A 1,153,433-nucleotide genomic window follows, 5' to 3' on the forward strand; every position below is an offset into this window, starting at 1 on the left:
CGTAAGTTAACCAGAGTAAATTTCTATTGCTTGCTATAAAAATCCCTGACTGATATGGAGCGTTAATAAATTGCACAACTAGACCTGAAACTCTAGGAAAAGGGATATTTCTGCAAACTGAAAAAGGCTTTCCATTCTGGACAGATGCAAATCTACTGATATACGGCTTGGTGAGCAGATGTCCCCTTTCTGCTAATGAGGAAAAGAAGCCCCTTCCAGTGGCCTTCTTGGTGGCTCCCTTGAGCAGGATTCAACCTAATACCTTTGCTTGAGTCAGTGCTTCAGATAATTCCTATCAGATAGCAGAGACAGAAGGAAAATAACATAGGAAAGAAATATTTTTGAAATGGAGAAATAGAATGCTTGTTATGGTACATACCTAAGAGGGATCCAGCTGATTGTGACTTTTAGCTGAGAGGATTAAGTAGCAAAAATGAAGTCACTAATTTTCTTGGCTATGGTAGAAAATAAATTACTTCAAAATGAGGGAGCAGGAAAAAAGCTACATAAGAGCAAGCTTTGCTTTTGAAAAAAGAAAAAAGATATTTTATCCAGTTGGCTTTAACATAGAAGTGCAAAAGTTAACCAGAGCAATTATTCTAATTTCAGCACTGAGAGAACGATTAAAGAGAAGAAAGACTCCATTTCAGAACGACATAAATTTAGCATAAACTTTCAAAGGCTTTCATTCCTATTTTTATTTAAAAATCTTTTTAAAATGCACAACCTTATAAAATTGAAAGCTTTGTATAATTCCTTAGAAGAATCTGTTTGATAAAAGAAAAGCAGCTTGAATTAAAATGTTATGACTCAATATGAAAATTTGTCATGGGAAAGCACAGAAGACAAGTTTTTCATACATTAATGTATAACATGGATGGTGATATTCATGCCCCTAAATGGACAGGGAAGACCGTAAGGTCATCCACTCAATTTCCTAATACAGTCCTGTTTATCCTCAGGCAGATGGGATGTTTTTACCAACAAGCATAAAGGAAAATCTCAGGGCCCCCTGGAAGCCGCCTCAGGACCACGATGGTAGATGTGCTTAACAAAGGTTGATCCTGGGTAATTAAACTCTAGGAACAAAGTGAGAGATGAGTAATGTCCCATGGCACTTAACATGCTAATCAATTAAATGTTTAAATTCTGGAAACGTACCCTCTTCTTACTGAACACATATTTTTACTGAGTACCTGCTACAGTAGATAGCTATTGGTCACCTTCACATTTTCCTCTACCCCATGTGAGAAATTGAAGATGATTTTTGTAGACTAGTGAAATAGCTGTTAACTTGTAGCCTGTCTAACATTTAGACATGGATCCTTTGCCTAACAATGCTACAGCATTAGAGGCATGGCTAATACATCAGGATGGTGTTATTTGATTGCTATTTCTTGTAGCTTCAGTAAGTTTATTCATCATAGGAATAAGCTACTTTGAAACCGTCCTGTCCTCTGAAAGAAGAGGAAGATCTACAGTTTTGTTATGAGAGGTCTTGTCTGCTCAAGGACTTCAATCCATGTTGATAAGACTTCAATATTGAATAATTTCACAATTGGAAAGTTAGATTTTCTACCTCGAATTCTAACACTAGTTCTGACAAAGGTAGTAAAGTTAAAACCTTGGCAGATTTTAAGACTGGGACCCAGGAAAAGCCTGATCCCCAAAGCCTCCCCAAACAATTCCAGTAGCGCAATTTTTGTTTGTAAAAGGGGACAGTCACTTCAATGTAGAGCTGGGATGCAGCCTGGGATAAAAAGACAGTTTACCTTTACCTTGTCTCCCCAGTCTACTTTGGTCAATTTATCCAAGGAGAATTTTAAACTGAGGGTTAAAAAGATAGAAATACTTGTTAAGAGTGGACAGAAATGTTCACGCTCATTACTGGCCACAAACATTGGTTAGAGAAGATTCCATGACGTCTGGGATATGAAATTATTAGAAAATATAGATTTTGAAAATAAAGACTTTGACTCCATTTTTTATATGGGACTGCAAACATCTTTTAAGCTTTATTCCTCCTTCGTCCCCTTCTGCCAGACATCTGGGGAATCTAATAAATCTGGGTATTCCCTCCACTGGGGTCATTGGATATTCAAACCACACAAACCCTCACCCACGTGTGGGAATACTCACCACAGGTGCAATCTCTAACCACAATAAACACCCGAAGCCAGTACTCTTTTTTTTTTTTTTAACTTTTGAATTTTATTTCATTTTTTTATATAGCAGGTTCTTATTAATCATCCATTTCATACACGTCAGTGTATACATGTCAATCCCAATCTCCCAATTCATCCCACCATCACCCCCACCCCCTGCTGCTTTCCCCCCTTGGTGTCCATACGTTTGTTCACTACATCTGTGTCTCAATATTTGCCCTGCAAACCAGTTCATCTGTACCATTTTTCTAGGTTCCACATATATGCGTTAATATACGATATTTGTTTTTCTCTTTCTAACTTACTTCACTCTGTGTGACAGTCTCTAGATCCATCCACGTCTCAACAAATGACCCAATTTCATTCCTTTTTATGGCTGAGTAATATTCCATTGTATATATGTACCACATCTTCTTTATCCATTCATCAGCCAGTACTCTTTTTTTGTTTTGTTTTGTTTTGCTTCCTCGAGCCATTTTCAGATCAGCTTGGGAAGTCTGCCCACCTATCCCCAGAAAAGCCCCATTATTATGTAAGTGATAAACCTTTCCATACCTTCTGGGTGTGCATGTGTCATCATCAGTCTCAACATCTAACCCAAATTTTTGGTGGGAGACTTCCCAGCCTTTGTAAGTGTGACAGAAACAGACCTAAAGCCTACTGAGAATTTAGAAGATGTATTGCCAGTAAACCTCAAGTCTGATTCCCAGTGGCTTATAATGTGGGGCAAGGTCCAGGCCCCTGAGTTTACACCACATGGAAACGGGCTGGTTTTTAATATTTCCTATTTTGAAGGACAACTTCCCCAAAGGGAGGTTACATACAATCCTGGAGAAGAGATAAATGGGCATGAACCATTTACTCTGAAGAGCAAAACCTGGGTTCAGCTGGTGGACTGAGACCTCACTTCTCCAACAAGGCAGGTAGATTTTGTTACTGTTGTCCAGAGGATATTCTCTGTGTTGTGGACAAGTGACCACTGTTTCTCGTTTCTAGATATTCCTTGTGCGAGTGATATTTTTTTTCCTTTGTGATATTCTATTTATTTATTTGCTTATATTTATTGAGATAACATTCATTTATAACATTATATAATTTTCATGTGTACAACATTATATTTCTATAGCATGCTTCCACCAAAAATGTTTCCACCTGTCACCATACATTTGATCCCCTTTACCCATTTCACCCTCCCCCAGCCCACCCTCCTTATCTGGTAACCACTACTCTGTTCTCTATATCTATGTGTGTGTGTTTGGTTGGTTTTATTTGATCATTTATTTTGTTTGTTTGTTTGTTTATTAGTTTTTAAAATATTCCACATGAGTGAAATAATATGGTATTTGTCTTTCTTCGTTTGACTTATTTTACTTAGCATAATACCCTCAAGGTCCATCCATGTTGTGGCAAATGGCAAGATTTCATCTTTTTTATGGCTGAGTAGTATTCCATTGTGTATATACACCACACCTCATCTTTATCTATTCATCTGTTGATGGGCACTTCAGTTGTTTCTATATCATGTTTATTGTAAGTAATGCCTTGATGAACATAGGGGTTCATATATCTTTTTGAATTATTGTTTCCATATTCTTTGGATGAATAGCCAGAAGTGGGATAGCTGGATCATGTGGTAGTTCTATTCTTAATTTTTTGAGGAACCGCCATACTGTTCTCCACAGTGGCTGCACCAATTTACATTCCCGCAAATACTATATGAGTTTCCCTTTTTTTCAACATTCTCACCAACACTTATTTGTTGTCTTTTTTATAATAGCCATTCTGGCAGGTGTGAGGTGATATCTCATTGTGGTTTTGACTTACATTTCCCTAATAATTAGCGATATTTAACATCTTTTCATGTGTGTATTGGTCATCTGTATGTCTTCTTTGGAAAAATGTCTATTCAGCTCCTCTGCCCATTTTTTAATTGGATTTTTTTGGGGGTTTGTTGTCGTTGTTGTTGAGTCATATGAGTTCTGTATATTAGGGAGATATTAACACCTTATCGGGTATATCATTTGCAAATATCTCTTCTATTCGGTAGGTTGTCTTTTAGTTTTATTGATTGTCCCCTTTACTGTGCAGAAGCTTTGTAGTTTGATGTAGTCCCATTTGTTTATTTTTGCTTTTGTTTCCCTTGCCTGAAGAGACATATCTATAAATATATTGTTAAGACTAATATCAAAGAATATTCTGCATGGTCATTTTTATTAGAGTTTATATATCGGAGTGGATAATTTTTTATTTAACAATAGGTACTGGGCTGTGAGAAGCTATATCTGTGCCTGATTAAGAGTACTGAACACCATCCAGTGAACCTAAAAATCAGAGCTAGATGGTATAACTGTATGAGACTTTTGTTATCTACTTTTGTAAAGAAAATGAGTAAAGTCCATGTTGATAAGAGTATATTGGAAAAGAACATAGAGATGGTGTGGATATTCATCTGTCAAATAGATTATTGTGAGTAGCTGTCAGTTTCTTCTCTAATATCCATTCACCCTTTGTAACTCCCAAGGTATAACAAAAATCCCTGTGGTTTAGGCAAGCTGATTCCATCCTTAGTTTCTGGAGCAGCTCATGTTTTCTAAGACAGTTAATCCCAGGACTCGTCTTATAAATTTTATAATAGAGAGGTCGTCCTCTTATTTTGGATAACATAGCTTGCAGATGTTAAGTTTGAAACTGCTGCAACCTTTTTCTTCCATGAACAATACCAGTCTGACTCTGAAGGATTAGAACAAAAAAGTTAAGAAAATCTCAGGAGAATGGGGCTGGAGCACTGAGCAAATTACACTTGGAGGCTGCCCTACCCACGAACTTTTTCATTTCCACTAACCCATAAAGGCAACAAATTCTCTCTCTCTCTTTTTTAAAGTAAGTGTGGGGTTTTTGGTTATTCACAGTAATAAACATCCAGGGTATTATGGATTGAAAAAAAAAGTCATAACACATTGTTTCTCACAAACATGGCTCTCTCTTCTACTGTATCATAAGGAAAAGTGCCATCAAGTGTTAGAAGGCCAGGATCATCCACTATTCACTCCAAAAAGAGATAAGAACAAAATAAAATTAAGCTCTGAGTTAAACTCAAATGTCTAACTTGCAACTAGACACCTTAAATTGGATTTTTAAAATTAATACTTTTATTCAATATAGCTAAATTAATTTTCTGATCTTCACCTGAAATCTGCTCCTATTACCATGGCACCAGTGAATGTTACCACCAATCTTTCCTTAAGTAGGCAAGAAAGTGTGGCGTCATCCCTCCTTTATGTCATTCTCCATAAATAATCTGTCTCTGTTGCTTGTAGGTTTACCATCCAGACAGCTCTCACTTTTTCCCCTCCAATAGATTTTACTCAGGGACTATTACATTAGGGGAATAGAGACCTCAGTATAGAACTGAGCTCAATTCCAAATACTGCATGGATAAGTAGAGATTCATAGCCAAGGAGTAGGGTAGGGGTGGTGGACAGAAAATTACTAAGAGTAAATATCAGAGGTAAAGGGGGATTTCTGGGTAAATGGACTTAACAGGATTCTTGCTGAAGGCGGGCCAGGATAATCAGGTGACTAGGGGGATTGTAGAGGATGAGGAATTTGATCAGATATCAAAGATGGGTGGTTCTTTCTAAACTGAATTCACATGATTCTTGCTAAAATTGGGTGATACAGGCCAAACAGGGACAGACGCGGAAGGTCAAGGCCTAGAGGGCTTAGATGCACCTGACTAAAGTTTAGTTAAGGAGAGGGTCTTGTCAGTAGCTTAGGAAAATATATATCCCTCCAAAGCCTCACTGTCTTCATTTATAAATTAGCCATAATAAACCCATCAAACTCACTCCATGGGGACTTCCCTGGTGGTCTAGTGGTTAGCACTTGGCTCTTTCACTGCCAAGGGCCGGGGTTCAATCCCTGGTCGGGGACCTAAGCCACACAGCACAGCCAAAAATAAAAACTCACTCCATGGGATTATTTAGAAGACCATATAGTGTGTCCGCCGTCAACAATTTCAGGCATTTGGACCTAGACATTGTCATACTGAGTGAAGTAATTCAGACAGAAAAAGTCAAATACCATATGATATCACTTACATGTGGAATCTTAAAAAATGCTAGAAATGAACTTATTTACAAAACAGAAATAGAGTCACAGATGTAGAAAACAAATTTATGGTTACCAGGGGGGACGGGGGGTAGGGATAAACTGGGCAATTAGGATTGATATATACACACTATTATGTATAAAATAGATAATTAATAAGAACCTACTGTACAGCACAGGGAACTCTACTCAATACTCTGTAATGACCTATATGGGAAGAGAATCTAGAAAGAGTGTATATGTGTATATGTATAACTGATTCACTTTGCTGTACACCTGAAACTAACACAACATTGTAAATCAACTATACTCCAATAAAAATTGTTTTTTTAAAAATACAGATTTAGATTCCTTATCTTCTTCCTGGATGGGAAGAGGGAGAGTTTTTCTTTAGAATCCGAGAAGCATGTTGCTTTTATTACAATGACATTTTCTACATTTCTGCCTGTTACATCCACAAGCTTTCTACCTGGAAAACTCTTATCAACTTAATTCATCTGATACTATAGAAAATGTCTCATATGCAAGTCAGGCATGATGTTGCCAGGTAGAGAATTGGCACTACTTCTATATGGACACTAAAGAATTTGGGGCAAGCTAGAGAGAGACATTGGCTTTACAGAAATGCAGTTCTGTCCAAATCCTGCCTCCACCACTTAATTACCTGTGACCTTGAGTAATCTTATGATTTTCAACTTGCTCTTCATGGAGATACTGGGAGGATTAAAAATAATGGGTACAGAAACTGGTATAGTTCCTGATACTTAGTTAGTGGATAACAAATAGTAACCACTGGTGTTGCTGTTGTTATCATTTTTATCATTATTGAGAAATGTCACCTTCATGAGATTCATGATATAGAAAAAGGCAGAAATAGTAAGTCTATGATGCAACCATGTTGCATAATTCTTTGTGAATAGTTGTATATATCATTTACTGACTCATTCAAAATTTAATAAAGAAATCTGTTTTAGTTAGTTAATATATGTACTCCTCATAATAATTTTCAGTGAAAGATCCTTAATAAATTTTCTTTATTAATGAGGACATAGTTGTTCAATTCAATATAAAGTATATGATGGAACTGGGCCTCCAGAATATGTTCTTTTTTTTTTTTTTTTTTTTAAAGCCCACATTTGTTTATTTATTTATTTTTGGCAGTGTTGGGTCTTCGTTTCTGTGTGAGGGCTTTCTCCAGTTGTGGCAAGCGGGGGCCACTCTTCATCGCGGTGCGCGGGCCTCTCACTATCGCGGACTCTCTTGTTGCGGAGCACAGGCTCCAGACGCGCAGGCTCAGTAGTTGTGGCTCACGGGCCTAGTTGCTCCGCGGCATGTGGGATCTTCCCAGACCAGGGCTCGAACCCGTGTCCCCTACATTGGCAGGCAGATTCCTAACCACTGCGCCACCAGGGAAGCCCCACCCAGAATATCTTGACAACTATGCTTACCATCATACAACTCTTGATACTTACCCCTTTACAAAAATTAATCCTACTTTTAGCTCTTGACTCATATACCACAGAATCTTCAAAGATGAATGAGATAGCTGCAGCTATATGCTATGTGCCATAGAGATGAATATGGCACAGTCCTTGTCACTAACACTCTTTTAAGCTATATATAATACATTGTATTGTATTGCTTATTAGTATGATAATACATGTATACACAATGCATTAGAAATATAGAGTAGAAAGTCCCTATGTTTTAATCATTTAATATTTGAGTATTTGCTCAGAGCTACAGCATATGTCTGAGATTATACCTGTAAACTGCTGGTATAACAAGTTCTTTCAGTGACTTTTAAAATCAGCTGATCTCTGGGTAATAGTTTGACAAGCAGTGCAACTTGGCCCTGCACACATTAGGAGTTCTATAAACAAATTGAATTTGATTGCCATTGAAATTTAATGGTATTATATAATGGAAGCTATTTTTACCATATGAACACACAGGTTAAAGTATTATGAACAAGGTTAATTTAAGGTACAGTGGAAATAAGGTATAATAAAAAGATGATCAGTTTAAATTGGATATTAATAAATGCAGCAGTCAGAGAAGCAAATGTTTTAATGTCTTAAGGAGGTGACCTAAGGGACAAAATTTAAATGATCAATGTCTGAACTATAGGGGAGGGAGTAAATGAACCTTGAAAATATTAGCCTGGCTCTATTAGTTATAAGTAAAATTTGGCATTAATAGCCACTGGTTTCAAAAAGATATCATTTATAAAAGAGAAAGCAAGAGTGAGAGTGAGAGAGAATGAGACAGAGAGTGGAGAAAGATGGGAGGGTATAGTGAATTGAATTGTAACCCTCCAAAAGATATATCAACCTGGAGCCTGTGAATGTGATCTTATTTGGAAAAAGGTCTTTGGGCATATAATTACATTAAAAATCTTGAGATTTTCCTGGATTTGGTGTGGGCCCTAAATATAATGACAGACATTCTTATAGAACAGGAGAAACACAGAGACATAGAGGAGAAGACCATGTGGAAATGGAGGCAGAGATGGAAGATATGCAGCTACAAGCCCAGGAACTTGAAGGGGGATTGTGGAAATCCCCATGCTTGTGACCAAACTCCGACAGAAGTGCAGGTAGTTCAGGGGTCTCTCCTGTGCCTGGCATCTAGCAAAAGCAGTCTTGTTAAGGACCTTGCCCTTTAACATGTGAGATCTGACACTAACCCTAAGGAGTTAGTTAGAATTGAAGGACTTTGCCCTTAACTTGTGGCATCTACACAAATTCTGGATAGTTAGTGTCAGAATTGAATTGTAGGACACCTAGTTGGTGTCAGAGAAATTAGTGTCAGAACACATTGGGAGAGTTTCTGTTCATAAAGCATGCTCTGAAGAGAAAGTCAAAGGTGTGGCTGAACAACATTTTGCTGAAGGGACCAGGGAAGTGGCTCATGGATCCAGTTACATATCTCAGCAGAAACCAGGAATAGAGATGAGATCATGCAGAAAAGATTTGTGGAGGACTGTTGTCTAATGGCATGGACCTGAGTTATACACAGGAGACCAACATGGTTTTCGAGAATCAGCAGAAACACTACTATCTTAGATTGAAAGGGACAGAAACAGGACACAATGACAAAAGACTGTGAGACCTCTAAAATTCTACAGGCAAGAATGGAATCAGAGAGCTACTTGGCTGCAAACACATACTGTTATACAAGAAAAAGGAAGAATGACTCTGAGAGCAGCACAAACTTGGGGAGAGGGAAGGGGACTGGGGGGAGGGGGCATACGGACAGCTCAGAGGACAAAGCTTCAAGCCACAGAGGATTATTCTCAGGCCTTGGACCCTAATGAAATTTTCTCTGATGGGTTTTGAACTTGCTGGGATCTGAATCACCCCTTTTTTTTCCTATTTCTCCCTTTGGAATAGGAATGTCTATTCTATGCCTGTCCTACAATTGTATTTTGGAAGAAGTAGACAACTTGTATTCTAGGTTCACAGGTCCACAGATGGAGAAAAACTTTGCCCCAGGATAGACTATACTGTTGCAGTGGAGCCCAACCAACAGTTACACCTCCAATGGCTTGCTTTGCTCACAGAAATACTTGCTGTTCAAGTTATGCCTTGGAAAAGTAGAAATTTTATATTCATCTCTTCGTTTTACCCTAAACAATAAACTTAGAGGCCTTAACAGAGCACTGAATTATTTATTGGAAAGGACAAAATCTGTGTTATTACCAACACTGTAAGGAATAAATATTGACAAAAAGAAGAGACAGATACAAATAACAAAGGAAGGTTTGAAAAATACATAAGTAAGGTTTGAAAATCAAAAGGATGGGATGGGAAATTTAAGACACAATTAATAATAAATTTACAGTAAAAAATTATTTTTCTACCTAAATTTATAGGATAGATAAATCCAGAACAGCAAAGTACAAGATTCCTATTCAGACAGAATCATATTCTAAAATCAAATGTAGTACCTTAATTCCCAATTACATATACATTTTTCTCTATAATACAACATTAAGCACAAAGAAGAAAGAAAAAAAATACAATGCATGAAATGTAAGTAATTTTTTAAGAGCATAATGCATACCTCAAAATCCAGAGGACATTTGTTGTGAATATAACTAACACATGCATATCCAGCAAGGGTTATAAATGTTGCAAATTAAACTGAATAATGACTTCACTGTCTAGTTGGTTTCTACATAAGAGATAGACAAGGGGTTTGAAGCAAGTCAGTATTTATAATGCAATATAAAGTATAAGTCATACTCCAAGTTGGGATTTCTGAAATGTCACCAACATACTAATTTACTACTATTTCCAGAAGAAAAATAAAAGCATTGAACACAACTGCTACAGACTGAAGGTTAACAGAAAATCTCAATTACAAACCGTATTTTTTCCTTTAAACCTTACTTTGCTCTGAGGACAGCTTCAGAGGTTTCAAAGGAAGAGAGTGAAAAGGAGAGAGAAATAATATTCGCTATTTACTTGGAAGAACGTCATTTGACATATTTATAACTGGACCAGAAATTGATGACTTCAGATATACTTCAATCTATAAAGTTATGGTTTCATCAGAAATCCTGTAAAGGAATGCTGTTTTTCAAACCCCCAACTATATATTGTTTGTTGGAAAGAGGATTGCAGAAGATAGATGCCAGTCACTTTTATATAAATGAAGCTACAAATCTAAGACTCAAAGGAACTTCCAATCCGTTAAGAATTAAATCAACTCAAGAGTTATGTCAAGAGAAATTCAGTTTCAGAAATTTGTGACAATCTAAAAGGATCCCATAACAACGTGGTAGTTCCATCCTGGTTCCTTATGCTAATATGCAATGTTTGCTTCTTTAGTGCAACTGGATAGTGACAGCTGGAACACAGGACAGAGATAAAGAGATGTAAAAGAAAGCAATGTTTGACAGTGTCAGATAGTAATTCCTAATCAGCTTTAATCTTTACTTAAGCAATGGAATGTTGATGCTTGTTTTTTGAGTAAATAGTATAAATAAAATTTTTTAAAAATTAAAAGAGAATTAAAAGAAAATAGATTTTGATAATGGTATGTTACTCACTAAATTTGAATAAGGAAAAAATCATTAAGAATATACCTACTACCTTCTATGGTGAGGTCTAGTAGCATACTGAATTAATAAAATGCCAAAATACAAAAGTTGAAATGCCATATGTCATCTCTCACACATTGTTTTACCCAAAGCCAGAGGCAACAAGGCAATGTGCACTCTGTACTATAGAAAAGAGATGGTGTACTATATCATTACATGGAATTGTTATTTTGCAAGTAGATTATTTGTGTGTGTGTGAATAGAGAAGAGAAAATGTAGTGAAACCATAAAAGCTAATTACTATAATTGACTACCATGGAACCTTTTTAAAAAGAGTGGTATTAAATGACTTTTAATGATAAGTATGTTTTCTTATGGCATCATTAGGTAGACTGGGGAAGAGGTATATATGTGTGGTGATGGAGCAAGGGGAGGTGGTTCTCTGTAAAAGGCAATTAGACTTTCATGACTCTTATTATGCAAATTGACTTCAAAAAAATCAGCCTACTCGATGTTAATTTTATATGTCAACCTGATTGGACCATGGGGTGCCCAGATGTTAAATATTATTCTGAATGTTTTTGTTAGGATATTTTTAGATGAGTTTATTATTTAAATTGATAGACTGAGTAAAACAAATTGTCCTCCAAATATGGGTGGGCCTCGTCCAATCAGCTGAAGGTCTAAATAGAACAAAAAGCTGACCCTCCCTAAAATAAAAAAAGAATTCCTCCTGCCTGATTTCCTTTGAACTGGAAAACTGCTTTTATTCCTGTCTTCAAACTCAAACTGAAACATCAGTTTTTTCTGGGTCTTAAGCTTGCTAACCTTTGCGTTGAACCACATCATTGTTTCTCTTTGTTTTCAGGCCTTAGAACTCAGACTAGAACTAAACCATTGACTCACCTGGGTCTCCAGCCTGCAGTTCTGGCAGGGCTACATCCAGCCTGCCACCTATTTTTATAAATAAAATTTTATGAAGCACAGCCATGCCCATTCATGTATCTGTGGCTGCTTTTGTGATACAAGGATAGAGTTGAGTAATTAAATCGAAGCCTGTATGTCCCACAAAGCCCCAAATATTTACTACCTAACCTTTTATGGAAAAAGTATATTGATCCCTAATTAAATCAACCTCTAGTTAGTTCACTTAAGCCTCTTCATAATACCATGCATACTTTTTGAGAGGAACCACTCCATCTTCTGTATATTCTATATTTCCATTAGCCCCTAGTGGGGTTCATGCCATGGTGGATGCTTAAAAATGGATGGTGACATGATTTCTTGAGTTGGAGATGAATAAAAAGCAAGTGGAGGACAAGGAAGAGTCAAGGTATTGAAGCAGTATAATAGTTTTCTTGGATGTTAAGAACCTGCTGTGTTGTATTACGGTGGATTTTTTTTTGTTTTTTTTTTTGGTTGTTGCTCTTTGAAAGGATTTTTCTTTACTAAATGATGAGCTCTTTTTAGAGCAGAAAAAAATTTTTCCTTTTTTAAATTTCCAAACACCACGCCAGTGTCTTTCTCAGAGGAGGTGTTCAATAAATGTCTTTAATGAAGGAATGAAAATGAATAACCTAAGCAAATGGCCAAAGGCCAGAAACACACTGCCTAAGAACTTAGTGCTATTGGAGCATAAAAGGCAAGGGAGGGATGGTGAGAAATCAGGTCAGAAAACTAATAATCATCATATTATGAAAGGCCTAGTGAGATAAATTAAGAACTTTGATTTTATCATTTAGGTGATAGAGTGACCACTGAAGAATAATAATTACAGAAACTATAAATACTATAGGTCTAGTTGTGTTCAGATAGATCACTTTCAAAGGTTGATATTAGAATATTAGAACAAATATTATTGAATAAGAAGTGGAGAATCAGAGGAATATTATGTATCTCCTGAAGTAAATAAAAATATACTACACATTCCACAAAACAAATATATTTAGCATTTTTAAAGTATATTTTAAAGCCATTTATAAATTTATTTAGACAACTAAATAAATAACTCACCCACATAGATAAAACATATATGGGAAGCTGAATCACTTTCCTAGAAGTTTTGGAAATGGTTATGTAATTCAGAACAGCTGCCTATCTCTATAACCTCTACCCAGAGATCATATTTTATTCAGGTAAGTTACAACCTTCTGAAAGGATGTCCCCATAGGAAGCTTCATTAACTACCACTTTGTATAGCAGACAGAACTACCAATCACCAAATTAATAGGGCATACTGATCCAATTTTGTTTTACATTTGAAATCTCCTAAACATCAGTTTGATCCTATAACTATGGCAATGCAACAGATAAGCAAGATGCCAAATGACTGAGAGCTGACATAAAGACTTTCCTCAACTTTCCAAATTTTTACATAATGCAGTTTTTCCAATTTATGCACATTTTACTTCCATGAAAATCTACTTCTTACACAAAAGTTCCATTCATGTGTGAGATAAGAATAATACAGCATAAAGATAAGGGGCTTTGGAATCAAGAGAGTTGGATGCAATTCTCAGCCCCATCAGAGTCAATCTGTGTGATTTTTGGTAAATAATTAACTTTTCTGTGCCTCAGTTTTCTCATCGGTAAATTGATAGTATTATATCTACTCAACTATATTCTTGTATAAATTACAGATAATGTATGTAAAACCAGTGTAACTAAATAAAGTTTCACATAGATTATCTGAAGATATATTTTAACAGCTGTTCAGCTAAATTTAATGGCACATCATGATATAGTTACATTAGCAATAAAAAATATACATCTATGTAATACATAGATAAATCAATTTTCATGAAAGTTACCTCACGTATGTTTAAATAGGAACAAATTCTTAATGCAGTCAGATAGCCTTTGCCTCTTTATTTTTAAAGACTCCAAGTTCTTTATTAATTTTATCTGCAATTATATTTTGTAAAAGAAGAAAATGTTGAACATGATGTTGCAAATACTACTTATGTCTTGTTTTCTTTGTGTACTCAAAGGAAGAAAAAATGTGGATTCTCTGGAAGTCATTGCCATATCTTTTTTTTTTCATTTTACTACACACAGAAGTACTGTTTCCTATGACACATGCTCTGTAGGATTTTAGCCTTTGTAATACATTTACTAAAATTCATTAGAATTAGTTGGTTTCATTTCTAGCCTTTTGGGCCTTCCTTTATGTTGCATGCCTTATGTCACTGTTTTCGTGTGAACTATTGAAACTGTGACATATTTGAAAAATAAAAAATACTTTTTACCATAATCACATTAGTGAAATTCAAACATCCACGTAAGAATGAAACGCCCCAGGATGTTTTCTCACTTCCACTACCCTAAAAGTCATTCTCTAATTATTTCCATTTTGTTTGAGGCCATTTAGCTGAGGAACTTGAATCACTGGGCTGATAATGAAATCTGATTACCATTCAATCCTTGCATTGACCTGCTAAACTTAGTTCAATACTGTATCCACAGTCCACAACAGTATCCCTCACCAACTGCTTTCCAAACAAATGTCAGATTGCATTTTTCATCTCTGAGGAAAAAATTCCCTTAAAAATGGCATTATGGTGATTTGCTTTACATAAGGGAAAAGTTGTTAAACCTGAATCTCCTTGCACGGACATATTCCACTAATAACATAAACATGAGTCAAAAAAAAAAAAAAGAAACCGTGGGTCAAATGATAGATTTCATTTCTCCTGAAATTTCATTAGGAAAAAAAAAAGGCAGCTGTGAGGTAATATTGTCCCTCTACTATTAAAAATGTTGATGTTATATATTATTACATTTAAATTTGTGATTTGGGAAGTAGATGATTTTATTTTGTGGAGAAGACAAATTATAAAGAAGTAGGGAACCATACTAATATGCCCAGAAATAGCTAGTTTGTTTTTTAATATTGGTCTTAATTGATTTTACTTTTAATGGCAACTAAAATGCTTACTTGTTAACGTTGGAGAGCTCTTAGGGCATATATGTGAGTATATGTTGATAAAGAGAGAAGCTGATGCTTTGTAAAAGGGTGTTTTACTTTCTCAGCTCATGTTATGCAATGGTGATCTCAAAGCATCAGCTTACTGTACAATGGACCCATTGGTAATGATCTATATTTAACTCTTTTTAAGGGCTACCGTGTCATTAACATAACTGTCTCTAAGCAAGTCTTATTATTCTACCCCAGTTACAATTTCTGCATCAAGCTGTTCTGTACACCATCTGGAAGCGTCTGTTTAGTGGTTAGAATTGTGTTTTAGACAGGCCCCTTTGGTAGCTCAGTATTGGAATGAATTTGAGTCAGAAGCCCCAGAGACCAACTAGAGCAGTACAATAAAATAGAAACATAATAAGATCCACCTAGGTCATAGCAAGTTTTTCTAGTAGCCACATTAGAAAAGTAAAATGAAAGAGGTAAAATTAATTTTAGGAATACATTTTATCTAACACGATAGATTCAAAAGATTGTCATTTAATATAAAATCATTATAAAATTATACATGAAATAGTCTGCATTCCTTTTTTTTTTTTTTTTTTTTTTTGGCCACACAGCTTGTAGCTTGTGGGATCTTAGTTCCCCAACCAGGGATGCAACCCAAGCTGTCAGCAGTGAAGACGTGCAATCCTAACCACTGGACCGCCAGGGAATTCCCTACATTCTCTTTTTAAATACTATCTTCAACTCCAGTGCGTACTTTATGCTTTCAGCTAGTCGCTACCTGCCAGATTCCAAGTACTCACTAATCACCTGCAGCTAGAGGATACTTACACTGGACAATCAAAACTAAAAGCTAGCTCTAATACCTCAAGGGCAAGATTACAGTCCCAGCAGATAAGCAGTAGCTAGGTGACATTGGTGGGTCTTAATGACTTGCTGGAGGTCATGGAGAGTGGGAAGGAAGAATCAACACACTTTCTTATCTGTTGACATATAATACATATTATGGGGCAAGAAAAGGAACATCAGTTGAAAAATACCACTTGGTTCTTGATACAAGGCAAAATATATTAGATACTCCACAAGCAGCTACCTCACCTTATGGGTAGGAAAATTACATAAATAGAAGATACATGGAAAATAGAATCATTTCACGAGTAGTTTGAGAAATGATTTTTTAATTATTTAGTCACAGAACAATCACATAGCTAAATAACCTTTGCACAAAGATCATTTTTCATTCATATAAATTACTACTTTGGAAAACATGTCCCCTTGTAGAATTCTGTAACTGACATTTTGTTTCATGATTGCAGACTGAAATACAAATTGTCCAAATCGTAGTGTATATTGATCTGGTTTTATGTTGCAAATTTCATTAAGAAAAAAGTCTCATAACAGCTTCAATGAAACACACACACACACACACACACAATTCCAAATAATCAAGTTGAAATGGAGATTTTTCTTCATTTAGTAATTTTTACCTAATAGTTTTTTTCAATTTATGTATTTTTTTGCTTTAATATAAAGTTACTTGTGAAATAATGTCAGGGAATAAATATTGCAATGAAATAATAGAGTAGGAAGGGAATCAGAACGAGCTGGGTTTAAATTTCATCACTAACATCATTTACTTTAATGGATTTGGGCATATTATTTAACTTTCCTGTGCCTCAATTTTTCTATCTGATAAATGATGGCACACTACTTATTCTGCAGAATTCTTGTGTAAACTAGAGAAAATACATACAAAACATCTAACACATGCAATAGTTTAACAAATGTAAAATACGTAACATACAAAAAGCTCTCACATGGCTAATGATTTCTGATTCATTGTAATTTTTCATATACAAAAATATATAAACTTAGCATCAAAAGAAAAACTTGACGAGCATTCTCATAAATAATTTGAGAATTTTTTAAATCTTTTCAGCCAAATTCAAAAGTATATCAGTGTTATTGTTTTCATTAGTACTACAGAAATACCAATCTCTAAATAACATGGAAGAATCAACATTTATACATCCTCGCTGAATAATTTCAGTGGAAAGGAAAAACATTTCAAGGCAATCAGATAAAATCTATATCACTTGTTCTAAAGAACCAAAGTTTTTTACCAATGTTATCGGCAAAGCCCTTATGCAAAAGTGAAAGAAAATTGAAGTGTTGTTTTAAAATCTACTCCTTTTCTCTTTTTTCTTTAGGTTGTCAAAGAAAAAAAATTAAGGTTCTCCATACTTCAGTTCCATAGCCTAAATGCTGTGGGGTTTTTTTGCTTGTTTGTTTTTTAATTTTTTTTGTTTTACCTTTCCTCCCTGAGAAACAACCATACAACTCTTTCTTTTTTTTATTTTTCTTTTTAAATTTTTATTGGAGTAGAGTTGATTTGCAATGTTGTGTTAGTTTCGGGTGTACAGCAAAGTGAATCAGTTATACATACACATATATCCACTCTTTCTTAGGTTCTTTTCCCATATAGGCCATTACAGAGTATTGAGTAGAGTTCCCTGTGCTATACAGTAGGCCCTTATTAGTTATCTATTTTATATATATTAGTGTGTATATGTTAATTCCAATCTCCTAATTTATCCCTCCCTTCCCCCCAAGACAACTCTTTCTATTCAGGTAACCTCTGCTTTTCAAAAGTTCACTTTACACCACTTCGCTTTTATGAAAGACCTACATTAATACCTGTTTTGCCAACCGAAAGAAATCCAAAGAGGATTTTCATTCTATGAAAAAAGGCGAAAAGCAGAAGTTGGGTTCAGTGTTTGTTTTGTAGCAACAAGCTGCTATGGAGGCCACGAGGACCTGAGAAGGGGGTGGCCAGGCCCCCAACGTGGGCAGGCTCCTTCCCTAAGGAATTCATTCACATCTCAGCATCAACAAGCGCCATAGCTCTAAGCTGCGTCTGAGAGCACCTGCACTTTATCTCAATTTATTTTGTGCATTTGTTAGCAACGTGTGTCCTGAGGTGGCCGCTTTTTCACTTTACGCCGTTTCCGCTTACTAAAGCTTTCATAGGAACATTCTGCTTTCAGGTAGTGGGGGAAACCTGTTGTGAACTTTGACTCCATTACTGCTTTTCTGCGGAGGCCAAACCAAAGTATTTATAATAAACTTGTAATTAACTTACTGAAATCCACTAGGTCAGCGTTTCTCAAACTATCTTTGACAAAAAAAATTTTAAAGATCCAATACGTCACAGTCCAACACTTAAAAGAATTCAAATGAAATGCTAAATAAATAAAGAGGTATAATATACAAGCCCAAAGTTTTTCAGCCATTAGAGCCAACAGGCATATTAAATTTTAATACCCAATTGGAACAAACATAACAAAAGGAAATAATTAAATATATGAATTATTCATTGCAAATGTGAGTAATCAATTACTATAAAATATTACACGCTTTTCTGTCATTCTAGATTTATAACTAAATGGAAACGTATGAGGGATATAATGATTCTCCGTATTAAATACCTGCAAGCACACTTAAATAAATACCACCTATATTAACAATCAAATATTAATGTGATAAATGAGCTTGCTTCTCACTTATTAACTTAACTAATGTAGGTTGCATTAACAATAGTGCTACTAAGAGGAAATACTATGTAGCTAAACTGCTTCAATGTCTTGTTTTGATAACATTCATTGTAGCGAACCAGTGTCACAGTGATGTGTTAATGCGAATAGAAGAGATTTTAAAGCAACTTCAGTGAGTTCAGATTATTCATTTAAGCTTTTGTCCAAAAGGTAGCAAGTAATCTCTGTTTTTAAAATTCATTTTCAATGTGTCATCAATAGCTAGTTCCAATAATTTATCTTATAAATTTAGATTTAAGTTGTCTTTTGACTAAAGAAATCAGTTTTGATCATAAACCTCCTATGCATGGATCTTTCTTGATAGAAATGTAATTCATAATGTTCTACCAAATTTTTAAGGTGTTCGGTGATAACTTTTCACAGATGTACAATATCAAGATCCTAATTAATTGGTAATTATCCTTAAATTGTGGAATATCATGACAATTTTTAAACCTCTGTTCTTGTCGGTTTCTAAACTTTGTTTTGGCTCTTTTATCCCACATGCTATTAAAAAACATCCATTCCTTCTTTGCATGGAAATGCTAAAATCATTTTAAAAAATAATGATAATAAACAATAAGTGGCTGTCCAAAGTATATGTTTATATCAAGACTAAACTGATCTCCTACCTCGCAGCAACACAAAAATGTATTTGTCCATAATTCAGGCATCATTGAAATGCTTCTTCTCCTTATTAGCTGCTGTACCTTGGCAGGCAATAAACTTATGATGTTTTGATATCATCATGTAAAAAAGAGAGTAATCCTAAATATAACACTCATTCTTTAGGTAACTCACAGTACTTCATAAAACACTGACAATACTATTTAGTGAAGCTGAGGTTCTGTTTTTTGTTTATTGTTTTGTTTTGGGTTTTGAAACAATACTTCCTCAACAAAGGAAGCAGCATATGATTTACATTTACGTAACATTTTTAATCTGGATGTGGTAGCCAGCCTCCAAGATGGCCCCCAACGAACCACACCTCTTGGGTAGTTCCCTTTGTGTCAGGGTTGATCTGTGTGTCCAACAGCAGGTGGTGATATGATGGTATGTAATTATATTCGAGTAAAATTATTTAAGACTGCAGCTTCTGTCTTGAGAGTGCTCACTTTTTCTCATTCTCTTTTGGGTCACTTACCCTGGGAGAAGTAATTCTATGAGCCTCTATGAAGAGACCACCAGGGCAATCAAATGGTCAAAGCTAGTGACAACTGAGGCCTGACAACAACCATATGAGTTTCTAGAAGCTGATCTTTCAGCTCCATCTGAGTCTTCAGATGGTTGCAGCTCTGGTCAACAGCTTGACTAGAACCTCATGAAGTAACCTATGCTAGATGACCTACGCAGACATCTCACATTCCTGACCCATGGAAATGGTGAGCAAATAAATGTTTGATTTTTTAAGCCATTAAGTTCTGGGTGATTTGTTATGAACAACAGATAACTGATACACTGGGAAACTAAACTATAAGGTTTTCCTATCTTTGTAGCTGGGTCATCGGAACTGAAGTCTCACACGATGTACAACTACAATGTTATGCCCTTCAGAGCTGGCTGTTTTATAGTGGTGAAGCTAAACAAAGAAATCATTCCTTTTTATCTTCATCACATTCAAAGAACTGCTGTTTTAACAATACCTGGGCATTCTGTAAGTTGAAATAAAAAATACTTTGATAGCTTTATGTTGTTCTAAGTTTTGGTGTTCTGTATCATTAACCATCTCCTAAAAATGTCAATGTTTTAACAGTTAACTGATACTTGACTTACCTTCATTGCCACCAATTTATCCAACGTTTATCGGTGCCCTTCTTTGATACCATCTTTCACTAATGTCTCAGCAATTGTATGTTGTCCTTTAGTCTTCAACCTGATGTGTTACTTTATAAGAAGCCCTCTTAAATGAACCGACATTTATATTTGGATTATTGAACATCAGCTTCTTTTGAGTTTTTAATTCAGTATATTTTCTTTTAAAATGTAATTATGGTTGAATGTGTTCCTTTTATTTTGCATATAAATGATACTTAAATTGTGATAGAACCATTGTTTCATTAGTCAGTACATCCCTCATAAATAGCCTACTGCTATTCTAGCACCTCATTATGAATCATGCCTATAAAAGTAAACTCAATATTTGTACAATCATACATCTGAGTAAAATTAGTATCAGCTATTTTGGTTTTGTTTAGAATCACTTGCGTAGTTGTCATTAGGCTTACAACTACTGCTTCAAACCAAAGAATTCATAATAATTCTTGTCAAAATGTAACACACTTGTTTCAACATATTAAAATTAGGGTGAAAAAATAAATAACAGAAATTATGCTTTCCCGATTTAAATAATATTATAAAACTATATATTTTTAAAAGCCTTGATAAGAAAAGATGTTTATAAAAAACAAGTAATGCAGTAACTAAATGCTTAAGCTTTTTCAAATTTTTCATACTTTTGGGTTTCATTTAACAGATTAAACTTAAAATGTCATGAGTAATACTTCATTCATACATGATATAATTTATTACAAAAGATCATCAGCACCAAAATGGATCTGTTTCCTGTTCAGGGAGACAAGTCTTGGATCATGTACTTTGAATAGTGCAGCAACATTAAATTACTATAAACATTTTCAAAACATCTTCAATTTTTGTATCATATTGTCATGACTCTAACAGTTCACTGACTAGCACCAATCTGCAGACCACACTTGAAGTGCTACATGAGCTTTCAGAGCTCTTCTAAATTTGACTTCATTTTTATGAACGATAGAGAATCTCACATGAGATTTGGTGTAGAGCAATAAAGGCAACTCACATTTATAAAATATGGTATTTTTAGATTAATATAAACTCAGATGTTCGTATTGGCATGAAAGGGTGGGGAAAACTGTCATTTGTCTGTCTACTCTTTTCAAAATTCCTTTTGGCATGTGACTGCTTATCCCAGTTGGTTGGGTCTATCTACATTTCAAATACTTTTATTACATATATATATATATATATATATATATATATATATATATCCTTGTGAAATATGTGGTATTATATTGAAAAAGGATTTACTTAACTCTAGCTCTTAGCTAATTATACAATTCTATATTTTAAATTATTTCTTGCAGTCCTACAAAGATATTCTACTGTGTCTAGCTTCTACTATTGTGATTGAGTAGTTAGCTATCATCCTTTGTACATAATCTGTCTTTTTTCTCCTGGCTGACTTGGTGTTGTTTAATTTCATTCTGATATACCTAAATATATATTTCTTGCTATTTATCCTTCTTGGAATGAATTATGCTTCCTGTATATTACTGTGTGTCACAACATATTTTTCAAATATGTTTCTTACCCCTTTTCACTTTTGTATTCCTCTGGGATTCCAATTAGATGTATATTGGATCTTTTTATTATATCCTCAATGTGTATAAACCTTCTTTCACAGCTTCTGTTTTTGCTCTGTGTTGCATTCTGCATCATTTATCCATATATATTTGTTAGTGCACTCATTCTCTTTTTTTACTTTGTTTTTAATTTGCTTTGTAATATACTGGTTGTTTTTCAAATATGCCAACTTGTTTTTGAAAGTTGTGTTCATGTTTTTTATACAGAACATTACTTCTTTAAATAAATATTTGTAAGCATCTGCAGTCCTAATACTACATTTTGTTGTCTCTGTTGTTTGTTCTTTCTGTGGACTCTCTCACATGCCGTATTGTTTCAATTGATTTTTAATTTGTTTGTGAGCTCCCATTCAGCCAATTGTATTTGATAGAAATCCCACAGTATCTAGGTTGAGCTTGAGTTTCTTTAGAGAGTATTTCCACTTACTTCTTTCAGAGTCTCTAAGGCAGTGCCTCTCGGTATTTACTGTGTGTGGTAGACAGAATAAAAGCCCTTCAAAAATGCTCATTTCTTAATTCCCAGACCTTGAGTATGTGTTACCTTCTATGCCAAAGGGACTTTGCAGATGGAGTTATTGGATTATGCAAGTGTGCCCAATGTAATCACAAGTCTTATAAGAGTAAGGCAGGAGGGTCATAGTGAGAGAATGAGATGTGATGCTAGAAATAGAGTAGAAGGCAGAAAGGGAGAAGGAAAGAGATTTAAAATGTTATACTGGTGGCTCTGAAGATGAAAAAAAGGCTACAAGCAGAGAAATGCAAGCAGCGTCTAGGAACCTAGAAAGGCAAGGGGATGGATTCTTCCCTAGAACTTTCAGAAGAAATGTGGACTTCCAATACCTTGATATTAGAACTTCTGATCTCCAGGAAGATAATAAATTTGGGTTGATTTCCACTAAATTTGTGGTTACATCAGTTTGCTTGTTCCACTAAGTTTGTTACAGCAGCAATAGGAAACCAAGGCAATGTGCATGCAAATCACCTTGGGATCTTGTTAATAACACAAAAGCATCTGATGGTAGGCCTGGGAAAGAGTGAGAGTTTCTGTATTTCTAGGAAATTTCCAGGTGATCCAGATGCTGCTGGGTGTTTGTGGATCACACGTTGAGTATCAGGGATCTAGGGTAATATTAGCCTAAAAATGCACTAAAAAATTCTTTACTTGAGTTTTCCCAGACCATGAAGGTCATTGAAAATCAAACCTCAAACACTGTGTGAAGGCAATTTTTTTTTTTTTTATCACAACCTTTCATGGAGATGAGGTCCCTAACTTTTTGAAAAGGTCTTGTTTAAGGTTTCTCCTGGTGCAAACTCCATGGCTTTTTTCTGTCTCCTGAAGAGCACTTAAAACCCAAGGCACTAAATTCATGGTATAAGCAAATACATGTAAGAAAGCTTTTATCTCATGTTTTGTTTACTTTGCTGGTTTCAGCTCCTCTGTCATTTTTGGTCTCTATATGGTCCTGCTCTCTCAGCTATGTATTCATGAGGATATTTATTGCATTTTATCTGGGATTTCAAGTTATTTTTGTACCAAGAGGGATATTTAATTTTCTATAATCCTAAAAATATAGTCTTCATCTATATTTGCAAATTTGGAAATTCTTCACTCATTTCTCAGTGAATGTCTCCTCAATTATTTCTGTTTGTTTTTAGGTGATTCTTGCCACTACGACCAATTAATTGTTAAGTAAAAGTGTATGTCCTAAATAAGAGTTAATATTGGTTTTGAAGAATAAAAGTCAATATCAGAGAGATTAAGTGGTTAATACAATTAATGTGTATGTGAATTGCTTTAGACATTTGGATTAAAGAAAGGAAGACAGTGTGGGTAAATGGGAAAATCTACATTTTCTGTTTTTTCAATCACTAACTTAAATCTCTGTAGATGCCATGAGTCATGGACTTCATATACATTAATTAGTTCATCTGATCTTCACAACAACTTTACAGAGTAAGGATTGTCCTGATTTGAGACATGAGAAAACTCAGACTCAGAAAGAAAATAAACTTTTAGAGAACCCTCCTAGAAATGTAAGAACATATACACTTAAGAATTACAGTAATATGTATTATGTATCTGGATGTACCAAGAGCAGAAAGAAACAATATCCTACAGCTTGAAAAGTGGAGAGTCTGTAGTGGAATCCAGGACTTTCTCAGACCAAGTCTATGCTCTTTCCACTATGCCATGTTAGGTCTAAAATTGTCCAAAATAGAGATTTGCAATTGATTTTGAGTACTGTATGGAATTCTATCTAAAGTTTACTTACACAGTGAGATAGTCTCTTTCATATCCTGCTAGTTGAAAAGCCAATTGGTGTAAATATTTATGGAAATTTTTGGCAAGAGCAAAAAGATATTACTTACATACATGAGCAAATAATCACTTTTGGATACATATATACACACAAACAAACTCAAATACTCTACCACTGATTGTTACTATTTTATATCAATGGATCACAAATTCCTGACCTAACCTCCTCAACATATTCTACATCTAATTTCTCCAAGGAGCTTTACATTTTCTCCCACTTCTTCAATCTCATTAGATCACTTCACTGAGAAGACTTGTCATTAAGCATGAATTTCTTTGATTTCTCCTGCCCCATATTACATACTTTCCACAACCAAAAACATCCTGAAGTCACAAATACCACCTTCATTTCGAAGCCAAACCCTCCATGTGTTCTGAAGTCCAACACTTTGTGACCCAGAGATTGAGTTCTATTGATTATTACTGCAGCTTTTTTTACCTTTAATTTCTCCCTCTGACAATTTTTTTCCTTTGTTAATCATTCTTAAAATTCTCTCAGGGCTTCCCTGGTGGCGCAGTGGTTGAGAACCTGCCTGCCAACACGGGTTCGAGCCCTGGTCTGGGAAGATCCCACATGCCGCGGAGCAACTGGGCCTGTGAGCCACACTGCTGAGCCTGCGCGTCTGGACCCGGTGCTCCGCAACAAGAGAGGCCGCGATAGTGAGAGGCCCCCGCACCACAATGAAGAGTGGCCCCTGCTTGCGGCAACTAGAGAAAGCCCTCGCACGAAACGAAGACCCGACACAGCTAAATAAATAAATAAATAAATAAATAAATAAATAAATAAAGTTGCTATTAATTTAAAAAAAAAAAGTCTCTCACCCTAAAAACTAAATTATCCTTTGCCTTCTATGCTATGTGTCCTGCAAGACACTGTTTAATCTTTTACTCTTTTCACTTAAACTTCACAAAGAAAAAACTACCCTCTGTCATCTCACTAAAAATTTATTTCTCAAGTCATGATAATTTAGTTCCTCATCTCACAAAAGAACTGAAACTTTTCTTAATAGAATTGAGTTGCCAAATTTAATGAAAAATTTCCCGACCTTATATTAATATTTCCTGTTATATTTAGCATCACTAATCACTCCTTACTTGAGAAAATGTCTACTTTCCCCTCCTGGCTACTTCTAAGCTGTTCTTGGGAATTATTACATATTAATTTTCCATAGATTTCTGTCCTTGAGTCTCTGCTTTTTATCATTCATCATACTTTGGTAGTTTAGGTGATCACTTCCATGCTCATAATTTCAACTTCCTTTTGAATGCTAATAACTCATGAATCCATTTCTTCTATCTGTCCTCTCTCCACCAAACTTCAGTTATTCTATCTTATTGCCTGAGAGCCAATTACCTCTGAATGCCCAACAAGTACTTCACATTGTCCAGATTCAAAATGGAATTGATTTTCTTCCCGTACTTGTGGCGACTTCATATATCAGTCAAAAGTGCCACCATTAATCAGTTCATATCTGAGAATCACCCTTGCCCACTCTCTTCTTCATGCTCACAATTAATTCAACCATGTTCTTTGTCAATTAAAATCCAATCAGGAGACAGAACCCACACAGTAATTTGAAATGAGAAAACTTAATATAAAGACTATATCAGGGGAATAAAATCTAAGGACAACTCTAAAAAATACCCTACTGCTGAAGGAGAGTGTCAAAAGTAAAAAACAAACTTGGAAGCAGAGGAGTTTCTTTTTATTTTTTGGATTAAATTTTTTTTTAATTGAAGTATAGTTAATTTACAGTGTTGTGTTGGTTTCAGGAGTACAGCAAAATGATTCACTTATACATACATATGTATCTATTTTTTTCAGATTATTTTCCCTTATAGGTTATTACAAAACGTTGAGTATAATTCCCTGTGCTATATACAGTAGATCCTTGTTGGTTATCTATTTTATATATAGTTGTGTGTATATGTTAATCCCAAACTCCTAATTTATCCCTTCCTCCATTTCCTCTTTGGTAACCATAAGTTTGTGAAAGGGTCTATTTCTGTTTTGTATATAAGTTTATTTGTATCATTTTTTTTTTAATTCCACATGTAAGTGATATCATATTATATTTGTCTTTCTGTCTGGCTTAATTCACTTCTTCAAGACAGGGTTTCAGACCCTGTTGAAATAGATGTGGTGGCAGATCACCAGTTTGGGAAAAATTCTTGGGGTTGAACTGAGTCAGAGCTATTTTACAGCTTTCAGGCAAACAGGAAACACTTGTGCAGAATACAGGTGGATAAAAATTGTGGATGGGATTTTCAAGCAGGAAAAACCCCTCTGGGCTGCAGGCGACCATGCCTGGTGGGAAAGTCCACAAAAATGGGTCAGGGCTTTAGGAGCTGCTAAGTGGCTAGTGCTGTGAGGCCTGAGATATGTGGTGTCTGTGTTAGGTGTTTCTTGACATACATATGAGATTCAGTTTGACCAAGGTTCAGAGGTGTGTGCATAGCCAGTGTCAAGGCCTTAGTATCCTGCTCACTGAATGGATAGAATAAGGCCTGGGTAGCACAATGTCCCTATTGGGAAGACTGCGGTGAGCTGGTATCCAGGTCAGAACTGGGGCTGCAAACTTACCAAGGGACTGTGTTCCCTGGGTATGCAGCTGTATGACAGGAGAAAGAAAAGGCCAAAAGAAGCACACCCAACCCAGGAAGAGAAATACCTTCCTTTTTCAGATTCCTTCCTGTGTGCTCTACTGATAATGCTTAATGCTATGCCAGCTGTAAAGGAGCATTGTTTACAGGGCCCCACTCCATTATCATAGAGCAGGTAATAAAGGGTGAATTGGGAGCTGTGAAGCAATACATTTTTAAGTGCAAATAACTGTCAAATACATACTGTTATATCTTACATTTGTATATTAACACCCTTTCCTTTTCATTGTCATTTTTTAACTTTTACCACCCAAATTTAAAATCTATTTTCTACTGATCCAACTAAATAACCTACCCAAATGGGAATTCTAAGTCACTCTTTTTAAGAGTCTTCAAAAATACTCGTTTTTCATAAATAAACTCTGTAATTATTTATCCAGCAAATAAGCTTCTTTTCCCTTTTTTATGGCCAGATCTCTTAACATTCATTGGCTTTTTTCATTTGGCTTAGCTGACTACAATCTGTCCTAGGGAGCTCTCACTCCATGTTCTCATCCATCTGTTCTCTGAAAGAATCATTTCTTCTATTTTGGTCTTGTTCCAAGAAAACTACAATAGTGTTAAATGGACTCTCCTGAAAAGTGGTAGGGAGACTAATTCAAATTGTAGTTCTTAGGGCCAGAACAGACATGAGATAAATAGGAACAATGAGGAGATCTTATAATCATTGTCAGTCAATTGTATTTGTTAGCACCACAGAGCAATAAGAGAATATAAGGCTAACATCCTCCCTTACTATGTTTAGATTCTTTTAAAAATACATAACAAAGGAGTTTTCACTGAGTCTTAATAATTTCATGAAACTTGTCCTTTTTCTGCTATACTCAGGGACAGAAATGCTCCAAAGGTTTTGAACTAATTGGCTCCCTTTCAGCTGATTCTGAGATATTGCTCATTTACCGGCTAAGGGTCTTGGAAGGCAAAGGCCTTGATACTCTCATGCCAATTCATATTCTCAGGTAGATTCCGCCTAAAAAAAGTGTTCGCCCAAGTCTGCTGTGACCACAAATATAAACGAACAGAAAAATGTTTCAAAATACGTAAAGTTACTTCATGTGACAACCAACCTCTTTGTATCATTCATCATCAGATTGTGTATTATATGGAAATTGAAAATATAAATCTCATGTTCGTCTGATCTATGATGCAATTTCAGGAGATATATACCTCTTTTCAGGTGTAAATGTGATGGAAAAAGATACAGTCATCATTCATTTATAAATGGTTTTTTGTGGTAGCTATTTTCAATTACTAAATTAAACATTACAGTAAGCAGATATTGGGCAGTTTTATGATATATCCAAGTAATAAGTTTTATTTAATAAAAACCCTTTAGCACTTATAATAAAAGATTGTTATATGAGCGCTGAGTACCTGAGTACTGTCACAATAAAAAAAAAAAAATAAGATCATTGAAATATTGAGTCCATGGAGTAAAAGAAACACATCCTTCCTCAGACAGCAGGAAGGCATATATTATAAGCCAAAAGATACCGGTGATCTCCAATCTTTGTTCTATGTAGCCAAAGGTACGATATCCTTTAATAAAATATTATCAATATAGTTTATATGCCTTTATGGAATACTTATTAAGAATTGAATAAAATATATAAAATAGTGTATAATAACCCCATTTAGGCAAGACAGAAATTTGGTAGTTTGATTGGCAATTTTTGTCTCTACGTTTTACCAATTTGTCTCTTTAATATAAACTCTCCTTAAACTGTATGTTTCTGTATATGAAAACGATGATCTGACATAGAAAAGGCTGTAGGCAAATTTCCTAGGACTTGTTAATACCCTTAAGAAATAAGCAGAAATATTTGCCTTTCTATGATAAATATATGTTGCTGCTAATTAACACATATGAAACACAGAATATTCCTAAAAATCATTGTCTCTAACCTTACACACCAGACATCATCATTCTTCTGACTTTTATCTTCTTTATTTAAGACATTTGAAGTTGCCAACTTTATTTGCTGAAAGTATAGAAAGCTTTGGGATAAGAAGAAAAAGTATTCAATAAGCACAAAACTTTTCATAGTAACTTGAAAAGGTTAAATTAAAATGTATATATCTTGCATAACTGAAATTGTATGCCCATTAAACAATAGTTCCTCATTTTCCTCTCCCTTTAGCTCTGGCTACACACACACACACACACACACACACACATACACACACAGACACACTCATACTCACACAAGCATACAAAAATGGTTAGCCAAACAGCCAATGTTAATTGTACTTCTTTCTCTCCAACAGTAAGATATGAAAGGATACCAAATAAATTGAGGCTTAAAATCTGGCAGGTGGAGCCTCCAGTAACAAGCACAATGACATCTGTAACAAGAGGAACAACTACCCCTACTTAAAAGTATCAGGTTCTGCTTTTGATTAGAGGAGAAAATTACAATGTAAATCCCACAATAGGAAAAAATTAATATACCATGAGTAAGTGGGCTTTATATCAGATTTCAAAAGTTGGTTGAACATTCAAAAATCAATCGTAATTCACCACTTGAACAGAGAAAGATAAAACATGTGATCACTTCAATAAATGCAGACATAGGAATAGAAGAGACCTTTCTTAATCTGATAGAGGAGATCTAGCAAACCCTATAATTAATGTTATACTTAATAGTGATGTATTAAAGTCTTCCTCTATAGCCTGTTCCCTTAATAAATCACTTTCACAAGAATTAACATCTCAGTTTCAGCATTTAAGTAATTGAAACTTTCCCAGAAATAAATCATTTTATATTTGTTAAATATATTAGGAAACAAATGATATAATCACAATGATACAGGATATTAGAACTAAAAATAAATACTGAAATTAATGAAATAAAAAGAAATAAATATTTAAAGATAAATCTAAACTTATCTTTAGAAAAGATTAACAGAATAGCCTTTATGAACTTGATTAACTAAAAAAGAATAAAAAACAGGATTAGGAATAAAAAAAGAAACATTTCATATTTCTCTTATACCTGTGTGGTTATACATAAATATAAGAGAAATAAAAATAAGAAGGTACCACGATCAAATCTATAACAAAAATATCAAAACCTAGAGTAAATTATTTATAAGTAAAATTAAAACATTTTTAATAACCTAAGAATAATTAGAATATTTTGACATAAAAGGGATTGCAAACGTGATTCAAAATTATCAGAATCAGCTGGCATTACAACTGATTTCTGTTAAAGAATTGCTGAGTCCATTATATTTTAAGTATTCTAGAAATTTTATATTCTATAAATAATGTTCTAATATTAGAAATAATGTTCTAGAGGGACTTCCCTGGTGGTCCAGTTGTAAAGAATCTGCCTTCCAATGCAGGGGATGCGGGTTCGATCCCTGGTCTGGGAACTAAGATCCCGCATGCCACAGGGCAACTAAGCCCGCACACACCACAACAACTGAGCTCATGCGCCTCAACAAGAGAGCCAGCGTGTCACAAACTACAGAGCCCATGCGCCCTGGAGCCCACACACCACAACTAGAGAGAAGCCCGAGCGCTGCAACTGCACACCAGATCAATCTCACTTATTGTATTGTAAAACCTAAAATTTCAAGGGTTGCCTTGACATTTTTGAGCCTCCACAGGGCCCCATAAAACCCTAATTGTGAGTTGCTTTTGCCAGATATGCACCCCACCCAGTGGGAAATGCTCCTCCAACCCCACATGCCAGCTAGTACCCTGATCAGCCGTTACCTGTTCTCAACCGATTGGATTTCACCTCCTTGCCAACCCATGAAACTTTTCAAAGAAGCCAATCACACAGTCCTGATGGGACCAGGTGTTATTCTACCCTCTGGATACTATGAAGCATGCCTCCCTTGGTCCCTATTGGGTCACTTTGCTCCCGAGTGCAAAGCCAGTGTGGCCCTGAACGTCCTGTGTGTCCCCTTCCTCCAGGGTGTGAGTATATTTGACAAATAAACTGTTACTATCTCATCTGTCTAGTGCCTAGTGTTGTGTACTCAGCCATTGCATACTCTTTATTGCATACTCTTTACCAGCAGGTAAATTGCAGGTGTTCAGAACACTTAAGAATATGGATACAGGAGGAGAGAAGATGGCGGAAGAGTAAGACGTGGAGATCACCTTCCTTCCCACAGATACAGTAGAAATACATCTACACGTGGAACTGCTCCTACAGAACACCCACTGAACGCTGGCAGAAGACGTCAGACCTCCCAAAAGGCAAGAAACTCCCCCGGTACTTGGGTAGGGCAAAAGAAAAAAGAAATAACAGAGACAAAAGAATAGGGACGGCACCTGCACCAGTGGGAGGGAGCTGTGAAGGAGGAAAGGTGTCCACACACTAGGAGCCCCTTCGCGGGCGGAGACTGCGGGTGGCAGAGGGGGGAAAGCTTCGGAGCCACGGAGGAGAGCACAGCCACAGGGGTGCGGAAGGCAAAGCGGAGAGATTCCCGCACTTCCCGCACGGAGGCTCGGCGCTGACCAGCACTCACCAGCCCGAGAGGCTTGTCTGCTCCCCCGCCGGGGCGGGCGGGGCTGGGAGCGGAGGCTAGGGCTTCGGAGGTCAGATCCCAGGGAGAGGACTGGGGTTGGCGGTGTGAACACAGCCTGAAGGGGTTAGCGCACCACAGCTAGCCGGGAGGGAGACCGGGAAAAAGTCTGCAGCTGCCGAAGAGGCAAGAGACTTTTTCTTGCCTCTTTGTTCCACGGCGCGCAAGGAGAGGGGATTCAGAGCGCCGCCGAAACGAACTCCAGAGACTGGCGCGAGCCACGGCCATCAGCGCGGACCCCAGAGACGGGCGTGAGACGCTAAGGCTGCTGCTGCCGCCTCCAGAAAGCCTGTGTGCGAGCACAGGTCACTCTCTGCGCCGCCCCTCCCGGGAGCCGGTGCAGCCCGCCACGGCCAGGGTCCCGTGATCCCGGGACAACATCCCCGGGAGAACGCACGGCGCGCCTCGGGCTGCTGCAACGTCACGACGCCTCTGCCGCCGCAGGCTCGCCCCGCCTCCTCTGTACCGCTCCCTCCCCCCGGCCTGGGTGAGCCAGAGCCCCCGAAGCAGCTGCTCCTTTAACCCCGTCCTGTCTGGGCGGGGAACAGACGCCCTCAGGCGACCTACACGCAGAGGCGGGTCCAAATCCAAAGCTGATCCCCAGGAGCTGTGCAAACAGAGAAGAGGAGGGGAAATCTCTCCCAGCAGCCTCAGAAGAAGCGGATTAAAACTCCACAAACAACTTGATGTGCCTGCTTCTGTTGAATACCTGAATAGACAACGAATCATCCCAAATTCAGGAGGTGGACTTTGGGAGCAGGATATATTAATTTTTCCCCTTTTCCTTTTTTTTTTTGGGAGTGTATATGCATATGCTTCTGGGGGAGATTTTGTCTGTATAGCTTTGCTTTATAATAGCTTTATTTTACTTCACTATATTATAGCTTCTTTCTTTCTTTCTTTCTTTCTTTCTTCCTTCCTTCCTTCCTTCCTTCCTTCCTTCCTTCCTTCCTTCCTTCCTTCCTTCCTTCCTTCCTTCCTTCCTTCCTTTCTTTCTTTCTCTCTATTTTTTCTCCCTTTTACTCTGAGCCGTGTGGACGAAAGGCTCTTGGTGCTTCAGCCAGGCATCAGGGCCGTACCTCGGAAGTGGGAGAGCCAACTTCAGGACACTGGTCCACAAGAGACCTCCCAGCTCCACGTAATACCAAACGGCAAAAATCTCTCAGAGATCTCCATCTCAACATCAAGACCCAGCATCACTCAATGACCAGCAAGCTACAGTGCTGAACACCCTATGCCAAACAACTAGCAAGACAGGAACACAGCCCCATCCATTAGCAGAGAGGCTGCCTAAAATCATAATAAGGCCACAGACACCCCAAAACACACCACCAGACGTGGACGTGCCCACCAGAAACACAAGATCCAGCCTCATCCACCAGAGCTCAGGCACTAGTTCCCTCCACCAGGAAACCTACACAACCCACTGAACCAACCTTAGCCACTGGGGACAGATACCAAAAACAACAGGAACTACGAACCTGCAACCTGTGATAAGGAGACCCCAAACACAGTAAGATAAGCAAAATGAGACGACAGAAAAACACACAGCAGATGAAGGAGCAGGGTCAAAACACACTAGACTTAACAAATGAAGAGGAAATAGGTAGTCTACCTGAAAAAGAATTCAGAATAATGATAGTAAGGATGATCCAAAATCTTGGAAATAGAATAGACAAAATGCAAGAAACATTTAACAAGGACGTAGAAGAACTAAAGAGGAACCAAGCAATGATGAAAAACACAATAAATGAAATTAAAAATACTCTAGATGGGATCAATAGCAGAATAACTGAGGCAGAAGAAAGGATAAGTGACCTGGAAGATAAAATGGTGGAAATAACTACTGCAGAGCAGGATAAAGAAAAAAGAATGAAAAGAACTGAGGACAGTCTCAGAGACCTCTGGGACAACATTAAACGCACCACATTCGAATTATAGGGGTCCCAGAAGAAGAAGAGAAAAAGAAAGGGACTGAGAAAATATTTGAAGAGATTATAGTTGAAAACTTCCCTAATATGGGAAAGGAAATAGTTAATCAAGTCCTGGAAGCACAGAGAGTCCCATACAGGATAAACCCAAGGAGAAACACGCCAAGACACATATTAATCAAACTGTCAAAAATTAAATATAAGGAAAACATATTAAAGGCAGCAAGGGAAAAAAAACAAATAACACACAAGGGAATCCCCATAAGGTTAACATCTGATCTTTCAGCAGAAACTCTGCAAGCCAGAAGGGAGTGGCAGGATATACTTAAAGTGATGAAGGAGAAGAACCTACAACCAAGATTACTCTACCCAGCAAGGATCTCATCCAAATGTGATGGAGAAATTAAAACCTTTACAGACAAGCAAAAGCTGAGAGAGTTCAGCACTACCAAACCAGCTTTACAACAAATGCTAAAGGAACTTCTCTAGGCAAGAAACACAAGAGAAGGAAAACACCTACAATAACAAACCCAAAACATTTAAGAAAATGGGAATAGGAACATACATATCGATAATTACCTTGAATGTAAATGGATTAAATGCTCCCACCAAAAGACACAGGCTGGCTGAATGGATACAAAAACAAGACCCATATATATGCTGTCTACAAGAGACCCACTTCAGACCTAGAGACACATACAGACTGAAAGTGAGGGGATGGAAAAAGATATTCCATGCAAATGGAAATCAAAAGAAAGCTGGAGTAGCAATTCTCATATCAGACAAAATAGACTTTAAAATAAAGACTATTACAAGAGACAAAGAAGGACACTATATAATGATCAAGGGATCGATCCAAGAGGAAGGTATAACAATTGTAAATATTTATGCACCCAACATAGGAGCACCTCAATACATAAGGCAAGTACTAACAGCCATAAAAGGGGAAATCGACAGCAACACAATCATAGTAGGGGACTTTAACACCCCACTTTCACCAATGGACAGATCATCCAAAATGAAAATAAATAAGGAAACACAAGCTTTAAATGATACATTAAACAAGATGGACTTAATTGATATTTATAGGACATTCCACACAAAAACAACAGAATACACATTTTTCTCAAGTGCTCATGGAACATTCTCCAAGATAGATCATATCTTGGGTCACAAATCAAGCCTTGGTAAATTTAAGAAAATTGAAATCGTATCAAGTATCTTTTCCGACCACAACGCTATGAGACTAGATATCAATTACAGGAAAAGATCTGTAAAAAATACAAACACATGGAGGCTACACAATACATTACTTAATAATGAAGTGATTACTGAAGAAATCAAAGGGGAAATCAAAAAATACCTAGAAATAAATGACAATGGAGATACGACGACCCAAAACCTATGGGACGCAGCAAAACCAGTGCTAAGAGGGAAGTTTATAGCAATACAAGCCTACTTCAAGAAACAGGAAACATCTCGAATAAACAACCTAACCTTGCACCTAAAGCAATTAGAGAAAGAAGAACAAAAAAACCCCAAAGCCAGCAGAAGGAAAGAAATTACAAAGATCAGGTCAGAAATAAATGAAAAAGAAATGAAGGAAACAATAGCAAAAATCAATGAAACTAAAAGCTGGTTCTTTGAGAAGATAAACAAAATTGATAAACCATTAGCCAGACTCATCAAGAGAAAAAGGGAGAAGACTCAGATCAATAGAATTAGAAATGAAAAAGGAGAAATAACCACTGACACTGCAGAAATACAAAAGATCATGAGAGATTACTACAAGCAACTCCATGCCAATAAAATGGACAACCTGGAAGAAATGGACAGATTCTTAGAAATGCACAAACTGCCGAGACTGAACCAGGAAGAAATAGAAAATATGAACAGACCAATCACAAGCACTGAAATTGAAACTGTGATTAAAAACCTTCCAACAAACAAAAGCCCAGGACCAGATGGCTTCACAGGTGAATTCTATCAAACATTTAGAGAAGAGCTAACACCTATCCTTCTCAAACTCTTCCAAAATATTGCAGAGGGAGGAACACTCCCAAACTCATTCTACGAGGCCACCATCACCCTGATACCAAAACCAGACAAAGATGTCACAAAGAAAGAAAACTACAGGCCAATATCACCGATGAACATAGATGCAAAAATCCTCAACAAAGTACTCGCAAACAGAATCCAACAGCACATTAAAAGGATCATACACCATGATCAAGTGGGGTTTATCCCAGGAATGCAAGGATTCTTCAATATACGCAAATCAATCAATGTGATACACCATATTAACAAATTGAAGGAGAAAAACCATATGATCATCTCAATAGATGCAGAGAAAGCTTTCGACAAAATTCAACACCCATTTATGATAAAAGCCCTGCAGAAAGTAGGCATAGAGGGAACTTTCCTCAACATAATAAAGGCCATATATGACAAACCCACAGCCAACATTGTCCTCAATGGTGAAAAACTGAAACCATTTCCACTAAGATCAGGAACAAGACAAGGTTGCCCACTCTCACCACTATTATTCAACATAGTTTTGGAAGTGTTAGCCACAGCAATCAGAGAAGACAAAGAAATAAAAGGAATCCAAATCGGAAAAGAAGAAGTAAAGCTGTCACTATTTGCAGATGACATGATACTATACATAGAGAATCCTAAAGATGCTACCAGAAAACTCCTAGAGCTAATCAATGAATTTGGTAAAGTAGCAGGATACAAAATTAATGCACAGAAATCACTTGCATTTCTATACACTAATGACGAAAAATCTGAAAGTGAAATTAAGAAAACACTCCCGTTTACCATTGCAACAAAAAGAATAAGATATCTAGGAATAAACCTACCTAAGGAGACAAAAGACCTGTATGCAGAAAATTATAAGACACTGATGAAAGAAATTAAAGATGATACAAATAGATGGAGAGATATACCATGTTCCTGGATTGGAAGAATCAACATTGTGAAAATGACTCTACTACCCAAAGCAATCTACAGATTCAATGCAATCCCTATCAAACTACCACTGGCATTTTTCACAGAACTAGGACAAAAAATTTCACAATTTGTATGGAAACACAAAAGACCCCGAATAGCCAAAGCAATCTTGAGAACGAAAAATGGAGCTGGGGGAATCAGGCTCCCTGACTTCAGACTATACTACAAAGCTTCAGTAATCAAGACAGTTTGGTACTGGCACAAAAACAGAAATATAGATCAATGGAACAGGATAGAAAGCCCAGAGATAAACCCACACACATATGGTCACATTATCTTTGATAAAGGAGGCAAGCATATACAGTGGAGAAAAGACAGCCTCTTCAATAAGTGGTGCTGGGAAAATTGGACAGGTACATGTAAAAGTATGAAATTAGAACACTCCCTGACACCATGCACAAAAATAAATTCCAAATGGATTAAAGACCTAAGTGTAAGGCCAGACACTATCAAACTCTTAGAGGAAAACATAGGCAGAACACTCTATGACATACATCACAGCAAGATTCTTTTTGACCCAGCTCCCAGAGAAATGGAAATAAGAACACAAATAAACAAATGGGACCTAATGAAACTTAAAAGCTTTTGCACAGCAAAGGAAACCATAAACAAGACCAAAAGACAACCATCAGAATGGGAGAAAATATTTGCAAATGAAGCAACTGACAAAGGATTAATCTCCAAGATTTACAAGCAGCTCATGCAGCTCAATAACAAAAAAACGAACAACCCAATCCAAAAATGGGCAGAAGACCTAAATAGACATTTCTCCAAAGAAGATACACAGATGGCCTACAGACACATGAAAGAATGCTCAACATCATTAATCATTAGAGAAATGCAAATCAAAACTACAATGAGATATCATCTCACACCGGTCAGAATGGCCATCATCAAAAAATCTAGAAACAATAAATGCTGGAGAGGGTGTGGAGGAAAGGGAACACTCTTGCACTGTTGGTGGGAATGTAAATTGATACAGCCACTATGGAGAACAGTATGGAGGTTCCTTAAAAAACTACAAATAGAACTACCATACGACCCAGCAATCCCACTACTGGGCATATACCCTGAGAAAACCATAGGTCAAAAAGTGTCATGTACCACAATGTTCATTGCAGCTCTATTTACAATAGCCAGGACCTGGAAGCAACCTAAATGTCCATCGACAGATGAATGGATAAAGAAGATGTGGCACATATATACAATGGAATATTACTCAGCCATAAAAAGAAATGAAATGGAGGTATTTGTAATGAGGTGGATGGAGTTAGAGTCTGTCATACAGAGTGAAGTAAGTCAGAAAGAGAAAAAACAAATACAGTATGCTAACACATATATACGGAATCTAAGGAAAAAAAAAAAAGGCCATGAAGAACCTAGTGGCAAGACGGGAATAAGACACAGACCTACTAGAGAATGGACTTGAGGATATGGGGAGGGGGTGGGGTGAGATGTGACAGGGTAAGAGAGTGTCATGGACATATATACACTACCAAATGTAAAATAGATAGCTAGTGGGAAGCAGCCGCATAGCACAGGGAGATCAGCTCGGTGCTTTGTGACCACCTAGAGGGGTGGGATGGGGAGGGTGGGAGGGAGGGAGATGCAATAGGGAAGAGAAATGGGAACATATTGTATATGTATAACTGATTCACTTTGTTATAAAGCAGAAGCTAACACACTATTGTAAGGCAATTATACTTCAATAAAGATGTTAAAAAAAAAAAAAAAGAATATGGATACAAAAAAATCTAAGTAAATAGCAAACTCATTCCAATAAAGTATAAAAATAACAATATACTACAAAATGAATGTAGATGTATTCCAGAAATGCAAGGGAGGTTTCATGTGAAGAAATCCATCCATCTATTATCTAAATATAGAGTGAGAAACCTCTCATTGAGTACTGATATTTTATATATAAAATAATAAAATTTAAAATGTTATAAGAATTAAATGTAGCTAAATAAATATAATAAAAACAATTTTCCAAAGTCAAGCATGTTTTAAGTAGAAGAACATTAATAACATTAAAATTTAAATCTGTAACTTTGCAAAAGTGGTCTCTGTTACCATTTTTATAATTCACTGTACTTCAGGAGTTCCAACATACGCATTTTTCTGATGATGCATTGCATATTTGTAAAACCGAGTAGGCTCTAGTAAAATATGAAAAGCAGTAGTAAACTTGGTATTATGATAAAGGTATACTTATTCTATATATTAAAATACATTTATTTTTCTAAGTACTAAAATCAATTCCAAAATTCAAGGAGGAAAGTTTTTTAAACTTCTCATGTGGTCTCAGAATGTATTAACACATTATACTGCAAACAGAATTTGTTTATGTGTCATGTCTTTTGTGATTATTAAAGTGAAGATTGATTTACGTTGCTAAATTAAAAACAGCTTGTTATTCACTTTCTCAATTAATAAAACGTTCTATCATGTGCAATCCAAAGAAACGTTGCAGTGAAAACTGGTTTCCTAACCCAGATCATTGGAGAATCCTATGTTTCATCTGGTTCCCCTTTATTCCTGACAAAGAAAAATGGCTGGGTCCAATCTATATATGGAACTACTTAGACATGACCATTTATATAACACATATTTATTGAAAGATCATGTGCCAGTCATTTGGTCAAGACCCTGGGAACTCATTAGAAAGCAAAAACATTAACACAGAGTATATATATTACATATATAATCTTCAGAGGAGCCATATTTGAGTAAGAGGAGACAGAAAGAACAAAATGAATTAAGTGACACACTAAAAAATATATAGTAGTTACTGGGGTAAAGGAATGTGAAGTGTCTGTGTGTGTGTTGCAGTTTAAATAGGGTTTTTAAGCAATTTCTCACTGTGCAAATGTCATGTAAGCAAAGACTTAAAAGAAGGAAAGGGAATCAGCCCATGTAGATGTACAGGGGGAAACATTCCAGACGTAGAGAAGAGTATGTGCAAAGAGCCCAAAAAAGGCAATATTGATACCAAAAAAGCTTTATCAAAAGTCCAGGCTGTTGTTCAACTCCTCCAAAAGAATTTGGAGGAGGAACACAAAACACAAAGGAAAAAAATAAATAAATAAATAAATAACACTGAGGCTGAGAGCAAAGAGAACAAAGAAGCAGTTTATTTAGGGCAGAAGCAAAAGTCACGCACACAGAGGAGAAGAGTGCAGGGCGGGTGGGCATCTTCGCAAGTGAAGGGCATGGAGCAGGGTTTTTTCTCCCCCTTTTTATCTCAATTTTAGCCCTTTGAATGGGTGGGGACTTTTTGATTAGGGATGGAATATTCATTGAGGGGAGGGTTGAGATGTGGCCTGGATGGCACCAGGTTGCGTCAGCTCCAAGTCCTGCGCATTTGTCTCCTGAAGCCGCTGTACTCCTGCTCTCAGAGCCGTTTGGAAGGTCATACACGGTCATCAGCAAACTGTGCATTTTTATTGCACATGCTCCACCGTTTTCATGGACAGAGCTTCTGTTTTATATCCCATTCCTTCATGTGTCCTGGCCTCATTAAGTGCTAAACAAGGAGATGGTTTTGCCCTCTGCCTAATGCCTATGCAGGAGGAGGCAGTCCTTTGGCCCGGCCCTGTCTTTCCTGCCTCAATATGCTAAAAGAAAAGTGAGCACGGGGAGAGGAGAAGGAGTTCAAGGTCAGAAAGCTAGCAGGATTCAGACGGGGCTTAGAGGCTAATGATAGGATGATGGTTTTTACTGGGGGATGGGGACCTTCTGGGAGCCTTTGAAAGGAAGGTTGGCATGACATGACCTATTTTATCATTTGAAGAACTCCAAAAGGCAACCAGGTGCCTCCCAAATATTACCTCTATCAGCATGTCATAGTGTTGTGTTAATGTCATCCTTTTAGGCTCTCCAGGAACACACTAGAATAGAATGAAGAATCATGTTGAATAGAACAGTAAGGGAGATTGAGCCCAGCAATGGAGATGGAGCCCAGCAATGAGCAAGCAAGGAGATCACGTAAGCAGCAATTGTGGTGCTACTAGAAAGAATTCTATATTAGCCTGCTACAAATAGAAATGCCATAGTGGATGTGTTGCTTTTAATATTTATGCTCATAGAAATCAGCAGGCTCTCCCACATATTAACATAGCTTGTAAGTGGTAGCTTAGTTTGAGAGCATGAACGTAGAAGTGAAGCAAGACATAAAAGAAAGGACAGCCAGTGTGCAAAGGAAGCTCTACCCCAGTCTGAGGGGTCTGCACATATTCCATGTGCAAGAGGGCATCAGAAAAACCAGAAGGCCTGTTCTGAGCTGCTTCCAGTTTTCATAATTTCTCTCTTTGTAGGTGGTACAGGTGATGCTTATTAATAGGAAAGATCACATCTGAAAACATTTAACTAGTAAGATGATCATCAACTTTGACAATACATCGGAACATATTTTACATTTACAACTTCAGACAATTAATTGCCTTTATGGGGTTCTGGGTGTGGGCTTGCTCTTCATATAACTCTTAATCTACCAGACTCTCATGTGGGGCTTAGAAAAGCCACCAGTAGCCTTTTTCCATTTGTCAACAGTGCCCAAGCTAGTTCTTCTCTAATGGCAGGTGTGTCTCACAGCCCTGGTGAACATTGGCTTCAGTGTATAATCAGGAGCATTCATGTTCTTTTCGTAGCACGTAAGCTGCAGTTGTAGTTTATTTACCATCCAGCCCTGCAAGATGCGCCTCTGGTCTGCCTACGTAAAACTGTTGCCAGCTCTGTTGCCGGGTAGGGGCTTTCCAGGAAATGGGCAGAAGAGAATATAGGCTGAAGTGGTTGCATAGGAGAATTAAATTTGGAGCCTACTTATAACCTTCATGACCTTAAATGAAGAACTTAAATTATCTTTGCTTCATTCTCTTTATCTTTAAAATAAGTGCAATAATTTATATTTCCCTTGTTTGTTAGGGTGGTTAAGTTAAATAAGCATAAACAGATTATAGTGGTCTGGAAAGTCATATACACTTCTATGGCATCATTTGCAATGTGATGATACTATTAACAATAATAAATATTAATTTTTTTTAAACCATATAGGAATTCACCTATGTTTCTCTAATTTAAAAAAAAATTTTTTTTTAATTTATTTTATTTGTTTATTTTTGGCTGCGTTGGGTCTTCATTGCTGTGTGCAGGCTTTCTCTAGTTGCGGCGAGCAGGGGCTACTCTTCATTGCCGTGCACAGGCCTCTCATAGCGGTGGCTTCTCTTGCGGAGCACGGGCTCTAGAAGCTCAGGCTTCAGTAGTTGTGTTGCATGGGCTCAGTAGTTGTGGCTCGCGGGCTCTAGAGTGCAGGCTCAGTAGTTGTGGCCCATGGGCTCAGTTGCTCTGCAGCATGTGGGATCTTCCTGGACCAGGGATTGAACCCATGTCCCCTGCATTGGCAGGTGGATTCTTAACCACTGCGCCACCAGAGAAGTCCCCTATGTTTCTCTAATATATTGAAATAAAATTCCACTGGAAATTCTAATCATATGATAAATATGCTTTTTATCTCATCATTTTCCTATTTTTTGTAACAAATGCCAGTCCCCACCCATACTTGAAATCATTGTCCTTAGTGTTTTACAAGCTAGACATCTGTGCCTGTTTTTTAAAGACAAGGGTAAAACTAAAATATAACTCTTTGCATTAAAACATGCAAAGAGTTAACAAAATGGCATAACATTCACTTATATTTTATAAGAGAAAAATCGTGCCTAACAGAATTGCATTACTCTCCTTGCATATTGCCTGCAGAATGGTCTGTCAGTGATATTAATCACTCTGAGAAATGCATATCTCAGAGAGCTCTGCTAGAGTAAACTAAATTTCATTTTTCTAGACCAAAATAGGGAGCAGTTTTTTGCCTTCTTAAGCCAAAACATTTGCATTTCAATTGACGTTATCCTTTTGAGTTTTTAAGGTTCTCAGCATCCCTCTCACAAGACAGCAACTCCTTAAATGGTTTCTCTTGTTTTTAAATGTACTTACCAGTCATGATGATACTTTGAAAGCATAGATTTGAAAGTGGTTATTTGATTATTTTAGACTGCTACAAAGAAAATTCTACATCATGAAAGGACATGGTATTGCACCACAAAGAAGAGACATACACAGTATTCTCTTCCAGTAATAAAAGCACTGATGAGTAGATTCTATGTAACAGAAGTGGAAGCCACTGGATTGCCTCCCTGCTTCCTCCTCTGAATTCACTTGCAGGAGAAATAAGAAAACTGTCGAAAACAAGTCCACTTCAGAAACATCTCAAAAGCTGGCCATTAGAAACCATCTAACTTGTCTACAAACCTTAGTCCTAGCTCCTAAAGCTCCAGGCAGAGATGAAAGGCCTCTCAGATTGTGTCAATCCCAATGCCCTCATTTCACAGATGGGAGAACTGAGCTTCAAGAGGTGGAACAATTTGCCCAGGATCTAGGAAGAATAATGGCAGAGTAGTGGCCCCAAACCAAGTCCTTCATTTCTAGTTTGCACTGCTTTCAGTGTGTTGGCAGTATCACTAACATCAGACTGATTACACAAGTTTCTACAAGATTCCACACTTAGCAAAGGGTGATTAACCTGCTAAGAGGTAAGAAGGAAAGAAGGAGGAGGCAGGAAGAAAGGAAGGAAGGGAAGAAGGGGAAAGAAAGAAAATAAAAAGGGAACTAACTGAGCTGTTTCACTTGACTTCCTCACCTTATGCAAGCTTTTTTTTTTTTTTTTTGGTGCCGATCACTGACTCTATGATCACCTCTTTCCTGTACCTATCTCCTCCACTAAACCACTAATTCCTAATACTGGCTGCTTAGAGTAATCATTTGTGAGGCTAATTAAAATTTCAGATACAAAGGCTCTGCCTAGACTTAATGCATAAGAATCTCCCAGGGAAAGGCCGAGTTGTTTTTAATTCTAACAAAGTGATTCTGATGTATGGTAAAGTTGGAGAACCGTAACATTAGATATAGTTCCTGAAAAGCAAGAATTTCTTCATTTTACAACCTGATGCCTGGCAGGAAGTAGATATAAGTATTTTATAAATTAATGAATACATGAATTGTTCTCAAATCAGGTAGTAGTAAGGAGCTACAGGAAAGATTCAGACTTCTGAGATAAAATGAAAAAAGTCATTATAAAAAATGAAATAAAATGAACAGTTATAAAAAATGAAAAGAATTATATAAAATTAAAAAAGATTATAAAGCTGGAAGAAATTTTAAAAGTCACTTAATCCATACCCATATTTTAGATATGAAGAAAATGAGATCTAGGGAGGTCAGCATCTGTCCCATGGTCATACAGGTAGTTAGAGAACTAACCAGGAATTAGGTGTCCTGACTCCCAGCCCGGGAGAGAGAAGATTGCAACTGAGATGACCTAGGGTATGTTAGTGGTTGTCAAGGGTGATATCAGGACCAGCAACATAATATCATCTGGAACCTTGTTAGAAATGCAGAATTTTAGACCACACTGCAGACCTACTGAATTGAAAACTCTGGGAATGGGGCCCAGAGAGCCATTTTAATAAACCTCTAGGGGATTCTAAAGCACTCGAACTTGAGGACCACTGATCTAGGCAAACAAGTTTATTCTTACCAATCGATTTGAGAAAGTCATTCTGATCTGGAGGAGACAACAGTAAGCGGTGGCTTGAAGCAAAAGCCACTGAATGAAAACCAGAAATCCTAGCCACCAGTCTACCAGGAGCTAGAGGCTAGAGGCAAAGTTTCCCCGGCTCTTGCCCCCATTGAAAAATAAATTTCTCAAGGAGGCAAAAACTGTAAAAACAGGTAAAAAGTTTATTATTAGAAACACAGCACAAAAAGAGGGAGAGCACACAGAGAAACAGTTTGTTTATTTAAGACAGAAGCAAGGCAGAGATACACCCAGAGAGAAAGGGTGTAGGCGTCCTCCCTAATGAGGAGAAGCACCCCAGAGAGGCGATTCAAGTCACTTTATAGGACAATTCTTCCAGGTCTTTGTTTACTTTTGGCCAGTGATTTCATTTCTTTTCCACACCTGACCTGTCCTAGGGTCCTCCCCAACTTGCGTGCGCATCTATTTGCCAAGATGGATTCCAGCGCAGAGGTCTCTGGGGAGGTTGACACCACCTATTATGGGGTGGTGCACCGTCCCTTTTTGACCCCTGAGGAGCTTTTCTGTGCATGTGTAGTCAGGGAGGTCTCCTTGACCTGAGAATAAGAAATATGTGGTCTCTTTATCTTCTATCCAGGCAGGACTCAGTTCCTCCTTGCCCCTGTCATTATCGGAGTATCTGTCTATAGGGGACAGTCTCCAGCTGCTCAGCCTGGGACCCATCTATCTCCAACCCTTATTCCTTTTATTTTTTTTCCATCCAATTCCCCTTCTCCTCAACCCCCCCCCCCCACTTCCACCTTTGGTAACCACAAGTCTGATTTCCTTTTCTATGAGTTTGTTTTGTTTGTTTTTAAATTCTAAGTGACCTACAACACTAGGTTAGTTCCTGAAGCACAACATAGTGATTCAATATTTCTATACATTACCAAATGATCGCCATGAGAAAGTTGTTCTTTATATAATGTTCATGTAAATCTACTGTAACATAAAGCCATTTTCCAATTTTATTTTAGGAATCACCCAGGGTAATATACTACATCTTTGAGAGTAGGTGAGTAGAAGTTAACTTGGGACTAAATATCCTAATAATATGCCTCATTTGAATGTTTTTCTTCCTTTTGGAACATTTGTTTTATGTGAGTTTCTATTCCTATAAACTCCACAGTTGTTTTTTTCTTTTTTTCTCTCTGATTATTTCATACATTATGATCATCAAGCTCAAACCCTTATAAATAGTTAGCCATTGCTTAGGTTGCAAGAGTTTTTCCAGTATGATCTCAACCAATCTGCCCTACCTTATATCTCGGTGCTCAACTTCTAGCGTCAAGTTTTAGTATCATGGACTATAAAGGTAGAAAATATTGAGTTTGATTTCTAGCCATAATACTCACTAACTGTGTGATCCAGAAAATTACTTAAACTTTAAATATCTTAATACCAACAGATGCAAAAAAATATTAACTATTAACTCAACTATTTAACATATAATAACATTTAGTATATTTTAGCCATATTTAGTATATTATGTAGTATATTAGATTTAGTATATTATAGCTATGTTCAAAACATAGACATCTTCTGATTATTGTATTTCCTATTGTCAAAAAGTCCTACTTCACTTCTCCACCATATAAATATACATTCTCCTGGGCTTTTTCAGTCATGTAGATTCCAGTCATCAATCATATTCATCAATGATAACCTTCTAACCTCAAATTCTAATACACTTACATTGTTGCCATTGTTACCACTGCACTTAATCCTTAATTCTACCTTTTTGAATATTTATTGATCTGTATTATATTAAATTTCCAGTAATGCCTAAAATAAAAATCTCCTTAAGTCTTATTTGAAAGCTAAAAATAATACTTCTCAATTAGTTAATGAAGTTAACACCAGTGAAAGTTATATAAGTGAAAAGTATACTACCTAAAATACTGTTTCTAAAACAGAGCTGATTAGATGTGGTTTTTACAGTCCAGCAGTTATGTAAGTTTTTTAAAAATCTTTTCAGGATAATCTAACGCTAATAATATGGAGTTTATCGCAGGAATGCAAAATTGGGTCAACAGTAGAAAACCAGTCATTGCAACTCATCATATTAACAACCTAAAGAAAAACTTTGTGATCTCAAAAGATTAAGGAAAAGGCCCTTTACAAAAATTCAACATTTATTCATGATAAAAGCTTTCAAAAATTGACAATAGAAAAGAAATTCCTCAACCTGATAAAAGGCATTTACAAATAAACAAGCGACAACTAACATCATATTTAAAGATAAAAAACTGTAAGATTTTCCCCACTGACGGGTAACAGGGCAAGGGTATTTTCTTTCATCATTCCTATGCAATATTTTGTTAAAAGATCTAGCCAGGACAATCAAGCAAGACAAAGAAATAAAAGTTGTTTAGTTTGGAAAAGAAGAAGTAAAATTGTTTTTATTTGCAAACCACATGGTCATCAACCTAGAAAATTCCAACTAATCTACCAAAATAACAGGAATTAATAAGTGGTTTTTGCAAGGTCATAGGATACAAGGTCAGTATACACAAATAATTGTATTTCTATACACTAGCAATAAAAAACTGGAAGTTGTAATTTTAAAAAATCCAGTTATTATTGTACCAAAGCCACGAAATACTTAGGTATAAATCTTAGAAAATCTGTGCAAGATCTTTATAGTGAAGCTTCAAAACACTGATGAAAAAAAATTTAAATATCTACATAAATGCTGTATCTTCAAATTCACTAATTGTTTTTTCTGCTTGGTCAAATCTAGTGTCAATTCTATCTAGTGTCTTTTTCATCTCAGATATTGAAGTTTTTCAATCCCAAAGTTTGAATTTAGTCTTTTAAGAATAACTGTCATGTATCTATCATCTTCTATTTTTCTTCTACTTGTAAATATAAGAAATATATTTATAAAAATTATTTTAATGCATTTACCCAGTAATTCCATAATCTCTCTTTATACTGTTTGATTTTCCTCTTCATTATGGGTTTAATTTTCCTGCTTCTTTGCATGCTAGACCTTGGGAAATTTGCTTTGTTGGATTTTAAATATTTTTGATTTCCTAAAAATACAGCTGGAAACAGTTTAATTCTTTCAAGTCTTCTCTTTTAACTTCTGTTAAAAGAAGTCTATGGCTAATTTTGTCCCAACTGAATATAATTCCAAGGAATGTATTTCATACCCCATGAATTATGAAGTTTTCTACTCTGGTCATTGGAAACACAGATTACTTCTTACCCTATGTGAGCTTTAAGAATTATTCCCTCTAAAAAATTAACTCGGGCTTCCCTGGTGGCGCAGTGGTTGAGAATCTGCCTGCCAATGCAGGGGACACGGGTTCGAGCCCTGGTCTGGGAAGATCCCACATGCCCCGGAACAACTAGGCCCGTGAGCCACAACTACTGAGCCTGCGCGTCTGGAGCCTGTGCTCTGCAACAAGAGAGGCCTGCGCATCGCGATGAAGAGTGGCCCCCGCTTGCCGCAACTAGAGAAAGCCCTCGCACAGAAACGAAGACCCAACACAACCAAAAATAAATAATAAATAAATAATAAATAAATTTAAAAAAAAGAAAAGTAAGACTCATCTAGTGGAAAAATTAAAAAAAAAGAATTAACTCAAAATGGATCAAAGATGTAAATATAAGAGCTAAAACCATAAAACTCTTAGAAGAAAACAGAGGTAAATCTTTATGACCCTGGATTTGGCAATGGATCTTTGGATATTATACTAAGAGCATGAGCAATGAAAAGAAAATTAGATTAATTGCACTTCATCAAAATTAAAACTTTTGTACATCAAAGGACATTATCAAGTAAGTGAAAAGTTTTCTCCCTACAAAATGGGAGAAAATTTTGGAAATCATACATCTGGTAAGGGTCTAAAAGCCAGAATGTATAGAGGTCACTTGGTATCCAGGGTAGATTGGTTCCAGGACCCCCTGTGGATACCAAATCCATGGATCTTAAGTCCCTTATATAAAATGGTGTGGTATTTGCATATAATCTATGCACATCCTCCCATTTACTTTAAATCATCTCTAGACTACATATAATACCTAACAGAATATAAATGCTATGTAAATAGTTGTCAGCATGTGACACATTCAAGTTTTGCTATTTGGAAATTTCTGGAGTCTTTTTCTGGATATTTTTGATTCACAGTCAGTTGAATCCAGGGATGTGGAACCCACAGATACAGAGGGCCAACTGTGTAAAGTCTTACAGCTCAAAATCAAGAGGTACTCTTTCACACCAATTATGATGGCTATTTTTTAATTATATCTTTTTTTTTTTTTTTTGTGATGGCTATTTTTTAATGCAAAATAATGAGTGCTGAAAAGGGTGTAGAGAAAGTGAAATTCTGGTACATTGCTAGTAGGAATGTTAAGTAGTTTAGCATATGTAGATAACAGTTTGACAGACCCTCAAAAAGTTACACAGAATTACCATATGACCCAGAAATTCCAAGCCTAAGTATATACCCCAAAGAATTGAAAATAGGTACTTAAACAATTAACATACTGTTGGTTTTGGGGGGGTGGGGGGAATATGGAGCAACTGCTTATTGTGTGTATAGGGTTTCTTTTTGTGACAATGAAAATATTTTGGAACTAGACAGAGGTAGTGATTGTGCAACCTTGTCAATGTACTAAATGGCACCGAATTTTCATACTAAAATTGTTAATTTCATGATATGTAAATATCAACTCAATAGTAATAATGATAATGATAATAATAATAAAGAATTATTCCCTCTAAAGTTCTTGGAGTGGCTCTCCCCACAACTTTGTTAATTTCTTTACATGAATGCTCTGATCATTACTCAGTTTAAGACTAAGGGTAATCCTCTGCAGATCTCTCTTCTCTTGTACTATAGTGAAATCCCCCTGCCTTGCCTCCTCCCCCAGCCCCACTCTCAACTCTATCTCTTTAAATCAGGGATATGTCTGGCATCTACCTAGTTTCCTAGTACCTATGTTTTAGCTTGAAAACTCCTCAGGTAGTAAACTGGAACAATCTTGGGCTCACCTCATTAATCTCGTATGTCTCACGTATCATTGTCCTGCACAGCCCAAGGTTCAGTGCCAGAAAACCATTGTTTTATGTGTGTTATCTAGTTTTTAGTTTTTGGAGGATAGTAAATCCAGTGTCTGTTATCTATAGTGGCCATAAACAATAGTTAACATTTACCTTTTACTGGAGTGTTTCTAAAGCTAGGTTTGACACCTTTATTCCCAGGTGCTCATTTTGTAAACATATGTACATGCACTTATGCACATACACACAGAGATATTTATCTTTTTGGACATGTAGGTAAAGTGTACTACTTAAATGTAAGAGACACAGATCTAAATATTCCTGAAGTTGGAGAAGCATACATGTATATACTCACTATGACACTTCAGATTACATTTTATTCACTCTAGCAACAAGAATTCGTAGTACCATAAGGCTTTTATCTCAATGAGTACCATCATTGGAGCTCTTCTTAGAACCCAAAGGATGCTCTCTAATTAGATTCTACTGCTAAAAGTAGACGAAAATAGGAAAGTACATCTGTACATGCAACCCATTCATGACACTTTAGATGTTAATCCTCATGGGTCAATGAAGTCCATGGGTCCTTCAGTATTCTAAGGGAATCAGACTGCCAAGGACAAACATTTCATATTGACTAGGAACAGTGACTGACAGTAATGGAACACATATTAAGAGAAAGGATACCAATTAAAAAAGAAAAAGAATGTTCACCAGGGGAACATATATTTGATTAACTAATCCTGTCCGATGGGTATATGGAGCACAGAGCCATCTTTCCTCAAAGGGCCACATGAATCTATATTCTAACTTATTTTAAAGGATTGCTTTTAACATGAACAATGGCATGTCACTCCTGGAAGTTATGTTTTCTGGTTGTGTTATTCTTGTTCTCTAAATTATTTACTTGGTAATCTGATTTTTTTTTTTAATGTACCCAGTACAATTTGTAGGAAAAAATTTTTCAACCAATCAATTTCAGAGCACAATGGCAGGAGTAACCTTTTATTGATTTGTCCCAGGCAGGCACCTCTTTTGGGTCATCCCCCCACCACTCCCTAACTGTGATAAGGGAACAAGGGGATCACAGCTGCAGATGAATCCATGGAGGCTTACTGTTCCTAAGCGCCCTGTGTTCTTTCATGTCTCTGTGGCTTTGTAATTGCTGTGTCCCTACCTAGAAGACATTCCATACTTTCTCCAGTCTAGGTAAACTTATTCATCTTTCAAGACCTGTTATAAGTGTCATCTTTTAAATAGAATCCTCTCCAATTTCCTAGTGAATTAAGTAACACAGCCTTCACTAAACCACTACACCAGAGAGATAGTTTCATTGCATTACAGATTTGATTTAGGGGCTGGTTCCCCCTAACCCCCCAACTTCTGAGCTACTGGAAAGTCTGAGCCTTGTTTATGTTAGAACATCTTTGGATGTTCTGCCTCCCAGTGCATAATAGACCTTTGAGAAATAATTGCTGGAATGAAGATAAGGAGGCAAAGAGAAAAACGGATACAAAAAGGGGAAATGAATGAATACCTTATTGTAGGTATTAGGCAGTTCAAAGATAAGAGAATATCCTACTTCTGACATTTACACAATTGAACAACTCAGATCACCAACATCTGGCCACAACATCTGAATTAAGATGATTTTGATAAGCCCATGCATTACAGAAAGTTCAGAACTTCAAATAGCAGAGGAAATTCTAACATGAGATAATCTGACAATGATTTTAAATCAATACTATAAAACCTGAATATATGGAATAAATATACAGAGAAATTTTTTACTATGAAAGAAGTATTAGCTAAAGAATCAGAAAGACTAATAACATTTTATAATCTCTCCATTGATTATTCTTATGTTGGTTGATTGTAATGTTAAATAAAAATACATAATTCTCTCACTGGGTACCAAGGAGAAATGTGGAAATCATAGAAGACACTGAAACTAGTTTACAATCTAGTTGAGGTGATAATACATATTGTCTTTAAAAAAGATTTTAAATAAACGTTCAACTTGATATAAAGAACAAAAATTAAGACTTTACTTCCAGCCTTGAACTACTCTACCTTGGTAAACTATGTCTACCTTGGTAAACTATGAGGAAGTAATTCCCCTCCATGTGACTCACTGACAGTATGAAGGCCTAAGTACCCTCCAGCTAGAATACTCATACACAAAAATACATCATCATGATTGAAATCAAATGTAAAAATATTGAGAGGATGTTAACAGAGAAGAAATTGAGCTATGGGAGCTAAACTGATAAAGAAACCCTGAAGGGTTAGACTGTACTTAGAAACACAAACACAGAGGTCATGGTTGTGACTGTACTCTAATGGCCATTGACAGGCACTGCAGTTTTTCACATAAAGCAAAAAAGTTTGTTCACTCACAACAGCAGCCATCAGACTGTATACAAAACACGGAGAAAAGTTGTCATGTACCCAAAAATGACCATTCATCAGATGATGGCTATCTGGGTGTTATTAAGTTGAGCTGTATCTGAAGTTAGTATCAAATTAACTTTTGCTGAAGCTTTGCTCTCAAATATTTAAAGAAACACTTTCTACACTTTAAGAAATACTTGCCTACTTGAAAACGTGCCAGTATTTATCAAAGCAATCTCAACAGTAAACTAATTATTGCCTTGATTAATTCTATCATTTTCTTCTCAAATATGTTGCACATTCAAGAGCAATGATGACCTGTCAGGATACAGGGTTAGATGGATTGGTTTTGTTTAAAAGGCAGTGATAGCTAATGTTTATCTCACTAAACATTGAATTTCCTGTTATACGTATGGAACAATCTCTTTCTGATCAGCTTTCATCATTGAATATGGTAACCAAGATGATTTGATTTGCTATTTTGAGTTCACTAAGCCACAGATTCACAGGTTTTTCAATTAGCAGTATTTATCTTGGCCTAAAAACAAAAGAAAATCCAGAGATTTAGATCTCAAAAGTTGTATAGCAATTTAAAGCAGTTGGCATTGAAACACAAACTCACTTGAGCATCTGTTGCTCATAGGTAACTACATTTACTCAACCCAAAGTGAGCATTTGCTGGTAAAAAACTTAACTCCAGTTGACTCTCAACGTTTCCACCATTCTCAAGTATTTTCATTTCTGAACAAAATGCATTTAATTAAATTCTGATCTTTTCTGAATTCTTATTTATTTATTTATTTTATTTATTTATTTTTGGCTCCGTTGGGTCTTTGTTGCTACGCGCAGGCTTTCTCTAGTTGTGGCTTGCGAGTTCTAGAGCGCAGGCTCAGTAGTTGTGGTGCATGGGCTTACTTGCTCTGCGGCAGGTGGGATCGTCCAGGACCAGGGCTCGAACCCGTGTTCCCTGCATTGGCAGGCAGACTCTTAACCACTGCGCCACCAGGGAAGTCCCTTTTCTGATTTCTTAAGCAAAATAAGAAGGCTCATTTCAGGAAATTACCAAAGCCTTTTTTTTTTTTTTTCACCTTTTATTCTGTGACGGAATAATAGCAAACTACAAGTGATAACACCTAAGGAAAGAAATCATAGCAATTATCTGAACCATTCTTTTTTGGAAAATTAGCAAATCTATGAAATAGTAATCTCTGAACACTCATATGTTTCAAGTAAAGTGTTTAATAGTTTTTTTCTTAGCCTACTCTTGTAAAAGTTCCTCCTAATACAATTTAATCCATTTTTCCACACTAAGATTCAGAAAGAAAGTTTTTATTAAAAGAGAGAGCTCAATTTTTACCAAATTCTATGTAGTGTGTAATTAAGTTCAGTAAAAATTAGAAATTACTATTCAATTCAAAAATCAATGACTCAAATCTCTAAAATGCAATGCTATCTCTAAATAAATCAGTTATTGAAAAATGAGGATCATTATAGTCTAATAATATGGTGAAGGGCTATGCCATCCATAAATGGCTGTTTCTATCATTACTGATGATCAATAATATGGATTTGACATAAGCATTTTATTTTATTTATTTTTTACAGTTGTTTTCTAGCCAGTCTCTTCAATTTATAGATGAAATCAATTATGATTTCTGTAGTGGAATGTTCCAACTGTATATTGAGAAATTCAGATATTTTGGAACTGTCTTAGAGATTGTTGAGCTACTCTGATGATAATTTCTTGAAATGACAATGCAAAGTCAATTGAAAGAGGACCTCTTCTGAGCAAAGAGCTTTATACCTAATGATGGCTTATCCATCAGAGAGAGAGTGAAAAGGTAAACCACATCATTGTTTTTGCCAATAGTATTTATTTCCTAAGGTAAGGGTCACAAAATTCATATCCGCTGGGTGGGCAGGGTCTTTTCATTAAACTTTGTCTCACATACAAGATTAAATATCACTGCTTTGGGATTTCTCTGGCAGAGTGTAACACACAAGGAAGAGATTCATACTCTCCCATTCAGATTTTTATAAAATTGTAAAATTCTAATTGTTTGAGGCATCAAACAGCTCATAAATATTTTACATGAAAGAAAATCTTATGAATAGTTGCAGAACATTTTCAGGATTTGTCATGTCTGGAAAAGCAGTGACAACTATAAGGAGGGAAATTGCTGGAAATTTTGTTGGTAGAACCTGGAAGGGAATCATGGAAGAATCTCTGACCCCAAGGCTAATACCACTAACTCAGGGAGTATCATTCATGTTGAGATCTATGTAAATGGTGTCCCTGGTGCTCAGGTGAAATTCCCATTGAGAACTCTCTAAATTCCTGAGGCAAGAGAGGATCTACGCAGAGGGTTGGAGTTCCTATGAGAGCACATGGAAATCAAAAGGGAGAAAGATTCCAATTACACTTTAAACAGCAGGTGCTTCCAACAATGTTTTCATCCTAAGCTTCTGAAACCTTTCTTCTTGGAGTTCATTTCATTTTCAAAGGCCTGAGAGTAGATCCAGAAGTGTAGGGTAAAATAAGGTTCTTGGGATGTTTCCATAAAATACTCAGGTTTTCCAATACAGCAAAAGGGGACTGAGGCTGAGGTTGAGACAAAATCCCTGTCTCATATCTGATTTGGTCACAAATTCCTCATTGCCCTGGTGAATTCTTGTGACCATATCTGTGCATCCATTTATTTTCTTCTCTGTAACATGGAACTACCAAATAGCATCACTGTAAAATACTTATGAGATAGTAAATGCAAATCACTATAAGCATTATAAGGTGTCATAAAATAAATGTAATTTTCCATTTAAAAGTCCACTTGTCAGCCACTGGTTTGGATATTATGAATACATTTTAATACATCAACATATTTGTTGTATGACTTAACGGTCAAGGTAATGGTGATAGAATCCATGTAGAGGGAAGTCAGGAGTCATTTTTATTTCTACAGTAGTCTATATGCTATCTTCTAATTGTGGATTTCATCAGTAGCTGCTAATTCAAGAAAAATTCTTCCCGTTCCTTTAACGTAATATTTAATTAAGTCAGCATTCATAAGAATATTGTCTACCAGAATACCAAGATTGTATTCTGTTAGAAGCTGAGATCATTAGCTTGTTAATGTTCCTCTTCAATATAATCTGAGAAAAATTGAAATATGGAAGTTCAGTTTATCTGAAATCTGAAGGGTGTGAAATATAAAGCTTGGATCACAAGTTTCTGAGACTAAAATTAGAATTCCTGGTCCACAAAAGCCTTTCTATGTGATCACAGGAAATGCTTACTTCCTCTTCGCTTTTTATTTCTTCCATCTTTCAAATCAGAACTATAATGCTTATCACTATATATGTATATATAGTCTCTCACTTTCAACCATGATAATGGAACATATAAGAGATTCATCCTACCTCTGAGAGAAACTATAAAGGATGGATAAAATATGTAAACAACCATCTGATGTTACAGAGAGCAATCAGGGCAGGCAGGAGCAAGAAAGCACAGCAAGGTAAGTCCCCAATCACTTCTGTTTTTGTATTAGAAAATTTGCCAATCACATTTTAGGGAAATGAAAGCCATGGTAGCCTAGAGATATGGGCACTCAAACTGGGGAAGGGAGACAGTCTGGAGTTTGGGGTTCCTAGAATGGCAAAAATTTAAGGGGCAAAAGCACCAGAGGCAGGAAACCAAAAAGAAATGAGCCTAGAACTGCAGGTAATGTCCTATTTTGGGCATTGTGCAATTCCTACACTGTGTGTGTTCAAGCCGAGACTCCTAAAAAGTAAGTGAAGACCAGTATCTGAAGAGCTAAAAAGCTTAGAAAATAATTTGGCTGTCTAGCTACAAAGAAGTTAAAATTCAGGACTGGTCATGAAAGTGAAAAAGAGAGAAAGGGAGGGAGGGAGGGAGGGAGAAAGGAAGGGAGGAAGATTTTCAGGTGATACATAAAAGGGCTATACTTTATGAGTGGGGCTACACCCTAGGAGTAAGAGCAAACTAAAATCAGACATCCCTATTAAAACTGGAAACAAAGACTCCACTGGAATAAAGTGATTTATCTATACTCTATCCACCTGCCAGAGTAAAATTAAACACTCTCTGGGAAAAGATAGCTTTGTCCAAAGCATAGAAGATTCAATATTTAGTGAAAACTTAATAGGCATGCCAAGAAACAGAATCAAATAACCAAAAAAATCAAGAGTAAAAATAAATAATAGAAAAATACCCGAGTGATCCAGATATTAGAGATATCAGAAAAGAACCTTACAGTAATTATGTCTGATGTGTTTAGAAAATACAGAAAAAGACAAAGAATTCCAGCAGGAAACTGAAAAGAATTCTGGAAATTCTAGAACTGAAACTAAATTAACAAAATTTAAGAATTCAAGCGATAAGTCTGATAGAACAAGAATATAAAAAGATATTCACATAACTAACATTAGAGAAATTAAAATTAAGAACAAAATGTGCTATCACTTCACACCTATTCAAATGGAAACTATTAATTTAAAAAACACTGATAATATGATAAAAGAAATTAGTGTTGGTACTGGTGGTGAGCATGTAAGTTACTACTGCAACCACTGCTCAGGAATACTTTTGGAAGTAACTACTAAAGCTAAACACACACAATTTTATTCTAAAATTTTCCAAAATATATTTACATGAGTGTTGATAGCAGTGTTATTCATAATAGCCCCAAACTAGCAATGATCCAATTGTTTATCAATGTTGGAATAAATAAATTGTGGCATGTTTATTAACGGACTATAATACAGCAATAAAAATAAAGAAATTCTGATACACACAGCAACATGGATAAATCTGATGGAAATGATGTTGAGTTAAGGAACCCCATTGGAAAAGTGTTGGATACTATATAATTACTTATGTGAAATTCAAAAACAGACAATACCAATTTATGGTTAAAAGTCACAGAATAAGTTACATCTACAGGATGGGAATTAACTGGGAGAAGAAACAAGGGAAGTTTCTGATGTGCTAATCTTGTTCTTTACTTTTACCTAGGTGATCGTTATAAATGTGTATACATTTGAACAAATTCATTTGTGCAGTTAACTTTATATTATATTTCACTTTAAAAGTTTACAAAAATTATGACAAATGCAGTCATATGGAAGTACTTGAAAAAGTTAAAAAAAAAAATAAGCATAATACTATTTTTGTCAGCTTGCTATTTCTGATGCCCAGTTTCACATTCAAAGTCTCCAAAAGAAATAAATGAATAGTCCTCTTGAGGCAGAAATGCAGGATTTCTCTGAAGACATCTCTCATCTTTCAAGTGTCAGGTGTCCCCACAGAGTAAACTGTCAATATTGGATTTACTAAAACTAATTTAAAATTTTAAAATGTCATTTCAATTTACCTTCTCTCAACTCAGAATTATGTGCAGAAAAAGGCATTTTGTTTGCCTAAGGAGCAGGTCACTGGAACCTTACCAAGTCCCTCTGAAAGGTGAAAAATCTTTTTATATCTTGGGAACCCAATATTTATTTGAGCCAGCAGAGTAGTCTGGGGCATAACAATGAAATATTTGGTTCAAATGGTGTTAAATAAAGGAGAGAAATAACATACACACATGGGAATCTGGATGAACACTTTACTGAAGAATGTGGATTTCACAGCTATTTCTTCATTTATTATAGATATTTCTCCTCTTCCATCGTTAATGAGTAATCAATGCTCTAAATGAAGAACAGCCTCTTTGTACAATATTAAGGCACATGAACCCATGCTCCTCAAAATATATTTTTGTTGACATTTTCCCCTAAATCTTCGATGCCTAAAACCATTTTTGGATGTATCAGGATTGAAATCACCAATATAATAGATTAATTTCACTCTAGATAATTTTGTGACTGGAAAGGACCTGAGAAATATTCTTCTTCCATCCCCTTGTTTTTTTATATTAAATGATGTGAGGTAGGTGAGCTGAGTTTATGAAGCTCACACGGCTTTTTGATGCTAACAATAGAAACTTATTTTCTGATCACTTTCCTTGTTTTTTTTTTTTTCTTTCCCCAATGGGCGGCTATGGCAGAACTAGCATAAAAACAGCATCAAAATAGGACCCAAATCTGCTCCCTCTCAACTCATTCTCCCAGAGCTCTTCGGTCACATTGAAGTTCCATACTAAATTCTGCATTAAGAACTACAACACCAACCAATAGTTCCTTTGCAAACAGAGAGTCTAAATGTCACTGATTTAAGTAACAGCTAAAGAGTGTATATGGGAGAGTGTGTATGACTTATGACAATTAGGAGTAGCTTAATGGAAGAGAAGTTAGAGGAATGGTGAAATTTGAGATGGACAATGGTCTTTAATCAGAGTCAAATCACATGGATATTTTTGTCTAGTTGCAGTATCTTAGCTCTGATAAGTGGTGGTGAAAGGGAATATCTCTTGGAGTATCTCCAGCACTTTGACTGGACTCTGAGTTAGCGGCTGGGGGGGAATTTGTTACCCATACAGCATGCCAAAGAGTCTCAACAGTAACTGCCTGGCTGAATGTTACGTCAGCAAATAGAAAAAGCATTGCCTTACCTGATGCCTGGGTTGTACTGGTGTTTAGCCTGCCCATCTTTTTTCCATCTTTTATCACCACAGATGTTACGTGAAAAGTCACTATAGAATGATTGGTAGTGAATATTGCCGATTTTGGAGAGCACAGCTTGGGTTCCCAACCTCAAAATCACAATCACGTTCTCCTAACCTATATTCATGCTTCTTCTCTCTCCTTTGCTCCCCTCCTTCCTCTCCCTCTCCTTCCATCTCGGGCTGAAAGCTCATTAGCTCACTGATTTGAAAGTCTGTGTTAATGAGAAGCACGTCCTCACTTTATTTCGTTATTGCCTTCCCACACCCCCTACATCTCGCTCTGCTTCTTATTCACAGACTGCATGTTTCTCGTGGAATTTGTCTTTTACATGTGTGACCCTAATTATAGAGTTGAATGGGCCACTAGGTATGAATGACTCCATACTAAACCATATTTTTTTTCATTCATTCCTTCTTGCTTGCTTTCTTTCCTCTTTTATGAATTAAAGACACTCTTGAGAGCCAGTGATATTCTATGTGTGGCTATGAGAAATTCTGGAGATATAAAGAAGGAAGATCCAGTCCTTGCTCTCCTGGAACTCTGAGCCCCCTTGGGAACACGTCGGGAAAAGGAAACTGTGAGCACAGAGGCAGGAAACACAGATGAGCCTTCTGTGTCCAAGGAAACAGCAAACAGTGAAGTATGAATGCAGCACAGAATCTGAAGGAGTAGATGAAAGAGAAGGACCTGATTATAGTGGTTGCTCCCAAATGGGTACTCTGAGCACAGAGGGATGAAATAATTTGCCAAAAGTCACTCAGTACATAAGTAGCTGAGCCTTCTCCTAAACTCCAAATTCTACCCTCTTTAGAAATATCACACTACCTCCCTACATCTACTTTTGTCATCTCCTTGACTTTGCTTTCAGTCTTATCTCTTTCCATTCTTTTGAGAGCCTTGTAGTTTTATTGAGATTTCCACTATCAAAACTCCTAGGTTTGCCTTTCACTGTTATGACCTCATGGTACTTAATTTTCTTGAACTGAAACCCAAAACAAGAAACATTATTTTGCACTTTATGTTTTACACTCATACATCCCTGGTTTTCGTTTTCTTAGTCATCTTCTCTTCAAATTAAAGCTCACTGGTACATCTTATCCACAAAGTCAAACAAGCCAGAGGCCCTTTAATTGAAGGTGGGAAGGGCAGCTTCCACTCTCATGTTAGTTACTTGCTTGCCGAACAGTATCCTGATTTGATAATGACTAGTGGAAAGATACAGTGTGAGGTCTATATACTTGTAACTATGTTACAGATGAGGGCACTGAGCCTAACTTGCCCAAGGTTCCAAAAGAGAAAGTGGTATGGAAGAAACTTGAACTTCAGTCTTCAGTTTTGGGGGTTTTATTACTACACCACAAAATTTAAGGTTTAATTTGACACCTTTTCGGTCTTTGCTCCGAGCCAGCTCTCACGTTGCAAAGCATCATAAAAACAGGCCTGGAGGGGCAGGGAGAGTCTTAGACTTTGGGTTTCCTTTGGAGATACAGAGGGCTGGAAAGAGTACTGATTTCACACTTACAGAAATGGTCCAGCAGACAGCAAGTTCATGACTTTTCCTGAATCCCTGAGTGTACTGGGGTTGCAGGGCAATCAACAAATCCAACACAGGAAGACAGGTAACTTTGGCAACAGAGGAGATAGCAGCGCTGACATACCTGCACAAGATGCAGGTGAACACACAGAGTCCATGGAGGTCACGGGTGACTTGGGGGAGGCTGGCTGACGAGCAATGGCAAGATGGTGAAGCCCCTGGGAACTGGGAACAGACGTGGAATCCAGGCCCTCTGGAAGGCTCTTTTTTGTTATTTTTGGTTTCCTTTTTTTCACAAACCCCATAAGACATTCCCTGAAAAGATTAGGAGACTCATCAGAGCGTCTCTCATATTTCAAAGCTAGAACTGGAAACAGCATCTGCTTCAGGAAAGCCAGGAAACTAAAATGAGACTCTGAACTTCTATTTCCTGTATGGAATGAAAGCCTTAATCTGTGCAAGGAAAGCAATAAACACGGTAGAGCTGGAGGTACCAGTGAGAACCCATTGCATCTAAAAAATCCTTCTGAATCTGAGAGAGGATTAAGAATAGCTTCTAGAATTAGAATTATGGGGAGTGAGGGGATCAATGAAAAGACTACATCCTTGAGGCCCAGCGACACAACAGGGGGGTGTGTCTGAGGCTGAGAGTTTGGTCAGAACAACAGAAAAAGCCTCCACATTGAACACCCCACCCCCATGCTAACAAATATCTCATAATATGTAACTTGCAAAAGACAGAGGCTTGCTGAGATGGAGCAGAAAGGAAAGCCCTAATCTGAGAACAAAAAGGCACTGGAAAAAAATGTCTGGCAAACCAGCTCCCACACAAAACACAAAGTATCCCCTAGATAATTTAACATCTGTGGCACACAGAGTAACCGCAAGGATAACAAAGGTCAAACAAATCCAGTCCCATTTCTAATTAGATTAGCCCAAACCCCTGCCCTAAAGACCCAGTAAAAGGAAAAGTGTGCCCATTTCTAGGTTGAAAAATCTATTTACCCCAGTCTCAACTCTGCTACACAGTGTAACTGGCTTTCAGGAAAAAAGAATAAGCATTAAAAAAAGGCAAGAGAAAACAATACACTCCTGAGAGACAAAGAATCATCAGCGCTACATTCATATATGACACAGATATAGAAACTAGCTAATAAGTGATTTAAAGTAACTCTGATCATTATGCTAAAGAGTAATAAATAGTAATAAGACTTTGATACTCTGTATCATCTGATATGACATATTAGAAATGGCACATAACCAAAAATGTATAACCTCAATCCAATAAAAAGAAAGCATCAGGCACACACAAATCAAGGAATAGTCTACAAAATACTTGAAAAGTATTCTTCAAAGTACCAAGATTATTTAAGACAAGGGAATACTCAGAAACTGTCACTGGTTCTTAGTAAACTAAGAGACACAACAATTAATGCAATTTGGCTTCCTGGGTTGGATCCTGAAATGGATAAAGAACATTAGTGGGAATCTGGTGAAATATGAATAAAGTCTGTAGTTTAGTTAATACTATATCTTAACATTAAGGGAAGCTGGGTGAAGGGTATTTGGGACTCCTTACTATTTCCTCAACTCTTCTTTAAGTCTAAAATATTCGAATTTTTTTTTTAAAAAGCCCCTACTTGCCTTCTAATATTCATCTATGTAGTCAACAAATATTTATTGAATGCCTGGTATATCCTGGGCATTCTAGGAGGCACTGAAGAAATATTTCATGGCTTCATGGTATTTAAAATATATCAAGAAATAAGCAAACAGATATTTTGTTACAAACCTTGAATGAAAGCTAGACTATAGCATGAGGAGCCATCACATGGGCTATTACCTTGAGGCAACGGTCTACAAGTACATTACTATGCAAGCAATCCAAGAGGTCAAAGAACAGATTTGCACCCAAACTAAATTAAAATGCTTGAATCACATGGTATATTAAAATGTATTTAGAGTACATGGGAATGAGCAGTGGGAAAGAGATAGGGTAAATTAATATATACAGAATACACGTGGGCTGGGAGGGCTGCACTACCCACCCTACCTGAATCTTGTGTATCCACTAATTTCTATGTTCTGTCTGTCACTCACCCACATCACCTTTCTTACTAATGACATTTTTATGAGAACCAGAGTTGAGATTCAAGCAAAGGAGTCCATAGACAGAAGACAGCCAGAACCAATGGCTCTCTTGTTCTATCAGAGACACGGTGAAAAGTATGCTTGGGCACATGAACTGTAGCTTGTCAGTCAACTTGATAAGCAGCCATGGGCTTTATTTTTGTGCTTGGGCAGAGGATATATGGGACCAAAATTGATGGGACCAATAGGTGGCCATATTAAGACCTCATTTCTAGTATTCTGAATGAGGCTCTCTTGTATATGTAGTGTCTACTAAGTATCATGAATATTTAGAGTATAATGAATATTTAATATCCAGGTGCCTCATGAATATTAGGTATCTTTCAGTCCTTCCATCACTTCCTATCTATGTGCAGTCTCCTTACTATACTACATTTGGCTTCCCCAGAATTGGAGTGAGGGGTGAGAAGTTCAGAAATAATTTCATTGCTAGAGTTGTAATGTAGCATCAGTGCATTTAGAATACCAAGTTCCTCAAATGTTTTCTCCCATAGAAATTTCTGTGAATTTTTCAAATACCCCCCCTTCCCATATTACTAGGTCATTATTACCTGTAGTTGCCTGTCATGAGTGATGGGTAAATTGGGTGACTACTTCTAACAGCCCATAAGCCACAGACTAAGAGAATTCTATTGGAGGACACCTCACACTTGCACTTAATCCTCTCCAGTGTGGACCCTTCCAAGATGAGATCCTTTCAAAAGATCAATGCCTAAACCTTGAGGAACAAGATGTTAACTCCTTTCTTGATAGAACAGCTTCGTTCCACTTTGATCCATTTCTTCTGTTCTGCAATCAGGGGCTATTTCAGGAGTGAACCAAGTATAAGTTTCTGCATTCATGTATTTAAGCCTAAATTCAACTGGCTTGAATTGAACCAGTTCACTCCCATCTTCCCTGAAAACACACTGCATATGGATTGTACTCTCCAAAGAATTTCTCATTGTTGGGCTCTACCCAGGAGCAGAATAAAATAAGGGTTGGAAAACTTGCTTAACAATCTGTTGCCCTCTCCTTCATTAATGGTTAGACCTCTGCTAATACTGCTAACTTAAGAAAAAAAAGTTGAATTTCATATTCTCTTCTTTTTTTTCAACATCAACACACTATTACGAATTTTAAACACCATTAATCTATGCACTGATTAATTCACCAGTTACATAGTTGATAGTTGTTTTCCCACATTGCCAGTTAAAAAGAAAAGTACACTCTAATGAAAAAGCATGTTATAATTATTTATATTTATTTTCTGTAAATATTCTATCTATATTTAGATAAACTATATTGCCATGATTTCTAAATGCTTCCAGATCATTTTTAATAAGGGAAAATCTCTAAACCTACTCACATTCCCCATTCTCATGAAGGTAAATCCAGAAGCTCAGTAGTAATGCTGAGAATGAACCGCTTACATTTTTTAATGCAATTTTTTCATGTTAGAGTCATCTTGGGATACTATTCAGGATAAGCTCCTCAGGGACGAGGGGGTCTGTGTCTCCGCTGAGACAAAGCCACAAGGTAATATGACAACATAATTTTACCCAATGATGATACAAGAGTTTACAAAACCCATTCAATTGAAAAGGTGACAAAAATTCTACTTAGGGTTCTTAATTGATCACTTTTCAAGTATTTTATAACTTAGTGCTGGACAGGTGAGTTTTACAAGTAGGGAATGGGGCGAGTAAACATGCCCTTAGGAAAAGCCTACAAATTGACAACTTTCCTGTCACTCTTTTTTTTTTTTTTTAGCCTTCCTTAGGATGCAGGATAGAACAATCCATCAAGCTGCAGAAGGTTGACCTGATTTAGTCACAGCAAGCTGGGGAGAAATTCAACTGAAAAATGGCCAATTTAAAGGTGCTGTAAAGACCAAACAAGCTCACTTCCCCGGGGACCAACAGAGGAGGAAAAGCAACGAACTGGCAAACAGGAGAAGAAAAAAGATTGACCCAGCTTCCACATTGCTGAAGCTGGGTGGGCACGTCAGTCCCTGCGGAGCAAACATGCAGAAATTAACGAAATAATCTCATTTTGCCTCATGGATTCTATCAGGCCCTTTTTTTGTGATGCTTTCTTCACTCTCTGACCCTGATAGCTCTAACACTCAGAGCATAAAATTGACATCATATTTCTGGTTAAGCTGACATTCAAAGTTAAGACTCTGAGGACCTTCCTTGTCTTGGAAGATACAATAATAATAATAATAATAGATAAAAGACAATTTTTAAAAGATAGAGCCCAGCTGTAAAATTTAATAAATAAGTGCCACTGGGAATTCCCTGGCAGTCTAGTGATTAGGACTCCACACTCTCACTGCTAAGGGTCCTGGTTCAATCCCTGGTAGGTAGGGAAACTGAGATCCCATAAGCCGCATGGTGTGGCAAAAAAAAAAAAAAAAAGCCTCTGAAAACCAGAAAACAGAGCAGAGCTGAAGCCAGGAGCACTCCAGGCTCCAGATCCAGAAGCAGCTGATGCACGTGGGATTACAAGGAATAAACATTTTCCACTGTGTTAAAAGCAGGGCATGATGAAGAACCTTTGCTTATAAAAGCAAAAATGCTAAAAAAATGTTTCTGCCAACGACTGCTGGCAACACGGCTCACATAGCTCTGCTTTCTTCAGAAGCAAAAGGATAGAGACACACCTGCTGGCTCGGTTATTATTCAGCAATATCTGTAGTCACCATGGAGTAGGAACTGAGCCATATCCAGGAGGCCTAGCTCTCAGCTGGAAGTAATTACAAAACCACAAGAAAGTGAGCATCTTATGGAGAGAGAGAGAGGGACCTTCCCCCGAAGAGCAGCAAAACAAAACTCTGAATATTTAAAGCACAATTGAACTATAGAAGTTATCGGTAAAATCAGCGTTAGTAGATGAATTCCCTCCAGACAAAAAGAAATGACACAGCAATGAGACAAAAAAAAAACTTCAACATGATTATATTCAGAGACCTTGAAATGATTAATGAAAAAATAATATACATTAAACAAAGTATGAAATTAAAAAGTGTGGAAATGAAAGTTGATTTGTATACTCTACAACTCAGTATTGCCTCTGCTTTGTGTATGTGTCAGAGAAACCGAAATAAATTTAGCAAAATATTAATATTATTGAAGTCTTTATCATAAGACTTCGTACATGCTATTTTTGCATAACAATCACTTACTTAACTAATTTAATTCCATTGTTAAAAATCCTTAATATTTTTATAGCAATCACACGTCTTTTTTAAATTTGTGGATACTAAGTACTTGGTAAGGCAGATATTATCTCCATTTTATAGAGACGTAGTGAAGCAGAGAATTTTAATCGATTGTCACATACTGACAACTTTGTTACTCAAATTTAGGTCTTCTGATACAAAAGTCTGTTAATTAGCCCCAAAGGCAATTCATTTAATTTATTTGCAATCCCAATTTCCTCACTTGTAATTTATTAGAAAGTTGAAAAAATGAAATGTCATAATTAAAGCACCCAATGGGTCTTCGGTAAATGTTACTATCCTTTCCTTTGTTCCTTCCAGCAACTTCTTGCTTCTCTTTGCTTTTCTTGTTTATTATTTGACTCTTGTTTCTAAATTGATTGAAAGTCTATGCAGTTGCAACCAAGTTCAATTTTATATTTCTTTACCCACTCTATCTGTCATTACAAAGTATATATTTCCATTACCTATAAAAATAACTTGGTTCCTCACAGCTAATATGTAAAGCAGATAAGGAAGGTATTTACATTCATTTTAGCATTTTTTTCAGTTAAGAAATCTGAGGCCCAGGGTTACATTATTCACCCAAGCTCACACAACAAAGAGAAAATTGAGCTGCAATGTCTTATTTGCTTTTCAGATTTCAAATCTAGAATTTTTCTGGAAAATGTGAGGTTTTCTTATCTACCTACGTACCAATCTTTATCTATTCATTGCTGCTTTCAGAACTCCTGAGCAAAACCATGAGTGGAGGCTCAGTTTGTAGAATAAATGACAGTGAATCTGCTATTGTTGTGAGGACATGGTGGGGCATTGTAAAGGCAAAGCTCTAGCCCAGCGTTCCTGATTGAGTAGGTCTAGGCTGGGGCCAAGCATTTTCATGTCTACAGTTTTTCCCAGGTAAAGCTGATACCACTGGTCTGGGAATCAGAGCACTGCTATTCTAATTTCTTGCCACTCATTGTGTGACCTGTGAGCTGCAGCTACAACCTACTTTGGGAACTTCTTAGAAATGCAGTGCTTCATACCCCACCCCCAGATCTGTTGAATCATAATTTGCATTTTTCTAAGACCTGTCTGCATATAAATGAGAAGCTCTGGTTTGTTACACTAGGTCTCAGTGCTAGGTGCATATTAGCATAACTTAGGGATGTGGTAGGAGGTAGAAGCGCCCCTTGGCTGGACAGCTGGAGTTGGCCAAGTAGAGTAAATTGGAGCTCTGTTTTCCCAGACATTCCAAAGACCAAGTTAGTGGCAGGAGCTGAGCTCTGCTGGAGTAAAGAGACAAGGTGACCACTCCTGCGGTCAAGGAGACCTCCCCAACGCCACAGGCACAGAAAAGCTCCTTGGGGGGGTCGAAAGGGAGCGAGTGCCACCCCATAATAAGTGATGTCAAACCTCCCACAGGCCTCTGTGCTGGAATCTATCTTGGCAAAAAGATGCACACACATATTGAAGAGGGCCCTAGGACAGGTCAGGTGTGGAAAAGAAACAAGATAATTGGCCAAAGGTAAACAAAAACCCTAAAGAACTGCCACTACATAAATGATTTAGCTGCCTCTTTATGGCAGTCGTCTTCATTAATGAGGATGCCCACATTCTTTCTCTCCTGGTGTGTATTACTGCCTTGCTTCTGTCTTAAATAAACAGTTTCTCTGTGTGCTCTCCCACATGTTACCTGTTTTTGCAGTTTTTGCCTCCTTGAGAAATTCATTTTTCAAACAGGGCAAGAGCCAGGGCAACTTTGCCTCTAGCCCCTGGTAGACTAGTGTTTAGGATTCCTGGTTTTCACTCAGGCTACTCAGGTTCAATTCCTGGGCAGGGAACTAAGATTTCACTTCAAGCCACCACTCACTGCTGTCTCTCTGAGATCAGGGAAATATAAAAACACACATAACTGGGTCTCTTCCTAAACAATTTTAATTTAATTGATCTAGGGTATAGGCAAGCATGAGTGGTTAAAAAAAATGTTTCCCAGGTGACTCAAAAGTACAGACAGAATTGTAAACCAGTGGTCTAGAATACACCATTTTCCACACTTACCTTAGGCCAAGAAAGATGTGAAAACTTGATAAGGAAGCAAATTCTCAGGTACCTCCTGTAAAAACGTTCAGTAGACCAAAGAGGGGCCAAGCCTATATAATATTAACAAGAATTCTAAGTAATTCTCATGGCCAGGTAAGTTTAAGAAACTCTACTCCAGAATTCTACACATATCCCTAAAATAAATGAACTGCATGTCGGAAATATTCTTACCTGTAGTACCGTTTTAAAAGTGCTTCAGTCAACATTTTGAATTTTAAGGAAAAAGGTCAAGGCTTATACTTTATAAAAAATATATATTGATTTCCTCAGAGATAGGCATTATTTAATGGAATGGAATAATTAATTTTGAAAGCTGGTAAATTGTGTCTCTAGCCCTGACTGTATCTTTAATTCCATGTATCAATGTCAACTATTTATTTAACATCCTTAGGTGTCAGTTTCCTCATTCCTATATAGGAAAGAGCACACTGAAAAACTGTAGCTCTAAAAAGTATTATCGTTTAGTTGTTAATGGGGATGAGATATGTAGCACCCATCAGAAGGTTAACTGCCAACCTAAGAACACTTGATTTTAACATCTGGTGCTTTCTAACCTATCTCCCCAAATGTCTCTGTTAATATACTCAAATCTCAACTCACCAAAAGACCTCCAGTAAAATCTGTTATTCAAGCAAAGCTGAGCAGTAGGGGAGAATACCATCTTGACCAATTCTTAACAGTGTCTCAAAAAGGCAAAAATTGGGATCTAGTCTTCATCAGGTTTGTAGCCAGGTCTGGGTCATTTTAAGGTGTCTTGAAAGTGGGGACCTGGCTGAGATGAGGCAGGGAGAGTGAGTTTTGATGAGAAAATTGTTGATTTTGATAAATTGTTTAGGTGGTTCACAAGATCATATATTTCCTGGAGCAAGCAGCTAAATTATTTTTGCCTGATCCAGTGTTATTTAGCACAAAAGCAGGACAATACTTTCCCTCCCAGAATGGTTTAGCACAAGAATAAAAAATACAGTGGTTTCAGGTCTCAGCATTTAATTAAAATCAAGTTTACTTGTTCTGTTGCAATCATTTGCAATCATATTGTGAAGTGTGTGGTGAACCCCGGCTCCTTTCCCCATTAGTGCCCCCTTATTTGACCAGCTCCTCTCTACTCTGACCCTGGGAGCTCTCTAACTACATAATGAAGCCAAATCCAGCCTCTGTACCCCAACACTAAATTAAATCTCACAGAGTTTTGGGTAAAGTAGAAAAGAACCACTTTATTGCTTTGCCAGGCAAAGGGGACCACAGGGGCTAATGCCCTCAAAACTGTGTGTCCCCACCTGGAGGGGGCAGTGAGGAGTTTTATAGTCATGGTTCAGAGAGGGCGTGATCAGCTCGTGGGCATTCTTCTGATTGGTTGGTGGTGAGGTAAGTGGGAGTCAACATCATCAACCTTCTTGTTCCAACCGGTCTGGGTCTGCCTGCTTGCGGGCAGCATACAGTTAACTTCTTCCACCTGGTATCTGCAAAACAGCTCAAAGATACTGATATATGTGTATCCCTTAAAGGGGCACCAGGACCCTGCCCCAAGGCTGCACTATTGTTCCTTGACTGTTCCTCCTATGTCTCCACATCCCTTCCCTTCCCTAATTAGCAACTGTTTGAACCTGCTCCTTGGAACTCAGGGAAGGTCATGGAGGCTGAATGAAGCCTATTTCCTGTAATCAGGAAATGGAGGACATAGAAAGGGTTTTGTGTCCAGGAGCCCCACAGGGTCCTGCTGGGTTTCCATAACCCCTGATGTAAGGATCTTTTGCCTCCACCTACTAGTAGGATATTCACTAGGTTTGTCCCGTGGCTTTCAGGATCATGGTTGTTCTAGGTTATTTACAAAGTACAGTATTAAATCCCAAAGACAGCTGGCACATTCAGCATGGTTGATAGTCCATTCTGATCCAACATTCCTGCTATTCGCAGCAGGAACTCCCTCCCTCAGGCCTGACCTCCAGGGTTCTCTGTTAAGGATCCTTTGTACAGAGTGCAGAGGGCACCCCCAGTGAAGCTGTCTGGAGTGGCATGAACTTTCATTCTGGAAAATAAGAATTTAGAAATTCTTCAACTAAAGACAACTGCTGGGTTATAAAATGGAAACTGAGCATGTCATCAAAGACTCAAGCTGAGAAAAAGGTCAGACTAGCAGTGGTAGTAAAGAGTACAGGACGAGGCATCTGCAAGGGGAGGAATTAACACAGATATTAAGCAAAAGCTGTGATTCCAGAAAGATGATGAGTCCTTTGTATTTAAACTTCATTCGACTCTCACAATGCCCTTGAGATACACGTCCTTACCTCTATTTTATACAAACAGAAGGAACTCAACTCAAAAGAAAGATCAGACTTGTCTTCAGTCGCAGAGTAATACTACAGGACAGAACCCAGCTGCAAACACAGTGCTGGTCTTTCCTCCCTGCAAAGTTGCTTCTCTTTGCCTTAAGATGGGAAGGCTTGTCCCAGAACTTATGCTGTGGTGAATTCAAGGTATAAGTCTCCTTTGCAGTAAAACAAAAGGATTCAATTAATTTTAACAATTGTCTCAGAGAAGCCTAAAATATCATTGGGATAATAAACTTGGAATTGTTGGATTCTACCTCGTGGAGAAAGTCCATCTGAGAATAAGACAAAAAAGGAAAAGCAGAGCTAAGAAATGACGGGCACTTTTATCCTAATTGTATCGTTTGGGGGCTCTGGGTTTAGTTAGTCTAGTTCTAGGACATTTTCAGAACATGAGCTAAATAGATCCCTCTTTTCGCTTAATTCTGTTTAAGTTAGATGTCTAAAAAAAGTCCTGGCTGATTACAATCATGTAGAAATTATGTCCTTTGGAATTATATAAAGAAGAATGTTTTTCTGTAATTTTTTTCTGCAAATTCTCTAAATTTGTCTGAGTATACAATAAAAACATGTTATGCCAATTCCAGATTGAATAATTCACTTTAGTGCCATGAGTTTTATGCCACTTCTCTCTACTTATCTAAGCTAAAACTTCTATATATGCCTTAAGCCAGAGTTCAAATGCTGCATTTTATTAAAAACATCTCTGTTTCTCTATAAGGACATTTTTATATCTGACCCCTCCCATAGTAAACTATGATGTATTTGCGAATAGGATCAGTAAAACCTATTGTTATATTTTTTTTCAAAGAATATATGTTCAAGGTAAAATATTTCAAACACAGAAGATCTTACCATCACGTATAAACTACCACACAGCAAAAACCATACCTTTAACTCTTAAGAAATTGTACTCTTAGGAGTTGCCTATCTTGCCAAAAATTTTCTTTGTATAAATATATCTATTTACTTTTTAAAAATAATAACAAATGGAAGCCAATTGTAGACATGGTACTACATTTTTTTTTCAAACAACCACCTTGGTGAAACTTTCCATTTTGGCACAGTGTATCAACTTAAATTCTTTTCTTTACCTTTTTAAATTATTCTATTCTATGCATTTACCATATCTTGTTTAGCCTAGCTCTTATTAATGGGGATACACACACATGTGTGCACACACACACACACACACACACAGGACTAGATTTTGCTGTTACAATGCAATGCTGCAATGAACATTCTCTAGTGACAAAAGTCTGTCTGAGAGATCAAAAAAGAAAAGCAGAGCTAATTGGGCCCCAAATCAAACTAGTCTATCTCCAAGACGTTTTTCAGAACCAGAGCTAATAGTTCCCTCTTTCTGCTAAATTCTGTTTAAGTTGGAAGTCAAAAACTTTGAACTAAACTGGATCAAAGCGCATGGTTATTTACATTTTATGTTAGATGTTGCAAAATTGTTCTCCAAATTGCTTTCACTAATCTGTCCTCCTACTAACAGTTAATAAAACTTAGTTTTTTCCTTCGTAAGCTCAGCAATATCACATATCGTTATTTTTAGTTTACTTTTGCTAATATAATGTGATATGAGTTCATAATTTGCTTTATTTTATTTATGAGTCAGTTTCTTCTAATTATGAGTGAATAGTTTCATATATTTATGCCACATTTGACTTTAGTTTTTATAACACCCTATATTAGTCAGCTTTCTCCAGAGAAACAGAACCAATAAGGTATATAGAGAGAGAGAGAGAGAGAAAGAGAGAGAGAGAGAGAGAGAGAGAGAAAGAGCGAAGATATTTATTACTGGGATTGGCTCAAGTGATCATGGAGGCTGAGAAGTCCCACAGTCTGCTGTCTGCAAGTTAGAGAACCAGGAAAGCCAGTGTTATGATTCAATCTTATTCCAAAGACCTGAGAACCAGAGGGCCACTAGGTAAGTCCCTGAGTTGAAAGGCTGGAGAACCAGAAGCTCTGATGTCCATGGGCAGAAGAAGATGAATCTCCCAGCTTAAGGAGAGAATTCGCCCTTCCTTTGCCTTTTTTGCTCCATTTCGCCCCCAATGGATTGGGTGATGCCCACACTGGTGAAGACAGATCGATTTCTTTGGTCTATTTACTCAAAGGCTAATCTCGTCCAGAAACACCCACACAGACAAATCCAGAAATAATATTTTACCAGTTATCTGGGCATTCCTTAGGCCAATCAAGTTGACAGATAAAATTAACCATCACATCCCCTATTCATATCCTTTGTCTATTTTATTTCCTATTGGGTTTATCATATCTTTTTTATTGATTCTTAATTGCTTATTATGTATTTCTCAGTTTATCTTTAGTATTTTGATTTCTGATATTCCTTTCTCATGCATACATTTTTAATTTTATACAATCAAATTTATAAAATATATTTTGTGAATTCTGGATTCTTCTTTTTTATTTAGCAAAATGTTTCTTCTCCAAGGTTGTTTAAACAAAAACAAAAACTCTAAATTGGCTTCTAACTTTGTTTGGAGGGAAGTGTGGTATAAAAAATGTAGCAATCTTGGGACTTCCCTGGTGGTACAGTGGTTAAGAATCCACCTGCGAATGCAGGGGACACGGCTTTGAGCCCTGCTCAGGAAGATCCCACATGCTGTGAAGCAATGAAGCCCGTGCACCACAACTACTGAGCCTGCGCTCTAGAGCCCTGTGAGCCACAACTACTGAGCCCACATGCCACAACTACTGAAGCCCACATGCCTAGAGCCTGTGCTCCACAACAAGAGAAGCCACCACAATGAGAAGCCTGTGCACCACAACAAAGAGTAGCCCCCGCTCTCCGTAACTAGAGAAAGCCCACGTGTAACAACAAAGACCCAACGCAGCCAAAAATAAATAAGTAAATAATTTTTTTTTTAAATGTAGTGATCTAGATTTGTTTTCTTTTTACTTGGATTATCAGTTTTTCAATTACTCTTTAATGGCTAATTCATGGATTTCTCATTGTTTTTAAATGATAGCTTTATTCTATGTTTAATATATTTTATGAAATCTTCAACCCATTTCATTTATCTATCTGCTTACTTCTGTGGCAACATCAAAAGTTTCTATCTCTGTGTTTTTGCAATATGTTTTAATATCTGTAGAAATTTTATTATTAAGTTTATTATTGATTTTATCATGATTTATCATTATCATCATTATTTTTATCATTACTATTTATGCCTACTTTACATATTTTTATATATGAGGTTTAACAGTAAGTGTCAAAGAAACGAAATAATCTGCCAGTATTTTATTACTCCCATTAAATTACAGATTAATTTTGAAGGAATTTAAATGTTCATAACATTTATTCTTATTGACTAAGAACAAGATTATTTAGGTATCTTATTTTATCTCCCTTTGTAAATATGGTAAATTAAAAGTGGTCACAAATTCTTTGTAGCTTCTCCCATCAAGAGGTGCAATCTATTTTTTCAAACTCTTGAACCCAGGCTGGCCTTGTGTCTTGAGTGTATCAGGGAGGAAAAAACCTTTTCCTCTACTCTCCTATATTCTGTACCTGGAACCTATAAATTAAACTTACAAAGGACAAATTAAGAAGAAAAATATTTATTCGTACGTACACTATTTTATCTTCCAGGTCACATATCTGTTCTTCTGCCTCAGTTATTCTGCTATGGATTCTTTCTAGAGAATTTTTAATTTCACGTATTGTGTTGTGCATCATTGTTTGTTTGCTCTTTAGTTCTTCTAGGTCCTTGTTAAACGTTTCTTGTATTTTCTCCATTCTATTTCCAAGATTTTGGATCATTTTTACTATCCTTACTCTGAATTCTTTTTCAGGTAGACTGCCTATTTCCTCTTCACTTGTTTGGTCTGGTGGGTTTTTACTTTGCTCCTTCATCTGCTGCGTATTTCTCTGTCTTCTCATTTTGTTTAACTTACTGTGTTTGGGGTCTCCTTTTTGCAGGCTGCCCATTGGTAGTTCCCATTGTTTTTGGTGTCTGCCCCCAGTGGCTAAGGTTGGTTCAGTGGTTTGTGTAGGCTTCCTGGTGGAGGGGGCTAGTGCCTGTGTTCTGGTGGATGAGGCTGGATCTTGTCTTTCTGGTGGGCAGGACCACCTCCGGTGGGGTTTCTGTGAACTTATTATGATTTTAGGCAGCCTCTCTGCCAATGGGTGGGGTTGTCTTCCTCTCTTGCTAGTTGTTTGGCATAGGGTGTCCAGCACTATAGCTTGCTGGTCATTGAGTAGAGCTGGGTCTTAACGTTGAGATAGAGATCTCTGGGAGAGCTCTTGCCAATTGATATTACATGGGGCCGGGAGGTCTCTGGTGGTCCAATGTCCTGAGCTCAGCTCTTCCACCTCTGAGACTCAGTCCTGACACCCGGCCAGAGCACCAAGACCCTGTCAGCCACACGGCGAAGTTCCTGGGGATTTTCTTGCCTTTTGGGAAGTCTGAGATCTTCTGCCAGTGTTCAGTACATGTTCTGTAGGAGTTGTTCCACACGTAGATGTATTTTTGATGTATTTGTGGGGAGGAAGGTGATCTCCACGTCCTGCTCCTCTGCCATCTTGAAGGTCCTCTCCCCCTGATGACTTTATTTAGGGTTTTTAATAGATTTTCAATTTAAATATGTGGAATAACCAGCTATATTTTCTCATCATTTTTAAATAAGGATAAATTTGCTTCTTCCTTAACAAAGATGTTTTATGCACATATAGGTTTCTCTTGTGTGTTTACTCTGGCTAGTATTTCTGGTATAATGTTAATAGTCATGACAGCAATACACATCCTTCATATTTTCTGAATGTAATGATAATTTTTTCCATGTTCCACTATTAAACATTTCACTAAAATTATCCAGCAATCACAATTTTATTGAAAGTTAGGTGATTTTAATCAAAAATATATTTTACATTTTATCATATATCTTCTGGCCATCAATCTAGCTTTCACATATGTTTTGATAGTAGTTATATATGTTTTTGTATATTTATGTTTTATAGTAATTGTATACTATGTTGTATATGTTTTAATGCTAGTATATGTTTCATACTATGTTATAAGCAAATATTTTTTAGTATTAAATGAGTCTTTATTCTCGAAACAAACTCCAGTTTTCTATATTTCCCAATTTATTTTTTTTGCTGGAGTCTATTTTATTTGAGACTTTTAAGTCAATATTTTTAAATGAGTTTTCTTTCTTTGTACCGACTTGTCTGGTTTTGATATCAAGGATATGTTTGATTTTTAAAAATAGTTTTGAACTTTTCCTTTGCTCTCAGTGCTGTGGACAAGCTTAAATAGCATCAGCATGATCAATTCCTTGAAATATTGATAAAACTCACCTGTAATAACCTCTGGTTCTTGGCCTTTTACAGGAGATTAGAGGTGCAATGGTGAGGATGCTGTTTTCTTCTTGAACATGTTTAGTTTCACTCATGCAATTGGTTTGCTAATGTTTCCTGCCAGTTCGTGAGTTCATTTTAGCAATTTGCATTTTCGAGAACCTCATTTATTATATTCAGCTTTCAAATTGATTTGAAGAAAGTGATGAATTATTTAATTCATTTAATTTCTTCTGTCTCTTTGGTTCTTTTCCATTTCCTCTCTAATCTTTTGTGTCTAAGGCTTCCTTCCTTATCTTTTCCTGATCAGGCTAGATTTTATTGTTTTTGAAATGAATCACATTTGGGTGTACATATTAGTACTACATTTGTTTCCAATGTGTTCTCTATTTTGTCCTTTATTAATTCCATCCTTCCTCTCTCCCTGCACTTTTACTATTATTTACTTTTCAAAATCCTTGACTTCAATGTTGAATTTGTTTGCCTTTTTTCCTCTCTCTATCTCTGTTTGCCTCAGTCTCTATCTCTTTTTCTTTCTCCCTGTCTCTGTCTCTCCCTTCCCCTCCTTGTCTCCTGGCAAGATTGTTTTGAGATGTTTGCTGCATTTATGTTATAATATTTTCATACACCCCCAATCCCCCCCAAAATCACAAGATTATGGAATAATATCCTTAAAAAAGACCTTTCACATACTAAGCTGCCATAATTCACATACCTGTATTATTTCACACTTCAGTAAGTATACATATTATATATCTAGGTATACAATAATTTTTATCTTCCAGTATCAAGGCAATCTCACAGCATTTCAGATAAATTGTTAGAAAAATGGCTCGTATTTAATTTAGTAAAGTGAAACCTGAATATTCAAAACATTAAAAAAGCTACGATTCTGGCCATTTTTTTTTTTCTATTTTATATGCAGAACAATCTCTTGCCTTGGTGGCGAAACCACAAATTTCACACCAAAGATAACAATCCTAAATTATTGAATACTAGAAAGAGAAAAAGAGAAATAATTATCTTTTCCATTATACATATTTTTCTGTTATCAAACTAGTTTGCTTTAGTTTTACCTCACATCTGGCTAAAGAGTTCTTCACAGTGAACCCACACAATTCATATGGGTATTTCGTCATCAAAGATCTACAGAACTCAAATTACCACTCTTTTTGGAATGACAACAACAATAGTGAAACTAAAAATAATAACAGAAGTTTCCTGGCACAGATTTGAGGAAGCAGCTCTTTCATTCTGAACCTAAGCTCAGAAAGGGAAGCTGCAGCCAATTGGCCTTCTGTTACCTCTCCTTGTATTTGTGTGGGAGCATCACAGAAAATACTTCCTTGGCTTGGTCTAACATTGGGGACCACTTCATCTATAGAAATAATTTTATGTGCATATATATAGATGAGAAAACAATTTCTTTAGATCAGGTTTTTGACCACTGCAAAGGCCATTTGTAAATCTCTTCTTATTTATTCAATTTTCTGGGGTCTTTTCAGGCTTCATGTGATTCCCTGCATTAAATTTTCTACTTCATTTGAAATGGATTTAAACCTTTCTCTGTTAACACATTTTATCACTCATACTCTAGGAGATGTACTGGGTCTAAATTTCTCCCCAGGGAGTCTCGGGTAAAATTTCAACTTCAATTTCCAAGGGTTTCTCCCGTCTATTTCTCCCCAAAGGGAAAAACAGAAGAAAGAATGAGCAGATTCTTAAGTTATGCTCACACTTGGTTTAACAGGTCAGTTAGATATTATGAATGATCTCACTGTTGTTACCTGCACTCCTTACCCATGTATAGATCTTTCATCTTGTAAAACTTGCCCAGTTAATGAATAGTTCAATAACATGATGTCTCATTACAACATTGATAATATAATTTAACATTCAAACTAGGACACTTTTGAGAATGAAAAAAAGTTACAATACATTGGGATTAACATTGAAGTCACCGAAGTGGTGACTTCCTGGCTATGCCTTTCCTTAATTTTATAAACTTCTGGGATATTTTAGGTTCCTGGTATTCCCAAGTCTGTTTTCTCTTTCTCCCATGTATTCTGTAAAGTCCTTCATAAGATCAAATAAAGTGCATAAGAAAACGTATTGGACAAATTGTTCAATCAATCAGTGCCTTCACTGAAAGGCAGAAAGGCATAGTGATGAAAGGAGAATTTCTGGGGTTGTATGATCTGGTTCAAACACTGATTCTACCCCCAACCAGCTTTGAGACCCTGGGCAAGGTACTTAATCTCTCTGTGCTTAGTCCCCCTGTCATTAAAGAGAGGATAGTATTATGTAAAAAAAACTGTATTATGTAAAAACTGATGGTAATTCTTAGTGAAACATAAATGTCATCTTATAAGTTAAAAAGTTAATGTCACTTATTTGAAAGTTAGCAACATTACACAAGATGGTCATATGTACATAAGTTTTTGGGTAATTTTAAATACTGTGTTGAAATTACTTTGGCTAGTAAGAAAAGAAATGAGTTTATATAGTTGACTGACAGATGTGAGATAAACAAGGTGGCTCATTTGTGTTCAAATGGGGTTCAAACTTGGCAAAATTAGAAAAGGATGCTCTAAGTGTGCATTTTTATAACTGCCCCTCCATGCCAAATATATTGTTAGAAGATATGCCACATGCAACTGAAATAACCAGCATGTTTTGGTTGGGTTGCCCATACATGTCCAAGGGAAGTCTAGAGAATTGTGAAAGGTTTTTTTGAGAAATGGATAAGCAAGAAATGACAGGAGAATGAGTGTCTGATTATAAATCAAAGAAAGTATGCTGAGTTTGATAATTAACAATGGTTATTGCAGGACTTCTCTGGAGGTGCAATTGTTAAGACTCTGCGCTTCCACTGCAGGGGCCATGGTTTCGATCCCTGGTGAAGGAATTAAGATCCTGCATGCCACGCGGCATGGCCACAAAAAAAAAAAAAAAAAAAAGAATAGTTATTGCATTCTGATAACATAAATAGGGTAGTGCCAACTATTTCTATGACCTCGTGTTATACCTGACGACTGCAGCACAGGAAAGAATGCTAGAGCTAGGTGACGATGGAGCCATCCCTCTAGGGCAGTATTTGTGTAATTGCCTGGGGTTTCTATAAATATGTCAACCTGCTACCTTGATTGTTCTTACTGCTCCTTGCTGTCACCAAGAAAGTTGACACATTCCAAAGGGGTTAGGATGGGTCATCAGTGGATTCACTTTCACTAACAGGTTTCCAGAAAATTATTCCTTACTTAAACTAACACCAGTCAACTTTGCTTTTATCAACCAAGATCATTGAATGTTTCTTTTTTTAGCTGTTTGGTAAATGAACTTTGTATTTCCTGAGATGAGACTGTAATTGTTGATGCTCCCTTTGAAAGACTCCTCTGTAATGACATCCCTTAATACTTTTGGGAAAGCATGTCCCAAACTGGAGATATGAATGAGGAAGAATTGTACTCTCATGAATTATTGATTACATTGGATATCAAAGGAGAGTTAGATATGTATATTTATGAATGGGTACTGGACTGGGAGGGCCAGAGAGAGAGAGAGATGGCTTACTTTCTCTCACGAGGCTGCTCTCAGTCCGTAAGACTTTTACATATGAACAACCAAGAAGAAGGCTAGACATTCAGGTCTTCCTTGGCATGCAAGCAAAATAGAGTTGTTTCCCAAACGCCTTTCTTCTGGATCTGATTCAAGATTTATTTATTCATTCAACAAGCATTTATTTAGTACTTACTGTACAATAAACAGTGAACAAAACAATGTTCAGTGATAAAAGTAAACAATAAGTACCAAAAAAAATAAATAAGGCGGCAATGTTTGAGCAGAGATCTGATTGAAGGGTATGAGCTAAGCACAGAAAGTAGTGTGTGAGCAGGCAGAGAGAAAAATATATTTAGCATTTTGAGAAACATCAAGAACTTAGGATGCTTAAACAGAGTAAACAGAAATATTAGAGACATAGCCCAAGCCCCAGGCCCCAGGCCATGCTAAAGACTTTTACTCCAATAAACCATTAGAATGTACAGCAGACTGAATTGTGTCCCCCGCCCCCAAATTTGTATATCAATGATCTAACACCCAATATGACTATAGTTGGAGATAGGGGTTTTAGGAAGTAATTAAGGTTAAATAAAATCATAAGGGTGGGACCTTAATACGATAGGATTGGTGACCTTCTAAGAAAAATCTCTTTCTCTCTCTCTCTCTGCCATGTGAGGACACAGTGAGAAGGAGGCCGTCTGCAAGCCAGGAAGAGAGCTCTCACCAGGAACCTACTTGGCCAGCACCTTGTTCTTTGACTTCCAGCCTCCAGAACTGTGAGAAATAAATATCTGTTGTGTAAGCCATCTAGTCAGTGGTATTTTCTTATGGCAGCCTGAGCTGACTAACACAGAAAGAATGCATCCCAAGAAATCTAGATATGATTACTTTCTCCAGATGCTCTGAGTGCATTTTTAGGCAACAAATAGCCATGTTTTTTAAATATATCAAAATATTGAAGTAAGATGACTTTACCACACCTCAACTGACCTCCAGATTTCCAGTATAACTTTGTTTTTATTATACTGGGGATGACTTTTTACTCTGAGTATAATAAAAACAGTGTGTCACATTTTTAAAGAGAATGGATACTGTACATTGAGTTTAATTTTAATGTTCTCTTTTTAAATGCTAATAATTATGGCTTTATTATTGCAGTAGTTTCTTTGTTGGAGTTTCTCACTTGAGTTGCTTTAAATTGTAAGTGGTCTAGAATCACAGAGCTTGCCTGATTATCTACCCTGTCTGTTGCCAATGCTATGTTTCTTTTTAGGACCTGTCCTTTGTAATACTTCCCAGATGCAAGCACATGGTTGTCTGACCTAAAGCCACCTGTACATCATTTGTTTTTATTCTCTTTGACAACAACATTATCCTCATTGGGACTACAGAATCTTGTTTCCCAGTTTTCCAGACTGCTATTGTAGGACGGTGCTTGGAAATGGTCCCCACATTAGCATGATGTTCTTGTTGGGATGTTTGGAGTTACATTTGCCAAAGCTGTACATGTAAAATTTTCAAAAGGTTGATAAAATAAATACCTTGATTTTGATTTCATTTATTTGATGTTAGTATTTAAAACCAGCTGAATTAAAGTAAAGGGTGTATAAACAGATGTCTGAAACCACTTTTTAAGCAAAAGTATATGTAGTTCTCTTAATTATCTGTCATTGGAAATTTGTCATCCCCTTTAATATTCTGAATATATGCACACATTTTACTATACTGAAAAAAAATTCACTCACTTTCTTATAAGTAGCCCCCCTACTCTATTATTCTCTTCTTGCTCTCATTTCTAACTTTTGGATCAACTTGTGGGAATCTGCTGCCTGTACTTCTTTGCAACCTATGTCCACCTGGACCTCTAGCAATCTGATTCTTATCTGAGTTACTCCAGTGAACTACACCCAAAATGATATTTGATGTGGCAGACACATTAACTCTTCCTCTTTCTCTTTCCTTTTTTTTCTTTTGTTTTTAGAGTTACCCACCTTTCTATGTAGTCTGGACAAATACTGTCAAATTCTTAACTACAGTCTCATTAGCATCCTTGAATGCTTCCATCACTCAGCCCCTGTTTCCATTCCTTGCTCCACGATGCTATGCAATTTATCTGCTTGTGCTCTAAGGACACAAAACATTTATGGGAAAAATGAGGAAACAAGAATATTGTGCTAATCCCATGAACATTTCCAAGCACCGTCCTAAAATAGCAGTCTTGAAAGCCGGGAAAGAAGACATATCTCCATCAAGACTGACAATATAAAAGGAGAAGAGACAAAAATTGCCATTATCAGAAATGAAATAGAGGATATCACTAGAGATCCTGCAGCCTTTAAAGATAGCTTGAGACAACTTAGCACTCATAAATTTGACAACTTAGAAGAAATGGATCTATCCCTCAAAAACCACAAACTACCAAAACTCAAACAAAATTAAATGGACAACCTGAAGGGCTCTATAACCATAAAATAAATTAAATTCATAATTTAAAATCTCCCAAAACATAAATTTCCAATCACATATGATTTCACTTGAAAATTATACCAAATATGTAAAGAAGAATTAACCAAATTTTACATAATCTTTTACAGAAAAGAAGGTAAAGGAACATTGTCCAATTCATTTTATAAAACTAGTATTATCCTGATACCAAATGTAAGTGAAGTCAGCCCCCCAACAAATAGACTACAGACCAATAACTACCATGAATCTAGATGCAAAATATCTCAACAATATATTAGCAAGCAAAATCCAAAATATTCAAAAAAATTAAATACCATGACCAAGTGAAATTATTTCAGGTTTTCAAGGCTAGTTGAACATTTGAAAAACAAACAATAAATCCACCATATCAAATAGCTAAAGAAGAAAAATCTTATAATTATGTTAATTAACAGAGGAAAATGCTTTAAAACTCCAACATCAATTTATGATAAAAATTCTCAGAAAAAGGAATTGAAGAGAAAAAGTCCTAAAAATGAAAAAGAATGCCTACAAAAAGCTTACAATTGCATGCTAATTAGTAACATGTAAATATATGAAAGTATAATATTCATTGGTAAAGGTACATATATAGTCAAATTCAGAATTATCTAATGTATGTAATGGTAGTGTGGAAATCACTTTTAACTCTAGTATAAAGGCTAAAAGACAAACGGATTTTAAAAAACTATAAATATAATATTTTATTAATGGTTACACAATATAAAAATATAAGTTGTGATATCAAAAACATAAAATGTTGTGTGGGAAAGAAAAAGTTTTTGTATGCAATTGAAGCTAAGTTGTTATCAGCTTAAAATATACTGTTATAACTATAAGATATTTTCTATAAGCCTTATAACCACAAAGCAAAAATCTATAGTAGATACACAAAAGATAAAGAGAAAGGAATCAAAGCATACCACTCCAAAAGTCATCAATCCACAAAGGAAAACAGTAAAAGAGAAAGAAGGGAGCAAAGGAATTACAAAACAGTCAAAAAACAATTAACAAAATGGCAATAGTAAGTTCTTACTTATTATTAAGTTCTTCTTATTATTTCAAATGTAAGTGGATTCTGCCAGTTGCTGAGTACATCTATGTAAAGTATCCATACTGTGACTGTGAAAATAACTAGAGAATGAGTTCAAGGACCCAGTGGACCCACCATAAGGCAAACATGAGCTAAAACTCCATTGATCACCTGACCTCCACGAACCTTTGCACTGATAGTCTCTTGGAATAAGTGTTAGTTCAAAGCTAGTGTCTAGCAATCCCAAGTCTGACAATTTATTTTTGCCCCTGAATAGTAATCCTAGTAAAAGGCTGTAGGTCCTTTTGGAAAATGCCCAGAGGAAGATTAATAGTACAATCAGTATAATAAATTATCAGTTATCAATTTTAAGGAAATAAGATCCTTCTGTAAGCAGGTCCAGCCTTTCCTTTACTCAAGGGGTCTAGGTCTGTAAACTGGATCCAATCTAGGAAATCATTGAGAGTTCATGACTCTTTATTTTGGTGATTCAAGTTGAACTTCTGTTCACTTGACCTAGAAGTCTTCTGCTTATAAAGATCAAGTAAGAATTTAGTAGACTGTACATTTAATTCTCTTCTAGGAACACCATGATCAACTGGCCAGTGTCTTAGGTCTCTGTGAGTCACATTGTTTTAACTGCTTTGACCTTCTGTCTATTAAGGCAACCATGCCTGCCTTGTCTTCGGCAATTAAGTGTGGTCGCTGGCTCCTGCCATCCTGGTATACATTTATTCCCCTACTGCATTTAACAATCCCAGTTCAGTGGTAACAGTTTCCACTTTAGTTTCTGGCCTACAGAAAAGAACAACCACAAAGATGTTCAAGAAACCTGGGACACCCTTTACGAATTTATTTTTCAGAGTCGTAGTGAAAGGTGTGTCTTCTGGACCCTACCAGCGTTAGTGACCAGGTCTTACATGATAAATCCATTCTACCATTTTAATCTCCCTAAGCCTTTGGACCCCTTTTCTATGGTATACTAAGACTGTTTTGGCATTTCAGCTTCTTTTAGTGTAGACCACATCTTGGTGCATGTTTCACCCATGTTAGAGCACTTTCTAACCTCTTGAGTTGCAACATTGAATCCAGATTCTCTGCTTAGTGGTCCAATATGAATTAACTTGGTCTAATCCAACTTTTTTTTTTCTCCACCGCTATTATTCTGCACCCTTAACATTAATTTCTACACATATTTCCCAGATTTCTGTTCATATACTTTGGAAAAATTGATTGTATGGCTCTTTGGATGTATAGATCATCTCTCTGTAGTTCACCACTGACCTTACCCTTCTGGGTTTGTTGGGACATGAGTCCAGCTTTAGGTCTTGAAAAAAAGAGGAGTCATTATGGTTTCTTCAGGCAAAGCTGGTTTAAACTCCTCAGGAAGAGGCTGAATTCCTCAGAAAGGTGTGCCAGACTACAGCTAAAAAATACAGTGGAATTCAGAGGTTTGATGTCCCCAGTTTCAATGGGATATGACCACATGTCCTTATTCTAATTTTCAAGATCCCATCTTTTTCCCAACTAATGCCTTCACTTTAACAGAAATCTCCTTGAGAGGTTAGGAGTTCAATTTGTGTTGTGATTCAACCAATTATACAATGAGTCTGGGTTTGATTTTCAGAAATATCAGGCCTATAGCTGTGGGACTTAATGGATTCTTTCAGGGTAGACAGAAAATTTCAGGCCATTTATGCAAAGCTTAAGCTGGGAATGTGAAGTCCTAAGCATCTTTATATGTCCTACTTTCTCCAGAAGTTAGGAGCAACCAGCCAATATCATTATACTCATTAGTTTTACAGAAATGCCCTAAAGTATAAAATACATGGTCACCCAGAAACTTATCTTTTATAAGTGTTTGATTAGAAGTAGGAAATGGTGTCGTTTTGCACATCTCCACTGCCACGTGGACTGCTAGCGCTCTCTTTATCACTGGAAATAGTCATCAGTGCCTTGAAATTTAATCAGATTAGACAATCAACTCCAAAAAAACAGAACCAACGCAGAAAACGTGTCCTTAATATTCTGTTCCTCAAAACAGACTAACAGAGAACAGACCTGCGGTTGCCAAAGGCGAGGGCAGGTAGGGGAGGGAAGGATTGGGAGTTTAGGATTAGCAGATGTAAACTATTATATATAGAATGGAAAAACAACAAAGTCCTCCTGTATAGCACAGAGAACTATATCCAGTATCTTGGGATAAACCATAATGGAAAAGAATATGAAAAAGAATATATATATGTATAACTGAGTCACTTTGCTGTACAGCAGAAATTAACACAACATTGTAAATCAACTATGCTTCAATTAAAAAAAAAAAAAAAGATTTTGTTCCTCAAAACAACTCTCAGTACCAAAGTCTGAATAAGTCAGTACTCTCCAGAGAAACACAAACATTTTGATATATGTTTGGTTTATTTACTTCAAGAAGTTGGCTTCATGATTGTGGAGGGTGCCAAATCCAAAACTAATGGGCCAATCTGGCAGGCTGTAAACTCTCAGAGAGTGGCTGATATTTTTGTTTTGAAGCAGAATTTCTTCTTTTTATAGAAACCTCAATTTTTCTCCTATGGCTTGATTGAGTGAGACCTACTCACATTATCATGGATAATCTCCTTTACCTTAAGTCATTTGATTATAGATACTAACCAGATCTACAAAATGCCTCCACAGTAATACCTGTATTAATATTTGATTGAATAATTGGATATTATAGTCTAGTCAATTAGACATATGAAACTAACCATCATTCCACATGACCCAGCAGTTTCTCTCCCATGCACACACTCAACATAAGTGGAACGTATATTCACACACAATCTTGTACATAAATGTTCATAGCAGCCTCATTCATAACAGCAAAAGAAAAAAAAAAGTGGAAGCATATTCAATGTCCAACAACTGGTGAATGGATAAATAAATGTGATATAACCATATAATGACCATATAAATCAGTAAAGTACTGACACATGGAACAACATGGATGAACCTTGCAAATATTATAACCTAATGAAGTCAGACACCAAAGGCTATATATTGTATAATTTCATTTATATGTCCAGAATAGACAAATCTATAGAGACAAAAAAAAACTAGATTAGTGGTTGCTGGGGATGAGGTGAGGTAGAAAAGGCAAGTGACTGTGAATGAGTACAGGACTTCATTTTGGGGTGTTAAAAATATTTTAGACTTAGTGGTGAATACTGACAATTGACATCCAGTGAATTGTACACTTTAAAAAATACATTTAAACAATAAAATATATAATGTACATGAGGCAAATCGTTAGTGCTCAATAAATGGTTTTCCATGAAAAAATAAAATAATTGAAAAGATAGGTAGAATTGAAAAATAGACATATGCTTCCTTCAAATGTTTTCTTTGCATATGTATTTGACAATTCTGATATAGGCTCGAAATGTTTCATGATGGATTGAAATTAACAGCTTTTTTGCATAGTTATATCAATAATACACCATATACATTTCTCAGTTATAAAATATTTAAAATGTAGCAAGAATTTAAAGATTTTTGTTAATTACTCTTAACCATGTTATTCTGTGGAATTAACATTTTTCCTAATTTTTATATTATCTTTTCTAAGCCTATTTTAAAATACTATTATTATGAGAGTTCATCTTTCTTAAGTTCTCACAAAATATTTTTCTTCTTTATAGAAATAACTATTTTAATTACCTTATTTAATCAGTCTATACCCTAGTTAATGAAATTACATAATTGTGAGTTCAAACAGACATAAAGAGGAATGCATCAAATAGTAGGAAGAAAAACACAGATACATTAGTCACTCTCTTTTGCTAAGTAAGATGTGAAAAGCACATTTGACTTAGTGAACTGGTTAAAAGAGATCAATTAGAGAGAATTCTATCATAGACACTTTACTTATTGAATTATCTGGAAGTTGAAGATGACTAATAAAGGCAGATGAAGATACCCAGTAGTGCTAGTTTGGGCTCCCACGCCAGCCTCAATTTTTAATTTTAGCCCCTCACCACCCTCCTTGTCCTTTACTAACTGTATGATTTGCATAAATTACTTAACCTTTTTGTGCTTTTGTTTTCTTATATATAAAATGGTATGAAATAAAATTATACATAACCCAGATTTTTATGAAAATTAAATGCACAGGTTACAAGTAAAACGCCTATTGCTAGAGATAAATAAAAGTTACTTTAAGGAAAATAAAAGACACAGACTGTCTTGAGGAGAGTTCTAGAATGTTTACTCAAATGGAAAATTCAAGGAGTACTGAGACTATGTCTTGTTTTGTAGCTATTTGATTGTTGGTTAGAAAGCTGTCATTTATTAGGACATAGTGGGTTAGTCTAAAGCACTGCCCAAGAAAAGGAAGAGAATCTTTCTTATCTCTAATTTTCAGGGCTAAGTCATACAGACAGTCTGTGATTCTCATTCCCTGCATTTGATTCACTGTGGTGAACATATACCGATACCGGGTAATTACAGAATACAAACTACCAATTTATGTCGGGTAGAAATACTGTTCTTTGTGGTAGGCAGTTGCTCCACCTGGATCTACCCTGAGAAATGTGAGTATTGTGCCCCCAGACTCGACTAGGATTAACCCTGCCATGTGTAGGATCCCCCATGACTATGGCCATCCTGTCATTACAGCAGATTGAGGTAGACCACTGAGCCATTTGGGCTAATTAGTTTCTTTCTCCCAAGCATTTGAAACTAGGATTGAAAGATGATGCGTAGTTAGTTTCTTTTGATATTCAAACTGAGAAGATACATAAACTGACAAGTTGTGAAGCAACCGCATTCTACTACTTATATGGAAAAGCAGGAAAAAAGCATTTGGCTGAGAAAAGAACTAATAAATTCCCAGATAAAGACAGAAATACATGATGATACATTCTTAAAAGACGAAGAGAGAAACAGCTTTGTTTCTCGTTTTCCAGGTCCCAAATCGAGTCTTTTGAGAGTCTGAGTATACTTATTGCCCTTTCTTTCTTATAAGCAATTCCTCCTTTTTTGCTAGAGTTAATTTGAGTGAATTCTTGTTCTCAACCAAAAGATCACTGACCATGAAGAAAGTGGGTCAGGTAATAACTGCCAGTGGTCAGGCTTCCTCCATCAGATAAAATGGAGGAGAAGCGATTGTGTGGGAAATTCCAACTAAAAGCACTGAATTATTTTGGCCAGAAGAAAAGAGAGGAAGAGAGAGAAACTATGTTTTTTCCCTAAGTTTAATTAATCAGGCTACTGCCTACGTATTAAATTTAATTTTCCCAGAGGATGCCAGTTCAAAAAAACATCTGGAATCAGAAGTCCTTAGATGTATTATGAAGTAGATTTGTACTTAAAAAAGATCTCACTGGGGTTAAGCTAAAATCTCCCTGACAATAAAAGAGTCTGCAAAAAGTAAGAATTTATTAAGCCCAATGCTCAGAGTACCAAAGTAAAAATTAATTGGTAGTGATAGACACACACCTCCTACCTCAGAGCCCTCTCTGTTCCCCAGAGCCAAAGATGCATTTACTTTAACTGGGATTTTTAGCCAGATACTTCTGAATGCAAAAACTTCCAAAACGATAAGAGCCTTCTCAGGAGGGGAGGGCCTTCTTGTCAAATTCCTTGAGCACCTTAAGGGGACTTTTAAGTTCATAATCTGATTTCGCCTACTCTTATATTTTACATTTTCCAAAGACACTGATTCATTCATTCCACAAACATTTATTGAGCAACTTCTATGTGGCCAGTTTGGTGCTAGGTTTCTTAAGAGGCAGGTATGAAAGGCAGTCTTTTATCTTAAGCAATTCAAGTCAAGGAAAGAGAAAAGTAGAGAAACAACTGCAATAAAACACCAAGACATATGTGCTCATGAATACTTTGAAGTGAAGAAGAAGGGAACTCACTTCATTTTGTGTGGAGATGGGAGAGTGAAAGTTTCTTGAGAGAGATAAATCATGAATGAGTCTTTTGGGGCAAGAGGACCTTCCTATCAGAGAAAACAGCATGTGAGCAAAGTCACAGAGAAATTGTAAGCAACTTTTGTCAGGAAAGAGCTCTTTGCAGGAAAGAGCTCTCTGCAGGGGGCCCCTTTTGTCTTGTCACTAAGCTTAAACCACACACCCCCATGCTCTACACATCTCTGGCCCTAGCACACCTTTCAAGTCTTTTGATCACGCAGTACCTTGTCTAAGCTGTTGGTTCTTTCCATAGATCAAAGAAGTAGAAGAGAAGAATAAGTAATTAATAGATGACCAGATCTCTTCCCTAGCTTCCCCTTCAGAAATCTCACGAACAAACTGTCTGAACAAGACAACATGAAAGAAAGATCACAAGGAATTGACAAGCCTGCACACAGTGGGAGATGATGCGGACTCTGACCCCCATCTCAATGATTAACTGAGATTACTTCCCTTTTTCCCTTTAAAATCTTTCACGGCCAAGCAGAATCTTCAGAAGCAGTTTTTGGGGACACTAAGTTCACCATCTCCCCAGATTGCTGGCATTCTGATTAAAAGCAACTTTCTTTTCTACCAGCATTTGCCTCTTTCCAGTATCGATTTTCAAGTTTGGTGACAAAATGGCAGAATATGGGGCAGGGGCTCTGGGGTGGGGAGGGAGTGATAAAAGTAGTCTGGAGATGAGGAGGGATGAGGTCTAGAATGGGTTTTAAAGACTATGCTTAGGGATTGAGATTTTGTCTTAAAGGTCTTAAAAACATATTGAAGGCTATAAACAAAGAAATGAAATGTTTAAATTTCATATTTGTCATGTATATTTTTATATTAAACAATGATGAGATATAGCAGCTATCATTTTCTGACCATCTATAATAGGTTAATAAATCTTGTGGGGAATAACTAATATCCAGCAAAAGTTGAGCAAGAAGGTATAGAAAGTTTATCAAATTTTTCTGGGTTGACCAGGCAATAATTTTAGAACCAGAACTGAAATCTATATCTGAGTTCATGTCCGTTCCACTATACCATCTTCTTCCTGAATCAGAATCCAGGTTTAGAAGTTAAACTTCACTGCCTCTCTAATGTGTTATTCTTGATGCTTTCACTGGCACAGGTCTTGGGGCTGGGATAGAAGTCAAGGCCATTGCCTGTCATCACAATGGCTGACTTGAGAGGGAGAATGATTTGTTAGAATTCATACTCATTTGAACCAGCTAGTATGTCATATACTACCACTTATGTACATCACACCTCCCAAAATGTTTTTGTGCCTCTATTATATAACTTATTTTGTTTCACGTTAAACTATATTTTCTTTGAGGGCAAGAAATATGGCTTATTTTCTTTCATAATAATAATGATCCCCAAATTATTTACACTGTACCAGGCTATGTTCTAATCAGCTCATTTTCTTTTTCTTTTAACAAATTCTCAATTCAACCCTGTGAAGTTAATATTGTTCCTATCTTAAAGATAAGGAAACTAAGGTACCAAATGGTTCAGAATTGTCTGAGGTCATTCATCAAGTAAGTGTTGGATTCAGGATTTGATTGCAGCATCTCTATTATGCTATCGCATGTGTTTTACCAGGCTTGGCACACAGTGTTCAGAAATCTTTGTTGACAAATGAAGGAACACATTAATTAATCATCATATTTTGAAAATGAATAACTCTTAAGCAGTCATTCTCCAAAACAAGGTTGTTCACAAGATTTTTGTAATATCTAAACACAGAAAGATTTAAATTAACCGCTGTTAAAAACGAGCATAATGTATGCAAACAATAGTGTACTACACACAGAGACTGAGCGTATATTTTGTCAGATTATTAGACCAAGTGACTATCCTCTCTAATTACCAACTTGGGACTTTCTTATGCACATCCTGGTTATGAGGTAGCCTAATCATCAATCCTGAAACCACCAGCCTGGTCTATACTCTCGCTGAGTATACCATCTTCTTGTACCATCTGGTTGCAGGCATGTGTTGGGGGCATGTAAAACTCTACTGTAAACTTAGGAGTACTATTTCATGAGCCTTCTCATCCATCATTCACTTACTCTGAAACTTCTTTCTCTTGGTTTTTGTTTTGCTTCATTTCTAACCTACCTTACCCACCTCCCTATCTCCGCTTTTTTTCTGGACCAATAAGCTCTTTGGTTTGGATTCAGCATCTCCATTTTAAGTTAGCACGGCCTCTGTATCACACCATTGAATGCTGTCTTCCAGCTGCATCCATGTTCTCTACAAGTACCAGGAATTCCACCACCAAACTGACCTTAGGTCTCAGGGGCCCCTGGATGGGGCCTGATCTTCATCTTACCTCCATTGTTATAGAAGAGGGACCATATTTGTAAAATTTCATTTTTAATTACATCTTCCTATTTAGTTCACTCACTTCATCAATATACTATGAGGATTCATTTCAAAAAAGTTTAATGCCCAGAATCAAGGCATCTGGGTCTACAAGTGATTTGCCCTTTGACACAAATAAGCATGGATTTCTTTGTCTCTCATCCCTACCTGCCCACTGGTACTGTTTGGTACAAGTGATGTAACATATGGAAGGTCACACTGAAAGCATCTTTTAGGAGTAAGATAAAATAAAATCAGAATATTTAAGTATAATATTCAGGGATCAGAATTTAAGCAGTTTCCTTTTCTTTTATATGCAGAAAATGTTTCTTTTGTTAATAATGTAATAAATGTTGAAGTCTATGTAGGTCAAATACAGAATTAAATAAGATAATAAAATAAGTATAGGTTAAAAAAAGAGTGAAGGAGTTTCTCCCATATTAAATTTCAATTATTAAGGGTTTTGTTTTTCTTATACAGCCTTTGAAACCAAATATATTTTTGGTATCTCTCACTACTTACTGGAATTAGGCTTAACCTCATAGTAACATTGAGAACTGAAAGCACTTATCAATTTTTCTCTTTTAATTGATAGAAATAATGAATGTAATTTTATATTACTATGTGCATACTTACAACTTTCTCTTTAGTGTTATGTAATTTACCTTTTCTTTTTTTATGAAATGTAGAGCATTATTTAGAGGGGAGTTATTACCAAGACTGAGAATTGTAATAGCTGCAGCTCAATTTTTATGGCTTAGAGCTTAGTGGCTCAAAGCTTGGTAAATAAGCACCTCTCTGAGCCTTTTAAATAGTATTTGAGCGGAGTTAAGTTTATGAGTTAGCTATAAAATTATAATTAGGTTATGAAAAGGAAAACTCATTTAGTGGCAGTCAACAAACTAATATAGTGACCCTAAATCCCAACATGACTGTTTAGTTATTACAACATACCACTATGAAGCCTATTAACAGGCCTAATTACGGCATCAATCACCTATCAGAACTTCAATAACCCTACAATAACTCTTTTTATGGCATTTTTAGCAATTTGCTCTAATGCACAGGGGGGCCATATACAAATGAATTAGATATCGGGGGTCCTGATAAGACGAGGCCTTTTGGCCAGCATTCTCAGTCCCTGTACTTTCACAAGCTTGCTGGGAAACAGACCAAGTATTTTCTAAGAAGGACAGAGTGAAGCCTGAGCTGTTATCCATTTAACAACCCAATACATTGCCAGGTTTTTAGACCCATGTAGGCATTCAGACAGAATAATACAGGCCATTGGGCATTTCTGGGGTTATAGATTCTGTTTTGTTCAGACTGCACTATTCAGACAGCCGTCTATGTGGAACATGATAGCCACTCTGTATGCAGCTGTGTGGGCAGACTTTCAGAAGAGCACATGAATGCTTTTGACCTACTGTGTTAATGGACCTGACTTTCTCAACTGAATATCTCTCTAATAAATCAAGTACACTTTAGCAAGACAAGTTTAAGGGCAGGGCATTATTTGGTAAATCTCCATGAAGTCGCATACTTTAGTTTATTGTAATGTAGGCTTTAGTATTTTCTAACTGATTCGTAAGTTGGGAAATTGACAGAAGAGCCATCCATAGACCTCAATGAAATCACCCTGGCTTCCTGCTTCATGGGTCATCAGGGTATCTGAGGAAGGAGGAAACAAGTTGGTAGTTCATGGTTGTACTGGAAGAATAGCAATTTCAAAATCTCTAGAAAATATAGATTTCATGGCTGGTCAGGGGGTGTGGTGAGTAAATGGGAGGATGGCAGTGGTGAGGATATGATTGATCTAGTGAGGATATAATCCCTAACCTGGTGCGACCAACTGATTGCCAGGCTGAGGGCTCACCTTGCACATTACTATATAGGAAACACATTATAAGATGTGGATTGGAAGGGCCAAAAATCTTCCTAAACGAGGATGACTTCCAAAAGTTGGTCACTTGATTTATGTTTCTAATATTAGTCATGAATTTAAATTAGTGGGTTGAAACTTTAAAAATGTAAAGGTGTTAGCACTTGAGGGACAATGTTTTCAATCACATTTAGGTATTTACACACTTGAGCGGGTTAGTTATTTTTCCAAAAAAAAAAAAAAGTCCATGAAGACATGAGGTAGGAATAGGTCAGTTTTGAGAGAGGAAATAGTTTGGGGTTATTGGAAGAGGTGTGTAAATCTTGATCATAGGCAGACAAGGGTGGGGGCAGATTTCATATAAATAACTAAGAAAGGAAGAGACAGGTTCCCTAAAGAGACCCTCAAAATGAAGAGGATATCACTGAGATAACAGAATACTAATGATTCTTTTTCTGCTTACTTAGTTAAAGTAATTTTAGCTGGTGTCACAATCAAATCCCCCAAAATATCAAGGCTCAAACATGACAGTTCATTTCTTGGATACATTGATTGGCAGGCAGGTTTCCTCCAGTAGATAACTTAGAGACTCAGTTTTCTTCTGTCTCAGGTCTTCATCATCTTTTAAAACATGACCCCCAAGGTTACCAAACCCACCTGCATCAAGTTGGTGGAAAGGGAAGGGTGTGTATGACACGTCTAACTGCAAAGGAGTCTGGGAAATGGGTTTAGTGCAAGCCACCTATCTCTGACACACTGGCATTTTCCTGATCCCTGGTGCTGGCTCTGCATTGCACAGTCTCCAGCTAAAGTCGATCATAATAAGACGGAAAGAGATGGATATAAAGGGAGTGGCAAAAGGAGAGAAGGGTTTTCGTTGTACTCAGCTTTGGTAAAAATAGAAACACAAATGTGCCTGTTGATGGAGGAGAATTGATATTTGAGTAAATAGGGCTGGCAGAACAAGATTGGAATTTTCTGCTTTGTTGATACTCCTAATAGTTCCGATGTGTGAAACTAAGGCCACACAACCCTATCAAATGAGTAGAGTGTGGAAAACCAGTCTTGGCACCCCTAGTCATTCTCCTGTCCCCAGCCATGCTGAGTTTATGAGTAATAAAATGTATCCAGTGGTTTTCCCAGTTAAAACACCAGAAATATTAAGTCTACTTCTACCTTCATCCAAAATATTATGGAGGTGGTTGTGAAATTCTTCAATTTACTTCTCAGGAGACTTAGTAAGGATATGGGCTCAGTAGTATATTCTAATTGCTATCATCTTTAAAGACAAAAATAATCTGCAAAATGTCATCCCTTAAGTATAGAGAGAGAGATGCAAACTGACTTTTCACTAAATTAAAAAAAAAATTCGGTTTTGGCTGCCGCCCCAAGTTTACACAACTGCTTCTAGCAAAAGCATTTTTGAAAATTGTCAAGTCTGAGGTTGGGATCTCACAGCTGAACTACAAACCCACTATATGCACCCACTATTTTGACTTAAGAACTCTAAACCCTTGTGTCCACAAGCTCCAGGTATTCTTGGGACTGAGAGCTATACCAGAACATCAGAGACATTATAAAATAGAATTCTTTATTAAAAGAAGCAATGGGGAAAACAACACTTTTTTTTTTATTTGAATTTTATTTTATTTTATTTTTTTATACAGCAGGTGCTTATTGGTTATCTATTTTATACATATTGGTGTATACATGTCAATCCCAATCTCCCAATTCGTCCCACCATCACCTCCCGCCCCCCAACCCTTCTTTTTCATTTCTTTTCCTCATTAATAAAAATTGCTTTTTGTTGATGTTTTCCTTGAGCATTCGGTCTCTATGGTGGGATACTGTTACCATTGAGTAATGCCAGCTCAGTGCCTAATGTTGCATCCCTAAATCACTGTGCAAAACATTATTGTAAAGTTGATCATTAGAGCTTGAGGATCATCACTCACTTTAAACCAGAACCGTAGAAAGCCTGAGATGTCCACAATGATGAACAGCTCCTTAAAAAACTTGTGAGGGTAATTGTGCAGATTTCTTACAATTGCTCAGTCAATTTTAAAAGAGAAGTAGTGTTGGTAATTTTCTCATTCTTCCTCATAAGGGATGCGTCTATGCTCATAGAATAAGGTGACTCATCACGACTTTGTCACGGTGAGTGGACGGAAGGCAAAAGCCAGAACTCCAGCATTATCCAGCAGCTGTCACTTCCATTTAAGGGACTGACACATCTTCTCATGAACACTGCCTGAGGCAACCTTTTGCAAACTGTTCACATAATAATTGAGAAAACCTGGAAGAAGTTTTCTCCAAAATAATTTTAGGAGTTGACTTAACATGAAATGGTAAGCTAGTCTTATCAGCATTATTTAAGAATGACATTTTTCTCTTGTTTCGAGAATTAATTCAGATTTTTGAGGATCTTGTAATGTCATTTCTTCCTTTAGGTTATAAAGAGTGTTTTTTCCAGGGACTTCCCTGAAGGTCTGTTGGTTAAGACTCCATGCTTCCACTGCAGGGGGCACGGGTTCGATCCCTGGTTGGGGAACTAAGATCACGCATGCTGCAGGGCAAGGCCAAAAAAAAAGAGTGCTTTTTCCAGCTATTGTTTGGTCTGGAGTTTGGTGTAGCACACAAATTTATAAGGCAATAAATTTTACAGGCTATCCTTAAGTAGAAAGAAAAGCATTTGTACCTTCATACCAAACTTTTCAATCTTGCCTTATGGATGGAGAAGGGGACTTACTTTTGTCATTTCTTCTCCTGTGGAAGAGAGTATCAGTTAGGAATTATAATTCTCCTACAAGTAACAGAGACACCACCACTCCTTCCCCCCAAAAAGTGGCTCAAACAAATTAGGGAATTTATATTTCCCTCTAGTAAGGGTAAGTCTCAAGATAGACTATTCAATACTGGCATCGTACTTCATGTTGCTATGCATGACTCAGGCTACTAACCTTCATATTTGTTCTTATATGATGGTTCTGTGCCTGCAGCCATCACATCTGAGTTCCAGGTTCGTGGAAGCAACAAGGCCAACTATAAAAGTTAGTACATCCTTAGAGTATGCCACTCTTTGCAAGGAAAATTTCCACAAGCTCTACCCAGCAACCTCCAGTAACACCACACAAGACAGAAGTCTGTCCCATAGATATCAATGCCTCAAGTAGGACTGGTAAGTGTTGCTTCTAAGCTGGACACATTGTCAGTCTGAACAAAATATGGGTTGGTTATGCTACTAAGGAAGAAAGAGAGAATGAATATTAATAAGCAGCTCATGGTCTTTGTCACAGGAGGACTGGGAGAGAAATCTCTGCTCTGCCCCCTCTCCTGGGCCCCGTCACCCACTTTCAATCCATTTCCCAAAGAGGGAGGAATAACCATCATGTTTGACCAGAGATTTAAATTAATTAGGTCCTCTTCTACGAGGAAGCAGAGATGCTGGTCCTAAAAGGCACTGACTTGCTTCTTGAATCCTTTTATGTGTCCTGTGCCAAACTAATAGAGCTCTATGCATATATTCCATTAGTCAGAACTCCAAAGGAGAAGAGGAAGCTGAGAGCCATCACGAAGCCCCCAGAGACAGCAGTTTATGTCGTGATTAAATATTGAAATTTGCATGAGTTAAAGTGCCTTCTACTTCCTAGCTTATTGGCCTCCTTTCCTACTTCTCTAACACACTACTTTTCTGTCTCTAGCCACCCGGAGTTTCCTCCTGATGTGTCCCATCAAGGAAGCTTTTCCACCTGGACTCCTCGGGCAGTGTTGGTGACCTTCTCCTTACCTGTACCCATCCTCCATGCTCCTCCCAGGTTTTTTAGAGCCCTTACACACTATGTCATAAATATTTACTTGTTTTTCCTCCACTAGGTGGTGGATCATTAAGGATAAGGACCAAGGCTTGACTCTTTTGGTATCTTCAGGGACTAGCAATATCTTGCCACATAACTCTTCATTAATGGTAATTAGAGTTATTTTCTAATATAGAGCTAGAAACAAATAGCACTGAATCATCAGAACTAAGCAGGTGAAAGTATTATCTTTCAGAAGAAGCTTGGAAACTCAGCAGAAGTCAAAATCTTTATTTGTGGCAGTGGTTTAAAAAGTATGTTTTAAAACAGAAACAGACTCACAGATATAGAAAACAAACTTATGGTTACCAAAGGAGAAGGGGCGAGGGATAAATTAGGAGTTTGAGATTAACAGATACACATTTGTTATTAGTTATATAAAATAAACAACAAGAATCTACTGTATAGCACAGGGAACTATATTCAATATCTGGCAATAACCTGTAATGGAAAAGAATCTGAAAAAAAACATATATATCTATATATCTATAGATATATATCTGAATCACTTTGTTCTATACCTGAAACAAACACAACGTTGTAAATCAACTACACTTCAATTAAAAAAAAACAAAAAACAAGTGCAGGGCTCAAAGTTTTCACAGGCAACGGTTTCCAGTATAATTCAATAACATTGTTTTATTTACATTATTTTTTATCATGTATGACAAGTGATTTTGATTTCCATTTAAGAATGTGATGTAAAGTGTCCTTTTAAATAAAAGTTTTAAATAGATGTTTTCTAAATTAAAAAAATAAGTATGGTTTAAGGGGAGGTATGGCAGAGGATTTTAAACAGGATTTGTGTATCAGAATCATTCATGCTCTGCTCTACCTTCAACACTCAGATTCATAATCAGTAGATTTGGAGTGGGACCAGGCTTCTGTATTTTTAAACATCCCCCGGGGACTCTGCTTCACAAGCTAGATTGGATTTGGGAGGAGATAAGCAGTGGCCACAGTTCTACTCCCCTCCCCTGTGAGCAGCACAGCTGTGGTCAGTCTTACATATGCAGCAGCTCTCCACTGATGCTAGTAGAATCTGCTGAGGAGTTTCCAAAACTCCAGATGCCCAGACTACACCCAGGAGAGTTAAACTGGAATCTTAGGGAAGGGACCCAGTCATCGGTACATTTTAAAGCTCTTCAGGTCACTCAGATAAGTAGCCAAAGTTTAGTGTCAATGGAATACAGAGATTCTGTAAGAATTTTTAACAGCTGCTACAAAACAATAAGAAAATAAAACCTGAGCAAATAAATTAAACCCTACAGTGACATTTCAGTATTACTTTATGCATGTAAAATTCATACCAGCCAGACATTGCCTGGGCATTAAGTTACTACCTCATTTCAGGTGCCTCTTGGTGGTTTGCTCTACCCTTTGGTACATGCCTCTTTCCCTGGTCTTTGAACATCTCAAATGAGCTAAGAAGTAAATATTCACAAATTGAGCTAAGTAGTAAATTAGCTGTTGAGCTAAGAAGTAAATATTCACAAATTGAAAGCCCCAATTATAGTTTCCATTGAAACAAAGGTGGTGGGAACATTCCTGGAGAGGATAATACACTTTGTTTTGTTGAGCAAAACCCTTAAGGAATATGAAGAAGGAAGTCAAGGGTTTAGAAAGGAACACTAGATTACTCCAATAAGAAAATGGAAAAAAATCATAATAACTTATATTAGCTTCACATCTTTGCTGCAAATAGTCAGAAATATATAAATGGTATTAATATCCTGACAAAATGTTTTATATCTCTATAAGCATTATGGAAACTAGCATTCTAGTTTCAAATGTTTTGTTGGTGCTTCATGGCTATACCAGATTAACTAGGAATGCTCTCTTTCCAGGATACAAAGCAGGACAGTTTCATGCCCAGGGCATCCAAATTGAAGCCAACGCACTTCTTCATTCTTTGTGGTGGGCAGTGAGTAGAAAAACAACACCAACAAAAATGGTGCCATTAAAATGACGTCTATTTTCTTTTTCCACTGATTATAAAGGCAATTTGTTAGGGGAGAAGATGCCCTGTTAAATAATTTTGTAGCATTCTTTGTAGTCATGATGCTATCGTAACAAACTGATTCTGGTATGGAGGGGAAAAAAAGAACTTACTCTGTTCTTATTCAAAAAACTCCCAAATGTACAATGAAAAAATCCCTTGATATTTTTACCTTCTATATTTTTTGTTATTGTTTACTTTTCAAATGCCAAACAAATCATGTCCTAGAAGCAATAAAAGTCACTGTATCCTTCTGCAGATGCCAAGGAATAAGTTGAGATGATTCCAAGATATACAGTGCTGAGCAGTAGACCTAATTCTTAAATGTGAGCTATTTATTTTGGAAAAAGGCATTATCTGCTGTTGAGTTTTCATCACTGTATTATATAAGTTTCCTTCTTTCCCAAAAATGCCATCAGAGCAATTGAGTGTCTTACTGGGCATGAAAGTAGCAGCACTTTTCATTCTTGGATTTTGTATCTAGATACCAGGTAGACCTGCTGTCCAACATGATAGCCACTAGTCCCATGTGACTATTGAGCCCCTGAAATGTGGCCAGTCCAAGCTGGGATGTGCTGTAATTTCAAAGATTTCAAAGGTTGAATACAAAAAATAATGTAAAAGATCTCAATAATGTTTATATTGATTAAATCTTGAAAAACAATTGTGGATGCATTGGGGTAAATATATCATTCAAATTAACTTTACTTTTTTAAAAAATTTAAAGTGGCAACTGGAACATCTGAAATCACGTATGTGCCTTGCATTATATTTCTACTGAATATTGCTGAGAGAAATTGAGCTATCCTTTCATGAGTTTCTTTATCTCAAAAGGATGCACACAGACACTTATAAACAACCCCTGATTGAAGTTATCAACAGAAGGAGCTATAGTAAAGTACTGGCAAACACGAAGTTGGCATAATTTACCGAAAGCTCTATAATTACCTAATGGTTAGAGCTCCTTAACCTTATTATTAATTGTCACACAATTTTTCACTTCTCCCTTGGTCTGAATTTAGCAAATTGCTCTTCACTTTTCAATATGAGGGGGAGGAAACATTGTCATGTCATGACTTCTTGAAGACTAACATAGGATCCTAAAGAAAACTGGGAAAGCCTCTCTCCTCCCTGTATTTGGTTTTCTAACGTGTGGGAACTGCAGCTCTGTTCTATCCAAACATGGCCTTCTTGTAAACCAGGCTTGTGAGTCAAATGAAAATCAGGATACCTGGGAGTAAAGAATAACTAGCTATAGGAGATCGAAAAAAACTCAAGTTCAGTGTTTCTGTAAACCCCAAATCCTGCAGTGCGCGTATCAGAATGATCGTGCAAGAGTTCTGTTGTCTCTTCTAGTATAGGGGCAGTGAGCTAGCCTTTGGAACGAGGCTCTAGCAGAGAAAGTGAACTAGGGGGACGGTCTCTCCAGCCCAAACTATTTTAGGGATGTGGTCTCTGTCCTCTCTCCTAAATTTCAGATTGTTCTGGTTTATAAGAGTCTGGGACTCTCAGTAACAGCTTCTGAGACACCATGAAACAATGCATTTATTAGAAATGTTTATATCAGGCAAAACTTACATATTTATTCAAGAGCCATCCAGCTTTTTTGTGTAGTAATTTCTGATCCTTGAGTCTATAAACAGAAAATGCACAAGAAAAAAAAAAATCTGGGATAGTTTGAACCACAGAGTACTGGTGGCTGGATTATTTTAATTTTTCATAGGTAAAAATACTGCTTAAGTATACTCTGAATTTTAAGGACACTGGTTATCAACTTACTGAGCAGTTAAATTTTCCAGTAGGTCTTCCTTACATTTTTGCTTGAAGGATCCCAATATCAAGCCATGTAACTGGCAGTGGACCACTGGAACCAAATGAAAATCTCTGGTCCTTTGAGAATGGAGCTTATTTTTCTCCTGTAAGTCTTTTAAGGATTGTGGATGTCTCAGTAATGCTAGTGGGTATGAGACCAATATAAATTGGCAGATGCAACTCTCTTTTTACCTAGAACAATGTCCTATCAATTTCCCTCTGCAGATCCTGCCATTTTTTTCAGTCCTGGCACACACTGCCTGCTGGATGCCCATAACTGAGCCCAGTGTTTATTGAAAAAGAGATCATCCCATTTAGCATAGACGGTCCCAGAAGAAAACAGTGAGGAGCAGGTGTGTTTTATCTCAAGCCCAGCAGGCTGTCCTGCTACAGAAGGCTCCTCCAGCAGCCCGGCCAGCTGTGCAGTGCATATGGAGAGGAGGCCAGAGTGATGGCTCAGTACATGTGCCAATATCACAACTTCAACCATGAGTTGCTGCCCACAGCGTCCCTTGCTTCTTGAAAATGGCTGCACCAGAATGAGTATTATTTTTCATATCCACTAAAATACCCAAGGGCTCAGGCTTGCTCTCTCTCGATCCAGAGATTTCAGAGATCCAATTAATCATCAAACAGGTTATTTTTGTCCTAACATTCTTGTAGTGTGAAGATTTAACTGAGATATAGATTTACATTATATAAAATGACTTGCTTTGTTGATTTTTGCCTTAGTTTGAGCTCCCCAGGTATATCTTGAGGCCAGGGTCTCTAACAGCTAGTTTATGTGAAAGGGGAAGGAAACTGTTTGTAGGGGCTGGGTAATGAGAAAACGGAGGGAAGGCACATTATCAAGCCAGCTACCACTGTGAATCACTGAAGTTTAATTCTGCTGCGGAAACCCCAGGACCAGTGTGAAGGTCATGCCTCCAAAGACCAAGGAGATGGGTGTATTTTTTCATCACCTCCCTTTAGATATTGGTTAAGCACTGCTCCCAATTCCTCAGCACAGATGGTCTCTTGCTTAGGGTGTGAATCTTGTTCACTAGCCAGACAAAGATCTCAGTAAAAGAATACAGATTCTAGCAGTTGGAAGTCAGGTGATTTTACATCAAATTGGTAATGATAAGGGGATATAGATGGGACGCATACAACATCTGTGACAGTTTTGTTATTCAACTGAACAACTGAATGTTTGGTATTAAAAAAAAATGACTAAAACTAAACACAAAACAAAAATAAAAACAAACCCAGAGCCTTTGTAAAGAATACACTAGGTCAGTCTAGTTGCTATGCATTTATTTGTAGAGGCAAATTGAATAAATGGAAATATGGAACAGATTTAGCTACAATCCCACTTGTCTCATCTCTGCTTCCCCTTTCTTGTCTACACAGGAAACATATGGCTGAAGTTTGTTTATGTTTTAAAACTGGACTTTGCTCTCAAAGTTCTCAACTTTCTAGTAATCTAATCAATTAACCTTGGTTTCTTTTAGAATCTGATTCAAAACTAATAACAAAATCCTCTGAATATTTACAGCCAGACCTATATTTTGTGAAACTTATCTGGTGTCTCTCATTTACCCATTTGCTGCTTTTCCCCCTCTTGTATCTCATCCTAAAGATGCCCATATTTGGGTATTTGGACCTTGACTATTCATTACAATGTTTTTATAAAATTTTCTTCCTCTAAAAATTTCTCATTTTATGGATCCCTACTGATCTAAAATAAACAAGCAAAAACTCTTCATATGCAAAGATTAATGATGCACAGTTGCTCACTCGGTTATTTTTCCCATTTATAATTGAGGATTCAAATATATACATGGAACACTTTAACATTTAATCAGGCATAGTCACATTTCTTGGGGAGACTGGGAGCTTCTCTAGCCATGGTGTAAGTGGTCTCTTTCACATGGGGACACCAGGATGTACTTCTTTAATCCACTTCTCTCATACTTGCCTTCACATGACCTTGTGTTGTCCACTAGCTCTTTCATGTCACACATTTTACATCTCACATTTCTAAATGAGATTCTTTCAAAATTAAATTTTAGAATGCTGCCTCCTATATAAAAATCTTTGTTTCCTTTTATTGGATTCCTTTTTTCAAAATGGCTTATGGCTCGATTTTGAAAGCCTCACATCATGTTAAGATTGATACATGTATACAGCTCTGATATAGGTTAAGCAGTGAGTCAGCAACAGTGGAAATGGCACGCTCTAATTTATTTCACTTTTAGGTGATCAAAGAGATGTCCTCACAAACAAGGCAATCACTCTGTTTTTTTGTTTTGTTTTGTTTTGTTTTTTAACATCTTTATTGGAGTATAATTGCTTAACATTGTTGTGTTAGTTTTTGCTTTATAACAAAGTGAAACAGCTATACGTATACACATATCCCTATATCCCCTCCTTCTTGCATCTCCCTCCCACCCTCCCTATCCCACCCTGCTAGGTGGTCACAAAGCACCGAGCTGATCTCCCTGTGCTATGCGGCTGCTTCCCACTAGCTATCTATTTTGCATTTGGTAGTATATATATGTCCATGCCATTCTCTTACTTTGTCCCAGCTTACCCTTCCCCCTCCCCATGTCCTCAAGTGCATGCTCTACATCTGTGTCTTTATTCCTGCCCTGCCCCTACGTTCTTCAGAACCATTTTTTTTTCTGATTCCATATATATGTGTTAGCATACGGTATTTGTTTTTCTCTTTCTAACTTACTTCACTCTGTATGACATAGAGCTGCAATGAACATTGTGGTGCATGACTCTTTTTGAATTATGGTTTTCTCATATTCCTAGGTGTTTTATTCTTTATGTTGCAGTGGTAAATGAGAGTGTTTCCTTAATTTTTCTTTCAGATTTTTCATCATTAGTGTATAGGAATGCAAGAGATTTCTGTGCATTAATTTTGTATCCTGCTACTTTACCAAATTCATTGATTAGCTCTAGTAGTTTTCTCGTAACATCTTTAGGATACTCTATGTATAGTATCATGTCATCTGCAAACAGTGACAGTTTTACTTCTTCTTTTCTGATTTCGATTCATTTTATTTCTTCTTCTTCTCTGATTGCTGTGGCTAAAACTTCCAAAGCTATGTTGAATAATAGTGGTGGGAGTGGGCAACCTTGTCTTGTTCCTGATCTCAGTGGAAATGGTTTCAGTTTTTCACCATTGAGAACAACGTTGGCTGTGGGTTTGTCACATATGGCCTTTATTATGTTAAGGTAAGTTCCCTCAGGGCCTACTTTCTGGAAGATTTTTAACATAAATTGGTGTTGAATTTTGTCAAAAGTTTTTTCTGCATCTATGGAGATTATCATATCGTTTTTATCCTTCAGTTTGTTAATATGGTGTATCACATTGATTGATTTGCATACATTGAAGAATCCTTGCATTCCTGGGATAAACCCCACTTGATCATGGTGTATGATCCTTTTAATGTGCTGTTGGATTCTGTTTGCTAGTATTTTGTTGAGAATTTTTGCATCTATGTTCATCAGTGATATTGGCCTGTAGTTTTCTTTCTTTGTGACATCATTGTCTGGTTTTGGTATCAGGGTGATGGTGGCCTCGTAGAATGCGTTTGCAAGTGTTCCCCCCTCTGGTATATTTTGGAAGAGTTTGAGAAGGATAGGTGTTAGCTCTTCTCTAAATGTTTGATAGAATTCGCCTGTGGAGCCATCTGGTCCTGGGCTTTTGTTTGTTGGAAGATTTTTAATCACAGTTTCAATTTCAGTGCTTGTGATTGGTCTGTTTATATTTTCTATTTCTTCCTGGTTCAGTCTCAGAAAGTTGTGCTTTTCTAAGAATTTGTCCATTTCTTCCAGGTTGTCCATTTTATTGGCATACAGTTACTTGTAGTAATTGCTCATGATCCTTTGTATTTCTGCAGTGTCGGTTGTTACTTCTCCTTTTTCATTCTAAGTCTGTTGATTTGAGTCTTCTCCCTTTTTTTCTTGATGAGTCTGGCTAATGGTTTAACAATTTTGTTTATCTTCTCGAAGAACCAGCTTTTAGTTTTATTGATCTTTGCTATCGTTTCCTTCATTTCTTTTCCATTTATTTCTGATCTGATGTTTATGATTTCTTTCCTTCTGCTAACTTTGGGATTTTTTGTTCTTCTTTCTCTAATAGCTTTAGGTGTAAGTTTAGGTTGTTTATTTGAGATGTTTCTTGTTTCTTGAGGTAGGATTGTATTGCTATAAACTTCCCTCTTAGAACTGCTTTTACTGCATCCCATAGGTTTTGGGCTGTTGTATTTTCATTGTCATTTGTTTCTAGGTATTTTTTGATGTCCTCTTTGATTTCTTCAGTGATCTCTTGGTTATTTAGTAGTGTACTGTTTAGACTCCATGTGTTTGCACTTTTTACAGATTTTTTCCTGTAATGGATGTCTAGTCTCAGAGCATTGTGATCAGAAAAGATACTTGATACAATTTCATTTTCTTAAACTTACCAAGGCTTGATTTGTGACCCAAGATATGATCTATCCTGGAGAATGTTCCATGGGCACTTGAGAAGAAAGTGTATGCTGTTGTTTTTGGATGGAATGTCCTATAAATATCAATTAAGTCCTTCTTGTTTAATGTATCATTTAAAGCTTGTGTTTCCTTATTTATTTTCATTTTGGATGATCTGTCCATTGGTGAAAGTGGGGTGTTAAATTCCCCTATTATTACTGTGTTACTGTCGATTTCCCCTTTTATGGCTGTTAGCATTTGCCTTATGTATTGAGGTGCTCCTATGTTGGGTGCATAAATATTTACAATTGTTATATCTTCTTCTTGGATTGATCCCTTGATCATTATGTAGTGTCCGTCTTTGTCTCTTGTAATAGTCTTTGTTTTAAAGTCTATTTTGTCTGATTTGAGAATTGCTACTCCAGCTTTCTTTTGATTTCCATTTGCATGGAATATCTTTTTCCATCCCCTCACTTTCAGTCTGTATGTGTCCCTAGGTCTGAAGTGGGTCACTTGTAGACAGCATATATACGGGTCTTGTTTTTGTATCCATTCAGCCAGTCTGTGTCTTTTGGTTGGAGCTTTTAATCCATTTACATTTAAGGTAATTATCAATATGTATGTTCCTATTACCATTCCTTAATTGTTTTGGGTTTGTTATTGTAGGTCTTTTCCTTCTCTTGTGTTTCCTGCCTAGAGAAGTTCCTTTAGCATTTGTTGTAAAGCTGGTTTGGTGGTGCTGAATTCTCTTAGCTGTTGCTTGTCTGTAAAGGTTTTAATTTCTCCATCGAATCTGAATGAGACCCTTGCTGGGTAGAGTAACCTTGGTTGTAGGTTTTTCCCTTTCATCACTTTAAATATGTTCTGCCACTACCTTCTGGCTTGCCGAGTTTCTGCTGAAAGATCAGCTGTTAACCTTATGGGGATTCCCTTGCATGTTATTTGTTGTTTTTCCCTTGCTACTTTTAATATATTTTTTTTGTTTTCAATTTTTGATAGTTTGAATAATATGTCTCTTGGTGTGTTTCTCCTTGGATTTATCCTTTATGGGACTCTCTGTGCTTCCTGGACTTGATTGACTCTTTCCTTTCCCATGTTAGGGAAATTTTCAACTATAATCTCTTCAAATATTTTCTCAGTCCCTTGCTTTTTCTTTTCTTCTTCTGGGACCCCTATAATTCACATGTTGGTTTGTTTAATGTTGTCCCAGTTGTCTCTGAGACTGTCCTCAATTCTTTTCATTCTTTTTCTTTATTCTGCTCTGCAGTACTTATTTCCAGTATTTTATCTTCCAGGTCACATATCTGTTCTTCTGCCTCAGTTATTCTGCTATTGATTCCTTCTAGAGAATTTTAATTTCATTTATTGTGTTGTTCATCATTGTTTGTGTGCTCTTTAGTTCTTCTAGGTCCTTGTTAAATGTTTCTTGTATTTTCTCCATTCTATTTCCACAATTTTGGATCCTCTTTATTATCTTTACTCTGAATTATTTTTCTGGTAGACTGCCTATTTTCTCTTCATTGGTTTGGTTTGGTGGGTTTCTACCTTGCTCCTTCATCTGCTGACCATTTCTCTGTCTTCTTATTTTGCTTAACTTACTGTGTTTGGGGTCTCCTTTGTGCAGGCTGCCCATTGGTAGTTCCCGTTGTTTTTGGTGTCTGCCCCCAGTGGGTAAGGTTGCTTCAGTGGGTTGTGTAGGCTTCCTGGTGGAGGGGACTGGTGCCTGTGTTCTGGTGGATGGGGCTAGATCTTGTCTTTCTGGTGGGCAGGACCACGTCCAGTGATGTGTTTTGTGGTGTCTTTTAACTTATTATGATTTTAGGCAGCCTCTCTGTCAATGGGTGGGGTTGTCCTCCTGTCTTGCTAGTTGTTTGACATGGTGTGTCCAGCACTGGAGCTTGCTGGTCATTGAGTGGAGCTGGGTTTTAGCATTGAGACGGAGATCTCTGGGAGAGGTCTTGCCAATTGATATTACATGGGAGCAGGAGGTCTCTGGTAGTCCAATGTCCAGAACTCAGCTCTCTCACCTCAGAGGCTCAGGCCTGCCACCGGGCTGGAACACCAACACCCTGTCAGCCCATTGCTTTTTGTAAGTCTGAGGTCTTCTGCCAGCATTCAGTAGGTGTTCTGTAGGAGTTGTTCCACATGTATATGTATTTTTGATGTGTTTGTAGGGAGGATGGTGATCTCTACATTTTACTCCTCTGCCATGTTGAAGGTCCTCCTCAAGATATTTTAGACATGCCTATCTTTTGGGGCTGCCAATGTAAGTGAAAGTAATGGTGGAGTCTGAGTATCTGAAATCGGGCAGGGCGTGGTCACACTGGGGCCAGGTGTGCTCAAGGCCCAGTGTGATCACTCTGTTTTGAACAACCCTTTCAGATCTCCTGAGGCTCTTCTAGTGAGTCATTATGGCTACATAGAGTTAAATTTCAGGAAGTTGATGGGAGTGATAATAAAGAATTCTATGAATGAACTTTTTCTGCATTTCTTTTTAGCTCTGAATCATAATGCAATCTTGGTAGATCCTAAAGTATAATATCTGTTATATCTGTTTCAAGTACTGTTCCCTGAAGTTTCACAAGACTGTCATGGTGATCATCTAAACTCAGGGTTGAATAAAAAGATGTCAATGCCCTTCACACTAAGAGGAAGAGGCTCAAAGCCTGAGGAAGCACATCTACGGCCAACGTGGGATAAGATACCTATTAATTTGGGTAATATGGAAGGAGTCTTTATATTCATGATGGCCTGAGACACATTCTCAATCTTAGAATGCCACATATCTCAATCTTAGAATGCCACATATCTCATTAGGTAAGTAAAATTTTCTAGATTTCTTCAAATACCTCATTAATGTATCATTGGGAGGAACAATGAACAGCCCTAGGCATACTCCTGACTATTTCATCTCTTTTTCAAGAAAACAGATACACAAACGAAAGACTCAAAATGAAATATTTTGCCTTTTGAGATGGAAAAATTAAACATATATATACAATAGAGATGTTCAGATTAACTTCCTTGAGGTGTCTGTGTCTATCATTACACATATATATCCACATATCATGGATATGGCTGTATAAATAATGGTCAGAGGTGAGAATGTTGGATTTTACCTGAGCCTTGGGATGCTGGAAAACAATAAATATTAAGAACCACACACACACACACCGTTTTATGTTCCTGGAAATGGCTTATTGCAAAGAACCACCACACATCTCCCAAATGACTTAAATAAGATTCCCTGATATCTCCCTTGTTTACCTATGACAAGCCCAAACAGAGGCCCTCCAAATTCCCATTCTTAACCTAATAAATGATTAGTTGAATTGTTTTGTCCTTACTGATTCATAAGAACAAAACGTCTTGAGAGGAGGAATATACAAATGAACAGTGACCAGACCATATATAAATGTAGAACTTTGACCCACAACCTGCAGCAACGTGCTCAGGAAACCAACCCTCTGTCTACGACAAACAACCCAGGAAGCCAGTCAACTCTAAGTCTGATTGCTGCCTCTAGTGACAGTCTCTGAAACTAAACAATAACTTCTGTAAAAATCAGCCCCCAAATGGCCAGGACTTGGTTAATATATGGTAACATACCTAATTTTTATTCCTGTTTTCGACTTAGGACCAAGCAGAGAAAAGCCAGATATGCACCCTTAACCAATCACATAGGAAACCCCACTTCTAGTCAGCCTGCCCTGTGGCTTCTGCTTGCCAACAGCCTCCAATCAGGGCACACCTGAAGACTTTTTCCACTATAAAACTTTCCCACGTCTCTACCTGCTTTTGATTCTCGGCCAAACCCAAATGATGGTGGCTGACTCCCTTGCCACAGCAAGCTCTGAATAAATAAACTTTGCTTATCTGATTTAATTGGTCTTTGTTTACTTCCACAGCTTGTTAACCAAACTTCTTTTCCCCAGGACTCTAGACTTTGGTCCACCCTCAGCCTGAGACAGCATCCAACTCCTCTTATTAAAGGGCCCTCCTGAGAATAGACCGGCCTCAGAGTAAAGCAGTATCGGATCTACTGTCCAATCACATCACACCTTTTCATTCCACTTCCCCACACCCAGTTCTTTGTAGTCTTGTTCACTCCTCTCTATAAGGGAAAAACTTTTTGCAGAATCTTTGAGACATTTGCGTTTTCTGATAGTCAGAACCCTAACCCTAAATCTAACCCTACTGCATTGCTCCCTCCCTCCCTTAGTATAAAGTCTCTCCTAACCAAGACTGGAATTTTTTTTTTTTTAACAGAGCATGTGTGAAGAAGTTGGTGATCTACGTGTATTTATTACTTATGTTTAAGCTTTTATTTTTATGTGAGAATAAGAAAGTGTCTGTACAGCATGTGGCAGGGTGCTACAGGGTGACTGACCCCCAAAATATCAATGATTGTAGAAGCAAAAAGTGTGGCTTACAATTCTGCTGAAGCATATACTTGGAAGAATAAGGAAAAGACAGGGATTACAAAGGCAATGTAAACCTGAATGTGACTGAGCCTGTCTTTGCTTGGTTTTACGTGCTAGGAACCATGATAATGCACCATCAACATACATGAAAAATTGGATTATTTTTCCAAATTAGTATTAAGATTGATGTGAGAAGGGCTTTCACATGCTAATTCTTACCAGTAATTTCATCTACTTATCTAGCAAAAACAAACTGTCAAGATTCAGGGAGAAAAACTTTCCTTGGATGTAGTTAGCCAAATTCTTAACATTTTTCTTCAGTTGTATTAACAAAGGAATTACGTACTTTTATTGAATCTCCATTAGAAAGACAGGAAAAAAAGTTTGACCTATCAGCCAGAGGTGATCAGTTTCTATCTTCTTGATATTCTAATAAGAAAGGCTCTTTATGGGTAAGAAAGAGCTGCAAATGAAGTATGTTTAAAGAACCATCAGAAATGCAATAGAATTCTACTGAGCCTCATGCAATCACCCTATCATGTCAATGATATGCTTAAAAAGACAACCTGCTTTAGCCACATTAATGTTTCTTTCAATCTTGCTAATTACAATAATATCACCTAACCTTTATTTATGGCTTTCTATTTGCCAGGGGTTATCCAAAAGGCTTTTGTGTAGTATATTTCAATTCTCATAAATCCTCTATGAGATAGGTATTATTATCACCAACTGCATTTTATTGATGAGAAAATTGAGTCACAGAAACAATAAAAATCATGCCCAAGGTCACACAGCTAGTAAATATTAGAGCTGAGAATTGAGCTCATACTGACTGACTTCATAAGTATCCCATCCAATCATTATGCCAAACTGCTTAGTTTATAGAAAGCCCCTGGATAGAATGGTCACCACCATCTCTTCATCTGATACATCATTCTCTTCAACATGTAGTATTCAGCCTAGAGCCTGCCTTCTCCATGATGTTCTATTTCACATCTACTACCCTATCCTAGAAAGCCTTAGTAACTATATATTCACTTGGCACATAGTAAATATTTCATTAATCACTAAGTAACTCTTCATAGGTAGAGTAACTTTCTTTTCTAGCTTCTTTTTTCATTTTTAAGTAACATTGCTCATTGTAAAAGTTTCAAAGAATCTGAAAGTCATAAAAAAAACAATAGTAGGCGTTCTCCCCAAAACCAAAGCTTGTTAACTTTTCCTTGTGTTTCCTTCTAGTGGAACGAAAGCATGGATGTGTGTGTTTGTGTGACATTGTTACCGAGTCCAAGCTCATGCTGCTCATGGCACAACAGGCCAATAAATCGAGAGATGAGTTGTTGGGGCAAGGGACGGTGACTTTATTCGGAAAGCCAATAGACGGAGAAGATGGTGGACTAGTGTCCCTAAGAACCATCTTGCCTGGGTTTGGATGCTAGTTTCTTTTATAGAACAAAGAAGGGGCAATGAGGAGGTAAAGTAAAAAAGGTGATAAGTTGCTGCAAATATTTCCTGGTTCCTGTCAGACTGAGGGTGGAGAGATGGGGATGTGTTAATTTCTCCTTTCCTGCAGCCATTCCCAGGTGGGCCTGGTCTGGATGTTTCCTGTGAGATAAACAAAGGTAAAGCTGAACTCTCAGGCATGGGAGGCAGTGTTCCCGGAGATGGTCCATTATGTATACTTTAAGCTATAGGCAACAGCCCTTTAGTGATTAACTTGTAGCAAAAGCAGTAGACTACAAATGCTAAAGTAACAGGAACAGATCCAATATGGAGTCAGATTTGTTCTTCCCTATTACAGCATGTGTATCAGTCAACAAAACCAATGCTTGAACATTTTTTTTAATACATAAAAAATTACCCACTATATATGGTCCTTCACTTTTTTCTTTTCCACTTAAGAATGTAACTCAGACTTGTTCTCATGTCTGTAAACACTGATCTTTTTAATTCCTTTAAATAATTGCTGAAGTTTCTTTTGTACGTAACATACTATATTTAAGCAATGATATGTTAGTGGAAATTTAGGTTATTTAATTTTTTTGTCACTGTAAATATGCTGCAATAAACACTTCAGATAAATAACTTTACATTTTTTGTCAGTGTATCCAGTAGATAAATTCCTATGAAGTATTCAAAGAATGCTTACTTTTTACTATGGATACTGACAAATTGCTCTCTTAAAGATTTAACAATTTACACTCTCATCATTTTATAACTGTGTGAGTGGCAGTTTCCCTGCAAATTCTCCAACACCAAATATAAACTATTTTTGACAAATGGATAGGTGAGAGTGTTATCACATTTCTTATGTTTTTGTTTGTTTGCATTTTCCTGGGGATTTATGAGAAAGTAAATATTTTCACAGGCTTATTGCAATGCATACAAGCACACGCAGACACAATTTCTTTTGTAGCTAGTGTTCTACACTAGCTGCTATCAAGGAAAGCTCTTTTGCAAGGTTGAATGTAGAAGTGAGCAACTTGAGGTAATGAATATACAGTAGAAGACCACATTATGTAACAAACATGGTCTCATAGGGCAGAGCAAAGAGTTGTTGGGAACAATGGAGTGGGACCTATTCACAAGAAGCAAAATAGAGGTTTAATCAAGAAACATTAGTGGAGGTAATATAAACAAAGCTTTTAAATATTTTATTTAAAATTTGGTTTAGCATGGCCTCCTGGGTTTTAGCATCTATCATAATAGGATTGTGCCTGGGTAGCTGCAGGTCCCAGAATGAAAGACATGAAACTGACTTGAACCTGAACCATATCCTAAGTAGAACTATCCCAGAAGACCTTCAGAGATTTGACCAATAAGTAAATGCTTGTTGAGACTATGGAACTCTTTGTTACACAGCATTATCTTGGCAGAACACTGACTAATATAATTACATAATTAAACAGCACATAGACCGTATTATTATCGTTAACTAAAGAAAGGCTCAGAGCATTTAAGTAACCTGATCAAGATGATATGTTAAAGAAGAGTCAGTCATGATGATATAAACCTGTATCAGAACACAAAGATAGAAGAGTGATTTTTTTCCATTATATATTATGGTCCTCTGAAAAATTTTAAAGTCATTGAATACAGTGGGGTGAGGGCAATAACAAGGACGTTAATTCAAAAGGTAGGTAATGTGTGATTTAAAGTAGAGTAAAATGAAAGAATGGGTTAGAATTAAAGAAGGTCAAAAGAATGGAGTAATATGTAACAGATAATAAGAGCAAATTCAGGATATTTGAATTTTGAAGTATTGCTATCACTGAGATACCCCTTTTACAGTGCTAAGTTAAGTAGGATAAACCATTTAGCAGACAGGTACTTGATACCCTTCACTGCGGTAAATAAAGCAGAATTATTGGGAAAATTCTCTTCTTTCAGAAAACTTATACCCATACACTACAATCCTTCTAACAAATAATCAGTGGTTTTACCTTGGAAAATATATACGTAGAACAAGCAGCAGCAAAAGTATTGAGAATTCTACAATCTATCCTGTCCATCAGACAGGATATGCATTTCTTTTCCAAAATTGCTCAACTTCTATATGTGAAGTTCATTGCAATGCTCATTCCGGTAAAAAATGAGACTATTAAGTGGACAATTATAAAACAATGTATGTATGTAGTAGTGGTCGGATAATCTCCTTTTATACATGTTACTAATAAGGGAAGTAGAATTATGCAAGTAAGTACAGCAGAATATATTATTTTTCCAAGAAATTAGAAGTTAGTGGGAATTAAATCAATAAATCTAACAACACATGTAACACTACAAAAAATAAAATAAAATCTTTATGAAAAGGTAGTGCATTTGTTTTCAGAGATCCTGTATTACAAATCCACACACACACACACACACACACACCCCCTTCATTAACAGTTGGAATAAATCTCCTAGTAGATACTAATTTTGTATTAGTTCTCTTTGATGGCTTGAATACTCCACTTAAATAGTTTCATTGTCACAAAGCAACATTATGGGAGAATAAACTTTTTGCCCTAGCCTCCACTCATACAAATAATTTGATTCATACCACTATGTTTGGACTTCCTATTGCTAAGCATTTAGGTAGTGTCAACTAAAAAAAAAAAGCATAGCTTAAAAGTTGAGAAATATGTTTTATTTGGCAGATAAAACTGAGAACTTAAAGGCTGGGATGTAGCCTCTCAGAGAAATTGTTCCAAAGAGGTCAGGGAGGAGCCAGGATATAGAGGAGTTTTTGCAACAAAGACCAGGTAGTCGGAACATCAAAAGATTACTGTTAATGAAAGAAAACCTGACATCTCATGTTAATGAGCTTAGCACTTTTCCGTGTATGGGAAGATGTAAGAGTCTGGGCTCACTGAAATCTTTCCTTTGATGGGCCCCTCAGCTCTCTGGGGCCAGTATCCTGTGCTTTCTCATCCTGAGTCTCCTCAGGGTGCGCCTTTGGAGTGGGGGAGTGGCCGCAGGGGCTGATGTCTTGATGACAGGCATCCTATTTCTGTCCTGGGTTCTGCTCACCTTTGGGGCGGCTGTAATGTGACGGCCTGATGGCTGCAACATCCTTTGTTTACTGATACGGCAGGTGGCATTTTTTCGCTGACAATAGCTATATTTAATACGTGTGTATCAATCAGAGTCTAGTTAGAAGACATAAAACCTATCAGGAATTTGAAGAAGAAAATTTTACGTACAAAATTGTTAGCTAGGTGGTTAAAGGTTAAAAGAAAACTATAAGGTGTACAGAAGTTGCAAATGCATAACTCAGCTACTGCTCTCCTGAGAACCCCAGGAAATGTGAACAAAAAGTGGACAGACTTAATATATCTTTCTACCCACGACTTAAATTCAGATCTCTTTGGAGAGGGTGCGGCTGCCACTAGGACACCAGTCTTCCAGGGCTGAAGAAACTTGCCAGAGGGAGCAACCCAAGGCTCATATGCAACAGTGGCCTGCCAGGGGCTGAAAACTTTCTGGATGCTGAGAGCCATGGCTAGCCTACCCTAAAGCCAGTACAGACCTCCTGTAAGCTGATTTGCTGGCTCTCAGGCCCTCAAAAGCAGCACATCAGAAGCAGGAAAGCCCTTCCTGTAGGGCCCCTTCAGCTATTTCTAGTGACAAAGCTAACATTGAGACAGCTGCAAAAGCGAAAAGTCTACAGGCTTCAGTACCGTCAGGCTCCAAATCTGTGGGTTCTGCATCCCCGGACTCAACCAACCTCCTATCAAAAATATTTGAAAAAAATTCCAGAAAGTTCCAAAAAGCAAAACTTGAACTTGCTACTCACTGGAAACACTTGTATTGTATTTACAACTATTTACGTAGTATTTACATTGTATTAGATGCTGTAAGTAATCTAGAGGTAAAGTATATGGGAAGATGGCCGTAGGTTATACGCAAACACTCTGCCATTTTCTATAAGGGACTTGAGCATCTGCAGATTATTCGCGGGAGTCCTGGGACGAATCCCCTGCTAATATTGAGGGATGACTGTATCGCTAAGTAGGACAAAGAAGGGGGGGTCTGGCAATGATTTCTACCTGGCACAGCACGTATCAGGTAGATCAGACATGCTCCGTGGTCTATTTTCCCACTTCCAGATGTTTTCCTTTGATGGAACAGAATTAGCTACAGCCTTTTCTGTTTCATTGTCACATTTTGAACAAGCCAAAATTCCATGGGGAAAAAGAAAAGAGAAGTCAGAAATCCTGTCAAAACTTGGCTCAGAGGCAGCACAGCAGCCTGATTTAGTCACTCTGCTTTATAGCAACTTACATAGAGACGTCTTGCATTGTAGTGGGGCGTTCGCCTATTTAATTGAATAACTTTCCAGGAAGTTATCAGAAAAGCAAAGTGACATGAACGTCTTAGTTAGCTACATATTTCTGGAGATACTGACAACTTAAATTTAATTATGCACATCTCTCTCTAAAGAAGCAAGATGAATGAAGAAAGATGGAGTGTATGTCAGCGTTCCTCAGCCTGCTTTCATGGAACGGGGAACATTTCAAAGAATTTAATGTTAGATTAACTTTCTGTTTGCCTCATTTCCCTGTGATTAATTGTATGATTCTTCACTGGAACAGTTTATCCTATATATCATGCCACGAGAATCAATAAAGAGTTCCAACTAATCAAGGTAGCAAATACTCTTTTGTAACCTAGACTTTTTAATATATTTTTTCAAATTCAATTCAGCTTAACAGAAGTACTCCTTTTTTTTTTTTTCAAATTAATCAACTTTCTTTTTTAGAGCGGTTTTAGATTCACAGCAAAATTGAGCAGAAAGTACAGAGAGTTGCCATGTACCCTTGCTTCGACAAACCCTCACTTGCTGTGAACTTCCTGCCCCACGACAGTGCACGCTGGGTACAGCCATAAGCCTACACTGACACATCATTATCTCTCAAAGTCTTCGGTTTACATTATGGTTCATGCTTGGTGTTTTACATTCAATGGGTTTATACAAATGTGTAAAGACGCTTGTCTACCATTATAGCATCATACAGCATGTTTTACCATGAAAATCATCTGTGCTCTGCTTATCCAACACTTCCTTCACCCTCACTCCCAGCTCCAACTTCTGGAGACCACTGATCCTTTTACCAGTCTCTGAAGTTTTGCCCTTTTCAGGATTCCATGTACTTGAAATATGTCGTATTTTTAGAGTGGCTACAGTATGTAGCCTTTTTAGAGTGGCTTCTTTCACCTAATAGTATGCATTTAAGGTTCCTCCATGTCTTTTTATGGCTAAATAGCTCATCGATTTTTACTCCTGAATAATATTCCATTGTCTGGATGCACCACGGTTTGCTCATCATTTACCAACTGAAGGGCATCTTGGCTGCTTCCAAGGTTTGCTAGTTATGAATAAAGCTGCTGTAAACATCTGTGAGAAGGTGTTCGTGTGGACAGACGTTTTCAACCCGTTTGGGTAAATACCAGGAAGTGCGATTGCTGGGTGTATGGCAAGAATTGTTTAGTTTTGTAAGAAACTGCCGAACTGTCTTCCAAAGTGGCTCTACCATTTAGCATTCCCACCAGCAATGAATAAAAGTTCCTACCAGTGTTTGGTGTTGTCTGTGTCCTACGTTATGGCTATTCTAAATAAGTATATAGTGGTATCTTCATTGTTTTCATACCAGGTGCTTCTTAATCATTAACTCATAAAGCCCTAGTAATTGAATATTAGCATCGCTAGTCTTTACAGAGAAAATACTTAGATATTGTTAAATTGTTTTCTAAAAGTTCACATAGATAGTAAGGAGTAGAACTGATATTCCAGTAGAGGATTATCAAGCCCCAAATAAATTCATTTTTCTCTGTGCGATGTTGTCAAGTGTCCAATTCTGTTGTGTAGACTAAACATGCCACACGAGTAAAGGGAAGAGTGTGTGGCAGCCACACTTGTCCCCTGCCCCTAATGGTTTAGGGAACCATATGGAAGGGGCACGGAATGCCTTATCGCAAGTCAACTCCTAAGCCCCCTATTATCCTCAACTCCTGACACCTCAGCTTATCTCTCTCCATTCCCAAACTTCCCTATTATTATTCCTTTTCTGTTTAAGTATCCACTCAGGCCTCGACAGTCCCTTCAGCATCTGTGGCAGAAGCAGCAATATTCTAGCGGCAGGATTCAGCTAATCATTCAGTCTGATAGGTGGCAGAGCATACCCACCGGATACGTGCATGTCATCAGGCCCCATGTGCATTCTGAAAGGGATACATCACTGGACTTACTGGATCTAACCTCCTTTCTCTATCCCTCCTTCATTATTAAGTGACTACCCATGTAACCATTTACCGGATGAAGACACGGAACTCCCTGGAACTTTGGAAGTAGCCCCTACCATATACTGTTTCTACATCATATGCTTTTTCTTCCCCACCCACTGGAAACATTGCAACTTTTATCATAATTATTTTCTATCATTTAGTTCTCATTTTCCACTTATAAGTGAATCCTTAAAATTAATATTTTACTTTTGCTTGCTTTTAAACTACGTATAAATGGAACATACCATATGTACAGGCGTACCTCAGAGATATTGAGGCTTTGGTTCTAGACAACTGCAATAAAATGATTTGGGCAGTAAAGTGAGTCACACAGAATTTTTGTTTTCCCAGTGCATATAAAAGTTATGATTACACTAAGCTGGTAGTCTATTAAGTGAGGAATCACATTATGTCTTAAAAAACAAGGTACCTACCTTAATTTTTTAAAGTATTTTATTTCTAAAAAATGCTAACCATCATTTAAGCCTTCAGTGAGCTGTAATGTTTTTGCTGGTGGAGGGTCTTACCTTGATGTTGATAGCTGCTGACTGATCAGGGCTGTGGTTTCTGAGGGTTAAGGTGGCAATTTCTTAAAATAAGACAATAATAAATTTTGCTGCATTAATCGACTCTTACTTTCACAAACAATTTCTCTATGGCATGCAAGGCTATTTAAGAGCCTTTAGAACTTCACAGTAGAACTTCTTCTAAAATTGGAGTCAGTCCTCTCAAACCCTGTCACTGCTTTATCAACTAAGTTTATATAATATTCTAAATACTTTGATGTCATTTCAACAATCTACACAGTATCTTCACCAGCAGTAGATTCCATCTTAAGAAAACACTTTCTTGGGCTTCCCTGGTGGCGCAGTGGTTGAGAATCTGCCTGCCAATGCAGGGCACACGGGTTCGAGCCCTGGTCTGGGAAGATCCCACATGCCGCGGAGCAACTAGGCCCGTGAGCCACAACTACTGAGCCTGCGCGTCTGGAGCCTCTGCTCCGCAACAAGACAGGCCGCGATAGTGAGAGGCCCACGCACCGCGATGAAGAGTGGCCCCCACTCGCCGCAACTGGAGAAAGCCCTCACACAGAAACGAAGACCCAACACAGCCAAAAATTAAAAAATAATAATAATTAAAAAAAAAAAAAAGAAAACACTTTCTTCACTCATCTATAAGAAGCAACTCTTCACTTATTAAAGTTTTACCATGAGATTGCAGCAATTCAGTCACAGCTTCAGGCTCCATTTCTGATTCTATTTCTCTTGCTATTTCCATCATATATGCAGTTACTCCCTCCACTGAAGTCCTGAGCCCCTCAAGGTCATCCATGAGGGTTGGAATCAACTTCTTCCAAACTCCTGTCAATGTTGATCTATTTACCTCTCCCACGAATCCTAAATGTTCTTAATGGCATCTAGAATGATAAATTCTTTCCAGAAGGTTTTCAGTTGACTTTGCACAGATCCATCAGAGGAATCACTCTCTATGGCAGCTATAGCCTTACAAAATGTATTTTTTAAATAATAAGACTTGAAAGTTGAGATTATTCCTTGAACCATGTCTTCAGAATAGATGTTGTGTTAGCAGGCATGAAAACAACATTAATCTCAGTTTATATCTCCATCATAGCACCTGGGTGACCAGGTGCATTGTCAATGAGCAGTAATCTTTTGAAAAGAATCTTTTTCTTCTTTTTTAAGCAGTAGATCTCCACAGTGGGCTTAAAATATTTAGTCAACCTTGTTGTAAACAGATGTGTTCTCATTCAGGTTTTGTGGTTCCATCTATAGAGTCCAGGCAGAGTAGATTTAGCATAATTCTAAAGGGTCCTAGGATTTTCAGAATGGTAAAGAGTATTGGGTTCAACTTAAACTCACCGATTGCACTAGCCCCTAACAAGATAGTCAGCCTGTCCTTTGAAGCTTTGAAGCAAGGGTTTGACTTCTCCTCTCTAGCTATGAAAATCCTAGATGACATCTCCTTCCAACACTAGGCTATTTCGTCTGCATTAAAAATTTGTTGTTTAGTATAGCTCTTCATTAATTATCTTAACTAGGTATTCTGGATAAGTTGCTGCAGCTTCTACATCAGTGCTTACTGTTTCATCTTGCACTTTTATATTATGGAGGTGGCTTCTTTTCTTAAACCTCATGTACCAACCTCTGCTAGCTTCAAACTTTTTTTCTGCAGCTTCCTCATCTCTCTCAGTTTTCATAGAATTGAAGAGAGTTAAGGCCTTGTGTTGGATTAGGTTGTGTCTTAAGGGGATGTTGTAGCTGGTTTGATCTATCCAGACCGCTAAACTTTCTCCATATCAACAATAAGGCTGTTTCACTTTCTTATCATTCATGTTTTCACTGCAGTAGCACTTTTAATTTCCTTCAAGAACTTATCCTTTGCATTCGCTAACTTTTTGGTGAAAGAGGCCTAGTTTCAGCCTATCTCAGCTTTGACAGGCCTTCCTCACTAAGCTTCGTCATTTCTAGCTTTCGATTTAAAGGAGAGATGTGTGACTCTTCCTTTCACTTGAACACTTAGAGGCCCTTGTAGGGTTATCGATTGCCCTAATCTCAGTACTGTTGTGTCTCAGGGCATATGAAGGCCTGAGGAGTGGGAGAGAGATGGGGGGGGAGGGCAGCCAATCAGTGGAGCAGTCAGAACACACACTACATTTATCAAGATTTTCATCTTATATGGGCGTGGTTTGTGGTGTAGAATTACAATAGTAACATCAAAGGTCACTGATCACAGATGGCCATAACAAATATAATAATTATGAAAAAGATTGAAATATTGCAAAAATTGCCACAACATAACACAGACACACAAAGTGAGCAAATGCTCTTGGAAAATGGTGCTGATACACTTGCTTGATGCAAAGTTGCCGCAAACCGTCAATTTGTGAAAAACAATATATTGAAACAGAATAAAATGAAGCACACTAAAGTGAGGTGTGCCTGTAGGTGAGTTTCTCTAGGGCAGGATTTCTCATCCTCAGCACTACTATTTGGGATTGGATCACTTTTTGTTGGGGGAGGGAATTGCTCTGGGCACTGTAGGATGTTTGGCAATATCCCTGGCCTCCACCCATTAGATGCCAGAGGCATAGTCCTCTTTCACTGTGTGAACCAAAAATATCTTTACACATCACTAAATGGCCCCTGAGAGGCAAAATTGCTCTGAGTTTAGAGCCACTGCAGCAGGGTAGGGTAGTTATTATGAATTTTGCTGACCAGATATTTCAGAATATTTACCATCTAAACACATGCACCAATTATACGTGCTGAATGCACCAATTATACGTGCCTTTTGTGGTTGAATGAGGTATATAACTAGTCAAGATTATGAGTTGTGAGAAAAATAATTGTGTCTCCCCCGGGTTAGAACATTTAATTGCTGCTGCAAGACCCTCTCCCCCTACTACTTTTTTCTTCCTCTGGCTCAGTGTCCAGAAACATTCAGAATGGAGGCTGATTTGTCTGCTTAGGTTGCTAAGAGACTATTAGAAGCAGCGAATCCCTACCTACACTCAAAAGACATATGTGATGTGTAAGAAAGGAATCTTTCTTTAAACAACTGAGACTTTGAGGATTGCTTGCTATAGAAACTGTTACAGAACGTGTTATAGAAACTTGTACCTAGAATTAGGGTACTATCATAATAATAAAAAAAAAAAGCCTAAACTATATGACTGGCTGCAGGCAGAAAGAAAACTATTTTTGAGAGTTGGAAACATGGCAATCCATGAAATGAAGAGGCAAAATACTAGGTCATATTATCGTCTGTGATTTGAAAGGCAGACAATATACCTCACACATATTATGCTTTTAGGAATAGAGGTTGAAAACAGAATGTTAATAGTGTTTGTCTGTTGGCTTCCATTTGATTGCATTTGATATGGTTACTCTAAGAAAAAACCAAATCTCCTATTTGGAAGAAGGTGTTAAAGGGAATAGAAAGAGTTCAGGAATTTAGGGACTTCGAGATTTACAGTAAAAGACAAAATTGAGAAATTGCTATGAGCAACCAAGGCCAATGAGAGCTCAGCATAATGGCAACTAGTAAATTCAGGGTAAATCCAGACACCAATGGTTAAAATGCCTGAATGGGTTGAGATAACCAGGTAATCTTAACTGTAATTTTTTTTTTCAGGGTAAGGGTATTGCTCTCTCATCAAACTGATAGGCTCAGAATATCCACAATAAAACCAGATAAAGAGAAATGTCTAGTCTATGCATAAGGCTAATGACACATGGAGCTGTATACAATCAAACAGGTAACAAGCAACATTTTTGAAACTAAGATTTGAAGATTTTGTCTGCCAAAGACACGATAATCCTGAACTAAAAATGTTTCTGACTGCGTGAGATTTACAAAAATCCTTTGGAACCCAAATCATTTACAAACAAGAAACAAGCTAAAAAGTCTTCCTTACCCACTGTCCTACCTTCCCTGGAGGACTTATTCTCCAAGGCCTACTTCAGAAGTGGCCAAGGAGAAGGATAGAAATGCAAGTGTTGAGAATATATAGTTCTGGACTCTATTTGCAATGATGTTTGCATGGTGAACAGCTTTGGAAAATAGAAATAATGTTTCTTCAGGCAAAAATCTGGAATGTTTACTGTCCAGTATAATAAAGATAATGTCTCCCTCTGAATCAGGTATTCTTTCTGCCCCTTATAAAAGACATTTGTTCCTTTAAATTCTTTTTTTTTTTTTTTTCTTTTATAATGCAACCCACTGTATATTCAAGGATCATCTGGCCCTCTGAGTGTCACACTGTTGGAATTTGGGGCTCTGGGGACAGGCAGAAGAAAATGCTGATTTTCTTGCTAGTGCTGTTGCTGTGAATAAGAAAATTCTTTGCCTCTATTCCAGGAGTCACAATTTTCTATCAACATCTATGAAACTATACCAGGCTACCTGTTTAGTTGTAAGTATGGTAGCATCTCAGACCCTTCACAGTTTTTGACAGAGAAGACCATAGAGGATATGTCAAGGCAACACACAACACACATCATATAATGAGGAATAAATGGAGTGAGATTCAGATCTTAAAAGCTTATTGCTACCCAGTAATCTCAGAATAAGTGTCCTTTGGAATGTCTGCTCGACGCAATTTTAGAATTGCTACAGACTAATGAATTGTGTATGGTCCTTATTTTTCTCTTTCCTAAATAGTGTTGTTTGTTGTGACTAGACTTTTTCTAAACCACAATTATATATTAGGTGTATGGAGTGTACATAACTTGTGCTTTTAGTTCAGTAGCACTCATATCTGCAATTCATGTTATAGCTCACTCAGGGAAAATGGTGCTTGAGTTTGTTAATATGACTGAACATTTAAGGTGAGTATATTTTATCACTGGGAGAGACAGTATGTCAAATATTTGATGACTAGAGCGAAGACTGTGATAGACTTACCAGGTGCCATTTTTGTGTTGGTCAGCTTCTAGATCCAGTTCAGTTACATTTTTCAATTTATATTTCTTCATAATTCCATTTTATCTTAATTGTTTCAGTTTTAGTATGTTTTTCAACTAGTTAATTCTCCTATTTTTTTCTTCTTCAAATATATCTCGATAGTAGTGATCCTTTCCACTTCTGTAAGAAATGTTGGAATTCAGATGGCAAGTTTAAATACATAAACACACACAAACACACACACACACATGCTTGCACACACCAATTTTTGGAGTTTTTGCTTTATATCTAGATACCAACATGAGGAAAACTATCTTTATACTACTGAGTCTTCCAGCCCAGAAACATTGTATACTCCTTCATTTATTTCAATCTTTAATGATCCTCAATATTTTAATATTTTGTTTTGGTAAAATTCTTTATATCTTTGTTTAGATTTAGTCCTAGGTATTTTTATTTTGATGCTACTGGAAATCAGATATTTTAGTTTCTTTTTTTTCCTTTTATACAGAAGCAAGTAGATTTTTTTTAATATATTGATTTAATACTCTTCACAAACTTACTAAAAATAGTATTTAACTATAGAATCCTTTAGATATTCTTTCATATATATCCTATTATATGTGAATAATGACTAGTTTTTTTTCTCTTTCTAATCCCATTACCTTTATTTGTTTTTCTTACCTTATTCTATCTGTTAGTGAGTCAAAAATGTTAACTAGAAAATGTTCTCAGTCATAATTGTAGGCCACTTTATATTGTTCCTTTTCTCAAAGGGAATACTTTGAACATTTTATCTTCAAGGAAGATAGTTGTAGATTTGTATACCGCTAAATTATTACATCCTGATCACAGAAGGGATAGACGCTTTTGAATTTGTATAAATAAGGCATAATTTACCTGACTAGTTTGGTTAAAATTAGTTAAAATAATGTAGAAATACTTCTCAGCTATAGCCATATCTTAAAAACCACCTTTAGCACAGTTCTCTGATAAAACTTTCCATGATGGTGGTAATGTTCTATTCTGTACTGTCTGCTGTGTCTATGAAGCTCTTGAAACGTGGTGAGTGTAACCCAGGAAGCAAAGTTTTAATTTTATTTGATTAATTAATTTAATTTAGGGAGCCACGTGTGACTATTGGTCTTTGTCTTTGGGACATCACAGCTTTAGAGAAATTTTCTTTGTCAAATAGAGGCCATATGTAGCACCAACTTATAGCTGGTGACAAGATTTAAGAGAAGAAAGAGTAAAAAGAAAAAAATCAGTACATTGTTATAAAATTTTTTCACTCTTCTCACATAAATTTCTGATCATTGCAGAATCAGGAGGGAGAAGTCTGTTATTATCATTAATATACTGAGACAATGTTCATTTCCATAGTGTGCTGAGGACTCACAATGCTTTAATTCTTAAGTGATATTTATGTGGTCATGCCTCCACTCAGTATAAAATCTTTCTCCCCCTCCCACATTCCATCACGAAAAACCAGATTTTCATGTGACAACTAAGGAATCTGATAATCTAAATTATTAATAGTTTTTGTGGTACCAGAGGCTGTGATGTCAGATTTATTTACATTGCTTATAACACCCAGAAATATTATCTTTTATACAAAAATAATGAATTTCAAATGGCCTTCAGCTAAGAAAAATTTATTTATGAAACGCTAATTATTTAGAATGCTCTAAGCCCATTCAAGTGCATGGGGCCCTTGGGAACCCTGACCCTGAGGATCAGAAAAGTCATATTAGGCATCGTCTTAGTTCATGCTGCTATAATGACATACCATAGACTGATATCTCTCATGGTCTGGAGACTAAAATCCAAGGTCAGGGTGCCAGCATGATACGGTTCTTGGTTAGGGCTCTCTTTCTGATTTTGTCCTCACAGGGCCAAAATTTTTCTTTTCTTGGATCGAGCATGCAGATAGATCTTATATGTCTTTCTTCTTTTATAAGAGCACTACCCCCTTCACGAGGGCTCAGCCCTCAGGAACTCATCTAAACTCACTTACCTCCCCAAAACCTTACCTCCAAACATCATCACATTGGTGATGAGGGCTTCAACATAGACATGTGGGGAGGACAATCATTTAATCCACAGCAGGTATAAACCATAGATTAAGATAGGCTTCAGGGGTGGAAAAGGACAAAGAAAACTGGGGGCAAAATCACGTGCATTTGCCAGTATCCAAAATTTCATGCGGCTTGCTATACACTGAATTCTGTGAAAAGGGGAATGTGGTGGAATAACACCAAGATGAAGCCTAGTGTGGGTGTGATAACTGAACCTTCACTACCTCTATTCTCAAGTATGGGTTCTAATGTGTCTTCGGATTTTCCATGATATTTGCACCCCATTAATTTCTCATTTTGGCCTTCTATTTTGAACAAGATCAAATTAATGGCTCATATCTTATTCTTGTTACAATCATTTTTATAAAAATTTGATTTAATCTCTTGCTTTTTCAGCCATTTCTATGGTAGATATGGAGCTTTATACTGTCCATCAAATTAAATATGAAATTAATGCTCTAAAGAAATTTTGTGGGTTCTTGGCACTTGGCGTTTTTGGCAAGAACATGTACAAACCACTCAAAGCAATCAAGTTTTCTTTGAAAGGCTGTGTAGTATAAGGAATATAATAACTTGACTTGATTGCTTGATCTCCTTTTGTTTGCCTCATCACAGCCATTTGCTTATAAAATATTAAACTTTTATATGAAATGAGAAGAGATATAGGGTAATGCCAAGAATAGCCTGACTTCAGAAGAAAAAAAACCTATTAAGGCAATTATTCATTTTTATAAGCTAAATGAAAGATAACAATGAAAAATCATAACACTGTGCAGATTGTAACCCATTTTCACCACAGTGTTCCTATTTCTACACTTAACGTGGTACAGTTTTACTGCCCGAAAGACTGAAGGAGGCATGTAGTACACTGTAATGGCCTTGAAATATTCTGACTACATCTTGAATTCCAGATCTCTTTCATGACTTCAGTGGGTGATTCTTGAAAAGAATGCTTTTATTCCCTTCATAAGTTAGGTAAAAATCATACTAAGTAGAGATTGGGAATGGGATGGTGGTGGAGTGGGAGGTGGGGAAGGAGAAAGGAAGTGGTTTGCCTTTTTAAAAGAAGTTTGGAGGAAGAGGCAAGATGGCGGAAGAGTAAGACGCGGAGATCACCTTCCTCCCCACAGATACGTCAGAAATACATCTACACGTGGAACACCTCCTACAGAACACCCACTGAACGCTGGCAGAAGACGTCAGACCTCCCAAAAGGCAAAATACTCCCCACGTACCTGGGTAGGGCAAAAGAAAAAAGAAATAACAGAGACAAAGAATAGGGACGGGACCTGCACCAGGGGGAGGGAGCTGTGAAGGAGGAAAGGTTTCCACACACTAGGAGCCCCTTCGCAGGCGGAGATTGCAGGTGGCGGAGGGGGGAAGCTTCGGAGCCACGGAGGAGAGCGCAGCCACAGGGGTGCGGAGGGCAAAGCGGAGAGATTCCCGCACAGAGGCTCGGCGCCGAGCAGCACTCACCAGCCCGCGAGGCTTGTCTGCTCCCCCGCCGGGGCGGGCGGGGCTGGGAGCTGAGGCTCGGGCTTCGGGCGGATCGCAGGGAGAGGACTGGGGTTGGCGGCGTGAACACAGCCTGAAGGGGTTAGTGCGCCACAGCTAGCCGGGAGGGAGTCCGGGAAAAGGTCTGCAGCTGCCGAAGAGACAAGAGACTTTTTCTTACCTCTTTGTTTCCTGGTGCGCGAGGAGAGGGGATTCAGAGCGCCGCCTAAACGAGCTCCAGAGACAGACACGAGCCGCGGCGGTCAGCGCGGACCCCAGAGACAAGCAGGAGATGCTAAGACTGCTGCTGCCGCCACCAAGAAGCCTGTGTGCGAGCACAGGTCACTCTCCACACCGCCCCTCCCGGGAGCCCGTGCAGCCCGCCACTGCCAGGGTCCCGTGATCCGGGGACAACTTCCCCGGGAGAACGCACGGCACGCCTCGGGCTGGTGCAACGTCACGACGCCTCTGCCGCCTCTGCCGCCTCAGGCTCGCCCCGCCTCCTCCGTACCGCTCCCTCCCCGCGGCCTGGGTGAGCCGGAGTCCCCGAAGCAGCTGCTCCTTTAACCCCGTCCTGCCTGACTGGGAACAGACGCCCTCAGGCGACCTACACGCAGAGGTGGGGCCAAATCCAAAGCTGATCCCCAACCCCGGGAACTGTGCAAACAATGAAGAGAAAGGGAAATCTCTCCCAGCAGCCTCAGAAGCAGCGGATTAAAACTCCACAATCAACTTGATGTACCTGCACCTGTGGAATACCTGAAGAGACAACGAATCATCCCAAATTCAGGAGTGGACTTTGGGAGCAGGATATATTAATTTTTCCCCTTTTCCTTTTTTTGTGAGTGTATATGTGTATGCTTCTGGGTGAGATTTTGTCTGTATAGCTTTGCTTTCACCATTAGTCCTAGGGTTAGGTGCGTCCGTTTTTTTTTTTTTTTTTTTTTACTTAAAAAAATATTTTTTTTCCTAATAAATGTTTTCTTAATAATTTTTTCCTTATTTTCTATTTTTAAAAATTAAAAAAATTTGTTTAATAAGTTTTTTCGTATTTTTTATTTTAAAAAATTAAAAATTTTTTTCTTAATAAATTTTTTCTTAATAATTTTTTTCTTATTTTTTTATTATAAAAAATTAATAAATCTATTTTTAATAATTAAAAAAATTTTTTTCTTAATAAATTGATTCTTAATAATTGTTTTTCTTATTTTTTATTATAATAGCTTTATTTTATTTTATTTTATCCTCTTTCTTTCTTTCTTTCTATTTTTTTCTCCCTTTTATTCTGAGCCATGTGGATGAAAGGCTCTTGGTGCTCCAGCCAGGCATCAGGGCTGTGCCTCTGAGGTGGGAGAGCCAACTTCAGGACACTGGTCCACAAGAGACCTCCCAGCTCCACGTAATACCAAACAGTGAAAATCTCTCAGAGAGCTCCATCTCAACATCAAGACCCAGCTTCATTCAACGACCAGCAAGATACAGTGCTGGACACCCTATGCCAAACAACTAGCAAGACAGGAACACAGCCCCATCCATTAGCAGAGAGGGTGCCTAAAATCATAATAAGGCCACAGACACCCCAAAACACACCACCAGACATGGACGGGCCCACCAGAAAGACAAGATCCAACCTCATCCACCAGAACACAGGCACTACTCCCCTCCACTAGGAAGCCTACACAACCCACTGAACGAACCTTAACCACTGGGGACAGATACCAAAAACAACGGGAACTACGAACCTGCAGCCTGTGAAAAGGAGACCCCAAACACAGTAAGATAAGCAAAATGAGAAGACAAAAAAACACACAGCAGGTGAAGGAGCAGGGTCAAAACACACCAGACTTAACAAATGAAGAGGAAATAGGCAGTCTACCTGAAAAAGAATTCAGAATAATGATAGTAAAGATGATCCAAAATCTTGGAAATAGAATAGACAAAATGCAAGAAACATTTAACAAGGACATAGAAGAACTAAAGAGGAACCAAGCAACGATGAAAAGCACAATAAATGAAATTAAAAATACTCTAGATGGGATCAATAGCAGAATAACTGAGGCAGAAGAACGGATAAGTGACCTGGAAGATAAAATAGTGGAAATAACTACTGCAGAGCAGAATAAAGAAAAAAGAATGAAAAGAACTGAGGACAGTCTCAGAGACCTCTGGGACAACATTAAACACACCAACATTCGAATTATAGGGGTCCCAGAAGAAGAAGAGAAAAAGAAAGGGAATGAGAAAATATTTGAAGAGATTATAGTTGAAAACTTCCCTAATATGGGAAAGGAAATAGTTAATCAAGTCCTGGAAGCACAGAAAGTCCCATACAGGATGAATCCAAGGAGAAACATGCCAAGACACATATTAATCAAACTACCAAAAATTAAATATAAAGAAAACATATTAAAAGCAGCAAGGGAAAAACAACAAATAACACACAAGGGAATCCCCATAAGGTTAACAGCTGATCTTTCAGCAGAAACTCGGCAAGCCAGAAGGGAGTGGCAGAACATATTTAAAGTGATGAAGGAAAAAACCCACAACCAAGGTTACTCTACCCAGCAAGGATCTCATTCAGATTTGATGGAGAAATTAAAACCTTTACAGACAAGCAAAAGCTGAGAGAGTTCAGCACCACCAAACCAGCTTTACAACAAATGCTAAAGGAACTTCTCTAGGCAAGAAACACAAGAGAAGGAAAACACCTACAATAACAAACCCAAAACATTTAAGAAAATGGGAATAGGAACATACATATCGATAATTACCTTGAATGTAAATGGATTAAATGCTCCCACCAAAAGACACAGACTGGCTGAATGGATACAAAAACAAGACCCATATATATGCTGTCTACAAGAGACCCACTTCAGACCTAGAGACACATACAGACTGAAAGTGAAGGGATGGAAAAAGATATTCCATGCAAATGGAAATCAAAAGAAAACTGGAGTAGCAATTCTCATATCAGACAAAATAGACTTTAAAATAAAGACTATTACAAGAGACAAAGAAGGACACTATATAATGATCAAGGGATCGATCCAAGAGGAACGTATAACAATTGTAAATATTTATGCACCCAACATAGGAGCACCTCAATACATAAGGTAAATACTAACAGCCATAAAAGGGGAAATCAACAGTAACACAATCATAGTAGGGGACTTTAACAGCCCACTTTCACCAATGGACAGATCATCCAAAATGAAAATAAATAAGGAAACACAAGCTTTAAATGATACATTAAACAAGATGGACTTAATTGATATTTATAGGACATTCCACCCAAAAACAACAGAATACACATTTTTCTCAAGTGCTCATGGAACATTCTCCAGGATAGATCATATCTTGGGTCACAAATCAAGCCTTGGTAAATTTAAGAAAATTGAAATCGTATCAAGTATCTTTTCCGACCACAACGCTATGAGACTAGATATCAATTACAGGAAAAGATCTGTAAAAAATACAAACACATGGAGGCTACACAATACACTACTTAATAACGAAGTGATCACTGAAGAAATCAAAGGGGAAATCAAAAAATACCTAGAAACAAATGACAATGGAGACACGACGACCCAAAACCTATGGGATGCAGCAAAAGCAGTTCTAAGAGGGAAGTTTATAGCAATACAAGCCTACCTCAAGAAACAGGAAACATCTCGAATAAACAACCTAAACTTGCACCTAAAGCAATTAGAGAAAGAAGAGCAAAAATACCCCAAAGCTAGCAGAAGGAAAGAAATCATAAAGATCAGGTCAGAAATAAATGAAAAAGAAATGAAGGAAACGATAGCAAAAATCAATGAAACTAAAAGCTGGTTCTTCGAGAAGATAAACAAAATTGATAAACCATTAGCCAGACTCATCAAGAGAAAAAGGGAGAAGACTCAAATCAATAGAATTAGAAATGAAAAAGGAGAAGTAACCACTGACACTGCAGAAATACAAACGATCATGAGAGATTACTACAAGCAACTCTATGCCAATAAAATGGACAACCTGGAAGAAATGGACAGATTCTTAGAAATGCACAACCTGCCGAGACTGAACCAGGAAGAAATAGAAAATATGAACAGACCAATCACAAGCACTGAAATTGAAACTGTGATTAAAAATCTTCCAACAAACAAAAGCCCAGGACCAGATGGCTTCACAGGCGAATTCTATCAAACATTTAGAGAAGAGCTAACACCTATCCTTCTCAAACTCTTCCAAAATATTGCAGAGGGAGGAACACTCCCCAACTCATTCTACGAGGCCACCATCACCCTGATACCAAAACCAGACAAAGTTGTCACAAAGAAAGGATACTACAGGCCAATATCACTGATGAACATAGATGCAAAAATCCTCAACAAAATACTAGCAAACAGAATCCAACAGAACATTAAAAGGATTATACACCATGATCAAGTGGGGTTTATTCCAGGAATGCAAGGATTCTTCAATATATGCAAATCAATCAACGTGATACATCATATTAACAAATTGAAGGAGAAAAACCATATGATCATCTCAATAGATGCAGAGAAAGCTTTCGACAAAATTCAACACCCATTTATGATAAAAGCCCTGCAGAAAGTAGGCATAGAGGGAACTTTCCTCAACATAATAAAGGCCATATATGACAAACCCACAGCCAACATTGTCCTCAGTGGTGAAAAACGGAAACCATTTCCACTAGGATCAGGAACAAGACAAGGTTGCCCACTCTCACCACTATTATTCAACATAGTTTTGGAAGTGTTAGCCACAGAAATCAGAGAAGAAAAAGAAATAAAAGGAATCCAAATCGGAAAAGAAGAAGTAAAGCTGTCACTGTTTGCAGATGACATGATACTATACATAGAGAATCCTAAAGATGCTACCAGAAAACTACTAGAGCTAATCAATGAATTTGGTAAAGTAGCAGGATACAAAATTAATGCACAGAAATCTCTTGCATTCCTATATACTAATGATGAAAAATCTGAAAGTGAAATTAAGAAAACACTCCCATTTACCATTGCAACAAAAAGAATAAAATATCTAGGAATAAACCTACCTAAGGAGACAAAAGACCTGTATGCAGAAAATTATAAGACACTGATGAAAGAAATTAAAGATGATACAAATAGATGGAGAAATATACCATGTTCTTGGATTGGAAGAATCAACATGTGAAAATGACTCTACTACCCAAAGCAATCTACAGATTCAATGCAATCCCTATCAAACTACCACTGGCATTTTTCACAGAACTAGAACAAAAAATTTCACAATTTGTATGGAGACACAAAAGACCCCGAATAGCCAAAGCAATCTTGAGAACGAAAAATGGAGCTGGAGGAATCAGGCTCCCTGACTTGACGATATTACAAAGCTACAGTAATCAAGGCAGTTTGGTACTGGCACAAAAACAGAAATATAGATCAATGGAACAGGATAGAAAGCCCAGAGATAAACCCACGCACATATGGTCACCTTATCTTCGATAAAGGAGGCAAGCATATACAGTGGAGAAAAGACAGCCTCTTCAATAAGTGGTGCTGGGAAAATTGGACAGGTACATGTAAAAGTATGAAATTAGAACACTCCCTGACACCATGCACAAAAATAAACTCAAAATGGATTAAAGACCTAAGTGTAAGGCCAGACACTATCAAACTCTTAGAGGAAAACATAGGCAGAACACTCTATGACATCAATCACAGCAAGATCCTTTTTGACCCAGCCCCTAGAGAAATGGAAATAAGAACACAAATAAACAAATGGGACCTAATGAAACTTAAAAGCTTTTGCACAGCAAAGGAAACCATAAACAAGACCAAAAGACAACCCTCAGAATGGGAGAAAATATTTGCAAATGAAGCAACTGACAAAGGATTAATCTCCAAGATTTACAAGCAGCTCATGCAGCTCAATAACAAAAAAACAAACAACCCAATCCAAAAATGGGCAGAAGACCTAAATAGACATTTCTCCAAAGATATACAGATGGCCAACAGACATATGAAAGAATGCTCAACATCATTAATCATTAGAGAAATGCAAATCAAAACTACAATGAGGTATCATCTCACACCGGTCAGAATGGCCATCATCAAAAAATCTACAAACAATAAATGCTGGAGAGGGTGTGGAGAAAAGGGAACACTCTTGCACTGTTGCTGGGAATGTAAATTGATACAGCCACTATGGAGAACAGTATGGAGGTTCCTTAAAAAACTAAAAATAGAACTACCATACGACCCAGCAATCCCACTACTGGGCACATACCCTGAGAAAACCATAATTCAAAAAGAGTCATGTACCAAAATGTTCATTGCAGCTCTATTTACAATAGCCAGGACATGGAAGCAACCTAAGTGTCCATCATCGGATGAATGGATAAAGAAGATGTGGCACATATATACAATGGAATATTACTCAGCCATAAAAAGAAATGAAATGGAGGTATTTGTAATGAGGTGGATGGAGTTAGAGTCTGTCATACAGAGTGAAGTAAGTCAGAAAGAGAAAAACAAATACAGTATGCTAACACATATATATGGCATCTAAGGAAAAAAAAAAAAAAAAGGTCATGAAGAACCTAGTGACAAGATGGGAATAAAGACACAGACCTACTAGAGAATGGAGTTGAGGATATGGGGAGGGGGAGGGGTGAGATGTGACAGGGTGAGAGAGTGTCATGGACATATATACACTACCAAATGTAAAATAGATAGCTAGTGGGAAGCAGCCGCATGGCACAGGGAGGTCAGCTCGGTGCTTTGTGACCACCTAGAGGGGTGGGATAGGGAGGGTGGGAGGGAGGGAGATGCAAGAGGGAAGAGATATGGGAACATATGTATATGTATAACTGATTCACTTTGTTATAAAGCAGAAACTAACACACCATTGTAAAGCAATTATACTCCAATAAAGATGTTTAAAAAATAAAAAAATAAAAGAAGTTTGGAAAGTAAAATGGGTGTTTGCTGACAACAAAGTAACAGTCACGCCTCCATTCGCTAGTTCTGATTATATTGCCTCTGCATGAATCAGACAAGTCCAGACGATCTAATGGAAGAGAGAGAGTACTGGTTATTTGTACACAGGCATGGGATATCACAGTGACACAGATAGCATCTTGAATCTCCTTATACTTTGGTGCTATTTTATTTCAAAAATACTTTTTTTTCCTATTTTTGTAATTGAAATATAGTTGATTTACAACATTGTGTTAATATCTGCTGTACAGCAAAGTGATTCTGTTATACACATATATATACATTCTTTTTTAAATATTCTTTTACGTTATGGTTTATCATAGGATACTGAATATAGTTCCCTGTGCTATACAATAGGACCTTGTTGGAATACTACTCAGCCATAAAAAAGAACGAAATAATGTCATTTGCAGCAACATGGATGCATCTAGAGATTATCATACTGAGCAATACTTCAGAAAGAGAAAGACAAATACCATATGATATCACTTATTTGTAGAATCTAAAATATGACACAAATGAGCTTATTTACAAAAAATACTTTTAATAATAAAAACAAATTAAATTGGATGACAAAAGAAAAAAAAATCAGATGAACATATGTTCTTGAATGGGGATTAAAACCTTGGCAACGATATCAGAAATTTCAGTATAATATTAGAAATTAATGACCGGGAGTGGTCAAGGTCAAGTCTCTTCTTAGCTCTACTTGGCTTTTTTTTTTTCCAGAGGGGTGATGGGGTACGCTTAGTTTCTCAGTGCTTTTGAATAAGGAAAGAATAAGGAAAACTATGTTATGTAAATGCATGAGACTAAATGGAAAATCACCTTGATTGTTATTGAAGGAAAAACTATCTAAACCTAAGCTCCCATTACAAGTATACGCCGTGAAGCTGTTAACCACAGTCAGGCCCTCTGTATCCATGGGACCTGCATCTGTGGATTCAACCAAACTCGTATTGAAAATTTATATTAAAAAAAAGCTCCAGAAAGTCCCAAAAAGCAACATTTGAAATTGCTGCATGCCAGCAACTATTTACATAGCATTTGCACTGTATTAGGTATTGTAAGTAATCCAGATATGACTTGAAGTATAAGGGAAGATGTGCATAGGTTATATGCAAATACTATGCCATTTTATAGAAGGGACTTGAGCATCTGAGGATTTTGCCATCAGCGGGGATCCTGATACCAATCCCCTGCTGATACCAAGGGACTGTATTTATACCTGCCAGCAGGTAACCCTGCTACACGTGTGAAGGATACAGTGGTTGTGACAGGTAGTGTGCCTCTGGCTGCAAATATCACAACAACTAGTAAAAGAAATTTAACTATGACAACAGTAATATAACAACAGCTGGCTTTTTTGAGCACTTTGTATATAATAAGCATTTTTCTAAGCATTTTCCCTGTTTTATTTTACTCACCCTCACAATACCTCTTGAAGGTAGATACGTTTATTATCCATATTTCAGATGAGAAAACTGAGGTCAAGAAGTCTATATTATAAGACCATGGACCAAACTCTCCAAACAATAAAAAGTCCACAGGTAGATAGTCAAGAGTTGGTTAATTCAGCAATAAAATGGTCTCTTGGCAGTTGCTCAACTTCTCTGCAATTTTCTTGGATTTTCTTCATATGGCAACAATACGGCTCCTACAGCTCTAAGAATTAGGTTATTACTCAATAAGAAAAAGGCCATGATGTTAGTTGAGGGCATTCCAGGAAGGGGCTTATCAAAGGTCTATATAATTGAATCAAGGAGAAAAAACTTTCCTGGAATTTAACAAGCAGATTTCCCTTTTCATCTCATTTGGAAAACTGGTTCACATAACAGTCCCTAAAGCGCACTGGCAAAGGAGAATGAGATTACCACAACTGATTTAGATCAATTACAATGCATCCCCTGGAATGGACACCAACTTCCTGATTCCTGACAGTATCTAGATTATTTAGCAAGGAAGAAAGATGGGGTATTTGTTGGTTTGCTATCTACCAGGTATGTCTACAGAAATTTTTTTTATTTTTTTTAAATGTGATGATCCATTTATTTATTTATTTATTTATTTATTTATTTATTTATGGCTGTGTTGGGTCTTCGTTTCTGTGCGAGGGTTTTCTCTAGTTACGGCAAGTGGGGGCCACTCTTCATCGCGGTGCGCGGGCCTCTCACTATCGTGGCCTCTCTTGTTGCGGAGCACAGGCTCCAGACGCGCAGGCTCAGCAGTTGTGGCTCACGGGCCCAGTTGCTCCGCGGCATGTGGGATCTTCCCAGACCAGGGCTCGAACCCATGTCCCCTGCATTGGCAGGCAGACTCCCAACCACTGCGCCACCAGGGAAGCCCCTACAGAAACATTTTTAACTGAATAAATTAAATAAACCTAACAATGAGATTAACTTTTCATTAATACAGACATATCTTGTTTTATTGCTCTTCACTTTATTATCCTTCACAAATATTGGGTTTTGGGGGTTTTTTGTGTTTTGGGGTTTTTTTTCTTTTTACAAATTAAAGATTGTGGCAACCGTGTGTCAAGCAAGTCTATTGGTACCATTTTTCTGACAGCATTTGCTCACTTTGTGTCTCTGTTTCACATTTTGGTAATTCTCACAATATTTCAAACCCTCCACCAGCAAAAAGATTACTACTCTTTGAAGGCTCACAGGAAGGTTAGCGTATTTTAGCAATAAATTATTTTTAATTAAAGTATGTACATTGTTTTTTAGACATAATGCTATTTCACACTTAATGGATTATGTTATAGTGTAAACAAACCTTTTATACATACTGGGAAACCAAACAAATTATGTGACTCACTTTGGTGGTCTGGAACTGAACTTGCAATATATGAGATATGCCTGTAATGCTGGAAATAGTGGCTATGCAAAGATACGGTAGTTAAATGCAGTAAAAGAAAGTGGAACTATCGCAAAATCAAATTCAGTAAAAAATAAGCCTGGTCAAAATAGACTCCTGTCCTCTGATTTCATAACTTTATCAATCTTTATGAAAAATTCTGAAAATTTATAAAAGAAATTATTAAAATGCAGTGTTTTGCAGATTTTTACCATACTTTGTTAAGATGGATTGGATAGATAGATAATACATATATATGAATGGATGATGGGCAGATATAAATTGATCTTTTTGAAAGATAGTACATATTTACTTTGAAGCACCCATCAAACATTTACAGAATAGACTATATATTATACTATAATGCATATAAACACATTGCAAAAAATAGAGATACCATAGACCATGTTATCTAAACACAATTTATGAACAGATTATGCACGAAACTAAAACATTTGAAAATAACAACAACAAAAACCTTAGAAAATGCAGAATGAATTAATAATGTTAAAATCATATTTAACTGCGTTGGGGTGGGGTGGGAAGGTAGGAGAACTGATGGCTGAACCCAAGACTACTTGTGTGTGTGTGAAACTAAAATCCCCCTTTCAAATTAAAACACCCATGATATAAGCAAAGTGTGTTTGATCAATTAATGTAGCAATAGGGGGGTACCACATGGACAAATCTGAACAGGTTTCTTTTTTAAGGAAAGGAGCATATTTTTATTAGTTTGTTTTCGCTTGTAATTTGGGCTCCGAAGTTCCTGAGGCCGAATTATAGAACCAGGGTGTGACTTTGGATGGCTTAATTTCTTAAGATAAGAATCGTTACAAGAGAAGAGACGTTCTGGGTGAAAAAGCAAGCATTACTTGAGTCGCAAAACATTCTGCAGTTGTAATTCCGAAACTGATAGGGTTGTGGTACCGTTTTCAGTCTTTCTTGTCCAATGAGAAGAACTGTTCCGGGGCACTTGCACCTGGGCTGCCCGCACAGGTGCGCTGGCTGCGGTGGCGGCGCCGATGTGTGAGGAACGGGCTCAGGTATTGGGTACAGAGTCCACGGAGGAGCCAGGGTTGGGGACTCTGGATCTCACTGTGATACTTTGCGCCCAGAGAAGCAGCAGCACAGGCAGGGCTGACAGGTCGCAGCGGTGCCTGGGCCCCAGGGGTTGGGCACAGAGGCGGTGCAGCCCTGGGGACGGCAGGTCAAAGCCTGGACTCATGCCCTGGGTGGGGAGAGGGGAGAGCAGCTCTCCTCCCAGGGATGGTGAGATGCCTGCTGTCTTGATCCCAGAGAGCAGACTACAGCAGTGACTTGGGTCCATAGGGCAGGTCTCAGCCCAGCAACCACACCAGCTCTGAGCAGAGGACACAGAGACAGAGGCTGTAGGCTCCGACAGCTGTGTTCAGTGTCAGTGAAGAGTGCAGCGATCTTCAGTAGCAAACGCCACAGATGTCCACAGCAGTGATGAGGGTAAATGGGTCCTACTGCTTTCCTTTCCCCTGTGTGCTGAAATCCCTCTGAGGAGCTCCCTCTTGGCACTAAGATGCTCTGGACTGGGGAATGGGGTGATGCAGGTAAGACACTTCCTATGAGGTTAAGTCCATAATGCCACCGAGAATTTTTAAGCAGACAATTCTGATAAAAATAACAGATACTCTGACAGGTGAATTCTAATCTTCCTGGGACAGAATAAAACTCATGGTTTGACAAGTTTAATAAAACCAGGACTCAGATTCAGCTTAGATCAGGACTGTCAAGCAGAAGAAACAAAACAACCTCAAGAGATATTCCTAGAAGTTGTCTGGATAAAGGTCCTAGCCCATGCCATTAAGGTGCATTTCTGACTCTCAATGACTCCTCCAAATTGTAAAAGTATCCTGTCATGTTACAATAACACAGAGGTTCATTGACTTCATGTAGCAGGAATAACACCACACAGACAAGTCTAAATTGGTATAATTTTAGGGGAAGTGAGTGTACAGTTTTTCTTGCTTATGGGTTGGACTCAAAATTTCTTGAAGTAACATAACATAAGAAGGAGAGTCTTCAGGAATTGGTTGGTTCTTAAGATGAAGGTGTTTGTAAGTGAGGAGAAGTTCTGGAAGAAGACACCTCAGGCACGTCAAAGCCATTCTGTAGCTGTGATTGCATAACTTACAATCATACCTCTTCAGTCCTGCATTACGAGTGAGGGTGTTTGCTTTTATATTCAAAACAAACATCCCAAACAGGTCACATCAAAAGGTAGCCAAACGTAAAACCGTTACAAAAACTGGGGGGAAAAAAAAAAGAAGAGAGAAAGGAGAAAAGGAAAGAAGAAAGGAAGGAAGGAAGGAAAAAAGGAAGGAAGGAGGGAGAAATTAGAATGGAGAGATTTAAAAAATGTAAGATAATAATTTGTCCCAGATGACTTCTAGGAAGATATAAATTACTGATATTTATTTCAAAAGAGGTAAATGAGAAAAATAAATAGACCTAAATTTGTGAAATAAAGTTAGAAATTTATGAAATGGCCAGCCCAGATGTTGTCTTAAGAGAACTCTTTCATATTGGGAGAGTATATAGTCCTTATGTTGATGAATGATTACAGTGATTAAAAAACCTCTATTTTTCAAAAGCTAATGTAACTCTGACCCCAAAAGCTGAAAAATAAAGTGTTATAATGTACTAATAGGAAAAACTTTTTCTGAATATGTATTAAAAATATGTATTAGAAAAATGGTGCTTCCCCTTTGGTATGTCACATAATTACACATGCTTATTTTTCCTTTTCTAAATTCCATTGAAACAATAGAAGTCTAAAGATAGAAGCAAATGCAGATCAATATTACAATAGCTAGGAAAAAATTAAAGTAGATGTTCAGAAACATTGAGGAATTGAATATAGAAAGTGCTAAAAAAAATTCAAAAGGGACATTAAAACTTCTAAATATGCCCAAGTCTTTTTCCAACCTTCATTGCTTTGAAGGATTCTTCATGTGTTCTCATTGCTACCTTTGCCTTTTTAATTTTTTTTTTAATAACTGACCAAGAATGTATAGGAAAGATAATTAGAGGAAGGTGGGAAAGCTAAATAAATGTTACTGAGAAATGAAATGGAACTATTCACAGAAAAGAAATGTCTTGTAGGAAAGGGAGAGGAAGGTTGAAATGTTTTGGTAAGAGTGGGAGTAGGTTAGTGGCTAGAGGTAAAATTTCAGTTCATTTTTTTCTTTATCATTGAGCAATTGTCATTTTTGCTTTTGTTTTTCTAAAATATGTTTTATTTACTTTATATTCAGCTCTTTTGAGTCAAAGGTGAACTAGAAGAAGGAGTTTGAAATCTCTAGGATTGCTGGGCTAGGAAAAAAAAGAGGATAAGAGATATGTACCATTAGATACCAAGTACTTTGCTTAACACTTATAAACACACTTATCTTGGTTGTATTTTCCCAGAGCATAGCTAAATAGCTATGTATTTTTAAACTTTCTGTTGAACTTTAACATATATGCAGTAATGTGCGTAAATCATAAGTGTACACAAAGTGTAGCCATCACCTAAATCAAAGAACAAAATATAACCAGCACCCAGACCCACTTCACATTCTTATCCTTGACTTGTAACAATGAATACATAAACTTAGTCAATTTCACAGGTAATAAACATGAGACTCAAAGAGATAGTCCAAGGTCCCACAATTATTGAACAAGATATCTAAATACTGGAGAGCATGCAATTGTGGTTCATGTCCTTCTGTGGTCTAGTCAATGGCTACCTCATCTGCAACTTTATTTGCTCCAAAATACTTTTGTTTAAAAAAGAATCAGCAAAGACCTTTTTATTTTTAATTAATTTTTACTGGAGTATAGTTGCTTTACAATGCTGTGTTAGTTTCTACTGTGCAGCAAAGTGAATCAGCTATACGTATACATATACCCCCTCTTTTTTGGATTTCTGTCCCATTTAGGTCACCACAGAGCATTGAGTACAGTTCCCAGTGCTATACAGCAGGTTCTCATTAGTTATCTATTTTATACATAGTATCAATAGTGTATATATGTCAATCCCAATCTCCCAATTCATCCCACCCCCATCATTTCCCCCTTGGTATCCATACGTCTGTTCTCTCTGTCTGTGTCTCTATTTCTGCTTTGCAAATAAGATCATCTATACCATTTTTCTAGATTCCACATATATGCGTTAATATGCAATATTTGTTTTTCTCTTTCTAACTTCACTCTGTATCACAGTCTCTAGGTCCATCCACATCTCTACAAATGACCCAATTTTGTTCCTTTTTATGGCTGAGTAATATTCCATTGTATATATGCACCACCTCTTCTTTATCCATTCCTCTGTTGATGGACATTTAGGTTGCTTCCATGTCCTGGCTATTGTACATAGTGTTGCAATGAACATTGGGGTGCATGTATCTTTTTGACTTATGGTTTTCTCTGGGTATATGCCCAGTAGTGGGATTGCTGGGTCATATGGTAGTTCTATTTTTAGTTTTTTAAGGAACCTCCAAAACTGTTCTCCATAGTAGCTGTACCAATTTACATTCCCACCAACAGTGCAAGAGGGTTCTCTTTTCTCCACACCCTCTCCAGCATTTGTTGTTTGTAGATTTTTTAATGATGGCCATTCTGACTGGTGTGAGGTGATTCCTCATTGCAGCTTTGATTTGCATTTCTCTAATAATTAGTGATGTTGAGCATCTTTTCGTGTGCCTCTTGGCCATCTGTATGTCTTCTTTGGAGAAATGTCTATTTTAGGTCTTCTGCCCATTTTTTGGTTGGGTTGTTTGTTTTTGTGATATTGAGCTGCATGAACTATTTGTATATTTTGGAGATTAATCCTTTGTCAGTTGCTTCATTTGCAAATATTTTCTGCCATTCTGAGGGTTGTCTTTTCGTCTTGTTTATGGTTTCCTTTGCTATGCCAAAGCTTTTTAATTTAATTAGGTCCCATTTGTTTATTTTTGTTTTTATTTTCATTACTCTAGGAGGTGGGTCAAAAAAGATCTTGCTGCAATTTATGTCAAGGAGTGTTCTGCCTATGTTTTCCTCTAAGAGTTTTATAGTGTCTGGCCTTATATTGAGGTTTTTAATCCATTTTGAGTTTATTTTTGTGTATGGTGTTAGGGAGTGTTCTAATTTCATTCTTTTACATGTAGCTGTCCAGTTTTCCCAGCACCACTTATTGAAGAGGCTGTCTTTTCTCCATTGTACACCATTGCCTCCTTTGTCATAGATTAGGTGGCCATAGGTGTGAGAAAGATCTTAACTAGAGTCTCTGTGAGTTTCTTTCTGCCTGGGATGTATTGAGGTATTTGTGTAGCTCACTAAAATTTCTCATGCAGGTCCTTGATCAATTGTTGTCTCCTTAGAGACTCTGTATAAAACTGCATAAACTGTTGCTCTGAGTTGATCTTCTAAAACTGATTTTTCTTTCTTAATAGTAGATTCTGACATTGTATTATATATTTACATGCATGACTGTTTGTCCGCTACCTCACTAGAGTGTAAAGTCCATTGAAAACAGGTAATTCATCAGTCTTGTTACTGATCTAGCATTTTATAGAATAATATTGTCTGGTGCTGAGTGGGTTGCTCAGTAAATACTGGTTAATTGAATTTCTTAGGGAAGAAGAGTGGTAGCTACAGATCAAAGTCAAGGCAAATGAGAATAAGTCATGTAAAACTGCTTATAAAACTATGGCTCTAGGCAATTACCTAAATTCAAGAGTGAGACATGAGAGCCACCATTTGGGTCTCAATCTAATATGATCCTGAAGCTAAAATGGCAAGCAAAACATTAGGCTTAAGCAACACTGGAAAGAAATCAAATGCAATAGTGTTCTTTGTTTATAAAAAATCTTTCATTACCCACTATGTTGTTTCTGCTTACTATGCACTAATATAATGTGGCAAAAGTTCAGAGAAGTGTAAAATAAATCTTCAGGGAGTAACAGAAAACACACATCTAAGCCTGGAAAGATGTAATCTTGATTAACATAATGCCTCAGAGTGCATTGCCTGTCCTGTTGGAAAGTAATCAACATATTTAAAGAAAATTACAAGGGAACACACAGTTTCATAGACCTTATTTGAAGACCTAATTCAAATTTGCACTCCAGTGGGTAACTTGAGTTCAAAGACCTGCAAAACTCTCTGTCCTTGCTGTTCTCTTGAGGCACTGGACTCTCTCAACTATCCAGGCCAAATATCCCCAGTATGGAAAGCAATGACCAACAGAGGAAACACCACAGCCAGGGGCAGATGGTGAAGAAGATGGCATGTTCAAAGTCAATGCATTGAGAACACAGAGGGAAAGGAGAAAAAGTAAGAAGATGGACTGACTTAACCCTTGCATTTGTCTCCTTTTTCCTCCTTCTTCTACTTCTGCCCTCAGGGTGTGTTCTTAGCTCTTCTTTGGGAAGGAGCTGACTTAAGGAGTACCATCCAACTTTCCAAGAACTACCAATGACTAAGGAGCAGTATTTCTACTACTAGTGTCAGATTAACTCTCCTCTTTACCTGAAGCAACTGCTCTTTTACCTTGAACTCTAAAAAAGCAGGACTCAATTCTTGTGTGTGTGTGTTTTATTTATAGACCTTTTTTTAAGCTTTAGATTTAGAGAAAAATTGAGCAGATAGTGCAGAGTTCAAATATATCCCTTACATATAGTTTACCCTATAATTAACATTGTATATTAGTAGGGTACATTTATAGCAATTAACTGATATCGATACATTGTAATTAATTAAAGTCTATAGTTTATTCAGATTTCCTTAGATTTTACCTAATGTCTTTTTTCTAGTCCAGTGTGAAAAATAATTAGTATTCTATGGCAAGACAAGAAAAATTTAAACATAAAAAATTTTCTCTGCCTTTGGCCCCTCTCTCCCCACTATTGTGCAATGTGTATCTGCCATTATACATTGACCAAACTTCCCCCATCAGCAGAAATACCTGCTCAACCATAAAGAGCAACATTCTCCTAGTATTAGCCAGATAACTCTTTGAAAGATAACATTCCTTCTTGGTCTTGTAAGGCGTCATGATGACCCATCACTTTGTACTTACAGATCTGAATTGTGTAAACTGCCAATAATATGTCATTTAATGTACAGCCCTCTGTCTCAAAAAAACTGTGTTTTGACCCCTAACAGGCAGAACAGTTCTCAGAGGTTTCTGAGAGGCTGTTCTAGGTTATAATCCTCAATTTGGCTTGAATAAAATTCTCCATTCCTTTCTTAGGTCGACTGATTAATTCTTCATCGACTCCATGATGACATTATATTTAGTCATCATCTTTCCTTAGGTCCCTCTGGGTGTGACAGTTTCTCAGACTTTTTGTTTGTTTGTTTGTTTTCATGGCCTTGACAGTTTTGAATAGTACGGAGTACTAGTCAGGGATATTATAAGATGTCCCTTTATTAGAATTTGTCTGATGTTTTTCCTCATGGTGAAACAAAGGTATTGGGTTTGGGGAGGAAGAAAACAGAGGCAAAGTGCCATTTACATCCCATCGTATCAAGGATGATATGATCATGATTTATAACTGTTGATATTGACCTTGATCACCTGGCTGAAGGAACATTTGTCAGATTTCTCTACTGTAAAGTTATTTTTTTTCTTCCTTTCCATACTGTACTCTTTGGGAGAAAGTCACTTTGCACAGCTCACGTAGAAGGGGTGGAGAGCTATGCTTCTCCACTGTTAGGGGGAGAGTCTACATAATTTGTAACACTTCTGCATGGGAGATTTGTCCCCTCTCCCCGGTTTATGAATTTATTCAATGGTTGGTACTATACTAAACAAAAATCACCATGTCCTTTGAAATTTAACTCAAAAGCAGTAAATAATTAAACACATAGCTGAACTCAAAAGAAAGAGAAAGCTCCAGTTTCCAGGAATAGAAAGACAGAAGAAACATGCTGAGGAAGTTTCCTTCTATTTCCAGTTTTCTGAGGATTTTTATTAGAGAAGGGTGTTGGATTTTGGCAAATGCCTATTCTACATCAAATGAGATGATCATAGTGTTTCTGTTGTTGTTCTGTTAATGTACTGTATTACACTGTTTTTCTTATGTTAAATGACCCTTGCATTCCGGGATAAATCCCATTAGGTCATGATGTATAATCCTTTAATATACTCTTGGATTCAGTGTGCTGGTATTTTGTTGAGGATTTTTGTATGTATGTTAATAAAGAATATTCCTTTGTAATTTTCTTTTTTATGTGACACCTTTATTTGGCTTTGATATCAAGGTAATGCTAGGCTAATAGAATGAGTTAGGAAGTGTTCCCTCCTCGTGCATTTTTTTGAGGATTTTGAGAAGGATTGGTGTTAGTTTCTTTTTAAATGTTTGGTAAATTTCATCTGTGAAGTTACCTATCTTGGACTTTTTTTTGTCAAGATGATTTTGATACTTATTCAATATCTTTACTTCTTATAGATCTGTTGAGATTTTTAAATTTCTTCTTCGGTTAAAGTAATCTGTTTGTCTAGAAATGTTTCCATTTCATCTAGGTTACATAATTTGTTGGTGTGGAATTGTTCATAGTACTGTCTTATAATTATTTTAATTAGTGTTAAGGTCAGTAACAAAATTCTCACTTCAACTTCTGATTTTAGTTATTAGTGTCTTCTCTCTTTTTTTCTTTGCCACTCTAGCTAAATATTTGTCAGTTTTATTAATCTTTTCAAAGAATCAACTTTTGGTTTTGTTGATTTTTGCTATTATTTTTCTGTTCTCTATTTTATTTATCTTTTTCTGTAATACTTATTATTTCTTCCCTTTTGCTAGCTTTGAGTTAGTTTCCTCTTATTTTTTCTAGTTTCTCAAGATGTAAAGTTAGGTTATTGATTTGGGATATTTCTTCTTTTTTAATGTAAACTACACTTAAAGTAATTGCTAATTAGGAAGAAATTACTTCTACCATTTTGTTATCTGTTTTCGGTATGCCTTATATATTTTGTTTTTAAATTTCAATTTTCTTCATTGCTTTCTTTTGTGTTTAGAGGACTTTTTGTAGAGAACTATATATTTTGATCCCTTTCTCATTTATTTTGTACATATTTTTAGATGTTTTTTATTACCATGGAGATTGCATTTAACATCCTGAATTTATAACAATCTAGTTTGAATTGATACCAACTTAATTTCAATAATTCTGCTCCAGTACAACTACTCCCACACCTTATTTATGTTGTTCTTGTCAAAACTTACATCTTCATAGATTGCTTTCCCTAATGTGGGTGGGCCTCACTCAATCAACTGGAAACCCAAATAGAATAAAAACCTGAGTAAGAAATAACTACTGCCTGACTGCTTTGAGTTGGGACATCAGACTTTTCCTGCCTTTGGACCCAAACTGGGTTTTTGCCAGCTTTTGGACTGGAACTTACATCTCTGGTTCCCCTCATTATTAGGCCTACAATTTTGTATTTTCTTTTGTTTTCCTGGCTTTGTCAAATTTATCGATCTCTTCAAAGAGCAAGATTTTGATTTTGTTGACTTTATCAACTGTTTTCCTGTTTTTATTTTATTGATCTTTTACTCTTATTTTTATTGATTTTATTCTGATTCCCTTAGGCCAAATTGCTATTTTAGTTTAATTTTCTAAGGTGGAAGCTTAGATTATTGATTTTGGACTTTTGTTCCTTTCTATTATATGTATTCAATGCTGTAATTTTCTTCATATTTTGGTATTCAGTAAGCACTGCCCAAGAAGCCACAGAAATGATCTGGCAAGCTACTCTACATCCTCAAGTTTCATACAACTGTGCTTATTTGCTAACATCTTTCTGATAACATCATTATGTTGCCTTCTTGTTCCCAACTTTCAAACTTAAAGGATGTCAATCGTTTTGAATGTGCTGGTTTTGAATGTGCTGGCATTGTTTGAATGTGCTGGTGACTGCTTTGCTTGTGAGCAGAACCAACACCGCCAAGGCCCAGCCAGACGATTGTTTTTTGGGCTGCAACCTTGGCCGAATGTGATTCCAGTAGCTGCGGTAAGCTTTGTATCCAGCAGAACACACTCGGAAGGTGGAAGAGGTGTCTGATAAAAAGACCTTGGATGTTACATGGATTGTGTAATCTTGCTATTTTGTTTTTTCCTACCAGGTGTTGTATGTATGGTGATTTATATTTCAGTGTTATTTATACTATAAATAGTAATAGTTTCAACTTTCCCTTTTATTCAAGAAATATGTTCCATGTTAAAACCTTGATTAGGAAGATTTTACAATTAAAAAAAGTAAAAATTTAAAAAGCAGTACTTTCTTTGCATCTCACAAATTTTGATAAGATGTATTTTCATTATAATTTAGCTCAAATTTTAAATGTTATTTTCTTTGACCCATGTGTTATTGAGAAGTGTGTTTTTTAATCTCCAAGTATTTTTGTAAAATTTCAGCCATTTTCCTTTTATTGATTTCTAGCTTAATTCCATTGAGGTCTGTGAGAATGCATTGTTTTAAATTCTATTCTTTTATATGTGTTAATGTATGTTCTATGACCCAGAATGTGGTCTATCTGTATAAATGCTTTATGGGAACTTGAGAAGAAAGTATGTTCTGCTATTGTTTGGTAAAGTATCCTATAAATGCCAATTAGATCCAGCTGATTACTGGTGCTATTGAGTTGAACTATGCCCTTACTAGCTTTTACATGCTGGATATGTCCATTTCCTTTTGCTGCTTTATTAGTTTTTGTCCCACATTCTTTGATGTTCTGGTATTAGGCATATACACACTAAGAGTTGTTTGTCTTCTTGGAGAATTGACCCCTTTATCGTTATATATTTCCCCTCTTTATCTCTGATAATTTCCCTGCTCTATAGCTGGCTTTGAAATAAATGTAATTATTCCATCTTTCTTTTGATTTGTCTTAGTACAGTATATCTTTCTCCATATCTTTACTTTTCACCTAGCTGAGTTCTTATATTTAAAGCGTTTTTTTTTTTTTTTTGTAATTATCTGTAGGTGGGTCTTGTTTTTTATCCTCTCTTGACAATCTCATCTTTTAAATGGTGTATTTTATTCATCGTAATGTTTCTTTTTTTTCCCTTGTTTTCCCTTCTTTACCTGCTTTCTAAAGTTTTAATTGAATATTTAATATTATTCCATTTTCTATTCTCTTACAATTTCAATTATACTTTTTTTTTTCTTTTTTTTTTTACTCATGGTCCTGGAGTTTGCAATCTTGGTTTCTAGTGATGACATCAATGCAAGACTGTTACCTCTGCATTTTTGGCCTAAAGACTACAGGCGTCAGCAGGATTAGCATACAGAAAAGAGAGCTAGGTGTGAAGTGGAGGAGAGGTGAAAAAATAGAATCCATAAAGATAAACTGAAAACCATGAAGGCAAGTTGAAACCTGCATCCATCTCCACCTGATGACCGTTCATTATCGAACTACACTTGTGCCTGCCCAGAACTAGGAAAAGTGGGACAATAAAGAAAGTTAGCTCTAGGAAATGTAGTTTCTGTTCAGCAAGGTCAGATGTATACAAAACTACAAGACCTTAGCTTTCCAAAATATATATGGAGAAATAAGAACCACGTAAACTAACAAATGAATGAAATGAACAGCACAGATTATAATTCTTACAAGTGTTGAGGAATGGAAGGTTTCTCTGGGTTGGGTCAGTATAAGAAGGACAAACATAAAAGTGATTTTAAATTGAAAATTAATGTTTGACCCAGTTTTGATAAGGAGATGGGAGTAAGGTGGGAAAGAAGTGTTAGTTGCACTTGTAATGGGTAGGAAGGTAATGTGGACAAAGATGTGGACATGATAAATAGGACAGTGGGTAGAGGGACATAAACAGACTTTTTAACTAGAATTGAAGGTCCATATAAGGGAGCAATAGAAAATAAACCTGGAAAGGAAATGATGGCAGTTTGATAACTGACTAGATTGGCCACATAGAAATTTGAAAAATTTTCAGTAGACATTAGTGAGTTTTGAGTTGTAATAAAAGCAGTATCTTAGGAAAATTACTCTAAACAGTAATTTTCAGTAAGTTTTAAAAGGAGGTAAGTGTAGAAATAAAAAGCTTTTGCAGTATTCCAGAAATGAGGGTAGACTGCTCCAACGATGATCCCAGAGTGAGTAAAAACAGATTGAGAAAGGGAAAACAGAGAATTTATTCAAAGGAGGAAAAATTGTACTTATAGACTAAGGGTTATCAGAATGGGAGGGAAGGGGAAGTCAGAAATAAACTCCAGGGTGTGGTTGACGGTGGTAGCTTTGGAAGAAAGAATAGAAGTGTCTGCCTGCAATGTCAAGTGTAAGGTGAAGGCGTAAGGTCAGTTCTCCTGCTCTCCAGTTCCCAGCTGCTTCTTCTAGACTGCAGAGATAGAATAAATCTGAGTCTCTATAATTGTGGGTGCACTCAGCCATTGAGAGAGTACCCAAATTGGGCAGGGTTCAATCTCTTAAGCTGTGCTCTGCAAAAGACATCATAAAACCATTTTTGCTTAAAAACTCAATATTCTAAAATACACCCCAGCTAGAAATGAATCCCCAATAAATTATCCTTTATTTTCTTCTGGCTGATCAGTTTATCATAAAATGTACTGCTTGATTTTCAAAGATGTCAGTCTTCCTGGACAAGGAACATAAATCATTTCTACTTTCTCTACCCCAAAAGATCTTGGATGGAGTATTTCCTTGGAGATTTTCCCGAGCATTGCATTTAACCCCATGACTAAGTCCAAAGGAAATAACTTGAAGTTTCTTGTTTAAGTAATTTTCTTTTATATTTTTATTGTAAATGTCACTACCTTCACATGAAAGAAGTACAGAAATTATATGACTGTTCTCTTCTGAAAAATAGAAAGAAAGAAAGAAAGAAAGAAAGAAAGAAAGAAAGAAAGAAAGAAAGAAAGAAAGAAAGAAAGAAAGAAAGAAAGAAAGAAAGAAAGAGAAACAAAGAGAGAAAGAAACAAAGAGAGAAACAAAGAAGAGAAAGGAAGAGGAAAAGATATATAAAGAATAGAGAGAGAAAAAATAGAGTAAAAAGAATTTTTACACTTCATATGACATAGGGTTACCTCAATACTACTTTTATTAGTGTGGTTCTTGTAAGAAAAATACATAATTTCTGTAAGAACAGAATTTATGAAAATGTTGAACCTAAGTACAGACCAAGATCAGTTTTCATTGAAATGCAAGTGACCTTGTCCAGTTTAAATTTGGTAAGAGTTTGAATTTAAGTAAACAAGTTATTTGGCAGCAAGAAGAAAGAATATTTAACTAAGGCAGAAAGAGTGTGAGGAAGAAATAAAGAATTACTAAAGAAAAGATGCATTCAGTCAGAACAACTGGGGAAAAAGTTCAGATGTCCCCGGAACATATGATATCAATCCTATTAATTTGCAATTTTTAGTATTTCTTATGTAGTCTGAGCTAATATTTCTCTCTAGTCTATTATGAAAAAAGAAGTGCACGTGTGTATGTGTATAAAATATAATTTTTGAAAGGTGGAACTTAATCTTTTTTAATTTCTTTTTTTTTTTCTTTTTCTTTTGAAGACATATCAAGAATAGAACAAAGAATTGCTGATTGTCATGTTCTTTAGAGCAAAAGAATCTCATGCCACATCTGGATCTCCTTCTCTACTTCCTTCTGATCTCCTTTACTCTGGAAGAGCTTCTCAAGTCTTTTTCTTGATTTCCGTGAAATAATTCTTCACATTCTCAAAAATCAAAGACCAGTAATTTCATGGAACGTCCCTCAAAGTAAGCTTGTCCAACACCTTCAATTCCAATCCAACACCATAGTCTTCATTCTGTTTCCCACCTCCATCTTTGCACCTCACTTCTTCAACAAAGGAGAAGACTGGTTCCTGTTGTCTATGTGTGTCTAATTGTTTGATCAATCCCCTTCACTGTGGTCGATCTCTAGAATGCCTTCTTTCTCTGCTCTGAAGTCCCCCTGGTGCAGATCCCAGCTGCCACAGCTTTTTTTTTCTGACATTGTCCCTGCTTGGGCCACCATTGAGTACCCGGTTCCAGTTGTCTAATGGCTTTTTAAAAACTTTTAAAATAAACTTGTTTTCATTTTAGAATAGATTTAGATTTACCTAAAATAAATTTTTGAAGATAGTAAAGAGTTCCCATATACCTTACACTCAGTTTCTCTATTACTAATAGCTTACATTAGTATGGTACCTTTGTAACAATTAATGAACTAATATTGATGTATTATCATTAACTAAAGTTCAAACTTTCTTGAGTTCTCCTTAGTTTTTACTTAGTGTCCTTTTGTTGCCATTGTTGTTGTTATTGCTGTACTAGAATCTCATCTAGGATATCAGTTTACATTTAGTCATCAATCACGTCTCCTTAGATTTTTCTTGGCTGTAATAGTTTCTCAGATTTCCCTTGTTTTTGATGAAATTGGTAGTTTTCAGGAGTATCGGTCAGGTATTTTGTTGAATGATCCTCAGCTGGAGGATATCTGATGTTTTCCTCATGCTTATACTGGAGTCATGGTGTTTAGGAGGAAGATCGCAGAAATAAAGTACCATTATTATCACATCATATCAAAGGGAAGATACCATCAACATGACTTATTGCCATAGATGTTAACCTTAGTCACCCAGAGGAAATAATGTTTTCCAGGTTTCTCTGCTGTAAAACTATTCCCTCCACCCCACCTCCACACACACCTTTCCATACTGTACTCTTTGGAAAGAATTTACTCTGTGCAGGCCACACTTAAGGAGTGGGGTGTGATAAGCCACCTTCTTGAAGGTGGACTATCTATATAAATTACCTAATGACTTTCTGCCTGAAAATAAAGGGAAGAAGAAAGGAAGGAAGGAGATTTTCTTAAAACTATTAATAAATGTCATAACTGAAAATAACTTATTTCCGTGATCTATTAAAGTAGTGTATATTGATCCTCATATCATGAAAAGCACACTGTTACTTAAAATACAGAATCTGCTTTAAATAATTTCTCAACTATTAAAGGAAAGGAGGTACATGCTGAGATGTCTAAAATACAAGGTAACACATGAACAATTGTGAAAATGATTCAGATAAAAGTTCTGGGGGTTAAAGATTTAAAGTTTATTTCACTGGCAAATTTGCAGGCTTTGGAATAGTGCTGCATTACTAAGGAAAATTTCCATTAAATATGAAGCTGAGAACACCCCTGGCCTGGAATCCTTATGCGACTGGACCAAAATTTAGAGAAAGGCAGTCACTATACTGACCAGGATATTAATCTTGATTACCAAGAGGACAGTTTGTTCTGATACGCAAGTATAGTTTTCTTGAGCCCAAGAGATTCACAGAGGATCCCCTTATACATCTCTAACCAGTATTTCTGGTGAAGAAAACAGTGGCTTCCCAGTAAAAAGAAAACCTACCAAGGACTTGGATCATTTGTATGAAGTATGTTGCTAAAATGTTGGATTTTTGGCAATATGGCAGGAAGAAACATTAAACTTTTAGAATCTGTTCTAGAGCAGTGATGGAATGGATGCGAGATTTCAAGAGGTTACAGGGTAAGTAGATTATGAAAAATTTGGAAAATGAGAATAAAGTACTTTCTAAATATGTGATGGGGGAAAAAAACAGTTGCAGGACTGAAACGCTAGCCCACCCATGAGGCTGGATAATAAGGAATTATCAGGCTTGGGACCTCAGTGCTGCTTGCTTTCCTTCTGTCTCTTAATTCAGTTATTTACTTCTGCACCAGTGAGATGATGAAAAGTACTGCCATCAGTGTGTTAAAAAACAAAACAAAACACACAACTTGGGCTCTTTTGGGGTCCCCAGAGAAAATACCGGCAGGGCTTTCTCCCTCATAAAATGAACAAATGGCTCAAAACAGCCCCTGTGCCCCAAAGTGCAAAGTGAGCCCTCAAAACAGTGTGCTGGCTTCCTCTGACAAACAAAAGGCAAATTAAAAAAGGAAAAAAGGCAGGCAGTTTTCCCTTGCTTTTGAAGTGGGACAAGATGATAAAACAAAATAGTTTGAGCAGCAAAATAAATAAATATCCACTAGCCCATATTAACATAAATAAACAATTGAAAAGATATAGACAGATAAATAGATATATTGATTGATTGATAGATAATAGATAGATGATAGGTGGGTAGATAGATAGAGACAAGTCTGTCTAGAGAAATTCCTAATACTTTAAGTAGACTTTAGGCAGAAATTCCTAATACTTTAAGTAGACTTTAGGCAGAAATTCCTAATAATTTAAGTAGACTTTAGGCAGAAATTCCTAATAATTTAAGTAGACTTTAGGTAGAAATTCCTAATAATTTAAGTAGACTTTAGGCAGAAATTCCTAATAATTTAAGTAGACTGTAGGTAGAAATTCCTAATAATTTAGAAAGTACTCTTTATTCTCACTTTCCAAACTTTGCCTTTAAGTAGGCGGATCACAACTCCCCACTCATTAAGCGTGGGCTGCGCATGGTAACTTTATACACAGAGCACAGTATATAAAGGGGAGGGGAAGAGTAACTTTACAGTAGAGAAACCTGACAAACACTAGCTCAGCCAGGTTCTCAAGGTCAACATCAGCAATGGTAAGTCACCTCAACAGTATGTACCCTTGATATAATGAGAATGGCATCTTACCTCTGTGATCTTCCTCTCAAAATCTCTACCCTATCTAATCATGAGAAAAATATCAGACAGACTCAAATTGAGGAACATCATACAGAAAGTCTGATCAGTACGTCTCAAAATTGTCAAGGTCATTAAAACAAGGGAAGTTTGAGAAATTCTAACAGCCAAGAGAATCCTAAGGAGACATGACAACTAAAAGTAATGTGATATACTGGGAGGGATTCTGGAAGAGAATAAGGATATGTATCAGGTAAAAATTAAGGGAATGTAAATAAAGTGTGGACTTTAGTTAGCAACAATGTATAAATATAAGTTCATTAATTGTTGCCAATGTACCACACTAATGCAATATGTCTATTATAGGGGAAATTGGTTGTGGGGTATATAAATACTCTCTCTACTACCTTCACAACTTTTTGTCAATCTAAAACTATTCTAAAATTAAAAGGTTGTTTAAAAATAGGTCATGACATAGAAACAGATGAAGACATTGAGGAAAAGACAAGTTAGTGAGTTACATTCTGCAGGAAACTGAAAGTATACAAGAAAGAGAATTGAAAATGCAAAAACTGCATGTGTGGTTCAAAGTGTACAGGAGGTACAAAGGGGATAAAATGAATGCAAGAACATCAGTGCCCTATCAGTGAGGCGACTGGACACTGAAAAGATGTCACAAAGATCATATAAGTCCTTGTATAATAAGGACAAGCAGCAGAAATGCACGGATAAAAACAAGAGTAGTATTGAGACAATGACCCAGTTATTCCTAATGAGCTTGAGACTTGTTCTTAATGAAGAAAAACTGCTGCTCCAAACTCAACATACAGCTCCTGGTACTGCTTGTAATATTAAAGCTTGATAAGAATGCTCATTAGACCAAGACACAAGAAGATCTTCAATAATTGGGACTATACTATTTGAATTATGTCATCTAGCAGTTATTATGTACATGTTTCCTAAATGAATCAAGGAACACTTATACATTTATTGCAACAGTTCCTTTTTTCTGTAATAATCTTTCATGTTATGTGTGTGTGTGTACACTAGATCTTTTTCATCATTAGCTATTGTACAAATATCTTCTTAGAGAGGACTTTCTGGATCTCTATCACCCACTGCTGTCACTCTTTCTAACCCTTTTGTATTTTCTTTTTAAAACACAACATATCTAAAATTATTTATTCATATATTTCTTTGTTTATTGCTAACTAAGATGCAAGCTTCTTAAGGACAGGGACTTTGTATGTCTTATTCACTGCTAAGTCCTTAGCATCTAAACTATCGTTGAGCACACAGAAGACATTCAATAAAAAAATGTGATGGATAAATTAATTAATGAATCCATGGCATTTTAGTAATATTTCCAATTATTTGTTAAGATAATGTGTGTAACATTAAGTTTGACGCTGGCTAGACTTTGTTACCAAATAAACACTGGACTAAAGCCTGCACAGAAGGCTCAACCACATTTTCTCCCTACACGTCTACAGACATAATTAAGAAAATATAGGGCCCTGTACATATTCTCCTGAATAGAAGCACTTGTAATGTTACCCTATTGCAAGTTCTTTCATATAATTATAATAGAAAGGGTTATTCTTTAAACACCAACTAAAATTAGGTCTTGACTAATTCAGTCTCTTCTTTTCCAATTAATTCTAATTAGATAGGAACAACCTCTTACCAGCTCTGTCCATTTCTTTATTCATGGGGTCTCTCTTCCTTTCTGTCTTTCTTTACTCTTTTAATGAGGATATTTCTGTGCCTATTATGAACAAGCAGTCTTCTTGCTGTTGGTTTTGTAATTATACAAAGATACACAGTGTATATACAATGATAGACACTCTTGCTTCAGAGACTTAGAATGTGGACCCCCTTCTCTTATGTTTCGTTTGGAAAACTGCTGTCATCATGGATTATCACACGATGATATTCAGAAATAACAAAATAGACTTAATAATCTGGAATAATAAGGCTGAAAAAGTACAAAACAAGTACACTTCAGAAAGTTCATAAAATCAGTAAAGCATTGGAATAAAGAATTGATAAGAGAATGATAACTGATAAGTTTCATAACAGTTGTTGCATCTTATCAGAATCTCCAGTTTTTCCTTTTATTTATTTTATTTTCCTTTGATTTTATTTTACATTACTCACCCTCCCTTTGTGATACCATCTTGTGTGGTAGATTTAACTATCATCTCTTTACTGACCACTCTCAGATGTTTATGTCCCATCCTCTCAATCCTGGAATTAGATATCTACCTACCTACCCAACATCTAAACATAAATACATACTAGATATCTGAAACTTTACATTGTCAAAAGGGAACTGCTAATTATCCTAATTGCCTCCAAGGTGTGTGTTGTCTCATACCTATTTCCTCTCAGTAAATGACCAGTCCTCTTTACTTTTGTTCACAAACAAACAAAACCCTTGGAGTTACCCTTAACTCTTCTCTTCCTGTCATCCGTTATATCCAGTATGTCAACACATCCTAATGACTCAATATTTAGAATATATTCAGAATCAAACAACTTCTCAATACCTCCATCCCCATGCTTCTGATCCAAGCCACCATCATTCCTCTCCTTGGTTACTGAGGTAGCCTCCTCACCGGTCTCATGTCTATTCCCTTGCCTTCTTTCCATCTTTCTATTTTCATAGAATAGCATCCAGAGTAAATCTGTTAAAATATGAGTCAGGCCATGTCACTGCTTTGCTCAACTCTTCAGCTGCTTGCATCTCACTGAAGGCAAAAGGCAACTCCTTCAATAGACAAGGATCCACATGACTGCCTTTCTGATCTCATCTTCTGTTGCTTCCCCCTCATCACACTCCTCCAGCTACCATGACCTCCTTGCTACTTGACTGGCATGCTCTCAGTTCAGGTCTTTGCATTTGTTGTTCCTCTGCCTGAAATGACCTTCCCCTCAGATACGTGCATGACTGTCTTATATCTCCTTCAGGTTTTCTACTCAGATGTCGTGCTTGGTTAAATTGGAGTTCCTCCCACTTAAATCCCCTTTCCAACGTGATAGTGCACATCACCATGTAGCATACTAGATATTTAGCATATTTATAATATTTATTGCCTGGCTCTTCATGCCAAGCTCCATGAGACACATGATAAGGGCTCAAACTTTGTTGTACAGATTTAGTAACTATTATTAAAATAGGAAAAAGTTTTATTATTTAAAAAAACATAGTTTGTTTTAGACAAAAGCTAAAAAAAATTATATATATTGTAAATATCAGGGGCCATTGGTCCATATAATTACTTCAATTTTCCATATCAGCAACCATGAGGATTATTAAAATACTAATAATATTCACATTTGTTTAGTGTTTTAATTTGTAAAGCCCATGTATTGTCTTCTAACCATTATACTACCATAAGCTGTGAAATCAAAGTAAAAAGAAATAAAGCAGTGATACTTTCGTGAAACAAAACAATTGGGGGAAAGAGGTTCTTAACACAAAGGGAAAAAACATAGTAGGCATAGTGTGCTGATACCAAGATACATTAGTTATTTTAAATATGCGCTATTACTAGTCTGCTCAGGCTGTCATTTAAAAGATACCACAGACTGGACGGTTTAAATCAGAGAAACTTACTTTCTCACAGTCTGGACGTGCAGTCAGGGCTGGTTTTGTCTGAGGCCTCTCTTCCTGGCTTGTAGATAGCCAACTTCTTGACTTCTCACTGTGTCCTCATGTGGCTTTTCTTTTGTGTGCATGTGTGTGTGTGTGTGTGCAGAAAAAGAGAGACCTGATGTCTCCCCCTCCTCTTATAAAGACACCTATCTTATTGGATTAGGGCCCCAACCTTATTAATTTATTTAATTACCTCCTTATTGGCTCTATTTCCAAAAACAGTCACATTTGGGATTAAGACTTCAACATATGAATTTTGGAGGGACACCATTTAGTTTATAACATGCACATATTCACTCTTTGCATGTGTCAGGATCTTTCAAGTCACAAGGAATAGAGACAATTTACCTCAGTAAATGGAGATTTATTATAAGATACACCTCAGGATACAAGGCTCTAGGGACCTTGTTTTTTAAAGTACTGAACATGAAAATATTTGTCCCTTGCTCTAGGGTTTTGACAATTGGCTCATCGAGTCACCTTTTTTATCTATCTATCTATCTATCATCTATCTACCTAGCTATCTATCATCTATCTATCCTTCTACTTCTCCTGGTGATAGGCTCTCTCTTTTCAATTCATACTCAAAACTCCCGAGAGAGAATAAGTTTGGGCTAACTTGTCACAATAGAATACTGAGGGTCTTTTGGGGCAAAGCTATTTTACAAGGCTTCCTTTTAGCTGAATGATCCCCTATAAATGTCTTTCTTTTCACCTTGAACTGTTCTCTATCCAAACTGCTATGATCTTTTTGTGGTGGTCATGTACTAAAATATTCCAAGTGGGAGGATTTACTTTCTTAATTATCTTTTATAGCAAGCCAATTCTAACTGATGAGCTATGGGTATAGTTTATCTACTATAATATGTCTAGTTACTAAGAGGGATTCGAAGTATCCTAGCCACATGATTGGGACCACAAGACTTCAGGCTCTTCACAGGTACTATGTGAGTCCACTGAGGGAGAGAATGTAATGCTTACCAAATATTCCATCTGCACCCCTAAATTTTCAACTTCTCTGCAGAGTAATGAGGCCTGGCCATTGGGCTGTGAACAAAAGCAAAGTGTGGGGCTGAGTCAGTAAAAATAAACTTGAACACAAACATGCATGGTTCTGCAGTCTCGTTTTCCCTTTTATGACAACCAAGGAGTTCAAATGTTTTTTGTTTGTGTGTGTGTGTGTTTGTGTTTTAATGGTGGAGGCAAAAAATGATGGAGCATAGCATAAGCAAGAAAAAGTTTCCCTTACCAACCGTAAATGTCATGTATCAGTTTGTTTGTAAAGCTTCTGATATACTCTGATATATTTGGGGGCTATTTGTTATCACAGCATAACGTTTCCTAACCTGGTTAATTTTTTTAAAAAAGGAAAAAATTTGCAGAAACAAGCAAAAGCTTAGAATGTAAGGATTTAGTTCAACAGTTAAGCTTCATAGATGACAGCAAAAATGAGAAAAATAATATAGAAGTCTGAAAAGGTAGTGATCCAGGTAGTAAAATGGCAAAATATTAGGTAATATTTGTGGGAACGTATAAGGCAAGCCTTGTATTAATGAACTTTTAGCTCTGGAAAAAAAAAAAACGTGCCAAAGAATGTTAGTGGTGGGCTTTGCTTATTTTCAGTTGCATCAGGAAGGCACTGCAGGAAAGAGTCGAGCTTAGGGAAAGGCTACAGTTGTCCATTGGTATTCAGTGGGGGATTGGTTCCAGAACTCCCCATAGATACCAGTATCCATGGAGGCTCAGGTCCCTTATATAAAATGGCACAGTACAGTTGGTCCTGCGTATCCACAGATATGGAGCCCCCAGATAAGGAGAGCCCACTGTATTGGCTTTGAAAGAAAAGGGAACAGAGGAATGTCAGAAATTTGGGAAGTTGAAATGTTAGAAAAGCCAACTTTCAATCACAACGGTAAAAATAAACTTACAGAAAAACATGCCTGGATCTGTAGTCCTTTTTCCCTTTTATAACAGTCAAGAAGGTCAAATGTGTGTGTGTGTGTGTGTGCGTGTGTGTGTGTGTGTGTGTGTGTGTTTAGTGGTGGAGGCAAGGAATGATGGCACATAGTATAAACTAGGAAATGCTCACCATGCTTCTTGGCCAACAAGTAAGCAGTTTATCATCTCAGTGTAACATTTACCTATTTGATGAGTTTTTTCATCAGAAGGATTTAAAATTCATATTTACTGAACTTTTTCCTGGCTATAACATGTACTATAAAATTCCTCATAATCCATTTCTTCCTTTGAAAGTCTGATTCTTGGCCTTGTTCCCAAGTCCACAGGGCATTCTGACTGCATTTGCTCTACTTGTAGGGATAAATTAAGAGCTGATTGGTATAGTTTGGGAGTGTTGGGATTCTCCAACTCCTCAGGCACTTTCAATTCTCCCCAAGTGATCCTATCCAAATTCCTGGATGCCTAACCTTTGACTATCAGGGTGTGATCTTGACCATGAAATCCCATCATCTTTAGACTTCAGTTTTTCTTTAAAGTGTACTGTATATATCTCCAGATTTAGTTTTAAGTTATCTCCAAGCATCAGTTAAACTGATTGTCAGTGCTATGGAAGAAAATCCTGATAGAGAGAACCTCATGAAAGTCTGGAAGGATTACACCATTGAAGATGATATCACTGTTAGAGAAAAAGCCAAGAAAGCCATCAAGCTCAAAACAAATTTCTGCTAGAGAAAACTGTGTCTAGATGTTATGCATGACTTCACAGGATTTACGACAGAGCCAATCAAAGAAATCATAAAAGAGATTGTGGATATGGCAAAAAGGGTGAGAGATAAATTGTTCCAAGATATGGGTCTTGGAGAAGTTCAGGAACTAATAAATGCCACACCAAAAAAATTCACAGAAGTGGGCTTAATGGAGATGCATGCTTCTGAAACTGTGCCAGACGATGAGGAAGAAGATGTAGAAGAAGCAGTGCCAGAAAACAAATTGACATTAGACAATCTGGCAGAAGGGTTTTGATTATTCAAGACTTCTTTTGACTTCTTTTATATGGACCTTACTATGATACAGGCTCTGAAACTAAGGCAAACAGTGGAAGAAGGATTTGTACCACATAGAAACATTTTTAGAGAGATAAGAAAACATCATCAGCTAGAAATTATGATGTATTTTCACAGAGTTACAGAGTGTGCCTGCCTTTCCTGCCTCCCTTCCCACCTTCTCCACACCTTTGGGCTCTGTGGTCCCTGAGGCAGCAAGACCAACCCCTCCTCTTCCTCCTCCTCCTCAGCCTACTCAGTGTGAAGACAATGAGGATGAAGACCTTTATGATGATCCATTTCTATTTAATGAGTAGGAAATAATCATCCTGCCGTACAGTTAACAAACTTATCTGCTGTGTGTGTGAGTGTATTCCTGTAAAAATCTTATAACTGTACAGCAAGAACTGTATGAGACATTTTTGTGTCATCATTATCATCACCACCTAGGTATTTCTTGTGTAGAACAATGTGTGTATTGAAGTGGATAGCCTATCTTCGCATAGGCATAGGGGAGTGATATTTAATATAAAATTAATGATGTGTTCATTTTCTTATGTTTTATAACTTTGCTTTCAAAGAATTACATTACCATAGAGTATGCCTCTTTCTCTCATAATTGGACAAACTCCATATCAGCTTATCATCATGGGTCAAGTGTTTTTTTTTTTTTTTAATTGTAACAATGTTCCCAATACTGTATTATAAATATTACTGTAATACTGTATGCCATAAAATTTTATAATGATTTATTCATTTGTGTATAGGCTGGGCTACTATGAAGTAATTGTATCAATTACACTAGGCTATCATAAAGAAATTATATTGCTCCTGCTTCATTATCAATGCATGTATCGTTATACCTGTAAATAAATGTGAATTTTTTTCACATTATGTTTTCATTTTTGATGTCTAGTGTTAGTACTGTGTATAATATCTATAGTGTTTTGTATCATATCAGATAATATTGCTGTAGGTACTGATAGACCTCATCTTGTAGATAGACCACACAAACTTATAGTATGGATAAATATAGTACAGTACTGTAAATATAGTTAATCTTCCTTATGATTTTCTTAATAACATTTTCTCTCTTCTAGTTTATTGTAAGACTACAGTATATAATATATGTAACATGCAAAATATGTGTTAATCTACTATTTACATTATTGGTAAGGATTCCAGTTAAGAGTAGGCTAAAATTTTGAAGTTTATTGGTATTAATTAAGAGGTACAAACTATTATGTATAAAATAAGCTATAAGCATATATTGTACAACACAGGGAATATAGTCACTATTTTATAATAACTATAAATGGAGTATAACCTTTAAAAATGGTGAATCACTATTATTGTACCCTTGTAACTTATGTAATATCATACAGCTACTATACTTCAATTAAAAAAAAAAAAAAGATGATGGGGGAGGGGCGAGGGCTGCCCGAGAAACATCAGTCTGTGGGAACGACATCGGGGAAGGTTTTTAAGTGCCCTTTTGGTTTTGTAAAACAGGAAAATTTGGAAAGACTGAAAGAATACATTTTATATGTGGATTTTTACAAATAAAGATGTCTATTATAATGGAAAAAAAATTTTTTTAAAAACCTCAACATGACATTGAAGCAATGAGATTGAGCAAAATGCTTAGAGGAAAATTCTCAGCATTAAAACCAAATAAAAACGAATGACAAATGCTCAATTCAAGAGTCAGAGAAAAATAATAAAGTTCACAGAAATAAAATATAAGAAATAATAAAATAAAGGGATACATTATTGAGGTAGAAAACAGAAAAACAATAGAAGAAATAAATAATACAAATATCCCTTCTTGAAGAGGGGAGAAAAAACATATAGATAATATAATTTAAAATTACAAAAGAAAAATAACAAACAAAATCAGAAAGGATAAAATTATTGTTCAAAATTATGGAAAGTAAAAACAAAACAACAAAAATATAAAAAGCTACTGTAATCAAATCTATTCAACTAAATTTTAAGTCCTAGATAAAACAGAAAAATTTTAAAAACATGGGTTATAAAAATTTGACTTCAATTAGAGACAGAAAAACTAGAGAACAATGACAATAAATAGAATAAAGAAACCTCTCTCCTCCCCCACCAATTAAAAGCCAAAATAAAGTGTATGTCTCAGATGTTTGCTCAAGGAATTCCTAAAAAACTTTTAAAGATCAGTGTTGTCAGAGTAAACTATTCCAGAACATAGAAACATAAAGAAAAATATCTACAATGTCTTTATGAAACAAGCATACCATTGATTTAAAAACCAGAAAAATGACACCCAGGAAAGAAAACTATATACTAATCTCACTTTTAAATATCAATACAAAAATATTAGTAAGAAGAATTTGATATTACATCTGAAAATGGCACAGCGTTATTCCAATGTTTCAAGAGTGTTCAACATTAGAAAATCTAGTCATGTAGTTCATCATATTAAAATATCTACAAAAGAAAAAAAAACTCGATCCTCTCCATAGATGCCATGGGGTTATTTGACAAAATTCAACCCTCACACATGCTAAACAGCACTTGATAAAATAAATATCTTAACCCAATATTTAGCCTCTTTCTTATGAGGAAACACTTGTTCTTTACCATTAAAATTAAGAACAAGTCAGGGAAAAATCCTATCTTCAGCCAATGAAAACAGACTAGGAAAAGCAATTAAAGGCATAAGAATTAGAGGGAAAAAGTTAAAAGTGCCTCTATTTGTATATAATATATTATATATATATGTGTATATGATAATTTCTTGAAGGAATCAAGGAAAGCCTATTCTGAAAACTCATTGAATTTTAAAAAGTAGCTGGCTCAGAAAACAACATACAAAAATCATTAGCCTTCGTGTATACAAAGAAAAAAACAGAATAACCTAATTACTACAACAACAAAAAAGAACAAAAATGAAAATATCAAGGTTAAAATGAGAAGTGTAAATCCATAAGAGAGAAATTTTGAAACACTTCTGAATAAAACATAAATCCAAACACATGCTGTATTCTTACTTAGGAAGGATCAGCATGATAATATATTATTAATCCTGAAGTTAATTTGTAAATTCAATACAATGCTTCAAATAGTGGGCATTATTACTATTAGATCATTATAATATGCAGCATCAATAAAGCATGATGATTATATCCTGATAATCCTATGGAGTTAGGGATTTATTTTTAAGTGAAAAATTTAGGTGGAGAGATGTGTCTCAATATGGCACTGTTTATCTGAGAAGTTAGAGGTAAGTACAAATATACGCATGTTTTGTCAAATCACAGTTTCAAATGAACACATAAACCATATTTTTAAGTGCTATATTCCTTTTTATAGATTTAATTTTGGAATCATGTAAGTATCAATATTGTAGATTACTATACAACAGAGTGTAATAAACAGATCTTAAACATTTAAGGAAAAATAAAACCAATAATTTCAACCTTATATTGAGTATAAAGTATTATCATACTGAAAATATTTTTTTTTCTCCAAGTGATTTCTAAATACAGTAATTTGTCTCCATAGTCCAAGGACTGGAAAAAAGAAATCTTCATCTAATAATATGATATAGTAATCATTTATTTGGCAGTAAGGTTGGCACATTTTCCCTGAGACTGTAAAATTTAATTATGGGTTAAAATAAATAAATATTTAGTTTCATTAAGAGGTAAAGTGAGAACTGAACTCATAACATACGTTGTTTTTAAAATGTATTTTCTAGCTCTGTCCACTGAAAAATCCTAGAACCTTCCACAGACTACACAGATCATGCCAAAAGGACTCAAGAACCAACTTAAACATGCGGAAACTGTATAACAAAGGCATGCATTGAGCGCCAGTTAGGATAGTAACTAATATATATAAAATTGGTTTAAGTTCATCAGTTCATAACAATTTTGAAAATAAAAATCTTCCTCAGTAAATTTGGAGAATAACAGGGAATCAATTCATCATTTTTTGAAAATTTTTAAATAAAGGGAAAAACTGAGGCAATTTGTCCTGCCTTTCCTACATATACGGTAGGAAAAGATTTGTTGGCAATAGGAAAGTTGTGTTACCCCCCAAAGCAGACTTATTCTTTCCCATTCCAAAGGGCACCATTTATTTTGGTTATCCCCATTCCTGTGCCACTGTTGTATGTTAGGAGCCTGGAGGAAAGAAAACTGATCATTTTAAAGTTCAAATATCTTCAGACCAAAAGGAGTCTTATATGGACTAATATATATCACTCAGCAATCCTGGGCTGTGAGCTGGAAGGGGCTGAGGTTGTGTCCCTTGGGGTGGAGTTGATTGCACCCTGTAGAGAGGAATCAAAGGAGCAAGTGAAATTCTTGATGTCCAGAATGGTGGACAGTGCCCGTGACAGTCAGTGCTCCCTAAATTCTCCATTCTTTCCCCTGCACTTTCCAATCTATTTTCTGTTAGGTTGGGATGCTGAGAGCCTACCTGAAAAATGGACCACAAGCAGATGTGATGGGTGTCACTTCAGAGAGATGGCAATTGTAAACTCGTATTATGCGTCTCCTTCAATCTTCTCTTCCCTTGACATAAGAGCATGGAGGCAAGTGTTCCAGATGACAGGTGAGAGTAAAACAGCTCTCACTTGCTCATGTATGACATCATATGAGTGAGAATTAAAAGGTTTATTTACTTAACATACTGAAATTAATTTTTAAAAAATTTCATGGCACTAACTAATATGTCTTACTGTGAATAATCCAGTGACTTTTAGTAACACAATTAATTGTTAAGCTTATAGCTACCTCACATAAAAATTGGGATAGTGATTGTACTTAATTCATGCAGCTGTTTTAAGGTTAAATAAATAAGTCTATTAATGAGCTTATCCTAGGACCTGGAAAAAATTAAGGAACGAGTTAGTGTTAGCTATTTTTATTTTTATGATTATTACTACTACTATTATGATTGTGATTATTATCTTTTTATTTCCTTAGCTAATTACAGGTAAGGGTATAATATAAATTGCACACGTTAAAAAGTGTATATGAATGGGCGTTATATTCAGTAAGATAAAATAATAGGGGAGAATTTGGGGTTTGAGGTGAATTGAAAATAATTGAGAGAGATAAATTATAATTTGATAGAAGGGAATAAGGATAACTAAAGAAAATTTCAATATCGTACAGAGTCCAGATGAAGTTAAAAAATTAATCTCATATGCCAAACTTTGAACTCCCTTCACTAGTACTGATCTACTTGGGGACAAAGAAAAGCATGCAAATAATATGGTTTTCCTGGGCTGAGGAATGAGGAAAGCATACTGGAAGGTTAATAAGCACAGAGGAAAAAAGATTGGTTCTGGTCCAAGATGAACAGAGACTCAGTGATAATCCAAAGCAGGTAGTGTGCTAGGGGCAGTAGGTTATTTTATTTACTATTTTTGATACTCCAGAAATATTTATCTTCCGTAGGATGTGAATTATTTCCTTCAGTTAAAAAAATGCTAATACACCACCAAATTAAAACAAAACTAACTAATTTTTTTTTCTTCTTAAAATCTATGTCCTTCTGCCATGAGTGTTTGGATTGAGAAATAATTGTCAGAAAATAGCGGGCTTTACTACAAATTCCCTAAAATTGAGAGTGGGACAGAAAGCTGTACACAGAACAACTGCTCTTCAGTATGACAGTGGGCTATGGAGCTCTTCTGACTTGGATAAAACAAGTAGATTCATTATGGGATATTTATTCAAAGGGCGATGGTCCAAGGGAATACCATATGCAATATGGGGAACATTACAGAAGACTCAGAGAAAATCAAAACGGTGGCTGAATATGCTGATGTTTTTAGTAAATGATGACTCAGTTAGCTATAAAACATTTGAACTAAGATATCCATTTACACATTAGACATGTTCATTAGATTAAATGGTAAAATAGGATCCTAATGCTGTATCAAGCAGCACAGTATCTGAAACATAGTAGGCACAAAATCTTTGAGATATTTTGTGATTTGAAGCCAACTTTGAAGTTGGAATTTTCCATGTATCTGGGCAAAATAATTTTGCTCTTTCCAAAGACTCAAAATTCAATTACACCACACAGATTTTTAAAAGTCACACTTGCTGTGCTAAAGGAATAGAGAGGTGGATAGTATTAAGAATGACAACCATGAAAAGTGCACATGTCAGACAGAGAAAGACAAATACTATATGATATCACTTATATAGGGAATATAAAAAATATAACAAACTAGTGAATATAACAAAAAAGAAGAAGACTCACAAATATAGAAAACAAACTAGTCATTACCAGGGAAGGGGGAGGGGCAATATAGGGGTGGGAGAGTGGGGGGCACCATCTATTGGGTGTAACACAGGCTCAAGGACATATTGTCCAATACAGGGAATGTAGCCAATATTTTGTAATAACTGTAAATAAAAAGTAACTTTTAAATGGTACAAAAAAATTTTCTAAAAAATTCTTTTTTAATCTAAAAGAAAAAAAAGTGCCTATGAATGGGGAGACCCCGTTACCTGTGTTTGCTCGTCAGGACTTTTATTTCCCATAGGAATATGCCTTATGTAATCCATCAATCAGGAGAATCAATGGTGTGACTAGCAATTCCGGCCATACGGAGATAATCAAAGCCCTCATAAATCCTGTCAGAATAAATCAAGCCTGAAAAATGGGTTTGTTAGCACAGCAATCAAATTTCAAAAACTGCCTGCCTGCAGGAGGACAATGTGTCGCTGATGAGGAGAAGAAAAGAGAAAATGTTGGCTATGGAAGGTGTACTAACTCTTAGAAGGTGGAGCAGATCTTCAGGGTCTTTGTGAGACACCTTCAAGAGAAGGGTCTGTGTAAACACCCAGCCTCACTGTTCAACGCCTTAGCTATGCCTCTAGCTGAAATGCCAGGACGAAGGATCTTGTTGTCATTAGTAGGGTGTTCTTACCTCTTCTGGGCCATACATTGGGCACCTATCTTTCATCTGTTCTCCTACTGTTCTTACTTGTTGCACCCTCATGAAGGAGACTGCAATTTCAGATATAGAACTTCCCAGCCTCTCTTATATCTAGGATGGGGACTTGCAACCAAAGGCTGGACAATGGGACTTGAGGGAATTATCTTTCCTTATTAAAAACAATAGTCACTCTTTGCCTATCTATCCTCGGACATTGCTGTGAAAGAATGTATTGCCTGAGGCAGCTGCAACCAATAGAGCAGACAAGCAGCACACTGAAGCTGGAGAAGGGAAAGGGTACAGGGAGACTGGGAATTTGATTTTCCTTCTTGATCTGTTAAATGGCTCTTAGACGCACCCACACTTTAGCTCTCTTGTGATGTGGTCAGTAAGGTTTCTTGTCATTTAAGCCAGTGCTTCTCAAACTTTAGAGTGTGCAAATCACTTGGGGATATTGTTAACATTTGGATTCTGATTCAGGAAGGCTGGGGTGGTGCCTGAGAGTCTGTATTTCTAACAGACACTCAGGTGATGTCCAAGCTGCTTATATATTGTCACCAGTATTTAGGCAACTTTTAAGCTAGTATTCAGTTACTTGAAGCCACATGCATACTAAATGGCAACACTGAATAGAGAGGGACTTGAAAGTTGAATCCAATCTAAAGATATGCATGACAAACCTTAGGGATTCATCAGCTAAAAAATGCATAGATAGGATTATGGCATGTGAGAGTTTTGAGGTCATCATGGTCTGTATTTAAATCCTGGTTCTGTCATTTACACACTGTGTGACCCTATTGGAAAATTATGTAACCTCTGTGAATCTTGGTTTCTTCAGAGAACAATGCCATCTGTCTCACATGTTTGGCTTGAACATTAGTTGAGATTATGTAATGAAAAGCCTAGGTCTTGAACAGATGTGTTTTCTATGATGTTATTGGTGGTATGGAATTCTGTATTGTCAAGCTTCACTCATGCCAAAGATTGCTTAGTTAAATTGGTGCTAAGTCTGATAGAAATATACAGATTGTGGCAATCAGCACAGAGACTTTCCTTGTAACCAAGCTGCTGTATCAAAATCCTGTGACTCCTGTATCAGGCTATGTTAAACTTAACTGGAATTTTAAAAAATATAAAAGTAATCAAAATTGTACTTTTATATGACTTGTTTCTTCTTAAAACCTGTCTGCACTGTCTTTGATGAAAGAGAAAATTTTTAAATTCACAAACTCTCTGCCCCAGAATTGCTGGAATATTGTCAAATGAAATGAAAATATTGTTAGCAGATCTGATCAGTGGTAAGGCAAACTCTATTGCCTGTAGTGAGAGGAAGGTGGAAGATAATGCATTTTTCTTAAGTCAGATTGCAAATAGGATGTGGACACCAGCTATGACTCTAAATGTTGCAAAGTGCTTTTCTGGATTTGCAGTGTTTCATGACCAGATGAGGTCTTCATGTGTCCATATTTATAAGCCTGGGTGCTTTGATCAACATAATGCTTTGAATACCTCCTGGAGTGATTTTGGAATGTCCTAGGCCTAACGCCAGAGCAAGGGAATTTACTTACAACTTCTCAGGTATATAGTTATGATCTTTCTGAGGCAGGGTCTCCACGGATAGGAACAACCTTACATATCTCCAACAGAACAAGAAAACATGTTTAATATTACATACATCCTCTTGACATTAGGGAATCCATGTGACTTCAAATATGGCAATGGTTTGTGCACTGGACTATCATTTACCTTTTAGTATTTTTGCCTATCAATTATTCTCAAAAATATCTGGAACTGTATGTTTAAAAATTCAGAATCCATTCTCAGTTGAGGTGAATGTGGGTTAAAACTTTCCTCATTTCAGGAGTACTGTAGGAGCGGAATGGGTTTCTAAGTTGGCTGGAGCTGGGTTTTGGGCTATTTACTCATTAATTATGTAAACCTGACAGGTTACATACTTATCAGAGACTCAATTTCTTTATCTGTAAAATGGGAATCATAATAGCTATTTCAGGGGATGTTGAAAAGATTGAATTTGATAACCAATATAAACACTTACTACATGCTTGGCACTTAGTAAAGAATCCAATAACTTTTTGGTAGAAACAGCTTCAAACCTGAAAGGAAACCACTTCTTTATTCTCATTTTATTTCTTCATCCTATAATACTCACAATGATAAGCTCTTGTGGGAAGAAAGGGTTTCCTCAGAAAGTAAAACCTGAGATGACAGTTGGTGCACGGGTAACTTATTTTGGGAAGTGATTCTAGGAAATAGGACTGAGAAGCCTGAAACGGGGAAGAGGGACACAGAAGGACACGCAGATGTGACAGCTGAGTTTCATGGGGCCTTCCAAGAACCATGTATTATAGAATGTCTGAGGGGAGAAAAAGGGGAACATATAGTCACTTGCTCCTGTTTTCCATTAATTGGGTTTCAATGGGGGCATTAACATTGTCATATAGATCTGTAGTATATAAGTGGTGAGACTGTTGGTTCTAAGTAGAGAGACAACATTAGCAGCAGAGAATTCCCAGAAGAGAAAGTGAGAGAGAGCCCAGCTGAGGTGTCACAGTTTATTTACGCAGTGCTGGTTGCTGTAGGATGTGCAGGTGATCAAACCACGTGAGGAAGGACACAAACGGTATTTCACACGTGGTTCTTTATAGCAGCCATGTGTCCTCAGTGACCCTTGAGATTTGAAAGTAATTCAGTCCCAGGTACCTCTGTTTCAAAGCGCACCCTTTGAGGACAATGGCTTAAGTAATTCTCTTTATAGTAAAGACCAAAGTTTCTCACCTGTTCTAGTAGGTCTACAGCTTGTGCTTGTATCTACAAGACCCTCAATGGTGATTTCTATGCTAAATATCCAATCAAAAAGGACACATTTTCCAGGTGAGCTGAGTGATTCCTGTTTGAAGTGAGTCCTCTGCCCTAAGTTCTGTCAGGAAACTGAAACAATACAGTCTCCTTAGTCCCAAGTGTTGACTTAGAGACCTCAGTGGAGGCAATTAAAGTGAAAAACTGCTTTCCCATTATAAATAGTTTCAAAATATTATGTGTTATCTCTGTGGATGATATTTAATACTGCTTACCTTTTTTTATTATGGAATTTTTAGTTTATCTTGAGTCTTTTTTTTTTTTAACTTTAAGGGGGAAATAACACTTGGAAAGTTCCTCCTGGAAATAACCTTGCAAAGTTTAGGAAACTCTTAGAATGTATAAACACACGAAATTATGAAATTGTGAAGGTATGACCAAAGGCAAAACGTATTAATAGGAAAAATCCAGCTACATGATTCCTTTAGTAATTGGTGTGGCTGTGTTTTGGTGAGCACCCCCCTTATCCAAAATAGCCCAATTATTAAAACTCAGATATCACAGAGATAAAAATTTTCCACCTTCCTACTAATCAGTAGTTTTTCATTTAATATCTATTTAGCCCTTAAAGGTGAAAGTGGGGTTCCAGACAATGTCTTTCATGTTAGAAGCTGTATTAAATTAACTGAAAATAAACATTGATAATAATAATAAAACAAGAGAAAAGATGAACAGTAAAAAGGAAGATACTTTTTAAATGTTACTCAAATAGACAATCAATAAAACCACATCTTTCAGACAACATAATAATTATTTGCATCATAAAAAACTCTAGTTGTTGAAATTTAAAATATTGATTAAAAAGCTCCAATTGGGCTTCAGCCTAAAAAGAAATTTCCATCTTAATAAAATAGGCAAAACTTTCCTTTTAAACGTGACACTTATTTTTTTAAAAAAACGTGTTTACTATTCTTGAAAAAGACCTGATATGAGCTTTTTTTTTTTTCAGAAAAGAGCTTTTCCCATTTTAAATTGAATCCAACAGAGCAGCGAAGATGCAATTCCAATGAATCTGGAAGAAAAGCAGAATACCCAAAAAACGATTTACGTGTTTCCAAAAACCCTGATTTTGGGGTTGATGCTTTCACAAAACAAGAGGGTTACTGAGCAATTCCATGACATTTTAAAGTTTCCTCCTGGTGTTCTGATGTCATGACAATCCAGCCTATCCTAAGGAATTTTTAAAACCACAAAAACACAGTCCGCTGCCCAAGCTTTATCTGAACTTCTGAGCTTGACTTTTGGACATCTTTTCTGGAAGATACCTCAAGTGAAGTGAGAAGATACTCTTTGACTTTATCACCAAAGTTAATATTCTCATGACCTAAATTGACTTCATACAGTCAAGTTTATTCTACACTCTCAGTTACTCACTACTGCAAGTCAACACAGCACAGAAATTAAGGCATTTTGTGCCTTAAATAGTAAACACCACTGTTCGTGAACTTTTTGGCCAATGAATAAAAAGTATTTCATTTCTAAATCTCACCAGAAGGATTTAAATTAAATAGTAACAGATGAATTGGATAGGCACGGAATACTAAATAGGAACTAGCAAATGAAATAATCCAGCTCTTTGCTTTTACCATGAAAATGAGAATTGATTCTTCATTGAGAGAAGTAAAAGGACTCAGTGTTTTAAAAAAGCCTTCTCCACCAAAACAGCAAAATAGCACTCAGTGGCATTGCAGTGTTAACAAAATTTCTTTATCAGAAACTATAATTTAATATTTAAGTACCTAATTTACATGTGACAAGGTATCATATTCAAAAAATTAAATTGCAACTAGAAAACTATTAACCACTAAAAACAATACCAAACACAACCCAAACATTTATAGGAAAACAACAGCTAGAATTTGAATTGGAAAAAAAAGTTTCGTCATATTTGGCTCATTAAACAAAGCATCCATTACAGACTGTAAAAGAGCGTTTCTTCTAATTCCTCAAAAGTTTATCCTTTGTAGCATGAATACATGTAAAGATAGATTGACTTCATATGCACACGTGTGTATACATATTGTGAGACATACCTCATGTGTTGATTTAAAGATATCGTATCTACTGATAACTGGTTGAACTTTGGAAGGTGCTGAAACCCATATTTCTACATGATCTGTGACCCATTTAAAAATGTCTTTTTATAAACAGAAATTACATAAAATACTCTGGTTTTTATTAACTGAATCTTTTCTTAAGCATAATAATAGACAATGAAGGAATTGCACTTATTTTAAAGGTACAGTAAAGTGTTAGATTGCAGCTCAGACATCAAAGATCAGGGACTGTAGTACTGATAAGTTGTGCATTATATGCAAAGATGACGGTGGCCATTGAAATTAAAATGAGAGCAACTAATTACAGAACCAATAGGGGGATAACAGAAGAAAACATGCACTACTCCTACTTTAATGCAAAACTAATTTCTCCCAGGAAACCAACCCTTTGACCTTTCTTACACAAAGAAACAGGTTCTGCACCCTTGGTAACACAGTAGACATGGACTTCTGTATTCAAATTCTAGTTCATTGTCTCTGAGTGTGCTGTTCCAGTGTCATCTCCTTAAGCTGCCCTTGAAATTCTGGAGCATCTACAATATTACAGTCTCTTGGTTAGGTTTCATTGAGCCTCAATATCCCCTTCAGTTCTATATAAATAGGGTCCTTTATTCATCTTCTTCTGGTTCCTGTGGTAATATGGGTATTTCTTCCTTTAAACAATCACTGAAGAATCTGAGGACTGTGCTGTAGAGATGATATTTGCTCTTCTCAGACACGTCATGGCCTTCATCTGGGTAGACCTAAGATATTGAAGGGAAAGGAGATTTAAAGTTATCAAAGCAAGTCTTCTTCCTCAGAACTCATTACTTTAGCCCCATGGCAACAGAACTTCGGAAAATAATATATGACCGAAATCTCATGTAATTCAACTCTGAGTTGTTCATGCTAAACTTTCCTTTTTTATTATAATCATATCAAAATCAACATTTGAGACAAAATACAATTTTATGCATTTATATTAGGACTTGTTGGCCAGAAAGTTAGAGCTTTCTATGTTCACATTGAACAAGGTGGCATTGACATCACCTTAACTAAATTTTAGATAGTTTTGTAAGTTCTTTCTCTGCCCCTTTGAAATGTATGTAAATCTTCTTTCAGACTCTTGCCAGTTTTACAACCCAGGAAATTTCTTTCTCAAGGACTTGGAAACCATCTCTTTGAAATGTAAACATTGAAAGAGAGACAGGACCCCTATCTCCCAGTCTCCAAGTTGTAAAACTACTTCCTGTCATAAAGATAAAAGAAATGTTTCTTAAGGCTGATTATCAAACACAGAAGGCAATGAGTCCCTCCACTGGGGCTCTTAAAAATGCTCCAGCCTCTTGTTTTAACAAAGTTGAGTTTAATCTTTCTCCCCTATTGCAGTAGTCTTGGATAAAGTTTTCCTTGTTTGTTTAATCTTGTGCAATGCAATTTTTACTTTGACAATGTCCTTCCAATATAAACGACATTAGTGAGTTTTCTAAAATATAAATGAAAATACTGTCATGTCAATTCCTGAGTGTAAAGTTTTTAGATGGTGCCTCATTTCCCTCTGAGTAAAGCCTCACAATCCTTTACACTGTCAGTGCCATGACCCTACATCTGTTTATCTCTACATCTTCATCTTTCATCATTCTAACCCTGGTTCCTGTGTTTTAAATATACTGAACCACTCTTAGTTCTTCCAAATGCTGAAGAATTAAAACAATTTTTTTCCCTTCCACGACTCCTCCTTCAGACTGAAGTTCCTTGATGTGTAAAGTTATGTCCTGTTGACCCATTTAGCATAGATACCCCTGTAAAATAAATCCTTGATAAATATTTACTAAATATGGTTGAATGCAGAGATGTAAATGACATAATGATGTTTTGCCCTCTCCTTTTTTTCTCATGTTATTTACTCAAAACTATTTTCCCCCACCTTTAATGATGAGTGATGGAAACTGACAAAAAGACAAAGGAACTAGAAGGAAAATAAAAATTATTATTTTAAAATAATTCATTATCAGTGATAGGAATAAAAGTCAGAGAAGAAAAAACCATTTTTGAAAGAGTTTATGCAATTCACATATAAAACATAAGGTGATCCACATTCTCACTGTAATTAGGAAATAAGAACACAATTTGGTAGCTGAAAGAAACAGTAAAAATGAAAGGGTGGGAGATGGAGTCATATAGAAGCTGTGTTCTGTATCTTACAACTAAAAAACCAAGGTAGAAAAACATATTTTTCTGAAAAACTAGCTTACCTGCATAGTATAATTCACTCCAGCTTTTATTAGGTGTTTGATTAATTCTGCTGAATGCTGGAAATGAACTTTTGCTGCAAGAAATTAAATTATGATATTTGAAGGAAATACATTTTTCAGAATCAGAACATTTTTATATCATTTTTTCAAAGAGATTACGTATTTATTTTCCAAAATTATCAGCAAATCGTATAACTCAACCAATTAGACTTTTAATGTCCCCGTTTAGTTTTAGGAAGGGGACAAATGGCAAATGTCAACAGGCTTTGCACTAGAAACTAAATAGAAAAAAGAATAATAACTGGAAAATCCATTTATGGATTTTTACTTTACATCCACTGCACATTTAAAAGACTGATACCTAGCTTTACCTGGAAAGCCAGTAGATACAATGGTAATAAAACTTTGAGCTTCACATTATAAAAAAATAAATTAAAACAGCAGTTACGACTAAGTCTCTACTTTACAGAATGGTGATTAGATTTATTTTATTGCATATCATTTATTATTTGTAATTATTCATGTATTTTATACCATTATAACAATTTTAACACAGTGAGCGCCTGTCTGGGTAGTAATAGCAAACCAGCCTTCTATTCCTTTCTGAGGATTACTAGGGCCACTCTCAGACACTGGCATTCTGCCTTATATTAAATTAGAAAAGAATACCTCATGTTGAGAAAACAGCATACACATCTCATTACTCAAGGGCTAAATATTTAATGTGGACCATACTGGTTTCTCCTCTTTCCTTCTAGCTTCCTTCTCCCTGAACCTCAGTTCCAAAACTCTGAAATAAGCAGCACAGCAGCCGGGTGTGGGTGGTAGCACTGTCCCTAACTAGCTATGAAGACTTGGACAAATCACTTCAATTTTTGTGTGTAGCACTTAGCTCATATGCTGCCTTGGCAATACATTCCTATACTGTGTATCTTCAAATTTCTGTAAATAACTTTTAAGCTCACATTTTTTGACTGTCTGTGTAAAACTAGGGTAGCCTTATCAATATTTTAAGCTTCTTCATTGCTCTAATGCTACGGTACTGATTAATCCTGCTACAGAGCAGACAATAAAAGACTCCAAATAATCATTTATATCTTTTTAAAAGTCTACCTATAATCTTTTCCAACATTCTCTTATTGTACTTAATGGGAAAATTACCATGCCATTTCTAAATTACTGTGCAAATTGCTCTGTAAATGTAAGCTACTAGAAATGTTAATAAATAGGGCAATGACTGAGATAAAATGATCCTTTATATACCTCATTTGTTTATTGCAGAAAACAAATTGAAAAGGACTCCATCATTCAGCTGCATGGATACAGCTGAAAAGATAAATGCATAAATGGATTTTCCAGTTATTATTTTTTTTTCTGTTTAGTTTCTAGTGCAAAGCCTGTTGACATTTGCCATTTGTCCCCTTCCTAAAACTAAATGGGGGCATTAAAAGTCTAGTTGGTTGAGTTATCCGATTTGCTGATAATTTTGGAAGATAATAATAATGGTAGTATTATAGTAGTATTGACTGAGTACCTATAATCTACCACTCCCATGTGGAATGTGTGTGTGGTGTATGTGAGTACATTTGTGTGTGTGGTGTGTGTGAGTACATTTGTGTGTGTATATGTGTGTGTGCAAACACACAGGTGTATTTTCTTTGAAGTGACGAGTGCTGAAGGTCTGCTTACATTTTATCAGGTAGGTGAAGTCCCAGGCCCATGACTGGATGAGTCAGGGAACAACATAATTTACCTTAATAATTACAACATATTAACAGAAACAACTGAATAACATTAATATATTACAGTGTGATGGCTAGATGTAAAATAATTTAACCTTGAATATAATTTATTCCCATAATTGAAGATTTAGAGCCAAGTGAGTAAGAGCCTCAATGCCTATTTCAAATCACCTTTCTAGTGAATCAATAGCTGTGTGATTTTCGGCAAGATATATAAACTCCATAATATTCATTTTCCCAATTTGTCAAATAACAAGAGAAGTAATACCTACTGCACAGTATTTTTGTGAAAAACAGATACTATGATATTAAAAGCTTTTAGCACATTTCCTAACATACAGTCATTACTTAATAATCACTATTTGTTATTACTATCAATGTATATGTAAGTTCTTAATACCTTAGAACAAAATTCTAATGTCCTTCAAAATGTTTATGTTCTCTTACATCATGTTTCATCTACAACAGGTATGGTATCATCTAAGTCTTTTTAAAAAAATTTATAATAAGTTTTAGATTTTCAGAAAAGTTGCAAAGATAGTACAGAGAGTTCCTGTATATCCCTTACACAGCTTTCCCTACTGTTAACATCTTACATTATTATGGTACATTTAGAAACATTTAGACATAGTGTTTCCTTAACCCCTTCTGGTCTATGATGATTTCTCAAACGTTCTTTGCTTTTGATGACTTTGGCAGTTCTGAGGAATACTGGTCAGGAATTTGGTAAGATGTTCCTCATTTGGCTTTGTCTGGGGTTATGCGTATTTGGGACAAGACCATATAGAGATAGAATGCCATTCTCATGAAGCCACATCAAGGTTACATACTATCTACATGACTTGTCACTATTAATGCTGACCTTGATCACCTGGCTGAGGTGAAGTTTATCAAGTTTCTCTGCCATGAAAGTTACTCTTTCCCCCCCATTCCATACTGTACTCTTTTGAAGCAAATCACTAAGTGCAACACACTGTGAAGGGGGAAGGGAGGATAATTAAGCTTTGTCTCCTTGAGTTGGGGCACCTACATAAATGGTTTGGAAATCTACCTAAGGGAGATTTGTCTCTTCTCCCTCATTTACCTATTTATTCAAATATATACTATATGTATGTGTGTGTATATATATATGTATGGTATATATCAATATTGATCTAAGCTCTAATTTAACTGTGACCTGACATGCCTCAAAGTTAAGTTTGAGTGACAGCTGGTATTATCTTTGATATAAGGCCTTTTTAGTGATATTCTATGTAAAATGGGATAAAAATACTGAGGCAGGGCAGAGTGGACTGACAAAAACAACTTTAAGATTTAGGAAATATTGCTTCAAGGCTTTGCTTCTCTTTGCTCACTTGCCAGGTAGCCTTGGATAAATCAGTTTCCTCCTTGAAATTGATTTTTCTCATCTGTGAATGGGGCTATAAATACTCAGCCCTCTGTTTTAAGATTTCACATAAAATAATAAAAAAAATTCTTTGAGTACCAAACACTTCATGTGAATATAAAATATTATTTATTACTAGTATTATCAATCACATTCACCTCCAATGTTTAAAATAATAAAAAATGAGAGGTGATATGAAAGCGCTTTTTTGGTTTTTGTTTTAAGTGGTAAACCTCATCAGAATATCATCTCAGTGCTGGCACCCATTTGCTATGCTGCTGTTTTCAGGTTAGTTTCCATCTGAGGTATGCTGAATAACACTGTCCTAGTAGTGACTAATAACCACATGTGGTTATTTACATTTAAATTAATTACAATGAAATAAAATGTAAAAATTCAGTTCCTCAGTCATACTAAACATGTCAAGTGCTTGAGAGCCACATGTGGCCAGTGGCTACTGTGTTCAACAGCACAGAGATGACATTTCCATCATCCCAGAGGGTTTTACTGGGCAGTGCAGCCACTGAGGTTCATTGCCTCCTGTCCTCTTAGTCCTGACGTCCTTCTTCCCACTTCCTACCAGGTATCAGATTCTTTGTGCTCCTCTCCTCTGCTCTCCTCCCCAGAAGGGTTACAGGGCCTCCTGTAAGCAAGTCCTTGGATGTACCCCTTTGTTCAAGGTCAGACCACATCAATCAGTAGCAGCAAGTATAATACTTACTGTCAGCAGTTCCATGAATTATTAATATATTTTCTTCTTTTAAGCCATGAATATTATGTAGCACACTGGAAGCCTATAAAAACAAAAACACAAAAATCTGTATATAAAGATTTACCTATATTTGCATTTTGACTGGGTTTTTAGAACAAAAACACTCTTCTTTCTTCATTGGTTTTAAATTAGTTACCTGGTATGTGCTTTCTTCTTTAGATGGCATACAAGATATCTTTCAGAGAAACAGCTGAGGCTGTGACCCAAGAAAACAGAAATTTAAGGGTAAACTAAAAATCATTTGACTAGCGTATTTCATTATTTAGTTTCTACATTTCACATTTAATTGTCATGCTCCACTAAAACTGATTGAATCAGAGAGGCGATAAAGAGCTGAAAACATCTCTGATAACACATGATAAATGAACTCAACTGAGCTTCTCTACATGGGGACTTTCTTGTCTACGAATCAATACATTATATTAGGTCAGTCTGTAGGAAGTACTCACCATACAACTTCAAGTCTATAATGGGTGCAATCACTGATCCACATTTAAAAAGGTTTTCATCTGATTTTAATATCATTGATGCAATATAGCCACCATACCCCTGACAAAAAAAAAAAAAAGAAAGTTTTCATATATATATATATTCCTAGAGATTTTTTTTAGCTTTTGGTTACTGTTTGGTAATATACATATCAGAATGTCTCATAATGTCCCAGACTGGAGCAAAGAATATACTAACATCACTATGTACAGATGAAAATTTTGAAAAGAGGTTATTGTAATTTTTATATAATAAGCTATTTTTAATAACTTTAGGTAAACTATAAAATTAATTTTATATCAAGTGTCGAATATTTGCTCTTTGATTTGATATCTGGGAATAGCTCCAAACAATTTGAAATTAGGGAAATACAGAACTGATTAAATCATATCATTTTAGGCACTATATATTTAATAAAACAGTATATTCATTTAATAAAACATTTAATAATAATGATTATTAAGAATTAAGAAAGAGGAATTAAATATTTAAAATATATCTTCACAAGTATAGATTCTGCTTTCAATTCCACACTACTAAAAACTTGAAAGAAATGGTGTAAGATAAATACTTTTGCTAGTTGGATTATTTTTAAATTTAATTGGATTATTTTTAATCCAATGAGTTGGATTATTTTTAAATTTAATTTTTAAATATCCTCTTGAAATGCTTTTGTACAAACTTAATTATAACTTCTTAAAAAAATAAATCAAGGTGTCCAGTTTTCTTTTGTAGACCACGATCTGACTAGAAAATTTCCAAAGATTTTAATAACTACAGTAATGCTAGGCTAAGGGAATGACCTACTGAGTTGTCTGTTCATTTTAGATGTTAATTCTTGCTGTGTTCTTGGCATTGTTTTTCACTTTGCCAGACAATGGAGTATCCTGGTAGGTATTAAAAAAATATTAATACCCAGGCCTTAGCACAGAAATTCTGATGCAATTGGCTCTACTTTTGAAAGATTTCCAGATGATTCTAGTGTGGTCCGGTGCTATAGGAACCTGTTATTTTCTCTAAACTCTTGAGATGAGTAGTAAAGAATTTCATTTATGCTTATTTGGAGCATCGTTTAAAAATTGGTACTAGAAAGTCCAAAATGCAATCAGATGTCACTGAAGTGGCTGACAGAACATATGTGAAGGGCAGCAGAATACACCACCCCAAAGTATGCCACTTGGCATATTGATTATTTTGAGGTATAGGCACCGGAAAAAACAGCAAACGCAGAGAGAAGCTTTCTCTGAACTCCCCTTATCTTCCTAAAGGCAGATCCTCCAAAAAGAAATCAATTGTTCTAGATCCCCTCCCTGAAAGTTTCATCAGCCAGGGAAGATTGCCTCTTGCCACAGGAAAGGAGGCTAGAAGTTGACACCACAGCCAGAGAGACTATATCACAAACTATACCTCCCATCTATTCTTCTAAAGCCCCATTTGTCTTTCCTAACAATAATTTACTCTCTCTTAAAATGCCTGTATCCCCTCTTCCCTTTCCCTGTTGAAGGCGAGCAGAACTCTGTGGGGCTCCTGCACACAGAAGCTTTTCTGCTCCCTGTTTCTTTTTTGTGGGAAACAGACTCCAGCCTCTATGACCTTCCCTGAGTCCCAAAGGGCCGATTCGAACAGTTGTTAATCAGGGAAGGGAGGGGATGCAGAGACAAGGGAGGAGCAGTCAAGAAACAACAGTGCAGCCTTGGGGCAGGGTCCTGGTTCTGCCTCAAAGGATACACATAACTATATCTTTGAGCTCTTTACAGTACTAAATCCCCAACAAATGGAAGATGTCAGCATTCTTCATTCCAGATTAAAGGAACCAGAGAAGCTCTTCAAAAGACCACCTAAGGCCAGATTAAAGTAACCACAGAAACTCAACAGACCAACTGAGACCAGATTAAAGGAATGCAGCCCCAGCACACACTCTAATCCTTATCAGCAACCCTGCCCTTGAACCATTGCTATAAAACTCCTCATGAAATCCTTCTGGGTTGAGACACACAGTTTTGAGGGGCAATGGTCTGCTGCATCCCCCCTTTGCCTGACAAAGCAATGAAGATATTCTTTTCTACTTCACCCAAAACTCTGTCTCTGAGATTGGATTCAGCACGGGTGCACAGAGGCCGAGTTTTCAGCATCACTATTAAGATGGTATTTAAGACTGATTTCTAAGCCACCTCACAGAGTTACTCATTTTCCCCAGAGTATCTCCCATGTATACATGAGGTGTACATGTCAACAAACTTCTGTTCATTTTTCTCTTGTTAATCTGTCTTTTATTATAAGAGAATCTCAGCCAAGAACTCAGAAGGGTAGAGGGAAATTATTTTTCCTCCCCTATATATGTCAATTTTGTACAATATTTAGCTAGTACCCAGACATTTATGCAAAGCTTCTGCAACAATTAGAAACTGAGAGAAATAAAATTATCCCTTATAGAAGTAAGCTCCCAGAGTACCTTTGCTTAGTCTCTTTGAGAGGGATGAAAATAGCCTTAAGTCAGCAAAATTAATACAAGAAAATGTAATAGGCTTAAATGTCTTAACATATCTAAAGAAAGAAGTGGAAGGGAGGAAAAATAATTTCCTTTTATCTTTCTGAGTTATTGGCTGAGATGTCTTCCAATAAAAGACAGATTAACAAGAGAAAAACAAATAGTTTATTTACGTGTACACCTCACCTATGCATGGAGATTAGCAGGGAAACTAAGTAACTCCCTAGATGGCCCAAATCACCACCTTAAATACCATCTTCAACTAAAGACAGAAGAAAGATGTTGGGGGAAAGTCAGTATGGGAAGTTACCAGGAAAAGAACTGTAAACAAGGGTAAGGTTTGTTATGTAGATTTAAGTCAGTGCCTTCTCCAGTGATAAAAGTTTCTTATGATTTAGTCATTCTTCCCTTCCTGGTAAAGAGAGGGAGACACAAATAGGTTTTCTTTATAAATGTAAATGTCCCTTGCAAAAGGGTAACTTCTACTCTGTTTTAAAGCTTCTCCTGTTTATGCTGTGTCTCCTGTTATGCTGTTTCTTAAAATATCAGCTCAAAATAATCCTTATGCCAAAGAGGCATATTCTGGGATGGCATGTTCTGCTTCCTTCAGAAGTGTGAAGGTGTGGGATGAGTCATGCAAAGCAAGTAAATAAATAGCTATTATAGAGCAAAACTGTAGAGAGACTTTGGAAAATTCTGTCCCTACAAGGAGCCTTTCCAGTACAACATCGTTTCTAGTTTCTCTATCATGGAGACTGAGAGCCTCTCAACCCACTCCTCTATCACGGAGAGTTGTAGCCAAGAGGTTTCAAATATTTCCCAAGGGGCAACAATATTCTCATAGTGAAAAATGTATCTTAGTTGATAACTTTCTGGTTCTAATTCCACAACAACCAATCAATCTTTCAACTGATAACAATTCTGTTATTTACATAACTACTTTGAGAGACTAGCTAAGATTACTATCCTGAGAATAACTGTATATCATATTTAAATAATATAAATTAATAAATTGGTATAATGTTTTTTTACCTTAGCTTCACATGATTCTCAGAGTCATTATCTCCAGGAACTAAGGAGAATGGTGTCTTCCACAGGAGGGGCAGATTCCAGAACAATACTTGAAAGTTCTTTTAAATTATTTGGGAATCTTGTTAAAAATGCCTATTCTAATCCAGTAGATCTGGGATAGGGCCCAAGGTTTTGCATTTTTAACCAACTCCCAGGAGACGTTTATACTGCTGGTCCATATTTTGAATAGAAAGTTCTTATTGTGTAATAATGTAGTAAGATTCCCAACATAATATCTTTCCTAGCTTTAGCCAGCATTCCCTTGACCAGTGGAACTTAAAAAATTATGTATCAATGCCTTCAAAAACAATTGAATCAATATGTGGAGAATGGGCCGTGGAGCTCTCCATGTGATTCTAAGTGAAAGAAGGGTTGTAAATTGCTGTTGCATAAGACATTGTATTTTACTGTTTAAAAAAAAAAAATCCAGGATTTGGGATTAATGAAGGTAAATACTCTTTAAATGATAGTAAAAAATTTTGAATAAAATTCTCTCTATAGCATTTAAAAATCTTATTCAAAATACTGCTTTAAACTGATTTATTTCAGGTAATAAATTCTATTTTTAAAAGAAAATCAACACTGGCAGGAATTAAAATAAATTTTAATTGCTTTCCTTCTTCTTTATCATTTCATATTTATTCACTGAATGCAAGAAGGATAATGAAAAAGTTCTTGGAAAAATAATATTCCACAAGGATATTGGAATCAGATATAAGAAATCAGATATAAATTCTAGTAGACAAAGAATGGTGATTTTAACTTCCAAAGCAACTCGTATCTATCAGGAAGATACCAAAAACTGGGGTTCATCATATTGACTCTTGTCAATGAGAGGACAATATTGACTATTGTGAATATTGTCAATATTGACATTGATATATGTCAATATATTGATATATTGATATATATTGATATATATATCAATATTGTCAATATAGTGACATTGATATATGTCAATAGTCAATAGTTGGTATAGGCTGCTATTTTCAGTTTGTGTTGTCCATTTTATTGGTTTCTCAGTGATCAGACTGTTCCATTCATTACAATTGTTATGTCACGTCTATTTGCAAAGCATTTTAGCATTACTTATAAAATTTTAACAAATTTATCTAGATTTTTAAAAGTTTATTCCATGGACCTAAAATATAGATAATTTTATTTCTTTAAAAAATAAATTTTCCCTTGGTGTAAGAAACTGAATCCAATAGATAGAAGGACTATAAAAACAGGGGGTGAAATCTGTAATACCATTTTACTAAGGATTTACGTTTTCATGGGCCCCAGGTTTTGAGATAATTAAGTGACTTTTTGAGATAGTTTTCAAGAGTTCATGATTGCAGTCAAAAAGATATACTGACAGAACTGAAAAAAAAAGTTTCTCCTACAGCCTTTGACTTGTATGATTCTTTCTGAACCACATCAGTTGTAATACACAGTGAATTAATTTGAAGTAAAAACACTGTAAATATGTAATGAATAACAAAATTTATTGTTGTATTAATTTCTCTTTCTGATCTTTCATTGTCAGTGTATAGTAATGCAAGAGATTTCTGTGCATTAATTTTGTATCCTGCAACTTTACCAAATTCATTGATTAGCTCTAGTAGTTTTCTGGTGGCATCTTTAGGATAATCTATGTATAGTATCATGTCATCTGCAAACAGTGACAGTTTTACTTCTTCATTTCCAATTTGTATTCCTTTTATTTCTTTTTCTTCTCTGATTGCCATGGCTAGGACTTCCAAAACTATGTTGAATAATAGTGGCGACAGTGGACATCCTTGTCTTCTCCTGATTTTAGAGGAAATGCTTTCAGTTTTTCACCATTGAGAATGATGTTTGCTGTGGGTTTATCATATATGGCCTTTATTATGTTGAGGTAGGTTCCCTCCTATGCCCACTTTCTGGAGAGTTTTTATCATAAAATCGGTGTTTAGAATTTTGTCAAAAGCTTTTCCGCATGTATGAGATGATCATATGATTTCTACTCTTCAATTTGTTAATATGGTGTGTCACACTGATGATTGAGTATATTGAAGAATCCTTGCACCCTGGGATTAAATCCCACTTGATCATGGTGTATGATCCTTTTAATGTGTTGTTGGGTTCTGCTTGCTAGTTTTTGTTCAGGATTTTTGCATCTATATTCATCAGTGATATTGGCCTGTAATTTTCTTTTTTTGTAGTATCTTTGGTTTTGGTATCAGGGTGATGGTGGCCTCATAGAATGAGTTTGGGAGTGTTCCTTCCTCTGCAGTTTTTTGGAAGAGTTTGAGAAGGATGGGTGTTAGCTCTTCTCTAAATGTTTGATAGAATTCACCTGTGAAGCCATCTGGTTCTGGACTTTTGCTTGTTGGAAGATTTTTAATTACAGTTTCAATTTCATTACTTGTGATTGGTCTGTTCATGTTCTCTATTTCTTCCTGGTTCAGTCTTGGAAGGTTATACCTTTCTAAACATTTGTCCATTTCTTCCAGGTTGTCCATTTTATTGGCATAGAGTTGCTTGTAGTAGTCTCTTGTGATGCTTTGTATTTCTGCAGTGTCCATTGTAACTTCTCCTTTTTCATTTCTAATTTTATTGATTTGAGTCCTCTCCCTCTTTTTCTTGATGAGTCTGGCTAAAGGTTTATAAGTTTTGTTTATCTTCTCAAAGAAACAGCTTTTAGTTTTATTGTTTTCTTTGTTCTATTTCATTTATTTCTACTCTGATCTTTATGATTTATTTCCTTCTACTAACTTTGGGTTTTGTTTGTTCTTCTTTCTCTAGTTCCTTTAGGTGTAAGGTTAGATTGCTTATTTGAGATTTTTCTTGTTTCTTGAGGTAGGTTTGTATTGCTATAAACTTCCCTCTTAGAACTGCTTTTTCTGTATCCCATAGGTTTTGGATCGCCGTGTTTTTGTTGTCATTTGTCTCTAGGTATTTTTTAATTTCCTCTGATTTCTTCAGTGATCTCTTGGTTATTTAGTAACGTATTGTTTAGCCTCCATCTGTTTGAGTTTTTTTACGTTTTTTTCCTGTAATTGATTTCTAATCTCATAGCCTTGTGGTCAGAAAAGATACTTGACATGATTTCAATTTTCTTAAATTTACCAAGGCTTGATTTGTGACCCAAGATGTGATCTATCTTGGAGAATGTTCACTTGAGAAGAAAGTTTAATCTGCTGTTTTCAGATGGAACGTCCTATAAATATCAATTATATATATCTGGTCTATTGTGTCATTTAAAGCTTGTGTTTCCTTATTAATTTTCTGTCTGGATGATCTGTCCATTGGTGAAAGTGAGGTGTTAAAGTCCCCCACTATTATTGTGTTACTGTTGATTTCCTCTTTTAGAGCTGTTAGCAGTTGCCTTATGAATTGAGGTGTTCCTATGTTGGGTGTGTATATATTTATAATTCTTATATCTTCTTCTTGGATTGATCCCTTGATCATTATGTAGTGTCCTTCCTTGTCTCTTGTAACATTCTTTATTTTAACGTCTATTTTATCTGATATGAGTATTGCTACTCCAGCTTTCTTTTGATTTCCATTTGCATGGAATATCTTTTTCTATCCCCTCACTTTCAGTCTTTATGTGTCCCTAGGTCTGAAGTGGGTCTCTTGCAGACAGCATATATATGGGTCTTGTTTTTGTATCCATTCAGTGAGCCTGTGTCTGGTTGGAGCATTTAATCCATTCATATATAAGGTGATTATGTATGTTCCTATTATAATTTTCTTAATTGTTTTGGGTTATGTTTTTTTAGGTCCTTTTTTCTCTTGTGTTTCCCACTTAGAGAAGTTCCTTTAGCATTGTTGTAGAGCTGGTTTGGCGGTGTTGCTTTCTCTTAGCTTTTGCTTATCTGTAAAGGTTTTAATTTCTCCATCGAATCCTTGCTGGGTAGAGTAATCTGGGTTGTAGGTTCTTCCCTTTCATCACTATAAATATATCATGCCCCTGCCTTCTGGCTTGTCGAGTTTCTGCTGAGAAATCAGCTGTTAACCTTATCAGAGTTCCCTTGTATGTTATTTGTCGTTTTTCCCTTGTTGCTTTTAATAATTTTTCTTTGTCTTTAATTTTTGTCAGTTTGATTACTATGTGTCGCAGCCTGTTTCTCCTTGGGTTTATCCTGCTCTGAGACTCTCTGCACGTCCTGGACTTGGGTGGCTATTTCCTTTCCCATGTTAGGGAAGCTTTCCACTATAATCTGTTCAAATATTTTCTCAGGTCCTTTCTCTCTCTCTTCTCCTTCTGGGACCCCTAAAATGCGAATGTTGGTGTGTTTAATGTTGCCCCAGAGGTCTCTGAGGCTTTCTTCCTTTCTTTTCATTCTTTTTTCTTTATTCTGTTTCATGGCAGTGAATTCCACCATTCTGTCTTCCAGGTTACTTATCCTTTCTTCTGCCTCAGTTTTTCTGCTATTGATTCCTTCTAGTGTATTTTTCATTTCAGTTATTGTATTATTCATCTCTATTTGTTTGTTCTTTAATTCTTCTAGGTGTTTGTTAAAGATTTCTTGCATCTTCTCGATCTTTGCCTCCATTCTTTTTCCGAGGTCCTGGATCATCTTCACTATCATTCTTCTGAATTCTTTTTCTGGAAGGTTGCCTATCTCCACTTCATATATTTGTTTTCTGCGGTTTTATCTTGTTCCTTCATCTGGTACATAGTCCTCTGCCTTTTCATTTTTGTCCTATGTTTCTGTGAATGTGGGTTTTCGTTCCACAGGCTGCAGGACTGTAGTTCTTCTTGCTTCTGCTGTCTGCCCTCTGGTGGATGAGGCTATGCCAGTTGAGACTCTTAAGACTATAAATAATGAGTAATTATCCCCATAGGTAAGTTTTAAAAGCTTCCATATTCATTGCACTTTTAAAGTTGTTTTACCTTCTCCAGAATCCATGGTCTCTTGTCTCCTCAAACTTTCCCCTGTTTTAGACCAATCATGATATCCTAGTGAAATCGTTCCTCTCTCATGATCTGAAAATTGCTATCTCATCTTTTTCTTGATCCCCTCTCTGCTGTAAATACCGATGAAGCTTCGTTCAATCATCCGCCATTCACCTCCTGCTGTACAGCCCAGTTCCTAACAGGCCACAGATGGTACCTGTCCATGGCCCACGGGTTCAGAAACCCCTGATCTAAAGGGAGACTGCACAAAGCTAGACCCTAAAGGGTTGTCTAAAGATGACAGAGATAATTATGCTGCACAAAAGGATTGATGAAAATGATTTTGTTTTTAATTCTTATCATGAACTCTGTACTGAATCAATGAAAAAAAAAATTAACCTTAACTAAAAAATTTGAGCCATTAAGTCCACACTGGTGTTTGCAGACCAAATTTACCATCTAAGTGTAATTAAAAGAAAAACAAAAACAATTACAGAAATACAAATGCAACATAAGCTTTAAAGAATTCCATATGTAAAATTCCAATTTTGATGGAACTGATGGAAGACAAAGCACAGATTCAGAGAACCCATCAAAACCCAAATATGATTAATACAAAAATATCCATAACTATACACATATTGGAGAAAGCATAAAACACCAAAGAAAAATATCTTTAAAAATATGAAAGTGTCAATATTTCTCAGATGTCAGTTCTCCCTAGGTGATCTACAAATTCAATACAATTCCCATGAAAATCCCCATGGTCTATTTAGTAAAATTACAAAAGATGATTCTAAAATTTATAAAGAAATACAATACCTAGATGAGATAAAAGAACTCTGAAAAAGAACAAGATGAAAGAACTTCTACAATCTCATTTCTAGATACAATATTATTGTATAATGATGATTTTAGTATGTCAATTGTATCTCAATTTAAAAGTTGAAAAAAGGGAGGGACAGGTTTGTGACTATAATACACTCCCTCTGATTTAGTAAACCTTAAAACGAAAGTGTCTGTTGCACAACATAAATGGTCAATAAATCAGTTGTGTTAAAAAAATATATATATGTCAATAAACACATGAAAAAATGATCAATATTATTAATCATCAGAGAACTTTTAAATTAAAAAGACTTGATACTCTGTTGGTAAGGATGTAGAGCACCTGGAACTCTCATATACAGCAGTTGGTAAAATAAAATGATATAACTACTTTGGAAAATGTTTGGCAATTCCTTGCAAAAGCAGACAACAAAACAAAAAATATATTTAGAAAAAGGAAAAAAAAGAGAAAAAAGAAAAAGCAACTTAATCAAGATGAATGGAAGAAAGGAAAAAAAATAGAACAAATAAGATAGTAGGCAGAAATAATGAAAATTATAACATTTAAATGTATCGGTAATCACAATTTATATAAATAAATGCAATCTTCAAATACCTAAATTGTGAGGATGAAGTTGAAAATGATAAGATAGAAAAGCAAAAAACAATGTGTACTATTGAAAAGAATGCTAATGTTGTGATTTTAATATTTTTTTAAAAATCCATAAAGCAAAAAATTAATAGAAATAAACTGGATTGGTGAAAAACAATAAAAGATTCAGTTCTCTGAGAAGATATAATAATCTGAACTTGGAGGGAATGAATAAAAATAGTCTTAAAATATGAAGACTAAATTAACCTACTAAGGAGAAACTGAATAATTCATCATTATAATGTGACATTTTAATACAGCTTTCTTGGAAATTAGAGACAAAATAAATCATAAAGTAAATTTATGATTTGAACATCATGATGGGCAAGTTTGATTAAACGGGCATATATGTAACACTAAATCTTTTAAGCAGAGGTGAAAATTTTATAAATCATTCCTAAGTCATGAATCAACTGAGGTTTCAAAGGATTTCTGTTATTCTAGTCAATTCTATGATTACAATTCAGTTATAATCAAAGTCAATTATAGAAAGTTACCAAAACTCCTATAAAAATATTGGAATAAAAATAATAAAAACAATTCAGAGGGCATACTTACGCTGGAAATTGAGAAATACTTACATTAAATTTTAAAAGTACTACATTAGTACTAGTGGGAAGTACCTAAGGGAGTATTGCAAAGGGATTTCATAACTCAAAGACTTATATTTGAAAGGAAGGATGCTAAAAACTAATAAGCTAGACATTCAACATAGTAATTTAAAAACAATATGGGATAAAAAAATAGAAGAAAACGTAATAACATGAGGAGTAGAAGTTAGTGAAATAGAAAACAAAGATAAATAGAGAAGAAAAATTAAGCCCAAAATATGGTTCATGGAAAAAGAGGGAGAGATGAAAGGGAGAAGACAGAGGGTCAAGAGCAAGTGCAAGAGTGAGTGCAGGCAGCCCAGAGCAGAAGAGGTGCTTCAGCAAGAGCAAAGGGGCACTAATAAGCCAACCCGGGAGTCCAAATGGGACACTGCCACCACTAGTAAAAGGATTAAACATGTAATAAGAGAATGTTACACTTTGAGAATGCTCTTGAACAATATATGAAATGGAAAGAATCCTTTTAAAAGTACAAAATACAAATTAAGAGATACAAACATCCAGTTACAAAATAAATGAGTCACAGGTATAAAATGTACAGTGTGGGGAATATAGTCAATAATTACACAATATCTTTGTATGGTGACCTATCGTAACTAGACTTACCTTGGTAATCATTTTGAAATGTATAGAAATATCAAATCACTATGCTGTGTAACAGGAACTAACGTAGTGTTGTAGAGGTGGGGAGTGGGGGAACTGGATGAAGGCAGTCAAAAGGTAGAAACTTCTAGTTACAGGATAAATAAGTAGTAGGGGTGTAATGTACAACAAATAAATATAATTAATACTGCTGCTATGTTATATATGAACATTGTTAAAAGAGTAAATCTTGAGTCCTCATCACAGGAAAACAATTTTTTTTTCTATTTCTTTAATGCTGTATCTATATGAGATAATGGCTGTTCACTAAACTTATTGTGATAATCATTTCATGAGGTATGTAAGTCAAATTATTATGCTGTACATCTTAAACTTATACAGTGCTGTATGTCAATTTTATCTCAATAAAACTGGAAGAAAAACAAAAAGTACTAAAACTGACTCCAGAAGAAATGGAAGATTGTAATATCCTGTATTGATTAAATACATTTAAACATTAATTAAATTTTTTCTAACAAAGAAAGCAATAGCCCCAGATACTTTACAATCTACTCCAATTCTAAGCAAGATTTCCTGACAATAAAAAAAAGAACATAATTCCTCAGCAAATTTTGTGAGTTTAACATAACATAATTTGATACTGAAATAAAACAAGTACATTAAAAAAATCACAAGACCTACTAAGTCTTAAAGCTAACAACATTCCTTTATATGCTAAGAAAGCCACCTTCTGAATTATAACTCAGTCACAGATATGCATATTTTTTTAAAAATCGAAATGGAATATTTTTCCATTTAAAATAAATCTAGTTATGTTTTTGTTTGTTTATATCCTGTGTCAGTCTATCCTATATTTAGATTGCCAGAGTAAATTGCCTGAGACTCAGCAGTCCCCTAATACAATGCTACAGCCCCTAATACAATGATAAACATAAGATTTTTGAAATTCTAAATCTGAAGGCTCCGGTTTTATTTCCCCATGTTTCTAGACGAACATCTAAATTTTCTAGTTTATATGGAGGACTCACTAAGATCTGTGCCCAGGCTTCCTCTCAGTGCTGTCAACTATCACCTCCTTATGCGAGCCTTAATTTTAGTCAATTACTTTATTTCATGTTCTCCAAACAGGCTCTCCTCACTGACACTGTGCATTTACACGAAACTCTTCTCCTTGCCCTCTACTTGCTGAATGATTTTCAACATCCTGTTCATGTTTCACTGTCTTCATAAGGCATTTTACAACTTTCCGAATCTTTGTTAAATTTCCATATTCATAAATGTTTGTATAGCTCATTTGGTCTTTTATACTTATTAATGTGTATACAAGTAGAGCCCTGAAATACATAAGGTCTAAGTCTTTTGTAAATTATTACATATATTAGGACCACTAAAGAGTAAAATGTTCTCTACTATGTGCATCTTTTGCTGTGGTAAGAAACACATAATGTAAAATTTACCATCTTAACCACTTTTAAGTGCTCAGTCGTGTCAAGTGTATTCACATTAATCTGAAATGCTACACCCATTAAAAAACAACTTTCCTTTTTCCTCCCTCCAGCCTTGGCAACCACCATGAACTTGACTACTCTAGATATTTTATGTAAGTTGAATAAAACAGTATTTGTCTCTCTGTAACTGGCTCACTTCACCAAGCACATGTCTTCAAGTTTCATCCATGCTGCAGCGTCTGATAAGACTTTACTATATGCACTTGCTGATGCATCTATAGTGTTTTCATTTCTTTGGAATGATCACTTTCTTAGATATTTTCATTTTTTCACTAATATCTTTACTGCTAGTGATGGGCTTTTATTTATTTATTTGTTTGTACTTATGTGGGAGGAGCATTATTCACAAAATATTTTTATTGAACTCTTAAATATTACTGACACCAAGAATTAAATATAGCAAAAAACATGGTGCACTGCAGATTGAAGTGGGGGGAGAATGGTAGTGATGCATGTTGTTTTATATTTTACTATGTGTTAAGTAGATTTTCATGGACTTACTTGTCAGTGTACACCACTAAAGTTTATTCCCCAGTAAAACTACCAGTTACTTGCTGTCATGAGTCTTTGGGTTCATTATGAATAGTAGAACATATTTTGTTTAAATCAATGAAGGCCAAGAATTTGCTTTGTCTCTAAACTAAAATAGTACAAAATCTGTTTCTTGTCATCTTAGTATCTTTATAATGTCTAGCCCAGTGATATGTATAAACTAGGTGCTCAATAAATATCTATATGGGGTCTAATTTCCTACTGTGAAGATGATATTGAACTTGACATAAAAATTATTGCTATAAGAAGTAAATATCCTCAGGGAACGATACTCAATATCTTCTAAATAACCAAAATGGAAAAGAATATGAAAAAGAATACACATATATACATACATATATATGAATAACTGAATCACTTTGCTGTACACCAGAAACTAACACCACATTGTAAATCAACTATACTTTAATAAAAAAATTTTAAAAGGAAGTAAATATCATGCAGTGAGCACGGAAGACATAATTATGCATACTGGTCACCTTTTAGTTTCTAAGCCATGTTGTCTTCCCCAAGGCTGTGGTGCTTGTTCCTTCTTTGGAGAACTTGCTCCCTCAATAGCAAGTTGACTATGACTGACTCCCTCTTGTTATTTAGGTATCAGCCTAAATATCACTTAAATCAGAGGGGCCTTACTTGACCACTCAATTTAATAACATTGGCCCTTCCTGTAGTTATCTTTTATCCATCAAGGTTTTCTTGGTTTGTTTTCCTTATAAGACTTAATACCAGATGAAACTGTGTTTTTCATTTATCCATTTACTTTCTCTTTCTCCTCTTTAGAAGATAATCTTCATGAAAACGATTCCTTTTTTTTGTCCTATTGTTGCTCTATTTCTAACACCATGCATCAATTAAAGATACTCAGTAAAGAGTTGCTGAATTAATAAATAACTGAATGTATATAATATTAATTACAATATTATATTTTAAAGGATAATACAGAGAAATTATAGTAAAATGAGGAAAGTAGTTATGTAAGTACATACACAAACACATAATGTACACACACATATTTCTACTATTTACCTTTCCAAAAATGCTTAATCTTTTGGAGTCAATGTATGGCTGTTTCAGTAAAAATCTGAAATGAAAAAAAAAAAATTATAGCTATATCTTCTTGAGTTAAATGAACCATAGAAATTCATTCTTAACAACAAGAAACAAAACAAAACAGAATAAAACAGAGGTCAAATGAGACTGCTTAAGTGGTTGCAGCTCTATTCATGTAGAAGGGTCCTGTATACCAAAATCTTGCTACTCAGAGTGGTGGTGCAGTAGCTTGGGTATAACACCTGTTAACTTGTTACAAATGCAGAGTCTTGGGCCCATTACCAGCCTACTGAATCAACATCTGTATTTTAACAATATCTTAGCTAATGTCTGTATACTGTTTTAAAGAACCTACTAGTTTTCTCAGGTCACTTTTTCATGCCAGTGTGGGAAAGGTATCTGTGAAAGTTCAAGAACTGTAATTAACTGGGACAATAATAGACATTGTGGATTATTGTAAATAAATAATATAGTAGTTTAATTAAGGTCTCTCCCATTTTCATAAGTCCAAAGTTGATTCTAATTCCAGAGGGGGAAGTATGATAATTCTTTTATTATGTCACTGAGAGTGAAAGATACTTGAAAAAATACAATAGTCTTTATGATTAACTTAGCAAATTGTTTAATCATTAAAATATAAACCTCTTAGCATTTACCAATGCTAAGTATTATATATCACATACCTAGTTTCTCATTACAGGAAAAACGATAAGAAAATGTACATTCACTTACTTCACTGCTGCTATTTGGTCCTTTATTTCCACTGAGCCTAACCTTCGATGAATCTCCTGCAAAATTTTCAGGCCCTGGAATCCACTTCCTCTGCCATCGAAACGTGCTGTGATGACGTTACCCGTGTCAACAAGTACTGAATCCCAGTCAAAATGGAACTTATCTGTAACTAGCTGGCCTCCTGGTTCTTCATCCCTGCAAATACCAACACATTTGACCAAAACAAGAACAACTGACAATGTGGTCGAAATTTTAGTGTTCCCACCTATTGGCTAAAAATTATGGAAAAGACCCAGGTTGGCTATTAAAATTTCTCTTAATTCTTGATATTAAACCTGAAAATATAAATGCCATTTTCCTTTGTAAATTTTCAAATGAAAAGCTCTTTGAATGAAATTAAAATATGAAACAGAATTTAAAACTGTTCATGAGAAATTATTTAACCCATTTTAAAAAGAGAAAAATAAAGAAAAAAGCACACACTTTCCATAGGCATTTCTAAAGAATGATCATCAAGTTGACATACAGGCCCTACTTTATTGGATTTCTTACAGACAGTGTGTTTCAGAAATGTTTTGCAGATGGTATACAAGGGCTAAAGGGTCTGACAGAGAGAGGAATCAGTCATGGAAGCTTAATAATAATAATTTAACAAGAAATGTACGATCCTAAAGCACATCAGATTCAAAAAGAAATACTGCATTAATATTTCCTGAATTGTTTTTTGTGACGTAATTCTCACTGAGAAGAATTTAAGCCAACAGTGAGGAAAAATTCTTTTTTATCACTAAAGTTGACAGCAAGAAAAGGAAGCAGACACGCATATGTTTGAAAAATTTGAAAGCTAAAAGTAAAGATGGAAACACAAATTATAAATCATGAACATTCTTTCCAGAGGGAAAAGGTGACACAATTTTAAAATGTCACACTGCAATGGTATTTATAATTTATTTTCCAGAGTATAGAACAGGTAAAAAAGCAGACTCTCATAAAATCACACAGATTATCTAGGTCCAAACCCAGGTACAGTTCAAAAACACAGTGGTCCATGTGATAGATTTTAAGAGTATCAAATCATCTAACTCTCTGAAAAGATCTCCATTTTTAGTTGGGCTGCATACTAGAAATCTTCACACTACTCACTCTCCTGTGAAGACACCAAACTTGCCTTCAAGTTTATGCAGATGTGTTGCTTTGAAGCACTAAAATATACCAATACACAAACTAATTATCATTAACAAGCTTTTAGGTTATCAGATTTGGTAAAGGAAATAACTTCTGGGCAGCAAATAGAACTGAGCAGATACAGAGGTTGTGTGGGACCAATGAGTTGGGTAAAGGAGGAGGTAGGGAATAGGGCAAAATGTCAGACAACTAAAATTTATTGAATGCTGTTATGGAACGAATTGTGTCTCTCAAAATCCATACGTTGAATCTCCAATGTCCACTATCTTAGAATCTGTATTTGGAGACAATGCCTTTACAGTAGTGATTAAGTTGAAATGAGGCTATTAGAGTGAACCTTAATCCAATCCAACCTGTGTCCTTGCAAGAGGAAATTCGGACAACAGAGAGACCCTAGGGGTGTGTATGCACAGAGAAAAGAACATGGGAAGAGGCAGCAAGAGGGCAACGATCTGCAAGCCAAGGAGAGGTCTCAGAAGAAATAAAGCCTGCTGACATCTAGCTCTTGGATGTTGAGCCTCTGGAACTGTGAGAAAATAAATTTCTGTTGTTTAAAATACCTAGTCTGTGTTATCTTTCTATGTCAGCCCTAATAAACTGATACAAAGGCCTTCTATGATCTAAGCACTTAAGATCCTTTATCTTATTTACTATACACCAGCAAAAGTTATTTAACCTTTCTGGGGAGGAAGTTGTCTGTCGCATGGCTTATTGCATGTATTATTATTCCTACATTGTAAATAAAGAAATTGTGCCACGGAAGGGTTTTAATAATGACCTACTCCATTCCTTCCTAAATCACACATTTAATGGTGATCCTGTGATTCCAAATCTAGAACTGTTTTGTCCTTTGTGTTTGCCATCTTTATCTCTTTTTTTAAATTTAATTTTTAATTTATTTTAGTTTTTGCACATTTACCTCTTGATCAGATTATTAGGAATTGTTACTACACATTTCCATGTGCTTTTGCCTAGAATTCCAATTGCCTAGTTCAGAATGAAGTCTGAAATTGCTATTTTTTCCACATTCCCAGATGATACTGATGTAACTTGTGTACCATTTGAGAAATAGCATGAATCACCATGCGTGGCACACTTTCTGGTGCATGGAGAACATAGAGAATGCTTGTTGAACTAGACAGTTTCAGGGAAAGTAGACTCAGGTGAAGTTTAAAATGGAAGGACCTTAAAAAGCTTAATAAATCCTGTATTTTGAAGCTTGGGGATATATTGCAAATATTAGAAAACAGAATATGGTCCACAAAGGACAAGATACAAGGATTAACTTCAACATTTAAGCTGAGTAAAAATATGACAGTTTAAGTCCGAATTTCACTCTGAACATAGATAGGGAAGATACTAAAACACTAAGACTCAGTTTCCTTATCTTTAATAATGGTAAAACACTGTCTTGTTTTCCTCAAAGTGTTTTGTAAGCATTAAATGGCATAATGTATTTGAAAATACTTTGTGAAATATAGTAAGCAATATAAGATTATTATTAGATTTACTGAACAATAGAAACTGTAGGTATTACTCTTTTGTTTGAAGTCACTTTTACTTATACCGAGCATATTTCCTTATAGTTCAAAATGGAAAACTATATAAAAGATTTTGGCCAGTTGTGCAGAAATTAAATTGCACGATATCTATGGATCAAGATATTATACCATGTAGTTGGAGCTGTTATATCAAGGGGACTTCCATTTTCTAGATGGTCAAACATACCAAAGGTTCATAAGAAAATTAAAAAGTGCAATCAACAGATCCTTTGGAGTAATTATCAGAGTGTTGTTAGTTACTAAGGCAAGAGAGCCTAGAAATAAACCCATGCACCTATAGTCAATTAATCTTCAACAAAGTAGGCAAGAATATACAGTTGAGAAAAGACAGTCTTTTCAACATGTGGTGTTGGGAAAGCTGGACAGCTACATGTAAAACAATGAAATTAGAATATTCCCTCATACCATATACAAAAATAAACCTGAAATTGTTTAAAGATCTAAATGTAAGACATGACACCATAAAACTCCTGGAAGAGAACATAAGCAAAACACGCTTTGACATAAATCATACCAATATTTTCTTAGATCAGTCTCTCAAGGCAAAAGAAATAAAAGCAAAAATAAACAAATGGGACTTAATCAAGCTTAAAAGCTTCTCCACAGCAAAGGCAACCTTTAACAAAATGAAAGGACAACCTACTGAATGAGAGAAAATATTTGCAAACAATGCGACCGACAAGGGGTTCATCTACAAACAGCTCATACAACTCAACATCAAAACAAAAACCAAAACTAAACAACCCAATCAAAAAATGGGCAAAAGACCTAACTAGACATTTTTCCAAAGAAGACATACAGATGGCTAACAGGCCACATGAAAACATGCTCAACATCACTAATTATTAGAGAAATTCAAATCAAAACCATAATGAGGTATCACCACACACCAATCAGAATGGTCATCATCAAAAAATCTACAAACAATAAATGCTGGAGAGTGTGTGAAGAAAAGAGAACCCTTGTACACTGTTGGTGGGAATGTAAATTGGTGCAGCCACTATGGAAAATAGTATACAGGTTCCTTAAAAAACTAAAAATAGAACTACCATATCATCCAGCAATCCCACTCCTGGGCATATATCCAACGAAAACCATAATTCCAAAAGATACACACACCCCAATTTTCATAACAGCACTATTTACAATAGCCAAGGCATGGAAGCCACCCAAGTGCCCATCAGCAGTTGATTGGCTTAAGAAGGTGTGGTTTGTATATATGATGCAATATTACTCAGCCATAAAAAAGAATGAAATATTGCCATTTGCAGCAACGTGGATGGACCTAGAAAATATTATGCTTAGTGAAGTAAGTTAGACAAAGACAAACCCTATGTTATATCACTTATATTTGGAATCTAAAAAAAAATACAAATCAATCTATATATGAAACAGAAATAGACTCACAGACATAGAAAACAAACTTATGATTACTAAAGGGGAGAGAGAGGGAGGGACAAATTAGAAGTATGGGATTAACAGATAGAAACTACCATACATAAAATAGATGAGCAACCTGGAATTACTGTATAGCACAGGGAATTATACCCAATATCTTACAATAACTTATAATGATACATAATTGGCAAAAAACTTGAGTTGCTATGCCATATACCTGAAACTAACACAATATTGTAAATCAATTATACTTCAATAAAAAAAAGGAAAAGAAAAAATATAGTTTAAAATAAGGCACATTTTTCAAACTTATGATTAATAAGTGATTGTAGATTTTTCAAAGCAAACTCAATTCCTTACTCATGCTTGCAATACCCAGGAAAAAAATACAATTTCTTTCATTTGCTCTGCTTCACCTGCTTTCAATGTCAGAACACAAAATGTTATAATCTATTATCAGCCAATAATTTTAACACATTTCTCTGTCTAGTTGGGTGTGTTGTTCTTTCTTTTTTGGTGCAGAATACAGGCATGTCTATTTCAATATCAATTATAAAAGAACATGGATTATGATGGTAAGCATTGCCTGTATAAGGAACAAGCCAGAGACTTGCAGAAGCAACGGGGAGATTTTTCACAAAGTGTTCGCCAGAAATTACTAGATTTTTTCAACAAATAAAGGCAAGAAAATATTACTTATTTGATGAAGTAGGAAAAGATATATGGCTGTAGGGATGACCACAAGGAATGTACTGTAAACCAAATCATCCATCATATAATAAATGGGTATCACAACTCGTGTATGTATTGGCCATGCAGAATTGGTGAGCTCCCATTCATTTCCCTCCTCTTTGTTTTTCTCTGAGTGTCTGCCTCATCCTTTTTTTGACATGGTTTTGCCTTACTCTGTCTGTCTCAGAAATCCCTGGGGACATATAAAGAACAGTGTTTCAAGGTTGAGAATAGGGACACACAATTTTGTTGAAAGTTGTATGAAAAGAACAATTCCATGTGTTTTAAGCAGTGAAAAGGCCACAGCAATATGAAATGTGTCCACTTCCTAACACAGGCAGCAAAATCAAATTAAGACTAAACTTTTCTTAGAAGTTAAGGTCTTTGAGGGTAGAGTTCACATCTGTTTTAATACCTTGAACACTCAATGTCTCTGTGTGGATGAAGAGAACATGATATAAGCAAATAATGAAATAAAGAAAAAAGGCTGAGCAAAACACACAAAATTCAATAGACCTTTAAAATGACAAAACAAGCCACTTCTTTATGACATAACAAAACATCATCTATGTCAAAAACTGAATTAAAGTGAAGAGATTTGTTCAGAGTACATGTTTGGTCAGGTTCACAAAATGCTATTTAAATTCATGAAAAGAGCTGGATTTACCTTCAGAAGAGATACGTTTTGACTTTGTTACCAATATGCTGAGTTACCCTGGCAATTATATGCTCTTTTTATCTTCATTTATTGTTTTCATTATAGAATAATGTGTTGTAAATAGTTAAGATCACGTTCAGTACATTTTTAAAAGCCTTTTCCTTACCACGAAAACTTTGGCTAGATAAACAGAAGGAACATATTTACCAGTGAGAGAACTTTCCATGAGTGATCTATTGAATGGCAGAATGTTTTTTTTCCTACACGACAGAATTTCAAAACTGCTATACTACAGCTGGGTATCTGTGTCTATTGGGTTGTGGAAGGAGAGGACAGAGAAAATTGCTTGTTGTCATCTTGGTTCTTTGCTCTTTTTAGGCTTAGAATAGATCAACTTCAGCTGCATAAGTGCTAGATAAGAGCTAGACTCAGGGAGAGCTGTGCTACAATTTTATTTTAGATATAGTAAACTAAAAAAGAGTGTGAAAAGAAGGGTGGCAAACAGAATGAAAGGCCAGATAAGGAAAAAGAAACTTATGTTGCAGAGAGCTGCATCACAGTACATTCTTAAGGAAAATAAATCGTCAGCGCTTTTGATTTTGTTCTTTAGGAGAGAACTCATTTCACAATAGAACATGAGTTTGACATGAGTAGAGTGAAACAATATTTGTCTTGTCTTAATCTGAAATTTATAAAAATGTATAGTCAGCGATGACTTAGTTATAACATAAGTACATCTAAAAGCTAATGAAATTTATCCTGTTTCAAGCAATATATATCAATACATGCAGATACATACATCGGTCAAGGGCTTCTTGGCCAATTCCTTCTATTTCTCATTTTATTATCCATAGACTTCCCTCTCATGGAAGGATTGTCCTACATGCAGATTGGTGGAATAAGTTTTCTCATATATATACTACATCATATAAGAAATAACATTCTTTTTTTTCTGTCAGAGAACAGTTTCTTGTTCACATCCCCATCTTCTTCCATTAGGAATATTATAATATAACCTGCAAATTTCTGATCCCTGATTTGTTTACATACAATTTTTGGCTGAATTAATTTCCACGGAGTTACAACTAGGGAAGCGTTTGATATGGACAAGTTTATTTATGCCTCTAACCAGACCCCGTGGTCTACCTGATAATACATAGAAAATTAGGCTTATCAAACAAATTCTCAAGTTGTGTTATTCTCCATCACCTGTGTTCATATACTTACATTCATAGATCTTTCCCATGTTAAACTTTTTAGAAAATATTGCCTATATTAATGACCTGAACCTAATAGTGATGTGAGAGTGTTATCATGAAAAGGGTTCAGATGATACGTTGGTAAAACCAAAATGAGTTGAGCCCAGGCCCAGTGGCTTTAGACAAGTGCCTAAGTTTGCTTTGGTGTGGAAGATGATAATAATAGTGTCTACCTAGTAGAGTTATGGTAAATATTAAATAAAATAATATATATATAAATTGCTTAGCAAAGTGTCCAGTTTGTAGTTTGTTAAATATTATTAACCCAATGTTCTGGTCAATGCTATGGGACTTGACTATCTCATCTTCCATTCCTCTCAAGGAAGCTGAGCTCCCAAACCTGGCCATCCCTAGGCAACTCTGCAGTGATAAGTCCTGAGCTTTTATATTATAAAAATCAAGTTTTTCTTATTTGGCTCAGTCCAAAGGACGAAAAATTCAGTTGCAGTAAAAGTGTTCTACTTTTCACAGTGGGTGGGTCTTTCAGTTAACTTAGAATGAATGAATATGTATGTATTTCTGTTTTTTTCTGTGTAATTGATTTCTTTCTACACATAGTCACATGTGATTATGCATCTGAGTGTAATTTGTGTGTCTCTGTATGTGTAAATTCTTTCTTTTGCTTCCACACATATATACTTCTTCTGGAACCACTAAAACAAGAGAATGTTACCCTCGTATATCTTTCTGATTTATAGAACTTATGACATAGATATTAGGTCTTTTTTTTTTGAGGCGTTATTTTTTTTCAATAAGTTTTCTTTATATTCAAGAAGCTGCTCAGACAATAAATTTAATGTTTTTTCTTGATCAAAATTTGATCTCAAATTTGGGAGGGTATTTTGTGTTAATAAAACTGCATCTTTTTTCATCTTTACCCTACTGCTCTTCTCACTTCTCTTCTTTTCCTCCTTCGATTTTTAGTAGAATAGCCTTCCACATATCAGGGTCAATTTCTGTCTGCTAAAGGCATTCTTCCTTTTCTGGAAGGAAATTCAATTCTATTCTGCTCTTTGATTTCTCTTGAATAGAAGCTAGAGATTGTTCCTTAGCATGATATAAAAACTGCATAAAACTATCATTAGAGCAATGAAAAAAAACAGAACTCAGTTCTTTAAATCAAGTTATTTATATTGATATAGGAAGCCAAAGAATGAAGAGCTTATCGGAACACAGGTTGAAATGTTAAACAGCATGGATATTAATGAGCCAACTACAAAACCCCAAAATGGACTGTTAGTATTATCCACACAAAATTAACCTCGGGATAAACATCTTAGACAGCACATAAAATTATCAGAAGAGAACCAACAGAAAAGGGCCTCAGGGATGTCTTGTAGATAGAAATTGTGCAATAAAATGGAAGTTCCAATCTCCTAATCATCCCTACCATCGAAGTCTTACTACATGAATTCTTATTTGTTGGCCAGTTTCCATTTGGGATAATTTCTAACAGAGTGGTTGAGGAGGTCGAAAGAGAAAGGGGTTTGTTGATCTTTATTTTCAGTTGCTGGGGATGGCTGTGTAATCACTGAGCTAGAAATCACTTCCTCCACCCCCTGGCCTTTGAGACATTGACACCTAAATCACTCACAGTCAAAAGACAGTTTAGCACATTGTATAAACAGATCGAGAACAGGAGACTCTACCTCATTCTTTATGTGAATATAATTGTTATGTAAATCTTTTATGCAAAAGATCTGCTTTAGATATTATAATGGAAAATATTCTACATGCTGGCTTAAGGAATATGGGTATATTCCAAAAGAAACAGACGTAAGTATGTGTATATTAAAATAAGAAGCTGATGGCAATCTTCACAACAATCTCATATTTCTTCATTTTCCATTTTGTGTGGGTGTGTGTGCTGCACGGCTTGTGGGATCTTAGTGCCCCAACCATGGGTTGAACCCCGGGGCCAAGGCAGTGAAAGTGCCGAGTTCTAACCACTAGACCCCCAGAGAACTCCCTTCATTTTCTAAAGTAGAACACAATTCAGCATGAGAATGTTGTGAGTGTAATATTGAGGCATACAATACATAGGATGTATATCATGGATTGCAATGGATTTATAATATAGGGATGGATACTAATTATATACAAACTTTGAACCTTCATTTTATCGTAGACAGGGCATCATTCACCTTCAATAATACACGGTGGTTATACAATACATTTTTCCTAACTAGAATCCTTTAGCTGGATTCCAAATGTCAATTTATCAACTGAAAAATGCGGCTATATAAACACAGGTAATTTTAATCTTAGCTTACATTATTGTGTCAGTTAAACAGAAATAATAATAACTATAGTGCTAACTATGAATAAGTAACATAATGTCACTGATGCACTCCTTCAACTTGGGGCTTTGTTGAATCCAACAACCAAAGGAGAAAACACCATGTTTAGTATCCTTAGTTTAACCTTTCAAAGACATGTCAAATTAGTAACATAGTTAATGTTTTCTTCTATCATAGGTTTCAGAAAAAAATAAATAATTAAAAGAGAAGAAAAGAATGATCTGATATAGTTATACCCTTACATTTATGACTTAATATGTGACCATCCAAACCAAAAACAAAAAAAACCCAAAAAACCAGAATAAATTAGGAAGCATTTCTTATGAAAAGCACTCAGAAGCATATCTTTAAATATAGAATATACTTGTATGTTTCAAATAGGTAATCAATTGACATTATTCATATGAAACCATATCACATCATTCATGTCATTCGTAGGAAACCATTAATATCTGAGACTTGTATTAAGAGAGGAAAAGAGCTAAAATGGTATAAATATGTAAGTCATAGAAGTGACTTTATATATTTTTATGCTAGTATGTGTACATAAATCTATCAATTTAAAAGAATAGTCAAGAGATTATTCTGTCTTACACATTACATACACATTTTTGTAAATTTAGAATTTTTTTCCCTGTGACATTTTCTTAATACATCAACTTTGAGTGTGTACAGTTTTAAACAGTACTAAGAAATTAATACTGACATTAAGAGGCATTATCTATAGACTGTGAAAGAACAAGCTCTAATCTGTTCAAGAATAATATAAAAAGCAATGATCACCTTCTCCCCTTCCATTACCAAGATTAAATGCCACTGTCTTTTCTCTTCTTAATCATTTCCTGGGTATTACAGTGTGAGTACATTTTACATTCACTTAAATGAGCAACATGAACAAGAATGAGAAAAGTCAGAAACTTAAAATTTAAAGTTTGACCCTCCTTACATGGCAAAGCAGTAATGACTCATTGAGACAAGTACTAGCTATCTCTCTTGTCCATTTACATCTAGCAAATGTGTTATCTTTGTAAAAAACTGAGAGTGAAATGGGTATGTATTTGGCATGAACAAGTGGATAATCAAATAATGTTATAGAAATTTTGGAATATGTGTGTCTTTACTCTTGGGAAACAAAACAAACTTACTTCTAACAATGTGATCTGCTCAAAAGTCTATGAATCCACATAGTAAGTGAAGAGAGTAAAGACTTCCCATAAAGTGAACCCTCTGATTAGAATTTGGAATTTTATGAAATAGCTGTACAGCAAAGTGAATCAGCTATACGTATGCATATAACCCCTCTCTTTTGGATTTCCTTCCCATTTAAGTCACCACAGAGCATTGAGTAGAATTCCCTGTGCTATACAGTAGGTTCTCATTAGTTACCTATTTTATACATAGTAGTGTATATATGTCAATCCCAGTCCTACAATTCGTCCTTTATAATCTTTATTTTACACCAAAGCATTAACACGGTACAGGTGGAAAATGTTACATTCTAGAGATTATCACAAACTGTTAAGTGGGAAGAACGAAAGGTTATACGAATTTGGTTTTAGAGAAGTCCCTATTGATTCTGGACAGCATTTTTGATAATCTTCCAATAATAATTATCATGCAATGGGATATGTAAGTAGAGTACTGTGTAATAGCAAGAGCAGAGCTTTTTGATCTGAAAAATAAATTGAAAAAACCTTTGAGTTCAAACACTAATTTTGTCCTGCCCATGATCTTGGAGTTAATATACATGCCATATTTTAGTCATAGTTTCCTTGTGTTAAACTGAGGACAGTGATATTTACCTCACTTGGTCGCTGTAAGAATTAAAGATGGCATTTATACATCCTTAGCATGATGCCCCTTGTACAATAAACACTCAATAAACGGTAGCTATTATTAAATCCTATTATTTTAAGAAGATAATCTCAATAATCAAATGCAAAAGAGAAACAGTAAAAAGATAGCATGAAAACCAATCATTATTTAGCTTTATCCAGAAAGATTGTAAGAGAAATGAGAAACTCACCTCATGTTTTTCTAAGAAAGCTAAACTGCAGAAAAATTGACTCATCCTAAAGGCTGATTTAACACATTATAAACTCTCAAATAATTTACTTCTCTTTTTCTCTACTTTGATTTAACTCATTCCTGATGACTAACTCAGGGTTGATTGATTTCTTTGTTTATTCATTCATGTAGTCCTTCATTCATATATTCACTCATTCATACATTCATTTATTCATTCATTCTATGAATATTTTATGAACATAAACAATGCTCCAAGCACTGTGTTAAGGTAAAACAATACAAAAAGGGTTGTTATCAGCAATGAGTTTATAGTTTAAAAGAAGAGACAGCAAAGCAAATATTGTATGTAATCTGGTGTGGTTTCATGTTATAACAGAGGTGTGTATAGAATTATGTAAAAGTACATCTCGAAGTCTTAATAGAAACTAAAGGTACTGGGAGACTGTGGAAAAAGACACAGAGAAATGATTGAGAAGCTGGTATTTCATTTTTAAAACAGTTCTAAAAAATATCTAGAGCACTAAATGTCTCTTTAGAGGGTGGGTGGAGCCAGATGAAGATGGAGAGATATGTGGGAAACAGATGAAGATTTTTGTATGCTGTGTTAGGAAATGTGAACTTTTAATCAATTGGAGAATAATAATGAGAGGATTTTCCCCAGGAGAGCCACATTTTCAGATATGGATCTCACAAGGTTCACTCTAGCAGCAGAGTGGAAAAGAAACTGAAGGAGAGAGGATATAGCAATACATTATAGAAAAGGAAGTGTAGGTAGAGAGCAGGGTGACAGATTAGAATTGACTCGTCCAGTTATGCTCTATGCCTGGTGTGGGACTTGAAGAAGGGTGTGGGCTCTTGGAGGACCCCATTGGTTCAAAGGTCAAGACAAGACACTATGGTCCCAAGAATCTAATGTTATTCAACATTTTAAATAATATCCATATTGTTTTTTGAAAGGAAAATGTGTGTATGAAAAAAGTAGTGATGTTAACTTGACTGCTGGAGATGAGTAGCTGGATAATTTCGCTCACTATGAACGTACCAATTATACCCTGCTTTTTAACAGAATAACTATACAAAAAGAGCTGGAAAACAGCTTACTTCCATTAAGATGACCAAGTCCTAGGACTCTGATATGAATAACATTGACTAAATGATGAAAATATCTAGATAAAAATGAATAATGCTCTCCAGTTAAAATGGCTCAGTGGGAAACTGTAGTAAACTGTAGTAATAACCATATTCATCTGATTTCTGGCCATTGTCAATCTCTTCACTCAACACAAATTTGTGGAGCAACTCTGCAAAAACTAGTTGCTGTGAGGAAGACATAAATAAACAAGGCATTGTTTAATACATGGAATATATTACTATATTAAAATAAAGATTTTTTAACATTTCTATTTTCTTAAGATACTGAAATATTCATAAGTCATTCTATAAATTGTTTCTCTAAATACTCACTTCTAGACCATGGATTTTTCCTTCAGAAACATTGGTGCAAAATCTAGTGGGAGTCAGAAATTTCCTAAATAGTATATAAAAACACCCTCACCAAATTACGGTAATGTGGGAAAAGTAACAATATGATCAATATGATTCAAGATATATGGAAAGACTTTGAACAGAAGGCTGTCACTGTAGGAGGAGGCATAGATTTGAGATTGTTATAGGATATAGATGGGCTGATGAAGAGGGTGAAAGAAAGCTTCAGGAAGATAAGACTTGATGGATGATCAAGAACTCATTAGGATTTCAAGGAAGATGAATTCAGCGAGATGGGACTAAGTCATAAGGGCATGATAAAGGATGCTGCATTCTGGAAATTAATGTAATGTGTTGAACAGTCACTGCCTCTCTGCGTTAGACCTTTGCCAAAGGTGGCATGGATAAGTTGAACATGAAAGAGTATAAAATGGGAAGACATGATGATTCCTTGGTACTGAATGAAACTCCTCAGCTTGATATGCTTGTCTTCAGGAACACAGTGAACAGAGAAAAAACCTTTCATCTCTAATAACAGTATATCTGTTTAGATTGTTTCCTATCAGGCTCTAGGCCTTTAGATTTATATTAATTTATCAAGTAAACATCTATAACTGTAGGCTCTCTCTCAAGTAATCTTCAGTCTTGCACTATTAAAAGAATTACAGATTAGTTAGTAAGTTTTCATAAGGTTCCTCTATGTGTGCTAGGTATTGTGGAGATAACACAAATCTAAAAACATGATTACAGATTTCAAGATGCCATTTCAGCCATTAGCACAGCTTCTTGCACATAAAAGCAACATGGTAAATTTGTATTGTACTAAGTTACATATATAGGAGTAGAAAATAAGAATAACATAAGAAACAATAATTCAAGGAGATACATGCTGAAATGGATATAGATGGATATAGTATATATACTATAGACTAGATGCATATAGAATAGGTATGAATGTGAATATAGACTACTGGGTTCTTAAATACTTAATATAACATTAAGGAGAAAGACTGGAGAAAGACAATTAGGCATCTAGAAGGACAATAGGAGTAAAAAAAAGAAAAAGGGGTCATGACCCCACAGAGGCTAATGTAAGTTGAGGCCACTGAGAAACATTTGTAGTGGCAATGCTTCTTAGATTTTCTATTACAGTAAAATATTTGGTTGCCATTGATTCACTTGTACTTTCAATATCATGAAATTAGGTTTGAGTTTCAGAAAATATGGCCACAGAGAGGTCCTCAAAGGACCATTTCTTCTGAGGTTCCATAATGAAAATTTAGCAGAAAGATGATTCCTAATAGCCAGAGGCTACTTTCTTCAAGGCCAATCTTCCTTCAACTCCTCAGATAGCTGCAGCCAGTCTCCAACTTATGCATTCACTATAGAATTTCCTGGACGCAAACACATCTCTATAGATGAAGAAGTGACTCACAGCCTGTCAGGTACTATATGAACTGCACAGAATAGCAATAAAGTAGTGACACCAAAATCACTAAATCATCTCTTAGCCTCATTTAAATATTAGTTACTTTATTTACTATTCTTCACCGTCAAATTGTCCATTTAGGGAAAAAAAGACAATTATTATTATTTTCTTTTTTCGAGTGTGGAGTCCACTTATAACTGAACACAGTACTTAACCTTAAGAAAAAAAATGCCCTTAAATTATAAACCTTCTAAAAAACAGTTAAAAGACACTTTACACTTAAGCCATTCTGACCTATATGGGTTTCCAAGCATAAATATTTTAGGAATGATCACGTAGCTTAAAGCAATTGATCATTTTATAAATATAAAATCAAAAAAGAAAAAAATCCTCAGTTTGGCTTTGTAAGTCATATTCTGTGAAACTTCTGAGAATTTACCTCTAAAAATCAAGGAGTTTGGATAAATTAAATTAATATTTAGTATAATCAGCATATAAAAACAAATGAAAACTAATGAATTAGTACTCACTTCTATTCTTTTCAACAAAAAAAGTGGCAAATTAAACTCTATAGGCCTAACTATATTATTTTATCTGCTTTAGTAATGTCTATTAAATAACTTTATGGATGCTAAAATATATTATTAAATTTTTATATCGATACTTTTAAATATTAAAATGACTACTACTTCTAATAATAACTATGTTTATGGTTACAATTTATTAAACACCAACTGCAAATGTTTATGCTCTTCCAGACACTATGGTGACATGTTTATATATATTATTCCATGTTACTGTCTTCAATTTATTTATAAGGAAACTGAAGCTTCGAAAAATTAAGCAATGTACTGGTAACTCTTTGAGCTGAGATTTGAACCCAGGCCTACCTGACTCCTAAGCCAGTACCTTTACTCTACTCTCCTGCCTCTAAAAAACACTTGACTATTCCTTTCCAATAAGAGAGTTGAGTCTTGTGCAATTCCTTATATTCCTCTTATGAACTAAAAATCACCCAGACCAAAGCACAAATCTGATGGCAAGACAAGCCAATTGGATTCTCTGACTCAAGGCTACAGAGAGAATTTGAACTCTTGTCTACTTTTTCCCCCGAAGTCTGACACACTCTGGAGCCAGTGGCTATGTGAATGGGAAGAACTGTCTACAAATCCAACTGCCTATGTAAGTCATGCTTCAAGGAAGGATGCCTAGTAGGGTTCCTTTCCCTGAGAAGCCTCATTTCTCAGTGAATAAAAAGAACAATCCCTTTTCCCAAAAGGAGATATGACTGAGACAGAACATGAGGTTGAGAATTTTTTTTCAGTTTTTTCTCATTTTAGTGCCTATTTCCCCAGTAAATCACACATACAGTTCAAATAGGAATTGAATACTCACCCACAAAAATGAATGAAATAATGCCATGTGCAACAACACGGATGGACCTAAAGATTATCATACTAAATGAAGTAAGTCAGACAAAGAAAGACAAATATCATACCCTATCACTTATACATGGAATCTTAAAAAATGATAAAAATGAACTTATTTACAAAACAGAAATAGACTCACAGACATAGAAAACAAACTTATGGTTACCAAAGGGGAAATGGGGGAGGACGGATAAATTAGGAGTTTGGGATAAACATATATACACTATGTATAAAATATATATATATATATATATATATAATAGATTAACTGAATCACTTTGCTATACACCTGAAACATTGTAAATCAATTAAAATTTATTATACTTCAATTAAAATAAAAGCACTAAAGACAACTAAGTGAAAGAGAAGATACAGGAGAAGGAGTTAAGATAAGAAAAGAGCAAATAAGAACTTCCTCAGGAAGATACCAAGAAATTTCAGGGCCTCTGGCTATTAGGGACAAAGGAGAAAGGTCCTGGCATGAGAAACAAAGATAGCTCAAGGTATTAGAGTTAGGAATATACATTGGAGTGAGTGAAAATATTAAGTATTGTATTTTCTGTATTATTTGGCTTATTAAAATGAAATGACATATTGTTTCTATTTATCAAAAGATCTAAATCAATGCAATCTATATTAAAAAGAATGAATTATAATCACAATAATTATAAGACTCACATGTGCTAGGCATTTTATATGTTATTTCATTTAATCTAAAAAGCAGCCTTAAAACATAGGCTGGATTATAATGCTCATTTTATATTTGGAAAAGCTGAACCTTACAAGAGGTTAAGTAACTTGTTCAAGGACACACTGTTAGTAAATGACAAAACTGGAATTTGAAGCCAGGCAGCTGGATTCTGCAGACTGAATACTTACTGTCCACATTCAATAGTCAAAACAAGTAATGTTATTTTCTGTTCTACTCTTCCAAAAAGGCTCTGAACAATTGTAGACAATTTTAAGCACTGTCATAGCAATATGTTGGCTGGGTTCTTAATAAGGAAAATAACTAATAACTCTCAGGAATACAATTCTACATCAATATCAAGTTAGTCAACCAACAGATGTTAGAGGCCTCTGTGCCCAGTAGTATATAGTCACAATACAATCTCACAGAAAGTATGAATGAATTCAATTCCAAGTCAATTCCAAGTTGGAAAAATCTAAGAGTCAGGTTTTTCTGAGGACAGGAGTGGCCCCCGGCTGATCTTAAATCCAGGAAGGAAAACTGGTAAGAGTAATATAAATATAACGAACTGTTTCAACAATGGAAATAAATGTTCCCTCAATGCTGCATCAAGAACTAATAGAAAACATAAGGCTTACCTGTGAAAACATGGATGTACTTTAAAAACATCATGCTAAGTGAAAAAACCAGTCACAGAAGGGCAAACACTGCATGATTCCACTTACATGAGGCATCTAAAATAGTCAGATTCACAGAAGCAGAGAGGAGAATGGTGGTTGCCAGGGGCTGGAGGGAGGAGGGATGGGGAGTTGCTTTTCAATGGGTATGAAGTTTCAGTCATGCAAGATGAATAAGGTCTAGAGATCTGCTATACAGCACTGCGCCTGTAGTTAACAACACTGTATTGGATACCTAAAATTTTGTCCAGAGGGTAGATCTCATGTTAAGTGCTCTCACCACAATTTTAAAAAAATGGCTTTTACAAATCTAGTATAACTTTGATATGACAAATATATCACAAAGAAAGAAAGAAAGAAAACAAAGGGAGCATAAAGCTTGAGTAATTGCTAAGCAGACATCCATAAACCAAACTATATGTGTCATTATTCCCAGGAGTAACATTGAGTGCAATTTGGGATGCAAGAAGCACAATCAGTTACACACCCCTCCATATTATTTAGTGGTGGTGTCCTTGAGGAGCTCATACAACTGACAGCTGTCCCAGTTATCTACACATACAGGATTTCTTCTGTTGTTTTTTAATCTGAATACTGCCATGTGAGACATAAGAAAAATTCTAAAGTCTTTAGGTTCCTTTATTTCAAAAACAAATAAAATACTTACATTATTAACAGAAGAGCATACTGGTTTCGGTCCGTAAAATCTTTGGGAAAGGACAACTGTAAAGGAAGTTCTTTTAAAGAAAGAGCAAAATATTAAAGATGGAGAGTCATTTATATGTAAAACTATAAGGTGAAGAGAAAGTTTTTTTTTTTTTGAATAACATAGCATGCACAAAACTTTACCATAATCATCAATATGAAGCGTTTTAATTTCTGACTTTACTATCTTCTTCTTCAGGATAGCTTCCTTCAGCATAGAATTGCTTTCCAATATAAAATATTCTATAAGTCAAAAAGGATGGTGTAAATAATCTCTATGTGTTGATTAAGAAACAGTGTAACACAAATAATTATCCGTCATTACCATTTGACAGGCACTGTGCTAGTCACCGATTGCCCTCTCATAAATTCTCTTCTGGATTATTACAACAGTTTTCTAACTGAGCTTCTTTATTCCAGTGAAATTGTCTCCAGTTGCCCCTTATACTTGGAATTAGCATTTACGTTTTCAAAATGTAAATCTGATCATGTTAATGTTATGCTTAAGAATATGTTTTAAATAATACAAAATTATCTAGCACCCAGTGATTTAAAATTCACAATGCCTGAATTCTAATACAAAGTTACCAAGCATACAAAAAATCAGGAAAATATCACCCATGATGAGTACAAATTTTATTCAATAGAAAGAACCCAGAAATGACACAGATGCATATAATAGATAGACAATGACATTAAAACAGAGATTATAATTACATTCCATGTGTTCATTAAGTTTAAAAAAAGCCTGAGGATATTAAGGAGAAATATGAAAGACATTTTAAAAACAAACAAGTTAAAATTCTAAAAATAAGAACTGAAAAATTTGAGATACATGAAAACTATAAAATCTAAGATGAAAATATACTGGATAGGATTAATAACATATTAGATACTGCAGAAGAAAAGATTAATGAATTCAACAATATAGCAATAGAAAATATTAAAATGGTTTTTTTAATAAAAACCAAAAAAAAAAAAAGAGAGAAAACTGATAAAACATGAAGGGAAAGAAACATCAGGAACTGCTGGAATTTTGATTGATATATTAAATATATAGATTTATTGGGGATTTTTATATACTAAAAATAGTGAACTTTCTAGTCCATAAATATGTATGCATGTATATATCCATTTGAGTCTTTAATTTCTTCCAGAAATGTTTGCTTTCATTTTAGGAGACTGACACATTTCTATTAGATGTATTATTGGATAGTATATAGTATACTATAGTATATAGTACATAGTTTCAGATGTTACTTTAAGTAGTTATTTTTAACTATTTTTAAATTTTGCATTGCCTTATAGTATATAAAATAGTTGATTTTTGTATATTAACCTATACTTGTAATAACCCTGATAAATTCACTCATTGTTTCTAATAGTATTATGAGTGTGTGTGGATTCTATTTTTTTTGTTTGTTTATTTGGTTCTGTTTTGTTTATATCTTCTGCAAATAAAGGCAATTTTTTTTACCTATATTTCTTTTTCTTGCCTCATTTCACTAAGTCCTCTAATACAATGTTGCAAAGAGGTGGTGAGAGCAGACATTTTTACTTTTTCCCAGTTTTGGGGGAAATGCATTGTCTTCAACATTAAGTATGATGTCAGTTGTAGTATTTTTGTACATACCATTCATCAAGTTAAATCATTTTTTTTTCTTCTTGCCCAGTTATTATTACTACTTTATTATTGTTGTTTTTCATTTTTAATCAAATATTTTTTCTAAATCCTTTGAGTTGTTAAGTTTACAGTATAATATAGTAAGTTGCATTGATTAATTATTGAATATCATAGCAATCATGGATTCCTCAGGTAAACCCCACATAGTCATAATATATTACCCTTTTATAAATTGCAGATTCATATCTGAATCTGTCTCAATTCACTGGCTTTCTTTTCCTAGTTATGAGTCATATTTTCTAGCTTCTATATGTAGCCAGGAATGTTTTACTGGATTCTAACCACTGTGATGTTTACATTGTTGAGTTCTGGACAGCGTTCTGTCCTTTTATTAATTGTTGGACTTTGTTATAGCAGATGTTTAAGCTATTTGCAGGTCAGCTTAATTATTTGAAAGCTTTAAAAAATATTTTATTTAGTGTGAGTTTGAATGACCTTTGCTCTATGACTTGTTACGCTCTAACACTAAGGCATGACTCTTCTGGGATCTCTCCTAAACATTCCAGTGTTCTGACTGTTTGGAACTTTAATATATCCCAGCACTGTGTGAGCTCTGCCTTTTCCCAGGCTCAGAGTATCTTCCTACGTATGCTCAGCTAGGTATTTTCAGCAACAGATGCAAGATGATCCCTTGTAGCCCTATGCAGATTCCTGGTATCCTTTCTCTCTGTCTCTTCTTGTGCTCCAGTGTTGTCCAGCTTCCCAACATTCCAGAATCTTCAACCCTTCTGAACACCAATTTCTGTCTCAACTGTGACTCTGAGATACCCTTATACACTTATTTAATTGTTCCTCTTTACCCTAGAATCCAAAAAATAATTCCAGCCAGAGAGCCAGGACAATTACAACATTCACCTGACTTGTTTCCCTTCTTTCAGGGATCAGAGGCCTATCGTGACTCTTGTCCCATGCTTGAAAAGTGTTGTTTCATGTGTTTTATCCAGTTATTTTTGAAAACAAATTCTTTTATTTTCTGTTTCACTTTTCTTTTCTTTTTGCCAAGAGGCCATGTCTACTTTCAGGTACTCCATGGCCAGAATAAGAATATTATTTTAATTGTCAATGGTTTATCACTGATATTTTATTGTTAATTACAAACTCCTTAGGATGAAACAAAAGGCTTTTATGATCTGGCTCCAGCCTGCCCTATAGCCTATACCTTTGCTTTTATCTTAAATGTTTTGTTCCAGCCACACTGAACAACTTTTATCTTGCAAGTGTAAATAGTTTCATGCCTCATGATTGTGTATTCACATTCTTTCTTCCAGAAATGCTTTCCACTGACTTCCTCTTTTTTTGAACTGTGTCTACTTCTACCAGAGAAATTATCATATTCAATTATAACCATTAAATTTTCTGATTCTTGCTTTGGACTGTGAATTCTGTGTGATTTCAGGCACACCAAACCACCTCTCTAGTAAATAAGTGTCGTCCTCTATAATACAAATTTGGGAAATTAGATGTTCTCAGAGATTTCTTCTATCTCCCTGATACAAGAAATTTCAGATTATTTAAATAATAGCATATTTTCAAAGAATCTATCCCAAATATTCAATTATAAAATTTAAAATGTGAATACTTCAACTTTATACACTTTCATTAAGGATTCAGCATTTATAATGTAAGACTTGTCATAAAAATGCACTTAATTGTGGATAAAAGCATTCTTTTTGTATTTAGAAACCAATATCACCTGATATTTGTTAATTACATAGGCAGCAATTTTTAGAGACTAAAGCCCATTAAATTTTTACCTTTATACCTTACTAGAGAGCATCTTGTTGGATAAATATTTTTAAAAGTGAACAACAGTTTATTGTGTTACAGTGACTAGTTAACTAAATAAATGAATGAATAAATAGAGGTGGAGGCACCAATATGAGAGTAATATACTAATAATTTCTCATGGCTTCTCTTTATTATCAAAACTGAATGGGAAAAAATAAATTACATGAGATAAGAGGTACTTGAAATTTTTTTACTTCTAAATCAAAGGTATTCATTTGCTCATGGTAAAAAAAAAAATCAACCCATGGTCACAGAGAAATAAAATTATATTTAAGGAAAAAAAATACAGAAGAAAATAAAGCCATTTTCAAAAGCATACAGAATTTTTTTCATGATAAATTCGGAAAATATGTTTCAATGATAGTTTTTTGTGAAACATTATGAAGACAAGGTAGTATTAAGACATGATTTTAATTGTGGGATTGAGGAAGAAAAGAGGATTAAAATGAAAACAGAAAATTAGGAAGAAGGAAGAAAGGGAGAGATGAGAAAATATTAGAAAGGAAGTATAAGGAGGGATGAGAAGGAGATGCAAGGGAGAGAAAGGAAGAAAGGGAAGAGACTAAAAATGAATTAAAGTAAAGGAAATCATATATACACAATTAAGGAGAAAGAAAAAAATGAATATATAAAAAGAGGAAAAGGAAAGATAGCAATATGAGACAAAGGACTTTTGAAATACTAAGTAAAATTTTACATATATGTATCAACTCCTAGTCACTGAACATTTTTTTTTATTTTTTTATACAGCAGGTTCTTATTAGTCATATATTTTATACACATCAGTATATACATGTCAGTCTCAATTTCCCAATTCATCACACCACCACCCCCAACCCCCCGCCGCTTTCCCCCCTTGGTGTCCATACATTTTTTTCTCTACTTCTGTGTCTCAATTTCTGCTCTGCAAACCAGTTCATCTGTATAATTTTCTAGGTTCCACATATATGTGTTAATATAAGGTATTTGTTTTTCTCTTTCTGACTTGCTTCACTCTGTATGACAGTCTCTAGATGCATCCACGTCACTACTAATGACCCAATTTTGTTCCTTTTTATGGCTGAGTAATATTCCATTGTATATATGTACCACTTCTTCTTTATCTATTTGACTGTCGATGGGCATTTAGGTGGCTTCCATGACCTGGCTATTGTAAATAGTGCTGCAATGAACATTGGGGTGCATGTGTCTTTTTTGAATTATGGTTTTCTCTGGGTATATGCCCAGTAGTGGGATTGCTGGATCATATGGTAATTCTATTTTTAGTTTTTTAAGGAACCTCCATACTGTTCTCCATAGTGGCTGTATCAATTTACATTCCCACCAACAGTGCAAGAGGATTCCCTTTTCTCCACACCCTCTCCATCATTTGTTGTTTGTAGATTTTCTGATGATACCCATTCTAACCGGTGTGAGGTGATACCTCATTGTAGTTTTGATTTGCATTTCTCTAACAATTAGTGATGTTGAGCAGCTTTTCATGTGTCTGTTGGCCATCTGTATGTCTTCTTTGGAGAAATGTCTATTTAGATCTTCTGCCCATTTTTAGGCTGGGTTGATTGTTTCTTTAATACTGAGCTGCATGAGCTGTTTATATATTTTGGAGATTAATCCTTTCCCCACTGATTCTTTTGCAAATATTTTTTCCCATTCTGAGGGTTGTCTTTTCATCTTGTTTATGGTTCCCTTTGCTGTACAAAAGCTTTTAAGTTTCATTAGGTCCCATTTATTTATTTTTGTTTTTATATCCATTACTCTAGGAGATGGATCAAAAAAGATCTTGGGCCTTCCCTGGTTGTGCAGTGGTTGAGAGTCTGCCTGCCAATGCAGGGGACACGGGTTCGAACCCTGGTCTGGGAAGATCCCACATGCCACGGAGCAGCTAGGCCCGTGAGCCACAATTACTGAGCCTGTGCGTCTGGAGCCTGTGCTCCACAACAAGAGAGGCCACGATGGTGAGAGGCCCGCGCACCATGATGAAGAGTGGCCCCCACTTGCCGCAACTAGAGAGGGCCCTCGCACAGAAACGAAGACCCAACACAGCCATAAATAAATAAATTTAAAAAAAAAAAAAGATCTCGCTGTGATTTATGTCAATGAATGTTCTTCCTATGTTTTCCTCTAAGAGTTTTATAGTGTCTGGTCTTACATTTAGGTCTCTAATACATTTTGAGTTTACTTTTGTGTATGGTGTTAGGGACTGTTCTAATTTTATTCTTTTACATGTAGCTGTCCAGTTTTCCCAGCGCCACTTATTGAAGAGACTGTCTTTTCTCCATTGTATGTCGTTGCCTCCTTTGTCATAGATTAGTTGACCATAGGTGCGTGGGTTTACCTCTGGGCTTTCTATCCTGTTCCATTGATCTGTATTTCTGTTTTTGCACCAGTACCATATTGTCTTGATTACTGTAGCTTTGTAGTACAGTCTGAAGTCAGGGAGTCTGATTCCTCCAGCTCCGTTTTTTTCCCTCAAGACTGCTTTGGCTATTTGGGGTCTTTTGTGTCTCCATACAAATTTTAAGATTTTCTGTTTTTGTTCTGTAAAATATGCCATTGGTAATTTGATAGGGATTGCACTTAACCTGTAGATTGCTTTGCGTAGTATAGTCATTTCCACAATATTGATTCTCCCAATCCAAGAACATGGTATATCTCTCCATCTGTTGGTATCATCTTTAATTTCTTTCATCAGTGTCTTATAGTTTTCTGCTCACAGGTCTTTTGTCTCCCTAGGTAGGTTTATTCCTAGGTATTTTATTCTTTTTGTTGCAATGGTAAATGGGAGTGTTTCCTTAATTTCTCTTTCAGATTTTTCATCATTAGTGTATAGGAATGCAAGAGATTTCTGCGCATTAATTTTGTATCCTGCTACTTTACCAAATTCATTAATTACCTCTAGAAGTCTTCTGGTGGCATCTTTAGGATTCCCATGTATAGTATCATGCCATCTGCAAACAGTGACAGTTTTACTTCTTCTTTTCCAATTTGTATTCCTTTAATTTCTTTTTCTTCTCTGATTGCCGTGGCTAGGATTTCCAAAACTATGTTGAATATTAGTGGTGAGAGTGGACATCCTTGTCTTCTTCCTGATCTTAGAGGAAATGCATTCAGTTTTTCACCATTGAGAATGATGTTTGCTGTGGGTTCATCATATATGGCCTTTATTATGTTGAGGTAGGCTCCCTCTATGCCCACTTTCTGGAGAGTTTTTATCATAAATCGGTGTTGAATTTTGTCAAAAGCTTTTTCTGCATCTATTGAGATGATCATATGGTTTTTACTCCTTTTGTTAATTTGGTGTATCACATTGACTGATTTGCATATATTGAAGAATCCGTGCATCCCTGGGATAAATCCCACTTGAACATGGTGTATGATCCTTTTAATGTGCTGTTGGATTCTGTTTGCTAGTATTTTGTTGAGGATTTTTGCATCTATATTCATCAGTGATATTGGTCTGTAATTTTCTCTTTTTGTAGTGTCTTTGTTTGGTTTTGGTATCAGGGTGATGGTGGCCGCATAGAATGAGATTGTGACTGTTCCTTCCTCTGCAATTTTTTGGAAGAGTTTGAGAAGGATGGGTGTTAGGTCTTCTCTAAATGATTGATAGAATTCACCTGTGAAGCCATCTGGTCCTGGGCTTTGTTTGTTGGAAGATTTTTAATCACAGTTTCAATTTCATTACTTGTGATTGGTCTGTTCAAATTTTCTATTTCTTCCTGGTTCAGTCTTGGAAGGTTATACCTTTCTAAGAATTTGTCCATTTCTTCCAGGTTGTCCATTTTATTGGCATAGAGTTGCTTGTAGTAGTCTCTTAGGATGCTTTGCATTTCTGCGGTGTGTGTTGTAACTTCTCCTGTTTCATTTCTAATTTTACTGATTTGAGTCCTCTCCCTCTTTTTCTTGATGAGTCTGGCTAATGGCTTATCAATTTTGTTTATCTTCTCAAAGAACCAGCTTTTAGTTTTATTGATCTTTGCTATTGTTTTCTTTGTTTCTATTTCATTTATTTCTGCTCTGATCTTTATGATTTCTTTCCTTCTGCTAACTTTGGGTTTTGTTTGTTCTTCTTTCTCTAGTTCCTTTAGGTGTAACATTAGATTATTTATTTGAGATTTTTCTTGTTTCTTGAGGTTGCTTGTATAGCTATAAACTTCCCTCTTAGAACAGCTTTTGCTGCATCCCATAGGTTTTGGATCTTCGTGTTTTCACTGTCACTTGTCTCTAGGTATTTTTTGATTTCCTCTTTGATTTCTTCAGTGATCTCTTGGTTATTTAGTAACATATTGTTTAGCCTCCATGTGTTTGTTTTTTTATGGTTTTTTCCCTGTAATTCATTTCTAATCTCATAGTGTTGTGGTCAGAAAAGATGCTTGATATGATTTCAATTTTCTTAAATTTACTGAGGCTTGATTTGTGACCCAAGATATGATCTATCCTGGAGAATGTTCCGTGCACACTTGAGAAGAAAGTATAATCTGCTGTTTTTGGATGGAATGTCCTATAAATATCAATTAAATCTATCTGGTCTATTGTGTCATTTAAAGCTTGTGTTGCCTTATTAATTTTCTGTTTGGATGATCTGTCCATTGGTGAAAGCGGGGTGTTAAAGTCCCCTACTATGATTGTGTTGCTGTCGATTTCCCCTTTTATGGCTGTTAGTATTTGCCTTATGTATTGAGGTGCTCCTATGTTGGGTGCATAAATATTTACAATTGTTATACCTTCCTCTTGGATCGATCCCTTGATCATTATATAGTGTCCTTCTTTGTCTCTTGTAATCGTCTTTATTTTAAAGTCTATTTTGTCTGATACGAGAATTGCTACTCCAGCTTTCTTTTGATTTCCATTTGCATGGAATATCTTTTTCCATCCCCTCAATTTCAGTCTGTATGTGTCTCTAGGTCTGAAGTGGGTCATTTGTAGACAGCATATATATGGGTCTTGTTTTTGTATCCATTCAGCTAGTCTGTGTCATTTGGTTGGATCATTTAATCTATTCACGTTTAAGGTAATTATCGATACATATGTTCCTATTACCATTCTCTTAATTGTTTTGGGTTTGTTTTTGTAGGTCCTTTTCTTCTCTTGTGTTTCCCACTTAGAGAAGTTCCTTTAGCATTTGTTGTAGAGCTGGTTTGGTGGTGCTGAATTCTCTTAGCTTTTGCTTGTCTGTAAAGCTTTTGATTTCTCCATCGAATCTGAATGAGGTCCTTGCTGGGTAGAGTAATCTTGGTTGTAGGTTCTTCCCTTTCCTCACTTTAAGTAAATCATGCCACTCCCTTCTGGCTTGTAGAGTTTCTGCTGAGAAATCAGCTGTTAACCTTATGGGAGTTCCCTTGTATGTTATTTGTCGTTTTTTCCTTGCTGCTTTCAATAATTTTTGTCTTTAATTTTTGCCAATTTGATTACAATGTGTCTCAGTGTGTTTCTCCTTGGGTTCATCCTGTATGGGACTCCCTGCGCTTCCTGGACTTGGGTGGCTATTTCCTTTCCCATATTACGGAACTTTTCCACTATAATCTCTTCAAATATTTTCTTGGGTCCTTTCTCTCTCTCTTCTCCTTCTGGGACCCCTATAACACGAACATTGTTGCGTTTAATGTTGTCCCAGGGGTCTCTTAGGCTGTCTTCATTTCTTTTCATTCTTTTTTCTTTATTCTGTTCCACAGCAGTGAATTCCCCCATTCTGTCTTCCAGGTCACTTATCCGTTCTTCTGCCTCAATTATTCTGCTATTGATTCCTTCTAGTGTATTTTTCATTTCAGTTATTGTATTGTTCATCTCTGTTTGTTTGTTCTTTAATTCTTCTAGGTCTTTGTTAGACATTTCTTGCATCTTCTCAATCTTTGCCTCCATTCTTTTTCCGAAGTCCTGGATCATCTTCACTACCATTATTCTGAATTCTCTTTCTGGAAGATTGCCTATCTCCATTTCATTTAGTTGTTTTTCTGGGGTTTTATCTTGTTCCTTCATCTGGTACACAGCCCTCTGCCTTTTCATCTTTTCTATCTTTCTGTGATGTGGTTTTTGTTCCACAGGCTGCAGTATTCTAGTTCTTCTTGATTCTTCTGTCTGCCCTCTGGTGGATGAGGCCATCTATGAGGCTTGTGCAAGTTTCCTGATGGGAGGGACTGGTGGTGGGTAGAGCTGGCTGTTGCTCTGAGGGGCAGAGCTCAGTAAAACTTTAATCTGCTTGTCTGCTGATGGGTGGGGCTGGGTTCCCTCCCTGTTCGTTGTTTGGCCTGAGGCGACGCAACACTGGAGCCTTGCAGGGCTGTTTGGTGGAGCTAATGGTGGGCTCTGGGAGGGCTCATGCCAAGGAGTACTTCCCAGAACTGCTGCTGCCAGTGTCCTTGTCCTCACAGTGAGGCACAGCCACCCCCTGCCTCTGCAGGAGACCCTCCAACACTAGCAGGTTGGTGTGGTTCAGTCTCCTATGGGGTCACTGCTCCTTCCCCTGGGTCCCAATGCACACACTACTTTGTGTGTGCCCTCCAAGAGTGGAGTCTCTGTTTCCCCCAGTCCTGTCAAAGTCCTGCATCAAATCCCACTTGCCTTCAAAGTCTGATTCTCTAGGAATTCCTCCTCCCGTTGCCAGACCTCCAGGTTGGGCAGCCTGACGTGGGGCTCAGAACCTTCACTCCAATGGGTGGATTTCTGTGCTATAAGTGTTCTCCAGTTTGTGAGTCACCCACCCAGCAGTTATGGGATTTGATTTTATTGTGATTCCGCCCCTCCTACCATCTCACTGAGGCTTCTCCTTTGTCTTTGCATGTGGGGTATCTTTTTTGGTGAGTTCCAGTGTCTTCCTGTCGATGACTGTTCAGCAGTTAGTTGTGATTCCGGTGGTCTCGAAAGAGGGAGTGAGAGCATGTCCTTCTACTCCGCCATCTTGAACCAATCTCGTCACTGAACATTTTAATGAAGGGTTTCTTTTTCATTATAAAGGTAATATATGTTCATTGTAGAACATTAGGAAAATACTTAAGAAAAAAGAACAAAAAATCATCTGAAAGGTTGCTAGGCAAATACAAGACTTTTACTGTTTGCAAATATTGTCTCCTGGAAATTTAATATGCATTTTCAAATAATTTTGTTTAAGTGGCATAAATATTTGAACTCCTTAATCACTAAGAAATATAGCTTAAACAGTTCTGAGGAATAGACTTTTAAAAACATATTTTTATTTTTAATCCTAGTGGGGAACTAGTGGCAAATCTAGAACAATTTGATGAAATTTTAATAAAGGACTATTTACAAATATAGGACAAAGGGCAGGGAGGTCATAAGGGGTAGTACCATAACCCAGGGCTTATGACAAGGGCTAGGCCTGCAGGTCAAGGGGAGAGAGCAGTTACATGGAGTTTGTTGCATGAAAGATCCACAGTGACCTTCACCCAAGAGTCAGAGCTACTTGGGTGACTCCACAGGGATAGCACTGGAGAAATACAGACTCCAAAGTCACTTTTCTGCCTCTCTTCAGTCACCTATAGGATTCACTTTAGCTGGATCCAATTGGCAGCCAAATGGCAGCAGAACTTAAGTCATCAGTACAAACTCCTGCTGGGGTAGAGACCATGGGAGAGCAAAACAATTAAGAGTGGCTCTGAAAAGACAAATGGAAGATATTCAGGGCACAAATCAGTATTCTATTAAAGTTTATTTACAAATCCCCCCTTTTATTATTTTTATTATGTTTTTTCACTTCTATCAGTAGCATGGTTATAATTTTCTCTCTTCAGGATTATCTCTTCAGTATAAGCCATTAAAAGGAAAAATATAGGGTAAATAGATATAAAAGATTTAATGCTTATGGTTGAGTTATTTTTTTCCAAAAGATTTGCTGTAATTTATATTTCTACCAGCAATTTATGAGAGCCTTGTTATATCCTCATTAGCAATGTAAATTTTTTGATGTTATTAATTTGTTAGGAAAAATTACTTGGCAGTGTTTTACTTTGCATTTCTTTGATAACTGGTGGTTTAAAGGTTTTCCATGTTTGTTAAATATTTTCATTTTTCTTTATTCAATATACTTTTCATGCTTTACTCTACTTTGTGTGGCCCCAAAATGAGTTATGACTGATTCATTAGTTTAATGAAGATTAACCTGAAGATCCATTAACCCAAAGATTTACTTGCAATCAAATGCAAATTTTATCTCAATAAATAATTGTCTTTTGAAAAGAAAATTAAGCACCTGATCACTGTTCACAGTCCCTTTTTGTTTTTCTTGATCCTGAGACTATCACTAAGTGATAATTCACTCAGAATTCACTTATAAATGAGAAAATCAGAAAGGTTTCCCTCAGAGGAAAGTGTGTCATGATTTGCAACAAAAGTTATTAGAAAACAACATTGCCTTTTAACAGTAGAATAAAATTAATTAAAGTCAGGTTGGGGATTTTAAAAAATATATCATTTTGGCAGAATATGCAATGTAACACAAATAGTTGCTGTTTATTGAGTGTCTCCTATGTTGCAAATGTATCTCATCCTCACAGAAAATTCATTTGCTAATATTTTTACAAGGAAATTGATTCTATGAGATTATACCCACAAAAGGTATGTGGTGGACTCACTTTATACACTAATTTTTCTATCTGTGAAATTCAGCCTTCTTTCTATTTTATCAAATAAACTGTCTTTATTATCATTATTGTTGCCGTTAGTGTTAGTATTCAACAGATTTAATTTGCTTACCATAACCGCTTTAGGATTTACACTAAGTAGAAACTAAAAGATGTGCTAACTGATTTCCAACCACACAGAACTCCATTAACTATTTAGAAGTTTTGTCTTTCTCTAGAATAGGCAGGAAGTCTCCATATGGTGGTATTTGAAGAGTATAAAAGGTCTTTCTCTGTCCTCTAAAAATGATATTTGTCATTCAACATTTCACTTTTATGCCTGCCTCTCCTTTAAGTCAAAGCATTTAAGTAAGACTACTACTTAAACCTAAGTATGTGATGAGACAGACAAAAACACAGTAGAATGAGCTGCCATTGTATGGTAGTGATAATAAACCCTATTCTGGAGTCAGACGATCTTATTTGATTCCTGGTGCTGCCACCTATTATATTAGAGTGCCTCTAGCCAAGTTTTTTAACCTCTTTGTGGCTCAGTTCCCTCATCTGTAAAAAAGGATAATAAAATTAACAACATCAGGGGGTATTCTGAGGAGTAAATGTGTTAATAAATATAAGCCTCATTTACTAGATTATGGTAAATCATTACAGCATGAGAGTGTTGATTAAATAAAGTTTTTAAATGAAAGAAGGAAAAGAAGGATAGATGAAAGGAAGGAAACAGGGAGGCAGGAAGCAACCTGGCTATTCATTTTTAAGATCAGCTCAGCCATGTTTGTATTTATACACTCTCCTATTAAAGTTCTTAAACACACTGACCATATCTTACTAGCAATGAACACCCAGCCTCTGTCATATTGCCTGATAAAGTAAGTCCTCGCTCAACAGATGATGGACAATTGAATAATTTTTCCCAAAAGTAAATGTGTTGCTCTGGAGGAATAATCTATATGAGGCTCAAGAAAGAATGAACCAGAGTATAAGGGGCCAGTAGGCTGAAATATATCTAAATGAGTCTCATCATTCACTCCTCATTCAATTAAGATACAGTAGATAGCCTATTTCAGGCATATAAGAACCAACTCCAATTGTAACATGGCTCAAACCATTTGCTTTAATGTTTCTCTTACACACACAAGGTCAAGTTGATGGTGCCTATGCTACTTTCCCCAGGCTGGGGCCTCCTTTGAAGAAGGCTCTATAGAGTACAACAGTCAGAATAAATAATATAATATTAAGGACCAATGCCAACCATGATGTTGTCTTCATGTACTTACTTGCTGGGTTGTCCGTGCCATGTAGGCTGACCACTGGAACCCCTGGACCTAGATTTTAGAAATGTATGTATAAACATTTTAAAGACATCTAAGTAATAACTACTGGAAGATTACATGATAGAGTTCTTTTTTCCAAATATAAGCATTTCATAGTTAAAACAGAATGAAACAGAAACCCGATTATTAGATTTCATTCCTTTCTATGGACATTTTATTCAGAGAAGTAAGAATATACGGGGAAAGAAACTATTTGCAGGATTACTGTTACAATTCTCCCTTCTCCAAAATGTCCTATACTTCTATAGTTCTATGGTTTTAGCCAATCTTATGCACTTTACTCTCTTTTTATCTAGTCTTTTATAGAATCGTCACTGATGTTCAGAAAGTTGATTCACAGCCCTGTGAACCCTCATCCACTTATCCAAGATTAAATTCTATTTACCACTTAGCCAAGAAAGAAAGAATGCATGTATATTAGAAATATTTTGGCACAGTGGTTAAGAATCCACCTGCCAATGCAGGGGACATGGGTTCGAGCCCTGGTCCGGGAAGATCCCACATGCTGCGGAGTAACCAAGCCCGTGCACCACAACTACTGAGGCTGCGCTCTAGAGCCCGGTTTGCAGGGCAGAAATAGAGACACAGATGTAGAGAACAAATGTATGGACACCAAGGGGGGAAAGTGGCGGGGGTGGTGGCGGTGGTGGGATGAATTGGGATATTGGGATTGACATGTATACATTAATATGCATAAAACAGATAACTAATAAGAACCTGCTGTATAAAAAAATAAATAAAATAAAATTCAAAAATTCAAAAAAATAAAAATAAAAGCAAAAAAAAAAGAAATATTTCACCCACAAGATAAATTAAAAATTGGAACTAATTATATATTAATTTTAAAAATACATTAACTGGAATTATTAATTATTTCAAATATACTGGATAATTCAAGTGTAACCATAAGATGTTATCTTAAAACTTCACTTCTCTAAGGAACTCTGTCTAGGGGTCTAATGGTTTTTCTCTGGTGTCATCCAACAAGTACTTCTCTTTTTTGATGACTTTATTTCAGATGTCAAGAGAAAAATAACTAAAAAGAAAAAGTATTGGTCTCTTCCTCATGGTGTCTTAAAACACGAATGTGTAAGGTACCAGCTGAAGCAGTAGCACTCAATCCATCACATTATAAGAGGACATACCCATTTCATCTCTGGGAAATACAGTATCCTATTAAAGGGACAATGATTCCTATCAGTATAACCTAGACATACCATACTACTGTGTAAGGCTATAGCATACTGTTACCAGATAGAAGAAATAATTGGGGTGAACATAATTTCTCAAAATTGAAGGGGACTAGACCCTGGGAATTAAAGTTCTGTAGATCCTAAATTTCTTAACAACCAAGCCATTATTTTAATAAGGAAACTATTGTTTTTCCTAATGTCTAGGTAAATTAGTTTATTATTCTAGCTTGACTTGGCTGATGGAAATATGTTTATTCACTTTTTTAAAAGGTCCATGTCAAACAGCACTTATTGATCATGTGTATGTGCACATATTGACTTACTCCCAATTTCTATCTTTTAAATAAAGTAATGGATACAATTTACATCTCAATAAACCCCTAATTTATAACTTTTTAACAAAACCTTACATAAACTAAGAATATCAAATCATACAGCTAGGATAATCATTACTAATGATAGTAATAGATACTGATCAAATAAAATGAATAAAATAAATTTTATCAGAAATCATCTATTACCTTTACAGAGTAATAAGAAATGTTGATTCATGGGACTAAAACTGGCACCAAAATATGTACATTGTTCTTTCATAAAGTTACATGAAATGCATTGACGATTCAATAATCCTTCAGTAGAAGCACTGGGGAAAGAAAAAGAAAGTTAGAAATGCTACTATTCCAGGTCCTTGAATGTGTGGTATCTATATTTAAATATTAACATAAACAAAGAAGCTACAGCATTACTTGGCTGAGGTTCCTTGTAAATTATGACTTACCATAGAAATGCAAACAAAGTCAATTCCCATTACTAATGTTAAGACATATGCATTTTTCTTCTCTGTAATAAAATTAAAATTATGTACACCTATATATATGTAATATGTATATATGCTTACAAAGAAACTGATTTTCACAGGACACAATATTACTTATTCTTATTTATATTTTTATAGACATTTCTTTGTAAAGTCTTAAAAGAAATTACCCACAGAGACAAGCATAAAGTCACCAGCAATAATATTAGTTGGAAGAACTAATGTTTTCACAAGTCACACACATATAAAAAGCTCATGATTTCCTAAATTCAACATTAGATTTTGATATTAGTACCAGATTTTCCCCACTAAATACTTGCACTGAATTTTTGGAAAAGAAAAGCTATTTTTGAATGATAATATATATAATGTTAATGCTCATACATACTTCGAGACATCAAGGAGATAGATAAAGAGAAAAGCACTCATCTCTTTATTTTACAAACAATGGTGCTTAAGGTCAGAGGGGTTGAAATATTAACCCAAAGTTAAATTTCATGTATAGATTCATTTATTTTGTAAATAGAGATTAATTGTAAATTATCTATGCTGCTAAATGAGAACACTCTTGATGATACATTTTTTAAAACTTGGCTGGACAAAATATTCTCAATTTCATTTTGGAACAAAACACATAGTATAGTATAGTTCACAAAGTCACAGCTTCACATTTGAAACATTTTGGGCTCATTATAATCCAAAATTTTCCTTTTCTAGTCAAGGTGATTAATATACTAGGCACTTAAACACATTAGCTAGTTTCACCATTATGACAAATCATACCCATTTTTTTTCTTTTAAGTTGTGGTATATACGTAAAACAACATTCAACATTTTAACCATTTTTCAAGTATATGGTTCAATGTCATTAATTACAGTCACAATGTTGCACAACTATCACCACAGAAACTATGAATGTGTGCCAGTCACTATTAGTCACAGCTATTTAGTGACATAACTAGAATTTAAAACCTTTTCTCTCTCTACTCTTCCATATAATTTTTCAGATCCAAGTTTCCTAAAAATTCTGTTGGTACTTTCTCATTATTTAGATTATGAAATTACTAAAATAGAGAAAAGCACATCTTGAGACAAAATAATGACACCGAATATGCTAGCAGTTCTGATTCTGCAGAAGCATCTAATCCCATAAATTAAATCAACCAATTATTATTTTTATGGCCTGGACAAGACAATGATTGAGTTTTCTGGGTCAAACACTAATATTATCTTACAGTCAAGCAAACTGGCACTTGATGAGCCATTTAAAGGGAGATTTATTGGTATTATATTTTCTTTATAACACAGCCCTCTGCACTAGTACAGGTCATAGATATATTGACTTTTGTACTGCTCTGCCTCAGTCACTGGGGACATAAGACAAGCACACAAATCTAAGAACTCACTGTGATTCAAATCACATTTTAGGCTAATAAAGGGAGGAGAGAGAGGATGAGGCATCTCTACTAGCTGAAGCCAAGTCTAATTTTCTGACACTGTCATTTTTCGCTAAGAGTTTTTACAAAATGAGAAAAATAAAACATCGGTCCAGTATTTCCACATCTCTAAAGGCTTGTTCTTGACTGCCAATATTAACCACAGTATAAGTTTCAAGAAAGATAAGCTTCAGGTAACCACAAAGAGAAAGCGACCAGTACTTTAATCAAGACCTCTAAACCAAAATTAGAATCATTCTCTTTAAATAAACAGCTGTTCTTCTTTTGGAAGCCATTAGAATTGAGAACATGTGTTCCAGACTCTAAGAGAAAAAAACAAAGAGTGTGAAGATGACATATTGGGATATGTGATAAAAAGGAGAGGCTCACTTCAGATGAAAACAATTTATGCATAAGTAAGAGTGTGTGGATGAATTAGAGAGAGTTAAGGTACTTGAAACATGCATTTTTACTCTCAAAGGAAAGTCTAGGCTACTTGGTAAGAATCATTGGTGACACTTCCTCAAACATGATGAATTTCCACTGAGAATAGGCCATGGCAATTTTGACACCTTAAAAATGGATCTGTGAAATTAGAAAGTGTATATGAGTCTATAACTGTAAGTTGCTTGCCAGACAAAAATAAAAGTCATTCTTGGGAGGTCCTGGTGAAAGTTTTCTGAGTGAGGAGACATTTTTAATACTAAATAGGTATGACCTTAACCCCTTTTATGAATATAACTTTTCATCCGGGAAAGTTGGACAGATGAAAATCCACTGCTTTATTTTAGTAAGCAAGGACCATTCCTGGTTAAATAACAATCAATGGATTATACACATTATGGGGGCGGGGGGGAAGAGAAACTGCCACTTGATCCACTCTACTAAATGTTCACAATGCTTTTATTTTGTTTGGGAATACATCACATGTGTACAATATTAATCCCCTGAAAATTTAAAATGAGGCGTAGCAGAAGAAAAGCCACTGGGGAAAATATGTAAATGTCTGTGATGTGGGTAGTTGAGAAAAGCAAGCCTCAAAAAAAAAAAAAAAAAAAAAAAAGATATTTTGAGACTGTAAAAACAAATGAGGGAAAAAATAAAGGAGGAATAAGATGGTCTCCACTTCAGTTCCAACTCTTCAGGCTCACAGTGGTCCAGAGCTGAGGGACTGGGCCAAGAGTGTGAGGTTTTGTCATTCTGAGTTGGTTCTCTCCTAGCCATACCAAAAATGAAACTTCAGATTTCTCCATCCCATCATTATGCTGGGTAGATGGCCCCTGAGGAATCAACCTGCGCAGGAAGATCCTCTCACATTGCTTACCTGTACAGCTGCCTCCCTCTGGGAGACGACTCGGTGCTCAGAAAGTAACTGCCCATGAAAGAAAACAACACAAACATCAGGCATCAATCAATTTTTGCCACACCGAGTTTTCACCTGAATTTTCACACTGTCAAAGAACAGGCAAGAGCTCTTCTATTATTTAACGGCAGGACTTGATCCATTTGGGAAACGCATATTTTTTTCTTAAAATATTGTCAACAGTTTCCCATGATCTCTCTCAATCTCTCTGAGTGTGCGTGTGTGCGTGTGTGTGTGCATGTGTCTGTGCAGCTAAGTATCCCTCTGCGTGAAGTATAGGGAGAATCTTAAAGAAAAGGTTGTTCTTTACATGGCCAGGCTACTTGGATTAGGACCATGGTAAGCAAAACATAAATCTAGCAGAAAAGATTGCATTTGACAACAGTGACTTCCAACCTGACTAGAGAACCAAAAACACTCACATTTTTTGCGTCATTTCATCGTATGCCAGGATCTTTATCACTTCCCAGTTTCCTGATGTCAGATGCCGCACGGTAATTTGCTCACTTTTACTCTGCAAAGAAATAGAATATATTGATTTTCTTCTTATTTAAACAGCAACTCTCTGGTCAGCACAAAAGTACTAACCGTCTGTATCACTTGTAATTCTTTAGTTCTCAGCTAATGTTGAGTTTCTCATTTTCAATCTCAAGAATATATCCGCATGTGCATAAACATAGATGCAGGTAAGATGGTGCCTTTATTCCTATGCTGTAGGAAAACCATTCAGAAAACATCTCCAGGTGAGGATAACGTGTGCGTCATCATCTTGACATAGGAAGTCATCGGGGCATTTGGTACAGACACAGGACCTTGTTAACTCTCATCTAAATGATCGACAGCTATGCAGTTTGGAAAGCTTTAAATAAAATATTTCAAACAAACTTCATTCCAAATAGATTCTGTTATATTGTTTTAACCTTTACAGATGTGCATTGCTATATGATTTGCTATTTTCACTCAATAATTTATTTCTGAGATCATTAAATATCATCATTATTGATGATGAGATCATCAATAGTTTATTTCTGAGATCACATTGACCCTTGTAGACATAGTTTATTTTCATTGCTATATGGTATTTTATTGTATGTACGAACACAGTAAAATTTATTTTTTGACATTTTAGTTTTTCCAAATTATTGCTCTTAAAAACAAGTTGTCTATAAACAGTTTTACTAATGTCTCCTGGTGCACGTGGCAGGATTTTCTTGAGATGAACACTGATAAATGGGATTGCTTGGTCAAAAGATAAATGTCTCCTACCTAACTCAATAGTGACATTATTTTCCGAAGTTGTGCTGATTTAGAATCTACTAGCAATGTGAGTTTCTGTTGCTCCACATTTTCTCCACTTCCTCACCAACAGTTAATTACATCAGACTATTTAATTTTTTGTCAAACTAATGAGTGTGAAATTGTATCTCATTCACTTCCTTTATTTTTAAGGAAATATTCAAATCTACAGAAAGGTTAATGCATAGTACATGAATACCCATAAAACCGTTACCTAGATTCACCAAACATCAACATTTTGAATATTTGCCCTCCCCCTTTCTTCATATGCTAAATCATATGAAAGGAAGTTGAAAGCATCAGACTATTTCAGCTCTAAATATTTCAGTATACATCTCTCAAAATTAACAGTATTTTCTCATATAAGCAAATTGCATATCACACCTATGAATAACAACATTAATATCATCTAAATATATAGTCTGTATTCTAATTTCCACACTGCCCTATGTAACCCAAATATCTCCATATCTATATATCTATATCTATCTATCTATCTACATATCTATCTATCTACCTAATTGCTTTGGGTTGTCACCTCTTTAGTCTCTTTTAAAGTAAAAGTTATCCTATCTTTTCTTGATTTCTACAACATTGACCATTTTGGGGGCGGGAATTGCTGCGGCATGTGGCGTGCGGAACTTCCCTGACCAGGGATTGAACCCGTGCTCCCTTCATTGGAAGGGTGGAGTCTTAACCACTGGACCACCAGGGAAGTCCACATTGACCATTTTTAAGACTCTTGGTCCAGTGGTCTGATATATAGAGCATTTTGGATTTATCTGATTTTTTTTAATGATATAATTTAGGCTCACATTTTTGGCAAGAATATAATACAGGTGATATTGGATACCTCTTATGCTTCATATTAGGAAACACACCATTACACTTCTTCCCACTCTTAACAATGCTGTTTACAAGGTAACTGATATATATCCATTGTAAAGTACATTTTGCCCTGTAGTTAAAAGTGGGATGATGCTTGCACATTACATGAATAGCTTTTCCTCCATGACTTTCCACTCAGTAGTTTTGGCATCCATTCATGACCTTTCCCTGAGCAAATTATCATTTGGAAGTGTTTTTCTAACTCTAACATCCATTCTATATTTATTAGGTGGTATTCTTCTGTAAAAAAAGAACTTTCCCTACTTTTTCCCCTCACATGTGTCCATTCTCTTTATCTCCCTCTTCCTCATACTACTATGAACATTTTTAATCTGATGTGTTACACTCCATTACTGTTATTTTGTTGTTGTTGTCATTCTTTATGATGCTGAAATTGACAAAATTTGGTTAGTGGGACCCCTTCAAGCTAACCCCTCTATTCTTTGGAAATGATTATGTTAGTTTTAGAGCACTTCCTTGTTTTCTGCACAGTAAGATGTTCTAAGATCACTTCTTATCTCCCATATCCATAAACAATAATCTTTCCAATGAATATTTTCTACTGGATTATGATATAAAATCTGGGCTTAGGTGTGCTCATTACTACTCTAATGTTATTAGCTCTGCACCTTTTCAGAGGAGATAGATAGGCAGAGGAGATAAATAGGCAGCCAGACAGATGTCCATATGTTCTCTGTGTGTAGGTGTATGTGTGTGTTCTTAGTCACACCTCAGTTAAAATTCATAACAGTTTGATTTACATTTAGCTGCATTATCTTCTCTTAGTATTTCAATTTAAGCTTTGATGTCCTCATTCTTTTTATTTTAAAGTATGTACATGGTCAAAAATAAAGTATAAATATGTGTATATATACATTGACAGAAGTCTTGATCTCACCACATTCTCATCACATAGAAAAAACTTTTCTTCATTTGGTTCTTATTTATCCTTCTTTTCTGGGGGTAGATTTTTATAATTAAAAAATTAATATTTTATTACTATAAATATAAATGCTAATCTAATTACATATATATGTACAAATTAGAGAGATTGTGGGACGTGCTCTATATCAATTGTTATATATCATCTTCTTTTTAATTCTTAAATAGTTCTGCCTTGCATGGATGTACCATACTTCATTCAACTAGCCTCCAATAATGCAAATAATCTATAGTGATTATTATCTCAAATAATGCTTTAGTGATTAACCCTGTATATATGTTTGTTTGTGGTTTAATGTGTAGGGAAATATCTTCAGGATATATTCCTCCATAGGGAAAGTACCATTCTGCACATCTACCAGTAATGTATAAGGTGCCTGTTTTCCGATGGACATACAACGACCTACAGAAATGATCCCTGAAAGTACAGTCTTCCCATGAACATGTTACAGAACACATTGTTCACTGTTTGAACTTTTGCTAATCTGACAAGTGAGAAATGTTGCTGTGGTAGACGCTATGATACGCCAACCAGCACTCCCTTCTAGAAGGAAGGACCTACCTCTCCAGTGGCTAGAAGTCCTGCTGGAAGAAGGCCCTCAGCTGTCAGTCCGCGGACGGCCTGAACTGAAGAAAATGGCCTCACCCAAGATCATACCTCTTTTCAACAGCCCTTGAAAGGACAACCTGATCCATATTGGGATATAGAAGCCCGGCCCTCTTGCTCTAATTTGGGACTTCTCTGAAGGGCTATCCCAGTGCAGAACTCTCTGTGGGGTTAGCTGAAACCTTCATTCAGATGGCTCTGCCACTCAAATTCTTCTGCCCCATGTCGCTTTCTTTTCCTCCTTTCCAGAGTTACTGATCTCTGTAATAACTGGCCTGCAGGCTAATCTTTATTTCACAGTTGGCTTCCTGTGACACAACTTGTGACAGGTATATTAGTGTATTTTCATCTTGCATTTCGCTTGGAAGAAAAGTTGAGCATCTATATTTATCTATATATGTGCAAATGCTTATATATATACATATAATATATAATAAGCCATTTGCATAATTGTTTTATCTGACTCTCTGCTAATGTTTGTCTCTGTTATCTATTCGATCAGATTTCTTTGTATTCTGGTCTTATTTATTTTTTAAGAGCTCTTTGTGTCTTTATATCCATTTATGTGAGGTATATGCTGCAAACATATTCTCCTGGTTTGTCATTTTGTGTTGACATTGGTTATGATAGCATTTTTCCCCCAACTTTTTTTTTCTGTTCTTTATAAAATCAAGTTTACCAACGTATTCTTATATTACTTCTAAGCGATGATGCGTAGTTTAAAGGCTTTCTTCAAACTAAGGTTACAAAGAATTTACTGATGTTTTCTCCTAGTACAGGTAAGATTTAAGTTTTAAAGTTAGAGCTTTGTCATTTTAGAGTTATGGTGGTAGTCTGGAACTACTTTTACCTTTTCCTAAGGGATATTCAGTTTTCCTAAAATGATTTTATAAAAACTTAATTTTTTCAGTGGTTTGAAATGCCACCTTTATTATATATTAAATTTCCATATGTACCTGAGTCTATTTCTGTACTGTCTATACTATTACATTTATCTCTGTTAAGTCACGCCCCAATATCACACATTTTATAGATTTTTTTAACATCCATATTATTTAGGACTCACACCCACTCATTGTTCTTTTTTTTAGGATTTCCCTAGATAATACTACATTTTTATTTTCCCAAAGAAGCTTAAAAATAAGCATATCTAGTTCAAGCAAATAAAAACTTACTGGAATATCTTATTGGGATACTATTAATTTTATAATTAATACTGATCTTATGATCTTCAGTTATTTTTTAGAAGAACATAGATATTTTTCCATTTGTTCAAGTCTACTTTATGTCTTTCCAGAATGTTTTAATGTTGTCCTCATATGGGTTTTGTACATTTCATATAATTTCATTTTCATATTTATTACTAAGTATTTTATATTTTGCTGCTATTGTCTAAAGGCCTCTCTCTTCCACTATACCTTCTAATTGGTTATTGTTTGCATATATGAAAGCTATTGATTTCTGTATGCTAAATATCTATCCTGCTGTCTCACTAAATGCTTTTCCAAATCTTACAGCTGGTTGTTTATTCTTGTCTCATTAACTAATACCTCCAAAGTCATATTACATAATAGTGGAGATAGTGTGCATCTTCCCTTGCTCCTGACCTTGATGGGAATGACACCAGATTGGCTTTTGGGCTGAGGTATACATGTTTTATCACTTTAAGAAATTATCCCCAATTCCTATATATATATATATATATATATATATATACTTTTTTTTTTTTAACCAGAAATGGGTATTAAATTTTGTAAAAGGCTTTTACAGCAACTATAAAGAAAACCTATTCTACAGACAATTTAAATTTTACTGGCATTGCCTTTGAAAGTCTAATAAGATTCTTTTATGAAATCATGTGGGCCTGGTGCTCACTTGTGGTGTAGTTCTTTGACAACATTCTGCTTCTTCTACGTCATTAATCAGTTTAAGCTCTGCATCTCTCCTGGGGACAGTTCTAAGTGTATTTCTTCATGAAATTTTTCATTTCATCTAAATTTTCAAACGAATGACATAGAGTTCTGCAAAATTATCTCTTACGATTTATTCAAATGCCCTTTGTTTATTTCCCATTAGCCATTTCTAATTTTATACCAGTTTGCTTTCTCCCTTTTTTTCTTTGATTGGATGAGCATGTGTCTTGTCTCCTGTGTGTGTGTGTGTGTGTGTGCACATGTTTTCAAAGGGTAAACATTATTTTTTCACTTATTAGTTCTACCCTTTTCTATTTATAAACTACTTCATTTCTGCTTCAAATTTAATCATTCCCCCTTTTCTAATGTATGCTGCATTTTGCTGATAATTTTCTATTTGAGTTGGAAATACAACTTATTTCATTTTTCCATTTTCATTTTTGTAAGTTTGCTAAGTTACGATATTTTTCCTGACAACTTATTCTGATATAAAGTGTTGCCATTCTTTTTCTTATTATTATTTTTTAAATTTTGGAATTTTGACTTGAATTCTCCAGTAAATTGTTTAGTTAGATTTACTTTAAAAATGATTTAGTTGGAAAATCTGTTAAAATATATTATTGATTTCTAGGCGCATTACTTTGTGATTATAGCATGCTTTTATTTAATTTCTAATTTGTAGAACTTACTGATCTTTTTAGATGGATGACCTGATGAATGTTCAACTTTTGACAAAGTTCCACATACATTTGAAACAGATATATAATATCTCTTGTTTAGATGTGTTCAAACATAAATACATAAATACACACATTATATATGCTATATCTATAACCTTACTTACTTTTTTGTCCACTTGACTCAGTTTGAACTGAGAATGAATGGTACAATAAGGTTTCCACATATTAAGTAGTTTCTGGCATTTCTGTTTTATAAAGGTAGCCATCTATCTGGGGCATAGATACAGACAATTGACTGTTATATCTTCCTTGTGATTTGTGGCCTTGAACATTATAAAGCATCTTCTTTTGGTGGTCTTAATGCCTTGTAACATGAAAGCAGCTCTTCTTGTTTGATATCAGGATTTTAGCCTTTCTGAATCATTTTGTTTAAGATATATATTTTGCATAAAAGACTGAACTGGATTCTGTTTCATGAGCCAATCTAAAAAATATTTTTAAAATTTTAGGACATAAGTTAGGCCAATTTACATTTATTGGTATGACTGATACCCTTCTAAAAACTCTATCATATTTTATATGTTTATTTTGAATATTATGTTTAATGAGTTTTTTGTAGGCAGTCTTTCTGTAGTCTGTTTAGTGTTTTGAAATCCAGTGTTAGGTTTTATTTTAACTTTACATGTCATCTTTATATTAATACCTTTAATAATATTTTTCCACTACCACCCCCCTCCAAAGATACTTTGTGTTTCTAGAACATTTTGCTGTTGTTCTGGTTTGTCATTGGATTATGGTTTTAAATGTTACCTCTCTTCCAATGTTTTGCTTATCTTCTATAAAAATGCCAATTAAATATCAGGTGGATCTTATTTCCTTGTCTTACCTAACTTAACTCAGAGCCTTTCTACTTTATTTCTTTCTATTGGCTGTTTTTATGTGTCTTCTTGCTATCCATTAGTATATTTTCAGAAATATCTATTTATTAATTATTAATTATTAATTAATCTTTCAATTAATTATTTCTGTTATTATTTTGTATTATCTTTTCCATTTCCTTCCTGAAATCTGTCACTTTTTGGTTTACAACTTTACTTTCTACTTTATGAGGCCTTTTCTAGGTTTTGAATTTCTCACTTGATAATTTTATGTCTACATATGCTTATTTAATGATAATAATTCATTCTTTTTGATAATAATAGTCATTCTTTTTGGAGTATTGTTTTATAGAATTCTTCTGCCTCATCATTGTTTTTCTTCAGGAAAAGTGTCTTTATGTATTGGAAAAATTTTATTCTACTTTCTGTTTTCCTCATATAGTAATTTTGTAAATCTATTGCCAACCATATTTTGTTCTTTATAAGTATCTTGGATTTTCCAGTATATAGATGCTTAAGAATGGTGAAGGATTAGGTGACTCCCTTGAATTCTAAAGGAGCAGTGTTTCTAAGGAGTGCTATTAACAGCTCCCTAAGAACTAATATCCTGAGAAGCATCCTAATGAGACACCATTTGGAGTGGATAATATGTTTTTTCTATAGAGTTCTTAATTTCTACCACTAGTTTTCACCTTTTCTTTTACCAACAATATTCTAAGAGATGCCTCTCTCTATCAAGTTTTTTTTCTTGTTTTACTTTCTTAGGTGGTAATTTTTTAAAACTGTCATCTTTGGTTTTGTGCATATTCAAGTTACTTCATTCTGATTCATTTTCTCAATGCTGATTTTTAAAAGAAATGTACTAATTTTCCACTATAGATTATGTTATATTATCTAAGCTTTTGATTAATGCCTTTGTCAGCTTAAAGGAGTTCCCTTTATTTTTAAATTTCTAAGGCTTTTGAATATTTGGTAGAACCCACCTTTAAAAAACTACCTGTGCCTGATTTGAATACATTTTAAGACACTGATTCCATTTCCTCAATATTATGGGACAATTCAGGTTGTCTGTTTCTTAAATCAGACCTGGTATTTCTTTTTTCTAGAATTTATCCATTTCACTCAAGCTTTCAAATTTGTCGACATAGCTTATTCATAGCATTTTAAAAAACATTTTAAAATTTGCAGTTATGCCTTCTTTCTATTATTTATACTTTAGGGGCTTGTCCTCTTTTTAAATTAGGTTTGTTATACATTCTAGTGTGAATCATTTTTTTTCAAAGAACCAACTGTTTATTTGGCCAAACCCCTTTATTTTATCTTTACTTTCTATTTCATTAAATTCTACTACTGAGTTTCTCATGTCCTTCTTCTACATTTGAACATATATGTATGAATATAGTATAATTATATTATAAAATAATAAATAATAGATATATATATAATTTAACCCATGAAAAATGTAAAAATTATATTTTATTTTCAAACATATGGCTTTTTAAAAGTTATAATTGTTGTTATTCACTTCTAATTCAATTGCATTGTTTTCAGAGAGTGTAATCTATCAGCTAAATAATACTTCAAATGCATTTTTGGTATAAATATATCTAGAATCTAGGATTTTTGATGTGGGAGAGTTTTATTAAATATCTACTTATACTACTGGAAGCAGAAACTAAAAGGTCATTCCATAATGTATATGTAGTATTAGAATCTTCCTTCAAAAAAACAATAAGTGACTTATTGGTACACATCTGTATTTCAGCATCTTCCTAAATCATCTATTCCTTATTCTTAAAGGGAGCTCTCTAGACTTCTAGCTGCTCAAGGTCAACAACAAGCATGTGACTTCTTTATTTTAACTTCTTCATATGCTGTCTGATGCATTCTGGCACTTTACAAGTATTTGCTGAATAAAAGTATAAATGCAAAGATGAAACCAAATTTCTGAGATTTGAGACAGGCACAGCTTGAAGGCTGGCATGGAGTTCTGAAGTCATATATTTTATTGCCAAATTCCCACAGGACAACAACCCAGTAGATAGTCCTACTTACTCATTTTCAGATCCTGTTTTGAATGGACCAAGGACAGGACTAAGATCTCAGGTTTTAGTGCATCTTTAGTGCCCAATTTCAAGATGAACAAAATCTCAAAACATTAAAAAGTAAAGAAACTTTGATCAATATTTGTACATATCTGGAGATGCATTTTGTTCACAGATTTCTAGATTGCTTATACCTTCTCTGTTTTTCAGAGAATTTTGGGGTGTGTGTGTGTGTGTGTGTGTGTTTTTTAAGGACAGAAGAGTGGCCACATTAAAAGTGATCATGAGCAAAAATCCAATGCTTTGAAAAATGTTTGAACACAGTGTACAGAGAATAAAAATTACACATTCAATGATGCATCTCCGATCAAAATATGTTTCTAAGTGTAGAAGTAAAAGATCTCTTGTTGGAAGCCATGATAACAACCTCACAACCTTTGGACTTTACTTCAAACATCTGTAATTTCTCTGCTTGCTTTATATCTACCAGGGCAACTCTGGGCTGGGGAATAAGTTTCACTCCATTTTACATGTAATAGCATAGACTATCTTTTATAGTTATATAGTTGTTATAAGACTTGTAAGCTATTTTCTAATAATAGCATATTAAGTTTGATCTGGACTCTAGGTAAATTGTCCCAATACCAATCACAATATGGTAGATGACAATACAGTAAATTCAAAATAAATATCAAGGGACTTGACTAGTCTGTACCTCAATTAATTTTCCATCCACCTTCAGCGAAATATAATCACAGGAAAGGAAATTTAACAAAGCAGGAAAGAATAATCATTTTACTTCACAGAAATAATTCTTTCTTTCTGTGCCACCATGATCTCTATTATATTCACTTAGTAGAAGAGAAACACTGATTATGAATATGAAACCATTGTGGAATATTGACAAGGGCAACATGGCAATATACTTTAAATTGAACTCATATTTCACTTTTAATTTTAGAAGGGCAGCAATAAAACTAGTGATTTCATTCATTTTCAAAAGAGCTGAAAATCTAGGAAATAAAGTGTTTTTATTTGGGACATTAGACCTCAGGCACCTCTCCTTGGATTGGCAGAGATTTTATCTTACTTAACAAGTTCAATATGAATTTTATGTATCTATTTATAAGTTGGAAACATATTGGTATCAGTAAAAGTTTAATGATGCATGTGCTTTTCACCTGATTATACACTGTTCATTCAAATTTCTTATAGTAAATTCTGTTTAACTTTTACAGCTTCTAAATAACGGAAATATTGCAGTGCTTAAAAATAGCATGCTTTAATTTATTGTCTATTCATCATGTGAGGTGAACTAATTGTTTTCAGACAATGTCCTAATCAGATACAGCAGTGAAATGTAATGAAAAAATTGTACTGGGTTGATTGGATGATAGAATTGTGGATTGGGGGCATGCTATTTTCTACAGTATTTGTAATGAATAATGGCATTTAAAATTGTTCCAGGTGAAATCATCAGCTCTCATGAGCAAAACTTTGTATTGCTGAATAGAAAAAGTGAATGAATTCACTAATATATATAATTTTTCATTTAACACAGTTTTGGAAGATAACAGGGCAATTGCTTATTCTTATAAATCTGAACCACTTAACATGACTGAAACTCTGTTTATCCCATATTAGAAGGGAAAAAGGCGGCCATGTATTTGACAGAAAACTTTCTCTTGACTGCATCTTACATTGTAAGATATAGGATATTATGGTTCCAAATATGGGAATTCAGGAGTTAGAAGTCTACATAAAGAATTCTACGGGGGAAGAGGGGATAGGGAAATATCTGAAGTGATCTGAAGTGGTCTGCTGTAAAAAGAGGTTTGCATCATTGTTTGATTCAGAAACTACGTAAACTGTTATCAATACTGCATACTCCACAATCTACTCAGAAGGAAATTTATTTTAGCTATAAAGAGTTTTGGAAGAGCCAGTTTTAATTTTTATTATTATCTTTAATGGAATATATAAAAGTAGATAAACCCTACTTATAAATTTTGCTTTCACATATTCATATAGAAAGTATCTGGAAATATATATATATATATGTGTGTGTGTGTATATATATATATATATACATATATATATATATATAAATATATATGGGCTTAGAAATATTTTACTTTTGATTCAGGAATTCCAGTTCTGTTCACCACAACTAAAGAAATAATTCATAATAAAAATAATCTTTATGTATAGTGACATCTATAGTTGCAGTAAATTGCCACTAAATTAAACATTGAACAACAATGGTTATCTAGGTACACCCAGTCAACTAAATATTAATATTCAAAAGAATTGCATTTCAAAATTGTTTAGCACTATGGGAAAATTATGCTTTAAAATTTAAATTCAAATAGGATAAAATACTGTACTTTACATAAAATTATAATCATGTTTAAAAGCAGACTGGAGGAAAACACAATTTTTTTCTATTTTTTATTTTTTGGAATTATTTTAACAAGCATAAGTCTTGTAAATGAGGGGGAAAAAACCACTAAAATATTTGTAAGGCCAACCACCAATCTATGTATTGAAAATATCCTGAAACACTAATTTTGTAGCCTGGTCTCTAATTAATGTTTTTTGTTTACCTACTGATTGTGTAAGAGAGAAAAATGTTTGCAAAAATTTACTAATTTCATTTGGTAAGATACTTCAAACAGATGAATATATTTGCAGTCGATGCGGAAGCTCTCTAATATAGCTAAGCATCAAGTACTGCAAAGGTGGTCTTCCTGACGGCTGCCAAGCTCTCTGTTCCTGTCATTTCTCACTCCCTGGGCACATCAATTTAGGTGGAGTCCTCTGGTGTATCAAGGGAAGGAAGAGGAGGTAAAAAATCATCACTGGTGCTACGCACTACTGTTCAGATGGTAAATTAGTACACCGTTTTTGGAGGGCCAGTTTCACATTCCATATCAAAACCTAAACAAATACATATATGTACACATATGCTTTGCCTAGGTAACTTTTGACATCTAGAAATATATATTTGTGGTAAGAACATTTATCTCTGAACCATTTTTGGTATAAAAACTAGAAATAAATATGATGATGAAAATTAATTCATTTAAATACAGTGTAATATGTTTACTAGACAGAATGTTGAATAGCTATTAAAATCACATTTACAAATAATATTAAATATTAAGAATGCAATTAAATGATGTGAGAAAATGCTCATAAATTACTCTTTAAATGTTACAAATCAATATGCATGCTTTGATTGCACACTTTAAGAAAAAGTGATATATTTTTAATGTAAAAAGAAATTGGAAATATATACAACAATTGATTTGCAGTGTGCAAGTCTGGGGTGATGAGATTGTGTTTGATTTTATATACTCTTTTTTCTTTTTCTTACTTTTTGGCTACGACCACCAGGGAAGTCCCTGATTTTATATAATCTTTTGTTTAGTTTACTCAGTTTAGAATTTTACAAATTTTTGTAGTGTATAAATATATATATATATATATACATATATATATATATATATCAATACGGTAATCATAAAAAATTCATAAAAGAGCTTTTTTTGTTAGCTATTTAAAAATTGAGGCAAAGAGATTCAAACTATTTACTAAAATTGTGTTTGTATAAACTTAAGAATAAATTGTATTTACCTAAGCACTAACCTCTGATTCATTAACAAAGTAAGTTAATTTTAGCCACATTGCCAAAATATCTGTAAATAATCATGCAGTCATGTTTATTTCTCAGTGAGGCAAACCACAAATTCTCTGAACCATAGCCAGAATAGATCAAAACGTTTTCTACTTCAATGGAAGCTTTGTTATAATCTCCATATGGAAGAGGAACAAAGTAAACACATCTGCTCTATGAAGTTGTTCTTCTGAACATTTCAGAAATAATGAATTAGACTGCATTTCAGACTGGTTTGATTGGGAGACAGAAGGTATTTCTGCCCAAGGCTTGTAAAGAAACTTTTGTTTTGTGCATAAATATCTCAATTTCTACATGCCAACATCTTCATCTCCTACCTCCGCTCTGCCAACCCCACACTTTTTAAAAGACAACATTTCTGTTCATTTTTTGTTGAACAGATAAACTCAGAAGTACATATATATAGACAGATGTATTTATACATCTTTCTCTGCCTTTCACTATATCTTATAAATAGTCACAATTTGTATGTAATTTTGACTACCTGGGTTTTTATACAGCTTCTTGAATATAAATACTGATATTTAAAAATGCAATAAGATGTCACCACAGTCAATTGCAAGATTTGGAAAGTGTTATTTATTCTTTTGGCAGAAATATTTCCCCAGTATTTATGATAACGAAGTTTATGATTAGCTAGCGAAAGTTAATCAGGTAAAGAAATTTGCTGGTGAAACTTCCTCCACTTCACGTAAAAACCAAAATATGTTCCCTTAATATCACCTGTCTGATACAATCATTTAATAGGTGAATACAGAATCACCAAAAATTTTTATTCATATATAAATGCTTTCATTTATTTAAAACATAAATGAGATCACATTACATATTAGTCTATAACTTATTTTTCCAATATACTATGAAAATTAATCTGCATTGCTATTGTGGAGATTATGTATGGTCAAATTATTTATTTCAGCTTTGATTAAAATTAAAGTTAAAATCATGACAATTACTTTAATAGTACAGATCTTGGACAAGGGTTTCCTCTTAAGCTACTGACACAGATTTTAAAACTTCAAGGTACTGAGCTGCCCAATGTAAATACATATATGGATAATGGTAAAAATTGGAGAATATGCACAAGACTTGAAGGTTCTAAGAACATACAAGTAGTCAGGTTGCTTAGGGATCTTTTGCCACATTCATATTTATTCTATACTTAGTAAGTATGAAATTGATTCTTGGCTAGTTCGTTTATAACACTCTCAAGAAAGATTCCAATTTATCCACAATGTTTTATCTTTATAAACTAACATTTACCTGTGAAACTAGACTGTTTATTTGATTTTGAAGGAAACTTTATTTCTCATGAATTTTTTATTGTCAATTAGATTCAAATTGACTCATTAACCTTGCCATATTTAAATTACTTATTGTGAATTCACTGATTCTTTTTATAATTGGGTAAAACTGTATAAACTGGTTAACATTCATTTGAAATGTAGAGGAAAAATAAACTTTTATCCTCTTTTTATCAAACGGTCCATAAAAATATAACACAGATTTTATCTTTGACAACACATAAGAAATCTATTTTATCCTGGTTTTTAAAATCTGCCCTGCATTTCCTTGTGTGGGTATACTACAGCTTACTAACTATTCAATTTTTGATGGACATTTAGATTGCTTCAGGTATTTAAAACTTTTATAACATACTGAAAATATTACTTGTACCAAATAGATGATATGTATTTGTTGAATGAAAAATCATCTCTCGATTTTCCTCAGGTCTTGGAAAGTAGGGGTTGGGTACTTCCCATTTATTAAATTCTATATCCCAAGGCCCTCAACTCATAGCACACATGTGTAGTTCACTAAATTTTATTGAGTGTTGAAAATGTTTTGTGTATAGCTTGAATTTATGGCTAAGGATGGGGATCCTCTTCCTAAAACATCCGAGTTGGATATATGGCTGGACTTCACAGGTATTAACTGTAGGTGCAGAATACCACACGAAAAGGACCTTCATGAACATGATGGAATGAAACCAAACCACAGAAAGAAGCCAGCACTCACCTGGACGAGGAACATAGCTATGTGGTTATATTCTCCACGGCCCCCTTGCTTAACAGGAACTGTCATAAAGAATTTGCTGCCATCTCTAGAAAACACGGGCTCCTCGTTCTAAAACATAGAAGCACATGCAACAATCTCAAAAGGGCATTTGAAAATTGTACTTCCAACTATTGCTAATACATGCATGGAATAGACCAATAATTGATTTAAGGTTAGTTTGGCAAATTGTCGAATTTTTTAAAAAATAAAAGTATCACAGTATGTTTTAAAGTGAACGCAATGATGCATTGGGCATATGTGTGTGTTTGAGTGATGAGATGGATGGGAAAGTTTCTTGCATACTGGATAGAAATGATTTACAATTAGACTGAAGACACTTTTTAAATTGGTTCAGAAAAGAACTTTCATATCTTCACATATGATATGATTGTGTTTAGAAATTTATCTTTCAAAAATAAAGAAAATATTAACATCTGCACCAGTTTATCAAAATCATTTTTTTAATTTAGAAAATTTTCTAACATATAATGTTTAATACATTTTTCTGAAATCTTTTACTCAACAACTCAAGTTATTGAAGATATATTTCTGATGATGTACACATGAATTTACTGTAAATACAAAAATGAAAAGGCTGCAAAATTGGAAGGAATCCATTGAAAATAATTTAATTCAAATTTCCCATCCTCACTGCTCACCCCTTCACAAACACACAAAAACAGATGCCCATTTGATGATTTTTTAATTAAACTCTAGTAGCATGTTAAATCAATACAATTGTTTTTTAAAATTAAATGATGGATGACATACATATAGATTGCTTTCTTTTGCTCCAGGGGAAACATTAAGAAAATCGGCCTATGTAACAAAACATCAAGTTTTTTCTTTTGGATTAGTGAGAGTGATTATACATATGGTATAAAGAAAGGCTTTGGTATGGTTTCCTCAGTAGGTCTTCAGAATGCCTCACAACTATTTTTAGATGATCTGACCCTCCACTCTCTTCCTGCTCTCCTCTTCTTTCCTTCTCCTGCTTCCTACATTTTCCTGCTCCAGTGCCTTTGCACTTTTTTTTTACCCTTTGTCTGGCTCTTTCTCATCTCTCTCTCTTTTCCTTCCTCCCTCCCTCCCTCCCTTCCTTCCTTCCTTTCTTGGTGGAACCTATTTCTTTTTTAAAAAATTTTTACTGGAGTATAGTTGATTTACAATGTTGTGTTACTTTCTGCTGTACAGCAAACTGAATCAGTTATACATATACACATATGCACTTTTTTAGATTCTTTTCCCATATAGGCCATTACAGAGTATTGAGTGGAGTTCCCTGTGCTATACAGTAGATCCTTACTAGTTATTTATTTATATATAGTAATGTGTATATGTCAATTCTAATCTCCCAATTTATCCCTCTCCCTTTCCCCCCTGGAAACCATAAGTTTGTTTTCTACATCTGTGACTCTATTTCTGTTTTGGAAATAAGTTTATTTGTGTCCTTTTTTTAGATTCCACATATAAGCGATATTATGTGATATTTGTCTTTTTCTGACTTCACTCAGTATGACGATCTCTAGGTGCATCCATGTTGCTGCAAAAGGATCTTTTTTGATCTCATCTCTTTCTTGTATCTGTCATCAGTGAGGTGTTTCCTGATTACCCCATATAAAGTGTGATCAGGAAAGCCAGGTCATCCAACTGTGTCTGAATCCCTCATCCCACTTTTGCCTACTGCCTACTATTTTCCGTACCACCTAACACCATGCATATCTTATGTATGTATACATTTGTTTGTACATGAATGGATATGTGTATATGTGCATATAGGTAGGTAGGTAGATAGAGAGGTAGGAGGTGTTCCTCTAGAATGTAAGCTCCATTCTTCACTGCTTTGTCTCCAGCACCCAGGACAGTGACTGTCACATAAATTGTACTTAATAATCATTTACTGAATGAATATGTAAATTAACAACTATTTTAATAATCTCGAGTCTGATTCTAGCTTTATCAGTAATAACATCCCATGATAGAAACATAAAAATATTATTTTCCTTGTCTACTTCATGGACACTCATGAAAATATAAGATGATATGTGTAATAAATTTAAAACTCTGAGGTAATACAATTCAAGGATGGGAAAATTGCATTACAAGACATATAATAAATACTGACAAGACACTTGACTGAGTGAATCACATTGTTCAACTATGTTCCATCTCTTGCCCCTGTGGAATATTTCTCTGTTTGCCTTTGCACATGGGGTTTCTTCTGTCTGGCCTAACCTTTCAGTCATCCTTTTTGTGCTAAATCTTACTCATTTTTTACTTAAACTCAGAACAGAAACCATTTCCAAATTTCCTTAGTTAGAGAGTCTCTTCTAGTTAGGAAATCTCTCCTCAGAGATCCTGAATAGTACTCTGTATTCATCTCTAGCATGGCTTTCAGTACACTCTATTATATAGTTGGCTTCCTTCACTAGGCAAGTAATAATTAAACTAAGTTTGTAATTTTATCTTTTTTAGCTCTATTGCCTAGGACACAGTAGGTGACCTTCTTATAGTTGAACAGATGAGTGCATGTGTACAATGGGCAAAAATATTTGTTACATATATCACTTTATCCACCACATTTACTCCAAACTATTGGCTTCTCCCTTATTCAACATTCTCCTCCTGTGCTTTGCTCTAAGAATAAATTAGGTATGGGAATATCTGAGCAATGTCCTTTTTATGTTAGTCCCTGTTCCTCCAATTCTGGTACCTTAGAAATAGTTCATTTTAAAGAGTAGATGGGAATTATAATCTCCGATACATTGCTAGGTTTAAAAACTTTCACCATTGAACCGTAACTAGTTATAAACATACAGCTCTATGCAGAGCCTTTCCTGCAATCAAATAAAGTAGAGCCAGTCTAACTGTCTACATTTATGACCTTAAGCAAGGCAGTATTTATGGCACACAGGATAATGAGCTGAGGATAACAAAGTCCACCTCTTGGCCGAATATTTTTTACACTGGTTATTCCAACTATAAGTCTCTTGAAAGCTAGGGCAAACATGCCCACTTCTCTCTGCTCTTCTCACTATCCAGAAAACAAGCATATGAGTATTACATTAAATTTCTAATTTTCTTGGAAACTTGCTTCATCTCATTATACATTCTCATCCTTTAAATTTCATTGAATTCTAAGTATTTCCTGAAATTCCCTTAGAGCTTTTGGAGAAAAAGTTAACCATGACAAACTACTCCCTGCATTTTCTTATTGAATAATTGATAACTGGTTTCTTTATTTTAAAAAGTTTCTATTAAATAGTCATAAATTTGGGACTTAAAATGTAGATAACATAATCCCAAAAGAGCATGCGTTGTGTTGTTGTATGTTAGACTATTATGAACATCACTAGCAATTAAAATGGTAGAAAAATAGGTTTAATAACGCAGGCAATTTAGAATAAATCCATATCCACATTATGTTATTGTTTTCAATGATTTTTATTTTAAGTATCTAATTTAATTTTGTAAGAGCCCATTATTGATTAAAAAAACAAGGGTTTTTTTCCCAATTTCATTTTGTACATTGACTAAGATTAAATAGTTCATATTGTTACCTATGGATAGATGATAGATGGATGATAGATAGATAAGATAGATAGATATAGATAGATAGATAGATAGATAGACATGCCTATACTTCAAACAAGCAAAGGTTTAGCCTATTCACAATCCTTCTTATTCTTTTTCTTTATTTGTTCAACAAGTATATATGGATCTCTTCTTATAACCAGACTCCATATTAAGCATTTGTATTACAGTGGGTAACAAAAAATGAATAACCTTCCTGCTCTTGTGATGTAGTAAAAAACTCACAGAACTAACTGTATGAGTGTTACATAAAGATTACACTTGACTTTAACTTTTATTGGGGAATGTGATTTGTTTAGGGTGGTTGGAGGAGGTGACTTCTTAAGCAGGTGATTTAGGCTGAGGTTTGACAAATGAGCAGCCTTCACATAAGAAAGTAGTTGAGAGAAATCTGTTCAGAAGGAAGAGTTCACATAAAGGTCCTGGGAATATGAGGGCTAATGGAGAAAATGGGAGAAAAGACGGTATGACACAGAGCTGGAAAGGCTTTCAACTTAATCCTTTGTAGACCCTTTAAGGATGTTGGTCTTTATCTGTAGAACAAAGGGGAGATAAAAATTGTTTTAGTCGTGAGAGAATATGAGTGTTGTGGGTAGTGACAATCAAATACATATTTTGAAAAGATCACTCAGCCAGTCTGCGGTGTGGAGAACAGATTGTCAGGTTCCTAAGGGGAACTCTCAACCCTAAGGGGCTGAGAGTTCACCAGTTAAGGAGGAAATGCAGTGCCTGTAGTTTGATCCTGTATGGTGTTTGTGAATTGGAGAAAAGTAAATTGACTTGAGGTCTTTGAGAGTAAAATCAAAATAACTTGGTGATGAATAACATATGCAGATAAGGATAAGACAGTGTTTAAAAATCCCCACTAGGTTTATGATTTTGATAGCTGGATGGATAAATATGTCCTTGACTCCTATGATAAGAAGACAGATTGACTGGAAGAGAGAGGAGTTCAGTTTGCACCTGTGGAGTGTGCAGTTACTTTTATAGATTCAGGAGAAGATGCCAAGCATGAATTTGGATATTTCAGAACTCAGAAGTGAGTTGCCTGGGGCTATACACTTGGTGGTGGTAACTGAAACCACAGATGTATATGACACCCAGGGAGAGAATATAAAATAAAAGAGCACTGTAAAGAACAAAACAAATCAAAACCAAACAAGCCAAACAAAAGACTTCCCTTTGCAAAAAGTAGTGATGAAATTAGTAGTAAAATGGGCTCAGCTATATTTGAATAATCTATTTGTGTTTCCTTCTGAAATGTCCAGTATGAAAGCATGTTGTGGAGATGTTTGTTTATTCTTCTGTGATCATCTGGATTCCAGCTTCATTTATATCACAAGCTAGCATTATGAGCTAGTATATATCTAAGGAAAGAAATGTTCACCTGAATAATCTCCACATAACCAATTTATGTGGAGGTTTAGTCAATTTTCTGGGTGATTTGAGCAATGCTGATGGTTTGTAGTTTTAATGGGTCACATCTTTTTCTCTTTCTTCTATACAAACATTTACTTATATGAATGGTCCTGAAAATGGATCCTGGTAGTTATTCTACAATTTACGTCCTACAAAAAACAGAAGTAATCTTTCCACAAATGATGTCATAGAACCCAAAGTTATAAATATTTTAATGAAAAAGACTCATTTATTCAAACATAACAGAGCCTTAAATTCATACTACTGAAATAACTTTTGAGAAAAAGTTATACATAACAAATGAGTGAACAGGATGGGCATGATGGACAAAATGTGACATAAAGAGACCACCTATACCATACCTGTTTAGATAGCCATGTATCTGATGTCATCTCATATTTCTGAAACAAAACAATTAACTCCATGAAGCATCTAAAGACCAAAATGAGCATGCATCAATTTAAGCTTTTTTACACTGTTATCCTATAGGCACTTTTTTCCTTCCTGCAGCTGGTGAAATACCACGAGAGATCACATTGTCATTATTGATTTAAACTGAATGAATAAGTAGAGAATTGGGATGAAATGATATTTTAATTATAGTCTTTTCTTTGGTGAACTCCTTCAGAATTCTCAGTTGTATTTAACCAGAGACAGAAGATCATTTTCCGGCTCCGTTTGATTACTTCATTCAAACTGTTTTGAACCACTAGACACTGTCTCTTTTCACATCTAGGCATCATCAGGAAACAAATACTAAGTCCTTCCAAAAAACTGGGCAAACAGCCAGGAATAAAATTTAAAAGTGGACATTTTGTCAACATTCGATCCACTCTTACCATAGTCATTTTTTCCCCTTAGGGAAAACAATTAAACATTTGAAATGGCAAAATTTTACGTATCTTTAAAATAATCCTGCATAGGATCAGAACCAAAATTATATTTCAAAAAGCAAAATTAGACAAATTTCATCTCAAGTTGAATATGTGTAGATAAAATAAATTTTAGTAATGCTGTTTACATGTAGTAACTTATGAAATATCTTGTGGTTCTCTGGAAAAAATGACTCTATAATAAAAGTATTAAAATGAAGAAAACTAAATCATAATATGTTAGAGATTTTACCTCTATGCAAAAGTACGCATTTCAAATTGTAAATAATGATTATTATTTATAGGGTTTTTTTTTTTTACCAATTTCCTCTTTTAAAGCCATATTATTATTACATTATAATTAACCATTTTCCATTTTCAGGGCTTTTTTCTTCCAATAGATTTTCTCTATATACAGACAACAGAAAAACATCTAACTAAATCATTCCTTGATTTTCTAGACACACTTCAGCAATAATCACCCTTGATATCTGTAAAACACAGACACACACAAAAATATGTCAGTGCCACTGCTCATTAGTGTCACTAAGTTCTGTTAGAATCCACGAGGGTCCAAAACTTCACGTGCAATTATCTGTCTTATTATTTCTATTATTGTAGAAAGTAAAAATTTTAAACTCCGTAAATGGAATAGAAATATAATGGAATATCAATAAGGTATCAATTCAAGACTATGATAGGGTTCTTATATCTTTTCTATTGAAGCACTTTACCTATATAGATTTTCCCTATATAGAGATGGCAGGCTTTCTCTAACTAGAATACGTATATGCATGAACAATTTTTAAATGACTTTGTAATTGTCTCAGTAAGAAAGCATCCAGAACACTTTAACAAATAAATGATGAAATCCTGGTCAATCTATAAGCCAGCCAGATGAAAAAGGATAATTGAAATAAATTTTCTAATATATGCAAGCTAAATGTAAAGAGTGTCAGCGAAACCCAATAAGTAAATGGCTGATGCATCAACTTTGTTTTCATATCTATGCTCATCATTCCAATCACAGAGAAATTTTTTCCTCTTTATTGCTATCTTTTACAGACCATTTAAAAATTATGTTTAAAAATATTGAAGTGTAATTTGCATATAGTGAAATGTACAGATCGTAAGTTTATGTGATGAGTTTTGATAAATGTATTTACATCCCATCAAGACATATGACCTTTACATTTCCAAACACATTTCCTCGTGCCCCTTCACAGTTTCCAAAAAGGCAACTACTCTTCCATACCTTTTTCCATAGATTAGTTTTGCCTGTTTTAGAAATTCAGATAATGGGAATCATGTATTATGTACTCTTTTGTGTGGGGCTTCTTTCACACCACGTTTTTGAGATTCATTCATATTGTTCAGTGTATCAGTATTCTGTTTCTTTTTAAATTGCAGAGTGGAATGTCACTGTATTGATATGCCTCATTTTGTTTATTCATTTCTTGTTAATGGACAGTTGGATAGTTTCCAGGTTTTAGCTATTGTGAATAAAGCTTCTCTAAAAAACACTTTTTTAAAACAAATCCTTTGGTGGAAACAGGTTTTTATTTCTCATGCAAATATCTAGGAATGGAGTTCCTGAGATATATATGCACACACATATATATTTATATATTTGTGTTTAACTTTCTTTGAGACTACAAATCATTCTTTTAAAGTAAAGTCACACTTCTACCCACAAAGAATGAGATTTGCAATTCTCCACAGCCTCATCAGCAGTTAAAACTGTCACCCTTTTTGTTGTTGTCTTAATTTTATTCATTTTAATGGTATGTAGTGTTACCTCATTATGATTTAATCTATATTTTCCTAATGTCTAACAATTTTGAGTACTTTTTCATGAATTTGTTACTTCCTTACAAGTTTCTGTTCACACATTTTGACTTTTTCATTGGGTTGTCTTTTATTATTGAAATGAATATATTTCTTCGTCAGATGCACATTTTGAAAAATATTTTCTCCCAGTCTGTGGTTAGCTGTTCGATTTCCTAATAGGGTCTTTGATGAGAAGTTTCTAATTTTGATGATGTCTAATTTATTTTTTTCTTTTATGATAATGACTACTTTGTCTATTCAATATAGTGAAGTTATATTCCATCTTTTCATCTAGAAGATTGAGAGTACTAGCTTTTAGATTTAAGGCTGTAGTGTGTCTCAGATTAATTTTAGAATATAGTATAAGAAATGTCAACCATCATTGTATTTTCCATCTGGTTATTGATTGTTCCAGTGCCATTTCCCCCTACTGAATTGCTTTGGCACCTATGTTGAAAATCAATTGATCATATAAATATAGATCTATTTCTGGAAACACTATTCAGTTCAATTGATCTATTTGTGTGTTCTTTTGCCTCCACTACAATCTCTAAGTTTCTGTGGCTTTCTGGTTATTCCTGAAATCATGTAGTGCAACTCCTCCAATTATTATCTTTTTTTTTTTTACTGTATTGATTTAGCTGGTCAGGTCTTTTGTAGTTCCATATGCATTTTAAAACTATCTTGTCTGTTTCTACCAAAAAAAAAAACAGTCTGCTGAGATTTTAATTCATATTGTTTTGAAACTATAGTACAATTTGAGTAGAACTGACATCTACAACATGAAGCCTTTCAATTCAGGAATGTGGCTTAGCTTCTTCTTTAGGTCTTCTTTAATGCCTTTCAGCAATGTTTTAGTTTTCAGTATTAGGATTTTGCCACTCTTTGTTAAATTTATTCCTATGTACCTAATGTTTTAAAGATTTTAATAGTATTTTTATTTTCCATCATAATATTACCAATCTTAGAAATATATTTTGTTGCTTCTTAAATCTTTATTTTGAAACAAGTGCAAACTTACAGAGAAGTTAAAAGATCAGTTCAAGAAACATCTGCATATCCTTTAGACATATTCCTCATGTATTTATATTGTGCTTCATTTGCTTTATTATTATATATCTCTCTCTGCTGCTTCTAAACTATTTGAGAGGCTGGTAGAAGTCTCTTTTTTCAAAATCAATTAAAAATTAGAAATTTACTTTTTTTCTAAGCAATTTGACAGCAATTCTGAAGTATTGTATCCATTTACCCCTAAATAATTCAGTGAGCATTTCTTAAGAAAATTGTAGTATCCTATATATTCACATATTTTTTACAGTAAAATGATAAAAATCAGGAAAGGGAAAAAACAATTGAAGTTGGTGCCTTGACTTATGAATTGTCATCTATTCTAGTATTTTTGGTAGATTTCTTACATTTTATTTATACAATAATATCATCTACAAATAAAGATAATTTTACTTTTTCCTTACCAATCATCACGATAGTTATTCTTTGAAAGTTACTCTGATTAGAGTCTCTAATAAGTTTGCTTAACAGAGTTAGAATGTGTATCCCTACCTTATTGTTGATCTTTAGGTGAACAAGGATAATGTTTCACTATTGAGTATAATATTTACTGGTTACTTTGTGGGTATCCTTCATCATACTGGGGATGTTACTTTCTATTCATTTATGTTGAAAGTCATCATGAATGAATGTTGATTTTTGTCAGTTGCTTTTTCTTCATCTATTAAGATAATTGCTTATTTATTTTTCTATTTTTTTTCTGTTGAAACAGTGAATTACATTGATTTTCAATATAAACTAATCTTAAATTCCAGGGTAAAACCCCATTTAGTCAAGATGCACTATTCTCAATGTTGTCCAGAATGATATATTAATATGATAAAAAATTTTTTGAATGCAATGTTCATAACAAATATCAGTCTAAAACGGTCTCTCTTGTAATGTCCTTGTCTAGTTTTGGTAGCATGATAATGTTACCCTTATAAAAATAAGTTGAGAAGTTCTCTTCATTTTCCACTTTCTAGAGAATGTAGGAATGGTAGAAACTATTCCATTATTCCCCAGTTTTATTGAGATATAATTGACATACAACATAGTATGAGGTGTACAACATAATGATGTGATACATGTATATATTATGAAATGATCACCACAATAAGTTTAGTTAATAGCCATCATCTCATATAGCTAACAAGTTTTCTCCTTGTCATGAGAACTCTCAAGATTTACTCTTTCAGCAATTTTTAAATATATAATACAGTATTTAACTATAGTCATCATGTTGTACATTACTTCCCCAGAACTTATTACCTTTTAACTGAAATTGTACCTTTTAAACACCTTTACCCAATTCTCCCACCCCCCACTCCTGACTCTAAAAAGCACAAATCTAATCTTTGTTTCTATAAGTTTGCTTTTTTATATTTCATGTATAAGTGAGAGCATACAGTACTTGTCTTTTGCTGTCTGACTTATTTCACTTAGCATACATGCCCTCAGGTTCCATCTATGTTGTCACAAATGGCAAAATTTCCTTTTTAATGGCTGAATAGTATTACATTGCATATATATGACATATTTCATTTATCTATTCATCCACTGATGAATACTTAGGTTTTTTCCCATGTCTTGGTTATTATAAATAATGTTGCAATGACATTGGGGTTGCAAATATCTCTTCAAGATAGTGATTTTATTTCCTTCAGATATATACCCAGAAGTTGAATTGTTGAATCATATAGTAGTTCTGTTTTTAATTTTTTGAGTATCTGCCTTACTGTTTCCCATAGTGGATATACCATATACATTCCCACCACAAAACACAAGGATTCATTTTTCTCCACCTCCTCACCAACACTTGTTATTTTCTGTCTTTTTGATAACAGCCCAACATGTATGAGGTGATATCTCATTATGGTTTTGATTTGCATTTCCCTAATGATTAGAGATGTTGGGCACTTTTCATATACCATTGGTTATTTGAATATCTTCTTTGAAAAATGTCTACCTTGGTCATTTGCCCATTTTTTAATTGGATTATTACTTTTTTGCTATTGAGGTATATGGGTTCTTTATATATTTTGGATATTAACCCCTTATCAGACATATGATTTGCAGCTATTTTCTCCCATTCTGTAGGTTGGTTTTTCATTTTGTTGACTGTTTTTTTGCTGTGCAGAGGCTTTTTAATTTGACATAGTTTACGTTTTATTTTGTTGCTTGTGCTTTAGATGTTATATCCAAAAATCCAATCCAAGACCAAAGTCAAGAAAGTTTTCCCCTTTGTTTTCTTCAAGGATTTTTTATGGATTCATGTCTTTTATTTGTCTTTAATCCATTTAGGTTTAATTTCTGTGAATGGTATAAATAGGGGTCCAATTTCATTTTTCTGTATGTGGTTATACAGTTTTCCCAGTACCATTTCTTGAAGAGACTGTCCTTTTCCCATTGCATGTTCTTGGCTCCCTTATCAAATAGCAGTTGGATATATATGTGGCAGTTTATTCCTGGGCTCTCTATTATGATCCATGGGTCTATGTGTCTATTTTTATTCCAGTATTATACTGTTTTAATTAACATAGCTTTTTAGCATAGTTTGAAATCTGGGAGTATGATGCCTCCAGTTTTGATTTTCTTTCACATGATTGCTTTTGCTATTCAGGGTATTTTGTTGCTCCATACAAATTTTAGAATATTTTATTTATTTCTGTAAAAAAATACCACTGCAATCTGATTTGTATTGCATTAAATCTACAGACGAACATGTTAACAACACTAATTTTTCCAATCCATGAACACAAGACATCTTTTCTTTTTTTTCTGTCTTTCTCAATTTTTTTTTGTCAGTGTCCTATAGTTTTCAGTATAGATATCTTTCACCTCCTAAGATAAATTCATTCCTAAATATTTTATTGTTTTGGATTCTATTGTAAATGGGATCATTTTCTTTTATTCTTTTTCAGATAATTTGTTATTATATATAAACAGTACTGAATAATGTATGTTGATTTTGCATTCTGCAACTTTACTGAATTCATTGATTAGATCTAATGGTTTTTGGTGGAGTCTTCAGTATTTTCTATGTATAAAATCATATTGTCTGCAAATAGAGGCAATTTTACTTCTTCCTTTCTAATTCTGATGGATTTTATTTCTTTCTCTTATCTGAAAAATTTTCAGTACTATGTTGAGTAAGAGTGGTGAGAGTGGGCATCCTTGTCTTGTTCCTGACCTTAGAGGAAAAGCTTTTAGCTTTTCACCATTGAGTATGAAGTTAGCTATGAGTTTGTCATATATCGACTTTATTGTGTTGCAATATGTTCCTTTTATAGCCACTTTGTTGAGAGTTTTTTTCATAAATGGATGTTGAATTTTGTCAAATGCTTTTTTCTGCATCTAATGAGATGATTTTTGTCTTTCATTCTATTAATGTGGTGTATCACATTTATTGACTTGCATATGTTGAATCACCTTTACATCTGAGGGATGAATCCCACTTGATCATCGTATATGATCCTTCTAATATGCTTCTGAATTCAGATTGCTTGTATTTTGTTGAGAATTTTTACATTTATATTCACCAGTGATATGGGTCTTAATTTTCTTTTCTTGTAGCATCCTTGTCTGGCTGCAATATCAAGAGTAATGCTTGCCACATAAAATGAGTTTGAGAGTGTCCCCTCCTCTTTGACATTTGGGAAGTGTTTGGAAAGGATTGGTGTTAATTCTTTAAATACTTGGTAATTTTCACCAGTGAAGCCAGCTGGTCCTGGGCTTTTCTTTGTTGGGAGGATTTTGATTACTGATTCAACCTCTTTAGTAGTAACTGGTCTGTTCAGATTTTCTATTTCTTCATGATTCATTCTTGGTAGGTTCGACGTTCTTAGGAATTTATCCATTTCTTCTCAGTTGTCCAATTAGTTGGCATGTAATTGTTCATAGTTGTCTTCTAAGAAACTTTGTATTTCTGCAATATCTATGTCAGTTGCTATGTTCTCTCTTTCATTTATAATGTTTAAAAACTTTTAGTCCTGTCTCTTTTTTTCTTGGTCAATCTACTTAAGGTCTGCCAATTTTGTTTATATTTTCAAAGAACCAGCTCTTAGTTTTATGAATTGCTTCTATTGTTTTCCAACTCTCCATTTCATTTGTTTCTCCTCTAATCTTTATTATTTCCTTCCTTCTGCTAATTTTGGGCTTAATTTGTTCTTCTATTTCTAGTTCCTTGAGACATAGAATTAGGTTGTTTTCTGGCATCTTTCTATTTTCTTGATGTATATATTAATAGCTATATACTTTCCTCTTAGACCTTCTTCAAATAATTCCCATATCTTTTGGTATACTGTGTTTCCATTATTGTTTGTCTCAAGATACTTTTCTATTTCCCCTTTTATTTTTTATTTGATTCACTGGTTGTTCAAGAGTGTGTTGTTTACTTTCCATGAATTTCTGAATTCTCCAATTTTCCTCCTGTTATTGATTTCTAGTTTCATACCATTGCGATCAGAAAAAAAAACTTGGTATGATTTCAATCTTCAATTTGCTGAGACTTGATTTGTGGCCTAACATATAATCTATCCTACAAAGAGTTCCAGGTGAGCTTGAGAAGAATGTGTATTCTGCTGCTGTTGTATGGGAGTATTCTATACATGTCTATTAGCTCCATTTGCTCTATAGTGTTGTTAAAATCAACTATTTCCTTGATTCTCTCTCTGGATGATATACCCATTGCTGAGAGTGGGGTATTGAATTCTCCAACTATTATCATATTGATGTCTATTTCTCTTTTTAGTTTTGTTAGTATTTACTTTGGGTAAATGGGTTCTTTATATATTTTGGATATTAACCCCTTATTTTTTGCCACCTTGATGACTCATGTGACCTCTTTCATTCCTTAAGTCATTAAAGGAATCCATCACTGAAGCCACTGGGTCCTGGAGTTTTTGTTGTGGGAAGATTTGTAATCATTAATTCAATTTCTCTAATTGGTATAGAACTATTCCAGTGTTTTTACTCTTCATACACTACTTTTGGTCATTTTTACCTCTCAAATAATTTTTTTTCATATCATATACTTGAGAATTTATTGGCATACAACTCCTTTATTACCATTTAAATATTTATAGACTCTATAGTGATGTCCCCTCTCATTCTTATTTTGGTTGAGGTATAGTTGATCTACAATATTATATTATTTTCAAGTGTACAACATAGTGATTCAAAATCTTTATAGATTATACTCCATTTAAACTTATTATAAAATATTGACTATATTCCCTGTGCTGTAAAATATATCCTTATAGCTTATTTATTTTATATATAGTAGTTTGTACCTCTTAATCCCCTATCCTCACTGGTAACCACTAGTTTGTTCTCCATATCTGTGAGTCTGTTTCTGTTTTGTTATATTCATTCATTTTATGTTTTAGAGTCCACGTATAAGTGATAATATACAGTATTTGTCTTTTTCTGTCTGACTTATTTTACTAAGCATAACACATGCTGGGTCGATCCATATTATTGCAAATAGCAAAATTTCGTTCTTTTTTATGGCTGATCAATATTCCATTTTATATATATGTGTGTGTGTGTGTGTGTGTGTGTGTGTGTGTGTGTGTGTGTGTATACCACTTCTTCTTTATCCATTCATTTGTTGATGGACACTTAGGTTGCTTTCATATGTTGGCTATTGTAAATAATGCCACAATGAATATTGTAATGCATGTATCTTTTCAAATTAGTGTTTTGGGGGTTTTTTTTGGATGTATACCCAGAAGTGGAATTGCTGAGTCATAAGGTAGTTCTATTTTTAGTTTTTTGAGGAACCTCCATACTGTTTTCCAAGTGGCTGCAACAATTTACATTTTTACCTACAGTGTACAGGGTTGGCTTTTCTCCACATTCTCCTGAACATTTGTTATTTGTTATCTTTTTGATAATAGCCATTCTGACAGGTGTGAGGTGATATCTCATTGTGGTTTTGATTTGCATTTCTCTGATGATTAGCGATGTTGAGCACCTTTTCATGTGCCTGTTTGCCATCTGAAGGTCTTCTTTGGGAAAATGTCTATTCAGGTCTTCTGCCCATTTTTTAATTGGGCTTTCTTTTTATTGAGTTGTATGAGCTCTTTATATATTTTGTATATTAATCCCTTATGGGTCATATCATTTGCAAATATTTTCTCCCATTTAGTAGATTATCCTGTGCTTAGCAGAGTGGCGCAGTGGAAGCGTGCTGTTGTCCATTTAGTAGATTTTTTCATTTTGTCAATAGTTTCCTTTGTTGTGCAAAAGCTTTTAAGTTTGATTAGCTCTCATTTTTAATTTTTGGTTTTATTTCTTTTGCTTTAGGAGACAGATTCAAAAAAAGTATTGCTACAATTTATGTCAAAGAGTGTTCTGCCTATGTTTCCTTCTAGGAGTTTTATGGTTTCAGGTCTTGCATTTAGGTCTTTAATCCATCTTGAATTTATTTTTGTATTGGGCTGGCCAAAAAGTTTATTTAGGTTTTTCCATAACATCTTAGGGAAAAACCAAAAGGAAATTTTTGGCCAACCCCAATATATGGTGTGAGGAAATGTTCTAATCTCATTTTTTTATATGTAGCTGCCCAGTTTTCCCAGCACCACTTATTGATAAGACCGTCTTTTCTCCATTGTATATTCTTGCCTTCTTTGTCATTGAGTAATTTACAATAAGTGTGTGAGTTTATTTCCAGGATATCTATTGTGTTCCATTGATCTACGTCTGTTTTTGTGCCTATATTGTACTTGTTTGATTATTGTAGTTTTGTAGTACAGTCTGAAGGCAGGGAGTGTGGTCCCTCCAGCTCTGTTCTTTCTCAAAATTATTTTGGCTATTCAGAGTCTTTTGCGTTTCCACACAAATTTTAAAATTATTTGTTCTAGTTCTGTAAAAAATGCCATCAGTATATTGATAGGAACCCTTTCATTCTTGAAATTGGTAGTTTGTGGGGTATTTTTTCTTCATCAGTACAAATAAGGATTTATCAATTTTATTCATCTTTTAAAATAATTTTTGCTTTCACCGATTTTCTCTATAGATTGTCTTGTGTTTTATTAATTTGTGCTTTTCTTTTTATATTTCAATCCTTCTAATTACTTTGAGCTAATTTTGTACTTCTTTCTCTAGCTTCGTAACTTGGAGATTTACCATTGATTCAATACCTTTTTCCTTTTCTAATATACACATTTAAAGATATAAACTTCATTTTAAACATCATTTTGCTTCACCCATATATTTGGACCTGCTATGTTTTCATTATGTTTCAATTTAAAATTGTTTTTAATTTCTTTTGTGATTTGTCCTTTAACTTATGAATTATTTAGGAGTATGTTTTTTTAATTTTCCAAATATTTGTCGATTTCCCAAATATCTTTTAGTTACTAATTTCTAATTTAATTCTCTTGTGGTCAAACAATATACTCTGCTTGATTTCACTTTTCGCACTTTGAGATTTTTGAGTATTCCCCTTGCACTTGAAAAGATTGTTTATTATATAGTTGTTGAGTGAAATTTTTCCTAAATATCAATTTGTTTAAGTTGTTGATAGTACTGTCCAGATCTTTTGTTATCATTACAGATTTTTGATTACTTATTTCATCAAATGCATTGAAAATAATATTTAAGTCTCAGTATATTTCTATTTCTTCTTTAGTTTTGTCAGCTTTTGCTTAAATATTTAGAAACTTTATTATTAGAAGCGTAGGTACTTAGAATTGTTATATGTTCCTAATCAATTCACACTGTATCATTATGAAATTATTCTATTAATATCTCTATTGTATACTACTTTAATTTCCTTAATTACCTTTTTGAAAATTTAAGTACTAGAAATTATTTAATTTTCTTCACATATTTACCTTATTTGGCACCTTCATTTCCTTCCTTTTGATCTGAGTTTTTATCTGATGTCATTTATTTTAGCCTGAATAACTTCATTTCCTGTTACTTATGCAGATCTACTTTTGATGAATTATCTCAGTTCCAATTTATCTGAAAATATCTTCCTTGTTCTTCATTTTTTAAAGATATTTTCATAGGATGTAGTCCTTTAATAATGACTTCCTTCCATTGTTTTCTGGTTTGCATTGTTTCTGGTGAGACACAGGCCATAATTCTCATCATTATATTTCCCAATATGTAATGTGTTTTTCTCTCAGCCTACTTTAAATTTCCCCTCTTAATCTTTTGTTTGCATTAATTTATGTACTATGTGGTGACGTACATTTTTCTTTGTCTTTATTCTGTTTGAGATTTGCTAACTTCTTGGATATATGGATTAATGGTTTTTCATCAAATTTGATTATTTAAATCATTGTAACATTTTTACATTTTACATTCTTACATTTTTTTCTGCCCTGGTATCTCAAATTTTGCCTTCTGTATATAAAATTTTACATATATACCAGTTTATATTGTTCTACAGGTAGTTAAGGCTTTGCTCTTTTTTTTTTTCCCCAGCCTTTTTCCCCTCAAGACTTCTGTTTGAATTATTTATATTTCCTTGACTACAACAGTGTCCAATTTGTTGTTAAGCTCATCCAGGCAATTTTTCATTTCAGACACTGTATTTTTCAGTTTCTGAAATATCATTGTTCTGTTTTTATAGTTTATATTTAGCTACTGAAACTTCTCATGTGTTTACTAATGATGGCAATCCTTTAATTTGTTAAATAACAAAAATAGCTAAAAGTTTTTTTTTTTTTCAGTCTGTTTGTTAATTCCAGTATCTATATTCTTTGTAAGTCTGCTTCTTATTTTGGGGGAGGTGGGTGAGTTATATTTTCTATGTTTCTACATATATAGCATGTTTTAATTGTGTGATTGATATTGTGAATGCCACATTTTTGAGAATTAATTTTTAATTATTTTAAAGAGTAAACTTTGTTCTGGCAGGCAGCTAGTTTACAGGCAGATGAACTCAATTCTTTCAAGGTTTGATTTAAGGATTTATTAGAAGGAGTCTAGAATAGTTCTATTCCTAATACATTTTCTTTCTGGGCTCTGAGTTGAATGCTTAGGGTTTTCAGTGAGAGATCTCTATTTTTGCTGTTCATTACTCCAAAGTCTCCAAGTATTGTGCAACTTGCAGATTCTCTATTTGCTTCCCTCTCTGAGGCAGGCCCTTTACTTGCACAGCTAAGCACTGAGATAAAGACTTAAGAGACCTTTACATATATTGCTGAAGTTCTTTTATATATAGCTCCTATCCTGTGGTACTTGTCCTGCAAAATTCAGCCACCACAATAGCCTCAAACTCTGATTCTCCCTGCCTTTTTGGATTAGTGATACACTTGTGCTTTACTTGGATGCCATCTCCTTGCACTGTGGCCTCAAATGTGTCACCAGTAGGAAGCCATAGCTTCATTTGACCATTTGTGTTTTGACTGCCTTATTGTCCAATGTCTGAATATAGTTGTTTAATATATTTTGTAAAGTGTTATAGTTGATTACTATAGAGATGCAAGGCTGGTAACATTTACTCCATCTTGTCCAGAAGCGTAAGTTTGAAAATTCTGTTGTTAAATAATTGAGAACCCTTTACCAAGTACCAAATATGTAATATAACAATTTAAACCTATTAAAGTATTCCTTTTACTAAGAACCTTAAAATTACACATATAGAATCTATTGCAGAGTTTATAAAATATGATTATAGAAATTGAAATACAACCTACTTTCAAAACATAGTTGCTGAAGAATCATGGTTTTTTTTATTACTATTTTTAGATAATTTAAAGACAGAGACACTTATTTTAGAAGACTAATGTGAACTACAGAAAAAAAGATGAATTTTTGGAATTGTTTAAAGTTACAGGAAAGAAATATCACATATTCTCAAGTTAATCACTGTCAAAAAGTAGAGAGAAAGCCTACATTTGAGAATGAAACTAACATGGCTTGGACTACCCTTTATACTATATAAGAATTCACTGTTTTAAAGCTTAATTTGTTCTCTTCTGTTTATCATCTATATTTCTTACTTCAAAGTATGGAAGATTTATGAATTAAAGTATACACTCCTAATAGCTTTGGAAGTTAAATATTGAAGTCTTTGCACAAAGAATTGTTTAATTTTCCTTTGAAAGGTAGCATAAACTATTATATTTTAAGCATAAAGGAAAGTAAATTATACTCACTCTACTACAAGCACCAGTAGTGGTCTCACAGACTGTGAGAATGGAGATGTTCTGAGGTCGATTTAACCATCTGACCACCGTCTTGGTATTGCTTACCCATTTAACCATAGTGATATAGTATTCTCTAGTTCAGAAACAAAATTAAAATTTACATTTAGAGCCAGAGACCGTGTACAGCACCAATAATATACACTTGTTATTTTACATGCAGAATAAATGAAACACTATAAGGATGTTACATCATGTTAATCTCCATTTATATATATATACACATCTGCTTCTTCAAATATTGACATATATAAATACAAATATATGTGTGTGCGTATGTATGTAAACACATGCACATATACATATATACATAAATATACAGAAAATCTGAGAATAAATTTGAAAGTGAATGATTTCACAGAAGGAAAATTTTTGGAAAAAATAAAAATAATCAAGATACTAGATATTTATAAATAATTTGCTATTTTCTATCGATCAGTACAGTGCTAACGTATGTGCAAAATAAGAAAAAAATTTCTAAGCTATATTCTATTTTACTTTTTCAAAAATTCATTCAATAATCAATTAAAAGGCAAATCTTATTATTGATTTAATAGTTATTTCTTATGTATGACTTCCATGTTATCTCATTTTATCCACAGGACTTGAGCCACAGAGCCATGAATGGTTTGCTTTGGTCTTTTTCCATTATGGGACAATGGAAATATAATCTTATTCATAATATTTTTTACAATATTACTTTTTTAATCTTATTTATTTGAAAAAGTTTAAAACAAAGAAGGAATCAAATTGAAGAATATGAAGGGTTACTGAATTTTTGGTAAAGTGAGGATGCTAATTAGTGGAGACTATAATGTCCTCACGATGGTTGTAGATTGGGAAAGCTTATATTTTTCCTTTATAGATTCTATGTCTGGAAATTTACATAATATATCACAAAAACCCCCAACCCACACATAACAAAATGCAATCATTAATAATGATTCAATTTATGATAAAAAGAAAAAAAAATTCCAACAAAATTGCCCAGTTTCAAAGTAGATGAGATGATTTAGAAATGGTTTGAAAAATGCCATCCATGAATATTGTCTTAAAATGAATGCATCAGGTTTTTAAGTGACTTTGAAAAAAATCACCTATGAAAGTAAAACCTTGAAATACAAATCACCTCTCCTTAGACACATTGAGTTAGACATTCAGCTACCTGAATCTCACATTTCTAACATTATTGAGTAGTTAGTGCTTCCTCTCGAAAACCGGTTAGCCCATCAAAGTAAAGATGTCAGAAGGACAAGCATAACTTGTCATACAGTGAAACCTGCCATATCTTCTACAATAATCTCTTCAAGCTATCCAGCACCTTTCACAACTAGCTGAGTCCCACTTGAAAACTGCCTAGAAACTCAGTGAAATCATAAAATAAAGTTACAAGGCAACTTTGAATCAAATATGCTACTGGTTTAGGATTAATCTTTGGCCAAATCAATGGGCCTTGTGATTCTTTAAAGATCTATGTCTTGTTCACTTTCACTGCGCTTTGTTTAAACTGATTTATTTTGCATGCATTACCATATTGGGCAGTGTGAATATTAAAAAGGGGAAAATATAGGCATTAACTTCTAAGAAATTTACCTAGAAGGTTTAGCATGGAGAAAAATGATAGTGGATACTATAATTAATCAGGAAAAAAGTCCTGAATTGTGATAATATATATTTCTGAGTAACTGGCATAAATGTTGTGCAAAATTGAAGTAAAAAATAATTTGATTGTTGTAAACAACTGACCAAAGACTGCAAAATCAAGGTGGTAATATTTACTGAAAAATCTGGAGAGAACTGACATATAGAAGAATTTCAAACCTGATCAGAAATTTGTCTCATTTAGCTAAAGTGACTAATATTATATTTTGTGCCAAATGAGAAGAATATGAATGGTTTTTAAAATATATAACAAGAGGAACAACAAACAAAATTTAAATATTCATTTTGAGTGTTTTCCTTTCAAAGTAGCCCTCAGGTGAAATGTTTTAAGAACATCTTTGTAATGTCTTCCCAGACATTGACACATTATATTAACTACATAAGATGAAAAATCTTGATTTAAAAGAAAATTCATACTTAAAAAACATTAAAATTCAACTGGTGCAAATCTAGTGAATAAATGGTTTTTAAAGAGAACACTAAGTTAGGTATAAAATTAAGTTAAAAATTATTTACAGTCAAGACACATAATAATCAAACTATCAAAAATTAAAGACAACATATTAAAAGAAGCAAGGGAAAAGTAACAAAAAACATACAAGGGAATCACCAAAAGGTTAACAGCTGATCTTTCAGCAGAAACTCTGCAAGCCAGAAGGGAGTGGCAGGAAATATTTAAAGTGATGGAAGGGAAAGACCTACAACCAAGATTACTCTACCCAGCAAAGATCTCATTCATATTTGATGGAGAAATTAAAACCTTTAGAGACAAGCAAAAGCTAAGAGAATTCAGCTCCACCAAACCAGCTATACAACAAATGCTAAAGGAACTCCTCTAAGTGGGAAACACAAGAGAAGAAAAGGACCTACAAAAACAAACCCAAAACAATTAAGAAAATGGTCATAGGAACATACATATTGATAATTACCTTAAACGTGAATGGATTAAATGCTCCAACCAAAAGACACAGGCTTGCTGAATGGATACAAAAACAAGACCCATCTATATGCTGTCTATAAGAGACCCACTTCAGACCTAGGGACACATACAGACTGAAAGTGAGGGGATGGAAAAAGATATTCCATGCAAATGGAAATCAAAAGAAAGCTGGGGTAGCAATACTCATATCAGATAAGATAGACTTTAAAATAAAGAATGTTACAAGAGACAAGGAAGGATACTACATAACGATCAAGGGATCAATCCAAGAAGAAGATATAACAATTATAAATATATATGCACCCAACATAGGAGCACCTCAATACATAAGGCAACTGCTAACAGCTCTAAAAGAAGAAATCAACAGTAACACAATAATAGTTGGGGACGTTAACACCTCACTTACACCAATGGACAGATCATCCAGACAGAAAATTAATAAGGAAACACAAGCTTTAAATGACACAATAGACCAGATAGATTTAATTGATATTTATAGGACATTCCCTCCAAAAACTGCAGATTACACCTTCTTCTCAAGTGTGCATGGAACATTCTCCAGGATAGATCACATCTTGGATAACAAATGAAGCCTCAGTAAATTTAAGAAAATAGAAATCATATCAAGCATCTTTTCTAACCACAACGCTATTAGATTAGAAATCAATTACAGGAAAAAAACGTAAAAAACACAAACATATGGAGGCTAAACACTACGTTACTAAATAACCAAGAGATCACTGAAGAAATCAAAGAGGAAATCAAAAAATACCTAGAGACAAATGACAAAGAAAACATGATGATCCAAAACCTATGGGATGCAGCAAAAGCAGTTCTAATAGGGAAGTGTATAGCAATGCAATCCTACCTCAAGAAACAAGAAAAATCTCAAATAAACAATCTAACGTTACACCTAAAGGAACTAGAGAAAGAAGAACAAATAAAACCCAAAGTTAGCAGAAGGAAAGAAATCACAGAGATCAGAGCAGAAACAAATGAAATAAAAACAAAGAAAACAATAGCAAAGATCAATAAAACTAAAAGCTGGTTCTTTGAGAAGATAAACAAAATTGATAAGCCATTAGCCAGACTCATCAAGAAAAAGAGGGAGAGGACTCAAATCAATAAAATTAGAATTGAAAAAGGAGAAGTTACAACAGACACCACAGAAATACAAAGCATCCTAAGAGACTACTACAAGCAACTCGATGCCAATAAAATGGACAACCTGGAAGAAATGGACAAATTCTTAGAAAGGTATAACCTTCCAAGACTGAACCAGGAAGAAATAGAAAATTTGAACAGACCAATCACAAGTAATGAAATTGAAACTGTGATTAAAAATCTTCCAACAAACAAAGCCCAGGACCAGATGGCTTCACAGGTGAATTCTATCAATCATTTAGAGAAGAGCTAACACCCATCCTTCTCAAACTCTTCCAAAAAATTGCAAAGGAAGGAACACTCCCAAACTCATTCTATGAGGCCACCATCACCCTGATACCAAAACCAGACAACGATACTACAAAAAGAGAAAATTACAGACCAATATCACTGATGAATATAGATGCAAAAATCCTCAACAAAATACTAGCAAACAGAATCCAACAGCACATTAAAAGGATCATACACCATGATCAAGTGGCATGTATCCCAGGGATGCAAGGATTCTCCAATATATGCAAATCAATCAATGTGATACACCATATTAAGGAATTGAAGAATAAAAACCATATGATCATCTCAATAGTTTCAGAAAAAGCTTTTGACAAAATTCAACACCGATTTATGATAAAAACTCTTCAGAAAGTGGTCTTAGAGGGAACCTACCTCAACTTAATAAAGGCCATATACGACAAACGCACAGCAAACATCATTCTCAATGGTGAAAAACTGAAAGCACTTCCTCTAAGATCAGGAACAAGACAAGGATGTCCACTCTCACCACTATTATTAAACAGTTTTGGAAGTCCTAGCCACGGCAATCAGAGAAGAAAAAGAAATAAAAGGAATACAAATTGGAAAAGAAGAAGTAAAACTGTCACTGTTTGCAGATGACATGATAGTATACATGGAGAATCCTATAGATGCCACCAGAAAACTACTAGAGTTAATCAGTGAATTTGTTAAAGTTGCTGGATACAAAATTAATGCACAGAAATCTCTTGCATTCCTATACACTAACGATGAAAAATCTGAAAGAGAAATTAAGGAAACACTCCCATTTACCACTGCAACAAAAAGAATAAAATACCTAGGAATAAACCTACCTAGGGAGACAAAAGACTTGTAGGCAGAAAACTATAAGACACTGATGAAAGAAATTAAAGATGATACCAGTAGATGGAGAGATATACCATGTTCTTGGATTGGGAGAATCAATATTGTGGAAATGACTATACTACCCAAAGCAATTTACAGTTTCAATGCAATCCCTATCAAATTACCAATGGCATTTTTGACAGAACTAGAACAGAAAATCTTAAAATTTGTATGGAGACACAAAAGACCCCGAATAGCCAAAGCAGTCTTGAGGGAAAAAAACAGAGCTGGAGGAATCAGACTCCCTGACTTCAGACTGTACTACAAAGCTACAGTAATCCAGACAATATGGTACTGGCACAAAAACAGAAATATAGATCAATGCAACAAGATAGAAAGCCCAGAGATAAACCCACGCACCTATGGTCAACTAATCTATGATAAAGGAGGTAAGGATATACAATGGAGAAAAGACAGTCTCTTCAATAAGTGGGGCTGGGAAAACTGGACAGCTACATGTAAAAGAATGAAATTAGAACACTCCCTAACACCATAAACAAAAATAAATTCAAAATGGATTAGAGACCTAAATGTAAGACCAGACACTATAAAACTCTTAGAGGAAAACATAGGAAGAACACTCTTTGACATAAATCACAGCAAGATCTTTTTTGATCCACCTCCTAGAGTAATGACAATAAAAACAAAAATAAACAAATGGGACCTAATGAAACTTAAAAGCTTTTGCACAGCAAAGGAAACCATAAACAAGACGAAAAGACAACCCTCAGAATGGGAGAAAATATTTGCAAACGTATCAATGGACAAAGGATTAATCTCCAAAATATATATAAACAGCTCATGCAGCTCAATATTAAAAAAACAAACAACCCAATCCAAAAATGGGCAGAAGACCTAAATAGACATTTCTCCAAAGAAGACATACAGATGGCCAAGAAGCACATGAAAAGCTGCTCAACGTCACTAATTATTAGAGAAATGCAAATCAAAAGCACACTGAGGTATCACCTCACACCAGTTAGAATGGGCATCATCAGAAAAGTCTACAAACAACAAATGCTGGAGAGGGTGTGGAGAACAGGGAACACTCTTGCACTGTTGGTGGGAATGTAGTTTGATACAGCCACTATGGAGAACAGTATGGAGGTTCCTTAAAAAACTAAAAATAGAATTACCATACGACCCAGCAATCCCAGTACTGGGCATATACCCAGAGAAAAACGTAATTCAAAAAGACACATGCACCCCAATATTCATTGCAGCACTACTTACAATAGCCAGGTCATGGAAGCAACCTAAATGCCCATCGACAGACGAATGGATAAAGAAGAAGTGGTACATATATACAATGGAATATTACTCAGCCATAAAAAGGAATGAAATTGGGTCATTTGTAGAGACGTGGATGTATCTAGAGACTGTCATACAAAGTGAAGTAAGTCAGGAAGAGAAAAACAAATATCGTTTATTAACACATATATGTGGAACCTAGAAAAATGGTACAGATGAATCGGTTTGCAGGGCAGAAAGTGAGACACAGATGTAGAGAACAAACGTATGGACACCAAGGGGGGAAAGCAGCGGGGGGGTGGGGGTGGTGGTGTGATGAATTGGGCGATTGGGATAGACATGTATACAATGATGTGTATAAAATGGATGACTAATAAGAACCTGCTGTATAAAAAAATAAATTAAAGTTCAAAATTTCAAAAAAAAAAAAAACAAACAAAAATTATTTATAGTCATACCACTTACATTTCTCTTTGATTAAATAATATGATTTTGTGTGTTTGTACATAAAGTATCTTATTTTCATAAGCAAAATTTAGTCTTATGTGAGATATCTTAGTACATATGTTCATAAGGATGAGAGATCTCCCCAAAATAGAACTTGTAAAGTCCACTGGGGTAATTTCCAACCATTGAGGTTTCCATAATAAAGTGCTGGAAATATCCAAAATGAAAGATAAGTAGAACTTGGCACGTAAGAAGGGAGAAAAGATATTTACTAACTAAATTACATCCTGTATTCTTTCTTTGTTCCAAGGTCCTAGGTGCACATCTCCTTATGATTTATAATGACTTGTTCAGTTTGCTTATAAGTATTCAGGGTTCCTCTGAATGAGGAAATAAGGAAGTGCCCTTACCTGAAAATGCCACACTCCTTGGCCTGCCTGCTGCAGATGTGGCTGTCCTCCTGGAACTCCGTCTCATGAACACATTAGATCTGGTGTCCCATGACCAGTGGCCAGCGAAAGTGTCCCTTCCTTATAACTGGCTTTCCTGCTTGTTCCTAGTCTCCATGGCTCTGGATTACCCAGGAAGTCCTCGAGGATCTGGTCCTCTTGAGCCACAGAGACAGAGACAAGCAGGTTAGAGGGATTGCACTCAAGTCAAGAAAGACTTTCTATTAGCTGGGTGGTCTGGCACAAGAGATCTAATTGTTCACAAGGGTATGTGGAATGGAGGCAATAGCATCTCCAGCAGACAGGTAGATTAGCAGTCACACCTGTGTTTTCACTGGCTTCCTGTCCAATCACTGCTCTTTGTTCACAACAGTCTTTGTGCACATATGGTTACTCTGAGCTCACTCTCTTCCAGATAACCCAAGATCTCTGCCCACAAGTGTATTGTGATGACATTCATGACCAACTCACAGCTAGTGTCCTCCAAAGACCTCTGTTAATATCCATGCTTTACTTGTAAGAAGGGTCACTTCCATCAACACAAATAAATTTATTAATTAGATTTTATTGGAAGGTATAGACATTCACTGGCAGAATAAGAGACGCAGACTAGAAATACTTCAATTAAATAGGAAGAAAACCCATGGCAGTTCAAGCCCAGAATGACAGGGGCAATATGACAGTATCATATCAATGAAACAGGATGAGAACAATGTGTCACAAAGGGTGGATGACTAGAGAAAGATTTCTGGTAAGTAAAATGTCAAAGGCAGAAAGTGAGGAGAACCTAAAGACAAACCACTGTCTTTATTCTTCAGCCTGGAGATGAATGAACACAGGAGATAACCACTTCTCCAAAACAATGTGACAAGTCCCTAAATCTGCCTGATTCATTATTATAAAAATATTTCCTCTAAAAGTTAACTATGTATTTTTAAGTTCATACTTAAATTCTCCAATAAAGGTACATAGGCTTGCAATACCTATGGGAATACTGTCACTAATAAATATGGGAAAATTGCTGTTAATACTGGTACCAACAAACTATTAATTTGTATATTTATATAGCTAACATTTTCAAAAAATAAAAAGAATTTGTGTTAGTTTAGAATGATTTAAGAATACTGTGGTAAATAAAATTAGGAAGACAGATAAAGGAAAATAAGTTACAGGGGATACCCAGGTGTCACCAAGGGTAAACTCCATGTCCAAAATACACTGATGCAAACAGTTGAAACATGATTCGTTACACAATCTACAATGCACTTGAGAAAACTATCGCAGGTTTTCAGGAAAAGTACAAGTATTACTTAGGTAAACCATAGATGCGTGTGCATGTGTGTGTGTGTGTGGAGAAAGAGAGAGAGAAAGAGAGAGTGAAAGACACACCACACACACACAAAGGCAGAGAGAAAGAGACAGGGACAGAAACAGAGACAGAACACTTTTCACATGGCTTCAGAGAAATTATTGTGTTCTTCTGGACATCTCCAACACATCCCTAAAGTAATAAGAATGATAAATTTTCAGGCAAATATTATCCTTAAATCATGTCTGTTGAATATTCCCCATTTGCCAGATCTATTCTCGAATTTGCCCCTTACCACTCACCCCCACGGTCTCCAGAGGCTGGCCTCTACAACGAGGCTCCCTAGCCCAAGAGAGACTTCTGGAGGAACTCAAAGCTTTAGAGGAGACAGTTCAGAGTGTTTATTGCCAGGACCCACTCCCTATTAGGGCCCGGTTTGGCAATGACTTAATTGTTCTACCTGTGGACAGGTCCTGTTGGTCCATTCTGTTCTTCAGTTACAAGCCTCTTCAGGTTTCCTACGTGAGCCTGCCCTTGCTCCTTCAGTCCTGGGGCAGTAAAAGCTTTCTGCTATTGCAGACTCTGTGTTGCTTTCCCATCCCTTGTGAGTTTCCTTTTAATCCCATGCATATCTTTGTTAATAGTCCCTTAATTAACTGCACTTCAATTACCCCTCTTGAGTGTTTTTAATTTCCAGGACCCTGACCAATAAATTATGGAAAATGTTATGCTCTTTTAGATCTCAAATGTCTATCTAACTAGGGAGGGCACAATAGTTTTCTAGCAAATTTCCATATGGCTAAACTACTAAGTGTTAAATATTATAGATATTGATAATCCTAAAACAAAATCAAGGAAAAGTATGAGTTTAGTTTCCATTTGATCTGCAGATAAATGCAGCACTGTTTGATTTGCACCATGGATAGCTCTATTTTGTTCACGTTTGTGTGTCTGTAGGCCCAACAAAGTAATACCGGTGCTCAGAGAGGTTAAATGCAGATGATAGGAAATTGGACTAAAGCTTTCACCAGGAACAAATGAGCAAGGAAACATAAAAACTGAATATTCCTGGGGAATACTGAAGAAAACATTCTGAAGTAAATTTTGGTCTTGAGTTTTCCAACAAAAAGAGTAAATCATACACTTTGGTGCACCAAAAGTGCCAGAAGTGCCAATTGTGGTTTCACATGCCACAACCGGCACTTACATAACTACGAGGCAGAAAAAGGAAACATGTTACATACATTGTGCAGATAAGATATTACATGACTCTCCCAAATGTAGACCAAGTTCACTGCTAAACCAGCATACCTGAATTACAGTTAAGAACTTTTTCTTCACAGGATTCTTCCTCATTCTTAGAGGGATCTAGTATACCATTCTATGTACTGGATTTCCAACATCTAAAGATATGTGATATCTTTTCACAATGGGTGACTAATCTGATCACATTGTACCTCAAATATTAAACAGATATATGCTTAACTAATACTCTAATAATGACAATTGATTCTGTCTTTATGAATCTTTGTATTTGATGACACTGCTATGTCCTACCTGGTGAACTCATTAGAAAGACTCTTAGGTAACAGCATCAAGGTCAGGAATCACTACCTTCTATTAGAAAGAAACCTGGATATTATAAAATTGACTTCCATTTCAAAGATTTAAAAACCTGATAAAAATGAGAAATTATTATTTTAAGATTAGGGTATTCAGGCTTAGAGAGAGGTATAGTGACTTATCCAAGGTCACACAATAAAGTGGTAATAGAGATGTGACTCAAACACTCCAGGTTAGTGCTCTTTATTGTTAATTCAGAGCACTGAACAAACCAGAGAAAAAGATAAGCCTTAAGGATCACATAAAATATTAATAATTTTCATAATTGCTTCATTTGTGTCCAAATGTTTCATGACTGGTAAACCAAGCTCAGAAGTAGAAGTTTCAACTGATTTAGTCAACTGTACTGTATTCTATATGTCAATTTTAATGACCCTGTAAGATCTTTCATCACAACCTAGATGAAATGCTCTATAACTTGAAACAGGCTTTACTTCACTTTCTACATTTGCTACCAACTAATCTTAAGCATACTTTTTCTTTGGGCCCCATCTTTTCCATCAATAATAGGAACAGTTTACATTAGATCATTAATGGGGGCCTTTCCAGTGTAAGCATTCCATATATTTTTAATAACTTTTCAAGTAGGAAAAATTTCTACATGCTAAAGGTTGCACTATCTGTGAAAATCCCAAATATGATGAAATTTTCCCAAATATGTCAATGGAACACTGAATGGAATTTCTACTTGAATCAGTCACCCTGTGATTATTTTTGATGTCATCAAAACAAACTCTAAGCTTAGCCTTATACCATTCCATATAGTATAAAACTATTTTCCTAAATCAGCTGCCTATTCCATCTCCAGGACTGCTGTAAATTTTCACAGGATTAAAATATTTGAAAGAATCACCTTTGAAGTCTGAGACCACTCTGGATTTCACAATCCACATGGTCATTTGATTAGTTGTTCAAATATTGGAAATTTTGCTAATATTAAAATTATGTTTCTGACCCATAAAATGTGTTTCTTTTCTCCCCACTCAGACTTAAATAAGCAGGATTCTTATGTAGGATATTTCAAAACAAAATCTCATTAAATTTCTCTGCGTGGAAAACAAAGCTAGGGAATCATTGATTGGCAAGTTACAGGGTAAAAGTTGGAAAATTACACACATTTTAGGAAGATTATACTCTTTGAAAGAGGACCATTTAAAAACATTGAGCGACTATTTTCAGGAAGAAAATTCAGTGGAAAATTATCCTTTGTCCCCATCTCCCTGTCACATCTCCTGCCAAAGAGCTAATTCTTGGTATTAGTATATTTAGTCATTTTGTGGTGCTGGTAATGACCTCAAAACTCTAAATGCTTCCTGGGAACAACAAGAGATCCAGAATGAGTTCATTCCTGCACTAATGGACACAACCTCAGTTTTATTTTCAAGTGAATTTGTTGAGCTGATCACATCTCTCTCTAAATTGCAACAAAATGATAATTGGAGTTGAAAGATCTATCTTCCGGTAAAAGTGAAATTGAAATTACATACCTTGACTTAAAGTTATCAGGTGGCATGAGTTCCAAAGTATGAGTTGGTCCATATAGGTTTACAACATATAATTTGATTGTCGGGTTCACTTGACCTGCCTTTGAGAAAATGAAAGTTGCAATGCAAATACATTATTAGAATATATTGAGAAAGAAAGAAAATGCATTTTTTAATAGATCTTTATTGGAGAATAATTGCTTCACAATACTGTTAGTTTCTGTTGTACAACAAAGTGAATCAGCCATATGCATACATATATCCCCATATCTCCTCCCTCTTGCATCCCCCTCCTATCCCACCCCTCTAGGTCATGGCAAAGCACCGAGCTAATCTCACTGTGCTATGCTGCTGCTTCCCACTAGCTATCTATTTTACATTTGGTAGTGTATATATGTCCATGCCACTCTCACTTTGTCCCAGCTTCCCTCCCCAACCCCTGACACCGTGTCCTCAAGTCCATTCTCTGTCTACGTCTTTATTCCTGCCCTGCCACTGGTTCATCAGTACCAATTTTTTTTTTTTTTTTACATTCTATATATATGAGTAAGTCAGAAAGAGAAAAGAAAATGCATTTTGATTCTTTTACAATTTTGTGTTAGAATGGGGAAAAAAGTTTAATTTCTCTGAAGTAGAAATGATTTTAAATTCAACAACTTGATTGCTTTCAATTGTTTTTGTAGATTGCTGCTTCTCTAGCATTTTAGTCAGACAATTAAAGGTGACAGAAAATCATGATGACTTTACTCATTAGGCAATGCTGTGTGTTCTTCCCCTAGAATGACACCAGAAGGGCTGGCTTTACAAAACAACTAGTAGATAAAGCAGCTGCTCACACTATAGGATACGAAAAGCAAAGGAAAGAAAGCTTGGCTAATTTAAAAAAAAAAAAAAAAAAAAGAACAAGAAAGAAAAAGAAAACCTACCCAATCCCACTGCCACATGTTTAAAATTCCACAATACCTAATTTCTTCCATGCATTAATCATCATAGGTTTTCTTTTAAATTATAATGAATACTAAATGAGGTATAAATGTTCCTTGGGATGTGGGCCATGGAGCAGAATGCCCTCACTGTGTACCTGGCATGAAGACTAGAAAGACAGTGGTAAGAAAATGTAATTTGAGTTTATTAAATCAAAATTTATGAAATAATAACTAGGCTGTATAGCAGTTTGTATGCTTCTGGCTCCTACTATGTGTTAAAGCATCACATGAATTATCTTATTATATGTTCCTACTACAGTCCTAAGACCTATTTATAACCATTTTCCAGATGAAAATGGAGAAGCTTAGCAAACTGTGCAGGGTGAAACATCCAGCAACTGAGGGAGCTAGTATTTAACCCCAGGATGCTCTTAACTGCTCTAGATTTGCTTCCGTTCATTCCTAGGCAATGGCCTTCAAAGTTTTTCTAAATACACTGTGAACTCTTAGGGAGCAGAAATGGGAACTTACGCCAATATAGCTCAAGCAGGTAGGATGAATGAATGAAAGAATGTTTATGTGAATAAACATTCACATAAACAGAATAAATAACAGAATTGGCTACTTGTGGCTCATTGTGTTTCTAAACAATACACCAGTATCATTGTGGTGTAGCTGCTTTGTGAAGAGAAGACCATGTGAGATATACAGAGAAGGACAAGGAAATTAAAAGTGAGTTGAATTAAAAGACCTGACACAAATCTAAAGGGAATGATAACACTGATTTAAAGATACCAAAGAAAGATTCATGTTCTAGGAACTGGTACTGACAAAACCCAGAGTTAAATCAGGAGCAGAAGCAACGTAATGCATCCCACCAATAATCAGTAATCGCTCCTCAAGAATGTTTTGTGAAGTTATTAAAAATAACGGACATGGAGTGGAGGGAGGAGGGATGAATAGACGAAGTAACAGGATTTGTAGAGCAGTGACAAACACTCTGTGTGTTTCATTACACATATGTCCAAAACCATAACGCACAACAACAAGATTGAACTGGAATGTAAACTCTGTACTTTGGGTGATTATGATGTGTCAATGGAGCTTCATCAATTACATCAAACACACAACTCCGATGGGGGACGCTAAGTGGGAGCTGGGGGTATATGGCACAAATAACTTCTTTCCCCTCAAGTTTGCTATGAATCTTAACCTGCCCTTAAAAAATAAAGTCTTCATTAAAACAATGACTAGCACATCTGTGGGAGCGTATCACACACATCAGAAGTTTGATCCAAAGAAAGGAGTCCAGAAAGGCTTTCATTTTAGAGATGCAGTGACTATAAAGAGAGATTATGAAAATGGTTCATATGATAAAGGGCTTCCTGGAAGATAAGCTATGAGCCTGCCTCACAGAGAAGGCTCAGGTGTCAAATTTTGTAAAGCTTTTTATTGCTCTAAAACCCTCCAGTGCTTGGGTTCATCTGTCTTGGGCAATTTAGCCTTCTACCTCATTTAGGAGGTCCCTTTCACATCACTTTTGTTTTAATTCAACTGCCATGTTTCTCCCTGAAGGTACTGGTCTTTCTCTGTATTTTTTGAGTCTAACCATTTCTCTAGCTTGATCAGGTATGTTAAAATTTAGAGCTGGGGCAGAGTATTTAGTAGTGTCATTCAAAGTGCTTTTTTTAAACCAGCAGCATCAATTAGAACCATAGAAACACAAATTCATGGGCCCCAAACAGACAGACCTATATTCAGACCCAGAATCAGAATCCTTGGGTGTGGACCTAAAAATCTGTGTTGTAACAGGATTTCCAGATGATTATAATTAGTATGCAAATGTTGCTAAAACACTGATATATGTGCATATATCTATATATAGATATATAGTACTGCTCAGCAGTTATTAAAGGTGAACTTGCATGAAAATCATCCAGAGGGCCTGGAAAGCTGATTAAACCACTGACCACTGAGGCCTACCTACCTCCAGCATTTTTAATGTCTAGATGGGACATGAGAATTCACATTTCTAATAATTTCCCAGATGAGGCTGATATTGATGGTAAAAGGGCAACATTTTGAGAACTGGTTCAGTTTAATCTATGAATCAGAGAAATCTGGGTTCAATTTTGACTGTTATTTATTGGATATGGACCATGGACAGGATGTTAAAGATCCTCAAGTATTATTTTATTTGATTCTCAAAAATGAGACATTTCTCTGAGAATATGTCACAGTCAGAAGTTTTGAGCCAAAGTAGTTTTCCTTTCAGTGGAAAAAACCATCTCATATTTTTGTTATATGGACTAACAAAAAAGATGATTTTCAAAAGTGCCAAAAAATAGTATATACTTAATTACATAATTAATTAACTCATGAATTAAAAATAATGGTTAGACTGATTTTTCTAGTGAGTGAAAAACTGTGTTCATATTTTTTATCTTTCAAAAAACTGATTAAAGAAAAAGAGAAATTAAATTAAATTTAATCAATTTTTATGAATTCTTATCAGTGATGCCTAATTTTATGACATACTTTGTCAAAGATATACACAGTTATTACCACATATTAAGGCAGTTTTTTTCAGGTCTATAGGACTGTACAGGATCACTGGTATCCCAATTAGCTTTCACATGAAAACAAATTAAAAGTTGTGTACACACCATGAGTCTAAAAGTCCATGATTCAAGTACAAGATAAAGTTAGAAAGCCATTACTATAACAAAGCATTTATGAAAAATGCCAACTAATTTATTATATGAATTTAAAATACCTTCAGATTCAAATAAAAGAAAGGTTTGGAGCCATCATTAAACAAGAGGATCACTGATAAATGAAAACATAACCACTTAACATCCGTTTGGTTCAAAGGCAATGCAAGTTTGTTATCTCCCTCTGAATCTGTATGAAATTACTGGAACTGAAAGAAAGTAAAGAAATGAAAACATCTAAAAAAAAAAAGTTGTGTACACCTATGGTCAGTTTTAGACAAAAACCAAACATTAAGCTGTTTCCAAAATTCAGCTGTCTAGCATTCTATAATCTCAATTTGATTTCTTTCCTTGGAGTTTTGAAATTAAGTGCACATTGCAAGTTCATTTGTACCCTTTAATATTTGAATTGTTTCAATAGTTGCAAATTAGAGGAGTTAATCTATTCGATTTCTAACAGGCTAATTTGCTACAAAGACTGCAAACCTATAGAATCCTTCCTCTATGATTCTGAAACACAAGCCTCAGTAATACTTAACCTTATTTTGCTGGCAACCAAACTGTCATTAAACAAGATAATGTTTTAACTACGAAGATTAACCTGAGTTGCTGAGATAGAACTGTGCATCTTTTTTGTGCTGAATTGCTAATGATAGGGTATTTTATGAATTCTGAATTATGCTGAATTAAGCAAACTACAAATATATTTGTTTAGTGTATTTCATTAGTAAACCTGACCACATTGGGTATTCGCTGCACTTGTTTTAATCTAGTTTAATTTGAAGCACAATTTAGTGTAAACTCTATGCATTACTTCGATGTCTAAAGCACCACTTTCTGAAAGTTTATCGCATAAGTAAGAACAAATCAAAATAACACACTAGTTAGTGGAAAAACTAACAAACATTTTTTTTAAACCAGGGTAGAAAATAATGAGACTTTGAAAATTCAAGTAATAGACCCAAAATTATTCTGAAATTTATTCTGAGAACAAGGATGAAAACCCAGACCTAGTTTCTTTGAGTCCTGTTGTCTTAAGTACCTGGGCAGATATTTCTACTGACAGCCACCTGAGGACTTGGGATTCTTTCTCTTTGGCCACTATAATATTTGTCTTTATTTTTAATACTTCTCAATGGTAGTCATTAATACACACTCAGGACCTTCATTATGTATTACGTACATCATGCATTAGATACATCATTTATTAAATATACAGGCTAAGAATGTTACTCATACAGAGCTGAGTCATTTGTAGTTAATGGAGCAAAGAGAGCTCCACATCTATTCGTTAACTTGACGAGATATTTTGATTCCAGCTACATCTTCTGAGATACAAGTTAACCTCTGGTAGTTTTAGAGAGAAAGAGAGAGAGAGAGACAGAATCAATAAATTTGAGTTATTTCTCTGTTCTCTAAATAACTATGACTTTTATAAAAGGACTTAGCCTTTTAGAAGCTTAGTTGGTCCAATTGTAAAACAGAGGCACTTGTGAAGACGGCCGAATGTAGAAAAAAAGTGAAAAGTCTCCCTGAAAATATATAGCATATTATTAGCACACATGATTTACCCATTTAATAAACAAACATTAATATTATTTTATGCCTAGCTTTACTATTAAGAAATATTAATTAATTAAATAATAACTTACTAAATAAAAACAAATTGTCTAGGTTTGTCAACCCAGTATCTTCTGACTTACTGCTGACTTATTTAGATTTTCTCAGATGTTTCTGAATGTCCATTTGTTTGCCTCAGTCTTGATAAAATTATAAGGCCTAGAGTCTGTAACTTATACAGACTCTATACACCAAGAGTCTGTAACTGAGAAGGCAATTCGAAGATGCAGCTATTACATATGGCTCTTCTGTGTGAACCCTAAAATCCCCACTCCTCTTGGAAAACGAATTACAGAAAGTGGTCCCCTCCCTGGGGTTGATTTTATTCCCTTTGTGCAATGTACACACTGAACAGCTCTGAGTGACTGTCTTGCCTATTGACATGTGCTTTTCACAGTACGGACCCATTCTTCATTTTGTATTTACATTGTCAGGTGAACTTTCATTATTATAAGTAAATCAAATGGGGTGAGAATATATTTCAAAAATCTTTTAATTTTTTCTCTGGAAAAAAAAAAACAGGTACAGGTATGCTGTACCCGCACAAACTGTCATACATAAAACATGGCTAAATCTACAATTGGAGAAGACATAAGTACTTTTCTTGGAGTACCATACAAATGTCTTGGGAAATATAATTATTTTGTTGTTAGGTCAAATTGCCATTTTTTCCTGAAGAGCACTGAGTATGTGTGCTTTCAGATCTATGTCCAGAGAAGACCCTAAAAATAGTATTTCAAAATCATGGAATCTTATTCCTCTCAAACCTGCTATCTTCCGTAGCTGTCAATCAGTCACTCTGTTACTACAACCTACTGGAAGGAAGATAGGATGGGGAGAAAGACAGCACAGAATCTCCCTGAGGAAACAGGCTTCGCAGCCCTGACTCTCCATATTCACTACTTTCCTTCCTCCTGTCCCCACCTTGGATAACTTGAGTCTTGTGGATGCTAGGAAAATGAGGAAAGTCATCCCCCGCAACCACGCCTTCACTGCAGGAGTAGAATAATACACGTGATGGGTAATTTTTCCAGTACTCTGCCCAGTTAAGGTACTGCACAAACTTAAAGGTATAAAACCTACTGTACTTTGGAAACACAAGGTACAACCCACTAAAGAAATGGCTTAATAAAGACTTCTAAATGAAATCAGCAGCCTTCTCTTACCTCAAGAGCTAAAATGTATAAACTTGAATTCTAAAAGTTTTCTATAAGCCATCCTTACATGATTAATGCTTGGGGGGGGACTCACTTTTTTTTGTTTTGTAAACATGGGGAAAATAAACTTTAAAGCAAGAGACCTTAAATAATTAACGATGACATATAAGAGAAAAACCAATACACTCCAGATGTTTCCACAGCCTGCTTTCAGAGGCCTCACCCAACACTTAAAAATAGTTTTGCTATCTGGGCAGGGTTTCCATATTCGCTTCACTCAATAAAACTGTTCCATCTATTCCAGCTATGCCTGGCTATGGTTCTACCCCAGCATTTGATAAAGTATGTTCCAGAGTATGCTCTGCCAAAATAATACTGGTGCTAATATTAATACTAATAAATTCTCTCTGCTTAGTCTATTCTTTATTGGTGATTCTTTATGTTTAGTCTATTTTTTATTGAGATTCTTTATGCTTAGTCTATTCCTTACTAGAGATTCTTTATGCTGTCTACTTTTTATAGGAGATTTATAACACACATTAACAAGCAGTATATTAAGTGCTCTAAGAAATCATCTGAAAAAAAGCTAGATTTTTTTTTTTTAAACTGAGAATTCCCAACTTATTTGACTGTGGCACTTTTTGCTCCTGTATAATAGCTATTAACAGCTCACAGAATATACCTTGGAGAAACTTTTGCCCTGGGATCAATGCTGCTTCTTATGTTTTCTCACCCTCTTTTCAACTAGGAAGGTGAGGGATAAAGAATGAGACCATCAAAGTGAAAGAAATACAGCAAAAGTTCCTGCACCCTTGAATCACCTTTAGCTGTTCATACACAAGCACTGTGCACAGACCACTGCAAGCTCTTAAAATGATGACTCTGTCGACTGGTAAGGGGGCTTATTTTATTCTCCAAAGACAACTTGTTCATGAACCGAGAATACTATCAATCAAGTCACTGGCACACAGAGAAGGGGGACAAACAGCATTTCCACATTACTTACCTTAGGATATGGATACTTCTTTCCTTTGGGATACAAAGCTCCAGTAAACCGGGGGATAACCATGTTAGGCACCAAGGAATCATTTATCATCAGGAAGGCAAGCCTTTCTCCATCTGGTGACCACCAGTGGGCGATGTGAGAATGCAGAAGTTCCTCTAGAATAAACGAGTGTTATTTGAAAACAACTGTAGATGTGGGTTCAGTGACCCACAAACATCTGTCCTTGAAATCTTTATTGTACATAAATATTTTCTATACAGTGTGGTGGATTTTATCAACTTCGTGAAGAATTCTTTATTTCTGAGCTACCCTTTTAATCCCAAGAAAAGAAGATGCAAAGGAAGGAAAGAATAAAGCAGTGAAGTCAGGATTTCATGGATTGTCAACAATGTGAACAGAGGAGATGAAAGCACTATCAGAGTAAAAAGAATGAGAACAGTAATTGAAGACTGAAACATGGCATAAAACCATATTCGTGTCGCTCTTCATTCATATCTGCATTCAATCATATTTCCATCCTCTCATCATCAAACAAGTGGAATACCTACTAGATTCGTTAAACTATTCTAAGTTCTAAGGAAATAAAATTTAAAAAATATACTGGATATCTTTCATGTGACCCCAGATCCACTATCCACTTTTCTACACCTGATTTCTGGCCCAGGACATTAACCTGTATGAACTATATCAAAAGGGCTCCCATGCTCTCTAGAGCATGGCCACTAGGGTACCTTGGCAAGAGATTAGAAGGAGAGTAAAGTCAGCGTATGTATTCCCTTGGCTCTGTCCTGGAATGTCACCTGAGGCTTGTTGTGTGCTTTAAATGATTTCACTACTCCTATCAATGCAGCCTCATCTACACAATGTTCTCTTTTTGTATCTGATAACGGCTCACTTCTATCATCATAGGGGTGCACAATGGCTGGTTGCTACTAGTCTAGATTATAGTTCTGTCATTTATGGCTCCCCTGCACCTTCACCTCTGTAAATTATCTTTTTGTAAATAAAATTAGATTTCAAAATTAGATTTTGAGATTAGGTTGGAGATCTTTGATGTAATAATAACCTTTCTGGGGGGAATTGGGAGTATAGATAATCCATAGCAAGGCATGGAATCATGAATAATCAATTGTCACTGGTGATGACATAGAATAAAATGCAGCTAGAGAGGAAAAGTGTTTGGAGGACAAGTGATTGTGACACTCAGTTGCTACGAAAATGGCAACGATAAAGATTATAAGTGAAGTCCTTATGAGACCTCAGAGGGATTACAGAGGAATAAACAGAAACTGAAATCATGACAACTAAATTGGGAAAACACAAAAGGTCACCATGGCAACTTTGGAGTCCCTCTCTTCTGTAGTTGAAGGGCAGATGTGGCTGAGGTCCGAGAGAACATAGAAAGTGTTGCAGAGGAGCAACACAAATGAGGGTCTCAACTTCACTTGTGTTTTAAAGCTAAGAGAGCAATATTGGTAGAGAAGTATTGGAAGCCTGACAAACAGGCTCAGGATGCTTGGGTAGATGCGTGCAGTACACTTGCTGCTTTCTGGACCAGTCTCATAAATAACACATTTTATAGTGGAATGTCGGCTGAAGATCTTGAACCTCAAAATTTCCACAAGTCTTCTTGCTGACTGAGGCAACCTCTATACAAGGGAGCTAGACCTTCTCTACATCAAGGCAGAGTGAAAGATTAATTCCTGTAAATTTTAAGAGTCTGCATCCCTAGGGAAAAGGTTAGAGATGTAGTAGCCTGGGATACACTGGGATATCTATTAAAAAGTGGGAAAATTTGTTGGGATTATATTTATTTAAAAGTAAAGAGGGCCTGTACTCTGGATTTTGAAGAACACCGTAAACTACATTCACATGTGCTGACCTGTTTTATTCCCAGGTAACCTGTAAAACTGCCAGTTCTGAGAAGAACCTGAGCAGGAGAGGGCTGTGCAGCAGATCAAGGCCATGGTCCAATCTTTCCTACTATCTTCACCCTGTGACCCAGCAGATACGATGGTAATCCAAGTGTCCTTCCCAAACAGAGATGTTGTGTGAAGCTTCTGGCAATCACCATATGACAATCAGAGCACAGGCATTACAAGCTTTAGGGAAAGGCCATTTTCTCCTGTGCCGATAAATATTCCCCAATTCAAAAGCAGCTCTCTACTGAGCTATGGTAGAAATAATTAGCCTGACCATGGGATACCAAGTGACTATGCAACCCAAACTACCCATCATGAACTGACTCTTATCTGATTCACTGACCATAAAACTAAACACATACAGCTATATTCCACCCTAAGATAGAAGTGGTTTATATGGAACTGGACTGGAACGTGTAAGTGAGCTGCCCATCGTATTGCATCCTCTGCTTTATCCTTTGTTCTTCATTTCACATCTATGCCTCAGGATGCCTATGCCTCTGACACCCTGACATAAGCTGGCAGAGGAGGAGTAAATGTAGGCCTGGATTATGGGCAGGTTTGCGTGATGTACTTGAACCCACTGGAACTGGACAGGCTCTGCACTATAATCTTATCCAGGAGTGGCATAAAAAGACTATAATAAACATAAATCCTCCCAGTTGGAAGACTTTTAAACAAGGTATTTAGTTCTCTACTTCTTGCGGAAGGAGACTTGGCTTGAAGCATAGGTCCATCCAGACTCATGCATAGTAACTAATAAATGGCCACCTGATCAGGGATACGGAAAAGTAAAATTACAGAATTAGTGGCAGGAAGTCTAGGGAAAATAAGTGCATGGACTTGTCAGGAGGGGTAAAAATGTAAAAAATTTGAAGATATTAGTGCCCTGCTTAAGGGCCACCAGAGCACATCCATAGCAGGAGAGGCTCTCAATGACCAGACGGACAGTATGACCGCCGAGTGCATGCCAGTTTGTCTCTGGCTGCCAATGATAGTGATCATTACTAAACCCTTGACATGGCATTATTTCCCAGCAGGCCCAGCGGACTACCTGGTGACAGGTGGATTACATGGTAACTCTTCCATCAAGAAAGGGTAGAATTTTGCCATAACAGAAATCGATACATATTCTAGATATGGAATATATATTCATAACAGTATGTCTTTGCTGCCTGTAGCCCTCTCAGCACTGCTGTTCATGGACTTAGAGAATAACTTATCCATTACCGCAATAACCCACACTATGTCACCTCCAAACAGCAAATATTTTCTAGCAAGAGGAAGGCAATGGACTCAGAATGGCATTCACTGATTTCATCATGCTCCCCACTAGCCGGGCTTGATAGAAGAGTAAAATAGTCTGCTCTACCTCGATTTAGGCACTATTTTTTTGACAACATCCTTGAAGTTGGGATGTTATCCTCCAGATATAAGTGTCCTACTTAATGTCCACCAGAGTACATCCATAGCAGAGGAGGCTCTGTGTCCTCCTGCATAAACAGGAAGCACAGATCTAGGAGCTAAGGGGTGGAAGTGTAGTGTTCTCTTTCACTATCACATCAGTAATCCACTGGACACAACATTCTGTTTCTTATCCTCATGATAATGGGCTTGGTGGGTGTAGAAGTCCTACTACCTAAGGGAGGATTGCCTCCAACAAGGAAAATAGTCACAATTCTGTTCCTCTGAATTAGAAGCTAAAATTTTTCCCTGACCATTTTGGGCTCAGTGTGACTGGAAAAATAAACCGACAGAAAACATCGTCACTGTGCTGGGTCAATGATTAATATCATCTGCCAGGAAGAAAATGTGCCTTTACTATATAAAGAAGGAAAAGGAAGAAGATATTTGGAATTTAGCAGATTCACAAATATCCTTCTGTCTAATTCCATCTCATTTTCCAATTCCACATTTCTACATGCCAATTTCCATTTCAATGGAAAACTAAAATGGTAGCAACCTAATTAAGAAGAGGAAGCAAAGGAATAAGATTTGGCAGGAATAAAGTTTTGGTTTGATGCACCAGGTAAATAACCTATCTAGTCAAAATGCTGACTGAAGGTAAATGGAAACAGGAATGAACAGTTCAGGAAAGGAGTTATGATTACCAATTAAGGCCATATGATAAGTTACTTCTTTTCTTAATGGGGCCATTTCCCCCCAAACCTTATACGAAAAACACAAATATTGGCTGTAAATTTCAGACAGGTATATAACTGGACTAATGTCACTCTACAATGAAATGGTGGCAAATGAGACTTTGTGTGCTCCTCTTCTGGGGCCACAAACTTTTCATTTGAATAATAAGAACACTCCCATGGTGTCTGAGTTTTTTTTAAGTGTGGCCAATATGAAACAAGGCAAATCAAATAAAGAGAAAAAAGTTAGTGCATGGTATTTATTTTGTTGGTTTCCACCCATGGAAATCATGTGGGTTTCGCTGTCTTCTTCAACCAAAACTCACTGCTTCTATTACTGTGAAAACTCCAGGGCTCCCTCCTTCTAGGCCCTAGTAACAGCTGCCCCCCTTCCCTCTTCAGGTATTAATGGCTAAACCATTACTAGCCACAGGTTGTATATTCCTTGTCTTTTACAAGTGGCCCCTTCATAGATAAAGCTGAATACTATTTTGAATGTGCCATTTTTTTCCAGTAGTGATCCTAACGCTGATGTATTCAAGTAACTTAAAATTCAGGTGAGGAGACATGAGTGAGCCACGTAACACTGAAGAAAAACATGCTGCTAATTGAGTGCACGTAAACGCTAAGTCTTATAAGACCTGTAGGTACAGAGAGATCAGATTGTGTTGCCCAAAATCAACACTCAGGGTTTCTAAGAAGCAGGTTCTATCCTGGGTGCTGAAGTATGCGTACACAAGTACTTCCCAAGAATAAGAATAAGAATATCTTACTGTCAACTTTCTTGAAAGAATTGTCTATGTTCGTAACCTTCTCACTTCCCATTTACAGCTCCATCCACTGCAGGCTTGCTTCTGGCACCACCAATTGACTGATTTTGTTCCTGTCAAATTCTGGTAGCAAATCAAACAGTAACTTTGGAATCCTCAGCTTGTTTGACCTCCTGAGACTTAGCATTGTTATCACCCTATCTTCCTCTGCCTTCCATGGCTGCACCTCTAATCTTTCTTTCTTTTATATGTCACAGTTCAGTTTTACTGGGATTTAGTAAGTACTCAGTAAATATTTGTTGAATCAATGAATGGATGAAGGTGACTTCCTGTGTCTATGAGAAGGCACAAAGTGAATACAGGCAATTTGCATTATTCTCACCAAATAACAAAAAAGCAACAATCCCAATTTGTTGATAAGCATATTGTTTATCTTGTAATTTTTTTCTCTCACCTCTTTATTCTTGTCATTCTTAAAGCTCAATGCAAAAACCATTTCTTCTATAAACCACCCTATATTCCCCCAATGCATCAGAATTAATTCTATTTATACATATATTTAATATGATGACATGTAGTTCTATTTATATTTCTATTTACCATGCTCCAAATGGTTCATTATATAATAGTTGTTTACAGTTTTTCACTCCATTAAGTTGGAAATACCCAAAGCATAGAAACCCATATTCCTCATTGTATTGCTCTCAGATAATGTCTGACAAATATATGTGCTCAATAACGGTTAGATTGAATTTCAAAGAAGGACTCCTTTAAAATACGAGATTCTAAAATATATTTATAAATCTTTTAGGCATGTCAGTTCCATTATTCAAATAATTGAAAGTGACAGTCATTTTTTGTTTCTATTTAATAGATGCAATACTTCGTGGAGATTTTCAAAGTTGTAAACTTGGCAGCTGTGAACTTTACCTTTTTTAAACAAAATATTGATCTGATATTTTGTTTAGTTAAGTTACCACGTTAAATATGCCAATTTATATGAATAAGATTTGAGGTGCTTTGTGTAAATTATATTTAAAATGTTTCATTTTGAGCACGATGTTTTATTTTTCTTCTGAACTTCACCAACTCTTTTTTTGGGGGGTGGGGGCAGCTCTGCGTGACTTGTGGGATCTTAGTTCCCAGACCAGGTATTGAACCCAGGCCCTTGGCAGTGCCAGCGTGGAGTCCTAACCATTGGACCACCAGGGAATTCCCCATGAACTTCACCAACTCTTTAAAACACAGTGTATTTTATTTGCTTTTACTTTCCTTGGGAATTGAGTAATACTAGAAATAGAAACAATTACACTTTTAAAAGACTTTAAAGACTCCACGTCAGTGACTGCGGTTGGGAGCAACAGGCACGCTCACAGGTTGGCCCGGCCCTAACACACTTAAAATTTGCCATAAAAACATTTTATTATCTTTTATGTGACTCTTCTAATCTTTTCCTACGATAATTATAGAAGGTAAATTTCAATTTAGAAAAAGTAAGTGGAAATGTTACATGTTCCTTCTTGGGTTTCCCACACATGCTAATTCATATTGTAACTGATTTCTGCAAAGTAATAAAAAGGAAATCTCTACACTAGAGTATCACATATATACTGTTGGAGATCGTATGCATTGCTAATAGGTAGTACTGCCTTTTCATGAGTATATTGAAGGAAAAGAGAAGGTCTGGATTCTGGGAGGTGTTGACACATTGGACACGCAAAGTGATAGTAAGTGATTAAGGCCTGTGTGGGACTTTTGAACCATAGGTTGGGGATGCCAAGCAAAATGCTGAGGGAAAATCAATGATGTATGAATTGCCTAAATCCCTCTGCCAAACCTTAGCACTTATTCCCTTTGTAAGGTCCGTCCCTTCTCTTGGAAATAAAGCAAGAATTGAGGTAAGTCCATGGACACTAGGGTTCAGAGTCTTTGGCTGATGAAACAGACCAGGGAAATCTAACACCTTAGGTCCATAATGCACGCCATCCCTTAGGGAAGAGCAAAAGGCCCTGCACTGTAACAGGTGGAGTAGCCCAGGACGAAGCACTGACTTTGAAGACGCACATTCAAGTGTCAGCCCTACCCTCGTGAACGCTGAGGTCATGTCCAAGTCACCTACCCTCCCTGAATCATGGTTTCTTCAGTAAGTGATTAGATATACTAGCATCATAAGAATTAACTCACATAGCATATCTGGAATTTCCTAGTATACCTAGAACATATGAGCCCAAAGGATTGAATTTAATTTGAATGGCAAAAACCATAATATTTCCATTTCCCCCTTTTTGGAAAGTGTCAGACTTACAGGGTCATCCCCAAAACAAAAGTTTTTGTTACCCATTTGTCCTGCTTATCCCTCAACACACTGTTCAGTTTCAGCCCCAATATATAGGTTTTTATTCTCTAATTAAGAAGATAACCTTATTTCCCAAATAGTGGTCTTTAATTTCTCTCCTTATAATTTCCTCAAATATGTAATTCCATAAACTATATGAAGCCTTCCCTAAAGGACAGAGGCCCAAATCTTGATCAGTGTCAAGTCAGTACATTCTACATTGGGTTTACCTCTAGTTGATTCAAAATTTCTTGAATGTTAAGGATCACATTTTGTCACCCAATGTAGCATACTAGCACACTGTGAAGCACCAATGTTCCCGCTAAATTATTCCTCTCCTCCTTGAGTCTACTGTTCCTTCTGATGTCTACTCACTGTGTCTGCCACCACTATTTACTAGTGATCCAAACCAGAAGCCAAAGAATCATTCTTGACTTCTTCAATCCATCTCGTCCATTTGAACACTAAGATCTACCTATTTTACTGCCTCATCAATTTTAGAATCTTCCCTCCTTCTTCCTGCTTTAACCCTAGTCCTCTTGCTCATTATCTCTTGATAGAACATAGAACAAGCCTTATAGCTGCTCATTGGTTCTTTTCACTATTCAATTCCAGCTTTACACTCTAGCCGAAATGATCTATTTATGCGGAAGATCTAATCTTGACACTTCCTTTCCTGAAAAGCTGTATTAGTTTCCCCATTTAATAGTGGAAAAATAATTGAAATCCCAGAAAATTTTCAGGGTTACTGCCTCTTGGTTCTTGTTGCCTTCCTTTTCTCAAATTTTATGCCTCAATAATACCAAGCTGATTTTAGTTCCCTGGGCACACACTATGCTATTTAACCCTTCTATGCTTCTTCAAGCTTTTAACTCTTGCTTGGATTTTTCCTTCCTGGTTTCTTCTTCTGTGTTAAACTTCTTATTCTTTGAGGCTCAGCTCAGAGGGTTTCTCCATTAAGAAAATATTTACAAATCCCTAAAATGGGCTAAGTCTGACTCCTTTGTTTTTTCATAGAATCCTGTGTTTACTGTCATTTAGTACTTAGTACACTGCACTGGCATGGTTTCTTCATCTTTCAGGGTCTCCTACAGTACCAAAATATTTTGAACATAAAAGGTGTGTCTTTCCTAGCTCCTCTAGGTAAGAGGTGGTTAATTCTTACTACCTAGATTCTCAGAACTACCAAGGTTTCAAGTTTGTTCCTCACCTGTTTTTTCAATTCATTGGGGCGTCTCAGGCCCCTCTAATAATCCATCATTTTGAAATAAGAAAGCCAGAGTCAGTTTTTGACACTCTCAACCAAAGAACCCTACTAATCTGTTTGTGCATTTCATTTTGTAAAATTTCATAGTATAATTATCACTGATATTTCCACAGTAGGTTCCCCTACTCCTCAGAATAAACTGTGGTTTTTACTGTTTGATGCTAGCTTATACACAAAATATATTATAGATATTAATATACATGTACACATATATGTGTAAATCTTGAGGGCTATAATGTCTCTTCCTTAATAATATAGTTCCACCCAGCAACATTTTCCTTTTAATGTAAAGTCCTGAGAGCAGAACTTTGTTTTGTTTCCTGATGTATCTCAGCACTTAGACAAGTACTTGGAACATAGTAGGTCTTCAATAATATCTGTCAAATGAGAGCATGAATGAATGAAATGAATGAATGAATAAGCTAAATGATTTACTTTCTTACATAATTAAAAGTAGCAACTCTGAGCTAGAAAGATTGCATTTGCCAGTACTGCTCAAGAGTAAAATTTATTCTCTGGAAGATTCTTACTTTATAATTTCTAATTTAATAGACTAACTTAGTTTAAATTTTGAGGTATTTTGCCAAGATCAGTTGTAGAGTCTGAAATGTAGGTTTTAAACTCACACTTTGAGTTTTTCCTAGGCAATCTGTACCTATAACTAGCTGATAATTGGTACATGATAAAATTGGATAGAGGTTTTCATCACCTGATTCCTTCTTATATTCTCAGCTATTATGAAAACTTGATTCAATAGTTATTATAAATAACTTTTTAGGTAGGTTTTATTGAATATTTTGGTCCCTATACAGTGGTTTTAAAATGTGACAGAATGTTCTTAATGGAAATGACTAATAATTAAGTGGCTTTCATGCACTTTTTGAATAGTAAAGGATTTTGTTTATTCCTTCCCAGACTCAGAAAAATTCAGCATCTAATTCCAGAGTGATGTAAGATGATTATTCACTTTCATTAGTTAAGCATCACCAAAAATAAGATCTATTTAGCCTGAACAAAATGTGTATATGTTATATATATATATATATATATATATATATATATATATATCTCAAACATGGAATTATATAAGTAGATGTAAATCATAACCAGTCAAAACATGAGCAGATGCAAAGATATGAAAGCATGAAGGCAATTTTGAGAGGAAATGAGAGGAAGAAATAGTGCTGTAAGTATTGTTATAATTGAACAGATTTTTCTTATAGATTTTGTGTAAAAATATATCATTTGTATTCTTTTGAAACTAAATCTATTCACTCACCTTCATATAACCAGTCAGCAATTCCATTAAAAATAATTCCTTCTTTTCCAGAAGATGTCAGTCGCAATGAACTACTCTTTATATCAGGTTGATAGTAGATATTATTTTCAAAAATATAAATCTGGATCAGGAAACATGTAAAACAAACAAACCAAAAAACCAAAAATATTAGGAAGCCTTTTTTTAAACTTTCATATTATAGAATAATAACTGAAGAGCTAAGTGTTTTATTATTTGCCTGCTTTCAATTTGTTTTTATTTAATGCATATTTTTTATTGCTTTCAATTATTAATGGCTGTTTCTTTCTCTATCATATTATATCCAGTTATCATTTAGAAATTACATGGTACTAGCTATTGAAGCTTTTAAATCCATATTTTCAACAACTATGTTTCATCTATTTAATTATCTTTTTCTCATACCACAAGATTGGTTTGGGTTTGAGATAACATTCTGCAGGCTTAAGAGACTGACAACTGTACTAGATGCCATTTTAGTAACAGCAAACAACTCGAAAAACCTCAATTTGGGGTCTTTTACCAAAAAATACATTGGCGATCAATAAAATAATCTTTGGAGAATGTCTCTGATTCTCTCCGGCTCAACTCACAGATCCACTAATGAAAGGAAACACTGGCAAAATTCCTTCAGATTGATAAGTGGAACACACCTTCCTATGCCTCAATCTTCCCTGGTAATTCTTTCCTAAATAGCATAGCAGTAATAATAACCTTGTGCTTGAGGATTCAAGAAAGAGTTTTAATATGAATACATTACAGACTCTTACAAAATAATATCAACATCAACATCAGCAACAACAATAGTCCCAATACAGGAACAGCAGTAGAAATTAAACAGTGTCTGTCCACAAAAAATGAACTATCTTTAATAGAGATAATTCAGGATAAAATTATTTATAATTCACTTTAAAATATTTTTAATGCCAAACATTTCAAACTGTTGGTCTGTGTGATATAACTGTCACAGAGCCATGTTTCATCCACTTGTTGCGGGGAGTAGAATATTGTTCAATGAAAGCCAAATTGCTATTTAGATTGACATTCTACTAAGAAGGTGAAAGATGGCCTAGTGCCCATATGTTCCAGCATGCTATAGGATCATTGCACAAAAGCAGATAGAGCAAACACAAGAACTTCTGAAATAATTGTCTGATTAACCATGAGGTCCTAGATTTTAAACCTTGACGTGCACAATGATGAAGGCAATCTTAATATCCAGAACATTTGATTGATATTCTACTTTGATTCTGGTGATTTGGCAAGCACTTAACAGTGAGTGTATCTAGTTAACCATTCCACTACTACCTGTTGTTTATATTACAGGTGAGGATGACAATAAGAATACGAATTGTTGGGGGTGGAGAGTAAGAAAGATATAATAGGTGTTTAAACATGTGTTTATAATCAGGCAGCCTAAATTTAAAATCCAAATAACTTGGATAATTTGTTTAACCTTTCTATATCTCAATCCTCTCTTTTATAAGATGTGGATGTCTCACACCTACTTTAGAGATCTGATGTGAAGAATAAATGAGATGATGAATGTAGAACATGTAACACATGTGGCTATTGCTAGGAGCAGGGCTGACTTCACTCAAGATAATCTAGTTCAAAAATCTTAAACTTTCTGCAGGCGCTACAGAATCTAAATCAAAACAAAACCTCTACAGCTTCAGCCAATGTGTAAATTATCCCAAACTATTGACTATTAGGTTGATTATATTATGTCGACTATATATTAGGAATAGTTAGTAGAATAGTAATAGCAGTAGGGGTAGTACTATTAGGAGGAGAGGGGGTGGTATTAACAAATGATATTCATTGCTTTCACTTCATTTAGAAAGTTTTCCAGTGATAAGAATATAGGAAATAAACTTATATTGAAAGTATGCAGGTCCCACTTAGGCAAAAGTTTGAGAACTATATCTCAGGTATCTTAAAACTGGATGGAAGTGGTTTTTTTTATGACTTTCACAACCCCTCATAACTGAGAAATAATATTAACTTTATTGTACCCATTTAAAGCTTAAACTTTGTGCGTTTTGTATACTACCTCCTTTTGCCTTTCACAAAGAGTATATGAAATAGGCACACAAAATCGGCTTTACTTGGAGGGAATCCTCTTTTTGTACCATAATCTTCTATTAGGACTTGTAAGTGAATAGAAATTCAGATCATCCACACTCATGCTACATAAGCACATGGGACTATTATCAAAAGTAAGGGTGACTTGAGACTTCCCTGGTGGTCCAGTGGTAAAGAATCCGCCTTCCAATGCAGGGCACCCGGGTTCGATCTCTGGTCAGGGAATTAAGATCCCACATGCCACAGAGCAACTAAGCCCATGTGCCACAACTACTGAGCTTGCGTGCCTCAACTAGAGAGACTGCGTGCTGCAACTACAGAGCTCACCCACCCTGGAGCCTGCACGCCACAACAAGAGAAAACCACACACCACAACTAGAGAGAAGCCCGCGCACCGCAACGAAAGATCCCGCGTGCCTCAGTGAAGATCCCCCATGCCGGAACGAAGACCCGATGCAGCCAAAAATAAATAAATAATAAATCTTTTAAAAAAAATAAAAAGGGTGACTTAACCCAATGTAATATTGTTCCAAATCCTCAGCTTTTTGAGGGGAACAAACTCTAAGTCAAAACAATTAATAAAACCTCCACGATTTCAGCAGATGTATAAATGGTTTTGGATACCAAAACCATTGACCAGTAATTACATTTGTATTTGAAGAACAGATTGGATGATGTTCAAAATCCACATGAAACTGACATCTGTTTCAATGTAAAAGAACAAGCAATATGGAATCAGAATTTTAATGCCATTTGCTGAAAGCTGCAATATCAGGGGATATCCACAAGATCTTTTTTCTGTGGACCAAAAATTAGTGGCTGCCTTTATGAAAATATACATTTATAATCTTTTAAACCCTTTTAAATTACCAAAGTTTTTCCTTGAATTATATTAACTTCACATAATAGTCACAAACTCTCACCACTACTTTAGCAATATAGGAGCTGCAAATATTCCCAGGTACTATCTTGGCACATTGATGAAATTAAGCTGGATCCAAATGGCAATGATCAAGGGCTACGACTAGATTTAAATCACACTGAAAATACGGCAAACACTAATGCCATTTATCCTAATGTTACTGATTAAACTGTCATAATATTTTTGATGCCATCAATCAATTCCTCCAATGAGCCACCTAAACAGTATAACAAATAGAAATGGATAGCTATTTGACCATTTAATTTTTCAGGTAATAGAGCACGCTGACTACCCACTTTTTCAAAATCCATGGTCTTAGTACACTTACAAAATAATTCAAAATTGGTAAAGTCACAACAAAGGCAACAGGAAGACAGCTGAAATACTATGTGCTGTGACAAACTGAGAAATTTGTAGTAAGTGACCCAGGAAATTATTCTATCAATGTGTTAATTGATATTACTCATTACCAATGATTAAACACAATATGTGTCATCGCTGTGCAGGAGGCTTTAACAGCCGATTTTCAACTTTCTGCCTTCTCTTCCCCTGCTGCAGCTCCAGTAATGCTTCAGATGACGGATGGCCCAGCAGCCAGGATTGCTGGGTGAAGAGGTATGGAACAAACTCCTTCCCCAGCCCCAGCCAACTTGTGATGGACATATGGCAATAAATGAACATTTGAGGTTAAAAGTCATTAGGATTATAGGTTTGAGAGCAATTACAATGTAAATTACCCTACTGTGACTGATTTAACCAGAGACAATGCCTAATACAAACTTATAAGAGCAGACTCTTATGAACTTTCAGCCAGTTTAATTGAAAAAGAACATCAGAATAAAACAGAAATATAATTGAATGTTAGATCTATTTTAGCTGAAATATTACTGAAAAGCTATTCCACCTTCACTGATTTGAGTGATTTTTATGATAATTTTAAATTAGAAAACTACAAATCATTCAAAAATCCCCATGTGTTGTAATGGTGTAAGAGAATCTACAAAGTCACAGCCAAGTTGGGATAGTATTTGGGTTGCCTTCTACTGTGGCTTGCTTTCTGGGAAAAAGTTGTAATTAAGAAACTATCCCAGATAACATATATTACTGGCAGGGATGTGGTGAAAGGGGTCCTTTCCTATGTTGATTGTGAAAATATAAAATGTGATAAGCATATTGAAAAGCAATATGGCAACTAAAAACAAAACATACTCCATCTCATCAGCAATCCCAAATCTGGGACTTGTAAGAAAAACAAAACAAAAACAGAAAACCACCAATATGTACAGAATGATGAAGAGTGATATTTATTTCTGCAGTGTTTATGATGGCCAAAAAGAAGAGTCAAGGTGAAAACCCATCAAAGTGCTTGCCTGGATAGATTATGATTCATCCACATCAGGTAGTAACACTCGGCTTTGAGGAGAATAAATTAGTGCTACATGAGTTGACCTGGAGGTGTTTCACTGAGATATTGTCAAGTGACAAAAGGCACAAAACAAGAAAATTATTTCAACATGAATCCATTTTTGTGCACCAGACAATGACAATACTAATACAAACTTACACTAGCAGGGATCTCACCAACAGATATACATTGAATGTTGTCTTTTGGTACTCAGCCCCACACCTGCCCCCTGCACCCCATAGTCTTCTATTACTGTGTCATCAGAAACCTGAAATCTACAATTCTAAGATTCCCTTGCAAACTAGTCTTCTCAGCTTCTTTGCTTGATGGGTTCTAGTTACTTTCTGCAAATATGAGAAAGCTGCTAGTTAGGAACTGGAAGACATTTACCTTTGGCAGTGGCTTTTGCATGCCAGCTTCAACAATAGTGACTAAGTAGCAGTATATATATATATAGTTTCATACCCTTCAAATCTATGCAGTTCTTATCTTTCAACCTGCCCTAATAGATGTGAACATTCAGACAACCATATCCTTGCTTCTTTTGGCTCCTGGACCACTAACCATACTCCAACTTCGTCATACTTCCTGATCCAATAGTGGCTCCAAAATTTGTATGGAATCTTTGCCTTTTGCTTTACCAGGAACAGATTTTAGTTTTTAATTATTCCAGCTTATCAATTTCTTAAATAATTTATATTAAACTAAATATATGTTAATAAAATGAATTTCATGTAATATTACTTTGGAAATAAATGACACAAAAAAGATTTTGCAGTGATTTAGAGTCATTATTAGATTCAGATGTTATTATTTTTCAATAAATAAGACAATTTTGTCATATGAACAGTATTAAAGCATATAATTATGTACATAATACTTTTTTATCAATAAGCCAACTTGAACTCCATCACATACATAAGACATTTAAATATTTTTTAAATAAATAAAAATGTTTGAAATATTTAAGCCATATTCCATTAATAGATATGATTCCATTGGATTTGAAGTAAAATTTTCCCTTTTAAGCAATATGCTACATTTCAGTCTAGGAAACACTTGGAGGAATTATTCTTTAAAGACTTAAGTGTAAACTTATAAATAAAAGGTCCTTATTTTGATTTATATAACAGATTCTTTTGGTAACATGAAAGAATATAAGCAGACAAAAAAAATCAGAGTATTTTGATTTTACAATTAGAATGGCTAAAGTGAAAATGAGAGCCAATAATAATGTTGCCAAGGATGTAAAGCAACTGGAACTTTCATCTCTTCTGGTGGGAGAGTGAATTGGTACAATCACTTTGTAAATATCTGTAACAGTTTTTACCAAAACAGAACATGTATATAACTGTAAAACTCAGCAACTACATCCAAGGAAATGTATATGGATATATATCCATTACAAAAATGTATATGGATATACATCCAATATATGGACATATATGGGAACCCAATATATCAAGGAACATATACGAGAATGCTCATAGCAGTGCTATTTGTAATAGTCAACAATGGTGTTGCAAGTTATGATAATAATTACCCTTGGTGGGTAATAGTGCTAGTGAAACTGAGCAGGACACTGTGGGGCCCTACTGGGTATAAAAGCCCTTCTGTGTCCCCAGTTTCTTGTTTGTAGAAAAAAGGCTTTAGTCTCCTAGGACTTCCCTGAGTTACAAAGAACAGACTCAAGCAGTTAATAATTAGGGAAGTGAGGGAATGAAGAAACAAAGGAAAAGCAGTCAAAAAACAATAGTTTAGGGATAAAACAGAGTCCTAGTTCCTTCTTAAGGAATATACATAACAAATGGACACATATCTTTAAGTTGTTATGCAAAAACTAAGATCCCCACCCAGGTGGAAGATGGTAACTGTATGCTGACCACAAGCACATAGAACCAAGACTGGTTGGAACCAGAAGGTTGATGATTAAGGTTCCTGAAAGATCACCCTGTTACCTCACCACCAACCAATCAGAAGAAAGTCCATGAGCTGCAACCCTCACTCCAAATGTTGCCTTTAAAAGCCCTTCCCTGAAAGCCATCAGGGAGTTTGGGTCTTTTGAGCATGAACTACCCATTCTCCTTGCTTGGCACCCTGCAAATAAATGTGTACTTGCCTTCACCACAACCCAGTGTCAGTAGATTAGCTTTGCTGTGTGGTGGGTGAGCAGACCCAAGTTTGGTTTGGTAGCACTAGTAAAAAGCAAAGCAGGGGTCTTCTGGTGTATGAATGATGCTCTGTTTCTACTCTGGTCACTGTGAAAATGGGATTGTTCACAAGAATCAGCTCTGCATATTTGCTGCATTATGTTAACTTAAAGAAAAAGGAAAAAATTATGCAGAATTTTATTAGTAATCATAATTCATTGAAAATGCTACCTTAAAGATTATCAATATTTTACTGAAAGTCATAGTATATCATTCAACTTTATAAAAATTCTGTTTCTTTAATTTGCCGGTATGTAATAAATTCTGAGAGCCCATTTATGTAATGCAAAGTAAAGCTATGAGCACAAGTTAAATAGTTTGATTACCTCTGACATTTTAGCTTTGAATAAATCTGTCTGTGGGTTATAGAATACTGCTTTCATTTCTCTGCAGAACCATCTCTGGGATAGAATAACACACTCAAATCATTCATGTCACCTTTGCACTAGTACCTGACATTCTAGTGATAGAATCACTATCAGAGAACTCTCATCCCTTGACATTTGCAATTATTCATATCAGGAAGCCCTTTCAAAGAGTTCTTATTTCTTAAAACCTTTACAGAACATTATGCATTCTCAAAGAAGTGAAATATATCCTTTTGTCTTAAATTCGTAATTATGTAAGTCACTCCCCAATTCCAAAGCCCTTTTATCCATTTTTTTTTTTTTTAGGAGAAAAATGGATACCAGATAAAAGCAAGCAAACAGATAATTGAAAACCAACTCCAATCAATGAAATGTAACAACAGACTATCTCTTGGCTGTGTCATTCCCTAAAACTCATTTAGGGTAAGAGAAGACTTTATGATAAATTGATCATTTTGATAATTGAAAAATCAATTAAAAATACTTATGAGCCCCAAGAAATAAACTGCAACACACTGAAGACAATCAACAACATTATTATATTATTTAAAAAAAAACCTTAATGTGCTGATTTATATGTGTCAGAATGCTACAGGATGGTATTGTCTAGTCATTGTGTATCCATTTCTTCCTCTACTCCACTTTCTTCTTTTTCATTGTTCCTTCACCACTCCATCTCTTGTCTTATTACCCTTTTCTCTAGTCCTTTATCATTAGCCAAATAGGTATCTGGAACTGTTTACATGCTAGACGCTGTGCTAAGTTTTGGGGATATAAGGATGACATCTTACAATCTAATGCTGCATTCCAATAAAAGCACACACAAATTAATGTAGATGTGGCCAGCAAAGAAAAACAAAACCAATGTATGAAGACATTAATTTAGCGGGACATGTTACTGCCTAATATGTGTATGAATATGCAGTAGAACTTGAAATGGAAAACAAAAATAAAAGCAAAAGTGTAGAAAATGGGATTTCTATCAAAGAGACATGGGATCTAATCCTGGCAGTGCTCTTTATGAGACTGATGTAGCTGCAAGTTGCATCATCCTAATCACAGATTCCTGTGGCATTGTAATCAAATTTTCCAAAACAAATCCTATGTTCAACAATGTCTGACCCCTCATGGCTCCTGTTCATTTTCCAGTCCTGGAATTCCAACTTTCTCATTGGTTCTGAGAGCTTTCAGAAATCTATTTAATGAATTCATTTTCGGTTGAAATGAACGTGAATCCATGTCTCTCTCTTACTTCCAGGAATCCTAATTACCAGGTGACACACGGCAGCTTAACCTTCAAAGCCTCATGGGTAAGAAAGCCCTTCACTGTCAATTATGTTGGGAGCAAGCTAAATTAACCCCTGTTTCTTTCCAGCTTTCATCCACCCCAGGATTAGCAAAAAGCATGGTGCATATGCACTTTATTCTCTGATGTTAAAACAATTTGATTTTACATTTGTATTGTAACTCCTTGTATTTCAAATGGAGACTCCAAAATTTTAAAAAGAGATTCCATGACTGAGGATTGAGGGAGATTGGAAGTAATTCTCATATGCTTATCAATGTGTCTGTGCCTAATGCTTTCCAGTTTATGGGCATGTTGATAAGAAAACAAATTGAAAAATGCAGAGGGTGGAACCAGCCTTGGCTATCTCCCATGCACATTTTACCCACAGCTCTAGACTCTTTATTCCACTTCAGGCAATTTCAAGGCATCCCTGGGCACGAATGAAAAATACAGGCTGTTTTTTTCAATACAAGAATGTCCAAACATTTTTACTGTATCCTCCCCAAATACTGGATATCAGTAAAATAATCATAAAAATCCAACTTAGTAATGAAATGTCTTATGTCGAGAATTAATTTGTTTATTCTAGTTAATGTTCTTATAAAGTTAAATTTAATTGAGATAATGATCAACTGAGAATGAGAGTCATTTAAATTCAAGCATAACTTGGAATGCAGGACAAAAAGCACTTGAAATACTTACTTGTTGTCTCTTTCTTCTTTTTCCCCATGTGAGAGTCTACAGAAATGATTATTCCTTGTGCTTCAGTTATCTGTCTGCTACAATGGGGTATAACTAAACCCTATCTCTGATGTATGTGTAACTGTAACACAATATACCCTAATAACTTTTTATTTTGTGGATGAAAGAATGTAAAAGGATGTTTGAAAGAGTCATTTCTGATTTTTAGTAATTCATGTTTGGTGTTTGCAGTAGTTTATTCACTGCTTCCCTCTCTTCAGTTCTCCTCACTTGCATCCATCCAATAAAAAGACAAAACAGACCCTTTCTGTCAGTGCTTTGACTGCGACATTGTCCAATTAAAGTTTCAGCATTCCATAAAGACTAAAGGCTAAATTCTTTACACTAAAATTCTAAGCAAATTGTACTGGTTAGGATTTATGTACTAATCCACCTACAAGGCAATCTCTGCCCTAGTAAATCTCATCCACTTGCCATCACATAGTACAGTTTTTGTCTGTGTTTGTTTTATTTTTTTCTTTCTTGGGGAGTCACTGACACACAAAACAGAAAAATCTACCTTGAACAGAACATAGACTTCCTTGTGAAATACCACTTTTTAAAAATGCTAATGTCAGACATTTCATATTATTTAAAGACACATATAATTATATATATTTACTACTTGAAATATTTTTGTTTCTTAATGAAGAAAGTTTAAAGATGAAAGAAGATGGCAAGCTGTATGTATGGGGGTACACATGGAGGAATGATGGTTATATAGGTCACTTATCCATTTGCTATTTCACTATACTCCTACTACATACCATGTCTATGAGACAATGTTGACTGAGTCAGTACCTGTTGTTGATGAATTCACAGTTTAAAATAAGAAAGGTAAGAAAAACAAGAAGTAATTAACAAACTACATGGTATTTCTATGACATATTGATGCACAAAGCATTAGTGGAATGTGAATAAAGACACAAGACAGCTTGAATCTGATTGAGGAATAGGAGGGTCAGAAAAGGTTTCAGATGAGGCATGACATTTTGGCTGAACTTACAAGTTTAGGTGGATTTTCCTAGGCAGAGAAAGGTAAAACAAAATTCAAGTAGAGGAAATGGCATGAGAAAAGGTGGGTTTAAATGATCAGATGTTGAAAACACACTATATAGAAAAAAGCAGAAGGAATAGGGGGAGAAATGACAAGGCAAAGAGATGTGTGTTTGGGGGTGAATGAAGCCAGACTATAGATATTAAAGATTTGTTGGAGAGCTGGAGAGAAGTGAGGGAAACATAAGGAGATAAGAATGAGATCTTTCTTAAAAATTATCCATTTACTAGTCATTCTGAAAAGCAGTTCTATTTAAAAACTGACTAGAATAATATTGGTCCGTTTGTGGAGATACAAAGATGGATAAAGTGTCTTGAAAATTTTTTAATCATGATCATAGAATCTTTCAGTTCATTCTGAGTCAATTTAAATAATTACCCTCTATTCTTGGAGAAGCAGGAAGTGAAATGAAATCTCAATGATCTCAACGATATTGTATTATTAACAACTAAGGCATAGGATATCTCAAACTGAGCCTCCAAACATCTTTCCTATATGGGTCTCCTGATTCTACAGGTATTAATACAGTAGACAAATAATATGCCCTCTCTTAAAATGGACTCCTTTCACATTAGCCTTTGGTGGGAGGTGGGTGTGTTTCCAAGTTCGATGCATATAATACTTTAATGTTAGAATAGACAAAACCAAGATTAATAGAGATAGAAAATCAATGTCTAGACAGATAGCAAGATGCTTTAATAGGAAAGTCCAAATTCATCCTCCACTGATAACTTGGTATCATAACTCTTGAAGAGATATAATATGACTGAGAAGCAAATGAACAGTGTGATTCTGGGCAGGGGGAGGGGGAATATCACCAGTGCATATACATTCTTGGGTTTATAAATGGAGGATGGAATAAGACAAGGTGAAAAAAATGACGGCTTGACTTAAACTTTCAAAACAATGTCCCTGAAAAAAAGACTTTTCTGGGAATTTAAAAGTAATAAGAAGGAGAAGGAAGATGAAAAAGAGGAGGAGGGGAAAAAAAAAAGAGGAGGAGGAGAATGAGAATTGAGGAAATACACCCAGAATTTATTTCCTCAAAATCATTTAGGCTGCATAGGCTGTAAGTCTACTGTCCAGAATCCTTCATCACAGGGTTCAAGCAAAGAAGACCATCAAGCTTTGCATGGATCCCATCATTGCAGCAATTAAGTCTCCTTGCCCCAGGCTTAGCGATCACTTTCCTCACACAGACTTTATCAGTGAAATCTCTCATGTCATTTCCTCCTGTTTGTATCAGACATCTCCAGATTTTAACTATTGTCACTAACAACTTATCCTCCACCGTGCCATCATCCCTATAATAACACTCAATACTCCCTGGCCCTTTACCCCCTCAACCTTCCATGCCCTTTTACTCTATATTTGAAAACTGGCACTCCAAAACCAACCTATTTCCCTCTACTTTGTTCCTTCTCTAAGGGTTCCTTCTCCCTCTTTGCCATATCTGAACCCTGGTCTCCCTTGAGGACATCATTGCCCAGACACCCCCTCTAGTGACCCCTGCTTATTATCTCATACCTCAAGATGCTCATTGCTCCCTTTTGTTCCTTTAGAACATAATTCTTCCACCCCATTATAAAAAATCCTTTTCATATGAGGCTCATGCCAATCAGCGTTACCATTCTCTGGCTCTCAATGTAGAAAAGTAATATTCTAAAACACTAGTTATAAAAATACTAGCTCTGATAGGCATTATATGAAAAAAAAAAAAAAGTTTCATGGTCTATGGAAGGGTTCAGTAAATTATGGTGCATGAGCAAAATCTAGCCTGGCCCATGAACTAAGAATGGCTTTTGCAGATCAACATGTGTAATTAATTTGATGAGAGGGAACACTTACATGGAATCCTAATTAGGTGAAAAGTTATCCCACAAAAAAGAATCTCATTCTTCTTTTTGGTAGATATGTATTATAAAACACTACACTTAATTGTTATTTTACTTTGAATTACCTCAATAGAATTTTCTGGCAACGTGTTTTTCCGTCTTGTTATATTAAAACTTACATAATACTCTTGATTTTGCCTCTTGTCCTGCAAAACCAAAAATATTTACTATCTGGCCCTTTACAGAAAAAGTTTGCTGACCCTTGATTTGGTGTAAACAACTAAGAAATACTGAATTAAACAGTATTAGTTTCTTCCTTCCTCTCTCCTTCCTTTCTTCTTTCCTTCCTCCCTTCCTTCCTTCCTTCCTCTCTCTCTCTCTTTTTTTTTTTTTTCTCTCTCTCTCTCTTTTCCTTCCTTTCTCTTTCCCTCCCTCCCTCCCTCTCTTTCTTTCAATTCAGGATCCTTCAAAGTTTGCTAATTTCATTTCGAAACACTGAGATCCACGATATTATATAACGTTTCCTAAATACAGTTGACCACGATTTTTTAAAAAAAATCAGAACATCTTACAGGCCAAATATTCTAAAACTTTAAAAAATGCAATTTAAAATAAGTCTTGTTACCTTAAATAAAAATTAACTGGTAACTGTATCATTATTTGTATTCTTAAAGATCTATTATTTTCACAGCTTTCAAATTGCATTAACACTTCTCCAAGATATGGGTAAACTTTTTGTCAGCAAACTTCAGTAGCAATAACAAAACTCATCCTGAGAAATTAAACATCAAGGATTGACTCGAATTAATTGATTGATTTAGAGCAAAATTTTCATATTTTTCTTAAAAACCGCGTTTACAATCCACCAAATATTTAGCCACCATAGCATTCTAGGCCAACCAAGCCAACACTTTTCTGTCCCAGCAGATCCCTTATTTAGTTTTTCTTCATCTTTTAGATTCTCTGATACAACAAGCCAAACATCCAGAGCAAATAAATCAGATCTTCCTTCAAAGTCTTTTCAAATAACTTTTTTCTTCTGTAAAATCTCTTTTTATTTTTAGAATAAATGCACATCATTTTCAAATCCCCTCTCCTCCAAATAAAAAAAAATCATGATTCCAAAGAAACAAACCCACTATTTCCCTCATTTAAAAAAAAAAAATGTATGCATTCGACTAGCCTTATCTGCATGTTATTGTGCTATAACTATTGTAGTTTTGTCCAAAGTATTTCTTGATTTATCATCTTCTGCTTCTAGATTTTAAATGTCTCAGCCGTTCTTTAATTTCACTCCAACAGAATTCTCTAGTGACTAACATAGCAGATTCTAAAGACAAACTTCTTATTCTTTAAAAACTCAAGTGGCTATTTTTTTTTTTTTTATAGAAAATGTTTTCTACATTTTACTAACTAAATTCCTGAATGTCATCACATTTGGGAGTAATAAATGCTACCAGAACTGAATTCATGTTAACTGAATTGTTTAATACATGTTTTATTAACCCTATGATTAAAACTGGATGAGCTACCAAGATAATACACCCTGGTTTTAGAAATAAGACCCAAAGGAACCAAAGTCTCAAAAATTTACAATGACTTAAAAAGAAGTTGAAACAATTATATATCATTAATCATTTAGATGGCACCTTCAGAAAAACTTGTTTCAACTTTTCAAATGTAATTAGGAACAAAGATGTTTAAAAAAATGAACATTTTCTTATGAAAGCATGATTCTACTAATTGTCTGACTGATGGCAGTAAATAAACTACCACATACCCCTAAATTCTAAAATTATTTAACCAACAATCTGATTTTTATTAGTCAACTAACAACTTGAAGTGCCTCATTTTTATCACTGAGGAAATTAATAAGCTCATGCAAAATACAAAATGTTGTAAATGTACAGTTTTCCCATTCCTCCACCATTTTTATTGTTAATAGTTGTCAACAGCATCACATATACATACATTATAAGCTCTCAAAGCATATCATCATTTTTTGCTTTTAACAGTAGGATGTTTTACACAGAAATTAAGAGATAATTTAGCGCTTGGTGTTTACTCATATATTTAACATTTCCAATGTTCTTCTTTCATTCCTGAAGATCTGAGTTTCCCTCTGGTATCATTTTTCTTCAAACTGAAGAACATTCTTAAGCATAGGTCTGGTGGAGATAAATTCACTTATTTTTCTTTTATCTGAAATTGTCTTTATTTCACCTTGATTCTCCATGGTGTCTGACAAGAAGTTTGTAGGCATTCTAATTGTGGTCCCTTTGTATGTTATATGTTGCAGTGTTTCTCTGGCAGCTTCAACATTTTCTCTTTATCTTCAGTTTTCAGTAGTTTGACTAATATGTACCCAGGATGGTTCTCCTGGAATTTACTTTTTTTTTTTTCAGAGGGGAGGGGTGTTACTGAACATCTTGAATATATAAATGTATGTTTTTTATTAAATTTTAGAATTTCTGGTTATCGTTTCTTCAAATATTTTTCCTGCCCCATTCTCTCTTCTCCTTTTAAAATTCCAGTTACCATCATATTTGACTTTTTGAGTTTTCCTGCTGGTTAATAGGCTCTATATTTTTTCTTCTTTTAATCTTCTCACTATTTTTTTCAGATTAAATGATATGTATTGATCTCTGTATCATTGCTGTGTCATTTTCATTCTGCTTTAAATCTCATTCAGTTACTTTTTATTTTAGATGTTGTTTAGCAATTCTAAAAATGTCCATTTAGTCTTTTAAAGATTTTTGTACATATGTGTATAAAATATTATATATATAATATATATGATAGCTAAATAAATAGAAAGATGGAGATACACAGGTTTTACATATTATATATATATATATACATATTTATATATATATTTCTATGCTGATATATCCTATCTTTTCATTCCTTTATGCATTTATTTTTGTGACTCTCACAGAACACAGAAAGCAACTTTAAGGACCTTGCTTGAAAATTCTTGCATCTGTAGTTCAGGTTCAGTCAGAGACTTAGCTGAGTTTATTCTCACAACTGGTCATACCTCTTCTCTGACTCTCTCAGGGTTTCCCCCTTACTCTCTGGCAGTCATGGTCACCCAGGGGCTTTTCCTCCTGTTCCTGTCTAAAAGACAGTGGGGTTTACTTTCAGAGATTCAGCCCCCTACACATCCACCTCTGCCTCAAATATCACTGCCCTTAGGATAGAACCCTAAACAAAACACACAAAATGAAGGGTTTACACCTTGAGGGTCACTTTACAATTAATGTTTACTCCCTTGCAAAATTTGCCTGCTTTTGTTCAGGCTACAGAATCCTCAGATAGTTTTGTTTCATTTTTTAAAATGTTTTGTCCAGAGTTTATAGTTGAATTTGCATGAAGCAAATTCTCAATCTTCCATATCAGATTTGAGAAACTATTTATTCAACTTTAGCCAAAGTTCTTTTAATTGGAGAATGCTCTGGACATGGACATGGAAGGTGATTTTCCAGTATAAGATTTATCATATTGCTGGTATAATATTTTTTTTCCTTTTCAAATTGAATTTATTGATATCAGGTAAATAACATAATTTCAAAAAGCAATAGTGGTTTAAATTTGAGGACAACCCTAGTTCTAAGAATTCATTTAAAGATCTGATATATTAATAGATATATGTCATTATGCTTCCAGGGACAAGATAAGCTTTTTTTTTTTAAGAGACTTAAAACTAGTTAGAAGATAGTCTAAGTTTTCGAAGGAAAAGTTATTTTGGAAAATATTCAATTTGGATAACATAAAGAGAAGTAAAAGAAATTAGTAAACAATCTTTTTCACTCTTAAATGAGGAGCCAAACTTGGCTATGTTCACCCCCATGTTCTTGTTTAGTTCTGGGACATAAAGTGTAATTATTAGGATAATTTTGAATGGATAAAGGTTTGAGGACCAATTTTTAACATAATTACCTTCATTCTACTTTTCATACTATAGTACATTAGATGCAGATATCTACACTTTGAGAAAGTTCGCTTTATGCCACTTCACTTTTACCAAAGACCTATTACATTAGTTCCTATTTTTGCTAACCGAAAGAAATGCAAAGAGGACTTTTGTTTTAACAAAACACAGCCAAAAGCTCAAATAGCATTCAGCCTTTGCTTTGCAGCAAGGGCATTACAAAGGCAGTGCATGCTGTGATCAGTGAGAGTAGCACCACCAAGCTCCTTCCCCGGGAACTACACCTAGCATGTGAGAATCAAGCCGCCATAGCTCTAAACGGACTTGAGCATCTGTGCTTTATCTCGGTTTATTTTGTGAATCCATTATAAAGATGTGTCCTCTGGTAACTGCTTCTTCATTTATGCCAATTCGGATCCTAAATAGGAGTTTCATAAGAACACTCTACTTTCGGATAGTAGGGGAAGCTTGCAGTGACCAAAATCTTTTAACATTCATCTTCAATATCAGCAACTTTCTTCTAACAAGTAGAATTGAAGATTCATGCCGTGGTTGTTTTTTACTTGGCTATAAATATGTAATTCTTTTACGTCCTTCATTTCTTCTCAAACATTTATTTCTCTTCTAACCATTAAAACAATATAATAACATCAAATATTTTTTAAAGATGAAATTACCTATTATACTGCTACTCTAAACAAGGAGTTATTTTTTACTTTAGTATATCTCCTTGATACCTTTGTCCCTGATGAGGTTTCATACTGTAGCACAGGTGAAATCTCATTTTATATGACCATTGCTGATATACAGTTCATATATACATGTGTGTGTGTGTGTGTGTGTGTATTTTGTCATTTTTTTCTCTACTTTGGAAGTTTCTGATGTGCTTACTTTCTATATGCTGTGTTAAAAGCAATCACGTTTGTTCTTTAAACTTTGTTTTGTTATTCATAATAATTTTTTTTTAAACATCTTTATTGAAGTATAATTGCCTTACAATGTTGTGTTAGCTTCTGCTTTATAACAAAGTGAATCAGTTATACACATACAATATGTTCCCATATCTCTTCCATAATAATTTTTAAAATTTATTTTATTTAAAATATAAGACATGCTCAAGAAAAAATATTAAATCAAATAATATGAAAAATCTCTCTCAAAACCCAGTTCTCTCCCAGAGGACAACTACTCTTAATGTCTTGTGAATTCTGTAAATATTTAAATTATATATATATATATATATATACACACACACACACACACACACATATATATAGTTGTTGTTTTGCTTATTACAACAATGAGAGCATACTGATTAATTATACTGACTTTTACTAGTGGATGGCATTGCATATCTGCACATGTAGAAGAATCATACTAATTTTAATGGCTTTTTAATATTTTATTATTTTATGCACCCTAATATATTTTATTAGTCTCATAATGATGACTTAAGTTGTTTCTATTCTTTTATTCTGCTTTTTAAATTGTAAATAACATTCAAGTGAATTTTCTTTTTATGTCTTTGGATCTATGTGCAATATATCCACAGGATAAATTCTGTATTTAGAATTGCTAGCTATATAGTACTATATTTCTTATTGGATATATTTGTAGCCCAGTAAGAATCTGTGTGTGTAGTTTATGTTTATTTTTGATTTCTAATTTAATACCTTTGTGGTCTAAGAACATATTCTGTTTGATGCCCATTCTTCTATACGTATTGAGGCTTGTTTTATGACCCAGTGTGAGCACTTAAAAATGCCCTGTATTCTGTAATTTTTGGGTATAATGTTCTGTAAATGTCAATTATGTCATGTTGATTGATTGTGTCGATCAAATCTTTTATATCCTCACTGATTTTCTGTATAGTTGTTCTATCTTTAACTGGAAGACAAGTGTTGAAATTACCAGCTAAAATTGTCAATTTGTCTATTTCTCTGAGTTTCTGAAATCTACTAAAGTATATATTTGCGTTCAATCTTTTCCTGGCTCTGGAGAATTATTACTTCATGTTTCTTAGAGACTATAGTTTAGGCTGTGGTCGATTCAAAATATCATAAAATATAGAGTTTCTTTTCACATGTTCAGTTTCTTTGTTGTTCTTAAGAAGGAGAGCACAGGGAGAGCTCCTCTACCACACTATGTAAAGGAGGCCTGGAGTTATTTCTGACATGAGGAATCTTGACATTAATGCAGAGCACAGTTTCTCTCAGAGAGTTCTCTTCATGCCGTTTACTAAAAAACAGTAAATCACTAGAATACTAAACTTTTCCTAATTGGAATCTTTATACCTCAGGGGTTGTGTAGCATGGTTCACATCTTACAATAAGCACTATTATAATCTTATTTTTAAAGTTTTTCTTTAGACCGTTGAAGGACTATGACTTGACAGCACTGTAGGATAACCCTGTTTGGTTAAAAGTAAGAATAACAGATACGCAAAAGCTTAGCTGCAATGAAACAGAAAGAGTCTAATATTTAGAAACCTTCACTGATCATCACCTATGTGGTTACTCCATTCAAATGGTTTGCTTAGCAGGAACTGTCTAAAGTATTCAGTACATTGGATTATGTATGATTCAGATTTATAGTTTAAAAATGTGCAATCCTAGAATCTCTCTGGCTCTTACTCCACAATATATTATTTAATTCAATGTTAGGAACAGCATGAGACAAGAAGAGCTGCAGAAATTGCTATTTATGTTGGAAAACAAAAAATAGGGAAAAAGATATGGCTGTTGCATTTACCTCATTATTACTAAATAACTCAAAATTGCTTAAATATAAGTTAAGGGAAATATAGGGAGTTTTATTACAGTGAGTTTTTATGCTTATTCTTTCTAGTACAAGTCTGCTAACACATTTTATATTTCTAGCTTGTTTATTATCTTTTCACATTTGGAAATAATAGTAAGTTATAGTTTTCCGTTATTAAAAGTATAAACAAAAGAATTAAAGCATGTGATTGCATACAAGTCTACTCTATTTCTTTTCATATTGAGAGCTTCCTTATACTCAGAGGGATGCCTTTAAATAAAGGTCCAAATCTTGCACCAGTATATAACTCCAAAACTCAACTTGCTGGTTACTTCCTCTAGGAAACTGCTCCATCACCTCAGAGAGGATTCCCCCTGCAAGGTGAGGTCCATGTGGTAGGTGTTCCCAAAGGTGAGTATTCTCACCTTTAAGTCTATTTTCTGTGAACTCCTGGAATAGACATTGTGCCTTTTATACCCGTAATAAGTAACAAGTTCATAAGACCTAGTTAGAAGCTCTATAAAATTTTATATTTCATGCTGGATTAAACCAAATGAAGCACTTTAAATCAGGATAAAGACTACCACCTCCCCCCAGAAGAGATAAGTACACTTCTGACATTCCATCATTGAAACTGGTACTTTATATGACAGTATTGGTTTCCATCTGATTTTTCTAAATGTTGAATAAAACATTACAAACATAGTATAGGAAACAGGCATTCTCAAATAGCATACAGTGAATTGATGATTTTCTTCTCTTGCTTTTTAATTATTAATATTATTATTATTACTGGATAAAAGCTTGGCAATATTTCCAATCACTCGTCCAGATCTAAATCTAGGTCAGGGCTGGCCTCACTTAGAAACTGTCAGCATCTAAGTATCTTCCATTTGCATATGCTGGCACAGGTTACAACATCTTCTCTAAGCAGCTTCTCTTTTGTAATTTTCAATGGAAACCCATGCCTGCTAACTCCATAGTTCAATATACAGTTATACATGCTATCAGAATTACAGAATTTGAGCTCCTGCCTTCAGAGAGTTTGTTTACAGTCCAAGGCAGTCATCAAAGTCAAGTCAACACATACTTATCAAGTGACTTCTGATAAGGCCTGTGCAAAGCCTTTAAAAGCAATACGAGTATAGCTAACAGTATGTAAGTTGCTCAGTTTTCTTCTTACATTGAAATAAGCAACACTTAATTGGAGGGAAATAATCTGAAATGTGTGCTTATAAAGGATAGTAATTTCATTTTCCATTTCTTTTGGAAATCTGAATTTGGTAGAAAAGTCATAAATATGCTGTTTAAATCATTACAAGACACTAAGAGATTTATATTGCACAGCAAGGCAAATTAATTTTCTTTTAAATTGTACATTGTAATTGCATATTTTTTCTTTACACATGTACACTTATACTGTTACCACATTTTACTTATATGAGAATGTATTTCCTGTCACATTTGCCTACATGATATACTAATGTAAATACACACCTGAATACAATGCAAATGTATCAGTCAAAATGGTTGAGATATTTTAAGGGTATTTTTGTTAAACCCAAACATAGTTATCCTATTATGGTTCATCAGTTATCTCCAGTCAAAATATTGATTATAGAAGACATATTAACTTCTTGATATTGATTTTCCTGATTCCAAACTTGAAGTGAGACCCATTAGACCTTAGGTGTGTCTAATACTAGAATATAGTATGAAGGATTGCTTTTATTATTTCCTGGAACTAAAAATACAATCATTAGATTTTGTCCTGGGTAAAATGAAAAAGTAACCTTGTTTGCATTTATCACCACGAATGAAAATAAATGGAGTTTTAAAAAAGGTGCAAATTCATTTATACGAGAAAAGGTCATCATGACAAACACTTGAGGATGTTAAGCTATAAATTTTCTGGCAGTTCTCCTGCACCAATGTACTACCTAGGAATGAGTACCACACCACACACACCACAGTGAAGAACTGACTGGAAAGAGACCTTGACTCTCAATGGCTGCTTTTCTTTATTTACTTCTGTGTCACCTCTGGTATGTTGGTATGCTAGGACTCTAAACCCCAGACTTTCGTTCCAAACGTGCATGACACCAGCAGCAGGGAGTGAATGTGTGTGTGTGTAACTATGTGTGTGTGTAGTGTGCGTATGAGTATGCACATGTATAACTTATATTTGCAAATGCTTATCACGTATTTCTTGAATACATCTTAATGACAATTAAAATGATTACTTTTATACTGGAGAAAAACATACTTAATGGCATATGAAGCAAAATCATATTGATTTTTAGTAGGGGACATGAGATTTCAACAACATGTTTGAAAAATGCTACCTTAAACATCTGCTTTTAAACGAAGAAGGATTAAAGTCACCCTGGAAAAGTCAATAAAATTGTTCAAAGTGCTTACATTAATTAATGAAATTAATTAATTAGTTAAATTTTCATTAAAGCTTAATGAAAACTTGAGCAGTTACACCAAAGAAACTGAAACTCTCCTAGAGGCAATGAACCATTGCTAATCACTTAAGATTTTAATACAATTTTAAGGTAAATCTCTAGTAAGTAAAAATGTAGGTGATGATAGGAAAGTTTGATAATTTTTATTTGTATTTGGAGAATTACCTAAACATTACGTTCTTCAAAAATATAGATAATAAAATGTAGAAAAGTGATTTCTCTAAACACCTAAATTGTGATAAATTAAGTAGCACACTGGATATTTTTAAAGCTTTATGCCATTGGAAGAATGGGTATGGTGATTTTATTTTATCCTGAATAGACTGAAAAAATACTAGCAATATCATAGAAGGAGTCTATTTATGTTAAGTGTTCTTATCACACAAAAAATTAAAGAGGGCAGTAAACATCTTTTGGAGGTGATGGATGTGTTTATGCCATTGAAGGTGCTGATGGTTTCATGGGTGTATACTTATTTTCATCTCAAGTTTTATACATTAAATAGGTACAGTCTTTTGTATGTATTCAATGCAAAGTACAGCCTTTTGTTTGTGTCAATCTTTTATTTGTACTCAATAAAGTGGTTTAAATAAATTAAGAGTCTAAAATGAGATTATTTGCAAAAATATGTAAAAATATACATATAATATATGCATAATTTACTTGAATAAGTATTTATAAGACAATATTTATTGTTGGGCTGCAAACAAATTTTAGATCTCAGTTTAAAACTTGATGTGTTCATCTCAAATATATTGTTATTTATCAAATCAGTTCTAGATTATCTAATGGCCTCTAAACCTAGCTCTCTGCCTTTAGACTCAGTTACCTACACTCTATTTTAAACTTTCCTGCCAGACCTGTATTTTCAGGAATGATTTCTTTTCATATTATGCCATCCTCAAAACCTTCTTTGTCATTCCATTATCCATGCAAACACAGTTAGCCTTTCATTAATTTCTTATTAAATCTACATTTTGCCTTGTGCTAAGATGAATTTTATGAAGAAGGAAGGGGGGAGGAAGATGAGGGGAAGACAGAGGCAGGGAGAGAGAGAGAGACAAAAGGAGACAGAGAGAAAGAGAGAGAGAGGAGAGGGACATTTAGCATATTCTTTGTTCTGTCTGCTCTGGAAAAGACTATAGGTCAGTGGTGGAAGATAGCAATGTAAATAAATAATATAAAATACTGTAAAAATTTGAAATAAAATAGACCAATATTAGAATCTTGAGAAGTAAGCAATTCACTTAGATGTAGAAATGTTGGGGAAAAATTACCAGAGAAGAGGAGGGAAAGCATTTGACAAAGAGTTCTGACGAAAAGAAAACAATGGGTATAGAAGGGGAATCACTCGGAGCACAAAGCAGCCCTGTGTCACCCTCTGGAAATTACAGAGTTAGGTTCAGGTAGAAAAAAATCTGTGCTGTGTTCTGTGATGAAGTGTCAGGAGTCAGATGATGTGACACCTTAGTCACATCTTGTGTGTCACATCAATGACATTGTGTGTCATCTCAGTGACATTTCATAACCTTGTGGGAGTTGCTAAGGATCTGCATTGTTAACCATATCTCTGCAGGTGTGAATTAGAATGGCTAGCAATTGAAGAAGGGACATTAGAAAATAAGCTGCAAAAATTATTTGGGGAACGATGATGAAATTCTGAATTAATTATGTTATTACATGAAAGGACAAGTGGGAATCAAATTAATAGCTATCATTTATTGAGTGCTTACTATGCTGTGATGGCTAATTTTATGTGTAAATTTGGCTGAGTTATGGTGCCTGACTGTTTGGTCAAATACTAGTCTGGCTGTGAAAGCAGTTTGCAAATATGATTAACATTTACAATCAGTTCATTTTAAGTAAGGAATAATGTGGTTGGTCTTTATCCAATGAGTTGAAGGCCTCAGGACTGCAGCTCAAGATTGTGATATTAAATCTTATCAGAGTTTCCAGACAGCCGGACTGCCCCCATAATTGTTTGAGGCAGGTTCTCAATCTCTCTCTCTCTGAATACACATATACATATATAGCTATATACACTATTAATACTGTTTACTGGAAAATCTTGACTTGTGCACATTACCTATCTCATTTAAACCTCAAGCAAAACTGGGAGTAGTTATTTCTTTCATTTTTAAAATGAGCAAGTTTAAGCTTAAAGCTTTCAACCTTCCATAAGTCACAAAACAAAAAATAGAATCTGAGCTTGAATCGAGTTTTTTCTGATTCTAGAGAGTGTATTTTAATCAGTGAAATGTTTCTTCCTTCTTATGCTCAGACTTCATCTGATTTTCAGAAGCTTTCAATTCTTACGGTAAAATTATAGATAAGGTATATTTAATTTTTATATATGAATTTACATGAATTAATATAATTATATGACTTTTCAAATGTTCTACATTGAGTGATTTTAACTTTTATAAGATGAAGTTATTTTGGAAAGAAAAAGGCTATGCCATCTTAAACCAGAATTCTTTTCAATTGAATGACTAACATATTTCTTCCTGCTTCAGTATCCACCATTTCTTTTTATAAAACATTTGGTACAGCTGAAGTGGTCTACTCACTGCCTTCTCTAAATAATACATGCTGTATTGTGTCAGGTTTTTTTCCCACAAAGTTGGCCACAACCAAACTGTTTTCCCCTACACCTAGTGTTACTAAAAAATTCTCCATCCTTTGAATTCTAACTCAGACCCTCTTTATAAATTATGCCCAATCTCTTACCTTTCTTCTCTATAGACAGGGATTTATTTTACAGCAAATAAAATTAGGGAGTGAGAATTAAGGATGAAAAAATCAATTGTCCTTAGTTTATAAACACTACAGGACTCATTAATTTAATGCAAAACTAAAGTATTGCAGTGGCTCATCTCTGGTATAATCATATTGCTGACCTTTGCTGATGGCTTCAAATAGTGACAAAGCCTGTCATATTCACATGAAATGGACCGTTAGCCATTTGCAGAGATACGCCCTTTAATTATATTGAGTTTATGTCTACTTGCACAAAAAATAACCTCAACAAGAATGGAATTTATCCCAAAATTTTCCCAAATGACTTTGGAAAATGCCATTACAAAGAACTTAGGCTTATTTCTCAAAAAAAACTAGTAACACCAAAATTCCTGAAGAACTTAAAATTCAAGTGACACATTTTTTTTAAAATTTTTTTAAAACAGTAAAAATTAACACCTCTAAAATACTATATGCTAGATACTTTTCAAAGTGCTTTGTATTTATACATTAAATACCAGAATAGCATTATTAGTAAAGCACTGCTATTGTCACCATTTTAAAGATAAGGAAACTAAGGCATGTAGAGATTAAGTAATAGTCTCAAAATCAACAGCTAGTAAGTAATAGATGAGGATTCAATCACCTGCAAAATGACCCCCATGAGAGGATCTATGATTTTTGTAAATTTTTAGTATTTTTATGATTTTCTCAAATATATTAAAGAATAAGGAATCAATAACAAATAGGAATCATTAAAGAAAATGCATACAACTAATACTACTTCCTTTAGGGTATAAAACTTATTTTGGCACAGGTGTAGGTTGCTCTCAGGCTTGGAGAAAAAGAGCCATTTAAAACTAATCAAAGTTTTATAGATTTTTCCTAAGGACTCCAGTGACACGAACATGAAGTTATTTTGGGTTTCTGTGTTCTAACATTTTGTGTGTTTAGAATTTGCCTCTGGCCTAATGGAGCAGCTCTCTGGTTGACAGCAGCAGAGTGAAGCAGTAGGACTACAGCGCCTGCCCACTTCCTGGCGCCCACCCAGCACTGTCTATCAATACACTGATCCTTGACTTCTCTGAATCAGACCTGCATCTTCATATCTAGCATATCTTATGCAGCTTCTGCTGCCACTCTTCAGGAATATCATAATGGAATGGATCTAGAGACAGCCCTACATAGGTATATTAAACACATTGTTTTAAATGTCTAAAATAGACACAGGATAAATGCAAACACACTGTCTATAACCTATGGGATTTGAACCATTGCAATATTTTTTCATTTTAAATTACTGGCTTGTTTTCTTCATAATAATTTAATCAATTCTTCAACCATTTAGTGTGGATAAGGCAGTGAATACACTGTGTTATATAGGATTTCTTTATAAAATGTAACCATAAAATGCTCAAGAAGCTTCAGGTCTAATGTCTGGCAACTTTGTATATGTTTCTCTCAATGTTATTGGTAAACCTTTAAGGTTTAAATAATCCCAGTTAAATATAGAATATAATATTTAGAGTTATATAGAATGTAATATAAAGGAGGTCAAAAAGCACAGTCGAATGCTTTCATTTTACTACTGATGAAAATGAGGTGCCGAGAGGAAAAATGATTTGGCCAAAGTCACATAACCAACCACTGGCCGAGACTCTATCTCAGGTATATTCACGTCCAGAATTTTTCGGGGTCCAGAAGTTTTTTAATGAAAAGATGCACTGTTTAGTTATAGTACATTATTCCACAGCCTTATTGTGGATGTGAAATATCTGTTTCACCAATTAGTTTAAGAAAGTATTTCTTAGATTTATAAAATGGAATAAAACTAATAAAATGCACTTTGTTAAGGAAAATATTTATATTTCCTAAATTATCGTAATGAGATGATGGTCATGGGAAACTAAAAAACATACCTCAACCCACTCAGCTGTTACTGAAGCAGCAATTCTAAGTAAATATAAGCAAACAAACAAAACTAGAGGATTCTAACTTCTGTTAAAGGTTAGGGTTAGGGTTGGTTGATCAGAATTATTAAAGGCAAATAAGATGAACATATTGATAAGAATATGAAGAATTTCAATTTACTAAAAGACGTATTTAACATTTAACCCCCTTCATTCTTAAAAGCATAGTTCAAATTATATAATGTAAAACCTACAGAACACTAAAAAGACCATATATCCACCATCACTACTAAGGAGTTAATGTCTTATGTACTTTAACTTATTTAACTTTAACTTATGTATTATGTAAAACATAATTATGTATTAAGATAGACGTAATAGGCACATATAAAACACTGTACCTATCACAGGGAAAACATTTATAAAAGTTTATATTAAGCCATTAATCAAGTCTTATCATTTTCTAAGTGACTATTACAAAGATCTGCTTTTGAACTTTATAAATTAGTTTCAAAACCAATTTCACATTTTTGTAAATTTAAAAACAAACATCAAAATAACCCACCTGAAATAAGAATATGCAATAAATTTTAAAAAATATTCTAACTAAATACTATTAAAAATATTACTATCAAATTGTTGGATCAAGATTAAGCAACATTTAGAGAAAATTCTATAGTCTTCCATGTTCTATTGGAAAAGAAAAAGAGAACACTAACATTATACTAGAAAGGATCAAATAAATTTAAAATTTGGCTTTTTGAGAAGACAAATGTGAAATTTATAAATATCAACCAAAGTTGATCATGAAAATAAAATACTTATAAATAATATTAGGAAACAAGAAAAAATACAGCAACAAATGCTAAGATTAAAAGAACACTAAGAAGTTATAAAAATATTATGCTAAAAATTTGAAAATTTAGGTGAAATAAACTTTGAGAAATGCATAAATTACCAAAACTTATTCAAAAATAAATCTAAACCTTACTGTTACAATCATAATAGAATACATTTTTAAAAATCTTCCCACAAGAAAAGAAACTACCTCACCATAAAAAGGCACATTCATAGGGTAGCTAGTGCAAGAAGAATTTAATAAATTAGAAAGCATAAAAATTGGAATGGAAGAAGCAATAATGTCATTATTAACAAATAATAGTCTGGAAAAACTAGGTGTTCGTGAGGATATGGAACAAAGGGGATTCTCACATTGTTGTTAGTAGGCATATAAACACACAAACAATTTAGAAATCAGTTTGGCCACGTGTAGTACTTTTGAGCACGCTCAAGCCATACAAGCAAGCAATACCACTTCCTGAGCAATTTTCCCTTAAAGTCTATATCCAGGCACCCATGAGACACAAGAATATCGTGAAGCTCAAACTGCTTTTATACATCAATCATTCCCTTTTTGAGTTTGTGATAATTCCAAAATATATGAGAAAAAAGTCTTAAGAGAACATTGTCAAGTGTCGACTTCCGTCTTAAATTTTTGCCATGAACAGTGTTTTAAGAATAAATAAAACATTATGTAACAGAAATTTTACAGAACTAGGCCTTAGTATTCTTGGATCTCTTCTGGGTTTCATTATTAACTAGCAGTTTAATCACACATTATAAACATTTTTCTTTTTAATTAATTGACAACATTATACTGGTACTATTTGATATATTCTTAAATTAAAATACTAGATAAAAGATATTAAGGTAAATGAAAATCATCCAGTATAATAGGACAATTTTTACGAGAGCGGCTTCTGTAAGCATTTCCCATAGGGCCCTGGCTGACAGTACTCAGTGCATACCAATGCCTGTGCTTACCAGCTGCTGCCCTTGGACGCCCCAGGCCGCGTACTGCAAGATGGAGTCCTCTACTTCTGGAGGATTTAACTCCCAAACTTCCCTTGAAAAAAGGTAAATATTTTTACATGAACAAATTGACACCTACACCAACAATTGAGTTGGACAGTTGCTCATGGAAGCCAGAAAATCAAAGAACTTACCTAGTGTGTATATTGTAAATCACATATGAAGCAGTATACGAATAATGAAAAATCTGAAAAAAAAAAAGAAACGTTATAGACCCCAGTTTGGAATAAAAGCTCCATCTTAATGGGTATATATGTTTTTGATAAAATCCAGGAAATCTAAAATTGGTTTTAGAGAGAATTCAGAATGTGAAATATTCTAGTTCTGGAGTTTATTACCCTTTCTGAGCCTTACTGTAATAACCTCCTAATCCTTCTTTCTACCATCAATCCCATTCCTTATTCAATCCACTCTATATTTAGTATGATTCTGAACATTTTGCTAACTTGTTTAAAATATTCAGTGATTCCTCACTGCCTATAAAATAAAGTTCAAACCACTTCAATGATATTCAAGGGTTTTGGTATTTTGGGTCCTACACGTTTTCCCACCCTTATCACCCACTACTTCCTTTCACCTAGTCTACACTTCAATTACATTAGACAAATTCCTTCTGTATATCCTGAGTATCCTGAGCATCTCTCTCTCTCTCTCTTTTTTTCTTTTTTTTAGGACATCCTACCCTCACTCAGGTGAAAATTTCCCCTCCTTCCATTATAGCCTCTGCATAGCCTTCAATAGAAATCTGTCTCTCTCACAGTTTACTTTCGACTCTTAGGACAGTTCTCACCCTGTAACGTAAGTTGGATAAATATTTTAAGTACTTGTTTCTTTTTCCCACTAAAATGTTGTCAGGTCCAGGTGCATATTACCTTTGCATCCTCCACATTACCTTATATGGCGTCATGTTTGCATGCAACATGCAATCAATATTTGTTGAGTAATGATTCTGATGGGGAAAAAACTCTTGCAGCTTAAAGTGTTTGTGGAGACAAAATGGGGTAACACCCCGATCACTTCATAGAAATAGTTGAAAATTATATGTTAAATAGTTGGTTGCGAGTATGTATCTTCAAGAGACTTCAGTGCCATCTTATAAAGAGACTTGTTTCTTTTTAAAGGGCATCTTCCCTAGGATCACCGCGTCCATGATGGGGTGACATTAAGGAACATAGTGGATGATGCAAAGATATCCCTATATTTTGGTTCTTACTAATTAAAGATGGTGGAATAGTAGAATACAGAGGAATGAGGAAAATTGCAAAAGACGGGTTAGGGAAAGAGATGATAAGTATGTGACATTTCAATGAAATTATTTTTCTCTAAGCTATGTGGATCTAGTGAAGAAAATGTTTTCCATCTAGCTATGTTCAGTTATTATTTGCAAGATTTACAGAACTTATGTTGATACTTCCATTTTTCAGCATGCAATTATAAAAGTTTCTTTTATTCCTGTAGTGGATGTACGTTGCACAAATATAATACTGTCAATTGAAACTCCCTAGAAGTCAAATTGTTACTTCTCACTGCAATAGCTTCAATTAAACATGATTAGCCACATATTCTGTAAAGCAATACTAGTGTTCTCTCTTTGCATTGAAATTACAGTCCTTCCCCCATTTGTTATAATATTGTGTTTTACAATGAAGCTTTATTCCCACATTTCTTTTGGAATAACTATTAAATCTGAGATTGCCTTCACTATAGAGTCAAAGAAGTGAAAATAATTTTTCCTGGTGTCTATTTTGGCTTTCATATTGTGTTCTATAAAATTCCATATTTGACTACAAATTTTAAATCTTGAATTTACTACTATAGCTGACAAAGAGGTGAGAAATGTGACCACCTCTATAAACATTTTTTTTCAACTCAGAAAGTTCTGCTGCCAAAGCAAACTGCCAAGTGAGCACTTGGTCTTCAAAGCAGACAAACGTGTCAATGATGTTATGGTTAAAAAGAAACTATTCATCCCATCTGTTAATCACCTAACACACTGTACCTGAATTCTAGGCTCACATCCATCTTGAGAGAGAGTTCCTGTGCACTACTGTTTTAGTCAAAGCAAGCCAAAATAACCACTGAGACAAAACTGGATGGATATAACCACTGAATTTTGGTCTCTATCATATTTATATAATATAGAATTATAGAGGTTGCTGGCTCTTCTCAATGTATGAATCCAAAGAACTTAGACGGTCTCCCAATGATGGGATTTAGAGAGAGGGATATATAAATCCACTTTCTGCTTTGTAGTTCTTAGCCTAATACAGCATTTGTTTCTCTCAGCTGGTATGCTGAGATGGAAGATCACAATAAAGAATTTAACCTCACAGATACAGAGAACAAACTAGTGGTTGCCAGAGGGAGGAGGGTCAGAGATGAACAAAACAGGTGAAAGGGATTAAGAGGTATAAACTACCAGTTATAAAATAAGTCACAGGGACGTAATGTACAGCACAGAGAATATAGTTAATAATACTGTATGTGCATAAACTATAAAAATATTGAATCACTACGTTGTATACCTGAAACTAATATAATATTGCAAGTCAACTATACTTTAATTTAAAAAAAAGTTAATCCTGCCTAACCTGCAAACACATAGCAAACAAGTTGCAGAGATTTAGCCTCAACTATAGGTTCCCTACAAAGCCAGCAGCTTGCCATTTACAGGTAATTAGAACCTAGCCCTTTTTTCTTAGCTTAGAACTCTTTCCACTAAATCCACTGTCCCTTGGTGTGTGTGTGTGTGTGTGTGTGTGTGTGTGTGTGTGAGTGTGTGTACTCCCAGAAGATCTCAAATACTTTGTAATTTTCCATAATTAAAATTCCATTGTATGTCCACCACAGAATGTAAAGAGTATAAGGCAGGAGAGATTTTCAACAGGGTTAGAGGTAGACATTTCTTTATGTTTGTTTGCAAAGTGTTGCAGAGATTTTGAAAGGGGGAGTTTTCAAGGAGAATTAGACTTAGCTTTACTGAACATCTGTATTGAGGCACATTGGGCTAAATTCAGTCTGTGTTAATCTGCATCTCTCTCTCTTTCCTTCCTTGAATAGCATTTCTATTCTTTTTTAACACTCCTCATTTCCTTTTATCCTATGTTCCTCTTCTACATTGGCTAGGTAGGTCTTGTTTTACGATGAGAGGATAAAATTAGAGTCCCTAATGTTAGAAACAGTCTTTTTCCTATAATGATTGGCTGTTGCATAATGAACTGAACATCTGATGAGATCCTTGGGCACAAAGACATTTCACAGTCAAAAGTTACATATTCATCCCATCTCTGCAAATGATGTTCCACTGCTTGTTACAGAGTGTGAATAGTTATGGCAAAGGTAGTGGGTGTGGGGCAAAATTGAGATATACTATGTAAAAACTTGATCAGTGCTTACTCCTGGAAGCTGGACTTGAGATGACATTCAGTCTCATGATGCCAAAATGTATTGGGAGGTACAGAAAGCATCATAAGATCCTGCAAACCAATCTGATCCCCACCACCTCTACCTTACTTTAGGACCCTAATAAGAGCCTGATTACTAAATGTTAATCACCATGAGTGGTATAACTGATTATCGTTATTTGCTATAGTTATGCTCTGTAAGTCACCTTAAACACTGAATTAGCAAATACTGAATGATTGCTCCTGGGAGAAATATAGGGTTAGGTTCCTGTGGGTCTCTGGCTACATTTTCATCGACCAATCAATACATACCATCTTTTCACGTGTTTTTTTATGCGAAGACACTGTATCTAACACTAAATATTGTTGTTTCATTAGCATTGAGCTCATGGCCAACAGTACTGTAACTCATGCCTGAATGAAGCTTACCTAACACATGTTCTTTCTCTGTAAAGCACATCACAGCCTTCCTGCACCTAATAACACTGGACAGCACTTCAGCACTATGCTTGGGAACATTTTAAACAGCAAAATCATCAGCAAAAAGCACAAACATTTTTTAAAAAATAGCACTAAAAGACCATGAAAAGGACACTAATTTACAGTATGAAAGCTGGAACAAGAAGGCCTTGCATCACCTTCTTTGATCTCAGCTGGGAAAGTGTGCATCAGGCAACGCAGATGTTCTGCTGTTCTGAACATGTTTGTGAATGACTGAGAACATGCAGCAAGTATGGATCTTGAAGTTACAAATACAATTTAAAAAATAGGCATGTTTGCAATTCCAGAATCCTTAAAAAACGAAGACTACCTGTACACATAACATAGACAGCATGAGATATTACTGGAAGAAAGAAAAAAAAAAAACAGGCATATTTAAGAAAGGCCTGCCAGAACTTAAACACAAGAAACATATAGCAGTTACCCATAGTGGTGGTGCTCATGTTCTGCAAATGAAAACTAGCTACATCCATTCAGTTATCAAATGTCTGTTAAGCAATCTTTTTCACACAGGCACTACACTAGGTACCATTCCAAAAAAAAAATTATTGTGGGGATAAAACTCATTTTTAAAATAGAGTAAAATACAAAAGAGTATCAATTGATAATTTTTATTTACTCCTGTATGTTGTCTATCTGTCAGTTTATAAACATGTGTTGAATACTAATTATACGCAAGCTTGTAAGTTAAGTACCTTGCCAAATGCAAAGACTGTAATAAACATGACCCCTGCCCCCGAAGAGCTCTTGATCCATCTGGGGTGACAAAGTTAGGAAATATTTTATTAGTATAAAGGGCTCCAGTTGCAGGTCTTGGTTAAATTAGAACTTGCAGATTATAAACCATAAGCTTTCCAAGAAGCAATTAGTAATCTGTTTCAAGCCTGCAATCATAGGGAAGATAACAGTTGACTTTGGCATTGAAGGAACTAATATAATTATTGAATTGAGTATTTACTATATACTGGACTCTGCTGAGTGCTCAACATATATCATTGATGTTTAAATCGACCTCAGGAAGTAGAAACTGTAATTCATAATTCATGTGATAGGCTCTGGAAGCAGTGAAAGTTTAAGTAGGAGACAGAGCCACAATTTGAGCCTACGTCTGTCAGATTACAACCCATATTATGACTTAATCTCTCTGTACTCTCTCTGTTAGGGAGCTGGGACAGGAAGCATGACTCCAGCTTTGCAAAAGATTTATTTCTGGAAGACCTTTTAAGGTACCACCCAAAGATTTATGGACACGAGTAGGCATGAATTAATTGTGATTATCACAGTTAAGAGATTTCATTGAAAGATGATCTAATATATCAAATTAAAAATGTAAATCCCCTTCTCCTTTAGCTTTTTCACATTATTTTCTTGGAATATCATTTATTGCCTAAGACATCTATGGGGATTCATGTCAAAGAGAGTTACACTTACAAGAAAAAAGAATAGGGTGCTTTAGTAATTTATGCTTAAAACAGAGGCTTAAATCTCTGGGTGCCGAACTTTTCTGCACTGCAGTTAAACTGCCGAATTGGAATAAATAGCATACTTTTTCATGGCCTTGAGAATATTTAAAATAGGATTATGGATTTGCCATTGACTCAAACAGTTAGGAAAACTAAACTATGAGGAAGCAGGTCTCTGAATAAATAGTATTTATGAAAAAATGGTAGTGAGAGAAAAGATAATGTAGACAAAAGGGTGTTTGTTTCTCTTGGAAGTAAGTGGTATAATGATGCCAAGTTTGTTCTAGGATAATGGAATACCTTTCACGATGAGTAAGTAGTGGTTCTGTTGTTGGAAGTTTTTATCTTTATTATGCAGTGAAAAACTAGACCATCAGGTAGGATACTCTAATGTAGTAAATACGGTTCAAAAAATTACAAGATGCAGCTCTACAAAAATCCTTCTAAGACATTGTATTAAAAAAGGTTTTGTGAACATTGTGAACAACAAGTATTGGTAGAAAGGGAAAATAAATATGGGAGGGAATTTAAGGTATAAGTAATATTTGTCAATATTTTAGTCTACTTTCTTTAATCTTTAAGATTGACATATACACACTACTATATATATAATATAGATAACAAATAAGAACCTACCATATAGCACAGGGAACTCTACTCAATATTCTGTAGTGACCTATATGGGAAAAGAATCTAAAAAACAGTGGATATATGTATAACTGATTTACTTTGCTGTACAGCAGAAACTGACACAACATTGTAAATCAACGATACTCCAATAAAAATTAATTTTAAAAACTTACATATGTTGATAAGATCATTACTGACAGGTTTTACCATCTATGTCAGTGTTTCTGGGGATGGAAACACCCCAGAGTTTCCTACTCTGACATTTTCACTGATGTCATTCCCCTTGATCCTCAATTTGAAAGTGGATAAAAATGTTTTCTATGTTTTCTTCTTTAAGAAGTTAAATAGTACAATGCTTGGTGTCAGTCTATTTACCTCTTGTAAAAATAAAATACAGTGTGTGTGTGTGTGTGTAAAAAAAAAAAAAAAAAAAAAAAAAAAAAAAGGACCCAAAAAAAAAAAAAAAAAAAAAAAAAAATACTATCCATGCAGGATACACAATTGGTAAAACCAAGATTGGAACCAAGATCTTACACATTCCAAACATGCAAGCATTTTTTTAATGTGTTACCACATGGAAGAACCATGTAAGATTCTTTCATTGTATCACCATTATGGTAAGTGGCAGACATAGTAAAATACTCAAGATGGTGAGACTAAATATAAATGATGCTAGAGAAGATAAAGTTTAGCTGTTGTTTAATTCAGCTCTAATTTTGGCAAAATCTATATAAAACAAATAAAAATAAATTTGCTAATTAAAAAAAAAAACAGACTATCTGCCACAAACCCAATTTAGTCATTCTGTTAGCCTATAGGCATCATGATGCCATCATCACACAGGATATACAGTAATATTTTGACTTTTTCTTACTTTATTTGAGTCTAGCAGGCTTCCCATTTGGAAAAGATGGGATATTGTTTTGTTTGTTTTTAGAATTCATAGTGTATTCACTCTGAGTTGAAATACGATACTGTCAGCATACTATGAAAGTGAACAACCTAATAAGAAATTATATAAGGTAAACATGGTTTCATTTAAAACATTTATTTTATTTAAGAAAATGGATGGCTAATGACTCAAGTCTTAAAAGCAGATGACAAAAATTACCTGGGCATCATTTTTCAATTTTGTGTAGGATTATTGTGTCCAGGATATAACCCAATGACTTGCAAAGTAAAAGCAGCCAGCATGAGAAGAATATACTTTATTATACAAGAGATCTTTGAGTGAGAGGAATAAATCATTTTCTGATATATTTCCTGTTAAATACATTAACTGATCATCATAGAAAAACCTCCTAGAATTGCTCTCAGAATGTAGTTCACGAGATGTTGTCTATAATACAAAATTTCATTCCAAAGAAGCTCCCTAGCATCAGTTTTTCAATTATCCATACTTAACATGTAATTTTCACCATAATATACTGCTGACTAAAGTACCAACCTCATTGACAGTGCCATCCTTTGTAATAAAATATTTTCCCGTACCAGACCATTCTGTATTAATTAATGCAAATAAGCTACTTTCACACCAACTGGCATTAAACTATTTCCTATGTCCCAATATTAAAAATATCTGGTTTGATAACGTGACTAGCACTTAAGGGTCAACTGCTGACAGTAGTGCAAGTAGGTTTTCAATTTGCACTGCAATAAATTTAAATATCATCTAACTACCCATACAATAGATTTCTCTATAGCATGTCAATGAAGAAATAAATATATTACTGCAGTAGGACAGTGTGAGAGACAAAAATCTCAAACTTCTTCTACTGAGTACTAGAACTTGAAAGACAAGGATTAAAATTATTGATTCAACAATACTTGAAGGTATTTGCAGGCCCTTGTTGATTGAACCAAGTATGTAACTCAGGAAAGTCGTCATTTCATTCCCCAACAACTTTGATGAAAAGGTTCCTTCTTTATTTCAATGGGATCAAGTCCTAGCTTCTGTTTTCTTGAGCAGGTTACTTAAAAATTTTACTTTACTCATCAGGAAAATGGAGAAAGCAAGATATATCCAACTGTTTCCTAATAAAGATTATAAGACAAACCATAAGGAAATTATTCAGTTATCACATGAGGCTAAGCCGAAACTCAAATCAAAACCAGGAAAACTCAAATCTATTGTAATTGAAATTTTAAAATTTCTTTAATAAAAGTCTTACTATCAAGCAGGAAAGGAAAACAACCATAAAATTAATTGTATGCAGTTTTATTAGTTACTTTTTGCAACACTATCCCCCATAAGTAATTAAGAATCATTTGTGTTGAATAATTTAAAAATATTAGAGAAAATATTCTTTTCAAATTTTCAAATTTCTTTTTTCAAATTTTCAAATTTTCTTTTCAAAAATTATAAAAATATAATTTTCAAGAATATATGATAATTTATGTAATTATTTACATATTAATAGCTACTTAGGTTGAGATTTTTCACATATGCAAAATACTGAGATTATTTTCATTGCATATTTACACATATCCTTAGGATACATTCCCAGAAGTAAAATTTGTAGATCAGAAGATATGCACATTTTACATTTTGCTTCATATTACCGAATCATTTTCTAGAAAGATTATAAACAATTCATAGTGCTATGTGCTACACAAGTATCTTATTTTTTCTTTAACGCCACAATAAAATAATGTTACCCATTGTGCTGATTTGGATTGTTTGAGTGGCAAAAACGAAAACAAACATCATTATTTAGACTTGCAGTCTAATTATGATTAAGCCTGAATATTTTGTCATAAGCTCTTAATGCTCTGTACTTCTTCATTTGTTACTTATCTATCAATGTCTTTTCTATGGCATTGTTTGTCTGTTCCTTGTTGATAGCTAAGAGCTCTTTTTATATTACAAAATGCAAATGTATTTTCATGAATGCAATAATTATTTTACCCAACTAAAGTTTGCCTTTTCTTTCCCTGTGTGTGTTTTCTACAGAGAAATTTTAAATCTTTATGTGATTATTTCTAAAAGCTATTTACTATTTCAGACCCTAGAAGGGTGCCAAGAGAAGCTTCACTAACTCAACATTTTAAACTTTAAACAATATTCTTTCCAGTACTTCTCAAGTCTATGATCTCTTCAATCCACCTAAAATTATTTTTTGTTTAAGGGGTGAAGTATAAATTCAGTTTTGTTTTTTTCTTCCCCAAATAACCAGGTAGTTCTCCAATATAATTGATTTGTAATTTATCTTTTTATTTAATGTACCTCCTAAATTCCTTATATAGCTTTGATCTTTTTTTCTGACTAGAATCACTGTAATACAACTTTAAAGTACATTTTAACATCCAAGAAGGTTAGCTCATTTCATCTCTTTTATGACATATATACACTCTAAATCCTGCCTATTTAAGTGCAGGTTTAGTCTTTTGATTAAATTCTAGTTAAACCAAGAGGAGAATTAATTATTGTCAAATAAAAATTTTATTGTTTATTAGTTTCAAAAAACTCTTGAGTCCATTTCTTAAAAGATATTTTTATTGGTCATGAACATAATTTACTTGTTAATGTTTTCATTTAATGTCTTCTATCATCATAAGCATGCAGAGTAGTGAAATAGTGAAGACTGCGGGTTGGGTGTTAAAGTGTCTGTGAATTGTTTGTTTGGCTCAACATTTACTGTGCAAACTTGAGTAAGTGACATAACTTTGCCTGTTTCCTAGTGACGGAAATATCTTCAAGAAAAATCAATGATTTTCTTTCAAAGGATGGGAAGTTATAGGAAAGAAAGCCCAGAAATAAACCCATGCACCAATGGTCATTTAATCTATGACAAAAGAGGCAAGAATATACAATGGAGAAAAGACAGTCTCTTCAATAAGTGGTGCTGGGAAAACTGGACAGCTACATGTAAAAGAATGAAGTTACAACATTCTCTAACACCATACACAAAAATAAACTCAAAATGAATCAAAGACCTAAATGTAAGGCCAGACACTATAAAACTCTTAGAGGAAAATATAAGCAGAACACTCTTTGACATAAATCGCAGCAATATCTTTTTGGATCTTTCTCCTAGAGTAATGAAAATAAAAACAAAAATAAACAAATGGGACCTAATTAAACTTAAAAGCTTTTGCACAGTAAAGGAAACCATAAACAACACAAAAAGACAACCCACAGAATGGGAGGAAATATTTGCCAATAAAGTGACCAACAAAGGTTTAATCTCCAAAATATATAAACAGCTCATGCAGATCAATGTCAAAGAAACAATCCAATCAAAAAATAGGTGGAAGATCTAAATAAATAGATATTTCTCCAAAGAAGACATACAGATAGCCAAAAAACACATGAAAAGATGTTCAACATCACTAATTATCAGAAAAATGCAAATCAAAACCCCAAGGTGTCACCTCACACCAGTCAGAATGGCCATCATTAAAAGTCTACAAACAATAAATGCTGGAGAGGGTGTGGAGAAAAGGGAACCCTCCTATACTGTTGGTGGGAATGTAAATTGATACAGCCACTATGGAGAACAGTATGGAGGTTCCTTAAAAAACTAAAAACAGAACTACCATATGATCCAGCAATCCCACTCCTGGGCATATATCCAGAGAAAACCACCATCCAAAAAGATACATGCACCCCAGTGTTCATTGCAGCACTATTTACAATAGCCAAGACACAGAAGCAAATTAATGTCCATTGACAGAGGAATGGATAAAGAAGATGTGGTACATTTCTACAATGGAATACTACTCAGCCATAAATAAAGAATGAAATGATGCCAACTGCAGCAACATGGATGGACCTAGAGATTATCATACTAAGTGAAGTAAGTCAGATAGATAAAGAAAGACAAATATCACATGATATCACTCATATGTGGAATCTAATTTTGAAAAATGATACAAATTAACTGATTTACAAAACAGAAACAGACTCACAGATTTCAAAAACAAATTTATGGTTACCAAAGAGGAAACATGGCGGGGAGAGATAAATTAGGAGCTGGGGATTAACGTATATATACTACTACAGATAAAAAGATAACCAACAAGGACCAACTGTATAGCACAGGGAACTCTACTCAATATTCTGTAATAACCTATATGGGTAAAGAATCTGAAAAAGAATGAATATATGTATATCTATAACTGAATCACTTTGCTGTACACCTGAAACTAACAGAACACTGTAAATCAACTATACTCCAATAAAATTTTTTAAAAAATAAAGGATGGGAAGTTACTGAAGGTGTTAATGGAGAAGAACTCTTATTAAGGGTAAAGGTTGTAGGTTGAAAATATTTGAGAATAACTAACCCTGGGATAAAAATATAGGCAGACATCCATAAAAAATTAATGTGCTTTTATATGCTGCTTATGAAAAATGACCTGAATTCTAAGCTGATAGGAAATATTTATTTTTCAAAGGAAACAGAAATTGAGACAAAACTTTACAGAACAATTACTCTAATGGTGACAATAATATCTGAGGAAAGTTGTCATCCCACATAGCAAAGGTAATGCTCCACTGACTTTCAACATAAAATCCCTCTGACCCCTCTATTTGTAAGATTTCTGATGTCATGAAAATCAAATATATAAAGAATTGAATTTCAATCTCAATCACTTCATGTGTATTCATCTGGACTGGCAAGTGGCCCATGCCAATCTGATTACTACTAAAAGCAGAACTTTCTTCCTGAAGGGGCCAAATCTTTAGCCCTGAAGGTCAACCAAACCAACTGAGCCTTGAAAATGCCACACAGATCATCCAGAAACCATCAGGTAGAGTACGTACTGGAGCCTAACGTTCAAGAACAGACCTTTTCTCCCTCTTAGCAAGCTACATGCTGTAAGTATGTAATACTTGCAAAGGGGAGCTAGTACATATGATTTATACCAAAAATCAGAAGATCAGGGCAAATTGTAAAAAAATCAACTATGTGGGTCTGTTTTCTTCACTTCTGTGCGCACTTTTGCTTGATTCCAGAAGCCCGGTGTTGCACTTTGACTAATTAGTATCTTAATAATCCAAATTATCCTTCTCTTCTCCCCTTTTAAAAAAAAAAGTATTCTGATGTTCTTTAAATTTTCTGAATCATAAAAATCATTAGAAGATTTTTATAAAAGTATGAATTCCAGGAAATCACCTAGGAGAGACCTTGAAATCTGCATTTTACTGTGTGCCTCCAGTCTTCCTTTTTGTCAGGCAGGTTTGGGAAATGCTGCTCTGCTCTATGAAAATTCCCATTGTTTACAGCCAAGGTGACTGAATAGAAAAACTGGAGGCTGTAGAAGTTTCATTATAAAATATGACAAAAGGGCTTCAGAGTCAATGTTCTTCCCTAATGTGAAATTAATCATCCTGTTCACTTTAGACTACATTAAAGAAGTTATTCTGATAAGCAAATGTAGAAAGTTTTAAAATCACCTCCCAATGCTGTATCGTGAGCAGAATCTATTGATAGAAGTACACAGGTATTAAATACCATTCCTGGTTCAAAGAAAGAAGAAGCCAGGCTCAGGGTAATAAATACTTGACAGCAGGTATTACACACTGAGCTGTGTAAGGAAAATGACCCCTTTAAGTAACACTGAGGAAGGTGCTGTATTTTCCTTTACTTAAGAATTATTCCTAATTGAGGCTTTGAACTTCTGAATTAGATATAAGAGCCCACATGTGAGAAAACAATCACAGTTTTGACTAGGATTATGAGAATATAGCACGGGGAATTCAAGAAAGTATCAGAAGATACTGGACAAGTAGATGACAAAAAATTGGACAAAAGAAATATAATTTTCTCAATGACGTGGTTAAGGGAACTGATGTGCTATTGGAATTTATGCTCAGCAGCCTACTACATTTAAATTCCAGTGAGCTGCATTTTGGACAGGGGGAGTTTTAGGTCCCATATCTGGAAAATAAGAACGATAATGCGACCTACCTCACAGGCTTGTTGTGTAGATTAACTGAGATAATGGTTGTGAAGTCCTTAGTATATCTTAAGTATTCAATAACCATTATTATTATTGTTGTTGCTGCTGCTGTTGTTATTATTAGGATATCATGCTTGAAATAATTATATGATTAATTATTTAGAGCCTTTATTACACATTGCCAATTACCTTAGTCATTGTAAACTACATTTTTGTTTTATAAATTTATTTTTATTTACTTATTTATTTTTGGCTGCATTGGGTCTTCGCTGCTGTGCGCGGGCTTTCTCTAGTTGCGGAGAGTGGGGGCTACTCTTCGTTGCGGTGTATGGGCTTCTCATTGCAGTGGCTTCTCTTGTTGTGGAGTACGGGCTCTAGGTGTGCAGGCTTCAGTAGTTGTGGCTCACGGGCTCTAGAGTGCAGGCTCAGTAGTTGTGGCACACGGACTTAGTTGTTCTGCGGCATGTGGGATCTTCCCGGACCAGGGCTCAAACCTATGTCCCCTGCATTGGCAGGTAGATTCTTAAACACTGCACCAGGAGTCCATACATTTTTTTTTTAATTATACAGTTTTCAGGTAAGTCAATTATCTAGATAGTCTTAGACACATTTTGACTCCTTAAACTCTTACAATATTATGGTAGTTGGAAGAGATCAGAATGATGGAATGGGACGATGTGGAACTCACCTCCCACCACAAAGCATCAAAAATACATCTACCTATGGAACCATTCTCACTGAAAACTAACTGGAGACTGGCAGAAACACTCCTATACACCAAGGTTGTAAGAAAGATCCACACACAGTCTGGGAGGAAGGGAAGAGGAGCAATCAGGGTGGGACCTGTGCTCCTGCAAGGGGACACAGAAGAGGAGGGGGATTACACGAGCAGGAGGGCTGTAAAAAATCTAGACTTCACTCGTGAAGAGCAAGTGCACACTTGCTTACTCCCAAAACAGGGGAGAGAAAGCAGATTGAAATAGTACAGGACACTGGCAGGCTTCCTGCAACTACCCTGGTGCACACCCCAGCCTGAGTAGAGTACCACTCTGGTCCTGGTTGCTTCACAATGCAGCTCCACACTAGGGTGAGGGCTGCAAGGGTAAGGGGACTGCTCAGTTGTGAGGGACAGAGCCAGCTCAGAAACAGAACAGCATCTGAACAGGGTGTGGGCAGCCATTACTAGCAGTCACTGAAGCAGCACATCAGACGCAGCAGGGAACTTTGACTAGGAGCAGGACTGCTACAGCCCATGCCCACACCCATGCCAAGGGTCTGCTCCAGGCCCTCTTGCTACAGCACTAATCCCCTCCGGGGCAAATGTGTCAGTGCTGGAAGAGGGGAGAGCACACACTTAGAGGGAACAGAACCAGATTGACCTGCCCCTCAGGGCTTCTGCTCCAGCAACTTGGGACCCAACCCTGCCCCTGATAGAGCAGTGATGGCCATGGAGCATAGGGGAGGCTCCAACTCACACCTGGCTCTGGATCTAGCTCCTCCATCTCAGGCCCCACCTCCTACCAAGGTGATAGCACACCTTGGGTTAAAACATAACTAGTGCTCATGTTATATCTCTCTCTCCCACCAAAGTCACCAGGCACACACAGACTGTATGAGAAGGCTCCCATGCATGGACACCCCTTCAAGATCACAAAAGCTAACTCTTTCACCAAATTTCATAGAGACAGAGAAAGTTAAACAAAATGAGATGACAGAGGGATTTGTTTCAATAGAAAGAAAAAGAGAAAACCCCAGAAAAAACAACTGTGAAACAGAAAAAATAATTTATCAGATAAATAGTTCAAAGCATTAGTAATAAAAATGCAAACTAAATCAGGGAAAATAATAGATGGGCACAGTGAGAATTTTAACAAGGAACTAGAAAATATATACAGAACCAATTGGAACTGAAGAATACAATAACTAAAAGGAAAAACACACTAGAAGGAATTAATAGCAGACTTGGTGATACAGAAGAAAACATAAATGATCTGGAAGATGTAATAATGGAAATCACCCAATCAAAACAACAAAAAGAAAAACAAATTAAAAAAGAAATGAGAATAGTTTATAACTGTTTATAAACAGTTATAAACATCAAATAACATCAAATGTACCAACATTTGCATTATAAGGGTTCCACAAGGAGAAGAGAGAAAGGGGTTGATGAAATTATGGCTGAAAACTTCCTGAACCTGAAGAAGGAAACAGATATCAAGGTACACAAAGCATAGAGGTTAACAAACAAAATGAACCCAAACAGACCCATACCAAGACATGTCATAATTAAAATGAAAAAAGTTAAAGTTAAAGAGAGAATTCTAAAGGCAGCAAGAGAAAAAAATGAGTCACATACAGGGGGACCCGCATAAGGCTAGCAGCTGATTTTTCTGCAGAAACTTTGAAGAGAGTGACATGATATATTTAAAACAATGAAAGGGAAAACCCTGCAACCTAGGTACTTTACCCAGCAAGATTTTCATTTATAATTGAAGGAGAGATAAATAACTTCTTAGACAAGCAAAAACTAAAAGAGTTCATCGATACTAAACCCACCCTAAAATAAATGTTAAAGGGTCTTCTCTAAGTGGAAAGGAAAAGGCAACAAGAAGTAAGTATCTAAAGTAAAGGAAAATCCCTCTAGTAAAGGCAAATGCATAGTAAAGGTTGAGGATCAACCACTTAAATAAGCTAGTATTAAAAAATTCTTAATTTAATTTTTTAATTGAAAATTAAAAAACAAAAAAATTGTAAAATCAATAAAACTATAATAAATAGTATTGGGATAAACATGAAGATGTAAAGTATGACATCAAAAACACATAATGTGGGGGAAGGAAGTAAAAAATCTTGATCTTTTAGACTGTGCCTGAACTTAAATGACTAACAGTTTAAAACAAGTAGATATAGTTATAGGTTAACATATATAAACCCCATGGTAACCACAAATCTAAAACCTGCAACAGATATACCAAAACAAAGATAAAGGAACACAAGCATACCACTACAAAGTCACTAAACCACATGGAAAGATACTAAAAGAAGAAAAAAAGAACAGAGAAGAATTATAAAAAACAAACAAAAACAGAAAATAAGTAACAAAATGGCAATAAGTAGATACCTATCAATAATCACTTAAAACACCAATGAACTATGATCAATAATAATGTCAATAAAGCTATAATCAGATCAAAAACAAAATTAAAAAATGACAAAATTAGAAATATTAGAAATAATTCCTTGAAAGATACAACACCGCAGACTTTTGCTAAATATTAAATAGGTAACTTAAATAGTCCCTCATGTGTTAAAGAAATTAAATTAATAGCCAATCAACATTTGAAGCAAAGAAAACTATAGGTCCAGATGGCTTCATTGGTACTTTATTAAGCATGTAGTGAAGGATGAATATTAAATCAACACACACTTTACCAGACTATAGCAGAAGAAAGAATACTTCCTTACTCATTTTATAAGGCCAGTATTATCCTAATATCAAAACCAGATGAAATCATTAATATATATATATTAATATATATATATATATAAAATTGATCAATATTACTTGTGAACACAGATGCAAAACTCCTCAAAAATTTCTAGGAAATCCAATACCAGATAAAAGGAGAATATATTATGACCAATTGGAATTTATTCTAGATGCAAGACTGATTCAATATTTGAAAATAAATTATTATAGTACTTCACATTACTAATGACCAAGTAAGAATTGCATTATATATTAATAGATGCAGAAAAATCTTTTGACATTTAATATCCAGTCATGCTTAAAAACTCTGAGCAAGCATAACTAGAAGGAAACAACCTCAATGGGATAAACAGCATTAACAAAAACATACAGCTAATGTCACACTTTATGGTAAAAGGTTAAACACACAACCCTTGGAAACAAGGCAAGGATTTCCATTCTCACCACTCTTATTGAACATCATACTGGAATTCCTACTCAGTGCAGGAAAATGAAATAAAATACATATGTATTGGAAAGGAAAAAAACTGTTTCTATCCTCAACTGACATAATTGTGTGTGTAGAAAATCCAAGAAATCTACAGTAATTTTTAGAATTGATAAATGAGTATAGTAATGCCAAAGAATACAATGTCAGCATAGAAAAATGAGTCCAAAAGTAATACACTAGCAATGAACAAATGGGAATTAAATTCCAAAAAGTAGTGCCGTTTGTAATAGTGTCAAAAATGATTAAATACTTAAATATAAATATTTTTAAAATACGTGCAGGATCAAAACTACCAAACACTGATGAGAAAAGAGAAGAAGACCTAAGTATATGGCCATACATGGTATTCATGGATTGGAACACTCTGTATACTTAAGATGTCAAGTCTCCCAAAACTGATTTCTGCATCTAACACTATTCCACTTCAAATTCCAGCAAAAAATATACTGACAGACTGATTCTAAAATGTATACAGAAGGGCAAACAAAACAAGACAAAAGAGGAAATCCAAAACAATTTTTAAAAAGAACAAAATTGGAGGACTCACAATTATTTTCTTATAAAGCTACAGTAATCAAAACAATGTGATGTTAAATAAATGATAGACATATAACTCACAAAATAAGATAAAGTTCAGAAATAGACATAGATATAAATATACATATATATTCATTGCTTTTCTAACCAAGCCTTCTCTCCATTCAACACAGAAAGGAAAATCAAACTTTTAACAAATGGTGCTGAAATAATTGAATATCCATATGCAAAACAATAAACCTTTATCCATATTTTGCATTATATATTAGAATTGACCAGAAATGAATCATAGACATCAATGTATAACCTAGAATTTCTAGAAGGAAATAACACTGAAGAAAAATCATTGTGAGTTTTGGTTAGGCAAAATTTCCTACAGACAAAGCCAAAAGCACCATGCATAAATGAAAAAAAGCTAAATTGGATTTCATAAAAATTAAGAATGATTTTCAAAAAAATCACTTATATCAAAATGAAATGGTTAACCACAGACTTGAAGAAAATATTTGCAAATCACTTATGATAAAAGACCTGCATCCAGGGGCTTCCCTGGTGGCACAGTGGTTGAGAATCCGCCTGCCAATGCAGGGGACACGGGTTCGAGCCCTGGTCCGCGAAGATCCCACATGCCTCGGAGCAACTAGGCCCGTGAGCCACAACTGCTGAGCCTGCGCGTCTGGAGCCTGTGCTCCGCAAGAAGTAGAGGCCGCGATAGTGAGAGGCCCGCGCACCGCGATGAAGAGGGGCCCCCGCTTGCCGCAACTAGAGAAAGCCCTCGCACAGAAACGAAGACCCAACACAGCCAAAAATAAATAAATAAATAAAAATAAATAAAAATAAAAGGAATTCCTTAAAAAAAAAAAAAAGACCTGCATCCAAAAGAAATAAAGAACTTAAAATTAAACAATAACAATCCCCTCCCCCACCAATAATGAGGAAAGATTTCAACAAGTATATATCTAAAGAAGATGTATGGATAGCAATTAAGCACATGAAAAAATTTTCAAGATGATAAGTCATTAGGAAAATTCAAATACCACTACACACTTAATTAGAATGGCAATATAATAACAGTACTGAAGGTACAAATTGGTGATTATATGAAGCCACTGGAAGTTTCAAACATTTCCGATGGGACTGTCAAGTGGTAGTTCAGAAAATAGTTTCACAGTCTCTTATAAAGGTAGATGTATGTTTACCATACACCAGCAATTCCTACTCTTAAGTATTTATCAAAGTGAAATTTAAACCTATGTTCACACAAAAACTTGAGTCTCGATGTTTATACTCCTTTCTGAGATAATTATCAACAACTTGAAACCACACAAATGTCCTTCAACTGTGGAATGAATAAATTGTGGTATATCAATATAGTCAAATACTATTTAGCAATAAAAAAAGGAACAAACTCCTGACACACACAGCAGCATGCATGAAGCGCAAATGCATAATGCAAATTAAAAGTAACCAGATTTAAAAGGCTACATACTGTATGAATCCATTTATATGACATTCTAGAAAATGTAAAACTATGGAGACAAAAAAACAAATCAATAGTTGCCATGGGCTGGAATTAAAGAGAAGGATTGAATACAGAGTGATGTGGGATAATTTTTAGTGTGATGGCACTACTCTATACCTTGATTGTGGTGGTGGTTCCATGACTATAGGCAGTTGTTAAAACTTGCAGATCTGAACAGTAAAAAGATTGAATTTTCTTGTATTTTAATGTATAGTGAGCTATTTGTCATTAGAGATAAAGCCAGATACACAAGATGAATAAAAGAAAAGGGTATTTTAAGAAAGCTCTCAATCCATTAATACACTATCAAGTATAATTTTCTGTGATTAAATTGTCTTATTCTTTCTATGTTGCAAGATATGATTTTGTAAAGGAAGGAAGATTTGGCTTTTTATTTTACCATATTTCAATAAATCCAAGACGTGCATTTTTTTCACATTTTAACATCCTTGAAATTAAGATGACTCTGATATAAAGGGAACATCATAATTGAATAGCTTGCTGGAACACAAAATAATGCTACATCTTTCAATTGTTGATATCTCAGATTCAATGAAATTCAGTAATTATTCTCCTTTAGCAAACAAGTTTTGTTAAAGGGAAGTATATCTTTGTCAAAAGGGTTAAAGGCTAAAACACTGTGACTGCTATGCTTTGCTGACCTTCATCCCACAAGACACTACTAATTACTTCACAGCAACTGCTAAATGGAAGAACACAATCAGTATGAGATTGAGACACTTAGTATAACACTGGAGTATTTAAAGCAAGATTCCAAGGAATTGTAAGTTAAACATGAAAACTAATTTGTAAGTAAGTGCTTAGGTCAGCATGGTCAATAGAACCTTCTGAAATGATGGACGTGTTCAGTCTGCACTGGCCACAAACCACATGTGAATATAGAGTACTCGAAATGTGGCTAGTGCAACTGAGGAATTAAACATGTAACTTTATAACGCTAATTTAAATTTAAATGTCCACATGTAACTTGTAGCCTTGTAGTGCACAGTGCAGGCTTAGCCATTGGGTTGGAGCATTTTTTAGATTAGGATAGAAGGACCAAGCAGTTGGTGGCCCTACTACACAGCTCTGAAAGTAAAAGTGCTGCTTTGGTCTCCATGGTCTCCTACCTCATCAACCTAGTTGGGATAAGAGAGAAACAATTAAGAAGGTGATAAGCACAGGAGACAGCCCAGCAGTAAGAATACCGACCATTTCTCCTTTCTCACATCTTACAGGCTTCCTGATTTTTCGTGAAATTAAGCATTTACTTTCCTAGCAGAGAAATCTCTACTAACCTCGATTTTATTTATTTATTTTTTCTCAATGTGCTGGTATAAATAAAATTGTGAGATACAGATTAAGCTTTATCATTAGTTATATTTTTTAAATACATAATAACTAATGATGAGAATAAGATTTGGGATGATAACCCAGATCCATACTAAGATTAAACACAGGTTAAAGTCTTTCTTGCTGATAAAACAAAAATTTGTCATCAGTATTCAACAATATTTTATATCACTTTTGATTATTCTACTTTGTCATTTTCCAGTATATTTTGGTGCTTGTATATATTATATACTGTGCTATACAAGTTTTACAAATAAAAATGTTTTCCAGTATAAAATAATCAGTAAATTCAGATTATTTCCAAAGTGTCTTCACATGTTTAAAATGTAAGTAGATATTAATTTGAATCCCAGTAAAACTTAAGGACTTACCAAGCTTAACTGAAATGTCTTATGTACATACCATCACCAGCATAATGTGTGCATGTATATAAATGTATACATGGAAGTGTTATATGAGATATATCAGGGCTATTTCATATGATTATGTAGCTTGTTCTCAACACAAAACAACCCAGCTGAAGAGACAAGAGGGGACTGAAACCCAACCTAAATTCTGGTTATCTTCTTGGTCAGAGCTGTGTGCTACCACAGGAAAAGGCATCTTTTTCACCACACAACTTGCTCAGCCCTAGCCAAACAGTGTGCTCATAGATGCAAGTGCACAGAAGGGACAACTTTTCACAACTTGTCTACCTGGAGAGAGAGCACATTGTTAAACACAAAGATGCAGTAGTCCTGACGTGTTCTTAGGCATGTTCCAGGTATCACGCTATGTCACATATCTTTAGGTCTCCATTGTCTGAATAAAGGCTTAAGGAAGGCTTTACCAGAATTCTTGATTACAAGTAACAGAATTGCATTTTAGCTAAGTAAAGGAAAATGCATATAGTAGAAATGTATTATGGATCTCACAGAATAGCTGGGAGGACTTAAAAAAAACAGGGTGGAGGCTAAGTTTCTAGGAATGTTAGGTGAAACTACACAATGAAACTGACTGGGGGTGGTGGTGGGATGAATTGGGAGATTGGGATTGACATGTATACACTAATATGTATAAAATAGATAACTAATAAGAACCTGCTGTATAAAAAAATAAAATAAAATTGAAAAATAAATAAATAAAATTTGGCATTTTAACCATAAAAAAAAAAAGAAACTGACTAGTGATAAAAAAAGAAACACTGATGTTGCATGGAGCCTAGGGAAAACTTCCACCTCTTCACCCCACAAAAGCCACTTCAGTGCTAGGAACGTGACTTGTAACAACTGACACAAATGAAAGCCAAACACTTCTGTGACCACCAACCTTGCAAAACTTAGAAACACCAAAGAGAGCCTTCTTCCTCATACTGATCAATTCCAAATTAAAGTTCAGTTGGTTGGCAGTCTAGGTTACATGCCTACATCCTGACTCTAGGAGATTTCCATGTTGAGAACACAGAAATATGGTAACTAAAGAAAGGCTGATCAAAAGATGTTGGAAAACCAACTGAATTATGTTACCTAGTACAAAGCCAATTAGAAATACAACATTTCATGTAAAAAATAAAACAAAATTAGAGTCTATAGCAAATGAATCATCAACTGATTGCATACATTTCTTGTTATGATTATTCTTGACTTTCATACGATGACACAGAAAACTCATGTTTTTAAATAACTGTCTCAGAACTCTTGTTGGCCCAATAATTAGTCAAGAAATTGGTCTATAAATGTGGTACAAAAATAATATTATTATTTATAGGGTACATTTTATTAATTCCAAATAGATATAAAGACTCTCATAGTTAAAACAAAGCAAAGCAGAACAGAACAAAACATACACCTCCACGCAATGCAACCATAAAAATAAAATATGAAAACAAGATACAAACAAGCAGACAGAGAAAATGAAGAAAATGAAACGAAGACATAAGAACAAGAATTATAGTAGGACCTGGCATAAGATGGTAATTTGGCTCTTGGACTTTAAATAGATTGAAGAGTTGCTTTCCAAGGAAATTAGGTTATATAAACAAGCAATCTGAATTGTTAGGCCTCAAATACTCTATTATCACTAAAGAATTCCCCATTTTCCAGAGGCATTTGTATAATAAAATTTTGGACCCAGAAAGGACTTTATAATTTATTTAGTCTAAGCAACTCATTTTATATCCAAATATTTGAATTATTATTATTCTGTAATGACTATAGAAATGGTCACAGAAATGTGAAAAATAAGGCAAGCACTTGAAAAACAATTCACCTTGATGGTGCTATACACTGAGGAGGTGAAAGAGAAAAAAATATACAATTACTATAGTTGGTTTTCATGACCAAGAAATCTGTAATGTAGTAACGAACATAAGAAGCAGACATCTGGAGTATAGAATGATGTAAGAAACACAGAATTAAGTGATACAGTGAAAGGTGTTGATTCTGAGAAAAACAAGATTAATATAGGCTACAGAAAGCAGAGAGGGCCTCACAGAACTACTGCCCCAGGACCATCCTCCAAATAGACTGCTAAAATAAACTCCTCATTTCTCCTTGAACAGTTTTCTCTTTCTGGGGTAGCTTTCTCTTTGGTCTGATTCTTTCCTTGCAGTTTTGAACAACTCGTCATGAAATTTCAGTTTTGTTTTATTTTTTTTCTCACTTTCTGTTTTTATCTTTGGTGGTACTTTCAAAAATTCCAATATATACTCTTCCAGTTTTGATTTATCTTCCAAAATTATTTTTTGACCCTCAGAGCATATTAATAAGGAGATTTTTCCTTAAGTGTCATATGATATCTCCAAAATTTTTTAAAAAATAACTATAATCTATAAAATGTCTATTATGTCAAATTCCATATTCATCTTGGAACTTTTATGAGAAGCCTCTCTGTATTATCAGAGTTGGTTCTCACAAAACTCCAAGAGATGAGCACAATCATTCCCATTTTACAGGTCAGGTTATATGATTTACTTATGTTGATCTATCTAGTGAGTAGAAGCATAAGTGTTCTGATTCTAAAATCCTTGTGTTTTTTCCTAACACCAATACAGCATAAATTTCGATCTAGCTTACAAGCATCGGAGCCACCCAACAAAATGATGTTAAAATTTGCACATTGTCTTGTTTCCCAAGTATTCTCTTAACAGTTTTCCTGACTTCTTGAAATTTCTCCAACTTCAAAGGGGCATTCTTGCAGGGAAAAAACAAACAAACAAACTTCTGTCTGATCGCTGTGGCTAAGACTTCCAATACTATGTTTAAAAAACTAAAACACTTCTGAATAAAAAAATCCTTCTTTAATTCCCCTTTACATAATGAGTGTTCTTTCGACACAGCATATTCTTACCTCTGCAGGTAGAGTCTGTGGCCTGGACCCCATACACACAAAGGCCCTGTGCTTGGTTTTCAACATCTTGAAATTTTAGCAGTTAGATCTTTGAATTTGTGTTTTATAATGGAAGTACTTTGGGACAGCAGAGCATGCATGTGAGCAAAGGAGACATGCACAATAGAAATGCCTGCCATTGCTTGCCATCGCATTCGTATACAGTATCTATGACATCCCATAGGCACAAAATTCTGGTAAACTCACAATGTGTGGTAGTTCGGCGAGACTCAAATTGAGTGTGTGTCATGTCTACAACTGAGTAGGCAGGGATGCTAAGAGCCCCAAGAGGCCACGCTCTCTGTTTGAACCAGAACTTAGCTGAATAAAGAAACATGAAATGACCAAGGAACCATATGATATTATTTTTACGTGTGTTACTTCCCCACGTCAGTCAACTGCTTAAGCTGAAAATGATATCACTGAAGGAAGCAGGAGGAAAAGCCATAATTCCTTTCCCTTTGATGTTCTGTCTTACACATCTTTAAGCCAAAGGTGGAGATTGCTAGCAGAATATATGCTTGTCAAAAAGTGAAATAAAAACAGCTAAATTCAGTTTGTTCAGTTTGTTTCCACTGTCAAGTAAGAAAGAAATGCTTTTGCATATACAAGCTAAGAAATATGAATTGTGTAGCTTCTGTCCTACATATAAGATAAGAACTAATATTTTCATTTACAATCAGCATTGCACAATATAAGGACAAATGCTAAAATCCATGCTGATAATTAAATTTTAATTTTTCTTTATTTAGAATGACATTAAATTGCAAACAATAATAATAAAACCCCCAACACCTTGACAAGTTGAGAGAAAGAGACCATGGAGTAAAGAAAAAAAAGTTTTGGTATCTTTAATAGTACTTTCTTCCTGCTTCTTAAATGATGGCTCTCACCTTTTCATCCTGCCCTGGGCCTCACAATTTATGTAGCTGGTCTGACTACCACCCTGAGAGTTAGATTTTGTTGGCATTATTTACTCTGGTGTATTTATCTCATTATATTTTCTTCAGTCTTTTATTTAATTAAGTTCCATTTCAAACCACGGGAAGAGGAAATCAGCTTTGATGTCAAAATACTTGCAACAATAAAGAAACCTGATATTCAGGAATGATCACAATATCTACTGAAATGATTTTTCATATGTCCAATTACTTTGGTCCAGCGGTTGATGACTTCAAAAGCCAAAATCACTCTCTCTGAATTCTCAGATCTACAAAATCAGACTGGTGAAGAGGTGAAAATATAAGATTCGGAACTCAGAGGCCAAGAACTAATGATTGTTCTTTCATTCACCAATCATTTAACCTTTGGCAATATGCTCAAATTTGTTGAGCCCCAATTGTGTAAAGGGAAGGATTTCAAAAAGACAATCCTTAAGTAGTTGCCAGTTACAAATTGGCAGTGATATACAGACAAAGCCCAGCCCAAGGAATGTCCCCTAGCAGGGCTTCAATAAACGAAGGCTATTGTAAAATGCTAGGACAACCTATTTCTTAAATTAACCTCCATGCCATGGATTTATAACCTTAGATGATATAATGACTAATCCATCTGTGGCTTGTTTGTGAGTACAAAGTGGCAAAACTAGAAATGAAGACATACAAAAAATAAATAAATTCTTGAAATGACTCATTGCTTTTAGCACTTAGGATATGGTTAATTAATAAAGAGCCAAAACGGAAAGAAATTTGCCTGGGGCTGGTACAACTGACAAATGAAATGAACACTGATGAATTCTTTCTTGCAACAGTTACTGACTGAATTTCTTATGTCAAGCAGACAGACTCAATATCCTTGGATATTTCTCTGTGTAGTATGCATAAACAATTTATCTTATTACTATTATAAGTATTATATTATTATTAAGGCCATAGCCTTGAACTTACGTGCATGCTATGGAAATATTGTCTCAATATCAAGTTCATAGGCATTTTGGAAAAAAAAAAAAAGTGGTTAAAACAAACCACCAACTTGTGACTAAATCAACAAAACTAATGCTAATTTTATTTCCTCTCATAATGCAGCCTTAGGGCCCTGGCTGAATTGCAGCTTTTTAGAGATACATATTAAAGTGGACTCTGTTTGCATTTTGAAGCTAATTGGAAATAGATTTAATCCTAAATTATGTTTTGTAAATCACTTTCAGTGTAGAAAAAAAGAAAAAGCACTTTGTGAGAGATGAAATGTGGAGTCAGTGAGGAAAACAGAGTTCCGGTCCCAAGTTTGCTAAAGGCTCACTATATGACCTAGGACAATTCCTCCTATCTGGTTCTTAACGCTTACACAGTTTATTTATAAAATGGGAGGTTGGGCAAGCTTACTTTCACGTTTAATATTCCCAGCAACTTTCATTTACTCTGTGACTCCACATGAGGGAGATTAGTAATTTTTTTTGTTTGTTTTGTTTGTTTGTTTTTGCAGAGCTTTTCGACTATCCCATGTTATAAATAAAGGAGTATTCAAAGACAAAAGCCATTTTGTTTGATAAATGGAAATTTACCTTCTTCAGTTATCTTTTAGATTCAGTTCCTACAGATCTAAAAGATGTGCTGCATCCAAGTTAACTGACAAGGTCATAACTTTGCAAACATCACATTTATTTGATTCAATCAGCATCAATTATGCCCTATAAACCCTGTAGAATCCTTTCACCTTGAGTGTGGTCAGGACTTGCAAATATTGGGCTGGCCAAAAAGTGCCTTCGGTTTTTAGGTAAAAATAAAAGACACATTTTTCCTTTTCACCAAGAACTTTATTGAACAACATATTCACCCTTTTGTTCCACTACCTTCTACCATTTTTCAGGCAACTTCATAATTCCATCTTCCCAAAACTTTTTATCTTTTTGAGCAAAGAACTGTTCCAGATGCCTTTTACAGTCTTCCAGGGAGCTGAAATTTTTTCCATTAAGGAAATTTTGTAAAGACAGAAATAGATGGAAATCTGAAGGTGCAATGTCTGGTGAATACAGCGGATGAATCAGAACTTCCCAGCCAAGCTGTAACAGGTTTTGCCTGGTCATCAAAGAAACGTGCGGTCTGGCATTACCCTGATGGAAGATTATGCATTTTCTATTGACTAATTCTGGATGCTTTTCGTCGAGTGCTGCTTTCAGTTGGTCTAATCGGGAGCAGCACTTGTTGGAATGAATAGTTTGGTTTTCCAGAAGGAGCTCAAAATAGCCTTCCAATCCCACCATATATGCGACATCACCTTCTTTGGATGAAGACAGGCCTTTGGTGTGGTTGGTGGTGGTTCATTTCACTTGCCCCACGATCTCTTCCGTTCCACATTATTGTACAGTATCCACTTTTCATCAGCCATCACAATTTGTTATAAAAACGGAACATTTTCATTACGTTTCAGTAGAGAATCACATGTGGAAATATGGTCAAGGAGGTTTTTTTTGCTTAACTTATGTGGAACCCAAACATCAAAGCGATGAACATAACCAAGCTGGTGCAAATGGTTTTCAACGTTTGATTTGGATATTCTGAATATGTCGGCTATCTCCTGCATGGTATAACGTTGACTGTTCTCAGTTAATGTCTCGATTTGATCGCTATCAACTTCAACTGCTCTACCAGACTGTGGAGCATTGTCCAGCGAGAAATCTCCAGCACGAAACTTTGCAAACCACTTTTGACGTGTTCGATCAGTCACAGCCATCTTCTCCATACACTGCACAAATCTTTTTTTGCGTTTCAGTTGCGTTTTTACCTTTCTTGAAATACAAAGCTGAAAATGTTTTTTTCTTCCATCTCAATATTAAAATGGCTACATAAAAATTCACCAATTTTGATGTCTTTTTTTTTTTAATGCACTCTAATATGACAGCTGTCACATACACTCTAACGCAATTGTTTCAAATGCAGTTAAAGACAGCTAAGTGCTACTAGAGCCATCTTACAGAAAAAACCGAACGTTTTGGCCAACCCAATATAACAACGTATTCACCAATATAACGGGATTTCACTCACATGAGTACAAGAGTATGCTACGTACATGGCAAAGGGGAAGGGATTTTGCAGATGTTATTAAGTCCCTATTAAGTTGCCTTTAAGTTAATTAAAAGGGAGACTTCCCTGGGTGGGCTTGACTTAATCAGGTGAGCCCTTTAAAACTGGGACTGGGGGGATTAACCAAGATGGTGGAGTAGAAGGACGTGCTCTCACTCCCTCTTGTGAGAGCACCAGAATCACAACTGGCTGCTGGACAATCATTGACAGGAAGACACTGGAACTCACCAAGGAGGATACCCCACGTCCAATGACAGAGGAGAAGCCACAGTGAGACGGTAGGAGGGGCACAATCACAGTAAAATCAACTCCCATAACTGCTGGGTGGGTGACTCACAGACTGGCGAACACTTATACCACAGAAGTCCACCCACTGGAGTGAAGCTTCTGAGCCCTACGTCAGGCTTCCCAACCTGGGGGTCCGGCAACGGGAGGAGGAATTCCTAGAGAATCAGACTTTGAAGCCTAGTGGGAATTGATTGCAGGACTTTGACAGGACTGGGGGAAACAGAGACCCCACTCTTGGAGGGCACACACAAAGTAGTGTGCGCATCGGGACCCAGGGGAAGGAGCAGTGACCCTGGGGGAGAATGAACCAGACCTACCTGCTGGTGTTGGGGGGTCTCCTGCAGAGGCGGGAGGTGGCTCTGTTTCACCGTGGGGACAAGGACACTGGCAGCGGAGGTTCTGGGAAGTGCTCTCTGGCATGAGCCCTCCCAGAGTCTGCCATTAACCCCATCAAAGAGCCCCGGTAGGCTCCAGTGTTGAGTTGCCTCAGGCAAAACAACCAACAGGGAGGGAACCCAGCCCCACCCATCAACAGTCAAGTGGATTAAAGTGTTACGGAGCTCTGTCCGACACAGCAACAGTCAGCTTTACCCACCACCAGAGCCTCCCATCAAGCCTCTTAGATAGCCTCAACCACCAGAGGGCAGACAGCAGAAGCAAGAAAAACTACAATCCTGCAGCCTGTGGACCAAAACCCACAGTTACAGAAAGATAGACAAGATGAAAAGGCAGAGGGCTATATACCAGATGAAGGAACAAGAAAAAACCCCAGAAAAACAACTAAATGAAGTGGAGATAGGCAATCTTCCAGAAAAAGAATTCAGAATAATGATAGTGAAGATGAGCCAGGACCTCGGAATAAGAATGGAGGCAAAGATTGAGAAGATGCAAGAAATGATTAACAAAGACCTAGAAGAATTAAAGAACAAACAAACAGAGATGAACAGTACAATAACTGAAATGAAAACTACACTAGAAGGAATCAATAGCAGAATAACTGAGGCAGAAGAACGGTTAAGTGACCTGGAAGACAGAATGGTGGAATTCACTGCTGCGGAACAGACTAAAGAAAAAAGAATGAAAAGAAATGAAGACAGCCTAAGAGACCTCTGGGACAACATTAAACGCAACAACATTCGCATTATAGGGGTCCCAGAAGGAGAAGAGAGAGAGAAAGGACCAGAGAAAATATTTGAAGAGATTTTAGTCGAAAACTTCCCTAACATGGGAAAGGAAATAGCCACCCAAGTCCAGGAAGTGCAGAGAGTCCCATATAGGATAAACCCAAGGAGAAACACGCCAAGACACATAGTAATCAAAACGGCAAAAATTAAAGACAAAGAAAAATTATTGAAAGCAGCAAGGGAAAAACGACAAATAACATACAAGGGAACTCCCATAAGGTTAACAGCTGATTTCTCAGCAGAAACTCTACAAGCCAGAAGGGAGTGGCATGATATACTTAAAGTGATGAAAGGGAAGAACCTACAACCAAGATTACTCTACCCGGCAAGGATCTCATTTAGATTTGATGGAGAAATCAAAAGCTTTACAGACAAGCAAAAGCTAAGAGAATTCAGCACCACCAAACCAGCTCTACAACAAATGCTAAAGGAACTTCTCTAAGTGGGAAACACAAGAGAAGAAAAGGACCTACAAAAACAAACCCAAAACAATTAAGAAAATGGTCATAGGAACATACATATCGATAATTACCTTAAACGTGAATGGATTAAATGCTCCAACCAAAAGACACAGGCTTGCTGAATGGATACAAAAACAAGACCCATATATATGCTGTCTACAAGAGACCCACTTTAGACCTAGGGACACATACAGACTGAAAGTGAGGGGATGGAAAAAGATATTCCATGCAAATGGAAATCAAAAGAAAGCTGGAGTAGCTATACTCATATCAGATAAAATAGACTTTAAAGTAAAGAATGTTACAAGAGACAAAGAAGGACACTACATAATGATCAAGGGATCAATCCAAGAAGAAGATATAACAATTATAAATATATATGCACCCAACATAGGAGCACCTCAATGCATAAGGCAACTGCTAACAGCCATAAAAGAGGAAATTGACAGTAACACAATAATAGTGGGGGACTTTAACACCTCACTTACACCAATGGACAGATCATCCAAAATGAAAATAAATAAGGAAACACAAGCTTTAAATGACACAATAGACCAGATAGATTTAATTGATATTTATAGGACATTCCATCCAAAAACAGCAGATTACACATTCTTCTCAAGTGCGCACGGAACATTCTCCAGGATAGATCACATCTTGGGTCACAAATCAAGCCTCAGTAAATTTAAGAAAATTGAAATCATATCAAGCATCTTTTCTGACCACAATGCTATGAGATTAGAAATGAATTACAGGGAAAAAAACATAAAAAAGACAAACACATGGAGGCTAAACAGTACGTTACTAAATAACCAAGAGATCACTGAAGAAATCAAAGAAGAAATCAAAAAATACCTAGAGACAAATGACAATGAAAACACGACAACCCAAAATCTATGGGATGCAGCAAAAGCAGTTCTAAGAGGGAAGTTTATAGCTATACAAGCCTACCTAAAGAAACAAGGAAAATCTCAAGTAAACAATCTAACCTTACACCTAAAGAAACTAGAGAAAGAAGAACAAACAAAACCCAAAGTTAGCAGAAGGAAAGAAATCATAAAGATCAGAGCAGAAATAAATGAAATAGAAACAAAGAAAACAATAGCAAAGATCAATAAAACTAAAAGTTGGTTCTTTGAGAAGATAAACAAAATTGATAAGCCATTAGCCAGACTCATCAAGAAAAAGAGGGAGAGGACTCAAATCAATAAAATCAGAAATGAAAAAGGAGAAGTTACAACAGACACTGCAGAAATACAAAGCATCCTAAGAGACTACTACAAGCAACTTTATGCCAATAAAATGGACAACCTGGAAGAAATGGACAAATTCTTAGAAAGGTATAACCTTCCAAGACTGAACAAGGAAGAAACAGAAAATATGAACAGACCAATTACAAGCAATGAAATTGAAACTGTGATTAAAAATCTTCCAACAAACAAAAGTCCAGGACCAGATGGCTTCACAGGTGAATTCTATCAAACATTTAGAAAAGAGCTAACACCTATCCTTCTCAAACTCTTCCAAAAAATTGCAGAGGAAGGAAAATTCCCAAACTCATTCTATGAGGCCACCATCACCCTGATACCAAAACCAGACAAAGACACTACAAAGAAAGAAAATTACAGACCGATATCACTGATGAATATAGATGCAAAAATCCTCAACAAAATACTACTAGCAAACAGAATCCAGCAACACATTAAAAGGATCATACACCACGATCAAGTGGGATTTATCCCAGGGATGCAAGGATTCTTCAATATATGCAAATCAAGCAATGTGATACACCATATTAACAAACTGAAGAAGAAAAACCATATGATCATCTCAATCGATGCAGAAAAAGCTTTTGACAAAATTCAACACCCATTTATGATAAAAACTCTCCAGAAAGTGGGCATAGAGGGAACCTACCTCAACATAATAAAGGCCATATATGACAAACCCACAGCAAACATCATTCTCAATGGTGAAAAACTGAAAGCATTTCCTCTAAGATCAGGAACGAGACAAGGATGTCCACTCTCACCATTATTATTCAACATAGTTCTGGAAGTCTTAGCCATGGCAATCAGAGAAGAAAAAGAAATAAAAGGAATACAAATTGGAAAAGAAGAAGTAAAACTGTCACTGTTTGCGGATGACATGATACTATACATAGAGAATCCTAAAACTGCCACCAGAAAACTGCTAGAGCTAATTAATGAATATGGTAAAGTTGCAGGATACAAAATTAATGCACAGAAATCTCTTGCATTCCTATACACTAATGATGAAAAATCTGAAAGAGAAATTATGGAAACACTCCCATTTACCATTGCAACGAAAAGAATAAAATACCTAGGAATAAACCTACCTAGGGAGACAAAAGACCTGTATGCAGAAAACTATAAGACACTGATGAAAGAAATTAAAGATGATACCAACAGATGGAGAGATATACCATGTTCTTGGATTGGAAGAATCAACATTGTGAAAATGACTATACTACCCAAAGCAATCTACAGATTCAATGCAATCCCTATCAAATTACCAATGGCATTTTTTACGGAACTAGAACAAATCATCTTAAAATTTGTATGGAGACACAAAAGACCCCGAATAGCCAAAGCAGTCTTGAGGGAAAAAAACGGAGCTGGAGGAATCAGACTCCCTGACTTCAGACTATACTACAAAGCTACAGTAATCAAGACAATATGGTACTGGCACAAAAACAGAAACATAGATCAATGGAACAAGATAGAAAGCCCAGAGATAAACCCACGCACCTATGGTCAACTAATCTATGACAAAGGAGGCAAAGATATACAATGGAGAAAAGACAGTCTCTTCAATAAGTGGTGCTGGGAAAACTGGACAGCTACGTGTAAAAGAATGAAATTAGAATACTTCCTAACACCATACACAAAAATAAACTCAAAATGGATTAGAGACCTAAATATAAGACTGGACACTATAAAACTCTTAGAGGAAAACATAGGAAGAACACTCTTTGACATAAATCACAGCAAGATCTTTTTTGATCCACCTCCTAGAGTAATGGAAATAAAAACAAAAATAAACAAATGGGACCTAATGAAACTTCAAAGCTTCTGCACAGCAAAGGAAACCATAAACAAGACGAAAAGACAACCCTCAGAATGGGAGAAAATATTTGCAAACGAATCAACGGACAAAGGATTAATCTCCAAAATATATAAACAGCTCATTCAGCTCAATATTAAAGAAACAAACACCCCAATCTAAAAATGGTCAGAAGACCTAAATAGACATTTCTCCAAAGAAGACATACAGACGGTCACGAAGCACATGAAAAGATGCTCAACATCACTAATCGTTAGAGAAATGCAAATCAAAACTACAATGAGGTATCACCTCACACCAGTTAGAATGGGCATCATCAGAAAATCTACAAACAACAAATGCTGGAGAGGGTGTGGAGAAAAGGGAACCCTCTTGCACTGTTGGTGGGAATGTAAATTGATATAGCCACTATGGAGAACAATATGGAGGTTCCTTAAAAAACTAAAAATGGAATTACCATATGACCCAGCAATCCCACTACTGGGCATATACCCAGAGAAAACCGTAATTCAAAAAGACACATGCACCCGAATGTTCATTGCAGCACTATTTACAATAGCCAGGTCATGGAAGCAACCTAAATGCCCATCAACAGACGAATGGATAAAGAAGAAGTGGTACATATATACAATGGAATATTACTCAGCCATAAAAAGGAACGAAATTGAGTCATTTGTTGAGACGTGGATGGATCTAGAGACTGTCATACAGAGTGAAGTAAGTCAGAAAGAGAAAAACAAATATCGTATATTAACGCATGTATGTGGAACCTAGAAAAATGGTACAGATGAGCCAGTTTGCAGGGCAGAGGTTGAGACACAGATGTAGAGAACGGACATATGAACACCAAGGGGGGAAAACTGCGATGGGGTGGGTATGGTGTTGTGCTGAATTGGGCGATTGGGATTGACATGTATACACTGATGTGTATAAAATTGATGCCTAATAAGAACCTGCAGTATAAAAAAACAAACAAAACAACTAATACTAAACTTTCATTGGGTTATTTGTATGGAAATATGTTAACATAAATGTTTCAGACATTACATGAAATTTCTAAAAATCTTATATGTTCTGGTATAATGTTATAAGTCATAATCCTAGTTATTACTTTAAAATGTATATCTCAGAAATAACTAATTTTCTTGTCAACTGCATTATTATGAACTTTCATCAGATTTTTAACTGTGGTCATTTTTAAGTCTTTTGTCATTTACAGACAGTTCTGTGTGTACTCTGATGCTTTTGCAAATATGTTCCTATAAAAGGGTTTCATCTTTAAGAAATTCATGGAAAAGACTCTGACAAGTACAGGTTTCTGGTAACTGACTGTACTGCTGAACTGAATGAATAAGCATTTTCAGAACTCTAATGAAAAACTGATGAACTCATAAAAGTGCTAACAAAAGATCAAGATGAAAAAAAAAATTTAATTACATGGGACTGAGTGAACTGATGAGGATGAGTATAATTTTTGTGACTTTCTGTCTGAATTAAAAAAAAAAATCCAACAAGAACTCAGAGGCAAAGAATATACAAATCAATTTTCACTGCAAAGTAAAGGAGCTGTTACAGTGTAGGATTACTGGTCTGAATGTCAATATTATGACATAGTATGAGTGTGTTTCATGTTTGGTAATTGCAATCATTGTTGCTTTTGTTGTGGTCATCCATTTACAATGCTTGGTGTCAGCCTATTTATCTCTTGTAAAAATAAAATACAGTGTGTGTGTGTGAAAAAAAAAAAAAGAAAGAAAGGGGTCAAAGATTCTTGTAGTTGAAATAAATTTGTGACCATGAAAAAAAAAAAAAAAACTGGGACTGGAATTCAGAGACAGGAGTGGGAGAAGCAGATACTCAATTCTCCCATTGACCTTGAAGAAGCAAAATGTCATGTTATGTAGAGAGTCATGTGAGAGGGAACGGCAGGCAGACTCTAAAAAGCAGGCTGACTGGGGCTGAGGGCTGCAGTTCTACAGCCTCAAGAAACTCAATTCTGCCAATAACCTACAAACTTGGAAGATGACCCCAAGTGTCAAATGAGACTGCAGCTCTGGCTGACACCTTGATTGCACCCTGGTGAGACCCTGAGCAGATGACCCAGCTAAGCCATGCCTAGATCCCTGATGCATGTAAACTGTGAGATAAAAAATGTGTGTTGCTTTAAGTTGCTGGAAAAAAAGTCATTAGTTTTATTGTCTTGGTGTAATATAATTTAGATACCACACATAATGCCTTAAATATTGAAAGAGAAAAGAGCAGCCTGAACATATGCTCTATTGAGATCTACTGAAGAGAGTTCTCTTCAAACACACTAGACATAAATATTTAAAGTCTCCAGGAGAATTTAATACTATTTATTTCTAGTAACCATTAATGTGGAAAGAACATAAAGCACCTAATGTAAATGAAAACATTCCTATCATTATAAAAATCTTGTGATCATATAACTTCCATGCATTTAGATTGCTCAAAAACATTTTTAAAAACACAAGAACTTCTAAAAGTAATAATTAATGTACACCCACATCATTAATTGAAGTTCAAAAGAAGCCTTTTAGAAATGGTGGTTGAGAATTCAAGGCAGAACATAATGGAGAAAAAAGCAGAGCAAATGGACCAGATTGAGAGAAAGGAGAGAGTAATGAAGACTAAAAGGAGAAAAAAACTCAATAAAAGAAAAGATACAGATTAAATAATGTCTTGAAAAAAGCTAGAGAAAATAACTATATTTAACATTTCATAAATTAAAAGAAATATACCCTTGTTGAGATTCACATACTACAACAAACACTGAATTTGATGTATGATTTTGAAATGGTTGGTTTTAAAGTCATGAGAAGTTTGTTTCACTATTATTGTCACCATCTATTAATCAGGTTTGCATGTAAGCCTTTTGGGAAAATCTATTGCTGCCATTATTCCCTCTTTATCTACTTTTAGGTTTATACAATCTTTTTTAATAAACAAAAGAGGTTTACCTTAAATTTATTTCTGATACATAATAGGAAGCCAATAGGAGCAAATAATGTTAATTTAATTTTAGGATAGGCAAATTTATAATTTAACATGGTTCTGCCATTATTATCATGGAAATATGGTCATGATAAATTATGTGAAAAAAACATTTCGTAAATTTTTATATAGAATGATTACATTTCTATAAGATAAATAAATAAGCATGTAAACATTTTAGTTGTGTTTTTATATATTTTATGTATGTTCTTGAGGAATATATGCCAAATATAATGGTGATTTTCTTCAACTCATGGCATTTCAGTTAATTTTTAATTTCTTCTTTATCATATTCTATATTATCTGAACTTTAAATACAAACACCTCTAACTGTAAAAAGTACTTTTTTTGCAATATTGAGATGAAAACTTACTGAAGAATAAATCCCTAACTAGAATTTATAATTTTCCTTTCTCATACCCACAGATTTATCTTTCTTCTTTTTTATGCAAAAATACAAGAAAAAGGGAAACAAAGTTCTTTCATATCTTCAGAGCTATATGTCTAATATTAGTAGTATTTCAAAGCAGCTGCAGCTTCCGGTTTTTTACTCCCCCAGATTTTTTTTTTTAAAAAAAGAGTAAGCTCCAAATTTTAAACTTAAGACTTAATAAAAAGCAATACAAATATGAACAGTATCTTGCAATGCATCACAGTCTTACTGACTCTCCCATAGCAATTAATACCCATCACCAACTCTTCATCTTTCAGTCTTCTCTCCCAGTCTTCCCCTAGAAACTTGTCTTCAATAAAGAACTAATTATCTGAAAACTAGAATCAACTCAGTAGGAAAGTGTTGAGCAATTACATGACCAACCTCTTAATAGTTTGTACATTTATTTATTCTGTTATTGATTTAAGTAAGGGATTAGAATTTGAAAGAAAATAACCAAAGGAAGAAGAAAACAAGGATCCATATGACTTGCTATGTACCTGAACCACTCACTCAATAGAGGCATCTAGAAGGAAACACACGATGGAGTAGACAAGATAAATAAATATCGTGGATGAGCAAGCACAAATTGTGACTTTCACAGATTCAAAATTTATATAGTATGATTTAACGTTTACATCATTTGTTGGAAAACGTTTTCTAAAGGACTTGGTATAGTCTGATTAAAACAAAAAATGTTTTATTCTGATACACGTACACTATCTGCAAGTGCTTTTTAACATGTAGCACACAAAGAGTACATGTTATGGGTGTACTGAGTTGGTGTTGCTGCAAACTTGAGTCCCAGAATCTCAGTGAGAACTTTCAACTGTGCTTATTTGGCCAAATACTTCTAATTAAAGGTGCCTACAGAAGTTACGTATTTGGGACACCGTAACTATTACAAAACGGCAATATATAATTTAGTAAAAGGGATAATGAGATCCAAATTTCAAGTTGAGGGCATTTATCTCCAGTTGAATGCATTTACAAAACAACCACAAAGTTGTACAAAAACATTAATTGCCCTCCAAATATTTACTCATAGAGAATATTTACAAAGAAATCCTGAAAAGCACAAGAGAAACTAGAGAATAAATGTAGATTTTTAAAAAATTATAAAAGTCAGGCTGAATTCTATGAAGAAATCCAATCAAAAGGTTAAAGTTGTGGGTATTAATGTCGGGAGACAGAATTCTCTATCCCTGATAATTACTCTAATGAGTCTATCTGCTAACTCATCTTGTCTATGCTAACATTTATTGCACCTCTTTTGCCTTCTGCTGTACTGATGGTGACAGGTTGCACATTGGGATTGAAAGATATTGATTGGTCTATCAACAATAAAGTCATTATCCTGCTTCATAATGGGCAACCACACAAGGGATTCATTTTTATTTAATGTAGGAAGAAGCATATTGAATTTCCTTATGACAAGATTATTTAAAGCAAATAATTTAATTTTCATGCTTTTTGTGACTGAAGCAACAACCCCTACCCCCAAACAATGATTTTATAGACTATTCCGTTTGCTTAGAAAATCAGTGCCAATTTGGTACATTTCTTGATCTTCCTGTTTTTGTATCCTTTGATACTTCTCTTTTCAAAGACTTTCCCCAGATAATAATTAAGAAAAAGAATTAAGCTTTGTGCTTATTTTCATCCAATGTGTTTATCTATTGACATTCTAGTAGAGGGGAATTTTAATAAGGTTTCTATCTCCCCTCACATTTAAAATAGCAAAGGCAATTTGCTTTGATTTTTTATTTTTACTATTGGAGTTGTAGGCCTTCATTTGGGTATATTTAGAATTTATTTTTTATATTTGATTTTATTAATAAAATATTATAAACTGCTTATGATGAACCTAACACTGTGCAGGGTATGGGGCAAGCAGACTGATGGAACTCATTCCTAGGCTTAAGGAAATCAAATCAACTGAGTAGTCTGATATGTAAATAATTCTTATATAATTAGATACAATATAAAAGCAACATATTGGAGAGCTTAATGAGTTTTAAAATTTTATTATTAATAAAAGGATTTTTAGAAAAGCCATTTTGATATTTTGCTGAGTGGATTTGGTATTCAGATGAAATTAAAATTTTTCTTATTAAGTGGGTAGCCTTGAGCAAGTCACTCAATCTCTTTAAGCTATAATTTCCACAACAAACTGTGAATAACAGAACCAAGGTTTGTTGTAAGCATTAAATGAAATAAGGTAGTTAAGACATTCTTTAAAGGGCTTGGCCAGAAATAATCAGTAAAAGAGAGCTATAATCACCACCACCTTCCTCTTCTTCCCCATTATATTGTCATTCCCATTATTGTCATTACCATCATAAACTCTCTTTTCAAGGAATAGGGCTCATCAGTTGAAAAAGGGAAGATAGAGTCATTTAGGCAAGAGAAGGATATAAGTAGCTAATTATAGATAGAATTCAATGTATACAGAGGGAACAGTGGTAAGAAATGAGTCTGGAAATGAAAAGTAAGGCAAATGTTAGGAGAATCTATGGTATACAAAGGAGTTTGAATTCCATTTAGACAGTGGGGATTCCCTAAGACATTTTTAAGCATGTGGATGGCAATTAGATTCATAGTTTTAAAAGCAGACTACTGGCACTAATGAGGATAGACTGAAATAGGGTACAGCCAGAGAAACTACAGTTTGATATTTCTTCTGTGTAGTCATCATTTGTTAATCCAAGAATATTTTAAAATTATTTTTTCAACTTGAATTAGACAAATTCTACTTCATGTTTTGTCCAACTGTCTGATTCCTAAAACCCATATATATATATCTATATATAGATATAGATATAGTTATATATAGATATATAGATATCTCAATTATTTGAGATATGTGGATATACCCTTTGCCATCATTTCACTTGCTCTGCTTTTCCTAAATTGTCCATTCTCATTCATGCTTCCATTTGTAAAACATAATTATAACCTTCATTTTGAGAATTCATTTCTAAGTGATTCTACAAACATTTGCCTCCTTTGAAATTTACTGTGATGGTCAATTTTGTGTGTCAACTTGACTGGGCCATGGGTGCTCAGACCTTTGGTTAAACATTAGTTTGTGTCTGTGAGGGTGTTTCCGGAAGAGATCCACATTTGAATCACAGACTGAGTAAAGCAGATTGCCCACCTCAACGTGGGTGAACCTCATCCAATCCATCGAGGCCTGAATAGAACAAAAGGCAGAATAAGAAAGAATTTGATATCTCTGCCTGACTGTTCTCAAACTGGGACATTGCTCTTCTCCTGCCTTTCGATTCAGGCTAGGACTAGAACTTAAACCACTGGCTTTCCCAGTGCTCAGACCTTTGGACTCGGACTAGAACTATCCCATAGGCTCCCTTGGATCTTGAGCTTGGAGACTGCAGTTGTTGGACTTCTCAGTGTCCATACAATTTCCTTATAATGAATCTCTTTTTCTCTCTCTCTATCTCTCCTCTGTCTCATATATTTATATGATATACACATACATATATTCACATGTATGAATATGACTAACACATGAATAACAGAAAAAAGCAATATCTGTTTCTAGCTATTGCTTGCTTACTGTATGTCAGGCCCTCTGCTATATATTTCATTTACCAAATAATTGATAATTTACTTGGTTCTCAGTTTCTTCTTCTGTAAAAGGGGTACAATAATTGTACATAAATAATAAATTTACTGGGATTGTTTAAAAGCATTAATTTGTATAAAGCACCTGCAAGAGTGACTGGCATATACTGCCTACTCAATTAATATTAGCTATTTTGTTATTCATTATATCCTCACAATACTCCCCCTTTATATTATAGCTGAGAAAATCAGCCTTCAAAGATGAAAATTAAATTGTCCAACATCACAAAGTCAATTACAGGGTCTAGATTTGCATTCACATGTCTGAGAGTTAGGCCATGCTCTTAACCTATAGATGTCACTGAAGTGATGCACTCCAGAGAGGCTTTGAGAAAGGATCATTACCTTTTATAGCTAGAGAAACCCTAAACTCTGATTCAGTTTAACACTGTTAGCTTGAAGAATTGAGTATGCCACTATTTGTTGATAGAAAGTTTGAAAATTTGTGAAATTTGAAAAAGCTGTTCAACCATGGAAGTTATCTGTTCATCCTCTTTACAGCAAAATTTTCAGTATAAATGGAGGCTAGAGAATATGTTTCAAGGAATATGCCATCTCTCTCTTTTACTAATCCCTACACAGTGTGATCAAAGCTGATGTAGAGATATATCTCTCTCCACACTGGAAGACAGTACTGCATGACCTGTGGATCATCCCCGTCATATTCATCCTTCGTATCTTGCTATATGTGGGCAACATTTTGGTCTCTAGGATAGCCATTGCTAAAAAAAATCGGTCAGTTTCTCTCTCTCTTTCCAATTCTTCGACTAGAAAATGAAAATTACTTTTCTTCCTCTAATTGCTTAATAAAAATTAATTAACTTTTTATTTGGGTGAACCATTTAGAAGATAATTCAGAGCGGAAAGGGAAAAGAGGACAACAGAAGGAATGAAAGTTCCCAGTTATATTCTAAGAAAGCTTATAATGGGACACCCTACCTTTCATTTTCAGGATCGTTAATTTTCTTCCAATTTACCAACTAGAAAGACTAATTTAGATGTCAACTTTATTATACAAATAGGGATGAGTGAACCAGTACTGTTTTGTTGGCTTGTTTGTTTTGTTCTTTTTTTTTATATAAACTTGTGGTTTCCATTCATTCCTTCTTTCAAATAAAACAGTTTTATCCCTGTTTACTACTAGGTGATGGAGGGACACAGAGATAGACAAGACTCAGACCCTTCTCTCAACTTTTGAATCATCTGTAAGATAAAAAGAAAAAGAAAACCATGAAAATACTTTACAAAACTGGATGAATTTGCTCGGTGGTGACACAGCACAATGGATGGTGGAATAGGGCTCACTGTCAGGGGGCTCTGGGAAGGTTTGAGGAGGAGGGGATACTTGAGGTGAGTCTCATAAAATGAGTAGGAGTTCTTTCTTTCCTTCTTCTTTTTCTTCTTCTTTTTTAAGCGCTGCTAGAAGTAGAAGTCCATGGTCAAAAGCAGGACACCCAGGGGAGCAGGGAGTGTGTGAGGATGACTCTAGATCAGCATTGCTAGAGCAGGAGTCACCATGGGAAGAAGAGAGAGATGAGGCTGGGGGCCAAGTAGGTGCAATGATGCAAAGGATCAGTGTGCTAGTCTAAGAAAAAAATAATTCTGAAAACAATACAAAGATACCCTATATTTTTTCAGCAGATGGGTTATAAGCCAAAATATATGAGACAGCAAGAGGGAGGAGATATGGGGATATATGTATATGTATAGCTGATTCACTTTGTTATAAAGCAGAAACTATCACAGCATTGTAGAACAATTATACTCCAATAAAGATGTTAAAATATCTATACATATATGAGACAGAGCAATCGCTTTGGCAGCAATATGTAGAATGGATTAAAAAGAGAAACTATAGTCATAATCAGGCTGATAAATAAACACTTCGATTATTTAAAAAATCAGTAAAAATACAATTATCCTTATTGAATGCCAAATGCCTTACTCCCTCACCACCCTTCACCAGCATGCACCTTTGTCATGACCCATATCTTTCAAGATCGAGGAGATAAAAGTTGTCATGTCAAAAAAAGTTACTCAGTGAAAACTTTAAGATGTTCTCTGAAATAATCACATTAATAGGAAAGCTTTTGGCAGCACATGGATTCAAGCTGAAGTGAATAAAAGGCACTTTCGAGTATCAAATACTTCTGAATAAAACAGCCCAGTGACAGAAATTCTAACTGGTTAAAATCTTTGGTTCAAAATCTACTCTTAAAGTGAGGCCATCAAAGAGGAAGTTGAGTATCATTTATAATATAGAAATTATTTGTGCCGACAAATGAGTACATGCCACATGAAAATATCATACACTGCTTTTCAGTCTTTGCCTTCTGCCAACAAATCAGAAGTTTGTTGAATTTATATATTTGACATGCTATAAACAAAGATATGTTTTAGTTCTCCCGTAATGGAGGAAATGTGATATTTGACAGATGACATTAGCAGCAGCCAGCATTTTTTGTCAGGTATTAAAGGTGGAAACAAAGTCTCTGGCTGGTTAGAAGCCAATGTGTAGGAAAAAGAATGGAAGTATATTTATGTTCTCACTATTTAAACTAATATGAATAACTAAAGAATATGTACTCTGAAAATATGAGGCACATTTCCATTCAAATTAAATAGTATATGGCATAAAACATAGCGCATGGTAATTAAAAATCCATGCGGTGAGAGAATGTAAAGTTTAATTGAATTCTCTCCTTTTTTACCATTGAAAGCAGAACACTGTTGACGCCAAAGTTTATTTTAAAGTAGTCTAAAAGCAACATCTTATTTTAAAAGGTAATATAAAAAAATGAGAAAATTAAGAAGATACTGATCAATGACTTCCCAAAAAAATCATGTTCCTATATAAGGAGTATTTTGAAGGAGGAATAAAGATTTAAATACAAAAATATCAATATAGCAAATTTTAAGCTGTAGTTTCTAAAATGCCTTCTGTGAAATTGATATTATGCAGGAAATAGAATATTCTCCATAATAAACTCCCTTCTTACTTTGTTGATTGTCACTTAATTCTGTCAAAGTCCATTATAATCCCTTTGATTGTTAATGAACTCTGAAAAAGTAACATAAGAAGAGCTCCTCTCACTTATACTGAACGTTTGACCCAAACACTCTGGTCATTTATAAGCATTAATTCACTAAGGCTTCCAAGGAACGATACATTAATATTCTTATTCTTACTGTTGCACTGTTACCTCTCTTCTCTCCCCATGCTGTTGAATTCTCTCTAGGTTTTACTGTTTTCTTCCCACTAATGTTGGAAAGATACATTTTTAGGAGAATAATCATAATAACATGGGCTCACCTATGCCAGTACCTCTGCCTGGTCTTAATTACTGCTTTGCTATCCAGCTGGGTTGGTGTGTCTACCCCATTAATCTATTAAATTTGGCTCATTCTACCTTTGCTAGGCGCTAAGAAAACAAAGATGAATAGTAAGGATTATCCGTGTGATTTCAATTATTCTTTGCTTTCCAACTGGGTTGGAATCTCAACTCCATTAATCTGTGAACTCTCACCTCACTCTACCTTTGCTTTTATAAGTTCTCACAGAGGTTCTCCCCTCCCTTGGTAAAACTGACGTAAATTAGTTAGAACATCCTAGGATTCACCAAGTTCTACTGGATTACTTTTAAATAAAGGAATCATAAATGCTCACCATACTTCCCGCTCTGGTGGATATTTCTTACGATCCCTTAGTGGAATATTGCTTTTATTTATCGTGGTAAGCTAGACTGGGGGAGGGAGGTCCCTTGCTATCACTCTGGCCATACAAAGTAACAGCATAAAATAAGTTCTTCCTTCTTAGCATAGGACAGAAGTGACGAGAGTTTTCACTGGGTATATTTAGTCACGTCCTCATCCAAATTATCAGAGTGCTGTGTTTATTAAATTTTTATCATGTATTATTTCTAACACAGCATTTATCCTGTTACATTTTAATTATTTGCACTCCCTCTAGCAAAGATCTTGCTTTGTATAATACTATATCTGAAGTCCCTACTACAGTACCTGGCCCCTAAATTATTATGTTACAAGAACTAATGAATGAGTGTAATAATTGTACAGCTGCTCAGAGTGGTTTAGAAAACTTCCCCCCCCGTGCCAGTATTTCATCCTCAACTGGTTACTCCCACGCCTTAAATTCTAGAATTAGAAGTGCATTTCTATGAGTAATGCATGTCAAATCAGTTCTACCCATGAGAGGGGTGGTCTTCCTCCTCTGACTGCTCCATACCAAAGAAAGAAAAGGTCCTGATGTGCCTTCAAATTCTATGTTGCCTTCTTTCTTCTTTCTGTCCATACTTCTTAAGCCCATAGAGACTGTAAATATATAAATACATCTCTAGTCTCCAGAGTGAAGTGAATGGTTTTCCTTTATCTCAATTTGATGGGAATAACTTTTTATGGCTCCTATAAAAGGAATGTATCTTACTTCCTATTCATGACCTACCGCTTTTGATTAGTTTATACACAGGGATCTCCCTCATCTGTTGAGACTGATCCAGGAGCAAGCAGTGTGCACACAGTGGCAGAAAAAAACTGCATTGGGAAGAGATTTTACAGAATTCTGAAAATGCTAGATCTGAAAGGAACTTAGTAATGGTACAATTCAACATCTTCAATTCAGAGAGGAGGAAATTGAGGTTAAAGTGTTTCAGCTTTCTCAAAACTTGCTTGAAAACAATTTCTAAACTGCCAAAGTGAAATATTTTGATAATAAGATTCACTCAGAAGACCTAAGAATATTTTAAAGTGATGTCAAACAAAATCTTCATTAGAGCCACCTACATGATATTCTCTTACCACGATATTAGCTGAGGTGGCAAAGGAAATATCTAAATGTATGTTAAATACACGCACACATAAAAACCACACGCAGACACATTCTCACCCTGTGTCTTAATGGTACTGCATCTTACATCCCATGTATAGGACACTGGTGTTTCAGCAAAGTAACAGTGGCAGATGGAATTGACTGAATTATCACAGATCTCCTGAGAATCAACTTTTATTTTTTGTTTGTAGATTTTCGTTCCTTTATCTGTTAATTTTACTGATGTATTATAAACTCCCATTGGTTAAGTCCTCAATCCTTTTCTTACCAAGAGTAGGCTGTGTTCCCATTCACAGTGCTAATAGCCCCATTTTATGATGTTTAAGGATCCAATAGAATGTGCTATTTTGTCTGACTTTCTTGGTTTTCACGAGCAATTTTAGACCAGGGAGCAGTGTGCCAGGTCTGGTCTCCATTACTTCAGACAGAAGCAGGACCAGTATAGCAACTGACTTATAATAAGTACTAAATAAAATCATAAATAGGAAGAACGGAAGAAGAGAGCAGAGTGTGTGTGTGTGTGTGTGTGTGTGTGTGTGTGTGGTGGGAAAGGAAATATATATGCTTCTCAGTTATTAGTCAGGGTTATAGGTTATATATTTGGTCCATTTAACAAAAGCCAACCATCGTGGCTTAACATAGTCAGGTTCTTCTATCTTTCCTGACTCTGAAAGCTATACTGTGCCTTTTGTCCCAGTAATTATTGCCTCATGATCATGACATGGATGCTCCAGTTTTACCTTAATATTTTATGTAGGAAAAAGAAAAAAGGAGGTAGAAAGAGTTGGCAAATCTTTCCTAGAAATCCCCAATAGATTTCTGCTTATATAATGTAGGAACATAGTCTGTCATATGGTGAACCCTTTTGCAAGGGAGACTGGAAACTTAAAGATTTTATTTTATTTTATTTTTAAAATTAGACATATAGCCACTCTGAATTATATGAAGTTTTTAATAGTAAGGAATAAGGGCATATGACATGTTTTATGTATAGGTGAGTTTCATTTTCCACAATTTCAGGTAAATTGTTTCTCCTTCATAACTCAAATTTTTACATGATGAAAATGAAGAGTTTAGACTAAACAAAGGATTGTAAACTCATATGATTACAGAGTCCAGACAGATGATGTAGAAAGAAAGTGGTGAGAGGGATTGTGAAACCCTGGGGATCAAGGATGCACCTGAAAGGGGAAGTAACTTCTCAGCTCCACCTGATTAAGATCATGAAGAATGTGCATCAGATCTACTAAATTTTCCAAATAAATTGAAAATTACCATCTTTGTGTCAAAACTCACCATTTTCATTTTATTTGGTAACTAATGAGTCGGCAAAACACATCTGGGGATTGGACTTGGCCTTTCAGAAGAGTTTAATACTTCAAAGTACTATCAATCTTCAGGACCCTTTTAGCTCAAATAGCCTGTGTCTCGGCTTCCTATCTGACTCCAGTACAGGACATTTTCACAGCATCACCAGGGTGAACACCTAAAGTAACAGGGGCAGTGCTGTAAGCCCAAAAGGCAAGTTCCTGTGCAGTCTGCCTTTGAAGCCTGACTTGTTCACCATTGTAAAGAAACGTAGAACCAAATTATGCTGTTGGATATGTTTGTGTTTCAACATAAATAATTACACCTTTGGTGAGTATTATTTACACAGACTGCATTAAATTATGAGGACTTATACTTGCTGCCAAACTCAACCCCACATAAGCACTCCTAGTCAATAAATAGCTAAACCAAGAATATGTTTCTTTCCTGTAGGTTAGACACAGTAAAGTTTTTGTAATTTATGTGATGGTTAACCAGAGTTGGTTTACAGTGTGGAACTGGATTTAGAAATGTTGAGTGTACTGCAGAGCACCAGAATCAACTGACCTGGTTGGCCAGTTAGGTGCTGATGATTTGTGATTATGACACGGACAGGAGAACATCAGCAAAGAAGAGCACAAGAACTATGTGAAGAAGCTTTAAATAGACTTCTAATGCATTTTTTCACCAAATATTCCAAACTGGAGTGTTCAGAAGATGATCTGCCTTGTCCAAAGCTAACTATGACCAAGTCCAAAAGCCCATCAGTGTCTGGTACATAGTAGGAACTCATAAGTATTTCTAAAAGTGTACTGAATATAGATATGCTATGAAGAGTACAAGTAATTCTCGTAACTTAAAAAGGACAAAGGGGACTTCCCTGGTGGCACAGTGGTTAAGAATACACCTGCCAATGTAGGGGACACAGGTTCGAGCCCTGGTCCGGGAAGATCCCACATGCCTCAGAGCAACTAAGTCCGTGAGCCACAACTACTGGGCCTGCGCTCTAGAACCCACGAGCCACAACTACTGAGTCCATGTGCCACAACTACTGAAGCCCGCACGCCTAGAGCCCGTGCTCTGCAACAATAGAAGCCACTGCAATGAGAAGCCCGTGCACCGCAACGAAGAGTAGCCCCTGCTCGCCACAACCAGAGAAAGCCCACATGCAGCAACGAAGACCCCACGCTGCCAAAAATATAAATAAATAAATAAATAAAAAGGACCTTGGAGAATAATTCTATTGATATAATTTCATACGTGCCCTATGCCCCTAATATTGTCTTATATTCTAAGTCAGACACCTTACCTTTTGTATTAAGCTACGATATCATGGTTTCATCTTTATTCCCCTTTTTAAATCTTTGGGCAAAGTATGTATTTTACAATCTGCACAGGTAGACCCTTTGAGGCTTCCATTTTACTGTCTCTCTGCAAATTTTCATGCTACTACTGTTCTTTATTAGCAATCATGTTAATTATAAAATACAATGAATTGATTCTTTAAATTCTCTATGCAGCCAAAGTAGCCAGTGTCACAGTGGAGTGTCTTGAGCAATTAAGAAGAAAAATTAAGCTGACCGTAACTTTGAACTACAGTGACGAGTTGTACGTATTGTAACAGCTTATATGAGACTAGCCCACTATGGCCATCAATTTCACTGCATACCAATGTCACACTTGCTCTTCCTACCTTTTTTTCAGATAATTTAGTTGCTAGGGCCAAGACTGGCTTTAACTGCTAAGTCAGAGGAAATGAAGTAAGTTGAGTTTATTCATTCATTTTTTTTCTTAATGTATGTTAAATAATTTAAATGACTTCATATTTCATGGGATATTACATACCATCTTTTGATTCTTAATAGCAATCTACGAATAGGCTTTCTGAAGTGACAGATACAGCCAATACAATAACTGAATGAATAACCAAATAAAGATTTGGACAGGTTATGTAAACTTTTCTCAATAGTATATTTTAAACCCATAACAGAAATATGTCTGTATTAGCCAGTGTTCTCCAGAAAAACAGAACCAGCCAGATGTTGATAAAAAAACACGTTGGTTTTATCAACATCCTGTTGATGACATATTTATTTTAAGGAATTGGCTCACATGATTGTAGAAGCTTGCCAAGTCCAAAATCTGATGGGGTAGGCTGGCCGTCTGGGGACTCAGAGAAGAGATGCAGTTGGAGTCCAAAGGCAGTCAGCTGGCAGAATTTCCTCCTGCTCAGAGGAGGTCAGTCTTCATTCTATCAGGTCTTTGAGGCCCACCTACATCATGGTGAGCACTCTACCTTCTCCAAGTCCACTGATTAATCTCATCCAAAAAATCACCTTCACAAAAACATCCAGAATAATGTTTGACCAAATATCTGGGCACAATGGCCCAGCCAAGTTAACCTGTAAAATTAAACATCACAGTGTCTTATCTGTTAAACATCATCAAATTGTATTTATGAGGCATTGCCTCATTTCTATTTAAATTTGTGCCCATCTTGAGAACAAACACTATACTTTGATTAGAGTTATAATAATATAACATGCAAATACCATATTTATAATTATTTTATCTAACAACCAAAAAGCCAATGACTTGGAAACGAATGCCCTATTCATCCTTTCTCTGTGTGCTGCAGAGGATTATTTTTAAGTGATCAGCTTAAATTCTGCACGAGCTTTCTGCTCATTACTCCAGGTGCCTAAGGGAGAAGTTGGTTCCAAGGCCAACTAGTATGCTCTATTTCATTATTTCAGACCCTGTGGCTGAAATGCATAATGTTTCACGAGACTATGATATATAGAATGGCATAAAAAAAAGGTTTTCATTGGAGCCACTTATATCCCATAATTTCCCTGAATCTGGCCAGTTACTGAGCTATCACATATGAGTGAGTCCCTCCCATTTGTTTATTCATTTTTTTATAATGACAGACACATTTATATGACAGACACTCTTCTAGGAATTAGGGATACATGACAAAGGCATCAGCATTATTGAGCTTACACTTTAGTAGCAGGAAACTAATAATGAACCTATAAACTAGTAAGCAAATAAATTTAGATAGTGGTAAGTACTATGAAGAAAATAAAAGAGGACAATGGGAGACAGAAGGAGTTTAGGCTAATTGATTTAGGGTGGTTTAAGGTTTCTCTGTAAAGGTAATACTTGAACAAAATGGGAAGAGCAAAAATGAAGGTAGGAATGAGCTGGGCACATTTGACGTTAGGAAAGCAAGTTTGTGATGCTGGAACGTAGAGAACTAAAGGGACACTGGTAGGAGATGTGACCTGGAAAAACAGGTGAGGACAAATCACGTATGGCCTTGAAGCCATGGCAAAACTTGTACTGATACATTGTCATTGCAAGGGAATGATAGGCTCTAAATTACTCTGAATAGATAATGGAGTCTTGAGGAAGCAGACAGGACAAAAGGAGATCATTTAGGATACTATTAGTGAGCCGATGAGCCATGATGCTTGGGCTAGTAGAGCTAGTAAAAAGCATGAAGATTTGGAACCAATGAAATCATTGCTGATGTAAGCGTGCTTTCCTATATGCTGTATGTACATCATAAAATATATATGACTTTACTTTTTTTAAAAGATATTCTACATTTTTTATCATGTTATTCCTAGCAGGAATTCTGCAAGATGGAGAAGAAAGATAGTTTTACCATCATTTGGTGAATGGATAGTAATAGAACAAAATTAAGGTTGAGGGACTTGAACTTTGTAGTTTATAAATTAACGGTATATAACATCCCCATGTAAAGACAAACCCCTGCAAAAGTATCTTTCACGTAGAATTATCTAATTCCCAAGGCAACTCAAACAATCGGAGGAGCTCTGATTGTTAGAAAGCTACCCAGCAAACTAGTAGTTCTTGTAAAGCTTCGCAGCAGAGTCTAAATTAGAATACAGGGATTCCAGGTCACATTTCAGCTGCCACAGCCAGGCTCACCTCTAAGGCCGCAATCTGATTCCACAGATTTCTCGCTCACACTCACCTATTCCTTCAAAAATATCAATACAAATAATTCAGCCAAAGTGAGGCCACAGTACTGCTCTCAAAAAGATAGGTAAAGAAAGTTAGGTTTTGTATATTAACTGTACAATTAATATCATTTAAACAAGCCAGATTTTTTTTAGAAGAAGAAATGTGAATGCTCCATGTGCTAAGGACACACAGATAGGACATAAGTCATACGCAGGACTTTTTCATTGTATGTGGTGGGTTCACAGACAGGGAGGAGAAGATGGAACAGGAAACAGGGCAAGTGTGAGGTTCTTTTCTTGGGAGGCCTTTTTTCAGACCCTTCGTTTGTCTATTACTTGTTTGCTTGTTTTGGGAGCGGTTGAGGCATCTGAGCCTCTAGGACTTTTCTTAGAAATCCACATAGACTTAGCTTAATTGGAGAACAATATTACTCGTTCTTCCTGGAGGGGTCTCACCCATGTTTGTTTAGCAAGAAGGTACGTAATTCAGCCAGCCTGACCTTTTTACCACATTTAACAGCTCAAGGATACTCTTTGGAGCCAAATAGATCTAAATTAGAATATGGACTCGATCACTTACTAGATATGTGACGCAAATAATTTATTTGCCACCTCTAGCCTCAATTTTTCTCTTCCCTAAAAAATTGCAGTATCTCTTTTATTAGTCAGCTTTTTAAAAATTTAATATATTTTTCTATGTCTCTATTTAAGTCACTGGTCTCAAAGAGGAAATACAGCAGTGCCTCTAAAGGACCTGGCACATGTCTGGGATGAATTAGGCACTCTGCAAGTGTAAGTTTCCAAACTACACTGCCCAGAAGAACCATCTAAGAATCTTGCTAAAAAGACAAATTCTTGAATCCAAACCCCAGAGAATTCTGATTCCTAGGTCTATAAGGAAGTTCCAGAAATCTACATTTTTAACAAATACCACAAAATTTCTGAAATTAATTTCCTGCTAATTATATTTGGAGAAAAAAAAGAAAACTGCAGCAAATGTGACCTTCATTCATCTATGACCTCTTATCAGCTCAGAGGTAAGTCTCACTCTCCTTTGGCTCCTAGCACAAATCATCTCATCCTTGACCTTTTACATGCAAGCATGACATAAAGCACAAGGACAGAAGTTGTCTGTCTGGACGCTTTTCTTTCCTGTCTGCTCTCTTTTGGGTGATAGATTCTTTGTATATAGCACCTGACTTATCTCCCTGTAACTATTATTGGCCTCTTTCTTGCTAGTTTGCCTACTGTTTTAGACTCCTAATCATCCTAAATTACATGGGCATCATCAGCTTCTCACTAGAGTTGTTTTATCACGTTAATACTGGGTACTGCGTCTGTAAAATACCCTTTTCCTTATGGCTCCAGTAAGAGATGACGGAAGAGAAACATTTGTTAGATATGGCAGGTAGAAGAGAAACAGAAGCCACCACTTTCAGAAGGTCACCTTAGGAAAGACACATTGATGGATAGACATAGGGGTAGTACATGGCATATCCCAGCTTATTCTCATTCTCCTCTTTGAAGCCAGAGCCTCTTTCCAGGTGCTGGTCCTGCTGACAAATGGCAGCCTCAGACCTATCACTGAGCACATGGCTGTGGACCCACAGAGGTGGTAGCGCCCCAAAGAAACATTTTCGTATAGATTTTGCCTTAAGTGCCCTCTTTAGAGTTCCACTTTGGTGGTAGACATGTTTGGTTTCTTCCATTTGTCTGCAAGCTCTTACCTATGTACCTGGGCCAGTGCTATAGACAAATCTGTTAGCGATTCTCTTTGTAATCCTCTTATTCCCCATGAAAGACTTCCACCTCATCCGCTGCTCCCACGTTTATGTGGAGTGTAATTCTTATAATAAACCCCTATGCGCACAATGATTTAAGCAGCACTGATTTGTTGACGGAAATCAGATGAACACACACACTAAACCAGCTCAACACTAAGTCCAGACCCTTCACGTTTTACAGTCCAGAGGGGGGACATCAAAGGAAAACTCCACAGGACAACTGAAACCTAACATATTTTTCAAAGTAGCATACCAGGTTATTTTGAGTGACCTACAGGGAAAAATACATAGAATCCTTCAGTCATTCCTATTGTATTCCTAGAAATCAATATTGATATTTTAGTCACAGAACTTTTACCTGACATTTTGGCCTAGAATTCAAGAATTAAAAGAGGAAAAGCCGAATTCTCTCTCCTGGACTTCTGCTTTACATGCACTTGTATCTGCCCTTAGAGATAAATGCCAAGGCTGACGTGTTAACCTTCTTACTGCATGGTTGGCCATCACGGAAAGAGTTCAGCCTTCCAGACTACAATCACATATAACATCACCAGAATTAAATCACCCATTACCAACCCTTCAAGCACAGTCTTAGGAAATGTACACTTAGAATTCTGAGTAAGTTTTGACTGAACAAGAAATGTGCAATCAACTGATAGACTTCAGTCTCATGATACTTTTCTTTCCAAAGAATTGCAAAGCAGCACCCATTAAAATTAGGCAGAACCACAGATGCATATGAAACTGCATATATCAGAGATTTTCACAAGGCTTATTCAGTGGAAGGGTAATCTTTGAATTCCAAAGATTTTATTAACTTTCAGATTCACTTCTATATCCTACACTTAAATGTAACATGGAATCAGATTTCTGGATATTATTCTACACGCCATCCTCTTACTTTACACAATTTGAAGCCTTCACTCTTAAATTACATTTTTGAATTATACCAATTGAATGCCATATACGCAGTGGTCATACAAATTATACTAGAGATCACACACTCTATTCAGGCTTAACTGGACTTCACACAAGTTTGGTTTGACCGGCATCATCACCATTCCTGTCAACTGGTGAGAGCTATGTCTAGACCTGGCTTAGGTAAGTAACACCCCTCCCTTGAGAAAGGGAAATTTAATCAGTCTTATGCCTATGAAACATGTTCTATTTCTGGTCTAGTATACTCAATATTTTCAGTCTTAGTTCTCATAAAATAACATTTATTCATAATTTGCAGCTGCTGAGTTTCTTCACCTGTTAGAAATCCTCTCCCAGTAATATACTGCATTGGTTTTCTAAACTCCCCAATGTTTATAATGTCATTGTTGCCCAGTCTTCCTCTGTCACTTGCATTGCATTTTTCATGTTTCTCGAGGTTTTATTCTGTTTTTCTCCTGTAGTTTTGAGTGTTTGTACCTTATGTTTATCCTTTCAGTAGTTATCCTAATTTAACTTAAAAAGGGTAATTAACTTACCCACTTTCCACACCATGCAAGGACTATCATATACTTTACTCATGTTCCTGTAGGCGATTTTGTCATCAGAGTTTTTTTTTTTATGTTCTAAGAAGATTTTTTTCTCTTCACATAATTTCAAATTATTATTGTCTTATACAGTCATCATTTGTTTAGCTTTAACCACATATTTACCAACATAATTGTTCATAATTTCTTCTTGCATCTCTACCTTTCCATATTGTACGATTTTCCTTCTGCCTAAATTATACCTTTAGAATTTCTTTAATTAAAGAGACTTTTCTTTTGGCTTATCTCAGCTGTATGCCTTAAAAATATCTTTTTTTCACCCATACTCGTGAAAGATATATTACTGGGTATAGAACTGTAAGCTCACTGAAAATATTATTCCACTATTTGGGGTTTCTCTTGGTTGTTGGTGAGAGGTCTGTTTAATTAATTAACCCATCTACTGTAGTCCTTTCATTCCCTCCAGAATCTAGTAAGATCCATTTTCTTTTGAATTTTGCAGTTTTTTATGATATATATGACATGGAAATAGAAATCTGTCTCCCCATGTTATTTCTTGATAATGATCGATCTGTCTTTCACATTTAGGTATAATGTAAGTTAATTATGATTTTTTATTTTCAGATTTTTCAAACTTGAAGGAAAATTGAAAGAACACTATAATAAAGACCTGAATACTACTAACTTAGATTCAGAAACTCACAAGATGTTGCTATATCTGCTTCATCTCTACTTCTACACACACACACACACACACAGCTGTTTTGTCAAGCAATGTAAAGTAGATTGCATACATCATGATATTTCAGCATGTCTCTGTCAAGAACATATGACCACAACACCATACCATGCCCAAGAAAAATCAAGCTTAACATTATCCAACTCAGAACCTATATTTAAATTTCACCAGTAGTCATATAAACATTATATATGTATATATATATAATTTAATACAGGATACAAGTTCATATATTATATTAGACTGTTATGCCATTTTAGTCTTCTCTAATTTAGAATGACTGATCTGATTTCCCCTATTCTTCTCATACTGAATCCTTTGGAAAGTCCAGACCAGTTATCCTGCAAAACACATTATTCTATTGAAAAAGAGCCCTCCCCCACCTTTATTCTTTCTTCCGTATCTCTTGTATCACTATGGGCACATGCATGGATTTTTTTTTTTACATGCTATTCTATATTTTTCTTATTGATGCTATATATTACTAACTAGGTCAATAAATTCCCTATACACAATATCTGTACCCTCTCTTACCCTATTAATCTTTGAGCATCAGACTCACCTTGTTCTTTCCTGTTCAGACCTGAAACCAGCCATTTGTTTAAGTTTCCCAGTTTTTAATATGCATGTGGTGAACAGTATTTAGAAATCATGATCTGGGCATTAGATGCACAAAAAGATATCATCATGTCCTTTAACCAAGAGAAGAATATATTATTAGAACATAGAACAGTTAGATTGATTCAAGATGGATGAATATGTGCTTGTGCTTGAAGGACGTATCAAGTATATGTATGTGGGGTATGTGTGTGTGCGTGTGTGTGTGTGTAATGTGGTTATAACCAAGACTTCTTAATAAAACGCAATACTACAGTGTTTTTCTACACTATCTTGTTCCATGTTTATACCTCCTATCTCCCAACAATACCTATATATTTACTCATTTGTTTTTTTTCCTACATTACAGACACAGTATAGTTTCAGAATGACCACACCAAGGCAAATACCAACAACAAACTTACCAAAAAAGTTCATATTTGTGCAATGGTTTTGGACTTCATAATACATCTTTCTAAGCATGTGTTTTATGAATAACATTATGACAAATAAATATTTTAAGTAGTTACTATATTCATTAGTAAATTAATTAAATATTTAAGAAAAAGTTAATTAAATTAATTATTTTCTTAGTGTGGTAGTTATTAATTGGATATTCAGTTAGGCTCATTTATTTCTATTTGGTTAAATTAATTTTTTCATTATTTTATATTTAATTTCATTTTTTGAATATACAAAATATTTTTATAATTCAAACATCAAACTCTATTAAGAGGGAACTGCAGAGCAGTCACACTCCCATTCCTATTTCCTCTCTCTCATTTTCATCTACTCCTTATAGATAACTATTTTCATTAGTTTCTATTTAGTGTTCCTTTGCTTCTTTTTGCCAAGAAAGTATAAACAGATAGATAGATATCTCAAGAAAGAGAGAATCAATTGTTCTTACTTCCCCTTATTTGTTACATAAAAGTTAATATTCTACAATCATTCTTTTTTTTAAACATACTTATTAGAGTATAATTACTTTACAATGGTGTGTTAGTTACTGCTTTATAACAAAATGAACCAGCTATACACATACATATACCCCATTTCTCCTCCCTCTTGTGTCTCCCTCCCTCCCTCCCTATCCCACCCTTCTAGGTGATCACAAAGCACCGAGCTGATCTCCCTGTGCCATGTGGCTGCTTCCCACTAGCTATCTATTTTACATTTGGTAGTGTATATATGTCCATGCCACTCTCTCACTTCGTCCCAGCTTACCCTTCCCACTCCCTGTGTCCTCAAGTCCATTCTCTGCATCTGAGTCTTTATTCCTATCTGGCCCCTAGGTTCTTCAGAACCATTTTTTTTTTTAGATTCCATATATATGTGTTAGCATGAGGTATTTGTTTTTCTCCTTCTGACTTACTTCACTCTGTATGACAGTCTCTAGGTCCATCCACCTCTCTACAAATAACTCAGTTTCGTTTCTTTTTATGGCTGAGTAATATTCCATTGTATATATGTGCCACACCTTCTTTATCCATTCATCTGTCGATGGACACTTAGGTTGCTTCCATATCCTGGCTATTGTAAATACTGCTGCAATGAACATTGTGGTACATGACTCTTTTTGAACTATGGTTTTCTCAGGGTACATGCCCAGTAGTGGGATTGCTGGGTCGTGTGGTAGTTCTATTTTTAGTTTTTTAAGGAACCTCCATACTGTTCTCCATAGTGGCTGTGTCAATTTACATTCCCACCAACAGTGCAAGAGGTTTTACTTTTCTCCACACCCTCTCCAGCATTTATTGTTTGTAGATTTTTTGATGATGGCCATTCTGACCGGTGTGAGGGTATACCTCATTGTAGTTTTGATTTGCATTTCTCTAATGATTAGTGATGTTGAGCATCTTTCCGTGTGTTTGTAGGCAATCTGTATATCTTCTTTGGAGAAATGTCTATTTAGATCTTCTGCCCATTTTTGGATTGGGTTGCTTGTTTTTTTGATATTGAGCTGCATGAGCTGCTTGTATATTTTGGAGATTAATCCTTTGTCAGTTGCTTCATTTTCAAATATTTTCTCCCATTCTGAGGGCTGTCTTTTCATCTTGTTTATGGTTTCCTTTGCTGTGCAAAGGGAAAAGACTCATATCAATAGAACTAGAAATGAAAAAGGAGAAGTAACAACTGACACTGCAGAAATACAAAGGATCATGAAAGATTACTACAAGCAACTACATGCCAATAAAATGGACAACCTGGAAGAAATGGACAAATTCTTAGAAGAGCACAACCTTCCGAGACTGAACCAGGAAGAAATAGAAAATATAAACAGACCAATCACAAGCACTGAAATTGAAACTGTGATTAAAAATCTTCCAACAAACAAAAGCCCAGGACCAGATGGCTTCAGAGGCAAATTCTATCAAACATTTAGAGAAGAGCTAACACCTATCTTTCTCAAACTCTTCCAAAATATAGCAGAGGGAGGAACACTCCCAAACTCATTCTACAAGGCCACCATCACCCTGATATCAAAACCAGGCAAAGATGGGGGGTTTATCCCAGGAATGCAAGGATTCTTCAATATACGCAAATCAATCAATGTGATACACCATATTAACAAACTGAAGGTAAAAAACCATATGATAATCTCAATAGATGCAGAAGAAGCTTTTGACAAAATTCAACACCCATTTATGATAAAAACCCTCCAGAGGTAGGCATAGAGGGAACTTACCTCAACATAATAAAGGCCATATGTGACAAACCCACAGCCAACATCGTTCTCAATGGTAAAAAACTGAAACCATTTCCACTAAGATCGGGAACAAGACAAGGTCCCCCACTCTCACCACTATTATTCAACATAGGTTTGGAAGTTTCAGCCACAGCAATCAGAGAAGAAAAAGAAATAAAAGGAATCCAAATTGGAAAAGAAGTAAAACTGTCACTGTTTGCAGATGACATGGTACTATACATAGAGAATCCTAAAGATGCTACCAGGAAACTATTAGAGCTAATCAATGAATTTGGTAAAGTAGCAGGATACAAAATTAATGCACAGAAATCTCTTGCATTCCTGTACACTAATGATGAAAAATCTGAAAGATAAATTAAGGAAACACTCCCATTTACTACTGCAACAAAAAGAATAAAATACCTAGGAATAAACCTGCCTAAGGAGACAAAAGACCTGTATGCAGAAAACTATAAGACACTGATGAAAGAAATTGAAGATGATACAAACAGATGGAGAGATATACCATGTTCTTGGATTGGAAGAATCAACACTGTGAAAATGACTCTACTACCCAAAGCAATCTACAGATTCAATGCAATCCTTATCAAACTACCAATGGCATTTTTCACAGAACTAGAACAAAATATTTCACAATTTGTATGGAAACACAAAAGACCCCAAATAGCCAAAGCAATCTTGAGAAAGAAAAGCAGAGCTGGAGGAATCAGCCTCCCTGATTTCAGACTATACTACAATGCTACGGTAATCAAGAGAGTATGGTACTGGAACAAAAACAGAAACATAGATCAATGGAACAGGATAGAAAGCCCAGAGATAAACCCATGCACATATGGTCACCTTATCTTTGATAAAGGAGGCAAGAATATACAATGGAGAAAAGACAGCCTCTTCAATAAGTGGTGCTGGGAAAACTGGACAGCTACATGTAAAAGAATGAAATTAGAACACTCCTTAACACCGTACACAAAAAGAAACTCAAAATGGATTAAAGACCTAAATGTAAGGCCAGACACTATAAAACTCTTAGAGGAAAACATAGGCAAAACACTCTATGACATAAATCACAGCAAGATCCTTTTGGATCTACCTCCTAGAGAAATGGAAATAAAACCAAAAATAAACAAATGGGACCTAATGAAACTTATAATCATTCTTTATACTATATACCCTAGAAATCACATCAGTTCATAGAAAACTACTTCATCCTTTTTTATGGAAAAATATTATTTCATTGAGTGGTTGTACATAAATTATTCAACCAGCACCTTAGGTTGTTTCCAGTCTTTTCAAGTTACAACTAATGCTCAGATTCAGAACCTTGAACATACATTGCTTTCACATGTGGAGGACTGTCTTCATGGTAAATTCACAGACTTGCGGTGGTTGGAGTGAAGTGGTTTTGTTAGTTATTTTCAGTTATATAATTTTGTATTAGATTTTCCAATCTACATGACTGCCCCTAATATCTTAATCCTTTTATCAACAGCTACCACCAACCACTTAACTTTTCTTGACTATAATTAGCATTTATCTTTATCCCTCAGTGTGGAGTGACTACAACTGAATCTAACACTCTAAGAATCAAGTCCAAATTTGAGTAGGGCAACGATCTCCATTGTTACAGATACTTTTTAATCTATGTGAGGTAATTATTATTATATTGGACTCTTTTGGGTACATGCATCTCCTTATCACATAATTTTACAGTCATTTTAAACCCCTAAGTATTTTCTACACTCACCCTTTCCATTTCATAGACTTTTTGTAACATTGTAGGTTTGATCCAAATAAAGGTCTTTTTCCCATTTATTAATTTTTAATATTATCTAATAAATTAGATGCATCATACCTCTGTCAATATGATATGTTCATCATTCGGTTATCCAACATACTATCAATCCCCTCCAGCCTAAGGTAGTGACAAAGTGACACAACTTTTACACAAACTCTGACACAATACGGCAGATGAATTTTGCTTCAAGGCACTAACAATGTTTTCACCAAAGAAAAAAAAAGTTGTTCTAACGGATGTTTCTTCATTTGTTAGATCAATTTTTGTATTGGTAGTTATATATACTGCATGCCAACTATCTACTTGGTATCTCACAATAAACTGAGATAAGTATCATTAACTCTCCTGATTATACAAAAGAGGAAACTGAGTTACAAAGGAAGGCAGTTATGTGTTCCAAGTACACAGGTGCTAAATGGCAGTGTGAGTAATTGAGCTTGAGTTCCACACAGTCCAGAATTATAATTGGCTGCACACAGCAAAAGTTTAGGTGCTCTCATAGGTTACTTGCTATCTGCAGTTCTAATCCTGATAAACTGAGGCTTCTTGACAGTGCTTGCTTTTGCTTTCTGGAAGCTTGTTTCTAAAGGATTTGACAAAAAAATTGGCAAGGGAATTTTGACAGTATTTTTGAGACTTATCCAGCCATGAATTGGTCAAAGAAGGAAAATATTAGAAAGAATAAAAAGGGATGAAAAGATATTCTTAGCTTTTGAGAACCAAACACTTTACTTTGAAAAATTTATCTAAGTCAATTTAATGAAAAGGTAAGAAATAACTCTTTTAAAAGTGTTAGGGCTCAAGGAAGAATAGTCTATTATATTATCTTTCCTTGAACTTTCTTCTCTATGATTTCAAGGTGTTTTAGAAAAACTCATATGAAAGACAGGTATTTAATAAAGGAAAAACTTAACTTCAAAGACCCTTTGAAGGAGGCATTACCATAACTAATTTACAGGCCTAATATCTACACAAGGGAAAGTTTCAGGATCTAAAAAGGTCACCTCGTACTAGGAAACCAAAGTTGAGTGTGTGATCTCATTTCGCTTCCTGGAGCTTGTATGAATCTTTTCCATCTTCAACTCAATTCCTGAACAGCAAAGTTCTAATCTTTTTTTCTGAGAAAATGTTTCAGGGAGCCATACCTCCTGTAAAATGCTCTGTCAAACTCAAAGGTGATCTTGGGAAATTGAGAAATCCTGCTAGAGATCTTCAATTTACATATTAAAGTTTCTGAGATATTATATAGAAAAAGAAATCTGTTCTTCAGACACAAAGATATTGCACCAGAGATTTTTTATTTCCTCTCACAACACTGAGAAATATTTTCACACTTTGGGGAACACTGTTCTAACAGTTCCTTCCACTAATCCTTTTCCACTTTCATTTCCCATCTTCCCTCACACCCTTGTCACCACTGTACCTCATCACTTCCACCCTGTAAAAGGCAGTCTTTACATAAATTGCGAGCTCCGTTAGGGCAGAGGTATTGTCCATCCTTCCTGCAATATCTACAGAATCTAACACAGCTACAGGCATATAGTAAAACTTTAATAAGTATATGAAATAAATGAATATTTTAATGAATATATGTGAATGAATACATAGAAACTTAACATCAACCACAAGTTCACAAGTATATCCAAAGTCATTTCAATCTTCCTCTCCATATACAATTAGATACACTTGTATCTCTATATGGCATTAAGCACCCTGATGTATGGAAATTCACTTGTAAATGAAACGTAGTTAAGGATGTGAATTTTTTATTTGATAAAGTAGGGGTTGGCAAACTTCTGTAAAGGTCCAGATAGTAAACGTTTTAAACCTTGCAGATTATATATTCTGTTGCAACTACTCAACTTTGCCGTTATACTGCAGAAACAGCCATAGGAAGTAAGAATAAATGAATGGGTGAGGCTGTGTTCCAAGAAATTTTTATTTATCCAAACAGGCAGAGATACTCAATATCACTAGTCACCCACTAAAATGCCTTTTGGGGGGTTGTTTCTGAGAGATTTGACAAAATCTCTCAAAGAGTTTATGAAAGTATTTTTGAGACTTTTATACAGCCATGAATTGCTCAAGGTAGGAAAACATTAGAAAGAAAAAAAAGGCATAAAAGATATTCCTAACTTTTGAGAACCAAACACTAAAATACATTAAAAATACATTAAAAAAAAGTTGGACAATGGGAACATATGTATATGTATAACTGATTCACCTTGTTATAAAGCAGAAACTAACACACCATTGTAAAGCAATTATACTCCAATAAAGATGTTAAAAAAAAAAAAACAAAAAGTTGGACAAGTCTTGGCAGGGATATGGAGAAATTGGAACCCTCAGACATTGCTGGTGGGAGTGTAGAATGGTACAGCCACTTTGGAAAACAGTCTGACAGTTTCTCAAAAGGTGAAACAGAGAGTTAACATATGACTCAGCAATTACACTCCTAGGTAGAATTCTAAAAAGAGAAATGAAAATGTAGATCCAAAATAAACAAACAAAAATGTGTGCATAAATAGCAGCATTAATGGTCAAAAGTGAAAACAACTCAAATTTCCATGAACAGATGAATGAATAAATAAAATGTGGTATACCCATGCAATGGAATATTATTAGGCAATAAGAAGGAATGAAGTCTTTATACATGCTACAACACATAGGGACCTCAAAAACATTATACCAAGTGAAAGAAGAAGACACAAATGACCACATATTATAAAATGCCATTTATATGAAATATGTAGAATAGTCAACTATATGGAGACATAAAGTAGGTGAGTAGTTGTCTATGGACGGGGCCTGGCTGAGGGGTTGGACAGTGGAAGGAATGGGGGATGATTACTCATGTATTCAAGGTTTCTTTTGGGGGATGATGAAAATGTTCTAAAATTAGATTATGGAGATGGACACCCAGGTCTGTAAATAGACTAAAACCTATTGAATTGTATATTTTAAATGAGTCAACTTTATGGCATGTAAATCATACCTAAATAAAGCAGTTAAAAACACACTTTTTAAAAAGCGGCAGAGCGTTTCCAACCCCTTTTCTAATTGATTCATATACAAGAGAAATAATTCAATTTGCCAAAATCTGGGTTATGCATGATGTTTGAGTATTTCAGTAAAATACCCAAGTTTCAGTATTTCAGTAAAATGAGAATGCATATTTGCATGAACATGAAAGTCAATGAAAAGCTTTTGGTCTACTTTTCAGGCAAACCACAGGCATGAATTCAGGAAACTATCTGGATGCAAATAAAATACACCCCCCTGAGACAAGCTGGGACCTGGGACCCTTTGCTGCAGTGCTGCTTGCACCTGGACACACCTCTCCTTGAGCAACAAAATACAAAGAAACTGTATGGGACTAAAAATAACTGCCTCCATGCGCAGTTGAGACAAATTCTGGACAAAAAATATAAAGAGACCAAAAAAACCCAACTGCCACTTTTGAAGAGCCTGGAGCAAAAGCAGGGAACTGAGCACGCCCCCTGCACACAACACCACATAAGGGGTGGGCAAAACACCTAAGCCACCACTCCGTCCAGACCCCTGGACACACCCCTACCCCGTATAGGGAACAAGCTTGCCCCTCACTCAGGGAGCAAGCAAGCAAGGGTACCTGTTGTTTGTTCTCACTCCCCACCTGCTGCAGCAGGGGCCCCCGTAAAGCCTTGCCTGAATTTCTTGTCTGGCCTCTAGTCAACTTCTATTGATTGGGGAAGGCCAAGAACCCTGGTTGGTGACACTCCTGACCTTTGACAATGAAGCAATTGGCTTAACTGTTAACCTCAATTAGCCATTGCCCCTGATTCTCATCGTATACTTCCTTGTTTGGTCTTTCTTGTGATTTTCTGGATTGGCCTCTAGATTCTAAGCATGAAAGACTCTGATTGATTGGTTCATTGAGGCAGTCTCCAGGACTTGGCACTGTACCTCTCAAAACTTTTGTTCTTAATAAACGTACATTGAAACCAGGAAAGTAAAAGGTGCAGAGCGTTTAAAACTAGAAAGATTCTAATGCAGTTTAAAACTTCTAGGATCCTGACCTTTGACATGTGGCTGGTGCCATCTGAGCCTCAGTCAGCAAAATGAAATGGAATGATAAAAATGTTTCTACCCAACTCACAAAATACATGCGGAAGATCTGTGTGAACTCTAAAAAAAAGTGCCGTATAAATATCCAGTATAATGATTGCTGTGACTATTTTGCATAGATGTGCCTTTGTTCATTTGTCTTTGTATCTTTTAGCTTAAGTGAGGTGTATGAGTTTACACATATATAAATAAAATAAATAAATTTAAGGGTAATTATAGACTCATCTGAATGTGGCTGGGAAATCCAATTATAGGGAAATATTCAGTCACATTTAGATTATAATTATATCTAGATTGTGAGCTGCTAAAGGCAGGTGTTCTATAATCTTTGTAATCACATTGCTAGAATGATGCTTGGCATTTGGTTGGTGTTTCATAAACATTTCCTGAACAATCTGCCCACTTATATTATTAAAATAAGTGTATTAAAAAGCATTATTCAAGTAAGAATTCTTGGAAGAAGAGACTCAAGCCTCATAGTAGCAAGGGTTTTAATCTGGAAACCATGGACCCCAGGATAAGCTACAGGGGTTGTTAGCCCTGAAATTATATGCAAATATCTGTGTTTATGTGCTTATTTGCATTTTGCTGGGTCCATGGTTTGACCAGATTCCCAAAGTGGCCTATGGCTACCCACAGTATTAAGAATCATTCTACCAAACTATTGTAACTCCTTCAACATCAAGATAAAACATACAACGTGCTTGCAGTTTAGGGAATTCATCTTATCCTTTTCTGATGCCAATTACAACATAAAGACTAAATGCATGAAAAGTAATCACTACACACTGACTGAATGATAATAGGTCATGCTATACTCCACATATAAAGAACAAGCTCTTATATTCAACACCTACTGGGAAATTTTTTTTCCTGCAGTGGAAATGGATTTTTCTTCAGTTGACTTGATGATCAACGGGATATATTTGCAGGCAGCTAGTCTGGAATGACTTAGACAAAGGATTCAGGAGAGGAATGAATTCATGTTCCTACAACACAATGACATTTGACTATAACCCGCTTTTTAAAAGCCCCATGCACTCATTTAATGGTAGGAGTAATTGTTTGGTTCCTTTATTAGGGTTTCCTTTGTGAGATATTTTTGAAAATGATCCCAGTCCCTTTAAATCAGTATTTCTCAAAAAGTGTTCTGTGTTACACCAGTTCCAGGCAACGTTAATAGGTATTATGAAAACACATTTAACATTTCCTAAACGTGACTGTCCTTGGAATCCTTGAGAGTCAGTTATTTTTGTATTATACTTTGAAAGCACTGCTTTAACTCAAAGGTGAGGAATGCAAAATCATTTATTGGTCATCCAAGAAAGTTAAAATTAATTTGCCCTTAACAGAGATAAGAAATTTAATGAAAGTCTTCTTAATGCCAAAACGGAAAAAAATAACAAACAAAAAAATTCTGACAGTAAAAGAAACCACTGTGTCTTAAAGGTATTCATTATCTTTGCAATGATCTTTGTTTCTTTAGAATAAGCTTTATAGAGTATAAAGGAAAATATCTCAAAACAAATAGAATATATTCTCTTTTCTTCTAAAGAAGGCCAAGGCCATAAATACTAGGGGTGTAAAGGAATATGAGGAAAAAAATATCTATGCGTGCTCAAGAGCCAATTCAGGGAAAAAATATGAGTCAGTTGATCTCTAGTGTTTACCAAGCCACTACAAGTAGATGGCACTCCATATGGTGCTAAGTTCACTTAAGGAATCATGTTGAGATTGGGAATATACCCTCAGAATTTTTTTTTCCATCCTGCAATTTACATTTTAGATTGTATATTATAGAATTCCATTATAGAAATGTTCCTTACACGTTTAAAATCCCTGTTTTACCATCCATGAAGCTTACAACCTACAGAAATAGAAAGACAAGTCAATGAAAAAATAATGTATCTCTAAAATGAATGGGGCTCATCTTCCCTTTTTTCCTACTTAAAAAATGTCCCATGTCAACTGTATATCAATAAGCATGGCCTATTTATTATCAAAGACAAGTAAAACGTCATGCATTTGAAGATTTATAGCTAGAAATAATTACTATTATTAAAAATGTAATATTTTATAATAGAAGGCTAGTTGCAGTATTTATGCTTATTTCCATTTCTTTTGAACACTGACATTTAAGTTTTAAAAAGCCCAAATATTTTTGAAAAAGTGTTGGAAATTGTATCTAAAATAGTGTAAAAGTTAATTGTTACCCTATAATCCAAAAAGAGATGCTTGAGCACTATAGTTCTGTGCATTTTTTTTTTTTTCTGCATTTGATGTTTGGACTCAAAGATTGGTATTAAATACAAGAAAGGATTTCATGTCATATATCAGTGTTGTTGCCATCTCTTTACACTAAATGCTAACCATGTCATTTTGAAATATAAAGGGCAAATTATGTTTTCAGAATGGGCTTTATATCTCTGGAGGTGTTTATGATTTGTATTATTTGGAAAAATTTCGTCGTATAAGAAATGACCCTTATAGAGTCAGTTGACCATACTTTCCAATTTTTGCCTGCTCTGCTGGTGCAATTATAAATAGAACTTTCCTTATTCTGAAAAAGTGACTTGAATTATATGGCCACTCTACCCTAATACCATATTTTCCATAGAAATTATCTAAATAACTGGGCAGAGCTCTGATTACACTATAAGTTTCTGGAAAAGAAGACATTATTGATCATTACTGTATATGAAGAAATAAAAAAATTAAAAATGCATACTTAAGCAAATGGATAGAAAATTATCAACTCAACCAGAATTGCTAATACAGACAGGTAAAAATTATGGTTTCTCCATAAAATATGACAAACTTTCTGTCTAGTTGACAGTGTTTTGCAGGTTTGCTTTCTAACCATAACATTTTACCTTTGGTTTCTTTTATTCTTCTGGGTGACCACGTAAGATATTTTAATCTGAAAAGAGTGACAGACTAATGTTCTATAAGTCCTACTCCATACTTCCAGTAGGGGAACTAAAAGCTGGTACCTACAAGTTTCTGATGGACCGTCATACCTCTTTAAAACATCGTTATGTATGCTAAGACTTAAACATAACATTATTCTTTTGAATATAAAATATGTGTGGGTTTGCATGCAGAAAGCAAAGAGATAAAGTGGAAGAAAGGAGGCTAGTTTAGCACATGATGGGTGACTAGATTCCAAGTTCGAACCTGGCCCTGTGCTCTGTTTGGGAAGCAAGGACTTGATTTTCAGGTAGTACTGCCATTCTCCTGGAGGACAGCTGATGTACATCAGTGGCAGTGAGCAAAGATTTCAGGAGATGAGAACGCCCATCAATAAAGCAGCAGTGGCATAACATTCCAATACGCTCTTTATGAAATGCAAAGCAACTTCACTTGGAGGGCAAAACTGAACAGATGGAATAAATCTTTCTTAATTTATGTTTATTAAGAATATACTTTCAACTCTGGAGCCCATTTCAATATCTTTTACAAATTTTACAATTTACGCATTTATCTACTCCATCAAATAGTAACCAACTCTCAGGTATCCATTCTCTCTGTTGTTGGAAAACAAAGTTAGAACAAAGTCCTATCTTCAGTCAGTTTATTGAAGAAAACAGAAAAGGAAATGACTGAACTCAAATGACAACAGGTGTTTTGATAGACATTCACACAGAATAAAGCAGGTGTCACTAGCAAAGTCCATGCACAATTCCTGGGGAATAAAAATAGAATCTGGGTGATAAAGTCTAACCTTTTTTTCCCCCTTGTGCTTAGTCTAGCTTCACTTGCTCATAGGGTGTCACGTGCAGACGCCTCACACTCAGAACTTCAGACCAGAGTTCCTGGTACGAAACGACACCTCAGCTCCCGGACCGTGTGCGGAAGCGCTACACACGACACTGCCATTCAAGATGGCGGGGGCAGGCCGTGCGCAGAGATGCTGCGATCTGGAGCGCGAGAACACGCACGTGCCCATCCCGCGAGAACTCTGCCCCCGCCCCTCCCCACTGATAGAACGTCACAAAGCAGCCCCACCCACAGTCCCTCGGGGAGAACGCAGGAACTCCGGAGAGCGAGCTGGCACCTCTCCATTCTTTGATCGAAGGATAAAGCTTTCCTTTGCTTATGAACCGAATCTGGTCTCCTTCTATTGGTACGAGCGACACAGGGCAGAAGGACCCTTTTTGGGGACAGACTCGGGAGGGTCAGTAACACAGGGGCACTGAGAAAGTCGGTTCTATGCCTGGGTTAACAAAAGGCTCACAGTGTGACACTTGACTGAGCCTCGAGAGGAGAGCAGGCGACTACAATAGCAGAGGATCGCAGAGGAGTCAGCAGGGGTAACAGCAAGAGTGTTAGAAACTGCTGGACCTGTTCAGAAAACTAGCAGTGCTCTGTACCTGCGTATTGACCTTTTATGAAAAGGATGAGAGCACTGTAGGAAGATATGAAGTACAGGCAATGCCATGCTAAGAACATTAGACTTTTTATTACAGAGAATGGGGGCACATGAAGTATTCTAAGCAGGGAGCTAATATGTCCAGACCTGAATTTTAGAATGATAAATGGTATGAGTGATTGAAAGACAAGTGAGCAGGGCTGCGATACAGGTATTTAATCTAGTCTTGGGAAGGCTACTTAATGTAGGTGATATCTGAGCTAAAGTTCAAAGAATGAACAGGAGCTAATCAGACAAAAAAAGTCATTATAGAGAGAAGGAAGAATATTAGAGGAACAGAAACGTGAAATTTTATGATATAGCATAAAGGTAGTGGTAGAAAACTGTGAGAAATAGAACTGTAGGAAAAAGTACACCCCCAAACAAGAATATTAATTCCATATATCTCTCACTTCTATTTAATTAACACTTGCTACTTTCTTCTAATTGTACAAACAATTCTCTAGTATAATCTCCATTTAGATTCTCTCTGGAAAGAGAAAGGAATAGAAATTCAGGATGAAATTTCTAATTCCATGTTAAATAATTGACTCCATTTTTCCAGATCATTAGGTTTGGCATTAATTTTCTTAATCCCCGTAAATAATTGCAGTAACCTTAAAGAGATATACTTTCCCAAGGAGAAGCAGTGGTTTCCAGATTTTTGTTTAATATTATATATGTTGCTCCGCCCTTTCCTTTAACAATTACTCTTCTGCTTGAGTTTATATTTTCATAAATAACTACAACAATTTGAGAATACATTTACTTTGTAATGCTGTGTTCACATAAGCGGAATTTGTATTCGCCCAGTCTATGGAGTCACATGTGATGCAACTTATAAAACTCCATGCCATTCTAGAATTTATAATCAGTCAATCAGATAAAATAATGTTTTTTTTCCCAAAATATGTGCTTTTATTTTATAGAAGTAAAACAGTCTGAAATGAAAAAAGAAATGTGCATTCGTATGTATGTGTGTATGTACATGTACATGTTTAAAATGGACTGAATTAATATAGTAATTGGCCAGCAAATTTTCAGATGTAATACAAATATAACCAGTTCTATAACTATAATCTTACTACTAAATATTTGTTTACTTTCGTATTGCTTTCTTGGTAGTTTTTATAAATTTCAGTATCTGTTAACTTTTTTTCAAATTTGGTTTGTTCCTTTTCACAGAGGAAAGAAAAAATTGGAAATTTTTGCTCTCATTTTTCTTCATTTGCTTAACATCAGAGTTATTTAATTTTACTTTAAAATTTTCTGATCCTGACATGTTCTTAATTCCTCCTTTAAAATTTTATTTATTCCTGATTTTCCCCCGCCATTTTTGGGGTTATTCTCCACCCTGATGGCTCTTAGCCATTTTTTAGAATTTTTACAAGGGGAAATGGGGTAGGGGAGGGATAACTTAGGCGTTGGGGATCAGCAGATACAAACTACTATATATAAAACAGATAAGCAGCAAGGTCCTACTGTATAACACATGGAACTATATTCAATATCTGGTAATAAACCATACTGGAAAAGAATATGAAAAAGAATATGTATACATATATATATATGTATAACTGAATCACTTTGCTGTACACAAGAAACTAACACAACATTGTAAAACAACTGTACTTCAATTAAAAGAAAAAAAAGAAAAAAATTTACACACCCAATAGTTTATCACTTCTTCTCAGAACCACTGATGAGTCGGAAAGCACTTCTCTAATAGAGATAGATAATACAAGCCCCCAGGAGGGGGAAACATTCTCATTATCTCACTATTTTTTCTCAACTAGATTCCATTTGCTTAAGAATCTGTGGACAAAAAGATTACCCACTCATTAGCTGGGCAACACTGAGCACTTGGAGAGTGTTTGGCTAGAGATGAAGCAACTCAGGTGAACAACCATCTTATTTGTGATGACATCCTGGAATTACAGCAGGTATCATGTAAGCTTCACTGGTCACAATCCAGCAAAATACATGTTTTTAATGTGCATATATTTGTTCTGAATTGCAATAATTTTAAATAGATTATCTCTTTACTCTGCCTTTGCCTTTGTGCATGTATAATATTTATACTTAAGAAAGGGGGTAGAAAATTTTACATAGGGAATTGTAAAGCTATCTGACTAGTCCACATAATAATTTAATATTTATTATCCACTCAAATATTATTTTATACTTACATAACTGCTACCCAGGTACCAAAATAATCTCCTACCTGATATCTCCCTCAAAAGATGATCTCTGTCCTCACCACGTGAGACTTGCACTCTGGTTGCCTAGTGCCTTTAAAGCAAGTCACTTAACCTCTCCAAGAGAGAATTCCTTTCCCTATAGAATTGTGGAGTTCAGAGAAATTTTCAATCAACAGTCAGGCTACTGTCAGGAGGTACCTGGAAATGTGCAGGATTGATTTATGCAGTCTGAGTAACTGGGTGCCTGGGGACGCTACACAGCGGGTCCGACCATGTGCATACACAGCTCCACCCAATGAAGAACTATCCCATCTAAACTCTCTTGGCAACTTTTTTAAGAGACGTAAGCTGAGAACTGATCTCTAAAGTTATATTCAATTCTAAAATTGCATAAGGGATGAGTTTTTATAGTGATGATGGTAGACCTTTCAGTTTTCTGCTCATCCCCTTTGGCCCTGACCATTTCAGTGCATGCCCTGAATTCCATCTGATAATACCTTTGTTACTCTGCTCCAAGTATCTCTTGGGCCTCCCCTTCGGCAGTCCACAGAAGTGGTTGGTAATGAATGTCTCTGGGATAGCCTTTAAATCAAGGATTGAATCCACACTTCTCCCTCCTGTGGGAAGGCATGGTGATGTCTCTGAAGTGTGTTGTTCTAGTATCATTTCCCAGAGCTCCTCAGAGGATTAAACTCCATGTGCCCGGAGTCTAAGATGCTTGACTATATACCCTTTATCGGTACCTTTCCTTCCCAGTCCTACTTTCTCACTGGGATTTCTTAAGATCACCTCCCAGTAATCTACTTCTACTGAAATCCATGCCTATGTCTGCTTTTGTGGGAGTGCAAACTGAGACAATTATGTATTAGCTGTAAGTATTAAAGAGGCTCAGAGAAGGGACGTGTCTTAGCAGTATTTGTTCGAACTGTCAGGAATGGATTCGCTGAAAATGGAGGCTTATGTTAGGGATCTGAAGTGGAAAAAGGAGAGGAGAACAATGGAATATTGAGTCAGCTCTATGCAGACTATGACTTTGAATCACAGTGCAGATTTTACACCACGGAGGGGCAGTAGCTACATTAGATAAGCAAGTAGAAGCACTTAGCCATAAAGAACTCATGGACATTGAGACACAGAACTGCTCTGATGATAAAATAACACAAGAGTTTCCATACACAAGGACCAAAAGATATTCTATCAGCATATATAAATCAGAAACCACAGACACATTATTGCAATGTTACCCTTCACATACTTTCTGAGTGCTTATTGAACACCGGACCAAGCATTGGGATTTCTTGAACTTCACTCATGAATGAGACTCCTATTTGGCCAACTATCAAAAGAGAGAGTACCATGCCAAGAACTTCCCAAAAAAGGAAAGATTCACTTTCTATCTATATAAAATAGCATCCACATATCTGGCTCTCCTAGAAATCTCTTCAGCCTCAAGTCACAGAAACAAACCACTAAATACTCTGAGAATGTAATTCCTTGAGGTCTTGGATAAATATGCATCCTCCCAGCAGCAAAGTATGAAAGTCATGGAGCAGCCATAGTTACAATCATTAAACAAAGAAACACATTCTTTGTCTTACGTCCCATTCTATACAGTTGATTTATCAACCCTGCCTAGTGGTTAAGATTCCTCCTAATATTACCAGTTGTGATTCTGTTATTGTGATTAAATGGAAAGTTATAAAAGGGGTAAAAAAAATACATGTGTTCAGCATTTTTAATGCATCTAACAGTGTTAGGTGTATCAATATCTCTGTTTTATAATTTTGTATATATAGTTAGAATGTATCATTATATCAATACATAGCCTTATAAGAGAAGTGCTATTAATCCCATTTTGCAAAGGAGGAAATTGAGGCTCAGAGACATTAAGTAACTTTCCCAGGATCACTATAACTAAGCATTGCAGACATGAGATTACAGCCCAGGTCTTTCTGCCTGCAAAACACATACTTCCCACTTGCTACATCTGGGCAGAAGATATCAGCATATGAGAAGCTTACTGGTGGGAACTAGAGAGATACATTCTACTTCACTATACATATGGAAGATATGAGTAACTGAAATTATAGTTATGAAATTATAATGCATTTTCTAGTGGATTTCACAGAAATATATAACTTGAGACTTGAAGTCATTTAGTCAATCTATATTTGTAAAATAACCCTGCAAATACTCCCAACTAGAGACTCATAAGAATAATCATCACACTAAGCTGAAGCACTGGTATATTCTAATCAAATGCTCTTGGTTTCCAGAATGGCTTTCCATCGTTGGTCCAGGGGAAAAAATCATGGCAAATATCACCAAATGTTTTTAATACTGGGTCTTATTTTTGTAAATGAGATTCTGTTTGGGGTATTTTATGTTTCACAAAGATGTTAATTTGATATATTAAAAAGAAGTCAAGGACATAGGGAGAAGCTGATGGGGATATAAAAATACAAATTTTGGTCAGATGCATGTTTCACTACTTTTCTACAGTTGTCTGATTAGGGCCATAAAAGTGTCACAAGTGGGCATCGTTTTCCTTCCATATTGTAATATATCTCATATACCTAGAAATGTATTCTGAATAGTTACATTTTCCCTACCATATGATCCAGCAATCCCACTTCTGAATATTTGTCTAAAATAATTGAAATCGGGATGTCAAAGAGCTATCTGCACTCCCACATTCATAGTTCAGAAGAGCCAAGGTGTGGAAAACCTAAATGTCCACTGATAGGCAAATAAAAAAAAAGAAAATGTAGTATACATACAGTGGAATATTTTTCAGCCTTAAAAAAGGAAGGAAACTCTGCAGTATGTGACAGCGTAAATGAAACTTGAGGACAGTATGCCAAGTGAAAAAGCCCTGTCACAGAAAGACAAATACTGCATGATTTCACTTATGTGTAGCATCTAATGTAGTCAGATTCATAGGGAGAGGGGGAAATGGGGAGTTACTCGTCAACAAGCATGAGAAAGATGAATAAGTTTTAGGAATCTTCTGCATAACATTTTACTTATAGTCAACAATAACGTATTGTATCCTTAAACAATTAAGAGGGTAGATCTCATGTTAAGTGTTCTTCCCATATTAAAATAAAAATAATCAAGTGAAACAAATAAAGGAAAAAAAAGAAAAAAAATCATAAATCTAGTATCTGTGAAGATACCAAACTGAGAGTCAAGATATTTGTATACTGGGACTTCCCTGGTGGTGCAGTGGTTAAGAATCCACCTGCCAATGCAGGGGACGCGGGTTCAAGCCCTGGTCCGGGAAGATCCCACATGCCGCGGAGCAACTAAGCCCGTGTGCCACGACAACTAAGCCTGTGCTCTAGAGCCTGCGAGCCACAACTACTGAGCCCACGTGCCACAACTACTGAAGCCCGTGCGCCTAGAGCCCGTGCTCCGCAACAAGAAAAGCCACCGCAATGAGAAGCCTGCACACCTCAACGAAGAGTAGCCCCCGCTCGCCGCAACTAGAGAAAAGCCCACGCTCAGCAACAAAGACCCAACACAGCCAAAAATAAATAAATAAATAAATATATTTAAAAAAAAAAAAAAAAAGATATTTGTATACTACATTTGGTTCAAACCTTCATTCTCTATTCAACCTTGAGTGGTATTAGAGCCCAGAGAGCTCTTAGAGGCCATCAAGTTCAGTGCTGTCATCTTACAGATAAAAAAAAAAAAAAGAACAAACCCAGAAACTCCTGAAAATAAAGTGACTGACTGAAGGTAACCCTACTGAAAAAAAGCTAAGCTAACACAGGGGTTAGGGCTGCTGACTCCAAGACTAGTGCTTTTTAAAAACATTTTATGGGCTGTTTCCTTTGCCTTTATGATATGGCTTCAAGCAACATGATCCCAAAGCTCTACAATTCAATCATTTTATGATATGAAGAGATACTCTCATATCTGTAAGCTGCAATAGATGAAATGAGAGAAATCTGAAACCATACATTTTTTTTTGGAAGAAGTTAGAAAGGAGTTTCACTTGAAGAAGAAAAAATAGGTCAGCTTTGTATTCAGAGCCTGGGATCAACACTAAATTCTGTCATCAACAAGGCTGGGAGAGTAGGAAAAATAAAGTTTCAGAATCAGGCTTCTCACAGAAATGTTGGGAAAACCATAATTTCTGTGGCACTGGAGTCACCTCCCTAACATGCTATATTTCATTTCCTGGAAGATATTAATTTACTTTTTGAAATGTTCATTGCTTAGATTAAGATTGGGTTTTTGAAATGTGTTCCCACATAATTTATGCAGGAGAAAACTAGGCTCTTCCCTTGAGCATATTAGTATTAGCAAATTGGTCTTCTACACTAATTTGAAAATGATCTATTTTATATAATCATTTTACATTTCACTCCCCTACTGAAAAGTTAGGATCTTGTTTATTTTTTTTTTCTCTTTCATTTCCTGCATGAAGGTTTTTTATGCACTAAAATTCAAGAATATTAGTCACACAATCCAGCTTTTATTAAAATTCTATTTCCTTTTTGCTGTGAGAATGCAAGCTACATTGACCTGATATAATATAGATATGTAGGGGAAAAGACTTATGTCTTAATATACTAATTTGCAACCATTATCAAGTGGGTGGATTAATTTACTGACATGCCTAGGAATATCAATGTTCTATTAAGAAGTATGCTTTCTAAAGATATTTATTTTGGCCAATATTGTTTCCCTTTTTTTTTTCTTTCTCTCTCTCTTTTTCTTTTTTTCGCTTTTTTCTACCATCATACAAAGTACTTGCAGTTTTTCAGTTCTCTTAAAGACAATACAAATCAGCCAATTCCAAGTACGCATATCCTGCTTACACCAGGGTAGTGGTGTGGGGGAGCAGATAGGATTTAAAGGATGCGTATAGCTTATCCTCAGGTAACTGAAGAGCTCTTTCAATAATTAAGCTGCTGAATATTTACAAGCATTTTAAGAAGATCCAAGATGTGTTGTTTTATTTACATGGGTAATTACAAAACTTGTTATTTTTCAAATACTGGGGTCTCTACCCATGTAGCTCTTAGTTAGCTGTGTTGGGATTGGTTCTACAATTTACCTCATCTTGAACACACACACACACACACACACACACACTTATACTGCTTGTGGTAGCTGGCCTCCAAGACGGCCCCCAAGGGCTTCTCCCCTGGTATTCTTACATCAAGTCCTCTCCAACCATGAATTTGGAGTTGATCTCAGTAACTAATAGCATATTGTGGAAATCATTTGTGACTGAAGAGACTAGTCATAGAAGACATTTCCTCTACTGCAGGCTCTATCTTGAAGCACTCACTCTGGGGAAAGGCAGCTGCCATTCCTGAGCCTTAAACAGCCCTATGAGAGAGACCCATGTGGGAAAACCTCCCACCAGTGGTCTACCTGACGTCCATGGGAGTGAATCATTTTGGAAGCAGAGCCTTGAGCACCAGTCAAGCCTTATGACTGCAGCCCTGGCTAACATCTTAACTCTAACCTTATTAGAGACCCACACAGTTAAGCTACCCCCATATTCCTGATCCACAGAAACTAGGTGAGATAGTAACTCTTTAATGTTTAAGCTACTAAATTGGCGGATAATGGGCTTTGCAGCAATTGATGGCTAACATACAGCATTTTCTTGATTAAAAAAAAAGTAAATATTCTCTATTGACTTCCCACTAAAGAAGACGAGGATGTAGCTCTCATATATTCACCCTCAACCTCACTATGAACCACTTATTATTCCCCATCCATCCATCTCTCCATCCAGTATAGGTATACTATCATTATAATAAGTAAATATTCAGTAGTTTCACTATTAAGGACCACATCAATATTCTCCAGAGCTGAGCCATTAACTACATTTTATTTTTACTCAAAACAATTTTGGTTTCACTAAAGTAAATAATTTATTCTTTAAAACATTCTTTAAAGTATTCTGTGTAACAAAAACTAAATTATCCCCAAACTCTCCAAATAGATAGTAAATGTTCCACACAATAGGCTCTAGGATTCTACCAGAGTGTTTGCTTTTATTTATTTTTACTTATTTTCAACTTGGACTCATCGTGTGAGAGCTTACCATTCTCTTGATTTTAAAATGGCATCCTGGGGTACCTTTTCACTACCACCAGATAATTCACTTTTCATGTCTCCCATGAGAGATCCTATGACTCCTGAAAACCAATCTCATGCCTTCTTTGTGACTTTCATATTTTTTTTTTCTGAAACATATTGTCTAGTAGTTTCCTGAGAAAGTCAGTGTTTTTTGAGATTTGTAGATCTGAAAATGCCTTCATTCTAACATCATGCTCTACTGAATAGGTATGAAGCTCCAGCTTGGGAATAATTTCCCCTCAGTATTTTGAAGGTATTCAATACTTCCCAATGTCTTCTAACATGTAATTTTGCCACTGAGAAGAATCTTTCTGATATTTCATCCTCTGTATTGCCAAATCTATTTTCTCCTCTGTAAAACTTTAGGGTCTTCTCTTTTTCTTCTACATTCCATAATTTCATAATTATGTGCCTTTGTCTGAATCTTTTTAACCCCATCCATTGTTATTGGTACTTAGGCTAGAAATACATATCTTTAAAATGTAGAAAATTTTAAAAATTATTTTGAAAATAGTTTCTTTTTCATTTTCTCTCTTCTCTCTTTCTGGAATTCATATTGGCCTTTATGGATTGGTCTTCTATGTGTTTTAATTTTCTCTTTTATATTATATATAATATACATTATTTTTCAACATCTTTAACTTTAATAAAATTTGTATTACTTTTTAAAATACTGTATCCATATTTCTTTTAAATTTCCAACACTTGTTTTTCCTTTTCCAAATGTTCTTTAACACTGCATCTTCCCACTAACAAAAAATTTTAGAAAATTTCTCTGCAGATATTAATGATAGTTTTTCATTTTTCCTGCTTCCCACAATGTCTCCATTACTTTCACGTTATATATATCTAGTTTGCTTATTATTGTTTCTTTCGTGGTAGAAGCTTACTCACATTATCTGATCACCACAGAATCATTCACATTTAATAAAAAGACACTAAAGGATGATTGGAAATTCTTATCACAGACACAGTTTGAGGAATGGTGATTCTTACTGCAGTGACCAGACAGAGTCATTTTATTTGCGACAAACTATGGGGCAATATCTGTGCATCTTTTCTCTTAGATTTCTCCACTTTCAGATGAGAGTCTTCCAAATTGTTTTATGAGACAGTACAGTTAGCAGGCAGAGTTTTTGCCTCTCCCCAGAGTTTCAGCTGGGGAGAGGAGTGGGAGATGTGTCATCATTCAGGATATAGACTAAGTATCACTTTCTGCTGTTTAATAAGCACTTGTTCTTTCAGCTGACTTGGCATCTCCAAGGCCAGATACACAACTGTGTTTTTATTCTACCATCTTTAATTAGAAGTCTAGACTACTCCATTTTGGAACATCTCTAAGTTTTAGAATAGTTAAAATAAAATATATTGATTTTGAATTTAAATTAATCTCTCCATGATTTCTACATTTTGAGTCTGAGCCTGATTCCTGGGTTGCAATATAAGATATATCTACCCAGGACCAAACTTTTCTATATTCCACCCACTGAAGTGTCCTCATTTACCATATATGAGACACTGAATATATATGTTGGGCCATGTGCTATAAACAGGTGTGATGTGGAGCTAACAATCTAGTGAAAAAGATACACATTAAACATGTAAAAAAATGAATTGATAATATTAGGTTATAACAAATACTAAAGGACAAACGAAAGGGACAATGCAATGGAAGGATTATCTGCTTTTATTTTTGCACGTTGCTTCTAAACATGCTACTGAAAATGACTTAAGAATGTTTTCAACAGCCACAACATGCTACTGACTCATGTTGTGCTAAAGGTAATCAACTAAAATTCTCATGTATATTTTTTTCATATAAACAGTCATTAAATAGAATCTCTCCCTGTATATTTGTGTAAATATGTTTGCTTTCATTTGTTTTTACTAAATGTGAGTTTTTGTACCTATTAACATTAAATTTCCTGTTGTGCGGAAAAATCTAATTTCTTACACTATTGAAATATATTTGAATTAATTTGTATCATTTTTCTTTTCAAGTAAAATGGCCAAGTCTACCACACCTGCATACATTATACCTTCTCTGACATTAGTATTCAAGTCATTGACATGATGGTGGAAGAGATGGTGGGCAAAGCCATGAGTACCCATCTGGGCTAATATAACTTCATTAATCAACTTTAGACTTTAGCTTTGTTGTTGTTGTTTTTTAATTTTCTGTGACCCTTTGGTTTTCCTTCTTAGAACTCCTTTCTCCCCCACTTTTAGACAGAGGAGTCACAGACTACTCAAGAGCCATCCCAACCTGAGCTGGTCAAGGGCTGGACTGCATTTGAACAGTTCTAATTGAGGCAGAAAAGGAAAATTATAAGCTTTCATTCTTTCTCTTCTTTTTGCCTGATATGCTATTCATCACTTATCTCTCAAAGTGGTAGAGGACATGCATTTTTATGAACTTAAAAAAAATAGATACACAGGCCCTATTTTTATTGCAGGAACACTTATATCAGCCTCTTACTGGGCAAGCAGAAACCTCCTTGAGGCCCAGCCCAGGAAATCAACACTGGCATTCACATCCTGTGTTTTTAACTTTGACTTTTGTGATATCTTTACAGCAGGACTGAGTCTAATGAACAGAGATGAACCTTCTTCCCTCAGTGCTTGAGGATATTCCTTCAGAAATCCTACGCTCATTTGAACTCAAAGTCTTCACTATCAGGTTGAGAGTCCGTCAGCCAAGTGTTTGAGGAGCTGTGATCTGCTGCCAGATCCAACAATCCAGCTCTCAAGAGGAAAGTGAGAGAAACAATTCAAAGGAAATTAATCAGTACCCAGTGACAGGTTACACAGGATGAAGTAGACGAGAAAAGATAAGAACACATTTGACTTACTTATATTTCTAAGTAGTGCTATTTGGTTTAGCTTGGTTTTGTCTTCTAGACTTACACTTTCAGTTTGAATCTACTCCTTTAGCTAAAATAAAAGCTTGATAAAAACTTCTATTAATTATATTATTTTCTTTGCAGTTATGAAAAATTTAAAAAAATGTGTGAAAGTACACATTGAGAAATAAATGTCTAATGTTTGAGTTTCCCCTGTAGAATATTAAAAAGTATTTTTTCTTTCAGGAATTAAGATTGCATCTCAAATTGTTACTAATGCTTAAAAATACCTTTATTGAACAATTATTTCTTAGACAATAAAAATTTAATTTTGTGAGCTAATATCAATAGATATATGTCAATTAAAATGCCTAATAAAATTTTGCATTAAGAATCATGTGTATTAACTTGTATGTCAATTTAAATTTTAGCTAGAGATCTTCATACTGCCAACTCTATACGCCATGAATTTGACAGGTGCAATATCATCTAAAGATATATATATTAAAAAAACAAAGGCATGGAACTTTTAAATCATGAGATCTGGGTTTGAATCGCTGTGTGACTTTTAATCAGATACTTAACCTTCAGAGCTTAGTTGCTGATTCTGCATAGTAAACATACTAACTGCCATACAGAGAATAGTTGGGAGGATGAAAGAGAAGATGGTCCTATCACATAGTAGGTACTCCATAAATGTTGATTTAATTTGAGTTTAAAATGCAAGGCAAATGTTTCTGTTTTTGCAATGATTTACTTGGGTGAATTTTAGTTCCTTTGATCACAAGATGGGAATACTCTTGGCTGGACAATGTCATTATTTGACAGTTGGTGAAAACTTTGCTCATCTGTTGGCTTTCTCTCCCTCTTCACTCAACATTTCTCTCATCTGCAGTTTACTCTATATGGTGGAAAATGAAAACTAAGGAAAATACCAAGTACATCACTTAAATTTGAAAGGAAAATACATTTATCCTTAGTATGAACAGAATCATGAAATGAAAAAAGATAGAGATCATGCAAAATTGAGAAAACACTTACCTAAAAATTAAATAAAAGGAAACTAAGAAAACTGGAGTTTGAGGCTCTTGGTTAAAACAAAAAGCTTAACTAACAATTTGGAAGGTTATTCAATTACTACGTGGTGTGATTAAGTCACTGGATTTTGTAGGACTTCATAGACACAATTACCAAAATCAAGTAATATACAACCTATTTTCTACAAGCAAAGAATATTAAGAGAAAGACCCAGACACAGGCGAGAGACACAAATCTATTATAAATTCTATAACATTTAAGAAGATTCTTGGCAAGAAAAAATGTTCAGAAAATGATAAATCCCAAATTAGGTATTTTTCCATAATTTTCAATTACATATCTGCCAACTTCAGTTTCTATTTAGATATTCAGAAAATAAATGAAATGTGGGACTTTTTTCTGAGAGTATGGAGCATGTGAGAGAGGATGCTATTGTAACAGGGAAGAACAAAATGTGACTCTATGTTAGATCTGTTTCTTTTACTTTAACCTTTGCTTTCCATTGCTTTTGTTCAGTCTATAGCTATAGGCATACATAATGGCCTGCCTTGGGGAACCCTGCCCCTCTGCCTTAGTGTTAAACTAAAGTGCCTTTGTTCAGCTCACAGGGGAACACCCTGATCCTGCCCACCTGTGAATGGCTGCAGGAAAGAAATAAACACATTCCCTCCCTGAGGCTGGCCAAAACCAGGAGATATTTTGCAAGACTTATGGCCTTTTTACTTTACTTCCTCACCTCCTCCCTCTCTCTGTTCTATAAAAGAAACTACCATCCTGACCCTGATAAAACGGTACTCTAGGACGCTAGTCTGCCATCTTCTCGGATGCCCAGCTTTCCAAATAAAGTCGTATTCCTTGCCTCACCACCTCATCACTGATTTATTGGCCTGTCGTGCAACAAGCAGAGTGAGCTTGGAGCCGCTAACACTGTGTGCAGTTTTGTTGTTGTTTACTGGTTTGTTTGTCTACTTTCACCAATACCTTACACAACTTGTCAGGACTCAGCGTGCTTACCTCTGGCTATCTGAGAGTGGAATAATGTTAATATTGGAGAGTCCAAGATTTTACTTGTGTGATGACATTAAAACATGTTTCTTTCTTCTTTTTTTCCTCACTGCCTTCTTTTCTCTTTCTTCCCTCCTTTCTTCCTCTTGTTTTCCCCCCTCCTAATTCTTCCTCCATCTTTGTTTTTTCTCTCAGATTACAAAATTTAAATGCAAGAAAGAACTGACCCTTTCTGGTTTGGAAACATTACAGAAGAAGTTCAACAGAAAATTACCCAGGTGCTAATAGATTCTATTTCCCATGTCTTAATAAGTTTGTAAATACTGAAATATATACTATACAGTTAAATGCTATATTGAGACAAAAGTACAAATGTCTCAGATCCTAGGAATTGGGAGTTAATGAGAATTTGGACAGATTAGGAAGTAGAAATTGAGTTTATTACAGAAGCAAGGGCAGTATTTAAAATATTTATCTTCAACATTTAGGGAGATAGCATAGGGTGATAGAAAAGTTTAAATTTTTGACCCCCTAGCTCACAAATTGTGTCATCTTAGAAAACTTATGATACCAAGAAATAAAATATTGCCTGCCATATCAGTAAACAAAGGATGCCACAGTCAACAGTGATTGCAGCCACCACAGACAGTGAGCTGGTGAGCTCTGAGGGAACTCAGGATGTGAAAACACAAGATACTGGCCCCAGATAGCTGAGGGGCATATCAAAGGAACGATTTCAGTCAGCCCAGACTCTGGCATCTCCCTGTACATAGAAAAGCACTAAATTCCTTAACTTGAGACATATAGTTTTCTTTTATTAACAGTAATCTTTCGTTCCTACTACTTGCCCTTTGCTGCAAAACTCCTATATATCCTAGCTCCTCCCTCACCTCCTCAGAGCAGTTTTCTCAGTGTTACTTGAGACGCTGCCTCCCGGGCTTGAAGTCCTCAGTATGTCCACCGAATAAAACATAACTCTCCACTTTTAGGTGATGAATATTTTTAGTTGACAGTACATAGTCTCTAACTCATAGTCTTCCCAACTTCAAAATTGGGGAAACAATGTAACTAGTATGTTTCTTATCAGATTTAATGACATAACATATGTGGTGTCTCAGACACAGATTACACCTAATAAATGCCTGTTAATTATCATCTGCCCAAGAATACAATCTCAAAATTCCTTTAGTTTCCAAAAGTACAGCCACGACCCAGTCCTGTAAAGCAGGTGAATACTGGTGATTAATTTTCTCTGTCACATTATCATCTACTCATCCTCATACTCTGTTGTAAGATCATGGAAACCTTTATAGAATTCATCTTTAAGCAATAAGTTATAAAAAACTAGTAATGGGTTATGAAGTCATTTATTAAATTACAATAAGCATTTGAAAGATTAGAATAAAATGCAAGAAAAAATAGCATAATTCACTGCGTAATAAATGTTTCCCCAAATTTTTGTGATAAGAATGAGAGATGAGGGAGGGGATATGGAGATATATGTATACGTATAGCTGATTCACTTTGTTATACAGCAGAAACTAACACAACATTGTAAAGCAATTATACTCCAATAAAGATATATATAAAAAAAAGAATGAGAGATGAAATTGGAAACTTTCAGATATGAATGACCTTAACAGTCTCATAAAGGGGTTTTGACAATGTGGTTATGCTAAGGGAACCACTGACCGAAACCACCTGCCCTGGCCAGGCACCATAGTAACCACTTGCATGAGTTGTTACAACAGGAGGTCCTGGTAAGGAACACAGAACCAGAAGAATTCGGGAAAGGTCAAAAAGAGAGAGGAGACGCCAGTCCATATGTCTTACCAACCTCCCAGAATCCTTCTCGCTGGAATCCATCTTGGCTGAGTGATGCACACGCCACCAGGAAGGACCCTGAGTCAGAGTGATTGGCCAGAGACAACCCAGAAACCAACCCCATTACCATAAAACCCAAGACTGCGAGCCACGTGGCAGAGCAGTTCTCCTGTGTTCCCTTACCCTGCTGCTCTCTGCCTGGGTGCCCCTTCCCAATAAAGTCTTTTGCTTTGTCAGCACATGTGTCTCCTAGGACAATTCATTTCCGAGTATTAGACAAGAGTCCACTCTCGGGCCCTGGAAGGGGTCCCCCTTCCTGCAACAGTTACTTAATGTTTTCAAAAAATAAATGACCTAATGAAAAAGTATAATGGGCAATAATATTGCTATTGGCACATTGGAAGAAAGTGAGATAACAGTTAAGAGATTCTTGCAGATGTAGGGTCATGATATGAAAAAGGCTTGGATTTAGGTGATGGTATTCAAGGTGAAGGAGGTAGGATAAATCTGAGTGGCATTTCCTTGAGGGAAAAGAGACAGTGGTTGTGAATCATGATAGCAATTACCTTGACAGAACAGAACAACTGTGGGTGACCAGTTCAGGCTCAGAGAGTGTTGTTATGTTGCAATGAGTGGGTGAGTGGTCTAGGTTGAGAGAGTTCCTCTGGGGTCAGAAAAAAATGACAGGTATGAGGATTACACTTAGGTGGGCTGATTTTAAATCAGAAGTTAGATAACTCCTTATATAAGATATATGGTTTTAAGATGGATGCCAGGAGACTGAAGTTTCTGAGATATATACAGGGAAGACTAGAAAGTTGACAAATCTGAAAATAGGGTCCCAGGCTAACCTCTCAGGAGGACAATCTTGAGAATCAGCTGTCCTCAGCCCGTTTTACAAAAAGAAGCAGTCTTGTCACACAATATCAATGTGTTTGAAAGGGCATCTCTATATCCTGAAAGTTTGCACTGTTTCTAAAGCTGCTATTGTCAAATAAAATAGCTTGAAGGAAGGTTTATTCAAATTGTGGCTGTCTCTTTCTTGGTGTTTCCTCCATCAACCTAAGATACATTTCCCTCTTTGCTTTTGTAAACCAAGTCTTTATAAATGCATGTTCTTATTCAGCATTCAGTTGCTATCGCACCTTACGTCTTTCTTAAGAAGTAAACTCCTAGGTGTTTACCTTAGTTTAAGTTTGCATAGACAGTCTGCACCAAGCATAGTCTGAAAAGAGTGTTGCTTAATAAGTGCCTCCTGATTAAAAAAAAAAAATCACTTCATAAATACTTTATCTTTCAGAAAAAAATCAACCTTGTGTTTATCGCACCTCTTGGACAGTGGATAGAATTGGTTCATAGATCCAAATTCTGATGAAGAAATATCACTGCTCTGAAATGGTTGAGATTTATTCTGCACAAAGTGCAACTTTAAAAATATTCCAGCACTGCACATAGCAGGACTGATGGCTCTTTCTCCTTTTCTCTGCTGCTTGGCTGACATGGTAACAGTTGTCAGGAAACCAAAGAAAAACAGAGCTGAAGGGAGGTCAAGTTCTTCCAGCTGAGCTTTGTTATGCCCAAATGTTACACAGGAGCATGAGCCTACACTCTAGCTTACCTGCTTCTTCAAACACTGGGGAGAGCAGAGAAAGCTGAGAAAATAGATCTGTTCTGTTTTCCTGGTCACTGCCACTCTCAGAGTTGAGACTGGACTCCTTTTTGTGCCTTTTCCAAATCACAATTCATATACAATATGGTACCCTTGTCACCAACCAAAGAAAGTATAAGAAAATGACAGGCTGTATTTTGACCAGGAAATTTTGATGCAAATCTAGCCTTTTATTTTCCCATAGAATATATTAAATTATCATATGGGAAAATTTTTTAAATTAATTAATTAATTTATTTATTTATTTATTTTTGGCTGCATTGGGTCTTCGTTGCTGCACATGGGCTTTCTCTAGTTGCGGCGAGTGGGGGCTACTCTTTGTTGCAGTATGCAGGCTTCTCATTGCGGTGGCTTCTCTTGCTGCAGAGCATGGGTGGGCTCTAGGCGTGTGGGCTTCAGTAGTTGTGGCACATGGGCTCAGTAGTGTGGCTCGCAGGCTTTAGAGCGCAGGCTCAGTAGTTGTGGCGCATGGGCTTAGTTGCTCCACGGCATGTGGGACCTCCCCTGACCAGGGCTCGAACCCATGTTCCCTGCATTGGCAGGCGTATTCTTTTTTTTTTTTTTCAACAGCTAACATTATTTTATTTTATTTATTTATTTATGGCTGTCTTGGGTCTTCGTTTCTGTGCGAGGGCTTTCTCTAGTTGTGGCAAGCGGGGGCCACTCTTCATCGCAGTGCGCGGGCCTCTCTTGCTGCAGAGCACAGGCTCCAGACGCGCAAGCTCAGCAATTGTGGCTCACGGGCCCAGCCGCTCTGCGGCATGTGGGATCTTCCCAGACCAGGGCTCGAACCCGTGTGCCCTGCATTGCCAGGCAGATTCTCAACCACTGCGCCACCAGGGAAGCCCGGCAGGCGTATTCTTAATCACTGCGCCACCAGGGAAGTCTGGGAAAATTTATATATGGATTATTTTATTTCTTAAGTGATAATATCTAGAATGTTGAAAGGGATGAAAGCAGATATGACTCAAACATTCCAGGTAATCCAAACATTGTAAATCAACTATATTTCAATAAAAAGAAAAAACAAAACAAAAAACCAAAAAACATTCCAGGTAAAATAGACAATGTACCAACTTTCTGGGGGATAATATATCAATGTATATGAAGAATCTTAATAGTAATCATTTCTCTTAAATTACTTACATTTAAGCTTTTATTAATAATTATACTTCACAGAAATTACTTCAAGGAAATAAGAAGAGACATAAGAATTTATGTATAGATGTATTCATTGCACTATTATTTAAAATAGCCAGTGACTAAGTGGCTTTTTCAGAGCACTGAATGAATCCTTGGCAAATACAATTAAAGCAATTTGCAAAGCTCTGACTTCCCTACAGCCATTGTTATATGATCTGTGTGGACCCTGGCTGCTCAGTGAGCGACCCCCTCAAAGAGCTGTCACCTTGCAAACACATGCTTTTTTTTCTCACATAGATCATTTGCCTGCAAGACCTCCCTTTTCTTTCATAAAAATCTCAGTCTCATAAGATCTGCAATGTCACATGAAAAAGTAGAAAAAAAAATAAAAGCAAAATTTATATGGCTCAAAATACAGAAAGTATTTTTGAAGAGATGCTTTTAAATATTGAATGAGATAACCTCTTTCACTAGACACAGAAGTAAAGATAAACAGAAAATAAGGGGTTGAAATTAACTATTCAATGTCATGTAAGTCTGATTAAAAGGTCTTTATAAGATTCTGTGTTAAAAACACACATTGACTTTGGAGACATACATTTCTGTAGCACTTCTTGAAACATTCGTTATGTTTTCTTATATATAACCCTGTCACTCCATAAAATAGGCAGCTCCTTCAGACAGAGACCATGTCTAATAGATCTTTGAGTCCTCAAAAAGTACACAAGTGAGTAAGATTATGAGAAGTAACATTGCTTTGAGCCTTCCATCCTTTTGACAAACAGACTTTTACCTAAAGACTGTTAAATTCCTGATGCATTCAGGGTTGTTATTCATAGAAATGTTAATTTGGGGGAAAAACAAAACTAAAAGATGATTTAATACAAAATATATCTAATTTCACAGTTAAAGAAACAGAGATCTTGGGAGGTCAAATGATTTGCCTAAAGTTGTTAACAAACTAAGCCTGGGTCTGCTCACCCAGCTTGCAGCAAAGCCAATCTACTGACATTGGGTTGTGGTGAAGGAAAGTACAGTCTTTATTTGCAGGGCACCAAGCAAGGAGAATGGGCAGCTCATGCTCAAAAGACCCAAGCTCTTTGATGGCTTATAAGGCAAGGGTGTTTAACAACAGTGTTAGGAGAGAGGGTCGCAGGATGCCTGTTCAGCTCATGGACCTTTTTCCGATTGATTGGTGGTGAGATGACAGGGTGATGTTTTGGGAATCTCAATCATCAACCTTCTGGTTCCAACCAGTCTGAGTTTACATGCTTGTGGTCATCATGTAGTTAGCATCCTCCACTGGTTGGGGGTCTTAGTTTCTGCAGAACAACTCAAATACATGCACCAGATTGTTATTTATAACCTTCAAGAGGAACTAGGAGTCCTGTTACTCTTTAGTTAAACATTAGCTGCTTGAATTTGCTCTTTGGAACTTGGAGAAGGCCTAGGAGATTAAAACCTTTTTTTCTACAAACAGGAAACAGGAGACACAGAGGAGGTTTTTTACCTTGGAGGGCCTGACAAGGTCCTACTTCTTGCCCCCCCTCCTTTTCTTGGATACTCCTCAATCCTGAGGACAATAGGGGTGGGACAAGAAAGGGAATAAAATTTTGGATATAGAGATTAATCATAAATTCTGCAAAGGAACTCAGTTTTAGGCGGACCGGTTTCAAAGTTATACAATTAGTGTTGTTCAACTAGTAAAGAATAAGACTTTCTATCTCCCTGTGTAATGCTCATTAACCCAAGTAATAATTCTTTCTTTTGCCTGGATAGATTCCTATTTAATGAGATAGAACTACCAAATGGTAAATATATATATATATATATATATATATATATATATATATATATATATATATATATATATATATATATATATATATATATATATATATATATATATGTAAAATCAATTTTAATAGGAATACACTTAAGTTATTTATCTGCATTACAGATTTCAGGTATTTGTATTACAAATATCAGACTTAATAGCATTTAATGTGGAAAAGCTTTAGCCTTTAGTCATCAATTTATACTTGGGTAGTTGGTGTTTGTAGTTTGTATTTCTGCTGTTACAAGAGCAAGGCTACTAAAATAAAACAAAAACAAAACCAAAAACTAATTAAATCTTACAATAAGTTAATATCATTTTGAAGTCCAGATAACGATGGAAGTGAAATATATCATATTTTATGTGAGTAAGTTCTGTGTTCAATTCTAGTCAGCAGGTTTAGAGGGTCTCTGGCAAACTACAACAATTCCCATGAATATCAGCTCAAAGAGTTTGAATGAATGAATGTTTTTCTCTTTTAAGAGTAGGCAACTGGGACAAATTGAAAAATATTCCAGTCTCATAAGCACCAAAAAAGGACATTTACAAGATAAATAAGTGAATGAGCATGAAATAGAATGGCTTAAAATAAAACTTTATTGTTTTTGTATTCCCTAGACATTAATTCTAAAATGGCCAGTTTACATCCAAGTGACTACTAGCTTTGCCTATACACAAAAAAATGGGGGAAAGAGACTCGGATTGATGTTACTGTTAAATTGCAGCAGTTTTTCAACAGCAGTTATGCTTTTGTGTAAATTTAAATTAGATGGTATCTGCTTATAGATTATTAATCAAACAGGAATATTCAACTGAAGTTTTCTCTCATAAGTAAAATTTTATTTTGCATAATATGCCATTTGCACTTCATCTGCAGCTGCAATCTCACTGATATAAAAGAAATGCCAATTTCAAAGTTGCCACCTCTTACAATTATAAATTCAGCTTTGTGGATTAATGTTATAAGTGGCCTATTCTTATGCTAATTAAATGTGAATGGACCATGCTTTAGAGGCAATCAAGCAGAAATCATTTCACCAATGATGTGCAAGAATAGATAACCTGAACACTTTAGTCCTGTGCATTTCAATACATATATTGAAATCAACTAACACATTTAATAGGATTGATATATAAATACAAATTTCAGAAAATCACCATTGTTATTGTTCTTTTTCAAAATATATGTTAATGAATCTGACAAAATGTATTAAAATCTGTATCTTTCATTTGAGGGAAATTTAATTTCATTATTCTTTTAGTTATTAAAATTTATTGAATATGAAGTTTATACTTTTGAGTTGGAGAAGTAAGCTCCTAACAAACCTTCTCTCACATAAATAAGAGCTTTAAATTCTGGATAAAATACAAAAAGCAACTAGCTGAGAGCTTTGGAAGCTGAACAAAACAGGGAGTTTCTAAGACAGAAGTTAAAACTTGGAGAAAGTGACCAGCATATAGTAGATCCCCATTTTATTGGTGCTTTACCCTTAGAGTAGATGCAGTTTCAGTGGAGATAAGCTAAAATGATTTCTGGTCAGAGAAACGAGTAGAAGAAACTCCGGGGTAACAAGGGCTGCCAAAGAGTAAGGGGCAAAAAGGAGCAAGCTGGAGAGGGGAAACATTAATTCATACACAAACTCGGCCCAAGTTTCTGGTTGATCACTGAATCACTCCTGGGGAGTGGAGGTGGTGAGCAGAATTAAAGCAACTTACAAATAAGAATTACCAAACAAGGAAAATGTGAGTCATTACACACTGCAGGTGTGATGGTCTGCAATTTGGGTCTTAACAAGTAAATTGCCTGCTAAAATAAAAAAATATAGACAATCTTTGGGAAAAAATAAAATGGAATCCAGAGTCTATACAGCATAACACTCACGATGTCCAGGATACAATCCAAAATGACTAGGTATATGAAGGTCAAGAATGTGACTCAATTCTAAGGTAAAGGATCATCAACAGATGACAACCAGATGGCTCAGAGGTTAGAATTATCAGATGGGGATGTTAAACAGCTATTATATTGTGTAAGGTAAATGAATATGCCTTCATAATGAATGAAAATAGTAAACCTCAACAAAGATTAGACAACACAAAAATAAATAAAAGGAAATGTTAGAATTGAAATAAACATCCGAAATAAAGTCACTAGATGAGCTTAACAGTAGAAAAAGATGACAGTGAAAAGGGCCAGTGCACTTGAAGACCTACCAATAGATTTCATTAAGTCAAAATATGAGAGGGAAAAAAAAAAGATGAAAATAAATGGACTGAGCCTGAGGGAACTTGGGGGTAATTTCTAGTTTTAAATGCCATCTAAAGGGTATAGAAAAAGATCAATGTAAACACAAAGTAAATAGAGAAAGGACGTATTAATGCTAAAAGAAAAATTAACAAAATAGAAAAGATGCAAACAGTATAGAAAATAATTAATGCCAAAGCTTGTTCATTGAAAAAAATTAAGGTCAAAATATTCAACAAATAATAGAGAAGCTATAAATCACCAGTATCAGAAATGAAAGGTCCTTCAGATATTAAAAAAAAATAATGAGGTTATATTACAAACAGCTTTCTGCCAAAAATGACATTTTAGATGTAATGAAAAATTTCTTTAAAGATAAGCACTGTGAAAGCCCACTCAAGGAAACATAGATAACCTGGATAGTCCTATATTAATTATATAAGTTGAACTTTTTATTAGTTAAACGCCTTCTTAAAAGAAAAATTACAGGTTCAGATGGCTTTCTGGGTAAATTCTGCCAAACATTTAAGAAAGAAAGAAATCAATTATACACAAACTCTTGCATAAAATAGAGAACACTTCTTAACTCATTTTGTGACTTTGACATTATCTAGTTACCAAAAACAGAGACATAACAACAAACAAAAAGCAACAGCACACACAAACACAAGCTAATAGCGCACATAAACATGTACATAAATATTCTTAACAGATTATTAAAAAATCATTCCTGGAAAATTTTCTCAAGAATGCAAGATTGATTTAATATCTAAAAATTAATTATTGTAATCCATCATATTTACAAAACAAAGGAGAATATCCGTGTGATCTTTCAAAAGATGTAGAAGAAACATTTGAAAACATTTAACATCATGATGAAAACTTTCAGCAAACTATAAATAATAGAAAACATCTTCAAGCTGATAAATAGCATCTATAAAAGAATATCTCTACTGCTAAAATCATATTTAATAATAAAATGTTAAAGACTTTTCTCCTCAGATCAGAAACAAGGCATGGATGTCTATTCTTGCAATTGCTGTTCATTATTATATTAAAAATTCTAGCCATTGCAATGAAGCAAGGGGAAAAAGTCATAACAAAGAAAGAAGTAAATTTCCTTTTTCAGATGACATGATTATTTACATAGAAAATCCTCAGGAATCTGCAAAACAACTTTGACAGTAAACTTAGCAAAGTCAGTGGATATTAAGGTTAAAGTAAAAAATCTAGTTTTATATACTAGTAGTATAAAAAATAAAATTAAAAAAATCATTGTTTACAAGAGCATCAAAAATAATATATATAAATAAATTAAACAAAATATGTGCAAGATCTGTACACTGAAATCTACAGAAAATTGCTGAAAGATTAAAAATAAATGAAATAAAGAGATATATCATGTTCACCGGCTGGAAAACTCAATACTCAGGATGTCAGTTCCTTCAAATTGATCTCTAAGTTTAATGCAAACAAAATAAAAATTCAAATAGTTTTTTTTTTTTAGTTTTTGAGAAGTGATTCAAAAATTTTATGAAAATGTAAATTATCAAGAATAGCTAACGTGATCTTTAAAAAAGCAGAGTTTGAAGAGTAACCACTACTGGTTCCAATATTTACCGTAAAGCAGTAGTAGTCAAGACAGTGTATTCAAAAAATATTCCCCCAAGCTTCACTGAGATATGATTAACAAATACAAATTGTATATATTTATGTTGTACAACATAATTTTTAAGGTTTACAACGTGATGATTTAATATATCATAAACTAATTACCACAATCAAGTTAATTAACAAATCTATCACTTCACACAGTTACCATTTGTGTGTGTGTGTGTGTGTGTGTGTGTGTGTGGTGAGAACAATTAAGATCTACTCCTTTAGAAAATTCCAAATATACCATGTAGTATTATTAGCTATAATCACCATGCTGTATGTTAAATCCATAAAACTTATTCATCTTATAACTGAGTTTGTATCAGTGAACATCTCCCTAAATCCTCCACCCTCGTCCCCTAGTAATCACCATTCAACTCTCTAGTTCTATGAGTTCAGTGTTTTTAGACTCCCCATACAAGTGTGATAACACAGTATTTGTCTTTCTTATTTCACTTGACATAACGTCTTCTGGGTCCATCCATGTTGTTGCAGATGGCAGGTGAATCATATTCCATTGTATATGTGTACCACATTTTCTTTATCCATTCATTTGTTGACAGGCGTTGGATATGTTGTTTCCATATCTTGGCTACTGTGGATAATGCTGCAATGAACATGGGAGCCCAGGTATCGCTTCAAGACACTGATTTTGTTTCCTTTGGATATATACCCCAAAGTGGGATTTCTGGATCATATGATAGTTCTATTTTTAATTTTTTTGTATATTGCTATGCAGTGATCTGGAGGATATATAGTTAAGTATTAAAGAGACAAGCAAAACTGAAAAGCAGAACCATGTTTAGGGTGCTACCTTTCGTGTAAAGAAGTGAGGACATGGATAGATGGGCGGATTACACACATATATTTGCTTACACTAAAAACAAACTAAACTAGATATATAAAGCAAAAATGAATTAAAAGGTTAACCAATTGGAGGAGAGAAGGAAAAGGATGGGGAAGACAGCAGTGGAAGCTAGGATTTCTCACTTGACTGTGGGCAAACTGCTTTACACTATGCATCTTTGTTGTTTTGAACAAAGAAAGAAAGAAAGAAAGAAAGAGAGGGAGGGAGGGAGGGAGGAAGGAAGGAGGGAGGGAGGAAAGAGAGAGAGAGAGGAAGAAGAAAAGAAGAAAGAGAGGGAAAGGGGGGAGAGAAAACTAGATAAAATTTGATTTGTTTACCTTGAGGCTCAAGTGATATCACACATGAGAAACTGCATTGTTTTGCACATGGAAGGCACTGCAATTAGCAATAGTAAACAAGAATCTTGATGGATTGGCTAAGTAATGAATCATATTCGTATATACATATATATTTTTTCAGTACTGTGTGGGTTATTTTCTGTTATAACTCTTCAGGATGTCATTTATCTGGATTACCTATGCCTGCAACTGAAATTAATGTCTGGGTTAATCATTGAAATTTATTAAAATTAAAATCATTGGAATTTCACTTAATAGTAATCTTAACTGATTAATTTACTTTTCATCTCACACCTGCTTCAGGGATTTAGGAAATATTCCCGGAATGAATTTGATAACCAATATGTTGCCACTGTAGCCTTCAAAGCAGTATTTTTCCTTAACTGCTGACTTCTATGGCATAGAAGCCCATATAATAGTTACTCTGTAATAAGGCTATTGCTACTATGTCTCTATCAGTGTGGATATTTTGGTATAATTATGGCCAAAGGGACACAATACAAATTAATGACTATGTTTCGTCTATAAGGCTGACAACTGTTGATCAGATCCCATAGTACAGGCTGAAAAATCTCTTATTTCTTTAAACATAGAGTATTCCAACTGGCAGACAAAGGCAAGAGATGAAAAAGATTGTGGAGGATCACACAACCAGTATTTAAGCATCTTGAACCCAAAATGAACATCCATCAGTTTCGCTTATCTTCCATTAGTGAGAATTATTCTAATAGCCTCACTAGAGGTCAGGGTATGAGGCAAGGCTCAGAATTGTAATCTATGGCCTGGACACCTGCTGGTTAGTTACAACTCGACACCATGGGATGGGGCCATGGTTTTTTGCTGGTCACCAAGCAGTGTCAAATGTAGCTTTTTAAGCAGGTGGCAAACACAGGCTTATAATACTGCATTAGAAGGACAAATTTAGAAGTTGTGGGCTCTAGATCGGGGTAGCAAACTTTCTCTGTAAAGGGCCAGATAGTAGCAATAAATATTTTAGGTTCTGCAGGCAATGTAAGTTCTGTTTCTTTCCTCATTCCTCTCTTTCTTGCCCTTTCTCCCTGTTCCTTCCCTCCTCTCCTCCTCCTTCCCCTTCTTCTCTTTATCCCTCTTTTTCTTCTTTCTCTCTCTCCCTCCCCCCTCTTTATTTCTAAAACCCTTTACAAATGTTAACAATATTCCTAGTTCAGGAGTCATGCAAAAACAGGCCACAGCCTGATTTGGCCAGTGGGCCATAATTTCCTGACACTTGCTTTAGATCAAGGCTGTCTAATGGAAATTTCTCTGAAAATAGAAGGGTTTTATTCTGCACTCTCCTTTACAGTAGCCACAGGGACATGCGGCTATTGAGCACTTGAAATGTGATGAGTACAAAGGAGGCACTGAATTTTTACATTTATTTAATTTTAATTCATTTATTTAGCCACATATGGCTAGCAGCTGTTCTATTAGAAGCCCAACATTTTCCAAAATAATGTTCCCATCTTGTTTTTGAAACTACATATAGCCTGTGGGTTACACCAGTAAGTGGTTTCTCATCTAGTTGGTTGCTCTTGACTAAATTTGATCTCCAAATATTATATGTATATATCATACTCAGTATATTTTCTTCTTAAGATTTTCATTCTTAGCATATTTATTTTGGTTGTATGCCATCTGGGTAATATTAGGCTCTCTCACTATACCGTATAATCTTTAAGAGAAGGGCTGACATTTGCTTGGTCACCGCTCTAGTCCCAAAGTCTAGCACAAGACTTGGTACAAGGTAGGCATGTAATAAATATTTGTTGAATGAAACTTGGGAAGTCCATGGTAAAAGGTTCCTATGGTCAAACAGTCTGGGAAACACTGAGTTAAATTGATTTTCTCAATGACTTTTATATATTAATATAATATTTTATATTATATTAATATAAAATATTTATATAATTTTATATAAATACTGATTTTTTAAATGCTGATTTTTTTTCCATCAACCAATCCCTGCCAGAGCCATATCTATGGGGTTCCTAAGTCAATGGTTCCAAATTGCTGTAATTCTGTATCTTGCTGACCATTTTTTAAACCATATCAGACTTCTTACAGTATTTTTTAACTTTATATTATTTATATAATATATAAATAACAATATTTATATAAATATTTATAAATTTATATTTATAAACAATAAATTTATAAATATTTATAAACAATATTCATAACAATTTATAAATTTATAAATATTTATAAACAATATTTATATAAATATTTATATAAATAACAATATTTATATAAATATTTATAAAATTTTATATAATAATATTTTATATATTAATATGAACATTGTGAATTTTCAAAATGAGTTGTTAATCAAAGCACTCCCCAAAATATTGGGAGACTTTGCATTTTGTGTTTGTTTCCAGAATACTTATTAACATCTTGCTGAATACTAATTCTTCATAAGCTGCAACTTGAGAATGCTGTTCTTGGTCTTATACTAGAGGAACAAAGGTAATTTTTGCAACTCATATATGTTCTGGCCCAATTCCAGGCTCGAAGTCAGATGTCTGTAATAGTAAACAGTGTGTTCGTGTGTGTGCGTGTGTCTCATAGATTCAATTAAAGTTAAAAAATACTGCAAGAAGTCTGATATGGTTTAAAAAATGGTCAGCAAGATACAGAATTACAGCAATTTGGAACCATTGACTTAGGAACCCCATAGATATGGCTCTGGCAGGGATTGGTTGATGGAAAAAAAAAATCAGTATTTAATATACTTGTCAAAACATTCACCCCACCGACAAGATTAATAGCAAAAATGTTAGGAGACTAGCAAAGACCAACGTGAACTCCTTTCCAGTTTTTGCCTAGGGAAATCTTTCTCCTCAGAGGCAGGAACCATCTTCTAATGCTTATCACTTTCCACATTTCACCTACGCCCTTTCTTATGCTGCATAGCCTGACCAGTTCAGATGCCAGCATGCTCACCATCATGATGTAGAAATATACAAGATATAAAGATTAAAGAGGGTCACAAAGTCTGTACCATTTTTTCTATTGAAGCATCGTGTCTATACTCCTATCCCTTGAATCTGGACAGGCCCTATGACTGGACTGCTTTGAGTAGTAGAATACAGTAGAATTGATGCTGCTACATTTGCTCTCAGGCCCTAAGGCACTGTCAGATTTCTGCCTCTTGGAACACTCCTTATGGAAGTCCTGAGCAAGCAGGTAAGAAATCCAACTACTCTGAGACCATCATGTTATAGAAGCCATGTGTCAGTATGTGACCATGTGGCCTTTGGTCAATAGTTTCAGCTGGACCCAGCCTCCCAGCCATCTACTCCAAGGCACCTTCCACTCCAAGAGATCATCTCCTCTAAGACACCAAGGAGAAGCCTTCTTGGACCTTTGATGCCAGCGCATTTACAACTGAATACCATTAAGTAAACTGAATACCATCAAGTAATCCCTGTTGATGTCCAATGGAAGAGAATAAACTCCTTACTCAAATTCCTGACCCATAAAACCATAACATATAATGCAATTCTGTTATTTTATTCTAGTAACCTTGGAGCTGGTACTACACAACACAACGATACATAACTGGGACAGAATGAAATAATTCTGGATACAAATGATTCTAAAGAGGCTACAAAGGAACTAACTTCTTTGTAATTCTGACAACAGAGAAATCTAAGAGGGAGGTCACTGTTTAGAACGTGACCTGGGACATATAAAACCTAATGAAAACATTCAGTGTACTATTTCCCCATTCTTTGCTTTTTGGACTTAAATCTCTCTTCTATTTAGGAACAATTGCAAAAGCTTTCTGAGGTTCAGTTTCTCATTGATAAAAAATGGAGGTAACAATACCTGATCATCTCACAGAGATGCAAGATGATAAAATACTTCAATTACAGAGCAGGGAGAATGAGAAAGAGAAAAGGAATGTTGACTGAGTAGCATATGGCAGGCCTGTACCACTTATTCTCCTTCCCCTTTGCAGACTGGTGACAAGAGGACAGACTCAGCATCAGGAGACTGTGTAATGTGAACAGTGAGATATTAGATGAATCATTAATATCTCTAAGAAATTCTGTTGGAATTTGACAGTGAGGGAGATTGTTACATTGTCTAATAACCTAAGTTGGTCATTTATATTGAGATTCAAATATGTCAATTGCTATTAACAAAGTTTATGAAGTTAAAAACTACTAGGAAGTATGAAATTTTGGTGATGGTCACTGACGATGACAAGGAGTCTATTATTTCCCTGGACTGAAAACCTCTAGATCCATGTTTCAGGCTCAAGTCCTTGGGATCTGTGGTGAGCACAACGGTGGTATCTACAGAAAAGATGTTTTGTTCCTTGAATTCCACCTCCCCTACTCACTTAGGAAGCCAGCTTCTGGGGTCACAGTAAGATTTCAGGTCCAATTTACCACTAAATGTCTATCGTCAAATGACCAGATGGCCTTGCACAACTTCCTAGAGCCTTTTAGCACTTCTGAGTAACATTTATTCCACATAATATGGTCATTTGCAGGTACCACTGAGAACCTTGTTGTTATCATACCTACAGTTTTGTGTGGGTCAGTGGTTTGTGAGTTCTGCTTAGCGGGGTTGTTTTGTATAACAGAGCTTAGTAGCATATGTGGCTGAGCAAGAAGTTTGGTACTAAAAAGATCAGGTCAGAAACTGGGCACCTGGGCCCCAGGTCTCAATCACATTTTTGCTATATGGCCTTGAGGAGATCATTAACTCCTTGAGTTTCAACTTCTTCATTCACAGAAAGTTGATAATAAGCCCTGATTCATTGGCACGTTATGATGTAAAAATGACATAATGCATATAACAGCACTAGGAAAATACTGAAGAGATTTGCAAGTGAAAAGCACTTTTATAACACTACTACTAAGAGTACTTATTATTTTTGAGTCAAATTATTTTCTGCAGTTGAGCTGAGCACAGCGATCACAGGAAGAGAGGGACATTTATGTGAGAATATTCAGCTCTTCCACTAAGAAGATAGACGCTCCACCACTGAAAACTCCAAAATATGAGCCTCAGCCTTGCTTTTATTTCTCTCAGATGATTAGATGTACAGTATATAAGAATGTGGGCTCTACAACACATCTTTGCTTTGTCACCTTCCAGAAATTTGACTTTGGTCAAGTGATTTAACCTCTTTGGGCCTCCTTTTCCTTATCTGCCCAATGGATATTTGTTCAACAAATATTTCTTGAGGACTTCCAGATTCAGGCACACTTTCCAGAACTGGAAGACAGGAATGCACCAAGGGAAAGAGGGAAAGAAGGGAGGAAGTGGCTGAACAAATGTAGGAAATAATGAAGTAATTTTTTAATAACGGGATATCCAGGATGAAGGATATATGAGGGATGATCTTTTGTAGGATTCTTATTCTTGTAACATCTCTGTAAATTTGAAATTGTTTCCAAATAATACTTGTTTTTAAAAGAAAAAGACAAAAAAACAGGGGCAAATTCCTAAGTCATGTGTTGCACGGAGCCAGAGCCTGCATCCAACAGCAGTTTGAGCATCTGGAAACAAACTCTGGCTTTTATGTTGCTTCTTCATCATTCATTAGGACCACAGAGAAACTCAGTGCGGTTGAACAATTTTTCCATTTAGAATTTTTTAAATCATTTCTCTAGTAATGTTTGCATGGCTCTCAGAACTTCTGGCACAGAATAGGTTATTACCTAAATGCTTATGTTTTTCTTTTCCCCAAACAGGTACACATGAATGATGGACATCATTTGCCTTATGGGATCAGTTCTTATGTCTGTGTGAATGGTCTTTACTGTGGTGTTTCTTATAACGTGACTGCTGGAAAATTTGCCTCAAAATGAGGTGGTAGCACAACATAGTAGCCAAGAGCATGGACTCCAGAACAAAACCGCCTGGGTTCAAATCCCAGGCCTGCCACTTATTAGCACTATGTCCTTGGGCAAACAACTCTGCCCCCATTCCTCTCTTGTAAAATACAGATAACAAAATGTAGTAGTTTGACTTGTAAGAAGTTAACATTTATAAAACGCTTAAAACAGTGTCTGGTATGTAATAAACATTTTATAAGTGTTTGTTAGAAAAATTAAAATTGCCTCCAGGAAGGAAGGCTTGATACAATGCAAATTTCTGGGTCCCACTCATGACTGGATGAATAAGAACCTCTTGAGCCTGTAGCATTTTAACAAGCTCTGCAGATAATTCTTAGAAACATTGAAGGTTGAAAGCCACTGCTTTAGTTATTAGGAGGCTTGAGGAACTGATTCCACCGGGGCAGCTAATACAGTAAATCAAACTTTACTTTTTATGTCAGTATCTTAGGTCTAAAAAATCCCCTAATCCATGTGGGAAATTTCTCCCCAAATCAAATTAAGTGAACCAATAAAACATGTTTCTGGAATGATTAGCATCTCAAATTATGGTTCTAAGTCTGCCGGTTTCCTTGACTTGTTTTTTCCAGGTGGCTTCTCTTCCTTGATCAGTTTCCCCAGGATAAATGTTGCTCACTGCCCATATCTTTGCTTGTCTGAGGAATGGATATAAATGGGCCTCCTGGGAGTTTGGAGTACTTTGGGATACAGCCCTTCTCCCTAAATTACCCAGTCTAGTCTCTGTGCGTGGTGGAGAAATGCTCTAATAGGAAATGCCAATGAAGCATGATAATTTTAGCATTTTTTTTTTACCAGAAGGGAATTTAGAGCTGCTGCAGAAAAGTAGCTAGCTTCCACATTTATTGAAGTCAATTTCTACAGTTAAACTCAATGCTTTTACGAAGTACAAAAGATGAGACTATAATTTGAGGACAGTTTGTCCCGTTAAAGGTAACAAAACCCCCAGAGGCCTAGGCACCGGCTTCAAGGCATGTCTACAGTAAGTCCCTTACATACTAACGACTTCCATTCTGAGAGTGCATTTGTAAGTCCAATTTGTTCGTAAGTCCAACAAATTTAGCCTAGGTACCCAACTAACACAATCAGCTACCTAGTACTGTACTGTAATAGGTTTATAATACTTCTCACACAAATAATACATAAAAAACAAACACAAAAAACAAAGAAAACATTTTCAATCTTACAGTACAGTACCTTGAAAAGTACAATAGTACAGTACAACAGCTGGCATCCAGGGGCTGGCATCGCGTGAACAGGCAAGAAGAGTTACTGACTGGAGGAGGGAGAGGAGGTGGGAGATGGTAGAGCCGAAGGATCGTCAGCAATAGAAGACTGAGGGCAAGCTGCAATGTCACTCACGCCTGACGTGGATGGCACAGGTTCTGGTTCCTCGCTGGATTCAATTCTATCTACCCTCTTGAAAAAACGATCCAGTGATGTCTGAGTAGTAGCACGTTCGCACTTCGAAAGTTTGCAACTTAAAGGTTCGTATGTAGGGGACTTGCTGTATTTGAGCCCAGAGGAGGCACTGGAGCCACACTGCCAGCTTCTGTTGCCCCTGAGAAGCAGTGACTTTGTGACCTTAAGGCCTCAAAGGGACCCAACATAGGTATTCACTGTTTTTATAGATGAAGTTCATAACTGACATAGTACAAAAAATATATTATTTTAACCACTAAACTGGCATTCATCATTATCATCATCATCATCATCACCATCATCATCAAATAATAATTATTATGGGCTGAATTGTGTTTCCCCAAATTCCCTATGTTGAGGTCCTAACACCCAGTATCTCAGAATGTGACCGTATTTGGTAATAGATTCTTTGAAGAAGTAAATGAGGTCATTAGAGGAGATCCCAATCCAGTGACTGGTGTCCTTATAACAGAGAGGAAATTTGGATACATATAGTCACAGAGGGCAGACCATGTGAAGACGAAGGGAGAAGATGGCCATCTACAAGCCAAGGAAAGAAGTTTCAGAAGAAACCAACCCTGCCGACACTTTGATCTTGGCTGTCCAGCCTTCACAACTGTGTGGAAATAAATTTCTGTGGTTTAAGTCCCCAGTATGTGGTACTTTGTCATGGCAGCCTTAGAGAACTAACACAATAATAACTACAACAGTACTAACATTTCATAGCACTTTATATTTTACCAAAGATTTGTATGATCTCATTAAAATTCACACACACACACACACACACACACACACAAAAGGATGTGAATGCCTACTCTGAGAGAGGCACATTAATATCATCAATCATCAGTGCCATTTTACAAATGAAGAAACTAAAGCCTAGAGAGGCTTGGTGATTGGCATGAAGTTCCACTATTCCTTAGCAAGGAAGACACAAATTACATCTAGGTCTTCTTACTAAAAGGATCACACTCTCTACTTGGCCTTCCAGGGTCACATGCTCCCCAGGATCTTGGCTCTATGTGTCTCCGGATAGGAGGAGACAGTAGATGCAGTGTCTACCTCTAGACTGACCCCTTTAGGTCTGGAAGTCAGTGAGCAGCTGGGGCAACTGCAGGGACAATTTCTGACAATTGGGGGCCCTCGCTGCCTTGGTTACCAACCCTGTTGGGACAGAGGAAGCATTAGGGGCTTACCCAAGAGCTGTGTTCATCATAAAAATAAACTCCCTGTTCCTTTAGTACTTTCACCTTTGGCTGGAAGGGTGGCATTAACTGAGGATTTCTCCTGCTTTTTCTTATCTTTTTTTAAAAATAAATTTATTTATTTATTTTTGGCTGCATTGGGTCTTCATTGCTGCAAGCGGGCTTTCTCTAGTTGTGGCGAGCGGGGGCTACTCTTTGTTGCAGTGCACGGGCTTCTCATTGCGGTGGCTTCTCTTGTTGCGGATCATGGGCTCTAGGTGCGTGGGCTTCAGTAGTTGTAGCACGCGGGCTTCAGTAGTTGTGGCTCACGGGCTTAGTTGCTCCATGGCGTGTGGGATCTTCCCAGACCAGGGCTCAACCCCGTGTCCCCTGCATTGGCAGGTGGGGTCTTAACCACTGTGCCACCAGGGAAGTCCCTTCTCCTGACTTTCAATGACTTTTTGAGTCCCAACTTGAAAGGGATTAGAAACCAAAATACTGGTGGTTTCTTTATCTAAATTTTCTTACAACTGAGGCTCTGTCTCTGTTGGGTTAATGGAGAATGCCTGAGAGATTACTCTTTATTCTGTCTCATTTTCAGAAACTGTGTATTGCCAACTGCTCAGGTGAGGCAGGTATGTGTTTGTGATTGTTTGTGTACCTAGGGCAGGGGGTCCCACTCAGATTTTGTGGGTGTTTTGCAGCAAATGTGCATTATCCTCAATTGTCCCATGAGGTAATGCAGACATCATCCACTGTGAAACACTGATCAATTTGTACTCTTCTGGAAAGCCTCTCTCTCACCTCCTTTTCCAAATGAATCCTACTTGGACACTCATGCTTGATTCCCGTTCAGTCTCTTTCTCAGTATTTTCCTGAAAATTTCAAATACTGTGAATTCCTACTTTCAGTGTCATAAAATGTTCTACTTAATTATATAATGCCAATTTACATTAAATAAAGCAATGTTTGTGAGGTCATCTACCAACGCTGTGCTCAGCCTCTTAATATATACTTGAGACCATGAACCTGAGACTCATTTCTTTCGACCTCTTCATTAAGACTCTACTCAAAACTCAGCAGAATTCATGTGGCAATTTATCAAGCACTGTTTTATGCCACTAAACCAATTACCGTCTCAAAATATTGCCTTGTTCTTGCATCACTGTTGAAATTTCCATGTATTTATGTCTTTCCTGACAATTAAATTGCAATCTTCTTGTAGGCGTTTTGTCCCTGCCAAGGGTAAGTGTTTGGTAGATCACTGTATTACTTTTCTGTGTTGTAATATCAAATTGTCACAAACATAGTAGCTTAAAACAACACAGATTTATTATCTTATAGTTTGGTAGGTCAAATGTCTGACACAGGTTGAGTAGAATCGAACCAAAGTGTGAGCAGGGAGGTTTCTGGATGCTCTAGGGATGAATCCCTTTCCTTGCTTATTCACGTTTTTGGCAGAATTTAGTTCTTTGCAGTTGTAGGGCTACAGCCCATGTTGCTGGCTGTCAGCTGAGGGTATTTACCAGTTTCTAGTGGCTTCTAGGTTTCTTGAATTCTCTGGCTCATGCCCTCCCTCCACCTTTGTGGCATTTCTTTGAATGACTTTTCTTCCTTCTTCTTCTGTTTTTTTAAGGGCTCGTGTGATTACATTAGACCCACCTGCATAATCCAGTATAATCTTCCTGCTTTAAGATCAACTGATTCACAACCTTAATTCCCTTTTGCCTTATAATGCAATGTATTCACAAGTCCCAGGGATTAGGATGTGGACATTTTGGGGGGCCATTTTTCTGCTCACCACAATCATCAACTGTGGGTAATTACAAGGATGAGATCCTGTGTTGGTTCTGGGGTCTGAAATTCCGCTTTAGGCAATTCTGAACACGAATTGCATTCAGCCACAGAGCTGGCACTTTCTGAAGAAGTGGCAAGCTCTTAGCTACTGTATGTACAAGGAAAAACTACTTTTGATCCTTTAGGAACAAGGACTATAAACGTAAAGAAGCACAGGGCTGCCCCACTTAACACTAATGATGGTGCCTATGAAATGTCTCCAGAGGACATGGACTCCTCACTCTTGAAATCTTTTCCAAGTGGAAGCTCTAAAACAGTACCAAACTCTCATTTCCTTATGATGATGTTACAAGATATATTTTATCCAAAAAAATCAAAACTAAATATGGTGAAGTAAGAGCAAGGGTTTATTATTGTTATTATTTATGTTTACCCCAAAGCCAACTATGCAGTCTGATGCCTGATGGGACTCTTGTTTCTCTGCACTGTGCCCTGGCTGTACAGCCCCTTCTGTTAGTATCGAAACATATCTTTCTAAAAGGGCAGATTCTTCTTTTTATCGCAGTGCAAAGAAAGCAAGAAGAAACTGAGAGTTTCTTCTAGATGTATGGTTAATCAAGGAAGGTAAAGTTGAAGTTACTTTAAAATAAAACTGAGGTGGGGGAGATGATTTCAGTAAACCCAGCTCTCAGGGAAACCATTAAGCAGTTCTAATCATTCTACAGGGGCTTCCTTCTAAGCCCCTGTAAGCCCCAGTGCCGGCCACAGACTGGGTTTGGCACAGCAGGTAAACAAGCTGCCATTGCCAATCATGCTGCAGAGAAAACTGGGATCACGTGGGCTGGGAGAGGGCCCTGGAGGTCATCTAAATCCAACGGATTGCAAGGCCAAGGGTAAGTACATTCATAAAAAGGTGTATTGGTCACTGGCATATTCCAGGCCCTATTGCAGGTTTGGGGTGTAATAACGGCAGTCCTCAGCATCAATAAACTTACAGCTTTGTGAAAACACAGACAACTAAGATATTTACTCAGTGGACAATGCTGTGTACTCAGCTGGAGGTAGCACAGCTATGGAAGCTCAGCGGAGAGTCTAATCTTTGTGTTTAAGAAAATCTGCCTGGAGAAAATGATGGTTGAGTTAAGTGTTGAAGGGCAAGTGGAGATGATGAGCAAACAGAGATGGGGCAGGCATTTGAATCAGAGGCAACGGAGCAGGAAGTGCTGGAGGAGGTAAAGTCTGGTGAGGTAGAGAGAACCAAGTCATTAGAAAACTTAGTACAAGAGGGCAAGAAGCCTGTGCTAAGGCTCTCATCATGTCCCATATGGATTTTCCTAAGTAAAATGTGGAAGATGATAGGGAAACAAAATTGATGGGAGGGAAATAGTTACCACACTCTCAACAATAGTTCAGGGAAGAGATATTACTCCGGTGAGACAGTAGTATTAAGGAGGAAGAAGGTTAATTAATCCTGGAAATTAGGTGGCAGGACAAGGTGTGGAGTGTAGATGGGGGAAGAGGGGGCATAGGTGAAGTGGAGAGGAAAGTGAAGTATGACTACCAGGTTCTTGGATTTTGTGGATGAATGGATGGCTGGTGACTGAATTAGCTTACAATAACTCAAGAAAAGTACGATGCTTAGCATAAATTGTGGTTAGTAAAGACATAGTTTTAGTTAAGCTTCAATGGTTCAAGGTGTACAGAGAGACACAGGCTAGCTCAAGTGAAGGGAGGGGTTATTATAAGATATGTACAGAGCAGTAAGAAAATAAAAATCACACTGGAAATTTAGGAGCTCAGAAATCCCAGGAGACATGGGTTTCATGCAGGCTCTATGTCAGGCAGGGCTAGCACTTCAGCTGTAAGAATTTATAGCTCCTCACTTTATAGCTCTGCCCACTGAGATGACTCTACCATGCACTGACGACTGGTCTATTTCCTATTCGCTACAAATAGGTCTTCTCACTCTCTACCCTGAATTTCATCTCAGCATTCTAACATTTCTGCTTTCTTGGGAATCTGGCTAACAAATTCTGCTGTGAGTACCTACAAAGGATGATGACAGCTTTTTTTCAGGACTCTAACACAGCATTTAGACATAGCTTAAGCAACAATCAATATACCTTCTCTGTGCTCTTTTTACAGATGGAATTCTAGATCCAGTCTCCTCTTCACTCTTTTTCCTTCAGGTGGCAACATGAAATAGTCATGGTTAACACAAGTCAGTTACTTCCCATAAGACCCAACGTTACCCCAAAGTATTTCAAAGATAGTTCAAAAATAACAGAATAATAATAGTAAGTTTTGGTCTCATTAATAATTGAATGATTTCTTAAAGACCCTGTTAAATCAACAACCACAATGCTAAAGTTCTAATCCCTAGAGAAATATCCTCCTTAAACTCTCAGGCAATTTCAAAAAAATAAATCTGACTGATGACTCTTATGTAATCAGATGACCTTGATTCTGTCCCACGAATACTTTAAGAATCTTCATGCTAACAAAAAAAAAAAAAAGAAGAACCTCCATGCTAGTGCTATGTTCACATATAGAGAAAAAAAAGAGATATGATATATGTATGTATGTATGTATATATGTATAATACATACTCACATTATCAGTTTGGCAGTCCAGGTTTAAAAAGTTTGAAGAATATAACTTTTTTCACTGATCATTCTAAACTGAGGAAATATATCAGTAGAGAGGATGTATTAGAAAAATAAAAGACATGAGATTGGAAAATGTAGCTAATTAAAAGGCACATAATATCTTATTCCTGTATTGTCCTATAAAACTGATGAAAGAAATGTTTGTGGGTGTTTATGGTAAGCCTTTAGAATACTTATAAAACAAATGGATTTGTTAAATTTTTTTAATCTTGATAAAATTAAATATCTCTATAGCAACCCAGGTGTTGCACTACATGCTTTGATCTGTAAATATATCAGGCTTTTTAAAGAATACAATATATAATACTGTAATTATACAACTTTGGTTTGTTTAGACAATAGTTGGGTAAAATACTTTCTATTTAAATTGAGTGACATGATTTTTCAGTAAAAGGATGGCCCTTAACAGTTTAGTTTGGAAAGGTAAAAATGATTTACTTTATATCCCGTTTGGGAGTGCACATTTATCTCTATAAAAGATACATACATGTGCACACATGCAGATGCACACAAAGATTTTGGAGAAAAAATATATCAAAAATTGTTCAGGAGGTTCTGTTTTGGGTATGAGTGGTTTTTGATTTCCACTGTACACGTTGTTTTGAAACAAAAGAGGGCTAAACCTCCTTAGGCAGGGTCCTCGTGATTAAGGGAGAGCGGAGTGACCTGGTATCAGTGCCCATCTTCAGTCCACTGCCTTTCCTGACATATTTCTACACGTTGCATATTTGATTAAAGATACTGCCAACATTCAAGATGATATAAGTAACTGAATGCTTTGATAGTTTTTGCATTTCATTGCAAAAACTCACACTTTATGTCTCAAAGGATCTAATTATTTGGCTTTTTTAGTGAGTCAAGTAAAAGGAACTAGGCTGAGAGTGTAGTGACAGGGGAATTAGTCCTGGCTTCCTGGAACGTTAAGTGGGTGTGTGAGTGCCTGGGGCAAGTGACGGAGTGAATCCCCGAATCCTGACTCACACTGTGGCCGACACCCACCAGCTCCCCTCATCCGGTGAGAGTCAGTGAGTCAACAAAGAGCAAAGAATGACACAAGGCGGTATGTGAGACACGGATAGCCTGAGGGACAATTTTGTCTTTTATTATATTATTACACTTACACTAATATTACTGCTCAAATTATATAGTCTTTGGTCATGCATAATTACTGTATCCATTTCAGAAGATTGATTAATAAATATACTTAAAAGCATTTCTAAAGCTATGTTTTTAACAAAAGAACTTTATTTCCAGGCCTTTATCTCCTTTAATTGGCACTTTCCTGTCCACAAGTTAAAATAATTATACCATAGCACTAACTCAGAACAAATATTTGGCATGCATTTGAAGATGACAAAGTAAGAAGATGGCAGATAGAGGAGTGATTTCTTTACAAGGAAATTCTGACAACGGATTCTTAAGTTCTCGTGAAACATGTGGGCATAGAGGGAGAAGTGTAGGTATAGATTCTATGGGTGATCTGAAGTGCAGGCTCCATCTGAAATACCAAAGCATTTAATACTAGACGTTCCAATCAAGTATTTTGCTCCTGAGGAAATATAAGGAAAATATATAGCACAGAAAAGAATGACTTTTTACAAGTGTGTCATTGAAACTGTTGGGCCATTTTAGGTAAATGTGGATTTAGAATTTTCCTCCTTTATTCTGTTTTGACTATATTGAGTACATGGGATTATTTTAAGGTCTGCTGCTTATTTTGCTTCTGCAGATGAGGTCTCAGAACGTCATTTACTGCTCAGTTTCTATCAACTAACCTATGATGAATGTCACTTCCATAAAATAAGAAAACAGCAGGCATGAAAGATGAGTTTTCCAATTGTCTTGATTTCTCTGCAGAAATAAAGACTCTTCAGAAAGCAACACTTCAATGCTAGAAGATATACATTACATAAAATTTTTTCCTCAGACCACAGACCTCAGTCTCTTTTCACACAGATCATTGTAAGGTAATTTCAATTGCAATGAACTTCATTTAAACAAAAATGGCTGATACGAAAATGTGTTTTCTGATTATCTTACTTTTAAGTCATTCAATTTTGAATAATTTGTACTTATACATAGTATATTACCACTTTATTTTAAATTAATTTTAGTTCATATTTGTGATAAAATTAGTTAATAATAAATAGAGTTGTGATCATGACCCAGTGTCAACTGAATCTTTTAGGTTCTCCCTGATTTCTGACTCAGATGACTTTTCAGTGTTCCCAGCCTGGGTAGGTGTTCATGTACTCTGCAGTCTGTGCAAGGGTGTGGCTTTGAATACATTTTAATAGTAGTCCGTGCTAAATATAATTACTTCTGTTAAGTAAATTCATCAGGCGTACTTTCCTGCTGATCACTTCTTGTTGAATCATACAACTCTTACACCAAAAAAAACCAAAAATATCCCTCAATTATGTAGATACAATCTAAGTATATTTTAAAATAAATCATTGTAATCTCTTATTAATGAATCCTGTATTAATCCCTCTCCTTCCTGAAGTATAATTAATATTTGGTATATCTCATTAAGTATAAATTAATTTTCAAAACCACTGATATTACAGAATTATAATTATCTAATAGCTGAACTACAGCATACTATTGCTCTTTTCATCAAAATCAGATACCTCATTTATCTACTGTATTGTCAGGCAACCTTTCTGATTTTAAAGCTTAGGATACTGGATTATATTTCTTGAAATTTTCAAAATTAATAAGATATCCATTCATTCTATGCAACATACAGATTACTGGTTTTGAGTTCAGGCTCTGAAAACAGGCTACCTGAGTCCAAAACCTGGTTGTACAAATTGCTAGCTATATTAACTCAGTTACTTCATCTCTCTGTAACTTGATTTCTTTTTCTTATCTGTAAACTAAGGTTTAGTGAAAGTACATACCTCATATAGCTGTTGTAGAGTATAAGTGATATTGTACGTAAGGACTTAGGATATTTCTTGAGCACATCTACCAAAAGAAGGACCTTTGTTTATGGCATGGACAGTAGAAAGACTTAAGGAAGACTGCTAAGTATCCATATTAAAATATTTATACCAAGGAAAGAGAAACACAGCATGAGAAAGGATTAAAATGCCACAAAGCATTAATGCGACTTTTCATTAACCAGTGTGGCCAGTGCAGAGCCAGTTTGTTCTGGTAATGATCACTAAAGGTTATTCTTGAAAACTGTTTTCTAGGTGAAAAGGAAATGGTGATAGCCAAAAGGTAGCAGAATGGAATGAATTGACGGACAGCTTAGCCTGGGTGAAGTTTAAGTGGAGAACAAGCCCAGGTTAGCTTCATGGGAATAAGCAGAGACACACAGAAGAAAAGTAGGCAACCTGGGATCCCACACAACTCGTGTAGAATTTCAAGTTGATTTGAAGATGAATAGTGATACCACTGAGGACTTCTGAGTAGGGAAGTGACATTAGTAAAATGAGCCTCCAAGCTTCCTCTGGTAAGAATGAACAGGGAGAAAGTAAGAGATTATAGCCAGGAATATCAGTTAAAAATGTTATTCTAAGCAGTTTTGCAAAGTCATGGTTTCATGAGTTCCAGGAAAAATAAACTAAACGACTGCTAAATATATGTATGTGTGTGTGTGTGTGCATGTGTGTATTTTTTAAGACTTTCAAATAGTGAACAATAATGACATGTTCTCCAAAAACAATAAATAACAACAAGAAAAGCGACACCACAGAAATACACCAAACTGCTCATGATTCAAAAATAGGGGGAAAAAACCCCGAATTACCTCTAGGTTAAAAAAAAGAAAAAGTAGAAGAAGAAAAGAAAAAGAAGAAAAAGACCAACCATGGTGAACTATCACTTATGCTCTTACAGAAAATCTTTGCCAGGAGCAAAGATGGCGAGAAAGAGAGAAGAGGGAAGCCACTGGTAGGTATATAACTGAGCTAAAATTGCTGCCAAAAGGAGAAAGAAAGTTCACTCTAAGTGCACAAAGCCTAGAAAAGAGACTTGTTGGTTGAGAATACTTCCTACAGGAAAGCACATGCCATTTGAGGTTGCAGTCTGAAAGCAATAATATGTCTGGGAAAGAAGATAAAGAGGAGGGATGAGGTGCTTTTAGATATTGTTGATTTAAAAAAATGAGCAAATGGGAAATTGAGGGTCCTGCTGTAAAAAAGAGAAGTAACAAATTAGAGGTCATTCAATCCCCCTCCCTCTCCAAAAAATAAAAACGAAAATAAAAATAAAGAAATACAAGAGAATACTGTTAAGCCCTGAATCTTTTACTACACCAAAAATATTTCAAATGATTAAATGAAAACTATATAACACTACACAACACAATTAAAATAGAAAATGAGAACTAAGGCACCCAGGCTGAAGAAATCCCACTTCCTCATCTATAACTACAAAAATCAACCACAAAGCAAAAGAAAATCAAACACCTCAAACACCTCAAAATGAGGTAAATATCTGAGGATATGAAAAAACACCTTAACTCAGAAATTAAAATGTAAAAAAAAAAAAAAAAATCAGTGAGTAGGAAGAAGTTTTTAAAAAGTTGATTAAACTCAAAAATAAATGATGTGATGGAAATATTTTAATTTGCCATTAGTTATTTTAAAAAATTAAACAATTTGCCTGAAAAAAAAATAGAAATAAAAGATAAAAATCATCCCAGCCTGAAGATTAAATTTAATAAATGTCAAGGGGTAATAGACTTAAATGAAAATCTAATAAGGAGTCAAAGAAAAGCCAAGAAAAATGCCAACAAAATGAAAATTAGATGACGAAATAAATTTAAAAAGATCAAGAGAAAGTGGCTGAAATTGAACATAGGCAAAGACATATAATATGGAACATTATTAATATTTAAAACTGAAATTCAAGTTTTAGAAAACTGTAGATCTGAATTTGCATACTGGAAGGGGCCACTGGATATCTGGAAAAACTGCCTGAGAATGAGCAACTGCAAGACATATGTGTATAAATGTACTGATCTATGATAAAGAAAATATCCTTGATGCCTTCGTGGTTTTTTATATCACATAACTTAAAAGGTCAAAGAAATTAACCAGGCATTATACTTCTCCAAAACATACAAAGTAAGGCAATAATGGAGGAGAATTAAAACAAATAAACAAATAAAAAAACCTTCATGCAACAAAACATATACTAAATAGGAAATTGGTATATGGTAAGGGGGACATCTCAAATTTGGTATACGAGCAAAGATGAACTTTTAAATAAATAGTTTAATAAATAAATTGACAATAGCCAATTGTCAAAAAGGATCAAATTATATCCGTATCTCACAATATACACGAGGATAAACTTCAAATGAATCAGAGGTTTAAATGTAAAATATGAAACCATATTACAAGAAAACATGTGAATTCTTCTATCACCTATTTGTACTGTTTGTACAGAAAGGTTTTGAGAAAATAGTTCAAAGTTCAGATACAATAAAACACTAGTAAGTGTGACTACATTTGAAAATAAACTAAATGTCATAAACAAACTCAAAAGACAACTGACAAACTGAGTGCAAATATTTTTAAACTATATTACAGATAAAGAGTGAATATCTATACATGATATTATAAATATGTTTAATATATTTATATAATATATAATATATTATACACAAGTATATATTATGTATATTATATAACATAATATATTATAATATAAAATATATATTTATGAATATTATAAATATTTATAATATTCATAAATATATAATATAAATATATGAATATAAATATATCATATCTTATATTTTATTTATCATATATAATATATAATATGTTATGCATATATATCATATATAATGTATTATATATGAAAGGTATATTATATATTGTATAACATATAATATAAATAATATATATTTATATTATATATTTATTAATATGTATATATCATATAAATATATAAATATATAAATATATATTTTATTTATCATATATATTATATACTATGTATAATTATATATTTTATATTATATAATGTACAATATAAAATATAATATAAATATTTATAACATAATATATTATAATATATATAGTATATTATATTGAATATATGTTTAATACATATTATTTACTTATATATATTATAAATATGTAGCATACATATGATATTCTACATATACATATATACATATACACACACACACTCTTACCACTTGATTGGGTTTGGAATAATGATAAACTACATTGTAGAAAAATGAGCAAAAGACAAAATCAGTTCACAAAAAAATCCAAAATAGCCTTTAAACATAAGGAAAGTATTCAGCCTCAAGTGTAATTAGAGAAATGCAAATGCAAATACACTGAGATACCATTTCTTACCAATCATATTGGAAAAAATTAAAATACTGTTAACATTCTCTGGGTGAAGTTCAAGGGAAACAGGTGCTCTCAAACATTGCTACTGTGAATGCAAATTCGTGCTGACTTTGTAGGGGAGAATTTGGCAACATTTAATTACTGGGACTGCATATGCATTTATCTTTGTCCCGGAAAGTCAGCATCTAGAAATTCTCCTTGAAGCAGTCTTTTTAACTGCTAAAATTTGAAATCAAGCCAAATGACTGTACATAAAATTGAAAACAAGCCAAACATCAATAGGTGAGAGAAGGTGGGTAAACTTGTGTACATCCACACTATTTAGTTGTAAAAAAATGAGATGATCTTAAGAGGTGTGATATGGAGTGATATCCAGGATACAGCGTTAAGTGAAAAAAAAGCAAAGTACAGAAGTTTATCTAAGGTATGCTCTGCTTCATGTAAAAGAGAAGAGGTAAGGCATTTATTTGTGTGTATCTGTGCATTTATTTGTTAAAAAAAGAAGCACTGGAGAGATAATCCAGAAACTAATGAAGTTGGTTTTGTATAAGGGGTGAGTGAGAACTGGTAGGAAGGTTGGTGGTTCAGAAAAGGATAGAAAGGAACAAGGGCAGTAAGAATACCTTAAGTATATATATTTGTACAATTTTAACTTTCACAATTATTTTAATGTTGGACATACAAAAAAGATACATAAACTCTACAAGTGTGGGGGAAGACATATTTCAAATTAATAATATAGATATGCTGAAAAAAATATAATTCAAATAGTATTTGAAATTGATATTTTGACATATATCCTCAGATTAAAGTATTTTTTATAATAATCAGTCTGAATGAAGACAGGGAAATATAATTTCTCAAAATCAAGCCTCATAGAACAAGTCCAGAATCTGTCTCTAGAATTCCAGCTCTTCCCACACTAATGCAACTAAGACTCAATTTTTTTAATTTTTAAATTAAAAAAAAAATCCAAAAACATGTTATTTAAATCTGGAGTTGAATGAGAGAGAGAGAGAGAGAGAGAGAGAGAGAGAGAGGCTGTAGTGAGTAGTTTTGCGTTCCACAATGGCATGACTTATGGAATCCTAATTTCTCTCTGTCTAAGTAAGAATATAAGAACATAGAAAAAGGCAAGGCTAAAATGAACACTGCAATGTTAATTGGAATTGGAATATCAGTATAAATTAATGAGTTTTAATATAAAACTAGAAATAGATATAGGAAAGTGTCTATAATCATATTACATACACGTGTTTATTTGTCATTACAGTAATAATGAACACACCTAAAGCCCAGGTCTTGGTTCCTAAATATCATTCTTTAATAAAAAGAGATAAACTGGACAAATGATTGATTCTTAAATTGGAGCAGGAAACATTCAAGATGAGCCTAGAGTAATATGCCCTACCAAAAAGTAAGGAAATGTTTATAGAATGATGGAAATATTTTGAACCAATACAGGAAATTAATATAGATACAATACTATCATTAAATCTACTGACCATATTCAAATTTTGCAAAGGGCCAGCTTGAAGTGGATCGCATTGCAAAATCTGGAAAATTGGATCACCAAAATAAATCATAATGGCAAAGTGTTATAACCCATAGGATAAAATAGACGAATGGGGATGAATGGAAAGTGTTTCCTTATAGTAGAATTCAAATTAATAAATGTAGAAGAAATATAGGGAAGAAAAAAATCACTAAAAAAAAGTTTAGAAATATCACAGTAATAATTGTTTCAGGCAAGAAAACTCCATGGACGCTAAAGTATTAGAAAAGTTTGACAGAGAATATGCCATTGATACAGAGTCATAGTATTCTCTTATGGAAAATTATTGATACTTATAAATTACAAAGTGACATTATCTTAACCCAATCATCAAAGTAACTACTGCCATTAAAGTGACAAATAGACAGTATGTAGTTCCTGATTTGCTGCACTGTGAAGGACACAAAACCACTTCCATACTGCCACTACCCAAAATATATCACCTGAACTTAATCATGAGAAAATATCAGACAAACCCAAATGAAGGAATATCTATAAAATAACTGACCTGTACTCCTTAAAAATGTCAAGCACATAAGAGACAAAAAGATTGAGGAAATATTCCAGATAAACGAAGACAAAACAGACAAGTAAAAGTAATCTGTGATTCCCAGATGGGATTTTGGACCAGGATTTTTTTTTCCCACCCTAAAAACCATTAGTAGAACAATTGGCAAAATTTGAATATGGTCTGTAAATTTGATAATATTGTATCTATATGAATTTCCTGATTTGATCATCATGTTAGGGTTTTCTAAGAGAATGTCCTTTTTTGTAGAAATAAAAATTAAAGTACTTAGGACTAAAGGAACATTATCACTCTCAAATGGTTCAGAAAAAAATGCCTCTGTTTGTGTGTAAAGTGTATATGTACATACACACATAGTGAAAGAAAGAATCTGGGTGAAGGGATTACAATATTTCTTTAAATAATCTTGTAACTTTTAAAAAATATGAAATTATTTCAAATTCAACAGTTTTCAAATATAAAAAATAAAGTATTTTCAGGGTCAGCTGCATGCAGGCAGGCAAGCGCACACACACACACACACACACACACACACACACAATCACAAAGTTCAGAGCTTGCTACCTCCTGCTTTTCAGGGAGTAGGAGAAAGTTCTGTGCTTTCTGCTTCTGTTATAATGCATTTTCATGGTTGTCCTCACAGTATCATAGAAAATAAGTAGGTCATTTGGTATCAAAGTAAGGAAATTCAGATTACCACCCATTCTGTCTGAATGAAGACAGGGAAATACACTTAGTTTCTCACAGACCCAGTCTAAGTCCAGAATCTGCCTCTAGAACTCCAGCTCTTCCCACTCTAACACAACTAAGACTTAATTTTTCTATAAGTAAAAACAAAAAACAAAAAAACAAAAATGTTATTTAAACTGGGAGTTAAATTTCACCTTCTTTCATAAAAGCGAAAAATCCTCTTTGGATTTCTTTAGGTTAGCAAAAGCAAGTAACTAATGTCGGTCTTTTGTAAAAGCGAAGTAGCGTAAACTTTCAAAAAGTGGGGGATTCTTATATGCTCAGAAGTGGTATTGCTGGATCATAGGGTAGATCTATTTTTTTTTTGAGGAAACAACATATAATTTGCCATAATGTCTGTATCAATTTACATTCCCTCCAACAGTGTAAAAGTGTTCCCTTTTTTCCATATCCTTGCCAACACTTATCTCTTGTCTTTCTTTTTTTTTTTTCTTGTCTTTTTGATATTACCCATCGTAACAGGTGTGAGGTGACATCTCACTGTGGTTTTGATTAGCATTTCCCTGTTGTTTAACGATGTTGAGCAACTTCTCAATGTCTACTGGCCATCTGAATGTCTTCTTTGGAAAAATGTCCATTCAGGTCCTTTGCCCATTTTTGCATAAAAACAATAATTTGATTTTTTTTCCTTTTTTCTTTTTTTTTTAAAATTAATTAATTAATTTATTTATTTATTTATTTATGGCTGTGTTGGGTCTTCGCTTCTGTGCGAGGGCTCTCTCCAGTTGCGGCAAGTGGGGGCCACTCTTCATTGTGGTGCGCGGGCCTCTCACCATCACGGCCTCTCCTGTTGCGGAGCACAGGCTCCAGACGCGCAGGCTCAGTAGTTGTGGCGCACGGGCCTAGTCGCTCCGCGGCATGTGGGATCCTCCCAGACCAGGGCTCGAACCCGTGTCCCCTGCATCGGCAGACAGATTCTAAACCACTGCGCCACCAGGGAAGCCCCAATAATTTGATTTTTTGCTATGGAATTACATCAGGTTTTTATATAATATGGAGATTAACCCCTTATTAAATATAAGGTTTGTGAATATTTTCTCCTATTCTGTAGTTTGAATTTTCATTTTACTGTTGTTTTCATTGCTCTGCAGAAGTTCTTTAGCGTGCTGTTGTCCCAATTGTTTATTTTAGCTTCTTGTTGCCGGGCTTTTGGTGTCTTAGCTAAGAAATTATTGCCAAGACCTTTGTCAAAGTCTTTTCCCAATGTCTTCCCAATGTCTTCTTTTTCCCAATGTCTTTCCCAAAGTCTTTATGGTTTCACGTCTTATATTTAATTCTTTGATCCATTTCTAGTTCATTTTTGTGAGTAGTGTAAGACAGGGATCTTGATTTATCCGTTTGCGTGTGGATATCCAGTTTTTCCAACAACATTTATTGAAGAAACTATCCTTTCCACATTGTTTGTTTTTGGCATCTTTGTCAAAAAATTAGTTTACCATATATGTGTGGGCTTATATCTGGGCTCTCCATTCTGTTCCACTGGTCTATGTGCCTGTTTTTATGCCAGTACCATACTGTTTGATTACTACAAATTTATAATTTAGCTTGAAACCAGAAAGTATGATGCCTCCAGCTTTGTTCTTCTTTCTCAAGATTGTTATGGCTATTCAGTCTTTTGTGGTACTATATAAACTTTAGGTTTTTTCTACTTCTATGAAAAATGTCATTGGAATTTTGAAAGGGATTACATTGAATTTGTAGATCACTTTAGATAGTATGGACATTTTCACAATATTCTGCCTTCCAATCCAGGAACATAGGATGTCTATATTTATTTGTGTCTTCAATTTCTTTCATCAGTGTCTTATAGTTTTTGGTGTTCAGTTCAAAGGTATTCCAAAGTATGTTATTATTTTTGATGTTATTGTAAATGAAATTGCTTTCTTAATTTCTCTTTCAGATGGTTTGTTGCTAATGTATAAAAAACGCAACTGATATTTTTATGTTGATTTTGTATCCTACAAATTTACTGAATTCATTTATTAATTTGAAGTTTTTTTGTTGAAATTTTTACAGTTTTCCATATATAATATCTTGCCATCTGCAAATAGAGACAGTTTTACTTCTTCCTTCTTATTTGATGTCTTTTATTTCTTTTTCTTGCCTACTTGCCCTGGCTAGAACTTCCAGTGTTATGTTGACTAGAAATGGTGAGAGTGGGCATCCTTGCCTTGTTCCTGTTATTAGAAGAAAGTTTTTTACCTTTTCACCATTGGATATAATGTTAACTGTGGCCTTATCATATATGGCTTCTATTATGTGTGGCATATTTCTTTTATACCTAATTTGTCGAGAGTTTTTATCATGAAAAATATTAAATTTTGTCAAATAATTTTTCTGCATCTATTAAAATGATCATATGCTATTTGTCCTTCATTCTGTTAATATGGTGTGTCACATCTATTAGTTTGCATATGCTGAAACATCCTTGTATTACAGGGATTAATCTCAACTAATCATGGTTAATGATCCTTTTAATTTTCTCTTAAATTCAGTTTGCTAGTATTTTGTTGAGGACATCTGCATCTATGTTCATCAGGGATATTGGCTTGCAATTTTCTTGTAGTATCCAGTATCAGGATAATAATGGTCTTGTAAAATGAATTTGGAAGGGTTCCTTTCCTCTTCAATTTTTTGGAAGTGTTGAGAAGGACTGATATTAATTCTTCTTTAAATATTTGGTAGAATTCACCAGTGAAGCTATCTGGTCCTGTGATTTTATTTGTTGAGAGATTTTTGATTACTGATTTAATCTCCTTACTTGTTATTGGTCTGTTTATATTCTATTATTACTTCATGATTCAGTCTTGGTTAGTTGTTTGTTTCTAGCAATTTATCCATTTCTTCTAAATTATCAAATTTGTTGGTGTATAGTTGTTCATAGTAGTCGCTTATGATCCTTTCTGTTTCTGTGTTATCAGTTGTAATATTTATTTAATTTATAATTTTATTGAGACATCTCTCTTCTTTTTTTAGTTAATCTAGCTAAAGGTTTGCCTATTTTGTTTATCTTTAAAAAATAAAAAGAGCTCTTAGTTTCATTGATATTTTCTATTGTTTTCTTAATCTTTATTTTGTTTATTTCTGCTCTGATCTTTGTTATTTCTTTCCTTCTTCTAAACTTGGGCTTAGTTTGTTCTTTTTCTAGTCCCTTGAGGGATAAGGTTAATTTGTTTATTTGCAGTCTTTCTTTTTTCTTAATGTAGGCATTTATCCTATAGACTTCTTTCTTAGAACTAAGTTTGTTTCATCCCATAAGTTTTGGTATGTTGTGTTTCCACTTCCATTTGTCTCACAATATTGTTTTTTTATTTCTCTTTTGACATCTTTTTTTTAACCAATTTGATGTTCACATATATTGTTGCTTAATTTCCACATATTTGGGAAGTTTTCATCTTTCCTCCTATTATTTGATTTCTAGTGTCATACCACTGTGGTGAGAAGAGATACCTGGTATGATTTCAATCTGCTTAAATTTGTTAACACTTGTTTTGTAGCCTAATATGTCAACTGTACTGGAGAATGTTCCATGTGCATTTGAGAAGAATGTGTATTCCATTGTTTTTTGACGGAATGTTCTGTATATGTGTGTTAGGTCTACTTGGTCTAAAGTATAGTTCAAGTCCATTATTTCCTTATTGATTTTCCGTCTGAATGATCTATTCATTATTGAAAGTGGGATGTTGACGTCTCCTACGATTATTTCATTGTTTGCTGTCTATTTTTGTTTACATATCTGCTAATAATTATTTAAGGTATTTAGCTCCTCCAATATTGGGTGCATATAGATTTATAATTGTTATATACTCTTGATGAATTGACACTTTTATCACTATATAATGACCTATTTTATCTCTCATTACAGCTTTTTACTTAAAGTCTATTTTGTATGGTATAAGTATAGCTAGCCCCATTCTCTCTTGGTTTAGATTTGCATGAAATATCTTTCCCATCCCTTCACTTTCAGTTTATGAATGTTCTTAAAGGTTAAATGAGTCTCTTGTCCTTTTATTTGCCTTTACTCATTCTCATTTGATTGTAGCTGCTGTCTTGGGTTTGAGAGGGATTTTGCTTTTTCCTATCAGAAGACATATATGATATATTATTTTGTAAGGAATAATGTTGAGAGGCATAATGATGAAATACAAATAGTACCTGCTCCAGAAACAGTCATAATGCCAAAGTTCAAATGAGTATGATAGCTGATTGATATGTTTAAGAGAAGATTGTTCTATGTTTTCATGTTTTGCTTACAGTGTTTATTAGAGGAGAAATAAGTTACTCTTGATATATACTCACATATTATATTTAAGAAAAGGTAGTTGAATATTTCATGCCCTTTTGCATAAATATATGTCATAAGGGAAAAGAGATAGTCAACTGACTTCATACATTAATGACTGGCATGATTTTATTAACTTATTTCTGATCACTCAGCTTCCTGATGGTGATTGAGTACTAATGAGTTGAAATTGACAGCTATGAAACTTATTTGACTATTCAGATCACAAGTTCTGATCTAAGAAAGACAATTTAGAACTTTATAGAAAATAGAAGATATGAAATCATCTTAGAAAGTGGGAAATTGAATTAGATCTGTGTGAGATTGGTGTGTATTTGGGGAGATGTTTTTTAAGGTGAAATTAAGCAAATGATTCAGTAGAACCCAAATCTGACAGATGACTATGATTCAGCAAGAGACAAAATAATTGAGGTTGTTGGCAAGGAAGTGGATATTATTACGGACTTTGGAGTATATGCTAATTTAAAAAGAGAGGTGAAAACAGAAGGAGATGATGGAGAGTGAAATGGGATAGAAATAATTAACAATGGGGGATAATCTAGCGGGGTAAAAATGTTAGAGTGTGGAATTTTTTGAATCATGATGGATGACAGAGGGGTGCTGCTTAATGGTGATGAAAAAATGTAGTTTGAGCCTTGAACTGATAAATTGATTTAGGGTAGAGTAAAAGGCTCTGGAAGCAGGCAAATCAAGGGATTAAAAGCCCAAGGTTTTAGAAGCATTCTGATGTTGAGGTCAAGTAGATTAGAGCAGAGATGAAGAGAAAGAGTGAACCTGAATCTAAAGCCATGGATAAATGGCACTGATACGCAAATATGTTGTTGATAATGACTGTGAGAAAGGGAGAGATCTGTGTAGTTAGGTGACTTGAGTTTTTTACAGAATCTGGGTTCTCAAAAGAGGAAAGGTGAGAAATCATTTTGAGGTGGTAACGAGGAGCTGATAAAATATCTACGCTATATCTTGGCTCTGTAACCCATGGAGGAATGGAAGAAAAAAATGTGTTGTTCCCTGCAGAGGCTTTAGAGATTGTGATTTCAACAAACAATTTTCAGATTTTAGAAAGGAAGAGAAGGAATAATATATTCAGAGAAGCACTTAAAGATATAGGACAGTTTTGGGGATCAGAGAAAGGTAACTCTAAAAGACACCACAGAAGTGGTTTTTGTTTTGTTTTGTTTTGGGGAAGATTGAGAGTTCCATATTGATTCAGAACCTATATTTAAATACACTAATGTAAGAAATCCTCATATAGACATTTATTTTTTTCTAAATTATTACCTCCAAAACTTCAAAAGATTGAGAAAGAGATCAATAGTGTGTGTTTATATATTCTCTTTCCATAAGGGAAATTTAATACCCAAATTTTAAATAGTTATTCTTTATTATCTAAAGGAGTTTAATTATTTTATTTCTAAAAAGGCTTTATTTTACATAAAATAATTATTTGTCTAATTTATTCCTCCATTTGAATACTTACTTCTAAAATTAATGCACAGAAATCTCTTGCATTCCTATACACTAATGATGAAAAATCTGAAAGTGAAATTCAGAAAACACTCCCATTTACCATTGAAACAAAAAGAATAAAATACCTAGGAATAAACCTACCTAAGGAGACAAACACCTGTATGCAGAAAATTATAAGACACTGATGAAAGAAATTAAAGATGACACAAATAGATGGAGAGATATACCATGTTCTTGGATTGGAAGAATCAACATTGTGAAAATGACTATACTACCCAAAGCAATCTACAGATTCAATGCAATCCCCATCAAACTACCACCGGCATTTTTCACAGAACTAGAACAAAAAAATTCACAATTTGTATGGAAACACAAAAGACCCCGAATAGCCAAAGCAATCCTGAGAAAGAAAAACGGAGCTGGAGGAATCAGGCTCCCAGACTTCAGACTGTACTACAAAGCTACAGTAATCAAGACAGTATGGTACTGGCACAAACACACAAATATAGTTCAATGGAACAGGGTAGAAAGCCCAGAGATAAACCCACGCACATATGGTCACCTTATCTTTGACAAAGGAGGCAAGAATATACAGTGGAGAAAAGGCAGTCTCTTCAATAAGTGGTGCTGGGAAAACTGGACAGCTACATGTAAAAGAATGAAATTAGAACACTCCCTAACACCATGCACAAAAATAAACTCAAAATGGATTAAAGACCTAAATGTAAGGCCAGATACTATCAAACTCTTAGAGGAAAACATAGGCAGAACACTCTATGATATAAATCACAGCAAGATCCTTTTTGACCCACCTCCTAGAGGAATGGAAATAAAAACAAAAGTAAACAAATAGGACCTAATGAAACTTAAAAGCTTTTGCACAGCAAAGGAAACCATAAACAAGACAAAAAAGACAACACTCAGAATGGGAGAAAATATTTGCAAATGAAGCAACTGACAAAGGATTAATCTCCAAAATTTACAAGCAGCTCATGCAGCTCAATATCATAAAAACAAACAACCCAATCCAAAAATGGGCAGACTACCTAAATAGACATTTCTCCAAAGAAGATATACAGATTGCCAACAAACACATGAAAGAATGCTCAACATCATTAATCATTAGAGAAATGCAAATCAAAACTACAATGCAACATCATCTCACACTGGTCAGAATGGCCATCAACAAAAAATCTACAAACAATAAATCCTGGAGAGGGTGTGGAGAAAAGGGAACCCTCACACACTGTTGGTGGGAATGTAAATTGATACAGCCACTATGGAGAACAGTATGGAGGTTCCTTAAAAAGCTAAAAATAGAACTACCATATGACCCAGCAATCCCACTACTGGGCATATACCCTGAGAAAACCATAATTCAAAAAGAGTCATGTACCACAATGTTCACTGCAGCTCTATTTACAGTAGCCAGGACATGGAAGCAACCTAAGTGCCCATCGACAGATGAATGGATAAAGAAGATGTGGCACATATATTCAATGGAATATTACTCAGCCATAAAAAGGAACAAAATTGAGTTATTTGTAGTGAGATGGATGGACCTAGGGTCTGTCATACAGAGTGAAGTAAGTCAGAAAGAGAAAAACAAATACCGTATGCTAACACATATATATGGAATCTTAAAAAAAAAAAAAATAAATAAAAAGGTCATGAAGAACCTAGGGGCAAGACAGGAATAAAGATGTAGACCTACTAGAAAATGTACTTGAGGACATGGGGAGGGGGAAGGGTAAGCTGGGACAAAGTGAGGGAGTGGTAGAGTACATATGGACATATATACATTACCAAATGTAAAACAGATAGCTAGTGGGAAGCAGTCACATAGCACAGGGAGATCAGCTCGGTGCTTTGTGACCAGCTAGAAGGGTGGGATAGGGAGGGTGGGAGGGAGGGAGATGCAAGAGGGAAGAGATATGGGGATATATGTATATGTATAACTGATTCACTTAGTTATAAAGCAGAAACTAACACACCATTGTAAAGCAATTATACTCCAATAAAAACGTTAAAAAAAATACTTCTTATACATGTTACAATGACTTTTTTATAAAATGACCTAAATTCCCTCAAAGCAATGTGTAAATATGCCCACTGTTTTTGGACATGCTAACTTGGCAGTGGATCAGTCCTTCCACCAGTGAGATTTTAGCAGGCAAATTCTATCAGCTCAGTGTGGGTAATGGGCTAGTTTCCTTAAGGCTCCTGTTATAAAAGAACAAAATACTGAAACATGTATACTCTTTGTGTAGAAAGAACTACCTCCATTGATGGTCTGCTCTTTCTTCTGTTCACTTCACTGGGAGGTGTGGAGTAGGGGTGATACCTAAATGAACAGAGTTGTCCATATCATGAGACACCAAGATCACTGACTCAAAGAGGGCCTGGTAATCCATTTAAAAACATTCCAGTCATTTTAGAATGGAAGTGTAAATGGTCATAATGGCCATGGCAGGAGAAATTTAACAATGAACATTAAAATATTCATTTCTTATTTGTTTTTTCCTTTAAATGCTCAGGTGTCATTTTGGTTGATCTTTTTCTGTATAATCCTAGGTCTCAGCAGGTCGAACCACCTCCATATTTGGGATGAGGTTAGGTAATATATTACTCTAAACAGAACTATCTGGGGGGCTAGATTTCTGTGAGCTCTTTGGTTAGGTAATTGGCAACAACAACACAATCTTGAAGACGGTAAATACATTTCCAACAAGACAATTGGTAGCTTGCCTTACTATTTTAAAAAGCAGGAAGACACTGTGGACCCTTTTGCAGCAATGAGTTCTTTGAACAGAGACCTCAAGCCTAAGAGAGAAAATTCAAAGCGGACAGTTGTGACCAGTTCATCCAGAAGAAACAACTTTTCTTTTTAGATTTATGAATATGTGCTCATAGGTAGATCAAAGTCAGTATTCTAAAACCACAGAACAATGCACCCTTTGCAGATGCCATGTCTAACAGAGAATCACCACAAACTCATATAATTATATTAGAAATAATCTGATATAAGGTTTTGCACAAGAAATTAAAATGTTTTAACAAACTGTAACATTTGTTAAATGGCCTGCCCATCCTGCTCATTTGATCTTGTTATATGTAAAATAAATTTCAAGGTACTCTCTGAGCACTGCAGTTATAAAGTTGACAGAGGTCCTCTACTAGGTTGTACATTATTTGGAAAATAAAAGTGTAATTATTTTCATGCAGTTATATAAACAAAAACACCAGCCACAAACTAATGATTTTAATTTTTAATGGAAAATAAAGTGAAGTCTAATGTACCATTGTATCAGTTTAGCATCATTTATATTATTCTAGATTAACTTAAGCACCAAGAAGGCAGTCTTATTCAAGTTTGTAAATTGGAAATGAAACTGTAAAACAAATAAGAATGACCTCATTCAATGATCTCACACTAGGCAGGGTATTGTCATAAAATTATAATTTTGTCACTAATTACTATTTTCAGGATATTGAAAAATTATAGGGACATTAACATTAAAAGTCACTTTAAAATGTTTTGTTCACATTAAATTACTCCCTTTCAGAGTATTTTCCAATACTTTTATGAAGCAATTTGCATTTATACTGAACCTGCCTTTCATATAATGTTCATATTTCCACTGGAATACTTATCCCATTTGAGTACATTTTTGTGAGGTTGAACAACAGAAAAATGATAGAGTTCAATAAGGTAATGAATATTCCAAGAAACAGTGTCTATAGTGAATCTGACCAATAATTGGGGAACAATTTAAGGACAAAAATACTACTTGAAATTCCAAATAGATGATATGCTCTAATGATTTTCTCTTTATCTCCCAAGAGATTTATCTTGTTTCTTAGTCTTATCTAGGGAAATGCCCTACTTGACCCGGAAAGCTTGATCAACTAAAGTAGCTCAGTATGGCCAATTCATTTGCATAAGTAAGTACCTGTCACTCACAAATGCAGTGATTCATTATGATTAAAGTAGATAATGGTACTTGGAGTAGCAGAGAGATAGCAGCTGAGAAAGGAAACTGAAGTCCTCCAAATGGCTGCCAGTCTATACTGCCTTTGTGAACTCCATAAAAATTACTAATCTGTTGATGCCTCAGTTGTATGATATCATACACCAAATACAATTTTTTGAATAAATGAAAATAACTCAATTCCCCAGCATAGATTTTTAAAATATAAAAACCTAATGTATCTAATTTTAAATAGGGTATACAATAATCAGTGTAGTTTATACAGTCTACATGACTTAGGTAGGCCAGTGTTTTTCAGGCTGTGCTATACAACCATCAGACTCCCTTGGTTGTTTGTTTAAAATACACATCATTGAAGTGGCCAAGATGGCAGAGTCAGAAGACCCTGCATTCACATCTTCCCATGAACGTACCAAAATTACAACTTTTTATAGAGCAACTCTTGATGAGAATTACCTAAAGATAGTAGAAAAAAATTTTTACAACTAAAGATATAAAGAAGGAACCACAATGAGATAGGTAAGAGGAGTGGAGACACAATATAGTCAAGAACCACACCCCTGGGTGGACAACCCACAAACAGGATGATAATCATAATTGCAGAGGTGCTCCTTAAGGAGTGAGGGGTCTGAGCTCCAAATCAGGCTCTCCAACCTGGAGTCCTACACCAGGAATACAAGTCCCCAGAATTTCTGGCTTTGAAGGTCAGAGGGGTTTGCACACAGGAGAGCCAGAAGGTTGTAGGAAACAGAGGCTCTAACCTTAACTAATGCAAAACCTCACACTCTCCAAGACCCAGCATAGAGAGAGTAACTTGAAAGGATCCTGGATCACACCCACTCACTGCTTTTGGAGAGTCTCCCAGAGAGGAAAGAGGTAAATGGCATACCCCTGCAAAAATAGATGCTGTTGGCAGCCATTTTTGGGAGCTTGTTCTAACACAAGGACACTGGTGCTGGCAAAGGCCATTTTGTAGTCCTCCCACTAGCCTATTAGTGCTGGGGGCTTATGTGCCCACCAACCAGTAAGAACCAGCCCCAGAAACCCCAGAGCTCCATAGCCAGCTGTCACAGGATACATTGCCACCCATCAGTAGGCAAGCAACAGCCCTGGGACTCTCTGGACTAGGAGACTAGCTGTGCTGGGACCCAGTCCCACCCTCCAGTGGGCTAGCAGCCACTGTATGAAGTAGGACCTGGCAGTCAACCAGACTAGGGTCAAGCCCTGCCTACCAGGTCACCTACATTAGTTGGCCCTGCCACAACAGAAGGGAGCACACAACCCATTTAGGGGCCACCCCTAGAGCATATAGCTCTGGTGACCAGATGCGAGTGTGCTGCTGGGACCCATAGGACATATCCTACATAAGGCCAATTCTCCAAGATCAGGAAGCACCAAACCTAATACATACAAATAAAAACAGAGAGTTCAGGCAAAATGAGGCATCAGAGGAATATGTGAAGGAACAAATGAAGGAACAAAATGAATCACAAGAAGAACTAAGTGATGTAAAGTTAAGCAATTTACCCAATAAAGAGTTCATGGTAATGATCATAAAGATACTCAACAAATCTAGGGAAGAATGGATGAACACAGTGAGAATTTTAACAAAAAATTAGAAAATATAAAGAGGAACCAAACAGAAGCTGAATAATATAATAACTGAAATAAAGAATACTAGAAATAAAGAATACTAGAAGGAATCAACAGTAGACTAGATGATACAGAGGGATGGATCCATGAACTTGAAGACAGAGTTATGGAAATCACTCAAACTGAACAGAAAAAAGAAAAAAAAATTAAAATTAGCATAGTTTAAGAGACCTCTGGTACAACATCAAGCATACTAACATTTGCATTATAGGCTCCTGGAAGGCAAAAGGGGAGAGAAAGGGGCAGAAAACTTATTTGAAGAAATAGTAGCTGAAAACTTCCCTAACTTGGGAAAGGAAATTGACATCCAGATTTGGGAATCACAAAAAGTCCCAAACAAGATCAACCCAAAGAGGTCACCACAAAGACACACTGTAATTAGAATAGCAAAAATTAACGATGAAGATAGAATCTTAAAAGCAGCAAGGGAAAAGCAACTAGTTAAGTACAAGGGAACTCCCATAAGACAAACAACTGACTTTTCAGAAGAAACTATGCCAAAATGGAGTGGCAAGATATATTTAAATTGTTGAAAGGAAAAAAAAAAAACTATAACCAAGAATACTCTAATAGGCAAGGGTACCATTCATATTTGAAGGAGAGATAAATGTTTTACAGATAAGCAAAAGCTAAGAGTACAGAACCACTAAACCAGCTTTACAAGAAATGTTAAAGGGAGTTCTATAAGTGGGAAAGAAAAGACCACAACTAGAAATATAAAAATTATAAAAGAAAAAAATCACAATGGTAAGGGCAAGTATACAGCAAAGGCAGTATATAAACCACTTATAAAGCTAGTAGGAAAGTTTAAAAAAAAAGTAGGAAAAGTAATAGATCCACAATAAGTAGTTAAGGGATACACAAAACAGAAAGGTATAAAATATGATATCGAAAACATTAAGTGTCAGGGGAGAGTAAAAATTCAGGGTTGTTAGAACATTTCTGAACTCGTTTTATGAAGCCAACATCACCCTGCCCCAAATTAGACAAAGACACCACAAAAAAAGGAAATTGCAGCCCAATATAACTGATGAACATAGGTGCAAAAGTCCTCAACAAAATACTAGCAAACTGAATTTAACAATACATGAAGAGAATCATACATCATGATCAAGTGGGATTTATCTCAAGGATGCAAGGATTTTTCATTATCTGCAAATCATTCAGTGTGATATACAACATTACCAAACTGAAGAATAAAAATCATATGATGATTTAAATAGAAGCATAAAAATCCTTTGACAAAATTCAGCATTCATTTATGATAAAAACTCTCAACAAAGTGGGTATAGAGGGACCCTACTTCAACATAATAAAGGCCATGTATGACAAGTCTATGTAACATAGTATTGGAAATTCTAGGTACAGCAATCAGATAATAAAAAGAAATAAAAGAAATCCAAATTAGAAAGGAAGAAGTAAAACTGTCACTGTTTGCAGATGACATGATACTATATACAGAAAATTCTAAAGATGTCATCAAAAAACTATTATAGCTAATAAACGAATTCAGTAAAGTCACAGAATATAAAATTAATCTCTGAAATCTGTTGTGTTTCTATATACTAACAATGAACTACCAGAAAGAGAAATTAAGAAAACAATCCCATTTACAAATCCATCAAAAATAATAAAATACCTAGGAATAATTCTAACTAAAGAAGAAAAAGACCTATACTCTGGAAACTATAAAATACTGAAAAAAGAAATTGAAGATGACACAAACAAATGGAAAGATATACTGTTCTTGCGATTTAGAAGTATAATTGTTAAAATGACCATACTACCCACACCAATCTACATATTTAGCACAATCCCTATCAAGATAACAATGACATTTTTCACAGAACTAGAACAAATATTCTAAAATTAGTATGGAAACACAAAAGACCCCTAATAATCAAAACAATTTTAAGAAAGAAAAACAAAACTGAAGGTATCACATTTCCAGATTTAAAACTATACTACAAAGCTACAGTAATCAAAACAACATGGTACTGGCATAAAAACTGACATAGGTATCAATGGAATAGAATAGAGCTCAGAAATAAACCCACACTTATTTGTCCATTAATCTACAACAAAAGAGTCACAAATATAGAATGGGGAAAAGACAGCTTCTTTAATAGATGGTGCTGGGAAAACTGGACAGTTACATACCAAAAAATCAAATTGGACTACTTTTTCATACCATATACAAAAATAAACTCAAATGGATTAAAAATTTAAATGTAAATCTGAAACTGTAAAACTTCTAGAAGAAAACCAGGCAGTACACTCTCTGTCATCAGTCTTAGCGATATTTCTTTAGACATCTCTCTTCAGGCAAGGGAAACAAAAGCAAAAGTAAATAAATGGGACTATATCTAATTAAAAAGTTTTTGCACAGGAAGAAAAACTATCACAAAATGAAAAGGCAGCCTACTGAATCAGAAAATATATTAACAAACAATGTATCTGATAAGAGGTTAATATACAATACAAAATATACAAAGAACTCGTGTAACTCAACATCAAAAAAAAATCAGATTAAAAAATGAACAGAGGACTTTAACAGACATTTTTCCAAGTAAGATATACAGATGGCCAATAGATACATGAAAAAATCTTCAACATATCTAATTATTAGGAAAATGCAAATTGAAACCACAATGAGATACCACCTCACACCTGTCAGAATTGTTATTATCAAAAAAAAAAAAAAAAGACAACAAATAACAAATGTCCATGAGGAGGGGATCATTTTTACACTGTAGGTGAAACATAAATTGCTACAGCCAATATGGAAAACAGTACCAAATTTCCTCAAAATATTTCATTAAAAAGAAATACCTAAGCTTTAGCAATTCTACTTCTGGGTAATTATCCAAAAAAAACAAAACATTAATTGGAAATGATATATGCACCCTTATGTTCACTGCAGCACTGTTTACAGTAGCCAAGATATGGAAATAACCTAAGTGTCTATTGATAGATGAATGATAAAGATGTGTTATATGTATATATATACACACATACATATATAGTAACATAATATATATGTAATGGAATATCAGTCATATGAAAGAATAAAATCTTGCCATTTGCAGCAACATGTATGGACTTTATTATGCTAAGTGAAATAAGTCAGACAGAGATAGACAAATACCATATGATTTCGCTTATATGTGAAATCTAAAACAAAACAAATGGACAAACATAACAAACAATAACAGACTCAAATATACAGAAAACAAACTGGTGGTTGCCAGTTAGGAGGGGGATAGAGGGATGAGTGAAATAGGGGAGGAAGATTAAGTGGTAGAAACTTCCAGTTACAAAATAAATGTGTCATAGGAATGAAATATGCAGCATGGGGAATATAGTCAATAATATTGAAAAAAAATAAAAAGGCTGTGAAAAAATACAAAATAAAATAAAGTTAGAAAACAAACACGCACATACACACACACACACACACACAAAATGCACATTGTTCTTCCTCATACCTATCCAATGAATCATAATTTCTGAGACGAGGACTACAGTTTTTAGCTAAACCCTGAAATGTACTCTTAACGCAACCTAAAAGTTGAAAACCTCTGACTGATGATCCTCATTAAAAACTGCCCCTACAATTTATTCAAGAAAGACAGTAATTCTTATAATGTACAAAGCTGTTGTCTTTCACTGTCCTAAGTTATCTGTGCAACTTCTAGTTCACACACCATGATCCACTGAGATCTCCCGTAAGAGACCCTGCTGAGGGAGCAGGGTTGACTCGTATTTCCATCTGCTGCCCCGCTGGATTCACCATCAAGCTTGCACTGAGGCCATGCTCCCTGAGGGCTGCTCTCAGGAGGGTACAAAGGCAAGCCCATTCCTGCAGGAGATAGAATTCCCTGAAGGGCAACTTTGGCATAGGGGGTCCCTAAGACAATCCTGCCTGAAAATTTCTTATGTCCTCCCTGTAGTCTGAGACAATTCCTAACTTCCTTCATTGCCCCTTTACTTCTATAAGTGTCAAATTTGAGGTCTGTACTTCTGCTCTTTCATGTCTGTCTTTTTCAAGCTTTTCTTGAATAAATCTCTTGCATGTCTAATTGCATCTTGGGTCTGCGTCACGGAGGAACACACACACACATACGCACACACAGAATATAGTGTATATATAATGTATACAATATAATGTCTTATAAAGTACATATATCATCATCTTCATTTAAGCAACTTGTCCAACGTCCCACAGGTACTAAGTGATGGAGATGAAGAACAAGCCCAGTAACATCTGACTTCTAAGTCTCCAAGTCCATGCTTTTTTCACTAGACAATGTTGCTTCCTCTTTTTGAGCATTAATCCTGCATTTAAGTAGACAATTGAAAACTTCACAGTAAATAAAATCACAAGAGTCCTCTCAGCCCCTGAAAAAATGCCTTCCTAAGCATAAGCCTCTGCATTTCAGAATCAGTGACAAATGGGAGCAGGCCATTCTGCCTTCTGTCTGATCTTGATCCATTTTTCTTCACCAAAGGCCTCCATGACGGATCTATGCCCTCTGAAACATCTGGAAAAAATATTCTGGGTATCTCTGAGTATTTCTACAATATGTCCACAAATCTTAAATCCATTTTAACAGATTATAGAAAATTATACTCTGAGAAAAGGAGGTTCTTATGGAACTTAGAAGGGTAATTGCAAGAAGTCAGGTTTAGAGCAATAGGGAAGATTCTGACAGAGGCAGTCCTTCAATCTGCAATCTCTATAGAGGTGACGGGCAGAGTGCTTGATGGCAAAACCCTCAATGATGGATAATTCTATGATTGTCTTATGCAGAGTCAAAATGGCAGCTGGTTTGGTAACATGTTGTAAAAGGTGCTTCAACTTCTTTCCTGCTGCTATACAGAAACCTCTCATTTTTTTTTTCTCTTCAGGAGTGACATGCTGAAAAAAACTGTGATGCATCTAGAACTCTTTTGACAGCATTTTATTATATCAAGCAATTAAGCACACACACACATACACCCCCCCCCCCACACACACACACATTCTTAATGTGGTGAAATTTAACTTTTAATACAATATAAAAATGACATAAAAATGTTTATATCACAAGACTGTGTAAGCTTTACATTTTATAACTTCATCATAGTGTATAAAGTGGTAAACAGAAAGCTGTTGTATCAATTTTTGACCCATTCCAAGCAGTGAAAGTAGCTCTAAAATGCTTTTGTTACCTTGCAGGAGAAAACATTAGATTTCAGCACCTTGATTAAACTAATTTAGCCAGAATGTCCTTGTAAAAATGGATATGGGATACATTACACTTTTTTATTGGTTAAAACAACAATATTAGAATGTGTAATGTATAGAATGAATACTTGAAAGTGAGCACTAACTAAACCCATTTTTAAGAGCAGAAAGATTCTGATCATACTTTTATTTAGTGAACAACTGGTATTCTGATATTGGGGTCATGTGTAAGCAAGGCACACTTTTAAATGTAATGGCAACTTTTTTCTCACCTTCTAGCTAATTTTCTTTTCTTATTTTTCCCAGAATCACATTAATGTTATAAAGAGTATCGGTCTATTAATCAAAGTTTGCTCCTCTTTTGTACACCTGAGTTAGTTATACTAAAGAAATAACCTGGAAGTTAACCTTAGGTTATGCTTTTAATACTCAGAAAAATTCTTCCTATTTCAAAGATATAAAAGATTCTGAAGGTTCTCAAGTGGCAATTCAAGAGTTAGCACATGCTACTGATGATGACTTGGGAACACATACAGAAAGAAGTATATACTTTGGCAATATATTTGAAGAAACTAGAAGTTACAGAGGTAACTCCCACAGGTAACCCATCCTCTCCCCACACCCTCTGCAAACACACACACTCACAACAAAAAGGACGTACACATTTCAACATATCAGGCTTCCAAACCTCAGCATTTTCACTATTTCCTCAAGTGCTAATATGTAAGAAGGTAGGAAAAGGTCAAGGATGAGTTAGGGGGTATAGTTTTTAGATAAGAAAAAGGAACATAATCGTGTGTTCCCAGCTTCCAGGGAATAGTACATAAGACAGGAAGCAATGCCTTTGAGAAGACTTATTTCTGCCTCTGATTTTTAGACGGGGAATAAATTCTCTCATCAATGTCCATATCAAACATCAGTTACCAAAGAAAGGGCAGCAGGATTGAGATACTGACGTCCTGCCACAGTCGCCTTCTCCTCTCTGTTTCAGAGGCGTGAAAATCTGGGTATTTGCACAGGAATTAGACATTTTCTCCCAGCACCAAACAGGAGCTGAAGATACAGAGATGCCTCTGTATTAGAGGGGAATGTTTCTGGAAAGAACATCAACAAAGAGTTCAATTTAATGGGTAGTGGGTGATATATATAGTAAAATAGGCAGGATTTGCACAAGAGGCAAAGATTATAATACAAGCCAAGGAAATGATTCTTTTTAAAAGATTCGCTGCAAAAGAAGAGGCCTGTATTTGTGGGTTTTCATGTAAAGATATTTTATAAGAATGGTTAAATATAAATAAGGCCCCCTGCAAAACAGCATGCAGTATACTAGTTCCTTTGTATAAAAGACTGTATGTGCTTGAATATGTATGTTGTTATGAAGAAAGAAGATTCTGAAAGGACTCATGAGGAACCATTAGCAACTGTTATCTCTGGGGTATGAGATTATGTTAAGCCCCTAAGATCAGTACAGACAGAGTCTACTCTGACCAATGCATGTAGTAATTGAGGGCTGGGAACATATGTATATGATGTATTTATTTCATCTCCCCATCACACAGTAGGTACTCAAATTGCTGTTGCCCAAGAACAAATATTAGTCTTTTCTCTACTTGTAAACCTAGGGAATAACATCTCTGATGGTGTCCTTTTCAAAAATGATAAATGACTGGCTTAGTGGTGAAAAATGATAATGCAACTGAAAACAGAAACTTGATTCTCTTGTCACCATTTGCTTTTTTTTATAGTAAACTCATGTGAAGGCACATCTGTGATTTAAATCCTATTTTCTCACGTGTGATAAAATTTCAGCAATTATGATCAATTTTAACTCCCCAAGTTTTGGCAAATGTCATGTCAAAATTCTAGGTAGATAGCATAGTAGGCTTGAGAACAACACAAATAACCACTGGCATTAAACCAAAATAAAGTTTTTCAGTTAATATGTTTATGGATGTGGATGGAGAAAGCTGTTCCTCTGCCGTGTGCACACATGTGCGTGTGTGTGTGTGTGTGTATGTGTGAGAAAGAGAAAAAGAAAGAGGTGTCAGAGCTGAGAAACTAACCTGGATCTGGATCTCTCTACTACTCACTCCACCTGAAACACTGAACAATTCAGTTTGTAGTGGCTTATTTAGGAAGTTGCTTGAATGGTATAATAAAAATCATCTAAGGAAAAGCACACCCCAGCATAATTTTCTGAGCCAAAATAGCATGTGTAAGAGCATCTTCCCAGCACAGTCATGAATCTAAATCATGTGCTAATGGGGTAGTCTATACAAAAGAATTAGAATAGATTATTTTGCTGTAAAGATCATAGTACAAAGTGAAATACACCATTTGTTTAGTAAATACCAGCTTCAATTTACTCAATAATGTATTTAATCAATGTCCCAATCCAATTACTATCATTTTATTTCTTCCTGTAGGAAGCCCATGCAAATGTATGACACTCAATAATCAAAATATTTTACGGTAATTTAATATGCCATCATATTTATCCATTCAAAGTTAAAATGAAAAAGTTATACATTTTTTGAGGGAGAACTATAAATGTGTACAATTACAGATTTGAAAATAATTTATTAATATATGTTTATATACTTTTTAATCATGAAAATAGTGATAATTCCCACTTACAAATATAATTTATATTGGCTTCATATTTTTTAGATGAGCAAGAAGAATAGCTATGAAGAAAGACATAATCTGCTTTTGAATATAAAGATTCATGGTAATGTTATCCTGTAATCTCATAATTTATACCAAGTATATCAGGCCTATGATATCTACAGGATATGCTTTGAAAGTCAAATGACTATAGACTTACATATAAAATGATAATATCTGGATAACATGAATAATGCAAGAGTGTACGTGGAAATGTTCACATTAAATTTATCTGAATTGCCTTTGCCATAGTGAATGCCCTTTAAATCCTTTCATTCCTTAGGCCAGGCAACAACAACTCTATGAAGGTTTTGGTCTGAGTCTTCTACTGTCTTTATCTGGGTTGACCTAGTTTTAAATTTCAGAACATCAAATCTAGGAATTTAAAGTATAAGTAAATTTTTGCATAAACTGTGTAAACTCATCTTGCCTAAAATCAAAGGAGAAAGAATGTTTTAAAAAGATAGAAGTCATAAAGAAATTTTGGTTTCTTCCCTGCCTTGTCTTTCTGGTTAATCCATTCTTTAACACCTTCCTGGCCTGGAAAACATGATCTTGAAGTTTGTGAACTAATAATATTTTTTTAATCAATGATTATTCAATATGCTTATTACATGGTGCTCTTTAAATCTACAAAGCTTTTTAAAACGATTTTTTGCCCCAAGATAAAAGACGAAAAGTATGAAGCCTCCAGAATGAAAGACTCAGTGGCCTCATCTATCAGGAAATATTGATTGGTTTGATAATAATTCTGTTAGTGTGAGACAATGGTTATTTTGGAAGGAGCTTTCCTAAAGTACAAGGCAAAATTTATAGTGAAGTCCTTTGAAATTGACTGGGGGCATCGAAGTCTTGTGTGATAGATTTTGATCAATGCCTACACAACTGTCTCCTCATTTTCATATTCTGTGCTAAGAAAATGCTAGGAGGTAACTTAACCTCAGGGAGGGCAAATCCTATGTTATCCTAAAGGGGTAAATTATGATTTTTCTGAATGAATCATTATAATTTCTTCCCTCTTGAACAGAGATTTTGCCTTAATTAAAGTCAGCTAGGTGGGATTTCATGGAAATATGTTGCTTTATTGATAAAGAGATACAAACATAAGGAAAAAGTTAAGAGCATTTAGAGATACCAGTCCAGCCATTGTAGAACAAATAACATTAGCTGCCTACTTTAGGACCTCTTCTTATGTGAAACTAATAACTCAATTTTTTTAACCAACTGTATTTGGATTTTCTTTCACTTGCAGCTGCAAGCATTTCTAGTTTGTTCACTTTGTAATTTGTTCATCACTTGAGTGATTTGTTCTTAAGCTTGAAATTGATCTTGATATTGCATCTTGAGCTCCTTGTACTGTTCATTTTGGTCAAATCCTTTCAGAGGTTCTCATTGTGATAAGTAATTGTTACATTCTGAAATGTCTACAAAAGTTTGACAGGTAGTATAAATAAGTGAAGTATGCAAGAATAAAAAAAATATTAAAAATGACGAGTACCAAGGTTAACTGAAGAGAGAATAACGTTATCTCTGAAGGCCAGTCATTGTTTGCCTGAGGAAATGCCATCTCAATATGCCAATATTGACAGATCTTCCAAGTTTTCAAGAGAAAAATGTATGGATTTGTATGTAAAATTTGGATTTGTATGTCACCATTTAACATTTGTATGTTAAATGGTGACAACTAATTTGTTTTTGAATTTTTTTAGCCAATATTTGAACCAACACCATGAGGGTCAACCTAACACATCTGTGGGTGGGCCAGATTACTATTTTGGAGTTAAATTCTTTAAACAAGAAGACAAAGACAATGTCACTCTTGATATATCTCACTTTGGCAAAGTGATGTAACATGCAGCTTTCTTTGATCGTTTTTCCTGGTTCAAGACAACTACATAAATAGATCTTAAATTATACCAGGCCATAATAAGTTCAACAGAAAGTCTGAACCAGCTGCAACCCCATATTTAGCTTTTTCACATTCCTTTAAATAAGCTTTAAAGTTGATTTTCATTTCAACTGAAAAGTTGAGAAATAAAATAGGTCATAGGCTAAGCAGACGGCTAGTGAGAACTTCACGGTTAAAAAGCAAAAATAGGGGTCAGTTTCTGCATGAAGAGCAGTTAGAAAATGAAGCAGATATTTCTGTGATGTAAAGTGCAGTAGGGACTCTCTTGATCTGTTTCAGTAATGTGCTATGCATATTCCGCTAAGCACGGTTTTAAGCACGTTTTGTGTGTATCATATATTTCATTATAGCTGTCAGATCTGAAAAATGTTTCAGAGGTGCAATGACAATAATGATGTTAAAGAAATTGATGTGATGAGAATGAAAACTTCTAACTGGGCCAAAGGATGAAGTCAGCTAACTTTAGCCATTGGATTGATATGCATACTATATACAATGATGGGTTTTCTTTAATTTTTACACATAGCTCACTATTTAATGAACTGTAATTCACAACTGTGTAAAAAGCCTCTGTAATTATGTATTATTATACACACATGCCATTACTTAGTGCAGTGGAGTTTCACTGCTGCCTAACTAGCATCTATTCTCTTTCTTTCATTTTCTTGATAGCATGTGGACTTTCCCAAGAAAATTTTCTCTCCCACTTTTTGTATGACTAAAATGATTTGAGTGGGATTGATTCCACCAAAGCTGCATGAATGGACTTGATTTCTATGTACATCATACAGAGGACATGCAGAGGATGCTATACTGAACATCACCACAGTGCCTGGCTCAGGGATGGTGTGTTGTAGGAAAGAACATTACAGTTGGGAGACGAGTATATGTAAAGATTGCAGCAAGAAGGAGTATGATGTTCTCAAAGATACATTTCATCAAATGTCCCTGGGGCATAGATAGCGAAGAAAGACAGTGGAGAAAGACAAAGCCAGAGATGCAGGCATAATACAGAGCTTATGAATCACCGTAAATCTTGAAAAAGATTGGACTTTGTCCTAATGTGGTGTCATTGATTGATTTTAATGATTGGAATGGTCATATTTATGGTTTTTTAAAAAATCATCTTAGTTCCTGTGTGGAGAATGAACAAGAGAGGAATTGGCAGGCCTTGGCAGTAGAAAGACCAATCAGGAGCCTACTGTAGCAATACAGGTGAAAGATGATAGAGATTCTGAGGAGTGTGGTATTGGAGGGGTATAATTAATAGATGTGGTCCAGCGGCACATAGAAGTCAATATTTATAACGTATCACAGGACTGGTGGATAAGTTTGTAAGATCTCAGTAACAGAAAAGGTCATCTTGAAGTGAAGGGATAAGGAAAGAATGTATGGAAGAGAAGATCTTTGAACTAAACAATGAAGGATAGAAAAGTCTGATAAAAAGAGATGGAGATCAGAGAAGCAACATCTGCGAGCACAGTTAGTAAGAAAGGAAAAGACTAACAGTTTGGGGCAGGTCGAAGAGTAATTACGCACAAAGGGAACATTTAATGCAGACATAGAAAACAGCATCGGAAAGTCAGATCTGGGTTTATTGTGTCGGCCTTGATGCCTGGTTGACTTGTTTGTACATTATTTAACAGAAGGCATTGGACCATTTAAGGTTTTCAGGAAATCAATTTATCCAAACAAAGCTATGCTTTAATAGTATGTAACTGGCTGTAGTAGGGAAATAATTTCTCAAGTCCCAGCTAAGGAAAGGATTAAAAGGGCCTTAGTAAGTCTTTGCAGTGGAAATGCAGAGAAAGCATTAGGTTGGTTTGCTGATATCAAAACAACTGGATGAGTGATGGTGATAGGAATACAAAGATAACTGAAACCTCAAGGTTTGTTAGTTAGATGGGTAATAATACTGTTAACAGAAACAGAAAAATTAAGAGAATATTTTGGTAAAAGAAAAGGATAATTGTAAAACTATTATAAATTTGTTATATGATGTCACTGCCCCGTTTCCATAGAATCAAGCAACACTAATTGTAACTGAGATGGGAACAAACACTGTTTTCAAATGAATAATAGTTACTTTAAAGTGCACATGTGTTTATATTGTGGACACATCCACCATGGTTATGTCATTTATGATGAGTATTTTAAATGTGTCTAATTACTGACCTCCCTCCACTTTCCGTCATTAGATGGTAAATGCCTAGAGGACAGGAATTGTGTCTTCTTTAGAGTCACTAATGTTGGTAATAAAAAAGGTCTTGAGATTTGTTGAGGAAGTAGCTAAAGCTCCTCATGGCATCACTGACTTTTTGACACTGAGGTTTGAAGAATATCCCCAGAATGTTGTCTTTCTCTCTGTACTTTTGTGTCCTAATTCGTCTATTTGAGTAACTCTTTTATCAACTCCTCCATGTATGTATTTTCAACACAATGCCAGCAAAAGAAGAAGTTATGTCGACCCCAGTTACCTGAGGAATCATTGGAAGCTGTTCTTTCATTCTTTGTTGATTATATTATCATAACTTTATTCCACTTTCCTAGTTTGTAAGAAGAATCTAGTGCACAGAAGAAAACTTGCTTTAAGGACCCAAGAAGACCTAAATATCTAAATTGTGATTTTAAAACCATAAAGAGCAAAAGAATTAGATTAGATGATTATAACTTTCAGCACATTTCCCCCCCAAATTTTCTAATATGGATTTCTAAATTCCAGGTACTTTTGAGTTGCCTTATAATTTAATTCACTCTGGTAAATTGATATTTCTTGTTGGTTTTGTTCTAGCTGATCAAGATTTTATTGTGTAAAAGTTAAAATGACTTATTTACTCAAGTACTGTTTTCAAGACTAATTGGGTTATTAAGTAAAATGCATTTGAACAATGAAACATAAAAGAAATAGATTTTATTCTAATAAGTAAAGATGCCATTTCTACTCAAGACTATTAAGGGAGTGCTTTTCTTACATGTAAAGAAATATAAAATATGCCTGCTCCCCTAACATTTTTCCCTTATAAAATCATTTATAAGCCATTTTCAGAAAAGCATATCTGATGTAGACTTACAAAACAAATTTAGAAATGGCAAATGAGATAAGGCATTGTGTTTTCTTTTCAATATAAGCTACTAATATATCATGGAAGCCTTAAATATTCTCATGTACAAAGGGACTTTTTCAAAGATCTTTAAGTTCTAATAAAAATGATTTCAGTGCTGTAACTCTGCAAAAGCATCCTTCCAAAATGGCTTTATATGTTACAGCCAGACAGCTTTTAAAATAGTTCTCCAATTATTTAACAAAATGAAAGATGAAGAATGACCTCACTGGGAATGTTATCATTCATGTCTTCCTTAGAGTTTTTCTGTAAGGCAATACTGGGATGGAAATGGCTATGAGGTGACATTTGTTGTCAGGGATAAAGGGTAGAATGCAGAACTAAAAATGAGTCAAGGAAAGAATATCAAATTACAAGGTTCTCAAAGGCTAGGGTCATACTTTCCAAGGACTTTATAATCATTTCCCATAAGGCTTAGCAGATATTAGTAAGAGCTAATAATTCATGTTCAAATTAAATTGCATGTAGATGTGATGAAGCTGCAACATTGCAAACAGAACAGGAAGAGCTGGGAAAGACCTGTAGTCTTGCAATAGTGAAACAGGTAAAACATCTGTCTTCCCCGAAATTTTCATGCTATCTGCTATACCATCCCGCTTTGACAGGTCTTCCAAAAGATTTAGACCTTTAGTTCCTCAGACAACATTCCCCAAGCCCTTTACTATCTGCAAAGAAAGGAGTTGAATGCAAGTGATACTCTGCTAGTCTTTAAGAGGTTCAATTATCAGTGTCTTCCTTTTTATCCTACCACTCCACCTATATTTTATCAGAACCATGATTATTTCATTCATTTTAATGAGAGTAGATAATCCTCTTAGTTATACCACTGCCAGGATGCAAGATAAATGAGGAGTAAGAATGCTGAAGAGAAAAGAAAAAAAAAAATAATGGTGTGGATAACCCCCAAATGAATGGGAGGGAAGGAAATACATCTCCTATCCCATCGCAAGGGAACCATGGATGCATTAAAGGTTTTATAATAGTTTATCCAGATTGAGGACACCTAACAAATACAAATTCAGGATGCTCTACCTACATGAATGAAAATACATATAAACATACATATATACACAAAATATGCATACTTAATATTGGTTTAGAACAGAGCTTGATAATCAATTCACTTATTTCAATTTTAACTAAAGAAATGTTCATCTGATTGGAAACAGCCAGTCAGATAGGTCCTGGCTGTTTCACCTTTGATATGTTTCAGTGATCAGTTGGGAAGGGAGGGGACGGAACCCATCAGTGCCACTGCCTCTCAGAAGTGGCAAAAAACCTAAAGAAAAAAAATGAAACCAAGCCCCAGTGCAGGTCTAAGAGGTCATTCCTAAAGTTAGGGATTACTCAGAGCTTCTTTTTGCCCCTTTTTCCATTCGCAAATAAAAAGGGTATTAGCAAGGTCAAGATGGATTGGAAAAGCCCTGAGTACCAAGTATGAGAACATGGAAGATAGGGGATCAAGACACCAACTTTCACGGCTAGTCCTGGGTTAGAGGGGGAAAAGGAGACCCTGTAGTTTCCTGTGATCTTGCCCAGCTCATTAGTCCCAGAGGTGCCACACAGAGGCAAACACTCTGCAGTAACAAATAGGCAGCTTTGCCTGATGTCGAAAACTCATGTGCTCTTTGTGAGCCTGCAAGTGATTGAGGATTTGGGGACTCATGCTTCTATTTCAACACAACAAACTTCAGAGACTGAAAATAATCAGCAAGCAGATTAAGTCCTTCTGAACCTCTTCCACACTCCACTTTCCAACATTCTTGCCACACCAAGTATCTCACTGCTCTGTACACATGCTGGGACCTTTCATGACTCTCGTTCTGTATGTGCTTTAAGGCATCTCCCCACTTTAGTTTTTAAACCCTAGAAAATTCCTTCAAGGTACAGTTTTGATGTTCTTTTCTGGGAATTCTGAGCTATCTTGGCTCTTGAAGATCAATCCTTGTTCCATTTATTATAATTCTTCTAATTATACAAATTTCCCCTCTAGAGTATGAACACTTCAAATGAAAAGCAGGAATTATATGCAACTATTTTTATTCTTAATTCCTAGCACATTTCTTGATATTCAATTATTTGAAAATGAATGAGTAGATGTATGGGAAAAATGCAATATAACTAGTATTTGAAAGGGACTAAGATACATGTGTCGTTTTTAAATTTTTTGGAGGGAATATAATTTTTTCCTCTCCTAATGATATGGAATATTTTAAAGAATAATGTAAAAAAGTCCTTGAGAATTCAGAGACCTAATATCTAGGTCAAACTCTGCTACTACATAGCTTTATGTCATTTGACTGTCTGGGCCTCAATTTCCCAGCAATAAATCAGGGTGTTCTAAGTCCTTTGTAACATAAAAACGCTGTGACTTCTTGATAACTCTTCCCATTTTCGCCATTCAATTCACCTCTGGCAGCAGGTGAAGAACATTTTGTACCTCTTTAAATGTGGAACCCCAACTTTAAGGTGTCATATGCTTGGATATCACACGTTACATTGCCCTTAAGTAGGAACTGGTCTGAATACATTTGGCCTAATTTGGCTCTGATCCAGAAAATAAACCAGACCTCAACTGATCCAGGCTGAAAACTTCTAAGCAGAGTTCTACACTTGATTTGAGAAAAGGTCTTAATAAATAGTTCTTGGATGTATGGTTAAATTTTGCACTAGAATGAATTCTGGGACAAGAACAAAATAATCCCCTATGTGAGGTTTACAAGCTTGACCAAGTTGTCTTGTATTTCCTATTGCTTCTTCTGAGATTACACTCTCATACCTAAATTTTAAAGATGTGAGTGCTTAGGAATTAATATGAAGTAAATGGGAAACTTGGTGTCAGCATTAAAGAACCTATAGAAATAGCAATTGTTTATCTTCATCTTTTGTTGAAGATGAACAACAATCTTAAGCAATAAAGATAAGCAATTTCTTATCTTCATCAGTTGTTCTTCATCATCAACACCTGTGTGTCAGGTAGCCCAGGAAGTTTAAATATAAAAATAAGAAATTAAAACAATGACAACAAATACCTGTAATTCCAGAAAGCTGACTATATTGATAACTTCCTAAGGATTATTTAATATTCTGTAAATGAACCCCATAAAAGAATTTTTATTTTTATTATTGTTTCTGTGACATAATATTATAAATACTTAAAAGCACATTATACTTTCTTTCTCAGTTTTCACCATTTCACACTTTCAGGAAAAAAATAAGCATGTGAGAGTTACTGTTTCTTCACTTTTTTTTTTCCTCTTTACCTACACAGTTGGGGGTAAATGCTTTGGATTTTTTCAAATAATTAATTTTTTCCCCTTTGACGATGCAACTGTTAAATAAAAACCCATTTAATATTAATATGTCACTTGCACAGCAGGCATTCAAATAAACACAGTGACTACTTTCCCCTACTGGTTCTTGGCAGTTAGGTTTCATCTCTTAATTCTTTGTTTTAAGTAGAAAGGATATTAATCAGATACTGATGCTCCCTGAAGGGATGTCAAGAACTGTTTACAGCAGTAGTCACATTTCCAAGTGCACCTGCAAGTCATAGCTTGTGTTCCTTGATGTAAGAGAAATGTATCCTTTTTACAGAGTGCCTACTGCTTTCTACTACATTCTAGGTATGGCAGGAAAAATAAATGAAAGAAAAAAATAGTATCTGTCTTCAGGGAGCTTATATTTGATGGTGGAAATACAGCGTCTAATACTGTGGGGGTAAGTTTCCAATTGCATAGTCCAGAAGACAGGAGAGAAAGTTTTCCTGGAGAAGTTGTACTTAGCTGAAATGAGTGAACTTCTATGTGTCTGCCTGTTTTTACCTGAGAGTTTATTGTTTATTGTCAGCATGTTTGTGAACAAAATTATGATGGCCAGCTCTCCCCAACACCAGTTCAATTCAGAATTTTCATGAATATCCACAGCTTTGGCTTCCTGAGCTTTGTTCATTTACTGAGCTGCTTCTGAGAACTGTCAAAGGGACAAAGTGGACCCCTTATTCTTTGACAGGGTGAAAGGCTAAGATTTGGCTCAGCTCGTGTAATTTTTCAAATGGACTGGATTTTCGGGTGGGTCCACTTAGTGTTTGCTACCTGACATGACCACAAAAACCACAGATACTGTCTGGTAAGACTTCACCTTCATTTCTCCTTCCATGAGATTTTGCTGGGATGAAGACCACACTCTGATTCAATGCCCTTTGAGTCACAGGAGATGTCATCTCTGTTCTTCCAGTAAATTCTTAAGACTTTTCTGCCCTCTGAGTGAGGTCTAAAAGCACCGGTGGGTCATGAACAATGCAAAGGAATAGAATATGTGTGCCTTCCACTTCATGCCAAAGTCACTTAAACAATTTGATAAAACTGGCACAAACATTTCATAAAGGGAATATAAAGTTCACTTAATCCTTTTAAAGAATCAATATTGTGAAACTGACTATACAACCCAAAGCAATCTACAGATTCAATGCAATCCGTATCAAATTACCAATGGCATTTTCTACGGAACTAGAACAAAAAATCTTAAAATTTGTATGGAGACACAAAAGACCTCGAATAGCCAAAGCAGTCTTGAGGGAAAAAAACAGAGCTGGAGGAATCAGACTCCCTGACTGCAGACTATACTACAAGGCTACAGTAATCAAGACAATATGGTACTGGCACAAAAACAGAAACATAGATCAATGGAACAAGATAGAAAGCCCAGAGATAAACCCATGCACTTATGGTCAACTAATCTATGACAAAGGAGGCAAGATATACAATGGAGAAAATACAGTCTCTTCAATAAGTGGTGCTGGGAAAACTAGACAGCTACATGTAAAAGAATGAAATTAGAACAGTCCCTAACACCATACACAAAAATAAACTCAAAAGGGATTAGAGACCTAAATGTAAAACCAGACACTATAAAACTCTTAGAGGAAAACATAGGAAGAACACTCTTTGACATAAATCACAGCAAGATCTTTTTTGATCCATCTCCTAGAGTAATGGAAATAAAAACAAAAATAAACAAATGGGACCTAATGAAACTTCAAAGCTTTTGCACAGCAAAGGAAACCATAAACAAGACGAAAAGACAACCCTCATAATGTGAGAAAGTATTTGCAAATGAAGCAACTGACAAAGGATTAATCTCCAAAATTTACAAGCAGCTCATGCAGCTCCATATCAAAAAAACAAACAACGCAATCCAAAAGTGGGCAGAAGACCTAAATAGACATTTCTCCAAAGAAGACATACAGATGGCCAAGAAGCCCATGAAAAGCTGCTCAACATCACTAATTATTAGAGAAATGCAAATCAAAACTACAATGAGGTATCACCTCACACCAGTTAGAATGGGCATCATCAGAAAATCTACAAACAACAAATGCTGGAGAGGGTGTGTAGAAAAGGGAACCCTCTTGCACTGTCGGTGGGAATGTAAATTGATACAGCCACTATGGAGAACAGTATGGAGGTTCCTTAAAAAACTAAAAATAGAATTACCATATGATCCAGCAATCCCACTACTGGGCATATACCCAGAGAAAACCATAATTCAAAAAGACACATGCACCCCAATGCTCATTGCAGCACTATTTATAATAGCCAGGTCATGGAAGCAACATAAATGCCCACCGACAGACGAATGAATAAAGAAGGTGTGGTACATATATACAATGGAATATTACTCAGCCATAAAAAGGAACAAAATTGGGTCATTTGTTGAGACGAGGATGGATTTAGAGACTGTCATAGAAAGCGAAGTAAGTCAGAAAGAGAAAAACAAATATCATATATTAACACATATATGTGGAACCTAGAAAAATGGTACAGATGAACCAGTTTGCAGGGCAGAAATTATGACACAGATGTAGAGAACAAACATATGGACACGAAGGGGGGAAAGCGGTGGGGGGTGGTGGTGGGGGTGGTGGTGTGATGAATTGGGCGATTGGGATTGACATGTATACACTGATGTGTATAAAATTGATGACTAATAAGAACCTGCTGTATAAAAAAATAAATAAAATAAAATAAAATAAAGTTCACTTAATCCTTTTAAAGATAACATTCCAATCAAGCCATAAAATTCCCCTTTTATGGCTGTTAGCATTTGCCTTATGTATTGAGGTGCTCCTCTGTTGGGTGCATAAATATTTACAATTGTTATATCTTCTTCTTGGATTGATCCCTTGATCATTACGTAGTGTCCTTCTTTGTCTCTTGTAATAGTTTTTATTTTAAAGTCTATTTTGTCTTATATGAGAATTGCTACTCCAGCTTTCTTTTGATTTCCATTTGCATGGAATATCTTTTTCCATCCCCTCTCTTTCAGTCTGTATGTGTCCCTAGGTCTGAAGTGGAACTCTTGTAGACAGCATGTATACAGGTGTTGTTTTTGTATCCATTCAGCCGGTCTATGTCTTTTGGTTGGAGCATTTAATCCATTTACATTTAAGTTAATTATCGATATGTATGTTCCTGTTACCATTTTCTTAATTGTTTTGGGTTTGTTATTGTAGGTCTTTTACTTCTCTTATGCTTCCTGCCTAGAGAAGTTCCTTTAGCATTTGTTGTAAAGTTGGTTTGCTGGTGTTGAATTCTCTTAGTTGTTGCTTGTCGGTAAAGGTTTTACTTTCTCCATCGAATCCTAATGAGATCCTTGCTGGGTAGAGTAATCTTCGTTGTAGGTTTTTCCCTTTCATCACTTTTTTTTTTCCCCCTTTCATCACTTTAACTATGTCCTGCTACTCCCTTCTGGCTTGCAGAGTTTCTGCTGAAAGATCAGCTGGTAACCTTATGGGGATTCCCCTGTATGTTATTTGTTGCTTTTCCCTTGCTGCTTTTAATATTTTTTCCTTGTATTTAATTTTTGATAGTTTGATTAATATGTGTCTTGACATGTTTCTCCTTGGATTTATCCTGTATGGGACTCTCTGCACTTCCTGGACTTGATTGATTATTTCCTTTCCCATATTAGGGAAGTTTTCAACTATAATCTCTTCAAATATTTTCTCAGTCCCTTTCTTTTTCCCTTCTTCTTCTGCAACCCCTATAATTCGAATGTTGGTGCATTTAATGTTGTCCCAGAAGTCTCTGAGACTGTCCTCAATTCTTTTCATTCTTTTTTCTTTATTCTGCTCTGCAGTAGTTATTTCCACTATTTTATCTTCCAGGTCACTTATCCGTTCTTCTGCCTTAGTTATTCTGCTATGGATTCTTTCTAGAGAATTTTTAATTTCATTTATTGTGTTGTTCATCATTGTTTGTATGCTCTTTAGTTCTTCTAGGTCCTTGTTAAACGTTTCTTGTATTTTCTCCATTGTATTTCCAAGATTTTCGATCATTTTTACCATCATTACTCTGAATTCATTTTCAGGTATACTGCCTATTTCCTCTTCATTTGTTTGGTCTGGTGGGTTTTTACTTTGCTCCTTCATCTGCTGCGTATTTCGCTGTCTTCTCATTTTGCTGAACTTACTGTGTTTGGGGTCTCCTTTTTGCAGGCTGCAGATTCATAGTTCCTATTGTTTTTGGTGTCTGCCCCCAGTGGCTAAGGTTGGTTCAGTGGGTTGTGTAGGCTTCCTGGTGGAGGGGACTGGTGCCTGTGTTCTGGTGGATGAGGCTAGATCTTGTCTTTCTGGTGGGCAGGGCCACATCCGGTAGTGTGTTTTGAGGTGTCTGTGTACTTATTATGATTTTAGGCAGCTTCTTTGCTAATAGGTGGGGTTGTGTTCCTGTCTTGCTAGTTGTTTGGCATAGGGTGTCCACCACTGTCATTGAGTGGCGCTGGGTCTTAGCGTTGAGACGGAGATCTCTGCGAGAGCTCTTGCTGATTGATATTACATGGGTCTGGGAGGTCTCTGGTGGTCCAATGTCCTGAACTTGGCTCTCCCACCTCAGAGGCCTGACACCCGGCTGGAGCACCAAGACCCTGTCAGCCACACGGCTCCTGTTGCTAGAGGATCCACATTTCATCTGGAAAGGACATAAATCTGGCCATCTCACTTCAGGCCTAGCCCATCCACCTTTTTTCCCTGTGTGCTTAGTCTGTTTCACTTGCTCATAGCTGGCCCCAAGCAGAGGCCTTGCCCCCGGCCCATCAGACCAGAGTTCCTCGTGAAATGGCTGAGCCAACACCTCAGCTCGGGATGTGCGCTGAAGCTCCTCACAGGACACCCAACTCAAGATGGCGGCAGCCTGTGCCAACTGTACCCTTATTAATGGCATTTTCTTTTCTGCTTTAAAGATCTCTCTGTACTACTCAGCAATAAAAGGGAACAAACTATTGATATACATGGCAATTTATATGGATCTTAAGAGCATTATACTGAATGAAAAAATAAAAAACCTAAAAGTCAATCTCAAAAGGTTACATATTGTATAATTCAATTTATATACCATGCCAGAGATAACAAAATTGTAGAGATGGAGAACAGTTGTTGCCAGAGATTAGAGAAGGGGAGGGAGGGTGTGACTACAAAGGAGAAGCATAAGAGATTTCCTTCGTGGTGACAGAATAGATGTGTATCTCAATTATGGTGGTGATGTTGGTTATATGTAAGAAAATGCAACAGAAATATACACAGGACATGCCAAAAAATGAGTGTATGCAAAACATGGTAATATGTGAGAAAGATCTATAGTCTACTTAATTTTATTGTACAATTTTTGATAAATACACTCTCCCTGGTTTTAATAATGCACAACTGTTATGAAAGATGTCACCATGGGAGGAAGCTTGGTTATGGGTACAGACACATCTCCATGCTGTGCTGAAACTTCTTGTGAATCTATGTTTAAAAGTAAATAAAAGTAAAAATAAAAAGTAAAATTAAAAAAATCCCCTAGAACTTAGCACCATCTAACATGCTGTATAAATTACTCTTTTATTTCATTATTCTCTTTCACTTGGTATGAAAACTCCATGTTGACAAGAAATTCTCATTTTTGTTCAGGGCTGTATCCGTGACGCATAAAACAATGCTAGGCACAGAGTAAGCGCTCCATGAATAGGTATTGAATAAATTTATGTTGGATGACTATACTATTTTACATTAAGGAAAACCATCTTAACATTGTGATTAATATCATGACCTTTGATTCTGATCCCAGCTCTGCTGTTATCTAACTAGTAGGTCTTCATCAAATCTCTTTAACTTTTTATTCAATTTTCTCATCAAAAATATTAATAATGCTTAAAAGGTTAAATTAAAAGAACACACAATAATTCAGAGATGGTAGAAGTGCTATTTGAGATAAACTTCTTGGAAATAGGTACAGTAATATGTTTCAATAACCCTTACAAAATTAATATCATTCAACTCAGTGATTTATTAGAAATGTGGACACAGTTTTAAGTGTAAGGATGATCATCACAACATTATTTAAATAGAGAGAAAATTTGAAATAAGCTAAATATCCAACAACAGGAAAAAGGGCTTTGTGTTTTTGGTGAATTGTACAGTAATTTGGAGTATTTTTCTGAAAACAAAGACATTTTCTTTGTGAATGAATGAATAATTAAGTACAGATCTAATCTGCAATAACTTAATTATGGTCAGTTTTAAATGTCTATTCTTTATTAACATCATGACTAGCTACAGCATCAAATACACCTGTATTTTGCATTACACCAGTAAATACACAAATAGTTTTGTTTGTCAATTATAAGGAAGAGTAAGTGAGCATGCATATCACTATTTTGGTCTCATGATATTGAATTTGCAAATAAAGTTATTAATAAAATGCCCTCCTCCCAGAATGTGCTATTATGCATGATAGGCATACATATTAAGTGAAATTCAACTGCAAAAAATAAAAATCTGCTCCTCAATTCCATTTAGAGGGAAAAGCAATAACGACAAAGTGATGCCCTATATTGAAAACTGTTAATGTTTTTGCATTTGAGATATTATAGGCAGAAATATTTTTCTATTTGAAAAGAAAAGCGATTAAATCATTGTCAATCAGCCAATATTCATAAATGTGAGTGCAAAATTATAGGTGCAAAAACTAGTTTAAGGTGAAAAATTAATGTGAAAAGCTTTGATTATTGAATTTATCTCTTTTATGAAGATCAAATTTCATATCAATACCACTAGCTTTTCATCATCTCTGTAAAGTATCTCTTATTTTTTGAGACAGGGTCTTGAAAGGCTGTTAAGCAGAAGAAGCAGGGAATAGGTCCTCTCTCCCCGAGTGGCGAATCTTTGTCCCGCTCCTTGTGGAGTCATTCTCTTATTCAAGAAACAAATGACAATAGTGCACAGTTGCATGGAACTTGGTGTTGGGGGTGTCATATCAATTAAGGCCTTGTTAGAGCCTTAAATGATCTCAAAGGCACAAGAGGAGAAAAATGTGTAAAAATGTAAATTGGACATAATTAAGTACAGATAAGTAAAATTAAGTATGATTATGCAACATTTAGTTATGTTTCAGGTACACTAGATTAAATCTTCTATATAAACAAAAAATGCGCTCTTAAAAATGAAGTCTCAATTTTTTGACAGTGACTCTTGTCATTTTCTGGCTGAGTTCTTTTAAAAATGCATGGCCTCATTACTCTAGTTACATTCTCTGCTCCCTCTATTCAGAAATGTTTGGGTCCTTATCATTTGGCTAAATTAAGAGGCTCCTTATACCACACACTATCTTTGAGCTGGTTAATTTACTAACACACAATCTTTACCATTTTTTTTCTTTTTTAAATAGGCAACATAAAAGCAATTACAAGTTAATTAGTGTAAACTCCAATTAGGAATCATAACATTGTCGTCTCTTGGTATAATCAAAAACACTACATCTGAATTTCTTTCCATGTGTACATTTTTTTTTGTACTTGAAGTTTGCTATTTCTAGTAAGAATTATTACTGTTATTTTTTTCTGAAAAGTTGTCCTATGGTTGATCTTTTTCAAACTAGATACGAGTAAATAAAGCGAAGTAGACTGCTTTTGGTTGACATTTATAGAAAGAAAATTTCAGGACTATATATTCTGCAAGACTTCAAACTTGACATATTAGTAGGAGAGTCACACAACTCTTTCTTCCTGTGTTTATGCTATGATGTATTTTAGAGGGGAAACTGTTGTCTTTCTTGGATTAACGAAAGACTGAAATTTAACTATTCCAACACAGTTCACCTGTGCAAGTTTCCTTTCCACAGTGCCTATAATGAAGAGCTATCCATCCACCATTTGTAAATTTCTAAAGAAAGTAGGCCCCTGTATCATTGAACAAGTAACTGTTAGAGAGGCCTTCTTTATGCTGAGCCAACTCTGCCTTCCTGTTGCCATTTGTTTTTATTGGCCTTGGTTTTACACTAAGAAATACATCTGACTTCTATTCTCTTTGACAGCCCTGCAACACTCAAGATATCTATTATTATGCCTGTATTTTGCCAAGTTTTCTCTGTTCATAGCTACATATTTAATTCCTTCATTACAGTTTCTAAGTCTTTGAGAATTATGATTGTCTCCTTCCATATGGTCTCCAGTTGGGTACAGCATCCCAGGTGCTTTCCAACTGGCACTTAAAACATTGGGGTATTTACCTCCTGTGTTCTAGAGCAGCGCTGAGCAAGAGAAATATAATGCAAGTACTACATAAGTAAGTTTAATTTTTATAGCCCTATTAATAACAAAAAGAGAAAAAAGTTTAAAAATTACTAATACATTGTATTTAGTCCAATATATACAAAAATGTTGTTTTATCATATCTTGAATATGACCTATTATTAATGTTTTACTTTTTTTTTTTTTTTTACTAAGCCTTCAAAATCTGGAGTGTGTATTTTACATTTACAGCACACCTCAACTTAGACTAATTGCATTTCAAGTGCTCATTCAGCCCGTGTGGCCAGTGGCTACAGTATTGGACAGCACAGTTCTAGGTAGTATAATTTTATTAACTCATCTTGGAAAATATATTGATGTTTTTAAAGTTCATGTGAGAGTCTAAATCCATACTGAGTTTACGATCAATAAAATTACCTAAGTTGGGATACCAGTTACTATTCTTCATCCTATATTTTAAGAAGCAGATTTTTAAATAAAACACATGCTTAAGTTCATTCTAACCATTAATAAATTTAACGGTGTTGACATGGGCTAGCATTCCCGCCTCTAGATTATCCGTAATCTTGATTTTGTAGTCCACTAAATCAACTCTCATTCTAAACTTTCATCAGCATTTTTTATCTATTTAAATCTGGTTTAATCATATTGAATAGGAAAGAACAATCACAATAATACAGGCCTGCGATACACTGATAGAGATGCTCACACATAATATTAATTAATCATAACTCTCTTGGTAGTTAGCCAGCTTCAAAGCCACCTGACTTCACCAGCATTCAGCATGTAATCTCCACTAATGCTACAGTGATTTCATGATGAACTGTCCAAAACCTTCATGCAATTCGATTTCTTCCTATTGGGATCTGTGACACATAATTATTCTCATCTCCTTATTTTCATGCCCTAGTATACTCCCCTCCTACTTGGAATCACAGCTGACCCTGTGTGGCCAATAGAATATAGTGGTAATGGAGGCTTATCTGGTCCAAACTAGATCCAAAAAGGCATTGCAGACTCCACCTTGCTCCCTTGGATCACCCATTCTGGGAGAGGCCAGCTACCGTGCCATGAGGACATCAAGTAACCCCGTGGAGAGGTCCACATGGAGAAATACTGAGCTGTCAGTCAACAGCCAGTATTAACTTCCAGCCACGTGAATGAGCCACCTTGGAAGCAGATCCTCCATCCCGTCAGGTCTTCCGATGACTGGAGCCCCAAACAACATCTGACAGCAATCACAAATGAGAATGCAAGTGGGAATGGCATAGCAGAGCCCTTCCAGAAGGCACAAAATCCACGATGATAATAAATTACTGTTTTATGCCACAAAGGTTTGTAGTAATTATACAACATTAGATTACTTGAACAAGATCAGAACGCCTAGTATGACAATATTTTGCTAATACATTATTTCTCAAAGTATTCTAATAATTTTGTCTATAAATGGAAACAAGATATATGTATCTATGACAAAGACAAGACTTGGATGAGATAAATCAACGTATTGCTAGTGGTGTTCTCTAAAAGAGGTAAAAATACAAGCATTATAATCATCTCTTTCATGTTTTTCAGTGTTTTCAAATTCTCTATACTAAACGTATTATTTTCAAAATCAAAATAAAACAAATGCTATGTGGTTGAATTAATGATACACTGATAAATACAATAATAGCTACTACAAAAAGGAAAAGTTGTAAATTCTATCTGCCAAAACTTAGGGTCCCTCCCTTCCTTCCTTCCTTTCTTTCTTTTTTTTCCTCCTAGGATTCTTCTGCTTTAACCAAGGAAAAAAATCCAAAATTGATGTTAATATTTTTTTCATGCCTTATTATCTCTCTTTAGAAAGGAGGAGGTTAACTAGGAAGGTCGTTTAGCAGCAGCAGCTACAATGGGACCAAGAAGGTGTGTTCTATGGGCACTGGAAGGCAGGAGGCTCTCAAGGTGAACTCTAAGTCCCATGTATTTGAGTACAGTCACTTTCCTAGGCTGTGATTTTCTGAGTTTATTATTAATAGGATTATTTGAAATATTAGTGCTCCCCAAGTGCATGAATCTTAATAGCTTAGATAATCCCATGACCAGATCATGTACTCCCACAGACTTCTTAAATATTTGTCTGTAATTGTAAAGCACTGAAGAATTAAGGCTCAGAATTTAATTAGATAATTCACTAGAGAAGAGTTACTTTTTTAGGCAGTAGTGCATGCAGGATTCATGGTACAGTGAATTACATCTTGGTTAAAATATCATAAGGAAGGTCTTGTCTACAGAGCTACAGACTAGTAGAAACGTAAACTGAAGTGAATGCATGTAACTCTAGAGAATAACAAGACCACTCTTCTGCAGAGTATCAACTTTGGAGGACAGACATCAACACAGTAACTGTAGCACACGTATAATTGATTTGTTCCTTCTGTTAGACACGGTTTAAAAGATTCATTCGGTTTTGCTTTTCTTTTTAGAAAGAGCTTATTCTCATGAAGATTTATGCTCTAATTATTCGTAAGCAACAGTAAATGCAATTAAAGTTTCTGACCCCAAACATAAGCCATAATAAGGATGTCAGTGATGTAAATAGTTAATTTAGCTATTTATTAGTCTATTTAATGTGCATTGTTAACCCAAACAGTAAGGAAACTATAAATATTAGTTTAAAGAGGTTTTTTTTAAATACTTGTGTCTACTTATTTCATTTGTCTTAAGTATATATTAATACATATATTACACTATTGACTTTTCAAAGATGGCTTAAAATGCAATTGTTAAATAATTCAAATGGACTAATAATTTTAAGCATATTGAAATAATATATAAAATAAACTTGATTTAAATGCTTAAAACTATTTATGATTTAACATAACTCAGAATAAAGGAAAAAATAACTTTGATATTGGAAATATCAAATACTAGATGACAATTCTTAAGCACAAATACTCTGATAATCAAGATTCCATAAAATCTAGACTGCATTATATTTTGGAATACTTTTTTCTTCCTCAGGAATATTTTCAAATTAATGGTGTCAAACTGCAACCCACAGTTATTTAGTTGGCTATTTTTGAGAAACAACTTCTAAGAAGCAAACAGAAAATTTAAATGCATAACCAGTAAGTCTGGACGAATATAATAAATGCTACCTGAGTATTGCAAATAATTATATGCAATGCAAGTTCCATTTGTCTTCTAATTACTTAATTAGAATACAGTTGATATAATTGCAAAAGAATGGGAAAATAATTATGCCAGATTACAGAATAAATCTATGGAGATATGTAATAACTTTCAAAAAATGGCAGGGGCTTTGGAGCTAGAAGGATGGGATTGAGTCCGAGCTCTGCAACTGGGAAGTGGGACCCTAAGTAAGTAAGTTAGCATCTCTAAGCTTCCCACCTTTGTAAAATATGTTATCAGTGACTAAGGAGCAAGGATTTTGGCACGTTTAAATTGACAGACTTCCCACATAAGAGGCACTATTTGAGTTCTCAACAAAAGTCTGTTCCCTTTACTAAAATCCATTTTTGAAACAGGTGCCAAAAAAGCAGCATGGTAATAGATAGAAAAGGGAGTGATCAGAGAAAATAATTCATCACAAAAAAGCTACTGTTCAGATATATATATTTTTTATAGTCCAATTGGCAGTAAAATGGATAAACAATGATATTTGCAGTGGAATGCTATAATAGTAGGGAAAATGAACAAGGTACTATCCAACTATTGTACAATATAGATATATTTCACAAACATCGTTGAGTAAAAGAAGACATACACAAAACAGCACACACTGTATGAATATATATATGTAGAAAAATAGAAAAGAATAATCTAAGCTGTTAAAAGCTTGAACAGCAGTCTCCCTTGAGGTGGGTAGTGATTGGAAAGGAGCACAGTAATGTTTTGCTTCTCGATCTGGGTGATAGTTACAGAGATATGCTCAGCTGTAAAACTTCATCAGACTATCCTCACAGTATGTGCGTGCTCCTGTATGCATGCTACACTTCAACAAAAAATTTAAGTATGGATAATCTGAATATAAACTCACCTATTTTCTCCATATTCCATGCATTCCTCACTAGGTCACATCTAATTATAATATGACAGATTAAGCATCAACCTTGAAGAGTAAATGAGGCCAGACCAATGGCCAAGGTCAGAAAGGAACAGCTGAACATTAAATTCAGCATTAAATTATTTTGAAATACTAAAGAGAAAATGGTAGACTCTCTTTTGTAAATGATATTTTCTCTAAATCACTGCCATATACATGGTTAAGTTGTGGCTACTTAGGTCTTTTCCCAAGTAGAGCTCTTGAATTTGAAGGAATCTTTTCCTCTGAATAGGTGGCCCTCAATCTTGAGCTATATCAGAATCACCTGGAGGGCTTGTTACCCACAGATCTTGGGTCCCATCTCCAGAGTTCCTGTTTCATTGGGTCTGGGCAGAGCCCAAGAACTTACATTGCTAATAATTCTCAGGAGATCCTGGTGCTGATATTCTGGGACCATATATTGAGAACTATTGTTCCAGAAAAAAAAAGTTTCAATCTTGAGTCATATTATGCAAATTTATCATGCAAAGGAATCTCCTTTGTCTCTATATTTTCATTAATAAAATAACATCAACTACTCTAAAGAGAAATGGTAAGGAATGAAGATGTACAGGTACAGTCTTTGGCACCAAGTAGGTGCAGTATTAAAAAGCAGGTATTTTATTTCTTGTCTTTCCTTTGTCTGAAGTCTGAAAAGTCTTCAATAGGTGGAAGAGAGCAGTTCACTTAAATTCACTGGACTGTAAACCTGGCTGACATTACAGTCTCCTGGGGAGTTTTTAAAACTCTAGTGTTTGGGCTATATCCCAAAACAATTAAATCAGGATTTCTGCAGGGTGGAACTTAACCATCAATAATTTTTAAAACTCTCCAGGTGATTCTGATGTGCAGCCAAGATTGATAATCACTGTTTTAGTTTCACAAACATTGACTAAGTGTTTACTATGCGCCATTCGCTGCAGAAAACCCTGTGGGCATTAAAATGAATGAAGCAAAGTTCTTGACTTTAAGGGTCTTATAGTTTAGTCAAGGAGATGTACACATAAATGGTCGTGTTCAATGCAATGACAGAAATATTGAGATGTTAAGTATGTACCAGATGCCATAAAGGCATAGAGAAGGGCAACTGACCCTTGCCTGGCACTTTAAGGAAAAGTTTGGTGGAGGTTCTTGTTTATTAATTCATAAATTATGTTTCTTTTTTTTTTTTTTTTTGAGTAACACTGTGTCAGGCATTGTGTTAGACACAATTATAGTTGTGATAAATTCTACGGTGGGGAGACAGAGTACCATGAAACTTATAATAGGGAAATTTGACCAAATCAGAGAAGCTCTGGAACAGCCTTGATGTTTAAGGCACGTATGCTTGAGTTGGCATCTAAAGAATAATTAAAAATTATCAATATGAAGAAAAGGGGTAGGAACTTGTTCCACGCAAAAGAGTAGTGAAAGCCCAATGATGGGAGGGGCATGGTGTTTCGAAGAACTGAAGGAAATCCCAGAAGTGCTGAGGACAACTGGGGGGTGGTTTGTGGAAGGTGAGGGTAAAATGGCAGGCAGGGCCTTGTAGGCTGTTATGACTTCTTTATCCCAAGAAGCCTTAGGAAAATTTTAAACAGAGGATGACAATCAGATTTTTTTTTTTTTAAGATCAGCTTAGCTTGAGTGTGGGAAACTGATTAAAAGGAAGAGGAGTGATTGAAGGGAACCTGGGCTATGACATTCCTTCCAACAAGAGATGACTCAAGCACATTATTCCCCCATTTTTATAAATTGAAATATATTTTGACCTATAACATTGTATAAGTTTAATGTGTACATGTTCATTTATATATTGTAATATGACTGCCACTGTAGCAATAATTAGCATCTCTATCATGTTACGTAATTACACTTTCTTTTTAGGTATTTGCAATAATTTTTAGTCTCAGCAAGTTTGATGATTATCATACAGTACTGTTGTCTATATTCACTGTACTGTGCATTATAATTTCTAGCGCTTGTTTACTACTCCTTGTAAGTTTGTCCCCTAAAATACCATCTGTCCTGTTCCCCCACCCGCCATCCCCTGGTAACCACCATTTTATTCTGTTTTAACAAGTTTGTATTTTTTTAATTCTACATATAAGTGATACCATATAGTACTTGCCTTTCTCTCCAGGTTCTTCGTTCTTCTGTACCCCATCCTTCAGACAAGGACACAGATGCAAGAAACCAGGCAGGAAAACTCCTGCTGAGTTATTGCAGAGTAATCAGTGTGCATAATGATAGCCATGAGCCAAGGAGAAAAGCATTTAGTGAGTTCTCTTTCCTTGGTCTAATAATGCAGAAAATATGCCATTTATTTTAGAAATATTTCTCTCAAATATTGTTACATCCTAAAAAATAGTTGGATAAACTCAACAATCTGGATATATGAGGTGAGATTTATTTTGGTTTTGTTGATTTATTTTCCCTTTGATTATGCAAGTTTAATATCTTCTTTTAAAAAAAGAGGAAAATGGTAAAGATTCTCTTATTTCCTGCTCCTTTCTCCAGCATTTCTGGGACATCACCTGGAGGTTTTGAAGTTTGCTTTGCTTTGGTGTCAGCTTCTGTGTAAACAGGGTCACCAAGCGATATGCCTACAGGGGTCTGACAGTTCCTGCAATTGTGACAAGTAGTCTGGGCATAAAAAAACAAACTATCAGGAAGCTTCCCAGCCGCAAGTAAAGCACTTCAGCAAGGGCAGCTAGGCTTAAGCTCTACCATTGCCAGCAGACTTCTCCTTTTGCAGCAAACGGAATAAATATCACTCTTACAGTCTTAAGGATCACAAGGTCACCCCAAAGTGCCCCTGCAGCAGTCTCTACCTCCCTACAGGAAGACTCATCTTTCCTTCCAATCATAAACGATCTTTTCTTCCTCGTATCTACCTCTTTTTCCCTTGTAATAAGTTGGCGGAATATGTATCCCAGAGCCTTTACCACACTGTAAGAGTCTTACAGGAGAATATCATTTACCTTGATCTGTCCACAGATTCCTGTAGACAACAAGCACAAAACATTCTCAAATTCTGCGGAGCCAACAACCTAGGAACCGTGCTATAGGCTCAAAATATGAGAAACATTAATCTGGACAGAAAAAGAAAAGCAACTTCTCACTTTGTTCAGATTACCTTTTTGATGCTGTAGAACACAAATAATTTGCATGGGGGAAATAGTCTTCATATTAATCATATTAGAATTAATTAATAGTTGTACATCTCAACAGAAAAGATTCAGCCTAAGTTCAATAAAATTGACATGGATACAAAAATGAATATTCTTTTGGCTTCTTTGCAAAGGACTAAAAAATAATTGGCTTATAGTTTCCATGATTTACTTAGCATGCAACTCCTGATACAGAATCTTCAAAAACTGTCCATAACCCTATATTAGTAATCGTAATTGCTTTATGACTATGGATACAGTTAGTCCCCTACATAAGAACCTTCAAGCTGTGAACTTTCAAAGATGCTAACATGCATTCCCATGTCCAATCACGTTAAGTTAGTTCACGTGTCTGGTGTACATTGCCGTGTGCATGCATCCTCTACAAGTGGTTGTGCTTTTGTGTACTTATAGTACTGTATGGAGTACAGTAGAACAGTATCTTTATTTCAAGCCCAGGATGTCCGGAAGCAAGCGTAAAAGCAGCAGTGATGTAGCTGGTGCTGCTAAGAAGCAGCAGGAATTGGAGGCCCAGAGAAAAGACAAAGAGGGACAAGAGGAAGAAGTAACTGAAGAACCGAAGAGATTCAGGACGCAGGAAATGGCAAGGGGATTTTCCTTATTTGAGGAAGCACTGTGAGTTTTTGAGCCATACCCAAATGTAGAACGGTACATGAAGGTTGCAGCAGCCGTTGAGAATACAATCCAGTGCTACCCTGTCATCTATGACGAGAAAAAAAGAGCTACTACCCGGACATCACTGGATCGTTTTTTCAAGAGGGTAGATAGAATTGAATCCAGCAAGGAACCAGAACCTGTGCCATCCACGTCAGGTGTGAGTGAAATTGCAGCTTGCCCTCCGTCTCCTATTGCTGACGATCCTTCAGCTCTACCATCTCCCACCTCCTCTCCCTCCTCCAGTCGGTAACTCTTCTTGCCTGTTCACTCGATGCCAGCCCCTGGATGCCAGCTGTTGTACTGTACTATTGTACTTTTCAAGGTACTGTGCTGTAAGATTAAAAATGTTTTCTTCATTTTTTGTGTTTGTTTTTTATGTATTATTTGTGTGAAAAGTATTATAAACATATTACAGTACAGTACCATATAGCCGATTGTGTTAGTTGGGTACCTAGGCTAAATTTGTTGGACTTATGAACAAATTGGACTCTCAGAACGGAACTTACTGTAGGGAACTTACTGTACTATAATTGCAGATCATTGTAGTGTTTGTTAAAATAGTATAGTTAACATGTAAAAAGCTAAGAAAAAAATAAAAATAAAGCTAAGAAAAAAGTCAGAATCATACTCTTCATAGCTTAGACATGATGATGATGCCTACTTAAGCTCTGAATAAAGCATTTCAACATTGGTAGCCCACAGATTAGTGTGATTCAACATTGGTAGCCCACAGGTTACACACAGAAGAACTCAGTTGTTGACCTAAAAGACACTTTCTAAATTTGGCCTACACTAAATTATTGATATCTGATTCAAATTGAGAACATCAGTAGGGAAATAAAACTAAATTAGTTCTCCCCAGCAAGCTCCTCTGACTCCAAAATAACAGTGCTAGATCCTGTATAGTGGCTCTTGCACAGGATCCCAGAGGCAGGATTATTATCACATGACCAGGAAATTTTTCAGGACAGTAAATTTGAGTAAGTTTGAGAAGCATTCATATTTCTTCCCTCTTCATTATAGTCATGGGAAAACTGAGGATAGGTATGGCATTCATGAAACAGTTTATTGTGTTGGGTGGTTTTCCAATAATACATCAAAAATGTCCCTTTGGAGTCTTGCCCCTCCGAAGACTGCGCATGATTACACTCACTCATATGAAAGATAGGTCTTTTTATTACTATGATCATTAGAAAGAGAGGTTTTGATCACTTATCACCATAAACAATTGCAACTAAAATAGAATGAATGTTTATGCATAAAATATATAAAAATTTTAAAAAATACAAGTTTATATTTATCATATTGGTGGGCATTTCTCTAAGCCTAAAACAAAAATAAACACAACAAAGTGAAAGATAAAAATTCACAAAATTCAAAATCTCTCCAAGTCAAAAAATAATTAAAACCAAAAAATTAGTGATATGTTTAAAGAAAGGACAATAAAACTAATGACTGAATTATACACATAAATGTTTAAAAAAATACTAAGACTACAAAAGATAAATGAATGGAGTAAATAAATGTTACAATCAAACTAAAAAAAACCCCCTGAGAATAACAGTCAAATTGGTATTTAAATGCATATTAAAATATATATGTATCTTTATAGTATTTATATGGATACAAACATATGGATATGTATTGAGCATATTTAATTTTATATATGAATATATAAATATACTCAAGGGACTATAGTCAAGAAACCATGCCTTAGGAGATTGATCTGCTTGATTAAAATGCTGGACTGTAATGGATAAAAATTTGGGGGGCCTTGAGTATACTTCACATAGGATGAATATGAAACATTTGGGGACTATGTTAGTCAGCCTCTAAGATGGTCTCCCCAAATCCTCACCCTCTGGTAGCCCCCTCCAACACTGAATTAGAGCTGACTTGTGTGACAAAAAAAATACATACATGGTGAAAATAACAGGTTACTTCCAAGGAGAGATCAGGCAAGGCACTGAAACCTCCATCTTTATCCTCTGCGTTACTCACTCTGGGATAATCCAAGTACCATGTTATGAGGACACTCAAGTAGCACTGTAGAGAGTTTCATGTGGAGAAACCTGAGGCCTCATGACATCAGCAAGCACCAATTACCCATCCATGTGAGAGATCTACCTTGGAAGTCTATCCTCCAGCCTCAGTCAAGCTGTCAGATGACTGCAGCCCCAGCTGATACCTGATTGCAACACCATTAAAGCCAGAACCTCCCACTTAAGCCAATCCCAAATTCCTGATACACACAAACTGTGAACAACAGTAATTTTTTTTTTTTAAGTCACTAAGTTTGGGGTAATTTATTACATAGTAATATAAAACTAATACTTGTGTGTATGTGTGTGATGTGTGTGTGGGGGGTTGTGTATGCATTCAATTAGTAGTTAGGCTATATATAATCTAACAATTTAATAATTACTGTTTTTTTATCTTTATTGGACTATAATTGCTTTACAATGGTGTGTTAGTTTCTGCTGTACAACAAAGTGAATCAGCTATACATATACATATATCCCCATATCTCCTCCCTCTTGAGCCTCCCTCCCACCCTCCCCATCCCACCCCTCTAGGTGGTCACAAAGCGCCGAGCTGATCTCCCTGTGCTATGCAGCTGCTTCCCACTAGCTATCTATTTTACACATGGTAGTGTATATATGTCAATATAACAGGCTATGCATTGCCTAAGGGCAGTATAAACCAACAAAACCATTTTGGAACAGTTTTTCAATATATAACAGGAGCCTTAAAACATTTTTAAGGCTATCTCAAACAATAAAAAGTAATAATTCAAAATATATCAACAACCTAAATATAAGAACTGAAACTATAAAACTCTTAGAAGAAATCATAAGGGTACAACTTCATGACCTTGAATTTGGCAATGTATTCTTAGATATGGTACCAAAAGCATGAGTAACAAGAGACAAAAATAGATAAATCATACTTCATCAGAATTTTAAAAATTTATGCACCAAAGGACATTATCAAAAAAGTGAAAAGACAATCTACTGAGTGGAAAAAAATATTCGTAAATCATATATTTGATAAGGGTCTTCTATCCAGAATATCTAAACAGCTCTCAAACTCAACTACAAAAAGAAAAACAAAACAAACACAATGGACTTGAATAGACATTTCTCCAAAGAAGAAACACAGAAGGCCAACAAACATGAAAATATGCTTAACATCATTAGTCTAATTAGGGAGGTATACACCAAAACCACAATGAGATATCAATTCATATACATTAGGATAGCTACAATAAGAAGAATGGAAAATAACAACTGTTGGTGAGGATACAGAGAAACTGAAACACTTGCACATTGCCCGTGGGAATGTAAAATGGTGCAGCCATTTTAGAAAGTGGTTTGGTGGTTTCTCAAAAAGATAAACATAGAATTATCATATTACCCAGCAATTCCACACCTCGATATTTATCTCCAAAGTTGAAAACAGGTACTCAAAAAAATGCTTGTGCACAAATGTTTACAACAACACTATTCATAACAGCCAAAAGGTGGAAAAAACCCAAGTACCCTTCAATGGATAAATGAATAAATGTAGTACATACATACAATGAAATAGTATTCAACCATAAAAAAGGAACGAAGTACTGATACATATTATAATGTGGATAAATCTAAAAAGCATTATACTAAGTGAAAGAAGCGAGACAACAGTCATATACTGGATGATTCCACTTATGTAAAATATCCAAAATAAGCGAAGACTATGTGGAACTAGCAGAAGAACAGACACATAGATCAATGAAACAGAATAAAACAAATTGTAGCTACTGAAACCTGATTTTTTTTAAAGTTTATTATCATTTTAATATAGCAGTCATTTTAAGTTAAAACTCTTTAGATAAATATTGTTTTAAAAACTAGAGGATGCGTAATAGTTTGGTTATAAAGCTCAAGCACTTTTCCTACTATTACATGTTTTTCAAAATCTCAATGAGTAGAGAGAACACAGAACAAAGGTAAAGGAAAAGGGCCAAAATTTATAACAGGAAAAAGATGTCTTTGATTACAGTCTCCCCCGCCTTTTGTAGTGTAAATTAATTATTTTAAATAAGAAATATAAACCTGTCTAAAAATATAACACATGTATATTTCAAAAGACTAAAACCATCAAGTAGAAGGTTCTTTGAACAGTAAAATTTCATGTGCTCGAAGGGTTTCAACGTATTATATGAGGCTTCCTGCTTTAAGTCTATAAATTTTTATTGTCTGCCTTAAAGCACACAAAACATTCTTGAATAATTTCCAAAATCATTTATTTTCTACAAAAGTTAATCTGCTGAACTGCCTTTTCAACATTTACTTTGCTTTTTAACAGTGCAAATTATATCTGAGTAAAAATACTCCACAACCATACATATTGCTCTAACTGTGCTATAGAGCTGACATGGAATAATGAAACACTAATTGCAATTAGAACACTTTATTTGTTCAGAATTGACTCTTTGCCTTGCCCCACTTTTAGAAATTTCTACAACCACAAGGCTTATGCTCAAAAACCAACAAAGAATCCATTGACCATAAACTGAATCAATGTTTTCACCAGCTCTTCCCACAATACACACTGCAGCTCAGGCACAGCCATTAGGAAACCCCTTAATCTACATATACACACAACACAAGCAGATATTAAGGCTTATCCTGGAATTGTCAAAAGCCCCCATTTTTTGGATTTGCTAAGCTCTGCCACACTCTCCTCTAAAAGAGATGGACTTGGACCAGCACAGGCACCTAGCAGATTGTTCCAGTTATTTGCTAGCTGGGTGTGGAAGAAAGGACATTGTTGCCAAAACTCTCTTGTGCAATATCAGTTATCAGTATTCACCTGCACCTACTGGATATGTCAAATTTTCTCTAGTTGAGTAGATGACCAAGGAAAACTATCAACTGTCACTTGAATGCAACACAACGAAAAATTTTTTTCAAAGATCACTCCTTTACCTGTTTGACATCATATGCCAGAAGAACATATTTTAAATCTGGTGAGACTGAATGTCTTGATGCTTTGAAGGTTACCTAGAAATAAAAAGAAACAATTATTTTAAAGAGCTTAATAACAGAAAGGTTAACATTCATTTGGATATGTAAGTATAAAAAAAGATGTCCATTCTCCTCATAACATTGTAAAATAGGCTTTCTCGTTCGTATTGTAAGTACGCACAGGCAGGTACATATGTATGACCTTACAGATGGATACAGAAACTTGGAGAGGCTATATTAGACACTTCATTAAGAAAAATTTTGCTAACGTATCTCCCCTACATGTTATCACTTAAAGACTAAGTTAATATTTTCATTTATAAGAATAAAAAAGCAAAACATCATTGAACTTCTTAAGTAACCAAATTGCTTCTATATTTGCATGTTGGATTAATCAAAAGGAAAAGAAATAGTGACATTCTGTGGTGTCATGATTTCCTGTCTCTGCACTTTTGTTTTTTCACAGGTTGTATATTTATATTTTTAAAAAGACATATGTTAAAGACAAAATCTCCTTAAAGGAAACTCCCAGAGTGAGGCAGATTAAAACGCAAATACATAATTGATTATACTCAATATATATATATATGGTATAGAAATTAAACAAATGCACTATACATGTTTAATTTTGAGCTTTTTATTTTACCATTGAATAAATCCAATGTTAGAAAGATTTGAACATAAAGTGAAGGATAAATACATTGAGAGTGGGAAAATGGGCTTATTTGGGATAGAGATTACATGTAATTTCGTATCTAAAGAGAAGGCAAGCAAACTGAGTTGCTGCATCAAAAGCCTACAAAACGCAAACAAAAAAATAAACTGTACATGGATTTTAAGGAAACTAATTTGTATGGTTTTTGCAGAGAAATACAGGTATAAATAATTGTATACATTTTATGTCTGGGCAGTTTCAACAACACTGGTCTCCAAGAAAAACAGAAAAGGGTGAATGAAGTCAAGGTTTTAGTACTTAGAAATTCCCAAAGACAAAGGAAAGGATAAGAAACTCAGAAGAACCAATATCTGGCAAAGTTTGCATGGTATAATAAAAAATATATTTGGTCTTTTTCCCTGGTTCCTGGCACAGAGCTTCTAAAATGCTTGGAATTTCCTGAGCGATAGATGGAAGGGTCTTTTGTTAATTAATAACTAGCCCTCTTTGACCACACACAGTTTATGTTAATGAGATGACTCCAGGATTGGGGGTGGGGGGAGAGTGGCAAGATAGCTTCTGGAGAAGAACCAGGCACCTGATTAGAGAGCAAGAACTTTGAACCCTACCTGGAGGTCAGGGAGGGTGGTGGGACTGAAGCTGAAGTTCAAGCTCGTGGCCGACGATTTAATCAATCAGGCCTAGGTAACAAAACCTCAGTAGAAAACCTCTGAACCGTGAGATTTGCAGAAGCTTCCTTCCTTGTTAGTAAACATATCAATGTAGCTGGAGGGGACATATCCCAACTCCACCGAGACTGTACTTAGCACCCTTCTCCATTCACCCCAGTTACCTCTTCATCTGGCTTTTCATCTGTATTCTTTATAATAAACCAGTAATCATAAGTATAGTTCTTGCTGTGTCATTCTAGCAAATTATCAAATCTGAAGGGAGATTGTGAGAACCACCAAATCTGTAAACCAAGTCCGATAAAAATGCAAGTAGCCTGGGGTCTCAGGACTTGAAGCTGGTATCTGAAATGAGGGCAGGCACTGAGTCCTTAACCCGTGGCGTCTTCACTAACTCTCAGTAGTTAGTATCAGAATGAATTGAATTGTTAAGTCACCCAGAGAACTGTTGTTGAAATGGCACAGTCTGTTCATTTCTGAGCCAGATATGCAAGAGAATGGAGTACTCTGGGAGAAAATACTTGTACACGGTAACGTTGATTTAGAAGAGGTGTTGCCTGCATACATCCATCTTGTACCATCCACTTAGAAGAAGATAAGAATAATCACTGGCAATAATTCACCTCAAGGAATTTGTTTTTCATTTTTTCGAAAAGCCACTTCAATAATAATGAAAATAACAACAACAAACAACAATCACAGCAGTAGAGCTACCATTGATCTATCATCTGTCATAAGCTCTGAACTTGCTTAGAATTCTGTGGTTCTCAATAATTCCCCCACCTCCCGCCCCGTGACAAAGCTGTGAGGGAGGTATCTTCATTCTAATCCTTTCTCTTTTTTCTCGTTAATTTATTGTATATTGAAACTTGATAGGTATTAGCCTGTGTGGGATTTAGGGTGACATATAGAACACAAGGTCCTCTCTCTCAGCGTTGCACATTGCAGTATCAGGAGGTATACTGTTACACAAGAGGAGGTTTATTGTTATTTAAAAATTGGTTAAAAGGGCAATGCCATCATTCCAGTCCTATGGGAATAAGAAAACTCTAATAATACAGTTCTTAAACTTTTGTCAAGGTCACAGAGAAGTATACATAATGAAAGAATGCAGGAGGAACTCCTTTCATAAGCCCTATGCCAACAGGAGATTCTTTTCTCCCTTCCTCTCTTCCTCCCTTCCTCCCTTCCTTCCCTCCTTCTTTCCTTCCTCCCTTCCTCTTTCCTCTCTCTCTCTTTCTCCTCTTCTCTCTTCTCTCTCTCTCTCTTTTTTAGAGAGCTACCCTGTCTGAAGTCCGAATTATTTAACGAAAATCTCACCCTCCTTGTCCCCATCCGCTCTCATGGAATGTTGCTCACGCAAATTAACTTCACAAGTTCACAGGTGCATCTGAGCCTCTGGTAACGACCTTTTAGTATCTTTTACAGTTCCTACAGTTATCCAGTCTGGCACTTTATTCATTATCACTATACTGCCTTCAGCTTCTGCAGCATACACCCTGGGAAACTTTCCAAATACCTTTTCAGAGTCCCAAGCTGCTGAAACTTCGAACTTAGAGTTGTGCTGCAAAGAGACTTGCTGATGATACACGTATAAGAAACACATCCTTGCCGCTTAGTCAAGGGGTGTGGGAAGTCTCAGGCAAATCCCTCTTAACCTAAGTCATTAATCTGTTGCATCTGGGTGATTAATCCTTCCTAGCAGCCACCGGAGACCCCTTGGTCTACATTGACCCTAATTACAGACATTAATATAGTTCCAGTTGAGTCTCAACTTGATATGCCCTCAAATTAGTGTTTTGGGAAGTCTATTATTGCCAATAATGCTATTATGTTACCTACATATTTAATCACTTAATTACTATTGTAATAAAAGGATGCAGAAATATTTTCTACATGTGTTTATCGGTATTATTCAGCAATGATGCTTACTAATGCATTTTTGAACAAAGGGCATTAAAATGCATGAACTCTGCCAGCTAGGAACATTCGATTAAAGCCAAGTAAGGTGGGATAAACAGGAAAACAAACATGCAGGTGGTTAACTAAACAAATTAACAAGGGAGACAAGACATTTGATCAAGTTGAGAAACAAATGCATGCTTTCAGGCAGCTTGGCAAGATTTTGTAGCACCTCATTTGTATGTATCATTCAACTATACCAAAACTAACTTATTGAACGTTCAAAATAAGATGAACACCATGGTAAACGCTGAAGGTGCTACGAAGTCGAAAAACAAAGTCACTAGAATCTTTCCCGTCTCATATCGGGCAGGATAAGACAGGCACTGTGTTTCTCTGCCTTTCTCAGGCTGTCGAAAGGGGGCAGTAGCCCCTCACCTTCAAATAATCATTATCTTATAGGAAATTATATACAGTATTTCTAACTCTCCAATTTTTTTCAAGATAAGCTGGAAATCAAGCTGTTAATTTACAGTCTCATGATTCTTAAATTATAGCCCGATACTTTGAAACATATATGTGTACCAGATTCTGCCTAGGGGCTGCTAGTTTGCTTAATTTTGGTAAAGCAAAAATTGCCATAAGGTTAAGGGCGGGGGGGTGGGGGGGGCGGAAACAATGCTATGAGATTTAAAAAACAGATGGTATATTTTTCATATACTTGGTGGTAATGTAAGTGAAAACTTCATGATCCCACGTTTTCCAGTTAAATGAAATTATAGACTGCATTATGAGAACAACCTTTAAAAACGTACATGTAGTTTTAAAAGATTCCCAGAGAGATGGGGCTAGCCCCATGGCTTAGCGTTAACATTATAGGTGTATTATTACCAACATGAATATGGCCGAGCTAATCACTGTTTTCATGAATGGTGAAATTTAAAGCCAAGGAAGCAACAGAATCAGATTTGAATTTAGAATGATTCCTCTGGCAGTTGGGTGAGTTGGATCTGATGACATCCTGAGGTCAATGAGATCTGGTAAGAAGCTCTCATGACAATCTAGACAAGCAATGTCAAGAAGTTAAGAAAGATGCAAGGGCATAGGCAGGAGGGTACACCTGCAAGGGAGATTGCTGATAAAAACAAAAGAATTTATTGATTAGATTTGAAGACTGAGAAAGAAGAAAGTGTACAAAACAATTTTGGGTTTTCACGTTTTTATCACTGGGTAAATGTTGCTACTGCAACCAAACTTGGGAAAAAGCAAAAAACAGGCATATTTTGAGGAAAATTTTAGACATACCAATTTTAGATATGCTATGGTTTTAATCCTAGTGGGATATATCCAATAGGGGATATTCAAGCTTTTTGTACATAAGCCTGGAGTTTAAGAGAGATATCTGGGATTTTATGGAGTATTAGATGAAAGTTTACATTCAATGTAAATTCATTCTCATCAGATAAAAGGAGCAAAACCTCTCAAACCGGTCTTCCCTGGTGGCGCAGTGGTTGAGAATCTGCCTGCTAATGCAGGGGACACGGGTTCGAGCCCTGGTCTAGGAAGATCCCACATGCCACGGAGCAACTGGGCCCGTGAGCCACAACTACTGAGCCTGCGCGTCTGGAGCCTGTGCTCCGCAACAAGAGAGGCCGCGATAGTGAGAGGCCCGCGCACCGCGATGAAGAGTGGCCCCCACTTGCCGCAACTGGAGAAAGCCCTCGCACAGAAACGAAGACCCAACACAGCCAAAAATAAATAACTAAATAAATAAATTAAAAAAAAAAAAAAACCTCTCAAACAACATGTTCTACTATGAGTGGATCAGTAACAATGCAGTTATTATGAGTAATGTTTACGATTACTTTTATAAGTAAACGTGCTCCACCTGCTATAATAACTTCACCTCTCCCTGCTCTTTATTCAAGCTGTATTTCTCTCAAATATCATTCTAATTCTCCCTCTTTAAGCCTTCTCTGCCCTTTTCAGTGCAAGTGATTCGTCTGAGTCATATGTATACAATTATACGTGCAGTTCATTTAACCACTGATCACTTCCATTATTGTTCTTCTGGGTTGTTTGGAACCTCAATTTACATCTATTGCCACAGTAATGCCCCTATTAAGAGGCTCCATTGCAATGATTCATTCTTCTCAGAAACATTATAACTAGAGGTAAAACTAGATAATGATGGTATTCCAAGATGTCTGATATTGAATATCATAGCAAGAAATCATTAAACACAAACGTAAATGTCAGAAGTGCCAGAACATATAAAATATGCATTTGTATGACTTAAGGCTGAGAAAAGAATGAGCAAGAGGAGAAGAACAAGAGATTGGATTAAAATTAACAAAAGCTGGTGGAAGACTTGGTTGCCTTCAGATTGAGAAACGACAGATGCATAAGAACAGTACAATTCAGGTGAGTATTATTCTAGATCTTGTAACATGCTGGTGATAAAAATATGTATAGGCACCTCTATTACAAAAAAAAAAAAATTACTGGTCCAAGAACTTGAGTTGGAGAATCCGCTAAGTCTTAAAGTGTAGGTGGGTACATTTTCAACAGAGATACAATGAAGAAAACAAGAAAGTAGGTCTTTGAGGACACTATGGTCTTTTTTTCCTGCTCTCTCCACCTCACCCAACCAAAATCCTACACACACACACACACACACACACACACACAAACACACACACCTTATGTTTAATTTATTTGGCTATAATTTCCCTCATTACCTAATCTAATTTTTAGCTTATTGATAACTGACAAAAAATGTTTAGAAAAGTCATCTATTATTCTAGAAAAATAAAATATTATTTTTTCAAGTATGTGATTAAGTATATATTGTCAATAAGCTTCTTTTACAATGCAGTCTATAAATAATCATGAAATAAGCATGAGGAAAGATTTTAAAAAGCCAGTTGACCTTAAGTGGATGGCAGGAGGGAAATGGTTACTATACAATTGATAAAACAGGAAAAGAAGGTCGAAAGAAGGCAGAAAAGAAGGCAAACCAAATTGCAGTCTATTAAGTGATACCAAAGATGGACTCTCTTTCTCTGTCTGGCTTCAAATGAAAGAAACAAGGAAGAGGCAGAGAGATTGGGTTTTTTTTTTTTTATCTTGCAGCTGTAAATAAAGCCATGTTTGTTTGTTATAGCCATAACTGTGTTTATATGCAAAGATTTTTTTAAATATCAGACCTTCTATTGTATTTTTTTAAATGTTCTCTTTTTGTAGCTACCCAATTTATTAGTATAGTGTTTATATTATATTATTTTGTGATACCTAGGACATCCATGTTGTATAAACATAATAGATCGTCTCTATTTTTTTTTCTTGGCACCATGCATTTTATTGATTCTAGAATATTTTATTAAAAAACTCAAGGCAGAAAATGCCATGGTGCAAGTAGGCAGTTTTTAAGACTATTAAATCAGTACTTACTAACTCATGTAGAATGCCTCACATATATCTTTATTGCTCAATAAATGTGAACGGTCAAATTAATATTTTATTGATTTGGATCATAGTCCATACTCTAAAACATTTAAAAAACAATTTATATTTTTAATAGAAGGTAAAACTAATGGTCTCTGAATTCTGTTAATAACTTTTAAAAAAGGGCCAACAAGATGACTTTGAGAAGAATGTCAGTATTTCTGCACTCAAAAATACAACAAATTAGGAAAGCTTAGGCTGGAGAAGGAAGTTAAGGAATATTGTAAACTGCATACTTACACAAATTATTCCTTTGAAGTTCAGTTACGCTAATCTGATTCTTCAAATTTTCTTAATGTTTTCTAATCACAATATTTCAAACATAATTTATCTTAAATGGTGTTATTACACTCAGGTAAAGAATGTAATGCACTAAATGTAATGTGCTAAAAAATACAGCATATAGAAAGAAATTAAAAGTTATGAAAGTCCAAAAAATATCACATTAGAATTTCTGGATAAGTTTTCCTAATTATGGCCTAATATAATTTCTTCAATACAATGCTTATAAGATAGGTTGACTGGATTTTTCCAGTAGCAAATTACTTAAGTACATTTTTGCAATGATATTCCATCAGATAAATATTAGAGAGAAAACCTAATTAATAGAGTTACTATTTTAAAACATGATACAGACATTTCAAGAATTTGTGTCAGTAATGTGATTTTATATCTCTCATAGGCCAGGAAGTGGTTACCAAGAACTTTGAAATTTTCATATTTTTAAAAAGAAGAGAAAATATAATGACCAATAGTGCTTCATAAAAAAATTTAACCTGGCTGAATCTTCTTTAAAAATGAGGGGAAAATAGGAAAATACTAGTGCTGTAAAGATTAAATTTTGGTTGACAGGTGATCGATTTTTCTTATGGATCAAAGACCCATTTAAAGTTGGTATGACATCATTTAGTTTAGCATTACCATTGATAATCCCAAAGAACAAGAGAGAACATAGGTTAGTAACTAAAAAGAAATTTGTTTGTTGATATTTAATAAATTCTGGTATATTCTTCAATAATATCAGGTTAGATATCTACTTTCTTCTCTCTTATTTTTATCTTTGATAAAACTATTTATATAAAGAGTATAATATTTATTTGTTGTTTTCATCTTAATGGACCTTGGATGCACAGAATTAGATTAATAATAACTTTTGTCTCTTGACAGAGTGTCATTTGTAATAAATTTAGCCAATAAAAATATAACATGCCCAGTTAAACTTGAATATCAGATAAACAACAAATATGCTGTAATCTATTAAAATAAGGACAAACCATACAATAATGTGAAAATAACATAAAAGTATGGAATATCCTATAAAAATTAGTGAGCTACAACTAAATGTAAATATGCATGAATCAGTAACAGAATGCTGTGATAAAAGGACATATATGAAGATCATGGGCAGCCCGGTTCCTCTATTAAAAGTTCAAAACCAACTAAATATGTCATTTAGGCAAACATATACATAACCAAACTGAGTTAGACATTCACCAGAAACCCAAGGATATAAAAAAATAATTTCCAGAGCAAATTAGTTTAAATGTTGAGTTGTCATTTACTAAACTTGCATTTTAATGGTCCAAAGCTAAAGGTCATTCTTTATTGTTCACTTTATCAGAAATGTCTATTAATAGATCCTAAGCTCAGTTGAGGAGAACAGCAGTTGTTTGCAACTATGACTGAATAAACTTTTGTGTTCTTCTTTCCTGATGCACATGTGCGACCATTTTCATATGGTGTATATATCTAGGGAGAAATTTGTGGGTTGTAGGGTGTGTGAATGTTCTACTTCACACAAAATGACAAACTGTTACCCAAAGTAAAAACACAAATTACACTCCTGCTAGCAATGTGTAAGAAGTCCTGTTCTCCACATTCTTTTCAGTTCTTGGTAATGTCAGAGTTAAACTTTGCCAGTGGGATAGGTGCAAAATACTATCTCTTTGTTGACTATCATTTTTCTGTTTGTAAATTATGTGAAGCATTTGTTTATTTGTTTATCAATGATGTGTTTCTTTTGTGAACAGTGTATTTAAATCTTTTGCTTATTTTTCAATAAAATTGGAGGAGTTTTTTTATATTAATTACACACTAATATTTTTCAGTTAACTAATGCTTTTCACCATGCCTTTATCATTTACCACTTGGCATTCTTTACTATGCTAAAATATCTGTCTGTGTACTCTAATTTTAACATGAGATTATAATAGATACAAGATACAAACAAACAAAAAAATCATAGGATGTGACAATTCAGAGGAAGAATCTGAACCAAACCAAAGAATAACAAGACTCAGGTTTTCAGCTCTGACCATCAATGTTTCTTGAGTATATTAACAGGTAGACTAGTACTCCTCCTGCTCAGGACTCATAAAGAAGTTGATTCTCCATTTCCTTCTCATTTGTCACTATCCATTTAATAAGCAGATATATTATAACTGACCCTTATCTGCCAAAGCAAAGGGCAATAGTAAAAGAAAAAAGTAACTTCAGATTTACTTCCCTGGTGGCACAGAACTTTCTGCTTAACTAGGGAAAGAAAGAGGTCCTGTAAAATCACGTCAAATCCAATGGAATGACAATAAGGGACAATCAGGGGCTGCCTCCAGATCCAATGTCTTGAGCCCAAATCCCCAGCTCTAAAGTAAGAAAACAGTTCTTCTATTCTTATCTAACAGTCACAGTTGAAAACACTTCTGGGTCTCTTCAGCTGCACTTAGGAGCTCTGTTAGACATTCACCAAAAATGTAAGGATAGATATAAAAATCATTTCCAGGGCAAATTAGTTTCAGTTGAGTTGTCATTTACTAATCTTTACATTTTAGTGTCCCAAAGCCAAAAGTTGTTTCTTGCATTGTCCCTTTCTCAGAAATGTTAAGATTTCAATATTTTTTAATGAAATATATAGAAGGCTAAGATCAATCCTTTTTCTGCACATTTTCAAATGGGCAGATAAAGGTCAGATTAAGCCCAAGACATGAAGAATGTTTTTAGTTTGCCCACTTCTTTTTTTTTTTTTTTTTTTAGTATTAATTTTATTTCACTTTGAAAACTGAGGGAAAAATTAAGGGGTACATTTCCAACACTTTATAGGGCAGATGGTTCTTCTTATATTAAATAGGTATTTAAAGCTAAATGAGTTCATTACAGACATTTACTCACAAATCCTCCCATTGTTCCTCCTTCACTAACGCTCATTATTCGTTCCTTCTTCCACCAGTTTATAATAGATACAGGTCTAATAAGACATTTGAAATACAAAAAAAATCTTTCACTGGACTTTGCAGATGGCGGTGAATGAATGATTCCAGTGAGATTCAAGCTAAGTAGAAATATGTAAAGATGAAATGCTGCTGCACATGGGTCTCACTTGCAAAGTCCCAATTATAAAAGCTTATGCAAAGGAATTCATAAAAAAAATGAACCAATTGTCAAGGCACATATGACAAGATAATGCTCAATCTCATTCATAATTAAATAACTGCAAATCAATATAACAATTAAGTGCTATTTTTTCATCAGCCAAATTGATATTAGTTAATATGTTGGCAATACTAGTGACGGCCAGAGTAGGTTAACAGGCAATATCATATACTACTGGTGGATCTGATTAATGCAATTTGATACTATTAAATTTCAAATTGACATTTCTTTTGACCCAGCAATAGTACTGCTATGAATTTAGCCTACAAATATATTTCAAAAATGGTTGCCAAGTGTATTTACAAGAATATAATAGAAATGAATATATGGTAGTGCATTATGCAAGGGAATTCTATGTACTCATTAAATGGTATTAGAGAAAAACAAAAGCATTCATATAAAAAGACCTTCAGGTTATATTACTAAGTAGATGAAAAGGGGAGACCATCCATGCTGTTGAAATTAAATACCCACACACACATGAGTGCATATATTTTGAAATATATTGTTTATGTACAGATGTAAGAAGACTCACAGACATACTTCTGGAGTCATTTTTGATGGGCAGAAATAGGTACATGGCTACCCTCAAAAAGGAGTACTGAGTGATATGGAGGAAAACTTTTATTTTTATTATATATACATGTATATCAGCATTGTGCAGAACTTCCTATGGTAATGGAAAGGCTTTGTATGAACATAATCTGGTGCAGCAGCCACTGGTTACACTTGGATATTGAATGTTTAAAATGTGGCTGTTGTCACTAAAAGATGGAGTTTTTAATTTTACATGATTTTAATTAATTTAAAAATAAATTTAAATAGCCATATGTGGCTAGTGACTGTCATATCGGATAGGTCAATATACTATATATATTTTTTCCAACCATGTTTTCACTATATTGTTCTTAAATATGTCAATGAGGGAGATTAAGAATAATATTTCTATTTGTAATTATACTGTATTTTATAAAATCTCAAATGTTAATATTTAAGGAACATATAAAAATTATGGGAAATAACAAATGATAAGAGAGAAGAAAGCCATAGAATTGTAAAAACAGTATTAAACTGAAGGAGAGATTATAAACATAAATGCTTTGTTCCAAATAAAGAGAACTTACAATGTGAATTTGTTTGGGTTTTTTTTTTTACTTAATATATAAGTGTATACATAGTATAAAGATGTAAGATTATCTCTATGAAATGAATCTTTAATTACTATTTCTTTTATAAAGAGTAGAATGTGTAGATGGAACATATCTCAACATAAAAAGGCTATTTATGACAAACCCACAGCCAACATCATATTCAACAGTGAAAAGCTGAAAGCTCTTCATCTGAAATCAGGAACAAGACAAGGATGCCCACACTCACCATTTATATTTAACATAGTATTGAAAGTCCTAGCCACAGCAATCAGACAAGAAAAAGCAATAATAAGCATCCAAACTGGAAAGGAAGGAGTAAAACTCACTATTTGCAGATGACATGAGCCTATATATAGAAAACCCTAAAGTATCCACCAAAAAAGTTTAGCGCTAATAAATGAATTCAGTAAGGTTGCAGGATATAAGAATAATATACAGAAATCTGTTGCTTTTCTATACACTACTTATGAACTATCAGAAAGAGAAAGCAAGAAAACAATCCCATTTAAAATCACATCAAAATGAATATAATACCTAGGAATAAACTTAGCCAAGGAGGTGAAAGACCTATACTGTGAAAACAATAAAACATTGATGAAGAAAACTGAAGCTGATACAAAGAAATGGAAAGATATCCAATGTTCGTGGATCAGAAGAATTAGTATCATTAAAATTCCCATATTATCCAAAGCAATCTACAGATTTAATGGAATCCCTACCAGAATACCCATGACATTTTTCACAGAACAAAACATATAATTGTAAAATTTATATGGAACCACAAGAGACAACAAATTGCCAAAACAATCTTAAGAAAAAAGAACAAAGCTGGAGGAATCAGGTGCCCTGATTTCAGACTATACTACAAAGCTACAGTAATCAAAATAACATGGTACTGGCACAAAAGCAGACACACACATCCATGGAACAGAATACAGAGCCCAGAAATAAACCCACACACTTATGGTTAATTAATCTACAACAAAGGAGCTAAGAATATGCAATGGAGAACAAACAGTCTCTTCAATAAGTGGTGCTGGGAAAACTTAACAGTTACATGTAAAAGAATGAAATTAGAACATTTCCTCACACCATATACAAAAATAAACTCAAAATGAATTAAAGACCTAATGTAAGACCTAAAACTTCCTAGAAGACAACATAAGCAGAACACTCTTTGATAGAAATTGTAGCAATATTTTTTGGGGATCTGTCTCCTCAGACAAAAGAAACAAAAGCAAAAGTAAACAAATGGGACCTAATTAAACTTAAAAGCTTTTGCTCAGCAAATGAAACCATTGACAAAATGAAAAGGCAACCTACTGAATGGGGGAAAATATTTGCAAATTATATGACTGATAAGGGGTTAATATCCAAAATATATTTACTGTATATTTGCCTTTACCAATGAGTTTTTTCCTTTCATAATATTCACGTTTCTGGTTGTGGCCTTTTCTTTTTCACTTAGAGTAGTCCCATTAACACCTCTTGTAAAGCTGGTTTGTTGGTGCTGAACTCAACTTTTGCTTGTCTGTAAAACTTTTGATCTCTCCTTCAAATCCGAGTGAAAGTGTTGCTGGGTAGTTTCCTTGGTTGTAGGTTTTTCACTTTCATTACTTTAAATATACTGTGCCACCCTTCTGGCCTGAAGAGTTTCTGCTGAAAAGTTAGCTAATAGCCTAATGGGAGTTGCCTGGTAGGTAACTTGCTCTTTTCCCTTGCTGCTTTTAATATTCCTCTCTTTATCTTTAACTTCTGCCATTTTAATTTCAATGTGTCTTGGTGTGGTTCTCTTTGGGTTGATCCTGTTTGAGACTCTCTGTGCTTCCTGGACCTGAGTGTCTGCTTCCCTTCCCAGGTTAGGGAAGTTTTAAGCTATTATGTCCTCAAATACATTCTTTGCCACTTTCTCTATCTCTTCTCCTTCTAGAACCCCTATAACATCAATGTTACTATGCTTGATATTGTCCCAGAGGACTCTTAAGCTGTCCTTATTTCTTTTTTTTCTTTTTTCTGTTCATCATTCGTGATTTCCACTACTCTGTCTTCTAACTCACTGATCCATTCCTCTGCATCATTTAAGCTACCGTTTATTCCTTCTAGTGTTTTTTTGTTTGTTTGTTTGTTTTGTTTTGTTTCAGTACTGCATTCTTCATCTCTATTTGGTTCTTCTTTATATTTTCTAACTCTTTGTTAAAAACTTATAACTTCTCACTCTGCTCATCAATTCTTCTCTCAAGTTCATTGATTATCTTTATTGTTATTACCTTGAACTCTATCTGTTAGATCACTTATCTCCATCCACTTCACTTAGTTCTTATGGGGTTTTACCTTGTTCCTTTGTTTGGAACATGTTCCTCTGTTACCTTACTTTGCTTAATTTGCTGTTTCTATTTCTTGTATGTTGGTTAGGTTTCTCAATCTTGGAGAAGTGGTCTTTTGTAGGAGACATCCTGTGCATCTCAGCACCATATTCCCCTCTGGTCACCAGAGCTATATGCTCTAGGGATGCCCCTATGTGGGCTGTGTGGGTTCTTCTGCTGTGGAGGGCTAACTACTGTGGACAGAGTCTGATAAGTGTGGCTGGCTCCTGGTTTGGTTGGTTGTCAGGCCCTGCCTTGTGTGGAGATTGCCAGCCACTGGTTGGTGGGGCCAGGTCACAAGGCAGCTGGCTGTGGAACCCCTGGGGGCCCCAGTGCTAGTGCTGGCACACTCTGGGGCAGAGCTAGGTTCTGGGGTGGATGGTTTTGGGGCTCGGATCTTGGAGTTAGTGTTGGCCTGCTGGTGGGTTAGGCCGGTTCCTTACATGGCTGGCTGCAGGTTCTAGGGTATACCAAAGCTGGTGCTGGCTCACTGGAGAGTGGGGATATATAACAAGGCAGAGGAGTACAAGGTGCTCACCCACCAGTGGGTAAAGTTAGGTTCTGGGGCTAGTGCCATCCTGCTGGCAGGCAGAGCTGGGTCCTAGGTCCAGGAGTCCCAGAGTTGGTGTTAGACTGCTGGTGAATGAGGCTGGTCCCAAGGCTAGAGCTGGCTGGCTGGTGGGTGTGGCCAGGGCCCAGGGGGTTCTGGGGATCATTCCTGCCCACTGGTGGATGGAGGTGGTTCCCAGGGTCTCTGGCTGCAGGGCCCTGGAGGTCCTGGGTCTAGTGCCTGCGTACTGGTGTGTGGGTCTCGGTCCTGGACCCTCTGGTGGACACGGCCATGTCCAGGGGGAGGTATGGGCTCAGGGGGTCTTAAGGCAGCCTGTCTGCTGGTATGTGGGGCTGTGTCCCTGCCCAGCTGGTTGCTTGGCCTGATTCCAGTACTGGTGCCTACAGGCTGGAAGAGGGGGTGGTGGCAGGGCTGGGTCCTGACTTTAATAAGCAGGAGGGAGGATTCCAAAATATTCCTTGACAGCATCAGTTTCCACATGGGAGAAGGAGCTCCCCAAAATGGCTGCTCCCAGTATTTATATCCTCAGGGTGAGCTCCAGTTACCTCCTGCCTCTCCAGGAGCTACTCCAAGATCGGCAGGTAGGTCTGACCCAGAGTTCTTTCAAACTACTGCTTCTGCCCTGGGTCCCACAGTGTGTGAGACTGTGTGTGCACCCTTTAAGAGTGGAGTTTCTATTTCCCACAGTCCTCTGGATCACCTGAAAATAAGCCCCTCTGGCCTTCAAAGCCATACATTTTGGGGGCTTCATTTCTTGCTCTGGTACCCCGGCTGGGGAGCCCAATATGGGACTCAGACCCCTTGCTCCTTGGGGAGAACCTCTGCAGTTGTAATTATTTTCTCATTTGTGGATCACTCTCCCAGAGGTATGGGTCTTGAATGTACCATAACTCTGCCCACACCCCCAGCTGTCTTGTTGTGATTCGTTCTTTATTATATCTTTAGTTGTGGAAGATCTTTTCTGGTAGATTCCGATCTTTCTTATCAATAGTTGTTCTGTAAATAGTTGTAATTTTGGTATGCCCGTGAGAGGAGGTGAGTTCAGGGTCTTCCTACTCTGCCATCGTTGTATGCCCTGTCTGAGGCCAGATTTTTAACATATAAATCCTCCATGATTATAGCCAGCATGTGAAACACCTGGGTGGTCAGAAAACCCTGATAACCTTTCTTTATTTCAAATTTTAAGAGGTGAAATTTTGGTTGTCTTTATCCAAAAAATAATTGCTTGTGCCATTCTATTTTTTTTTCAACACGCAGCTCTTTCCTCAAACATAAATGAGAAAATAAGCTCCTTGATATCTTGGTGGTAAAAAGGTTTTTATCTATCCCCCAGCCCAAATATTCAGTGGCAGAATAAGTGAAATTTAAATAAACAAAAATACTGCAATGGCAGCCTGCCACGACTGGCCCCAAGTTTTCTACCGATCTGTGCATTCTTACTAAAAAAACAGTAAAACCCACGACACGCCCGAGGATCTTAACATCCCAATCAGAGATCGAACCTGTGCCCCCTGCAGTTGAAGCATGGAGTCTTAACCATTCGACCACCAGGGAAGTCCCTAAATTTCAGCTCTATTGAGCTGTGTGGCTGACAGGGTCTTGGTGCTCTGGCCAGGAGTCAGGGCTGAGACTATGAGGTGGGAGAGCCGAGTTCTGGACACCAGACCACCAGAGACCAATATCAATTGGCGAGAGCCCTCCCAGAGATCTACATCTCAAGGCTAAGGCCCAGCTCCACTCAACGACGAGCAAGTTCCAGTGCTGGACACCCCATGCCAAACAGCTAGCAAGACAGGAACACAACCCCATCCATTAGCAGGGAGGCTGCCTAAAATCATAATAAGTTCACAGACACCCCAAAACACACCACCAGACGTGGACCTGCCCACCAGACAGACAAGATTCATTCACCAGAACACAGGTACCACTCCCCTCCATCAGGAAGCCTACACAACCCACTGAGCCAACCTTACCCACTGGGGGCAGACACCAAAAACAACGGGAACTACGAACCTGCAGTATGCGAAAAGGAGGCCACAAAAACAGTAAGTTCAGCAAAATGAGAAGACAGAGAAATACAGAGCAGATGAAGAAGCAAGGTAAAAACCCACCAGACCAAACAAATGAAGAGGAAATAGGCAGTCTACCTGAAAAAGAATTCAGAGTAACGATGGTAAAGATGATCCAAAATCGTGGAAACAGAATGGAGAAAATACAAGAAACGTTTAACAAGGACCTAGAAGAACTAAAGAGCAAACAAATAATGATGAACAACACAATAAATGGAATTAAAATTTCTCTAGAAGGAATCAATAGCAGAATAACTGAGGCAGAAGAATGGATAAATGACCTGGAAGATAAAATAGTGGAAATAATTACCACAGAGCACAATAAAGAAAAAAGAATGAAAAGAATAGAGGACAGCCTCAGAGACCTCTGGAACAACATTAAACGCACCAACATTCGAAATATAGGGGTCCCAGAAGAAGAAGAGGAAAAGAAAGGGACTGAGAAAATATTTGAAGAGATTATAGTTGAAAACTTCCCTAATATGGGAAAGGATAGGTCAATCAAGTCCAGGAAGCACAAAGGGTCCCATACCGGATAAAACCGAGGAGAAACATGCAAGACACATATTAATCAAACTATCAAAAATTAAATACTAAGAAAAAATACTAAAAGCGGCAAGGGAAAAGCAACAAATAACATAAAAGGGAATCCACATAAGGTTAACAGCTGATCTAGCAGAAGAAAGCCTGCAAGCCAGAGGGAGTAGCAGGACCTATTTAAAGTGATGAAAGGGAAAAACCTACAACGAAGATTACTCTACCCAGCAAGGATCTTATTCAGATTTGACAGAGAAATTAAAACCTTTACAGACAACGAAAAAATAAGAGAATTCAGAACCACAAATTTACAACAAACGCTAAAGGAACTTCTCTAGGCAGGAAACACAAGAGAAGGAAAAGACCTACAGTAACAAACCCAAAACTATTAAGAAAATGGTAATAGGAACACACATATCAATAATTACCTTAAATGTAAATGTATTAAATGCTCCAACCAAAAGACATAGACAGGCTGAATGGATAAAAAAACAAGACCTATATATATGCTGTCTACAAGAGACCCATTTCAGACCTAGGAACACATACAGACTGAAAGTGAGGGGATGGAAAAAGATATTCCATGCAAATGGAAATCAAAAGAAAGCTGGAGTAGCAATTCTCATATCAGAAAAAATATTTTAAAATAAAGACTTACAAGAGACAAAGAAGGACACTACATAATGATCAAGGGATCAATCCAAGAAGAAGATATAACAATTGTAAATATTTATGCACCCAACAGAGGAGCACCTCAATACATAAGGCAAATGCTGACAGACATAAAAGGGGAAATCGACAGTAACACAATCATAGTAGGGGACTTTAACACTCCACTTTTACCAACGGACAGATCATCCAAAATGAAAATAAATAAGCAAACACAAGCTTTAAATGACACATTAAACAAGATGGACTCAATTGGTATTTATAGGACATTCCATCCAAAAACTACAGAATACACTTTCTTCTTAAGAGCTCAAGGAACATTCTCCAGGATAGACGATATTGTGGGTCACAAATCAAGCCTTGGTAAATTTAAGAAAATTGAAATCGTATCAAGTATCTTTTCCAACCACAATGCTATGAGACTAGATATCAATTACAGGAAAAACACTGTAAAAAATACAAACACATGGAGCCTAAACAATACACTACTAAATAACCAAGAGATCACTGAATAAATCAAATAGGAAATCAAAAAATACCTAGAAAGAAATGACAATGAAACAGGACGGTCCAAAACCTATGGGATGCAGCGAAAGTAGTTCTAAGAGGGAAGTTTATAGCAATACATCCTATTTCAAGAAACAAGAACAATCTCAGATAAACAACCTAACCTTACACCTAAAGCAATTAGAGAAAGAACAACAAAAAAAAAACCCCAAAGTTAGCAGAAGGAAAGAAATCGTAAAGATCAGATCAGAAATAAATGAAAAAGAAATGAAGGAAACGATAGTAAAGAACAACAGAACTAAAATCTGGTTCTTTGAGAAGATAAACAAAATTGATAAACCATTAGCCAGCCTCATCAAGATAAAAAGGGAGAAGACTCAACTCAGCAGAATTAGAAATGAAAAAGGAGAAGTAACAACTGACACTGCAGAAATACAAAATGATCATGAGAGATTACTACAAGCAACTTTATGCCAATCAAATGGACAACCTGGAAGGAATGGACAAATTCTTAGAAGAGCACAACCTTCTGACACTGAACCAGGAAGAAATAGAAAATAAGAAACAACCAATCACAAGCACTGAAATTGAAACTGTAATTAAATATCTTCCAACAAACGAAAGCCCAGAACCAGATGGCTTCACAGGCAAATTCTATAAAACATTTAGAGAAGAGCTAACACCTATCCTTCTGAAACTCTTCCAAAATAAAGCAGAGGAATGAACATGCCCATACTCATTCTACGAGGCCACCATCCCCCTGGTACCAAAACCAGACAAAGATGTCACAAAGAAAGAAAACTACAGGCCATTATTAGTGATGAACATAGATGTAAAAATCCTCAACAAAATACTAGCAAACAGAATCCAACAGCACATTAAAAGGATCATACACCATGATCAAGTGGGGTTTATCCCAGGAATGCAAGGATTCTTCAATATATGCAAATCAATCACTGTGATAAACCATATTAACAAACTGAAGGAGAAAAACCATATGATAATCTCAATAGATACAGAAAAAGCTTTTGACAATATTCAACACCATTTATGATAAAAACCTTCCAGAAAGTAAGCATAGAGGGAACTTACCTCAACATAATAAAGGCCATATATGCCAAACCCACAGCCAACATTGTTCTCAATGGTGAAAAACTGAAACCATTTCCACTAAGATCAGGAACAAAACAAGGTTGCCCGCTCTCACCGCTATTATTCAACAAACTTTTGGAAGTTTTAGCCACAGCAATCAGAGAAGAAAAAGAAATAAAAGGAATCCAAATCAGAGAAGAAGTAAAACGGTCACTGTTTGCAGATGACATGACACTATAAATGGCAAACCCTAAAGATGCTACCAGAAAACTACTAGAGCTAATCAATTAATTTGGGAAAGTGGCAGGATACAAAATTAATGCACAGAAATCTCTTTCATTCCTGTACACTAATGATGAAAACTCTGAAAGAGAAATTGAGGAAACACTCCCATTTACCATTGCAACAAAAAGAATAAAATACCTAGGAATAAACCTACCTAAGGAGACAAAAGACCTGTATGCAGAAAACTACAAGACACTGATGGAAGAAATTAAAGATGATACAAACAGATGGAGCAATATACCATGTTCTCAGATTGAAAGATTCAACGTTGTGAAAATGACCATACTACCCAAAGCAATCTAAAGATTCATCGCAATCCCTATCAAACTACCACTGGCATTTTTCACAGAACTAGAACAAAAAATTTCACAATTTGTATGGAAAAACAAAGGACCCCAAATAGCCAAAGCAATCTTGAGAAAGAAAAACGGAGCTGGAGGAATCAGGCTCCTGGACTTCAGACTATACTACAAAGCTACAGAAATCAAGACAGTATGGTACTGGCAGAAAAAGAGAAACATAGATCAATGGAACAGGATAGAAAGCCTAGAGATAAACCCATGCACATATGGTCACCTTATCTTTGATAAAGGAGATCAGAATATACAATGGAAAAAAGACAGTCTCTTCAATAAGTGGTGTTGGGAAAACTGGACAGCTACATGTAAAAGAATGAAATTAGAACAGTCCCTAACACCATATACAAAAATAAACTTGAAATGGATTAAATACCTAAATGTAAGGCCAGACATATAAAACTCCTAGAGGAAAACATAGGCAGAACACTCTATGACATAAATCACAGCAAGATCCTTTTTGACCCACCTCCTAGAGAAATGGAAATTAAAACAAAAATAAACAAATGAGACCTAATGAAACTTAAAAGTTTTGCAAAGCAAAAGAAACCATAAACAAGATGAAAAGACAACCCTCAGAATGGGAGAAAATACTTGTAAAAAAAGCAACTGACAAAGGATTAATCTCCAAAATATTAAAGCAGCTCATGCAGCTCAATATAAAAACAACAAACAACCTAATCCAAAAATGGGCAGAAGACCTAAATAGTAATTTCTCCAAAGAAGATATACAGATTGCCAACAAACACATGAAAGGATGCTCAAAATCACTAATCATTACAGAAATGCAAATCAAAACTACAATTAGGTATTACCTGACACCAGTCAGAATGGCCATCATCAAAAAACCTACAAATAATAAATGCTGCAGAGGGTGTGGAGAAAAGGGAACCCTCTTGCACTGTTGGTGGGAATGTTAATTGATACAGCCACTATGGAGAACAGTATGGAGGTTCCTTAAAAAAGTAAAAATAGAACTACCATATGACCCAGCAATCCCACTACTGGGCATATACCCTGAGAAAACCATAATTCAAAAAGAGTCATGTACCACAATGTTCACTGCAGCACTATTTACAATAGCCAGGACATGGAAGCAACCTATGTGTCCATCGACAGATGAATGGATAAAGATGATGTGGCACATATATACAATGGAATATTACTCAGCCATAAAAAGAAGCAAAATTGAGTTATTTGTAGTGAGGTGGATGGACCTAGAGTCTGTCATACAGAGTGAAGTAAGTCAGAAAAAGAAAAACAAATACCGTATGGTAACATATATATATGGAATGTAAAAAAAAAAAAAAGGTTCTGAAGAACCTAGGAGCAAGACAGGAATAAAGACGCAAATGTAGAGAATGGACTTGAGGACACATGGAGGGGGAAGGGTAAGCTGGGACGAAGTTAGAGAGTGGCATTGACATATATACACTACCAAATGTAAAACAGATAGCTAGTGAGAAGCAGCCGCACAGCACAGGGAGATCAGCTCCATGCTTTGTGACCACCTAGAGGGGTGGGATAGGGAGGGTGGGAGGGAGATGCAAGAGGGAGGGGATATGGGGATATATGTATACGTATAGCTGATTCACTTTGTTATACAGCAAAAACTAACACAATATTGTAAAGCAACTATACTCCAATAAAGATGTTAAAAAAAAAATACTGCAGTGGTATGCAAATCAACTGATGCTATCTCTATGCATGATAAGTCCATAAATATTCCTTGGTTCTAGTCAAACCTACTATTTTGTAATGACCTATAAATAAATAGTTGGACCAAAACATTTGCAGGTAACATTTCCCTTGAATGTTACCTTGAATTTCCTTTCTCTGCTTTAGGCTATTTTTATAGCATAGTTTTAAAAGCTTGCAGATATTTAGTTTCCCTTTCCATATTAGTACACGAGCTTTTTTTTTTTTTTTAAATCTTAGTAATGTTTAAGCATATAGCTTAGAATCATGTTTCCAATTCCTTTGTAATCTCAGAGATTTGATAGAACTATTTATGAATGCTGGTGTTTTTTGCCAAGACTACTGGTGATATTCAAATTATTTCCAGTAGAAAGAATACAGCTAATACTTAGAAACATTTTCCTCATTATGACACTGTGAATGAGCTTTTGTCTGAAGTAGTTGTGGCTTTATGAGATAACTTTTCCAAACACTTAAAAATGATGAAGAGCAGTTTTGGGGCTAAATCACTCCTTTCATGTAACTCCTCTTCAAAAAGTTATATACGCTTTAATTTTCTCCTTCATTAGAAGTCCACCTATCTTCACTCCAAAAGAATGCCTTAAGACATAAGCCAATTATTTCAGGAAAATTATTTACTTTTGTTTTATTTTTGACAGTCACAGCCAATATTATCATTACTCATAGTGTCTGCTAACCATGATTACATAGCTAAAAGTGCCCACCATTCATATTTAAAATGTATGTAAGCAGAGAAATGACAATGTGATGTTATATTAAGTTTTAAAATAAATTGGCAGTCACTTTTTTTGCAAAATATGTCTTATTATACAATAGGCTATTCTGTTATCACATTTTAAGTAATAATTTTTTTTCTCAATTGCCTTGGTACACTTTACTACAAAGCTTCTTATAGTGATCTAATCCAATTAATTATAATTGTCATTAAAGTACTGCTAACTGCTCAATGAAAAAAAGCTGCGCTATAAATAAAAATTTTATGCTCTGATAAGAGATTTTTTTCCCAAGAGTATGGCCTGAGAGAGAAAGCATATCCAGACTTTAGCTTAGCATGATCTTTAAAACACAAGTGTGTTTAATAATGCTATTTTGGAGTTAGAAGGAGAAAACGATTAAATAAGTTCCTTTGAATTCATCTGGATTCGTGTTAATTTGTATATTTTGTTTGCAGTTCTGAGTTAACTAGTTGGAAACATAAGTCGCATTCCAATCTTTATCCTCACCCTCCTCCACTGAATTCTGATGCCTCTAGGACTTATAAACTGCTTAATTATCTGTGTTGTGAGATAAATGTCTTCAGGGAGCCTACGAATCTTAAAAGATCAGTAAATTAGAATATTTGTTAAATATGACTCGGTGGTAATTAAGAGTCATGGCCAACATAGAAAAGCAGAAATAGACCTCAAAAGGATTTTTTAAAAGATTAAACATACAAGCATAAAGATAAAATGGCATTAATAAGCACATGGAGAGAACTACAATGAGATGGGGTTGGTGTCAAGTATGAAGTACCAACAATAGAATGAAATAATAACCGAAAAGGTTTGTTCTGTTCCTTTTCTGATGTACCAAAGAGACTAAGAAAGCAAGGAATAAATGCTAGGCAAAAAAAAAAAGATAATTAGTGACCAGTAGAAGAACTCATTAACCTGTGTAAGAGGATCATCAGTGTGGAACAGTCACATAACCAGATATTCACGTACTACGTGTCTATTCTTAACTTAAATACTTGACTGCTAAAGGTCTATACCCCCCATCAAAAATGTTACTTTATAATAAAGGAAACAAATACAAAAATTCATTTAATTTTGTTCTCCAAACTAGTTTTATTGAAATTAATTCGCATTGACTTTAATCAGCCAATCATTAGGTGTCATAATTACTGATTCCTGCTTTCTACCTCCTGTCCTATCTCATATGGAGAGCTTCTTTCCCATTGATTTCAGCATCTCTCGATGATTCCTTAGCCTCTTCTCTAGTATCCCAGAGGACCAATCAATTAAGAAATAATAGATACTGCTCTATGCTGTTTGTTAAACTTTTTCAGGAAGGTAAGCATTATCTCCCCCAAGGAAATCCATATTCTAAGAAAGTGAGCAATATGGCTTATATTTCCTTGGCATTCCACAAGTACTATAAATCGTTGCATTCAGAGTATCTGCTCTTCTAATGTCTGTGAATTAACTGATTCATTTAAAAATAGAAATGCCATTATTAGTTAGTTAATAACCTAATTGCTGAAGTACCTCAGCTGGTTGGTTTAATTTAGTCTAACAAATGTATACATATATAATCACTGCATGATTTCAACAACCACTTTTCTCTTATTAAATAAAAACACTAACAACAGAAGTTTTCACTTCATCTCTTCCACCTGGCCACCCTCTTACAAACATGAAGACCAAATGTTTATTCCAAATGTACAAGTAGCAATAAGTACAAAAAGTATCTGATGGTTTGCTTATTCCTTTAATTTGTATAGGAGGTCTTCTGAGGCCTAAGTTCATGTGTTATAACATAAGAACTCATCTAATAGGCAATACATTGAACCTTTGTATAAAACAATGAGCAAATAACTTTAAACTATTTTTCAGTGGTGTTTGATGCTAGATTTTGAACATTTGAAGCAGTTAATTCGTTATCACTTACTCAATAGGTTATCATAGCTAAATCTAACCTTAAGAGGACTGAATTTACCCCAAAGTTCATGTACATTTATGAGAGCAAAATAAATACATTCAGTTATTTGGATCATTGTTAGGCCAAACAATGATTCTGGAGAAGAGAAATGATACTGATAGAATGCTTAATTATAAAAGTAAAGCATATCAACTCCAACTAAAGGCCAGTTTTACAAAGCCTGCTTTCGACTTGATTTCGAAAACCACAATTAGAAACAAGTCAGGAAGAATGAAAAGTAAAGGGGGAGAAAAAGTTATGATGACTTGGGTTAGATTAACCTTTTTTTTTAAATTTTGGCCTTTGTATGGCTAAACTTACATAGAAAATATTGGAATAAATATTCATTCTAAAAAAATATTATTCTTAGAAACACTTATTCATTTACTAAAAAGGATAAATGGGGAGAAAACAGAGCGGATGGTCACATGGGTATTTTCTATCAATAGATCTACTGATTCTAGTAATATCCCAGCATTAACTTTTCACCTGAAAAGCTTTGCAAGTGCTGAAGCTGAAGAAAATGACCATTATGTATACCAAGAGAGCATTCTAAACAATACTGAAATGATTAAAGTAATTAATTATTCATTACTTACAAAAGTTGTGTTTTCCAATAATAATGTAGTAGTATTTGTTTCTATATTCAGTTTAATGACATGTCCGTTCTCGCTTTTATACACCACATCTGTATCTGCAACAGAAAGATATTAACAATTGACAAACACATTGACTCGGTAATATAATGAGTGTAGAGGAGATAATGTGCATAATAAACAGACACATTAGAACAATCACTGTTAGCCTTTAATAACCTGAGCAGATTTCTGTACTTGGCTCTCATTAATCCTCTTCAGGAAGCCCACCCGGCACATGGTCTATTGTGCAATGAAAACAGTGTTAGTGAGAGGGTCACTCAGATTCTTGGTTGAACAAATGAAAAGTAATTAAAACATGGGCAACTGCTGCCCATGCTAAGATGAGAAAGAAGGGACAAAATGCCTCCCATTTCCGAAGCTGTTGCTAATTAGTGATCTAGGTAAACTTTCAACGAGGCTGCCAGTTAAACATAACTCGACACAATTCTGAGACTATCATATGAACCACGTTCATGCGGACTTTTTCACATACCCAGTCCTACCACCGCTCAATTGCCACTCAACCTCTTTCTCCCTTGGGTTTGGAATTGTGCCTCTGGTATTTTGTCTGGATTGTGTGACCACTGGTCAAAATCTCTGAGACTATATGTGTACCATTGTACCCACTTTTTCAGCTTTAAAGAGAATGATGTTTTCAGTGTAAATAATTGCATTTCGTCTGCACAGCTGTTGATTTTAAATATTTTTGAGTTAAATTCAGCCACATTTATCAGGAAATTAACTCATATTAAGAATACCATAGACTGAAAATACCAACCTGAGACAAACTGCCAGAAAGGATATTCAGAAGTTAAAAAAAGAAAGATATCTGTATCTACATAAAAGCTATATAAATAATAGACATATTATACATATATTTATGTGATTAGATAAAAGGGAAGACACCCAAATAAAAGCAGTCTTGAGTGCTTTCTTTCTTTCTTTTTTTTTTTTGATAATGTCCTTTTCAGTTTTACCCAATTCTAAACTTCTCCATGGTATTGCACCCGCCTAACCGCCTGCCCATTCTTGGAAGAAATACTGAGAGGGATTGGACCTACTATTCACAGTAAATGAAGTTATATAATTTACCATTCTCAGAACCTGTCTTCATCTGCATAATAGTGGTAAACAAATACTGCATGGTGGGTTGTGAAATCTATGTGGAAATGTCTGACAGTTTTGGCAGAGCAAGGTTTTCTGACTCATTCTCTAGTTATTTCAATATTATAAATAGTAACACCCAGAAGTTATGATGAGAAGCAATCAATACTAGCAAAAATGAAGTTTGTCTTTCTTCCGTGTTTCATTCAGAAGACTGAGAGTCCAATATGACTCTCCGACTAGAGTCAGGGATGGCACAGAAGGCCAATGGTTCTTCTTGACCTTAGTCACATGGGGACGGTGACATGTTGGAAAGACATGGGCCACAAGGAAAGACAAATAGTGTTTTAAGAAAGGAGAAAAAGAGACAAAGATTTCAAGTTACTATCTGGTTGTACTTAGGTGTACCGCAAGATGGCCCTATGTGAACTTAAAAATAAGGTCTTGTATCACCTACTGAATTTCTTTCATCACCTACAGATAAGTTGGGTTCTTTTTATCATTAACTTTACGTGCTGACCTTTCTAGTGATGTAAGACAAGTAACAGGGTTATGCGCATAATAAATATTTATTTTGATTTCTATTCTTTACCTCTCTTCCCTTTCCTTTCTATCCCAAATATATGATCACAGGCTCAAGAGCAATACTGGTCCCCTGTGTTGCTCAGTTCAGCCTTGCCAGCTGACTCTGGTCTCCTGTCTTCCTGCTCTCCATCAACGCTTGCTTTAATCTATAGTCCAAGCTCAACCGACGCCTCTGTTATTTTTCTTCATTTTCTCAATTCTGGACCACCTCTTGATGTGGACAGACACTGCCATCACAGATTAGCATAAATAACGTGTCTTAACAAACATCCTTAAAATATTTTCACAATAACTTAAGAGAAGGAGGGTTTTCCCCTCCTACTGCACCATGGTAATAAATATAGCAAAAAGCCAATCAGTGACTGGTTCTTTTCCCAGGGGACCAGCACACTGCGGAATTCTAAATAGGGATGAGGATTTAAGGGCTTAGGGAGAAAGAGGAGCCCAGAGAGCATGAAGAGTGATTCTTCTTCAACAGAAGAGATAAAGTAACATACGGCCTTACTGTCTCCCATAGTAAGAGGAAACCCACAGCCGATGATGGATTATATTGGGATAGATGAAGGAAAATTAATTTTTATTTCCCTTAGAATCAAAATAGAAGGAAGTGGAGTTTGTTTGAGAAGATAAAGACTACACTTAATTTTTTTAAAACATCTTTATTGGAGTATAATTGCTTTACAATTGTGTGTTAGTTTCTGCTTTGTAACAAAGTGAATCAGCTATACATGTACATATATCCCCATATCCCCTCCCTCTTGCATCTCCCTCCCTCCCACCCTCCCCATCCCACCCCTCTAGGTGGTCACAAAGCACCGAGCTGATCTCCCTGTGCTATGCAGCTGCTTCCCACTAGCTATTTTACATTTGGTAGTGTCTATATGTCCATGCCACTCTCTCACTTCGTCCCAGCTTACCTTTTCCCCGCCCCACATCCTCAAGTCCATTCTCTATGTCTGCGTCTTTATTCCTGTCCTGCCCCTAGGTTCTTCAGAATCTTTTTTTTTTTTAGATTCCATATATATGTGTTAGCATACGGTATTTGTTTTTCTCTTTCTGACTTACTTCACTCTGTATGACAGACTCTAGGTCCATCCATCTCAATACAAATAACTCAATTTCATTTCTTTTTATGGCTAAGTAATATTCCATTGTATATGTGTGCCACATAATTTTTTTTATGATGCACTTTTTTTAATGTTTTTTTAAAATTGAGGTATAATGTACAATATTATATAAGCTTCAGGTATACAACATAGTGATTCACAGTTTTAAAGGTTATATTCCCTTCATAATTACTATAAAATATTGGCTATATTCCCTGTATTGTACAATATATTCTTGTAGCTTATTTTATAGATAGTAGTTTGCACCTCTTAATCCCCTACCCCTATCTTGCCCCTCCTTCCTTCCCTCTCCTCACTGGTAACCCCTGGTTTGTTCTCTATATTTGTGAGTCTGTTTCTTTTTTGTTATATTCACTAGTTTGTTGTATTTTTTAGATTCCACATATAAGTGGTATCACACAGTATTTTTCTTTCTCTGTCTGACTTATTTCACTTAGCACAATGCTCTCCAAGTCCATCCACGTTGCAGCAAATGGCAAAATTTCATTCTTTTTTCATGGCTAAGTAGTATTCCATTGTATATCCACATACTGTATATCCATGTATATACCACATCTTTATCCCTTCATCTGTTGATGGACATATAGGTTGCTTCCATATCTTGGCAATTGTAAATAATGTTCCTATGAACATTGGGGTACATGTATCTTTTCAAATTGATGTTTTTGGTTTATTCAGATATATACCCAGGAGTGGAATTGCTGAATCATATGGCAGTTCTACTTTCAGTTTTTTTGAGAAACTTCCATACTGTTTTCCACAATGTCTGCACCAATTTACATACCCACCAACAGTGTACAAGGGTTCCCTTTTCTCCACGTCCTCACCAGCATTTGTTATTTATTGACTTTTTGATGATAGCCATTCTGACAGGTGTGAGGTGATATATCACTGTGGTTTTAATTTTCATTTCTCTGATGATTAATGATGTTGAGCATCTTTTCATGTGCCCGTTGGCCATCTGTGTGTCTTCTTTGGAAAAATGTTTATTCAGGTCTTCTACCTATTTTTTAATTGGGTCATTTGTTTTTTTAATATTGAGTTGTATGAGTTCTTTATATGTTTCGGATATTAACCCCTTATCAGTCATATCATTTGCAAAAGTTTTATCCCATTCAGTAGGTTGTCATTTTGTTTTGTCGATGGTTTCCCATGCTGTGCTAAAGCTTCTAGGTTTAATTAGGTCCCATTTGTTTATTTTTGCTTTTGTTTTCTTTGCTTTAGGAGACAGATCCAAAAAATATTGCTGTGATTTACGTCAAAGAGTGTTCTCCTATGTACTTTCCTAGTAGTTTTATGGTGTCATGTTTATGTTTAGGTCTGTAATCCACTTGAGTTTATTTTTGTATATAGTGAAGGAAAATGTTCTAAATTCACTGATTTACATATAGCTGTCCAGTTTTCCCAGCACCACTTATTGAAGAGATTGTCTTTTCTCCATTGTATATTCTTGCCTCCTTTGTCATAGATTAATTGACCATAAGTATGTGGATTTATTTCTGGGCTCTCTATTCTGTTCCACTGATGTCTGTTTTTTGATGATGCACTTCTTTTTAAATTTAATAATCTTAAAGAATGTTTCATGTCAGTACACATGTGTCTACCTCATTCTTTTAACAGTTGCACAGTGTTCTATTCATGAACATGACATAATTCCTTTATCACTCACTTGTTGTTGAATATTTTTCAACATAGAAAATAGTTCCAGTAAAATACTCTTTATTTTTTTAACATCTTTACTGGAGTATAATTGCTTTACAATGGTGTGTTAGTTTCTACTTTATAACAAAGTGAAACATCTATACATATACATATATCCCCATATCTCTTCCCTCTTGTGTCTTCCTCCCTCCCACCCTCCCTATCCCACCGCTCTAGGTGGTCACAAAGCACCGAGCTGATCTCCCTGTGCTATGTGACTGCTTCCCACTAGCTGTCAGTTTTACATTTGATAGTGTATATATGTACATGCCACTGTCTCACTTTGTCCCAGCTTACCCTTCCCCCTCCCCATGTCATCAAGTTCATTCTCTAGTAGGTCAGCGTCTTTATTCCCGTCCTGGCCATAGGTTCTTCATGAACATTTTTTTTTTTTTAGATTCCATATATGTTAGCATATGATATTTGTTTTTCTCTTTCTGACTTACTTCACCGTGTATGACAGACTCTAGGTCCGTCCACCTCACTGCAAATAACTCAGTTTCGTTTCTTTTTATGGCTGAGTAATATTCCATTGTATATATGTGCCACACCTTCCTTATCCATTCATCTGTCACTGGACACTTAGGTTGCTTCCATTTCCTGGCTATTGTAAATAGAGCGGCAATGAACACTGTGGTACATGACTCTTTTTGAATTATGGTTTTCTCAGGGTATATGCCAAGTAGTGGGATTGCTGGGTCATATGGTAGTTCTACTTTTAGTTTTTAAAGGAATCTCCATATTGTTCTCCATAGTGGCTGTATCAATTTACATTCCCACCAACAGTGCAAGAGGGTTCCCTTTTCTCCACACCCTCTCCAGCATTTATTGTTTGTAGATTTTTTGATGATGGCCATTCTGACCAGTGTGAGGGGATACCTCATTGTAGTTTTGGTTTGCATTTCTCTAATAATTAATGATGTTGAGCATTCTTTCATGTGTCTGTTGGCCATCTGTATATCTTCTTTGGAGAAATGTCTATTTAGGTCTTCTGCCCATTTTTGGATTGGGCTGTTTGTTTTTTTGATATTGAGCTGCATGAGCTGCTTGTAACTTTTGGAGATCAATCCTTTGTCAGTTGCTTCATTTGCAAATATTTTCTCCCATTCTGAGGGTTGTCTTTTGGTCTTGTTTATGGTTTGCTTTGCTGTGCAAAAGCTTTTAAGTTTCATTAGGTCCCATTTGTTTATTTGTGTTTTTATTTCCATTCCTCTAGGAGGTGGGTCAAAAAGGATCTTGCTGTGATTTATGTCATAGAGGGTTCTGCATATTTTTTTCTCTAAGTTTTATAATGTCTGGCCTTACATTTAGGTCTTTAATCCATTTTGAGTTTATTTTTGACTATGGTGTTAGGGAGTGTTCTAATTTCATTCTTTTACAGGTAGCTGTCCAGTTTTCCCAACACCACTTATTGAAGAGGCTGTCCTTTCTCCATTGTATATTCTTGCCTCCTTTGTCAAACATAAGGTGACCATATGTGCATGGGTTTATCTCTGGGCTTTCTATTCTGTTCCATTGAGCTATGTTTCTGTTTTTGTGCCAGTACCATACTGTCTTGATTACTGCTGCTATGTAGTATAGTCTGAAGTCAGGGAGCCTGATACCTCCAGCTCCATTTTTCTTTCTCAAGATTGCTTTGGCTATTTGGGGTCTTCTGTGTTTCCATACAAATTGTGAAATTTTTTGTTCTAGTTCTGTGAGAAATGCCATTGGTAGTTTGATAGGGATTGTATTGAATCTGTAGATTGCTTTGGGTAGGATAGTCATTTTCACACATTGATTCTTCCACTCCAAGAACATGGTATATCTCTCCATCTGTTTGTATCATCTTTAATTTCTTTCATCAGTGTCTTATAGTTTTCTGCATACAGGTCTTTTGTCTCCTTAGGCAGGTTTATTCCTAGGTATTTCATTCTTTTTGTTTCAATGGTAAATGGGAGTGTTTCCTTAATTTCTCTTTCAGATTTTTCATCATTAATGTATACGAATGCAAGAGATTTATGTGCATTAATTTTGTATTCTGTTACTTTACCAAATTCATTGATTAGCTCTAGCAGTATTCTGGTAGCATCTTTAGGATTCTCTATGTATAGTATCATGTCATCTGCAAACAATGGCAGCTTTACTTTTTCTTCTCTGATTTGGATTCCTTTTATTTCTTTTTCTTCTCTGATTGCTGTGGCTAAAACTTCCAAAGTTATGTTGAATAATAGTGGTGAGAGTGGGCAATCGTGTCTTGTTCATGATCTTAGAGGAAATGGTTTCAGTTTTTCACCATTGAGAACAATGTTGGCTGTGGGTTTGTCATATATGGCCTTTATCATGTTAAGTTCCCTCTATGCCTACTTTCTGGAGAGTTTTTATTATAAATGGATGTTGAATTTTGTCAAAAGCTTTTTCTGCATCTATTGAGATGATCATATGATTTTTCTCCTTCAATTTGTTAATATGGCTTATCAAATTGATTGATTTGCGTATATTGAAGAATCCTTGCATTCCTGGGATAAATTCCACTTGATCATGGTGTATGATCCTATTAATGAGCTGTTGGATTCCGTTTGCTAATATTTTGTTGAGGATTTTTGCATCTATGTTCATCACTGATATTGGTCTGTAGTTTTCTTTCTTTGTGACATCTTTGTCTGGTTTTGGTATCAGGGTGATGGTGGCCTCGTAGAATGACTTTGGGAGTGTTCGTCCCTCTGCTATATTTTGGAAGAGTTTGAGAAGGATAGGTGTTAGCTCTTCTCTAAATGTTTGATAGAATTCACCTGTGAAGCCATCTGGTCCTGAGCTTTTGTTTGTTGTAAGATTTTTAATCACAGTTTCAATTTCAGTGCTTGTGATTGGTTGGTTCATATTTTCTATTTCTTCCTGGTTCAGTGTTGGAAGGTTGTGCTCTTCTAAGAAGTTGTCCATGTCTTCCAGGTTGTCCATTTGATTGGTATATAGTTGCTTGTAGTAATCTCTCATAATCCCCTGTAGTTGTTACTTCTCCTTTTTCATTTCTAATTCTGTTGATTTGAGACTTCTCACCTTTTTTCTTGATGAGTCTGGCTAATGGTTCATCATTTTGTTTACCTTGTCAAAGAACCAGCTTTTAGTTTTATTGATCTTTGCTAATGTTTCCTACATTTCTTTTTCATTTATTTCTGATCTGATCTTTATGATTTCTTTCCTTCTGCTAATTTTGGGGTTCTTTCGTTCTTCTTTCTCTATTTGCTTTAGGTGTAAGGTTAGGTTGTTTATTTGAGTTTTTTTTTTTTTTTGAGGTACGATTGTATTGCTATAAACTGCCCTCTTAGAACTGCTTTTGCTGCATCCCACAGGTTTTGGGTTGCTGTGTTTTCATTGTCATTTCTTTCTAGGTATTTTTTGATTTCCTCTTTGATTTCTTCAGTGATCTCTTGGTTATTTAGTAGTGTACTGTTTACCCTCCATGTGTTTGTGTTTTTTACAGATTTTTGCTGTAATTGATATCTAGTCTCATAGCATTGTAGTTTGAAAAGATACTTGACATAATTTCAATTTCTTAAAATTTACCCAGTCTTGATTTGTGACCCAAGATATGATCTATCATGGAGAATGTTCCATGAGCACTTGAGAAGAAAGTGTAATCTGTTGTTTTTGGATGGAATGTCCTATAAATATCAATTAAGTCCACCTTGTTTAATGTATCATTTAAAGCTTGTGTTTCCTTATTTATTTTCATTTTGGATGTCTGTCCATTGGTGAAAGTGGGGTGTTAAAGTCCCCTACAATGATTGTGCTACTGTCAATTTCCCCTTTTATGGCTGTTAGCATTTGCCTTATGTATTGATGTGCTCCTATTTTGGGTGCATAAATATATACAATTGTTATATCTTCGTCTTGGATTGGTCCCTTTATCATTTTGTACTGTCCTTCTTTGTGTCTTGTAATAGTCTTTATTTTAGAGTCTATTTTGTCTGATATGAGAATTGCTACTCCAGTTTTCTTTTGATTTCCATTTGCATGGAATATCCTTTTCCACCCCTTCACCTTCAGTCTGTATGTGTCCCTAGGTCTGAAGTGGGTCTCTTGTAGACAGCATATATACGGGTCTTGTTTTTGTATCCATTCAGCCAGTCTATGTCTTTTGGTGGGAGCATTTAGTCCATTTACATTTAAGGTAATTATCGATATGTATGTTCCTATTCCCATTTTCTTAATTGTTTTGGGTTTGTTATTGTAGGTCTTTTACTTCTCTTGTGTTTCCTGCCTAGAGAAGTTCCTTTAGCATTTGTTGTAAATCTGGTTTGCTGGTGCTGAATTCTCTTAGGTTTTGGTTTTCTGTAAAGGTTTTAATTTCTCCATCAGATCTGAATAAGATCCTTGCTGGGTAGAGTAATCTTGGTTGTAGGTTTTTCCTTCAACTCTTTACATTTAATATTTTTAAAGTAAATTTCATTGGATAATTATTTAGACTTGAAAAACATCTATAGAGATTTGAGATTTATAAATCCCTTTGGATCTGTACTCCTGCAAATTTTACTGTTAGACTTTCAATGTTCCATTAGTGGGAAAAACCTTTTTTTTGTTTTAATTCAGCTGTAACTCTCCAGGTTAATATTTAATACAGATTTCTGCATGAATTATTTTAAAAGCATCTAATATCTGCCTTTATTAATTCTCTTTAATTTTTTCTGGTCTTTAAAATCTGGTCTTCTGTGTGTCATATTTATCCTACTTTACTGTTTGATTTATAATCACTAGTGGAATCTCCTAGTTTTGAAACTCCTAATATTGCATTAATAAATTACTTTCTGGAAATATATTTCAAAACTGTCACCTCATATTTTGTTTAATATTAGGTAATGAAATATGAGTGAATCAGATCAATGAGTAAAGTGCATTAACACAGGAAGATTAAGGTAGGTGTACTTGAAACATTCTTAAAACACTGTATTATGCATGTCTATACAGTACTTTGATTAAATAATCTTTCTTCCTTTTCAGCTCATTGAACTTTAAGAGTCAATTATCCTGAACACATATTCAGTCAGTTTTTTTTTTTTTTTAAATGAAAAGATGTGACAAGGTAGAATTACTGTCGTGCCCCTCCATCCTGAGCCGTAAGAATGTAATGATACTTTTAGTGTCTGCCCCCGCACCATCCAAACTCCCAATATTTCTGTCCAATTCTTTTTTCCATAATTTGTCTAGCAAAAGGAAAAACAGTACTATATCCTAGTTTAAGTTCTTTCCAGTAAAGGCAACCTTTTATTTTATACCTAGTCCACTCAAAGCAGGTAGTAATGCACTTCACATTCCAGTTTGCTGTTGAAATTGAGAACTGAGGCCTCTGCATCCACCCCAACTGTCAGGACCTACATCCATAAGATTTTACTTTTAGTTCTTGCCCATGAAGACGAGACTATAAATCAGTACAAAACTTAATTTGTTTTTCATAAACTTGCTGAAAAGTAATTTATCTGAACCATAAGCTCCTACAACTGAGCAAATTTGTAAATTATCAAACAACTGTTAACTTAAGGGTCACCTCAAGATGCTTGCCTCTCTGTGTGCACCCCTCCTAGGCCATTACCTCATGAAATGCACCCATCTTCGATCAGACCCTCACACTGAAACACCTGTCTTAACAATTCACATCTGGATTTCCAGCCCTATACACAATTCCCAACCCACCCCACCAACCTCTCCTTCTGGACATACTAAGACTATCAAAATGTTGTCCTCCCTGACTGCAATAGGTAATAAATTCAGCTTTGTGTAACAGGTTATTCTGGGTGTTGACAGTTGACAACATTCACCTTCCATGAATATCAGTATAAAGTCACCTTATTTTTTAATGTTATTATTGATAATGTAATGATGCATAATTTAGACATTTGCTTTTAATGTTTCAAAATTAAATCTATCCCTCTATCATCTATCATCTATCTGTGGAGAGAATTTTCAAAAAGTGGGAAAAATCTTGGCAAATTGGTTGTTTGAAACATTTTAATACAAATATGATTTTTGCCTGAAAAACCTATTTTTAACATATCTAAAATAAAAATTCTATAGCATCCATTTTTCAAAATTCACACTCAAACTGAAAATATTAGAACAAACAGTAAAACAAAATAATGAAATGATAATCACTGAAAATGTTCAAATAAATTTAGGAAGGATTTGTTAAATATCAAGTTAAGATTTAATCATTATTTAAAGATATCAGTGGTAAATCTAGACTATGAGCTAATCATAGTTGAAACACAGCTGGCCCGTACCCATCCCTCCTAAAACACTGCTCATAACTATATAGAAAATTTCCTCACTTTTTAAGGAACCGCAGGCTCCATATACTTACCTGAGAAAATTGAGGCCATCTGAAATGGCTTAGCTGTCCTTTTTGTCTACCTCAAAATCTCATTCCATGTACACTCTTCCTTTCCCCCAGACTTCTGGAAAGAGGCGATCTTTCTCTTTTGAAAGGCAAAAAAGCTGTTTTGTAGCCAAATCAGTATGCTCCGTGCTTTTAAATATCTTTGATTTCTGATATTTCTTAAATATCTACCTCTTGCCATTTACTTGTACTTTTCATGTTGTATATTTCTTCTCTATATTAAAAATAATAATAATAATCACCCTCATTCAGCTCTTTTGCTCTGTCCCAGGCTTTTGTCCTTTCACAATAAGCCTCAGTAAACCTTTTGTACAAGGGGTTTCAGCCTTATCCTGTGTGTCCACCATACATGTAATTCTCCATACCTCCCTGAAGCACAGGTGCAGTCCTCACTCTCCTGAAATAGCAAACTGCCAACATCAACACTGACCTGTGATAACCAAATCCAATGTGCTCTTTCTACATGCTTAATCCCCACCACACTCAACTTTGCAGTCTGTGACAATTACAATGAGCAGAAGAATTTTGAAATCTTTTCTTGCTTTTGAAGCATTACCTTGTCCTGGAATCCTTTCTTCAAAAATTTCTGTATGTTCTACTCATTCAATTGCTATCTAAACAAAGACATCCTCCAAAGCTCAATTCTGAGCTTTTTTTTTCCCAACTGCTATTCTCTAACTAGTCATTTCTACTCAGACCTACCTATATTGATTCTTTTTTTTTTTTTTTTTTACTTTTTAAAAATGTATTTATTTTTACAGTAGGTCATTGTTGGTTATCTATTTTAAATACAGTAGTGTGTACACGTCAATCCCAAACTCCCTATCTATCCCTCCCCCACCCTCCTTCTGCCCTGGTAACCAGGAGTTCATTCTCTAAATGTCCATGGACAGATGAATGGATAAAGAAGATGTGGTACATATACAATGGAATATTACTCAGCCATTGAACAGAATGAAATAATGCCATTTGCAGCTATATGGATGGACCCGGAGATGATCATACTAAGTGAAGTAAGTCAGACAAAGACAAATATCCTATGATAATCGCTTATATGCAGAAACTTAAAAAAATGATACAAATGAACTTATTTGCAAAACAGAACAAACTCACAGACTTAGAGAATGAACCTATATTGATTCTTAAACTTTTGAGCCCTGACCTCTCCCGTATGCTAGTTTTATATTTCCAGTTCTATGCTAAATGACATAAATGACTTGCAGATACATAAAACTCAGTAGACTAAAATTAAACTCATTATATTTTTGGCTACACCCTCCCTCAAAGTTCTATATATATATGCTTAAGTTCATTACATCTTTCTATCTCATCTCCTATATAGATGGAGATATATATATACATATATATAGATCTCCTATATAGAGGCTATAAAGCCTCTCATTTGGAAGATTGTTTTAGTTTTTTCAGTGTTCTCTATGCCTCTAGTTTATTCCCATCACATAGTCTAACACATCCTGAACAACACTTTGAATGTTCTCATTTGCTCTGAAAACAATCATAACACTCAGGTTACTCACTCCACGGCTTCAACACGTATTTCCCTATTTATTATCTCCTGATACCCATAAAAAGTTCTGATCATCTGTTGTTTACAGTTGTCCACACAACTCATACTTCACTCCCACTCTATTTTGCTTATGATGCCCAGTAACCAATGGCCAGGTCCTGTCCAGAATTTCCATCTTTCCCAAAGCATTGTTAGATTCCCGACACTTCTAAAGTCCTCACTCAGTGTCTCTCTTTTCTGAGTTCTTCTACCAGTCATTTAATATTTAATCATATAATTTCTTTCAAATAATTTTACTGTCTATTTTTATTTACTTTTCATGTGTTTGTTTTGGGTTTTCAATTACATTAGAAATTCTAGAAAGGCCCTATTTCTTGTTCCTTTCAGAACTGAAACTATCCACACCCACACATCCCACAATCTACATTAACATGAATTTACTATTCAAGTGTCTGCATTAATACGGCTTTAATATTTCAGAAAATTCTTGCCGGTAAGATGAGGTTGCAAATAACTTCATCCCTTTTTTTTTTTTCAGGAACTTTCTGAAAACCCATTTATTTGAAAAATAGACTACTCAACTAATGCTCACTGAAGTAAACATCTCTTTCTCAGAACAATACATAACTCAACCAAATGACTGTTTAATATTCAAGAGTCTCTCCCGAACCCTCCCCTCCTTAAATTCACCAATCCTCAACTTTTACAACTGACATTTCAACCAATCCTAATCAATACTACTTCTTGAAAGACCTGTCAAACCTGATCCCCCCCAAACCTCATAAATATCCCTCTTTCACCATTCCCTTTGGGTAATATGCTGCTTACTCTTGGTGAAGAAAGTGATCTTCACAAAAGTAAGCAACAAATTCAGCTGTGCTTCATCATGTTTAACAGGTTATCTCGGTGGTAATTTGGGGGAACTAGTATTCAGCAGTTTACAACTTCTATAGTACACAATATGGCACCTATCCCATTGAAAGACCTTAACAAATATTTTTCTCTGGTACAAGATTAAGTCTTTTCACTACATTTATCAATTATATTTTATTTTTCCATTTATAACTTTATTTAGAAATGCATTTAGCACAATTGACAAAGACTCCCTTCTTGACCAAAATTTAGTCGGGCACCTCTGACCCCTCTTCTTCACTAGACCTTGACTGTTCACTGCTAGCAAGAATCCTGCTAAGTCAGCTTAGTGACTACCCTTGATATGTCCTCTTAGAAATTTCCCATCTACTCTGCCTCACACTCTGCTTCTTGGCTATAAATCCCCAGGTATCTTTGCTGTATTTAGAGTTGAGTTTAGTTGTCTTCCCTCTATTGCAATAGTCTACCCTCTATTGTAATAGTCTTGAATGAGGTCTTCCTTACTATTTTAACATGTGGGAAAATAATTTTTCTTTAATCCAACCTTACAAACCTCAGTTTAGGTGCACCAAATTTGGCCCACAGTCATGTTTATTCATTTATTCATTTACATATTGTAGCTGCTTTTGCACTAAAATGGTAGATTTTAGTAGCTGCAACACAGAGTATATAGCTCATAAAACCTAAAACGTTTACCCTCTGATCCTTTAAAGAAAAATCTGCTGACTTCTGTGTTGGTTGTTTGCTTCAATCAAAGATCATATTTTTTACTTACCATATTTAGAAATGTTAGTTTAGTCACCAATCACTGCAATGTCACTAGAAGAATTACTTCTGGAGCCCCAAAATATCTATTTACTTGAAAGAATTTTTGCTTTCTAATCTGGCATGAGAGATATATTTACCTTAAAATGATTTGCATTCCTGGTAAATATTTAGGATAAAGATAGATGTACAAAATAAATGCATTTTTCTAAAAAATAACCAGAATAAAGGCCATCTTCATTTAAAAGTTGTCATAATTCTAAGTCATCATCATTAATTCATATGGAAATGTCAATCTTATGAATAGAACTTCCTGTGATAAACAGCCCTTTCCACTTGATGGCCACTCAACTAAATGATGTTTTTTTGATCTGTAGCTAAAATGTGAATAGCAGCAGTTTTCATAGGATCATTTCATTCTTTAGATTATTTGCAAAAAATCACATAAGAGAAAAATTAAACACCACTCTCTAGAATTTCAAATACCTCTACCACCAGAAGATTTGTTTGCACAGCAGTAGCATAAATACCACTTGTAACTGGTTCTTAACTTTCTTCAGTTAAAACCATCAGAAATCACTAGGGCTTTATCAAAGCTTTCTTAACTCCAGACTCATATACTCAACTATCTCTGCTTGAGTGGTCCAGTCTACTGTAGTCAGCAGGCAAAAAGAAAACAAACAGATTCATGCCTTCTCTTCACTGAGCAGCTCATGTGAAATTAACATAAATGTTGGTTGTGTTTCTATGATCTTAAAAGTCTAGAAGGCTACACGGTAGTGACATGTACAATGAATAGATCTTATTTTAAGGTAACATGTAAACTGCAAAATATAAAGAAAAAATAAGAGCCTAGGAAAATATCTAAATCACTCCTCTCTTCTCTAATTTTGTTTTTGTTTTAGCCACTAACTTGTCTCCATGTTTCCTTATTCTGGAAAGATTAATCTGGGCTGATCTCAGCTTCCAAATGAAGATTTGGAGGATGGGCAGGTCACCAGCAATCCTATGCAAGGTAAGTGTTTTCTTATTATGGAGTTCCATTCCTGTAAGGCACCTCACTATATGAGAAGGTACCATCTGGCCCTCACCACATTGCCCTGTGATGATTGTCTGTTGCTATGAGTAATAAACTCTCTTTGTCTCTGATCCAAAGGCTTCATGTTTATTTATATATATATATATATATATATATATATATATATATATATATGTTACTTGACAAGGAGAGTAAAATCTCAGATCATTCACAGTTACTCATTTACAAGTTATCCTTCCTCAGTTCTAAACATCTCCCCTTTTTCTCTCAAGGTTTTAATTTTAATATTAATTTCTACATCATTAATAATATGGTCTCAAATTGCATAGTGACATTTCATTAACTTAATCATAAATCAAATAATCTTGCACCAAACTTGTAAATTAGAGACTCAAAATTAACATTAACTCTACACATCCAATTTGTGCTTTAATCTTGCAACACTTGTTTAAGTGTTTAAAGTTCTGAAATCCACTATTTAGATATCTATCTGTTATCTATCTATAATATATAAAGAATATTTATATATATATATATATATATATATATATACATATATATATATATAATTATCTATCTATAATACTTATATCTGTGCAGATTTAGCTACTTGGATCCTTTCTGGCCAGTCCATACACTTTAGTCAATTTCCATTAACAACTGACATTGTTCCACTGACAAACATGTTTACTCTCCAATATATTTGATAAGGCTATTCCTTCTTATCAAGATGCAATGTCTTGAAATTGGTCTTCCAGTTGAATGGACAGATGAATCTGTTACCTTTCCCTATCTAGTGCCAGCTTATCTTAGGCAGATTCTCATCCTATGAAAATGTTTTTCTAGTCATGTTTAATATTAGAACATTCAGGATAACAAAAGAAAAAGACATATGTTATCAAAGGCAGTAACTTTTGTTTCTTTTCTGATTTTAAAGTAATATACGTGCAACATAGAAAATTTGTATAATGCCAACATACCAAGGAAAAATAACTATGAAAATTTTAATGTGTTTCCTTACAAACATGCAGTTGAGATCTCAAAGTACATCATGTTTTGTATCCCTTTTTCTTCTCTTAAAATTATAAATTAGGCATTATACCTTATTAAAAATTCTCCATTGGCTATTTCAAATGCCTAACACTTTCAGCTCAAACTGACATTATATAAAGAAAAATAAATTAAAACATGATAATTGGAAATAAAGAAAAGAAAAAGTGACAACATTTAAAAATAGAATAAAGTAAATGTAGATATTTTAGCCCTGAACATAGTTTTTACAAAGTAGCACTGAGGAATTTTTTTGTTGTACAACTAATTCATACATCTAAACAACAGATGCTGTGACTTTTCAAGTGCATAATGGCATACCTTTATCAATTTCTGCATTTTCAATTAAATCTCTAGAGATTAAAATTGATCACTACACTCCAAGTAGTATATAACTGAACCATAAGGTAAGACTTAATTGAATAGGAAATTGACTTAGTTGAATAAAATGGAAGTATTGCATTGATTTAAACAGAAAAAATATTGAAATAAGTGACAAAAGTACTGCTTAAAAATTCACATACTGAAAGACAATCAGACTCTGGGGATTATAACAGAAATACAAAATATATTAAAACACTTATAGGATATTTACCAATATAAGAAAACTCTAGTTAGTTCTATGGCTAAGTTTAGTGGACAGAGGCAATAACTTTGGGCAATAATTTTGGTTTTTGAGTTTGGATTAAATCACTTCTCAAGCATATTTAGTTGTTTTTTTTTTTTTTTCTTTTTTAAACACTGTTAAAATTCATTAGAAAAACTCAGTTGATTAAAAAAAAATGCTGATGAGTCCAAGTTGTATAATGGACTTAATCATATTCTGTCATATGCTTAAGATGAAATTTATCTAACTGTAAACAGCTATTATACTAATTCATGTTCTTAGGAGAAGATTGATCAAATAAGAACACATGGATAAGTTGTTACTATTTTATATATAAGGGTAGGAATTGGGAGAAAAGTAAAGGATTATTTCTGTTTCAAGTATTGGAAGACCTGACCCAAATGGATTTAAGTCTAAAAAGTATTGTATTGTATGTCTGGCTTCAAGGTACCAGTTGATGCAAGGGCTCAAATGTCATCAGGGCAAGTGTACTATCTTATAGTTTTCTTTCAGATGGCTCTATTCAGACAGGCTTTCCCTTCATGATCCAAATATCACTAAAACCTCATGGCCTCTCACTTTCAAGCCCAACAGGAAAAATTAAGATTCTTTTCCTAGGATACTCAGTCAGATATTCGCTGCTGTCTCTGGTCCTGATTGGGCCAGGTAAACATTCTTGCTCTGCGTGTTAGGGGTATGTGATGTACTACCAGGCACAGGACTAAATCTCATGTCCACTCCTGCTGAGTGTTGGGTATGTGTTGATTTTAAAAAAAGAAATCATTCTGTGGATGCCAGATAAAGGTCAAGTTTGGATAAGTGAAATAGGTAACAGATCTATTATACAGTGTATGTGCATTAATGAAGACTGATTTTATTTATGAAGGGTGTTATTTACAACAAAAACAACGCCTCTCCAAACTTACCATAAAATGGCATTTTATCATGCAGGAAAGTGCAGCACAATTGATTACGTGTGTGTGTGTATGTGTGTGTGTGTAATGGGTACTTTGTAGCAGAAGAATGGGTCCATAAAAGGAACTATATTTTAGTAATTGTTAAAATTCTGAGGAAACTTTCCAGGTTATTTGGGGCCTTGCCGTATTCCCAAGTCACACTTCCCTTAGAGAAAAATGATTTTGCCTGAAAGCATAAGACTTTTTGTGGCCCACTGGGGAAGCTTGCCAGGAGGAATGCGTGGGTTTGCCAGGATGTGTAGTCAGAGATTCATTCTCCTGAGAGGGGAGAAAACACGTTGGCAACAGATCAATCTGAGACTGCTGAGGAGATGCACATGTATGTCCTGGAAGAATCACAAATCTCCATCAAAGTTTCAACTCTCTTGTTGAGTTGTTAAGAGAGACCAGATTTGCCAAGGAATGGCCTGAAATTACAAATGAATCTTGCCAATAAGAATAAACTCTAAACATACGATTTAAAATCATTTAGCGGTACCACAGCATTGCGGTGGAAAGGATGCTTTTTATTACTGTGATTCTTTTCCTCAAACCACTGATCTCAACCCCAACTCTGATCAACCAAATCTTGAAACTAAACATCATGGGTAAGTTCAAAGTCCGTCCCTCCACCATGATTCCTTTTCAAGTATATAATTGATATAAATACATAAAATACACGTATATATTGTATATTTATAGTACATGTATGTATATAAATATACATACGTGTAATATATATTATATAGTACAATATATAAGTATATATAGTGTAATATATATTACACAGTATAATACTATGTTTTATATATATATATATATATATACACACACACAGACACACATATATATGGAGCATGTTTTAGAGATTTAGGGTAAAATCTGACTTTTCTTATTCCTAAGCATTTAATTTTGGGTCTGGTTACATTAGCTATCTGTAATTTACTCTTCTAATTTGAAATAAGAAAAAAACATGTCCCAATTAAGTTGTCTGAATATAAAACACTCCAATGTATGCAAAAAAATGCAATATCGTATAGAGCGTATGTGCCCAATGAGTGATCCTGGCTTTGTTGATGATGGAGGTAGCAAAGCTGATTATGATGATTTAACTAGCATTTTAAAAAATAATTCTCCACTCGACCTATATTCCATCCTTATCAGATACTGTCATTAATCATTAAAAAGTGCACATACTCTTTCTAAAAGGAAATATTCAAATTTCCTTATTTACCACATTATTTAGAATAGAACTGAGTATACAGTTGGTGTTTATGTGTCTCATTGAATTAATTTCTAAATCTTTCCATTTTATGCATTGTAAAATCACCATATACATTTGATGAGAACTAGGCAAGAAGAATAGAAGGAAGTTCCAAGGGTTAATTATTCACTCAATAACATAAGAAATAAAATAATATTAAGATCTAAAGCCAATGATAAAGGAAACCAACTAATATCATAAACTAATAAATAGATTAAAAAATGTGATATACTTATACAGCAGAACATTATATGTCAATAAAGGAGCTGATGATACATGCTACAAGAGGGATGAAGCTTGGAAACAATCGAACTGAAAAAAGCAAATCTAAAAGAACCACATGTTATATAATTCAATGTATAGGAAATGTCCAAGTAGGAAAATGCACAGAAATAGAAAGTAGATTAGTGGTTGCCAGGGGAGAAGGGGAAAGGGAAAGGGGAAATGACTGCTAATGAGTATGGGGGCAGTGAAAATATTTTGGAAATAGATAGGGGCGATGGTTGGACAATTCTATGAATGTATTAAAAAACAATGAATTGTATACTTTAAAGGGGTGCGTTTTATGGTACATGAATTTTATCTCAATAAAGTTGTTATTAAAAGATAAATGAAAAAACGTAAAGACCAAAGAAGGGATGGCTGAGATGCCAAAAGTTTAAAATATACATTTTTAGATTTATTTTGGCTTTAAAAACAAAACTGTTGGTAGAATAGAAAAAAAATATATGCGTGCTATATTTTACCTGGTATTTGTTCCCACTATTTGAAATAAAGCTAAATTCTTCAGCGTCTTTGAAACAAAAATGGTTTGTTTCTGCGTTATGGTTGCTATCTATAATTCATCTTCTCCTTTACTTTGAACCTTCTCAACCTCACTTCTGTTAATGCAGGGATCTACACACAGTAGATCGTGAGTAAACTATGAATATTTAACATTAGTCATACAGATATATGAGTACCTAATTGCTTTATCAGTAATTTTCACAGATTGTTTCTATAAAAGGAGTCCTAAAAATAATGTTGCCAATCAAATTGGCTCTAAAATATTTTGAAGAGCTGGAAGGAACCAAGGAGGTCATCTTGTCTAATCCCTTCATTTTCTCAAAAATAAAGCCACAGGAAGTTAGGTGAAAACACTGAGAAATCAGCAATTAAATTCCTGGATGAGGATTCCAAATCCAGTCCAATTTCTGCAACACTGGTTGTCTGTTAACTAATAACTGATGCTTACACTGGTTCCTTAAGCTGACCCTCCAGTCTGTGTATTCTTTTCTTTCCACTCAGCCTCCAGGCTTCAAGAACCTCCTTTATGAAGCTAGGAGAGTGACTACTAAGTCATAAATAAGTCAACGGTGAGCAATACCTTAGTTATGCTGTGGAATAAGGCACCTTCCCTACTACTGTTTCCAAGATGGCCTCAGTTAGTCTGTTGAGGGGGCCACAAGGGTAATAGTGCTACATCTGCTGCTTGGGGTAAGCGCACTGATGATAGAATTACTATGGGAATATGTGGATCATGAAGAGCCTTTTGGACAAATATTTCCACGTTTTAATTTCCACATTTTATCTTCGAACACTGACACAATCAATGGTTCACATTTCTCATCTTACTAAAGAAACTCTTGAGTTTTCTTAAATTCTCTATTCCTTGCCATTCCTCCAAATATGATTTTTTTAATACTCCACATCATTCAAGCCACCTGTTTGCACAGATGGCAGCTTGCTTGCTTACTTTTATACAAGAGCTAAAGATCTAGGCCTGACAAAACACAAGAGTCAACTGTCACTTTGCTTTGTTTCTCCAAGTTTAAAGTGAGTTAAAGAATCAGAGAGAACAGACGTCTCTCCTTAAGCATTTTATTTCACCTTTTTTGTCTCCCATGATCTTTTAGAAAACATGATATACCTTGCATTGAAAATTATGTTTCTGCTTCAAAAAGATGAACCTGCCTGTCTCTCTTCCTGATATGACATTATAGACATCATTAAGCAGATAAGAGCCACATCTGTAAATCCTACCCCACTTCACCTGCATTTCACCCTCATAACATTTGCTCTGGGGCACAGCTGGAAGCAAAACATACGACAAACTAGTATGTAATTTGTCTACAGATGAGATATAATATAGAAAACACGCACTATCTTTTGTCCTTATCAAGTATTCTGATAAACAATTAACAAAATAATACACACAATTTTTCAATGTATTACATTTGAATGAATGTATGAATATGAAATGAATACATTTCAATGTATTCTATTGTTAGAATAATCAAACAACTACTTAAGTGTTTACCATGTTCCTTGGAAATATGAAGGGGAGAAAATGGCAACTAAAATTTAGTCAGTAAAATAAAATAAAGTTATGTGGCATATTAAAACACAACATTTATTAACTTCCACAATAAGAAAGGAATTTTATGAGGCATTTATACTTATTTAATTCTCACAGTAATGGCTCTTGTTACATTAGAGAAAATTGAGCCTCAGGGAACTTAGTTAACGGGACCTAACATTAGACGATTAAGAGAATGGTGGGGTCAGAATTCTGATGGGGGACAGATTTTAAGTACAATTTGTCAATGAGAGTTGAAATAGCTGCTCCAGAAGATGCTACTACCTGATCTCCAACCCCTTCCGCACACAACCTGCCCAGTGCTGGCTGGTGTCCTGAACACAGACGCAGGAGTTGAAGGGGTAACTCCTGAAAGCCCTTGCAATGTTCCATTATGGGAAGTAACTGAGATCTGAACATGGCAAAATCAGGAGCAGATGCCTCCATGTCTGTTCTGTAGGGTGCTTCTCTCAGCTTTATCAGTGTCAGCTATCAGAATCTGGTCAGAAACCAAGGGAGCGTCTGGCTAACAGTGGAGCTAGTCCCAGCTTGACTGGTGCAGGCAGACCCACCTCTGAAGCTCAGCAAGGATGGAGTGGTAACCTCTAAAGGGTGGAAAGGAGACCATGATAATGGAGGAAGCTTAACCGAGTCCTCCTACTCTTATACTAGACCCCATGTCATCATATCAAAGATTAATACATGCGTGTTTTTACTTAAAAAGTAATTATGTTCTTTTTTCAATTTTTTATTATGTTAAAATACTCATAAAATTTACCACCTTTATAAGTGTACAGTCAGAAGTATTAAGTACATTCATATCAGTGTGCAATCATTACCACTATCCATCTCCAGAACCCTGTTTTCATCTTGCAAAACTGAAATTCTATATCCATTAAGCAGTAACTCACTAATCCCTCTTTCTTCAGTCCCTGGCAATCACCATTCTACTTTCTGTCTCTATGATTTCCACTACTCATATAAGGGGGATCATACAGTATTGGTCTTTTTGTGACTGGTTTATTTTACTTAGCATAATGACTTCAAGATTCATTCAAGTTCTAGCTAATGCCAGAGTCTCCTTCCTTTTTAGATAAATAATACTTCATTGCATGTACATAGCATTCATCGGTGGAAACTTGAAATGTTTCCATGTTTTAGCAATTGTGAATAATACTGCTATGAACACAGATGTACAAATATCTTTTCAAGACTCTGCTTGCAATTCTTTTGGTGATATACCCAGAAGTGAAATTTCTGGATCATACAGTAATTCTATGTTTAATTTTTTAAGGAACCTCCATACTGTTTTCCACAGTGACTGTACAATTTCACATTCCCACTACTAGTGCACAAGGATTCCAATTCCTCCACATCTTTGCCAACTCTCATTATTTTCTGAGTTTGTTTGCTTGCTTGTTTTGTTTTGTTTTGTTTTGTTTTGTACAGAAACCATCCTAATGCATGTGAGATGATATCGCATTGTGGTTTTGACTTGCATGTCCACGTCCTTAGTGTTTAGTGATTTTGTGCATCTTTTCATGTGCTTATTGACAATTTGTATACCTTAGAAAAGTGTCTACTCAAGTTCTTTGCCCATTTTTGAATCTGGTGGTTTGGTGTTTTTGTGCTTGACTTAGGAGTTCTTTAAACATTCTGGATATCCCTTATCAGATATATGATTTTCAAATATTTTCTCCAATTCTGTGGGCTGCCTATTACTCGGTTGATAGTGTCTTTTGATGTACATTTAAAATTTTTTTCATGAAGCCCAATTTGTCTATTTTTCCTTTTGTTCATCTGTGATTTTGGTATCATACACAAAAAATCATTGCCAAATCCAATGTTGTGAAGATTTTGTACTGTTTTCTTCTAAGACTTTTATAGTGTTAAGTTTTCAATTTAGGTCATGGTTCCATTCTGAGTTATGAACTAGTGTACATCAACATATACATTTACCTAACACCATATACAATTTTTGTATATGGTGTTAGGTAAATGTCCAACTTCAATATTTTGCATGTTGATATCCAGTTTTCCCAGCATCATTTGTCAAAAAAATTGTCCTTTCTCCAATGAATATTTCTGCACTCTTGCCAAAAATCATTTGATCATACATGTTAAGGTTTATTTATGGATTCTCTATTCTATTCCATTGTTATATATGTCTGTCTTTATGCCAGTACTACACTGTTTTGATTACTGTAGCTGTGTAGTAAGTTTTGAAATCAGGAAATTTGAGTCTTCCAAATTTGTTCCCTTGTCCTGGACTCTTTTGGCTATTCATGGTCCCTTTTGATTCCGTATGAAATTTAGGATGGTTTTTTCTCTTCTGCAAAAAACATTGCTGGGATTTTAGTAAGGATTTCATTGAATCTATAGATTACTTTGAGTAGTACTTACATCTTAATAAGTCTTCCAATCCATAAATATGGTACATCTTTCCATTTATTCATATTTTCTTTAAGGATTCATGCTATTTCTTCTTTAAAGTTTGGTAGAATTGACCATTGAAGCATTTAGATCCAGGGCTTTTCTTTGTTAGGAGATTTTTGATTACTGGTTCAATCTTCTTACTAGTTATAGCTCTATTCAGATTTTTAATTTCTTCATCATTTATTAATGGTAGGTTTTATGTTTCTAGGAATTTATACATTTCATCTAGGTTATCGAATTTGTTGATGTACACTAGTTCATAGTACTCTCTTAAATCCTTTTTTATTTCTGTAGAACCACTAGTAATGTCCCCACTTTCATTTTGATTTTAGTGATTTGAATATTTTCTCTATCTTTCTCTCTATTTCTTTCCAAATAGTCCATCTATTTAAAGGTTTGTCCTTTTTTTTATTCTGACTGTGCCTCGTGGCATGAGGGATCTTGTTTCCCCAACCAGGGATCGAACCCATGCCCCCTGCAGTGGAAGCATGAAGTCTTAACTGCTGGACCGCCAGGGAAATCCCTAAAACTTTGTCCATTTTGTTGATCTTTTTGAAGAATAAACTTTTGGTTTCACTGGGGTTTTTTCTACTTTTTTTCTATTATTTATTTTGTTTTTCTCTGCTGTTTTATGATTTCCTTCCTTCTTCTAGCTTTGGGTTTAGTTTTTTCTTCTTTTTCTAGTTCATTAAGTTATAAAATTAGGTTGTTGATCTGAAAGCTTTCTTTTTTCTTAATGTAACTGCTGATATTTATAAACTTCTCCCCTAGCACTGCTTTCACTGCATCCAATATATTTAGAGGCATGCTGTGTTCTCATTTTCATTTATATCTAAGTATATTTTACTTTCCCTTGTGATTTCTGCCTTGATCCATTAATTTTTAAACAGTGTGTTGTCTCATTTCCACAAATTTGTGAATTTTCCAGTGTTTCTTCTGTTATTGATTTTTAACTTTATCCCATTGTGATCAGAGAAGATACTTTGTATGATATCTACATTTTAAAATCCACTGAGACTAAATTTGTGACCTAACAAATTTACGTTTGTTCTCTTTGAATAGGCCATACTTTTTAAGCCTTTTTAGTTTTTGTTGAAAATTGTTCATTTAAATGTAGTAGTGTGGTAACTCTGGAAACCAGATTCTCCTCCTTCCTCAGGGTTTTCTGTTTTTTTATTTTTTATTTTTTGTTTTTGATTGCTGTAGGCTGTTTCTGTGCTGAAGATCACTGAGGTATAAGCTTATGGGTTTTCAGGTCTTTTTTGAGCCTGTGCTTTTCCCTAGGCATGTGTAGTGACTTTCTAATTGCCCTATATATGTAGTTGATTTTAAATATATCAGTCTTCAATGTCTGGCTCCCGAAAGGAGAAAAAGAATAAAAAGAGGGAAGGGGCAGGGGTGGAAGGTGCTGGCCCTTTAAATATCACTAGAAGTCACTTCAGCCAAAAGGAGAGGACCTTACAACAGTAGGGGTAGGTATAACAACAATGACCACCACCTCTTTCTCTGCACCTCTGTGATCAGAAGCAACAATCAGCAAATAGAACACTGGTCTCCAAAGGAAGATAGGGTGCTTTTTGTCCACTCTGGCTCCTGCAAGCTTCTCCTGGAACATGTGCACTGCCTCCTTTCCCAGGTTGAGGTGTGAGGGAGGGGTAACTGGTACTGTACTAAGAGTTGAAATTGACTGTTATCTGCAATTTGCTATCCAAACCCTCCCCTTGGAAGTTATAAACCTTCAACAGACTCCAGAGTTTCAAAAGAGTTATATCAGACAGATTCTGCCAGTACAATTGTTGTCTAGGTAGGGAGATAAATTCCTACCTAGACCCATCTTTGAAGAATCCTTCCCCTATATTTATGACTTAAATGGTAACACAACTTACTTTAGAAATTAATGAAAATATTAAAAAGGAAATTAAAATTCTATGAGTTCTTGTGATCGTTTGCTTTATGTGTCACCTTGACTGGGCAAAGGGATTCCCAAATAGGTGGTAGAACATTTTTTCTTGGTGTGTCTGTGAGGATGTTTCCAGAAGAGATTAGCATTTGAGAAAGACTGAGTAAAGAAGCTCACTAATGTAGGTGGGTAGTATCCATTCAAATGGGGGTCTGAATAGAACAAAAAGGCAAGAGAAGAGTGAATTTGCTCTTTTTGCTTGAGTTGGGGCAATTCTTTTCCTACCCTCAGACATCAGTGGTCCTGTGGCACTTTGGACTCAGACTGAATGAAACCCATTAGTTTTCCTGGTTCTCCAGCTTGCAGATGAAAGATTGTGGGCCTTCTTGACTTCCATCACTGTATGAGCCAATTTCTATAATAAATTAACCTCCCTCTCTCTCTTTCTCTCTCCCTCCCCCTCCTTCCCTCCCTCCCTCTCTCTCCTTCTCCCTCTAGATAGATACATAGATAGATAGAGAGACAGATGTTAGAGAGAGAGAGAGAGAGAGAGAGAGATAGATAGATAGATAGATAGATAGATAGATAGGAAGAAAACTGGTCTTGTATCTCTAGAAAACTCTGACAAAGATAATATAATTAGCTTTATCTTTTTATATTAAGCATTTTAAATCAGACTGGATAAACTTTTGTATACCAGTTTTAACCCTAATGATAGAAAATGTTATGCTAGATTCTTTCATATTATTTTTCATTTTTGTAATGGCTGCAAAATATTCCTTTATGCAACATGCATCGAATTATTAAATTTTTATTTCTGTACTGTTGATGATGACATTTCTTTGCAGTAGCAGAAATAGATTCTGAAACTTCATTAAATGTCGTATATCATCAAGATTTCCACCTTCAGATTGTTACCCAAGATTTTGCAGAAGTAGAATTTCATAGTATTTGTATTTCTTTTGCATAATTTTTGATTGTTTATAAGTTTAATGTCTGTATTTTAATCGTCATGTTTAAATTTCTTAAAAGTAATACACATTTTTAATGCAGTATTAATAAACTGGAGGTGGAAAGAGTTCCCTGGACCCCGTTTTCTGTAGGATTGATAGAGTTTTTTTTAGAGGTATATATCACAACGTGTATATCTTTTAAATAGAAAAGAACAAAGAAATGTTATATTTATCTACAGATAAATCCAATTCCCTTTTATTGAGGGCCCTAGCTCAACTCCTGGCACAGTGCTAGAAAGCTTTCTTGCTTAAGCCTCCTTGCTGGCTGGGAAAAGCACCTGTGGCCCTCAGGTTGGCCCTCTCCCAGCATTTCCCAAAGTGCCACAATTACCACTTTTCAAACACTCATCAGAATTCCCATCAGATTCCCTCAGAATAAGAGATCTCCTCCAAATGTTAGTAAATGAAACCAATTCACAGAAAGATTAAAAGATATGCTGTATTTCAAAATATGCTGCAAAGACTCTAACACAAATTTCACTAAAACTGATCCATCAGCAAAAAGTTATGAGATTGTTAAACAAAGCTAAACATATTTGACTGTTTACATTTACTGTAGTGATATTCAGATGTTTTACTATGATGAAATATTTCACAAAACCTCAATTGTGATTATTTCCACCATATTTTTTCTTTTTTTCTAGTAATGGGGGGATATACTAACATTTTATAAAAATGATGGTGCACTACTCTTGGGGCATATTGTGAACTATAATTTGTATTTATTGAAAGAGGTGTGTTAGCTCCTTGAAGACACTCCATATTTAATAACTATATTTGTATAAACCAAATTAAACAATTACTAATGTGAGGGGTCACTATGTTCAAAGGTCATGGTTGAGGTATTGCTGTTTCTTATGCTTCCAGAATCTCTGTGGTTGAATTCCTAAGAAGCCAAATCCATGTGGTCTCTGGTGTCTTTTTTTAATTCCTGCCTCCATGGGTTGAACACATTAGAGCCTGGCTGAGAGGCAAGAGGATACTTATGGCTTCTCACCCTCTTCTCTTTTATATAAAATATTTGCTTTAGTTTTTAGAGCAGCATGGTGTTAAAATTTACACTTTTAAGGAAAGGAAAGTTTTCACTTAAACTTTGAAAGAAATCTAAATGCCCTATTACAATTGAAGAAAGAATTTCACTTTTGTGGTTATGGACATTCAGTGAATAATAGAGTAGTGTGTGTTTATAATTAATAGTTCCTTGTATAATGATGTACCTGATGTTACAAAATATAAAGAATGCTGGATAATGACAGGATTTAGCCATTCCTGGGTTCAAGGACTTAATATCATTTCAAATCACCCTGAATATCAATTCTACTCCTAACAAAAATTTCAACCCCTATAGACACATCCAAAAGTCCCGGGTTCTTACTGAGCCTGTAGCCCATCAGTAGGATGCTCTCTCTCTTTTGCCCATGATAGTTTTATGACAGAGTCAATGATAGGTCAACCTCTAAACATTGCTAGATAATATTCATATACACAGACACACAGACACACACACAGACACACAGCTGCAGTCCTGTATATAAAGTATCACGGGAAAATGACCATTTTCCATATCTCACAAAAAGAAACAGTACCCTGAAACAGCATTAAATAGTTAATTCAGCTTGATAAAATCTTCGCAATCTAAGTAAACATAAAGTTAACTGATTTCTAGAGTGTTGCCTAAAACTGCACTCTTTATGCTCCTACAATATTCTCCATGGCAGTTAGCCAGAGACAACCTTTGGAAGACTGAAAACTCATCCTGGAGCTACTGAAGTTTACTCTTGCCCATTCTGAAAAATTAGCTGATATTGATAACTGTTATAAAAAAAGTTTACCCCATGAGCCTCATAGGCTGCCAAGAATGTAATTGAGCTGAAATGGAAGGCTGGTATTAAGCTTGTATCTGGTTCTGAGTCAAGGAGCCCTCACTCTTTGACTAGCATCAAGGGAAGCTTCTTTCATTTGGGGAGAACAGATGGAACGATTTGACTATAGTAGAGTTCATTTTGAGAAACTGTCCCAGCTTGTCCAAACTGATGGCAAGTTGGATCGGATTTCAAATAAATAAATAAATAAATATCTGTAGGAGTTGAGGTTACTACCCCTGGCTCAAAAAAATCAGATTAGAAAGTATTTATTAGGTATCTACAATGCATGAGGCATGGTTCCACTCATGATTTTACCAAACATGATGATACAATGTTAATTCTGACACCCCTTTTTCACTAAACAAATGTAACAAAACACAGTATTCTATAATAATTTAAAAATTGTGACACTTTTAGACCATGTTTTCATTTATTATTTTATAATACGATTTTAGTGAAATTCAGCATTTACATACATTCTTAAAATGGAACCTTATGTATATCCTGTTGTCCTGAAAGATACAACTGTCTTCCTGGATGTCATCTCAATTTTCTCTCATGATCTGCTCAAGAGTGGCAAATGTATGCATATGGTCATTTATTTTGAATCTCTTGAAATTTCAACTTAACAATGTACTTCAGCAACAAAATTCAATAAATATTCATTAAGTTTGTACTATATATCAGGAAATACCTGAATTTTATGTGCTAGAGATACAAAACATCCTCACTCATTAAGGAGTTCAGAGTTCAATGGGGGATACAGGCAAATAAAACTATTTCCATACAAAGAGTACAGTACTGTGATTAAGAGTAAAGACTTGCGTTATCAACTAAAGGTAGAAATTAGCCACATGTACTTTAAAACACTAGCCCAAATTGAGATATCCTGTAAGTATAAAATACACACCGCATTTTGAAGACTTCGTATAAAAAATATAAAATACCTCATTTTTAATACTAATTTTTAATACTGTACTGATTATACTTGAAATGTTATTTGGGATATATTGTATTAAACAAAATGTATTAACACAACTAATCTCACCAGTTTCTTTTTACTCTTTCAATGTATTCTTTAGAAAATTTATGAATTTACGTCACATTTGTAACTCAGATTTCTATTGGACAGCGCTGGTTTGTATACTGATGCTAGACCTTTTGTCTTCAAAACTCATTCTATCACGTACTAGCTGTAAGACCTTAGGCAAGTACTAGTTTGTTTGCTTGTTTTTTGCTTCAGTTTCCTCATGTATAAGAAGAGGCTGATAACAATTATAGTTGTTTACTCAATAGGGTTGTTGGGATAGTAAGTGAATCAAAACATCTAAAAGGTGACTATTATTAAATATGTAAGCATTAAGTAGGCACATAGAAAGAGTACCTATCTCAGGCCAGAAGAAGTAAACTCAAAGAAGAATTCCAAAAAGAAAAAAAAAATAATAATGGTTTCACTAAACCTTCAAAGAATGTCAGAAAGCTATTCCATTGTAATAGGAGGATAAGAGTATTTCCAAGAATAGGGACAACAATAAATAAAGTCATAAAACTTGAAAGAACCAAGGTCCATTCCAGGAACTGAAAGTGGTTTTCAACGTGTAGGACTGCAGACTTCTTTGAAGCAATAGTGGGAAGAGAGACTGAAGAGGTGAGAAAAGCCAGGTAACTACACTGCCCAATACTATTTTAAAGAATTTATGAAATTAGGAATTCCCTCTATAAAATTAACCATATTGTTTTAGGAGAGTCAAAGGAGATACACAAAGAGAAGAAATGAAATGGGAATAAGTGATGTCATGAAGGAAATTACTAAGATATTAATAAAAGAATTTCTGAGTAGTAAGGCATATTACTTCCCCATTCTAACCCTTAAGGCAGAATGCTTTTGATAGCTATCCTTTTCTACTAATTGAGCCTATTAAGCCAACAAGCCTCTAAAGCTTGTACTCATTTAATACACCCGCTGTAAGCTAGGTTATGAAAATAAATTTTGGATTTTGTAAATTGGGCATGCCCACCAAAATAAATATTAATGCTCAGATTCTATTACGGTAATGGATAGACACCAACACTCATAGGTTCTTTATAACTTATAAGGACAAAACAGAGTCAGAGAGAGCTACCTCCCAGGTGAAAGAGAAAAAGTTGAAAGCTGTCAGGAAAAGGTTCCTTTTGTATTAGAGGTATAGGTAGTGTTAAAAGGTAAACTGAGGCACATAAAATTTTTTCAAAGGTTTATTTACGCAAGCCGATGCAAACTGGACAGCACCAAACCAAAAATGGTTAGGAGCTCCCTGATGACAGAAGCTAGGGAAAAGGTTTTCATAGAGAAGGTGCAGAAGAAAAACAAATACGTTATTCGATTGGCTATACTTAAGCAGTTGCCCTGTTTGGAAAAGAGGGCTACTTGTGATCGGTTGTTCTTCTGGGTTTTTTTTCGGATTCTGGTGCACTGATTCTGGCTTAGGTTTTGGTTTGCTTAGTAGGCTGCCGAGGCATTAGAGCCACCTCAGGCTAACAGCCTCCTTGTTTAATTAATTTTATTGTAGTTACAATGATATATCATAAGGGCATTAAAATAATAAGAAAGGAGGCTCTTCTGGAAGGAATTATGGTGGATTAAATTTTAAATATGTTGAATAAGGTAACATTATCAAAAAGTGAAATGAACAAATATATGTATATATACTATATACTAAATTTGTGATAGGATAACCTATAACAATTAGCAACCAGCAATAGTATCTGAAATAACTTTTAATTTTGATTGCATCACTTTGTTTTCTCCCTTAGTAAGATTCACTGCTTCATCCTCAATGTCTTAAACAGCTAGATACAAACAGCAGGGCTATGCCAACATTCTACGACAGTACCAAATTGATGATTTCCAGTTGATGATATCGCAGTAGGTACCCACCCTAAATATCTCTCGGTAGTGTGTTATTAGCATATGTCTCAAAGTTTGCTATGTCCACCTCTTTGTCACACCCCATCACAGTGTTGAATGTGCCACTGGAAAACCAGCAGTTTTGTCCTTATGTAAGGCACACTCTGTCTCTCGTGACAGTAGTGTCGTCCTGTACAGTCTCATTAACAGACTATATTTATCAGTTGTTCATGGCTCAACATTACAAACTCCTTCCACGTATGTGTTTTCTTTATGTAAAAAAATGGTACTTAGCGTCCTTCAGGTTTAGAAATTAATGACACTATCAATATTAATTTCGAAAAGAATAAAATTTTAGCTAAGACTGAGATGCATCTTCAGATGAGTGAGAACTAAAAAGGAAAGAAAAATGTTACAGTAAGTAAATATTACACTAAATCATCTCTAATATTATTTCAGGACTTAAGCTCCTAGGGGGCTATATTTTTACTGACCATTTATTAAATTGCAAACCTAACTGAGACTGTTTGGAGAAGAGAGCGTGGAAAACCACATTTTGAAAACAATGAGTGATATCAAGAAGGAAGTAGAAATGGCCTCAGTGTTGGGAGAACGTATCGGGGAAATGCTCAAGCAAACAGTGATGGAACGTGACAGAGCTATTAAAATCCAAATCCACACAAACATACGAATTGTTTCTCATCTGGACACAGCTTCTTCTTCTACTCTGAACTTCAATTACAATGAATGGGCTTCAACCCTCTCAACTGGTGCCCAGTGAGAGAGGCATGTTTATGCTCTCAAATGTTTGGGCCATCCACTTGTTCATATGCTATGGTTTGATGCCCAGGTTTCTTTCTGTGCCATGAAATCCTGGTCCAGGATGAAACTGGAAAAAGATGGTGCAGTGACAGGATGATAAATGAGGTTCACCACGATGAAAGGTTGGGTTGTCCTCTTGTATTCTTGGCAACAGAAACAGATTTACCAACACGTCTGCCACAAAACACATTCTTCTATAAAGTTTTAAAATCAAGCAGCTAAGGGAATTCTCTGGCAGTCCAGTGGTTAAGACTCTGGGCTTTCACTGCTGAGGGCACGGGTTCAATCCCTGGTTGGGGAACTAAGATCCTGCTAACTGCACAGTGCGGCCGAAAAATTTAAAAATTTAATAAAATAAAATCAAGCAGCTAATAACCACATTATATCAAAGGACTAACAGGCAAATCCTCTCTTTTTGTTGGTGCATAGATACCCAAATTCAAAGTTCTTCTTTAGGATGGGGGACTTGTATAGACAAGGATTCTGTTTGTTTGTTGCAATGCTAAACAAATTCATATTTTGAAAATTCCAAATTAAAGTACACATTAGGGTGCAACAATTCTGTTCAGTGAGGGTTCTTTCCCTTCAAACAAGATTTGTCACATTTTAAAATTGAATTTATCCAATGCATATAAAATGCAATAAAATGTACAGACCTTAACTGATATCTAAAAATTTAAGCATCTGTCTTTTAAGTAAAACCTAGAGCTAACTTTTCTTTAAAAGTAATTTCAATGTGATTGTAGAACTTTTGAAAGGATGTTAATTCTTTGAACAGAGATAAAATTAAAGTCAAAAAGGTTTTAGTCACAGTAGTAGAGAGGCAGCACCTTCTAACTAGCAGACCTTTAAAACTGACTATGGGCTAAAATCACAAAGTACAAAACAGCAACCAGTAAATCTGTCATGTGGTTTCTTCATCTCAGTCAGATACCAAATTGTCATCTAAAATTTAATCAACAATGTCCTTAGATTAAACTGAATTTGAAAAATTATTTTGACCATGGAGTCAAGATACAAGAGTATGTGTGTGAATTGTGGATGACTGCGGTGGGGCCTTTAAGATGAGAACCATAGGTGATGGTAATCAAAGGTTTTTGCAGTTCTCCAGTGGGAGTAAACCACAGACCAGGAAGGAGTTTGACAGCTATTAAAACCAGGGCTCTGCAGTTGAGAGGTAGCTTTGCTGTTTCAGGAAGGTCTGTTTTCCATGACTGACTGCAGTATGGTTCAAGTCAGAGGGAAAGAAGATCCCTGGAACTCCATCATGAGCGGTGCCTTAACAGGAGCCATACTGGCAGCAAGAAACAGACCAGTGGCCATGGTTGGGTCAGCTGCGATGGGTGGCATTCTCTGGGCTTTAATTGAAGGAGCTGGTGTCTCCTTGACAAGATTTGCCTCTGCCCAATTTCCCAATTATTCTCCATTTGCTGAAGACCCCTTGCAGTGGCCTTCGGCCCAGTTACCATCCTCACCTTTTGGAGACTATGGACAATATCAATAGGACTTCTTTCCCAGGATTTCTTTAACAGAATGAGGAAAGGATTTCAGACTGTTTTTCAAACCATAGGTGGGACAACTATGGCCAAACAGACTATGAAGAGACATTAAAAGCATCTTCTTCTATTTAAAGGAACATGGGGGTGGGGGTTCCTAAAAGATAATACATTTATTTATTCATACTTGGATTGCATTTGTGATGAAATAAATGTCTAAAATCTTTCAAAGGAAATATAATAAGTGCTTAGAAGATGAAGGACCAAATGGCAAACAGCAATGAAGCATGACCATCATTTCCTTGTGGACTCCTCTGCCTGGTTTTCTTCTGTTAGTCAAACAATAAAAAAAACTCCTGGACATTGCTCTTTAAAAAAAAAACAAAAAAACAAACTTACTTTAGAATAATTTTAATTTGAAAATAGATTTAGTCTTTCCTTACGCCCTTCTAATTTAAAACAAAATAAGTTTATATTTCTTTTTTCTTTAGATAATTTTCTTGATTCTCCTCCTCCTTTAAATTCTTCCAACATCCACTGAGCAGAACTGGAACACAGCATTCAGATAAGGCCCTGATTCTGCTGTCTCAGTTTATGTTTATAATCTCTCCTGATTGCTAAGGGTTACAATCTTTGTTTCACAAGGCTCTGCCTGGGTACAAATTGTTCTACATAATGACACTTAACTACAGAAGTCAAAAGTAAACACTCAAGTGCCATTATTCAATAATAATTTTTAAAATTGCATTAAAAATGTCTTGTGTTCTTCAGTTTGCCACATTAAAATGCAGGCAGTCCAGTTCAATAAATCCCAGAAGAATAGTGAGTATCAGAATCTAGTCTCGGTAGAGGGACGTGCACTCACTCCCTCTTGCAAGAGCAGCAGAATCACAACTAACTGCTGAACAATCACTGACAGGAAGACACTTGAACTCACCAAAAAAGATACCCCACATACAAAGACAAAGGAGAAGCCACAATGAGATGGTAGGAGGGGCGCAATCACAATAAAATCAAATTCCATAACCGCTGGGTGGGTGACTCACAAAGTGAAGAACACTTATACCACAGAAGTCCACCCACTGGAGTGAAGGTTCTGAGCCCTATGTCAGGCTTCCCAACCTGGGGGTCCAGCAATGGGAGAAGGAGTTACCAGAGAATCAGACTTTGAAGGCTAGTGGGATTTGATTGCAGGACTTTGACAGGAGAGGGGGAAACAGAGATTCCATGCTTGGAAGGCACACACAAAGTAGTGTGCACATCAGGACCCAAGGGAAGGAGCAGTGACCCCCTAGAAGACTGAACCAGATGTACCTGCTGGTGTTGAAGGGTCTCCTGCAGAGGTGGGGGGCAGATGTGGCTCACTGTGGGGACAAGGACACTGGCAGCAGAAGTTCTGGGAAGTACTCCTTGGCATGAGCCCTCCTGAGTCCACCATTAGCCCCAGCAAAGAGCCTGTACACTCATGCCAAACAACCAGTAGGAAGGGAACTCAGCCTCACCCAGCAGACAAACACATTAAAGTTTTACTGAGCTCTGCCCACCAGAGCAATAGCCAGCTCTACCCACCACCAGTCCCTCACATCAGGAAGCTTGCACAAGCCTCTTATATAGCCTCATCCACCAGAGGGCAGGCAGCAGAAGAAAGAAGAACTACAATCCTGCAGCCTGTGGAGCAAAAACCACATTCACAGAAAGACAGACAAAATGAAAAGTCAAAGGAATATGTACCAGGTGAAAGAGCAAGATAAAACCCCAGAAAAACAACTAAAAGAAGTGGAGATAGGCAATATTCCAGAAAAAGAATTCAGAATAATGATAGTGAAGATGATCCAGGACCTCGGAAAAAGAATGGAGGCCAAGATCGAGAAGATGCAAGATATGTTTAACAAAGACCTAGAAGACTTAAAGAACAAATAAACAGAGATGAACAGTACAATAACTGCAATGAAAAATACACTAGATGGAATCAATAGCAGAATAACTGAGGCAGAAGAACGGATAAGTGACCTGGAAGACAGAATGGTGGAAATCACTGCTGCGGAACAGACTAAAGAAAAAAGAATGAAAAGAAATGAAAACAGCCTAAGAGACCTCTGGGAAAACATTAAATGCACCAACATTCACATTATAGGGGACCCAGAAGGAGAAGAGAGAGAAAGGACCCAAGAAAATATTTGAACAGATTATAGTTGAAAACTTCCCTAACATGGGAAAGGAAATAGCCACCCATGTCCAGGAAGCACAGAGAGTCCCAGGCAGGACAAACCCAAGGAGAAACACGCCAAGACACATAGTAATCAAATTGACAAAAATTAAAGACAAAGAAAAATTATTAAAAGCAACAAGGGAAAAATGACAAATAACATACAAGAGATGTCCCATAAGGTTAACAGCTTATTTCTCAGCAGAATCTCTACAAGCCAGAAGGGAGTGGCATGATATATTTAAAGTGATGAAAGGGAAGAACCTACAACCAATATTACTCTAGCCGGCAAGGATCTCATTCAGATTCGATAGAGAAATCAAAAGCTTTACAGAGAAGTGAAAGCTAAGAGAATTCAGTACCACCAAACTGGCTCTACAACAAATGCTAAAAGAACTTCTCTAAGTGGGAAACACAAGAGAAGAAAAAGGCCTACAAAAACAAACCCAAAACAATTAAGAAAATGGTAATAGGAACATACATATCGATAATTACCTTAAATGTGAATGGATTAAATGCTCCAACCAAAAGACACAGGCTTGCTGAACAGATACAAAAACAGGACCCATACTTATGCTGTCTACAAGAGACCCACTTCAGACCTAGGGACACATGCAGACTGAAAGTGAGGGGATGGAAAAAGATATTCCATGCAAATGGAAATCAAAAGAAAGCTGGAGTAGCAATACTCATACCAGATAAAATAGACTTTGAAATAAAGAATGTTACAAGAGACAAGGACGGACACTATGTAATGATCAAGGGATCAATCCAAGAAGAAGATATAACAATTATAAATATACATCCACCCAACATTGGAGAACTTCAATGCATAAGGCAAATGCTAACAACTATAAAAGAGGAAATTGACAGTAACACAATAATAGTGGGGGACTTTAACACCTCACTTACACCAATGGACAGATCATCCAGACAGAAAATTAATAAGGAAACACAAGCTTTAAATGACACAAGCTTTAAATGACAGAAAATTAATAAAGAAACACAAGCTTTAAATGACATAATAGACCAGATAGATTTAATTGATATTTATAGGATGTTCCATCCAGAAACAGCAGATTACACCTTCTTCTCAAGTGTGCATGGAACATTCTCCAGGATAGATAACACCTTGGGTCACAAATCAAGCCTCAGTAAATTTAAGAAAATTGAAATCATATGAAGCATCTTTTCCGACCACAACACTATGAGATTAGAAATAAATTACAGGGAAAAAAACGTAAAAAACACAAACATATGGTGGATAAACAATGCGTTACAAAATAACCAAGAGATCACGGAAGAAATCAAAGAGGAAATCAGAAAATACCTAGAGACAAATGACAACAAAAACACGACGATCCAAAACCTATGGGAGGCAGCAAAAGCAGTTCTAAGAGGGAAGTTTATAGCAATACCATCCTACCTTAAGAAACAAGAAAAATTTCAAATAAGCAATCTAACCTTACACTTAAAGGAACTAGAGAGAGAAGAACAAACAAAACCCAAAGTTAGTAGAAGGAAAGAAATCATAAATATCACAGCAGAAATAAAAGAAATAGAAAGAAAGAATAGCAAAGATCCAAAAAACTAAAAGCTGATTCTTTAATAAGATAAACAAAATTGATAAACCTTTAGCCAGACTCATCAAGGAAAAGAGGGAGAGGACTCAAATCAATAAAATTGGAAATGATAAAAGGAGAAGTTACTACGGACACTGCACAAATACAAAGCATCATAAGAGAATACTACAAGCAACTCTATGCCAATAAAATGAACAACATGGAAGAAATGGACAAATTCTTAGAAAGGTATAACCTTCCAAGACTGAACCAGGAAGAAATAGAAAATATGAACTGACCAATCACAAGTAATGAAACTGTGATTTAAAATCTTCAAACAAACAAAAGTCCAGGACCAGATAGCTTCACAGGTGAATTCTGTCAAACATTTAGAGAAGAGCTGACACCCATCCTTCTCAAACTCTTCCAAAAAATTGCAGAGGAAGAAACACTCCCAAACTCATTCTATGAGGCCACCATCACCCTGATACCAAAACCAGACGAAGATACTAAAAAAGAGAAAATTACAGACCAATATTACTGATGAACATAGATACAAAAATCCTCAATAAAATACTAGCAAACAGAATCCAACAACACATTAAAAGGATCATACAACATGATCAAGTGGGATTTATCCGAGGGATGCAAGGATTCTTCAATATATGCAAATCCATCAATGTGATACACCATATTAACAAACTGAAAAATAAAAACCATATAATCATCTCAACAGATGCAGAAAAAGCTTTTGACAAAATTCCACAGTGATTTATGATAAAAACTCTCCAGAAAGTGGGCATAGAGGGAACCTACCTCAATATACTAAAGGCCATATATGACAAACCCACAGCAAACATCATTCTCAATGGTGAAAAACTGAAAGCATTTCTTCTAATATCAGGAATAAGAGAAGGATGTCCAATCTCACCACTACTATGCAACATAGTTTTGGAAGTCCTAACCACAGCAATCAGAGAAGTAAGAGAAATAAAAGGAATACAAATTGGAAAAGAAGAATTACAACTGTCACTGTTTGCAGATGACATGATACTATACATAGAGAATCCTAAAGATGCCACCAGAAACCTACTAGAGCTAATCAATGAATTTGGTAAAGTTACAGGATACAAAATGAATGCACAGAAATCTCTTGCATTCCTATACACTAACAATGAAAGATCAGAGGGGAAATTAAGAAAACAATCTCATTTACCACTGCAACAAAAAGAATAATATACCTAGGAATAAACCTACATAAGGAGGTAAAAGACCTATACTCAGAAAAGTATAAGACACTGATGAAAGAAATCAAAGATGAAAAAACAGATGGAGAGATATACCATGTTCTTGGATTGGAAGAATCAATATTGTGAAAATGACTATATTACCCAAAACAATCTACAGATTCAATGCAATCCCTATCAAATTACCAGTGGCATTTTTTACAGAACTAGAACAAAAAATCTTAAAATTTGTATGGAGACACAAAAGACCCCGAATAGCCAAAGCAATCTTGAGGGAAAAAAACGGAGCTGGAGGAATCAGACTCCCTGTCTTCAGACTATACTACAAAGCTACAGTAATCAAGACAATATGGTACTGGCAGAAAAACAGACATACAGATCAATGGAACAGGATAGAAAGGCCAGAGATAAACCCACGCACATATGGTCAACTAATCTACAACAAAGGAGGCAAGGATATACAATGGAGAAAAGACAGTCTCTTCAATAAGTGGTGCTGGGAAAACTGGACAGCTACATGTAAAAGAATGAAATTAGAACACTTCCTAACACCATACACAAAAATAAACTCAAAATGGATTAAAGACCTAAATGTAAAACTGGACACTATCAAACTCTTAGAGGAAAACATAGGAAGAACACTCTTTGACATAAATCACAGCAAGATTTTTGGACCCACCTCCTAGAGTAATGGAAATAAAAACAAAAATAAACAAATGGGACCTAATGAAACTTCAAAGCTTTTGCACAGCAATGGAAACTATAAACAAGATGAAAAGACAACCCTCAGAATGGGAGAAAATAGTTGCAAATGAATCAACGGACAAAGCATTAATCTCCAAAATATATAAACAGCTCATTCAGCTCAATATTAAAAAAACAAACAACCCCATCCAAAAATGGGCAGGAGACCTAAACAGACATTTCTCCAAAGAAGACATACAGATGGCCAAGAGCCACATGAAAGGCTGCTCAACATCACTAATTATTAGAGAAATGAAAATCAAAACTACGATGAGGTATCACCTCACCCGGTTAGAACGGGCATCATCAGAAAATCTACAAACAACAAATGCTGGAGAGGGTGTGGAGAAAAGGGAACCCTCTTGCACTGTCGGTGGGAATGTAAATTGATACAGCCACTATGGAGAACAGTATGGAGGTTCCTTAAAAAACTAAAAATAGAATTACCATATGACCCAGCAATCCCACTACTGGGCATATACCCAGAGAAAACCATAATCCAAAAAGACACATGCACCCCAATGTTCATTGCAGCACTATTTACAATAGGCAGGTCATGGAAGCAAACTAAATACCCATCAACAGACAAATGGATAAAGAAGGTGTGGTACATATATACAATGGAATACTACTCAGTCATTAAAAAGAACGAAATTGGGTCATTTGTAGAGACATGGATGGACCTAGAGACTGTCATACAGAGTGAAGTAAGTCAGAAAGAGAAAAACAAATACCGTACATTAACACATATATGTGGAATCTAGAAAAATGCTACAGACGAACAGCTTTGTAAGGTAGAAATAGACACACAGATGTAGAGAACAAACATATGGACACCAAGTGGGGAAAGCAGGGGGTGGGTGGTGGGATGAATTGGGAGATTGGGATTGACATATATACACTAATATGTATAAAATAGATAACTAATAAGAACCTGCTGCATAAAAATTAAATTTAAAAATGTCAAATCAAAAATAAAATAATAATCCTTAGGCCAAATATAAAATATATAGATTTGAATGCCAGTTGAAGAACAGATGTCAAAATCAACAAAGCACAGTGCGGTAGGCACTTCAACAAATGCTCTCAATGATTCCCACCTCCCGGTGTTCATGACATCATGTAACGCCCTGTTCTTGAGTGTGAACTAGACCTAGAGATTGTGAGTCTCTAGGTCTAGTTCACACTCAAGAACAGGGCACTAAAATATGGCAAAAGTGATATTATTTCTGAGATTAAGATTAAAAAATTCAGTGGCTTCCATCTAAAAAATAGATAAATAAAATAAAAAGAGTCTAGTCTCTCCTGATTTTTTAATGATTTATTTCATCTGTGATTAGGTTTGCGTTTTGTGGGCATATTATGAATGTGTGCCTGAGCGTGTGTGTATTTATACTTTATCTTCATTGCCACCAATGCTCTTATACTTCTACTTTTCTTCTTTAGCATCAACTTAAATTTTCCCTAGGCTTTCCAAGTTTCTGAGGAAATTTCAACCTTTTATAACAAAGGTAGATACCTCCTCAGGATAATAATTGAAATTTAAGAAAATGGATGGTGAAGAGAAGTAAACTGTAATCAACATTCCCCCTATGGGCCAGGTACTTTCCATATATAGGTCATCTCTTTAACATCACAACCTTTCTTAGGAAGATAATATTATCACCATTCTATTGATCAGGAAACAAACCTACAGAGATCTAGTAACCTGCCCTTAGTTATACTGATAATTAATGAAGAAACCAACATTGAACTAGATTTCTGACAAGAATATCTGTGCTTTAGTGTTGCATTATAATGTTTCAAGCTTCTGTATAAATTAGTAATTATATAAATAGTTAGAAAGCCAAATTTTAGAAAACTAAGGTTTTAGTATATACCCTTTTCAATTTTTCACAAATATAATACTATTTATATTATTCTATCATCTCAAATGTTAATTTCACTATAAAAATTATTAGCACTATAGATGGGACTACTTTAAGTTTATTACAGGAGGGACTTCCCTGGTGGTCCAGTAGTTAAGACTCCATGCTTTCATTACAGGGGGCATGGGTTCAATCCCTGGTCAGGGAACTAAGATCCCACGTGCCGCAGGACAGCCAAAAAAATAAAAAGAAAACAATCACACCTAAAAAATAATAACAATAAATTCTAAATTAAAAAGTGTATTATAGAAAGGAACTTTGGCAACAATCTTCAAAAACTGAAATAACTTAAATTTCTTTATTATTGATACATCAAATAAGAGTAGATGTTTAGTATCATTTGGGAAATATTAATATTCCTAGACATATTCTATTTAGAAAAAAATGTTTCCATTAAATATTTATCAATCTCTGTTCTGAAGAATACTAGCTCTGCAAAATGTAACTTGGTGCTCCAAATGATGGGTTTCATGATCATAAAAGTTCAGGATCACTGCATTATAATTCCAATCTTAGACATTTCAAAATGAATTTTAAAGAAACTGAAAATTTCCTGATAGACAAAGACCTGTATGGACTGCTATTGCCACATTAGCTTGTAATGCACAGGTCTATTATTTCTTTAGAGGAAGAAAATAATTCAATCTGGGAGTTGCAGATGAACATCTTGGTGATATTCATCCCAAACAATGTTTTTCATACTTTTAAATTAGTAGTTATTTAAATAGTTAGCAAAGGTGAATTTTTTAAAAATAAGGTTAACCATACTTACCAATAATGGAATTTTGCATCAAGTCTCTTAAGGAGCAAATTAAATATGAAATAAACTAATTGGGGAAACCATAGTGTTTGATTCATGGCAAACTCAAAACCTATGAATATATCAACTAAATAACCAAAATGTTCTGCTCATTATTTCACACTTCTCATTTCAATACATTTAGCATTTCCTCAAATCTTAAAACATAATTTCCCATAGTTGAGCAAGAATATTCAACTATTGTCATTAACCCTTATATTATATACACTAACATTTTAACACAGGACAATTGATTTCAATAGCTTTTGTTCCCCTCAGTGTGGAAAATTTACTAGATCTTTTTAAATGTGGCATTTTCACTTCCTTTATCTGTTCTCATTTTTAGTCATATTTTAATATATAGTTTTATTGCAAAGTTCACATTGCTCAAGATAACCATATTCTTTAAAGAAATAATCAACAGCATTATTTGCAGAGCTAAAGGAGTTAACTGCTGAATTTATGAATGCATGTTACTGCAACCTAGAAAGAGTCAAGTGCAATTTCTTTTATACATGACAGGGAAAAGGTACAGCAAATATTAAGCAATATCTATTACATTTATATGTATATTTTTTCCTTGGATCTTTTCTCCTCTAAGATGGGGCCAAAAACATTGTTCCCAGGTGTACTGCATTGGTGACTTGTCCTCTTGAGAAGTATAAAAGGATAACTAGAGCACAGGATGGTTCAAGAGAAGACCACAGAGTGCTTAGTAAGGTGGTGGGTAGGAGCACATACATACCTTTTCCCCTTGAGATTGTGAAAAATAACACCTGTGCACTGATTAACACTGCCTTTAGACAAAGGCCACTTTAACCCCTGCACTTTGTAGGACTCTCTATCCCTCTTCAAGCCACACTCCCACTCATGGGGCAAGGAATCCATATGGCCAAGGGGATGCCATAGTTATCTATTGGTAATATATACATCTGGAGTTCTATACTTGCTCAGGACTCCAGAAATTTTTACCTAATCCCTATTCCAGAGCCTGCGAGAGTTCATTCCTTGGGTCTTTCCTCCTTAGGATTGATTGAACTACCTGTGTGGACATCTCTGCGACTGACAAATAGCAGGGGATAACTGTTTGTAGGAGCACGTAAACATTCTCCACATACAGGCAGGGGGATCCACAAATATTTGTTTGAGGCTCCTCAAGGCACTAAGGAAACAGGTTGGACACAGGGCCAGATGCCAGGTGCTGGTTCTCCTGTGCCACGGAGACTTGGTGCAGAAATCTAGAGTCAGATAATTCTCAATTCAAGCCTGACTTTCCAGATGGTTAGGGAGATATCTTTGCCCAGGTAGCAGGTTGGACTGTATTTTATTTAACAGTCCATTAGCATCTCTCTTTCTATTCTTAGTCTGATCCCAAAGACATTATGACTGGTCCTGTTCTGATTGGAACCATGTACAAGCCTCTGTGTCCTTGTCTTTTGAAGTAAAAGGCTGACTCAAGAGTTAATGAGGGAAACGTGAAGATGGAGAAACAAAGAATAGCTGTTGGGCTGGGGAACTGGTAACAATTTAGACTATAAACCCACCACATAGCAGAATCACCAAACTCACAGTTCCCTGAAAGGTATAGATAAAGGCCTGACACAGATTCCCAAGTTGTTTTTACACGGCGTAGATCCCCACCAGATGAAAACTGCTGACCACAAGCACATAGACCCTAGACTGGTTGGAAGCTGAAGGTTGATGATGCTGTCTCCCAATTACCTCACCACCAACCAATCAGAAGAATGTCCACGAGCTGATCATGCCCTGCTCCTTGAACCATTACTATGATACTCCTCACTACCCCCTCCAGGACAGGACACACATTCTTGAGGGCATTAGCCCAATGTGGCCCCCTTTGCCTGGCAAAGTAATAAAGCTATTCTTTTCTGCTTCGCCCAAAACTCTGTCTCCAAGATTCAATTGGGTGCTGGTGTACAGAGGCCAGGATTCAGCAATATGATCACAGCACTCTGGTTAATGAGAAGAGTCACATTGTATCATGTGACTCATTGGAGAGGAATGTGAGTAGAACTGGACAGGCAAAGTGGTCTGGAGGTTTAACAGTGAGGACCTGATGGAAGCTGAAGTCATGACTCAGGAACTCTGTAGAAACATCATTAGTCAAGGGCAGGCTGAGCAGAAAAGAGAACACCACAAGTTTCTATTCAATGCAGTTGGGTGAGGTCAATCTGGGCTCTACCAGTTTAGGAACTCAGCCATTAAGATCAACAGAGAGAGCAGCAACCACAGGGAAATAGCATAAAAACGTCTGAGTCCAGAGAGGCCAGAGGGCATTACAATGCGTGAATATTATCTTAGCAGCATGAGGTTAGGAAATCAACGCTTCCCCAGATGCCATTTTATGGTGAGAATCAACAGATGGGGGCTAGCTATGAGACTGAGCATGTTTAACCATGGGAGTCAGAATTACCTAAAGGGAAGCTGAATCTAGTGCATTATAGGTTAATGCAGTAGATTAGACATAAATAGACCAAAATAAAGTATGTTTTCCCACTACACAGAGGTGATGACTCACAAGGATGACCAAATCAGTTAAAGGAAAAAAAAATTACGTTTTCTCTGTATATTTAAAGAGAAGTATTAACAATTTTGTGATATCACTGCTCATGGATAAATATTTGTTTAGAAATCACTCTTACACTGAAGGAGCTTCTAGATGGCGGAAGAGTAAGACGCGGAGATCACCTTCCTCCCCACAAATACACCAGAAATACATCTACATGTGGAACACCTCCTACAGAACACCTAATGAACGCTGGCAGAAGACGTCAGACCTCCCAAAAGGCAAGAAACTCCCCACGTACCTGGGTAGGGCAAAAGAAATAACAGAGACAAAAGAATAGGGACGGGACCTGCACCAGGGGGAGGGAGCTGTGCAGGAGGAAAGGTGTCCACACACTAGGAGCCCCTTCGCGGGCGGAGACTGCGGGTGGCGGAGGGGGGAAGCTTCGGAGCCACGGAGGAGAGCGCAGCCACAGGGGTGCGGAGGGCAAAGCGGAGAGATTCCCGCACAGAGGATCAGTGCCGAGCAGCACTCACCAGCCCGAGAGGCTTGTCTGCTCCCCCGCCGGGGCGGGCGGGGCTGGGAGCGGAGGCTCTGGCTTCGGTGGGATCGCAGGGAGAGGACTGGGGTTGGCGGCGTGCACACAGCCTGAAGGGGTTAGTGCACCACAGCTAGCCGGGAGGGAGTCCGGGAAAAGGTCTGCAGCTGCCGAAGAGACAAGAGACTTTTTCTTACCTCTTTGTTTCCTGGTGAGCGAGGAGAGGGGATTCAGAGCGCCGCCTAAATGAGCTCCAGAGACAGGCGCGAGCCGTGGCGATCAGCGCGGACCCCAGAGACGGGCATGAAACGCTAAGGCTGCTGCTGCCGCCACCAAGAAGCCTGTGTGCGAGCACAGGTCACCATCCACACCGCCCCTCCCGGGAGCCTGTGCAGCCCACCACTGCCAGGGTCCCGTGATCCGGGGACAACTTCCCCGGAAGAACGCACTGCGTGCCTCAGGCTGTTGCAACGTCATGCCGGCCTCTGCCGCGCAGGCTCGCCCCGCCTCCTCCGTACCGCTCCCTCCCCCGGCCTGAGTGAGCCAGAGCCCCCGAAGCAGCTGCTCCCTTAACCCCGTCCTGTCTGAGCAAAGAACAGACGCCCTCAGGCGACCTACACGCAGAGGCGGGTCCAAATCCAAAGCTGAACCCCGGGAGCTGTACGAACAAAGAAGAGAAAGGGAAATTTCTCCCAGCAGCCTCAGGAGCAGCGGATTAAAGCTCCACAATCAACTTGATGTACCTGCATCTGTGGAATACCTGAATAGACAACGAATCATCCCAAATTGAGGAGGTGGACTTTGGGAGCAACGATATACATATTTTTTCTCTTTTTAACTTTTTGTGAGTGTGTATGTGTATGCTTCTGTGTGTGATTTTGTCTGTATAGCTTTGCTTTTACCATTTGTCCTATGGTTCTGTCTGTCCGTTTTTGGTTTTTTTAGTATAGTTTTCAGCACTTGTTATCATTGATGGATTTGTTTTTTGGTTTGGTTGTTCCCTTCTTTCTTTTTTTTAAAATTACTTTAAAAAATTTTTTTAATGATTATTTTTTGTTTTTTATTTTAATAACTTTTATTTTATTTTATTTTATTTTACTTTATCTTTCTTTCTTTATTTTTTTTCTCCCTTTTATTTTGAGCCGTGTGGATGACAGGCTCTTGGTGCTCCAGCCAGGCATCAGGGCTGTGCATCTGAGGTGGGAGAGCCAAGATCAGGACATTGGCCCACCAGAGACCTCCCAGCTCCACGTAATATCAAACAGTGAAAATCTCCCAGAGATCTCCATCTCAATGCCAAGATCCAGCTCCACTCAACGACCAGCAAGCTACAGTGCTGGACACCCTATTCCAAACAGCCAGCAAGACAGTAACAAAACCCCACCCATTAGCAGAGAGGCTGCCTAAAATAATAATAAGGTCACAGACACCCGAAAACACACCACCAGACATGGACCTGCCCACCAAAAAGACAAGATCCAGCCTCATCCACCAGAACACAGGCACTAGCCCCCTCCACCAGGAAGCCTACACAACCCACTGAAACAAACTTAGCCACTGGGGGCAGACACCAAAAACAATGGGAACTATGAACCTGCAGACTGCGAAAAGGAGACCCCAAACACAGTAAGTTAAGCAAAATGAGAAGACAGAGAAACACACAGCAGGTGAAGGAGCAAGGTAAAAACCCACCAGACCTAACAAATGAAGAGGAAATAGGCAGTCTACCTGAAAAAGAATTCAGGATAATGATAGTAAAGATGATCCAAAATCTTGGAAATAGAATGGAGAAAATACAGGAAACGTTTAACAAGGACCTAGAAGAACTAAAGAGCAAAGAAACAATCATGAACAACACAATATATGAAATTAAAAATTCTCTAGAAGGGATCAATAGCAGAATAACTGAGGCAGAAGAACGGATAAGTGACCTGGAAGATAAAACAGTGGAAATAACTACTGCAGAGCAGAATAAAGAAAAAAGAATGAAGAGAATTGAGGACAGTCTCAGAGACCTCTGGGACAATATTAAATGCACCAACATTCGAATTATAGGGGTTCCAGAAGAAGAAGAGAAAAAGAAAGGGACTGAGAAAATATTTGAAGAGATTATAGTTGAAAACTTCCCTAATATGGGTAAGGAAATAGCTAATTAAGTCCAGGAAGCACAGAGAGTCCCATATAGGAAAAATCCAAGGAGAAACACACCAAGACACATATTAGTCAAACTATCAAAAATTAAATACAGAGAACAAATATTAAAAGCAGCAAGGGAAAAACAACAAATAACATACAAAGGAATCCCCATAAGGTTAACAGCAGATCTTTCAGCAGAAACTCTGCAAGCCAGAAGGGAGTGGCAGGACATAGTTATAGTGATGAAAGGGAAAAACCTACAACGAAGATTACTCTATCCAGGATCTCATTCAGATTTGACGGAGAAATTAAAACCTTTACAGACAAGCAACAGCTAAGAGAATTCAGCACAACCAAACCAGCTTTACAACAAATGCTAAAGGAATTTCTCTAGGCAGGAAACACAAGAGAAGGAAAAGACCTACAATAACAAACCCAAAACAATTAAGAAAATGGGAATAGGAACATACATATCGATAATTACCTTAAATGTAAATAGATTAAATGCTCCCACCAAAAGACATAGACTGGCTGAATGGATACAAAAACAAGACCCGTATATATGCTGTCTACAAGAGACCCACTTCAGACCTAGGGACACATACAGACTGAAAGTGAGGGGATGGAAAAAGATATTCCATGCAAATGGAAATCAAAAGAAAGCTGGAGTAGCAATTCTCATATCAGACAAAATAGACTTTAAAACAAGGACTCTTACAAGAGACAAAGAAGGACACTACATAATGATCAATGGATCAATCCAAGAAGAAGATATAACAATTGTAAATATTTATGCACCCAACATAGGAGCACATCAATACATAAGGCAAATACTAACAGCCATAAAAGGGGAAATCGACAGTAACACAATCGTAGTAGGGGACTTTAACACCCCACTTGCACCAATGGACAGATCATCCGAAATGAAAATAAATAAGGAAACACAAGTTTTAATGATACATTAAACAAGATGGCCTTAATTGTTCTTTCCATTCTAAAAAACTCAGAACCTGATTCTTCAAGTATCTCTTTTGGATTTCATTGATCTTGAAAGCTTGGTATTGAAACACTTGAAGCATCCTAATTCTTTCAGCCTAAATGAATCACATAAAATACAAATAGCTATCTGTACCTTGCCAAGACTTGGCGTTTACCATGTGTCAGATGCAAAGCTGGGTATAAGAATCTCAAGGATGAATTAGTTACAGATGTTGTCCTCAAAGAAATTACAAGAAAAGATAGATAGAAATAGGATGCTGTTGGAGGCATAAGAAAGCATTCAATTCTCTCTCAGAGGAATATGAATAATTTCCAAATGTGGTTTATAGTGGAGCTATTACACCTGTCTGGAACTAATCTACCTTGAAGGCCATTCAAGGTAGAGGAATAGCTTGAACAACAATACAAAGGAGTTAGACAACTTATCATAGTTTAGAGATCATCTTAGTCAGTTCAAGCTGCTATAACAAATTACCATAGGCTGAGTGGCTTAAACAACAAACATTTATTTCTCACAGTGCTGGAGGTTGGGAGGTCCAAGATCAAGGTACCACCACAACTGGCATCAAGTGAGAGCCCACTTCCTGGTTTGCAGATGACTGTCTTAGTCTCTCCTTACATGGCAAAGAGCAGAGAGATAGAGAGAGCAGTTCTCTTGTCTCTTTTTATAAGGGCACTAATCCCATTCATGAGGCCCCACCCTCATGACTTAATTAACTCCCAAAGGTCCCACCTCCTAATGCCATCACATTGGAGGGTTAGGATAGGTGAATTCTGGAGGAACACAAACATTCAGTCTATATCAGGGACCAAACTATTAAATGTGGTAAGGTTTTGTAATTGTTGAGGTGGTGGGCAGACTCCCTATAATGGGGGACCTTGTATGTCACACCAAGGAACTTGGATTATAATCTAGTAGGCAATGAGAAGTCAGGAAAAGAAGATTAAATCAGGAACTGATACAACTGATTTGATATGTTCATGATCAACTTACTCCTGCAAGGTATATGGGTTGAAGAGGGACAAGATTTTAAGGAGAACACATAGAAGAAGAAGTAGGCTAGGCAAAAGATGAATGAAGTCTGAATTAAGGTGGAAACAAGAGGATGACTACAAGGGAACGAGATGAGGAAGTGGTAAGGAGGTAGAGCTGATTGAAATTGGGTGCCATCTGGATGTAAGGGATCAGGAAAGGGAGTCAAGAAGGAGTTCTACATGATTGACAGGTGATGCTATCATTCTTATAGTTTGGAAAACAGCAGAAAGAGTTAGCGAGGAATAATAGTGAATCAACTTTGAACATGTTGAGATTGAGGTGTCTCTGTGGATAGCTAAAATCTCAGTTCTTTAGTAGAAAAGCAGTAAAGTAAAGCAAGGTGTTAAATTCTCAAAATACTATTCAATTCCTGAAAGATATAAATGAATAAAAGAAACTTTGAAGTAACATGGGGTCTGAGAGGCCAACAGGAAAGAGCATTTCTTTACCAAAGAATGCTTTTTGCTTGTGTAGTTGAAAGAAAGGAAGAGGGAGGGAGACATAAAGGGAAGGAGGGAGTGAGACATCTCAACTACTCTAAGAAGTTCCCTTTTAGTCACTGGGTTGTAAATTTTACTGAAAAACAAAACAAACAAACAAATAATTACTACGATGTTTCAGGGTATTTGGGGCTTTTGAGATGACAAGACATAAGGACACATGCATTTTGTTCACCTTTTCATCCTCCTGATACAGAAGGCAGAGAGGGGCTAATCAATAAAAATTGGTTAAATAATGAAATTTGCATTCATGAGTACATCTCTATTGGATTTAATTTCATATTTCCTTTGGATCTGTAGTCAGAATGTACTCTACAGTTAATCCCCCATAACTCTGAAATTTAATCTGATCTGAAATGGTCACTTCCCTACCTCATTATGTGAGAGGTTCCTACTCTCATGTGGGGTTAATCCCATGTATAAGCAGACTTTGGTTGGGCTAGGGAATATCTCCTGATCAAATCCACGTGACACCACTGCAATTGCTCACGGTACACAACTCTTTCTTCCTGTTCACAAAACCTAGCAGTGGCCACATCAAATTTATGTTCACTGCAACCTTGCAGTGACTTTCTTTTGTCACTTCCCAGGATTCTGAGAGGGTGCCATGAGAGAGACCCAGAATCTAACAGTAAGGACACAGTTAGGTAACTACCACTTTGTCACGATGATGCAAATTTTCTAGAGAAATGTACAGGCAACTGGCCAAAAAGAAGAGCTCGTTAGAGAACTTCAGAAGCCTGAATATACTTGTAAAAAGAAATGATTAAACGTATGTATGTTAAGCATTTTAAAATTCCTGCAAAAAAAAGCACCATCTTAAATCTCGATCTAAATAAGTGTGCTTTCAAACACAAAACCAAGAAGACTGCCTCTTTAGCTATGGAATGTCACCTTGGGAGATATTACTTGAGCTCAAATAGATAAAACTCCTGGTACTGCATTATGTCTCTTCTACTTATGTGCCAAAAGAGAATAACTAATAGGGAGAGAAAGACAGGTTTTATATTTTCAGGTCGTTATGAAAAATGTAATCCATTCACACAACAGAGTGTGTGATTACTTATGTGGACACCAGGTAGCGTTAATGAGCCTCTGAAACCTATTATATCAGTCACTAGAAAGTCCTTATAAGGCTAAAATTTGAAACTCTTATCACCATTGAATATTCAAATGAATACCGTGGTTACTAATTTTAAAAAGGGAAATTACTGCATTTATTGCTATATGCTGAGAAGAACAAAATTTAATGTCATTTTCTATCCTTGAGGACAAATTCCATATTCTATTCTGTTTTATATCCACATCATTTAGCACAGTGATTTGAACAAAGGTGTTCAGTATATATATGTCCTTATATAAGCCTTGTAAGTAATAATGCCTAAGGGTGGACTTATGATATGGATATCTTTCCAATTTTTTCTTTAAACTCTAGTTGTGAGACTAAAATTAAAATCTAAGAAGTTAAAAATAATCCCAATTATTCAATTGTTGTAAGTTGGGTAACATTTACATAGAAATATACTCTCTGATTTGGATTCATATTGTATTCAGTTTTTGTTCCTCAAAATTTTTATTTTTGTTGATCTCTTTACAGAGTTCTTTGAGGCCCACATGTCCTCAAATTGCCTTTTTCATCCCTAGAGAGTAGTCGGTTAATGGAAGAGCTGGTGGACACTCCAGGATAATTAAGTTTAGTACATGTTTTATATTTCATAAAGTTAACACTGCCTGTGTGGAATAAAAAGAGCAATTATAAAAGTGATGATGAAATCATGAAAACTGCCTCTCATGTGGTTAGAAATCTTTAAAATCAAACTTGCAAAATGAAAACTGACTTATCCCAAACTTTGATAACTGACTGCCATATACCCACCCAAGTCACCAATGGGGCCTCAGAGGAGTTTAACACACCTGGTGCCCATCAACGCTAACTGTTTGCAACAGCAGTTGTCAATTGTGAGCCTCTACCTCTACCATAGCACACACGGGTCACAGAGGTTGTCTCTATCTGTCTCTGCTTTCAGAATGAAGGCAAAAAGGAAAGGGTTATGGCTCAATTAGGTTAAAATTCCTTGTGGTTAGAGGAGAACCCAGCAAAATATAAACCAAGCATACACTGTTAGCATGTATATTTTACGTTTAACATTATTAGAGGGTTCATATATTCGATTAAAATAGGCACACAAGTAATAGATTTGTAGACAGGCTACATATATGTAAAGTAAGCATAGTACAAATACACCTCATCTCTTTTCATTTTAGAAAGTTATTTTTCTTTTTACTAGTCCTCTGTATCATAGTTTATTTCAATATGACTGATAATTCCACAAGTCTCAACATTCTAGAAATGCTCAAAACTGGCATGTAATTAATCATTAGAGCTTGATTACACACACACACACACACACACACACACTGAAGCCACGATGCTCAATCAATACACTTTGATTGTGGTTTGTCTCTTTGAGGACATCTCAGTTTCCACTCTCCAAGACAAAAGAAAACAAGCCTAAATAAATCATAGTGTTGAGGTCGTAAAATTTTATTTTCCTAGGTAGTTTTAAAATTTAGATGTTGAAATTAATGAGAGAGAAGTTAAATATTTAACAACATTATCAATATAGGAATGTAGTCTTAGTGCTGGAATGAACACAACTGCCATGAGGACATCCATGGCAAGGCTAAAATTCAGAAAAACATGTGGACTCCTCAGTGAGTCAGTAGGTCCCCACTGGTCATTAAGTTAAAATGCACTATTTTGCCCTAGAAATCACCAAATTTACCAAATTTTCCAATTTAACTATTTAACTAGGGAGGAAAGTGGGGTGACATTAGATACTGATTGAGTTTTCTGATTAACTCATAATCTATTTCAAACATATAAGGTAAGCATTTCTCTAAAATAAATATTAGACTGCAGTTTTGACTTGAGTAAAAGTAAGCATCGATATATTTCTTATGATACTTCAAAATTACCATGTTGAATATTAATTATCATTATATAGGACCATATGTATATTATATTATACATAATATATATAAATATGTATATACATACAAAATATTGATCAAATCTTGACTTTTACTGAACCCAAAATGTACCAGGTGAAAATAATTAGTTGAATGAAATCTCTTCTCTCATCATATTTTCCTTTTCACTTTCCTTCATTTTAAGTGTTGAGATAGGCATATAAGAAGTGGTTGAAGGTTAGATTCAACTATATGAAGCTTTCTACATTTTTTTTTTCAGTCCAAAAAGACAACCGAGGACTTCCCTGGTAGTGCAGTGGTTAAGAATCCACCTGCCAATGAAAGGGACACGGGTTCGATCCCTGGTCCGGGAAGATCCCACATGCTGCGGAGCAACTAAGCCTGTGGGTCACAACTACTGAGCCTGCGCTCTAGAGCCTACGAGCCACAACTACTGAAGCCCGCGTGCCTACAGCCCGTGCTTTGCAACAAGAGAAGCCACCGCAATGAGAAGCCCGCGCACCGCAATGAAGAGTAGCCCCCGCTCACCACAACTGGAGAAAGCCCACGCGCAGCAACAAAGACCCAACACAGCCAAAAATAAATAAATAGATAGATAGATAGATACATAAATAAATTTATTTATTTTTTTAAAAAAGACAGTCGAGATGCATTGTTTCAAGCAAAAGAGTTTCTGAACAATTATCTATGAATTTAACACATAAATGGAATCACGGGTTAAATGTTTTTTCAGTTCTTTAAAATTCCCTTGTTTCTGTCACCAGTAAAATAATCATGTTCCTAAAACTTTCTTCCAATGAACCAATCAACATCATCCTTAGTACAGTAAAGTGAAGAGGATTAGATTACATCTAGAAATGGCTCCCATGGTTCCTCGGGTTGGTGATACCCTCTGAGTGTCTATCTATGTCTCTGTTTCTCTTTCCCTCCCTTTTTCCCTCCCTCCCTCTCTCTCTGTCCCCCTCTTATTTTGGGGGAGTATAATGTATATTCTTAAAATATACCTATTGTAAGTACAAAATTCAAAGATTTGTAATGAATTTGCAGAGTTGGACAATAACCACCATAATTCAGTTTTAGATCATTTCCATCATCCCCTAAAAATTTTCTGGAGCCAGTTTGGTGTAATTTCACCCCATCCTCAGCACCACATAATCTTCAGTTTGTATATATAAATTTGTCTGTTCTGGACATTTCATATAAGTGGACTCATACAATAATGTTTTTGGGGTTCATTCATTTTGTAGCATACATCAGAATTTGGCTGTTTTATCGTTGATTTGTATTCTACTGCACAAATATACATATTTTGTTTATCCATTTACCAAGTTGATAAACTTTTGGGTTGGTTACAGTGTTTGCCCATACAAACAATGCTCTCATGAACATTTTCACACAGGTTTTTGTGTGAATATATGTCTCATTTTGCTTAGGCACATACTATGTCATCTAATAAACACATATTTAACTTTTAAAAAAACTGTCAAATTGTGCTGCACTGTTTAATTTTCCCACCAGCAATGTATGAGGGCTCCACTAGGAAAACCACTGGTTTCTGAGTCAGAAATCCCTGTTACGTGCTTTGTCATTTAGTGAGTTTGTCATTTGTGTCAAACCACAATCTATGAGCCTCAGATTCTTCATGAGTAAGACAACCATAGAACACTGGTCCCTATTGCACAGGATTTGAAACTAAGTGAGAAACAACATTTTATATACTAGAAAATTCTATATCTTTATTATCTTGCATTTTGAAAATTACAACAAATAAAATCAAAAAATGTGCACAGATATATAGTTAAGAAAGACAGACAAACAGAGGTGGATGACTTGGGAAGGACCGTGTCATCAGAACTCAGCACAATTGCCTGAACACATAGTCTAAATGGCTTAGCAGCCTCTCCCAGCTAAAAGACATGCGTTAAACAAAAAGCAGATATTCTGAGCTATGAAGAAGAACAAGTGAATGTCATATTTGATCCCCTTTTTGCCTGTCTTGATTATCTCAGTAACAAGGTGCTAGAGAGAGAGAAGAGTAATGCTGACTATATCCTGGCCTTGGAGTCTAATTGGTAGTTTTCTTTTTATTATATCTTAAGTATTGGCTTAAATCTTCGTATCTTATATTTCAATGTTTCTTTGTTTTGTATTGCTTTTTCAAATCAAAGTTTTATGTTTTTAAAAAAAATCTTAGCTGAAAGCTTTATTTAATCAGATTCCAGACGACTTTCTGCATGTTAAATGCCATATATTAGAAAGTACCAAAGAATTGGAATTCGAGAGGCCCCAGTTTATGCCTTTATTCTGCTAATGAACAATCCTTGGGCTTCAGAAAAATAAATTCACTCCTCTGGGTTTTAATTTTATTTGTTCCTGAATAATGAAAGGATAATTCCAGACCTAAAGTGCCCTGAATTTAATCATCATTTTTACCATACATATTTCTTGACTATAATATAGATTAATTTTCATGTAACTTCTGTGACTGCCTCATGATTTACAGTCACAAATCTGTATTACATGCGTGCAGGGGATCTGATGGAGGGTCTATGACTTACACCTTTGCAGCAGTTCGGGAATGATTTTGACTCCATTGGTGTGGAGCTTAATGCCAAGTGGCCATTAAAGACATGACTCTGATTTCAACATTTAGGACAGAAGCTGACATGTGTTCATCACAGGACCCCTCAAATCTGATGTCCAATGTAATAAAGTCAATAACACTTTACTGTGTTATGCATTCATGTGTCAGATGCAGGAAGAACGTTCAACTGGCCCTAGCCAAGAGAGAAAATGAAGATAAACCACTCTCACTCCATGTCAAATATAAGAAGTGCCAGGTTCAGCATCAATGATCAGAGTACAGTGAGTGCTAAAACCAGAGCACTGTTTTTCTTTTCCTAATGTTAAGAGAACTACCTCAATTACTAAGATCAACTAGACTTTATACTCCTCGTCCTTGTTTATCCCCTCGGCATATGTTGCTCTGATAATTCTTCCTAATACGAAGCAACATCAACAATCTTACTGTTTTATTAAAATTTCCAACAGTAAAATGAATGTTCAATTGGCCTGATCTCATGGCTCTCTCCCAGTACTTCTTGTACCAACTGTTTTCCAAAATGCACTAGCTGACTCATTTAGAAATATTTTTCTCCTGTTATAATTATGCTATTAAAACAAATTCACAATATTTTTATAAGTCAAACTTAAAGCAAAGGAATTAGCCCCATCTCAAATATATGATTGAATTTGCTGAAAATTCCACCATTTCATTTTTCTTTTGTATACAGATCCCTTCAAAAATATTTAATGGATTCACTCATTCATTTAACCATTCAACAGGTATTTACTGAGTGCCTTCTGTTCGGCCAGCACTATTTTAGGTATGAGAGATAAATTAAAGCAAATGAATTTGCTGACCACATGGTGTTTTCATTCTAGCGGCAGAGACAGAAAATAAACCAATGAAAACTATACAGTAAAACCTCAGGTAGTGATATTTGCCATGAAGAGGGTAATGGGGGAGAATTATGTGAGAAAGTGTTGTCTGAGAAAGCATGTCTGTGGATGGCCCAGTTCAGCAGAGTTTGAATGAAATGAAGTTCGCATTTTTTAATTTACCCATGTATTTTCACGAGCATTTCTGAACTGAAAGAAAAACTGAGGAATCCATTCAAGAAATATTCATTGAGTGCCTTTTCTTCATGTAGTAATTTTTGTGAATATTGGGTTCCTTTTTAATGATGAGGATTTCTTATCTTGAACTTTCCTTGTCCTGAAATAGTAGGTGATACTTTTCTTCACACAGTAAGTTTTACGAATGTTGGGTTCTAGCTTCTTTATGATCAGGATTATGTCTTGAATTAGCTTTGCTCTAACAACAGCAGATAATACTTGAAGGATGGGGTGGCTCGTTAGGCATCTTAGTGCAAAGGTGCGTGTACTTTGTGCTACACTGAAGTTTAGCTGCGCAGTTTCTTTAATACAGGTCCACTTTTTCTGTTATTGTTTTGTTGTTGTTGCCACTGGCCTGTTTTTGTCTGACATCTTCTTATTCTTTGATGGCATTTTATTCAAAGAGGGCCTATTCTTCTTAGGCCATTTTTTTTCTTTCCTTACCCCACCAAGCCTCTAAGGGGCATCTTTACTTTCCATTGTGCTTCCTTCTCCCCTAGAATGGAATCTTTCAAGTCTGCCACTCCTTGTCCTGTGCATTTTCCAGGTCATCACCCTCTGCCTTCCCAGTAGCCAGTCATTTGATGGCAGACCACGTGGCAGACCTGTTCGCGGTGTTCCCCACTCAGGATGAATTATCTCTTCTGCCCAAAGTCTAGACGATGTTATGTCTCTTCCACTACCAGCCGCAGCTTACAACTCTTTGAAACATACCAGTGGCCTTGGGCCTGCCTGCCCAGCCCAAGCCCCGCCTAGGAGACCCCAAGAGGAGACTCTTGCTCAGGAGGAGAAGGAGAAGCGAAGGGTTACCTGGAGTGAACAGTGAGAGATTTGTGGGGGACGGAATCCACTAAGGAAGATGGCTTCAGATGGCTGCCACTGCTCCTGCCACCACCACTGCTCTTCCAGACCAGCCAAGACGCAGCCTTCCCCACAACCTGACAGCTTCACCCTTGACACACAGTCAACTTCAAGTCCTCGGGGACTCCGTCTTCGCTGATAACGCCTTGCTTGCCTTCATCTGTCCTCCCCTGCCTGGAGGTGGAGGTCTCTGTGCTCCACAGAGCCCAATGCTGCGGCAGCAACCAGCCTTCGGACTCCCAGAACTCACCCTCCCTTCTTGCTCTGTAAACTCTTTAGGCACAAAACAACAACAGCACAGAGGAGAAAGATTTGGAAGAAGAGGAGGAGGAGGAAGGGAGAAAGGGGGAGAGACAAGGTGGGCTTGTGGCCTCCCTCCCAGAAGGACCTCCTCGTGTTCTGTGCCGTCTCCTGTTTCTGTGGCCCGGGGAGGACACTGGGGGCAGGAGGTGGGGAGGAGATGGACAGCCCCCAGCTGCCTGTTGACTCTCTCACTTCAACCCAACCTCTGGGGGATGGGTGGGTAGGGGTGATGCCCACCTTTGGGCTGGAGGAAAAGGTGGGCTGGAGTCCTCTCCAGAGAGCCCAATGAGGAAACGCCCCAGAGCCCTCCACCGTGTCTGCCACGGCCGCCCTTCAGGTGGGCGACTAGGATAGTTCTCCTTGCTGCCCTGACCTTAGCTTATCTATCCAATATTTCCATGTGGTTACATCCTCCTATGAATGAGCCCCTCTTTGGAAGGCAGTTGATGCCCCCTAAAATAATCTCATTCCCCCCACCCAGGCTTATTCTGATATGTGAACTTCTCTGACTGTCCAGATGCTCCCTCCCAGCAAAACCGGCCCCGAATTGAATGTTTCACCTCCTCAGGATCCCTCCAAATTCAGCCCCTGCCCTCCCTCCTGATTCAGTGTTACTCCTGCCCCTCCTTCAGCCTCCCCTCCAGGCCTTCCTTGTTGGGCCTCTCCCATTCAGGCAGCAGGGGGCGCTGTGGTGTCCTTCTTTTATTGAGCTTTTGCCTTATTGTGATTCCCAGATGCTGAGTTTTTCACAAACCGAAGCTTTGTGTCAAGCCTGTGTCGATCAAGTCTATCGGTGCCATTTTTCCAAGAGCATTTTCTCATGTTGTGTCCCGTGTCACATTTTGGTAATCCAGTATTTCAGATTATTGTTCATTATTACTGTATTTGTTATGGTGATCTGTGATCATTAACCTTTGCTGTTACTACTAAGACTTGCTGAAATCTCAGATGATGGTTAGCATTGTTTAGCAATAAAGTATTTTTGAATTAAGGGGTGAACTGTATTGTGACATTTGCAATAGCGCTGGTCTGGAACCAAAGGCACAATATCTGTGAAAGGAGCTGGTCAGGCTGCGGGTGGAGGCCAGTGGGACAGAATCCTTCCAGAATCCCTCCCAAAGCCTTTCCTTGGTCTCGCCTCCCCACCGTCTGCCTCCTTCTTCCCCTCGACATAAGTTAGACTCAAGGGAGTGACAGACTCAAGGAAGGAGGTGTCAATTATCTATCTGCATGACCTCTCTCCTCAGGACTCCCAGCCCCAAGCCCTGGCCTTTTTCTTTAAGGTCTGTCACCATTCCCCAGCCCAGGACGCCAATTTCTCCCTCCCATTGGTACTCCCACATCCTTTCTAAAAATAGCGCAAGAAGAGGTTACTGGGGGCTTGACGTTCTTGTGGAGAAGATTTAAGGGCTGAGGCTTTGACCCCCAACCCCTGATAATTTTGGACTGGCAAACTCGAAGGGGCTCGGCTTCCACTATCCCAGCTTCTCCTCCTCCATCTACCCCAGCCCCGAATCTGGGCTTTGGCTTCCCCACCCCGCCTTTCCTTGTGTTTCACCTCCTGAGAATTTTATTACAAGGCAAATTGATGTTTTTAACATGGGGGCGGGTGGCCTACACTGCCCCCCTGCTGCACGGAAAACATTTTACCTGCCCGGTGCCAAGGCTCCCCCCTGAACCCAGACCCCTGTTGCAGTTATTGATCCCTTTCCTGGTTTCGGAGAGGCACTTGCATCCATTATGCATGAATAAATACATTACATGTGGGTCTGCATGAGTGTGTGAGAGCTTCTCCAACCTCAGCCTGGGCTACGCTGGCCCTCCAAGCATGCTGTTGAACTGGTAGCACTGCTTCTGGAAACTTCAGTTCGCCTGTCTCAGGCTCTCTTTTCTCTGACCGTCTCTATCTGACTGTCTCCAGCTCTTTTTCCTGATTGTTTCCAGCCGTCTCTGGCCGTCTCTTTCCCGAGTGCCTCTCCCCCTCTGTCTTTTCTCTGCCGATTTTTATCTGACCATTTCCTTCTATCTCCTTTCTGACCGTCCCTGACCCCCCAGCTGTCTTCTGACTCTTGAAGGACATGAGATTTTCTTTTTGTGAGTAAGCCTGAGGGATCACGGATGGTTACAAGCTGCATCTTTGAGAATTCAGGGTGCTAGTGTGACTGTGAGCAGGGCCTACCCCTGCCAACCACAATTTATTAAATTCCCAACTCCCACCCCATCTCTATTTGTGATTCTATTTTTGTAATTTATACCTGACCCCCAGGGGGTTAGGGCTGGCTGGTACTCGGCCACTGCCCTCCCTTCATGGTTTTGCACTGCCATCAACAAATAGCTCTTAAAAATGAAAAAAAAATCCAGATGATGCTGTTTGATCCATATCTGTCTGAACTTTTTCCAACTATATATTATTTGTGATCACCATCATCATCATCATTTCCAACATCTTTTGGTATACAACTTATTACTACCATCCTGCTCAAGAATGTTATTAGTGGCGATAAAATATCCTTGACCCTCTCTGACCCTTATCAGTTAGCATCAGGCAAACGTTACTGTGAATTAACTCCTGTTATGGGCCTCCTAGCATAACTAACCTGTGGAAACATGCCATCAGTCTGGGTCTGTTAACTATTTCAGAAAGTGTACACATGTTTGTGAACCTATCAAAATGCATTACTGCTATACTGGCAGACATCTCTGCTTTTTCACTGCAACTACTTTTATCTGTTTGGCTCCTAGCAACCTGTCCTCAAATAGGACTTCCTATGATCTGAAAACCAGAAAACTAAAACACTTTGGAGTTTGCTTCAAAGACATAAGAAACTGAAACATCTTCCTATTCCATAACCAGGGCTTAGGAAAAATTTTGAAATACAATGGATGAGTAAAGACAAAAAAAAAAAAGGGACTTGAAAATAAATGAATTCCCAAGTAATCTATGATTGGCAGAGGATTCTATATAACACAATTCATCAGTGAGAATATTTTGATTTTTTTATTAATACAGGACAAAATGAAAATCGCACACTTCACTTTCTTTGCTTTTTTATGTTCAAAGCCTTAGGAAAGAGCAGGTGCTTCAGTCTAATTTATGTGAAAATAAACCCCATTTTAATTACATGAGATTCATCATATTGCTAACTTTAGAACATAAACAGAATGAGTTACTATTTAAGGTCAAAACAGGACTAATCTATAAGAGTGTTTATTAACTCCCCACTTTAAAAAAGAGAGGGAGAAGAAAAATACAGATGGCAGAAGAGGGAAAAACTATGAAGAAAAAGAAAGAAGCTGAAAGCAAGAAAAAACTGAGAGACCCAAGTGACTAGAACTTAGATTCTCTGTTTAGACTTGAGGTCAAGTTAATTTAGGACTCCTATGTTGAATAAACATGGTAGAGTTCCTTTTACTTGTTTCAGAGCATTTCACCACACACTATACAATTACAGGATAAAGGGTTGAGCATGTTATTTGAACCTTATCTGGTGTGTGTGGAAGGAGAGATGCGGGGAAGGGAGCTGGCAACAAGAATTTGTCCCTTGGGGACATTTGACAACATCTGGTGACATTTTTGGTTGACAGGACTGGGAGACGCTACTGGCATCTAGCAGTTAGAGGCCAGGAGTGCTGCTAAACAGACTACAATGCACAAGGTAGGCCCACACAACAGAGGATTATCTGTCCTAGATACCAATCGCGCCCACGTTGAGAAATCCTGACCTAGATCAGTTGTTCTCAAACTTTAGCTATTAGAACCACCTGGAGGACTTGTTAAAAACACAGATTGCTAGCGGGCTTCCCTGGTGGCGCAGTGGTTGAGACTCTGCCTGCCAGTGCAGGGGACACGGGTTCGAGCCCTGGTCTGGGAAGATCCCACATGCCGTGGAGCAACTGGGCCCGTGAGCCACAACTACTGAGCCTGCGTGTCTGGAGCCTGTGCTCCGCAACAAGAGAGGCCGCGATGAAGAGTGGCCCCCACTCGCCGCAACTAGGGAAAACCCTCGCACAGAAACGAAAACCCAACACAGCCAAAAATAAATTAATTAAAAAAAAAAAAAAAAAGGCAGATGCTTGCTTTAAAAAAAAAAAAAAAAACACAGATTGTTAGATTCATCCCTAATGTTTCTGACTCAGTAGGTCTTGGTTGGGGCCATAGAACTTAAATTTCTTAGAAATGTCTTGGTGTTGCTAATACTGCTTGTCTGGGAACCGCATCTTGAGAACCACCATCTTGACTTAAATCATTTTGACCTTACCACTCATAAAATCTTACACTTCTTCTTCCATAAGATATAGCATATCTCTAATCACAAATGTAATATCCATCTTCGCTTCTAGATTCTAAGCTCAATTAGATCAAGGGCAGTGTCTGCTCAGCTCGTTACTGCTTATTCACGAAATAGGCACTTAAATTTCCAGTGAATAAAAAAGTCTTGAATTTAAGTGTTTAGATCATTGCTATAAAATTTCAAAGTCTAAGAGTTTGAACCCCATTTTCTTTATAGAGCAACAAGAACAAAATGTTTGTTAAGCATAGATTTTTAACATTAAGAGATAAAAGTCTGGGAGGGAGCATTTACTACTGCTCACCTATTTTCTGCCTTGAAGGTTGAAAGTATTGACAAAACTGCTCGAAGAGTTTTAAGCCTTGAAGAATTCAAAATATTAAAGAATTTAAAATATTATACAATATTATACAAAATATTATACAAGTCATTGGTACTAATGAAAGTCATGTGTCTCATAACTTAGACCCAAATCAAAGAAAGGACTTACTAGAACATAATGTTAAATTTTTTAAAAAGGCTTTTTATCAGCATGAATATAAAATAAAAAAGGCAAATAAAAAATAGATAAATAAGTAAAATAGTTTACAATCCAGATGGATAGGCTTGATCTTTGTTAAACCCTTCCTTCTTCGCCAGACACGGCTGTCCCTGTCCCTAGCTTTCTAACCATGCATTCTCAGATAAAACTAAAGGCACACGGTTTAAATAACTGTTAAAGACAGCCGTTCTTCTATAGATGAGGGACGAAACATTGATAATTCTGGCAAGTGTTAAAATGCTCATTCTTTTCACCTTACGTTTCTTTCGCTTATGAAACCCTCTTGAGGAAAAATATGTCTGTGATAATAGTTTTTAATATAGTCGCAAGGGGGAACCACTCTATATATATTCAAAAAAGACAGATTTCATTTATCAATTTGTTTCTTTTAGATTTGTGTTCCATTTAAAACCTGATATATCTCAGTAATTATCAAAGGCATTAAATAAATGGTTTCTTGAGTTACTGTCTTTTATAATCTACTCACATACTCACATGTGAGTAACCAGAATAATCTTCCTAAAACACCAGTTTGATCTCCTTTCTCTCTTACAAATCTTAAGCAATGCTCCACTGAACACTGAATACTATTAAAAATGTCAAGAATTAGGGTAACTCAGAAACACTCACACAATAACACCAAGAAATACTGGATGAAATGTACACACACACACACACGCATACACACATACACACACACAGAGTCACAGCCATAGTACAGCTATGCGTATAAGATTGAAAGAAAAAAAAGAAATCTAGAGTAGTTGGCAGCCAGTCTGACTGGTGACAGCCCTGATGAGTAGAGGCGGGATCTTTGGGCTTAGTTACGATAAAGGAATTGGATTTTGATGTCCATACAGGGCAGAACTGAGACTACTGCATTAAATCTATGACTTCACAGGAGTGCAAGCCTAGTGGAAAAAAAATCTCCACTTACCAGAGCAAGAAGAAACTAAGAAGCTTTTCTTGACCTGGGTCTAAGAGGGATTTAAAAAAACAAAAAAACAAAAAACCCCAAGTGTCCCATGATAAATCAAATTACTAGGTTTGTGGTCCTGAACAAATTTCGAGTCTAAATTTATACTAACTATGTGTGATTTCAGAAATTCAAAGCCAAGAAATAGCCATGTTTCAAGTGCTCAGTAGCCACATGTGGCTAGTGGCTACTGTATTGAACACTGCAGGTCTGGAGTATGACACAGGTAAGTGACCCTGCTAACATAACTATAGGTCATCCTCAAAAAACATAGTATTCATTTATCCTAAGCATGAACAGGCAGAAGCAGAAAAGTTTCCTAAAGGAGATAATAGTTCATCTGACTTCAAATTGCAAATAGACATATATTGGTCACACACAAAATTCTTTTCCAACTCATCCCTCACAACTTCATGTAATAAAATCTTTACCTACTCTCAAGTCCCACATCAAGCAGCTAAATCTAAGTCATATAAATCACAGCATGCTGAAGAGCCCAGCTGGAAGTGTGTGTTCCTGTCTCTGGATTCATACAGCACAATTATTCAACTACACTTTTGGCTCTTAACACTACATTATCTTTCCAATTTTATCTTGTGACTAGCTTTATCATTTTACTTTATTGGATTTGGGTTTACCAGTTCCCTCAAATTCTTGCTGGACTTAAAATAAGAAATTGTACTGTGAAATAATAAAATATTCCTAACACTAAATTAAAAAGAAGAAAAATACAGATTAAAGAGGAACACCTTTTTATAAAGGAAGAAAGGAATAAAACAGATAAATGAAGCTCTATAGAGCTCATAGAGCTGAATATATTGTACTGTTGAACTTTCTGAAAACCAGTGTAAGAGAAAAACAATGTCAGTTCAATATACGCATTGTGATTCATATTTTATTTAAGGTTAGTAAAATCATTCTTCCCAACTCTATGGAAAGCCAGATAATATTTTAATAAAAATTTCATTTGTTTCTGATAACTGCCACCTAGGTGAAGGACAAAGGTATCTGGAGTCAAAGAAATTGAATTCCACTCCTTAAACTCCAAATAAAACATTTATTCATATGTAGTAAAAGTTTCTCAAATTCTTTTGTTAGCTGTGTTTTGAAGAGTATAGTTTCCAAAATAAAAATATTTTCATCATTTTTATTGTGGTAAAATATACATAACATCAATTTCCCCATTTTAACCATTTTTAAGGGTACAGTTCAGTGGCACTAAGTACCTTCACACTGTTGGCAACCGTGACCACTATCCATCTCTAGAAGTTTTTCGTCATCCCAAACTGAAACTCTGTACCCATTAAACAACAGTTCTCCATTCCTCCCTACACCCCAGGACTTGGTAACTACTATTCTACTTTCTGAATGTGACTGATTTAGATATTTCTTATAAATGAAATCATACAATATGTGTCATTTTGTGTCTGGCTTAATGTGAGCATAATATTTTCAAATTTTATTCATCTTGTTACACGTATCAGAATTTTACTCCTTTTTAAGGCTAAATAATATTCCATGGCATGTTTATACCACATTTTGTTTATCCATTCATCTACTGATGGACATTTGAGTTGTTTCTATATTTTGGCTACTGTAAATAATGCCGCTATGAATATTGGTATACAAGTATCTCAAGGCCCTGCTTTCTATTCTTTTGGGTATATACTAGAAGTGGAATTTCTGGATCATACGGTAATTCTATATTTAATATTTTGAGGAACCACCATACTGTCTACCATAGTGGCTATGCCAGTTTACATTCCCACCAGCAATGTATAAAGGTTCCAATTTCTCCACATCCTTGACAACATTTGTTATTTTCCATTTTTTGTTTGTTTATTTTTTATAATAGCCATCCTTATGAGTGAGAAGTGACATTTCACTGTGGTTTTGGTTTGCATTTCTTATTGATTAGTGTTGTTTAGCATCTTTTCATGTGCTTATTCCCACTATTTTTTATCATGGTTCTTATTTAATTTGAAATCCCATCTGTTAATGTGGCCTATCTCTTCTTTTTTTCAATTTGAACCCCTAGTCATATAAAGGGACTTATTATTTTTAACATAGACTATAAAACAAATATGGCTTTTAGTCTTGAGGTCCATGAATATCTCCTGTTTGGCACTATGAACTGCATAAAATACATTTAATAAAATAAAATACATGTTATAAAATAAATTGTGTTTGAATGAAAATTTAGACACAACAAAAATGCTCTATCATTCTTGTTCATTTTTTAGTGACAGCTTTTACAATACCACCAAGAGAGTCATTTATCACCTTCAAAATTCACATCTATTTCCTACTGAGTGAACTTAAACATATTAGTTATATTCTTAATATGTTTCATACACTGTGGTGCAAGCCGTTGCTTACTACATAATTAAGGTAGAGGAACACTGAATTATGAATATTTAAGTTGCCATCTGCTTTCCTATCCTGTATCACTTTCCATTTTTAAAAGCACCATGGAGACATTTATCTGAGATTACTGCAGTCATCAGTAACTTAATGCTAAAGCTGCGCTTATCAACCTGAACACTTGGGGAATGACACTCTGCTCTCTCAGATTCAACCTGGATCATCTATTAACACACTTCCCTTATACAATTAATGTGACTGAGGAAGTGCCTCTTTTAATCACTTTGACTCCACAGACACCTTTTTTTTTTAAATCTATATTATGAATTGAAGTCTCCAGGGAAGAACTGAGATGGATTCCAGCTACTTAGACCAATAAACAGTGTATTACAAATAGGGACTTCCCTGGTGGTGCAGTGGTTAAGAATCCACCTGCCAATGCAGGGGACACGGGTTCAAGCCCTGGTCCGGGAAGATCACACATGCCGCGGAGCAACTAAGCCAGTGTGCCACAACTACTGAGCCTGCACTCTAGAGCCCACGAGCCACAACTACTGAAGCCCACGCGCCTAGAGCCCGTGCTCTGCAACAAGAGAAGCCACTGCAATGAGAAGCCCGCGCACCGCAATGAAGAGTAGCCCCCGCTCGCCGCAACTAGAGAAAGCCCACGCACAACAAAGACCCAACGCAGCCAAAAATTAATTAATTAATTAAGAAAAAAAACAAAACAAATAAGTAGCAGCTCCAGAAGAAAGTGGGCATGAAATATAGGTGGGTAGAGCACTGGGTCACAGCTTCAATCTGCCCTAAAAAGTGTAGATATTGGTAAAACATATTTCTTCTTTAAAGCTGAAAACCTCTCTAAGTGGTCAAATCAAAGGGTGGTTTATATTTGTAAAGGAGCTACACAGCTGAATCAGCAAGTTCAGTTTGCTGCTTGGTCTTCACAACAGATAAAAAGAATTCACAAAGAATCTCAATCAATGTTAGAGAATATCTTGACATCATTTTGGGTCAATTCAAACACCATCTTCTCCATGGAAATCACTCATCAGATGAAATTATGTAGGGGGCTGGATTAAATGACATTTGAAGTCTCTTATGATTCTAAAAATTCTGCATTTTAGGATACATAATTATCAATAAATTATATTCTGAGTTACCTTCATGCAGTCATGTGATTAATCACCAATGAGACTCTATGCTTCCTTTAGAGAAATATTGTATCTTGTACTTTATAAAACTGCTGTAGTTTACAGATCATTAAACCTAAATTTTGTATTGACTGTTAATAGAATGTATTACTAATTATTATTTTGGTAGCAAAAGTACTAACTGAATTGAATACGGGTCATTTTGAAATAAAACCTCAATCCTTACTTCAAAACATAGTTGTACACACAAACTGAATGAAGTTTCAGAACTAGAACAAGACAATTTCTAATCAGACAAATTAGGTTTCCATGTTTTTAAAACTTTCCAAGTCTTAGTTTATGTCTTTTCCATTTGTCATAACTGTCTTTTTTTACTACTCATCTGTCCTCTGCTGTATCCAAACATCAATAACACACCAAGGCTCTAAATGGGCATCAATAAATGGTGTTTAAAAGCGGTTGATAGACTACATTTAATATTCAAGCACTGATGACTGTGTGGAGAATCCATTAATTATCTGACATCAGGTGTTTTCTAAATAAGAACAACAATCTAGCACTTATCTCAATGTTTTAACCTATATATCACCCAAGCATTCTGAAACAATACTTATGTAAGTTATGTAAGTTGTATTACATCTTGGAACAATAAATTAAAATAATCAGTTTACAATATATTGTCTCAAGATCAAGAACATTTAATCACATCAAACCCCGAAGCTTTTACAGCAAAATTTGTAGACAGGAATTTAAACCAAATACCATCAATTTTATCCACTGCACCTAGTTTATATGCAGCATTGAACACAGAGGTAGGCAGGTAGAATATGTTCAACATGTCATTGTAGGGTGATCACTTATTAACTGAGATTCCAGATTTGTATCACCATTCCACACCCAGTATATTCATGTTATTTTGCACTGCAATAGACTTTTTGTTGCTAGGTCTGAAAAAATTCTTTTTGCCTTAATCTATTACTGAAGTTGTTTCAAAAAACAACACAAAAAGATACTGTCACTCACAATAACATCTGTCCAAATGCTTTTACTTAAAGAAAAATTAGATTCATCTGCTAGATAAAAGGAGCCCTAGAATCTCATCCCTTTTAAAATTTACCTCTATTTTCTAACCACCAACAATCCCTTTGCTCAAGCCACAATGGTGTGATACCTTTCTCATATTTGTCCATTTGTCTAGAATGCCCTTGCCCCATAAAAACTCAAAGTTTAGGATCATTACTAACACACATAGTCTGGCACATGTGTTTTTCGCTGGTCCAAAGGATTACCTTTACTTTCTGGCAAGTTCTATCACTTCATGTAAAGAATATCCAGGCAATCCTTTCTTTATACAGTATGTGGGACTGCAAAAATGTTCATGAAAGCTTTAATTGATTGTGCAAAGTGGTCTTAATCAATGGGAAAAATTATGATTGTTCCATGGCACTTGAAAAATGTTTTCAAAATGTTAAAAAAAACTCTCTTATCATTGGCTATAAATGTATAGGGAAATGAAAAAAAGTAGTAAAACTAATATTTACTTAGTATGATGTAATCTAAAACATTAGGAATATTGAAATTTAAAGTGCTTACATTTTGTTTCTTGTAAGAAATTTATTGAGTATTTTAAACTATGCCTGTCTTTTTTTCTCATCATATAACTTCACGATATAAAGCATCTTTTCTATGCCTTCGAGAATTGTCACACTCCTTTTTATGTTTAGATTTGCTTCTAACATTTTCTCTTTTGTGCCTTAAATGTCGTGAAATATCTCTGAGAGTTCCTTTAATGTGAAGTTTTTTAGGGCACATCGCTTCCTGAGTGACATCTTCATCCATTTTGTCAAAAGCACTTTCCTCACTTATGTTCATAGGTTTCCCCTTCACTAAGTTCTTCTGGCTGCCTATGTAGACTCTTGAATGGCAGCAGTATTAACATTCCCACGTTAATTCCATTTCATTTACATTCTACTCAAATTTCACTTCCAGCATTATCACTTTTCATTTGTTTGCTGCACTTTTATCTTTGCTGGCAGTTTCATATTTTGGTCATTCCTTTTTGTAAAATGTCACATGGACTTAATTTGAGACAAGGAGCAATGCAACTATATGCTTTGCTGTCTGTGAACTAAATAAGAGACGCTTATTGACTAATCACAAACAAGCTTTTAAGAAGGGACATAACTGATCACTGATCATGATTCACATCTTTTATTTACATAGTGATCTGTGGACCAATGAGCTCATAGTAAAATGTATGTTTTGCAAATTACACACAGCTAATACACCATAGTAATTGAAACTTGAACCGTAGCGTTGGAGGACTGATCCTATTTAGCTAAACCATGGAAAGTGAATTCATACATAGCAGAACTGTGCAAAAAGAGGTCTAACTCTGTATGAGTGTTTGTGTGCGTGTATTTGTATGTGTGTATGCATTCTAACATTTTTTGTGTTTTGTACTACAATAATTACTTAGCAAGTATTATTTTTGGAAGTAAAACTTCAGAGACTTTTCTGCCCCAGCCTCATGTTCCTTTAGCTCATGCAAAACACCATCAGTGAGGCTGCTTTCCTCTTATTCACGCCATCCAAAAACCCCTGTCATTAAACAGGTGCCTCGCCCTAGGAGCTAAAATTTCACTTTTTCTTCCACTAAAGATATAAACAGTAAAACAATAAAACCCTGAGAGTTATTTCCTTAAAATTAGCTAAATTAAAAATGCTTTAATTATTACCTATTGTTAGAGAGAATGTAATACACAGCCTTAATACTCAAGGAATTTCTAATAGCTCTTAGAAGAAATGACCAATTAACATTAAATAATTGAGCCACGGTGCTTTGTGACCACCTAGAGGGGTGGGATAGGGAGGGTGGGAGGGAGGGAGATGCAAGAGGGAAGAGATATAGGAACATATGTATATGTATAACTGATTCACTTTGTTATAAAGCAGAAACTAACACACCATTGTAAAGTAATTATACTCCAATAAAGATGTTAAAAATAATAATAATAATAATTGAGCCAAAATATAATTAAACTGTATTAGATATGAGGCCAGTGGTTAACTAGAAAATATATAGTGTATGTATTTTCTGATCATCAACCCAGCTGACCATCAAAATTACTGGGAGTGTTTTATCTAGTTAGACATTCTTGGAAACAAACTTAGAGCTATCAAAATCTAATCTCCACGAATGTAGTCTAAAACTTTGTAGGATTAAATGCCTTTGATGATCAGTGGGATTTGGAAATCACTTGGATAGGCTGGATAGCTTGTACACAAGTTAGTGTTTTATCTAGTTAGACATTCTTGGAAACAAACTTAGAGCTATCAAAATCTAATCTCCACGAATGTAGTCTAAAACTTTGTAGGATTAAATGCCTTTGATGATCAGTGGGATGTGGAAATCACTTGGATAGGCTGGATAGCTTGTACACAAGTTGTGACAATCAATGAGGACTGAAATAGTAAAATAACTCGCTAAATACTGTTTTAGTAAAGAAATAGAAAAACAGCAAAACTTGAGAGAAGGGTCAAAGAATAGCAGGACATTCCAAGTGTGTAGAAGGAGTAAGGAGAGGGGATTAAGAAGAGTAAAGCTTACTGATAACAGTGAGGATGGATATTTAGAGGAATTAAAGAACAAAAAATTGATAACAGATATGAGTAAGCTTTAGAAAGAAGAAAGAACCATACTTCTACAAAGATGGGAGTGATGATAGAAGACTATTGCGGGCAGGGAGGTCATAGAGGAACAGAAGAGAAATTAGATGAAAACAAATCTTCTATTATTGATGCTCAGCATGACTCTACTCTCAATGTCAAAATCAACCTGCTCTACACATTTGTCTTTTGTGAAACTATCCTTAGGTTTCTTGACCCATTTGTAAGTTTCAAATTCATGAGAACTCCTAAGGCTTTCACTGAGCAAATTACTTTCCCTGTCCCCACCCACATCCCTTTCCCACAGGGCCCAGGTAAATGCTGCAGTGACAATGTCTGTAGCTGAACATAGCACACAAATGTCCATTCTCTCTCTAAGCCCATGGAGCAAGCGACCCTGAATTGCTGTCTGTGGTCCTGAAATTACAGTCATGGATGCATCCCCAGAAGGGTCCATTTATTTCCTTCAGAAGAATGTTTCACTTTAGTTCATTCACATGAATTTATACCACTGGGTTTTGAAGACCACAGAATAGACTGCTGGGCTCATATCAGGTGATCATGACATACTTTCTGATAGTTGATTCCGATTGCAGAGATATCTCAGTAGTACAGCCAATAAAGGCCCTTCTCCTAACCCAAGGATACTTGATATGCTACAGCAATCAGACAGCTTCTGTCCGTCTCTCATGACATACAGAATCTATCATATTCATTCGCACATCAAAATTGTATGAAATTCCTATAAACTACTAGGTTCTGGAGATCTAGAAATAAAATCTGAAGGATTTACAGCCTATTAAGAGAATATATACATATACTAAAGCCTCCAGGTAAGAGTCACCATCTAGCACATGCCAGGCATGCACCAGAGAGATAGCAGAGTGTGGGGTTGAGGAGGATTGGTCAGCTCTACAAGGCTGGGGATAGAAGGAAGGGTGCAGGAGGATGAAAGGGTAAAAAGAGGTTTGATCAAGAAAAAGGCCCTGAGAAGAGTCATGAAAAACGAATTAGCACCTAGCAATAGATAAAGAGAAGCAGGCCATTTCAGGGAGAGAAAGCCACGTGAACAAAGATTTGGCTCTGCTCTTTCAAATAGCAGCAACTACTCTCCTTCCTCCTTGCACACTTCTTGGACATCATTTCATCTCTATTTTGTTATATCCTTCCCTTCAGGAATATCCTGGATATTCATTTCCAACAATGATATCTGTACACATCTGGAGAAGAGAATGAGAAACCTTTACAATGTATTATTTCAGCCCAAATCCATAATAATAAAAATGAAACAATAATACAATAATAAGAGTTAACCCTAATCAAGTGCTTCTTATTTACCAGCCACTCTGCTAAGCGTGCACACACACACACACACACACACACACACACACAATCTTGTTGGATTGTCTCAACAACCCTTTTAAAAGGTATTATTTTTAGTCTGACAATATTGAGGGACCTGCTAAAGATGGGCAAGTTAAGCACCATGCCAGCACACAGTTAAATCACAGACATGGCAGGAATTCAAACGTAGGTCCATCCACCATCAGAATCTGAGCTCGTAAACACTCTGCTGCACTGCCATAGAGATAGACTGCGATCTGAAATCCAATCAATATTCTTGACTCTGAATAAGACAGTGCCCCAGATATTTCATATTATACTTGCAGAGTATGTTTCCTTATTTTCAATTATCTTCAAAGAGCTTTTATCTGCTAAAAATATCATTTTATGCACTCTAATTTTTTATGATAAAGTAAAAAGAATTACTTTGCACTTTTGAAGTTGATAGCAGATTTACTCAGGCACTTGGAAAAGAATTTTAACATGCAATTATAAAAGGTACACATTTCCAAACAGTATAACAGTTCAGAAGTAAACACAAGGAAGAAACATTAATTGGCAAAATGTGTCACATTTCTATTCATATTATTGATAACCTTAAAAGGAAAAGGAGGGGCTTCCCTGGTGGCGCAGTGGTTGAGAATCTGCCTGCCAATGCAGGGGACGTGGGTTCGAGCCCTGGTCTGGGAGGATCCCACATGCTGCGGAGCAGCTGGGCCCGTGAGCCACAATTACTGAGCCTGCGCGTCTGGAGCCTGTGCTCCGCAACAAGAGAGGCCGCGATAATGAGAGGCCCGCGCACCGCGATGAACAGTGGCCCCCACTTGCCACAACTGGAGAAAGCCCTTGCACAGAAACGAAGACCCAACACAGCCATAAATTAAAAAAAAAAAAAAAAATGCATCTCTAAAAAAAAAAAAAAAAGGAAAAGGAAACAATAGTTGAAATTTCCTACATATTTTTGGGAAATACAGAATATACATTTACTAAAGTGTGTGTGTGTGTGTGTGTGTATAACAATAAAACATCTTTTCTTGGTGAATAAAATAGTCCTTTAGAAAACAAAAATAATTCATTTACCATTAAACATAAAGAGAATATTTAAATTGTTTTAAATATGCATAATCTCTAATCCCAAGAAAACTCTTAAAGACTTTTTGTACAGCTATTCAAATTGTGCATGATCATAATGATGATACAGGTAAACACGCAGCCCACAAAGCATTGGCAGATGCCACTCTTCCAGAGTCAGCACTAGCAAAAGCAGTTCTGCTCCATGAATAGTTTCTACAGCGCTTACCAAAGACCGTCGCTTTAAAACAGGCCAGAGCTTCAAAGTAAAAATTTCCCCCAAATATTTATACCTTCTCCAAGACAAGTACAAACACATAAAGTATCAGTTCAAACATCCCCTCCACTGTGAAGCTTGTCTTGAGCCCTCCTACCAAGAAGAGCTTATCCATGCTTCCTTGTGTTCCACTCCTGCTGTATATGATTCTATTATTGCGTCTGTCAAGGTGCTTCTTGAGGACAAGGAACCAATTTGATTAAGCTGGGTATCTCCCAGGACATAATTCAATATGTGGTATGTCGTAGGTGTTCACTCAACTTTGTTTAACAAAAAAAGGACATAATTTACTTGGCCTTGAAGTGAGCCTATATTTCAGAAGTTTTGGTGATAGAGATTTTTGAAGTAATTATTCAAATTTCCAATTATGGATGAATCATGATCTAAATGTAAAATTACCCAGGAACTATTTTATATCATAGCTTTTTTAAAATTTGCCCTAGTCGACTTTATGTTTTTGTTGCTCTTGCTACTGCTGTCTAATGTATAAATTATATTACCACCATTACCCATGTATACAGCCATTAATATTTTTCAAAGTGCCTTAATATTTATTAACCCACCATTTCTGAGGCAAATTGAGCAGAAAACCATGACCAGATTATTAAAGAAGAAAGTGGGCCACAGTATATAGATGCTGTTTATCTAAAGATATGTAAAATGACTGTTAGAGCCAGGCTGGAATTCGTGTCACCAGAAACCTATGAAATCACATAAGGCAAAAAGTTGAATTTGGGTAGGAACACATTAGTCATGATATATGAATGATACATGAAGGACAAATCTTTATTAAAGTTAAGTGAGAAGCTCACTTTCATCTTTGAAAATGCCAGTCCTTTTGTTTAAGGGGAATAAAGAAATAAATGGAGTTAATAAAGGAAACAGGAGCAAAATGCTGGCTGTACTCATTTTCTGAGGCCCTGCAGGTATATCTAGTGTGAAGTACAGCCATATGTTAGCCTGAAGTTCTATTTTTAAAGTAAAATCAAGAGGATATAAAACATTTAGTAAATGTCAATCTTAATTAGGAAAAAAGAAATCTGTGTTACACATAAACAGTATCTTGCTAATGGAATTAATGATGTGGAAATAGAAAACTTAGGTTTTTTATTTATAGATGTGTTTTTTGCATATATATAACTTTCAACATACACACAAATAGCCAAATCAATTCTGCCTACATATAGAAAATCATTAAAATTACAGAAATCAATGAAAATCTCTTTATTGGTTTTCAGTTGGCTATAACGGTATAGAAAACCTAAATGGCAATCCACAATATCAATTGTATTAATACATTTAACGCCATAACATGAAAATGGAGAACACATTTCTTTCATAGACCTTGAAACCTTTAAAAAATTGCACATTAGGAAGGTCACAAAGAATATATTAATTAATAATAAAAAGAAATACACAGATAGAATTCGCTAATTATGACTGTCAACCTCATAATAAGGTGGAATCTCAACCACAGGAACAAACTTAGCCTCCAACCCTTAGTACTTGAGATAAGATCGAGAAATCCTTTCTCAGTGAGGGCAGGGAAAGATCCTGCTACATCTAATTTACATGATAAGCCACAACTGGACTGGTCACAATATCCAGAAATATGGGGTATGCTGTCAACCGAGGCCATAACTAGTTGCAAGATTTTTCAACCTTGACACTATTAATATTTTTGACTGAATTACCATTTGTTTTAGGAGGGTTGTACTGTGCACATTAAAATACTTAGCAGCATTTGTGGCTTCTCCAACTGGAAGACAGTAATACGCCCATCTTGTGCCTCTGAAATTGTCACCAAACATTGTTCAAAGTCCACTGAGGGGCAAAACTGCCCCCAGTTGATAAACACTGACAAAAATACACAGACACACACACACACACACACACACACACACACACACACACACACACATGCCCACTTGTATATGCCTTTTAAACATGGACCCCTCAAAAGTAATTCAAATGATGACAAACATACGAAATTGAACTTCAGTCAGCCAATCATTTTGTTTAGTCATCAGTAATTCTCTAGTCTAACACAAAGGAACGGTCCTCTACATTACCAAGTCTAATCCTCTCATGTCACAGATGAGGAAGCTAAGACCCATATTAGAGGTGAAGGCTGGCCTAAAGCCCCTCAGATAGGCAGTAGCAAAACCAGCAGACTAACCCTTTCTATTTATGTATACCATTCTTGTTGGAAATCAAACATTATTTCCTAGAATAAACTGCCTCTACTTTCATTCAGATTCTAGCAAAGTCTGTAGTAGCTTAAATAAAAGAGCAGGGGACTGATGAGGGCTACCATGGAGCTGAACATCCCAGCTAACATAATTAAGTGTACTTGTCCGTAGACTTGACATTGGCTGAGGAAAGGCAACTGATAGATTACAGTGAATCTCAGGGTAGAAACCTGAGAGTAAGTGTTGACTATATTGTCTGAAATCCCTTTTTCTTATTAACGGTGTCTTGTCTGCTTTTCTATTTGGGGTATGGGTAATTTATACAGCTTTGATTAGTACGCTTATTGACATGATTTTTCTCAGAATAAAGTAGATGGGTTTCCTGCTCAGCTTTGAAAACAGCTTATTTGCCTTATTAGCAATAATTCTGCCATGATTCTAATCAAATCCCAAATCCAACTTTATAGACATCCTGCAGTAATGGAGATTCAGGATGCTAGTGTTCAAAATGTAGTTCACATGAATATTTAGGCAGATACAAGTGCCCTCTTGTCCTATTTTTATACTCAGGTCTCCAAGAAGTGAAGAGAAAATGCTGGGGTGTAGAATGGAGGTATGTGCATTTAGACACGTTGGGTCACAGACACAGGAAAGTGAACTGGTTAGACCACCAAAGTGTTAGAGATCAGAAGTGAATATGATTAGCCCAACAGCGAGGCCAAGCCCCATGAAGGAGTGAGGAATGTCTTGTGATTTTTCTCTGTCATTTTAGAATCTCAGTCCTAAAGCTGTAAAGAGCCATTTGCTTTTTGTGATTCCCACTGAAGAAGCAATGGCCTCAGAAAGGTTTTGGTAGCACCATCCCTACATAACTTCAGAATCAAACTTCATTTTTGCAGTCCATTTGTACTCTGTTACCTAATCTAGATCCTGACCTCCTAATACAGGGAATTTTTTGTTGGCCCTCTGATTCCATGATGTGGTGATAGGGCCACTGACTCTATTATAGTCACTGACCCTGGGTCCCTTCACTCCATCCTTTATTCTTGTTGCCTGAACCCACACCTAGGTGGCTAGTATTTGTCTGTTTCTCATTGACCTAGTGAGATTCATGGATTTGTACTCTAAGCTCCTGAAAGTCTATCATGCCTAGCTTGATCCCTTAGATCTCTGGTCAGAACAGACTGTCTAATATTGATTACAGCATCCCTGGATTCCTTTTCTTTTGCAAGGTATTAGTTCATGAAGAATTACAGTGCATTGGCATGAATAGTAGCTTTGTGTCTCTACTTTGATATTGTCTGATTTTCATTCTCTTAAAGAGCTAGTATAATATCTGTTTAACCAACCTAATATAATGTGCCTGGCAGAGTTTGCAAACAGATTGGATCTTAATAAATGAGGAGGGAAATTTATGTCACCTTACTCCAATGTTTCATTTAAGTTTTCAGAGTAACTGCCCTCCCTAAGGAAAAAAAAAAAAAAAGGATAAGAAAAAGTGCTCCCGTTTAAGCCCTACTTGTCAAATACTAGGAATGCAGCAGTGGAGTGAGCAGTAAAACACAGAGCAATTTGCTTATCTACCATTTCATGGACCTTGCCAGTGTGTTGTCTTTATTAAAACCCATTCTTGAAAAAGGACCGCCTGAGGCTTTTCAGTTAGAAAATTCAGTAGAAAGCAAAAACGTGGGATTATCAATTTAGCTTTCTCTTCATACACGCTGTAAAAGGAGCGCTATTTTCTAATTTGTTTCTCCTAGAATGTATTAATTTTTCTTTGTTGTTATTGCTGTATTACTCAGTCTACCCTATTTCTGGTAAATAGCTGAATTCCACATGTACCTGAAAATTCTGATTGACAAAGACTTTAAAAATCTATGTAGATGAAGAGAAATCACAATGTTACTGTTATCCATTTTTTCAGTGTTAAATAATCTCATTTTCCCTGTGCTACATTAAGTGATAAAAATATTATGCTGTGTCTTAGGTGTGTTTGTTTCATAATGTTTCACAATGTCTCACATTAGTTTCATATCTTTCAATTACTAAATAAGAAAAAGAAAGAACTGACCATAGATCTGGCAACATTTTAGAGATCTTAGAATTGTCTAGTTCCAGAACTTTTCCAATATTTGAGACCTGGTCTTGTAGCCATTCAGTTAAAGCTAAATAGCAAACATCGCTTTTTAAAGCAATTAATGTCACCAGTGAGCAGATCTGCTCTTTAGAAAATCTTTTCTTAGATCAAACCCAAATCTACTGCCTTCTAACCTCCAACTGCAGGTCCTGGTTTATTCATCCATTTCATTCATTTTCTTCTTGGCACTCTCCTTTTAAGTATTTGAAAATAGATATCACACAGTCCTTGTGTTCCCCCTCTTTTTTTAAGACCTCCACAACAGAACACTTCCTTCAACTCTTTGTCAGATATACTGCTTTTACCCTTCTGGTCACACACACGCCTCTGAATACAGCCTAGGTTGTTTATATACATATTCAAAAAACGAAAACAAAAACTGAACCCAGTACTAACGGGCATGTCTTTTTCAACAGTGTAGAGTGTGATAATCATGAGTCATTCAAGATTCTAAATGTCTCTTAATAAATGTCTGTTCCATTACCTTCCTTACACTGTTAATGCTCTCAACCTGTTTGTTTTTCTGAGGGAAAGGTTATGTTTCTATATATATTAAGACAAAGTAGACCAAGTGAAGGTTCCAGGCAAGATCTGATGCTAGGGAAGTGGGTATATAAGTCAGTCTCTTACTTAATGCTGATTCTATTTGCAAAATATGCATACGTTTTTTAAAGTCCTGGAGACACTACAGATAATTGTGTCTGGGAAGTGCATTTGGCTTTTATTATTATGCACATAAAGTAAATCTCTCCTCTTTTGAGCTCTTCTTATATGCCAGCATGGAACCACATTTTAGACAGTATGCTATATGCATTTTTAGGCCTCATTACTACTCTATTTTATGATCATACCCCATCTTATCATTTATTTTTCCCAAACACTATATTTATGTTAGCTTGTTGAATTTTATGTATCCTTGTAAACCTTAAGTTGTTTTTTCAAATAAAGTGAGGGGTATATTAATAAATATAATTCCATTTAAATACAATAGTAGGCCCCAAATAAGAAAAGCATATTCAGATGCTTTTCTTATCTAACATATTTCAAAAGTCATATGAGGAGTTTGGAGGAAAACAAACCTTAAATGTATAAAGAAAAAAATTCCTCCTTTATTCACTCTAATTTTATTCACAAAAATAACCACAGTTAAAATTTAACATGTATCATTTTGATTTCTTTTTTATGCATCTTTCCTTTCTTCCTTCTATACATTCATCAATCCTTTCTGCCTTTCCCTTTAGTTCTTCTACCTATCTATCAAGCAATCAATCATCTATCTTTTAAAAAGAAATGGACCGAACTACTTTTTACCTTGTTACATACATGTAGTTCACTTTTTTAAAAGTGGCAAAATATTCTAAGGAACTACTTAAATTTTTTAGCAACTTCCTCATTTGTAGAACTTTAGTTTTGTTTCATGGTTATAAATAATGTTGTAAGAAATATTTTGAAAGTTCCTAGAAGTGGTATTGCTAGTTAAAAGCCTGCATGTTAAAATTGTTAGAAACTGCAATATTACATCATCCACTCTTCCCCCAAAAATAATGTGAAAATTATAATTTCACAAAGAGTATACAATAGTATCTTTTATCATACACACTCCACTATGGATTCTAAATCAGTCTTACACTGCTCCCCTTTCTAGACAATTTGTATCACCTCAGCTTCTCCTACAACTCATTGTATGGATGAAAATATTCAGGTCCCTCCCATGTTTATTGCTTAGCCTAGTCAAAGTCTCACAGGAAAAGTGTGGCCTGCAGCAAGCCCCTGGTGATGAAACGATTCCCCCTCTCCTTCATCACCATTCCTCTCTCTCAAACACTTAAGGAAGAATAAAACTAGCACTGATGCAAGACAGAGAATCTTTAGTTCAGTTTTAGGCAACACTATTTTAAGAGGCAAGAGTAAATAATCTTGAGCAAATATGTAGTTTCCACAGAGGTTTCAGCAGGGAAAGAAAGATGTTCTTTAATGATAGTCACCATGTTAGGCATTTATTATCTTAAGAATTTGAATAATTCAAAGTCACTTTTAATACCTGGATCAGTTTCTCTAATTGTCCAACATATATTTATCTAAAAACCCTTTCCATATGTCAGTGGCCATCTCATTCAATTTGGCAAACTCATTACTCCTCTTCTGAAAGCAGTCAAATAGATACTGGAATAAAACTCTTAGGGGCCAGCACCTCCTGTCAAGCTGCAGTTTCTTCTAGAGCCCTTCTTCCAGCTGTGCCTCTGCTCTCCTTAGAACTGAGTCATGGAATTGCTTCCCTGCAAAGCATTCTCTGCATTTTGAAAAGTACAGTACTTCCTCCTCCATTCATTCCCATCTAACCCACTTCTCTTTTCCAGTCAGGTGAATATGCACATATTTTGCCTTTCGGACACATTAGGCAAGGTAGAGTGCCCTTTGTAAATAGCCCATTGGTGCAGACTCAACACAATCCCCTTCTACAAATAATTGATTATAACCTGTTAGTCAAAACTTCAAATCACTTAAATTGACCTTAGCAATACTTAATGTCGCTTTCTTTGAGACTGATGACAAGGACAAGGTCTTAATTATGATATAAATTAGTTATCACCTACGCACTTTTGTCATTAAAATACATTTTTTGAATCTCTAACATATATATGTATATATTATTGGAGATTATATATATTCTTTTGAGCTATTTTAAATTTTAATATATATTTATTGTTTATTCATTTGCATTTTAAAAACATATCCTACTAGAAAAAAAGAATATATAATATTGAAGCAAAGATAACAAAGTGACTAGAAAAGAATAATTTGAATAAACAGACTTCTAGGAGACATGTCAATAGTTATTTTTTCTTATTTTAAACTTTGTGAGGACTAAGTGACAAATATAAATGTACATTTTTAAACTGCATGATGTGATGATTTGATACACATATACACTGTGGAATGATTACCAAGAACAGTATAATTAAAACATCCATCAACTCACATAGTTAACTCTTTTCTTTTGTGTGTGAGAATGCTTAAGATCTACTCTCAGCAACTTTTAAGTACACGATACCATGTTATTAACTAGAGTCACTATGCTATTAGACCTTCAGAACTTATTTTTCTTATAACTGAAAATTTACACCCTTTGATCTACTTCACCCATTTCCCCCCTACCCCCAGCCTCTGGCAACCACAATTCTACCCTTTGCTTCTATGAAATTGCCTTTTATTTTTAAAAGATAATACATATAAGTGATACCATAAAATATGTGTCTTTCTCTGTCTGGTTTATTTCACTTAGCATAATGCCCTCCAGTTTTATGCATGCCAGGTTTCCTTCTTTTTCATGGCTGAATAATATTCCATTGTGTGTGTGTGTGTGTGTGTGTGTGTGTGTGTGTGTGTGGTGTGTATGTGTATCACATTTTCTTTATCCATTCATCCACTGAAAGACATTTAGGTTGTTTCCATATCTTGGATATTGTGAATAATGCTGCAGTGGCCATGGAGGTGCAGATAATCTCTTCAAGATACTAATTTCAATTCTTCCAATATATAACCAGTAGTGGAATTTCTAGATCATAAGGTAGTTCTATTTTTTATGTTTTTGAGGAACCACCATACTGTTTTCCATAATGGCTGTACCAATTTACATTTCCACCAACAGTGTTAAAAGGTTCCTTTTTCTCCACATTCTCAACAACATTTTTTATCTCTTGTCTTTTTAATAATTGCTATCCTGATAGGTATGAGATGATACTTCATCTTGGTTTTGATTTGCATTTCCCTGATGATTAGTGATGTCAAGCACCTTTTCATGTACGTATTAGACATTTATATATCTTTTTTGGAAAATGAATATTCAAGTCTTTGCCCAGTTTTAAATTGTATTATTTATTTTTTGCTATTGAGTTGTATGAGTGTTTTACATATTTTAGATATTAACCTCTTATTAGGTATATTTTCTTACATTCTGTAGGCTGCCTTTTCAATTTTTTGATCATTTCCTTTGCTGTGCAGAAGCTCTTTAGTTTGATGTAATCCCACTTATTATTTAAAGTTCTGTTGCCTCTGTTTTTGATGTCTTATTCAAGAAATCAATGCCAAGACCAATGTCATGGATCTTTTTCCTTGTCTTCTTTTAGGAGTTTTATGGTTTCAGGCCTTACATTTAAGTCTCTGATCCATTTCAAGTTAATTTTTGTGAAGGGTACAAGATAGGGATCCAGTGTCATTATTTTGCATGTGAATATCCAGTTTTCCCAATGTCATTTATTAAAGAGGCTAACTTTTTTCCATTGTGTGTTCTTGGTGCCCTTGTCAAATATGTTTACTATATATGTGTGAGCTTATGGCTGGGCTCTTTATTCTGTTCCATTGATCTATGTGCATGGTTTTATGCCAATACTATACAGTCTTGATTACTATAACCTTATAATTTGAAATCAGGAAATGTGAATTCTCTAGCTTTGTTCTTTCTCAAGATTGTTTTGGCTATTTGAGGTCTTTGGTGTTCCATACAAATATTAGGATAGATTTTTTTTCTATTACTGTAAAAAAATGTCATTTGAATATTGATAGGGATTATTCTGAATCTGTAGAATGATTTGGGTAGGATGAACACTTTAACAATATTTACTCTTCCAATCCAAGAACACAGAATATCTTTCCATTTATTTGTGTCTTCTTTAATTTCTTTCGTCAGTATCTTACAGTTTCAGTATATAGGTCTTTCACCTATTTGATGATATTGTAAACGGGACTGTTTTCTTAATTTCTCTTTCAGATAGTTTGTGGTTAGTGTATAGAAATACAGTTGATTTCTGTATGTTGATCTTGTATTCTGTAACTTTACTAAATTCATATATTGAATCTACTAAGAGTGTGTGTGTGTGTGTGTGTGTGTGTGTGTGTGTGTGTGTAGTCTTTAGGGGTCTCTAAATAGATCATGTCATCTGCAAATGGAAATAATTTTACTCCTTTCTTTTTGATCTGGATGCATTCTTTTCCTTTTTCTTGCCTAAGTGCTATGGGTAGGACTTCCAGTACTCGGTGGAATAGAAATTGCATGAGTGGGCATCCTTGTCTTGTTCCTGATTTTAGAGGGAAGGCTGTTAATTTTTCACCACTGAGTATTATGTTACCTGTGGGCTTGTCATATATGGTCTTCATTATGTTGAAGAACATTCCTTCTATACCAAATCTGTTGAGAGTTTTTAATCATGAAAAGATGTTGAATTTTACCAACTGCTTTTTCCTGCATCTATTGAAACGATCTATATTTGTCTTTTATTTGGTTAATGTAGTATATCACATTAACTTATATATATATTTTTTTTTAGAAATTTATTTTTATTATTTATTTATTTATTTTATTAATTTATTTTTGGCTGTGTTGGGTCTTTGTTGCTGTGTGCGGGCTTTCTCTAGTTGCGGCGAGCAGGGGCTACTCTTTGTCGTGGTGCACAGGCTTCTTATTGCGGTGGCTTCCCTTGTTGTGGAGCACAGGCTCTAGGCACACGGGTTTCAGTAGTTGTGGCACATGGGCTCAGCAGTTGTGGCTCACAGGCTCTAGAGCACAGGCTCAGTAGTTGCGGCAAACGGGCTTAGTTGCTCCGTGGCATGTGGGATCTTCCCGGACCAGGGCTCAAACCCATGTCCCCTGCATTGGCAGGCAGACTACTAACCACTGCACCACCAGGGAAGTCCACATTAACTTATTTTTATACATTGAAACATCCTTGCATCCTAGGGATGAATCTCATTTGATCATGCTGTATGATCCTCTTAATGTGCTCTTCGATGGTTTTCTAGTATCTTGTTGAGAATTTTACATCTATGTTCATTAGGGATATTGGCTTGTAATGTTCTTGTCTTGTAATGTCCTTGTCTGGCTTCAGTATCAGGGTGATAAAATGGCCTCATAAAATGAGTTTGGAAGTGTTGTATCCTCTTCTTTTTTTTGGAAGAATTTGAGAAAGATAGATGTCAATTCTTCTTTAAATGTTTGGTAGAATTCACCTATGAAGCCATATGGTCTTGTGTTTTATTTGTTGGGAGATTTTTGATTACTGATTCAATATCTTTGCTCCTTATTTGTCTGTTCAGATTTTCTGTTACTTCATGATTCTGTCTTGGTAAGTTGTATGTTTCTAGGAATTTAGCCATTTCTTCTAAGTTATCTACTTTGATGGCATATAATTGTTCATAGTAGTTCTTATGATCCTTCATATTTCTATGGTATCAGTTGTAATGTCTCCTCTTTAATTTATAATTTTATTAATTTGAGCCATCTCTCTTTTTTTCTTAGTCTAGCTAAGGTCTGCCAATTTTGTTTAATTTTTCAAAAAAAACCCAAATCTTAATTTTGTTTATCTTTTGTATTGTCTTTCTAGCCTCTATTTCATTCATTTCTTTTTTAATCTTTATTATTTCCTTCCTTTTGCTAACACTTGACTTAGTTTTTTCTTCCTTTTCTAGTTCCTTAAGGTATAAGGTTAGGTTGTTTATTTCAAACCTTTCTTTTTTCTTAATAAGGGTGTGTACTGCTATAACCTTTCCTCTTAGAACTACTTTTGCTGTATTCCATAATTTTGGTATGTTGTTTTTCAATTTTTGTTCATCTTAGGGTATTTTTACTTCCTTTTTTATTTATTTTTTGACTCATTGATTGTTCAAAAATGTGCCATTTAATTTTCATATATTTGTGAATTTTTAAGCTTTTCTCCTTCATTATTAGTTTTATACCATTGTAGTCACAAAGATACTTGATATGATTTCACTCTACTTAAATTTGATAAGACTTATTTTCTGTCCTATCATATGATCTATCCTGGAGAATGTTCCATGTACACTTGAGAAGAATGTGTATTTTGCTGAAGCTGGATGGAACGTTTGGATACATCTGTTAGGTCACTTAGTCTAAAGTATAGTTCAGTCTATTATTCCCTTATTTGTTTCCTGTCTGAATGATCTATCCATGGTTGAAAGTAACTACTGAAGTGCCCTATTATTATTGCACTGCTGTCTATTTTTGCTTTTGGATCTGTTAAAAGTTGTTTAATATATTTAGGTGATCCAATATTGGGTGTGTATATATTTATAAATTGTTCTATTCCTTTGATGGATTGACCCCTTTATCCTTATAGAATAACCTTCTTTGCCTATCGTGACAGCTTTTGACTTAAAGTCTATTTTGCTGATATAATGTAGGTCCCCTGTTTTCTTTTCATTTCCATTTGTGTGAAATATATTTTTCAATCCCTTGATTTTCAGACTAAGAGTGTCCTTAAAGCTTAAGTGAGTCTCTTGTAGGCAACATATAGTTGGGTATTATTTCTGTATCCATTCAGCCATTCTGTCTTTTAATTAGATAATTTAAATCATATACATTTAGATTAATTACTCATAAGTAAGGATTTAAATCACCATTTTGTTCATTATTTTCCAATTATTTTGTAGTTACTTTGTCCTTTCCCCCTCTCTTGCTGTCTTTCTTTGTGAATTGATAATTTTTTACAGTGATATGCTTTGATTCTTTTCCTTTTATCATCTGTGTTTCTATTATAGATTTTAGCTTTGTGTTTACCATGAAGTTTCATAATACATCTTATAGTTATAGTAATCTATTTTAAACTTGTAATAACTTAACCTCAATTGCATAAAAAGGTTCTGTATATTTACTTTTCTTCCAACAATTTATATTGTTAATGCCCCAATTTACATCTTTTTTACATCCATTAACAAAATATTATAGCTACAGTTACTTTTAACACTGTTGTCTTTTAATCTATATGCTAGAGTTCAAAGTGATTTAAACATTATTGTTGCAATATTTGAGTATATTGAATTTGATTATATATTTCCTTTTAGAAGTAACTTTTACACTTCCATATGTTTTCATGGTACTAATTATTGTCCTTTCATTTCAGATTGAATATATCCTTCTGGAATTTCTTGTCAGGGAGCTCTAGTTATGATCAATTCCAACAGCTTTGTTTGTCTGGGAGAGTCTTTATCTATTCATTTCTGAAAGTTAACTTTGCTGAGTAAAGTATTCCAGTTTGGGTTTTTTGTTTTTGTTTTCCGTTGGGTTCTTTGAATACGTCATTCCACTCTCTCCTGGACCGAAAGGTTTCTGCTGAGAAATCAATAAAATAGTCTTAACAGAATTCCCTTCTATGTGATGAGTCTTTTCTTTCTTGCTGCTTTCAAAATTCTTTGTCTTTGATGGTTGAGAGCTTGATTATAACATGTTAAGTTCTTTTTGGTTGAATCAGTTTGGTTAAGTTCTCTTTGGGGACATGTCTCTCCCTTATTTGGTAAGTTTTCAGTTATTATTTCTTTAAAGAAGTTTTTTGTCCCTTTCTGTCTCTCTTCTCCTTCTGGGACTCCCATAATGTGAATATTATTTTGTCTAATGGTGTCCCATAATTTGCATAGGCTTTCCTCACTGTTTTTCATTCTAATATATTTTTTTCTCCTCTGTCTGGATAATATCAAGGTATCTGTCTTCAAGTTCACAGATTCTCTTCTGCTTGTTTAAGCTTGTTGTTGAAACTCTCTATTGTATTTTTTCGTTTCATTCATTGTATTAGTCAGCTCCAGAATTTGTTTCATTCTTTTTTTTTATGATTTATCTCTCTTTCCTGAACTTGTTTTTTTCATGTATTGTTTTTCCAAGTTCATTGAGTTGTCTATCCCATTCCCTTGAATCTCACTGAGCTTCCTTAAAATAATCACTTTGAGGGTTTTTTTTCTTTTTTTTTTTAGGTAACTCACATATCACCATTTCTTTGGGGTTTGTAAGTAGGAAATGATTGCATTCCTTTTGTGGTGTCATGTTTCCTTGCTTTTTCATGTTTCTGATGATTTTGCATGGATATCTGTACCTCTGAAGGAGTCACCTCTTCCAGCCTTTTCAGACTGGCTTCAGTGTGGACAGACTTTCACCTGAAGGTGGCTGGAAGGGTGCCAGCTGGGAAGGGTGTAGTGTCTTTGTTTCCCAGGAGCACACAACAGCATAATAGTCATGCATCTCCATCAGCTGAGGTCAACATCAGTGCAGACTGAAGTTCTGGGATGACAGGGTACATTAGCAGCTTGGGCCTAGGGTACAGGGTGCAAAGTAGCACAGCCTGATATGGTGAGTCCAAGTCCCAACTCTTGCCCTAGAGGGCAGCTAAAGAACAGCAGTAGCATGTCCCTTGCAGCTGCCTGATAAAGCCATGTGTTGGGACCCAGGGGCCCTGTTGCTGAACACTGGAAAATCAGTAGGGTGGGTCAGCACAACAATCTGTGACCTGGACGCCAGGAAGCAGGGGAGGTCAGAGCAGCAGTGGCTGCCCCAGTATTGGTAGGACAAAGCCAGAACCTGGAACCTGGCACGGGGCATAGAGCAGTGGTAGCTCTGGTCCCATATATGGCAAGGCACCATGGCATCGCAACTCTAGAGAGCTTGGCACTTGGGTACCTGGGGGAAGGTCTCACTGCAGAGACAACTCCAGCCCAGGGCTTGTGGGAGTCCTCAGTAGCCAAGACTGCAATCGTCCACAGTGGTTTGCTGGTGTTCTCCTGCTCTTCTTTTTCCCCTTGGGGTGAAATTGCTCTAAAAGTATCCCTCCTGGCATCAAGCTGCTCTGGACTGGAGGATGGAGTGGTGTAGATAAACTGCTTCCTATACTTTTCTATGCCATCATCTTCAGTATTTGAGTTCACAGGGTTCTTGTTGCTACTTTGTTGTAGTCTAGAGTTTCCCTGAGTTATTATCATCAGTTTTAAGTTGTTTATTTTTGGTTGTTTTTGTGGCAGAGACAAGCTTTGGGACCTCCTAGTCTTCCATCTTTATTTGTTAAGGATTAATTCATATGAGTTGAATATGAAACAAGGCTAAGCAAATATAACAGGCACTATATAAAGTGTCTTAGCACATGAATATAGTTATCATAAAATAAAGCAATCATACTTCTCAAATACTGTTTATCAATTAGTCTCAGCATTTGTACAAGGTACTGCCACTTTGTTGTACAATGTAACATTACAGTACTTCTATCAGTAAACGTTCTTTATGTAAGTTATGATGTCCAATGTCTAAGCTAAAATTTGCTTTAGCTAGCATTGGGACATCCTTTTCCTTCCACAGTTTTCTCTGCTACTGTCCTAGGCAAAGCCATCTTTTTCCTCACATTTCAGTTCTTTCTTCTGCAGAAACTTTGCACAGACAGGGGCAGCTATCTATACAAAAAAATATCCCTATAAAAAACGTAACTTTGTTTTGTTCACATAATATTATACAAAAGATGGCATGTGTCAGTTGAACTTTTAATTAACATTTTAAAAAATCATATTTCTTAAGATGCTTCCTCAAAATAATAGTTTTATATATCCATAAGAAAACATGCCCTAGAGCCTCTCTTTCCAAATAGAGTAGTCATCCTAGCCATATTTCACTATCAAGTGCTTCATATATGGCTAGCCTGAGTTGAAATGTTCTGTAAGTAAAAATTACAAGCCAATTTTAAAGAAATGTAAAATATATCATGAATAATTCTTATACTGATTACATGATGTAAATGCTTAAATTTATATTGCATTGAGTGGCATCTTTTATTAAAATTAGTTTGTTTTGTTTTATTTAATCCAGTGTGTTACTAGACAATTTAAACTTCTTGTTTGTATTTGTAGCTCTTGTTATAGTTCAATTGGATAGCAAGATTCTAGGGAGAACTCAGCTAGGACATTTTCAGGACAGTGGCCACACATGGCTGGGAAATGGCATTTCCAGGAATTTCATTGTCCCTTTCAACACTAAATGATTAAAAAGTTTTCCATATATGTAAATGAATCTGAGCAAATGGTCCCAACACTGAGAAAGTCATAGGGACACAAACACATTTTTATAGTTTTAATTTCATTCTCCTTAGTTGAACTAACTCACTATCAGAACTGACATCATTGGAAATGATTTATTCTTATTATCAACCCAAGTTAACATAGCATTTAAAAAAATGAAGGTTAGGAATATGAATTGTGATTATTTACTAAAAATATATCAAGTCACTCTCTAATATGTAGGGACAGAATGAAAGTCATGGGAATTTAAGATCTACGGTTAGTATAACTTTCATCATCTGCAGTTTCAATCTTCCAGCAAGTTTGACTTATCTAGAGTAACTAATTTTGTCATTTGCTTAGCAGAATAATGCACATTCTTACCACAAAGAAATATGCCACTGGCACAGTCACACAGACTTCTTAACCTAAACTGTCAAGCTAAGAAAATTCCCTAAAATGAAATAGCTTTCTCAAAGACCCCTCGTTGAAGTAAATAATACCAAAATGCATTCATTAGGACAAAAAAACAAAAACAAAAAAAACTCAAACTTGGGAACTCTATGTTGCCTGTGCTATAAAATATCAATATAACAATTTATAATATTAAGGACATTTTCATTCTGCCTCTCAAAGTGAATGATTCTTCGGAGGACTGATCTCATGTCAAAGTAACACAACTCATTAAATAGCTTTGCATCAACAATTTTCTCCCTGGAATCCATATGAGTTTGCTAAGGAATCTCCCATAGAGTCTCACCACAGAGCAGTCACTTCTCAACTGTTCCAGGAATAAAACCTAGTGAGTTGAAGGACCTATTTATATCACCTAATCTATATAGGGTTTTGGAGAGAGAGTGCTAAAACCTGTTTACAGATGGAAGGGAGTTTTGAAATAGAAAGCAGCCCTTGAACTTGATATCCTTACATTTTAATAGGTGTAAAAAGTTTGTAAATGTATATTTAATTTACTCCCTCATGGAATTCCCTCCTATGTTATTCACTATTTGCCTAAGTCTAATTGAATCAGATTAATATAAATAAGCTGACGTTGCTGAAGATTATTTTCAGGTATGACATTCTATGAATATATACAGGTATAAAAGTTCTTAATGATAAGAACATGGTAAGGATTGAATAAATAATTGGTGAATTAAATGCAACTGAGAGAGAGAGAGAGAGATTGAGAAAAGAAGTAACAAATTTAAGTATGGCCACTGCATTATAGAATAAAAGTGTGAATACTGACCCCTGGAGTTGGGGTAGCTACAGACCCGTGTTTTTGCCACCAGTTCCAATTTCAGATGAGCCCAGAGAGAAAGGTGACAAATTGGGTCATACTAACAGTAAAATTAATTACTTATATTTCCACACACTGTTTTGATATCCTAGTATTCTCTGAGTCATTTCTTAGTCATCTGATATTTTCCCCCGTATTCTAGCCTGATCTTCCCTACTGGTGTCTGCCCACAAGACTCCCGCTGCCACAGAGCTCCCTGACGATGCCTCTTGATCACCGCTGTTGCCTGGAAAGGAGAGAGAACCATCTTTCTTTTGGATCACAGATGAGGTTTCTATTTCAGAGGAGTTCACCCAGCCTTGCTTTCAAGAGCTTCTAATTCCCTTGTCTTTGAAAAGCCAAAGTTATGACTGCACTATATTTTGGGGAGCCCTCAACATGGCCAAGCAACATGGTGTCTCATTGCCAAAAAGAAAAGAATCCTACTGTTTTCATTAAACTGTTTGACAGAGACCCAGTAATACAGCTTTGGAGCCCTATGTCTTAAACTATCTTTCGTGAAAACAGTTTTTTCACTCTTTTACACGTAATTTCTAGTTCTTTGATCTCTAGTACATGTGGGCTGTGTCAGAGCAACAAAGGGGAATCACAGATGTTCAGCTGCTTGGATAATTCACTTCTCGACCTCACCTCACCCCCTTTTATAAAAGATTCTATCAAACTCAGTATTAGTTATTGGATGAAACCATAAAAGAACTCACCTTTGGTATAGTTATCCCCCAGGACACATTTCAGTATTTCCTGTGAAATAGACTCTTAGTGGTATACTCCCACCAATTGGCCAGACATTTCTGAATCCTATGAAAGCAGTCAGAGATTTCATGTATGAACTGTATCAATAAGAAAAATTCGCAAGTGAAGAGTCAAATTCTGGTGCAGGTTATATTAAATTTCTCTGAAACTCTGGACAAGACATTTAAGCCCTCTGGATTTCCATTACCTCACTGATACTATCAGTGAGTTAAAGTAGATGTCCTCCAAAGTAATTGCCATTCTCCGAATAATACCAACTGAGGTCAAAATGTGAAGAGGTCCAAGATCTTCAAGACATTACATTTGGCTTCTGGCATACGTCTCAAACTAGTCCTGGCTCTACACAGTCTATTCCAGATCTTTCTGTGAAGGATGAGTGGCAAATCTCATTGGTGAGAATATAAGGCATTTATTGAGATAAAATAGTGCCTTTATAATCAATTGTCCATGATTCATTCCCTCCCTGCCCTTGCATTTCCACTTCAACTCTATTCTGTGGCATCAATATGAGTGGATTATTTTTGACTCAGTCATATTCTCTTTCTTGCAAGCATGCTTGTGTATACACATATTAAAGATAAGATAGAAAGTTATCCTCAAGCCTTGAGTCTAGGTCAGTTGTGCCAACTCATTGTTAGTCCAGATACACGCACTGTTGGATAAAACATGTACAAGGCTATTGTACAAGTGATACTTTCATACCTAAATGTACAGATTCTCCATGTACAGGATTGGGGTACAGGATCCTACATGGGGTGGAGTCATGATTAGCAGGACAGGATCTGGGTTTACTAAGTACTGGACCAAAATCACCTGGAAAACCACCAAAACCTCACCGTTTCCTCCGATAACTTGCACTTGGCATTTTACATAAAATATGTTAACCTGACTCAAAAGTACTTCCATAAGACATTCTTTAGCTCTCAGTTAACAACAATATATGTCATCTAGGGATATATACAATTGCGAGAGGAAAGTTCCAGAACCCCAAGAGGAGAAGGTTGAACCCATTTCCACATTATTAATACACTACTTAAATAAGTAGTGCCCTATTTCTCATTTTAAATATCACCAGGGGACATTTTAATGGCTTTAGATACTTTAAAAATGTATTTTAGTTCTTTCTTTTCTATAAGCTGCACATACATTTTGGGGGAAAATAGACTCACCTTATTTAAGTCATAAAGAATAGAAAAGGATGGCCTATTTTAAAATAGATGTTTGAAACCTTACTTTAATAATTTGGATATTGTGATAAATGGGGCAAAGCATTAAATCATGAAGCTAATGGTGGGCTTTATCTCAATTCTATTCCGAATTTTATATATACATATAACCTTCATCATCCATCTTAAATAGACCTCATTAGTTTCCTTTTAAGGCAATTATTATGTTTTATATTCATTCACTCAACAAAAGAATACTAGGATATCCTACTATATTTTCCTAAAACTAGCATCAACATGTATTTGTGGGGCACTGCCCAACTATAGAGGGTGCCATTTACATTCACAGTCATTGTAGATTTGTTTATTTATTTTAGCAATTTTCTGGCAGATGACAGAAAAGCATCATTTTCAAGGAATAGCTGTTTCTAGATTGTACAAATGTACCACTCTCTTAAGACAACTCATATTTTTTCCTCTTTCCTCAAATATGCAATACCTCCTCCCTCGTCTTTACTTTCACCAGATGGCATTCCTTCACAGAGAAAATCAGCCACCAGAATAGTGCTATCTCATTCTCCCAGAGCCCTGTCTATGTACCTGTCTGTTCCTATGTGCTCTGTCTTCGCTGTGATTGTGGATCAACTACCTTGTTCCACTCTCTGATCATACCTCCTTTTGCGACCTAAATTCTATCCTTTTCAGCTGCAGGGCAAATCTCTATTAATTGCATTTCTTTTTCTTGCATCAATCTTTCCCTCTTTCCTAGATCATTCCCATCAATATACAGCATGCTCCAATGTATTTTATTTAAAAAAAATCATTTGATCCCATGTCTCCCTTCATCCATAGCTACTGTCTCTTCCGGATGTTCTTCCTTACAACAAAATTGCTTGGAAGGGCTGTTTCTAATTTGTCTTCTCTCATTCTTCCTTGGTTTCACTTCAGCCAAGCTTACACCTTTACTTCCCCATGGAAACTGCTCTTATCAAGGACAATGATGATCTGTATAACACTGTAACCAACAGTTTAATTTTCAAACTTTTACTAGACACATCAGCTGCATTAACACTTTCTCCACTTGGACTCTGGGACAAGGTTTTCTTATACAGTGGCAAGGCTTTATTGATTTCTACATTGTAATGAATGGGGAATTTATGTCTCCTGCTTGGATTTCTCTCTTGATAACTAGATGGTCACATTCACTGGCTATTTGACATTTCTACTTGGATGTCTAACAGGCATCTAAAACTTAATATGTTGTGATGGTTAATGATACATGTCAACTTGGCTAGGTTATAATGCCCACTTGTTTGGTCAAACGCCAGTCTAGATGTTGTTGTTAAGGTATGTTTTTTAGAAGTGATTAGTATTTAAATCAATAAACTTTAAGGAAAGCAAATTATCCTTCATAGAGTGCATAGGCCTCATCCAGTCAGTTGAAGACTTAAAAGGAAAGACTGAGGTTCTCCAAAAAGGAAGGAATTCTGCCTCTAGACTGCCTTCAGACTCAACACTGCAATATCAACTCTTGCCGAAACTTCCAGCCTACTGGCCTGCCCTGAAAATTTTAGATTTGCCAGCCCTACAATTCCTTGAGCCAATTTCTTAAAATCTATGTATCTATCTATCTATGTAGCTATGTATCTATCTATCATCTATCTATCATCTATCTATCTATCTATCTATCTATCTATCTATCTATCTATCTATCTATCATCTCCTATTGATTCTGTTTCTCTGGAGAACCCTGACTACTGCATATGTTAAAGAAAAAGTTCCTGTTCTTTCCACCAAACCTGCTCCTCCCACACTTTGCACATCTTGGTAGGTAGTATACATTTTTTTCTTTTCTGTTGTTCAGACAAAACAAAAAACAAAACAAAACAAAACAAGAGTCATCCTTGAATCTTGAATCCTCTCTTTCTCTTGCACACCAAATCCAAACCCAATTCAGCAGGAAGTTCTATCAACTCTACCTTCACAATGAGTCAAACTCTCAATACTTCTCTTCACACTGTCACCTGGATTACTGAAGTTGCTTTCCCATATGAACCTTAATTTTCTACAGTCTGGCTGGCTAGACCTCAAAGCCAACATCACACATACTGGGGGAAACAATTGAAGCATTTCCCTTAGGCAAAATGCCTACTATCACAACTATTATTCTGGAGGTACTGGCCAACATAATTAGATAAAAACAATAAATTAGAGAGCGAAAAATAAAAATTAATGGTATAAAAATACATTGGTGGCATGACTGAACACCTGGAAAACAGATGATTCTACTGAAAAATTAACATAACTACAACAAACACCAAGCACAGCATGGGAGAAAGAGCAGGGCATCATAAATTCAGAGGCAGTAAGTATAATGTTGAAGAGTTGATACCTAGAACCAGACTCTGACGCTGTGGTCCTAGATAACCTTGACCTCCTTTTGCCTCTATTTTCTTACATATAAAATGGAGTGATATAAAAAGTACATCACAGTGTTGTTAAAATGAGCAAAAGAATTAATATACATTAAGCACTAGGAATACTGGTTAGATATAGAAGAGTTTGCTATACTAAGTATATTGTTAGGATATTTATTATTAATATTGAAGTAAACTATTACCAAAATTTACACGAGGTTACCCCTTTTCCAAACTGTGAATCCTTTCCCAATCCCTTCCAAACTGTCTCCTCTCCCATCACGATGATAAGCATATCCATTAGAAAGAAGTTGACAACACTACCTGAGAGACAGAAGTGGTGATATTTTCACATTATTTGGGAGTTTCAATCCACTGATTTTATCTTTTATTTAGTGGCCCCTGGACAACCTACAATATACGATACCAAGAAATTATTATTGAAAGACTTGGATCTATGTTGGGGAGCTCTGAAACATTTGTACCGAAGACCAGTTAAACTCACACACATACCCTGGTGTCCAATATCTATTCTTCATAGAAAAGGGTGACACAAGATTATATCAGTCTTATACAGCAAGCATGAGTGGAAATGACAGAATTTGCTCCCTATATATAAAGTACAGAACAAGCCTCTGAAAGGTTATTAGATTAAAAAGACCAGTAAGATGTCACCAGGCAGCAGTTACACAGCAAGTAACGCACCCCCCCCCCACCCTGGTGCAGTCCCTTGCTTTGAACAACCCTTTCTAGATCTAAATTCTATAAATCTTCTCACAGATTTCAGTCTCCTTGTGTAAAATGCTATTCATGAAACTGGAACACAGCCTTATAATTGTCCATTTATTGGTCTCATTCTCACAGTAGCCTTTGAGCTCTCAGTGGACATACATAAATGGTTTCTCATGTTTATCTCTTATAAAACCAGAACTACTGAAATGTTTGCCACATGGAAGGCACACAAATAAACTGTGATTTACTTAATTGATTAATTGATTAATCAATTAATGGCATTGTGAGTCTATGCATGTCTGGGAGAGATTTCCTAAGCTCCTTTTCTTCATTGTACACCTAAGTTAGTAGTTAAGTACTTGATACAAGGAAGGGTAAGTGCAAGAAAATCCTTCAGAGTAGTATGGCTCAAGATCTTCCAGAATGTACTATCAATTTTCCATGTACCTCTTTTGGCTAGATTAAGCCATGATTTCAATTTTGCCTATCTACCTGTATTAGCTACTTACTGAAAAAGCTACCAGTTTAAAGCTGATTTGTTTTCTACTTGAAATAGTCATGAAACCAATATTGGCAAACTATGAGAAGATAGGGAGGAAACCCTAATTAGCTCTTTTTCAAAATCTCAGTGTGCACTCCACTGCATACCAGGGAACCAGGAACTGTAAACTGATTGACTTTTGCACTTTATAAACATTATATCCACCTTGTTATTTCTCTCTGTGACTTGGCAAAGAAAAATGTCTGTTCAGTAGCCATTGGAATGGTCATTCCATGGCCACATATTTTGTAGAACACTGCAGTTGCAAGCAGCAAAATACAATTTCAATTTTGGAAGGATACCTAGCAGTCTAATTAGCTTGATAGTCTCAGAAGATAGAGTAAACACAAATGACTTCAGCTTGACTGTTTTGTTTTCAGATTTGTGTAATGATTCCTTTTGAAGCTGTACAAAGAAATAGCAACAATCCTAGAATTAGAATACTACTATGTTAAAAACTCATTGTAATTCTCAAATATTCTGGTCATTAAAATAAATTTGAATGCATATATATTTACATAAACATATCAAGTATACAGACAGCCTCATCTACACCATCTGATTTATTTCCCAATGACATCAGGTTAGGAGCCCTATTTTCACATATACATACACAAACTCCACTTATGGCACATGCATATATACCATGCAAATGGTAAGTACAAAGACAAACAGGACCCTCATTTTATGCATTAGCACAAAATTAAGGGAAGGTCATACATTTGAGTGTGATAGTCCATAGAAGTCTTGCTATAGAAAGGTGCAATTAAGTTTCTGGTCCTGTGCATTTGGCAAGCTTTCATCTATCCAGCTTTTGGCATTGATCCCTTAAAGGACCTTTTAATTAATACAGACCATACTACTTTCTATTTTCATTTTAACCAGAGATCATATATACAAGGATGGACTTTAGAGGTTAACCCCTTAGAAACAACTGCTGAAAGAATAATAATGTACAGGGGCACAGATTTCAAAGGTAGTTACAGAAGCAGCTGTTAATGTAAATGTCTGGTTTATGATGGGGTCATGGAATTGTTCAAGACCTAGCCTTACTGGACAATTCCATGACCCCATCATAAACCAGACATTTACACTAACAGCTGCTTCTTTATCTATCTTTGGCATCTGTGCCCCTGTATATTTAATTGGCCAAAGTACAGGTAGACAAACAGAGGCCAAGAGAATAATGATAAACAGAAGGATAGTGTAAGGTCTGTTAGGAATGCAAGAGGAGAAATTTGAGCAGAATTAAACATCTCTCTTACTAGGAAAACAGGCTAATAATAAAGATAAATCAACAACAGGATCATAGATCACAGGCACAAATGAGAGTTCAAGAATAGAAAAGGGCACCAAGAAAGCCAACATCTTAGATAATGATGAATCCTTCAGATGACACAGGAAGACTCAAAGTTGATACTGGCGATAGCACTTTAAAGAAATCTGTCCCCATCTTAACTAACATGGCTTATCAGTGAGTGGAAATTTCGGGTCAGTAGCAGTGCGTTTCTTCCCAGAGTCTTCCTGAAGACAGCGTTATTTCTCGACACTGACTTGGGAAATAGTGGCTCTGCATTTTGGTCTTTGATACGTGCTTTGCCTGAGGTATTCAAGCGTTCAGCACTTTCTTGAAGTCTCTCTCTCTCTCTCTTTCTGGACTGTGTGAGAGATTAAATATTTAGAAAGACAAGGTTAATTTTATATTATTTTCTTTGGACAGATCCTGGCAGAGTGCCAGGCACAATTTTGTGTATATTAATGAATGCTATTTGATGTTAAACATGTATCAGCCTCAAAAATTGCCATAACAATGTATACTGTGGAAATAAAAGCTTCTCCAAAGAAAAATTGTACATGTCTCTGATATGTGATACAGAATGTACTCAGTATTCAATGATGCATATAAATGACATTAATTAAGCCCCCACTATGTGTCAGGAACTATATTAAATGTTGGGATAAAAGACGAATGGGATGTGTCTCTCTTACATCATGGCAGAACTAGCATCTGGCTAGAAAGAGGAGAATATAGATCTGGAATCTGCTGTGTCACGACTTTCCTATAATCTTGGCAAGTGGCTTTACTTGTCTTGAACAACATTTACTCATCTCTATAATAATAGAGTTGGATTAAATTATTTTTAAAGTCCAGGTTTGAAGTAAGATTCTGAAATCTCATCCCACATTGGCAGATTTTTGAGCATGGTGATTATACATTCTTGTGAATCATCTGGTAGCATTTGGATAAACCTGGCATAAACCTAGTTTATACTAATGAGAGAAAAAAGCTCACAGCTCTTCCTCAGAAAAAAATGTGTATCTCTAACACCTTGGACCACTGAATCAGAAGCATATATGGAATCCCTTCGGCTCCAGTCACAATGTCAAAGACATCCATTATGACAGAGAAACCTAAGTGGAAAAAAAATAACTGAGAGGTGTAGAATTACATTCCTCAGACAAAGCCAGATGGTTAAAGGGACAGCTGGAGAATTAAACTTGATCACTACCATGCTGAAACCCCCCATCGTCCACCAACTGTCCCTGAGCTGAAAACACGTGGTAGAAAGCTATGTGTGGCTTTTACTCAGACACTAGGCTTTTTACAGCAGCCTAAATATGAGATCTAAAAAACTGTATTTTAGTTCACCCAATCAGGATTCCATTCATAAAGCAACAGATGCAGTAGCTTTGGCAGAGTCATGATGATAAACAAAGGAAAATCTAGTTAAATCAAGCTAGTAATTCTTTTCAAAACTTTAGGTACATTTATGCTATTTGCATATATTGCCGTGATCATGAAAGTAACACTCCTTTACTGCAGACTATCTAAAGAACCGAGAAAATCTAAAGAAAGAGATCCAATGCACTCAAACCTCACTATGAAGAGATAACCTAGTCTAGTGTCCCACCACCGTGGAGGCTCTGCCAGTATTTTCTGCTTCTGACAATCACGTAACTCTAATTTATGAACTTTACTGATTCATGGTCTCTGTTTACTGACTTTTCCTGTTTCTGTCTCTCCTTTCATCTGTTTTCCGTATGCTATACATTCAGATGCCAAAAGAAAAAGTAGCTGAATAACTGCCAATTACTATTCAGCAGAATAATGTTGTGGCACAGAGCTTGTGGACCAGGCCGCTGTGCAAACTCCTAGCTGCTCCACTGAAAGCCGCCTCTTCCTCAGATGCCCTTCACTGTTCCATTTAGCAGTGTTTCAAATGCGAGAGCTCCATGGCACAAAGCGGGGGGAGGCCCATTTGTAGGGAACCACCCCTCAGAAAATGGGGTGTGGTCGTGGCATACACAGGGACACATGCCAGAAAAGAGAAATTACATGTGGCAGAAGGCCTGATGGCATTAGTACTCTATGGGCAATTACTCAAGGTATTCATATTAAAAAAAAAATCCAATAATCATGAATACTGTATTGTGCCCTGGTAGGACAGGGACCCTCTGAACCCCCCTAAATAATACAGTGAAAGCACCCATTTTATTGGCATCAAGTGGTCATATACTAGTATTAGAAAATTCATCTCCCCTCTCAATAAAAGTTAAAGATCTTTATTTCTCCCAAACAACATGTTAAAAAAAAAAAAGTGAGAGGAAAAACCTAATAACACATTGGGTAGGAAAGCATGAATAATTTCAGGTATTTGAACTTCAGTGAATAGATCAGAAGGGCTTAGTCTTGTGTCAAGGAAAACTTATACAGTCACCCAGAGTCACTACAAAGGATCATCATATCATCACAAAATCAATTGCTGTCAACCCTGGACTGACCATTAACGCTTTAATTATTCAGATGAAAATGTTAATTCAACACTCATTTTGAAGAATTCAGAAGAAATTTAAATTTCAATGACTCTCCAGGTACACACCTGTATTTACAGGGTGTTTTGTTTTTGCTGTTGTTCCTCAAAGTCTACCCTTTTCAGTCAAACAGTCTAAAGATGATCTATTCTCCATAAATCTAGAATTTATATTTTAATTCATGGGTGATTTAAAGTGATGCAAATATTATATCATGATCCTTTTTAATTTCTTCCAATGTAATAATAAAATCTTTACAGATAGTCATTTGATCAAGCAGGCTGCAGCTGTTTAAAAATAGTCAATTACATAAATCACAGCAAGATCCTTTTGGACCCACCTCCTAGAGACATGGAAATAAAAACAAAAATAAACAAATGGGACCTAATGAAACTTCAAAGCTTTTGCACAGCAAAGGAAACCATACACAAGACGAAAAGACAACCCTCAGAATGGGAGAAAATATTTGCAAATGAAACAACTGACAAAGGATTAATCTCCAAAATATACAAGCAACTCATGCAGCTCAATATAAAAATAACAAACAACCCAATCCAAAAATGGGCAGAAGACCTAAATGGACATTTCTCCAAAGAAGATATACAGATTGCCAACAAACACATGAAAGGATGCTCAACATCACTAATCGTTAGAGAAATGCAAATCAAAACTACAATGAGATATCATCTCACACCGGTCAGAATGGCCATCATCAAAAAATCTATGAACAATAAATGCTGGAGAGGGTGTGGAGAAAAGGGAACACTCTTGCACTGTTGGTGGGAATGTAAATTGATACAGCCACTATGCAGAACAGTATGGAGGTTCCCTAAAAAACTAAAAATAGAACTGCCATATGACCCAGCAATCCCACTACTGGGCATATACCCTGAGAAGGCCATAATTCAAAAAGAGTCATGTACCAAAATGTTCATTGCAGCTCTATTTACAATAGCCAGGACATGGAAGCAACCTAAGTGTCCATTATCAGATGAATGGATAAAGAAGATGTGGCACATATATACAATGGAATACTACTCAGCCATGAAAAGGAACAAAACTGAGTTATTTGTAGTGAGGTGGATGGAGTTAGAGTGTGTCATACAGAGTGAAGTAAGTCAAAAAGAGAAAAACCAATACCATATGCTAACACATATACATGGAATCTAAAAAAAAGAAAGAAAGAAAAATAAAATGGTCAGAAGAACCTAGGGGCAAGAGGGGAATAAAGATGCAGACCTACTAGAGAATGGACTTGAGGATACGGGGAGGGGGAAGGGTAAGCTGGGACAAAGTGAGAGAGTGGCATGGACATATATACACTACCAAACGTAAAATAGATAGCTAGTGGGAAGCAGCCGCATAGCACAGGGAGATCAGCTTGGTGCTTTGTGACCACCTAGAGGGGTGGGATAGGGAGGGTGGGAGGGAGGGAGATGCAAGAGGGAAGAGATATGGGAACATATGTATATGAATAACTGACTCACTTTGTTATAAAGCAGAAACTAACACACCATTGTAAAGCAATTACACTCCAATAAAGATGTTAAAAAACATTAAAAATAAAAAAAATTTAAATAGTCAATTAAATGAGAACTTAGTAGAAAGGACCTTCTCTCTCCTCCCAAATCCTTACCAGTCCCTGAGAACTTCTTTCAGTCAGTTCATGTGCTTTTAGCAATCTAATTTGGATCTTAAAATGAGGTTTTATATGGAACAAAATGCTGTGTTTTTTTTCTTAGATCAGTTTTATCTCTAAAGCACAGCACCACACATGGTTCCTAGTAGATTGTCATGTAAATGTGTGATGAGATTTAACAAATGTCTGAAAAGTAATCCTATTTCTGCAATTGCTTTTTTTATTTCAAAAATAAACACTTGAAGGATAATGCAGAAACTAGTAAAAACTATAACCTACAGGAAGCAGGGAAACTCAGCGTAAAAGGCATCATGACCTAAAATAAAACTGTTAGGCTATTTGAAAAATTAGCCAACATTTATCATTTTATTCTCATGGAAAAATGACACCCAACTGAAACAAGTTAACAAAATATAAAAACTTATTTTTATTTATGGATAACTGACTAGCTATGATTTACTTTTTCACTCAAAATATATTAAGGTATACAAACATGCCATTCACAAATCTTAAGAAAATGAGTTGAAATTTTTTAAGACCTTTTCTGAGGTATAAATTATAAAACATAAAATTGACTAATTTTAATTGTGCAGTTTGAGGAGTTTTAGTAAATTTATATTGTTTTCTCACCATCATCCCAACCCAGTTTTAAAACACTACCATTACTACAAAATATTACCTTGCATCAATTTTCAGTCAATCCTACAGACAGCCTCTGGAAAACACTGGTTTTTGTTTCTATAACTTTCCCTTATAAATAAATTTAATACAAATTAAATCATACAATATGTAGGCTTTTTTATCTGGCTTCTTTCACTTAACATAAAGTTTTTTAGTCCATCCATGGTGTTGCATAATGCAATAGCTAATTTCTTTTTATTAATGATTAGTATTCTGTTGTATGATGTAATGGTTTGTTTAACCATTCACCAATTGATGAACATTTGGCTTCTAGTTTGGGGCTATTATGAATATTACTGTATGAGCGTTCGTGTACTGGTCTTTGTATGGACATTTGTTTCTATTTTGTTAGGTAGATGCTTAGGAGTGGAAATGCTGGGCCATGTGGTAAGTAAATGCCTAACTTTTTAAGAAACTGTTACACTGTTTTCCTAAGTGGTTCCCTTGTTTTTATATTCTCACCAAAGATGTGTGAGGGTTCCAGTTTCTCCATATCTTCACCAACTCTTCACATTGTCAATCTGGTTGTTTATTACCATTCCATTAAGTGGTAAGTGAAATCTAATGTGGATGAGAACTTCTATTTGTTTAATAACTAAGAAAGTTGAGCATATTTTATGTGTTTGTTTTTCATATATCATCTTTAATGAAGTGACTTCAAAAGTTTGGTCCATTTTTAACATTTTGGCTTCTAATCATTAATTTGCAAAAATTCCTTAGGTATTATGAATAAAGGTATTTTTTAGATATATGATTTGCAAATATTTTTCCAGTAACTTGCTTGCCTTTTCATATTCTTTATGTATTTTAAAATGCAAATGTTTTTAATTTCATGAAGTCCAGTTTTTCATTTTTATAATTTATTGATTGTGCTTTTGGTGCCATTTCTAAAAAAAAGAAACTTACTCTTCCCAAGATCACAAAGAGTTTCTTCTATGACATTTTCAAGAAATTTTGTAATTCTACCTCTTACATTTAGGTCTATAATCCATTTCAAGTTAATTTTTGTGCAAAGTGAGGACATAAAATTATTCCAGCACCATACGTTGAAAACACTATCCTTTCCCCACTGAATTACCTTGGCAACTTTGTCAAAATTAAATTGACCATAAATGTCCAGGTTTATTTCTAGATTGTCCATTTAATTTTTCATTGACCTATATGTCTATCCTTATGCCAATATCTCAATGTCTTGATTATGTAGCTTTATAATATTTTTTAAAATCAGTTGTGTAAGTCCTCTAAATTTGTTCTCCTGTTTTCAAAACTGTTTAATTCTAGGTCCTGTGCATTTTCATGTAAATCAATTTCTACAACAAAATGCCTGCTGGGATTTTGACAAGATTTGTATTTAATCTACAAGTTAACTTGTCGATAATCATCATGTGAAACATATTGAGTCTTCTAATTCAATAACGTGGCATATATCTTCACTTACTTAGGTCTTCTTTAATTTCCTTCAATAACACTTTGCAATTTTTATTCTACAGAACATACACTTCTTAAAATGTACTCATAAATATTTTCTTTTTTATAAAACTGTGGATGGGATTTTCTTTGTTTCATGTTTTAGATTGTCAGATATTGCTAGTAAAAAAAACAATTTATTTTTGTATACTGACCTTGAATTCTGCAACTTTTCTGAATTAACTTATTATTATCTTACTGTTTTGTACATTCTTTAGAATTTTCTACATACAATGTCATGTCATCTAAAAATAGACCGTTTTACTTTCTGCTTTCTAATCTTTATGTATTTAATTTGTTTCTTGTTTTATTGAATTGGCTACAACTCCCTAACAATGTTGAGTAGAAGTGATGACTGTAGCTATCCTTACATTGTTTCCAATCATACCGTGAAATTATTCATTCTTTCACCCTTTATACTAGGTGTAACTTTCTCATAAATGCTCATTATTAATTTGAGGATATTCTCTTCTATCCCACTTTGTTGATAGTTTTTACCATGAATAAGTGTTAGATTTAATCAATTTTTTTTCTGCATCAACTGAGAAAAATTTATATGATTGTCATTTGTTCTATTAAGACTATAATAGTTGATTTTTGGATGATAAACTAGTCTTGAATTCCTGGGATAAACCCCACTTAGTCAAGTTGTATAATCTTTTTTATGTGTTGTGAAATTCAGTTTACCAGCTCGTTGTTAAGAATTTTGCTGTCTATGTACCCAAAGGATATTTGCCTGTAGTTTTATTTTCTTGAAATCTTGATATCTTTGTCAAGTTTTGGTGTCAGGGTAATAATTGTCTCAAAATGTAAGTTGAGAAGTGTTCCTTCTCCTTCATTTTCTGAAATAGCTTGTGAAGCATTAATATATTCTTCTGTATTCTTCTGTAGATGTTTGATAGAATTTATCCATATGTACATAAAGGTTTTCTTTGTGGAAAGAGTATTACTTAATAATTCTATTTTTTGACTTGACTTAGATCTCCAGATTTTTTTTTTCCTTGGAGTTACTTTTGGTAGTTTGAGTCTTTCACAAATTTATCCATTTCACCTACATTTTCACAATTGTTGGAATAATATTCTTATAGTGCTTTTTTTAATTTCTGAAGAGTTTATACTGAGTTCTCTTTTTTATTCCCAAATATGGTAGTTTGATTTTCTCTCTTTATTTTTTAATCAGTCTAATTAAGTATTTATCTTTTTTCTTCCTTTAAAAATTTTTTTTGATTATTGATTTTCTCCATTTATCTACTTTCATTTCCATTAATATCTACTGTGACATTTATGGATAATTTACCTCTAATTGCTTTGGATTTGATTTGTTTTCTTTTAGTTTCTCGAGGTGGAAGCTTATAATCATGTTGTATATTGTTTCTTTTCTAATATATATGTTTAAAGCAGTCCATCCCTGTCTAAGCACTGCTTTAGCTGCATTCGATCAATTTTGTTATTTTGTTTTCATTTTCATTCATATCAATATTTTTTCTAATATCCCTCATGAGATCTCTTTTGATCAATGAGTTTGGAAATTACAATTTAATTTTCAAACTTTTAAGGTTTTCCAAACATTCTTTTGTTGTGGATTCCTAACTGAATTCTGTTGTGGCCAGAGAACATACTTTGTATGATTTCCATCACTCTTAAAAATATTGAAAGTTGTGTCATTCCCTAGATGGTCTATTTCTGAGAGTGCCCTGTGTTATGAATATATATATATATATATATATATATATATATATATATATATATATATATATATGTGGAGAGAAAGAGAGAGTCAAGTATCTGACTCTGAAAATGCAGTGTCATAATCCTTGCATTAAATGATCTTATTTTTAAGATATAAAAGAAGAATTTTATAAACATACACACACATACACACACACACAGAGTCTTTTATATTTACCAACATAGCTATCATTGACAGTGCTCTTCAGTGCTTCCTTAAGGAAATGACTACCACTGATGTGAAAAAAATTGCATTTTTCTTATTGCTTTCAACATTTCCTCTTTTTCTTTATCTTTCAGCAGCTTGACTATGATGCTTCCAGGTGTGGATTTCTGTGTTTATCATACTTGGTGATTATTGAGTTTTTGGTCCTTCAGATTATTGTTTCCTCATCTAATCTGGGAACTTCTAAGGAATTATTTCTTCAAATAATGTTTCTTCCCCTTTCTTTTTCCTCTTTCCCACTGGCACTTCCATTATATGTTACGTTAGGGATATTTGATGTTGTCTCACTTGTTTCAGCGTCTCTTTTTATTTTTCTTCAATTGTTTCTCACTTTGTTCTTCAGATTTAAAATTTTTATATTTATTTATCTTCAAATTTCTGAATATTTCTCCTGCAACTTCAGATCTGCTATTGCATCCATCTGATGAATTGTTCATTTTAGTCACTGCACTTTTCAAATATGCAATTTTTATGTTCATTTTAAAACTTTAATTATATTTCTCTTTGTATAGATTTCCTATTTGTTGATTCATTGCCATTATATCTCCTTTATTTTTTGAACACAGTTTTCTTTAATTCTTTGAAAATATTTATAATAGCTGCTTTGAATTTTTTTTTCCTGTTAAATTTTACACCTGGTCCTATGTAGAGTCAGTTTTTATTGATTCAGTACTCTTTTGAGTATTGGTCACACTTTCATGTTTCTTTGAATGTCTCATAATTTTCAGTTGAAAACTTAACATTTTAGAGAACATATCATATCAACTCTGAAATATGTTTTATATTTCTGTGAGTTGTTGTCTTTGTATTTTTTAAGTTAACTTCCTTAATCTTATTGTAGAATCTGTCTCCCCCATGATGAGCAGCCTGTGATTCTCTACTTATTTTCCTTATTATTATTATTCTCATAATGTTTATGCTTAGTTTTCTAGTAATCTCCCCTGTGTCTTTATAGTTTAGTGGTTATCTAATTATTTGGACAAAGGATGTGCTCTAAATCCTTGTTCCCATAAGGTGCATACCCTCTTCAATTTGATTAGTGAGTGGTTTGGGAAACACATTTAAAATTGCAGCTAGTTCTCAAGTCTCCATCATCATTTATATTTCTCAAAGCCCTCTCAGGTTTCCCTGACAAATGTGCAAACTTTTCCATCTGCCAGTGATATGCAAAGAGCTTATCTCAGACATTCTATGGCTCTCATTTCTAGGATCTCTCAATTAAATTTCTGGCTGGTTTATCACTCACACAATCAGGATGATGACCCTGGACTAACAAAGATGGGAGCTTTTTTTTTTTTTCCGTTTGTTCCCATCTAATTTCCCACTTTAGCTGCCAAAACCATAGGTTTTCACTGACAACTCCAAACTAAATCAGCTCCCTATAGCCTCAGAGCTGTTGGTTTTCAACGTCAACTGTTAAAACAACAGTTTTTGCTAACCCTATTGGGGTGTGAAGTAAAGAGGGAAGTAACCTAGGCAAAAAAGCCATAGATAGCTCTGTCTTCTAACTTACAGCTCTTGAGTTAATTACAAGAGTAAATTCTTACTAACCTTTTGTCCACTTTTGGTTGGTATCCAGTACCCTGAAATGCTGTTTTTGACAATTTTTTTCTAATGTTATACTTATTTGGGGGGTGGGAGAGGTGGGAGAATTTGACAACATCTTCATGCTGCCATAACCAAAAGTCCATTGTAATTTAAATAAGAGTATTTACTTCTAATTTCTTAAAATAATTAATCTGAAATCCCTTTATTGGATGGGATTCATTCACTTCTTTCCATTCATAGTTGATCTGGTAAATTCAGTCAGTCAAGAGAATTATCTGAGAATTTTTGTAAAGGAGTTGGATGAAATTGTGATGAAAAAAATATTTTCTTTCCTGTCTTCAAGTTATATTTTTACTCAAATATAAGACTATACATAAACAGGCCTTTAAGCATATAAATTAGTATACTACAAACTCTAAAATAAAAAATAAATAAATCCATAAAACTGCAGCAAATAATATGTGGATTGATTCTCAGGCAAAATTTCAAGATTCTTTCAGAGGCAAATAATGTAGCTGGAAAGCAGAGAATAATTTTAAGATTATTCCAACAGTTTAGGTAGGTTATAAATCATAAAACTAAATAATGTGTTCTATTGCATTATAAGCATCCATTAATAAGAGTCTGGGTAGTAGTTTGTTTTTTTTCCTTAATTTTCATCTTTGATTATCTCTTATATAGAGAATGCCAAAAATAGGGACCCTGAGAAATCCATGTATATGTATAATGGTGAATTTCTCTTGAGAGTTACCAGATCAGCCAAAGTGAACATAGATATTGGGCTATTCTATTGTAGCACTGAGTAAGGAATTATTTAAATATTTACATTCTTTTTTAAAATCACATTAACCTGGGCTTCCCTGGTGGCACAGTGGTTGAGAATCTGCCTGCCAATGCAGGGGACAAGGGTTCGAGCCCTGGTCTGGGAAGATCCCACGTGCCGCGGAGCAACTGGGCCCGTGAGCCACAACTACTGAGCCTGTGCATCTGGAGCCTGTGCTCCGCAACAAGAGAGGCCGCAACAGTGAGAGGCCCATGCACCGCGATGAAGAGTGGCCCCTGCTCGCCGCAACTAGAGAAAGCCCTCACACAGAAACGAAGGCCCAACACAACCAAAAATAAATAAATTAATTAATTAATTAAAAAAAAAAAATCACATTAACTTCACAAGTTTGGGAACAGTTACCTTACATGGGTAGTAGATTATAATACTATCATTGTGTATCTTTGGTTTACATATGTGGATTACTAAAAAAAAAAAAAAAAAAAAAAAGAATTATCTTCCAAATACATTTGTGTGTGTGTGCGTTTGTGCATGTTATTTAAAAATCACTGGATCCCTGTTTCTTTATCTGCAACATGGTTTAAACAAAGTGTTTTTCTTGATGTCAGTCACAGTGTGAGTACTCAGTAAATTGTCATTTTTAGTGATGATGGTACTAGTAGTAATAGCAGTAATGAGGTAGGGGTGGTACCAATAAAAAGGTCATGAACACTGACTCAGAATATAGAGTCAAAGTATGTAGTGCTTTAGCAATAACACAAATCTAAACATAAATAATTGCTAAAAGAGGGGGCTTCCCTGGTGGCGCAGTGGTTGAGAATCTGCCTGCCAATGCAGGGGACACGGGTTCGAGCCCTGGTCTGGGAGGATCCCACATGCCACGGAGCAACTAGGTCCATGAGCCACAACTACTGAGCCTGCGCGTCTGGAGCCTGTGCTCTGCAACAAGAGAGGCCGTGATAGTGAGAGGCCCGCGCACCGCGATGAAGAGTGGCCCCCGCTTGCCGCAACTAGAGAAAGCCCTCGCACAGAAACGAAGACCCAATACAGCCAAAAATAAATAAATAAATAAATAAAATAAAAATAAAGGAATTCCTTTAAAAAAAATAAAATAAAATAATTGCTAAAAGAATGGAGAGCTGCAGTTCTTAGAGAGTTGTACTCTCTATGTGATGGCAGCCATAGGGAAATTACACTGGGGTACTGAAGAGGCTTGCACTTGTTTGATATACCTCAAAATGTGACATAAGTAGAACTACCTCTATTTCAGATGACACAGGAAACAACATTTTTGCATAGCCCTTTAGTTTTGAACATATTGGCTGAAAACTCAGAAAAGTTAAAATTTAAGATCTTCATTATGCAACTAAATGATTGAGCTTAGAGTCCAACATCCACAATAAGAAATCATAGAAGGTTTCCATTGCAATCTTCCTTTAAATCTCAAAATAGAAAGGCAGCTACATACAATGTAGAGAATATGTTCTAGGACACCACACACCACAGCCTATTGAGTAGTTTTAATGATACAACAAAGCATTTTATTACATACTCACAAAGGACTGTGGCTATTTGCACTCAAAAACAAACCACAACCCTATGTGAAAAACAGATTCCGTTATTTATGCTATATATATATATATATCTAAGTCTTAAATAAGAACAATAATTACAAAAGCCCATAAAAGAGATTCATTTCAAGCAATTTTGTTAAACACATATTTATTGGATGAATGAGCTCCTCTAAGGCAAACTCACTGTGTTAAGGACATGTCATGAATTTTTTAACTACTTTGTAATGCATTTGCTTCAGGGTTGGCTCAGTTTAATAAATCATATATAGTTGCAATAAATTTTGCCACATATTCATACAGAAAAAGATATTCTTAAGTACTGCTTTCCTTACTATTAATAAGCAGCTTAATATAACCAAGGGAAAAAAGAACAAGAAAAAAAAATTCACATATAATGAAAATATCCAAGGAAATGCATTCAGAGGGACCTCTAAGCCAGGACTTCTAAGATCAGGTTCATAAATGAGTCTTGAAATTATATTCAGTTGTTTGCGTGATGAACATCTCTGTGAGGAAAGTATCCATAAATTTCATCACTTTATCAAATTACAAAACAGTCATGAACATTTGCTCTATGTATTGCCAGATCAACTCTCGCACTAATAACCCAGCAATTTGCTGAGGTGACAAAGCCGAGATTGAACAGAGGTATGTGGATAGGAGCAAGGACCATTGGTTAAGAAAACAAATAAACTTGTGAGGGAAATACAAACCTAACAAACACCAACCCTGAAAATCATATCTCAAAGGAGGAAGACCAGTTATTTGAATAATCAAAAAGCTCTGGCCAAAAGCACAGGAAAAATACTCTGGACAGCACTGGTCAGAAACTAAAGAGGAAGCTGAACTTGAGTAACACATCACCTCCCTTTCTCACCAATGAATCATGCAGTGCTTCAACTTATAGTTAGTAAGAGTACTTGTATACAATGTATTGTTTTCATGATCATGTTTGGATGCTCACTTCCAAACCCATATTTTGTAATTTATATATATTTAACCCAATTATAATAATTTGAACTGAATGTCAGAAGAGTTGAAATTTAACTCAAGTTGCTTATAATTATATGCCTCTGGAATAATCACAATTTATTTTCAGTGAATGTGCTCGAGTTCAAATGAAACAGAAGTAAAGATAATATTTACTTTTATCTTACTTAGAGAATAAGATAAAAGTAAATGTAAAATTGCCTATGTTTCTAATTTATTTTTTCATAATGAGCTTATTGAAAAAAACTAAATTACTGTCCTTAACCTAGTCAAAATTGTTTCAAGGTTTCATAACCCACCAAGGACATTCATTCACACATGACCAACTTATATTTTTATTTTACTTCTTGATTTCATAGATAGATCAGGTTCTGTTGAAATAATCCTATTGGCATTCCTAACTATGATCTAAGCAGAAGTAATCAAGTCACTGAGACAAGAGTAAATTTCATCTAAAATTATCTAAGTATTTCTGTCAAATATTCATATCACTTTTTCTTGAATAAACACATATTTTAAAACTAGAAACTATCAATCCACTTAAAAGAAGATGGGATAATACTTCTATCAATAATGTTAATCTCATATGTTTTTACTGTTTATTCAATATGATGGAGGTACTTTTCCTCAAGTAAACTGATGAGAGTTTTCTCACATTGCAAATGCACTTTAGTGTCTGGGAAGTTTCCTAAGTTCATTTTTCCTTTAACGATAAATGAGGACAATGGCTAGATTGTGCAATGAGGAAGAAAAAAAACTAATATGGCTCTGACTTCTATGGGTGATTGACTGCAATAGCCAAAGCTAATGACTGCGGAAGCAGCAAACTTTTATTGCTTTTTAAATATTAGGACATATGTTGGGACAGTAAAAAGACTAACACAGTGGGAGCTGTTGACATTGCACACTATTTCTCTCTCTTTAGGTGAATGACTATACAAAAATAAAGAATAAACAATAAATAAACAATGATTTCCAAGAGCCCTTTATGCATATTGATGTTTTGTATATTATTCCAAGTTGAAGGAGCTAGAATTTCCATTTTAAGAAATCACATGGGGAACTGGCTTGAGTTACTGGATACTTGGTTCAGGTATCAACTTATTCCCAAACATTATTCCACAAGTGTTCTGAAAACAAACATTGGTAATTCATGGAGGTCAATATGAATCTTTCACCTAACATAGTTCAAATGGGTCCATGACTTTTAAGATTATCACAAAAATCCACAGATGCCTATATAACCTTGGTTAAAAAGAAATAGTTGTCTATCAGGGAGGGTCATTTTCTTGAAAGGACACACAAAGAAAAGTGAGACATGATGAGTACATCTAGATAGCCATTCATCCATGTCAATAAAATCAAGCTTGACAATCTATGAGGTAATAGATGTGCATTGAGATACACACTGTATTCCAGTGCACTGAGGTAACCCTCATGCCTAGAGTGCTATCCAAAGCATTCAACAGTTAGCCCGCTCAAGCACTGTAGATGATTAGAAAGTAATACGGTGAATGAAAGTGCTGGGAATTCACAAAGCCTATTAAGGTAACACTGAAAACAAACAGATTCAAGTAACTGTATACTTCACTAACCAGAAATTCAATCAAATAGGATTATCTGAGAATATGATATGGACACAACACTCTACTTGACATTATTAAGATATAAAGTGAATATAAAGTGTCATTTCCATCCTCATCAACTAAAATCTAGACAGGGAGACATGGAAATGTATGGAACAATGAGAATCCAATGTAAAGGAATGCACAATTAAGAGGAAAATTGTGTATAAGCCACCTATGAGTTCTATCTACAGCAAAGATTTTTACCGACAAAAGAATCTGTGAAGATTCTGAGCTGAGTTGAAAAGCCAGTACTAGGTAGGATCTAGAGAAATGGAAACTAAAGGTATAGACCTTTATTGGGTAAAGAATCTCATGTCAAGGATGGGCACACTTTAATTAGTAAAATAAAGCAACAGGTAGAAAACCCGAGGTATTTCTGAATTGGTAATGAGGTGTCACTGAAACCTTTGGTAGTTGTCACGGGCTGAATTATGTCCCCCCATAATTCATGCATTGAGGTGTTAACCCCCAGTATTTCAGAATGTGACTATATTTGGGGATAGGGTCTTTAAAGAGGAAGTTAAAATGAGGCTGTTAGAGTAAGATTTAACCTAGTCTGACTGGTGTTTTTACAAGAAGGGGAAATGTGTACACACAAGAATAGACCCTAGGGAGCATATGCATAGAGGGACAACCCCACAACGAGACAGGAAGAGGGAAGAGGGCAGCCGTCTATAAGCCTAGGAGAGAGGCCTCAAGGAACCAAGTCAGCTAGCACTCTGATCTTACACTTTCAGCCTCCAGAACTATGAAAAAATAAATTTCTCTCGTTTAAGCCACCCAGTCTGTAGTATTTGATTATGGCAGCCCTAGCAAATTAATTCAGACGTGAAGAGTCTATTCCATGAAGTTCTGAGAACATGAGAGCACTTTTTTCTACACAAATAGAAGGCAAGCAATTGGATCAAAGGATGAAATTATTTTTCCCTGGACAAAAGAATCATTCTTGATCTTCAACTCTCTTGAGACACTCTCATCTTTGGATAACACTGAGATCATTACTCTTAGCAGGGAATTCTAACACCGTTATTATGTATGGACCCACAGTCAAGTTAAATATATTAGGTTGAGATACGCTGGGAAGTTGACTGCCCTAAAGATGGCAGGTCTGGAGGCGGGTCCGGGGTGCGGGTTGAGAGACGCGGGCGCCCCTAGCGGCCGCGAGCAGAGACTGCGGCCAGGCGGGCGGTGCAGGAACCCGGGACGAGGAGCCGGGAGGGCAGGTAGCTGCCGCGGGCGGCGCGAGGCTCCCAGGGCCGACCATGCTGCGGGGGCCGCTCCTGGCAACACAGGAGGGCACGAAGGTGAGCGTGCGGAGCGTGTCCTCCCGGAGGGTGGGCTGGACCCCAGACCGAGGTAGGTGGAAGGCGGAGGGACTGGGGCTGTGAGGTGAAGAGAACGTCGGAGGGTCCCTTGGCACCGCCCGCTGGTCTGCAGGTGCGGGGCGGGCGGAGGCCCGGAGGCGCGCACGGTTGAAGGTGAGCATGGCGGGCAGGCGATGCGGGGGTCAGTCCCGGGACAGGGTCTCGAGAGGCGGTCTCCGCGGATGGAAAGAGGAGGCGAGCTCCTGGACGATGGGGTTAGGTGGTCCTTTGCCTGCCGGGCGCCAGGGAAGGAAGGAGCCAGGCCTTTTCGCCCCTTGGTCGGTGACTGTCCCCCAAACCCAGGCTCTCCACATGGCCTTCCCCGTGGGTCAGTGACCAGGGGCCGCAGAGGAGCTGGCCCCGGTTATGGGCCAGAAGGTTTTCCCGGGTGAGGCTCTTAGAGAAAATGGGGTGTAAGGTTAATGTAGAAATATTTGGTGCTTAGTCAACTTCAATTTGGGGTATTAAGTAAAAGCAAAAACGGTGCTTCAAGGTACAGCCCACTTCACCGTGCTGCCTGCTCCGGTAGAGTTTTGCTGCACCTAATACAGCAGAGAGGCTGGACCCTGCCAGAACAGTAGCATCTGGAGAATGCCTCCCGTTTGTTCACAGACAGGAAGCTGACTCACCACAGGCAGACCAGGAGGCTTCTGACCGGCAGGTGAAACTGAAAGACGAGACCACCACTGTGGCTGGGGACATCCCGGCATTGCGCATGCTCAACGAGGGCAATTTTGACCGCTCTTCCATCTTCCGGGGGTGGTGGTAGAGAGCTCGGTCACCGTGTCTGAAGTGAGGTCCCTGACCCTTGCCCAGGGGACCCTGGAAGGGGAAGGGGCAGAACAGACCGCCCAGGGCACACCTCTGGCACAACCCATCAGACCTGCCCAACCCTTACTCCATTTAAGGTCCCAATCTGCTCTGCTGGGAGAGACTAGTCAAGGGTACTTGTTTCTTGCTTTTACTCCCCTATGCTGCACCAGGAGCGCCGATAAAGGTCCTACTGTATAGCATAGAGAACTATATTCAATATCCTATGATAAACCATAAAAAAGAATATTAGAAAAAAGAATATATATATATATATATCTGAATCACTTTGCTGTATAGCAGTAATTAACACAACATTGTAAATCAACTATACTTCAGCTTTAAAAAAATCCTTGTCTGGAATTCTCTTCTGGCTGCTTATCAATTTCATTGGTTAAAGAGTCCAAGAGCCTGGGTTGGTAACAAGGGTTAACCTTCAAAAACCCCTTTGATTAGACCCATATTTTATAATAGTCTTGTAATTCAGGAAAAGTGATTTCACCTGATATGAACGATTTTGACAGTTGTTTTAAATCTTTAACTTGCTCTCATAGTAGAAAATTGTATCATGCTAGAATAAATGCTTCACAAATAAATTATTCAACCATTTCATTAGTTTTATGGAGAAGTAACATTTAATGGGGCTTTTTTTTTCTTTCATGAGTATGAATTACTCACAGCAGCCTATAATAAAGTGTTATTTTTTTTATTTATTAAAAATAATAATTTAACATCTTCCACATTCCCAAGAGAGTATCTTCAAGAGCAGTGGGGTGGGTTTCATCAGTCCTTCCACTTACATTTCAAGAGCTCTGTGATTCTGAGGCAAGGACTGTATCTGTACTTGAAATGTCTGCAATCCATTTTTTGTCCTCTAGCTTCAGAAGTTCTGAGATATGAAGACTCTAATCATTTTAAATTCCAATTTTTAAAATGGGAATTTGATCATGTCGCTTTTCACTTAAAACACTTTGTTGTCTCCTCATGGCTTTTAGAATCAATTCCGAATTTCTTTACACGTTTAATGAAATTCTGAGTGAGTCAATCTCTGTATAATGGTCCAACCTCATCCCACTTCCCTCTGTCAGTCCCAAACCCTTACAGCTAATAAACTTTATGTCTATATACCATTAACTACAAACTTCTTTCAGGTTCTAGAGTACACCATATACTCTCATCTATGGCCCTACACATGGTATATGCTACTTCATTGGCGTAAGTGCCATACTATTGATATATCATCTTCACTTAGTTGGCCTGGACAATTCCAATTCATGCTTCACAGCTTGGATTTTGCTGTCTTCAAAAACGATGCCAGACAGATCAGGTCTGGGAGGTTGATCTGCCTCTAAATTAAGCTCTTTAACCAAGCCAGACCAAAGAAAGGCCTGCCTCCCATGACCTGAAAAAAATAACAAGTTTCAAAGCTCTGTCTCTCTCTTTTACTGAAGATGCACAAAGGCCCAGAAACTGAACTGACCATTAATGAATTCAATGTGATCCTTTTTCCACATGCCCCAATTTACCCTGTGATGGGCCTTCTAGCAGCAACTGGAATTCAAGGGTTATAAATGTTGATTTCATTTTACCAAAAATCTCATTTAATGGTGATTATGAATATAAAGAATGAACCTCTATAAAACAATGTATCTGTATGGAAATGTTAGGATTCATTATAGTTTAAATCATGACCACTAAAATTAAAAACAAATGATATTAAATGTAGTCTGATCTGTAACTATCTTGCTCATCTAATAGACTGTCCTGAAAATAATATCCCATATGATTAAAATCACTAGGTATAGCATTTTTTCACCCATACCCTGAAGTAAATTATATATATATTATACATATGATATATAGAATATTCTGACGTTATGAGGGCAATTATGCATTTTTTCACTGAAAGCACACAGCTTTATATGTGAAGTATAAAAATTGAAAATGGGAAACTAAAAATAACAAAACACAGCTCAACAATTTATATATATATTTCTTTAAGGCTAACACTTTTTTCACCTTTTTACTAACATGATATCAAAGTGACCACCTCTCCTTAAAAGAAACCAGTTACTGACAATAAAACTGAGCACAGCTTATAAAACAAAAGGTCACTGAAGATTAGAGACTCAGTATGTTTCAGTGTTTCTACAGCTTGCCAGTAAGTCTAGGCTTGAGGGGAAAGAAAACAAAAATAATCCAAAATGGCATTAAACTGTGAGGCTTTGAGTTTATTTCCCATTTGACAACACAAGAATAAATAAATTGGAGGGGGCATTTTTTATATCAGCAAGTAGAGAATATGGATTTTCACAGAACCGTGGAAATTTATGTCTAGAAGTGACCTTAATGACCTCCAGGACCCACTCTCTATTATACAGATGAGAAGATGGACACACAAATAGCTGAGTGGTCCTGGGTCACATAGGGAGAACTTACTGGGAGAACTCAGGGTCCCCAGTGTTCTAGGTCAATACCATTTCTGTTGCGACACTTAAGTTTCTCCTAAGAGATAATCTTATTATCTAGCTCTTTAATTCACTAAGATTCATTTACATTAAAGAAGAGAAATGAAGTAGTGAACTGGTATAACTGTGAAGACATTTTGATTTCCTCATATATCACCTCCACAATTCACCTTGTACTTTTCTCCCATTCATTTGGAGGAGAAAAAAATTTTTTTAGTATTTTCCTTTTGGCCTCAGTTTAATAAAATAAATGTTGGACTGATTATTTAGAGATATATATTTAGAATTATGATAAAGGATTATTTACTATTTATATGTGCTGAAATCACATTGTTTTACACATATTTCATTGCATCATCATAGTTTATGTATTGGTATCCCAGATGTATAGATCTGGAAACTAGTTTAGAGAGGTTAGTTGATAAAGCTCCTAAAGTTATTAAGATGAAGATTCAAGTCTCAAACGTAGATCTGTCCGACATCAAAACTTAGCCATTTCATATACCATTTCAAAAATACCTTCTTTCTGGATGCCAGTATTCACCCTGAATGTTCTCACAGCACCTTGAATGCACCCTATTTTAGCTGTCATGAAGCAGAATTATTTCAGAATGTAATCACTCTCCATGATCAATATGATCATGTAAGGATGTTACACTGGTCACCTGATCTATATCCAATGGCAAGACCTTTATATTTGTTGGATTCATAACAAACTTTGATATAAGCATGGAGAGGTCCTTGTAGATAATCATTATTCCACGATTGTATATTCATGCTTTGAAAGACTCTGGATTAGTAAAATATTTCCAAATACTGCACGCTAATCAAAAATAATAGTGGTATAAGTCACATGTTAAGTAAATGTTGACTTCCACTCTGAGTTCCAAAAGAATCTAATACCCTCATGTGGTTCCTAAAACTCACATAACCAGCCCTCCTGAGAAGCGCTCCCTTTTCCATAGTCTTCTCTGCTTTTCCTTCTAACAACACAAGTGTTTTTGTCTAATGTCCTCATGAAATCAATACTGGGATTTCAAGCAATGATAGGAAGCGTAATATTTTATGTGTGGGTTATATGTGAGAAGAAAGGCAACTAGTATAAGATAACATTAACTATGAAGATAAGAGAAAAACTCTGGGATGCAGTCAGTAATCCTGGGACTTAGCTCTGGAACTCAGACACATGATCTAATCTCTCCTAATTCAAATTTCTTTACTAAAAGGAGGCACTTAGATTCCAGTTTTTACTGAGGTCTAGATAATTTTGGCATTCAGTTTAACATGTTTCTATACACATGATACACTGTGTGAAATTTTAGCATGTGAATTATAGAAAGTCTTCAGAAGGAAAAGGTGTTAATCTCATTAAATACAACCATCAAAACTTTTTTTTTTTTTTACTGGCAGGGGGTGGGGTGGAGACAGTTCATTTCTCTCTCAACATTAAATCTGAGTGTTAAAGGGAACAATTGGTGTGCTGAAGCAAAGATAGAATAAAGATCATTTGAGAAATGTCCAGTACGTCTACTTACATCAAGCAGAGCGTAAAGACAAAGCAGTGACAAAAAGAGTAAGATCATCTGATAGTCAGTCCCTACTGCAGAGAAATTTAGTGAAAGGCTGTTGTGCCATGAAGATGCAGCAGTAGAACATGCAACTTATCATCAACAGAAATGTCATCTCCCCTTTGGCAGAAAGTACCAGGTGGTTAACATATAATTATTAGGGACTAAAAATAGCCTTTGTGGGAATTGTCCCCGCTTAGCTTTATATCCTTGGATGAATATACTTCAGCATGGTGTTTGTGTGTAGTCAACAAGCATCCATGGGGGCATAAACGCAACCTCTTAAAAGGTGCATTTGTCCTAGTTTCAACTCAAGTTCTGTTCTCTTCATTCAACTTATATGACATGTAGTACTTCGGTACCTGTAAGTTTCCAGTCACTGAAATAAGAACTAGAAAGGCAAAAATATATAACAAAATGAGAAACTGGGTTTAGAAAAGAATCTTGCTGAATGTAGAAGGACTTTATCCATTACTAACAAAGGAATTCTCAAGTTCTCCCTAATGCCCTCAAGATTCTGCCCATGGGGAATAAGGTATAAATTAGCTTTGATGTGATAAGAATTTAGTTGAAGGATAGATTAGAGGTTGTTTTACAACAAACGGGTTGAGCTAAATAATGAAATACTAATTAGTTATAGAGAAGCCTTCTTGGGTAATTCTATAAATTTCCCATGTTTACCAAATAAGTATTCACACAGAGGCCCTAAGATAAATAATTATATATTGAATACTACTCGTTTCTGAATAATGTTCTCAGGAATTTCCCAAAATCCTCATGCATTATGTTGAGCTTCCCTGGAACGTGGTGAGGGCTGTTTTGTTAGCAGTGGGTGTTGTAATTCATGGGTACTTCCTAACCAGGACTCTTCTTACCCTCCTACCTCCTCAACATCCTTAGGGAGATAACCACACTTGCCTTCATATCATTAGGTTCAGTAAGGCTATTATTTAGTTCCTTTCGTCAGTTACTCATTCATGATAAACTCGTTGAATTCCAAGCTTCAAGCTCATGTGAGACAAAGTGGATAAAAAATTTAACAAGATAGAAATGATTCCTTCCCAGAGTGTTAAAGGCAAATAAAAATTAAAGTTATTACGCAAATGATTAATTATTAATCATAATTGTAAAAGAGCCAAGAAGTTATGTTCTTTGCCATAACTGAGATGTAGTAAACTTCATGTAGTTGAAATGCAGTAGAATGAATGTGTGTGTGTGCATGTGTGTGTGTGAGATATTATTGTAAGGGCACCTAACTGCAGGCGGGGGAATGTTGCAGCTGGTTGCATTTTGTTCATTGTGGCAACATTTTGAAAACTGATTTCATTAAGTTGACAGGAGTGAAGGTGTCACAGATTATATTTTTTAACCAAGATAACTGGGAGTGGCCTTCAATGCAGAAGGAACAAAGGAGAAAAGATGAGTTCAGATACCAGTCATACAATTTGGTCATGGAAAATTGAGGAAATTATATCTGGTTTTTCTCAAGAGACTAAAAACTTGTGTGTCTGATTACTTTTGCTGTGACCACAGGCTTACAAACATATTTTCCCAAGTTTAGCTTTCAAGGGTTAAAAAAGAAATAGGCTTTCAAGTTTCTATAATGCTATGATTATATATCATATATATGTATATAGCAATATATTTTATATAAATGTTATGTATAACATATATCATACATAACAATAATTATCCTATATGACAGCCATAGTCTATATCATATATATGGGTTTTTTAATTCACTGAATCGCAGGAGCCACATTCATTAAAAAAGCATTTATGGAATATGAAGCAAATTCCCATTAAATCATTTCCTCTCTGCAATATGATTCGAGCACTGAATATGAGCAAGAAGCTATTAAAAAGACCATTTATTCTATCCTCAGGAGGTGTATAGTCTGGGAGAGGAGAATACAGCATCATCGGGAATTTCAATACAGCAGTGACGGTGTTTTACTCATGAGCCTGTTAGAAATGTAAGGAAAGAGGTAAGCAGAGCTAGTTGAATCATCCTGCAGGGCCGTGAAATATTTGTCCAAGCGGTTTTCAGAATACATCCTCTGTTCTCTGTCTCCACGGCTACAAATCTCCTCTGAACCACTTCCACCTCCTACTGACCTACCACATTTACCCCCTGCTAACCAGTACAAGGTCCACCCTTGCCCTGTGACAGTTCTCTGCAGCCAGAATGACCGCCTTCCACAGGAAATAATTTCTTGTTGTTCTCCTCTCCTACTTTAAAGCTCCCCATCATACTTAAGCATAAAATCCAAAATGCTATCCCATGGCACAAAAGCTTCTAAAATAACGCGGCACCTTTCCACCTTTTCTTTGATACTTATCTCAAAATACCTTCTTAGTTTATTCAAGACACTCCAGAAACAAATACCTTATTGCAGTCTTCAGGAGAAAAATCATTTTTTTCCCACATCAGAAAGTTTATATCGTCAATCCTCTTTTCTAAAAACACAACTTCTTAGTATTTGCACATGCGTGGATGCTTTCTGTAATTTCACTGTCAGGTCAGTGTCATTCCCTCAGATAAACTTTCCCTGAGTGTGCATTAGTCCCATCTTCCAATCACATTCTACCACTTTTCTGTTTTCTTTCTTCATGGTGGTTGTCAAGATCTTGTTCCTCCAATTGTTTATTGCCTGATTAGCATTCTTAATTATATAATGTAAGTGCTGTAAGACCTTGACTATCTCATCATATTTACTACTGGCAACTGAACCAGGGCTTGGCAAATACGTGTGACCTATAAAAACATAATAACCAAATGAAATGTGAGTATGACTGCTAAATTTACCAAATAAAAACACAGAACATCTAGTTAAATTTGAAATTCAGATAAACAAAAAATACTATTTTGGCACAAATATGCCTCAAGTATTGCATGAGATATACTAAAACATGGGGATCTTCACTGGAGCATGTTTCCAACAAATCAATTATAAAGAAAAAATGGCACTATGAATTGCTAATTTAGTTAGATGTGATAATGATGGTTTGCTTATGAAGACAACGTCTTTATTTTTCCAGATGCCCATTGAGGTATTTACAGGTAAAACAGCATGATGTTTCTTGTTTATTTTAAATTAAGAAAGCCAATGATGGAGCTAATAAGGCAACATGTTAGCGTTCTTTGAAGCTAGTAAGTGTGAGAGGAGGGGAAGAAACCTCCTGGGGGTTCTCTGGTCCCATTCCTTATGTCTCCCACTGCTAGAGTCAAGAGAGGGGCGGACAATGCTGAAGACCCTAGCTCACTGGGTCTGCCTTCCGCTGCTGCAAAGAGCTCAGAGGTGAGCAGGCAAAGGCGTGGAATGCATGTAAAACCAGCAGACCCCGGAACTGCTGAAGTTCCGGTATACTCTTCTGTCTACTTTTTCGTATGTGTGAAATTTTTAATAATAAAATAAAATAAAGATATATATGTAGATATGTAAAGTGTATATATATACTCCACAGTTGAATTTAAAACTTTTTAAGGGGCTATAAAGTGCCCTTCACGTTTTAGTATTTTCCCATAGATTTTTTTTTTTTGAGAACTTAACATGTAATCAATAAATATTTATTGATTGGTAAAAACATATTAAAAAGGAATTTATCCTGTAACACAGAATTTTCTCCTTTTACTTGGAGCAGAAGAAACAAAGAAGTCTGCTTATCATGTTCATTTGATCCTTTTAATTAATAATATTTCAATGATCCTTGCCTCCTTTATAAAGTTTGCCTAATACAATTTACTTCCTAGGAGATTTTAAGTAATGAATATAAGGTATATACATTTGTCTAACCACTAAGTATTCTATAGTATGACAAACATTTAAAAATAAATTAAAAAAACAAATTTAATAAATCCTAATATTCAATCCTGCCTGTATGGTAGACCTTAATTCTTCCAGATGGCAAATTAGTCAGACACTCACATAATATCCATAATAATTAACTAGTTTAGTAGGACAACCCAATGATATGTGAAATCTTATTCCTGTTCCTCCACATGAGAACATAGATGTGTAGAGAGATTATAGTTTATTATTATCATTGTTTACATACAGCGTGTTGCAGCTGAGCTTGGAGTCCAAACGAAGTTAATGTTATCAGTCCATTTGCAATATTGTGCAGTGTTAGACAAATAGAATTGCAAGTCTTCTCTATAAAGATTATATGGAAGCTATGGAAACTGATTAGAATGCTAACTGATAGTAGAACGAGGGTGAAAGATCTGAACATTATACCAGGGGAACTCCCTCTTGTAGAAAAATAACTGGGGAAACTAGAAATGGGAAGAATGTTTCAAAAGAGTATAGTTAGGGGGCTTCCCTGGTGGCGCAGTGGTTGAGAATCTGCCTGCCAATGCAGGGGACACGGGTTCGAGCCCTGGTCTGGGAAGATCCCACATGCCGCGGAGCAACAGGGCCCGTGAGCCACAATTACTGAGCCTGCGCTTCTGGAGCCTGTGCTCCGCAACAAGAGAGGCCGCGATAGTGAGAGGCCCGCACACCGCGATGAAGAGTGGCCCCCGCTTGCCGCAACTAGAGAAAGCCCTCGCACAGAAACGAAGACCCAACACAGCCATAAATAAATAAATAAAATTAAAAAAAAAAAGAGTATAGTTAGAAAGATAACAAAATTATTATGGATTCAGCAGTTTGTAATTTACTAATAGTGTTTGATTAAAGAAATTCATTAGACTGTTGAGGGTGAAAGCCTGAAAAGAAGGCATAGGTGGGCGAATGTTGAGACAGGGAGAAGATGAAGGGAGTGAAGCCCACCCTTGCTAGAAACTTATTGGTGGAACTGTAGAAGGAGCCATGGACATGTGATGAACATTTAAAACAGATATAAAATATATATGTGTGTGTGTATATATATATATATATATATATATATATTTTTTTTTTTTTTTTTTTACAAAAAACAAATGCTTGTGTGCAGACTAGAGACTTTTAAAACAAATCACTTGTTACTGTTACACCATTTTGTTCTAAATTTTGTGAATTCTGACGGGAATGGGGGTAAGCTGCGTTATAAAATGTGTGAATTCTAGGTGTGAACATCTTTAAGTATTTTGAGTTTTGTCCTCAGTGTTAGGAGAAGGTGTGATTTCACAGAATTCCTTTCAAAGATTAGAGAGACTGGCATTTAGAATATTATCAAGGAGGCAGTCTATCACTTTTTTTTTTTTTCTTTAGCTCTGCTCTTCCAGACTGGCATTCCAAACCTGAGCTTCACTAATGAGCCCTCATTGGTTCTAATGGTTTCTTTCCAATGCTGTGTCTGTATTTAGTTCGTATTATTAGGTCTCCTCTCCCATCTGAATTAGCTTTCAATGGAGAAGAGGTATGAAATACAGGTAGGAATATTTCACTGTTAAGCAGAGTTTTAGTCAAATAGAGACACAATGAATATTTTCTGAAGCGCTATTACTTCGACTTTTCCTACTGGTTTTAGCCAAGTTGTTCCTTCCTCCAGGAAACTTGCCCTGACCTCCTTAAGTAGTCAGGCACCCTTCTGTGGCTTCCAAGGGCTGACTATAGCACTCGTATCATAGCATTGTCATACTGCATTATAATTATACACAGTGTATATTATATATTGTAACGTCAATAACTTGACTGCACTAACAACTATGCTAGTAATAAATTTCTTGAAGGCAGGCAGATACTATGTCTTGATTGTGTTTATATTTCTAGTGCCCAGAATAAGCTAAATAATTAGCATAATGTCAAAGAAAAACTCTAGGCTAGGATTCCAAAACAAGCCTGACCCCAGTGCTACACTTAGTCCTCATACACTGTACTGCCTCAGGTATAGTGCTTAAATTACTCTGACTTCAATGATGGTTATATGTTTATTCCATATACTGGATTATAAACTCCAGGGCTGGTCAACTAATCTGGTCTCTGATCAGGGTTCATTAACAACCTGTTTCCCTGGTCCAGTTGCGAAGTCAATAGCGGGTTATCACAAATAATGGCCTCTGGCTGTGTAATAGTATTACTGAAAGGATATGGGCCTATTAAGAGAGTTTCATACTTGCTAAGAGTTTCATCCTGCTGAGCTCAGAGCAGAATCAATCTTGGCCTTACACTGAATGTGGGACAGTGCAAAAAATTACAAAACCTTTTAATGCTTATTGAAATCAAGTTAGTTCTATAAAACCTGCAGAGATTTTTTTTACCTCTGAAGGGTAATGATTATCTTTTCATTCACCATCTTAACTGATACCTAGAAGCTAAAGAAATAACCAAACAAGAATTGCAGTTTTCGAAAACTACCACCAGAAATCAGTTGTTCACATTTTTAAACCCAAAAGATCTTACATGCACTCTTTTTTTCTTTCTTTCTAAGGTCTTTTTTTTCAGTTGTCTTTCTTCCATAATTCATGTTGAGAATAGCATTTCTTCAACTTATAGATCATGGTTTAAACAATATGATTAACAAAATTGCATCTATTGATTAAAAAAATCTTTAGAATGCAAGACCCCAAGGAATTTTATACTCTTACCTACACTAATATTAAAAAGACTTAAAAAGTTAGTAAACTAACACAGAAAACAAGCATTATGGGGAAAAAATCTAGCTTAAATTATAATAAGGTCATTGTTAGAGCATAAAGAAATCAGAACAACATTCATACTAACACTCATACTACTTGAGAACCTCCTGTACAATATTTCTTATAAGCATACACTCGTAATTTGAAGACATTTATGGAAAGCATCAGCACATTATGTAACTGCTCTACTACTCTGTTTGTTTAGATGTTTTCTCTTACATTAAAATATGTTTTCCTATAACTTCCCCTCTTTGACACTAGGCTACATCAAAATCTATATCCTTTTTCAAATGTTACTTCTTCAAATATCTGAGTATCAAGATTATTCTCCCTTTAATACATTTCTCTTCCACTGTGAAGATCACAGAATTATTAGTGAGTTTGGGTTTGTGCTCAAATAATAATATTCAGAAAAATAACACAACTTAGTAAGTTTGGGTTTGTGCCAAAATAATAATTCTCAGAAAAAGAACACTTGTAAAGAAAAACACAAGAAAAACATAATGATACTGAAATGGGTAAAACAACCTATAGCACTGGAAATCTTGAGGGAAAGGAAAAGAGATGTGATAAAGTAAACTTTGTTTGAAAACCAATAATCTTTAAATGGTATTTCTTAAAGAGTTCAGGTTCATGTCTTTTAATGAAAAGTCTTGGCTTGCTGTTTTTAAAAAGATGAGCTTGCAAATATTTTCATATGTTTATTTAAGAGATCACTTCCGCCATCTGGTAGCAAGATACTCAAATTACAGGAAAAAATATTTGAGGGACATAAAGAGTTCAACTGAGTTCATCCTGAAAATCTAAATGTAAAATTTTAGATGCATATGATATGTATACTGTGAAAGAAAAAAATATAGAATAAGTTAACCTTATGTCTTGATTAAAATAGCTCAAATTTGGGGGAAAATATTAATAGAAAGTGAAACCAAAAATCGAGTTAAAATAGGAGTAATGGATATTGTCGCAGTCATTTAGGCAAACTTTTTAAACTTAATTTCCAGAACAAAATTAATTAAATTTGATTAATAAAAAGACCTCCACAACTCTATAGGCAAAAACATGGTCGTTATTTTGTTTTCTTATTTGAAGAAGGTAGAATTTCAGGAGTTCCAGCTCAGATGATCCGTTTATCTTAGAGGTTCTCTAAGTGTAGTGCTGGAACTAGCAGCATCACTGGGCACTTGTTAGAGATGCAGATTCTCAGGCCTAACCCAGACCCACTGAATCAGAAACTCTGAGGATAAGAACCAGCAATTTGCGTTCTAACAAGGCCTCCAGATGATTCTGACACACTCTAATATTTGGTTTATCTTATATTTCCTGAGCATATATGTTTATAGTATGTGATACAAACAGATGAAGGGCTCCAGGACACATATTGGTTGTTTAAATTTATCTTCTTGTTTAAATATACCTTCTCATTTTACAAATCACATGATCCAGGAATTAAAACTTAACTTTCCATTGTTTACTTTGTTTACACAGGGTAGAACTGGGACCAGCATACAGTTCTTGACACTATACAGCTTTTGCTCTGTGCTTATTTTTCTTTCCCTGAAAACTGTCCTACATTACAATTTTCAAGATCAAGCTTTCAATTTTTCATGGATTAACTCCATCCTAATATGATCAATTTCTGTGTCTTTTTCCCTGACATTTTCTAAAATTATCAAGGGGCAAAAATGAGTGACCTGCAAGTAAGTAAATACAGATTTCAAAGGATGAGTATTTCCAAGTCTATAAACAAGCTCTCAATTATCCTGTCACCTAAAACAGATTAAACAAGAAAAAATCATCTAAGTCTACAATTTTAGTTAAATGTATCTTGCTTTTGCATTTACTTTTGGTGATAGAATGCAAGACTGTTCTGGTTAAAGCAGAGAATCAGAAAAGCTTTTCATGCAGTTGCTCCTTCTATAGCTCCAGAGACAGGTCTCTGGAACCCAGGTTTTTGCATTGTCAAGTCTGAAAACTTTTATCTAAAACATTTTCTTCTCTGGATACCTTTGTGTGTATTACAGATAGATTTACAAAGATTACCACTAACAGAAAGTTGTTTTTTTTTTTTGGCTTGGGTAAACTAATCAGCCAATAGACTAGATAATAAAAGAGAGAAACAAGAAATTTCTCACATATTGAGTAGAAAAGCATTTGGGCTGCATCTCTACATGTTAAAGACATCACTGTTTCCTCAACCGGTAATGCTCTCTAACCCATTTTTGTTCATTTAGCAACTTCCATTTATTCTTGAAAACCCTACACAAGCTCTATTTCTTTTGTAAAGGCTGTACCACAAAAAGTCAGTCTTTCTTCTGCTATAATTTTTATCTTGAATAAAATTTATAACACTACATGATACCCAAACATTTTACTGGAATTATTTGCCTACATCTCTACTTCACTCTTGAATTAAGATATAATCCCTCATTCGTCTTTGTATTTCCAACACCATATTTAGATGTGGCTGGCACATGATAGGCACTCAATAAATGTATATTTAACTAATCAAAACTGCAGAGGAAAATTAAGGCAATTATTCATGTAAAATTTTTTAAAGACAGAAAAAAAACTGTGAAATTATACTAGAGGCAAATTTTTGTTTTTGTTGTTCATAATAATCCAAAGTTCAATTTTCTGCCTTATTGTGGTAATATAGACCAGTTTATAAATTAATCTTGATTTTTGAAATACTTTTGAGAACATTTCCTTTTCATCAATTTTGTCCTTGACTTATCTGATTATACTTTCAGTCTAACAAGGCTACAGATAAATTACACTGTCTGGAGTAGAGTCTGATCATTTTCTGTTAGTTACAGATATACTGAAATGTGAATATCCAGCTACTTTAGAAAAAAAAAATCGCCCTCTGCTATGCAGTCAACTCTTAGGAAACCATTTCATTGAAAGTTCAAACTCAAACAACTCTCTGTTAATAAATATATGCAGATCCTATGCTTATTCAAAGTAACCTCTGTAATTAGTGAAAACAGTCCATTTTCATCAGCAAGTAAAACAAATAAAAGCATATATCTGACCAGTTGGCAATCACAGAAATAATGAGATATGAACTAACCATACAGTAATATTACCATATAAAGGCAGTTTGTAAAAATCATGTAAATTTCCATAATAGTTTCTAATTTTACTCAAAGAAAATACTTTGACTACTTCAAGTTAAAAAGAGAAACAAGCTTTGCACCATCACACATCTGCACAAATGCATAACATGCCGACCTTCAGTAAAAACACCATATAGCATTAAATCACATCCACTTGACCATAAAAAGACTGGAATTGCCAAACTTTCACCTTGTGACAATTACATTTTTAAAAATTAGTATTTCTTCTCATCCTTCTTGATCAAATTCAATTCAAATTAGTGACTTAATTTAAACATTGCAAAAAAGAGAGAAAATTAAGAATAAGTATGATATCATATACTGATTCAAATGTTTAAAAGAAATAATGAATTGGAAAAAATGATGGATACTTGATAAAGAAATGAATCACTAGAAGAATAAAATAATAATCAATGTTATATATGTAGGCTTTGCATATCACTACAAGTGTTTCAATATATCCTTTGATCTCAAAACCACACTGTGTGTTGTGGTGTTCATCCTGTGCTCCTTGAAGCCCTCAAGGTTTCACAAAGGCCTCCTGGGGCTGCCAGGAAGAAAGGGGAGACATTTGGCACATTCCAGACCTCCTGCCCAAATTAAACTTTATTCAGAGGAGTTATCTCTCTCCTTTCATGTATGTTTTTGTTAGAGCAAAGTCTCATGACAAAAAGAGATGGAAAACCAAGGCTGTAAGGAGTTCAGGGACTTCTTGAATAATGATCACAGACCTTAATATACTGTGAGGCCCAAAAAACAGTATGTTGAACTCATGGATGACCTCCGACTAAGTGAGATCCCTGAGATTAAGAAATTTCCCAAATTTACACATCAGATGGAGGCAGAGCTAGGGCAAGGTTTCTTTAATTTCTAAACTGGAGTCAACTAGAAATCTTAAAATCCAATCCAAGACATGGAATAATTTCAAGTTTTCTATTAAAACTTCTATCAAATATCAAAATCTAGTTTTATTAGCTATTGAATAGAATTTCAATTTTATCATAACTTCAAAACAAAGAAATATCAAGCATATATTCATATAAAGATGTAGAGGCTCATTAGTGCTTATTAATTAGTAATTGTAATTCCTTTCTGGTGAAAAAGGCTGCTTTGATACTGCACCTCATCAAAGTTTCAGTGATTTATTGATCCTAAATTCCCTTTTAATTATTAGAAGTGTTTTGTTGATTCGAACAACTTTAAAATCAGTCAGAAAAAACGGCATTCAGAACTTAAAAAGTAAAAAATGTCAAAAGTTTATTAATATTAAATGGTACCTTGTTACCAGTACTTTCCACATGTTCTCCCAAATTTCTACCAAATTATGCATGGTAACAAATATAGTTGTATTTAGTAAATATCATAGTATACTAAAAAGTAGAACTGCCCGCCTCTGAGAAACTGGGAAAAATTTCCATCACCTATAATGTCACTGGAGTTGGATTAAAAACTACAATATTTGGATCACCAAACTATGTTGTCAAAAAATAGGTTAAAACACACACACACACACACACACACACACACACACACACACACACACACGGGTCTACATTTGCTACCATTGTCTGTCTTGGATCTAAAATTCAAGTGAGTGTATTAACCAGATAATTAGGCCAGCCATCTGTCTGCTGCTTAGGTGCAACTTAAAAGTATCTCACATGCTTTGCTTTACTTTCTCTCTTCTCCCTACGGTATCATTCTTACAATATCCATTAGAAATGTCAACTTCTAGCAAATATTATACCAATACTTTGATATATAGGAAGTGTTGGGGAAGATAGTGATGGAGCCCATATAGTTTGTAATCTGAAAGTGTTGTAGGCCTGAGTATAGGTAAGAAGAACCTTCCCCAAAAGGGTATTCTGGGAATGTAATGTGATTTTTTTTTCATTAGCCGCTGTTTAAAGTGTCAGAGAGGCAAGAATTGAAGAGAGGGAAAAGAATAACAATATCAGTTCCCATAGGATGTCACTAAGATGAGTCTGCTTAGATGCCAAGAGAAACCCAGGCGGATGCCAGCCCCATGTGTCCTATGTCTGCGGATCAGGGAAGCCCCAGCAGAGTCAATAGGAACAGACAGTCCCTTCCTCCAAAGATAAGCAGGAAAACAATGTTACATGAATAAGAGACTTAAGAACAACATCCTGAGGATTCAGAGGGAGAGATAATGACTGATACCTGTTTGTGGAAGACTAGATATTTTTCTAAAGAGAAAATGAAATAGTTTAAAAATCTGTTTAGTAACTTCAAAGGAATATGACAATGTGTTTTTGTATATAATCATAGAATAAAACTGTAAAGAATAAAATGAAATTAAAAGAGTATATAATGATATTAAGGAGAAATATAAATTGTCTTTAAGAAGTCCAACATTTCAGTATCAGGCGCTGGAAGTATTCATGAGTAGTATTGAAGCCTAAAAGAAGAAGAAAAGTAATGTAGAAAGTAATTTGGGAAGCTCTTAGAATATGCGCTTAGTCAAGAGAGATGAAAGTAATAACAGGTATGATAATGGTAAAAAAGGACTAAGAGTAAAGAGTCATCTTAAGCATGATAAGTCTCTTTGGGCAGAAAGCCAGATAATTCTGTTATCAAAATGTCACTATCTCAGCAAAACCGCAGGCACTGTACTCCCAATCACTGCGTCCTCTTCCGTTAAAACTGACCTTTAGATGGCATGAAATCAATAAATCTATAATCAGAAATTTTCACTACAGAGGTCAGAAAAGGCAGTCATATATTATACTGATTTATAGCAAAAATAAAGATGACTTGGTTGAGCTTAATACAACTCTGTCTGTCCTTCATGACCTTGAGAAAACCCATAGTCATCATAGGATTCACTTTCATTTATTCTAACACAGGGCTTGGTATGATGACTGTGGATGGTGTCAGGTAAATGTATATGAATCCAGTTCAGTTCAACTAAAAATTATAAACACCTAAAAGGTGTCAGGCACTGACCTGGCACCACAGGATTACAAATAAACTCGACATTTCTGTCCTCTCAAGTATCTATGGTAAACTGAGGAACAACCTTCTAAAACCTCTTCCATTTTTGCTATCTAGGATTAATTGCCATTGTATTGAAACATTTGAAAAATCAATGAGAAAAGGTAACTTGATACATAGAAACCCAGTATAAAAAAAAAAGACATTTCCTGAACGTGAAAACTCTATAGATGCTTATGAAGATATCTGTTTTGATAATTCACCTATTTTCGCCTGATTACTTGGATCATCCCCATCTGATGTCTGCAGACTCTTCCAGCTCTTGGTTATCCAGGATGGCATCTAAGGAGCCAACCTACCCAGTAACCCAAAACTACTCTCTTTAAGGGTACAAGTTATTCATATTTTAAAAGTCTCCATGTTCATATTTGTTTTTTATGGCATAACTGGAATTAGATATGACGGCTTCAGCAAAATTCTATTGCCCCCACTGGCATGCAATAACTCCAACAATGTTATTGAATTCTAGCATAGTTTCTGTAGTTCCAGAGATTAGTTTTACTCAAGTGTAGTTCCCATGATGAAAATGAATATTTCAGGGACTGCCACAGAAACAACATGTATATCTACTCCTTACAACTTGTCTCAGCAATGTAGAGGAAAAAATATTAGTCTTCTTATATATGTGTAACCTGATATACAGGAGTTTGGCCCCATCAGTAATAACACCCCACAAAGGAACATAATAACTTTAGTTCATTTGTTAAGCTTTAAACAATTGAATGATTTTCTTTCTTTGAATTGTTTGAAAGAAGACATAATGTCCTCTACGAGATATATTTCATCTAAAAAACTATAAGGACACATCAATTTCTACCCTCACAATTACGTCCTGGTTTTTTCAATTAAAATGAGGGTTTGTGGCCGATCAAAGTACTATTCATTTGTGGAAATAACTACATGCAGGACATTTTTTTTTAATCTGAAAATATAGACAAAATGTAACATTCCTGCTGTGAGGAAACTGAGTTTACCAGTGTGGGTCTCAAACATGGCTGAGCATAAATTAGTCCAGGGAGATTTTTAAAAAATAGATTAGCCTAGGAAAGTCATGGTTGAATTTAAAGCAGAACTGAGGTTTCTGCTTTTGGTATAGAAAGGAAAGTAGGTTTGAGGACATAAACTCATGTACATGCAACAATGTGTTCTCTTTCCATGGTTTGAACACTACTCTTTTGTTTCACAAACCTTGGAGAGTAGAAAGGGGTAGTTTGGTGAGAGCAAAATGCCAGACGTGTGTAACCAGCGCTATCCAGCTCATTCACTGAGTTACGGGATCTTTAAACGATAAGAACTGACAAAATTGTCCCCAAATGTGAGAGCAGCAGTTGGAATTTCAAAGCAGGTAAGGACTGTGCAAGCAGGCTATTAGGCAAATTTGGCCTAAACAAAAACAAAGCAAAACACAAAAATAAAGTAGCAGATTTTCTGTTCTCTACTTTTTACTTTCTTCTAACCTGTACCAAAGCAAAGTTTTATGGACTAAATTTTAAGTAATTTTTAAAAGTTTTCTTTTTTCTTGCAACCTTATTAAGGTAAGATTGACTAATATAAACTGTATATATTTAAGGTATACAACTTGATGTTTATTTATTCATTTATTTATTTTTGGCTGCGTTGGGCCTTCGTTGCTGCGTGCGGGCTTTCTCTAGTTGGAGCGAGCAGGGGCTACTCTTTGTTGCGGCGTGTGGGCTTCTCATTGTGGTGGGTTCTCTTGTTATGGAGCACGGGCTCTAGGTTCGAGGGCTTCAGTAGTTGTGGTGCATGGGCTCAGTAGTTGTGGCACGCGGGCTCTAGAGCGCAGGCTCAGTAGTTGTGGCGTACAGGCTTAGTTGCTCTGCGGCATGTGGGATCTTCCCGTACCAGGGATCAAACCCGTGTCCCCTGCATTGGCAGGTGGATTCTCAACCACTGTGCCACCAGGGAAGTCCCCAACTTGATGTTTAGATACGCATATACATTATGAAGTAAGCACCACAATCAAAGTAATTAACATATCCATCACCTCACATAGTTACCATTTTCTTCTTTTTCTTTTGTGTGGTTGGCCTACCATCTTAGCAAATTTCAAGAATAACAATACAGTATTGTTAACTATAGTCACATTGCTGTATGTTAGATCCTCAGAATTTATTCATCTTGCATAACTGAATCTTTGTACCCTGAATCCCTCCTCCTCCAATAACCTAAGGAATCTCCCTCCAGGTCTGCTACTTATTAGCAATGGGAGCCTGGGATAGTCTCTGGGTTTAGTTTTTCCAGTGGTAAAGTGGAGATCATAAAAACAATTCAGAGAGTTGTTGTGAAGATTAAATAAAGTTGAACATTGCACACAGCCCAATGGGCAAACACTCAACACCCAATCAATAATTAGGTATTGTGATTCTCATTATGGGGCTTTGACAAAAGTAATGCCAAACATATTGGTTGACTTGGGCAAGGCCATACAGTCTAGTGAATATCAATTCTCCTTCAATAAGAATAGAGACAAAACTTCTTAAGTGGTTTAACACTTTTAGAGCATTTATATCCCTTGTGATGCTCACAATGACTTTAGGAAGAAGGCGTAAGAGGAATTACCCTCTCAGTCTTATGGGTAATGACATGGCCACTTAGAGAAGTCAAGTGACTTGCCCACCATCTCAACCAGAGACAGAACTAAAGCTCTGATTTCTGGAGGCCTAACCCCTCCCTTGTCAGACACTCCGTCTGACATACTGACAGGACGCTTCTCCACCTTGATGGTTGGTAGGGTCTCAGAGAGTATCACATCTGAACAGTACAGAGCAGCAAAGTCAATTAATCATCAGCCAGAAAGGATTATGGAGTACTTATGCTACACAAGGCCTTACTCACTTTTCTAATTAAGAGGCTTTACATTTTTTAATAATTTTTGAATACAATAGCATTTTTGTGAAATTAAAACCTAAGGAGGGCAATATAAAAAATATTTTGTCATGGGGTGACAAAAGGAAAATTAAACAATTAGCAAAACTGGTCATGGCAGAAAACCAAGTGAGCATTCACACTCCTAGGATAGAGGGGGAAACACATACAACTAATTAATATGTGTATTTTTTTCACTTACAAATTGAATATCATCAGAGACTAGGTAGGTGCAAGCTACCTGCTTTAAGATGCTATTTGCAAGCACATGGCAGTGACAGGTTAATGGCTTGGGTACATAGCCCCAGTAATGAATGTTCAAGCTCATTAAAACTGGCACAGGTATTGACAGCACAAAGGAGTATGCCAAGGTGTTATCAACTGAAAGTGCAAAATGAGATCAGCTTTTAAATTATGTTTCAGAAACTCCATATGGCCAGTCAAAACAAAGACAAAAGAGTGTTATATCATGTACTGGAGGTTCCTTGTGTGGAAAGGAGAAGCAGAGGAATTTCTGTGAAAGCTGACACCGTTCCTTAGGAACTGTTTTAGACCAGAGTACCAACTGGTTTCTAACTAAACCAAAGAACTATTCAAACAGTGGGTTAAACCATGGTTTTCTGTTGACTTGGACACAAAATGACAAAATCTTAGAACTAAAGTTGCGCTCGGGGATCGTCTTTTACAGTTTTCTATCAATTATATGAATCCCACTAAGGTATCCTTATCACATGACCACTCTCTAAATTATTAGCAAGGAATAGAGAAATCACTCTTTTTTACTTAAACCAACCTAGCCAAAAGACGGAAAACTACACTTGTTACATGTGACATATTGCAGTTGAGCAGATATCCATCCCTGAGGGCTTTCATTTTAGGTAACTCTAAAGTCTACATGAAAAATCGAACCCCTTACTCACAGGATGGCCTTTCATATCCAGTGATGGTTTGGATAACACCTCCAATTCCTTCTTTCTCTAGGTCTGACTTTCTTCAACCATATTTCAGGAATTCCAGCTCATAATTCTGGGTTTTAACCTCCTTGCATTTACTCTTAAAGGTAAGCTATATCATTCAGAATTAGCACAATTCCAGAAACCAGCTATGATCAGTATGGAATACTCCCCTCCAGCAAATCTCCAACAACTGCTCTCCTTTTTCTCTCTGCTTCATTTAGATTTATTCCTTTCACTGTTCCAACCTTTAGTATTTCACACTCATACTTGTATCCTTGGATGAAGAATTACCATAACATGTTGGTAATCATTCACATATTGATCATAATTACTTAGAGGTTCATTATACTATTCTTTTCACTTTTATGTATAACGGAAAAAGTTAAATTATGAAAGTTGTACAGTAAGTCCCCTACATATGAATGTGTTCTGTTCGTAAGTCTAGCAGAGTTAGCCTAGGCACTCAACTAACACAATCAGCTATACAGTACTGTACTTTAATAGGTTTATAATACTTTTCACACAAATAATACATAAAAACAAACACAAAAATAAAGAAAACATTTTTAATCTTACAGTATAGCACCTTGAAAAGTACAGTACAGTACCAGCTACATTACTATTGCTTTTACACTTGCTTCTGGACATCCTGGGCTTGAAATAAAGATACTGTACTACTGTACTCTATACAGTACTGTACAGTAAAGTACACAAAACCACAACCACTTGTAGCATGCACGTGACAATGTATGCCAGACACGTGAACTAACTTACATGATTGGACATGCAAACGCACATTCACATCTTCGAAAGTTCACAACTTGAAGGTTCGTATGTAGGGGACTTAATGCATAAAAAATGGCACAATCAGAATATCCTCTTCTCAGACCTTCCACACTGCCCAAAAGTCCGAATTCTCATTTGAAACAAGACACAACTAATATTTTAACTCATAAATAGATGCATAGGACATTATGTCATTATCATTATTGATAATAAAAATGTTGGCATCTTACATGACAGCATAAATTGGATTATCAGCTTAACTCGTGTCATTTAGCAAGTCTGTTAGAAATTGAAAAGGAGAATCAAGTTTTGAAAGTGATAGCAGAGAACTTTAGAATTCTACTACTACTATTACAAATAATAATAATAGTAAAACTTCCACTTAAACCAGGTAATATGAAGTTTAGAAGTATGCATTCTAGCCACATTGCCAATTGCTTTAGGGCCAGTTGTGCTACCACACATAAATTTGGTTAATTGCAAGTAAGAAAACTGGGGAGACCTCATGTGTCATTCAGTCAAACCCACTGATTAAGAACCCGGGGTGCAGCACACTGATGGTGGTGAGGTTTTCCCAAGGTGAATATTCAGTTACTGAGCCAGGGCTCCTGGATCCCAGTGTAATACTCTGTTTTCTATTCCACATTAAATTTTAAATTCCACATTAAGTTCTGTGTGCATCTTATTTCAGAGTTCTTGTATAAATTGATTAGAGAAGTTTCACTTTTTCCTACATTAATTATATAGCTTATGCTTAATCTTATATCTGAAAACTATTTTCTCTACGTTATGTGTCTTTTCTTGATATTGTATTCCTTAAACTTATATTTGTTTACAGTTACTATGTTCATTGTTGACTGAGGTTAACAGTAGAATATGTGAACTTGAAGTCTGAATCTGCCTCCTTCTAGCTGTGTGGACTTGAACAAGTCACCTATGTACTTTAAAGCTCAGTTCGTTAATTTATAAAATGAATATATCTCTACTTAAATTAGAGAACTAGAAACATTTGTATGATAAATTAAAAATGCAAGCACAGTTCCTAGCTACTATTAGATAACCTCCAAAAAACATAACTTTTATTATTGGCATTAATAATAAATTAATGAAAGCAGATATTACAACTTTTTTTTGCATCCCTGCAGTACTATATAAAAATAGTATTTAATTTTTATCAAGAACAAAAATAAAAGATAAATATAGAAAAGAAGTAGAATTAAACTGCTAGATATACTATTGTGTGTACCTCTATGAGCACACATGAAACCAGACCACTGTGAACAGAATGGAACTAGATGCTTGTGCATGAAATGACTTACTATAGAGAATCTTAGCCATTTAATGATAAACAGAATTATCTCGAGCAATTCTTCTAACTAAAGACTTTCTGAAATGTACTTACGTGCTTAATACTTGTTTACCCAATATAAAATAGTGGAATAGTTGATTGTGTGTCATCTAAAGGTCCCAATGGCCCATACAAACTGACTTCATGACCAACGTGATTAAGTAAAATTAGCCTTAGAAAGAAATGCACACCACCCCCCAACACACACACACACACACACACACACACACACACACAAGCAGAAAACATGACTCAAGCAAAGCAAGTTGAATTAAAAGCTTAATGTGTAGTGTAAAATGTGACTTTATTATTATGGTTTGCTGCAAGACTTTTTTTTGAAACAGTTACAATCAATGACACAAAAATGTTTACATTTTCTCAACATCACCTAAAAATTCTAGTCAAATTCATATAGTCAGAGATGAGTCAAAGGAAATCTTCCCTTATTATTATCTATCTTCCCCATAATATGTCTTTCCTTAAGCCATAGATGTGCTTTTATTGGTTTATAAACATTATTAAATGTTAGTTTAAGGACAACACAAAAAACTCACTGAAGACATTTTCTCTACTCTGATGTATCCTACCCAACACTGAACATGGAAAACCTGGATTCTGGCCAGAGCTAAGTACTGACATCGAATTGGGAAGAAGTGCAGAAAAGCTCTTAGTGTCTCAACTTACTCATCTATGACACAAAATTAATGTCCACCCTACCTGCAAAACAAGGTTTTTCAAAGAAATGCAAATAAGTAACATATGTTGAAACATCCTAGAAAAGTAGAAAAGTAAATGTAAACATGAATTATTATAAACATATTAGGTGAAATTCCTGTTACCGACATCTCCCATTCTAAGGAAAATAACACAGCTGCTAACCATCAGGGCAACTTCAAATTCTTCTGTTTTAAAATCATAATCTAATAATATGACTCTGCTAAAGGAGATCAAAGTATAACAAGTACAGTAAAGTAATAGTATTAATATTCTAAGTATATACTAATCTGACTTGATTGACTTTTTTCACCATTAATTTTAAACACACACACACAGGCACACACAGAATATTACAGATACTCTTACATACTATGCTAATTCCTGTGACTCTGTCATAATACTTCCTTGCTCTCCCAGTGATGTCCTCTTTCTTCTCCTGGGCTCATCTGACCTCTACACTGAGACTGAACTCCATCTTTTCCATAAAGATGACTCCAGTTATTCTTAGCTCAAACTGATCTCTGTCTTTTTTTTTGTCTTTTCTTCAGTAATAACCCAGGAGTGTATCACCGAATTGTTGTCTGATTATTTCAGGTATGTTATTTTCATCTAGTTTCTAAATTCCCTGGGTACCATAATCATATTTTATTCCTTTTAAACATGTCAGTGGTATATGTATATATTAGTCATAACTATTATCACATATAAGAGAAAACAGTATCAAATAAAGGAGAGTCAAAGAGAATAAAAGAGTTCCAAAAGCAAAATGTGCTGGTGTTGGGGAGAGAAGTGGGGAACAGATGTGTTTTGGCTTCTGGGGAAAAGGTTAATCAAACCTCATCATGGTCTGAATTGAGTATTTCTTGAACTCTCATATTACCTCTACTTCCTACCCCAGTCACGGCCTTTTGATGACTAACTTTACTTCTTCAAACTCTGTGTACCAAAAAAAGGTACTGTGAACAATGAGGAACGTATTCATAATTTTCCTGAGCAAAAGAACTGTGTTCAGTCATCTTTATAAACTTTATATCTAGAAGAATGCTTGGCTATGCTCAATAAGTATATCTTGAAGGAATATTAGATGAATAAATTGATGGAAAGATAGATGCCAATGTCAAAGTTATCTATTAATCTTTATTTGTGTTGACAAACCCAGTTCCTGGGCCAACAAAGCCAACACCAACCATGATTGTGTGGAATGCACTGTAAGTACACAGTCTGTTTTACTGCAAACCTTTTAAATGTCAACGGATCCTACCTGGAATATACAAAACTCTGTGCAGGGCATGTAACTGGAATTCAATAATGCTTGCTGACGAATCTAAGCATAACTGTTTCATACCACTCACGCAGACATTTTTTCCTTTTAAAAATCAAACTATAGTTTTCTACTTTAAAAAGTCGGTTGTGGGCTTCCCTGGTGGCGCAGTGGTTAAGAATCCACCTGCCAATGCAGGGGACATGGGTTCGAGCCCCGGTCTGGGAAGATCCCACATGCCACAGAGCAACTAAGCCTGTGCACCACAACTACTGAGCCTGCACTCTAGAGCCCACGAGCCACAACTACTGAGCCCACGTGCCACAACCACTGAAGCCTGTGTGCCGCAACAAGAGAAGCCACCGCAATGATAAGCCCGCGCACCACAACGAAAAGTAGCCCCCACTCGCCACAACTAGAGAAAGCCCGTGTGCAGCAATGAAGACCCAACGCAGCCAAAAATAAATAAATTAAAACAAATAAATTTATAAAAAAAAAAGTAGGTTGTAACATAAAAGTTTAGCTCTCATAATCTAAAATTTGGTTTATATTTCCAACTCCCTTTAAATACTCTTAAGTAATCATTGTATTCCTAAAATAGAAATATTATTTTCCTAAATTTTTCCCCCCGAAATACTAACACTGGATTTTATGAGTAAATTCTTTTCCCTACTCCCTCTTTGCATTTAGTATAAATATAGTCATTTTAACATAAGCTGGAATCTTAAAAATAGTTTCTTAAAAAACTATTTAGATTTAACTTTCAAACAAAAGTATGAATATTTGCTGTGGTATGTAAGGTTACCATAGTTTGATTTTTTTATACTAAATATTTTTATTTTGTTTCTGATTTCAAGTGCTTTTAATATAGATTAATTTAAACTTTGGTTAAAATATATGGAGCATGTAAATCATTTAGCAATAAAGAGAACATTTTTGGTAATCTGCAGAAAAGTAAATATGCTTTAATGATACACTTCTGTAAGCACTTCTTCAGTTTTGGCAGGAAATGATCTACTCTTGATAGTAAGATACTTTGACATACATTACTTTAAAAAAGAAGATCAGCCATGATAACAATTAATTATATTTTAACCTAATTTTCAATTCTTTGAGCTGTGAGTCAGGAAATACACATGTCATAATTTCAATAACCTTCTATGTGTTTACATTACTCGGAGGGGGGGAAAAAAAACAGTAAACTACAGGGAATATTCTGTTTCAACAAACAAGGAGTAAGAGTGCTATTATAAGAATCTGTGCCTCTTAAGATAGTCCAGAACTGCTCTGAGAACATTTTTATTTTAAGGAGAATTTAGTAGATCTTTACATGTTATAAAGATAACAACATAAACAAAAAGATAAAAAATTTAAAACATTAAATCAATCATAGAAAATTATTTAATATGTTAGCATATTTAATTCTGATATCACTTTTGCTGCATCTACAAGTGTGTGATACAATTGGGAATGTACTATGCATATTATTCTGTATTCTACCCTTTCCACTTAATATTTTATTCCAAGCATGTTCTAATGTCATTATTTTTTTTCAAAAGATCAGTTTCAATGGCTGTATAATATTCCATTAAATGGATGTAAAATAATTTATCTAACCACATACCTACTTTTGCACATTTACTCTCTACTCAATATTTTGTCCTTATAAATTATGTTTCAATAAAAATATAAATTACCCTCAATACCTCATAGTCATGAATTCAATTCAACTTTTTTAAACTATCAGCTTGGTTGATGGTTATAAAAAATTAGGGAAAAAATTAAAAATAAGTTAAAAGAGTTAAAATTCTGACCCAGAGCTGGGAATGATAATGCTGTCAGAAGTGTAGCTCCCTGCACACAAAGAAATCCAACAGTTTCTGCAACACAACCAAACTGAACTGATGGACGGAAGCCTTTGCATGATAAAACAGTGCCAAACCAAAAAATAACAAACTAGATTCATTTGTCCCATTTCCCTAATTATGAGTAAATATTATTGATATTATTTCAGTAATTTGTTTTATTTTTCATGAAGATTACAACAATGGCTTTTCACTTTCTATTCAATATCCTGGATATAATTCATCAGGATGAGGCTCCCAGGGCATTTATATAGAATTATCAGGTGCCCAGAGCATCTCTAAAAGCTGTTGTCAGAATAACATTCTAATAACCATTCTAAGATCTATTCAGCTCAAGATTTTTGCTTTTTATTTATGTTTTCTTAACTTTTATTTTTTGCCTTTACCTTTTTACCTTTACTTTTTGAACATTTTTGCTTATTTAATTTTCACTGTGCTTTTGCCTACAGGAACTATTATACCCACTTCAGATGAAGAAACCAAGCCTCAGAAGACTTTAAAAAATTGCTGCAAGACTCTGGTTTGTCTCTGTTTAAGGACTTTTCCTATTACAATATGTCATACTGTAACACACTGTTTGAAAGATAACAGGTTTAAATATCTATTTTTGAATATCATATGGTAGATGAGTTCAGTTGTCTCCAACATTGTCCGATAAAATTAAGATTATATCCAAGGGGGAGAACCTTCAAGATGGCAGAGGAGGAAGAAGTGAAGATCACCTTCCTCCCCATAAATACATCAAAAATACATCTACTGGGCTTCCCTGGTGGCGCAGGGGTTGAGTATCTGCCTGCTAATGCAGGGGACACGGGTTCGAGCACTGGTCTGGGAAGATCCCACATGCCGCAGAGCGGCTAGGCCCGTGAGCCACAATTACTGAGCCTGCGCGTCTGGAGCCTGTGCCCCGCAACAAGAGAGGCCGCGATAGTGAGAGGCCCGCGCACCGCGATGAAGAGTGGCCCCCGCTTGCCACAACTAGAGAAAGCCTTCGCACAGATACGAAGACCAAACACAGCCATAAATAAACAAACAAATAAATAAATAAATAAAATTTAAAAAAAAAATACATCTACTGTCAAAAAGACAGAAAACTACAGGCAAACATCACTGATGAACATAGATGCAAAAATCCTCAACAAAATACTAGCAAACAGAATCCAACAGCACATTAAAAGGATCATACAACATGATCAAGTGGGATTTATCCCAGGAATGCAAGGATTCTTCAATATATGTGAATCAATCAATGTGATACACCATATTAACAAATTGAAGGAGAAAAACCATATGATCATCTCAATAGATGTAGAGAAAGCTTTTGACAAAATTCAACACCCATTTACGATAAAGACCCTCAAGAAAGTAGGCATGGAGGGAACTTACCTCAATGTAATAAAGGCCATATATGACAAACCCACAGCCAACATCATCCTCAATGGTGAAAAACTGAAACCATTTCCACTAAGATCAGGAACAAGACAAAGTTGCCCACTCTCACCCCTATTATTCAACATAATTTTGGAAGTTTTAGCCACAGCAGTTGGAGAAGAAAAAGAAATAAAAGGAATCCAAATTGGAAAAGAAGAAGTAAAGCTGTCACTGTTTGCAGATGACATGATACTATACATAGAGAATCCTAAAGATGCTACCAGAAAACTACTAGAGCTAATCAATGAATTTGGTAAAGTAGCAGGATACAAAATTGATGCACAGAAATCTCTTGCATTCCTATACACTAATGATGAAAACCTGAAAGTGAAATTAGGAAAGCACTCCCATTTACCACTGAGACAAAAAGAATAAAATACCTAGGAATAAACCTACCTAAGGAGACAAAAGACCTGTATGCAGAAAATTATAAGACACTGATGAAAGAAAGATGATACAAACAGATGGAGAGATATAACATGTTCTTGGATTGGAAGAATCAACATTGTGAAAATGACTCTACTACCCAAAGCAATCTACAGATTTAATGCAATCCCTATCAAAATACCAATGGCATTTTTCACAGAACTAGAACAAAAAATTTCACAATTTGTATGGAAACACAAACGACCCCGAATAGGCAAAGCAATCTTGAGAAAGAAAAACGGAGCTGGAGGAATCAGGCTCCCTGACTTCAGACTATACTACAAAGCTATAGTAATCAAGACAGTATGGTACTGGCACAGAAACAGAAATATAGACCAGTGGAACAGGACAGAAACCCCAGAGATAAACCCACACACATATGGTCACCTTATCTTTGATAAAGGAGGCAAGAATATACAATGGAGAAAAGACAGCCTCTTCAATAAGTGGTGCTGGGAAAACTGGACAGCTACATGTAAAAGAATGAAATTAGAACACTCCCTAACACCATACTCAAAAATAAACTCAAAATGGATTAAAGACCTAAATGTAAGGCCAGACATTATAAAACTTAGAGAAAAAAATATGCAGAACACTCTATGACATAAATCACAGCAAGATCCTTTAGGACCCACCTCCTAGAGAAATGGAAATAAAAACAAAAATAAACAAATGGGACCTAATGAAACTTAAAAGCTTTTGCACAGCAAAGCAAACCATAAACAAGACCAAAAGACAACCCTCAGAATGAGACAAAATATTTGCAAATGAAGCAACTGACAAAGGATTAATCTCCAAAATTTACAAGCAGCTCATGCAGCTCAATATCAAAAAAACAAACAACCCAATCCAAAAATGGGCAGAAGACCTAAATAGACATTTCTCCAAAGAAGATATACAGATTGTCAACAAATACATGAAAGGATGCTCAACATCACTAATCATTAGAGAAATACAAATCAAAACTAAAATGAGGTATCCCCACACACCGGTCAGAATGGCCATCATCAAAAAGTCTACAAACAATAAATGCTGGAGAGGGTGTGGCGAAAAGGGAACACTCTTGCACTGTTGGTGGGAATGTAAATTGATACAGCCACTATGGAGAATAGTACAGAGATTCCTTAAAAAACTAAAAATAGAACTACCATATGACCCAGCAATCCCACTACTGGGCATATACCTGGAGAAAACCATAATTCAAAAAGAGTCATGTACCACAATGTTTACTGCAACACTATTTACAGTAGCCAGGATATGGAAGCAACCTAAATGTCCATCGATAGACGAATGGATAAAGAAGAAGTGGCACATATATACAATGGAATATTACTCAGCCATGAAAAGAAACGAAATTGAGTTATTTGTAGTGAGGTGGGTGGACCTAGAGACTGTCATACAGAGTGAAGTAAGTCAGAAAGAGAAAAACAAATACCGTATGCTAACACGTATATATAGAATCTAAAAAAAAAATAAATTAAAAAAGTGGTTCTGAAGAACCTAGGGCAGGACAGGAATAAAGATGCAGACGTAGAGAATGGACTTGAGGACACGGGGAGGGGGAAGGGTAAGCTGAGATGAAGTGAGAGAGTGGCATGGACATATACACAGTACCAAATGTAAAATAGATAGCTAGTGGGAAGCAGCCACATAGCACAGGGAGATCAACTCAGTGCTTTGTGACCACCTAGAGAGGTGGGATAGGGAGGATGGGAGGGAGACGCAAGAGGGAGGGGATATGGGAATATATGTATATGTATAGCTGATTCACTTTGTTATAAAGCAGAAACTAACACAACAATGTAAAGCAATTATACTCCAATAAAGATGTTAAAAAAAAAAAATTATATCCAGGGCCTCACGTGTGATCATTCATCCCAGCTAGACATTTTCCAAAAAAAAAATAACCGTGCAACAACTCACATGCGTGATGGACATTGGGAAGGACAAGTTTGTATAGATCAGAGAAAAATCTATGCACACCCTGAGGAAAAGAACTGAAATGAAACCTCTACTGATCGTGGATCAAGTGGGCCCTCCTTAATATATCAAAGAAATATAATAGCTCATCTCATTATGCTAACCGAACGATTTTGAGTTTTAATTGGATCCAGACAGTGTGCTAATTGCTGGGGTGACTCAATCATAAATATGACACAAGTCCTATTCCTCAGGGTTTACTGTCTCTTGGAACCGAGCTGCTCTAAGAGTCATGTTGGGAGACTACACCCAGTTGGGAAGTGATGGCCACTGGTCCACAGTGCGATAAGCTGAGCTGAGGGTAAGCATTTAGATGCTTTCGTAGCAATTTGACAGTGCCGCCAGATCCAAATGCATGGTAAGTGGCCTAATTTAACTGAGCAGACGCACCCATGGGTGAGCCAGCAACAGACTCACTATACGCAGAAGAACCTCATTACATGATGTTGTGATTCAACCTTAGTCTTTCCAGTATACCCCAGATGTACTTAAAATCCAAAATAGGTTTTTTGATGAAAAGATACATGATTTATAATCTACAGAATAAATTTTGAAATTAGCCAGTGGTAAAGAGTTGAAGATAACGTTTAAAAATACAGTATCACTTTATTCATTTTGTATAAAAGCTTAAAATGAACATCCCGAGATTGTTAAAATTGCTTTAAAATCTCCTTGCATTACCATCATCCTTATTTTGGAGACTGATTTCTCTATCTCTCCAATAATATTATTAAAACAAAAATAGAGACAGTCTACACATACGTTATCCCCTAAGAGTGGTGCCATTGTCAATCTAACCTAGATTAGTTAACAAGAAGGAAGCAAGTTCATTTCCTACATTAAAACCTCTGAATATTGATATGCCAGTTCCTGTTCAAAACCTGAGAATTGGCATTTAATGTGAATAATCACTATTTCTCTCAATATCTGTTAAATTCTCATTTAGCAATAACAAAAATTATGAATATAATAGCAATCCTATTAGTCGCCTGTATATCCTCTCTCAAACAAAGAAATATATGAAATTCCTCTTTTATTCCAATGTTATGTTGGTACTTATTATATATTTTTGCAATGTAATTTTAAAACAGTTCATTATAATGAGCTAAATTTGGGGGCTGTGTTTGTAATATTTACTTATTTTATTTTTCTAATAATTGATTTTATTGTATTTTTCAAAAACATTGATTCATGCCAAATAGGAAATACAAAGTATTAAATTTTAAAACAGTGGTCTTTCACAATAGTTTTAGAAGCACTGTCTTAGAGGAGATTAGACATGTTATAATTATAATCAAGGAAGAAATTTCTATATGAGAGAATCAACCTCTGGGGTTTAGAGGAAGAAGATGATCCTCACTGCTGGCAGGAAACAGAACTTTGCACCTGGGAATCAAGTTTCCAGTGGGACAAAATTGGGGCTGTCAGATTGGGGAGGGGGTGCCCGGTAGAGAAAGTAGTGTTGGCAAAGGCACAGAGTCAAAAGAGCTTTTGAGCCTTATGAAGAATATCAAGCAGTTCAGTCCTGATGGCCTCTAGGAATAAGTATTCCATTTCTCCCCTGAACTTCTGTAGCACCTTGTACCTGCATTATAACGCTTGCCATGTTGTAGAAGGAAAGTTCTTTACCTGTTGGCTTTCCTCACCACTCAGTGAGCGTCTCAGAGTAAGGTTTTGTGTATGAGTCTTGTTTATATTTTCAGCTACAAGCACAGCAACTCACATCTAGCAGGTGATCTGTAAATGCTGAATAATGAATGAATGAATGAATGAACGAACATATAGAAGAGTCAAAAAAAAAAAAAAAAAAAAAAAAAAAGAATATCAAGCAGTTCAATACCCCTGAAACATAATGTAAAGTAGAATAGTAGGATAGAGGCCAAGCTTGATTCTGAGAGGTCTGGAATTCAAAAGGAGGAGTTTGGGATTTTTTCAATTGGCAAAGGGGTTCCTCTGATGGTTGTTGAGAAGTGTGTTTACAGTTTTTAGCTGGGCCTTATAAAGTTGTATTTGGCAGGAGACTGCTGGAGTATTGGAGACCCATGAAACTAAATAAGGAGTTTGGTATTAACATATATATGCTGCTATATATAAAACAGATAATCAACAAGGACCTACTGTATAGCACAGGGAACTCTACCCAATATTCTGTAATAACCTCTACGGGAAAAGAATCTGAAAAAGAATGGATATATGTATATGTATAACTAAATCACTTTGCTGTATACCTGAAACTAACACAACATTTTAAATCAACTATACTCCAATATAAAATAAAAATTAAATTAAAAAAAGAAAAAATAGTTATAAAATCACATAAACATACATATTTATCGGAAAAAATTCAGGAAAAAATGAATAAGCAAAAAGAAAAAAAAATATATCAGGTCAAAATCCAGCCATCTGGAAACACTCACTGGTATACAGTAGAGACAGTGTGAATCACATACTATCAACTCTGTTTTAAAGACACCTTTGTTTACTTTTTTATACCATAAACATGTAAATATGCTTATACATTTTTTTAGTGACTGCATAAGTTACCATTATATGGATGTCCTTGGGGGAGATGACATGATTGCAATATTCAACATGAAAGGATTAGTCACTGTGAGATCTGTACCCATGAGATTGTCAAAGAGGTAGTTAACGCATGCGTTAAAGATGTGGAATGGCATCTCAGAGTGAAACACTGGGAGAAGGTAGGTTTTATATTTCAACATGGTGATTAAAGCAGGCTCCACCTCTTATCAGCTGTGTTTTTGGATAAGTGTTTTGCTTTAGCCTCAGTTTTCTGGGGTTCATCGTTATAACTTGCATGCTATCTATGAAATATGTCTATAAAGCATCCAGCACAAAGCCTAGCGTAGAAGGCACTCAATTAATATTAGATTTTTCTTTGATGATTGATAGGTCCTCAAATGTACGTGGGGAGATGAATAATGTTAAAGAAGATGGATTTCCGAGTTTCAAGGTGACATTACTACGAAGAAGATGCTATAAAAATGGAGATTTCAAGGATCTGAGCAGATTTGGTGGAAGGCAGTTGTTACGCTAACCATGAACACGAGCACCCATCCAAGGCTGCACTGACATTCACAGACATATTATTTGAGAAGCAGCATAATGAATGACATTGCTACACTTCAGCCTACACACGTCAGGGCCACCTAGACGCCCTCCTTCTCCTTGACCAGTAATGCATTAAATGCTCCTACAGTGACCTCCAAGAACTAAATGAAGCTTCCAAATGAGCTTAAGTTAGATTCCTTCAAGCCACTTATATACTGTAGAAAGCTGGTGAGACATGTCATGAGAATAAATAAGAAGCTCACATTTTACATTTAGATATAATCTGTGACAATGAAGCCGGGGTTACACACTGTATTTACAGTTCCCACTGTATTATCTGGTTCGTGAGGAATACGTAAATAGGCCATGTACCTAGTGATTGCCATAAAGGTGATCTGGATTGGATAGAGGAAAAAATGAGCACAAATCTATCCCCCTGCTCGAAAAGCAACCCAGTGCACACAATCTACTGACAGTGAGTCAATTCTTTCAGTGGTATTTATAAAGACCACATGGCTCTAAGAGCTTAGATTTTGTTTAATTCTGTTTAAAAGGTTGTTTTATGTCAAGTTCTTTTATAAATATATTTGATCTTAGGTTTTATTTACAGTATGATAATAACACTGCAGCTTTGTCCCAGGATATATTTTCAAAATCAGCTTTACCAATGATTGGTAAAGAAATTATGAAAAAAATGATTAAAACGATTAACTCCGCATAATTTTATTTTGATATCTTGTGAAGCATTAGAGTAGAACGTGCGCCCTAGATATTGAAATGTGACTTAATTTAGTATGCAGTTCACTCTTAAACACCGCTCCAGTCCTTTGGTACTTCGATATCAAAGTGTCAGTTACACACGGGAGTAAATGCCTCTTTAAATAGTTCAAGCTAACCTGAGAAGGGGGACGCGACCCATGATTTTTTTCTTGCTTCCCAAAGTCAAAAACTGCACAAATTTCTATAGTTTGATCAAAATCATGATGAATAAAACAGAATATTATTCAGCATTTCAAATCTAATAACTCAAATTTTTTTGCTCATCTCCTTCAATAGAAAATACTTGCTAGCAAGTAAAAAGATGACTTACAAAATTACAATGGCACATTAGGAGAATGATTTGTGGGAGATCCACGTATTAGAGGAATGCTAGGTAATTCCATACCTTTTTTTAAATTTAGTAATAGTACTCATCTGAAATAAATCATAGTGTACCTCTGAAATAATCATAGTGCAAAGGCAACAATAAGGCAAGACCCAAATTTATGAACAATTCAAAATGAAAATGTACAAATAAAGGAATAAAACTAATATCTTGTTTTCTCTATTTGTAACATCATCAGCATGATAATACTTACCTTGCAACCAATTTCAACTGAAACCTAAGTTTACAGAAAAATAAAACTGAACTTCTGTTAAAGGATTTCATTCATTTATTCAAAAAAAACAAATCTTAAGTGCTTGCTGCTCTCCAGAAACTGTATCAGTGCTAGGCAAACAAGTATGATTTGGCTCCTGCCCTCATGAATTAAGTTACATTCTTTTTATAGCTTCCATAAATAAACATTTAATTTGCAGGCATAAATGTATTTAATTAGGATATTAGAGAAGAAAGGATGGACTGTAAGTGAGACGTTATTCATTAGATACAAAGGCAAAGCTCTTTTTAGCTATCATACATGTAACCTACTCTAGGTCTTGAAAACAAGCAAAGATATTATGTCTAAATAAAATGAAGGGCAAAGATTAACAGCTATCTAACCATGGTGATTAGTATGGTCAGGCAATTGTAATATTCCAGAAATGAAAACCTGACTTCCTTGTCACCAACACATTTCTTATAACTGGATTACCCAATAACTCCCCCTACCACCTCCCACAAAGACAAGCCAAAGTCCATGGAGCCACTCAGTGGTTTTGATTGATTGATTGACTGACTGATTGTATTTGTAATCTAAATTCTTTTTAAAACTTTTTGAAAATAGCAAAATCAGAAATAACCTAAGGAAAGCTGAGGTGATTTCTTTGCCAAGCCACAAAAAGCAAAAATGCAATGTGTTCCCATGCCCTTTCTGTCATTTCAACTTTGTAGAATCAACTTTGTAGACTCTCAGACTGGAGAGTCTCCCTAGTTTGTGGCACTTAAACTTAAAAAGAAAAGCCACAAAGAGAGAGAAGAAAATTAATCTGATTGCCAAATTTGAATCATTTATATGTACGCTCCCAAAATCTATACTTCTACACCAAGGAGAATTAGCCAGAGAAATGCTAGAGATGTAACACGTGTTTGCAGTCACATAACTAATGATTCATGAGGGAAGAGCAGATACAGAGCAGTCAATCTAATGTTTGGGGGATAATTTTATTGATGACCTACCTTAGGAATTAGTTTTCTCTCACATGAGCCAAGGTATAAATTTCTGATTAAATGGTATCTGTAATCACTGAAGCATAACGTCAATTAAAATAACCACTGGTGGTCAACCAGTGGTCAACAAAACCACTATTTAATTTTAATTATACAGAACTTGAAATAAATATAACGTATAAGAACGTATACACATACCATTGATCCATCGAGCTTCTGGGTCATGGAGCACAAATTCTTTCCTGAAGAGGTCTTCTAAAGACAATCTGGTTTCTGATGAATTTGTGAGTTCATCTAAAATAAAGTAAATTTTAGGTTAGACACATTCTCCAAAGAAGACATACAGATGGCCAAGAGGCATATGAAAAGATGTTCAACACCGGTAATTATTAGAGAAATACAAATCAAAACTACAGTGAGATATCACCTCACACCAGTCAAAATGGCTATCATCAAAAAATCCACAAACAATAAATGCTGGAGATTGTGTGAAGAGAAGGGAACCCACCTACACTGTTGGTGGGAATGTAAATTGGTACAGCCACTATGGAGAACAGTGTGGAGGTTCCTTAAAAAACTAAAAATAGAGCTACCATATGACTCTGCAATCCCACTCTTGGGCATATATCTGGAGAAAAACATAGTCTGAAAGAATACATGCAGCCCAATGTTCGTTGCAGCACTGTTTACAATAGCAACCTAAATGTCCATCGACAGAGGAACAGATAAAGGAGATGTGGTACATATATACAATGGAATATTACTCAGCCGTTAAAAAGAATGAAATAATGCCATTTGCAGCAACATGGAAGGACCTAGAGATTGTCATACTGAGTGAAGTAAGTCAGACAGAGAAAGAGAAATATCGTGTGATATCCCTTATATGTGGAATCTAAAAAGAAATGATACAAATGAATTTATTTACAAAACAGAAACAGACTCACAGACTTAGAGAATGAACTTATGGTTACCAGGAGGGAAGGATGGGGGGAAGGGATAATCAGGGAGTTTGGGATTGACATGTACACACTGCTACATTTTAAATGGATAACCAAGAAGGACCTACTGTATAGCACAGGGAACTCTGCTCAATGTTATGTGGCAGCCTGGATGGGAGCAGAGTTTGGGGGAGAATGGATACATGTATATGTATGGCTGAGTTGCTTTGCTGTGCACCTGAAACTATCATCAACATTGTTAATTGGCTATACTCCAACATAAAATAAAAAGTTTTAAAAAGTCTTAAAAAAAAACTAATGAATTATACTATTTGGACTACTTTGCTTTAAAAATATGTTAACTAGATGACAACATAAAGTGGAAATTTTACTGGTTTTTGGCATTAGAAGTTTCTCTGTTCCATGATACTTTTCAATACATTAAATTATTTTCAATATTAAAATTGTCTTGAGCTACCACAAATTTAAGAGATCAATCCCTTGTTATGTAGTGATATATAATATGAAAGCAGTTAATAATTTCTATTCTGCATTGTGCCCCAAAGCATACATTTTTCACTGTTTAACCATAATCCAGCCCAATACTTTCCAAAATCACTTCAACATATTCTCTCTAATGATAAATTTACAGTTTTGTTGTAAACACCAAAGATGAAGAGGTAAAGGTCCCAAACAAATATGGTCAATAAAACTTCCCAACTTGAAAGGAAGTTCACCAAATAAACAGAATAAATACCAAAATTCCACAAATAATTACCACCCAACAAATACTAAGTGGACTTAGGAGTTAAATGTAAAAACTCAATATAATGCCAGAATATGAATGAAAAGCACATGTTTATATTAGTCCCTGACACATAAACTAGGTGCACTTCCCTTTTAAATCCCAAAATCTAAGAAATGGAAGGACAACACAGTTTAAGTACCAAAATTAAGCATAGCAAGCATACTTTTAGACGAAAGAGGCTACAGATAAGTTTGTGATATTTCATTTTCTTTGCAAAATAATATCATTGTTTATTTACTGTATAAAATCATCTTTGTGACCTCTCAGCTGTGACCTTAACTCTGGCTGAAAATAAAACGTCAGCAATATATGCTAACCTCATTAGATACTGTTTTTTTTAAAAGTTCGGTACTTATTGCAGCAAGAGCTTTGTTTCTTCCAGCTGAAAAGCTGGGGCAAAGAATCAATAACTTCAAATGCAGTTTCTTCCAACATGAATCAACCATGTAGTTAACCCACAAAATAACTGTTCAGAAACAACTGAAAAAAATATAACAAGTGGAACTAGTGAGAATTGTTTGACCCAAGCCTAGCATAAGACGTGATTATATACAGATTTGCAAAACAAAATGCCCCATTTGACAGTCTGACACAACAAAATTTAAATTTACCTTATTCATTCAACGAATAGTAGGGCTCTTAATTTTCAAGGTGTTAAGTGAAGTATTGTAAGGTGCAGGAGACATATCTATGCCCTGCCCCGAGGGGTTCACACAAAGCAAGAAAGAATATGATGGATGTCAGAATGAGGATACAGAGTACTGTATGAGCTCAGAGAAAGGAAGGAAAATATCTTGCAAAAACAATCAGAAAAGGCTTCAGTGAAAAATATAATGGCCAACTATCATTCATTGCTGGTGGGAATGAAGAATGGTACAGATACTTGGAAGACAGGTTAATGGTTTCTTTAAAAACTAAACATATAATCTAACAATTGTGCTCCCTGGTATTTACCCAAATGAGCTGAAAACTTACAGCCACACAAAAATCTGCACATGGATGTTTATAGTAGCTTTATCCATAATTGCCAAAATTTGCAAGCAACCAAGATGTCCTTCAGTAGGTGAATGGATAAACTGTGGTCCAGACATTGTGATACTATGAAGTGATAAAAAGAAACGAGCTATCAACCATGAAAAGACATGGAGGAACCTTAAATTATTAATTGAAAGAAGCCAGTTTGAAAAGACTCCAGACTGTATAATTCCAACTATGTAACATGCTGAAAAATGTAAACTATGGAGACTCTAAAGATACTAGTAGTTAGAATGGTAGATACATGTCATTATACTGTTGTCCAAATCCATAGGCTGTACAACAGCAAGAGTGAACCCTAAAGTAAAATATGGACTTTGGGTGATAATGATGTGTCAATGTAGGTTCATCAGTTGTAGTAAACATATCATGTGTGGGATGTTGACAATGGGGGAGGTTTTACCCATGTGAAGGTAAGGGTAAATGGAAAATCCCTGTACCTTCTGTTCAATTTTTCTGTGAACATAACATTTCTCTTGAAAATAAAATCTATTCATTTTTATTTTTAAAAGTTAAATGACCTGGGCCTTACAGGTTTCAAAAGACAGAGAAAGGGAATGGCATGGACAAGTGAAGGGCTGAGAGCATTTTAGAAAAAAGAATGACTGCTTTTTGTTTGACACAGTAAAAAAGCTTTGATGCTAGAATTAATTTTCTGTCATAGGAGTTTGGGATTTTAATCAGATGAGCTAACTTTATCAGGATTTCAGAAATATATTTATTCTGTGAGATATCTCAATAAGACCAGATTTTGGTATAGACATGATTTCACAATTTAAAGTTTCCTGAGATTATATAAATGCACCCTAATGTGTCCAATACAATCCCTTTAATTCTTAGATGATTATATTTTACCTTCTCTCTTTGATATGAATTTATTTAGTTGATTCAATGAAATTTATATAGGTAAAGGTAGGAGGTAGGAGTCTAACTTTCAGTGGGAAAGTAGATTATAATAGCACAATCTATTAAATAAATGATCCTTATCAACTGAATTGAAAAATTAACTATATTTTTGCTCCTAGGTAAATTCCACATATTTTGTTTACTGTATCTTTTGGGCATATGTAAAACAAACAAACAAAAAACCACCTTGTAAGGCAAATGCAGCCCACCATACAATCTTATTTTCAAATACTTTTTTCAAATATTATTTTGGCAATTCTCAAACGTCTGTTCTTTCATATGAGCTTAAAAATCATATTAAAATCCACCAGAATGGGAATCTTATTAAAACAGCATGATATATACACAGCGAATTGGAAAACTTTAAACTTTAGGTACATTAATTGTGTTTCATCTTCTATTTTTCATATAGATCCTTCACATTTCCTATTATATTTACTAGTAAGTATATATGGTTTGTTATTGTGAACAGAATATTTCCCATTGTTATTCTAAATGAGTTTACACACACACACAGAGTTAATAATTATATTATTCACCATATCACATTTTCTTTAAAATGCCAATGGAAATTAAATCTTTTATTTTTCTACATATTCAATTCTCTCATCTGAAAATACATTTTCTCCTTTTCCTAAAGTTTAAATTTATATGTATATATATTTATATGTATATCTGTGTGTGTATATATATGCATTTATATGTATATATGTGTGTATATATACATTTATATGTGTATATACACACACACATAATATATACATAAAATTTTCAGGTATTGCAGATTCACATGCAGTTGTAAGAAATAATACAGAAAGACAAATCCTTTATACACTTCCTCCAGTTTCCATCAATAACATATGATATCTTGCATAAACAATATCTCAAAAAGAAATTGACATTGATACCCTCCACCAACTCTATTCTGACTTCACCAGTTCTGCATGTATTCAGTTGTGTACATATGAGTATATGTGGCTGTCTTTAGTTCTATGCAATTGTATCAAATATGATGAGCACCAGTAAGGCAGAGAACAGTTCCATCACCAGAATCTCCTGTGTTGCCCTTTTATTGCCATAACCTTCCTCTGCAACCTTTGGCAACCACTAATCTATTTTCCACCTTAAAGATTTTGTAATTTCCAGAGTGCTATGTAAATGGAATCATGCATTATATAATATTTTGAGATTGGCAGAGATCCACCTTAGTTGTTGAGTGTATCAATACTCCGTTCCTTTTTGTTGCCTGGTACTATTCCAGGGCATGAATGTATCAGTTTGTTAAACTATCCATCTGTTGAAGGAAATCTGGGTTATCATTTGTAGCTTGGGGTTATTATGAATAAAGCTGCTATGAACATTAGTTAGAGGTTTTTATGTGAACATAAATGTTCCTTTCTTTGGGATAAATGCCAAAATATGCAATTGCTGGGTCACATGGTGCACATTTAGTTTTGTAAGAAAATATCGGATGCTTTTCTAGAGTAGTTGTACCATTTTACATTCTCACCAGCAATGTAGAAATGACCTAGTTTTTCTGTGTTCTTGCAAGAATTTGGTGGTTTTTTAAAAAAAATAAGCCATTCTGATATATGTATAATGATATGTCGTTGTGGTTTTAATTTTCATTACCCTAATAGCTAATGAACATCATTTAATGTGCTTATTTGTGATGTTTATATCCTCTTAAGTGAAATGTCTGTTCATGTCATTTGCCCATTTTCTAATTGGATTGTTTTGTTTGTGTGACTGTTGAGTTTAGAGTCTTCTATTCTAGATGCAAATCATTTGTTGATATGTCAACTTCAGATTTCCTCCAGGCCTCTACCTTGTCTTTTCATCCTTTTAAAAAGGACTTCTGCAAAGGAAAAGTTTTTTAATTTTGATGAGATCCAGTTTATCATTTTTTCCTTTTATAAATCACACTTTTATTGTCAAGACTAAGAATGCTTCAACTAATCCAGAAGATTTTTCTCCTATCTTTTTTCCTAAAAGGGTAATAGTTTTATATTTTACATATAAGTCCCGGAATCATCTTGAGATACTTTTTGTCTATCATGTGAGGATTAATTAGAGGTTCATATTTTATTTTTGTTTTTTTGCATATTGGATGACCAATTGCTCCAGCACCATTAAAAAGCATTTATTTCATTTTAGTGAATTATTTCATTAGCTCGAGTGTCAAAACAATGTTGAATAATAATGATGAAATAACAATCCTGCTGTCTTCTTTTATTATGGCAGCATCTTTAATATTTCATTATTTAATAAGATATTTTTTCTTGATTTTTGGAAAGGAATCTGTATCATGCTTAAGTAATTTGTTTTTATTCCTATGTCACTTCAAATTTTTATTTGAAATTATAACTGTCATGATACGCTTCCAACCTTTTATATAAACATAATTTTCTCCTTTAATGTGTTGATATAAAAATTGTATAAATGAAATTTCCTATTTCCAACCACCCTCTACTTCTATAACAAAATCCAACTGGTCATGGCAAACTATTATTACTTTTCTACTGCTAGATTAATATGTTAAATGTTTATTTAAATGTTTAGATTTTTTAATGAATTAAACTAATGGTCCATTATTTTTTTCATTTTGTATTATACCGATCAGTTAACATTTTAATAATTTTATTAAATATTCTGAACTTCATTTATTTTCTATAATCTGAAATAATTCAATAATTTTAATAGTAAGGATTTTTTTTAACTCCAATTGCCCCTAGAATTTATTATAAAATCAACTCATCAAAGTAATTCAAACTATTGTGATTAAATTTTAAACTTAAACAATAATCAGATAAAACTTAAGGTTTAATTTATTTGTCTTCATTCATTACTGAATGAACTGTATATACTTCATTACTTCATTCCTTTTTCTGGTTGTTTCTTTTTTCCTTATTTCTTTGTTCATTTCTTTAAATTTTTCTTAGCTGCTAGGCACTATCCCTGAGGTCTCCTGAATTTTTCAGTCCTAGAAAAGAGACTTCTTCCTTCTACATATAATGAATAATTAAGCTTCTGTTTTAATAGCCTTGGAGGTTGGTTGTTTATCCCCTAGCTCCTTTTATCTCCACATCTCATCACAGTCTTTTGGAGTGTTCATCCTTTGTAATCAATCATCCCTTTTCCAAATGCCCCTCCCCAAGCCCTAATGGGATATCCATTTGGAGGGGAAACTTAGGCTCAGCAAACTTAAAGATTTTGACAAAGTTCACATGGTTAGTAAGAGGCAGGACTGAAATTGGAACCTACATCTCTCTAACTTATTAAGCTCTACTGTCTCTCAAAATAAGTTTTCTTTTCTCGTTCTCTATAATATTGTGTTAATTAGTTTTTTTTTAATGTACAATTTTATAAGTGATAGTTTAAGAATATTCTTATTTCCTTTTAGCCACAAGAATCCTTCTCCTGTACCCTCTCCAGACTTTATTAGCATCCCATTCTGCTCCAACCTGCTCATGAAGGTACCATTGCCACAGTCTTTCTATTTTCTCACATAGAGCAGTGTCACAGCATTCATGAAAAAGTGGAGCTTTTTGTTTGTTTTCTTCAAGAAATTGTCTATAAAATGTCAGCCTGAAACTCCAAATTTACCCTCTGCTCATTGTTGCACTCTATTTAGTATTAATATTAGTAGCATCACCTATCACACCTCATCAGCAAACATTTATAACCCAGCTGCAACCTGATTTCTCAGGAACTTAATTTATGTTAGAACCATCTGAAGAAATCTTATATTTGATACATTTTAATAACGTTCTCTCTATTTTGACTCTACGGCCCCACTTAGCAAACAGAGAATCCTGGGCACCATTTCTTCATCCCAATCACTCACATCGAACACTGAGAAGGTAGCTTAAGAAGGAAATTGGTATTAGATTGTAAATAATTTTAAGAGATGATTCCTCATGTAAAGCTCCTTTCTTACAAATCTTCAGAGGAAGAAATTCTGAAATCAATACCTATTTCCTAATATCAACATAATATTACTTTTTTTTTTTTGGCCACACCTCACGGCCTGTGGGATCTTAGTTCCCTGATTAGGGATCAACCTGTGCCCCCAGAAGTGGAAGCACTGAGTCTCAAACACTGGACTGCGTCTCATAGACTTTATCCTTCACAAGTATGGTACTGGGTAACATATCATCTCTAGTTATTTTTTAAATAAATATGAGATATCTTTTGATGTGTGTGCATATGTACATATATATATGTATATATATACATAAGTGTGGATACATGTGTGAAAGTCTGAAAACCTAATATATGTTAATAGTTGCTATTTCTTTTTCTTTAACGTTTGCTGTGGTTTTGTCATATATGACCTTTATTATATTGAGGTAGGTTCCCTCTATGCCCACTTTCTGGAGAGTTTTTATCGTAAATGGGTGTTGAATTTTGTCAAAAGCTTTTTCTGTATCTATTGAGATGATCATATGGTTTTCATTCTTCAATTTATTAATATGGTGCATCACATTGATTCATTTGCATATATTGAAGAATCCTTGCATCCATGGGATAAATCCCACTTGATCATGGTGTATGATCCTTTTAATGTGTTGTTAGATTCTGTTTGCTAGTATTTTGTTCAGGATTTTTGCATCTATATTCATCAGTGATATTGGTCTGTAATTTTCTTTTTTTTGTAGTATCTTTGTCTGGTTTTGGTATCCGGGTGATGGTGGCCTCATAGAATGAGTTTGGGAGTGTTCGTTCATCTGCTATTTTTTGGAAGAGTTTGGGAAGGATGGGTGTCAGCTTTTCTCTAAATGTTTGATAGAATTCACCTGTGAAGACATCTGGTCCTGGACTTTTGTTTGTGGGAAGATTTTTAATCACAGTTTCAATTTCATTACTTGTGATTGGTCTCTTCATATTTTTTATTTCTTCCTGGTTCAGTCTTGGAAGGTTACACCTTTCTAAGAATATGTCCATTTCTTCCAGGTTGTCCATATTATTGGCATAGAGTTGCTTGTAGTAGTCTCTTAGGATGCTTTGTATTTCTGCAGTGTGTGTTGTAACTTCTCCTTTTTCATTTCTAATTTTATTGATTTGAGTCCTCTCCCTCTTTTTCTTGATGAGTCTGGCTAATGGATTATCAATTTTGTTTATCTTCTCAAAGAACCAGCTTTTAGTTTTATTGATCTTTGCTATTGTTTTCTTTGTTTCTATTTCATTTATTTCTGCTCTGATCTTTATGATTTCTTTCCTTCCACTAACTTTGGGTTTTGTTTGTTCTTCTTTCTCTAGTTTTTTAGGTGGAAGGTTAGATTGTTTATTTGAGATTTTCATTATTTCTTGAGGTAGGCTTGTATTGCTATAAATTTCCCTCTTAGAACTGCTTTTGCTGCATCCCATAGGTTTTGAATCACCGTGTTTTCATTGTAATTTGTCTCTAGGTACTTTTTGATTTCCTCTTTGATTTCTTCAGTGATCTCTTGGTTATTTAGTAATGTGTTGTTTAGCCTCCATGTGTCTGTGTTTTTTAAGTTTTTTTCCCTGTAATTGACTCCTAATCTCATAGCGTTGTGGTCAGAAAAGATGCTTGATATGATTTCAATTACTGAGGCTTGATTTGTGACCCAAGATGTGATCTATCCTGGAGAATGTTCTGTGTGCACTTGAGAAGAAAGTGTAATCTGCTGTTTTTGGATGGAATGTTCTATAAACATCAATTAAATCTATCTGGTCTATTGTGTCATTTAAAGCTTGTGTTTCCTTATTAATTTTCTGTTTGGATGACCTGTCCATTGGTGTAAGTGAGGTGTTAACGTCCCCCACTATTATTGTGTTACTGTCGATTTCCTCTTTTATAGCTGTTAGCAGTTGCCTTATGTATTGAGGTGCTCCTATGTTGGATGCATATATATTTATAATTATTATATTTTCTTCTTGGATTGATCCCTTGATCATTATGTAGTGTCTTTCCTTGTGTCTTGTAACATTCTTTATTTTAAAGTCTATCTTATCTGATATGAGTATTGCTACTCTAGCTTTCTTTTGATTTTCATTTGCATGGAATATCTTTTTCCATCCCCTCACTTTCAGTCTGTATGTGTCCCTAGGTCTGAAGTGGGTCTCTTGTAGACAGCATATATATGGGTCTTGTTTTTGGATCCATTCAGCGAGCCTGTGTCTTCTGGTTGGAGCATTTAATCCATTCGTATTTAAGGTAATTACCGATATGTATGTTCCTATTACCATTTTCTTAATTGTTATGGGTTTGCTTTTGTAGGTCCTTTTCTTCTCTTGCATTTCCCACTTAGAGAAGTTCCTTTAGCATTTGTTGTAGAGCTGGTTTGGTGGTGCTGAATTCTCTTAGCTTTTGCTTGTCTGTAAAGGTTTTGATTTCTCTGATGAATCTGAATGAGATCCTTGCCAAGTAGAGTAATCTTGATTGTAGGTTCTTCCCTTTCATCACTTTAAATATATCATGCCACTCCCTTCTGGCTTGTAGAGTTTCTGCTGAGAAATCAGCTGTTAACCTCATGGGAGTTCCCTTGTATATTATTTGTCGTTTTTCCATTGTTGCTGTCAATAATTTTTCTTTGTCTTTAATTTTTGTCAGTTTGATTACTATGTGTCTTGGCGTATTTCTCCTTGGGTTTATCCTGCCTGGGACTCTCTGCACTTCCTGGACTTGGGTGGCTATTTCCTTTCCCATGTTAGGGAAGTTTTCGACTATAATCTCTTCAAATATTTTCTCAGGTCCTTTCTCTCTCTCTTCTCCTTCTGGGACCCCTATAATGCGAATGTTGGTGTGTTTAATTTTTTCCCAGAGGTCTCTCAGGCTGTCTTCATTTCTTTTCATTCTTCTTTTCTTTATTCTGTTCTGCGGCAGTGAATTCCACCATTCTGTCTTCCAGGTCACTCATCCGTTCTTCTGCCTCAGTTATTCTGCTATTGATTCATTCTAGGTATTTTTCATTTCCGTTATTGTATTGTTCATCTCTATTTGTTTGTTCTTTAATTTTTCTAGGTGTTTGTTTTTTAATTTCTAGGTCTTTGTTAAACATTTCTTGCATCTTCTCGATCTTTGCCTACATTCTTTTTCCGAGGTCCTGGATCATCTTCACTATCATTATGCTGAATTCTTTTTCTGGAATGTTTCCTATCTCCACTTCATTTAGTTGTTTTTCTGGGGTTTTATCTTGTTCCTTCATCTGGTACATAGCCTTCTGCCTTTTCATCTTGTCTATCTTTCTGTGAATGTGGTTTTTGTTCCACAGGCTGCAGGATTGTAGTTCTTCTTGCTTCTGCTGTCTGCCCTTTGGTGGATGAGGCTATCTAAGAGGCTTGTCGATTGTTTCTATTAAAAGGCTAAATATTTGTTAACCAAATAGGATCCTACAATTATGGTTATAATTATGAATAACAGCACAAGGATCCAATGAGATGCACAGTATAATAATGACCCCAAGTATTTAAAGAACTGGAAACAGAGTAATTATTTTTTTAATTGTACAAGATATAGAATCTTAGCTAAAACTTTCAGCTTTGGCAACAGGAGTGTAGAAATAGAATTGACATTAAATAATTCTCTCCATGTTCTTTTCTCTGTTCTAGTCTATCATAGTCTATCATAAGATCATAGATTTCTATTGGCATTTCTGTGCTTTCTTCCAAAAATCCAATCTTGCTTTTAAATGGCCTTTTGAAATAAGTTGGCCACATAATCTTAGAAGAGAAAAGAAAATTCTTCAGTAATGAACTGAAGGAAAACTAATCTGTGACTTTCAGTACTTGGTTTCTCTTTACTGAAACTGTGTTACTTTTTATCTGGTTTACTCTTGACATCAGAGGTTCAGAAATATTTCTTTTAATTTAAATCTTATTTGAAATAATTTCCTGTTAAAACAGTAATGAAAAGAAAAATCTAATCAGGTAGTTATTCAGAATTCCCACAAGAAGAACAAGGCTATTTCCTCTTTCTGCTCCTTTGATTCTCTCTTTTCTCTGGATGTCCAATGTACCACCACCTTTATTTCCCACAGCTACATTTAAATCTCTATGCTTAAAGGTTATTCTCATTTCCCATGTTTAGTGTCACTACAGGCTAGTCTTCTAGTGCATTTCCATTTTAAAACATTATTGATTGTTCAAAGTTCATAGAAAGGGTAGCACCCCCGCCACCCCACCTTATATAACTGTATATATGAAAATATAGAATGCAAATCATAGCAGTCACAGCCAAATTCCAAATCTTTTCAAAATATTTGCTGATTGTACATTGCCTAGTCAGACTTTAAAGTTTTGTTTTACTACTTAACAGCTAAAGCACTAATTCCTTTCTTTTTTCCATCATTTTCCCATTCTTTTCTTTCACTAGGATGCTGAAATACAATACAGCAGACTGAATATTGTCAAAATTTATGTCATTTGAGATCAGATATAATACACCAAGTTCTTTTTAATGTTTCCTGATTTATCACCAAGAAAATGAACAAAGGGTTACTATCTCCAGTTAAGGAGCTACACATAGTTTGGAATGTAAAACTGGGGAATAAAAATACATATCACTGAAACAGAAGAATTACAAGGTATGCTCTGGTACAAGTTACATCTCTTTTCTTTTTTATTTATAAATGAAGATATATATGGAAATCATTAGGCAAAGTACTCAGCTTATTTAATGTCAGCCATTGTCATTATTATTGTTAAAATGTTAAAATGTATAGGTCAATATAAAGCAAATTTGAATTTTAAAATTTCAAAGTCAAAAACAAAATGTTTTCTCTTCCTTTGGAGTTTTTGTTTCTTTCATAGTTCCCTTCAGCCCAAATATTTCCATTATGTTCTTGGATGTACCCTACCAGAAGTACAGTATTGAGTTGCATGTTTTAGTAGAAAAAGTTAGTGAAATGTAAAATTCACTCAGAAGTCTCTTTTTGAAAGAAGAGTATTTGGCTATTTTGAATTTGTAAGGTCAAATATATGGATCACACAAATAAATTATAAATCAGTCTTGTCAGTGAAGCAGCTTGTCACTTAGTATTTTGAACACCAATTCATCCACTCAAGCAAAAGCACAAAGGGAATTAGTGCACTGTATACCATCTGTTTTATAGTCCCAGAAAATTACCTTTGTTCCTCTTGGTATGCCAGGAGTTTCCTTCCTCTATCTCTTTCCTTTGCCTTTTCCTACTCTAATATCTTGTTGTGGCAACAGCTAAGTTTCTTGAATAAAAGGCCAATCAATTCCTTATCTTCATCAATTCTATCACCTAGAACCACTTTTGACTCAGATTAACCCTGTACCTTATAAAGTCTAAATTATATATACCCTTCAAATTGAATTTACTTCCTAAATCAGATTATCTGCCAATGAATGTTCTTTCTTTCTCAAGTATATTTCCAGCATGTAGCTTTCATATAGAAAGCCACATTTTAATTATAAAAAGTCATTTAAAAATTCAGCTATGTGGAAAGTTACTAAATTGTAACTTAAAGCTGGGTCTGTACTGAATGGAATGAAGACAGCTGGCAAATAGGGTATTATATATTTATTTAACTGTCACTTTCTTCCCTCTCCCAACTCTGCCCTTTTTTTTCACCATACATGGGGAGAATTTTTAGGGAATGTACACTGAATACAAAATACTGAAATACAGATTACAAGAAGTTTGCCTTCTACGATCCATTCATCTTCTCAAAGTTTCCCCACAGACAGTTATGAACTTATACTCCCACTCCCTATACTCGAACAGGGACAAGCATTAATGCTAAAATAACAGTAATCAGAGCTAGGAGTTCATATTTTAATCCTAGTTAAACCCTTAAGTAGTGCATAGGCCCTTGGCTAGTTCAGTCCATCTATTCAGGAGTAAGTTTCCTCATTTGTAAAGAGAAAGGGTTGGACTAAATTACACTGTGGCTGGCTGTGTTCTAGAGACTCTAAAGCTCTCTTAGGACAGAGAAAGGAGAGGGGTAGATAGGGATTATGTGGTTAAAACTCTTCAACCAGAACAGCTCTGCTGTTGACATGTTTGATTTCTTCATATAGAATTTTATTGGATGTACCCCTCCCCAAACACACACAAAGGCCCATAAAGTAGCTTGCATCTGTAAGATGCCCTAATTTCTGTTATATTCTGTACTAGTTCTCCTTATTTTCAGCAGAGACTCTTAAGTGCTCATCAAAATAAAGAATGTACTTTCAGGTTCTGAAGGACTTATTAAATTTTACCTCAAACTTGTCATCTCTTGAATAAATAAATCAAGAGCTTTAGGATTTACTCATAGGTTTAATTAGTCAAATTAGTCAATTATTCAAAGTGCTAATCATACTCAATCTTCTTCCTGAGACTTTTTCCAAATTAAATCTCCTGAATTTGAGTAGAAAACCTAAATGTGAGAAATGTACTTGCACAAAGGCCTTTCACATTGTGAGTAGAAAAGGCAAATTATAGACTGATACACATATACACATAACACACACCTTACACACACACACACACACACACACACACACACACACATGCTAGAATGATGTCTTCTTTATACCCTAATGTGTTATAGCTCTACTTTGGGCCTATGAGCTCTTATATAACCAAGTTTGAGTTCCTCCCTCAGGCATACTTTTTATTTCAATCACATTACCATTAGCAAATTTTTGTTCCATATCTCTACTACCCTACAGGAGAGCATTGCAGAGCATAATCTGTGAGCAACTGTGGACAGCAGTCCTAAAAGTCAAAATTATATTCATAGTAATACTAAGGCACATCGTCCTTTTACACTGGGTTGAAATTCTCACTCCTGGAAGCAAAACCAAAGGTGGATGCAATTACAGACACCTCACTGAGAGTCAATACTGTGGCATAAAACTATACGATAGTCTCTATTCTTTAGTCTTATAAATGCTCAAAAAATGCTTGAAAAATCCTATTCCAGTTAAGAACTTCCTCAACACAGTTCTAAAAATTGTTCATTTTATTCAGTCTCCACCCTTGAGATCTTTTCAATATTTGTGTAGTGAAAAGGGAGTTATACCTCCTCCCCTCTGCCGCCCAAAAATCACTTCCCCTGCATATCGACATGGTACTTGTTCCAAGGAAATGTATGTGGGCAATTGCTTGAGTTATGTACTGAACTAACAGTTTTTTTCCTAGAACACCATTTTTAGTGGAAAAAATGAATAACAAACTATGATTACTTAGATTTAAGGATTTGGCAAATGTTTTCTTCAAAATAAATAAAATGAGCCTCTCACTTAAAAATCATAACTGTTAAAAAATAATACATAAAAAAATTTAAAAACACAACTGTTTGTTACAAACTATAAAATTCAAGCTTTCAAACAAAAATTGAATTTTGCAAAACTTGTGTTCTCTATCTTGAGTTTGACTACTTCCCAGTACTCTTCTAGTGAGATTTTTCTAGTTATACCATCAGTGATATTAACTGTTGTTTTTAATATTGTGTAATAAACTCTACCAACATTTGCAAGATCTGTATAACTCAGTGAACTAATATTTTCCAAATGACCAATGCATAATGTTACAGAATCGTGCATAGGTAAAAGATCCTTTTAAAGTGCTAGATGGACCAATAGATTTTAAAAGCAGAGTACTGATATTTTACGGATATGGTTTCAGGTTTCACAATGCAACTAACCATTGAGGATCTACCATTTATCAACTTCTCAAGAAGTATCAAGGAAGAGCATCTACAATTATGTGAAAAAGCTATTAAAAAACTCCCTCCATTTCTAACTACGTATCTTTATGAGGCCAGAATTCCTTCACATGCTTCAACCAAAGCAACTGATTCCAAAAGAATTGACACAGGAGTACATATGAGAATCCTGTAGTCTTCTATTGAGCAGACATTAAATATTTGCAAAAACATAAAATAATGACATTCTTCTCACCAATTTTTGAAAAGGTAACTATTTTTCATTATATATTATGTATATTTACATGTAATAGTTTTACTTTGCCATTTTAAATGAATTAACAGATATTTTATAAAAAGTCTGAGAAAGTAATTTTTAATTTCTAATCCAGAAAATATTTATAGGTATAATTCAAATGCCCAAAAGCACTTTTGTGCCCTCAATGACTTGTTAGAGGTCCCCACACTAAGCTCTCCTGTGTATACTTTATTGTGTAGTTTATTAAGTTTATTTTACCCTCATTTCAAACTGCTAAGGTTATAGTAAGTATTACTCTAGGTCTCTACAGATGTGGACTCTCTTCTCGATTTGGTAATAACATCAGATTTAATGATCATACTACATTATGTTATTATTTGTTATGTTCATCATCAAGAACTTCATGAAATATTTCTCTGACAGTCTCTATTTTTAATACAAGAGTGAATAAGTAGATAAATTTGTCACTGGTCAATATTTAGTGAAAACTTAGTTTGTACTGATAGTGTAAACTATTATGCATCATACAATAAATGGAGGAAACAGTGTAAATGGTAAAGATATAAAACCTATGCTTGATGGTTTCAAATATAACAAGGAACTCAGGTTGATCACAAATGACAGAAGCCAGCTGCATATAAATTGGATCAGTAAAGTCTGTTATTAGAGTGATATCAATGAACATAAAGGAGTAGACTGCTCCAAGAGACTGTTTTCCCACGGTAACATCAAAAAAAAAAAAAAATACAAGCAAAATTGTCAGAATAAACTGTCAGAATTCTGGAAAACAGTCAAATGTTTACAAAACACAAGCAAACACTGAATCAAGAAAAAGGCAACTTAAAAATAATAGGAAGGCTTGTGGAATTTTTATTTGCCATTACCCCCATCCTCTCACTGTCTTGGTGGCAATCTTTGAGTCAGCAGCCTGCATTTGGAGTATGGTCCTGGTTCTAGAGGGAGCAAAGTAGATCTTATTCTCAAAGAGTTGTGTTTGCCTGCTCTAAACTGTCTCAACTGACACAAGGCATTTATTTTTGTTACACCTGATCCAGAACAATCAGGGCAGAAAAGCAATGGGTATTCCTCAAAAACATCATAAAGCAAATGAATGAGCCACAGCTACATGGGGAAAAAGACACAGTTAAGACATAATATAGGGAACCCAAAGCTGGGAGGCAAAGCTGGAAAAGAGTTTCTTTGGGAAATTAGGCATTCAAAATGCCTACATATATTGGAACATTTGGAAAGCCACATTCATGCCCAGAGCAGGATGCATGCTCAAAAAAGGTCTGAAAAGACCCTAAGTTTTCACCTCTGGCTAAACTTTAGGCTCAGTACAAGCAGGAAGTGAAGGCTAAGACAGAATTGCAGATGATCTGAATAAGTGTCCCAGCACAGAACTAATTTGAAAAGAATGAGAGTGTTTTGTGGTCCCCTCTTTTTAAAAAAATTCTGCTTTTTTTTTTCTTTTTTTTCCTCCCTGCCCCTCCCCACCTCTTGAATCCTAACATTCAACGAAATCTTTGTAAAAACGTGAGCTGTACATAAACTAAAGGAACAGAGACTTCAGAGACTACACATCACACAGGATACTGACTTTGCAAAATCGATATATCATTATTGATCAACTAATCAATACATCAATATCAATATCTCTATCTATCTATTTATCCATATATCACTACATCCAACAACACCAGGATACATTCTTTTCAACTACATGGAACATTCTCCAGGATAGACCATATGTTAGGCCACCAAACAAGTTTCAATAAATTTAAAAATATTGAAATTATTCAAAATATGCTCTCTGAATGAGATGGAATGAAAGTAAAAATCAATAACAGAAAGAAAACTGGAAAATTCACCTGTATGAGGATGTTAAACAAGACACTTTTAACAAGCAGTATTTCAGAGAAGAAATCACAAAGGAAATTAGGAAATACTTTGGGACAAATGAAAATGAAAATACAACATACCAAAACTGATAGGATTCAGTGAAGGCATTACTCACAGAGATAAATACCTCCCCTAAAAAAGAAAGATGTCAAATCAATAACCTAACTTTACATGTAAATAAGTAGAAAAAAGAAGAGGAAATTAACTGAAATCTAGTAGAAGAAAGTAATAAATATTAGAGTGATGATAAATGAAATTAGAGAATAGAAAACCAGTAGAAAGAATCAATAGAATCAAAAGTTTTTTCTTTGAAAAGATCAACACAATTGACCAAATTTTACTTAAGTTGACTACGATATAAAAGAAAGAAGATGCAGATATAATAAGTCAGTTATGAAACTGGGAGCATTGCTAAAATTTTATAGAAATTAAAAGGATCATGAGAGAATACTTTGAACAATTGTATGCTAAAATATTAGATAACTTAGATAAAATGGACACATTTCTAGAAACACGTAAACTACCAAACTGACTCAAGAAGAAATAAAAAATCTGAACAGACCAATTATTAGTAAGAAGATTGAATCCATAAACAAAAACCTCACAACAATGAAAAATGCAGGAACAGATGACTTCACTTGTAAATTCTACCAAACATTTAAAGAAGAATTAGCTCCAATTCTTCTCAAACTCTTCCAAAAGCTAGAAGAGGAAGGAATGCTTAATAACTCATTTTATAAGGTTAGACTATTCTGATCCAAATCCAAAGAGAACACATGAAAAAAATGTTAACATTCCTAATGAATATATATGCAAAAACCCTCAATGAAATACAAGTAGCAAATGGCAGAATGACTTCTTTTAATTGGCAACCAAATTCTCCAGCATATCAAGAGGATTATGAACTATTAACAAAGAGGATTATTCCAGGAATTTAAGGGTAACCTGACCAAAAAAAAAAAAAAAAAAAGAGGTAACCAATGTAATATACCACATTCATAGAAAAAAAGAGGAAAAACACATGATCATCTCAATTCATGATAAAATGCATTTGACAAATCCATCACTCTTTCTTTTAGAAACATTTTAAAAACTAGGAATGAAAAGAAACTTCCTCAACATGAAATAAGGTCTTTATGAAAAGCCCACAGCTAAGGTGGTAGTCAGTGATGAAAGACTGAAAGATGTTGTTCTGTGATCAAGAACAAGACAATGACGTCCACTTTCACCATTGCTATACATAATTATACTGGAAATTCTAACCAGAATTCTAGCCAGGGAAGAAAAATAAATAAAAGACAGCCAATTTGGAAATGAAGGTGTAAAACTATCTCTATTTACACATGCCATTGTCTTCTATATACAGAAAACCCAAAGAATCTACGACAATCTTCTACAGCTAATAAGTAAGTTTAGAATAAAGGGTTTTGAGTGTTTATCAACACTCAAAAATTAGTTGTATTTCTATACGCCAGCAATAAGCAATCAATAAAAGATATTAAGGAATTAATTCTAGCTACAATCACATTCAAAAGAATGAAATACTTAGGAATAAATTTAACCAAGGAGGTAAAGAATTTACATTTAAAACTATAAAACATTGCTGAAAGAAATTAAATATATAAATAAATGGAAAGACAACTAGTGTTTAATGATTGAAAGAATATTTCTAAGATGGCAATATTACCCAAAGTGATCCACAGATTCAATGCCATCAATATCAAAATCCCAACTGCCTTTTCTTTTTTTTTTTGCAGAAATGGAAAAGACAATCCTCAAATTCATATGGAATTGTAAAAGGCCCTGAATAGGAAAAAATAAAAAACTAAAAAAGAAAACAAAGTTGGAGCACTCACATTTTCTAATTTCAAAATTTACTACAAAGCTACAGTAATCAAAACAGTGGCGTGATACTGGCATAAGGTTAGACGCAGACTGATGGATTACAATTGCAAGTCCTCAAATAAGCCAATATTATCTATGATAAATGATAATCAACAAGGGAGAAAAAAAAACATTCAATGGGTAAAGAACAGTCTCTTCAACAAATGTTTCTAGGTGAAATGTATGCAAAAAATGAAGTTGGACTCCCCACCTTACACCATACCCAAAAATTAACTCAAAATCATTCACTGCCCTAATGCTATGAGCTAAAACCATAAACCTCTTTAAAAAACATACAGGTAAATCTTCATGCCTCTGGATTTAGCAATGGATTCTTAGATACAATACCAAAAAAGATAAGCTGGGCTTCATAAAAATTAAGAAGTTTTGTGCATCAGAGGACAGTGTCAAAAAAGTGAAGACAACCTACAGAATAGAAGAAAATATTTGCAAATCATATATCTAGCAAGAGATTAATATCCAGAATATAGAACTACAACTCAACAACAATAAATCAAACAACTCAATTAAAACATGTGCAAAAGACTTGAATAGACCGTTCTTAAACGAAGATACACAAACAGCCAATAAGCATATGAGAAGATGCTCAACAACACTAATCATTCGGGAAATGCATATTAAAACCAAATGAGATGTCACTTCAAACCTCTTGGATGACAATCATAAAATAAATGGAAAATAACAACTGTTGATGAGGATGTGGAGAAACTCGAAAATGTATATATTGCTGTTGGAAATGTAAGACGGTGTAGTTGCTGTGGAAAATAGTCTGGTAGTTTCTCAGAAAGTTAAACATGAATTAGCACATAGCCCCGCAATTCCATTCCTGGACATATACTCATCAAAAAATTGAAAACAAGAACTCAAAAAAAAACCAATGCATGTACACACATGTACATAGCAGCTCTATTCCCAATAGCCAAAAGGTGAAAACATTCCAAATTTCCATCAGTGATTGGATGGATGGATGGATGAATCAATGAATGGATAAACAAATTGTGATACATACATACAATGGACTACTATTCAGCCATAAAAGGGAATGAAGTGCTGATATGTGAAAACGTGGATGAACTTCTAAAACATTATGTTAAGTGAAAGAAGTCAAACTAAAAAGGTCACATATTGTTTGATCCCATTTGTATGAAATATTCAGAATAGGTAAACTGGTAGAGACAGAGCTAGACTGGTGACTGTCAGGAGCTGGGGCAAGTGGAAAATGGGGAGTAACTTCTTAATGGGCACAGGGTTTCCTTTTGGAGTGATAACATGTTTTGGAACTATATAGAGTTGGTGGTTACACACATTGTGAACATACTAAATGCCACTGAACTGTTCACTTCAAAGTGGATAATTTTATGGTATATGGCATTACCCATATGGTATAACCCATATAAAAAAGTAAGTTCATTGGCGTTGTTTCCCTAATATTGTATAATTGCTGGTGTTTCTCTAGAAAAAAACAGGGTAGGCTGTGAGTCTAGGATCAGAGGTCTTCTACACCCCATGCAAAAGTCAAATTATTACGCACAGATTTAAGGCACAATTTTCCATTTAAGTAAGGATGTTTCCCAAGTCTAGCTTCACTGATTCCAGTTTTTCTAGAGAGTTTTCTCAGTTGGAACTTACATTCAATTGAACAATCTTAGACCAAGAGAAAAGAGTGTGAAAAAAATAACCCAAAACAATGAACAAACACTGAAATTGTTCCAAGATAAATTTTCATTTTGCAGAGCAAAGGCAGAGAGTGGGATATTATTTAGCTTAAAATACTGTTTAACTTAAGGGTAATTTCTTTTTACAGATGTTGTATCTTCTCATACCTAATAAATGAATTCTGGAATGAGGTGGCTTCAGTTACACTTCAAAGCCACTTCAAAGCCAAGGAACTGGATATTAAAAGTCCCTGGCAAATAATTGCATATTAAAATATCCCCTTTCAAAAATACAGGGGGCTAATGTATGCTAATTTTTTTTTCCATGAGGAGGGGCAATTGGATACAACACCCTCACTTAAGGAAACTTTCCTTCTCAAAGACCAGGCTATTTTGATCCCCCATTTTTCCCCAGGCTATCATATTCCTAAAGCAAGTATTTCTTTTAAAAGAAGGCAAATAAAAAATATGACAACATATTTAAAGTTGTACAGTGACATGTAAATAGTTTTGATACACTGTGGTTTACGAAAGAAAAGGTTCACTTACATTTTATCATGAGTGTTTGAAGTTTTAGAAAAAAATATGATAGCTGAAAGAACTTACATGTATACTTTCCAGTCACCTACTTCTGTCACTTCTTCCTTAACTACCCCCCTTGGCCACCCCAGCTTAATTCCTTCTTTGCTTTGCATTCCCTTTTGGAAATATACAGAATTAATTCACTCATTTAAAAAAAAAATTAAGGCTCAGAATAAAAGCACAGTTCATTTTGCTCTCTTTTTTTTTTTTTCTCAAATGTTTCTTGCCCATACTTTGCATAGGTACAATATAGAGCTTAACTTAACTTTTATTTCAAAGGTTATAAGACAGGTGCTAGAACCAAAATGGCCTGGGATAGGGACCCAGCTTCCCCATATTCTAACTGTGTGACAGGCAATTTACTGTAACTTGTAACACTCAGCCAAATAATGTAGAATATGAATAAATTAATAGTATCTATTTCATGTTAGGGGTGCAATGATAAATAAAGTAGTACATTTAAAGCACTCAGTACAATACCTGGAATGTAACAAGCAGATAATAAATAAATGTTACTTATTAAAACAGATTCTCTTCTGACTCTTATAAAAATGAACACATTATAATGTAAACTAAATCCCTTATTTATCTGATTGGACAATACAAAAAGATGAAAATAAGTAAGGAAATCAAATCTGACTTAAAAATAGAAATGCAACTATAAAGCAAAGACAAAAAATATAACTACTCTGACTTTATTAGTGACAGAGAAAATTATTTTTCATTTAACATAAGAGATAAATCTAGTAGAAAAGCAACCACAGTCCATATTATCTGGGGGGAAACTGTTAGAATCTGTCACTGTTTTCTCTTTGGCAGCCTGATTATGCCTGGGTAATACCATATTAAAATGTGTTCATCTGTGCTGTTCTTGGAACAACAAGCAGAGACAATTTAGCTTATGCCTATCAATACAACATATCTCTCTTTTTAATTCAACAAAATAAAATAAACGATTTGCATATTGGTGGATGTTGATGTTTACAAGTGAGTAATGCAAATTTCAAAATATGTAAAACATTATTTCCCCCTCATAAAAGCATAATGGGATATTTTAATCGCTGCTTTGACATTTTAAAACACAGGTCAGATGCTTAAATGACACCTTTTAAATTAGAGCTGCCAAGAGATTGCTTGAAACATAATATAACATGACATTTTAACTAACTATAACCAGGAGCTATTATTTTCTCAGAATATAATAGTAACCAGAATAAATTCATTTTGAGTTTTTGCATAACAATAACAAATCAGATGTCACCTGTCCAATAAAGCACTTAATTTTATCAACTGTTTTCTCGAAAATTATCTTTTTTATAAATAGGGACAGATTAATATTTTTAAAGCCTAATTTGAAAGGGTCAAGACATTCCTTTAAAATATGTGGGGGGGGCGGAGTCAACATGGCATATTAGGAGGATGCGGAATTTGCGTCTCCTCAAAACTAGGGCACCTACCAGGCAACGGTGGGGGACCACGGACACCTAAGGGGATGGCAGGTACCCCAGTGACCGGTTGTTTCAATTATAGTTTTATTTTTTCTAATATAATTTTTATCTTTCTAATTTCATTTTGTTTTTTATTCTTCGATATTGTACTGCTCCTGTTTTTCTTTCTTTCATTTTTTTTTTTGTTTTTTGTTTCTTTTTAACCGTGCCATGAAGCTCACAACATCTTGGTTCCCAGGCCAGAGGTCGGGCCCCAGCTCCTGTGATGGGAGCTCTGAGTCCAAACCGGTGGAATAACAGAGAACCTCAGACACCAGGGAAGATTAATCACAGTGAGGCCTCCTGGAGGTCCTCATCTCAGCACCAAGACCCAGCTCTATTGAACTGCCTGCGAACTCCAGTGCTGGATGTCTCAGGCCAAACAACCAGTAAGACAGGAATAAAGCACTACTCATCAAAAATAAAAAAATTAAACGACAAAAGATATGTTATAGAATAAACAGCAAGGTAAAAACCTACAAGACCAAATAAATGAAGAAGAAATAGGCAACCTACCTGAAAAAGAATTCAGAGTAATGATAGTAAAGATGCAAGGTAAAAACCTACAAGACCAAATAAATGAAGAAGAAATAGGCAACCTACCTGAAAAAGAATTCAGAGTAATGATAGTAAAGATGATCCAAAATCTCGGAAACAAAATGGAGAAAATACAAGAAACAGTTAACAGGGATCTAGAAGAACTAAAGAGCAAACAAACAGTGATGAAAAACACAATTACTGAAATTAAAAATACTCTGGAAGGAATCAATAGCAGAATAACAGAGGCAGAAGAACGGATAAGTGAGGTGGAATATAAAATGGTAGAAATAACTGCCAGGGAGCAGAATAAAGAAAAAAGAATGAAAAGAATTGAGGAGAGTCTCAGAGACCTCTGGGACAACATAAAAGCACCAACATTTGAATTATAAGGGTCCCAGAAGAAGAAGAGAAAAAGAAAGGGTCCGAAAAAATATTTGGAGAGATTATAGTTGAAAAGTTCCCTAACATGGGAAAGGAAATAGTCAATCAAGTCCAGGAAGCCCAGAGAGTTTAATACAAGAAAAACCCAAAGAGAAACAAACACGCCGAGTCACATATTAATCAAACTATCAAAATTTACATACAAAGAAAAAATATTAAAAGCAGCAAGGGAAAAGCAACAAATAACATACAAGGGAATCCCCATAAGGTTAATAGCTCATTTTTCAGCAGAAACTCTGCAAGCCAGAAGGGAGTGACAGGACATATTTAAAGTGATGAAAGGGAAAAACCTACAACCATGATTACTCTACCCAGCAAGATTCTCATTCAGATTTGATGGAGAAATTAAAACCTTTAGAGATAAGCAAAAGTTAAGAGAATTCAGCACCACGAAACCAGCTTTACAACAAATGCTAAAGGAACTTCTATAGGCAGGAAACATAAGAGAAGGAAAAGACAAACAAAAAAAAACCAAAACAATTAAGAAAATGGTATAGGAACATACATATTGATACATATTGATAATTACCAAAAATGTAAATGGATTAAATGCTCCAACCAAAAGACATAGACTGGCTGAATGAACACAAAAACAGGACCTATACATATGCTGTCTACAAGAGACCCATTTCACCCTAGGGACACATACAGACTGAAAGTGAGGGGATGGAAAAAGATATTCCATGCAAATGGAAATCAAAAGAAAGCTGGAGTAGCAATGCTTATATCAGAAAACTAGACTTTAAAGTAAAGACTATTACAAGAGACAAAGAAGGACACTACATAATGATTAAGGGATCAATCCAAGAAGAAGATATAACAATTGTAAATATTTATGCACCCAACATAGGAGTACCTCAATACATAAGGCAAATACTAACAGCCATAAAAGGGGAAATCGACAGCAACACAATCATAGTAGGGGACTTTAACACCCCACTTTCACCAATGGACACATCATCCAAAATGAAAATAAATAAGCAAACAAACTTTAAATGATACATTAAACAAGATGGACTTAATTGATATTTACAGGACATTCCATCCAAAAACTACAGAATACACTTTCTTCTCAAGAACTCAAAGAACATTCCCCAGGATAGACCATACCTTGGTCACAAATCAAGACTTGGTTAATTTAAGAAAACTGAAATTGTATCAAGTGTCTTTTCCAGCCACAATGCTATGAGACTAGATATCAATTACAGGAAAAAAATTTCTGTAATTACAAACACATGGAAGCTAAACAATACACTACTAAATAACCAAGAGATCGCTGAAGAAATCAAAGAGGAAACCAAAAAATACCTAGAAACAAACCTATGGCATGCAGCAAAAGCAGTTCTAACAGGGAAGTTTATTGCAATACAATTCTACATCAAGAATCAAGAAAAATGTCAACTAAACAACTCAACATTACACCTAAAGCAATTAGAGAAAGAAGAACCAAAAATACCCCAAAGTTCGCAGAAGGAAAGAAAACAGAGATCAGATCAGAAATAAATGAAAAAGAAATGAACGAAATGATAGCAAGGATCAATAAAATTAAAAGCTGACTCTTTGAGAAGACAAACAAAATTGATAACCATTAGCCAGACTCATCAAGAAAAAAAGAGAGAAGACTCAAATCTATAGAATTAGAAATGAAAAAGGAGAAGTAACAACTGACACTGCAGAAGAAGAAAGGATCATAGAGATTACTACAGGCAACTATATGCCAACAAAATGGACAACCTGGAAGAAATGGACAAATTCTTAGAAAAGCACAACCTTCAAAGAATGAACCAGGAAGAAATAGAAAATATAAACAAACCAATCACAAGCATTGAAATTGAAAGTGTGATTTAAAATCTTCCAACAAACAGCCCAGGACCAGATGGCTTCACAGAAGAATTCTATCAAACATTTAGAGAAGAGCTAAGACCTGTCCTTCTCAAACTCTTCCAAAATATAGCAGAGGAAGGAACACTCCCAAACTCATTCTACGAGGCCACCATCACCCTGATACCAAAACCAGACAAAGATGTCACAGAAAAAGAAAATACAGGCTAATATCTCTGATGAACATAGATGCAAAAATCCTCAACAAAATACTAGTAAACAGAATCCAACAGCACATTAAAAGGATCATATACCATGTTCAAGTGGGGTTTATCCCAGGAATGTAAGGATTCTTCAATATATGCAAATCAATCAATGTGATACACCATATTAACAAACTGAAGTATAAAAACCATACGATAATCTCAATAGATGCAGAAAAAGCTTTCAACAAAATGCAACATCCATTTATGATAAAAACTCTCCAGAATGTAGGCATAGAGAGAACTTACCTCAACATAATAAAGGCCATATATGACAAACTCACAGCCAACATCGTTCTCAATGGTGAAAAAGTGAAACCATTTCCAATAAGATCAGGAACAAGACAAGGTTTCCCACTCTCACTGCTATTATTCAACATAGTTTTGGAAGTTTTAACCATAGCAATCAGAGAAGAAAAAGAAATAAAAGGAATCCAAATCGGAAAAGAAGTAAAGCTGTCACTGTTTACAAACGACATGATACTATACATAGAAAATCCTAAAGATGCTACCAGAAAACTACTAGAGCTAATCAATGAATTTGGTAGAGTAGCAGGATGCAAAATTAATGCACAGAAATCTCTTGCATTCCTATATACTAATGATGAAAAATCTGAAAGAGAAATTAAGGAAACACTCCCATTTACCATTGCAACAAAAAGAATTAAATACCTAGGAATAAACCTACCTAAGGAGACAAAAGACCTGTATGCAGAAAACTATAAGACACTGATGAAAGAAATTAAAGATGATACAAACAGATGGAGAGATATACCATGTTCTTGGATTGGAAGAATCAACATTGTGAAAATGACTATAATACCCAAAGCAATCTACAGACTCAATGCAATCCCTATCAAACTACCACTGGCATTTTTCACAGAACTAGAACAAAAAATTTCGCAATTTATATGGAAACACAAAAGACCCCGAAAAGCCAAAGCAATCTTGAGAAAGAGAAACGGAGCTGTAGTAATCAGGCTCCTGGGCTTCAGACTATACTACAAAGCTACAGTAAACAAGACAGTATGGTACTGGCACAAAAACAGATCAATGGAGCAGGATAGAAAGCCCAGAGATAAACCCACACACATATGGTCACCTTATTTTTGATAAAGGAGGCAAGAGTATACAACCCTCAGAATGGGAGAAAATATTTGCAAACGAAACAACTGACAAAGGATTAATCTCCAAAATATACAAGCAACTCATGCAGCTCAATATTAAAAACACAACAACCCACTCCAAAAATGGGCAGAAGACCTAAATGGACATTTCTCCAAAGAAGATATACAGATTGCCAACAAACACATGAAAGGATGCTCAACATCACTAATCGTTAGAGAAATGCAAACCAAAACTACAATGAGTTATCACCTCACACCGGTCAGAATGGCCATCATGAAAAAATCTACAAACAATAAATGCTGGGGAGGGTGTGGAGAAAAGGGAACCCTCTTGCACTGTTGGTGGGAATGTAAATTGATACAGCCGCTATGGAGAACAGTATGGAGGTTCCTTAAAAAACTAAAAATAGAACTACCATATGACTCAGCAATCCCACTACTGGGCATATCCCCTGAGAAAACCATAATTCAATGAGTCATGTACCACAATGTTCATTGCAGCACTATTTACAATAGCCAGGTCATGGAAGCAACCTAAATGCCCATCAACAGACAAATGGATAAAGAAGATGTGGCACATGTATACAGTGGAATATTACTCAGCAATAAAAAGAAACGAAATTGAGTTATTTGTCGTGAAGTGGATGGACCTAGAGTCTGTCATACAGAGTGAAATAAGTCTGAAAGAGAAAAACAAATACCGTATGCTAACACATATATATGGAATCTAAAAAAAAAAAAAAGTTCTGATGAACCTAGGGGCAGGACAGGAATAAAGACACAGATGTAGAGAATGGACTTGAGGACATGGAGAGGGGGAAGGGTAAGCTGGGACGAAGTGAGAGAGTAACACTGACATATATACACTACCAAATGTAAACTAGATAGCTAGTGGGAAGCAGCTGCATAGCACAGGGAGATCAGCTTGGTGCTTTGCTACCACCTAGAGGGGTGGGATAAGGAGGCTGGGAGGGAGACACAAGAGCGAGGGGATATGGGGATGATATACATATGCCTATAGCTGATTCATTTTGTTATACAGCAGAAACTAACACAACATTGTAAAGCAATTATACTCCAATAGAGATGTTAAATAAATAATAAATCTGGTGTCTAAGACGATAGTAAGAGAGAATTCTTTGCCTCAAGGTCATATTTGCAGGCACATATCAAGGCAAAGTGATGAATTCAAGTCAGTCTGATACAAAGGTCAATTTAATCACTCTATCTTCTGTACACTGTCCACAAACTAGGTACCTAAAGTCATCCCAATTCTGCTGGCCTTAGACGTATTATCTAGAAAACTACTCTACTTTCTTTAAATTGGTGTGTTATGAGGAATGAATGAGATGATTGTTCACTCCCTTTGGAAAATATCTGTAAATTGGTATTTCTTCGAAGGAAGGCACACATCCTTAAATGTTAACTTCCAGTCTTTGTTTTGTTTATTTTTCAGGATAGGATTGCACAAATTTCTCAGGTTCTCTCTACTTCCTTGGTTCTAAATTTTGGCTCAAATGAACTACGTGAACCTAATTTCATGGATCAAATCCTCATCTGACATTAAAGATTTAACTAATCATCAACATCACAGTGGCAATCTCAACCTCGGTAAATTATTTTCCAAAATGGAATCTGAATCTACTGTAAAAGTCTTACTATTCGAGATACATCTCTAAGGGAAAATACAGACATTTATATAGTGGAAGTGGACAATCCTTATTAAATTATTGTTTAACTGAGATCAAGCAGAGTTCTGGTATCTTATACCTGAGTGCTTGACTTCTTTTATACTCTGATAGAACTGTGACAATCAACCCAAATGCTCACCTAGAGAAGGCACTAAAGGAATAAAGAATTGCCTAAAAGCAAGAGCTAGAGCTAACGATGAAGACACAATTTCAGTGCCTTACAATGTTGTCTTTAGTCAACCATGAGAGTAAATTAACCTGATGACTTTGTTTTGACACTGACTGATTACAGACATTAATCAAAGGGCAACAGGCCACTGCTGCTGAAGAACTGGTGGAATATACGCAGTGCATAGGTGGTTATTTCAACATGGCAATCAGACTTAAGAGCTTGATGAATATCCTCTACCAAATACATTCTAACTCATAAAATACGCTTCTCTATTTTCCAAACAGGTCAAAATGGGTAACTGTATTCTGTGTGAAATGTTTCCTAACCATGTTCACTGTCATTCTGCATATTAAATATAAATATGAGACTGCAGAGTAAATGCATAGCTACCTAAAACTGGCTTCCAGAACTTTAAGCGTGAATGTACACCCATATATTTGTAGAGTATAATTACTGATCTTATTGTTACGTATTCTGAAAATAAATGTGGATACTCTTTTTTCTTTAAATGACTTAAATACAAACAACAACAACAAATATGTGGGCTGGACCAATACATCCGAATAAGTGCCCTTTAATCCGAAAAAAAATTTTCTTTCGGAAATAGTTACTTATTAAAGAAATACTTGAATTGTTAACCTACTCTTCAAAAATAATTAGGACTTCTTTTCACAAGGCATGGAAGTTGCTGACAACCTTGGAAATTAAGACACCTGTGTCAAATTACTTCTGTAATAAAATTTGCAATCAAACCAAAATTACAATGAACATGTGTTTCTCTGGATATAGGCTTGTATTCCTTAGCACTTACCTGCAGAATGTGATGCTATTTTGAGCAAAACAGTTTCTAAATCATTTCTTAGACTAGATAATTCCTTGTATGCTTTCTCCCTCACCACCCGCCTCCAAAAAATTAAATATATTTTAAAGGTAGAAGGGGCTTAGTGAGAGAGCTCACCAGATTTAGTCTGTTGCTATACTTGTTACTAAGCAAGCCACCATTATTGCTGTTGTTGTTTTATTAGATCACAGATATTAGAGCTGTAATGAACTTCAAGAAATCACTTCAGTTTCTGGCAAACCAAAGATGCCCTTTTCTTCAAGAAAACACTTGGGATCAAAGGAGGTAAGTGATTTGCCCAAGGTCGTATACTGTAAGTCCCCTACATACAAACGAGTTTCGTTCCAAGAGCGCATTCATAAGTCCAGTTTGTTTGTAAGTCCCACAAAGTTAGCCCAGGTACCCAACTAAACAAATCGGCTATATAGTATTATAGTGTAATAGGTTTATAATACTTTTCACACTAATAATACATAAAAAACAGACACAAAAAATAAAGAAAACATTTTCAATCTTACAGTACAGTACCTTGAAAAGTACAGTAGTACAGTACAACAGCTGGCATCCAGGGGCTGGCATCGCGTGAACAGGCAAGAAGAGTTACTGACTGGAGGAGGGAGAGGAGGTGGGAGATGGTAGAGCTGAACGATCGTCAGCAGTAGGAGACGGAGGGCAAGCTGCACGTGGCAATGTACGCCGGACACGTGAACTAACTTACGTGATCAGACAGGTGAATGCATGCCTATTCGAATCTTTGAAAGTTTGCAACTTGAAGGTCCGTATGTAGGGGACTTACTGTAGCTATAAAGGTGTCGAATTTCTGACCCCAACACTTACTGGAAGGATTGTTCTAGAGTCAGCTCTTTATCCTAAAAGGTCAAGTACCTTGCTGAGTAATTTCAGAATCAGAAGTTTCCCTTCCTGTCATGGATTCCCCTTCCTGGTTGAAAGTTTCCATCTGTCTGACTGGCTTTACCTAGAAAGCCGGGCCTTGGGGACATACTTGTGAACAAAGGAAAGATTAGAGGGGGTTGTTGCATGTTATTCCCTCAGTTGGAGGTTTTCCCTTGCGGGTCTATCCTAGCACTGCTGAGGGTAAAAGGAAGGCTCCGTGTAATCAGAGCACTAGCGTCTGACCACACACGTGCACAGGCACACATGTGCTAAATCAAAAGGCCACACTAATGGTCTCGATGCACATTCTAGCCCTCAGAACCAGAGGTTAAACAAACTCAGTTCTGTTTTTTTTTTTTTTTCCTGTCTAACGAGGGAGGCAAGACTAGATAACTTCTAAGAGCACTTCTAGGCTTAGGACTCAGGCCACAAACTGTAAGTCTTCTGAGCTTATACTTTACTCTGCTGTTTGGTTTGAGCCCACCATGGAGGCCAAGTAGCCAGGTTGGTATTTGCTCGTTGATAACTCGAGCAAATTCCTAAACCACCATCATTACCTATGTCCACTTCATCAATTTATATCATCTTCCAACCCCTGGTGACATTGAGTTTACAAACAGAGTGTAGAACACAAGTTGTTTTCTGTAACAATACTTTTTCCACTCCAGCATACTGACTTTTATTTTTCATTTCATGACATCCCTGCCAAAAATAACAGTGAAATCTAAAGACATCTGAACATGTGGTATGTAAAACAAACACTAAATTATAAATCTAAATAATAATTGCACTTCCATTTGTGTGATTACTTTCATATGAAATTAACTCTTTGGGTCGGGATATGTGGTTGTTGTGTGCTTGTGTAGCTGGGGAAGAAGGAGATTGGAAGTGATAGATATAAAGCAGGAGATAGTGAGGCCAACTATGATAGTACCTAGAAAGTTGTACTCCATAATTATCTGTTGATGTATGAATAAATGAATGAACAGACCACTGAAAGACTGACGCCAGATTAAATATTTAGTATTTTTCCACCTGCCATAATTTAAAATTGAAATCACAGAAGATCTATATTCCTGAAAGACTTTATACTTTTTCTTAGAAATCTCCCTCATGCAACACAGTGTTTGGCATCGTGTCTGGCAGTCAATAAGTACTTAATAATAAACATAATATGAGGAATGCCAGCAGCAGTTCTACAGACTGTACTAAACACCTCAATTTTATTATCTCATTTATCCCTCATAGTAACACTGAGACAGGCTGGGACCTGGGACACTTTGCTGCAGTGCTTGCACCTGGACAAACGTCTTCCTGAGCAACAAAATACAAAGAAACTATAAAGGACTAAAAATAACTGCGTGCGTTCCCAGTTGGGGCAAATTATGGACAACGAGATACAAAAAGCCCAAAAAAATCCCAACTGCCACTTCTGAAGAGCCAGGAGCAAAAGGAGGTCACTGCGCATGCCTCTTGCACACAGCACCACCAAAGGGGTGGGCAGACCACCTAAGGCCCCCCCTCCAGACTGACCCCCTGGACACACCCCTACCCTCACCCAATATAAGGATCCAGCTCACCCCCCGACCCTGTTGCTTGTTTTTGCTCCTCCCTGCTACAGCAGGGGCCCCAATAAAGCCTTGCCTGAATTTCTTGTCTGGCCTCATCAATTTCTATTGATTAAAGAGGCCAAGAACCGGGGTCGGTAACGACACTGTAAAGTTGGCACTATGAGTTGCATCCATAATACAGATGAGTGAAGGCAAGGTTAAATTATTAGCCAACTTCACAAAACTAGTTCTGTGAGAGCCATAACTCAAACCAAGGTGTATCTTGCTTAAACCCTTGCTTTAACAAATGAATAAGTGCATGACAAAATGAATGCAACTATCCTGTGTTTTTATTACTGGTGCAACTTGGTAAGGGTTGGGTAGAGGAGGTTTAATTTACTGAGTGACCAAGATCTTTGTTATACCAAGCTCCCAAAGACACCAAGGTATCACTATGGCCTCAGAGAGTTCACAAGAAAACTTGAGGAACTGAATCACTGGGAAAAGGATACTAGAATCAGATGGAAGAAAGTTCAAGAGAAACACATAGGTATTCTCTGATACTAATTTCTTCCATCTGGTTGATAGTCATCAATAGAAGCAGTGAAGCCACGTCATTCATTTTTTTAAGAATTATGTCAAAATTCCTATGTTTAAGTGAAACACTATGCTGAACATAAGCTCATTTTCCTTTAACAAAGATTCTTGGCAATCGGCAGCAACTCACAGCCATCACATTGCTCAATTACACTGTACTGCAGGTGTACAAATGAGGCTGTTAAGAGACGGTTCCTGAGAGAATGATGGATGATCCACCTCTTAGAAGAGAAATTTTTTCCTTTCTTTTTTTTTTAAAGTCTCTTTCTCGTCCGTTTCCTCTCTCCCGACTCCCTTAATTTCTTTCTCAATCTCTTCATATGTTAAATAACAACTACAAACTATATCTTTGGAAATCTATACATTTCAAAGCCAATGTTTCTACCAAGATGGTATATGTCACAAAGTACCATATTGGAACACCTGATATTGCAATTTGTATAATTAGCCACCATAATTAGTTGACTCAATAACTCTGTGAAAGAGAGCTTTTGTTAATCAAATGTTGTACATGAGGAAATAAATTCAACGTGTTTAAGGGGCTTGTAAATAACAAAACTGGGGCAGGAACTGGTTATAAATTTATAGCCTTTAACAACAGGCATACGAGTTGATTTGGGGACTGGCTCAATCCTATCATAGAAATGACCATTTTTCTCACCGCCATATATGGTGATCAGTTTTTGAGCAAGCTAGTTGGGTGGGCTGTAGTAGCATGACAAACGTTTTTGTTCCTGGCAGGCAGTTTGGGAGTTTAAAATGTGAGCAGCCTTTCTCTGCCTTCTGTGTTATCACCTACCAAAGAGTAGTAAAACTTCTGAGTACTGAAATAAACCCCAGAGAACAATTAAACTTACTGATAATTTATATAGTAGTTTTCAACTATTTAACATAAAGAACACAATTTAAAGAGTAGTGCAAGAGCACACTGGAGAGGGTCTTTAGACAGAGAGAAACTGGGAATGGATAAACTACAGAGAAAGACGAGAGAAAGAAAGTGGAAGTGTCTCATTTAGAGGCTTAGCTCATTTTCTTTTGATCTAATCCTTTTGTCTGTCAAATCCTCCCTTACCACTGTCATTATAGTTGGGCTGTCTCCTATATATGGAAACTTCCAGACTCCACTCCCTCATCTCCACCCACAATAAAAGTCAAATGTGTCCCGCATTTATTAAATTGACAAACATAACAAGTCTCTAAACAGCATTGGAGACCAAAGATTTCCTTGGCATTCTCAATATATATATTTTACATTTCAGCTTCCCCCAAATATCTTGCATGGTATTTAAACCACAAAATGACTGTGCCATTTGAGAAATGTCTGGTTATTCATTTTTTTATTCCAACCGATGCTAATGTGTCCTAAGATACCACATATGACTACCCTCTTAAGGCATTTGAATGTGAAATTATCATCCACAATACCATCATAAGAGAGTAATAAAGACAGATTACCTGGGGTTAAGAGGATGACTGACATAGTGATGAGTGAGCATACAACTAAAATCACCAGCAGGGCAATAGCAATTCCCTTCCAGTTTCTCTGTGGAGGGCTGTTACTTCCCAGTTCCTACCGAGATAGAAAAAAAAAAAGAAGTTTCATAATTATACATGCTCCAAGAGAAATGTATTCATAAAGGAATGATTCAGTGCATGGAAGAATCACAGTTTAAAGGCTGACTAGAATCCTCTTCCTCTTCGGTAGCTCATTTAATTATTCAAAGGTGCATATATTATAAATGGCTATCTTTTGGGGGGCAATCTTATTTCTCCAAGAGATAAAGCAGCAAAGGTTTCTGCCTGCTGTCTAAAATGTGGATGGCATTAAAATACATTGAATATAAACACTAGGATGATAGCCAAAATACTCTGCAAAATAATTATGTAAATAAAGTGTGCCCATTTACATTGGAACCTACAATAAAGATTTAAATATTAATATTCCTGAAGCACTATAGACTACTTTTCTAACTGGTAAGGGGAAAAAAGATTAGTGATGAGAAAATCATTCAAAATGCCCCCTCACTGCAGAGCCGTGCACATTCGTCAACTCAAAAAGTCCTTTTTTTAAACAGTTCCCCTACCACTCATAAATATCAACAGGATGTAGTAACTAAATTAAATGAGTGCTTCTGTATCAATGGTTTACGACATCCTCTCCCTGGGCAGCATGCATGATATCGGCAAGGAGGTATGATTGATGGGGTAGGATAAACTTGAGCATCTCTTACAATACATACAGTAAAGCTTTTCATTTTTCAGATGATCTGTGTTCTATTCTGCTGACTAGAAATATATGAGCATCATTCACCAAAGTAAAGCACAGACCACACTAGTTTGAAATAAATGCCAGATTTTCTTTGTAATAAAGTTTATAAAACACTAAGCTTCTTGTTTCTTTCTTCCTACCCCAATCCCCAGCCTCTTTTCCTCCAGTCCTAATAGAGCCTTCTTTATTCAGAAATAGTCAAATGATTTGGGGACAAATGAAACAAAACGTAAAGGTTTCCAGTTCACTGTATTTGCACAAATCACTCAAGAAGCCACAGTCTTCCTTTAAACAAAGATAAGTAAAATAGCAAACATTTGATAAACTATAAATGGCTTTTTGTGACTCACAGTTTAAAGCACTGAAGCCAATTTTCATATAGGGATAGTGGCATTCAGTTCTGCAATAAACTCTTTGGACTTAAAGAACTAGGTCCTAAATAAATGCAAGAAGAAACCATGCATAGGAGGTATTTTGTTATTGTTTGTTTTTCCCCTTCTCAGATCAGTAGCTTTAGGTTTTTCACTCTGATGAACCAAATGCGGCAGAAATCAATTCCAATCTTTTTTCTAAAATGGCTCACTTCATACCTCATTTTCATGCTTATTAATGCTTACTGTCCAATACCTCTATCCCTTCTGCATTTTGGTTAGAATTTCCATTCATAAACTTATTCCACATAAATCGAAACAGTAGATTAGCAAATCATCAGCGTTTAAGTAACAACATCAAGAAAAGCAATAGTTGTCTTAAGACCATAAACCCTTTTCTGGAATGCAACGTGACTGGAGGTTTCTTGGGCAATTTCTTTGTCAGAATCTGTGTGGTGTGATGACCAGTTATTCTCCATATTAAGGCTCTATTTAAGACTACTCGGAAGCCAGAATGGTAGATTAGAGAGGCAATGCTATACGTAGATGCCTATGCTGGGCAAAAAGTTGTGAAACACCCATCTCAAGAGCTAAGAGATAATGAAAGAAGGTCAACAAACAATAGGAAGTGAGTATCTGGACCAAGAATCATAAACACTTCCATCTTTATTAACTCAAAGGGAGGTAAGAAAAAGGAAAAAGAATAATTGTAAGCAATTATAACTGACTTCTCAGTCCAGTAAAGGAATCAAGGGGCAATGATAATTTTAAATCTACTGACTCTGATCTTGATTCACTGTCACTGGAACGCAAGACAAATTATTAGACAAATGTGTTCAGAGTGTGTTTTTCAGTTTTTGAATATGATGTAACTATGCAATGCCTACCAAGCATTGTCTAACAGCAATAATAGATATCTTATTATGTGTCTTGTATTGTACTGAGTACTTTATATTCACAATCTCACAAAATCCTCATGAGAATTAGGTGAGATTACTATTATTTTGACAAATCTGCAGATGAGAAACATGGGATTTAGAGAGATAAATACCAAACCACTTACTGCTAATAAGTGGGACGTCTCAAGGTCCAATCCATAAAAGTCTAGCCTCAGAAACCACACTCACACACTAGAATATGCTGTTCTAAAAGGAGCTATTTCTTGAATCAATCAATAAGCCAATGAATCAAGGAATGATTTGAACCCCTACATAATAATAGTTGTACTTTAATACCTTTGATCTGAGAAAATTCACAATTTTATAAAAGCTCTTCTGAAGTCTGTAATGCTTTCAAATAAACTCATATTTTCCCAGGAATGGCAGACTAGAAAAAATACACCATTTTAAAAAATGGTAAAACACGTTTGAGTACAAAATACTTTCTGTTCATAAAGTGATGCACATGAGAATGTCTGGCTTCTCTAAAAATGACCCATCAATACCAAAAGCATCTACAAGTCCCTGTTTCAGGAACTGCAGACTTAATGAACTCTCACTATAATTCCCTCCTTTCCATCCATCTTAAACTCCATCACCATTATAATATTTCTAAAGCACGGTTTTACTTACATCACTTTATTCCACAAAGTTCTTTAATGTCTCTACATTATCTAAAGAATTAAGTGCAAATGTGTGAGTCTAGAATAACAATGGTCTATAGCCAAGCTCCAGTCTTCTCATCCAACTTGATCTTTTTTTTTTTTTTTTTTTGAGAAAGAACACTACCCTATACTGCTCTGATTACCATTTCCAACATACGCCTCAGATGCTTCAAACTTCACCTAACCATTCCACTCCCAGTTTTTTCTCCAATTCCTTTCATATGCATCCAATTACAGACATTGTCAATCATTCAACATCCTGCTCAAATGTCTCTTCTCTTGAAAATTTCCCCCAATTATGCAAGCCAGATATAATTTTCCTTCTGAAAAAAAAAATGCCTAAAATGCATTGTACCAATAGGTTTGAGACCAACTCTGCTACTTAATAGCTATGAGATTGCAAACAACATGCCTCTACAATTTCCTAAGCCTCAGGCTTTTTTTTTAGCTGAACAACTGGAATAATAACAATAATTATTTTTAAATGTAACAAGGATTAAAACAAATTATTCAAACAAAGCTCTTACTTAAATGTACAATAAGACAGTTCACACTAAGTGAACTGCTTGGAATGTTCTTCCTCAGTACACTTGCACATGTCACTCTTTCTCTCTCTCTCTCATCATTTCAGGTCTCAATCTCAAATGTTCCTTCCTTTGAGAAGCCTTGCCTGGCCACCCTCTACAAAATAACATTCTATATCCGCTTCTATTCCTTCAACTAGCTTTATTTTTCTTCATATCATTATCATTTTTGAGTATATTATGTCATATTAAATCATATATCTATAATAATATAAATTAAGTTGTTTAAATGTTCATTTTATCAGTCTCAGCTCTCCAGAATAGAAGCTTCGTGATGTCAGTAACCTAGATCATCTTGTTCTCTGCTAGATCCCTAGCATTTTGAACAGTGTTTGGCACATACTAGGTATGCTATAGATAATAAACGAATGAATGAATGAATGAATGATAGCAGTTCTGATGATAATGATGATGATGGTGGTGATGGTAATGCTTAAAGCCATGTATAAACAGCCATCATATCCCTGTCAAAGTTATCTCCTTAAAGTAAGGAGCACATCTTAGATAACTTTATATTCCTTAGACCACTGAACAAATTCTAGTCCTTTTAATAGGTGCTTAGAAAATAGTTGCCCAGTTGATTAAGTGGTATAAATGGTACCTGAAATGGTATAGAGCTACAGTGTCATTAGTTAAATACACATTAACAGTAATTTTAAAAAAAGGAACTACTTGCTATAGATAAATTTGATTGCAATTATTTTTAGCTTCATTTATCTGATGCTTGGATCCCAAAATACCGTTGCCATTCTTCAGTTTATCTTCTTCTTCCACAACCTCAATAATTTCTATTGTTGCTGGAAGTGGTTCTAATTGGCTCTGCTTTTCCATGACTTCCTCCTAGCCAACACCTGAAACCATACACGCCAGGCCCACAGGACAGGTTTGTGCTGGGCAGCAGCCTGACCTTGCAATGTCATCATCTGAATGCTTTGGAGGCAGCACAGAGTCAATGTTGGGATATTAAATTCCCTGGAGAGGTTTGAAGGTATAAGAACAAATGTTTAAGAATCCATATATACAGTTGTTTTTAAAGTCAGTCCTCCAGTGGATAGATGCATAGGTTAAAACACTTGTGTTCAACTGCAGCTGATGTTCAGTGTTGTGATTGTCTAGAGACGTTTAGGTGCTGCAGGCCAAACTAAACTCAATCTGTAACCTAGTTATTTATGTTGTGTTTACTGCCAATCAAATTACTCACCACCCTTTAGAGAACAGTTTAGTTTATAAGACGGATGTTCACGACAAACATAGTTTACCTAAATCCAAATGCATTTTTAATTTGTTCAAATACAAAGGAAAAAAATGCTAGAAATCATAAGCAGAAAACATCCAAGATTTATATATCATTTCCTTGGGCAAAATAAGGAAAAAAGCCGAACCAACAAATTCAATTTTCTTAAAAATAAGAAAAAGAAAATAAATGTATATAATAAATATAAATATATATTCCACTTGTAGTTCCCCTTAAAAAACTCTGTTCATCTGCCATATGCATCATGAAAAGAAATATGATCCCTCCATATTAAAATTGTATCAAAAAGTAATAACATTTACAGGAAGATACAAGGAGGAAAAATCATCGAGATATTGAAATTATGTCTGTAGATTGGATGAGGGTGTGTTTTAATAAAAATAGATTTTTTTCCATCACATGGTGTTCAAATTCACAAATGTGAATAGTCTCAACTGCAAATAGGTCAAGGAACAGTCCAAAGCATTTACACTTAATAACTGGAAAATATCTTAAAGGAACTTAATGTACTTTTAAATGTTGTATATTGTTTCATGATATTAGAAAAGCATAGCATTAAGTGAAGACTTTTAAAGCCATCTGTAAAATAATGATTAAAAAATTGATTTAAAAAAATCCTTTTACGTCTTTCTTAGAAATGTTTAGCCAGCTCTGGCTTGAAAGACCTTGAGATATGGGTATTCAGCAGTTGGCCAATTCTCTTTAAATCATTCTATTTAACAAAATGCACTGGAGTCTTTTAGAATATAGAATATTACACTACACGCAACTGGGAATACAAATTAAAATAAGAACTGTCCCCAGTGAATTTAAACACTAATGAAGATTTTGTTTACCACCAGTATAGTACAAAGTTGAATAAATAAAGGTAACCCAGCAAATCACAGAAGTTTTCTATGGGAAATGAGGAGAGAAGTTATTAACTTCCTTATACTGATATAATTTTTTTTCTTTGAGCATTCATACAGCATTTCCTAAGAAATAAGGTGCTAGATGTGGTGGGATTATAGAATTACATATACAAAATCTGGAAAGACAAAAGGAATCAGAGGATTTTTTTCTTTTTTAAATAGGTGGAAAGTGTGTATAAAAATACACACTTAGGTACTGGAAAATGGAACAAAGTGTGCATTTTTTTCTTTCTAGCAAAAATAATAATTGACAATATTTACAACCTGGAATAGACCAGTAAACATAAAAGAAATTGAGACAATTTTTTATATAGCTCCACAAAATTACAAGGTCACAGATTTTGCCTCTAAGACACATATAATTCCTGTGCCATTTGAAACATTTTAGAGTATACTGAAAGAAGGAAAATTCCAAAATTTTAATGTTTACCTTGTCTTGATTGTCTGAAATAGAAAGCACATAAAAAAAAATTTAAGCTCAATTTAAAAAAAGAAATAAATGCAAAAGTACTAAATAAAATTTTAATGAATTCAATGCAGGAACTCAATATAAATAATAATTAAATACTGTGAGATATTTCCACCACTAGGAGATATAGTCATAGTTCCTTACAACATTTACTGATATCAGTAAAGAAAATATAATCATAGAGATTGTTTTTCATATTTCATTTGCAGTTTAATACTTGTAATACCTACCGCTTCTTAAAATTGCCCATACTTGTGGACACTCACAAGTTCCTCATTTATCATTAGAAGACTCTATGCTAAATAAAGTGCATAGTTTTGGTAAATGATCATATTTCATACAGAAAGTTATACATTTTTTCAAAATTACATCTATTATAGTTTCGTGTTATCAGTGTACATGAGGCAGTGCTGAGTAAGTGCTACTCATAGTATGAACTATAGACAGCAGCATCAGCATCACCTGGGAGCTTATTAGAAATGCAAGACAAAAAAAAATAAAAAATAAATTAAAAAAAAAAAAGAAATGCAAGACAAGAGTCTTTTATTGCAATTTGCTCTATTCTTTTTTTAAAAAAATTCTGATTTGGTTTTATCTGTCAACATTAATTTGTTTATAAAAGAACTAGCAATTATCTCAATTGTAATTTATCATTTATAACTCCCTGATAATTATATTTGTTTGTGACACACTCCTAGATGGATCACCATTAAATTAGAAACAAAACACAGATGACAGCTATCATCAATATATTTTTCAGTAATAGTTTCACATTTCTATTATCATGATTTAGAGGTTTGGCTGATCATCTATGATTCTGATCCTGTTTAGGCTTCAAAACCACAACTAAAACTGTAAAAGAAGCAATTAAAAAAGCAAATGAACAGATCTGATATCAGGAAGATGGCAGACTAGGATGCTCCAGGCCCTCATTCCCTCATGAAAACATCAAGTAAACAACTATAGAGTGATTAAAATAGCAGTATGGGAGCTCCAAAAACCAGTGAAGGATATGCAGCCACCAGGAAAACGCCAATCAAGAAAAAGTCACACTTAAAAAGGCAGGAGAATGAGAGGAGAAGATGGCGGAAGAGTAAGACACGGAGATCACCTTCCTTCCCACAGATACATCAGAAATACATCTACACGTGGAACTGCTCCTATAGAACACCTACTGAACGCTGGCAGAAGACCTCAGACCTCCCAAAAGGCAAGAAACTCCCCACGTACCTGGGTAGGGCAAAAGAAAAAAGAAATAACAGAGACAAAGAATAGGAACGGGACCTGCACCAGTGGGAGGGAGCCGGGAAGGAGGAAAGGTTTCCACACACTAGGAGCCCCTTCGCGGGCGGAGACTGTGGGTGGCGGAGGGGGAAGCTTCGGAGCCACAGAGGAGAGCGCAGCCACAGGGGTGCGGAGGGCAAAGCGGAGAGATTCCCGCACGGAGGCTCGGCGCCGACCAGCACTCACCAGTCCGAGAGGCTTGTCTGCTCACCCGCCGGGGCGGGTGGGGGCTGGGAGCTGAGGCTCGGGCTTCCGTCGGATTGCAGGGAGAGGACTGGGGTTGGCGGCGTGAACACAGCCTGAAGGGGCTAGTGCGCCACAGCTAGCCGGGAGGGAGTCCGGGAAAAAGTCTGGAGCTGCCGAAGAGGCAAGAGACTTTTTCTTGCCTCTTTGTTTCCTGGTGCGCGAGGAGAGGGGATTCAGAGCGCCGCCTAAACGAGCTCCAGAGAGGGGCGTGAGCCGCAGCTATCAGCGCGGACCCCAGAGACGGGCATGAGACGCTAAGGCTGCCGCTGCCGCCACCAAGAAGCCTGTGTGCGAGCACAGGTCACTCTCCACACCGCCCCTCCCGGGAGCCGGTGCAGCCCGCCACTGCCAGGCTCCCGTGATCCGGGGACAACTTCCCCGGGAGAACGCACGGCGCGCCTCAAGCTGATGCAACGTCATGCCGGCCTCTGCCGCCGCAGGCTCGCCCCGCCTCCTCCGTACCCCTCCCTCCCCACGGCCTGAGTGAGCCAGAGCCCCCGAAGCAGCTGCGCCTTTAACCCTGTCCTGTCTGAGCGAAGAACAGACGCCCTCAGGCGACCTACACGCAGAGGCGGGTCCAAATCCAAAGCTGAAACCCGGGAGCTGTGCGAACAAAGAAGAGAAAGGGAAATTTCTCCCAGCAGCCTCAGAAACAGCAGATTAAATCTCCACAGTCACCTTGATGTGCCCTGCATCTGTGGAATACCTGAATAGACAACGAATCATCCCAAATTGAGGAGGTGGATTTTGGGAGCAAGATATATTATTTTTTCCCCTTTTCCTCTTTTTGTGAGTGTGTATCTGTATGCTTCTGTGTGAGATTTTGTCTGTATAGCTTTGCTTTCACCATTTGTGCTAGGGTTCTGTCCGTCCGTTTTTTTTTTTTTTTACTTCAAAAATTATTTTTCTTTTTTTCTTAATAATTGTTTTTTATTTTTTATTTTAATAACTTTATTTTATCTTACTTTAATTTATTTTTTCCTCTTTCTTTTTTTCTTTCTGTTTTTTCTCCCTTTCATTCTGAGCCGTGTGGATGAAAGGCTCTTGATGCTCCAGCCAGGCGTCAGGGCTGTGCCTCTGAGGTGGGAGAGCCAAATTCAGGACACGGGTCCACAAGAGACCTCCCAGCTCCACGTAATACCAAACAACGAAAATCTCCCAGACACCTCCATCTCAACACCAAGACCCAGCTTCACTCAACGACCAGCAAGCTATAGTGCTGGACATCCTATGCCAAACAACTAGCAAGACAGGAACACAGCCCCATCCATTAGCAGAGAGGCTGCCTAAAATCATACTAAGGCCACAGACACCCCAAAACACACCACCAGACGTGGACCTATCCACCAGAAAGACAAGATCCAGCCTCATCCACCAGAACACAGGCACTAGTCCCCTCCACCAGGAAGCCTACACAACCCACTGAACCAAACTTACCCACTGGGAGCAGACACCAAAACAACAGGAACTACGAACTTGCAGCCGACGAAAAGGAGACCCCAAACACGGTAAGATAAGCAAAATGAGAAGACAGAAAAAAACATAGCAGATGAAGGAGCAAGGTAAAAACACACCAGACCTAACAAATGAAGAGGAAATAGGCAGTCTACCTGAAAAAGAATTCAGAATAATGATAGTAAAGATGATCCAAAATCTTGGAAATAGAATAGACAAAATGCAAGAAACATTTAACAAGGACCTAGAAGAACTAAAGAGGAACCAAGCAATGATGAAAAACACAATAAATGAAATTAAAAATACTCTAGAAGGGATCAATAGCAGAATAACTGAGGCAGAAGAACGGATAAGTGACCTGGAAGATAAAATAGTGGAAATAACTGCTGCAGAGCAGAATAAAGAAAAAAGAATGAAAAGAACTGAGGACAGTCTCAGAGACCTCTGGAACAACATTAAACGCACCAACATTCGAATTATAGGGGTCCCAGAAGAAGAAGAGAAAAAGAAAGGGACTGAGAAAATATTTGAAGAGATTATAGTTGAAAACTTCCCTAATATGGGAAAGGAAATAGTTAATCAGGTCCTGGAAGCACAGAGAGTCCCATACAGGATAAATCCAAGGAGAAACACACCAAGACACATATTAATCAAACTGTCAAAAATTAAATTCAAGAAAACATATTAAAAGCAGAAAGGGAAAAACAACAAATAACACACAAGGGAATCCCCATAAGGTTAACAGCTGATCTTTCAGCAGAAACTCTGCAAGCCAGAAGGGAGTGGCAGAACATATTTAAAGTGATGAAGGAGAAAAACCTACAACCAAGATTACTCTACCCAGCAATGATCTCATTCAGATTTGATGGAGAAATTAAAACGTTTACAGACAAGCAAAAGCTGAGAGAGTTCAGCACCACCAAACCAGCTTTACAACAAATACTAAAGGAACTTCTCTAGGCAAGAAACACAAGAGAAGGAAAACACCTACAATAACAAACCCAAAACATTTAAGAAAATGGGAATAGGAACATACATATCAATAATTACCTTAAATGTAAATAGATTAAGTGCTCCCACCAAAAGACACAGACTGGCTGAATGGATACAACAACAAGACCCATATATATGCTGTCTACAAGAGACCCATTTCAGACCTAGGGACACATACAGACTGAAAGTGAGGGGATGGAAAAAGATATTCCATGCAAATGGAAATCAGAAGAAAGCTGGAGTAGCAATTCTCATATCAGACAAAATAGACTTTAAAATAAAGACTATTACAAGAGACAAAGAAGGACACTATATAATGATCAAGGGATCGATTCAAGAAGAAGATATAACAATTGTAAATATTTATGCACCCAACATAGGAGCACCTCAATACATAAGGCACATACTAACAGCCATAAAAGGTGAAATTGACAGCAACACAACCATAGTAGGGGACTTTAACACCCCACTTTCACCAACGCACAGATCATCCAAAATGAAAATAAATAAGGAAACACAAGCTTTAAATGATACATTAAACAAGATGGACTTAATTGATATTTATAGGACATTCCACCCAAAAACAATGGAATACACATTTTTCTCAAGTGCTCATGGAACATTCTCCAGGATAGATCATATCTTGGGTCACAAATCAAGCCTTGGTAAATTTAAGAAAATTGAAATCGTATCAAGTATCTTTTCCGACCACAACGCTATGAGACTAGATATTAATTACAGGAAAAGATCTGTAAAAAATACAAACACGTGGAGGCTAAACAATACACTACTTAATAACGAAGTGATCACTGAAGAAATCAAAGGGGAAATCAAAAAATACATACAAACAAATGACAATGGAGACACGACGACCCAAAACCTATGGAATGCAGCAAAAGCAGTTCTAAGAGGGAAGTTTATAGCAATACAAGCATACCTCAAGAAACAGGAAACATCTCGAGTAAACAACCTAACCTTGCACTGAAAGCAATTAGAGAAAGAAGAACAAAAAAACCCCAAAGTTAGCAGAAGGAAAGAAATCATAAAGATCAGATCAGAAATAAATGAAAAAGGAATGAAGGAAACAATAGCAAAGATCAATAAAACTAAAAGCTGATTCTTTGAGAAGATAAACAAAATTGATAAACCATTAGCCAGACTCATCAAGAAAAAAAGGGAGAAGACTCAAATCAATAGAATTAGGAATGAAAAAGGACAAGTAACAACTGGCACTGCAGAAATACAAACGATCACGAGAGATTACTATAAGCAACTCTATGCCAATAAAATGCACAATCTGGAAGAAATGGACAAACTCTTAGAAATGCACAACCTGCTGAGACTGAACCAGGAAGAAATAGAAAATACGAACAGACCAATCACAAGCACTGAAATTGAAACTGTGATTAAAAATCTTCCAACACACAAAAGCCCAGGACCAAATGGCTTCACAGGTGAATTCTACCAAACATTTAGAGAAGAGCTAACACCTATCCTTCTCAAACTCTTCCAAAATATTGCAGAGGGAGGAACACTCCCAAACTCATTCTACGAGGCCACCATCACCCTGATACCAAAACCAGACAAAGGTGTCACAAAGAAAGAAAACTACAGGCCAATATCACTGATGAACATAGATGCAAAAATCCTCAACAAAATACTAGCAAACAGAATCCAACAGCACATTAAAAGGATCATACACGATTATCAAGTGGGGTTTATTCTAGGAATGCAAGGATTCTTCAATATATGCAAATCAATCAATGTGATACACCATATTAACAAATTGAAGGAGAAAAACCATATGATCATCTCAAGAGATGCAGAGAAAGCTTTTGACAAAATTCAACACCCATTTATGATAAAAGCTCTGCAGAAAGTAGGCATAGAGGAAACTTTCCTCAACATAATAAAGGCCATATATGACAAACCCACAGCCAACATCGTCCTCAATGGTGAAAAACTGAAACCATTTCCACTAAGATCCAGAACAAGACAAGGTTGCCCACTCTCACCACTATTATTCAACATAGTTCTGGAAGTTTTAGCCACAGCAATCAGAGTAGAAAAAGAAATAAAGGGAATCCAAATCAGAAAAGAAGAAGTAAAGCTGTCACTGTTTGCAGATGACATGATACTATACATAGAGAATCCTAAAGCTGCTACCAGAAAACTACTAGAGCTAATCAATGAATTTGGTAAAGTAGCAGGATACAAAATTAATGCACAGAAATCTCTTGCATTCCTATACACTAATGATGAAAAATCTGAAAGTGAAATTAAGAAAACACTCCCATTTACCATTGCAACAAAAAGAATAAAATATCTAGGAATAAACCTACCTAAGGAGACAAAAGACCTGTATGCAGAAAATTATAAGACACTGATGAAAGAAATTAAATATGATACAAATAGATGGAGAGATATACCATGTTCTTGGATTGGAAGAATCAACATTGTGAAAATGACTCTACTACCCAAAGCAATCTACAGATTCAATGCAATCCCTATCAAACTACAACTGGCATTTTTCACAGAACTAGAACAAAAAATTTCACAATTTATATGGAAACACAAAAGACCCCGAATAGCCAAAACAATCTTGAGAACGAAAAATGGAGCTGGAGGAATCAGCCTCCCTGACTTCAGACTCTACTACAAAGCTACAGTAATCAAGACAGTATGGTACTGGCACAAAAACAGAAACATAGATCAATGGAACAGGACAGAAAGCCCAGAGATAAACCCAAGCATATATGGTCACCTTATCTTTGATAAAGGAGGCAAGCATATACAGTGGAGAAAAGACAGCCTCTTCAATAAGTGGTGCTGGGAATACTGGACAGGTACATGTAAAAGTATGAAATTAGAACACTCCCTGACACCATGCACAAAAATAAACTCAAAATGGATTAAAGACCTAAATGTAAGGCCAGACACTATCAAACTCTTAGAGGAAAACACAGGCAGAACACTGTATGACATAAATCACAGCAAGATCCTTTTTGACCCAGCTCCTAGAGAAATGGAAATAAAAACAAAAATAAACAAATGGGACCTAATGAAACTTCAAAGCTTTTGCACAGCAAAGGAAACCATAAACAAGACCAAAAGATAACCCTCAGAATGGGAGAAAATATTTGCAAATGAAGCAACTGACAAAGGATTAATCTCCAAGATTTACAAGCAGCTCATGCAGCTCAATAACAAAAAACAAACAACCCAATCCAAAAATGGGCAGAAGACCTAAATAGACATTTCTCCAAAGAAGATATACAGATTGCCAACAAACACATGAAAGAATGCTCAACATCATTAATCATTAGAGAAATGCAAATCAAAACTACACTGAGATATCATCTCACACCGGTCAGAATGGCCATCATCAAAAAATCTAGAAACAATAAATGCTGGAGAGGGTGTGGAGAAAAGGGAACACTCTTGCACTGTTGGTGGGAATGTAAATTGATACAGCCGCTATGGAGAACAGTATGGAGGTTCCTTAAAAAACTAAAATTAGAACTACCATACGACCCAGCAATCCCACTACTGGGCATATACCCTGAGAAAACCATAATTCAAAAAGAGTCATGTACCAAAATGTTCATTGCAGCTCTATTTACAATAGCCAGGACATGGAAGCAACCTAAATGGCCATCATCGGATGAATGGATAAAGAAGATGTGGCACATATATACAATGGAATATTACTCAGCCATAAAAAGAAACGAAATGGAGGTATTTGTAGTGAGGTGGATGGAATTAGAGTCTGTCATGCAGAGTGAGGTAAGTCAGAAAGAGAAAAACAAATACAGTATGCTAACACATATATATGGAATCTAAGGGAAAAAAAAAAAGGTCATGAAGAACCTAGGGGCAAGACGGGAATAAAGACACAGCCCTACTAGAGAATGGACTTGAGGATATGGGGAGGGGGAGGGGTAAGATGTGACAGGGTGAGAGAGTGGCATGGACATATATACACTACCAAATGTAAAATAGATAGCTAGTGGGAAGCAACCGCATAGCACAGGGAGATCAGCTCGGTGGTTTGTGACCACCTAGAGGGGTGGGATAGGGAGGGTGGGAGGGAGGGAGATACAAGAGGGAAGAGATATGGGAACATATGTATATGTACAACTGATTCACTTTGTTATAAAGCAGAAACTAACACACCATTGTAAAGCAATTATACTCCAATAAAGATGTTAAAAAAAAAAAAAAAGGCAGGAGATTTCATGGCATGTTTGAATGCCCTCATTCCCTCCCTGGCACAGTTTAGCATGCTCAGAAGGAAGTGACTCAATTCCCAGTTCCTTCCTTCAGATGGAAGAAATGAGTGGAACTTGTTTGCACGTTCTGGCCTATCTGTGGGCTACCTGCGGGATGGGTTTCTGTCTTGCCTGACAGAAATAGCAGCATAGTTTAGATCTCAGGTTAGAAGGCATGGAAAGCAGTGGAGTCTTCCATGGTGCATGAAAACTGCTGGACTGAAAACAAGCAGAATTTGAGGACAGAGATTACCTGCTTAGAAACACAGTGGAACACTTAAGACCTTAAGAAAAATCAGGGTGATACTCTTAAAGAAATCAAGACATTTTAAAACAGCCATGAATACAGGGGAACTGGGGGTAAGGGAGGGGGGAACACGTACACACAGGCCAAGGGACGACAAATGCAAAAATCCTGAGAATATCTTGAGGCTTCCTGCTGGACTGATTAGAGAACATCTTTCTGTGAACAGAGCCAGTCTCCAAAAACTAGAAGAAGTGGCTATTTTTTCAAATGCCCTATTTTCAACAAAAGATCACAGGCTTACAAAGAAACAGGGAAACATGGTCCAGTCAGAGGACAAAATATATCTCTAGAAACTAACTGTAAAGTAACAAAGGTTCTGGACTACTAGAGAGAGACTTTAAAACAGCTATTAGAAATATGCTCTAAGAGCAAAAGGAAAGCATGGACAAAGAACTAAAGAAAATCAGGAAAATGATATATGAACAAAAGATGATCAACCAAAATACAGAAATTATTAAAAAAAAAACACACAGAATTTCTGGAGTGGGAAAATACAATAACTGAATTTAAAAAACTAACAGCAGACTCAAACAGTAGAAAAAAGAATCAGTGAACTGGAAGACATGTCCTTTAAAATTATCAAGTTTGAGGAGCAAAAGGGAAAAAAAGAATAAAGAAAAGTGAACAGAACCTATGGGACTTATTGGGTAGCACCAAATAGAGCAATGTACAGATCATGAGAATCTCAGAAGGAGAAGAAGAAGAGAGAGAAAGGGTCTGAGAGTTTATTTGAAGAAATAATGATGTAAACTTCAAATCTGAAGAAAGATATGGTTATATGAAAGCACCAAAAGCTCAGTGAACTCCAAGTAAGATGAACTCCAAGTAAGATCAACCCAAAGAGATCCACACTGAGACATATTTTAATCAATATATTAAAAGTCAAAGACAAAAAGAGAATCTTGGAAAAGTGACTCATCAGCTACAAGTATCTGCAATAAGATTAGCAATGGATTTCTCAGCAGAAACTTTGCAGGCAAGAAGCAGTGGGATAATATATTTAAGGTACTGAAAGAACAAACTGTCAACCAAAAAAATCTATGTCCAGCAAAAATGTTCTTTGAAAATGAGGGAGAAATTAAGACATCCCCAGAGAAATAAAAGATAAAAGACCTCATTGCCCCTAGACTTGCCCTACAAGAAATGCTAAAGGGAGTCCTTCAAGTTGAAATGAAAAGATTGCTAGATATAACCTGAAGTCATATGAAAATGCAAAGTATTCCATAAGGATAAATATGAGGACGAATACAAAAATTAGCATTACTTTAATTTTGGCTCCTAACTCCACATTTTACTCTTCTACAGAATTTAAGAAACAAAAACATAAAAATTAATTATAAGTCTGTGTTAATGGGTATACAATATAAAGATGTAATTTATAACATCATTTACATAAAGTAGGAAGCACGGAGCTAAAAAAAAGAGTCCAGTCTTTGTATCCATCTCTTTGTGGGGAGTTACTGTTTAATGAGTGTGGAGTTTCAGTTTGAGAAGATGAAAAAGGTTCTGGAGATGGATGGTGATGATAGTTGCACAGCAGTATGACTGTACTTCACACCACTGAGAGTACACTTAAAAATTATTAAAATGGTAAGTTTTATGTTATGCATATTTTGCCACAATTTTTAAAATGTAAATAATAGCAACATTCATCATAGGAACAGATATATTAAGTGACTTTAGAAAGTTTTAGTGTCCAAAGGAAGAAAACCACAAAGCTTTACCAGAGGATTTCTAAGACCACTTGAAGGAAATAGGGAATCACTGCATTCCTGTTAAGCACGATTCAATATGGGAAAAAAATGGTCATTTTCCTAGATTAATCTAAAAATTTTAAGTAATTCCAATAAAAATCCTAACAGAACATCTTTTTCCTTGAACTGATAAAATTATCTTGAAATTCATCTGGAAAAATAATCATATGGCGGTAGAATGACTTTGAAAAAAGAAAAATAATGATGGATGCCAGATACTAAAATTTAATATAAATCTGTGCTAATGAAAATTGTGGAATATTAATAAGAAAGGAAACATTAATAAAACTATATTTCAAAAAAATTCCATGCACACATATATCGACAAATTGTTTATATTTTGATCCCAATTTCTCATTATACCTTCTTTCTGTGAGAAAGCCAATTGGGGTTTCACACAACACTCCAATGAGGTGATTTCATGGTCTCTATGGTGCCAAATCAGAGAGCCAATTTTTCCATTATTTTACAGGAATTCTCAGCAGCATTCTAATCCATTAACCAATACATCCTACCAGGAAACTCTTTCCTGTGACACCACACTCTCCTGTTTTTTATCCTGCAGTGCTAACCACTTCTCCACTTTCTTTACTGGTTTCTTCTTAGGCTTACCTCTAGACTACGGAGTTCCCCCAGGCTTGGCTCGGGCCCACCCTTTTTCTCTACATGAACACTATTTCTAGGGATAGTGTTTAATCTCATTTTATATCACTCAAAACATTTAAATCAGTTTTATATGTTAAATGTTTAAAATGAATGCATGGACAAGATATTAAAAAATAAAAACAAACTGATCTCTAAGTAAACAGATAGCTAAAGGTATCACTATATCCTTCGAGCAGCCTACCCTCTCCCTCTATATGTGTAACACCTTTTTTTTAGTGTATCATCACTTGTTACTTGTAGTACTTATAGCTTCTCAGATGCATGCCATTCACAGTCTCCCATATTTTTTTCTCTTCTTGGATGACAATTCCATCTTAAGTAGAGTACGTATTTTGACCAAAGGTTTTACGTTTCTCACAATTGGATTTCTTATTAGGTTGTTTCCGTCCACCTAGTTAGACAGTTCCTTAGCTCTCAGTGCAGTCCATGAACCAGCAGAGTCTAAAGCTGACCTTTAGATGCCGTTGAATGTCTTCTGAAAGCATGCTTGAGATAAAAATTATTTAGCCTCATTCCAGACCTTCCGAATCTCCATGGTCAGGCCAGGCCCAACAATGTCTTTTAACAAGCTGTCCAGATGATTCTGCTGTATGCTAAAGTCTCACAAACATTCCCGAGGTCAGTGCTACTCAAAGAATGGTCAGTGTCACCTCTGAGATAGTATAAATGCAAATAATTCAGCACCATCACAGGCCTACTGAGTTTCTGGGTCCTGAACAGTCTTTGTTTTAACAAGCTTCCAGATGATTCCTGTGCACATTAAAAGTTGAGAATCTCAATTGTAGAGATTAATTCCTACAGTTCTGGAACTGTTAACATGATGCAATTCAGCTTCAGTGAAATTTGGTGAACACATTATGGCTTAGCAGCTTTGGAGTCAGTACCTCTGGATTTTAAATTCCAGTTACATACTTACTAGGTCTATTACATATACAATTGACCTAATATTTTAAAATTATGAATCCAACTGATAGTGCCTGAGACACAGCGGTCACTTTTATTCTCTTCCTCTGTATTTGCTATTTACCAAATCAAGCTTTAATCTCAATTGAGTTCCACCTCAATTGCATGTGAGACCATTTCACACTCATCTTTGCATCCCTGACACCTAGTATAGCACATAGTAAGTATTCACAAAATATCTGGACTGACACACTATGCTCAGCTTTATGCTTTAAGAGTAAAGAGTAGCATCTTTAATCTTGAGGGATACATCTCAGCCATTTGAGGACAAGGAGATGAACTAGCTCTCTGCCTTTGAAATCTAAAGAGAAAAGACATCCCAGGAGAGTAGTTGTTGACTCATCTCAGGAGCTGTATGTTTGTTGTTTAAAGAGCACTAAAAGTATCTCAGTGATCTACAAACTGGATCAACAGGCCTAAATTTCTGGGGTTCATTAGCCAGCATGAGTTGCTACCAAGCCAGACCATCATCTTTGAGCTTGATTTCAGATGAGAAGGCTGAAAACATTATCTTCCGCTAAGTCTTCCCAGAGTTCTAATACTTTAGCAAACTAACCTCTTGCCTATGAGGAAGTCAGGGAATCTAGTCATTTCTCATTGTATCTGCAATGCCCAGCACAGTTTTTGATACATGGTGCATCAATCCACATTCACTGATGATATGATTGTAACAGACTAAGAAACTATTTTGGGGGCTTTGTATAATACTTTATATTTACCTTGCAGTTACTTTCAGAATTTCAACTTTTAATTTTCAGTACTATTATATCAATAGATATAAAACTACTTTTATATCAAAATGTGATATGAAACTAACTTGACAACAGATTATCCATGTCTAATGTGGAATATTCATTGTAGAGAGAGAGAAAATAGTAAACCTAGCAACCTGGTCTACATACATTACCTGTGTGTCTTAAGATAAGGCTTTCATTTTCTTAGGCATCAAACAGAAATAGCAGCATATGCCCAAATAATGCCGTCGGACCTTGTCTGATGTAGTCAGCATGTCACAAAACCCATCCCCACTTTTCTGTCTCCTAGATAAAACAGTTTTGCTTTGCTCACATACACAATAGAAGTGATATTACCAATTTGCATATGATATCTGTGAGCCTTGAAAGAAATAATGCAAATGAAAACTGTTCATAAACTATTTAGTCTGTATTAATTTAAATTTTGTAACCATCTCTCTCAAATTTGAAGAATAAAAAAAATGTATATAATTGTTCATGAGTATTAACTGTCATTGAGTCAGGAAAAGTAGTTCCTTTGAAACAGACAGGTTTATAAGACTTTTGTAAACTCTTAATGAACATATACATTTTTGAAGTCTCAGCCTGTTGCAAAGATAGATGTCAGCTTATACTGGATGATGGATGGAAGGAGGAAGGAAGGGAGGAAGGAAGGAAGGAAGGAAAGATTGGGAAGGACTCCAGATGAGTTTACTGTCATTAGATAAGTGACAATCCTAGCAGTCTAGTTGGAGAGATCAATAGATCATTAAAGAATAGAAGAAAAAAGAAACAGAAAAAATATTCTTAAAAAATTAACATTGTAGTGTAAGAAGCTGAATGTGATAGGAATCCAGAGAAGAGAAGAGAACCCCGGTGGTGTTAAATTTCAGTTATGCTAAAGACCAAATCTATATTGACCCTTTCCTAGTTAAAGAAGACTTGGATCAGGAAGAGCTTATATGTGAAAGACAGAAGAAGTTCACCCCAGGCTGAGGGAAACCCCATTCCTTGTTAACTCAAGTTGAACAAGGTGTGTTTAATTTGCTTCCTTTTCTAGTGGTTAGTTAAAGGTTGCCATTGCCCAGGAGTCAAATAAGATTCCAAAGAATCTTAAGAAAATAGTAGAGCCATTGGCAAAGCAGGACTGGTTGAAAGGAACATGTGGTGCTATTGCTACAAGCCAAGTTCAAAGCCAGCATTATTAATTTGCTCTTCATAATACAACTGACCTTTAGATGATACTGAGCATCTGGGGACAAATTTGGCAATTCGCCAGATCTCCTTATTTTCTACATCTCTACTACCAACTCCTAAGCCAAAAACCTTCCCAGTAAGTCAGCACTGGGTCGGATCTGGAAATCCCTCTCCTCCTCAGGAAGAAGTGCCATTTTTCAGTTGCGCTCACCAGAGGAAAAGTCAGTGGCTCGGAAGAATTCTCTTTCAGTAGAAAAGCCTTTGGGGTTCTCAGGAGTAGACACTAATATATTGAAATAGAAATAGACACATCTGACATAGCTCAAAACTTTATTTTTTTCACACATTTATTTATTGAGCATCTATTATTTTTAACCCAGAAAAAATGTAATAAACTTTGAAAATTAAGCATTTCTTTGTTAAAATTTTCAACAATGCCCTTTAAATAGCAGGAATGGAGGTATGCCACTTTTCTTTTTTTCAAATTAAAACACAGCATGTGTGTAGGAGAAAATCTTTCTAATTCTTCCTCCACATGCAGAAATTTAATATCATAAAAGGGCACCTATAGCGAGGACATCAATTTTACAACTTTTTCTTCAAAAAAAAAAAAAAAAGGAGATCAGTGAAATGGAGCAGAACAGGAAATAAATGGGCTTTTTATTATTTTTATCACTTTTGCCATTAAAAATGTTAATAAGTATCATACAGGTATTTAAAAAGGAAAGAAATAATTTATATTTTCACTGTGCTAATCAATATTCCTGTGCTCCTTTTAATTGGAGATGTAAAGAATATGTTAACTTCTCTATTGCTCTGTAATGGTTATAACCAATTCTAACACATATATGCTATACATACACACCCTGCAGTGAAGAAAAAAGAAATTAACAGAGATGTGGACCTCTTATTTAAATCTGCAGTAACATAGTATCCTGGCTATATTTCAGAAACCCCATGGACCAAGAATAATTAAATAAACCCAAGGTAAATTGCACTTCACCTGCATAAGTATGCATCATGCATCATTTGTGCTCTGCTTAAAAGAGGACTTCTCCGGCTGAAATTTTTGTGTGGATGAGTAAGGCAATTACTCGCCTCAAAGCCAGTCAATGTTTCTATTCATCTGCTGAGAGAGTCTTTTTTTCCCCTGTCTGTGAATACAGTAGCCAGTATCTGCAGCCGTCGGAAGAATGTCCCCTCAGAACTGCTGGTTACAAACTGACCATCCCCCAATCTTTCAAAAGAGGTTTGCTCTAAATGTTCATTTTGTTGGAACTATTAGAGAGTTTAAATCTAATTTTTAAAAAATTTTTGCATGTCTTATATTTTCATTCCCCAAGAGACAAATAAAATTCAATCAACTTTATGTCTGCGTGGAGGAGGAGGAGATGGGGAGTGACAAACCACCTGCCAGGAAGAGATAACCAACTTCCTGTCTGTCCCTCCCGAAAATCATCACTGCTCTGGCCACATGATAGATATCAACAGCTCAGTTTCTGGTGATATTTACTAGCATAATAAAAGCATTCTGAGAATTTGGGTATGCTTAATAGCTATCTCAAACCAATCATAAGCTCTCTCCTCTTAAAATACATTGATGTAAAGATCCCACGTTTATAGTTACAAGTAATAAGCTTACCATAGAGACCCATGTCATTTTTCATTTTGTTAAGTCTTTTAGAAGAGATTTGTGAAGATAAATTTAAGAACAGTTCTTCAAAGAAGAAAAACTGTAAATACTATACTGGAGGCTCCCTTCCTCAAAAACGCAACAAACAAAGGGGGGGAGGGGCAGAGAGAGAGAGAACAAAACTAAACAATAATTCTCCCAGATTTAAATTTACAAAACCTAATCCAAACTAAACAAAATCTACCTACTAGCATACAAACTCCATGAATCTTGTTTCTTTTTTCACTCTATCCATAGTACTACCAGAGCCTGATGCACAGTAGAATCTCAATGTATATTTGGTAAATAAATATGTAAATCTCGAAAACCAGAAGTATATTTTTTTCATAGGTCAACCTCCTGGTTAATGTACAATGTGATGGCTTTGTGGGCCTCTCTAGAATGATCCATTGATGCCCCCATGTTTGCATGAGGCCCCTTTCCTAGTCTGTTCATGGCACCTTGGCTTACCCCCATGGTAGCACTTATTAAACTGCATCTGATGGCCCAGTTTTGTGTCTCTTCCACTAGACTATTACTTTAATCAATAAATATTTATTGAATGAGGGGGGATGACTGGCTTAGAATACACACTACTAGTGCGATTGAGGGTCTTCCTTCTCAGGAAATATATATTTCTTTCTTCTCTAACTTTATTTAAATATAATTGACATAATATTGTGTAAGATTTAGGTATACAAAGCAATAATTTGATACACTTAGGTACTGTGAAATAATTACCACAGGAGAATCAGTTAACACCTCTATCACCTCATAAAAGGAGCATTTATTTTTTGTGAGAACATTTAATATCTACTCTCCTAGCAACTTTCAAGTATACAATACAGTATTGTTAACTACGACTTATTCATCTTGTAACTGGAAGTTTGTACTCTTTGACAGTCATCTCCCCATTTCCTCACCCCCTTGCCCCTGGCAACCTCTCTGTTTCTATGAGTTTGGCTTGTTTAGATTCCACATATAAGTGATATCATACAGTATTTGCCTTTCTCTTTCTGACTTATCTCACTTAGCATAATGCCCTCAAGGTCCATCCACATTGTCGTAAATGGCAGGATTTCCTTCTTTCTCCTGGCTGAAAAACATTCCATTGTATATACGTAAATATACCTCATCTTCCTTATCCATTCATCCATAGATGGACACTTCGGTTGTTTCCATATCTTGGCTAATGTGAATAATGCTTCAATTAACATCTCTTTGAGATCCTGATTTCATGTCCCTTCATATATTCCCAGAAGTGGGATTGTTGCAACATGCGGTAGTTCTGTTTTACACTTTTTGATGAACTTCCATACTGTTTTGCATAGTGGCTATACCGATTTACATTCCCACCGACAGTGCGCAAGGGTTCCCATTTCTCTACGTCATCAACACTCATTATTCTTTGTCTTTTTGATGATAGCCATTCTGACATGTGTGAGATAATATCTCAATCTGGTTTTGACTTGTGTTCCCCTAATGACTAGGGCTGTTGAGCACTTTTTAATGTACCTGTTGGCTATTTGTATGTTTTCTTTGAAAAAATGTCTATTCAGGTCCTCTGTCCATTTTTCAATCAGATTTTTGTTTTGTTTTCTTTGTTTTGCTTGCTATAGAGTTGTATGAGTTTCTCACATAATTTGGGTATTAATTCCTAATCAAATTTAGGATTTGCCAATATTTTCTCCCAAGGAAAAATACGTTTCTTTTGTTGTGGTTTTCCATGTTAAAAAATTGCTTATCTCTTTCCTTTGATTTGGCTGTTAGGGGAAGACAAAGCATATCAAAACAAAGTGCTTCCTGAAAGTCTTGGTTTGCTCCTTCAACACAAACAGAGATTTACAGATGTCCGTGTTGATTCAGATTTCAGTGATCAAATATGAACTTTCAGAAGATCACCCAGGATATATGAATCCAACATAACTGTCTTTCTTCTCTCCTTCTTTTTCTCTCGTTTCATAAGATCATCTCTGAATCTCCATTGTAACTCTCTCCATTTACTAGGTGCATTACTCTAATGATGCCTGTGTTATTAAGTCCCACAGTTTCTGAACAATTCAACATTACCCTTTATTCTTTTTTTACCAGAAGATTTTCTGTACTACATGATGGTACCACAGTAAATTTGGGGAATAAAAGGAAACACCGCTTTCTCCGAGTTGAATCGTAAGAAACAGAACTGGTCTCAATTTACAGAGAAAGTCACGACTATATCCTGACTACAGTCTTACATGCAGAAAAACTGTTCAGCAATAAGAAGGAGGTAAATGTCAGCAGTGGCCTTTTAGTTCATAACAACTCTGATTCCCAATACACACAAATTCCTATTGAAGAAATGAACGTATAAGGAAACATAGGGCTAAGACTATTAAATATCTTAATTGTAAAACTTATTTTCCTTACTTTGATTCCATGTTCATCAAGCAACTTCTAGATGTTCATTTAGTTTCCTTGAAATGCCTGCCAATAGGGACAGAAAGGCTTGACCAGACTGACCTAAGTCCTACAGGCTGCAAGCACAGGGAACTCTGCTCAATATTATGTAACAACCTAAATGGGAAAAGAATTTGAAAAAGGATAGATACATGTATATGTATAACTGAATCACTGTGCTGTATACCTGAAACTATCACAACATTGTTATTTAACTATACTCCAATATAAAATAAAAAGTTTTAAAAAAAGGCTTAAACAGCACTAAGGGAAATTAGACCAGTAACTGATCATAATGAAGAATGGGATACACACATGGCATTATTTAAATGGAATAAAGATTCTCTCTAGAAATATTTTACAACAGGACCTGATGCTGCCTGTCTTGGATAGTTAAAGAAAAATTCTATAAGGAAGCAATGTTTGACCTGAATGACCACTTAAAACACTTTCCAGTTCTAGATTGTTCCAGTTATGTAAACTTACAGGAAAGGCAATCAATTTCCCACGTTTTAAGAATGAGAAAAAGTCTATACTATGTAATGGATTTGGGGGAATGTACAGTGACACAGTGCTATAGATCATAAAGTCCAGTCATATCAAGGTCTTGGTATTGCTGAATGTGTTGAAAAGTAATGAGCCTACAATGAAGATCTGATCAGTGACCATTTCATCCTCATAAAAGATCAGTTCTGAAATTTTCATGCTTATATAACTCACAAAAGTGTCCAAGTAGTAGTAATTTCATTCTTACTGATAAATGGGTTTAAGAGTCCATACATCCATCGTTCATATAAAGGTAGTAGTGGAAAAAATATATGAATAAATAAAATATATTGATACAGTGGGCATATAAGTTGTTCTGGAACATAAGTATTATGATAGCAGTATAGAGCTAGACTGTGCTTTACCCAATATTTATAGAGGAAAAACAAAACACACCATCAATTTACCTGCTACTGGAAATTTGTGGTGAGTAAAATGCAACATGCAATGTTGGTTAATAAAGCTTAACGGCAAGAATTTTTATGTATCTATATTTAATAACATTTTATTAATAGCCTTGAATATTTAGTCTGGGGTAGATTGAAGAAGTGATACCTGATAAAGGGGCAAACCCAGATCTATGGTTAGATAACAAACATTGGTCTCTCCTTTGTGTATTAGAGGTGGAAAGATGGGCAGATTAGCAGTGATTAGCCTGCCTCAGAGACTGAAATGATGATTTGTCTTATCTTCATCTCCTTTAAGGGGGAAAAAGGAGCTCTCTTTGTTGGCCTGAAAGAAGTGTCTCCACCACAAGTAATATGAGAGTGTTAAAGAAATCAGAGACAAACATATTGCATGTGCCTAATCATTGATATGTCATGATTTAGGGGGAAAAAAAAAGAAATGTCTTTCCCCAAACATATACTGTATCACCTTAGAGATATGCTGACTAATCCTGTATAAGTGATATCTTTTGATATAAGACAATGGTCTAACAAGCTATTTTCAACTTTGTTCTCATCTCTGCTTTAGGTTAGGTCCCAAATACATGCATCAATCTGTAATCTTGAATGGTTTAGTAAGATTTGAGCCAATCTTCACATAGAGGTCCTGTATGCCCAGAAGCAGGAAACTTAAATACTAAATACTTCTACTCCACAACTGATTTGCAGTAGATCATGTGACTTCAGGAAATTTTCTGCCAAATATTTGCAAATTACAATTCCTTTTGTATAAAAAGTATATTGAAACAGGATACTCTTGATCAAACACACAGTTATCTAGTCCAGGATTCCAACAAGGTCAGAATAACATGGGGGACTTCAGAGCTGAGCATTGTTTATAAGATTCATGATTAACAAAATGCTTTTTTTAAAATAATTTACTTTTCAACTATCGTTACCTGAACAGGCATTATGAATTTTCTCACCATTGTCTCAGTAGTTTTACTTTCTTACCCAATATTTTATCATGAAAAATTTTAAACATACAGAAAAGTGGGGGAAAATGCACAGTGAACATCTAACTACCCAGCAGCCAGATTCCAGAATTATTTTGTTATATATGTAACGTTTTTTAGGTAAAATTTACATAGAGTAAAATGTACAAATCTCAAATTAATCAGGTATCATTATTTTCCATTTGTTTTGATATCTGTCTCTCTCAAATTTCAGTGAAACCTTCATGGATCACACCCTTACTCCCATTTTCTGATACCCTGGGACTTGGCTAATCCTTGCTCTCTGTATACACACCCTTAATCATTTCATGAATGCTGAGTTTACAATCCTACATTTTCTGCCTTTCCAGAGTGAAGAAATCCAATTATTAAAATCTCATCAATTCTTCTAGTTCACAAATACACACTTGAATTTTTACTCGAATATTTCAGTAAGGTTTTAGCAAACTCTCAAATAGAGGTCTTGCACACGCAGAAGAAGCAGGAAATGTAAATTTGATAAGCTGCTACTGCACATCTGGTTTGTAATACATCAATGTCATGTGACGTAAGGAAATTTCTTCAAAAGGATTTGCGCGTTATCATTTCTTTGCTAACAGAAGCACATCCACACTGGCTACTTTCTCAGTGATCTTATTCATTTTTAATGGACAGTAAAAACACCAGCAAAGTGACCATTCAAAATAATGAGCATTTCTATAGAGCTTAACAATAAGCTTCACTTTCTTCTCCTCTGTCACCTCACTCTCACCACCCCTGGTCCACAGCCTTACCTCTCGCCTCCACACACACGCTCTGTTCCTTTCCTCAAATCCTATTCCAATTGCCATTGTCAAGAATGCGTCAATACTAGTTCAATTTTCAATACTTATATATTTTTTCACTTTAAACCTTACAGGCCATGTAACACAGGAAAATAACTCATATTTAAAAATTGCAGGGCTTCCCTGGTGGCACAATGGTTGAGAATCTGCCTGCCAATGCAGGGGACACGGGTTCGAGCCCTGGTCTGGGAGGATCCCACATGCCGCGGAGCAACTAGGCCCGTGAGCCACAATTACTGAGCCTGCGCGTCTGGAGCCTGTGCTCCGCAACAAGAGAGGCCACGACAGTGAGAGGCCCGCGCACCACGATGAAGAGTGACCCCCGCTCGCCACAACTAGAGAAAGCCCTCGCACAGAAACAAAGACCCAACACAGCCAAATAAATAAATAAATAATAAAAGCCAGAAGAAGAAAAAAAATTGCAAAGTGAAAATGATGTGGCTCTACATGTATAAAAAGAAATTTAGTTAAATGTGTCTAAATCTACACAGGATTCTAGGAAGAATTAAATCCAGTTTCTCTTATATTGAAGCAAAAATATTAACACAAAAACTGCATCAGCCAAAAATCTCTCCAAATGTTATTAAAAGCCATTGCTTTGTAAACTTTAATGATGTTTGCAGACCAGTGTTAGAACCCATAATAACTCTTTCTCAGAGTATTTTATTATAAAAATAAAACAGTGGAGCTGTTTCCTCCTGGAGGAATGAAAAAAGAGCAAAGACAAATTAAGTAGAGCAAAGACAATGATTTCAAATTTAACAGTTCATTTATTAGAGCTAATGTAAAAATTTCCCTAAATAATATATGGAAACGTAAGTACAGCATAGAGCATGCATAAAAATTAACATACGCATGTTAACCTGTGAGAAAGAAATAAAGGCAATGAAGAAACAACAGATAAGGAAAATGTTCATTAACTACAATGGGTCATTACTTTATGTCCACTAATATTTTAATCACAAATTGCAAATGTGACCATAGCACAAAGAGAAGCAGCTATAATGTAATTACGTGTGGAAACCACAACACAAATTGTTCTTGGGTTTTATTTGCAGCAATTGTAGCTCTAGGTACAAGACTCTGAGACAGCAGTGCAGAGCAAGGCCCTCTCTTTTTCCATTCCTAGCAAAAAGAGAAAGCCAGAAAGGAGGACTGACCAATTTAACAATGTTCTTTGCTTGCTGAGATCAACTGATCTTTAATCCACCAAGTGCGGTGCTGCTTACCTGCTTGAAATGAAAAGTGTTTCATCTAACAATGGCATGCCTTTCCTCATTGCATTTCTATGTAGAAAGGTCACTAGTGTAACTTGCACACATTCCAAAGTGTTAATATATACTAAAAGAATTTTTAAATTAATCAACACAAATATAATTATCCCTCCTACTAAACCCTCACTTTTACTGCCTATTGTATGTTCTTTAATATCTGCATTTGGATATCACAGTTCTAATATTATAGACAATGTATCTTTCAGCTTATTAAATAGTAGGTGTTAATTACCTTTTTAAAAACAACACAATAAAGATATAGTAGGTGATGTGTGAAAGAGTAGGAGTTAAGAACCTGGTGGCACTCTGCAAAGACACATGCCCTGGACCTGCTCTGCCATTTGCCTAAATTTATGACTAAATTCCTGAAGCTTGGTTTCCTCATTCACAGGGCTCATAAGAGGACCAACTTCAGAGTGTTGCTATGGGGTTTAAATGAGATAACGAGTTTCAAGCCCCTAGCACACAGCCAAGCATGTTATGGACATACAGTTAATGCTAACTAGCTATTATGATAATTAGTTACAAACCCACACTTCAGATGTTAAAACACAATGGATAGGAAACACCACCGAGATGCTGAGAATTTGATATAAATGAGCAATTGTTGCAGTTTTAGTGAATGCTACATTTTAAAAGAAATAAGTATAAAGAGAAATGATGTAAAGAATAAAGTAGAAATTAATCTGATATTGACTTAAATCCATTGATCCCATTGGTCCTAATTGAAGCCTCTTCCTCTGTGTGGTACCTGTGGACAGGGAATGTTGCCTGCCATTCCAGTAAATACGAACGCTGCCTGCCATCCCCGTTCTACAAGGATCAAGTCGTCAGCCACTGCGCTGCCCACAAAAGGTGCCTCCTCGGGCAATTCAGCGTGGAGAAAAACAAGAAGTATTCTGTGCTTTGGATACTTGCCCTAGAGAGCTGAGATGAACATCTAAGGAATAATTTCAATGAGCCCAGAATCATGCATCTTCTCACACACAGAAAAGTATTAAAATCATTAACCTGAGATGTCTGTCCTTTGTGATTAGCAGTAATCTTTTGATGCCCAATTACATTTTTTTTTCCAGCAAAAAACTCCTATATATCCTGGCTCATCCGTTACCTCTTCAGAGTAGCTCTTCAGAGCCATCTGAGAGGATATCTCCCAGATATAGTTATATATCAGTATAATCCCCAAATAAAACTGAACTCTCAGCTTTTAGGTTGTACGATTTTCTTCAGTCAACACACCTTAGATGTACAGGTTTATAATCATACATTTTAACTTGTAGGTTTCCTTTTCCTTGAAACCTATTTCAGAAGCATCTATTTTCCTGTAGCAACACTGTAACATAGTTTATATTCTAACAACAACAGCCACAAAAATACATTTACTTTTCTGTTTCTCACTGAGCCAAAAGCTAGTTTTGTCCTGTTCTATCATAACTGATTAACATAGTCCCTTCACAGATAATACCATGTACCCTTAATTAAAAGTGCAGGAAAAATTACTTGGTGCCTAAAGGTCTGACAGGTTAAAATACGAGGTCATGTTTTGACTTACTGAGGCCACTCAGAGGTTATAAACAAAAAATGAATAGGGCTTTTGAGAGATAATGCATTATGTATAAGCTGATGGGTCCTCTCTGTTCAATTGTTTTAATAACAACATGACCAGGTTAAACAAATCAGGGTGTTACAGAGAACAGGCTTATTGTGAAAGTAATTTGCATTTGTCACCAAAAATGAATAGGGTATGTCATTAACAGCCATGATTACATAGAAAATATGCAAAAATTTTCAACACATTGATATAGATTCTCCTTCTTTCTGTGAATTCTTTACTTAGAATTGCTAAAGACTTTGATATTGAAGTGAAAACTGACAGTTATTTTGCTTGTAATTAAAAAACAATCACAAACCAATATCATGTGTACACACACTCAGGGAACCACATTTCTAGCGATGGTCGGACTGATCAGAAATCAATGCTGGTTACAGGGAACTCTGCTCAATGTTATGTGGCAGCCTGGATGGGAGGGGAGTTTGGGGGAGAATGGATACATGTATGTGTATGGCTGAGTTGCTTTGCTGTGCACCTGAAACTGTCACAACATTGTTAACTGGCTATACTCCAAAATAAAAATAAAAGTTAAAAAAAAGAAGAAGAAGAAGTCAATGCTGGTTATTTGGTCCCAACCCAGTAATGGCACCTTCCCCAACCCAGTAATGTCACCTTCAGACTAAACACTGAACTTAGATTAGTATTTAATTAGATTGATTAATCAATCAACAAAACCTCTACTAGAATTGTATCATATACTTCATACGTAAGATAAATAAGCAATAGTTACCAAGAGTGACTACTTATTATTCAGACTTAAAAAAACGTGACCAATATAAAACAGTAAATAATAAACACAGTTAAAAGAGTTAGCATGAGGAGAGTCAGCCAACATATACCTTAAGCAGATATCGCTTCCTAGCTGCTAGAATTTCAATAAAACTGTCCATCCAAAAATGTAATGCTCTGTATCACAAATTTTTTCATTCACTTATTTCAGTCTGATTATAAATTAAAGTTTAAGTTATTAAGGTGGTGATATTACTATTGCATGCTTCAAAACGATTATTATAATACTGTAATTGAGTCTGCATCAGCTCTGAGCAGACTACGATAGTAGAAAGCTATACTATCTACGATATAGAAAGCTATACTAACTTTGCACTTAGAAAAGAAGCCAGGACCAGAAGTGAGATTAGAATTAAGAAGTGAGCTAGTAACAGGACTAAGAGAAGAAACATAGCCAGATTACAGGATCCAATCCAAGAAAGGCACGTGAATGGGGTTCATTAGAAGTTAGAAAATATTCAAATGCCAATATCATATTGTAAATGCACATATAGATATAATCCTTATCCCAACATGGAGAGGGTCAAAAAGTCTGTCCATATTTAAAGATTGAGTCAGGGCTCTGCTGTCAAAGAGGGGAATAAGACACAAGACAGGAATGGTATTTTGCTGAAGAAACTTAAACCAAAAAATATCTCAAAATCTACAAATGCTGTTGGTTTAAATCAAGAGCTTAAATGTGGATGTTATCTTCTATCTCCAAACAGAGGATATCCAGCCTCTTCTTTGATATTTAACTAGGTTCTGGTATATTTCAAGGAAAGTTAGCTGGTGAGATACTACAGTTGCCTATGAGGGTTACCTCCTAGATTAGATCCTCTGAGAAGCAAACCCTCATGGCTCTAAATGCCAAATGAAAGAACTGGGCCCTAGCCTACAAAATTTTTTAGGCAAGACACTATAAATATAAAATAATAAATATAGCTTTGTAATATTAGTTGGAGTGGGATTCAGGGAAAAAAAGATTTCATGAGTTTTTAATTCTACTTTCAGAAACCAAAAGCAAATATGACCCACTGAGGAAACAATTTTTAATACTAGCCATTCAGATATTAGAAAGGAAAATATAAAGCTCTTTATTTATAGATGACATGACTGTCTACATAGAAAAACAATTCCAGTGAATATAGAGAAAAATCCTAGAACTAGTAAGTAGGTTTAGCAAAGTCAAAGGATATTCAATTACTATATAAAAATCAGTTGTGTGTATGTTTGTGTAATGTGTGTATATGTGTATGTATATATACAACATATATATGTTTAAAAAATATTGCCATTTACAATAGCATCAAAAATATGAAGTACTTAGGGATAGATTTAATGAAATTTATGCAAGACTTGTTAGCTGACAACTACTTTTCAGAGAGAAATTAATCGGTATCAAAATAAATGAGATATATAATGAGATATATGCCATGTTTATCAGTTGGGAAGACAGTATTACTAAGATATCATTTCTTCCCATACTGAGCAATAGATTCAATGCAATCTCTGTTAAAAGAAGGCTTTTTTTATGGAAGCTGGCAAGCTGGTTCTAAAATTGATATTTAAATGCAAAGGACCTAAATAGTCAAACCAATGTTAAAAAACGAGAACAAAGTTGGAGGATTTGCACTACCTGATTTCAAGACTTGCTATAAAACTAGAGTAATCAAGACAATATGGCACTGGGGTCAAGACAGATACGTTACTGAATGGAACAGAATGTAATGCAAAAAATAAATCCACACATACATGGCAAACTGATTTTCAACAGAAGTGCCAAAGTAATTCAATGGAAAAATAAGGATCATCTTTTCAACAAATGATGCTGAAATAATTGGCTATCCATATGCAAAACAATAATCCATCATCATAACCTTATACCATGTAAAAATATTAACTTGGAAGCATTATAGATTTAAATAAAAGACCTAAACTATAAAGCTTTTAGAAGAAAACATGAAATCCTTGAATGATGGAAATGCTTTATAAATGATATTATCATGGTTATATGATTCTACACGTTTGTCAAAACTAATCAAATTGTGTATTTAAATGGGTGAATTTTATTGTACAGAAATACATCAATAAAGCTAACCATAAATGTATCATGCAATTCTGTTTGATGTGTGTTTATCTTTTTAAACTCACTTATTAAAGTATATGTTACAAGTTGGCAGGGCTCCTATCTCTTTTTTAACAAGTACTAAGGTTATTCAGGTTATCACTTGTTTATACAAACTTTTTAGCAGGAAAGTACAAAAATGGATTCTCTTCTTCCTTGAAAGAATCTCCCCACCCCCAACTGAAAGTGAAGAACATACTGCAAATAATCACTTTATAATATAATGATAACAACAACATTAAATTTTAAACACATATATAAAATCAACAATCAACTTAAAGATATTCCTGGGTTCGAATTCTAGAATTCCTAAAATGTCATCTTACCCTATAAATATTTTGGTATTTTTGAATATTTTATTGTGAACAGACCCTACTTTTTACTTATTTATTTATTTATTTATTTTTGGCTGCATTGGGTCTTTGTTGCTGCGTGCAAGCTTTCTTCAGTTGTGGTGAGCGGGGGCTACTCTTTGCTGCGGAGCACGGGCTCTGGGCACACAGGCTCAGTAGTTGTGGCACACGGGCTTCAGTAGTTGTGGCTCGCGGGCCCTAGAGCGCAGGCTCACTAGTTGTGGCACACGGGCTTAGTTTCTCCGCGGCATGTGGGATCTCCCCAGACCAGGGCTCGAACCCGTGTCCCCTGCATTGGCAGGCGGATTCTTAACCACTGAACCACCAGGGAAGTCCCAGACCCTACTTTTATAATAATAAAGTGCAAGAAAAATTTTCCATATTTAACTTTCTGATATTTTAAGATATCCAGTGTTTTTTGCTGTGGAATAATGATCACGTATATTTACATATTATTGTTTATACTATGTGGACTAAAGTATTTGTTAATTTAAATAATATTTGTTGAATATCTTCTCTTGATAGGCACTGATAGAGACAAAATATCATTAGTTTCAATAACAATTAAAACAACAGAAGTTGTAAGATCATAGGTACTTTTTAAAAATAAGAAGTTCTGTTTTCTCCTTCAGGCATATTCTTTTTCTGGTGGGCTCATGTGATTTTACCAAGAGGCACAGATACACTGGCTATTCCGTTTCAAACCAGCATCAATCATGTAGCGTATCATCTATTAACGAATGAGCTCCACTGAGGAAGAAGAATCCTTTTCTGTGAAGTTTTCGTGTTTGTGGTGTCTCAGAAACAATTACTCTATGGGAATTCTGTCTCATTTCTACCTAGTAGGAACAGAAAAAAACAAAAGTCTCTGAAACACATACCAGCAAGCACAGGGGATTATCTTTGCTTCTGAAATGGAAAACCAAAATTTTACCCAGTTCTGAAATGGAATCAGAAGTTGTCTCATTAAGGCATCTATTTCTCATTCCTACTGAAATAATGCAAGAACTTCACTTTATTCTAAGAGTGAAAACAGTAAGAGAAAACTGAAGTTTAAGGGATGTAGTGAAAATCTGTTTAGAAGGAACCAGATAAAAAGTAAAAACTTAAAACTCTTGTTCATAGTCTAGCTGAGAAAAAAAAATATGCAAACAGAAAAAGTGTGCATAATATTGTTTATAGGGGCTGAGTTCCACTTTCATCTCCATATGATTAACCTTTCCACTTTTTATGGGCATAGCTATTTCAATGATAGCTTTTGTGGGAGATAGAATAGAATTCTCATATTTAAATGAGTATGAAAGAAATCAGATGAGAAAAAAATATAATGTTAGCCATAGATTTAGGATATCCAAGGCACTGCTTCATATGACCTTTCCTAGAAAAGCAGGAGGAAAATAGCAATTCTCTCTCACAAATCCAAGAGGGAGGCAGGATATCTGTAACAGAACACATTAAGTGGAGAAAATAGTTTTTCAAACCTTGAATACTACAAGTAGGCATATGCCAATAAAGTGGCCAACCTAGAAGAAATGGACAAAGTCTTAGAAAGGTACAATCTCCTAAGACTGAACCAGGAAGAAATAGAAAATATGAACAGACCAATTACAAGTAATGAAATTGAATCTAAGTTTTAAAAATTCCCAACAAACACAAGTCCAGGACCAGACGACTTCACAGGTGAATTCTATGAAACATTTAGAGAAGAGTTAACACCTATCCTTCTGAAACTATTCCAAAAAATTGCAGAGGAAGAAACACTTCTGAACTCATTCTATGAAGCCACCATCACCCTGATACCAAAACCAGACAAAGATACCACAAAAACAGAAAATTACAGGCCAATATCACTGATGAACATAGATGCAGAAAACCTCAACAAAATACTAGCAAACTGAATACAGCAATACATTAAAAGGATCATACACCATGATCAAGTGGGATTTGTCCCAGGGATGTAAGGATTTTTCAATATCCGCAAATCAAGCAGCGTGATACACCACATTAACAAATTGATGAATGAAAACCATATGATCACGTCAATAGATGCAGAAAAAGCTTTTGATAAAATTCAGCATCCATTTATGATAAAAACTCTCCAGAAAGTGGACACAGAGAGAACATACCTCAACATCATTAGAAACAAAGATTAATTTTCCAAGGTTAACTAAAGAAATTGTCAAGAGATAATTTCTCAACACGTGTAATACATAATAACAAATATGACATCTTGCTTTACATTGAAATCGTTTCCCAATTGTTTCATGAGTATCTGTCTAATCAGCATAATGTTGGTCATATGTGAAAAATCATAAAAGGTGACACATGAATCATGAGACCTGTTTATAAAATGTTTCATGAAGTCACAGTTTTCCTGGGAAGAGCCTGAATTCCTAAGCCTCAGACTCAAGACTTCCAGAGTATATATATTTTTAAATAGATAAAATTGTCTTTCTGTATTTTTACCAATGCGTAAAAGTAGAAGACATAGATTTTAAGTTTTTGTCCATATCTTAGTAAAATAGCAAGGAAGACTCCATTACTAGTTACTATCTCTAAGACTATTAAAAATGTCCATTTCCACAGAGGCTTGCCGAGCCTAAAAACACATCATCTTTCACCATGTCACTTTTATTTTCTCTCAAACATTATGTAATCTCAAATTCAAGATCTTGCGACTGTATTCACTCTTCCACTATTAATTCAATCAATACCCATCGAACATGATTAGGGCAAGCAACCTGCTACCACAGGACATAAAATTGTAGGAAGGATACAAGGAATACTTTCAAAAAGCTTTATGTTGATTGTCACACAAAAAGCTGGTCCCTGATAAGACTACATAAAATGTAATCACGTGAATTTTTTTTAATTGGGCAATTCTTGCTACCAGATGGAAATGCCTACTGGACTATTACATTCCAGCACAAGCTCCTTATCACGTAGAAACCAGTTACAAGCAATTCATGGCCTGGTACTGATTCACAGGCAACGCTTTGAGCAGCATTCTTCCAGACCAATCTCACCTCACCTCTTCCTCTTCCTCCTTCTTCTCTTTCTTCACTGACTTTCTGGCTTCTCTTTCCACATAGTGAGTGAAATATGGTAAATGAAGTTTTCTAAAGTTTACAAGTTATAGATTCATTGAGATTCCCTTCATGGTATTTCCTTGTATCTGTCTCAAAGTCTTACATGAGAAAATCTGTGTCAATCTACCATACCATGGGTTAAATGTCCATTTCCAGACTAATCAAGTAAATCTGTGGATCAGTCACATGTAAGAATGGCTTCTGATCTGGTAGGGTTCACTGAAGCACAAAGTTCTTAATTTTGATGAAATCCCACCTACTTGTTTTTTTTTTTAATTTCATTGCTGGTGCTTTTGGTGTCAAATCTAAACCACTGTATAACCCAAGGTAACAAAGATTTACTCTTGTGTTTTCTTCTAAGGGTTTTATAGTTTCATTATGGTGACGGCAGCATGACTCTGTAAAACACACTGGATTGCATACTTTAAACTAGTTAACTATGTGGTATACAAATTATCTTTAAAGTTGTTTAAGAAAAAAAGAATGTCTTCTGATTAGCCTTACTCAAAAGGCATCTATAACAATGAATTTAATAGACACATAAGTGGTGTAATCAATAATTGTTCCAGAAATGAAGAGCTCGGCCTTTAGACACAGCACACAAGGACAGCTTCACATCATAAGCAGTAAGCAGCCTGTGCTCTGAATGACGTTATCATAAGGAGCAATCATGACATCTAGTTATGTGGAATACTTTATTTTGCACATGTATGATTGCACTAAATTCTCACAGCAACCTTACACTATGAGGAAAGAATTATTTCTACGTTGACAGAGTAGGGAAGTGAGCCTCAGAAAGAAAAAGTGGCATGCCCAAAGTTGTACATAAATAGAGATGCTTGAACCTGGATTCGAATCCATGTCTGTCTCCCAAGCTATGGTCTTAACCACTTCATCAAACTGTACAGCAACAAAACATCTGTTTGTAAATGCAGGTCAACAGCACTAGCGGAGGCTGACTGCAAAGTCAATATTGTCCTATTTCTCTGCCAACCCTAATTTTTTAGGACAATGTTCACAAAAGAAGTTGTAGCAACTTACAATGTCAATTACACACACTTTATGAAAGTTAAAAGTCAGTATTTCAAAATGGCCACAAACATAATACATAGTATTTGGTTTATGTGGTATGTTGAATAATAAAAAAATTAAATTTATTTAAAAGGAAATACTGTTGCAGAAGTTGTTCTCAATTTAAGGTACATTTTCATTAACTTTCAACTGCTGAAAGAGAAAAATAGGAGGAATCCAACAAAGTATACATATGTGACTAGAATGGTCTTTATCACAAAACTAGTTATTCTTTATAAGTATCCAAGGGTACATAGTGACTGAAGTGCCCAAATGACTTTGCTATAAAACATTTTCTCCTATAAGATAATGTCATGTATAGAGTATAGGGAAAGTGCTATTAAGTACAGGAAAAAAAAAAAACAAACCTGGCAGGATTTAAGTATCTCTCATTCTCTCAGATCCCTGGAGTAACATCAAAAAGTACACTGCGCTAAAAGATAGCATAGTATTCCAAACTGACTGCCCTTAAAGGCTAGAACTTTTATAAGGTTATTCATTACATTGCACTTGATTATCTGCCTCGTTCACAGCTTTCACTGGTCTCTAAGAAACAGACAGTCAGATTCTCCAAGATTCCCTATTGGTGGAGGATGGAGAACGCATTAGCTATTTTAGTTTACGGTGGTTGTTATCCCAATTCTGAGACAGGAAAAAATATTATTTCTTTAGGAATTTACTTCTTGATTTTTTAAATATCTAAGTTATAAGTATTAGGAAAATTATACAAAGTAGAATTTGTATTTCTTAATATTACTGGTTTTATTTTTTGTCATCTTACAGAAATTTTTCAAGAAATTCATTTTAGAATTTATTTTGGGAAAGCAAGAAAGAAACAGGACTTTTTAAAAACGTCAACTTTAAACTTCTGTTGGCATGTACTTCTGTGCTGAAATATCTCTTGGATCACCCTAGAAATAGAGGGGCATAGGTCAAAAGCAGGACATCTAAGTCACAAGCTTTACGAAAATGATCCTTTAGTGCAATCCTGGGGGTGTAACAGCAGGGAATCAGAAACATTATTAGCACTGACTTAATAAAAGAGAAACAAAGAAAAACGTCTCTGAAAGAAAGAGGATCTTGCCAAAATCTCTCATGCTTTATAGTGCCACCAATAAAGGTGACTGTACCTCACTGAGTATCTTTCAGAATTCTCAGTCATCCCTCTAAATGGGGGCTGTGCCTCAGAACACCAGGAAATAAGTGGCACCATTAAGTTCCTCTGAAGGAATGTCTTCTTTCTCACTAATGTGCCAACTCCTGTGACAGTCCCCCCATGGACACTCAGCTCAGGATTGTTCTGTTCCTAGTATGAGTGGCTTCAGATTCTTGGATGTAGCCCATATTCAGAAGAAAAAAAAAAATCATGTGTGAAATTATGAAAGCATCTTTTTCTTAGACAAAAATGCAGGGAAAATTAGCTCAATACAATGTGTTTGGTGCTTTTCAGAGAAGAGAGTATGCTCTGGCCTGTGATTCTCCACCAGCCATTTACAAATTATCCTCTTGAGTGATACAAGGAACAACACTCATTACCAACCTCAGCGAACTCTCCATTTCTTTAAAAGGTGACTGTCTCCAATTTGGATTGGCCAGGTTCTCTGTATCTTTATTCCCTCTTCTCCAACTGGCAACTTGCCATTTGAGTATTTTCTCATTATCAGTAACTATGCTAAAAGCCAAGAGAAAAGGTGAACTGTAATTGGTGTCTCCACATATCCACGAAGAGAAAGGAATGAGCATACAATTCACTTCTGGGTGAGATTTAAGAAAGGTGTTTCTGTCCCCAAGAATATGAGAGAAATCAAGGAGTTGTTCTTATGGTAAGGGTTTATAAAGAATCTCGTCTACATAATTTTCATATAATATCCAGAAAAAAAAAGAAAGGGTGGCATTTGTTATTAAAGTGACATATACAGTAATTTTTTCCCTTACTAGGTTCAACATGGAAAAATTCCTTAAATTCTTTGAACCTTGGTTTGGAAGATATGAAATATTAACAACACTATTTTCCTCATAAATTTTTGCAAGTGTACATGAAGTCACATGCCCTAAACAACTTCCGGATACATAAGAGTTACTTGTTAATATACATCAATAGATAAATTATGTAAAATACATTTGAGTGTGTGTGTATATATAGATACCTATATAGATGGATGGCTAGCTAGAGAGGGATAAAAGAGACAGGGATTATTATTAATCAGAGAACTCACTATAGACAGTGCATGATTTATCCCAGGGAACTTTTCAAAGGCACAAAACAACTCTACTGCAGTCACGGGTCAACTTGCAATTTCTGCATGTCTGTTTTGTGAAGGGTCCTGCATGAAGTGCTTTCAATTACAGGTGGCTGTTAAAATTCATTTCAGAAAGCCAAGAAACAACTTTCTATATCTACGCTTTTACTGAAGCTTGTTTAAATCACTGACCTTTCCTCTTTGATTCAAAACACCTTGTCAAGATGCAATGGACTGTTTCTAATATAAAAGAAAATAAAATGGGATTCTATTTTGGGAATACAGCTTTGCCTGCCTGAAGTGCTGAGGAATCTTAGAAGAAAGGTTAACACTAGAAACCAGAAAAAGCTTTCTCTCCACATATTATTATGCTTGATGAAGAGACAGAAAGATAAGAAGAAACTTTCTACAATTGTTCATTGGTAGCCAATTATAAGTTTATCAGATAATGAGGTTAACAGTTAGCAAGCTCTCTCAATATTTTGCATTGTGTCTTTCTATGTGCATAGGTTAAAATTCAGATTCTATCTGAATTTCTGACTTTCCCATTTTAAAAAGTTGGTGATTGGTAACTTTTCTTTCTATTTTCCACAGCTCAGATTGCCATAAACTTCTAATGCCCTGATGGATAGCTGTGAATGAATAATTCATTTAACTAAGGCCTCCAGTGTGTAAATTTTTTATTAGATCTTTTGGCAGTGGATACACTCTACAATTCTTCCCATCAGAGCTCCAGAGGGTCTGAGAACTTCTCTGTAGATTAAACAAAAATGAAAAGAAGAAAAAAAAGAAATAAAAAGTACTCTGGCCATACCACTAAAGCAATAACAAACCAGATCTCAAATTTCACCTAAGACTTAGGAAAAAAGAAAGAAGTGACAGCCATGTAACAGTTTTCCTATCAGAGTTGGCTTAATTCTGCAGGTTCTAGTGTTTAAAAACTTCCACATGAAGTAGCAGTGTTCATAACAGTAAAGTTTTAAAATCACCTTTAAAAATAAAACGGTTAGATAAAGCAGTCAGACTGTATTTTGAAGTATGGTTATACAGTTACGTATAATAAATTAGGTAATCATTCAAAGGTAAGACCGACTAAGGTAATAACTATCTTAACTAGCTGGGGATTCAAAGTGTATATGCAAGAAAACAGGTTCTTTGGGATGTTACACAGAGGGAAGCAGGAGTTCTTGGCCCATGCAATCAACGGACACACCTTATTACACTACCTTTCCGAGACACTGGCAAATACTTGATGCATCTGAGCCTAGTAAAGACTCTGAAGTCCTCCACAGGACAGCTACAATGCTTTAACTTTGTAATCTCCAAATTTATTTGGCCACAAAATCCTAATAAAAGAACACTGCACTAGTTTTCTACTCAAAGCAGTTTTGGGAAACTACCAAATTGGCCTCAGGTTCCAAATGCAATCTTTAAAATAAAGGTTTGCTACTGAGCTTCAGAAAAAAACACCAATAACTTTAATGATTTTTAAAAACATGATTTCAAATCTCTAGTAATATGTTCTGAAATATCTCATTGGAAATCAGAAGGCAGTCATAAACGTCAGTTGTTTGTGAGACCTCTTTAAAAGCAGACTGTCCAAACTAAATGTGAAAAAAAAGTACAGATAATCTTGGTCAGACAGAAAAGTACTGAGAGTAAATTCAAGTGGCTCTTTAGGGTGAATAAATAAAAAAGTAAAAGTGGAAAAAATTTGCTTTTAGAAAACAAATATACTCCACTCTTGGATATCCAAACAATTTACACGAAAGGGGGAAAGAAGAACATTTCTAAAGAATCAAGGGAAAGGCTAAATTTCATACAAGGTAGTTTTCTCTCTGTCTCTCCATATCTATTTATCTATCTATTATAAACATGCCATCTTATATAAAAGAAAACAATTTTTTGAAATAAAAGGTTTTTTCATTTTTACCAAATAAACCTAAGCAGAAACAATAAATTAGAGCAAAGCAAGCCCACTCTTTCAGATACTTCAATATCACAGTGCCAATCTGACAGCTATTTTTATTTCCTATTACCATTTGGGTACATATCTGAGATAAGAAATATTTGGATCATGAAGCGTTTCACATCCATAATAACCTTGACTCTAAGCTCTTTACCCTTCAGTGGCTCAAGGTAAAGGGCAGTTGAAATTAGCACAGACTTGACACACTTATTCTTTAATGAACTCATACATTCTAGATCAAAGTAAAGTTTTTCTGTCCATTTGTAATATTTCTACAAGCCTTACAAATAGGATTATTTTTCTAAGAAGAAACTGGAATATCCCATTTAGGCACTAAAATGTCTGTCAGTCTAACAATTCCAATTACTATGGCAATCCGATGTTCACTTCTTCATCTAACAACCTGTTATCAATCTTCTACTATATGTTCTAGATGCTGAAGTTGATTCATTTCACAGAAAACACTTACAACAAGATAATATAATAAGAATGATTTATAACAATACCAAATGTCTGTGCAACAGTAATATCAATTTACTTGAGAAGATTTTCTGTTCAATTTTATTATGTTAGTATTTTCATGTTTCATTATTATCAGATTATTTCCAGAGCATATGAACATAACTAGTTGGTTGAACATATATGCTTACATTGATTGAATCTTTTATTAAAACTCTAAAAGGACGATCAAGATAACATTTTGCACATATATTTGATTAAATAAAAATAAAAATATTGTTCTCACCACAAACGGAACTCATGGAAATTTAAAAAAATTATTTCAACTTCATCTTTCTCAATTAAATACCAATCTTTAATTTTCATTTTTAGATTTCTGTTAATAGTTGTCAAATTTTAATAAAAAGAACCTACACCATTAATTTTTCTACTGAAGCCATCAAATTATCATCCAAAGTTTTTACCATTTTTTTTTCATATTTTCCTACTCAAATGTTTTTCACCTATGACTTATTTAAACCTGTTTTTGTTTTACAACTTATATTTTAGCTTTCAGGTAGCTTTTGAAGTTTCTAGTTCACCTGGATAAATATTTTCAAAAGACATCATGGCTGTTCAAAGGTACCTAATATCTTTACTGCTTACTCTTTCTGTGAAAATTTAGAGCTTGTCACTACATTTCTAAAAGCAGTTAAAAAAAAAAAGCAGCAGCAGCATGAAAAAGGAAGTGTTCAGTAGTAAAGAAAAAAATGCAACAACCTGCAGAGCAAAGACTCTAGAAGTCAATTTCCAGCCTGATCCCCTGTGTGACTTTAAAATCTACGCTTAGGAAAATGCATAGTTTTCACAGTTGGAAAGCAAAAAGAATACACTACTCAAAACTTCTGTCAAGATTTCCTTATTCTAAAACCTTATCAGCTAAAAAATACCCTGCTGTATTAAAACTGTCAGCAACAGTCCACAAATATGGAACATGGTTAATATCTCTCTTAATGTTGTGCAAATCAGTTTCCTCTAAGGAATAAAAAATTTGGCTGTACCTGTAACACCAATTTGTTGATAATTTACGCATAACAAAATGCAAATCCCCTTTAAGCAGCAATAAAGTGATATGAAAGCACTATAATGTAGTGGAAAGAGCTTAGGCATTTTCAGTACGTTGAACTGGGTTTGAGAAGAGAGGATGGCAGGCTAAGTACTGCGGTAGATAGCCTGTAAAATGGGACCCCATAATCCCCCTCCTATATTTATGCCCGTCTATAACCTTCTTTCCTGAATGTAGGCGGGACTTTATGACTTACTTCAAACCAATAGAACATAGCAGAAATAATGGAATGTCGCTTCCAATTTAGATTATAAAAAGACCTGGTCTTCCATCTTGGTGTCTCTCTCTCTCTCTCTCTCTCTCCCCCTGTCTGTCTCTCTGTCTGTCTGTCTCCTGTCTCTCTCTCTCTCTCTCACTGCTCAGCCTGGGGAAACCGCGTCATGTCATGAGAAAGCACCGTGGAGCAATCTATAGGGCAAACAACCAAACAACTGAGAGAGGGCTCTGGGCCATAGCCAGCAAGAAACTGAGACTCAGAAGAGTGAACTTGGAAGTAATTGTCCCCTAGTCTTCTGATGAGACTGCAGCCCTTGCCGATAGCTTTACTGCAACCTCACTAGAAACCTTAAATCAGAGGCACTGGATTTCCAATCAAAGAAATAGTGAGATAATAAACGTTAGCTGTTTTAAGCCAGAAATTTGGGGGTAATTTGTTATGTAACAATAAATAACTAATACAGGTGCTCTGTATTCTTACTACTGGTATCCTACAATTCCTTAATAGGAACTCAATAAATGGTACCTTCTGTTACTCTTTAAATCACAACCTTGAGTTTAAGATACTGAGCTTTAAGCCAACTAATGCTTTCTCCCAAATAACATTTAGTAAGTGTCCATGTCATATAAGACAATGTGTACAAGTCTACCAGGTATGAAGATGAATAAACTGTCTTGCCCTTATGATTATAACGAATGAAGTCACAATAGCATGGAAACTGAAAGATTAACAGAAGAATACAATTTTAAGTATCTATAGCGTAGAAATAATGTTAAATCACCTAAATATATAATAACAGACCCATTGCCTCTCTCACACTCCATTTTTCCACCAACTTCTTCGTCTCTCATTGATTCCTGAACAGAGTACCAGCGTCTTTCTTTCCAGGGGCTGCGGCTCTACAATTCACACAGCCCAAGATCATGCTTCACAGAACTACTAAGCATGGTGCACTTCCTCAGATGCTTGTTGGATAGAATTAATGCATCCTATTTTAGGAAGCAACACGGTGGTTTCTCTCTCCTGCTGGACATGTATCGTAACTGTGAAGTCATGTTTGTTTATTCATTACATTGTTCAGGGTTTGCAGAAGGCAATAAAGCTTTCCAATCAGAACTCTCTGAGCTTTAATCTTCGTTCTATGACTTATTGGTTCTGTTACCTAGACCTTAAGAAATTAACCCCTGACCCATAATTTGTTTCCCCTATAAATTGGACATATCAGTGCCAACTATATCAGTTATTAATTCTGAAGACTAAATAAGATGAGTCAAAGCGCAAAGAACCTAGTAGTGAGTCTGGGACAAAATGAGAACTCAATAAATTATAGTTAGATACACGGGGGTACAAAGATGAGTGAGACATAATACCAGCACAAGTTACACCATTTTTGAGAGACTTCTGATTAAATGAAAACATCAATAAAGTATGGTTAAACCCACACAGGTAATTGAAAGGTGATTCAGAATCAAAATTCAGTTTAAATACCTATTGATTGCCAACTCTCTGCAAATTTCTATGTCAATGCCTATGATGTGTGTGAACAAGACATAGCCCTTGACCTAGAGTAGAATATTATGAAAAGAATAAGTGGACATAACATAAATTACTGTTAAATAAGGACAAGAAGGCTAGCTATAATTTTAAAAAAACAAGCCACAGTGAAAATGGGGACATAAGATTAAATATGATGAAAGTTTTGGGAAACTTCTTGAAGATTCTGTGATTTGAGATAGACTTTAATGGCTAGGAATTATATTTACCAATAGGAAGAAAAGAGGTATGCAAGGCAGAGGAAACTATATGAGCAAATGTCCTGAGGATGGAAAGTGCTGGAAGAGCAATTGTGACAAGATTAAAAGACAGATAGAGGTGGTGAGAGAAAGAGGAAGGGAGGAAAGAGCAGAGAGACAAAGAAAAGAAAGTTTCCTGGGCGTACATCACAGATGGGTGGAAAACACTGTGGAAATTCAGTTACATGATAATGAAGGTGCCCAAATTTTTCAAGAATTTGATCCATTATAGGTCTGGAGAAATCACTTTTAGATATAATAGTGCTCTCTAATGTGTATCAGATTTCCTCCCTAAAGACAATGCTCTGCTATTGCAAAGTATTCCTATTTGTGAAATTAGAAATGTCCTCAATAATTATCTCTCAAGGCACAGAGGCATGCCTTTCTGCAATTATTATTTAATATACTACATATATGTTTACATGTTAGAAATGAGTTGAGCTAAATTCTCCTACGTAGTCAGCCCCATGAGAGCATAGCCTTATATTCTGTCTCTGATACAGGTACTGACGGACATCTCACTGAAAACATGATTTGCTTCCAACATGATCATCTAAAATATATAGGAATCCTTCCTCTAAACATCCCTTGATTTTCCTATGGTATAAACATTAGCATCTTTTTAGACTATAGAGCAAAGTTTTTCAAACTAACTTATATGGCAGCTAAGATGTTTTTAACCAGGAAAAGCCCAATAGGGTTGATATGCAGTCAAACTCAGCAGCCCTCTGGCATTGACAGTGACCAGCAATTTGAAGGAGGAACATGTTTCTGCCCATAATAAAAGAAAAAACAGGACCTTAAAACATAATTACAACTCTAATTCTCCCCCTCCAAATAAACAAACAAAATCATAAGGGCTTTGTTTGTACCCTCTGCAAAATAACTTACGAGGATAGAAACATCTGTCTCACTATTTTCCACTAATATTTCATGCTATTTAGTCTTTCTAAGTACTCTTGATAATTAATTTCTTAGAACATAAAGGTTGGTCAAATTATTATCATTCTCAAATATGAAGCTTATTTTGCACAGTCCTTAAAAAAAATTAAGACCACAGATAAAGATAAAACCATTCTGGATAGTACTGAGCAGATTCAGCACATATCAGATACTTGAGATAATGCTTTTAAGAACATGTAAAATTCTCAGGATACAATATATAATATGAGAGATGAATGCATTAGATCCCCATGGACACTTTCTCAATAGTAAGTCTTCACCAGTGTTAAAGCACTACCCAATTTAACTCCTGTCAAAATGCCAACAAGTCCCAGAAAAGTGTGATAGATTAACCTTGTTCAGCAATTAACAACCTCAACACCGAAGAGTTTATCAGAAAATCTAAAAAAACCTGCAAAAAGACAATAGCAGTTAAGTGACCATGCTATATGTCACCCATCAAATTCACCTTCTTAAACACTTTTTACATCATTCCAGCCTCCAAATCAGAAACTCAAAGAAACTTCCCATTGCCCAAAGGATAAATTTTAAGATCCTTGGCCTGGAATTCATATTTAGACATAATTTGGAATCAATCTATCATTTCATGTTTATTTCACATTGATTCTCAAAATGAACCCCTACACCTAATCCGTCTCATCTAATTCATACTGCTGATGGCCATGGCAATGTAACAAGTAAAATACTTTTTCATGTTAATCCTTTTGAAACACCTATATGAAATCCAAGTGTCACCTCTTCATCGTTAATGAGGTCTGGTATCACTACTATAATCAAGATTAGCTTCCTCCTTTTCCAAACTTGTTTAGTACTTATGATCTGCACCATTTATTTAGCAGTTAATAATACCAGAGAATGTGTGATGTGTATAGATGTCTCTTCCACTGTCCTTAAGTCTGACCATCAGTTGGACCTAAAAATTTTAAAGTAGCATTTTACAGTGAAATGAGACATATCAATGGGACTGACACCTATTTAGTGAGTTGCTACCAGACCTTACCCCCAATGAAATAGAATAGATCAGAACATATCACATGTAGTAAGGGTAACTATTATCTATAAAATTTTTGTCTTTTGTATGTGTGTGGATTTATGTGTTTAGCGGGTTGCAATGAATATTTCTTACAGTACCGCATTTTTTCTTTTAAGCTTGAAAACCACTGTCCTAGAAGACCATGTCCCCTACTTATTTACATATAGAGTGTCTAATAAAGAACTCTATATTAAATAAATGCTTACAATGGGAGCATTTGTATCCTTAGGACAGGAGACTGAATGAAATTAAGAGAAAATCAGATACACACAAGGGGAAGCCAAAACTAAGGGACAGAATGGATACAGTGGGAGCACCAATGAATACATACTGAATGAAAAAAATGGGGAATGTGAAATTGCTATGGTTAAATTTGATTTTCAGTACTGCCTGGAGTTGTCTCAGATTTGGCACAAGACTATGTGACACTTTGACTACCATGCTTCAATGAGGACATCACGGAATCATCCTAAAACTCAAGGGTCATCTACAGCAGGTTGTAATACCAGAAAGTTGTACTACTGAGCAATATAAAAGAAAAGCTCATTTCTCGTCAATGTGTAAGGTGGAACATTTGGCACCCTTAATAAAATCCATAAATAGTGGTTTTCTAGATTCATGATTTTCTTACGACCATTTCCTTTATTGTTCTGTTACACAGCCCAGAATTTGGTATCTACTTTTCACATACACTATGAAATTAAATCTTTATATTTTGATACAAAGACGACACATAAATAAACATTAAACAGCTTACAGAACTGAAATAGCATCATCTGTCTAAATAGTATCATTCCAAAATACATGGGATCTTTACTGCTATATTTCTCAAAGTATAGTTTGAACTTACGTGAAGTGTACAAAATGTTACAGAATATTACTAAGCATATTTCATGTGGCAATAGTATTGTTTGTTCACAATTCTTTCTTCCTTCTCCATCTTGAAATGGCTTCATTGTGGTGTATATACAATGTGTGTATACCTGTCCTCTTCACTGACTTGGAGCTTGACCATGTGCCTTGCCTGAACAATTGCCACGTGAGCTGATATAATTTATCATACCCAACCAGGCTTTAGATGTGCATGTATGGCTTGGTTTGTATATGTAATCCTGCCTTAAACCTTACAAATATTACTCCTCAGGTAAGCATCAATCCCAGAATATGAGACACTTGAAAGAGACGTGAACCTAACCACAGAAGCAGAACCACACCAGCCAACATTCAGTCATTTCAGTGAAAAACAAATTTTGTTGTTGTTAGTCATTGAGATTTTTGATAGCTTGTTTTGCAGCATTATCTTAATGAAACCTGATTAATACATTTCATAATTCAGAATACCTTAACATAACATAAATTCCTAAAAATATATCACAAAAATCCATTAGCACTCTTGAATTACCTCAATAGTTTAAGTTTTCCAGCATAATTTTCTTGGTATATATACTATTCTTTGTTTAAAATCCTATTGAATCTTTAGTATGGAGATCATTTTAACTACTTTCCATTCTCATTATGAATTAAAACCCACCCTCCTGGTCATCTCAAATGAAACCTGTTGCAATTCACAATTACTTGAATTTGGACATATAACAACCAGTAAAAGATTGAAATAGATATAGACTTATTGGCTTCCAGCTAATGTATTTAATAATGGGCTTGTGTGTATGTGTGTGTGTATGTACACATGGGTGTATGTTGAACACCTTTAGAATTTTTGCACTACCATTTTTCAAAGGAAAGATAAAGTTTTGAATCTCGTCTCAGAGACAAAAACCTATATAAAAATTATATGAGAAAAGCATGTGGCAGTAAATACTAAACCAATGAAGCAATTCCTAACTTATTAATGAATAACTGTACTCTTTATTAATGATTCTTTGGAATGTCCTTTTTTAAACAAGAATAGGATTTTTACGGATTTGCAGTTGTTAAGAGGATAAAGCTGTTAAAGTAGCACAACCAATTATTTTTTTAACATCTTTATTGGAGTATAATTGCTTTACAATGTTGTGTTAGTTTCTGCTGTATAACAAAGTGAATCAGCTATATGCATACATATATCCCCATATCTCCTCCCTCTTGCGTCTCACTCCCACCCTTCCTATCCCACCCCTCTAGGTGGTCACAAAGCACCAAGCTGATCTCCCTGTGCTATGCGGCTGCTTCCCACTAGCTATCTGTTTTACATTTGGTAGTGTATATATGTCCATGACACTCTCTCACTTCGTCCCACCTTACCCTTTCCCTGCCACCACCCCCTCCCCACCCTGTGTCCTCAAGTCCAGAAGATTCCAAGTCTGTCCCTGGGAAGATCTTCAAAATACAGAATATCACGAATAACTATCAAGTATTTAAAAAGGACAACTCTTGATTTCGTAAGCTCGGGTGAAAAAGTCAGGACAAAGGCAGCCCTAAGCATTCATTAAATAAAGATATCATGGCTAAATGTACCCTTAAAGATCCTTCTGGGCCCAGGGCCCAAGGCGGGTCTACTTATTGAAATGGGCATTTTAGTAAGACAAGAGATGTGTGACTTCTGCTATAGGTAAGCTCTATATAATATTTTGTAGAATGAAAAACTACATCCAGGGAAATAAAATGATTTGCTCTAGGATACGACTATTATTTCCAGAGACAGGACAACAAATGCTAATATTTTATTGACCCATTTAAACATTACTGTGGAAGGCACAAGCCACACTCTGTGACTTAAGGGGAATGAGGAATAAATGTAGGATGATTCTGCTACATCCAAAGAAATGCACCATGATTTTGGCTTGTATTTTCCCCCTTGTGGAAATACATGGAATTTGGGGATTAATGTGCAATGTATTATAATGAGTTTATCTTCTTTACAGGGGCCTGGGGAAAACGTAATTAATGAGAGCCATGAATATGAATATGCTAGTACAGAAAAAAGAAGATGAATGACATACGGCACTTCTATTAAAGTGAATTTCTCTGCACACAATTTATCCAAGAACCATCAGTGCTTTCAATTTTAAGATTACTTTATCGAACTTTTAATAAGTGCAATTTTTAAATTGAATTTTTCAATATATCAATTACTGACCAAGATATATATTTGAGACAGAAAGAAGCATACGTATTTTTTTTCAATGTTACATTAGAACATAAGATGTACATATCATAATCAATAGTTGAACTAAACTATGTTACTTTCTGAACATATACTCAAAATGAATAAATATTGTGCTATATCCACTGACGTTTTTAGGTTTCCAAGAACATTTTTAAAAAACAAAAGTAAAATAATGGTGAGTAAAGGAAAATGATAATACAAAATAACTGTTGTGACATGAATGATATCTGGAGAGAGAAGACTAGAAGAAAATGAGAGAGACTGGTGACAAAAGATGAGGGGCTAAACCAAACAGATCTACAATGACTGTTGACTTAAAATAATGCACAACGTGAGAGTTGCGAGTTAAGTTTTATTGGGGGCAAAATGAGGACTGCAGCCCGGGAGACAGCGTTTCAGGTAACTCTGAGAAACTGCTCCTGAAGAGACGATGGGACGAGCCAAGATAAATACTTTTGCAACAAAGAGCAGGTAATTGGGACCATCAAAAGATTACTGTTAAATAAAGAAAACCAGATATCTCAAGTTAAGGAATTTAGCGCTTCTCTACGTATGGGAAGATGCAGAAGTCTGGGCTCACTGAAATCATTCCTTTGCTATGCACCTTAGCTATCTGGGGTCTGTATTTTCACATCCTGAGTTTCCTCAGGGCTCACCGCAGGGAGTGGCTGCAGTCTGATGGCTGCTAGATGGCAGGTATTCTTTTCAGCCCCGAGTTTCCTCAGGGCTCACCAGCTCACGTTGGAGGGCTGCAATCATTGGTGACTGTGACATCCTTTGTTTACACATATGGCAGAAAATATTCAATTTATAAATATTCCATTAGATTTATAAACATTCCATTTATCATGACCAATGATTTAAAGAAATAATAGCTTAGGGTTTTCAATTTGTGGCAAATTGACACACTGAAATAATATGTGCCCTTTTCCTGCAAAAAAGCATAGAAATGTGAGCTGCATCTTTTATTAGATATTTTACAAATAACTAATTGGGTTACAAAGAAAGAAAATTTACATATTCTGGAAATGAAAATGGAACTTCAAAATGAGAATCTTTAACTCTTAACAGGAGTTAAAGATTTTTTTTGGAGGGGATTAAGGTGGGGTGTGGAAACTACATAAATATGCTAGAAACTGAGGTTTTAATATTACTTTTATTACCAGTATTGTTTACAAAAGGCATACCTAAAACATAAGAACAAAAAAGAGAACAATCAAAAGTAAAATCTTAGGGCTTCCCTGGTGGCGCAGTGGTTGAGAATCTGCCTGCTAATGCAGGGCACACAGGTTCGAGCCCTGGTCTGGGAAGATCCCACATGCCATGAGCAACAACTACTGAGCCTGCGCGTCTGGAGCCTGTGCTCCACAACAAGAGAGGCCACGATAGTGAGAGGCCCGCGCACCGCGATGAAGAGTGGCCCCCGCTTGCTGCAACTAGAGAAAGCCCTCGCACAGAAATGAAGACCCAGCACAGCCAAAAATAAATAAGTAAATAAATAAATTAATAAAATTAAAAAAAAAAAAGTAAAATCTTAGAAAATGACAGAAACAGCAAAATGAAGAAAACAACCCAAACAAAGTTGATGGAGACATATTATTATGGGACAAAAAAGACCTATAGGCAATAAATAATTCTAGATATGCAGATGGGGCATCACTTAATAACACAAGAGCTGACTAATCCTATAACAATTAAATAAGCTAAATAAGTAATAATAAGTAAGTAATTAAAAATATCCACGCAGTTTTACAGATAAATTCAACAAAACTTTCAACGAATAGGATAGGTAATTCCAATATTACTCTTTCAGAAAATGCAATCAGTCAATCAATCAGTCAATAAATGAGACAAAACTGCAACTCATTTGATGAAAATAGTATAACCTTGATCCCGAAAATTAATGACAGTAGAAAAAAATTAAAGGCCAATTTCACACATGAACATAGATGCAAAAACCTAAACAAAATATTAGTAAAATAAATGTAGTGTTCAATCTAAGTAAACATGATTAACATCAGAAATTCAATTAAATAATCCATTCTGTTAATTATGTTTTCTTAAAATAATCATTCCAGGAAATAAATGAAAGCATTTGGTAAAATTATATATATATATATATATATATATATATATATATATATATATATATATATATATATATATATATATATATATTTAATATATATATATATACATACATACATATATATATGTGTGTGTGTATATGTACACATATAAATAGAATGGAACTTTAATATGATAGATGGTTTCTATCACATAGCTACAGCAAACATCACACCTAACTGGAAAATGCTTAAATAATTCCCTTTAAGACCAGGAAATACGTAAGAATGAGAGCCATTGACACTTCTATATAATAAGACACATGCATACAAAATGTAAGGGGATTAGAAAGGAAAAAACAAAACTGTCACTATCCATAAATGACATTCTTCATATTTAGAAAAACACGAAGCAGAAATTTTAGAATCTGTGAGAATCTCTAACCAGCTCCAGGGTTTGTAGACACAAACAAAACAATTTCTATAAATCAGCAACAAGCAAATAATTGAATTTAAAATAAAAATAAAATCAATTCTATATATATACACACACACACATATATATATTCATCCTCATTAGCAACAAAAAAATATGAACCAAAATCCCAGACACATTGCACACATCTTTCTGATTAGGGGGAAAGAGTATGACATTATCAAATGTCGACAAAAAATTAGGGCAATTGGAATTCTTATTCTTTTCATGAAATAGTTTGGCATTACCTGGAAATAATCTAAATGTCCAAAAAAAGGATAATAGAAAAATAAATTGTAGTATATTCATTCATACAATGGGATACTCCATTGCAATAAAAATTAAACTACAGCTGCATACCAACATGAATAAATCTGAGGAACATAATGTTGAAAAGCAAGTTACAAAGACTGAATATATATGTGAATGTGCTAAAAATATGGAAATGAATGTGATTAGTTTTAGGGGTATATCTGTATGTGGTGAGCTAAAGGAAAGCAAGGTAATTATTTACTCAAAATGCAAGAGTGAAGGGCTCAAATAAAAGAATAAAAATGTTTAATATATGAGCAGCATCCTTAAACAGCTTATTCGTTCAATATATACATATAATCTTCACCAAATTTATTAAAATATACACATTATAGACTTTAAAATTTATAAAAATAACTAATATATGGTTAATTTTATATTCACTCTAATCAAATATAAATAATTAACAAAAAAACAATTTCTGCTTGTGCTGCTTAAAGTGAGTAACCAGTAAACAAAACTGGAGGAAAAAAACTTGATTCAGAATTTTTTAAAAAATCATTAGAAATATATGTAGGCAAAGAAAGAAATAATAGTGGAAATTTAGAAATACTTAGAATTAAGGGAGAACAAAAGTACCACATTTCAAACATTCAGAACACAGCTCAAGGGGTACTCAGAGGTAAACTTAGTTACTTAAATGCATACTTTAGAAATGATAAAATTTAAAATTAGCAAGTAAGCCTTCAATTCAAAAAGTTAGGTGGCAGAGGGGAAGAAAGAAAATAAAGATAGGGAATACTTTTTCTTGTATCATAGTACCAGTAAAATAAATCTTGTCTATTCACAAATGCTCTGCTATAAAAACATCACACATTAGTTCAATGAGATATCCAAAACGGTTTAGACAAATTATTAAACAAAATGTAGTACTGCATAGTAAACTTGGAGACTATTGCCTTCAATCTGCTTTAAGACTAAGGTAAAGACCTCCGACACAACTCCTTCTCTTGCCTGAACTTTTATTCCCAAATACATGTTTTAATGATAAAGAAAATTATTTAAGTACAATTTAATTTTATAAAATAAAGAAAACTGATAATATGACTCTACTGGGTACTGTTTGGCTGATTTCATTATTTCAACATTTTCCAATAAGGGGATGGAAGGGGTATGAAGGGTTTGAAAGGTAATTATAACTGAGTTTCATTTAAAGTTAAAAAAGAATGCAGCGTCACCAATTTTCTCTGGAACTCTGACCAAATAGGTCATCGTTTTCCCAATATAAAGGGGAAAATATCAACTCTTTATATCTTGCTGGCTTTGAACTCTTTCTAAATTCAATGGAGTTCTGTGAGTTCCCTCTACTGAAGATCAGTGTGATCTACTCCCTCACTACAGTGGTTCATACATTTAGATTTGCTCTGGGTATTTAGTTTCCAAGCAAAGTCAAATGGGAGAATGCAATTATACTCCTGAGGTTACAATCTCCCCTAAAAATGACTGAAATCAATTCAGTGACCCTAAGGTCTATTTTCTACATCTGAGAAAATATATGCATGTTATTTAGGCACCAAAAGGAAGGCATCCTAGCTCCAGCTTCTAAATCTATATTCCAAACCCACTTGTTCTGTCTTGGTTTCTTTGTCTCACACCTGGTTTCTACCTTACTGCTCAGCATGTTCAGATCAATGTTTCAATAAGACAGTTGTATTTCAGCTTCATCACTTAAGCTCTCCTAAAGATTTCCCCAAGCATTAGTTCTGCAGGCTGTTTGCCAGGTCCTCTCTAATCCTTTGTCAATTGCCTATAGCTGAAATCCCAAACTGATAAGACACTCCAATACACTGCTTATCCAGGGTCAAGTTAAGACAGCCACTACCTATATAGTAGAACCCGATTAGAACATGTTTTGGGAGGATGCCTGGGTCTTCTGAGAAGAGTTACAATAATATAACTAAATGTTGCAAAATGTATGACAATACAGAGATAAGTAAAATACTTCTGCCTTATCATGAGTAGAATATGGGAAAGGTTAAAAAGAGAATGAGACAAACATTATATAATCACTGGCTGTAATACAAGAGAATCACCTACCTTCCAAACCTTTAAACATTTGCTGCTGGTTTTACAACAGACACAAAATGTTGGCTTCCATACCGATAAACTCTCCCCCCAGTCCTTTCCAAGACGTGCATTCAAGAAATATGTGGCACCTCACACCAGTCAGAATGGCCATCATCAAAAAATCTACAAACAATAAATGCTGGAGAGGGTGTGGAGAAAAGGGAACCCTCTTGCACTGTTGGTGGGAATGTAAACTGATACAGCCACTATGGAGAACAGTACGGACATTCCTTAAAAAACTAAAAATAGAACTACCATATGACCAAGCAATCCCACTACTGGGCATGTACCCTGAGAAAACCATAATTCAAAAAGAGTCATGTACCACAATGTTCATTGCAGCTCTATTTACAATAGCCAGGACGTGGAAGCAACCTAAGTGTCCACCAACAGATGAATGGATAAAGAAGATGTGGTGCATATATAAAATGGAATATTACTTGGCCATAAAAAGAAATGAAATTGAGTTATTTGTAGTGAGGTGGATGGAACTAGAGTCTGCCATACAGAGTGAAGTAAGTCAGAAAGAGAAAAACAAATACCGTCTGCTAACACATATATATAGAATCTAAAAAAAAAAAAATGGTTCTCACGAGCCTAGGGGCAGGACAAGGAATAAAGACGCAGATGTAGAGAAAGGGCTTGAGGATACAGGGAGGAGGAAGGGTAAGCTGGGATGAAGTGAGAGAGTGGCACTGACATATATACACTACTAAATGTAAAGTAGATAGCTAGTGGGAAGCAGCTGCATAGCACAGGGAGATCAGCTCCATGCTTTGTGACCACCTAGAGGGGTGGGATAGGGAGGGTGGAAGGGAGACACAAGAGGGAGGGGATATGGGGATATACATATGCATATAGCTGATTCACTCTGTTATACAGCAGAAACTAACACAACGTTGTAAAGCAATTATACTCCAATAAAGATGTTTAAAAAAAAAGAAATATGTGGCAAATTTATTTTCTTTTAACAACAAAAAAGGCAAGAAATAAATTGGATTATAGAAAGTGTTGGGACAGAAAAACCATCATATTTAAAAATGCTCAAGGCTGAATAGGAATTTGCCATGACTCCAAGGCAAATCTCTGAACTTCTAGGTCCACTTAGCCCTACTTCTTCACCAAGGGTTCCCTATAATGCTCCTAAGTACCCACTAGAAATATCCAAAGTGGAAATGACCCACCAAAGTAACAGTATGACCCACTGCCTTTTATGCGCAACAAAATTGGGCTATCTAGAAGACTCAAAAAATAAAATAATTCCTATACAGCTTTTAACTACTAGCAATGAAATCCTGGATGACATAGGTTCAGTTGATTCCAAGACGCAATTTAGAAATGCAGAAAAAGATGTGCTTTTCTTTTTTTCAAACCACAGAGATTATAGACCCTCCTCTTAATTATATTCTGCTAATGTGGTTGGGATTTACAGGCTATGAAATGCACTATTTCCAGCCAATGCTTCTATGCAGTACTTTCCACTGTTCCACTTCTATTAACAAGGACAATTCAAGGGCAAACACTAATTATGATTTTGACACAGTTTTCCTTTTGTGTTTAGCTTTGAAAGTAATTCCATAGTATGACCCAATTCCCTTGTCAGTTTCCTCTACTTTTAATTTCTAATTTAATAAACTAGTGAACTCAAGAAGAGGCTCTGACTTTAAAAGTACTTTCCCTTCCCCAAATTTTAGTTTCATTTTTCAAAAGAACATTTACAATTAAGGTATATTATGAAGAACACACTAAGAAAATTTAAAATTCTAAAGAACAGCTGTACAAAAGGGCTTTAAAAATTATGTATCTATCCCTTTCGACTCAGTAACCACTCACTATTACTAGTTAGGATAGACATTTGAGGTACAGTTCTATAAACTACAAAACATGAACAAGAGTACCTTATACTCAAAGAAACAACAGCGATTGTTATTGAGATTTTGAGAAACATAAATTTACTCTCTTATTCCTGGCATGTGTCTTGGGGTTTTGGGGTCATTTTAGAACACATCGATTTATCTCATCCCTAAAGTTGGACATCTGACTCTCAACTGAAAAGCGAGTACATTCATATGATCTCCAAGTTTCTTGGTTCAGGAATAATAAAAACAAACAAAGAAACAATTCTTATCATACCATAAAAGAGAAAGTCAGTCCAAGTAACACTGACAATGATTTGAACATATTTCCAACTTCTTAGTGCCATTAAAGATATTCTGATATTGACAAAAGACCGGAAAATAATACCTTAACGTTTAACATGTATGGTTTACGAAAAATAGTGACTGATGCTACAAGGGTTAATCTAGGGAAAAACAGTAAATAAACATTATAAATTTCAGGGCTTCCCTGGTGGCGCAGTGGTTGAGAATCTGCCTGCCAATGCAGGGGAGACGGGTTCGAGCCCTGGTCTGGGAAGATCCCACATGCCGCGGAGCAACTAGGCCCGTGAGCCACAACTACTGAGCCTGCGCGTCTGGAGCCTGTGCTCCGCAACAAGAGAGGTGGCGACAGCGAGAGGCCCGCGCACCGCAATGAAGAGTGGCCCCCACTCGCCGCAACTAGAGAAAGCCCTTGCACAGAAACGAAGATCCAACACAGCCAAAAAAAAAAAAAAAAAATTTAATTAATTAATTAATTTAAAAAAACATTATAAATTTCAAAATTATTATTTTAAAAAACTTACTTGTTATTTTTAAATGTATACTTATATAAGATCAAATGTTTTTAAATTATAAGCTAAAAAAAGAAAATAAACCATATGTTCCACTGATAAATAACCATTACTGAATATACTAAAGAAAGTGTAACTAAATTAAACAATTCTAACTATAGAAATATGCACATACATATACAGTTATTACATATGTATTACAATACATACATTTTTGTGTATATGTGTATGTGTATTTTTAACATCATTGTACATTCAATGCCAGGACCGAGACTGCTATTTGGACACCCAAAAATTATACTTAGAGCAGGTAAGTCTATTTACATCCATTAAATCAACCATATGAATTGCACTATTCCTCACTAATTTTATGTCTACTTAACATGCCAATAATTGAGAGAGATATATTGAAAAATTCCACTATAATGGGAGATTTGTCAATATCCCTTGGAATTTGAGCTAAAAGATATTCTGAGACTATCTGTGTGTATAACTTCATATTTTTATATCTTACAATATGTATTTGAAAGTTTATATTATTAGGCATACAATGTCTAACAGGTATTGAACTTTCATCATTACACATTTACCTTAGTGATACTAATGACTATTTTTACCTTAGAGTCTGTTTTGTCTCATGTAATATAGCCGAAAGTGATCTTTTCATTATTGCTCTTGTTAATATTTGCTTGATTATTTCCCCCTTTTTTATTTTCTTTTAAACATACTTACTGAAACATATTTGACGGTCAATAAACTGCATATATTTAAAATGTAAAAAAGGAGAAAAAGAAAAAAGAATTATACTTAGGGTAGAAATATGTCCAGGTACAGACTATGTATTTCCTAGAATCTCTTGTAACTAAGTGTGGCCATGTGATAAAGTGCTTGGCCAATGAACAGTAAACAAAAGTTTTTTGAGGATGATTCCAAGTAGACTCTTTAAAAGGTTACAGGGAGCTGAAGCATACTTCCTTTGCTGTCTTTCCTCCTCCCTTCTGCTACCTGGAATGCAGGCACAGTTACTGGAACTCCAGCAGCAAGTTGGAAGATAAGTATTAAGTGCAGGAAGTAAGATAAGCAGGGTGCAGGAAATAGATGACCGCTGCCCATACCTGCCCCGGAATGCCAATCTCGGGATTTCTTTTGTAAAAGAGAGAAATAAGGACCAACTTTGCCTAAGCCACTGCTATTTGTGGTGTTCTGATAAATGCGGCTGAAAGCAAACTTCAGTGGTGATATACATGTTTAAAAGTAGACTAATTCTATCCGCAGTATGAAATCCATGTTTCTTCTTTAAAATGCTGAGTACGTGTTTATTTATTATTAAATATTATTCTATATTGAATTTAATTTCATCTTTAATCTAATTATAATTTATTTAACTAAATATTATGGAGGTTCAATTTGCCAAGTTGAATTTTGAGGTTTAATTTAGACATTTTTCAAATTTGAGTTATTCCTAGATTCTTGTCTTTGTTCTCTTGTTTTTGAATCAGTTATTTAAACTCTAGTTTTGCCATCAATGGGTTGCCATGAAAATTAAGAGAGAAAAATGCATGTAGCTGGCACCCAGTGAGTATTCAAATAACATCAGCTACCGTCAGCATCTTCATCGTCTTGCTTAAGTCTTTCATTTCTAATCCTTTTGTATAATACAGTAATTTCAGATACATAAACTAGAATAAATCCAATTTCAGTGTACCATGACAAAAATAAAATTAATTTAGAAGTACGTTTGACCCTTGAATAACCTGGGGGTAGGGGCTCTGACTCCCCAGTACAGTTGTAAGTCTGTGTATAACTTTACAGTTGGCCCTCTGTACCAGTGGGTCTGCACCTGCAGATTCAACCAACCTCAGATCGTGGAGTATACATTTATTGAAAAAAATCCACGTATAAGTGGACCCGTGCAGTTCAAACCCATTTTGTCCAAGGGTCAAATGTACTTTTGTTTTATTGATGTTTCTAGCATCAATAAATCGTATTTGCTTTTTAAAAAGAAATAGGGCTGAGTTTTAATGACAGCTAATCCTGTTTTGACAGAATTAGAATTAATAATAAGAGTAGAGAGAAAAAGAAAAGCCAGGCTACACGTTTTTCAGTTCCAACTGAGATTCCATGTGGTTCTCTCTTTTCAGATTTTGACTCCCCTGAACAGAAACCTCTTCTAGAACTCTCTATAACTTTAAATTCAATTCCATTGACATTATTATCTTGAAAACATCCTATTAAGTAATTTTAAACTTGAGTAGGACACAGGTTATATCATCAAAGCAAACATGTGTATATGAATAGATTAATGTAATTTAGAAAAAAAGTTTTATGTAATTTTATCTAAGTTAGAAAAAAACACCTATTTGAAAACAATAGGGTTTCTACTTTTTTCACCCTTTACATATAAAATGCCATATTGAGACATATTGCATTCATATTAACTATATTAAGATGAAAGGAAAGTTGGAATCATAGGTCAGAAATTAAAATCTTTGTTAACAACTTTGGCAAACTCCCTACAGCTAGAAGGTCAGAAAAAATATTTTCATTTCAAGGAATGCAACTGGGAAAGAGAAGCATTACATCCATCTGAGAAACTAATTAATCTGAGATTTTACTGATTTGAAGAATTTAGGCAAACTTCACTCGAGTACATAAAGAAAAATCTGACAACTCTTTATTCTTTGGACCAAATTTAAAATAAAATCTTGATTAAGTATGAGACCGACAATTACAGTAAGCATCAAATCCATCAGAGCCCCCCCTCCTTTACGCTCTGTGGACTGACGTAAACACAGAGAGGAAAAAGGCTGTTCCCAATAAATCATGATTAATCAGATGAGAAGGATCAGAATACAGTTAACAAACATAATGAGGCATGAGTATCTCTGAGTTAAACTAGCGTTAAACTAAACAATAACCTCAACAATTATTTCAGCTGTAATCCTCAGGGCTTACAGGTCGACAGCCCATGGAGGGTCAAGTTTGAACAGAACCAATTACCCAAAAAATAAATAGAAGTCATTCATTGGAATTATTTAGATAATTAAGAGGAGTGACCCTTGCAGGAAGCAAAAATGAGTTTTCTGTAACTGTTCCCTATTATGTCCAAATGCTTTATATATTTTAATCAACCTTTTATCGAACAAATTAATATTAGAGGCAAAGTTCAGACCACAGTATCTGTTAGTCTAAGTACATTTTTAGAAAAAAATCATTCTGGATCAAATAGAAAGTTGCCTTCCTAAGACACATTTAATTCTTTCATTTATAAGGTGATGTGGTGTGTTTGAAGGGATTCTACTGGAGTCTGCTTCAGGGTATCATATTAATATGTGATACAATGCAAAGTTCATAGGCATGGGCATTTTTTTAGATATGGTTAAGAAAGTGTATCGTCTTGTACCAATTTTCCATATAGGTTTCTTTATGTCCCCAGGATGGGACTGCCCAAAGACAATCTATCTAAAAACTTTTTTCAAAGGCTGTTCTTTTGCCACGGTCTCAATTCTAACTCTTTATAAATAGCTTAGAACATTTTACAAATATATATTTGTCCATCACTTTTTAACCATCTTGAAGGTAAGAACCATTCCTATTATATTTATGACCACTCACTACCTCACATGGGTTCTGCATGGGGTTTATATTCAACAAATAATGATACTGAAAAAACCTGGACTTCAAGAAGTATGTAAATCTTCACAGATTAAATAATTATTTTTCACATTCTATTCCTCTTCCTAGTAACTAATTATTTTCCACCATCCTCATTTTTCATCTCTAAATACTCTATATTTCTGAAGTATAAGTAAAAGCCACAAGATATTGTAAAATTCAGAAAACATATCAAAGATAAAACATTATCACCTAATCTACAGTAAAAAATTCAGATTTCCTCAATTTTCCAATAACATACTTTAAGATTTTCATTTTTGTTCAGTCCAAGATGCAATACTATATTGTATATTGCACATAATTGTCATATCTCCTTTGTCTTTTTTATTATGAAACAGTTCCACAACCTTTGTCTTTCTTCACCTTGACATTTTTGAAGAGCACAGGTCAACTATTTTGTAAAATGTTCTCAATCTACATTGATGTGATATTTTCTCATGTTTAGATTCATGTTAAACATACTTGGTAGGAATGCCACATGCATGATGCTATATCATTCTTGGTGCATTATATAAGGATGCAGACTGTATCAGTTTATCCTAATTATGGTAATGTTAACATGAATCACTTGGTTAAAGTGATGTCTATCAACAGATTTCTCCTCTGTAAAGTTGGCATTGTTTTCTTTGTAATTAAAAAAGTATTATGTTTTGTACCCTGAGAAAACCATAATTCAAAAAGAGTCATGTACCACAATGTTCACTGCAGCACTATTTACAATAAACAGGACATGGAAACAACCTAGGTGTCCATCGACGGATGAATTGATAGAGAAGATGTGGCACATATAGACAATGGAATATCACTCAGCCATAAAAAAAAAGAAAATTGAGTTATTTGTCATGAGGAGGATGGACCTAGAGTCTGCCATACAGAGTGAAGTAAGTCAGAAAGAGAAAAACAAATACCGTATGCTAACACATATATATGGAATCTTAAAAAAAAAAAAAGGTTCTGAAGAACCTAGGGGCAGGACAGGAATAAAGATGCAGACGTAGAGAATGGACTTGAGGACGTGGGGAGTGGGAAGGGTAATCTGGGACAAAGTGAGAGAGTAGCAAGGACATATATACACTACCAAACGTAAACTAGATAGCTAGTGGGAAGCAGCCGCATAGCACAGGGAAATCAGCTCGGTGCTCTGTGACCACCTAGAGGGGTGGGATAGGGAGGGTGGGAGAGAGATGCAAGAGGGAGGGGATATGGGGATATATGTATATCTATAGCTGATTCACTTTGTTATACAGCAGAAACTAACACAACATTATAAAGCAATTACACTCCAATAAAGATGTTTAAAAAAAAAGTATTATGTGAGGAGATACTTTGAGATTATGTAAGTAACCGTTCCTCATTAAGCTTTCTCCTAATAGTCTGAGCCCTTGATTTTTGAAAACCATCATTCCTTCTACTTATAGTATTTTGCCTTCCACAGCAAAGAAAAGCTTTTTTCTTTTCTTTTTTCTTTTCTTTCTTTTCTTTCTCTCTCTCTTTCCTTCCTTCTTTCTTCCTTCCTTCCTTCCTTTCTTTCTCTTTCTTTCCTTCTGTCCTTCCTTCCTTCTTTTCTTTTTTTTCTTTCTCCCTTCCTTCCTCCCCTCCCTCCCTTCCTTCCTTCCTTCTTTCCCTCCTTCCTTCCTTTCTTTCTCTCAGTACAAACTCATGGATTTCTATTTTGTTCAACATCTTGGCAAGTATTCATCCATTAATTCCTCAAATATTTTTTCCTTTCTTTTTTAACCCATCTTTACAGGGGTATTATTGACACACAGCATATAAAAGTTTAAGGCATACAACATTGACTTTATATTCATGTAAACTATGAAATTATTACCACAGTAAGTTAATTAACTCTTATGTGATATCACATAATTATTATTTCTTTTTGTGGTGATAACATTTAAGATCTACTCTCTTAACAAATGTCAGGTATATAATAAAGTATTGTTAATTTATAGTTACTATGCTATACTTATTAGATCCCCAGAATTTATTCATCTTATAGCTAGAAGTCTGTACCCTTTGACCAATATTTCCCCATTTCCTCTACTCTCCAGCCCCTAGTAACTACAATTCTGCTCTTTACTTGTATGAGTTACTATGTTTAGATTGCACATATAAGTGAAAACATAAGTACTTGTCTTTCTGTGTAGATTCATTGACTTAGACTGAAGCCCTCAAGGTCAATCCATGTTGTCCAAAAGTTTTTCCTTCTTTCCCATGGCAGAATAACATTACATTGTATATGCACTTTTCCACGTTTTCTTTATCCTTTCAATTGTAGATGGACATTTTGGTTATTTCTATGTCTTGGCTATCACAAATAATGCTACAATGAACATGGAGATGAAGATATCCTGCAAGATAGTGATTTCATTTTTTTTTTCAAATATAAACTCAGAAGTGGGATTGTTGCATCATATGGTAGTTCTATATTTAACTTCTGAAGAACCTCCATGCTGTTTTCCATAGTGGCTGTACAATTTACATTCCCACCAACGGCGCAGAAGAGTTCCCTTTTCTCCACATCCTCACCAAAACTTATCTCTTCTTTGTTTAATAATAGCCAGGTGGGAGGTGGTATCTCATTGCAGTTTTGATTTTCATTTCCCTGATGATTAGTGATGCTGGGCATTTCTTCATGTACCTGTTCACTATCTGTATGCTTTTTTTTTTTTTTTTTTTTTTGGAGGGGGGAAATGTCCGTTCAAGTCCTCTGCCTATTTTTTAAAAATTGAATTATTTGTTTTCTTATGTATTTTGGATACTAACCCCTCTTCATATAGATGATTTGCAAATATGTTCTCTCATTCCATAGCTTGCCTTTTCATTTTGCTCAATGTTCCTATTTTTATGCAGAAGCTTTTCAGTTTGATATAGTCCCACTTGTTTATTTTTGCTTTTGTTGCTTGGGCTTTTGGGGTCATATCTAAAAAATCACTGTCAAGAACAATGTCCAGAAGCTTTTTCCCCCATGTTTTCTTCTAGCAGTTTTACACTTTCAGGTTGTACATTAAGGTCTTTAATTCATTTTAAGTTAAATTTTGTGAGTGGAGTTAAGACAGAGGTCCCATTTCAGTCTTTTGCGTATGAATGTCTAGTTTTCCCAACCCCATGTATTGAACAGACTATTCTTTCCCTATTCTTGGCTCCCTTGTCAAATATTAGCTGACTATACAAATGCAGGTTTATTTCTGGGCTCTTGATGATGTTCCATTGATCCATATGTCTGTTTTATTCTAGGACTACACTGTTTTAATTACTATAAACTTGCAATAATGTTTGAAATCATTATTACAAATGTGTGTTATCTGCAGCTTTAATTTTCTTCTTTAGGATTGACTTGGCTATTTGAGCATCTTCTGTGGTTCCATATGAATTTTAGAATTGTTTTTTCTATTTTTTTGAGAAAAATATCATCGAATTTTGATAGGAATTGTATTGAATATATAAATGACTTTGAGTAGTATGGACATTTTCACAATATTAATTCTTCTGATAGATGAACATGGAATATCTTGTATTTTCTATGTCTTCAATATCTTATAACTTTTGAGTGTACAGATCTTTCACCTTCTTGCATAAAATTATTCCAAGTATTTTATTATTTTTGATGCTATTGTAAATGGGATTGTTTTCTTAATTCTTGTTTCCAATGGGTCATCGTTAGTATATGGAAATGCAGTTACATTTTGTATACAGTTGACCCTTGAACAACAAGGGTTTGAACTGCATGGGTCCAATTACAAGTGGATTTTTTTCAAGAAATAGCACAGCACTAGATGACCTACACTTAATTGAATCCATGGACGTGGTACTGCTGAGGGCCAGCTATGGGACTTGAGCATCTGCAGATTTTGGTATCCACAGCAGGTCCTGGAACCAATCTCCTATGTAAACCTAGGGACGACTGTATAGATTTTGAATCCTGCCACTTAAATCGATTCATATATTAGTTCTAACAGTTTTTTGGTGGAATCTTTAGGCCTTTCTATATATGAGATCATCATCTGTAAACAGAGAGAATTTTACTTCTTCTTTTCCATTTTGGATGCCTTCTATTTTTCCCAATTGCTCTGACAAGTACTTCCAGTTCTATATTGAATAGGAGTGGTAAGAGTGGGCAACCTTATCTTGTTCCTGAACTTAGTGGAAAAGCTTTCAAACTTTTACCATTTAGTGTTAACTGTAGGCTTCTCATATATGGCCTTTATTGTGTTTAGGTACTATACCCAATTTTTTGAGAGTTTTTATCATGAAATGATATTGAATTGTATCAAATACTTTTTCTGCATGTATTGAGATGATCATGTAATTTTAATCTTTTATTCTATGAATGGGGTGTATCATATTTATTGATTTTCATATGTTGAACCACTCTTGCACTCCAGGGACAAATCCCACTTTATCATGGTGTATGATCCTTTCACTGTGCTGTTAAATTTGGTTTACTTACATTTTCTTGAAAATTGTTGCATTTGTGTTTATCAAGGATATGAGCCTGGAATTTTCTTTTCTTTTAGTATCTTTATCTGGCTTTGGTAGCAGCATAATCCTGCCCTCATAAAATGAGATTGGTGGTGTTCCCTCCACTTCAATTTTGTGGGAGAGTCTGAGAAGGATTGATGTTAATTTTCTTTAAATGTTTGGTAGAACTCAGTAGTGAAACCATCTGGTCCTGGACTTTTCATTGTTGTAAGGTTTTTGATTACTGGTCTGTTCAGATTTTTTATTTCTTCATGATTCAGTGTTGGTAGGTTGTATGTTTCTAGGAATTTATCCATTACTTCTAGGTTATCCAGTTTGTTGGTATATAATTGTTCCTTGTAGTCTCTTATGATCCTTTGTGTTTCTGTGGTGTCAGCTGCAACATCCCCTCTTTCTGATTGTATTTATTTGAGACTTCTCTCTTTTTTCTTAGTCTAACTAATGGTTGTCAAATTTGCTTATCTTTTCAAAAAATCATCTCTTAGTTTTGTTCCTCTTTTCTAAAGTTCCCTGGTCTCTATTTCATTTATTTCTGCTCTGACCTTTGTTTTTTGCCTTTCATCTTCTAACTTCACACTTTGTTCTTCTTTTTCTTTTTCCTTAAGGTATAAAGTTTGATTGTTTATTTGTGATCTTTCTTTTTTCTTAATGTAGGTGTTTATGGCTATAAACTTCCCTCTTAGCACCACTTTTGCTGTATCCTATAATTTTGTTATGTTGTATTTCCATTTTCATTTATTTAGAGATACATTCTTATTTCCCTTTTAATTTTTTATTTGACCCATCAGTCATTCAGGAGTATGTTATTTAATTTCCACACATTTATGAATTTTCCAGTTTTCTTCCTGTTATTGATTTTTAATTTCATATCACTGTGGTCAGAAAAGATACCTGCTATGATTTGAATCTTAAATTTGCTACAGCTTGTTTTTGTGACCTGACATATGACTGTCCTAGAAAATGTTCTATGTGTGCTTTGGAAGAATGTGTACTCTGCTGCTGTTTGGTAGAATATTCTAAGTATGCCTACTAAGTCCATTTGGTCTAAAATATAATTCAAGCTCATTATTTCTTTATTGATTTTTCTGACTGAATAATCTATACATTGTTGAAAGTGGTGTACTGAAATCACCTGCTATTAATGTATTATTGTCTATTTTTCCCTTTGGATCTGTTATTATTTGTTTCGTATTTCTAGATGCTCCGATGTTGGGTGCATATTTATTTACAATTATTTTATCCTCTTTATATATTGATCCTTTTATCATTATATGGGGACCTTTTCTGTGTCTTGTTACAGTTTTGACTTAAAGTCTCTTTTGTCTAAATATAGCTACCCTATTCTATTTGGTTTACATATGCATGAAATATTTTTTTCATCCCTTTACTTTGAGCCTATGCTTGTCCTTAAAGCTGAAGTGAGTCTCTTGTTGGCAGCATATAGTTGGGGTGTCTTTTAATCCATTCAGCCACTCTATGTCTTTTGACTTGATCATTTAATCCATTTACATTTAAAGTAATTATCAACAGGTAAAGACTTACTAATGTCACATTATTCATTTTTTCTGGTATGCTTTGATTCCCACCACATTAGAGCTGATTGGGGCCACAGGAACCAGCTGGCACCCAGGTGGGCCAGGGACCTGTCTCTGTCCATGCTGGGCTGCTCGCACTTGGGGAAGGAGTGATGGGAGCAAGGCAAATCTACCTTCCCTACCCTCCTGAATGCATCTTTTCTTATTTCTCTGCTTCACCCAGGTGCCGTAATACCTCACTTGCAACCCTTAGCTCTTGGGAAGGTATTTTTTTTGTTTGGAGGAGGACGGTGGTTGCAAGCACTAGAAATACCTACGCTGCCATTTTGCTGCCATTTCTCGTTTGTTTTTCTTTTTTTTTCTTTCATACTTTTGCACTTCAATTAGCCTCTGTAGATATTTGTTGAAGAGACTTAGAGCTAATATTTTAGGGACTGGGGGTTCAAGTAAAAGCTTCCTAATAAGAATATTACATTAGGCTCACTCTTCCCTAGTGACTGAATTTATAGATAGAGACATTGGAGGCAGCTAGAAAGGCGGCAGAACAGTGAGACATGTGTGTATGTGCGAGGAACTGTGTTTAGGGAACAGAGGTGTTGTGTTTAGCAGAGACAGCCTCAATCTCACCATGCCTTAAAACCAACATTAATAAAATTAGGCCAATCACAGCTACTTCTCAAAATGTTTTGCAGAGAAAGCTGTGGAGCCTTTCTTAGTGAAGCTGTTGGAAATGGGGGGAAAGTATTTCAAGTTGTTGTAGATTCCAAGCGAGATAAAGGAGCAGATACAAGTATACTTCAATTTCCGAAGTACACGGACCTACCCTGGGTAGCTGCCGCTGTTGCTTATTTCTAATTGTATTTCTCACAATAACTGCAGTGGCACATCCCTCCAAAGCCACAGGGGGAAAAAGCCATGAAACATTTTTTCAGACCAGATCCCTGCCTGACTCTCTCTCACTTTCTTTCTCCTCTCCACTGCTGATGGAAGGCAGCCCCAGCTTGTGGAACATTTCCAATAGCATACAAGATTGTCACAATTTGGGCATATAGGATGTTGGCATGTCACTGGAGTTCAATACACATTTCCCCATAGAAACCATTTTGAAATAGTAAGTTATCACCACTCATTAATATAATTCTAGAAGTAAGTTATAAGAGAAGACTTTGCTAGGCCAGTGTGGAAACCTCGATACCACATAGTAGTTTTTCAGAAGTAAAGATTTTCTTACCTTCTGATAACTATCTATACAAACACAATTTTGAACATAAGCTGTTATTTGGTTGGCTTCCGTAGCAACAGTATTTTTTTTCTGGGAAACTTCTCCAGGAATCTAAGACAAATGTGTAATATAGACGTCCTGTGAGCTGAGGCTATCACTACCATATACCATGGCCTCATAATTTCCCCCACTGCTCATACTCTTTGATTCCCTCTTCCCTACATGTCCCACCCACCCACCTCTGGTCCATTCTCTCCCTTTCTTCTAGATTCTTCTGCTCATACCTTGTACATAGTCCAGTGTATCCTTCAATGACCTTCTCTCCTTACTCACTTTCTATTTTAACCTCTACCACAAAAGGCACGATCTGTGTCTGGGTGAATCCATGGTAGAGAGGCTGCCTCCTCAGTTGCCATGCAGTGGATTCACTGATTTGGGGTATGAGGTCTGTCACCCTGCAGTCACTCACTATATATCTTATTTTACAAAAGAATAAAACAAGGGACATTGCTTGTAGACTCAGACCTTTCTGAGAAGGTATATAAAAAAAGATGTGGGTCATGTGATATATTCTAACATAAGCAACTATCCCATTCAAAGGCAGTGAGAAGACAGTAAGAAGAAGAAAAACAAACAAACAAACAACAAAAAAATAAAACCTAGTGCCTTTGGAAATACTTAAATGGTAAATTCAAAAGCCAAAAGCATCACATTTCTGTTGCCCTTTCAGTGTTTGATCTACTACTGTACAGATTTCTTTACTGTCTGGTAACTCACTCATTGCAAAAATTCAATAAATAACAAGATAATTATAGTAACACACAATAGCTATAATCCCACCATCGCTAAGGACTGTTTGATCTTTTTTATGAACCTATTCATTCACCACAGCAGCCTTCCTGACCTCAGAGATTCATTGTTCCTCTCTTGGAACCAGGTTGACCTTTTTCACTTCCACTAGCTCTTCAAGGAAGAAAAGCAAAGTTCCTTTCTCTTTGATGGTTTGCCCATGGACCTGAATTCTCCTACTTCTATAAAAGTTGTTTTAAAAAAATATATAACTCAAAAGTCTTGATATCTTCAGGAACTTATTTCTAAAGTTCCAAATCAGATCATGTAACAACTGGGCTTCAAATACCCTAAGATAAAACTCAAACTTCTCAACATGGTACACAATGACTTGGCCTCTAACTACGTTTTCAATCTCATTTCCCATAAACCACTTGACCCATTAGATTATCATACTAAGTGAAGTAAGTCAGTCAGAGAAAGATAAATATCATATATCGCTTATATGTGGAATCTAAAAAAAAAAAGGATACAAATGAACTTATTTACAAAACAGAAACCAACGCACAGACATAGAAAACAAACTTACGGTTACCAAAGGGGAAAGGTTTAGGAGGAGGGATAAATTGGAAGTTTGGGATTGACATATACACACTACTATATTTAAAATAGATAACCAGCAAGGACCTACCACATAGCACAGGGAACTCTACTCAATATTCTGTAATAACCTAAATGGGAAAAGAACTTGAAAAAGAATGGATATATGTACATGTATAACTAAATCACTTTGCTGTATACCTGAAACTAACACAACATTGTAAATCAACTATACTCCAATATAAAATAAAAATTTTAAAAAATAAGCCACTTCCTAGGCTCACTGCTCACTGCCTTCTCTCATTTTGTCTGTGCAGTTTCCTTTACTTGGAATGCACCATATTTCCCCCTGTATTTCTAAGTGATACTTATTATTAAGGTCCAGCTAAAATGTTATCTTTTACAAGACATTTTCCAATCATTTTATATAGACATAATCTGTTCGAACTCCCTTAATAATTTACTTCTTATAATACTTAATGTTTCTCACAGTGTATTTTATATTCAGACATTTGATAAACAGGAAAGACACATGGTCAGATTCATCTGTGTACTATTTGTAGTGACATTTATTTTACATATTAAATGTTGAAAAGCTATCTATTCCATGAAAAAAAATGAACTTATGAACAACTAGGTTTAATCCCCAGCATATAAAGGCATCAAAAATTATTGATCTATTCCCAGTAAAATATATTATCGAAACTTCAGTATGATTTGTAAGAATTTCCATTTTCAAATTTATGTCTTTTATGATGTCCATGTGCAGCAAAAAAAAACGTATGCACATATTTTAAAGTTCCCCCCTACCAAATCTCACCCAAACCACCATCATGATTTTTGCTGGGTCTTCTAACTAATTTAATTGTATATCTGATATTTTTTTTCATCCTCTCAGATCATGGTTCAGGAACAGAAGCATGATTTGTACTCTTGTGCCTTATAGTATTAATAGTCGTCATATTATCTACCCATTTGCTTTCGGCACAAAGAAAACTGTATATGCTTTTCCTCTTTAACTACATAAGAGTAGTACTGCCCTTTCTTTTCATTATCATTAGGCTTTGTTCCCTTCTTATTCTACTTCCCACTCTTAATCACTGTCAAACGAGAGTAACAACAACCTCAAATTTACCCACTTCACCATCCACTCTGTAATAACTAATGTAGTAGTTTACCCCAGTTGGCAGCCTAATCTGTGTACATGCTAATTCATTCATGCCTGCATATTCATGATGGACAAGTGGAATTGACCCACAAAGGAGAAGTCTGCAAGTGGAGTCAGAGAAGCCCCTACTGAAAAAATCTAATCATAAGGGAGAAGAGGGGGAGCGTACACAAGTGTAGTTCAAAACAATGAGTCAGGTCTGACTAGAGGAATGATGGACCATACCTCATGGTCTGGCATTTAACGCATGTGCCAGCACTTCTCCTGTGGGACTCATACCTGAGTCCTAGAGAGGGGGGATTGCATTCAAGCATAAAAGAGTATATAAATAGACATTTCTCCAAAGAAGATATACAGATTGCCAACAGACACATGAAAGAATGCTCAACATCATTAATCATTAGAGAAATGCAAGTCAAAACTACAATGAGATATCATCTCACACAGGTCAGAATGGCCATCATCAAAAAATCTAGAAACAATAAATGCTGGAGAGGGTGTGGAGAAAAGGGAACCCTCTTGCACTGTTGGTGGGAATGTAAATTGATACAGCCACTATGGAGAACAGTGAGGAGGTACCTTAAAAAACTAAAAATAGAACTACCATACGACCCAGCAATCCCACTACTGGGCATATACCCTGAGAAAACCATAATTTAAAAAGAGTCATGTACCAAAATGTTCATTGCAGCTCTATTTACAATAGCCAGGACATGGAAGCAACCTAAGTGTCCATCATCGGATGAATGGATAAAGAAGATGTGGCACATATATACAATGGAATATTACTCAGCCATAAAAAGAAACGAAATGGAGGTATTTGTAGTGAGGTGGATGGAGTTAGAGTGTGTCATACAGAGTGAAGTAAGTCAGAAAGAGAAAAACAAATACAGTATGCTAATACATAAATATGGAATCTAAGGAAAAAAAAAAAAAGGTCATGAAGAACCTAGTGGCAAGACGGGAATAAAGACACAGACCTACTAGAGAATGGACTTGAGGATATGGGGAGGGGGAGGGGTAAGATGTGACAGGGTGAGAGAGTGGCATGGACATATATACACTACCAAATGTAAAATAGATAGCTAGTGGGAAGCAGCCGCATAGCACAGGGAGATCAGCTCGGTGCTTTGTGACCACCTAGAGGGGTGGGATAGGGAGGGTGGGAGGGAGGGAGATGCAAGAGGGAAGAGATATGGGAACATATGTATATGTATAACTGATTCACTTTGTTACAAAGCAGAAACTAACACACCATTGTAAAGCAATTATACTCCAATAAAGATGTTAAAAAAAACAAAAAAAACAAAAATAACTGGGAAGCTGCTTTACAGAAATATGTCAGAGACTGAAAGCACAAGGCAAATCTAAATATTGCCTGAAGTGGGATTTTACAGAAATGTAAAATTGTGAAAATGGCATCACCCATTCAGCAGGCATCAGTACCTCTGGGGAAGGCACATTTACATCTTTGGTGCCTTTGTTGCAGGCAATGTCATGGAACATCATTACAACTCCCTGAACTGGAACAAAGAAAACTGGCAAAGGAGACGTGGTATCCACAGTGATTTCCCATGTAATTCCCTTCTTGGGAACAATTTGAACTAAATAGTGAGTCATATAAGGAGACTGCAGAGCCCCCATTAGTTAGTTGGAATAGGACCCAAGGAAAAATTCAGACACTTTTGCTTGTTGTCTTTGCATGCAAACCTTACATGGACTATGTGTTCTTCTCAAACACTATCTCCCTTCTTTCCTTCATCAAGAACCTTCTTGAAAGAGTAAACTATGTTTCTTTACCCTTACCTCCATGCACTCTTTAACCTCCTGCAACCTGATTTCATCTCTTCCCACTCCACTACTCAAAGCAAATCCCCACTGGCTCTTTTGCAGCAAGATCAATCACCTCTTTTCAGTTCTCATCCTATTGATTTCCTACCTGGCGTTCACCTTATTGCACCTTTAAAATTTTTTTTCACATCCTTTCTTCTATAGTTCCCTTTACTTGCCCATCAACTTCTTTTAGCTCATTCAGTGTCTTATCGTTCCCTTCGGTAGACACTGTTCGTGAATTTACCTAACATCACCTATTTGCTTTCTGCTTTCAGTATTCAAAGTTCTAACACATGATATGTCAGCACACCTTCTCAGACATCACTGCCCCTCCCATAAGTGTAATTGTTTCCTGTACATTGATGATTCCCCAAATCATAGACCTAGTTTATGTGTCTATGGTGACTTCAAACCAAACAAGTTAGCTCTATGGTGAGGGCATGCAGACACTCCACACTCAAACTGCGAAAACTATCTGAAATCACTCCCCTCCTTCTCTTCATTTTCTTCCTCCATTTTTTTATCTCGTTCATAGCATTACCATGAACGAACAATGTAAATGAAGAACTGGGGCAAGTCTGTACGTCTCCCTCTCCTTTTCCTACTTCTAGTCACCCATTCTTAATAATAATGATAACTGTGTACGTTTTCCCTCATTTTATCATTTTTGAATTCAGATATTAGTTTTATTCCTGACAAAACTGTTTGGTCACACTGGCTTAGGTCTTTGGCAGTAGCAGGCTTTCTAATGCTCTTGTCTCACCCATTCATTCACGTGCACACCTGGACACGTGCAGCCTCCCTCACTAGGCAAAGTCGACCTGGCTTAGTTTACATCATGTTTCAGAGGAAACTCTTAGGAGGTCATGTGATCTCTTCAACTGTCTTCCTGACACAAACATGATAGATGTGGTTATACTCATTTCACTATCAGGTTATACAGTATTATATAATAATAAGTGAAATAACTATAAATGTAGTACATATTTAGTACACATATTAACAGTACAATATACAATATATATTATACTCTTATAAAAAATTAAGACTTCAAATCCAGATCCAACATCATGTCCATCAATTCAGCAATATCTGTGTGTATGCCCTGCATCAAATTAACTCTATCCCAGGTCTTAAATCTCTTCTATTATCTCTTTTTGTCCTCCTTGCCACTCTTCTAGTTCTCTTTCTTTTCATCCTTTACCCGGACTGTTGCTATAAGCTTCTAGCTGCTGGTCATTTCCCCTTTTTCTGCCAGGCTACTTATTCCCCGTGCATTTGTTTAATCATTCAGTCTAGAGTGCTTTCAGCAAAATATATACTTGGAAAGATCCACCAACTCTTCTAAGGCTTAAGCCAAGAGTTAGTCACCTCTTCTGGAAAACCCTATTGATCTCTCCAGGAATAAGGAAGTCTTTCTCTCTGCTACCACAACATGTTGGTAATTCCACTGGTAGATTGTTCAGCAAATTATCTGTGTCCCCAACTATACTGTGAACGAAATGTATTATCTGTGTATAGCTAACATGCAGCATAATATCTATGCAATAGTGAAAGCTTTATAACTGTGCAATGAATTGAAATAAACCTTACCAATTCTGGATAACTGGAAATAGTGACCCACACAGCCATTCGCCTCAAAAAAATATGTAGTGAGATGTGGGTTTTGAGGGTTATTACATGTTCAACAAATTGGATCTCTTTATTCCAAAAGTAGTTTTCTTTTGGTGTGCATCTTTCACTTCAATTTTCTCTATCAATATCCAGATTTTTGTCACAACACATGAGCATAACTTTCAGATTTCATTGACTATGTTTTTCTCATAAAAACTTACATCACTACAAAATTCAATTTAAAAAAACTTGTAAACTATATCTGAAATAATTCATATAGTTTTAGACCTAAGATTCAGTTAATTGATACTGTGAATTCATTGTTGGTCTCACTAAGATACTTATAAGAATCATTCCTTTTGTGATTGGTTTTAGAAGAGAAAATCTATCATGTTTTAATACAACAGCTATTCCTATTGCTTCACATAATGTTTACAACTCTGCAAAATAAATCTGAAAGCAATGTTAAAGATAGAAGTAGTCTTGGGATACAGACTAGAGAAAATAGCATACATATAATTTATTCTAATTCTTTATTTTTAATTTATTTTATTACCATTAATATGTATTCAGAATTGTTATAAAAATTTAAGATACTCTACTATGCAATATGTTTCTATTTATTTCTTCAGCTTTTAAACAAAATGCATTCTCTCTCACCCTATCATTTTATGAACTGTTCACAATTATCACTTTCAAGAATTAAGAGATATTTTACATTACCCAGCCAAAACATTTACCACACACAAAGCACTGTTGTAATTATGTAAGCTATTTATTTTGGTTTTGATTTCTAACTTCTCCATTGCAATTTTTATAATGCCAGAAACATTTTTATATTCCTTTCATCTTGGAGAAATATTTTGCTAAGACTATGGCTTAATTATAGCAATTGTATAAAGTGTATAAAAAGGTCACTATCATATATATATATAAATTCTACTATATATATATGTATATATATAAAAAAGTTACTTACATATTAATAGACTGTCAGGGCTTTATTTTCAATTTTGATATTAATTTACAGAAAAATAAATGTCACAGAATTTCCTTTTAATGTCAAAAAGTTTTTTATTCTACTTATTGTTATGGGCATTTAGATTCTTACTTTAAGTTGCCACTTTCTCTAGATCAGTAAATGTCCAACACACAAGAGAACTTAGATCTAAAAGATGATAGATGACACAAAATAATAATAATTTTGGGTTTCAAAATAATGATAAGACAGATTCTCTAAGTAATCTACCAAACTGTAATATTATTTTGATCTGCAGAATATTCATTTTAGCCAATATATCTAACCACTTTTTGCATAAACCCTCATTCAAACAAGCATAGATATAGTTTGAAAACACTACCTAATCCGTCTCTTAACTGTCCATAAGCATTCTCTGGTGGCTATAAGGAGAGAAATGGTTAAAAGAAAAATAGTATGAAGGGGAAAAAGAAGAGGAGTTAACATCTTGAGCCAATGGAAATTATGATACAGATTTGGATAAATCAAATACTTGGTGGTTGCTTGACTTACGGCCTTTTAATTTATATAAATTGTTTTCCATACCTAACATTAACTAAGATCATGGTGAGATTTTCTACTCTGCTGCTCTGTGTTATCAAAATACAACTCTTTAGCAAGTAGCTAGTTTTACAGTCTTTATAATTAATACTTACAAAATAATATATTAGATAAGAATGTGAGGAAATGAAAAGACAGAAAAATAAATATTAGATTTTTTGCTTATATATTTACTTAACCTAAGCATGGTTTTCTTTTCAGACATTAAAGAGTACTTCCATCCTTATGTGTTCCGTCACTGAGATGTTGTCACTAGGGTTAATGTGCCTACCATAATTGACCTTGTACCAAAACTAGTACCGAAAGTGGGATGCTGCCACAATTAAAATAAAAATAGTTGTCATTGCCTAGCGGTCAGACAGCTGGTACCAAGAAACTAGTATTGGAGGCTGGCAAGATGATTTTCCATATTATGCCAAGATAAAACTTTTGGTAAAACTCTTACTTACAATAAATTGGATGGCAAAAATATATGGCCAGTACTTAGTAAAATACAAGAAATATTATGCACACCCACATATGTATATGCATATATGTACATATATATGCCTATATATAACCACTATTTGAATTTATTTGAGAAGTAAGGAAAGTTCATGTGAGGTAATAGAAACATTACCAAATAACATTAAGAATTTACATTATAAATATTAATATTCATTTTTCTATTAAATATTTTCCCTTTAAGTTTGTTTTCACAATATGGAACTGTATCTTGGCTTATTTTTTAAACAACTATTTAAAAATGATACATCCAAGGGTCATCTACTTCAAAGTAACCCCTGTGGCAGTAATAACCGTCCACGAGCACTCACAATTTCAACGGACTGTCTCACGAGTGTATTACAATCTTTTTGACAACACTATGATTTAGATGTATCCGCATTTTCAACATAAAATTCTTAGGTACAGAAGGATTGGCTTATTTGACCAAAGTCAAACAATTAACAAAGATGAAGACTAAACCCAAATCAGTATAATTCTACTCCAAAGTATGAGGTGTTTCTTCACACTTGTCTTATACAAAGCCAAAATAAGCTAATGAAAAGTCCAGGAGAATTGGAAGTGGCTTGATTGACAGCACTAGTCTAGCTTGTGTATTTCTTTCATTATGATGCCATGGTTATAGAATTCCTAGCAAAACATCACTAAAGCCAGTGTAGAGGGGAGGGAGACCAATGTACTATTACCGATTCATTTAAAATCAAAATATCTAAGGATATATTGTATTTTGTGAATAATACCATTATTGGTTTATATCAGTAATCTGTGCACAGGCAAGATTCTGATGGTGTTGGAAATGTCATGGATTGTGTTATTTCGGAGAAAGAAAGAAAATATAGGAAACTTACAGCTACCAAGGACAATCAAAATATTTGAGTTTAGCAAAATGTCTAAACATGAAATTTGTAATTAGCCTTAGAGAAACATTACTTATTTTTTACATTTGCCGTGAAGACTCACTGCTATCATTCAATTGCTGGATGACAAGCTTTAGAGACAGAGCAGCAGGCCCGGTATTCAGTGGATTTTCCAGTTATTGGCTGTGTTGTTGAAGAGCAAGTCACTGAAGGCTGAATCAGAGTTATTTTTGGTTTTGTTTTATTTTAAAAAAGGAGGGGAGACCTTCAAGACGGCAGAGGAGTAAGACGTGGAGATCCCCTTCCTCCCCACAAATACATCAAAAATACATCTACACGTGGAACTGCTCCTACAGAACACCTGCTGAACGCTGGCAGAAGACCTCAGACCTCCCAAAAGGCAAGAAACTCCCCACGTACCTGGGTAGGGCAAAAGAAAAAAGAAATAACAGAGACAAAAGAATAGGGACGGCACCTGCACCAGTGGGAGGGAGCTGTGAAGGAGGAGAAGTTTCCACACACTAGGAAGTCCCTTCACTGGCGGAGATTGGGGGGGTGGGCGGGGGAGAAACTTCGGAGCCACAGAGGAGAGCGCAGCAACAGGGGTGCGGAGGGCAAAGTGGAGATATTCCCGCAAAGAGGATCAGTGCCAACCAGCACTCAACAGACCGAGAGGCTTGTCTGTTCACCTGCCGGGGCCGGCAGGGGCTGGGAGCTGAGGCTCGGGCTTCGGCGGTCGGATCGCAGGGAGAGGACTGGGGTTGGCAGCGTGAACACAGCCTGAAGGGGGTTAGTGCACCACAGCTAGCCGGGAGGGAATCCGGGAAAAAGTCTGGACCTGCCAGTGGGGCAAGAGACCTTTCTTTCGGGGTGCGCGAGGAGAAGGGATTCCTTCCCAGTGTGCCCACAGAAGGCATAGCACCGCCTAAACGATCTCCAGAGACGGGCATGAGCTGTGGCTATCAGCTTGGACCCAAGAGATGGGCATGAACTGCTAACGCTGCGACCACTGCCACCAAGAAGCCTGTGTGCAAGCACAGGTCACTCTCCACACCTCCCCTCCCGGGAGCCTGTGCAGCCCGCCACTGCCAGGGTCCCGTGATCCAGGGACAACTTCCCCAGGTGAACACACAGCGCGCCTCAGGCTGTTGCAACGTCACACTGGCCTCTGCCGCTGCATGCCCACCCCACACTCCAATTATGACTACAGTACCTCTCCCTCCCCCCAGCCTGAGTGAGCAAGAGAGCCCTAATCAGCTGCTGCTTTAACCCCCTCCTGTCTGGGTGGGTAACAGACTCCTGAGGGCAGCCTACACACAGAGGCAGGGCCAAAACCAAAGCTGAACCCCAGGAGCTGTGTGAACAAAGAAGAGAAAGGGAAATTTCTCTGTGCAGCCTCAGGAGCAGCAGATTAAATCCCCACAATCAACTTGATAAACACTGCATCTGAAGAATACATAAATAGACGATGAGTGTTCCCAAAATTGAGGCGGTGGACTTTGGGAGCAACTGTGGACTTGGGGTTTGCTTTCTGCGGCTAATTTGTATCTGGGATTATGTTTATCTTAGTTTAGTATTCAGTGTTTATTATCATTGGTGGACTTGTAGATTGGTTTGGTTACTCTCTTCCTTTTTTTATATATATATTAAAAAAATTTTTTTTTCTCCTTTTTCTCTTTTTGTGAGTGTGTATGTGTATACTTCTTTGTGTGAGTTTGTCTGTATAGGTTTGCTTTTACTATTTGTCCTAGGGTTCTGTCTGTTAATTTTCTTGTTTCATTTTGCTTTGTTTTGTTTTCTTTCTTCCTTTTCTTCTGAGCCGTGTGGCTGGCAGGGTCTTGGTGCTCCAGCCAAGTGTCGGGCCTGAGCCTCTGAGGTGGGAGGGCCAAGCTCACGACATTGGACCACCAGAAACTTCATGGCCCCAAGTAATATCAATTGGCAAGAGGTCTCCCAGAAATCTTTGTCTCAACACTAAGACCCAGCTCCACCCAACGACCAGCAAGCTCCAGTGCTGGACGCCCCATGCCAAACAACTAGCAAGACAGGAACACAACCCCACCCATTAGCAGAGAGGTTGCCTAAAGTCATACTAAGTTTACAGACATTCCAAAACACACTACCGGACACGGCCCTGCCTACCACAAGGAAAAGATACATCCCCACCCACCAGAATACAGGCACCAGTCCCCTCCACCAGGAAGCCTACACAACCCACTGACTGAACCAACCTCACCCACTGGGGGCAGACACCAAAAACAACAGGAACTATGAACCTGCAGCCTGCGAAAAGGAGACCCCAAACACAGTAAGTTAAACAAAATGAGAAAACACAGAAATATGCAGCAGATGAAGGAGCAAGGTAAAAACCCACCAGACCAAATAAATGAAGAAGAAATAGGAAGTCTACCTGAAAAAGAATTTAGAGTAATGATAGTAAGATGATCCAAAATCGTGGTAATAGAATGCAGAAAATACAAGACACATTTAACATGGACCTAGAAAAACTAAAGACCAAAGAAATGATGAAGAACAACATAAAAAATGAAATTAAAAATACTCTAGAAGGAATCAATAGCAAAATGACTGAGGCAGAAGATCAGGTAAGTGAGCTGGAAGATAAAATAGTGGAAATAACTACCACAGAGCAGAATAAAGAAAAAAGAATGAAAAGAATTGAGGACAGTCTCAGAGACCTCTGAGACAACATTAAATGCACCAACATTCGAATTATACGGGTCCCAGAAGAAGAAGAGAAAAAGAAAGGGTCTGAGAAAATACTTGAAGAGATTATAGTTGAAAACTTCCCTAACATGGGAAAGGAAATAGTCAATTAAGTCCAGGAAGGGCAGAGAGCCCCATACAGGATAAATCCAAGAAGAAACATGCCAAGACACATATTAATCAAACATTCAAAAAATAAATTCAAAGAAAAATTATTAAAAGAGCAGGGGAAAGCAAAAATAACATACAAGGGAAACCCCATAAGGTTAACAGCTGATCTTTCAGCAGAAACTTTGCAAGCTAGAAGGGAGGGACAGGACATATTTAAAGTGATGAAAGGGAAAAACTTACAACCAAGATTACTCTACCCAGCAAGATTCTCATTCAGATTTGATGGAGAAATTAAAACCTTTAGAGATAACCAAAAGACAAGAGAATTCAGCACCACGAAACCAGCTTTACAACAAATGCTAAAGGAACTTCTCTAGGCAGGAAACACAAGAGAAAGAAAAGACCTACAATAGCAAACAAAAAACAATTAAGAAAATTGTAATAGGAACATACATATCGAAAATTACCTTAAATGTAAAAGGATTAAATCCTCCAACCAAAAAACACAGACTGGCTGAATGGATACAAAAACAAGACCCGTATATATGCTGTCTACAAGAGATCCACTTCAGACCTAGGGACACATACAGACTGAAAGTGAGGTAATGGAAAAAGATATTCCATGCAAATGGAAATCAAAAGAAAGCTGGAGTAGCAATTCTTATTATCAGACAAAAATAGACTTTAAAATAAAGACTATTACAAGAGACAAAGAAGGACACTACATAATGATCAAGGGATCAATCCAAGAAGAAGATATAATGATTGTAAATATTTATGCACCCAACATAGGCACACCTAAATACATAAGGCAAATCCTAACAGGCATAAAAAGGGAAATCAGCAGTAACACAGTCATAGTAGGGAACTTTAACACCTCACTTTCACCAATGGACAGTTCATCTAAAATGAAAATAAACAAGCAAACACAAGCTTTAAATGACACATTAAAAAAGATGGACTTAACTGATATTTAACTGGTATTTTCCATCCAAAAACAACAGAGCACACTTTATTCTCCAGTGCTGATGGAACATTCTTCAGGATAGATCATATCTTGGGTCACAAATCAAGCCTTGGTAAACTTAAGGAAACTGAAATCGTACCAAGTATCTTTTCTGACCACAGCACTATGAGACTAGATATCAATTACCGGAAAAAACAGTGTAAAAAATACAAACACATAGAGGCTGAACAATATGCTACCAAATAACCAAGAGATCACTGAAGAAATCAAAGAGGAAATCAAAAAATATCTAGAAACAAATGACAATGAAAACACGACAGCCCAAAACCTATGGGATGCAGCAAAAGCAGTTCTAGGAGGGAAGTTTATAGCAATACAATCCTACCTCAAGAAAAAAGAAAAATCTCAATTAAACAACCTAACCTTATACTTAAAGCAATTAGAGAAAGAAGAACAAAAAAAACCCAAAGTTAGCAGAGGGAAAGAAATCATAAAGATCAGATCAGAAATAAATGAAAAAGAAATGAATGAAACAATAGCAAAGATCAATAAAACTAAAAGCTGGTTCTTTGAGAAGATAAACAAAATTGATAAACCATTAGCCAGACTCATCAAGAAAACAGAGGAGAAGACTCAAATCACCAGAATTAGAAATGGAAAAGAAGTTAACAACTGACACTGCAGAAATACAAAGGATCATGAGCAACTACTACAAGCAACTCTATGGCAATAAAATGGACAACCTGGAAGAAATGGATGAATTCTTAGAAAAGTACAACCTTCCAAGACTGACCTGGGAAGAAATAGAAAATATGAACAGAACAATCACAAGCACTGAAATTGAAACTGTGATTAAAAATCTTCCAACAAACAAAAGCCCAAGACCAGATGGCCTCACAGGTGAATTCTATCAAACATTTAGAGAAGAGCTAACACCTATCCTTCTCAAACTCTTCCAAAATAAAGCAGAGGGAAGAACACTCCCAAACTCATTCTACGAGGTCACCATAACCCTGACACCAAAACCAGGCAAAGATGTCACAAAAAAAGAAAACTACAGACCAATATCACTGATGAACATAGATGCAAAAATCCTAACAAGATACTAGCAAACAGAATCCAACAGCACATTTAAAGGATCATACACCATTTGATAAAGGGGGATTTATCCCAGGAATGTAAGGATTCTTCAATATATGCAAATCAATCAATGTGATACACCACATTGACAAACTAAAGGAGAAAATTCATATGATAATCTCAACAGATGCAGAAAAAGCTTCGACAAAATTCAACATCCATTTATGATAAAAACTCACCAGAAAGTGGGCAAAGAGGGAACTTACCTCAACACAATAAAGGCCATATATGACAAACCCACAGCCAACATCATTCTCAATGGTGAAAAACTGAAACCATTTCCATTAAGATCAGGAATAAGACAAGGTTGCCCACTCTCACCACTATTATTCAACATAGTTTTGGAAGTTTTAGCCTCAGCAATCAGAGAAGAAGAAATAAAAGGAATGCAAATCGGAAAAGAAGAAGTAAAACTGTCACTATTTGCAGATGACATGATACTATATATTGATAATCCTAAAGATGCTACCAGAAAACTACTAGAGCTCTTCAATGAATTTGTAAAGTAGCAGGATACAAAATTAATGCACAGAAATCTCCTGCATTCCTATACACTAACAACAAAAAATCTGAAAGAGAAATTAAGGAAACAATCTCATTTATCATTGCAACAAAAAGAATAAAATACCTAGGAATAAACCTTCCTAAGGAGACAAAAGACCTATATGCAGAAAACTATAAGACACTGATGAAAGAAATTAAAGACGATACAAACAGATGAAGAGATATACCATGTTCTTTGACTGGAGGAGTCAACATTGTGAAAATGACTATACTACCCAAAGCAATCTACAGATTCAGTGCAATCCCTATCAAGCTACCAGTGGTATTTTTCACAGAACTAGAACAAAAAGTTTCACAATTTGTATGGAAGCACAAAAGACCCCGAATATCCAAAGCAATCCTGAGGAAGATAAACGGAGCTGGAGGAATCAGGCTCCCGGACTTCAGACTATACTACAAAGCTACAGTAATCAAGGCAGTATGGTACTGGCACAGAAACAGAAATATAGACCAGTGGAACAGGAGAGAAACCCCAGAGATAAACCCACACAGATATGGTCACCTTATCTTTGATAAAGGAGGCAAGAATATACAATGGAGAAAAGACAGCCTCTTCAATAAGTGGTGCTGGGAAAACTGGACAGCTACATGTAAAAGAATGAAATTAGAACACTCCCTAACACCATACTCAAAAATAAACTCAAAATGGATTAAAGACCTAAATATAAGGCCAGACATTATAAAACTTAGAGAAAAAAATATGCAGAACCCTCTATGACATAAATCACAGCAAAATCCTTTAGGACCCACCTCCTAGAGAAATGGAAATAAAAACAAAAATAAACAAATGGGACCTAATGAAACTTAAAAGCTTTTGCACAGCAAAGCAAACCATAAACAAGACCAAAAGACAACCCTCAGAATGGGAGAAAATATTTGCAAATGAAGCAACTGACAAAGGATTAATCTCCAAAAGTTACAAGCAGCTCATGCAGCTCAATATCAAAAAAACAAACAACCCAATCCAAAAATGGGCAGAAGACCTAAATAGACATTTCTCCAAAGATGATATACAGATTGCCAACAAACACATGAAAGGATGCTCAACATCACTAATCATTAGAGAAATGCAAATCAAAACTGCAATGAGGTATCACCTCACACCGGTCAGAATGGCCATCATCCAAAAATCTACAAACAATAAACACTAGAGAGGGTGTGGAGAAAAGGGAACACTCTTGCTCTGTTTGTGGGAATGTAAATTGATACAGCCACTATGGAGAACGGTATGGAGGTTCCTTAAAGAACTAAAAATAGAATTACCATATGACACAGCAATCCCACTACTGGGCATGTACCCTGAGAAAACCATAATTCAAAAAGAGTCATGTACCACAACGTTCATTGCAGCACTATTTACAATAGCCAGGACATGGAAGCAACCTAAGTGTCCATTGACAGATGAAAGGATAAAGAAAATGTGGCACATATATACAATGGAATATTACTCGGCCATTTAAAGAAATGAAATTGAGTTATTTGTAGTGAGGTGGATGGACCTAGAGTCTGTCATACAGAGTGAAGTAAGTCAGAAAGAGAAAAACAAATACCGTATGCTAACACATATATATGGAATCTAAAAAAAAAAAAAAAAATCGTTCTGATGAACCTAGGGGCAGAACAGGAATAAAAACGCAGACGTAGAGAATGGACTTGAGGACACAGGCAGGGGGACGTGTAAGCTGGGACGAATTGAAAGAGTATCATTGACATATATACACTACCAAACGTAAAACAGATAGCTAGTGGGAAGCAGTTGCATAGCACAGGGAGATCAGTTCGGTGCTTTGTGACCACCTAGAGGGGTAGGATAGGGAGGGTGGGAGGGAGACGCAAGAGGGAGTGGATATAGGGATATACGTATGCATATAGCTGATTCACTTTGTTATATAGCTGAAACTAACACAACATTGTAAAGCAATTATACTCCAATAAAGATGTTAACAAAAATAAGATAATAAGGTGTACAGACAGAATAAAAACTGTCTATTGTTATATATAAAAATTATAAAAATAAAGTAATGAGAGGTAGTACCTCATATCACATTATACAATGGATGTGTTTCTAGAATGTTGCTTGTGAATCAAATTATTTTAATGAGAATTATATATTTAATCTACTAGAGGAGCTAACAGAATGGCATTATGAAATGCCATTCAAGCATTTCATAAAGCACAGAATTTTAGAATACTCAACTTCTGATATAGATGAGGTTTTTATAAGGCAGATTCAGGTTTTATGTTCCCTGATTTGAAAGAAAACTATTTATAAATGGAGTCTAACCTTTAAAAATTGTGAATCACTATGTTGTACACACGAAAATATAATACTGTAAATCTACTACGCCTCAATTAAAAAAAAAAAACTAGAGAAAAAAATTTTTAAGTTAAAAAAATTTTTAAATGGCACTAGTTTGCAAGACTTTTTGTAGAAACTGCATTTTAACATAGAGAGTTCACCTGGTATAAAGCTTAGCTTCACAGTAGGAAAGCAGAAAAGTTTATTTTTATTGTGGTGATTGTTGCTGCTGTTATACATTAAGGGGCTGCAGGAAAAACAAGGATTTTTAAGATCCTTATCTTGAATTCATGTTATTCAAGTCAAATTCCAACATCTAGGGTATACATGTAATGCCCTTCCTTAAAATTCTGAACTCACTGGAACACTAAGATGTTAGTTGTTTTCATGAATCAGGAAAGCCAACTTAACTCCATGACAGAGAGTATCCAGTGAGTCTAGCTCACCCTGCATAGTACCTAATAAGTGCTTCTTACAAATCAACCTATCTCTTATGGATTTGAGTTAAAGATTCAAAATTGTCTTTCCAATCATCAGAACAGGAGGGTCATAGGAAGGAAGAAGGCCACAATGGTGTCAATTTTGATGCCCTCAACAACTGATTGGTGTTGGCTGGCTAGAATGCTGTTTGCGAATGATTGTGCTGACAGACTTTGTTCCACCAGAGAGAATGCTCTGATCAGTTAATAATGTCTGCCATAGAAAAAGAAAGCAAATGAGAATCCCTGGTGTTTGATTAGGGAAGTTATTACTAACATAAAAATATTGCTTGGAAATAAGAGGACCAAAGAGAACACATTTCTTCATCTTGATTTTCACTATTAATAGACAAGACAGCTACTGGATTCCCACTAGATGTCTGAAAGGGTACCTAGGGTACCTATATCATTAAATAACAAAGGGCAACTCTACGTAAGCACATTTGACTGACACCCATGTCCAGAGTATATTCTTAAGGACTTGGGTTAAAAGCTCTACCACCATGATGTTACATCAGTAAGAAAGTTCTTGAGCTTTTTTTATTTTACCAAAAGGGGATAGTATTTACCTCAGAGTTTTGTTCTGAGGATTTAACAATGTTTAGGAGAGTGTCAGGCACACACCCAAAAAGCATACAATGTTTCATACAATGAAACAGAACTTTGAGTGTGTGTGTGTGGGAGTGTATATAAGCTTTGTTCTGGTTTGTTTCCTGCACTCCTTTTTCAAGAAGAAAGCTTTGATTTTCCTCATGAGATGAGGAACTAGGGTTGGGGCTTAGAGAACAATTTATAAACATTTCACTGAGAAATTGCCCATGCTGCAGACTCAAGCACAAAGCCCATAACCACAAAATGCACTTCTTAGGGTCATAGCCTCAAATTTCAGCTTTAGGATAATTTGGAGCACTTCAGGAAATGGCATCACATGCTCAGCTTTGAAATAACCAAGTAAGGCAATGTGATTTTTTTTTTTTTAATAAATTTGTTTATTTATTTTTGGCTGCATTGGGTCTTCTTTGCTACACGTGGGCTTTCTCTAGTTGTGGCGAGCTGGGGCTACTCTTCTTTGTGGTGCGCATGCTTCTCATTGCAGTGGCTTCTCTTGCTGCGAAGCACGGGCTCTAGGCGCACAGGCTTCAGTAGTTGTGGCATGTGGGCTCAGTAGTTATGGCTTACGGGCTCTACAGCGCAGGCTCAGTAGTTGTGGTGCACGGGCTTAGTTCCTCCGCGGCATGTGGGATCTTCCCGGACCAGGGCTCGAACCCATGTCCCCTGTATTGGCAGGCAGATTCTTAACCACTGCACCACCAGGAAAGTCCAAGGCAACGTGATTTTAAAATAGAATTATATTGTTTTAAATGAGTCTGTACCACAAATTGTATCCTTCTATCCACAGTTCTTTTTTTCCATAAATTCGAAACCAGAGACCAATACGTCAATACCTTAGACGACAAATACTTAAAAAAGTAATTGAGGAAAATTCTTCATTATTGTTTTTACCATCCAGATCTTTATTTCTACTCTCCTGCTCTCTTGGTATGTGGAAGAGTTTTTGTGCCCGAGTAAACCATTCCCAGCCCATATTATTCTTACAAAGAGAAGTCTATTTCCTGAACTTCCTTGCATGGAGGTTTTCTAGGGCAATTTGCCTTTCCCTGTAGATATCTGAGAGGTCACACTGAGAATAAACTTAGCGATTGTACAATAAAAGCTAAAAGTTAAAAAGAAAAACCTAAGCATTTTCATGGGAAATGAGAGACAAGCTGAAGAAAAGCTAACAGAGTCTAAAGATCATGTTCTCATCCCAGGGAGATCATAAATTCACCCTTCCAGGCAACAGGGAGGTGCCAGTTTAAACATTAGAGCAAGAGCTGACTCCCATGCCAAGGTCACACTGTCTATGATGATCAACTTTTAGAACAAGTAAAGCCCTGGCAGAAATGCAAGACTACTAAAATATAAGTGTGAATGAGTGTATATGTGTACTGTGTAGGGCCTGAAAAAGATCTGGAGTAATCGTTACTCCGCAGGAGTGAGAAAGAACAGGTAATTTTTTACTTACATATTTCAAAATATCTTTTAAACAACAAGCATGTATTACATGTATTACTGTCATATTCAGGGAAAACAGTAAAATTGGTCTAATAAATATAAACGCTTATGCACACACACACACACACAAACACAGAGCTATCCTCTAGCCAAAGTGTATGCAACGAGCAGTTGCCATGACATACTGAGTACTTTTTTCTTGCCTCCAAATGTTCCCCAGTAGTGCACGGATTACAGCAGAGAAAACTCCTGTTGAGAATTAAGATTCTAAAATTTCAGGGCCAATTTTAGGAAAGTCCAGCTATTGATCTGAGAGTCCAAAGTATCAGGGAGAAAGGCCAACATGTGTATTAGTCTTTACCTTCTACAGCAGTGTTTTATAAACTGTGGGCTTGACCCATTCAAAGGTTATCTAATCAGTTTAGCGGGCCATGAAACAAGTGTCCTGAAAACTGATAGGACTGACTAGAGGAAATTATAGTGCAGGGCATGTAGTATAGATAAGTATTGGATTTAAAAATATATTTCAGGTGTGTGTGTTTCTGTGTGTGTTTAGGTATGAGAGGGAGAGAGGGAGAGAGAGACAGAGAGCAAAATGTATTTCTTATTGTGAGCTGGAGGTAAAAATGATAAGTACTGACCCTCATAATAAAACTGGGGGACAACTGAATCTGAGAGAAAACAACTTCAACTTCATCCTAATACTCGAGAGAATCCTCCCCTTTTCTTTAACACTGAAGTGCTGAAAAGCATTTCCCCCACTCCCTTCACTAATTTTCCTACCGATGTGAGGACCAGTTTATATCTCATATCTGGAATGTTCTGTTTTAAAGCGACCTGATACAGTTGGGGCAACAGAAAGGTCAGGAGGGAGACAGGAGAACAGAGATGGGGTGGGGAGCAGCAGAGCCTCTCCCCTAGCATTCGATACGGCAAAGATACGTGAGTGGTGTATGAGTCAGAGGATGCTGTAGAAGTTACCTGGGGATCAGCATCCTGTGCACACCCACAAGTTGACTGCAAACCAGGAGACGAGTTCTCATCCGTGACAGGTTCTGCTGTGGATTATTCTCTGCAGAAACTGAGTCTCCAGGCCAGGAAACCCAAAGTCTCTAAGAAGAACTATCAAATGCATCCTCAGAAAGAACTCACACTGTAATGTTCCTGATAAAGCGAAACACCAGGAGGAAAATTAGAGAGCAGAGGAAGGGGTGGGGAACCAATAGACTTCTCCAACCCAGAAGATGCCTATGGAGTCAAGTCTGGTCTGTACTGGGGACGAGGTTGGACAGTCACACATGGGACTGTATCTTTAGACTACATTCCAGAACCACGTTTTTTAAAAAATAGATGACAGTCTTTAAATAACGAAAAGTACCTCAAATATGCAATCAGGCTGTTTTCTTTCAGAAAGCACAGTGGGAGCAGTTACTAGAGAACATAATACCACTCATCTAGCTTCATTTGAACTGCATGAAAACAATTATCACACACACACACACACACACACACACACACACACACACACATGCACCTATGCTTCCAACACAATTACAACCTTAAGTTGTTTGAAAGATCACCTTTGATTCTGTAAAACAGAATAAATTCTGTCACTGTAAGCCTTTAAAATACAAGATAGTCACCTATTTTGCTTTGCCACTTTAAATTCTTTTTTTTTTTAAAAAAAAAAAAGACAATTTACAGTCAAGACTAGATGATTATGGACACTGTCAATAAAGTTGCTAACAGTTTATATGTTTGAGGCAGCTCTGGTCCCTAACTAGCTATTGCAACATATTACTTAATTTTCCTGAGCCTCACCTTGCTCCAGATGTGAAAGGAGTTAACAAAGCTACCTCTCAGCTTGGTTGTGGTAATGACAGCTAATGATAATCACATGCATAAAACACTTAGCAAGGCTGGTACGTATTAACTGCGGAATAAACAGCAGCTGTTATTATGATTACTAGGAAATATTAATGCCATAAGATTAAGAGCTCAAACTGAGTGTATTCACTCCATTCAATACACATTTTAGGGAGCTTGTCATGTGCAGTGATTATGAAAAGGAATCAAATTAGCTCCCTTGTCTTGTGTGAAGATAATCAGAATGCACACTGACACTCATACGTCTGAATATCTTTCATAACAGTGGCTACATGACAATTGTACACATGTTCAGAGGACGAAGAAAGCACAAAACCCTGGCAAAATCATAGTAGGCTTCTGGGAGGCTGTGAAATCACACCTGAACATTGATGTGCAAGTTTAAGAGAGAGGGTCAGGTGAAACACCATAAGCAAAATAATTAAAGGAGAAAGGGGACAACGTGACCTGTCACATTAGCAAGGCCAATGCCTTCTTCCCTATGCTCAGTGTTTTATGGGCATTATATTCAAAGCTCATAAAAAAAGCTCTGTGTTTTTTGTTTTCCAGAAAAAAGATGAGGCCCAGAAAAGTTCTATGGGGAATAACTCTGAGTTTAACTCAAGACTCTGAGAGCAGAAAATATATTTTTATGCCAATGATATAGACTTAGAACAAAAAAATGGACGAGGCATTAAGAAGACTTGTGCCAGCCAATGTCTGTTCTCTGGATTACAGCAGAGTGAGAAAGGCTGGGAGGGCTCCAGTGGAAACCTAGGCAGGACTCTACACCCGTGATTCTAAACTCTAGTGGGCACCAAGGTCAACTGACAATGTCAATTGTCAAATGTAAAATTGGATAAAAATCTAAAGGCCCAGTTTGAACAAGCCTAGGCAGCTGTGTGCACTGTTAACTCTCCAGATGATTTTCATACCTACCAAAGTTTGAGAAACATTGGTCTGACAAGAGGTAATGTGGAACTGATCTGGAGTCGAGGCCATAGGAGGACGAGGAGGGAGCATGGGAGGAGTCACAAAAAAGAATGACCTACGAGACTAGACTTATTTCATGTCTCTGCTTCTTGAATGAAAGATTTGGGGGCTGGAGTTTGTTCCAAACAGAAGTATAAAGAATTATTTCTGGGCTTCCCTGGTGACGCAGTGGTTGAGAATCTGCCTGCCAATGCAGGGCACACGGGTTCGAGCCCTGGTCTGGGAAGATCCCACATGCCGCGGGGCAACTGGGCCCGTGAGCCACAACTACTGAGCCCGCGTGCTGCAACTACTGAAGCCCATGCGCCTAGAGCCCGTGCTCCACAACAAGAGAAGCCACCGCAATGAGAAGCCTCCGCACCACAACAAAGAGTAGCCCCTGCTCGCCACAACTAGAGAAAGACCGTGCACAGCAACGAAGATCCAAAGCAGCCAAATAAAAAAAAAAAGAATGGGTAAATGCAAGCCTATGTTATGAATGTTTATTGTCTTAGCTGAAGAATTAAGGCCTGCTTCCACTTTTTAAAGTTATGTTACTTTGAACTCTCTGTGCCCTTGTTTATCATCCATAAAATGGGGATAATAACAGTTATCTTAGTTTGATAAATAAGATAATGCATATTATCACTAATCACAGATCCTAGTGTATAGTAAGCACTCAATGTGTTTTGGTGGGCAATGATCATGGATATCAGAATGTGTAATGTGCTTCTAAGACCAATAAGTAAATTGACTTCAATTTGAACATACAAGATTGGCCTTCTTTAGTAAAAAAAAAAAAAATGTAATATATATGGAATCTAAAAAAAAAAAAAAAAATGGTAGTAATGAACCTAGTTGCAGGGCAGGAATAAAGAGGTAGACACAGAGAATGGACGTGAGGACATGGGGTGGGAGGCCGAAGCTGAGGTGAAGTGAGAGTAGCATCGACATATATACACTACCGGATGTAAAATAGTTGTCTGGTGGGAAGCAGCAGCACAGCAGAGAGATCGGCTTGGTGCTTTGCGATGACCTAGAGGGATGGGATAGAGAGGATGGGAGGGAGGCTCAAGAGGGAGGGAATATGGGGACATGTGTATGCATATTGGTGATTTGCTTTGTTGTGCGACAGAAACTAACATGGTATTGTGAAGCAATTATACTCCAATAAAGATCTATCAAGAAAAAGGAGAGAGATAGAAAAAAATTTAAATCTACACTGTGTTTCTCTTAATTAAAACACAATTTAATTCAGTAGTATTTTCTCTTTAAATTATGGTCAGAAAACTAATCATCACAAAACTGATTTGTAGTTCATAAACATTAGAGACCCAAATGTTAGACATGGGAAATTGGAAGCATATTTTATTATAATTATTTCCAGTAGATACTACTCTGTAGAGAATTTCCTTGGCATGGAAAGTAAGCCAAAGATTTTACTGACAGCATTCTCAAAGAAAAAGTTTAGATGGAACATACAGTCCGGTTCAAATGGAGTGAAAGGGAACAAGATCTTGCTGTCTCCAATTAAAATATTAAAAGCAGACCAGAATTTTTATAGTATCAGAATTACTTACATTATTCTGTGTTCTTTGTTTTGAGGAGCTTCAGAAAACCTTCTAAGAAATCAATGCATTTCCTGGTTTATTATAGGATATTTTCTTTCTTAACAAAAATTAGACATGACCACTGCTTTGAATTTTATGCCAGTACAATAGCTGGAAACCATACAGGGTAAAAGAAATACATTTTCCTAAGGTACACATTTCATTCAAATGTCACGCTCTAAGGAAGTTAGGTATAAGTACATGTAAGGGAATAAAGTTTTTCAAGAAAATGTAAGGATCCAGCAGAACTTTCTTTTTACACACTGATTAAAGTCACAGGAAAGATACGTAAGGCTAGACATCATGCTTCAAGAACAACCAAATCCTTTTTTCTCTCCTTTCCCAAAACCTCAAACCTACTTATCTCTTGAGTTCAATTTTTTAATGTATAATTGACAGCTAAGATACAAGGGCCTCAAAACATTTTACACCAGCAAGTGCAAAAATAGAAAGGGTGTCCTTTTGAATCCAAGTCAAGAAGCTGTATCCTCAAAGTATAACTCTATATAACATATTCAGTTCAGCTCAACACATGTTTACTGAGTCCTTTTAAGAAACTAAGAACTAACTCTCAGACAAAACATTCATAATTAATTAAGACACTGGAACTTTGCCTGCCCTTACAAAAGACTATAATCACATGGGTGAGAGACAAAAACAATAAAAATAAGGGTTAAGTGACATATGACAAGTACGCAAAGCAGAGCATAGGGTCGGTGTGGGAGTAAACCTAAACCTAGTAGAGATTTGAGAGAAGTTGATGCCTGAGTTGCGTCATGGAATAAGTAGGTTAGACAAGTAAATAAGGCAAGGACAATTCTAGTCATAAGTAACCAAAGGCAAAGGCAAAAAGATTTGTGAATCAGTCATGTGTTTTAGGAGCCAAAATAGTTCAGGATAAAGAGTGTTGGGCAAAGCGACAAGAGCTAAACCTCAGTAGTTCTCAAAAGACTTTGGTTTTCATGTGTAGGAGAGCAGATGCTTTAAGATGGGTAATGGGTGGCACTGAATTAAAATAAGATCAACGGTGTATCTGAAGTTCCGCTGGCAGCATTTTGTAAAGCATTCTTTCTTTATTCACCCTAGATTAATGAAATACTTATTATGTTTAGGACACACGAGCTACTGAGGAAAACCCAATACATACCAAGTTATTACTGTCTGGAAAATGTCCCAGTATAATGGGGGAAGTAGCCAGACATGCAAAAAGTTAAACGAAAAAGTCAAAGTCCTAAATAAATAATAACCATCACTCACAGAAACAGAACTAACATTAAATGAGCCTTATGTGACAAACACTCTACATGTGTTTACCATGTCATTATGTCATTTATAATTCACAAAAGAGGGCCAGTTACTACTATTAAATAGCTACCCTTGTATCATGTTACAGATGAAGAAATTAAGATTTAAAGTCATTAAATAATTTTTCCAGGGTCAAATGAGCAGATCTAGGATTCAAAACTAAGTTGTTTGATGCTTCTTCCTTGCTCCTAATTATGAAGTATCTTGGTAGAACCCCGAAGTAAAAACAATTCATCTGGGAGAAGATGGGAAATTAATAAGTGAATTAGGACTTGAGGATGAATAGAAGCTTATTGAACAGATAAAGGAATAAATCCAAACAGATGGTAGGTATAAAGGTATACTGCAGTAAAACTCAAATATTTTAATGCATGTTTTTGATTATGTTAAATCAGACACATGTATATGTATAAAATCAATCACTGAAATTTTTAAAGTTTCGTGGTCTCTCCATAGACCTTGGAGGATTTACATTTTTGCATGTATATATCAGCTACAACAACAGGTGGCCTACTTTAAAATTTAAGGTTTTATTTCCTAAACTTTGCAGATTTATAAAATCATATAGCATCTTTTATAAAGCCTTCTCTTTTCAGAGTTAAAATTGCAACTTAAAATGTTCATCACATTGGTCAAATAATTTAAAAATTTTACTATCAAAAGAAATCTTGCGATTTCTTGTTAGATGGGAATAAAGATGTATAGTATAAGCCCTGAAAGTCGGGTTTTCTCCTTTTTTTCAGTGCAAGTGCCTGACTTGGATTGCTGAGGCATCCAGTTCAAAGAGGGCTATCTCAGAAAAACACACTGCCAGCTACACTGGGTAAAGAGTCAGACTACCTCCCCTCATTGAGTCTCCTTTGCTTTAGAGATCTTGGTTGATTTCGATAAGTGACCATTTGGGCCACTTGTTTTTTCTCTTCCGGCTTTAAATTTCCACTCTTGTGTTTTAAATTCACCAAGAAAGAGTGAGCTTCTGGAAATCCTAAGTCCCCACCTTCGACACCAATAAAAGTAGAACAGCAGGTACACGTCCTCTCTTTCTTTACCCACAACCTCACTGTGTAGTGCCGGGTGTGCCGTGTAATCTCCAGGTCCTTTAAGTCATAGGCCTTTATTTTTTCATAGCTTCCCGATGCTTACTGCTGAAGAGTGTCTTGCAATCACAAGAACCAAAAGGGTCAACCCAGCCACAACATAGGTTATCGCTAGGCTGAGACTAGCACAAAACAAGATGCTTCTTTATTTGGTACAATATTATAACAAGTCACTCTTTGACATCACACTAATACTAGCATAATATATTGACCGACCTAGAGAATTATACCAACACCTTTGTTTTGAGGCAATTCTGGATAACCGACATTGAAAATATCCACAAAATTCTTACCATATAGGTATATCATAACACAAATTGTCTCGTCTGGAATAAAAACAGATTTTAAAAACCAAATCTACTGGGTAATGGAATGGGGTTAAAATTTTTGCCCCAGCCTCTTTCGAATTGTGTCATGTCCACAACACAGGTAGTAGTTTAGCTAACAATAGGACAGCGATCTCAGTAAGACAAGATGAGAGTGGGGAAAACAAATGAGGGCCAGATATGGGAACAGTCAGACTGAGTGGATTGGAAACCTGAGGGTACAGGGAAGCAAGGAGTCACAATTCCGTGAGGCAAGCAACAACGCAGTCAGGAGGTCAGGAGGGAGGTATGGGAATGGATAATAGTGCCAGTGATGAGTTGATACAGAAAACCCAGCAAACCTCTGACATTTCTCCAGAGCCAGAAGACAAGCTCAAATTATGGCCAATGTAGGTCCACTGAGTGTTACTGAATAAAGAGGGAAGTCAGGGCAATTTCCTGGCGGTCCAATGGTTAGAACTCCGTGCTTCCACTGCAGGGGGCATGGGTTCAATCCCTGGTCGGGGAACTAAGATTCCACATGCCGGGCTGCATGGTCAAAAAAAAAAAAAAAAAAGGAGGGGGGGAAGTCAGAAGGAAGGATGGATTGGGACACTCATACGACTTCCAGACAAACACATGTTCAGTGACACATTAATTATTTCATATAGAAAATGCCCATCACACGGCAATACTGATTAATATTTCCCTATCTGCTCCTTCTCAAAGTAGGCTGAAGTAGAAATTAATCAAAAATGAACTCAGTGTATCTTAACATCACTTTTGTTGATACAGATGATTTCAAAAGGCCATTCAAAATCCACAGGGTTGAACAATTTCATACCATCTATCAGGACCTGATGCTTAGACTTGGAAATGAGGTAATACTCTTGGGTAAGCTTAACCCCCAAAACGATGCCTGCAAGTGAAGCAGAATTGGAATAATAAAGCTTTTCATCAACTCGCTGAAAGCCAGGGTTGTCACTAAACCATCTTCAGGGGATGTAGCTTGCGCTCCTCACATTGACTTGGCACCCAGACCAAACCTCCATTCATTCCACAGCCACAACTTTTCTCAATTTGCATGGCACTGTCCAACCCACTGGCCACACTTGCCAGAAAATTATGTTACAGTCTCAAGTCTGCTTTCCAACTCCTGTTCATGGAAGGCTTGCTTCTCAAACACAGAATTTCTCTCCAAATGCTAAATGCTGTTTTAAAAATACATACATTTTACTCTAATTATTTTGTTTTAAAAAAATTTTTGCTGATATTTTTCCATCTATAAATACTGCCCTTACTTCAGTATAGCAAACAGTATTTTAGGGACCTGAGTAAGCTTATTAAGCTCTTAAATATGCCTAAAAATCTACTGATTATAGTAAGTACTGAAATAATAGTAGTCTAGGTGCTTTAGACCTAAACTTACTATTACAGTACTCAGGACACAGGTATATGCCAATCATCTTGAAATATTGTACACTGTGATGCATCACATTATTATTCATTTAAGATTAAACACACGGATGTTAGCAAATAAATATTACTTGCAGCAATATAACTAAAAACAAAATCAAGGAATAATCAGGAAGAGTTCACAAATAAAAAACGTAGACCTTACTCTTTCCTACTAAAAATCGTCAACGAACAACATCAGAACAAGAATGTCAGAGGAACTGCTTTGAGTAACAAGTAAAGAAAATAAGAAAAATGGTAAGTTCTTAGTCTGAAAAGAGGAAAGGTAAGTGGTATATGCTCAGTCAGGATGAAGATAGATAAAGTAAACACAAATACATCCATGGAGACCTGATATAAAACAAGCCCTGAAGCCTTAAGGATGAGTATTGATTACTCTTATTATCCCTTCACACTGTGGGTACGTGAAGCGTGGTAAAAGCACGAAGAGTTTCTTATAAGCAAGAGATTGGCAAAATGGGTCTTTAATATGTTTGAGTTTACAATCCCAGTCTTTTCTAAATTAATGCTCGTCAAGAACACAGCTTCCTACTCCAAGGTATCTCTTACTGATTCTGAAACAAAATATGTGAAATAAAAAGGCACTGCATCCTGCCAAGTCCAGGAGTGTATATATATACCCCAGCTATCTAAAACGAGTCCTTAGTGAAGACTTTCCCAATATCCTCTTGGAAATTCTCCTCACTATAACTGCTGATCGCCCCTTCAACTATATTCTATAGGCTTTACAAGGCCTACAGTTAAATAGAACTATGTAAGAACTCATTTAAAGGATAACAGAGTGGTGAATACTAACTATTAACGGACATGGTTAGTCATGTGAATGTCTCAGTTTTGTACTTAGATAAATGAATTGCTTACATGGTTTTGAAAGAGAAGTAAAATAGACTCTTTCAATTCCATATATAATAAACCCAATGTGAATATGCATTTCTCAAATTGAAATACTGAACTCACTGAACTCATTTCAAACAGAACATGTATAAACATGTCACTTTAAGAATTTATGGACAAATATATCCAAATATGTATCTACACATTGACTATATTGGGGCTTCCCTGGTGGCACAGTGGTTAGGAATCCACCTGCCAATGCAGGGGACGCTGGTTCGAGCCCTGGTCCAGGAAGATCCCACATGCCACGGAGCAACTAAGCTGTGTGCCACAACTACTGAGCCTGCGCTCTAGAGCCCACGAGCCACAACTACTGAAGCCCGTGAGCCTAGAGCCCGTGCCCTACAACAAGAGAAGCCACCGCAATGAGAAGCCCGCACACCACAACGAAGAGTAGTCCCTGCTCACTGCAACTAGAGAAAGCCCACACACAGCAACGAAGATCCAATGCAGTCAAAAATAAATAAATAAATTTATTAAAGAAAAGAATATATCAAGGTAAAAGACAGTTTAGCGTATGTGTGTGTGCTTCAGATAGGCAGCAATTAATGAAAGTTGGTTTTCACAATGCTGTTACACAGATTATCATTCCACCAAACACAAAAATATTGTTTTGTCTTGTATGTTAAAAGGTCACTATGCAGTGACCCCCTGAGTGCCAGCAAGGACTTTTCAAAGGTATGCGCCACAGAAGTTTATGTTGAATCTGAGAAGATGCAGATCAAAGTGGAGTATTTTGGCCACAGCAATGAAAGGTAGTTTCTGATCTGAATAATTAGAGGATGCCCTTTGGTGAGGGTAAACACTAGTACATGTCATGCATATTGGATTGATTCTTTCCAATAAAGCAGGCTGCTCTGATCATCTTGGCTTAAATAAAACTTCCTCCCATCTTCAAAAGAGCCCACAATGAAGGGTCATGACCTAACAGATTCAGGCAAGAAGGTTCACTCCTTTGTTTTCTAAAGTACTAACATGCTTAAGGAAACAATAAGTATTTAGTTTAAAGGTAACATAGATAAAGATTAACCTCAGAACTTGAAAATTAGCTAATTTGTGGATAACGTACAAGAACTTGACAAAGGCATCAGCAGAGCTTCATTGAGAAGTAATTGCAGGTGAAGGTCAGAGCTAAGCCATGCATCCTGGGTTTTTACTCTTGCATAATGCTGCATGCACACTTAAATCAAATGATTTTGACCCGTTTTTGCATAGAAAGCTAAACAATCATAGCATCAAATGGCTTTAACTAGCACTCACTTGTTAATCAAGAAAAGAATAATAAATTGAATAGGAAAACATTTCAACGCCTCAAATAAAGCAGTTGCTGCCTCTCACACTCCAAAAAAAAAAAAAGTAAATACCTAACAGTTCATTTCCCACTCTGTTTAACGCGATTATTGATATCATTTGTTTCTTGAAGAGATTCCAAGCAATATATGAAAAATATATTTCAAAATATGAATGCACTGAAGTGATAATTGGTTTTATTACCTCTGATGATATACATAACTGACTGATAGTTGGTATATTACTGCATATTAAATGAAAGAACATAGTGTGAAAGTCCCCCAAGAGTCAATAATCTAAGGTGAAGGGGAAAAAAAAACATAAGGAGGAATTATTTGAATTATATATATAAAATATATTATATCTATACATAATATATATGTAATTAATATATATATCATATTATATATTGAATATAATTCAATGGGCTAAATGAACCAATGTTATTAAATCCAAAATTTGTCTGCATTGACAATGGATGATGTATGACTAATCTCATAAACAGAACCAGTAGAATTTATAGAAATGGTAATGACACTATTAACCCAGGGCAATTTAGTCAGTCCTTCCTAGGGCTTAGCTCTGCTAAATGATTTTCTTGTGTTGTCTCACAACTGTCTTCTCACGTGGGCACTGGTATTTGTGCCATTTTACAAATAAGAAGCCTGAGGCCAACTTGCCTAGGATTATTATCCTTACTTATCTAACGTCACACAGCAAGGAGCAGGCAGGCCTCTTGGCTGGCACATTTCAGAGCCCATCCTTTCACTCACCACACCAGGCGGTTCTGTGTTGTAGCAAATTTCAGAACAAAGCCATAAAAAATATTTAGTTATTTTTCTTATTCAAACTGGATCTTTCTGGCTGACATATCACATTCATCCAGAGTTTAGAATAAATAAGAACACTTAGAGAAATCAATTTATGGGCTCTAATTATTCGACTGTGGTTTGGTTTATATTATTCAATTGAAGATATGGTTACTCGAATGTAAAAAAGAAGAATGATGAATTCCAAAAAAAAAAAAGGAGGTAATAAAAAGATTGCTTTAGGAAAAGTCAAATATAATGTCAAATTTTCCAGGTCAAATAAATAAGAAAAGGGCATTGATTTTATTAGTCAAACTTTCTTAATATGTTGGCAAATTGAGGCGTTTTGTGACCCACTGATAAATTATCATTTCAAAAATATAGTTTCATAGGAAATTTTATAGTCTAAAACAAAAACAAAAGGACAGTAAAATACAAATAAGATTAACAAAAAAAAAACTAAGTAAGCAACCCATCTTTCCGAAAAGCACCCATAAATTTAGCAAAATAATGCTAAAATTAATAAATAGCACTATTCAAGACAAGCTACATATTCATCTTTAAAGTACAATACAAAAATGGAATCAGATTCATACCACTGCTCAGACAGTTGTGGATTTCTGTTTGCAAAATAAACAAATTACATTAAAATGTAAATGCCTTGAGTGTTTCTTATTTGTACTGCTTGGATTTATATTCAATCTCCCGCTATGTATCTTTAGCATCCATGATGACTATATTGTGGAAATGCAGTGCTTTCTATCTGCATTACTATCGGTGGCAGTAAATCTGGGAATTACAACCTTGAGACATCTGTAGTTCTTCCCTGTCTCTGCCAGAGCTGTTGCTTCTTGCATCTGCTTTGGCACAAATTCATCTTCAGGAAACGCAGTTCCTTCCTTATAGTTACTGCGTTATTTTTTCTTTGCTGTTCTGAGCTGCAAGGCCACGTTTCCCAGAGGTTTCTTTGCCTGCTCTGGAGATGAGCAATCAGCGAAAGCAAAATGAGTAGAGCAAGGCATAGAAGAAGAAAGTGAGACTGGACACTGGTAGACAAGCAATACTAGGGAAACAAAACCCACAGAAAGAAGTCTCCTTTAGCGAGAATGCAACTGAGGGCTTCCTTGGTGGCGCAGTGGTTGAGAATCTGCCTGCTAATGCAGGGCACACGGGTTCGAGCCCTGGTCTGGGAAGATCCCACATGCTGAGGAGTGACTGGGCCCGTGAGCCACAACTACTGAGCCTGCGCGTCTGGAGCCTGTGCTCCGCGACAAGAGAGGCCGCGACAGTGAGAGGCCCGCGCACCGCGATGAGGAGTGACCCCCGCTCGCCGCAACTAGAGAAAGCCCTCGCACAGAAACGAAGACCCAACACAGCCAAATAAATAAATAAATAAAATAAATTTATAAAAAAAAAAAAAAGAATACAACTGAATGAGATGATAGCAATTGCATATGCTGAAACGTTTCATGATTAAACCTAGCTAGAGACTATTGCAAATGTGTGTGTGTACAATGTACATTAAAACAAGTGTGCATATCTTAAATTTTGCTAAGCAAATCTGTCTGCTAAAAACAATTAAGGAGTGAGTGAGCACAGAATACAAGCTTTGTAAACAGCTTCATTTTCTCAAGATGCTCACGTTCCATACAGAGGCATATCTGGCCTTTTGGAAAGAATGTGGGTTTTATGAGGGCAGTGACATTTTCCTTAAGATGAAAATGTTTAACTTTTATAACTCAGTCACAGCTTGAAGTTGGGGAAAGTGCTCAAAACCAAGGATATCTCCTCAGGATCAAGATGGTGTAGTCTAAGTTAGGAAAGGGATGCCTTTGAGGTGAGTATTGTTTCCATTACCACTAGAGTGAGGGCTGGCCCAAGTAATTCAATATGGTACCGGTTTACAGTGACTCAACTCTTGTCTTAGAATTGATCTGTTGTCCACAAGGCCAATTCCAGAAAGGGTTTCAGAATAATAAACATGTCACAACTGATCACAAGGGTCAGGTACAAAAACAAAATATGCAGAGTATTTTTTCAGCTCTGTAGATTTGCTCTTAAATGTACACTTCAGGCAATTTGAAACTCTGACGTTGGCCCTGCCCTCAAATAAGTTTCATGCCCAGGAAGCCATTCTGAACTCCTCAGAAAGGGCTGGATGTCCTGTTGCCCTGTGTATTTGCCCTATGCTGCAAAGCCTCAAGGACAGAGCTTTACTCAAAATGTACACCCAGCACCTATTGTGGTCCCTGGAGCACGGGTGGCAACCAATACTTGTTCACTGAGTGATGGAGACAAGTGAGACTGGTAGAGTCACAAATTATAAAGTAGATATTGGAACCAAACGAATGCATTTGCTCCAAGTCAAGTAGCAAGAGGCACAGGCAGAGACAGCTGCCATTAAACAGTCCCCCTCTGCTACAAGACCTCATTTTAGCAATTTATAATAATATTAAAAGAAATTACTCTTTTACTCAGTGCTACGCCGTTAAGGCTAAATGAAGGTAATAACATACAAAATAAAATCAGAATGGAGAGGTGATATAAAGCAAGATTCCCTAGAGACAGACATAGGTTCTGATCCTAGCTTTGCTACTAACCAGCTTTAAAAGTTTTAGCAAGGTGATTTAATTGCCCTGAGACTTGGTCTCCACATCTTAAACCGAGGGCTTGGATTAGTGGCTCTTTCAGCTCTAAAATTCTATCATCCTCTTAGTGAAATAAGTCAGAGAGAGAAAGACAAATACTGTATGATATCACTATTATGTGGAATCTAAAAAATAATACAAGTAAATGTCAGTGCCAAACAGACACAGACTCACAGATATAGAAAACCAACTTACGGTTACCAAAGGGGAGAGGGAAATTAGGGATGTGGAATTAAGAGATACAACCTACAATGCATAAAATAAGTAAGCAGCAAGACTACATTTTTATAGCACAGAGAATGATAGCCATTATCTTCTAATAACTTTTAATGGATTATAATCTGCAAAAATACTGAATTACTATGCTGTACCCCTGAAACTAATATAATATTGTAAATCAACTATACTTCAATTAAAAAAAAAAACATAAAATTCTATCATCCTTTAGCTCATAACTGTATACATCAGGTAACAGATACATATAAGAAAACTACTGGGACCCTCCATTTCCACTGCCCACTTTCTTGCTGATCCTACTGTTAAATAACTAGGTGATAACATCCTTAGGGTTTCCCTGCATCCAGTCTGACTCTTTCCAATTTATTCTCTATATGATACTGAGTCATCTTTGCCTAGAAACACAAATCCGACCTTGGTATCTCCCTACTGAAAATCCTCCAAAGGCTTTCCATTAGCTCAGGCACAATTCCAAGCTCTATAACATGGCCTTCCACAATCTACATGCTGCTTTCCAAGTTTTACTTTAAGATATTCTGATTTTGGACTCTTTGCTCTAGCCTCACTGGGTTTCCTTCTGTTGCACTAAAGTGATATGCTATCACTTCGAAAATTTTGGTGTTCCTTAGAACAAATTTCCCCTCTGCTCTTTACCCAACTAATTTATACTATTTCCTGTTCAATGGCTGTAAAATACTTAGCGGAGTGCCTTCAACACAACGGGCACACAAATATTTGTTGAGTAAACAATCTTAAAGTGACTCAAGTCAGGACAAAGCGTGTTCATTTTTTCTCCTTTATTTTTGTATGGTAATTGCTCTTAAAAAATCCTACAGGTCATTACCTTGGTTTGTAAATGGTTCACAGTACAGGGCACCTGTTGCACTGAAGAAAAACTGGAGCTAGGAAAGCACTAATTGCTAAGACGGTTGGAGGGAAACAAATACTCTTCTGTCACTGTACACGAGTTACTCTGCAAAAAGCAAAGCAAGGCTAACTGAAGAGACAGCTGCAAAACACACAATGATATAATGTGTTTGCCAATCTGCAAAATCATTTGAAAGTTGCTGCTTCAACAGCTGGTATCTGGAAAGTGCAAGCATCATTCAGTCTAGTTAAAATTACACAGAGCAGAAATGTTTATTATGCACACAAAAAGGAGGTTCGAATATTGAAGTTACAGCACTTTTAAAAGTCTGGAACAGTCAACAAAACACTTGGTGGCAGTTGGAAAAAAATCTCCAATATTTGTTTAGTCATGGTCTCTTTCTAGTTCTATAAATCTTATGATCACATCTTTGAAGACAGTTTAAGAGATAGCACCCCCATGTCACATCATTCTCTGAGCCTAGCCTGCATCTGGATAGAGCATATACATGCTCAGGCTTAGCATTATTGTTTAACATTGGTTAGAATTTACAGAATCCAAACAAAACCAATGGGTTCTATTACCCTGGAAAACTCTTAAGTATATCCTCTTAGTACCAGATGCCGCCAAACGGAGGTGTAAACCTAGCTGAATAGGGTAACAAAATGGCTGTCCACAACCCACCCCCTGCCAAAAATGTTTCCATAGTCCCATTGGTATGCCTGAATTTGCCACATCATTTATTCCTTTAGTTTAATGAAACGTTTTTCAAATGTGTTCTGCAGAAATATGTTAGTAGGTTGACTTTGGAAGAGGGAAAAAACCCAACATGGTTCAGTGTCAGATGTGGGAAGGAATGTTTTAAACAAAATCAAGGATCTAGTAGGAAGTTTCTCCCACATGTAACCATAAATATGGACCACATTTACCTCTTTGTTCATGAAACTCTTGTTCAGAGAATGGTAATTAACAGATGTGGAAGGCATATCAGAAAATGCTCATTTAAGGTGTTGTAGATTCTTTAAAAAATGAAATTGGTTTCCTAAGGCATCTACTACATTACCTCACACAACCATATTCACCTCACGAATACATGCAGGAAGCAACCAGTCACCTGTGAGAGGGAAACATTTCCGCATCGTCATGTTCCCGTGAGAAAACGTGTACACTAACCTCCAGGAGTAAGAAGCTGCTTCTTCCCTTTTTGGATTCCTGTCACTGACTGAGTCACTGATCCCCAGAGAAGAAGCTGTCTCTATCTGATAGGGGAGGCTGGGAAAAGAAACTGAGCTGCTTCCTCGTTCTCTGATGACCTGTTTGCCCTGAGAGCATGGACGCAGCCCAGACGGGGGCCCAAGGTTTCATCCAGAGGCCACTTCCCTGAGCCTCAGGACTCTCATCTGTAATATGTAGGTGGTAACGCGGGCTTTGTGGGTTGTTGGCAGATTAGAGTTTATGTGAGTAAACTGCTTAGTAAAGTCCTGACGTTGTCTAAAGGCTCAAGAGATTTTTCTCGGTTACTATCAGAGAATTCATCACAATTGCACGCTGGATCTACCCGGTCCGCACGGTACCTATCACTCCTGTCCGATGCAAGGGGCTAGAGGTTTTGTCTTTTTATTCCACAAATGCTGAAGCCAATGTCTGACACGTGGCCAGTTCCTGATGCTTGCGTAGAGAATGACTCCCCTGGAGAGAGTTAAATCACTCTCTTCTCTACTTGTGTTTTTGTACCTTGCCTAATGAGAAGCGGTCACTTAGTGTTTTTAGAGGCCACCGGTGTATGCATAGCTTTATAGCAGAGACAGGGAGACAAGGCATAATGGAATTTTAACTGCAGAAGAGAATTTCACTAATTAGCTTTCTTTTTCTTTACAAAAAACCCTAAAATCAGCTCAGATCAGGATGACTGAAGACAACTCAGAGTAGGCAAGGGAAATCTTTTCTGCTCAGTCACCCACCCCTGCAGGATTCCATCACTTAGATTCATTTGAATAACAGACTTTCTCTATATTTATTCCTAGCCTAGATAACTGCTTCACAACTGAGTATGAATTGCTTTAGTATGATAATTAGGTAAACTTCTATAGGCAGGGAAAGAGTTTTGATTGGACAGGGAGGAGGGGAAAATTTAACAAGAGATGAACATAAGAAAATATACTGTATGATATAAAGAATACTGTGATTGGACAGGGAGATTGAGGTAAGTCACAGAGACATTCAAAAAGAGAAATAAGAGGCCAACAAAGATAAAGTGCCAACTTCACGGTGGTGGTGGTGTGTGTGTGTGTGTGTGTGTGCACGCATGTGTATGTGTGTGTTTGTCTTTTTTTATTTTTCCAGAGCAGGTAAATGACTACACTAGTTGGATGAGTCTGAAAGTAAAATATTGTAATAATTTGGAAGGTTACCACCCTTAGCACTGATCATTTCAGCTCTGCCCAATGTGATGCAACTTCGCATAATCCTCTCTAATCTGTTCACCCTGGAATTAAGAATGGAGAACAATCATACAAAGGATAAAAGACAAGCATATATGTGCATGACCCTCTGTCTCTTCACCTGAATAACAGAGTTGACCCTTCAGTAAAGATTTGAGAAATGCCTAAGATTTATACACACTGGAAACAACTTTGGGAAAAAAATAAGGATAAATAGAAAAAAAAAACCTTAAGAATAGACTGCAACAGTCACCCCCGCCCCCTCAACTCTCTAGGAGACGCTCCAAGACCAGCAGGCAATGTGATAAAATTGAAAAAAACTTCAACAACTTGGGGTAAACAAGATTTGGTATCTGGATCCCAACTCAGAGGCAGGCCTGCCCAGCTTGCAGCTTTGCTCTTGACAATTAAGTACTTATACCTATGACTCTGTGCCTGGAGCATTTCAAGGAGTTTGGATGTCCTCCAGGGTGCTGTACTGTCTGCTCAGATCCCTCCTTCAAAACTGAGGCATTCAGAGGAGACCTTCAAGATGGCAGAGGAGTAAAACATGGAGATCACCTTCCTCCCCACAAATACATCAGAAATACATCTACATGTGGAACAACTCCTACAGAACACCTACTGAACGCTGGCAGAAGACCTCAGACTTCCCAAAAGGTAAGAAACTCCCCACATACCTGGGTAGGGCAAAAGAAGAAAGAAAAAACAGAAACAAAAGAATAGGGATGGGACCTGCACCAGTGGGAGGGAGCTGTGAAGGAGGAAAGGTTTCCACACACTCGGAAGCACCTTCGCGGGCGGAGACTGTGGGTGGTGGAGGGGGGAGACTGTGGGTGGCGGAGGGGGGAAGCTTCGGAGCCACGGAGGAGAGCGCAGCAACAGGGGTGTGGAGGGCAAAGCAGAGAGATTCCCACACAGAGGATCGGTGCCGGGCAGCACTCACCAGCCCAAGAGGTTTGTCTGCTCCCCCGCCGGGGCGGGCGCGGCTGGGAGCTGAGGCTCGGGCTTCAGTCGGCTCGCAGGGAGAGGACTGGGGTTGGCGGCGTGAACACAGCCTGAGGGGGGCTAGTGCGCCACGGCTAGCCGGGAGGAAGTCCGGGAAAAAGTCTGGCCCTGCCTAAGAGGCAAGAGACCATTGTTTCCGGGTGCGTGAGGAGACGGGATTCAGAGTGCCGCCTAAACGAGCTCCAGTGACGGGCGCGAGCCGCGGCTATCAGCGCAGACCCCAGAGACGGGCATGAAGTGCTAAGGCTGCTACTGCTGCCACCAAGAAGCCTGTGTGCGAGCACAGGTCACTCTCCACACCGCCCCTCCTGGGAGCCTGTGCAGCCCGCCATGGCCAGGGTCCCGTGATCCAGGGACAACTTCCCCGGGAGAACGCATGGCGCCTCAGGCTGGTGCAACGTCACGCCGGCCTCTGCCACCGCAGGCTTGCCCCACATCCGTACCCCTCCCTCCCCCCGGCCTGAGCGAGCCAGAGCCCCCGAAGTAGCTGCTCCTTTAACCCCGTCCTGTCTGAGCGAAGAACAGACGCCCTCAGGTGACCTAAACGCAGAGGCGGGGCCAAACCCAAAGCTGAACCCCAGGAGCTGTGCGAACAAAGAAGAGAAAGGGAAATCTCTCCCAGCAGCCTCAGGGGCAGCGGATTAAATCTCCACAATCAACTTGATTTACCTGCATCTGTGGAATACCTGAATAGACAACGAATCATCCCAAAATTGAGGCGGTGGACTTTGGGAGCAACCGTAGACTTGGGGTTTGCTTTCGGCATCTAATTTGTTTCCGGTTTTATGTTTATCTTAATTTAGTATTTACAGTTTGTTATCATTGGTAGATTTGTTTATTGATTTGGTTGTTCTCTTCCTTTTTTTTTTCAATACATAGATATATATATATTTTTCCTTTTTGTGAGTGTGTATGTGTATGCTTCTTTGTGTGATTTCCTCTGTATAGCTTTGTTTTTACCATTTGTCCTAGGGTTCTGTCTGTCCATTTTTTACTTTGTTTCTTTGTTTTTAGTACAGTATTTAGCATTTATTATCGTTGGTGGATTTGTTTTTTGGTTTGGTTGTTCTCTTCTTTCTTTCCTTTCTTATTTTTCCTTTTTTTATTACTTTTTAATCTTTTTTTATTTTTAATAACTTTTTTATTTTAATAACTTTATTATATATCTTGTTTCTTTCCTTCTTTCTTTTTTTCTCCCTTTGCTCTGGAGCCGTGTGGCTGACAAGGTCTTCATGCTCCAGCTGGGTGACAGGCCTCTGCCTGTGAGGTGGGAGAGCAGAGTTCAGGACATTGGTCCACCAGAGACCTCCCACCTGCACGTAATATCAAAAGGCAAAAGCTCTCCCAGAGATCTCCATCTCAATGCGAAGACCCAGCAGCACTTAACGACCAGCAGGCTACAGTGCTGGACACCCTATGCCAAAAAACTAGCAAGAAAGGAACACAACCCCACCCATTAGCAGAGAGACTGCCTAAAATCATAATAAGGTCACAGAAACCCCAAAACACACCACTGGATGCAGTCCTGCCCACCAGAAAGACAAGATCCAGCCAGAACACAGGCACCAGTCCCCTCCACCAGGAAACCTACATAACCCACTGACCCAACCTCAGCTACTGGGGGCAGACACCAAAAACAACAGGAACTACGAACCTACACCTGATAAAAGGAGGCCTCAAACACAGTAAGTTAAGCAAAATGAGAAGACAGAGAAACACACAGCAGATGAAGGAGCAAGGTTAAAAACCCACCAGACCAAACAAATGAAGAGGAAACAGGCAGTCTACCTGAAAAAGAATTCAGAGTAATGGTAATAAAGATGAACCAAAATCTTGGAAATAGAATGGAGAAAATACAAGAAGAGTTTAACAAGGACCTAGAAGAACTAAAGAGCAAACAAAAAATGATGAACAACACAATAAATGAAATTAAAATTCTCTAGAAGGAATTAATAGCAGAATAACTGAGGCAGACCTGGAAGTGACCTGGAAGATAAAATAGAGGAAATAACTACCGCAGAGCAGAATAGAGAAAAAAGAATGAAAAAAATTGAGGACAGTCTCAGAGACCTCTGGGACAACATTAAACACGTCAACATTCGAATTATTGGAGTCCAAGAAAAAGAGAAAAAGAAAGGGACTGAGAAAATATTTGAAGGATTATAGTTGAAAACTTCCTTAGTATGGGAAAGGAAATAGTCAATCAGGTCCAGGAAGCACAGAGAGTCCCATACAGGATAAATCCAAGGAGAAACACGCCAAGACACATATTAATCAAAGTATCAAAAATTAAATACAAAGAAAAAATATTAAAAGCAGCAAGGGAAAAAAAACCCAATAACATACAAGGGAATCCCCATAAGATTAACAGCTAATATTTCAGCAGAAACTCTGCAAGCCAGAAGGGAGTGGCAAGACATATTTAAAGTGATGAAAGGGAAAAACCTACAACCAAGATTACTCTACCCAGAAAGGATCTCATTCAGATTCCACGGAGAAATTAAAACCTTTGCAGACAAGCAAAAGCTAAGAGAATTTAGCACCACTAAACCAGCTTTACAACAAATGATAAAGGAACTTGTCTAAGCAGGAAACACAAGACAAAAAAAAGACCTACAAAAACAAATCCAAAAAAATTAAGATAATGGTATTAGGAACATACTTATCGATAACTACCTGAAATGTAAATGGATTAAATGCTCCAACCAAAAGACAGAGACTGGCTGAATGTATACAAAAACAAGACCCATATATTGCTGTCTACAAGAGACCCACTTCAGACCTAGGGACACATACAGACTGAAAGTGGGGGGATGGAAAAAGATATTCCATGCAAATGGAAATCAAAAGAAAGCTAGAGTAGCAATGCTCATATCAGAAAAAATAGACTTAAGTAAAGACTATTACAAGAGGCAAAGAAGGACACTACATAATGATCAAGGGATCAATCCAAGAAGAAGATATAACAATTGTAAATATTTATGCATCCAACATAGGAGCACCTCGATACATAAGGCAAATGCTAACAGCCATAAAAGGGGAAATCAACAGTAGCACAATCATAGTAGGGGACTTTAACACCTCACTTTCAACAATGGACAGATCATCCAAAAAGAAAATAAATAAGGAAACACAAGCTTTAAATGATACATTAAACAATATGGACTTAATTGATATTTATAGGGCATTCCATCCAAAAACAACAGAATACACTTTCTTCTCAAGTGCTCATGGAACATTCTCCAGGATAGATCATATCTTGGGTCACAAATCAAGCCTTGGTAAATTTAAGAAAATTGAAATCATATCAACTACCTTTTCCGACCACAACGCTATGAGACTAGATATCAATTACAGGGAAAAATCTGTAAAAAATACAAACACATGGAGGCTAAACAATACACTACTAAATAACCAAGAGATCACTGAAGAAATCGAAGAGGAAATCAAAAACTACCTAGAAACAAATGACAATGAAAACACAGCCCAAAACCTATTAGATGCAGCAAAAGCAGTTCTAAGAGGGAAGTTTAAAGCAATACAATCCTACCTCAAGAAACAAGAAACATCTCAAATAAACAACCTAACCTTACACCTAAAGCAATTAGAGAAAGAAGAAAAAAAAACTCTTCAAGTTAGCAGAAGGAAAGAAATCAGAAAGATCAGATCAGAAAGAAATGAAAAACAAATGCAGGAAACAATAGCAAAGATCAATAAAACTAAAAGATGGTTCTTTGAGAAGATAAACAAAATTGATAAACCATTAGCCAGCCTCATCAAGAAGAAAAGGGAGAAGACTCAAGTCAATAGAATTAGAAATTAAAAAGGAGAAGTGACAACTGACACTGCAAAAATACAAAGGATCATGAGAGACTACTACAAGCAACTATATGCCAATAAAATGGACAACCTGGAAGAAATGGACAAATTCTTAGAAAAGCACAACCTTCTGAGACTGAACCAGGAAGAAATAGAAAATATACACAGACCAATCACAAGCACTGAAATTGAGACTGTGATTAAAAATCTTCCAACAAACAGAAGCCCAGGACCAGATGGCTTCACAGGTGAATTCTACCAAACATTTAAAGAAAAGTTAACACCTATCATTCTCAAACTCTTCCAAAATATAGCAGAGGGAGGAACATTCCCAAACTCATTCTATGAGGCCACCATCAGCCTGATACCAAAACCAGACAAAGATGTCACAAAGGAAGAAAACTACAGGCCAATATCACTGATGAACATTGCTGCAAAAATCCTCAACAAAATCCTAGCAAAAAGAATCCAACAGCATATTAAAAGGATCATACACCATGATCAAGTGGGGTTTATCCTAGGAAAGCAAGGATTCTTCAACATACGCAAATCAATCAATGTGAGAAACCATATTAACAAACTGCAGGAGGAAAACCATATGATCATCTCAATAGATGCAGAAAAAGCTTTCAACAAAATTCAACACCTATTTATGATAAAAACTCCCCAGAAAGTGGACCTTTCTGGGTATATATGGCCTTTAAGGCATAAAGGCATATATGGCCTTTATTATGTACCTCAACATAATAAAGGCCATTTATACCAAACCCACAGCCAACATCGTTCTCATTGGTGAAAAACTGAAACCATTTCCACTAAGATCAGGAACAAGACAAGGTTGTCCTCTCTCACCACTATTATTCAACGTAGTTTTGGAAGTTTTAGCCACAGCAATCAGAGAAGAAAAAGAAATAAAAGGAATCCAAATCAGAAAAGAAGAAGTAAAGCTGTCACTGTTTGCAGATGACATGATACTATACACAGAGAATCCTAAAGATGCTACCAGAAAACTACTAGAACTAATCAATGAATTTGGTAAAGTAGCAGGATACAAAATTAATGCACAGAAATCTCTTGCATTCCTATACACTAATGATGAAACATCTGAAAGAGAAATTAAGGAAACACTCCCATTTACCACTGCAACAAAAAGAATGAAATACCTAGGAATAAACCTACCTAAGGCGACAAAACACCTGTATGCAGGAAACTATAAGACACTGATGAAAGAAATTAAAGATGATACAAACAGATGGAGAGATATACCATGTTCTTGGAGTGGAAGAATCAACATTGTGAAAATGACTATACTACCCAAAGCAATCTACAGATTCAATGCAATCCCTATCAAATTACCAATGACATTTTTCACAGAACTAGAACAAAAAATTTCACAATTAGTATGTAAACACAAAAGACCCCGAATAGCCAAAGCAATCTTGAGAAAGAAAAACGGAGGTGGAGGAATCAGGTTCCCAGACTTCAGACTATATTACAAAGCTACAGTATTCAAGACAGTATGGTACTGGCACATACACAGAAATATAGATCAATGGAACAGGATAGAAAGCCCAGAGATAAACCCACGCACATATGGTCACCCTACCTTTGATAAAGGAGGCAAGAATATACATTGGAGAAAAGGCAGCCTCTTCAATAAATGGTGTTGGGGAAACTGGACAGCTACCTGTAAAAGAATGAAACTGGAACACTCTCTAACACCATACACAAAAATAAACTCAAAATTGATTAAAGACCTAAATGTAAGGCCAAACACTATAAAACTCTTAGAGGAAAACATAGGCAGGACACTCTATGACATAAATCACAGCAAGATCCTTTTTGACCCACCTCCTAGAGAAATGGAAATAAAAACAAAAATAAACAAATGGGACCTATTGAAACTTAAATGCTTTTGCCTAGCAAAGGAAACCATAAACAAGATGAAAAGACAACCCTCAGAATGGGAGAAAATGTTTGCAAATGAAGCAACTAACAAAGCATTAATCTCCAACATTTACAAGCAGTTCATGCAGCTCAATATCAAAAGAACAAACAACCCAATCCAAAAATGGGCAGAAGATCTAAATAGACATTTCTCCAAAGAAGATATACAGATTGCCAACAAACACATGAAAGGATGCTCAACATCACTAATCATTAGAGAAATGTAAATCAAAACTACAATGAGGTATCACCTCACACCCATCAGAATGGCCATCATCAAAAAATCTACAAACAATAAATGCTGGAGAGGGTGTGGAGAAAAGGGAACCCTCTTGCACTGCTGGTGGGAATGTAAATTGATATAGCCACTATGGAGAACAGTATGGAGGTTCCTTAAAAAACTAAAGATAGAACTACCATACGACCCAGCAATCCCACTACTGGGCATATACCCTGAGAAAACCATAATTCAAAAAGAGTCATGTACCACAATGTTCACTGAAGCTCTGTTTACAATAGTCAGGACGTGGAAGCAACCTAAGTGTCCACCTACAGATGAATGGATAAAGAAGATGTGGCACATATGTACAATAGAATATTACTCGGGCATATAATGAAATGAAACTGAGTTTTTTGTAGTGAGGTGCATGGACCTAGAGTCTGTCATACAGAGTGAAGTAAGTCAGAAAGAGAAAAACAAATACCGTATGCTAATACATATATATGGAATCTAAAAAAAAAATGGTTCTGAAGAAGTTAGGGGCAGGACAGGAATAAGACGCAGACGTAGAGAATGGACTTGAGCACACGGGGAGTGGGAAGGGTAAGCTGGGACGAAGTGAGAGAGTGGCATGGACATATATACACTACCAAGTGTAAAATAGATAGCTAGTGGGAAGCAGCCTCAAAGCACAGGGAGATCAGCTCTGTGCTCTGTGACCACCTAGAAGGGTGGGATAGGGAGGATGGGAGGGAGACGCAAGAGGGAGGAGGTACAGGGATATATGTATATGTAGAGCTGATTCACTTTGTTATAAAGCAGAAACTAACACACCATTGTAAAGCAATTATACTCCAATAAAGATGTCAAAAAAAAACTGGCATTGTGCTCTCCTTGTGGCACAGGGGACACGGGTTCGAGCCCTGGTCCGGGAAGTTCCCACATTTTGTGGAGCAACTTAAGCCCGTGCGCCACAACTACTGTGCCTGCACTCTAGAGCCCGCGTGCCACAACTACTGGAGTCCACATGCCTAGAGCCCATGCTCCACAGCAAGAGAAGCCACCACAACGAGAAACCTGCACACCACAACAAGGAGTAGCCCCCGCTTGCCACAACTAGAGAAAGACCACGCACAGCAATGAAGACCCAACGCAGCCAAAAATTAAAAACTTAAAAAAAAAAACGAGGCATTCATTTCACCAGTTTCCAGGTTGCCTGCTAACAACCTAACAGCTGAACTCCTGTCTGTGCACTGTTCATGCTTCCTCCCTGGAAATAGCCCATATTGAATGACTGCTCCTTGTGGAAGTACAAAAGCCTGCCTACCTTGTCCCATACTGGAAGATGGCCTGTGAAGGGCCATCCCAGCTTCAGAGTACCGCTTGGCATTGCTTGCGGTCTCTGTTGTGCTGTACTACAGTTCAGCATCTCCCTCTGTCTAATTCTTATTTCCTCACAGGTGCTGTTCCTGAGAGCATGCATTTCCTGTGCGCAAATCTCCTTCTCTGAGAGTTTGTTTCCCAGGGAACGTGAACTAAGAGAATTGGTGTGAAGATTTGTCTAAGGAGGCGGATTCTAAAATGGGACTTGGGAGCTGGATCACATATTGGTTGACTGGCAATGAGAACCCATCGCCAGTCACTGATGGAGCCCGGGGAGCGCTGGCATGCAGTAGTAGTACAAATATTAAAGCTTTCACTAGTGGTGAACTGAGATGGGATATGGATATAAGGAAATGCCCTGGTGGGCTCAGTATCCTCAGGCACTTGAGAGGTTCAGAGGAACTGGTAGTTAAAAGGACAATGAAATTGGAAGGCTGTTGCTGAGTGGAGTTAAGAAGCTGAGAAGGGCAATGAAAGACAGAGATGATTAATCATCAATTTAAAACAAAGCGTGAAAAGTTAGAGCACGTACACGGTAGCATTTAAAAAGACTCTCCTGAAGCTGGAGAGTAGAAAAGGTGCGGATTGAGCCCGGTATTTAACTACAAGGGTAGCATACAGTGCTCTAGGGATGGTTGAATTCCCAGGCTTAGCAAGACTTCTGCACAAAGGTCAGAAAGCTGGTGGAGAAGGAGTGGGGTCCTAAGGCTTCAGATGGGACATCTGGGTCAGTGCACTAGAAAACCTTGAAATCCCAATACCCCTGAGTCATCTGGGCCTGCAGAAGTGGCCTACCACTTTCTATTAACGCCTAGCGTTCTCTCCTTCAGGATCTATTTCTACTTCCTTTCCTGGCCACCAGACATTGGCATCTTGGTAAGAAACAAAGACACATGAACACTAGTAGGAGGAAGATATGCTATATGAAAACCCAGGAATACCTTGGAGATATTGTGGGTTTGGTTCCAGACCACCATAACGAAGTGAATATTGCAGTAAAGTGAGTCACACAATTTTTTTGGTTTCCCAGTGCATATGAAAGTTATGTTTACACTATACCGTAGTCTATTAAGAGTGCTAGCACTATGTCAGAAAAAATGTACATACCTCAATTTAAAAAATACTTTACTGCTAAAAAATGCTAACCATCATTTGAGCTTCAGCAAGTTGGAATCTTTGTGCTGGTGGAGGGTCTTGCCTCGATGTGGATGGTTGCTGACTGATCAGGGTGGTGATTGCTGAAGGTAGGGTCGCTGCAGCAATTTCTATTTAAAATAAGACAACAATGGAGTTTGCCACGTCACTGACTCTTCCTTTCCTGAACAATTTTTCTGTCGAATGCAGTGCTATTTGATAGCATTTTACCCATGGTAGAACTTCTTTAAGACTGGAGTCAATCCTCTCAAATCTCGATGCTGCTTTATCAAGTAAGTTGATGTAATATTCTAAATCCTTTGTTGTCATTTCAACTGTCTTCACAGAATCTTCACCAGGAATGGATTCCACCTCAAGAAACTACTTTCTTTGCTCATCCGTAAGAAGCAACTCCCCATCCGTTAAAATTTTACCATGAGATTACGGCAATTCAGTCACATCTTCAGACGTCACTTCTTTTGTTTATCTGTTAATGTTTTTATTTAGAATGTATTGTTTTTCAACTTTTTAATTGTGCTAAAATATACATAACATAAAATTTATTACCTTTAACCATTTTTAAATGTAGAATTCATTGGTATTAAACACATTCATATTGCTGTGAGAAACTATCACCACTATCCATTTCCAACAGATGCTTCATCTTGCAACACTGAAAATCTATGCCCATTAAAAAATAATTTCTGATTACCCCACCGCCCCAGACCCTGGCAATGGACTTCACTTCTCATTCTAGTTCTTTTTCTATTTCCACCACATCTGCTCCACCACTTCCTCAACTGAAGTCTTGAAACCCTCAAAGTCATCTGTGAGCATTGGACTCAACTGCCCCCCAACTCCTGTTCGTGTTGATAGTTGGACCTCTTTCCATGAATTATAAATGTTCTTAAAGGCATCTAGAATGGTTAATCCTTTCCAGAAGGCTTTCAATTGACTTTGCCTAGATCCATCAGAGAAATCACTATCTATGGCAGCTATAGCCTTATGAAAGTGTATTTCTTCAATAATAAGACTTGAAAGTTGAAATTACTCCTTGATCCATGGGTTGCAGAATGGGTGTTGTGTTAGGGCATAAAAACAACTTTAAACTCATACATCTCCATAAGAGCTGTTGGGAAACAAGGTGCATTGTCAATGAGCAGTAATATTTTGAAAGAATCTTTTTTTTCTGAGCAGTAGTTCTCCAGAGTGGGCTTGAAATATTCAGTAAACCATATTACTTAGGAAAAACAAAACAAAACAAAACAATAGACTGCAAGCTAACCCTATTTCTTGTACTGAAGACCCATCCATTCTTGCAGGAAACATGAACTTGGACAATGCAGTTGAATTATTGCCACTGTTTGGTTGTCCTACTGCCCTTTCTATCCCCCCTTCTATGCCTTCCCTACCCATCTCTCCCTTGATTGATTATCATGTAGAGCTATTTTCTAAACTTGAGTTGACCATATATTGCATTTTCCTTATGACTTCATTTCTATGCAAAAATAGCATTAACACCAAAAGTTCTTTTCTCAAACGTTTGTGAAAGAAAATTGTGTGAGTGGTGTATTACCTGTGAGGCAGTATATAAGAGATTATTTTCTTCTCTCTGCCCCAATAACAGCAATATTTCTAGATATCCAGTACTGCAGCCACTAGCCATGGGTGGGTATTTTAATTTAATTTAGTTAAAATTTGATTAAAAATTCAGTTTTTCCATCATATTAGCCACATTTCAAGGGCTATAGCCACATAGTCATATTGGACATATATAGAACACTTCATCATCACAGAAAGCACTATTAGAGAGTGCTATTCTAACATTAAAAAAAATATTGCTCTGAGAAGCAAGTAAAATTATAAGGAATCCAATTTAGACTTAAAATAATCTCTCAAATAAATACAACTTTCAGATGTAGAGACTTTCCCGGAAATAAGTAGAGGGAAACAGGTCCACTGGAAGTATTTAAACCAAAGCTATGCAATTAAAAAAACATCCTTAAGAAGCTGAATTAGATGAGTTTAAAATTCCAAGGGCATTTAGTCAGGAAACTGAGATAAGTTCAATTCCACCAAACCACAATTTTCCCATTCTTAATTAACAGGTATTTTTCATTTAGTGATAAACCAGAGGAGGTTGTGCTTTAAGTTGCTAGGTCATAGCAAACTTCTTGACTTTCAAATCAGCAGCGCTTATTTCTTGAATTTGTAATTAATTAAATAATGGAAATGAATTATGACTCTGCGGCTGAGTTTTGATCAAATGTAAAATAATCTTGGTGATTAGCATTTTGAGAAAGCACAAGCACTAATTTAACATAAAACTTAGAATCCTTCGTAAGACAGGACATCCCAAGACATAAGAGCACCGCATTTTAAAAAAAGACGCTAACGTGAGGAAGTGAAAGACATTCACTGTCTATAATTTCCCAGTATTTTCCCTCTTTAAATAAGGATTTTTAACCTCAAGATTTCCTAATGGGGTAGCAATTCTGAACACACAGAAATATTGCTCCTGAACAAGGCGTCACTCTCCTCTTGCTGCTTCACGGTGGGGAGGCAAGGCTGGAACTGGGTCCAGAGCAGAGGGGGAGCTATTAAAAAATAAGATCTCCATACACCTCAAGGACAACATGGGCTCTTCAAAAGAAATAGTCTACTTACAAGGGAATCATTCTTGATTCCTTTTCTTGGACTCACCTCCTCTGCTGTTTACACATACACACAACTAGTAGATCCTTGTGTAAGACTGAATTAGTTTAAAAGTGATGTGAATCTTATCCTGTTTGTACGTATTGGTTCCCTTATTTTTTAATAACTCAAATATATATGATTTAATTATTACTAGTGGGATGAATATATTTAATATTTTATTATTACAAACAATAAATATTTTGTTCTTTTGTTCATCTGTACTAGAATTTTTGTAGAATAGTATTAAATGTGAATGTTGTCTCAAAGAGTATGCCTATTTTAAATTTGATACATACTGCTGAATTGCTTTCTAAAATTTCTATAAATTTGTATACCTCTTAATAACTCATGTTTCCCCATATCTTAACAACATCGTATATTGTCAAATTTTTCATTTGGATCAATCTGATATGTAAGACATGATATTATATTACCAGTTTCAATTTTTTCATTTAATATATGAGACTGAACATAGTTTAAAAAAAAAAAGTGATGTGAAAAATCTGAACTTTCTCCAAAGTGGCCACCAAAATGGCTCCGTATTCTGAGAACTGTGAGGTGTGTTCAGGTGGAGATAAATTCGATATGGTTTCAAAGTAAGTGGGCTTTTTTAATCTTTTAGATTATATAGTGGGCTGAGTTCCCATTTACGTTCTTAATAGCACTCATAGGATTACCTAAAATAGGACTAGGTAAGTGCTATGAACTGAGGAACAAACAAGCCTCTCTTGTTTCCAAATATTAATTTTCTGCTTCTCCCCTTCTTAATGAATGACAAGCACGTTTGCTTCCCCTCTATTTGGGTTATTTTTCTTTGGGATAAAGCTTTGTAGTCATTCGGAAAATGCAAATATATTCAGCAAGTCAGTCAATAGCATCTTAGTTTAAATTGTTATAAAAGGCAAGTTCCCATTATGTGGAATGACTCAAGTAGACAAGTATAAGGAATGATCAAGTCATGATACATGAGAACAAGATTAGGAAGGGTCTAGCGCCTGAAGCATATTCAGCAGGATAGTCTTAAGTGGATTGTTCTATGCCAGAATGGAAAAAAGCATTGACAAGAGAAATGGGCAGAGAATTAGGTTAGCAGAGTAAACAGATACTCCATAACCTTCACAAGGGCTATACCTGCTTGGGGAAATAATATTCTTACAAAGTCTTATTCTTCTGCATAATAAATTAGTCACTGGCACCAAAGAAACCAACAAATATGCTGCAGTTTTTTTTCTGAATGAATCTTCCTTTGTTGTTAATCAACCTTCATTTTTAATCTGCATATAGAAAAGATTAAATGCTAGGTGCTTAATGACTTTGGGAAAAAAAAACACATTTCCTGAAAGTTTAATCTCACCCCAGGGCTTCTTGTACACCTATGTGAAAAACCAAGAATTAACAGCCGAGATTGGCAGTAGTAATGGTTATTTGAAACTCTGCTTCTATAAAACAAATGATCTCTCTCAATGCTTTCATTCTTCAAATACAGCACTTCTCTGGATGGAAAAGACACCCAACCAAACCATCTGTCAGAGAAGATAGAGTTCAGCTGAAAAAGGCAGTTTGTTTTGCTGCACTCTTAAATTTTCTTGCTTCAAACTAGATGAACTAGAGGGAAACAGAAAATACTCTGCTTCTTGGATGTAATAACTGATGCACAGAAATAGTGAGGGGACCCAGAGTTGGTGTCATTTCTGTATAATCTAAGTTTGGAATACCATCATTCCACTCTAGAGACATTTTATATACTTCCTGTTGATTAAAGGTCAGCTATGCTGGAGGCCAGACACCTGCCTTCTTTTAAACCACTGTGGGTGTTAGGACAGTGTTTGATCTCAAAAGTGTCAAGCAGAGAGTTTCGTATGCTATTTGACATATATTCAAACAGATCTACAGCCTATAAACTATGTCTTGTAAAATCCAGATATTTTAAAACATCTCATGAAGAAAATGAATGGAAAGGAAATCATGACACAAAGACTATCTTCTTTAAATCATCTTTCAGTCTAAATACAAATTTAAATGTACACAGTGCTATGAACAAAGATAAAGAATAAAAAGAGGGTATGGACACAAAAGGTGAAAAGAACAAACGCCAGAACCAAAAAATGTCAAAACCTAAACGAATCACAAATTTCCTCTCAAATACTTTTGGGAAGTTAGTATGATATTAAAATATAGAGTTACATGGCTCTGTGTGGACAAAAAGTTTCTCTCGAGTATTTGTTACATTCAAACCTAAGATCTAAAAGTTCAAACGACTAATAAAGGATGATTCCCTTAGTATAACAAGCCAAAACAGAAGAGTCAGATAAAAACAACTTAATAGTTATTTATATTAGTTTTTGATTCCTAGTGCTTAAAAACCAATGGATTTCAAAAAACAAAAACAAAAACACAGAATTCACCTGACCCTGATATTCTCCAAACTAGATATGGCTATCATAAAACCCACATACAACTATCCAATGAATCCCAAGTAGAAAAAATATATACCTACATATACACAAATTACCAACTAATAAATAAATACATAAATGAACAAATAATTAAAATAGAAAAGTGATTAAAAGACTCCTGTATACCCACACAGCTAGACTCCAGGAAACAGAGTAGTGGTTAATAGTGTTCTGTAGCACACTGGTTAAAGCATGGGCTCTGAGGCAGGTCCCTGTTTGGTATGAGAAATCTATTCTTTACCAGCGGTCTAACCCTGGGCAAGTTACTCTAAGTTTCTATGGTTGGTTTCCATCATATTTAAAACAGGCATAATATTGCCCTACACTGCTTATCAAAATGTTTGTTAAAAATTTAAGACTTTTATTGAATAATTTAATAAAATCTCTATAAAATATAATAAAATAACAAAATGTAATGAAAATTTAAGAAAATTTAATACCTAGACATGAACCCACACTTGTATGGGCAATTAACCTACAACAAAGGAGGCAAGAATACACAATGGGGAAAAGACAGCCTCTTCAATAAATGGTGTTGGGAAAACTGGACAGCTACATCCAAAAAAGTCAAACTGGACTACTTTCTCATACCATGCACAAAAATAAATTCAAAATGGATTAAAGACTTAAATGTAAGACCTGAAACCATAAAACTTCTAGGAGAAAACATAGGAAAGTACACTCTTTGACGTCAGTATTAGTGATATTTTTTGGATATGTCTCCTCAGGTAAGGGAAACAAAAGCAAAAATGAGCAAATGGGACTACATCAAACTAAAAAGCTTTTTGCACAGCAAAGGAAATGATCAGCAAAATGAAAAGGTCACCTACTGAATGGGAAAAGCAAACGATATGTCTGACAAGGGTTAATAGCCAAAATATACAAAGAACTCATACAAGTCAACATCAAAAAAACAGACAACCTGATTTAAAAATGGGCAGAGGATCTGAATAGACATTTTCCCAAAGAAGACATACAGATGGCCAAGAGGCACATGAAAAGATGCTCAACATCACTAATCATCAGGCAAATGCAACTCAAAACCACAAAAAAGATATCACCTCACCCCTGTGAGAATGGCTATTATTCACAAGACAACAAATAACAAGTGTTGGCAAGGATGTGGAGAAAAGGAAACCCTCATGCACTATTGATGGGAATGTATATTGGTACAGCCACTATGGAAAACAACGTGGAGATTCCTTAAAAAATTAAAAACAGAACTACCATATAATCCAGCAATTCCACACCTGGGTATTTATCAGAGAAAATGAAAACACTCATTCAAAAAGATATATTCACTCATATGTTCATTGCAGCATTATTTACGACAGCCAAGACACAGAAGCAACCTAAGTGCCTATCAATAGATGAACAGATATAGAAGATGTGGTATATATACATACAATGAAATATTATTCAGTCATAAAAATTAATGACATCTTCCCATTTGGGAGAACATGGATATGGACCTAGAGGGTATTATGTTAAATGAAATAGGTCAGACAGAGAAAAACAAATTCTGTAAGATTTCACTTCATGTGGAAACTAAAAAACATAACAAGTGAACACACATAACAACACAGAAACAGAGTCATAGATACAGAGAAGAAACAAACGGTTGCCAGAGGGGCGGGGGTGGAGGGAGGAAATAAGTGAGGGGAATTAAGGGGGTACAAACTTCCAGTTGAAAAATAAGTGAGTCATGAGTATAAAATGTACAGTGTGAGGAATATAGTCAATAATTTTGTAACATCTTTGGTGACAGATGATAACTAAACTTATCATGGTGATTATTTTGAAATATATAGAAATATTACATCACTCTGTTGTTTAAAAGAAATTAACACAGTGTTGCAGGTCAATTAGACTTCAAAAACAAACAAAGAAACAAACTCATAGAAAAAGATATCAGAAGGTACAAACTTCCAGTTATGAGATAAATAAGCACTAGGGATGTAACGTACATGATAAATACAATTGATACTGCAGTATGTTGTATATTAAAGTTGTTCAGAGGGTAAATTCTAAGGGTCCTCATCACAAGGAAAAATTTTTTTCTATTTCTTTAATCTCATATCTATACAAGATGATGCAAGTTCAATAAACTTATCGTGTGGGACTTCCTTGGAGGTCCAGTGGTTAAGACTCCACGCTTCCACTGCAGGGGGTGCGGGTTCAATCCCTGGTTGGGAAACTAAGACCCACATGCCACAAAGCACAGCCAAAACAATAAATAAAAAATAAATAAATAAACTTATTGTGGTCATCACTTCATGATGTATACAAGTCAAATCATTATGCTATATACCTGAAACTTACACAGTGCTCTATGTCAATAATATCCTAATAAAATTGGCAGGAAAAATTGAACAAAAATAGTGCTTGAGATTGAATAAGTCCTTATTAAATGTTAGATATGATTATTGTTACTACTACTATAACATTATTTTCCATGTCATAATAATTAGTCTCTGGCATGTTTTTAGATGGACTGTCAATGTCACCTGGAGATATAAATAGAAATAAATCTAGAAATTTAGTTCCATTTAATGTTTCAAGCATGACAAAGTCTTCTGATTAGAAGAAAATGTAAGAAGAACTTTTCCATCCTTTTCGACCACAAGATCTACTTCTTGAGAGGTGATAATAATGGTAGACTCCTATTTAGATGAAGCTTCCAGTCATTTATTTAATGTGTATTTATTAAATGCTTACTCCACGCAAGACTGAATTAGGTGCTGGAGATTCACTAGTGAAAAGGAGCAAAGAAACGCCTTATCCTCTCTGAACTTATGTTCTGTGGATGGGGAGGGGATACCGACCACAAAGAGAATAAATAAGTAAAAATATAGTATATTAGGAAGTGGCAACCGTTGTGCAGGAAAAGAGTGCTTGGAAGAAAAAGTGGTGCAATTTTTAATAAACCTTTCTAGGGAAAGACTCATTAGGAAGTAATTTGATCAAAGTCTTTGAGAAGTTGAAGGAGTATTCCATGAAGACATATGAGAGAAAATTCCAGACTAATGGAACAGCATGGGGAAAGGCATGACTGAGGGACAGCAAAAAATCCAGGGTATACATATGGAGCAACATGCAGTTATACTAAGGGATAGAACCTCCATCTGTGAGAGTACACAGTTACACACACACACACACACACACACACACAATTTCATTTGGTACCTTTACCACAATCCAGAGCAGTACATCAAGGTGAATGCCATAAGAGAGAGTTGGAGAAGATGAGTTCCGACAAGTATCAGGGTGTTCAATTACCTGGGTTCTCGTAAACCGTTAAAAGAACTTTGGCTTTTACTCTGAGCAAGATGAGGAAAAATTGGAAGATTTTAAGCTGAGGAGTGCTCATTTAAGTCTTAGCCCAATCATTTAGGACAGACATATCTATTTTAATTAGTCTTGATGCAGTTATACGAATCATTTCCAAGAAAATAGGGTTGATATAATCACTAAATTGTAATGAGATATTACAGTGAATGAGGAATGCAGAAAAAGTTTTAGAGAAAATGCACTAAATCAATGAGCAAATCTCAGTAAATATTTCACAGTGAAAAGCACTGAGTAGATGAGCTAGTACATGTCATGGGGAAGTAATAACATTTATCATGACCATAGGTACATCACAAATTACTAAAATTACCCTTTGAAGGGTGCTACAAAAGTTGGTAATGAGATCCTAAAGAATACAGACACATGCAGTTTACCCAGCTGAATTCTGAATCACACCAACTACAAATGCCACAGTATATTCATTTTCTTAAGCATAATTCAAGACCCCAATGTCCTGCTGCTTCATTCAAATAGTATGTGAAATAAGCCAACTCTCAAATGTTATGGCCAAGATTTACCAACATCCCAAATCCTGGCTATGAATCAAGTCATCTATTAGGGTTTATGGTGCACTTTAAATGCAGTAGATAAAATAAGACGTTAGCCTCCAAAGATTTGAAGATACAGCCAATAAGATCTCTTACCCTACAATTTGAATTCTGAGCTAAATTACAGCGACGAAAATGGTTGAAGTTTCCCAGCTTCCAGTAGTGGTATCTTGACAACTCCTGAAGGTAAGTTTATGAGTCCATATTCCCAACTCCATTTATCCCAGTCTCCTTTCTGTTTCCCCAAGACTCTGTGATTAAACCTTTGCCCATATCGTATTTATTTACCAGTACTATCCATCATTTCACTTCTACCAGGCTAAGTCTATCCATCCATATTTTAAGATGTGACTTAAGTTCCAAGTTTACGATGAAGCAACTCCCAATAGGAAGCCCTTCTCTTTTCAGCTCCACATATTTCATCATAGTTTGTAACTATATTTAACTTCATGCTTCAGTTTTATTGTGCTTTGTCCTCTACATGTTCTCTGATAAGCTCCTTTAGGACAGTTACTTTGCATACACCGTACTCACACCTTCTTATGTTCTAGCAAAGTGAGAGGTGCAGAGAGCTCAGTAAAGATACGTCAATCTTTACTAGGAAGACATGGTCAGAGGTCTTGACCATGATTCTACTTACAGTATAAGAAAAGTAAAAGTCAATCTTTTAAAAAAAGTCATCTTTCATGGGGATAGCTACCCACTAAAAGGAAGGGAAATATTAGTATATATATATTTTTAAATGTAGCTTCAGTTTCAGCTATTGTGGACCAGCACAACTAAAACAAAATTATAAATATATTTTGAAACAGAAAACTTTGAAACCCCAATTAACTGGAGAGTGTTTACTCTAAATATAATCTTATAGTAATAAGTTTTTTAAATATACTTTCATAGAATAGAGGAGAAGAATAACTGATCTAGTAGGTCACTGTCAACATAACAAACCCCAGTAGGAGAAGCACACAGATCTGAGATTCAAGCAAGGCAGATGTTAATATATTCTGTTAAACATTTGTCATCTGAGGGAAGAATATGCTCCAATGATCAAATACATTTAAGCTGAACTCTAATTCTTCTGCCCCAGCTGAAATTTTTCTTTTCTACATTTCAAATAAATTAGAAAACCACAGGAGGAAATCTCCGGGAAAATACTGCTGTGCTTTATGGATTGTTCACAATTAATAAATATAATGAACTCTGGTCCCTGAAAAAATGGCACTTTGATGGCACATATTTTTCCCCTCAATGCTGAAAACACCTCAGATTGACATGACATACTGCTTCTTGTATTTCTTTTAAGACGTGTTCTTTATCTACACTTCTGTTCCATTCAATACTTGGTTGTCATGTCAAACCCACTTTTTCACCAAACTGGAGGTAATAAAATAAGTCATGTACTGTATGTTGGTACACCAGTAAATGTGGAAGAGAAGTGAGAGAAAATTACAGTGCCCACTGAAGAGCTGCTTGTTTATTAAGGATGGAATGCCACAAAATACCCCGCAAGGACCATTAAACGAAGGATTACTGTGCCGCAAAACCAAGGGAGAAGCAGCTGTTAAGAATTCTGACAAAGCGTTAAAAGCTTCTACCACTTCTAAACGAACAAGCGAGGTCCCACAAGTTTGAATTGTTATCCAACTTTCAGTATCAAAAAAATGTAATAGTAATTTCTGGGTACACGTAGCCAAAGCAATATTTATGATGACAGAACAATGGCATAAACACATTAACACAAGCAGACATGAGAGCGTGAACGTATGCAGACTCCTTGGGGGCAAAAGTAAATAACTGGGTAGATTTTAAAGCACAAGCTCAAAGTAATACCTAGAAATATATTCACAGTTCTAAGAGACACATATGCAAAATAAGCCTCTCCCTTCCGGAGTTGCAAGCCCAACAAAGTATTCATGTCTACAGGTACGTGTGTATGGTGGGGGGAGTCTTTTTCAGCATATTAGAACATAAAAACACATTTACTCCTAACATCTTTAAGAGTACACAGCAATGATAAAATATGAGCAGGACAATGATCACATGATCTTAAAGACACATCTTTCTTGAAAGCCACCAAGAGTCAGAATTAGAATCCCCGACTATGTCTCACGAGTGTGAAATAGGCTTTTGAATTACAGAGCGCCCCTCATCTTCTAATTACATGTTGCTTCTTCAGGTAAGTCTGCCCAGTCAGTGATAGTGACTAACATGTGTTGAATGCCCAAAATATACCCCCAAATCTACATCAGACACTGTCCCAATTTAGATTTATCAGACAGGCGAAAACAACACTAGGAAGCTGACCAACGCAATTCTCCTTCTGTGCATAACACAGTGGAAGCTCTTCAGGAAGTGCTGCCTTCCTGAGGGGACCTGGGATACTGCATCTGCTGAGACTGACAAGAATACGCAACACTGAGAATTTCCTATTGCACTGAACATCTTAGATAAGTGTATTCAACGTCACACATAAATGACCGTTCTGATCCCCTGCCATCCAGATTACAGCAAGTGTTCACAGCCTGCTGTAAAGGGAGCAGGTAGCAATGGCTTGAAAATCACTTCAGGCTCTTACAAGAGCAGCGTGGAAGAGCCTAGAATGTCCTAGTCGGAAATCAGACCTCCTTGTGAAGGTCAGCTCAGCCAATGTGTAACATTTGACAAGTTTACAAACTTCTCCAAACCTCAGTTTCGTCATCCACACATCAGGAATCATAATATCTTGCTCACATTACGCACACAGTCTCAGAATAACAATAGCAATACTCCAAAAATATGATAACAAAGAATTATTTTTCTGACAATTTTTTTAACCCAAGGATATTCCACTAGGCATATAATATTCAAATTACTGTTTTTTAAAGTCACTTGGAATAGCTCTTTCCTGTGCGACTATGTGATCTACTGGATGCATATTTAGATATGTTAGTAGCTTTTATTTTTAATATTTCAGATTCCTTGATTAATTTAGTTTGTCGTTATGTAAATTGTGTAAATTATTTATAGAGCTCCAAAATCACTTCTACAAGATAACGTATATTCAAAGAAAAATATACTTCTTTTCCTGTCACCTTTCACATCATTGCCCTCTTCCTGTTACATATTGTCCCTCTTGAAAAAATGGTAGTATAGAATACACACTTCTCTCTACTTTGTGTGTGTGTGTGTGTGTGTGTAATGTTTTTCTCTAACGTGTATATATATATATATATATATATATATAATATATATAATGACGATACTAAATAGAAATACCTCTTAATCATCTTTATAACGGTAAAATACTGCATCTGTATAGATGTATCACAATACTATTAAAGGAAATTTGGATTGTTTCCAGTCTTTTGCTATTATAAATAGACTTATGGTGAATAGCCTTGGGTGTACTGTTTGTTTTTTTATATTTTGCCAACGTATTTTGAAACAGATTTCCAAAAGTGTGACTGCTGAGTCAACAGGCAAAAGTACACATAATTTTACTAGATCCTGCCAAATTCTTCTCCATATAAAACTATGCCATTTTGCATTTCCACCAGCAAGTCCCAAAGCCTCATCAACAGTTTGTATTACCAAACTTTTGGATTTTTGCCAATCTGAAAGGTGATAATTGGTATTACAGTGTAATTTAAATTTTTGTTTCTTTTTTATGAGAAAATATGAGCATCTTTATGTACAGTTAGGAAGCTTTCGCATTTCTGTTTTCTACCCATTTTTTGTCGTCGACCTATCTTGGATTTCCTGTGTTTTATGATTTGGTCCATGAATTTTCTGAAGAGATACTAAAGTGCTGCCTGTTTCCTTAATACATTTCTGTAGGCTTAAAATTACTTGAGTCATGGTTCTTTTTCGTTAAATTCAATGAAATTTTAACAGCCATAATGTAGTCTCTAGAGATATTAGTCTCTAGATATCAACCACAGAAAGATCCAGTTACCTGACATTCTCCCAAGACCCTGCGCTTCCTTAATAATCCCTCTTCTCCCATAGCTCCAATCTTAGTCTCAACTGACTCTATGCCTGCAGCCTATAAACATTTTTAATTCTCCCTAACCTAAAAAATAAGATGAGAATTCACACAAATAATAGAGAACAAAATTTAAAAAACAAGAAAAACCGCTGAATTCCATGCCTCCGCCACTCATATTAGTATTTTTCCTTCCTTGCTCAGCAAAATTCTTTTGAAGTTTTACTTCCCACCTGCTTCAACCCATTGCATTTCCACCCTTACTTCCCAAAAGGCTACATAAATGCATTGATTCTAATTCCAGACCTCACTGCTGCCTTTAACACTGAAATTCCTCCCTTGTTATTGAAATCTCATGGTTACTTGGGTTCCATGATGCCAGCATCCTAATTTTCCTCCTCCTTCTCTGGCCATTTGCTGTTGTCGGCCCTTGTGGACTTCTTTAATTCTATCTGCCCACTAGATTTTTTTCCCTATGGGTCTTTCACTAACCACAACTTGCCCACTATATCCACTAAACCTAAAATTCTCCATCTACTTTCATAATTTTCACAAATATATATATCTATACTGGTAGTTCCCAAATTTATGTCTTCTTTCCTGTCTTTTTCAAGACTTAGTCTCAGCTCAGCAATGCCCAAAAGTACCTCAAACTTCATATATCAAAAACGAACTTCTCAGATGCACTTGTTTCTCTTCGTGTATTCTAAGAGTCTTCCTACCACGTCCCTGAGTCAATAAAGTGAAAAACCTGGGAGGCATTCTGGACTCATGCTACTCCCTCAAAATAGCTCCATACTCAAATATCCAGTCCTGAAGATGTATCATCCTACTTGACTCCCAAGCTCTGATAAATTGAAGCTATGTGTATTTTCAAACTCTTTACTCTGTTCGTTCCTTACAACCCTGATTTTAGCCCAGGTGCTTCGTTAACTCATCTAAACTTTGTTGGTGGCCCCTGGCTAGACTCTTCACCTTAGGGTATTACTACTGTAAGCCCATCCTACATACTGCTGCCAAATGAAACATCTAAAATAGACCATGAGAGTCACCTGCTTAAAGCCCTCCAATAGTCTCTGCATCTTCTAGAGAATAGCCCAAGTTGCTGTGAGCATCCTGTAAAGACAATTATTTCTAGGACATGGTTCCTCCATCCTCCAACCTCTCACATACCACTTCCTTGAAATTTACATGACAATCACATACAATTGCTTGTAATTCCCCCATAGGTACCAATCGGGACCTATACAATTTGTGCATCACGCTGCCTTCTTCTTGAAATGATTACCATCCCCCCTTCTTATCCTCTCTCTGCTCCTGTTTCAAGTCTCAAGTCAAAGGGCATATTTTCTGCTTGACTCCCTTCCACCTACCACACCAAAGGATGGGCTGAGCAAAACTCTTACAAGAGGCCTGCAGCATTCACTGCACACTTTGTTACATTCACCAAACCATTGCACTGGTCTGTTTCTGCCTTTTTTTCACTTCAGGCTCTGAGAGTTCTATCATGTAAAAACTGTAAATCCAGTAATTAGCACAGTTCCTGGTGCATAAGGTTCTATCTGTGTGTATTTGTTGCCCCAAGCATATAAAATACACTATATTTTCTCTACGTAGAAATATATTCATGTAAAACTGAGTTTACAAGTGAAATAGAACCAAGCAAGGAGAACTAAGACCAGGAATGAAGACGAAAATAAAAACAGTGGAATTACTGAGTGGTAAGAGAGAGAGAATAGGGGAAGAAATAAAAGAAACTTTCTATTCACTTGCAAAAGAGTTAGAAAGAATTAAGTTAATATAATAGACTTTTAAGAAATTCAACCAATTAATGACTTTTGTGAAATTCATAACCAATATATCATGGGGTGTATTTATTGTGAGGTAGCGGTACTGTGGAGTTGCTCTCTTATACTGTAGTCAGCTTTATTCTTGAAAGTAATTCTAATATTTTTCACCATAGAAGAGCAGACAATTCCTGGAGAACTCCAGTAGAACACCCTTGCATTACAATCTATACTAATAGGTTTATAATTACATTAATTACCTCTAAATACGGTGACCTGCATATGTAATATCATCCAGATTTATAACCTTTTGTTAAAATTAGCTTCCTAGAGTTCCTGCTACACTGAGAGTCACATCCATCTATGCCCAATTAGATAATATTAAATATCTATATTTATGTTATTTTCCTCTTGGTTTGTTAATCATAACTCTAAAATATTTCATGCATTCTTAATGCAATTTTCTTCAGAAATTTATAAACTTGCAGCTTTAGTATAAATTGACATAAATTTAAAATATTTCTTGCTAAGAACTTAAATTTTACATACTTTTTATTTTTGAAAATATCCATCATTTTTTAGGACTCTAGCAATAATTTTTCTGCATAATGAATTTCATAAAATGGTGAGTTAATATTTAATGAGTTCTTTTTTAGTTCAGACTCTTTCATAATACTTTAAAACTTTTGTCATTTCATTTATTTCTTTGTTGAAATGCTCTACATATATGTTAATGAGTGTTGCAAATTTAAATTCTTGACTTTAACTTCTCTCCCATTAATATAATGCAGTTCAGGCTCCAAAGTTTTTCAAGCAGGTCAGAGGCTCCTGTCATTCACTGCGTGCTTATAGTCTAAGAGTTAAAAAACAAACAAACAACAACAAAACCTAAATATAAAAGCAAGCCATCGGAACAAGCCAGTTAACTTGCTGTGAATTCTAAGCATGGGATACTTTTACAACAATGTTATAGTGTTTATAAGAGTTCAGAACTCAAAAGTTATAAACCAGCTGTGAGGTACCTCATTTTATAATCCTGATCTAATTCTAAAAATAAAAATATCAAGCAATTTTATTTTCCTACTATAACTTATTTCAATATTTGACTAACATACAGCAAAAGACTACTATATGAAATTTAATTTTTCTCAAGCAATGATGAAACTTGGCAATAGAACATCCTTTAAGGTTTTCAATATCTTCTTTGACTTCATAGTGTGCATTACTAAAAACCGTTATTCATTTTTCTTAACTCCGTTTTGCAGAAAATATATTACTTAGGATAATAGCTTCTACTAGATTATTCCGTTTCATTGCAATACTTCAGGTAACCTGCTGTCACCTGTTGCAATTCAGAGATTCCGAAAATATGAGAAGCTGCAAATGTTTACATTAGGATATCTATCTCTTGTACAAATGTTTGAAACTGTACTGGGTGAAGAGATAAATAGCTGCCTTTCTTATCTAACATTTATTAATATCCAAGTACTTCAAAGACCAATATTGGCCTGAGCCATTAATTACAGCTGGCTTGGCTTTGCCTGTTATAGCTCTCCCACATGTGACTTCTGTACAGTTGTGATAAATGGGAGCATCCCTGGAGGGCAGCCTCCAAAGAGGATGTTACTCTCATCAAGTTCCTGGTTGCTGCCACCATCATTTTATAAAGTCCAAGAAACGGAAGAAACCTGACGTCACACATCGTCCACAGATGTTCACACTTTTCTCTCCTTCTCCTTTTTGAAATTTCCTCTTCTTCTGCCCTATTCAATGCAATCCAGCCTAGTCAGCTCAGCTGCACAGTTAATCTTCATTAGGCAACATAAGGATTCCTCCTGATAAACGATATTATGGTGAAAAATAATAATAATAATAATAATGGCCAAAGACTACATCATTCTGATGACTGGACATGAGTTTAAAGTACTGCTTCCATTTTGACTCTTGAGGTCCCTCAGGATAGGCCTTACCCTTGGGGCCACTATTCTTCTTAATAGGTTTTATAGACTTTCTTTCATTTGCTTATTCAGAAAAGTCATTGAGTTGCCTATTCTCTCCCCCTATCTGAACCTCAAGTCCAAAGCTACTGATTGGATTTGAAGTTCAAACTAATGTTATTCACTCATCTGTCAGTTTAGCTCATGCTCTAGGCCACCCGGTTGCACAGGAAGTCTCCAGCACAACCCCCTCCCGGCCCAGTACCCTCTGGATTCTGTTTCTTCCAGACTTGTTCTTCCAAGTTTCTTTAACACTCTTTTGATCTAGCTTTTGGAGCTCTTGCCCTTCTGCTGTGCATCGTCTCACTCTAGACTTTTCCCTGTGAGATTATACAACAAAAGGCTGAATGTTCATTCCACCTGTCAAAGCGAGTTCTCCTAGGCTTCATTAGCCCACCTTGCCTAGTACCCACAAACTGGGAGCTATTATAGATACTAATCAGCTTAATAAAGATTACCCCGGGCCCTCTTCTAAATGCCAGACTCTGTTCTCTTCAAAGCATTTCTACCACAAATGCAAATTCACAAAGGTTTTTTGCAACTTCCTCATTGATGATTCGAAGTTAGCCCAGTTCTTGCCCTTAAGAGAGGTAGCTATTTGGAGAGAGACCAGGAAACAGGTAAATTCAAAGTATGATGGAGTCGAGAGAAAGGTTCGCATTATAACTGGAGGCCACTTAGCAGAAACCAACAAGACAGGAATGCTTAAAATGCCACATATAGCTTTATTCCCAAGAACCGCAAGTCAGCATCAATTTAAAAGAATACGTCTTGTTTTTTTTTTTTCCACAGCGTTTGGAGTGCTAATGGAAGAACCTATCTCTAAGAGATGAAGGAATTCTTACATGGCATTTTGGGGGTAGAACAACATTATAGTATAGCAGTGGATAATTTCCTCTATTTCTTTTCTGCTCTGAGTGAGAAAGAGTGGCTTACATTGTGATCAGAGCAAGTTCTGCAGGACTTAGGTTATGATGCCAAGAGAAATCTTCAAATAAGTTATTATTTTTCCTTCGCTAGTCTGTGTGTGTGTGTGGGGGTGTGGGTGTGTGTGTGTAAATTTTTCCATGTGGTATAAGCCACACTACTTACTCTTCTGGGGTGGTACAGTTTACCACTAAGGTCATCTTGATTTCTACATTCACATCTCCCTGAAAAATGAAGGAAGGTGGATATGTAAAGCAGTATTTAAAGCAGAACAGGTCGTATGGAGGAGTGGAGAGCACAAGAAAGAACTTTCCATCAGTCAGGTTGAATAGGGGTCTTCTGCGATGGCCTCCCCACCTTCTCCCTTAATTAAGTTACTCTTGCTTGATCCATGGGTAAATAAAGGAGAAATGTATCATAAGTAGGGACATACACCATGGACAGGCATATCTACACTTGCACTGAAGTACATTTTTAGAAGTTACACCACTGAGAAGAGGGGGTTTTCCATGTACGTTTAAGGTCTAAGGAGAGACAGGAACAGTTTTTTAAAATACTCCATAGAGGATGATATTGCATTCCTGAGAACCCCAAAGCTTTTGTTCCTGGATCATGTCCCCCGCATATGAAAAAGCTCACTTTAGGTGAAATCTTTCGAACCCCACCAATCCCAGCTTAGCTGCTTCTTCCAGCAGGAAATGTGGCAATATAAACTATTTCACGGTGGCAGAATTCATTAAAAGTAATTATTAGATATCTCAGAATTAAAGTACCTTTATAGCCATCATAACCAACTTCTGTGCATGATGTTGTCTCTCTATAATGTGCACCTTCTCAGACCTCTACATATGTATTTTACTTTATGGCACCAAATTACTCTAGATGGTCATAATTTCCCTGGAGTTAAAAGTTTATTTGGAACATACCACATTTTCAAACAAACAGTCCACTAAGTTTATTCCCCAATAAATATATTTCATAACTATACCTCGATAAAGGTGATTGTTTAATATCTATTTCTATTTTAAAATGAAAGTAATAAACTCTTATCCTTTTAAGTATCATTGCATTTGAAGCACTGTTTTCTATTAATTATAACTTGCCTTCACATTCTAAAGGGGCATACATTGATGGACTATGGCCAAATACAGCACTGACACCATGGCATCACTATTTTTTTACTTTTATTGACACTGAAGCTTCTCTTCAAATTCCTAGTTTGATCCTCATCCCCTAAAAATTAAGAGGTATTATGAATTTTTTTATATTAGGTTCAGGTATATAACAGTGATTTGATATTTTCATGCATTACAAAATGATCACCATGATAAATCTAATTACCATCTGTCACCATACAAAGACAGTACGTGGTTTTTGACTATTTTCCGCACACTTTACTTTTCATACCCATGACTCATTTATTTTGCTACTGGAAGTTTATACCTCTTAATCTCACTCACCTATTTCACTCATCTTCCCCCTCCTCTCTGGCAACCACCAGCTTGTTCTCTGTATCTCATGGTATCACTTTTATTCTTATAATATTTTTCATCATTTAAACACCTTTAAATTCTCCCCATGGTCATATAGTGAATATTTATACTCAGATATATGTCTATAGTTTTTACCAACATTATTTTTATGTTTTACCAACATTATTATTATGTGGTAGTTTTGAGATGATTGCAAATTCTTTACACACCTCTAATGGAGATAAGGATTTTTTCTCCCTTTGTTATTTGGGTGGACCCTGTGTCTTGCTTTAACCAATAAAATGTGGCAGAAGAGATGCTCTATAACTTCTAAGGTCGATCATTATGAGATCTTAATTGCTGCCTTCACTGCTTTAAATGTTCCCTTTTGGAAGACAACTGACTGGCAAGAAGGCCAAGCTATCTGTGTGGAGAGAGAAAAATGACGTGTGAACGAGTCCCAAGGTACCAGACACATGAGTGACACCTTCTTGGCCCTTCTGCCTAGCCTAGCTACTAGTCGAGTTAGTGACACCACAGGGAACAGGAGAGCTGCCACCCAGCCCTTCCAGGATACCTAACCAGCAGAATCATGAGAAATAAAGTAGTTGTTGTTTTAAGTCACCAAGTGATAGAGGGATGGGTTATGAAATCATAGACAATTAAAACAGAATCTGCCTAAGATACATTCTGAATACCACCAGGTTAGCACTGTAATTCACCAGACTCTCCTTTGTGACTTAAAAAAATAAAACTTGCTAACTTAAATATTTTTGTAGCAGAATGTCTGTCCGAAAATTATTTTTCAAGGTCCAGGATAAAAAGAACAGATGTGCCTTGCAAGGTCTTGATGTAAAACAGTTTCATGTTAGAAAATGGCGTTGAAATGTTGCATATTCACAAATCAAAACAAAGGTGAGGAGTTTCTGTTAAGTTCAAGAAGAGAACCATTTTTATTTACTTCTGTATTCCCTCCTGTCTCTTTACTTAAAAAAGATGAAAAGAAGGAAGGAGAAAGGGAAGGAGGAAGGTAGGTTAGCGTAAGGAAGTGTGCCTGGGGTTACCCTCAGAGTTTCCAAAGTAGACACTTAACTCCACAGACACTGAGGTGAATAGGCAGAAACATTCCCCCATTCAGAAGAGCTTTTTTTGGAGCATAATCCTGGATGTCTACATACATACTTATTTCTATTGACGGGATGATAAAGTTAGATTTTGCCAGGGGCAAAACTTAAAATTCATCCATTGGCTATGTCATGAGATTCTCATGGTAGCTAGGGAAACAGAGAGTTAGGTGTGCCACCTAACACAGTGACATCCTGGGGACCAGGAGAACCCTGACTTCCTGATAAACTTCTCTGTCTCACTGTAATCATATTATCTGACCTAAGATTTCCAGGTTAATTTGGAAAAGCAATAGATCTACCTTAAAAGATGCTGGATTAAAATGCACAGAAGGGTTTATTCCTCATGATAAAATCAAATGGTACTACTACCCAGTCTTCATGTATGAATATGTAATAATTAACTCATTAAGATTTATTTTAAGTCATATTCATTCACTTAGTATAAAATCAGGAATTCTTCTGGCGTTGCTTCGTATACCTTTTCTGACTAGGTTATTTAGAGATCAAGAAAAATGAATTGGGCTTCCCTGGTGGCGCAGTGGTTGAGAATCTGCCTGCCAATGCAGGGGACACGGGTTCGAGCCCTGGTCTGGGAAGATCCCACATGCCGCGGAGCAACTGGGCCCGTGAGCCACAACTACTGAGCCTGCGCGTCTGGAGCCTGTGCTCCGCAACAAGAGAGGCTGTGATAATGAGAGGCCCGCGCACCGCGATGAAGAGTGGCCCCCGCTCAACGCAACTAGAGAAAACCCTCGCACATAAACGAAGACCCAACACAGCCATAAATAAATAAATAAAAATTAAAAAAAAAAAAAGAAAAATGAATTATGAAAGCTCTACTTGATTTCTATCAATGTACCCCCTAAACAGTGCCCCCATTCTCCTAATATCCCAAGCAGAACATCAAGAATTAGTGCCTGTTTTGAACTCTAATAACTGCCTCCCGTTTAGTAGCTTGACTTTCCAAAACCACTAGAAACGAAATGCTTTTTCTTAGTGTTTAAAGATCACCTGCCACCAAGTATGACCTGCCATAATTCAGGAAGTGCATTGTAAAGAATTGATTTTTCTTTAAAATTTTTCAGAGAAAAGGAGTTATTTGATTTTAAAAAGCTCTGTAATCTTTACGGAATCTTAAAAGAAATTTTAAAACTTTGTTTTCCCTATTGTTAAAAATCGTTTAACTAAAACTTCCCTCTGTGAAAGTGATGGAGCCTTGGAAGACCTGGTCATCCTAAATGGATCAATAAAACATTTCCTCACTGCCATTTTTCTTCCTGGTGTGTTTCTTAATAATTTTCAATACTACTTGGTGGAACACAGGGGAATATTTTGACCGAATAGATAATTTCTGAGTTTGAAATGGTTCTCAGCTTCTTCATTATATGAGGTTGTAAGGACATAAAAAGTCATGAATTTATAATTTATTGAAGTAATTTTTTCTTGAAAATAAAAAAGGATTCTGCAAAGGCTAAGGTCTTCCATCTCTCCCTCAACTATGATTATTCTCTTTCCTCTTCACTAGGAGAATAAGTTAACGGTGGCTGACGGCAACATATAGCGTTTTTAGGCTAAATAAGAGATGAAAATGAAGTATAGTACACTCCTTAAAGAGATGTCTCCCATTTTACAAATTAGGTTAACCCCCCAGGATGCAAGAAAATGCAAGCATGACATGTATTCATCATCATGTATTGAAAGTGTCCATATTACTTAATAAAATTACAGGAAACAATATTTTCACAGCACTGGGTCCTGTCCACTGGCAGACTTTATGCTTTACAGTACCATTCATTCATCTAGTAATAGAAAATCTTCCTTATTGTTACAGAAAACCCAGGGTACTTTAAAAATGCTATATTAAAATTTCTAAATATTGTCTTATTTCCTTAACATGAGTAACTCACTGGATATAAATCTGTCCGTGATCATATGACAATAAATGTCCCTTTCCTTTTATCTATCCACTGGGAAATGCTCAACAATTATTTGCAAATTTTTAGAACATGCAACTGCTGGCACTTATTCCTGAGTCTAATACTTGAAGGTGGGGAGGACACTACTCTCTTTTCAATGTGTTACAAGAATCTAGTAAACATATATAGACCAAGGTTATAGAGATAAAAATATACATATACATAGATATGCAGCACCAAAGTGAATGCCAACAAATTAAATACTTTAATTCCAATTTTGCAAATGAGGAGCTAAGGTTAAGAGATTAAGAGATTCAGAGAGGTTAAGAGATTCCCAAGGTATCACAGCTAGTAAATAGAGAAAATGTCTTTTCGGTCACATACAATCATACATATCATAATAACGATCAACTGCTCACCTTTATTAAACTGAGGTTAAATGATTTATTAAATATTTAAACAATATTAAGTGATATAAATGATATTAAGTAATTTACTTCATGTGGCTGATTGGGAAAGCATATTGGCTATTTGCTTTTAGAGTTCATGCTCTTATGTGCCCCACTAGACAATTTCTCAGGTGTTTAGTGAGTATATATTGTATTTCAGGCAGTTCCAAGATCATGGTTCTTGCCGTCTATATGCACACAAGTGCACAGGCACACACATGCACCAAGACTGCTTATCAGTTTATGGGACACAAAGAGCTCTAATTCATCATGAATAAAAGAGGAAAATATGTTAAAGAAGCCAACTGTTAAATAATCTATTTTGATAATACCCGTAAATAACAAAAATATCATGCATTTTAAAACAAACATGTATGCCAGCATTTATGTAAAAAGGGAGGTGGCGAAAGAGTTGGAATAGCTTTTACATACAACAAATGTCTCTGGAACAAAGAAAAGAAAAAAATGAAAACATTAATAGTGATGACCTATTAAGAAAATGATAGAATGAGAAATTAAGCAGCTGGGGAACAACTGTAGGAGGGAGACATCTCACTGTATATGTACTGATTTTGATGTTTGAACTAACTGAATATGTTATTCAGAAATTAATGAAGACTGTGTGGTTTGTTTAAAATCAGAAAATACAAAAATAGACTCAGTTAACATTGGTCATTGAACTAAACAAAATGACAAGAGAACTCTGCAAAATAAGGCTTAGATCTGACACTTGGGCTGCTGAATAACCAGGGTGAAAGCATTCACCTTTTCATTCGTTAAAATAATGAAAGCCCATGTGTTGCTCAAGGTTACTGTGAGAGACAGGAAAGACAATCTTAAGTTTTTCTAAATTATGAAGTTTACACACACACCCCATATCCTACAGTTCTCATCATTTTTTCACTAATAAAACAGTAGACATAAGATACTTGTCATGTAAAAGACACTAAAATTAGCTATGCCTAATTTTAACGTTGGCTTCCCATACCATACAAACTGAAGTATACATTTTGGATATGGAAGAGTCATTTTTCTGTTTTAAAACATTATGAGTGAACATGAAATTATTCACGGTTAATATTTTCAAAGTCATGGAACATATAGAAGACAGGAGCCATGCTCTTAGCACACTGCCTGACACACAGTAGGTACTCACTAAACACCTGAGAAACCGTCTAGTAGAGCACACAAGAGCATGGGCTCCAGAGGTTCAGACTCTGGTTCTGCCGCTCTGGTTCTTGGAAACCTCTTAACCCTCCAAGCTGCAGCTTCTCATTTGCAAAACTGGAATAAAAGTAATCTATTACCTAGAATTATGGTGTGTGGCCCCAGTCAAACTACTTTACCTCTCTGTCTCGCCATTTCCTCATTTTTAAAATAAGAATGACAGTACTAACTTGCAGAGTTCTAAAGGGGATTATTACTGAAACTACGAGTAAAACTACTACTACTACTACTACTACTACTACTACTACTACTACTACTACTACTACTACTTCTATTATCTGTGGAAAAGAATCAAATATGATTTACTGATCGCCCACACACAGCAAATCACGGCCTCATTTTGATAAAGGAAAGCAACTGATACTTATTATAATATATATGATTGTATGTGACCAAAGATAGCTTCTCTAATTACTATCTGTGCTACCTTGGAACTCTCTTAACCCTCCAAACCGCAGCTTCTCATTTGCAAAGCTGGAATAAAAGTAATATATATTACATAGAATTATGGTGAGGATTAAATGAGATATAGGCACTTGACCACTGCATGGTATATATGAATAGTACTCAAAACTTTAGCCACTGTCAGTGATAATAAAAATGCAATAATTTTATCACTAAAATTATTTTCCTTTTATAATTCTAAAGTTACTTTGTAACTTTGCTACAGGCCCATCAGACTTATCTTCTATGACAGATGTCAGCCTGGGCAAAGGCATAAATTAGAATTCAAGAATCACTGATGCTGGGAAATAAAGTTTTACATAGAGTGTGGTCCAAAGACTAGAATCATGTTATAAATGCAAAATTTGGACCCCATTCCAGGTTCACCAGGTTAGACTTTATAACAGTATCTCCAAATGATTCATATGCATGTTAATGTTTAAAAAACAAAGGTCTAGAAATAACTGTCTAATACAGTAGCTCCTAGTCACATATGGCTATTTCAGTTTAATTAAAATTAAATGAAACTGAAAATCAGCTCCTCAGTGACACTAGACACAATTCAAGTGTTCAATAACCACCATGTGGCTGGTGTCTACGATATTGGAAAACACATATATACAAGCTTTTCTACCATTCCAGAATGTACTATTGGACAATACTGATCTAGAGCATCTTTCTTAATACTCGGTAGGATAATTTTCTATAGGTAGTAAAAGATATTTTAGGAAAATAAGTCTTAGTAATCCAATAAGATTGTTTAAACCCCTAACTTTTCACCAAATGCCTTTATCCATAGCACAAAAATACTCATCTGAACTTAACCTTTTGTTTTTTTTCACTCAGATTAGAAAACTGAGAGTCAGTTAAGGGAAGTGGCTTGCCCCACGTGCAGGTGATCATTCTCTCCAGAGATTCCCAGCCCTATTTCTATGTTTATTTCCTCCTGCCACCACCCCCTCACATTCATAAAGCCCTCATTTCCTCTTGCCCTGAATATCAGTTCTCAAGACACAGCCTACGAAGTCACCATGGCATATCAAATAAATACAGTTAGACCTAAATCATGACCACCCCCTGCTCAGCCTTAAAGTTGAAAGACCAAAGGGAGTCAGGGTGGAATTCAGATATATTCAGACAGATGAGAAGAGCTTTCTCTTGACTGGCAGTCAGGAAAGTGAGTGACAAGAGAAGAACACTTAGGATACATCTTAAATCAGACTGTGTCGGGGGCTACAGTATCTCTCGCCTCCAAAGGGCAGCTCGGTTTTGTTTGTTTGCTTGCTTATTTGTTTTTAATTAGAGCCTCAGGTTTTGCAGATAAGCAAACAAAGGCTCAGAATAAAATATTTGAATAGACTTCACATGGCTAGGAATTTTCAAACTTGAAATTAAACCCAGAATGTATCATTTTTAAATTAATTTTTTCTAGCTTTAGTGAGATATAATCAACGTAACATTGCACGAGTTTAAGGTGTACGCCCAACATAATGATTTGATAAATGTATTGCAAAATGATTCCCACAGCAAGTTTAGTTAACATCCATCACCTGATATAGCTACAAATGTTTTTCTTGTAATGAGAACTTTTAAGATTTTCAGCAACTTTCGACTTTCAAATATACAGTGCAGTATAACCACAGTCGTCATAAAAACAGAAAAACAAACAAAGGGCAGCTCTGAAAGCCGCCATTCCCAGGAACCACTACCACAATGCAACTTGATCAGAACTTTATTTTGCTCAATTGTCGAGAATGGCTTTTCACCTCCCTGTGTGCAATTATTCTACTTCATCTTCTCCCCAGAGAGCTATTTGAAATTATCAAACTGTTTCTCTTCCATCCTTCAAAAACACCTGGACCAATTTGTTGGGACAAATCTGACACGCAATGTTGGCTGACTGGCCACTTCGTTGCTGGTGAATCGGGTCTGACATTCGAAGCTCCACAGGGCTTGCAGAAAGCTATGATCAAATTGCTTAAGAAGTTGGTTGCAACATCAAGTGTAGACCCAGACTGCACCATTGTTGTAAGGTCAGGATGTTAAGAAAATTTTTGAGAACTTGGAAATAAAACATAATTATGATTGCATGTCCATCCTTCTAATGTCAAGACTGAGGAATTTCTAATCAGCCCACACAAGAATTATACAATTTAAGGAGAATGTCTCTTTCTTAGACTTACCATTTACTTTTGACATAGATCCAAAGTCTGTAAAGTTAGATGTTAATTGTAGAAGATAGATAAGTTACAAAAAATCTCTGTCTGCTATAAAAGATAACCACAAAGGTTATCATTTAAATTCCCTATTGGATATTAACCAGTTTTGGTTAATATCCAATACGGAATAGTTTTTTATCTAATTTTGCAAACTTCCCTATTGGATATTAACCAGTTTTGGTTAATTCCCTATTGGATATTAACCAGTTTTGGTTAATATCCAATACGGAATAGTTTTTTATCTAATTTTGCAAACTCTGTATGCTATTGTTTTCCTGACTATATAAATCTCTCTTCCTCAAATGCTTTGTAAACCAGCTTTACCATCTTGATGGTTCCTTTATTAATAAGTTAAGTCCTTGACATAATGTTCCCTGTATATTTATATGAGATCCAGGATTTCTTACTTGATAGGGATCAGTGCTGCTTTACAGGTCGTATATAATCTACAGCATCTCTTCTCATTCTCTGCCACTTCATCTGAGAAATGAGAAACTGCAGAAAATCGAGGCTTCACACAGTCTTTACACACATGACCACCTGCTCTTTGATGCTTCCTGATAGGATTGATATATAATAGATCTAATCTTATTAAACCTACTGCCTAGAAAAAAATTTTAAATTAAAAGAAGAACTTTTAAACAAGCTGGAACCTTCCCATGTTAATTCTCATCCACCTTTACCTCTCTGACAAGAACACAGACAACCAGAAATGACTTCCATGATCCCATGATTGAGTGAGTCTCCTTCTACCAACTCCCAACCTAGAAGTGAGGAGCTCTGGTAATCTACTCCGGTTTCTAAATTCATCAGTGGGTATGACCTTGAACAAGTTAGCCTTTATCATTCTCAGTTGTCTTATCAGTAGACCAGGTGACTTAATCACCATAGTTAGTTCTAAGATTCTTCTCAAAGAATCACATCTCTTATAAGGGCAGAACTAAAGGGAAATTAGATTATATTGCTTAAAACGCTCAGAGTCAGAAACAGGGACACATAGCGCTTGTTACTAATAATTACCATGTACGGATTTTATGCTGGCAATCTATTGGTTCCCATGCTCAGGTCATTTAATATGAAACTGCAGCATACTCATAAGAATGGATATTTTCTCCACAAAAATTGGCTTTAAATATAATTCAGCAGACGGTAACGATAGCAGTTCCATGTTATCATATTTACTTAATTTTTTTATCATCTATATAGCCTCTTGGTACTTTGTGACCTCTCTGAAACACCTCTTCTTGTTACATAGTGACTCATTGTGGAGTTTATATAACAATTATGGGCTGCATAGCTCCAAACCAGCAATTTTATATCATGATGCTTTTGTCCTGGATTTCCCCTTAACTAAAATTGCCTTGTGTGACGAATAAGCAATACGAAGCTGACATTTCTGAGCCCAAGCAGCTAATCCTAGATTGTATTTACCTACTTTCAAATATTTGCACCGTCTGTGATTCTATATTAGTTTTTTTGGATTCGCCATTACAGCTCAAGGACTAGCTCTGAATAAGAATGAAACAGTACTCCAAATGTAGAATGTACCAGAAGCATGAGAAGGATTTTAACCATGCAGTGGAGGGAAGAAATCAGGAAAGGCAAATCCACATTCAGTTCTCCACCTTCAGAATGCAAACTTTGTTGATTTTTCTGCACTTATAAGGAATATAAAAATAAACGGATGCCATACATTTTACTGACCAACTCCTAATCCATGTTTGCTTTGGAGCCAGGATGAATCCATATAATCTCCATGTCAAAATAAAACAAGAGCTCAGTATTAAAGTTGCTCTGAAGTTTAATCAAAGTAACAGAGAAAAAAGCTTGAAAGCTGGAACCTCCAATCCAGTGAAGCTTGATTGCCCATCCCTTTGCCTCTGTCTGGCAGAGCAACACAATACACATCAATAACAACAACAACAAAAAGCACAGCCATTTTCAGCATCCCCTGCTGAATAAACCTATCTCATTGCCAGTCCTCAGAACAATTCTGCATGGTAAGCACCATCCCATTTCCAGATGGAGTATTAAATTCAGAGAGAGGCTGGGTGACTTGCTCAAACTAGTAAATAGAGTTTAAACTGAGGTTAAATTAATAGAAAGCCGTAGTTCTTTCCACTAAAAAGAATTCTGTGTGACTCAAAACTACTTCTTGTTTATTTATTTAGCAGATGAAAGTTTCTCTGGTCTGGTATTAGAACTTGGGACTCTGACAAAATTACCACAGCTTCTAGAAGCAGCCCTGTCTTCCAAGAACTCCAGCGAATCAGAGGCCTGTTGTTGCTATTAACTTATCAAGAAAGCTCTAAAATTCACCTTCGTGTTTTCTAGAGTGCCAAGTGCATCCCTCCTTCTTTAAAAAGGGATTCATCCAATCACTCGTCTATTCATCACTGAATTGCAATTTCAGCTGCTGAAAGAGGATCAATGGGTCCTCTTTCATGCTGAGGGGAAGAGAAGAGGTTTAAGAATGCCTGTGTCTTCATGTACAGTGAGAGATGCTGTCATTTCCTTGGAAGAGTGCATCTCACAGTTTACTCTCAGGATGGCTTTAGGACATTGGGGTGACTTCTTGCCATGGCAAGTTGGAGAAGATGCACATGTGGTTCTGTGAAGTTTTGCCGCCAAGTGCCAAAAGTCTAAGGACCACTGGCCGAGAACCAACACATCACACTGGAGAAACCAAGAAATGTCAAGTGAGTTTTACCTACAGATTCAAAGCTTTTAAGAACATTAATTTAAAAAACAAATTTTACTCTGACATCAAATGCTAAGGAAGGTGAAAGTGCCACCAAGAAACTATCAAAGGCTCTGTATCAATAGCTGACTCTGGCAGCATGACACATGAAAAATGGCCATCGCTGAAAAGACCCAAAATCAATTATTGCTTCTGATTCTAACCAACTGTGTAATCTGAGACAGGCCACTCACCTCTGCACTGACTGTCTCCTGATTTGAAAACAAAGGCATTAGATTCAGCAATCAGAAGAGTTTCTCAAAATGTTATCACCATTTATGACTTTATGGCTATTTGAAGGAAGAATTTGGAAGAGCAAGGCCACTATGGACATCGCAGTAGTTTAGACATCAGGGAATCAGTCTTGGACAGAAACTGGATCTCAGAAATATAGAAAGGTAGAAAAAACTGGATTTGGATTTGGAGATGACACAGATGCAAAGGGAGACAAAGGAATCAAAATGACAATCCTGTAACATAAGAAGCACTGATTCTGCCAGCAAACAGACATTTGTAAGGAGTGGCAGATGCAAAAGAAAACACCCCTAATGCCACTGTGGCACTAATGTTCGGTAAACCTCATTTAGAATAATTATAAACAACCTCCACAGATGTGAATAAGGGTGAGTCTCTTCCATTCCAACTCCAGGTTCAATTCACACCTACCTATCACTGCCAACATGATTGTCAAGAAACAGAATACGTTTAATTCATAGGATCAGAGAAAAAGAATAACTATGAAGATGATGAATATACCTTCAAACTATATTTTCTTTATATCTTAAAACACGTTTTGTAGTATTCTAAAAAGAAACAAACCGGTGAAATGCATGGTCTTTTTCCTTAAAATCACTAAAAGCTAATGGAGTAGACAGGAAAATCTATTCATAAATTCATAGATCCCAGGAAATGTAAATTATATGCTAACCTCGCAAACCAAATGACCTATTTCTACATTTTAGAAATTCTACATGAATTTCAGATTTTTCTAGAGATTTTTGACCTCTATTCAAAAGGTGTCTTGATTCCTAATCCTGGATTCTGTGTCTAGGTGAGAAGAATCATTATGCAAGTTTATGAAACATTGATTGAAAGGGTTGCTTTATTTTAAAACAAAGACTTTCTAGCACTTGTTTCAAAGTATGTGAAATGAAAAAAAAGGAAGTCCATGTCTTGCATTAATTAACTCACATTAAAACCTTTCCTGAAGGTGAGATGTGATTAATGGAAGCATGAGTATCAGAATTTTCACTTACTCCATTCCTCTTGCAAAAAGTAAACTCATGTACCAATAACAGGAAAGGCCTGCTTCTACCCTGTACAAGCATTATTAATGCAACTTCGAGTGGTCTCTCTGGTCCATTATTTGAAAATAAATCACAGGAGGGCCTGCCATTCAGGTTCTCAGTGATATAATTCAGATTTGTCATATTTATGTTTTCAGAGCAGAGACTTTCAAATGGAAGAAGAAATCGAATCTTCATTTAGATCTCAAAAGGGGGCTGGGGATAAAGGTAATCAACATGGCTTGTTTCCTCACTTTTCTTCATTTGCTCTCTTGTAACCTGATACATAGGTTTTTGCATTGACCTGTGAAAAATTGATAAGTATGATAAATTACAAGAATATTCAAGTCAGATAACATACACCTTGGCTAGAGAATACACAGGCAGCTTGACTTGGCTCTTCCAGATCTGAAGTCAGTTTTGATTATGCACTTTTCTTAAATTTCAACTCAACATATCATCGGTTCCCATATGCAAAGAATTTCTAAGGAAATTCAATCGTTTCTGGAAACCAAACTTTTGCAAAGAGAATATTAAACCATGAGCACTTCAAAGAAGATCCTAAACAGGTGAGCAGCTAAAAACAGTAGAAATCAGTCAGGTTGTTAAAAATTTTTACCTAATGCCTTACAATAAACCAACTGTAAAACACCCAGTATATTTAGATAATAAGTATGTACGTGTACATGGTGCGTGTACATATGGTAATGTACACACACACACATACATATATATTCAGCATTTTCATCAAGGTAAATGCAAAATTACCCTTGCAAAAGAATGAAATAACCTTCTCAGATGATTGAGAAGCATAGTAGCGATAAGAATAAAAATACTAAGTGCTGCCTTGGGCCAGATATTGTACAAACCCTTCATACAGACTGTCTCTCACCCTTGCTGCACTCTCCCCATCTGCTTCCTCTAAAGGTGAGGAAAAGGTTTTAGAGGGGTTAAAGCATGTGCCCTACATTGCATGATAAAGGGAAGAAGAAGGATTCAACCTGCAATCTGTTGGACTCTGTTTTCAACCTTACATCATGTTGCCTTCTTCCCCAGAATATGATTAAATCCGAAAATCATTTGGCAATTCCAAAATATATTGTACAATAAAATATACTGTTCTGGTTAATGGAATAAGCATGTTATCTGAAAGTTGGTTTAAAAATTATTAGTGCTTTAACAATTTTCAAATAAATCACGGGATGACAAACTTGAAAAGAAAATGAAAATCATTTTTTATTCTGTAGAAGATACTACCAAGAGTGCTGTTAACATCAATTACAGTTTAAAATAAAATGTTTATTTTAATCAGCTTTGGATACAAGTCAGTTTTCTGTATTTGGCCTGGCAGTGGGTGTTATATTTACCATCACATATGGGTATGTTTGAAACCTTGGAGATTTAGGACAGCTTAACTAAAATGAATCTACAGTAGAGGAGCTCTCTCTTAAGTGTCCCATTCTTTCCACTGAGCCGACTTCCCAGCTTTCTCTACCATCCTGGAAATGACAAGCCTTCCTTTAGTTAATACGTAACAAATGATAAGGATGTCTACCAGGTCGGGGAGGGGGGGTGATAGGTGCACAATTTAAAAGCCTTGGAAAACAGGTGTTGTCTAGATGGAGAAAAGTAAAAGGAGATTAGTTATTGCCAAAAAGCTTGTGGATCAGGTCAAGCATAAACTTTAACACAAGAGTGTGCTGGGAATAATCAACACTGAGCTGTAGGACTTCTCAAAGCGAGGAAGCATACACGAGGGTGGAAACATTTCTAACTTTACATGAAGACGTGTTTATGAAGAAGTTTATATTCCCTCCATTATTAATTTGCCCTTTTTTGGAGCCTTTACAGGTCTTCAGATGGGAAGAGCTCCACCCTTTGCTAGTTGACGTATGTCTTAGTACATACCCCCGTTATAACATTTCAGTAAGACGTGGACTTGATTAGAACACACGAAGTCACTCAGCAAGTATGAAGATATATGGAGATAATTTTAATAGTCGCAACATCAAAAATGTTGTGTGGGGGCTTCCCTGGTGGCGCAGTGGTTAAGAATATGCCTGCCAATGCAGGGGACACGGGTTCGAGCCTTGGTCTGGGAAGATCCCACATGCCGCGGAGCAACTGAGCCCGTGAGCCACAGCTGCTGAGCCTGCGCGTCTGGAGCCTGTGCTCTGCAACAAGAGAGGCCGTGACAGTGAGAGGCCCGTGCACCGCGATGAAGAGTGGCCCCCGCTTGCGACAACTAGAGAAAGCCCTCGCACAGAAACGAAGACCCAACACAGTCAAAAATAAATATAAATAAATTAATTTTAAAAAATAAAAAAAAATGTTCTGTGTATTTAAATATTGCATAGGAATAACTGTAGAAAAATGTGTATAAAAAAATCTTTCGAATTATGCTAAGCCCAATATTGGGTCACTCAGTCTCACCCCCAGTGACTGTAGGCGCACCCACACTGGGCTCCTTGCAGGGGGTTCCACTACGATGCACATTCTCCTGAATGACTGAAATGACTGAAATCTCACCTCCTGAGATATTTCTATAAGTCACACCCCTCTTTTCTTCAAACTTCCTCTTTCTCCATGCTAATTACCAATATGAGTGCATTACATTGAAAACAATATGCGTATTCAGCAGCTAATTCCCCTGTTAGTGAGAATTAGCCAACGTTTACTTTCAGCTTGGTCCCTTACAGAGTAGGACAGTAAAAAGTGAGTTTTGATTGACTGGAAATAAGGATGTTACAGAATATTTTGAAGTCTGCATTTCTGCCAAATCAGGCTCGATGCCTAACCCAATAATATATATTACATTATTAAAATATTTTTATGCATGTGCAAACTCATATGTAATCATACACATATGTGTACTAAACAATGCAATACTCAGTAAAATGTTAAAATAATATACCAGCTGTAGGTGATTCAGTGATCCTCTAAGCTTTGTTTTCCCCTAGGCTCCTGTTCCTAGACTATACATTTAATGAGAGCATTGGTATGAGACACATATTATTCAAAAGCTTTTACATATTATTTCATTCAATCCTTACCACAAGCATGTAAAGGATCTGTAGTCACCTCTAGTCACAGATGAAATACAGAAAGTGAGTTATCCTGCCCCCCAAAACACAGCAATGACTGGCCAAGCTGAGATATGAACTTGAATCTGTGCTTTCCAGTGCATAACCTACAGACAGTAGTAAAGAAATACTCCTGGTTTGGCTTCCCTGGTGGCGCAGTGGTTGAGAATCTGCCTGCCAATGCAGGGGACATGGGTTCGAGCCCTGGTCTGGGAGGATCCCACATGCCACGGAGCAACGAGGCCCCTGAGCCACAATTACTGAGCCTGCGCATCTGGAGCCTGTGCTCCGCAACAAGAGAGGCCGCGATAGTGAGAGGCCCGCGCATCGCGATGAAGAGTGGCCCCCGCTTGCCACAACTAGAGAAAGCCCTCACACAGAAACGAAGACCCAACACAGCCATAAATAAATAAATAAAATTTTAAAAAAAAGAAATACTCCTGGTTGATGGCACAAAAGCTCACAGTCTTAGTTGCAACATTCTAGTTTTGTGTATGTTGGTAAACTGTAAATAAATCTAAAATATGCCTATAAATACTAGAAGCTTAAAACATTACGTAATCATAAATGATTCAAGGAACGAAAACTGGGAAATAGCTTTATTTTTACCCAAACTGGGAGAAATTTGGTTTCAGTGTTTTGTTTCCAATGGAATGCACTTCATAAGATAATGCAGCATTAATATTTAATAATACAATTTTCTTTAACTTGTTTTTAATATAGTTTAATCTTTCTTAAATGTGCAGTTTGCTCAGTCTTTAAAATAAACAGAGAGATTAGAAGCTTATAAGCAAGGAATGTTTTGTGGTATCTTCTAAACTCAGTAGATACAATGTCATATATATGCAATAAGATATACGTAAAATATATATAATAAGAAATTGAGGGATAGTAGGAAACGTATAATATCTCCTAAGTTATAAAGACTTCTACATAGCACCTGCATCAAATGTCTTTCATAACCAAATCATATAGAATTCTTCCACCAATAAGATACTATATGTTTTATGTTGAATGCTTAGAAGTAATAAACCTTCTATTAAATAGAGTTTTTCAACATGGTTTCTAAAAGCTATTTTTGAGGTTCTGCGTTAAAAACAATACTTTATAAACTAAATTATAACATGTTTATGTATTAGTAAGGGAAAAAAGGAAGAATAACTTTTTTATGAGTTCATTAAGCATACATTTGAAAATTTTAATCAGGTTTGCTAGACCAAAGTTGAAATAAAAATAGTGAATCCTAATTTCTTTATGAAAACATTTTAGGTTAATATTACATAAAAGTCAAAAGTACCATAGGTATTGTACAAAAGGCATTTTATACATTACATATTTAATCGCAATTTTGACCATGAATTATTTCATCAAGAGGCTGCTATGTGCTGAACTGTAAGTGACTGGATTTCTACCAGAATGAGTTTTGTTGTTGTTGTTGTTTGTTTATTTTTTTATGCATAACTAATGCGGCCTCTACAGACAAAGAGTTGTTTATAAAAATACACTTTTTAGTCATACTTCAGAAACTGAAGTTATGGGTTTTTTCCTTGTTTGTTTTGTTTTTGTTTTTGTTTTTGTTTGATTTCAGTTTTTTGGAGCTGAGGACTGTCAAACATTTTAGGAAATACTTTTCCCCATTGGACTCTGCAAAAGGGTGCCACCTGGTGGCAACGTGGGCAAATTCTAAACCAGGTCTAACTATAAAAATGAACTTGGTTAAGAAGCCTTGAAAGTCTCATCATTACCAAGGGCAAATGATACAAAAATTTTTTTTCAGTTCCTATGTACTTTTCAGGGTATATCTGGTTCTTTTTATATTATTTTAATCAATAGAAGAGATATTAAGTTAACTTTTAAATTTCAAGAGATATTATTTACATTTATAAAGCTTTAAACAAATTCTTTACTTTAATCACGGTAAATTTGTACACACACATACATAATATTTGCAATTCTTCTGCATTATGCTAATCAGAGTGTGTTGAACTATAACTGTGTAGAGATTAGAAGGTGTAGCTTTTTTTTTTTTATATTTTTTATCTTTGGCTGCGTTGGGTCTTTGTTGCTGCTCGCAGGCTTTCTCTAGTTGTAGCAAGCGGGGGCTACTCTTTGTTATGGTGCACAGGCTTCTCATTGTGGTGGCTTCTCTTATTGAGGAGCACGGGCTGTAGGTGCACAGGCTTCAGCAGTTGTGCCTCATGGGCTCTAGAGCACAGGCTCAGTAGTTGTGGCACATGGGCTTAGCTGCACCGTGGCATGTGGGATCTTCCCGGGCCAGGGCTCGAACCTGTGTCCCCTGCATTGGCAGGTGGATTCTTAACCACTCTGCCACCAGGGAAGTCCAGAAGGTGGAGCTTTAGACTTAAATGAGCTTATTTTTCTTAAATGCCATAGACTAGGGCTATGTCTCATCTCTACCACTTATGAAGTCAAGGTTGATCAAGGTGCTTAGTTTCTTTAATCCTCTGTTTTTCATCTCTAAAACAGGAATAACAACAAGACCTAACTCAAAAAGTTGCTTTGAGGATCAAACAGAAAAATGCATTCAATGAATGTTACCTTATCAACCCAGAGGACCATACTGGGCACTTGGCAAGCATTCAGGAAGTGATTTCCAAACCTAATAATAAGTTACAACTAGCCACTCAAGATTTTGTATCCCTTGATGTAAAATGGATATTGATTATACGCTAAGTGGGAATGACTGTTTCTACCAATAGCAAAGCATTTATTTTTAGACATTTTGTAAATATGGAGTGTTATAAAAACAACAGAAGTAACTGTCATAAACATTTATTTAATCAATGAAGCTTTAAAGGCAAGACTACTGAGATGATAAAAATATCTCCAATGATTCAGAACATTAATAAAAATATTCAGTTCCTGTTATTCTTGCTGCAGCTGCTCCCAGAGGAAGGGCTGCCTCTGGTCATGGCACCCTGTACCAGAGCAGATAAGATGAAACAGGGATGTCCGGCTCTCTAAAGGACCATAACAACAACCAAATTATGTGGCTCATAACCATTTCACCCAGAGGAAAGACTATGGTCTTCCACGGCGCTGTAAGTGGAAATGGGCGTTTGATGGCATCAGGACAAGGCATCTTTGAGGTTTCAGAAACGTCTCTACCACAGAAAGCGAAGAACCTTTCTGACAACATTCAAAAGCTTAAATCACTGAAAATCAATACCTACTAAGTGACTAGCTGGAACACGCCCCCTATTTAACCATTAAGTAGAACTTCATAAAGCTACAGTTTTAGATTAATTTGTGAATCTTTTTCTTTCCAGAAATATCACAGAAACTTGAACAATCAGTCATGTCTATATGGAGGTATTATATCTAGGACCACATGAGAGTGGTCTGACAATCGCAGAACTAGATCACAATGACTAATACTGTTAATAAAAATTTAGTAATCTTAGAAGAAATAGCTTAAGCACTCAACAGCAATTGTCCACATCATCTGGTGATCGTTTCACATGTCAAGCTTCAGACAAAGAATAGACTACATATAGGTATTTTCTGGGAGTGCTTGGAAAACCCCCAATGGGATGCTGCCATGTATATTTCAGTCTTTCTTTTCCCTTGAGAAATCAATCCCTTTCATTTTAACTCAAGCGTAATATGCAAACCATTGACATTTTAAAAACATGTCAGTATCAGAAAGGCACTTTAAAAAAACTCAATTAAAACAAGAGTTCTGCAAATGGCCACTCCCTGACTATTCGAAGTGACCATAAACAAAAATGCACACTAACAAGAGAAACAACGGATTCAAACTTGAATCTCTGTCTTTATATGAATTTTAAGTACCAGATTCGTTCTGACAAAAGGCTTTGCTGTTCATATACTGCTTGCCCGCCATTTACATATACATTTTCAGCTTCTGTGTGCTCTGCTTTGCTTCTTCTTCCCCACCTCCACCATCACTGAACTGTTTGCAGCACCTCAAGTAACCAGCTGGTGTCACAGGTTAGTGAGCAAAGATTTCACGTGGGGACTCTCGCCTGACTAATCGTTCTTAGTGGTAGCATCATTCCAGGAGCAGTAAGAGAGGCTCAGTGGCTTGTTAATGAAATTTAAGGGCTGTCCGTCTGAAAGAGGATATTAAATCCATGTTCCTCTCCTGAAATTATTTTTATAATCTGCTAACCAGTTGTTACTTTGTGGTGTGTGCAGGAGGGAGCAGGGAAAAGAGGTATTGAGAGGGGAAGGGACATATAATGTAATACAAATGTTTTAATATTTTCATATTTATCTCAGGGTAGGGAGCAAAGAGGATGTTTAAGAAAACAACTGCTTTGTAAAAACTGCAACATTCATCCCAGTAAAGGGATGGGGAGCTTTAAGGCATTGAGTAATCCTCACCACCTGTGTGAAACATATGTGAGGGAAATGAGAAGGGGAGAGAAAAGGAGAAGAGAGAGGCCACTAGCCAGGAGCGATGACCAGGACTAGAATATTAATCACAGCAGCCCTGGCGTCGCCTCCTCTGCCTCCCCGACACTCAGGACGATTTGGACAGCTCCCCTTCCCTAGCTCCTCAATGCTTAGAATATGCGAAGAGCCGAGACGCTACTGGAGCCTCGCTGTTTGCACCCCCTTCACCCATGTCTAGCAATGAGCTAGGAGTGTCTCTGACAGAAATGCGTCGGGCGGCCTTCAACAGTGCACTCGGGGCAAAGGGACCATCTCTGTACCCCGGCGCCTCCGTTCTCCAGCTCCGCAGTTATCCGCTGACCTCAGTGTAACCCTCTAGGTTCAGACTCTCTAATTCAGGTAAACGTGACAGCACCTCGACCCGGCTTATCACAGCCGCCCTCTTCTTTGCCAGGGCACCTCGGCGCTCCCGACCCTCCAACTTTGGGAAAAAGCGACACCAAACTCCCGAGTCACCCCAATCCAGGGGCAGAAACGAGATGGAGATTCACCATATGGTTATGCTACAGATCCCTAAAGACCGAAACAAAAAGGGGGTGGCCGGAGCGGAAAGACGGAAAAGCGATTAAAATAACCCTCAGTCAGCACAGGGCACCTCATCTCTGCAGACACAACACATCTGGACCCAACAAATCACTAAAGCCAGTATCTTCCCAGTTCCCCCTAATTATGCCTTTTTGCTCCAAGCTCCGTTCCAAGCAGACCACAGATGAGTGGTATACTCTCTTCCCCCATTGTGCGCCCCCGTCCCCGTCTCCTCAAAGGAAAAAAAAAAAAAAAAAAGGAAAGGAAAAACTCTGCCGGCCTAAAGGTCATTTGCCTACTGGGGTAGCTTTGGCCAGCTCTCGTCTCACGAGCTACGTGAAGACAGGGCTCGAACCCAGCAAGTGGACGCCTCCAGGCGCGCAGCAATTCCTCCAACGTGCGTTACTAGGAGCCAAGAGGCCCCCATTCCTTGGCCCCGGCCACCTCTCCCTCCCTCCCTCGGGGGCCCTCCCGCTGGGGTTCCCTGGGCCACCCCAGCCTTTACCTCTCTCCCCCCTTCCCCGCGGCTCTCCACCTTGCGCATCCTCTCGCCCGGCCCCGGAGCGCGCTCAGATGCTCTAACTTCCTGCGGAGTCCATGCGTGAGCTGAGGAGAGCCTTGGAACTGGGGCGGGGGGAGGGTGGGGAGAGGGAGGCGTGGGAGCCGAGCCCGGGAGGAGGGGCGGGGGGAGCGCCGCTGGCAGCCTCCCTCCCCTGGCGGGCCTGGCCGCAGCTGCCAACTCTCACCTGGTCCGCCGACTGAGCCTGGCTCGCCCTGGCCCCCGGGGTGGGCTGCTGCTCCGGCTTCATGGCTGTCATCGCCGGCGGCCCGCGTAGGCGCTCACTTCCTCGCGGGCACTTCAGACTCGGGGTCCGTCACTTGGCAGCGATCGCATGTCACAGGCGCCCGACGCTCTCCGAATTGGCGGAAGGGAAAGCGGCAGCGACGGAGTGGGGGGAAGGGAGCGACAGGGAAGGGAGGAAGAGCGGCACCAGGCAGGCTCCCCCCTTGCAGGATCCCTCCTCCGACTGCCGCAGACCCTCTAACTCCCCACCCCCCCCACCCCGCCCCTCACCACCCCAAAGCGTTGAGAGCCTTGGAGACCGGACACCACCAAGAGACAAGTTAGTGGAGCGGCGAGCGGCGGGCGAGCGGCCCCTGACCGCGCTCGAGCTTTGTCTCGCAGTCCCGGAGGAGACCGGCTCGCATTCTACCGCAGTCCGCGCCCCCCGCCCGCCCCCCGGGGCTCCCCGCGCCGCGCTCAGCCCTCCAGGTGGAGCAGCCGGGCGCCGCGCTCCAGCATCTCCCCAGTAACCGCAACGCAGGAGAGAGCCCTGCGTGGCCACGCGCCAGCTCCCCACGCGCGCGACCAAGGCTGCCGGGCTCCACGGGTCCCCTCACCCCCCCACCTCCCCGCAGGCTCCTGCTAAAACCCGGAGAAGCGGAGTGCCAGCGTGCAAAGCCCTCGGTGGCTCCGGCGCTGCCACTGGGCATGCTCTAGCGCTCCGAGAAGGCAGGGGGCAGCGGGGTACTGGGGGGTCCAGAGCCCCATCCGGGCCACCAGCACTTGTCGGGACCCAAGAGGGTGTCATAGCTTATGACCCGAGGCTTTGCGCCTCCTGATTTGGGTCATTGGACAGGGGTCCTTTAGCCTCCAGCCTGGATTCCCCTGCTAGCTCTCTGGTGAATAATACCAGTGGAATTCCTAAAGGTTGAATAAAAACAATAATGATGATACTCTGTACTCACACTTTTTTCTTTTTTTTTCCTCTTTCTTTGGACACGTAGAAAACCCTTCAAATTTTAAGTTCCTTTGCAGCCTTCCCTTCGCTCAACACAACTCTCTCCCTTTCAAAGTTTGTTTATTGAGCACCTATCCTGTGCCAAACACACTCTCCAAATTCCCCGCCAGCAGGGAGTTTACGTTATGGTGTGGGTACCAGGACCCCGGAGCATGGATACAAATCAATGAGTCAATGTAGCTCTTTGGAGGCTGAATTCCTGTGGGTGTAATAGACAATGTCCATCAGTTTCATCCATATGCGCTAGCACGTGGCTTTCCCGGGCTGCTAGAAAAGACCCGCCCAAAGCAGATGGACAAAAAGCATTCTCTGAGTCTCAGGCACAGGCTCACCAGAGACAAGGCGGGAGGAGTTAAATATCCGGTATGGCTGGACTTAGAACATGGGTCGTGAGGAGTTTTCAGCAGAAGGGACCTAGCATATGTGGGGGGGAGGGGAACGGAGTAACCTTGAGTCATGTTTTATTGGCTAAGGACCAACCCCATCCTTGTCCGAGTCACTTAAGTCCGAGAACTAGCCACCTCCTAGCTGAGGGAATGTTGTAGGATAAAAGGAATTGAGCTCCTGCCCTGTTAATTCCTGAAATATGCATTGTCACACTTGTCCTAAGCATGAACTGTCCTAAGCCTTTAAGATGTTTTTTTTTTCTTGAAGAAAGCAATGTTCACCAGATTTGAGTAGATTAGAGAATAAAAATAAAATGACTTTCTCTACAAAAAAGGTAGTATTTGAATGGAAAGAGAGCTTGCTTTTCAAAAACAGATAGTGAAGTGCATATTACTAGTGACCTGTAATAGTGTGCTGGTCCATTTTGATAGAAATAACTTTGTGATAGGAATAACTCTGCTAGTTGTAAAAGTACAAAACAAAATTTTCAAATGAAACAATAGTAAAATAGCTATTGGGCAATTCATCCATTAAATCTGACAATCCAGATTTTCCCTCATGTAATCTTTTGAGAGAAAGGGAGCTACATTAAAAGTATTTCTGTCTTTATATTTTGCTCTTCTGTTTATTATTTCAGGGTATTCATCCTCTGAATGTGTTTCTATTTTGGACAATTGACTTGACTTGCAGGAATTTAGTTACCTGCAAAGATTTCTGTCCACATGGGACAAGTATAGACCAGAGGGAATTATCCTCATTCTATTTAAGATTACTTATTTGATTGAATTAAGATGTTCAACTTGCATCCATTTTCAGTATTCAGATAAAATTCACTTGGGTCACAATTCAAGATATTAGTTGTATGTTTCACGTATAATGTGTATTTGTGTACATGTGTCATTTTTTTTTGAAGGAAAGCTTCTTTGATTTAATTTGAGTCTGTGTCTTTTTGGTGGGTTCTTATTTTGTCTAAGATAAGAACATTATTTTGTAGCTATTGGGATCTAAGTTAAGGGCATTAATTAAAACTTAATCACAGATAAACTGATGTCCCCAACTTAAATACTCTATTTTTTGAAATGTAATGCCCTTGAATTACAATGTAGGATTTTCTACTTCATTTCTTATTGAAGAAAAAAGTCTACTGTTCAAGAAGAAAAAAAAAATACCTTACATTCTGAGAATGTCTCCTGCTGAGTTTTGTATGATTTCTGATTATAGATTATCGTCTAAAAAAATAAAACACTAATTTACAATCAAACATCTACAAAGTTTTACAACTACTCAGAGAGATATAATTCTAGTGCAGTGTAGAGAAGAGGACCTGTACCAGATTAGATGTTATCAGATTGGCAGTTGCACCCTAGCCCCATCACACATAGAGGTATGGGCCAGGGTAAAGTCACTTATGTCCTGCCTCTGCTTCCTTACATGATAAAATTCAAAACTTTAGACTAGGTGACCATTAAAATGTCTTCTTTCTCTAAATTTCTTTGACTATATATTAATTTTATGGAGCAAAAGACTATCATCGGAATGATAAATTATATATGTTTAAAACTTAGTGAGACAATTAAGTACTTATACAAATACCAAAAAAAAAAATCAGTCGATAAGTAAATTACTTCACAAAGGATCGTTAATATCCACCAAACTTTCCCCTGCTCTCTAGTTACACATAAGTGTATAGTAACAATTCTTGTCTTGATAATATTTTTAGAAATCTGAAAATTAAAATTAATTTATTTACAGATTATCATTTCTGAAAAGTAAAGATCTATTAAAGGAGAGTTTTATAGAGATTTACAAAATATTTTTGATGTGGACCATTTTTAAAGTCTTTATTGAATTTGTTACAATATTGCTGCTGTTTTATGTTTTTGGTTTTTTGGCCACAAAGCATGTGGGATCTTGGCTCCCCGACCAGGGATCGAATCCGCACCCCCTTCACTGGAAGGCGGAGTCTTAACCACTGGACTGCCAGGGAAGTCCCAGATTTATAAATTTTTGAGTAGTTTTTTCATATATTATCTTTGATGAGCTAGCTCATGGACAACTACTCATTTTATAACACTCAGGCAATGATAAAGGAGGTTTTCCTGCAGATTTCGTGGAATGGAATCAGACTCTTATAACTACAAAAACCTGAAGAGATTGCTCAGCAAAATCCCCTCTATTTTGTTTTATAAATATCCAAACCTTGCAACATGCGGCCATATTATTCAGGAAGATTTCTAGGGTTCAGACTCCACTATTCCCTTCTGAAAATTTTTACTGCCTCAAATCCTAGTTTCAGGTTCCCGTGTAGACATAACCCACTATGTTGCTTCCTCAACATATTGATTTAAATTTCCCAAGTCGCTCAAAAACTTTCTCCATATACAGCATTGTGAACATTTGTGATGTCTTTCTTTCCTTGATATTTGATTCTTTAAAAGTGTGATGCCAATGCAGTACATTTCATTTTACCTAGAATTATTAATATGAATAATTGAGGATAGGTTATGAGATTTAGATAATAATTAAATTCATTGAAGATTACCACTAAAAAGCTTAAGCATCAGTGGCAAACATGGGTTGTTTCAGAATACTTAGGTCATGTGTGCTGTATTCAGTCCTCCATTTCAAAGAGTAGACCCAGGACCATAAAATCCCACATGTCCTCCAACAACCAGTAACAAATAAAGCCTGGCTAAACCCTGATATGTTAGAAGAAGACAAAGTCCCTTGAGAATTTATGAAGCCGGGTAGCCTTCACAGACAAACTCTTCGGTTTCAGATCAATTACTTAAGGCAAATAGGACTCTGTAAGGGCTGATTGCCTGAAATCTCTCCCTTCTTTCTCCTTCTCTCTCTTTCCTGAAGTAAATCTGCAATGTCACATAAAGGCCAGTTTGATGGGGATTTCTCTAGCATTAGCCGGTCCTCTATTGAGTGTCCATAATGAGCACAGCATCAGAAAGACAGTTCATGAGCTGTGCCTTCAGAGACCTGGCCTGAAACGTGCCCAATTAGCTTTTCGGAGCTCAAGAAATAGCTTTAGTTCACATCTTCCGCTATCATTTGCTTTCGATTTATAAATCATCTCTACTCATCTCAGTTGGCTTCTTGAATATCCCAAAGTGCGTATCATGTCACTGGGCAGAAAACCAGTATGCTGAGCAATCCTCAGAAATAAGATATATATTAGAAGCTCTAACCAGTAAACTATCACAAAAATATATTAATAAAAAAGAAAGAAAAAGAAGCAGCGTCACTACATATTTGAGTGATATCCATGCCCACTGCTCATCCTGTTCTAAGATGCTCTTGGCATTAATTTAACTAAACATGTTGTCAGTATCTGTCTATGATAGGAACTTTCCTGTTGTAAAAATTCATAGCCCAATTATGATCTCTGGTGGAAGCAGACAGAGTTGCAATATCCTGAGAGCCATTCTTGTTGCTCACTGGAGACCGGAAGATATTGACAAACTGCTCATTCGCACTGAGACCCAGCGCTGTACAGTCCCCTTGGTTGTTACATTAACACACCTCGAATCTTCCTTTACCCCCAACAGCCCTTCTGTGACATATCATATATAAGGGTATTAAGACAGGAAAACAATGAACATGACTTTTCCCATGTAATATTTTCTCTCCAATGTATAGCTGAATCACAACACCAAAACATCTAGAATGTGGGGAATTTACCTCTTATCATGATTATTTTTACCTACTAGATGCTTTACAAGGGATCTGTGTTTATTTGATTTTTTAAAGAGTAATTATTTAATGAATTGGTTGTTAGCATTGTAAAAAAATACCTTCTCTTTCTTTTTGTTGATAATTTTTTTCCTGATCTTCCTATTTCTTTAGAAATGAAATCAACTTTCCTGAATCAGATGTTGTCCACAAATGACCGAAAGATTGTCAGATGTGGAAGAGTACTTAGAAACATTGGCATAACATTTGTTCTTTTCAGATAATGTGTCTGTGATAGATAAATTTCTCTGAACCTGTTATTTCTCACTTTCTAACCAAGGCTTGATTTTCTAATGATTCAAAATTACCTCTTTATCTTTTGTCCTCGGAAAGTACATTATTACTGAGACTTCTCCTACACTCAGACTTCATAACGGTTACCTAACTTCTTTCCTTATATAATTCCCAGAAGAGCACAAAGCACATTTCCCATTCAGAGAAATATTTTATAAATTGAAAGAGAAAATTTTTACAGTGAGATCTTGACTAATTTTGGAGAGAAGAGAGAATTTCCATCTTTTGTGCCAATTTCACCATGCTCAATGTATTTTTAAGAATTTAGCACTAGATTCAAACTCCCTTATGAATTTTCCTCCTGAAAACAAAAGATAGTCTAGTCTAAGATTTAGGTGAAAAGGCTCCAGATGATACACTAACATTAAAGGGCCCCTGGCATTCTTCTCCCACTACTACCACTAGAGTTTCTACCGCTAGAAATTCTTCTTCTATCATCTCCAAAGGAAATTGAGGCCAAGTCCTTGGATTCCCAGCCAGTCCTTTCACCCCAGAATCATCTGTTTAGATTTTACAAATATAGTTCCAGGATATCTTGGGGTGTGACCTCTATTGAAATGAGGCACATAAAATACATCTCTCATTACTAACCACTATTTAACTCTGTTTAACCTATCAGCCTAGATGGGTTGCCTGCTATTTTTGTAGATCACTTCTTATATCCTTATACTCATCTATTTATCTGTCACCTATATCTATCAATATTTGGGAAGAGAATTGAGTCACTTAATATCTATCTTATCAATTTAAATATTAACTCCATGTATTTTTATTCAGATCTAAAAAGGAGAAAGAGGAAGAAGAGATCAAGGAAAAGTGGGAAGAGAAAAAGAGGGGAAAAAGACAAAAGGATGATTTCTAAAGCTATTAGGGATATTTGGGTATATTAAGTCTTTTGTATTTTTGTTAATGTTTTCATAAGAATTGTGAAATACCTGAATTCCTTTTGGTTAGGTCTTAAGTATAGCTCCTGCCATTGGTTTTATTTTATGTATTCATACAATTTTAGAAAGCATAGTCCAAATTTTAATTTCCTTATCCTCTCTAGTTGATTTATATTTGATATTTTTCAATCAATATCAAGCCTATTTTCTTGTAATGTTTATCATTTTTGCACTTAACAATTGACTACACGCATCAGTGGAGGAGGTGGAGAGAATCTATACCAAATATCACAGTTTATACAAATCAATGACTAGAGAAATACCATTTAATTAGCGAGTTTATTGAGTCAGCAGTGTTCATATGAGTGTTTAATCCTACTTGATGACATCAAAATAGCCTCACAGGATGGATGGCAGTCTCTCTTGTGGTCTCCTACCCCTCCTTATGGAGAAGCCATCCACTCACTTGTCCATCTTCCCAAATGAAGTTGATGTATTAGGACTCAGCTCCTCTCACATCCTTTCCTAACTCAACTTCACAGAGACACTCCTCGTTAACACTTCTTTTAGTGTATACCTCACTGCACAATTTATGCCTTTATTCTGTACCAGCTTGCTCAGCATTCTAATTGTCACAAGAGACATTTTATCTTTCTACTACACTGTAATTTGCGGGGGTAGGGGGAGAAATCCTGTTGGGGGCAGAGGTACAGTTTCTGTGTGTGCAGGGGTTGTGGGTAGGAGTCTACATCAGTCTTGTTGCTTAAGTAAAAGAGGTCTTGGAGGAAATATACTTTGAAAAAAATAATTCTTCTCCTCACCACTTCAATATTAAGCCCTCTCAGAATCTCCTATGAACTTATTTTTTATTTAATTTATTGAACAGTGTCACCCAGGGAAAATATCTTTTCTCTGTCTCCCTGTTGTCTCAGAATATTTTACCTTTTTCTATTTAACATGTAGGAATTATATAATCTTGATAATCCTCTGATCTGCTGAGTCTGGATATGGGTAAAGGCTCACCAGATATTGCTGTGTTTCAAAACATTAACAAATAAAGTTGGAATTTTCCACTGCTTATGAGCGGATATTATGTGTTGTAAAATACATACTATTTTACAGTGCTGAGCCTCCAGTGCCGAGAACTCACAGGGAAAAATGAATTTGGAGATAAGCATTATATTGGCAATGCCGCTCTTAAGGTATTCTATCTTCCCCCTAGGATATAAATCTTATACTGAATTTGAGGAAGGAGGAGCTATACTGGGTAAAATTATGAGGAAATGTTGACATTGAATACAATGTTTTGTCATCTTAATATAGTTTGAATTTCTATAGCCTGTTCCATATAATGCCAAAACTACCACAAGGTCGGTAGAATCTTCTAGAATTATGCTCAATCTCAGAGCATTTTTATTTTTGTTTTGCGTCCTCTGCACATATTTTAAACAAGGTTGTTTGTCTGATTTACTAGTCTTTGGACCACATATTCAAAAAGAGGGTAATAGGAATTACCATAGGGTGAGATACACAAATAATAGCAAGAAGGGAAAATATATAACCTTATAAATAGAAAAGAAAAGATTTGGACCTCCACTTAAAATGATAGAACAACTTAGTACCATTTAGTGTTGTGGGGGGAGGCGAAAAGGGGCAAGCATCCCTCTGCAACTCAGTAGGATCATAGAGTATAACCATATTATAGCATAGTAAAGTTGATGGTCAAAATGAGGATTCAAAAAAAAAAAAAGGAAAATTGGCTTGGCATACTTTCTTTAAAACACAAGGTTACTTTGGGAAGATGGACTGTGGTGATGCCCGCATGCGTTTAGGCTGGATGAGAACTAGACATCAAAACCAAAAGCACAACATTTACAACAAATCCAGATCAGAAAACACCTCTACTAATCCCTAAATACCAAAAACCACACAGCCTGAGTGCCCTTGGTATCTATATGGGAGAAAGCAGAGGGAAGCAGTAGGGCAAATGACATACCTACAATCCCAAAATATTCAAGGAGACAGCCCCAAAATAGTCAGTGGATATTCACCAGAAAGCACAGTGTGTCAATATAAAAATAACCAGGAGAGGTTTTGTGCATTCCAATAGTGAGTGAAAGGGGCTCTGCTGGGAGTCGATTTCCCATCGATCTCTCCCCTTTCTGCAGGTCTCACTAGCAAGAAATGGTCTTTTGTTCTAGAGTATCTTTTAAAGAATACTTGTATAGCAATTATCCTGGAAAGAGGGAACAGTGTCTCCCTCTGGAACAAAGGGAAAGCATATTTTCTTCCCATTGTAAGAGATTTGATTTTCTTAAGCTTAGGATTCCTCTTCTATAACCCACTGTGTGAACCAACATCCATCTGGGTCCAATCACTCACCTCCATGGGACTTGGGGACAAAGAGAGCTCACACAAATATGATGATGTTTATGCTCTTTGCTGTACTAAAGTAGTAAAGTTCTTTGCCTCTGACCCAAGAGTCTCATATTTTTTGAAAATATCCATAAAACTGGTAGGTTAACTTGTTAGCTTGTAAGCCTTGTAAAACCTCAGACACTTCATAGCTCTTAACAAGCCAGGGTCAAAGTCGAAGGTGGCTAGAGCAGCCTAGATCCTTTGAACTTTTAAAGTTGACCTGCCAGGGCTTCTTTCCAATACAGGACCCCATGATAAGGAAAAATTACTAGAAGTGGAATCAAAATTGAGCAGAATAAAAATAATACAGGTGAAGGAAAGAGAAAATACAGACAAAAGGTGAACAGATCCAGGAAATCTAAGAGCACAAGCCATTATATATATATATATATATATATATATATATATATATATATATATTTTTTTTTTTTTAGCACTACCTGAAAACAAAAAAGATTTAATTTGAAGTTAGAAAACCTGTCTGAACTTTTAACTATCTAAAAGTTCAAGAAAACTAAATTCATATATAAAAATGAGTAGATGAAAAACTATCACAATCAAATTCCATTTAAAGATTAGCCTTAAAAACAAACTGCCTACAAGAAAGAAAGGGAATAATATCCCAACAGATCAAGGATTGGCAAACTATAGCCCACTGAACAAATCCAGCCCACTTCCTATTTTCATAAATAAAGTTTTATTGGAATATAGCCATGCTTATTCATTTATACATAGCCTATGATTGTTTTTAAGCTGCAATGACAGTGTTAAAGCATTGTGGCAGAGAACAAATGACCCACAAAGTGTAAAATATTTACTTTCTAGCACTTTACAGGAATTTCACCAACTTCTGCTATTGACAAAGAAAGTTTGCCAAAAAAGGCATGCTCAAAAAATTTTCAAAACACACCATCGCAAAATGAGCTAAAAGAGATTAAGAAAATCATACAATATATGAAAAATAACAATCAGAATTTTTAAAACTCTGAAATAAAGGGAAGAACTCAAGAAAGAATTAGAAATTGTTTAAAAGTCATTAGAAATAAAGACTACTCTAGGAGTAATATAAGAGCAACTAAGCACAGCAAATGATACTCTAAGGAAAATCAGGTGGGAAGGAAAAAATGATAAAAACCAAAGAGAAGTGAAGAAAAAAAGAAAGATGTTCAAGAGAAAGCAACAAATATTGTACATGGAAAGGAAGAGCCAACATACAGATTATGGGAGTTCCTGAGTGGGAGAACAAATCAAGGGGCGGGTAGGGGGGAAGAAATACTAAAAACAATAATTTAAGAAAGTGATCCGGATATTGAAAAAACAATTTAAACTACTTATTCAAAAATCATATAGTATGCCTGAGATTATTAACACAACGCAGTCAATACCAAGTAAAATTAAGGGCTCTTAAAGGAAAAAAAAAATTTATTGGGGCATCTAGGCAAAAAAACACTTAAAAAGTAAGTAATATTATATTATCATTTGATTTTTCCACAACAACACTTTATCTTAGGGGGAAAAATAAAGTTACATACTTAAGATATTCAAGAAAATAACATGTGAGCCAGAGATTTTTATGTATTTATAAATATTTATATTTCTTAGAATTGAACTGTAATTTGAGACTCTGCTTATCTTATTCTCCTTTCTTCTCTCTGCCTTTCACAGAAGTCAAGCCTGCGTCACTCCAGAGGGCTCCCCTGCCTTTTCAAACCCCTGGCTTTGTTCCCTCATAGGGATCTCTTCCAATAACTCTCTTGCACATCTAATCATACCTGCTTCTCAGAGGGCCTGGACTAATACAGTCTAGAGATGACTACCTAGTTGTAATCAGTTGTCAGATAAAATATAGGCTGTCCAGTTAAATTTGAATTTCAGATAAACAACAAATACTTTTTTAGTACAAGTTGTCCTGTGTAGATTTGGGGACATACTTATACTATAATGTATTTGTTGTTTATTTGAAATTGAAATTTAACTGAGTGTCCTGTATTTTTATTTGCTAAATCTAGCAACCTTAGTAGCAGTGAATATCACCTATACCCATATTGTCATCACACAAGAAACGAGAGCTTCTTAGAGACAAAGCTGAACTGAATCTGGGATAAGAAATGTACCAGATAAACCTGGAACATTTTGACATAAACTAACACGGAAGCTATCAAAGACTATTAGAACAACGTTAAGAGGAATTAAAAGTCAACATTAAAATGGCTCTACCTAGCCAAAGAAAACGTTGAACTTCCATAAGGATAGAAATTACAGTGGATGGGTATTCACCAAATATATTTAAATCTTAATTGGTCCCCTTCTGAGGATGATAGGAAACCAATTTATTCTCATGAAAACTACATGAAAGAAAAGAATCACACATTGATTCTGCCTTTTTTGGAACTATACCACTGGGTAACCAAATTGTAGATGAGAGGAAGCATCTCCTTATACATAAAATTATTCAAGCAAATGTATAAAAATAGTAGACAGAACTCGAGTGTTACCATTTTGGAATCTCTAATAAAACAATGGATTGATGTGTTAAGCATCAGTGTGTCTCCTGAAAAAAGAGCACAGCACCACCGATAGCCTTGCCAAAGACATCAAAGCTGAGTCTGACCAGGGGTCCTGCTCCCCACAATACAGAAAAGAGAGCCTGAAAAGCTGCACCATGAATATGCAATTAGCAACTCCACCCTGGAGCAAACTCAAGAAGAAAAGATACATTTTAAGTAAGACAAAAGGAGGAGTTTGGTGGGGGGAGGAGAAAGGGATGACTTGATTAAAATGGAGTTAAAAGAAATATCAACTTGAAAATTGATGACTAAGCTACAGTGCACACTTAAGTGATAAAACATAAAGAAAAATAAGGAAAGGATTACTGTAAAAGTCAGTGCAGTGTTTACTTTTGGAGGGAGAGAGAACAGAGCTTCTTTTGGAGGGAGAGGCTTCTATTGAATGTTTCAAAGAATGTTTTATTCTTTGATGTGGGTGGTGGTTAAAATAGTATTTGCTTTATAATAATTTTGTGTGATTTCCTGTATTTGTATTTTATTTTAAAATAAAAGTTTAAAAAATGCCTAACAGAGTTCTTGGCTCTTAGTAAACACTCAATAAAGGGTGGCTATAAAAGAATATAAAATAAAAGATAGGACTGCATTTAGAACAATTCCTTCCAAATTGTGTTGTTTTCTCGTTTTTTTTTTTTTAAGTGATGGTAGAGCTCCAGCTCTCAGTGGCATGCTCTCTCTTCAATGTATGTACAGCTACAAAATTGCTCCTGCCTTTATGAATGTGTTTATGGCCTTAACAGTGAAATGCTAACTTTGTTTACGCTTTTTGAACTCCTCAGTGTGAGCAAACACCAGGATAGACAAAAGAGGTTGCAAGGAGAAAGGCGTTTATCTTTTGCTGGGGATCCTCTTTGGGATCTTCCTTGCAAGGCCATTTAACTCATTTGCATATTGTTAAATGCTGTATCAGTTTAGCTTGTGTTCCACACCATGGAGAAAACTGGAGGTTGAGGTCTATTGTTCAATTCCAAATTTACCTGGTAAAACAATGAGTCCCAGTCCGAGCCCACTCTGTCTTATTGATTGCAGAAGTAAGTCTGTGTGATATAGAGAACAATTAATGCTCTTCTTAGCAGGATTTGTGTCTTCAGGTGGCTCTGCCTCTTCCCTTCCCAAACTCAGTGGCATGCTTGTTTAAAGGGCTATTTTGTCCTCAGCCCGTAATTTTCTAGCTACAAATGGGTGTGTAGTTGCTATCCAAGGTGAGCTGCAGTTAGCATTAGAAAGACGCCTTCTCCTCACTTGGGTCCAAGCTTCTTTCTTATGCAGCACCTGCCTTGGAACTCTCTCTGCTTACGTTCCAAATATTGGCACAGTGGTCTGTGTCTGAGGGTCCAAATGGAGTTCTTCCATCTGTGAAGAAGTGCTAAAATCTCTGAATTTGTACATCCCCGAAAAGACACTCCCTCCAAATGCACATTTTCTCCACCTAAAAACATTTGCAAACTCATTTAGATTTCTTGAAGAAGCCATCCCTGCCCACTCCAGTGAAAAGTGATTTCTTCTGTTTTCCATTCCTAGAGTACTTAATTTCTACATCTTGCATTTGTCACATACCATTTATTTCCTGATACCATTAGCTATCATGCTAGCATTATAGCATCTTTCCACTCTAGTACTCTATTGAGTCCATTCCCATTTTCGAATTTTTCCTGTGACTAATAATAATAGTTAAGATAATAACTCACATTTATGGACTGCTTAATGTAAATCAGGCACTGTCTAATGGTTTTAATGCAACAACTCTACAGGGTAGATGTATCTCTACCTCCATTTAGAATGAAGTAGACCAAGTCTTTTGATATCCAAGGTTCCAAACCTATTTAGAGGCAAAACAGGGATTTTAACACAGGTAATCCTATTGCAAATATCCTTAATAATGTCTTGTCTCAGATCAAAAGCCACAAGGAATATGTGTCTATTTAATTTAATTCACAATTTTCATAGAGTACCTGCTATGTTGATTTTTGCCTGGCCTGAAGTTGCTGTTTAATATACTATAAACTGTACATGTGTGTATAATATGTATATATACCCAATAAAAAAGGCAATAAATAGACATATAGTTAGATAAGTCTATCATAACACTAGAAGTATTTTGTATGATTTTGTCCAATTTATCTAGCACAGAGGGATACATAGTAGTTATTCAATGGACATTTTTCTCTTCTCAAAATTATGTCTATGCTTCCCATGATCCTTATTATAACTATTCATTTTATTCAGTCTTCCTCATTCAGATATATTATTTTAAAATCCGTATCTAAGTGAGAGGTCCTGTATTTTATAATCTGTCCCCAAGTGCTCATACTAATAATAAGAATCTTTGGTAGAAATTTTCAGTTACAAGCTTGGAAATCTGTGGGGAAAACTTTTCATGTATTCTCTAATGAGGAGACACAGTGAACCACTTATTGACTTTACGTTGAAGATATTCTCTCACTGTTTCCAGTATATTTTATTTTATATAAATAATTGTATTTTTGCAAATATGCTTCGAAGAGAAATACATGAAGCAAGATACAACAAAATATCAAAACTTCCATTTGGACTTTGAATCATCTTTGTATGATAGTGTAGTGATTCTCAATCTCAGGTGTGCCTCAGAATCTCCCCCTCCAGATCCTCATTGTGAAGACTCTGATGTAATAGGGTAGTGTCTGGGAGTCTGAATTTTTATCCACATCCTAGTTGGTTCTGAAGTAAGAGATTCAGGGGTCACACTTTGAGAGAGGGCAAAACAGATACTAGTATTTAAGAGATGAAATTTGGAATCAGAAAATCCAGAGAGTCTCAGATTCAACATTGACCAGCAATGTACTTAACTTCTCTAAACTTCAGTTTCCTTTTCTGCAAAATGCCTAAAAATAATGGTATCTGATACATGATGTGAGAAAGTATGTGAAAAGTGCTTGGTCTAGCACATAGGAAGTGATAATTAAGTGTTAGCAAGTAATGGTAGTGGTGGTATTTGCAGTTGTTAAAATGTAGGTGTCCTCAATGTCATATGACATTAGATAATTACAAATGAAAACAGTGAGATACCGCTACATACATATTTTTAGAATAATGAAAATCCAAAACACTGACAACACCAAATGCTTGTGAGAATGTGGACTAACAGGAACTCTCATTCATTGCTGGCGGGAACACAAAATGGCACAATCACTCTGGGGACAGTTTGACAGTTTCTTACGAAACTAAACATACTCTTACCACATGATCCAGCGATCACACTCCTTAATATTAACCCAAATGAGTAGAAAACTTTTGTCCACACAAAAACCTGCACCAGATATTTAGAGCAGCTTTATTCATAATTGCCAAAACTTGCAAACAACCAAGATGCCATTCAGTAGGCAAAATGGATGAATAAACTGTGGCATATCCATACAATGGAATATTATTCAATGATAAAAAGAAATGACCTATCAAGCCATGAAAACACATTGAGGAACCTTAAATTCATATTGCTAAGTGAAATAAGCCAATCTGAAAAGACTACATACTGTATAATTCTAATTATGTGACATTCTGGAAAAGACAAAAACTATCAGTGGTTGTTAGGAGGTCAGGGAAGGACAGAGAGAGGAATGAACAGGAGGGCAACAGGGATTTTTAAGGCAGTAAAACTATTCTGCATGATACTGCAACAGTGGGTATATGTCATTATACATTTGTCAAAACCCATAGTATATACAACACAAAGAGAGCACCCTAATGTCAATTATGGAAGTTAGTTAATAATAACATATGATTATTGACTGATCAGTTGTAACAAATGTACTACACTAATGCAAAATATTAATAATGAGGGAACTGTATGTATATGGGGCAGGTGAGGGGTATATGGGAACTGTCTGTACTTTTCAATCAGTTTTTCTGTAAGCTTAAAAATGAAATTAGCACACTCCCTAACACCATACACAAAAATAAATTCAAAATGGATTAAAGACCTAAATGTAAGGCCAGACACTATCAAACTCTTAGAGGAAAACATAGGCAGAACACTCTATGACATAAATCACAGCAAGATCCTTTTGGACCCACCTCCTAGAGTGATGGAAATAAAAACAAAAATAAACAAATGGGACCTAATGAAACTTAAAAGCTTTTGTACAGCAAAGGAAACCATAAACAAGACGAAAAGACAACCCTCAGAATGGGAGAAAATATTTGCAAATGAAGCAACTGACAAACGATTAATCTTCAAAATTTACAAGCAGTTCATACATCTCAATATCAAAAAAACAAACAACCCAATCCAAAAATGGGCAGAAGACCTAAATAGACATTTCTCCAAAGAAGACATACAGACAGCCAACAACCACATGAAAGAATGCTCAACATCACTAATCATTAGAGAAATGCAAATCAAAACTACAATGAGGGGCTTCCCTGGTGGCGCAGTGGTTGAGAGTCTGCCTGCTAATGCAGGGGACGCGGGTTCGAGCCCTGGTCTGGGAGGATCCCATATGCCGCGGAGTGACTGGGCCTGTGAGCCACAACTACTGAGCCTGCGCGTCTGGAGCCTGTGCTCCGCAACAAGAGAGGCCGCGATAGTGAGAGGCCCGCGCACCGCGATGAAGAGTGGCCCCCACTTGCCGCAACTAGAGAAAGCCCTAGCACAGAAACGAAGACCCAACATAGCAATCAATCAATCAATCAATAAAATAAATAAATCTTAAAAAAAAAAAAAAACTACAATGAGGTATCCCCTCACACCGGTCAGAATGGCCATCATCAAAAAATCTACAAACAATAAATGCTGGAGAGGGTGTGGAGAAAAGGGAACCCTCTTGCACTGTTGGTGGGAATGTAAACTGATACAGCCACTATAGAGAACAGTATGGAGGTTCCTTAAAAAACTAAAAATAGAACTACCACACGACCCAGCAATCCCACTACTGGGCATATACCCTGAGAAAACCATAATTCAAAAAGAGTCATGTACCACAGTGTTCACTGCAGCTCTATTTACAATAGCCAGGACATGGAAGCAACCTAACTGTCCATCGACAGATGAATGGATAAAGAAGATGTGGCACTTATATACAATGGGATATTACTCAGCCATAAAAAGAAACGAAATTGAGTTATTTGTCATGAGGTGGATGGACCTAGAGTCTGTCATACAGAGTGAAGTAAGTCAGAAAGAGAAAAACAAATACCAGATGCTAACACATATATATGGAATCTAAAAAAAAAAAAAAGATTCTGAAGAACCTAGAGGCACGACAAGAATAAAGACACAGGCGTAGAGAATGGACTTGAGGACACGGGGAGTGGGGAGGGTAAGCTGGGACGAAGTGAGAGAGTGGCATGGACATATATACACTACCAAATGTAAAATAGATAGCTAGTGGGAAGCAGCCGCATGGCACAGGGAGATCAGCTCGGTGCTTTGTGACCACCTAGAAGGGTGGGATAGGGAGTGTGGGAGGGAGACGCAAGAGGGAGGAGATATGGGGTTATATGTATATGTATAGCTGATTCCCTTTGTTATAAAGCAGAAACTAACACACCATTGTAAAGCAATTATACTCCAATAAAGATGTTAAACAAAAAAGCATTTAAAAATAAACTCAATAATTACAAAACAAAATAAAACAAACAAAAAATGTAGGTGTTATTTGAGTGCTTAAATATGAAAACATGAAATTGAAATAAGAACACTAGTTTTGAATCAAGACAATGCTCTTGGTGAAAAATACACAACTAGATTTTGAAGAATTAGTACAAAGAAAAAATAAAAAGAAAGAAAAGAATGGAACCTATTTCAGTCTCATTAATACATTTAATAACTGATTACTAATTGAAATAATCTGTTGGACTGAATAAAATCTATTATTAAAATTAATTTCACATCTTCCTTTTTACTTTTCTAGTGTGGCTACAAAATTTTTTTAAAATTATACATATGGCTCACATTATATTTCTACTGGTCAGTGCTCATCTATGAAATGCTTAGCAAAATTTCTAGTATACAATAGTCCTTCCAAATATTAGCATGACTCTTTGGTAGTCATCAATGTCCTGACTTTCTTGTAGTGGGTTTCATTACTTTTCTTATGTACAGCCAAATTTTTTTTTTCATTATCATTCTTTTCCCCTGATGAGTTCTACTATAAAATCAAGGCCAGTTTAATCCTGTTGACTTCACTCTAATTCTATCCCCTCTTATACTGAACTTTCCCAATCACCATCTCTGACCAAAGTCACCTCCAGAGCCTCTACTGGTATCTTGCCAGTATAATCTTGAGTCAGAGTCGGTCCTGCTTGGTCTCTCTGATGTGTGCCTTCTTCCTCCTATTCCTGGATGTCCTGTTCAGATAGCCATTTCCCTGATTTCCTCTGAGATACTCAACATTGAAGAACAGTGCTTTTTGGCTTATACCCTATATTAGTGGTCCATGCTATGTGACAAATTACTACAAACTTAGGGGCTTAGAACACATCTATTATCTCAGAACACGTCTATTATCTCACAGCTTCCATGCATTAGGGATCCAGGCATGATTTAGCTGGGTCCTCAGCTTAGGATCTAACAATGCAGAAATTAAGACGTTGTCTAGGCTGTGTTCTCATCTGGAGAAGGGACTGGGAGAAAAATCTGCTTCCGAGCTCACTCAGTTTGTGGTAGAGTTTATTTTGTTGTAGCTGCAAACTCTGGTTTGCTCACCAGGAGTCCAATATCATGCAACATAAATAAGGGTGTGAGATTCCATCACCTTTGCCGTGTTCCATGAGTTAGAAATAAGTCATGGGTTCCACCTACACTCAAGGGGAGGGCATTACATAAGGGCTTGATTATTAGAAGTCATCCTTGTGTGTGTCTGTCACATACCTCTTACTAGTGTCTGGGGTTCTCCCTTTCCCACTATCTCTTCTCATTTTTCAATCTGGCTCAGGTCCATATGAAATTGTTATTCTGTCTCCTCATGTCACTTTCTCTGATGGACTGGATCTCAGGCGCCTACTCGTAGGTCTTTCCAGTGTACCCACTGTTTGCTTAGAAATCTTTCTTTTTTTCTTTTTTCTTCCCTTCTCCCATGCATTTTTGCTATCTTTATTTTACTTCTTGAATAAGCTTCCATTGGACTGCTCTTCCCAAAAATAATAACTATAAACTCTGGAAAAACAGCTATGGAAAACAACCACCTAAAGGGAGGAGAATAGCAACAACAGGTACATTCTGAAAGGGAGTCAACACTTGGAAGAAGGGAGCAGCACTGAGTGAGTTTTCCATTTCAGAGCATCTGGTCTGAGGGAAGACTTCAGCTTGTACCTTGTAAAGCTGTTAAAGCAGCATTTAAAAACTCTGCTTAATTTTCTCGCTGACCCATGGACTACACACATTTAGGGCAGACTCCAAACAGGTGACCTAAGAATATAAGGACTTTACTGAATTTTGAGCTTCTACCAAAAAACAAACAAACAAACAGAATTTGCAGTTGGAGTCCAATTAAGTTAGTTCCTTCATAAAACAAACAAGATATCAACGTTCTTTGGAGGAATATAATAGACTCCAGAGTCTTCATTACACAGTGTCCAGAATTCCAGAATATAATAAATTATTTAGCATATGAAGAAACAGAAAAAAGTGACATCTTGAGGATAAAAGATAATGGTGAGTAACCATATCAATAATTACAGTAGATGTCAATGGACTAATCCTTTTGATTAAAAGGCAGAAATAGTCAAAATGGAGTTTAAAATACCCAACTATTTTATGTTTATAAAAGATATACTTTAGATACAAAAACACAAACAGGTTGAAAGTAACAGTAAGCATATAAAGATTGGAGTGCCTGGATTAATATCAGATAAAGTAGAATTCAATTACTAAAAATATTATCAGAGGGACTTCTCTGGTGGCACAGTGGTTAAGAATCCACCTGCCAATGCAGGGGACATGGGTTTGAGCCCTGGTCTAGGAAGATCCCACATGCCGTGGAGCAACTAAGCCCATGTGCCACAACTACTGATCTTGCACTTTAGAGACCATGAGCCACAACTACTGAGCCAACGTGCCACAACTACTGAAGCCCAAGCACCTAGAGCCCGTGCTCTGCAACACGAAAAGCCACTGCAATGAGAAGCCTGCGCACCACAGCAAAGAGTGGCCCCCGCTCATCGCAACTAGAGTAAGCCCGCGCACAGCAGCGAAGACCCAGTGCAGCCAAAAATAAATAATAAATTTATTAAAAAAATATTATCAGAGCTGAAGAAGGGTATTTTATATTGATAAAGTTTTAATTCACCAAAGACATAGCTATCATAAATTTATATATGGCTATATTTGTTAGGGCTTCCATAACAAAATACTACTGCCTGGGTGGTTTAAACCAGAGGGGGTAAATTTTTTCTCACAGTTCTGAAGGCTAGAAGTCCAAGATCAAGGTGACAGCAGGTTTGATTTCTTTTGAGGGCTCTCTCCTTGGCTTGCAGATGGCAGCTTTCTCTCTTTATCTTCATATGGTCTTCCTTCTGTGTGTGTCTGTGTTCTTATCTCTTCTTCTTGTAAGGATACCAGTCATATTGGGTTAGATCCCACCCATCTGACCTAATTCTACCTTAGTGACTTCTTTAAAGGCCCTATCTCCACATATAGTCACATTCTGAAGTACTGGGGGTGAGGACTTCAAAATATGAATTTTGAGGGAACACAATTCAGCCCCTAACAATGCCTCATATTTCAAAATACCTGAAGCAAAATTTGAAAGAATTTAAGGGAGAAATATAAAATTTGAGTTGGAGATTTTACCAGTCCTCTTTCAGCAACTCATTGAACTAGACAAAAAAATCAGTAAAGACAGAGATGAGCTGAAAAATGGCATCAACGTCTTGACCTAATTAATATTTATGGGACATACACTCAACAACTGCATATTACTCTTTCTTCCTCTTCTATATATAAAGAATCAAAATTTGCTTTTTTAAAAAGTCAAGTATCAATTGGCTATGCTTTTAATAAAAAGCCCAGATAAGAGTGTTGGCCTAGGGTGAAAATTAAAGTTTTTAAAAGTCAAGATTCTGGACCCTTAACCATTCTGCATAACAAGAGCTAAGTGACTCCTTGTTCTGAATCCTAACCTGTGCATGGGGAGGAAACAGTCCATCCACATTAGAATGGTCAAAGAATAAGATACAATTCTAGTAAAGAGAAATCATAGGAAGAGGCAAGGTCATTACCCCAGCATTAAAAGTATGGGTCAGAGTGAGGTATACTGGTCCCAGGGTAATAATGTTTATTTCCTTTGCATCGGTATTTTTAAGAAAATGTTTGAGCTCCCCCAGAATTGTGAGGGCTTGTACAATATTTTAATGAGGTTCTCACTTTCCTGAACATAACTGAATGAGCCAAATAGCTTTATGTTAAAAACTTGTACTGTTTTAAATGTTAATAAATATACCAAGTGATTCTACTCTAGGCTGTACACAGCCCTTATGATTCTCTGGTCTCTTGCAGCAGAAAGGGTCTCAGCCTCAAGGGTCTCTGCATTTTTCCCACCACTTTGCTTGATAAAGTGCAAAAAGGATCTGGAACCGGGCTACGAGAAACAAGACCATCTGCCTGAGACTTGTGAAGATCTGCTGAAGGAATCTCTGGATTGCCAGAAGCAGCATCTGATTGTCTCTCTGACCTCTGCCGCTTACTTGTTCTGTGATAAAAGAATAGAATGAGATGTGCTCAGGGACCCTTGGGTAACTGGGAAGATTGTTCAAAAATGTGCTGATCCTGTGATGCCACATACCGTTATGCCCTCAGATCAAATGAGTGATCTGAAGTTCAGAAGACTAAACTCTACTGAGGCGTGACCATCCTCAGCAGGGTCAAGTCTATTGGATTTGGCAACGTATTTGGCACACTTAGGGTCCCCGTGCATTTTAAACCTATTGCGCTTTCCTTACCATTAGAATTCATAGCCTTGTGGAAATTACTCTGTATCCTGGGTAGTGCTCTGTTCACTGATCAGATCCATTCATTTTCTGATTTATTTCACCTCATATTTTATTACTCTTTCAGTTCTGTTGAGCAAGTCTGTTCTACCCAGGCATCTTACGATACCTTAAATAGCTCCTTAGCCTGGGAAGTGTCATTGTTGGTGGTGGTTTAATAATCATAATGAACCACCACTTCCGGCTGCCTTATATATATATTCGTTAGTTTCAGAACTAATACCTCAACCTCTAGCTTCTGAAAGGAGCCCAGCCACGCGCTAGCGGAAGACTCTCCTAGTAAGTATTAATGATGCAGCTCTCTGCCTGCTGCCCCTCTACTGAAGTAGACCAAGGACTCTCAAGGAACTCAGATTAGGGACCTGGAGGGCTGTAGCTTTGCTTCTCCCGGATGGTGGCACAGTCAGTACTCCCACGGAGCAGCGCTGACAGAGAAGGTTGTAGAGCCCACACTGAAGGGTCTGATACGTAACGGATCCAGAGCGGGGCGCCCCAGCCAGCTCTCTTTCTCTGGGAGATTCTGAGCCCTCGTTTTAGTTCACACGTTTCAGCAGTAACTCTCCTCTTTGAAACAGCTGACCTTCTGAGCTGGAATTTCTAACCATGCTCTGCCTCTATTGAAACCAGCAGTGTTGGCTTCCATCTGGTCTCCATTCCTATACCTAATCCCTTGGGTTCGGGCTACCTATGAGCACACACTGCTCTGTTCCCAGCCTCTGACTTGGTCTGTATTTAGAACCTTGGGCTCTGGCTAGCAGAGGCTTTTCCTGAATTCTAGAATCTAGATTTCTACCACCCTTGCTTGAGCCCCTTTGTGGCCCCGCTTGATTAACTGATCACTGCAGAAAGCAGTGAATGATTTCTGCAAAGCCCAGGATTATAGGCAGTTGATGAATATTAAACAGGCTAGAGGAGCACAGCCTTTAAAGCAGAAACAATGCACTATTACCTGAGTCTGTTGATAGAATAGCAAATCCTTCAGAACAAGAACTATGTGTTATTTAGCTTATTTAGCTCCTTACCCACCATAAGCTCTAAATGAATGTTGGATGAATAAAGGAACACAATAATACACCTGCATACAGCACATCGTGGACTCAATCTTCAAGCTTACAATCCTTAAGTGTTTCTTTCCAGAATCTAACATATTACTGTGTAGATAGTATGCATTTAAACAAGTTATTAAAACCCTGTCTTATAACAAAATACTTGGAAGCATCTTTCAACTTCTTCAGCTAGATATGACTGTAGGTAAGGCAAAATCTTACCTCGACCCCTGTCACCTAGGTGTAGTTATTTAACCTTATTTTCCTCATCCCTACAATACAGCCGAGTCTCCATCTCAACAGTATGCTGGAGGGGTCAATTAAGATAATATGCACAAAGCAGCAAATACAGTGTCTGGGACATAACATGCCTTCTGGAATTTTCCTTTGCTTCCCTCATAAATGTTAACTTTCTGGGTGTTAGTCTGAGAATGCTCCTGAAAGAAGCTAGAAAAAAATTCTCTTCTGATTTACGTTAGTGATTTCCATGTTGGGAAGGACCTATGAGAATCATCTAAGGAACTTTTCCAAGCCATCCAGTTTCCAGCTGCCCCCCACCACCCAATACCACCGTAATGTGTAGACGGCAAAATATTTCCAAGGGATTTTGATACCCTTAATCACTTCATTGAATAGCCATACTTTCTTGTCCTACTCAACAGTTTTCATTCTTAGCTGAACATCAGAATCCATTGGGGAAAATCACAATCTCTGGTGGATTTTTAGGGCTATCTGGTAATCTTACAATACTCTGCTATTCCATTTATTCTCTACTTTCAAAGACAAATACTTCAATTCTCCTTTGTGCTCGAATGTCCAATAGGTACCTCAAAATTATCACGCCCAAAAAATGAACTCCTGATTTATCTCCCTCTTATAATCTACGCCACTGCAGTACATGGCAGCTCTGTCCTAATTACGTGGATTAGAAAACCTGGAGTCATCAATTACTCCTCTCTTCACTTCTCTCTCCTCTCACACACCACATCCAATCCATCGGCAGATCCTGTTGACCATTAAATAGATCCTGGATTCAGCCACTTCTTTTTACTTCCACTGGTAGAAACTTGGTCCAAGTATCATCTTTCGTGTGGATGGTTGCAAAAACTTGCCCTTATCCCTTCCTACAACCTTGCTTCTCTTCAATTTCCTCAGGGCAGCCAAAATGAGCTATTCAAGAGAGAAGCCAGGCCATATCATTCTCCTACTCAAAATTGTTCAGTGACCTCTTGTCTCAGTGAAAGCAAAAGCCAGATTTCTTACAGTGACCCCAAAGGCTCTCACTGATCTGACCGCTTTGCTGTCACTACCTCTGAGCCATCATTTCCCATCATTTTGCCTCTGCTCGTACCTCCGCAGCCTTGCTGATCCTTAAACAGGACCCGAGATTCCCTGTTGTTTCCTTTACACAGAGCACACTTTTTCTAAAACCCATAGAGCTCACTGTTAACTTCCTTCCGGTCTCTGTCAAATGCTGCAAGGCCAGGAGGATCTCTCCTGACTATCTTCCCTAAAATAGCAACCCTGTTACTCTCTCTGTTACTTACTCTGATTCATTATTTCGATTAAAAAAACCCATCACCATCTGCAATGTGTTTATTTATTTGTTTATCTGCTTATGACCTCTCTTCTCCTGGTCTAACAAACTGCACACCTCAAGGCCTTTGTCTATTTTGTTCACTTCCATGCCCTAGGTACCCAGCATATGGTCTGCCACTTACAAAGAATTTAATAAATATATATTATGATACACGAATGCTCTGATCTCTCCAGTGGGATCCAGCGTCCTGGAGCTTAGATTTTCTGGCCTAGAACCATTTGTCTGGGGCAAAGAGGTTCAAATTAGAGCCAGTTCACTGACCAAGCTCACTGTCTTGATGGTCAGAGATTGATGACTGTATCATTAACACAGAATCATCAAGTTATTTTGTAACAAAACAGTCTCAAGATCTTGTTTATTATTTTCTCAGATTTATCTTCCAATTAAAGACTATTCAGTTAGACCTTTAGATGTATCTACCCACACTTGCTTTTCACCTCTGGGCTGCTTTGAAACTCAATTCCTTCTCCTGCCTGACAAAGCTTAATTTATTAAACCTCTGATACTCGGCCCAAAATGTCCATTTTATAACCAAACTTTCTAGGTGATTATGGCTAGATTTACAACCAGATGCTTACTATATATTTCACTGTCTTATAGTAGCATTTGCCTGGCCTTTTAAAATGTGCAGCTTTTAAGGGGGTTGTGTGTGTGTATATGAGAGAGAGAGAGAGAGAGAGAGAGAGAGAGAGAGGGAAACTGAGACTGTCTTCCTAGAGTCCTTCGATTATTTACACTAAATAACTTAAAAATTGAAAACACAATCTATGAACTTCCCTATTATTTTTGTCTCTGACACCATCTTATAACACAAAATTTATAACAGCAGTATATTTTTCACTTATATGATTAAAATTTTTGAACACCAAGTCTCCTCAGTCCCTTTTCAAATACAACGTAATATACCATAAGTTAAATAATATAGTTGTTCTGTTGTGTTTGCATATATTTTCAAGTTCTCTGTTACAATTACTGGCCTAGTTGCTATTTTAATTGCTACTCTGATGTCTTTGCAAACACCCTCTTGGAAAATGAAATTTTCTAGAAAAAATATAACTCCCAATCATATTTGAAGGAGGAATAAAGACAGAAAAATAATAAATCTGTGTGCATCACGCATGGGTAGCAGTTTGTTTTCCTTTACCATCAATATGAAATTCATTTTTTCTACTACCTGGAAGTTATGGATAATTCTAAAGACATTTTGCCCAGATCCAAGTAATAAGAATTTACTGTAGATTGTGAATCAAGGAAATACACATAAATTAAACATAATGCAACAAAGTCATGGAGCTTAAATCTTAATAAACAGATATCAATCCAGGATTCTGATAGCATCTATAAATGCAACTCTAGATGTGAAACGTAATAATATATAATGCTTCCCACTGCTTTATGAAAACTTTCAATTAAAAAAAATTAAATGACCTTGGTATTTTTACTGTGGTATTGCTTGTGCTCTAATTAATAAAAAATACATTTGCATTTTATTTTTCTAAATGAAATATATAGCAACCAATTTCACACATTAAGAGTTATTTTCCTTGTGAATGATTATATCCATATTCATCTTATCTTTTAAAACAATGTTGAGTAAAAACACTGAGTTAATATAAATGCAAACTGTAAGTGTGTTCCAGAAGAAAAATACTATTTGTACTAAATGCACGTGCAACTGTTTCAACACAAATGCAAATCACCCTTAATTTTATTTTCAAAATGCCACCCTTTAACCAATATAATGCACAATCAATTTTAAGTACCAAGCAGAATGCTTTATAATGCTGCTCTAGGGAAGACACACAATTTTTCATTTCATCATCAACACAGTTAAGTTGTATCACCAAATAATCTATGAACCTCTGATTAACCAGATGCCATTTTCCACCCTCTGCCCCAGATTAAAATGCAGTGATGTGTTCAATAGAGTACTAAAAAAAAAATTTGATAAACCTTTTTCTTTTTCCTCCAGATAGCCACCCCAGCCCCCCATGTAGAGGGGAAATGAAGCAAGGCAAGCATTTAAGTACATAACTTTTGGAAAAGCAAATAAGAATAGAAAACCTATTTGTTCCATTTTCGTAAGGTCCATCTGAACACAGTGTAATGCATACCCGTGCCTCGGTCAGTCCCTACACTATATCCTCTACAGTTTTATTCTTAAGCTTTGAACGTCTGTATCTCTATGCTGGTGACCCTCGTCTCTCAGTGTAAGTCTGGCCTAGCCCCATGTGACATTGTGGAGAGAATGGGCAGCCGAAGTCCCATAGTTAAATAGAACTTTGACTTGGTTCTTTGTCTGATAGTCTAATACACAGCTGTGTCTGGAATGTAATTGGTATCGGCTCTAAATCACAACCTTCTCTAAAGCCGTGCTTTATTTACCTATCTGGATTTCCAGGCCCCTTGATCTGCCTTCTTAGTTGGAGTCTCATCAATGGCTTTCCCATTGGGGAAATTTTCTACCTCCTCCAGTGACCCCTTTCCTTTCACTGTGAATGGACTTCTCTCCAAACTACAGGGCCAGTCAGCGTCTTCTTAACTGAAACCCAACTTCCCTTCCTTGCCTGGCCCACCTGCTGTTAGACCTTCCTTGATGTTGATCTCGGGGCCCCTTCCACCACCTGGCCTGGCCAAACACACTGGACAAAGTGGTGTGGAGCCCTCACTTCCCTTCCTCTGGTGAGAGCCTCTGCAGCCTGGGTAGTCGGCCACTCAGTCCTGCCCCATCTTGCACTCTCCCACCATCCTCTTTGCTAAGGGGGCTAGCCTGCCTCGAGGCTCCAACCCATTGCTGTGCAGAAACCCTGGTTCCCTGCCAGATGGCTCAGTCAGGTAGATGTGCTAGAGCAAATCAAATCACTGGCCAGGGTTGGGATGCTTTGGTTGCACTTCTTAAAGCTCTATTTACTTATTGTATTAGTTGTAATTCTATCACTCCCTATCAGAAAATGAAAACCCGAATAGATGCCTCTCACATATGAAGGTGATGCCGGATATGCCCTTCGAGCTTACTTTCCATTAGCACAGAGGACCTCCTCTTCCCCCCCCCCCCCCCCCCCCCCCCCACTGCATGTGGTTTGCATGCATGGTAACTGCTCTGGCTCCGTCTTGTTGAAAGAGAGTGAGGTCATCCGGACCACGGAAGGCAGGAGACACCACCTGCACCTAATGCTAAAAACGCTGAGTTAACTGAATCTCGGACCAAATTTATTCCACATCACTGAGAAGGAAAATCTCTTTAAATGAAAATATTTAAGCATCTATTTTGAGTGGACAGATTTCTAGAATTATTACATTGTTCTCTGCTTTCTTACACTGGGGATTTTAAATATGATGACTTTGGTCAACATTCAGAACCTCCATTTCTGTGCTATGCCCCCAGAGACTGTTAGCATAGATTTTGGCTCCTGAAATAGGCGTCCTCACATTATTTGGCTCTGTAAATCCCTGTATCTGCTTTATGGTTTTGCCGTCTATCCCTTTGCATGTTTTGCCTTTGCTGATTGCTAGCAGCATTTTCTCTTTTAATCTGTTTAGACCTGGGAGACGAGATAGCCTTGTTTGGTAGAATAGGTCGTAACATAAAAATACATTGGTTCTGACTGAGTGCCTGAGGACATCTCTTGAGAATGTATACGTGAGCTTTTAGGGAGAATAATTTTTGAAATATTATGGCCTTACTTTCTTGCTCATAGCTGCAACTCTACCCAGTTGACATGTTCCTGCAAATACTCTGAGAATACATAAGAGCTAGAAAAACATTGCCATTTGTTCCAAATAACTTCATGGCATATCTACGTTGTCACAGAAATAGTAAGACAGAACTCACACAGGTGCACTTTTCCTGTCATAAACGCCAACATATTTTCTCTGCGAGATAATCTAACGCACATAGGTATGCTTAGAGGGATCTGGGTATGTATTGCATTCACCTTAAGAGTTTTTGCTGCATCGTGATTTGTGTTCACATTTTTTTTTCTTTTCGGAATAAACCAAGTAGCTGCTGTTTTGTACCCTAACGTTTCTCATCCGTGAAATACTCCTCAAAGACACATCTCTCGGGCTTCTTTGGTGGTGCAGTGGTTAAGAATCTGCCTGCCAATGCAGGGGACACAGGTTCGAGCCCTGGTCTGGGAAGATCCCACATGCTGCTGAGCAACTAAGCCCGTGTGCCACAACTACTAAGCTCTCGCGAGCCACAACTACTGAGCCCGCGTGCTGCAACTACTGAAGCCCGCGCATCTAGAGCCCGTGCTCCACAACAAGAGAAGCCGCCACGATGAGAAGCCCACACACTGCAACGAAGAGCAGCCCCCTCTCGCTGCAACTGGAGAAAGCCCCGCGCATCAACGAAGACCCAATGCAGCCAAAAATAAATAAATTTATTTTAAAAAAAAAAGGACACTCTCTTTTTTTCTCTCAGTCCTTTCCATTCCATAAAAATAGATAATTAAAATGATCTTCCATGCCTAAGTGCTCAGCCTCTTGCTTCTTAAAAAACTCTCCTGGTGGAAGATTCTGAATGACAGTAGGAGGTCAAATTAGCAAGCCTGACTGCTCAAGGTAAAGAGGGGAATGAGAAAAGCTTTGCGACTTTCCCACACATTCATTTATGGCATAAGAATCACCAACCGTGAGAAAAACTTGCCTTTGATTGTTGAAATGGAAGTCAAGAAGCCTTTTTGCAGAATGGTCTGGGATCATGTGTAAAACATGAAAGACTGAATACCCAGCCTCAAAGACTCACAGGAAGTTATCTCCTGGGCTAGGTTGGTGGCTCGATATCACCACTCACATTCACTAGAACTAAAAGGACCCTCATTTAGTATGTTCAGGTCGACCTCCTCAGGAGGTGAGAGAACAAAAGTCCATTGTACTGGGGACCAGAAATGATTTCACCGGGCTTTAAAATGTCCTGTTGTAAATCACGAACAGTTTTAAGGGGCAGGCCATTCGATCTAGCAGCACTCTCACGATGCTGGAGACTTCTTTTCTTTTGGGGCATTAAAAATGGAATATAAAACCTGAGTGTTTTTTTATTTTAAATAAAACAGAGGAGTTGGGTGCTATTGTCAAAGAAAGCCTTAGTCAATACTTTCTCCAAACCTGGCCAGTGTACTAGGAGGTAAATGGGGAATTCTTGCAGGATGCGCATATTTGGAAGGAAGGGAGGAATGAAGGAAGGAAGAAAGGAAGGAGTAAAAGCTATGCAGAAGGAAGAAGAAAAACCACGAAGTTCTATTTGCTCTCATTACCAGTCTCCTCTCCTCTCCACAGTCTCTGGAGGGTGCTTCGTCATCAACATGGTAGGGAGAAGGGACATGAATACAGTGAGATGTAGCCCAAGAACCCCCTCCCAGGGGAGCTGTAAAGGAGTAGGAGCCTCAGGGAGCAGGTCGATCTGTCCCACAGTGTGCTGAGCCTCCCTACGTGACTTCATCGTTCTGTCTCCAGCACCTGGCATACTGCTTGCCTGGTCAGTCTGGTACCTGCCTGCCTATACGACAAGTAGAAGGCTTCACCACTGTTCTCTTCCTCAACATTCTCACCCAGCCACAACTGCTGCTCTTACCCTGGGTTTGAAATGAAAGTGTAATTTCACAAATGAGTGCTGACTGCTCTCCTCTGTGTTTATTCAAAGCAGAAGCTTGCAAGTTTCCTTCCCCCTTCCCAGGCTACACGATGGCTTCACAAGTCTCCTCTCCCAGAATTCTCCTTTAATTTGATATAAAGCCTTGTCCTATAATGCACTCATCCTGCTTTATTATGAGTTTAAATTTTTCCATTACTAAAATAACAAAATGTAACGCAATGAAACCACTATTCACATTGTGGTGTGTTTCCTTCCATTCATTTTTTTTTTTTCTTCCCAGAATGCACTTATCCTTGACCCTGCAGATGTTGTAAATATTTTATTATCCATTACCCTTTTACTCTGATCCTTTTGGATGAAGGCTCTATTTGCATCACTGTGTCTTCCTTGTATTTTGAGTTACTGGGGTTAGTGTACCATAAGTAGAGTAGACAAAGACTTTGAAATCAGACAGGCAGGTTTAAACTCTGGCCTTAATAAGTAAGGTGGGTGAGTTGCGCAGCTAACTAAGTCTTCCTGACTTCGTTTCTCCATCTAAATGCAATTACAATAACATATATTTCATATGATTGTTTTGAACATCTTCATTAGGGAGGATGTGTACTATCCAGCCAGCTGCCTAATGCAGAACAGACATAATAAATGTCATCCCCATTCCTTATGTCTAGAGGATAGGGCTAAAATTGTTATACTTACTTAGGGTAAGTGTATATACTTAATATATATGTATAGCATTTATATTAAATTATCTATTGAGATATTTTATTGTATACTCAAGCATAGGACAATAAATCAGTTATATTTTATAAGGATTTCTGTGAATTTGTACTTAAATCTACATATCAAATAATTATTTTTCTTTATCATGGCTCATAAAGGAATTTTTTCATAACCCTCTTCCCATTCTTCTAGCCATTTAACTGAATTTAAGATCAATACCCTCAAAATCATACCAAATAATAATAAAATTCTCATTTTTACTAAATGTATGTGTTTTTGGAGGAGAATAATTTAATTTTCTTTAAAAGGTTCATCATAACCAGTTGTTCATTCACATGGGGACAAACAGTTCCTGGAGTCTGATGAGTGTTCTTTAACAGCACACAAAAGATCATCCATCAATGCGGCAAGCATTTATTGATTGTCAAGTATGACAGAACACAGGGCTAGGTATTGTGGACAAATACAAAATAGCAGGCAGACATCTTTGCAGACAGACCTGATTAAAAAACAAATAGGTAAGCAATTCAGTTCACTTGCTTCCCAGAAGGTCTTCACTTATCTTAACAATTGTAGGTTTTTGTAATAAAAGCAGCTCAGGCCGTGAAGTCAAGTAAGCAAAGCTTCACATTCCCTGCTTTACACTTAAGAGTAGTATTTCTGTAAGCAAGTCACCAACCATCTCAGCAGCGTCCCTCATCAGCAAAATGAGCTTTAGATAACAGATACCCACATGCCTAATAAAGTTCTTGGCATTAAGTAAGTTGCTGCTACTAAATTCATTTTTTCTCATTTTTTCTTTCTATTGATTACACCTACTTATAGAGTTTTTATGAAGATCAATTGAGAAAGCCTACCTAAATGCCTGTGTACAACAGATCTTGGAATCTACTAAGAATTCAGTGTTGATTCAGTTCCCTGATCTTTAAGTCCCTAAAGAGACATGTCCCTTGTCAATCTGTATTTTTAAGGATTATCCATTAATATCACTTTTCATGTGTGAACTTATGTTTACATGTTGGCATTGAGGAAAGCAAAATAAAACATTAATGGATTGTTTGTTAGTTTCTGTATTTGAATACAAAGGAAGTAATGCACTGCACATTGACTTTTGTGGAAATGTTACTGGATTCTTTAATAATGCTTCTAGTTCTTCTGACTCTGATGCTGTTTTGAACATGTCCCAAATTTGTCCACATGGAAGGGTTTAATGAGTGTGTATTCAAAATATCTGATTATCTACTGGTTTGAATAGACAGAAAGTTTCTTATAGTTCAAGTAGGTAAGAAATTTCAGGTTTGGCTACTTATTCTTCTCTTGGTGATGTATATAGTTCACAGTTGCATTTAGAAATTTTCCCATTTACCAAATGGCATCCAATTAAGCAATATTTTTGATCCATGGAAGCCCTGCTAACCAAATGAATACCAGAACAGTAACTATAGGCAAATCTACATGAGTTTCATCTTTGTTCTATTTGTTTCAACTGCATGGTCATTTGTTTGGTTTCAGCATTTATCCCATGTTTGTTACTTGCTAATTGCAGACACATAGAATTGCTCATTGCAAATTTCTAGACTCACATATTAATGCATTTAGAGGGCCTACTATGTGACAGACCCTGGGAACACAGATTTGAATAAGATAGTTCCTCATCTCAGGGACCTGTCAGGCCCTCTGCCTGGAATTGCTGTCACCCTTATTAGTAACCTCGAGAACCCCTGGGCATCCTCATTTAGGTCAGGCTTCCTCACATTTCTAATGTAGAACAAGGCATACAATGGTAATGAAAGGCATTTCTTTCACATTGCCAGGGTGTAGGGGAAGGCGCCTGCCAAGTCCAGATCAGGTAAACATGGCAGGCTGACCTCCGTACCCACTAAGTACTTGAATGTGAATGCCAGTCCCAGGCAGAGGCCACTATTCCAAACAATGTTGCACAGTAATTACAAGCAATTGCCACAGACTTTTCTCCCTGTACATGCTCTTGTCTTCCACCATCTTGGATTGCTGGTTTCATAGGACTTAGCTTTGGCACTGATGTCATGAAGGATATTTTCAGTAATTCTGATCACAATCTTTGGCTCATAAAATGGGTGATTTTTGAAGTTTCTCTCTGTTCAGATTTTGGAATCCCTCACAAACTCCTGGAATAATTCCTTTTTCCTGATCCTAGCCGATGAATTCAAACTATAGGATAGTTTCCAGCCTCCCTTTCAGAAGAGGTAGGTTGGAGAAAAGAAAAAGGGAGCTGAGGGTGAAGAATGTGGAAATGAGAGAAGGTTATCCCTGAGTAGAGTTTTTAGGTATAAGTCAGAGACGTAAATGGGGGAAGATGTTTCACATCTATGAAGCATATCTAAATTGGATGGGCAATTAGTGGGGTTTATTTTAAGAATCATTGGCCAAAGGCTAAGAGAAAAAGTCTTAAAAACAATTTGCAGTCATGTTCTTGACCCAGAATCAATTTAAACCTTTGCCTTATTTTCATTTATACATAGATGATAGAAGGAAATGTTGCCTAAGAAACCACATCTCACTTGAGTTGTTTACTTTCCTGTCCCTTTCACATTGTCGTAGCCTCAGGAGACCTTCCTGGCCCTTTGTGGACATGCAAGCAGAAACCCACTGGGGTGACTACAGTCTGAGGAAGGAAGCTTTTTCACTCCAGAGGAAGAGAGAAAGATGAAGCCCTGCAGGTGAGTAGCAAGAAAATCTAGTAGGAGACAGTTATTACAATGTGAGTAAGAAATAACGAAGAAATGCTAGACTGAGACAGTAACAATGTGATAAGGGAGATGGGATGCATTTGAGGGCGATTAAGGCAGTGGAATTGGCGGAACTCAGAGATGACTGGATGTAGAGGGTAAAGGGAAGGAGGAGTTGAGAAGGGCATTTCAATTCTACCAACCCAGCTAAGGAATAGAGAATGCAAAAGGGAGGAGAAAATAAGTTTAATTTGGGGCACACTGGCAAAGAGAGATGTGTAACAGGCAGAGACAGGCATGAGTCTGGAGCCCAGGAGAGGGCATGGCCAGAGACAGAAAGAGTCAGTAGCGCTGACTTTGAGAGTTCAATCCTTGAGAGGAGGTAATGTGTAAATGTGTAGACAATTTGTAGGGAGGAAAAAGAGCAAAGTTGAGGATGGATGGCGGCTGTAGACAATATATCTCATAAGAAAGCAGAGGTAGGAAAATGAGAATGAAAGATCGGAGTCATTGTAGAATCAGAAAAGATTATGCCACAGAAGCTGAGGGAAAACAGAGTTTTGAGCAGTAAGACATCAACTGAAGTTTGGGAAATGCTCAATATCTTCAGAAACTTTAAGTAATTGTGACTTGAAGGAGTTTTAAGACAGTTATGCAGCAGAAGGCAGACAATGAGCCGAAGCATGCCTGGAAAGTGGAGTAGTCGCCTCTTCAGATAATCCTGAAGGAGAATGAAATTCCATCTGAGTTAGCTAGCTATAAGGAAGGCAGGTTCAAGGAAACTTTTTATCTTTGGAGTGAGAGTGGAGGATGTATAGATAGGAGAGTTTTGACGGGGCAGAAGATTAATTATGAAGATGGTTTAGAGCTCCCAAAGCAAGTTGACTTGCTAAAAAAGAGAGAGAGAGAAAAGTTGGAGAAATCTCCCAGGATAACAGGAACAGTGAGAGAGAAAGAGGTCTATAAGCTAAGTACCCGAGACCACAGTGGAAATCCAGAAGACACTTAGAACACAGCTTCTCAAACTTTAAGGATAATAAGAATTACCAAGAGGGACTTCCCTGGAGGTCCAGTGGTTAAGACATTGCCTTCCAGTGCAGGGGGTGTGGGTTCGATCCCTGGTTGGGGAGCTAAGATCCCACAGACCTCGTGGCCAAAAAAACAAAACGTAAAACAGAAGCAATATTGTAACAAATTCAATGAAGACTTTAAAAATGGTCCACATCAAAAAAAATCTTAAAAAAAAAAGAATTACCAAGAGACTTTGTTTATATGAATATTCTGATTCACGATGCCTGGGTTGGACCTAAGATTCTACATTTTGAACAAGCTGTCAGGTAATGCCAGTACTACTGGTTCTCTGACTAAACTTTGAGAAATAATGACATAGAGGAATGTAGACTCAGGCAAATGGGTTTTTGGGTGTAATCAGAATACGTGCAAAATAAGGACATAGTTTGATGAAAGACAGAAAACGTGATGGTTAAACATGGCAAAGAGGAACAACCAAGAATGCACTTTATGAATAGTTCATGTATTCATTAAGAATGTACTAAATTCTCAATTAATATGCATATGCCTCTCCTTGCAGAGCATAGAACGAGGCACGTTAAGTCCAGTCTCAGATAGTGTAAGGATATTATGATATGTACAAGAAAACATAAACAAAAAGGATGTTAATTAATACACAGACATGTAAGTGCTTCAGAAATAAACAGTGGTCGGGCTTCTCTGGTGGCACAGTGGTTAAGAATCCACCTGCCAATGCGGAGGACAGCGGTTCGATCCCTGGTCTGGGAGGATCCCACATGCCGCGGAGCAGCTAAGCCCGTGTGCCACAGCTGCTGAGCCTGTGCTCTAGAGCCCGTGAGCCACACCTACTGAGCCTGCGTGCCACAACTACTGAAGCCCACGTGCCTAGAGCCCGTGCTCCACTACGAGAGAAGCCACCGCAATGAGAAGCCCGCGCATTGCAACAAAGAGTAGCCCCTGCTCGCCTCAACTAGAGAAAGCCCGCGTGCAGCAACGAAGACCCAACACAGCCAAAAATAATTAAATTAAATTAAATTAAATTAAAAAAAAAAAAAGAAATAAACAGTGGTCAAAACCTGTTAGAGATGGGTAGGTAGACAGCTCGAATATTTCTTTGAATTAATTTCTTTGGATCAAGACTTCATGAAAGATTTTCACCTTACCGCTCATTTTGAAACTAAATAAATATTGAGTGCATTATCGTCCACCTTCCCTATGTTCATCTTTAAAAGAAGACATGACACATGTAAAGTTCCCATCAATTTGCAAATAAGAGAGGGGAAAATGAGGCTGCACCTTGAATGGAAGGGATCCTATCTCTTTAAACCTCTTTATAGTGGAGAGTCACATGAAGCATGGATTTGAAACTATTTGATCCAGACAGAAGAGACACAAAGAGCTAGTGTCATGAAGAGAGATACAATGTTAGACGTTCAGAGATTACCTAGTGCTTTTTTAGGCATGTCCTCCTGTTTACAGAATCTGGGTCCCCCTCCTCTTCACCACCACTTCCCCTTTGCTGTCCCTCCACTATCTCAGCCAGTGGACAATGCATCCTGAGTGCCATTCTTATCTCCCTGTGGTGGTTGTGCACGTACCAGGCGCTCATAGCCATCCAAGGACTGAAGCACAAAAATATTAGTAAGAGTTCAAGTTCAAGTTCAGTGTCTTTAGAAATTTTCTAGCTGATTTGGAAGAAAGGCATAAGCATAAAACTACAGTATAAACCAGCATCACCCAAATAGTCTTCTGCAGAATAGTCTGCAGAAGAAATAGTCTTCCATCAAATTCTTCTAGGAAATATAGACAAAAAAGGAGTCTGATGCTGATAAGAGTTTGTAAAATACCATATATTAGAACTTCATTTCTTCAATATAAGTAGGAGAGCGTGCATATTTTAATTATTCTGAGAATCACTGCAGTTATAAATCTGGTTAACTTTGTTTAAACCAAAGTTTCTGACGATTTGGTTTTGTTTTTAAACCATTGGATTTTTTATATCATAAAAACTTCATATCTCAAGGACTTAGTATTCCTCAGAGGACAAATAAGGGAATATTATTGTAAAGATTAAAAGTTGGTTTAGTACAATTGCAATTAGGGAGATGATCACTTTACTTCAGAAATCTAGGGAAGGCATCAATGAGGAGTTTGAGCTGGCATTGAATGATATGAGTCCTTTGAGCATTGACAAAATAAGATATTCTGGGTTGGGATGCAAGTTGAGAGGATTAGCAGAATAAATAAAAATGTAGAGGAGGAAACAGTTCAGAGTTCAGGCGTGTTTAAATGACAATGAGAAAATCAATATGCCTGGAGAGGAAGGTTTTGATTTAGTGAAAATCAATTTGGCAAGGCTGATTATAAAGACCCTTGCATTTTGGGTTAGGTTCTATGAAGATTGAAATATGCATTAATTGCATCCAGAGGGGAACAAATAGGGAATAGGTCTCTAGCTTTCTGACCAAACCATTTATTAAAATTTATTTTATTTATTTATCTATTTATTTTTGGCTGTGTTGGGTCTTCGTTGCTGCACGTGGGCTTCCTCTAGTTGCGGAGAGCAGGGGCTACTCTTCGTTGCGGTGCGCGGGCTTCTCATTGTGGTGGCTTCTCTTGTTGCGGAGCGTGGGCTGTAGGCGCACCGGCTCAGTAGTTGTGGTTCGTGGGCTCTAGACGCAGGCTCAGTAGTTGTGGCTCACGGGCCTAGATGCTCCGTGGCATGTGGGATCTTCCCGGATCAGGGCTCGAACCCGTGTCCCCTGCATTGGCAGGTGGATTCTTAACCACTGCGCCACCAGGGACATCCCAAACCACTTTGTAATTTTTAAAAAATTTCACTGTTTGTTTTTGAAAATAACACAAGCACACAGTGAAAAATTCATAACATAAAAAAATAAACAGAGGAAACTTAAAATCACTCATAACCCCATCGACCAGAAACAGTGCAGTGACACTGGGGGTATCCTATGCCAATTCTTCCTAAGTGTACACATGTTCACACACTCATTTTACAAAAATCAGCTCACACTACGTCATAGTGGCTGTAAACTCAACTCCTAAGAGGCAAGTAAGTTAATATAAATGTGTGCAGCAGGGGAGAGTAGCGAGGTGTTAAAGATGCAGCCTTTCACACAGACACCGTTACAAATTAAATATATGGAATGTTCTTTGCTTCCACGAAGAAATATACTGGCTCCTTACACTGTACCCCTTCTATCTGAAACATACTGGCATATAGGTCCGTTTTTAATTTTACCACATTTGATGGAAATATAGATAAAAGAAAAAAATATTTTTTAACTCTTACATTAGGAAAGCAATAGATACATGGTACCCTGACTCTAGGCCTCAGTGTATGGGAGGCAAAGACAGACATTGAAGCGTGCTGAATGGGAGAGCTCTGCTCCCTCTGAGGGTAAGGGTACCACTGGGCAGAGGCTACGCTGCTGAGCAGAGCAGAAATGGGGCCCAGAGTTGGCAGATCTTCATGGTTTTCAAGAGAAGACAGAAATCCAGTACTTACGTGATATTTTCTGATTTTTTTTAAAAATAGGAATTAATCATTTTAACAAGAGAGTCAGAATTTGATAGGGAAACAAAATACACTCAGCACTCTACAGTTGGTGTCTTTTGCTGATACAACCCACAAAACAAAACAAAACAACAGCAACAAAACTTCCTGGTTCTTTGCAGTCAGGGAATGCTACTACCGTGCATCACCTCGGGCAGAAAAATCTTGAAGTCCCAGGGTAATGGGCATTTTTACTTACTAGACTTTTCCATCTTTAGATGTGACCTGGCACAATATTTACATCTGTATTAGCATATTATGAATCTTTCATTGTAAAAAGACTCATTTGGAAAGTGTAACATTTCAGAAATACGCTTACTGAATGTATATTTTGTTGATTTGAATAGGTATTTACCCACTGGAGGAAGATCTATTCCCAGGTGCCACTTAGGTTATTTTAAAGAACTCCCTATTGAATATTGATGCAACTGTGTACCTTTGCAGAAGTGGGAACAAAGCTGGCTGTGTGGAACCTTGGAATCACGGTGAGGAATTAGCACAATGTCTGTAATCAGGGAAAGGTTAGATTAAGAAAAAAGGAATATAAATGTTTGTGACACAGGAAAAGGAACAAGAGAGAGATCATCTGAAGAACAAGAACAAAAAGAACAGTTGGACTTTAAGTGTAAAAACCAACTCATAAAATATATACTGTATCTCCTCCACTTCAAATATAAACTTTTCTCTTACCTGAAAATGCCTATCCAGGTGATACCATACTTTTATCTATTTATATCATTAGTATTGCTTTTAAATAAATATACTTCAACTACTCCAGGTTGACAAAAAGAGAGCATTCATATTCAGTCAAGATTGCCTAAGCACAGAAAACACAAAATAACTTGAAATGTATGAAGTGCTATATAATTTTAGTCAATAGCAATGATGGTGCAGACTAGCATAAAATTATATAAGACAGAAATGTTCAACAAATGGAACTCTTTCAACAAAACTTCGTATTTGGTCATTGTAAACAGATGCAATTCCAATCCAGAAATAAGTACCTTTTATTGATTCTAATAATATGACTTTTTAAAAGTTTAATTGAAATATTAAAAAAAATTGAACTATGGCTCCATTGCCCTTAAGTGTCTCACTATTGAAAGAAACAGACAAATAAAACATATGTTTAAATCTTATAATTGACTTCCAATTTTTCTGATTTCCCAGTTTGTATTTAATGTGTTTGGTTTTCTTCAGATTGGAGATGTCATTTTTTTCCCACATTGGCAAGAACAATAACAGGTCAGGTTTTAAGGCACCTGCCAAAATTCAAGTTTTTATCCTTTATCGTGTCTTTTCCTGTTTAGAAGTAGTTTGAGAAATCTTTAACAATATCTGTCACAGTTTATATTTCATACCCAGGAATGATTTTAATCAGATGAGATAGGGGGAGTGCTTGTTTATGGTCCCAAGACTTTTTTTAATACCAATATTTTACTGATCTCATTAGTTCTACTATTTAAATTTTGGACTCTTTACAATGCACAGCTTTATAAATTAGCCAACTAATCTCCACTAATGTCCAGGTTAATATTTGGGAATTTTTCCATGGTGACAGTAGATAAGGAAGCAATTGAACTTTTGACAGGAGAAAAGTGGAGAGAGCCTTTCATATTGCTGCATGGACTTGGTGGGTTTATCTATAAAATAGAGGTTAGGATGAATTATCTCTAAGGCATCCCTGGCTCTCCTCCTGGTAAGTAGATACAGGATGAAGTCTCTAGAAAGTCAAAGAACAGAATTAGAGTCACTCTACAATTATTTTTCTAATCCTTTCATTGCCTTTTTTTTTTTTTTTTTTTTTATAAGTTTATTTATTTATTTAGGCTGTGTTGGGTCTTCGTTTCTGTGCAAGGGCTTCCTCTAATTGCGGCAAGCGGGGGCCACTCTTCATCGCGGTGCGCGGGCCTCTCACTATCGCGGCCTCTCTTGTTGCGGAGCACAGGCTCCAGACACGCAGGCTCAGTAATTGTGGCTCACGGGCCTAGTTGGTCCGCGGCATGTGGGATCTTCCCAGACCAGGGTTCGAACCCGTGTCCCCTGCATTGGCAGGCAGACTCTCAACCACTGCGCCACCAGGGAAGCCCTCATTGCCTTTTTTACTACACACTTAATGTAGTAAAATTTACATTACAGAAAGGAACAAAAACATATACTTACACAAATAATTAGTTCTAATTCTAGACAGTATGAAATTGCATATAAAAGAGGATTTGATCTAGTCTTGAGTAGTCACACAACAATGTCACATAATAAATATCCCCAAGGAAGTGTTCTTTAAGTTAGATTCTGAAAGAACATCAGAAGTCAAGGGAAGATGAGGGATGATTCAGCCCAAGGAAGGTAAAAGAAAGCTGCATGTGTGAAGATTTAGACCAATATGAGTCTTGGATGTCTAAGAAATGTGAATTAAACCAGTGCTGCTAGAGAACAGATAATGAACACAGGAATGACAAAGATATGGCTGGAGATGTGTGTAGGGGTGAATCAAGGAAACTCATTTGAAGCCATATTAAGAATTTTCGAATTTATTCCAAAAATAATGTGAAGTCATTGAATGGTTTTAAGCTGGAAAAGGGAATGATCAGCTATTCATTTTATATATCACTAGGTCTGTTGAGTGCAACAATAAGGACCTCCTATAAACCAAATCTCTTTAGGGATGTTACATGTATTCAAATATTAGTATTCATAACAACTCAAAGAGGTGGAAAACATTATTATTTCCACTTTACAAAAAGCTTGAGCAATTTGCCCAATGTAACATAGCTCATCAGTGAGCAATCTGAAAGCTAGCAGTCTTAACCTCTATATTTATTTGGTAATAGAAAGGGATGGAAATTAGTTTGAAGGAGTAAATCATCCAGGTGAGAGGGAGTGTTGGTCCGGACTATTGTGATAGTAACACATTAGAGAGAAGTGGAAAAAATCAAGAGATTTTTAGGAGATAGAATTAACAACAAGTGGTGGTTGATTGGATGTAGCAGGTGAGGAAGAAAAAAGGATAAAGGGTACCATCCAGGTCTGGGGCTTGAGCAACTGGGTAGATGGTGGTGACCATTTATCAAAATAGGAACTTATTCCAGAGAAGAGACAAGTCTAGTCAAGAAGGCTTTTGCTAAGGCAGTAGTTATTATCATGCAAAATCATCTCTGAAAAGCTACCCTAGAGCAGGGGTCCCCAACCCCTGGGCCGCAGACAATAACAGTCCTCGGCCTGTTAGGAACCAGGCCGCACAGCAGGAGGTGAGTGGCGGGCGAGCGAGTGAAGCTTCATCTGCCGCTCCCCATCACTCCCCATCACTCGCATTACCGCCTGAACCATCCCTCACATTGCTTGCATTACCACCTGAACAAACCCTATGCCCCGTCCCCCACCCTGTCCGTGGAAAAATTGTCTTCCACGAAACCAGTCCCTAGTGCCAGAAAGGTTGGGGACCACTGCCCTAGAGGATTCTTGCACTTGGGAATCACGTTTACTGAATATTCCAGTATTTTGTCTCGCCATGTTCTCCCACTTTGCCCCCAACATGGTTACTCTGAAGGTATTTGAGGCAATCGGTACATTACAAGAGGACCAAAGTGGAAAGAGGGCATTTGAGTTCTTTTTCCCTCTGTTAATCTCCCTCGCCTAATTGTACCTATTTATTTTATATGTCCACCAATGTTTTTAACATGTTTGGGTCAGTCTTCAGCATCGTATACATTGAGCTTACAAAAGCTTTTCAGGAATCGATGGATGAGTCAGTGCTCCAAAGGTGAAATATGGACACATTTTGAAATATGGACATTGGCAGTTAGTTTTAGGCAGTTCATGTTAAAATATTGAGCTCATTGGCCTAGAAGCACACAAATGGAAAAGCTGGTGGGAAAAATTGCTATTTTGACTTCCCACCTCCATGGTAGCAGGCAGTGAATTTCCAACTTCTGTAATTCTCTTTTCCCTTTTCAGTGATAACAGTTCATATTAGTTGACTTTGCTGTACCTTGTAAATGAAATAAACCAAACAATTTGCTCTCTGTCATGACCAAACATCAATCAAGTAATGACCAAATACTGACTGAGTGCCTACCTGGGCAAAGTCAATACACTGGGAAGTCAGAGGAGCTACAAGAAAGTGGACAAGCTTCTCTCGCAGAACTTTCTATCCAGCTGGTGAGACAATATATGAACATGTTTAAAAAAGGATGGAAGATTCAGCTGGCTGGGGTGCCCAAAATGGGGCACGGGGCTGTGGCGACCCAGGTGTGGGTCTCCCTCCCCTGGCCGCCTGCTCTCTTGCCCCGCCCCCTTTTCTCTCTTTCTCTCTCTCTTTTTCCGAGAGTCCTACCCTACACCAGGGGGTTGGGTGCTGGAGAATCTGGTAAAAGCACCACTGTGAAGCAAATATAGATCTTGCATGTTAATGGGTTTAATGGAAAGGGCTGTGAAGAAGACATGCAGGCTGCAAGGAGCAACAGTGATGCAATATATTACTCCTAGATGATGGCTTCAATTTCTCATCTTCCTGGCTATGTCCTGTCCCACTTTGCATGCTGGAATTGCCCATCTTAGGAACTTCTAGTAAGAATACTATTCTGTTGTTGTGGGGGAAAGAAGGGGAGACGGGGCCCTACTACCTAACTTCTAAAGATGACTGAAAACAAACAAAACCCCAAAAAACAAACAAAAAACTACAAAAAAAGTTAATCCCTAATTGAAGAAAATGTAGTGTATCAGCAATCCAAGGCATCTACATAAAAAGTGTTTGACAGTTTACAGTGCCTGAAGTTGGCATTTGAGAACTATGACTCATCCTTATTGAACAACCTATTGTGTACTAAATGCTATGCTAGACCCTGGAACCCTACTAATACCTACTAACAGCCTACTCTTCTGTGACTCTGTTCTACAAGCAAAAATAAGTATTAACATATGTGATAAATAAAAATTCTCTTCATGTCTCAGCAAAAAAAAAAAAAGGGATGAATGATTACAAGGAGGCATAAATAAAAAGATAGAGTAAATAAGAAAAGGTTAATTATACCATATATATGTTCTCTTAGTTCCAAGAAAAAAAAATTTTATGCATTAGAAATTTTGTAACTGCAAGGATTTTCAATATATGCAAATCAATCAATGTGATACACCATATTAACAAATTGAAGAATAAAAACCATATGATCATCTCAATAGATGCAGAAAAAGCTTTCAACAAAATTCTACACCCATTTATGATTAAAAAAACTCTCCAGAAAGTGGGCATAGAGGGAACCTACCTCAACACAATAAAGGCCGTATATGACAAACCCACAGCAAAACATTATTCTCAATGGTGAAAAACTGAAAGCATTTCCTCTAAGATCAGGAACAAGACAAGCATGTCCACTCTCGCCACTATTGTTCAACATAGCTTTGAAAGTCCTAGCCACGGTAATCAGAGAAGAAAAAGAAATAAAAGGAATCCAAATTGGAAAAGAAGAAGTAAAAATGTCACTATTTACAGATGACATGATAATATAGAAAATCCTAAAGATGCCACCAGAAACCTACTAGAGCTAATCAATGAATTTAGTAAAGTTGCAGGATACAAAATTAATACACAGAAATCTCTTGCATTCCTATACACTAAAAACGAAAGATCAGAAAGATAAATTAAGGAAAAAATCCCATTTATCATTTCAACAAAAAGAATAAAATACCTAGGAATAAACCTACCTAAGGATGCAAAAACCTGTATGCAGAAAACCATAAGATACTGATGAAAGAAATCAAAGACAATACAAACAGGTGGAGAGATATACCATGTTCTTGATTGGAAGAATCAATATTGTGAAAATGACTATACTACCCAAAACAATATACAGATTCAGTGCAATCCCTCTTAAATTACAGGGGCATTTTTCACAGAACTAGAACAAAAATTTTTTCAATTTGTATGGAAACACAAAAGACCCTGAATAGCCAAAGCAGTCTTGAGAAAGAAAAATGGAGCTGGAGGAATCAGGCTGCCTGACTTCAGACAATACTACAAAGCTACAGTAATCAAGACAGTATGGTACTGGCATAAAAACAGAAATATAGATCAATGGAACAGGAGAGAAAGCCCACAGATAAACCCACACACCTATGGTCACCTAATCTATGACTAAGGAGTCAAGAATATACAATGGAGAAAAGACAGCCTCTTCAATAAGTGGTGCTGGGAAAACTGGACAGCTACATGTAAAAGAATGAAATTAGAACACTCCCTAACACCATACACAAAAATAAACTCAAAATGGTTCAAAGACCTAAATGTAAGGCTGGACACTGTAAAACTCTTAGAGGAAAACATAAGCAGGACACTCTTTGACATAAATCGCAGCAAGATCTTTTTTACCCATCTCTTAGAGTAATGAAAATAAAAACAAAAATAAACAAATGGAACCTAATGAAACTTAAAAGCTTTTGCACAGCAAAGGAAACTATAAACAAGACAAAAACACAACCCTCAGAATGGGAGAAAATACTTGCAAACAAAGCAACTGACAAAGGATTAATCTCTAAAATATATGAGCAGCTTCTGCAGCTCAATATCAAAAAACAAACAACCCAATCAAAAAAAATAGGTGGAAGACCTAAATAGACATTTCTCCAAAGAAGACATACAGATGGCCAAGAGGCACATGAGAAGATGCTCAACATCACTAATTATTAGAGAAATGCAAATCAAAACTATGATGAGGTAACACCTCACACCAGTCAGAATGGTCATCATCAAAAAATCTACAAGCAATAAACCATGGAGAGGGTGTGGGGAAAAGGGAACCCTCTTGCACTGTTGGTAGGAATGTAAATTGATACAGCCACTATGGAGAACAGTATGGAGGTTCCTTAAAAAACTAAAATAGAACCACCATATGACCCAGCAATCCCACTACTGGGCATATACCCTGAGAAAACCATAATTCAAAAAGACACATGCACCCCAAAGTTCGTTGCAGCACTATTTACAATAGCCAGGACATGGAAGCAAACTAAATGTCCATCAACAGAGGAATGGATAAAGAAGATATGGTACATATATACAACGGAATATTAGCCATAAAAAGGAACCAAATTGGGTCATTTGTAGAGATGTGGATGGACCTAGAGACTATAATACAGAGTGAAGTAAGTCAGAAGGAGAAAACTAAATATCATATATTAATGCATATATGTATAATCTAGAAAAATGGTATTGATGATCTTATTTGCAAAGCAGAAATAAAGACACAGACATAGAAAAAATGTATGAATACCAAGGAGGAAAAGGGGGAAGGGGGGTGGGATGAATTGGGAGATTGGGATTGACATATATACACTATTGATACTATGTATAAAATAGATAACTAATGAGAACCTACTGTATAGCACAGGGAACTCTACTCAGTGCTCTGTGGTGACCTAAATGGGAAAGAAATCCAAAAATGAGGGGATATATATAAACATATAGCTGATTCACTTTGCTGTACAGTAGAAACTAACACAACATTGTGAAGCAACTATACTCCAATAAAAATTAATTTAAAAAAATAAAACTTTTAGGAAACTCAAAAATAATAAGTAAATAAATTTTAAATAATGAAATTTGGTAAGGATTTATGGAAGACAAAGGTTTTGAGCTCAATCTTACAATACATATAGATCTTCGCTACAAGGAGAGAAAATGAAAGAAAATATGGGATGATATTCCAATTATGAGCAGCTCAAGAGCAAAGTGTGGTGGTGTAGTAAATATATCAACAAGATTACAAGTTAGGAAACAGTAAAAATAATCATATAAATGTGCAAAGCAGTAACCTTTGCTGGACCTCCATTTTCTCACCTTTAAAATAGGGGAATTGGATTAAGAGGTCTCTGTGAAATCTTTGACATTTAACATTAATTTAACATTAGTTTTCATTATAGAGAAAATGTTATTTTTACTTCCCCAGCATTATATGAAACTAAAAAAGGTCGAGTGTTTGGAAATACTCAAATTACAATTTAAATATGACAAACTAGGATTCAAATCTTGGCAGATCCATTGTTTTCTATATAGATAGATATGTTAATAAGAAGATAGATAGCTGACAGATTTACAGATGGAAATATAGATATAGTATAGATAAATAATTGGCCTTCTCAATAGTGAAAATAATATGTAATGGTACTATGTATAGTAACTGGTTATGTAGGAGACACTGAAAAATTTTGGTTACATCCCTTACTATCCGTGGATGAAATAGCCATAGGTTGGAGTCATGAAATCTGAGTTCAAATCTCTGCTGTGCAATGGACTCTCTAAGTGTCTGAAAAAAAAATGTTTTGAACTTGATCATTGTTTACATCTATTTCAGTACCACCACATATTTTGGAGGAAAATAAAAAGTCAAAATACATATGGGGCAATAGGCATTGTGTAGAATGCAGCAACTGAAGATGCTGAACAGCTAGAGAATGCTATAGTTACCCCTAGTATTACATTATTTTAAAATTTTAACTAGGAAAATATTCCCCTCACATCGTTTGCCCCCGATGCTTTTGATAATTTATAATTTGTTTTCGCTGTGTTTTGAGATTCTTGGATACTATTTAGGTTGTATAATATTTTCACTCTACTGTGCTAATTAACATTATAATGAATAATTATCAGCAGCTTCGCAATTGTCTCTAGCATACTGTTTTTATTTTATTATTTGTATAGATTATTAGAAGAGCAACATAAAGCACACCACCAGTTTTCATGCCAAAATCTTTCATCTAACTAAGAAATGCCATGCAGTACGTTTCAGGGATAAATGCCACTTATAAACATGGTATTCTAATGCATATTAAAGTTTCATGTACTAAAGATTGGAGTAGCTATCAGTAGTCAATGCATAATGGATAGAAATGATTAATGACTCTGTGAGATAAAGGATAATTAGATTTGGCATAGGCACCCACCATTTAAACAAATTGATATGTGGAATGCATAGCTGAAAGACATACAGACAAATGACACTAAGCTTCGATGATTCAAATGGGTCTCCAGGGAATGGATGATCCAAATTCTTTTTAAATTTTTCCCCAACAACTCAACACGACCAGAAAGGTAACCATGGATCTTATTTCTCCGCTAGCATTGGTTGCCGCAGCAACAGAGTGACAGACTCTGAAGCCCAAGCAAGCCACTTCACACCTTTCTGTCCTCTGGGGCATTTACACTTTTCCCAGAGCTCTGTCATTTCCTCAAACAATGCTCTGCAGTTTCACTATCTCTGAACACAGTGACTTTGGGGATCAACAAAAGCTCTTGGCAAAATTAGGAAGAAGGGACAATTTTTTATAACATGTCCTACGAATCTCCCTCTGCCCAGGTCCCCAGTGCACACACGACAGTATACATAGGCAAGCACACCCTTTGCAGGTAATGGAATGCTTTGGATCCTCTTCATTCTTAACAAACCGTTTATGTCCCTCTTCCTTTGTTTGAGCTTTCTGATTAAATCAAGGAATTAATCTATGCTAATGTGTTAATGCTACACTCCTAAGTCTCAAAATATCAGTAGAAACACATTGGTATGTCAGAGTCAGAAGTGTTTTCCTAAATCTCAGGAATTGCCCAGGTGAAATTTAAAACTGACCCCCATACACAGTGGGCAAGGAGAAACCAAAGAAAGAGGCAGACCCCTCCAGACTGGTAGGTGGCAGTTTTTATGAGCAAGGGAACTTACATGAGTCGTGTCTTGGGTGACCTCAAGACAGGTAGATCACCACACCGGCCCACTAGAATTTTAAGAATTTATGTAGAGGCTTTAATGGGGCTGTCCTGTATACAGTCCACATGGTCTTATTAACATACGACTCTCTTAAGGCTGCATCTTTGAAGTAGCTCCTAGAGCAGCAACAGTGAGCAGAACGTATTTTCTAAGGACAGCGGAGGAGGAAAGGATTCTCCATTGCCCGAGTCCCGAGTCCAGCTCCAAGGGTCAACCAGCGGTCATGTCCTCTCAATGACCTCCTCCAACAAGGAGAGAGGCATGTCGAAAGTAATGTTACTAATTCTAGTAATAGATACTAATATTAGATAAAATGCAAAGATTATGTGAAGGAAATGTTATTAGTTAAATTAGACTTTCATCAATGTTATCAGTATAAAAATACTCAATTTTTATTGAAATATGCTTTTATTTTTACCTAGTTGGAGTGAAATGAGTGGCATCATAATTAAAAAGCAGTCTCCTGAGCAGGTTGGGGAGCAAAGGTGGGGGGTCTGACGGCACGAGAGGATCTAGATTGTGAATATAATCCTTTGAGAAAAAAACATTGGTGGATGCTGATTGATAAATGGGTTTTTTTCTTCATAAATATTTATCATTGTAAATGGATTCATGTAGACATAGCAGAACGTATGAATGGGTACTGTTAGGATTTAGGGTGAGGTTTTCATTAAATCAAATGCTTGCCCATTATATATATATATATTTTTTTGTCTATGTTTTCAATAGGGCAATACACAAGAGGAATAATAGAAGAACCAAACCACAGTTGTAAGGGCTGCATAAAAGCCTGATATCTTAATATGCAGCTCTGGTAGAGTCTAGATTTGAGTAGCCTACGTGGGACTTTATATTTTGCCCAAAAGTCTTTACCTCAAGAACTTATCACCCTCAGACTGTCACACTGATAAAGGAAGTAGAGAGGAAATGAGCATAAGATGGCCAGTTTTGGAAAACTAGACACTAGTGGCTCTTCCACCTACATATAAGCACCACAGAAATAGAGAAGAGATAGAAGAAAAATAGAGGCAGAAAAGATAGATGTGTATGATTTAGTGCACACTCAACATTAGTGAGAATGACTTAATTACGGTTTCATTGCTGACTAATCAGATTAAAATTATCTTCCTGGGGCCAAGGTGTGGGATTAGGACTGAGGAGTAAAAACCAGGATGCTTATGGAAAGAAAAGGGCAGAAAATATGACCAAAAATATACGTTTTGAAAATAATGAGCATTTGAGGCTACTAGAGAAGATGTTTGGAGGCAAAAAACATTCAGGTCACTTAGATTAAAAAAGAAGAGGACACATATACATAGTGTGGCTATATATATATATATATTACAATACTATATATAAGTAATATATATAAACATATACATCATATAAAACATAACATGTAAAATATATAAAACAAGACAAAATATAGCATATATAAATATATATCAACATATATAGTATATATAAACACATGTAAACTAATATATATATTTAATATAAATACATACAATTATATATTAAGTATATATACATACATATACTTATACTGAAAATGTAGTCCACAGTGATACACACACACACACACACACACCATGCATACGTAACTTAGTCACTTAGGGAAACAGATTTAAAAGTATCTGCAGAGTAAACCTATGAAAACAACCTATACTAGTCAAATTAGTTGTGTTTTTATTCATGAAATAATGAACCATGAATCACCAAGCATGTGAACAAAACATTAAAGCAAATACCAGGGTGAGGAAACATACAGCTGACTTGGCAGAAATAGAAATGACGCACAGAAGAAAAGAACATCTACAAAACAGATTTAGTGTATTCAGAGGAAAACAAGCATTTATTTCATTTAAAAAAGAGATTGCTGTCCAAAGAAAAGGGGTATTAATAGAAAAAGAAAGTACCTAGATATTTTTAAAAGTCAGCGTATGGAATGAAAAGCAAAATAAATAAAGCTAAGAATCTAGCTGATGTGAAAGATAAAAATTGGATAAATGCCTCAGAAGACAAAAAGAGAAAAAAAGACAAAAGGAAGTATAGTCTGAGGAAAGATTCTTGCCATGGTAGACCCAGGATTCTAGGTCTTATTCAGTAAGTGTTGTAGATGAAAAGAACTGTGATGACAAATGGAAAGAAACAATGAAATAAATGATTTACAAATATTTTCTTTAGCTAAAGAAAAGGACACATCTTCATACCATAGACACTTAGAAATGTTGATTAGAATGAAAAAAGACCCATCTCCTGAGAAGTTTCAGAACTTCAAGAATGAAGAGAAATTCCTCAATCTGCCATAGAGAGAAAAAAATAGGTACAACATACAGCAAGCATCTGGTGGGCAGACTGACTTATCCGAACACTGTGTGCTAAGAAGACAATAAAAAAACAACCTGACAAAAAGAATATCTACTCAGACAAATTACCAGTGAAGCATAAAGAAAAAGACGAATCTAGATTTTCACATGTTCAAGGATCTCATATGAGAAATGACTCCTTGGGGACGGTTTTGGATTCCCTTGTGTGCTGCCCAGATTCCTCCCCTCCCTGTCACCCCTTTCAGGTCTGAAGCGTGCATTCCCCCTGCTGCTGGGATTACTGGTGGCTGATAGGTTGCAGCTGATATCCTCCCCACCTACCGCCCCAATATTGTCCTGCTGATGGGAACCACCCACCGTACACAACATCATGCCCCTTCCTTGCTGTAACCCACACCGATGACGCCTACTCCCTTGGCCCAATTTGGGAAAATTCTGAAGGGGCATCTCAGCTCAGGAGCTCCTCCTGGGATCAGTTGAAGACTTTGTTATGTTTCACAGCCCAGCCTTTCCTTTTACCCAATCCTGCTTGTTTTTTTTTAACCCATCCCCCTTCCTCTCATCCCACACCAGGTCGATCCTTAGGAGCAAGGTTCAATAAGTTTTCTGAACACAAATCTCTGTCTCACAGTCTGCTACCTGGGGAACCAACCTGCAACAGAAACCTACAGAGCAACATATTTTTAAAAAGCATTTAAGAAAGAAAATGACAAGATGATTACGAATTAGTGGTCACTGAAAATGTATGGGAAAAAATGTAAGCTCAAAAGAAAACAAAGGAAGCATCACTAGATGCAGATGCTTGGGACATTCTCCTTTGAGCATTAGCATGTCAGTTTCATAGGACTGCATTCCCTTCTCTACGGTTTTAATTTCATTTTTGGGGTTACATAGTTATATAATTTAAAATATTTACATAATTGAAAAACTGCAAATATTGTTTTTACCACACTTATTTTTGAAATCAACCCAAAGTAAAGCTGGAACACACTACTTACATATCAAATGTGAAGTTTATAAACTTTGAAACTTTAAAATAATAACATAAACAATAAACTTTAGGAGAGGAAGGAGAAGAGACATATATAGTTGGGTAAGTCACTATATGATTAATCTTTTGAAGAATGGAATCAAATAATACCATCTAAAATTAATAAATCATGAAAAATCAAAATACTTATTTTAAATATACAAAGGAAACTACCCAAAGAAATAAAACTCAGAAATTATGAAAAGAAATTAATGATCCAGAGTAGAAATGGATATGAGTATGTGAGGAATTTTGTACTCTTAATTTGAGATTTATCTATACATATTTTTTAAAATTTTGTAGATAGTTATTTAATTTAAAATATAACTTTAAAAAATTAAAGAACACTTACGATCAAAAGATGGTAAATAAATTATAAGTGAAATAAATTTTAATGGCCACTTAAACCCCTCAATTTAGATAATGCTCATAACTTCTGAAAGTGCTTTCACATCTTGTTGAAGCAAAAATCATTTATTGATCACTTCTGGGCAAGCCATTGCTTTCCCTATTAACTTATTTATTTTCATCCCTGAGACAGGTAAGGGAAAATGTCTTTTTATCCTTTGGACAGTTAAGGAAACTAAAACACAGAGAGAGTAAGTTAATTGTTTTACCTAAGTTCATAAAGCTAATCCTGGTGGTACTCAAGCTCTGTTCTCTGTCCTCCCAACCCCAGGTTCTTGAGGTTAGCCTCTCTGCCCAAACACTGGGACATGGGTGATGACCAAAAAAGTTAGTCTGGAGGAGCCAATATGAGAAATGGATAAAAGCAGATGGAAGGAAAATTGGGAAATAGATAAGTAATTAATATTTTCTATCTGACTTTTATTTACGAGATCCTGTGGTAGGTACTTACACAGATTTTCCTTCATTAATCCTTACAACAATCCTTATGAAATAAATAGCATTGTTCCCAGGTAACATATAAGGAAATTTAGGCTCAAACTAGCTAACTGACTTTTGAGAGTCTACATAGCCAGACAATGGCAGAGAATTATCCAGTTCTCAATTTTTTTTTTTTTCCCTAAGCAGAGTTTCTGAACCTCAGCATTACTGAAAGTTTGGTCTAGATAAATCTTTCTTGTGGAACTCTCCTGTGTATTGTAGGATGTTTAACAGCATCCCTGGCTTCTACCCACTGGATGCCAGTGGCATCCTTACCTCCATTTGGACAATCAGAAATATTTCCATGTGTCCACAAGGTGAAAGGTGAAGGGATCAACCCCAGCTGAGAACCACTGCCCTGCAGGTATGGATTATCTTCTTAAGCTATGTGAGGGAACATCCCTCCAATGGGATTCTAGTTTCTTGAGTTCAGACTATTTTAAACTTTCCCTTTGTGCCTAACTGTGAAATCCTTATCGTCAATGTTGAGTTGTATCTGAGCCCTGTGATTCTGGAAAGTAGCAATGGTTAAGCAATCCCTCCACCCCTTCGTGTTGAGGTAAAAGATTGTTGCAAGGAACCAGCCATCCCCATATGATTTAGGTAAGACTACAGATGTTCCTCTTGTTTGCCTCTGACAAGGTCAGAGGCAGAACCTCCAAATTCTCATTCTTTGCCTTGTAAATGATTAGATGAACTGTTGAGTCCCCACTGATCAATCAGAACAAAATGCTTGTAACCAAACTCTGGTTAAGTTTCTCTTCTTCACCCAGGCCTCTGTATTTTGATCCATCCTTAGCCTGAGCCTGTATACAACCCCTCCTTAAGATCCCATCTTCAGAATAGTTCAGACAGCAACATAAAACAGTCTCCGCTCTACCATCCTTCCATCTCACCCTTGCTTATTCACTTCTGCAAACCTGTATTTTTGTAGCTTTGTTTACTCCTCCTTATGAAGAGAAGAACCTTTCCCACCAACCGTTGAGAAGCTGGCAGACCTCATGGTTACATGTTCTTCCTACTGCAATAGCCCCCTTCTTCCTACTGTAAAAGTCCATCCCCCAGTTCCTTTGCAATAATGTTTTCCAATAAAGTTTCTCTTTATCTAGATCCAGATTTGTTTTTATTTGACATCATAATAACATAAGCAAAACAAAAAAATAAATGCCAATGTCTTGATGTCTCTGCCATTTAGAACAGAATCAAAATGCTGCCTTTAATTGTTCTCAATGGTGAAAAACTGAAACCATTTCCATTAAGATCAGGAACAAGACAAGGTTGCCCACTCTATCACTATTATTCAACATAGTTTTGGAAGTTTTAGCCACAGCAATCGGAGAAGAAAAAGAAATAAAAGGAATCCAAATCAGAAAAGAAGAAGTAAAGCTGTCACTGTTTGCAGATGACATGATACTATACATAGAGAATCCTAAAGATGCTACCAGAAAACTACTAGAGGTAATCAATGAATTTGGTAAAGTAGCAGGATACAAAATTAATGCACAGAAATCTCTTGCATTCCTATACACTAATGATGAAAAATCTGAAAGAGAAATTAAGGAAACACTCCCATTTACCATTGCAACAAAAAGAATAAAATACCTAGGAATAAACCTACCTAAGGAGACAAAAGACCTATATGCAGAAAACTATAAGACACTGATGAAAGAAATTAAAGATGATGCAAACAGATGGAGAGATATATCATGTTCTTGGATTGGAAGAATCAACAACGTGAAAATGACTATATTACCCAAAGCAATCTACAGATTCAATGCAATCCCTATCAAACTACCAATGGCATTTTTCACAGAACTAGAACAAAAAATTTCACATTTGTATGGAAACACAAAAGACCCTGAATAGCCAAAGCAATCTTGAGAAAGAAAAGCGGAGCTGGAGGAATCAGCCTCCCTGACTTCAGACTATATTACAAAGCTACAATAATCAAGACAGTATGGTACAAAAACAGAAATATAGATCAATGGAACAGGATAGAAAGCCCAGAGATAAACCCACGCACATATGGTCACCTTATCTTTGATAAAGGAGGCAAGAATATACAACGGAGAAAAGACAGCCTCTTCAATAAGTAGTGCTGGGAAAACTGGACAGCTACATGTAAAAGAATGAAATTAGAACACTCCCTATCACCATACACAAAAATAAACTCAAAATGGATTAAAGATCTAAATGTAAGGCCAGACACTATAAAACTCTTAGAGGAAAACATAGGCAGAACATCCTATGACATAAATCACAGCAAGATCCTTTTTGACCCAGCTCCTAGAGAAATGGAAATAAAAACAAAAATAAACAAATGGGACCTAATGAAACTTAAATGCTTTTGCCTAGCAAAGGAAACCATAAACAAGATGAAAATACAACCCTCAGAATGGGAGAAAATATTTGCAAACGAAGAAACTGACAAAGGATTAATCTCCAAAATTTACAAGCAGTTCATGCAGCTCAATATCAAAAGAACAAACACCCCAATCCAAAAATGGGCAGAAGACCTAAATAGACATTTTTCCAAAGAAGATATACAGATTGCCAACAAACACATGAAAGTATGCTCAACATCACTAATCATTAGAGAAATGCAAATCAAAACTACAATGAGGTATCACCTCACACCAGTCAGAATGGCCATCATCAAAAAATCTACAAACAATAAATGCTGGAGAGGGTGTGGAGAAAAGGCAACACTCTTGCACTGTTGGTGGGAATGTAAATTGATACAGCCACTATGGAGAACAGTATGGAGGTTCCTTAAAAAACTAAAAATAGAACTACCATACGACCCAGCAATCCCACTACTGGACATATACACTGAGAAAACCATAATTCAAAGAGTCATGTACCACAATGTTCACTGCAGCTCTATTTACAATAGCCAGGACGTGGAAGCAACCTAAATGTCCATCGACAGATGAATGGATAAAGAAGATGTGGCACATATATACAATGGAATATTAGTCAGCCATAAAAAGAAACGAAATTGAGTTATTTGCAGCGAGGTGGGTGGACCTAGAGACTGTCATACAGAGTGAAGTAAGTCAGAAAGAGAGAAACAAATACCGTATGCTAACACATATATATGGAATCTAAAAAGAAAAAAAAAAGGTTCTGAAGAACCTAGGGGCAGGACAGGAATAAAGACACAGATGTAGAGAATGGACTTGAGCACACGGGGAGTGGGAAGGGTAAGCTGGGATGAAGTGAGAGAGTGGCATGGACATATATACACTACCAAATGTAAAATAGATAGCTAGTGGGCAGCAGCCCCATGGCACAGGGAGATCAGCTCAGTGCTTTGTGTCCACCTAGAGGGGTGGGATAGGGAAGGTGGGAGGGAGACGCAAGAGGGAGGAGAAATGGGGAATATATGTATATGTATAGCTGATTCACTTTATTATACAGCAGAAACTAACACACCATTGTAAAGCAATTATACTCCAATAAAGATGTTAAAAAAAATGCTGCCTTTAACCTAAAATATGATTTTAGCTAGAAACAAAACTATGTGGAATATACATTGTAAATATATAACTGAATAAAAAAAGTGAAGGCATTTCATTCAATGATTTCAAAGGTTGCTAATACTGTCAGCCCTGTAAGTGGGTTTGTTTGGGCCCTCAGGCCAGAAGCTAGAAAAGAATGCTGTTCAGTTACTGACATCTATGTGTTTGTCAGCATGGGACACAGCTGACATGCCAGCTGAGTATTAAAATGGTCAAGGCATCACTTACTGGAGTGAGTGACTCTAAATGAGAAACCAGTGTGATGAGATTCATTGCCTGAGGCACAGAAACTTTGCTTAGAACTGTCTCCCAAGGGACTGGATTTACCAGAAGCCAACTTGTCTCCAGGATCAGTCTCAGTGACTGAGAAATGGCTTACCATTAACAAGGTCAGTTCAAGGAAGCAGAGGTGGAACAGATATAAAGCTGAAACTTGATTTTCCATGGAGAGGTTACATTTTTAGCCATGTCAGGATTATCCCCTGAGGATGTTTTTTTCCATCCTGAAACCATCTCAATTTATTCCATAAGTTAACCAGGAGCAGAGCCCATGTCGGGGTGGGGATGAGTTCAGGAGAAATGCAGGAGCAAAAATAGTTCCACCAGTAGGCGAATTCTGTCTACCTCAATTTTCTGGCCATTTTTCATTTGCCTCTTCTGCTAATTATTGCCTTCAAAATTTTTAATTTCTCAAACCAAATTTTGGACATGGTTTCAATTCTTTTTTTTTTTTTTAATGTCCTAGGACTATTATTTTAGATTAGAATTCTCTTGATATTTTAACATAAAACACACTTAGTGACATGAATTCGTGTTTTTTCCATATAGCTAGAGATACCCAAATGGATGAAGAGGTGCCTTGCTTGATAGGGAAGAGGAATTGCCTCAGTTCCCCAATACAAGCTGTCAAACAATCTCCTAAATCTCTCACCCCCATCCCAACCATACACCCACCCTCTCTTCCACTGATGAGTGGTCACACTGACATTGTCATAGGGATTTTGACACCAACTTGGTTATAATCTCAAGGGTATTCAAAGGCCCAAAAGGAAATAAATTTAAAAAGCTGACAGGTAAGATAATAAGAAATGATAGGACCCATGACTAACTAGTGTTGAAAAATACTAAAATTCAATTTAAAATATTGCATATGTCTTTCTGTTATAGCAAGTTTGTCATCTTTACACATGATCTATACATAGGTTTAAAACTGGCTGTTGATAGTTCACAGAGATATATTTTGTATGGTTTGTATATTGTTTAATAATTTGAATTAGATACCTACATTGAATTGAGAAGACATTCAAAAAATGGATTTCTGACTTCTCTTCCTATGCTGCACTATCTAGTCTACATTTCAGCAAGGAAACAATTGTTTCACCTTAGTAGATATTCTCTATTTTTGAGGGGAGATAGGCTTTCATATTCATAACAGTCTATCAGATTATACCCTGCCTGTTCAATCCATTGATATTACCTACCAAGCCTCTGTTGACATCTAAGTTTGAAAACCCTAGTCTATAAGTGCTATGACCCATTGATCCTACTCCAGATTCACAAATCTGCAATTTACTTCTGTATATTTCATCTACATTAGCTAAGATACACACATATTGGGAATGGTTAGATTATTTTTTCCAGGGATCAATATTCAAAAAGGGCCCATGTATCACCCTGGGAAATAACCTGGTGAAAGAGAAAGCAAGCACCATGAAAAACAATGGGTGAATCAATGTTACCCTGCATTATCAGATTAACAATGATAATTATGAGAAGATTAATCTTGTATGAAGTAATCTCAAAAGCTTATATTAATCAAGATATGTATGATTTTCAATAAAATAAATGTCCTTCAATTTCCTTTCCCCTCTAAACAGAGATGAAAATATATTAATATATTCTTTAAAAAAATGAAAATTCTTATTTTAAACTTTGTGTGTTCAGGTTTTCTTAAAAAGACTGACTAGAAATGTTCTATAAATCTTTTGAAATTATAATAAGTAAGACAGTAATGGCACAAATCACAAGTTCTGTAAAATTGCCTTAGGCATTATATTTTCTAGAAATTAGCATTTTAGAGTACATTTTGAGTTTATGATCAAATAGTAATGCATAAGAGCATTTTGACTTAAACTGAAAAAGATGTTGCACTGTATATATATATATATATATATATATATATCATAATGTATATATATGTCTATCTATCTATCTATCTATCTATACCTGTCTGTCTATGCACCTGTCTAGCTAATCTGAGTCATTGTTAAAACAGTATCTGTCCAAATTTATGGGCCTGGTTTTAAACATATAGACTTAAAGTTTCCAGCTATCTGACATACAGTCAACCTTATAAAAAATAAGGTTGAAATAGCACTTAGAAATGAAATTAAAATAAACAAAAGCTGTAACCAATGCAAAACCCTTTTTATTGCTCCTTCTTTATTGTATTTCCCATCAACTCCCTTGTTTCCCCTTTCTCTTACTAAGGAATTTTATTTTTAAACTTAGAGTTTTAATATTTTAAGGTAATTCAGCTTTGTAAACAATTAGACTAAGCAATAGATTGTCAAATAGGTAGTTTCTATAGAAAGGAATTTCTATTCTCTTCAAGTTATAACAATCAATAAAGTATTATAAAAATTATCAAGATGAAAGATTTTACATGTCTGTTACCTCAAAATATTCTGTGTTTGGAATTATGATAATCCTTATTAATTAGGGATTACAAAAATTCAGGAGTTTGTTAAGAGAGAATGCATCTTCCAATGCAGTTCTATTTTAAGAAATTTTTTCAACCGTTTCTCATTTGTGCATACAGTTCTCTCTTGGGATGAGAGTCCTTGCATTGGATGCAAAGAAAGCCATCTTGTAGGAAATCAGTCACTGTAAGACACTTGCACAGAATAGAAAAATATTTCCTTACTGCTTTACTACAAGATGCTGTCTGTGGAAATTATCAGTAATTCCAAGCATTCACACAATCACTGTTCAAAGTGACATTATCAGAGACACGGCATTGACAGGAAGAATCACAGAACAGTAAGGAAGATAAAGGAATTTGCAGAAGTACAGTAGGCCATCACAATGATGCCAAAATAGCTTTAAGTGATGGAAATTATATGTATGCTCATGTCTTTAGAACTAGAAAACAAAGTTTAAAAACCTGGATTATGTCAGTAGTTAATTTGACCTGTGTTTTAAAGCAGCTAAGTCATACAAAAAAATAAAAATTAATTATTAATTTTTTAAGTCACAAAGGTTTTAACCTTTGGGTTGCCATCAGTATGTAGTATTTCTTCCAAGGGTTTTTACTTATTTATTTGGAGTCTTTGCCTGAGTATTTTTCAATATAATCACTGAAAATGTGTGTAATTAAAAAGAAACAACAAACAGAAGAATGAATGATTCACCAGATGACTGTGCTCAATTTCAGCATGTATTTTGTTAGAAAATATAAATTTTTGTTTGTCTAGGATTGATATTAACTTATTAGACTTAGTCACCTAGTCAACGATCTATAACTGTGCTAGCACATTTCGATGTGTTGCATTGTGTGGATTTTTAGAATCACACAGTGGTCTGCTAAGAGAAATAGTATAAGAAAGCACAGTCAGTAAAGAGGCAGACCTAGGCCTGAGTGGGTGCTAAGGACAAATGGTAAAATATAAAATCAATTCTGAGTCATTTTTGGCAAATTAGATTCTTTCCAGGGAAATGCAGTAAATTTAGACAACCATTGTATTTAATTTATTATTATTATTTTTTAACATCTTTATTGGAGTATAATTGCTTTACAATATTGTGCTAGTTTCTGCTGTATAACAAAGTGAATCAGCTGTATGCATACGTATATCTCTATATCCCCTCCCTCTTGCATCTCCCTCCTGCGTCTCCCTCCCACCCTTCTTATCCCACCCCTCTAGGTGGTCGCAAAGCACCGAGCTGATCTCCTTGTGCTATACAGCTGCTTCCCACTAGCTATCTATCTTATATTTGGTAGTGAATATACATCATTGTTACTCTCTCACTTTGTCCCAGCTTACCCTTCCCCCTCCCGGTGTCCTCAAGTCCATTCTCTATGTCTGTCGATCATTTTATAAAACATATTCTTTTCTAACAAAAGATAAGATTAAGTAAATTTTTTATTTAGCTAATCAGACATTTTTGGTGTTATGTAAAAATGTTGGAAGGCATTGGTCTCTCACTGAGTTATTGGCAAAGAAAAAAGAAAAAAACACTACCTCTTAATCACACTGATGAGACTTCACTTAGTGTGAAGAACCAAGGAGATCATATATAGTTACTAAGGATACTATAGATTGCTACTGTATGTGTGTGTATATATATAGCTCCAAGATTTCATACTATGGTCATGTAAAACATTTGAAATACATTTATTTAGGTCTAGAAATACAATCTTGGCTATGAAACAAGCAAAACAAACTACTTATTTATTCATATATTAAAGAGTTATGTATTGAGTGTGTTCTGTGAGTCGGACAGTGTTCTAGATGCAGGAGATAAAGTGATGAAAGATAAACAGTAAACTCATAAAACTCATGTAATAATAAGAAAGGGCAGGTAATAAACAAGAAAACACAAGAAATAAACATGATTATTTCTCAGAGTGAGAAGTAATATCGACAAACCTAAAACAGAGATTTTGGTACCAGGAAATAAGGTCTTGTTATAAAATCTAAAATACACTCCAGTGGCTTAGTGCTTGGGCAGCAAGCAGCAAAGGCACTGATATTGGAAGCAGTTTGGATGGAGACACATGCTATGCAGCTGTAAACCATTTGGTAAAATTGTTGTCCACAGTAACTTAGGAAGTAGACTCATAGTAGGCCCACTGAGCCTATATCTCTAGAGAAAATGGTTGGAAAGGGTAAGAGTAATTGTGTGTATTGAGATAGTAATATAATAAAAAGTTTCTCTGGGAAAGAATTGGCTGAATTGCCAAAAGAAATAAAAAGGAATTAAAGAGTACAGATGTGAGAGTGCCAAATAGTTATCAAAGCTTATGTTTAGGCCACTAACAGTAACAGGTAAGAGGAAAAGAAATTCTGAATGATAAAGGACAATTCATTTGCAGCCCTGAAGCCGAGATCAGATTAAGGCTGTGGTCATCTCTCTCAAAAGTGTTATGCCAGAAAGCCCCAAAATCATCACCATTAACTGAGGTATAAAGTATGAAGGTGAACAATTAGAGAAGTCAATCAGCCTTAAGAAATATGTCTAGGAAAAACTTTGGATGTGATTACATGACTGGAATAAAATAGATAATATGCCTACTACGTTTCTGAAAGAATTGTATTGCCAAAACTTCCATAAACGTAGTCATATACTGGGCGCGGGGTGCAGCGTGGGCAGTGGGCTGGAGGCAGCGGGAGTCAAGGTCACTGCATCGCTGCAGCCCAGAAGGTGGGGAGACCAAGGCTTGCAGCCTGAAGGTGGTGTTTGTGCGGACCCAGCTTCCGAGAGCAGGGTGCCCACCCAAACGATATCTCATTTAGCGATTTCAGGTCATGTCTGAGGGATTAATGTATTACACGTTCATGATATAGTTTGTTAACTAGCCAGTAGGGGTCATTAGCTAAAGAAATTCTTCATTGGTGAGATTTCGGTGATCTAAGAGTACTTAAAGGAGAATCAATATATCTAATCTCTTTCAAAGCATTCTAGCAAAGATCTTCCCATTAGAATTCAATACAGATACAGATCTGAAGTACCTATATTTTTAAAATTTGATCCTTAACTGGGATCAGAGACACAATCTTTAACATGAAGTCAGAAAAACATTTATTCAAGCAGAAAAGATTTTTTGAAGGTCTCTGCTAGCCAGATTGCAAGTCTTATTACTAGCATCATCTTTAATTGTATTAAAAATTTGTTATAATATCTTGGGTCTTGATAACATGGCCAATTGAATGTCAGCCACACAGTTACATAGCTGTCTCGGTTGAACCTGTAGCAGCCCAGCTGTCTCCTTACAATCAAAGTGGTTATTTTTACAAGAGTGTAATGTCTAGATTAGGCAGGCTCAACTTGAGCAAAACCTTTTATTACTACTTAAGAGATAGAACCAAGGGAATGAGTTTAAACTTGAAAAAGAGGTTTAAAATGGACATTCATTGATTTATTTCTCCTAAACAAGTTTCAGAGTAATATAAACTAGATATCTATCATATCTGAAATGAGCAGTTGACACAAATGAAGAATGAATTTGCTAGCAATGTTTCTTAGAGAAACTGACATTAATCCATACATGTATATATGTGTGTATTTATAAATACACACATATAGATTATAAATACAAAATATTTTAATGTATATTATAATATATATCTATATAAGTAAAATATGAAATATTTTATAAATATTTATAGATGATAGAATATTTTATCTTTTATATAATTGTTTTCTATTTTATATAAATATTATATAATATTTATAAATACATACATATATAATAGTATATATGTAATAAATATATATACACTGAACTTATTAAGCTATTTGCTCTGACTAGTGGTCTTCATTCTTTTTGATCCAGGCTATCTCTAATCTACCTACTGTCTTCTTTCTCTCCATTCTGCACTTAAGTATCTACTTTTCTATCTTACTCACAAAGCACTGAACACTTCATATATTTGTAGATTTCCTGAGAGCATATAAACACACATATTCAATGTGCACATACAAATATATATGTATATATATCAGAGCTGGGCAATCTAGAACTACTTGTGTGATAGCCACCTCTTTTTGTAAATAAAGTTTTATTAGAACACAGTCATGCTCATTTCTTTACATATCGTTTATGGCTGCTTTTGTTTTACAAGAGCAAAGTTGAGTAGTTGTGTAAGAAACTGTATGACTCACAAGCCTAAAAAATATTACTATCTGGCTTTTTAAGAAAAGTTTGCTGACCCCTAATAGATACACATTGTATTAGTTACCTTTTACTGTGTAACTAACCATCCTGAAACTTCATGGATTAAAATAGTCATTTACTAGCTCCGAATCTTGAGTGTTGGCATTTCAGGCTCAGTCTATTTGGTTAGTTCTTCTGCACGTCTTCCCTGGGCTCACTCATTTGAGCAGTCAGTTCATTGCATTGGTAGCATATTACCTGGCAATTTCAGGAAATGAAATGTTCCATATAAAAATGCTTTCCAGGACTTCAAGTACAAATCTATGAAAACTTACAAATGTTTATGGTAGAAAATTTTCACTACTCTCTGGAATTTTATCCTGTCTTCCTATATAGAATATGTTGATAATAACTAAACTTATATTGATTAATAGCTTTGTCATTCTCTACTGTTATTTATACAGGCCTCTAATAGTGACCTCAGGGGTTATTGATGCATGTAGTTATATGACCTCAGGGGTTATTGATGCGTGTAGTTATATGACCTCAGGGGTTATTGATGCGTGTAGTTATATGGAAAAGTCGCTCCTAAACCAAGTGATCAAACAGATCTTTCTAAATTCTATGATTGTTTAGCAATCTCCTCAGATTTTATTTCCTCTTTCTAATTTTCTGCTTCTAGGTATTGGCTGAAAAATTATATTTAAAATAATGTTAGGATTGGGTTTAAAGCAAAAATGTACAGTTTCTTTATGAAAGCCTTCCCCGAACTGTACTCAGTTTCAGTGCAATTTAATTTGATTAAGTCACCAAGAATTCTCAGACAAGAGTTGGTCCGGGTTCATGGCCAGCAGTGAAACTGATGTCTAAGAGGTAGCTTGGAAGACATTTGGAAAACCAAAACTTTCTACCTGCTGTGGTCTGAATGTCTGCGTTCCCCCAAAATTCACATGCTGAAATCCTAATGCCCAATGTGATGGTATCAGGAGACAGGAACTTTGTGAGGTGATTAGATGGTTGGAGTGGACTCTTTATTTGTGGGACCCCACAGAGCTCCCTTCGTTCCTCCCACCATGTGAGGACAGAGCAAAATGCTGGCAGAATGCATCTCAGAAGGGGGCCCACACCAGAGCCTGACTGTGATGGCACGTTCATCTTGGACCTCCAGCCTGCAAAACGGTGAAAAGTAAATTTCTGTGGTTTATAAGCTCCCCAGTTTGTGGTATTTTGTTATAGCAGCCCAAAGAGACTAAGATAGTAAGTATTAGTGATGAACTGGTAACTGTACTCCTCTCTCTCTCTCTCTCTCTCTTTCTAGATACACACACACACAATATATATATTTTGTATAATAAAAAACCTGTGTATCAAATAACCACTGATCTTTACATACTAGTTTTGGTGAAGTATTTTAGCAAAAGAAATGCAAGACCAAAATTTCACTTTGGTCTTCACGTGTTTGTTTGATCCCTATGGTCTTCAAAACTTTATTTTTAATTAGTTGTCAATATATTAAGATTAGTAGATTTCACATAAAAATCTGATATCTGGCTTATCTAAAATTAGAAGATCTGACAATCAATGTACCTCTTTCCCACCTGACAATCATCCAAAACAACTGGAAAGTTGCTGACACGTTTTAACCAAGTAACATTCTCTACTTCACTGTTTTTCACGCAATCCATGTCCACTCATTCTTGCTGCCTATCCTGTTTATTTGGCATTTGAATTTGGGAGCTAGGTTTATATTAACCTTTCCTTGGATCTCACTGGACTATATTTCCTCTTATTAATGCCCTAGAAATTTACCTGCTATGGGGATCCTCTGACTCTTCCTGCACATGGCAAAGATCAGTTCTTAAGACGCCAGCCTTTCTGTTCATGTTGATTTGATTTTCGTCCTTTCTTTCTTTTTTTATTGAAGTATGGTTGATTCACAATGTTGTGTTAGTTTCTGGTGTATGGCAAAGTGATTCGGTTATACATGCATATATATGTATATATAGTAGCTTGTATCTGCAAATCCTGAACTCCTAATTTATCTCTCTGTTTCTGTGGCTTATTATGGTCTGTTCCATTGCACCTGTCCATTGCATTGCATCATGCTACTGAAAAGATATTTTTCTATGTCCACTTAGAAAAGCAATGACTCTTCTTTTTGTTTTTTTGTATTTGCTACTTTGGTCCGTATTTTAATTTGGGCTGAGTTTAGTTTCCCTTGTATACTGGGTACGATGATTTATGATGTTAAATTTTTCTCCAGCAGGAAGCTCAATCTTGCCTTTGACAACATTAAGAGAAGTCTGATGTTTCCCTTTCCTTGAAAAGATTGCCCATACCTTCATGCAAAGGCCAGTTTACTCCCGGATCACATCTATTTTCCCATCTTGATGACCTCCTGGCCAGGAATTATATTCACCAATATGACTTTAACAGTTTCCAGTAGACAGCCTGTTCAGATTCCCCTCTGCTCACTCACTTTCTCCAACCACCACTGATCCCAAACTTTTAAATTCTCGTCGTATCATAGGAATACATGGAAGTATCAGATAATACTAAAGATTATAATAAATGTAAGTCTCCTGAGTATGACTAAAATTCCCTCCTCTTTCCACACCACTATTACCATCTTATTATGGGAAAACTGTGTTTTAGGGATGCACATGTATCTCTAAGAACCCTTATCTCTCAAGGGTCAGGAGTTGTTTTGTAAACAATGTGGAATTGTGGTTGGAACACTGCAGATTGAAAGCAAATGTGATTGAGTTTTTGAATGACAATTAGTAGGACAGAGATACTTAATATTTAGGTTAATTAGCTTGAGAAAAATCAAATGTACTAGAAAGACATGACCCAGAAATGATTTACAGATAATCTCAGAGGTTCCCAAACTTTCTTGGCTCACAGCATGCTTAGCGCCTTAGTAATATTGTCATGATGCCACCAAGACAAATGAAATATCTAACATCCTTTTATTATGTAGTTATGTTTTTTTAAACAATAATTGTGTATGTCCTTACAACCTGTTGGTCATTGGGCAACTTCTCAAACCTTAGACTCAGATTGTACACTACCACTCTCATTTCCTGTTCCACACCGATTTTCACATGGTACCTGCCGTTCGTCACAGCAACTCCCATAAAGCTAGTTCCTGAAAGATGTGACATGGTTAAAAGGAAAGAGTTGAAACTGATCTACCACCATCCAGTAGTTTGTACAGAGTCTGACAGATGTCTCTGTGAGTTCACTGTGGTGCCCCAGGTCACTTTGACACACAGTTTGGTAACTATGAGTCTAGGTGTTAAAATAGTACGTATGTGTACATCTTTGTACCTTGGGTGATTCAGTGAGTAATTCTGCATTTTAGATATTTAACTTATAGAAAATTCATGCCTTCCTGGCATTTTAAAAGTAGGTCATTAGCAATCATTAGGTAAAATTTCTTCACCTGACCCATGAGGTAACCAAGGCTCAGAAAGGTTAAGGGCCTTGCCTTTCTTCATAATTTTTCAGTTTTTCTTTTAAGTTTTACTAAGACGCTGCTCAAAGGTACTATATGTAAGATAATTTGTAGTTTGGAAAATGGCATGTGGCTCTTTTTAAAAGGCAACACTAATAGACCACAGTCTAATCTCATTTAAAATAGAGAAATTAGTTGATTAAAGCTAATTTCCATTACTCATGTGTGTTTTATTGCATATTTTGTCCTGTTAGAGGTGCATAATTCCTTCCGGCAAAGGATAGCACAGTTTCCTAAATAGATCGCACTTGTGTCTAATATTTCCATGCTAGATGCTCTTATGTCACAAGGCAGACTTCAAGGACAATGGCCTGACATGTCCCTAGAGCAAACAGCTACTCCTGCTCCCACTAACTCACCCACACGTTGTTCACGAAGCCCATTTGCTTATGAATCTCCTCCTACTGCCGGGAAGGATATTTTCCCTTTATCTAAATCCATTCTTTTTCTGAGGTGCACTTTAAACCCCATTGGTGTTTTTTCTCCTGATGGTGTCATTCTCACAGAATCTCCATACTTATTTAAGCCCTAATACCCACATCAGCCATGAGGCTCCTAGACTTTGCTAACTTATGTGGCAAAATAAAGGCATAATTAAAGCATTTATTGCAACTGTTTACTTTAAATTCACAAGAAATCGATTTCGATCCATCACCGCACTACCATTTTGTCTATAAATTTGCATCATGAATGACCAAATCTACAGAAATATTTAGGTCGAATTTGTGAAAAATATCTTCAAATTTATTGCACAAGGTCTCCTTCTGGGGTCAGCAAACTATAGCACATGGACCAAATGTGCCTGGTGCCTGTTTTTGTATGGCATATGATTTAAGAATGGTTTTTACAGTTTTATATTTATACTCTATTTTATATTTATATTTTAAATGTATTTAGAGACTTTTTTTTAAGTTTTCTTTTTTTTTTAATTAATTAATTAATTTATTTATTTATTTTTGGCTGTGTTGGGTCTTCGTTTCTGTGCGAGGGCTTTCTCTAGTTGCAGCGAGCGGGGGCCACTCTTCATCGTGGTGCGCGGGCCTCTCACTGTCGCGGCCTCTCTTGTTGCGGAGCACAGGCTCCAGACGCGCAGGCTCAGTAGTTGTGGCTCACGGGCCCAGTTGCTCCGCGGCATGTGGGATCTTCCCAGACCAGAGCTCGAACCCGTGTCCCTTGTATTAGCAGGCAGATTCTCAACCACTGCGTCACCAGGGAAGCCCAACATTTTAAAATAAGTATATAAATACCACATAATATCCTCGATTTTGCTTTTTGATACTCTAAGCTTAAAACATTCACTATCTGGCCCTTTACAGGAAATGCTTGCAAAACTCTGGTATACTTATTCTGTGCCCATTTTAATGCTATCTTTGTCACTGTCAGTTAAGAAAACTACTTAAGCTAAATTAATTGCTTACGTAATTCAACTACGTTTAAATTTATATAATTGAATTCTGTTAACTTCAATAAACACTCATGGAGCTTCTATTTCAACATAGGTATTATGCTAGGTCCAGGAAATGTAAAAGCTAATAAGACAAGAAGCTCACAATTTAGTAGAATCTCTTCATTTTACTCATAGAATACGACCTTTACATTTCATTTATGTATTACCATTGAAGTAGTATATTTTATGTATTACAATTGTTGTAAGTTAGAACATTGAGGATTGACTTTTGCCTTTTGTGATCAACGAAAGATTTTGCTGAAGGTAAGAAAATAATTTTTCTGTCTCCCAAAATATATACCCTTGTCTAGATATTTGACTTCTTTTATCAGTTTTAGTGAATTCACACTAGAAACTGAGTAACATCCAAAAAGCTTTTGTTGCAATAAAGCAGAACAATAAAGGTCAGCTGCTGTCATATTTTTAACTCTGAATAGAATAAACCTATTTAAGTGACACTTTCTCGATTTTAATTTGCACATCACTATGTAACGTAACAGTAAACCTACTATACGAACAGTACCTACTATATGTTTTTCTCTTTACATTTAACAGAAACATGAACTTCATCATTCACAGTTCACTACTCCATACTTCATAGTTAATTGATACCCCTACAACACAGTAGGGGAGTTTTAAAAGTCTCCCATTGAGTTATTTTTCCTTTTTTAAATAAATAAATTTATTTATTTGGCATGAACTCTATGAGTTACATAGAACTCTATGAGTTATAAAACACTTCCACATCTATTATGGTACTTGATTCCCTCTTAAAAACTCAATGAAAGCTGAAACAAGTAGTTTTATCATTACTACCATTTTTCTGGATGACAAAAATGAGGTCCAGGGGCCCCCGTCGCATTTTCTAATATCACACAGCTAGCAAATGCTAGGACTTTGGACTTTAGTCTTCTTATAGTAAATGCTACACTATTTTTTCATCTGATCAAACCTCCACTTTTCACACTATTTATTGAAATCAAGTATTGAAAACAAAATTAAAAAAAAAAAAAGCAGTCTTGTACCAGATAGCGTGAGAGATGCAAACTACAATTCTGAGAACTAAAGGTGGTACAGGTATTTCTGACATGAACTGATTCATTTAAAATAAGTGTGGACATAGAAAACAAACTTATGGTTACTAAAGGGGAAGGGTGCAGGGGGGGATAAATTAGGAGTTTGGGATTCACATATATACACTACCATACATAAAATAGAGAACAAACAAGGACCTCCTGCATAGCACAGGGAACTATACTCAGTAATTTGTAATAACCCTTAAGAGAAAAGAATCTGAAAAATTATATATATATAATTATATATATATATATAAAATACATATATATCTGAATCATTTTGCTGTACACCTGAAACACAACATTGTAAATCAACTATACTTCAATTTAAAAAAAAAAGTGTTAGAAACAAACACACCTGAGTGTAATAGTAGAAGAAACATTACTTCCTCCTGGGATAATCAGGGGAAGGACAGGATGCAAGTTGAGCTATAAACTGGCTCTTTAAGACAGGTGAGATGTTTTATGTTAAAAGGAGCAGCAAGACCATTCTGGAAATGAGCAATAAAATGAACAAATTAATGAGGTGATAATGTGTGAATCCCATGATAATGGACACAAATTGTTTAGAAAGTGAGTTATTTGGTGTGAGTTTGGAGAGTGTTCAAGAATATGGACAAGACTAGAGTCAAACAGTGAGCGATCCCCGCCCACTAGTGTGATGAAGTAGCACAAATTATTTGAGTTTTATGAGGTTCCATTTCTTTATTTTAAAAATGTGGGTCCCAGGCTGCGGAAGTGATTACAATGTATAGGAGCCCTTAGCAGAGTGCCTGGCAAGACGTATGTCCTCAACATGCGCACTTAGTGGCCACAGCAGTAATGTCCCAAGATGCTGGCGTCAGGGTGACTGTGTAACAGCCTTGCCCAGAAAGCATCAGAGCTTACACTTCTAACAGAATGTTTCCCTCAGTACTAAAGGGCAAACAAGCTATAACACCAGACAATACAGTGCAGAGGCAGGTGGGCTATCCTCAAAGAGGAGAGAAACTGAGCTGAGGTCAAACGGCAATAAAATGAAGCCTTTCCCAGAGCAAAGGATAGGGACAAACAGGTTTTTTTTTCTTTGTTAACTTTGCTTCTCTGTTACATTGTTCATAAAAACAATTTCAAAGTAAATTGGTAAGGCTTCCAATGAAAAATAGCAGAGTTAAGCAATCTTTATTCTACCCTCGTCCTTTAAGCATCACTGAATATCTCTCTTTCTCTCTCTCTCTATATATAGATATGTATAGATATAGAAATAGATATATGTGTGTATATATATTTTTTGCCCCTTCCCCATGTGTATATATAAATATAAATATTTCTATTATTATTTATATTTCTATTAATATTTATATATACACATGGGGAAGGGGAGCAAATTAGTTTCAGTGTGGCAAGGAAGGACCCTAACTGCATACCTAAAACTAAAAAAAAAAAAAGCAAAAAATCCCTATCATAAACTAAAATTTGGACAAAAGTGAGGAAGTGCTTAAAGCTGATATTTATCTCCTCAGACTTTGGACAACTACAGACTTCTCTGAAAAAGTAACATGGTCCTGAAAAGGCGTGTCCCTACTACCAAGGTACAGAAGGGTGCATGGCGTGAGGGAGGACGGGAAAGTGACCCTGTGCAGAGCCCAATTTACAGTGCAGAACAGGAGAGGGGCTCCTAAAAGTGGATCCTGCTGATGTGCCATCTTATTGTCTTCAATCCTGCTTCTTAGCACAGGGAGATGGTTGGACATAGACAACCAGAAGGGAAGGGAAGCAGGGATCATCTGATTCCCATCACAGGACTTCACTGATAAGCACAGAGCTACTCCTAAGCTGGAAGACATAACAGGTTTTGTGAGAGGGTATTTGAAACAATAAACAGGCACTGAAGTTTTAGACTGTTCCAAGACAAGCCCTGACACCCCCGACCTTAATCCCCACTCTGTTCATCTTCAGACAGCTGCTCCAGGGAGAGTTCACCACCACACCACACCACCCCCTCCCCCATTGAAATAGAAACCAAAAGAAACCAGTAAGATACCCAGGGACTGCAAATTTTAAATATGCATAGAGCTGTATCCAGAATATCACTTAACAAATGCCAGCAAAGGTTACCTCTGGGTGAGTCGGATTCTTTTTTATTTTAACATCTTTACTGGAATATAATTGCTTTACAATGTTGTGCTAGTTTCTGCTGTAAAACAAAGTGAATCAGCTATAGGCATACGTATATCCCCATATCCCCTCCCTCTTGCGTCTCCCTCCCACCCCGCCATCCCACCCCTCTAGGTGGTCACAAAGCACCGAGCTGATCTCCCTGTGCTATGCAGCTGCTTCCCACTGGCTATCTATTTTACATTTGGTAGTGTATATATGTCCATGTTACGTGAGTCGGATTCTTCTTAGCACTTTTATGTCTTGCTTATATTTTAAAGAACAAGATGTAAACATTTGGATAAGCAAATGAAAGATAATACAAAAAAGTATCAACAATTGTGAAGAGGAGAAAACTAAGGGGAGATAACTAAGAGCCCAAAGTGAGGATTAGCAGAAATGAGGCAATGAAAACAGACAAATGACCCATTGACTCATTGACTGAGCAGTCCCTGTGCTGTGCCAGGTACTGAGCTAGTTGTTGGAGACAGAGGTGAAGAGTAGGAGTTCCAGGGAACAAAAAGCCTCACAGTCTAGTTTAGGAGACAACTCAGGAAAGAAATGATTTCAACGGAGTGAGTTTTTGTTTCTGTTTTTAATGGTAAGTGCAGAGTGCGATAGATGGGCTTTGTTTCTGAAGATTTAAGTGTTGCCTACTTTCCCAGGCACTACTCTGGTGGTAAGAAATATAAAGGGAAATGAGGTACTTATCCCACCCTACCTGTGTGCTGGCTCTTGCTTCCACTCTTGTTTTCCTCTGAAGCAGGAAGCAATGAGGCACAGATGACAGAAGACATAAGCACCGGCATAGGGAAGGGTGAAGGAAGTCGAAGGTGTAAACTAACTGGTGGCCATTATTATTATTATTAATATGGAAGGAAAATCTTTTTCCAGAGTGTGAGGGAGAGGATGGTGAGAAAGGGACTTCATTGATGAGAATCTGAAATAGAGATTGTGAAAACCAGCAGAGAGGACTAATAAGACATGTATGACTACTGTCCAATTAATATTGGACAATTTCAGTTGCAAATACACATGGCGGTTTTACCATTAATTTTTCTAGTGATGATCAGTAAATCAAAGGGGAAAAGATGATTAGATTGGATGATTTTGGCCATGTGGAGAAGAATGACAAGAAAGCAAGGGTGTTTTTAACAGTAGAAAGAAACGGTCATTTCTTGATGATTGTGGTGATTGGTTTTGAGGTCTAGGTGTGTTCAGAAAAACAAGAAGGCAGAAGAGAATGAACTGAGACATTGAGAAGAGAGGGGGGAGAAAAGAAAAAGCGGCAACGAGAGCCTGGAAACTTTGAGGCAGTTGTAAGAAGCTGACAGATCAGAATTTAAGATGTAAGAGGTAGAGCAGGTTTGGATGATGACCGTTTTCCAGGGTGTTACTCCGGGGGTGAGTAGCCAAAATGGGAGGGCACTGAAAAATGTGGAAGTATACTGTCTCTGAAGATTCAGATCATGCGAAATTTGGTTAAAGCTTCACTCAATATTTCACTAATTGTTTAGTGGAAAAGGAATATGGAATTAATATAAACCTCACCATATATATATATATATATATATACTTGTTTTTTATTCTTTCTGTGGAAGTTATGTTAGTAGCACCATTTTTGCTTTTTTCAAACAATTCTCAAATAATATTTCAGTACTTATGATAAATCGAGATTGAAGAACCCTTTAGGTGTTGCTCTAGAAGAATGGTTCTCAAAGTGTGCTCCCCAACTTACAGCATCGGTATCACCTGAGAACTTGTTACAAATGAGCATTCTCAAGCACCACCCCAGATTTACAGGACAGAACCTCTGAACATGGGGCCAGCCATCTGTAGTTCATCAGACCGCTGTGTAATTCTGATGCATGCTTGAGTTTGAGGACCACTGCTCTACAAGTGATTTATACTAATTGATCGAGTGGTATTTTTTGACACCCATAAAACCGTTAAAATATTTCTACCAATCTTTGATATCCACCTCTTCCTTCAACCATTCCTTGAAGTTACATATAGCCAACATAACACTGCCACTTTAACATCGAGCATATTCAGCTAGGTGTTTCAGTTTGGCAGATTCAGTTTCTCTTAACCATTATGGGTCAAAAGTGTTTACCACAAAATAAAATAAATGGAGGCATCACAAGAGAGAGCAGCAAAATAAATAAAATATATTAGAGAAGGCACTCAACTTGGAACACAAAGTGCTTATTGGCTGCGAACATTTGTCCCGTGACTGGAATTAGAACAGGCTACACACCCTGCAGTGCTTGCTCTCCTGAGTTGAAAGCACAGCTTGGAAGATAGTGTATGGGGGGAGGGCTGTATATGTGTAAATGTGTGTGCAATACATTTATATATATGGTGTAAGGTAAGATATATTAGCTGTTTATAAAACATTTTATAAAATGTAAATAAACTATTATAATGAGCCACGGCTAGGAAGGCTGATTTAATTTTTTTTGGAGAAACACTTTTTTTTTGAAGGGGGTGAGTGAGGTGGATGGGGAACTGTGAGATTTCCTAACTTATATCTTAATAGTGTTGGCCAGATATTCAGGTTACAGCTATTTTTGATTTTTCAATTTGAAATTTGGCATTTTGTGAATTGTAATTTTATTAGAATGTTTCCTTTTAACTATTTTTTTTCTAAATAGTACTACAAATTCAGTTATTCCGATTAATTTATTGTAATTTGGAAAAACTGAGTTGAAATTATCACTTTTATTCTTTCTGAAAGAGAGTTTTCTAAACTTACTAATATTTAAAAGAAAATGTTTAGCCTGCTCCAACAAATGACACACTCTCCGTTATCATACCAGAATGAATGCAAACAGACACCCACACGCACAAACACACATGCACACACACATGAAAACTGTATTACATACAGAGGAAATCAGGGTATCCTATCTAGAACATGCATCCCCTGAGAAGCCAAGTACAAATTAGTGTTATGAATGTATTAAAACAAGTCTTTACTCTGTCAGCCTCTTTCGTTAAATATGATTTATCTTTATTAGAATAAAACCACTTAAAAATATTAAATATTTAATCAGACTATTTTCTTATTCCAGCTATTCTCCATTGTTAATCCATTATTATAACTAAAGATGCAATATTCATAGAACTCTCTTCCTCCTAATAAAAGTTTAGCAAAATCTTTTTGTCCTTTTTCAATTTGGTGTTTTCCCCAACTTCCTATATGCCTTTTACTAGTGCCAATATTTTCTTAAAACCTTTTCCCCTGGGTACAGAGTATCCACATGTTTACTAGCCTATCTTTCTCTGCTGAGCGCTAGGAAACTAACCTTTACCCTTTTGTCTGGAAGGAATCTGAGTATATAATATTCAAGTCATAAGGTGTAGTGTATTCATTCAACCACACTTATACTGAATATGCATATATGCAAATAGTGTATGTTATATATACATGTAACTATATAGTCAATTTATACAAACACAGACACACATATATAGAAAAAGAGAATAAAAGAAGAGGAGAAGAGGGAAGGGTAGGGTAGGGGAGGGAGAGTGGGAGCAGGGGGTACTTGAGTAGATGAAGCAAATATTTCAAAAGAGCACACAAAACAAATCAAGTAAGATTTTTTTTTTTTAATTTCCTGAGCAAACCATTGGCTCAAATTCAGTCTATTATAATGAAATAGTAAATCACAGGGTGGATACAGATTGAATATTCAGGATGTTATTCATCTCAGGTGGTCTTAGCCCCGCTGCAAACTTCTCTACAGGAGATAAGCCAAGAAACAGCATTTTCTCTATCACCACATTCTGTGCTATCTGCTGTCCCCAGGAAAAACGTTGCACCCAACTGAATATCAGTGTGGAGCAAAAACAGAACTCTCTCCGAACAAGTCAACTTGTAACTCTGTAAGCAGGAAGAATAAAAATAAACTCTTTTCTTAGAAGTGCTAATCCATTTTTCTGAGGCTCTGTTTTCTAGCAGAGTGCATTTAAGTGTGCTTGAAACTGTGAGCCCTCTGGGGTAATAACCGCCCCATGCAACTTGAGGCAATCATTATTAGAACTGAAGCAGCTCTTTGGGTTCAGCATATGGACCACAAACTGGCAGAGAGCCTGAGCTCTCCAAGGAAGGACGCCAGTGCCCCTCCATCGTTTCCTTAGCTGCTGGGAGAGATTTCAGCTCTTCAGCAGTTTCTCTTCCTGACCAGCTTTTCCCAAGATAAATCTGAGCTAACACCATATGTTTCAAGAACAAAAAACAGCTTCTGAATTATTACAGCATAGTGTACTCTTGCCCAGGAAATTCAAGCTGCTAAGGCACTGTAATCAGAGTACCAGGCAGAATTTGAGAGAGCAGTGAACCTGATGTCACAACTTTTTGTCAAACAACACTTGTCTTCAAAGAGTAAGACTCCTTGAGGATTTCTCGGAGGTAAGAGAAAATGTTGCCTAGAGCCCTTAGTTGTTTTGGATTCATAATCCTGGCTGAACGATCACTTCTCAGATGATTTGAGTCCACAAGTATTGTTGGAGTTTGGAGAGGTCATTGTTTTCTTTTAAGTGTCTTTTATTTTAGAACAACTGAGGGGCTATAATTGTCAGGAATGGTGCTAAATGTTGGAAATATAAAGACATTTAAGATGCAATACTTGGCATCACAGAGTTCTAATGAGATAAATGGATGCATCATTAAAAATCTGCAAAACTGTATGCAGATATATTTAGAAGGATCCATACAGGGTTGGACAGAATCACAAAGGAGGAGCATCTAGAATGCTTTCATAAAAGCATACCTGAAAGAAAACTTAGTTGACTCTTAAAAGAGATGTAGTTATATAGAAAGTGAATAGTAGGAGAAAGGATGGACAGTCTTGACTGAGGACCCAGCATCAGTAGAGACACAGAGGCAAAGAAAGGAGGATTTAAGAGAATGGCAACAAGTGGTTAGATTTTTTCCTTGTTTATTTTTGCATAATATGTTTAAGAGGAATTTAAACATTAACTCAGAAGATATAGACAGGAGACAGCTAATAAAGAATCTTTCACTGACTCCATTCATTCAAGCACTCAGCATAGTAGATGAAAAATAGTCACACATTCTTTGACATTCTTCTCACCAACAGGTAGAATCCCTTCCTCTTGAATTACGGCTGGCCTTAACACTGGCTTGGTCAACAAAATATGACGAAAGTGACTTTCTAGAACTTCCCAGGTTGTGTCCTAAAAACTGTTTTATGGCCTAGTCTTCTCAGAATCCTCACTCTTAAAATTTAGCCACCATGCTATGAGGAAGCCCAAGCAGCCCCACACAAAGACTCACATAGAGAGAAACAGAAGTTCCTTGCCTACTGCTAAGAACCCAGACTAGACAGCCAGCACCATCTTGCCAGCCATGTGAATGAACCATTTTGGAAGTAAATCTTCCAGCCCCAATTGAACTGCCCCAGCTAGTGCTGTATGGAGCAGAGATAAGCCTTCACCTCTGAGCCCTGCCCAAAGTATAATTTTTAATGAAATAAATTATTATTGTGGCTATAGGCCATTGAGCTTAAGGGCTATTTGCTCTGCAGCAATATAATTAACTGGAACAATCATTAAGTCTTTACTGAGTGCATACCCTATTCTTAAAATATAGTGTTATGGAGTATAGATGTTAACCCTGACAAAGATTCTCTTCTTGACCAAACTCTAGCCAGGCTCCTCTGAGCCCTCTTACTGACTAGGTCTCAGCCTTGGTCTATAAAAACTACAGACTCTCAACACATATGCTATTGTCCACTCTCCTCCTCCCACATTAAACACAGAACGAAAGACCTCATCCCTTGAATGACTCTAGCCTCCTGTAAAGTGCCTGCCTGAGAAAACTCAAGGCTCCCAAAATAATTTACTGTTTATTTTAGCCAACATCTGAAGATAGGCCCAGAAGACCCTTTCTTAGAGCATTTACTGAAAAGGGCTTTCAAATGTGGCTCTTTGCTCTGTCCCTTTGAGATGTATATGTATCTGCTGCAACTCAGGAGTATCTTTCCCAAGGACGTGAAAGCCATCCCTTTAAAATGTGATTATCAGGGAGGATGTTGCCTCAGTCTCCCAGTCTCTGTGGGAGGACAGAATCCTAACTTCCATATTTGCCAGCTAACAGACCCAGCTGGCCTAATTGCCATTTACACTGACCAATTCTTTGTAAGTTTTCACTTCCCTGATTCTACTAAGCCCCTGTTTGTCACTCTTCCTACTTCCTCATTCTCCCTTTAAAAAGCCCAGTCACTTCCGTACCAATTGAAATTGAGCGTAGCTCATGTAATACCGTTTATCGCAATAGTATATTACCAATTAAAATCTGCCCTTACCACTTTAACTAGTGTCCAGTTTTGTTTATCTTTGACAATCTAAGGCAAAAAGATTTCAGTCTTAAAGCTATCTCCTATCCAATAGTAATGGCCATCTGTGTAGAGTTGGATTCTAGGCTTCACATGAAAATAATGCAGAAATCACTTAGTGATGACTGTCAGAGGCAGAGAAAATAATTGTGGTAGCATATGTGCTTATGATTTTCCAAATCTCTTACAGTAAGCACTAAGCCTCTAAAAGTTATTTTTTTATTTGTTTGTTTATAATAACTTATTTTGGCAGATGAGTTTAAGATGACTATAAGAGAGATGAACAAATTTAGGGAGATTAGTCAAGAATCTATTAGTGTTTCAAGAGAGAGAAAAGGAAGGCCTGAACTGGGGCAGTGAGATAGGAATAGAGAGGACACAAATATGATGAAGAGAAGGGAGTCTAGCAGAGTCCAGTGTTAAGCCGAGGTTTCTCAAGCATGTTGCTGGATGCTGAGTTATGACACTGTGTGAAATGGGGGGGATCCAGCCAGCCAGCAGACAGCAGAGAAGAACATGATTATACAATTTGGGTTATGTTGAATCTTAAGGTCTGGGGACATATATCTTACTGTCAGCTGTCAGATTACGTATTCAAGTCTGTAATGCAGGAAGAGGTACTTTATGAAGATATAGATTATGTTATCATAACCATACAGGTGGTCTTTGAAAGAAAAGAAATGGAGGCGAGCCAGCATGGGAGTTTGTGGATGGAGAAATGGGAAGAAGATTGAAACCTGGCAAATGCTAACACTTATAGAAACAAACAAACAAAAAAATAAAATTCACAAAAGAAATAGAGAAAGAACAGTACAGAAATTCTAGTAGAAGCAAGAGGTATGGTGTCATAGAAATCAAGAGAGTACACGTTTTTAAATAGTTATCAAGACCATTAGATGACGCAAAATGATCTTGTTAGATAAGAACTGAAAAATGCTCATTGATTTGACCATTAAGAGATTATTAGTGACTTTAGGGCTTCCCTGGTGGCGCAGTGGTTGAGAGTCTGCCTGCCAATGCAGGGGACACGGGTTCGAGCCCTGGTCTGGGAAGATCCCACATGCCGCGGAGCAACTGGGCCTGTGAGCCACAACTACTGAGCCTGCGCGTCTGGAGCCTGTGCTCCACAACTACTGAGCATGCGCGTCTGGAGCCTGTGCTCCGCAGCAAGAGAGGCCGCGATAGTGAGAGGCCCGCGCACCGCGATGAAGAGTGGCCCCCGCTTGCCACAACTAGAGAAAGCCCTCGCACAGAAACGAAGACCCAACACAGCCAAAAATAAATATAAAAAATAAATTAATTAATTAAAAAAAAAAGAGATTATTAGTGACTTTAAAAGAATACTTTTAATTAAGTAATATATCATTTATAAGCTATACGAGTTTGCTTTTCCTGCAAACAAAATCTCTTCTAGATTTAGTTGCTTAAGACAACAACGAGTTATTTAGCTCATGAATCCATAGGTTGGCAAGCTTGGCTGGGCTTGGCTAAGTGGTTGATCTAGTCTGGGCAGACTTGACTGACCTCACTTGATCTCAGGTGAGATTGCTCATGGGTCAGTAGTCAGCTGGTAGCTCCCCTGGCTTGTGTGAGTGGGGCATCTATCCACGTGGTCTCAAATCCTCCAGGCATCTATCACTGGCTTGCTCATGTGAAGTTCACAGGGTTCCAAAAGTAAGAGTGGACGTACACAAAGATTATCGAAGCCCTGCTCAGAACACATAGAAAATCCTTCCTGTAGCATTGTATCTAAAGAGTAAGATACAAAACAGCTCAGATTCAAAGGGTGGGGAAATAGACTCCACATCTTGATGGAAGAAGCTGCAGTGAATTGCCATTTTCTCAATCTACCGACGGCACCAGCAAAGAGTTCTTGGAATTCTGGTTATCTGCCAGAGCCACAGCCCGTTATGGACAAAAATGGCCTCAAGTAATTATTTTAGCATGAGCTTTTTATAATGTCAGAGCAAAAAGAGCACGAAGCCTTGGTGTAACTATTTAAGTCCACGGAATGTTAAGAAGAGAGAAACTTCCCCTGCTTCACCAAGGCAGCAGAGGAAGTGTTCTCCTTAGCAGAAAGTTAAGGCCTCATTTAACCTAATGTCCTCACCTTTAAAATGCATGCTCAAAAGACTTCTTGTTTCCAGTAATGGGAGGATAAGGTTATTGGCATGTACCCTCCTGCTGAAAACAATGAAAAAAGCTGTATAAAATATTACAAAAGAGCTTCTTAAAAGCATCACACAGACAGCAGGACAGTAAGGAATTAACAGGCTAAAATGTAGGAATAATGAAAACCCAGAGATTTATGCTGGCACAGAAACTGATTTTGCCCTGAAGGTGTTTGACTTCTTGGCAGTGGGCTTCTGGGAATGGGACTAAAATCAAAGCCTAGAATTCAACTAAACTGAGAAGTCTGATAGGACTCCTTCTTCTTGGTAAGCCAAGACCCTAAAGAATTTACTCTCAGGCCAAGGGTGAAGGTGAAGGAGAAATGGCAGAGTCTGGGAAGAATTATAGTCATGTACTGAATTATCTGGATCAAGTCTTGAGCCTGATGCAGTGATAGACTTTGTCTTTGAAAAACTGTCATATTAGCCCTAAAACAGTTTTTCAAATACAGTGTTTATCACATCAAAAATGATAACTAGGTTATGATAAAAATGATAACATGCTAGACTCTATGGAGATAAGCAGAAAAGGCAGAAAAGGAAACCAGAAACACAGCAAAAGGCAAAGATATCAGATGTTAAGATAATTAGACATCAACTATAAAACAATGCTGCTGACCATATTTAAATAAAAGAATAACCAACTTAAAGATATCTGCAGAGGACTGGGAACTGTAAAAAGTGACACAGCAGCTTTGAAAAGAAACAAATAAAACTTCTGGAGAAAATACATAGTAGAAATTAAAATCTCTGTGAGGGGCCTTAACAACACACAAGGAGGGCTGAAGACAGACTTAGTCTATATGGACACAGGTTGAAAAGAATTATCTAGGGTTCAATCCAGAAAGGCCAAAGGAGGACTATACATGAGAGAGACTTATAACCATGGATGACACCATAACAAGGTCTGGATATATCATCAGAGTCCTAGGGGGAGAGAAAAGGGTGGTGGGACAGCAGATATATCTGAAGAGATAGTGGTTGAAATTTTTTTTATTCTGAAAGACAGTAATCTGCAGATTCAAGAACCCCACACATCCCAGGCAGGATAATTAAACAGAAACCTGCAACTAAATACATTATATTGAAACTGCAGGAAAAAAGAAAAGAAAAGAAGAAAAGGCTTAGAGAAAAATCTTAAGAGAAGCCAGAGGCAAACAACAAAGAAAGTTTATCTTCAAAGGAACAAGAATTAGACTGACAGTTGACTTCTTAATAGCCACAAAGTATGATAGAGGAATCGTCTCTTTAATGTGTAAAACGTTTTGTGACTGTTGGTGATTAAAGATGTTTTCAGTCAGACAAGGCTGAGAGGGGTCAGCATGGCAGATTTGTACAGAAGAAAATTTAAAGGCAGAAGGAAAATGATCCCAGATATGTCTGAGGTATAAAGAATAAAGGCTCTTCCCTGGTGGCGCGGTGGTTAAGAATCCGCCTGCCAACGTGGGGGACACGGGTTTGAGCCCCAGTCCGGGAAGATCCCACATGCCGTGGAGCAACTAAGCCTGTGAGCCACAACTAATGAGCCAGTGTGCCACACTACTGAGCTTGCGAGCCACAACTACTGAGCCCTCGTGCCACAACTACTGAAGCCCACGCACTTAGAGCCCATGCTCTGCAACAAAAGAAGCCACTGCAATGAGAAGCATGCACACTGCAATGAAGAGTAGCCCCCACTTGCCACAACTAGATAAAGCCCATGTGCAGCAACGAAGACCCAACGCAGTCAAAAATAAAATAAAAATTTAAAAAAAAAGAAAGAATAAAGAGCAAAGAAAGTAGAACTACGTGGAAAAAATACATGTTTGGGACTGAGTGATCTCTTAAGTCAGGGGTTGGCAAACTTTTCCTATACAGGGTCCAGAGTGTAACTATTGTAGGCTTTGCATGCTCTATGCTCCCTTTCATGAGTATCCTGCTGTTGTAGTGCAAAAATAACCACAGACAATATATAAAAGAATGAGAATGTGACTGGTTTCCAATAAAACTGCGTTTATAGAAACGGGCAGTGAGCCAGATGTGGCCTGCCTGGCCATGGTTTGCTGATCCCTCACTTAAGTGAACTTACAGCTCTATTCCTTAGCTCTTTGGGTTTACCCCCGGGCTGAGGAGGAAGCAGCTAAAGACTAAATATTGGTAAGTTCACATCCTTTCCTTTCCTGTTGTAGTTTAACACATATAAGGCCAGTAGTCATAGTTCAGCACAGACTCTGAGCCCTCCTTCTATAGTCACAGGGAAAGCCCTGGAGATTATTACACAGCTTCTTTTCGTTTCCGCTTAACTCTTCTAATTGTAGGAAATATTCAGCAACAATGAGGCAACTAGAATGAGCTATCTGAAAGGCAAATCTGATCATGCCATTTCCCTGTTTATGTTTTTTAAGGACTTCTCTGTCTGGTTATCAAGCCCCAATTCCTTACAATGACACGAGGGTCCTTGTGGTCTGGTGTTTCCCTTTCCTCTCCAGCCACTTCTCTCCCACTCCATTCAAGCCCATCTCACCACTTAAATTGAGGACCATGGTCTCCTGTGTATGGTGTACCAGCTGCTGCTGTGTGATCACGTGGGCTGTTTTTACTGCCCTCTTCATCCCCACTTGGTGTAGCTGGCAAATGCTAGTCTTATAAGACTCAGTCCAGGCAATGCTTGCTCTGAAAAGTGATGGTACCCCAAATTCAGCACTCTGGGCTCCCACAGCTCTCTGCTAACATCCCCCAGCATGGCAGGCCACATAGTGTGTTCCTGCTTGTCAAATGAAGCTGTGATTTCCTGGAGGATCTCTTATTTCTGTGTCCCAGCATGGTGTAGAGTGGGCACTCAATTAAGTGTGTGTGCATTTTAAAGAATTATTGCCTGAAGCAAAAACAAGAATAACAGCAACAACCAAAAACCCCACCCAAACTGGACAACCCTCAGTTTATCATAGAATAGATCTAAATCAAAATCACCCATTAATCAAGTAACCCATAAATATCTATTGAGTATGATTATCAAGAGGTCAAATTAATCAAAATATTATTGTATAGTAATTATGGTGTTACTCTTTGAGCAATTTTACTAATCACTTAAGTAATTTAAATTATCTCTAATATTTAAATACACCTTTAATTTGGATGAATATGTGGAAATAATAGGAATGGGTATAAAGATGAAAGAAACTTTTCTTTTTTATCAACCCCATAATTTGAAACAATTTAAATGTTCATATCAGTTGACCAATTACATGTGTATATTACAAATTCAGGATGGTTTAGGTTAGCAATCCCTTTAGTTAATTATTTCAACTTTTAATTTTGAAACATAATGCTAAATGTTAGAATTTATAGACCCTGTATGCTTTTTAGATTTCTGTGATACTACTTACATAACTTTTAGTAGGCACTGCATGGTACAAATAGCAATTTGTTTATGCCTGCCAACATTAGTGTGCTTCATTTGTTCATTTATTTAAAACACATAGTGGAACTACCGGTGTGATGTTATTTTCCCTTAATTATTTAAAAAAATAAATGACTTTAAAACAGTTCTACAATATTAGCCCTATTATTATTTTTTAATAACAAATTTCTAACCATAATATGTTTGTGGGTTACAGCATAATTTTCTTTTATTGCTTATTTCAGTAAAGTCTAACATTTTCATGTAATATGGAGTTAATTTAATATTGACTTGTGTGAAATGAAATCATTTGGTGTTCATTTGAATGTCACTTATATTTTCTTAAATGTTTCATTTTAATTTGACAATATTTAATAGGCATTAAAAATAAACTGTTACCTACATATTTGCCTTGGTTCCATTAGCATGCAGTGCTTATGGTTCTGAATTTAAACGGAGAGTATGGGGGCTTCCCTAGTGGCGCAGTGGTTGAGAATCTGCCTGCCAATGCAGGGGACACGGGTTCAAGCCCTGGTCTGGGAAGATCCCACATGCCGCAGAGCAACTAGGCCCGTGAGCCACAATTACTGAGCCTGTGCGTCTGGAGCCTGTGCTCCGCAACAAGAGAGGCCACGACAGTGAGAGGCCCGCGCACCGCGATGAAGAGTGGCCCCCGCTTGCCACAACTAGAGAAAGCCCTCGCACAGAAACGAAGACCCAACACAGCCATAAATAAATAAATAAATGATGTTTAAAAAAAAAAAGGAGAGTATGATTGTCTCAGGCCTTTATGGGGTAGGTAGATGATGGTGTGGGAGTTTCCTTAAGGGTACATAAGTGAATTAAAATAAAAAAGAGTCTAAGATTATTTTTGTTCCCCCACTACATTTAAGAAGCTTAGTTTGATGCTTATAGAGTAATATTTTGAGAGACTTAGAAAGAAACTAGATGAAAAACTTCACTCTAAGGTAAATATTTTCCAGGGTGGATAGGACATTAACCCACGGTGGGTACTGGTTAATTAGTTACCAGATTGGTTAGCAAGGAGGAAAATTCTGAAATAATAGAGACGAAATAGGTGATATGTTACAGTAAGTAACTGGGACAGCAAAATCTTGATCATTTGAGTTGTTCTTCACGGTCAGTGTGTTTGGACAGGTCACCACACTGTAGGACCCTAGGTTGACAAAAAGTCAGGTAAAAAAGGTTAATGGTTATGTGACTTTATCAAGGCCTCAAAATTTGAAAAAATCCTTTAGAAAGATTAATTAAGGAGTTTGGACAAAATTGTTAATATATTCTTTTTAATTCAAAATTACACAAATTTATTTTGAATAGGGAATATAGGGAGCAAAAGAAGGATTTGATGATTTGACCAATTTCCTAGTTTATCAGTGGGGTAAAATGCATGTATCTGACCCAAGCAGGAGCATAAAAATCTTGAGTATCTCTCCTTGAAGTTCATGGTGAATCTGGTGTGTTCTCATCAATGACTGTGTAATCCTTTTACTTTTCATTATTAAATCAGAATTACAATTATTCTCATTGCCACTATTTAGCTAATATATGGTGAATGTAATAGATTGAAGACTTTACTCCTGTTGTTTTGATTAGGCACAGTTATATATTCGATTACAACAGCAAATTACTTCACAAAGTATTTGGCTCATTCCATCGTAACTAAGTGTTTAAGAATTGCTCATATGAAATAATCAGGGAACTGGTAGTGTCTATGGGGAGGATATCCATGACAATGGTGGTGGTCCCAAGATTTTTCATAGACTTAGTTACAAAAGTCTGAGATAAAATTGAGCCAACACACAAAAAAGAAAATACTAGGTGTTGGCAAAGACATGAAGAAGTGAGGGCTCCCACTGTTCCTGGGAGTATATATTCTTACAACCTCTTCAGAGAGCAATTTAGCAATGTGACATAAAGGTTAATAATGTTATAACCTATATCAAACAATCAATATCCTGCATATAAAACTCTAACATAGAAACACAAGAAGGCATGTACCAGAACAATAATGCTCAGTGCTTCATTTTTTATAATAATAGAATTATAAACAAACTAACATTCATCTATGGGAACATGGAAGAATACACTGTATATACTCATAAATGGAATATTAGTGTAGGGGAGATAGAAGTTTTCCTTGACCCTCAGGCTTCCTAGCTGGGTCTGAAAATTAAACTGATAAAGACAGACTAACAGGAGAAAAACGTACATATTTATTTAATATAGGTTTTGCATTATCCTTCATAAGGATACAAAGCCTCAAAGAAATGGTGAGTATTGCATATTAGGTTTGATGAGGAGTCAACAGTCATGGAGAAATATGATATAGGTCAAAGCGTATGACATAGGTGGAGTAAACTGGGGGAAACTTAGCAAAGCCTGTTTGTTCGGACTCTGCTCAATATCTTGTCTTTGGAGAAAAAGAGGCTCCTTTTCTCCAGGTATAGGAAGGTTTCAGGGGAAGGGGGGGAGGTCAGAGTGATCTTCCTGCCTCTGCTATTTTCTGAAACTCCTTCAGCTTAAAATATTCAATATGCCAAGGTGCCATATTTTGGAGTAGCGTGTACTGATCCCATATGAAATGGAGTTACTGCTACCAACACAGATAAAACTCAAAAACAAAATACTAAGATCAAGGCGTACAATGTTATATGTAGTATAATACTATTCAAATAAAGGTAACAAAAATTGCAAACCACATATATAAGTTTCTGAATACATAACTATGTAATGAGATACAGAATATAACATGTATAGAAATTGTTATTAACATATACAGGGCTGGTAAATATAGATTTAGTACATTCTCTGATCGCCTCTCTCTACAGACACAGGTGAGGGTCTGGGAGACCTTCAGTCATTACCAACAAACAAAAACATTCTTTTTAAGAGCACTGAATTTTGAATAGTGAAATTGAAGGAGGAAGGGAATGAAACGATACAGGGGAAGAGTACAAAAGGAACCTCAACTCTATCTGCAATGTTCAATTTCTTAAAAAAATCAGAAATAATTATTTCCTAATTTAACACTTAATGAAGCCTAATGCTGATTATAATACTTTTTATGGCACTTTATTCTTACTTGAATGTCTGAAATATTCCACAGTAAAATTTAAAATTCCAACAACAACAGAAACAACAAAAAGGACCAAATCTTTATAGGGAAGATAAAGAGTTAGGAAAGGGAAAACCTTTCTCTGCTGCCCCGAGTTCAGTTCACAACACATCCTGTGCGCTGTGTGGGGTGAGTAGAAACCTGGGTCTTTTGATTCTGAACACGAAGCATGATTCACAACAGCACTGCCCTTAATTGCTTCCTGCACTCTGTTTGGAACCCTAATTATTAAAGCACTCTTGACCCTGGAAGGTGAGATTACATTTAAGAAACGGTGGACTAAATTTTACTTGTTAAAGTTTTAAATTGATTCACTGTCCCCAAATAGTAAGAATTTAACTGCTCTGCCTAAGGTGGATAGAAGTAGAATTTTAACTAAAAAGCAGGTGTCTCTCTGCATATGGAGGGGAAGGAGTTGCCTAACACAGGAAAAATCCTTCATTATTGCGTTCTCATTCTTTTCCCTGCAGTAAGATGGGCAGAGCTAGTAAGCTTCAAGTGTCTTTACAACTGCTAAGACTATTAGAGGTTCAAGAGAGATTTAGAATTCCTAATTAAATTTTAGATTGCAGACTATAGATGACAAACATGAAAATCACTTTCTTAAGGAGACTATTTCGGCAAAACCTCTATGGATAACCATTTCTTTAGTCACTTAAAACAATCTCAGGATTCTGGACTGGATTCTAAACTGAAATGGCCAATCTTCAAAATTCTCAGTCTGCTTTTGTTACTTGACCCTTCTACACAATGACTGTATCCAAAGGGCCATTTGGAAATTTTGGCTTTTCTTGTGAGGACTTCCAAGTACAGTTGACTTTTGAACAACGCGGGGCACCAAAACCCTGAAGTCAAAACTCTGTGTATAACTTACAGGTGGCCCTCCATACCCACAGTTCTTCTGTATCGAAGGTTTCTCTTTATTCACAGTTTCACATCCTTGGATTGAACCAACCCTGGGTTATGTAGTACTATAGTATTTACCATCGAAAAAAATCCAAATATAAGTGGACTTGCACAGTTCAAACCCATGTTGTTCAAGAGTCAACTGTATATGCAACATTTCTTGAAGAGCAGCTTTGTTTTCACTTGCAAACAACTTCTAATAAAGAGAACCTATGGGTTAGATTGTGCTATTGTACACAAAGCACTAACATGATTGGCAGGCAGTGTTATCACAGGAAGCTCTTAGTACAAACATGTGCACTCTTCTCTTTGTGTTCTTTATCCCAATATGATCTTCCACAGTCATCACTCCGTTGGCTGCCTTACCGTCTACAGTCGATAACCCATAGGTGTCTATCTGCTTCCCACACCTTTCCTCTATGGGACTGAGACATCTCCAACTCTTTACCTGGCATCTCATCTTGGATACTCCAAAGGAATCTCAAACTCATGTTCAGAACATGATCTTCTGTCCCAAATGAGAGATGTATTTAGTACACCAATTTTATTGAATAGGAGCATCATTCATCTGGCTGCTCAAGTCATAGATAAACATAGGTATCACACATAATCTTCTCTTTCATATCCTATTGATTTTACTTAGAAAATAGTACTTAAATAAATACTCCCCATATGCAAATCCTGTTGGTTCTCTCTCCCAAATAGTTCATACAGATCATCTGTTCTCTGTCTCCACCACCCACCCTAGTCCAGGGTACCACCATCTCTCTCACCTGGACAACCTCCAATACCTAGTAAATGGTTTGCCCTATCCACATTTGTTTCCCTCCTATCTGGAGCATTTTACTTGTTTCAGTTATGTATAGAATTACTTGGTCAAAATCCATCTTCCTCTAAAAGGTAAACCAGGGAGTCAGAAAACTAGCTTGTTTTTCTCAGGTCTGTATCCCCAGAACTCTGTAATTGCATTATATTGTCATCCTGCCTTAGTGCCCTAAATCCTGGAAAACAATTTCACACACATGTGTATGAATTTTTTTCAGCAGCAGCAGTATCTTTGTAATAACCTCAGAGTTCTCATAGCCAACTATTTTAAGTTGAATAGTATTTATTAAGACAAAAATATCTGCTTTGTGTGTTTTTTAAAAAAATCATTTCCCTTCCTTAAACCTTAAAAGTGCCTCACTCCAGACTTTACAGAGTTGTTGCCAAAGCAGTAAAGAGACTAACTTGATTTTGATCACTTTCACTTGACTTTGCCTATTTTATCCTAAAGTAGCACCAGAGAATAGGAAAGGTTACAATTCAGTAGTAAAGGAGAAGGAAATCACAGACTGAATATTTCCTATGTGGTAAGTCTTATACATATTACCTTTCATTTAATTTAAACACCTTCTGAGTTGAGCATATATTTTACTCACTTCTACTTTATCGATGAGGAAACTTACAAGAGATTCAGTCATTTTCCAAAGTATCTCAGCAGGTAAATGGCTGGCCCAACATTCCAGCTGAAGTCTCTCTTGTTCCAAAATTCTTTTCTTCTTCATAGGCTGTCTTCTCTCAAAGCAGGGAGACCCAGGTTAACTCATTACCGGGATAATTCGATGACAGAATTGTAAATTGGATGAGATGGATTTCACATATAAAGTCCAGAAGGAAGTTTCCTCCAACATCCTATTTTATTGTTATGTAGGTAGGAGAGAGATTATTTTTTTCAGCCACAGGCAGGCCCGAATACACGGATTCTCCACTTTGGCTCTGCATGAAGTTGACTAGGAGGAATTTTAAAAATCAGAATTTCTCAGGGTGGAATTCAGGTTTCAGTATTTTTACCCCTCTCCAGAGGATCTGGATGTGCAGATAACGTTGGGAAGCACAGCTCACGTATTTTTTTTAGAAATGTATCATCATTTTTGAAATTCAGTGTACAAATGAGCATTACGTTTTACACAGATAATAATTATTCTTTAATGTGGGAAGCGAATCAGGAACATTATGCTTGGTATCTGAAAGCAAATATATACTTTGACTTCCTATTTAATATATAACATGTCCACGCGTTATTAATAAGTCCCTACACCTCTCTTGCAACTAAGGTAAGCGGGACATTATAGGCACTCTAAAAGCTCTTCATAGAGAGTATGCCTTTTTGCTGTCCTTCGGTTATTTACACATTCTCTTTGAGATGTGTGAGAGTGTGTGTGCGTGTGTCTGTGTGTATACATTTAAGCAAAAGTGTTAATTCAATGATAGCACCAGAATACAATTTTCTGAAAAGAGGAGATTCATGATGGGCTCACACAGAAGGCAGAATAGCAGCAGGGTAACAATGTTGAATGTACTGCAGGATGCTGTTTCAAGGGCACAGGTGCATTTAAAGCTACTACCCTCACATCTACTCATCACCAAAATCACTCAAGGCAATAGAGTAAAGAAGGGCTTCTATGAATAAAATATAAGCCGAGATTGTTTCTTTTAAGAAAAAAGACATATCTACGCTAAATCGTAAAATCTGTTTCTAGGGCTGTTCCCTATAGTGGAGTAACTTGTCTGCTTGGCTTAGTCTGATTGCCACCCTCTTCAGCAGGGCTCTCGTTCAGATAACCATCAGGTGATACATGTGCTTTTTCAAAAAAAACAGCTGGGAAAGAACGCATAAATGTGCATTTATTACATTTCCAATCTGTGAAATGTGAAATCTTATTTCTGTCCTTCCTGCAACCGATTGCTGAATCCTCCAGGGTCTCTCTTCTTTATATTCCCTCGATCGTCCCTGTCTCTTCCAGATCCACACTCATTATCTCAGCTTTGGGCTCAGCTCCTCTCCTGTGCACAACTGGACAGTTCCTCCTTGCTGTTCCTATTCTTTCTAGCTCTTCGTTCTCTGGCATTTCCTCGGCATCACTGCCAATGACACTGAACAATCTGAACATGTAATCTTCTGTTCATTTGAGAAAAACCTAATGGAAAAAATTTTTTTTTGAGTCCCCAGATTCTGGGCCAGGAAACTTCCTCCATCTCAGCTTCTAAATGTTGTAAACCAGGTTGATGAAGCTTTAGGAACCTCGCTTCCCTCCTGTGTCTCAGCCACACCCTTACCTGCTGCTCCCCACTTCGCTTCATGTGAGGCCATCACTAGACCCTCACTGCGCAGGAGACGGAGCACGGTGAAGGAAAGGAAAGGGCAAGGAGTAAAAAGCAAAGAGGATGAGCAAAAACTGTTAGGATGAAGAATAAAGGAAAAGTTGACAGAAGAAAGGTCATTAAAAAAAAGAGAGAGAGGGACATCCCTGGTGGTGCAGTGGTTGAGAATCCGCCTGCCAATGCAGGCGACACGGGTTCGATCTCTGGTCCAGGAAGATCTCACATGCTGCGGAGCAACTAAGCCTGAGCACCACAACTACTGAGCCTGTGCGCCACAACTACTGAGCCCGCGAGCCACAACAACTGAAGCCCGTGTGCCTAGAGCCTGTACTCCGCAACAAGAGAAGCCACCGCAATGAGAAGCCCGCGCACCGCAACGAAGACCCAACGCAGCCAAAAATAAATAAAATTAAATCTTTAAAAAAAGAGAGAGAGAGAAAAAAGAAAGAATTCTCTATTGCTGACTCCTTGATGAACAAAGACGGTTATGAATTCTAGGAAAAGTGTTTAACTGGCAACCAGACAATTGCATAAACATTGATTCATTAATTTCTATTTATGAAGAGAAAATATTCATTTAATAGCAAAGTTAGGAAAGTAAACTTTCACCCTTTATAAATATTAATTTTCAAAATACTTAGAAAATTATTGGCATCGATTTGGCAGATTTGCTTTGGACTATCTGGGAAATTTCATGCTGAAACCAAATACATATTTTTATTAGGTGGAGGCTAATACACTGATAGATGAATTGGAGAAAATTCTCAGTTATTTAAGGCCCTTTTTATTTAAAATTCAGGGAGGCAAAGAGAAGCAGCCAGTAAGTGTCAGCAACTGTGAATTTAAAACACATTTTATGAACAAATTAGTCTTTCTACACTTATCTTTATGCTTATTATTCCTAGAATAAATGAACCCACATATTGTAAGTAATGTTGATATCTTTTTTATAATCATACACTGTTACCTGTTTGGTAGCCAATACTATAGTAATCACTTTGTTAGCATGTTAATAAATGTCTGATTGACTAGAGTTAACACCGTTTTACACTCATTATTAGAATTCAGGGACAAAACATCAGCATGCTTTTTTACTGTAATCTATTATATCTGAATTAGCTTATGTGATTTGACATGGTACTGAATAATCTATTGCCCTTGGGAAAAAGTGTGCAGTTTAATAATTCTCTGCCATATATTTGTCCTGAGCATTGATCAAAGATAGTACTGTGATCTAATTCTTTTTAGTTTTATCTAAAAATTACAATACTACAATGTACTAAATGAGTGAAATATAGAACCCATTTCTGTGTGTTGTTTAAGGACCAGTGTATGTTAAGAAATGATGGCTAGCGTTGGCATAGCTGACGAACATATTCATAAACACAAAGAGATATGCAATGCCACATTTGCATGACATATGATCTCTTATCACCACAGAATGTATTTCTCATTATACTTTTATGAGCCTTCGGGGTTTCATTGTGTTTCTTTATTTTAGAGCATCCACATATTAACAATAGATTACAATGATATAAATCTATCCACCAGGGTTTTAAGTTCAATCCTATTTTATTTAAATTTGAACACTATATAAACACACACATAGGTTTGTTAACTAAGAATCACCACACTGAACACTTACAAGTAAGTATGGTTATTTTCTGGTGAATTATATAAATGTAAATATATATATATAGGTTATTCAGCATAAAATAACCATATATAATATTTATATATTCCTCTCTCTATATATATATATTCCTCTATATTTATATGCATATAAATATATATTCCTCAAAATAATCATTAGATTGCTGATTATTATGCTCATTTGCCAAATGAGAAAAAAAAATTTTTTTTTTTCAAAGAAGTAGTTTGCCTAAATTCACCAGCCTGTAATTTAGGAGACCAGAATTGGAATCTGGCTCTGTGTCACGTCAAAGCCTTATCACCCATCACTTATCACCTTATCACTACGCTAAGCTGAGTTCATACATTTCCAACAAAAGCAAAGAAATACTGATCCTTTAGTTAGTCTTTGTGATCTTATCAAAGATATTAAGAGTAAAACATTGATTTCTGTAAGGAAATGACTGAAGAGTCTGCAGGATACCCACTGTGATTTTCACAGATCCCTAAGGTTCCTGGACCTGGTTGGAAAACTTGTTTTAGGCATCCATTAATTACCTTGAGAGTTTGTTATTTTATTTGGATTTTGAAACCCAATGTTTAACAAAACAACAATACTACTACTCTTTAATTTGCCAACATTTTTGAGAAAGGAAACAATAAGGATCATACTGGGCTGTTATTTTGTTCTTTTAATCATCCTCATATTCGTAGTGTCTAACACAGAGCAGCAGGTACCCAATAATTATCTGTTGAGGAAATTATAGATATTAGGAACAGATGGCCATTTAGAATCAATCGGTTAGTGCCATATGTTATTGTAATGTCTTGCCATTATCATTTGCTTTAAGTTGAGGGTAACTTCTAAGTTTCAAAATTTGAGAGACATTATAATTTTAAAGCAATCGTGCCATGTAATGGATCCCAAGATCCTATTAGATCCCTAAAGCATGCTCTAATTCTATATTTACGTTGTGCAAATAACCACATTAATTCCTTTCATATTTTTATTTGTATTTCTCTCATATTTTGAATATCCTTGAATTACCCATAGTAATGAAATAATGTAGAGATGTAAATGTGTACATGTGCAGGTATAAAGTATGCACACATGCAGCCATGGCTGTGACAAAAATTACAACTGGTATTCAATCCTAACAGCATATAATCTGTAAAATGATTGACAAAGAATGAGACTTTATATATATATATATATATATATATATATACATTAATAAAGATTTATCTGTGATGTCTTTGCTAGATTAAACTAATACAGTTTTTTACCTTAAATGTTTATGTATTTAATGTTTATCTTAAGCAATACCGTGCGATTTGTCAAGTCACGCAATTTAAAATGATCGTAGGTCCAAAAACTTTGCTGTTTATTAATGTGTCATTTAAGTATTACCCTGACTCAGAAACTGAGCGGAATGCAGGATGGCAGGCAACATCTGTGCACGTGCTAAGGTTAACATAGTTTAAAATTAAAAGATTATCCACTAAATAAACTCAGGTATACTAACCCAATTATCTCCTTTTCTTTTTTGGTAAATATGTTTTAATGAAAACTAAGAGTAACAAAAATGTGTACTTAATTAGAACGTGTCCTGGAGATTGTACCAAAACAAAGAATAGACTGAGTACACAGTTCCACTCTGCTGTTATTCAAAATCCCACATAATGAGAAAAACCCAGAAAGCAAAGTAGGATGAGGGAGAGAAAGAGGGAGAAGTAGACCAGGAGGGTGTACCACTAGGAAAAGAGACTACACACACACACACACACACACACACACACACACAAGCCCAAACATCTTCAAATGAGCACTAAAACATTGGAGGACGCCATTAGCATACCAGACTTTTGGAGGAATTCCTGGAATTTAGAAAGGAGATTAGAAAGACCTATGAAGATAATAAAACAAACATAAGAAACCAGAGCCCCAAACTTGCGTATCAATCCTGTGCTAATGTTGTAGCGCTCAGGAGATGTCCTTGATCCTAATCCAGAGGCCACCTGGCCATTCATCACCATAATTATTAGAGTAGATGGGCCACTGCTTCCTCATCTCTTCCCAGTTTATAACAAGCAGTTGCCACTAACAAGAGTTTGCTTTAAGCTTTTAATTTCCAATTGAAATAAAATAGAAAACTCAATTGATGGGTTGATTTGAGAAGTGGATAGAGCTATAAAAGAAACTAGTGAGCTCAAAAATGGATTTTTCCCCCAGGGATGCAGAAAATAAATATGTGACACAGTTATGATTTAATAATCCAGGAATATTGCAAAAAATTTTATTAATACTAAATTAAACCCTGAGAATGTCATCATAGGGTGACTGGTGGAGAAGGAACACATACACAGGGTACAAGGACGGTGAAGGTATGTTATTGTCATTTTCTAAATAGATACTAATTTAAATTATCCTTCCAAAATTATAGTATAAACATGTGTATTAAACAGTGGTGAGTAACTGTTAAACATGATACACAATGCTTAAAACTAGAAAAAATGGGAAAAGACAATTTGACCCAGTAAAATAAAATTAAAGAAACCCAAACAGATATCAGGCTAAAGACCATAGTATTAAAAACCTCGTATGTACCATTCATTCACCTCCTCAGACCCACCTGCTCTTCTCTCAGCCACCTCTGTGATGACCGGCTCTGTAGATGCAGACCAACTTCTACAGGTGTGACCACACAGCAGTCAATGCCCTTGCCTGGTGCCTCATTCCTGCCTCCTATTCCCAGCATTTTGTCTTTTGCATATAAGTGCAGGAAGCTAAGGATTTTTGCTCAGTGCCCATCTATATGCAGCCAAAATACAGGGCAAGGGGGAATGAATATCCCATCAGCCAGAATTTTGAGTAGTGGGCAACAGGAGCGAGTGGATAAATTCTCACCCCATTCTCCCTAGGGCATACTGTTCTGAGTCAGACAGTTTCTGGAAGAGTGGTTCTGAAGGTCAAGCATCAGCTCAATAAGCATTCTCTACTGACTCCCTTCTTTCCTCCTCTTGACCTCACTGTTCTCCCTGGGATCACACTCTTTAATGTAGCAGAAGCACATAAGCCTTTGCTTCTGGGTCTCCTTTCTGGGGACCCCAAAGTAAGGAACGCTAACTAAGTTAGTAGGTACAACAAATACAACTAAGTTTTATTTCCTTGTTATAAAACAAAGTCCCTAACATCAGGCAATAAATAAATAAATAATAAAAGAAAGAAACCAGATTAACAACAATCTCAAATCTAGCTAATGCTGTATGAGCATGAGAGAGTTAAAAATATAACCTAAAGTATGATAATAAAATAATAGAAAAAGTATATGCGGCAAATTTTAACAACAAGAACCACTCATTGCACCAGCACTGTAAAACCAATTATAATAGCAGAAAACAAAACGATAAATGGGACAAGCTAAAAATATGTCTTACTGGTAAAAGTAAAGTCATGAAACCTTTTATGCCTAAAATATATTATCAAGCTACATATATAAAACTAACCTGATAGAAATACAAGGAGAACTTATCCTTAAATGTTAGAGCCTTTAAGATACTTCATTCCAAATGTATTTGATGACGATACTATTGAATAGATTCAAAATAAAGAGGAATAGTAAAATTCAAACAATTAACAATTTTATTTAATAGTTACATGTACAGAGAGAGAGACAGGAAGAGAGAGAGTTGCACTCTTATACTACATTTTTTTCAAATACTCATGAAAGGATATTTAAAAATTTCATGTAGTAGATCACAAATAAAATCAGAACAAATTATATAACAGAAGTCCACATTCTCTGAACAAAATATTTAAAAAGTAAAATTAAAAAGGAACAGTCAAAAATAGCCATAAGAATAACAAATATCCTTTCCTTGGAAATTATAATATATTTAAAAATAACTCTTATACTACAAAGAATATGAAAACTGAAATTATAAAATATTATTATGTGAAAAATAATTATCAACATGTGATCTTCTTTTGGGTTCTCCAACATGCTGTGCTCATTCGCATCTCAGACCCTTGGCACTTGCTGTTTACTACCTTATCTGCATAACATTTTTCTCAGTTCTCATCTAGGATAATCATACTACCTACCTCAAATGGTATTTGAGAGGATTAAATGGATAAATTTGTAGAAAGCATTTACAAAAGTGCCTAGTACCCTTGTAAAACTAAAAATCAATTTATAAGTGCTATCTAACTATTGTCATTATTATCATCATCATCATTATTATTATGTTGTCTATTTATAGATACTATGTGTTTTATTTAATTAGCATGCATTTTTAAATTTCTTAAGCTTGAAATCAGTGTAAGTCATCTATATTTACAAATTGCAGATGGCTTAGCTTTTGCATAGAGGGTACTCAACGTGTTATTTGTGTGGAAATTGTTACCTAAATTGCATTATTAGATACCACCATAATGCTTTCCCCCAGCCCTGTAAAGTGGTATCACTTGTCCATTGCACAAAGCAACTGGAAGTTATCAGATTCAAAAGCCATTTGGTTAATTTTGGCATGACTGAAAAAAAGTAAATGAGTCATTTTCATCTGCATTTTTCTATGAATTTTTAATAACAAATAGACAAAGTATAAAAGTTTTCCCAGAAGCTCCTGCAGAGGTCAGATGCTTCTTAAATAAGTACCTAAACAGGAAGGAAATCTCTGTGTTTGCTCGTCTATTATTTTTATGTGATTGAATAATGTTTGCTAGCATTTAACAATATTGTTAATTGTGGTAATTCATAGCCTCGTATCTGTAATGGCTAGGGAGGAGACAAATAGAATTTTAAGAGTCTTAAAAGAGTCTCCAAGGTAATCAAAAAGATTCTGATTAATTGTTTGAAAGAGAGTAAGGCATCACAAGGAATTTCTAATTATTCTTGGGCTGCAGCAGGAAGCATGGACACTCAGAGATATGATAAAATGTATGGTTGTGGAAATACTATATCTGTTCTCCCACATGGGATGAGCACCATCTCCATATGTTTCTAGGCTTAAAGAGCGTGAGGGGCACCTCTCTGAACTCAGCTTATTATTAGCATAAGATGAACATTCCTTAAATAGGACAATTAATAATCCAGGATGAAATCAGAAGGGAGAAAAAGATTTTAGGAGAGCATGTGATCAGAAGGTCAAAGCTATTAGAATAATAGAAAGTGTTATGAATGAGTTCCCAAAGCATATGCCACCAAATGCTGAATTGTAGAGAATGGGAGAGTTGACAGAATTTTCATGTAATAATGTCTATCTATCATCTATGTATATCTATCTATACCTATCTATCTATCTATCTTAGTATTTACTGTGTGTTAACTGAATGCTTGGTACTGTGCTAGACATATAACTTGTCTTATACAATGTTTCTTGCTCTCATGTAGCTTATAACATCGGAGGAGAGAGCTGCTAAACAAATAATTAGATGATTAATAAATTACATTAAGGGTAAGGATTAAAAAAATAAGTGATCCTCATGCTTGTAATTGGAAATAATTAATTTTGGAAACTCTGGTAAAATTTGATGTCTACTTTGGGAAAATAAGTGTTATTCCTCATGTCTCTTTCTCTGGCAAATAAAAGAAAGCCAGCTGAAAGTGGCTTAAACAAAAAGTGTCAGTAACTGAAAAGTTCACTGGTACAACTGACTTCTAGCATGGTGTGTGCCCTGTATTTCCAAGTTATCAGGAAGCTCTTTCCATCTCCTGGCTCTTTTTTTTTTTTCCTACCTTGGCTTCTTTTTTCCTACTGGAGCCTCGAGCAGCCCCAAGCTTTTTTTCAAATCTTGTTGAAATATAATTTATTTTCTGGTATTTTTGGTAAAAATTCTGAGTTTAGTTCTTATTGGCTCTGAATGGGTCAGATATCATGAAACAGATATCATGGATGGAGGACTAGAGTGCTTTGATTGTTCAGACCAGAATCTCACATGTTCTGTTGAAGTCCACACTAGACAGAGCTCTCCTAAACCACTTTCCAGGGAAGTGAGGGAGCATGGATCCATTAGGAAATGAAGGCACTCTTATTAGAAAAGAGAGAATGGATATTATGTAGGCAAACAACAAATATCTACTGCAGTATTTATCAAATACTTTGTGTGAACCTAGAGGACAAGAGAAGGGAATTCTTTAAAAGTTGTATGACTTAACAGACCACAGCAGATTCATTTTCTTATTTGGGAGCAGTGGGGTCTTTTTCTTTCCCTCCCTCCCTGCCCGCTTTCTCTCTCTCCTTTCTCTCTCTCTCCCTCTCTCTCTCTTTCTCTCCCTCCCCTTTCCTCCTTCCTCCCTCCCTTCCTTCCCTCCTTCCCTCCCTCCCTCCCTTCCTTCCTTCCTTCCTTCCTCCCTCCCTTCCTTCCTTCCCTCCTTCCCTCCCTCTTTTGTTACCACCTTTAAATGGAGCAATCTGTGGAATGATTGACAGTAGAGGATTTCCAGTCTTGACATGAATGAATCCCTTGTAGAGAATGATTGAGGCTCAGCTGGGGTTTGCTAGGAGATCTACATTTTAAAACTGGATGTGACACATTGGAGAATGTTCTGGTGAGAGCACACAAAGGCAAAAGAATCTATATTCTAGGAGGAGACAGATCAGAATTTGGGGACTAGAAAAACTAATATTACGACCAACCCTGGGAGTAGCTGGGGAGGGGGAGGTAATTTATTGAAATATTTGAAAGGTTGTCTTGCAGAAAAGATTGTTGACTTTTTCTGTGCACCTTCAGACTAAAAAACAGTAAAAAGATCTGGAAACTTAAGAGATGCCTTTCTTATCTCAATGAAAGGAAGAAGTTGCTAACAGAGCAGTAGAAGCTGAAGGTCTTTAAGGATTGTATCTCTTAGCAGTGTAAGCTGCAAACCCAGCCGTGATTTCAACATGAAAGCTGTAGAAGAAAGGCTGACAACTGTACTTCCCAAACTGGAAGACAAAACACTATGACGTTGTCAACTACCTCTTTGGGGGATGTTCTCACAGAGTCTGAGTTATTTCTTGTGTTCGGTCATGAACAAGTCTGCCCATGGAAAGCCCTGATGGAACAAAATAAGAAATCTCCCAAGCCGTCTAGAGCAGGTGCAAGTAAGAGAACACTGCCCTTGTGTGATCACAGCAAGAAGTTTAAGACCCAACACATTCTTAACTCCTGTACAGTTTTTGCACTGCTTATTAGCTGCTTTGTGGAGAAACCAAAGAGAAAGCAAGCTTTCCCTGAGTCCAAGTGAAAATTCTTATCCAAACTCAAACTTAGGCCAGAGTGGGAGGCCTGGCCTTTTCTCAGAGATGTTGGAACAATATCATCCCTTGGGAGGTGTTGCTCTGAATGACCTCAAGAAATTCTATGATTCTTATTTATGCCCATTATCTATTGATCTATACAGATCTATTATCTATTGATCTATGCTCTTTGAAGTCCTAAAGTGAATAATTTACCACATCCTTGCATTCTTGCTGTTTTGTTCTTTGCAAACACATGCACGTTTACTAAAAACCAAAATAAAGTGAACAAAGTAAAACTCTGTCCCTTCTGTCTTCTTCCATAGAAAGATGATTTCACCCAGTAAAAACAGCAACTCTATAGCTTTGTAGGAAGTCACTGACTCCTGGTTCCCTTATCTCATAAATGGGTCTGTTCCATCTGCCTATTTTTGTAGTTGAAATGTTGAATGTGAAAAAGCAAGGAACTCATAAAACCTTAGTTAAATGTAAAGCTTTGTTTTTATAATTGCTCCATTCCACCATTCAGCTCTAAAACATTTTTTCTCAATTATAACAAATGCAAGAAGAAGGGATATTTTGCAGTCAAAACTTTACTCCCAACTCAGACAGCAGAACGAGTCGATTGGCACATGGAGTGGGTGAATGGGGGGGTCAGGGTGTACTGCTGGGATAAAGCATATTTCAATTATCTCACGTCTAATGGGGTCAAGAAATAGCAGCTTCAGTTGTAAACATCTCTCCAGATATGAGCTTTGGTAGAAAAGATTTAAAGAAGATGCAATTTTCTTGTTGTTGTTGTTTTGGGGGTGGTACTCTTCTTTTAAAGGTACATGGAGAAGATGAACCTTGCGAATGAAGTGGTTTCTATCATCAATCTGCTTTCATTTGTGGACACATAATTTTAGATGCCATAGTGGTAAGTAATGAAATAAAACCACATCCCCTATTCTTGGTTATAAACTGGTTTAGGCAATTTTCTTGAGGCAAAGGGATGAAGGCCACTTCAGTGATTAGGGCTGTTGGAAAGGTAGGCATGACTATGAGTTGATGTCCCATTTGGATCCCTCTGTTCCTCCGCTTCCTCCCATTCATCCTCTTCTGTCTTGGTGTCCTACTCCTTCTCCTCCATTTTGGGCTATTTGGAGAGAGAAGATATGCAGCACTGAACTTACATTGACATGGTTCTTGGTTATTGAGGACCTGAGAACCATGGGGCTCCTGAATGACCCATGTTTTTCAGACTCTGGACATAACAGTATCTTGATAGCAACTCAGATCTATTCTGCTGATGTTGGTCTCCACACCACAGTGCCCTTGACTCATATATTCTTTCTGTAAATTGTAGCCTATATACCCCAACCTTCAAACCCAGGCTGCTGTTTGTAGATCTATATCTATATCCACAGTAAACATATAGGGAAATTCGAGAGAGTCATATACAGAATCATATTTACTTCCAAAGGAGATGATCAGGGAGCAAGAAACAAAGGAGATTTGACTTTTGGTAATCTTTTATTTACTAAACTGGGCAGTGGATATGGCTATTTATTTTATTCTTTATAAATTTTATATGTCTTAAATGCTGCATGGGGCATTACTTTTTAAAAGAGTGAGTCTAATATGATACATTTTTAATATTATGTCAACAAAACCCTATGTTTTATATGACAGGAAAGCCCAAATAATAGCAAATATTTATGAGAGTAAAATGTATAAAATATTAACATATGAAATTATGAGCAAAATTTCCCTTACAGTGGCTTGGGTGCATGAAGATGCAGTCAGCCCTCCATTCTAGAAGTGGGTGGCAGACAAATTATGCCAGTTCTGCCAGTAACTGTGAAGAGTCACCTTCACATCACTCTTGGACAACTGGCAGAAAATAAACATTTTGAGGTACTTTGCTCATCAAATACCCATTTTATTTTTGAGATTTAGTATAAAAATTTTGAACTTGGGAGATTAATACTATTTCAAATTTGAAAAGCTCCTCAAAAATTACCTGCTCAAGTGGTTCTTAGCTTGTTGTTTATCTTCTGCCAAACATTTTGTCCAAGAAAGTGAGTTCTACCATCCTTGAAAAAGAAAGCCACTTTTCCAGTCATGACATTGATATATTATTGGGAATCCTGTTATATTGATCACTTACAGTCAGGTTCAAAACAACAAAAAATATCCAGTGGTAGTTTTGGAGTGAGTTTAATTTGTATTACTTCCTGTGTTGAATTGTATGGCTCTGCCACTTATAAAAAACAGATTAAAACCAGGACAGTTTGTATGGAATTTCAAGAGAAAAATGGAAAATGCGGTTTATAGAGGCTTGGAATAGTCTAGACATTAGTAGTTTGTGTCATCTTTTTGTTTCAGTAAAAGCTAGACTCACAGAAAGAAAACAAGCTGGATGAGAAATGGCAGAAGAGGCACCAATAGCACAGTTTTCTTTCAAGCACCACAAAAATAAATAGCACTACTGTTATTAAAGGAGAGTGGGCAATTCAAAAAGAATGCTGAAATAAAATAAGAATACGCTAGCAAAGAAATACATTAAAATGTGGAAACCAAACACATGATATTTTAAGAAGTTGTATAGAGCAAATATAATACATATTTCTAATAAAGATCAGGCATAAGAATATCATAGACCAAAAGCAAATTAAGAAAGTGAATTTTAACTTTAGTTGTTCAGTTAAAACTTCAGTTTAACTTAGGTTGCTACAAGAAACTACAAAAATGAACTCAATACTGCATTTTTTTTTAAGAATATTATTGAAGTGACAGTCCGCTGTGTTACTTGCAATGAAGCACTATGTATGGAAATGAGGCTAGACCTGAGTTCAACAGACTTATGCTTTTAAAAACTGCAGTTAGGAAGCAACAGTCAAATATAATGCTCATCAGTGTCAACTATATAACGGCTTGAAATTCTCAGTGGGTAGAAAGTGAATCACTTCCCTGTCTTCTTTCACATTATTTGAGGACTTTGAGGGACCACAGAGCATTTAGTATTGAAACCAAAGATAATAATAACTGATCATACTACCGAAAATCAGTTTTCAGAAAATTGCATTTTTTACATAAAGCAATGTGCCAGACAATTAAGTTAACGCACATTTTAGTATTATGGTCATCAGTTGAGTGATCTCCATGAAACTAACATGCGATGGCCCCTCCATCCCATTTGCAGCAATGACAAGAAACCATGGTTTCTGTACCTGGATCTGAAGGCAAGAATTAGGCAAGGCATCGCCAGTGATAGTATATTAACTTCCTTCTTCTCAGCCAGAATAATTAATTAAGTCATTCAACAACTATTGGTGTGCTCATCAGTTAATCAGTTACAAGCGACTTAGCTAGTTGCAAACAGTAAACTAAATTAAATGAAAAATTGTTTCTGTTCTCAAGGCGCATGTAGTCTAGTAGGAGAGTTAGCACATTTCACTATCTTCTACAAAAACATACTGGAACCCTGATATAACATGCTAAATATTTCAGAGAAAAAGTCTTAAGAGAATGGAGATTTCATTTAACCAAACCTTATACTGAATGCACAATAGGCCATGAGATATACTCTAATTTCCATATTTGTATTCATTTTGAAAATGTCTATTAGAAATGCTTTTTTTAATTTTAAAAAAATTGAGATAAAATTTATGATTTTAACCATTTTAAAATGTATAATTTGGTCATCTTGAGTAAAATCACAATGTCGTCCAATGATCATCACTAATTCTAAAATATTTTCATCACCCTCCAAAGAAAACCCATCCTCTTTAAGCAGTCACCACCAATTCTCCCCAGCCCCCAGCCCCTTGCAACCACTAATATACTTGATGTCTTCATGAACTTGCCTGTTTATTCTGGACATTTCATATTAATGGAATCTTGTGTAGCCTTTTGTGTCTGATTTCTTTCACTTAGCATCATGTCTTCAGGTTTCATGCATATATCACTACTGTGTTCCTTTTCATAGCTGAATAATATTCCATCGCACGAATATACCACATATTCTTTACCCATTTGTCAGTGAGTGGACTTTTGGGTTGTTTCCAACTTTTGTCTGCTGTGAATAATGCTGCTATGAACATTCATGTACAAGTTTTTGTGCAAATATATATTTTCAATTCTCTTAGTTATACCTAGGAGTGGAACGGCTGGGTCATATGTTTATGTTTTGGACTCTACGCTTAAGTTTTGGATGAACTGTAAAACTCTTCTCCGCAGTGCTGTGTCATTTTATACTATCACTAACAATGTACAAGGATCTCAATTTCTCCACTTCCTTAGTAAACTTCCCCATTTTGTTTTTGGTTTTTTATAGCCATTCTAGTGGGTGTGAAGTATATCTCATTAGAGTTTTGCTTTTCATTTGCCTAATGACTAATAGTGTTGAGCGTCTTTTTATGTGTTTATTGGCCATTTGTATATCTTCTTTGGAGAAATATCTATTCAGATCAATTGCCGACTTTTCAATTATGTCGTTTATCTTTTGGTGCTGAGTTGTGAGAGTTCTTTACATATTCTGGATAGTAGACCCTTATCAGATACACTGTTTGCAAATATTATCTCTCATTCTATGGGTTGTCTCCTTACTTTCTTGATAATGTCCTTTGAAATATAAATTTTAAAATTTAAGTTTAGTTTATTTTTTCTTTTGTTGCTTGTGCTCTGATGTCATAATTAAGAAACCACTGCCTAATCCAAGTACAGTAAAATTTACAGCTATGTTTCCTTCTCAGAGTTTTATAGCTTTAGGTCTTACATTTATGACTTTAATCTACTTTGAGTTAATTTTAATATGTGGTATGAGTTAGGGGTCTAAACTCATTTTTTTTCTTGTGCATATCCAGTTGTCTCAGCACTATTTATTAAAAAAAATTATTCTTTCTGTATTGAGTGGTCTCGGTACCCTGTTGAAAAATCAACTAGCCATAGATATGTGGATTTATTTCTGGACTCTTGGTTCTGTTTCATTGATCTATATATCTGTTTTTATTCCAGTAGCACACTATTTTGATTACTGTAGTCTTGAAGTTAATTTTGAAATCAGGAACTGTGAATTCTCCAACTTTGTTCTTTTTTAAGAGTGTTTTGGCTATTTGGAGTTCTTTTGCAAATACATATAAATTTTAGAATAAATTTATCCATTTCTGGAAAAAAAGGAAGGTGGAATTTTGACAGGGGTTGCATTGAATCTGCAGATCAATTTGGAGAGTATTGCCATTTTAACAATATTATATCTTCCAATCCATAAATATGGGATGTCTTTCAATTTATTTAAATCATTAATTATTTTGACAATGCTTTGTGGTATACAAATTTTCACTTCCTTGGTAAATTTATTCATAAGTGTTTTATTCTTTGTAATGCTATTATGTATGGAAATGTTTTCTTAGTTTCATTTTTAAATTGTTTATTCCAAGTGTATAGAAATACAACTGAGTTTTTGTATATTAATATTATGTCCTGCAATTTTACTGAACTCATGTTAGCTCCAATAGGTATTTCTGCTGATTGTTTAAGATTTTCTGTATATAAGATCATGTCATCTGTGAATAAAGATAGTTTTGTGTCTTACTTTTCAAGATGGATACCTTTTATTTGTTTTCCTTGCCTAATTGCTCTGGCTAGAATTTCCAGGGAATTTTGAATAAAAGTGGTAAGAGCAGACACCTTTGGCTGATTCCTGCTGTTAGTGTAAAAGCTTTCAATCTTTTACCATTAGTTTGAAGTTAGCTGTGGGTTTTTCATAAATGCCCTTTATCAAAATGAGCAAGTTCCATTACATTCTTATTTTGCTGCCTAATTTTTCACAAAAACAATGTTGCTATTTTCCAAATTTTATCTGGTGAGCAAGAACTCAGATTTGGGTAATTGGTATTTTGAGAATAGAGGAATTTACTGGGGGCTGGTAGGGAATCTTTGTGGTAACTGAAGATCAGTAAGAAATATTTTAGCTTCTCTTAAATTACTGGTATCTATAATATGTATTACTTTCAGATTTTCTAATTTTAGGAACTGTCATTAATAAGTGTTCATTTTTTATTCTATCTTATTTGAAAGATACAGGTGAGTGTTTCTTTTCATGTCTAATATTCTTTCATTATTAATTTATTGCTCAAATGTCAAGGTTGCTGCCCTTTTTTTACATTTTAAAATGTGTGTATGAATCACATTGATTACTGTTATTCTACATTTAGACTCATAAAACAAGAAAGAAGGAATAATATGGAAGTTTTACTGATTTAAAAGAATGAAAGAGAAGTGTGTAAAAGTCAGTTGGAAATAATTCTTACTATTGAAAATATGATCATAGACAAATATTTTCTGAAATTGAGCAACATTAAGATTAAACTGAATACACAGTATTTTTTCAGTCACAATGTCATTGTGATTGATATAATGAAATTTTAATTAACATTCGTATTGCTGGCAAAGAGCAGCAATGACATTATGAATGGACTTAAAAAGGTACAGTGTAAATATATTAGTAGAAATCAGATAACTGGAGGAATCACGAGAATGATAAAACATTTGATTTACTCAACATTGGCATGAAAGTCACCTATCTATTCAGCATATTTATAATTTGTAAAGTTTTCAGCGTGTTCTATGAATCAAGGAGTACTTTAATTGTTCATTGGAATGATATACACACGTTAGTAATATTAAAATTGTAAATTCTCAAATGCTAGTAAATAACAAGTGATTAAAAAATAATGTAGAAGGATGTCTCTTCAGCTTTGGTTTCTAAACAGCAACCAGATTAAATGAGGATATGGTTCATGTTTAATATGTACCAGATGGTGTTTTGCTGATGGAGCTTATAAAACAAAAACAAAATTAAAATACAAAACATAGCCACATATTTGAATCGGTAATAATATTTTAAAATGGCAATTCTGATTTAAAAGAATACAGGACATAAGAACAGAAAGTATAAATGAAAATAATAAACATTCATATATAGTAAATTTATGCAAAGATTGAAAAGAACTGGAGAAATAATAAATTTTTCTGTAAATATAGTATCATTGTATGTTTACATTAAATATATTTGGATATGTTCTTCTCTCCTTGGTATTTTTGGACAACCGAATGTTTTGGTCTTCAGCGTTTACAAGGTATTTGATAGATGTCTCCTATATACTATACGATATGCTTCCAGACATTGACTACTGAAGTTATAAACTAAGATGGATCTTATGGTTGAAAATTACAAACTGTATCATCCACTATGATTTAGGATGATTTCACAGAAACAACCTAATTGTATGTAATATACATAAGTACCGTCTAGAGAGAGATTCCTAATTTATTTCCCCACCCAAGCCTAGAATCATACTATGTGGCTTATTAAAAATGCGCACGGGGTGTGAAGAGTAGGAATCCAATAGTTAAGCTTTAAAGTTTCTGGGAATTCAAATGGTATGATTTGGAGTAATTATCTTTATTTCATTAGATAAGAATTTATATGTTTTATAACCAAAGCTGGATTCTGTCATTGCTTTAAAACAATATGATTTGTGAAAATGATGGTTTTACAGATGGAGACAATTTTAAGTTGCTTACACTTTGATTGATTGCTAGAAGCTTAAGTTCTTTTTTTTTCTTTTTTAATCTTACCTAAAATGTCTGTTGTCATTGCTTCTACATGAAAACAGCTGGCCAACTCAAAATTACTGATAGTTTGAATTTATTAACATTAAGCAAAATACACACATGCATATACACACACTCACACACACACACAGTCTTTCAACACACACCAAAAGCCTCTCTTGTGCATACACAACTTGAGATAATCACTCATCCAATTAGTAAAAGAAATGAAACGAAACAAAACAAAACAAAAAAACCTATGAACTAACAGAATTGATAAACCAAAATTATCATCTGCATCCATTTTTTATGTGGCCAAAATATATCTTTGAACACCATAGAAATAGTGAAGAGGAAGAGTTTTGATATATTAAATATACAGATAGTCTAAAAACTTCAAATAAAAGCCAATATTTCAAATGTTTTCTCTATAATTTTTAAATTAAAAAGGTAATTTGTTAACAAAGGATAATGTTTAAATTTGGATTTTCTTTAGTTTCTTTTCTTCATTCTAATTGAGTTGCTAGGGAATACTGATGTGACCAAAAGGCATGCAGCAAGGAGAGAGACGGAAAAATCAAAAACCCGATTAATGTACCAAGTGATTAGTCAATCTCTGAATAATCAAGAATTCACTATATTATATTTTGTAGTCAGATATGATAGGTATTAGAAACTTAAAATTATGAAACTTGATGTGCTTTCCGTGGAGGAAGAAATTTTAAATGAACTACATAATTGGTTAATATTTATATGTCTACATATTGTGATAAGAACTCTTACAAATAACAGCTTAGCAAAACCGTGAGGTCTCTCAAATTTTGTGATCTTGAAAAATGAGTTTATTTAAATCCAATCAACTTATTTTTTAACTAAATCTGACTTTTCCAAGATTCATGTGATTGTACATCATTTTCTAATATTCAAGTCTGGCTAAACCAATCATGCAACATCACATTATATTTTAAGGAGAAAAAAAATCAACACAATATTTTTTTCTCTGTTAGCCCATGAAGTATTCATTAGAGACTCAAAAAGTAGTTGGCCCTCAGAACTCCTTAAACAAAATATTTTAATTAGTTTGGCTAGCAAGGTTTAAATATATTCCAGCACATTGAGACAGGGAAACTTGCTATGTCCCCTCAGTGAAATAATTTTGCATACATCATCATTGAAATAAACTATTAAAATTATGAAATTATTTAACATGAAAAATATCACAAAACCCAAGGGTTTCACATGAAACATTAGACAGAATCTAGTGAACTAGACAGAGTCGTTGATGATTAGGTTCAAATTCAGAATGGTCCACAAGTACATGCTATGAAGTGAGAAGAGGAATAATGCTATTGGTAGGAAAACATCTACATGGGGATGTAGTAAAATCGACTCTGGCATGATTTGAAATTGAAGTATCATGATAGTGGAATGACAGCTCATTCTGTTTGTACCCTCTGCTCTTTGAGCAACATCCTTCCCATGCCTTGCTTTCCTAATCTGCAACATGAGGGTAAAAATTAAGAAATGTTTCAATTCCAACACTCCATGCGTCAACAGTCAAGAGTAACTTGTGTTCAGAATATTACAGCAGCAACAACCTTAGGTGTGTTTGAGAATTTATTCTAGGACAGCTAAAATATTAACATTTTACTTGTATTACATAAAGTCGGTGACTAAACCGGAATTCAAATCTGCCTTTTCTTTATTTTAAATGCTCCTTCAGCTAAATCATAGGTTGTTGATTGAGAGAGAAGTAACAGCAAGAAAGACACAGCTTAATTATGAAAAAAGGAGGTGGGAGCCTCATAATGACAACTCTACTGATGGAAAACCAACAAACAATGGAATGGCCTATTGACAGAGGGCCAGTAGACTCCTGGCATCCTCATTGTGTAACAAAGGGCAACACCTACTTATATAATATGTTTTCTTAAAACACACCATACTCAAAATCATAACAAATCCTCATGGGAAAATGATGAAGGATAAGGTCAGCAAGAGATTCCCAGGTGTGTGGACACAGTAGATTTATAATTCTCGTTAAAATTCTAGAGGCAGCAAGGGTGTGACCTAGAAAGATATACTGTGTGGAATAAACAGAGTGAAGTACACTGTGATAGAAAAAGAGGGAAAGTAAAGAAACAGCAAGAAAAACAAATAAAAAACACAACAAAAAACATCACTGTTCCTATAAAAAAAATGTATAAAGAATATGGCCTAATAATGCATAAAGGCAGAGATCCCTAAGTTCATATCCTGACTTGGGTCATAAAAATTGATGAGCTGGAGATGTTCTCTGTTTTATCCTATCACATAAGCAACATCTCATGGTGAGGAAGAATGATGAAAAACCCTTCACTCCTGGGTGAATGCCAGGCCAAACTCAAAGTAAGAAATCAACGATTATTTGTCACATATGATACAAGTGCCAGATACTGGAAATCATATCCGTGGGAGCAGAAGTGGTATTCCCTGAAATTTACTTAATGGAAAGGATTGCATCAGTTAGTAATTTTATTCCATTTGCCAGATGATCACAGAATACTAAAAACAAAGAATGACTATCTGCTATAGATGTGACTGGGGTGTTGGTAAAGTCTTCTCCTTTCCCCTTGGTTTATACCGGAAATTGTGACTAAATTTACTCAAGTAAAAAAAAAATTAGTCAATTGTAAGTTAGTCCATTTTAAAATCAGGTTGAAATTGGAACATTTAAAGTATTTATTTTTCTGAAAGAAGATGCATGTGTGTGTGTGTGTGTGTGTGTGTGTGTGTGTGTGTGTGTGTGTGTGGCTTGAATGAACCTGATGAAAAAATAGGATCCTAGCATCATCTATTGATATATTGATATTTGCATTATCTTTTTTTTTTAATGTCAATCCTAATCTCCCAATTCGTCCAACACTCCCCTTACTCCCCCACCCCATGTCCACATGTCCCTTCTCTATGTCTACGTCTCTATTCCTGCCCTGCAAGATATTTGCAAGATCTTTGAATGGTTATTTGGATGGCTTTTTCAGAGAAAGGTTTGTAACTAGAAACTGATGTTGTTAGTAAGGCTTTGCTTGAAAATTGCCCTATACACACGTGCCGATGGAGGTGTACATTTGTACCTCAGTAGAGTGCAGCACCATTAATTATTGTGTCCAACAATATGTAGCCTCTAGGATCCCAAAGTACCAAACAACCTAGGCATTATCCCCAAAAAATGATGCCTTAGAAATTAGGCATGCTCATGAAGGTAAACACAAAATAATTTTTTTTTTTAAATGCACCTGACCTACAAGAATAACAACTCCCACTAAGTCATGGGAAAAAAGTGTGCACACATAATTTGCCAAGTCAAAAACACTGCTGGGAAGGTCTTGCCCTCTGGTATAAGAAATTGTGTTGGGCTTCCCTGGTGGTGCAGTGGCTAAGAATCTGCCAGCCAATGCAGGGGACACGGGTTTGAGTCCTGGTCCGGGAAGATCCCATATGCTGCGGAGCAGTTAAGCCCGTGTGCCACAACTACTGAACCTGTGCTCTAGAGCCCGTGAGCCACAACTACTGAGCCCGGGTGCCACAACTACTGAAACCCAAGCGCCTAGAGCCCGTGCTCCGCAACAAGAGAAGCCACCACAATGAGAAGCCCGCGCACAGCAAGGAAGAGCATCCCCCGCTCGTCACAAATAGAGAAAGCTGCGTGTGGCAATGAAGACCCAACACAGCCAAAAATAAATAAACAGAATAAATAAATTTATTAAAAAAAAAAAGAAATCATGTTATGCTCACCCTTTCCCTGGGGCCAGAATGCCTGCAACACCGCTGTTTCTTTTATGTGTTCCTCAGAGGACTAAGAAGTATAGCAACGAAATATCTGGATTCATTATTACCTAAAAGTTTACACTATTCATTACCATTCTTTAAAAATTAATTTCTCTGAACTGAAATCTAATGATTATCTGTTTAAAACCAATCAATTTGTATCTTCTATAAGATAAATCTGAGATTCTTGGCATGACATATAATTATCTTTAATATCTGGCACATTACTACTCTGTCATTTCCCACTTCTCTCCTACCTCAAAACATACACTTTAGCAAAACCAAGAAATTTTAGTTGCCTAAACATGGCACGTTGTCTAATGTTTTGTGCTGTTATACATACTGCTTTATACGCCCAGAATGTTGCTCCTTCGTCTCCTGGCATGTACCAAGGAAACATCTTCTGGCCTTCTCTGACTCCTACAGGTAGACCCCATGAATTCTTACTTCATCTTATGCTTCCTTTGAACCTCCAGTATGCCTCAAATGTAGCATGCTTGTCATATTTTTTTTCACCTTTGTGTCTAACTAAGCACTGTGATGATCTAATTCCTAGCATCTGGTGCAGTAATACAGCACAGAGGTTAGAAAGGAGGGCTCGAAGGGAAGAGAGGTGGATTCAAGTTCCCAATAAAATGTATTTATTATAGCTGGGCGACTTCAAGCAAGTTACTCTTCTAAGGTTCAGCTTCTTGGTTTGCAAAACAGAAGAGATCACATTCCCTCCTTTATAGGATTGTGACAATTAAATGTGATAACACATGTGACAATTAAGAAGAGTCACTAATACACAGTGAAACTGGTCTATAAATATTTGCTGTTCTTCATACTTTAAATGCTATTTAAATCCCTGGCTCGTAGAAAAAGCTTAATAAGTATTTGCTGAATAAAATTAATGAATGGATGATTGAAGACAGGTTGCACTAACTCTGACATCTGTGGTTTCTCTTAGTTTTGTAATACAGACCTTCTAGCTATATTAATTGTCCACATGCCCCTGCATCAGGCTGATAACAGGTATCCAGACACTAACTGATCAGCACAAGTGGGGCATCACTACTCTTTAAATTTTCAGTGTCAATTGGAACCTAAACAAACAAACAAGAAACCCAAGCAAAGTGTAGTAAACAGATTCACCTGAGAAATGTTAAAAATAGAATAATGGGTAACAGTGAAATTCAAGTTCCTGAGAACATTTAGTTGGTGTCTCCCACATCACTCTTCAATCATATCACATACCTTCATCGTATGGTTGGCTTCAGAAATCATATAGACCATACCAATGCTTCTCAGACTTTAAAGTGGAAAAAGCCCTTGATGACAACTTAAAATGTAGACTCAGAAGGTATGGGGGGTGGGAAATGCTCAAACGGGAAATGCTGAACTGCAGTAGTTCAGTGTGCATATTTTAAAGAGCAAAAGAATCAACTGAGGTGCTTGTTAAAAATATAGACTTTGGAAACGCATACACAGACATTATAATTTGGAGTGACATCAGATATCTTCAGAGTTAACAAATACCCAAGGTACTTCTCACATAGGTGGTCTAAGGACTACACTTTGAAAATCACTAAACAAGAAACACAAACCTCTTGAGAGCAGTCTTATTTGCCTTTAGTTTTTCATGCTTAGCAGATTCCCTGGAACTTAGTGGCTATTAAATGTATATTAATTTTATAAATCAAAGAAGAAAAATGAATAAATAGGCCAGAAATTCATCTGAAATTTTAGAAAGAATGTGGATGGAAACAAACAAAAAATTGTCACATGCATGTGTATGTAATATATGTGAGTCTGCAAAGATTTTCCATAATAAATTTAGGTGATGATGATGATGATGATGTCTTTCCTTAATAGTGCTCTACTTCTTCATTACAGATAAATAATAATATTCAAAAAGTACAAGCAAAATAATAAAACATAACTATTAAGAAAATTTGTAATCACCTATTTATGATAAAAACTCTCAATAAATTGGGTATAGAAGAAACATACCTCAACACAGTAAAGGTTATATATGACAAACCTAGAGCTAACATCATACTCAATGGTGAAAAACTGAAAGCTACCCCTCTAAGATCAGGAATAAGACAAGGATGTCCACTCTCATCACTCGTAATCAACATAGTATTGGAAGTCCTAGCCAAGAAATTAGGTAAGAAAAAAAAAGTCATCCAAATTGGAAAAGAAATAAAACTGTCACTATTTGCAGATGACACGATTTTATGTATAGAAAACCAAGACTTTACCAAAATAATCTAAAAATAATAAATGAATACAGAAAGTTGCACGGTACAAAATCAATATACAAAATCTGTTGTTTATATACACCAACAGTGAACTAGCAAAAAGAGAAATTAAGAAAACAATCCTATTTAGAATTGCAACAAAAAGAACCTAGGAATACAATTTAACCAAGGAGGCAAAAGACCTATACACTGAAAACTATGACATTGTTGAAAGAAATTGAAGAAAACACAAAGAAATGGAAAGACATTCTGTACTCGTGGTTTGGAAGAATTAACATTGTTAAAATGACTACATTATCTAAAGCAATCTATAGATTCAATGCAATCCTTATCAAAATCCCCAGTGACATTTTTTTATAGAAATAGAACAAAAACATCCTAAAATTTGTATGGAACTACAGAAGACCCCAGATAACCAAAGTAATCCTGAGAAAGAACACAGCTGGAAGTATCACATGCCCTGATTTCAAATTATACTACAAAGCTACAGTAATCAAAATAGCACAGTACTGGCAGAAAAACAGACACATAGATCAATGGAACAGAACTGAGAGCCCAGAAATTAACCCACACATATATGGACAATTAATTTATGGCAAAGGAGCAAAGAACATACGTTGGAGAAAAGATAGATGGTATTAGGAAAACTGGACAGCTATATGCAAAAGAATAAAACTAGACCACTATCTTACACCATACACACAATTTAGCTCAAAATGGATTAAAAACTTGAATGTAAGACCTGAAACTATAAAACTTCTAGAAGAATACATAGGCAGTATGCCCTTCGACATTGGTCTTAGCAATATCTTTCTGGATATGTCTCCTCAGGCAGAGAAACAAAAGCAAAAATAAGCAAATTGGACTATATCAAACTAAGAAGCTTTTGAACAACAAAGGAAACAATCAACAGAATGAAATGACAACCTACCAAATTGTAGAACATATTTGCAAGTCATATATCTGATAAGGGGTTAATAAAGTATATAAAGAACTCATACAACTCAACAACAAAAAAACAAACAACTTAATTTTAAAATAAGACATTTTTCCAAAGAAGACAAACAGATGGCCAACAGGCACTTGAAAGATATTTAACAACACTAATCATCAGGAAAATGCAAATCAAAACCCACAATATCACTTCACACCTGTTAAAATGGCTATTATCAAAAAGGCAAAAATTAACAAATGTGGAAGAGAATGTGGAAAAGAGAACCTTCATACACTTTTGGTGGGAATGTAAGTTGGTGCAGCCCCTGTGGAAAGTGGTATGGAGATTCCTCAAAATATTAAGAATAGAATTTCCATATGATCCAGCTATTTCACTTCTAGGTATTTATCTGAAGAACACAAAAATACTAATTCGAAAAGATACATGCATCCTTATGTTTACTGCAGCATTATTTACAATAGACAGGATATGGAAACAACCTACATGCCTGTTGATGGTTGAATAAAGATATGATATATATATATGGAATATTAACACTCAGTTATTTGTTGCTAAGGGAAATATTTTCTTCTGAATCACACTAATCACAAATACTATTTTTCAGAGTTTTTTTTAGTCTTTGTCTATGCAATGTTTCAAGGTACAGACTTAGAGAATCATATAAACTCTAATATCTACATAGAAATGTATAATATTAAAATTTTAGGTTTTTACTTCATCCCTCTGCAAAATGTCAGTTACAAGGATATACCCTGGGAATGATTTCTCTGCTTTGCATGGTCTCTGCTCTGCTATATGGATACTCTTGGTATTTTAATAGGAAGAAAGGTAATTTCCAGAGTTAACATGATTTGAAAAGGCTTCTTCCCATTGCTAAGAAAAACAGATTCCAAGATATTTCCTTCTATTGTTCGCAAATATTGCCCATTTGTTTTAGTTTTTAACCACATTATTCTCACTCTCATGCAGAGTACCTCAAAGTCAAAGAGTAATTTGTTCTCCTATTTGACTCTTCTTTATAATAAAATTATATATGATACACTCAAACTTTGCATTTTACCATTACAGTAAGCATTTGCAGAAGAATAATTCAGCAATAACACATATTACTGTGGTTGTATATTATGTTTATAATAGGTAGTCTGTTTTTCAAATTGAATATTACAACTAACTTATGTAGTCCATACAAGAGCAAAACACATTATGGCTATATTTCAGATGAGAAACCCGACACGAAGAAAGCAAAGAGATTCTCCCTCTCCCCCAAGTCAGATAGCAAGGTTAGAAATGCTAAACTGCCAAAAGCCGCATTGTTCACATTATAAGAAGCCATTCTTAAGGTATTTTTGAGAGCTTTTGTAAAGATTTGTAAAAAATCACTGGAGAAAAGGATAAACAGAACAAATTCTTATCTTTTTTATTTGTTTCTTTTATCAGCACTCTAATCATCTGTAAAACTGTGTATTTTTAATACGCAATCTGCATGCAGAAGAATGACTTCAGTTTAGAGAAAGCAATAATTCAATGATCTAGGAAGTCTCCTATGTTTATTTCCTTACAGGTCAACAGAAGTGAGAAAAATATTAATTAATTAGATTGCAAATGCATCCTGATTGGACACAATTAAACCAACCAAACTCTAGGCATCTTCTATGAGAAGCCAGCTGAACATCTTGAAAGAATCAGGTGTCAACAAAGATACAGCAATCAGTTCCGTGATGTCACATAGATGCTGTCCAAATTTCATTATTTCACCAGGTTATTTGAGGCTATTTTTCCCTCCCTCCAAATATACACTGAATTGACAGGAGAAATTATTCTCCCTAAGTGATTTTTCTAAGTCAAAGATCTTGAGACATACTCTTCTGGAGAAAAACAGGTTATGAGACAGTTTTGGACTTTTGAGTATATAAGTAGTATGTTGCATGGTGTTTAGACTGCTTCCAAATAAGAAATTTTTAAGTGAGAAAAACGGGAGTTTCTTTACACCCAAGCAGCCTCCAGCCAGGGACTATATGTCGAAAGATTTTTAATGACAATGGAATCCCAAGAATTGTGAGACTATATTCTGAAAAAATATCCTAATTAAATATTAGAAAATAATACTTTGCATTATATATTGACTCTCATTTTGGAAAATTATATTCTTAACTAAACCCTGCCCTAGGAGATAAAATGTAGCCTAAGGTCAATATGATATCACAATGAATTCAGATATCTACTTCAGGGGTCAGATTGACCATCATGCCTGAAACAACTAAAAGCAGAAAACAAAACCAAACAAAAGTAAAAACAAGAAACCAGACAAAATATATGAAACAATGGTTTTCAGGACACTGAATATCAGGTAATGAAGAATAGTGATTCAGAAAAATGTAAAGTAAATTAAGTCTTAAGACTGCCTGAGCTTACCTTCTAGAGACACTCCAAGGCATGGTACAGAGAAGAAAAATTAGGCAGAACCCTGAGGTCTCCCTGAATTGATAAAATAGTTGTTGAAAGTCATGGACAGCCAAGACTGCATGAGTTTGTGTGACAAAATACTGGAAAGATGTGGGCTGTATAAACAGAGCACTCCAATGCTGTGCTTTATGCTTTCAGCTGCAGAAACTACCTGAGTTAGGAAAAAAACCCACGCATAATATACAGGGCATTGGGTGGAGTACTCAGAGGATTTTGCCTCAGTAGTGGGGCAAACTTAGACCTAGAATAAACACTGTTCTGGTCCCCTAAACACACCTTAAAAGCAAGATGCAAAGGGATTAAACTGTTTCCAAATAAGTTTAACTGAATCTCAAAACAAAGCCTAATCATATTTACATGAATGAAAAAATATCCAGCACCCCAAACAGATAAAATTCACAATCTCTGGCATCTAATAAAAAAAATCAGACATTCAAAGAAACAGGAACATAATGACTCATAAAGAGAACAAAAATCAGTTAAAACATTCCCAGAAATAACACCATGATAAAATGGTTTACAAGGGTATTAAAACAATTTTGAGATGAAAAATGCCAGGTAGGATTAGAAACAGATTAACACTACAGAAAAATAGATTAGTGAATATAAAGACAAATAGAGGCTATCCAAAATGAAATACAAAGAGAAAAAGATTAGAAAAAAAATGAACAGAGCATCAGTGAACTGTGAAACAACTTCAAGTAGCCAAATATACATGTAATTTGAGTCTCTGATGGAGAGGAGTGTGGATACAGAAAAAGCTTTTAAAGAAATAATGGCCAAAACATTTCCAAATTTGATGAAAACTGTAAACCCACAGGTCTAGGAGGTTCAAAGTACTTCAAAGTATGAAGAAAAATATACCAAGGCATGTTGTAATTAAATTGCTTAAAACCATTGATAAATATAAAATCTTAAAAGCAGCCAGAGTAAAACAATACATAGAGTGGAGCAAAGATAAGAATGACAGCCAACCTCTCAGCAGAAACTATGAAAGTCAGAAAGCAGCTGAGTAATACATTTAAAATACTGAGAGAAGAAAAAAAGAAAAACAACTGTCAAGCTAGAGTTCTAGATCAAGTGAAGAGGTTTTTTAATTTTAAATTTAAGGTGAAATGAAAAGAATTTTTAACACATATCAAAGCTGAATTTCATAACCAGCAGACTTGTACTCGAAAAACTATTAGAGGAAGCCCTTCAGGCAGAAGAAAATGATACCAGAGGAAAACGTGGATCTGCACAAAAGAATGAAAAACACCAAAAAAAAAAAAAGTAACTATGTGAACAAATAAAAAGCCTTTGTTTCTTACTATTTAATTCTCTGTAAAAGGCAGTTAACTGTTCAAACTAAAGTAGCAATAACTTATTGAACAGTTTAATATATTGTTGAAATAAAATATATAACAACAATAGCACAAAGGCTGGGATACTATACATGGAAGCATACATTTGGAATATTTTTATCCTATATGTGAATAGGTATATCACTTGAATTAAATTAATTTAAAGATGTACGAATGCTATAAATCCTAAAGCAATCACAATAATAATAATAATAATAATGATAATGATAATAATAAGCCAAAGAGTTATAGCTTATAAGTCAAAAAAGGAGATAAACAGAAATCACTAGAAAATCATTTCATCCAAAAGAAGGCAGAAAATAGGAATACAGGAAAAAAGAAAAAGAATAAATAGAAAGCAAATGGCAAGCATATTAATATCCACATCATACATAAATGAACTAGCGAGATTAACCAAGATGGCGGAGTAGAAGGACGTGCTCTCACTCCCTCTTGCGAGAGCACCAGAATCACCACTGGCTGCTGGACAATCATTGACAGGAAGACCCTGGACTTCACCAAGGAGGATACCCCACGTCCAAGGACAGAGGAGAAGCCACAGTGAGACGGTAGGAGGGGCGCAATCAGAGTAAAATCAAATCCCATAACTGCTGGGTGGGTGACTCACAGACTGGCGAACACTTATACCACAGAATTCCACCCACTGGAGTGAAGGTTCTGAGCCCCACGTCAGGCTTCCCAACCTGGGGGTCCGGCAACGGGAGGAGGAATTCCTAGAGAATCAGACTTTGAAGCCTAGTGGGAATTGATTGCAGGACTTTGACAGGACTGGGGGAAACAGAGACCCCACTCTTGGAGGGCACACACAAAGTAATGTGTGCATCGGGACCCAGGGGAAGGAGCAGTGACCCTGGGGGAGACTGAACCAGACCTACCTGCTGGTGTTGGGGGGTCTCCTGCAGAGGCGAGTAGTGGCTCTGTTTCACCGTGGGGATAAGGACACTGGCAGCAGAGGTTCTGGGAAGTTCTCCTTGGCGTGAGCCCTCCCAGAGTCTGCCATTAACCCCACCAAAGAGCACCGGTAGGCTCCAGTGTTGGGTTGCCTCAGGCAAAACAACCAACAGGGAGGGAACCCAGCCCCACCCATCAACAGTCAAGTGGATTAAGGTTTTACTGAGCTCTGACCGCCACAGCAACAGGGAGGGAACCCAGCCCCACCCATCAACAGTCAAGTGGATTAAGGTTTTACTGAGCTCTGACCACCACAGCAACAGTCAGCTCTACCCACCACCAGAGCCTCCCATCAAGCCTCTTAGATAGCCTCAACCACCAGAGGGCAGACAACAGAAGCAAGAAAAACTACGATCCTGCAGCCTGTGGACCAAAACCACAGTTACAGAAAGATAGAGAAGATGAAAAGGCAGAGGGCTATGTACCAGATGAAGGAACAAGAAAAAACCCCAGAAAAACAACTAAATGAAGTGGAGATAGGCAACCTTCCAGAAAAAGAATTCAGAATAATGATAGTGAAGATGATCCAGGACCTCGGAATAAGAATGGAGGCAAAGATTGAGAAGATGCAAGAAATGATTAACAAAGACCTAGAAGAATTAAAGAACAAACAAACAGAGATCACCAATACAATAACTGAAATGAAAACTACACTAGAAGGAATCAATAGCAGAATAACTGAGGCAGAAGAACGGATAAGTGACCTGGAAGACAGAATGGTGGAATTCACTGCTGCAGAACAGACTAAAGAAAAAAGAATGAAAAGAAATGAAGACAGCCTAAGAGACCTCTGGGACAACATTAAACGCAACAACATTCGCATTATAGGGGTCCCAGAAGGAGAAGAGAGAGAGAAAGGACCAGAGAAAATATTTGAAGAGATTATAGTCGAAAACTTCCCTAACATGGGAAAGGAATAGCCACCCAAGTCCAGGAAGCGCAGAGAGTCCCATACAGAATAAACCCAAGGAGAAACACGCCGAGACACATAGTAATCAAAGTGGCAAAATTAAAGACAAAGAAAAATTATTGAAAGCAGCAAGGGAAAAACGACAAATAACATACAAGGGAACTCCCATAAGGTTAACAGCTGATTTCTCAGCAGAAACTCTGCAAGCCAGAAGGGAGTGGCATGATATACTTAAAGTGATGAAAGGGAAGAACCTACAACCAAGATTACTCTACCCGGCAAGGATCTCATTTAGATTTGATGGAGAAATCAAAAGCTTTGCAGACAAGCAAAAGCTAAGAGAATTCAGCACCACCAAACCAGTTCTACAACAAATGCTAAAGGAACTTCTCTAAGTGGGAAACACAAGAGAAGAAAAGGACCTACAAAAACAAACCCAAAACAATTAAGAAAATGGTCATAGGAACATACATATCGATAATTACCTTAAACGTGAATGGATTAAATGCCCCAACCAAAAGACATAGACTGGCTGAATGGATACAAAAACAAGACCCATATATATGCTGTCTACAAGAGACCCACTTTAGACCTAGGGACACATACAGACTGAAAGTGAGGGGATGGAAAAAGATATTCCATGCAAATGGAAATCAAAAGAAAGCTGGAGTAGCTATACTCATATCAGATAAAATAGACTTTAAAATAAAGAATGTTACAAGAGACAAGGAAGGACACTACATAATGATCCAGGGATCAATCCAAGAAGAAGATATAACAATTATAAATATATATGCACCCAACATAGGAGCACCTCAATACATAAGGCAACTGCTAACAGCTATAAAAGAGGAAATCGACAGTAACACAATAATAGTGGGGGACTTTAACACCTCACTTACACCAATGGACAGATCATCCAAAATGAAAATAAATAAGGAAACAGAAGCTTTAAATGACACAATAGACCAGATAGATTTAATTGATATATATAGGACATTCCATCCAAAAACAGCAGATTACACGTTCTTCTCAAGTGCGCACGGAACATTCTCCAGGATAGATCACATCTTGGGTCACAAATCAAGCCTCAGTAAATTTAAGAAAATTGAAATCATATCAAGCATCTTTTCTGACCACAACGCTATGAGATTAGAAATGAATTACAGGGAAAAAAACGTAAAAAAACACAAACACATGGAGGCTAAACAATACGTTACTAAATAACCAAGAGATCACTGAAGAAATCAAAGAGGAAATCAAAAAATACCTAGAGACAAATGACAATGAAAACACGACGACCCAAAACCTATGGGATGCAGCAAAAGCGGTTCTAAGAGGGAAGTTTATAGCTATACAAGCCTACCTAAAGAAACAAGAAAAATCTCAAGTAAACAATCTAACCTTACACCTAAAGAAACTAGAGAAAGAAGAACAAACAAAACCCAAAGTTAGCAGAAGGAAAGAAATCATAAAGATCAGAGCAGAAATAAATGAAATAGAAACAAAGAAAACAATAGCAAAGATCAATAAAACTAAAAGTTGGTTCTTTGAGAAGATAAACAAAATTGATAAGCCATTAGCCAGACTCATCAAGAAAAAGAGGGAGAGGACTCAAATCAATAAAATCAGAAATGAAAAAGGAGAAGTTACAACAGACACCGCAGAAATACAAAGCATCCTAAGAGACTACTACAAGCAACTTTATGCCAATAAAATGGACAATCTGGAAGAAATGGACAAATTCTTAGAAAGGTATAACCTTCCCAGACTGAATCAGGAAGAAACAGAAAATATGAACAGACCAATCACAAGTAATGAAATTGAAACTGTGATTAAAAATCTTCCAACAAACAAAAGTCCAGGACCAGATGGCTTCACAGGTGAATTCTATCAAACATTTAGAGAAGAGCTAACACCCATCCTTCTCAAACTCTTCCAAAAAATTGCAGAGGAAGGAACACTCCCAAACTCATTCTATGAGGCCACCATCACCCTGATACCAAAACCAGACAAAGACACTACAAAAAAAGAAAATTACAGACCAATATCACTGATGAATATAGATGCAAAAATCCTCAACAAAATACTAGCAAACAGAATCCAGCAACACATTAAAAGGATCATACACCACGATCAAGTGGGATTTATCCCAGGGATGCAAGGATTCTTCAATATACGCAAATCAATCAATGTGATACACCATATTAACAAATTGAAGAATAAAAACCATATGATCATCTCAATAGATGCAGAAAAAGCTTTTGACAAAATTCAACACCCATTTCTGATAAAAACTCTCCAGAAAGTGGGCATAGAGGGAACCTACCTCAACATAATAAAGGCCATATATGACAAACCCACAGCAAACATCATTCTCAATGGTGAAAAACTGAAAGCATTTCCTCTAAGATCAGGAACGAGACAAGGATGTCCACTCTCACCACTATTATTCAACATAGTTCTGGAAGTCCTAGCCACGGCAATCAGAGAAGAAAAAGAAATAAAAGGAATACAAATTGGAAAAGAAGAAGTAAAACTGTCACTGTTTGCGGATGACATGATACTATACATAGAGAATCCTACAACTGCCACCAGAAAACTGCTAGAGCTAATTAATGAATATGGTAAAGTTGCAGGATACAAAATTAATGCACAGAAATCTCTTGCATTCCTATACACTAATGATGAAAAATCTGAAAGAGAAATTATGGAAACACTCCCATTTACCATTGCAACAAAAAGAATAAAATACCTAGGAATAAACCTACCTAGGGAGACGAAAGACCTGTATGCAGAAAACTATAAGACACTGATGAAAGAAATTAAAGATGATACCAACAGATGGAGAGATATACCATGTTCTTGGATTGGAAGAATCAACATTGTGAAAATGAGTATACTACCCAAAGCAATCTACAGATTCAATGCAATCCCTATCAAATTACCAATGGCATTTTTTACGGAGCTAGAACAAATCATCTTAAAATTTGTATGGAGACACAAAAGACCCCGAATAGCCAAAGCAGTCTTGAGGGAAAAAAATGGAGCTGGAGGAATCAGACTCCCTGACTTTAGACTATACTACAAAGCTACAGTAATCAAGACAGTATGGTACTGGCACAAAAACAGAAACATAGATCAATGGAACAAGATAGAAAGCCCAGAGATTAACCCACGCACCTATGGTCAACTAATCTATGACAAAGGAGGCAAAGATATACAATGGAGAAAAGACAGTCTCTTCAATAAGTGGTGCTGGGAAAACTGGACAGCTACATGTAAAAGAATGAAATTAGAATACTCCCTAACACCATACACAAAAATAAACTCAAAATGGATTAGAGACCTAAATATAAGACTGGACACTATAAAACTCTTAGAGGAAAACATAGGAAGAACACTCTTTGACATAAATCACAGCAAGATCTTTTTTGATCCACCTCCTAGAGTAATGGAAATAAAAACAAAAATAAACAAATGGGACCTAATGAAACTTCAAAGCTTTTGCACAGCAAAGGAAACCATAAACAAGACGAAACGACAACCCTCAGAATGGGAGAAAATATTTGCAAATGAATCAACGGACAAAGGATTAATCTCCAAAATATATAAACAGCTCATTCAGCTCAATATCAAAGAAACAAACACCCCAATCCAAAAATGGGCAGAAGACCTAAATAGACATTTCTCCAAAGAAGACATACAGATGGCCACGAAGCACATGAAAAGATGCTCAACATCACTAATTATTAGAGAAATGCAAATCAAAACTACAATGAGGTATCACCTCACTCCTGTTAGAATGGGCATCATCAGAAAATCTACAAACAACAAATGCTGGAGAGGGTGTGGAGAAAAGGGAACCCTCTTGCACTGTTGGTGGGAATGTAAATTGATACAGCCACTATGGAGAACAATATGGAGGTTCCTTAAAAAACTAAAAATAGAATTACCATATGACCCAGCAATCCCACTACTGGGCATATACCCAGAGAAAACCGTAATTCAAAAAGACACATGCACCCGAATGTTCATTGCAGCACTATTTACAATAGCCAGGTCATGGAAGCAACCTAAATGCCCATCAACAGACGAATGGATAAAGAAGTTGTGGTACATATATACAATGGAATATTACTCAGCCATAAAAAGGAACGAAATTGAGTCATTTGTTGAGACATGGATGGATCTAGAGACTGTCATACAGAGTGAAGTAAGTCAGAAAGAGAAAAACAAATATCGTATATTAATGCATGTATGCGGAACCTAGAAAAATGGTACAGATGAGCCAGTTTGCAGGGCAGAAGTTGAGACACAAATGTAGAGAATGGTCATATGGACACCAAGGGGGGAAAACTGCGGTGAGGTTGGGATGGTGGTGTGCTGAATTGGGCAATTGGGATTGACATGTATACACTGATGTGTATAAAACTGATGCCTAATAAGAACCTGCAGTATAAAAAAACAAACAAAACAACTAATACTAAACTTTCATTGGGTTATTTGTATGGAAATATGTTAATATAAATGTTTCAGACATTACATGAAATTTCTAAAAATCTTATATTTGTATTTGTATGGAAATATGTATGGAAATATGTTAATATAAATGTTTCAGACATTACATGAAATTTCTAAAAATCTTATATGTTCTGGTATAATGTTATAAGTAATAATCCTAGTTATTACTTTAAAATGTATATCTCAGAAATAACTAATTTTCTTGTCAACTGCATTATTATGAACTTTCATCAAATCTTTAACCGTGGTCATTTTTAAGTCTTTTGTCATTTACAGACAGTTCTGGGTGTACTCTGATGATTTTGCAAATATGTTCCTATAAAAGGGTTTCATCTTCAAGAAATTCATGGAAAAGACTCTGACAAGTACAGGTTTCCGGTAACTGACTGTACTGCTGAACTGAATGAATAAGCATTTTCAGAACTCTAATGAAAAACTGATGAACTCATAAAAGTGCTAACAAAAGATCAAGATGAAAAAAAAAATTAATTACATGGGACTGAGTGAACTGATGAGGATGAGTATAATTTTTGTGACTTTCTGTCTGAATTAAAAAAAAAAAAAATCCCACAAGGACTCAGAGGCAAAGAATATACAAATCAATTTTCACTGCAAAGTAAAGGAGCTGTTACAGTGGAGGATTACTGGACTGAATGTCAATATTATGACATAGTATGAGTGTGTTTCATGTTTGGTAATTGCAATCATTGTTGCTTTTGTTGTGGTCATCCATGTACAATGCTTGGTGTCAGTCTATTTATGTCTTGTAAAAATAAAATACAGTGTGTGTGTGTGTGAATAAAAAAAAAAAAAAATGACAAATTCATAGCAATAGAGAGTAGAATAGTGGTTACTAGGGGCTGGATGTTGGGGGAAAAGGAGAGATGTTGGTCAAAGGATACAAACTTCTGGTTATAAAACAAGTACATTCTGGGGATTTAATGTACAGCATAGTGATTATAGTTAACAGTACTATATTGTATACCTGAAAATTTCTAAGAGAGTAGATCTTAAATATTCTCATCACAAAAAAAGAAATGGTAATCATGTGATGTGATTGAGGTGTTAGCTAATATTATGGTTGTAATCATATTGCAAATATATGTGTATAGTATCAACACATTGTAAACCTTAAACTTAATGTTATATGTTAATTATATTTTAATAAAGCTGAAAGGAAAAAAAAATTAAAAATACAAAAAAAAAAAAAAATAAATAAATGAACTAAAAATCCCAAGTAAAGATGAGATTGTCAAATCAGATTAAAACTGAAACTCAACTATATACTGTCTACAAGAAACCCACTTGAAATATAAATATGCAAGTAGGTTACATGTAAGATAATAAAAAAAGACATAACATCCTAACTCTAAACCAAAGAAGGCTGGGGGGACTATATTCCTATTAGACAAAGTGGATTTCAGAGCAAAGAATATTAGCAAAATTACAGAGACACAATTTATCAGGAGAATATAACAGTCCTGAATGTTTATATGCCTAGTAATGAAGCAAAATACATGAAGCAAAAATGATATAGGTATAGTTAGAAATAGACTAATTTCAATTACATTTGGAATTCAAGACTTTTCTCTCAATAACTGACAGAACAGAGAGAAAAGTAGTAAGAATATAAAAGATGTGAATAACACTATCAATCAATGTGCCTTAAATGTCATTTATAGAACACTGTACAAAAGCAGAATGCATACTCTCTTCAAGTATACACAAAACATTTACCAAGATAGACCATATTCTGAGCCACAAAACAAATCTCAATAAATCTAATATGTTTAAAATCATACAATATATGTTCTTGGACCACAATGGGATTAAATTAAAAATGAGTAACAATATTTGCAGAGAAGTCCCCAAATATTTGAAACTGAATAAAATATGTCTAAATAAACTGCTAATCAAACAAGAAATCAAAAGGGAAATTTGAAAATAGTTTGAACTGACTGAAAATGAAAATATAACATATACATGAATTCAGGCCCATATTTGCCTCCAGAGACACTGCCTTAATTATGCACCTTGTAATGGCCGTTTCTACATTTTCTTCTCTATTCATTCCATTTCTCCCCATCAATTTTTTAGATGTTGCCTCTCCTGTCTGGCTACTATTCCTTATAATAGTAGAAGGCATATGGAACATTGAGGGGCTGGGAAAAATAAAAGGATTCAGGCATGCTGCGTTTACTGCCATAAACTCACTAAACATATATTAATGGATTTTTCATTGACTAAATGATGGATTTGGGGAGCTTCTGTTGAAAAAGTCTCTCAATGTAATTTACAGAAATGATATTCATCTCATTTTAAATTCTTATCATTGCATTGCAGCCCTTTAGACTTGTTTTAATTATGCAGAATGATTTATATTGGTGACCATGCTCTACGAATAGCAGTATATTATCAATTTGACCTTTTAATTTCTTACTCAAATTAGATATTAAAGAATGATAACATTTTGTGACTGACACCTGGGCATTGTCACATCTGTTTTTATGTTCAGCAATGACAAATGCAACATTTATGTTTAAACTTATACCCGCATTTTCTAAAAATTTTCTCTCTGATTTACATGATTAACTTATTTAATGAGGCACAAAGAAACTCTCATGAGTTGTGCTTATGCACAAACAACGTACAGCTGGATAAATAGCTATCACACATCAGTCTCCTTGACTTCCTGTTATTACCTACCAGCAGGAATAAATTAAAACTTGATTCTGTTGTTACATACATGTGTACACATTTTCACAGTGTGCCACCACATCGATTACAAGCTTGGTCCTTAGGTTTCTGAATTACCTTTACTTGGTTGGGCATAGAAATTTTAAAATAAGATTTATGAAAGTCATGAAGTTATTTACTTGCAGAAATCAACCACGAATGACAAAATCAGCAAGAAAAATACTAAGATACTCAACGATGTTTTATTTTAACAAAATCAAGTAGAGGGTAAACTGAAGATAGATAAACTGGAAAGTTTTGGAAGACCTACCACTCACTATCCAAGTAAATATCACAGTGCATTCTAAATATCTATTTTATTTTCTTTAAAATAAATTTCCTGAAGGGCCAAAACTAACCTTGCTAAGTTCTATAATCTCAGTGCTTAGCACAGTTTCATACATGTAGTAGGGGCAAAGAAAATATTTGTTGAATTGACGAATAGACTAATAAGATGTAATATATTAATAATACAATACTGTTACAATAACACAAGGAAACAAGTCTATAGTTTTGGCAAGGTCTATAATTGCTACCAAAATTTGTTCTAAGTTTATTCACCAATTCCTACATAATGAGAAAATGTTGGTGAAAATCTACATGAATATATAATGTTTAATTTTTTTCAGTAATTTGTGGCTGTTTTCAGAATTATGTATGCTTTGAAATTTTTTGTGAGTTACTCATGTTACATAAATGATGTAAATGTTCTACAACTCTCCATATTCTTTTTTTTTTTTTTAAACATCTTTATTGAAGTATAATTGCTTTACAATGGTGTGTTAGTTTCTGCTTTATAACAAAGTGAATCAGTTATACATATACATATGTTCCCATATCTCTTCCCTCTTGCATCTCCCTCCCTCCCACCCTCCCTATCCCACCCCTCTAGGTGGTCACAAAGCACCGAGCTGATCTCCCTGTGCTATGCAGCTGCTTCCCACTAGCTATCTATTTGACATTTGGTACTGTATATATGTCCATGACACTCTCTCACCCTGTCACATCTCACCTCTCCCCCTCCCCATATCCTCAAGTCCATTCTCTAGTAGGTCTGTGTCTTTATTCCCGTCTTGCCACTAGGTTCTTCATGACCTTTTTTTTTTTTTTCCTTAGATTCCATATATATGTGTTAGCATACTGTATTTGTTTTTCTCTTTCTGACTTACTTCACTCTGTATGACAGACTCTAACTCCATCCACCTCATTACAAATATCTCCATTTCATTTCTTTTTATGGCTGAGTAATATTCCATTGTATATATGTGCCACATCTTCTTTATCCATTCATCTGATGATGGACACTTAGGTTGCTTCCATGTCCTGGCTATTGTAAATAGAGCTGCAATGAACATTTTGGTACATGACTCTTTTTGAATTATGGTTTTCTCAGGGTATATGCCCAGTAGTGGGATTGCTGGGTCGTATGGTAGTTCTATTTTTAGTTTTTTAAGGAACCTCCATACTGTTCTCCATAGTGGCTGTATCAATTTACATTCCCACCAACAGTGCAAGAGGGTTCCCTTTTCTCCACACCCTCTCCAGCATTTATTGTTTCTAGATTTTTTGATGATGGCTCCATATTCTTATGTTAAATATTTAACTTCCAAATTAAAGATTTCACACAATTCACTTCATAATGGCATTAAAAAATTTTTTTAAATAGGTAAAAATGTCAAAATCTAACATTAGTTATTTAAATGTTGATAGTTAGCATTGAAAATGAAGAAAGGCAGATCTTGAATATAAATAGACATAACTTTTTTCTTTTTTTAATTTTTATTTATTTATTTATTTATTTTTGGCTGTGTTGGGTCTTCATTTCTGTGCGAGGGCTTTCTCTAGTTGCGGCGAGCGGGGGCCACTCTTCATCGCGGTGCGCAGGCCTCTCACTATCGCGGCCTCTCTTGTTGCGGAGCACAGGCTCCAGACGCGCAGGCTCAGTAATTGTGGCTCACGGGCCTAGTTGCTCCGCGGCATGTGGGATCTTCCCAGACCAGGGCTCGAACCCGTGTCCCCTGCATTGGCAGGCAGATTCTCAACCACTGCACCACCAGGGAAGCCCAACATAACATTTTTATTGATATAACAATGCAAAGAATGTTAACAGCTCTATAGAAAATGTGAGAGGTAGAGTATGACAAATTAATGGATCTCAAAGTTTATTTGATAGGTTCTACTTACTGTCTTGCTCCCTAAAAGTCAAACATGTCACAAAACCAAGATCTGAAATAAGCATTCATTTTCTCAGCTCTGAAACAAGGTATAGCGGAGAAAGTGACTATGCATTAATCATTTTCCTTTTGTATAATGACAATGCTTTGAGTGGTTTTGGAATTACTCATAAGCCTGATAAGATGAGAAGAACTGGGGATATTTTCAGATGTGAGGGTTTTAGTTTCTTAAATGTTTTTTAGAACATTCAACATATGGGTGGGAAATTAAATTATTTTGCCTCAACATTAAAATTGTTTAAATATCTACCAAAGATACTGGTTTTTTAAAATATCTTTCTTGAAGTATAACTGATTTACAATGTTGTGTTATTTTCAGCTGTACAACAAAGTGCATCAGCTATATGTATACATGTATCCCCATATCCCCTCCCTCTTGAGCCTCCCTCCCACCCTCCCTATCCCACCCCTCTAGGTCATCAAAAAGCACCTAGCTGATCTCCCTGTGCTATGCAGCAGCTTCCCACTAGCCATCCATTTAGCACTTGGTAGTGTATATATGTCAATGCTACTCTCTCTCTTTGTCCCAGCTTTCCCTTCCCCCTCAGTGTCCTCAAGTCTATTCTCTACATCTGCGTCTTTATTCCTGCCCTGCCACTAGGTTCATCAGTACTTTTTTTAGATTCCATATATGTGCTTTAGCATATGGTATTTGATTTTCTCTTTCTGACTTACTTCACTCCATATGACAGACTCTAGGTCCATCCACCTCATTACAAATAACTCGTTTTCATTCCTTTTATGGCTGAGTAATATTCCATTGTATATATGTGCCACATCTTCTTTATCCTTTCATTGGTCGATGGACATTTAGGTTGCTTCCATGTCCTGGCTATTGTAAATAGAGCTGCAGTGAACATTGTGGTATATGACTCTTTTTGAATTATGTTTTTTTCAGGGTATATGCCCAGTAGTGGGATTGCTGGGTCATATGGTAGTTCTATTTTTAGTTCTTTAAGGAACCTCCATACTGTTCTCCATAGTGGCTGTATCAATTGACATTCCCACCAACAATGCAAGAGGGTTCCCTTTTCTCCACACCCTCTCCAGCATTTATTGTTTGTAGCATTTTTGATGATGGCCATTCTGACTGGTGTGAGGTGATATCCCACTGTAGTTTTGATTTGCATTTCTCTAATGATTAGTGATGTTGAGCATCCGTTCATGTGTTTATTGGCAATCTGTATATCTTCTTTGGAGAAATGTCTATTTAGGTCTTCCACCTATTTTTTCATTGGGTTGTTTGTTTTTTTGATATTGAGCTCCATGAGCTGCTTTTATATTTTGGAGATTAATCCTTTGTCAGTTGCTTCATTTGCAAATATTTTCTCCCATTCTGAGTGTTGTCTTTTCGTCTTGTTCGTGGTTTCCTTTGTTGCTCAAAAGCTTTTAAGTTTCATTAGGTCCTGTTTGTTTATTTTTTCTTTTAATTTCCATCACTCTAGGAGGTGGGTCAAAAAGTATCTTGCTATGATTTATGTCATAGAGTGTTCTGCCTAGGTTTTCCTCTAAGAGTTTGATAGTGTCTGGCCTTACATTTAGGTGTTTGATCCATTTTGAGTTTATTTTTGCGTATGGTGTCAGGAAGTGTTCTAATTTCATTCTTTTACATGTAGCTGTCCAGTTTTCCCAGCACCACTTATTGAAGAGGCTGTCTTTTCTCCATTGTATATTCTTGCTTCCCTTATCAAAGATAAGGTGACCATATGTGCATGGGTTTATCTCTGGGCTTTCTATCCTGCTCCATTGATCTATATTTCTGTTTTTGTGCCAGTACCATACTGTCTTGATTACTGTAGCTTTGTAGTATAGTCTGAAGTCAGGGAGCCTGATTCCTCCAGCTCTGTTTTTCTTTCTCAAGATTGCTTTGGCTATTCGGGGTCTTTTGTGTTTCCACACAAATTGTACAATTTTTTGTTCTGGTTCTGTGAAAAATGCCACTGGTAATTTCATAGGGATTGCATGGAATCTGTATATTGCTTTGGGTAGTACAGTCATTTTCACAGTGTTGATTCTTCCAATCCAAGAACATGGTATATCTCTCCATCTGTCTGTATCGTCTTTGATTTCTTTCATCAGTGAAAGTCTTTCACCTTATAGTTTCTGCACACAGGTCTTTTGCCTCCTTAGGTAGGTTTATCTTAGGTATTTTATTCTTTTTTGGTGCAATGGGAAAAAGAAATGAAGGAAACAGTAGCAAAGATCAATAAAACTAAAAGCTGGTTCTTTTAGAAGATAAACAAAATTGATAAACCATTAGCCAGACTCATCAGGAAAAAAGGGAGAAGACTCAAATCAACAGAATTCGAAATAAAAAAGAAGTAACAACTGACACTGCAGAAATACAAAGGATCATGAGAGACTATTACAAACAATTATATGCCAGTAAAATGGACAACCTGGAAGAAATGGATAATTTCTTAGAAAATTACAACCTTCCAAGAATGAACCAGGAAGAAATAGAAAATGTGAACAGACCAATCACAAGCACTGAAATTTGAACTGTGATTTAAAATCTTCCAACAAACAAAAGTCCAGGACAAGACGGCTTCACAGGCGAATTCTATCAAACATTTAGAGAAGAGCTAACACCCATCCTTCTCAAACTCTTCCAAAATATAGCAGAGGGAGGAGCACTTCCAAACTCATTCTATGAGGCCACCATCACCCTGATACCAAAACCAGACAAAGATGTCACAAAAGAAGAAAATTACAGGCCAATATCACCGATGAACATAGATGCAAATATCCTCAACAAAATACTAGCAAACAGAATCCAACAGCACATTAAAAGGATCATACACCATTATCAAGTGGGCTTTATCCCAGGATTGCAAGGATTCTTCAATATACGCAAATCAATCAATGTGATACACCATATTAACAAACTGAAGGATAAAAAACATATGATAATCTCAATAGATGCAGAAAAAGCTTTTGACAAATTCAACACCCATTTATGATAAAAACTCTCTGGAAAGTGGGCATAGAGGGAACCTACCTCAACATAATAAAAGCCATATATGACAAACCCACAGCCAAGATCATTCTCAATGGTGAAAAACTGAAAGCATTTCTTCTAAGATCAGGAACAAGACAAGGATGTCCACTCTCACCACTTTTATTCAACATAGTTTTGGAAGTCCTAGCAGTGGCTATCAGAGAAGAAAAAGAAAAATGAATCCGAATTGGAAAAGAAGAAGTAAAACTGTCACTGTTTGTGGATGACATGATTCTATATAAAGAAAATCCTAATGATGCCACCAGAAAACTACTAGAGCTAATCAATGAATTTGGTAAACTAGCAGGATACAAAATTAATGCACAGAAGTCTCTTGAATTCCTATACACTAACAGTGAAAAATCAGAAAGAGAAATTAAGGAAACACTCCCATTTACCATTGCAACAGAGGTACTGTTTTATAGTGCTAGTGTGCATTTAAGAACTGTTATAGTAGTATATTTTATAACCATAGTAACAACAAACAGAAATGAAGAGCTACTCATAGAGCAAGTGATAAACACAGATCAAACCTGTTATATGAGCAATAGAGTGGGTTATAACCACACAAGGCTATTTACTGTAATGACCAAAGGAACCAATATAAAAGATACAAATTTATTCTTAACTACAGGTACTAAAAAATCTTCTGAAAGAACTAATTATATTTCTTTTTCTTTTCTACATTACAGAATACAGTTCTTTTGGAAGGCTTCCCCCCACCCTGAGTTGTTAATCCTCAAAAAAGGAAAAATGTTGATAGCAAAAATTCTCAACTTAGGATTTGTGTCTGCTAATTTGTGTGTCGGTGCCTATTTTTTTCTCTTTATGCCCCAAGCAGTCTTAGATGTACAAGCACTAAATTAAAGCTTGATGAATCTACAAATAATTGTAGGCAATTTATTTTTCAGAAAGTACATGACCAATAGATACATAAAAATAGGAAAAATCTAATTATAAAGGGGTGCTCAACATTAGGCTCTTGAATAGAGGAGATGGAGAAGTTAGAAGAGAAACGTGTGAAGACTATAAAGTACACTAGATTCGATATAATTGAGCTGGAAATTTGATTCTGAGCTTAGGGATGATCAAGGGGAAAAGGGAGACTAATTAATTCCCCAAAAATTTGTTGTTTAAAATAATAGGAAAAATACATGCATACATACATATGTATGTAGCATTTCCTCAGGGAATTGGATTGAATTAGTAGAAAGAGTAATAAATACGTTACACTCTTCTGTTCACTCTTTTGCCAGAGGACAATACTTTCAACTAATCTTGGGAGCACTTGTGAGTAAGGGGGTGGAGGATTAAAATAAAAATCCTATAACTCCTCCCCAATTCATTTTTTAAATTATTGAAGTATAATATATATATCATAAATCCACCCATTTTAAAGGTACAATTTGATAAGCTCTGCTAAATATATATACCCGTTTAACTTCTACCACAATCAAGATAAAGAACATTTGTGTCACCCTCGAGATTTTTCTCATTCCCCATTTCAGTCAATACTCCCACCTGTAGCAAGTTTTACCATTTTCAACTTTGTTTTTAAACTTTATTAGATTTTTTTATCAAAAAGTAATACATGTTTCTGAAATTAGAAAATATAACTTGACTGAATTTTTAAGCTAATAATATTCCCTCTAACAGTGTACTCTTAGGCTCACCACTACTCCAGATTAGAAGTCTGATGTGTATAATTTTCCAGACCTATCTCTGTATTTATTTAAACACTTATCACATATATACAATCTGTATTTCTTTAAATGTGATTTTACCATTTACGTTACTATGCAATTTGCTTTCTTTTACTTTTCCATTTCTCTGAATTGCACACCATGGACAGCTCTCCAGATTAATGCTCACGCATTCTCATTTTTAAAAATAGATGTACCTACCTTAATTTATTAGCTTTTTTTAATTGATGAAATATGCCTGATTTCGGGAGGGGATAATTTAATTTTATTTTTTATACAGCAGGTTCTTATTAGTTATCTGTTTTATACATATTAGTGTATAGATGTCAATCCCAATCTCCCAATTCATCACACCACCACCTCCACCCACCGCCACCAATTTCAGATTTTTGTCCTCAAACAATACTGCAGCAAGTGTATTTTATGTAAAATGATTTATTTAGGCTTGTATAGCCATAAAATAGTTTTCTAATCGGAATCTCTGGGTAAAATATTCCGAACATTTTATAATGATAACTGATATCACCAGATTATAGCAACTTAAATTTTTACCCAAAGTTAAAGAGACTTTGGACTCTAGGTACTGAAAATCTTATCGTTTCCCTTACTGCCACATATGTAACTTTAAATGAAAACAAAACTAACAGTAAAGAAATGTAAGAAAATCCAACACAACTCTGATTTCTCATGATGATAACTTCGTATATCTTTTAAAATGTTAAGTATCAGAATCTTCAAATAAAATTTTGGAAAGCCTGCTTTTTTAAAAGATATATCACAATACTGTTCCCACCAGCAATAACTAACTGTTTTGTGTATACTTTTCTTATTAGCACCAGATTATATCAACCTTCAAAAATTCTGAATATCTGAAGGACAAAAAAAAGTATCTCCTATTTGTTTTAATTTACATTTTTCTGACTGGTAGGTTTGAGAATCTTTTCATGGATTTAATATCTATTTGCATTTACTCATTTGTAAATTTGCTGCTTAAAAATAAATTTCAGGAGCTATATGCATATAATATGAAGCTGGTAGTTAGGACTTCTTAGCTGTTGTCTCATATAATCCTATCACAATTCTGTGCAGTTAGATATTAACGTCATTTGGCAAATGAGAACACCAAAGCTCAAAACATTTACCAGCCATAGGTTAGGCCCCGGGCAACAGAGAGAAACAAGAATCGTTATCTGCGTTTAAGGATCTCACAATCTTAGACCATATCATGCTTTCTAGAACATGTTTCCTCTCCCAACTTTGGCTGTCAAATTTTCTGATTTTATAGAACCCTTCAGGGTTCTTCCCACCAATGGAAATAGTGCTGAATCCTGGGAGAGAGGAGAGAAGAAACATTTGTTACTGGATTCTTTTTTTTCCCCTCCTGGGGAACACCTTACACATATCAAAGAGAAAGAAGCTGGAGGTTAAGCCTGCTAGTGGGTGTCACAAAATGGCAAAACAGGGAGGATAAACTTATCTTTGTCACTTTTTCTTCACTTCTGTTTCCTGGGAGCACCAGTATGCTATCTCAAAGCAGAAATGTGCCCTTTAAGTTCTTATATTTTTAATGTCTGGCTTTCTTAATGTCTGTTTATGCAAAGTGGGATGTCTGTAGTTTGGTTGTTTTGAACGCATGTTTTTGTTTAGACACTTCCTATGTGCTGAGTGCAAAGGAACAAAGGGAGTATGAGAAACAAAGTTTTGTCCTGGAAAGGAAGTGGATAGCAGTAACTATCCAAGTAACTACATGCAGCGTCCTCTGGAGTGGGAAAAAGCTACACAGGGTGTTCTAGGAGCAACCTTGGCATTCAGGTGCTAGGGGGGCTTCTTAGAGGCTGTGGCACTTGGTAAGTCCCCGAAATTGTAATCTGAGACTTGTCCTGGCACTTTTAGTCCTGTTTCCGTGTAGAAATGCACACCAAAGCAGACTGTGCACTCTGGTGCCACCCACTTGGGTACCACTAGCCACACTCGTCCCTTTCCTTTTTTGTGATCCTTTTTGAAGGTGGTTCATTTTAGACCAAGTTTCCCAGCAAACGTTTTAGAGCCAACCTTAGCTTGCCCATAAACCATAACAATGGAAAGATAAGATTAAACTCTAAAATGTGTTTCCAGGCACATTTAATGGTAAATAGCAAAAAAAAAAAAAAAAAAAAAAGTATTTACCTGAACAATGAAAACACTAATTTGAAAAGATACATGCACCCCAATGCTCATAGCAGCATTATTTACAATAGCCAAGATATGGAAGCAACCTGAGTGTCCATCAACAGATGAGTGGATTAAAAAGGTGTGATAAGAAGATATATATATATACACATACAATTATATACATGTATATATATACAATGGAATACTACTCAGCCATAAAAAAGAATGAAATGAAATTTTGCCATTTGCAGCCACATGGATGGACTTGGAGGGCATCACACTATGTGAAATATGTCAGACAAAGATAAATATGGTATGAATTGCTTATATGTGGAATCGAAAAGTACAACAAACTAATGAATATAACATAAAAGAAGCAGACTTACTGATACAGAGAACAAAGTAGTGGTTACCAGTTGGTGGGGGGGCAATATAGGGGTGGGGGAGTGGGAGGTACAAACTACTGGGTGTGAGACAGGCTCAAGGATGTATTATACAACATAGGGAATATAGCCAATATTTTGTAATAACTGTAAATGTAATGTAACCTTTAAAAATTGTATAAACACACAAAATTTTTTTTAAATAGCAAAAACATCTGATTTTAACATGTTATTTCCTTTTCAAAGAAAAAAAAGTCTGGGTCCCACCAGAGGGGGAGGGAACATCGAGGATGTAGCAGCTGTGTTGAGTATTAAAACTAAAGCAAGATACCAGAAAAGGGCATCTTGAGATGGACGGAGGAGTCTATAAAACAGAAGAATTGAACAAAGGCCTTAGGTCATGTAGGGACACTAGGTGAGCAAGGAAAGAGCAAATTTTTCATGCAGCTGCAGAACGAAGCGTGAGGAAAATGGTGGCCAGGGCCAGATCTCTAAAGGGTGTCGCAGGAACTTGGTTTTACTCAACAGGCAAAAGGAAACTTCACTTGGAATTTAACCAGGTTCGTGAGTGATAGGCTCTGACTAAAGGAGTTTCATTCCAGTTGTAAAATGAGGAATGGATTGGAGAGGAGTGCAATTCAGAAGGACTCGGATGGACTCTTGGAAGCGATCTGGCAGAGAGAGGAGCGTCTCTGGAAGAGGCAGTGGCTGTACTGTTGAAGCGTGCCTCTCTCTCTTCCCCGAAGAGCACAGCTATTTCTCTCAAGATTGCTCTCTGCACTCATTCATTCACACATGCATTCATTCATTCAACGAATATTTATTTTGCTCCTTTTATAAACACTGAGGATACAGCAGTAAGCAAAACCATTTCCACTCTCACCGAGGTTGTGACATCCTTATAGTACAACTAACTTCCTCACACTTTACGAAATGTCTGCTTCAGTGCTTAGTTATTCCAGGACCTAAAGGTAAACATGACTTTTGGTGACATTTCAAGCCCCAAGACAAAGGGTGGGATATTTGGATAAGAAATAGATAAATAAAATAAAAACAAACACTTTACTTTCTTGAAATTATATCATGTAGGTTAACTAACTGCTTTCCTACTCATAACATTACATGTACCGTCACAGTTTCAACACTTATTGACAATTTATTTTCTGCAAAGCACTATCCTGAATGTTTTACGTGCATTAGCTCATTTAATCCTTACAATGATGTAATAAATTCAGAACAGGGGTAGCCAGAATCATGACTCCTCAAAAGATGTCCACATCCTAATCCCCAGAATCCGGTACCATATTATATTACATAACAAAAGTGACTTTGCAGACGTAATTAAGTTAAAGGTATTGAGATGGTGAGATTTTCCTGTGTTATCCAGGTAGGCCCAGTGTAATCACACGAACCCTCAAAAGTGGAGAACTTTTCCCATTTGTGGTCCGAGAGACAGCTGTGACAACAGAAGAAAGGACTGAGAAATGGTAGCTTGAGAAGTAGTTCTGTTTCTGGTTCTGAGACGTTGGGGGCTATGTGTTAGGACCAGAGAGAGGTCTCTAGGAGCTGAAGCTGACAGCTAGCAAGGAAACAGAGACTTCAGCTGTACAACTGCATGGAAGTAACCCCACCAAGAACTGAGTGAACAGGAAATGGATTCTCCCCTAGAGCCTCCAGAAGGGGATGTAGTCTTGCCAGCATGTAGATTTTAGCCTGTTGAGATGTGTACTGGGCTTCTGATCTTCAGAACACAACATCTGTGGTCCTTAAGTCACTCAATTTGTGGGAATTGTTTTACAGCAGTAATAGGAAACTAACACAAGGATTATGATTATATTTTTTAAGTGATGAGGAAACGGAGGCTCAGTGATTTAAGCTACTGTGCTCATTTGAGGCAGTAAAGAGACTAAGCTAGGATTTGAACCTAGTGAACTCTGGTTTCAGTGTCCATACTTTTCCTCTATCACTGACTTTACTTGAGTTTGGACATTAAGTTACTTATATTAAATAGCTGACATCTTAGAAAGTATGTTTTCTTTGAGGAATTATTGTGTTAAGCAATGTGTCCTAGGAAACTATAAGATTGATGTGTTTCATGGATATAGAACAATATTGAAATCAAAGATAATTTCCAAACTCCAGATATGGGAACAAAAAAGGGAACTTAGTGCCTGAAAAAAAACACTATGGGGAGATTGGTTCAGTCATTGTTTTACTGAAAGAAGATTGTTCTTTGTACAGAAGAGAAAATTGAAGCCTAGGTTTTAAGCGGCTTACACATGGTCCTTGAGCAATTTGGCAAAGCTGGGACCAGAGTTCTGTAAAGCAGAGAAGTCATCCCTTAAGAAGAGATGAGAAGATGAGAGATGTCTAGGAGATGTGTGTGTGTGTGTGTGTGCGTGTGTGTGTGTGTGTTGAGGGATTGGGTTGGGGATCTGGTGATATGTGGGGAACGTATGGAATTCAGCCTGGCTCTGTGTGTCTATGCTCATGCTTCATCCAGGGTAAGTAAAAAGTGTTTTTCCCCTTGATTATAAAATGAGTGCCTGTCTTATTTAGAATTGTTGGAGGATATAACTAATTATAAAATAATAAAATATAAAAGAATTCATATGAATTCATAATAGCTGTAATCTATTGAATTTTTTGTTTGTGCCTCTAAATCACTCTTCACCCTTTTCCCTTAGCTAAGCTTCCCCTTAGTTCTGTGCCCTGGGAAGGTGACCCTTACAGATGTAGGACCTCTGGTCCACCAGCTTCTGATTGGTTTCAGCCAATGGGAGGAACAGGCAGGAGATAGGAGGGTAGGAGGGAAAATGAGGTCAGCAGGACTAGGTCCCTCTAGTTGTTGAGGGTCCTCCCATGCAGCTTCCCTCTAGAATTTCCCTGCTCTGTTCTTGCCTCTTCAGACTTGTGTGGTGATAACTTCCTGCACTATCCCTTGCTGGTACCACGAATTCGCTCTCTCATCTTTTTTTTTTTCAACTTGCAACTAAAAGCATGATGCCCAAAACAGCAAGAAATTCCATTTAACCCAGAGATTAATAGCTTTTTGATTAAGAGTCTGAAGCAATGTACCAAAAAGTACTGTGAAGAATCAGGAAATAGAGTTCACAGTATTCAGAGAAATAGGCCATCAAAAGTGCAAATAAAATTATTTTGAAAGTCTTACGTCCTTTAATATATTTGTTTTTTTATTCTCACAACATAAATATTAGGACAGAATTTAAATGAAGAAGAAGTATTTTATTAGAAAGTAACCTGAAAATACCATGAGTGTCTCCAATGGGCACGACAAAGCACTATATTCTAGCATATGCCCTGGCGACTAGCCCGTTGTCCATGTAAAATGTTGTACTGTTTGCAAAAAAACTGGAAACTGTGTCTTTTGCTGACCATTTAGTTCAGGAGTCTCTTGTAACCCACCATTACAGATACTGGCAAACTATGTTCTCAGTATTCTATCCAATTAGATGTTGACAATGGAGGGAGAAGGCCAGTATTCAACAGAGCCTTGGTGATAGACTAGAGAACAACTTCTTACCTTGGTCAAGGCAGCTGACTACCAGCCTTAGTTCTGTCATCTGTAAAATACTTAAAAATTTTACATGCCCTAAGTACTGCCTTATAAAGTTCTTGCAAAGCTCAAAAGACAAAAACAAAACAAAACAAAACATGGTACTACCTCAAAGCTAGGTATTCTTGAGATAAGACAACCTGCGGAAGACAACAGATTTTGGTTTGCTTTATGAACCTTCCTACTGCCTTACGTGAGCACCAGAAGGCTGTAATCTCTAAGCCCAGATTTGAGCTAAAGTTGCTTTTGTATTATGAGTCCATAAAGAATTTCTGCTCAGTTGGGGCAGGCTTTGCCTACTAGACTCTCAAGTATATTCCATAAAAACTTGTGAGGCGTGGAGATACCAGACTCTACCCGATTTGTGGTTTTCAAGGTAGGTAAAGTCAGCCATACAAATAATAAATAAGAATTCTCAAAGGAAGGACTTGACAAAAACATGTAATATGGTTCCTTTCCAGAGCCAGGACTTGACCAAACTGATGAATTCTGTTGGATCATTGTATACACATAGACACAGTTTTAGCCTAACTGTATCAAATATTAGAAATTAAAAAGCTGCTTCATGTCACTCTTCCTATATAGCTTTGTTGGTTTGGATCAGTGTTACAGTTCTTTTCTGTAAACTCTCATAAATGAGTTGTTCTGAACCCGTTCAAAACTTCGAATTTTCTGTGTCAGTGATTATTGTTTCTGTTAGAGAAAAGAAATGAGCCTTGACACAAGGAACCCCGTCATTTAAAATCACTCAGCAGGGCGATACCAAATTCAAGATTCTGTTACCTTCAAGATTGAAAGCAGACAAAGATTGTACATCACTCTCCCTTTTCTCTCCAGCTCTCCTCCCTCATGTTAATAGAAGCCTTTCCTTCCTTCCCACCATTCCCATTTCCAGGATTTATGATTTATTTAGCCAAGACTGTTTTCATATTGACTTCTTTTGTTTTCCATTTTACCAGTTCTTGTTTCTTGTAAAATATATATAAATGTGGGTATCGTTATAATCGTAATGTTACAATTTTTGCAAGGTGATGTTTCTCAAAATGCGTCCCATCTCTGACCTTTACCCAAAAGAGCTGACATCTTTTTTGCAGTATTTAAATTTCTTATAAACTATTTAATGATTACACTGACTAGGGAAAATAGAGATACCCTTTTATATTGGAGTAACAAAAACTAGTGTTCCACCTATGACTTTTCCTAACATAGACAAGAATTCCCAGTGATTCTCTTAGGAATTATGTTGTGAACTAAGACATGTTACTACAAGTAAAATTCATAGTATATTGAGGTAGTATATATCTCTACATCTATATATATATCTATATACTATATGGTAGTATGTATCTAGAAAACTTCAGCTTTTTCTGCCCACTTGATAACCTGAATATTTAAACCTGTATATTCAAAACCATAGAGTTACAGATTTAAGGTGCTAATATTGGCTAAAATATAAAACCAGCAAAAAAAAAGAAAAAATCTGGTGTCTTCTAAATTAAAGAAATTAAAAACGTCTTCAACCTGTATTTCATACAATTTCTATTTTCTGGCGACTGAAGTCAGAAAAGAAGAAAAAAACGTAAAAAAAGCAAATGTCTGAATTGATGTTTGCATGTGTTTTGTCTCTCAGTCATCTTTTAAACGGATATGCTCCCCACAGTCTTGAGCAATTTATAATGCCATTATTATATCTATATACTGCAGTCTATGACAGAGAAAGTAGAATGTGATTTCCAGGTAGGGAGATCAAAGACTATTTCAGAAGTGAGGGGACATCATTTAACTGAAGAGTGACAGATGATTACACCTCGCCTCAAGCCACCTGTGATATTAAAAATAAATTAAATCCCTAGAAGAAAAGCAAAGTATTCAGTTTCCACACCTGTCCGTAAGCTTGACGTTTACTACTTTTACACTAGCAGCTTAGAGAAATACCTTTACATAGATTGATTCTTTCAAAGCTTGAAAGAAAAGTCCTTTGTGCGGGGGCATCAGAGCAATCTTTCCAAACAGCCTGAATCCCAGAATTTCTAATCTTTCTGCATTCATATCTTGAGGGTATGTTTTTGATTATTTATATGAAGTGAGAGATTTACCTATTTGGTTACACCTGCCAGAATTATAAATTTACAAGTAATTTTTTATTCTAACTATGAAAAATAGTACATTATAGAGCTCATGAAACAGGAGAGAAAATTTATACATGAAGTTTACATTGAAAATGGACAGAGCCTAAATATGTTCACTAGAGGAAAGATGGAAAAAGAACACTGGTGCTGTTTTCAAAGCTGGTCTCCCTGTCCCTCCCTAACCACAATCATGTTTAGAGAAATTCAGATCATTACATGAAGACCACTCAGGAAAAATACATACTCTCTTTGACAAGCTTAAGATCGGCTATAGTGGTAGGTGAATTAGTCATCTGCATATGTTAATTACTTTAGGGAGATTATACAATTCTCTTCCGAATACCTTTATTTTTGTTTAGAATCTCTTTAAGCAGGAGACTAAGTTTTTTATTTTTTTTTTAATTTACCTATTAGAAATAAGATATACATCACTTCCTTTGAGAAAAGGAAAATAATAGCTTTCATCAAGTTCAGTTCAACGAAAACATATTAGGTCAACTACTGTTCTACCTATGAAAGAAACAGAATTAATCATGGCATAGAGTCCTCACTCTGTAGTATTTCAGAGTGGAGTCAAAGCAATCATATGGTTATGTTTGTCACAGTAATGTTGTATAACAAGCATATCTGCTGATCAGCTGGTTGTCGGTTGGTCTGAGGTGGCCGTGGCCGAGATAACTGGGACACCCCAGTTCCGCTCCGTGTGTCCTTCATCCTTCAGCAGGCTAGTCTGCGAAGGTTCTCATGGCAATGGCAAAAGGCAAGAGCAAATAAGCCTCAGTGTGCAAGTGCTTTTCAAGCCTCCATTTGCATTGTATTTGCCAACACTGCATTGGCCAAATTGGATAGTATGGTCAAGCTCAAAGTCCAGTGAGCAGATACTAAAAACAAGATTACAAAAGGAAACAGGGAGGCGTAATGCATTTCAATCTCGCACCTTTTCAATCTAACACAAACACTATATTCAGAAATAAATGCAGTGTGGTAAGTACAGTATTAGAATTAATAAGGTAGACAAATACATGTAACTCAACTTGTATAACTGCTATGTCCTTAGAGGAGTGCTTCTGGAGCCCGTAATCTCAGAAGATCTGAGACCTAAAGACACATGGTCATTTGTCAGACCCCCAGGGAAGATAAGGGCATTTCAGGTACTGCGAATATGTGGAAACTGAATATATGTAAAGAGTATAATGGGTAAGTGGAACTATAGGGTCAGCATATGAAAGTATGTCAAGTGCAGACGTGGGTGGCAAGGACGGCAGGAGTGCTGAAGAGTGGCAGTTGAGGATCTGAGACAGGAAACTGGGAGCCAGACCCCGAAGAATGTACCTGGGGAATGTCCATTTCCATGATGGGTAATTCTCCTTAGAGTAGGTTCTAATAGGGTGGGGAGAGAGGGAGGAGCGAGATACCCAGAGGACACCAGTTGCAGGAAAGGGGAGGGATGGATGTAAAAAGGCAACCATGGAAGTGCCCAATAGAAATTCTACTGCTTCACAGTATTTTTGAGATTTAGTTCTGATCATGATCATTTTAAATTAAAAATATATATAGGGCTTCCTTGGTGGTGCAGTGGTTGAGAATCTGCCTGCCAATGCAGGGGACACGGGTTCGAGCCCTGGTCCAGGAAGATCCCGCATGCCGCGGAGCAACTAGGCCCGTGAGCCACAACTACTGAGCCTGCGCGTCTGGAGCCTGTGCTCTGCAACGAGAGAGGCCGTGATAGTGAGAGGCCCGCGCACCGCGATGAAGAGTGGCCCCCGCTCGCCACAACTAGAGAAAGCCCTCGCACAGAAACGAAGACCCAACACAGCCAAAAATAAATAAAATTAATTAAAAAAAAAATATATATATATATATATAAAGAATTTTTCCCTAGGTAATTTTCTCATGTAATTTGAGATTACTGTGCTACTCTACATAATAATTACACTTAACACACACCTTCTACCCAGAGTTTTAATGCACTTTTTCAATGCACGTAAAATGCCCTTTTATATTGCATACATATATGCTAACCACTAGATTATGCAGAACCAAAACAAAAACAGAAGTTAACAACAACAACAACAAAAGTCAGAATCTTTAGAAGTGTATTTTCTAGCTTGGTTTAATGAAAATAAAATCACTGTCCTAAAATAAAGCCTAAGTTAGTCCCATGAAGAGTAAACTTAATGGAGAGAAGATGAGGGAATAAAGGTGCAGATCAAGAACATGAAGCAACACCTGAGAGGACAGGGATGAGGGATGAGGCTCATCAAGGAGGAAATGGTGAGATTGATGACTCAGTAGTCATGGAAACATTTGGAGAGTCAATTTGGACTCCACTGTGTTTTGCAACTGTTTTTAAAATCCACTTACCTATGCAAACCCACATGCACACATACATGTGTACCCACACACACATCAACATGTGCACACAGATGATCATACAACCTTCAAGTAGATTAAACAGAGATAACGTGAATTATTTGCAAGTACATGCATTCAATGCAAATTCTAAGCATAGGATAAAATTTGGCTTTGTGTAAAAATAAATGGGTATGTATATTAAAGCATTAATCACATTATAGAAATACACAATAAGAAATCATCCAATATCCACACTGAATCGACAGCCTAGATATAACAAGATAGTACCATTTTCAGCTTATTGATTTTATTTAAACTTGATTTTTTAAAGGTTTAAAAATTTTTGTGCACATGTTATCAGAAAAACCTCAGGGGTAGATCACCGATTTATTCATTCATCCATGTAATAATAATTTTTTTTAAAAAAGTATTACTCACTCTGACTATAGCAAATACCTATACTAAATACCAGGGATGCATTGAAGAATAAGTCACAGCCCCACTTCTAGAATCTCACTGTGGAGTAGAGAGAACAGACACATTAAATGGTAGACAGCGATTTCACAAATGGAATATTACGAACATATTCCAGGAACTGTAGGAAAACAGCAATGAGCAATTATTTCTTCAGTTGTTCTTGGTGTTGATTCTGAGATTCCAGAGTGACAACTGATCTAAAAAGTAAAGTACAAACAAGGGAGAGAAAAACACTCCAACACGGGAGAAGAAAGATACGCCAACAAGGGAGAAATAGCTTGGGCACGAATACAAGCATGTTAAAGAGCCTGACATATTCAGAGAACTGCTAACAGCTGGGTGTACTTGGAATAGTGGCCATGAGGAAAAGGAGTACAGGAGAGGGAAAGGAACCATATGCCCCATTTACCTTGTGGAATTGTCGAGACCCAAGTTTATGGAGTAAATAAAGTATTCATTTGTAGATACAACTGACTATCCACAAATAGTTCACAGGGCTAATGCTCTGTAATTATTGATGGTATCACATTCTTCTGATGCCCTCTTTTTAGCAGTTTTGCTTTTTTAATTGTTTTCCCCACTAAAACAATTCAGTCCTCAAACCATCCTACAACTGTCTCTTGGCTCTGCTGTCTAGGCTAGGATCTGAAACCTGCTATTTATTTTTAGATGCTTCTCAGTTGCGTGGGTGCAGAAATCTCAGCTGTTTGTGGGGCACAGAGGGCAGTCTTAATTATGGTTCTTTGGTTGCAAACAATAGAGACTGCTTCTGGCTAACATAACCCAAAAAAAGGATTGACTGGAGTCAATCCTTTACAGAGTAAGTGTTAAACACCAGCCTGGTGTAAGGCAGGACCTAGGTTGGGTCCAGAAGCCACAGCGCAGGAGTTTGTAGACGTTCTCTGTAGGAGGCTGACATTAATGTATCTCAGGTTCAACAACTTCCCATTGGGGAGCTCTAACAGGGAGTCAGGGGTGGCTATCTTACGAATCAGGCAGATGCCTAAAATTCTATTGACTATAAACAAGGAAAGCCAGACGAAACCGTAAGCAGATGTGCAGAAGAATATATTTTCACTCTGGACACTCATAGTGGTCTTATGAGGACCTCAGAAAGTCCCTTTCCCCGGACACTTCTTCATTTCCTCAACCACGATTCCATATTCACCCCAGCTTCTGCAGTAGCCTTATAGGGCGTGAGTCAGCTTTCTGGCCACTGATTTTGGTTTCATAACTGCTATACCTAACGTGGTTTTCGCTCCACAGGGGTGCTGGTGACCTGTTCCCGTATACCTCCACAGCCCATCCTTTTTTTCTGCTCCGGCTAGGTCCCTGCCCATCTGTGGACTTGCCTGAAGATGAGCTTATTCAGATACTGTCTTTTGGTGTTTTTAATAGTTATCACCAAGCCTCCATAGAATTTCTCCCATCTACTCAGGCCGATCTCCAAAAAGCTCTCAAAATGATTTCTGTCCACCAGTGAATATATCCACTTTATTTTCCTTGTCTTTGCATTATTTATTCTAGTCCCATATAATTTATTTAATTTCATCAAGCCTGGAGTGCCTCAGCCATAATAAATTTTCTCTCTTTTGTCCCATAATACTTGCTAATAATTCAATCTACCCCTTGGGGTTTGTAGCCATGGGGACAAACAAAACTAATATGGTGCTAGCACTAAAACAGAGGTCCACTGTATAACGTGGTAGAAATTTCTAGTCATCACCCATATCTGGTTCTCAATTTATATGGCTACTCAAGGAAACTATTCTTCCTTGTCCTTTTCTGCCTTTTACTTAAGTAAAAACCTATAAATAATTTTGGCTAATGGTTTTTCAGTGGAAGTAACTTTCATCGCTTGTAGGCCAATGCCTTAAACTATTGGTGTGAATACCTAGAACTCTCCACTCCTTTCTTGATGACTGTGGAGTCTGGACTACTGAACCGCAACTGAGAAGACCCCTCCCTGGACAGCTGGCCAGATCTATAGAAGACGTGGCAGAGAAGTAACATTTTCTTGCTTTATGACACTGATATTTGGGGGTTGATATTTTCTTGCGGTATAGCCAAGTCTACATTTACTGATAAAAATACGAAACATTCTGAAAAGTATCTAAATAATCTAAATATTCCTAAATATACACAATTTGTATAACTATTATTTGGTCTTAACTGTTATTCATTTGTTAGAGACATCATAAAAGTTTATCCTTTTACAAATGTATTGTATAGAAAGTTTATTGTCTAGCACATGCAACAGAACTGCGGTTGGCTATTTGCTATTTATAAATGTTAAGTGCTAATAAAAGCCTGCTATAATGTTTTGAGAATAAAAGTTTGAGTCCCCACAGAGCAAGAGAAACAGCAATGGGATAGCAGCAGAAGCAGTACAAGAAAAAGAAAACTTAATATATTATCGAAGGCTGGTCTGAGGTCAAATAATATGAGGAAGCAGTTGAAACTATCTTCAGGAAATAAACAAGATGTTAACTTCAAAGGGGTGTCTGAACTATGACCAGAAAGATTCCCAAACTGAAAGTAGTCAAAGCTCTTTCATAGAAAAATGCCAAGAGGAAAAAGGAAAAAGGATACTCCTTTAAATATTTGAATGGGGAAGGGATATTAATAGAAGGATAGTTATGGGGTAACCATTGTTACCAAAAGATTGTATTTAGAATAATAAAGAAATCAGAGCAAATTCAAGCCCCAAATCTCAGCTGCTGATAAATATAACATATGGGAAAAAGGAAATTGGAGAATCACAAACAAATGAAAAGTCAGTAAAATAGGTAGATGGAAGGCTGACAAGAGATGGTAGATAGGCAGATAGTTAGATATATAGACAGACAGACAGACACATGTAGTCAAGGGACTTTTCTTACATATCAATTTGGATTTTAATAGAATATCATCACAGAAGATTTAGTTTCTCCCCATTTCCAGTTTCTCTATGTGATTGTGTTGAAAACTGCATTGTTGATATGCCCAAACTACGATATATGTTCACACATGTTAGTTTTACAAGAAAGAAGCCGTTTCTTTTTATAAGACTTTTTGGTCTATTTAAATTGTGCAACAAAAGAAAACTAATTAGCTTTGGTACAAGGAGCATTAATAATTATAATTAATAATAATTAATTGTTTATTCACCTTGATAGCAACTAATTCAGAGAAAGGAAGAAAAAAACAGTTTACAAGAAAACAAAGACCAGGGAAACACATTACTAGGGATGATGAGAATGATTTTGATGAACTGAAGAAACAGAAGAGAAGGAGGAGGAGAAGAAAGAGGAGAGTGGGGAGAAAGAGGAGGAGGAGGAAGGGAAACAAGTCACGGAAGATACATGGCAAGTTAAGGAAGTTGAATCTTCCACTCTACAACTTGATCCGTTATGGTTTAGTGCTAGAAACACATAAACAGGTAAAGTTTGTTCTTATATTTACGAAGGCAGCCCAAAACTCCAGTAGTGGTAAATGTTTACAGGGACAGCATGAGTATTTTAAAAAGAATTTTAGTATAAAGCCTATAATATCAGCATGCGAGAAAGGATTACTTGCATGCAGACCTCTGCTTTATTTTAAACACTGTACCAGTGGGAAACACTGCCTTAAATTGTAATTGTGACTATGATTTCAATAAGCTATTTGTACAAACTGATTTCCCTAGCTCAGTTTCTCACATTGATTTTCTATACCTGTTAGAATGACCTTATCTGATCTAGTTACTTATCTGCTCAAAATCCTTTGATGACGCTACTGATTGTATTAACACAAGATACTAAGCCCTTTACAACTTGGCTACAACAACCTTTCCAGACACATAATGCTATCACTATCTCCAGACTTAACCAACAATCGATTCTTAGCTCCCACATTCTCCTTCTCTCTCCTTTGGAGCATTGTATACTTCCTCTGACTGTGGATTTCCAATCCATTCACCCAGGACCCAGGTCATTTATGATCTCCTTTATAAAATTTTCCTCAGTGGAGAGTGAAGTTACAGGGAGTAAAGAAATGAAGTGTGAGAGCCTTGCATAGATCCATACTGATAATGTTCCATAAACTGAGAGATGTGATTAACTCAAAACTCAGTGATGTTTAAAAAAAAAGGAGAAAAATAAACACAAAACACCCACCAATCTGCCCAGTCAGAATAACACTTCTCTCTCCAGAAGAATTAATTATTTAAACAGGTGATGAAATTTAGGTTCGGGAGAAGGGTGGGAAGTGAAAGATATGATGAGTATAGAAGAAAGTGTCTCTGACATAGAGTGAAAAAAGTTGAAGATGTGGAGTAGAGAAAAAAAACTCTGGTATATAACTTTTCTAGCAGCTTAACTGAAGTATAATTTGCATAATGTAAAATTCATCCAGGGAAGTATACACTTCAATGAGTTTTTGACATGTAATTTTTTTCAAAGACCCTTAATGGCAATTAGAAAATCTATCCTACAGCAACGCATTTGTAAAAGTCATCTTTAGACTTGCAGATACTCTTAAACGTCTAGATTCTCATTACCTCTTACTACTTAATTATGCTATTTATTTGTATTATTTACCTTTCTGCTATTAAATGATAAGTTTGGTAATTTCACTGTTATTTTTATGGACATGTGTTTATTAAATAAGTTGCTCTTTAGATCTGATTGGTTGTGGCAGTTAAAGTCACGATCGTGCTTTTGGAGTAATTTGCAAAGATTCTTATACTCCTTACGTAATTATATCCAGAAGGGGTTTATGAGATGGGATCTCAGGGAAGGGGGTGAAAATGATATTGCTGAGAATTCTGGAAAGAACATGAATGCAATGACCTCCTTAAAAGCTTCCTAAGCCATATTTTGTGGTAATTACCATAAACTCAAGGTCCAGCCCAAACCGAAAAGAAAACCTACACTCACAAATAATAGCCATTTTGATGTCAATTTATTACACATTGTGATGTGTAATAAAGATTTCTGGAATAGGTTTACTGGACTTTCAATTAAAGGAAAATAAAGAGTAAATATGACACTTCTTAAACTGTCGTATTTTACTATTCTATCATTTTAACTTCCAAAAAGACAGGTTCACTTTTAATCAAAATTATTTCATTTGCTTCTGTAGGTTTATCGTCTCAAACTATGATACATGAATTACATGCAAGCATTTCAATTACAAAGGCTACTTAACCATGTAATTTGACAGCCGTATCACAGAGTATATCATTGGTTAATCTGACACTGGGGAATCAAGGCATCCTATTTAAATTTTTCAACTTCTGGAGACTGAGGAGTGTGTGCATTTATCTTTTTAACTAATTTTATAAATCTATTTTCCTATTTTAATTATTGCCATGTTATGATTAAATTTGAAGACTATCAAATACAATGTACATTTTCATGAAAGGATAAAACTATATATTAGACACATATACAGTTTGATTACATATATATATATATAAGACAGTCGTTCTTTTACTATGTCGTCTTCATTTACTACATTTGGGGAGGTGAGGCTCAGCGTGACTCCTCCAGCCTGTCTTTCTGTTCTAACAAACATGCAAAGAAAATGTCCATCATCCATGGTCTCAGTCCTGGATTCTTTCCCTTGACCTAATCCACCACCAGTTTCATTCTTTCAGTTGACATTTATCTCATGCCTACTCTACACCAGGCTTTTTATTTATTTAGCACAGTCCAAAGGAGGTAGAATGGGCCCGCCCCTTGGGTAAGGTTTACGGTCTAGTGGAAGAAACAACATGTATATAATTAAATAAGTAAGCAAGAAAATGTAGACTGTTTACAATTGCTAGGAAGAAAATAAACAGGGTGGTGTGATAGGAAGTAATTTAGGGGCCCTCTTTCAAACAGCTGTACAGCAAAGCTTTCTCAGAGGAGGTGATACTGAGTGGAGACCCGAATGGGACTGAGCCAGGCATTTGAAGGGCTTGGGAAGAGCATTGTACACAGAAGGGGGAAAATGTGCCAGGACCCTGAGACAAGAGAGTTCAGGGAATAACTGGAGAACTAAAAGGAGAAGAGTATAACTGGAAATAAGTTAGCATGGGGCAGGGAGGGGAAGTGAGAGAAAAAATGAGATGCGGTTAGAGAAAGACAAAATTATTCAGTCATTGAGCTTTGAAAAGGAGTCCAAATTTTATTCTAAGGCCTATATGAAAGCACTGATTTTTCTTTTTTCCACTAAAATAGGGTTTAAGTAGGAGAGTGATAGGATCTCATTTCTAATTTAAAATTCTCTGGAGTGTGTCATGCATTAGGGCTTGGGGGAGGGCCAGAGTGGAAGCATGGAAATCCACACACAGCAGTGGCCTTGGCCGCGGTCTAGGTAAGAGAGGATCACATGCTGACTACGAAGCTGGTGGAAGGGAAATTGGGAGAAGCGGCTTCATTCTAACTCTATTTTCATGGTGAACCTCAGGGCTTCCTAAATGGCTCTGACGTCAAGAGTAGGGAAATGAGGAAAAGAAGAAACTAAGATAATGCTAGGTTTTTGACAAGAGCAATAGTGCCTGATGGTTATTTTGTTTTGTTTTTTCCTTTTTCACCCTTTCATTCTTTGGTCATTGAGAAGAATATTAGCAGAAAAATACATTGGACAATACAAAAGCTTTTTAAAATGGATTTGGGGGCTTCCCTGGTGGCGCGGTGGTTGAGAATCTGCCTGCCAATGCAGGGGACACGGGTTCGAGCCCTGGTCTGGGAAGATCCCACATGCCACGGAGCAACTGGGCCCGTGAGCCACAATTACTGAGCCTGCGTGTCTGGAGCCTGTGCTCCGCAACAGGAGAGGCCGCAATAGTGAGAGGCCCGTGCACCGCGATGAAGAGTGGCCCTCGCTTGCCGCAACTAGAGAAAGCCCTTGCACAGAAGTGAAGACCCAACACAGCCATAAATAAATGAATAAATAAATAAATAAAAAATTTTAAAAAAAAGGATTTGGTATTACTGATAATTAGGAGATCTTTTTGTTACAATTAACACATATTTTTATCTGTGAACTTTTGGGTTTTTTACTAGTAGTTTTCCTGTTTTCATTCTTAACATGCCTATGGGATTGACACACACTGCTGACTAGCAACTATGACAATTTCTTTTCCTTTTTTTTCTCTCTTTTTGTTCAAATGTGCTACAAACTACAGTTACCTTAGGTAATATTCCTCCTCGTTCAATCTGGCTTTTTGAACCCAAAGGCAGCTGTCACAAATGTGCACCAGGCTTACCCCACTCCACAGCCCAGGGTTTGTATTTAAAATGAAATACACATATTCTAGCAAAAGGCTGAGAAAAATGAGGCTAAGCACCAGTGATTTTGATGAGAAAGCTTATCCTTTCGTGCATTAATTGTCTGGCAGGAGTTTAGAAGCAAGCAAGTACATCTTTTTATAGTTTAATACCGAGTGGCAGCAAAATGGAACCAAATCAGATTTATTGGTGTAATCTATTAAAGTATTAAATAAGTAGAGAAACCAGAACTTCCAAGTACTGGCAAATGGGTTTGTGGCAGCAAATTAAAGTTATGAAATCTTGGGTCCTCTGTGTCTGCAGCTTTATATGTCACGTGGTTCCAAGTACCCATTTCAGTTACCCAAAGCTAATTTGTATAGAGAGGTCATATAGCTTAATGGTTAAGTCAGAGCATGGCCTGTTGAACTATACTACCTGGGCTCAAACACTAGGTTTATTCCTTACTACCTGTATGGCACCGGGTAAATTACCTAGCCTCTCTGAGCCTCAGTTTCTTCAGTTCTAATATGGGCATAATAATAGGTTCAAATTCTTAGATTATAATGAGAATTAAATGATTTAATATGGATGCGACAATTTTAAAAGTGCATGACTGGTGTGAACTCAATATAAGTTTTACCTACTTCTTGCGTTATTTTGCTTTTTCCATTTTTTTAGTTATTCAGGCTACTGGGCAGTCCCCCACGCAATAGTAAAATTCTTTGACAGCACTCAATTTTATATAACTGATGAAAGCCTTTAACCATGTGTAAAGGCTAAAATGACCTTAGGGGAATGCAATTTATATTATAATGGCTTAATGGAACCAATTATATTATATCAGCATAAAAACTTTTAAATAGAAAATTGTATTCACCAGTAAAAATGTTCTATATTTCAATGAGGATGTTCATATGCCAACTGTTTATTAGTCAAGATTCAAGAAATATTCACCGGTTAGTATTAAGTTTTATGATTTTAAATTCAATATCCATTAATAAGTTAATTCAGAAGCAAGAAGAGCTTTTGTAACATGACATTTAATTATAAAATAGTCTTAAATATAAAGTGTCTAGGGCAAACTTTTCAACAAGTGTAACTAATTAAATCTTTCTAGGGAGAGATTGGACCATCTAGTAACTCTGATTCATGGAAAGAAAATTTCTGCAACAGTGAAAACCACTGGCATTCTCTTTATATCCAATTTTGACATTCACTTAAAACAAACACAAAATTAATAATCAAATGTGTAATGTACCATTAGCTCTGAATAGTGTCATTAATATTGTTTCAAAGAAAATGGGTTTTGATATCAAACCTAAAATCACTGGAGGATACTTAATATATAGAAATAATATTTTAGTAGGACAATAATGCTTAAGTAATACAAATAATCTTTCAGATTTGAAAGTTTAATTTGAAAAATTATATTTGAAGTAAAAAAATAATTACAATTAGTCACTATTTTACTTCAACCATCCCTACTGCTACAACAATAAGATGTGTGAGATTGGTACCAAAGGAAGGTGATAAAGGATTTTATCACAGTTTATTGGTTCTGGGCTTATGGATTTTTATAGATAATTATAAACTTTGTGTTGAGAAAGAAAAGTTGAAGACTCTCTAAAACATATTGGTATAAGTGGTCAAAATAAGCAATAGAAAATGTTAATGGTCTACGATGGCATAAATTAAAACCTATTTTAGTTACAATGCTTAAAGAAACATTAATAATTTTCTTTAATAAATTTATTTATTTAGGCTGTGTTGGGTCCTTGTTGCTGCGTGTGGGCTTTCTCTAGTTGCGGCAAGCGGGGGCTATTCTTCGTTGCAGCACCCAGGCTTCTCACTGCGGTGGCTTCTCTTTTTGCGGAGCACGGGCTCTAGGCTGATGGGCTTGAGTAGTTGTGGCTGGCGGGCTCTAGAGCACAGGCTCAGTAGTTGTGGCGCACGGGCTTAGTTGCTCTGCAGCATGTGGGATCTTCCCGGATCAGGGATCAAACCTGTGTCCTCTGCATTGGTAGGTGGATTCTTAACCACTGCACCACCAGGGAAGCCCAACATTAATCATTTAAATTAATATATTACCCTCCCCTGCAAAGAAAAGTTTGCTTCATGGTATTGAAATTTTTCTTAATATGACAAATATTCAATATAATCAAGTTGACTGCCAATGTTATTCAGTTACAGCAAAAAAAATGACATTAGATGTTTAGATAAAAACTGCATTTATTTAGTTTTTCTTGAAATAAAGAACAGTAAGAATAATGAATTGCTCTACACTATGAATATAAAATGTTATTGGCATTAAGTTAAATAAAAAATTGCAAATATAACACAAGCTCGTTGTAAAAAAAATAATAATAAATAAATAAATAGAAAAGTCAAAGTCTCTCACTTAGCTACCCAGGTCCAATTCCCAGAGGTTACTGAGGAAGAGCAGAATATGCGACCCTACAATATGCCACTTTGGCATTGGGGTTATTTTGAGATGAAGGCAATCAAGGCCTAACAGTGTTAAGAAGAGGTTGCTTTTTTTTTAACCTCTCCCTTAACTGCTTAAAAGAATTTTAGATAGAGGGCCTGTACCAGGAAGAGAGCTAATACCAGAGATAACTTTTTACATTTGAAAGACTTATCTGTACCTCATGGCAAACATTTGTTTACCAAACATTTGCTCTTCCCATCTTCCCTGTGAATTGTCTTCCTTCCCTTCTTCTTAGCTTCTTAGCTCAAGATGGCATATAAGCTTCAATTACCTGACTGTCTGTAAGTCTCATACCTTTAGGATTCCCGTACATATATAATTACATTTTTTTTTCTCTTGTAACTCTGTTTTAGGTCAGTTTGATTATTAGACCAGCCAAAGAACAAATAAGGGAAGAAGGGAAAAGTTTCCTCCCCAACATTATCATAGTTGACAATTTGAAATGAACCATTTTAGACCTTTCACTTATAAAAAATATGGGTTTATACATAAATATGTGTGTATGTATGTATATATCTTTTCTGTAAAAAAAAGAATTATAACTAGATCTGTTGTCTTTCAACTTGCTTTTTTCAGTAAAAGATAAATTTTCTTACTTTTTGATGGCTGCCAGTAATTCTTTTAATGATTTTACACAATTTGTTTTACCAAAGATTAACACTGAGGTTGTTTCCAGTATTTTACTGTTACATACAGTGTTTCAGGGGCCATTTGCACAGACAAGTTTGAGTGCCAGTGAAGGTTTTTTTTTTTTTTTAATTTATTTATTTTTGGCTGCGTTGGGTCTTCATTGCTGCGCACGGGCTTTCTCTATTTGCGGTGAGCAGGGGCTACTCTTTGTTGCGGTGCACGGGCTTCTCATTGCAGTGGCTTCTCTTGTTGCAGAGCATGGGCTCTAGGTGTGTGGGCTTCAGTAGTTGTGGTACGCAGGATTAGTAGTTGTGGCTCTCAGGCTCTAGGTGTGTGGGCTTCAATAGTTGTGGCACACAGGATTAGTAGTTGTGGCTCTCAGGCTCTAGAGTACAAGCTCAGTAGTCGAGGCGCACGGGCTTAGTTGCTCTGCAGCATGTGGGATCTTCCCGGACCAGGGCTCGAACCTGTGTCCCCTGCATTGGCAGGCAGATTCCTAACCACTGCGCCACCAGGGAAACCCCAGTGAAGGTTTTTATAAAACTGATTCTTAGAAGTAGGATTAATCAGTTAATGAATCTGAGCACTTAAACTTTTGAGAAATACAGACAATTTGTTCTCTGAAATGGTTGGGCCAATTTATTCTCCTATCAATAGTAAATTATATTGCCTGTTACCCTCATGCTCTCTGAAACATTAGATATCATTTATCTTTACATTTCGTCAGTCTTGGTTAAAAATTGCCGTGTCATCATTGTTAAGACTTGCATTTCTTTGTTGAATTTGGGCCATTTTGGATTTCTATTTTAGGAATTTTCCTAATCATATCCTTTGTTTTCTATAGTATCCTTTTGTACTTTTCAAATTCTAGGGGCTCCTTATGAAGTGTGGCTTTTTTTCTTCTGTATTTTACATAGGTTACAAATAATTTTTTCAGATTCGTCACTTGTCCCTGATATTTGTTTATCTAATCTTGGTAACTGTGGGATAATGCCTCTTAACCATATCCTTTAGTGCCAGTGTAATTTAACAGTGACATTTAAGATGTATTGTGAGTCATTTGCAGATATTACTAGAAAGCGTAAGATTTGTGAACATATTAATTATTAAAAGATAACTAAGATCAGGTCATAGTTACTCATATAATGTTGTGCTTTCCACTTGCTTCCATGTGTTTTCCTAGATACGGAGGATAAAGCAATAAAACAGACATACAGACACACACTGTCTTCACTTCACTGCCCTCAGAGGGGTGTTCTGATTGAAGAATCAAGAAAAATGATAGAAGGTAAGGGAATAAAGTTACTTAGAAAAACAAGCAAACAAACAAAAAACTCTAAGGGAGATTATCCTCATTATAGTTGATTAATGGAGATTTAGCACACACAAAAAACTCATTAGGTGGTATAAAGTGATTACAAAAGACTACAGAAACTGACAAAATTTTTTTAGGAAGAAACTAATTGACATTTGTGCCAGAAGGCAGAAAATTAATATTTGATTGTGCCCACCTGTATCATAAAAGAAATATATCTAAACACAGTTTAGATATTTAAAATTGTATTTTATATGTTTTAAGTGATCCTTTGCCACTAATTACTATATATTTACTAATTAATTTTTATCATTTATTCTTTATAGTATTTCATGCATGCAAAAATCTGGAATGAGCCTTAAATAAATCTCACCTGATGACTCCTTTCAGGGCTAAAAGTGTATCTTTTGTAATAAAAACCTTTCAAATTATGAGATTACATATCCATAATATTTACACATTATTAAGTATGAGAGACTGTTCAGTAATCACCTCTAAATATCAAGTACTTTCACTCAACTAGTGATAGAAATCTATGATAACTGAGTACAAATCCATAGGTAGAAGAGGGAAAGCCTACTAAACAATAAACTCAAATATAATAATAACAAACATGATAGGAAACAAAACAACAATACAGATGATAAGAAACATCAAAACTGGCAGAAAGAACTGATGGGATCTGTCACATAATTAAAAATAAAAATTCCTAAATGAAACATTTAAAATACTGTTCTCATCGTCTTCTCTTTCCCCATGTGCATTTGTTAACATTTTAATAAAGTCAGATAAAACACTGCTGAAAAGTGGTTCCAAAATCCAACTGATTTATGAAAAATTATAATTTGTTGGACCAATAAAAATACATTATGAGATTATTTCAATGGAAGAAAAAGCTGCCAATTTTATTTATCTAGGAAATACAGGGCTATGTGTTTCTCTGTGTATGAATGTGACAAAGTGTCCTTAATTGTGTGAGATGAACCATACTGATTTATATGGTCCAGCAACATGGAAAAGTCAACAGTGTATTAGTGGTAGATATGAGAGGAGGAAATCTCTACAATGTTGATGATGATGGGCATGTACAAAATAAAGATTCCCCATTCTCAAAAGATGTGCCTTTTATTATTGATAAAATGGCCTAGCAAAGTCATGGAGGACTTGTATATATGTTAGTATCATGATTTTCTCTTTGAAAACTAACCCAATTCTTCTTTTTAAAGGCCTTCTAAGACACAAACCAGGACTTGGAAGATTGAGACCCTGTTATCACAGGACACCAGGTAGAAATTGAAAGGGTTGGGGAACAGTCAAGGTGGTTATTTTCTATGAGGAAAGAACAGAGAGCAGTGTTTTGTCTTTTACTGGAGGCTATGTTGTGAGTTTCTTGAGAATCTCTATATAGTAAAATACCACTATTTGGCACCAACTGGTACTTTCCCTGTGACAATTTTATGAATGGTGTGTTCTTAATCTGTAAAGAAAGACTTGCCATCTAAAGCAGCGCTTTCCCAAGTATGGTACCCTGGGCTGGCAGCTTTGGCATCGCTAGCCACATCCCAGACCTACTGAACGATAGTCACTGATTATTATGGCATCACTAGCCACATCCCAGACCTACTGAACGATAGTCACTGATTATTATGGCATCACTAGCCACATCCCAGACCTACTCAATGATAGTCACTGATTATTATGGCATCACTAGCCACATCCCAGACCTACTCAACGATAATCACTGATTTTGGAGCCTGGGAATTCATGCAGATTTGTTATGTATTCTAAAATGTGAGAACCATCAGCTGAGCTCTCCAATATGGTAGCCACTAGCCAGAAGGGCTATTTAGATTTACATTTAAATTAATTATAACTCAGTTCTTCAGTGACACTAGTCATATTTCAAGTGCTTAATAGCCACATTTGGCTAGTGGCTACCATATTGGAGAGTAAAGATACAGAACATTTCCATCATCATAGAGATTTCTATTGGATAACATTGCCTATCATGGCAATAATCCAAACAACTGCTGAATTTATCATGCTACTTTCAATTATTCCAAAATTTCTAAGACCCTCACTTTTTTACTTTCTTCTCTTTACTTCATTTTTGTCATGATCAGTATTACTTTAAGGACCAGAGAATTCTGGGTCAAGCTGTCAAAAGGAAGCAGTATTGCAAAATCTCTCTCTCCCAGATTTGCAAAAATGACAAAACCAATCCAAAAGAAATTGTCAAGATGCACCAGAAGCATGTAAACATAAACATCTAAAAGTGGCAACCAAAGAGAGCATGGTGGGAAATAATCAGAGTGAATGCAAATAAACAGAGGCATCAAAACAATTAGAAGATGACAGACATGGAAAGTGGACAAAGAAGACTGAACATAAAGATCACTGATGTTCTCAAAGTAGAAATCCAACACATAGAGTGGAAAATAGTACCGAGGAAGATAATACAAGGAAAAATATCCTGAAATAAGGGAGCATTGAACCTGCAGACTAAATAGGTACAATAAATAAAATAACAGAAACATTTACTGAACAACTAGTATGTATATATATCCTAGTTAATTTTTTATTGAACTTCAAGGATAAAGAAATTTTACTCTTCTATAGGCAGAAAACAAGTCACAAGGGAGAAAAAGTAGGCTACTTTCAACCTTCTCCACTGAAATACTATATGCTAAAAGACAATGAAATACTATCCAGAAAGTTCAAAAAGGAAAGTATAATTTAGTAATTCTCTTTTATTTCCAACTATATTGTCATTCAAGCAAAAAAGGCAACAGGGAATATTCAAATATTGTGCTTAAACGTGAACAGAATAAGCCTTCAGGAAATATTGCACTCATGTTTTTCTCAGAAAAAAACTGCCCAATGCTGAAATTCAGCTAGGAGATAAATTAAAATAAATTACTAAAAAATGGGGACACCATGGTAGAAGAGCTAGTGATAAGCTTTGGATTTACTTAAATATAACACTTAGACAAAATGGTAGGAAAATTATAGACATAGACTGGTATATAAATGCTGAATAAAGAAACAAAATTAGGAGGAAAGGTGAGAGAAAGAAACAAGGAGAGAAAAGGTGTTAATAATTGTGTCTTTCAAAGCAAAGAATCAACTGATACTGTAAAAATGCAATGTGTAGTTTAAATTGATCATGTTAATAATTTTCATAATTTAAAAAATTTTTCTGAGCAATTTTTCCAAAGTTTAAGTAATAAACATTTATGTAAAAGTTCAGCAATTTTTCAATTTTACTTCAAATTATTTTACTTCCATTAAAATCAGGTAAAATTTACTTGATTTATTGTAGATTTATTTAAACTTTCTAATTTAAAGTACCCTCATTTAAAGCAACTGGTCACCGAATTTAAAAACACTAAGTTAAATAAGGAACAAAAAGCATATCAACACTTCAATATTAACCTAAAAGATATTTTCACTAGTCCCTATTCACTAGTTATCTGACGTAGGATAAATGTTTCTTTTTTGAGTACACGGCCACTAATTGAAGTTCAAAATTTTCCTTTCAGAATAATCATACCACAACATATTTTCTACAATTTTCAATTTCATTTTCTTTAAAGAAGAGCAAGATGTTAACATTAAAAATGTTTGCAAAACAGACTGATTGCAAATCTTTCCAGATTTTTTTCTTAAATCTTATCCATATGTTTTACAGTTGCCTCTCTCACACTAATTTTGCAAAAAAATTTAAAAACTTAAGTCTTTCAAAAGCATTCCATTTAGTTTCATAAATACAACTCATATTTTTCCAACTTCATGTTTCATCAGCTTATAAAATATTTTGTCAAAATATTAAATTGAAATAACAAGTATAACCTGCATAAACAGGTTTAGGAACAAACCTATCTGACTCTTAACATACAGCTCAACTGATAGGAACCTAAATGTATGGTTGTACTAGAGAGGTGCTTACTGATGATGAGCGTCTATTACCCCAAAGACAGCCAGTTAAATGGATGTCTATGTAGAAAGCCTCCACTCTACTCCTTATGACACATAATGTAAAGTATGACCTCATTCTTATAAATTACTTCTTTGCTCTATTTTTTTTATTATATATGTATATCTATCTAGTTAGTCATTCTTCTATATGCATATATATGCATAGAAAGAGGTTGGAAATTATATTCACTAAAAAAATATTAACAGTGTTAATATATTCAGTAATATATTTCATTACTTCATCTTTCCATAAGTACCTGTCATTTTATTACCATATTTTGTTATCATATATTACGTTTTACTATATATATATATATATTTCTAACATCATATTACTATTCATGGACTATGAAATTAAAAATAAGTAAACAAAATCACAAAACACAAAGCAAAAGTGCAATGGAAGGAAAATCCTGATTGAATTTGGGATGCTGGGCAGTGCTTTTGGTTGTGGGATTAGCACAAGTTGACCCTTTCCTCCTTCCCAAAGAACACTAAGACCTCTCCTTTCATGGAGCCCACGAGCTGCAAAGAAATACAGTCAGCAAGTTTATTCCCCCAACCACAGTCAATATTAAGTGTGGACCTGTGACTTAGGCAATCCAATCAGGTCACATCATAGAACTTTTTCTTAATTAAAATACTGGACAGGAACATTCTTCCTCAGCCTTTCGATACATACAAGGAAACATATAGTCCTAGTTGCTAGTAAGGAACCATCCTTCAGCCATGGAAAGATCAATACAGGACAAAACTGGCACTGCGGGGAGAAATGTGGTCAATTTTAATGGCACTGACTTGACGAAGCTGCCAAGCCCATGGCTTCCTGTATTCCTGGACTCCTTTCAGGTGAGCAAATAAGTCTTTTTGCGTGTGAAACTGTGTTAATGGGACACCTAAAACACCCTCATTGACACATTCATTTATTAGTTGAGAACATCGATCCTTCTAACTACCTAAATAACACACAATTCTCAAATTTGTACTTGAGTAGAATCACAAACTCCTCAGGCCGTGGACCCTCCATCTTTGCGAATCTTCAAAACTGAATACCAAATCTGTGAAAATTAGAGGTTTACACTCATCAGACGCTTCCCTAACTTCAAATTAATTCAGTCAAACTGACTGTGAGTGCGGACTTAACCATTTTTAGGCAAACTAACGCTTGTTAGGAAAATGAATGAGAACAAGTTCCAGACTGATGACACTCCAGGACAATAATAAAAACGGAAACCCGAAGAGTGATCAGCGGTTAGCAATTAGTTGTGATTACCATCTAAATCAATCTCATTCTAAACGGGATTTTAAAAAAACAGTGAATAAATTGTGGAGAGCCAACTTATTCATAGTAGTCTAACTTGGTTTTTAATTGTGCTCTTCTAAGGAGTGAATTCAAGTTTGCTGGATTGATTTTCATAGTAGTTCATGACTAAACCAGAGATGCCCCTCAACTGTTTTACTACTGCAAATTATTAGTATGGAAGTAAGTGAGCAAAACTGATTGTCTCAACATGAAAAATAGATATAAAAATAATCTAGAAAAACAACTATTTTAAAGCTTGCTTATCTTCTTTAACAATGAAAGATTAAACATCTAAACAGGTTGTCCCTTAGGGAAAATGGACAGTCTCAGATTTTTATTCACCGCCCCTTGCCTCTTTGCCTGTGTTTCCTGTAAAACTTCATGGTATCTTTCTCTCTGTTTCTTTAGTGTCTACTTGCTCTCTCCAACTTTTACTTTTTAGTCACAACGTAGCTAAAGTATAATTTTGTTTATATCACAGCAAACTGAATGAAGCTTGGCATTCATTTATCTCTGTGTGAATCAAATTTGTGTCTCTTCTTCCAGTGGAGACTTTACATTTAAAGCCATAGTTCTAATAATAGAAGGAAGATTTATTCCTTCTAATGAAGATTCAAATTATAAGTGAGTAGGTGGTAGTGAAAACCCTCTTCCAGGGGACCATTAATGGTACCATGTGATTATAATAATGGTACCATGTGATTATAATCTAGTTTATCTCTTATCTCAGTAGGCGAAAAGGTAGATAAAGTAAGGTAGCAAGTTAAATTATGTCGGTAAAAATTTAGTTTCTTAAAGTAGCTAGCATACCATAAATTATGGTATCCAAATATGACTCAAAATTTGAATGTTTCCTTATCTCTCATACTGAATGTCAACTTTGTGGAATTGCTATGAGCTCTAAATGTGTTACTACAAGTAATATATCGAGCACAGTGTCTGATACAAAGAAGGTGCTCAAATTTCACTCTTTTATTTAAATTGAATATGTATTGAGCCACAAAGTCTGGGTTACATTTGCGAAATACATTTGTCTGAATTAGCTGCTTGGGTTGTCTTTGTATGCTAAGGACTCCTAAACAAACTAATTCTCTTTGCTATCCTTCAACTTCCTAATCTGGGTTAGATGCACACCCTATGTGCTATCTTATTAGCCTGTGTTTAACTCAGTCATGCATCTCTTCCTGATCTACCCCATTAAGTTTTGAATCCCTTGAGGGCTGAGATCCAGTTACCAGAGATCAATAATTTGGGGCTTTGAGGAAAGAATAAACAAATTGAATCAATTTGTTGCTAACTCCTAATTTAATTTGGTGTGAAATAAACAAAGCTGCATTAATACATTGTAGCTAAGAACACATTATTTTTAAATATAAATAGTTAACAACAACAACAAAAAACTTTAAATGTAAGGAGTTCTGTTTAGCTGCCGCGGTTTTAGGCAAAACTCAGATGCCTGGAACTTTATCCCTTGTCCTGAGAAAATAATCTGATAATGATAATCCCAGGTGCTAGGAGATTAGCCACTATCTGTCCTGCCTATGTTGTGTCCCTACCGTCAGTCTGTCTTCAGTATACCAAAACAACATATAACTTTCATCAAATGCATACTGGAAGAATTTAAGAAATGAGAACACTACCAATATAGGAAATAGTTTTCAGCTTTAAAAGGGGAGGCTTTTAAAATATGTTTGAGGTACATAGGGCCCCAGCTACTAAATTGTTTTGATCAGTAAACCCTTGTAGTACAAATACCTCTAGAAAAAGTTTTCATCTTTGCGTCTGTGATATCATAGGAAATATAGATTTGGTCTTTGTCCCCAGTTCTTAGCACAGTGTTCCTAAAACACTTGTAAATTTATCAAGTGATAAGGGTGAGAGGGCATATTTTGTTATTTATAATAAACCCATTTCTGAGTTTATGCTAATGAGGTGACCCCTGGTGGATGCAAATAGCTTCAGGATGGGGGCTGGTTGCTGGAAGAAACAACTATGTGATTACAGGGTTGGAACTTCCAGCTCCACTCGCAGAATTCTGGGGAAGGGAGAGAGGCTGGAGATTATTTATCAATGGCTAATGGTTTAATTAACTGCGTTTATGTAATGAAACCTCCATCAAAACCCAAACAAGGAGGTTTGAAGAGACTCTGGGTTGATAAACACATCTCCACATGCCAAGAAGGTGGTGTACTCCAAACCTCTCCTCTGTGGACCCTTCTAGACCTCATCCCATATACCTCTTCATCTGGCTGATTATTTATATCCTTTATAATCTCCTATATAATAATCCAGTGATAGTTAAGTAAAGTGTTTCCCTGAGTTCTATGATCCATTGTAGCAAGTAATCAAACCTCAGAGGGAGTCATGGGAACCTCAGATTTGTAGCCAAGCTGGACAGAAGTGTGGGTACCCTGGGGACCCTCTACTTGAAGTTGGCATCTGATATGGAGGGACAGTCTTCAAGGACTGAGCCCTTAACTTGTGGGGTCTGGCTAACTCTGGGTAGTTAGTGTCAGAATTGCTTAGTGTGAGGAAAAACTCCACACATTTGGTGTCAGAAGTGTTGTGAGTAGAGAAACAGTTTTTCCTTTTAGCCTCCGACTTCACCTTCATGTAAGCCATATCTAGATTCCTGAGTCCTGATTTAGTTCCCTATTTTAACCTTCCACTCATTGCACCATAGGATGTGACTAAGCCTGCCACCAACCATGTTAGAAGCTTGCACATGCTCCAAGTTAAGCTTGGCCATATTCTGCCTTGACCCTGCCCAAGTTCCCAGTTTTGCTCTCTTATTGTCTAAATCATCTTTGCCAAGTCGAGTCTGGACATTCAACTGTAGTTGAGGTAAAGTCAAGGCTGGGAGAAGACTGAGTTTGGGCCATAGAGAGTAGATTCCAGTGATGTTAATTAAGGTAACTAATACTAGCTTCTATAAAGGACAAATCCTAAAATCTGAGTGACTTAAAACTTCAAATGTCAAAGTCACATTGCAATGCAATAGGGACCAGGGGTGGACTGTTTTTTTCCATGGAAACAGTTCAGAGCCAGGTGCTTCCCCCAGGTCCTGGGAATTCTGTACATTTAGCCAGATAACAGGAAAAGAGGGCTAGGGATGCTTTCTGAGCCTTGCCTGGAAGAGGCACATTTCACTTGCACTCATATCACATTGACCAGATGTCAATCATATGGCCACACGTTACTGTCAGGCTGCTGGAAAACGCGGCTGAGCTTGTGCCCAGGAAGAGGAACGACGGAGTTATCAGTGAGTACTGACATAATCTGCCACCTGTGATATCTCAAAAAGTCAAGCAGATAATCCTCAGAAGGATCGATCTCAGGGCAATGTAACTTTGTAAAACGCTCCTCCCCAAGTTCATTTAATTTAGTGTGTATGTGTATGTGTGTATATCCTGGCTGTAATCTCTGTACAGTGGAAGCAAACCAAAATTTAAACAGTGAAATTATATTGTAAAAATACTACTCAGGAAGCCGCGTGAATCCCTTTGTACAGTTAGTAATCCTCTTCCTAAAAAGTAATGGTCCCATAGTTTACATTTGCCTTAAAATAGGAGTATTATATAGTTTGATTTCTTAAAGGAGTCACACGTTTGCTGTAATAATGCAAGGCTAATATGAGTCTGCATTGCTATTTGAAAAGTATATTTCATGAGCCAGAACTGTTGAATCTCTGATGGTTTACCTGTCAGACAGTTCTATTAATACACCAACAATGAAGGTATGTTATTGGATATAGATATCCCCAAATTAATTGTTCTATCATTTTACATCTCCACTGCCCAAGAATATCTTATCATTTATGTAAAGGTGTCAGGTGGTCCAGCTGTTGGAGACTAACTGTGAAGTGTTGGTTAGAACAGCCCAAGAAATGAATGGCTTAACAAATCTGAATGAGCCTGGTTGGCTTAGTGGTCCAGAGCATGTAATTTGTGAGATAATTATTAAGACTTCAGTCATTGTTCAAATTGGAAAGCCCTGTCACAACACCACTAGGCGTACTGCCCTGACAAAGTAATAGGCAAATATTTTCAAGAACCAAAAAGGTACTCTTGGGGAAAGAATCTGAATACTTGGAAAATATTCTACATAGTTCAAGAAAAATAATTTACTCAAATCACAAAGTCTTATTGAAAAATAGTAAATGTTTGGTTTTACCATATGAAGAATGAAAGTATTGTAAATATTTTATTATTTAATATAGCGATAAATGACCCAGTACAAAGAAAGATATTCTATAAACAGATTGTTCATTATTTCTGGCTGTGTACAACACGTACTAAATTGTTGTGAATCAGATTTCGACATGGCATAGCATCTGAATTCAGAAACCATTTTACTCTGGAATAACTTATTCAGTCACTCATCCTCCAAGAACATATGGTGAATGCAAAATATCTGGAGTAAAAGAAAAAGGAAGAATATCCTTACCATCAAGGACCCTTCTATCTAGTGAAGAGAAATAAATGCAAAAAATAATGAGATTATGAGATGTCTATTAAAACAGAAGTCTAGGAGGACCTTCAAGATGGTGGAGGAGTAAGACGTGGAGATCACCTTCCTCCCCATAGATACATCAGAAATACATCTACATGTGGAACAACTCCTACAGAACACCTACTGAACGCTGGCAGAAGACCTCAGACTTCCCAAAAGGCAAGAAACATCCCACATACCTGGGTAGGGCAAAAGAAAAAAGGAAAAACAGAGACAAAAGAATAGGGACGGGACCTGCACCAGTGGGAGGGAGCTGTGAAGGAGGAAAGGTTTCCACACACTAGGAAGGCACTTCACGGGCGGAGACTGCGGGTGGAGGAGGGGGGAAGCTTCGGAGCCACGGAGGAGAGCGCAGCCACAAGGGTGCAGACGGCAAAGCGGAGAGATTCCCGCACAGAGGATTGGTGCCGACCAGCACTCACCAGCCAGAGAGGCTTCTCTGCTCACCCGCCGGGGCAGGCGGGGCTGGGAGCTGAGGCTCCAGCTTCGGAGGTCAGATCCCAGGGAGAGGACTGGGGTTGGCTGCGTGAACACAGCCTGAAGGGGCTAGTGCGCCACAGCTAGCCAGGAGGGAGTCCGGGAAAAAGTCTGGACCTGCCTAAGAGGCAAGAGACCATTGTTTTGGGGTGCGCGAGGAGAGGGGATTAAGGGCGCCACCTAAACAAGCTCCAGAGATGGGCGCGAGCCATGGTTATCAGCAGGGACCCCAGAGACAGGCGTGAAACGCTAAGGCTGCTACTGCAGCCACCAAGAAGCCTGTGTGCAAGCACAGGTCACTCTCCACACCTCCCCTCCCGGGAGCCTGTGCAGCCTGCCACTGCCAGGGTCCCGTGATCCAGGGACAACTTCCCTGGGAGAACACACGGCGCGCCTCAGGCTGACGCAACGTCACACTGGCCTCTGCCGCCACAGGCTGGCCCCGCATCCTGTACCCCTCCTTCTCCCTGGCCTGAGTGAGCCAGAGCCCCTTAATCAGCTGCTCCTTTAACCCCATCCTGTCTGAACAAAAAAAAACGCCCTCAGGTGACCTACAGGCAGAGGCACTGCCAATCCAAAGCTGAACCCCAGGAGCTGTGTGAATAAAGAAGAGAAAGGGAAATTTCTCCCTGCAGCCTCAGGAGCAGTGGATTAAATCTCCACAATCAACTTGATGTACCCTGCATCTCTGGAATACCTGAATAGACAACGAATCATCCCCAAATTCAGGTGGTGGACTTTGGGAGCAACTGTAGACTTGGGGTTTGCTTTGTGCACCTAATTTGTTTCTGGTTTTATGTTTGCCTTAGTTTAGTATTTAGAGTTTATTATAATTGGTAGATTTGTTTTTTGATTTAGTTGCTCTCTTCCTTTTTTTTTTATATATAGATATATATATATATATTTCCTTTTTCTCTTTTGTGAGTGTGTATGTGTATGCTTCTTTGTGTGATTTTGTCTATATAGCTTTGCTTTTACCATTTGTCCTAGGGTTCTGTCTGCCCTATATATTTTTTTAGTATAGTTTTTAGCGCTTGTTATCATTTGTGGATTTGTTTTTTGGTTTGGTTGCTCTCTCTTTCTTTGTTTTTTTTTTCTTTTTTTATTACTTTCTAATTATTTTTATTTTTAATAATTTATTTTTTCTTTTAATTATTTTATTTTATTTTTTCTTTCTTTCTTTTTTTCTCCCTTTTCTTCTCAGCCATGTGGCTGACAGGGTCTTGGGGGTCCAGGCCTGTGCCTCTGAGGTGGGAAAGCCGAGTTCAGGACATTGGTCCACCAGAGACCTCCAGGTTCCACGTAATATCAAACAGCGAAAGCTCTCCCAGAGATCTCCATCTCAATGCTAAGACCCAGCTCCACTCAATGACCAGCAAGCTACAGTGCTGGACACCCTATGACAAACAAATAGCAAGACAGGAACACAACCCCACCCATTAGCAGAGAGGCTGCTAAAATCATAATAAGGTCACAGACACCCCAAAACACACGACCAGACGCTGTCCTGCCCACCAGAAAGACAAGATCCAGCCTCATCCACCAGAACACAGGCACCAGTCCCCTCCACCAGGAAGCCTACACAACCCCCTGAACCAACCTTATCCACTGGGGGCAGAAACCAAAAACAACAGGAACTACGAACCTGCAGCCTACGAAAAGGAGACCCCAAACACAGTAAGTTAAGCAAAATGAGAAGACAGAGAAACACATAGCAGATGAAGGAGCAAGGTAAAAACGCTCCAGACCAAACAAATGAAGAGGAAATAGGCAGTCTACCTGAAAAAGAATTCAGAGTAATGATAGTAAAGATGATCCAAAATCTTGGAAATAGAATGGAGAAAATACCAGAAACGTTTAACAAGGACATAGAAGAACTGAAGAGCAAACAAACAATGATGAACAACACAATAAATGAAATTAAAAATTCTCTAGAAGGAATCAATAGCAGAATAACGGAGGCAGAAGAACGGATAAGTGACCTGTAACATAAAATAGTGGAAATAACTACAACAGAGCAGAATAAAGAAAAAAGAATGAAAAGACTTGAGGACAGTCTCAGAGACCTATGGGACAACATTAAACAAACCAACATTCAAATTATAGGGGTCCCAGAATTAGAAGAGGGAAAAAAAAAAAGGGACAGAGAAAATATTTGAAGAGATTATAGTTGAAAACTTCCCTAATATTGGAAAGGAAATGGTCAATCAAGTCCAGGAAGCATAGGGAGTCCCTTACAGGATAAATCCAAGGAGAAACACACCAAGACACATATTAATCAAACTACCAAAACTTAAATACAAAGAAAAAATACTAAAAGTAGCAAGGGAAAAACAACAAATAACATACAAGGGAATTCCCATAAGGTTAACAGCTGATCCTTCAGCAGAAATTCTGCAAGCCAGAAGGGAGTGGCAGGACATATTTAAAGTGATGAAAGGGTAAAAACTACAATCAAGATTACTCTACCCAGCAAGGATCTCATTCAGATTCGACGGAGAAATTAAAACCTTCACAGACAAGCAAAAGCTAGGAGAATTCAGCACCACCAAAACAGCTTTACCACAAATGCTAAAGGAACTTCTCTAGGCAGGAAGCACAAGAGAAGGAAAAGACCTAAAATAACAAACCCAAAACAATAAAGAAAATGGTGAGAGGAACATACATATCAATAACTACCTTAAACGTAAATGGATTAAATGCTCCAACCAAAAGACATAGACAGGCTGAATGGATAAAAAAACAAGACCTATATATATGCTGTCTACAAGAGACCCACTTCAGACCTAGGAACACATACAGACTGAAAGTGAGGGGATGGAAAAAGATATTCCATGCAAATGGAAATCAAAAGAAAGCTGGAGTAGCAATGCTCATATCAGACAAAATACACTTCAAAATAAAGACTATTACAAGAGGCAAAGAAGGACACTACATAATGATCAAGGGATCAATCCAAGAAGAAGATATAATAATTGTACATATTTATGCACCCAACATAGGCACACCTCAATACATAAGGCAAATCCTAACAGCCATAAAAAGGGAAATCGACAGTAACACAATCATAGTAGGGGACATTAACACCCCACTTTCACCAGTGGACAGATCATCCAAAATGAAAATAAATAAGCAAACACAAGCTTTAAATGACACATTAAACAAGATGGACTTAATTGATATTTATAGGACATTCCATCCAAAAACTATAGAATACACTTTCTTCTCAAGAGCTCATGGAACATTCTCCAGGGTAGACCATATCTTGGGTCACAAATCAAGCCTGGGTAAATTTAAGAAAATTGAAATCGTATCTAGCATCTTTTCCGACCACAACACTATGAGACTAGATATCAATTACAGGAAAAAAATCTGTAAAAAATACAAACACATGGAGGCTAAACAATACACTACTAAATAACCAAAAGATCACTGAAGAAATCAAAGAGGAAATCAAAAAATACCTAAAAACAAATGACAATGAAAACACAACGACCCAAAACCTATGGGATGCAGCAAAAGCAGTTCTAATAGGGAAGTTTATAGCAATACAATCCTACCTCAAGAAACAAGAAACATCTCAAATAAAAAACCTAACCTTATAGCTAAAGCAATTAGAGAAAGAAGAACAAAAAAACCCAAAGTTAGCAGAAGGAAAGAAATCATAAAGATCAGATCAGAAATAAATGAAAAAGAAATGAAGGAAACGATAGCAAAGATCAATAAAACTAAAAGCTGGTTGTTTAAGAAGATAAATAAAATTGATAAACCATTAGCCAGACTCATCAAGAAAAAAAGCGAGAAGACTCAAATCAATAGAATTAGAAATGAAAAAGGAGAAGTAACAACTGACACTGCAGAAATACAAAGGATCATGAGAGATTACTACAAACAATTATATGCCAGTAAAATGGACAACCTGGAAGAAACGGACAAATTCTTAGAAAAGCACAACCTTCTGAGACTGAACCGGGAAGAAATAGAAAATATAAACAGACCACTCACAAGCACTGAAATTGAAACTGTGATTAAAAATCTTCCAACAAACAAAAGCCCAGGACCAGATGGCTTCACAGGTGAATTCTATCAAACATTTAGAGAAGAGCTGACACCTATGCTTCTCAAACTCTTCCAAAATATAGCAGAGGGAGGAGCACTTCCAAACTCATTCTACGAGGCCACCATCACCCTGATATCAAAACCAGACAAAGATGTCACAAAGAAAGAAAACTAGAGGCCAATATCACTGATGAACATAGATGCAAAAATCCTCAACAAAATACTAGGAAACAGAACACAATAGCACATTAAAAGGATGATAAACCATGATCAAGCGGGGTTTATCCCAGAAATGCAAGGATTCTTCAATATACGCAAATCAATGTGATAAACCATATTAACGAATTGAAGGAGAAAAACCATATGATCATCTCAATAGATGCAGAAAAAGCTTTCGACAAAATTAAACACCCATTTATGATAAAAACCCTTCAGAAACTAGGCATAGAGGGAACTTACCTCAACATAATAAAGGCCATATATGACAAACCCACAGATAACATCATTCTCAATGGTGAAAAACTGAAACCATTTCCACTAAGATCAGGAACAAGACAAGGTTGTCCACTCTCACCACTATTATTCAACATAGTTTTGGAAGTTTTAGCCATAGCAGTTGGAGAAGAAAAAGAAATAAAAGGAATCCAAATCAGAAAAGAAGAAGTAAAGCTGTCACTGTTTACAGATGACATGATACTATACATGGAGAATCCTAAAGATGCTACCAGAAAACTAACAGAGCTAATCAATGAATTTGGTAAAGTAGCAGGATACAAAATTAACGCACAGAAACCTCGTGCATTCGTATACACTAATGATGAAACATCTGAAAGAGAAATTAAGGAAACACACCCATGTACCATTTTAACAAAAACATTAAAATACCTAGGAATAAACCTTCCTAAGGAGACAAAAGACCTGTACGCAGGAAACTATAAGACCCTGATGAAAGAAATTAAAGATGATACAAACAGATGGAGAGATATACCATGTTCTTGGACTGGAAGGATCAACATTGTGAAAATGACTATACTACCCAAAGCAATCTACAGATTCAATGCAATCCCTATCAAACTAACAATGGAATTTTTCACAGAACTAGAACAAAAAATTTCACAATTTGTATGGAAACACAAAAGACCCCGAATAGCCAAAGCAATCTTGAGAAAGAAAAACGGAGCTGGAGGAATCAGGCTCCTGAACTTCAGACTATACTATAAAGCTACAGTAATCAAGACAGTATGGTACTGGCACAAAAACAGAAATATAGATCAATGGAACAGGATACAAAGCCCAGAGATAAACCCATGCACATATGGTCACCTTATCTTTGATAAGGGAGGCAAGAATATACAACAGAGAAAAGAAAGCCTCTTCAATAAGTGGTGCTGGGAAAACTGGACAGCTACTTGTAAAAGAGTGAAATTAGAACAATTCCTAACACCATACACAAAAATAAACTCAAAATGGATTAAAGACCTAAATGTAAGGCCAGACACTATCAAACTCTTAGAGAAAAACACAGGCAGAACACTCTGTGACATAAATCACAGCAAGATCCTTTTGGATCCACCTCCTAGAGGAATGGAAATAAAAACAAAAGTAAACAAATGGGACCTAATGAAACTTAACAGCTTTTGCACAGCAAAGGAAACCATAAACAAGACGAAAAGACAACCGTCAGAATGGAAGAAAATATTTGCAAATGAAGCAACTGACAAAGGATTAATCTCCAAATTTTACAAGCAGCTCATGTAGCTCAGTATCAAAAAAACAACCCAATACAAAAATGGGCAGAAGACCTAAACAGACATTTCTCCAAAGAAGATATACAGATTGCCAACAAACACATGAAAGGATGCTCAACATCACTAATCATTAGAAAAATGCAAATCAAAACTACAATGAGCTATCACCTCACACCAGTCAGTATGGCCATCATCAAAAATATCTGCAAACAATAAATGCTGGAGAGGGTGTGGAGAAAAGGGAACACTCTTGCACTTTTGGTGGGAATGTAAATTGATAGAGCCACTATGGAGAACAGTATGGAGGTTCCTTTAAAAACTAAAAATAGAACTACCATACAACCCAGCAATCCCACTACTGGGCATATACCCTGAGAAAACTATCATTCAAAACGAGTCATGTACCACAATGTTCATTGCAGCTCTATTTTCAATAGCCAGGATATGGAGACACCTAAGTGTCCATCGACAGATGAATGGATAAAGAAGATGTGGGACATATATACAATGGAGTATTACTCAGCTATAAAAAGAAATGAAATTCAGTTATTTGTAGTGAGGTGGATGGACCTAGAGTCTCTCATACAGAGTGAAGTTCGTCAGAAAGAGAGAAACAAATACCGTATGCTAACACATATATATGGAATCTAAAAACAGAAAAATGTTTCTGAAGAACCTAGGGGCAGGACAGGAATAAAGATGCAGACGTAGAGAATGGACTTGAGGACACAAGGAGGGGGAAGGGTAAGCTGGGACGAAGTGAGAGAGTGGCACGGACATATATACACTACCAAATGTAAAATAGATAGCTAGTGGGCAGCAGCCCCATGGCACAGGGAGATCAGCTCAGTGCTTTGTGTCCACCTAGAGGGGTGGGATAGGGAGGGTGGGAGGGAGGCTCAAGAGGGAGGGGATATGGGGATATATGTATACATATAAGTGATTCACTTTGTTATAAAGCAGAAATTAACACACCATTTTAAACAATTATACTCCAATAATGATGTTAAAAACAAACAAACAAAAAAACAGAAGTCTGTATGAAGTTCAATGGACGCAAAGAAGGATGGTCACCTAAGCCACCCTAGGAGAACCAGGAGAGGTCTCAGACTAAATGTGAAGAGTGAGTAGTAGCATTTGTTTCTGTCTGTGTAGCAAGACAGAAAAGATCATTCAGAGCAAACAGAGTAGTAGAGGTTAAGGCATGAAGATATGAAAAAAAAAACAAAAAACAAAAAAAACACTAGAGTATAAGGTAAGGGAATAGACTACAGAAAGAATTTTATATACTATGCTTTAGGTAAAGAGGACCCGATGAAAAATTTTGAGTCAGCATAACATAATGAGGTTTCTTTATTTGAAAAATCCCTTGGGTAGCTGGACAAGAATGGATTGAAGCAGGGCAGTAATTTTCCCATGTTTTGTACATAAAGAATCATGTGACCCACACTCCTAGAGATTCTAAGTCAGTATCCCTAAATGGAGGCCCAAGAATTTGCATTTCTTATAAGCTCCTAAGTGATGCTTATGCTGCTGGTCTACGAACCATACCTTGATTAGTACTGGATTAGAGACAAGGAAAGTGCCCCAGGAATAATAATGGTAACCTGAAATAAGACAGTGGCAATAAGGATAAAAAGAAGCTGAAGGTGTTTTAGCAGATGGAATAACTAAGACTGACAGGTCTTAGGTACGAGTAGGAACTTTGAAAACAGAGAGAAAATTCTTCTACCTCATTGGGATGCACAAATCTCTCAGCTCTTCATTATCCTTCATTTTCACCCCCCAGTCCCTTCACTTCTCCCTTTTTTTAATCTTGCTTAAATGATTAGTCATAATCACCCTTTTGCATGTATTCTCACTGCTTTGCCCCCCACCCCACATTTCATTGTACTTATTATTTATTTATTTTTAAATTTATTTAGAAATTTATTTTTATTATTTATTTATTTATTTATTTTTGGCTGCGTTGGGTCTTCGTTGTTGCACGCGGGCTTTCTCTAGTTGCAGCGAGCGGGGGCTACTCTTCGTTGCGGTGTGCAGGCTTCTCATTGTGGTGGCTTCTCTTGTTGCGGAGCATGGGCTCTAAGCGCGCGGGCTTCAGTAGTTGCGGCACACGGGCTTCAGTAGTTGTGACTTGAGGGCTCTAGAGCACAGGCTCAGTAGTTGTGGCGCACGGGCTTACTTGGTTTCTGGCATGTGGGATCTTTCCGGACCAGGGCTCAAACCCGCATCCCCTGCATTGGCAGGCGGATTCTTAACCACTCTGCCACCAGGGAAGTCCTATTTATTTTTTTGCTTTACAAATGTTACTTTATTAATTCTCATACCACATTACAGCACAAACATATTGAATGACTGAAAATGCTAATCAAATATATGAGCCATAATGTTCAAAGTGTATTTCCTCATTAATACCAAGGACTACATGTATGCATAATTAAACGTAAATTAGATGCTTTGGGGTTGATTTACAATATTGTGTTAGTTTCAGTTATACAGCAAAGTGATTCAGTTATATTTATATATATATATTTTTTCCAAATTCTTTTCCATTATAGGTAATTACGAGGTACTGAATATATCATAGCATTTACTTTGATATACAATTCTCTGGGGTTAAACCCAGTCCCCTGACCATACAGTACCTGCATTTCACAGCTAAAAATAGTTAATTGGAGAAAAGCACAAAGCAGTGATGATGGGGATACTTTACCTTTACCAGTACTAACTTCCACTGGGTCCATAGTGCAGTCTGGCAATCATACTATGTTCTTCTGGTCCATTCTCTTTCTCACTCTCACACTATCTGCTATGTCCTTAAACCCTCAGTATCAGCCTTATTCTCAGCTTCATATTCCACTGAGAACCTAAAATCACTCATCAGAGAGCCTCTACAAGCTCTCCCCACCACATCCATGCTCAGGGCACCCGTGCCTCTACACTCTGTTAGTTCTCCTGCTTCCAGGAGCGTGGAACTCATCCAAAAGATGGCCATCTGTGAGCCAGGAGGCGGGCCCTCACTAGACACAGAATCTGCCGGCATCTAGATCTTGGACTTCTCAGCCTCCAGAACTAAGAGAAATAAATCTCTGTTATTTGTAAGCTATCCAATCTGCGGTATTTTGTTATAGCAGCCCAAACAGACTAAGACAAAGGGCTGTCTGCAGATTTCACCTCTGAAAAAGCCCTGCCCTGGTTCAGCTCTGCTAGGTCTCTGTTTTAAACCCTCCACTTCACAGTCATCTCTAGGGCTCTGCTGGGTCCTCAGAATTTGATCTTTAGGAAATCCCTCGTGACAAGACTGTCTGGTTAAAGTTGCCTCCTCTTTGCTTTTTTGGAAGTCTCAGGTCACTCCTGCAAACGCTGAAGCTCAGTCCAACTCCCGCTGAGGCAGCCATGATGAGAGCTGAGGGCAGCAGTTACTCTGGATCCCTTTACTTTTTGCTGCACCAGGAGCTTTAATAACAGAGTATTTACACTGGCACAGAGCATCAGCCTGGTTATGGAGAGAAGGGAATCTATAATGTGGTGTTTTAGTGCCCCATATAAATTTTACACCTCTGGTTGTATGTGTGTCATAAACTTTTTTTTCCCCCCTCTTCTTGTATATTCAGTCTAATGACTGGATCACAGGGCTTTTTCTTTTTTCCTAAATTATCTTTCTTATTTTTTCTTCAAAACAGATGATAAATCTGGATTCTTTCAATGGCTTCTAAATTGTGATTTTAAAACTATTTACTAAAAGCATTTGGATATTATTTATACTTTGAAAAAATTCTCATTTGATGTTTTAACTAATAAAAGACTCATTTTCTTTTTTATTCTTTTTTTTTTTTTTTTTTTTTAGAAATTCACGTTCTTTTATTTACCCATTTATTTATCCATGACTGTGTTGAGTCTTCGTTTCTGTGAGAGGGCTCTCTCCAGTTGCGGCAAGTGGGGACCACTCTTCATCGCGGTGCGCGGGCCTCTCACTATCGCGGCCTCTCTTGTTGCGGGGCACAGGCTCCAGACGCGCAGGCTCAGTAGTTGTGGCTCACGGGCCTAGTTGCTCCGTGGCATGTGGGATCTTCCCAGACCAGGGCTCGAACCCGTGTCCCCTGCATTAGCAGGCAGATTCTCAACCACTGTGCCACCAGGGAAGCCTGACTCATTTTCTTTTAAACTGAGATATTTTAGGAGTCTCAGGAATATTTTAACTACAGTTTATACATTGTTTGGAAATAGGTTATTTTACTATTAAAAAGTTAACTAAGAAATACACTATGTCCATTGTTTTTTAATAGGGAATGAAAAAATAAAATCAGTGTTTTTACTTGTCAGAATCAGTCAGAGACACTGTTTTAATGTGCTTAACACACAGCATCTACATTAATCTTTACAACCATCCATTATTAACCAGATTTTACAGATTAAGGAAATAAGCACAGAGTGTTAATATGACTCTGGGCAAATCCTACATTCAGTGACGGGGCTGTGACTTGAGCCTAATTTTTCTGTTCTTGGGCCCACGTGCCCAAACACTGTATTCGTGGTGACGAGGCTGAACTACCTTTTCCAGAATTCTCTTTCCTACACATTTTTCAGTTTGAAGGGGCCACCTGAGAAATTTTGGTGGGAGACTGGAGAGCAGAAGTCAAGGGGCAGCACTGCTAAGGATCATGCATGGTGTCGCCCATCGCCTGGTTCACCTTGCTGGCGGGAGGAAGAGGCTGGGCCTACAACTGTTACCGATCAGGTCTTGGACCCTTTAATCAATAGAAATGGATAAGAGGGCAGACCAGACATTCAGGCAAGGCTTTACTGGGACTGGTGCTGCAGAGGGGGGAAGCGCAAACAAATCACAGGTCCCCTTGCTCCCTGAGGGGGTGGGAGGGAGTAAGCTGGTCCCTTATCTGGGGTGAGCGTAGGGTTGTGTCCAGGGCCCGGGCCAGAGGGGTGGCTTGAGGGTCTGTCCACTCCCTTGGTGGTGCTGTGTGCAGGGGGCATGTGCAGGACCCTGCTTTTGCTCCCGGCTCCTCAGAAGCGGCAGTTGGAGTTTTGGTCTTTTTGGGTCTTTTTCATAATTTTCCCTAACTGGGCATGCACGCAGTTATTTTTAGTCCCTTATAGGTTCTTTGTATTCTGGTGCTCGCCAGGTGCAAGCACTGCAGCAAAGAGTCCCAGGTCCCAGGTCCTAGCCTGTCTCACAACTGCTCTACCTTCTCCTGAATCTTTCTTTAGCTTTCCTCAACCCTGGGCCAGGTGTGAGCTTAGGTTGTCATAAAGGACTCCAGCTTCTGTACGTAACATATATATGTATATGTATATATATCCCATATGTATATGTATATCTATCCCATATATATTCCAAATATAGATTCCATATATCTAACCTCTATATATCATATATATATAATATATGTGTGTATACATGTGTATATATATATATATGTATATATAGATAAAGATAACATCTCTTCATGGTTCTGCTTCTCTGACTGAACACTGAGTGGTCCAACACTGCATTATAAATCTGATTCTGCTGAAATAATAAATGCTGTATGAACTTTTATTCATGTTCTGAAGTTGAATTCTTCCTAAAGAGACCACTGTTTTGAACCCAGGTCATTTTCTTTAGTCCTTTCTTTTAGAGGAAAAATAAATGAATGAATGAATGAAGTCATGAAAATCTTTGACATTTGAAACAAGTATGTTTCATTAATATCTGAAATGCTACTACTTTGTTATGTTAATAGATCATGGGCAAGACAAGTCCTTTCCATTTGGAAGAGTCATGTAAGTTATAGTCGCTCATTCTCCATTTTTCTTACAACCCCAATGAGAGGAAAAGAGTCAAAGCAAATCTTGTGTAGCCTTTCCCTCCTCTGCTCAACATCTGACCTCATGTGCTCCTGGACCCTTATCTTCAAGAGAACTATGTAATGAAAGCTTGCTTCACCTCTGCAGTGGCAGAAATCTGTTGACTTTCCCTTCCTTTATTGTGTGGGTACCACGTAAACCCAGGAGCTGCCAGAGTGTTCTTCTTGAACAACATTGTACACTATCCCTTTACATATACTTACAGCAGAATCATTAGACCACAAACCAATCTAACCTGAAACAATTTTAACCTACACAATAATCCTGACCATTCTTCCTCAATTTGAAAAGACTAATATGCTTTCCCCAAACATGCTTATATATTTTAAAAAATATATACTCTACTCAGGACTCAAAACATTATCTTGCTAATGTGCGAGAATGGCTATAATCTGTGAAGCCATGTGCAAAGTCATGTTTGTTCCCACAACCTGAAACAGTTAGATGTAAGCTGAAGAGCAAATGAAAACATACACATCTCAGGCTCCCTAGACACTTATCATGTAGAATGCGTAGCTTGATCTTTGTCTTAGTAAATAAAATAATTCATACTTAAAATTTTAATATTTTCTGTCAAGCAAGTTGGAAATGAAGCAAGCATATTTCTCCCTCGATTCTTTACATAATTGTTCTGATCCACACTCAGATTTACTGTCTCTACTATCAAAGCATATGAGTAACCTGATTTGTTTCTCACCACTTGCACTACTCCATCCTGGTCCAAGGCACCATCTTCTCTTCACCTGAATTATTGCAGTAGCCTCCTAGTTTCTCCTTTGGTCTGTATTAGAGAATACCTTTTAGAATGGAGTTACATTGTATCACTCCTCTGTTCAAAGTGGTTTATCAGTCTCTGATTATTTCACTTGGAGTCAAGGCCAAATGCTGGACCATGATTCACCTGTTGGTCTTGTGTCCTTTGCTAGAAAATAAGCTCTAGGAGAGCAGGTATCTGTGTATTTTTTTTTTCACTGTTGTACCCTCAGAACTTAGATCAGTGTTTGACACACTATAAGTGCTTAACAAACATGCAATGAATCCATGAATGAACTTTTAAGTTAAAGTTAAATGAGAGTGACATCAGGCATAACAATGTGTATATTTCTAAAGACGGTAGCTGAGCAAGGATCCGAATGTTCGGTGAAGCACCAAGAAGAGTTCTGGTTCTAGCTGCTTTCCTCATTGTAAATGCAATTACGCCATGTTATGGAACTAGTACCTCTTTCCTGGCGTGCAAGTCTAAGCATCTTTATTTAGAGAAGGATAGCACTTAAAGAAAGCCCTTCTTTGATATAAAATACTCTCTCTTTGAGTAAAAAAGTGATTCTACTAACAAAGGGCATGAATTTTGAATTGTGTTTCTTTTGCCAGATACTGAAATTGCATCCTTTCTTGTCAAGCTTATCTAGAGACTGATGGCATGATTTCATGTTTGTTTAAAACTACAGTTCCCTTATGACTATGGTAAAATGTTTGCTTCTACGTAAAGTAATCACGCTTAAAATGAACCTAAAATCTGGGTCTCAGTATTCCTAGGTGTCAAGTAACAGTTTTAAGAAAATCTTACTGTCCTCATGTGTAAATATACACAAAGATAATCCATGGATTTTGTTTTAAAAAATACTGTGCTTAAGAATGTTTGTAAATGCTGAGGTTGTTACACTCAGAAATACATCTTGTGACATTTTTTTAAATTTACTTAATTTCTTTTTCATACAACAGGTTCTTATTAGTTATCTATTTTATACATATTAGTGTATATATGTCAATCCCAATCTCCCAGTTCATCCCACCCCCACCCCCCCACTTTCCCCCCTTGGCATGACATTTTAATTCCTTCTATTGTACAAATTTGTCAGAGATCGCTCAAAGGAGCTTACCAAGACTCACAGTAATTATTCTTATCCATCTCACTGAAGATATATAAACCTTACATTAAAGATTTTGTAAGTTATGGAAGTATATTGTCCCTATAAAGTACATTTAGCATAAGAAGGATTCAGATGAGGCTTTGGAATAATAATTGAGAGAACAAAGTGATTTAAATTAGGGCTTAGCAATAGTGCCCAGGAAATCATTCTGCAGGCCTTTCGCTCCACGTTTACATCTCTTCCATAAGTAGATTATGCTAACAGGTGCCGAGAGAGTCATATCTCCAGCAGGCTGAGGTTGGCTGTGGTTACTTTAAATACTCTTTCTCTCAAAGGGCAGACATCATAACCCAAAGCATTTTCATTATGATACACTTAACACAGACATTGTGTGGCAGGTGGACTGCCTATCAATAATATTTAGTGAGTATTCGTTCTGGACAAGCTTTGTAATATGGATTTGGAGCAGAAAGGCAAATAAAAGAAGTTGTGATCTTTCCTTTTAGACACTTGAACCAAAAATCACATGCCCCTTCTCCTTCTCCTAGTGACACACGAGGGATAGAGTAATTCCCCATGTGGTCAAGCTCACTAACTATAACTTATTCTTGAAACACATGCTAGATCCTAACTCCTTACCTCCACATGTTCTGAAGAAACTGTATATGCAAAGAACACGAATAAACCAATACATAAACATAAAAACAAATCAAAAAAATCTACCTTGAGAATAGGATGTTTAACCTCTTCTCAGCATTATTTTCTCTGGCTGCATTTTTTTCATTGATAAAATTGGGATAACAAGATTACTGATATTATACATACATGTGAGGATGAAATGAGATAAAGTACACAGATCATAACATACAATCAGCACTCAAAAAATAATAGTTACCAATAGTAGGAAAAGTATTAGTAGCAACAGCAGCCCTTCTAAAAATAAGAGGCTTAGTAATCAATTCATGAGCTAGAATTGAGTATATTTTGTATGCCAGAGAGTGTACTACGTACTGGCAAAATGAAAATAAACTACACATTCCATACCCTTAATTATTTCTCAGGTTTTTGTGAAACACACACACGCACACACACACACTCAAACACACAACATATACAAAGATACAAATACAGTGTGATATGTATTCTGATTACATTTCATAAGGTGTTGTAAGAGTACACAGGAGGTCATTGCTTGGCAGATGTCACATATTTTCTGGCATTTTGATACTGTCTACTTAAATCTAGACAAAACTTTAATTAGAATTTATTCTTGTCATTTTTTGATAGGATATCAACCATTGCTACCCAACTTATTTGAGTTGTATAGCCAGCACATTGGTCAGCTACCATGTACAGAATCTTTCTCAAAGTCACCTGGTCTTCAACACATGTCCACTTGACAGAAGGTTACAATTCATATTGGTTATACAACTGACATTCCATTACAATGAATGTCCAGTGTGTCGATATAAAACAGTATTTTCTTAAAATGGGATTTCACTGGAGCAGAAACTCTATGGATATAACCCATCACCACTGTGATGGTTCATTCATTTAAATGGTTGATTCATTTAAATGGTCTTAAGGCTAGATGAAATGTGATTCCACCTGTATAACCTAAAAATGCAAAATCATATTTTAGATTTCTCATGGCCCAGCTATTAGGAATAAATGCATGATAAAATTGTTTAAATTTTCTTAAATGAGTAAAATTAACAACTGTAAAAAATATTAACTTTGCAAAGAAAATTCCATTACCTTAGTTTTCCATCAGTTACACCCACAGATAACTTGTCATATCCCATTCAACAAAAGTGTGTAAGAACAAAATACATTCTGCACATCCAGAGACACTGGAGCTATTTACTAAATGCATACTCCTCTATCATCCATTGCAAACATTTTCTTTTGGAAATAGGCTTTTGCTAATGTGAGCCATAGTAACAACATCTTTGTTTTCAACTTCCTTCTTTTTCAGAGTGAAAATTCATAAAACAATAATTACCTTGCCTTTTGGAAGGAGGTGAAGTTTTATATATCTTCAGACAGTACTATCAGCAATTGATGATGAACATTTCTTAGCACCAGAAGCCTGATTAATTTTGTTCCTAATTAGAAATGGGGTACACATGCTACACAAAATGATGACCATGGTTTAAACTGGTCTGTAGAACCCTCATATATTCCTCTTGCAACTCAACAATAAAAAGATAACTAATCTGATTTAAAAATGAGCAAAATATCTGAACAGACATTTCTCCAAGGAAGATGTACAAATGGCCAATAAACATGTGAAAGGTATTTGATATCATTAATAATTAGGTAAATTCATATCAAAGCCAAGATGGCACACCACCACACACTCCTTAGAACAGTTATACTAATAATAAAAGAAACAGAGAAGAATACATGTTGATAAAAATGTGGAGAAAATGGAATCCTTATACATAATCAGTGGGGATGTGTACAATGTAGCAGCCAGTCTGTAAAACAGTTCGGCGATTCCTCAAAATGCTAAATGTAGAGTTACCATAAGACCCAGAAATTCTGCTCCTAGGTATAGAAACAAGAGAAGTGAAACCATATGTCCAAATAAAACTTACACATAAATTTTACGGAAGCATTATTTATAACAATCAAGAAGTGGGAACAACCCCAAATACCCATCAATTGATAAGTGAAAAAATAAAATGTGGTATATAGTAACAATGGAATATCATTTGGCAATAAACAGGAATGAAGTATTGGTACATGCTACACAAATGAACCTTGAAAACATCATGCTAATTGAAAGAAACCAGATACAAAAGTCACATATTGTGGGATTCCACTTATATGAATATCCAGAATAGGCAAATCCATAATCCATAGAGGCAGGAAGTAGATTAGTGATTGTGAATATACTGAAAACCATTGGAATGTACACTTTAAATGGGTGAATTGTATGGGATATCAATCATATGTATATAAAATTGTTAAAAAAATAACTACCTAACCAGCTAAATAAAAAGCAAACCAACCAGCTTGTAGAAGTCTTTGTGAGAGTCTCTTTCCCCATCTGAACATCAGTTGCTTTACCTCTAATATAGTTGGGAGGAAGAGTAGGGTGGTCTAGCTCAGCGATTTACAATCTTCTCAAATTGTGCAAATTTAAAAAAGCATTCCTTATATGAAACTCAAATACATGAAGGCAATATTTTAAAACTACAAATTAATTTCATAATGTCAAAGTCATTACAATTGTTCATTTTAAAACATTCAGCTAAACAATGAGACTATTCCAATAACCTCAAAATTTAAAAAGTTGTGAATCACAACAATTCAAAATTGAAAGTTACAATTATAGCATCATCATGAATTATTGTATTTTTACATTTTGGTTTGACTGAACAATTCCACAAAGTCCTGACCCATACAAATAAATAGTTGCAAATGGTTAAACAATTTGATTTGTAATTAGTGTACCTTTTCAATTAAATGATTCTAGAATTTGAAACTTTTGCTGCTTTTAATTTCCAAAAAAAATCACATTATTTATCATAAAAACAAAAGTAGAATCAAAGTATACCAAAAAATAAACATTAAAACTGTGAACTTTCTGAAATATTATCTCATTAAGACAATCAATGTTTTGAATTTACTTGTTGAACAATTTATTAACTGTAATTATAGCACATACAAAAAATTTACGTCCAAACTTTACCTAGAGTTCAATTAAAGATAACATGTTCATGCTATAAAAGGATACTTATCTCATAGTTTATGGGAGTAGACATGTGTAGGCCTTGATTCAGAATAATACCAAGTTGCAACCTTTCTAAATAAAAATTAGTACTAAACATGACACACACACATGGGTGCACAAACATGCACACAGGTGGGAGAGCAGGAAAAGCTTTATTCTGATGTTCTCACACTCACAAAATAAAAAAGTCAAACTGGAGCAAAAGTTGTCATATTGATGGTGCCCAATATGTCAGAGATTGTCATACTGAGTGAAATAAGTCAGATAGAGAAAGACAAATATCATATGATATCGCTTATATGTGGAATCTAATAAAAAGGGTACAAATGAGCTTATTTACAAAACAGAAATAGAGTCACAGATGTAGAAAACAAACTTATGGTTACCAAGGGGGAAAGGGGGCGGGGAGGGATAAATTGGGAGATTGGGATTGACGTGTACATACTACTATTTATAAAATAGATAACTAATAAGAACCTACTTTATAGCACAGGGAACTCTACTCAATACTTTGTAATAACCTATATGGGAATAGAATCTAAAAAAGAGTAGATATATGTACATGTATAACTGATTCACTTTGCTGTACAGCAGAAACTAACACAACATTGTAAATCAACTATTCTCCAATAAAAATTAATTTAAAAAATTCATTTGAAGTTGTGCCTTTAAAAAACTACAATTTTAAATGTAATAAAAATAGATAGTGTTAATATAAAGTTAATATAACTTTAACTAAATGCTTTATGTAATTGCTACCCTGTGCCTAAGAGTTCCATAGTACTGACTTTGAAAACCACTGGCTTCAGTTATGCCGGTAAAATTTTATTGCAGTTCTAAAATTTTATTGTTTTATTAGCTTAAGCAAGATGGGAATGTGAAAGTTTGCATACATTACTTAGCATTTTAATGTTATTTATAAAAGATTTTTGGATTATTGGGCCTGATACATTCTCTCTCAATAACCTACAGAGATATAGGACAAGATAACAACAAATAAAAAACCCCAGTATGCTCTATTCTGCCTCACATACTTGTAGTCTCTGTTTCATTTGCCAGAAGAGCTTTACCTTGTGCCCAGGTGTGATGCCTTCTATCCTTTAAGTTTCAGTTTAGATGGCAAACACATCCTCAAAAGGCTTGACCAGAGAATCTAAAGAACTCCGGGCATGTCACAACTTCTTGTTGGGCAAATAGTATGCACCTACACTTATGTCAGCAAAATCGTAGTTCCTGAAGGACAGAGTGTACGTCGTGTGTATTTCCTATCTTACCATCCCCTTTCCCATGCTGTACTCACACACATGTCCACAGACACCCAGACACCAAGAGCTTCTAGCATGGTGCTAATAACACAGTAGCCTTGGAGGCATATTTAGGACCAGATCAGACCCTTCCATTTGACACAGATATTTTAGAGATTCAGAGAGTTTCATACACTGATTTTAGAGGCAGGATATCTAAGACCGGAGAAAATAGAATATTTTCTAAATGACTACTGTTGTAATTGAGACTGGAACTCATTTCTGAAATCTTATGGCTATTGCATTAACACATCACATTGTCTTTAACATGTTCATGTTTTATCATGAAAACAATATAGAAATGGTGTATTTATGTGTGTTTGCATAGGAATATATTGCTGGACATAAAAAAGGCTGTTTTGTGTATAAGTGTTTCTGGTGAATGTATTTCTATTATTTCTATATACATATGTGGGCTTATGTAATATAATTTTTATATATGCACTTATATTTATAAATGTATGCATGGGAACTTTATTATATACAATGTATATTGACTATGTACTTAGATTATTTTATAATCCCCCCAAAATATCTTCTATTGAGATGTTAGTAGCTAGTTTGGCAACTAATATGTTTATATCTCTAATCATAGTAAATGACTTATATTAGTTAATATTTAAGGAATACAGTTTTAATGTAATAATTATTGCTAAGCCAAAACATGCATTTGATAAAATTTTATTGTCCTATATTTAATATCAGACAAATGTTAATTTTCTTACAAAGTATATTGAGACTTTAAATATCTGTTAGTGTAATTAGGGGAAAGAGAAGGTAGTATTCAAATTACTCAGGTATGCTTCCTACTCGCAGCAGGCAAACAGCACAGTAAAGGAGATGGTACGTGAAAAAGTCTAATATGAGCCAAATGAGTTAAGAGCTCTAACAAATGTAAAGCAAATTAGTAAAACCAAACCTGTGATGTTAATTCAGATTGGAAAGACCAGAGAAGACTTGATCAAAGAAGGAGATATTTGAGCTGGAATAGTACAAAAAAATAAAATAAGAAATAAAATTCTTATTTTATTACTTAAAAAATTCTGTTCTCTCATTATTAAAAATCTTCACTTTCAGTCTAGCTTTGGGGTATTTTACAATATTTTGATTTACTTCTAATAATCTAGTGTAATTACTTACGGAATCACCCTGGGAAATAAACACAGAGTTGGTTGATTACAATCACTTTTTAAGCATATATAATTAAAAGTCAAAAAAGTGCAATTTATTTACTAAGCACAGAGGAAAATCAAAAGAAATCTGCAGGGATTGTTTTTTATCACTCAGTTACCATGTTCACATTCCTTCTAAACTTTCTGTGCAAGAACCAAATATAGTAAATATACCAAATAGTATAAAGCAAATTATGAAAATAAAATATTTACCCAAATATGATTGAAGGTTTAGCTTACTTGAGCTAACACTTTTAAAATATACAATCACCTCTTCCTGTGAGTGTTGTGACTAAATCTTACCTTGCTTTATGGTGTTGGGAACTTACAAAGGCCTGCTTTCTAATATGTACACTCAGTAAGGCTGAATAGCTCACTAATGTACTGTATTCCCTGATGAACCAACCAATTTAATAACTTTACCAATGCCTGCTTTTGAACAAAGCAACCCCTCATTGACATTCCAGTGCAATAGCTAATAACGATTAGATTTCATTCTAGCATTGTATCTCGTTATTGTCATCCCAACAAGAGATGCTTTCCTTATAATCCATAGAATTGACATAAACGTAAATGTTACTCCAACCCACCAAATAAGTGGTCTATGGACTCTCATTACCAGATATGAGCTCACATCTGTCTCATTGTCATATATTGTTTTTCCACGTCATTTATTTTCCAGCTTTGAAAAGACTCTAACATTTTATTTTGAAACCCTATCACCGATTTGGCAAAATCTTTCAGGCTCTGGAAAAACATATCTTTCTTTTGGTAATATTGTCCCTTTAGAAACTAAGTAAATAAATAGTGTGCTATATGCACATTGTTTGGATAGAAAACTCAGAGGTTCTCTAAATAGTACAGATGTTAGAATCTAAAAATTGCTCAAAGAACTATATTCAAATCATCATTTCTCTGCTTACATAAAACAGTCATACTGGCAATTTGACATTAATGACAAAAGGCTTTTAAGGATGTTGAAAGAAATAATATCATTGAAATACATTGTTTGGTGTAGACAAGATAGGGTTGAATTTACCTTATGTTAGCTATAGATAGCTAAGAAAGGTTACTTTAAATTCAAGTGGTTACTAAAGTAATTGAACAGCATATGGATATAAACATAGTGTTCAATGGCTTTTTCAGGATTTTCTTTACATTACATTAACCTTCAGATTTCTGAAAAGATGATGATCCAACATAGACTGCTGGCTTCCTACCCTGAAATCTACTCTAAAGGGAGAAGCCACGAAAGAGGGAATTTGATGGATCATGGACATTAACATTAAAACTGTGAAAAGCCCTTTGGGGAGATTAAAGGTGGATGAGTTTCAACATGGGAGAAACTATCCAGTTGTCCAGAGCTGAGGCTGGGGCAGAATTCTCACATTGTTTCCTCCCTCTCCCAGCTCACCATTGCACTTGGTGAATCAATGCCTCTGTCATCAGCACTGAAAGAGGGAAAGCAAACAGAAACAAAAATAGTAGGACTTGGGGCTTCCCTGTTGGTGCAGTGGTTGACAATCTGCCTGCTAATGCAGGGGACATGGGTTCGAGCCCTGGTCTGGGAGGATCCCACATGCTGCGGAGCAACTGGGCCCATGAGCCACAACTACTGAGCCTGCGCATCTGGAGCCTGTGCTCCGCAACAAGAGAGGCCACGATAGTGAGAGGCCCACGCACCGCGATGGAGTGGCCCCCGCTTGCCGCAACTAGAGAAAGCCCTCGCACAGAAATGAAGACCCAACACAGCTAAAAATAAATAAATAAATAAATAAAAAATAAAAAATTTTAAAAATTTTAAAATTAAAAAAAAATAGTAGGACTAGCCCAAATCAAACCTGAGAATTTGGGGTAAGATATTAGAATGCAAACATACGGGCCCCAATAATTTGGGCCTTTGTGAATCAAAACCTCTGAGGGTGGTGTAAATAACTTATGTTTTAACAAGCCTACCAGGTACTTCTGACAAACACTCAAGTTTGAGAAACCCTAGAGCCCACCTGGGGTGGGAAGGGTTAACAACAGCTACAGGTATACCAGGTATGTTTCTAGTAAAACTGTCTCTTTCCACAGAAAGAAAAGCTGTACTTGATAGAGTAGTCCAAAAAAAAAAAAAAAAAAAAAATCCTGAGGGAAATAGATTGTCAATGATGGGTTGCGGGGAAAACAATGGAAATGGTTCAGCTCACATTTTGATATTCCAGGCTCTCTGTCTTAAAGTGTTTAACTCTCTTCCTAAAGCCACCAGAAGCATTACAGATATGCTTATAGAGAAAAGGAGTAATATTAGAAATATAATATTAGAAATATAAAACAATTTTAAAGAAGAAAAACAAATAGAAACATTAAGTATGGAGAAAGAAGTAATGAAATTACAAAGTTAGTTGAAGGGCTAAGTAGCCAGATGGATTTAACTAAAGAACAAACTAGTGAGCTGAACAATTAAGTCCAAGAATTCTTCCAGAAGGCAGAGATAAAGAAATAAAAATAATGAGAGAAGAGGTAAGGTAAGAGATATGAAGGATATGAATAGAAATGTTAATATTTATTTAATAACATCTCAGGAGAGAAAAAATAAAGAGAGGAATATTTGAAGAGATAATGACCAAGTTTTTTATTTTTATTATTTTTTTTAGGCCTAATACATCAGATTAAAGGGGTTCACAATACACTTTTAAAAACAAGACAAAAGACCCCAAAATGGAGTCACTTAGGCTAAGCCCCACATCACCAAACCAAGAGTTAATTACAGTTTTGGCCTCTCCCAGAAATGGAATCTTAAACCAGTCATTCAGGAATCACTAGTGAGGTAATCTTCCTGACAGACCCCTGCCCATTTGTTCCTAAAGAAAAGTAACGGTGCCACAACGAATCCACTTTTTGCTAGCATAACTTCCTTGTCCTGCTCCCTTCTGCCTTTAAAATATTTCAACTTGTACAACTCCTCAGATCTCCTTTCTATCTGCTAGATGGGATGCTGCCCATGAATCACTGAATAAAGCCAATAAGACCTTTACAATTTACTGAGTTGAATTTTGTTTTTCTAACAATACTGAACCAAAAAGATAAGGAGTGGGGGGAAAGACTTGGAAACATACAAAATTAAATTTAATAATATCCAATGTCAAAAGAAAATTCTAAGAGCTTCTTGAGGAAGAAAGCTTACAGCTACAAAGAAGTACATGCCAGGAAAAAGAAAAGACTTTGAACAAAAATATATGTCTATCAGAATTATTATTTTTTAAAAATAAAGAGGTTTTCTGAGTTACACAAGCTCAGAAACTTCATCTGATTAAAATCCTCTTTGAAAAAAATTTTAAAGAAATTACTGCAGTGAAAAGCAAAGAAACATGGGGAATATGAAAAAGTAAATAACTTATGAAATTTTAATGTTAATCAAAGCAATGATGAAAAGAAGATATCCAGTAAAACTTGTTTGGGGATAAGGATGACAGGCAGAGGAAGGAGGATAAGTGGTAAAAATGCAAAAAACTTTCCTTATTTGGAGGAAAAAGGATGAAAGATAGATAGGTAATAGATATAGATATACAGATATAGATAAATAATATGTTTGTAAACAAATAAGGAAAAATAAACATACGCATGGGGCTATAAAAGTTGAGAGAATAAAGCAGGATAATAAAAACAGAACATATAAATTGAAATTGAGGAAAATTTGTTTTAATCAAGAAAATATGAGGAAGATAAAAATGAAATAATACCGCATAGAGAGAGAATACAATACTTAAAATAAGCTAACATAAATAAATATGAATATGCAGTTATTACAGAACTGAAATCCAAACTTGCAAATATAAAAATAATTTTATAAAAGATCCATTGAAATAATATCACCAAGAGATTCATTGATTGGAAAAAAATGTATATCAGGTCAATATTATGGTAGATAATTTTAAGTTATCAACTTTTTATGAGGAAAAACAAAAAACTAGGAGTTGGTTCTTTGAAAAGATAAAATTCACAAACATTTACCTAGCCTAATTAAGGAAAAAAGAGAAAGAACCCAAATAAACAAAATTATAAGTGAAAAAGGAGACATTACACAGAAATACTTTCCACAGGTTACCACAGAAATTCAAAGGATCATAAGATTATATGCCATCAAACTGGACAATCTAAAAGAAATGGAACACTTCTTAGAAACATACAACTTACCACGACTGAATCAGGAAGAAACAGAAAACCTGAATAGGCCAATCACTAGTAAGGAGATTGAATCAGTAATCAGAAGTCTCCCAATGAAGAAAAGCCCAGGGCCAGATGGCTTCACTGGTGAATTTTACCAAACATTTAAAGAAGAATTAACACCAATCTTCTCAAACTCTCTAAAATATAAAGAGGAGAGAACACCCCCAAACTCATTTTATGAGGCTTGATTATCCTGATACCAAAATCAGTAAAAAAAAGCTACTAGAAGAGAAATCTACAGGCCAATATCCCTGATGAATATAAATGCAAAAAATCTCAATAAAATATTGCAAACCAAATCAGCAGCATGTAAAAAAGATCGTACACCATGATCAAATGGAATTCACCCCTGAGATGCAAGAATGGTTCAACATACATCAATCAATCTATCAATGTGATATGTTACACTAATAGAATAAAAGAAAAGAATCATACGATCATCTCAATAGATGCAGAAAAAGCATTTGACAAAATTCCACATCCATTTATGATAAAAACTCTTAACAAATCACACATATAAGGAACATATCTCAACATAATAAAGGCCATATATGACAAGCCCAAAGGGTACCCACTTTTACCATTCATACTCAACGTAGTACTAGAAATTCTAGCTGGAGGGATCACAAGAAAAGGAAATAATAGGTGTCAGAATTGAAAAGGAGGAAAAAAAATGTCTCTGAAGATAACATATTTTTTATATATAGACAATCCTAAAGATTCAACAAAAAAACTGTTAGATCTAATCAATGAATTCAGTAGCTACAAGATACAAAATTAACATATAAACATAGTAACTTTCTATACACTAACAACAAATTTTCTGAAAAAGAAATAAATTGATCTCATTTACAAAAGCATCAAAAACAAAAAAATTCTTAGAACAAATTTAAATAAGGAGGTAAAAGATCTTTCTGAAAACTACAACACATTGATGAAAGAAATCAAAGACATAAATAAATAGAAAGGTATCTCATGTTCATGGATTGGAAGAATTAATATTGTTAAAATGTCAATACTATAAAGAGACATCCATAGATTCAATGCAAGCCTTATCAAGATTCCAATGGCATTTGTTTTTACAGAAGGGGGAAAAAAACCCTTAAAATTTACATAGAACCACAAAAGGCCCTGAATAGTCAAAGAAATCCTGAGAAAAAAGAACAAAACAAGAAGCATCAAGGTTCCCGATTTCAAGCTATACTATAAAGCTATAGTCATCAAAGCAGTATGGTACTGGCATTAAAAAAACAAAACAACAACAAAAAACAGACCAATGTAATGGAATTGACAGCACAGAAATAATCCTAAGCATATACAGTCAACTAATATTTCACAAGGGAGCCAAGAATATTCAATGGATAAAAGTCAGTCTTTTCCATAAATGGTGCTGGGATAATTGGATATTCACATGTAAAAGAATGAAACTGGACCCATTACTCACACCATTCACAAAAATTATCTCAACATCAATTAAAGACTTAAATGTCAGACCTAATATCATGAAACTCCTATAAGAAAACATAGGAATAAGTCTTTTTGATATGGGTCTTGGTAATGAATTTTTAGGTATGACACCTAAAGCACAACAACAAAATAAAAAACAAACTGTGGGACTACATCAAACTAAAAAATTTCTGCACAACAAAAGAAACAATCAACAAAGTGAAAAAGCCTATGAAACGGGAAAAAAAATTTGCAAACAATTTATCTGATAAGGGGTTAATGTCCAAAATATGTAAAATCTCATACAACTCAATAACAAAAAACAAATAACCCACTTGAAAAATGGGCAAAGGACCTGCATAGATATTTCTCCAAAGAAGATACACAAAAGGTCAACAGGTACATAGAAAGATGCTCAACATTGTTAGTCATTAGGGAAATGCAAATTAAACCACAATATCACCTCATGTCTGTTAGGATGGTCACCATCAAAAAGACAGGATATAACAAATGCTGGCATGCACGTGAAGAAGAGGGAACTCCTATGCACTGCAGGTGGGATTGTAAATTGGTACAGTCACTATGGAAAACAGTAAAGAGAATAAACAATTAAGAGACAATTACAAATAATTAAGAACAATTAAGAGAATAAATCCTGACTTCTCATCATAAGAATTTTTTCCCTTTTTTTTTCTTTTAAAATTTATTTTCTTTTTATTGTAGCTGTATGAGAAGACAGATGTTAGCTGAATCTATTGTGGTAATCATTTCACAATATATATAAATCAAACCATAATGCTTTATGCTTTAAATTTATACAGTGATATATGTCAATTATTTCTCAATAAAACTGGAAAAAATAAACTAAAAAGGAAGAAGAATAATGAAAATATATGCAGATCCCTAAGTAGACATGGAAAGTATAAAGCAGCAACTTATGAACTAAAAGAAGTAGAATTTTTTAAAAGTTCACTTCAATAGTTTGACACTCTCAGAAAGTGATTAAAGAAACACAAAAATCACATCATGCAATATTTGAATATTTAGATGAAATGTACTGGCACAAGAAATAGAGAATCTAAATATTTTTAGATTTGTTGAAGAAATTTAATTCACATTTAAATGTCTTCCCAGTAAGAAAACTACAGACTCATAAGTCTTCCTTGGAGAATTCTTCTAAACATTTAAGGAAGAAATAATACCAATTCTGCATAAACCTGACAAGCAAAAGGAAGAGGAGTATACACTTGCCAACACAGTTGATAAGGCCAGAGAAAACCTAAAACAAATCCCTGATAAGACCCTTAGAAAAGTGAAAAGATGATCCCCTATATCTTGCTAATATAGATATAAACAAAATAAAACAAAACACCTAAACAAATATCAGCAAACTAAGTCCATCAGTATACAGAAAGGTTAATAAAACATGGATTTATTCTAGGAATTTAAAATTGGTTTAACACTCGAAAATCAATCAACGCAATTCACTCTGTTAACAATATGAAGGAGACAACTGTATAAATGGGGGAAACTTTTTAATTCACCTAAGTTAATAGACCCTTGATTTGAAAACTGGATAAGAATATTACAAAAATAGAAATCTAACAAAATGTTTAGTAGTTATTAAGTTTCCTTCAACATCAACATTTATTTGGCAGTGTTGATACCTAAACAAGATGGTGTGTGTAAAGTGCCTGGTAAAAACCTGACTGCTCCTACAATGATAGTCATTATTATATTAAATTTTTCCAGTGGAAAGGGGAGCATCTGTAATGCTGTCTTGAAGTTCAAGAAAGCTTCAGGTAATGAGATACTAAATGACTTCTGGTACCAAGTATTGTGCCCATATATTTCTCACAGCTGGGTAAGAAAAAATACAATTTAAGACTTAGTAAGGAAAGGAATGCTTAAAGTGTACGCAAAAAATAGAGTTTGTAAACAATCATTAATTAAAAAATGAGATATAAATGTTTAACAAGCAATCTCATGGGTCAAATTCAATGATATCTTATGAAACGTTCATGAAGTGGAATACCATTATTCTCCTCTCAAACTGGACAAGCTGTCCAAAGCTGGCAAAAGTTGAAGTGGCATTAGAATCCATATACACCACCATATACACATCATGATACTGGTGTGAAAATGAACCACATTGTTAATATTGTGGTGTTGAGAAATGTAATTATAAATTGTATTGCTAATAATACCAAAGAAAATAATCTTTTTTCCTAAATTTATAAGCCCAGGGAAAGCAAAGCATCACCCTGTGTCCAAGACTGTTTTTAACGTACAAACACATTAATACTCTGCTCAAAAAACTATTACACAAAAATTGAAATTAATAAAAAATATTTTATCCTAAGATGCTTATTATAGAACTATATCATGATGGTAAATAAATAAATAAATTATGGCATACTAACACAATGGAAAATTGTATAGTCATAACATCTTATGTTGAAAGCAAAATAATAACATGGGAAAATATTTGTGCTATAAAGTTTCATGTTACTGCAGTGAGAAAATTTTCCACATATTATAGTCTCAATAATTTTTCAAAACAATGAAAAGAAATACAGCAGCGTCTTAGTGATGGTTTTCTCTGGAGCGATGGCTGATTTTTAAAATATTTTCCAGAATGTCTATATTTTCGATTACATTCAGGATTTAAATTATATTCAGAAAAAAGTTTATTTTGCAAAGAATGAAAGAAAATAATTACTTCAATTTAACTCAATTATCTTCCTAACTTTTAGAAAACATGACTTACCATGATGTTTCAAAATAAATGCCCATAAGGACCTTGCTCTTTAGCATATATAATTTGTGTTACATAGACCACGATATAATGAGCACAGATAATTTATAATAAAAGAGAATGCAAGAACAATAGATGAAGCTACATGAGCTTCATAATTAATCAATTAATTTAGAAATGTTTGTGAAAAATAATGCTGGGATTGGGGGATAAGAGAGCAGTTTGTCCATAGCAGCAGGGCCTAAGGTATCTATAGAGGTGCATCGACTAGCAAAACAACAATTTTGAAAAATAATTAATCAGTTAAATCAAAAGACAGATTTGGCTCATTTCTCCTGGTCCCAGTTCTCCAACCGTCCTTCCCATATGGAACTGGCCAACTGAACTGGTCAAAATATTTAACAATGGTGTGGCAATACCATAAACTTTGATCTGACAAAATGTCCAGAAACAAGTTCACCTGAGCTACATTTCTCTATATTGACCCAATTTTGTCCCCAAAGCCTTTTTGTATAGATGGTCCTAAAATTCTACCATGTCTCACATTTCTTAGGTCCCCCCAAAGAAGTTATCATAGGTGTCACAGAATGGACACATACCTGATAATTAATGGCAGCTAGGGATGTGTCCTTTCAGGGAGCTAGAGACGTGTTCATCAACATTGAGTCTATTACTTGGTATATATGGCAAGTGAATGACAGCATTTTGTCAATTGTTAAGAGTGTATTTTTATGACATTGGACTAATCTCAAAAACTTAGCATCTGCTATAAGACAACAGAGCAACTTTTAGGACCACTGAGCCGTGGTCTCCATATAAGACAAAGATCAAGAATTATCTGGAGGGGAAGAAGCAAGGCCAGCGAATGCCAGGACAACCCAGGTCCGAGGGTGAGTGTGAAGAGAAGGAGGAGGAGCGCCGAGAAAGCCTGGGCTCCAGCGGCCCTCGGGGTGTGTGAGGTGCTATAAAAAGCTAATGGGTGAGACTTCCCTGGTGGCACAGTGGTTAAGAATCCGCCTGCCAATGCAGGGGAACACAGGTTCGAGCCCTGGTCCGGGAAGATTCCACATGCCGCGGAGCAACTAAGCCCATGTACCACAACTGCTGAGCCTGTGCTCTAGAGCCCGTGAGCCACAACTACTGAAGCCCGTGCTCCTAGAGCCTGTGCTCCGCAACAAGAGAAGCCACTGCAATGAGAAGCCTGTGCACCGCAATAAAGAGTAGCCCCGGCTCACCAGAACTATAGAAAGCCCGCGTGCAGCAACGAAGACCCAATGCAGCCAAAAATAATAAATAAATAAAATTTATAAAAAAAAAAAAAGAATTATCTGGAGAATCATGAAATGCTCTAGACATTTTAAATAATATAATTCTTATGATTATGACTAGCGTATACCCTATACTGTAATACCTAGAAAACAATCTGTTCTCTAACTTGTAATAACCAAGGAATGACTAATTTCCTGGGACCATCTGGTTTACTTATGGAATAAAAAGCAATTGCTCACAGAGAAGCCACTGTGGGTAGCTGTCTGATGTTCAGATTTTAGAACCAGATGATATCTAATTGAGGCAAAAGAAAATAGGAACGCTGAGTCATTAAGGAAAATCTGAACCTTTCAGTTCATACCCTGGGAGTGGCCAGTTCACAACAGGATTGCTGTCTAAGACATGTGCTGCCCATAGAGATTAGAGTAGTGTCTAGGTATTCTTTGATACCACACATACCACAGGCATCATTCCATGCTTTTAAGCAAAGCAGCTCCAAATTTACTTAAGAAAAAGGAACACATTCTTTGGATTCCCATGTAGCACCTTTACAATTAAACCTTTTTCAAGTGGTCTATAAAACAAGTTCCAAGAAAAAAGTATTTAGTAATGTGATTTAGCATTGAGAATGTGTGGCCTTGCCTGGCATTACAGCTAGATTGTTGAGCTGACAATAGTCTCATTGTAAAATACAAGCAATGGTCACATGAAGGAGGATGTAAGAGTCCAGAGAATGTAATTAGTGACTAAGGAGATATATTTAAGGAAAAATTACAGCTTTTAATCATGTTAAGAGGCCAGAAACTAGAAGGCACAGGCAGAATAAAATGTGTGCGGCACAGAAGTAAACACAAGTCATAGTAACACACAATACTGTTAACATAATGGCTTTGCTGTCTTGGCAGTTCAGTTTATCATTTAATGCTATATTATCAAGGCCTGACACTTTAATTTCTTTTCTACCTAATTGATATTCCCTCAACACAAGGTAAAAACAAAGTTTCATACCTAGATCTGGGGTGTGCTATGCTGCTTATTGGCTGAACCAATGCAAACATGGAAGAATCTTATTAAAACGTCACTTTTTTGGAATGGTCCCTGGTGGAAATTGTGATATTTAGATATAAACTCACTGTCACAATACTAACTGCTCTAGCTCACAAAAATTTTCATTTTGGGCCAGTCTGTTCTTAGAAGTCCATGGCTGTCAAATCTTGTATTTTTCTCTCTCTCTGATCCCTAGAGCAGATGCACTCTGTTTGCTCTTATAATAAAACATGTGTCTGGCTTCTGATTACTGTATCAACTGGAACATTGCAAGATAGTCAGACAATCCAAAGAGCTGTGTGTCAAAGAGCAGTTTAAGCTTTTTGGTGGAAGAGAGCAATTTCTGAGAATTTCACAGTGCAATAGTTGCAGGCTTGATCCTGAAAGGACAATATTAGATTGTACATTAACCTTTTGATTATTCATGCTTCTAGAAGGAAGGCATATCAGAAATAATTGTTTACACATACGTTATGAATGTTTATCTAACTGCCAGGGATTAAAATAAGCTTAAATAGATTGTCAGAACACATAAGCAAGGAGACCACTGGTGAGTCTTTTACTGTGGATGCCAATGAGAATATTTTGAATATCTATTCTATGATACACTCTGGATCCACATGCCTCAATTTGTGAAATAAGGCCTTCCAAAAAATGTTGCTGTTAATTACATGTTGTATATAAAGTAAAATATTGATTTCACTGAGAATCATCTGATGTAATGGCCTGAAGGTTTGTGTCTCCCTCCACATTCACATGTTGAATCCCTAACCTCCAGTGTGGCTGTGTTTGGAGATGGGGCCTCCAAGGAAATAAAGTTAAATGAGATCATAGTTTGGGGTCTTGATATTATAGGATTAGTGTCTTATAGGAAAAGATACCAGGGAGCTTGCTCATTCTGTCTCTCCATACACACTCACTGAGGAAACACCATGTGAGGCCCAGTGAGAGGGTGCCTTTTATAAGCCAGGAAGAGAACACTCACCAGAAACCAACCATTCTGGCACCCTGATCTTGGACTTCCATCTTCCAGAACTGTGACAAAATAAGTTGCTATTATTTTTAAGCCACCCAGTCTGCAGTATTTTGTTACGGCAGCTGGAGATGACTGATACATCTGGTATGAGCTGTAAAAAATTACTAAACAGAAACCTCAATTAAATAGAGTTGGGAGACCAGAAGGGGGAGCGCTCACAAGCCATGCCCATCACAGAGCCCAACAGGAAGAAGAAAGACTCCTCCTCTTTCCTGGCAACGACTCAACCAATGAAAAGCTATGGACTCTTCATTTCCTCTAGCCCTCCCAAATTTCTTTGCCACTGCCATGCAGAGACTTGCATGTGACTCACCATGGTTTCAGACCCTGAACTGCAATTCTCTGCTGACGTCGAATAAACCCTTTTTTTAAAATTTTTCTCCTGGAGACATAACTGGCAGTCTGTTTGTTTTAGGTCAATCATTCCATAGATATAAAGTATTTTGTAAAGTTAACTGTTACCTCCTAAGTAGAGAAGGTGAAAAATGGCTGAAATCACAGAACTTATCCTAAATAAACAAAAGTTCCAAGGTGTTTAGTTACTGTGAGTAGGAGAAAGTAGAATACTTTTCTTCAAAATTAAAAGGAGAATCTGAATTAGGTTAAATATTGTTGGATATGAGTTGAAATTTATTATGGATTTTATCTATACTGGGTTCACCTTTCATTTTCTTTATAAGTAGCATCTTAAATTTGCTGTAAATTGCTTAAATTTATTACAAAAGAGAAATAAGGCAGAGTTTGTGCTTAATGGTACTCATATACGTTATGGAATTGAAATCAGGTAAACAGTGTGAAATGGGTGTAAGAATAAACTGACAGAGCAATTATGCAAAGTAGAAAATGGAGGAGAAACACAAGTGTAGAAAAATTCAGTATACGATAAAGGTAGTACACAAATTAGAATAACTAAAATTATTTTTAAATTGCTACTGAGGGAAATGGATAATTATTTTCAGAAATGAACAAAGAGATTTCAAGTTAATTTACTGCAACATATTCAACAAGATTTGAAAGTTACACACACACATAAACACATCTATTTATGTATATACATGACATGCATGGAAAATTATATCCTATGTATAAGCCACAAGATAATTAAAAAATAAATGAATAATAATTATCTGAACTTGGAGTAGGAAAGGCAAATATAATATCAAAGTCAAGAACCTCAAAAGAAATGATTGATAGCTTTGACTAAATAAAGTCTTATTTTTTAATCATAAAAAATTTTTTAAAGCTTAAGAGGGAAAAAAGCATGATGAGAGTAAAAATGGGAAGATAAACGTAATATTTACCATTATAAAGATCTCATACAAATTATTGAGTTAAAAAATTATCCCCCTTCTTAAAAAAAAATTTTTTTTAAAGTAGGGCAAAGTATAAGTAGGCAGTTCTCAAAAGGAATGACTAGGGGGAAAAAACTTTCAAAGTCACTATTCCTGAATCATGCAGATTATAACAACTAGGTACAAATTTTACCTAGAAAATAAGCCACTTAAATATGTTTATAAATAATTATGTTAATTACAGCAATGGACACAGGTAATTCCAAGAATTTTGATAAGTTGCTATTATATTTCTGAAGAGAAATTCAGAATCCTATGATCACCTTTTAACTCAGAAACCACTTCTAGTTACTTGGGAAATAACCACATGTTTTATTATGTATTAGAGGAAGAGGTTATATTATATGGAAGAGGTAACTCTTCCAATACTGGAAGATTTTGTGTGTACAAATTTTCATGTATAAAAACACTTATGGTGGCATAATTTATGATGGGAAAACATGGAAACAAAAGATTTCAGCTAAATAATTTCTTACACCCATTAGTGGGTGAGCATTCCTCAAAATTGTATTATAAAAATATAATAACATGTAAAAATATATACTTTATAATAGTAGAAAAAGGTATATTAAATAATATGTAAGTATAAAACTAATTTTGTTACTAATATCCAATAGAACAAGATATCTATCTATCTATCTATCTATCTATCTATCTATCTATCTATCTATCTATCAAATATAAGAGGAAACTGGCTAGGATGAATGTTGTTTTAATGTGTTACAATTTACTTTTCTATACTTTGCAGTATTTTCCAATTTTTCCAAAATCAATGTTTATTACTTATATTATCAGGATTGAATTGCAATTCATATTCTTTTGAGTCCTCTCCCCACATCCCCTATGGAGGAGATTTTATGCCAAACTCCCTGTTTTCACTGACTGTCTTAAATGTTTTCAACCTTGGCTATCCATTAGGAACACTCAGGGAGCTTTTAGAAAATAGTTATGCCAGGGGAACTTCACTCTCAGAGATTCTGAAATGTTGATGTTTTTTAATAAACTCCCTAGATGTTTCTAATTCCAGTCCAGAAGTTCCCAGATTTGCTACTTCATAAGATTCACTGGAGGCTCTTGTCTAAAATATGGATCCCATGACAGAATATTTGGAAATTTTGAGATAGTTGGTCTACAGTTTGGACTTGAACACATACACACACATACACACACACTTAATTAATTAGATAATTATTTCTGATCAACAAAGTATTTGGGAATGACTAAATTTGCGCATTCCTTCAAAGTCAGGCACCAAATTGCAATCGTAGTGCCCGTGAGGAATTATTCAACTTTAAGTGACACTACTGTGGAAAGACATTTCCATGGAGAAATAGCAAATTTATCTATAATTCTGATGAATTAAAATTGCAACCACTTACACATAACATGGTTCAATACAAATTCAATACTGCGTACATTTAAATGCCTAATAGGCGCACGAAGTCCTAAAGAAATTTAAAGAGAGAGTGCTGGCTCTGGGCTGCCGTGAATTAAGTGGCTTCAGTAAAAAAGGCAGTTGAAAGGGACCTTAAAGGATGGATAAGTGTGAGTTGAGCTTAAAAGCGACTATGGGAGCTTTCTTTTCAACAGGAGGGAAAGAATGAACAAAGAACAAGTCAAGTGGTATATTGATCAGATAGTAGGGAGAGATACGAGTAGAACCATGGGTTGTAACCAGACGTAGAGGGACTAATATGAGAGACAGTGGGGCGTGAAGACTGGGGAGTGAGTGACATGGTTAAAAGACTGTACCTTTATATACACTATTGATACTATGTATAAAATAGGTAACTAATGAGAACCTACTGTACAGCACAGGGAACTCTACTCAATGCTCTGTGGTGACCTAAATGGGAAGGAAATCCAAAAAAGAGGGGATATATGTATACGTATAGCTGATACACTTTGCTGTCCAGTAGAAACTAACACAACATTGTAAAGCAACTATACTCCAATAAAAAAAAAAATAAAATAGACTGTAACTTAAAAAAAAATCCCTATGGGGACTTCCCCGATGGCGCAGTGGTTAAGAAGCCGCCTGCCAATGCAGGGGACACGGGTTCGAACCCTGGTCTGGGAAGATCCCACTTGCTGTAGATCAACCAAGCCCGGACGCCACAACTACTGAGCCTGCACTCTAGAGCCCGCGAGCCACAACTACTGAGCCCGTGCGCCTAGAGCCCGTGCTCCACAACAAGAGAAGCCACCGCAATGAGAAGCCCGTGCACTGCAATGAAGAGTAGCCCCTGCTCGCCGCAACTAGAGGAAGCCCACGCGCCGCAACGAAGACCCAACACAAACAAAAATAAATAAAGAAATTTATTAATTTAAAAAAACCCTATAAATTAAGTACCTGTGATAGATTTACCTCATTAGTTTATCTCCAAAACCTCTACCACTGATTGACCTTCATTAAGAGCTCAATCTTCTCAATGAATAAATGAATATTATTATAATGATGATATGATAATTTTTCAACTGTTTAGGACTAATGGAAATTACATTAAATATTATGTTATAAGGGTCTGGAGAAAATATATTTGCAATATGAAAATGACTGTCATCATATCGCTTACTATTCTAGCCCTGCTGTTTTACTAATCTCGCTTCCCTCACCACCCTGTGGGGTCTCACCTCTGCCACAAGAAGGCCGCCAGACCCCCTCCTATGTGTCATTTTATATAACGGGATCCAGCTCCAGCCTTGTGGTCCTGGAGGGCCACAAGTTGTGCTTTGTACTATAAACCCAACAAATATATTTTTTAAAGCAAGGCACTTCTATAAAGTGAATAAGAAAATAGTAGCTAACTCAATGTCTTTGTAGTGAACTCAAGGAAGACCCAGGACAGGGTAAGAAGTTTCACTGCCACGACATCTTAATGGTGGAGTTTGGAAAAATAATAGCAGTAGCAGGAAGAACTTCTAAGTTTCCTGTTTGCGAGTAAGAGCAGCTTGTTCAGAGGAGGTAAGTGAGAGCAGCTTGACTTTACAAATTCCTCTTCTAGATCAGCAGTTCTCAAAGTGTGTCCAGGAGCTAACAGAATCAGCGTGACCAGAGAATTATTAAAAACGCAAAGTCTTAGGCCCTTGTCTGGATCTACTGAATCAAAAACTCTGGGTTTAGGGCCCAGCAACCTGGGTAAACATCCCTCCAGGTAATTCTGATGCAGAATCCAGTTTGAGATCCTCTGTTCCAGGTGTTAGATATTCTTCTGGCTATTTTCTATTGTATAGCCCTCACCCTTTGATAGCTTTTGTTATTGCTATTGTTGTTTGATTGCCTTTACATTTCTCTACATTCCACTTTGGCAAATTTAGTCAGTTCTCCGTAGTATTTGGTTGCATTATGTGCTTTTTCAGCAGTGAATGTTAAGCCTTGTTAGACTTTCTTGTGCCTGCCCAGTTATTCTGAATCCTGCATTCAGCTCCTACTACAGTTTTAGAATCTCAATACCCTCCTCTAAACACTGCCTTGAACAGTTGTGTTTTTTGTCCCATCAGTGGAGCTGCTTAGGTAGCTTATGTAACTTATATAGCTGCTGAAGTGTTGTCCTGGGGGGGGTAAGGATGGTTCAGAGTGTGTCATACTGTGATACTGTAATTTATAATACGAAGTATATATTTGGTCTCTGTTCCCTTCCTGGCACATAGCTCCTAATAGCCCCAGGAATTTCCAAAGTGTAGAGAAGGATCAAGTTGTTTTTTGTTATGTTAATGAGGTGGCTTTTGGAAAGCCCCTGGGTCACCTAAGGATGGGGGCTGGTTGCTAGTGGAGCCAACCCCTTGGTTAGAGGGTTGGAACTTTTAGTCCCATCCCCAACCTCTTGGGAGGGGAGAGGGCTGGAGATTGAGATCAATCACCAATGGCCAAGAATTTAATCAGTCATGCCTAAGTGACGAAGCCTTCATAAAACCCAAAAGTACATGGTTCAGAGAGCTTCTGGGTTGGTGAACACATGAAGTTGCTGGGAGAGTAGTGATGGGAGAGGGTGTGGAAGCTCCCTGCCTCTTCTCACATGCTTTGCCCTGTGCATCTGCAGGGGACCAAAATTTTTCACCCCAATGTATCTCTTTGGCATGTGGATTATTTGGAGCAGGAAAACAATCAAGGACCAAAAGACTAGCATCCTAGCTAGACCAACATCCTAGCTGCCAAAAAGAATGTAAAAAGAAGACCTGTTTCAGGAAGGGAGCTAACACCATAGATACTTATAATATGAACTAGATATGGTAGACAGGGAGGAATCCAGCAAAGTCTTTATTAACCACACTTGGAGAACCACAAATGTTTTAATGAAATTTGCTTGACATTTTACAGTTAAGTGTACTGCAGCCTAAACTAGCTTACCCTGACTGATTCTCAGGTCATCAGTTTAACAAATAATATCACAAAATGCTCTGGTAAATTTGAATTTCAGACAGACAACGGATTGATTTTAGTGTCACTATGCCCACATGCAATGTTTGGGGCATACTTATACTAAAACAATTATTTGTTATTTATCTGAAATTCAAATTGAACTGGGTTTCCAGTATTTTATCGAATACCCCTAACTGATGCAGATATTACTTCCTTTTTATCACAGAAGACCCTGGCATGCAGCTTGGTTAAGTTACTATCCAAGGACACGGATTTAATAAAAGTTGCAGCAGATTTCTAACCTCAGTCTATCTGATTATGGTCCCTATTTCTTCTATTCCAACCATACTTCCTTTCTTGCTACCCAACTGCCCAGTTCTGAGGGAGACACCCTCAGTTTCCAAGGCTGCTAATCCAGCATCACATGGCGTGTTGCATTCATATATTCACACTTTAGCCTGGGATGCTACTTAGAAATTTATCTTCCCAATGCTGAAGAAGAAAATTATTACATGACTTGGTGCCACTTTAAGCTCCAGGGGAGGGTTTTCCTGGGCTGCTCTGGCTTGTGATGAATGTCAGCAGTCATCCCAGTGGTGTGATTTTTAAGGGTTCTAGGATAGACCCTCTAACCCCCAAATATTTTCCCTTCCTAACAGGTGACATTCTATTATTATCAATTCATTCTTTGATTTTAAGAATAGCTTGCAACAGTAAAAACCTTTGGAAGTGCAGGTTATCGGACCAAGTGTCAGGGGATATGCCCCCATCAATAATACCAGGTAAAAGACTTGCCTCACACCCCCTCTTCTTGGTAGGAGAGTTCTTGGGCTGTGTAAAGGCACTTGGGAGGAAAGTGAGAAAGGAAGGGTCAAATTCAAGCATCACATCTGAGAAATTATACCTGAGCTTTCTGCCTCCAGAGGCTGAATTGGACATCTCTCCAGTCTGTGCGTAATTCTATCTACCACCCTAATTACCATGTGGCAATTGTCTATACAATTGTCGGTCTTCCCATCAAGCCGTGCATTTTGAGAGCAGAAACTTGTTAATCTCTGTCCTCAGGACATCAACTGTGTGCTTAGTCTATGCTAGACATTCAGGACAGTTTGTCAGACTGTTTGTCTGCCTGAGTAGTCACCAAACACAGACTTCTTTGCTTTTTCAGTGAGGCCTTAGATTGACCTGTGAATGCTTTCAGTGGCACATTTGAGGACAGCCTTCTCCCTTGAGAGAGCTTTAGTATTTGTGGCTGGGGTAAAATCTACCTCCCTACACACACACACACACACACACACACACACACACACACACACACTGCAGGGACATAGGGGTCTGGAGGAGACAATTTGTAGCCTCTCATTTCTCAAGTGGACCAGAGATGCCATCCCAAGTTGCCTTTGCAAGCTTGCCTGTTAAGAGTTGGTTTGAACCCCTGAGTGTTGGGTGCTATTGAAAGGGTTGTTCTCCAAGCTATTCTGTAGCTTTTGGGTCCACTTAGGTAATCAAACCCCATACAAGAACTGCAAGATGAGCAATTCCCACGCAGCTGCTGAGAAGAAAACAGATCTGACCTTTCAATCTGAAGGCATGCAGAAAACATCATCTTGATAAACAGAGCCTGATTGAAGAGGGAAACTTCCTCTTCTTCTGAAGAAGTGAATTAACCCTTTGTTCTCCTCTGCCTTTTACAGCTTGAGAGTCAAGGTGTGGTCCTGAAGCAGCAGCGTCTGCATCAGGTGTAGCTTATTAAAAATGAAGGTTTTTCAAGCCCCTTCCCCCTACCTGCTAAATCAGAGCCTGAAATTTTAACAGGTGATCCCATATACATTAAAGTCTGAGAAGCACAGCTCTTCAGAACCAAATTGTTACCAAACCAAATTTAGGTCTGCTTGCTTGCAAGCAGTAAAGCTAATCTAATGATACCGGGTTGCAGTGAAGGGGAAGTGCAGTGTTTATTGTAGGGTACCATACGAGGAGTGCAGGACAGCTTGCTCAAAAAGCCTGAACTCCCCGATGGGTTTCAGCAAAGTATTTTTAAAGGCCAGGTGAGGGAGGCGAGGTCTCAGGGTATGCGATCAGCTTATGCACAGTTCTCTGATTGGTTGATGGTGAGGTAACAGGGCGGTGTCACAGGGGTTAACATTATCAATCCTCAGGCCCCATTTGGTTGGGGGTACGTAGTCATGATCATCAAGTAGTTATTTCTTCCATTTGGTGGGGATTTTAGCATCCTAAAACAACTCAGGAAATGTGCATCAGATACTATTATCTAGATGCTTCAGAGAAGAGCTACAGCAGAGGATAGGAGGCGGGGATCTGTTCTGAGAAGGCCCCAGAGGGTCCTGCTCGGTTACAAAATGATTACGATTAATTTCACTCCTGTTGCTTTGTTTTTTGTTGCTTTTTGTTTGGTTACTCTGAGGGGTTGGAATGCATTTGGTCAATTGAGGATCCCATTCCAATGATCATAAGGGAAAGCCTCCACCCCCAATAGTTGATGTCTCCTCCACCAGCCTAACCTTATTTCTTTTTCCCAAACGCACTATGCTTTCTAATATCCCTGGGTTTTATCTTAAAGTAGTCTTTGCTTGGTGAGACTCTTAGCTTTCATCTTCTAAGTTGCTTCTTCTCTCTTTTGCACTTACTATTTTTTTCTTTCTTTTTTTTAAGCAAAAATCCTTTTGCAAAGTGCGTGTGCCTCTCAACCGAACAGTGGGAAAGAGACTTCTGGTGAGCCCAGCTCTACTAAGGGCTTGGGACTTGTTTTAGAAAAACATGGCAGTTCCAGCTAAAGGTCTGGAGAAGTCTACAGGATTTGCATTGTAAGTGAGGAGAGCCAAATGAAGCGAATGAATTAGGGTGGCAGTGATTTATATTGATTTTCAACAAGCACAAGTGATAATAGAAAAAATAGATCATTTGCACTGTACCCAAATTTTAAAAAATTGTGCTACAAACTAAACTACCAAGAAAGTGAAAAGAATCCAAAGAATGGAAGAATATGTTTACAAATCATATAGCCAATCAGTGACTTGTATCCAGAAATTCTTATAACTTAATAAAAAGACATATAATCAAATTCTAAAAAATGAGTAAAGGATTTGACTAGACATTTATTTCTCCAAAGAAGGTGACAATAGGGAGAGTAAGTACAGGAAAGGATACTCAGCATCACTTATTATTAGGGAAATACAAATCAAAACCACAAATCCACTAGGATGGCCATAATCAAAAAGGAAGACAATAACAAGTTTTGGTGAGGATGTTAAGAAAATGGAACCCTCATACATTGCTGGTGGTATTGCAAAACGGTGCAGCTGCTTTGGAAAACAGTTAGCAGTCTCTCCAAGTGTTAAGCATAGAGTTACCATATGACCCAATGATTCTGATCCTAAATATACACCTAAGAGAAATAAAAACATATGTTTATATTAAACTTGGACATAAATGCTCAAAGGAACTTATTCATAATAGCCAAAAAGTAGAAACAACCCAAATGTCCACCCATGGATGAATGGATAAACACAATGTGGTATGTCCATACAATAGGATGTTACTCAGCAATTTTTTAAAAAATGAAGTACTCATACATGGTATGACATGGATAACCCTTGAAAATATAGTGAATGAGAGAAGCCAATCACAGAAGATGACACATTGTATAATTCCAGTTATATAAAATGTCCAGAATAGACAAATCTATAGAGACAGACAGAGATTAGTGGTTACTTAGGATGAGAGAAGTGACTGCTACTGGGTATGGGGTTTCTTTTTAAGGTGCTGAAATATGATAAAATTGGTTGTAACAATCACACAATTCCATGAATACTTTAAAGACCACTGAAGTTTACACTGAAAATTAAAAAGGTTAACTTTTGCTATGTCATTTACATCTCGATAAAGCTGTTATTAAAAAAATCACATGGTAAATCAAATAACGTATAACACACACACAGTTCAGCTATTATGTCTAACACTTTGGAAAATGGATAATAACACCATCATAAAGAAATTAAATTTCAAAAATTCCTGGAGTGTGTGGCTCTGACAAAAATAAAGATTAAATAAGGAAAAGACCACCGCATCATATATACCTGTCCCTTGGCTCATTTAGCCATTAATTCATATGTACATTTAACGCATTTGTTACCGAGTCCAAGCCTGCTCTGCTCACCGCACAGCAGGTCAATAAATCGGAGACGAGGAGTTGAGGCAAGGAATATGACTTTATTTGGAAAGCCGGCAGATTGAGAAGATAGCAGACTAAAGTCTCAAAATAACCATCTTATTGAGGTTTGGATGCCAGTTTCTTTCATAGCACAGAGAGGGGGAGGAGATGAGGAAGTAAAGTAAAAAGGCCATAAGTTTTGCAAATATCCCCTGGAATGGCCAGCCTCAGGGAGGGGCTGTGTTAATTTCTCCTTTCTTGCAGCCATCCGCAGGTGGACAGGGTCCGGATGTTTCCCTGAACAAAGGCACTTTGGTTTAACATTCAGGCAGAGAGGTAGGGTGCCCCGAGGCAGGCCATTATGTATAGACAGTATCCTCTGAGTGAACAAAAGCAACGGGAAGCAAACGTTAAAGTAAAAGAAACAGATCCAACATGTAGTCAGATTTGGCTCTTCCCTGTTACACATTCAGTGAATGTGTACAAAATGTGGGGCATTGTGGTAGACATCTGGGATACAGTATGATAGATATACATGATCCCCGTAGTGCAGAGGTAAAGTCAAACTAACAGAAAATCATTCAACAAAGCCTGGTAAATAAAAAGATAGAGAATAAAGCAAAGGTAGTCAACTCATTTTGCTCATATGACCCCTAAAAGAATTTTGATAAACTATGTACTCTCTACACATTATCAAGTTGACATCTACATATTTTCACTGAGTTTAAATTAATACACCTGGAAACTACTATAAGATAAAAATAATATGAATAAATATAACCAGAATAAATATTTCATGACATAATTTGATAAAATAGATTTCAGCTATGTATTGACTTAAACCTATAATATCTGAAATATATTACGTAGAAGTTTTACCCACATATTTTATACAGTGTACTTTGAAAAATGTGACAGTCCCTCAATGTATTCCAACTACATTTCAAAGAATCAGCTTCACTAACTTCAGCTTCAGCTGTATGATTTACTTGCATTCCCAAACAGGCCAAAATATTTCTCTAAGAGCAAGCTTCATGCCTCCCTCACGGAAATATACAAGGTGGGAAAAGACAGGAAACCCTATGAATTTATGTTGCCTAAATTAAATATTAAAATATACTTTCCTTGATCAGTATTTCAATTTCACTTTTGTTTGTTGCCCCGGTGAATTTTATAACCCAGGGAAGATTTTACAACATCACAGTTAATATTTGGTATATGGGTGAAGAGTTTTATTTGTCTGTTTATTGTTTGTCTACATTTAGTAATTAGGAGGAAAATATTGTGAATGCTGGTTTATTCTCACGTTGATAAATTCTAGCAAAGATCAAATCTGAAAGTTGAGGGTATGGAAATGAAGTTCCTTAAAACTACTCGTGCAAACACACCAATGAAAGGTCTTCCTGTGTCACCATGGGTTCCTGCATTTCTGTGAGTATGCAAACCACAGTGTGAAGATCACTGTTCTATAGTAGACTGGAGAGCTTCTGTGCCCTGTGAAATTACCAAAAATAAAGCAGAGATGTGAGGAAACGAGATGGAAGTGAGGGAAAAAAATATAAGTATGGTAGAGTCTGCATTTCTTATAACCATGGATGATAGCATACATGAAGATGGGAGAAAGCACAGCCAAAGTAGAATGCCATCAGATACGCTAGCCTCTAAGTACTTGTAAGGACAATGTGTCAGAGGTGTGTGAGAACATGAGAATTACAAATTGTTACTTTAGAACCTCTGCTCTAATTATCAGCCCACCATTTATTTTATCTTGTCAACATCCTTCAGCGGGAGCTGAAATTTGGTAAGCAACAATATTCTCTACTCAAAGCAGGCTGTGCTCAGGGTGATATGGTAGATTGTTCCCAAGATAGATGTTATGGATCCTCTCCAATACCTCTATGAGCAAGCCTTTCTGCCATTGAGAGAGATGGAGTCAATTCCTCCAATCCCTTGAATTTGGGCTGTTCTATGACTGTTTCGAACGATTAAATATTGTGAAATTAATACTGTGTAACTTCTGTGATTAGATCAGAAGAGACACTGTAGTCTCCCCCACCTCTCTTGGACCATGTGCTCTGAGAAAAGCTAGCTGCCATGAAGGAAGTCCCTATCCTGAGATTTCCAAGTTGTTAGGAAGCCCAGGCTAAATACATGAAAAGGCCACGTGGAGAGATGCCCATCTACCTCATCTCTTCTAGCCCTCTAAGATTCTGGTCACCAATTCCAATGTGTGGAGGTTTTCCCCTGTGCATTCAATCAATTTTCTGACACCAGTTGGGTGTCTTATGATTCAACTCAATTTTGACAGTCTCTATCTGGAGGTAGCATCAGATCCCACAGGTTTAGGGCTCAGTCCTACAAGACTACCCTCCTCTCAACTTCTGATGCCAACTGCAAGCTCAGACTCTCACCTGTGCTTCTGACTGACTGGCTACAGATTGGAGCTTCCAACACCTCCTTGGGTTGCATTAATTTGCTACAGTAATCACAGAACTAAGAGAAACATTTTACTTCTTCCATTACTGGTTTATTATTGTGAAAGGACAAAACTCAGGAAGAGCCATGTGGGAGAGATGCATAGGATAAAGTATGGGGGAAAGGTGAGGAGCTTCCATGCTATCTGAGCACACCACTCTTCCCGAATCTCCACGTGTTCAGCAACCCAGAATCTATCCAAATCCGGTCCTTCTGGGTTTTTATGGAGGCTTCATACATATGCATGTTTAATTAAATCATTGGCCATTGGTGACTGATTCAACCTTGAGCCCCTCTTCCCTGCTCAGAGGTAGGGGGTGGGGTGAGGTGGGGTAGGGGCTGGGACTGAAGGTTTCAACCCTCTAATGATGTGGTTGGTTCTTCAGGCAACCAGCCCCCATCCTTAGGTGCTTTCCAAAAATCACATCGTTAACATAGCAAAAGACACCTTGATTGCTCTCCTCACTTAAAAAATTCTAAGGGTTTTAGGAGCTCTTTGTCAGAAACAGGGACAAAGACCAAATGTATATTTCTTCTTTACATCACAGTATCATACCACCCAGCCCAGGTACTGAAAATATGATGGAAGATACCTTCAGATGACTCCAGCCCAAAAAAGATCTGACTGCAACTACACAAGGAATCAAATACCAAGCTATGCCAGTCAACCAGCAGAATCCTAACAGATTCTAGTAGTTATTTAAAAGCAGTGAATTTTAGGGTGGTTTGTTTTGAAGCAGTCGTTAACCAAAACTGGTGATTTTTGCAAGATTTGGCTGTATCATCTCCTGTTAAGAAGAAAGTCTAATGGGTTGGGTCTCACATTATAGGAAGATTATAAATACAGTTGCAACTGGAATTACCAACATGCATTCAGTAAAGAGAAATCCATAAAATTAATTAGAATCATAGAATTACAGAATTATAGAGTTGATCAAGACGTTAGCTATTTTCTAATCTAGCAACTTCAAAGTCAGACTAGTTTCGGGGCTAGTCTGTGGAATTCTGTTTGTTTTTTCAGATCTCTTTGTTCACATTAAGCTGATGAAGTAGTCACTAAAGTGTTTCTCTTTGGTAAGCGTATCCTGACCGTGTGATTTCAAATTCTCTTAAAACTACAACGTATTGTTATTTTCCCTAGCCATAGATGTGCATGTCCAACTACATAATCTGACAACTTCTTTTTATGCCTTATAGGTATCTCACACTTAAATTGGCTAAAACAGAATTTTACTGTTTTGCCCACAACCTGTCAGCTTAGTCTGGTCTCACTTCAATAAATAATGTCACTCTTCATTCGGTTACTTAAATAAAACTTGGAATTACCTTTGACTCCTCCCTTTCCTTCCCCAACCCTCGTTTAATCATCAGAAATGCTGCTATTACTTCAAAAATATATTTCAAGTCCATCTATTTCTCCTTATCTCCACAAACCTAGTGCTAAGTTTAAAAATATCTCTATTTATTCATATTATCCTGAATGAAAAACATGAGGTTTCCTGGAACATAGACAGGTTAATTGCTATTTATTCATAGAAATAACTGCACTGTATCCCCTTTGCTCCAATTCTTGTAGAGCTGGATGTCTACAGGATTTTTATGGTAAGTGAAGAATCGTGAATATATGAATCTGGACTGTTATAAAAGAGTGAGAAAGCTGTCTGGATCCACTTCTGTGAGTTGGAGAGAAACCTTTTGTTTCCTTTATAAACAAATTCAATAAGGGAAGGATCCTTGGTTCTTACTCCTCGGAATGCAAATATATACCAATAGGGGAAGATAAAACAAGCCTATCCAACCTTATAACCTTGAGTTATCTCCATGGTCCCAGGGCCTGGTCTGCTGCCCCTCTTACAAAGTAAGTCACGCCTCCGAGGAGGTAAATCTTTCTGGCTGGTCTATCGCTATCTAATCAATCATAATTTAACTTCTAAAATTTGTTTTTTTTCAAAGCCAGTTCCCAAGTGTTAGTAAAATTTGCTCAGAAAGACCCAACCATGCAAAAATATAAAATATTTTTCCTATAGCCCCACACCTAATTGAAGTTATCACCATCCCTTACTGAGGCTGTTCCCATAGCCTCCTGAGTCCTCTCTTGCTTGCGTGCTAACTCCTGTCATCCATTGTCCAAAGACAGCAAGCTTGATTTATATAAATATTAATCTCACTGTCACTCACCTACTACAGTGACTCCCCACTGTAGTAGAATAAGTCCAACCTACTTCCTATGGCCCACAAAACCCAACATGATCTAGCCTCTTCTCAGTTCCTTGACCACTAAGCTTACTCCCCATTGCCATGGGCATTGCCAGCCCTTCTGCCGGGATTGCACTTTCAGGCTCTGACAGGGCTGGGCTTCTTCTCTTCATTTGGACCTCAGGTTAATAGCACTGCCCTAGGGAGGACATTCCTGAGAATCCTATCCAAAGTAGCTGCTGACCATTCTCCTATCCTCCATCAAACACCCAGCTTATAAACTTCACGATGATGGTTCAGTTGTTCTATGTGTTATTTGCTTATTGTTTATTTTCTCCTCCATAATCCAGGAGGAGAGAGATCTTTTTTGACTTATTTAATGTTTGATTCTTAGTGTTTAGCACCACACCTGGAAGAGAGTGGGTATTTCATCAATTTCTACTGAAGAATAGAATAGGTGAATGAATGGATTCATTGGGGCCATCCACAGAAAATCATTCAAAAATAGGTTGCATGTCCTCTTAGAAGTTATTACTTGTCACTTTGACACTGGGAGGACGTCCAAGACAATTTTTAAAAAGATAAATTCAAGTGAAGTAGCGAACGTAAAAATATCTGAAAAATTTAACTCAAAAATGAGAATTTTCTTTAAGTGGGGGACAAAGGAGAGTTTACGATTTCAAACTTTTATTTGTCGTATATGTCTAATAAAAGCAGGTGCTTAGACTTATACCAGTCACTTGAAAGAATAGAGAGCATATTAAATATCTTCTTTGATTTATAAGAGCTTAATATCTACTGAATGAAGCGTATATACAGAAATGCAAAGTGATGGTCTATAATTTGGATAGTAGCTACACTTGAATGTTAAAGAGCAAGAAAAAGCCATGCACTTCTTAAAGCCCTACTTCCCTTCATGAAGGAAAGAAGTCAGAGGAAATGATTTTCTAGATTACATTAGAAAACAAAACAAAGTTGAATAAACTTATTAACGTTTAAGTCCTATATAGTATTAGATTTTTTTTAGCATGAACCATTATGTTTTAAAGGATAAATATTTTTTTGTCAGGGTTTATTTATTTATTTATTTTAATTGACGTATACTTGATTTACAATGTTGTGTTAATTTCCATTTTAAAGGATAAATATTTAAAGTCTGTTTTTAGAGATTTCCTAGGCACAAAGTTTTTTAGGATTTCCAAATCAAAGGGTCATCTATCATTCCCTATCTATCTATCTATCATCTATCTATTATCTGTCATCTATCTTTGTATCTATTATCTATCATTTATCTATCTATTGCTTCCTTATTTATCTATTCGCTATCTATGTGTCATCTATCTCTTTTCTTTTGTGTCCCATCATACCACACAGCAGAGTTCTAAGCACAAAATAGACTAATGACTACAAACAGTCCAGTTTAAAAAAAAAAAAAAAAAAGAATGTAGTAGAAATATTATTAAGTTGGAAATGAGAAATTGTGTTTTAAGTTTGGATATGCCCCTGAAACACTGTGTCACCTTGAAGAAACGGCCTCATATTCACGTTTATCAGATATAAAATGAGAAAGCTAAACTAAATGATTTCTGAGGTCTCTTCCAGGTTTAAAATTCTGCAAATAGGTAAAAGCATGCTAAAAGGCAAGGGTTCTATGAATACTTTCAACTTTTAAAAGAAATTACCAATTTTCAAGGCAAGAAAATATGGCTCTTTGAAGCCTTAGTAATAGACAAAAGGATAGAAAAATGCGGAGATGCAAAGCAGATGTTCTCTGCTAAGAATAACAGCAAAATATTAATTCCAGAATAAATGACGGACAGTTTACTTAGAGGCTTCTAGTAAATCTGAAGAGTTGTTGTAAGCAAAACAGAGCTTTGCACCATCCCAAATAGGCAACAAATAAAATTATATTGAAACTACCTCTGCCAAGAAAAATAACATGACTCAAGCCCACACTAAGCCCTGAAATTTCAATAGACATAGAAAAAGATTTCAGGAAAACCTGGAAAAATAGATCATCTCATTTTCATACAAACAAATCATAGTTAATATGTCTTACTTTCTCTAAGGTCAGTGGTCAATACTTCCTTAGGTTATGTCTAACTCCTGGTTATTATCTACAGACTATTATTCAATTAATTGTGCCATGTTGAATCTTTAATTCTAAATACAATGGATTATTTATTTACCTGACCAACAGATTAACAAACTGCACTTAGTTTTGGCCATTTATATTTCAATTTAGGGACTCTGAGAATGCTAAGAACATCCTTTGCTTTCAGTTTTTAATTAATTACTTTTTTATTTTAAAAAACTTAACTTGCCATTTGTTTTGAAAGGATTATGTCCATCTTAGTTAAGCCTACTAGTACCTCCGAAGGCTTCACTGACATTCTTCAATATAGGGATTTATTTATTTAATTCTTTCTGAAAAATTCTCAGCCATTGTCTACCCTATTCTCTCTAGTCCATTCTTTTGGAATTCTGTTAAGATGCATATTAGATAGTCTCACTCTTTCTTCTGTGTCTTTTACTTTCCTATTCACATTTTCTTTTTTTTTTTTCTCTGCTAAATTTTAGATATTTAAAAAATCTACCCCTTGCTTTCCTATAGTAATTCTTTCTTCAGTTGCTTCTGGTTAACGATTAACCCATCTATTAGGATTCTAAAAATTGTAATTGAGTGTTTTAAGATCTAGAAGTTTTATTTGGTTCTTTTCCAAATCTGCCTGTTAATAGACTTTTGTTGCTTCCTCTAGAGCCCGATTACCCATTAGATGCAGTAGGCACAGTGCCTAGGACTCATGACATTTTTAGAGAGCTACAAAAATAGTTTATTTTAAAATCAGAAGGAAAAAGAAGAAATTTTTAGGTTGAAGAAAATGTTTTGATATAAAATATTAATATATTGGTCTTTGTTCCAGCACAGTCATAAAATATAAATGTATATATATGTTTATATATGGGTATGCCCACACACACACACACATACACAGAGGAAGGTGCTTACAAAGGCAAAAGTAAGTGCTTAGGGTCCACCAAAATTATAACATTATTCTGGTTCCATCATACAGTGTTTTAATCCTTTAAGTATATATATATTATCTTCAATATTAGATGATCCCACTAAATTCTAGTACATGTAGTCTCTGCCGTCTGTGGTTCTGATCCTATAGTTTGTTGTGTTTCCTGATCCTTGACAATGGTCTTAATTCCTCAGGTGTTGCCTGATTTGTGTGTGTGTATGTGTATAAATTTATGTTCTTTACAACATTCTCTGTGTCAAATCATTTAGGCCTGTCTTGAAAGTGTTCCCCTACAAAAAGGATTTGCGTTTGCTCCTGCCAGATAACCTGTATACTGCCAATTCAGAACAACTTTAAACACAAATTATGTCTCAAAGTTGTTTTTTTTTTTTCTGAGACACAAAAATAATCTGAATTCTATTCCCAATTCAGTGACTGCTGGCTTAGAGTTAAGCCTTCTCAGAGGAAACTTCTTTTTCCTGCCTTTCTCAGGATCTAAACTGAGAAAGATATGTTATTTCCATACACTTTTTTCAAATGGCATGATTTTTTTCCTAGGATTCTATCAATAGTATTTCTCTTGGGGGAAACTTGGGATTTTGTGGGGTCTGAGATCTGACTTTTTACCCTACTAGGTCTCAGGCTTTGTTAACCAATTTCCAAACCACCAGTTATTCAAAGATACTCAAGATCAAAGCTAGCTCTGTATTCCTGATGTCTGAGGATTTTTCTGATTTTCCTTCCAGCTCAAGAATTATTTATACCTTTTGCCTAGAGTTTTAGATAATCTTTACCATCAGGGGTCTTTCAGATAGACAATATACTATCAGAAATGTGGTAGGTACTATTACTTATCCAAACATTAGTGATTAGAAAATTGAGGGTCAGAGAGATAAACCAAATTTTCTAAGTTCTCATAGCTAATGGTGCCTGAAACCAGATTTCCACAAAGGTCTGCTTTCCTCTAATATATTTCATTAAGGAAAAAGCTTTATACTAAGAAATTTTTTTAATTTAAAATATAAATTTGAAAATTTAGGTGGAATGGACCCATTCCTAGAAACATATAACTGTCCATAATAAAGAGTAGCAAACTATTAAAAACCATAACTATGTTATTTAAAAGTCTTTTTACAAAGAGAACTTCAGGCCGAAATAGCAGTACTAGAGAATTCTTTCAAAGATTTAAAAAATGAATAACACTGCACTCACAAATATCCTTCAAGAAACTGTTAAAAAAAAAAACCAATTTGGTGGTAACATAAATTCAATACTAAAATATGACAAGAATCATTCAACCAAATTCAGTTACAAATGTGGATACAAAATCCTAAGCAAAATATTACTACTTGACGAATTCCAACAATGTATGAAAAGAATAATACATCATGATTAATGAAGATTTATTCTAGAAATGCAAGGTTGATTTAGCAAAGGAATATGTAGCAAGGTAATTCACTTTATTAAGTGAATAAAGGACAAAATTTTTATGATCATCTCAATAGATGTAGAAAAACATTTGGTAAAAATTAATATTCTCTTCTGATTAAAGTAAAATAGAAAGAAATTTATTGATATTTATCTACCAAAGGAAAAAAAAAACTTAAAGGAAGCATCACAGCTGAAAAAAATGTTGAGTAGTAGCACAATAAAAGGGGAGGAGGGAATAGAGCTTTATAAGATTAAAATTTTTCTGTCTCATGGAATTAAGATGCTATGAAACTGAAGTAGATTCTGATATTAAGATGTACATTATAAGCGCTACGGCTACTACTAAGAAAATAACTGCAAACATATTTTAAAATTATTAAAAGAATAAAAATGTTACATTGGAAAATATTTATTGAATAAAAAAGAAAGCAGTAAAGGAGGAACAGAAGAACAAAAAGAGACAAACATATAGAAAAGTAAAAGAAAAATAGCAGCTGTAAATTCAATAATATTAATAACAGTGAATGGGAATTGATGAAATAATCCAATTAAAGTGGGAGATTACTAGGCTGAATTAAAAAATCAAAATACTGTTATATGCTTTGTACAGGAGACACACTTTAGATTCAAAGATCCAACTAGGTGGTGAAAACGTAGGAAAAGATATATAATGCAAACAGCAACCATATGAAAGCGCGAGTGTCTAATACTAATTTCAGACAAAATTGACTTTAAAAAGAAAAATATTTCTAGGGGTATTTTATATATATATATATATAAAATATGTATTTATGTATAATTACACACCATGACCAAGTGGGACTTATCCCAGGGATGCAGTAAAAACTCAACTAATGTAATGCCACATTAATAAATTAAAGAACAAAAACCACATGATCATCTCAACAGACAGAAGAATCTGACAACATTCAACACCTTTTCCTAACAAACGTAATCCATAAACTAGAAATAGATGAGAACCTACTCAACCTCCAAAAGTCATCTATGAAAAACCCTAGGTAATATATTATACTTAAACTGTGAAGGAGTGAATGCTTTTCTAATATCATCGAGAGTAAGACAAGGATGTCCACTTTCAGTACTGTTTTTCAACACTGTATTGAAAGATCTAATGAAAACAGTATGGCAAGAAAACAAAATAAGAGACATTCATATAGGAAAGAAAGAAGTAAATTCTGTATTGCAGATAACATAATCTTATAAATAGAAAATCCTGCTAAATCCACTAAAACCTATTAGAACTAATAAACAAGTTTAACAAGCTTGCAGGATACAAGATCAATATGTAAATCAACCATATACCTATAGGCTAAGATAAACAATACAAAACAAAAATAAATACGTTTAAAACAGCATCAAACAGTAAAACAGGAATAAATAACCAAAGTAAAGATGTGTATTCTTCCACCAAAGAAGTAAAGATGTGATACTGCATGCAAAGTATCTGCATAGACATTTCTTCAACAAAGATATACAAATGGCTGGTAAGTATGTGAATATATGCTCAAAATTATTAGTCATTAGGAAAGCATGTATTAAGACCATGATGACATACGATTTCACAATTTCTAGTATACTTAAAGTACAGAAGACAGAGAACAGCAAGTGTTGGTGATGATGCAGAAAAATTTGAACACAATAAGATATTGAAGGGAATGCAAACTGGTGCAACCTCTTTGGAAAATAGTTTGGCAGTTCTTCAAAAATATAGAGCTCTTATATGACCCCCAAATTATGTTCCTTTGTTATGTACCCAAGAAAAACGAAAATCTCTATCTTTACCAATAACTTGTACACAAATATTCATAGCAATAAAATTCAAAATAGCCAGAATGGAATCAACCCAAATGCCTCCATGGATGAATGGATAAATTGGTCTATCCGTAAAATTGAATATTATTCAGCAATAAATGAAAGGAATGAAGTAGTGATATTTGCTACAAAATGGATGAACATTGAAAACATTATGCTAAGTGAAAAAACCAATCATAGAATATGGAATATTGTATGATTTTATTTATAAGAAATGTCCAGAATAGGCAAATCTGTAGTGATAGAATTTAGATAAGTGGTTGCTTAGGGTGGGAGGGGAAATGACTGCTAATGTTTATGGAGTTTCTTTGGTGAATCCTAAAAATATTCTAAAATTAGATTGTTTTAATGGTTTCTAAACTCTATGGATCTACTATAAAACACCAAATTTTCCATGTTAAATGTGTGAATTATACGGTAGGTGAATTATACCTCAATAAAATTATTTTAAAAATATAAAGAGATTTTATACATGTTTTTGCAAAAAAAAAAAAGCAAACATCATATTTAATGAAATGTTGAAGTCTTGTATTAAAAAAAATTATCGCTATTTTTTTTCAAAATTTTACAGGAGGCCTTTGTCAGAATGGTAAAGTCAATAAGAGAAATGAAAAAAAAATGAAACCAGTTGCTGTTATATGATGATGAAATTATTTGGGCATAAAATATAAAACAACCTTAGATAAACTGCTATAATTTAAGAGAGTTCGATAAAGTTGCTGGATACAAAGTCAACAAAAAATTCCATTTCCATATTCTGGCAATAAACAAGAAATAAGATTTCACTACATATACCATATACAATAAGATAATGATATCATATATCTGGAAATAGAAACCCTTGGCTCTGCTGGGTGATCCCATTTCCAAGACTCCAGGAGAAAGTCATCTGGTCTGTTGAAACTGAGGAGACAGCCCTCATGATATCTGGATCAACTCGGGGTCATTTTCTGCTTGTCTTGAAGAATGCATACCTCCTAGCCAAATAGCTCTATCAGTTAGTCCTGTCACATCTAAGGAGTTTAACAGTTTTCCTTCATGTCCTCCCATCTCCATTCCCTTCCATTCAAAGGGCAGTATTTCTGCGCATATAATCCCGAAAATTCTTTATTGAGTGATAGTCTATCCACACCATTAATGTTCTCTTCAGAACATGCTTTCTCATTTTTTGCAATATAGATAGGAGAATTTCTCAAATCTTGAAGTTCTGATTCCCTTCTGCTTAACAATTTCTCCTTCAATTAACCTCTCTTTTCTTGCACTTTACTATAAGCAGTCAGGAAAAGCCATACGGTTCCTTCAATACTCTGCTTAGAAATCTCGTCACCTAAATAGCCATTTTCATTGCTTACAAGTTCTACCTTCCAGAAAACACTAGAACACAAACACAATTTATCCAAGTTCTTTGCCACTTTATAACGAAGATCACTTTTCCTCCAGTTTCCAATAACGTGTTCCTCATTTCCATTTGAGATCTTATCAGAATGGATTTTAATGTCCGTATTTTCTAGCATGCATGTCAGGACTCCTCCAGCTGTTACCCATTACTCAATTCCAAAGCCACTTCCACATTTTTAGGTATTTGTTACGGTAGCATCCCAATTCTGGTACCAAAATCTGTATTAGTCAGCTTAGGCTGCCATAACAAAAGTATCGTCGACTGGGTGGCTTAAACAACAGAAATTTATTCTTCACAGTTCTGGAGGATGGAAAGTCCAAGGTCAAGGTGCCAACAAGGTAGGTTTCATTCTGAAGCCTCTTCTCTCGGCCTGTATGTGGTCTTCTTCTCACAGTGTCCTCGCATGACTTTCCCTCAGTGCATGTGCATGGAGACAGAGATCTCTCTCTCCTTCTTAAAAGGTCACGATCCTATTGAATTAGGGCCTCACTCTTATAACCTAATTTAACCTTAATAATCTAAAGACTATCTTCAAATATGGTTCCATTGGAGATTAGGGCTTCAACATAGGAATTTTGAGGAGACACCATTCAGTCTATAACATATGTTCATTGATTAGATGGCTTAATATTATGAAGATCACAATTTTCTCCACAAATTCATGTAGAGATTTGATGCAGCGCAATTTAAAACATAAGCATGCTTTTTATCTGGGAATAGAGTGGAACTTAACAAGCTGATTCTGACATTTACAGGAAAATAAGAGGCCAATAATAGCAACGACTCTTAAAAAGAAGAACATGGGTGTTTCTCAACTTCATATCAAGAGTTATTTTAAAGCAATTGTGATCAAGAAAGTGTGGTATTGGTTACAAGGATTGAAATGAGACAACTGAACAGTTATAAAGTCCAGAAGCACATCATTTCATTGCAGACACTTGATTTATGACAAAAGTGGCATTGCAGAGCACTGGCAATGGGACAGTCCTTTTCAATGAATGGCTTAGGAACAATTGGATATCCATCTGCAAAAATTAAATCTGACAACTACATCACACTGTATAAATAAATCAACTTCAAGCATATTACAGACCTAAATTTAAAAGGTGTTTTGCTACAAAGTTTCCAGATTACCTAAGAGAATAACCTTTTTACTTTCAAGTTTGAAAAAGACATCTTCAACAGATCCCAAAAAGCAATAGCCATAAAAGAAAAGGTTGATAAATTACATAATAAATTAGGGACTTCTGTTGATCAAACGAAACATAGAAGAATGAAAAGATGAGACACAGAATGAGAAAAAAAGTATTTGCAACATATAAATGATCAAAAGACTGTATCCAGAATAGACATAGCACTGGTACAAATGTATGAAGTATAAGCCACCAAGTTGAAAAAGAGCAAAAACTTGAATAGGTGCTTCCCAAATGAGGAATTCCAAATTGTCGATACATGTGAAAATGTGATCAATTTCATTAATAATCAGGCAAGTGATAATTAAAATCACAGTAAGATTACACAATACACTCACCAGACTGCCAAATTAAAAAGATTGATGATACCATGTGTTGGTAAGGAACGGGAGCCACTGGAGTTCTCATAACCTGTTGGTAGGAATGTAAATTACAGACTTCTGACCCAGCAATTCTACTTCTAGGTATACATCCAATAGACGGTATACACATGGCCACAAGGAGACATGTACAAAATGTTAATGGCAACACAACTATAGTAACTCCAAACTGAAACAACCCAAATATCCATCAAGAGTAAAGCAGATATAAAAATTGTGACATCTTCAGCAATGAAAACGCCTGAAGTATGTCTATATGAATTAACATGTATGAAGCTTATAAGGTATTGTTGAGTTATAGAAAAAAATCAGAATAACTTAGTAGTGATGATTCCATTATATAAGCTTCAAAATCTTTAAAAATTAAACTATAGTGTTTAAGGATGCTTAGTTTGGTGGTAAAAGTATAATAAAAGTGAGGAGTTCATTACCATAAAAGTCAAGAGAGTGGTTTCATCTAGGGCAGAGGGAAGAATTTCCACTGGGGAGGAACACATGGAGGGCTCTGAGGTGCTGTTGTACTTCTTGTTCTATGCAGTAATGGTACAACAGCTTATTTAATCGCGAACTGTTAAGCTTTACATCAATGTTTAATGCATTTTTTTCTGGTTGTATATTTTATTTCCTAATAAAAAGCTTAAGATAAAAAAAAAATAGACTAAACTTGCTTTTAAGCACTGTCTAGCTGACTCTAGAAAATAGATGACAATTAGCTGCAAAATGTATGCATGCATAACAAGTATAATCATATGTAGAATCTCTATATTGATTAAACTACTATGTATAGCTTTCCTTGGGTAGCTATTTGTTTATGATGGTTTTGAAAAGAAAATCGATTCCTGAAAGAAAAAAAAAATTCATGTAAACAGTTAATACACATTTTTACTGTGTCACACCTCTCTCCATTTAATAAATTAGATGAGATTCCCAACTACCAAAACTACATTAAGATTCTAGTCTGCAGCCAGAGGATTGATTTAGGAGAGACTTAGAGAATTAATGACTTGCAGTTGTTGTGCATATTAAATACAAGCCACTCTATTAGAGAAGAGATGGGGCAAATTCGTGCAGAGACATCAGGAAGAAAAGAAAACCCTGTCTTCAGAATGTCAATACCATGTATATGAAGAAAGCAGTTTGAGAGGTGCATCTATGTGAAATCAACACATACCACTGAAAAGTAAAACCGTCTGCCAACTAAATAGATGTATTATTATCAAAAACATGATTTAACCAATTGTCCTATGTAAATAGTGTAGCTATCTCAGTGCTTTGAAAATATTGACTAAATTATTGTTAAATCTGGATTTAACGATCACTTACATGGTCCCTACTTTTCCAAGCTCTATCCTATACTGTTTAATTCTTGTAACTTTCATGATGGGAGTTTTACAGCAACTAAAAGAAAAATCAAAGAGTTTAAATAAATTGGCTAAAGTTACACAGCTAATAAATATTAGAAGTACACTTTGGACACAAGTGTCCTACACTCCTGCTTGAATAATTTTTCATTACTGTGTCTGTTACAGTAGGTGAATTCCCTTGGAAAACAACCTCGACACCTAAGTGGCTTAAAACAATAAATGTTCCTGTTTCATAATACAATCAACATTTGGATGCCAGGTTAAGGAATGGGGACTATATACTGCATAGTCATTATGGTATCCAGGCTTCCTCTAGCTCTTAGCTCTTCAATGCCAGTGAAATCTTCCACTGAATCCTTTGGCATCTGCCCAGGATACGAAGGATGAGAAAGAACATTGAGAGTTGTGTGAGAGAGTTTGACATTTTACATTCGGAAATGGTGTACAAGTCTCTTGTTCATATTCCATTGGCCAGAACACAGTCACATGGCTTCACCTAACTGCAGTAAGGCTGAGAAATAACATTCTACAGTGTGAATGTGAAGAAGAGGGAGGGAGTTGATGAGTTTCTATTTATTACCATAGTGTCTTTCATTACCATAAATGGCCAGTCACATTTGCAAAAGTCTCCATTCATTGTGAATTTTGCATATGTTTGATATTTTAGCATTCACACACTATTTTCAAACAATTTGCTAAATATTCATAGCCCTCATTTTCAGGTTCTTTAGTAATAATGATAGTAGACAATACTTATGTGGCTGGTACTGCATACTAAGTACTTCATACTAAGTACTTCCTCCATCCTTTACAATTATTAAATAGTTTTAACTTCTCAGCAACTATATACAAAGTAGGAACCATTATCATCTCTTTCTGTAGATTAGAAAATAGGTACAGAGTTTAAGTAGCTTGCCTAATTGTCATATTTCTAGTAAGTACAATAAGAAACAACTGGAAATTTAGCCTACTTAATTAGCATCACACTATTCCTTCTTCTGTATTTAATCTCTCTTTGTCATAAACTATTACTTTCCCATGTTTTACATATTGTTACTTACTCATTTATTGTCCTTATACATCTTTCTATGAGGTCCTAATTCAAGCTTTTAAAAAATAATTTGATATGTAAACGCATATTTATTATTAAGTTTATTCTAGTAAACTGTGGGTAGATTTTAGACTAGGTTCATTTCTTATTAAGTACATTTTTCCAGCCTTATAAAGTCAGGTATTTAAAAATCTGTTAAACAATCGTTAAGAATAATTACATGTGCTGAGCCCTAACTGTGAAAAGTAACTATTGCAGCTACTATCCTGTTGCTTTAATATGGTATACGTCATAAATATCCTTTAAACAGAAAAAGGAATATGTAATATTTTTCAGTGGATATTGGTCAATAGGGTGGATTTAAAGTTAACTAATTCCAAAGTTATTAACCAGAGTGGTCTTTTGCATGGAGGGCATAGGCCAATATTGGATGGCCTGTGGATTTTCCAAGGCTAAATTTATATCCTTGCCCTACTTTAAACTTTATTGTTTTTGTTTTAATTAGAGTTACTGAAGGGTTAAACAACATTGTCTCTGGAGACTCAGAAGTCAAATGTTCCCATAGAATTAAAAGTGTGCACAGCCTCTGTAACCTGGCAGGTATGGGTTAGAATCCCTATATTACATTGTGCAAAGTATTTTGACTTTTTACCTTCCTCCCCTGCACAATGGAAATAGTCATGTCTACTTCATAGAAGTCCTATAAGGATAAAATAAACGTATGCAAAAAAAAAAAAATCCCACACAGCAGCACTCATTACATAAAAATCAGCTATTATTAAATAAAGTGCACCAGCTGGACAGTCTTTTCTCATGGGATTTTGTTTAAAATATGTAGAATGATTGAGAAGTAGAGAGGTGTGTCCAGGATAGCAGAGAGAGGTGAAGAAAATGGAAGATATTCATGGGGAGGTGTAATGAGGGTAGCACAGATTCTTAGGTGGCAGGGAGCTAAATGAGTATGTGGTCAGGGAATAGAGCCAAAGTTAACCCCAGCATGCTTGTAAGGAGCAGGGGCAAAGGGCAGTGCTAAAAACAGCTTTCCTGTTTCACAATTTTAACTGGAGAGCCGACTTTATATTACAGAACACAATATGAGAATATTTTTATCATTAACATGTTAATTTGACGAAATGAAGTTGAAGTTTTAAAACAGTTACTGATTTGCTTATAAATTTGGAGTGGGTTTTCTACTGAGTGAAGATCCAACTTTTTATTCTGGAAATCATGACTCTTCATATTTGGTCCCAACTAGCCTCTTCCACCTTGATATTTCTGTTACTCTCTGAGTTTGTTATTCTAGAGCCAGGATAAAATACTTACTGTGCTTATGGTGCTATTTCCTCATCCTGGGATAACATCTCTCTGCCCGCACACACCTCCAAATGTCAAAAGCTGCATGATTTTCAAAACCAATCCTAAATGACACATTCCTGAAAACTTCCCTAACTGCCTTGGTTGGAATGAGATTTGTTTCCTTTGAACCTCCATAACATTTAATCTGCATCACTGTTAAGGCTCACATTGCTTTCTAGTTTATTATTTTAGATACCTATAACACATAGTAGATGTGTAATATATTTGATGATGAATAAATGTTTTGCAAGCTGCATTATGTAAAGCATTAGTGTACTTGAGACTGGTGTTTTTTGAGAAAGAATTCTATGACCATTTAAATTTGGAAAACTGTAATTTTTCCCTAGTATATATTGCTTGGAGCCCTGAGACATTCAAGGAGGTATTTAGAATATAAGGCGTTTGAAAGCTTAACTAAGAAATTAATAATTTTTAATAATAAGGACACTTTATCTTATAGTATATCTGTGTTCCATGGAATACACTTAAGAGAACATCTCTGTCCAATGGGCAATGGTTTTACCACTGCTTCAGCCCAGAAAACCTTTAATTTGCTTTTCTAAATCCCATCATCCCTAATTGTGGGCACTTTTTCCTTCCTGTCACCGCCATTCCTCTAGGTGTCCAGGGCTCCATCCTCTATCCTGGGCTTTGGCAAGAAGGCTCATCTACATGGGAAGGATAAGGAGCGTGTATGGGTGAGGGATGGTGGTGGTTGAGCAATCTGAGGGATGAAAAGGCTATGTGCTGTGGTTTGTTGGCAGTCTTCATCAAATCGCAAGGAAAAGAACACTCATATGACTCGTTGTCACAGGCAATGCACAGTGTTTATCTGTAGAAAGACGTGAGGTTCTCTCCCTGGTTCTCTGAAGCTGGTTACTCACTGTCCCCTGGAGCAGAGCTTGGAGGGCTCTCCTTATTGACTCCACGCCAGTGTGTGTGGTCCATGGTCACATCCTCTCACCCAGCCTCTAGATTCTTTGTCTAGTTTTGGTTGGAAGATAACACATTGGGTCATAGATTTTTTGTTCTGTTTTGTTTTTTGGCTAATAACTCAATGGATCGTATCATTTAATTCAAGAATCAAGCATTTCACTTCGTCTGTCTTTCATTCTCCTTTGAGAACTTCCCTCCAAGGTAATTGGTGTATGAAGTCTAATCGGCTACTTTGGGGGAGGGGTTGTCAGGACTGGGTTGTAGGGTACAGGAAAGATTGGCAGGGGTAGCAGGGCCAGATGGGTAATACAAAATATTATCTAAACATAATGATAGACATGAGTTATCTCCCTTACTATCTGATAAATTGTTTGCGGTTTATCATTGTGTGTTGTGTGGTCCATGGTACTTAACAAAGAGGGTTGGTAATAAATGAATATTTGTTAAACAAATATGAAATGTTTAAGGTATTGATTATAGGGAAAGTCTTCCAGCTACCTTTGACCATTTTGGTGGGCTTATTAGTTTCCAGACCAGAGAGGTGGTAGGTTCTAGTTCTAAAGGAGGTTAAGGATTCTGCCCCACGGAGCACTGATGCTAGTTCCAGACAAAAAGGCACATGTTATTTTTACAGACGGAAAGACATCCTCAGCAGGAGGTACAACTGGCCAAGGATTGGGGTATAAACCATCATTTAACATATCATATGATATTGAACGATATGTGCAGATTTCCTCTTGTCTAAATTGCCATTTTGACTCAGTGTCCCTCACTCACTCACAGCAAAAAGAGATTAACAGCCTATTTAATCATCCACCAGGAAAAAATACATTTAAAGGTGTCACAAAATGACTCTTGAGCAAGGTCACATGGTTTTCTTGCCGTGATTTGCAATTGTTTGCTAATGACTGATTATGCTTCTTTTTCATAAAAGCACTGCTGGTGGCTACGGCTTTGTATGTGAGCACAATTCAGACTCATGTCCCATCCTTGGTTTGCTCCCCATAGCCACATACTTGAAGACAACCCTTCTGCATGGCTGCCTACTTGTGGCATTTCTCGATGCAGTTAAGCTTAATTTTTAATAATAAGCCTTGCCATTTATCTGGTGTTTAACATTTTTAAGATACTTTAACACCTGTGTGCCACATCAAACTCATAATAGCCTTGAGAGGTAAAATAGAAACAGAATTAGGGTTCTGATTGCACATTAAGTACACGTGGCAAACAGCATTTGTCACCTAATTTGTGACAAGGCTTATTCTGCGACCCTATAGTGCCTGCTTTTTTCCTTGAGCGTCTACTTTAAAATGTCCTTGGAATATCTCCTGCTTACCTCTCTCTATGCTCAGCTTGTATCACTATTACACAGTTACTTGGACGCTTGGCATCTAACCACTCTTGACAGATATTCTTTCCACAGAATTAGTTGGGATCAGCATTTCTTTAGGCCTTGGAATTTATCTAGGACTTATTTTTCCCTCTGTCTCTTTTAAAAATATTAGTTTTGATTTCACACAGTAGCACCTTTCATCAGGATGTGATTTCCCAGAACTCCTGGCAGCTGAAAACGACTACCAGCTATAACTTGCCATGTTCTCTTGAGCAGGGTGACAACATTTGTCCATATTGTTCCCTGCCACAGTGCTCTACACATGGAATATACTCATTAAATAGGAGAAATTAAGATATTGTTATTTCTAAGTTGATATTCATTGTCAATGCCTTACTTGGTTCCAAACTTGAATTTGCCATTGAATTATTGCAACATAGTAGGCATCCAATAAATGCTTCAAGAATGAATGGTGCTGATAAATATCCAAATGTTGCCTGCTACTGGTTGCTCTAATTGCTCTAATTGTGGTTTATTTTTATAAAAATTTGAGAAGTTGGTTTGGAGATATTGAGGGCTGTTCTGCACTTGAACCAAACTCAAATTTTGTTCTCATTTGTGTGTGTTCCATTTTAAACTCTCTTCTTCCCAAGACTCCTCTCTACCTTCATGGTGTGTCTGTTGGGGGGGGGGAAGCTTTACACTTTATTTCCTATCTCCATTTTCTCCTCAATATTGCTTCTTGTGCCTTTCATGATCAAATTGCCTTTTTCCAAGTCTATCTGATGTCTTGTAAAACATGTTTTCTCTTTGCCTTGCAGCACACAAACTCATATAGAAAATGTGCTCCTGCCTCTAATCCATTTTACTACTTGCTAATACGTAAGCTGACCTGAGATCACTTCTTCTAGCTTGTTGAGCAGCTCTGGAATATACAGGTGCCTCTCTTAGCACATATCATGCTAAATAACATTAAACCATGTTTGTCTCTCCACCAGACTGTGAAATCATTGAGAGAGGAAGACGTGGTGTGTTCACGTGTATATCCGGATCTGATGGCAAAGGGAGTTAAAGCCCTTATCACCAGCCCGATAAGCCCTGGTGAAATAGTATCTATAGTCCTCTCAGGATGAGCATGGGAAACTTGACCTTTGCAAATGAAGGCTGACTTTAAGAACATTTCAACAGACACAATGAAGATGTACTATATAGAGTGTGTACTTCTCTTCTGCCAAATGCCTTTCAATTAAAATATTAGTCATTCTTGCTTTAGAATGCAAAAGATGAATAAAAAGTGGAACAATTCTGACAATCATCTGTCGAATTTCCAGATGTCTGAAAGCAACGTTATGATGACTGCATTCATCCGTTATAATACGCAGATTTTGGACTTACATAGAGACAAGTTGAGAAAAACATTTTTTTCTAAAATAGTAATTTTCTTTGGGCTTTCCATAAAAACTCAAATGCTATGCAGGAAGATAAAAATAATAGCCCTATTCTGCCCTACAAATTTAACTGCTTGCAATGTTATATAGAAATTTAAAAAAGCTTTTTTTGTACATTCAAGCCTGAAGGTTGTATTATGAATAAAGATGATGATTATGTTGTGGTCCTAGGTTCAAGTCACAATTTTTATTATTAGTAACATATAGGTAAAAATATGTGAACAATATTAAAATTTACTTAGAGTTATGCAAATCCAGATCTGAAGATCACTTTTCAGATTGAACAGACTAGGGAATAATAGGATATGGGAAATTTTTCTAAATCCAGTGCTAGAAACAGTGTGACCAGGGATGCATTAATTTACTAGGCCTGTCATAACACTACAGACTGGGGTCTTAAACAACAGAAATTAATTTTATCACAATTCTGGGGGCTGGAACTCTGAGATCAAGGTGTCAGTAAGATTGATTTCTTCTGAGGCCTCTCTCCTTGGCTTGTAGATTGTCTTCCTTCTCTGGTAACTTCACATAATCTCCCTTCTATGTATGTTTGTGTCCTAATCTTCTTGTAAGAACACCAATAATATTGGATTAGGGTCCACCCTAATCACTTCATTTTACCTCTTTAAAGAAGCTGTCTCCAAATATGTCACATTGTAAGGTACTGAGGCTTAAGTCGTCAACATAAGAATTTTGGGGGGGGACACAATTCAGCACTTAACAAGGAATATGAGATATCTCCAGAAGCAGATTTTCCCGAAGTAGGGCTGATTGTACATCCTGTGTATAAGTGTAAATGTTCTGGGTAAAGTTATCTCTGGTGGACTTTCTCTTGATGACACCTCTATTATAAGAAGAAACTGAGAAGAGAAACATGGGGATCCTGTGTGAGTTTTAATGCAAAGAAGAAAGATCTCCTTTTCAGTTTCTCAGCACATCATTACAGAAGGAAATGCTTTAATATAAAAAAATAGCAATAATTTTCATAAGCAGGGAAATTGTCATTCTTTAAGTTCCATCTTGAGGACCTTAATCCAGTCTTAAATCACTCTCAAAATGAACTTCATGTTCTAGCTACAAATTAATTTCAACTTTAAATCCTTTGTGTTAACTAGAACTTCCTTAATCATCTTTTATTTTCTGTTAAACATAGTTACCAAATTTAGTAAAATTTTCTTTGATCTTAATCATTATACAGATCCAGGAACATTTTTGAGGCTTGTCACTTTGTGTCAACATCTCCATTAAATGTATCTTCTTTTATCTACTACAGTCTAATGACTTAGTTAGTGTTTTTAATGATGTATTCAAAGTTACAGGGATTAATCAATTAACACATTTGATGGGTTCTACTCTGAGCTGGAAAACTATGCTCAAAAGAAGAATTAAAGGATGCCACTCTGTGCTGAGCACTGGTATTGATGTCTTATAATACAGACCTAACAATTATGATACTCATTTTCTAGATGAGAGGCCTGGTCACGTGGTATAAGTGACACATGTAAAGTCAGGTCACTAGTATGTCACATGAGCTAATACTCAAACTCACGTTTTCCCCGACACCAACACCTATGCTTTCTAATATGCCATACTATATTCTTCTCCAAATGGTGAAATAGGGAAGACAATAACATTTGCGATAGTCCCTTGATCTGGATGCTGTGATCCTCAGAAGATTCTCTGAAGTATATATAAGTATCACCATTTTACAGATGAAAGATTTCTACTTTAGAGGAAGTGAGCAACCTACTTACTACCCAGGATGGCACAAGTGTTGAAAGACAAAATAAGAAACAAACTCCAAGATTTGTAGGGGTCTTCTCAGTATAAGACATTAATCAACAACTTTTCGTATATTGCTTGTCCGTACATCCAGGGCAAGGCATCTAGGTACAGGACTGCAGAATTTGCATTGCACCGCAAAAGGGAGAAAAGCAGTCACTAGGAATCCCAGGGAGGACATTTTATACATGTAGACAAAATATATACACACAGACTTTTGATAATTTGTGTAAAAAAAAAAAAATATTTAAAAATTCAAGTCAACAGCAGATGCTAACGCAGATATAATAGATATATGTAAGCCTATATCTTCAATAGATACATATTTTTACAATCACTGTCAGGCAAAATTACTTCACCTTGTAGATCATAATTTTTAGAATATAAACTGCTATAAATCACTGGGTAAAGTTATCTCTGGTGGACTTTCTCTTGATGACACCTCTATTATAAGAAGAGATCAAGGTGTCAGTAAGACACCTAGGCTATGCACATGTAGGGACAAGGGATATATGGGAAATCTTTCTACCTCCCTCCCAGTTTCAGTTTTGTTGTAAACCTAAAACTTTTATTTACTTTACTTTACTTTACTTTACTTTATATGTTATGCCTCGCTGCACAGCTTACAGGATCTCAGTTCCCCGACCAGATCAAAATGCTATACAGACAGATTCCATGAGAAAGTTAACCTATCTTGTAGGCACTATTATGGCATTTTCTATATCATTATATTAATAAAAAATATTTGATGTTCAATGACAACCTGAGATTCAAATTTTTATAGAATAAAGCATCAAGAGCTTGGAAAAACGTTTTGCTGCTAGTGTTATATTTGAAAAAATGGACGTCTAGGATGAATAGCTTTTTTACTCATGAAATGTGAAAAAAAGTTAAAATTGAAGATAAGTTAAAGAAGAAGAACAAAATTGGTGAACTGACATGGTCTGACTTCAAGACTTACTAAAAGGCTACAGTAATCAAGAGAGTGTGGTATTGGAGAAAGAATAGACAAGTAGATCAATGGAACAGAAGCGAGAGCTCAGGAACAGACCTACATAAATACAGTCAATTGATATTTGACAAAGGAGCAAAGGCAACACAATGGAACAAAGACAGTCCTTCAACCAATGGTACTGGAAAAACTGGGCATCCACATGCAAAAAAAGAGAAGAGTCTAGACACAGATGACATAAAAGAAAACCTAGACGACCTTGTCTTCCGTGTTGCATCTAAAAAGGGTGATGCCTTTTTAGATGCAACACAGAAGACATGATCCATGAAAGAAATAACTGATCAGCTGGACTTCATTAAAATTAAAAGTGTCTGTTCTGTGAAAGACAGTATAAGAGAATAAGACAAGCCACAGACTGGAAGAGAATATTTGTAAAAGACACATCTGGATAGAGAATTGTTATCCAACATATACAAAGAACTCTTAAAACTCCACAATAAGAAAACTAACAACCTGATTAAAAAATGGACCAAAGACCTTAAGAGACAAACATCTCACCAAAGAAAATATACGGATGGCAAATAAACATATGAAAAGATGTTCCACATCATATGTTGTCAGAAAATGTAAATCAAAACTACAAGATACCACCACGCAATTATTAGAATGTCCAAAATTTGGAACACTGACATCAAGTGCTGGTGAGGCCGTGGAACTCTCAGACATTGCTGATGGGAATGCAAAATGGTACCACCACTTTGGAAGACAGTTTGGTGGTTTCTTGCAAAACTAAACATAGTCTTACCACACATTTCCCTTGATATTTACTGAAAGAAGTAGAAAACTTATGTCCTCAAAGAAACCTGCATGTGGATGTTCATAGCAGCTTTATTCATAATTGCCAAGACTTAGAAAGAACTAAGATGTCCTTCAGTAGGTGAACAGATATATAAACAGTGGTGCGTCCAGACAATGGAATATTATTCAACCCTGAAAAGAAATGAGCTATCAAAGCATACAAAGCCATGGAGGAAACTTAAATGCATATTACTAAGTGAAAGAAACCAATCTGGAAAGGCTACCTACTGTATGATTTTAACTATATGACCTTCTGGAAAAGGCAAAACAATGGAGACAATAAAAAGACTAGCAGTGTCCAGGGGTGAGAGGGGAAAGGATGAATACGTAGAGAACAGAGGATTTTTAGGGCTATGAAAATGTGCTGTGTGATTTAATAATGATGAATATATGTTACTGTATATGTTTAAACCCATTGAACATACAACATCAACAGTGAACCCTAAGGTAAACTATGGACTTTGGGTGATTATGATGTGTTAATGTAGGTTCATCTTTGGTAAAAAATGTATTTTTCTGGTGAGTGATGTTGATAATGGGGTAGGCTATGCACATGTAGGGACAAGGGATATATGGGAAATCTCTCTACCTCCCTCCCAGTTTCAGTTTTGTTGTAAACCTAAAACTTTTATTTACTTTACTTTACTTTACTTTACTTTACTTTACTTTATATGTTATGCCTCGCTGCACAGCTTACAGGATCTCAGTTCCCCGACCAGAGATTGAACCCAGGCCATGGCAGTGAAAGCCCAGAATCCTAACCACCAGGCCACCAGGGAACTCCCAAACTTCTTTTTAAAAGAGTCAAAAAACTGAAGGCAGGAGTCTGAATAGCCTTCAGAAGAGCCTCATAAACATATTTATCCAAATGTTAAGAATAATGCTCCAGAATATTTTCATATAAAATATAGTTTTAAAATAAATGTGCACATTCTTATAGAAAAATCATTAATCTCACTGAGTGCTGTCTTCTGTCCACAAGCAAAAATCATTTCATTAAATGTATAGACTTAAAGAAATGTAAGTTTATAATGGCCAGGACATTGTCATGAATAACACTAAAGATAATAGCTCCAATTTATTGAGTACTGAGAATATGTTCAGAACTTTTTATACATTATTTCCGTTCATTCTTATTTCAAGGCTTTGAGGTTGAAATTATCATCCTTATCTTTCACATGAAGAATTTGATGCTTAAAAATGTTAAATAATTTGCTTGTGTGACACAGATAGCAAGTGAAAGAGCTTAGATTGCAACTAAAGAGTCAACTCCATATTCCACGTGCTAAACCACAACCTTCTACAGTCCTCATCTGTAACATACTTATGAATTTTTTTTATATCTCCTCTATTTTTTATGAAAGATTTAAGTGTCTCGAGATAGTCTAGAGCATCAGTGAGGAACACTATCAAGTTATGAGCAATGGGAAAAGAGTACAATGAAGGCAGACTCAAGTAAGTTAAAAGGTCATGTTACACTGAGTGTGCGCAATACATCCTTCATATTTTAATAAAGATAAAGATTTTCTAATAGAAAATCAGTTTCTTCTCATGCCCGTTAAATGTTAAAAATATGAGTGAAGGGGCCACCACAGGTAGAGAATATTTGTCTTGTTGATCCCAGCCTCCACCCCAGTCTAGCAGTAGCACTGGGTTGTCAACATTCTGTAGCTTTGCTCCTTCTGTGAGCAATGGTCTTACAGTTCTAAAAGAAGAGTTAGCAGCAGTAGACTTTCTCTTCCACAAAATCTGTCCCACCTGTAAAGGAATTTTAAAACACTGACAACAATCTCATGATCCAGTCAAGGAGGCCACCATATACAATAAACTAATTGAATCATGAATTACCGCCCTCCTATCACCTAGTGCAGTGTCCTTCATGCAATAGCTCCTCAGTACATTCTTATTCACCTGATTTATAGGATTTCTTTAATATGCCAACAGGAAAAAGAGCCAAGTCAATTTAATAACTCATTTGTACTTTACAAGGTAATTAGAAAAATTAGAAAAAACTGAAATCAAGCTAGCATTGTAGATGGCTACCAAAAAAAGGGTCCCAATAATTCTAATTCCTCTTATTAGCAAATGTTATCCATGCAGAGGCTTGTGGAATATTTGGCTTTGTTTTACTTTTTGACTTTTATTCTCTAGATTATTTTTGGAATCCAAATGCCATGTGAAGAAGCCTGAACTATCTATTAGATGTATGAAACATGGGCTTCCAATTGCTCCCATTATCCCAACCAAATGCTAAACATGTGAGTGAGGTCATCTGAGACCCCATCTTAAGCCCGGGTAAGATCAGGCTGGCTTTTGGAACATCTTAAGACATCATTTGATATTCAGCTGCTTTACAATCACACGTTTAGCACTATAAATATGCATCTCTTTTGTATTTTCCAGCAAAATACTGGTCTTAGGAATGCTTTATCATTGATCAAGTGAATAAGGATTGATTTTTTTAAAATTTATTCATTTATTTATTTTTGGCTGCGTGGGCTTTCTCTACTTGCGTCGAGCGGGGGCTACTCTTCTTTGCGGTGCGCAGGCTTCCCTTATTGCGGAGCATGGGCTCTAGGCGCGGGGGCTTCAGTAGTTGTGGCTCGTGGGCTCTAGAGCGCAGGCTCAGTAGTTGTGGTGCACGGGCTTAGTTGCTCTGAGGCATGTGGGATCTTCCCGGACCAGGGCTCGAACCCCTATCCCCTGCACTGGCAGGCAGATTCTTAACCACCGTGCCACCAGGGAAGTCCATAAGGGTGGATTTTACTAATGTATTGAAAGAAGCCAAGTAAAATGAGCCAGGTCATGGCCAAATGAACTGAAATGGGTGTTTAAACAATTAACAATGTGTTTATTCATATTTATTCCTAGTTCACTGAGAATGAAACTCTAGTTGCTCATGAAATAGTGAAGTCCTTTTATGGTATGATAACCTACTGATTTTTATTGGAAATTATGAATACTATAGGGGGAAAACTGTATTTAATCAATCAACAAATACTTTTTGAGTACCTACCATCCTCTGTGTACTATGTGGGGTACTGTGAATGCAGCCTGTAAGAAATACAAATGCAAGCTTTTGTATACTTGTCTATCTCTGTGTCACTTGACCCTTGGGAAGCAAAATCAGGCTCCTCTAACCCCAAAGCGTAGCTGCTCCTCATCTAGTCTTCAAGCAGGGGTTGAACCTGGGATGTTAGGAAAAGCACACTTGACCAGAAGCCAATATACTTGGTCTTAAATCCAAAGCTTTCAGTAAGTAAGTAATGGTATGATTCTGAATTTGGCATCTAATTTTTTTCTGTGCCTGCATTTATTTTTTTTTTTACTTACAGTTTGGAAAGTAAGAACTTTCCTTCCTTGTCTCAAAGAGTACGTGAAAACTGAAATTTAGCATTTTAGAACTAAACAGCACAGATAAAAGTTTATTAACTGGAACAATAGCTATTTCATTTTTCTATACTTAAAGAGACGACTTGGATTGGCTCATTCTTATCTTTTAGCTTCATCCATCAGGAAAGTAAACTCTAGCAATTGTGTGGATTTGACACTCTTGAATAAGTTTTATATATTCTCCTTTCTTCTACTTAGCTTTTTACTATAATTCATGTTTTCCTAATCTTGATTTTTAGATATGTTTCTTTTTATCATATTTTATTGTTTATTTCATTTCATTATGTGCATTATTTCTAAATGACTCCAAATTTTGTATGGAAAAAAGACAGCAAATACATTTTTAAAACAAATATGTTATATAAACACGTACTTGTTGCAGGGTCAAGGATGGGCCACATGCCTGATACAACTTTTGGATACCATGACTTATTATGATGGTCAATCTTTGGATTTATATATACCAGCTCAATTTATTTGCTCTCAGCATATATGCTATAGACTATTAATATACTATGGAGGTACTCTGGTACCTCTCTGGAGTTTCCTTGCGGAAGGAATATTCCCTGGGCAACCTGCGATATAATATCCAATGACAAAAGTACTGGTTTCATAATCTCTATAATTTAATTTAGCCATAGTCTATGTCACTCAATTACTCCTTATCCCTTATTAAATTTGTCTCATTAGTTGAACCTATTAGTTCTTAGATGATTAGATAGATAGATAGATAGATAGATAGATAGATAGATAACCTGTCTGAATGGTTCAAAGCAGTTTCAATACAATTAATTGGAGCCAATGTACAAAAGGATCATGATTTTTTGAAATCCAAATGCCATGTGAAGAAGCCTAAGCTTCCTTCTAGAAATCAGAAACAAGATTTCTACTAGATATAGGAGCCAATCAGCCCCAATTTCTCCCATTACTCCAGATACGTAGGTAAGGCAATTGCCCATCATCAGTGGTACAATGGACTACTCCTCCTTCTCCTCTATATTGAGGTTTCTGATTTATTTTTTAAATCAAAATAATTTTCTAGGCTGTATGTTTATAAGTACAGACACATGAACCATCCACAAAATATACAGGTAATACCACTTCCATTTCCAACATAGATGATCAACTGTGAAGTAATACTAAGGTGAATTAAGTAAATAAAACCTGTGTCAGAATTGCAGTCACACCAACATCACAAAGATAAGCAAGAAATGACCTTCTGAGGGCTATTACTATGCGCTTCTCCTTCAGTCTGATTCTTTGCCTAAATCTTCTTTGAGAAACCAGAGTTGCTAATTTTCTCATTTTTGTACCCTTTTCAATATGAATGCCTGCAATTCTACAACATTTGCATCATACTTGATTTTGAAACTGATTTGTCCCTCTCATTCATATCACTCATCTTTTCCTTTTACAAGTAAACCCTTTAATGTACTTGACTCATTTATTTTTTGAATAAGTTTGAAAAGCTTAGCACATGTTGAATACCTTCTTGATATAGAATTGTATTTAGCAAAAATTCAGTCTTTGGAAAGTTCGTTAAATAACATTGCTCATTAATGACTGACTATAACACTTAAAATCCAAACAACAAATTGCACTGTAGGATTTTTTCCCCTTTTATTGAGAAACTCATTTATTTTTGAGACCATTATCATTAATCTTATCTGGCATGTGTGTGTGTGTGTGTGTGTGTGTGTGTGTGTGTGTGTATTTCCTGCAGTTAAAATTAAACTCTGCCCTCCTAGATAACACTTACAAAATTATATATGACAGTGCTGAGGTAGCTCCTTGGCATGCAGCAACCTGCATCGTTAATGAATATTTTTTTAAGCTGCTTTGAAGTCTTGAATATGAAAATAGAATAAAAATGTGATTACTGTCACTATAGTACTGCCAAATTTGTTAATGAGGCAATATTCTTTATTTTGTCGAGGGCCAAATTTGGTGGTTGTTTTGCAAACAGCACAAAGCACTGATTAACACGTAAGCTAAGCTCCTCAATTTTATGTTGTGGATGTCTTTTATGCAGATTTATTCGACATTTTCCCCTTAGTGTTTGGGAGGAATAAAATTTCACAGCTCCAACTACTTCCGTTATTCAGTACAGATCCTACGAGTAGGTAAAATGGAGGTGAAAAAGCTCCTCAGGGAATAAGTATAATCTCTTATCTGTCGTAAAATACTTTATGTGATGGCATTTGTCATCTAAACTGGGGTTGCTAAAATCCTGAAATCCTATTCTATACAATCATTTTCGTCTTTATTAGTGTTAAATTTTCTAAGTTACTGAGAATGGACTCTTCTGCCTAATTCGAGATCCCAGCGTCCTAAAGCCAGCAGAGAAACACATAGGGCAGCAAACCTCCTGCCAAAGACAGGACAAGGTCATCATATTCCAGAAACCTTTTCAGAAAAATTATTTAAAAGGACTCGAGTTATTTACCCTCTTAAATCAATTCTAAACTACATTTTCTGTTTTGTTTTGTTTCTTTCCTGTCAAATATTTCAGTCATCACAAGACACCCTCCTACCCACCCACCCCCATGGAGGCTCTGAGTCACAACATTTGGAATTATGTTTGATTTCTTTTTTTCAGTACAGTTGCAGCTTTCCCATTTGCACTTTGAAATCATTTGAGAATTATGCAAACTGGTTTTTTTTTTAGTGAGAGAAAAGGTACATTGCAAATATAACGATACCAAGTTTTATTCTTTTCCACTCTTAATATTCCTTGGAGACTGCTGGTTAAATATTTTTAAGAGTTTAGATCAATTGGTCAGATAGGTTTATAATGGAGTGCTAAAGGGAAAGGAGGAAATCCATGAGATGATGATCATAAGAACAGTAATAAGAGCAGACAGTTGATTGAGCAGAAAACTAGTGAAATAAAACCATTAGTCATTGCTAGACAGTAAATTCTTTGAGGGCAGGAACTCTATCTTATAAAACATTTAGCACACATGCCTTGCCTGTATGGTGGTTAAGTGGGCAATAAATATATCTTAACTTCGGTTTAATGGTCAGAGAAGAAGTAGGGAAAGAGACAAAGGAAAAAAAATCATAAAACAATTTACCTATACAGTCATCTACTATCTTTCAAACCCAAAGGATATAAATAATTCAGTACTCTAGACAAGAACATTATTAGCCAAACTGCCACTAACTCCTGGGCAAGAAAATCACACACCTTCCTGGTAAATCCTGTTCCTTCCACGTGGAAATACCAGGCATATACGATACAAATGAAGCACTAATTGGCCAAGTATATTTTGTCTTTAAGGGAATGGGTATACGATGGATCTTTGGGCTTCTGTCTACAAATAGATGAGTTTACTTGTCTTAAGTGGATCCACTAATCAATCACTTTGAGTGACATTTTTCCCACTTGGCAAATGTCTGCCTAAATCATTTGAAAATCATCTTGATGTTGTTTCCTATTCTGAAGTCTTTATTAATTTATGGAAGACTTTTACTTTTTTTTCTTGTCCTTAAAGTTTCTTAACAGTGTCATCTTCATTTTATTTCCTCATCTGGGCACAAGCAGGGAGGGGGTGGGATATAAAGATAACCAGCAGTCTTCTCTTTCCAGATCATTCACTATTCACTATGAAATATGGCCAAGTAGACATTGGTGTTGTAATGCTTTTCTCCTTAAATGTTCACCTTGGGTCAGAGATACACGTGCACAAATAGAGATCAGGAGATCGTTAAGACAAAAATACTTGCAAACACATACAAAGGAGGAGGGAAAGGAACAGCCTGGTCATTAAAAGGCATGAAGGGAATGAATCTGATTCTGCCAAACATGTTAATAGGAGTTAAACTATAGTAACTCTTAAATACATGGTAAGTAACGTACAAAGACAGAGATGACAATACCAAAAGTCTGGGGTTTAAGGCAATTTTATAGCTAATCAGCTAATAATAATCATAATTATAATGATAGTAATTTTGTTAATGACAATGAAGATGATAATGATGATAATGATGATATTTTCTGGGTCAGGCACAGGTAATTCTACATACCCTAAATTGATCAATTTAGTTTAAATGTTATAAAGCTGTCTTTAGGTCAGTAAATTCATATCCTGATTTTCCAGGTATGGAATGCAAGGCTCACGAAGGTTAAATGACTCACCCAAGGACACATAGGTGAAGGAGCCAGGATTCAAACTCAGTATGACTGCAAAGCTTCAGAAGGGCTGTTAAGTGGAGGGGCCTTGGCCTTCTCGATTCTTTTTTCTATTCTATAAGCTCAAAGTACAGATGAAATGGCTGGAGCTCCAGTTGCCATACTGGACCCTGAGGTAACCTTGGAAATGGGAACAGGGATAACAAAACCATAAGGCAGAAGGAGCCCAGCTCCCTAACCCTGTGCCTAACTATCCTTCAACAAATAATCTCTGGACATTTCTCTCCTGTTTAAGCCACTATGATTTTCAGTTTTCTGTTACCTGTAGCCAAACTTAAGTGCTACAACTATAATCATAAATGTGCCATCACATTACTGATCATGGCTGAATCACTTAACTTGTTTGATTTTCTTTTATGCTGTCTGATCTGTACCTTGTTAAACTGGGACTGAGGGCTTGGGCTTTGGGTCTTGAGCCAAAGGATGCTAGGAAAAATCTGCAACCTGGGTATAATGTCTGACGTGAACGCTAGAGGTGGGTCCAAAGCAGAGTCAAAATGCAGAATTTTCATTTATATGAGCTAGTTAAAGAAATGAATCAAAGATTTAGAACCAAAGGGGTTTGAGAAATGAGGGGTGTCAGTGAAATTATGTTCATTAAGAGGTTCAGGGAAAGCAGAAAGAAACCTGGATCTGAAAGAATTTCATGAGCCTGAATTCAGATACTTGGAATGCTTTGTATACATGGCAATACTGGGGTCATAAGGAAATGAGTTTTTAAAAAGAGGGTAAAGCAAAACCCACATACGAAAATGAGGGTACTTACTCTACCTCCCTAAAGGCTTATTGTACGAATCAAAGGAAGAAGAAAATGTGAAAGCAAGTTTTACACATAAATCCATAGTATACAAATACCTAGTTTTTTTCTAGAATTATTTAAGCAAAATCATAATGGATTCAAACTAAAGTTGTGTGTTTTATAATGTATTATTTTGAAAATTGTCTATATTTAAACAAGAAAAGTTTTGATTCTCCCTCCCCTTTAGTTCACTGTTATCTTGTAAATAATAAGTAGTCATCATATGTTTGATTGGCTGATTTTACATGTGAATTAGTCATATCTTCATCTACTATTTTTAAAGGTACTTTTTGTGCTTTCTTCCTTTATTCTCAATGGCAAAGCCATCCATTCAACAAAGTAAGTCATAGCATAGCTCCTGTCTGGGCTGGAAAGTCTAGCCAGTAATCTTTGCCATACTGACAGTGTCCTGTTCCCCACAGGATCTCAAATCACTGATGTTATTAAAATGCATTCAAACATTTTAAATTCTATACAGCCTCAAAGTCTTTCACAGACCATGACCTTTATACATTGTTTTATTTATCAGGTCAACTTTTTTTTTCTCCTTAAGACACCTCATAGAAGCATAAAAAAAGAAAGTACAGGTGGGCTTCCCAAAACCTATCATTGGCTACATTAAGTTTTCTACTGTCTCTCTTCATCCAAGAACTTTGAATACTGAACCATGAAAAATGGTGGAAGAAAAAATAGATATAATACAGAAAAGATAAAATTTGGCTCTAATGTCATAAATAATTCAAGTAAATAGGTGGAAAGCATTAACAAGTGGGTAGGGTAGGGAATACAGAAGAACAGTTTAACAACCACTATGGAGAACAATGTGGAGGCTCCTTAAAAAACTAAAAATAGAACTACCATATGACTCAGCAATCCCACTCCTGGGCATATACCCAGAGAAAACTATAATTCAAAAGATACATGCACCCCTATGTTCATTGCAGCACTATTTATAATAGCCAAGACATAGAAGCAACCTGAATGACCATCGACGGATGGATAAAGAAGATGTGGGTACATTTATACAATGGAATATTACTCAGCAATAAAAAAGAATGAAATAATGCCATTTGCAGCAACATGGATGCAACTAGAGATGATCATACTAAGTGAAGTAAGTCAGACAGAGAAAGACAAATATCATATGATATTACTCATATGTACTCTAATTTTTAAAAAACGATATAAATGAACTTATTTACAAAATAGAAACAGACTCACAGATTTTGAAAACAAACTTATGGTTACCAAAGGAGAAACATGGGAGGGAGCTTGGTATTAACATATACACACTATAAAATAGATAACCAACAAGGATATACTGTATAGCACAGGAAACTCTACTTAATATTCTGTAATAACCTATATGAGAAAAGAATCTGCAAAGGAATGGATATATGTATATGTATAACTGAATCACTTTGCTGTACACCTGAAGCTAACACAACATTGTAAATCAACTCTAATAAAATTTAAATAAATAAATAAATAATAAAATATTAAGCATCTAAAAAAAAAAGAATGGTTTAAAATTGAGGCAAATTGAACACCCCTTTTCCCCATCTAAACGTGGAGGCTGGACCACACTTCTTGTGGATTTTTGCCATATGGGACTGTGAGGTCATATAACAAAAATACCTCATATTTCAAGAGAAAGCAGAAATCTGGATTACCCCATAAAATGTTAATATTTTAAAGCGTTCAGCGTAGCATCCTAAGAAGAGTGTGGACCCTAAAGCCAGTTTGCCTGGGTTTGAATCCCAGCTCTACTATTGCCTTGCTCTCTGTGCCTCAGTTTTCTCATTATTAAAAAAGGGGATAATAATAGAATAAAAAACTCTACCTCATAGGGTTATTATGAGTAGTAAATGAGTTAATGTTTGTAGAACATTTAAAAAAAATGATGGACATGTTAAGCACTATAAAATGATAGCTACATAAAAGTAAGTCAATTCAAATTTAAAACAAAGAGTAGGGACACCATTGTATAAGCCAAATGAAGTATAATTATGAATTTCACTCAGGCTGCACGACACAAGTTTTGAACCCCTGATTTAAGGGAACACGATAGCTAACCTGACACTTCGGGGAAAAAAAAGTAATTTTATTTTGTGTTGTATCAGACGGGATAGAACTGAGATCAGGGAGTAGAAGTCAGAGTTTAGTTTGAGTCAGGATCAGATGCTACTTTCTACCAACTGGATGTGGCTAACAGTAGAATGAACTGCCTAAAAAACTAGTGAGTTCTCTCTCACTCAGTGTGGTCCAAGCAGAAACTGTAAGATAGATTATCTTTTGGATATAATAGAGAGAATTTCTGCAGTGGGTAAGGCTTTGGAAAAATGAACTCTAAACTGCTGTCCAGCTCTGAAGTCATGGATCTAGTATGACAAATATCCGAGAACCCTGGCAAATAGAAAGCACAGCAAATGGGGGCACTGCTGGCCCTATCAATAACCCACAGGCAGTAGTCAGTTACATCAATGACCAAGGAGGCAGAGGGGAGGGAGATTGCAACGCGGGTAATCATAGCTGTTTGTGAGGACTCAGCCAAGGTCCTTTATAGGGTTTTCAGACCCATCCTACCAGCAGGATACTGATAACAGAACAGAACCAGGTGCACAATCAGGTGAATGGGGGGGGAGGAGAGTGAGATGACCGGAAGGGCAAACTGCCAAATAATGCCAACCACCTCCTTCTGTCCTTCTTTTCAGCCCCTACTTATATGATAACTATGGCCGTGCAGCACCTTGAAGAGGCTGCTTGGCTTCTGACAATTATAAATCTTTTCTCTCAGCGGAAAAGCAGAAATTGATGGTGGGTGAGTGGAAGGTAGATGGCGGTGATGGAGAACTGACAGAATGCCAGCAAGATGAACGGTCAACCACAATTTTGCCAAGGGCAAGCACTACATCTTGTCTTCATTAAGGGTTGAAGGAATCCATTTGTATATAAACTCCCCTTCCCCTCCACGCATACAGAAACTGCAGAACTGTACTGGAGATAAGGTTTTGTCTAATTTTCAGAGTTTACTTTAGCAAGACCAGTCCTTTCCAAAATAGCCTTTCTTAATGATGTGGTCATTAAAAAGGAGATGATTTTTAAAGGTGATTAATTTGCTTTTACTCTGACATATCTGATGTATTTTAATTAATGTTTTAATGTGGGGTAATGTTCTTGGAGAGGGTTTCGCGAAGGTTCAGTTTTGTTTTTTTTTAAATATTTATTTAGTTGCACTGGGTCTTAGTTGTGGCACGTGGGCTCTTTAGTTGCAGCATGCATGTGGGATCTAGTTCCCCGACCAGGGATCGAACCCAGACCCCCTGCATTGGGAGCACAGAGTCTTATCCACTGCACCACCAGGGAAGTCCCCAAAGGTTCAATTTTTAAAGAAGATTATGTATCAACCCTAGTGGAGTTTATAAAACAAATATATTACTAGAGAATATTTCCTATTATTTACCTATCACAGCATCTTCTTGATAATTTTGTAAATTTTCTTACTCTAAAACAATCCTTATAAGCTTTTTGAATCATACTGGATTCTATAACTTGCAGAATTTTAAAGAATTAGCCCATGTTTAAAGATGAAGAGGTGAAAGCCAGAGAGGGAGCTGGTCCAAATGATAATGGCTAGTAAGCGGCAAAACCTAGAATTTGATCCTAAATTTTCTGATTCTCAGTCAAGTATCCTTCTTTTGCCACAATAACAAAAATGCCTCTAATGACACAAACATTAGCTGAATTTCCAGTAGCGTATTCAGCATTAAATTTAATGCTGGGGGCAGAGTTGCTTCCTGCCCCTGAGCTTTGCCCAAACTTAAAGATGAAACAAGACAGCCTTCAGAGTAATTAATAAAACATATGAAGAGTGGCTATCGTGGCCTGTTGAATAGAAAGGGATCCTGGGACATGCTTGTGTTTAAATTTCAAAGCGGTGGGCTTCAAACAATTATGTAGTGGAAGAAGAGAGAAAAGAGGTATTAGGACCTTTGAATTTTTCCTATTTTCAACAGCTAGTAGTAACAGGTATTGTACTCTTATTCCACAGACATCCAACAACTTATTTCTTGAGCTCTTGCTCTGTACCACGAACTCACTGTTCAATTCATTGAGGGGGTATGAAGAAAAACGACAACAAATAGATAGGTCTGTGTTCTTATGGCAGTGTATTTTAGTGGGGAAGAGAGATGGACGACTGCCACATAAATAATTAAGCAAGAAAAAAATAGTAGAGAAAAGAGCTGTGCAGAAAACACAAATGCAGTGTTATTATAGACAGTGACTGGATAGCTACGTTATTTTGGCGGTCAAGAAATCTCACTTTGAGAAAGTCATTTTTAAATTCTGGAACATAAGGAGTCAGCCACACAGAGATCAGTAGACAGCATTCTGGCATAGGCTCAGGCTGATACAAAAGTCCTGATGTATGGACAAGTTTGGCATGTTGAGAAACCTAAAGAAAGCTGATAAGGTCGAGGGCAGCAGGTAAAATAAAAGTAGAGACACATGAGGGAAGAAAGGTAGCCAGGGAAAATATTTTGAAGGACTTTTTGAGCCAGGTTAAGGAGTTTGGATTTTTACTAAAGATGTGGGGATGTGTGTATGTGTGTGTCTCTGCTGTATGTGAGGAGGGGTGTGGTGTGGAGTGGTGAGTACTGAAGTGCTTTAAGCAGAAGAAAGACAAAGTATTTTTAAAGATCACTCTGGCATGTAGAGGACAAAATGTGGGATGAAATTCTTGGGAGCCAGGGAGGCTGGTTAAGTGGTCAGGCTGTAGACTAAGCAAGAGACAAGGGTGATTGGGTCTAGAGCAGTGGTTTTCCATGGGAGAGAGGGGCATTTTCCCCCGGGAGACATTTGCATTGTCTGGAGACATTTAAAAAAAATTTTTATTTTATACAGGAGCCTAGTTGATTAACAATGTTGGGTTAGTTTCAGGTGTACAGCAAAGTGATTCAGTTCTACATATACATGTATCTATTCTTTTTTGAGTTCTTTTCCCATTTAATTTATTACAGAATATTGAGCAGAGTTCCCTGTGCTATGCAGTAGGTCCTTGTTGTTTATCTACTTTATATATAGCAGTGTGTACATGTCAATCCCAAACTCCCAATCTATCCCTTCTCCCCACCTTTCCCCACTGGTAACCATAAGTTTTTTGGTTTTGTTTTTGTTTTTTAATGGGAAGGAGGACGTTGCTACTACCACCTACTGGATAGAGGCCAAGGATACAGTCAACATCCTGCAAGGCACAGAACAACCACCACAAAAAGAATTATCCAGTGTTAACGAGGACAACTTCATGGGCTTATGACCTGTGCCATCTCAGAGGTCCCCACCCACACTCAGAAGGAAGCCACACTAGATTTATTGCTCTGCTGTCGTTGTCTTGAAATTCTTAATAATTTTATCTTTGAACTTAAGAATTGTGAGTGAAGTCTATTGAGACAATATAGTGTGCCTTTAAGTAGAGAAAATATGTGCAGTAATGTCCCGCATTCCTTGCTGGCCCACTGCCACATAGGGTTTGCCGTATCTGACGAGCACAGAGTTCTGGTGGTTCCATGATCTGTGAAGTTTCAGTGAGGCTCAGAGTAGAAAATAACCGTGTTACATCTACAATTGAATAAGCAGAGCCTGAAAGCCTCAAGTGATCACATTTTCCATTTCAGTTGTTTCTAATGCAGAAGGAAGGCGATTGCTTTCTAAGCAACATACATGACCAAGGATCTTATGAGTCTATCCTTTCTTACTCCTGTTATTCCCCCATATTAGCCAACAACATGTTTGAAAATAATGATATTGAAGGATGGTGAAAGAAAAAGGACAACCATCATTTCCTTTTTCTTTCTCTTCTTTCTTATTCAGAATTAATTTAGAATGTGCACATATGAAGAAGTAAAATAAAAGTAGTTCAGTTAGTTTTGTGGGTTTCCACTGTTCTGGTAAGAACAAAACACATATTCATGCACAAGCTATGAAATACTAATTGCGTAATTTTGGTGATTCTGCAGGTGATTTAAATGCTCTTATACTTGCCTTTAAAACGTGCATTATACAATATAAAGATGAATGGCAAAATTTATGCTAATAATTTAACATTTTAATTTTTCATACTAGGAAGACATGAGATAGAAAATTAACACCATGACAAGAAAAGAGAGAGACTGCAGAAGAAAGGAAGAAGCTTTATACTTTAGTATTTTTAATGTCACATTTTCCACACGTATTGGACAAAGGACTCCACAGGTTCATTTTACACTGGGCCCTGCAAATTATGTAGCTGACCCTGGCTTCCAGTGTTAACAATTGGTCTAGAGGATGTCAGGGAAGACGGAGAAAAGTGAACAGATTCGAGATTTGTTCTGAAGGCAAAGTTAACTAGACTTTCCAATGGATTACTAAGAGCATTGCTCAAAGTTGAGGGACCAAGGATAGCTAGTTGGGGGCTTGAGTGACTGGTAAAGTAGGGGGAAAATCAGGTAATGACATATATCATCTAATTTAATCCTTACAACCGTGATATGAAATGTATATCATTTTTCACGTTTTATAAAAGAAGGATGAAACTGATTGTTAAAAATCTCCAAGCTAATAGAAGGCAGAGCCAAAGTTAAAATCCAAACTCCTTAGAGTTCAAAGAGGGCCTGTCCTACTGGCTACTCTGCCTCCCATAATAAAAGGAAAACTGCAGGCTGAATGAAACTCACCTAGAAACCACGGAGCAGGTTGTGAACGGAAGCCTATTGAACAAAGTAAAGGACTTTATGACTTGTCTGCTCTGATCTGTGGATTTTTCTGCTCTGCTAATGATGCCAATAATGCAAATCCCTTTCACTATGTGTTGTCAATTCATCTGTCTCCCAATATTGCATAATACCTTGGAAGATAGTTATAGAAATTGAGAGAGATGAGTGTATAAAACGGAAAGTATTTGCTGTACCTTTTCATTATATTATATTCTGTATTTTATATCATTCACATTTGTCTTTATAAATTCCTTGTCAAATATTTGAACATTTACTTCATCTGTAGTTTGCAAGAATACTGAATATAGTATCAAAACCCTAAAAAAATGACCAAGACATTCCAATCTATAAAAATTCAAGGTATATAAATATATTGGAACTTCTGAAACCTCATTCTAAAATGTCATATTCTACTAGACATACAGTGATGTTGAAATTTACAGCTTTAAAGATGCCCTTGTCTATTCTTATTATATATATATTTGAAAGTAATTGATATTCTAATTAAAGTATCTCTTTAAATTATACATGACTCCCTTCCACTAGCAATAATAAAATAGCATATGACATATAAATGTGCTTATGCCAAGGATTTCAACAATTCAATTGTGCAATTATGAATGTTTCATTATTTAACTTATGCCAATTTTTTAGCTGTCTCCACTTACTTATTTAGATAACCAGAGCCTGAATTCTTCTCTGAATCTTTGAATCAAGTTCTAGTCAGCTGAACTGCCTTATTCCTTTTCTTCTTCTCAAATTTTGTTATTTCTCATCAAGCACACTGCTGAGAATTTGGGCTGAACTTATTAGTTTCTCAACAGAGCTTTCACTGTCTCAGGAGGCAAAGTAAGATTTATTCCAAGTCAGAGCCAAAATAAAGATATTCGTTTTAGTTCTGTAATAAGCTCAAGTCAGAAAAAAATCTAGCAACTTGCATTATGGCATTCACTATGCTAAGTAGTAATTTATGCATTTACGTGTCTGCTCCCCAAATTGGCTGCGGTATTTGTGAGTAGGATCTGTGTCTTACCTCTCTCACTACATCTCCTCTCCTTTATAATGAATGCCCTGCCCATTGGAGAGTCTCAATAAATGTCTGATACATCAATGAACACTGAAGAAAAACATCATATCACTGGCACGAATAACTCCCAAAATTAGCAAAGTTTGCTAATTACTAATTTTTGCTAATTACTTCTTCTGACTCAAAGTCATTGAGAATTAGTATGAATTGAAGGCAAACTACAAAACTCCCATTTATATCACAGAGCCACCCTAACAATACTCTCATGGAAGAATAAGAGTTAACACACTGATTGCAGGCTAATTGTGTCTCAATGTTTTTGTTCTTGTGGCTCTTGTTTTATAAAGAGGTGATGTTGGAGGCTGTTTGATCTGGCATATCTGAATAGCAAAGAAACCACCGGCCTCCTCGCTAGTAGTACAAGGGAGAGGTTAGTAATAGATGTTCTGGAGTCAAAGTGTCCAAGATCAAAAGCCTGTTCCTCTCTTTATCAGCTGTATGGCAGTGGACAAGCTGACAGTACTAAGCCTCATTTCCTCACCTGTGAAATATAGGTACTAATAGAATATGTATCAGAGAGGTGTTATGATTTCCAATAAGTGCTTAGTACAGTTCCAGACATATACTAAGAACTTAGTAAATGTTAGTTCTTCTTAGTTTAGTTATGATGGGCTAGCTTTTTTATCTTTCGGTGTTCAAAGTAAACCTGCTTCCTTTATTAGATCTTCCTTAGGACTCTTCCACTTACTTTAATCTCTCCTATTCCTGATGTATATAGCACATTTTGACTGGAAAAAATGGGGGCACTTGAGAGTTTTCACAACATCTTGAGTTTCTTTGTAATTGTTTCATCAATATTCTTTCCCTATTATAAGGAATGATGAACTTTTTTTCTCATGGGCCTAATGGCGGCAAATTCTCCAAAGAAGGGGAAGAGCCAGGTGGGGTGAGCTGATTATTTGACATGATCTAAATATGGAGAGCTAGAAGGTAAATACCAGCTTTCTTCTAGGGAGCATCAATGACCATAACTAGGGAAGCCATACATTTATCATCTGCCATAAGGCAATACATGAAAGGCAAATAAAAGCAGATGGGTGGGAAAGAGGAAAGAAAGGAAGGAAGGAAGGAAGGAAGGAAGGAGGGAAGGAAGGAAGGAAGAAAGAAAGAAAGAAGAAAGAAAGAAAGAAAGGAGGGAGGGAGGGAGGGAGGGAGGCAGGAAAGAAAGAAAGAAAGAAAGAAAGAAAGAAAGAGAAAAGAAAGAAAGGAAGGAAGGAAGAAAGAGGAAGGAAGGAAAAGAAAAGAAGGAAGGAAAGAAAAAGAAAAAAAGGAAAGAAAGAAAAGAAAAGGAGGGTGGATTTAACTGCCATTAGTTTTCTCTCTGATCCTATGGGGATGCGGCCGCTGCCCTCTGAGGGTTCCCAATCATTTAATCAACAAGTTCGACAGCAAATCTTACTAAGCTACTAAGTTGTGCTAAAGGTCTCATTCCCACTCCCACCCTGCTCCCCCAGCTATATGTCCAAGGAAATATCCTGATGGATGTCCTATGGTAAGAGAAAGGGTATTTAAAACAAGCATTTCATCTGAGATAAAAATGAACTTTGTATTAGTTCCATGAGTTAATAAAGATGTTTCATTATACGTAAGAACTATCTTTACCTGACCCTTGAAGTCCATTTTTAGCAAAAATGAAAATCCATCCTCTGTTGTGATAATTATCAAAGTCTCATTTTTTTTTTTTTTTGAGATTCTGTAACACTCACCCTTAGGGAAACATCTCCACCTTTTAAAGTCTCATAAACTTCTTGTATATTTACTCCAGTCAAGAGTTTCCCTTCTACATTTCTACTTTCTGTAGCTTCTATTGCCCAAATAATAGAACTTTTCCCCAAAATGAAATATTCTTTAACTAGATGGAGTAAAAACCTTAAACTACATATTCTCCCAACATTCGCATCCCTATATAGATCACTGTTGTGTGTTGTGTACTGAAATAATAAATAAAATTCATTGTATGGTTTTCTTCTGGTTCAAGTACATATTCAGTGTTTTTCATGCATTATATTGTTTACTTCTCACCCACTACAAAAAAAACTATAAAAGAGGTAATATTATTACAACCATTTTGCAAAAAAGTAAATCAAGACTTTGAGAAGTTTGCTCAAGATCAGAAATTTAATAAGACAGAATGAGATATTGAACCAAAGTTACCAATTATGTTATATTTCTTTTTTAAAGAACAAAAATCATGTGTCCAGGGTGACAATGATCTTGGTTGAGAACCATGTGCAAGATTAGAGGAAGAACCAGAAAGCTATACGTTTAAGTTAATATTTATTTAGATTCTTACAAACATCAGGAATGAATTACATTCTGACTGTCCTTATATAACTATGACTTTCTGTCTTTTTTCCTATGGTTAAAAACCTCCAAACAGCTGTGCACTTTCTTCAATGAGTTGGGAGAAGTTGTATAAGAATACATTGCCTTTCTGCAGTTAGAAAAAACCCAGGGCTCACTCTCTAAAAGCAATAGGTGAAGGGGCAAGGGAGTCAGGGCTGTCAACTTATTATGTCTATAGGAGAAAGTTCTGGAGGTGGGAGGAGAGACGGGCCTGGGTGGTGATCTGGGGACCACCTGGGCCCTGCAAGTGTCCCTGAAAGTGAGGAACTAGCAGAAGTTTCCAGGGTTTCTATCTTTCCATCTTCCCTTACCTTCTCCTTCCCCAATTCCCACTACCCCTCTTCCCCATATATTAGTCAGTGTTATGGAGTGATTTGTGTCCTCTAAAAATTGATTTATTGAAGTCTTAACCCCCTCTCCCAGTACCTCAGAATGTGACTGTATTTAAAGATAAGTTCTGTAAAGAGGTAATTAAGTTAAAATGAGATCATTAGGATGGGCCCTAATCCAACATGGCTTGTGTCCTTACAAGAAACAGGAGTTTGGACACATACAGGTATAGAGGGAAGACCATATGAAGACACAGAGAAAAATCTACAAATCAAGGAGAGAGGCCTTGGAAGAACCCAACCATGCAGACACCTTGATCTTGGACTTTTATCCTCTAGAACTGTGAGAAAATAAATTTCTGTTTTTGAAGCTTCACAGTTTGTGGCACTTTTTTATGGCAGCCCTAGCTAACTAACACAATTGGTCACCCTCACTAGGCTTGGAACATCTCCAGGGAAAGGACAGTGGCTTTTATCTATCATTCACCAGACTACTAATGCAGGCTCTGGAAGGTGATCAGTACATATCTGTTGAATGAATGAATGAATGAATGAATGAATACCTATCATGGGTATTACTGCACCCTCCCCCACTGCTACCAACTAATGAACCGCACAGAAATCGCTAGTTATCAGCCCTGGAACGTGGTGAGTTTTCATTTATTTGCCTGTTCTTTCCCACTCTTCCTTCTTTCTTTCTTTTTTTTTTTTTCCTTTAGATACAAAAATAGGTTCCTATAGTGGCAAAGATGTGGTAAGAGTTGCATATTGGAGACTGAGTTCATACTTGACTGCTTCTCTGCATATGATTATAGGGTCTTATATGAAAAGCAACTTGGAAAAGTCCCAAGAAACTGCAGAAATGTGATGAGCAATTCTGCTTCGGAGAGAAGAGAAAATGAGACTTTAGAGTAGGAGGTAGAATGGGAGACCCAATTTATAGTAAAAACTGATGTCCACATATTGTCATGGTTAACTAAAACCAACTGTATGATAATAAGTTCCCTTATGGAGTGTTCATTATGGTCCAGGCAGGTACTCTTCATGCTGTTTTATAGTTAATTCATTCAATTCTCACACCCTTAGAGGATTAACATCATTATTCCTATTTTATACTCACAAGGATGGCACCTAAAATGACCAAGTGCAGACAGCTAGCAGGGAAAGAAGCCAGCATGAAAGCCAAGCATTTGGTCTCCGGAGCCTGTACTCTGAACTGGTTCATCTCTGCGGCACAGATGTTTGCTACAGATAGTCCTGCATATTAGTTAAGGACAATATGTTTGGATTTTAAATTAAGTATGCTTTTTATATACAGCATCTCATACCCAATAAAAGCCTACATTCATTCCTTATTGTATATACTTATTTTATAAATAAAACACAGTGTTCCTCTTAAGCCATCAATTGACAATCCTTCTCAAATAAAATAAAACCAACACCTAAATTTAGTTAAATATAACACCAGCTTTCATGTACTGAGTCTTCTCTATGGTGCAGACACTGAACTAAATTTTCTCACAAACTATCTCCTTTAACCCTCCTAGCCCTGTGAGGTAGGCATTAATATTTCCGCAGTTTCCCAAGTGAGGAAACAGAGACACTCAGACAGGTTAAGTTAACCAAATTCACACAGCTAAAAAGTGGCAGAGCCAGCGCTGGCTGATGCTAAAACTGATGATTATAAACACTGATCAAGATTCATTTAACAATTCTTTTCAGTTTACACCTATTTTAAAGATTGTCTTGAGTCCTAGATCAAGTGCCCCTGAAGTTCCTATAAGATCCAGGTGTAGGTTTTTGTTTTTTTTTCTAGGGGCTTCATCTTCCAGATCTACTTTGGATCCTAAGAACCACCATATCAATTTAATCTAATAAGAAGCTGGATGTTCTGTCATTTGTCTGCCCATGTGAGCGTATGAGTCTTTGCCTTTATTCCCTGTCTCTTGAAGTAGGCCTCATGACTCCTGTGTGATAAACTGACCATTTCCAGCATTCCATCATGGACTAAATTGAAGGTGAAGGTGGTACAATGGGGAAAATAAGATTGCCCTTGGGGGATTAAACTACAAATCAACACCTTATGGATGATGTCAGAATCACCTTAAGATATAATGGTCCTTTTTTACAAAAACCTCTTAAATTATAATGGTCCCAAGATTAGCAATATTTAACTGTGACCACATCAAAAGCTCTCTTTTTTTTTTTTTAAATCAAGTGCCTATCAGAAAAATGGATTGGTTAATAATAGAACATGGGAATAGTAAGGAGACAGAGTGAAATCCTGGCACTGTTCAAGCAGTGTCAGGGGGAAGGGAATCTAGTCAAAACTCAGCCTGTATGGTCTGAGTAGCAAGTAGTTCTTTAGGTGTTTAAATGCATCAGGCTATAATATCTTGAGGCTCTTGAATATTCAAATCATAATGAATTCATCCTGTTTTAATGTTAAGCAACTTTTGACCAAAATTTGGCTTTAATGGACTGGGTCACAAGGAGAGAATATTGACCAAGAGATCAGTTTCCTCTGATAGTAATCTATGTAATTGCTAATTAATACCTGGCCATTTTTGTTTTGAATATCATGTTATTCAATGTGTTAATTTGACTCAGTGTTTAGATCTAATGGACTCCAGGATATTCCCAACAAGATTGAGTTTCTGCGCCTGGGGAGCTGAGGGTCAGATGTGAAGCCTGAAAGAACTGTATTCAGGGGCTGGTGACACCCTGACCTCATTTTCCTTTGGATGCCTTCAGCAGCATCACCCTATGTTCTTGGACTTCTTCAGAAGGGAAAAGAGCAATCTGTCAGGAGAGCCTTCCTTCATTTCATGACACAGTATAGGCATAAAAATGATTTCAGTTTTAGCAAGCTGTAGCGCATAATGAGACATACAGCCATAACTAAATACTCTCAAAGTTTGTGCAGGATCATATTAAGACAGATGCCAAAGCTCATAATTGCAATACGCTGCATATTACTGAAACTTTTCATAAAGTCTAATGAGATTCTAACTTATAAGGAAAGAAGCATAAGGAAACTTGTAGCAACATAACTGGATGACATTTTCTGCCCTGAGGGCAAAAGAAGCTAAAAAGAATAACTGGTATTTGTGTTCTTAAAAAGAAGGGATTCGGAAAGATGTTTAAAATCCAATGAGTCCAGTTTTGATTGCATTATCTTTTGGAAACTAGAATGAAGGTTTTTGAACAAAGGTTCCAGAAAGGGTAATTAAACAGTCCCCACCACGCAAACTGTATCGAATGAGATCATTCAAAAGGTGAGGATTTTCTGTGATGGAAATGAGAAGCAGGAAGGAGCTAAAGAGACTGTCTAATTCAGATTTCTAACTGTATGCCTGAGCTCTCCCAAGAATCTCCTTGTTCTGAAGATGGCATCAAGACCTAGAAAAACAATTCACTTTGATTTCAGCCAGAAGTAAACAAAGATCTTGAAGAAAGCGAAGAAATTGAGTGATTCCTGCATTTCATCTTCTGTACCTTGTTCCCTAATACAGAACACAAAATGCTTCATGGAAATGAATGACGTCAGGTCAAGGAGGAAACAGTGACAACCTTCCCTAACCTACAGAGCTGCTCAAAGTGAATATTAACAAATCAGTAGAGAATACAGCCGGCATATGTGGGTGTGATTATGTTTGAGCCATGAATGGGCCTATATACACTTAGGGGAGGCTCCTCTTTCTAACCACAGAGGTCAAGGCAAAGTCCTAGGCTTATAATGGTGCAGACTTTCTCCTTTCTTTAGGTCCTAGGCTATTAAATGCTGGGTGATCAATACACTGAAGAAGCCCCTCTTCCATTTCTTGCACACCTGACTAAAGAACAGGTTTTCAATTTTGCTTTTCGTTGTGTGACCTTGGGCAAGTTACTTAATGTCTCTAAATCTCAGCTCCCTTGACTATTAAATGGGGATAAAAGTATTTACTTCCTAGGGTCATTGTGAGAATTAAATAAGATTGAGTTTCTAAGGCTTTCAACACATTACCATTAATATTTCATAAAGCTCACATCTACTAATCACAATCTATTTAATCTTTCAACAGGCAACCTAAATACTGTAAATCACACAGTGCTTTTCTTATATTACACTTTCCACATATAATTACTTCACGTTGAGCATATAGAACATAGGGGATTTTTCACATGTACATTAACGTATTAGAAAAGAATATTAAAAAGTAAGTACTGAGCCCAGCTCAAGATCTCAGTAAATTGTTTTCGTTTTCTTTTCTCGTTAGCTACCCTATGCTCCAAAGGGGAATGAAAATCAAGGATGAAATTAATGATTATTCTTCCTTTGTCATGATTTATAAGGGTGATTATAATGTGAATAAGCAAACAAACTTATGAATGAAAGAGGTTTTATTTATTAGAACTAGGCAGATGTCAAGATTGGCTTTACTCTGGTTAAGTTCTCCTGATGGTTCAGAAAAGACTTTCAGAATAATGAAGCAGAAATAAGTGTATCAGAGAGTTAATCTTCCTTCCTGTTTCCTCCCCATCTTGCCTAAGACAACACCCGGCCAAATGGAATTGCTATTTGGAATAGAACGTGTTCCAGCATCTTCTTTCTCACTTGAATATTAATATGAAGTGATTAATGAACTTGTTGCTCAACATGTTAAATTAAATAACAGTGAAGAGATTAAGAATGCCTTTCCCATTATTGAGTGCTGCATTTTAAGTCCTAATGTGTAAAGCAGACCATTAGTTTTCAGTCAGTCTTTGTAACAGATTTTTTTAATGAATTTATCTCACCTTTTCTGAAAGCAAGTCACACAGCAAATATTTATTTCTTCATTCTACTTAAAGAATTGAAAGCTTGTTCCACCAGTAAATAATGCAGATCTCTGACCCTGAGATTTTCACATAACTGTCATTTTTAGACCAATTAGTATGGATAACTAACATATTCAGGGCTTAATGCTTCACCCTACTTCTGAGACTTCTGCAGTGAAACTGCACTCTCCCAGGGTGTATAAGGTCCTCCATATGAAAATATAATTTATAATCACAGCACAACTTTAATAGCATCTGTCACTGTTTCCACAGTATCAGATATTCAGTAACTTTTGCCTACAATTAGAATAGATAGAAAAAGTTTCCCTCCCTACTCCACAAGTCTAGGGTGAATTATTGTCCTTTGCCTATTTTTCCAGATTTTATTATTTCTTAGAATGACTTCTCACACTAGAAAAAAACCTTTCTCTTTTTTTTACAGAAAAAGAATCCTCTCACATTACTTCTGAGGATGACCAGTAGCCTCCCAAGAGAAAACTGTGAGAAATGTTCTGTGAAGATTAGGGCAAGAAGTTACCCATAGGACAGAGAATTTAGAGACCTGCTTGTCTTCTTCAGTTGACATGTATAAGGAATTTAATAAAAAGTAAGATGTATTAGGTGTGTTAGATGCTTCTCAATATATAGGAACAAAAAGATGCATAAATAAGACTAATAAATAAGCTATCAGAATGTGTATGTGTGTGTGTGAGAGAGAGAGAGAGAGAGAGAGAATATGGGATGTTGGTAACCTCATTTCGAGACATTGAAAAATGCTTCTCCAAGGTAATGGATTTTAAATTAAGTACTAGGTATCTGCCACTTAACTAGGGCTTTTCAATGAATTTTAGTCATTCATTTACTTAACAAGTTACATGAGGTACACATCTTCACAAAAAGGAATACCGCTATAACTTCTACTTTGTCTACATTAACATGAGATGTAAGGGGAAATAATTGTAGATGTCCTCTTATGCCACTTGTCTAAGTAGTGCCTAAAGCCAAATCCCCCAATCCCAGTGGTTAATAAAGAGGACTTTCATAATCACCTGGTAGATGGGTCCCTGTGAAGTTGGACGTCATAATGTATCTCTGAATTGAACTTGAGTGAATCTCTTTGAAATTGTTCTGAGAGTTCTTTCTAGTGTTAACATCTTTCTTCCAGTCTTCAGAATTTTACATTTGAAGGGCTAAAAACAGAATACGATATGTCCACTTGGGTCCTAGGCTGGACTTCAGTCATTTTACTCTAGGAGTCCCGTTGGATAAACGAAGATGCCCAGTGATTTGATGAGTTATCTGGATACTAGCGGTAGTTCATCCTCCACTTCTCTACCCTCACTACCCAAGCGAGTGATTTCTTAGAAAAGACCTGCAGAGGAGAGGCAAGTCTGTTGTACTGAATGTCCCCAGCGACCACCTCTCTTCCACTTTCAGCAATCAGCTGGACCAGCAGCTACAAGGCTCACAGCTGATACTGCACAGGTGTGCATGCCCTCCACAAACTGGAGGTCCAAAGCCTGGACATTGCTCCTCCCAGCAAGGTGTTTCCCAGGCTAGGTGGCTCCTGTTCTTACACTGTTGGTTAACTGCATGCTCCCTGAATCCTCCCAAGTTCCCTATCAATAAGTAAAGCAGCACCAAGAATGGGCTTCCTCTCCAGGAGAGCAATCCATGGACTTGTCTAGCCATGATAAATTCAAGCACACGCCTCAGTGGGCTGTTAAGAGCTTGTGGGACTCGGTGCATTCTCTTGATCGTCTTCCCTGTTTTGTTTACTAACTCACGTTTTATGCCTGGACCGTGAGTTGCTAACGATGTCCCTACCTTAGTTTTATTTTTTTTAATTAATTAATTTATTTATTTATTTTTGGCTGTGTTGGGTCTTCATTGCTGCACGCAGGCTTTCTCTAGTTGTGGCGAGCGGGGGCTACTCTTTATTGCGGTGTGAGGGCTTCTCATTGCGGTGGCTTCTCTTGTTGCAGAGCACGGGCTCTAGGCGCGTGGGCTTCAGTAGTTGTGGTACAAGGGCTTAGTAGTTGTGGCGCACGGGCTTAGTTGCTCCGCTGCATGTGGGATCTTCCTGGACCAGGGCTTGAACCTGTGTCCCCTGCATTGGCAGGTGGATTCTTAACCACTGTGCCACCAGCAAAGCCCCCCTACCCTTAGTCTTTATGATTGTAGGGTTGGTTGGGAGAGGTTGTGGTTCTTGGTCAGCATCCTATTTGCCATGCTAGAACAGTGCCTGGATAAGCACTCAACAATTGCTTATCCACTGCTGTGCTCACTGCAAATGTCACACTGATAAAGTAAATCTATACTGTGAAAGAATGAGACATGTCGATTTTATTCGCTTCCATAGGAAAACGAAAGAGAGAGTTTGTATCTCACAGAATACCGCCAAGCAACTGAATGGAAATCTCTATTGGACCTTCTATTCTTCCTTTATATTTCCCTTTTTGCATTAGCTCTTCCTTTCTTTTTAGTCTATTTTTCTAAAAGAGTATTTTCAATATCCTCTATTGTCTTACCATTTTAGCTCTGTCCCCAAATTGTTTGTCCCCTGAGCACAATAAAAGCCCTTCAATTAAATGAACTGACATTGCCTAGATGGCAGATGAGCAACCAGCTACACGAGGCAAACATGACGGAGGAATTCAGCCCCTGCCCCAAGCAGTTTATCAGATTTTATCAGTTTATCAGATTATCCATCCACATTTTCCCCTTATTCATGCACACCTTCCTGTGTGCAAAGGACAGGCACAGGGATAATGCTGGTATAGGAGGGAGGATTGTACTGCTAGGAAAAATAAATATTTTCTCCTTTTAATTGTAAACCGATAAATGGAAATGCCAAAATGGTGTCCTCAACCGTGGCCATTGACTTCCAGTATCTAAAGTAATTGAACTTCAACTCAATTTTGTCCTGTCTCAAATCATACAGCAGTGTAGGCCACCCTGTCTGTATTTATCAGGGTTAATTCAGGGAAGCAGAACCTCCTATGAAATTATGAATTTATTTTAGTAATTAGATCTTATACAATTGTGGGAGGAGCTGGGGAGGTAAAAGTCCAAATAAGGGTGCAAAATCATTAACTAGCCTTAATGGTGTTGCACAAGTCAGAGCTTGTGTGTTGGAGCTTGCAGGGAAAATGCATGTGCTCTTGGGATTGTGAAAGGTGCTGATAGAGAAATTTATGAGGAGTTGAGGTGCGTCTGGCGTTGCAACTGAGATCAGTGACTGTTGTTCAGCTGGGATAGTAACGGGGAAAAACAGCAGGGAGTGGGTGAGGGAAAAGGGAAGATAAACCGGAAACAACCAGCACCTGCCTTCCTGTCACAACCACTAACTAACGGGGATCTTTAGAACTTGATGGTTGTTAACCTTCGCCTCCCCAACTTCATGTTAACTTTACTTTCAATCAACTCTAACACTTGAAATAAAGAAAACCATACAGGAAAGGAAACTCCAGAAATGTAGTTCCCAGCATAACCAAGACTACAATAGAACAATCCAGCACACTCATGAGGAATCGATTCTGGCTAACCTATCCCTTGCCATTGTTCGAGAAAGCTGGGTAAGTGGAGTTGGTAACCCTCAAGGTAAGGAATACCTGTTTCAAGGGAACACATGGCGCACTGAAATCATTTAGTTAACCCAGAAAATTGAGACTTTGAGATGCTCTTTAGATGCCTGTGTGAGTGCATATGTACACACACACACACACAGGCACACACACACATATACACACATTGAGAAATCTACCTACCACAAATCCGACCACAGACTGTTCGGCACATATAACGTGTTTAATTCATATTTACTGAATGACTGAGGGAACACAACAAATCTATAAAATAAAAGTGTTTGCTTTTTTGGTCCTAAAATAAGCACTCTCAACATATACTACCAAATGACTCAGCTTAAAGCAGCCAGTACAGCGAGAAATTTGTTTATTACAAAGAGTAAATATACTTCATGCATCATCACCTGATGTTTGCCAAATATCATTGCTTCTTCTACACTGTTCCTGTTCAAATCATCTTCAGCCTCCATTTCTCCCTTTCTGCTTTCCCAGCTGAATGGCTGCTTTATAGCTTTCACATTTATTTCTTATATATTTTCCTCACCTTTCTTTACGTCTCTTTCCCTTTTGCTTTTTTTGGTTTTCCTTTGTTTTCACTTTTCTGTCTGCAACTGACGTGGCTTATTTTTCCTTTTATCATTGCCCCCAAATCAGAGAACCATTTTAATTGGAATGTTTCGATTTCACAGGGGAGAAATTTCACAGTCCCTCTGCCAAAAAGTTGTCAGCTCTGGTTCCCGAGTGTGAGATTTAGGTTTTTCCACTCTGCTAACATACACACTGCCAATATTGTATCACACTGCTCTAACATTGGGGAGAAAATAGCAAAATGCAATTCCATCATCTTACGGTGGAGAAAGAAATACTTTTTATCTTACATGAGCAGTGAGTTCTTAGTCCTTTTTTATTTTTTTTCCACTCGGACAGTTGTATGTGATAGCTTTCAGATGGAGTTGCATCTGCAGAGTTTTAAAAGTCTATTTTGTTTTGTCTTTGTTCTCTTGGATTTTGCAATCTATGTCTGGTGCTGCTGTCTACAATGATGCTATATGGAGAAGAGAAATTTTGAAATGAGTAATGAAATTTAGATTTGACTCTCTATGCATTTGGAGGTATTTTTTATAGACTCAAAGGTCATTGGACCTGGAAAAAAATATTAATCAAACCCTTGGTTTTTTACTACATGCATGTAAAAATATTTGCATTGATTGATTTTTTAAAATTATCGGCTAGTTGTTTTGCTTTTGAGGGGAAGATACAATCTCTGTCCTTTCAGGATATCTTACCTCCTAATAAAGGACACTCATCTCTACATTTTTTTTCCTAAGCCTTATCTGTAAGTATCAAAGAGTAAATTTTACAGTCCCTTCAAAACAAATTACAGCCATCTAGTTCAAACATCGTATTGAATAGATGATAAAAAGAATGACCACAGAAAGGTGGTCATTAAGAAACTTGCCCAGAGTTACTTAGCTATTTTGTGGAAGAGCCTACATTAGGAAAAATAAGAGCCGTACAAATCAGACCCTGCTTAGTGAGGAGTACCAAACTTGCCGAAGTATGGGGTGAACAAAGCCACTGGCTCTAGAAGCTGGACGAGTCAACCTGCCAGCTTTTTCATTCAACATTATCTGGCACGTTTCCATGGTTACTGCATTAAAATTGTTGCTAGCTTTAGTTCGAGAGCCAACTTGTTTAAACTTATTCACTGAGTGTCTTTGACATGTAAGTGAAAAATAAATTAACACTCATTAAAGTGAACTTGTATTTATTTACAGGCAAATCGAACTGGATTTTTCATAGTTGTTTGTTTTATTTAGAAAACATATTGGTACTTTTCAGTCAGTTGAGAACCATATTCTTAACTTTAGTAAGAAAAGACCTTCTGTTTGACATAGTCTTCATGGTATGGACTACTGACTACGGACTATTGAGTATTATGAAATACTCAAGATTGGGTATCCCCCCATCATGCGAGAGAGCGGTGGAATTGTGTCTTTGAGATTTGTAGCATCCGCTCTTGCAGACTCTGTGTGACATGTGGATGCAGGGAGTCTGGCCATGGAAAGTGTGTTGACGAGGGAAGGATAGAGTCTGCCTCTGGCTCCAGCAGGGCTGTGATTCCCTGCAATGCAGGATCGAAGGAAGTAATATAGCTCAAGTCAGGGACACTCTTTGGACTTAACTATTTTGCTTTTGTAATAAAATATTTACACTCAAATCGTGCACTGGTAAGATGGATGTGGTCTGTTTTACAGTCTGAAAGCATGGGCTTTTGATTCAGAGAGACCTGGGTTTAACCCCTAACTCCTCATGTAGAAAATTTTAAATACAATGAATTAATAAGAAAAAACTAAGAAAAAAAAAAAGCTCTGCTTATGTAAGCGTAAGACATCTCAGGAAGGATTTATAAGTCAAATATTCGTTGCCTCTGGGGAGGAGAAGCTAGTGGCTCAGAGATAGGACCTAGAGGGATGCTTTATATCAGATACCTTTTAATGCACTTTGAATTTTGCCATAAATGAAGTAAAAACAATAGGGGGGAAAAAAGGTCAGCTAAAGTAAAAATAAAATAATAATACTCAGTAATTTTGTTACAAAATAATAAAGCCTATCTTCCCTATTTCATTGTATAGCCGAAGTTAAAATTTGAAATCTTCATTTGTAGTGCTGAATTTCAGCTTTTTTAATTAAAAAATAAAGTCCAAGATGTTAACAAAAAAATCTGTGCCACTAAGGTCAAATACATGTGCTTATACAAAATATGTCTATACAAATGCTACAAAAAATTATATGAAATAAAATTTTGAACAGAAAACTATAAATTATGAAAATAAAATCCTAGCTCTAGCATGAATCACCCTGTGGTCTTGGAAAAAGTACTTATTCTGTAATCTTCAATATTTCTATCTAAAAATGAGTCTATAGTATTTATTTTATTGAGTTTTTATGAAGATTAAAGTGACATAACATGCATAGCTTCTTAACGCTAGATGGCTTGGCACATGGCAAGTACTCAGTAAGTTAGTGTAACCGGTAGTGTTGTTCTATTTAATATTATGATTCTATGTCAGAGCAGGAAAAGTGGCCAAGAGTCATGGTGATGGTCATGGAGTCATACAACCACATTTAACCTTAAATCAAAACCTAGAGAAGTTGTGACTTGATCAACTCATGCAGTTAATTCCTGTGAGGGTTGAGAAGAAAGCCAGGATTCTCAATGACCAACTCAAAAGTTCTTTCTAATGAAGCAATCTGTTACTTAATGTGGTCTACACAGACCCTTGCTTGTCAAAGTTTGGTCCAAGGACCACCAGCAAAAGCATCACGTAGGGCCTTCTTAGAAATGCAGAAGCCCCAGCCTAGACCTACTGAATCAGAAGCTGCATTTTACCAGCTTAAATCCCCAGATGATTCATGTGCATCAACATCTAAACTGTTTTAGAAGCCCTGGTATAGACTACCCTTGAAATTTTGGTAATTGATGACAAAACAATAAATAAACGTCAGAAATGCAGTTCAAAATCAATAAGGTTATGTCAAAACAACCAACAGAGAAGTAAAAAATACCCCAAATCACTTGTGAGGCAAACAGGCTAGTTAGGTGGATGGATGGATGAAAAGAGAGATAATAGTCATAGAGAGTCACAGGGAGACACACACGCCCACACACACACAACACACACACACACATATATGTGTGTTCTGCGAAAAAAGTATTGCACTAGCTTTAGAAGATAGTTCCATTTCAAATCAAATATATTATTGCTATTTTTAAATCAAATAACTATTTTGATTATTTCTTCTCTTGCATAATCTGTTGAAACAAACTGACTGGTTATTAGGATATAAATTTGAACCCACTTTCAACTAAGTAAAATATGAAATCTATAAAAAATACGGTGTGGTCATGTGTTTATTTACTAACTTACTAATTCACTAGATAATTCATTTCTCAATCAGTTATTATGGCATTGTGTAAACACAAGTCGAATCTTCAGATCCTACTCTTGTTGAAATTTTGAACAAAGGATAGGCTTCTTAGATAGACTCTACGTGGGCACAAGAAAAGCCCAAGGAAGATTTCCAGGGCCTGGGATGGTTGTGTAGAGGCAAAGGAACTAAACTCCAGAGCCAACATCCAAAAAAGGGGGACAAGAAGTGAAAGAAAGACAACCCAGCAGACAAGCTGCCTAAGCACTCATCCAAAGAGGCTGGGCCAACAGATACAGGAAATCTTATGTGCAAAACATTTCTAGAGGATGCAGGTCCCTGCTGATTAGTAAGGTCAAGTGTGCAAGAGGCCAGCCAGCAGGTGAAAAGACAGACTCAAAACTTTCCTATTGGGGTGGAAAGATAGCTGCCTTCACAAAAAACATAAACAAACAAACAAAAAACAACCAGGGACATTTTTCTTTTCTAGACTAAGTAGGGAAAAGGATGCAATATTTTTTATACTGTGTAAATGGATCTTGTGTCAATCTAGAAGCCCTATTGGATGATCCAGAAACTAAATTCTACTGAACATCAGGCAACATAGAAAGAAAAATTGAAGGCTTTAGATTCAGATGGACGTAGGTTAGAATTCTGGTCCTGTCAATTTCTAGCTCTGGGAGATTCTAGATGGTTACATCCCCTCTCTAACCCTCAGTATCTTTACTTACAAAAAGGAATAATATGTATCTAGCAAAATTATTGTAAGAATTAATTGCTATATTATATTTATTACAATAGATAGGCATAAGGCACTCAAAAATGGTAGTCATTACTACTGTGATTACTATCTTTGTCCATTGAGTTTTACAGTTTGAGGTACAGAAAAGTGTACGAATTACAAGTGTAGAGATGGATTAGTTATTACACAGCAAATACATTCATATAACCACCACTTAGATAAAAATAGAATCAACTCTCCTGCATCCTCCATGCCAACACAGATGTCATCACAATTCTTATTTTTAATACCAGAGATTAATTTTGCATGTATTTGAAATTTCTACAAATGTAGAAATTTATGCAACTATGTCTTTTTTTAACTTAATTTAGCTTCTTTCACAAAATATTACACTTGTGAGGTTTATGCTATTGTATATAGCAGTGGTTCATTCACTTTCATCACTATATAGTATTTTATTTTAATGAATATTTATGCTGTTGATGAACATTTGAAATATTTCCAGTTTTTAGCTATTTACAAACAACGTTGCCCTGAAAATTTTCTTACTTATCTTTGGTGACATATTTACACAATTCTATTCTACGCAAACTTAGGAATGAAATTGCTGGTCAAGGGTATATGTGTATTTAATTTTAGGAAATGCTGCAAGGCAATTTTTATAGGGATTTCTTCTCATGTACCCTCCTACCAACATATTATGAGAGTTCCTGTTTCTCTGAATCCTCAACAGCACTTGTTATTTTCAACTGTTTTAAGAAGTCAGCCATGTCTAGTGAGTATGTGATGATATCTTATGGTATTTTAATTTGCATTAAGTTGAGTTCCTTTTAATATATTAGTTTGCCATTTCAATATTTTCTTATGTAAAGTGCCTGTTGAAGTATTCAAATCTCTTCCTATTTTTCTTCTTTCCTTTTTTTGCCTTTTTCTTGCTGTTTTATTAAAATTTGTATATATTCAGGATACAAATAATTTGCAATTGAAGGAAAACATTAACAGTTTGTTCTGTGCCATTTTCTCCAGCCTCAGGAATGCCTGAAAATGTGACCTTTGTCAAATGCTCTTTGCAACACTAATATTCAAGAAATTGTCTGGGGAGTATTTATGGCAGACCTAAGATAACAGAGCATCCCATCCAGGACTATGTACTAAAATAAGCCACTAAAAAACTAGAAATGTCAAAAAAAAAATAGAATTCATAAATTTCATAGACTTATGGGATTTGTAAATTTCCTCTTAGAAATTATTTCTATGGCCTAAAATGCTGATTTGGTGGTGTAGGAGCCTCTACTTGTTGTCTCCACTCAGCTTTGCATGTCATACGCACACTAGATAACAGGACCACCTTGGTCTGCATAGGAAGGAAACACAAAAACATTTGATATTTATACAGTTTTAACATTATCATACAGTAAAGGAAGGTGTGATCATATACGGGCTATTGATAGTTAACCTTTTTTTCCCCAGTTTTATTGAGATGTAATTGACAATATCGTGTGTAGGCTTCAGCTGTAAGCATAATGGTTTGACTCACATATATCATGAATCGATGACCACAATAAGTTTAGCAAACATTCATCATCTCATAGAGTTACAATAAAAAGAAAAAGAAAACAGAAAAAAAGTTTCCTTGTGAAGAGAACTCTTAGGATTTATTCCCTTAATAACTGTCATATATATCATTATAAATATAGTAGTGTTCATATATAGATATAGCAGTGTTAAGTACAGTCATCATGGTGCATGTTATAGCCCTAATACTTATTTCTCTTATGGGGAAGGTTTTTAAGGGTACATTTTAATTTGGGTAACATGTATTATACCAAAAAGATCTCTAAACTGTATGCCTGACTTATGTCAAATGGTTCTCAAAGAGGTTCTGCAGTGGAGATTGGTGTTACCACAATTTGTTATGCTTTTTTTTTTTAGTCCCTCCCGACTTCTCTCTCTCTCTCCTTCCTTTCTTTCCTTCCTCTATTCCCAGTTTTCCCTTTTCCTCTCTTCCTCCTTTTTATTTTCCTCCCTGCCATTTTCTCTTCTTGACCAAATTTCAAATTGGATCTACCTGAAATAGAAAAGAAGTTTGTTGTATTGCAATATCCACAGATACTATTTATCTTCTCCCTCTTTGTGAAAAGTGAAAGAGAGATAGAAGCAGACCAGTGATTTCACACAAATAATTTTTCTGCATTAAATTATTTGTGGATTGAGACAAGGTTTATAAAAATGTAAACATACCTCACATTGTCAAATAATCAGATATTCACTTCCAAACTTCTGCCCCCCAAATTAAATAAGGCAAAATACAAATGTTTTTCAATGATAAATTAAAGAACATAAAAGAAATGAAGATGCCATATATCTGATACCTCTGTGGTAAGCCAGTAAATAATTCTACTTTTTGACTACTCAATAGCAATATTCAAGAAACCCTATCCTTGAAGTCTTTACAATTTCCATAATAAAATAGAGGAGAAGCTTTTCTTTTTTGAGAGCTTCTTCAAACCTTGTTTCTTTGCCGCTCAAGGTCATATCTGCCCTCTGACTATGGCACTTGTTCTTATTCCCCTAAGATTGTAAAGGCTTCTTGAAGCTTTTGAGCATCAATAGGCCTCTCTCCAGGAGGTGCTTTATGTTTTCAATCAGTACCCATTCAATCAGTGGGGGGGTGGGGTGGGGGGTGGAAGATCTCTTTATCCATCTTTCTATGCAAAATACTTAATGGCAATTGAGTTAAGGTGAAGATACAAACTCTAACATTTATTTTATATTGGATTATAATTAGTAGAGATCAATAGTGAAGGATAATAATAAATAAAAGGCTAAAGTTGTTGACAACTTACTGTGTGTCAAAACTGTTCTAAATGATTTACAAAAATACCTCTTCGCAGATTCACAAAGCTCCAGGATTTGGTAACATCAGGGAGGAATCTAGATTCTAGTCTTGATTATGGCAGTTTCCATATGTGAGCCCACACAAGCTATGCTTTGGGCCTTAGTTTTCCAATAGGTATTGATTATCTATTGCTGTGTAACTAATTAATGATCTCAAAATAAACCATTAATTCATAATAAATAATTATTTATCTCAAAATGTAGTAGCTGAAAACAACAATGTTTTATTATCTTGTAGAGTTCTTGGGGTCAGGAATCCAAGAGTGGCTTAGTTGGGGGGTCCTGGCTCAGGGTCTCTGATGAGGTCACAGGTGAGATATTGGCCAAGGCTGCAGACATCCGAAGGCTTGACCTGGGCTAAGGAATCATTGAGCTCCTTCACATGGTGGTGGGAAGACTGCTTTGGTTTCCCACAAGCTGCTGGGGAGGCCTCAGTTCCTGCCCATGTGAACTTCTCCAGGGAGCCCTTCATGACAAATCAGCTGGCTTTGTACACAGAGAGTGATCCCAGAGGGAGTGAACGAGACAGAATCTGCCTTTGTACAACCGAGATTCCAAAATTTGCTTTATCATTTCTTACTAGTCTTTTCTATTCAAAGAAGCAAGTCACTAAGGGCAGCCCACACTTAAGTAGAGGGAAATTAGGCCCTTCTCTTGAGGGGTGACATATCAAAGAACTTGGTATATGGACATAGTTTTAACCTGTTTCACCATCTATAACAATGAATAGGGTGAGAGCCATGAGTTGAGTTCAGTGGGCTCTTAAAATCCCCGAAATTTTTCAAAAATGGGTTTCAAGCCTTCTAAAACCCAACTATGTCCCCCTTTTAGTGCTGAATGGGAATGGTGGTCCTGCAGATATTTATCATATTGAAAGTCTTAGAGCCAGCCTTACTTATAAAAATTACTACTAGTAGTTATAGTAGTAATAGTATTTCACTGGCAGTTTGATGAATTTTCACATATGTTTACATCGATGTAACTACCACCTACATCAAGCTAGAGAACATTTCCAATACCTAAGAAGACCTCTCCTGCCCCTTACCAGACACCACTGAACTCCTAAAATAACCGCTATTCTGAACTTTATCACCATAGATTAGTTTTGCCTCTTTTTAAACTTCATTTACATAGAATCATACCATGAATGTTTATTGATCTGACTTCTTTAGCTCAGTATTCCTTACTCTGAAGTGCAGTGGATGGTTATCCTAAGTCCAGACAGAAGTTCATCTCAAAATATAACCGGTACAAGTGTTTGGGATTCTCATCACAAAAAATTATTTTCTAAGGGATTGGGTGTTACTTGATGGAAGTAGCATGAAGAGTAGCATATTTGGGAGTTAAAGTAAACATCTGGATTGTTTTTCAGATACAGAGTCTTTGTTTATATCAGTTCATTACATAAATATCTACTGTGTTCTTCCAATGTGCCAGGCATTGAAAGACATGATTGGAAGAGAAACATCAGCAGGCAAAGTCTGTAGTCCAAAGCAACTCCAGCCTACTGATTTAGAAATGACTGTAACTCAATGTTACAGGAGCTGTCATGGAAGGAAGCAGACCAAGAACAGGAGCTCTAGCTTTCTAGAACGACCAGAGGGGTGACGTTGAACTATGCTCTGGAGGCTCCCAATGAGTAACAAGGAGGAGTTCAACATGGAGACGAGTTATACTAAAAGAAAGAATGCAGTAGCTATAAAAATTTGCAGAAAAAGATAGGCATAGCTTGTGTGAGAGATGGCAGGGATGGAAGAATGATGATTGGGGAAAATGAGGCTGCAAGGGTGAGTCGTGTCCAGGTCATGAATCCCTGTGTGCACCATGGATATGAACTTACATTTTACCTAGTTGGCCATCTAGAGCCACAAAAAGGTTTAAAGAGAGGAAGTGGCAAGATCAGATTTGCATGAAAATAACTCCAGCAGCAGTTTAGGTAATGAGTTAGAAAAAGGAGAAAGTGGGAGCAATAGGGCCAGCAAGGAGGTAAATGATGACGAAAATGAGAGATAATGATGGCCTAGACTCTGGCCCCGGTAGTGGGCATAGAAAGGAGTAAAGGCACCTCAGAGATGTCCCTGAAGGTGACACAGTTACCTGAAGGCAGCACTGACTTCATGTGTCATGTGGGATCATGTGTCTTCCCTGAGAAAGGCTGCAGGCACAGCTCTCATGTCTCAGAGAAATTCTTTCCAGCCACTCTTGAACCCTAAGAGTTCCCAGATGGCATTCCAGAGGTCCCCCATCTCCTGACACTGCATGTACAATTGTATTAGTTACAGGCATGTGCATTGTGGGGACAGGGATATACTTTTCCTGAGCTGAGGTTTATGACTTACATAGTTTAAAACCATTGCATTAAAGGATTGTTACTGTAGGTTGAGTCCAAATATAGAATTATGTAAATTACTGTGTAACTAAGCCCTATCGTCGTTTACCAAACCATTTGGACATTTTCTAATACCTAAATTGTATTTTGTTGCTATGGCAATAAACTGATAATGTTAAGAATAGGAATTTTACTTCTTTTTACTTAAACTCCTAAAATCTAGCATAGGGCCTGGTACATATTTGATGTTCAACGTCTTGTTGAGTGCATGAAATTAGTAACCCAACATACAACCAGCCCCTGTAGAGTGAGGATGTTAAGAATCACAGTACTGCAGTGAGGGTTAAGTTAAAGTAAACTATAGATTGAACACACTTCATACTTCACGATACAGAATAAGTATTCAGTACATGGCAACTGTTAATCATATTAGCCTTGCCTTCAATAACACACATAAACTCCTATCTAACAATATCTATAAGAAAATCATTAAACCTTGAACAAGGATCAGGGTAATAATTTTCCAAACATTGATTTTAAAAATGCTACAAATGACAGGAGCTAAAATTGCTGTCAGAAAGAAATGTTAGAAAGAAAAGTTTTTGATTACTTGTAATTAGCTTTTGATCTTCCCTTCACCAGCCTTTTCTCCTCTCTATAATAAAAAAATAATGAGGGAAAAATGAGTCAAGGTACTAAATCAAAATGAAGCAGTTATATAAAATTCCGTCTAGAGAATTCACTCACATCACATAAACATTTCTAAGTGTTATAAATGGTATAAGTCCCTTTCCAACAAAGCATTCCAAACAAAACAGTTTCTGGAAGGTTTCCAAAGAAACTAAAAAAAATATGGAAAAAATACACTAACAACATGGCTGCTTATGGAGCAGGAAAAAAAAAATCCTTAAGACTAAATGCAATAAACAGTAGTAAGAAGTATCTGGTATGTGAGTCTCCTGAAATTTTTATCTTAGGGAAAGGGGGCCCTTCACAGTGTGTTCCTCCTCCTCCTGAACCTCTGTGGTGTCTATTGACAGAAACAGACCCAATTCTCAAGTCTGGAAGCATAAACTGGGGAGAAATAGCTTGAGCATCTTCCACAAGATGCTCTTCCCATCTCCATCTTCTAGCTCTAGTCTCCAGTATCTGTACTGAGACTTTTACCAGCATAAGATAAATGAATTATTACAGGGAACCATAAAATGCCTTTCCATTAAGGTATGATGATCATGATTTTAAAAATGATTTGTGTCAAGCAGTGCCAATTTTGTTTTAAGAATAAGCAGTATTTTTAAAATTCCTAATATTTATTATTCATATTAAGATATTAAGGGGTTCTGTTCCATAAAAAGAAAGTTCCTTTTAATGCATCTCTTATTTTTAGGAGAGTATCGATATAATTTTCTTCAAAAATGTTAGACTAAGGCAACTGACTCCCTAAAAAAATAAAAGGTGCCTGGGACCAGAGCCAATAATAGTAAGAGAAAACTGGTGTGTTACCTAGATTATTTTGGTCACACTGTGATTACACGGACTATTGTTCCTGAACTACCTCTTGCCTATTGCTAGTAGGAAAAATATTTGTGTTTTGATATCCACTTTTCTGTGGGAACATGGATCTCTTCTAAGAAGTGAGTTTAAGCAAAAGTGTTTATAAATCCTCTTGCCCCACCTCACATACGTAAAACCTGACAGAAGACAGCAAACAGAACAGAGACACAGACTGATTATTTCAGAGAAGCTGAGGTCCTGGGGCATCACTCAGCCATATGGAAATCAATCAATAAGAGCTTGGTAGTCTGACTAAGTGTATATGTGAAGAATCAGACTGAAGCCAGAAACAACCAATTCAAGGCTAACTGGGCAACATGAATATTAATGCCAACAGACTTTCACTGGATCCAGTATCCTATAGCTACTATTTTAAAATGTCTTTGAGGTCATTCATTCGTAGGCACTTTTGCTCTAAAAACTTTCTGAACTTTAAATTCCTTTTCTCCTAAAACACAAACCTTCTCAATTCTCCTCAAACCAATAAATAAGACACAATAAGACTAGGCTTATGTAGTCATTGTGGCATGATATTTATTGCAGTGAATTTTTCTTCAGCTTCACAGCAAGGTGGTCCTCAATGAAGATCCTTGTGGTATCTATGTGACCCCATGCATTTGAATCTCAAATATTTGGAACATCAAATAACAATGTTCCTTTATTTATAGTCCTTCGGACATCATTTTTCCATTTTTCACATCTTCTAATGCTTCCTTATTGTTACTTATTTCAAGAGGACTGTAATTTTTACTAGAACTCATTTTTGGTTGGAGTTGGTTTATTTATGCTTTGCGTACTATGTGCCCTGAATTGTGAAAGTATCCCTGTAGAATAGTTTACACTTCCTTTGTTAGAACCTCAAGGGCTTCATGAATCTTAGATCCTATCGATATTGTATTCTTGGCTTTGACTAGCGCAGAGTAAATCTGACCTCATTTCCATGCACAGCACCAGACAGCGATTTCAGTTTCTCACGGGAAAATTTCTTCTCCACAAACAACGGATAGATTGTAAGCTTCCCCGTCATCTTCTACTTGTTGGTCAAGTTCCTCTAGGTTCTGTTCTATGGACTTGAGCTATCCTTTGAAGATCCCAAATCTGTGTAGCTCCCCACATCAGCTGGGTGCAAGGTCAGGTGTCTTGACTCCCTTTGGTTTTTTAATGTTCTAGACATATAAGACTATTTCTCAGGTCTGACACTTTCCGGCAGCATTAGTGAAGTTAACTACTTTGAGACTGACTTTATCACACCTATCAATTTCCCTCTCATTGTCTTTAAAATCTTCCAGATGCTGCTATTGTTGCTGTTGTTGATGGTGGTATTATTATTATAATATTATTATGCGTTAATGTTAGTGGATACAGGCAAAGTTGGTTTGCCCCGTTACCTGAACCATGGTTCAGTACTCTTTCCGTAACTATGGCATTGGCCTACCATTTATTTTGTGCATTTTATCTAGAAACCAACACATTTACATAAAGGAGTGATTATTACAGCAAGGCCCGTTAGAATATAACTTTTATGCAGATGAACTTTTACCAAGACTATTAAAAATCACACAATGTAAATAAAGGAGGTAGTTGCTTATTTCACCTATGCAAAAGGCTGTCTCTGATTGCACTCACATAATATCTATTTTCTACAGATGAATTGTTTCTTTGCTTATTCATTTATTAGGGAAGTCTTTCTGGAAATATTTATCCGTAGCCTCAATCCTGTTAGGCACTCGATAGGGATTGGAAGTACAGAGATGACTAAGAATGTGTCCCTCTTCTCAAGGAATTTACAGACTACATGGCTATAGATTCAGAGATCAAAGATAGCAGCTAGGACACAAGGAGGAAGGAGATGGACAGAACTCAAGAAAGTGAGACATCATCCCAGCACTGGTACTTAAAGTAAAAGGGCAGGAGTGGATTGGGGTCACCAGTGTTTGGAGATGGGGTATAGAGAAGCAGATAGTCCAGGTGTACAATTATGAAGGAGTCTGTAGATAACAGAGCTGTTAGAAATTGGTACGCAAGGAGCAGAGTTTGAGGTCCAGGAAGACGCAAGGTCCTTAAGGTAACAAGGGACCATACCATACTAAGATCTGGAAAGCAAGCAACGGTAGCAGTGCTAAGGAAAAAAATTAGGCAGAAGGTTGGACAATCAGACTTTGTGTTTTAGAAAGAATTTTTGCCTCCTATGACAATCAGACCCCAATATCTGACCATATGAACACATGTTATAAGCTCCCTTCTTCATCTTGCCCCCCATTAAGCACAATTTGAAGACAACTTAGCCAGAAGTCACGAGGATGGTCAATGAAGATGTTTTGTCTCCTTCACATTTTTATGTACAGCTCTGAAACTGCAGTCTACTGATGGAGAATGTGGTGCTTGATGAAATCAGGCAGTACTCATGAGGTCTCGACCAAAGTCAGGTTCGAGCTGGTGCAGAGATGGAGCCAGAAGACTAAAACTTTGGTCATCTTGAATTGTCATCTTAAAACGGAAAAATCAGAATCTGAGTACAGAAACAGTAAAACTGCACTTTATCAATTTGGTTCTAAATTGTGGAAAAGAAGGAAGGGACAGGGAGACAGTTAAGCTTCTTGCACGTTATTCTGCTGTGGACTTTCAGATCTGTTTTTGCATTTGAAAGATGATTTTTTGTTTCTTAAAGATGCATATTTCTGATACTTTGTAATCACGTAGATCCTCACAGCCTTCTCCTGGGGTATTTGTTGAGTAATTGATCAGCACATTTAAATTCATGAAGACAACTTGAATGTCATGGCCTGGTATTTTGATTTCTCAACATAATATGTCATAGGAATGAGACAGGTTCTTAGCCTTAATTCAAGGTAAACATATTAAGAATTTTTTTCAAAATAATGATTGATTTTATTAATACACCATCACAGGCACATTATGCTGGATAATATATTATACTGAAATTAATAATAGAACATTGAGCTGTGTTGGCCCCTAGCTTGGTTATGTTAGCACCGTCTTTTCCCTACGTTTGTTCTCAGTGAGACCTAATATATAAAAATGTATTTGCATGGGAAAAAAATATCTGCAGTCAGTCAGAAGGAAAATGTGATGATAAAAAAAGCAGTTATCTCCCCAGGCTCCTCATGGTCTATTCTTCAAAGTCTCAGCCCGGGAAATAAACAGGTTCAGAAGGAGTTTGACTCTTCTAACACCTTAAACTATTGCACATTAGCCCTGCCACTAGAGAGAGTGAGAAACAAGAAAGGAAACATGCTTCCTGAAAAAGTGTCCATTTAGAGGTGATTGGCAATATTCCGATGGCTAGATTTTTCACACCTCTTGACAATCCAGTGATATTTCTTCACACCTTTTGCAGGTGTCAACCTGCAAAGGTGCTGCAATTCACTTTTTGCGGTTCACATACCATCCAGCTGAATGAGGCAACACTCTGGGGGAACCCACTGACACAGAAGTTGCTGAGAAACAACTAAACTGCTGTTAAAAATTGCTTAGATCTCAGGTCTGTTCTTGGCGGCTCTCTCTGACTCACAGTGATGTTTTATAAGCATTGGGTTGGATTAGTGATTCCAAAAGGACCTCATTCTGGGAACTATAAGAATTCCAAGGAATCCTCAACTCCTCCTGATTTTCTCTTTTAAATTAATAAACTTTATTTTTAGAGCAGTTTTAATTTCACAGCAAAATTGAGTGGAAGGTACAGAGACCTCCTGTTCCCATGTATGCACGTTATTAAGTTGTTAGGCAGTGTTTATTAATCACTTAGTATCTGCTATCCTTGTTTTCCTAATTAGATTGTAGGTTTCCTGATTAGGAAGATGATGTGTTGCTCTTCTCAGCATCCCACGTGTGGGAGGAACCTTATATGTTTTGGTTGACTGATCTAGATACCAAGTCTTATAGCACCTTGAGATGATGTCATATGTGGAGATGCCTTATCACATGAAGCTTGGTACGGTGGGAATGGCATGGACTTTGGAATCAGACATCTTTCCCCTTTAATTTATTAACGACTCAATTTACTCTTCAGAGTCTATTTTTGATTCTTGTAAAATAAGTAAAATATTGCTGCATTGCATGAGGAGTGTTATAAGAGAATGGGTCTACTGAGAAAGCACATGAGATACATCAAGTACAGACTTTGGTGAGTAACTTAGGCAACATTCTCTTCCTCCTTCACTCCCTCCAACCCCTGACTCTATTCAATATTAATTTTATACCAATTCTTTCTGGAATTCATGTACTTTTATCTTGCTTAAGTATTCATTCTAAACATATAAATATATAAATTGATAGCATGTATCACTGAAGCTAGGAGGAAAAAGAAAGGAAGATTGATAAAAGAGGATCATAGAGAAAGTAGAAATAGGATCATTTGAGTTTCAGACAATGAGAAATGTTCTTGGGCACTGCCAAAGGCAGCTCTTAGGAGAATCATGTACACCTCAGTAGCTTTACTACATTTCAACTTGAAATGTACACGAATAGTGGGGCCTTTGAAATGATTATGTAAATATATGCAAAGCTAGCTGATCCTGTAGTCTCCAAAAGGTAATCTCTCAACCTTACCAGGGATCATACTAGACTCAGATGTCAAAAATATCTCTAGTTTTCAAGTTATTGGTTTAATGGGAAAAGGGGGAGTGGGAAGGTCTGGCCTCTCATTTTGGCTCTTGTGTAACCTATTATCTAATCTTGGGCAAAGCGTTCAGCCCTTGACGAAGCTTCTGTTGGGTGTTAGTAGCCATGCTGCCTCTTTCAGAGTTGCTCCAAGAATCAAGGGTAGAACACACAAACACCGCACAAAGATTATGATGTACAGTATACCAGGGGCAGTGGGCAACAGCCTGCTTTAGGTTATAGGAATGTGCCCAGTCTAATGAGTGAAGGAAAGACAAAATAGAGAAGAAATAGTGGACAAAGGGGGAATAAAGGGGGATCAAAATAATACTTGCTCTAAGAAGCCCAAGAGGAATGATTTTAGAGAACACACAGTGTAAACCAATCCCGGTTAGATCGCAGTAGCTGAACAGTATTGTTTATACCAAAGACATATTTTACCCTGGGTTTTGATGAAAAGGAGATTGGGTAGTTTCATTGTGAAATTAGGTTTGCTTTTAAGAACAATAAATTTATGAAATAGGCTACAAACATGTCTTGGGAAGCCAGACACTGTAATGGTGGCTGATTAAATACACTCAGTGACTTAACATTTGAGACGATCTCCCTCGGTAGGGAAAGGAATAATGTTGCAGGAAAGACATTGAGGAGGGAGAAGGGATTGATGGGAACAGAATGATAAATGAGAAAGGAGGTTATATTACTTTGGAGCACTAGAAAAACTGAGATTACAATAGTTGAAAAAAAAACATGAAAGAGCAGAGATATGCTTCAAGCTTTTAAGATGTTAAAAAGGATAGTAAAGGTCAACATAGATAAGCTTTGCCAATGATAATGACAAACACTGAAATTTAAGGACACGTAAAAATCAGCAGTGGATAGAAAATGACTCTTTTTTTGTTCAGGAAACCCCTGCATTCTCTGTCCACTGCTAAATTAACTTTATTTTGTTGAATAATCATAGCACAGGAAGGCAGGGAGTCAGAAACATTATGCATCATTGTGGAAAAAGGACAAGGATTCAAACCAGAATCAAGATAGCAATTTATAAAATATTCCTGAGGCTGCACATTTATTCTTCAGAGGACCAATGGTAGAAATATTGTAATATGTAGATTTGTTTAAAAGTCCTCTGAACTTTGTTCCTCCAACAAGGTTTTGTGTTGGTTTGGCCAAGAGTCATACAGGTATCACCATCCTGGGATTACTTTAAAATTCACTTATCATCTTGAGGGGTACAGAACCATACAAGGGGCTGGTGGAAATTAAAAGCACAAATGTGGTGAGGGCATATTCATGGTGAAACTGAGCTCAGTTTCATGGTGAAACTGAGCCCCTGTGGGGCTCCCAGGTACAAACACTTTCTGTGTCCCCCTTTTCTTATTTGTAGGAAATAAGCTTCTTTCAGCCTCCTTGACCTTCCCTGAGTTCCAAAAGGCAGACTCAAACAGTTGCTAATCAGGGAAGGGAGGGGATGCAGAAACAAAGAAGGAGCAGTCAAGAAACAATAGTGCAGTCTTGGGGCAGGGTACTGGTTCCTCCTCAAGGAATATACAGAACAATATCTTTGAGTTCTTCTGTAGGAACTAAGGTCCCCACCCAGGTGGAAGATGGTAACTTCAGGCTGAGCACAAGATTCCTGGGGTACTGCCCTGCTACCTCACCACCAACCAATTGGAAGAAAGTCACACACCCTGCAGCCCTCACCCCAAATTCTGCCTATAAAAAAATTTCCCCCTGAAAACAATCAGGGAGTTCAGGGTTTCTAAGCATGAGTCACCCATCTCTTTGCTTGGCCCTGCAATAAATCTTTCTCCGCTCAAAACTCCAACGTTTTGGTATTGTTTGTCCTTACCGTGCTTCGGGCACAAGGACTTGTGTTCGGTGACAATGGCATGAGCCTCAAACAGCTTTTTGTTCAAACTTTTGTTCCCACCTGCCCTGAGAGTGGGCAGATTTTGTCAAGTCTATCCTATTTCTGGGCACCTCGCCCTTTCAGGGCTCTGCTTTCTACCAGGGTCTCTCCTTTCCCTTGCTCTGGGCCTAGTCAGTTGTCACGCTTTGCCTCAGGTTTTCAATTTATTTTCTGGGGATTTTCCTCAATTTCTAGCAGTTTAGAATTGTCTTTCAAGGGTATTTGTGATACTTTATTCAGCATTTCCAGTTATTTTTTTAAGCAGCCTTCCATATTGCTTGGAAACACCAGTTACTGAACTTCTATGAATTTTTCCATAAATAAGATAAATAAAAAAGTAAAATTGATACTTTTACCCAATTATGTGGATTGATGAGCAGTGATAGAAAAATCCACAAATGTCATTGACCCAAATGTGTATCCTTAAGACATGAAAAAAATGTGTTCTTGCATAGTCACTTCAGAGATTTTCTTGGGGAAGGGAAGACCTCTATCTACGGTATCCTGATCTCTGTGTAATGCTTTCTGTGTAAGGGGAAGTTACTCTACATCCCAACTGGTCTCTTTCTTCTTCTCCTTCAGTCTCAGTCACTCATCTCCTGGCCATCTAATTCATGATTGATTCAGAAACCCCAAAGGATATGGCCATGAAGAGTTTCCTGCCAACATTCCTTCCATGGGCCCACTACAAACATCCAGGACATCATTGGTGGATATCATTAATTCCATCCCATCTAGTCTACTCATTTGGTGCCTTCTGGGAAGGAAGACCAAAGAATCCTCACATGTAGATAAGATATAATTATTGCTAAAGCTAACCCAGTTTCTCATACTTCCATCCCCTCCACTCCTCCCATAAAAGTCTGTGATACTCAATTCCCAATATCTTCTATCCACTCCGTTCTTTTTAAGGTGACAACATGTCCTAGTCTGCCTAAGAAAATCCAAGCTTCTGTTTGTGGTTCTGGCATAATCATTAAAGTTCCTCTTTCTAGTCTCAAAACTGAACTGGTGTGGAAAATGAATTATATGATCATTCTGTCTCTAGTTCAGTTCATGTATGAAGCCTAAGGAAATTAGTTAACTGTTTTTTTCTTCACCATTGAGTCGGTCTTGGAGTGAAGTCATACTCCTTTTACCTTGTGTGCTGAGCTTCTTTAATTCTCTCCACCTATTCAAGTCTCCTTTACTGCCTGACAGAACCTCAACTGATGCACCACAGCAATTTCTAGATTTCTTTGTAACCCCAACTCATGGCTTTCCATGTTTACAATCTGTGCTGGTTCAGTCCATAGGATTCAATTTCCACTTTGATTCTTAGTTCCTTGGTAGATCTGTTAACTGGTCTAATATTCTATTTTTTCTTCAGTCCTGGAAGTTGACTCTGAACCCCAGCTAGTAACTATCTTCCCAGGAGATATGCCAATTCATAACTTGGCTTCATATGAAAATATCAACTTAACCCATTCGTCGTCCCTGATTTTCACATTGAAACTCCATTTGAAATAAGTTAGTATCATTTGCTGAACCCAATCTTCTGGAGGCAATCATTGACTAGATCACGTTCAAGTTGGTTTTGTCCAATGATGTCTGCCTCAGATCACAAGGTAATGTCCGAAACCAACCTCATTAGACTGCCTAGATTACGTAGTCTTACTTGGTATCAATTATTAGTATTATTGTTGTTGTCATTGTTATCATTATTTTGGCCACCAGCCTTACATGGTCAATGATCCAACTTGCCAAATTTAAGCTTGCCTGAATCTCAATCGTATTTAACCTGATAATACATCTACAAACCAATGTGAGGGGCAAAATGTCAGAAATTTAATTTAGTTACACAATGGTTTTGATTATTTTTCCCTTCTTGGTATACAACTAGTTAGTAGTTATTGTTTCATGATAAACAATTACTTAAATTCAGTGTGGCTTACAAAGCACAATATATATTCAAAACTTACTATTGAATCTCTACTGTGTGGTCCTGGGTTAGGCTCAGTGTGAGATCAGAAATAAACATGGCACATACCTTATACCCAGCAGCTCCCACTTTACTAGAATGCTTGTTTAGTTTAATATATTTCGCATATGTAAGGCTGCTTTTGTATGGCCATGGAGCAGATGCAGATATGGCTCAGAAAAATCCATCTGCCCAGGATTCTGGTCATAGTTAAATGAGTCACTAGCAAGGCTTATGAAAAATCACGGTAAAACCACAAACTTGTCAAAGAAGTTGTTTAATAGTGTGACAATAAAATTCCTTTCCCTTATGTTGACTAGTGGGGGAAAAACAACCACAGAGCATAAATACTCTGTGACTTCTGGCATCAAACATAGCTAGAGGATGCAAAACAACAGTCAACCTCCAGCTAAACAAAGTGACAACTGTTTTTGAATAAATCTATTAAATTAAATGGAAGGCTTTGGATGTTGGAATTTTCAAGGAGGTTTTCTTTTCACATGTTCCCTTATTTTAAATAAGATGAAAAGGGAGTGTTTTTTTTTAATTTTTGGAGGATTTGAGTTTATTTTAAAATCTGAGATCTATTTAGTTGGCTGCAGAGGAGCATAGTGAAAAAAGCATGGGTCAGAACCAGAAAATCCTGAATTTAATTCCCAGTACTGTGATTCAAATTCTACAACCTGCTCAAGATAACTGGCTGAACATAATTTCTCTTGCCCTCTGTATGCATACCTCTCCTTTGAGTAATAGGTTTCTTTACTTTCCCCTTTTTATTGATTGTACTCCTCCCTTTCAAAAATTGTTCTTACTAATATTTTCTGTTGGGGAAAACCAAACCAAAGCAAACTAAGCAAAACAACTTCCCTCCATCCAGTCAATCCCTAATCACTCTTCAAGGGCCAGCTCACAGGGTAGGTATACCTTATGAACATTTTCAAAAGATTTCATTAAAACTGGTACTAGGTACTGACTTACTTACATTGCTTTGCTGATTAACAGACTTATGTGAATTCTTAAAAGGGATTTTCATAGAGAGGAGAGATATTACTCTTAATTCAGCTTTACATAAACTTGGAGAGAACTACCACACCTCCAGAAATGCTGTGTAGACCAGCAGATCTCTGTTGCACTTTTCATGGATAAAATTGCCCCTATTCTTGTTTTGATTGTGGATCCTGCAATACTATCCAATAGTTTATTAAAGGTAATTCTTAAAATCCTATATCTTCTCTGAGCCTTCTTAGACTGATTAGAATTTTACAACTTTTCATATTTCTGAAATATTTACCTTAAATAAAGACTTTGAATCTTTTAAATTTCTCCCTTTTGTCACTATCCTGAAACTGATTTTCTCTCCATCTAGGTACTTATAAAGAGCAGAGAACAAAAATGAGTGGAAAGAGAAGGGGCAACTTTGGAAACAAAATTGCAGAATGAAAGCAGAATAAAGCAGCTTGAAAAGAAAGTTAATATGTACCACAGTTGATAAGCATCAGAATTTCCTTGGAAAACATAAAGGGAAACTCTTTGGTTAATTAACATAAATCACTAAGTTAGCAGAGTTCATATTCTTCACAGTACTATTCTCACTCTGAAAGGACAATAATTATTTTTCAAATGACTATAATATTTTTGTCCTAATAAGTTTTGTTGAAGATTGCTAATAAAATGGAATATATTGTACATGAGTTTAGCTGAAGTCACTTAAGTTGATATCACTTTCTGTGGTTTCTATTGTAGACTTATGTGATTATCAATTATATCAATTATGTGATTATCAATCTTAAAACTCTCTAAGGTCACAAGGAAGCTATTTTCCAACTTAAATCCATCTCTCTCACACCATATTTTAATAGGATGTACTTAATTGCCTTTTATCTAGATATCTCCCATGTGGCAACACAAACTATACAGTTTTGCCATACCAGATATAATTGCTAAGATAAGGTAAGCAATGATTAAATTGCAGTGAAATGAAGTAGTATCTCTGTTAATAAGGATGATTTTAAGAGTATACTTGTCAAAAATCTTTTACTAGAGTTGAGATCATGTTGAATCATTAAACTATATATCATAATATTAGAAAACACAGAGTGTGGTTTTATATATAAAACCACTGTGGTTAATTGTATAAAATATAGTTAAAATTAACAAATATATTCTCAAAGTATTTGTTAAAACATAAAACTATGTCTAAATAAAGAGACTTAAGGAAAGGCTAAGAATGTACCAGATAGGGAACAGTACACTCAAGCCCAGAGAGATCAATGGTATGGAGAGGCGTGGAGCAATCTGCATGGATGTGGGATAAGAGGTTCCAGGAAGCAGAAGAAATCTGCTGGGATCAGACGCTAGGATGCCCCATGGTCATCCCTGAAATATGCCTTTAGGATCTGCTGGACTGACAAAAGGCATGGTCTTGGGGAGAAATTGCAGGTACCTTTCAGCAAGTTAAAAAATCAGTCTTGTCTTAGGAATTAGGTGAAGTTCCAATGTCACTGTAGAGTCTTGTTGCAAACGCTATTGCTGCTCACCAACTATCCGTATCTCCTCTTGCTTCCACTGAAGTTAGGATGCACGGGACTGGGTGCATGCCAACGGATTGGTGGAAGTGCTATGGCCACCTAGATGTCTGACCCTTAAAAGTACCCATGGGGTCTTCAGCTCTCTCACTCCAAGGGTGGTGAGCTTAAGGGCACCCACTTCAGATGGCACAGCCACAAGGTAGAGAAGAGCCACTGGCTCACTCACATTGGACCTACCTGAGTACAAAACTAACCTTTAATTTGTTATGCCAGTGAGATTTTAGCATTTATTAGTTACCACGGCAAGGCTTATTCTATTTGGGCTAAAACATAAATTGACCCTAAGTGGGCTGCTACTGTATCCAGAACAGACAATAGGTGGTGCTGTTTTAGGGTTTGAGCAGTGGGGGGATGAGAAAACATATCAGAGACTAGGAAAATAAGGACTACTGTAGGGTAAAATTGTGTCCTGCAACTTATGGTTACCAGGAAGGAAAGGTGGGGAGGAGGGATAGATTGGGAATTTGGGATTGACATGAACACACTGCTATATTTAAAATAAATAACCAACAAGGACCTACAGTAAAAATAGATAAACAAATTAAAAATTTAAAAAACAAGAAACAAAAAAAACAAATATTAGTGATGAAATTGATCCAGTGGGTTGCTGAATTACAATGTAGGGTTTTTCTTAATAGATTTTAATGAGTTATTTTATTTATGTTTTATTTTTGGCTGCGTTGGGTCTTCGTTGCTGCATGCAGGCTTTCTGTAGTTGCAGTGATTGCACAGGCTTCTCATTGCGGTGGCTTCTGTTGTTGCGGAGCACGGGCTCTAGGCACGTGGGCTCAGTAGTTGTGGCTTGCAGGCTCTCTAGAGCACAGGCTCCGTAATTGTGGCGCACAGGCTTAGCTGCTCCGTGGCACGTGGGATCTTCCCAGACCAGGGCTCGAACCCGTGTCTCCTGCATTGGCGGGCAGACTCTCAACCACTGCGCCACCAGGGAAGCCCAGATGCAGTACATTCTTAAAGTTTCACTCTGAGCAAGATCTGAGAAAGATCTATTCTGTTTAAGAACATACCTTTATGTGACTTAATTTTAATTGTGAAATAAAAAGCTTTCAAAGTGTTCTCCCATGATCTGTTTTGAGTGTTTTATAACCTAAGACCAACTCAGCTCTGAAAAAGTGAGAAAAAATGGGAAAAAAAATCATCGAAAACAAATTTAAGCAAAAGATGCCACTCATTTAAATGGATCCAAATGAGGTCCTGAAATAATTTAAATCTTGAAATGATAAGAATTTTTTAAGTATAATACATGTTTAGGAAAGGAGAGGGAAGGGGGACTAGGTCAGAGAGCATCAACAAGACAGTCTCTTATTTTTTACCTTGGTTAAAGTCACATGTATATTTAGGAATTTTTTTTTTAAAGAAAGAGAAAGGGAAAAGCAAACCTTATCTGGACACATAACTAGTCTTTTGAAGAGTCTTCGTGCTGATAAACTATTTGAAGTATCAATGTGATATTTTAGAGAAATTGTACTTCTCTGCAACTTAATTTCCAATTCCATTAGGTAGAATTTTGATCTCTTCCTTTGATGAGCTTAAGGTTTTGCAAATTATGTGAGGACTATCTAACTCTTTACATCTTATGTCTTTTTTTTTTCTCATGCTTTTTCTGCAAAACCAGCTTTTCCAAATGATCTTTCATTGCTAAAACCCCTCAGACTGACAGTTTTGGCTAGAGACACTCAATACCTGTAATTAAAACTTAGGTAACTCTTCTCTGTCACAAAAAATAAACATAGTTTCTGTAAATTGGGTCATAATTATTTGCTTTCCAAAGGCCTATATGTCCAAGTTCGTCCTAGGTTATGAAACACCCAAAGCTAATTTTCAGTTTGGTTTATAAATGTGAAATACTGAACTGCTGGATATTTGACCAGTTTCTCATTCCAAAAATATATTACAAACATCCCCTATGGCGAAGTATGGACCACAAATATATGAACCTGGTATAAAGAGAACTACTTTTAAATGTACATTCTATTGAAGAACTTTTAGTATAACAATTTGAGAAAGCAGAGACAATGGAGTGCTATAATTATAACAGTCATACTTTTAATTTTCCCCATTTCTTCTACTACCACATAAAATATGCTTTGATTGTCATATCGTCTATTTTTTAATAAAATGTTTCTGATGTCCTGGTAAAATATGGCAAATAACATCTTTGCACGGATGTCTAAATTTTCCACTGCAAGTTGAAAAATAAAACATTTCATTAAAAGTTCTGCAGATCTCCTAACACAAAACAAGTGGCTTGAGCAATGTTTGTTACTGATTTTTTTTAATGATAAACTGACTATAAATTTAAAACTGATTAACCCATTTGGTTAATGCAATCTAAAGAGTTAACACTTGGGCTTCCCTGGTGGCGCAGTGGTTGAGAGTCTGCCTGCCAATGCAGGGGACACGGGTTCGAGCCCTGGTCTGGGAAGATCCCACATGCCGCGGAGCAACTAGGCCCGTGAGCCACAATTACTGAGCCTGCGCTCTAGAGCCTGTGCTCCGCAACAAGAGAGGCCGCGACAGTGAGAGGTCCACGCACCGCGATGAAGAGTGGCCCCCACTTGCTGCAACCAGAGAAAGCCCTCGCACAGAAACGAAGACCCAAGGCAGCTAAAAATAAATTAATTAATTAATCAATTAAAAAAAAAAAAGAGTTAACACTCAAATCAGTTGTCTATTTAACAAGTTGTTTGTGTTTGTTTCTATGTTAATACAGTTAACAATTCTCTTTTAGACACAATAAAGAAGTCGTGTATAAACTTTTCTCTATATGTGGCAGAGATATAGGAAAATATCCATTAGGATGAAGAAACTGACAAAGGATGAAAGTGGTTTTAAAAAATAAGAGGTGGTTGTATCTGCCTCAATTTTAAAACAATCTTATTCAGCAGCTGACAAGAATATACTATGTGCCCGAAATTATGTGTACTGGTTGTAAGGAGAGGGGGGAAGGCACGTTAATTTAAATAATTCAGTGCAGAAGTGATATATAAATAGAAAAAGGAAAGCTAAGAGGCTACGATATTTTCCAATGAGTGACGAAATAGAATGTGACATTTTACCTGAGTCCTGAGAGGTGAATAGGAATTTTCCAGATGAAAGAAGGAAACAAGGATGAATATTCTAGGAAGAAAGCATGACTAAATGGCACAGAGGTTAGAAATCACATGGAATATTTGGGAAAAGCAAAGCAGGTTGACTGCATCTCAGCATAAATGGCATAAACGAATGGGAAAGAGTGTAAGCGAGGTGATGGATAGCCACGTTATGAGGGTTATAAATACCATATTAGAGAGTCTGGCATTATCTTCTGGGCAATAAAGGATGACTAACGGCTTAGGGCATGGGACATTATGTAGTCATATCAGCATTTATGAAGAAAATTCTGATAGGGTTGTGAAAATTAAACTGGAGGTGGGAGAGACCTGGCTGGGACAACAGATCACAAAGGAGGCCCTTTCAGGAGACATCCCAGGAGAGGATGGCAGTGAAAGGCAGTGAAAGTGGCAATTAATAGGCCAAAACCAGCAGGAGTAAGAAGATAATGGGTTTATTTCTGTTTGGTAAAGTAAGTTCATTTGTATCTTTTTTTTTTTTTTTTTTTTAGATTCCAAGTATAAGCCGTATCATATGATATTTGTCTTTCTCTGTGTGGCTTACTTCACTTAATATGATAATCTCTAGGTCCAACAGATATAGAAAACAAATTTATGGTTACCAGAAGGGAAAGTGGGGGCCAGGGGCTGGATAAATTAGGAGTTTGGGATTAATATACACACACTACTCTATATAAAACAGATAAGCAACAAGGACCTACTGTATAGTACAGGGAACTATATTCAGTATTTTGTAATAAACTATAAGGGAAAAGAACCTGTAAAAGAATATATATATATATATATATTTAACTGAATCACTGTGCTGTACACCTGAAACTAACACACTGCAAATCAACTACACTTCAATTAAAAAAAAGAAGAAGAAGAAAATGGGTAGATTCAAGACAGACTGCAGTAGTAGCTTGAACTCCCCTTGATTGCTTAGAAACAGGAGTGTGGAAAGGAACAAGACGGGATTATATGGATTCTGAAATGGATGTTTTTATTGAGGAAAGACATAGTGGCTATTTCAATATTTTTAATAAGTTTTAGAAAATGTGATACAAAAACTCAGTTATTTTAGAGATTTTTTTTTTAATATTGAAAACTGTGAAGCAAATAAAATATGTTTCTCTATTTAAGAAGACATATATCTTGACTTACATCATTTTTTATGTCCTATGCGTCAATGTGTAAATAGCTGTATTCATTAGTAATTAGTCTATTTCTACAGGAGACCTTAGATATATGCATTTTTAGATTCTGATTTCCCCCATTTACAAGACTCCTGTCTTTTTTAAGTCTATTTTTTGTTCTCCCTTAAATGTGCTTTTTTCACTCTATCGCACAAAAGTTCCTATGCCCTGGATTATCTGTTCATTTTCTCTCTCTCTTAAAAAAAAAAAAAAAAAAAACACACACAGCAAAGCAACAACAAAAAACCCCTTCTCTGCTCATCCTCCCAGCCCCAACCTACACAAGTGCATTCCACCCCATGTGATCCTACCCTGCTTGACCTTAGACATTTCAATGGCTAACCTCCCCATGAAGATATCAATAGTTGTGTTGGTCTTAAGCCTTCTTTCATTTTTTTCATTTTTTTTTGAAACTCTTGAACTTTCTAGTGTGTTTTTAGCTCACCAGTCAGCACATACTGACTGCTTCGTACTTGTGCTGTTTTATGCATTTATTTATCCCACAAATATTCATTGAGTGCCTTGCTCATGGAAGGCGATTTTATGTATATTTTAAGTACCTCCATCTAAACTACAAGATCTTTGAGAGAAAAAAATGAATACATCTTTGTAGTCCCACCACAAACAAGTTAGTAGACTCAGTAAATATTGACTCCCTATTTGTGTGCATGTAAGTGCTGTGTGTAGGTATATATGAATATATAGATTGTTAAAAATAAGATGGTAGGTCCAAAATAAAGTTGCTCATGCTAAGCTCCGTGCCACCAAATAGAGACTTAACTTGAACTTGATTATAATCTTGGCTCTCTCAGAAATGGAATCTTAAACCAGTCAATCAGGAATCTCCTGATCAACACTAGTTAGGTAATCTGTGATCCCTTAAAGTAAAGTAATTTTGCAATAACCAACCCACTTTTTTGCCTAGTATAATTTCTTTGTTTCTGTTCCCTTCGGCCTACAAACGTCTTTCATTTTGTACAGCTTCTTGGAGTTCCTTTCTATCTGCTAGATTTGATGCTACCTGATTAAATTCCTTTTGCTCAAATACACTCTTAAAATTTTTAATACGTCTCAGTTTATCTTTTATCTATCTATCATCTATCTATATTGTATCACTATGTATATAATTATATCACTATAAGTTTTTATAAGTAATAAGGACAGAAAGAAGTGCTATTAAAAATAAATTATCATTGGCTTCCCTGGTGGCACAGTGGTTAAGAATCCGCCTGCCAATGCAGGGGACACGGGTTCAAGCCCTGGTCCGGGAAGATCCCACATGCCGCGGAGCAACTAAGCCTGTGCGCCACAACTACTGAGCCTGCACTCTAGAGCCCGCGTGCCACAACTACTGAAGCCCGCACGCCTAGAGCCCGTGCTCCGCAACAAAGAGAATAGCCCCTGCTCACCACAACTAGAGAAAGCCCGTGCACAGCAACAAAGACCCAATACAGCCAAAAATAAATAAATAAAATAAATAATTTAAAAAAATAATAAAAATAAATTATCATTAATCTTATGTGGAATTATACCATTGTATATAAAATTTATGTTCTGTTTCTCTTAAATCAAACTTTTCCATATAACTAGCCTTTTGAGAATATCTGACTGCTCTCAAAAAATGAAACTTGCCCTATGTTCATGTTTTCTCTCCTCTGTCTCTGAAAGAATTGTACGTAGAGTTATGCCACATGTTTTTTCAGAAATAGGCATTGAAATGTCAAAGTAAATGGAAAAAGCAAATTTCATTTTGACTGTGACAAGAAAAAAAGATGAATAAATAAATAAAGGTAGCTTTTTTCTACAAAGTGAGAAAAACAAAGCCACTGTATGTGTGAGTAAAAGTCTGCTTTTTATTATTGTAAAATAAGGAAATGGTGACATGCAAGGTAAAATTCGTTTTTCATAACTGAAAGCACTATTGCCAGAGGAGGGAAGTAAATTTGCACATTGGCCTTTGAAAGGCAGAAAAAGGTTCACCAGGAAATCAAAACGTTGAGTGTTTTGAGTCATCAGCTGTGCTTGTTCTAGGACCCCCGCCCCCTCCCCAAGTAGGTATGTATCTTTTTACAAAACAGAACTCTTGATATGCTAAGAGAGCTTAATGGACTAACACATACACATTAAATTAACAATCAACAATTAAGCAGACAAAGAAAAAGTGATTTGAGGAGACTAAAATCCAGGTAGAATAAGCATATTTACTGGATGTAGACAATTATTAACCAGCTGATGGCCTTTATTTAGTCTTAACGTCCTCACTGACTAGGATCACCAAGCTACTGGCCCGATTTCTTCAATACATCCATAGACCAATCAGTATCTACAACTGCTCTTCTCTTATGTGGAGCTTCAATAATTGGAATATTACTGAATCGTGTTGCACAAAACATCTCCTGTCACCTGACTGGCATTGATTACGGTTAGGATGGTTGAATTCCACAACAGTTAGGATACACACCTCTCCAGATTATCATATCCTGGTCATCTTTCTGTTCTCTGCCATCTTTTCATCGTTCCAATTTTGCTGACTGAACACTTATTTTTATTTATCTTATAAGCTTTTGTTTTAATCAGTTCAATGAAGTTTCTACACTTAGAGCCCAGTCAATACAATTAATCTTGCTCATCACATGAATCAAATGTGTTAAAATACATTCCTGGAAGGCATGCCATTTACCTAGCCTGTCCCTCCCAGGAACCATAATGCTAACCAGTTAGAGTTTACTTGAGTCAGATATGCATCCTATAAAAACATTTACCAAATTATATATGCAAAAGCCCTTATTCCTACAGGGCAAATACTTGATAGTCTATTAAAAGTATGGGCACTCCTATGTATTTATTTCTCCTGTAACATTTCACATGCCTGTTAAAGACTCTGAAACATCATTTATCAGCACGGTAACTAAATAAATTGTTTTTATTACATATTAGCCGAGACTAATTCACTTTTTTTATGATCTGGGTTTACCTAATTTATTTTTCTGGGATGACTGTATCCATACTTGATCACACTGTTGCCATTTGGAGGGACTCAGTCTCTTGGCTGTAATTTCCTGAAGTTCAGACTTTAAACACTAAGTTTCAGTTGCAGTTACTATGGCCTTTGCAACCTCTCTTCTTAATTACTGCATAAATTTCACTCTATACCTTACATATGCTGCAGTAAGGCTAGCCAGCACATATTGATCCATTAAAAATGTTGTTTTTCTATTTTTTCAAGGCAGAAGTTTTGATCTGCTTATTTCCAGAAGCTCTGAGTTTGTTTGAATTACTGCAGCAATTAGAAGGTGTTTATACCCCAGTGTTTTTTTGAGAAGAAAGAGTAACTTTTAATTTGAAGCCAAAACAGCTTTAAAGATAAACACATGATAATTTCATTGCTACACTGTAAGTCATCTCCTTTTCTCACCAGTAGAAGTGATAGCAATTTGACTATTTTTACCTTCTTATAGCCTCCATGGTTTAAGGCTATGCAGAGTCACATGCAAACTGTTTGTACTTGTCACTACATAGTTCAAGGCCACTGAACTGAGTATCTATTTCTTCAGACTCACCACCTATTTTAAAAAAGGCAAATCATATTAAACTGCATATATCTATTCATCTCAAAATCCGAGTGTGTGTTTGGGTTGGTGGGAACAGAAAATCCACAGACTGCTTCAATGAATCTTTATTTTAGGCTACAAATAATTGAGCATCCCTTTCATTTATGCGTAAGCTGATAGGAAAGTAATGCTTTAGAGAAGAAAACAGGAGAGATATCTTCTCTACGTTCAGGAAATACCCCATAACCCAAGAAAATCCTAGGACAACTATATACATAACTGAAATAAGTATACTTGGTTGTGTGGTCACCCTGGGTCCCAGTTGGCCAATGACTCAGTCAGCCAGCACATGAAAGTAAAGGAAATAGAATTCGCAGGCATGCAATTCATACCAAAGGCAAAGCAGGCTAAATGGATCCCTCTCAACTTTTATATCATCCCCTTCCTGGCTCCCAGTACTTCCTCCTTCATAGCCTTTTCTGCCTGTGAGGAAGTCCCAGATATTAAATGTTAAATTAACTATTTTTCCAGATAAAAGACTTTGGAGGGAGAGACATAAAGTCACTCTCGGGGGGCCTGCTGGGAAGACCCCTGATAGATTTTATGCCAACAGATGAGGTTACCAAAGCTCTCAGCAGAAAGTGTGCTTCTCTGAAGTTTCTGATAACTGCATTCCTCTTCATCGGTCTACGCCTGATTTGATGTTAACTTTTATACCTTCCACTGCTTGAGTTAACTACACAGAGAAGATTCTCAGTGTACACTTGCTGAGTGAATCAAGCTAAAACCTACTCTCAGACCTATTTGCTGGAAGATACCACTCCAGAAGGGTTACCAAGATTCTCTTTTGCTTATAATTGCAGCATGTCTCTCTTTATCTACAACAGAATCTCTATTAGAGAAGACATAGAGCTATCTTATAAGGCTATTTTCTCCTGGTCTTCTGAAATTTTATTAAATAAAGCCTTTTTACGTATTTCTCTGGCATTTATGAATGCTAAAAGTCAAGGTTCCTTACACAATGATTCACTTTTTAACCTATTAATATATTTCCAGAATCTTCCCAGCAATGAATACTTTCCTAATATTCTTTTCTTTGGCTAGTATTCTAAGTAAGCTTCTTTCTAGTAATTCTTAAAATTAAAAAATAAAAAACTAACATAAAACTCTAGTCTACCAAATGTCTGAAAAGACCAAAACTTACTGAATGCATCGACTCTGAAAGCTATCTGAAAATGTCACAGAGGCAGCTTTTGCCTAAACTTCACTCTGGGGGATCATGTATTTATTTCTTTGCCTTCCATAGAACTGAATCTAGGTTGGAGCCAATAAAGAACCCTCATTCCCATGGTCATTTTGAAATCTCATCTTCAGTTTGATGGACTATCAATCATATGAGCCTTTCTCTCAGTCTTTCAAAGGCACACAGCCCCTGATGCTATCTACGAATTCATCATCAGTTAATATGCTATTATCTCAGTAACTGAAGAGGGGTGTAGAATTAAAATCTCAACACCAAAATGAGGAAGGACAGTATTTCTTTCATTTCTCACTCTTAACACCTAGGTCATAAATGCAGATTGATCTGAGTTCATCCTATGATCCCTAGTACCATTTTATCCCCTCAGCTTTCCACGTGGAAGCTGCCCTAGCTAAAACTCCACGGAGAGTTTTGATGTGTGCAAGTCAGGAAAAGAAATCAATTAAAATCTGCAGGCAGCTACTGTGTTTTGAACGAAATGGAGAAAGGACTTTATCTTTGAGAAACATTATTCCTTTGTTCTGAAAAGCAATCTTGTTGTAATCGTCCATGCCTCTCCCCCCGCCCCCCCAGACCGTTTTCCATCATTTCTTGCCCTGCTCTGAGTCACCAGAGGCTGACCTTTGCAGACGGGGTTTTTGTGATGGCTGATATCTGGTTGGATTCAGCTAATGGGAGGCCTCATCAGGAGAACAGAGGACAAGAGAGAGAATAGGGTATTTCTTCCTCCCTTGGGGTCATAGCGTCTCATTTTTGGAAGTGGTTGAGACTTCCATAATTTTTCTTCTTACTAGGTACCCCCTCATTTACTATTCCAGTTTTTATTGCTCCAGTAACACTATTTTATTCTCCTTATCCATTAAGATCTGGGCAGAGGGGTTAGGTATTAGCTCCCTCCCCCCGCCCCCCCCCGCCCCCGTATTGCTCATCTCTGGGTGCTGCATCATCCACTGTGTGTTCCCATAACCCTGAGTTGATACACTCTCCAGCCGTAATCTCCTTGGGGGCAGGGATTTGGGTCTCGTTAGCAGTCTATCTCTACCAGCCACAGAACGCCTGACACCCTAACAGGTACCTAAAAGATACTGATGCTGAAAGTTCAGTCTAGAATATGAAAATATTTTAGGATATTTACTTGTGTTTACAGCACACTAGGTATATTTACAGCTTTCAAAACTTAAAGATGTGATACTCTGGAAAGTGCGTAGACCTTGGTACCATAGGTTCCTGGGATTATTGCTGCCTCTCCCTCTTACCTTTGAGGTATCATGGCCAATTCTCTGATGCTCCATTTGTTTCATCTGATAACAGTACTATCTCATAAGTGACTTTCGAGAAAGTCAAAAACGAGAAAAATTATGTAAAACATCCATCACTGTCTCTGGCACATTGAACTAAATCCTACTACTCTTGCTTCAGGACGAATGTATTTTCAAAATCTGGCTAGCCTTCCTCTTTCCCCCAGAGTAATAGAGCTATTAAAAAAAAAAAAAAAAGAACAGGCTCAAAATGGCCACTCAGTCAAAATTACCAAATGTTGAAAAGGTCAAAACAGTATAGAATACCTTTATAATCATAGATTATTGAATGCATTAACATTCCAATCCCTCATTCTTAAAGAAAAGATTTTAATAAGGACCCAAGATGGCCACACATTAATCTTCTCCCATGACAACTGTTGTTCCTTTTCTGGGAAATGTATAAATGTAACCTCTGCTGACACTGAACTTCAATTTGGATGCCACGCTGGTTTTGACAACAAATGGATACCCAGGAGGAGAGCAATAGGAAACACGCTAGATGCTCACAAAAGAAAAAGGCTTTCAAATATGTTGTGGGTTAATTTCATCCAAACTGCCAGGTCTAGAAAATGATGTAATTGACATCCCTACTTAAGAATATTTTTCAGCTTTCACAAGGCTGGGCTGGGCTTTTTACACAGGCTTTTAAACAAGCAATCAAGCATCTGCTTCCCAAATTAAAGAGCCAAAAGACTAACTGATGTGAGTTCATGATTACAGTGTCAAATATTTCTTTGTAACTGTTGGACCATTTTCAACTCAGTTTTAGTTTTATTTTTCATGATATTTCCAGGGATAACATAGACTCATAATCACAGTCTGTTAGAATTATAAAGGGCTTTAGGGACCATTATTCTCATTTTATAGATGAGAAAACTGAGGACCACAGAGGGTAAGTGTCCTAAGTTCACAGAGTTAGTGGCTAAGCCAGAATAATGCTGAAATCAACTTGAATTACAAATAGACAGCTACTGAAATTATTTCATACAGATTCCATTTTCTTCTAAATTTATCTTTAAGAAAGTGCTTAAAGCATCGATGATGAGGGAATCACACAAGAGGCTTGGATCACCTGAAGACAACTATAAAAATCAGGAGGGGTAAACACTTTGGTATTCAAGAGCTGTGTTCTCAAAATCTCCCAAGGAAAAGTCCAGCATTTCACTTCCTTCCCTCCAGCAGCCACTTGGACCAAGACTTTGCCACAAGCTTAGCCAGCATTTCACTCAAGTCAATTCAAAAAGCATCTAGTTATTTGGAGAAATCAAATTTACAATTTGATAGGAGTTCAAAATAGAGTTTCTTGAAGAAATTTGGTGCAAAATATGCAAAACATTGCACTTTCATGTATTAAGGAATGGCATTGGCAAAATAATGGTCGTTGGTAAGGATGGATGCAAAGACATGGTAGAAAAGACTCATAGGAATAACATGGCGTTTATCCTCTAGGCAAACATATAACCTGTAAAAAGAGATGGAGCGGCATCTAATCCCTATTCATTCCAGTAGATGTGAAAGCAAAACGACCTTGTGTTAGAGATCCCAGTCCTAAGAGGCTGGTTTCAAAGATCTGCAATATGACCTATAGTAGGAACTGGTTTTACAGTTTTTGTTTTTGCAGAATAAAAAGCCATTTCATTTCGCTTGCCAGTAGTGCAAAAATACAAACAACAAAAAAGGGAAATATTGCTTACAAGTGATTAACCTTCATTAACAGGACTATGTTAGATCCTTCTCTTTTCTGTTTTTGGCAATAATGAGGATTTGTTGTCCTGGTGATGGGGGATTTTACTCTCTGGTTTCTTCTTCCCAGGCAAAAGATTATACTTAGTTCTGGACGTTTTTTTCCTCCAATGTCAGGGTAAAAAGATATTTTCTAATCCCTCAAGACTCTGGTTGCCTTCATAAGGATTGGCTTGTGTTGGATAAACCCTGCTGGTAATCCTGGAACTCTTCCGACCTACTTCCTTAAGTATTAAAAATGCATACCCTAAAAGCATCTTTGATCCTTATTTTCTGTTGCATTCACATGTTGTAGAGTAAATAAAATCAGAGAGTAAATGTGGATTTCTAAGATGCAACCTCTTGTCACCTGGCTTACCTACTATGCTAGTTATTTTTCATTTGTTCTCCTCACCTCCCAAGGCAAGATCCATTTTCAGTCCTCCTTGGTGTCTGGGAAACCTGGCTTCCCTAGACTGCATATACCAGCTCTCTTACCCTCTGGCTTCCTGCTGGATTTGGCAGAGTGGAAGAAGAGAAATCTTGCTGATGTTCTTGCAAGAGCCATGTTTCTTTGTGGCTAGAGCTCCCATTGGCTGACCTCTCCCCCAGGCCCCAGCTCTCACTGGACTCTGGCACTAGAATTTTCTTCTGTACTTTCTTCTGGCCAAAGGGTTGGAATGACTTCCAACTGTTGCTAGCCCCCGAATGCCTCATATTTCCCAGATAGTTTCCTCACCTTTGTCCTCACCTCTGTATATAATACTGTCATAGCTTCCTTAACTTCTCTTTGGATAAACCTTTTGTTTGAGCCCTTTGTTTCTTGCCAGGGCACTAACTGATACGCTGCTGTCACCATGTATCTATTCTCTGTCTCCCATTTACTGTAATTACTCTTGATGGCAGAGAAGGCAAAGGCTGCCTCACTTTTGCTAGGGTCCCCAGTATTCACTGCAAAGCCATGCAACTGGCATTTGATTGAGAAAGCTGATTGATAGCATTGGCAAGATAGTACACTGTCTTGTCTTATTAAAATCTGCCTTCAAAAGCTGTCATCAAAACCATTTCAGCACACACAGGCTGCTAATGAGCTAGAATGACTCATGTCTTTGATTTGGACTGTGAGGTCCAATGCATTTATTTCATAGCCAGAGGAAAAACGAGTGATATTCACAGTTTATATTGTGCCCAGATAACAACAATAAAAAAATTACTTTGTTTCACACAGGTCTGGCTTTTTAGAAGTCTTATGTGTGAAAAGGGTTATGTGGAGGGATTCATAATCTGCAGGAATCTCTGATCTTCTTGTGTCTCTGATGGTCCCCAAAGGACCTTGATTTCCTACCACTAAAATTTGGAAGTTTCCATCTGGAATTTCCTTCCTTTAGGTAAATTACTTATTCACGTCTGTAAAAAAATATTTACTGGGCACCTCCCACTACCTTGTTCTAGTCTTTGCTCTAGGAACTGAGATGATGGTGGCATGGAAAATGGACATGTACAATAAATAAATAAACAAGTGAATAACTTAAGATAGTTTAAGATATAAATGCATATAGGTAAGGAAATAAAACAGGGCAATACAATCAAGAAATGGGGCAGAGAGACTTTCCATAGAGTGGCCAAGAAAGGCCTTAGATCCCACTCGATCTGAGACCAAAATGACCAGAAAAAAGCCAGATCTGGAAAGGTCTAGGGCAAGGGTCAGCAGACTCTGGTGGCCTGGGCACCAATCCAGCTCATCCCCTGCTTTTGTAAATAAAGTAGTTTTACTGGAACAGAGGAGCGGAGTCATGGTCATTTGTTTATGTATCGTCTATGGCTGTTTTTCTGCTACAGTGGCAGAGCTGAGTAGTTGTCACCGAGACCAGATGGCCCCTAAAGGTGAAAATATTTACTACATGACCTTCTACAGTAAAAGTTTGTTGAACTTTCATCTTGGGGAAGAACACTTCAAGGATAAAGAAGGGCTACTTCAAAGGCTTTAAGACAGGAACCAGTTTGGGGGTCCATGGGACTGGATTGCAGCATGTGGGGTGAAGAGTGGATGGAAACCATGTCGGGGGTGTGCAGAGTCAAGACCATAATAAGCAGACCGGATTTCATTTTGCATGGGAAATGGAGACATTTTTTTATTTTTATCTGAGAGTGAAGTGATCTGTGTTTACTTTTGCAATGCCAGACACATTCTAGGGGATGTGTTTTTATGTATAGCTTTTTATCTTACTTCCTCCTAATACATATCTAGCGAGATAAAATAATTGGTCTCATTTTAGAGGGGAGAAAAATAAAACTAAGAGAATTTAAGTGACTGGTCAGAGATCAAAATGCAAGTGGCTGAGCTGGGACCCGCCCAAATCCAAGAGGCTGGTGATTGCATGAGAGATGAGAGACATTTGATTTCCAAGCCTGTACACCTCGATTGCTCTCATATATAATAATGATACAATTAGAGGAGTAGAAAGACAGTCTGTCCCCCTGAATGCATCTTCTGTGTGTTTAGAGATGTCTGAAATTCCACTATGAGAAGGTCAACCATTCGGCAGCTCTACCTAGGTTACAGAATAATTGTTCCCATTCACTTTGTCCATTTAGGTACTAACTTTTCTGAAGAGCAATGAAAGAAGTGCACTACATTCATATAAAAGTAAGGCATGAATAATTGTAGCCCTTCTGCCCTGAACACAGATGTCTTTGGAAAAGTTTCAGTTTAATGACAACCCCCAAACTCCTGGCCAGTGTGTGACGGACTCCTTTGAGAACAGGGACCCCGTCCCACCTTTCCTTGTATCCCCGGCCCTTAGCTCAGTCCTTGGCAAGATTTAGATGCTGAGGGGATGTTTTGAAGTAAAGGAATGTCTTAGATGCAAATAATTCCAGATCAAGCACCAGAATAGAATTTTCCTTGACTCTGAACTTGTATGCAAAATGTGAGTGAAATTATGCGGTGTAATTGAAAATGCCCACATCAGGTTCTTTGTCTTCTCTTGACTCTCTGACCCTACCACCTGCCAGCACCATCCCCAGGTGGGGAAATGGGATTTGGAAGATCACGTTAATTGAGCACTGATGTGGGAGGGAGTGGAAGGGCGGGAGGATCCTGCTCAGATTTGCCACCTTCTCCTGCCACTGTTTTCCTCTCTCCCTCATCCACGATGCTACTTGAACACCTGCCAGGTCCCTCTGGATGTCCCTGTGCCCAGAGCTCCAGGCGACAAAGCCTGTGTTGACTCCTCTGAGGCGTGGCCCTGCCTCTTCTTCAGCTGGAAATCAGTAGCATCAACTGGAGGAGGGAAGGAAGGAAGGAGGGAAGAAAGGACGGAAGGAAGGAAAGGTGAGAAGTATGATAGCATTCTCACCTGGACCACTGTGGACAAACAAGGCAAGAGTAAGAAAAGAGGAAGGCCCTTGACAGGAGCGTGTCCTTCTTGTTGCCACAAAGCCAGGCCTCCATTAAGGAAGTCAACATCGTATGTAATGTGGGATGTGGTAATGCTCAGGTCCCCCCGAGGCCGCTGGTGGGGATTCTCTAGAGTTGCTGTATCTAATAGAGTGGTCACTACCTACATGTGACTACTGAACACTTAAAACATACTAGTGCAACATGCTGAAATAATCATATTTTGGATATATTGGTTTAAATAAAATATATCATTAAAGTTAACTCCACCTGCTTAGTTTTATTTTTAAAAAAATATAGGTATTAGAAAATTTTTAATCACATATTACATATGTGGCATTGTACAGAGGGGAAAAAAAATAAAGTTGGAAATCCAGAGAGATGAAGAGAGAGGATATAACCAGAAGAAAGATTAAAAAAAAAAATCTTCACCCAATTTCCCAATATGAATATAGAAAAGACTCTACACATCATTAATTCATTAATTCTTCTTTCCAAAGAGAATAATACATTAACCCGCTGATATCTGCTGAAAGCTCACATCACTGAAAATAAGCACCATCCAAACAAACCATGACTTGTCCTTAACTGGTATCAAATGATTCTGTTTTGCTCCCTGCAAAACTCTCTAAGATCTTTAAAAGCAAGGACCCTGCCTTGATATTTTTCTTCATCTATCATAGTGTCTACTAAAACAATGAAGCACAGAAGCACTCAAAAAATATTGGTCATTTGTTTAACCAAAATAAGAAAAGGAGTAGAGTTTTAGAATAGAAAGTCTTTGAGTTAATGGCCAGCTTGGTCTGTGCCTGTGTGTGTGTGTGTGTGTGTGTGTGTGTGTATGTGTGTATTTATGCATGTGAGTCTCACAATATTTAGCAGGACGTTATTAAACATGATTACCTCCTTCCCAGCTATCGTTGTCAGGGAAATATTTAATAGTAATACGCAACAAGTGTCATGACAGCCTGACGTGACATATTCCCGACGAGGATGCTGTGCTCAGTTTCCACTCCAAGCCAAGAAAAACTCTTTTCACCAAAAGAGCTTTCCTCGCCTTCCCACCTTAGAGCCTTATAGCAAAGAATAATGTGACTCCTACAGACGTAATGTTTCTTTCAAAGACTCTGGTGACAATAAATGCTTGGATTAGCGACCTGGAGTGTTACAGCACCATTCAGCCATGCCTTCCATAAAGACTTGAAACCAGAATAAAGCATAAGGGCTTTGAAGCGAAAAATGAAGAGCATAGATCATACCGTATAGCAGGTAACAACCAGCAATTCTATACCTATTTTCTCAGGCACAGTATTGTTGAAGAGGAACCCAAGACTCAGAGCAGAACCCAAAGTATGTAGAGATACTACTTACTGAGTACGTACTATGTATGGATCCAAGCACTTTGCAAATATTGTCTATAATTTAGGTATCTGTATTCCCATTTTGCAGATTAGGCAAATGAAACGCTGAGAAACCAACTCATCAGAGTTGGTTTGCATCATATCTAGTTTGCATCTGGTTAGGATTTATAATCAAATATGTCTATGACTAGTTTGCATAATTTAACCCTTTACATAGGTGCCTGCTTTTGGTCATGATTCTTTGTAGTAAATTGTATATCATTCTCCTTCTGGAGTGTTCCTTCACTAATTATCAATGCACCTTTTTGTTTGTCTTAAGAAGTCTACAGGTAAAGATCCTTTCAGGGATCATTGTGGTCAGTATCCAAACTATTTGAATACTGATTATGACACATGCAGTAGGAAGAACTCAGATGAGGAACTTTCTGTATAGACCTCAGTTTTCATGAGGCCCACTTGTGCATGAGTAATACACTGTATGCTGCATGTACAGAACTCCACACCAATGCTCAGGGGAGCCACAGTGCCCTAAAGAAACCAGAATAACACAGGTGGCATTGTACCCTGGGGCACCAGCCAAGCATGCACTGTACTGCATTGTTCTGTAAGCTGGAAATCTGGCCTATGTAACCCCCAAACCACAATTGTATGTGTGAGAGTAGAGCTGTGAGTTTTCATTTCATTTTTGCGACAGTCACCCATTTTTCATCTTAGAATGTTTACAACAGTAAAAATATAAACAAAAAACCCTAACATTTGTGGAAGTGGAAGTGGGGACAGAGGAGGTTGTAGGAATAGGGAACAAAGACATTGAGGCTGCATGGTTTTTTGAGCTATGACTCTTGAGAAAAATAATCATTTCTGAGAAAAACTGAAGATTTTAAAAGGCAGCAAATCAAGGTATTGAAGCTTTCTAAGTTCAGTTTCTCTTGGTGCTGACCCTTGGCTTCTGCAGATAACAATCATATAGAATATGTAGATTTAAAAGGTTTTTCTGTAAAACATTTAATGATTGAATGTAAGTGCTACATTTAGGCAAAAGAAACATCGTTTGATATCTTTCCTTTGCAGAGGCTTTGATTTACTTTTAAACAGGTCTGATTTCTGTTTGGAAACCTGTGGAGAGGAGCCAAGGGCAAAGCTGGCTGGTTCCCGGAATAGTTCCCAGAGAGGTTGGAAATGAAGAGCAGAGATGCTAAGCCTCTGGATGTCCTCTCCGACTGAGAGGTTTTGTTCTTGAAAACATGGCCTGACAAAAATGGGGAATCTAGATCACTCATGTGAGTCCAGAAAAAAAAAAAATGGATCTCTTTTACACTGTTGTGTAGAGAGCACATGGGTCAGACCTTATCCATTGCTTAAACTATAGTATTAATGAGATATTTTCCTCAGAAGAGAGAATGGGAAGTGAGCAGGAGGTAACTAGAAAGCTAAGGTTGGTGGGATAAGGGTGATGGGGGAGAGGTGATGGTGGTGGAATAGGAATCAAAAGATATTGCCATGGCAGAGGTGATGATGGTGGAGGTGATGGTGGTGGAGGTGATGGTGGTGGAGGTGATGATGGGATGGTGAAGGTGATGATGGTGGAGGTGAGGGTGGTAATGGTGGAGGTGGTGGTGGCAGTAGTGTTGGTGGAAAGATGGTATGGAGCAAGAAAAATGTACACAAAGATGGGACAATAAGGATTCTAAAAAAGTACTCAATTGTTCCCTAGTCGTTCTTTCCCTGAAATATCTCCTCCTTTGCCACATTAATTTAGGCTATTGGAAATGTTTTACTTCACTGACTAAATTGCATCATTTGTAGAATTTATGTTTCCCCCACTGTGATCAGCTGAAATCAGAATATAAGATGTTGTTTTGTTGTTGTTACTGAGGAGGAGAGGCAGAGATGTCCTCTCAGCATCTTCTGTGCCATAAAACTCCATGACAGGATGCAGAGCACTGACTTGTTTTCCTCCCTGCTGGTTCTGCCTTGGAAGAAATCCCTGGAAAAAAATTCATCCAAAGGAGAAACCCAGGGATTTGAAAGACATAACAAGTAGGGACAATCATTTTGCCTGGCAAATATTACTTATTCTATTTTTAATATGATGCCCTTTCTGTTGTGCTTCTGTGTTATCAGAAAAGTCTTCTGGGGAAAACCTCTGGGCTAGTTTCATTGACAGTAAAGATAAGATCGATTATTTGAATAAACTGCTGTGGCAAACTTGAAGAATGCTAGCAGGAGAGGCTCAGGAGGAAACCCGAGGTGAGGACCCTTCTCTGTGTCACACCATTATCCATGTTTTTTGCATGCAGAGTTCCAAAGTGGGTATCAGCAGGGAATAAAGAAAATAACACCAAGGCAGCAACATATAACTAACAACTACTTGCACACACCAAGGGAATGCTGGATAAAGAAGAGTTGGAAATACTGATATTGCTGGAAAATATGACTTTCAACTTAGTCCTTAAAGGTTGAAAAGACTTGGGTTACTCAAGACTTGAGGAAGTGGCATTGAAATACCTTATATGACAATCTAAATTGGCGGATTGCAAACGTTGGTCCAAGGTCTACTTTAAAAAATGCTGATTCTTGGGCACCATCCTCACGATTTCTAATTCAAAATTGTAAACCAGGGGTGGGGCTTGGGAATCTCTGTTTCACTTTCAAACTCCTTCAGGAAGTTCTTGGGCAGCCCACCAGGATTCAGAAAGCTGATGTAGGTGTTTTGTCCACAATGACAAATGTTATTTGTTATCAGTAACTGTTACTCTAGCTAGAAGTCACTCTTCATGTTTATGATAATCAAGTAAACAAAAAGTAAAGACCAACAGGAAGTAAAACAGGTGTCAAAAGATTTAAATCTGGATAATGAGAAATAAGGGCAATTATTTACCAAAATATGAGAAGAGGGGATGCACCTCGATTTTAGGGGATGTTCCCAAGGTCAACGAGTCTGAATTGTTGAAATCTCATCCAGGTAGAAATGTCTACTGATCATTTAGAAATGTGAGAGTTGTACCCAAAAGACATTGGAGCTGGGGTTAAAACTGAATTATATGTTTATAGGCCTTCGGAATCTCGGGGGGGGGGATCAGAGAGCAAGAATTCAGATACTTGAGGTGAAAAGAACAGGAAGCAGTGATTCTCCGAGGATGGCACATAGACCAGTAGCACATGCGTCACCTGGAACTTGTTAGACAAGCCGCACCTCCCTCGACCTACTGAGTAAACTCTGGGAACGGGCCCCAGCAATACGTGTATTAACAAGCCCCAGGCAGCTAAAACTTGAGAATCACCTCCCTGAAAGAAGCACAATCAGCTGAGATGTGACTGCCTTCAACTAAGATGACTGTTTTTATCCTTCTCCAGAGACGTGCAATTTCTTCATCCATAGCTTCCCAACTACCTTTGTTTCGTAAGTTTTAAATTCACATAATTAACTGACCCATTCATGAGATGGTCACAAAGAAGGGGACAATTTGCACCCAAATCTTTTTTAAAGTCTCCACTTAGTGCAAAACAAAGAGCTGCTTGTTGTGTTGAAAAGACAGTTTTTCTAGCATCTGCTACTTTTATCACAGTCTCAAAAATATTGGAGTCAAATTTCAGCATCTTAATAACCTACAGCAGATGCCTGAGCATTACCTACTAAAGGATAGGGGGAGAGACAAGGGAAAGAAACTGAAGAAATTAAAAGAGAAAAATTGATAATGATAACAGTCAAATGGGTTTTATTCTTTAAACTGCCTTTTTACACTCAGGAATGAACCTTGTGATTACTGTTCTCTCAGACCCCATGGTGGCCAACTCAAAATTTCGAGACCCAATCTGGACTCTGAGATTTCGTTCAATTTCAACATTCATTTTAGCCAAATTTTTAAAATAATTAGTATTACCGAAATCTACTTGTCCCAAGCACTGTACTAGACATAAATAAATATATAAGAAGAATGTAAAATTCAACTCCTGTTTTCAAACGCCTAGGCAAATTTGCACAATTATTTAAATAATTATAAAAAATAATGCATTAATTAAAAAACAGTCTTCTGGGACTTCCCTGGTGGCGCAGTGGTTAAGAATCCACCTGCTGATGCAGGGGACACGGGTTTGAGCCCTGGTCTGGGAAGATCCCTCATGCCATGGAGCAACTAAGCCCATGCACCACAACTACTGAGCCTGCACTGTAGAGCCCGCGAGCCACAACTTCTGAGCCCGTGCGCCACAACTACTGAAGCCCATGTACCTAGAGCCTGTGCTCCGCAACAAGAGAAGCCACCGCAATGAGAAGCCTGTGCAACACAACAAAGAGTAGCCCCCGCTTGCCGCAACTAGAGAAAGACCGCACACAGCAACGAAGACCCAACGCAGCCAAAAATATACACATAAAATAAATAAATAAATAAAATAATGAGAATTAAATCTAACACATGGCATATATTCTTTAAAACAAAACAAAACAAACAGTCTTCTGCATACTCAAGTCACTGTGGATTCTAATGGTAAGAGATTTTAAAAAATAAACAAATACATAAATAAAGATAATTTTATGTGATGATATGTAATCCCACGAAAACAGAATAGTGGGAGGGAGAGAAACTAGGAATGGGGAGTGGGATGAAGTTTAGATTGGTGGTTAGACAAGTCTTCTCTGAGGAACAGACATTTAAACTAGGGGTTATGAGCTTTTCAGGCAGAGGAAACAGCAGGTGCAATGGTCCAACGTAAGGAATGAGTCTGTCTTGTTGTCAGACTAGGAAGAAGGTCAGTGCAGGTGGATATTTATGGCAAGGTCCCATACTAGGTGATGAAGTCACAGAAATGTGTAGAGAACAAGTCACATAGGCCCTTCTGGGCCGTGGCAAAGCATTTAATTTTTGTGTTGAGTGCTGTTGGAATCTCTGTAGGGTATTAAAACAAAAAGTATTACATTTTATTTTATTATTATTTTTTTACATTTATTTTTGGCTGCGTTGGGTCTTTGTTGCTGCACGCAGGCTTTCTCTAGTTGCGGCAAGCGGGGGCTACTCTTTGTTGTGGTGTGCAGGCTTCTCATTGTGGTGGCTTCTCTTGTTGTGGAGCACGGGTTCTAGGTGCACAGGCTTCAGTAGTTGTGGCACGTGGGCTCATTAGTTGTGGTGCACGGGCTTAGTTGCTCTCCGGCATGTGGGATCTTCCTAGACTAGGGATCGAACCCATGTCTCCTGTGTTGGCAGGCGGATTCTTAACCACTGTGCCACCAGGGAAGTCCAAAAAGTATTCCATTTTAAAGAGATCACTCTATATTGGCAAGAGTGTCCCTACTTATATACTTGGGGCCAGTGTAAATTGCTGTGATCACTCTGATAAACACATTGACAGTATCTAGTAAAGTTGAATATTGTGTACACCAAGACCCAGAGATTCTACTCCTACGTATATTTCTTCTAGAAATACATGCTGACTTGTACCAGAATATACACCCAAGAATTTTTATAGGAGCATTGTTCATAATAGTCCAAAATGGAAACAGCCCAAATATCTATTAAAAATAGAATACATAAATAAATTATAGTATATTTATACAATGGAATACTATTGAATTAAAACATGGTCAGAAATTACTAGACACTTCTCCAGTCAAGAGGTGGGGTCCGTGTATCCTTTCTTTGAATCTAGCTTATGACAATTCTGACCAACAGAATTTAGTGGAAATGCCACGTGTCTTCAGAGTCTAGGTCATAAAATGGCATGCCTTTCTGCCTAGAGCTACTGGAACACTCACTGTTGGAGTCCTGGGTTGCCATGTGAAAAATCTGTCTACCCTGACGCCACCCTGCCGTAAGGAAGCCCAAGACACATTGAGAGGACGCTCGGAGGCAATCTGACCTGCAGTATTAACTGAGTCATCTTGGCCCAGCTGGCAGACATGTGAGTGAAGAAGCGTCCGGACGACTCCAGTTCCCAACATTATGTAGCAGGGACGCCTCCAAGCCGTCTCTCGTATGAATTCCTGACCCACAGAATCCATGAGCATAATAAATTAGCTGTTCATTTTATGCCACTTTGGTGTACCAGTGGGAGTGGTTTGTTACACAGTAATAGGGAACTGGAAAAACTATATCAACAAAACCACAGATACACATAAGCCACATGCATAACTATAATCAGAAAAGAAGCTAGATATCAAAATAATACAAATTATATGACTCAGTTTATATAAAACTCAAAAAGAGGTTAGAAAATGTCTATTATTTGAGGGTGCATATACAACAAAGCAAGGGAGTGATTACCTAAATTCATAATAAATATTACATTTAAGGGAGAGAAAAGTGGTTTTGATCAGGGATTAGGCCTGATGTTTCTGGGTCCAGATAATGTTCTATTTCTTTTCTTTTTTTTTTTAACATCTTTATTGGAGTATAATTGCTTTACAATGGTGTGTTAGTTTCTGCTGTATAACAAAGTGAATCAGCTATACATATACATATATCCCCATATCTCCTCCCTCTTGCGTCTCCCTCCCACCCTCCCCATCCCACCCCTCTAGTTGGTCACAAAGCACAGAGCTGATCTCCCTGTGCTATGCGGCTGCTTCCCGCTAGCTATCTATTTTACATTTGGTAGTGTATATATGTCCATGCCACTCTCTCACTTCGTCCCAGTTTACCCTTACCCCTCCCCGTGTCCTCAAGTCCATTCAATGTTCTATTTCTTAATCACATTGATAACTATATGTGTTCACCTTACAATAATTAGCTAAATGCTGTGTTAATGCTTTATGCACTTCTCTGTACGTGCATTATATTACATAATAAAAAAAGTGTTAAAAATTATTCTGTCTTCTAGGGGAAAAATGACTCCAGTAAGTAAGTGGGGAGGCAGGAAAGAAGTTGCAAGGCTGCTTCTGTACTCCATGAGAAGTATGCTAGTGGACTGAACTAGCTGTGCAGATGGTGAGAGGAGGCTGGTTTTGATAAATATATCAGATAAAATTTCCTGCTGGACTAGAAGGGACTAGGAGAGAACAAAAAAGGAAAGAGTCAAAAAGATGATAAATTTTTGACTGAGTAATTGGTTGGATTGTGACGCTGTTAACTGAGATTATTATGTACTTTAGTATTACTGACTGGCATTTAGTTTTACCATAATATGCCTAGTACTTTTGATACGTGCTTTTGGGATTAGTAAACATGTAAATTTAAAAGTCTAGTGACCACTTACTAAGCTTGTGAAGCAACAAATACCTTCATGATAATTCATTAAAATTTAAGAGCAAATTCTTCTACTCAAACTTCCACTCATCATTCCCAGTTATTATGAAAAGAAGACGATATAACTAAAATGAAAAAAAAAAAATCTCTGTAGCCTCTAGGGTATAATTCTACTTATTCTAATTTTTTTGAGAAGGAATTAAAGTGGTCTAGAAAGAAAAGTATAGTTAGGCCTGAACTGAAAAATTATAAACTACACTTTACCATTAAATCACATAAACTTTCTGTGATTTAGCTTCATACTGTCAAATGGGCTTACTTTAATCGTAAATGTTTTTATGAGAATAAAATCAGCTTTTAGAGTAGCTGTAATGTGAACATCTTTCAGAAATCTGGCTGTGTTATACTCAGGTCTCCTAGCTGAGTCCAAATTAGATTAGTCCGTGAACCTATAGTGTGGGGAAACTCTGAAGATGTCTTTTTGCATTAATTGATTTCCTGAGATGGATGGGTGATTTTGTTTATTGTCTGCAGAAGGAGTGGTCTGCTGTAGAGATGCCTGGGCGGAGATTTGGAGAAGGAGGTGGAAACAGTGGTGAATAATACAGGCAGCAGGCTTTCAATGGTCCTCACTCAGCCTGATTTTGAGCACATTTGCAAATTGGTAGCGCTGTTCATCAAATACATCCAGTTCTCCTTCTATCAGGCACATGGTAGGGTTGCACTTCCTGGACCTCACCCCTCCCCCAAGTGGGATCATGAGACAGTTTTGGCCAATAAGTAGTAAGTGAAAGTGACATGTGTCACTCTCTGATCAAGCATTTCATTCATTGTTCATTCAAAAGGAGCCAGCAGAATTTGAGATGGGGGATAATCATCCTACCTTAGTCTCTGAGTGCCCGCTATAAGGAGAGCTCCCTTCCTGACCTGTGATAGACATCTCGTGGGAGAAACAAAGAAACATAATGGTTTTAAGTCACTGAGATTCGGGAGTAGCCTAACATAGCCGTCTTGACTGATACATGAGAGAAGGGCTAGAGGAGGGACCACAGGAGTTTGTTCATGTTAGATTTTTTGTGTCTGAGCCAAGCGTCTGCTTCAGGAGACAGGTAATCAAGAATATTCCAGTTAAGGCGGGGAGTTACCCAAGCCTCAATCTCATTGCCCCAAAGTGCATACTACTGCATTGATAACCTTGAGCACCAGAGTGGTACTGGAGGATATTACTATGCCCAGAGGAGAAGGCAGCAAAATGCTTGGCACTTCAGAAGCAATGACCTTGACCTCTCATGAAATGCAGCAGAAGACGGGGAGATGGGGAATAAATTGACTGGAGATGGGCATATACCCAGAGAAAAACCATAATTCAAAAAGAAGACATGCACCCCAATATTCATTGCAGCACTATTTACAATAGCCAGGTCATGGAAGCAACCTAAATGCCCATCGACAGACGAATGGATGAAGAAGATGTGGTACATATATACAATGGAATATTACTCAGCCATAAAAAGGAACGAAATTGGGTCATTTGTAGAGACATGGATGGACCTAGAGACTGTCATACAGAGTGAAGTAAGTCAGAAAGAGAAAAACAAATATCATATATTAACGCATATATGTGGAATCTAGAAAAATGGTACAGATGAACCTGTTTGCAAGGCAGAAATAGAGACACAGATGCAGAGAATAAATGTATGGACACCAAGGGGGGAAAGTGGTGGTGGTGGTGGTGGGATGAATTGGGAGATTGGAATTGACATATATACACTAATATGTATAAAATGGATAGCTAATAAGAACCTGCTGTATAAAAAAATAAATTAATTAAACTTAAAAAATTGACTGGAGATATTCTTTTTTTTTTTACTTGCAATTACTTTATTTTTAAAAATTTTTACTTTATGTTGGAGTACAGTTGATTTACAATGTTGTGTTAGTTTCAGGTGTACAGCAGAGTGATTCAGTTATACATATACATGAATTTATTCTTTTTCAAATTCTTGTCCCGTTTAGGTTATTACAGAGTATTGAGCAGAGTTCCCTGTGCTATACAGCAGGCCCTTGTTTGTTATCTGTTTTAAATATAGCAGTTTGTACATGTCAATCCCAAACTCCCAATCTATCCTTCCTCCCCGCTGGTAACCAGAAGTTAATTCTTTATGTCCGTGAGTCTGTCTCTGTTTTGTAAATAAGTTCGTTTTATCACTTTTGTTTTTAGATTCCTCACATGGGTGATATCATATGATATTTGTCTTTCTCTGTCTGACTTACTTTCTTGGTGACTCCTGGAAAATCTGGGGGAAATGTTAAAATTCCTCAAATGTTAAGAGCTGTCATACTATGAACATTTATGTTCATGTGAGCACATTTGAACCCAATGATAGGTGATGCTCAGAATAATTGGATTATGGTTTTATAATTTGCCTTTGTTAGAATTACGGACTCACTTAAAATGAAAGAACTAAGATTCAAATACTCATCATTATGTCCTTGGTGAGAACACAGCTGTTTAATGTGCAAGGAAGAATATACAGAAACTAAAAATGAGACAACCCCAAGGTCTTTTCATTTCACTTATTTCCTTTCAGAGCCCATCGATCTACAAGCCAGGAGCAGTCACTTTTATTACTGACCC

At 36.1% G+C, this 1,153,433-nt stretch overlaps 1 protein-coding gene and 1 pseudogene across 1 annotated transcript; one reads left to right on the top strand and one right to left on the bottom strand.

Moving 5' to 3' along the window:
* Positions 1 to 170,358: 170,358 nt before the first annotated feature.
* Positions 170,359 to 844,915, bottom strand: DPP10 (dipeptidyl peptidase like 10). Its single transcript, XM_036858000.1, is given in 27 exon segments — positions 170,359 to 171,347; positions 172,839 to 172,912; positions 176,689 to 176,761; positions 176,876 to 176,907; positions 176,910 to 176,929; positions 177,185 to 177,288; positions 191,441 to 191,495; positions 192,197 to 192,391; positions 209,698 to 209,767; positions 209,880 to 209,978; positions 223,076 to 223,123; positions 224,847 to 224,968; positions 227,903 to 227,950; positions 228,364 to 228,455; positions 242,910 to 243,017; positions 248,324 to 248,362; positions 261,835 to 261,958; positions 273,373 to 273,470; positions 280,793 to 280,947; positions 290,507 to 290,627; positions 318,077 to 318,158; positions 318,259 to 318,311; positions 481,427 to 481,501; positions 506,242 to 506,336; positions 656,084 to 656,179; positions 690,383 to 690,497; positions 844,844 to 844,915. Coding segments are annotated over 27 exon segments (2,400 nt in total). The 3' UTR covers positions 170,359 to 171,212.
* On the top strand, positions 539,545 to 540,014 carry LOC118897754 (annotated as a pseudogene).
* Positions 844,916 to 1,153,433: the final 308,518 nt, after the last annotated feature.

Source organism: Balaenoptera musculus, chromosome 7 (genome assembly GCF_009873245.2).
Source record: "Balaenoptera musculus isolate JJ_BM4_2016_0621 chromosome 7, mBalMus1.pri.v3, whole genome shotgun sequence".
NCBI lineage: Eukaryota > Metazoa > Chordata > Mammalia > Artiodactyla > Balaenopteridae > Balaenoptera > Balaenoptera musculus.